Genomic DNA, 1,064,031 nt, shown 5'->3' on the forward strand with positions numbered 1-1,064,031 from the left:
CTCGCTTTTATGCAATGTATAGAAGAGTCTCTACATTTTCAGCATTTCAGAATACTACCATTAACAGATACAGTGCATCTACCACCCTTTGTTAGTAGTGGCAGTCGCGAAACAGAGGATGCGCCTCTATATGTAGCAGTTTATCAAATACACAGTAATTTATTGTGATCTCTATTCTTCACGCAGTTCTATGAAGAACTGAGCCTATGTATTTTACTGTGTAAACTTGTTTTTACAACCTTACTCCTTTTTTTATTATTTTGTGACCCGTCAGGTTAGCAGAGAGCGCTAATGCACTGCTTCCTGGTTTCGGGTAGGTGCGCCTGCCCCATATTGAATCCGCCCCGCGGATTAACTACAAGGCCCCGTGTGCCAGCCAGCTTGAATGTAGTTTTTAGGCGGTTTTCCACATCCCACTAGATGAATACTGGGCTGGTCCCAACGTCCTTCCTGAGTTACACAACTCGCAGACATTTGCAACACATTCGCACTATTTCATGATTTACACTAGACGCGGTCAGCTGGGGTGCACTGATTCTGTCCCAGGGGGTACAAGGTGGCAGTAGGAAGGGCATCCGGCCACCCTTCAAATTAACCTTGCCAAATCCGATTTTAACCGACCCTGCACAAACTGCAAGACAATGGTGTAAGAAAAGGAAAGAAAGAAAGAAAGACTCATTTTTTGTGTGTAATTTTGTGAGAGGCGACTTTATCAGGTAATACAGACGAGAGGTTGTGTAGCAGCCGAACGTCTTGGGTCAGTGTTACATTACTTGTGACACAGAGAAAAAATTGATAAAGATTAATAGCGCATGCCCCTGTTGTTTACCGATGCAGGTTGAATTGGCCACTGTCCATAAACAGCTGGAAGCTACAGTGGCCACAGTTAACAGGCTTCAGGCTGATGTGCAGGGCTGTGATGGCGTTGGGGTATCTGAGATGATGCTTTGGCATCTCTGGAGCCTGTAGTGCCACCTGGGATCATATCTTCCAATTGCAGGTACTTGTCTGCCGACACCTCTCAGACGGAGACTGGCAAACAGTAGTTGGGTCTCAGATCTCTGCGTAGAAAGCAATGCTGTGTACCAGCCAAACAGTTGTCCCCTTGCGCCTCAGAAACAGGCCTTCAGTATTGTCCAAGGCTGAAAGTACAATTGAGACAGCCAACTGGGGCCATGGCCGATCTAAGTGTGGACAAGTGGGAGGGGCCACGGGGAGGGGAGGGGGGAAGCTCCAAAATAAGGTGGGTTGTAGAGTCCCAGGTGGGAATTTAAGGGTATGGGACCTGGATAAACTGAAAGAACCAGCGGTTGTACAGAGTTTCAGGAAGAGCATAAGGGAACAATTGACAGGAATGGGGGAAAGAAGTATAGTAGAAGAAGAATGGGTAGCTCTGACGGATGAAGTAGTGAAGGCAGCAGAGGATCAAGTAAGTAAAAAGACGAGGGCTAGTAGAACTTCTTGGGTAACAGAAGAAATATTGAACTTAATTGATGAAAGGAGAAAATATAAAAATGCAGTAAATGAAGCAGGCAAAAAGGAATACAGACGTCTCAAAAATGAGATCGACAGGAAGTGCAAAATGGCTAAGCAGGGATGGCTAGAGGACAAATGTAAGGATGTAGAGGGTTATCTCACTAGGGGTAAGATAGATACTGCCTACAGGAAAATTAAAGAGACCTTTGGAGAAAAGAGAACCACTTGTATCAATATCAAGAGCTCAGATGGAAACCCAGTTCTAAGCAAAGAAGGGAAAGCAGAGAGGTGGAAGGAGTATATAGAGCGTCTATATAAGGGCGATGTACTTGAGGACAATATTATGGAAATGGAAGAGGATGTAGATGATGATGAAATGGGAGATACGATACTGCGTGAAGAGTTTGACAGAGCAAGGAGAGACCTGAGTCGAAACAAGGCCCCCGGAGTAGACAACATCCCATTAGAGCTACTGATGGCCTTGGGAGAGCCAGTCCTGACAAAACTCTACCATCTGGTGAGTAAGATGTATGAGACAGGCGAAATACCCTCAGACTTCAAGAAGAATATAATAATTCCAATCCCAAAGAAAGCAGGTGTTGACAGATGTTAAAACTACCGAACTATCAGTTTAATAAGTCACAGCTCCAAAATACTAACGCGAATTCTTTACAGACGAATGGAAAAACTGGTGGAAGCCGACCTCGGGGAAGATCAGTTTGGATTCCGTAGAAATATTGGAACACGTGAGGCAATACTGACCTTACGACTTATCTTAGAAGAAAGATTAAGGAAAGGCAAACCTACGTTTCAAGCATGTTGACTGGAATACTCTCTTTCAAACTCCGAAGGTGGCAGGGGTAAAATACAGGGAGCGAAAGGCTATTTACAATTTGTACAGAAACCAGATAGCAGTTATAAGAGTCTAGGGGCATTAAAGGGAGGCAGTGCTTGGGAAGGGAGTGAGACAGGTTCAAATGACTCTGAGCACTATGGGACTAAACATCTGTGGTCATCAGTCCCCTAGAACTTAGAACTACTTAAACCTAACTAACCTAAGGACATCACACACATCCATGCCCGAGGCAGCATTCGAACCTCCGACCGTAGCAGTCGCGCGGTTCCGGACTGAGCGCCTAGAACCGCTAGACCACCGCGGCCGGCAGTGAGACAGGGTTGTAGCCTCTCCCCGATGTTATTCAATCTGTATATTGAGCAAGCAGTAAAGGAAACAAAAGAAAAAATTCGGAGTAGGTATTAAAATCCATGGAGAAGAAATAAAAACTTTGAGGTTCGCCGATGACATTGTAATTCTATCAGAGACAGCAAAGGACTTGGAAGAGCAGTTGAACGGAATGGATAGTGTCATGAAAGGAGGATATAAGATGAACATCAACAAAATCAAAACGAGGATAATGGAATGTGGTCGAATTAAGTCGAGTGATGCTGAGGGAATTAGATTAGGAAATGAACCACTTAAAGTAGTAAAGGAGGTTTGCTATTTGGGGAGCAAAATAACTGATGATGGTCGAAGTAGAGAGGATATAAAATGTAGACTGGCAATGGCATAGAAAGCGTTTCTGAAGAAGAGAAATTTCTTAACATCAAGTATAGGTTTAAATGTCAGGAAGTCGTTTCTGAAAGTATTTGTATGGAGTGTAACCATGTGTGGAAGTGAAACATGGACGATAAATAGTTTGGTCAAGATGAGAATAGAAGCTTTCGAAATGTGGTGCTACAGAAGAATACTGAAGATTAAATGGGTAGATCACAAAACTAATGAGGGGGTATTGAATAGAACTGGGGAGAAGAAGAGTTGGTGGCACAACTTGACTAGAAGAAGGGATCGGTTGGTAGGACATGTTCTGAGGCATCAAGGGATCACCAATTTAGCATTGGAGGGCGGCGGGGAGGGTAAAACACGTAGAGGGAGACCAAGAGATGAATACACTAAGCAGATTCAGAAGGATGTGGGTTGCAGTAAGTACTTGGAGATGAAGAAGCTTTCACAGGATAGGGTAGCATGGAGAGCTGCATCAAACCAGTCTCAGGACTGAAGACCACAACAACAACAACAACAACAACAACATAGAGTCCCTCATGGAAAAAGCGGGCGGGTTGGGAAATAAAGACAGTGCCCACTCTATTTCCTGGGTTTTTTTTCCGAGATGTGGAGGAGGGTCTTCCAGTAATGGTAGAGGGTACAGGGTGCACCCGACCTGAAATCGTCGGTCATGTCAGCACGAATGGCGCCTGCCGCCTGGTCTCAGAGGCCATCCTCGGCTCCTACAGGCGGCTGTCTGATTTTGTGGAGGCTGCTAGCCTCGATCGCAGAGTGGAAGCAGAGATATTATTTTGTAGCTTCATTCCCACAACCAATCGCGATCTGCTGGTTTGGAGCTTAGTGAAAGGCTTAACCCAGAGGCTCAGCCGAATCCGGGAAGATCTCTGATGCGGATTTCTCAACCTCTGTTATCGGGCAGAGAAAGTAGGACACGTCTTGGTACGTCAAGTGTGCAGCACACGCAGGAAGCGGCTAGCAAGCTAGTGGAGTACGTGTGAAGCACAGAAGTGGGTTTTTTGGAATAGAGAAATCCCTCCAATGGCCCAGAAAGATGTAATCTGAGTTAAGATAGGTTAGCATTCGTCATAGCAGATCACAGAAAGAAAATGTTAATATAGTATTAGTAAACTGCAGGCGCGTCTATGGAAAGATCCCAGAACTAATCTCTCTTATACACAGTAACAAAGCCCATGTAGTATTCAAGACAGAGAGCTGGCTGAAACCAGTTGTCAGCAGCAGTGGAATCATAAACTACGATTGGGATGTATGTCGCAATGTAGCAAAGATGAGTTGAACGCTGGTGACGGATGTGTGTTTATAACAATAAAAGAATGTGATAATACCTAATGAGATTATTCGAGGTGCAGGATGCGAAATAATTTTGGTTTGTAGACATCCCTCCCCCGCCCCCACCTCTACCCCCACCTCCACCCCCACCCCCTCGGCCTCAGCAGTAACTGTGGTGGGTCTATTGAGGAGAACTTTTAGAACACTTCATATAAATTTTCTAGTCATGTTGTAATTTTAGATGGAGTTTTAATTTACCAACTATATAAGAACCATTTGACCTGTTAATCCCGGATACTGTTCAGTCTTAGGTATGTTGGAGATGGACCTCCTCAAGCACCTGGCTATCGGCTTTTCATGCGACGGCCCTTGGTTTCCAAGAGAATCGATGTCGAATTTTTATACGTACCTCAGCCGGCCTCGGTGGCCGAGCGGTTCTAGGCGCTCCAGTCCGGAACCGCGCTGCTGCTACGGTCGCAGGTTCGAATCCTGCCTCGGGCATGGATGTGTGTGATGTCCTTAGATTTAAGTAGTTCTAAGTCTAGGGGACTGATGACCTGAGATGTTGAGTCCCATAGTGCTCAGAGCCATCTGAATCATTTATACGTACCTCCTATGCCCGAACGTTAAAGATGTTTCGACTGAGTGAACGTAGTGTAGCAGCTAAGGTTCACGGCTACCACGATGGCGGTAATTTAATAGTATGTCATCCAAAATTATTCAAAAATTCTCATTTTCATCGTAGTAGTTTCAGTAATAAATCAGTCACTACAGTAAACTTCTGAAATGTGTATTCCGGTTGTTAGAAAACAGTTTACAGAAGTATGTTACTCGCTATCTCTTGCATCTGTTTATGTGTTAGAACAGAATTAATTGCCGTAGAATCAACCGAAACACAAATTCGCAGAGCACCAAGCATGTTTAATGAAAGCTACTGTTCCGAGGCACGTGGGTTTCTCAGAGGCGATGTAGGAAAACACAGCTCATTTGTATTCAAAAAGATTGTTGTTCCTTCAGTCAGCTTCGATGCGAATCATGAGAATTTGTTCATTCCTGTGGTAAATTGACGCAGAATTGAAGAATACATTTTTACAGAATCTCCCCTCGAAGCGATCCTCTGCTAGTCTGCAGCAAGTCGAGAACATTTTGATTCTTTTCGTGAAAATTTTTACTTGCCCGTTAAAATAAATATCACAGAAATGGGAAACTGAACGAAATTCGGTTGGGATAATTTTTACAGCGGAGGTGTCTGTTTTTCTTTCATTGAAAAAGATTTGATTGTAAAGTGTCTGACCAGTCTGCCCTTCCAGCGAATCAGTGATCTAAAAAAACGGCACACGTGCAGGATTTGAACCCGGTGCTAATAGCGAACTTGATTGGTCGAAAATATAATAACGTTACGGGAATAAGACTTACGAATATAGCTTCAGCTTCGGTTTTCCCGATAACTAGCGGCCCTCGCACGAAAAGCCGATAGCCAGATAATCAGGACGGGTCCCTCTACTACATACCTAAGACTCACTGAAGTCTAAGATTAACATGTCTAATGGTCCCCTTGTGAGACTTTCAGGTGATTTGGACGGATAGTAGGTACAGAGAACTGAGTGAAATTGTTGTAAGTGCTTATCAGAAAACTGCCTTGAGCAGTTAATCAGCGAACCAACTCGTGAAGGTAACATCTTAGACCTGCTGGTGACAAACAGATCCGATCCTTTCGACTCAGTTAGGCTAGAGCAGGAAATCAGTGACCATAAGCCCGTTACATAAAAACGGAGCAAGGTTGTAAATAAGAATAGAGAGGAAGGCAGGAACATTGCTCTGTGTAGCAAGAGTGACAAGTCATAGATTTCATACAATCCTGGAAATTGAAATAAGAACACCGTGAATTCATTGTCCCAGGAAGGGGAAACTTTATTGACACATTCCTGGGGTCAAATACATCACATGATCACACTGACAGAACCACAGGCACATAGACACAGGCAACAGAGCATGCACAATGTCGGCACTAGTACAGTGTATATCCACCTTTCGCAGCAATGCAGGCTGCTATTCTCCCATGGAGACGATCGTAGAGATGCTGGATGTAGTCCTGTGGAACGGCTTGCCATGCCATTTCCACCTGGCGCCTCAGTTGGACCAGCGTTCGTGCTGGACGTGCAGACCGCGTGAGACGACGCTTCATCCAGTCCCAAACATGCTCAATGGGGGACAGATCCGGAGATCTTGCTGGCCAGGGTAGTTGACTTACACCTTCTAGAGCACGTTGGGTGGCACGGGATACATGCGGACGTGCATTGTCCTGTTGGAACAGCAAGTTCCCTTGCCGGTCTAGGAATGGTAGAACGATGGGTTCGATGACAGTTTGGATGTACCGTGCACAATTCAGTGTCCCCTCGACGATCACCAGTGGTGTACGGCCAGTGTAGGAGATCGCTCCCCACACCATGATGCCGGGTGTTGGCCCTGTGTGCCTCGGTCGTATGCAGTCCTGATTGTGGCGCTCACCTGCACGGCGCCAAACACGCATACGACCATCATTGGCACCAAGGCAGAAGCGACTCTCATCGCTGAAGACGACACGTCTCCATTCGTCCCTCCATTCACGCCTGTCGCGACACCACTGGAGGCGGGCTGCACGATGTTGGGGCGTGAGCGGAAGACGGCCTAACGGTGTGCGGGACCGTAGCCCAGCTTCATGGAGACGGTTGCGAATGGTCCTCGCCGATACCCCAGGAGCAACAGTGTCCCTAATTTGCTGGGAAGTGGCGGTGCGGTCCCCTACGGCACTGCGTAGGATCCTACGGTCTTGGCGTGCATCCGTGCGTCGCTGCGGTCCGGTCCCAGGTCGACGGGCACGTGCACCTTCCGCCGACCACTGGCGACAACATCGATGTACTGTGGAGACCTCACGTCCCACGTGTTGAGCAATTCGGCGGTACGTCCACCCGGCCTCCCGCATGCCCACTATACGCCCTCGCTCAAAGTCCGTCAACTGCACATACGGTTCACGTCCACGCTGTCGCGGCATGCTACCAGTGTTAAAGACTGCGATGGAGCTCCGTATGCCACGGCAAACTGGCTGACACTGACGGCGGCGGTGCACAAATGCTGCGCAGCTAGCGCCATTCGACGGCCAACACCGCGGTTCCTGGTGTGTCCGCTGTGCCGTGCGTGTGATCATTGCTTGTACAGCCCTCTCGCAGTGTCCGGAGCAAGTATGGTGGGTCTGACACACCGGTGTCAATGTGTTCCTTTTTCCATTTCCAGGAGTGTATTACCTGACGGGTCAACACGGAAATTTCATCTCCAACATTGATCACGATGAGCATCAATGGGCGACGTGGAAAAGTATGATACAATATGTTTTAGAAAGGTATGTGCCCAGCAAAATTGTGAGACATGTAAAAGATCCTCCGCGATTAAGCCGCTACGAGCGCTCTGCAAATTTAACGTAGCCAAAACCTCACAGGCAGACGGAAACTTAAGGAAGCCAAAACCAGCGTTAGTAGGGCTATGTATGAAGTGTTTGACGAATTCTAAATTAAAACTATATCTGCCAACTGGAAACAAAATCCTAAGAAGTTTGGATCTTGCGTCAATTCAGTAAACGGAATGAAGTCATCTGTCCAGTCCCTCTACATCTACATCTACATGACTACTCTGCAATTCACATTTAAGTGCTTGGCAGAGGGTTCATCGAACTACAATCATACCATCTCTCTACCATTCCACTCTCGAACAGCGCGCGGGAAAAACGAACACCTAAACCTTTCTGTTCGAGCTCTGATTTCTCTTATTTTATTTTTATGATCATTCCTACCTATGTAGGTTGAGCTCAACAAAATATTTTCGCATTCGGAAGAGAAAGTTGGTGACTGAAATTTCGTAAATAGATCTCGCCGCGACGGAAAACGTCTTTGCTTTAATGACTTCCATCCCAATTCGCGTATCATATCTGCCACACTCTCTCCCCTATTACGTGATAATACAAAACGAGCTGCCCTTTTTTTGCACCCTTTCGATGTCCTCCGTCAATCCCACCTGGTAAGGATCCCACACCGCGCAGCAATATTCTAACACAGGACGAGCAAGTGTAGTGTGAGCTGTCTCTTTAGTGGACTTGTTGCATCTTCTAAGTGTCCTGCCAATGAAACGCAACCTTTGGCTCACCTTCCCCACAATACTATCTATGTGGTCTTTCCAACTGAAGTTGTTCGTAATTTTAACACCCAGGTACTTAGTTGAATTGACAGCCTTGAGAATTGTACTATTTATCGAGTAATCGAATTCCAAGGGACTTCTTTTGGAACTCATGTGGATCACCTCACACTTTTCGTTATTTAGCGTCAACTGCCACCTACCACACAATACAGCAATCTTTTCTAAATCACTTTGCAATTGATACTGGTCTTCGGATGACCTTACTATACGGTAAATTACAGCACCATCTGCGAACAACCTAAGAGAACTGCTCAGATTGTCACCCAGGTCATTTATATAGATCAGGAACAGCAGAGGTCCCAGGACGCTTCCCTGGGGAACACCTGATATCACCTCAGTTTTACTCGACGATTTGCCGTCTATTACTACGAACTGCGACCTTCCTGACAGGAAATCACGAATGCAGTCGCACAACTGGGACGATACCCCATAGGCCCGCAGCTTGATTAGAAGTCGCTTGTGAGGAACGGTGTCAAAAGCTTTCCGGAAATCTAGAAACACGGAATCAACTTGAGATCCCCTGTCGATAGCGGCCATTACTTCGTGCGAATAAAGAGCTAGCTGCGTTGCACAAGAACGATGTTTTCTGAAACTATGCTGATTACGTATCAATAGATCGTTCCCTTCGAGGTGATTCATAATGTTTGAATACAGTATATGTTCCAAAACCCTACTGCAAACCAACGTCAATGATATAGGTCTGTAGTTCAATGGATTACTCCTACTACCCTTCTTAAACACTGGTGCGACCTGCGCAATTTTCCAATCTGTAGGTACAGATCTATCGGTGAGCGAGCGGTTGTATATGATTGCTAAGTAGGGAGCTGTTGTATCAGCGTAATCTGAAAGGAACCTAATCGGTATACAATCTGGACCTGAAGACTTGCCCGTATCAAGCGATTTGAGTTGCTTCGCAACCCCTAAGGTATCTACTTCTAAGAAACTCATGCTAGCGGCTGTTCGTGTTTCAAATTCTGGAATATTCCATTCGTCTTCACTGGTGAAGGAATTTCGGAAAACTGCGTTCAATAACTCCGCTTTAACGGCACAGTCGTCGGTAACAGTACCATCGGCACTGCGCAGCGAAGGTATTGACTGCGTCTTGCCGCTTGTGTACTTTACATATGACCAGAATTTCTTCGGATTTTCTACCAAATTTCGAGACAATGTTTCGTTGTGGAACCTATTAAAGGCATCTCGCATTGAAGTCCGTGCCAAATTTCGCGCGTCTGTAAATTTTAGCTAATCTTCGGGATTTCGCGTTCTTCTGAACTTCGCATGCTTTTTCCGTTGCCTCTGAAACAGCGTTCGGACCTGTTTTGTGTACTACGGGGGATCAGTTCCATCTCTTATCAATTTATGAGTTATGAATTCTCAATTGCTGTTGCTACTATATCTTTGAATTTGAGCCACATCTCGTCTACATTTGCATAGTCAGTTCGGAAGGAATGGAGGTTGTCTCTTAGGAAGGCTTCTAGTGACACTTTATCCGCTTTTTTAAATAAAATTATTTTGCGTTTGTTTCTGGTGGATTTGGAAGAAACGGTATTGAGCCTAGCTACAACGACCTTGTGATCACTAATCCCTGTATCAGTCATGATGCTCTCTATCAGCTCTGGATTGTTTGTGGCTAAGAGGTCAAGTGTGTTTTCTGAGAAAGCATTTAGGACAATCTCGGAAGATTATTTTGTGCCTACCACCGGTTTTGAACAAGTATTTTTGCCAACATATCGAGGGAAGGTTGAAGTACCCACCAACTGTAAAGGTATGAGTGGGGTATTTATTTTTTACGAGACTCAAATTTTCTCTGAACTGTTCAGCAACTATATCATCGGTGTCTGGGGGTCGGTAGAAGGAGCCAATTATTAACTTAGTTCGGCTGTTAAGTATAACCTCCACCCATACCAATTCGCACTGAGTATCTACTTCGACTTCACTACAAGATAAACCACTACTGACAGACACAAACACTCCACCACCAATTCTGCCTAATCTATCTTTCCTGAACACCGCCTGAGACTCCGTAAAAATTTCTGCAGAATTTATTTCTGGCTTTAGCCAGCTTTCTGTACCTATAACGATTTCAGCTTCTGTGCTTTCTATTAGCGCTTGAAGCTCAGGGACTTTCCCAGCACAACTACAACAATTTACAACTACAATTCCGACTGTTCCTTGATCCAAGCACGTCCTGTATTTGCCATGCACCCTTTGAGATTGCGGCCCACCCCGTACTTTCCCGAGGCCTTCTAACCTAAAAAACCGCCCAGTCCACGCCACACAGCCTCCGCTACCCGTGTAGCCGCCAGCTGAGTGTAGTTAACTCCTGACCTATTCAGCGGAACCCGAAACCCCACCACCCTATGGCGCAAGTCAAGGAATCTGCAGCCAACACGGTCGGAAAACTGTCTGAGCCTCTGATTCAGACCCTCCACCCGGCTCTGCACCAAAGGTCCGCAGTCGGTTCTGTCAACGATGCTGCAGATGGTGAGCTCTGCCTTCATCTCGTAAGCAAGACCGGCAGCCTTCACCAAAGCAGATAACCGCTGGAATCCCGAGAGAATTTCCTCAGATCCAAAGCGACACACGTCATTAGTGCCGACATGTGCCACCACCTGCAGCTGGCTGCACCCTGTGCTCTTCATGGCATCCGGAAGGACCCTTTCCACATCAGGAATGACTCCACCCGGAATGCACACGGAGTGCACACTGGGTTTCTTCCCCTCCTTAGCCGCCATATCCCAAAGGGGCGCCATTACGCGCCTAACATTGGAGCTCCCAACTACCAATAACCCCACCCTCTGTGATTGCCCGGACCTTGAAGGCTCAGAATCATCCAGAGACAGTGCCTGTAACCTGTTTGTCAGACGCACCGGGGAGGCTTTCTGATCAGCCTCCGAGGACGTCTTTCGCTGCCTGCCACGCCTTGAAACGACCTCCCAATCAACCACAGGCGAGGGCTCAGCCCCACTGCGGGCAGCAACCGGGGCAACCACAGCGGCAGACCGATCTGGGGACAGACGGGACGAGGTTGACACCCCCGTGATACCCGGTCCGGCTCCCCACAGTGTTGCCCATTGGCAACAGCCTCAAGCTGAGCGACCGAAGTCAGCGCCGCCTGCAACTGTGAGAGAAGGGATGCCAACTCAGCCCTCATCCGAACACAGCAATCACAGTCCCTGTTCATTCTAATCGATGTTGAACAACAGTTACTGAAACACGAGTCCTTGCCTAGATAACGCAAGGGAAACACGCAAAGAATGTATGAACTAACCTGTACAAATGTCTAACGACTGCGCTACAATCTGCCTGGATTTACGATTCCAGTAACTAAAACTCGAAATTACACCTCCTATACGAAACTCACACGCAATTTAAGTAAGAATCTACGAAGTAAACACTAAAGCGCGATGCTACAACTCTCAAATATTATAATACGCCCGATATTTATGAATTAAACGATGCAAGTACCCAAAAACATGCAAAGAAATTAAGAATTAAACTATGTAACAAATAAGTAAGCTAGGGGTATACGACTTGCTGCTGCAGCTGCTTATCCAACGGCGGCAGGGAGCACACTGGCTGTGACCAACCGACACTGGCCGTTCAAAACAAAAACAGAAGACAGACGACTACGCGAATTTACACTATTCAGATACTAAAGCGCGATGCTACAACTCTCAAATACTATTATACGCCCGAAATTTATGAATTAAACAATGCAAGTACCCAAAAACACGCAAAGAAATTAAGAATTAAACTATGTAACAAATAAGTAAGCTAGGGGTATACGACTTGCTGCTGCAGCTGCTTATCCAACGGCGGCAGGGAGCACTCTGTGATGAAATGACGTTAAAACAGAGAATGACACAGAAAAGTTGGGAATATTGAACGGTTTCTTTCCAAAACAGTTCACCGCGCAAGATCGCGCTTTAGTTCCCCCTTTAAATTGTCGCAAGGACGAGAAAATGACAATTATCGAAATAAGTTACGAAGGGATAGAAAATCGCCGGCCGGTGTGGCCGAGCGGTTCTAGGCGCTACAGTCTGGAGCCGCGCGACCGCTACGGTTACAGGTTAGAATTCTGCATCGGGCATGGATGTGTGTGATATCCTTAGGTTAGTTAGGTTTAAGTAGTTCTAAGTTCTAGGGGACTGATGACCTCAGAAGTTAAGTCCCATAGTTCTCGGAGCCATTTGAACCATTTGATAGAAAATCAACTGAAATCGCTGAACAGAGGCAAGGCCACTGGCCACTGGATGAGGTACTAATTCGATTCTACACAGAGTATAAGAAAGAACTTGCCATCCTCTAGCAGCAGTCTACCGTAGTCTCTAGAGGACCGAAGCGTTCCTACTGACTGGAAACAAGCGTACATCCTCCCCGTTTTCTATAAGAGTAGTCGAACAGACGAACACAATTATAGGCCTCTACCTCTGACGTTGGTGTGTTGTAGAATTTTGGAACAATGTGTCACGCAGCTTTTCTGGAGACCGAAAAGCTTCTCTGTAGGAACGAACATGTTTTCCGAAAACAACAGCCGTGTGAAACACAGCTCGCTCTGCTCGTCCGCCGGCCGGGGTGGCCGAGTGGTTCTAGCCGCTACAGTCTGGAACCGCACGACCGCTACGGTCGCAGGTTCGAATCCTGCCGCGGGCATGGATGTGTGTGATGTTCAAAAATGGCTCTGAGCAGTGTGGGACTTAAAATCTGAGGTCATCAGTCCCCTAGAACTTAGAACTACTTAAACCTAATTAACCTAAAGACGTCACACACATCCATGCCCGAGGCAGGACTCGAACCTGCGACCGTAGCAGTCGCGCGGGTCCGGACTCACCGCCTAGAACCGCTAGACCACCGCGGCCGGCTGTGTGTGATGTCCTTAGGTTAGTTAGGTTTAAGTAGTTCCGCCGGCCGCGGTGATCTAGCGGTTCTAGGCGCTCAGTCCGGAACCGCGCGACTGCTACGGTCGCAGGTTCGAATCCTGCCTCGGGCATGGATGTGTGTGATGTCCTTAGGTTAGTTAGGTTTAAGTAGTTCTAAGTTCTAGGGGACTGATGACCACAGATGTTAAGTCCCATAGTGCTCAGAGCCATTTTTTTAAGTAGTTCTAAGTTCTAGGGCACTGATGACATTAGAAGTTAAGTCCCATAGCGCTCAGAACCATTTGAACCATTTCTGCTCGTCCACGAGACCGAGAAATACGTAGATAGAGGCGCCCAGGTAGATGCCGTGTTTCTTGACTTCCAGAGGACGTGCAGTGCTGCCGCCTAATCAACTAAATACGAGTGTACGGAATATCAGACCAGCTATGTGATTGGATTGATGAGTTTTTAGCAAACAGAACACAGCGTTTGAATCTGGACGGAGAGAAGTCTTCAGACACTAAGGGAGTATCATACCAGCCACGCAGTCTAAAACACTGCTTGCCGAGCGGGAAGGCGTGTCGGCCAGTCTGTGGATGGTTTTTAAGGCGGTATTCCATCTGCCTCGGCGAATGTGGGCTGGTTCCTTTTATTCCACCTCAGTTACACTCTGTCAGCGATTGCTGCGCAAACACTGTCTCCACGTATGCGTACGCCATAATTACTTTACCACGCAAACATTTGGGGCTACACTCATCTGGCATGAGACATGAGACGTTCCCGAGTGGGGGTTGGGGGATCCACTGGGGGGCCGAACCGCACAATAACCCTGGGTTCGGTGTGGGGCGGCGGTGAGGTCGGTAGACTGCTGTGACCTGTTGTGGGGCTGTGAACCACTGGGAGCTACGGCGGGACGAAGCCTCTCCGTCGTTTTTAGGTCCACAGTTCAATACAGACACACCATTCGTTTTCACTAGTAGATAACGTCGGAAGTTCTAGGGGGCTTTTCGCGGATGATACTGTTGTATACAGAGAAATCGCAGTGCTAAAAAATTGTAGCGAAATGAAGAAAGACCTGCAGAAGATCGACGCTTGGTGCAGAGACAGGCAATTGACGGTCAGCACAAACAATTGTAACGTTCAGCGAGTACGTAGACAGAAAGAACTTTTATCCTATGATTACTCGATGCAGAACATTTACTGAAAGCATTTATTTCGCATCTAGGAATATGCGTGCGGAACGGCCTGAAGATGAACGACCACATAAAATTAATCACGAGTAAGATATTCATTGAAAGAATCTTCGTGAAATAAAGTCCATCAGGAAAGGAAATAACCTTCTTAACACTCATGTGATCAATGCTTGAATTTTGCTTGTTAGTATGGGATCCGTACCTGGTAGGATTGATTGAGGAAATAGAGAAGATCCAAACACGAGTAGCACATTTCGTTACATGTTCATTTAGAAAGCGCGAAAGTGTCATGCAGATGATCAATCGACTCCAGTGGCAGACACTGGAACAGAGACGTTCAACATCACTGTATGGTTTATTATATAAATTTCGAGGACGTACGTTCCCAGAAGAGTCAACCAATATATTGCTTCCTGTCACTTATATATCACGAAAAGGCTATGAAGATAAAATGAGAAATATTCAGGTCCAAACTGCGGATCGCCAGAAGTCGTTCTTCCCGTGAACCAGATGAGACTAGAAGAGGTAAAGGGGGAAGTTTCAGTGGCACACAAAGTGCGCTATCCCAGAAACCGTAAGGTTGCTTGCTTGGATGCAGATGCAAATACAGAGAGTTCCTGTGATGATTAAGTAAACTTCCACATGTGATGCAGAAAGCCATGTGCATCAGTTTGAGAAAAAGAACTCTCGGCGGCAAACGAATGAATGGAATGCTACGGTTCAGTACAGGTGAGTGCAGACATATTATGCTGCGACTCTGTGCGTGAAATACCAGTACCTACGAATGATTGCTTGGACTCTGTAATAAATCGATTTGTTATGTACATTGTACATAGCTGTCATCAATGTTGTGTGTGCAAACTATGCCAACAAGTAGGAGCACATTATGAGAGACGACGTAAGGGAGCGCCGCTCTGTCCTGAGTAAATGTTCGCTTTTCCTTTGAAACTGCAGGCTGCATGATGTACTAGTTAGAAATCTGTACGTTGAATATTTTGAAAATACGTCTTTCTATGTCAGAAGTGTTCTGAGAAAATCAGTGTAAAATCTGCGCCTATACTATTTCATTTTATAAGGATCCACAGAGGGAGAGTTCAGTTAAATTAGTTCAAATCATGTAGTGACGTATTTCTAGACCATCTCAAAAAAATGAGAAATTACAATGATTTGTAGAACGTGGACAAGCAAGTTCGGTCTCCGGGATGGTATCACTTACTGAATCGACACGATACAACCAAACTTTACATCTGTGACTATAAATCCAAGCGCCTCTCAAAAGCTGGAAAAATTACTCATTTCGAGTCAATTGTACCTCATGAAAAATAGTAATCCTACAGTTTACATAACGCTCTATCACACAGTACGTTACAATCTGATTGGTGAAGATGATTGCACAGCTCTGATGGGGACTGCTTACAGGCAGTGGCGCTCGCTCGGAGAATCAAGCAGCGCGGGAACCCCCTACGCATCGTACGGGAAACCCACACTCGCCACACCTCACGATGAATTAGCTTTTCGTCGCTTTTCAGCCCGCTGGTATATTCTTTCAATAGCTTGACGTCAGTTCAAAAGGTTCGCGGTGAAGTTGATCGGCGTTTCGGCTAAAGCCACAAGTTCTGTGAAGAGATACACTTCAAGTGCGACAAGGAGAAGGTCGTATCTCGTGTAATTATCGTCGTTTTCGAACATGACGACTGTATCTAAAATAAACGCCGCTGCTAGCGGTCACCCATACAGCCGAACAGCAATGTACGTGACTACGCCGAGTGAAGGACACAAAAAGGTGAATGAAACATTTCCGAGAAGGCATGACCAACGCAATGCTAAATTTACAAGAAAGCGCGTGATGTCACGCCAGTACTGGCCCCTGACGTTTCACATATATCTGGGGCTGCCACACGTTTTACAAGTTACTTCCTAAGGAAGCCATCGTGGAATCCTAACTATACACGTGAACCACTCACACATTTGAAAACAAAACGAACAATTAAAAAACCTGGAATTTAATTGCTAAACGTAAATTCATAATAGAATTGCTGTTACGGGTTCACCACACAACAAATTATGCTTATTTCAGTGTTAGCAGCTAAGACGTATTTTACGATCTTTATTCGATTCTAATACACAGTTATTAGTCGCAATACTTCATCTGTTCAAGGATGCCAATGAATTGTAATGTCAGAACAACCTGAGCTATGCCTCTCTAGCTGTGCCGCGCGGAGTGGCCGTGCGGTTTCAGGAGCCTTGTCACGGATTGCGCGGCCCCTCCCACCGGAGGTTCCAGTCCTCCATCGGGCAAGGGTGTGCGTGTGTTGCTCTTAGCATAAGTTAGTTTAAGTAGTGTGTAGGTCTAGGGATCGATGACCTCAGGTGTTTGGTCCCTTAGGAATTCACACATATTTGAACATTTTCTCAAATTGTAATGTAAAAGAAAACGTTCCTAATTGCGATGTAGACAGCCTAACAAAGTACGAATCCTGATGTCTCAGATGCCGCCCCACGATCGCAGACGCAGCCTCATGCAATGCAAACCAACGTTGTGTTAACTTCCATATCATGAGACATGGAAGTAGTATTTCAACATATACTTACAGCAAGTTATAAACACAATCATGCAACATCAATTACATCGTACATTGTTTTAAAAATTATGGGCTCTTCTCTTTTAGAGCAGACCTTATCTCCAGGAATAGGTCCACTGCCAAATGAGTACCACTTCTTTCTTTCCCCCATTCTTGAATTTTCGTCATGGCGTTCTACAATGACTGTTATTCACAGAAAACAGTTTCATCGTTATACAACAATAGAAGGCCTTAAGTACGTTATCTTAAGTGTGCCAGCTTTAATCAATTCCCTTATAACCCTCTTGTAACCTCTATAATTTTAACTTTTATTAAATATTTATGAACTTTGACTGATGGTGGTAATTTATGTGGTGTAAGTCGTAAAAGAACGAAAGACTTGTTTGTTAACAGATAGTTGACCCCAGCGTCAATCGACGGCCGGGGTGGCCGAGCGGTTCTAGGCGCTACAGTCTGGAACCGCGCGACCGCTACGGTCGCAGGTTCGAATCCTGCCTCGGGCATGGATGTGTGTTATGCTCTTAGGTTAGTTAGGTTTAAGTAGTTCTAAGCCTAGGGGACTGATGACCTCAGAAGTTAAGTCCCATAGTGCTCGGAGCCATTTGAACCATTTAAACCAGCGTCAATCAGCGCGTTCTTCCACCGTATTAGATTAAAAAGATCTGTTACACATTGTTTTGTAAATGTATAACATTGTAAGTGGATTTCCATGTTGACTGACGAAATTATTTTATACGCTGTAACGATGAAAATTGTAGTTGTGAACAGAAACAAACTGTAGCGTATACCACGTCGCCTAGTCCACTTGACTTTCATACCAGTTTGCACTTGTCTAGTGATCTAGAATGTTGACGTGAGACGATGCATCTCATGATTTTATATGACTGACATATCACTGGTAAACTAGGAAGCTATATTCTAGTCTTGTAATATGTCTCATTGTTGTTGTTGTGGCCATCAGTCCTGAGACTGGTTTGATGCAGCTCTTCATGCTACTCTGTCCTGTGCAAGCTTCTTCGTCTCCCAGTACCTACTGCAACCTACATCCTTTTGAATCTGCTTAGTGTATTCATCTCTTGGTCTCCCTCTACGATTTTTACCCTCCACACTGCCCTCCAATGCTAAATTGGTGATCCCTTAAATGCCTCAGAACATGTCCTACCAACCGATCCCTTCTTCTAGTCAAGTTGTGCCACAAACTCTTCTTCTCCCCAATTCTATTCAATACCCCCTCATTAGTTATGTGATCTACCCATCTAATCTTTAGCATTCTTCTATAGCACCACATTTCGAAAGCTTCTATTCTCATCTTGACCAAACTATTTATCGTCAATGTTTCACTTCCATACATGGCTACACTCCATACAAATACTTTCGGAAACGACTTCCTGACGTTTACATCTATACTCGATGTTAACAAATTTTTCTTCTTCAAAAACGCTTTCCTTGCCATTGCCAGTCTACCTTTTATATCCTCTCTACTTCGACCATCATCAGTTATTTTGCTCCCCAAGTAGCAAACCTCCTTTACTACTTTAAGTGTCTCTTTTCCTAATTTAATTCCCTCAGCATCACCCGACTTAATTCGACTACATTCCATTATCCTCGTTTTGATTTTGTTGATGTTCATATTATATCCTCCTTTCATGACACTATCCATACCGTTCAACTGCTCTTCCAAGTCCTTTGCTGTCTCTGACAGAATTACAATGTCAACGGATAACCTCATAGTTTTTATTTCTTCTGCATGGATTTTAATACCTACTCCGAATTTTTCTTATGTTTCCTTTACTACTTGCTCAATATACAGATTGCATAACATCGGGGAGAGGCTACAACCCTGTCTCACTCCCTTCCCAACCAATGCATCCCTTTCATGTCCCTCGACTCTTATAACTGCCATCTGGTTTCTGTACAAATTGTAAATAGCCTTTTGCTCCAAGTATTTTACCCCTGCCACCTTCAGAATTTGAAAGAGAGTATTCCACTCAACATTGTCAAAAGCTTTCTCTAAGTCTACAAATGCCAGAAACGTAGGTTTGCCTTTCCTTAATCTAGCTTCTAAGATAAGTCGTAGGGTCAGTATTGCCTCACGTGTTCCTACATTTCTACGTAATCCAAACTGATCTTCCCAGACGTCGGCTTCTACTAGTTTTTCCATTCGTCTGTAAAGAAGTCGCGTTAGTATTTTGCAGCTGTGGCTTATTAAACGTATTGTTCGGTAATTTTCACATTTGTCAACACCTGCTTTCTTTAGGATTGTAATTATTATATTGTTCTTGAAGTCTGAGGGTATTTCGCCTGTCTCATCCATCTTGCTCACCAGATGGTAGAGTTTTGTCAGGACTGGCTCTCCCAAGGCTGTCAGTAGTTCTAATGGAATGTTGTCTACTCCCGGGGCCTTGTTTCGACTCAGGTCTTTCAGTGCTCTGTCAAACTCTTCACGCAGTATCATATCTCCCATTTCATCTTCATCTACGTCCTCTTCCATGTCCATAATATTGTCCTCAAGAACATCGCCCCTGTATAGACCCTCTATATACTCCTTCCACATTTCTGCTTTCCCTTCTTTGCTTAGAACTGGGTTTCCTTCTGAGCTCTTGATATTGATACAAGTGGTTCTCTTTTCTCCAAAGGTCTCTTTAATTTTCCTGTAGGCTGTATCTATCTTACCCCTAGTGAGGTAAGCCTCTACGTCCTTACATTTGTCCTCTAGCCATCCCCGCTTAGCCATTATGCACTTCCTGTCGATCTCATTTTTGAGATGTTTGTATTCCTTTTTGCCTGCTTCATTTACTGCATTTTTATATCGTCTCCTTTCATCAATTAAATTCAGTATTTCTTCTGGTACCCATGGAGTTCTACTAGCCCTCGTCTTTTTACCTACTTGATCCTCTGCTGCCTTCACTACTTCATCCCTCATAGCTACCCATTCTTCTTCTACTGTATTTCTTTCCCCCATTCCTGGCAATTGTTCCCCTACGCTCTTCCTGAAACTCTGTACAACCTCTGGTTTAGTCAGTTTATCCGGGTTCCATCTCCTTAAATTGCCACCTTTTTGCAGTTTCTTCAGTTTTAATCGACAGTTAATAACTAATAGATTGTGGTCCGCGTCCTCATCTGCCCCTGGAAATGTCTTACAAATTAAAACTTGGTTCCTAAATCTCTGTCTTACCATTATATAATATATCTGAAACCTGTCAGTATCTCCAGGCTTCTTCCATGTATACAGCCTTCTTTCATGATTTTTGAACCAAGTGTTAGCTACAATTAAGTTGTGTTCTGTGCAAAATTCTACCAGGCGGCTTTCTCTTTCATTTCTTACCCTCAATCCATATTCACCTACTACGTTTCCTTCTCTCCCCTTTCCTACTACTGAATTCCAGTCACCCATGACTATTAAATTTTCGTCTCCCTTCACTATCACAATAATTTCTTTGATTTCATCATACATTTCTTCAATTTCTTCGTCATCTGCAGAGCTAGTTGACATATAAACTTGTACTACTGTAGCAGGCGTGGGCTTCGTATCTATCTTGGCCACAATAATGCGTTCACTATGCTGTTTGTAGTAGCTTACCCGCATTCCTATTTTCTATTCACTATTAAACCTTTTCCTGCATTACCCCTATATGATTTTATAATTATAATCCTATATTCGCCTGACCAAAAGTCTTTTTCCTCCTTCCACCGAACTTCACTAAATCCCAATATATCTAACATTAACTTATCCATTTCCCTTTTTAAATTTTCTAACCTACCTGCCCGATTAAGGGATCTGACATTCCACGCTCCGATCCGTAGAACGCCAGTTTTCTTTCTCCTGATAACGACTTCCTCCTGAGTAGTCCCCGCCCGGAGATCCGAATGGGGGACTATTTTACCTCCGGAATATTTTACCCAAGATGACGCCATCATCATTTAACGATACAGTAAAACTGCATGCCCTCGGGAAAAATTACGGCTGTAGTTTCCCCTTGCTTTCATATCAATGGTGAAATGTATCATATCTTCTGATACCAGTTTTTGTGTTGTATTTTGATTCCTTTGTAAATGACGGAAAGTCGAAAAGTGTAAGGTTGTTCAAAAATAGAAGTGTGGTTAATACATAAGCAAAGTTATCAAAAGGGCATCCAAACGACCTCGGCATCTCACATCATTTTCATGCAACTTACAGATGTATTGCTACACTACTGGCCATTAAAACTGCTACACCAAGAAGAAACGCAGATGATAAACGGGTATTCATTGGACAAATATATTATACTAAAACTGACATGTAATTACATTTTCACGCAATTTGGGTGCATAGATCCTGAGAAATCAGTACCCAGAGCAACCACCTCTGGCCGTAATAACGGCCTTGATACGCCTGGGAATTGAGTAAAACAGAGCTTGGATGGCGTGTACAGGTACAGCTGCCCATGCAGCTTCAACACAATACCACAGTTCATCAAGAGTAGTGACTGGCGTATTATGACGAGCCAGTTGCTCGGCCACCATTGACCAGACGTTTTCAATTGGTGAGAGATCTGGAGAATGTGCTGGCCATGGCAGCAGTCGACCATTTTCTGTATCCAGAAAGACCCGTACAGGACCTGCAACATGCGGTCGTGCATTATCCTGCTGAAATGTAGGGTTTCGCAGGGATCGAATGAATGGTAGAGCCACGGGTCGTAACACATCTGAAATGTAACGTCCACTGTTCAAAGTGCCGTCAATGCGAACAAGAGATGACCGAGACTTGTAACCAATGCCACCCCATACCATCACGCCGGATGAAACGCCAGTATGGCGAAGACGAATACATGCTTCCAATGTGCGTTCACCACGATGTCGCCAAAAACGGATGCGACCATCATGATGCTGTAAACAGAACCTGGATTCATCTGAAAAAATGACGTTTTGCCATTCGTGCACCCAGGTTCTTCGCTGAATACACCATCGCAGGCGCTCCTGCCTGTGACGCAGCGTCAAGGGTAACCGCAGCCATGGTCTCCGAGCTGATAGTCCATGCTGCTGCAAACGTCGTCGAATTGTTCGTGCAGATGGTTGTTGTCTCGCAAACGTCCCCATCTGTTGACTCAGGGATCGAGACGTGGCTGCACGATCCGTTACAGCCATGCGGGTAAGATGCCTTTCGTCTCGACTGCTAGTGATACGAGGCCGTTGGGATCCAGCACGGCGTTCCGTATTACCCTTCTGAACCCACCGATTCCATATTCTGCTAACAGTCATTGGACCTCAACCAACGCGAGCTTGAATGTCACGATACGATAAACCGCAATCGCGATAGGCTACAGTCCGACCTTTGTCAAAGTCGGAAACGTGATGGTACGCATTTCTCCTCCTTACACGAGGCATCACAACAACGTTTCACCAGGCAACGCCGGTCAACAGCTAATTGTGTATGAGCAATCGATTGGAAACTTTCCTGATGTCAGCACGTTGTAGGTGTAGCCACCGGCGCCAACCTTGTGTGAATGCTCTGAATAGCTAATCATTTGCATATCACAGCATCTTCTTGCTGTCGGTTAAATTTCACGTCTGTAGCACGTCATCTTCGTGGTGTAGCAATTTTAATGGCCAGTAGTGTATTTCGTCCATTTTTATTACGGGGAACACTGAAACTTTTTTCATGTGGTGTTTGAGGTTTTCCTGACATAATTACTTGCGCATAACGTTCCCTAACTCTTAGTATATTTAAATCGCCGCCTTGAATGCATCAAGCGCTAGCTTTCACAAAAACTGCCTCTTCCTTTAATTTCCTACAGTTTTTTTTTCTTTTTTTTCTATCAGACATCGTTTTGCTGACGGTATTGAGTCAGAGTCAGTATTTTAACATCCGCGTGTCCAAAGCAAAAAAATATTGGCCGCAGGAAAGCTTGTTCTATGCAGACAGCTGGCACATTCTGCTGCCGCCGCGGCGTGGTCGTAAAAGCCATACAAAATCAGTCAGAGTGCACGAGATAACCACGAATGTGATCCTGCTGTCATACGAAATCGGACCGCAGACTCAACAAACAGGTTGACTGTTGGTCCTCAGCTGGCCTCATTCTAACCAACACACGGCCACCACTGACACGGAGGCAGAACCACATTTCATCAGAAAGCACAACTGATCTCTACCCACCCCTCCAATGAAATGAAATGTCGTGTGGCTCAGGCCCCCCGTCGGGTAGGCCGTTCGCATGGTGCAGGTCTTTCGATTTGACGCCACTCCGGTGACTTGCGCGTCGATGGGGATGAAATGATGATGATTAGGACAACACAACACCCAGTCCCTGAGCGGAGAAAATCTCCGACCCAGCCGGGAATCGAACCCGGGACCTTAGGATTGACATTCCGTCACGCTACCACTCAGCTACCGGGGCCGGACTGAGCTCTCGCTTGACACCACTGAAGTCACAAATGGCGGTGGTTTGGGGTCAGTGGAATGCAAGCTGCGGGGCATCTGGTTCGGAGCTGTCCTTCAAGTGACCGACTTGTAAGAGTTCGTTGGTGTCACTGTGGTGCTAACCGGTGCTCGAAGTACGTACATCGAACAGGACAGTCTTCCCTCTTGGCAGCGCCACGTGGCTGTCCAGAGCCCGGTTTTCTGGCGACCGTGCGTTCTCGTGACCACTGCTGCCAGCAATCGTGTATAGTGCCCACATTCCTGCCAAGCCTTTCTGCAGATGCGCAGAAGGAACGTCCAGCTTCTGGTAGCCCTATTACACCACCTCGTTCAAACTCAGTGAGGTGATCAAATGGCGTCTTTGTCGCCTTAAAGGCGTTCTTTACGAATGTAATTCATCAAGTTCCGTGTCATAGGTAACTAAAGCTCACGGCCGTTACAGCGTGTATTTAAAGCAAGCCCGATCTGCAACCCGGCGCTACTAGCGCCACTCTTACGCGACTGGCGCGAATAGACGTGAGTAGACGTCAGCTTCATATACAGAAACGCGCCTAGCAACTTTCGTCTATGTCGTACAACTCCTTCTTGGTGCTGCGATTTTTTTTTCCTTCAGTGTATTCTCTTACAAATGAGGTATTCGCAGCAAACAAGTTCTAAGTGCAAATGTGAACCATCTCTGTAGCACTAATATGAGTTAATAAAATGTCTTTCCAACTATTCTTTGAACCTAGAGAGGTCGTTTCACGATATCTGTTTCTTTTTGCGGTGCAGGAAATGTCAGCCATCTTCACTTTCGAGATTAGTACCAATCTAACCCAAGTTGCCTAGGTATTAGGAGCGGAACTGCCCACGATTCGGGAAGGAGTCTCCAAAACTCAGCAGATCCGTCCTCTACAACGCCGGCATTAAGTGGGGACGGCCGCGATGTTCTCCTTCACTGGACAGCAACGACGAATCCCCGCTGGCAGCTCCTGCCGTCCCATGTCTCGCTCACACACATTGCCGAGCCCCCGCATCTTCTGGTCTTCTGCTTGCATCTGCCTCACAAAAGACCCACTCCCGAGTCTCTCCTACCACTCGCTGCATCCACCGAGAAACGCTCTCACTGGTCGTCTTTTATCCTTCTTATTTACATTTAGATCCTTGCGTGGTTCAGGAGGCTACACAAGTTTAGTAGCTGCTTTCCTTGTCTAAATTAAAACACTAATAACTTATTTAGTAATAAATGTAACAATTTAAGAGATTATCTAATAACAAAAAAGTTTTATGTTTGAATCTGCCTCCCAGGCTTCCTGCCAATGACAGGCTGAATTTAACGAGGCTGGCCCACTGCCTATTTGCTGCATAAAAGACTGAAGGCGTCCATCTTTGCACCCTCCAACGGTACTGCGTCATGTTTGATAATATTAGAGAAAGTAATACGTCAAAATTTAGCAGAATCAGTACAACATATACAGTTAGGTCACTTAATGTGCAACCAGGATATGTGTCTGACTTCATTACAAAATATGAAACACATTGAAATACAAAAAACCAAATTATGTAAAGATTAGTTTAGCATCCGCTGCTTCGCTAGCATAGACTGTGTGGTCTACACAGAGTCTTTTGTTTTTCTTTAATCGAATTTTTCTGTTGTTCACAAATTGCAAAACCATCTAAACTTCTCACGTTAATTGAGGCCACACAACCATGGCCTTTTCCGAATGTACTTCTGGCCAAAATGCGATCCTGGTAGCCGGAGTCGAAAGATTTTTGTTAATCGTGCCTTCTGTGCTAACAGAGATACCAAATACCAATTTTGTAGTTCCAGCCTCAAAAGTGTGTTAATAGCAACATATTTTCAGAAAGTTTTTCATTCCATATTTCACCTCCTCAAGAGTGAAATTGCGAACGATCCTTTCTTAAACGATGTCTACAGACCCTTTCCCGATTTCAAGTTTCTGTCCTTGGCGATTTGGACTGGGCGATTGAACTTCCAATAAAAAGTGAACGTGTATTTTTCTTATTTCTAACTGAGAAGCTGAATTCAAATTTTCATAGATCAAGTTTTAAAATGCGTTCATAATGATATATTTTCATAAAACCTTTCATTCTCAATCTTACCTCTATAGGGGTCGAATTTCCAAAAACACTGAAACAAGCCTTTTTTTTTTTTTTTTGTAGCCGTGAAGTCAAGGACCGATTTTTATAGGTGCAGTTTTAGAAATACTTTAGCAGTTCTTTAATAATGGTTTATTTTCAAAAAAGCTTTCGCCACCATTTCACCTCCGTAGCGATTAACTTTCTAAAAATGCTGAAATACATCTTTCTTTATTTCTGACCGAGAAGCCAAGTACCAGTTTGCGTAAGTCTAGCTTCGAAATTTCCTTATTAGCGACATATTTTCATAAAACATTTCATCCCCGGTTTCACCCCCCTTAGGGGTCTAATTTCCAAAAATCTCTTTATATACGAAGCCTACGGTATAAAATCAAATGTCAGGTTTCAATTTTTAGCCGTTTGGGGTGGGCAATTACGAGCCACTCAGTCAAGACATTGCCTTTTATGTGTATAGATAGAGTACAATTCCCTTCCATGAACCACAGAACTTGGTAGATGAGTTGACTTGCGTGCCTGAACGATATAGACAACCATACAATAGGTCTAACGATGAATAAGAAAGTAGGAATGCAGGTAAGCTGAATGCAGGTAAGCTACTTTGAACAGCATAGTGAACACATTATCGTAGCCAAGATGGACACAGAGTTCAATAAGAATTTTAGTAAGAAATTATGTTGTTCCCAGGATTCCTTTGCTGCTGTGTCATCGACATATCTCGTAACCCGATGCCGAAATGACTCATCAGTTTCAGGCCTACAAATTAACACAGCTGACAAGATTTTCAGTCCAAATAAGAGGTGCCTTAACTGACGGCAGCTCTCGGAACAGAGAAAGGCTGTATATTGTCTGGTTGACGGATCCAGTTTGATTTATCAGTAACTTGACCACAGTTCGATCGACGAAAGAACTCGAATCTCATGGAATTTCGAAATTAATGCCTCAAGACTCTGGGGTCAATCTGTATATGGAGCAATAATTTTGATGATTTGGTCACACTCCAGCACCAAACATATTGCGCAGTCTTTCTTAGGGATAACGAGCAGAGGGTTATTGTATGAACTGATTGCTGGCTTTATTACCCCTTAATTGAACATTGTTTTTATCTCCTTAGCACCTGTTGCTCATGCATCATAGGGCTTGGATATGGACAGACAAAAAATTTTACGTTTTCCAGATGTTCAAACTTGTGTGAATTCCTGAGGGACCAAACTGCTGAGGTCATTGGTCCCTAGTCTTACACACTACCTAAACTAACTTAAGCAAACTTACTCTAAGAACGACACGTACACCCATGTCCGAGGGAGGACTCTAACCTCCGGCCGGAGGGGCTGCGCAGTCCGTGACATAGCGCCTCAAACCGCGTGGCCACTCCGCATGACTTAGGTTTACCTTTACACAAATTTGTACCTCAAATTCTCTATTGTAGCTAATGCTGGCGAGAACACCAAGACATATTCTTGAGTATTTCTGACAGCATTCCTCTCTCATTCATTACGTTCAGGACTGCGCTGACTTTCTCCTCTATCATTTACATAATTTCGTAGGTGAGCGCTAATCTATCATCCTGCACTTGATACTGGTGGATGACTAGAACGCCACCTGCACCCTCATCAGGCCAGTCTGGTTCTCTATACAGTTTTAGACAGTTCGAAATAATATTGTATATTCACAAGCTGCTTGTCCCCTAAACCCCATGTTTACTACTGTGTCTTTTCTTAGTTTGAGCTCGCCTCTTCGTAAATCAAGGACGGCGTGGTACCCGTTCATAACATCTGTACCAAAAATCATATATTTGGACATCATAGCTAAGACTAGAACATTCCACACCGACTCATGGTTCTCACACTTCAAATCAAGTCACACGTAGCACCTAACATTGGTGATTTTTCCATAAATTGCACCTTTTACTTTAGCGCTTCATAGTGGTAGCACGCACCAATTTTCGGTCTCCTGACATATTCAGATATCGCCGACATTTCGCTGCCACTGTTAAAAAATGCACTTAACGTTGCCTACAGTAAGTACAGGATGTAGATTACTAATACTAACACTTGTCTTCTCTTCTGGAAGCAACGCCCTCACATCTACATTGTCTCCCTATTTATTCATTGGCACCAGATATCATACAAAGATTCATCTACTGGCACTCTGTATTTTCCTTAAGTTATTGACGTGACGGACGATCATTATCGGGATTACTGCGTGTGTAGCAATCACATCTTGATGATTTCAGCTGGCTGGCTCTGCCTTTTCTGCTGCACAGTCCTTCATTAAATCTACAGCCGTTATTCCCTGTAAAATATTGCCAGTTTCTCAGTTTCTATTGTAAGACCGTAAGTGCAGTCTACCCTGAGGATGGAATGTAATGTTCCCTTAGTCATTTCCATTTGTTTGTGGCCTAAAATATGGCCCCTCTGATTCCCCTGCCCCATTCCTCGCAGCTTCATCTTCTTCGGAAAATTCGAGTTCTTGTAACAGACCTTTGAGTTCTTCAATGTCTTCCTTACAGTGTCCGACAAGCACTTGCTCACAGTTCACTGGTAATTTCATGTAACGTAATCAGGCTCATTTGAAGCATAGATTCAAATAACTTTACAGGGCTTCTAAAGTTTAATCCTTTAAAATTTTAGATAATTAGGATGTCATGTTTGATGCCAGCCTGCATTGCACTGGACCAGTAGTTTGTCAAGAAAGCCTCCTTGTGTCTTTCATGTGACTCACATTGCAGCGCAACTGGTCGTATCCTTGTTCGACCCCCAAGTATCCGCACAAACATTCTACCCTACGGGTATATGGTAAACAGTGAGTGGTCAAACTGTTCAGTTAATGCCTGAGCAGGGAATGCGTTTTCATTATTTCAAAAAACTTGAAACTTTAGGACTGACGAAAACCACTATACACAGGAGGCGGCTACACAGGTGGCAGGGGCTGTGTGGCGGGACTGGGCGGCTTTTTAGGTTAGACGGTCTCGGGAAAGCACAAAAACGGTTTCAGACACAAATTGTGCAGGCCGAACACAGGAAGAACGTAGATACGAGAACCATCGGTATAACAGCTGTAAATTGTCGTAGCTGTGTTGGAAAAGTACCAGACCTCCAAGCGCTGATGCTCAAATCGTCATAGGCACTGAATGCTGGCTAAAACCGGAGATAAGCTCTGGCGATGATGATGATGATGATGATGATGATGATGATGATGTTTGGTTTGTGTGGCGCTCAACTGCGCAGTCATTAGCGTCCGTACGAAGTCCCAATCGTCTACACTGTCGAATCTACCACTTTCACGAATGATGATGAGTGATGAGGACAGCACAAACACCTAATCCCTAGGCACAGAAAATCCCAACCGGTAGGGTATCGAACGGACACCGTGATCCAGAGGCAACGATGCTAGCCACTAAACCACGAGCTGCGGCCGAAATTTCTTTTTTCTTTTTTTTCTTTTTTTTTTTGCGAGTAACCGAACGGTGTTCCGAAAAGATAGGCTAAACGCGGTTGGCAGTGGCGTGTTTGTTGTTCTTAGAAGCAGTTTTATCTTGTCGCGAAATTGAAGGAGATAGTGTAAGTAGGCTGTTTATGTTTTTTTTATTGGCAACGTTACGTAGCGCTCTTCGACCATAAATATAATAGACTGGCCCTGACGTCATTTTCGTGGCTCCAACATCTCTGGGCTAAAGTCACGTGAATGTTGGCAAAACATGGTTGTTTCGTGTTGCGCTTATGGCTGTACTCAGCGTTTTGTCGGGGGACATGGCATTACATTTCACGTGTAAGTGTTTCTATGATAGTGCAGTTGCGTTTATTGAAATCTGCTGAAGTTTTTTACACTTGAAATAGAGTATCATGTAAATTAAAGTGTTTAAAGTGATGCCTGTAAAGTCAGACTCATATTTCATTTTGGAAAGTATCTGTGATAATTCGGTTACAGAAGTAAGTATAACTGTTTCTCGTTCCTACTCATAGGTTCCCTAAGGATGAAAACCGAAGGCAGCTTTGGATACAGGCCCTGAAACGGAAAAACTTTAAGCCGTCTGCACATACGCGCCTTTTTGTATATACAAGTGAGATTGTAATAAGGTAAGAGCACCTATAGTCGACACATGAAGAGAATTTTTTTCTACCTTCTAATACTATTAAATAAATGTAGGCTCCAAAATTATTTTCTGAAACTTCAAAGTCTCACCTTTCATCTAAAATATCATTTTTTTAAACGGATAGTTTAAACTTTTGTAAAAATAGTAGGAACTGAACTTTTGAAGTGCACCTAAAATAGATACTCTAAAATGGACCTGCTCCTAAAGTCGACAATTTTGGCACCTATAGTTGACATAATTCCCATATCCCATTTTCTTTTATAAGTGACTAGAGCTCAAAACGCGTGGAATCCAATATTTAAAGTTTTGACACGAGCCCACTCTTACTGTTTAAAAGAATTTTAACGACATTTTACTTTAATTGACAGTTTATAGTAATTTCGTCCCGCTGCCCACCAGAAGGGCGTTCGATGTATTTGTTAGATTTTATAAATGGTACTATGAACAAATCCAGGTCAAATGCAGTTCTGACATAATTTTTCGCAAATAAAAAAGTAATTTTTGTTGGAGGCGTTTGGCAGTCAATTGTTAAATGTGGGTAAAATACGATACATACAGACCGCTGATTTGAAATCCCGCCACGTTTTGCCAACAGTCCACGTGGTTTATGTTGGAGCCACACCAGCCCTATAGCTTCTGCACAGCAAGGCCAGTCTACTAGTATCTATAGTCGAAGGTAGCGCTCTGTATGAAAATCACTGGCTGTGCTGTGTGCAGTCTGTGTCCAGTTTGCATTGTTGTCAGCCATTGTTGTGTTGGGCAGCTGGATGTTAACAGCGCGTAGCGTTGCGCAGTTGGAGGTGAGCCGCCAGCAGTGGTGGATGTGGAGAGAGAGATGGCGGAGTTTTGAAATTTGTAACACTGGATGTCATGAACTAAAATATATATTATGACTGTTAAGGTAAATACATTGTTTGTTCTCTGTTAACATCTTTCAATTGCTAACTATACCTATCAGTAGTTAGTGCCTTCCGTAGTTTGAATCTTTTATTTAGCTGGCAGTAGTGGCGCTCGCTGTATTGCAGTAGTTCGAGTAACGAAGATTTTTGGTGAGGTAAGTGATTTGTGAAAGGTATGGGTTAATGTTAGTCAGGGCCATTCTTTTGTAGGGATTTTTGAAAGTCAGATTGCGTTGCGCTAAAAATATTGTGTGTCAGTTTAAACACAGTCATGTATAATTTTTCTAAGGGGACGTTTCAATAGTTCCTGTGAGTTAGTATGGGCAGAGATCATTCTTGGCAACGGGAATAAAATAATAATTGGATCCATTTATCGACTTCCCAATTCAGATGATACAATTGCTGGAAGGTTCAAATAAAATTTGAGTTTGATTTCAAACACGTACCCGACTCATGCAGTTATAGTTGGTGGTGACTTTAACTTACCCTCGATATGTTGACGAAAATACATGTTTAATTTCGGAGGTACGCATAAAACATCATCCGAAATTGTGCTAAATGCATTCTCTGAAAGTTATTTCGAGCAATTAGTTCATGAGCCCATGCGAATAGTAAACGGTTGTAAAAACACACTTGACCTCTTAGCAACAAATAATCCTGAGTTAATAACGAGCATCCAAACGGATACAGGGATTAGTGAACACACGGTTGTCGTAGCGAGATTGTATACTGTAGCCCCCAAATCCTCCAAAAATAAACGGAAAATATACATGTCCATAAAAGCAGATAAAAATTCACTTGATGCCTTCCTGAGAGCCAATCTTAACTCCTTCTAAATTAATGATATAAGTGTAGATCAGATGAGGCTTGAATTCAAAGAAATAGTATCGGCAGCAATTGAGAGATTTCTACCAAATAAATTAACAAACGACGGAGCTAATCTTCCTTGGTACACAAAACGGATCAGAACACTGTTGCAAAAACAACGAAAAAACATGCCAAATTTAAACAGACGCAAAATCTCCAAGAGTGGCGATCTTTTACAGAAGCTCGGAATTAAGCGCGAATTTCAATGCAAGATGCTTATAATAGCTTCCACAAAGATACTTTGTCTCGAAACCTGGCAGAAAATCCAAAGAGATTCTGGTCGTATGTGAAGTATGCTAGCGGCAAGACACAATCAATGCCTTCTCTGCGCGATAGCAATGGAGATACCATCAAAGACAGTGCTGCTAAAGCAGAGTTACTGAGCACACCCTTCCGAAATGCCTTCACAAAGGACGACGAAGCAAATATTCCAGAATTCGAATCAAGAACAGCTGCCAACATGAGTAACGCAGAAGTAGATATCCTCGGATAGGGAAGCAACTTAAAACTCTTAATGAAAAAAGTCTTCTGGCCCGGACTGTACATAGATTAGGTCCCTTTCAGAGTATGCTGATAGCTCCATACTTATCAATCATGTATAAAGTTCACTCAATGAAAGATCCGTACCCAAAGACTGGAAAGCTGCATAGATCACACCAGTGTTCTTGAAAGGTAGTAGGAGTAGTTCATTAAATTACAGTCCCATATCATTAACGTCGATATGCACCAGGGGTTTGGAACATATATTGCGTTCGATCATTATGAATCTCCTCGAAGGAAATAGTCTATTGACACACAGGCAACACGGATTTAGAAAACATCGTTCTTGTGAAACACAAGTAGCTTTTTACTCGCATGAAGTGTTGAGTGCTATTGACAAGATATCCCAAATTGATTCCATATTTATGGATTTCCGAAATGCTTTTGACACTGTACCACACAAGCGACTTGTAGTGAAATTGCGTACTTATGGATTATCGTGCCACTCATGTGACCGGATTCGTGATTTCCTGTCAGAGAGGTCACAGTTCGTAGTAATTGACAGAAAGTCATCGAGCAAAACAGAAGTGATTTCTGGCTTTCCCCAAGGTAGTCTTACAGGCCCTTTACTGTTCCTTATCTACATAAACGATTTGGGAGACAATCTGAGCAGCCGTCTCAGGTCTTCTGCAGATGACGCTGTCGTTTAGCGACTAGTAAAGTCATCAGAAGATCAAAACCAATTGCAAAAATATTTAGAAGAGATGAAACTTCCTGGCAGATTCATACCAGCGCACACTCCGCTGCAGAGTGAAAATCTCATTTTAGAAGAGATATCTGTATGGTGCAAAAATTGGCATTTTAGCCTAAATAACGAAAAGTGTGAGGTCATCCAGATGAGTGCAAAAGGATTTACACGGTAAATCAGTTAAACTTAAAGGCCCTAAATTCTTCTAAATACCTAGGAATTACAATCACGAACAACTTAAATTGGAAGGAAGACATAGAAAATGTTGTGGGGAAGGCTAACCAAAGACTGCGTTTTATTGGCAGGACACTCAGAAAATGTAACAGATCTGATACTCAGACTGCCTACACGATGCTTGTCAGTCCTCTTTTAGAATACTTCTGCGCGGTGTGGGATCCTTACCTGATAGGATCTATGGAGTACATGTAAAAAATTGAAAGAAGGTCAGCACGTTTTGTATTATCGCGAAATAGGGGAGAGAGCATCACTGAAATGACGAAGGATTTTGGATGGACATTGTTAAAACAAAGGCGTTCTTCATTGCGGAGGAATCATCTACCGAAATTCCAATCACCAACTTTCTCCTCCGAATGTGAAAATATTTTGTTGCGCCGTCCTACACAGGGAGAAGTGATCACCATGATAAAATAAGGGAAATCAGAGCTCATACGAAAAGATACAGGTGTTCGTTCTTCCTGTGCGTTACACGAGAGTGGAATAATAGAGAACTGTGAAGGATGAACCCCTCTGCCAGAGTCTGAAAAATGGTTCAAATGGCTCTGAGCACTATGGGACTTCACATCTATGGTCATCAGTATCCTAGAACTTAGAACTACTTAAACCTAACTAACCTAAGGACAGCACACAACACCCAGTCATCACGAGGCAGAGAAAATCCCTGACCCCGCCGGGAATCGAACCCGGGACCCCGGGCGTGGGTAGCGAGAACGCTACCGCACGACCACGAGCTGCGGACCCAGAGTCTAAAATGTGATTTTCAGAGTATCTAGGTAGATGTAGATGTTCTATTACTCTCTCTCCTCTCCGTCTTGGGAAACGGATTAAACTCAAGCTCATCCATTGCGCTTAGCCTTCCATACTATGGTCATCACAGTGAACAGTCTTTGTCCCAAATTGCGCTATTACTACCATTCTCATTTTGCTGCCAGCCTTATGCTCGCGTTATTTTACCATCGAAGTGCTCGTAGTTGCTTACCACAGCACTGATGTTTTCTTGATTCGAGTTGCTTATTTCTACCTGATCCTTTCTGAACTCTAAAATATATCTCATTTCCACAAATTCAGCAACCAGCACTGGCTATGTACCAGCGGAGCCTTCCCTCGCATTGTGAACCTCGTTATCAATCAGTTTTCAGTAACTGATTGTCAGTTTGTCCACTGTCTCAGTTAATATACTTTAGATTTCCTCAGAAATTCTGTAGACCTTGCTCGCCTCTAATAAATCCATTTCTACCTTTTTCAACTGTCTCTGCAATTGTGCACTTCTTGACGTTTTCTATGTTCATATGGTTCATTAATTATATTTTCTTGATTCTCCACCTCGTCCAAACGCGCCCCTACTCCTGTAATTCTCTCCCCTTGCATCAAAGCTCACATCGTTAGGCCTGCTCATCCTGTCTTTCTGCAGGATTGGCAACCTTCCTCTCCACTTCAACAGTGTTGATGAGACCTGTTATTTCTTGCCGCATCTCCTTTTACATTCTTTTATCTCTCCTTGTCCTGTTAGTACTTCTCTCCGTTCCCATTCTGATCCTGGCTTCATCCTCCCTGCGTTCTGGAACAAAAGATGGAATTTATCCTGACTATTGGCAGTCTGCAGTTGGTTCAACTGACCATTGCTTTGCTACCTGGAAAACACTGTTACTCCTGTCTTCTTCTGAACTTACACAACAAACTGTACGACGTGGGTTCCGACACTACACTGTGCTCTTTGCTATGCGTTCGTAAATTTCTATTCTCATCTGTCGCTCGTCACTATTTTATGCCTGTTCTCATGTCTGCTAGCACCTACTGGTATTGCTGGAAGAACCAGCTACCATTCACCTACTCACATCTGTTAAATAACGTTTGATGCCTCTATCCTTTCAAAATTAACTGTATTCCGTCTTACCTTACCTGACTATATGTACGCATTAGTTTCTGCTCTCTTAAAACACAGGAAAGCCTATCCCTATTCTTTTCACTGTCACACTCCTCCTATCAACACAAAAATATAAAAAAACTCCTCCAGAATTTACTGTACAGTGCCAATAACAGACAACACCGTTACAAGGCAACAAGACAAACCAAGACACACATGAACATACATAGAAATAATACACACATGAACATTTTAAACATGGAAGGAAAAAGAAACACACTTGAAAGCTGAAAAATACGATTAGTTATGCACGATAAAAATGGTTTAAGACTCCGAATTAATTCTTCCAGACACTTTACATTCTAGCTGGTTTATTTTATTTTATTTTATTTTTCGTATCGCTAACAAGTTTGTGTGTATGGTCATCAGCAGCAGCAAGCACAAAAATAATCGTTTTGTAACTAAAAACCAGATTTTCTGGCTGCAATGTATTTTATTTCTTCTAGACGCGTTTCGCCTTTTACTACGAAGCATATTTTACGTAAATAATTGATTACTGCAGTTCTTCCCTTTTTTGGTTGTCATCTGCTTTCCTCTCGTCTGGTCACATGTTGGAGGTCGCATTATAATTTCACTTACGAAAATTAAACACGTTTTCATGTTATGAGATTTTTCTTTATAATTTCCATATTGTTTACCCTAATTACTGTGGAACACTATTAGTCTTCTGTCACTAGTTGTAGAAATTTTACCGGAAACTGCGCTTCACAGTCGTAACTGCTATATAATATCCTTTACTTCACGTCTACTGTCACAAATTTTTTTGTCACCACGCTACCGGTTTCGGTCTATAATGACCATCTTCAGATTTGTTTTATAAAAACATGTCCTAATCTACTGGAGCCTTAGTGGCATCGTCGAATGCTAAACAGAAAATCAGTACCAACATTGTCAAGTACATGTAAATAATATTATATACGAGAGTCATCTTGTCAGCAGCATTACTGTTCGAAACTGTTCAGAACTATTTTGAACAGTAGTGCTGCTGACAAGAGACTCTTGTACAAACTATTATTTATATATACACTCCTGGAAATTGAAATAAGAACACCGTGAATTCATTGTCCCAGGAAGGGGAAACTTTATTGACACATTCCTGGGGTCAGATACATCACATGATCACACTGACAGAACCACAGGCACATAGACACAGGCAACAGAGCATGCACAATGTCGGCACTAGTACAGTGTATATCCACCTTTCGCAGCAATGCAGGCTGCTATTCTCCCATGGAGACGATCGTAGAGATGCTGGATGTAGTCCTGTGGAACGGCTTGCCATGCCATTTCCACCTGGCGCCTCAGTTGGACCAGCGTTCGTGCTGGACGTGCAGACCGCGTGAGACGACGCTTCATCCAGTCCCAAACATGCTCAATGGGGGACAGATCCGGAGATCTTGCTGGCCAGGGTAGTTGACTTACACCTTCTAGAGCACGTTGGGTGGCACGGGATACATGCGGACGTGCATTGTCCTGTTGGAACAGCAAGTTCCCTTGCCGGTCTAGGAATGGTAGAACGATGGGTTCGATGACGGTTTGGATGTACCGTGCACTATTCAGTGTCCCCTCGACGATCACCAGTGGTGTACGGTCAGTGTAGGAGATCGCTCCCCACACCATGATGCCGGGTGTTGGCCCTGTGTGCCTCGGTCGTATGCAGTCCTGATTGTGGCGCTCACCTGCACGGCGCCAAACACGCATACGACCATCATTGGCACCAAGGCAGAAGCGACTCTCATCGCTGAAGACGACACGTCTCCATTCGTCCCTCCATTCACGCCTGTCGCGACACCACTGGAGGCGGGCTGCACGATGTTGGGGCGTGAGCGGAAGACGGCCTAACGGTGTGCGGGACCGTAGCCCAGCTTCATGGAGACGGTTGCGAATGGTCCTCGCCGATACCCCAGGAGCAACAGTGTCCCTAATTTGCTGGGAAGTGGCGGTGCGGTCCCCTACGGCACTGCGTAGGATCCTACGGTCTTGGCGTGCATCCGTGCGTCACTGCGGTCCGGTCCCAGGTCGACGGGCACGTGCACCTTCCGCCGACCACTGGCGACAACATCGATGTACTGTGGAGACCTCACGTCCCACGTGTTGAGCAATTCGGCGGTACGTCCACCCGGCCTCCCGCATGCCCACTATACGCCCTCGCTCAAAGTCCGTCAACTGCACATACGGTTCACGTCCACGCTGTCGCGGCATGCTACCAGTGTTAAAGACTGCGATGGAGCTCCGTATGCCACGGCAAACTGGCTGACACTGACGGCGGCGGTGCACAAATGCTGCGCAGCTAGCGCCATTCGACGGCCAACACCGCGGTTCCTGGTGTGTCCGCTGTGCCGTGCGTGTGATCATTGCTTGTACAGCCCTCTCGCAGTGTCCGGAGTAAGTATGGTGGGTCTGACACACCGGTGTCAATGTGTTCTTTTTTCCATTTCCAGGAGTGTATTTGACGACGCTGACGCTGATTTTGTGTTTAGAATTTGGTGGTGCCGCTAGGGCTCCAGTAGATAAGGACATATTTTTATAAAACAGATCTGAAGATTTGAAGGTGGTCATTATAGACCGAAACCAGTAGTGTGAGGACTAAAAAATTCGTGACCATAGACGTGAAGTAAAGGAAATTTATTCTATATTAGGGCCACTGTACAATTCGTGACCATGTCGCAGCTTGCGCAACTACTACGTTCACATTGTCTCTACCTGTCTGGTTTGTTTTATATCTGTGTATGTGTACATATGGGTGCGTGTTTATGTTTGTTTGTGTGTGTGTGTGTGTGTGTGTGTGTGTGTGTGTGTGTGTGTGTCGGTTGTTATTCAGGGTGCGACGGAGAAAGCTGAATAGGAATGTAATAGCTGTCGAAGTATGGATGAAAGTTTTGGTATTCAGCTGATTTTAGTTTTGGTTTAAATGTTTTGCGGAGGAGTTCATCGAAAAGTGAGTGGAGAGGGGTTGGGTGAAGAGGGGTTGGGTGATGTTATTATTATGATAATAATTTTCTGTTGGAGTTTACTCTTTTTAGTTTATCTATCAGTGCAAACAATTTGTAGTTTTTCATGTGTACTTGATAGTTCAGCAAGGTTTTCTTTTCTGCTCTGCTTTTCTATGTTTGGTAATTTTCTTGCTGGGTTAGGAGTGTTTTTTGTTGTTGATCGTAATTATTTTCATGTCTTCTTCTCTTGAGGTTGATTTGTGATTGTGTTCTCTTAGGCGTTGTACAAATGTGGTGTGGTTTGTCCATTACTTCTAGGATCTCATGCGTTCTTCGTGCCTGACATAAAATGTTCAGCCTGTTCGTGCTATGTACTTTCTATCACAAGTATTACACCGCAATTGATATATGCATGTTTTCTGGCATATGTCGATGTCTTTTGTCAGTTTTGGGGTGTATTTTTGGATAGAATTGTCTGTTGAGCATGCTTTGTTTATGCCGTTTCTTTTGAAAATGTTGGTGATTTCATGTGTACATTTACGTTTGTATGTCATTGTGTACCATCTTGTGTTTTCTCATATATTTTCCTGAGTATTCTGTGTAGTTGTTATGGTACAGAGTGGGTGCACGTGGTACTGAACAGTAGTTTGCAGTCAGTTGCGTTAATCCAGAACTTACCCCACCACTTCTTGGTATTACTCGTAAAGTGATTCCTATTCTAAATTAGGATTTTCAGCGATTTATTTTATTATTTTCGAGGCGTTTCCTTTGTACAACCGGTACACATGGACCAACAAACATTGCGAACTAAATAGTGTACATATACTGAGGCTAATACCGAAGCCTTTATAAATCATTTCTGAGATTGCAGAAGACTGACCACGTGAGATTAAAAGTGATTCTAATCTGCTTTTTTCATGACGGTATTGTGTTCTGCGGCCACTTAAGCAGCTGCCAGTAACGAGCAATTAATGCCATTTGCATGTGTATCCGATTCTCGCAGCATGGCCGTAATTTAAGAACACGAGAATTAGGCAATTATGCACATTCCCTATCAGAGGGGACACAGGCCAGACGTGATAGACATGGCCCTCATCAAGGGCATTACAGCGACACTCAACGTCGCCGTTGAAAACGATCTGCTCTCAAACCACCAACCTGTTAATACTATACATTGAGGAAACACTGCAGCACACGGAACAACGCAAGATGTTGGACTACGGGCGTGCGAATTGGACATTGTTCAAGCAAACGCTTGATAGCCACATCCCACTTACACACGAAATTAACGAAACAGCACAAATTGACGAGGCAGTAGAAACCCTCACCAACGCCGTCCAGGACGCAATGGCATGCACCATACCTGATCGCACCTCACAACAACCCAGTGCGGCCCTGCCCCGGGAAATCCTGGGCCTAATCTCAATGAGGAATCGCCTCTGGAGACAATGGCAGCGCACCAGGCGCCCGTACTTCAAACGGCACATTAACAGACTACAGGGCATCATACACGATTAAATACAAACACACAGAACACAACAGTGGAACCAAAAACTCGAAGGGCTGGACACCACACGACCTGGCGTGTGGCAACTAGCCCGACACGTCACCAGGGAGAAAATATACACCCCAACGCTTCAAGGGCCTGACGGACCTGCATACTCAGCGGAAGAGAAAGCAGAAGTAATGGCCCGAACACTCGCAGCGTCATTCACACCGAACCTGGTACCATCAGATCCAGCGTTCACACTTGCTAGTGACCAAGATGTTATACGCATTCTAGCCCAACCATCGCGCGACGACATTCGACATGCTAGCACAGCCGAAGTCTCCTGGGCTATAATGCATTCCGCTGCTAGGAAAGCCCCTGGTCATGATGGCATTCAAAACCGTGTCCTCCAGGAGTTCACGGATAAAGCAACTGAGTAACTAACACACATAACGAATGCCATACTAAAACACCAACACTTCCCCGCCTTTTGGAAGACGGCCAAGGTCCTGATGTTCAGGAAGCCGGGGAAAGACCACAGCCTCCCACAAAATTACCGACCCATCAGCCTTCTGAGCTCGCTCAGTAAGGTTGTTGAGAAGGTGATTCTCAAACGCATCACTAGGCACTGCATAACAAATAACATCCTGAGACCGGAGCAATTCGGCTTCAGGAATCACCACTCCACAACACAACAACTCCTACGGGTCGTTGAACATATAACACATGGCTTCAACATAAACAAAGCTACAGGGGCAGTGTTCCTGGACATCGAAATGGCTTTCGACCGTCTATGGCACAACGGCCTCATCCGCAAACTCAGCGACACGGGATTCCCCGACGGGCTGCTGCGTCTAATACACTCATACCTCACAGACAGGAGTTTCAACACTGACGTGCAGGGAAAACAATCAACACGACACGGTATACACGCGGGAGTACCCCAGGGAAGCATCCTAGGGCCCCTACTGTTTAACCTCTACATAAACGATCTCCCAACCACACACAACACAATGATGGCAATCTACGCGGATGACACAGCCATCCTTGCGCAAGATTGGAAACCATCAAACATTACGTCACGCCTACAGACTGCACTCAGAGTGGCCGAGCCTTGGTTGGAGAAATGGCGTGTTAGAGTAAATGTCGACAAGTGCGAAACCGTTCTGTTCACTAAAAGACCGAAGTAACTGCGCAAACACCGCTACTGCAGACCAATAACTCTACATGCACGTCCAATACGTTTCCGCGAGAAAGTCAAATACCTCAGTGTCTGGCTGGACCGGAAATTACTCTGGGGGGACCACATACAACATATGACCAACCGAGCTAGCGCGAGGCTCAGACAGCTCTATCCTATGCTCAACAGGCGTAGCACACTGAACAGAAGGGTGTCGAGGTCCATGTACATGACACCTATCCGACCCCTGATGACGTACGCAGCTCCCGTCTCGGGATACGCTGCGCCTACACGCCTGCGCCGTCTGCAGCTCATACAAAACAAAGTACTCAAAATCATAAGCAATGCTCCACGATACACACGCATCGCGGACCTTCACCGGGAATACCGACTTGAGACTCTCACGGAGGTAATCCACAAACTCACCACAAGACTATACAGAAACTCCAGACATTCGCAGAACCCGTCTATTCTGAATCTGGGGAACTACGACCACAACCATAGATGGAAACATAAAAGATCAAAAGACATACTTGCAAGGACATAACATCTATGGCTAAGCATACGCAAACATAACGGCACAGGCGAGCCCCTGTTAATCAGACGCATTTACTGGATATCCAACTGAAATACACTGACGAATAACTGGCACCACACAGGGAAGCCGTACCGTACACTGCATGCAAACAAGCTCCACACATCCCCCACACAGTGAGATGATCTATGGCCGATCTCCCACTACTGTATAACGATCTTGATTGTTCCAGGAATGTAGCAGCTGCAGCAACTGGGACACATCGCCATCGCTTGTCACGGTAATGATGCATGATACCTATACTAACAAATCCAACCTTGCATGAGCTATCGGAGCTAGTAAGCCACTACTGCTCTTACTACCCATCCCACTGTCGCAGAGGTTTTTTTCCCACGGCACGAGCCATGGCACTTTTTTCCCTCTGCTCTTCAAATCGCTACCCTCACTCGCGTTTCGTCCACTATCTATCACCTGATGGACCGTGTTAATGCGTAACCTTACCCAGACGCACGGACATCACAGCCCAGCATCCTGTGATCCACTTACTAGATAACTAACATGTTTACGGAGGTGACAGTAGAACTTTTGGTTTGGTCACCACATTGGTGCGGACGTGGAGGGGCCCCATCTCTATTAAAGGTCCTTTTCGATCCGTTCTGTCCTGCGGTCCACCGATGATCGAAACCAGTGTCGTACGTAAGCTGAATGATCTACACCCTGTTGTCTTTATTTCAGTGAAAATGCAGTGTAAAACTTGTGTTAACGAAAGAGGAAATTCGTTGGGATTCTTTTATTATTTAAAGTCGTAATTAGTAAACCTTCGCCCCCCCCCCCCCCCCCCCCGGATTGTATTTATAGATTTTGATTGTCCCATACCTGTTATTCATGTATGAGGACTAATAAAGAAAATCAGTTGCGAAAACTTAATTTTCATGACGTACCTAATTAGTAGGGACCAATATGGGCACCGACAGTTCAACCGGTGCCATGTACACGAGCACGCTCGAGCTCAAAAGCGTGGTACCTCGTCTTTAAATGGTGATCCTGTCGCAAGATCCTTCAGGTGGACATCATCTGGTATAAAACAGAAAGCTCGTATTGAAATAGCGTTTTGGAACTAAAAACCGTCTTTTGTTCTTGCAGGGTAGTTTATTTCCTGCAGACGCATTTACTCTCCACAAAGCATTCCTAACAAATAAATTACCACAATGTATACATTCATTTGCCTTGACATCGTATCACCAGAATAAGATGTAAATTTATCTAGCAGTGGAATACTGTCTTCTTTTAGGTTCTTCATTATAGGCGTCTTAAAGTCGGTAAATATTCTGGAAGGATTGCGAAATACTATCTAGGCCTGTTATAACCTGATCATCGTCGTTGTTGTTGTTGTGGTCTCCAGTTAGAAGACTTGTTTGATGAAGGGGTACCACGCCAGTCTACTGTAGAGATGAAAAGACTGGCACAGGATAGACTACATTGACAACCACGTCATAGAACTTACATGGAGATTAGGGTCTGTCAGAATGGGTGTTCCAATAATTTGTACTTGATAACCCTGAATCTTTTTCTAGTGGAAGAGGACATTAGCGGCCAGATGCACTGTACTGTTCAAAGGTTTTGTATTCATCTTCATCTTCCCGCTTCTTCTGGTGTATCATCGCTGGATTGAAACGTGGAACCCACTACTTATGCACAGTAACATGCGGCACAGCACCACCTGCATTCCTTTTCCAAAAGCTCCAGAGAAATTTGATCTCTCGTTGTCATAATCCTTTAACCCCTTATCGCTATAGTCTGCAGTCCTCGTTCTTTGCACTCGTTACGATTACCGTTTTACGGAAATTTTACGAAATATGACCCATCATAATAACCTACGCATAAAATCAACGCCTTCTCTGCGTGAAAACCAACAGTTACTCTCCACAAAGCATTCCTAACAAATAAAATACCACAATGTACACATTCATTTGCCTTGACATCGTATCACCAGAATAAGATGTACAGTATGTACTGTACAGTATGCACAGTATGTGTCTCATAGGGGAAAATTGCTGTGATTACTGCAAGCGAAACGCGACAAAATCTCGGACGCGGATAGCGACATTGGACCCATACGTGCAACTCCTGCTGTTGCATTGTCACTTACACTGTGAAGTAAACATGCTTATTGTAGATGCGTCATCTGAGGTCAAAGGCTTCAGAAGTGCTGTTGCACAACCTAAAACAAGCAAGGGAAAATCATTGTCTCGCTAATTTGCTGGTCACAGATGTGACGTAATTCCTACTGGTTGCAGCGTTTAAATGCGAAGTAATTTATGCACTCGTCCGCAAAGGCCTCGAAGACAGTTTCTTCTTGGCGAAGAGGCATTAAAATGAGTTGCGTAAAGGACGTGTGCCTGCAAACACTGCAGCACCTCATCTTAGCACACTGAACAAAGAGGTGCAGTGCTGAAGATGCTGGATTAACGTTTGGGAGGACTGGGCTTAATACTCGTTATCTTGATTTAGATTGTCCTTGATTTCTGCAGGATACCTTCAAGCGAAAGTCTCTAATGATTTCGCTGTCGATAATAAGTTAAACATTCCCTTCTGTTTTTCCTTTTATTCTTTGTCACACTTCTACATCAAATTTTGTTTCCAGTAGTGTTACGGCTCAATTTAAGAGAAACAATTTTATCTTTTCTAGAGCTAAGATATTACAAGCCACAGTCATTTGGGACTTCGTATTACCAAGTAAAAACATTATTAGTAGTTATTTTTGTATCTGCTGATAGTGTAGCCCTCTTTCCTAATTATATATACTAAAAATTAACCATAATGTAAACTAACGTAATAGAGCAACTCCGAAGAGACCTGGGTATTTGAGTATTCCCAGCATGCTGGGTTAATAACGGTGCAGCAACTTCTATTAACCATGTTGATAAAGACTAACCACAGTTGCAAGATTCCATTTCTTTATTTAATTGGTCACTTAATTTCGGGTTACCTGAAACCATTTCAAACCATCCAAACGTACAGAATGGTGTATTCCGGAACAGCATGCGAACCATGTTAAGATTGCACATACACCGAAGTCGAGTTTTGCAGTGAACACACATGTATATTTGCCCTGCAAAACTTCATTGAAGAACTCGACTTTGACTTAGGTATATGTACAATGTTAGCGTGCTGTTACGGAATACACCATTTTTTGATGATTTGAAAACGGGTTCGGGTAACCCGAAACAAATCATCAAATATAAAAACTGAATCTTGCAACTTCGGATATTTTCTACGTCAAATCTAGTTATTTGCTTTCTGGATTAATAACACGGCCATTTCTGCTCCTCCTTTAGCTGTTGTCCAATCACAATCAAATTAAGTTACCTTCTGCTTCACTCGGTTCTTTGGTTTCAGATTCTACCAAATTCCAGCAATCTCTTTGATGTCGTCAAGACATTCTTTTCTCGAATTGTCAGTGTTTCTCTGGTACCGAAAATTCTCCAGTAAACTACGTTCTTACCTTTTGGAGTCTTGCCTCATTATGTGTTCGTACAGTCTGCCAATCCTGGAGTGGACAAAATCTCCGACTCTGTGTGTTTGTTTATAATTTCAAAACTTTCAGAAACTTTTCTCGCTAACCCCCTCCCCCCCCCCCCTTTACAGAATGATGAAAGGAAAAATGTTTATCGCTTACTGCATTGTCACTGTGTTTTTCTTCAGAGTGCCTCCATTCTTAACTTGTCCTCGAGACTACGCCTGCGTTACCTGCTGTATTGCCCTTTATGTTCTCTGTAATTTTTTAACTGTTCGCACGTTAGAGCTAACATTTCTTGATCCTTGCTTATAGGGACATAAGTACTGCACATTTTCGTTTCCAAATTCGCTGGAAAATCCCCCTTCGTCAGAATAAATCTTTCTGAAAGCTACCAACCTGAACGCTACTCTTCATGGACTCTTCATGTCGTTTCACTTTTTCTAGCTGAATTTTGTTTGACGTATCCGAAGGTGAATTCAATAGTTTCACTGTCATTTTTAACTGGTTTGATCTCTGAACTCAGAACTATAGTTTTTTCCATATTCGTCTCCAAGTCAGTTGCAGGAGGGGCAGCTATTAGTTTTGGAACACAGCTATTAATTCCGTCATTTCCTCACTTATATCCACGATACCGTCAATAATATGCAATGTCTCAGTATTGACTCTGGTTTTATCTGAGTACTGTCTTAGTCCGAGTTTTGAATGCGTATTCCATGGCGAAGTAACGTAACTGCGAAAATAACGTAGTCACGTACAAACTTGGTCCTGTGAGATCTTCCCCTTTAGGGATCCTCATCCATATTAGTAAAACGCTATCCTGGAACCCAGAATCTGTGTCTAGTTGCCTGTCTAACGGCTCCCAGGGGCAACCAAAATCTGGTTTTCAATATTAAAATTTTAAAATGCTATCATAATCTACTCATTAAGAGGTACGCTCTAATGTTGAAATTTTAACACAAGAATACAAGTATTACAATTAGAAACAGCGTGTTTTTCTTGTTTTCAGTTTATTGGCTTTTGGGTAGCGCTCATTCAGCCATTGCAATAGCGGAATGTTAGTTATGACGGTGCGAACATGAGGATAACACAACACCCAATCTTGGCGCGGAGAAAATCTCTGCCTCTGTGTGTTTGTTTATAATTTCAAAGCTTTAAGTAACTTTTTCTCACTGACCCCCTCCCCCCCTTACAGAATGATGAAAGGAAAAAAGTTTATCGCTTACTGCATTGTCATTGTTCATAGAGTAAAACTGCAGCATCAAGCATGATGTTTTAATTTATGTCTTCATTACTACTAACTCTATTCGCAACACAGCTTTCAGCCAGTACCCACATATACCACTGAATGTCCAGGAAAATTATATTAATTTACGATACACAGTTCAGGAGGTCTGTCACCAGAAACATTGAGATGCGTGAAAAACTATCTTTCGCGTTAAATGGCACTCAGTAAAACCACAACATCGGAGATAACGCTTTAATTTATTACTTCCTTACAACTATAATCACAGCTTACTTTGTAGACAGTATCTACTTACATCACTGAACATATATCATTGTACGACACACAGTTCAGGAGATGTGTCGTTATGAACAGTGTAATGAATGATAAACGAACTTTTGGTTCAAATGAAAACACATTACCCAATTTATATTCATCCAATATTTCAAAATGAAAGCACTAAGCGACTTTCAAGAAACAGCAGGCATAATTTCAAACCTTTCCCAAAGTTTTTCTCGCTTCTATGCTTGTAGGAAAATATTTAACACATTAACTCATTTGTAAAGAAATCAGGCATTTGAAGCTATTTTACACATTGGAGTACGTTTCTTTAAGGAATCTCGGCTTCGCTGATCTGTTCTAAGCGTCATCGCAGTAAGATCACAATTTTTTTGTCATAGGCTTACACGTGTCTGATTGAAACTGAATTTGGCTAATAGCTTTCAGGGTGTCTCTACTCGATAAATTGCTTTGCGTTATACCACTAGTGTTAGATACAAGCTGATATTATAATCTGGGATTTCTTTCTTTCACTTTTCCCTTTGACAAATCGGGTCTAGATTTTATATTCAGCTGAGAAACCATTGTGGAATTCTGATTGTTTGTGTGGTCGGCGTACGCCTAGTTCTTCAGAGACCCAAATAATACAGATATTCATATATTGAGGAAGGGGGCAAAGGTCGGCGACTGACATAACGAGAGCTTTCACTATGGCTCATTTGAAAATTGCTATAAGTTTCTTAGGGACGGTACACATGTGCGTGAGCCAAGAAAGAATGTGCTTTGTATTTTCATTTACATAGTAAACGCCTTTTTCTCACTGCAAGGAAAAGCGTTTTATCTTTAACCCATGTTTACATGTTTCCTGAGGAATGTGGCTACATTTACAAATTTGTTATACTTAAATATTTCATCAATATAAAGATCATTATAGATGAAGCATTAATTGACACGGATAAGTAGGGCTCAGGAAATTTGCCTCGAGCTATCCAAAGACATCACATTCAAATTCACCTGACATGTTTTCCCGATAGTGCACAAAACATAAATCATGTCTGAATGTGGATATGACACCAGATTCTTTCAAATAACGTAAATGCTGCACTACTTATATATATATATATATATATATATATATATATATATACTCCTGGAAATTGAAATAAGAACACCGTGAATTCATTGTCCCAGGAAGGGGAAACTTTATTGACACATTCCTGGGGTCAGATACATCACATGATCACACTGACAGAACCACAGGCACATAGACACAGGCAACAGAGCATGCACAATGTCGGCACTAGTACAGTGTATATCCACCTTTCGCAGCAATGCAGGCTGCTATTCTCCCATGGAGACGATCGTAGAGATGCTGGATGTAGTCCTGTGGAACGGCTTGCCATGCCATTTCCACCTGGCGCCTCAGTTGGACCAGCGTTCGTGCTGGACGTGCAGACCGCGTGAGACGACGCTTCATCCAGTCCCAAACATGCTCAATGGGGGACAGATCCGGAGATCTTGCTGGCCAGGGTAGTTGACTTACACCTTCTAGAGCACGTTGGGTGGCACAGGATACATGCGGACGTGCATTGTCCTGTTGGAACAGCAAGTTCCCTTGCCGGTCTAGGAATGGTAGAACGATGGGTTCGATGACGGTTTGGATGTACCGTGCACTATTCAGTGTCCCCTCGACGATCACCAGTGGTGTACGGCCAGTGTAGGAGATCGCTCCCCACACCATGATGCCGGGTGTTGGCCCTGTGTGCCTCGGTCGTATGCAGTCCTGATTGTGGCGCTCACCTGCACGGCGCCAAACACGCATACGACCATCATTGGCACCAAGGCAGAAGCGACTCTCATCGCTGAAGACGACACGTCTCCATTCGTCCCTGCATTCACGCCTGTCGCGACATCACTGGAGGCGGGCTGCACGATGTTGGGGCGTGAGCGGAAGACGGCCTAACGGTGTGCGGGACCGCAGCCCAGCTTCATGGAGACGGTTGCGAATGGTCCTCGCCGATACCCCAGGAGCAACAGTGTCCCTAATTTGCTGGGAAGTGGCGGTGCGGTCCCCTACGGCACTGCGTAGGATCCTACGGTCTTGGCGTGCATCCGTGCGTCGCTGCGGTCCGGTCCCAGGTCGACGGGCACGTGCACCTTCCGCCGACCACTGGCGACAACATCGATGTACTGTGGAGACCTCACGCCACACGTGTTGAGCAATTCGGCGGTACGTCCACCCGGCCTCCCGCATGCCCACTATACGCCCTCGCTCATAGTCCGTCAACTGCACATACGGTTCACGTCCACGCTGTCGCGGCATGCTACCAGTGTTAAAGACTGCGATGGAGCTCCGTATGCCACGGCAAACTGGCTGACACTGACGGCGGCGGTGCACAAATGCTGCGCAGCTAGCGCCATTCGACGGCCACCACCGCGGTTCCTGGTGTGTCCGCTGTGCCGTGCGTGTGATCATTGCTTGTACAGCCCTCTCGCAGTGTCCGAAGCAAGTATGGTGGGTCTGAGACACCGGTGTCAATGTTTTCTTTTTTCCATTTCCAGGAGTGTATATATAAACTGATTTCAACCAAATTTGGCGCATATACACTCCTGGAAATTGAAATAAGAACACCGTGAATTCATTGTCCCAGGAAGGGGAAACTTTATTGACACATTCCTGGGGTCAGATACATCACATGATCACACTGACAGAACCACAGGCACATAGACACAGGCAACAGAGCATGCACAATGTCGGCACTAGTACAGTGTATATCCACCTTTCGCAGCAATGCAGGCTGCTATTCTCCCATGGAGACGATCGTAGAGATGCTGGATGTAGTCCTGTGGAACGGCTTGCCATGCCATTTCCACCTGGCGCCTCAGTTGGACCAGCGTTCGTGCTGGACGTGCAGACCGCGTGAGACGACGCTTCATCCAGTCCCAAACATGCTCAATGGGGGACAGATCCGGAGATCTTGCTGGCCAGGGTAGTTGACTTACACCTTCTAGAGCACGTTGGGTGGCACGGGATACATGCGGACGTGCATTGTCCTGTTGGAACAGCAAGTTCCCTTGCCGGTCTAGGAATGGTAGAACGATGGGTTCGATGACGGTTTGGATGTACCGTGCACTATTCAGTGTCCCCTCGACGATCACCAGTGGTGTACGGCCAGTGTAGGAGATCGCTCCCCACACCATGATGCCGGGTGTTGGCCCTGTGTGCCTCGGTCGTATGCAGTCCTGATTGTGGCGCTCACCTGCACGGCGCCAAACACGCATACGACCATCATTGGCACCAAGGCAGAAGCGACTCTCATCGCTGAAGACGACACGTCTCCATTCGTCCCTCCATTCACGCCTGTCGCGACACCACTGGAGGCGGGCTGCACGATGTTGGGGCGTGAGCGGAAGACGGCCTAACGGTGTGCGGGACCGTAGCCCAGCTTCATGGAGACGGTTGCGAATGGTCCTCGCCGATACCCCAGGAGCAACAGTGTCCCTAATTTGCTGGGAAGTGGCGGTGCGGTCCCCTACGGCACTGCGTAGGATCCTACGGTCTTGGCGTGCATCCGTGCGTCGCTGCGGTCCGGTCCCAGGTCGACGGGCACGTGCACCTTCCGCCGACCACTGGCGACAACATCGATGTACTGTGGAGACCTGACGCCCCACGTGTTGAGCAATTCGGCGGTACGTCCACCCGGCCTCCCGCATGCCCACTATACGCCCTCGCTCAAAGGCCGTCAACTGCACATACGGTTCACGTCCACGCTGTCGCGGCATTCTACCAGTGTTAAAGACTGCGATGGAGCTCCGTATGCCACGGCAAACTGGCTGACACTGACGGCGGCGGTGCACAAATGCTGCGCAGCTAGCGCCATTCGACGGCCAACACCGCGGTTCCTGGTGTGTCCGCTGTGCCATGCGTGTGATCATTGCTTGTACAGCCCTCTCGCAGTGTCCGGAGCAAGTATGGTGGGTCTGACACACCGGTGTCAATGTGTTCTTTTTTCCATTTCCAGGAGTGTAGTTCTAATTGTCTGGAAAGAAGTGCTTTAGGTCAAAGTGCCACCTAGCTCTGACAAGAGGGTTTGATAGTGAAAAAGTTTTGATAATGCTTGACATTTAGGTTGCCCTGCACGAGTTGCATGTAGTGTGGCAAGTAGCAGAATGCATCCAGTGTAGACACACATGTGAACGGTTATGGTTGAGCAGTAGTAGGGGAGATGTTCAGATAGATAGTGAAAGGAGAAGGACGATATGTGCAGAGAAAAGTGAGAGAAGGAGGTAGACAGACACAGAGGTGGAGGAAGAAATGGACAGATAGAGGTGGGAGTATGAGATGGAAAGAGAGAGAGGGGGAAGCAGGAGGAGATAGGCAGGGAGGTTAAACGAGGAGGAGCACAGAGGAGGGACGAGGAGGTGGACAGGAAGAGGGAGAGGAGAAGATAGACAGAGAGAGGGAGAGGAAAAGATGGGCAGAGAGGGGTAGACACAGGTGGACAGGGCCGCAGCTCGTGGTCGTGCGGTAGCGTTCTCGCTTCACGCGCCCGGGTTCCCGGGTTCGATTCCCGGCGGGGTCAGGGATTTTCTCTGCCTCGTGATGCCTGGGTGTTGTGTGATGTCCTTAGGTTAGTTAGGTTTAACTTGTTCTAAGTTCTAGGGGACTAATGACCTCAGATGTTAAGTCCCATAGTGCTCAGAGCCATTTGAACCATTAAAAAAAAAAAAACAGGTGGACAGAGAGAGGAAGAAGAGGAGATGCACAGAGAGAGGGGGGAAGAGGAAATGTAGAAACAAAGAGGGAGGATAAGGTGATTGGAGAGAGGGGGAAAAGGGGGATGGATGGAGAGAAGGAAAAGGAGATGGAGTAAGAGAGAGGGCAAGAGGAGTTGTGTGCTGTACTTGTGCTGCAAACAAATACAGGTGAAGCCACAAGTAAAAGAATAGTATATCTGTATATAAATGGAAGTATGTATGTTCAAGTTCTGCTCCCAAGCTACCAGACTGATTTCAACCAAATTTGGTAGACATAATACATAGGTATTTCATGTGAGGGTAAGAACGCTCTTGCTCCCTTCGAGGTGAAGGTAAGTTAGGGGACGGACAGAAACAGGTGGATGGTGTGATAGACAGGGAACGGTGTGTTGCCTCAACAGACATGGAGAGTGAAGAGGAGGAGAAGAACAGAGTGAGGGGGAAGGAGAAGATGGACTGAAAGTGGGGACAGGACAACAAGGACAGAGAGGGGAACGGAGAGGATGGGCAGAAAAACGGTGAGAAAGACAAAGAAATGGTTCAAATGGCTCTGAGCTCTATGGGACTTAACATCTGAGGTCATCAGTCCCCTAGAACTTAGAACTACTGAAACCTAATTAACCTAAAGACATCACACACATCCATGCCCGAGGTAGGATTTGCACCTGCGACTGTAGCGGTCACGCGGTTCCAGACTGAAGCGCCTAGAACCGCTAGGCAAGGAAGAGACAGAGTGGGTGAAGAAGACATGGACACAGATGATGAGGAGATACACAGAGGTGGGAGAAGCAGATGGTCCAAGAGAGGTGGAGGAGAAGATGGACAAGAGAGGGGGAGGAGATGAACAAAGGGAAATGAGGAAATGGACAAACAGAGGTCGCAGGACAAGCCTGACAGAGGCAGGTGGGAGGAGGAGTTGGGCAGAAAGAGGGGGAAGAGGAGATGGACAGAGAGAGAGGGAGGGGAGGAGATGGACAAAGAGGAGGAGGAGGGGATGGACAGAGAGAGGGAGAGAAGGAGATGGACCGAGATAGGTGGAAGGAGGAGATGGGTGGAGAGAGGAGGAGGAGGAGGAGGTGCACTGTCAGAGGGGATAAGAGGAGACTGGTGGAGAAAGGGGGGAGGAAATGGACAGAGAGAGTGGGAGGACGAGATGGACAGTGACCATGGGAAAGCGAAGATGGACAGAGACAGGAGGAGAAGGGGTGGTGGCATAGAGGGACGAAGAGGATATGTGTATAATATATGTAACATACACAAGTTAGGAGGCGGACAGAAACAGGTGGATGGTGGTGACAGACAGGGAATGGAGCATTCGGGAAGACGATGGTTCAATCCCGCGTCCGGCCATCCTGATTTAGGTTTTCCGTGATTTCCCTAAATCGCTTCGGGCAAATGCCGGGTTGGTTCCTGTGACAGGACATGGCCGACTTCCTTCCCCATCTTTCCTTAATCCGATGAGATTGATGACCTCGCTGTTTGGTCTCTTCCTCTAAATCAACCCAACCAGGGAATGGAAGAGGAAACAGACATGGAGAGTGAGGAGGAGGAGAAGGACAGAGTGAGGGGGAAGTAGCCATGGGTAAAAACCGAGTATATTATAAAAATTGATGTTTGCATGTATGTTCCACATCTCCTCCTAAATCACTGGATCGATTTAAACCTAACTTGGTGCACATATCACTTATTGTCTGCAATGAAACACTATGCACTATGAGGGTAAGAATCACTTCTCATAGGAGTAGTGGTGGAGGTGAAAGCAGGGTGATATAGGAAACAGTGGGCGGAACAAATGGACAGAAAGTGGGGGGGGGGGGAGGAGGAGGAAATAGATTGAGAGAGGGGAACTTTGTGGTGGACAGAGGGAAGGGAAGGAGGACATAGACAGAGGGGAGAGGGTGTGAGGAGATGGACAGAGATAATTAAAAATGACCGTAACCTATTCTATATATGAGCACAGAACTCGTACCAATATTGTTAACTTGGCTATGGGTGTAACTTCTCTGTGTTTGCATACATTTCCTATAGATTGAATTTATTTTTGTGTGTCCTTATGAAAACGTTCTCTGAAACAATTAACTATCGCAGTATAACAATATTCGTATTTTGAGTAGGTCTGAAATAACGTTAAGTTACTCGTTGTTTCATTTTAAATAATACATCAGTGTCAGTGAGAGTAAAACTAAGAGCCTTAACGGCGAGTAAATCAGTGCTTAATCATATGCATTACGTTTCAAAACACAGGGATTGGGTAATTCAGATGAATGAATAAATTCAGTCTGCATTCACACAAACAGATTATTTTAAATCATGCTGAATGATTGTCTGAGTTCTACAGCATCTATATCTGTCCTCTGATCTGATCTCTGGTAACACAGGTAATCCATAACTAGTAGAACAGGACTTACTTTAGGTTCAGATTAGAGTGGGTTGCCTACGAGATATTCAACACAATGTGCATCAGCAAGCTGCTTTTTAGAAGTGGGCGGAAATGTAACAGCAGATGTAAAACAAGAAGAAGAAATCGATTAATCTGTTGCCAGTGATCAAATCATTGCATTCACACCGAAGTCCTTATACACTGTGTTATCAAAAGTATCCGGACACCCGAAAAACAGAAGTTTTTCATATTATATGCCTTGTGCTGCCACCTGGTACCAAGTACGCCATATCACTGACCTCAGTAGTCGTTAGACTTCCTGAGCGAGCAGATTGAGGCGCTCCGCGGAACTTGCGGACGTCGAACGTGGTCAGGCGATTGGCTGTCACTTGTGTCATACGTCTGTACGCGAGATTTCCACTGTTTTCCGATGTGACAGTGAAGTGGAAACGTGATGGTACACGTACAACACAAAATCGTACAGGCCGACCTCGTTTGTTGACTGACAGAGACCGGTGACAGTTGAAGAGGGTCGTAATGTGTAATAGGCAGACATCTATCCAAATCATCAGACAGTAATTCACAACTGCATCAGGATCCAGTGCAAGTACTATGACAGTTAGGCGGAAGGTGAGAAAACTTGGATTTCATGGTCGGGCAGCTGCTCATAACCATACATCACGCCGGTAAATGACAGACGCCGCCGCACTTGGTGTAAGTAGCGTAAACATCGGACAATAGAACAATGGAAGAAAAACGTTGTGTGGAATGACGAATCGCGATAACAATGTGGCCATTCGATGGCAGGGTGTGGTCGTATTTTTCACGGGAGGGGGGGCGGGGGCGGCGGCTTGCACCCCTTGTTTTGCGTGGCATTGTCACAGCACATGCTTACATTGATGTTTTAAGCACCTTTTGCTTCCCATTGTTGAAGAGCAGTTCTGGGATGGCTATTGCATCTTTCAACACGATTGAGCTCCTGTTCGTAATGCACGGCCTGTGGCGGAGTGGTTACACGACAATAACATCCCTGTAATGGACTGGCCTGCACAGAGTCCTGGCCTGAATCCTCACTCATTGTAAAAGACGAGTAATTGTATAGGTACTCGTGACAGTGGCGGAGCATACAGTTGCGTGGGACGTGAAGTTCGAGGTGTAACGCTGCGGTGTCAGTGGGGCCTGCATGTGGGGATTCCGCCGACAACCGGCACAGCGTGGTCTTTTCAAATCAGTATACCGGCACGTGCGCTGCCTCAGTGCGGCCGGCCTCAGCGCCCGAACGTACAGTCTATGGCAGGGGCGGGCAGGAATCCTGCACGTGTGCGGTGCACTTGCACGCGTGCAGTTAACAGGTGTTCTGCGTGCACACAGGGGCAAGCTGGTCACCCGCTTATCTACCCTCCCCACCATAACTTCTGTCCGCTCCTTCCTCTGCAATGCGTTTTGTTTCCTAGCTTGCTTTATTGAATGTAGGAATAATATTAGTAGTAGTAGTGCTTGAAAGATATCGTGGTTTGAAAGAGTACCTATTACCTAAGATACGTTTTATTTAATTATCACAGGTGGAGTGGAACAAAATAAGGTTAGTAGTAGTGCTTGAAAGATGTCGTGTTTTGAAAGAGTACCTATTACCCACGATAAGTTTTATTTAATTATCACAGGTGGAGTGGAACAAAATAAGGTTGGTAGTACTGCTAGAAAGATGTCGTGTTTTGAAAGAGTACCTATTACCTACGATACCTTTTATTTAATTATCACAGGTGGAGTGGAACAAAATAAGGTTAGTAGTAGTAGCTGAAAGATGTCGTGTTTTGAAAGAATACCTATTACCTACGATACGTTTTATTTCATTATCACAGGTGGAGTGGAACAAAATTTCTACATACAAACAAACGCAAGCAGTTACTTCAATTTTCATCACTGATGTTTGCTCTTAACCGGCTCTTACTAATTCAGCAAATGGTTTTCCAGCTCTCGCTATATTAAGCTCGTACCGCTGGGCTATTATTGTTGTCGTCATGGAAAATTGAAAACGGTGCTGCATAAAATGTTAAATCAGTTACATGAGAGACATGACGAAAGTAAGTCGCAGATCTCTTGTGACCACAGCAACTACGACAGATTCATCTAGTATCGTCAGATCGCACTTCTTAAGCTCAGTCAATTTCCCCATCCGCTCAGAATCCAACAATAAATTGTACTCGTCCTTGTGAAAGTTGTTATGATGGCCTTCAATACTAAACTTCCGCTGACCAGCGAGAATACTGCCACATATGAAACATTTTGAATTTTCACGTTTTTGCACAAAGAAAAAATGATTCTCCCATTACTTTTTAAAAGATAGCAAATCTCCACGTCTCCGTTTCCTTTTTTCACTCTGCATTTTCCGGTTCTTGAAATACAACGTTCACTACGTAGTGGTCGCTACGCATCGACGTCCGCGGCTTGGCCTGGTACTACACTGCCGCAACCTGCCGGCTGTCGCCACTGCCCCAGTTGACGATTGCACGCGAGCAGCACACGTGCAGCGCTGTGCGCTCATGAGCCGAGTGCAACGTTTGCCCGCCCCTGGTCTATGGAATTCAAATCAGTTTGTTTCTCTGGTCGAATCGGACGACGATCTCAAATACAAAAACCTGACTGTGAGAAATTCATAAGTTTAGTATAAGAAAGGAGTAGTTCGTCGCATCCTGGCGATGACAATACTGATATTTCTCGGAATATGTGGTCTAAAACGTCTTCTTTATTAGGAATCACAAGTTTAGAGCCACTTATTCTTTTTAGTCATAGGCCTTCGTTTGCCACAGGCTCCTCTTCTGTGCAAACATTTTCATTTCAAAGTAGCATTTGAAACCTACGTCGTCAATTAACTAAGCGCTTACTCGCCCGGCTGGGCTGCCTGTATATTTGCGACCCTACAAAATATATAAGCACGTCTAAAATTTTCAAATTATTCAACAATCAGTTGAGAATTGCTTCTTCCTGTTTACCTACACTGAAGTCCTAGTCGTTTCCTGCACACCCTCCCAGTACGGATGAAATCGGTGAAAGGAAGTTCGTACGGTCCCCATTTAAGGTCAAGATGATGCCTCATGTCAACGTCTGTTTAATAATCTGATCTATTTACTTCATATCTTTGAAGTGTGATTAATATTATTAATGTTTTCAGTGTTTAAATTATGTTAACGAGTTATTCCGGCTGTTGTAACGCCAGTTTTGAATTGTATATTTTTTCAGTGTTAAGATGCCGCTGGGCCGAATAAGTATTGTTAAATGCCTTTTGTTTTCCGGATCCAGCAGTTTACAACTACCAGCTCCACGCTTCCCAACATTTCAATATCGTAGCCTGATTTCGCTTTCAAATCTGAATTTCCCACTATGCACATTAGATCTAGTACAAGCATACATTCTTCACAACACTCACGCGGTTAAATAAAAGTCTTGTTTCTCAAGCGTTGTTCGTGAAGCTTTTGTTGCAGTGTTGAGGCCAAAGTTTTCCCAGAAATCTATGAGAATGAGGCAAATAATAAATCATACTCTTTCTTCCGTTCTTTAATTTCATTCAAGGCTTGCAAATGTTCCAATGTGCTATAATCATTTCAAAAGCCAGAATCTTCCTTTGGTCCACTGAAATCTGCTGCTTTTTTGTGTGATTGGTATGGCAGTGGAACAAGGAGATGGGACTGAAAGGCGTATAACGTTTTATGTCTTGTCTATCTCTTTCCCTGTGAAGAGTAATAACTGCAGCACTGTTGCATTTTTATTTAAACATTATCAGCACAGAGTGTCTCTTCTATGTTAACGCCTTGTATGATTTCATACGCCTCATCTTGTGTTATTCTCAGAATGCCAATATTTTAATTATTATTAGCGTTCCTGATTATCTCTTTAAACAATTCGAACAATTAAAGGAATTTTCGACTAATTGTACCAGTCTGTCGTAGCGTTTAGTTACTGTATCATCTTCACAAACAAAACAGGCATTGTGGTCGATTATAAATACTTTATTAAATAAGTAATTTGTATTGTCAAATGGGATAATGTTGACCGATTTTGTAATTTAAACTTAATTATTTCCGAAACCAATAAAAATAATAAATTGGTTTTTCTTGGTATGGGTGTTAGCTTGTAGTAATGAAATTTCTCTTCTTTATTACCTTTTCCTGTAACAGACCGGAAAATTGAAACAAAAAGAAATTGTGTGATTAACTTCAGCCCATGTGGGAGCGAATTTGACCGATTATCAATTGTGTGATAGTTATGGATTGATTATGATCCTAGGGAGATAATAATTGTTCTGAAACCTTTTCAATAACTGCAAAATAAATCTGGAATATTATTTAAATCTTAAAACTAATTTCAGAAAAACATACGAAGAAAGTTAAAGAACAAAAGAGTCTGATCAAAAATTTGCTTTCTGAGATTCCGAAGAAACACACAGAAACATGTCTACTGTACACTGCACCCCTAACATATCAACTACAAAAGGGAAAAATCCCCCCTTCTTATAACTATTACGTATGGTAAATTATTTACAAAATCTGAAACCTTGTTTTTAACTCTTCGGTCGACTTCACCCCAGCGAACTTCATCCCAGTTGCCGGTAACATGTAAAAATAAACATCTAGGCTATATTTCTTCCATTCAACCGATTTACATTTGGACACACGTGGCGTTTAAACAATGACAACTCTTACGATTTCAGATGTATGGTACTACAAAATGAACTGTGGCCTCTTTGACAAATACATTAGTTAATAGACAAACACTTGCGGCAGTAATTCCTCCACTCCCTGGTTAGACTGTTATAGACAGTTGTTGCTGCATACACTGTATCACATTGTTTCAGCGTTCAATAGGTCACATTCTTCTCGCATTCACGAATATTTGTTCATAAAAGAACCGCTCGACAAAAGACAGTCAACTTAACCCCAAATTTCTCAGATGGTCAGCTTCACCCCAAATTTCTCCGCTACGGTCGCAGGTTCGAATCCTGCCTCGGGCATGGATGTGTGTGATGTCCTTAGGTTAGTTAGGTTTAATTAGTTCTAAGTTCTAGGCGACTGATGACCTCAGAAGTTAAGTCGCCTCAGAGCCATTTGAACCATTTGAACCAAATTTCTCAGATGGTCAACTTCACCCCGATTCCTCCAAGAGTTTGCGAAGTTTTATTTACTTGTCTGTAAATGGGTAAGTATACTAGATTAACATTTATTATTGCTCTAGTTGTCGTTGTGGAGGGTCAATACACGGCATACATCAGATCTAGGCACATCAGTTGCCTTAAAAGGCATTCACACGAAGAAAAGTTACAATGTACTTTCTTTCACTGCAGTTATGTAAGGGAAAAAATTTACTTAAGTAATACAATATCTATTTACTCATGAATACGATCATGTACTGGGAAGTTATAATTAAACTGTAGTTACTCACAGAGGTCCAGTGCGAGCTGTAATTGTTGTGTGTAAGTGAAGCTTGGTAGATAATATGAAACCAATTTACGCTGAAAAAAAATTAATTCGAAATTCGTCCACCAGGTGCAAGTCTGTCGCTGTGAATGCAAGAAACACATATAGGAATGTCTCTATATGTAATATGTTAGGAACAGGACACGGCCAGAAAAGGTCAAACGAATGAGAAAGACATAATGTTTATTTTATTATTAACTGTCGCTTACAGAATAGGTTCAGTATGAGCACCGGAGATATAGACGAGATGATGTATAGCGCCAGATTAACACCTGCTGGCCGAAATTTTAACTAACTCTTTTCCAGCGTAAATCGGTTCGTAATTAAGGCAACAGCGCATCTACCAAGTTTCGTTGCCATACGGTGATTACAGCCCACACCCGACCACAGTGAGTACCTGCACTTCAATTATAACGACCCAGTATATTCTTACAGATGGCGTACCATAGTTAACAGCTAAAACTGACATTTTTGAAAGTGTAAACAGAAGCAAAAGTATTCCAGTAAAAATAGGTCATCAAACAAGCTGTTTACGAGATAAATGCAAATGCGTGGTTACGAATCAGCACTTACTGCAGTATTAAACATTGTTCTAGTTAGTAATAATGTATTTGAAATAGAAGTCTTCCGATTAAGTTCCCGTTTATGCAGGCTAAAATTACACCCATGGTCTGCCTTAACATACAATCGCAATGCCACTTGAGCACGTCACACGTTACAGTTTAGTGAACACTCGTACCCGTGTAAAGAGATGTTCCACGTGTTGTTCTCGCTTTCTGATGCAGTACTGCACTCGCCTCTGCAGTGTGTTACGAATCCGTTCAAACATCCCCAGATCATATTTTGACCAGACTATACAGCTTCTCCTTCACGATATTAACGGCAGTATTGTACACTATGCTCATGAGATGACCCCAAACAGAAAAGCCTAGACGATTGAGTTAGTCTCTACTCGACCTATGCGTCTTGGTCCATATCTTCGTGATGGATGTCTCGGATCATCAAACATCCTGCTTCCCCATCGTGCATATACCACATTCCCCAACCACGTATCGTGGGTGAAATTGAAGCCCAATTCGATGGGGGCATAACTGACAAGTTTGCATTTCAGATACATTTACAGTAGCTGTGTCTATGTTTCATAGGGTGGGTGCAGGTAACATTACGCATTTTTGGTTGCAGTAAATATCTAACAAATCTCGCAGCAATATTATATCAGTTGCGCATGTAACCCCTAGTCTGACATCTTGTAACATTGTGTAAAATATTTATTGTTGTCCAATTGTTATTAGGGGAATAATAAAAGTTTTCCTAAAAAATAATTTAGCGTGCTGTTATCCCATGCAGTAGGGTGAGAGTACTCACACGTGGGTAAAACCCAAATAAAAGTACTACAAATAAACACATGGAAAAATAAATTAGGAACTCTTATTTTTCTGCGAATACAAAAAGTGAATGTCGTAGTGATCTGAGAGTAAGGCCGAAAAAACGTTAATTGATGGAAATGTAGTGCTGCATTATTTCTTGTTCTTCCTCCAACGCAAAAGTTTTTATAAATCGGCCGAAGTTGTTACTACCTTTGCCGGTTTTAAGACGTTTTGTTAAGGCAGCCTCTGAAGAGCAGGTAGCTTTGGATGCTTGCCATACTGTGTCCCCATTTCAACAAGGCCAAGCTCTTGATGGAAGAGCGCCTCTGTTAATGGCTGTCGAGTTAATGTTCTCGGTCGGTTTCTGGAAAAAAATCTCTAGGTAAGACACAAGACGTGATTATATTCGAAGAGTGTTTGAGAGGTAGATATGTTTAAAACAAGCACCACCCAACGAAAGAAACTACGGAAGAGGAAGATTAGTACTAATTCTCTAAGGCGGATAAAAAGGCATTCAAGGTGAATAAACACCAATAACAAATGCCTGAATACGCTAGAAGGCGCTAGACGAGTCAAGAGTACAGGTTAGGAGGTAAAAGTTCGCAAACAGTTTCTTGATGGAGTGAAAGTACGCTTTGCGAACATTTACTTCATTACACCTGCTTACTTTTACCCCATTCCGCTATTTTATTTTCGGCAATCTACAGATAACACACACCACTATAGTCGTGGAGATTAACAATGTTATTGGAAGTTAATACGCGCCAAATCCGGTATCTCGTATATCTAATTTTTAAACAGATCTATGTTAGCCTAACACGCATTCAAAAGTGTATACATTTTCCGTCGAAAACTTACAACAGTGGTTTACCGCATTTGCTCCAACTGTATGTGTCGACTGCCGTGAGGTTCCAAAGTAGAACTAAGGAGATGATGCCTTATGCACTGCTTGGTCGGAGAGTGATGAACTCCCTCTTAAGGGACTTGAGAACTTGATGTACACTTCTGTCCCATGCGTACTTTTACCCACAACATACTGTACTAATGACAGTGGCGGGCCGTAACCATATACAGAGAACATTCCCTAATATCCCTACCTTCTATGTTGCCAATTAATAAAGTAAGAAATTCGATATAACAACAAAAAGTATAATTTTGCTTCAATTATGGAAGAAATATGAGAGACTGGATTAAATCTTATGAACAAACAGTAAACTTAATGTTGTGTCTATCTGGATGAAATTATACTTCAGTGATGTGCGAATCAAGGTAATGAAATTTCCTGGTGTACACCTGTGACTCTCAACGGCTGACACTGAATGCTGGGCGTGCCTTTGGTAATCCCAGCCTCTCCGCCTTATGCTAGATGACTTGCTACGTGTCAGTATAAGAAGGGCACGCCATCCGCTCAGTAGCTCGCTATCACTCGGGTTTTGCTGGCCACGTCCGCATCGTGATGTAACTACTGTTTGCAACGAACGTTGTTCAAAACATGCACCCTCTGGCTCGCAGCAGGCAGCTTTGCTATACGGGCTCGACAGCTTGCTGTCGGAAACACTTACCTTACTCACTGAGGTGACAAATATCGTGGTATACCTCCTAATATCGTGCCGGATCTACTTTTGCCAGGCGTAGTGCACCAACTCGACGTGGCAAGGACTCAACAAGTCGTTGGAAGTCCCCTGCAGAATAACTAAGTCATGCAGCCCCTAAAGCCATCCATAATATCCAAAGTGTTGCGGTGTTGTGGGCGAACTAATCTCTCGATTATTTCCCACAAATGTTCGATGGGATTCATGTCGGGTGATCTGGGTGGCCAAATCATTCGCTCGGGAGTCCATATGTTCTTCTAGGCAACCGCGAACAGTCGTGGCCCGGTGAATGGCGCATTTCAGTCATAAAAATTCCACGGTTGTTTGAGAACATGAAGTCCACGAATGGCTGCAAATAGTATCGAAAAAAAAATTCCACGGTTGTTTGAGAACATGAAGTCCACGAATGGCTGCAAATAGTATCGAAGTCTGGCGTGAGGTCAGTCGCTTGACGGCGCGTTTCGGTGCGGGCCCGCCCGTCACCGGCGCGCCGTAAGGCACGGAAGCTCGTACTGAAGCGTATCGCTTTACGTCGCGCGTGCCGCGGCAGTCCTCACTCGGGGAAGTGATGCGTCTCCCATAGCCTCTCCTTCCCAAGTGGCTCTTTCCGCCTTCCCGTGGTGCCAGACGTCAAGCTTGGCATTCTGCCTTGCGTCAAAAGGGAGAGCTGCGACCCAACCCGATGCGAAAGCGAAGGGTGCGTGGCACAGGGGGAGCTGTGTCGAGGGACCGTGAAAGGTGGCTACACTGAGCCACAGCGCCAAAAATCGCGCCAGAGAGAGTATTGTTCCGCCGCCTCCACTGGCAGTGCGTGTTGAGAGGTAGTGGCAGGCAGTTCTTGCAGAGAGTTCTTGCCGAGCAGTTGTGGTGGACACTGCTTGTAGCGGAAGTTGAGATGAGATGTGGTAGTGCAGAGTGTTGTTCCATGTTTTATGCAGTGGTTTGATGGGAGAGATAGCAGATGTTGATCCAATGGAGATATTGTAATGATCTGAGTGCTTTTCGTCAATATAAATTAAGGTAACTAACTACTGTTCTTTATTTTCTTATTATTTGTGTGTCCTGAATAATGCTTCATTACAGGTTCAGTCAACAAAGCATCTGGCTTGTGTTCTTGTATTAGAGTGTAATTTTGGTTTTCTTGCACAGTATAGTATTTCTAATTTTCCTTTATCACGTCAGCATAAATGGTATTTGAAATTTCTTGTCTTGTTGAAGAAGAACCGTGCCAGATGTGTACATTGAGTCACACTCCCACACACAGAACAGTTACACTTGTGCTTTGTTGGTTTCGTAGGTTTTATAGTTGCTGGGGACTTAATTAATTAACTGTGTTAACGAAAATTTTCTTACATTCTTGTTGTCATTCTAAGCAGTCAGATTGCGTACTAAAAGTAGTCAGGGCCAGCCGTTTACGAGACTTGCGTAATCGGACTTACAGCTACTAAAAATATTTGCATTATAATTATTCATTTTATTAAGCCCCCATGCACGTGGCGACCGCTGCTTCGGATCGTCCCTTGGAAATCTTCTGATTGTAAAAATAGTAGACAGTAGTATTGTTGTAGTAATTTGTAATTTAGTAATTGTAGTCTATTTTGCATGTGTAGATTTGGTAATTCTCATTCTTCGAATGGTATTTTCTTTGTTTTAGAATTTGATTTGTTGTCTTGTATACGCGTTGACGATTTAGTGCAATTATTTCAATTGTTCGTCAATCGTGTTTGAGGGAAATATTTCGTGTGAATGGTATTGTTGAAGATAAGGAGTCATTGCGTATAATTTTCGTACAGTGACGAGTTTTGTACATTTTGTAAATGATTACGCGGTCAATGAAACAGGCAAAAATGACGAATAGTCAGAATAACGAAATTGTTAACATGGCGAACTCGCCAACAGAGGAAAACAGTGTCATAAATAATGTAGTGGAAAACAATTTAATAAGTAGGGAAAATAGTCCGGAAACAGTTCAAAATTTTTCACAATCGAAAAATTCTCAGAATATGAGATTAACGACAGAAGATATGCAGCGGTTAATGAGTGCAATATTAAATGTCGGATCACGGTTAGAAACCATGATGGAAGAAATGACAACACGGTTATGCTCAAAAATAGGAACAATTGAAACCGAGATGAAAGCAGTGGGATCACAGTTACGATCTGAACTAGAAACTGATATGGGAACAATGAAAACACAGTTAGGCTCACGAACAGAGACATGTTTCAAATACATGACAGACGAATCAAAGAAAGAAATTAGAGAAGTACAACCGATTTTGAATGCTCACAATAATAGTTTAATTTCAACAGGAATTAGACAAGAGGAACAGGACAGAGAACAGGAAGAACAAGATCGCGTGATAGTACAGAAATTTTCAGAATTAAATTTACAACGTGCACACGATAAGGAAGAAATAATTGAAGGAATCGAGGAATCCGTACCAAATGACAGAATAAATAACATAACGCAACAGTGTGAACAGTTAACTACTAAATGTGACAATACCGAAACCCGAGTCGCGACACTTACGGAAGACGTAAATAAACAGAAAGAACAAATTGGTGACTTATCGGAAAGAGTGGAGGATATTTCAGATAAATTGACAAATCTTAGTTTACATGGGGACAGAGATTCAGATGACACAGCTCCATTGCCATTTTCAGAAACCGAAGAGTACCAGAGCATAAATAAACATGTTGAAAATTACGGAAAATTTAATGAACGCGTTAAAAAGAAATCTGAGGCATTAGAAAAGCAAGTCAAACAAATTGAAAGCAAAATCGTAGGAAAAGACGGCAAAAGAAATTTAGAATCACAGATACCAGAGGGGTTTGAAGAAAATAATTGGTTTCATTTACGGGATGCAACAAGAGAGCGCCAGGCGCGCGAACTTGACAATAATCGGCATTGGGACTGGGACAGACGCGGTAGGTCTTTGTCACCACGAGGCGCAAACATTGACTATAAACACTTCTTAACTGTTCGGAAGATTAAGATATTTCGCAATTCGAAGAATGACATACATTTATGTTCATGGTTGCATCGGTTTGTGTGCGCACTTGCGCTAAATTTGCCACTAAGTTACAAACAAGAAATTATGTGCAGCTATTAATGTCCTCAGGGGATTCACTACTCTTAAGTGAATATGTGCCGTAGCGAGCATAGGGCCCCGAGCTGTAGTGGTGCTATTTCTCTTTTAGTTTTCTGTACCGCTGCCTACTCTTTCACTATTCTTTGCATCTGTCAAAACAACTCTTCGACTATCAATCTATCTAGTGAGTAAGTAAACAATAACCGAATATGACTATTTACCTAAATGTGATTTCGTAAATTACCGTTTGGACTTTACCTTCAGCAGCATTCATTTGTAGCTTAAATGAAATTTACCAATTTATCTTCGTAACAATAGTACTTCATATGTTGACGACATTCTTATTGCTAAACGTTCTTGGAGTGAGCACAACAAAATTTTGGATTCATTATTACGTATTTTTGCACGGGTTGGCATTACAGTGAGCTTGGAAAAATCTGAATTTGGACGTTCACAGGTGAAATTTCTCGGTCACATTATTTCTACAGAAGGTATTCTTCCTGATCCAGAAAAATTAGACGCTATTCGTAATTATGCTGTTCCTACCACAAAACGTGATGTTCGTAGTTTCCTTGGTGTCTGTAATTTTCTTCGAAGCCTTGTTAAATTGGACGATTTGGCCACACCTCGTTTTTGCGATCTATCTGGAAAGTTTTTTTTTAAACGAAAATCGGTCGACAACACTGTTTGGTTAGTTTGTATTCCTGATGAGTGGGTTAATAAGCTGATTTGGTATACGCATTTCAGTTATGCGCACTTTGGTCCCAGAAAATGCTTTCATAAATTACGAGAAAATTGCTACTTCAATAATATGGAAAGACGTATTCGATTTGTTCTTGCCAAATGCAAATTATGTCAAAAGGCTAAACCGCCGACAGTTTCTCACAGAGCACCGTTGTTTCCTATCATTCCAGCAAAATTAAAGGACATGGCTGCAGTTGATTTGTTCGGTCCAGTGGTTCGATCTACTAATGGTTTTGCGTACATTTTCGTAGCAGTGGAGTTGACATCAAAATATGTGTGTTTTACACCGTTACGCAAAGCAACAGCTCGTTCAGTATCTAATGCTTTCATTAACCATTTTCTTAAAGATGTGGGTCATGTTGATAAGGTTATATCAGATAATGGATCACAGTTTCGTTCTAAAATTTGGCTTCGTACTCTACAGCGTCGTAAAATTAAACCAATTTTCATTTCACTTTTTCACCCTCAATCTAACGCTTCAGAGAGATGGATGAAGGAAATCAATAAATTGTGTCGTCTTTATTGTCATCAGAATCACAGAACTTGGGATCAGTATCTTCATATTTTTCAAAACATTCTGAATGAGCTTCCTAACGACTCAACTTCTTTACCGCCTATACTGATATTAAAAAACAAAGCACCGACAAATCGCATTTCTGAAATCGTTCCTTTTCCACCTTCACGGAAACTGCGGCATTCTGAAGTTGTCAATCTGGCTCTACAAAATATTGCATCTGCGGCTGCTAGAAGGGAGAAATCAGCTAAGCGTCCTGGTCGTTTAAAAATCTTGTCAGTTGGTCAAAAGGTGTTAATTAAGTCTCATCGTTTGTCTCATAAAGGAAAAGGCTTGTGTCGGAAATTTTTTCTGCTTTATAACGGTCCATATAGAATTCGCAAAATTATACATGATAACACTGTTGAAGTAGAAACTCTTAAATCACGACGCTCTAAGGGAATACATCATATATCAAACGTCAAAATTTATGTAGAATGACATACTTTTGAGAAACTAACAGTTGTATGTAAACACACGGAGAGTACAAGGATACCGCGCTGTGTTTTGGCGGCGGCACATACTCAAAGCAACAGCCAAGTCTGCGCGCCGCTAAAGGCAGTCGTTGACCGCAAACAATCACTTCCTACGTCACGCGCCTACAGCTGATCGAGCGCTCAGTGCGAATGCACTGACAGCCGTAAATAAATACACAGTCTAATTTCTCCGACTAAATTCAGTATAAAGCTATAGTGACTTGATAAATTCTGTTATTAACATTCAGTATTTTTCAGGATACGGTTCTATAAGGTATTTAAGAACTTCAGGTAAATTCTGTGCGTGTCCGACGTTGAGACGACTTGCTATCGAGAAAATTTCAGGAAAAATGTCATTTCGAAGAAGAAAGTAATAAACTAAAAAAGGTAACTATTAATTGAGTTTATTTTTCAGGTAACATATTTCCACTTAGGTACGTACTTTAGACGTAATTTGCTGCTCGCGATTACGTGATTCATACTTTGTGCTAATTACATGTTCTATGAAATTACTTGTGAAGCGACGTGCTTGCGTACGTTAACTGATTTTGACAATTTTTATTAATGTACTGGATTGTAACTTGTGTATACTATGCATCGCTTGGCTGCACTGCTTTTTCACTGATGTCATATTTTTAATTATGTGCCTGCTATGCCTATTTATTTAAATTATAATTGTCACCTGATTAATTGTGCTGATGTGGTTAGGTATGTAAGTTATACTTTGTGATTTATCTGCTTGCGCCTTCATGTTTACTTATCTGCTTGCGCCTTGATGTTTACTTATTTGCTTGCGCCTTCATGTTTATTTACTAGCTTACATATGAACATTTATTTGCTTACGGTTATACGATGCTAATGACCTGTTTATTACGTAAGATATGTTTGCTGCTATGCGTATGGACTGAATATTTATACATTTCTGTTTGTTGTCACAACTACTCTTTAATTTTGTATATAGAAATGCTATTATACTGTGTATGAACATAGAGTTTAGGTTATACTATGGTACTAGTTACAAATTGTTCGCTTGGCAGAGCCTCGTTGTAAGAATTGTGCTGCATCCACTTGTTGACATTCTGTTCTCTACTGGTATATTTACTCGCTATTGCTTGTTTTGCTTACGCACAGTGCTTTATATTTTAACATAAGAAAATGAACTGCAGTAATTCGACGAGCGACTTTAGTACAAGAAACGTCATAGAAGTCACATGAGCTGGAGGTTTTATGAAAGCTGTATAAATGTATGCCAATAGGAAGGAAGCTAACGACATGACATACCAACACAGTTATTACACTGCATTTTTCGTGAGCAATTGAAATAGGAAGTGACACTTGACACAAGAAATACTCCACATGTTTGCTTCTGTTTGTCATAATTCTTGAAGTGGTGTACACACTGTGAAATATTAGGATCATTCACACTCCGTAATCGTACTTAATTACTGAGAGTTATTCGAACTAAGTCTGTTAGAGGTCATGTATGCATTCTTTGTTTATAATTCATAATGAGTAGAAGATTTTGGTCAGATGGATTACACAGAGGTTGTGTGTTGACAGTGTGTCTTCGGATTGTATGGGATGAGGAGGTTTGCATTAGGATTTATCGACGAAACTGACTAGAGGAAAGAGTTATTATGGAAGTGAAATGAAACTGGCAATAAGGTTTATATGTAGCGACGTATTGAACAGGTATTATAGAGGTATTGAGATTGTATGAAGTTGATTGGAGTATGGGTATAAGAGGTAAAATAAGTGAGGTGCATATTTTTTTTGTTGTTGGTCTATATGGAACAAGGAGGATGAAGATAGCAGACTAGAACACTAAAATGGAAGGAAGATTGTCTACACACACTTTGTTAAATCACTAAGCAGTATGTATTTTTTTTTTGGAGAGAGGAAGTTGCATATCTTGGCACACTGACAGTTGTTCAGTAACAGTACATTTTGATCTGGCTTGGCAAACATTGGTCTTGACATGATGACTATGACGTTGACTTAACTATTATTGACTGTTATACATTGCTGCCACTACTACTTGATACACATGATGAACATGAAATTTGACAGAAGTGGATTCAGACAGTTAACACTATACAATTACACAGTAGTACTTAATGTGGACGAAAGATGAGTGAGTGTGTTTTGTGTGTTTTCCTTTCCTAATCCTACCCACCTATCTCCTAAATATTATTTTATTGTTTGTAGTGGCTTGCACTGACACCCATAAATATTATAGGTTTACTGATGTTTGTGTATTTGTATAGTAATATAACAATTATCTGATATCATTTGTGTGTTTGTTATGATTTGTATGTTTAGTGTAAAAGCATTGTAAAAGCATTTGTAAGTGTATTCAAACTATTGTTCATGCTTGAACTGTCTGAGTAGGGATGAAATTATGGACTGTTACTTGTACTGTTTCTACATGATTGGTGCCACTAGGACATGTTTAATTTGTGCTTAGGAACAGTGTAATCAGTGATAGTTGTTTAATGTCATTTGTTGGGGTCTACACCTACTCCACAATGCTGGGTGCCACTGATGGACTGCTTCTACTGAAATGAAGTCACTTCTTGGTGTCTGCACCTGCTCAACATTCCTGGGTGCCACTGATGGAACTGCTTCTACTGACATAATGTCACTTGATGGTGTCTGCACCTACTCAACATTCCTGGGTGCCACTGATGGACTGCTTCTACTGAAATGATGTCACCTGTTGGAGTCTAAACCTACTCCACAATGCTGGGTGCCATTGATGAATTGCTTCTACTGAAATGGTGTCACTTGTTGCTGTAAGCACCTGTTCAACATTGCTGGGTGCCACTGATGGACTGCTTCTACTGAAATGAAGTCACTTCTTGGTGTCTGCACCTGCTCAACATTCCTGGGTGCCACTGATGGAACTGCTTCTACTGACATAATGTCACTTGATGGTGTCTGCACCTACTCAACATTCCTGGGTGCCACTGATGGACTGCTTCTACTGAAATGATGTCACCTGTTGGAGTCTAAACCTACTCCACAATGCTGGGTGCCATTGATGAATTGCTTCTACTGAAATGGTGTCACTTGTTGCTGTAAGCACCTGTTCAACATTGCTGGGTGCCACTGATGGACTGCTTCTACTGAAATGAAGTCACTTCTTGGTGTCTGCACCTGCTCAACATTGCTGGGTGCCACTGATGGACTGATTCTACTGAGATGATGTCACCTGTTGCTGTTTGCACCTGTTCCACAATGCTGGGTGCCACTGATGAACTGCTTCTACTGAAATGATGTCACCCGTTGGAGTCTGCACCTGTTCCACAATGCTGGGTGCCACTGATGGACTGCTTCTACTGAGATGATGTCACTTGTTGCTGTCAGCACCTATTCAACAGTGCTGGGTGCTACTGCTGGAACTGTGAACTACTTGTTGTGAATATTTGTATTAACTGATTTTTTGTGTATTACTGTTTGTGAAAGTTATAAGACTCTTACGTGCTCATATTCGTCATTGCTGACGTTATCGATTGAATTGTTTAACCGCATGATATTTCTGTAAACTATTATGTAAAGTCACATGTATGAAAGAATTTGTATTGCTTAGTGTATTTTATATATTAGGCTATTGAAAGGTCAGTGCAAAGCCAAAATTTTATCTAGTTATATGATATTTACGTATTAATATTATCTTTTATTTTTGTCTGTATTTTTTTTTTTTTTTTGACGAATTTGGTGGTATTTTCACCACCAATGCTGGCAAAAATACCATCAAATTCTAGCCCGTGGAGGAAGGGCATATGAAAGGTGGCTACACTGAGCCACAGCGCCAAAAATCGCGCCAGAGAGAGTATTGTTCCGCCGCCTCCACTGGCAGTGCGTGTTGAGAGGTAGTGGCAGGCAGTTCTTGCAGAGAGTTCTTGCCGAGCAGTTGTGGTGGACACTGCTTGTAGCGGAAGTTGAGATGAGATGTGGTAGTGCAGAGTGTTGTTCCATGTTTTATGCAGTGGTTTGATGGGAGAGATAGCAGATGTTGATCCAATGGAGATATTGTAATGATCTGAGTGCTTTTCGTCAATATAAATTAAGGTAACTAACTACTGTTCTTTATTTTCTTATTATTTGTGTGTCCTGAATAATGCTTCATTACAGGTTCAGTCAACAAAGCATCTGGCTTGTGTTCTTGTATTAGAGTGTAATTTTGGTTTTCTTGCACAGTATAGTATTTCTAATTTTCCTTTATCACGTCAGCATAAATGGTATTTGAAATTTCTTGTCTTGTTGAAGAAGAACCGTGCCAGATGTGTACATTGAGTCACACTCCCACACACAGAACAGTTACACTTGTGCTTTGTTGGTTTCGTAGGTTTTATAGTTGCTGGGGACTTAATTAATTAACTGTGTTAACGAAAATTTTCTTACATTCTTGTTGTCATTCTAAGCAGTCAGATTGCGTACTAAAAGTAGTCAGGGCCAGCCGTTTACGAGACTTGCGTAATCGGACATACAGCTACTAAAATTATTTGCATTTTCATTTTATTAAGCCCCCATGCAACCGAACACCAGTCCCTTTCTGTTCGCAGGGCACAGACCAGCAGGTGCTCTGCATGCCGGCGACCTCGTTTGTCGGCGTGGGATCACGGCGCGAGTCGGCAAGGGTGCTTCGCCGCGCCCCTGGGTAACCGGGGCGTGTTCTGCCAAACCCAGGAGGTGGTGACATCGCCTGGGCTAGGTTAGATGGGCCCAGACCGCCGAACGACTGGGGGACCGACCCACCACCTGAGTAGGAGTGGGTCCTTGGCCTTCAGGTGGAAGCTCGGGCTAGTAGGCGGCGAAGGGCGAGGGGTGCATCCGCCCCTCCGGAGTGCGGGGTGCACTTGCCGAGGAGCGTCGTGTGAAATCGTCGACGACGGGGCCTTCGACGAGGACCAGTGCGCTGCCAACGGCGCGCTGAACCTGGCAGCTCTGTTGTGCCCTTGACCTAGGGGCGAGGTTGGTGGGCGAGCTGCAGAAGTCCCCCCCCCCATGCCAGAGGAGCCGGTCCGGAGCAAGAGACGGGCTCCCAACTTTTCACTCGTCTAACTAATCATGACTGACCAGGAGACGAGTGATCTTTGTGCGATTTCGAGGGCGAGTGTGTCTACTGTCCCTACCTCGCAGGAGGAAGTGGGACACGAAGATGAGAATGTTTATGATAGACATTGCCGAATAAATCAAATATTAGACTCTAGTGTCAAGAACGGCAAAATAAGCCAGGCTGCGGTCTTGGCAATTAAGAACGAGCTCGCTTCCTGGGCTATTGCAAACGCGAAGCTCGAGGGGCGTCTCGAAGAGCTAGAGAAGGAAAATGCTAGACTGAGACAACAACCTGTAAAGACATGGGCCGGAGTGGTGGCGCAAGCCACTACAAAAGCCCAAACGACTAAAGAAACAATAGCAAAAATCTCCAAAAAACCAGACACGGCAGTCTTCTTAAGACCCCTGCCTGGTCAGACTATTAAAAAGGTACAGGAAATTTTTACAACAACAATTGACCCGGCTAGAGATAAAATAAAAATTAACAAAGTAAAGGCCACTAAAAATGTAGTCGTTGTAGATCTTGCCACAGAGGAGGACAGGGATAAAATATTAAACAATTCTAAACTTAACAAGGCCATCAAATGTGAACCTCCCAAGAAAAGAAATCCTCTGGTGATATTGTATGACGTACCTGTGGCCCTAACTGAAAGCGACATCTACGAAACTATGTATAATCAAAATTTTGACGATACAGAATGGGAAACATTTAAGAATGAGTTCAAGTTGCGTTTCAAAACGGGACCTCGGGAACGGGATGTTGTCCATCACGTCGCCGAGGTCTCCGGCAAGATGTGGCGAAAACTTACCGCTATGGGGAAAATTTATATTGGATTTCACGCCATCAATGTTAGAGACTACCTGGTAGTCCCTAGATGCCACAACTGTGGCGATCTGGACCACGTTCACAAACATTGTGAAAGGAAGCCGGCCTGCTCCAGGTGTGGGGCTGAGGACCATACCAGAAAAAACTGTAATAAAAACGCAACCTGCATTCCATGTACCAAAAGAGGTAGAAAACCGTGCAACACTACTGGGAGAAACTGCCCAACGTATAGGATGCTAGAACAGAGACTAATCTCTCGAATTGATTATGGCTGAGGCCGTAATTGAACTCAGGAAGCCAAAAAGGAAATCCCCAAGCAAGAGGCTGAGGGACGCTCTGAGGGCAAATAAATTCAAAGAATTTATACAAAAAATCACACAACCACGATCTTTGGTGACAATAATGAAAGATGTCTGCATACAGACTGACCCGTGTGAAGAAGACGTTCCCTCTCCTTGCTGGGGACCTGGGTCGAAACAAGAGCATACCTGACCACACTGGCATCCTATACTTGAGAGTTCACAATCACAACCACACAGTAAAGAAGTAATATCCACCAAACCTGTTCAGTTTAATGAAGTCAGTAGCTCAATTCCACCTTCTAATACATCACCTCAGGGTGTAATGGGAATTGATCCCCAGCGAATTTACCCCAACCTGGAGCATGCGCTACAGTTATCAAGATTAGAGGAGCCGGCAATCCTCACAACTGCATTGAGACATGTGGTACGTGTCGGCCACGAGTATGGAGGAGATGTCACCTTTCCAGTAATGGAGGCTGTGGACAGAATTCAGCTCAAGACAATGAATCTCCCCACCGACTTCGGAGCCCTGCGAGATCTAGTTAAAAAGGTCTTCGAAAGAAGAAACGAAAAATTCGACATAGATGATCTATATTGCCAATCAGTGATTACCAATGGCAGAGTAGCCCACGACTGGACAAAAATGTGGCCAGAATCACACATTCATACATATTTCCCACGTGAGCCAACTAAACGTGGGTCAGATAAACACTCATAACAGCAAACTGGTCCTGCAGGAACTCCGGAGGGTGGTGGAAGAGAAGAGTCTAGATGTACTCTGTTTACAGGAACCGTACTCCCAAGCGGGGCGGATCCCATTCATGGCTGCCAATTGGCAAATTATACATTCTAACATAGAGCCTAAGGCTGCAGTTATAATTACCAACAAATCATTTAGAGCTACAGTCCTTGCACAATTCTCTGGCGAACACTGCAATGTCGTGGAGCTTCAAACACCCGCGGGAGTGATTTACATCTGTAATATATACTTCCAATATGGAAGAGGAATAGATGAGTTCCTAGAAACACTCACACAAGTTGCCACGGCATTGCAGGGACGAAGATTGCTTGTGACAGCGGACATAAATGCAAAGTCCCCCCTATGGTTCAGTGGCACGTACGATGATCGGGGGCTAAAAGCCGAGGAAACAATCATGGCATTACAACTGGTGGTTGCCAACCAACAAGGGAACCCCCCCACGTATACTGGCGGAGGGGGAGAAGGTACAAATATTGACGTCACTTTAATGACACCAAACCTGGCCACAAAAGTCGATAAATGGAAAGTGTGGGACAAAGCAACCACCAGTGATCATAATTTAATAACATTCACCATTGGGGAAAGGGAGTGCCACTGGGACATGGGGTGGGAGCTGCAGCTTAATTACAACAAGGCTAACTGGGACCGACTCGCGGAGGAGTGCAACATTCCGACATTGCTGGACGGTGACGAAAACGTGGAAGAATGCGCCGAAGGACTGGTACAGGCGATCACCACAGCGGTGCGGGCAGCTGTACCAACCAGGAGGAGAGCCGTAGCGGCCACCCCCACACCATGGTCGGTCGAACTGGGACAGATGCGCCAGGCTGTGAGGAGGGCAAGGAGGTACTACCAGCGGAGTGTCGTCTGGAGGGAAAAACAAAGATGGCTTCAGATCTATCGTGAGAGCAAAGAACAATTTCAACAGGAGCTAAGGGCAGTCAGACTCAGAAGCTGGGAAAGTTATGTAAAAAGCCAATTGGCTACAGACCCATGGGGAGTCCCATATAAACTGGTACGAGAAAAGATAAGATCACCAATGGTGCTATCCACCGTCAGGGACGGGGACCGGATGACGGGCACTTGGCAGGAAACTGCTGAGGCCCTCCTCCGGGTTCTGTTGCCTGACGACGTGGAGGAAAATGAGACTGAAGAACAAAAAAAGAATAAGGAGTGAAGATCAAAGGGACTATAACAATAACATCAGAGTCTACCCCTTCTCTGAGGAGGAGGTTGCTGCCCAGATCAAGGCCCTCAAAAGAGGGAAAGCTCCTGGCCCGGACGGCATTACTGCGGAAGTAGTGCAATTCTTTGCCCCCCAGCTCGTAGCTCCTCTCACTAAGTTATATAACGAGTGCTTGAAACTCGGGAAATTCCCAGGAATATGGAAAAAAGCCAATGTAATTATCATTAAAAAGAGTCCAGACAAAGAGCCCACAGAAATTAAATCTTATAGACCTATCTGCTTGTTGGACGTACTGGGCAAACTTTTTGAGAGGCTACTGGCAAACAGACTGACAGCACACCGCATGCTGTGCGGGATGAGTGACAGACAATTCGGCTTTCGGTCTGGGTGTTCTGCGTCTGACGCAATCGCCCTGGCTGCCGAGGTCTGTGGCTCCACCCCGCGCAAGTATGTCGTCGGCATCATGGTAGACATCAGTGGCGCCTTCGACAACCTGTGGTGGCCCTCACTCTTTTCCTGCTTGCGGGAGAAGAACTGTCCAGGGCCGCTATATGGGTGTCTAAGGAGCTATTGTGCAGACAGGGAGGTCTGGCTATCGGCCCCTAGCGGCATAGTCAGGAAGATTGTCACCAAAGGATGTCCCCAGGGCTCTGTCCTGGGACCTCTCTTTTGGGACATCAACATGGAGCCTTTACTTGAAGATCTCAAGAATTGTGACGATGTGCTAGAGGTCATAGCATACGCAGACGACCTCCTCCTGCTGGTCGGCGGCCGAAGCCGCGAGGAATTAGAGCCGAAAGTGGAAAGAGCCCTAACTGTTCTTACATCGTGGTGCCACAGAAGTAAAATGACGATTGCACCCAATAAATCTACATACCTACTCCTCAAAGGCCAATTGGTCAGGAACCCGACGGTTAGAATTAATGGTATACCAGTTCTTCGGCGCCGCGAGGCCCGATACCTGGGTGTAATCATCGATGAGAGGTGGAACTTTGCATCACATATTGACACCGTATCACAAAAATCCCTGGTTCTATTAAACAATCTCATCGGAATTGGTCACAAACGGTTTCACCTCCCACCAAATTTAATTAAGCTATATCATAACAGTATCCTGACCTCAATAATAGGATACGGATCTGGAGTCTGGGCACACAGACTCACGAGGGTCATGCCTGCCATGGCCGTAAGAAGAGTGCAGCGGAATATGCTTCTACGTTCAGCAGGGGCCTATAAGACAACACCGGGGGGAGCATTGTTAGTGTTAATGGGAATCTGCCCATTAGATATAAAAATTCGTGAACAGGCTGCCTGGTACTGGGTACAAAAGGAGAACAGGGACAAAATCAGGGAGATACTTGGGGTTTATGCAGGGGACAAGTATACCATCAAAAAGAGAGGGATAGAATTATGGCAAGATCAATGGAATAATGAGGATACAGGTCGTAGAACCTATGAGCTACTACCGGACATAGAAGAAAGAATAAAACTCACATTTTTTACGCCAACGAGAGGAATGCTGCACTTTCTTACCGGACATGGACCATATCCAACATACCTATGTAGGTTTGGGAAGCAGGCTACACCAGCGTGTGACTGTGGTGCAGTGCAGGGCACCCCAGAACATGTGGTGTATGAGTGCCACCTCTTCGATGATGTAGCCCAAGAGCTAAGACAACAGCTACCAAATAATGACACGTACCACTTGTTAAGGCGTGAAACCACTTTTGACATCTTAAACAAGCTTACAGACGAAATATCAAAAAAGATACTTAAGAACTATTTAAGGGACAACCACCATCATTAAAGACAAATTTTCACCGACTTAGACCTAGTGCACCCTTCCTGTACCGCCGGGCAAGGACTGGCCAGCCGCCTCACGGCTGGAATCCGCCTTGCCCTGGACTAGGAGGGAGGGGTGTACATAAATACCGGACTATGACGCACACCGATTTTGACACTTAGCTAAATTAAACAGAAGTAGAAGATAGGATAACACCTTAGAATACACTGCAGCGACACCAAGTCAAGAGCCAGCCCAGTGCCAGGGGCACGCCCACTGGGATTAGCTCAGTGGGCATGGCCAACAACTAGTAGGTTTATAGAAGCTCTGGCACAACTTGTAACGCTGCAGGTAGCATGTAGTTTCCCCGTAGATTATAGCTTAGAGCCTCATAGCGGTAACATTAGAGTAAATAATAGTAATAAGATTAACAATATTACCTGTAGTGTAGAATAACATAGCTGCATCATTTGTATCATACTAGGACCCACTAATGTAGTGAGGTAGTGGGTTATCATGTATAATGTAATGTAATGAATAAAGATTTTTTAAAAAAAAAAAAATAGTATCGAAGCCGAACATAACCAGGATACAGCCCATTCCATGTAAACACAGCCCACCACCAGCTTGCCCAGTGCCTTGTTGGCAACTTGGGACCATGGCTTCGTGGTGTCGATGCCACATTCGAACACAGCCATCAGCTCTCACCAACTGAAATCGGGGCTGATCTAACCAGACCACCGTTTTCTAGTGATTTAGGGCCCAACCGATTTGGTCACGAGCCCAGAAGACCCAGATCCGTTCCGTGTGAACACAGCCCACACCATTATGGAACCACCACCAGCTTGCACAGTGCCTTGTTGACAACTTTACTCCATGGCTTCGTGGGGTTTACACCATACTCGAACCGTACCATCAGCTGTTACCAAATGAAATCGGGACTCATCTGACCGGGCCATGGTTTTCCAGTGGTCTATGGTTCAACAGATATGGTCACGAGCCCAGGAGATGCGCTGCAGGCGATGTCGTGGGATTAGCAAAGGCATTCACATCGGTGGTCTGCTGCCACAACCCGTTAACGCCAAATTGCGCCGCACTGTCCTAACGGATACGTTCGGCCTACGTCCCACATTGATTTCTGCCGTTATTTCACGTAATGTTGCTTGTCTGTTAGCACTGAAAACTCTACGTAAACGCTGCTGCTCTCGCTCGTTAAATGAAGGCCGTGGTGAGAGCCTGAAGTTTGGTATTCTCGGCACACGCTTGACCCTGTGGATCTCGGAGTACTGGATTTCCTAACGATTTCCAAAATGGAATGTCCCATGCATGTAGCTCTAACTTCCATTCCGTGTTCAAAGTCTGTTAATTCCGGTCGTTCGGCCCTAATCATGTCGGCAACCTTTTCACATCAATCACCTGGGTGCAATTGAATGCTCCGCCAATGCACTGTCCTTTCATGCATTATGTACACGATACCACCGCCATCTGTATATGTGCATATCGCTAGCCCTTGACTTTCGTCATCTCAGTTTATGCTGGGTGCCCAAAAATAGCTAGAATGACTAAATGTATCGAGGTGCGGTTTTCACCAATGTATAGTGGACATTATGGCGAATTTCGTAACGTTCGCAAGTACTTTTTGTCTTTCATGCACTCCGAATCAGGACACAGACTTTGTTTTCCCTAATGAAACTAAATACTTTTTTCTGTGGCATTTGAAAGAAGCTTCTAATAGAACGTCAACGACATAGCGACTATGGGACTCGAACAAATAGTAGCAAGATAACAGGTCCGCAAACCACTGTGCTGCGTCAGGAGCAGAGGTTTCACAAGCGCCTGCCCTGTTGTATCAAATGTAAGCTAACATGTAACTCAGGTACGGTTCGTGTAGTTACTGTCACGGCTGTCGTGTCAAATGCAGGTGAGCGTCCAGGGGCGGACATTCACCTGAAGATGGCAAAATATTGTGGCAGGAAGTCAACATGATGCGGCTACAGTCCCGAAACCTCATCACTGCTCTAACTGTCGACCTCAAGCATTGCTACACGCTATAAAATGATTCTGGAGAAACAATACTGCACATTAAATTTAGTCTAGAGTAAACGGCAGACTCGTGTTATAAGGCGTATCATATCTTTGGGTGTCTTCGGTGTTTCCTAGTAGACTTCTTGTTTTAATTTTCGGCAGAGATGGAAGTATGGAAGTCTGGTGAGTGTGCAGACCATATTGCGCTTCAAGAACGACCATTGTAGGGCTATCCAAATGTTCTCTTAAGAGGGTCTATGATTACATGTGCGGAATGGGAGGAGTATCCGTGCTGTCTGTACCACAATGATAGCCTTATGTCCAGTGAGATACCTTCCAATAACTGCAGCAGCGGCATATCTTACGAGCCCTAAATACTCGAGTGCATTTAGAGTCCCACCAACAGAACAGGGACCAATGATGCAGGTCTTAAAAAACACGCACCAAATGTTGATAGACCAAGAGCGTTGCTTTTAGGGAGTTCTTTGTGTTAGCGTGCATTTTAAACTGACGATTAGTGCATACTGCGAAGACTAATTTGTTCATGGTTTGTAAACGACGCTTCTTTCTTAAGCAAAATTTGGCATAGATATGGCACACCACTTTTCACTTTTAGTAAATAACATTCGGGGAACTGTAACCAATCTTCGAAGTGATAGCCATGAAGCTATAGACGTAGGTACGTTATTCTCCACACTTCCTGCTCCTAGAACGTTGTTTATAATGCTTTTCATCACACAACCGCACCGCTGCTCTAATAGTTTGTCGACATTTTCCATAAACTTTATTCACTTTTTTTCACTGTGAGTGTCTGAATAGTTTTTTTGAGCAAGTTTTCTGATTGCTACCATAGCAGAACACAGACTGATGGGCTTCAAGCTCACAGGTAAATTCGCCATATTAGCAGCCGTAGCTTGGTGAAAACCGCACCTCGATACGTTTATTGTTTCTGTATATATCTGGGATAGCCTATCTTAGGTGCTTCAGCCTGTATACACTGCTGAGAGGTGATTGTGGAGGTCAAGGCACAGACTGTACTCGAGTACCCATCTTAATCCTATCATCGAAAAACCAAAATTAAATAATTAATATTCTGCCTGTTTGGAGATATGTGTCGGCACTTCTGATCCGCACAGAAATAGGCTCGCTACAGTACTTTAGTATGTTGTAGAGAAACCAAAAGGAAATGTCGGAGACCATTGATGAAACAGAGTGACGTGTGGTGATTAGTTTCCTGCAGTTGGTTGGCAACAATCCCTCTACGATTCGTCCTGAGTTGGTGGAAGCGTACGGTAACAATTCACCGTCATACGTCATAGAGTTCCAGTAGCACAGATACTTCTAGTATGTGTAAATAAGACCGAACGACGGAGAACGAAGCGGCAGACCGTCTCTCTGTGAAGAGAGAAGAAAAAAATAAAAAGAATCGCAAGAGGAGTCGCTAGTTCTCCAAGACGATGAAGCCCATTGTGTGACAATGGACTCCAAAGTCGAAAACGTCAAAATGAGTCATGGAACGAAGCTCGCACCGCAAGATTTAAGTGTTCCTTTTTTTCCGCAAGCTGTTCGAGAGTGAAACGACAGAAAATTTGACTGAAGGTGGTCCGATGAACCCTCTGCCAGCCATTTAATTTTGAATTGCAGAGTAGTGGTGTAGACGTAGATTTAGACCAGTTTTCAACACCGTGCACAACTTGTGAACAGGACAAAGGTTTTTGCCCGTTTATGCCCTCGACAGCTTCACAGGCACTCAAAAAGCCTGGTGAACCGAGGCGGGAGCGAAGATGCTATAGCCATGTCTGGCCAGTGCAAGTGACTTCTTTGGCCGCCTAATCACCACATACAAGTAGTGGATGTATCACTATCACCGCGACACAAAGCTGCAAAGCAAACGGTGGAAACATGGGGATTCGTCACCGGCGAAAAAGATGAAGACCCATGCATCATCGAGCATGGTGACATCGAGTGTGTATTCGGACTGCCACGGTGTATGCTAACAGATTATGCTCGTAAGGGGCAAACCGTCACAGGAGTGTACCATGGAAATCTCCTCACCATCTGTGAAGACGAAATGTTGCGGAAAGACGTCCGAAGGTGTGTTTATTGCTCCATAACAACGACCTTGATCCTAGCGCACAGAATGCAGACACACACGGTGCTTTTGTGGGATATCAAATTTTACCTCAACGTGGCCTACGCTACGAAGTGACTCCATTTCCTTTCCTCAGATGAAGAAACCATTGCATGACAGGCATCCCCAGAATGCCCACGAGATGACTGTAAAAGTGGAAGTTCCACAATCGAAGTCTCCTTCAAGTCTTCCCTTTGGAAAATGTGTAGCACTGAAGGGCGAGTACGTAGAGAAGAATTAACACCACATTTCATACTCTCACCTCTATTGTTTCAAGATGACTAAACCTTTCTGACTACCCTTCGTAATGAGGCTATTCCCAATTTTTCATAATCTATTCAAGATATTGACATAAGGTTTCCCACAAATAACTGAGCCAAGAAGAAAGATCAATTTTTGGTACATTTGTATCTTGTTAAAGTATTAGCTACTATGGTCCAGAAGCAGCTGCTATTATTTCAGGGAAGAACTATACTTTGTTAATCAATAAGTGAGACCTTTTGAAAACTGAAATACAGCACTTAGTTGCCTTTTAACGTTAGCGAGGGGAAAGGCTATAAGAATACAGCAGCATGTTTCTGCAGATAGTAAATTACCTTCTTGAAGCCACGTTGAATGAGAAAATGGGTGGAGAAATCAAATAAGTGAAACTTATAACAGACTTCACAACGGAAACAAAATCACTAGAAACGAGGTACTGAAGTGCAGATCACATCCAAGTGATGATACGGATTCGCCTCATGCCCTAATGCTGATGAGCTCTCTTAAATTCAAACTAATGCGAATCAAGAGCAAGAGTGTTGGTAGAGTGATGCTGACAATTTCAGCAGAAATAAAATATTCTAAAGTCTTCGAGACTGTGCTAAGCAATAACTATAATTCAACTGAGGAGGAGCCCAGGAAAATGAAGAAGGAAACTATTGACGCCAGTGAGATCATCACAGCTGGGAAATCCTAAGTGATGAAAAAACATCAGCTTGTCATTCAGAGAAGCAAACCTCAAGTGAGACAACAGTGTTTAGGATAGCCACCAGTGTACAGGGTGTATCATAATTAATGGCGTTAAAGCATACAGTTGAAAATACACGATATTAGAAGGAAAAAAGTGTGATTCATGGACTCTAAAATGCATACCTTAGAATCTAAGAGCGGTTCGTCGATACCGTGAAAAGAATCTCTTCTGCTACAAGGTCTTTGCTTTACATATTCTGGCAGGTGGTGTTTGCTGTGTCGTCCGACCCATACATAGCCAAGGCAAAAGCACCAAAGGCGCAAAGATGCGAGCTGCTGCCAGTGCCATGCAGACTTGCCACTTATGCGAGTTGCACCAGCACCACGGGCCAATTGCCGGCCGAGTACAATCCGCCAAAGACCAGACGACAACGGACAGAAGCCTGCTCGGAAGACAGAAGAGCAAGTCTCACCCACTTGGCTACAGATCATCCTCCAGGGCTGACCTAGACAGAAACTTCGTTTAGTGAACTCTTAGAGGTGAACAGGCAGTTGTTGTAAATTGCATTTGCTATGTACTGTGAAGCTTACCTACGATTATTTGCACTTAGCCATTGAGGGCCTCTTTTGTGTTACGCTACGTGCAGTGCTGCAGATTTCATTATTCGACAAGTCACAAAAGATAAGTAAACCTTTTAAATTCATTTGTGTGACTTTGTTACTAATTTGTTGGTGGTTGTAGAACCTTCGTTCTCATATCCTGTTATCTGCTCCTGGGGCATAGCTGTGTGACAGTGACAGGGAGAAATTGTCTTAGCGGTATACTGCACCAGAAGCCGTTTCACGAACTCACAAACTCGGCTACCGTAACAACAATGGCAACTCGGCCTCCACAGTAGCAGTGACGAAGCCTTTACAAAACTGGCGACGAGAGTTAACAAAAGTATTATGGACCAAAACAAGAAAAAAAGCCCCATTAAATATCATCTCTACAATCCATACGTTAAGAGCTATGCCTGCTTGTTCATCACCACTATTGCGAAACTCTCTCTTCTGTTAGACAAGTGCTCCTAGCATAGTTATCCATTTCACAGCCCATATTTATCACACAATTTTTTCTTGCTGTGGTCCATGCTACCTTTTCCCAAACTATGGAAAGCAAAAATCTTGCAGTACTTATCGAAGAGTCTAAGGCGCAGCAGTCATGGACTGTGCGGCTGGTCCCGGCGGAGGTTCGAGGCCTCCCTCGGGCATGGGTGTGTGTGTTTGTCCTTAGGATAATTTAGGTTAAGTAGCGTGTAAGCTTAGGGACTGATGACCTTAGCATTTAAGTCCCATAAGATTTCACACAAATTTGAACATTTTTGTATCGAAGATGTAGTGGTCATAGCTCTCAAGAAATGTATTCTAGAGCTAATATTTCCCAGACTTTTTTGCTTCTACTATCGAGTACTTCCAACTGTATGTGTTTACGCCATTCATTATGATACAGCCTGTATACTGCTAATGGGTGAAACAGACATCATCAATAAGCGACATCGGAAGAACCAAGTGATCCTTGGTAAATTATTGGTTGTAGAAAGCATACACAAGATCAATTGCAGGTCCACAGAGTGACAAGGAATATATTAGCTTGCAAAGGGCGGATGGGAAACTATGTCAAGGACAGAGGAGGGAGCAGACAAATGGAAAAATGTGTGACATGTGGACGTCATCTGGTCCACATGCCAGACAGGATGTTTACAGAGCCGCAGTAGACGCTATCAACTCTAACTGTTTTGCCTTTCTACGGGTACTCCACTGAAAATATCTGCACAACAGTCCAAGTATCGAAGATATGCACAGTGTATCTTGTTTGGAAACAAACTTGTTCCATTCACTCACGGTACTTTCTGTTGATAACAGTAACGCCTACTTTACTCTTCGTTCTCAAGCTTGCATTCAGTACTGCACGATTCTGTGTAGAGTTTGTTTTCTCCAGCAGTGTCAGTTATACAGTAACGGCGAAACATTACGTCAACGTCTCGTAAAGCTCTCATAACGATCCGTCAACCTAACATTGCACCAACCAGAGGTACATTTCTTCGCCGGCAGATGGCCAGTCACCGGGGTGTTATTTATATGCGCCAATCAAGTCACCAGGAAAGTTCGAGCCGGGGCCGTAACCAGATGGACGCCATGCTGCAGGACTCCACAGCATTCCCTGAACAGCCACTGTCATCATCAGCTTACCATACCAAGGTTCAAATGGCTCTGAGTGCTATGAGACTTAACTGCTGTGGTCATCAGTCACCATACCAAGGTCCGGAGTTCGGTTCGCCATGCGCCCAGCCTTCAAGCTGCAGTCTGCGCCAGCCACAGCGGTCTGCAGAAATGCCGTGCTAGCGTCAACCGGTCGCCTGTGCCACTCAGCGCCGAAGTCAGCGCACTGGCTCCTAGCAGCACGAGTGACATTCAGGGGCGTCCACCACTTCTACTGTACCAACACGAAGGCGCGCACCTGTATCTGCTCTAGCTGGTGCACAAAGAGTTGTCATGAAAGCTGACTGTCTTGGTAGAGCCACCTTCACCACCGAAAGATTCCCATATTCCCTGCCAATCCATCAAACCCATAACATCCAGTTCAGAGAGCTGAAAGCCATCCAGACAGAATCGAAGAACAGCTCTACCACCACCCGCCGTAGAAATCACCACGTCCAAGGCCTCTACTGCAGTATGGAAAGGTTTAGTGTTGAAGAGTTGGTAAATTTGCACTTATAGGGAGACTACCTGCCAAACGGATTTTTGTAATTTTTTGTATTTATGGTACGTGAAGCTCAGAACTAAAATGTCAATATCCCGAAGCAGTTCGATTCAACTCTCCTGATACAACCTTGCTCCTCGTCGCCCGTTGCCATTTGCCTTTCCGTAAGTAAACACCATGCCGGCAAACTCTCGATTCGACTACGGTACTGTATATAACGCTGTATCACATCCACTACAGGGTGAGTCAGCAAGAGAAGTGATTCGGACACTGGATTACCAATTACTATGGCAGCAGAGGGCGCTAGGACACGACGTATGGGGAGCACAACCAGCCTAGAGGAGGAAACAATGCATACTGTAACTGTGGCTGCATGGCACGGCAGCAAGACCGCAGTCTCTACTAGGGTCTGTACCACCCTGTAGAAGACTTTCCTATACTATTGAAACAATTACGAGACATTGTTGTGTAAGTGACGCTCAAAAAGTTTCCGTTCGAAGGCCATACAGTCCAGTATCGGTATGCCAATCGTCCAATATTGCCATGAGCACTGAGGCAAACGTCCCACCGGCGCACCAGACTGAAGATCACGTATGGTAAAACACTGTGTCCTACAGTGTGAAGAATTGCGTAACTGCCTGCTGCACGTCCTTGTCAGAGAGGAATTTTCGACTCTTCAATGTCTTCTTTAATGGACCGAAGGGATGATAATCGCATGGGGAGAGATCAGGGCTCCTGGGCGTTTCCTTGAGCGACTCCAATTGATTTGTTGTAAATTCTGGATTACGATGTTTGCGGTATGGGGACGTGCGTGATTACGAACTTGGCCCACAGTTTCGCAACTGTGGTTTCCGACAGATATACTGTCCCATACATATTCTTCATGTCCGATGGATGTTTGCCAATGTGTGTCGAATGGCTCCAAGCACTATGGGACTTAACAGCCGAGGTCATCAGTCCCCTAGACTTAGAACTACTTAAACCTAACGAGCCTAATAACATCACACACATCCACACCCGAGGCAGGATTCGAACCTGCGACCGTAGCAGCAGCGCGGTTCCGGACTGAAACGCCTGCAAACGCTCGGCCACAGCGCCCGGCAATTTGTGTCCTTTAGCAGCCGAGAAAAGAATAACATTACGTTGGTCCTGTTAGGACGCATTTAGTAATAACGTCGGGCATAGTTCACGTTTCTCCATTTACTGCACGCACGTCGGAAAGACACGAATGACACACTAATCCTTTACCCTCATAGGAGCCGTCCTAAGTTGCATATACACTGCAACAACGTCCTCAAATGGAAAATTTTTAATCGCCAATTTAAACGCCTGTTAACAGAAGATCGTATTGTATTGTATGTTAGCCGGGGATCTAGAAACGACGGAAAGGCTCCGTCCCCGCCGCAACCGCAGTGGTACACAACCCCACGACGATTACCGCAGTCCAAACCCCCCCCACCCCCCCAACCGCCGCCCCACACCGAACCACTCTTTCAGTGTTATTGTGAGGTTCGGCCCCCGGTGGACCCTCCCAGGGAACGTCTCACACCAGACGAGTGTAACCCCTATGTTTGCGTGGTAGAGTAATGGTGGTGTACGCGTACGTGGAGAAGTTGTTTGCGCAGCAATCGCCATTATAGTGTAGCTGAGGCGGAATAAGGAGAACTAGCCCGCATTCGCCGAGGCAGATGGAAAACCGCCTAAAAACCATCCACAGACTGGCCGGCTCACCGGACCTCGACATAAGTCCGCCGGGCGGATTCATGCCAGAGACCAGGCGCTCCTTCCCACTCTGGAAAGCAGTGCGTTAGACCGCTCGGCTAACCGGGCGGGCCTAAGAGAAGATAGCCAGCTGGAATCAAGCACAACACAATTTTCATGAAACTCTCTCGAGAAGTGTCAGAACACGACCATCTTATTATAATAATACTTAGAATCTGAAGACCCTTACCTAGCTACAAAATATTGCTTGTGTAATGAACACTAAAATGTGGTGATACTGTTGGGACTTCGAAGGATCTCAGCAATTATGCAGGAATCAGCCTTACAAAAGGAAGGATGAAACACTGCTTCCTTCCTCTAGGCATAAGTTGAGAGTGATGAGATGACTGAAATCGAGTGCTGGACTGCTAGGAAGACATGCCTGAATGAATTAGATTTTATTCAATTTAGGTACAGAGCTGTGGTCGCCGTTAGAGCGGTGGCTATTGGCCACGGGATGGCGTAGAGAGCTGCACAATCTCAGCAAGCTGTCTTCAGCATGGCCACATGGACAGTGGCATGAATAAAACTAGTGTCACCGGCTGATGTCACAGCATGGCAGTAGCAACAGGGACTGTGCACCATGACCGATGAATAACAACCACGTACACGCCACTTGCCTGCTTTGCGCCGTGGAATGTAGCACAGGAAAGAACAGTACTCAAACCATAATCCCCAGCATAGCTAACGTTGAAGGGGTGTGCCCTCCATGGGTGATGGTCAGTGACAAGGTGGTCGACAAGATCCCGAGTGGAGCGACAGGGTAGTCAGGCAGCTACCAGTCTGGACTTGAACACACATCCCACCAAGCAGGTGGCCGACCCGACGAGGTAATTACCCAGTTGGAGACTCGTTACAGTGATATCACCAGGTAATCTGCATACAACAGTCTGATGTGGTGAATGCCTGTAGCTTTTGGAGCCTAAGTCCAGGGTAGATGACTGGTTGCATAGCCGTACTGCAGTTAGTGTTTCCCTCAGAGTTGGAGGTTGGCATACCTCAGCATCACGAAGACACGTGGATACTGTCTGAGAACACTTGAACACACTGAGAAAGACGGTCCGATTCAAGTACTGTTTATGCAGACCAAGTTGGCTGGTGTTTTTCTCTCGCCAGTGCTTTAGCCTGGAAACTAAAACATGTCAGCACACTTGCTCAGCATTGTGAAGCAATGATGACTTCTCTTGGTGTACTTTCTCGTGCAGTCACTTTTCTGGACGTCTTGTCGTAGCTGAAAGTTGTCTCAAATTCACTGTTCAGAAGCTATGGTGGGTATACTTTGCAGCGTCGACATAATGATTAAGTGTTCTTGCACCCTGAATGTGCCTTCTTTCGTCATGGTACATGGTCACCATAATGACAGCGTCTCCCTATGATGTCCTTTTGCTGAATTTCCTGGCAGTTCAGTGCTCCAGACTTGGTAAAGGCGCAAGACAACCATAATATTAAAATTATAGCATGCTTAGGCTGTGGGGCCAACTGCACTATTGTGGTCCCAGATGATTAATGAAAAAATGAAATTACTGATAATTGCTACAGTTCGAAAACTAGTGCTAATGTGAGAACTTTAACGGCAGTTTCGAATTCTTTATCACTAAATCAACAATGTTTAGCTCATTTTGTTTCCATAACATCGTGTATCATGAACAGTATTATCAGTTTGCCATCACTTTTTACTTTATTAATGCTTCATAAATCCTCTGCTTTTCGGAATCAGCAGCATGTCAGTTTGAGCAACAGTGGCTGATTTTAAAGTCTCTTGGTGTCCCTACTAAAATTCTAAGACGCGTCCCATACACTACCGAATGCAATTCCGTCTAGCTGAAGTAGTCTGCTTCTTACTGTGGGTAACGTCAGGTTAATTGAAATTGTTGTAGCTTACACATAAAGCATTACATGGAGCTGAAATGTACGCAGCCACGAGTACACCATGTTAACCGTATTACTTACTCGTTAAAAGGCCCCGTCCCCCCTATAAGGGTGCTTACGACCGCATGCGCCTATTTCAGGAGAGTATGCGCTAGCTTTGTATGTTAGTGAATCATTAGTGAATCATGGGCTGCGGGAAAACCGGAAGAGAAGAGATTCGAAGTGTTTCAGATGTGATGCTATAGAAGAACGGTGAAAATTAGGTTAACTGAGAGGGTAAGGGATGAGAAGGTTTTCCGCAGATTCGACGAAAGAAGGAAAATGTGAAAAACTCTGACAAGAAGAACGAATAGTTTGATAGCACATATATCAAGACACCACTGGTCCCGCATGTATCACGTCTCGCAGCCATCAATCTCCTCATAATAGATACGAGGCGGATACACGCTGTGTCGTCAACCGGGCCCATCTTTGGCCACAGGATTTACAGCTACTTTGTCGCGTATGGAAGTCCGTTTCAGGGGGGAGGGATTTGCGACCCTGGCCCGGCGATTTTGGCATCCCGCCGGACAGCACACAACTGTGTGTTCGCTGCTAGGCGGAGCTGCTGGAACCCCTGGTGCCAGCTTCGCTGTGCTATGGCGCTATACACCATTCAGCCGGCTGCTTGCAGCTTGAGGCCGTCTTATAAGTTACTCCGTGCAGCTGCACGAGGCTCAATGACGTATACTCTTCCCTATCGTCCCGATGTCGTAACACACTGTTGGTCTTTGTCTCAGTTTTAGCTACGTCCCTACGTCTACAGCATACTCCGCAAGGCACTTAACAATGTGTGGCGGAGGGTACTTTTGCACCAGTAAATGAGCCCTCCAACCCTGTTGTTGGTAAGCCTCTGTATTGGCTCTAATTTCTCGAATTTTCTCCTCGTGGTTATTACCCGAGAAGTATGCGTGGGAAGTAATATGTTGACCTACTCTTCCCGGAAAGCGCTCTCTCGAAATTTCAATAGCAAATCTCTTCGTGATACGCATCGCCTCTCTTGTTACGTCTGCCAACGGAGTTTGTTCAGCATTTCCGTAACGCTCTAGCGCCGGTTAAACGATCCCATGACGAAACGCGTCGCTCTTCGTAGGATCTTCTCTATCTCTTCGATCAGCGCTACATGGTAGGGATCCCAGACAGATCAAAAATACTCAATAATCGGTCAACAAGCGCCTTAAAAGCTACTTCCTTCATGGATAAGCTACATTTCCTTAAGATTCTTTCTACGAACCTGAGTCAGGCATCTGCTTTATCGACTATTTGTTTTATGTGGTCATTCCACCTAAGCTTGCTCTGGATACTAACTACTTGGTATTTTGAGTTAGAGGGATACTATTTCCAGCGGTTTGTCATCGATAGTGTAGCTGTACATTAGTAGATTTCTTTTCCTCTATATGCGCAATATTATGTTACATATATTTACATTCAGGGTCAACTGCCATAGCCAGCAGCATTCATTAATTCTCTGGATGTCACTCTGAAAATCGTTACTACTTTCTAGCGTTGCTACTTTGTTACAGACAACCGCATTATCTGTAGACAGCCTTAAACAACATCCGACGCTTTCTACTATGTCATTTATATATAGTGTAAACATTAACGGTCCTATCACACTTTCTTGGAGTCCTCCAGAAATTACCTGTACAAGTGTCGATCTTGTACCATTAAAAGTGACTTGCTGAGTTCTGTCTGCAAGGAAGTTCTGAATCCAGTCGCAAATGTGCTCCGATACTCTATAGCTCTGGCTCGTATTTTTCCACTAAACGGCACTGCGGGACGGTGTCAAATGCCTTCCTGAAGTCTACAGCGTCAAACTGAGCGCCATTGCCTACAGCGCTGTGGATCTTGTAGAGGAACAGAGCGCGCTGACTTTCACAGGATCTCTAGTGGATCTCTATTGGCGGAATCCATGTTGATTTTTATAGAGAGGATATTCATTTTCCAAAAACGTCATAATTCGTGAGCATTAAACACGTTTCATAATTCTAAAACAGATTTATGTCAACGATATAGGTTTATAATTGTGTTCATCTGTCTTCTTAAAAACGAGAATGACCTGCGCTTTCTTCAAGTCGCTGTGTACCTTTCATTGCTCAAGCGATCTAGGTTAAATTACTGCAAGAAGGGGAGTAAGTTCTTAGGCATAATCTTTGTACAATCTTATAGGTATCTCATCTAGTCTTGACGCCCTTCCACTAATAAGCGATTGTAGTTGTTTTTCTATTCCGCGATCGGTTACCTCGTACGACGACTGAAAGGAGTTTCCTCTCTCCGGATTATTCGTTGGACTTCCTTTTTCCGTAATGCCGTCTCCATACGACCGTTTTTTTATGTTTGTCATGCCATTCGCCGATCCGTTGATCCCCTATTGATGACCCCAGACCCACCGATCCAGCCTCACTGGGTTGCTGTTGCGTTGTTCTCGACATTCAGTCTAATCTAGGTCACAATAAATATCTCGTTTAAAATCATTTGAAACGATTAGCGAAGCTTTCCACTGAATTCTATTCAGTACCTCTTCATTACTTGCGTGATCCACCCATCTAATCTTGAGCATTCTTCTGTAGCACCACATTCCGAATGCCTCTATTCTCTTCTTGTCTAAACTATTTATGATCTATGTTTCACTTCCATGCACGTTATACTCCATAAAATTCTTTCAAAAAGACTACCTGCCACTTAAATCTATATTCGATGTTAACAAATTTCTCTTCTTCAGAAACGATTTCCACGCCATTGCTCGTCTACATTTTATATCCTCTCTACTTCGATCATCATCAGTTATTTTGCTCCCCAAACAGCAAAACTCCATTACTACTTTAAGTGTCTCATTTCCTAATCTAATTCCCTCAGCATCACCCGACTTAATTCGACTACATTCCATTATCCTCGTTTTGATTTTGTTGATGTTCATCTTATATCCTCCTTTCACGACACTGTCCACTCCGTTCAACTGCTCTTCCAGGTCCTTTGCTGTCTCTGACAGAATTACAATGTCATCGGCGAACCTCAAAGTTTTTATTTCTTCTCCATGGATTTTAATATCTACTCCGAATTTTTCTTTTGTTTCCTTTATTGCTTGCTCGATATACAGATTGAATAACATCGAGGATAGGCTACAACCCTGTCGCACTCCCTTCCCAACCACTGATCCCCTTTCATGCCCCTCGATTCTTACAACTACCATCCGCTTTCTGTACAGATTGTAAATAGCCTTTCGCTCCCTGTATTTTACCCCTGCCAGATTCAGAATCTGATTCCAGTCACCATTGTCAAAAGTGTTCTCTAAGTCTAGCCATGTTAGAAACGTAGGTTTTCCTTTCGTTAATCTATCTTCTAAGATAAGTCATAGGGTCAGTATTGCTTCACGTGTTCAAACATTTCTATGGAATCCAAACTGATCTTTCTCGAGGTCGGCCTCTACCAGTTTTTCCATTCGTCTGTAAAGAATTCGCGTTAGTATCTGTCAACACCTGCTTTCTTTGGGATTGGAATTATTACATTCTTCTTGAAGTCTGAGGGCATTTCGCCTGTCTCATACATCTTGCTCACCAGATGGTAGAGTTTTGTCAGGACTGACTCTCCCAAGGCTGTCAATAGTTCTAATGGAATGTTGTCTACTCCCGGGGCCTTGTTTCGACTTAGGTTTTTCAGTGCTCTGTAAAACTCTTCACGCACTATCGTATCTCCCATTTCGTCTTCATCTACATTCTCTTACATTTCCATGTATATGCAGTAAAAATGAGAACCCTTGAAAACACCAAGGAATGTTTTTTTATGCTTATGAGTGTGTTGCTTATGAGGAATGAATAGAGAGTGAAGTGGATAACACGTTCACGATAAGGAACTTTGTTTTTGTCGTGAAACTCTCTACCTGTCTGATAACTCATCTGATACGCTTTTAATTTCAAAATAGTTTCTTTCATGCAAGATGATGGCTTCCAAAGTGGCCGCCATGTTGCTAAAATGACTAATACGTTTTCCTCCTTTCTCATGTAACACACTCTAAATTTCTGTTTATCCACCAATTTCTGTTTTAGAAGGCTAGTTCCAAACCTGTGTACCACCCTGTGTAACAGTTCTGCGACTGTGACGAGTGCGTGTTACTTGTAGTGTTTGTCTTGGTTCTCGCGACTGTGACAGAAGGGAAAGAGCAGCGTTAGTGCCTGCTCAGAGCCTATTCCTCGCGATTAACATCAGATGGACTACTACTCGTACGTTTAATGCTCCCTTCTGAAGGACGCATCTCCATCAAAAGTGTCGCATGCCTTTCTCTGGAAGATTCTGCGGAGAGGTTTGGAATTTAACCAAGAACTTTGGCGTAAGGTCTTGGGATCAATAGACTGATAATTCCATCTCTCCCCTCCTCTCCTTACCACCCAAATACTGGTGATGATTTTGTTTTTCACCACATGATTCGAAATAGCTATCTCTAGGAACAGCACCACCACACGAGCGTGCGTTAACAGCTCCGCTACGCGAGTGTAGTAATATTCAGAAGACGCTCGGGGTTTATATAGGTTAACGGTGGGTCTATAATTTCATGAACATTGAAAGGATTGCAAGCGCTACTGCCAGTACGCAAGGGTAATTAATTTTTACGATTTGCTATGTTTCGCGTCCGCATCTCCATAAAATCTCAAAAAAATTGCACCAGCTGGAAGTTCATCAATAATCAACTACTAGGCATGCACATAACCTCTTTATTTTGAATCGAAGAAACTCAGTTGACATAATAGTGCTACCGTCGAGATTTATCTAGGAAATGAATGCTAAAATTTATCAATATACTGCAGCCAAAGAGTTACGACGTAGAGTCTCATTCATCATTAGTGTCTTGCTGTGTCTAACATTTTATTCTGCCTCCATGTATTACTTACTGTCACGGACACAAAAGCTGTATGTACACTACTGGCCATTAAAATTGCTACACCAAGAAGAAAAGCAGATGATAAACGTGTTTTCATTCGACAAATATTTTATACTAGAACTGACATGTGATTACATTTTCACGCAATTTGGGTGAATAGATCCTGAGAAATCAGTACCCGGAACAACTACCTCTGGCCGTAATAACGGCCTTGATACGCCTGGGCATTGAGTCAAACAGAGCTGGATGGCGTGCACAGGTACAGCTGCCCATGCAGCTTCAACACGATACCACAGTTCATCAAGAGTAGTGACTGGCGTATTGTGACGAGCCAGTTGCTCGGCCCCCATTGACCATAGACCAGACGTTTTCAGTTGGTGAGAGATCTGGAGAATGTGCTGGCCAGGGCAGCAGTCGAACATTTTCTGTATCCAGAAAGGCGCATACAGGACCTGCAACATGCGGTCAAGCATTATCTTGCTGAAATGTGGGGTTTCACAGGGATCGAATGAATGGTAGAGCCACGGGTCGTAACACATCTGAAATGTAACGTCCACTGTTCAAAGTGCCGTCAATGCGAACAAGAAGTGACCGAGACGTGTAACCAATGGCACCCCATACCATCACGCCGGGTGATACGTCAGTATGGCGCAGACGAATACACGCTTCCAATGTGCGTTCACCGCGATGTCACCAAAAACGGATGCGACCATCGTGATGCTGTAAACAGAACCTGGATTCATCTGAAAAAATGTCATTTTGCCATTCGTGCACCCAGGTTCGTCGTTGAGAACACAATCGCAGGCGCTCCTGTCTGTGATGCAGTGCCAAGGGTAACCGCAGCCATAGTCTCCGAGTTGATACTCCATGCTGCTGCAAACGTCGTCGAACTGTTCGAGCAGATGGTTGTTGTCTTGCAAACGTCTCCATCTGTTGCCTCAGGGATCGAGACGTGGCTGCACGATCCGTTACAGCATGTGGATAAGATGCCTGTCATCCCGACTGCTAGTGATACGAGGCCGTTGGGATCCAGCACGGCGTTCCGTATTACCCTCCTGAACCCATCGATTTCATATTCTGCTAACATTCATTGGATGTCGACCAACGCGAGCAGCAATGTCGCGATACGATAAACAGTAATCGTGGTAGGCTACAATCCGAGGATTATCAAAGTCGGAAACGAGGCATCACAACAACGTTTCACAGGGAACACCGGTCGACTACTGTTTGTGTATGAGAAATCGGTTGGAAACTTTCCTCATGTTAGCACGTTGTAGGTGTCGTCACCGGCGCCAACCTTGTGTGAATGCTCTGAAAAGCTAATCATTCACATAGCACAGCATCTTCTTCCTGTCGGTTAACTTTCGCGTCTGTAGCACATCGTCTTCGTGGTGTAGCAATTTTGATGGTCAGTAGTGTTAGTTGCAAAAGCTGTGAGCTACCTATAATTCGCTATACTCATTTGTGTAACATGCCCTTGGATCGGAATCGCGCAAAAAACTGCATATTCCGTAAAGCGAGGGAAAAACTGCAAACAAAAAACGCCTACGTAGCCGAAGTCGCTAACTCACACATGTGCAGTGGCGCTCCATTCGAAGATTTCTAAATAGAAACCTCAATTTTTTTCCGTCAGCGTTTGGACAGCATGAGAAGGAGATGGGTGGCATAGAGTTCCTGATCATCAGGTTTACGCTATTGTCCTGGAACAAATTATAAAACTTTCCGGAGTGTCTCGTTCGGTGAGGGCACGTTTCGCTGTTGACAATGATCCGTCCACCTGATGGATGTGTTAACGTCGGCGCCCCCTTTTCCTGATATTCAAGAAGAGTAGGCAATTTGTTCCACACTTTGCCTTCTATTATTACCGTGACGCAGATACGACACAAACACTGTACAAGCATTCATTAGTCACTTACAATCAACAGATACGCTTAACACACAACTCCCACACACCACGAGAGAACGGCCCATTTTGGACGAAATGAAATAGTATTTGGGATGTCCCAGCAAAAAATGTCAAACGACTCTTTCTTTTCTTTATCACAAATATACAGGCGGTCTACACAGCTGGAAGAGAATTAGTACACTTGGAAAGACGAAGTTGATTTTGATCTGATGACGTCGTCCGCCAACAGATAGCGTAGTGCGCCATTTGTGTCTACCCTTTAATAAGGAATGCTTAGAGCCAAATGGCTCATGTGATGCAAGCGTGTGAAGCAAGTAGACAACCATGCCACGGGGACGCATTCGTACTTCCTACAGCCAACTGAGCGAGTTTAAAAGGGGTCAAACTGTGGCCTTCCGAGTGGCGAGATGGTCCTGTCAGATAATTACCACACAAGATGGACGTGCTGCTTCAGTTGTGCAACGATGCTGGTATCGGTGGTCACGTGAAAATTCTCACACCCGTAACGAGATTCTGGACGTCCACACAGCACAGACGCCCGCCAGAATCTTCGTATTGTAAGGGCAGCAGTGGCATATAGCGTATAGCTACTACAGCGCAGAGAAGAGGGCTTCTGAGTTCAGACGTGTCAACACGAACTTTTTCGAACCGGTTATTAGAGTGGGACTATTGGCACGCACCTCTACAGCCCGTGTTTCACTCAAGCCACAGCATCGGTGTGTAGGGCTCCACTGGTGCCGTCAGAGGTTCGCATGGAAGATTGAATGAGGTGCCGTGGTCTTCTAGCGATGAAACAGGTTCTGTCTGCACGCAAATTATGGGCGTTTGCGCATACGTCGTAGAGCTGGTGAGCGCTGCCTCGTGGAGTGCATTCGTCCAAGACAGACTGGTCCCACCCACCCCGGCCTTCTGGTTTGAGGTGCGATAAGCTACAACTGTCATTCTCCATTGGTGTTCCCAGAGAGGTCGCTAACCAGCCCTCGGCACATGCAGGATATTGTTAAACCCGCTCTTGCAACAGGAAGGTGATGTATTGTTCCAACAGGATAATGCTCGCTCACGCACTGCCATTGAAACTCGACGTGCTCTGCAAGATGTGCAGCAAAATCCCTGGCCAGCACGTTCTCCAGACTTGTCTCCAATTTAGAACGTGTGGGATATGCTGGGACGAGACTCGTCAGCCAGCAAGTTTTACAGAACTACGTGAACAGGTTGAATAGACGGGGCTTAACGTATCCCAGGATGGCATTCGCCATGTGTACCAACCATTGACTAGATCCCAGAGTTAGCGCCTGCATCGCTGCCCGTGGAAGCTACACAGAGTACTAATATGGGCGTCTCAACATCGATCGATATCTGGTATGTTAGAACCGCTTGTGCTATTGATCTGTAAATGTCGTCATTTCATGTATTTCATATGCACTGTTACAACAATAAATCTTGAGTGAATTGGAAGCCTCTAAAAGAGTGTACTAATTTTTTCCTCTGCCAGTGTCTTATTTTCCCACTTCCGCAGTCTCATAGCTTCATGACATTATTACTACCCTTCTTTAGCGGGTATTGGATATTCTATGAAGATAAGTGACAGCAGAGAAAACGAAAGACGAAGTGAAGGATCCCTGATGTATAATAAGCAGGATTTCCAAGGTGGCTGAAACAAAAGCAATCTGAGCGTAAATTGGTAGGGTAGAGAGTGTAACAAATTTGATGATGTCTAAGATTAACTTTTGGAGGAAGGAAGGTAAGGGCTTAACGTCACTTAGAGAACGAGGTCATTAAAGACAGAGCACAAGCTTGGATTGTGGAAAGATGGGGAGGAAAGTTAGTCTGGTCTAGAACTGCAAAACTACCATAGGCTACCGTTGACTATCGTAAGCAAGCGTAGAGTACGGTAGTTTTCCTAGCAGCTTTGGTCTGTTAAAGAGTACTACTATGGGCGTCTCAACATCGATCGATACCTGGTATGTCAGAACCACTGCTCGCCATCTACATCAGGAGGGTGACATAAGATGAGTGCTCGGGAGTTGCAGATGTCAAACTTCTATGAGATGTAAGTATTAAACTTCGCAAAATGGACATCTTCGACATTCAAGAAATGTTGAAAACAAAGCGTGAACTTTCACCGTGAACTCCGTATGAAAAATGTTGCACCACAGTGATCATAAAGGTTCGCACCATCAAAATCGAAGTTACAAACTGTGCAGGACGTTCAGCTACAAATCCAGAATGCATACAGAATAATATTGGTATAACGGGGTGATGAGAAATGATGGCACGCAACAGAATGCGAAACAGTCTGTCGTAGAGCTTATCCTGAAACTGGCTAGCCTTTAGCAGTTGCTGTAGATACTGCGATAACGTGTTATATAGGCACAGAAAATAAACATCGAGAGGCTGAATTTGTTCAGTGGTTCCAGGTAGTACGAATTGCAGAGTCACACAATTGTTGGGAGGGATGATTTGTTCTAAAGAAGTGTGATTTTCATACACAGACCGGGAATCAAGCAATAGCAAGTTATTTTGACCAGCTATTGGCCAAAAATAGTGGTAATATCATAGCTGTAGTTCTCTTACGCCCATTTTCCCACTCTTTCTGCTGTGATGTAAATATTCCCTACCGCCCTTGCAAGATTACGCGCACGAGAAAGAATCGTAGGGGGCGGAGCACCTCCAACATCTCGCAGGCCAATAAATAACTTTCCAGCCCCCCTACCATCCACATTAATGTCCAGCATAATTCAATACAAATGTGTTAAGACGCAGATGTTAGTTGATCTTGATACAACTCTCTTGGTGCCTCTAATTTGCAGGGGTCCTTCCATAAGCATTTTCTCTTCAAATACTGATTGGTGAGGCCGGCTGGAGTGGCCGAGTGGTTCTAGGCACTTCAGTCTGGAACCGCGAGACCGCTACGGTGGCAGGTTCGAATCCTGCCTCGGGCATGGATGTGTGTGACGTCGTTAGGTTCAAGTAGTTCTAAGTTCTAGGGGACTGATGACCTCAGATGTTAAGTCCCATAGTGCTCAGAGCCATTTAAACCATTTCAATTTTTGATTCGTGGGAGCTAAAAACATATTCCTTCATAAATGGTGGGATAAGTTTATCTCATCTACAAATTTTCGGCTCGATTACGCCGTTTGGTGTCCATTGTCAAGTTGACACTTCGTTTGAAATTTCGTTATCTTAGATCTTACAGTTCTGTGGCACTGTTTGAAGATATGGAACCATCCACTGCTTCCCTTGAAATCACTGTAATCTATGTACGTAGCGTATTAAATTGCATCGAGCATTTTTAAAACAGCAAACACCAGTTTTTGTAACAAGTGCGCCTTGTCGTCTCTTCTGTATCCCTAGTTTTTCTTGTGCACTACACGGTCATATTGCTGCAGAGTTATTCGATATCTGTTCATAACTGTTTGTTTACTCTGCTGCGGACGGACTTCGATGTGCGTAGTTATGTTTAGTACCCGCTCCTTGGACATCCATTGTCCTTTCAAAAAATGGCTCTGAGCACTGTGGGACTTAACTTCTGAGGTCATTAGTCCCCTAGAACTTAGAACTACTTAAACCTAACTAACCTAGGGACATCATACACATCCATGCCCGAGGCAGGATTTGAACCTGCGACCGTATCGGTCGCGCGGTTCCAGACTGTAGCGCCTAGAACCGCTCGGCCACCCCGGCTGGTCATTGTCCTTTACTACGTTTCACTGGAGACGTGATCTGTTGCTCCCTATCCGACAAGGATGATGAAGTACATGGCTCGATACTTGTTTCAACATCACTTTCGCTTGTTAAGCAGGTATCGTCATCAGTGTACTCGTCATGTACATTGCTCGCACAGTCGAACGCATACGACACCACACATTCCACTGCCTCACCTCGAAGAACCGCTAATATTTCATATGCCACTTCTTTCTCACTCTGCGAAATACCTTGGGCTACTTTCTGACGAAGCGTCAATTTCGACAATAGTTGTTGTAGATACAATGCGATGTTTGCTTTGTCGTTGCCATAGCTCTCCTTTATATCAACCCCCACTAGCACTGTAGCACTGTTTTCAGTTACTCGTCGAATAAGCAGTTCAACTAGGCGCCGTAGCTTCATACTGTGCTCACAGCTGGATACCTCCAAGTACCGTCCTCTGTTACCATCGGCCGCCAATACTGTGTTTGCATGGTAGACGATATGTGGGACGTTGAATACAGTGAACACCATTCGTCTTTTGCGACCTCACTCTTAAGGGATTCTTTATCCGTCCTCCCATTAGCATGTCCTGATTTTACAGAAGCTGTTAACCAAAAGGAGAATACGAGAACGAGGATTTAAAATATCGTTGTTATAAATACGTTCCCGCGTCCTAACCACTGCTCCAGCTCATTTTGTCGTACCGGATGTGGTGTGGCTGTGGTTAAGGCACAGGACTCGGTTTGGGAGGACCAGTGTTCGACTCCCCATCCAGTCAACCAAGCTTAATTTTTCGTAGTTCCCCTAAAATAATCACGACGTCTGATCTTCCTTCTTCTCCAAGGCGTCTAGAAACACCACATCGGTTCTGCCCATTGAGGTACGTCATAAATTAAAGTGTTAGTGGCAGGGCGATCATCTAGAAGAATTGCGTGAACCAGTTGCAGTAACGTAATAGGTCCTAGGTTTTATAGGCCTGAAAGATACCAGGAACTGCACTTTTCGGTAACTTCTGACCATATTTTTCATCATTTCACTACCTGACATACCGCAGCTGGGAATGTGATTCTTATTTGCAAAAGACGAATCACTTACAGCTTGCATCCCTTCTATTTATTGAACGACTCAAGACAAAGAATCGATGGCTTTACAGATGATAGAAGGCATAAGCCCACGTCTTGGGGGACAGGCAATGTCACAAAGTAGAGGACAGAATGATGGGGTGACTGCGCATGCCCTGGCACTGTGTCAGTAACTATGAAGGCCCAGCAGGAATGCTGAAAAGTGGCGGTTAACAGGTGAAGGTGCTGCTGCCTTGTGGAATGTGGGGTTGGCTCCGCAAAACCTAAGAAGAAAACTCTGATTTAATATTACCCATCCTCGTAGAGGTTGGACATACAGCTGGCAGCACAATCCACAAAAAGAACTCAAGTCGCAGAACTTCAAGAACAAGAAGCTGTGCCGATAAATGGTGAAGAACATGACAATGGAAAGGACAATCATAATGAATAAACAAAGGGTTTAAATATCGAGGTTCGACAGTCATCCACTCAAATGAAAACTCATATAATATTTAACACAGATTGTACCCAATGAACTAAAAGGTTATTAGGTGGAAATCCAGGAAACTAAAGAAGACGCGGTCGATCAGGAAACAAATGGAGAGATGGAGTCACAATGGGCCAGAATCCCGAAAACTTCGTCAGAATTGCAAAGTCTGCTCCAATATGGCCAAAAATGGGTACAATGACAACACTTTGTATATCAAAATTCAAAAATTCAAAATGGTGGATCTAGTAAGGCGACAAGAATCTGAAAAAAGATAATGAAGTGAACAAAAACTGTTCTCGGTGACATTTACAATTTTAATTGTAAAATTTATCAGAAAGCTACGCCTATTACTGTCTTTATTACAGTAAATGTATATTAGTAACAAAAATTGAAATATATATAAGCATTCGTAATGTTCTTCCTCTTGATCTTCTTGTTCTTCATCTTCAGTTCCCTCGTCATCTCCTTGCTCACCAACATTTCTCTCCTCACATCCATGGGATTCCTTGTAATCCTCTGCAGAAGGTACCAAGGGGCAACACTTTCCGATGATAAAGTTTTCACTTTCCTTTGGGGATTGTTTCTGCAAAGAAGATACATGTAATAGCAAAATATAGTTTAACAGAATTAAATTTATCAAGGAAAAGATTATGAAAATAAAATAATATAATTATTTTACAAAGAGTATTTTTACGTTTATAATATATTTAAAGTATATCTTCTTATATTTATTAATTATATTTTTATTTTGTAATAGCTTATTAGCAATGTTATAGGAATAACACGCGTATATTCATGTGTTCATATGTGTTTTATCTGTATTTTAGTAAAATTTTCAATTCTATTTTCTTAGTGTGAATAACGGTATTTTGCAACTGTCGCTTTAAAAAAGGCCCAAAGCCGGAATTGCGGCTAGTAGCGGGATTGTAAGGCTGAATCGCGTAGACAGTAGTACATACTTAAGGACAGAATGAAAAAGAAGGCGGACAGTGGTGGAACCTAAAACTTCTCCTTTTTTTCTCTCGCTTTCTTCAGATTTTTTGCTTGCATTCCGGTAAGAAGTTAATGAACAAAAACCAGTTGTTAATTAACGACTAAACAATGAAATAAGTGTTTGTAATTAACTTCCATTTTTTAAAAAAACGGTGTGATTTCGTTCAGCAAAAAATTTTCACCCGAACGAAATTCAACCTTCGGATTCAGTAGTTCCAAATTATTCTCGCCACCCTGCTACACGAAGCTTCTTTATTCCGAACTTTATTTATGGCCACATTTTCTGGATTCTGCCCCAGTGTGGGTAGTGGAGGATCTGCAAAAAATGTACTGTATGGGTGGAAATCTCGAGCGTCGAATCATGATAATTGGCGGAGAATTTTTGAAGAGGCCAAAGTTCACAAAGAAGTACAGAGCCACAGAAAAAGAGGAAGAAGAAATAGGCAGCGAGTAAGTAATACTGTAGTACAGGTTTCTTATCTATTCTGTCAACAGATATCCTGAAACAAGCTTTTTAAAATGGGAAACCGAATGACGTGCTTTGTTAACGGCACTTGAAAGCTCTTGAACACACGAGTAAGATGATATAGTGTTTGTTAATGTTGGCGTTTATGCTTTTCTTAAACGTATCTGTGATATGTCCTAAAATTGAAAGTCAAGACGACCAGAATTCATTATTCTTGAGAAGAAATAGCTAGGTGTGGAACATACAGAAGTTTGGGGCAGACCTGGAAGCATGCTCGGATAGCCTGAATGGTAAGGCGAACGGTCGCGATAAGTGGGAAATCCGGGTTCGAGTCCTGTCGCTTTATACCTATTAAACTCGAACCTGAATTTTCCACTCATCGCGAGCGTTCGCGTTACAACTGATGCTATCCGAGCATGCTTGTGGACCTAGCTATTTCTTCTCAAGAATAATCAATTCTGGCCGTCTGGCCTTTCAATTTTAGGATTATATATATATATCCTTTCAATGTATCAGCTGATACAAGAGTATATTACCCGTACAATCAAATTGCGTGACATCTGCCTACGATCATTCGTCGAAAACTGCGATTCGATATACTGAATCGTTCACGAATTAAAAGGGACACAAGTTTTAAATGATTTACTTTATATAAATTTTCCTTAAATCGACAAACGTAAGATGAGAAAATATTTTATTTCAAAGTAAGCCTTTTTCCAAAATAGGAACTATACAGCTGACTGGTTGCAAATAACTCTTGGTATAATCGACCTAGGTTTCGCCACCTACTAAGAGTGTCTTCATCAGAAAGAAATTTTGAGAAACTCTATTAAATAATACACTGAAAATTAAGTATGACCGAACACATATTAACCGATATGACAACTGTCATGGAGTACAAGGGTTACTTACGTAAAATTACGTAGGGAGAAAGCAATGGTCAGAATGTAGAGCACCTATGCTCTAGTCAAAAATAAAATAAAATACGTTCCACCCTTGTCACGTACGCCCAGCTAGGAACAACATCTGACTGATCGGCCCAGTGGCTTATATTGCTGCCGCGAAAACAATACAAGTAGTTCCGCCAACTGGGTGCCCATTTGAAATGTTATAACATGTAATAAAAACTATTGCAGTTAATAACGGCTATGATACCTCGATAGTTAACAAGGTCTTCAAACTTAAAACTGACGCAAAAGTGACCGCTTTAGGCATCAGTACTGTTTCTGACAGTAACGAGGACAAAAATGTTTTCCCGATTCCAATTCTAGTCTCTGTTTCTTACAAATGTCTTTGTCTTCTTACTAAAAAATAGGGATCAAAAGTTACCTTTTCCACTAACAATAATTTGCATAAAAATCTTATTCACAATCTCAAGTCCGCAGCTGCTCAAATGCACAATTCAGGAGTGATACATGTCTCGTTTATTATGTTGGACAAACTGGAAGATCTTTTAGTGTCGGGTAAAAAGAACATTTATTGGAAAAAAAGACTAACCAATGTACATAATTCCACTTTTATTGATCATCTGTTAATTTCCAGTCACAAACCAAAAAGCGTTGAAGAAATTTCCATTTTACATAGAGAAAAGGAAGGGCATAGACTGGACGTACTCGAAAAGCTAGAGATTTTAAAGCATTTTTCTGAAAACAATGGCCTCATCCTCAATGAACAGTTACAGTTACGTGACAAAATTTTTTTCAATGGTTTTAATCCACTACTCGCAGAATTTTGATTACTCTATTTTTTTAATATTTTTTATGCCTCTAGTTCCGAAACATTATTTTCTTCGAATCTACTTTAGTTACCTTTATGTAGATATATTCTGGTTTGTAAAGCAGTTTATATAAATTTTTCATATTATTCGTAATAGTAATTTTTGTAAAGGCTAATAGATGGCTCTTATAATTCATCTGCTGAACTACTACGTAATTCTAAAAGTACATTAAGCTCCCTTTCCTTGTAATTTGGTTTTATAATAAGCTGTCGTTTTTTCAGTTATGTCTGTTATAATGCTTCAAATGAGCACATGTCACTGTCCGCGTCCAATGGGCGGCACTACTTGTATTGTTTTCGTTGTAGCAATGTAAGCCACTGGTCCGATCAGTCAGATGTCGTTCCTAGCAGGCGTACGTGATAAGACAAGAACGTATTTTATTTTATTTTTGACTTTAGCATAGCAGCTCCAAATTCCGACCTTTGCTTCCTGGCAATGTAATTTTTCGTAAGTAACATTTGTACGTCAAAACGATTGCCGTCTTGGTTAATGTGTTTTTGGTCATACTTAATTTACAGTGTATTATTTTATAGGGTTTCACAAAATTCCATTCTGATGAAGAGGCCCTTAGTAGCTGTCAAAAACAGGTCAGTTATTTGCATCCGGTTGGCTGCAAAAATGGAAATGTCGTGTGGCTAGGGCCTCCGTCGGGTAGACCGGTCGTAAGTCTTTTCAGTTGACGCCTCTTCGGTGACTTGCGCGTCGATGGGAATGAGATGCTAATTACGAAGACAACACAACAACCAGTCCCTGAGCGGAGAAAATCTCCGACCCAGCCGGGAATCGAACCCGGGCCCCTTGGCATGACAGTCCGTCGCGCTGGCTACTTTCTTTTTTTCCCTCATTCATTTTGTTGGCTATTGTTTGTTTCGTTTGGTCTGGGAGGACGTCACGTGACATGCGTTCAAGTTGATTTTTTTACTCAGGTTTTTTTATTACAGAGGACAGTTGGCAATCTGACCGAACACACTGAGCTACTGTGCCGGCACCACTCAGCTATCGGGGCAGACGGTTGGCTGTATAATTCCTATGTTTAAAACTTGTATAGAGTTGCTGAGGAACAGCCATGTTTAAAACTATAAAAAACTATCCTTATTTTAGTGGCTAATGTTGTGGAACATGTGCACTTTGCGGTAGACGTGTATTTTTGTCTCACACCTGTGACTACACAAAGAAAATATCTGAAAAGAACACGTTTTCGGTACTTACTCTCCTGTTTTTCTTTGTCTCATAACAATCTGTAATTGCCACCAGCGCTTTGTTTCCAGCAATCACTATATGGCGAAGATCTTCCGGTATGCTATTATACCAGTCATTCGTGTGCACTTGATTTGCTCTTCCAGTGAGCGTGTCTACACCTTTTATTTGTTTCCTTTGGCTATCAAGGTGAAGGTAACAGTCACCTACGTAATTACATCTTCCGCTTGCGTCCTCCATCCTCCATCAAAAAGGAGCAAATAGACGAGCTATCGTAATCTTCTATTTCAGGCAATGTGGGTATCATTTGCAATTTTTGTGTCCTTATGTTTTCTCTGCGTCGATTCTTGATGCATTATTCGCTATCCAGTGGTTCAACGATCAACAGACGTTCCTGACAGTACGTAGTACCTCATTCTTTCTGCTAAAGACATATTTTGTTCCGCAGAATTTCGTTCACAAAATGTAAAACGTACCGTCATACCATTTAGTGAACAGTAACATACATTTTGCGTTATAGTATTAAATACTATTAAATCTTACGACCCTTTTTGTGGGAATCTGGCACAATAAAACATTTCCTCACACTATTCTCCGTGATGAAGGTTCGTTAGAGAGTGTAACAGAAAAACAAAACGCAATACGGTGAACAATTAGTTATTATCCGTGACTGTATTATCCGACCACGACATTATTGCACTTGGCCTCCCGTGGCCGTTATCGGAAAGGCCCGTGACGTTACAACAAACAAGTACAGTGGTGACCAAGGAAAATGCATCGCATTGTGAGTTACTTCCAGACAGCTGAGCATACACTATCAAGTGGTTCAGCGTGTCCTCGTGAAATATCAGGACAAGAAATCGTGATAAGCCGACTGAAGTTGCCTAACACACTGCTGCAGTAATACTGTAGTCGACTTATAGGAACGTCACCCGCTTCGGTACCCATAAGAATGTCCTGCCTGTTCTTCCTCTTCATCAATAACGCAGACACAACACTAAGCTGTAAGCCTGCTCGTCAAGCGCCAGCATGAAAAAGTGCTAGTAACAATAACAGTACTCACAGTTTGCAAACCAAGACAGTCTTAATGTGTGGAAATAAATTAAACATTTATCGATTTACATATCATATTCCGTAAAACCACCTAGAAAGAGGCGTTTCTTCGATGTGGAACATATCATGTCATATCTTAAGAGGCAAAACCAGCCACTACAAACTATTACTGTGAAGTATATTAACAACCAATTATGGATAGGGTTGATCTACTCATACTGACATTACTGATATTGACACTTCAGTAAAGAGGGTGCGCAAAAACATGGAAAACGCTACAAACACAACACATTGTCATGCCTAATAAGGGGTTGCAAAACTGTTGGCATTCAAATGAGCTTCCAGTCGTCTCGTAATTCCTAAATGCAGGTCGTGTATGGTTTGCAGGGGAATATTATACCATTCCTCCTGCAAAATAATGGCAAGTTCAACTAACGGTGACATAAAAGGAAAGCGATCGCGCACTCTTCTCTACAAAGTAGACCAAAAAGGATCAATCATATTGTGATTTGGTGACTGCAGAGGCTGACATAACCAGTCATGGACGATGCGAGTTGTGTGAACAGGGGCCCTGTCCTCTTGGAACACAGCATCACGATTGGAGAACAAATATTGTACCATGTGATGGACTTGAACAGGCAAAATAGTCACATAATCCTTGGCAGTAATACGACGTTGCAGAGTAGCTATGGGGCCCATGAAAAGCCACGATACAGCTGCCAAAATCATCATCGAACTCCCGTCATGTTTCGCTCTTGAGACGTAATCCCGGCCAGAAGCTGAAAACCATGTGAAACAATACTCATCCGACCAGATTACATACTTTTATTGCTGCACAGTCCAGGTTTCAACGTTTCGGCGCCACGTTTTCCTGTTACGGGCATTTGCATCACTGATGAGTGGTTTTGAATTACAGCTCGCCCTGCAATTTTATGCTAATGGAGTTCCCTTCATGTTGATTTGTTTCACGAGAGCGACATTCGGTTGTGCAGCGACTTTTGCAGCTCTTTCCCTCTAATTTTTTTATCACAATCCTCTTCAGTGACCGTCTGTCATGATCACTCAACATATAATTTGTCCGCATTGTGACTTAGTGGATGATGATCTGCTTTCCCTGCATGCGGTATAAATGTTCTATACGATGCCTCTTGAAACACCAAATACTTTGGCTACCTTGGTTACGGAAGCACCTACAGTTCAATCACCAACAATTTGCCAGTGTTAGAATTCACTTACCTTCGACATAACGCTCTAATTATGTAAGGTGGTGTGGTCTCCCGACCTTCATTTCTTACATATTCCGTCCTCACAATCGTATTCTGTGCATCAAGATGCTTCATTCTAACCCAAAATCGATAAGGTAGAGTCAATTTTGTATGAATTCAAGTAAGCGATATGCAAATCTAAGAAGTAAATCGCAAGTGCACACTGAGGTTGAAAAAGTCGAGGCTGGCGTACACGACATGATGGCCACAGGAATTTTCGTTCTAATGAGGCAACCAGCCCGCTGGGAGGCCCGTCCCTTCAGAGGGGCGAGTGAAAACACATCTACGTTGGCTGGAACAACTGCCCAGAGAGTGGACAGCTTTTACCAGAGCGAAGGGATAACGACCCCCGTGTTCGACTTAAAAGCAAATTCTGCTACATTGTGTGGGAGCGTCCAGAAGACGCATTTTTTGACGGACCGACTGCATAGTTATGGAGTTCTCACAGGAGGACAGTCTACACCTAACAGAGATGCTACATATTTCCGCATTCATCAACTTAAACGAAACGCCATTCTCCCGTTTAAAAGAGCAACGCTGATTGGCGGAATATTTCTGATGCAAAGAACCAGAGGAGTGAGGGAAGACAGCGAATGATATACCCTTGCAATTTTTCCAGAAAAAGGGGCTGTTCTGTTGCCACTCTTGGAACAGTAACACGTTACGAGAGCGAGTGCGTTCATAAGTGTACACAAAGAGCGAAGAATAAAGTCTCTCCTCAGTACTTCACTGGGAGAGCACCTCTGTCGTTAGCAAATCGTAGTGATACTCTATATTGAGTCGCTCGCGATTAAGCATTGTTCACTATGTCGGCCGCCACACTTATTGTGTGGTGTGAACACAGAGTACTAGTTAAACGCCTGTGAGCCAGTATTGAGTGGCATCGCGGTAGACTGGTTATCTGACCGGTGTGCCACGCCAATAGTTAGACTAGGGGTGGATAGGACTCGTTGACTTCATCAAGGCATAGGGAGAGTTTGATTGGCGAAGGTCAATCCAGATAGAAGGAGATAGTTGTGTTATTTTTCAGCAGCGAGCGACCCAGGCAGCAGTCGTCGCAGCTCACAGTATTGTGCGCTACAGTGTGTGCGAGCCCCATCTGTCCTCCATAACAGTACACTACATTACATTTCTCACGCAACAGCCTTGACCATACCTAGAAACGTTATTCAAGTTGTGTAGGCTCGGGTCTCAGCCATTGTGCCGAGTGAATAAAATTCTTAAAGAAAAGGAGGGAAAGAACCTTTCCATACTTTGTAAAATAATAGCATTCCTATCCATAAGAGGCAATCTACTGTTCCAAAAAGAACCCAGAAATTTATAAATTTATAAGAAAAAGTTTCACTTGATTTCTCAGAAGTTTATTACAATTAATAATATTTTTCGATTATTTAAGGTTTTTCTTACATTAACTAGCAATACTCCAGTACCCAAGTATTCCACTAGTTACGTAAGAATATAGAATATTTTGGTGTCTTTTCCTTACAGCAGATGACTCCAGAAGATATTTGTTGCTGAATGTTTTTCAAGCAGTTGTTGTTGGTACATCAGGAGCGTCTGTATGACTTCTTTAGTAGTGTGAGGTGGTAATTGTTTCTTGGATGAGCCAACGGGAACTTGTTGGATCAATCCATTGCACAACTTGACAAAAATAAAACCCACTCACTCGCAATAACTACACAGAACGCTGTTCTGACCGCTAGTGGCAGTCGCAAAGTTGTAAGGACATTGCACAGATGCTGTTCCTGGTCAAATACACCCAGAGACAAAAAAAAGAAAAAATATGTACCGCTATGAAGTTTCCTGACCGACACAAAAATCGGTAGATGTGATATGAATATAATAACAAACAAATGATTACAATTTCAGAATAATTGGGTGATGCATTCAAGAAAAAGGGCATCACAAATTGAGCAAGTCAGTAACATGTTGGTCGACTTCTGGCCCTTAAGCGAGCAGTTTTCGTCTTGGCATTGATTGACAGAGTTGTTGGATGTCCTCCAGAGGGATATCGTGCCACATTCTGTGCAATTGGAGCGTTAGACCGTCAAACGGTTGAGCTGGTTGGGCGGCCCTGCCCATAATGCTCAAAATGTTCTCAATTGTGAAGAAATGTGGCAAACTCGCTGGCCAAAGTTGGATTTGGCAATCACGAAGACAAGCAATAGAAACTCACGCCGTATGCAGACAGGTATTGGTTGAAAAATGGTTCAAATGGCTCTGAGCACTATGGGACTCAACTTCTGATGTCATTAGTCCCCTAGAACTGAGAACTAGTTAAACCTAACTAACCTAAGGACATCACACACATCCATGCCCGAGGCAGGATTCGAACCTGCGACCGTAGCGGTCTCGCGGTTCCAGACTGCAGCGCCTAGAAATGCACGGCCACTTCGGCCGGCGGGCAGGTATTATCTTGCTGCAATGTAAGCCCGGGGTTGCTAGCCATGAAGGGCAGCAAAACGTGGGTAGATTGTCATCGATGTACCGCTGTGCTGTAAGGGTGCCACGGATGACAACCAAAGCGATCCTGCTATGAAATGGCACCCCAAACCATCACTACTGGTTGTCGTGTCGTATGTCAGGTGACAATCAAACATCCCACCACTGTACGGGGCGTCTCCAGACACGTCTTCGCTGTTCATCGGGGCTCAGTTCGAAGCGTGGCTCATCACTGAAGACAATTCTACGCCAACCAATGAGATTCCCGGTCGAAGACCAATGTAAAGTTGTTTCCCAGTTTCATGTGTCACAAGCGTCTTACATCAAGCTTTTCATCTCGCCATGCCTTGCATCACTATGTTACTTTGCAAAAAGTTATCGTTTACACCCTGTATATATGTACGCCAAACTAAACATTTATAGGGCGCTGATAACCTCGTCGTTGAGCGCCCCTATATCTCTCTCTCTCTCTCTCGCACACACACACACACACACACACACACACACACACACACACACACAACAACATAAACATCTACGTAACTTTATTAATTTCAAAGAACGCTATCATCAGTGTGGATATGATTTCAGAGAGATACATCCTCAAGTACAACTACTCTGATAAACTATACGAGTGACTAGTAAGCTACTCGGTTAGCCCCCAGGAGCTGTGTGGTCGATGCGACAGAATGTCAATCCTAAGGACCTGGGTTCGATTTCCGGTTGGGTTGGAGATTTTCTCCGCTCAGGGACTGGGTGTTGTGTCGTCCTAATCATCATCATTTCATCCCCATCGACGCGCAACTCGCCGAAGTGGCGTCATATCGAAAGACTTGCACCCGGCGAACGGTATATCTGACGGGAGGCCCTAGTCACACATTTTATTTACTCTCTTGCTTTGAAATTCTGGGCGCCTTACAATTTCCGCCTGATATTTGCTGGCAACTTACAAAAATCTTCTGCATCAGGATATAAAACTCCATTCTCACCGATAGATTGGTGCGCAATGGTGTATGCAGAAATTATTTTTACTTCTTGTATTATTAGATGAATAACATTCAGGATGAAATGAAATGAACGGATCGATGGTGTTGAAGTCAATGAGTACACAGTGGTAAGAATTGATATCAATGAAAACCACAGAGAGAGGATGAACCATAAAGTAATTTTCGGACTTGCAGCATGCTGCAAGTGGTAAATAGGTGAGCAACTTGTCTTATAATTGAAATAATTTGTTGTAGCTCTGACATAAGTTGCATTAGGAAGTATCTTTTTGTATTTATTGAAGGTGACTAATTCAGGAAACCTGCGTCCATTTTCAAACCATCCGCATCGTAGGTATGACAGATATAGTTCTCTAATGTTAGTCCTAAGTGATGTATTTACTGTAGTTGAGTCGGTCACAAGTCCCCTTTGATCATCCCTGTAAGATATCGCCTGCATTTGACACACGTGTGACACGGATTGTTTGAAAATGGACACAGGTGTCCGAAACTAGACACCATCCGGAAATAACGGAAGACACTTCTCAATGCAGATTATAACGGAGCTAAAAACTTTTACTTTAAAAGTAATTTTCAGTCTTCATGGCTTACTTGTAGCAATGAGGTTGCGAACTTGAGAGATCATTCTAAATTCACTCTCAGTTTTAACCACAAATATCATCAAGGAGTATCCAAGGTGCGATCAAAAAGTAAGGGGTATTTTAGTTTTTCTTATAGAATCTTTACTTCATCAACATCAACTTTGTCTCTTCCAAAGTAATCTCCCTCAGATGTAATACACGAGTGCCAACGCAATTTCAGTTCTTGGAAACACTTGTGCTACTCACTTTTCGTTATGGTTTTCAGCTTCTGCTGCGGGTCTGTTTTTATCTCGTAAATGGTAGCAAAACAACGTCCTTTCATGGTTCTCTTCAGCCTCGGGAATCAAAAGTAGTCGCAGGGGCTCACGTATGGCGAATACGGTGACTGCGTCGAATACGATTGGCTGACGCAGTATAATGATTATGTTTTTTGCCAAAAAATCACGACCAAGCATTGAGGTGTCAGTGGTAGCATTAAGGTGATGCAATTTCCACGAGTGGTTTTGTCACAATTCTGGTCGTTTTCTTCGGATTGCTTCAGACAAACGGCACCTAACTTTCAGGTAGTATTCCTTACTGATCGTACGACCATAAGGCATGGACTTACGTTGCACTATCCCATTTTAATAAACGAAAACAGAGAGGAGACCTTACATGTGTCGAATATTTTTCGGTCTTGGCTTTTCAGGCAGTATTCATTGGGACAATTGGCCCTTAGTTTCGACGGCACACCAGTATATCCATGTTTTGTCTCCTGTCACAACTTTCTTTAGAATTTCTGGATCGTTGTCGGCTTTATTCAGCAATTCCTAAGCGATGTCTACGCTACGTCGTTTTTGGTCGAAATTCAACAATTTCGGAATAAACTTTGTTGCTACACGTTCCATGTCCAAACAATCAGAAAAAATTGCTTGGCACGAGTCAAAGGATACGCTGACATCATCAGCAACATCTCTGATGGTGATTCGGCGATTTTCCAGAACCATTTTTACTTCTTCCACATTGTCGTTACTAACTGATGAGCTAGGCCGTCCACGGTGGTGGTCGTCTTCAACGTCTTTTCGACCCTCTGTGAAACGTTTATACCACTCGTAAACTTTTCTCACTCACAGAAAATTCGCCAAAAAGCCAAAGTTAATATTTCGAATGCGATGCTGCACTTTATTCCATTTTCCAAGCAAAATTTAATGCAAATTCTTTGAACATCTTTTCCGAAAGTAAAAACTGGAGGAGCACTCGAGAACACGCATAACTTTTCTACTGTCAACAACACTTGAAATATTCAAAGCAGCTGAAAATGCAAACATTCATCAGAAACACGTGTACCAACAAGTTAGAAGAAATTGCAAATTTGACGTATAATGTCTGAGAAATTAAAAAAAATTCAGTTACTCTTTGATCACATCTCGTTTGTATTGAGAGATGAACGTAGGAATTCCAAGGTCTTGGAGATACCTCTCCATTATGTTCAGTATTCGATTTTACATAATATTCTTGCCACATTCTTCAACAGAATACCTATTTTTTTGCCTACGCTATATTGCTCCAGAGTATTACAGTGAAAATGGTATCGAGTGAAGGCATTCAGAGTATGCTTTCACATACTGGGATTCAGTTAGAGTGCACCCTTTGATCCCTATATCTGGAACGCGTACGTTAAGGTGAAGCTGGCTGTGTCAGATATGAATGTGTCTGACTTACAAACAGCATACTTGTCTCACGAGCAAACATCACTGTTTCTGAAGAGTCCTCCAATGTCTGCAGTACAAAAGTGGGCCAAGTACCGAACCATAGGAGAGATTATATTACATGTTTCGCCACCCCCATTTAAAATTTTGTGGTATCAATTCTCAGTGTACTGCGGTATTTTCTGTCATTAGAATATGATTCAGATCCTTGAAGGAAGATGTCCTTAACAACATAACCTTTCCTTTTTCCTAGTAAAATATGATGATCAACACAATCGAAGGCGTTGACAAGATTATAGGAAATGTTAACAGGATATTTTTTTTTGTTTAGGGCTACATCTATCATAACGTCGTATCTGCAGTCATAAATTACTTTCTCCGCATAAAGTCCTATAGGAAATGCAAATTGAACAGATTTTAAAAGGCTATAGTCAGAAAAGTGGCTCCGTATGAACTTATAAATTACCTTTCTCATTCTACGCGCTCGTGAAAAATGGTTCAAATGGCTCTGAGCACTATGGGACTTAACATCTGTGGTCATCAGTCCCCTAGAACTTAGAACTACTGAAACCTACCTAACCTAAGGACAGCACACACATCCATGCCCTAGGCAGGATTCGAATCTGCGACCGTGGCGGTCACGCGGTTCCAGACTGAAGCGCCTAGAAGCGCACGGCCACACCGGCCGGCTCGCACTCGTGAATGCACCTCTAGTTGTTAAAGGTGTAATATGGTTGAAATAAATAGTGGTTGAGATTAAAGAATAGTTTACCGACGCGCAGTTCTTACAATAATTTTTTGCACAAACCTCTGCTTTGACGCTGAATTTATTCCTCACATTTCTGATTGGTTTCGTTAATGTCTTCATTTTGGCATGAAAATTTCTCTGCCTGTCGTTTTTTACAGATCGTCAAACCGACTGCACCTGCACTATCTCGAACTCCAGTTTCTACAGAGCATTTCATTTATGTTCCACCGTAACTCAACTGCTTGAATTTTTATGATTCTCCGTCACACAACTTAATCCGCATATTCAGCTCCCGCACCCGCATTACTATTTCAATTCGAAAATACCTCTCTGCTACAAACATTTCATATTTTCTACAGACAGTTCATGTTTTCGACTATCTTCTTGGTATTTAGCAACGGTCTTTTCTGCTTGTTGGGCAGTTTATTATCGCGATTTTTTGCCCTGTTTCGTATGTTATTGTTTATATCTTTCTAGTGTCCTTTCCACTGCTTCGGCTGAATTCTCACGTGACGCGATCAAAGCGTAGAACTGATACTAATTCAGTCCCGCATTCTTCGAAGCTGTTCACATTTGCCTTGTGAGACTGGCTGTGGGGCTTCCTGATCACGCCATTTCCCAAGAAACCGGAATCTCTAGTATGCTGCCGCGTTCTCGGCCTTAACCTGCATTCCCACTCATTTGACAGCTACTGTGTTCAGACCAGTGACAGCATTACTTGAACGAGGCCTCTAACTACACTCCTGCAGATTCGCTTCAGCTCTGCCGGATGGCATGAGGAGACTCGAACTCAGGAACTTTTGATGACCATAATAACGGTACTGTCAAAGGATCAGTTAATCCCAAATTCGAACTCGGCAACCCTGTACGCCGGTAGCAGGACAACCCGGCTCTAGGTATAAGTGCATCTGGTGGTGTCCTTGGCCCTAACCCAACTCGTCAGTTGTATGAACGACAGCAGCTTGCCAACATCTATCCACAATCACACAGTGTTTGTTGAATAATTCATGTTGGTCATCGAAGCGAGAGATATGGCAAAAGTCACGTTTTTAACCTATTTTTAGTGATCGTGGTAATATACATTCAATATGCGATAGTTATAAATTGAAACCTTATAAGAAAGTTGTGGCACTGGAGAACGTGGATAGCGATGCTGCGGAAAAAGTTCACGGTGTTCTGTTAAATTATTTGCAGTAGGCAGCGAAAACTTATTTTCGCATTCGGAAGGCACTCGTGAACACAACAGTTCCAGATTACTTGTTAAAAGAAGAATGTTAGCGAATTATGTTGAAATAAATGGTGAAGCTATGTACCAAAGGCTACCAAAGTTTAACGCATATAAGTACAAGGCAATTTGTCAGCCGAAGAATTTAACAAGAAAGAATGTGAGGTTCATTCGCAACAATATTATCCACACTCGTTCGAAGAGTATGCCGAAACTGCCAAAATCCGATATGCAAATTCAGGTTGCCTTATTGTAGACGGAGGTTTTTTTTTTTTTTTTTGTCATCAGTGTACTGCCTGGTTTGATGCGGCCCGCCACGAATTCCTTTCCTGTGCTAACCTCTTCATCTCAGAGTAGCACTTGCAACCTACGTCCTCAATTATTTGCTTGACGTATTCCAATCTCTGTCTTCCTCTACAGTTTTTGCCCTCTACAGCTCCCTCTAGTACCATGGAAGTCATTCCTTCATGTCTTAGCAGATGTCCTATCATCCTGTCCCTTCTCCTTATCAGTGTTTTCCACATATTCCTTTCCTCTCAGATTCTGCGTAGAACCTCCTCGTTCCTTACCATATCAGTCCACCTAATTTTCAACATTCGTCTATAGCACCACATCTCAAATGCTTCGATTCTCTTCTGTTCCGGTTTTCCCACAGTCCATGTTTCACTACCATACAATGCTGTACTCCAGACGTACATCCTCAGAAATTTCTTCCTCAAATTAAGGCCGGTATTTGATATTAGTACACTTCTCTTGGCCAGAAATGCCTTTTTTGCCATAGCGAGTCTGCTTTTGATGTCCTCCTTGCTCCGTCCGTCATTAGTTATTTTACTGCATAGGTAGCAGAATTCCTTAACTTCATTGACTTCGTGACCATCTATCCTGATGTTAAGTTTCTCGCTGTTCTCATTTCTACTACTTCTCATCACCTTCGTCTTTTTCCGATTTACTCTCAAACCATACTGTGTACTCATTAGACTGTTCATTCCGTTCAGCAGATCATTTAATTATTCTTCACTTTCACTCAGGATAGCAATGTCATCAGCGAATCGTATCATTGATATCCTTTCACCTTGTATTTTAATTCCACTCCTGAACCTTTCTTTTATTTCCATCATTGCTTCCTCGATGTACAGATTGAAGAGCAGGGGTGAAAGGCTACAGCCTTGTCTTACACCCTTCTTAATACGAGCACTTCGTTCTTGATCGTCCACTCTTATTATTCCCTCTTGGTTGTTGTACATATTGTATATTACCCGTCTCTCCCTATAGCTTACCCCTACTTTTTTCAGAATCTCGAACAGCTTGCACCATTTTATATTGTCGAACGCTTTTCCCAGGTCAACAAATCCTATGAAAGTGTCTTGATTTTTCTTTAGCCTTGCTTCCATTATTAGCCGTAACGTCAGAATTGCCTCTCTCGTCCCTTTACTTTTCCTACAGCCAAACTGATCGTCACCTAGCGCATTCTCAATTTTCTTTTCCATTCTTCTGTATATTATTCTTGTAAGCAGCTTCGATGCATGAGCTGTTAAGCTGTTTGTGCGATAATTCTCGCACTTGTCAGCTCTTGCCGTCTTCAGAATTGTGTGGATGATGCTTTTCCGAAAGTCAGATGGTATATCGCCACACTCATATATTCTACACACCAACATGAATAGTCGTTTTGTTGCCACTTCCCCCAATGATTTTAGAAATTCTGATGGAATGTTATCTATCCCTTCTGCCTTATTTGACCGTAAGTCCTCCAAAGCTCTTTTAAATTCCGATTCTAATACTGGATCCCCTATCTCTTCTAAATCGACTCCTGTTTCTTCTTCTATCACATCAGACAAATCTTCACCCGCGTAGTGGCTTTCAATGTATTCTTTCCACCTATCTGCTCTCTCCTCTGCATTTAACAGTGGAATTCCCGTTGCACTCTTAATGTTACCACCGTTGCTTTTAATGTCACCAAAGGTTGTTTTGACTTTCCTGTATGCTGAGTCTGTCCATCCGACAATCATATCTTTCTCGATGTCTTCACATTTTTCCTGCAGCCATTTCGTCTTAGCTTCCCTGCACTTCCTATTTATTTCATTCCTCAGCAACTTGTATTTCTGTATTCCTGATTTTCCCGGAACATGTTTGTACTTCCTCCTTTCATCAATCAACTGAAGTAGACGGAGGTAACAACTACAAAAGTCGAAGCCTTGGTCGTTAATAATGGCACTGAAAATGGTCATGTTCTTTTCAAACGGTTTCCAAACAGCAGTACCTATGTCAGCAGGAAACTACTCGTATACTGGTGGATGGTACTTTTCAAGATGCACTTAAACACTTTCTCCAGTTATTTACGATCCGCAATTGATTTGGAGGTTCTTACATACCGTCAGGCTTCAGCCTTATAAAAGATCAGAAGAAGCAAAAATATTTGAAAGTTATACAGCGCGTTCAAGATGAGTGTAGGATGAAGCAACTGTGCTTTAATCCAAAACCGGTGGTATGTTACTTCGAATGGTTCATACATGAGAGTATCAAGGTTGTCTTCCAGTCAGTCAAATTATTGATTGTCGGATTCACCTGGCTCAATCACGGTAAGTACAATTGTTATTTCTATTCTAAGGTAACCATAATATTGTTGAGAGATAAAAGGCCATAATTAGAATAGAATATTATTTCCCCTTTTTCAAACACTGTAGAAGATAGTTATTCCTAAAACTACGTTATTCCTAAAATTAGCTATACATTATTCATGCCACCAAGGGAGTTGTACATTGCTTAGGACAAGGACCATACAAAACTTTTGCCTTTTAAACTACCGCACGCATTTCTGTTGTCTAAATATTTGAGGTAACGAAGAATGAATGAAAACACTTCGTTTGGCTTAGATACACAAAGACCAGAACAGACAAAGAGGCCAGTGGCTGCATTACATGGGATTAGTTACTTAAAACTTCAAGATGTTTCTGATGTCTTTTCTCACCTCGTCAGCATACAGCCACAAGACCAAAAACTCACCAAATTCGCCTATTATGTAACTGAAAGTTACATAGTTGACGAAGATGTGCTACTTCCTCCTCACGTTTGGCAGCAAATTGTGTTTCCTTAAGGAGAACAGCTAACGCTTGTGAAAGCTGTCATTCCTGTTTCAGTGCTTCGTGTGAATCTCCTCACTCAAACATCTTCAAGTTTGTGAAATGTCTGCAGCATGAACAAACTGATATCTACATGAGAATTAACTCTGCAAGAAATGGTCACATGATCTAAAAGTACTCATAAACCAGAAAGAGGAAAGATTTCCTACAACAAAAATTAGATTCGCAATTTTGTCATAGATAGACGTGGCTGGAGACCGTGTATATAAAATAAAATAAATTGTTGGTAGCGAACAGACTCACTCAGAATGGGTGAAATTGGCAAATAACAAGTCTTAATGTGAGAGCAGAACATAAGCTAAAGGAAAAAGAACTGTTTTCAGAAAATATTTTTGTATGAAAAATTTGTAACAAAATCTTTGTGTTTATGCATAATTTTTTCTTTCACGTCTTATTCATTGTTTCAGAGTTTTCGATATTCTTTAAAAACGTTGTGAACAGTGGCGGAGGGAGTGCGCTTGCTCCGTTCAGGTTTGGAACAGTTTGCCAAGTCTGTATATTTGGACTGCCACGAGTCGGACGAGCCGGGTGGTCCGCATCAGTTATAAGCCTCGTTACCCTCTAGACAGGTCCCATACTACGTAGTTCCTTACCATCGGCCAGAAGTAATTATGTTAGGAAACTAAGATGTTGATAGAAGGAAGTCATGATTAAATTTTATAATCACAATGTATTCTGCTAATGGGGTAATCTACTGATAGAAGTGTAACATTGCTGCCTCTTTCAGTCACAGTTTTAGTTTAGATTTGTGTCAAATTTACCCCGGTGACAAGTATCTACTTTGTTCATAGACCAGCAGCTCACTTACAGACTTTATTTTGCTATCCGGTATATTTTTACTGAATGTACTAATAATTTTGTAGTGATGCCACTATTTTTTAGGCGTTACCATAGAATCTAGCACTCAGTTTATAGCACCTGAAATCAACCAAAAGCACTAAAGCGTCAGCAGGCCAGCTGTTTATATAGAACGAAGTAGGCTATAGTCCGGCCCGCCAGGTTCCGAGCGCGCTAACGCGCTGCTTCCTGGACTCGGGTAGGCGCGCCGGCCCCGTATCGAATCCTCCCGGCAGATTAACGACGAGGGCCGGTGTGCCGGCCAGCCTGGATGTGGTTTTTAGGCTGTTTTCCACGTCCCCCTAGGTGAATACCGGGATGGTCCCCACGTTCCGCCTCAGTTACACGGCTCGCAGACATCTGAACACTTTCGCACTATTCCATGGATTACACTAGTCGCAGACAGTTGGGGTACACTAATTCCTTCCCGGGGAGTTCAGGGTGGCTGCAGGAAGGGCATCCAGCCACCCCTTCAACTAACATTGCAACATCCGATTAACCATGCTGATCCTGAGTATCCGCGGGAAAAACGGCACAAGCAAAAGAAGAAAAAAAAAAAGAGGTAGGCTATAGTCCGTGAGACAAATGAATGGTGTTGACACCACAGGCTGTCAGAGAGAAATGTAATCGGATACGGGGTACAGTAACTCATACCCAGTCGCTACTACTCTAGTGGCAAAAACAAAAGCCAGCAGATCATGTTTGTACATGTGGACTTATCCAGAATTTCTATATATCATACATGAACTGGAAAAATTGATAAGACCTATTTAATATCTAATATGCTACAATATCATAAAGTGATTTATTATACTTCGCAATAAAAATAAAAACTATTTGTGCAGATCTTCAAACATTTTCATTTCTTGTTTTCATTCTGAAATATTTGCATTATCAATTAGTTATACAATGAGCAACAGAATAATATATTAACAGCTGTAACACAATGATGTGACAAAAGTTGTTGGATAACGATATGCACATATACAGATGGCGGGAGTCTCGCATACACAAGGCATAATAGCGCAATCCAATGGCGGAGCTCTCATTTATAATGAGGTGCTCTAGGCGAAAAGATTTCCGACGTGATTATGGTCTCATGCTAGGAATTGACAGACTTTGAACGTGGAATGGTAGTTGGAGCTAGATGCATGGGACATTCCATTTCGGAAATCGTTAGGGAATTCAAGATTCCGAGACTAACAGTGTCAAGATTGTGCCGAGAACAACAAATTTTAGGCATCACCACTCACCATGGACAACACAGTGGCCGGCGGCCTTCACTTAACGACCGAAAGCAGCGAAGTGTGCGGAGAGTTGTCAGTGGTAACAGACAAGCAATACTGCGTGAAATAATCACAGAAATCAATGTGGGACATACTACGAACGTGTTCGTTAGAACAGAGCGGCAAAATTTGGCGTTAATGAGCTGTGGCATCAGACGACCGGCGCGAGTGCCTTTGCTAACAGCACGACATCGCCCGCAGCGCTTCTCCTGGGCTCGTGACCGTATCGGTTGAACCACAGACGACTGGAAAAGAGTGGCCTGGCCAGACATGTCCAGATTTCAGTTGGTAAGAGCTGATGGTAAAGTTAGAGTGTGACACATACCCCACACGAAGCCATGGACCCAAGTTTTCAACAAGCCATTGTGCAAGCTGTTGATGGCTTCGTAATGGTGTGGGCTGTGGTTACACGGAATAGACTGGATCCTCTGGACAAACTGAACAAATCACTGACTGGAAAATGTTCGGCTACTTGAAGACCATATGCAGCCATTCGTGGACTTAATGTTCCCAAACAGCGGTGGAATTTTTATGGTTAAGAATGCGCCGTGCCACCGGGCCATAATCGTTTGCAAATGGTTTGAAGAATATTCTGGATACCTCGAGCGAATGATTTGGCCCTCCAGGTCGCCCCACGTGAATGCCATCGAACATTTATGGGACATAATCGATAGGTTAATTCGTGGATAGAATTCTGCACTGGCAACACTTTTGTCGTTATAGACGGCTATAGAGGCAACTTGGCCCAATATTTTTTACGGGGTATTATTGCGTAAGTGTAGGGAACTGGCATTTGACACCGACTGCATATCGATTCTATTGCCGCCGGTGTACATTTACATAAGCGCCACGAAGATACCAAGGGAGAAATTGGGGGCTTTATGGAGGCTTACAGACAGTCGTCTTTCCCTGGCTCTGTTTCGAGTGGAACAGGAGAGAAAATAACTAGTGACTATATATAGTATGCTCTGCCATGCACCATATGGTAGCTTGCGGAGTATTTATGTAGATGGAGATGTATAACCATCATGCCAAAGTTGCGAAAACTTATATGCAACCACCTGGGGGAAGCTGTCCTGTCTCAGGGTGCGTCTATCTAAAGGTACAACCAGCTGAATTGCATAGAAAGACACTAAGACTTGATTCACATGATATTGTGCGAGAGGACACCGGATAGTTGCTTTGTGTGAGTGTAGAATCAGGGTTGCCTGTTGATATGTTGTTTCTAACAGAGCTACTAAAAGTTAACGTTTTATTGGGGGCATCAAGTTGTTTTGTAAAGAGGGGAATTGTACACATACAGGAGGAAGGCTGTACCTGTGAACCCGGATAACTTTGGCGCCGGTGGAGTGAGGCTAACAAAGGGTCTTTAAGTAGTGAATTTCGACATCCTGAAGGAGAATGTTTGGGACACACCAGCTATGAACTATAGTCAGCCACAGGTCGATACTAAAACTGCATTACGTAAAAAGTTTGAGCATGTGGAATGAAAAAAAGACAGAAATGGAGAAGTTACTACTGGAGTTCAAGGGCTTGTCTTATTCTCTGGGTCCATTGCCAGTTATACCTGTGACACAACACCAAAGTCCAATGTGGAATGAAGCACCAGCCATCATAAACAATATACCTCAGCATTTAGAGTCAATTACGGAGGATTTCATAAAGCTGTAGTTACCTGAAGAGATAATAAATGAGAGCACTATTAAATGGGGGCTCCCATTGTGGTCATGCAAAAACATCAAAAGACGGTTCCAGGAAGTACAGGTTTTGCAGTGACTATTGTCGTCTTAATAGTAAAACAGTAATCGACACATATTCCATACCCTGGACCAAGTAGGTCATTGGTAACTTGGAACAGTGCCTGTATTTGTTACTACTGATTTATGAAGTGGGTACTATCAGTTATAGGTGGCTCCAGAAGACTAACCAAAAACAATGGTTTTGTATCTTTGTAGTTATTACCGCTACCAAAGGCTGCCATTCGCATTGAAGAACGTGCTAGCAAAGTTTCAGCAGTCGCTGGACAGGGCACTAAAGCTGTTAAAACCTCAGTAGTTGTTTGTATACCTTGATGATATAATGATATAACTGTGCAACGATTGTGAAATGAACTTAAAAGTTTGTGGGCTGCACATCTGGTGGTGAGCATGGAAAAATGTCATTCTGCCTTGCAGAAAATGGGTTACTTGGGGCATGTAATTAGCAAAGAAGTGGTATTGAAAGACCCAAGATTGATGGGAATGGTACAGGATTTTCCAGTTCCTAGGGGGCTCTAAGCACTATGGGACTTAACATCTGAGGTCATCAGTCCCCTAGACTTAGAACTACGTAAACCTTACTAACCTCAGGACATCACACATCCATGCCCGAGGCAGAATTCGAACCAGAGACCGTAGCAGCAGCGCGGTTCTGGACTGAAGCGCCTAGAACCGCTCTGCCACAACGGTCGGCTCCAGTTCCTAAGTCAATTAAAGAACTCCAGCCATTTTTCGGGCTTTCAAGTTGTTACAGGAAACATGTGAAAGGGTTCACAGATGTGGTATCACTTCTCATGCACCTGTTAAAAGACTGCGTAAAGTTTGAGTGGATATAGGAGTGTCAAGTGGCATTAGATAGACTGAAGAAAGCTATGATGTCAAACCCAGTTTTGATTTTCCTGGACTATCAGAAGGAATTTGTGCTGTAATGTGACACATCTAATCAGATGTTAATGTATTTTGAGTCAGGTGACTAATGGTGAGGAACATACTGTGGTTTATGCTTTGTGACAGTTGAATAAAGTGGAGAAGAACTGTTCCATCAAAGAGAAAGAAATACTCAGATTGATGTATGGAATTAGGTATTTTTGGTGATTATTACATGGGAAAAGTGCTACTTACATGGAAAAAAAATGAAGGCAGTAACCGATCAAGCAGCTCCAAAATGGTTATTAGGGCTGAAGGACCTTTCTAGCAGACTGGCAAGATGGGCATTAAGACTCAGTGAGCTTGATTATGAAGTGGTGTACAGGCTAGGAAAGCAGCACAGGAACACATGGGTTGGGCAGAAAGTTAGTGGTAATACAGGCAATGGAATGTGGCCTTGTAAACCACCGACACGCACTGGAAACTATGCATAACAAAGATACAGTTCAGCGTAGATGATGGTCTGATGTGTAAGTCAACAAGGTCATTGCCATATGTGGTATTACTGGCTAAATTCAAGGGGTAAGTACTGAAGGAAGAGCATGATCACAAGTTTTCCAGACATGGGGGTTGTAGAGTAATGAGGCGGATGGTTGCAGAAAAATATTGGTGGAATGGGAGAAAGAGAGTCGTGGACTAGTATGTGAGGAGTTTTTTACAGTGTGCGCAACATGCAGACATGAAGCATAAGCATGTACCACTGCAAAAGTTACTAGAAGCGACAGAAGCGTTAGAAATGACCGGGGCAATTGTGTTAGATCCATTCATCCAGACTCTAGTGGGAAATCATTTTGACTTAACGATTACGGACCACTTCTCTCGTAATGTGGGAATGGCCACCTTTCCAAAGTAGTAAGCCACTGTGATGGTGCAAGCAATAGTTAACAACTGGTTGCTCATGTTTGCAGTCTCAAATCGTGATCACGGTTCAAGATGCAAATGTCATGTTGGATTGATGAAACAACTGTTTCATTTGCTACAGGTCTGACAATTAAGAACTAGTCCGCTGGACCCACTGGCCAGTGGCAGAACAAAGTGGGTACACCACACTATTGGTGGGATATTGAGTTACTATGTGAACTCCCACCACAATAACTGAGATATGTATCTGTTATTTGTTGTGAAGCTTACAACTCGAAAGCCTACACTAGGAAAAGGCTATCCCCCAGTGTGGATTCAGGGCTGGAAAGAAAGCCAATGTGCCGGGCGCCCTCATCCGACATGTGGAGGCGGCCACAGTCATGCGAAATACTTTTGAACACGTTTTCAGAGAACTGTCTTGAATAGCCCACACGCAATGGAAATATCTTAGACCTTGTCGCTACAAATAGGCCGGACCTTATCGACAATGTCAGTGCAAAAAAAAAAAAAAAAATGGTTCAAATGGCTCTGAGCACTATGGGACTCAACTGCTGTGGTCATAAGTCCCATAGAACTTAGAACTACTTAAACCTAACTAACCTAAGAACATCACACACATCCATGCCCGAGGCAGGATTCGAACCTGCGACCGTAGCGGTTCCAGACTGTAGCGCCTTTAACCGCTCGGCCACTCCGGCCGGCAATGTCAGTGCAGAAACTGGGATTAACAACTGATGTCATTATAGCAATTATGATTAAGAAAGTTAATAAATCAGTCAAGAAGTCTAGGAGAGTGTTTCTGCTAGATAGAGCAGATAAGCAGTTATTAACATCTCATTTAGACAGTGAATCAGAATCATTTAGTTCCAGTAAGATGGATGTAGAGGAATTATGGGCAAAGCTTAATCAGATTGTAAATCATGGTCTACAGAGTTACAAGTGGATAAAGGATGGAAAAGGTCCACTATGGTTTAAGAACGAAATTCGGCGGATGCTGAGGAAGCAGAGGCTGTTGCACTCTGGGTTCAAAAAGGGACACACAAATGACGGCAAACGAAGGTTAGTAGAGATTCGTGCGTCTGTGAAAATATCTATGCGCAAAGCATACAACAACTACCGTCGTCACACCTGAATAAAAGATCTGGCAGAGAAGCCAAGAAAATTCTGGTCGTATGTAAAATCGCTAAGCGGGTCTAAGGCTTCCATTGAGTCCCTTGTTGACCAGTCTCGTGTGTCAGTTGAAGATAGCAAAACGAAAGCCGATGTTTTAAATTACACGTTCAAGAACTCGTTCACATAGGAGAACCGTATAAACATACCGCCATTTGACCATCGGGCAGGCAAACGTATGAACAAAATAGAAATAGGCGTATCTGGCGTAGAGAAACACCTAAAAGATTTGAAAACAAATAAGTCCCAATTCGATTTTACAAAGAGGATTCTACGGCATTGGTCCCTTACCTAGCTTGCAATTATCGTGAATCTCTAGCCCAGCTTAAAGTCCCAAGCGACTAGAAAAAAGTGCAGGTGACTCAGTATATAAGAAAGGTAAAAGAACGGACCCGCAAAATTACAGACCAATATCCCTAACTTCTGTTTGCTAGTGAACATATTCTCAGTTCGAATATAATTAACTTTCTTGAGACTAAGAAGCTTATGTTCACGAATCAGCGTGGTTTTAGAAAGCCTCGCTCGGGCTAAGCTCAGATTGCCCTTTTCTCACATGATATATTGAGAACTATGGATGAAGGGCAACAGGCAGATTCTATATTTCTAGATTTTCGGAAAGCATTTGACGCGATGCCCCATTGGAGGCTGTTAACGAAGGTGCGAGCGTATGGAATAAGTTCACAAATATGTGAGTGGCTCGAAGACTTCTTAATTAATACAACGCAGTATGTTGTCCTCGGCGGCGAGTGTTCATCAGAGACAAGTGTATCGTCAGGAGTGCCCCAGGGAAGCGTGATAGGACCGCTGTTGTTCTCTGTATACATGAATGATTTGGCGGACAGGATGGGCAGCAATCTGCGATTGTTTGCTGACGATGCCGAGGTGTACAGTAAGATGTCGAAGTTGAGTGACTGTGGGAAGATACGAGACGACGGAGATTAAAATTTCCAGTTGGTGTAACAAACAGCAGGTAGCCCTAAATGTGGAAAAAATATATGTTAATGTGGATGAGTAAGAAGAACAAACCTGTAATTTTCGGATACAGTATTACTTGTGTCCTGCATGACGCATCAAGTCTATTAAATATCTAGACCTAACGCTTCAGAGCGATATGAGGTGGAACGAGGATGTGAAAACAGTGATGGAGAAATCTAATGTTGACTTCGGTTTATTGTGAGAATTTTAGAAAAGAGTATTTCACTCCTAAACGAGACCGCATATAGGACGCTGATGCGAGCTTTTCTTGAGTACTTCTCTAGTGTTTGGGATCCATACCAAAACGGATTGAAAGAAAACATAGAAGCAATTCAGCGACGGGCGGCTAGATTTGTTACCGGTAGGTTCGAACAACCCATAAATGTCACGGAGATGCTTCGGGAACTCAAATGGGAATCCCTGGAGGGAAGGCGACGTTCTTTTCGAGAAACACTATTGAGAAAATTTAGAAAATCGGCCATCTGCGCCTGACTGCCGAACAATTATACGGCTGCCAACATAGATCGCGCATAATGACCACGATGATAAGATACGAGAAATTAGTGCTCATACAGTCGTTTTTGCTCGCTCTATTTGCGATTGGAACAGGAGGGGAAATGACAAGTAGTAGTACAAGGAACCCACCTGGCTTGCGGAGTATCTATGTAAATCTAGATGTACACTACTTGCCATGATAAACGGGTATTCATTGGATAAATATATTATACTAGAACTGACATGTGTTTACATTTTCACGCAATTTTGCTGCATAGATCCTGAGAAATCAGTACCCAGAACAACCACCTTTGGCCGTAATAACGGCCTTGATACGCCTGGGCATTGAGTCAAACAGAGCTTGGATGGCGTGTACAGGTACAGATGCCCATGCAGCTTCAACACGATACCATAGTTCATCAAGAGTAGTGGCTGGCGTATTGTGACGAGCCAGTTGCTCGGCCACCATTGACCAGACGTTTTCAATTGGTGAGAGATCTGGAGAATGTACTGGCCAGGGCAGCAGTCGAACGTTTTCTGTATCCAGAAAGGCCCGTACGGGACCTGCAACATGCGGTCGTGCATTATCCTGTTGAAATGTAGGGTTTCGCAGGGATCGAATGAAGGGTAGAGCCCCGGGTCGTAACACATCTGAAATGTAACGTCCACTGTTCAAAGTGCCGTCAATGCGAACAAGAGGTGACCGAGACGTGTAACCAATGGCACCCCATACCATCACGCCGGGTGATAGGCCAGTATGGCGATGACGAATACACGCTTCCAATGTGCGTTCACCGCGATGTCGCCAAAAACGGATGCGACCATCATGATGCTGTAAACAGAACCTTTATTCATCCGAAACAATGACGTTTTGCCATTCGTGCACCCAGGTTCGTCGATGAGTACACCATCGCAGGCGCTCCTGTCTGTGATGCAGCGCCAAGGGTAACCGCAGCCATGGTCTCCGAACTGATAGTCCATGCTGCTGCAAACGTCGTCGAACTGTTCGTGCAGATGGTTGTTGTGTTGCAAACGTCCCCATCTGTTGACTCAGGGATCGAGACGTGGCTGCACGATCCGTTACAGCCATGCGGATAAGATGCCTGTCATCTCGACTGCTAGTGATGCGAGGCCGTTGGGATCCAGCACGGCGTTCCGTATTACTCTCCTGAACGCACCGATTCTATATTCTGCTAACGGTCATTGGATCTCGACCAACACGAGCAGCAATGTCGCGATACGATAAACCGCAATCGCGATAGGCTACAATCCGACCTTTATTAAAGTCGGAAACGTGGTGGTACGCATTTCTCCTCCTTACACGAGGCATCACAACAACGTTTCACCAGGCAACGCCAGTCAACTGCTGTTTGTGTATGAGATATCGGTTGGAAATGTCCTCATGTCAGCACGTTGTAGGTGCCGCCACCGGCGCCAAGCTTGTGTGAATGCTCTGAAAAGGTATTCATTCACATATCACAGCATCTTCTTCCTGTCGGTTAAATTTCGCGTCTGTAGCACGTCATCTTCGTGGTGTAGCAATTATAATGGCCGGTAGCGTGTAATTTCTTACAAAACCTACTCTTAATGTTAGGTCGTTGTAGGAACAGGACATAATTTATTTCGTCATAGGTTTTTTAAAAACTTCGTAGTTAAAATACGTGAAGATTTTACATCGTTTAATTAAAACACAGATGGCGTGACATTCTGCCATAAGTGTTCTGAGCGCGACTGGAAGCAATGTGTTGGCACAAAAAGTGAGCCGTGAACCACTAGTGACCATTAATTTTAGCAGAGGAGAGAGCAGTCCAGCAGCACCTATGGGGATGGGAAGAGGGTCACACTGGGCGGCCTGACGATACGGGATTGCATGCAGCCACTACAGGTCTGGGCCTCCACTGCTACACATTCAACTAGAGTTAAGTCCTGCTTCTTGGAGCTGGCACTTCACCACCGGCGTGCTGCCAACTGGACCACTCTTGCAGCAGCCAGACTCCTGCTCTGGATGGCAGTGAAAAGAGACCAGGACGACACCCTTCTGTGCTGGTGCAGGCACCTAGGAGCAACACACTGTCGCGAACAGGGCGAGATCTACCACCAACAGTTGGCTTCGCTGCAAGCAACCTGGCAGTCTTCAGCGCCAATGGCTCCATCCACGAGTGGACCTTTCCTGCTAACTGTGGCACTCGCCACTGTGTAAACGTCTGGAGTTATCATTCCTGGGCGCCAACATCATGCCTCGATATCTGTCAGCTCGACATTGCCGTACACCATCCTTACCATGTCCTGTGACAAGATGTGTCCACTGCCTCCACAGATCTGCTACAAATGTAGAAGATTGATGTTCATAAAATGTTTTGACAACTGATGCAGCTTGTCTAAGCTACCAATGGTCAGCTCCCACACTCCGGCGGACTGCCATGACTGTACCGTGCACGGAACTGGTCCTACATTCTCAGACCATTTCAGTTCGTTTTCCTGCGCTTGATCGTCGTTGGAGACTACATTACCTCACTCCCCCTTTTAACAGCACATCCATGCTACGTCTGTCTTTCCAGTGTACTCCTATCTTCACCCATACCGATATATAGATGGCTTCTAAACGGTGTTATAAGTGTCTTCACTGTGTCCATATTCTAACATTATATAGAAGTTGCAACAAATGCTTTTCCATTAAAAACGTTGGAAGAAGGAATCTGACAAATCTTTCCACAGCAGACTCTGGATAAACTGTCCTCTCAATCACATATCCACGTGTGTGACGTTGTGGAAAGGAATTTTAGGGGAAACGCGTATATTTGAGAGATAAGACACCCATTAAACCAGTTTTGTGTGAGTTCTGATTTGGCAAAGTGCAACTACATTAGTATTACTTTCAGTAACAGATAGTTGCAGACCTGGTGCTCATGCACTTAAGTCAGCTAGCGCTCTTTCAGCCAATGCCTACAGGTGCCCCACATTATATAATATTGTTAACGAGTAAAGTCACATTGGTGGGTCAGGAGTTATTGCTTCCTGATAGTCATCTTCATGATACAGTTTTAATTAATTTCATAAGCGTCAATAGCCACCTTTTGCAGAGCGAGACGTGCAGGAAGAGAGTCAGTGAGGTTCTGGAAGGTACTGGCAGGAATTTGTAGCCATGGTAACTGAAATGCCGTGGCCAGCTGTGCTCGGTTTCTCAGCTGGAGATCCATAACACGATCAGCCCGATCAAGGTGGTACCACAGATTCTCGATTAGGTTTAAATCCTGGGACTTTGGTGGCTGGGTGAGTACGATTAACTCATCCCAATGCTCTTTAAATCACTCGTGCACATTGCGAGCAGCGTGGCATGTTACACTGTCCTGCTGACAGATACCATCACCCCGGCGAAAAACAAACTGCATTTGGAGGTGGGCATGGTCCCCATGGATAGATGCATACTTATGTTCATCCATCGTTCCTTCCAGAATAATAAGATCACCCAAGTAACAAGAAAACATTTGCCAGACCATAACACTGCAGGCTGTTTGCTTTAAGACATTTCTGCCATACATGCCAACAGTCATCTCTCTGATGGAGCATAAGAAGTCATTCATCTGAAAAGGCCAGTTGTCGCACTAGATGCCCAGTTGCGGTACTGGCGAGCAAATTCCAGACTTCGACGCCAATGAACAGCAGTCAGCATGGGTGTATGAACCATGCACCTGCTGTGGGGGCACATACGCAGCAACGTTCGTTGGAGGGTCGTTGACGAGGCACTGTTGGTAGCCCCTTTGTTCATCTGGTCAGCTGCTCAAGAGTTGTATCTTTATTCGCCCATACGCATCTCCACAGCCGTCGTTCACCCCTATCACCACTGTTGCCTCGGCGCCAGTTTTGAATAGCGTCATTTTGCATGTGAGGCATAGTTTAATCACAGTGGCACACCAACATTTTACGAACTTAGCCGTTTCGGATATGCTTCCACCATTTTCCTGGAAACCAATGATCATCTGCTTCCACCTACTGTCTGTGAGTGGTTCTTGTTTCACATTGATGTCGAACATAGGCAATGGCCACATCAGTGTGGCTGGACTACATAGCTAGAACAAGCTCGATTAGTGTAAAGTAAATATTGTGAGTACTGCAACCTTACAAGGTCCTTGAAGGACGCAGGGCCTACTTGTGCTGCAGACTACTATCCACTTATGTTTTAATGACGTTATCGACTGTTTTGAAAGATCGTAAGGGGAATATCATTCGGATAAATCAGTTGAAACTTTGGATGATTATATTAGAAATGGATTTGACCACAAAGAGTTTTAAAGAAATTACGAACGTGAACAATGACCTAATATTCACCATGCCAAGAACGACTGCAAAATAGATTGCAGAAAGTAACCTTAGACTCCATTATCTAAAAGGCCTCGAAATTCACAGTAATGTAAATAAAGAGCAAATGTGCAAAGCCAGCATCGATCTGACCATAGTCCACAAGTCAGCTGCCCATTTCACTATCACAGCACAAAGTAATATCTCCAAAATCTGCCTCAGTTGCGAAATGTTGCTGGTCTTCACCCAGGTTTCAGCTAGAGTAATCTAGTCTTCAGAAGCATAAAATAAACTAATACATGCCAGAATAAGGCATGGTCAAACATAAAAAGCTAAAGTACCGTGGTTCCATGTCAAGCTACATTACTTAGCTGAGGAACAGCCCCGGCCCCACTCCGTGGAATGCGGTAGGTTAGCCGCGGACGCTACGTTGGAACTAACTGTGGCACCGCGGATAAGTACCGAGCAAGACGGCGAATCACGCGCATGCGCGCACAGAAAATCGAAGGTGCCTGCCATTGTCTGTCTTTATGTTACGTACTGGGAAATTACCTATAATGTTAAACCGCAATTTGTAAGAGAACAAGGCACTAAATAGATAGAATCCCAATCAGCATTAACTGTAAACCGAGAACTTATTAACTGATAAGAAATTTACTTAGACGTTAAATCCATCTTGTTAGATTAAAAAACCACATATGATCACCGCTATGTCGTATGGTTCCGCACGATCTCGTGAGGGATGAACAAGGTTATATGTCCGTAACGTGAGAATTTCTCAAGGTTATGAGAAGGTGGAAATAAAATAATTTCCATTATACATGGAATAATGCGTTAATTTCTTAACAAGAAATTTGACTAATGTTGTTATGTTACGGCACTACATTGCAACGCATTTATGATTGATTGGGTGTGTAAAGCTTAGGGCATCATTTATGACTTTATGCACAGATGGTCAACGTTGTGTTTAGTAAACCTGAAATAACTTAACCAAACATACACTAACTATAAATATTACGTAAGACCGTCCACTATACGTAGACACAAGGGTGACGTGGAACAAACTCTTAAGGCAAAAGGTTAATTATTAGTTAGTTGTGGGTTCAGGACCACTATGCACTTAAATAGGATATGCCACCCTAATTGTCGAAATATACATACACTCTAGTGAATCAGATTTTACCTATCTACACTAATGTAGCTTGACATGGTACCACGGTATTTTAGCTTCTTATGTCTGAGCGTGCCTTATTCTGGCATGTATTAGTTTATTTTATGCTTCTGAAGAAGGCTAGATTACTCTAGCTGAAACCTGGGTAAAGACCAGTAACATTTCGCAACTGAGGCGGATTTTTGACATATTAATTTATGACAGTTGCTGACAGGGCTGAAACATGTTGAAAATGCTTACAACACAAAGTGTCAATACTGCACGGCAAATGGACACGTCTAGTCGTCACAGCAGCAGGGCCTGCAGTAGAGTGTCCCTTTGTGTTGTGACCACGAGACTTCGATAACGAAATAAACCACACAGCATTCTCAATGGTCGAAGCCTGACGCAACTCACTCGTGCCATTAAGATATGACTTGTAGTTCCTACTCAGAAAATGTACCACGCCAGCAGACAGATAGGTAACTGCAGATCTTTGAGAAGTGACTGTCGCAGCACACGAGAACACACTGAAGAAAGTAGTTTGCGCCGAAGCAAACGCGTTTCTGATTCAGTACCGTATCGTTCTATCCCAAGGAGCTATTTAAGCCGCCCTTCTCCTCGTCTGCGGCCCCCCTGAGATCATCCAGGAGGGTTCCTGCAAGCCCACACCCCCAGTTTCATATATCTAACCATACTGAATAGGGTTCATGTCTGCAGGTACCGCAGGCCATTCCATCCGATAGAGTTCTGCCTCGGGTGCTCGCTGTGCTCGTGCTTCATCGTCTTGAGAGGCGAACCGTCGATGAAATGTTGAATGTAGGGCTGGACAATAGGTGGAGGGTGTTGCCCAGATACTGCACAGCTTAGACTTGTGTAGCGATGAGAGGTGTCCAGCATTTGTACATCATACTGGCCCGAAACATGACGGACTCACCTGCCTGTAGTACGACTGGGGCTGTAATATGAGACGTGATTTAGATCACGGCCACCTTCACACTCTTCTGTGATGGCCATCAGGCATCAGAGGATTATGCATACCTAGATGAATAGAAGCTAACACCCCGATCCAGGTTCCCCTACGCGATTTTTCCCTGCCATTCTTCTTCGAGTACGATGAGTGGTTCATATCGTTTGTAATAGACACCTACAAGCAAAACTGGTCACGTGGAGACGGTTTTGTACTGTCGGATTCAGCATAGGCTTCCCACTTACCACCTAAAAGATTCTGTTTAAATACGAGGGTAGTCCCAAAAGTAAGGTCTCCAATTTTCTTGTAAGTACAAAACTCTGTTTGTGTGGCAGTTGGTCACACTGTTATGAGGAGTGCATCACGCGCTGTGTGTAAACATGCGCACACCGCGCTGAGGCGCTCAGTCATGGCTTGGCATCCGTTGAGAATGGAGCTACCGTTGGATGTTACCGCCAACTGCGCATTGCGCGCAGTTATTCGGTTTTTGAACGCAAAGGGCACTGCGCCGATTGAAATCCATCGCCAATTCACGGAAGTGTATAGTGAGTCGTTCATGGACGTCAAAAATGTTCGTAAGTGGTGTAGAGAGTTTGCAGCTGGTCGGACCGAAATTCACGACGAACAAAGGAGCGGGAGAGCGACAATTTCTGAGGAGACAGTGTTGAAGGTTGAGCCACTGGGACCGTAATTAACCCTGACAGGTACTGTGAGAATCTGAAAAAACTCAAACTGGCAATTCAGAAGCGAAGAAGAGGAATGTTGAGCAAGGGCGTACACATTCTCCATGACAACGCTCGCCCACTCATCGCTCGGCAAACTCTTGCCCTCCTGCAACAGTTTCAGTGGAACATAATCACCCGCCTACCCTATAGTCCTGACTTGGCGCCCATTGAATATCACTTGTTCCCTAGGTTAAACATTTGCCCGGAAAGCGATTCAGCTCCGGCGACGAGGTGAAAAGGCTCATAACTTTCTGAACAGCATGGCGGCGAGCTGGTATGACATGGGCATACAAAAACTGCCACAGTGTCTACAAAACTGCATCGATAGAAACAGTGATTATGTCGAAAAATAGCTAAATGTTCAAGCTGTAAACTGATGAAACCATTCTAGAAATAAACAGGTATATGTACTTATAAAAAAATAGGAGACCTTACTTTTGGGATTACCCTCGTATCTTCGGTGACCCACAGACCATAATTTGAAGGCAGTTGTCATCAGCTGGAGTTGTTGATCGTAGGGGATCACTGACAGTCATATTTTCAATTTTTTTTCTCGTCTCGCAATTGCGGTTTAATGTTTGAATGTCGTCGATGTGTCGTATGCCAGTTCTGTGGACAATTTCCTGTGCTGACTTCGTGCAATAAATTGACAACGCCTGCACGGTCTATGGTTATGCTTTTGAGGCATGACGACAGACTGAACAGTGTTCATAAGCCTCTTTGTCCTACTGACAACTGGAGATGAAGCACATTCTACTAAACTTCACTGGGAACGTAAGTTTATTTTTATCTCTGACACACAGATAGCTTTTATGTTTCCTGTCAGACTTAGAAGTAGGATTCCTTGTGAAAGTAAATCCGAATATGCCCTCTCATATCCAAAAGTTTCAACCAGTGAATCAAGTTTAGTAACACCATCTGAGTCTAAAGAACTAGAAATTTACTCTGAGAGTGAACACGTACATTAGGAGAGGAATCGTTTATAGGGCGTAAAGCAGAAACTGAAATGAACATGAACAATATTATCAATTATCTCAACTAGATGACCAAAGTCATGGGACAGCGAATGCAGGTATAAATATGGCAGTAGTATCGCGTACACAAGGTATAAAACGACAGTTGCATTTGTGGAGCTGTGATTTATACTCAAGTGACTCAGGCGAAAAGGTTGTCGACATGATTAGTGCAGCACCGTGGAAATTAACAGACTTTGAACACGGAATGATGGTTGGACCTAGATGCATGCGACCTTTCATTTCGTAAATTGAGAGGTGGCATGAGCCCCCTCTCATATTTTTATCTTACACTGAGTAATTCGATTTTCCTCTCTAATTTCATGCGGTGAAAAGTCGCTATTCCTCGGACTTCCCAAGCAGCGTCTCTCGTCACCCGGGTTGTCCGGTCACAGGCGAGTTCCTCTGATCTTGAAAGGGTTAAGCCGACGGGTGTGAGGGAGTTGAGTGGATGCTTTGCAGATGCCGACATTGTCATAAGAGCAGCGGCGACACGCCCACAGGGGCCTGACGGAGCGGCTGGGCTAGAGATTCCGTTACTTCGCAGAAACTTAGTGAAAACACTTTCTGGCGGGCTACCAGCGAGGCATGGGAATGACTTGTGTTCCCAGGCAGTCTTGGCGGGCATATTCCTGCATTTTCTGCAAAAGCATAACTGTGATTGGCTTGCTCAGGGAATAGCTCCATGTCGTAGCAAAATTGGCGCAGAAGTTGGCGCCAAGTATCTCCATTGGTGGAATAGTACTGCATCGGCAATGGAGCGGAATTTTCCGCCGGTTTTCGAGTTGCTGATTGGAACGTTTGACCACGACCACTGTCGTGGGGGTGGGAATGTTCTATGTTCAGCTTGTATGGGTGCTCTTGAGAGGGTCGGCTCTCGCCTCTTGGTGAGCGTAGGTTACAAGACTGAGCTTGCGCTGCTCTGGACAGCCTGCCTTTCGTTGGCTGTCTAATATACTTTCATTTAATTGTAGCTGTTTGACGAAGTTGCTGAAGTTTCGACTTCAACGTAACTTTCCAAGTACAGTTGGCAATTGAGCGTTCTGTGTACAAGCGGCCTATGTTGTCCGTCTTGAGCGTTTTGGCTAAAGTTGACTGTACCGGAGTTACTGTGTGACTTCTCTTGTTAAAATCACTCACTGTGCCGTCAGTGATTGTGTAGTGAGCCTTCTTCGTCTCCCTCAGAGGCGTATTTGTATTGCTAGGAAGTCTTTAGTCTGGAACAACCAGACCAGGAGAATTTGTTTCAGGCTATACTCACGACATTATCATCACCACGACAGGACGTCGAAGCAACGAGCCATCGCCTCCGGTATGCCTGATCGTGTCCTTGCAGTTAAGAAGACAGCTTGGTAATATACGTCTGCAGCACCGGCAAATCAGGGAATTTTGCTAGGTGATAATCGGAGCTCAGCAGAGCGCGCCTGTTCGTCTTTTCTAACTTTGTTCTGTCTTTGGTGTTCATTGTCTAAGTTAGCACTACTGTAGCAGCAATTAATGTTGGGTTGGCTGGGTGTTTCTCTTAAGATTTGAGTTGCAAGGAATTGGCTCCCCATCCCACTTGGTCATAAATGTCACAATCTAGTTTAAGGACAACTTCACCTTCACAACATTTATTTGAGTATCCAATTTGATGTATTGTAAATGTTTCATGTGTTTTGTTTATTATTTTGAGTTTAGTCATAATAAATCAAATTGTTATTTTCGACAGACCTTTCATTCTGTTAATTGGTAGAGCAACCCTTTCATTTCTCACTATGTTAATGAAACTTTCCTTTATCTAATTAATTTCTATCCAATTAAATTATTGCAGGTGCCAAACTCTTTTCTACTCCACTTGCAGGGTCGATTACAGTCCGTTCACGTTTCTTCTTAATCCATCTGTAACAGCAAAAGTCGGAGTTAGAAAAGGGGGGCTTAGAGCATCATTTCCATATGAAGATTCGAGAAGAATTTAGTGCTAAATACACTGCTAGCCCCGGCACCTCGCAAAATCTTTCGGAAATTGAATATTCCGAGATCAACAGAGTGTGCCGAGAAACCCAAATTTCAGGCATTGTCTCTCACCACGGACAATGCAGTGGCCGAGGCCTTCATTAGCGACCGAAAGCTACGGTTTTGCGTAGAGTCGTCAGTGTTCCTAGACAAGCGACACTGCGTGAAATAACCGCAGAAATCAATGTGGGACATATCACGAACGAATCCGTTAGCACAGTGTGGTGAAATCTGGCGTTAGTGGTTATGGCAGCAGACGACCGACGCGAGTGCCTTTGATAAAAACACCACCTCGCCTACAGCGTCTGGGCTCGTGACCATGTTGGTTGAACACTGCATGACTGGAAGACCGTAGTTTCGTCAGATGAGTCCCGATTTCAGTTGGTAAGAGCTCATGGTTGAGTTCGAGTACGGCGCAGATGACATCAAGCCATGGACGCAAGATGTCAACAAGGCACTGTGGAAGCTGTGTTGGCACCATAATTGTGTGGGCTGTGTTTACATGGAACTCAACCGATCATTGACTGGAAATGATTGTGTTCGGTAACTTGGAGGCCATTTGCAGTCTTTCATGTACTTCATGTTGCGAGAAAAAATGGAGTTTTTGTAGATGACAATGCGCCATGTTGCTGGACCACGTTTGATCGGCATTGGTTTGAAGAACCTTCTGAGCAGTTTGGGCCAATGATTTGGCGACCCAGATCACCCGAAATGAATTCCGTAGATCATGTATGGGACATATTCGAGAGGTCAATTCCTGCATAAAATCCTGCAGCGGAAACACTTTCGCAATTATGACGGCTATAGGGGGCAAACAGAGGTCCTATACGTTATTACAATGTATCCCGTGAATTTTACCCCAGTGTAAAGCACAACGTTTTTAAACAGTGTGGCTTATAGCCTGCTGTGGCGCAATGGAATGTGAGCCCCAAGCTGCTCTAATAACACTCAAATATTCGAACATATAAGCCTATTTGTAGAACGAAGCATAGCGTCTCTGGAACTTGCACGAGCGTCAATACCTAAATTATCAGGTGACAATTATGCAAAGAGTGGGATGTATAACATTCAAGGAGACTGATATCAGCTTTGATGTAAATCGCATTAATAAAATAGTAGTAATGTTACCAATTGTTGAAGGTACATGGTTCGTCTCGCATAGTGCGTTCGTCTAGGGACTGGAGAGTGCAAGTCGCATCGATTATTTCAAACAGAAAAACGAGTTGGAAGAAAATCTGAATCTCAAGTGGAGGGTAAGGAGTGAGGAGCTAGGAGCAGAAATTGCCAGGCCAAGAAAAAACATCATTTCCCTGAAGGGAACCAAATTTTATTCACTCAGGCCAGCACTGCAATAACCAAATGAGGAACACTAAAGTAGTTGCTGAAAGGCTTCCACAAAAAAAGGAAAAAAATAGACACACACACTACACGCTAAGGAGACAGCAGGTACGTTTACAGCAAGATGGGTAGTCGATACAGCCGGAAGACGGCTCCAACCACCAGTACTGGACGTGAACCCTGCCCAACTCCCTGACTAAGTTCCCACTATAACTGGCTGTACTATACTGTACTGTAACATTCAAGAAAACATCTCATTACAACTTAGCCATAAAAACTTTACACAAATAAACAGGACAAAAATCTTCATGAACTCTTAAGCCCCAGAAGGACCTAAATATTAATAAAATATCAATAAACATTAGTTAAGCTGCGTTATCTTTAACTGATGCAATCAGTAGAATGATTAATACGTGGTAAACACCCACCGAAATAACGAAATTACAATTTTTACTTTAGGAAAAACATAATGTAAAGTCAGTCAGTTTGCTAAGCTCGTAAGCACGCAGCAAAGTTAATGAAAGAACGTTAAGGTCAATCAGTTTGTTAGGCTCCAAAACGCAGTGTAAAATTAACGAAATAAGCATTTGGAACCTGAGGAACACCAAATGTAAAGTTAATTCGTTTGCCATTATCTAAAATACAGAAGAAGCCTTAATTAATCCAAGTTCACAGCCCTCTACTATAACGAGGTGCAAGACAGTGCGAGGCACCTAACACAATAGCAAAAACAGTCGCTGCAGAAATTGACGAAGCTTGACAGCCTAAACAAAACTGGCCAGGAAGAGTAACGAAAGGCACGGGTTGCAGAACGCAGAAACGTCGGAAGCAAATGTTCAGAAACGTATTGAGCGGTCTTATGTCCCCTTGTGATGGCAGCCGGCGCTTGAGATGGAGTCAGTAGCAGAAAGTTCCTCGGTCTATTCAGCGTCTGCCTGCCCCTAGCCGGTGTTCTCGGAGTATCACATATCGCTCATTTGCTGCAACAACGTCATAACTCGAAAATCATGATTTTTCATATAGGTACGGAACATAGGTTTCCTTCAACTACCTAGTTTCAACTACTTTCCAACGTCACCCATTATACACCTCTCATAGGAGTTCGATGACCTTTATAAGAAGTTAAAGGTGGATAGTTCAAGGCAGGGCAACACTCGCTTCGTACTTATACGAAAAATCAAGATTTTTCGAGTTATGACGTTGCAACAAATGAGCGATATTTTCGGAGTATAGAGTGCTGCCATCACGTCTGCTCCCTCTTGCAAGTCTGCACGGCCCAGGCGCCCAGCCCTCGGCAGGCATTGCTGCATCCACCCGCTACAGTCCATACGCCGAAACAGAATCAATCGATCCTCCACGGCGAGATCTGTAAAAGCCTCGCAGGCGGACAGAAAAAATTAGCTGTGGCAGAACACGACTTAGAAAATGGACACCGAATTCTGTTCGACGAAACATCTGTCGTTATGAGGACGAAGGGATTTTGGGATAGCGTCATAAAAGAAGCTATTGAAATAAAAACCTCTGAAAACACCATCAACAAGGACGGCTGTTCGCAGCTCAGCACAGCCTGGGACCCGGCCGTCGCGAGACTAAAACGGGCGCGACGGACGCGGGATGAAAACATTACCATATATGGCGAGGTAGAGAGCACTAGTGACGTCATAGCCAGCAGTGCGGCTGTATAACAACGCGGCCACGGCGACACAGCAGTCAGTCTTACCACTTGACAATGACGGAGGAGAGCTCGGTCGAAAGCTCGTGGGATTTTAACACCAGGCGCGGATGGAAGCCCGAGAAAATTTTACTAACTCAAATAGCCGCGAAACCACATTCATACATGAACTCGTTTGACAAAGGCACAAAGGAACCGATGTCCACATGTAGCGTGCGTGTCCAGCACATGGAATTTGTAGCAACTTCGTGTTGTTGTTGTTGTGGTCTTCAGTCCTGAGACTGGTTTGATGCAGCTCTCCATGCTACCCTATCCTGTGCAAGTTTCTTCATCTCCCAGTACCTACTGCAACCTACATCCTTCTGAATCTGCTTAGTGTACTCATCTCTTGGTCTCCCTCTACGATTTTTACCCTCCACGGTGCCCTCCAATGCTAAATTTGTGATCTCTTGAAGCCTCAGAACATGTCCTACCAACCGGTCCCTTCTTCTCGTCAAGTTGTGCCACAAACTCCTCCCCAATTCTATTCAATACCTCCTCATTAGTTATGTGATCTACCCATCTAATCTTCAGCATTCTTCTGTAGCACCACATTTCGAAAGCTTCTATTCTCTTCCTGTCCAAACTATTTATCGTCCATGTTTCACTTCCATACATGGCTACACTCCATACAAATACTTTCAGAAACGACTTCCTGACACTTAAATCTGTACTCGATGTTAATAAATTTCTCTTCTTCAGAAACGCTTTCCTTCCCATTGCCAGTCTACATTTTATATCCTCTCTACTTCGACCATCATCAGTTATTTTGCTTCCAAATAGCAAAACACCTTTACTACTTTAAGTATCTCATTTCCTAATCTAATACCGTCAGCATCACCCTACTTAATTCGACTACATTCCATTATCCTCGTTTCGCTTTTGTTGATATTCATCTTATATCCTTCTTTCAAGACAATGTCCATTTCGTTCAACTGCTCTTCCAAGTCCTTTGCTGTCTCTGACAGAATTACAATGTCATCGGCGAACCTCAAAGTTTTTATTTCTTCTCCATGGATTTTAATACCTACTCCGAATTTTTCTTTTGTTTCCTTTACTGCTTGCTCAATATACAGATTGAATAACATTGGGGAGAGGCTACAACCCTGTCTCACTCCCTTCCCAACCACTGCATCCCTTTCATGTCCCTCGACTCTTATAACTGACTTATTAAACCGATAGTTCGGTAATTTTCACATCTGTCAACATCTGCTTTCTTTGGGATTGGAATTATTATATTCTTCTTGAAGTCTGAGGGTACGTCGCCTGTCTCATACATCTTCCTCACCAGATGGTAGACTTTTGTCAGGACTGGCTCTCCCAAGGCTGTCAGTAGTTCTAATGGAATGTTGTCTACTCACGGGGCCTTGTTTCGGCTCAGCTCTTTCAATGCTCTGTCAAACTCTTCACGCAGTATCGCACCTCCCATTTCATCTTCATCTACATTCTCTTCCATTTCTATAATATTGTCCTCAAGTACATCGCCCTTGTATAGACCTTCTATATACTCCTTCCATCTTTCTGCTTTCCCTTCTGTGGTTAGAACTGGGTTTCCATTTGAGCTCTTGATATTCATGCAAGTGGTTCTCTTTTCTCCAAAGGTCTCTCTAATTTTCCTGTAGGCAGTATCTTTCTTACCCCTAGTGAGATAAGCCTCTACATCCTCACATTTGTCCTCTAGCCATCACTGCTTAGCCATTTTGCACTTCCTGTCGATCTAATTTTTGAGACGTTTGTATTCCTTTTTGCCTGCTTCATTTACTGCATTTTTATATTTTCTCCTTTCATCAATTAAATTCAATATTTCTTCTGTTACCCAAGGATTTCTACTAGCGCTCGCCTTTTTACCTACTTGATCCTCTGCTGCCTTCACTACTTCATCCCTCAGAGCTACCCATTCTTCTTCTTCTTCAATTTCGTGAAGCGAACTAAAAAACTATTTAAGCATCAACCAGACATTTCTCGTGAAAGTTGTAACAAAGTCTTGTAGCAAGTACGCTTTCCATACCCGCAGCTTAACAATATCTCACCACATCACTGACTAGCGATCAACGCCCTGCGCATTCTGTCACAAACACGTCCTTCTATGCGGCAGTAGACTAACTCTAGCCCCACTCTAGCCCCAGCGTTCCTAGTTCGGCGGAGAGCGATTTGACTGACTCCCTCAACTGGAAACAAAAAGCCACCTTCCTGTATGCCTCAAAGACTACCCAAAAGTAATCGAGTTAGTTAGCTATCGATACTAGTTACAGAGTAGTGTCTTTGCTCTGAGTCTGCAACTACTAGTGCACAATAAATGAAGTGTAGTAATGGCAAACTGAAAAATGAAAGTTACGAGATTAGGAGCAACTTTCAAGCTGTATGAAGCTTGGTCAAACGAGTACTGAGAAACAATTTCCGAAGAAACTCAAACTAAGCATATCATGAGATTGGTGAAAAACATTATTTTAGAAGTTTATGGAGACATATTTTATACTGAAAAATCACAGACTTCGAAATTCTTCGTAAACACACGCAGTGAAACCAGTGGTGGTGCGACCACACGAACTCAGGCGGCCCGGTATTGATTACATTACACATCGTAAAAGCAGTCTCGCCACCTTGTTTATTGTGCAGTAAATCTTCGAAATTACACACAGTTTACTACCCAAACGGGTGTTTGTCGTCCCGGTGTGCAGCGTCAAGGTCGCTGCAGATAACGCAATGTGTTGTAAGACCTCATGCTGTGGATCACCTTCTCACTCTTCCCATAGCCGTGTCCAATATCCTTCCCGGTTAAACCCATGTTCGTTATGTGCATCTTGCTTTGCCTACCCCAGCGCCGACCTCAGACATTTTGAAGCCCTTGGCGAAGAACGTATTTCGTGGATCATAATAAGTTTTTTGTTGGATAAGTTAACGCATCACAAGTTAATTTAATCAGGCACAATATCGCATAAAGTGGCGACAGAGAGCCAAAGCAGAGGACTGCCAGTACGTGGGACAGACTCTAACAGAAGCAGACCCACTCATCGTGTGGGATATTTAATTATAAAAAAGGACAGCAAGTCAATAATAATAACAAACGTCATCATCGCCATTTTCGCATTTCAGCAACATAGTCGAGGTTATAGATAGGCTTCCTCCAATTTTTCCGCCTACAGCTGTTTCCGATGACAGTTGGCACCTCCAATTTTGTCCTTGAGAATCTGATTACCTCAGCTTTCACGAGGTCTTCCAATTGTTCTCTTCGCTGAGACACTTGGTGAAAGTAAGTCCGAGGGTTCCTGCGGGATGCCATACTTTTGCATACTTTTGCAGTCCCTTCACTTCACGGGCCTCCAACCAGTTTCTTCCTAATTCTTGATATTAACACACCCATTCCGTATTTTATCTATAGGGTGATTATAATAAAGTTAAACTTTCAAAACGCTGTAGAAATAACACCACTGGTCAGAATGTCGTCAAATTGCAACAGAATATTATCCGAGAAGGGGGGAAATGAATGGCAGAAGAAAAAAAATAGTGTGAAAATTGATCAATAGATGGCGCTGTATGTGTCAGAATACGTAAATGAAAACACCTGTCATGGGCACGACCCCCTGAAGTTGGTATAAACACGCCGGGTACACGGCTTTTCCTCCTTTCCCGTCTGCAACGTTCGCCATGACTGTCTCAATGCAGGATCGCGCTCTGCTTGTAAAGTAGTATTACAACAATGATGACTGTGCACACGTCACTCTGCAGAAGTTCCGGAGACTGAAGGGTTTGAAAAAAAAGGCGATAGTCCGATGACTACCATGGGTTGGGAGAAAACGATTCGGAAATTCGAAAAGACGTGTTCTTTTGGTGTGCAACCTGGTAGAGGAAGGAATCGAATTGATTCGACGTCAGTGGAAGCAGTGGCCACAGCAACACAGGAGGAGACGAGTGGAGGTGTGTAGACGTGTACTGCACGGAGAATTGCCCGAACATTGGACATACCCGTAAGCACGGTGCGTAAAATCCTACGAAACATCCTTTTTTTCTATCCATTCAAAACTACCCGTGTGCACGAGTTGCTTTCTGTTGACCTGCCAGCAAGAGAGACCTTTGCTTTAGATTTCTTGCTTGCATGGAAGTGGACAATGATTGGCCGTGGAAGATTTTGTAGACAGACGAAGCCCATTTCCATCTGACAGGATATGTAAATACATGGAATTGTCGAAAATGGCCAACGGAAAAGCCACACGCAAATCAACCAGTACCACTTCATCCTGAAAAGGTCACTGAGCGGTGTGGATTTATGGCGTCATTTATCATAGGTCCACAGGTGCTTCCGGTCCTGTTATCTGTACCTTCACTGGTAAGTGCTATGAGTGTATTTTGCATAAGCACGTCATTCCAACTCTCCGACAGCGTGGATCTGTGAATGGAATCAATTTTATGCAAGATGGCGCACCTCCGCACAATGCAAATCCAGTTAAGTAGCTGCTGAAGCTCCATTTCGGAAATGCTAGAATTTTCAGCCACCATTTCCCAACAGCCTGGCCGTCCCGATCACCTAATTTTAATCCGTGTGACTTCTGGCTGAGGGGCTATCTGAAAGACAGTGTGTTCAGCGTTCCGATTACAAACTCAGCTGCACTGAAGGCACGCATTGCACAACACATTCTGAACGTGACCCCGGAATCTTGTGGAACACGCTGTTTCTCGATTTCAACTTGTTGCAGGAAAAGGTGGACAGCAAATTGAACATGTTTTGCGTCAGTCACACAGAAATTAATAACACGATTTGATTTTGATTGATGCTTTCTATGCGGTTTTTGGCCTCAGGACAGTTAAAAACCGATGTGAGAGAGGGGTTTTATGCGATTTTTGGACTCAGGACAATTAAACACCGATTTTTCCCATTCCAGCTGATGTGACCTTGCCGTAGTGGACGGGCTTACGTAACTAACAGTATAAGTCTGTACACCCATGCACACTCAGTAGTACAATTTTTTCAACGTCAAACGTACGCCTTAGGCATTGTTGTCTGATTCATTTGTCATTTCACAATATATTTAAATGATCTAATAGAAAGCAACCGATGCTCTTTAAGGCTATTAGCAGATGATGCAGTTGTTTATACCAAAGTAGCAACGCCAGAACATAGTAAGAATTTGCGGAACGACCTGCAGAGAATTAATGAATGGTGCAGACTCTGGCAGTTGACCCTTAACGTAAATAAATGTAACATATTGCACGTTCATAGGAATAGAAATCCACTACTATACTGCTACACTATTGATGCGTGATGACTGAGTGTTGTGTGATGTCCTTAGGTTAGTTAGGTTTAAGTAGTTCTAAGTTCTAGGGGACTGGTGACCATAGATGTTAAGTCCCATAGTGCTCAGAGCCATTTGAACCATTTTTGAACACTATTGATGACAAACAGTTGGAGACAGCGTCTGCCGTAAAATATCGAGGCGTAACCATCCAGGGCGACCTTAAGTGGAATGACCATATAAAACAGATAGTGGAAAAATCAGACACAAGACTCAGATTCATCGTAAGAATCTTAAGGAAATGTTACTCATCCACGAAATAAGTGGCTTACAACGCCCTTGTTGGCTAGATTCTTGAGAATTGTCCATCCATCTGGGATCCCTATCAGGTAGGACTGATAGAGGAGATAGAGGAAATCCAACGAAGAGCGGCGCGTTTGTCACGGCATCGTTTAGCTGGCGAGAGAGCGTTACGGAGGTGCTAAAGAAACTCCACTGGCAGACGTTACAAGAGAGACGTTGTGCATCACGGAGAGTTTACTATTGAAATTTCGGAAGAGTCAAACAACAGCTCATTAAAACTCAGTCAAACAACATATTCCATCCCCCCCACATACATCTCGCGTATTGACCACGAGAAGAAAGCTGTGCACTTTAACTGAATGTACAAATACATCGTACAAACAGAATAGACCAATAAAATAAATATTTTGTCCCTTTATAATTAAGTACAATACAATACTGTTTAGAATTTAGCCTCTTTAAATATCTACCCCCGGCCCTCAGAATAGCTGTACAAACTCTTGGCACTCTGGAGGTATTACAGAGAAGAGAACGTTTCTTGAACATACCTCTTGGATGACGTTATCATGAACTTCCTTGGACCTCGGACATCCCCATACATGCCTGCGTGGTACATGGTCCCATGCTTTCTTGAGCTGCACTCTAGAAGAAATAGTTACAATACGTTAACAAAATGTTAGAATTATGGTAAGCAAGAAGCAATCATAATGATGCTGATTGGCTCTCAGACACCGTGTGATCCTACAGTGGTCAACTTTTAGTCAATGTTATTTTCAATTCGTAGCACTAATAAAAATTTATGTTCGAAATCAGTGGTTAAAATTTCGCCAGGACTGCCTAAAGATAACCCAAGGTTCTTTTAGATTCCGTATTTTTGTTCGACAGGGCTTGCGAGTGTGGGAAAAATCTATATTCCTCCAACCGTAAACTTTAGTTCGAGAGGACGACACGATAAGCACAATCCACCGGCAATAATAATAAAAATAACCATCTAACTCCTAATTAAGCTTCCAGAAAATTAGGATTAATTATGGGAACTAAAATATACGTTAACGAAATACACAGTTTGCGGTACCTATTTTTCGTCTACAGCACTTTTGATTTGTACCTGACATTTTTTACGTTGCATAGGAAGGACTCTTCTGGACCAGCAGGCCGGGCGCTCACTTGTCAGGCGCTCTCGTGGCCAGAATTTCGTGGAAGTTTTCTGGACTTTTCCCAAGATTTGGCTCACCCCCAAGTTTGGCGACCTTCAAGAATGTTAATGTCCACAAAACATTGCCTCACATATGCTGCTTCATGACAGGGTGCATTGTCATGTTAATACGGTCATCATCCCTCAACTGTTCTTTACAGTACGCAATGCACAATTTTTGTCACACTGAAGAGCCAAAGAAACTGGCACACCTGCCTAATATCGAGTAGGGCTCCGCGAGCACGCAGAAGTGCTGCAGTACGACATGCCGTGGACTCGACTAGTGACTGAAGTAGTGCTGGAGGGAAGACACCATGAATCCTGCAGGGCTGTTCATAAATCCGTAAGACTACGATGGGATGGAGATATCTTCAGAATAGCACATTGCAAGGCATCCCACATATGTTCAATAATGTTCATATCTGGGGAATTTGGTGGCCAGCAGAAGTGTTTAAACTCAAAAGAGTGTTCGTAGAGCCACTCTGTAGAAATACTTGACGTGTGGGGTGTCGCATTGTCCTGTTGGAATCGCCCAAGTGCGTCGGAATGCACACTGGACATGAATGGATGCAGGTGATCAGACACGTTTCTTATGTGTGTGTCACCTGTCAGAGTCGTATGTAGACGTATCAGGGGTCCCATATCACTCCAACTGCACACGCCCCACACCATTACAGATCCTCCACCAGCTTGAACAGTCTCCTGCTGACATACAGAGTCCATGCACTCATGAGGTTGTCTCCATACCCGTACACGTTCATCCGCTCGATACAATTTGAAACGAGACTCGTCCGACCAGGCAACGTGTTTCCAGTCATCAATAGTCAAGTGTCGGTGTTGACGGGCCCCGGAATCGTAAAGCTTTGTGTCGTGCAGTCATCAAGGGTACGCTCCGAAAGCCCATATCGATGATGTTTCGGTGAATGGTTCGCTCCCTAACATTTGTTGATGGTTTTGCATTGAAATCTGCAGCAATTTGCGGAAGGGCTGCACTTCTGTCACGTTGAACGATTATCTTCAGTCGTCGTTGGTAACGTTCTTACAGGATCTTTTTCTGGCCCTAGCGATGTAGAACGTTTGATGTTTTACCGGATTCCTGATATTCACGATACACTCGTGAAATGGCCGTACGGGAGAGACCTCACTTCATCGCTACCTCGGAGATGCTGTGTCGCACCGCTTATGCGCCGACTATAATACCATATTCAGACTCGCTTACATCTCGATGAGCTGCCATTGTAGTAGCAGTAACCGATCTAACAACTGAGCCAGACACTTGTTGTTTTGTATAGGCAGCGCCGTATTGTGCCTGTTTACACATTTCTGTATTTGAATATGTATTCCTACACCAGTTTCTTTGGTGCTTTAGTGTATCTTACCCACAGTTACACATAATTTTTCACAGCATAGTCCACGGAGGGCAGCGACCTGATTCTATTGTTAAAAACGAACAGTTCAGATCTAAATAACCGGTTTCGGCTTATCTACAAGCAATCCTTCTCTCTGTTGTATTTTTATATTTTATTTCATCCGTTAAATTAAATATCTAGTGTGTAATCCAAGTATTGGTACTGTGCGTTGTCATTTTGCCTACTCGGTTGTCTACTGCCTTCACTATTTCACCTCGCTAAGCTACGGATTCGTCTTCTATTGCGTTCGTTTCCCATGTTTACTTAACATTCCCTTTGAAACCTTCGCCAAACTCTCGTTCTTTCCGTTTCTACGTTTATGTAACTTTTTCAGTTTTAACCTGAAGTTAGAAAGTAATGCTATAAGTCAGTGTTAACATATACCCATGGAAATATCTTGCAGTCCTAAAGAAATCTGTTTCTTGCCATTACACAATGCATCTAAAATCCCTCGGCGACTTCAAGTCTCTTCCATGTATACAGCCCATTCTGATGATTCTCGAAACAAGTGTTAGAAACGGTTAAATTGCATTTATTGTAAGTTTTACAAGGTGGCTTTCCCTTCCGTTCATTTCCCTAGTGCAGTCCCTTACTACAGTTAAACTTTCGTCCACCTCCTCTGCATACTTCACTGTTGGCACTACGCAAAGTGGAAGGCAATGTTCTCCATGCATTTGCCAAACCCAACTCCTCCTATCGCACTGCCACGAGACAGGGCGTGATTCGTCACTCCAAATCACTTGTTTCCAGCCATACACTGTCCAGTGGCGTCGCTGTTTACACCACTTAGCACTGAGTACAGAAACGTGTGGCTTATGAGAAGCTGCTTGTCCGCTGTAACACATCCTTTTTAGCTCCTAATGCACTGTCATTGTGCTAGGTGGACTGTTGGTAGTACTTTGGAACTCACGAGTGATTCCCTCCACTGATTTAATGCGGTTTTGTACAACCGTCCACCGCAGTGCTCGAGAGTCCCTGACCATCAGTACATGAAGTCTGCGTTGTCTTGGTTTAGCTGTGGTTGGCCCCCGCGTTTCCACTTTACAATCACTTCACCACAATCGCCATGGCAGCTTTACAAGGTTTGAAATGTCCCCGATGGATTTGTTACTCAGGCGACATCTAATGACTACTCCACACGCGAAGTGAATGAGGTCTCTTGATCAACCCACTGTACTGTTACAGCTTCGGTGCTGACAACACAATACTCCTCGCCCTCTTTTATACTGGCATGTCCGCATCTCGTGACACATAATGATCAATTACGCATGATATAGGGGTGCCCAGATATTTTTAATCACATAGTGTAAACCTGTATCATCTGCTGAGTCAATATTTATGAGCCAATGTTTGTAACTACCAAGTTCATTCGGGATGTTGGATATAATAATGCCTATCAGAATGTGTATATATTGCTAAAATGAATGTTAATTAGTGCATATGGTTATTAGACTGTTTGGGTTGCATTCATGATATTTGTTATGAATTGCAAGTGTTATGCCAACTGTACTTCTGTTTGCAACTTTCTGGCAGATTAAAACTGTGTACCGGACCGAGACTCGATCTCGGGACCTTTGCCTTTCGCGGGCAAGTGCTCTACCGTCTGAGCTACCCAAGCACGATTCATGCCACGTCCTCACAGCTTTACTTATGCCAGGACCTCGCCTCCTACCTTCCAAACTTTGGTAGAGCACTTGCCCGTGAAAGGCAAAGGTCACGAGTTCCAGTCTCGGTCCGGCACACAGTTTTAATCTGACAGGAAGTTTCATATCAGCGCACACTCCGCTGCAGAGTCAAAATCTCATTCTGGAAACATCCCCTAGCCTGTGGCTAAGCCATGTCTCCGCAATATCCTTTCTTTCAGGAGTGCTAGTTCTGCAAGGCTCACAGGAGAGCTTCTGTAAAGTTTGGAAGGTAGGAGGCGAGGTCCTGGCAGAAGTAAAGCTGTGAGGACCGGCCGTGAGTCGTACATGGGTAGCTCAGATGGTAGAGCACTTGCCCGCGAAAGCCAAAGGTCCCGAGTTCAAGTCTCGGTCCGGCACACGGTTTTAATTTGCCAGGAAGTTTCATATCAGTGCACACTCCGCTGCAGAGTGAAAATCTCATTCTGTAGTTCTGTTTCTTCCTTTAAAATGTTTTCATTTGTATGTGACTCAATAATGTTCATTGGCATGGACGGGAAGGCAACGACACTGTTCCTCTTTGAAATAAAAAAATTATTGACGATGTGTGCTACCTTCCGAAGCTGTCTCACCGCCACGCAAATGCGTGATAAGCCGAGTATTTGTATGGATAATCTCTAATGAACCTTAAATAGAACGTGGACATTCCTAAACGCTATGAACGCGAGCAGTGGGACTCGAAGGCTTCACAATTGTCAGCAGTGTGCACACAACTCCAACGTGACGTGTTCTAAAGAAGTGCCCTAGTTCTTATCAATCACACATTCCAACAGACATCACTGGAATTCAGAAATGAGCTGTTCGGTTCGTAACAGGTCGGTATAGTTCATATGAAGTGGTAACGAAGATGCTCACTATATTAAACGTAAATCTTTGGACTAAAGACGATTTTGCTCTTTCGAAAACCTGTTTGGTAAACTTAAAGAACCGGCGTTTGTATAAGAATGAGCAACAATTCTGCTGCTCCCTTACATAGAGTGATTGAGAGTAACAGACGTAAGATTTGAAGGATATGCCGAGACATACAGTAGTTTTTCGCTCGCTCATAGTTATACCTAAAAACAAAATTACTAATATTAGTGCGAAGAGTGGTTTAATGCGTATGTAGATTAAGGTCGAAAACATGATTCCATAAAGTGAAGAATCTACAAGGAACGTTATCTTGTCTGAAGAGGCGCAATTAAACTGGACTGTAGTATCAAACACCACAATTGTGCGTACCGTCTCCTGTAAACCATACATTTCTATGGATGATGAAATTAATCTACTAATATTTAATACTTGACGTGGCCTGTCATCGCTCGCTTCTTTACAATTATCACAACAAGGTGTATCTTGGAACGCTCCAGACAGCGTTCTTTCTCGCCATCCGAGAGTTTTTGGAAGTTACAACCAGGTGGTCTCCGTCTCAGTACCATCTATTTATGGTCTTGGATGTCATTACCTCACGGTGACGGATCGAAGTGGTGTTCTTCCATACACATCGTTATTCCCAGACCAAAACCTCTCGATATGTGTGTATCTCTAAGGACGAAGTTCTTAGACCAATACTAGCTACACTAAAGGGGCTACGACAAAACTTAAATTCCTCGTGTATAGCCATCGTATCTAATACTTCGACAGCGCAGTTTATTCATATTTCGGTGACATTAATACAGTCCTGTGACTGGTGGTGGCCGTTTCTGGAGCCTAAAATGGCCCGACAATGAAATAACTTCATTTTTTCACAAAACATTAAGAGAGACTACCTGTTTTCTTTATTTTGTTTTTCCTCTTTTATTTTCCCTTAAATGCTTAAGAGGGAAGGAACTATAATCCCTTACGTTTGCCCATCTCAAGAAGCTATAATGTGTTTCGGTAAATAAAATTTAACTGCTGCAAACAGGTTTTTATAGAGTCGTAAACGTTTATTTGCAGTTGTTTCATATAAGCGTCTGTATTGCAATACCTGTGATTATTTGATGACTTGTTTGTCGTTATTTTATGCTTTCAGATTGGTTATTGCCGTTAAAGACGTAGGTAATTGCATGTGATGTTACCAGGATTGTTTGACACAAATCTATTTTAAATGATCCGCATCTCAACGTTTAGTGCTTGCTGTCGTCTGTAATCCCCTATAAGGTACAATTTTTTTTTTTTTTGTTCCTGACTGATATGTACACCCACCCGGTGCCAACAACATATTTGGGCTCTGCGACGTGCGTCATAGCGGGAGGGTCACGTGATACTACAAGTCTTACGATTTCCAGTTACCGTCTCCGACTGTGAGCAAGTTACGCCAATATTGCATACTAGTTTAATAACTCGTAAATATAACACATGACAAAGTTAAGGCCATTAATGGGTTCATTACTTTTCATTCATATCTCGATTTTACCAGCGTCATAAAACTTCTAATAATGTAAATTGTTTTGCAGCACCTCCTCCTGCAGTTTTTCTGCAAGTGATAAAAACGAGCAAAAGCATATACTTCTGTTTCAAATTTCTTTCAGGTAGAAAACATTCCTGCATGCCATTGTACGCCGTTTGCAGCTCACTATATATAAAATAGTTCCTGTCTGAAGCGAAGGTTACGGACAACAGATATAAAAATTAATATAAATACAGTACATGAATAAATGAGGTTACAAATGCCTCTGGTTTTCGTTTCTAACCACCGGAGTATCAGTAGACCTGGAAGCAAAGTAAAAAATTATAAGAGAGGGAGTAGAAAGAAAAAACCGTAGCCTCCAATATCTACAAAACTCTAAGATCAATCAGTGACAAATTTCCTACGAGACATTCACTAGTCCAATTTTTAAGTGCTTTTGAAGTGCTCTGATCCTCTATTCTTCCATCATTCACTATCTTCTCAAAGTTGTTGATCAGTATCTTGCATGTAGAAAGAGAGACATCTTTCATTTTGTCCAACAGCTTGTTGCAGAGCAAACAATGGCACTTAGTGTAACTGAACTTACTTTTCGTTAATCTCGTAGTTGCTAAATTGCGAAAAATAGGTAGCGGTTTGGCATATGTAATAAACAGCTGAAGAGAAACGTTAAAAGTACAGATATTGTATGCCACGAAAACCCAGCAGTGGACACTACTTCCTCAGAGGCCAGAGTTAGTGTACCTCTGATCAGATCCTTAACAAAGTTATATGAGAGGTCTCCTTCACTTCTTCATTTATCTGCAACCATAAAGTACACTTATCACACTTTCATTTTTACAGAAGTGATAGGTAGTAATCAGCGATGAAAGTATGACTAACGATTTCCATCTTACGCCACTTCCTACAAAAGTCCCCGGAACACATGAAGACACTTCCACTATCTACAGACCTTGATCAAACGTACGATGAGAATCCTTAGAATAGAAAAGCCTTGTGAAAGCATTTTATACTGAAAAGGAAGAAATCTGTTTTGGACTTCACCGCCGAGATACCTGCTTCAGTGTAATAAAACAGAGAACACTGCCTAGAGAGTACTAAATAAGCATTCAAAAGTGGGTAATATAAAAACAATGTTAAGTAGTTTTTCGTGTAAAAATACAGCAGTATCATACTTAGTTACATATTAGTTGAAAGAAGCCTAGGACTAACGAATATGTGGATATCCTGGCAGGGTGAGTTAATTGAAAGTAATTTATTGTTAATGAATATGTGAATAACATCCTCGAAGGTTGAGCTAATTGAAAGAAGTTTGTAATATGTCATGAGTAACCAAGTAAGCTGTTGCTATTTGTTTCTACTATTGGGTCGACACAAGGCACGCTAGATGCCTGAGCGTCAATGATTAATACAAAAAAAAAGGAAAAGATCCTATGGCCTGTAGACTGATCGGGAACTATCTGATATTTTAAACAAGATTTGCACCATAGAATTGTCAGTCCGTCACATACGAGAAGTATGGCTGGTGGCCTTGGTTAACCTATATTCAAAATGGCATGGATCAATTAACTACCTAAATGGTATCAAGCAGAACCCAACTGTTACACATTTATTTTACAGTATCTACACAAATAAAGAAACTGAACATGATGAACATCTTCGTTCACAAAAATTAAGAAACACATGAAGTATTAAACGTCTCAGTTACAACTAACGCATGTATGGTCGGTCCATAAGGTACTGTGAAACACAGTGTAAAAGAGGCATTACTTCCAGAGATCGAGACTGAATTTACTTTATATGATGTGGCAGAAATGACTGCTTTTCTCATGATAGTAAGGAGAGGTTAGACATGTGGCAGAATTAATGTGTATAATGAGTGAGTTACCTAGGAAGTCAATGGTAACTCAGGATTCACTATAACAAACGCTGAATCCCACATCGCGAAAGAATTGAAATCAAAAGTTAAAAGTCATGCCTACTGTTGTGAAACGACTCTAACTTAATCTCAAGGTTTCTAAATTTCACACGATTCCGATCTCAGTTAAAGACTAATATTACTGCAGGGACAATACTCACCTTTCTACCTGCCATCTCAGATCTAGAGCGAAACAAACTCCTCTACACTGATCTCCGACACTGACCGTTCTCTTTACTGTTTCTCTAACTCTGCCGTCGCAACAAATATAATTCTGCGTCAGCGGACCAAGTCCCATGATTACTCGTTTGACCTACCAGAATGGAGAAAATTTTACCCTTCTCTCGTTTTACCAACTTCGGATAGATCTACGTCACATAAAGCGGTACAATGAGAGGTCTAGCCTTGGCGTTAGCCTATGAGAAATTACAAAATGCTCGTTTCTCTCCCTACCATCCTGAACATTTTTTTGAAAACGTCTTACCTCTTCCCACCATATTCGTAAACACCTTTGGCGTCGGTATGTCTGCTGGGAGATAGCTTCCTACTTAACCAGCTGCCTGTCAACTTTTTACTGGCGCCAGTATGTCGCCTGGGGTCATACACGATCGTCAGTTTCTGAGCCGTCTTTTCGGGGATGGGTCCATCGCCTCTGCAAGAGACATGTCTCCACTGTTAACGATGAAGTATCCTCGCCCGTGGATACCACCTAAAACGTACTATGACAAACCCCTAAGAGACTTGTAAAGCACATCTAATATCTAACTTGCTTGTTCCTTAACGTGTTAAGAGGGGTATCAAACTGTCTGCATAGGTTCTATTATAAGGAGCTAATTACGATAGTGACACATTATTTCTGCTATACCCACACTGAAATGAAATGAATTGTGGAAACCGATATTAACTGACTTCTAATCAGAGCAGGCTGATGTCTCGGTCAAAATGCAAATAGTGACACACACGCTAGCATCTTCCGGTGTTCGTTTTATTAATCTACCTCTTTGTCATGTGTTGTCAGACTTGATTTTCATATTAGTTGGATTAGGAAGGAAATGAGGAGTGCGGATCCAGATTATCTTTATTACATATGCAAACATAAAGAATACAATGGCATTCTTCTTTCCGAGAGGTCGGCTATTTTCGCAAGCATTGGGAAGTGGCAAGAGCCAATGAACAGTTTATAAAGACAAAAACGTGAGAGGGATCTGATAGATCTCTCATAGCAAAGTTCTTTATTAGCCTTAAGATTTAAATTTTACAATGCAGGTAAGAGTAACATAAAAGGGGGAAAATGCGCTATGTGACTCCTCTCATGACGTTGTTACCCTCTGTGAAAGTGAGGAAAAATTTCAGGACCTGTTGTATGGATTGAACAGCCTACTGACGACTGAACGACGATGAAAATAAACGAAAGAAAGGCTTAATTATTGGGGAGCGGCACATAAAAGGTTAAAGAAAAAACAAAAGTGGGGCCACATAGTAGACGAAATGTACGACTTCTGCGTCCAAGGATGCATTAAGCATTACCAAAGCAGTAAGGAGAAGATAAGACCGACACAGGGAGATTCCTGACAAATGAAGTCAACGGCTGTCAAACGTAGTTCTTATTTCAGGAAGAAATTTGCTACGATGTGCTTCTGGGGCACAGTATTGTATGCTCGTAAATATTCGACTGTGTAAAATCCGAAAAAGTAAGGAACCCAACATTTGAGATCTGGCATTACAGAATGAGGCTGAAAATTAAGTGGACTGATAAGGAAACAAATAAGGAGTTTCCTGGCAGACTCGATGAGAAAATAAATTGAGCAAAAACACTAGAATGAATCATAGGATGATAGGACATGTTAAGGCATCAAGATAAAATTTCCTTGGTACTAGAGAAAACTGCAAGGAGGAAAAATTTGTAGGGAATAAAGGGATTGCAATGTACTGACCAATTGATGGAATATGTTGGCTGCAAAAGTGTCACTCTAAGGGAAAGAGATTTTCACAGTAGAGGGAATCTTGCCAGAGTACGTGACATCAGTCATAAGGTTAGTGACTTCCTAGAAATACTTACACGTAGGATTACAAAGGTTAAATCTTCGAAACAACCATCTGATTTTACAAGGAAAGCCTTTTTACATGCATGCAAATACGACCTTGAGATGCATTTTCACAAATTCGTTTAGGATCGAAGTTTGCATTTCCCTTTCACAAACGTTCAATGTTTCGTTCACGAAACGCACGACAAACATCTAGCAACAAGCAAACTCCTTGCATGTTTCTGCGAGCGTATCTGGTGTTACTGCGTTCGTTATTGTTGCTATGCGACGTCACAGTGCACACGAAGCTATAGTGGGTGGAGTTAAGCACAGGGGACATTCCCAAGCTCGCACAGATCAGGCGAACTTCGAAACCAATGGTGTGATTTGGTGCCATCGTCGTGTGCTTCGAGTTGTAGGAGGGTCAGCGCTCTACTTAAAAAGAGAGTCGTGAGGTACAGCTGCAACCGAATTACACGCATAAACGTTTCAACTAAGTCAGCTCTTACTGCTATCAAATATTAAAGAAAAGACGTTTGAACATCAAAGCTTCTGTTTATTTATCGGCTGACTAATTTCGGACTGTGCCCACTTTCACGAGCCACGTATTTGTAATCAGCATATGGTTAGTGTCGACACTTCCACTTACTCTCTTAAGACAAAACGAAGCGCCATGAATGGGATGAACATCGGCATGTCATGTACATGTACACACAAACAAATGATTGCAATTTCAAAAAAAAAAAAAAATGGATGATTTATTCAAGACAAAAAGATTCACAAATTGAGCAAGTCATCTCCGGCCCTTATGCAAGTAGTTGCTTGGCTTAGCATTGGTTGATTGATTTATTTGTTGGATGTCCTCCTGAAGCACATCGTGCCAAATTCTGTCCAACTGGCGCGTTATTTCGTCAAACTCCCGGTATGGTTGGAAGCCTCTGCCCATAATGCTCCACGCGTTCTCACCTGGAGAGATATCCACAGACTTGCTGGTCCGTGGCAGGTTTTGGCAAGCGCGAAGACAAGCAGCAGAAACTCTGCCGGCCGTGCGCGAGTGAGCATTATCTTGCTGAAATGTAACCATAGGCTTGCCATGTAGGGCAACAAAACGGGGCGCTGAACATCGCCGACGTACCGCTGTGCTGTGAGGGGGCCGCAGATGACAGCCAAAAGGGTCCTGCTGCCAAATGAAATGGAACGCCAGATCATCAAGGCTGGTTGTATGGGCCGTTTGGTGAGCGACAGTGAGGTTGGTATCCCACCGCAGTCCGGCCCGTCTCCAAACACGTCTTCGGCCTGCAATCTCATTGACTGGCATAGAATTGTCTTCCGTGTTAAGTACCACTTTGTATTGAGTCCCAACGACGAGCGGTACGTGGACGATATTCTTAGTTCCGTTTTGTTGCCCTTCATGCCAAGCCATCCTGTGCTTACATCTCAGCAAGCTAATGCCCGCCCGCATGCGGAGAGACTTATTTACTGCTTGCTAAAGCCTGCCTTGGCCAGCAAGGTCGCCGGATCTCTCTCTAATCCAGAATTTATGGCATTATGGGCGGGGCCCTCATACCATTTCGAGAATCTGACTCTCTAATGCGCCAGTTGAACAGAATTTGGCACGATATTCCTCAGGAAGACATCCATCAACCCTGTCAATCAATGTGTAGCCGAATAACTGCTTGCATAAGGGCCAGAGGTGGACCAACGCATTATTAACTTGCTCAATTTATGAAGTTGATTCTCTTGACTCAATTATCCAGTTTTTTCGGAAACTATAATAATTTGTTTGTATGTACATGTATATCACATCTACCAATTTCCTTCCCACTCGTATAGTTCCTTCGATTTGCGTCTTTTTTTTTCTTAGAGTGTATGTCATTACACATAACATATACAATAAATAAGCCAGCATGGCACACAGTATAGAAAATAAGAGAAATATTCTCCATTGTGTATACAATAGTGTTATCAGTGGATCACATCATGCAGGATAATGAAGATATAAGATACATTGAAGTGTGAGGACATAAACTCAACTGTCTGCATCACCCCTAACCGAAATACAAATACGTGGCTTCCGAAAATTGGAAAAGCTTGAAACTAGTCAGCCAGTAAATAAACAGCAGCTTAGTTAGTTAGTTAGTTCATTGTGTGTTCCATTGATCAATCGCACGCAGAAGCCGTTATGGCGTGGAACGTGTCAACTCCTCAAGAAATACACATATGATAAAAGATTTTTAACATATATATATATATATTACAGTACAGTCTTAAACATTAATATTTCTATTATTTACATTCCCTTAAATGGCACAACATGCGTATACTACACTCCTGGAAAAGGAAAAAAGAACACATTGACACCGGTGTGTCAGACCCACCATACTTGCTCCGGACACTGCGAGAGGGCTGTACAAGCACTGATCACACGCACGGCACAGCGGACACACCAGGAACCGCGGTGTTGGCCGTCGAATGGCGCTAGCTGCGCAGCATTTGTGCACCGCCGCCGTCAGTGTCAGCCAGTTTGCCGTGGCATACGGAGCTCCATCGCAGTCTTTAACACTGGTAGCATGCCGCGACAGCGTGGACGTGAACCGTATGTGCAGTTGACGGACTTTGAGCGAGGGCGTATAGTGGGCATGCGGGAGGCCGGGTGGACGTACCGCCGAATTGCTCAACACGTGGGGCGTGAGGTCTCCACAGTACATCGATGTTGTCGCCAGTGGTCGGCGGAAGGTGCACGTGCCCGTCGACCTGGGACCGGACCGCAGCGACGCACGGATGCACGCCAAGACCGTAGGATCCTACGCAGTGCCGTAGGGGACCGCACCGCCACTTCCCAGCAAATTAGGGACACTGTTGCTCCTGGGGTGTCGGCGAGGACCATTCGCAACCGTCTCCATGAAGCTGGGCTACGGTCCCGCACACCGTTAGGCCGTCTTCCGCTCACGCCCCAACATCGTGCAGCCCGCCTCCAGTTGTGTCGCGACAGGCGTGAATGGAGGGACGAATGGAGACGTGTCGTCTTCAGCGATGAGAGTCGCTTCTGCCTTGGTGCCAATGATGGTCGTATGCGTGTTTGGCGCCGTGCAGGTGAGCGCCACAATCAGGACTGCATACGACCGAGGCACACAGGGCCAACACCCGGCATCATGGTGTGGGGAGCGATCTCCTACACTGGCCGTACACCACTGGTGATCGTCGAGGGGACACTGAATAGTGCACGGTACATCCAAACCGTCATCGAACCCATCGTTCTACCATTCCTAGACCGGCAAGGGAACTTGCTGTTCCAACAGGACAATGCACGTCCGCATGTATCCCGTGCCACCCAACGTGCTCTAGAAGGTGTAAGTCAACTACCCTGGCCAGCAAGATCTCCGGATCTGTCCCCCATTGAGCATGTTTGGGACTGGATGAAGCGTCGTCTCACGCGGTCTGCACGTCCAGCACGAACGCTGGTCCAACTGAGGCGCCAGGTGGAAATGGCATGGCAAGCCGTTCCACAGGACTACATCCAGCATCTCTACGATCGTCTCCATGGGAGAATAGCAGCCTGCATTGCTGCGAAAGGTGGATATACACTGTACTAGTGCCGACATTGTGCATGCTCTGTTGCCTGTGTCTATGTGCCTGTGGTTCTGTCAGTGTGATCATGTGACGTATCTGACCCCAGGAATGTGTCAATAAAGTTTCCCCTTCCTGGGACAATGAATTCACGGTGTTCTTATTTCAATTTCCAGGAGTGTATATTGATGGATTTATTTATTCCTATTCAAGAATTCATCTATGGTATAGAAGGGAAGGTCAAGGAGATATGATTACAATTTTTTTTTTGAAGCTATTACTGCTATATGTCAGACATTTCATTTCATCTGGTAATGTGTCAAAAAATTTTATAGCTGCATATTTTACCCCTTTCTGTGACAAAGATAGATTGAGTAAAGGACAGTGTAAGTCTTTCTTTTTTCTGGTATTATAATCATGAATGTCACTGTTGTTTTTAAACTGGTCCATGTTGTTGAGAACAAATTTCATTAGTGAGTAAATGTACTGTGAGGCTGTTGTAAGAACTCCCAATCTCTTAAAAAGATACCTACATGATGTGCGACTTAGAACCCCACACATTAGTCTAACCACTTTCTCTTGAGCAGTGCATACTTTTTGTCTAAGTATTGAGTTACCCCAAAATATTATTCTGTATGACATCAGAGAGTGAAAAATGCAAAGTATGTTAGCTTACTAATTACAATATCCTCAAAATTGGCAATTATTCAGATTCCAACAGTTACTAAACCTAGTGGCCTTAGAAGATCCAAAATATAAATATTCCAATTAAGATTCTCATCTATATGTACACCCAAAAACTTAGTATGCTCTACCCTGACTACAGGCTTCTGTTGATGTCTTACATTTCTTGAAGAAACTGTGCTTTCTGCAGCAGAAAATTGGATGCACTGCGTTTTTTCAAAGTTTAGAGCAAGTCCATTTGCAGAAAACCAATTAATGACTTTTCCAAAGACCTTATTTGTATCATTTTCAATTGGAGTTTCTTTTAGTGGATTAATAATGATTCTTGTATCATCAGCAAACAGTGTCGGTTCAGCTTCTTGTTTCAGATAAGAAGGGAGGTCGTTCACATATATCAAGAATAGAAGGGGGCCCATGATTGAACCCTGTGGAATAGCTATTGCAATTTCACCTCAGTTAGATGAAGTGGCAAACTTATTTAAATCACTTGATCCAAATGAAGAAACTTTTGTTTCCTGTTCTGTAGGTATGATTTAAACCTCTCATATGCTATTCCATTTATACTGTAGAACTCTAATTTCTGTAACATAATGTCATGGATCACACAGTCAAATGCTTTGGGCAAGTCATGGAAAATTCCTATTGGTAACGTTTTACTGTTATGTGGACAGTGAAATTGTATATTGCTGTCTCAGTGGAACAGCATTTTTGAAATCCAAACTGTGATTTGCTAAGTATCCCATTACTGTTGAGATTGCTAACCACTCTTGAGTGCATTATTTTGGTGTTAAAATGGCTTTTCTTGATTTACACGTGTTGAAAGAGATGAAACAAATGCCCTTTGTTGCATTATTATCACCATACCAACTCGACGTATACTGGATCTTGTACGAGTGAGCGAGCTAGCTGCACCAGAGAGTTTCTGTCTTCCTTTGCATTGTGAAGTCGGATGAATATTTTTGAAACATTGTGTTAATCTGGAGACCTGTAGAGTACTTGTATATATAAAAAATAAATGCTTGTAGAGCTAACTAAGCGATAAAAATGATGAAGTGATGAAAATTATAGAGAAGCAAGTTCTACTTATTAACGAATTTAAGTGTTGATACAGAGAATTCAAAAATAATCAGAATGCTTTATGGTAACAACAGAAGTAGACAACAGTCTAATGCTGGTGCGAACAACATTCCCATTGAGTTAAAAACCTGAAATGTCTAATGATAACTAAAGACGTTGTTGTCAGTGGGGAAAATAATTTATCGCAATGAGGTGAGTATTAGACTGCGGTGACAAAATTCATGGGATAGCGATATGAATATATACAGATGGCAGCAGTATCGCTTACACAACGTATAAAAGGCCAGTGCATTGGCAGGACTGTCATTTGTACCCGGGTGATTCATGTGAAAAGCTTTCCAACGCGATTATGGACGCACGACGGGAACTAACAGGCTTTGAATGAGGAATGGTAGATGGTGCTAGATGCATGGGACATTCCATTTCGGAAATCGTTAGGGAATTTGAAAGTCTCAGATCCAGAGTGTCAAGATTATGCACAGATTACAAAACTTCAGGCGTTACCTGTCGCCACGGACGACGCAGTGGCCAACACCCTTCACTTAATGACCGAGAGCAGCGACGTTTGCGTAGAGTTATCAGTGCTGATAAACAGCAACACTATGTGAAATAACCGTAGAAATCAAAGCCAAACCCCGTGTGACGAACGTACCAGTTAGGGCAGTGTGACGACATTTGGCGTGAATGGTCTATGGCAGCATACGACAGACGCGAGTGACTCTGATAACAGTACGAGATTGCCTGCAGCGCCGCTCCTGGTTTCGTGATCATATCGGTTGGACCCTAGGCGATTGGAAAACCGTGACCTGGTTAGATGAGTCCCAATTTCAGTTGGTAAGAGCTGATGGTAAAGGTTTGAGTGTGGCGCAGACCCCACGAAGCTATAGATCGAAATTGCAGCAAGGCACTGTGCAAGCTGTCGGTGGCTCTGTAATGGTGTGAGCTGTGTTTACATGGAATAGACTTGGTCCTCTGTTCCTACTGAACCTATCATTGACTGGAAATGGTTATGTTCGGCTACTTGAAGGCCGTTATCAGACATTCATAGACTTCATTTTTATGGATGACAGCGTGCCATATCATGGGGTCACAGTTGTTCGCAGTTAATTTGAAGAATAGTTTGGACAATTCGAGACAATAAAATGGCCACACGGATTGCACAACATGTATCCCATCGAACATTTATGGGACATAATCGAGAGGTCAGTTCATGCACAAACTCCTACATCGGCAACAATTTCGCAGTTATGGACAGCTATAAAGGCAGCATGGCTCAATACTTCTGCAGGGGACTGCCAGCGCCTTTTTGAGTCCATGCCACGTCGAGTTGCTGCACTACACTAGGCAAAAGGAAGTCCGACACGATATTAGCAGGTATCCCATGATTTTTCTCATCTATTCTATTCTATTCTATCGCTTGTGCCTTGTCCAGCGGTGACCCATGGTCGGCCATGGTTACTGGATTTGGCATGTTAATTTTAAGTGGTGGCCGGATCCCCTTCCTGCCGCCACCCTGTACCCCCCAGGACCGTGTACCCCAGCTGTCTGTGTCGAGTGTAAATCGTGAAATAGTGTGAATGTGTTTCAGATGTCTGTGAGTCGTGTAACTGAGGCGGGACGTGGGGACCAGACCGGTATTCACTTAATAGGATGTGGAAAACCGCCTAAAGATTACATCCACGCTGACCGTCACACCGGCCGTCGTCGATAATCCGCCGGGCGGATTCGATCTGGGGCCGGCGCGCCTACCCGAGTCCAAGAAGCAGCGCCTTAGCGTTCTCGGCTATCCTGGAGGGTCCCATGATTTTTCTCATCTCCCTCTATTAAATACACTCCTGGAAATGGAAAAAAGAACACATTGACACCGGTGTGTCAGACCCACCATACTTGCTCCGGACACTGCGAGAGGGCTGTACAAGCAATGATCACACGCACGGCACAGCGGACACACCAGGAACCGCGGTGTTGGCCGTCGAATGGCGCTAGCTGCGCAGCATTTGTGCACCGCCGCCGTCAGTGTCAGCCAGTTTGCCGTGGCATACGGAGCTCCATCGCAGTCTTTAACACTGGTAGCATGCCGCGACAGCGTGGACGTGAACCGTATGTGCAGTTGACGGACTTTGAGCGAGGGCGTATAGTGGGCATGCGGGAGGCCGGGTGGACGTACCGCCGAATTGCTCAACACGTGGGGCGTGAGGTCTCCACAGTACATCGATGTTGTCGCCAGTGGTCGGCGGAAGGTGCACGTGCCCGTCGACCTGGGACCGGACCGCAGCGACGCACGGATGCACGCCAAGACCGTAGGATCCTACGCAGTGCCGTAGGGGACCGCACCGCCACTTCCCAGCAAATTAGGGACACTGTTGCTCCTGGGGTATCGGCGAGGACCATTCGCAACCGTCTCCATGAAGCTGGGCTACGGTCCCGCACACCGTTAGGCCGTCTTCCGCTCACGCCCCAACATCGTGCAGCCCGCATCCAGTGGTGTCGCGACAGGCGTGAATGGAGGGACGAATGGAGACGTGTCGTCTTCAGCGATGAGAGTCGCTTCTGCCTTGGTGCCAATGATGGTCGTATGCGTGTTTGGCGCCGTGCAGGTGAGCGCCACAATCAGGACTGCATACGACCGAGGCACACAGGGCCAACACCCGGCATCATGGTGTGGGGAGCGATCTCCTACACTGGCCGTACACCACTGTTGATCGTCGAGGGGACACTGAATAGTGCACGGTACATCCAAACCGTCATCGAACCCATCGTTCTACCATTCCTAGACCGGCAAGGGAACTTGCTGTTCCAACAGGACAATGCACGTCCGCATGTATCCCGTGCCACCCAACGTGCTCTAGAAGGTGTAAGTCAACTACCCTGGCCAGCAAGATCTCCGGATCTGTCCCCCATTGAGCATGTTTGGGACTGGATGAAGCGTCGTCTCACGCGGTCTGCACGTCCAGCTCGAACGCTGGTCCAGCTGAGGCGCCAGGTGGAAATGGCATGGCAAGCCGTTCCACAGGACTACATCCAGCATCTCTACGATCGTCTCCATGGGAGAATAGCAGCCTGCATTGCTGCGAAAGGTGGATATACACTGTACTAGTGCCGACATTGTGCATGCTCTGTTGCCTGTGTCTATGTGCCTGTGGTTCTGTCAGTGTGATCATGTGATGTATCTGACCCCAGGAATGTGTCAATAAAGTTTCCCCTTCCTGGGACAATGAATTCACGGTGTTCTTATTTCAGTTTCCAGGAGTGTATGTTCTTCACAGGTGTAGACAAGGAAGGTGTTCAAAAGAAGTTTCCCATTATCGAAAATATTCAGATGGATCACCATGGACAATAACGTACTCATCATTTCAATACTGGGCTTAAGAACGTATGAAAAATTTCTTTTTTTTTCTTCTCGTACCCTTCCTTTTTCACAATTTCTAAGGCTCTTATTTCATTAGAGCATAGGAAGCAGCAGAAAAAGCGGGGGAACTGTATGGCAATATTACACTGTCTTGTCTCCAAAGAAAAGGAAGAGGATCATGTAGGTAAAGGAGAAAAAATTTGGAATGATCTAAATGAGACTCGAACATGCAGCTGTTGGCTAGCAGCATCTTGTCTTAACAAGCGCGGTTAAACGGATCGGTAGCTGTTGACCCATCACAGCAAAACAAATGGTATGCGAGTCAGTGACTTAACTAAACCAACTCGGTCGCAGGTACAGGTGGCGAAATGCCAAACAATGCTTAAGAACCTCATCTTTAGCAAACAGACACAGCACAGCTGGAAGCGTTCAAATCACTAGATAACCCACACTTCTTTTCCTGTTCGGGTATTCTTCCGAAGCAGCTTCACGTGGTGGCGGATTCGCAGGACATCTCGGAGGAGCGCAGAATGAAGGCGGCGCTTTAATTTCCCCCCACTCGTCCTTGTACCTAATTGAAACAAAAGTGAGACTGCTGGTTTCCCAGCGTCTTGCCTTCGTGACGAGCCGCGGACGCTTTCTCGTTTTTCAGCGAGACGAGGCGACGATGAGGAAACAGCTGGCAGCAGCCGGGCAGGCTCTCTCCAAGGCCACCTCGCCGCCGTGCTGGGCGACCCTTCCTCTGGTTGTGGATACACTAAGCAGTGCCACACGCCTCTCTATCAGGCGTGTTAAGTAGCAAACCTTCCCGTAGCGTTCCATAGGGGGACTTACCATCGTAAACCTTCCATCATGTGTGGACAATACGTCGGAACATTTCAAGCATTCCGTTTCACTCTCGACATATTTTTAACGTCCCAAGCATACGCAATACCGAAACACTATACACTGAAGCGTCAAAGAAACTGGTATAGGCACGCGTATTCAAATACAGAGATACGTAAACATGCAGAATACGGGGCTGCGGTCAGCAATGCCTGTATAAGATAACAAGTTTCTGGCGCAGTTGTTAAATCGGTTACTGCTGCTACAATGCAAGGTTCTCAACAGTTACGTGAGTCGAACGTGATGTTATAGTCGGCGTACGAGCGATGGAACACAGCATCTCAGAGATAGCGATGAAGTGAGGATTTCCCCATACGACCATTTCACGAGTGCACCGTGAATATCAGTAATCCGGTAAAACATCAAATCTCCGACATCGCTGCGGCCGGGAAAATATCCTGAAAGAACGGAACCAACGGTGTCTGAAATCCGCAAAATCATGCAGATTTCAGTGCTCGGCGATCAACAAGCGTCAGCGTGTGAACCATTCAACGAAACATCGTCAGTATGGACTTTCGGAGCCGAAGGCCCACTCGTGTACCCTTGACGATTGCACGACACAAAGCTTTACGTCTCGCTTGGGCCCGTCGACACCGGCATTGCACTGTTGATGACTGGAAACTTGTTGCCTGGTCGAACGAGCCTCGTTTCAAATTGTATCGAGTGGAAGGATGTGTACGGGTGTGGAGACAGCCTCATGAATCCAGGGACCCTACGTGTCAGCAGGAGACTGTTCAAGCTAGTGGAGGCTCTGTAATGGTGTGGGGCGTGTGCAGTTGGAGTGATATGAGACAAATGGTACATCTAGATACAACTCTGACAGGTGAAACGTACGTAAACATCCTGTCTTATCATTTGCATCCATTCATGTCCATTGTGCATTCCGACGGACTTGAGCAATTCCAGCAGGACGATACCACACCCCAGGATTGCTATAGAGTAGCTCCAAGAATACTTTTCTGAGTTTAAACACTGGTCAAACAATCTCCCCAGACATTAACATTATTGAACACATGTGGGATGCAACGTGCTGTTCAGAAGAGATCTCCTCCACTTCGTACTCTTACGGACTTATGGACAGCCCTGCAGGATTCATCGTGTCAATTCCCTCTAGCACTACTTCAGACATTAGTTGAGTTCATGCCACGTCGTGTTGCGGCACTTCTGCTTGCTCGCGTGGTCCCTTCACGCTATTAGGCAATTGTACCTGTTTCTTTGGTTCTTAAGTGTGTTTCACAAGGACGCATGAGGTTCACTCACGCAATACACGCTCGACACTCTTCACTGAGAGAGGGATGAGGGGACACATATGCGAACAGGCAGTTAGTTATTGTCCCAATTATTTGGCTACAAAATGATATTTGTTTCATTCAGATTTCATGATTAGAAACGATTAATTTTTGTATGCTGCGTGGTAACTTAGTGCCACACCCACGTTTGCTCTGTCTTGATGAGCAGTTACTACAGTACAGGAAATATTTATGTTCCAGAGCAGCAAAAGAAGAAGTTTAATGATTCAGAATCCAACCCAACGCATATTGTTGCTGGTTTCGATCGCAGATGGCAGAAACGTGGACATATATCTCTCAATGGCACTGTGTCAGCAACCACTATTGATGCTGGAAAGTTTCTGGTTGGCCGGACGGAGTGGCCGTGCGGTTCTAGGCGCTACAGTCTGGACCCGAGCGATCGCTAAGGTCGCAGGTTCGAATCCTGCTTCGGGCATGGATGTGTGTGATGTCCTTAGGTTAGTTAGGTTTAATTAGTTCTAAGTTCTAGGCGACTGATGACCACAGAAGTTAAGTCCAATAGTGCTCAGAGCCATTTGAACCATTTTTTTCTGGTTGTTTAAATAATTACTTAACTCTGTAACATCTGTAGCAAAAATCCCATTATGCAAAATGTGTGCAAAAAGGACTATAGTGTTTCTAGTGGAGGCATGGACGTGGCTGGTGTTTTTAACATTTTCAGAAGGTTTAAGTAGTCAAGAGGTGTCCTGTATATATACAGACTAGCTTGGAGATGGGAACAGTATGGCTTATCAGAAAATAGTAGAAAAGAAGCCATACGGATCCACAGTAAAAATTAATAAACTGGAATGTATAGGGCGTGCACAGAAAAGAATGAGATCACAAGCCGGCCGGTGTGGCCGAGCGGTTCTAGGCGCCTCAGTCTGGAACCGCGCGACCACTACCCATAGTGCTCAGAGCCTTTTGAACCACTTTTGAGGTCACGAATTCTGTAGATAAGTAAGGAAAAAAACTACGTGCTGTAAATGGCCTGGCAGAGGCTGAAACAGTGGAGGCCAGAAGCAATGAGAAGAGCTATCTGGGCTATATTCTTTCATAAGATTTCAACTTACGATAAACCACAACATCACCTTCACCCACAGGCACCCGACAGTTGGTGCAAATTCAACAACCCAACTACAGTTTCCAATTATAAGAATAAACATACAGTTGCTGTCAAACCTGTTTTCAGAGCCTTACCCAGCAAGCGCTCTTAAAAATGTGTCTCCATGGTAAGACTCAGAATCAAAATGAAAGTCAAATTCAGTTATTTGCACATGGCTTCCAAAAACTAGATACGAAGCACTAAAGTTTGGTGTTCATGATGAAGTGAGTAGTAGGGAGATGGGGCTACGGGTGCAATTTTGTTTTCAAATTGCTATGCAAATTAATTAAATTGATCAATTAATCACCTCCTACCCTCGACCACACCCGCATCTGACCACACCCACCTACACCTCCCCCAAATGATATCACGTGTTTTTCTCAGCCTGCATGTGGGACCCAGCACCCTCCCCCCTCCACATACTACCCCTCATCCAACCTACCCTGTTGGTGGGAATTTTAAATTTTGACGGGAATTTCTTTGTCCCATGGCTGTGTTGATGTCCAACCCCCCACCACCCACCCCTAGGAACTGGCGGCAAATTAAAATTGGCAGTACCGTTTCTGTGATTCGAATCCTGGTCCTCCTGGACAGAAAGCGCAAGTGCACCCTCCTAACACAATTAAACTGCCAGAGGCACTCGGAACGGATGGGAAATTAAAAATGGTGGTGCCCTTTCTGGGACTCTAACCCTAACTCTACTGGCTGGAAAGCCCAAGTGTATCCCCCAACACATGGAAACTGTCCAGATGCAGAAGAGGAAGGTTAGGTTAGTGTACTTTATTTATTTTGGTGAGGAAACTGAAGTAAAGATAGGTCCCAATTATGTATTTAATCATAAATATTGGGCCTAATTACACACCTATATGCACAGTGCTACACAAGAACGGCGTAAAATCACAATATAGCTCAAAAACTGACGATACCATACAACTGGTGTTATCCTGCTGGGAAAAATTTCGCAACACCACTCGAAACTAAGGACAGGCGCACACAACTCTTCCCTTCACCTGTGGTGGGAAGAAGGCAGTGGAGTAAGGCACTATCTTTATTCTTTTTGGTGGGAATTATGTTCAACTTATGAGATGCCGGTGGGACAGAGAGCAGTTTAAAAAGTGTATTACCAGTATTACAGTATCTATCGTTGTATGATGTCAGAGTTCACTGCAGATACCTATTCAAAAACCACCCTGCAGCCCAGCTAACTGAAGCCAATACATGACACCACAACTGATGGAAACATATGCATCACAGTTCTAATTACACCTCGAAATTGTGAAAAAAACAGCACTCGTAATGAATGGGTCATAATGCAGCACATGTACAGGGGAAAATCGTCGTCCTAAAAGACTGCAATGCAGCGTAGTTGAACGTCTGTTCTTCTCAATGCACAATCACAAACTGCCGAAAATCTAGGCCCTCTCCCCTCTCCCTCCCTGCACCTCTCCAGCCACGTACAGGGAGGACACGTGCCTCTTCAAGCGGCCAGCTCCTCTGCCGACCGCCTCAGGGCACGTGCAGGCCGCTGTCCGCCCTTTGCTGTTTCTTCTGTGGCTCAACTGCCACCCCTCTATGGCTGCTAGCCTCACCAGACACTCCACCGTCACTTGCAATACGCAGGATGCCTTGAGGTGAAGTTCCTAGACAACACAAAAGGGAAATTTAGAATCACAACCCTGCCCATTCCGAGAATGCTCCAGATGGCTTTTTCAAAAGTCATCAGCTTGCAAAACAGGAAGTTCCTTCTGCCTAAAGCGACCGCAGCCTCACAGTACAGTGTCTTCAGTACAATGTTGTGTGGTCACGTTACAACAGGGTGCTAAGCAAGCATCCCTGATAACAAAACTGTGATAAACGCGGGTATCCCAAACATGTGTTGTTTCTCGTAAGTGACAGCTGCTGCCTCTTACGGAACTCGCATGCAGCAGCGCGCCATTCAGTTCTGGAGAACAGTTGTATTTGCCATCAACGCATCTATAATCAAACATGTACTAAATAAATGAAAACACAATTACGACGATAATAAATGTCTTCTTTCCATGAAAATAGGCACAGTCCATTTATTTTTAGTTTTATGAGCAAAATCGGTATCGCTTTTACATTCAACTGCAGGATAGAATACGTATCTCATTATTTTGCGACATCCAGCGAAGTGTTTCGCCGCCGTTTACATATGAACAGTAGAGACATGCCCACACTTCGTAAAGTCAAGAAAAAAACTTCGACTATTTTGCTGCGAAAACTACTGATCACCGCAGAAGATCCTCGTTATTTCGAAACCACAATCAAGGTAAAGAAAAAGCAATAGTTTAAACTCTTAAGAAAAACATCTATATTAAGCAATTTCTTTGAGGTTGATCGACAAATAACACGACCTGATAGTGTCTCTTGCGTTCTGTGTCTGTAAATAAACTGTCATGCACGTGTGTATTAAAAACACTTCAGACATGTGAAATAACATTAGACAATACAATCTTTCACACCAATGGCTCACATGTCGGAAGAAACACAATCATTTTACATTCGACAACAACTATCTATAATTCAAGAGAACATAGCTGTTTTGTTCACTATGACAGGTACACTTTCACCAGCCCACACAGTTAGCCATGCTGTCTAATGCACAGCTTTCCATATTGGGATGGAGCGCCTGGTCCCCGGCACGAATCCGCCCAGTGGACTTGTGTCGAAGTCCAGTGAGCTGGCCAGTCTGTGGATGGTTTTCAGGCGGTTTTCCATCTGCCTCAGTGAATGCGGGCTGGTTCCCCTTATTCCACCTCAGCTGTACTATGTCGTCGATAGCTGTGCAAACAAGTTCTCCACGCACGGGTACACCACCATTACTCTACCACGCAGACGTAGGTGTTACACTCGTCTAGTGTGAACCGTTCCCTATGGGGAGGGGGGGGGGGGGTCAACCGGAGGCCGAACCGCACAATAATCCTGAAAGAGTGGTTCCGTGTGGGGCAGCAGAGGGGTGAAGTGGACTGCGGTAGTCGTCGTGGAGTTGTGGACCACTGCAGCTGCAGAGGGGACGAAGCTTCTCTGTCGTTTCTAGGCCCCTGGTTAACATACAATACAATACCCGTTCACCAACGCAATGCTACATCATACTAGAGTTTAAGAAACAAATCGTGAGGGCCTGTCTCGCCCTGTGTCGGTGGAAGGTTGAAATTTCGTTAAAATAAACCGCTGCAATGGAAAAAAATGCCTATCAAGAATCATTCCTCTTAAACCCAACAAGTGACAAGTCATTATTGCCAAATTGATAGGCTAATTAATTAAATTGATCATGAGAGTCACTTTTCGTTGCGAGTAATTCTTTCTTCAGTAGTCAGATTACACTCACTAGGTAGATCAAATGGGAAAATGGGAATCCGTGGAGTGAAGACAATGTTATTTCGAGGAACAGTATTGAGAACTGACATTCGAAGCTGACTGCAAATGGGATTCTATAGCCCACAACATACATTTCGCCAAAAGACTGTGCTATTAAATACACGATCTTAAGGAATATGTTACCATCAAACTGCATAAAAAGCAGTCTTGAGTTTACAGACACACACCGGTCGCTGGTAGTGTTACGCTTTCTGGTAGAAATGCTGTCCATGATTTGGAATCAAGTATATCCATTCAACCACATATTTGCATTGGATCCTGTAGTGACGTCTTTTAATAATTACAACCACTCTGGAATCATATTTATGCCACTCTCATATCTGAATTTTGCGAACATGTCTGTTTAGGATCCCATAGAGTAAAAACTGTTTTTTAGCCAGTCCCTCTGTAACTTGTAACTGCTTCTCAGTCTCTGCCCCCACTATCCCTGCAGCTTCGTCCATGTGAGCGCGGTTTGACCACTCGGTGTAAATGGGAACATGTCGTAGCTCCACCAAACATGTACAGTGTGTAACTCCAGCACCAAACGAAGCTTTCCCCCGCAAAACGAGGTAGTAGAAAAGATAATACAACCAGCAACGGTGGTGTTTCTTGTTGGGAAAATTAGGAAGACTACATCATACACAGTATGAAGGAAGAACGAGGATTTTGTACTGCATTGAAACCCATCTCCAAACTACATACAGATACTGCAGTCCCAAGGAGATCTGTGTCTCTCAGGGTGCATTCATGTCTGTTGTTGTTGTGGTCTTCAGTCCTGAGACTGGTTTGATGCAGCTCTTTACGCTACTCTATCCTGTGCAAGCTTCTTCATCTCCCAGTACCTACTGCAACCTACATCCTTCTGAATCTGCTTGGTGTATTCATCTCTTGGTCTCCCTCTACGATTTTTACCCTCCACGCTGCCCTCCAATACTAAATTGATGATCCCTTGGTGCCTCAGAACATGTCCTACCAACCGAGTAAGAGAGCAATTCTTCATAGAGCATAACTTAACCACACCTAACACTTGGTTTAAGAATCATGAAAGAAGGTTATATACATGGAAGAGACCTCGAGACACTGGAAGGTTTCAGATAGATTATACGAGGGCTGGAACTTAATAGTGGCATCTATTTATTCGCAACCGATACAAAAGAGTTACATCTTTGCACCCGTTACTCTCCTTCAAAGTAGTCACCAGCGTTGTGTAGAACCCGTTGCCAGCGATATGGAAGGCGTAGTATGCCGTTAGCAGAGCCTGTTTTGTTGATGGTGCGAATGGGGCGGTCTATTGCCTGTCAAATCTCTGGAACAGTTCTGAAGCGAATGCCAGAAGTGGTTCCTTCACCTTCTAAATCAACTCAAATTCACAAGGACTTAAGTCTGGTGAGTATGGTGGATGGTACAGTACTTCCCAGTCCCATCGACCGAGCAGAGCAGCCACAGCTTGCGCTGTATGCGCCCGTGCATTGCCGTGCAAAATGATGGGTGGGTTGCGCAGAAAGTGTTGCCGCTTCTTTCGCAAGGCTGGTCGCATGTGATGCTCCTAAAACGAACAGTAATACTGTGCTTCGACGGTCTGCCGTGGAGGAACGTATTGCGTTAGGATAACACTATCACAGTCGTACACGAGAATCACCATAACTTTCACCATACTGGGGCTCTGACGCACTTTCGACTTTCGCGGCGACGCATACTGACGCCATTCGTTGGATTGGCGTTTCCGTTTTGGCTCGTTCGATGTGGCCCATTTCTCATCCAGTGTTACGATACAGCTTAAGAAAGCCTCTCCTTCACGCTCATAGCGCTCCAAGTGCGTCTGAGCAGCGTCATAACCCATCCATTTCAGCATTTCCGCCAAGTCATGTGGAACCCATCGTGATGCAATTTTTCGCATGCCCAGGCGTTCCTTGAGGATGCGAAGGACAGACGTATGTGCTAATCGTGAGTGAGCTCACGAATCGTATGGCGTCGATCACTGTCCACTAACGCGGTAAGAGCATGTACTTCTTCATCAGAGACGCTAGGACGACCTGCTCGATGCATGTCTGCCACAGTTGCCGACCTTCGTTGAAGGTTTTTACCCACCGTGCCACTGTTCTGTACGGAAATGCCGATTCCCCGCACGCCTCTTGAAGACCTTGATGACACTGTCGTGCTGTACAACCTCTGGCACATTCAATCTAGATCCAAATCCGTTGTTCCTGTTTCGAAAACATAGTGACACCGTTACGTTAAACCGCTCGGTCGTAAGTGACTGTGTTTCCCTCGATTGTGTGCACGCTGGTGACGTGGGACGGGCGAGTCCATTTGCTCGGAGGTAAGGTAGGTATGTTAACAGAGTGTGCTATCAGCGACAATAGTAGATTCCATTGCATAGTGTCTCCTCAGCAGTATTACCACTATTTAAGTTTCAACCTACGTACATTGGCAAGACGGAGATTTAGGAACCAGGTTTTAAATTGTAAGACATCTCCAGGCGCAGATGTGGCCTCTGACCACAATCTATTGGTTATGAACTGTAGATTAAAACTGAAGAAACTGCAAAAAGGGGGAAATTTAAGGAGATTAGACCTGGATAAACTGAAAGAAGCAGACGTTTTAGAGCATTAGGGAACGATCGGCAAGAACGGGGGAAAGAAAAACAGTAGAAGAAGGTGGGTAACTTTGAGAGATGAAATAGTGAAGCCAGCAGAGGATCAAGTAGGTAAACAGACGAGGGGTAGTAGAAATCCTTGGGTAACAGGAGAGACGTTGAATTTAATTGATGAAAGGAAAAAATACAAAAATGCAATAAATGAAGTAGGCAAAAAGGAATACAAATATCTCAAAAATAAAATCGACAGGAAGTGCAAAATGGCTAAGCAGGGATAGCTAGAGGACAAATGTAAGGATTTAGAGGTTATCTCATTAGGGGCAAGATAGATATTGCCTACAGGAAAATTATAGAGAACTTTGGAGAAAAGAGAACCACTTATATGAATATCAAGACCTCAGATGGAAACCCAGTACTAAGCAAAGAATGGAAAGTAGAAAGGTGGAAGGACAATATAGAGGGTCCATACAAGGGCGATGTACTTGAGGGCAATATTATTGAAATGGAAGCGGACGTAGATGAAGACGAAATAGAAGATACGATACTGCATGAAGAGTTTGACAGAGCACTGAAAGACCTGAGTCGAAACAAGACCGCGGGAATAGACAACTTTCCATTAGAACTACTGACAGCCTTGGGAGAGCCAGTCCTGACAAAACTCTATCATCTGGTGAGCAAGATGTATGAGACAGGCGAAATACCCTCAGACTTCAAGAAGAATATAATAATTCCAATCCCAAAGAAAGCAGGTGTTGACAGATGTGAAAATTACCGAACTATCAGTTTAATAAGTCACGGCTGCAAAATACTAACGCGAATTCTTTACAGACGAATGGAAAAACTGGTAGAAGCCGACCTCGGGGAAGATCAGTTTGGATTCCGTAGAAATGCTGGAACACGTGAGGCAATACTGAACCTACGACTTATCTTAGAAGATAGATTAAGGCAGTCTTTTAGGACGACGATTTTCCCCAGTACATGTGCTGCATTATGACCCGTTCATTTTGAGTGCTGGTTTTTTCACAATTTCAAAGTGTAATTACAATTGTGACACGTATGTTTCCATCAGTTGTGGCATCATGTATTGGCTTTGGTTAGCTGGGCTGTAGGGTGGTCTTTTGAGTAACTGTCTGTAGGAAACTCTGACCTCAAACAATGATAGATACTGTATGCTTACAGGTAATATACTTCTTAAACTCCACTATGTCCAACACTAGCATCTCATCAGTTGAACCTATTTCCCATCAAAAAATATAGTAATGAGAGCTGGTTTCTCAGGTTATGATTGTGGAAGCGGCCATAATCAGTTACTCTTGATTACACAACAGATACATAAACTTTATTTAAATAAATTAAATTTTTAAAACAACCTCTTAAAAAAGCACAATTGACTATATGACGGCTGAAGACGTTAAGACGAAAAAAATTCCACAATTTTAGGGCTGACGGCTGAAGGCCTCAAACAACAAATGGCTGAAGGCCTGAATTAGAAGTCAGAAGAATAATTCCAAAAAGCACATATTAAGATAAATACTTCGTTTTAAAACAAACTGTAACACAGCTGAAGGCCTTATTACAAAAGAAGTGAAATTATTACTTGGCTGAAGGCCACAACAACAATAATTAGAAAATTACAAAATCCTTAAAACAAACATCACAATCTAAGGAATCAGGACAAACGGTTCTCAGCAAGTGTTCCAAGGGTCGGCCTGGGAAGGTAACTCAAACATAAGGTAAGGTGAGACAGGCAGTCAAGAATTGTACTCATGTAACAAGATGACAACTCAAACTAGGGGCAGCTTAAGCACCGACCGACCAACTAACCAACTCGCCTAACGTCCGATCACCTGGTTCAATGATGGAATATTTTTAGGCAAGGGCAAAGAGACAGACAGCACTTCATCTTCAGAAAACACCTAACGCCGAAGGAAACACTAGAACCAAGGTAAACCTCCCAAAAAATATGCACAGTACAATACAAGAAGCTGTCGAACTACACGCGGTCGTGCGGTAGCGTTCTCGCTTCCCGCGCCCGAGTTCCCGGGTTCGATTCCAGGCGGGGTCAGGGATTTTCTCTGCCTCGTGATGACTGGGTGTTGTGTGTTGTCCTTAGGTTAGTTAGGTTTAAGTAGTTCTCAGTTCTAGGGGACTGATGACCATAGATGTTAAGTCCCATAGTGCTCAGAGCCATTTTTGAACTACACGCGGTCGCAGGTTCGAATCCTGCCTCGGGCATGGGTGTGTGTGATGTTCTTAGGTTAGTTAGGTTTAAGTAGTTCTAAGTTCTAGGGGACTGATGAGCACAGCAGTTGAGTCCCATAGTGCTCAGAGCCATTTGAACCATTTGAACTACACGCCGTGTTGGACAGCATCAACATGACAAAGAAAGGTACAATGCCGGAAAAGAATGCTAACCTCCAGGGCAGGTAACTGGGGCATTATCGGCTGCGTTTTACTAATAAGAATAATACTAAATTCTGTGATGAATAACAAATAGAGAAAGATGACTGCAATATTTCACCACCTCAAAACACTTCATTCATTGCCACCAAGCTCAGCGACTCTGGGAGCAACAAGCCGCCAGCCAAAGGCGAGATCTCAGAATAGTCGAGGTTGCATTAGCAGTTAACTCTTCACTCAACTTAAACGTCCAGGGTTTGGTGTGCAACGAAGTCGCAGCTACCCCTCCTCGATCCGGCAGTGGCAGCACGCAGCCAGCGGCCCCGGCTTGCCCTCGCGCTGCACGGACCTGCTCGCTGCTGCGCCCCAACCGAACTGATCTCCATTCGCAACCCCACTCTCTCCAAATCAAGTGCGCAGACAGCATTAAAATAACTGCTCATTCAGAACCACAAGTTACACACGGATCCGGTAGAACAATTCCACCAACAACTCACAATACTAAAACCAGTCACTATGAAACAACATGGACGAATTTTGAGTTGACACAAACACAGAGAAGCCAGAAGCGATCGGATGACCAAACGCACGTCGTCCGCTACGACGACTGACCGAACGACCAACCAACAGTCATCTCCACTCAAGTCAGGCATGGGAAAGATCCCAGTATAAATCGTCGACTGACAACTTATTGCCATTAGGTCACTTCAACGAGCTGACACACACACACACACACACACACACACACACAGGTGAAGGTTGCACTACTCCAATATCACGGTCCATTCAACTAAAACTCGCTGAACCCAATCCTTGACGTGGTCGTGCACTCTCGCGCCCACATCCTTCCCTCGGACAGTGCATGTGTGTTGCCAGTGGTCGGGCGAGTACTCACCATCTGGACCTCACTACTGCTCAGTCCCAACTCATCTCACTCGACGCACGACGACCTGGAAATACTAGACGCTGCTTCAAAGATGGTACCCCAGAACACGCTATCGATAAGCGCTGCTGCTGCCACTCACGGACAGACAAGGCGAGCAAATGTAGTGGCGCCAGTGAACACACTAAGAAAACGAGACGCCACTATCGCTACTACAAGATGCCAAGGTATGAACGGCATCAACACGAGCCGCACACGGCTCAAGTAACTTACACCACTACCTTTTTCGCCGCGCGGGATTAACCGAGCGGTCTCAGGCGCTCCAGTCATGGACTGTGTGGCTGGTCCCGGCGGAAGTTCGAGTCCTCCCTCGGGCATGGGTGTGTGTGTTTGTCCTTAGGATAATTTAGGTTAAGTAGTGTGTAAGCTTAGGGACTGATGACCTTAGCAGTTAAGTCCCATAAGACTTCACACACATTTGAACATTTGAACTGCCTTTTTCCCGACAGCTTATAGGCGAAGGGTAATGTTGGAGTGTGTCTGTTATTGGTTTCGAGTGGTATTGCAAAATTTTTTCCCAGCAGGATAACACCAGTTGTATAGCATCGTCAATTTTTGAGCTGTATTGCAAATTTATACTGTCCTTACGCAGCGCTATGTGTATGGTTTCATAATTAGGCCCAATCTATATAATTAGGATAGATCTTTGAGTCAGTTTCCCAATCAAAATAAATAAAGTACACTAAACTAACCTGCCTCTCCTGCATCTGGACAGTTTCCATTTGTTGGGGGGGGGGGGGTGCACTTGGGCTTTCCATCTAGAAGAATCAGGGTTCGAGTCCCAGAAACGGCACCGCCATTTTTAATTTACCGTCAGTTGTGTTAGGGGTCTGACTTGGGCTTTTCATCCAGAAGGACCAAGGCTCGGGTCGCAAAAAGGGTACTGTCAAATCTAAATTCCTGGGTGGACGGGAGGGGTGCAATGTCAGCACAGCCCTGGGACAAAGGAATTGCCCCCAAAATTAGAAATTCCCGCCAAAATTAGAAATTCCCTCCAATAGGGAAGGTTGGGGGAGGGGGAGCGTGAAGAGGGGGTAGGGGGCTGGGGCCGACATTCAGGCTGAGACAAGCATATCTCGTCATCGAGGGATGGGCATTATCTGGGGATTAATTTGAAACGTCCCCTTAGAAAAATTTATGAATGACTGTGTTAATAAACCTCTTACGTTATTTGATTTTCAAACAGCTGAGCAAAACTGAACGTACTCAGACATCTCTCTCTTTACTTATTCTGATCAACACTAAACTGACACACAATATTTTTAGTGCAACGAAATCTGACTTTCAATAATCCCTACAAAAGAATGGCCCTGACTAACAATAACCTATACCTTTCATGAATCACTTACCTCACAAAAATCTTCGTTACTCGAACTACTGCAATACAGCAAACGCCAATACTGCCAGCTAAATAACAGATTCTAACTACTGAAGGCACTAACATACCTATGCAATTTGATACAATTGAAATCTCACCCACTTCTCCCTCTGAAATTAGGAAAATAATAAACTTGCTTAAAAGCAAAAACTCACGTGGAATTGATGGCATTTCCAGCAAAATACTAAAAGCTTGTTCTCAAGAGATAAGTAAGATTCTCAGCCACCTGTGTAATAGCTCTCTGGAACAGGGCATTTTCCCTGATAGACTGTAATATGCTATTGTTATACCTCTGCATAAAAAGGGGGATAGCTCTGATGTCAACAATTACCGTCCAATCTCCCTTCTAACAGCTTCATCCAAAATTTTTGAGAAAGTAATGTATTCAAGAGTAGCTTCTTATATCTGTAACAATGAAGTACTAACAAAATGTCAGTTTGGTTTCCAGAAAGGTTTTTCAACAGAAAATGCCATATATGCTTTCACCAATCAAATGTTGAATGGTCTGAATAACCGAACACCACCCATTGGGATTTTTTGTGATCTCTCAAAGGCTTTTGATTGTGTAAATCATGAAATTCTGCTAGACAAGCTCAAGTATTGTGGCATGAGTGGGACAGTGCACAAATGGTTTAATTCATACCTAACTGGAAGAGTGCAGAAAGTTGAAATAAGTAATTCTCATAAAATGCAAAGATCAGCACATTCCTCAAACTGGGGAACTATCAAGAATGGGGTTCCACAAGGGTCAGTCTTGGGTCCTTTGTTGTTCTTAATATATATTAATGACTTGCCATTCTATATTCATGAAGAGGCAAAGTTAGATGATGATGTTTGGTTTGTGGGGCGCTCAACTGCGTGTTTATCAGCGCCCGTACAATTTCCCAACCTTTACTCAGTCCAATTTCGCCACTTTCCTGGATTATGATGAAATGATGAGGACAACACAAACACCCAGTCATCTCGAGGCAGGTGAAAATCTCTGACCCCGCCGGGAATCGAACCCGGGAGAGGCAAAGTTAGTTCTCTTTGCTGATGATACAAGTATAGTAATCACACCTGACAAACAAGAATTAACTGATGAAATTGTCAATACTGTCTTTCAGAAAATTACTAAGTGGTTCCTTGTAAACGGGCTCTCACTGAATTTTGATAAGACACAGTACATACAGTTCCGTACGGTGAATGGTATGACGCCATTAATAAATATAGACCTTAATCAGAAGCATATAGTTACGGTAGAATATTCCAAATTTTTAGGTGTGGCCATTGATGAGAGATTAAATTGGAAAAAACACATTGATGATCTGCTGAAACGTTTGAGTTCAGCTACTTATGCAGTAAGGGTCATTGCAAATTTTGGTGATAAACATCTTAGTAAATTAGCTTACTACGCCTATTTTCACTCGTTGCTTTCATATGGCATCACATTTTGGGGTAATTCATCACTGAGGAATAAAGTATTTATTGCACAAAAGCGTGTAATCAGAATAATAGCTGGAGTCCACCCAAAATCATCCTGCAGACATTTATTTAAGGATCTAGGGATATTCACAGTAGCTTCTCAGTATATATACTCTCTTATGAAATTTGTTATTAACAACCAAACCCAATTCAAAAGTAATAGCAGTGTGCATAACTACAATACTAGGAGAAAGGATGATCTTCACTATTCAAGATTAAATCTAACTTTGGCACAGAAAGGGGTGAATTATACTGGCACTAAAGTCTTTGGTCACTTACCAAATAGTATCAAAAGTCTGACAGATAACCAACAAGTATTTAAGAAGAAATTAAAAGAATTTCTGAATGACAACTCCTTCTACTCCATAGAGGAATTTTTAGATATAAATTTTAAAAAAATATATTAAAAAAATAAAAAATATAAAAATAAAAATAAAAAACACAAAAAATGAAGAAGTTGTTATATTAACTTAAGTATGTTGTTAAATTAACTTAATTATGTCATGTATTGGAAAATTTGACTCGTTCCACATCATTACGAAATATCGTATTCATGATCCATGGAACTAGTATTAATCTAATCTAATCTAATCTAACTACTGATAGGCATAGTTAGCAAATGAAAGATATTGATAGAGAACAAACAATGTATTTATCTTAATAGTGTTCATATATCAGTTTATGACATCCAGTCTTACAAATTTACTCTCTCTGATGGACACACGTCCAGATCATCCGCTCTCAAAACTCTGCCATCTCACTCCCCACATCCACCACCGCTGGCGGCTCACCTCCAACTGTGCAACGCTACACGCTGTTCACATCCAACTGCCCAACACTAGAATATTCCAACAATGCAAACCAGCCATAGACTGCACACAGCACAGCCAGTGATTTTCATATAGAGCGCTACATGGCGTTACCAACATAAAAACCTAAACAGCCAACTTACAAATTGATCAATTTAATTAATTTGCATATCAATTTGATACCAAAATTACACATGTAACCCCATCTGTCTACTATTGAACTACTACTCAAGTGATGTGCCTCAAGTTGGTGTGTCAAAGAAGACTGTTGTGTTAAGGCTCTTGGAAACAAAGGATGGTATCTATATTGAAACAGGACATAAAAGCATCGGCATGGGCCATATCTGCTATTTTGAAATTTCAACAGAAAATGCTACCGAGATGGCCAGGATAGCCACAACCGCAAAGAAAAGAAAATAAAGTGGATAAGGGTGAGCCAGAGTACAGTCCTGGAATGTTTCTCGATTGCGTCTGTGTGGTAATGTACATTAGTTTCTTATATGGAAGACTTTTCTACAGCTCTTCTCAACTACTTTTTTTTATGATCAACAGCCTTGCTGCATTGGTAAGACTGGTTACCGTCAGACCACCAAAGTTAAGGGCTGTTGGGCATGACTAGCACTTGGATGGGCAATCGTCCGTTCTGCCGAGCGCCATTGTCAAGCGGTGTGCAGTCAGCCATTGTGAGCCTATTGAGAAGCTACTTGATTAGGAAGTAACAGTTCTGATCACGAAATCTGACAACAGCCAGGAGTATGGTTGGCTGACCACATGCCCCTCTACCTCCACTGACGCTATAGCTTCAGGATGACGCGGCGGTAGGTCAGTACTTTTTGGCCTTCAAGGCTTCTTCGGACGGAGTCCATACAATTTTTATTATTTTGATATAGTTTCCTAAAAAATTAACACAAATAAAACATGAAACTTCTGGTATTTCTTGCTGATAAAACAATGGTTAATCAGATAGGAAAGAGACCTATAATGGCACCAAGAAAAAATTTACAAGCTCCAAGGCGTTTAAAAAAGTTAGATTTATTTTCAGTTAGACCAAAAAAAGCATTACTCATATAAAATACAGTAACTAATTTTTACTTGATTTGGAAATGGTGTTATATCTATATTCTGTAAAGTTTCGGATTTTTATCTCTACGTTTCTTCAGAAAGCGTACCTGAAGTTTGGTCATTTTAACACTGATTGCTTATGATAGTTCCTTCGCTACTGCGTCCCTTTATTGAAGGTGGGTCTCTGAAGCACATTAAAATAAAAATTTATGTTCTGTAGATTGAGGACATACACTATGTGATCGAAAGCATCCGGACACTTGGCTGAAAATAACTTACAAGTTCTTGGCGCCCTCCATCGGTAATGTTGGAATTCAACATGGTGTTGGCCCACCCTCGGCTAGATGTAAGCTTCTACTCTCGCAGGCATATGTTCAATCAGATGCTGGAAGGTTTAGTGGGGAATGGCAACCCATTCTTCACGGAGTGCTGCACTGAGGAGAGGTATCGATATCGGTCGGTGAGGCGTCGCACGAAGCCAGCGTTCCAAAACATCCCAAAGGTGTTCTATAGGATTTAGGTCAGGACTCTGTGCAGGCCAGTCCATTACAGGGATGTTACTGGCGTGTAAGCACTCTGCCACAGGCCGTGCATTATGAACAGGTGTTCGATCGTGTTGAAAGATGCAACCGCCATCCGTGAATTGCTCTTTAACAGTGGGAAGCAAGAAGGGGCTTAAAACATCAATGTAGGCCTGTGCTGTGATAGTGCCACGCAGAACAACAAGGGGTGCAAGCCCCCTCCATGAAATACACCACCACACCATAACACCACCACTTCCGAATTTTACTGTTAGCACTACACATGCTGGCAGATGACATTCGCCCATTCGTCATACCCACAACTTGTCATCGGATCGCCACATTGTGTACCGTGATTCGTATCTCCACACAACGTTTTTCCACTGTTCAATCGTCCAATGTTTACGCTCCTTGCACCAAGCGAGGCGTTGTCTGGCATTTACAGGTGTGATGTTGGCTTACGAGCAGCCGCTCGACCACGAAATCCAAGTTTACTCACCTCTCGCCTAACTGTCATAGCACTTGCAGTGGATCCTGAAGCAGTCTGAAATTCCTGTGTGATGGTCTGGATAGATGTCTACCTATTACACATTACGACCCTCTTCACCTGTCGGCGGTCTCTGTCAGTCAACAGACGAGGTCGGCGTGTACGCTTTTGTGCTGTACGTGTCCCTTCACGTTTCCACTTCACTATCACATCGGAAACAGTGGACCCAGGAATTTTTAGGAGTGTGGAAATCTCGCGTACAGACATATGACACAAGTGACACCCTATCACCTGATCACGTTCAAGGTCCTTGAGATCCGCGGAGCGCCCCATTCTGCTCTCTCACGATGTCTAATGACTTCTGAGGTCACTGGTATAGAGTACCTGACAGTAGGTGGCAGCACTATGCACCTAATGTGAAAAACGTGTGCCTTTGGAAGTGTCCGGATACTTTTGATCACATAGTGTACTTTGCCAAAACATAAAAAAATAAAAAGATGCTATTAAACCTACAGACACGGCAATGTATTGGGAAACCTGTAAGTTATAGTAAAAAGAAGGAAGGGTGTAATAGTTCAACATAAACTTAACTGATCTTAAGGAAAGCCACAAAGGAAATTCATCAGAACAATCATAAACAAATCAGGTAACATTGCTACTAAAAACATACGGGAAGCATTCACACGAAACTTCGATGAAGGAAAAATATAGCTGAAAATTATGTTTGTGACAACATACTTCCACCTTCTTGTCTTTCAGACATATAACAAATACATGATTAGGCATATTCGAAGGGGATGATCAATTTACATATTTAATATCATGTAAAATCTTCTAAAATATTAAGCATGGATTTAAAGCTTGGACTCGATGTAGAAGGAATGATTAGTTAAATAAGTTAAATATCTAGTATCCTGCAAGAGCTAAAGTTTCCATGGATGATAAATCGCCTAAATATACCTTCAGGTATTTTATATATTTCATTGCTTCTTCATTATACAGGATGTTACAAAAAGGTACGGCCAAACTTTCAGGAAACATTCCTCACACACAAATAAAGAAAAGATGTCATGTGGACATGTGTCCGGAAACGCTTAATTTCCATGTTAGAGCTCATTTTAGTTTCGTCAGTCTGTACTGTACTTCCTCGATTCACCGCCAGTTGGCCCAATTGAAGGAAGGTAATGTTGACTTCAGTGCTTGTGTTGACATGCGACTCATTGCTCTACAGTACTAGCATCAAGCACATCAGTACGTAGCATCAACAGGTTAGTGTTCATCACGAACGTGGTTTTGCAGTCAGTGCAATGTTTACAAATGCGGAGTTGGCAGATGCCCATTTCATGTATGGATTAGCACGGGATAATAGCCGTGGCGCGGTAAATTTGTATCGAGATAGATTTCCAGAACGAAGGTGTCCCGACAGGAAGACGTTCGAAGCAATTGATCGGCGTCTTAGGGAGCACGGAACATTCCAGCCTATGACTCGCGACTGGGGAAGACCTAGAACGACGAGGACACCTGCAATGGACGAGGCAATTCTTCGTGCAGTTGACGATAACCCTAATGTCAGCGTCAGAGAAGTTGCTGCTGTACAAAGTAACGTTGACCACGTCACTGTATGGAGAGTGCTACGGGAGAACCAGTTGTTTCCGTACCATGTACAGCGTGTGCAGGCACTATCAGCAGCTGATTAGCCTCCACGGGTACACTTCTGCGAATGGTTCATCCAACAATGTGTCAATCCTCATTTCAGTGCAAATGTTCTATTTACGGATGAGGCTTCATTCCAACGTGATCAAATTGTAAATTTTCACAATCAACATGTGTCGGCTGACGAGAATCCGCACGCAATTGTGCAATCACGTCATCAACACAGATTTTCTGTGAACGTTTGGGCAGGCATTGTTGGTGATGTCTTGATTGGGCCCCATGTTTTCCACCTACGCTCAATGGAGCACGTTATCATGATTTCATACGAGATACTCTACCTGTGCTGCTAGAACACGTGCCTTTACAAGTACGACACAACACGTGGTTCATGCACGATGGAGCTCCTGCACATTTCAGTCGAAGTGTTCGTACGCTTCTCAACAACAGATTCGATGACCGATGGATTGGTAGAGGCGAACCAATTCCATGGCCTCCACGCTCTCCTGACCTCAACCCTCTGGACTTTCATTTATGGGGGCATTTGAAAGCTCTTGTCTACGCAACCCCGGTACCAAATGTAGAGACTCTTCGTGCTCGTATTGTGGACGGCTGTGATACAATACGCCATTCTCCAGGGCTGCATCAGGGATTCCATGCAACGGAGGGTGGATGCATGTATCCTCACTAACGGAGGACATTTTGAACATTTCCTGTAACAAAGTGTTTGAAGTCACGCTGGTACGTTCTGTTGCTGTGTGTTTCCATTCCATGATTAATGTGACTTGAAGAGAAGTAATAAAATGAGCTCTAACATGGAAAGTAAGCGTTTGCGGACACATATCCACATAACATATTTTCTTTCTTTGTGTGTGAGGAATGTTTCCTGAAAGTTTGACCGTACCTTTTTGTAACACCCTGTATAAGCGATATGGGGCAGTGGTTATCACAGACGTCTCACATTGAGGAGGACCACGTTTCAAATACGCTTTCTGCCATCAAGATCTGTTTTCTGCGATTTCCTTACATCGCTCCAGCCAACTGGATGGTTCTTTAGAAAAAGGTACGACCGATTTCTGTCTCCATATTTTGTAGTCCGAACTTCCGTCTCTAATGACTCCTTCATCGACGAGACACTAAACTCTAATCTACTCTGTACCTTCCTTCTACATTTTATAATTTAGACTATCGAGGTTGTGAATTACACTGGTGTTTAACAGCTTACCTAACATGAGCAAGGTTTACATGACATTAGGCTTTTCGTATTCCCCACATAATTTTTGTATACACTGTATCTGTTTTATCCCTACCCTTCGTATTTGTACTATTCAGAATGCTGAACCTTACGAAGAAATCGTGTTACATTTTCTTGAATCCTCCTTTCATTGCTGAGAATACAGTACTTTTAGCTTGTCTAAACATGATTTTTCCAGCTCTGTTTTCTGTCTTCTGAGAATTATATTACTCAATAATTTACAAACATGACTCTTCAACCCGTTTTTCTATTTCTTTGTTTATAGGAAAAAATAAAAGCACGCGAGTATCATTAGGGGATTTAAGATTTATCATTCTCTTCTTAGTTTGTCGCAATTGTTGTATAACATTCAGAGACCAAATTTGTCAGCGAGCATATCATTTATCATTCTGGCAGAGAGGCACTGAACGTGGCCTATTTTCATTGGTGACCAACGTGAGGCCACATGCTCGCTCTGTGTGGAACGAATGTATAGAGCGGCGCTCTACCAAAATTATGGTTCGGTAGTTTTGATCCACTACATAAACGGCGTAGTTAATAGTAGAATTACAGGCAGTTTTGTAGGGAAAGAAACATATATGAATGTGTAAGAGAGAAAATGGGAACCTTCGACCATCAGCCGCATATCGTTTAGTGCTAGTCCATTGTGTATTTTGTATCCTTAGAGAATGTAAATTTCATTTGCATTTTATAAGTAACAAAAATTATTTGATCGTGTAACTTCTGCGATTTTATATATCCAAAGCAATTACTTTTGATGCAATTGCAACTTACATGCACGAACATAGAAAATATATACTGTAATTATTGTTTCTATTTTGTACTCAATAGAAAGTTCTCCATCATAATCAAATGCAAGAGTTCACTGTTATTATTCACAAATGCGAAAGCTGTTTATGAATAATGGAAACATGTTTTAAATAAGTTCCATGAAGTATTGAAACCATGTTTGATGCATTTATGTTTTGCATTTTTTTATTTTACCTTTTTTTGAGGAAATTGCATTTTCTAGTGCTGTGCGACAAAGCTGTATTGTTTTATTTATTTTTACTATAACATCCCTCTGTTTCACATTACAAATCAACAATTTTCGAATAAAACCAAAATACATCAGTTTTGCTATAAATACTGTTTATTCTTAAATAACAGACAGGATAACTATGTAGCACAAAAATGCTCCATAGGTCACCTGGTCCTTTATATATCCTCACTCAATCTCTAGACAGTTTTCCGCCTCCAGAATTTAGGGAAATCTAGTAAGACACGAATCACATACATAAAGAAAGCGATCGTTGTGAGGTATCGCCAGATACGTATGCAATCCACCCATCATGCAGGTAACGTGTATACGACCTTTGACAAAAAGCTATAGGTAAGCCAGCCGGTGTGGCCGAGCGGTTCGACGGCCGGAGTGGCCGAGCGGTTCTAGGCGCTACAGTCTGGAACCAAGCGACCGCTACGGTCGCAGGTTCGAATTCTGCCTCGGGCATGGGTATGTGTGATGTCCTTAGGTTAGTTAGGTTTAAGTAGTTCTAAGTTCTAGGGGATTGATGACCTCAGAAGTTAAGTCCCATAGTGCTCAGAGACATTTGAACAATTTTTTGATATAGGTAAATAAGCATAGTCTGTGTAGTCTACGGATTCCTACGGCAGTTTTGCAACTCTACATATGTATATCAGTGTTTCCAAAGGGCTGAGGCTTGATGCATTTAAGCACACGCTATTGTTTCCGGTACACTTCCTGCATCAGCTGCTATAGCGAAGCACCGGTTTGTTGATTAGGATCAGCAACAAGATTGCTTGTTGTTGTTGTTGTTGTCTACAGTCCATACACTCGTTTGATGCAGCTATCCACTCCAACCTGTCTTCCATTCTTATATAGCTACTGCAACCTACATCGATTTGAACCTGCTTTCTGTAGTCGAGTCTTGGTCTCCCTCTTCTGTGTTTACCTCTTACACATTCCTCCATTATGAAATTGATGACTATTTGCTTTCCTTCTATTAAACGACACCTTCTTTTAAAGTTATACCGTAGAAAAACTTTTCTCCCCAATGCGACTCAGTAGTTCCTCTTTAGTTACTCGATTTACCCACCTAATCTTAAGCGTTCTTTTGCAGCACTACGTTTCAAAAGCTTCTGTTGTTCCTTTTTCTAGCCTGTTTATTGTCCACATTTCGCTCCTGTAAAAGGTTCCTCCAAAGAAACCTCTTATGAAAAAAAAAACTTTCTAACATTTAAATTTATATTCGATGTTAAAAAAGTTCTCTTTTTCAAAAGCAGTTTTCTTCCTATTGCTAGTCTGAATTTTATATCGCCTGTCTACCTAACCGATTGAGGAATCTAACATTACAATAGGCAGAATGTCAGTATTCTTTTTCCTGATAGCAATGTCCTACTGAGTAGTCATGCTCGAAGGTCGAATGAGGCACCACTTTATTTACGGAATATTTTACGCAAGAGGATGCCATCATCGGTAAGCCGTACAGTAGAGCGGCATGTCCTCGGGAAATGTAATAGCTGTCGTTTCTCCTTGCTTTCAAGCGTTTGCAATAGTAACACAGCAAGACCATGTTGGCTAATGTTACAAGAGCGGATCAGTCAATCATTCAGACTGTTTTCCATAGAACTACTGCCCCTGTTCGAGAACCATATTTTACTCTGACCTTTCCACAGATACCCCTCAGTTTTCGTCGCACCTACGGTACAGCTATGTGTATCATTGAGGTACGCAAGCTACGCCACTGCTACAAGGTCCACGGGTCGATGCTGACTGACTGCGTAACAGTGCATGCTATCGACGTAGTGGCTGCGACAAAAATTGTTCTTTGCAACGCTTTGGACCGTGTGCTTGTAATACGACGACCCATCTATCAAGTAGACTCTGCCTGGGTAATTTATTTCCATTTACTAAATAGCGTAATAGGATCAACCGAAAAATTCAATATTATTTCTTTTCATATTAATAGAGATAAAAATTCAGCATTTGTGTAATATATTTCATCAGTCTTCAATCGAAGTGTTGGCTCTATACCTCCAACAACAAAAAATAAGCTGCGAAGAAGAAGCTCTTCTCGAACCGTATTTTTCACTCTTTTCCTACTGTTCTGCGTCAGTGACTAGTTTGATGCAGTTCGCCACGAATTCCTTTCATCTCAGAGTAGCACTTGCAAACTACGTCCTCAATTATCTATTGGGAGTATTGCAATCGATGTGTTCCTCTACAGTTTTTTCCCTCTATAGCTCCCTTTAGTACCATGGATGTTAGTCCCTGGTGTCTTAAGAGATGTCCTGTTATCCTGTCCTGTCTCCTTGTAAGCATTTTCGATATATTCCTTTCCTCGCCGATTCTGCGGAGAACCTCCTCATTTCGTACCTTATCAGTCCACCTAATTTTCAACATTCGTCTGTAACACCACATCTCAAATGCTTCGATTCTCTTCAGTTCCGGTTTTCTTCAGTTAAAAATTCCAGGATGAGAAGCCATGGTCGATGTATAAAGCAGCTTCATGACGTTTTGTCTCCAACTTTCAACCTTCAACCTTCTTCTTTTCTATTAAAATTATTGTGGTATTTATGAGTCTCTACTGCTTCTGTATACATGCTTGCATAATAATGAGATGTCCTTGCTAAAACGCTCCTATCTGAAAAAAAACATGTTCTGCTATGTCGGATTTTCCGGTATGTCCCAGACGCAGTTGTTTTTGTGTTCGGCTATGCGGGTGTTGACACTTCTTTTCGTGGTTCAAATGTACACTTGCCGCAAGTGCAGGGTATTTTATATGCCCCAGGCGTTGCTAGGTGGTGCGTTGCATCTTTTCCCGTTCTTAAACATTCATTAATGTTCAGATGTGTGTGAAATCTTATGTGACTTGACGGCTAAGGTCATCAGTCCCTAAGCTTACACACTTATTAACCTAAATTATCCTAAGGACAAACACACACACCCATGCCCGAGGGAGGACTCGAACCTTCGCCGGGACAAGCCGCACAGTCCCCGACTGCAGCGCCATAGACCGCTCGGCTAATCCCGCGTGCCAAACATTCATTAACCTTCTTGGTCGTCTAAAGATTGTTACGCTCCCGTATTTGGCCAAAACTTTCCAGATGCGATCGGTAATTTTATTAGTGAACGGAAGAAAAATTTTTCCAGGTGACAGCCATTGTTGCTCACTACTTCGGCTTCTTCCTTTATTTAATTGAATGCTTAGTCAATCTCCTTACTAGCATATCCACTTTTCTTGTTGGCCGACCGCAAGTTATTTAATTCATCTTGGAAATAAACCGGCTCACAGACCTTGTTGGCTCTGGTCATCAAGGTTTTAATAACACCTCTGTTTTGTCTAGGATGATGGTTTCATTCCTTGTGGTGGTGTCGATCAATGTGTGTCCTCCTTGAATGCCTTATCACCTAGAGTCCCATTCACCCGCCTGATTACAGATACATCTGGAAATTGATGTTGACCATTGCTCTCTTTCTCCGTCGTAAATTGTGTCATTTGGGTAATACCATTGAGACGCAACAAGAAAAAAATCCAGCCCCTCTTCACCGTGAGTCCATACTACAAAGGTATCCTCCACATAGCGGTGCCACTTAGCTGGCCTTTTACGGGCCGTGTGCAAACTGCAAGGCCACTGTTCCAAGAACTCCAGAAATAAATTGACAACAGCTGGACTAAGAGGGCTGTCCATAGCTAAACCGTCAATTTGTTCGTAAAATTCATCGTTCTATTGGAAATAAGTTGTGATAAGGCAGTGTCTAAATAAAGACTTTATGTCAGTCGGAAAAATATCTTGGGTGTTGTGTGATGTCCTTAAGTTAGTTAGGTTTAAGTAGTTCTAAGTTCTAAGGGACTGACTATGAAAGGTGGCTACACTGAGTCACAGCGCCAGAGATTGCGCCAAAGAGTATTATTCAGTCGCCTCCACAGGCAGTTCTTGTCGAGAAGTCGTAGTGTGTGCTTGTTGAGATGTAGCAGTGGTGAGTCGTTGTTGAGAAATTCCCATGGAGAGTGGTTGTTCAGATGTTGTCATATTGTTTTGATGGGCTAGACACCAGATATTGTTGGATTGGGAATGCTGTAATGATCAGAGTGTGCTTTTCGTCAATATATATGAAGGTAAAAAATTCCTTTTTTTTTATTATTTCAATGTCTTAAACAATAATGCCTCTTGGTCACAGGTTCAGTCAACAAAGCATCTGGCTTGTGTTCTTGTATTAGACTGTATTTGTGGTTTCTATGTCCAATTATAGTATTTCAGTTTTATTTAATTAATTCAGTGTAAATGGTATTTAAAATATCTTGTCTTATTGAGGAAGAACTGTGCCAGATGTGTACGTTGAATCACACTTCCACACACAGAACAGTTACATTTGTGTTTTGTTGTTTCGTAGGTTTTATAGTTGCTGGGGACTTAATTAATTAATTGTGCTAATGGAAGTTTTCTTTCATTCTTTGTTGTTATTCTATGCAGTCAGATTGCGTACTAATACCAGTCAGGGCCAACCGGTTACGAGACTGCGTAACCGGACAGACAACGACTAAAAAATTAAAAAGTATTTGCATTCATTATATAATTAAGCCCCCATGCACTATGCCCCTCCTCCATGGGCTAGAATTTGATAGTATTTTCGCCAGCATTGGTGGTGAAAATACCACCAAATTCGTTCAAAAAATACAGACAAAAATTAAAAAGTAATATTAATAAGTGAATATCGCATAACTAAATAAATTTTGGCTTTGCACTGACCCTTCAATAACCTAATATATAAAATACAGTAAGGAATACAAATGCTTGCATACATATGATTTTACATAATAGTTTACACAAGTATCATGTGGTTCAACAATTCAATCAATAGCGTCAGCAATGACGAATAGGTGCAGGTAAGAGTCTCATAACATCTCATAAACAGTAAACACACAAAAAATCAGTTTATACAAATATTCACATAAAATCCTTTCAATAGTTCAATAAACAAGTAGAACTCCTCAGAGTAGTTGACAGTTCCAACAGTAGCACCCAGCAATGATCAACAGGTGCAAATAGCAGTCTCATAACATTTAATCAGCAGTATTTAAACAGTTTCAACAGTGGCACCCAAAAATGGCGAGCAGGCGCAGACACCAACAAGTGACATTATCTCAGTAGAAGCAGTCCATCAGTGGCACCCAGTAATGTTGAACAGGTGCAGACACCAACAAGTGACATCATTTCAGTAGAAGCAGTTCCACCAGTGGCACCCAGCAATGTTGAGTAGGTGCAGACACCAACAAGTGACATTATTTCAATAGATGCAGTCCATCAGTGGCACCCAGTAATGTTGAGCAGATGCAGACACCAACAAGTGACATCATTTCAGTAGCAGCAGTCCATCAGTGGCTCCTAGCAATGTTGAACAGCTGCAGACACCAACAAGTGACATCAATTCAGTAGAAGCAGTCCATCAGTGGCATCTAGCAATGTTGAACAGGTGCAGACACCAACAAGTGACATTTCAGTAGAAGCAGTTCCATCAGTGGCACCCAGCAATGTTGAGCAGGTGAAGATAACAGTCCATAATATTCACTATCACTAATTAGACAGTTCATCAGAGTTCATCAGCAGAAATTAAACATCTCCTAGTGGCACCCATCATGTTGAACAAGTGCAGGTAACAGTCCATAACATTCACTATCACTAATTAGACAGTTCATCAGAGTTCATTAGCACAAATTAAGCATCTCCTAGTGGCACCCATCATGTTGAACAAGTGCACGTAACAGTCCATAATATTCACTATCACTAATTAGACAGTTCATCAGAGTTCATTAGCACAAATTAAGCATCTCCTAGTGGCACCCATCATGTTGAACAAGTGCAGGTAACAGTCCATAATATTCACTATCACTAATCAGACAGTTCATCAGAGTTCATTATCACAAATTAAACATTTCCTAGTGGCATCCATGAATGATGATAGGTGCAAGCACGAACAACAGTTTGAATGCACACACAATTGCTTTTACAAAATTATTATCAATGCTCTTACACTAAACATACAAATTACAATAAACACACAAATGGTATCAGATAATTGTCATATTAACTATTACAAATACACAAATATCATTAAACCGACAATATTTATGGGTGTCAGTGCAAGCCACAACAAACAAGTAAAATAATATTTAGGAGATAGGTCGGTACCAATTATTTGGGATTAGGAAAGGAAAACAGACAAAACATACTCACTCATCTTTCATCCACATTAAGTACTACTGTGTAATTGAATTGTGTTAACTGTGTAAATGCAATTCTGTCCAAAATTTTATGTTCAACTTGTGTATCAAGTAGTAGTGGCAGCAATGTATAACAGTCAATAATAGTTAGTCAACGTCGTAGTCATCATGTCAAGACCAATGTTTGCCAAGCCAAATCAAAATGTACGGTTTCTGAACAACTGTCAGTGTGCCAAGATATGCAAATGCTTCCTCTCTCCAAAAAAAAAAGTATATACTGCTTAGTGATTTAATAAAGTGTGTGTGTAGACAATCTTCCTTCCACTTGAGTGTTCTAGTCTGCTATCTTCATCCTCCTTGTTCCATATAGACCAACAAACAAACAAAAATGCTCCTCACTTACTTCACCTCTTATCCACCAAAACTCCAATAACCATCAGCATCACATAATCTTAATACTTCAATAACACCTCTTACATCAATACATATAAACCTTACCATCAATATCATTTACCTTACCTCTTGTCCACCAAAACTCCAATAATCATCAACTTCACACAATCTCAATACCTCAATAATACCTCTTCAATACGTCGATACATATAAACCTTGTCATCAATATCATTAACCTTACCTATTGTCCACCAAAACTCCAATAATCATCAACTTCACACAATCTCAATACCTCAATAATACCCAATATCATTTCACTTCCATAACAACTCTTTCCTCTAGTCAGTCTCCTCGAACAAGTACAGACAAAATCCTAGTGCAAACTTCAATTTATCATCCCATGCAATCCGAAGGCACAATGTCCACACACAACCTCTGTGTAGTCCACCTGAGCCAAATCTTCTACTCATTATGAATTATAAAATACATTTTGGTTACCTTCTCCATCATAAAATAAAAGAAATGCATACATGACCTCTAACAGCCTTCACTTTGAATAACTTTCAGTAAGTAGGTGCGAGTACGTAGTATGAAAGATCACATAAGACTTTGAATGAATAAATCGTCATATTTCACAGTGTGTACACCACTTCAAGAATCATGGCAAAACAGTCTCAAGTGTCAAGTGTCACTTACTATTTCAATTGCTCACGAAGAATGCAGTGTAATAACTGTCAATGGTCTAAACCCAGTGTTGGTATTTCATGTCGTTATCTTCCTTTCTATTAGCATAAACTTATACAGCTTCCATAAAACCTCCAGCTCATGGCAGTTCATTTTCTTATCTTAAAATATAAAGCACTGAGCGTAAGCAAAACATGCAATAGCGAGTAAATATACCAGTAGAGAACACAATGTCAACAAATGGATGTAGCACAATCCCTACAACGAGACTCTACCAAGCGAACAATCTACACTCCTGGAAATTGAAATAAGAACACCGTGAATTCATTGTCCCAGGAAGGGGAAACTTTATTGACACATTCCTGGGGTCAGATACATCACATGATCACTCTGACAGAACCACAGGCACATAGACACAGGCAACAGAGCATGCACAATGTCGGCACTAGTACAGTGTATATCCACCTTTCGCAGCAATGCAGGCTGCTATTCTCCCATGGAGACGATCGTAGAGGTGCTGGATGTAGTCCTGGGGAACGGCTTGCCATGCCATTTCCACCTGGCGCCTCAGTTGGACCAGCGTTCGTGCTGGACGTGCAGACCGCGTGAGACGACGCTTCATCCAGTCCCAAACATGCTCAATGGGGGACAGATCCGGAGATCTTGCTGGCCAGGGTAGTTGACTTACACCTTCTAGAGCACGTTGGGAGGCACGGGATACATGCGGACGTGCATTGTCCTGTTGGAACAGCAAGTTCCCTTGCCGGTCTAGGAATGGTAGAACGATGGGTTCGATGACGGTTTGGATGTACCGTGCACTATTCAGTGTCCCCTCGACGATCACCAGTGGTGTACGGCCAGTGTAGGAGATCGCTCCCCACACCATGATGCCGGGTGTTGGCCCTGTGTGCCTCGGTCGTATGCAGTCCTGATTGTGGCGCTCACCTGCACGGCGCCAAACACGCATACGACCATCATTGGCACCAAGGCAGAAGCGACTCTCATCGCTGAAGACGACACGTCTCCATTCGTCCCTCCATTCACGCCTGTCGCAACATCACTGGAGGCGGGCTGCACGATGTTGGGACGTGAGCGGAAGACGGCCTAACGGTGTGCGGGACCGTAGCCCAGCTTCATGGAGACGGTTGCGAATGGTCCTCGCCGATACCCCAGGAGCAAAAGTGTCCCTAATTTGCTGGGAAGTGGCGGTGCGGTCCCCTACGGCACTGCGTAGGATCCTACGGTCTTGGCGTGCATCCGTGCGTCGCTGCGGTCCAGTCCCAGGTCGACGGGCACGTGCACCTTTCGCCGACCACTGGCGACAACATCGATGTACTGTGGAGACCTCACGCCCCACGTGTTGAGCAATTCGGCGGTACGTCCACCCGGCCTCCCGCATGCCCACTATACGCCCTCGCTCAAAGTCCGTCAACTGCACATACGGTTCACGTCCACGCTGTCGCGGCATGCTACCAGTGTTAAAGACTGCGATGGAGCTCCGTATGCCACGGCAAACTGGCTGACACTGACGGCGGCGGTGCACAAATGCTGCGCAGCTAGCGCCATTCGACGGCCAACACCGCGGTTCCTGGTGTGTCCGCTGTGCCGTGCGTGTGATCATTGCTTGTACAGCCCTCTCGCAGTGTCCGGAGCAAGTATGGTGGGTCTGACACACCGGTGTCAATGTGTTCTTTTTTCCATTTCCAGGAGTGTATAATTAATACCATAGTGTGACCCAAACTCCATGTTCGTACACCGTATATCAGCATTTCTATATACCAAATTAAAGAGTAGTTATGACAACAAAACAGAAATGTATAAATGTGCAATCCATACGCAAAGCAGCAAATATATATCTTACATAATAAACAGGTCATTAGCATCATATCAGCATAAGCAAATAAATGTTCATATGTAATCTTAATAAGTAAACATGAAGGCGCAAGCAGATAAATCACAAAGTATAACTTACATACATAACCATATCGGCACAACTAATCAGGTGACAATTATAATTTAAATAACTTAAGCACAGCAGGGACATAATAAAAAAAATGTGACATCAGTGAAAAAGCAGTGCAGCCAAGCGATGCATAATATACATAATTAACAACCCTGTTCATTAATCAATCATTGTTAAAAATCGGTTAACACAAAGTATAAATCACCTAAGGGGAAATATGTTACCTGAAAAATAAACTCAATTAATAGTTACCTTTTCAGTTTATTAGTTTCTTCTTCGAAATTACATTCTTCCTGAAAATTTCTCGATAGCAAGTCCTCTTAACGTCGGACACACACAGAATTTACCTAAAGTTCTTAAATATTTTATACAACCGTATCCTGAAAAATACTGAACGTTAATAACATAATTTATCAAGTCACTATAGCTTTATACTGAATTTATTCGGAGAAATTAGACTGTGTATCTGTTTACAGCTGTCAGTGCATTCGCACTGAGCGCTCGATCAGCTGTAGGTACGCGTGACAGAAAGTAATTGTTTACGGTCAACGACTGCCTTGTGCGGCGCGCAGACTTGACTGTTGCTTTGAGTATGTGCCGCCGCCGGAACACGGCGCGGTATCCTTGTACTCTCCGTGTGTTTACGTATAACTGTTGGTTTCTCGAAAGTATGTCATTCTACAAAAATTTTAACGTTCGATATATGATGTATTCCTTTAGAGCGCCGAGATTTTAGAGTTTCTACTTCGACAGTGTTATCATGAATAATTTTGCGAATCCTATATGGACCGTTATAAAGCAGAAAAAATTTGCGACACAAGCCTTTTCCTTTGTGAGACAAACGATGAGACTTAATTAACACCTTTTGACCAACTGACAAGATTTTTAAACGACCAGGACGTTTAGCTGATTTCTCTCTTCTAGCAGCCGCAGATGCAATATTTTGCAGAGCCAGGTTCACAACTTCAGAATGCCTCAGTTTCCATGTAGGCGGAAAAGGAACGATTTCAGAGATGCGATTTGTCGGTGCTTTATTTTTTAATATCAATATAGGCGGTAAAGAAGTTGAATCATTAGGGAGTTCATTCAGAATGTTTTGAAAAATATGAAGATACTGATCCCAAGTTCTGTGATTCTAATGACAATAAAGTCGACACAATTTATTAATTTCCTTCATCCATCTCTCTGAAGCGTTAGATTGAGGGTGAAAAACTGAAATGAAAATTGGTTTAATCTTACGACGCCGTAGAGTACGAAGCCAAATGTTAGAACGAAACTGTGATCCATTATCTGATATAACTTTATCAACATGACCCACTTCTTTAAGAAAATGTTTGATGAAAGCATTAGATACTGAACGAGCTGTTGCTTTGCGTAAAGGTGTAAAACACACATTTTTTGATGTCAATTCCACTGCTACTAAAATGTACGCAAAACCATTGGTAGAACAAACCACTGGACCGAACAAAACGACTGCAGCCATGTCCTTTAATTTCGCTGGAATGATAGGAAACAACGGTACTCTGTGAGAAATAGTTGGCGGCTTAGCCTTTTGACATAATTTGCATTTGGCAAGAACAGATCGAATACGTTTTTCCATATTACTGAAGTAGCAATTTTCTCGTAATTTATGAAAGCATTTTCTGGGACCAAAGTGTGCATAACTGAAATGTGTGTACCAAATCAATTTATTAACCCACTCATCAGGAACACAAACTACAGATTGGATCCTTATTTTGCTCCTTAGCGATGTCCTGGAGCTAAGACGAAATAAAATTCTCAAACGCAACACCTTGAATATACATCAAACAATAATTGTTTTCTTTTCAGTCCTCTTCTGCACTTTGTTTCAAACCCACAGGTGCATGTGATAAAGCATCAGCAATAATATTTGAAGATCCCTGTATGTAAACAATACTAAAGTCAAATTCCTGTAGATACAGCGCCAATCGTGACAATCTTCCATGAGTTAATTTTGTTGACATAAGAAATTCCAGAGCTCGATGATCGGTGTAAACCTTAGTATGCCTGCCATACAAAAATATGCGAAATTTTGTGAAAGCCCAAACAACAGCCAAAGCTTCAAGTTCCGTAATCGAATAATTCTTTTCTGATTTAGAGAGAACACGACTTCCAAATGCAATAGTTTTCTGTACTACAACGCCGTTTTCTTCTATCTCTTGAAATAAATGTGCACCTAGGCCTTTGTATGATGAGTCCATCGCCAAACAAAAATCTTTAGATAAATCCGGATGTGAAAGAAGTGGAGCAGCAACTAAAGCATCACGAAGTTGTTCAAATTCTGATTGAGCTTCCTCATCCCAACATCAATTAGAATTCTTTCCAGATAGTTCACATAAACGAGGTGTGGCCAAATCGTCCAATCTAACAAAGCGTCTAAGAAAATTACAGGCACCAAGGAAACTACGAATATCACGTTTTGTAGTAGGAACAGCATAATTACGAATAGCATCTAGTTTCTCTGGATCAGGAAGAATACCTTCTGTAGAAATAATATGACCAAGAAATTTCACCTGAGAACGACCAAATTCAGATTTTTCCAAGTTCACTGTAATGCCAGCTCTTGCAAAAATACGTAATAATGAATCCAAAATTTTGTTATGTTCACTCCAAGAACGTTTAGCAATAAGAATATCGTCAACATATGAAGTAATATTATCACGAAGATAAACAGGTAAAATTTCGTTTAAACTACGAATGAATACTGCTGAAGATACAGTAAGTCCAAACGGTAATTTCCGAAATCACTTTTGGGTAAAATAGTCATATCCAGTTATTTTTTTACCGACTTTCTAGATAGATTGATAGTCGAAGAGTTGTTCTGATAGATGCAAAGAATATTAAAAGTGTAGGCAGCGGTGCAGAAAACTAAAAGGGAAATAGCACCACTACAGCTCGGTGCCCTGTGCACGCTACGGCACATATTCACTTAGTGTAGCGAATCCCCTGAGGACCTTAACAGCAGCACATAAATTCCAGTTTGTGACTTAGTGGCCAATTTGGTGGAAGTGCGTACATAAATTGATCTAACCATGAACATGGATGTATGTCATTCTTAGAATTGCGAAAGATCTTAAATTTCCGAACAGTTAAGAAGTGTTTATAGTCAAAGTTTTCTCCTCGTGGCGACAAAGACCTACCGCGTCTGTCCCTGTCCCAATGTCGATTATTGTCAAGTTCGCGCACCTGGCGCTCTCTTGTTGCTTCTCGTAAATGAAATAAATTATTTTCTTCAAAGCCCTCTGCTATTTGTGATTCTAAAATTCTTCTGCTGTCTTTTCCTACGATTTCGCTTTCAATTTGTTTGACTTGCTTTCGTAATGCCTCAAATTTCCTTTTGACGCGTTCATTAAATTTTCCCTGATTTTCAACATGTTTATTTATGTTCTGGTACTCTTCGGTTTCTGCAAATGGTAATGGAGCGGTGTCATCCGAATCTCTGTCTCCATTTAAACTAAGACTTGTCAATTTATCTGCAATCTCCTCAACTCTTTCCGATAAGTCACCTATTTGTTCCTTCTGTTTATTTACGTCTTCCGTAAGTGTCGCGACTCGGGTTTCAGTATTGACACATTTAGTAGATAACTGTTCATATTGTTGTGTTAGGTTATTGATTCTGTCATTTGGTACGGATTCCTCGATTCTTTCAAGTATTTCTTCCTTATCGTGTGCACGTTGTAAATTTAACTCTGAAAATTTCTGTACTATCACGCGATCTCTTTTTTCCTGTTCTCTGTCCTGTTCCTCTTGTCTAATTTCAATTGAAATTAAACTGTTATTGTGAGCATTCAAAATCGGCTGCACTTCTCTAATTTCTTTGTTTGATTCATCTTTCATGTTTTTGAAACATGTCCCTATTCGTGAGTCTAACTGTGTTTCCAATGTTCCCATCTCGGTTTTAATTGTTCCTATTTGTGAGTCTAAAAGTGTTGCCATTGCTTTCATCTTGGTTTCTAACCGTGATTCCAAATTTAATATTGCACTCATCAACTGCTCCATAGTAACCGGTTCCAAACTCTTTTCACCCCTAACATTTCCCGCAAAACTAACTTCCTTCGAAATAGCCGTAAAGTTATCTGTGTTCGATACTATTCCAGAATCTTCTGTCGTTAATCTCGTATTCTGAAAATTTTTTGATTGTGAAAAATTTTGAATTGGTTACGTACTATTTTCCCGACTTATTAAATTGTTTTCCACTTCATTATTCATCATACTGTTGTCCTGTGTTTGCGAGTTCGCCATGTCAACAATTTCGTCATTCTGACTATCCATCATTTTTGCCTTTTTTATCGATCGCGTAATCATTTACAAAATATACAAAACTCGTCACTATACGAAAATTACACAAAATGACACCTTATCTCCAACAATACCATTCACACGAAATTCTTCCCTCAAACACGATTAACGAACAATTGAAATCTTCATAATTGCACAAAATTGTCAAACCCGTATACAAGACAACAAAAATTAAATTCTGCAAAAAATACCATTAGAAGAATGACAATTACCAAATCTACACATGCAATATAGACTACAATTACTAAACTACAAATTACTACAACAATACTACTGTCTGCTATTTTTACTATCAGAAGAATTCCAAGGGACGATCCGAAGCAGCGGTCGCCACGTGCATGGGGGCTTAATTATATAATGAATGCAAATACTTTTTAATTTTTTAGTCGTTGTCTGTCCGGTTACGCAGTCTCGTAACCGGTTGGCCCTGACTGGTATTAGTACGCAATTTGACTGCATAGAATAACAACAAAGAATGAAAGAAAACTTCCATTAACACAATTAATTAATTAAGTCCCCAGCAACTATAAAACCTACGAAACAACAAAACACAAATGTAACTGTTCTGTGTGTGGAAGTGTGATTCAACGTACATATCTGGCACGGTTCTTCCTCAATAAGACAAGATATTTTAAATACCATTTACACTGAATTAATTAAATAAAACTGAAATACTATAATTGGACATAGAAACCACAAATACAGTCTAATACAAGAACACGAGCCAGATGCTTTGTTGACTGAACCTGTGACCAAGAGGCATTATTGTTTAAGACATTGAAATAATAAAAAAAGGAATTTTTTTACCTTCATATATATTGACGAAAAGCACACTCTGATCATTACAGCATTCCCAATCCAACAATATCTGGTGTCTAGCCCATCAAAATAATATGACAACATCTGAACAAGCACTCTCCATGGGAACTTCTCAACAACGACTCACCACTGCTACATCTCAACAAGCACACACTACGACTTCTCGACAAGAACTGCCTGTGGAGGCGGCTCAATAATACTCTTTGGCGCAATCTCTGGCGCTGTGACTCTGTGTAGCCACCTTTCAACTACCATAGATGTTAAGTCCCATAGTGCTCAGAGCCATTTGAACCATTTTGAAAAATATCTTCTATATATGCAATAGAGCTAACGTTAATCTCCTTCAGTTTTTCAATAAAATGCACAGAGGTTTTAACCTGTCAGCTCTGCAGCAAGGAGGCGAGATATCGGGCCACTTCATGGGTGGGGGATCCTATGGCACTCACAGTCGGTCTCAGAGGAACATTTGGTTTACGCACCGTTGATATGCCATACAGTGTCTGGTTGGATAAGATTCTGTGCTACAGAGTTGTTTTTTATCGCCCAAAGAGAAAGAAGACTGTTTTACCAGTTGATTGGCGGTTGTCGAAAGTTTCGCTGTAGGATCGCTCTAAAACTTTTCATAAGTAGCGGGGTAAAAAAGTTTACTAGTCTTCTTGTGATAATCTTCACTCTTCATCAAACCTGTAGCATTACCTTTGTCAGCTGTAAGTATAATGATGCTCTTACCGGCACAGACCTCCCTCAGCGCCTTCCTTTCCGCTTGAGACAGATTACTGTTAGGTGGATTCGCTTTGCGTGTTATTCTGGCCTTTTCTGTCCTAGTTTCATCAACGGATTATGGTGATAACAGACGGATTCCTGCCTCCACATAATTAAGAACGGCAAAACATTCACGACACCTCTCAGCAACAGCTGTAGTAGGGTAAGTCCGGGAGAGTTGGATCACTTTCTTTATTCAGCATAAAATATGTGTTTTTTTTAACTTATTTTAATTATGCCAACATGTTCGCATAGTGTTTTATATAATGTTAAGTAGAATATGTTATTGAGGTACTGCCACAGAAAATACAAGAGATATTATAAAAGGAAAATATAAATGGGTGGTCCAACTCACCCAAAGTTGCATTGGTGATGTGGACCAGTGTACTGAGAGAAACAGACCATATAAAAATGGCTATTCTTGAAGAAATATGTTGTAGTGAGTACAGAATTAGACTATTAAATATTTTACCGAAAATAATCTTATCAGTTTATTATAAAACTTGAGTGAAAACTGGCTTTTCTAGTGAATTGTTGGTTTTGTTCGTGTAGTAGCCCTGTCTTCCTTATATCACAGCAATTACACTTATTACCAAATGTTGAACATCACACATGGGACCATCATGAAAAGGAAACACCGACTCCAGCAGTCTTTTTTATTAGGTTCGTAATAGATTTCAGCACACCAACACATTCACCCGATTCATCAGTGCTACTTCCGTGATCATCTACAGAGTCTTCAATCTTCTGATTCTGATGAACACAGTGAGTTATTTGCAGTATTTGTCGTTTCTGTCTCCGTCAGCCTCTTTTTCTCTTCCACAGAAATTTACTTTCGTGATCTTTTTTTGTTTCCCTTCTTTCATCATCGGTCCTTTTCTTTACGGTTTCAATCTTTTCAGCAGAGTTCAGCACTTTGGATACAGTTGTTACCTTCCTCTTAAAATTACTGATTGTATCAATAGACGGAAGAGGTAATAATTTCTTCCAAACGTCTTGTATATGTTGGCTTTGATTTAGTCATTTTCATAGCGGTAATTTCGAAAGTTTTAAGTTTAGTAGGAGTGGTCACCGAAGTTGTTTCCTTTTGTTGATGCTGCTGAATTCACTAGGTCTTTTGACGAGCTCTGAAGCGGTTGGTTGGCCTGTGTGTGAGGTTCAGCTCTTCCATTCATTAGCACTTACGCATCTTCCGACAAATATTCATCGCCTGCTGCCATATACAGTCGTATTATTCCACTTGCCTTGAAGCCACTAGTACCATTTTCAACGTCGGCTGATGTAGCCCGCGCTGATTTGAGCAGTTTTCGAAACTAATGATGGTTAATTTTCCTAGCTGGATTATTCATCATGAAACTGTTGCAGACGTGGTAAAAAACTGAGAATTCGTGGGTGTGCAGCTAGTGGGATGTATGTGGTGGTAGACTCATGAAAATAATCCATCGTTCCTCTGCTAACTCTGTTTCCAAACAGCTTGTTTGAGACTTGGCTTTTAGTCTTTGGCAGCTAAGACGTGTAACTACTGTTCCAAGCCAAGTGCAAGTGAAGAAATTCGAGTAGTTGTTTCTGCTATTATGTACCACGTCTTCGGAAACTTTTTTCTTAAAAGCAAGCTCATCCTTCTCAATGAACTTTGTAAGTTGAATTTTTAATGCTCTTGTAATGCTTGTATGATGAACTGTAAACATTGTTCATATCATAGTTTTTGAGTAAATTAAAAAGTGCTAAAGGTAAACAATTTATTCCATATCTCTATTCTAATAATTCATGTTGTTTTGGTTTCTGTTGCGTAAAATTCTTCTAAACTGAACGGAGAATAACGCAAAGAAAATATAAAAAAAGAATATTTTTGTTAATAAAATAGCCTGGAGGGGCTGATATTATTTTTCCTCATGAAGGAGGGCCAGAGGAAAAAAGTTTGAGAACCACTGTTATATACACCACAACCACTAGTAGATCACAAATGAAACAATTGCTGTTCCTAATCTCAATATTCGAAAGAACAGCCATAATTTGTAAACATCCGGAAATAATTCGACTGACGTTATTGATAGTACTTACATACACCAAAACCACTAGTGAATCACAAATGCATCAATTGCTGTACCTAATCTCAATATTCGAAAGTACAACCATAATTTGTAAACATCCGGAAATAATTCGGCTGGTTCCAGCATGACGTTATTGATAGTACTTTAGCTGTATGTTTATCTTCGTTATAATAAGCATTTTTTCCTGTAATTTTTGAGAGATGTATTTATTAATCTCAGTGTCATGCAGATTTATAATCTAGCTGAGTCACCCGGAAACGCTTCAATTACCAGAATACTTATAATACTGTTGCTATAATTCTATAGCTGTTACACAATTAGTGTGTGAAATTGATATTACGATGTTCTAGATTAACACGAAACCATTTACAGTTTTCCTTCACACTTTTAATGTTGCGAGAACATCTGCAACCAATCTCTGTTTACTGACTTTTTTTTTTTTTTTGTTTTCTGACAATTTTGGATCTTCTAACATTTTGCACTCTGATACGTACGTCGTTAATTGCATTCGCGTATCTCTTTCTAACTGTCCCCAGAACAGTTTGTATGTCACGCTTTAGAGCCTCTATAGCTTTTTACATTAGAAGTTGTTGTTGTTGTTGTGGTCCTCAGTCCTGAGACTGGTTTGATGCAGCTCTCCATGCTGCTCTATCCTGTGCAAGCTTCTTCATCACCCAGTATCTACTGCGACCTACATCCTTCTGAATCTGCTTTGTGTATTCATCTCTTTGTCTCCCTCTACGATTTTTACCCTCCACACTGCCCTCCAATGCTAAATTTGTGATCCCTTGATGCCTCAAAACATGTCCTACCAACCGATCCCTTCTTCTAGTCAAGTTGTGCCACAAACTTCTCTTCTCCCCAATCCTGTTCAATACCTCCTCATTAGTTACGTGATCTACCCACCTTATCTTCAGCATTCTTCTGTAGCACCACATTTCGAAAGCTTCTGTTCTCTTCTTGTCCAAACTAATTATCGTCCATGTTTCACTTCCATACATGGCTACACTCCATACAAATACTTTCAGAAACGACTTCCTGACACTTAAATCTATACTCGATGTTAACAAATTTCTCTTCTTGAGAAACGCTTTCCTTGCCATTGCCAGTCTACATTTTATATCCTCTCTACTTCGACCATCATCGGTTATTTTACTCCCTAAATAGCAAAACTCCTTTACTACTTTAAGTGTCTCATTTCCTAATCTAATTCCCTCAGCATCACCCGACTTAATTTGACTACATTCCATTATCCTCGTTTTGCTTTTGTTGATGTTCATCTTATATCCTCCTTTCAAGACACCGTCCATTCCGTTCAACTGCTCTTCCAAGTCCTTTGCTGTCTCTGACAGAATTACAATGTCATCGGCGAACCTCAAAGTTTTTACTTCTTCTCCATGAATTTTAATACCTACTCCGAATTTTTCTTTTGTTTCCTTTACTGCTTGCTCAATATACAGATTGAATAACATCGGGGAGAGGCTACAACCCTGTCTTACTCCTTTCCCAACCACTGCTTCCCTTTCATGCCCCTCGACTCTTATAACTGCCATCTGGTTTCTGTACAAACAGTAAATAGCCTTTCGCTCCCTGTATTTTACCCCTGCCACCTTCAGAATTTGAAAGAGAGTATTCCAGTTAACATTGTCAAAAGCTTTCTCTAAGTCTACAAATGCTAGAAACGTAGGTTTGCCTTTTCTTAATCTTTCTTCTAAGATAAGTCGTAAGGTCAGTATTGCCTCACGTGTTCCAACATTTCTACGGAATCCAAACTGATCTTCCCAGAGGTCGGCTTCTACCAGTTTTTCCATTCGTCTGTAAAGAATTCGCATTAGTATTTTGCAGCTGTGACTTATTAAACTGATAGTTCGGTAATTTTCACATCTGTCAACACCTGCTTTCTTTGGGATTGGAATTATTATATTCTTCTTGAAGTCTGAGGGTATTTCGCCTGTCTCATACATCGTGCTCACCAGATGGTAGAGTTTTGTCATGACTGGCTCTCCCGAGGCCATCAGTAGTTCAAATTGAATGTTGTCTACTTCCGGGGCCTTGTTTCGACTCAGGTCTTTCAGTGCTCTGTCAAACTCTTCACGCAGTATCTTACCTCCCATTTCGTCTTCATCTACATCCTCTTCCATTTCCATAATATTGTCCTCAAGTACATCGCCCTTGTATAAACCCTCTATATACTCCTTCCACCTTTCTGCCTTCCCTTCTTTGCTTAGAACTGGGTCGCCATCTGAGCTCTTGATATTCATACTAGTGGTTCTCTTCTCTCCAAAGGTCTCTTTAATTTTCCTGTAGGCAGTATCTATCTTACCCCTAGTGAGACAAGCCTCTACATCCTTACATTTGTCCTCTAGCCATCCCTGCTTAGCCATTTTGCACTTCCTGTCGATATCATTTTTGAGACGTTTGTATTCCTTTTTGCCTGCTTCATTTACTGCATTTTTATATTTTCTCCTTTCATCAATTAAATTCAATATTTCTTCTGTTACCCAAGGATTTCTATTAGAAGTAGAATTCCTGATATTAAGAATACTGAATTAACTATGCACACGCTTTACTGTTACAGTGCATTTCTTTACGTTTTGCTAAACATCATTATTGCGTTGCTGATTGTTGTGAGAGGAGTCTACTGAAACATTCAGAAATTTTGATTTTCCTTGAGTATGGTCTGTAGCGAAGATGCTCGGCAAAGGAAAATGACGCATGTAAGATCCGGTATGATACGTAGCACGCGAAGATAGCCGTGTAATTTCGTATTGCGGTCGGTATCTTGTCCGGAACTCTTTTGGAGTAAAAAGTTAACTAGTCTGTGACTTAACTGGCTACTGCCGCATTGACCACGTGTTCTAATACAGCTCAGTTTTAAGTGTTTTCTGCGTAGAACGATACAAGCTCACTAATTATAATTTTACAACAATAGCTTAGAAAAAACATTTAATTCCTTTACAACGTAAGTTCATAAATGTATAGTAAAATTTGCTGTATTAACGCCCTACGATGCGTGTGTCCCTAATGGTTTCTAGAGTTTGTGTTTAGCTGTATGATCTAATGTAGAGGAACAACGCAACAGAAGTAAGGTGTGGCAATTTTCAGAGGTCTGACGATTGGAGCTGTTCGTAAATAAAACTAATTATTGTATCTGAATAGGCGAAGGTGTCCGCTACTGTTCTATTATACTTTTGACCACATATCGCTAGAAACAGTAGCAATCGTTAAACGTCGGCAAGTAAGCATCTGGGGCGATCTAAAGTGCAATGACGACATATAGCAAATATCAGGAAAAGTGGCTCACAAAACACTTTTTCGATTGATTTTTAAGTATTACTCATCAATCTGGGACCCTTAGCAGGCCGCGTTAATGGAACATCCAAAGGAAAGGCTCTGTCGAATAACCACATAAAATGGGAGGCACACCGACGCTTTCCGCCGCATTAAAAACGCGTTGAGCAGCATTAGTTCGTTCTGTCTGCATCTAGAAAGTGCAAACACCTGAGAAAATATACCTGATGACTATTACAAGGAATAAGTTCTGACCGCTAAGGTATCGGTAGCGTTATTATTTGGTGTCCAGATTCTTTTGAAGAGGTAGCTTATGCGGATTGTACATCACAAAGAGTGTGGGAAATTCGCACGAATAAATTTGTACTCCTTCTGCTGTCACGCCGCTGCAGCAGGCTTGCTGAGACTTATATGATAGCTGATCAGAAAAGACTGAGAATGAGTTTTTCTTGCAGATTCCATGATAGTTTCCTATCTGTACCGTGTACGTCTGAAAACAGCGGCTATTTATGTATAATGTCAATAGGCGGCAGCACTCTCATGTCGGTGGGTTTGTAGTAATGCACTATTTTGTAGACGCTCTTCGCATTTCGCATACCAGGCAATGGTTGTGACATGAGAGGAGGAGCATGGTGGGTAGAATTCTGTACACGAAGAACAACCATCAGCAGTACAAGGGAATGACCTAAATGAAAATTTGTGCCGGACCGGCACTCAAATCAGGATGTCCCTCTTTACGCCAGCGGCCGCCTAACAGATTTGGCTACCCATGCGCGACTCTCGGCCAGAGACAAACTTCCATACGTCATCGTTTATGCGTCACACCCTACACTCGTACGCATTATTCAATTCCCGCAAAGGGAAAGGAGATTTTTAATTGAAATTCGTTGCCTGGTTTCGGTGGCTAAATACGATATTCGCAACTGCTCGTATTCGCAACAGCGAATACATTTAATGTATTTCATAACCGCTTTAGTCTCCACAGTGCCTCTTCTTTTGGATACGCGAGCATGTCTTCGTTTAAACCATACACCCACTTAAATTTATGAAAAGCTGCAGCAAGAGTACGGTGAATCACTGCCTCGTGCAGTAGTGTTTAGGTGGTACAGGGACTTCAAAGAAGGTCGACTTGTTTGTGTTAAGTAAAGTGGGACTGGTGTTTTGGCTTGTGTTGCGACTGAAGTCAACATCCAAAATATCCACCCCTTCCAACGATCCCACACCTTCAGCAAATCTCCCTTGCTGTCTGCTCAATATTCCATCTGTAAACCCAAGCCACATACTCCCAAAATCAGGTACACTTCATTTTCACACATCTCAAGATGCTCATATAAATCTCTCCACTCCCAAGCCCTGCAACCCACTTCCTAGCCTCTCATCAAGAGATAATAGCACTACAACATCCTGGATAGTAAACTCCTCTCCCTACCACCAACAAGCCCCCTCTAATGCATTTCTTGTTGCAACACAAAGTCGATACATTCATCCTCAATAAATCATTCCTCCAACCAACCCATACCATCTGTACCTCTCCCATGTATCCTCAACCACACTGATGACCCTCTCCGCCTGTTCAGAGGTGGAGTAGCAATTGGCTATCACAAGACCATCCCCACTCAGCTACAAATCTGACTCAACAATCCACCGAACATCTTATCCTCAGCGTCTTCTTCAAAATCCCAAAATCCTCACCTGTGCTATCACCTACATAAGACTTAACAATCCTATCCCCTACGATTTTCTCAGCCACATCAACTGTGCCTTTTCACGCTATAATATTGCCACTGATCTCAACATCCATAGTAGATTGCCTGCAGACCTCAACCAGTGGCTTCATTTTACCAAATCCCTCCAAGGTGAAACTGTAACCATCCCTCATCACACCCATTACAAAAGTAGCACCATCCCTGATGTCGTCCTAACATTTCCCAAGCTCCTTGGATGCCTCACTGCAAAAGTCCTCGATCCAATTGGAAGTGACCATATACCTGTTCTCCTCAACATATCCTACACATGGTGCTACCCTGTCCCCATGCACTCCATCCCAATTTCCATCCAAAAGTTGTCCACAACTACTCCTATGCCAACTGGAATGCCTACTGCCAATCCATAGATACTCAAATTTGAAGCCACCCCCCCCCCCCCAAACCTTCCCCAATGCCACAGTCTTCCTATCTCATCAGATGCTATCTCTGCCCATATCCCTGCTAAAGCAATGCATCCTCATTGCTCCACTCTCCCACCATAAGCTGTACTCCTTTGCCATGAATGCCATTGCTGATATCGCTCTTTCCTCCAGACTCATGCCAGGATACACTCACATGCCACCATAAAATACAGCGACACATTAGAAATTTACTCAATGCCACAAAATGCCAGGACTGGGGCCAGACATGCACTGGACTCGATGCTACATTACCAGTTAACTCTTCCAAGAACTGGAAGCCTCTGACTTACTGGAACCTATCCCATCTCTCACTACCTGATCCTTCACAACTTCCTTCCCTTACCTGACTACCTGAGCAAAGCCAATCACTTTGAATGTTTTCTCTCTGACATCCTCTGTATCGCTGATGACCCTCCGTTTTACTACTCCTAATTCTCTACTGTCCATGAACACACAGAGGCCACAGTCCCACCCCTGTGTCCCAGCTTCCAGTACTTGAACAACATACCACAAACGGAATTAAACACCCCAATCACAGCACAGCACATAAAACAAGTACACACGTCAAAAAAAGTTTTGCATCACTTCAGTTCGCAGAGTTCCGGAACCTGTACAGAAAATTTGAATAGAGATCAACATAAACATGATTTCCGCCCTTTTTATTGCTCATGAAAACTACACATTGCATTTTGTATCACCATACAGAGAGACCTTCAGAGTTGGTGGTCCAGATTGCTGTACACACCAGTATCTCTAATACACAATAGCAAGTCCTCTTCCATTGATGCATGCCTGTATTCGCCATGGTATACTATCCACAGGTACATAAAGGTAGTGTTGGTACACATTGTCCCACTCCTCAACAACGATTCGGCGTAGATCCTCAAAATGGTTCAAATGGCTCTGAGCACTATGGGACTCAACTGCTGTGGTCATAAGTCGCCTAGAACTTAGAACTACTTAAACCTAACTAACCTAAGGACAGCACTCAACACCCAGCCATCACGAGGCAGAGAAAATCCCTGACCCCGCCGGGAATCGAACCCGGGAACCCGGGCGTGGGAAGCGAGAACGCTACCGCACGACCACGAGATGCGGGCAGGCGTAGATCCCTCAGAGTGGTTGGTGGGTCATGTCATCCATAAACAGCCCTTTTCAATCTATCCCGGGCATGTTCGATAGGATTCATGTCTGGAGAACATGCTGGCCACTCTAGTCGAGCGATGTTGTTAACCTGAAGGAAGTCATTCACAAGATGGACACGATGGCGGCGCGAATTGTCGTCCATGAAAACGAATGCCTGGCCAGTATGCTGCTGATATGGTTGCACTATCGATCGGAGGATGGCATTCACGTATCATACAGCTGTTACGCCACCTGCCATGACCACCAGCGGAGTACATTGGCCTTACATAATGCCACCCCAAAACATCAGGGAACCACCACCTTTCTGCACTCGCTGGACAGTGTGTCTAAGGCGTTCAGCCTGACCAGGTTGCCTCCAAACACGTCTTCGACGATTGTCTGGTTATAGACATATGCGACACTCGTCGGTGAAGAGAACGTGATGCCAATCCTGAGCGGTCCATTCGGCATGTTGTTGGGCCCATCTGTACCGTGCTGCATGGTGTCGTGGTTGCAAAGATGGACGTCGCCATGGACATTGGGAGTGAAGTTTTGCATCATGAAGCCTATTGCGCACATTTTCAGTCGTAGCACGATGTCCTGTGGCTGCATGAAAAGTATTATTCAACGTGGTGGCGTTGTTATCAGGGTTCCTAAGAGCCATAATCCGTAGGTAGCGGTCATCCACTGGCCCTTGGCCAGCCTGAGCGATGCATGACATCGACGGTTCCTTCCTCTCTGTATCTCCTCCATGTCCGAACAACATTGCTTTGGTTCACTCCAAAATGCCTGGACATTTCCCTTGTTGAGAGCCCATCCTGGCACAATGTAACCATGCAGACGCGATCGAACCGCGGTATTGACCATCTAGGCATGGTTGAACTACAGACAACACGAGCCGTGTACCTCCTTCCTGGTGGAATGACTGGAACTGATCGGCTGTAGGACCCCCGCTGTCTAATAGACGCTGCTCATGCATAGTTGTTTACCTCTTTAGTTGGGTATAATGACATCTCTGAACTGTCAAAGGGACTGTGTCTGTGATACAATATCCACAGTCAATGTCTACCTTCATGAGTTCTGGGAACCAGGGTAATGCAAAACTTTTTTTGATGTGTGTAGTTCACAGGAAATGTAACAAATCCTCTGGTCATGACTGTATTACCTGTCACCACCACAAAAAATGCTCTATCTCGTTGCAACCCTGTATACTACTATCTTCTGCACTGGCAGCTATCCCAACCTGTGGAAAACCTCCAAAATTCTACTTTTCCTCAAACCAATCAAACTCCCTACTGATACCACCTCTTACTGTCCCATCTTCCTTGCTCCAATGTTTGGCAAGTTATTGGAATCCACCCTCTCCCGACACAGCCACCGCTATCTGCACCAATATGATCTGTTTCCTGTTACCCAGAGTGGCTTCTGTCCCTCCTTTTCTACTGATGATCTACTTCTGAAGCTCACCCATCTCTTATCCCAACAGCCCAACAACTGGAAATCCGTCACCTTCGCCTCCTTTAACTAGAGGAAGCATACAAATGCTTATAGCATTCTGATCTTCTTTTCAAATTCCAGACTTATTCACTTCCAATCAGCTATGTCCACCTTACTGCATCCTTCCTCTTCAATCGCCCCTTCTATGTCTGTGTTAACAACACAAATTCCTGTACCTCCCATCCTTCTGCAGGATTGTCCCAAGGTTCTGTTCTCTCCCCTCTCCTTTATCTGTTATACACTGCCAATATGTTCAAAGCACCTCCTCCTATCTACCTCCTTCAGTATGCTGATCACACCACTTTCCTCGCCCTCTGTTCTACACTCCAGAAACCACAAAGATCTCTCCAAATCCACTTCAGTCAGTTTACCTAGTGGTGTAACCAATGGGTTCTTTAGATTAACCTCTCTAAAACCCATATAATAATTATAGGACACACCAACAACACCTTCTGTCTCCATGACTTCTACCTCACCATTTATGACTTCCCCTCCAGCTAACAAACACACTAAAATACCTTGGACTAACCTTTGACTGGCAACTAATATTGAAACCTCACCTACTAATGTCCAACAGAAAGTCCACAATAACTAAAATTACTAACCAGTCGAACATGGGGCTACATCCCTCCACTGTCCTTCACATGTACAAATCCCTTTTCCACCCCATCGTTTGCTAACCGAAAGTTGCTTGGATATCCATCCCTCCTGGATTCTATAAGTCTCTCCAGATACTCAAACACAATGCTCTCCATCTAGTTTTCTGTGTCTTTTTAACAACTCATAAAATCCCCACCCCTCCTCACTCACATTGGAGACCTCTGAATAACCTACAACATCTGTTAACTCGACTCTAACAGTCATACTGTGTCCCGTACGTCATCAGTCCTCCACCACCACTCTCCTGTCTCCCTCCACACCCACCCTTCTTTTCATCCACAATCTACTGTCCCAGGGCAGGTCCTTCTCCAGTTTTAGTGAAAGTGCATGGTGCTCTGTTTTTAATGGTCAGTGTATCTTCTATTGTGTTCAGTGTTTCTCAAGTGTTTTTTTTTCAAGTGTTTAGTGTTCTTCGAGTGTTCTTAACACTGCTGTCTGTCCACATTTTATCACTGTTTTCAAACAATTCATGAAGCCTGCATTATGTTACTTATATTTCTCCCATTCATGTCATTTTTTCAAATGATTTGAAATTCGCAGTTTAAATGACTCCCTTTTTTTGTTTTAGCATCTAAGTTAGCACTAAGTTCGACTGACTGAAGAGCTGGTTATTTGTACTGCTGCCAGCCCACCCACACACTCTGTCCAATTGGAGTGAGGGAGATGAAATAACAATAATGAAAATCATAAGTTGTAGTTCCAGTCAGCCATCTTCCAGAGCAATCAAAGAACAATACTCCGACGCAGATTTCAAAAAGAAAAGAAATTTCAGAGAAGGGCGAGGCACATGTCAGGTGTTCAGATAAGCAGAACATGAGTCTATCTGCTGCATAGTCATGAACCTTCCATTATGGTCAATAGGTCGCTATAGTTCAATTCTTTTATCGTGCTGGTTCGCGCATGCCCGCCCAGACGCGGAAGACTGCTGCGTTGCCAGTTGTACGTGCCAAGAGAAGCAGCGCCATACTATAGTTCTCAAACTTACGTTTAGGGTGGAGCGCGCAGTTTATGAAGTAAAGCCACCACGGCGGCATTAACCCTTTCGCTGCTACAGAGACGTGCTCCCCACATCCCGCGATGTGTGCGATTTTGTCATCATTGCATTGCTCGCCTGTGCAGACACATGGTGTATCGACTGCTTTGACACACTTTATCATTCGATTTCATAAAAACTATTTGGCCCAAAAATTTGATTTTTACACATCTTCTTGACTGATACCTTCCCCCCATAAATGACTTAATTTTGTTTCGATGTTCAATGCAGTTATTGTGCAGCATTAGATGTAGTAAACCATTGCACGAAATTTTGAAGAGTTTGCAGAGGTAAAAGTCCATAGCGTATACCTTCCATATGGTCGATTTTAGTTGCCACTAGAAATTTCAGAAAATTACATTAAAACGAATAAAATTCATGAAGTAAGATACTTCAATATTTTTTTTTTAAAATAAGGAAAGTATTAAGCACCAAACAAGGTTTGACCTCAGAATCTTTCACTCAGTAGCCATACACTTTAACCATTACGCCAGCGCAGCTTGTCATTCAATGCATCTGCCGGAGGACTTTAAAATATCACGCAAAATACCGACAAACACTGTTGGTATGACTATGAATTACCCACGTTTCGTCGAAGTACAATAGGAAATAACAATTACTGCTGTTTTTTATTGCAAAAAAGCGGTTAGTGAGAATGATACAAACACCTTTCCTTGCTATCGCCTGAATTAGGAGGCTTATTGCTTGTTTGGTTTAATTAATTAATAGAACATGAAGCAATTGGTATAAATAATGTTTTTTCTATAAAAGAAAGTCTGCTATCAAGACATTGCTTTTGTTCATTTACTTTATTTATGACTGAACGTTTCTAAAACTGAAGACACTCGTCCGTGCTCTGCACTACAGTCGAGCTCTGGCAACGTCTTTCTCTGTTCATTGGCTGACTGTGGTTTGTGACATCAGATGCGCAGAACGAACCTAAACTCGGCCGCCGTCATAAATGACGCGCACTTTAGTAAAGAGACCCACACAACTGGCCTGAAATCCCAAGTGTACATAAATTGTACATAAGTTATTATAATTAGGTAATAAATAATGGAGATAACAGCATTACAACAACTACAGTAAATGGGTAATAAATTACATAAATTACACTAACTGGAAAATAAATTCTGCTAGATCATAAATAAAAGTGATTATGAGACTGTGTCAAATGGCTTATAGAGAACAATTGACCCCTTCTCTTAGGGACATGAAGACAGAAGGGAGGGGGAGACATTAACCCATGATCATAGAGATAGACACTGACCTTTGACCTTATATCATCTTGATTGTGCTCTTATACCTGTTGCTCCACTAGTTCCATGGTGTGATGCAGGTTTTGAGCAGCCACCCTTCTGGATGAAAATATATCAGGATTATAAAGATATAGCAACCAGTCACAGGAACATAATTTATTTATCATGTTGCAAATCGATTTCGACTGATATCAGTCATCATCGGTGCTAAAACAAATAGAAGAGATTGGGCATAAACAACAACTGCTTTAACAAACGAAAAATTGACAATAAAACATAGTTACATCAATTACAACATATAGATATGTTTGAAATTAAAATTCAAAGTCATAACATACAATTTTTCTAACTGATGCATGCCATAAGTAGAAGTACTGTCATTGACAGATTTCTATCATGAAGTGACACATCATACATCAACACTACAACAAGACGACATGTGGTGGTGCCCTCTATGTAAAATACAAAAGTAATGTAAAATTCAAGCAATAAGGAATATATCACATTACCAAAAAAATTATATAGTGATGGTAATTGATAATACCAATTTAAATAATTACAACAAGTGAAAATGTCTGAACATTGTTTGTCAGATGATAATAACATATTAAATCTGTACGTCAAAACTACGATCGTCAAAATGGTAAGAAGAGATAAACTCGCTAAAAATATGATTCCATTAACACAAATTTAGAGAATGAAACTTATTTGTCATAACGACGAAACCGAATAGTTGCATCAATGGCCATCTGCCGTTCTACATACGAACTACAAGTGCATCTAAGGCAAATTTATGTTACTTCCAATAGATGACGCTATGTTACTGAATGCACAAATCCAAAGTTGACAGAGTTCAGGTAAAAAATTACAGTATGTGATAAACAATCGTATTACTTAAATAATGCGATTAACAAAGTTTTGCGCTTATAAAGGGCCAAATATGTGGATAACTACTTTAGATCTACTGTGCGAACTATAGCCTCATTAATTTCAGACATCTGTATATGATATAATTGATGTAACTATGTTTTATTGTTATTTTTTCGTTTGTTAAAGCAGGTGTTGTTTATGCCCTGTCTCTTGGGTTTGTTTTAGCACCGATGATGACTGATATCAATCGAAATCGATTTGCAAAAAGGTAAATAAACTATGTTCCCGCGACTGGTTGCTATATTCTTTATAATTTTATATTCCACGGTCGCTGCACAGAAAGGAAACCCTGAGGTGCCCAACGTTCAAAACATATCAGGACTCAGTTATCGACCTGGTGTAAAAAAAAAAAAAAAAATCACCATCAATCCCAGTTTACAGACTGGACAATCTGACGATCTCAACGTTAAATGATGATTTGTGGATGTCCAACACCCTGTCACCTATTCAAGATTCCACCGTCTTTCAGCCACTTCCCATAGATGCTCACGACAGTAGCACGCGAACATCCATCCGCGCTCACCATTTCCAAGATGCTTGTTGCCAGAAGCTGAGTCATAGCAATCTGCATTCTACTAAAATAACTTATGTCAGTGGATTTCCCCATTTGCGATTCGTATCGTCACTAAAATGATTCCCCACTCCTCTCTGCTCTGCTGATATGCACTTGTGTGCAAAACGCAAGGGCGAAAGTAACTTTCGTATGATGTGTCACTGCCAAGTAACATAGCCCAACGAAACTTGGACCACATATAGAAAGACCTGCTACAGTAGTACAGAAGGTATCTGAAAGAAACACGATATGAGACGAACAGAAATGGTACTTTCAGTCGAAGACAATAATTACACTGCAATAACTGCGATTTGTAGTGGTCCCCTGGACGTAACACAGGGCAGGGCACGGTTCCTAATGGTGTGTGTGATCACCACGGACGCCAATGCATGTTTTGCAATGTGCCCCCATCCTGGCCGTAAACTTGGTGAGGAATTCTTGTGGTAGGATGTTCCATCCTCCCACCACGAGACCTTCCTGGCTGTATAGTCGTTGGTGCATGTGAACTTGTTGCAATACGTCTCCCCACTGTATCCCACACATCCTCGATGGGGTTTAAGCTGAGGAAGGGGGAGGCCACTGCATTCGCCAAATCTCCTCTCTTTCCAAGAACTACTGCCCCTGCGCTGTTCAATCAGGTAGCGCATTGTCATTCACATAAATGAAGTCACAGCCGAATGCACTCCTGAAAAACGCTCTTGGGGAAGGAGTACAGTGACAAAATAATGGTGACCAGTGAGTGTACCATGTTCAAAGAATTGCAGCTCAGCACTCTCATGCAACATAATACCTCCTCACACAGTAACACCTGGACCACCAAAACTATCATTTTCGACAATGTTCCAGAATGCATTACGTTTTCTCACCTTTCGCATGTGAGAGTGCGTCCCGAGTCACTACTAAGACTGAATGGGCTCTTATCTAACAAGAGCACCTGACCCCACTTTCCCTCTCCTACAATCAAGTTCCCCAATAATTCGTCCCTGTGTGAAGTCATCCAAACGTTCTCTACGTGCCATGACTTAATGAAGAGCACTACGACAGTGCATCGTTATGGCTCACTGATTCACAATGTCTTTTCCATTTTGTTAGATTGCCTCGTGTGCAGTGCCAGCTGCATTTGAGGCTATAATCATTCTGACCTCACGCCATGTGACTTCAAACTCCCTGTGCATGACAGGGAGACCTCTGGCACCACACTCCTCCACTTTCATTTATTTCCACCTATTAGTTAAAATGTTACATCACTTTATCTATCTTGCCCTAATGTTTTGCAGAGCAGTGTGCTTTCCTTGAAACTTCATGTGCCTGCAGTGGCACCATGCAGTGGCATTCAATCACGCAGTCATAATATTTTGTGTCATCAGTGTACTTTTAAAGCAAAGAAACAAAATTCTGATGATGGGTAAAGCGAGTGTGACCAAATATTTCTTTACTTCTACTGAACTGCAGAGCATGGATCTGCCACCTGATCTTCGACCTGACAAAATTTATTGAAAGTATATAGTCTTATAAGATCCCAAAGAAACTTGTATAGATAGATAAACTCTCTATCACACAGAAACTACAACATGATACTGCATTATCCAACATGTACTCGTATTCTAACCTGTGACAGCATGTACAATTATGCTCTACCAACTCCTGCATGTTACAACCCTCATGTATTCCCAGTGCTACGATAGCGTAACAGAAACCATCCCCACTAAAGAGAAAATAAATCTGGCACGAGTTCCATTTTGCGATCACTGATAAATCAGACTGCACATACGTTTTTGTGCTAGTAGAAAGTTTTCATTTGGGACTGAACAAGAAGAAAATGGGCACTCGTGAATTGAATAGCACCACACAATTGAAATGACGAAGATTCTAAAGACAAGTTGATGATATTCCCAAAAGCAGGCATAACAGCCATTTCTGGCTAGCAGAGCAGTGGTAAGGTAAAGCCGGCATCAGCATATTTTGTTACAGTGGGTTGCCTACATTCAGGGACAAACATATTGTTTTCTCTTCATTGACAGGTCCTTAACCTATTGATGTCGTAAGTGGATTATGACTATCTGGGAATAATCTGTCCTTCTGAGAAACCTCCCCCAAACCTCCCCATCCCTTTCCTCTTCCCTCCCCCTCTGGAAACCATCAACCCTTCCCCCCTCACCAATACAAGCACGCTTTTGATATCACATCAAGTGACAAGTTAATTAAATTCCCGTATGGGAAAAACCCTCTAGCCCCCCCCCCCCCGCCCCTCCCCAACTTGAAAATTAGCGACAAAAGACTCAGTTAACTGACTATTCGGTAGGGAATCGATTGCAATGTATAGAATATTGTTTTTTACAATTTCTGGTAGACTAGGCAATGTGTGGAATATTGTTTATTTAAACAATTTCAGTTAAATAGCGGAGGGTGTATTGTTTACTTATAAAAAATTCAGTTTTCATGGACTGGATCTCTCTTGCTTATCATTCTCTGCTGTTTGGGAAGATGCAGATCTTGTAAAATAAATCGAAAAGAAGCAATTAGATCGATCGCTTTTTTTTTATTCCAGTTACACAAGGAATACCGTCGACATAACTCACTATATGTAATGACATTGTTAAAAATCTTTTCACCAATGTTAGAGCACTGCACGTCTGCCTCCTGCCTGCTTCACCAGGCTGGCCGCTTCGTGCATTTCCATGGCTGCTGTCTACTGCCACACAGCCAGCAGCCCTGTACACTGCACAGAGTGGCAGTTGCACTAATCCCCCAAACCAAAGCTTCAGATGGCGGCAAACCTTTGATATTAATACCTGAGAAATTCCTGTCTAAACATCTCTCTCTCTCTCTCTCTCTCATGTGGCTGCATCCTATCAAGTGTACATGCCATCGATCACAGTCACATAGAACTGCAAACAAAGCAGCGTTTACCGGGTAAACACCAGCTGTGTATGTCTGGGAAATACTCACTCACTCTATCAGATTGATTGGCTAATTAATTAAATCGATATCCTTTGTGTGGGACAGTTTTTCCTTGCTTCCTATTGGTGGATGCTAGGATTGGAATATTTGGCAGGATTCGATCCTGCAACCAACAGATTTCCAAACCCTATTGGATTTTTTCCCTTGCCTCCTATTGATGGATACTGGCACATTTAGTCATTTGGTAGGAAGTCCATCACATTGCTGGTAGTTGAAAATTTCTGGTTTCAGCTCATTTGCATGCTATGTCCTTAAACAACCTACTAGCACACTGGACTCGCATTCAGGAGGACACTGCTTCAAACCCGCATCTGGCCATCCTGATTTAGGTTCCCATGATTTCCCTAAATTGCTTCAGGCAAATGCCAGAATGGTTCCTTTGAAAGAGCACAACTGAATTCCTTCCCCACCCTTCCCCTAATCTGATGGGACCAATGACCTCACTGTTTGGTCCCCTCCCCCAGATCAACCAACAAACCAAACAACATGCAGAGGGGTTGAACTAATGCGAGTGCTCACAGTACCACTACCATAAATAATAAATTAATTTATCGGGAATTTGATGTTGCGATTGGATTTTTAAAGCACTGTATAACCTCTAAGCAGATTCTCTCAGCTAAACCAGGACGAAGAATGAGCAGGAGGAGCGGGAGGATGTGGAGGAAGGCTTTACCACAGGACAGGATAGTAATAACAACAACAAATGCTACTACAAGACAGAGCACACTGCGGTGCACTGAGAAGCTCTAAGCCATGACTCTAGTAATTGTAATGGCTAGATGCCTGAGATAGCTGCAAACACTCGTATATACAGAAAACTCACTTCCCAGATGTCCACATGCAGCGCACCTGCCCCTTGTACACCACCAGTGCCAACACTCAGAGGTCAGAGGTAACTGCCACACTCATGGCTGCACATGTATGCAAGAGGGCACCACCCTGACCGTGGACGGCACCCAGGGATGATTGGAGTGGTAGGAATTTGGATGTTATCAGTATTTCCAGTGGTAACACTTGGCAGTGATCGATATTGAATTGCTCAATTTTTCGTGTAGAATACATGCAACACACGCAAATACAGAGACAGTCAAACATATGACTTGCCCTTGTACTTACCGACATAAACCAACCAGCCGGACGGCCGGAACTTTTTTTTGTATCCACTGCTCGTGAGAGCCTTAAGCCAGAAATGCCCATTTATTCTGGCCACAGGCTACCTCCACAATGCGAAAACATAGAAAGAAGGATCCTTTATTGTATATGATAGCGGAAGAAACACTGGTAGCAGTTACTTCTGTAAAACATCGGGGAGTATGTGTGCGGAACGATTTGAAGTGGAATGATCATATAAAATTAATTGTTGGTAAGGCGGGTACCAGGTTGAGATTCATTGGGAGAATCCTTAGAAAATGTAGTCCATCAACAAAGGAGGTGGCTTATCAAACACTTGTTCGACCTATACTTGAGTATTGCTCATCAGTGTGGGATCCGTACCAGGTCGGGTTGACGGAGGAGATAGAGAAGATCCAAAGAAGAGCGACGCGTTTCGTCACAGGGTTATCTGGTAAGCGCGATAGCGTTACGGAGATGTTTAGCAAACTCAAGTGGCAGACTCTGCAAGAAAGGCGCTCTGCATCGCGACGTAGCTTGCTCGCCAGGTTTCAAGAGGGTGCGGTATCGAATATATTGCTTCCCCCTACTTATTCCTCCCGAGGAGATCACGAATATAAAATTAGAGAGATTCGAGCGCGCACGGAGGCTTTCTGGCAGTCGTTCTTCCCGCGAACCATACGCGACTGGAACAGGAAAGGAAGGTAATGACAGTTGCACGTAAAGTGCCCTCCACCGCACACCGTTGGGTGGCTTGCGGTGTATAAATGTAGATGTAGATGTAGTAGAATGCACCCTGGATACCAATTAGTGTTGTCCTAAGAAAGCAGCCACAAATTTGTCACTGTAACTACAATTAAATATTATGATTGTAGCCCCAATTTGATGACATTCGAAAATGATTGAAGTGTAAGAAATACCTCCTCTTGATGGCTATTGTTCTGGAAGTATCAATATCTATATCCGTCTTATGACTGGACATAATTTTCCATGTTAAATCCCTCATCCCCATTATGGCTGTCAGTGCGCTGAATTCCAATCTCCCATGTCGAATCCATACCTCCCTTATGACTGGACAAAGTCATTTTCTTTTCACATGTCAGAACAACAACCACTGTAACGTTACACCCCAACACATACCTTATAAGCCTACCAATCACAGCGAATCTACCACACGTCCCCTATTAAGTATAATAATTCGCCAGTACCTGAATGAGAGTGGTATCAAACAATATTGAGCGAAAATCCGCATTGGGTGGACATGCCTCATTTGTTTTTCGTGTGAGTGCCACCAGTGCATCTTAGAAATAGGGACGTAATCGTCTTATAAACGACCAGATGTTGAAACCACGATCGCAGCGGCCATGTTACTGTCACCCGGCATAAAAGGCAGTCTTGGTTCTACAGGTACCCACAAGTATCGCTAACGCTATCCATGTTAAAAGCTATACATGCTTTATAAATCGAGGTATGTTATTGCTTGCAAATGGTGTGATCTTCCACACAAATACCACGACATTGCATATGATAGTGGATTGTGTATTAATAGACAAAGTGCAGCTGCTTGTCACCAGCAGAGTAAGTTTCTAATAAAATTACCCTTATCACCAAATTTAGAAAGTGATTCGGCTAAGAAAGGTGATATTAAGCCGATATTTACAACTCCCTCTTGCTGCTGCTAAATATTTCCCATCCTAGCAAACAGTATTTGTAATGCATTCTATCTCTATAGCGTGTGGCAGTGTAACAGAGGTTCTGCGATATATACATAACGTTATAGGAGAGGGAGGATGATGGTTGACTGAGAATGATCACATACAGTAGATGATGTGCTATGTGAAGGATCACTTTAAAAATGCAGTGCTCGATTTAAGTCGTAAGAAGTGTACAAAATCCTATGACTGAACACTGGCTTTTCAAATCTATACTGTTACGCTTTCTGGTAGAAAGGCTGTCTCTGATTTGGAATCAAGTCTCCTCATTCAACCACATACTTGCTTTGGTTCCTATGGAGATGGCTTTTAATTACTACAGCCACTGGTGAATAAGATTTGTGGCACTTCTATATCTCGAAACGATGCACCTTTTTCGAACTAATGACCCCATACAGCACAAGTCCAGAGTCCCTCTGCATCTTGTAACTCTGCCTCGGTCTCTGCCCTGCCCTCCCAGCAGCTTTGTCCGTGTGATCAGTGCTATTTAAGTCAGAACTGAGTGGAAGTAGAAGAGTGCTATATCTAAGACCTTCTGCACCCTGTGGAGGAACAGAGTTATTGTGGGTGTTTTGAACAGTCGGTGGAAATGGGAAAATGTTGTCATAGCTTCGCCATCCACGTACAATACGTAAGACCAGCGTCAAAAGAAGCTTTTTCCTGCAACACGGGGTAGTAGAAAAGACAATACAAGCTGTTACACTGGTGTTTCTGTCAGAAAAATTGGGAGTGCTCGACAGAATACAGGAAGTGGAAGAAAGACGAGTCTTTTGCTACTGCACTGTGGTGTGTTTCCAAACCATATACGGGTAGTTAAGTCCGAAGGAGATCTGCATCCCTCAGGGTGCATTCATATCTAACACCCAAACTTTATTTCTATCCTCATTATTTTGTACCATTCAACAGAGGAAAACTATGAAATATAAAAACTCCACTAACATCACCTGGTAGAGAACTCGGTAAGACATTACCACGTCCCTCTCTTCCGATATATCTAAAACATATACCATCTTCATGCTGACATCGAGAATATGTGTCAATCTGATCAATTTTTGATCAATTGTTGATCCATTGGAGCAAGTGACCAGTGATCAAAGTTGCTTGTACAGACTAGCGTAAAGTTTCATCATCTAGACTGTAGGAGGACCAGAGCCCACTGACTATCAATTGCAAGAGATGGTACCTGTGTTGCTCTTTCATAAGCATTTTGATACATTATCTTTTCCTTTCTGCTGTAACAGAGCCAAGCAGTGTATGTCTACAGCTTTGTACACTGTCCTACATTTTGTTTTTCCACCATGACTTCGAGGTATGTGTCAGATGCTAAACTGACATAACATGTTTCGATCCATTGGCTCCCACAGAAAGTTGGACATTGCATGCTGTAAACTATTCCGCTCCCACAACACACAGGATGAATGAAATCACAGACAGGGGCGGTGCTTCTTATTGACAAAAATGTGGGAAGACATTGCAACATTCTGGAAGAGTTTGCAGCATTGAGAAGCATTTTCAAACAGCTGCCCGAAGGTGACAACCTCTACATTTAATTTTGCCTTTCAGAGTTTCGGAGTAGCAGATATGTAGGTGTTCCATTTTGGAGAGACCAAGAGTACTGATTCCTTACTTTGCATCCATGTAAACGATCACTTTTTCAGTGCTGGCGATCCCTGTAAGGTGTTACTCACATCAAGACTCTCTCCATCTCAAACAAGTGGTGTCAATCAGTCATTATGTGGTAATCAACAGTGTACCAGTGGATGCATGGGATGGAAAACACACCATCATAGAAGTGCAATAAGCATTACAGTTGATAGAGTGAACAATTTTAGCAATTTTACCAGTTTTTCAGTAATTTCAGTGCTGACCAATGACGTGGCAGCATTCTTCCCAATTTCTGTATCAATGCTAAACACCCCTCCACTACTTTGTGTGTACCATATACCAGATTGCAAATGTAGATAGATGACTGTGCAGTATGTCCATTCATGGTTACTTCTCAAACGTACACACCAAAGTATACCAGACAGCGTCCTGTACCAGTGTACTTAGGTTATCTACATATTTCTAGCACTTAGATCGTAGAGCATAATTAACGATTACGACTGCCCATCTTTCCCTATGTGGATGGAAGTCATAGAGTACTCTCGCATTCTTAGGATAAAGTTGGAGGTTGAAAGATCTCCCAGCATTGTCTCTGACCAACCCACCCTACAGCATTGTCAGCGATTTAATTTATAGCTGACCACAAGCAGGAAGGTACTATACCCACCACATTCCAGGTCTTGAGAAGGATCAGAGTGAGCTGCTGTTCAGCAAGGAATGTTCTGCATTAGTCTCATTCATGGCACCCATCCAAAAGCATAATAACTCCTCAGATGTGCACTTGTCGGGGAGGTTACCACTCCTTATTGATGTCTAGCAGATATGAGAGGACTGTGATGACATAAAACAGATGGTTAAAAAGAAACGAATGGTTTATGTATGATGGAGCTCCAGATTCATGTAGTTTGAAACATTTTACGTAAATCAGCTGCACTATCAATTCTGAAGTATTGTTCTAGTGTTTGGTGTCCATACCAAAAAGATATTGGAAATAGATAAATGATGGTGTAACATTAACACAGTCGAAGAGCTACACAGCTCTGCAATCAAACATGCTAGAGCAATGGGGTTTCTGACCTATTAGCCATGTGGAATACAATGCTATTAATATTCCAGTGGAACAATTATATTTCCAGCGTATGACATACATTCCTACTGCAAGTTTCTTTATGATAAACTATAGTGACAAACTGTAAGGTGATAAAACAAGTACCTTGCACACCAAAGGAAACATCAATTCTTTGTAACACAAAGGTTTCTTGAGGTGTATGACATCTGCTGTTTATGAAATTCAAGCCCAATTACGGTTCAGAAAGTCTGCAAGATCCGGGCAGTCGCAGAGGGTGGGCTTACTGGTAGTTGGGAGCTCCAACGTGAGGCGCGTAATGGGGCCCCTTAGGGATATGGCAGCAAGGGAGGGGAAGAAAACCAAAGTGCACTCCGTGTGCATACCGGGGGGAGTCATTCCAGATGTGGAAAGGGTCCTTCCGGATGCCATGAAGGGTACAGGGTGCACCCATCTGCGGGTGGTCGCTCATGTCGGCACCAATGATGTGTGTCGCTATGGATCGGAGGAAATCCTCTCTGGCTTCCGGCGGCTATCTGATTTGGTGAAGACTGCCAGTCTCGCTAGCGGGATGAAAGCAGAGCTCACCATCTGCAGCATCGTCGACAGGACTGACTGCGGACCTTTGGTACAGAGCCGAGTGGAGGGTCTGAATCAGAGGCTGAGACGGTTCTGCGACAATGTGGGCTGCAGATTCCTCGACTTGCGCCATAGGGTGGTGGGGTTTCGGGTTCCGCTGGATAGGTCAGGAGTCCACTACACGCAACAAGCGGCTACACGGGTAGCAGGGGTTGTGTGGCGTGGGCTGGGCGGTTTTTTAGGTTAGATGGCCTCGGGCAAGTGCAGAAAGGGCAACAGCCTCAACAGGTGCGGGGCAAAGTCAGGACATGCGGGGACCAAGCAGCAATCGGTATTGTAATTGTAAACTGTCGAAGCTGCGTTGGTAAAGTACCGGAACTTCAAGCGCTGATAGAAAGCACCGAAGCTGAAATCGTTATAGGTACAGAAAGCTGGCTGAAGCCAGAGATAAATTCTGCCGAAATTTTTACAAAGGCACAGACGGTGTTTAGAAAGGATAGATTGCATGCAACCGGTGGTGGAGTGTTCGTCGCTGTTAGTGGTAGTTTATCCTGTAGTGAAGTAGAAGTGGATAGTTCCTGTGAATTATTATGGGTGGAGGTTACACTCAACAACCGAGCTAGGTTAATAATTGGCTCCTTTTACCGACCCCCCGACTCAGCAGCATTAGTGGCAGAACAACTGAGAGAAAATTTGGAATACATTTCACATAAATTTTCTCAGCATGTTATGGTCTTAGGTGGAGATTTCAATTTACCAGATATAGACTGGGACACTCAGATGTTTAGGACGGGTGGTAGGGACAGAGCATCGAGTGACATTATACTGAGTGCACTATCCGAAAATTACCTCGAGCAATTAAACAGAGATCCGACTCGTGGAGATAACATCTTGGACCTACTGATAACAAACAGACCCGAACTTTTCGACTCTGTAAGAGCAGAACAGGGAATCAGTGATCATAAGGCCGTTGCAGCATCCCTGAATATGGAAGTTAATAGGAATATAAAAAAAGGGAGGAAGGTTTATCTGTTTAGCAAGAGTAATAGAAGGCAGATTTCAGACTACCTAACAGATCAAAACGAAAATTTCTGTTCAGACACTGACAATGTTGAGTGTTTATGGAAAAAGTTCAAGGCAATCGTAAAATGCGTTTTAGACAGGTACGTGCCGAGCAAAACTGTGAGGGACGGGAAAAACCCACCGTGGTACAACAACAAAGTTAGGAAACTACTGCGAAAGCAAAGAGAGCTTCACTCCAAGTTTAAACGCAGCCAAAACCTCTCAGACAAACAGAAGCTAAACGATGTCAAAGTTAGCGTAAGGAGGGCTATGCGTGAAGCGTTCAGTGAATTCGAAAGTAAAATACTAGGTACCGACTTGACAGAAAATCCTAGGAAGTTCTGGTCTTACGTTAAATCAGTAAGTGGCTCGAAACATCATGTCCAGACACTCCGGGATGATGATGGCATTGAAACAGAGGATGACAAGCGTAAAGCTGAAATACTAAACACCTTTTTCCAAAGCTGTTTCACAGAGGAAGACCGCACTGCAGTTCCTTCTCTAAATCCTCGCACCAACGAAAAAATTGCTGACATCGAAATAAGTGTCCAAGGAATAGAAAAGCAACTGGAATCACTCAACAGAGGAAAGTCCACTGGACCTGACGGGATACCAATTCGATTCTACACAGAGTACGCGAAAGAACTTGCCCCCCTTCTAACAGCCGTGTACCGCAAGTCTCTAGAGGAACGGAAGGTTCCAAATGATTGGAAAAGAGCACAGGTAGTCCCAGTCTTCAAGAAGGGTCGTCGAGCAGATGCGCAAAACTATAGACCTATCTCTCTGACGTCGATCTGTTGTAGAATTTTAGAACATGTCTTTTGCTCGAGTATCATGTCGTTTTTGGAAACTCAGAATCTACTATGTAGGAATCAACATGGATTCCGGAAACAGCGATCGTGTGAAACCCAACTCGCTTTATTTGTTCATGAGACCCAGAAAATATTAGATACAGGCTCCCAGGTAGATGCCATTTTCCTTGACTTCCGGAAGGCGTTCGATACAGTTCCGCACTGTCGCCTGATAAACAAAGTAAGAGCCTACGGAATATCAGACCAGCTGTGTGGCTGGATTGAAGAGTTTTTAGCAAACAGAACACAGCATGTTGTTCTCAATGGAGAGACATCTACAGACGTTAAAGTAACCTCTGGCGTGCCACAGGGGAGTGTTATGGGACCATTGCTTTTCACAATATATATAAATGACCTAGTAGATAGTGTCGGAAGTTCCATGCGGCTTTTCGCGGATGATGCTGTAGTATACAGAGAAGTTGCAGCATTAGAAAATTGTAGCGAAATGCAGGAAGATCTGCAGCGGATAGGCACTTGGTGCAGGGAGTGGCAACTGACCCTTAACATAGACAAATGTAACGTATTGCGAATACATAGAAAGAAGGATCCTTTATTGTATGATTATATGATAGCGGAACAAACACTGGTAGCAGTTACTTCTGTAAAATATCTGGGAGTATGCGTGCGGAACGATTTGAAGTGGAATGATCATATAAAATTAATTGTTGGTAAGGCGGGTACCAGGTTGAGATTCATTGGGAGAGTCCTTAGAAAATGTAGTCCATCAACAAAGGAGGTGGCTTACAAAACACTCGTTCGACCTATACTTGAGTATTGCTCATCAGTGTGGGATCCGTACCAGATCGGGTTGACGGAGGAGATAGAGAAGATCCAAAGAAGAGCGGCGCGTTTCGTCACAGGGTTATTTGGTAACCGTGATAGCGTTACGGAGATGTTTAACAAACTCAAGTGGCAGACTCTGCAAGAGAGGCGCTCTGCATCGCGGTGTAGCTTGCTCGCCAGGTTTCGAGAGGGTGCGTTTCTGGATGAGGTATCGAATATATTGCTTCCCCCTACTTATACCTCCCGAGGAGATCACGAATGTAAAATTAGAGAGATTAGAGCGCGCACAGAGGCTTTCAGACAGTCGTTCTTCCCGCGAACCATACGCGACTGGAACAGGAAAGGGAGATAATGACAGTGGCACGTAAAGTGCCCTCCGCCACACACCGTTGGGTGGCTTGCGGAGTATAAATGTAGATGTAGATGTAGATATGTTCAGAATAGTCCTACAAATGGTCATCGGCAGCCGAAAGTGTATATGAAAAAACAGTGACATCTTACAAGGAAATAAACACCGTGATCAGTAGCCACAGGAGATATAGCAGTCTTATTGCAGTAGTTTACCACTGCCCTTGGTAACCTTCTTGCACAAAGAAGTCATGGCCTGATGTTTGGTTGCGTTGTCCAAGTGTGGAATAATATTGCTGTTTCGCTATGTCTCTAGAATGCCTCCTCTTTCCAGTGTTAAGGTGTGTATATGTAGCATCAGTCTACTCTCCTCCTCCAGAACATGCAATTTTATTCATTTAGTTCACAGTTCATTTCAAGGTATATTTGTCTTATGTATTCTCAGTCAGTTTCCACAATTTTGCTAGGTTTTCGAGATTTTACATATTTCATCTCATTTCCCTCAATTTTGATGTATTTTCTGTTTTTTTTTTCGTGATTTTATCGACTTTATGTCACTTCTGCCCATGCAATCATGACATCACTTCTTTCAATGTATTCTAAAATTGTTGTAAATATAGTACAGTTGCCAACACCTAGTGCAAATACTGTAGTTTTCGGGTCGGACAGTATAGCTATGCACTGTACTCGAATATATACAAGTCACCTCCAACCATATATTCTACACTTCCAACGCATTTGCTGTTTTCTGTATGTCTCTGTCTGTGCCTGTGTCACAGATGGGTCCTATGATCCAGTCCTCCAGCTGGTGGATCAACCTTCGGACATGGAACACATCTCCAAATGCAACACATGGCAGATCCAACTTCGAACAGCAGGACATGGCCATTTGAGAGAGAGAGAGAGACAGACAGACAGACAGACAGACAGAGAGAAGTAGAGAGGGGGGAGGGAGAGAGGACATGTGTTTCGAAAGTTATTTCTCAGGTATCAGTATCAAAGGGTGACCAGCACCTGCAGCTTTTGTTTGGGGGATTAGTGCAACCTCGGTTGTGCATGGGGCACAAGGCGGCTGGCTGTGTGGCACTCAACAACAGTCATGGGAATATGTGAAGCAGCCAACGTTGTGCAGCATGCAGAGCAAGGGATGCAATGCCATGAGATCAGTGTGAAAGATTTTTAACAGCGTAATTTTTTCTGGTGAAATATGTTGATGGTACTGGCTGAAACAAGAAAAAGTGATCAATTTAATTATGTCTTCTCGATTTATTTTACAAGAACTACATCTTCCCAAACAACAGAGAATGAAGAGCAAGAGAGATCTAGCCCCTAAAAATTGATTCTTTTTATAAATAAACAATATACTCTCTGCTATGTAACTCATTAATCGTTTAAATAAACAATATTCCACACATGGACATTGTCTACCAGGAACTGTTTAAACAGTATTCCATACATTGCAATTGATTCCCCAACAAATAACCAGTCAAATGAGTCTTCTCCCCCACCCTCCCAGTTTTCACTTGAGGGAGGGGACGGGGAGGGCTGGGGAGTTTTCCAGAGCGGAATTTGATTAACTATCCAGTTAATGTGATATCAGAAGTGTGCTTGTATCGGCGAGGTGGTAGGGTTGGAGGTTCCCAGAGGGTAAGGGGGGAAGGGGAAGTGGATGGGGAGGGGGAGGGAGGTTTTTCAGGAGGACACTTTATTCCCAGGTGGTCATAATCCACTTAGGAGAACAATAGGTTAACGACCTGTCAATCAAAAGAGAACAATAGGTTTGCCCTAAATGGATGCTTGACCTCGATGTAGGCAAGCTGCACTAACCAAATGTGCTGATGCTGGCCTTACCCTACAACTCAGGGCATTTACGAGGGTGTTCAATAAGTAAAGCAACACATTTTTTTCTCGGCCAATTTCGATTGAAATTTGTTGTGGGACATCATGGAATATCCCTGCTTTAGCCCCTTTAGTTTCATGAAGCTCTGATGGGTGCCAGCACAATAAGCACATATGCATAGATACTCCACAAGCCACTGTATGGTGTGAGGTGGCGGGTATCCTGCACCACTACTTGTCATTTCCTTTCATGTTCCACTAGCAAATAGAGCAAGGGAAAAACGATTGTCTGTATGCCTCTGTATGAGTCCTAACTTCTCATATCTTGTCTTCATGGTCCTCACATGCAATGTATGTTGGTGACAGTAGAATTGTTCGGCAGTCTGCTTAGATGCCGATTGTCTAAATTTTCTAAATAGTGTTTTCCGGAAAAAACGTCGCCTTCTCTCCTGGGATTCCCATCTGAGTTCCCAAAACACCTCTGTAATGCTAATGTGTTTTTTGAACCTATCAGTAACAAATCTAGCAGCCCCCCTCTGAATTGCTTCGACGTCTTCCTTCAAAACGAACAAGTATGGATCCCAAACAATCAAGCAGTACTCGAGAATAGGTCACACCAGTGACCTATATGCTGTCTCCTTTACGAATGAACCACTCTTTCCTAAAATTCTCCCAATAAACTGATATCGACCATTCGCCTTCCCTACCATACTTCTCTCATGCTTGTTCCACCTCATATCGCTTTGGAACATTATGCCCAGATATTTAAATGACTTAGATCTTCCAACTCATCCTCATTAACTTACATTAGCCTTCATATTGGCATCTGTAATGGAGGTGTATTACAAGCAGAGAGCTGCCATTGAGTTTCTTTTGGCGGAAAATCAATGCATCGTTTATATTCATAGGTGCTTGCAGAATGTCTATGGAGTCCTAGCGGTGAACAAAAGCGCTGTGAGTCGTTGGGTGATGCATCTGTCATCATCACCACAACCACTACCATCACCACTAGTGACTCTTGTGATGTTGGAACATGCGACCCCTCTCATTCGGGGTGATCGACGGATCACTATAAAACACGTCACTGCACAACTGGACGTCTCTGTTGGCGGTGCCTAAGGAAGGATACACTCCACGGGAAGCAGTATATGGATGACAAGGAGGACATTGATGCTGCAAGACGTTGGCTCCGACGTCTACGATTGGCGATTACCATACGGACATACAGTCTCTCTCAGTAATGTGGCATAAGGCCGTCGCATTGAACCGAGTGTATTTTGAAAAATAGTGTTTTGTAGCCAATATGGTGGGGAATAATATGATATATTGAAATCCTGAATAAAACCAACATGCTTTCAGGGGAAAAAAATGCGTCGCACTACTTATTGAACGTCCCTTATAGTTAACTACTCACTCAGAATGACCAATCCAGCCATGCGAGGTGTTGATTCTTAAATGATCACACTGCATTGGATAACTTCAGCACACATATCAAGAGACATTTAAAACCAACTTACGCACAATTTATCCACCTTTTAAGGACAAGGATGACAGTTGTCTGGAGTTACTGAGAAGGATGTATGACGTTTGGTTCATACAATACGCTTCAGTGCCCCTGTCAGTTGACTTACAAACTGTCACTGTGGAAAAGTAGTGTGGGGTTACCTACAATGAATTTCTGCCCCAGAATATTCTATGGCACAGACTCACCCTTCAGGTACACTACTGTAAAACTGTGCACGATGGATGATTTAAACGCAAATGACGCATTTGGGTCATAGCAGTAAAATTGAAGATGGCACTCTGAACTGCACTCCAAAATAACTTTTATTATCTCCCGTATCTATGAACAAAATTAAGAAATGATTAAGGTGTGCTATTTACTGCAATGAGAGATGACACTCAAGAGAACGATAGTTTTATTTAAAAAACCATGAGTAAAATCACACATAAACAGAAATAAACAAATATAAATTAAACTGAAGCACTTGTTTAAGGCAATAAAGTTTATACTGATGTACAGTTGATAAGGTTGGGGAATGGCTTGAATAATTTATACTACACCTCCCACTTCCAACATGGACAACGCCATCTGACTGAGTGTACTTTGGTTGACAGTGATTGTCAACCACTAAGCCGCAAGGTACCATTACAGGCAAAAATTGAACAGCGACTGCTGCTGTTTGAAAGAAAAATGCACCGGACCTGCAAAATGCTTACCATGCAGATGCAGGAGCCTGCAGTGCTGCGACCAGCTTACCTAGGCTCGAACGATGGACGCCGGCCGGAGTGGCCGTGCGGTTCTAGGCGCTGCAGTCTGGAGCCGAGCGACCGCTACGGTCGCAGGTTCGAATCCTGCCTCGGGCATGGCTGTGTGTGATGCCGTTAGGTTAGTTAGGTTTAATTAGTTCTAAGTTCTAGGCGACTGATGACCTCAGAAGTTAAGTCGCACAGTGCTCAGAGCCATTTGAACCATTTGAACGATGGACCTCAGTCTCTTTCTCTCATTCCAGGAGCCGTGACTGCTTCTCCAAGTCAAATCCAAATCTACAGTCCAACACAAATCAAGGCTCTCGCATGACTCTTTGATCAGACTCGCTTCACAGACAAACCCCGAATATTTGTATCTTACTTAGCCTCTTCACTGTCACTTCCAAACACAACCGACGTGGAGTACTCTTGGAATCGCCAGAAGTACCAGTCGAAATGCAGCAGCGCTTCTTTACGCCAATCGTATAATTCTCCTCTCTCAGCACAGCCTCTCTCCGGAAGGCATATAGTTCCATCCCTCCAATCCTATCGGTTTCCGAGACAAGAGAACAGATGATCTCCAGTGTGTCTTCTGACGTCATCATCAACTTCCCAATCAAGATGTAGTTTCTCTGACCTCGTGAAAAACCACTTGGCGTGGTTGTCTACGTGAATTTTGAAACAGAGTAATGGCTGTCCTGGAGACAATGTATCGCACGTCCTGCAATGCTGGCCTATAGCAGCCAACGAGGCGAAATGTTTTCACAATCCTACTACATACAGGTCTCACAGGAAGGTCCTTGGAAAACATCATCATGGACAACTGCAGAATGTGAGGCATGCACTTTCCTCGTCAGGGATCAATTATCAGGATGCCGGTCTGTCGCGAGTCAGCAAAACAAGTCGTAAAAGACTAAGCCTCTGGGACAATGTACTGTGGCCCGCTAAGAGCATATCTCTGCACATGGTGGGCTGGGGAACACCCTCTGCATAAAAGCTGTGATCGAGTCTTCACAGGCCCGGACGATATACCTTTCTTTTTCCCATGACGGACACTATTAAAGCGGCCTCTTTGCTATTTGCAGCCAGTGGGAGCTGTCCACAAACTCCGTCCTACCACTGCAAAGTATTCCGTGGAATTAAATCGCCCACTGCGGGAAGGTAAGGAGTCAACTTTCTTACAAAAATGAGTTATATATTGGAATAAGGTTATGAAGAGTAGCCAGATTGCCACATGCAAGAAGGGAAGTTTTCATTCTTTAAATGGCATCGCTCTCAGGGTGTGAAAGCTTCATTTCATGTTAAGAAAATCATGAGTCGTTCACTCATGCCCTTTTTGTAGTGACTATATGGAAGTGTGTTTAATTGGAAGCAAAAGAGATTGGGGGTCTGTTGTTGCTTTCACGTGTATTTTTTTCTTCCTTTAGTCTGATAAACTGTAAAAATCCGATTAATTGTTCACCACAGAAGGTCCAAAAATTTTTACAGAAAAATTAATGAAATTTCTGAATGCACTGACAAGGAAATTACTCGTAATGTCTGTGGGCTGAATTTTGACTACACGCAAGATTTAACGTTAGCAAATATTCCTGTTATTCCTTTTATTTGAAAAAGGTATAGGGCAATGTTTTTGACGTACGTAATGTGAAAAGTAACCACTCATATCTTTACAGCTGCCACAAAGGCGAAGCCAAGGAAGGTGGAAATGAAATGTGCTCATTTCTATACCAACACGCAGAAACATATCCAAAAATATGTGAAGAAGCTTCGCCAGTCCACTAACGAGTGTGCTGGTTACAATAAGAATAACGCAATGATTCACTTGTGTCAAGTAGGACAGATAAGATGATGAAACATTACTTCGTTGTAGATAGGCATGATTTTCTCCCAAATAATAGAGATAGACCTGTAAAGAAGTTGGTAAAACATCGCAACAGAACCCGTATACTTGATCAAAACAGCAACGAGTAAATTCTCAGCGAATTTGTTGACGATGTTGCTATTTTAGCATTTAAAAATTGTTAGCTTATCTTTTTTTACAAGTCTTGCCTCTCTGAATCAAGCATAGTAAAATCTCCAGAGGAACATAAAATTTATTTTTCCCCTTTTAAGTGGATGAATTTTTACTATAACGCACTTTATCTTAGGCAAGCGAAAACAACACAGAGCAGTTCATTGATGCTGCTGTCACAGAGGTATTTCAGCTCCTTTACAGCTTCACTAAGGCTCCTGTACTTTCCAATTACTTACCATATCATGAAATGATGGTGTGTTTCAATGCGAAAAATACAAAAGATGCACTGAAAATGAAGACATACATTGCAGTTGAGTACGTAGATTTTTATGAGCAATTGTAAGAATGGCCAATTTCTAGAAGAACACACGATGATGATGATGGTGGTGATCAAGAAGTTTAACTTGTTTTATTATGTTTTGCTTCGGCATTGTTATAACAAGTGAAGCTACAGCTCAAAATGTGAATAAAATAGTGATAGTCTCGTTGGAGTTTGCATTTCATCATAATTCCTGATTCTGTAATAAAATCAACATGATATCCAGGTATAGAACTGATTTATTGTGACGAATAGTTGTTCATTGCTAATAGGTGATTAGTCGAAAATTTTAAACTTACTTTTACGCTAAACTATAAATTACGAACATAAATGCACCAATCATTGACGACTCAGCAACCACCGACATCGAAATAAACAATCAGTTCACGTATGGTTTTTGCTGGAGAAAATTTTTGCCTTCTCCTGTAAAATTTTACTTTTGTGACTCATGACCTTTTTTAAATGACCGATTCAATTAGATTTTGCTAAAAGCAGTCTTGATGGCATAAATATTTTATTTAAACCTGACCGATTTCAATCTATTGTACTTAGATATCGGCCACAGTGCATTCCTAACTAGATACAAGTGACGTAACTGCAAACGTCGGTATAATCTGAATAATTAAAGTGAGGGAAAAGTGAGCCCAAAGGACTTGCTATCTTTCAGGCCAACCACAGCAGTGACGGGATACAATGCCTCGCCTTGCTCAACGGCAATGCGCTGTAACTGTTCTGCTCGATAGTATACTTAATTTGTTCATACATTTTTCCTTACTTAATAAAAATTGCTAAGGGATGCGTAGATGATGTGTTCGAGTCTTTGACTGAGTTGAGTCTTTCTGGTCTGAGCTCGGATTATTAGTTTTTATCGAAGAGAAAGGTACCGAAATAGATTATTTTAGATTATGCCAGGTTTCCCACTCTGTAGCAATATTTTGAAATCCTTCCTTTTCTCCATCAACACTATGAAATTACAGTCCCCATTACCTGTCATCAACACTTTGTAAACTTCCACACATATACACCACTGATAACTCAAAAAGAAAATTATGTCTTTAAATGTTACATTTACGATTTCGGCAGCTACGTCAGCATTCCGTTATTGAAACGACAGGCGGAATGACGGATGTACGAAGTCTATCTCTCTGAATGTTTGGTTATGTGTCGTGCAACGTGAGTTGTCCGCTAACGATTCTCTGAACGACAAAGCCCAATCACATCTCTGTTGCCGAGCGGTTCTAGGCGCTACAGTCTGGAGCCGCGCGACCGCTACGGTCGCAGGTTCGAATCCTGACTCGGGCATGGATGTGTGTGATGTCCTTAAGTTAGTTAGGTTTATGTATTTCTAAGTTCTAGGGGACTGATGACCTCAGAAGTTAAGTCCCATAGTGCTCAGACCTATTTGAATCATTTTGAACATCTCAGTTGAAAGTATGTGCTTTGCAATACTCTTAAAGGAAGACATGTTTCCGGTTTTGAGCTCCAGTATGGTAATCGGTTCGGTGTTCTGCTAATCATTAGCATCGTGACAGAACGTCTTTCCAACTGGCTGAATGTTGTATTTCCTTCTTCCACTGAATTTCAGCAATACATGCATTCAACTTGGCGGAAAGTTCCGTCAGAATGTAAACGATTCCTCTAAGGGAACAACTTCAAAGCAATGTCACAGAATTGTTGCACACTTGATACTTGAAGCAAACGTAGAGATTAAACGAAAGAAACCACATGACAGAAGCCGCACCTGAGGGCGATGTCTTACCTCCTGACACATTGTACTGAATATTAAATACACGTTTCTCAGTAAACTGACAGCACGGCGTTGCGTCGCAAAAGAGGAGTGATTGTTAAAGTTTGCTTGTCGTTACAACTAAAATGAGGAAGAATGTTTTATGGGAGGTTTTGAAGTGATTACGTTTGTTTGGATCGAGGTGTATTAAAAACATTTTACACAATGTGCGCTATTATTCCGTCACTCATGTTAAGTCTTTATTAAACGCGCCCTATCTCGCTCTGAGCACTCACAACCACACTGGTTATCGATGAACGTGCCTTAAAACGCGAATCTGAACAACCCGTCCGTTCATCCAGTTTTACTTCTTTTTAATGACAGACGGGATTTCAATTTCTTTCTTCATCGCTCAATTCGAAACTGATGGCAACAGCAAAAGTCATCTGACACACTTCTTTCTTTATGATAAGTTTCTATCGCTTCTGCAGTGTTTGTACAACCAGAATCAGGACTGCCTAGCATTGTTTCTGACTGTGTACAGAGTGAATGGCAGATGGTGTAATACACTACTGGCCATTAAAATTACTACACCACGAAGATGACGTGTTACAGACGCGAAATTTAACCGACGGGAAGAAGGTGCTGTGATATGCAAATGATTAGCTTTTCAGAGCATTCACACAAGGTTGGCGCCGGTGGCGACACCTACAACGTGCTGACATGAAGAAAGTTTCCAACCGATTTCTCATACACAAACAGCAGATGACCGGCGTTGCCTGGTGAAACGTCGTTGTGATGCCTTGTGTAAGGAGTAGAAACGCGTACCAACACGTTTCCGACTTTGATAAACGTTGGATTGTAGCCTATCGCGATTGCGGTTTATCGTATCGCGTCATTGCTGCCCGCGTTGGTCGAGATCCAATGACTGTTAGCAGAATATGCAATCGGTGGGTTCAGGAGGGTAATACGGAACGCCGTGCTGGATCCCTACGGCCTCGTATCACTAGCAGTCGAGATGACAGGCATCTTATCCGCTTGGCTGTAACGGATCGTGCAGCCACGTCTCGATCCCTGAGTCAACAGATGGGGACGTTTGCAATACAACAACCATCTGCACGAACAGTTCGACGACGTTTGCAGCAGCATCGACTATCAGCTCGGAGACCATGGTTGCGGTTACCCTTGCCGCTGCATCACAGACAGGAGCGCCTGCGATGGTGTACTCAACGACGAACCTGGGTGCACGAATGGCAAAATGTCATTTTTTCGGATGAATCCAGGTTCTGTTTACAGCATCATGATGGTCGCATCCGTGTTTGGCGACATCGCGGTGAACGTACATAGGAAACATGTATTCGTCATCTCCATACTGGCGTGTCACCCGGCGTGATGGTATGGGGTGCCATTGGTTACACGTCTCGGTCATCTCTTGTTCGCATTGACGGCACTTTGAACAGTGGATGTTACATTTCAGATGTGTTACGGCCCGTGGCTCTTCCCTTCATTCGATCCCTGCAAAACCCTACATTTCAGCATGAAAATGCACGACCGCATGTTTCAGGTTCTGTATGGGCTTTTCTGGATACAGAAAATGTTCGACTGCTGCCCTGGCCAGCACATTCTCCGGATCTCTCACCAATTGAAAACGTCTGGTCAATGGTGGCCGAGCAACTGGCTCGTCACAGTACGCCAGTCACTACTCTTGATGAACTGTGGTATCGTGGTGGAGCTGCATGGGCAGCTGTACCTGTACACGCCATCCAAGCTCTGTTTGACTCAATGTCCAGGCGTATCAAGGCCGTTATTACGGCCAGAGGTGGTTGTTCTGGATACTGATTTCTCAGGATCTATGCACTCGAATTGCGTGAAAATGTAATCACATGTCAGTTCTAGTATAATATTTTGTCCAATGAATACCCATTTATCAACTGCATTTCTTCTTGGTGTAGCAGTTTTAATGGGAAGTAGTGTACATACAGCGCAGGTTATATTGTGCTAACTTAAAAACCGTACTGGTTCCATGACTGAGAGATCAAAGAGATAATTCCCGGTTAAAAGTTTATACAATGAGGTGATAAAAGTAATTGTTTACCTCCTAATATCGTGTCGGACCTCCTTTTGCTGCGCGTAGTCCAGCAACTCGGCATGGCAAGATCTCGACAACTCGTTCAAAGTCCCCTGAAGAATTATTAAGCCACGCCGCCTTTGTAGCCGTCCATAATTACGAACGTGTTGCCGGTGCAGGATTTTGTGCACAAACTGACCTCTCTATTATGTCCATAAGTGATCGATGGCACTAATGTCGGACGATCTGCGTGGCCAAATCATTCGCTCGAATTGTCCAGAATATTCTTCAGACCAGTCGCGAATAGCTGTGCCCCTAGTGACATGGCGCACTGTCATCCATAAAAATTCCCTACCATTAGCTCTTAACAACAGTAATCGTCACTCATCTGACGAGGCCACGGTGTTCCAGTCGTCTAGGGTCCAACAGATAGCAGAGGCACTCGCGTCGGTTGTCTGCTGCCAGAGTCCATTAACGCCAGATTTCGCCGTGTTCGCCTAATGAATGCGCTCATCGTACGTCCCACATTGATTTCTGCGGGTATTTCACGCAGTATTAGCACTGGCAACTCTACGCAGACGCCGCTGCTCTCGGTCGCTAAGTGAAGGCCGTCGGTCATTGCGCTTTCCGTAGTGAGAGGTAATGCCTGACATTTGGTATGTTCGGCACTCTCTTGACACTGTGTATTTCGGAAAGCTGATTTCCCTAACTATTTCCGAAATGGAGTGTCCCACGCAGCTAGCTCCAACTACCATTACGCTTTCAAAGTCTGTTAACCCTGTCAGTCGCGTCGGAAATCTTTTCACATGAGTCCCCTGTGTACAAATGACAGCTCCGGTAATGTACTGCTCTTTTACACCTTGTGTATGCGATACTACCGGAATGTGTGAATGTGTATATCGCTATACCATGACTTTCGTCATCTCAGTGTATTTTAGCGTGCACAGGCCGAAGACTATCGTCAGTCGGGGTTGGTTAGACAGCGCTACGCAAAGTATACTTTGTTGAGCGAAATGGTACAAATAAATTTCAAAGTGAATAACAAATACAATACTAACTCAAATACTTTGTAGATGTTTTCACATATATTGATTACTACACAGGACGAAACATGGCATGTCACCTAATCAGCCATTCATGCACCACTCTCTCTTTCATAGGTTTTCTAAAACAGGCTTTCGACGAGCGCTGCATCTTGTGCAGCGACGCACTTGCATTGCTGTGCATCTGTTCGTATACAGTGTGAGCATGTTTGTCGTCTAAGCGCCTCCAGTTAGATGGTGTACTGGACGTGGTTAGGCGCTCACTACCGACGGACGGCCTACAAGATGGACTTGCTTTTGCAACATGTGGATTCGCTTTTGCAGGGGCGTACCAGTCAGCTTAACAACTTATTATAACGATGTAGTTCACATGCAATAGTAGTTATAATCTGAGTCATCATAGATGACATACATGTCTACGACGAAGTGCTGCTCAGTCAAACTCTGGTACCATCCACTGCTGCCTTGACCAAATATTAGGCAGCAACAAAGATTAGCAGTCATCCAGAATGAGATTTTCACTCTGCAGCGGAGTGTGCGCTGATATGAAACTTCCTGGCAGATTAAAACTGTGTGCCCGACCGAGACTCGAACTCGGGACCTTTGCCTTTCGCGGGCAAGTGCTCTACCAACTGAGCTACCGAAGCACGACTCACGCCCGGTACTCACAGCTTTACTTCTGCCAGTACCTCGTCTCCTACCTTCCAAACTTTACATAAGCTCTCCTGCGAACCTTGCAGAACTAGCACTCCTGAAAGAAAGGATATTGCGGAGACATGGCTTAGCCACAGCCTGGGGGATGTTTCCAGAATGAGATTTTCACTCTGCAGCGGAGTGTGCGCTGATATGAAACTTCCTGGCAGATTAAAACTGTGTGCCCGACCGAGACTCGAACTCGGGACCTTTGCCTTTCGCGGGCAAGTGCTCTACCAACTGAGCTACCGAAGCACGACTCACGCCCGGTACTCACAGCTTTACTTCTGCCAGTACCTCGTCTCCTACCTTCCAAACTTTACATAAGCTCTCCTGCGAACCTTGCAGAACTAGCACTCCTGAAAGAAAGGATATTGCGGAGACATGGCTTAGCCACAGCCTGGGGGATGTTTCCAGAATGAGATTTTCACTCTGCAGCGGAGTGTGCGCTGATATGAAACTTCCTGGCAGATTAAAACTGTGTGCCCGACCGAGACTCGAACTCGGGACCTTTGCCTTTCGCGGGCAAGTGCTCTACCAACTGAGCTACCGAAGCACGACTCACGCCCGCTACTCACAGCTTTACTTCTGCCAGTACCTCGTCTCCTACCTTCCAAACTTTACATAAGCTCTCCTGCGAACCTTGCAGAACTAGCACTCCTGAAAGAAAGGATATTGCGGAGACATGGCTTAGCCACAGCCTGGGGGATGTTTCCAGAATGAGATTTTCACTCTGCAGCGGAGTGTGCGCTGATATGAAACTTCCTGGCAGATTAAAACTGTGTGCCCGACCGAGACTCGAACTCGGGACCTTTGCCTTTCGCGGGCAAGTGCTCTACCAACTGAGCTACCGAAGCACGACTCACGCCCGGTACTCACAGCTTTACTTCTGCCAGTACCTCGTCTCCTACCTTCCAAACTTTACATAAGCTCTCCTGCGAACCTTGCAGAACTAGCACTCCTGAAAGAAAGGATATTGCGGAGACATGGCTTAGCCACAGCCTGGGGGATGTTTCCAGAATGAGATTTTCACTCTGCAGCGGAGTGTGCGCTGATATGAAACTTCCTGGCAGATTAAAACTGTGTGCCCGACCGAGACTCGAACTCGGGACCTTTGCCTTTCGCGGGCAAGTGCTCTACCAACTGAGCTACCGAAGCACGACTCACGCCCGCTACTCACAGCTTTACTTCTGCCAGTACCTCGTCTCCTACCTTCCAAACTTTACATAAGCTCTCCTGCGAACCTTGCAGAACTAGCACTCCTGAAAGAAAGGATATTGCGGAGACATGGCTTAGCCACAGCCTGGGGGATGTTTCCAGAATGAGATTTTCACTCTGCAGCGGAGTGTGCGCTGATATGAAACTTCCTGGCAGATTAAAACTGTGTGCCCGACCGAGACTTTTTTTTTTTTTTTTTTGCTCTACCATCTTTTTTTATTTTTATTTTTTTTATTTTTTATTTATTTTTTTTAAGTGCTCTACTAATTATTTTTTTTTTAGAAAACAAATAAAAACCTCTTGGGTATGAAAATAAAAGACGACGTTCTTCATAAAATAACACAATATTCTTTGAAAAAGAAAACATAAAAGGTAGCTATATTTCCGCAACGGCCTTCTTTTGTATTTTTATGTTTTTTGTTAACATAAATGAGTATACAGTCTCACCATCAGCAGCATTTTTTTTTTTTTTTTTTTTTTTTTTTTGGGAGCACAAGAGAAAGAAAACAAATAGGCTGCAGATAGAGAGCTATGTGTGAAAAGGATAAACATGTGTAAGGAGGAAAAAAAAAAAAAAAACTTAGAAGAGGAGGAGAAAAGAGAAGTGAAATAAAATAGGAATACTTTCCGCGCCATGCTCCACTTTGGCGCGCCATCAGAACAAAATGCATTCTATCATTGACCATGGAAGGGGAACGTGGGATCGTCCAGTCTTGGCTGGCACGGTTCGTTCAGATTCCAGCTTTGAGGCGGGTTGGTGAAAATGCTCTGTAAATAGTTCGCGAAAGTGGCCCGATAGTGTCGATGCCGGCGAAGGGTGTGGTGATGTACTTGGAGGAGTGTCCAAACGTCCGCCGGATCGACAATGTCGTCCCGGAAGAGGTAGTTGACAGCCATGCCACTGATCCATGTGATGGCGTGCCACTTAGCCGATGGAAAGTAGGTCGTGTCGGGATATATCATCATAGTGGGAGAAACGTGATGTGGTGGTACCCGGAGGTAGAAAGCCACAATCTTCTGTACGAGGGTCCAGACAGCTGCTGCTGGCCCACACTCAAAACGATGTAAATCTGTATCTTCGACATTGCACTTGAGACACAGGGGTGAGTCCACCAGTGCGATGCGATGCAGTTTCTGTCTTGTAGTATACTTGCCGTTGACGAGAAGGTACCACATAGAGGTGGTGTCAGTGGTGTGATACGGTTGGTGGATCGTTTTCCAAACTGTAGGCCATGAAACCTGGGGGTGACGTGTTTCGACGGGGTTGCGGGGTGGAGACTTTCGGAGAAGTCGGTAGATGTCGCGGGTGGTCGTCTTCCTGGTCCTGGGGAGCTCGGTGCATATGTAGCTGTACTCCAAAAAGAAACGGCCGATATGTGACATCGGAGGTGGGATGTGTGCCAAAGACGTCGGTGGGCGTCTCGAAACAGGTGCGAGCTCGGTGGTCAACATTCCAGGAAAACTAGCATTTTGGCTTTTCCATAACCGGAGCATAGTATTGGTGTAAAGTGCCGTAGTCCTGGCTCTCACATTAACCAGATCGAGGCCACCATCCCGCTTCGGTAAGGTGAGAGCTTCATACTGGACTTTGAAGATGTGTCCAGAACAAATGAAATAGCCGAATGCCGCCTGTAGCCTGGCCGCCATTGTGGCAGTGATGGGCAGAATCTGCGCTATATGGGGTATCCGAGCCGCCAGATGGGTATTGACGAACGTGACTCTCTGGCACATATTCAGCGGGCGTAGTATGTGATTTTGTATGTTGGCCCGGATGCGTTGCAGCAGCGCCCGAAAATTAATCGCCGAGGTGCGGCGAATGTCTCGGGTGTACACCAATCCGAGACAACGAAGGGTGTCCACCAGTTGAAATGGAACTACGCTGTCTGCGGGAAGGCCGCGGCCGATCTTCATGGCGCATGATTTTGCCACGTTCATAACGCTCCCTGCCCCTGCACTGTAACGGGTAATCCACTGCATCGCAGCTTGTACGTCAGCCGCTGAACGTACGACGAGGGCCAAGTCGTCCGCATAAGCCCGGCAACGGAACATATGATCCCGGAGTGGAATACCTGTCAAACGTCGCCGTAATCCGCAAATGAGTGGTTCCATCGCAATGGCATAAAGCACCGTCGACAATGGACAACCCTGCCGTACTGAGCGTTCAATCCGTATAGGTTCCGTAAGTCTGCCGTTGACGAGAAGTCTGGACGTTGCTCCACGAAGGAGCCGCATAATCACCTGCGTGAACGTCGGGGGAATTGCCATTCGGTCCATCACTGCGTTGAGGAATGCATGATTGACGCGGTCAAACGCTTGTTTGAAGTCGATGGAGATTAAAGCGCCTGGCAGTCGCGAGTGTGTTGCCACAGCGATCACATCTCGATATTCACTGAGGGCTGTCTGTATATTACGATCGCCGCCTAAGGATGTTTGTTCGTGGGAAACAATGTCCCGTAAGACACGTTTGAGTCGCACTGCTAGAAGGCGTGTGAAAATCTTGAAGTCCGAATTGAGTAACGTGATCGGCCGATAACTGTCGAGTCGTGTTCCTCCTGCGGGTTTCGGGACTGGTACAAGTAAGCCTTCCATGAACATTGGTGGCGGGTTCGCCGCGCCGGACAAAAGTTCCCAGTACATGTCCCTCCATCGTGGCATCATCAAATCTTGGAAGGTTCTGTAAAATTCGAGAGGTAAACCATCCGGGCCGGGAGATCGATTCAGAGACCCCTTGGCCACAGCGCCTTGGACGTCGTCGGTGGTCACTTCAGCAGTCAGGAGGGTTGCAGCTGCTGCGTTTAGAGTACCAAGTGTCTCCTGGGCAACCTCAGCAATGGCCTCTGCACCGGCAGGTACTTCTTGATAGAAAAGTCTATAGTGCGTTGTGAATGCATCCGCAATGGTAGCTTGCGAAGTCAGCCGTCGTCCATCAGGTAAGTCTAAAGTTGTCATTAAAGCCTGTCGGCGTCGACGAACATTTTGAACAATATGATGCATAGAAGGTTCTTCACCGTTAATCCTGTCTTGGCTGCGGGCTCGTACAATGGCTCCCTCTAGACGGCATCTGGTCAAGGATAAAATCTGTGCCTTGATGCGTTGAGCTTCTTTGAGGCGATCCGGGGATGGAGGATGATCCATGAGTTCACGTAGAGCGCTATAGTAGAAATCAGTTGTGTGGTGATTCCACCTGGCTTTGTCTCTGCCATAGTGTGTCAATGTGCGTCGGATGGCCGGTTTGGCGCACAGCAACCACCACTGCAGTGTGGTCTCGTAACGCATAATGCGTCGAACACAGGTGTGCCACGTGTCGGTGACCTGTTGTCGACATTCAGGGTCCCGCAGTAGCGCGACATTGAGTTTCCAAGGTCCTGCACTGCGCCATATAGATTGTCGACGTAGGTTCATGGTACAGATATAGATGTCATGATCCGAAAAGGCAGACGGCCAACGTTCCGCGTCGAGGAGAACTGATTTTAGAGCGTTAGAGATGTATATTCTATCAAGTCGGCTGGCGGAGTGGCTCGTGATGTGTGTATACCCCGGGCGGTCGCCGTGTACCACTCGCCAAGTGTCGAGGAGACGAAGGCGGCGGACGAGGAAGCGAAGTTCGGGACATGTGGTGAAATGAGGGTATTGGTCTGTGCGCTCGAGAACACAGTTGAAATCTCCACCTACGATGAGATGATCGTATCGACCGAGGAATAAAGGCGTTATATCTTCTGCGTAGAAATGGGAGCGATTCCTCCGTTTATCAGTGCCCGATGGGGCGTAGAGATTTATGATTTTGAGTCCTTCAACTGTTATGGCCACCCCTCGCGCTGTTGGGAGGTATGCGACATCGGAAACTGCAATTCCTTCTCGGAGGAGGATGGCTGCGCCTGAGTGTTCCATAGCTGCAGGGGCGGCGTACGTCTCATATCCATAACACCCAGTCCAAGTCGCAGTTCTCAGTTCTTGTAACAGGGCGATGTCGATGTCCGCTGCTCGTAGCGTGTCACGGAGCAGTTGAAGTTTAGCGTGGGAGCCGATATTATTAGTATTGATAGTAGCTATTCGGTACGCCTGATGGGAGATCCGTGCTGCCGATAGGTTCGTAGCTGGTGAAGATTGTCGTGGTGGATGCTGGAAGTCCCTAGAAGTCGCAGGAGTCGCCGTAGAAACTTCCCCCATTTTAGTGTTGGTCTAACGGAGAAACAGATCTCATTTCCGCATCAGATGGAGGTGGGAAATCCGTGTCATCCGCCCATGAAAGGTGTCCGTCAGGTTTGACATCGGCGAGAGGTGGCAGCGCTGGCCGAGTCGGCTCAATGGCGTCGGTGACAACAGGCGTGCTATGTTCCATGGCTTCTGGGCGCGGGGCTTGCGCACGATCTCTGTTGGCCGGTTCACCGTCTTGTGGATGACGCGTCTCCGTGACAGAGGAGAAAGTGTTATCGTGTTCTCCGTCGGAGTGATGTGGCATCTCTTCGTCCTGCGGAGGGGGCTCAATAGTCGAGTCTGATGTCTTGCGGCGTTTTTTTCGTCGTTTGGGCGACTTCTGCTTTCGGCAATGAGTTTCGGTGTCTGAGGAAGGAAGAGATTCACGTCGTTCCGGTACAAAAGCCGCGGGTGCTGTGATGCGGTCTTCATTCTCCAGAACACTCTCATTGGTATCCTTGTGATCTTCTATCGTTGGTGTGTCCGGCTGTTGGACATGTTCACGGGCGGCATCGTCGGTGTCAAGGTGCTGGGACGCCTCCGGGTGTGTCGGACCAGAGAGAAGCTCATGAACAGCGCCTTGTGAGGGCTGGACGTGCAGTGTCGCCGCATAGGTGACTGGAAGGGTGGTCGTGGTTCTGTCGGTGTTCGTATCGTCGGGCCGTAGTTGTGTGATGCGGCGTTGCAGGCATTCATTACGGACGTGTCCTTCTTTGCCACAACCGGAACATGTTCGAGGTTGTCCGTCGTAAATGACCACCGCACGGCAGCCGCCGATAGAAATGTACGATGGAACGTGCCGTTTGAGATCGATTCAGACTTGTCTCACACCATTAAGTACCGGATACGTCGTAAACTGTGCCCATGTCTCGGCTACGTGGCTCTGGACTTTTCCGAACGGGCTTAGCGCCGCGATGACTTCATCTTCACTCACCTCGAAAGGCAGTTCGAATACACGGATCGTCCGAAGGCCAAGTCCTGCATGGTCGACATCCACAGGCCCGACGTTTCCGTCGGAGTGCCGAAATTTTAGTCCATGTCGCGTCCTTTGAATGATCTCATTGCAGGCAGCGTCGGAAGTCATCTTAACATAAACGACGCTGCTAATGATCGATAGGTGTATGCCGATGAGTTCGTCACGCGGGATCTTCACGTCTTCGCGTAGGAAACGTTCGACGGCCAATGCTTTGGGTCGTGCGTATTCGTTTGAGAAGGTGAACTTAAGAGTGTTCTTTCTGTAAGAGTTGGCCATTACAGCTTGTTCGACTGAGAAGCGCTGTGACGAGGAAGTAAACAAAACACTCCGCGCGCGCAGCGGCGTGGACGGCCGAGCGCGGTGCGCACTGCTGCCCTGCCGAACGCAGACTGTCGTCTCCTACCTTCCAAACTTTACATAAGCTCTCCTGCGAACCTTGCAGAACTAGCACTCCTGAAAGAAAGGATATTGCGGAGACATGGCTTAGCCACAGCCTGGGGGATGTTTCCAGAATGAGATTTTCACTCTGCAGCGGAGTGTGCGCTGATATGAAACTTCCTGGCAGATTAAAACTGTGTGCCCGACCGAGACTCGAACTCGGGACCTTTGCCTTTCGCGGGCAAGTGCTCTACCAACTGAGCTACCGAAGCATGACTCACGCCCGCTACTCACAGCTTTACTTCTGCCAGTACCTCGTCTCCTACCTTCCAAACTTTACATAAGCTCTCCTGCGAACCTTGCAGAACTAGCACTCCTGAAAGAAAGGATATTGCGGAGACATGGCTTAGCCACAGCCTGGGGGATGTTTCCAGAATGAGATTTTCACTCTGCAGCGGAGTGTGCGCTGATATGAAACTTCCTGGCAGATTAAAACTGTGTGCCCGACCGAGACTCGAACTCGGGACCTTTGCCTTTCGCGGGCAAGTGCTCTACCAACTGAGCTACCGAAGCACGACTCACGCCCGGTACTCACAGCTTTACTTCTGCCAGTACCTCGTCTCCTACCTTCCAAACTTTACATAAGCTCTCCTGCGAACCTTGCAGAACTAGCACTCCTGAAAGAAAGGATATTGCGGAGACATGGCTTAGCCACAGCCTGGGGGATGTTTCCAGAATGAGATTTTCACTCTGCAGCGGAGTGTGCGCTGATATGAAACTTCCTGGCAGATTAAAACTGTGTGCCCGACCGAGACTCGAACTCGGGACCTTTGCCTTTCGCGGGCAAGTGCTCTACCAACTGAGCTACCGAAGCACGACTCACGCCCGGTACTCACAGCTTTACTTCTGCCAGTACCTCGTCTCCTACCTTCCAAACTTTACATAAGCTCTCCTGCGAACCTTGCAGAACTAGCACTCCTGAAAGAAAGGATATTGCGGAGACATGGCTTAGCCACAGCCTGGGGGATGTTTCCAGAATGAGATTTTCACTCTGCAGCGGAGTGTGCGCTGATATGAAACTTGCCCGCGAAAGGCAAAGGAGTTCGAGTCTCGGTCGGGCACACAGTTTTAATCTGCCAGGAAGTTTCATATCAGCGCACACTCCGCTGCAGAGTGAAAATCTCATTCTGGAAACATCCCCCAGGCTGTGGCTAAGCCATGTCTCCGCATTATCCTTTCTTTCAGGAGTGCTAGTTCTGCAAGGTTCGCAGGAGAGCTTCTGTAAAGTTTGGAAGGTAGGAGACGAGGTACTGGCAGAAGTAAAGCTGTGAGTACCGGGCGTGAGTCGTGCTTCGGTAGCTCAGTTGGTAGAGCACTTGCCCGCGAAAGGCAAAGGTCCCGAGTTCGAGTCTCGGTCGGGCACACAGTTTTAATCTGCCAGGAAGTTTCATATCAGCGCACACTCCGCTGCAGAGTGAAAATCTCATTCTGGAAACATCCCCCAGGCTGTGGCTAAGTCATGTCTCCGCAATATCCTTTCTTTCAGGAGTGCTAGTTCTGCAAGGTTCGCAGGAGAGCTTCTGTAAAGTTTGGAAGGTAGGAGACGAGGTACTGGCAGAAGTAAAGCTGTGAGTACCGGGCGTGAGTCGTGCTTCGGTAGCTCAGTTGGTAGAGCACTTGCCCGCGAAAGGCAAAGGTCCCGAGTTCGAGTCTCGGTCGGGCACACAGTTTTAATCTGCCAGGAAGTTTCATTAGCAGTCATATTTTAAAATAGTAACATATGAAGTTATGCTTTTCGAAAAACCTGAATTTCCATCTAAACTGACAGAAAAAATGGCAACACCAAAAAATAATTAGTACAATGTGATGAAATTTCGGGAATACATTTGTCTAATTAACATATTTAAGTGACGAACATTGCAAGATCACAGGTTAATGTATGCGCGAGGTAAGCCGTTGGAAATGTGGAATGCTGGTACATTAATAAACGGTGTAACCGCCAAAATGTTGAACGCAAGCATGCAAACGTTCATGCATTGTGATGTTGGGAAACGGCCCCTGGAATGCTGTTGATGAATTGCACCACAACAGGTCGAACCACGAGACTGAAATACAAATTCGCAATCAGGGTTTGTAGGATAACCGCGATACCATAACTCCAGGTGCAGGTCCAGTGTATCGAGCTCGCAGACGGGTTGGTTGCAAGCAGTCAACTGGTCTCCTCTAACCAACACAAGGGCGTCACTGGCACCGAGGCAGAACCAGCTTTCATCAGGAACCTCAACAGACCTCTACCCTGGCTCTAATCAGCTCTCGCTTGACACCGCTGGAGTCGCAAATGGCGGTGCCTTGGAGTCAGTGGAATGCACGATATAGAGGATCTCGCTCGGAGCTGACCATGAAGTACCCAATTTGTAACAGATCATTGTGTCACCGTGCAGTCAACTGCTGCAAAAATTTCTGCTGCAGAAGCAGCGCGATGCGCCAGGGCCACACGCCGAACACAGTGATGTTCCATCTCGGTAGTGTCACGAGGCCACACGGAGTCCGGTCTTCTTGCGCCCGTACATTACGTTAACCATCGCTGCCAGCAAGCACCTACAATGGCTACATTCCTGCCAAGTCTTCTGCAGTATCGCAGAAGGGACATCTAGCGTCTCGCCGGCCGGAGTAGCCGAGCGGTTCTAGGCGCTACAGTCTGGAACCGCGCGACCACTACGGTCGCAGGTTCGAATCCTGCCTCGGGCATGGATGTGTGTGATGTCCATAGGTTTAAGTAGTTCTAAGTTCTAAGGGACTGATGACCTCAGAAGTTAAGTCTCATAGTACTCAGAGCCATTTGAATCTAGCGTCTCGTAGCCCTAATACACGACCTCGTTCAAACTCACTGGGATGTTGATAAAATTAGGTCTTTGTCGCCTTAAAAGCATTCCTGAATAACCAACTCACCATGTCCAATCTCAAAGGTAACTAAAGCTCTCGACCGTTACAGTGTGTATTTAAAGCAAACCTGATTTGCGTCCTTGTAGTGGTGCTGCTAGCTACACTGTTATGGGATTGGCGCGAAATTTGTATAGACATCATCTTTCAGATGTAGAGACACCCCTATCAACTTTGGTTTATGTCACACAACTCTTTGGTGCAGCGACATTTTCCCCTGAGTGTATACCTAAGTATACGTCTAACAGCCGGTAGCTGTGGTCGAGCGGTTCTAGGGGCTTCGGTCCGGAACCATGCGGCTGCTGCGGTCGCAAATTCGAATCCTGCCTCGGGCGTGGATGTGTGTGATGTCCTTAGCTTAGTTAGGTTTAAGTAGTTCTAAGTTCTAGGGGACTGATGACCTCATATGATAAATCCCATGGCGCTTAGAGCCATTTGAACCATACGTCTAACAATTTGGAAGCAGTGTCAGGCAAATCTTATAAATTTCTTAAACTAAAACTACGCATTATACGGAGCAAACTGATTGAGCAAAATAAATAGCTTCAAACTGTCGGTAGAGTAGAGGGCGAGAATAGTTCGCCTAACTTTGAAAATACTTCTGCGAGAAATCGGTATCAGATTGGTTTCACAGCAGAGACTGAGTGCTTACAATGAAATGCAGCGTGAATGACTGCACACTTGTTTGAACTCAGGGAAGAATTATATAACAACATAGAACAACCTCACTTCGCAAACCCTTGAATGGGAGCTCCCAATATGTCGCATACATCGCAAAAGCTTACTTAGAAAAATTCTCTAAGCGGATTTCGGTGTGTCACACCGAATTATTTTTGGACATGTGCTTGAAGTTTCCAGAAGGGACGGGGAAATACAATTGTCTTGTTAACGGCTCGCTAAATGGCATACAGCCATTCTTTCCACTTTATATCATTGAAAGAAGCTGGAATACATGAAAACATCTGATACAACGAAACTGTACTATGAGTTGCGTTTTACAGTAACTTCCAGAGATTCAGATGTAGATATATTTGTAAGTAAGTTCATATTTGCCAATTTACTGGCAGAGAGCATGTTTAATAGCTGGTCGTTGTCGAAAGCCCTTCTAGATTTGCACACATACTTCGCAAGCCACTGTGCGATGCGTGGTGGGGGGTACCCTGTACCACTACTAGTTATTTCCTTTCCTGTTCCTCTCGCAAGAAGAGTGAGGAAGAAACGACTGCTTGTATGCCTCCCTATGAGCCCAAACTTCTCGTATCTTACTTTCGCTGTCCGTAGCGAGATGTATGTTAGCGGTAGAATCGTCCTGCAGTCAGCTTCGAATACCGGTTCAACTTTATAGAGTGTTAGTTAGTATTGGTTAAAACAAGATTAAAATTTTCCTATACCTATATGTCCGAAAACGAATACCTGTTGAGATATGAACCAGTCTGTCCTCTCAGTCCCGTCATTTGTTACGCAGAAATAGTTGCTCCGTTCTTAACAGTGTGATGGCCATTTCAGGTAATCGTTGGCAACACTACTAGTTAGCAGAAGATCCCCAACAGCGGCCTCACTCAAGGCCCTGTCCTGAGTCAACTACTATTTAACTTGTATATTGCAGACATGCCAGCCATGACTGGGTGATAGCAACACATGTCCATTATAATTATCCGGGCTGTTATGCCGTGGTCGGTTGATGAATTCTATGGTGATTCCCAACGTTTCGTCTCCGACTGCGGGAGACATCTTCAAGGGGGTCCGTAGCTTGATGGAAGGTCCAACACACACACTGGCTCGTCAGTAGCGAGCCAGTGTGTGTGTTGGACCTTCCATCAAGCTACGGACCCCCTTGAAGATGTCTCCCGCAGTCGGAGACGAAACGTTGGGAATCACCATAGAATTCATCAACCGACCACGGCATAACAGCCCGGATAATTATAATGGACATGATATTTCCGGCCGTGAAAGTTTACATTTTAGTATGATAGCAACACAACACAAAAAAATCGGGGTCACCGAAGATATATTAACAAATGATCCAACTAAAATCGGACATACTTCCGTAAATGAACACCATAAAAATTCAGCTACTGCAAGCTCTTCGTGAAGGTGACAAACAACAACTGGAATTTCGTTCTTGGCAAGATGGAGGATGAGGGTGTTCTTCCACGCTTAGTGTTTAGTGACGAGGCAACATTCCGTGGAAAGGTGAACCAACAACAATGAAAGAACGGAGGCATTGCATAACAGCAGATGTGGAAGCTGTAACTTAAGACATGCTCGCTGCAGTGTGGAAACAATTCGAATACCGCATTGACATATGCCGTGCATCTCAAGAGGAGCATATTGAACACCTATGAAAAGGTATGAAAAAAACTTTTTGAGTTTCTTGTTCATCAAAAAACAAAATTCATTGTATATGTTTATTAGTTTGAGGAATATAGACGTGCCACATCAGATGATTGTATTTTAAACACCCTGTATAAATCTGGGAACCTTTCTTGTAGTTCTGGCCAAAATTACCTACTGTAGGAAGATGTTACTCTTTCTTTGAGCATTGTATATTTCTTGGCAGGTGGCTACATCAAATCATGCTACGAGTCAACATTTCCTTGACACTCCTACTAGAAGATAAGAGTATACCTACAGGCGGTGGGGTAAGCCATGAGATGGGAAGATGATATCCATTTTCTCTCCACACGAAATTTGGCTTTCGGTGACATTATAAGATACGACTAGAACTAACAAAGGATTGGTTTAACAGTTGTTTTTTTCCTGTTTACTTGTAGTGCCGATCTGCATGAGATTACGTTTCCTGTTTGTAGCAGTGCTGCATGTAGTCTTGTCGTGTGACTAGAGCCGATGCGCTTGAAAGCGCCGAGTAATTCGCGATAAACGTTTAACCTTAAAGTGTTTACAATGCAGCCGCCCGCGTGCTTTAATTAACCTCTGCGCGTGTCAATGTCGGCTCCGTTGCTGCCGCCGGATGCCCGGCCAACACACAATGGGTTGCGACCGGACGCGCCGCGGCCATCTGCCGTGACGATCCGCGCGCCAGCCCCACAGATCCGTGGCGCCCCCGACACGAGCGGATCACAGGCTCCCGGCTTCTGGTAGTCACATTACTACGTCTCTTAACGGGAAAGATCTACAAACAGCCGAACTGCGGATGGTTTTGTAAATGCGAACACATGTCAGCTGCAATATCCCCACATTCACGGTAATACACTATTGGCCATTAAAATTACTACACCACGAAGATGACATGCTACAGACGCGAAATTTAACCGACAGGAAGAAGATGCTGTGATATGCAAATGATTAGCTCCTCAGAGCATTCACACAAGTTTGGCGCCGGTGGCAACACCTACAACGTGCTGACATGAGGGAAGTTTCCAACCGATTTCTCATTCAAAAACAGCAGTTGACCGGCGTTGCCTGGTGAAACGTTGTTGTGATGCCTCGTGTAAGGAGGAGAAATGCGTAGCATCACGTTTCCGACTTTGATGAAGGTCGAATTTTAGCCTATCGTGATTGCGGTTTATCTTATCGCGACATTGCTGCTCGCGTTGGTCGAGATCCAATGACTGTTAGCACAATATGGAATCGGTGGGTTCAGGAGGGTAATACGGAACGCCGTGCTGGATCCCAACGGCCTCGTATCACTAGCAGTCGAGATGACAGGCATCTTATCCGCTTGGCTGTAACGGATCGTGCAGCCACGTCTCGATCCCTGAGTCAACAGATGGGGACGTTTGCAAGACAACAACCATCTGCACGAACAGTTCGACGACGTTTGCAGCAGTATGGACTATCAGCTCAGAGACCATGGCTGCGGTCACCCTTGATGCTGCATCACAGACAGGAGCGCCTGCGATGGTGTACTCAACGACGAACCTGGGTGCACGAATGGCAAAACGTCGTTTTTTCGGATGAATCTATGTTCTGCTTACAGCATCATGATGGTCGCATCCGTGTTTGGCGACATCGCGGTGCGCGGTGAACGCACAATGAAGCGTGTATTCGTCATCGCCATACTGGCGTATCACCCGGCGTGACGGTATGGGGTGCCATTCGTTACACGTCTCGGTCACCTCTCGTTCGCATTGAGGGCACTTTGAACAGTGGACGTTACATTTCAGATGTGTTACGACCCGTGGCTCTACCCTTCATTCGATCCCTGCAAAACCCTACATTTAGCAGGATAATGCACGACCGCATGTTGCAGGTTCTGTACGGCCCTTTCTTGATACAGAAAATGTTCGACTGCTGCCATGGCCAGGACATTCTCCAGATCTCCTACCAATTGAAAACGTCTGCTCAATGGTGGCCGAGCAACAGGCTCGTCACAATACGACAGTCACTACTCTTGATGAACTGTGGTATCGTGTTGAAGCTGCATTGGCAGCTTTACCTGTACACGCCATCTAAGTTCTGTTTGACCCAATGCCCAGGCGTATCAGGGCCGTTATTACGGCCAGAGGTGGTTATTCTGGGTACTGATTTCTCGGGATCTATGCACCCAAATTGCGTAAAAATGTAATCACATGTCAGTTCTAGTGTAATATATTTGTCCAATGAATACCCGTTTATTATTTGCATTTCTTCTTGGTGTAGCAATTTTAATGGCCAGTAGTGTATTTCAGTTTCAAACGCTTGGCTCATAAAATAAAATGTTACTGAGCTCACCAGAAAAATATTAGTTACTCCATTACAGAAATACACTGGTCGCTTTTGACCACTGTGTACAACTGGTACCACGTGGTCATACGACACTCCGCTGCTAACGTATGTCACGGCAGTGAAATGACGTTTATGTGAGAGGCGGTTGTGTGGAACCAGTCCAGTAGGATGGATCGTCATCGAGACGTGGCAGAATGGCAGAAAGGATCAAACCTATTTGATCATCCCCTTCACCACACTATAAACGAATTTGTCCGATTTCTACGTGTGTTCATGTCTATGAAGAATGACTTATCACACGGCAAAAAAGCAGAAATCCGCCGCTCTAGTTACAGACGGACCAATTGGGACCGACCGGCCGCCGTGTCACTGTCGGCAAGTGGCATCATTTGCATGGGTATGGAGGGGCATGGGGTCAGCACACATTGCTGTCCCAGCCGTTGTCGGCGTAGTTGATCTTGAAGCCGCTACTTGTCATTCAAGTAGCTCCTCAGTTAACGTCACGAGGCTGAATGGAGCCCTGTATAGTCCTCCTACCAAGGCAAAATCCCCGCCAGTGTCAAGAAATGTACCTGGGTCATCCAAATAACAGTCATCTACGCTGCCACTCAGCTACAGACGCGGACATGGCGTAAGTATGGAGTTCCTAAAAAGACCGTAACCGACAGGGCTAAGACGACTGTCGTTCCTTGTCACTTACATTCGGCTGCGAAACCGACAGGCATCACTGCTGTCAGATAATGCCCGTCCATCTTCAACAGTTTGCCAGGGAACATTGCGAATGGAATTGCATACAATGGGCATTTAGAGGGGGTAACTGATAAAAGGAAACTGCTCACAGCGACCAATGATGCAAGACGACTCTGAAACTTGACTGCAGCAGACTGAAGGCGTGAAGTGTGCACTGACCAGTAACAATTTTGCCTCTTTTTAAGTGATGCAAGGCGTTCAGCACGCCGACGTCACAATGAAAAAGTTAACTACGAATGTGTGGAGACTGTGGTTTATATGGCAGGTGGTTCTGTGATGCTTTGGGCGCATTTTTCATATCGTGGCTTGAGTCCAATCATTCAGATCACAGCAACATGAACCATTACGTTCATTTCACCATTGTCGGTGATCAAGTGTTGTCCTTTGGCATGTGTTACCGCACCTAACTTGACTGCTGTGTGCTAAAATGTTATATGGTACTTTTTGTTTTCTCGTGCGTACTGTAAGTAGGCTGTTTAGGTTCTTATATTGGTAACGCCACCGCCACGTAGCGCTCTGTATGAAAATCACTGGCTGTGCTGTGTGCAGTCTGTGGCTGGGTGGCATTGTTGGAATTTGCTGTTGTATTGTTGGGCAGTTGGCTGTTAACAGCACGTAGCGTTGCGCAGTTGGAGGTGAGCCGCCAGCAGTGGTGGATATGGGGAGAGAGATGGCGGATTTTTGAGAGCGGACGATCTGGACGTGTGTCCATCGCAAAGAGTAAATTTGTTAAATTGGATATCATGTACTGATATATATATTATGGCTTTTGAACGCTATTAAGGTAAATACAGTGTTTGTTCTCTATCAAAATCTTTCTTTTGCTAACTATGCCTATCAGTAGTTAGTGTCTTTAGTAGTTTGAATCTTTTATTTAGCTGGCAGTAGTGGCGCTCGCTGTATTGCAGTAGTTTGAGTAACGAAGATTTTTGTGAGGTAAGTGATTTGTGAAACGTATAGGTTAATTTAGTCAGGGCCATTCTCTTGTAGGGATTATTGAAAGTAAGATTGCGTTGCGCTAAAAAATTTTGTGTGTCAGTTTAAGCACAGTCATGTATCTATTTTCTAAGGGGACGTTACATATGGCGACCCTTAGCCAAGGATACCTCACTGGAATCTTCTGATTTTTTCTTGTAGTTTGTGTAATTAGTGTAGCTATTGTTTATTGCTAGCGCGTAATTGTAGAGAGAATCGTCTTTGTATTTGTAGTTTTTCATTGTTGTACAGTAAAACAGTTGTGGCATGCATGCAGATTTGCACCAAGTATTTCGCAGCTTCGCTTGCAATTAACTAGATATTATTTTCAGTGCTATGTTAATGTGTTCTCTTATTTTTGCTCTTCAAATTATGCTTTTCTGTGTTATCGTGTGAAATATTGTGACAATAATGGCGTGTGAAAAACGAAATACTATGCTCCAAAGTAATCTGAGAAATGACAGTGAAGACGAAAGCAGTGTGTTAGCGCCACTGTGTAATGAATTAACTAATGTCCAAAGTATTAATTTGGTAATTGGTAAAGTAGTAATTTGGTAATGGGGTGGGCTGCAAATAATGGTGTAGACAGTGAAACAATTAGTGAACAGGGAAGCGTTATCGATCGATCGGTGGGCAACAGCTCGCCTCAGGAATCCGAAATGACAGGACACGATCTTGCAAATACTGTAGATTCAGGTTTTGCGTCCTCACCGTTCCTCAAATAAGTCAAGACACATTTTCTGCTTTTGAAAATGCGAATATTGAAGGTTTAAATGCACTGCCGAATAGCACTGAGGAACATGTTTCAGACACCAGTGCATTGTTATTACAGTTAATGCAACAAATGGGACAAAGGCTACAAAAGCTAGACACAACACTTGAACAAAATCAGAAACTAATGGGACAAAATCTTCAAAAGTTAGACACGATGGAACAAAATCAGAGACAAACACAGAAACAGCTTCAAAAGTTAGACTCATTTGAACAAACACTTGAACAAATACGTGAAGGTTTAACTGCTGAGTTACTTAAAATCGAATCGAAATGTCAATAAGTCTGTAATGACGTAAAAACACAAATTTGTGAGCATTTTCAACCTATTTTTTCACGTCATGAAAATGCATTACAGAGTCACCAAGCAGCCATAAAAGAACTGCAAACTGTTGTTCATGAAAATCACGACACCTTGCAAGCTAAAATTGACTCAGTAGCATCTACCGATTCGGTTACGCAACTTGCAAAAACTCAGGAAATCTTAAAGGACACAGTAGATGCGATTTCAACACAAATGGACACTCTGAAACTTGGTTCAGAAAAACACACTGAGGAAATCTGTTCACTATCGGAGAAAGTAGCCGAACTTTCGGATCAGTTCACTAACTTATCTACAAAGGTAGATGATGATCTGAATGACACAAGACCTGTAGCCTTCTCTGACACAGAAGAGTATGAACAAATTAGAAAATTCAAACAAAATCAAATCAATACACAGTACAAAAGATAAATCCGGGAAGTACAAGATCAGTCGACGCAGGTAATACAAGAATTACATATTTCAGAGGACACTCGCGCTCCAATACGGGAAGACGGACATAGAAATACGGAACAGCCACAAAACAATAACACGAGGCACTTCGGAAATTATGAAAGAAATTGGCAAGGTACACCGAATTTTGAGATGGAACCATCGAAACGAAGTAACAATGACCGATATGTGACATGCCGACATGATGATTTTGACTATAAGCTGTTTATTACTACACATAAATTCAAAACATTTTAGAATTCCGGCAACGACATTCATCCACAAGCGTGGCTTCATCAATTCTCTCATTGTTTTCCTCCCAATTGCTCATTAGAGCACAGAGTAGAATTTATGTGTGGCTATTTAGAGAATGAACCAGCTGTAAGAATGCGATTGGTCATTCACGATTGTCACAGTGAAGGAGAATTTTATCATGCCTTCCCCTCAGCATATTGGTCTCACGCTACACAAGACCGAGTAAAACATAGCATCATAATGATGAAACATTTCGAACAGTCTGAATTTTCCAGTCTTGTGAAATAGTTTGAAGACATATTGCACAAGAATCAGTACCTGTCAAACCCATACAGCCCCTCAGAACTCATCCGCATTTGTTTAATCAAATTGCCTGAACATTTACGGCATATTATTTTGGCAGGACGTTGCAAAGACGACATTGAAGCTTTTGAGGGACTCTTACAAGAATTGGAAATCAACACTGACAATCGCGGGACGCGAAAACAGGAACACAACAATTACAGGTCACATCCGTCACAATTCCACGATGAAAGAAATAATAACTGGACATGACAAGGCTATTCTTACAACGTAAATCGTGACCAAAACAGACACCACCCGTATGACAACTGTTGGCAGAGTAGTAATAATTACAGGGAAAGATCACCTCTCTGCGGTAATGACTATCACAGAGACAATAAGAGAAACAGACAATATGGAAACCAAAATAATTATTATCAAGGGAGACAGAATAACGTCAGATGCTACGGTCCACCGCGCAGTTACGATTCTGGGAGAAATTCTCCAACACATGACAAAAGGACAGACTTGAATTTCATCAGAACTGGTGGGATTCAAACAGGCCAGGGCCCTCTCGACAATGTGAATTTGTAGAAGTTAGGTCCCCTAATCCCAATAACGACGCACGCCAACAAAGAGACAAGAAAAATGTGGGCATTCTTTACCGATGTACCATATACCACATGGTAATTGCCGTGAAGTTGAAACTCTGCATACTAGGAAGAGTAAAGGTTTGCACCACATTTCACATGTAAAACCATTTATTGAGAGATAATCTTTTTTTTTAATTTAGTCTTTAGTATAAAATTTTTCACTTCACGTTACTAGTACTCTTTGTCACACTTAGAAACTGTTAACATGCAACTATGTTTTAAAATTAGCTATCCAGTCTAGAACCTAGGGAACATATTTAGACAAGTAATTACAAATGCATTGTTATAGTGAACAGAGGACACAGTCTTACTGTGTGTGTACATTCTTGCTTGTTAGTTGCACAATTACGTAACGACTATAAGGCTTACATACTTAGAACATATACGAGTACTGCTAATGAGATTTTACTACAACATTTTGGTTTACTTAAAAATACAATTTGGATTTAAAGTACTTTCTGAGAGATACCAGATGACACAGTGGTTAGTTTATTTGACAGCTGCACGATTATATCGCGACGCTACTAATGAGTGACACAATTTATATTATTGCTTTTGCGCTGTATCTGTTTTATATCTGCACAGTTTTTCTGAATTTTTCTGGAAAGTAAAACATGTTTTAGTAGTAACTTTTGTGGTATGGCTGCAATGAGACAGCCTTTTCTGTAGCACAACAATACATTACTGCACAGTACTTTCTTCATCACGGCAATAAGCGTAATAACTAAGATATCTATACGCAAAACATTTCACTTTTGTTTATGAGGAGGTGAGTGCATTGACTTCAGCAGAACTTTGCTTACATAGGACGATAACTACAAGACTTCCACAGAATTATCTTACAGCAAGACGCACATTTAGCGCTACAGGACACGCATTTGAGTGATTAAATTTGTACTTAAAACATTAATTTTTAAAGATTTTTGAATTACAAAGATACAAAGGTTTTCCGTGATACATTTCATTCCATTGCTGTAATTTGTAACACTTGAGGGTATAATTACATTAATCCTCATGGAGGTATACGCTTACTTTGTGTACCATGTGTTTGGCAAGCACAAGCAGCCCTAGCTAATATGGTATTTGCTTATACAACTTTACACATCGGTACCATATTTCTCTAACACATAAATTACACAGCTATCTGATCATTTAACTGAGAGAGAGACACTTTTTTTTTACTACGTCAGTGACAGATGTTTACGCAATTACACAGTTGGATAACTTCACACATATGAAATTGTATTTTGTCTGCACTGTGTGAACTGTTTATATTTTTTCAGAACCATTGTGATATTATGAGAGCTTTGAATGATGTATTTGGTATGGGATCATGATTTTTAAAGTACATTTGAGGTAGATGACACTATTGAAATGAGCAAAGAATTTTTTTAGGTTTTGAAATTATTGCAGAAAGCTACGATGTTTTTGAGATTTGGCTGAGTTTTTATGATGTTATTATTACGATGACAATATGTATTATGCTGTTGAGGTATGTTTATGATAAATAAGCTGATGCTATATGAGGAATCTCATTATGCTATGTACACTCCTGGAAATTGAAATAAGAACACCGTGAATTCATTGTCCCAGGAAGGGGAAACTTTATTGACACATTCCTGGGGTCAGATACATCACATGATCACACTGACAGAACCACAGGCACATAGACACAGGCAACAGAGCATGCACAATGTCGGCACTAGTACAGTGTATATCCACCTTTCGCAGCAATGCAGGCTGCTATTCTCCCATGGAGACGATCGTAGAGATGCTGGATGTAGTCCTGTGGAACGGCTTGCCATGCCATTTCCACCTGGCGCCTCAGTTGGACCAGCGTTCGTGCTGGACGTGCAGACCGCGTGAGACGACGCTTCATCCAGTCACAAACATGCTCAATGGGGGACAGATCCGGAGATCTTGCTGGCCAGGGTAGTTGACTTACACCTTCTAGAGCACGTTGGGTGGCACGGGATACATGCGGACGTGCATTGTCCTGTTGGAACAGCAAGTTCCCCTGCCGGTCTAGGAATGGTAGAACGATGGGTTCGATGACGGTTTGGATGTACCGTGCACTATTCAGTGTCCCCTCGACGATCACCAGAGGTGTACGGCCAGTGTAGGAGATCGCTCCCCACACCATGATGCCGGGTGTTGGCCCTGTGTACCTCGGTCGTATGCAGTCCTGATTGTGGCGCTCACCTGCACGGCGCCAAACACGCATACGACCATCATTGGCACCAAGGCAGAAGCGACTCTCATCGCTGAAGACGACACGTCTCCATTCGTCCCTCCATTCACGCCTGCCGCGACACCACTGGAGGCGGGCTGCACGATGTTGGGGCGTGAGCGGAAGACGGCCTAACGGTGTGCGGGACCGTAGCCCAGCTTCATGGAGACGGTTGCGAATGGTCCTCGCCGATACCCCAGGAGCAACAGTGTCCCTAATTTGCTGGGAAGTGGCGGTGCGGTCCCCTACGGCACTGCGTAGGATCCTACGGTCTTGGCGTGCATCCGTGCGTCGCTGCGGTCCGGTCCCAGGTAGACGGGCACGTGCACCTTCCGCCGACCACTGGCGACAACATCGATGTACTGTGGAGACCTCACGCCCCACGTGTTGAGCAATTCAGCGGTACGTCCACCCGGCCTCCCGCATGCCCACTATACGCCCTCGCTCAAAGTCCGTCAACTGCACATACGGTTCACGTCCACGCTGTCGCGGCATGCTACCAGTGTTAAAGACTGCGATGGAGCTCCGTATGCCACGGCAAACTGGCTGACACTGACGGCGGCGGTGCACAAATGCTGCGCAGCTAGCGCCATTCGACGGCCAACACCGCGGTTCCTGGTGTGTCCGCTGTGCCGTGCGTGTGATCATTGCCTGTACAGCCCTCTCGCAGTGTCCGGAGCAAGTATGGTGGGTCTGACACACCGGTGTCAATGTGTTCTTTTTTCCATTTCCAGGAGTGTATTTATTATGATGAAATATTGAAGTGTCGACGCAAGATTGACTTTTCGACGAATATGTATATGTGTAATAAGGTAAGGAATAATGAGTAGTGGTTAGAGACACTGATTTGTGAAAAAAGATGTTGGAAACCAAGAATCATACTTTAAGAGTTATGAAATGTGTGTAAATGCGTGAATGTATCACAATGCCACCGAAAATTTTTTGGATATTGTTATATTTATAGGATTGTGTTTCTACACATTTGTAACACAAATTCTCGACCTGTGAAATTTTTATATGAGATTGTCACTGTAGTGGAAACTGCTGCCTTAAATATTTCAGTAAAGAAGGTAAATGACCTTGATGTAATGTGCTGTGGAGGCCCATCTGAGCATTAGTCACCTGGAAAAAAAGCCATTAGTGTGTGCCTTTCAGAGGCACAGGTGGAGAAAAAAAAGAGGCCATTATCCTCGCTATTGACATTTCTTTGTAGAAAGCATCGCAAATACGACACACTCATTACTTGGAAAGATACTTACATCTGCACACCTGATTATGACAAGCGTCTTTCTACGAGAGTTGAGAGAATTTCTAATAACTTATGAAATGCCATATGACTTACTGAATGATATTTTTATGCTTTACTTTGTACATAGTTGCTTATTTCATTTGATACCTGGTTTCCAGCTGTGTTGCAGCATTGGTTTTATAAAATAAAATTAAATGCATTTGCTAATGTGAACACTTTCTGTCAACAGGTCTATTAAATAATAATTTTATGATCCACATTCTTCGAAAAAGGAGCACTTGGAAAGGAAAGAACAATAAGAAGGGACTAATAACAGTAACTGCATACATAATTTTCTTTTCAGGTACTTGGTAATATTTTTTGTAGAATAAGTTGTGGTGCACCACTTTAATTACATAGACATTAAGATGTGAATAGACATTTTCCTTATCTGCATTGTTGTCTTTAGTGTACTAATGTTTCTGCTTGTGGGTTTGTCATGTTTAGATATAAGTTATTACTTTTGCTGCTGCTGTTTGCCAGGCATAGTGTTACTGAATTTCACTTTGTATTACTCTGTTAAGCCAGTTTTACTACTGATTTATTTTTCTTATTTGCTGCACATTGCCTTATATTAGTTGTAATGTTGCATTTGCTTTGCTAATTTAGCTATACTGTTGCTTGCTTTGCCAATTTCCAATTTTTGTCATTGCTGTTTGTGTTAATTTCTTTTGTGCTGCTGCATGGCCTCGTCCCTTAGTTTAGCATCTGAGCTCAGTAGATTTAAGTTAGCTTAAGATCGGATAGGCTATATGAGAGAACGAGTTGTGATGAATTGGAAGAAAGGCATTGAGAAACTATAAGAAAATGGTTTGGCCAAAAAAAGTAGTGTACAGTGGAGAACAACTATTTTTGAAAGAGGACATGAACAAAAAATTAAGGTTTAGGGACAACAGGCTTAGGTGAGATTTTCTTGGAAATAAATGATGAGGTAAGATAATGGAAAATAAATAATGAGGTAAGGAACATGTGAACATATAAATACAGAAAGCATGCTTGGATAGGATTTTTTTCATGGAAACAAATGTTGAAATAAGAGGAAAGATCTATGGAAAGAAGTTTTGGGTTGGACTGCAGTACCAAATGTTACACTGAAAACAAACCCTGTCCTTTCCTCCTGTGTTATTCTGCTATGTGTTTGTGTACTACTGTGTTTTTGTGTTTTTCCTGTCTTTATGTGTTTAGCTAATAAGATTTATGTTGTAGAATTTTTCTAGTACTAAGCTACATTCACTATGGTGAGGAATACTGTTATTGTCAAATATAATTTACATTAATATTATGTTATTTACTTTGTAAAGATATTTAGACATTATTAATTCTGTTCTGTTTCAATGCTCATGTGTGAAATTAGTGTTTCGAAAACTATTCTCGTTCTTTTATATATTTACTTTTGTCATAATTCCTATAACACTGATGTGTATGTTTATTTCTATTCTTTTGTAAAGCCTGCATTACTACAGATGTTATCTGTATTATTATGTTTTAATGATGTTTTCTGTATCTTTGTAATTGTATTCTCATGTTATAAAATTGTAATGGACACCAGTTCAGCAAATTAAGTAACTTGTAAGCATTCATTTCACTGCACATGTTTCTGTTGGTCATAATATATGCACAGTATGTGAGAAGTTGAAACTGTTAGTGTTCGCACACGTGTTGATAATTCAGCAAGGGACTGGTTAACAGCATTGCTGGTTGTAAGGACAATTCCAAAAACTTTGTGAGTGCACAAGTGGTGGTTTATGGACTTGTTATATTGTCCACAAGACTCTTCGATGGTGATTGTGCACCTGCACAGTCGCAACAGATGGCTGATGGCTGTCTCTACAAGGCCTACAGTGGGTCTGCATCTTTGATGGCCGACCAATACCATTATTTCTACAACGACTACAGTGGGTCTGTATTTTTGATGGCCCACCAATACCATTATTTCTACAAGTACTACAGTGGGTCTGCATCTTTGATGGCCCACTAATACCATTATTTCTACAAGGACTGCAGTGGGTCTGCACCTCTGGTAGCCCACCAATACCGTAATCTCTAACAAGACTACAGTGGTCTGCTCTGTGATGACCTACCTACCACTATTCTTCAAAACTTCGACTGACTCTGCTATGGGTTTGCTCTGTTGTGGCCCATTACCTGTCTGCATGTCAGGAGTCAGCAATGTCTTTCCGTTGGAAGGACAACACTACTTCTTCAAGACTGCATGGAAATCCACTACTTCTGTGTGCATTTTCTTTTACTGCTCAGACTTTGAGAAATACACTGCTATTTTACTGTGATGAATGATCAGGACTGTCTTTATGGACTGTGAGAAAATTTTAGCTTTTGACCAAGAGTGTATCAATAAGTGTGTGCATTTGATTTCTTTGTTATTGTAATTGTATTGTATTGTATTGTATTTTAACAAATATGTATTGGCCAGTGCCCAAAACGATCTGTAAAATTTTTTGTGAGGAGCATGGGGACTATATAAGTAGCCTGTTTAGGTTCTTATATTGGTAACGCCACCGCCATGTAGCGCTCTGTATGAAAATCACTGGTTGTGCTGTGTGCAGTCTGTGGCTGCGTGGCATTGTTGGAATTTGCTATTGTACTGTTGGGCAGTTGGCTGTTAACAGCACGTAGCGTTGCGCAGTTGGAGGTGAGCCGCCAGCAGTGGTGGATGTGGGGAGAGAGATGGCGGATTTTTGAGAGCGGACGATCTGGACGTGTGTCCATCAGAAAGAGTAAATTTGTAATATTGGATATCATGGACTGATATATGTATTATGGCTTTTGAACACTATTAAGGTAAATACATTGTTTGTTCTCTATCAAAATCTTTCTTTTGCTATCTATGCCTATCAGTAGTTAGTGTCTTTAGTAGTTTGAATCTTTTATTTAGCTGGCAGTAGTGGCGCTCGCTGTATTGCAGTAGTTCGAGTAACGAAGATTTTTGTGAGGTAAGTGATTTGTGAAACGTATAGGTTAATTTAGTCAGGGCCATTCTCTTGTAGGGATTATTGAAAGTTAGATTGCGTTGCGCTAAAAAATATTGTGTGTCAGTTTAAGCACAGTCATGTATAATTTTTCTAAGGGGACGTTACAGTACTATTGGGTGTAAAAATTATTATTAACTTCGGTCTCTTGTCTAATTTCAGTATCACACCTTATGATGATCATGTAACAGCCCGAAATCTGAGCACTGAAAAATAAAAAACCTTATTTTCAGTCTCTACTATAATGTGCAGCTGAGGATGTTCCTCCGGCAGGATTGTTTGTAAAAATGCCTGGAACTAACAGCTGGTGAAAAGTTGTAATCTACATAGACTATTTGATCAAAAGTATCGGGACACCTGGCTGAAAATGACTTATAAGTTCGGGGCGCCCTCCACCGGTAATGCTGGAATGGTGTTGGCTCACCCTTAACCTTGATGACAGCCTCCACTCTCCCAAGGCATACGTTCAGTCAGGTGCTGGAAGGTTTCTTGGGGAATGGCAGCCTATTCTTCATGGAGTGCTGCACTGAGGAGAGGTATCGATGTCGGTTGGTGAGGCTTGGCACGAAGTCGGCGTTTCAAAACATCCCAAAGGTGTTCTATAGGATTCTGGTCAGGAGTCTGTGCAGGCCAGTCATTTACAGGGAGCTTATTGTCCTGTAACCACTTGGCCACAGGCCGTGCATTATGAACAGGTGCTTGATTGTGTTGAAAAATGCAATAGCCATCCCTGTATTGTTCTTCAACAGAGGGAAGCAAGAAGGTGCTTAAAACATCAATGTATGCCTGTGCTGTGATAGTGCCACGCAAAACAAGAAGGGGTGCCAGCCCCCTCCTTGAAAAACACGACCACACCGTAACACCACCGCCTCTGAATTATACTGTTGGCACTACAGGCGCTGGCAGATGACGTTCACCAGGCATTCGCCTTACCCACACCCTGCCATCGGGTCGCCACATTGTGTACCATAATTCGTCACTCCACATAATGTTTTTCCACTGTTCAATCGTCCAATGTTTCTGCACCTCACAAAAACCGAGACGTCGTTTGGCATTTACCGTCGTGATGTTCAAAAATGGCTGTGAGCCCTATGGGACTTAACTTCTAAGGTCATCAGTCCCCTAGAACTTAAACCTAAGTACATCACACATATCCACGCCCGAAGCGGGATTCGAACCTGCGACCGTAGCGATCGCGCGGCTCCAGACTGTAGCGCCTAGAACCGCTCGGCCACTCCAGCCGGCCGTCGTGATGTGTGGCTTATCAGCAACCGCTCGACCATGAAATCCAGGTTTTCTCACCGCCTTCCTAACTGTAATAGTTCTTGCAGTGGATTCTCATGCAGTTTGGAATTCCTGTGTGATGGTCTGGATAGATGTCTGCCTATTACGCATTACTACCCTCTTCAACTGTCGGCGGTGTCTGTCAGTCAACACACGAAGTCGGCCTGTACGTTTTTGTGCTGTATGTGTCCCTTCACGTTTCCACTTTCACATTGGAAACAGAGGACCTAGGGATTTTTAGGAGTGTGGAAATCTCGCATACAGACATATGACATAAGTGACACCCAATCACTTATGATCACATAGTTTACCTTCAACTTGGTGGCTCTAGGGGGTCTAATACTCAAGGAGTGGCTTCAACTACATATGGAAAAACTTGTCCCTGTTTCTTTCGCCGATATGAAGTCATTATTAAGGTTAGAAACCGTGTTACACAGTATGCGTGTGTGATATATCCTGGGAGGTGAGGGGGGGGGGGGGGGGGTTGTAGAATATTTTTTGTTACAGTGTGCTTCTGATAACCTTCAACACTTGTCACCATGCTAATAAGTATGTACCATGTTAGGAAATGAAAGCTGGACCAGTTTTATTTAAACTTTACCATTGTTCGTTGTATCCTTGTCCTCTACACACTTGGTTATTTACTATATTAATGCTATGCACACATTACATGACACATCTTTGCCCACGGTCATCAAGGAATGGCAACATAGCCTCAGCCGACGTCGTTGACAGTGGCGCTACGTTATCAGTTCTTTCAGTTCTCGTTGAAGGGAAAGTGTAGCCCATGGAACGCGAGACATCGATTTCTGAGAGGTCGACCACATGACGCACCTCGCACTTCTGGTAATACTTAATCATTAGCACTAAGGCAGACACAATACGCCTCTTTAGTCAAGTCCTGTAACCATCAAGTAACAGCCGTCTTCCCACTGCTAGTTAACATGTCTCGTGTTAAGACTTATTGTTCACATTGTCTTGCTGTCTTACGTTATTTTATCGATGTGCCGTCGCATATTGTTATTCCACATGACAGTCAATGTATTTACTGGCTTCTTTTTCTAGATATGGCCTTTAATTAACCACTAAAATCAAACTGATTTTATCGATTGCTGTATTTTATCCATTCCCTTTATTTAATTTTTATTTTTACACGATCCCTAAGTTTCCTTTGTATTTTGTGGTTTGAACTGTTTTAACCAAGGAATATGTTACAAAAGTGTGTTGTAGAAACTCATCAGACAGGAATCATCTTTGACAGTGCAGTCATAAAATAGCAGGAAAGATTAGCATTGTAGGAATGCAATAGAGAGAGAGAACAAGTTCAAACGGTAACCACATTACAGTAAAGTTTATGATCATGCTACAAATAAAGCAAACATTTGTAACCACGTAGTCTCGGTCTGTTATAAGTAATATATAAATGACAGATTTCAATAAACATAGGGAATTACACTTAAATGCAGAAACGATGTACAAATGCTAAAATAGTATAATATCTAGTAACGAAGAACACTTTGAACGTGTGAAAGTGGATGACGTGGTACTAACTACTCATTCATATTTAGTATAAAATTATTTACAATCCCAAAGATTTCAGAATAACCATTAAATACCTCATCTTTGACGTACTGTCTTAGTCCACATTTAATAAATATTTTAAGGATCACTTTGATAAACTTAAAAGACCCTCTTAAGTGAGATATGGCACAGCTTAACAAATTTTTAAAACCAAGGGTAACACCTATGCGCTAGAGAACAGTGGTGTATATAAAACAGCATGTCTTGGTTATGATTAGTTTTTTATTAATGTGTCAAGCAGAAGCATAGCAATCATATTTGCTGAATATGAGCATAGTTTTCGGTTACAGACGTACGGCTGAGAGTGAACTAAGAGAACGTCACAACTTGATATGTAAAAAAAAAAAAAAAAAAAAAAAAAAAAAAAAAAAAAAAAAAAAAAAAAAAAAAAAAAAATCACAAATTCCGTGCTTAGATTTATGTAATCAGAATCAGCTCAGCACTTCCATTCTGCTAAATTTCACATAATCTTCCTTTTTATCAACGCTTCCTACACTCCCTGTTCCGTCGTACTCATTCGTTTAACCCCGCATTTATTTTATCGCGATTTTCAAAGTATTCTAAATGAGTAAATCTTCATTTGCTCACCTGACGTACATCTTTTCTGCAGCTATGTATAATTTGACATGTTTATACAATTCTTCCACCTAAATTTTACTAATAACGTAGTCAATTCCTTAATTATAAATTTTGAATTAATTATGGCGAGATTTTGATATATAACGTAAAGTGAACAACCCAAATACTTTGTCGTCGGCCCTCTCTCTTTACATTTATGCAATTTTAGTGTTAAAGTTTTGCTATGGCCGCTTGCACTATCACTCAGTGAGTTTCCGTAATACTCCTTTTCGGTGTTGTGATAGTGACTATGCTCAGTTTCTATCTGATAATGTCCCTGTAAGCCAAAACTGGTTAACGAAATTAACGCCTTAGTACATACAATCTGTTGTTAATGACAAATACTTAGCAGTGATGGGAGTGTCTATTAACCTACACTCATGCCCACATTGGTAAGCTGAGATATTCAGGCTTATGCTGATTATTCACTCTGAAACTTTATACTGCACATAAAATAGGAAAGCGACTAGAGGGCTTCAGGGATAATACTGACATCTAAAACTTGTAGAGGTTGTGGATGCTTTCAGATGTAATCCGTTACATTGCGATGTTTTCAAAACCGACACCAAAGTTTTCTTCATAGCTTAACATCATCGAAACACCCTTTTCATTACCGGGTCACTCTTAAACAGCTCTTCTGAGTGCCTCAGTGTCTCCACCTCCTGGCAGGTCCTCACAAGAGGCCATGCAACCCTTTACATCTAGCTTAACCACCCATTTCGAAATGATTTCATGACCCTTATAGAACACATCGTCAACGCAACTCTATATGAAGCTACAACTGTTGTTCTATAATTAGTTTTTAAGTGTTGATTACACAGCTATTACTAGGCGTCTGACACAAAAAGTGTTGTACCATTTGCAACTCTATAGGGTTTTGCGAGCTTATGACAAATTATCGCAGCCACATTTTAACTCATTAAGTGATCTTACGTACATTAAGAGCACTTCTCTCTGCCGAGAGAAAGGTTTCGAGCTGCGTCAGGCCTAGATTGTCTTTCATCACAGTTTGAGTATCTGGTTTATCTGAGCACAACTGTCTTCATGAAGGTTTTGAATTCTTGCCACATATTCTTGTAGAAGGTCTCTATTCTATATCTGGAAAGGTTTTTCTTACGATATCAGTGGCAACATTTCTTACTAATGAATGGTAACGAGACGTCATACGGGGAGGCAGCACCAGGCAAAAAAATTATATTTACTAATTAGAGGGGGGGGGGAAGCAGTAACAGGAATGATTGTCACTGAAGTAAAAGCCAATCAGACTGTAAGCACAGTGCTGACTGGTCGCAATCTTAATTTTCAATAACTTTTGTAGTCAATGAAAGCTGAAAACAGACGTACACTCTCCCGAGAGACAAAAGGCAGGTCTTGTCTCCCTTGGGCAAACATGTCGAAGTTCTGGCGACCAAAGGGATCAGAAGGAAGCTCAAGAATCAACCGCTGCTAAATCCAACTTCAGTACTCCCATAGAACGTTGTTGCTCTTTTGTACAAGACATGACTGCGCCATGTTTTCATATTAACTTCATGCAAGTTGGAAAAGTGGAGGAAATGAAGTACACTTTTTCAAAAAACGAAAGTAAAATCCATTGAAAAACGTTGTTTATTAATCATCAAACATATCAACGCAACATTTTTAAAATACTCGTAAGTAGGGTCTAAACACTACCTGCAATGTACTTAACTAAGAATTGTTTTCCGTAAGTGCAACCACGACAGAGGGGTATCTTAAGCGGCCAGACAACCGTGTGGTCCCTCGAGAGGGGCAGCAGCCTTTCCAGTACTCTTAGTTGCAGAATCAACAGTCTGGATGATTGACTGATGTGGCCTTGTAACATCAGCCAAAACGCCCTTGCTGTGCTGGTACTACGAACAGCTGAAAGCAGGGAGAAATTACAGCCATAATTCTTCCCGAAGGGATACAGCTCTACTGTATGGTTAAATGATCATGGCATCCTATTGGATACAACATTCCGGAGGTAAAATAGTCGCCCATTCGGATCTCCGAGCGGGGACAACTCAGAAGGATGTCGTTATCAGGATAAACTTAACTGGCGTTTTATGGATCGGAGCGTGGAATGTTAGAGCCATTAATCGCGCAGGTAGGTTAGAAGATTTAAAAAGGGAAATGGAAAGCTTGAAGTTGGATATAACTGGAATTAGTGAAGTTCGGTGGCAGGAAAAACAGGGTGAATACAGGGTTATAAAAACAAGATCAAATAGGGCTAATGGATGCGTGGGTTTAATAAACAATAAAAAAAGGAACGCGGGTAAGCTATTATGAATAGCAGTGAACGCACTATCGTAGCCAAGATAGACACGAAGCCCACACTCACCACAGTAGTACAAGTTGATAAGCCATCTAGTTCCGCAGATGATCAAGAGATTGAAGAAATGTGTGATGAGATAAAAGAAATTATTCAGTTAGTTAGATAAGACGAACATTTGATAGTGATGGGGGACCGGAATTCAATGGCAGAAAAGGAAGATAAGGAAAAATAGTAGGTGAATATAAAATGGGGGAAAGAAAGGAATGAAATTGGAATCCACCTGGTAAAATTTTGCTCAGAGCATAACTTAATCATCTCAAACACGTGGTTTAAGAACCATGAAAGAACGTTGTATACGTGGAAGAGAACTGGAGACATCGGAAGGTTTTAGATTGATTGTGAAACGTTAACACAGAGGTTTTGGTACCATATTTTAAATTTTAAGACATTTCCAAAAGCATATGTGGACTCCGACCACAATTTATCGGTTATGGGCTGTGGTCTAAAGCTGAAGAAATAGCAAAACGGTGCGAAATTAAGGAGATGGGACCTGGATAGCCTGAAAGAACCAGAGGTTGTTTAAAGTTTCAGAGGGAGCATTGGGCAAGGGTGGACTAAAACAGGGTAAAGGAACACAGTAGAAGACGAATGGGTAGCCGTAAGAGCTGAAATAGTGAAGGCAGCAGAGAATCAAATAGGTAAAAAGACAAGGCCTAGTAGAAACCCGTGGATAACATAAGATATATTGAATATAATTGATGAAAGGAGAAAATTTAAAAATGTGGCAAATGAAGCAGGCGCTGGAGAATACAAACGTCTAAAAATGAGATTGATACGAAGTAAAAAATAGCTAAGCAGTGTAACGATTCATGTTGAATGTTACTTAAGTTTCTTCTGCCTGGTCCATGGATGAATGAATGAGAAATTTTCATGCTTGACAAAAGTTATTCACATTATTTGACATCCGAACTGCCCACTCGTCATGTAAACAAAAACACGGGCAGAGTTCACTGATCTCTTTGACTTCCAAAATCAACTTCAAAAACTGACTGACCCCTAGCAGCATCGCTGCATCGCTTTATATAGAATTTTAACATTTACTTCCAAAATAAAGCATTATTAATTTTGTACAATTTTGATATTACAATTACAATTTACAAAACGTAAAGAAACTGATGTTACAGCCGAATAAGGTATAAAATAGAACATTCACTGACAATCTCTTATAGTAATATCTTTAGTTTTCCATAAGAAAATCATTCTGAACTTTAATTACAATAATGTCTCTCGTATTATTTTAGTTACATAATTAATTACAATTTGGATTTGGTGACTAATATTCAATGGTAGCACAGAGCTTGTGCTTTATTCGATTACATATATAAAATGCACAAATAAGGACTCAAATTCTGGAAACTGGAAAACTGTGAGATATAAACAATCGTAGAGTTAATTAGAAATGTAGTTACAAAGAATATTAATTACAGAGGAAGACATAAAAATAAATAACAAATGAAAATACATCGCTTGGTAATAACTTTTAAGCTGTTTCTCAAGATAGTGAGGTCTTCTGTTACTGGATTTTTAGATTACCGTTTTGTTAATTAGAAGCATAGATTTTTCATGCTAACATCTCTGCAGTCTCTAGTTATTTATTTCTAAGGACTTGTTACTTCAATTTCTTCATTAGTTACTTAATTTAGTACATGAACATAATTTTATCAATGACAACAATCCACCGATAATTATGACAATGCACGTCCTTCCAGAACATTCCATGTGCTTTCGCAATGAATACAAAGTTTTTTATCAAATAGGACAGAATGATATACATAAAGACATATATACAAGGCCTTAGGAAGCACTGAATTGTCCGATAGCTATCCGGACGCATATAAAAAAAGGTGGCTCTGGACATATCACATGAGTCCTGGGGGAGGCTGTACCGTTATGGCAGTAATGGCCAGAGGACAAATGTAAGGATTTAGAAGGATGCTTCACTAGGGGGAAGATACATATATCCTACAGGACAATTAGAGAGGCCTTTGGAGAAAAGAGAAGCAGCTGAATGAATATCAAGAGCTCAATTGGAAAACCAGTCCTAAGCAAAGCAGTGTAAGCTAAAAGTTGGAATGAGAATAGAGAGCAGGGCCGGGCGCGGCATGCCAGAGTTGCGACGTGTAGGGTGTCCGGGCCGCGGACGGGCCGAAGCCCGGCCTGCCTCGGCTTTGCTAGGTCCTTCTCGGAAGTAGCACAGTTCCTTTAAGTTCCGCAGAAACGTGGTGTCGGCGCTGTCTAGCCTTCTCTATTTGTTCGCGGTATGGAGGACGTTCGTAAGTCCAGTGCACTTTTGCACAAAGAAGCAGTCTAGCGATCTATCGACACAAGCCTTTAAAAATTAATAGGAATAATGGAACAGAGGGATGAGAATATTCTCAATATATATTATGCAGTCGCGTAAACGACAGGTACTGCAAATCTGCTATGAAACGAGGTTACAAGACCATGCAGAAACAGTTTAAACATTTAGTTGTCAATGAGAGAACCAAAAATTATAACGATCGGCAGAAGGGATGAATTACTTTCTTCATGAAGAAGGACTCTGTACTAAATTTGCTGGCATGGAGCACATGAAGAAAGTCATGATACGAATATTAAAATTTCTGAAACCGCACGCATTATTCCGCTGTCAGTCGCTACAGTTTTCGATGGAACTGAACGAATGGTATGGAGCTTTTGTACATTACTGCTAGATACGTTGGTCAAGTCAAGGGGCATGCTTGGAACGATTTTTCGATTTAAAATTCACTATTGTTGAATTAATGAAGGAGAAAGGAGTGCAGATACGAAAATTAGAACATACGGAATGGATTGCAGAACTCACATTTCAAGTGGACTTGACTGCACGCTGTCCACAGTATGGCACAGCAAGCAGATTAACAACTTGTTTAATGTTTTTTGGGGATGCATTGAAGGGGGGTAGGACGTCAAACAGGCCGTGAATCCTGAATCCTTCCTGGTCATGCTGACAAAGTTTTGTGAATTTATTTGTAAAAGTATAGACAGTGGAAATTAAAATGTCCTGTGGTGCCTCTCCTGCTCCAACTCGGCCTGTTTGACGTCCTACCCCCCTTAAACAGAAAATCGCGTTATGGAAGGGACACATTCTGATAAACACAGCCCAGTTTCCCAAGTTCACTAGCGTTAAAGAAAACGCTAATTTCGAAGAATTCATTGTGGCCTTGAATGACTTACAAGCTTAGTTTCCTACATGTGTTGAGGCCACTACCAATCTTACATCTGTTTTCGTGTTGTCTTCTAGAGTGCTTGCCGTTTCAGTTGAAAGCACCCCTGCGCATGTGCAGATGTAACTGACTGACCTGCAATGTAATTTCCGCTTTCAAGACAAACCCCTTTAACATTAAACACTGTGTAGGGCGCCTATACTGCATTTCTCAAGTAGAATTTCCACGTCTTCGTACTGAAGGTGCAGAACTGCTAGAATATTTCGATCAACATGTTCGTGTGAATGACGTTTTTTCGGTTATGAAACTAAATAAATTACGATTAAATGGCAACTTGAGTGCGAAAATCTGTGAAATTGTTTGCGTCTGTCTGTATGCCGACAGTCTGTATCAGATAAAAATTATGTGTCCTCAGAGCGGCAAAAATAATTAAATAATACAGAAGATTTGGTTTGCTTTTTTATCTGCGTTGTTGCGAAGAGTAAAATATACAGCCAAGTCTCACACAGAGCGGCTGCACTGCTATTTAAATGCGGCACGTTTGAAGTCTCCCCCTCCTCACTCTCAGATAGCGTGGTGTGGCTAGGCTGAGTCCCTTAGTACTCGTGTCAGGGTACGAGCCACAGACCGAATTCATAGCCACCCTTGATACAGAGTGTCTATACGAGGGAGATAAACTTGAAGACAATATTATGTAACTGTGAGAGTATGTAGATGAAGATGAGATGGGAATATGATACTGCGAGAGGAATTTGGTAGAACACTGAAAGATCTAAGTCGAAACAAAGCCCTGGGAGTAGACGACATTCCGTCAGAATCGCTGATAGCGTTAGAGGAGCCAGCCATGACAAAACACTTCCATCTGGTGTGCAACATATACGAGACTGGAGAAAATCTCTCACACTTGAAGGAGAATATAATCATTCCAGTTCCAAAGAAGGCAGTTGCTGACAGGTGTAAAATTACCGAACAATCAGTTTTATAAGTCATGGTTGCAAAACAATAATACGAATTCTTTACAGAAGAATGGAAGAACTGGTAGAAGCCAACCTCGGGGAAGATCAGTTTGGATTCGGGAGAATTATAGGAACACGCGAGGCAGTACTGATCCTAGACTTATCTTAGAAGATAGGTTAAGACAAGGTAAACCTACGTTTACAGCATTTGTAGACTTAGAGAAAGGTTTTTACAATGTTGACTGCAGTATCCTCTTTGGAATTCTGAAGGCAGCAGGTGTAAAATACAGGAAGTGGAAGGCTATTTGCAGCTTCTACAGAAACCAGACGGCAGCTATGAGAGTCGAGGCGTATGAAATGGAAGCAGTGGTTCAAAACGGAGAGAGACTGTGTTGTAGCCTATCCCCGATATTATTCATCTGTACATTGGGCAAGCGGTAAAGGAACCCAAAGGAGATTTCAGAATAGGAACTAAAGTTCAGGGAAAAGAGATAAAAACTTTAAGGTTTTTCCGATGACGTTATAATTCTGACAGAGACAGCAAAGGACCTGAAAGAGCATTTAAACGGAATGGACAGTGTCTTCAAAGGAGAATGTTAGACGAACATCAACAAAAGCAAGACAATAATAATGGAATGTAGTCTAGAAGAACGAATCGATTGATAGGACACATTCTTAGACATCAAGGATTCATCATTTTAGTTTTCGATGGAAGTAAGGGGGGGGGGGGAAGGAGTAAAACTCGTAGATAAAACCTAGAGATGAATTCGGTAAGCAGATTTGGAAGGATATGCGTAGCAGATGAAGATAAATAGGCTTGCACAGGATAGAGTAGCATGGAGAGCTCCATCATACCAGTCTTCGGACTGAAGACCACAACAGCAACACACCTGCCAGACAGGTAAAGCAAAGACACAAGTAAATTCTTCCTACACAGTTGGCTATTAAAACTGCAACACAATGAAGGCGGCATGCAACCATTGTCAAGCTCGCATCAAACATACTACATGCTTTGATATGTGAATGTTTAGCAGTAGAGTGCAATCCACAAAGTACGCAGGAACATCGAAATCTACATTCTACATATAAAGAAAGGCTACACAGAGGGTTTCACTTTCAGAAACCACATTTGAATGTTCGTTGTTTGTGAGAAGTACGTGTTATGTGTCCTCTGAAAAGGAGAACTGTCTGCCAAAAAGTGTCGGAAGCATTGTGACCTATCGAGACTGTTGTTTACCGTATTGTGATACTTTTACTCGTGTCGATTTCACCACTTTAAGGTTTATATGCAATCGATGCGTTCAGGAGAGATACACTCAACGCAATACTGGATTTCAGTGGCCTCACGTAAATAGCCCCCGAGAGGATACACATATTAACTTGACTGTCCAGGATCACACAGCAACGTCACGTACCTCGACTTGTTTGCAGCAAGATAAGTATCCATACGAACAGTGCGATGCCGTCAGGAGCACTACGGACCGTTACTACAGCGACTGTTGGTGCTTCCCTTGATCCAGCGGCAGAGAGAGGTGCTCCGACACTGGCGCCGCCCAATGAACTCAGTGGACACAGGAGTGGCATCACGTAATCTTCTTACACAAGTAAGCGTCTTGATGGACGTTTCGGTGTGTGGAGACTAAGGGGACAATGAATGTTGCCAGATTAGATTCGCCATCGTCATATGGACGCAGCACCTGGTGTGGTGATATCAGTTGCCACTGGTTATACAGTACGATCTCCTGCGATTCACGTAACAGGTAATTTGGACGGCAGCTGTACATCTCTAACGAGTTTAAGCATATCGTAGTAGTCTCTATGGTGTTATTTCAACAAAATAACGCAAGACCGCTTGACGCCTGTGCTGTCCCGACCTACTTCCACCGAAAATATCTGATCATGGATTGTTGAGATACTGTCGCGCCCATACTCTCCGACCACAACGATTGATGAACGCTGGCACTCAGTTGACTCAGGATGGAATGACGTACCCATATCTATCAACTAAGCTCCGTTCGACTCGATAGCCAGCCAGCTAGAGCCACTGTTGCTGCCAACGTTGGCAGTTGTGTACCAAACTTCTCTCCCTATACACCAAAATATCACCTACAAATTTAATCATATATTCTTCCCACGAAATACCGTTATTTGCAGTTTTAATGCCCAGCAGTGTAATTACAACGCTATTGCTATTCAATTGCTGACGGTAGCCTGAATTCATGTAGCAACAGGTTTGAATAACTGTAGTACCGATAAAGATGCACAGTGTTGACCTGAGCTTGTTTTCTTTCAGTCATGTTGGTTAGAATTCTACGGGGCCGACTTGCGTGCAAAAATACATGGTGCTTATAGCGATACAGCATTCTTCGTATAGTAGACCTGAGCCATTAACAAATTTACTTGCGATGTAATGTATTTTTTTCCTAGACAGAGAGTAGAAAACATAATTACATTGCGTGGATATTGTGATTGCGGCCGGGGCTTGAGATTTTAAATTCAAACATGAGATGTAATGTAAGGATGAAATAAAACTTCTTTTGAATAATAAAATCTTAACATCAACCTTGAAACATTTATGACACGAAATTTTATTCATCTCGTTTGCTTCTATGAGAAAACAGAGAAAAATTACTCAAATTTTCTCTATTGTGTTGTTTAGCCAATCCTCGGCTGCATTTTAAGTTTAAGAGAGTACCATAGCTCTTGGAGTCTACAGCATTGTCTACTTGACGTGGTGTGCATTGTTAAGGGGTACGTATAGCCATGCTAAACGTCCGTCCGTATGCTTTTCGAGCTCTTCGTCCAGGCAGTGAAGGCTCAAAGGATGTCCACCGGTTGCCGCGTCATCCTCTGCGTTGCGCCGTCATGCGGATGCGGTATGAAGGCTCATGTGGTCGGCACACCGCTCTCCCGGCCGTTTTGCAGACTTTCCCAAGCGTGGACCCGCCACTACTCGGTCAAGCAGCACCTCCATTCGCGTCACGAGGCTGAGGGCACCTTTGACCGTACTGGGAGTCGAACCTGGGTCCTCCCCATGGCAGACATCTATGCTGATCACTCAGAAATTTATCGGAACTGCGCGAAAAGGGGATCATCATTGGCTGTCGGGACTAATACTTCCTGAAACGACATCTTTTGTTAACTTTTCGCATGAGTCTTTCATGAGCGTGGATTGTTTGTAGAAACTGCGTACTCCGTACGCCATTAACATACGAAGCGAGTGCTGACTGCGATAGTGTAGGGAAGTTCACCGACATACTATAGTGAAGCAGCTCGTGATCCAAACCACAGGGCAAACACTTCTGCTTACCCCAACAGTCCAGCTTTCTTCTGCGCAAAGATCTCACATTCAGTCGTCATTAGCACAACAAATGAACTGGGCAATCTATTTTCCAATTTACACAGACTAATCGAATATGAAAGATGAAATTAATGCAGAGAGGGAATTTTAGTGTCCACTGACTTCAGTGGGGAAACGGTTCCAGATTCCTCGAGTATCTTCTGTATTTACAGACAAAACAGTTATGCTCATAGAGACACTGAAGCTTGTCAGAACAATCCCAGTAATGAAAGTGTTCCTAATAACATACAGGATGCCTGTTGTGTAAGACAGGAAGTGGTCTAGGGCAGAGAACCACTTCACTATAAAAACAGTAAAGGAGCTTATAGAATGCAGAAGCTGCAAGCAATCAATAGAAATATTTTGGGTTTGCAGACAAGCTTATATTTGAACCACGAAAAGAAGCGTCAACAGCCGCATAGCCGAACACAAAAGGAACTGTCGTCTGGGATGTACCGAAAAATCTGCCGCAGCAAAGTGTTTTTAGAAATGGGAACCATGAACCAAAATTCAGTGGCACGAGCGTTTTAGCAAGGACATCGCATTATCATTCACACATGTGTAGAGGAGCAATCGAGATTCATAAACACCACAATAATTTTAATAGAAAAGAAGAAATTGTGAAGTTAGATAAAGTATGGATGTAGACTTTGCGCCAACAGAATGAGAGTCGATTATTTTTAATCGAGAACGATGACGCCATCCAGAGATAACCACACATGTCGGCATCACGTGACGTATGGTAGCGCCTTCTATGCGCTCTATAATTACGAGAGCCGCTCAAGCCTTGGCAGTCCCCACCAAAGTAATAGAAAACTGGAAACCCACCATCTCAGAAGCAGCACTAGACCTTGCACGACTACAGCGACAGGTGTGACGAGCTGACAACCCAGACCCAAAGAGACAATGGAATAGATTAAATGCTAGAATCAAAATACTAATATCTCAACACAGACAAAGACAATGGGACGACACATGCAGCGAATTGGACTACAGGAATGGGGGCAAGTTCTGTAAAAAATTCAAAACATTCACAGGACAACGCCAGTCACACACCAACACCTTAATAGTAAATAATGAACCTACAACAGACCCCCTTGAGCAAGCAACGGCCTTCAAAGAAACATTACAAGTAGTATACTAATTTCCAAATGACAACAGATTCGACGACACATTCAGACAAAACATAGACACGCAACTACAAACCCTGCTAAGCTCCCCAACAACTGAAACCGAAGAACAGCAGGCGATCACCAAAGACATCTCAGACGCAGAAATCGAAGACGCGATCTTCTCAAGACGCAACTCCGCCCCAGGACAGAATGACATCAGACACATTCACCTACAGAAAGTCCCCTTCCACACCACAGTCCCCATCCTTTCCCTCATCTTTAACTACTGCCTACACAATTAGACAATACCAACAAACTGGAAGAGAAGCAAGACTATCATGCTCCCATAACCTGACAAACCTAGGACAGACCCAAAATCGCCGCGCGGGATTAGCCGAGCGGTCTTAGGCGCTGCAGTCATGGACTGTGCGGCTGCTCTCGGCGGAGGTTCGAGTCCTCCCTAGGGCATGGGTGTGTGTGTTTGTCCTTAGGATAATTTAGGTTAAGTAGTGTGTAAGCTTAGGAACTTATGACCTTAGCAGTTAAGTCCCATAAGATTTCACACACATTTTTTTAGACCCAAAATCATACAGACCCATATCCCTACTGCACGTGATTGGAAAGACCTACGAATGAATAACAGCTGACCGCCTAAGAACTTACTTTGAGACGAAAGACCTACTTCCCCTCAAACAAGCAGGATTCAGACACAATCACTCGACTAACGACCCACTCCTCAAACTGACAGACAGTATTACCAAAGGGTTCAACCAGGGACAATGCACACTTGCAGTGTTCCTGGACATAGAACGAGCTTTCTACAAACTATGGCACCAGGGCCTGCTGTTCAAGCTAATCAGCATGAACATCCCAACCAAAGTAGTAAGGCTAATCAAAACATATATCTCCAACCGGACCTGCAGGGTGCATGTCGCCAGCCAGGTGTCGGAAGCCTTTATCCCAGAAGCTGGTGTCCCTCAAGGTGGCATCTTCTCCTCACTTCTGCATACCCTCTACACTGCCGACATACCTACCGTAGCAACTCCCAACGAAGCAACTGGACTATATGCAGACGACATGGCCTACTGGTGTGCAGAGTTACGTACAACGACACTGCAACGCAAAACAACTACATACCTCCACCGATTAGAAACTTGGATGGAAAAATGGAGAATACGATCTAACCCAACCAAGACACAGGCAATCCTGTTCAGACAAAGACGCCTAACAAAGAAGATACAACAGAACGAACACGACGTACACTCTGGAATAATCCCCTACAACTAAACGACACAGCCAGATACTTAGGAGTACACTTACGCAAGCATCTCAACTGGAAGACCCACATGACGCACCTCCTTAACAAAACCCTACTGAGACAAAACCTAATACGACAGGTGCAGGGACGCTTCCGTGGCTGCAACACACAAACCGCACTGCACACATACAAAACCTTCATTCGCCCAATTTTAGCGTACGCAGCAGCCCCGCTGGGAGGCATACACGCACCAATTGCGAAAAGACTGTTTAGCGCAGAACGCAGACTCTTACGGAGTATCGCGAGGCTACCTTATATAACACCCAGAAAAGAAGTCTACGGAGCAACCAGAGTGGAGTCATTACAAACCAGACTAGCCAGGCTGAAATCCAGATACGGCAATCATATCATAAACAAAAGATCAGATATGGAAGACACTATCACAGTTAACCACAAATAAACAGGACACCTAAATTCAAATACACAACATCCTCCCACACATTCGCACACAACACAGGAAAGATGTACCCTGACCTCGCTCCCGTCTTGTTACCACTCACAACAAATACCACCATCCTCCCGCACCTGGACGAAAGAACACACGAATAAAACACAAACATTACTATATACATAAGAACATAGCCTTTTAAAAGAACCGTCAACGACATACCAAACAAAATACAGACTCCCTTCCACTCCCTCCTCCCTCGCTCTGCACAATAATCAACAAAAATGGGAAAAAAGCTGAGTTGAAACACAAACATAATGTACAACTAAATGTAATAAACAAGAAGGAAAAATGCTACTATATACGGATACCTTCCTACCAGCAACCTATCACGAGTATAATAGCCTCTCACTACTATTATTATTCCTACTATTGCACTTTTTAATTTCAGTTTCCTATGTTAAGTTTCTACCTAGTTTCCTCTGTAAAAATTAAAAATGGAAAATGTATTAAGAAATTACTTGCAGTGTAAAATAGCTATAAATATGAATTATAAATGTTAAAGAACAAATTCCATTGTAAAATCAGTTAAAAGAACAAACTTCATTGTAAAATTAGTTACAAATATCATTGCTAAATGTTAAAGAACCAAAGAAACTTGCACTGTATAGCAAGAAGAAGGTAAAAAATGCATAAAAATTGTTAAAACCATGGCTGGAAAGGGGGAACAGCAAGCCCTCAAACAGCCGGCTCTGCCCCCTCAGGGCAAAGAATGAAAAGCGAAAAAAAAAAAACCTTAGCTGCAGTAACCGTTTAACCTAGGAAGATATCACCTGCATTTGGAGACACTGAGGCGTAACGTCAGGAAGCAGTTTTATACATCGACCTCAGTCTCTCAGGCCCAAAGTTTTAACTAAGGAAAAGCCAAAACTAAAACGTTATAACGGATAATGAGAACGTCCGTCAGATGTCGAAGGAGGTAATTTCTAATGGGATATTTCTTGATATTAAGATTTCATATACAGAATTTTGGTCCGCCGCTCGTGGTCTCGCGGTAGCGTTCTCGCTTCCCGAGCACGGGGTCCCGGGTTCGATTCCCGGCGGGTTCAGGGATTTTCACCTGCCTCGAGATGACTGGGTGTTTGTGTTGTCCTCATCATTTCATCATCATCCAGGAAAGTGGCGAAATTAGACTGAGCAAAGATTGGGTAATTGTACGGGCGCTGATAACCACGCAGTTGAGCGCCCCACAAACCAAACATCATCATCATACAGAATTTTGTATCTGCCCTGCATCGAGAACCAGAAACGACTGGCGACAACAATGGAACACCTCAAAACTTATTGGGGCGAAGGCGCTACACAGAAGTAGAATATATTATCCAGATCAAGATCTGTTTCGTATTTTTTCACTACGTTTAGACGCCACAATATGCAGAATGAGATTTGGACAAAAATCTTTCGTTTTTCTTGATGCAATAATTTACCAACAGCCGTATGTATCGTAGGAATTTATTTTATGAACTTATTATGTGCTACTAGTTTCGGCATTACATTGATGCCATCTTCAGGCCCCACATTTCATAGTCGTAAAATCGATATACACGGAAGGAGCCATATAACTGGATCCGTGAATCAAATCATTATGCAACAGCTGTTGGTGGCCAGGCAATTTGATTCACGGGTACAGTTATATGACTCCTTCCGTGTATAGCGATTTTACGACATGACGTGTGGGGCCTGAAGATGTCATCAATGTAATGCCGGAACTGGTAGCACATAAGAAGTTCATAAAATAAATTTGTACAATACATACGGCTGTTGGTAAATTATTGCATCAAGAAATACATGCCAGCCGCTGTCCCACAGTCCATAATGGATCAACAAAGATTAAAAATCTTTCGGTCTCACTTGTATAGAATCAAGTTCGAGGGAGCGCAATTTTTTGACTGACGGGCAGAGATCTAAATTGAATGTTGTTCTCTTACAGCATGTATGAAGCTGTGTGGTAAAAACATATGCGGCAGCTCATCACATGTCCAGTTCCCATAAAACATTACTTTAATTTTCAGTGAGAACAATGTGCAAGTTTTTACAGAATGGTTGAATTCATTTCGGAAAGCTATTTTACGCCTTCAGTTTGAATTTCAAAGTCATTTCATTGGTATCATCATGACACTGGAAGATGCACAGTTTTAATGTGTCTTTCATATGATATGCATTTTGACATGTACGAGTGTTGAGCACTGAGTAGCGAGTTGTGTGTTGAGATATCTAGCAAGTTCACTGAAAGATATTGGTTCTGCAGATTAGGGCTTAAAATACAATGGAATTCATTTAAAATACAAGAACAATAATTAATTGTGCAGCTGACAACGAAAAAACAGCATGACTATAAGGTCTTATGGCGCGATGTCAATAAAATAAAATAAAAAGCCTACCGAAGCAGACATATAGTTAGTGCAGCCGTGCCAAAGGCAGTCCATCAATGAAAAAGAGCTGAGTGCGCCCACAGTATCGAAACCCTGCTACTTGTGACTGTCGACGGGAAGCCTTCTAATACGAGCACTGTTTCTGCTCCTGGTATCGACTAATATCGGTGCATTCGCAAGAAACATCGGAAAACAAAATATAAATCACCATAGGACCTATGTAGGGAGGAGTTTCCAACATCTACATCTACATGACTCCTCTGCATTTCACACTTTTGTGTTGGCAGAGAGTTCGTATAACAACTTCGAAATTATTTATGCATCATTTTAATTCCAAACAGTACTTGGAATAATGGACACCTAAATTTTTACAAGCAAGCTCTAATTTCTCTTATTTTATTATGATGGTCATTTCTCCCCACACAAGTGGGAGTCAACAAACTATTTTCGGATTCGGAAGAGAATTATTAATGATTAAAATTTCGTGAAAATATCTCCCCACAACGAAAAATGCCTTTGTTTTAATGGTTGACATATCGGTAAGTCTCTCTTCCCTACTTTGCGATAGTACAAAAAAGCTACCCTTCTTTCAATATTTTCGATGTCTGCCGTCAGTCCTATCTGGTAACGACTCCACAACGTGCAACAGTATCACAGAAGACGACATATAAGCGTAATATTGACTGTCGTCTCAGTAGATTTGTTGCACCTTCTAAGTGTTTAGCCATGAAGACTGTCTTCCGTTCACCTTCCCCATAACGTTTTCTATATGATGGGTTCACATAAAGTTGTTCGTCATTGTAATATCTGTCCATTTACTTGAATCTATGTCTTTAAATTTATGTTACTTACCGTGTAATCGAAATTTAACGGAACTTTTAATCTTCATGTGGTGGACCTCCACTTTTTATACTTTAATGTCATCTGCCACTTTTCGCAACCCGCAAATATCTTGTCTAATTCATTTTGCAATCCGTTTTGAGCTTTGATGAGCTTACTTCCCGGTAAAAATTTGAAAAAAAAAATATACTCAGCTGTCTCCTAAATCTTTTACAGAGTACAAAAATAACACAGAGGCTACAACACTTCGTTAACGAATCCCATATATAGTTGTGGTTTCACTAGATTAATTCCCGTCATTTACTACGAACTGCAAATTTTCTGACGGGAAATCGCGAATCCAGTCGCACAACTGAGACGATACTCCTTACATACGTTTTGAGGAATGGTGTCAAAAGCCTTCCGTAAATGTAAAATATACCATCAACGTGCGGCAGTGTGGTAGATGTTCACCACATTTCCTTCCTCTGTGACAAAAGATATCATGAATCTACGAATCTGATGCAGCATGTGACATCTTTTGGCAGTACTTTACCAATAAAAATCTAAACACGTTTAGTGACAGAAGACTTAACAGTGAGTTAACACCTATATAATCTAATAAAGGTGGACAAATAAGAATATTGGAACAACTTTTTTTGTATTACAATATAGTAAATAAATAGGTATGGTTTGTGTTGTCCACCATTCTTGCACATTAATGAATGTGGATCATTGACTTTATCAATGTACTGGATAGTTGTATTTTTAACAGTTCAGGCTCATGTACTTAAATGTTTAAAATATAATTCTGATGCTCGCTGTATGGGTGATTCCAAAAAGCCATTAACAAATGAGATCAACTGTCGATAGCTCTAATTACTTTGTAATGAATAAAGATTCACTTGCTTTTCACAAGAACGAATATTCTGAATTCGTACTGATTACGTACAGACAGGTCGTTTTCTTCGAGGGCTTCTTAATACTAGAACACAGCAGTGGTGGATTTACTTATAGGCCCACTACGCATGGGCCTATGGGCGACATATTAAGGGGGGTGGGCGGAATTTTTTGCTCTGTACTCATTTTAACCTTTTACGTTTTAAAACAACTGCACTTACAAACGACAAAAATGTTTAATATTGTTAAACAACTTGCTAGTTTAAATAAGCCTTAATAACGAAACTCGACAATACAAGCTTGGAAATATACATAGTTTACTTGGTGACTGAATGGAAATTTATCATTGGGTTTCTGTCTGGTATCATCTTCATGATTGTTCAAAATATTTTGAAGTAAGATGTCAGGACGGCAATCTACAATACAATGTTTGAAACGTTATTACTCAGAGAATGTTGTCGGCTTGTACGTAACCCTACCATATTTCCCCCGTGAAAATACCGGGACCCCCGGAAAGCTGTGATAAGCTAATCAGCAGTTTCTTAAATACACATGTGTGTGCCTAAGTGTGTAAAACCCGGCTCTACTTAAATTTCTTGTAGAAGAGTGTTAATATCAGTTTCCTCTATTTGTTTCGAGTTCTCTCGTAAAGATCTTCGCAGATGAGCCAAGTTTCTAGTTACTCAGTGGTCTAGAGCACACTCCACCTTGCTAAACTTTCGGGTTTGTAGATAAATAATTTCCAGTCTATATCTTGGGAATTATGCTGCGCAAGCAATCGGTAGGATGTAGGCGTGTGCTTGATATGGAGAAGAAACGCAAAAAGGTATAATATTATAGAAAACCATGTGATTCTGGGTGGTACAGGATGGTACAGGATAGGAATTATATGTTTGCTACATCGACATGGTATGTGGTGATATATTGCTGGGTTGGAGATCAGTTTCACTCTTTAATATTCAAGCTCCTGTTCTCAGTGGGAGATCAGTGTAATTGAGTAAGAGTCTCTCTGTATTTGACGATATATAGGGTCACTTTGCAGGGTTTAATTGTCGGTGCAAGATGGCGATCTGTGTAAAACAGTTTTTTTCCACTGAAAGTCTCATCTGCAGAAAGAAAGAAATGGTGGACAGTGCTTCTACACCAGCGGCATCAATAATTCGGAGGGTAAATTCGATAAGAGCCAATCATAATGCTCAATTCACTCACATGACATCCTTTGTGCTGGGATATAGGAGACTCTACATAGCGGTGAGAATGTTTGCGCATGTTGAAAGCAAGAAAGGTAACAGGTGATGCATGGGGTGCTATGTTAGGACAGTGAGGAAGAATGCATTTGAGGTTATTCTGTGCTAAACAGGTTCTGTTAGGGCAAGTATTTCTGTGCAAACATGCTGAGACATTAAGAAAGCGAGCGTTAACTATTTCTGGGACACTGTACAATTTCTGACTTCGTAGAGTTGCCTCGGTCACGCTGGGCAGTTAAGCACAGTTAGAAGTGTCTCGCATGTCATGCTATGAACAATGCACCCTGTGCTATTTGGTGACATGAATATCCCCAGGTATCGCATCTACAATGGTAAAACACGCATGCTGCCCAGAGGTGTCTCGCATATTGGGCCGGCGTCAGCGCATGTTGGAGTTCTGTGATGTAAGTATAACACTCAGAGAATTCTAACTGTACACCCAAAAATAGAAGCAACATTCACCTGCAGACAGCAGTGGCCTTAAAGTGGTGGCTCGTGCTGGCTTGCGTCTGGTGGTGGCTCATGGAGGTGTCAGCGCACTTTGCAAATAGGCCTTTGCTCCCATCTAGTCACGTCACCAATGGTGCATAGGTGAACATGTATTTCGAGAGGAATTTCTCAGGTGTCAAGTATGAAAGGGATGTCGCTGCCTCATGCTTGTGGGACCTGAGCACAGTTTGACAGGTGACAGCTGTGTCACTCCGTGGGGGCTGCCAGTAGCCTCCTGTGCAGTCCAATGGACAGGGGGTGGCAGGGGTGTCTGCGTATGTTCATTGCATGACTGTTGCATTATTTTGCTAGCAGGTTTGTAGGCTGTGCTATGCATTATTTGGACAGTTTACGAGTACTGAGTGTGTCTACACATCAGTGTGCTGCATTATTTAAGAGCAGTTTGCAAGTGTGCAGACTGTATACAGTGACGCCAAGCACATCAGGGCGAGTGTGTTTTGTGTCAGTGTGATAAATATACTACCTCTCAAAATCTGTCCCTAAATAAATTGTTCCAAAATAAATAAAGTACACTCCTTGCTTACTCTCTCCAGCAGCCCAGTGAAGGCTGAGTCATTTTCCCCTCCAGACAGTCATCTTGTGTCATGAGGATGAGAGCAGCCTCTGGTGGCAGTAGTGTGTACTAGGTCAGTTGGACTCAAGCTCTCATCATGGAGACACTGCCTGCAAAATAAAGACTTATGTCCAACATAGGCAGAGTCCTTTTCCCACCATTTTCCCCCACCCGAAACTGCTATCTTGGGTTACGTCACATAATGGATGACAGTGCCCTCTGGTGGTGGTACTGTGTACTAGGTACAGACCTTGTGGTGAACACACTGTTTCCCGCCCTCTAAGATGCATCATCAGCAGATGTCATGGTGGCCATCTTGGATTATGCCACAGATGAGAGCACCCTCTGGCTGTGGTACTGTGTACTAGGTCAGTTGGAGTCTGGACCCCATGGTGGCTACACTGGATGATGGTAGTGCCTGTAATTGTTTAAATAGAGACTGGTGCATGCAAAATAATGAAGACTTATGTCCAGCACAGGTTGACTCCTCGCCATTTCCTAGGATGAGGTGGCGGTTGGGTGACTTAAGTTAGTGGAAGTAGTCCAAGTGCTCTTTCTTTTGCCCTATTTTCTTAGGTTAGCAGAGATACGCAAATTGATCTACCTTACGCCCAAAATTCAAACTTCCCACCAATTCATAGGAGGAGGTGGCAGTCAGGTGATTTAGTGGATGTAGTCCAAGTGACCTATCTTTCAGCCATTTTCTTAGGTTAGTAAAGGCTGCATTATCCTGATGGAATTTGAACTTCCCACAATTTTCTGGGGGAGGGATTAGGTTAGTGGAGGTAGCCCAATTGACTGATGTTCCCACCAAAATTCAAACTTCCCACCAAAATCCGCCATCTTGAATGACGTCATCGCCTCCATCTTGGATGGCATCGTGTGCTGTTGCCAAGTCTACATGCCACCACTTGGATGACGTCATCGCTGTCATCTTGGATACATCTGGCAACAATGCAGAGTGTACTCGTACTCTCCTTGCCCCAATACTGTGGAGGAGATGAACAGAAAGAGGGGTAGGTGGAGATGGGGGGAGGAGAAGATGGGCAAAGAGGGGAATAGATATGTGTATTATGTGTGACAAACACATATGCAAGAGCAGCTGTGAGGGTAAGGATGCTAATACAACAGAAAATTTAACATTGATAACTAGTATGCGAATAGGATTATGTATAAAACCTGCTTGCAGCTTTGATGGCTCGAGAGATTCGGAGATGCACACTATACGAAAGGCTATTTATACTAGAATAGTGTAAGTAGTGTAATTAGTGCTAATATCCATAGAAAATGCAAATGTAGCTGTAGGTTTAGAAAATTTTCTCACTGTGCAGGCAGTGACCGAAATGTACAGAGATACCCACAAGACCGAAGTGCGCCAATAGAATTCCATATGATTTGAAAATTATTATAAGTAGCTGTTAACGCACACTTAGTTTTGTTTTTCGTTAATTATTTTGTTTCCTTTCAATTTACTCTTTACAAACTATAATATCACTTTCTACATCTTTTGTTAAGTTATAATGATAAACTAACGATTTGAGCATTACGTTATTATAGCTAGGAATAAACAGATTATACAGATGGTGTTAGCCATAATAACTGTATTCTGTGACCTGCTTTAGACACAAGAGAGCAGATTTTCAGGAAGTAAATAAATGAAACCGTTGCTTAGTAACACAAGATACGAGCAGAGCTGCAGTCTTTTGTGGCATTCTGTAGTTCTGTTAATGTGACTTGAAGTCACCCTTGTCCGATTTTGCTGTTGACTGTCCGCGAAGATCATGTTCACCACATGTACGTGATGAATGACTTCGCTGGGTCGATAGGATAACGCACCTTGACGCACGGCTAGAAGTAATCAAACAGGGCTGTAAGAGTGTGATCGAGACTCGCAAGTAATTTCCTGGTCTTTAATGTATTTAATTTTGTTTTTTGGACATCTGCAGATCCTGCCCCTCTTCATGTTGTCTGTGCGAATCCTCCCGCATAATCCTGCAATAGGTGTGGGATGCATTATAGAAAGCATGTCTCCTTAGGTTTATCAGCTCCTGTCCGAGCCACCTCAGATTCATCTAACTGGGGCTTTTGCAGAGAATGGTGGCAGCTGTAGATACTACCTGGTAGCCATAATCAAATAGTGTAGCAGTATTTTCATGTTCAACGATGAAAATAAACCTGACCGTATTAGAGTTTTCTAACTGGAGAACCCTATCTTCAAGTCGCACTTCACGTTACTCCTGAAAATCTGTACTCTTGAACAGCAGATGGGAGGAAACTTGCCAGAATTCTCAGGCACGTTACTGAAAAGCACATTCTAGGAACTAAGCTGTAACACAGAAGTGACATTTGCAGGTAACGTTGCCTATTCGTGATCCTTTTCCTTCTTCGCGTAAGCCCGTCTTCTGTTAGTGTAATTCGACAGACATTTTCCTGCACATTTCACTAATAACAGACTAACACAGATGACGTTAGTAAAGTTTTTTATTCGTCTTCCAGATAACACCGTTCTTAGAACCGACAGTTCTTGCTGACGGCATATAATATTTCAGCGTACTGTTCCTAGAGGTGTGACGTTACTCAATATCTATTTCTATCCTTCCGTGGATGACACATCTAATCTGTTGTAGCCACATTTTATCTCCAGGGTAGTGGAGGCATTGATAGAATCACCAGTGTACCATCTGAATGAAACACAGAGCACACATGCATATAAGATTCCAGAACATTCTGGAAACTGATTTCCCTCGCCAACGTTGTGACTGTCGAGTGCCACCGACAATGAGTTCGTGGTTCAGCGCCGGGTCTCGTTTGGAGAGCAGTAGAGGGTCGTATTGGAGAGCCTGGTTGGTTGGACACGTAGCGCCGCAGTGAGCACCTGATAAACGCATTACATTTCGAAACGGTTTTATTAAATTTTTAAAATAGTGTCGGAACAGCTATTGCGACGAGTACTCATGGATGGAACTTTGTTTCGTTAAACGTTACAAACATGTGCTATTTTCAACAAAGAAACGTGTAGTGGTACATCCTCAGAAGCCATTGTTATAATAATAAGCAACCTCTCTTCAGTAGACGACAGCATATTTGATGTGAACGAGAGGAACCTAAATGTTATTACGTGAAAATGCAAAACGTGAAAACCAGCAGAGATGGACTTCCAGACACTAATAACTGATATGTGTGGCTAATAGAGATACGAATGATTATTAGATTCTGTGTGAATGATTAGGGATGTGATGAAATATGCAACAAAACAGGTTAAAACTGGAGGTCATTTCTTGTCATTTCCTGAAATTGACGTCAGTATCAAGATCTTCAGTAAGTAAACATAACGCAGCTTAATTAGCCACACACATGGGAATATTTTTCTGTCATATGTGATTCTGATGTATCATCCCGCTCTTACGTCCAGCTCCCCCATCATCATGCTGTAAATAGAACCTGGATTCATCCGAAAAAATTTTTCCCATTCGTACACCCAGGTTCGTCGTTGAGTACACCATCGCAGGCGCTCCTGTCTGTGATGTAGCGTCAAGAGTAACCGCAGCCGCGGTCTCCGAGATGATAGTCCATGCCGCTGCAAACGTCGTCGAACTGTTCGTGCAGATCGTTATTGTCTGGCAAACGTCCCCATCTGTTGACTCAGGGATCGAGACGTGGCTGCACGATCCGTTACAGCTATGCGGATAAGATGCCTGTCATTTCGACCGCTAGTGATACGAGGCCGTTGGGATCCAACACGGCGTTCCGTATTACCCTCCTGAACCCACCGATTCCATATTCTGCTAACGGTCATTGGATCTCGACCAACGCGAGCAGCAATGTCGCAATACGATAAACCGCAATCGCGATACGCTACAATCCGACCTTTATCAAAGTCGGAAACGTGATGGTACGCATTTCTCCTCCTTACACGAGGAATCACGAAAACGTTTCACCAGACAACGCCGGTCAACTGCTGTTTGTGTATGAGAAATCGGTTGGAAACTTTCCTCATATCAGCACGTTGTAGGTGTCGCCACCGGCGTCAACCTTGTGTGAATGCTCTGGAAAGCTAATAATTTGCATACCACAGCATCTTCTTCCTGTCGGTTAAATTTCCCGTCTGTAGTACGTCATCTTCGTGGTGTAGCAATTTTAATGGCCAGTAGTGTATTACTCACTCGCAGCAAAGCGATTTGCAACTACCAATCGGGACATACACTAGCGGGATGATAATTAAATCAAGACCCTAAGTTGTCGACAGGCGTTGATATACATCAACGGGGACAGTTGAAAATGTGTGCCCCGACGGGGACTCGAACCCGGGATCTCCTACTCATATGGCAGACGCTCTATCCATGTGACAAGGGGAAGGCCTCAGACACGGCCAACCGATTCGGCTCAGATTTGGCAGGTCGCTTGTGTACAACCTAGGACGAAGGACTCTAAGATATTTTGGGTCAACACCCCCACGTTTTTGAGAAAATCACCCCTAAACGTTATGACGAGCAATCGACTCTAAATTGGATGAATCGATAGATAATTGTCAATAGAGCATTTTTCATCATCAGGTATGAGGTCCGAAAACGCAAACTTTTCCAGAAATCGAGGAAAGAAACTTTTACAACTGCCCCTTCAGTACCCACATGGTAAACCCTGTTCGCCGCCAGCGCCAATAGCGCAACGGCCAAGGTAACTGCCCGGGAATCGGAAAACCCGGGTTCGAATCTCGAAGAAACGTAGCTGATGTTATTCTTTTCGTTTGTATTTTTCCATATCTCAATTGATAGGGATAGGAATGTTAATAAGGTAAGTAAATCAATAAGGAATGATAATAATAAGGTAGGCAAACTATTTTCCAAACACCGTGAGTTAGTAAACTATTAAACTTTTAAGCCTTGTCACATGAAAGCAACTCCGAGTAAGAGTGCTGCGAATTCCTCATAATGGATCACAGATAGCCAACCGCGCGACGCTTGTCTACAGCGAGGCGCGGGACAGGATGCACACGGGGAGAGTTATGTTGTCCCGGTTGCCTCTTCGTCATATCATAGATGTGAACCTGGAAGAGTGAAGGTGTCTAGCACGAGCCTTATAGAAGTCAATCGGAAAGAGTTAGGCTGCCGCGAACCTCACGATTACATGTAGTGATTTTTCCATCGTTAATGCGCCGAATGAAATGCGTTTTGTGAATGAATACAGTGTTCTTCTGTAAGTAACATATGACGAGTACTGTATGTAGTTCGTAGTAATTACCTCGTCTGTTTATGCCTTAGTAACTAGTTATTGTTTGTTGTGTCATATCTTTCACGTGCATAATCTGAATAATGGAGGATGTACACCCTTCGACTAGCGCTGTAATATATAGTTGGGAGCCTGTCACAAACGATGTCAAGTGGGAAGTTACCGACGCTGTTTTGGTTGGTTTGATTTGTAAAAGTGTTGCAAGACAGATGCATTATCAATGCAGTACCGGAAGCAGGCAGTTCTTTTTCTCGGCGTTCCAGATTGATAGGAGAGGCTATCGTCGAGCGATTTTTGGAGCTGACGAACGAAATGACTTTTATTGATACTGAAGTACTATACCATGAAGACGAAGCAGAAGGTGATTCAGTGGAAGATATCCCGACTAGTGAATCGCAAAATGGTGATAACACTTTGGAAATCTCCACGTCACTGGGAATATGTGCTTCACCTGTTCCCGATGAGTATTACGAAGCGGTTACTAAACGATTAAACTACGGCGCTATAACCCTTGAAGTAAAAGTAGAGGTGGTAGCGCTAGCCAGGAATCATCCAAATTGGAACTTACAAACACTTCAAAAGAATGGAGCAACAACAGCCCTGAAAAGGAAGAAGGATTGAAATTGTGGGTAAGTGATATCGTTAATGGAGGGACAAGATACGACAAATACCAGGCGACAAATAAGTGGACATACGACCGATTTGTCAAATCTCGTTGTCGTAAAGAGAATGTAACAACGAGAATACTCATGGAGTGGGCTGCAGGTGCAGCGCTTCAACATACGGCCAACAAGGATTTTACGTTCGCTGCATCATTATCTTGGGCAAGAAATTTCAAATCGGAGTATAAAATTCGCCAACGGCACGTCACTAAATACGTCTCTCATAAGGAGGTACAAAATATAGAAGATATACAGAAAGTGACGGCTCTTTTCAGCACGCAAACGGCGTCACTTATGACCGGTGTTAATCGTGATTACGTGATCAACACCGATCAAACAGGATGCGAGTATCAGGTGAACATTGGACGCACGTTATCGCATAAGGGAGAAAAACGAACCCTTGTCGCAGTAAGTAGTAAAAACTAACACATTCGTACATGTCGCAATATCCCATCACACCCTCTGGAAAAGTGTTGCCTAAGGTTTTCCTGTGTTTACAAGAAACGAATGTTACATTTGGTCCTCGGGTTATAGAAGAGGTCAATCGTTTAACCGACTCGTTGAAAAATGTTTACATTACCTGCTCCAAATCCGGGAAACTGACGAATGCGATTTACAGAACATTTCTTGAGAATGTTTTGAAACCATACGTTTCTGATTACGAGTTTTGTCTAATATTGGATTTCTGGAGTGGACAAATTAATACTACAATATATGACACAATGTTTATAGATGGTGAGGGTCAGCGGACGTGCACAGTAAAAGTAATACCGCCAAATTGCACACCTGTGTGCCAACCGTGTGATGTTTATTTCTATCGCCAGGTTAAAAACTTTATTTCCAGGCTTCAGAATTGCAGTATGCTTCTAGAAACACAGCGGGAATTGCACAAACGCGCGGATGCAATAACTATTCACAGCATAATTCATAACCAACTTTCAGCACCGATTTTTCAGGCAGTGATATCGTATCCGTGGTACGCATCAAAATTAATTCCCTAAAAAGATATAATTTTAAATGTAAACGAAGTTTGTTTTCCGCCGACTCTTCGGAAGGAACAGTGTAGCTGTCGAAAGATTGCATTCATTAGATGTTCTTGGTGCCGTGAGTATATTTCTTTCGAATGTTTATATGACAAGTACCATCCATCTAGTTGTTCGAAGGAAAGTGAGGACACGTAACAGTGACTGGAAGAGCCATTGTAAAGTGACCTGGAGTAACATTTTAGTTGTTTACTACCCCAAGAGGTTTGAGAAATTTATTTGCCTACCTTATTATTATTTTTCCTTATTGATTTACTTACCTTATTATCCCTCCTATCCCTATCAAAAAGATATGGAAAAATACAAATGAAAAGAATAACATCCGCTAGGTTTCTTCGAGATTCGAACCCGAGTTCTCCGATTCCCAGCCAGTTACCATGGCCGTTGCGCTACCGGCACTGTCGGAGAAAAGCGTTTACCATGTGGGTAAAAGTTTCTTACCTCGAATTCTGGAAAAGTATACATTTTCGGACCCCATACCTAATGATGAAAAATGCTATCGATCCCTCTAATTTTGAGTCGATTGCTCGTCATAACGTTTAGGGGTGATTTTCTCAAAAACGCGGGGGTGTTGACCCAAAATGTCTTAGAGTCCTTCGTTTTGGGTTGTACACAAGCGACCTGCCAAATTTGAGCCGAATCTGTCGGCCGTGTCTGAGGCCTTCCCCTTGTGAGCCACCGAGGACACAGAGGATAGTGCGACAGCAGGGATTTACCCCTTGCACGCTCCCCGTGTGGCCCACTTTCCCAACTTAATGTCCACACACTACATTCGTAGTGCCCCTGCCCATTACACTCATTACTCGCAGCAGACAATCTTACCGAGTCCTTTAAGAGTTTGGGCAATGCGTGTGCATCCAGCACAGAAGAAGAAGGTCAATGGCCGGTTAGCCTTAACTATATGAAGATGGTATCTGTTCTTTCGGACATTGTCTGCCGTGAGCAATGAGTGTAATGGGCAGGGCCACTACGAATGTAGCGTGTGGACCTTAAGTTGGGAATGTGGGTATCACGGGGAGCGTGCAAGGGGTAAATCCCTGCAGTGGCACTATCCTCTGTGCCATCGGTGGCTCAGATGGATGGAGCGTCTGCCATATAAGCAGGAGATCCCGGGTTCGAGTCCCGGTCGGGACACACATTTTCAACTGTCCCCTGTTGAGGTACATCAATGACTGTCGACAGCTAAGGGTCTTGATTTAATTATCATTTCATTCTAAGAGAGCTGTATGGTCACCGATGGTATCTGTTCTTTCGGACGTGTCCGAAGGAACAGATACCATCTTCATATACACTAGCGGTTCTTGTACCAGTATGACCGTCTGTCAGTGTTATAGTTGCGTGGATTCATTGCAGAACAGAAAGTTTACCACAGCCAGTAAACCGGCATAGCTCCACAGGATGACAAAATAATTTCATCTGACTCAGTGGTCGAGTGCAAGTCCCTATTGTACGGCAATTCGGTGACCTTCGTGCCCAAAACTTACCCCCGTTAACCAGTCGGGGAAAGGGGACCTATAATTTAACGTGGAATTGGAGCCACGTGTCGTTCCTGCCGACTCCTCACTAAGATTGTTCATGTTTTAAAAGTATCTGGAGTCTGATATACCGAGATTTGAAAAAGAACCATTATCGGCTGTCAATATATCAGAACATGTATTGACATACCGATAATCGACGGAAAAAATGTCCACCTACATGTCTATAAAAATATCAGCTGCACATTGTAAATATACTGCCTGTTTTAGAGGTGTCATTTTAGGTACTGGTTTATTATTAGATATTCTGCCTCTATGAACCATGGACCTTGCCCTTGGTGGGGAGGCTTGCGTGCCTCAGCTATACAGATAGCCGTATCGTAGGTGCAACCACAAGGGAGGGGTATCGGTTGAGAGGCCAGACAAACGTGTGGTTCCTGAAGAGGGGCAGCAGCCTTTGCAGTAGTTGAGGGGCAACAGTCTGGATGATTGACTGATCTGGCCTTTTAACAGTAACCAAACCGGCCTTGCTGTGGTGGTACTGCGAACGGCTGAAATCAAGGGGAAACTACAGCCGTAATTTTTCATGAGGGCATGCAGCTTTACTGTAAATGATGATGGCGCTCTCTTGGGTAAAATATTCCCGAGGTAAAATAGTCCCCCATTCGGATCTCCGGGCGGGGACTACTCAGGAGGACGTCGTTATCAGGAGAAAGAAAATTGGCGCTCTACTGATCGGAGCGTGGAATGTCAGATCCCTTAATCGGGCAGGTAGAAAATTTAAAAAGGGAAATGGATAGGTTAAAGTTAGATATAGTAGGAATTAGTGAAGTTCGGTGGCAGGAGGAACAAGATTTCTTGTCATGTGAATACAGGGTTATAAATACAAAATCAAATAGAGGTAATGTTGGAGTAGGTTTGATAATGAATTTAAAAAAATAGGAATGGGGGTAAGCTACTTCAAACGGCATAGTCAACGCATTATTGTGGCCAAGATAGACACGAAGCCCACGCCTACCACAGTAGTACAAGTTTATGTGCTAACTAGCTCTACAGATGACGAAGAGATTGATGAAATGTATGATGAGATAAAAGAAATCATTCAGATAGTGAAGGGAGACGAAAATTTAATTGTCATCGATTACTGGAAATCGATAGTAGGAAAAGGAAGAGAAGGAAATATAGTAGGTGAATATGGATTGGGTGTAAAAAATGAAAGAGGAAGCCGCCTGGTAGAATTCTGCACAGAGCACAACTTAATCATAGCTAACACTTGGTTCAAGAATCATAAAAGAAGGTTGTATACATGGAAGAACTATCAGTTTAATAAGTCACGGCTGCAAAATACTAACGCGAATTCTTTACAGACGAATGGAAAAACTCTTAGAAGCCGACTTCGTGGAAGATCAGTTTGGATTCCGTAGAAATATTGGAACACGTGAAGCAATACTGACCCTACGACTTATCTTAGAAGGTAGATTAAGGAAAAGCAAACCTACATTTCTAGCATCTGTAGACTTAGAGAAAGCTTTTTACAATGTTGACTGGATTACTCTCTTTCAAATTCTGAAGGTGGCAGGGGTCAAATACAGGGCGGGAAAGGCTATTAACAATTTGTACAGAACCCAGATGGCAGTTATTAGAGTCGAGGGGCATGTAAGGGAAGCAGTGGTTGGGAAGAGTGTGAGACAGGGTTGTAGCCTTTCCACGATGTTATTCAATCTGTATATTGAGCAAGCAGTAAAGGAAACAAAAGAAAAATTCGGAGTAGGTATTAAAATTCATGGAGAAGAAATAAAAACTTTGAGGTTCGCCGATGACATTGTAGTTCTGTCAGATACAGCAAAGGACCTGGAAGAGCAGTTGAAAGGAATGGACAGTGTCTTGAAAGGAGGATATAAGATGAGCATCAACAAAAGCAAAACGAGGATAATGGAATGTAGTCGAATTAAGTCGGATGAGGGTGAGGAAATTAGATTAGGAAATGAGACACTTAAAGTAGTAAAGGTGTTTTGCTATTTGGGGAGCAAAATAACTGATGATGGTCGAAGTAGAGAGGATATAAAATGCAGACTGGCAGTGGCAAGGAAAGCGTTTCTGAAGACGAGAAATTTGTTAACATCGAGTATAGATTCAAATATCAGGAAATCGTTTCTGAAAGTATTTGTATGACGTGTAGCCATGTATGGAAGTGAAACATGGACGATAAATAGTTTAGACAAGGAGAGAATAGAAGCTTTCGAAATGTGGTGCTATAGAAGAATGCTGAAGATTAGATGAGTAGATCACATAACTAATGAGGAGGTATTGAATGGAACTGGGGAGAAGAGAAATTTGGGGCACAACTTGACTAGAAGAAGGGACCGGTTGGTAGGACATGTTCTGAGGCATCAAGGGATCACCAGTTTAGTATTGGAGGGCAGCGTGGAGAGTAAAAATCGTAGAGGGAGACCAAGAGAGAATACACTAAGCAGATTCAGAAGGATGTATGTTGCAGTAGGTACTGGTAGATGAAGAAGCTTCCACAGGATAGAGTAGCATGGAAAGCTGCATCAAACCAGTCTCTGGAGTGAAGACCACAGCAACAACATTCTGTACAACAACAAGCTAATAGCCTGGCTACCCCTCTTAGAGCAAGAATTGAAAGGAAAACGATGCACGTTAATACTTGACGATAACCACTTTGCTAACAATGGTAACTGCATATAAGTGGCACAAAAAAAGGTGCCCGATGGGTCCGTCGTTCGGTTTCGTCAGATATTGGATTTGTCCGGCACACTTCACGTAGACTTCATTTCTGCCAACGTCAGCGTCCTAGCAACTGTTGTGTGAATATAGTGTGGTGAAGCTAAACATTGCAGTTTCTGTTGGTAGCACCGAGCGCCTATTACGTCAGCATTTCCCCTCACACGTCTCCGCCCATCGCGTAGGCCAATCCTGTCATTTAGATTTTTGTTCATCATTTTCAGCAACTGTTTTTGAAGAATTCCGATGTTTTTTTAACACAACTGGTGCGCTATTTCTTCGTATTGGAAATCATGTTATTCCATTCACACCCTCATCCACTAATGCAATCTGACTTCTTCTTTTGCGCCACATATACTTGCTTCACATAGTCAAAGAAAAAGTTTGGACATGATGAAAGCCCAAAAAGCAGCAAGACTCTTTTACAATTTCAAAAGAACAATGTCAAATATTTACCGAAAATTGTGAAAAAGATAAAATATAAAATAAAGATATCGGCATTCGATATTGGCATTATGATATCGATATGCTGGTGAAAAGGATATCGCTGGTACGTATCCATATTATTTTGAAAAAATGTCGATGTATCGATATTTTATCAACAGCCCTACTCCTCACGTCAAGACTAGATCAAAGTCAGACTGAAAATTTCTGTGATCCGATCGGGGTTCGCCGGGGACTGGGTGTTCGTGTTGTCCTCATCATTTCATCATCATCATCATCATTCGTGACAGTGGCTAGATTGGACTGTGAAAAAAAACTAACCCGCGTAAAAATTTGGACTTTGTACGGGCGCTGATGACCGCGGAGTTGAGCGCCCCACAAACCAAACATCATCATCATCGTCATCATTATCTAACGGGGTTCAATTAGACGACCTCACGGTTTCCAGGCAGGCGCTCCACCATTAGACCACAATATCCGACCACAGGTGGTGTGAATGATCTTTGTTAAGAAGCACTTTCGATCGCCCCGTGACATTGGCGTTGAGGCGAAGTAACAAACAGTCAACGAAAAAGGTACTGCGCTACACCATCTCCGCAAAGTCCTAAGATTACCTCTTCCATACAGTCGTGTTCCGTCCTAGCTTCTTCCGCGGCTTACGCAGCCGCCGGAGTTTGCATTGGGTTGCAAAGGACAGGTGGTGATTTGGTGTCCGATGAGCGCAGATAGCGCCCTGCCAGCTGTGGCGTTAGGTGACGGCAGCGGTTCCGCTCGTGGGGCGCCCGCATGCGTGCGCACGCGCGATAAGATAGGCACACAGCCGCCGCCGCCGCAGCAGCAGCTCGCACGGCGTGGAGCGGCGGCTGGAATGGGCTAACCGCTCTGTTAAAGCGGAGTCACACGTGACGGTACATTACCGTCACGTCCGTCACGTCAAAAAGATTCTCCTCTGTAGTTCAAATGGTGACATTCACACATCCCGTCAACTGAACATCTTCGACACTTCACGTCACGTCAGCATCACGTCAAGATTTCTCGGGAGGAATGTTTAGACGGGCCACAGTGTAGCCTACTTGGCGAGCAACTGTTACATTAAGTACACAGTGTGAACTAATACGAAAGAATTTGCCATTGACTGCTATTGTCACAGAGGTCTTCATATGTACTGGAAGACAATACTAAGCTAAAATATTTTATTTTGTACACTGAAGGAATACATTGCGAAATAAACGATACGTACCTTGTTCAATGTGCCTTACTCGCGCTTTTTCCAGTGGAATAAGCGATAGAAAGACCGGGAGCAAAGCTGATGCGGCACGCAGAAGTTTAAAACAGGATTCGTAATAAATTAACGACGAACAGCAGGTAGCAGAAATAGATGTAAACGTAGCTCAAGTACGCTAAAATGGCCAATCTAGACGTACCGTAGCCGAACCATCAGCTTCTTTCGACGTGATATTTGATTCCTAAATCTTTTATTTCTCTTCGTAATTTTTATTTGCATTTTATGTAACATGTAAAAATATTTTATTTAGAAATTTTGAAATATTTATAGAATGATGACTCCTCTTCCAGCTGCTTTTAAAGAGTATAAAACTATCCTTCACAGTCTCGATTTTTTTAACATTTTTCTAACCGAGATTCTTTTTGCTCTCTGTCCCTCATCATCATATGCAATCATTGCAAACTGCTTTAAATTAATAACAATTTGTCCATTTTATTTGGATTGTTGAACTCCGTGGCCGTGGATAATGATACTTTACTATAAAAATACAGCGACCAGCCACTTTTTAATGCGTTTTTATTTATGCCAATATGCATTTCGGGTTTGCACCCATCTTCAGCTGGCAAATTACATATATCTTCAGTTTCTACAGTGGTAAAATATCGACAGCAGTTTGGATGCTGCAGCTGGCCTGTGCGAAAGCAACGATTCCAATCATTTACTTCAAGAAGAACATCAAGTAACAGACATCCCATAACCTACAAGTTCTCCACCTAGCCAACAAAGGAAAAAGAATGAACCTCCTGGAAGAAATCGAAATTTATTCACATAAACATGCATCCCCTTCTGACATACTTAACGACCAAACAGAGTTACCAAACCGAATATTTCTGAAAAGCTTCCACACTCTAGTTATCAAACCACTTACTAAGCACAATCAAGAAATAACATAATCTAATATAAACCCAACAAATGCATGTACTGATATACAACATAAAAATCTTAATTCTATCTTTGTTATGTTGTAAATGTATGACTTACTGCTTTGTATAAATCTGTTATGTTAGTTTATTTATCTTCAATACTGCCTAAGCAACCAAAAAAAAAAATTAAATTGTATACATCGTACTTAGAATATTTCTATCACCCAAGTCAATGTTTAGTAAACATTAGCTTAGCTAGAACCTCAAAACTTTCGTAAAATATAACTCTGTCCATAGATAAACTGCTTGTATGTGAACAAAAACTGTCAGTCTACAACATGGCGGACACGCAGTGCGCCTGTGTAAAATACGTCACAAAAAGTGTTTGTGCTGTTGCAAAAAAGAAGAAAAGCCAAGAAAAAACAAGGAGAGGAGAATGTAAGTAAAATGAACAACTGATAGTGCGTAACTTTAAACTCGCGAAATTGAAATAAATGATTGGAATCGTTGCTTTTGCACAGGCCAGCTGCAGCATCAAAACTGCTGTCGATATTGTACCACTGTAGAAATTGAAGATGCATGTAATTTGCCAGCTGAAGATGGGTGCAAACCCGAAATGCATATTGGCATAAATAAAACGCAATAAAAAAAGTGGCTGGTCGCTGTATTTTTATAGTAAAGTGTGATTTAAATTAAATTTCGGCGTTTTATGACGATCTACCATTAAATATGAAATAACGCCTCTGGTGAGTATTTTATGAACCAACAGTAACGTCACGACGTTCTTTCGACGTTGACGTGACGTGTAGTGTGAATGCTCAGGAATTCCTCTGACCGTCGACGTTCAAAAACGTGACTCTTACGTGACGTTGATACTCCGGAAAGTGTGAATCCCCCTTTACGGACACCAGTCACTCATCACTCATTCGTGAAAGATGTCTACACCGCCCCTCTGGATCTATGTACTAGCGTTCAGGAGTTGAGAATAATCGGACTAAGACGGAAAATGAAAGCGAAATGGCCAGCTACGGCTGTAAACGACTGCCAGGCCAACTTCTCTGCAGTTCACATTCAAGTTCCTGGCAAAAGCGTCACCGGACCACTTTCAAACCCTCTGCTCCACTCTTGAATAGCACGTGAAATAAACCAACAGGTAGCTCCTCCCCTGTGGCCGGCCTGTGTGGCCGAGCGGTTCTAGGCGCTTCAGTCTGGAACCGCGCGACCGCTATGGTTGCAGGTTCGAATCCTACCACGGGCATGGATGTGTGTGATGTCCTTAGGTTAGTTAGGTTTAAGTAGTTCTAAGTTCTAGGGGACTCATGACCTCAGATGTTGAGTCCCATAGTGCTCAGAGCCATTTGAACCTCCACTGTGAGTTCCGATTTCTCTTATTTTACTCCTATAGCAGTTTCTCCTCTATTTATTTATTTTACTTTAAGTCCCCAGAATTAAAAGCAGCCTTAAATGTAACAAAAAACAGAAAAACTGCCGGCCTAATTGGCATTAATGCTGAATTAATCGAGTATAGAGGAACTACTTAATAATTTTACTTTCTCCATTTTTTAAATATTTGTTGGGAGAACTGTTCTGTACCTGATAAATGGAACACGGATAAAGTAATTTCTATACTTAAAAAGGAGATAGGAAATTATAGAGGAATAAATTTACTAAATGCAGGATATAAAATTTAGGGGAAAATTCTTAATTAAAGGCTACAAACCATCGATTATGCAATAATCTCAGACGAGCAATGAGGCTTCAGAAAGGGCCGTTCATATAATGATTATATATTTATAATAAGACATATTAGCGAAAAACGTCGGGAATTTGCTTAGAAACGCATTTAGCATTTATTGATTTTGAAAAAGCCTTTGATATCGTGACCCCTTTTGTGGAAAATACTGGAAGTAAAAATGTTTTCCTAATCATCGTATTAATATCATAAAGATTCTCTATATAAATTGTAAGAGATATGTCCGCCGTTCGTGGTCTCGCGGTAGCGTTCTCGCTTCCCGAGCACGGGGTCCCGGGTTCGATTCCCGGCGGGGTCAGGGATTTTCACCTGCCTCGAGATGACTGGGTGTTTGTGTTGTCCTCATCATTTCATCATCATCCAGGAAAGTGGCGCAATTGGACTAGGCAAAGATTGGGTCATTGTACGGGCGCTGATAACCACGCTGTTGAGCGCCCCACAAACCAAACATCATCATCATCACTGTAAGAGATATGCGATGTATGCGCTGCCTGCAACAGGCAAGACTTAGGAGAGTCTCTGACCAGAGAGCAGTATGTAGTTAGTTGTTGCTAGTCGGCATTAGTCGGCAGTAGTCGACAGTAGTCTGCGTGAGTTGGCAGTAGTCGGCGCGTGTCTGCGCGTGTCGGCAGTCTGCTCTGGTCAGGACTCTGGAGGATGGGTATTATTGTAGAAGGTAAAGAAGCAGCCTTGCGCATATCTAGTAATGTATGTTAACTGTCATCCAATTTCTTTCAAAAATGCCCCAATAATAATTTTTATAATATAAAGCAATTTTTTTAAAAAAAGCATTCATTTCAATTTAAAGATTTTATCCAATGAATAATTAATTCCTTTCACGAGTCACAAAGCATAGGCCAGCATTGCACGGAGCTGTGCCGAAAATTTTTTAGGTAAAAGCAGATATATTCGCAGTTTTTATTGAGGTAAGAATTTTTGCTTTTTTTAATTCAGAATACAGGGCCGTGGCGCAGCGCTGCTGTCGTCATAAAATTTACCAGGTTACTGAATTTTCCTTTTTTTATTGTTTTTGGTGCCCGCAGCTCGTGGTCGTGCGGTAGCGTTCTCGCTTCCCGCGCCCGGGTTCCCGGGTTCGATTCCCGGCGGGGTCAGGGATTTTCTCTGCCTCGTGATGGCTGGGTGTTGTGTGATGTCCTTAGGTTAGTTAGGTTTAAGTAGTTCTAAGTTCTAGGGGACTGATGACCATAGATGTTAAGTCCCATAGTGCTCAGAGCCATTTGAACCATTTTATTATTTTTGGGTTTAGGAATTTTTCTGTTTAGAACTTAACATTAAATGAGAAAAGAATTTTGTGGGAACATTAAATGTGAATGCATTTCTGCATAGAGATTATAAATGGGAGCCAAATTTGTTCCGAGGTTACAATATTTAAAATTCATTTAATTCTTATTTTCGAGGGGAGGTTACACTTGGTTCATGGTTCATTTTCATTTTTTATTATGATTTTTGTGGGGAGGTTACACTTGGCGACATCCGGCCAGGATCGTATTTCTTTGTGAATCTTCTGAGAACTAGTCATATATCTGCTCTTATTTACTTAAACGTAGTTTGCATCTGGCGCAACGCATTTACTAATTTGTCACTCTTGCTTTCACAGATCATCGGCAATTTGTTGATCTTTGTTGTAATGGTATTTGTTGCATTTTTGCATTGTCCTTGTTTCATTTTTGTGCTTAATTTTGATTAGTGAAAAATGCCGCGAAAAACTGTTAGCAGTACATCGCGATGTGCAATGAGTGAAATAGCCGACTCTAATAATTTGACCGATAATACTTGCGACAGTGAGTGTAATGATGATAATCCCCTAGTTGTAGACAATCAGTGCGTACCGAACACTAGTAATGATTTTGATCGTAATCATGAACAAATAAATTCAATTGTGTCCTCTGTTAATTTAACGACAATTGATGACGCGGGACTTTCTGTTACAATGAACGCTGCCCAGTTTAACACACCCGATTTGCAAAATTTGGATTGTGATCAGATAAATTTTTCTAACGAAAGTGAACAGTGTACTCAAAGTACGACAGATTTATTTGATTCCGAGGTACTGACTAACAGTGCACATCGGTTTGGCAAACCTTTTCAAGAATTACAGAATAACCAAATGGTTACAGAAAACGTGACAAATGCAGATACACCAACACACAGCATAGAAAATAGAGTCGCTAATTTTGGCTTGGATCAAATTATGGCAGTATTGCTACAGTCGAAGAAAGAACAAGATAACAACTTCAAACAAATTAATGAAAATAATGAAAATCTCAAACAACAACTTAATGAAAAACTAGACAACAATTACAAAGAGTTGAATGAAAAACAAGACAACCTTAATGAAAATTTCAAACAACTTAGTGAACAGAATAAACACCTGAGTGAACAGATTACAGCCGTTGCCGTGCAATGTCATGATACTAAAGAACAATTACGTGAGGTAATTAAGGCTTGTGCTAGAAACAGTAGTGAAGAAATGAGATCTGTGGCACAAGAATTAAATAATAGACATGCAGATACAACTAAATTACTTAGAGACGAAATTAGTGCAGTCGGTAAACAATGCTCTGAAAACGCAACACAGTTACGCGACGAGTTTAAATTAATATCAGCAGAACTTTCACGCACACTGGATGCAAAAGTAGACGCGAAATTTGACCAACAGAACAGTGAAATTGACGAACGTTTTAATCACCATTTACAAAACAGTAAAACGCGTTACCGTAAATTCATACAGGAACAGAATAAAGTAAAGCGACAAGTCATGGAAACAATTACCCCACAGAGACAGGAAGATAAACGTACATTGTTTACGAAAGCAAAAACATACGTAGACAACAATATTGCTACAGTATCAGACGAAATTAATACTATCAAACAGTTGAACACCGAACTGCGTGATGAGATTTCAGATCTTAAAGCAAAAACAGACACACACACACAGTAGACTTTCAGACAGTGACCGACAGACTTGAACAATTAGAACTAATACAGGATCCCGATGTCATCAAAGCAGACGTTAAAAAATTGAACGAAACTACACGTAAAATACAAAAACAGATTAATGCTTGTGACACTAAAAACGATGATCAGGTAAAAATACTGACCGAAAAATATGATGAATTGGCCAGTCGTATTGACGTTATTGAAAGTAATACTGACAGCAAATCAGACGATATTTCACCGGTTTCGTTTAATCAAACACCTGAATTCCAAAATTTACAGCAGACAATCAGTGAGATAGATTCGTCCAATAATACATTACGTAGAAAATTATCAACTTTACAGCAAGAGGTGACAGAGATGAAAAATGTTTCAGCATTTAACACATCACAGCAGACGCCACTTTGCGAACATTTGTCACACTCACACAGCCAGTATAATTTAGGTAATTTACAAAGAGTACGTGAGTTAGATTCCGAACAGTCACAGTCAAACAGATTCTCATACAATCTTGAACCTGTTGAGACATACAGAGACGATAATTTTGATTATAAGCAATTTTTATCCGTAAAAAATTTAAGGTACTTAATAATGACGGAACACAGAGTCAAGCTTTGGACTGGATACGACAATTTGGTTTTGTATTTTCATCAGTTTGGCCTGTAATGCAGAAACTAGCATTGGCTTGGATACAACAATTTGTTTTTAAAGTTTCACCGGCATTGGCTGTAACGCAGAAGCTAAAATTTATTTGCAGCGCGTAATTGACCTCAGGGGATTCATTACGCTTCAATGAATATGTGCCGTAGCGTGAACAGGGCCCCGAGCCGTAGTAGTGCTGTTTAACCTTTAGTTTTCTGCACTGCTGCCTTCTCTTCTACTATCCTTTATACCTATCAAAACAGCTCTTCAACTGTCGGTCTATCTAGGATTAGTAATGAGTAAAGAAAATCTGATATGACGAGTTTTACCGAAAGTGACAGTTTTCATTAGACGCTTCAGAAATGACAACCACGAGAACTTTAATACCAGACAAAAATTTTAATCATCGGTATGTTCCAAAATTTTTAGCAATCGCAGATACATTTAGGTAACAATAGAAGTTTTTCTCAACAACAGCAACAAAACCAGCCGGTTAGCATACCTAACCAACAATGTAGTCTGCAAGGTCAACCAAGCTTTAATGTTTCGCCGCCTACACGTATAGCGTCGGCCACAACAAATAGCAACGCACAGCAATAAGGAAATCACTACGTACAGAAGATACATCATTTCAATTCCTATCGCAACGCGCCGTATAGCGATGATTATTATGACAGACGTAAAAGTAACGAGCACAATTTTCAGCGTACATTTAATAACAGTCGGTCTTACCAGTAGCAAAATCATCCGCAGCAACAGATTATCATGAATGAACCAGACAGTAGATATCATACCGAACGTAATACGTCAGGACGAAATAACAAAACAGTTCAAATGCCACAGCATCCTCCCGCAAATGATAGCACGTCAGAAAGAATTTGACTAGATACAGTACAGGTTGCATCTTCCAGCCACGCAAGCAATACTTTTGACACAGAGAATCTTGTTCACGAAAATGTTATTCCTTTTGACGACATCCGATACACACTTTTGCATAAAGACAGAATCACAACGTATGTAGACGACATTCTTATTGCAGAAGCTAACTGGTCTGAACACAATCTAATTCTTGAACAACTGTTGCAAACTTTTCGTGCACAAGGACTCACAGTTAATCTCAGTAAATCGCACTTTGGCAAAACTTCTATAAAATTTCTTGGACTTGTAATTTCAGCAGAAGGCATTTCGCCTGATCCGGAAAAACTTCAAGCTTTACGTGACATTACTGTTCCTACGACGAAGAAACAATTACGCAGGTTTTTTTTGGTTTAATTAACTTTTTTCATAAATTTATTCATTACTCTGACTTAGACACCCCTAGATTATGTCAATTGACAGGTAAAAACACTATTTGGTCCTGGGATAAGCAAGCACATTCTGAATTTATGAACCTGAAACATGCTTTGTTGAATGCACCATTTTTATCGCATCCGGATCTTACTAGAAATTTTTCCATTGCCACCGACAGTTCTAACACCGCTTTAGGCATACACATTTTTCAGGAAATTGAAGAAGATGGCACTACAGTAATTAAAAACATCGCCTTTGCGAGTCGCATTCTGTCACCTGCTGAACGCAATTATTCTGTTACAGAACTTGAAACATTATGTGTTGTATGGGCATTTATGAGATTTCGGCATTTTCTTTATGGAAGACATGCGACCGTTTATGCAGACCATAGAGCGATACAGTTTTTACTTTCCGCTAAATTTACACACGACAGATTAAGTAGATGGAAACTTTATTTACAAGAATTTAATTTTACAATTGTTCACATGCCCGGCACACAAAATATTGTAGCAGACGCACTATCCCGTTCTCTCAGCAACAATCAGCAAGACATCGCAACCAACTTCTGCAAAGCAAATTTCAGCGTCATGTACATTCAACAAGTTGCATTTGAAAATTTCATTTCGTCGTCATTACAAGACATAGCACAAGAGCAGAGTAAAGACAACGTATGGAAAGAAATTAAACGCCTTTGGTAAGATAGGAATAATGTTACCATTATAAACCATTACACTGTACGCAATGACATTCTGTTTCGCCGCTCTCACCCTGACAGCAACAATTGGTTATTATGCATTCCTGACGAGCTTGTTAACAAATTAATCTGGTATACTCATTTAAGTTACGCACATTACAGAGCCAGAAAATGTTTTCTTATACTGAGACAGAACTGTTATTTTACCAACATGGAGAAACGTATTCGACGAGTTTTAGCGTCATGTAAAATCTGCCAGAAAGCTAAGTCAGATACGACTTCACATATTCCTACATTACATCCCACTGTACCTGTTAAATTGAGACATATGGCCGCTGTAGACATTTTTGGTCCGATTCCCAGAACTAATAGAGGTTTTTGCTACATCTTTGTCGCTGTTGAACTCACTTCAAAATTTGTTACCTTCACTCCGTTACGCAAAGCTACTACTAAAACTGTTTCGAAAGCATTTGTAAAACATTTTCTATTTCATGTAGGGCATGTATTGAAAGTAATTTCCGACAATGGATCACAGTTTCGATCTGCTGTATGGAGACATGTTACGAGCTAGAAACATTTCTCCGATCTACACTCCTGGAAATGGAAAAAAGAACACATTGACACCGGTGTGTCAGACCCACCATACTTGCTCCGGACACTGCGAGAGGGCTGTACAAGCAATGATCACACGCACGGCACAGCGGACACAACAGGAACCGCGGTGTTGGCCGTCGAATGCGCACCATTTGTGCACCGCCGCCGTCAGTGTCAGCCAGTTTGCCGTGGCATACGGAGCTCCATCGCAGTCTTTAACACTGGTAGCATGCCGCGACAGCGTGGACGTGAACCGTATGTGCAGTTGACGGACTTTGAGCGAGGGCGTATAGTGGGCATGCGGGAGGCCGGGTGGACGTACCGCCGAATTGCTCAACACGTCGGGCGTGAGGTCTCCACAGTACATCGATGTTGTCGCCAGTGGTCGGCGGAAGGTGCACGTGCCCGTCGACCTGGGACCGGACCGCAGCGACGCACGGATGCACGCCAAGACCGTAGGATCCTACGCAGTGCCGTAGGGGACCGCACCGCCACTTCCCAGCAAATTAGGGACACTGTTGCTCCTGGGGTATCGGCGAGGACCATTCGCAACCGTCTCCATGAAGCTGGGCTACGGTCCCGCACACCGTTAGGCCGTCTTCCGCTCACGCCCCAACATCGTGGTGTCGCGACAGGCGTGAATGGAGGGACGAATGGAGACGTGTCGTCTTCAGCGATGAGAGTCGCTTCTGCCTTGGTGCCAATGATGGTCGTATGCGTGTTTGGCGCCGTGCAGGTGAGCGCCACAATCAGGACTGCATACGACCGAGGCACACAGGGCCAACACCCGGCATCATGGTGTGGGGAGCGATCTCCTACACTGGCCGTACACCACTGGTGATCGTCGAGGGGACACTGAATAGTGCACGGTACATCGAAACCGTCATCGAACCCATCGTTCTACCGTTCCTAGACCGGCAAGGGAACTTGCTGTTCCAACAGGACAATGCACGTCCGCATGTATCCCGTGCCACCCAACGTGCTCTAGAAGGTGTAAGTCAACTACCCTGGCCGGCAAGATCTCCGGATCTGTCCCCCATTGAGTATGTTTGGGACTGGATGAAGCGTCGTCTCACGCGGTCTGCACGTCCAGCACGAACGCTGGTCCAACTGAGGCGCCAGGTGGAAATGGCATGGCAAGCCGTTCCACAGGACTACATCCAGCATCTCTACGATCGTCTCCATGGGAGAATAGCAGCCTGCATTGCTGCGAAAGGTGGATATACACTGTACTAGTGCCGACATTGTGCATGCTCTGTTGCCTGTGTCTATGTGCCTGTGGTTCTGTCAGTGTGATCATGTGATGTATCTGACCCCAGGAATGTGTCAATAAAGGTTCCCCTTCCTGGGACAATGAATTCACGGTGTTCTTATTTCAATTTCCAGGAGTGTATATATCCAGGTACCATGCTTCTTCGAACCCTTGTGAACGATTAATGAAAGAAATTGGTAAACTGTGTAGAATATAGTGCCATAAAAAACATATTGATTGGGACACACACATACTCTCATTCCAGGATGTAATTAATTCCATACCAAATGAATCTATTATGCTATCTCCGTCTGTTATACTGAAAAATTTTGAACCACCTAACAAAATTAAAGAATTAGTAACCTTTCCTACATCTCGTCGACTACGACACCATGAAATAATTGACATTGCGCTGAACAGCATCAAACGTGCCGCAGAGCGACGGAGAAGACAGCAAAAACAGGTTTGTACACGCCGTTACTTTCACATTGGACAGAAGATATTAGTACGCACACATTATTTATTTAATAGAGGAAAAAGTAGATGTAGTAAATTTGAGCTTCTATATGCAGGTCCATATCGAATTCGCAGCATTCCTCACCCCAATGTAGTAAACGTCGAAACTTTGAGAAACAGAAAAACCAAAGGGAATCACCATATCTCCAACATCAAACCCTTTATTGAATGAACATACTTTATGATTTATCACACTGTAATACCATTTCCTGATTTTTTTATGACCACTTATGCAATTATATTCACATGAACACTTACTTATGATTATCGTATTTTTTCTTGGCGAGTGCCCGGCAAGGTAAGGTTAGCAGGTCGCTTTTCTTGTCGTTACACATCAGACCGTGCACATTTTTCCAGATAAACTTACACATTTTATGACCACTTATGCAATTATATTTATATGACTACTTACTGATGATTATCATATTTTATTCTTGGCAAGTGCCCGGCAAGGTAACGTTAGCAGCTCGCTTTTCTTGTCGTTACACATCAGACCGTGCACATTTTTCCAGATAAACTTACATATTTTATGACCAATTATGCAATTCTATCTAGTGACATATTAATTTTATCAAATTCTTTCTCCATTAAAGTCTTCAACTCTCGCCTCTATCAACTACACAACATACAAGCTGAACAAAGAGAGGCATTTCTTGTTGTTACAAATCAGACCGTGCACATTTTCCATTTTTCATGTATGTACGATTGTTTTACTGTTTTGTTTGTATGCAGTACGAAATATTTAAGATATAACAAACACCAATTGACTTTGACATTTTGCCTTATGATATCTCAACATCGTGACTATTTCACATTTTTTTTGCTGCTACATTGTGATACTCTGTGTACATTTTTGCACCTGAACACTGTCTACGTTTTTTGACATATTACGTTTTGTGTCATGCTATGCTGTATGCTTAATTATATCACTAGAAACCAGCTTTTATTTAATGGGTATATGATTTAAATACAAGACATTAATCATTGTTCATCATTTTCAGAAAGAAATAACGTGTAAAAGAAATAAATTAAACAGAAATGGGAATTTCACCTTCGGAATGAACGAAAGAAGATACAATACCTCATCACAAAGAGTAAATGGATCAGAATTAACAAGCATTAACAAGAATATACTATACACATCGTATAATAGCAGTCTTAACTAATTTTTTTCTTTCAGAATACGAGGCGATTGATGCAGACTGTCAGACAGAACTACACATCTTAGTTTTATTGATGAAATATGCTAGAAATAAGGAACTCTATACTATGAATAGTTGTATAATGAATAATGAAGTGACTTTTTTGCAGATGATAATGAATGATGATGAATAGTGATGCAGAATATTCTAATATGGATGACGAAGTTTTTCTTTACAGGTGATGATAATAATGGAGTTATGATGATATGGATAATGAAGTTTTTCTTTGCAGATGAAAATAATGATGAAGTTTATATATTTAATGTTAGTTAAGAAATGCTATATAGTTATTTAGGTATTTGTTGCAGTTTGTTTTGACAGTATATCTTATGTCGCATGGTATGATGACTGAAGGCTTTGGAAAGGACAGCTAGAGAACATATATATTTAATACACATTTCATTACCTGTTAATTCGAAGTTCACTACTTTTCAGCATAATATGCGTTTCTTCTTTCAGCTTAATAATCCATTTTGTATTTTTGCAGGAGAAATTATTCATGAACTTAATGTGCTATAAGCAGTTGGTCATTAAACTTGCATTTTTTTTACCCATTTGTGTGTCATTCATGAATGTGATCACATATACTCTATTTTTTCATAACCTTGCTACAGCTGACTCATGACGAATGACGTTACCCATCTTCATTTGCAGCAATAAGTCAAATGCAAATATTGTTATGCCCCAGCAATTAATTATCGATCCCAACGCAATGCATTGCTACCACAAAAAAAAATGTATTACCAGTCCCAAATGTTGCTACTAGTTTAAAAGAGTTATGAGTAATACTGAATGATGTTTTCTAATCACAGACTTCGAGTAATAGTTACAGAGTGTTACATTTTTATCTATGTCATATGTTACTTGAATGAGGAAAAATGCTGGCCAATGAATGCCACAGTTTTTTATATTTTAAATTTATATTATGTCACTTACATGCTATATATATGGATACCAGTAGCTTGATGCTACACTCTTTGACTCCTGTTTTGATTGATGACTTCTGGTGGTTTGTATCTGGTCAATGAGTGCCAATGTTCTCTGTAAACAGATAACTTATGAACATTATTCTGTAATACTTCATACATGGTACAGAAATGTTCAGTAACTGGGCGATGAGTGCCACTAATTAATCAACTCAGTTGATAGACTAGTAATTATCAATGATGACTGGCATAAGACTTAATGTTCTTCACCTTCTGACCTAATTACCAGAAATTATTGCAATATCCGTTTGTCCTGTCTATCCTCATGCTCATGGAGCACTATATTTGGTTTTTGCACTAATTCTACGTTGGTGTACCTTACAAGAAGTGGTGTTGACACGACATGCTGTCCACCACCTTGAGCGATGGAGATGTTATTATGGTCCCACTGTTTGGTGTACCTAATGTACTACCAAAATGATAACATGGAATATTACTACGACATTTCAGTGTCTTGGCTACACTGATTAATACTTTAAGGAAAAGAACTTCAGATTGTCTCACTTGGTGTTGTGCTTCTGTAGAAAGATATGGACTTTCAGTGCAGCTGCGTGCAACCTAATGTGCTACAACCATGATGCAATCCTTCCCTTTCCTATCCCAGTTCTTGTAAAATAGCAACAAAAAAAAACTACAGTGCGTGTGCACTTTATGTCATTTTGTTAATATGATTTGTATTCATTGCGTATACATTTTGTGATTTGCTGATATATTCTGAACCACAGTGCGTGTGCACTTTATGTTATTTGTTAATATGATTTGTACTCATTGCCTATACATTTTGTGATTTCCTGATATGTTCTGTACTACAGTGCATGTGCACTTTTGCCATTTGTTAATATGTTTTGTACTCATTGTGTATACATTTTGTCATTGCTTGATATTTTCTGTACTCAGTGCATGTGCACTATATTTTATTTCATGTTCTGCACTTATATATATATGTATATATTCTGTGATTGTAAACTTAGTTAATTAAGAAAAATTTGTTGCTCATGGCAAGTCCAATTGACTCACCATCGCTGCCAAATTTTTGCCCCCCCCCCCCAGTGGAGGGTTATGTAAGAGGTATGCGCTGCCTGCAACAGGCAAGACTTAGGAGAGTCTCTGACCAGAGAGCAGTATGTAGTTAGTTGTTGCTAGTCAGCATTAGTCGGCAGTAGTCGACAATAGTCTGCGTGAGTCGGCAGTAGTCGGCGCGTGTCAGCAGTCTGCTCTGGTCAGGACTCTGGAGGATGGGTATTATTGTAGAAGGTAAAGAAGCAGCCTTACGCATATCTAGTAATGTATGTTAACTGTCATCCAATTTCTTTCAAAAATGCCCCAATAATAATTTTTATAATATAAAGCAATTTTTTTAAAAAAAGCATTCATTTCAATTTAAAGATTTTATCCAATGAATAATTAATTCCTTTCACGAGTCACAAAGCATAGGCCAGCATTGCACGGAGCTGTGCCGAAAATTTTTTAGGTAAGAGCAGATATATTCGCAGTTTTTATTGAGGTAAGAATTTTTGCTTTTTTTTTTATTCAGAATACAGGGCCATGGCGCAGCGCTGCTGTCGTCATAAAATTTACCAGGTTACTGAATTTTCCTTTTTTTTATTATTTTTGGGTTTAGGAATTTTTCTGTTTAGAACTTAACATTAAATGAGAAAAGAATTTTGTGGGAACATTAAATGTGAATGCATTTCTGCATAGAGATTATAAATGGGAGCCAATTTTGTTCCGAGGTTACAATATTTAAAATTCATTTAATTCTTATTTTCGAAGGGAGGTTACACATGGTTCATGGTTCATTTTCATTTTTTATTATGATTTTTGTGGGGATGTTACTAAATACAAAGATAGTTATAACTTCATGTTCTAAAATGTCACATGAAATTGTAATAAATCAAGATACTCAACAAGGATGTAGTCCATGACCCATTTTATTTAATTTATATATATATTTATTGATGGCCTAGTTATGAAGTGGAAAGATGAAATATACTGAGAAATCAAAGTAGGACGTAGCGTACCAATAAATTGTTTTTTGTATGCTGATAACCAAATAATGATACAGGAAATAAAAGATCATTTACAGTGATCAGTATATAAACTGCGCCAAAACGCAATAAATTACAACTTAACTATATGTGGAAATAAGACAGAGATAACGGCTTTCAAAGGAAAGAATCCAGTCAGTCGAAAATAATAATAAATTAGAAAATCTTAGAACAAGTATTCCACTTCATTTGTATTGGATGTGATATTAGTTTTAACTATGGCAAAGACATTGAGAAGAAAGTTAATAAATATAAAAATATCTGCGAACAATTGGAACAACTTTTAGAAGAAAACAGAAAAAGCAACACAAACTCTATAAAGGTATGGCTGTACCAACTCTTGTAATGGTTGCGAATCATGGATAGTAACAAAGAAAGAAAAATCACGAATAGAAGCAGCAGAGATAAAGTTCATCAGATATGTAATAAAATGGGTAAAATAAGGAATGAAACAATAAGATCAGATTTAAAACTCTTCTCAGTTAATGGCAAGATAGGAGAGAACGGAAAAATGGAAGGATCATGTTGATAAAATGACAGTTAATAGATTGCGAAAAAAGATTATGAATTAGCGGTCGACTGGAAAGAGAGAACCAGGTAGTCATCGTAAGAGAAGGATGAATGTCCACGACTTAGATCAAACAGGATAATAAAAATAATAGCATAATTCTACAAGGCACTGCTGATTTTCTGTTAGGTGGATCGTATACTACAGGATTCCGCTCTCTTGATGGTCCTATCACTTGCTTCTGTGGTGCAAAGATCGGGCAGGTTTCTACAGAACAGAAGATGTGGATCCTACGGGCCACCACATTCACAGACCATGAGGCCCCACTTCTTGAGATTCCCCTTGCATCGTGATACTCCTGTCCTCAATCGGTTTAGTACTTTCCCCGCCACATACGTTAGATGACAGCCCACAGCAAATTCCTCGAGGTCTGCCCAACCCCTTCGATTAATGAATTCCACCACCGCTCTATTTCGTGAGTTCCGTGTGCTGATGGAATTGCTGGTGCTCTGTGCATGAAGCTCCTCGTTAACCTCGGCTTAGGTTTTTGTTGCTCACATCCAGACATTCCTTCCTTTGTAGGTGGCAGTCAACAAAATATTTTCGCGTTTGGTCAAGAATGCTGGTGATTAAAATTTCGAGAAAAGATATCGCCGCGACAAAAAAACACTTTCTTTTTTCAATGTGTGTCACGCCAACTCACTTATCGTATTCCTGATCCTCTCTTTCCTTTTTCGCGATAATACGGAACGACTTGCCCTTCTATGAGCTTTTTCGATATCTTTCGTCGATCCTATTTAGTAAGGATTCAACAACGAGTGGTAATACACCAGAAGAGGACGGACAAGCTTAACGTAGACAGTCTCTGTACAATATCTGTTGAATCTTCCAAGTGTTCTGCCACTCATGTGGATGACCTCACACTTTTTATTGTTTAAATCCAACTGCCGCTTTTCTCACCATACAGATAAATCGTCTAAATCGTTTTGCAATTGGTTTTGATCTTCTGGTGGCTTTACTAGACGGTAAACGGCAACGGCGTCTGCAAACAATCTAAGACGGCAGCTGAGATTGTCTCCTAAATCGTTTACATAGATCAGCAACAGCAGAGGGCGTGTAACACATCCGTGAGGAACGCCAGAAAGCACTTCCGTTTTACTCGTTGACTTTCCATAAATTATTACGGACTGTGATCTTTCTGACTGTGACGATACTTTATAGGCAAAGAATTTTATAGGAAGCCAATTGTGAGGAACAATATCAAAAGCCTTCTCGAAATCTAAAAATACAAAATCAATCTGAGACCCCTTGTCTGTAAAACTCCTTATTTCGTGTGAATAAAAAGCCACTTGCGTTTCAGAAGAATAATATTTTCAAATTCCATACTATGTGTCAATAGATCATTTTCTTCCAAGTAATAAGCATAAAACAACACAACAACGGAAGATATTAGGATACATCGGCGTAAATTTTCCATGACTGAAAATCTGAAACCTGATCATCATCATCATCACCATCATGTCTAAACGCTTTTCCTTATCTTTTCGATCACTCTTCTCTATATTGTGCTGTGCTTTTCACGATAATTTTCACACTTTGCTATTCCCCAAAAGATTCTGTTTCTTTCATTCTTGATCTCCCTTTGCTATTCTTTCCCTAATTTTTTTCCTTCAAATAAGTCTGTTAAAGACTTATCATTTCTCAATAAGTGTCCGAGAAATTTCGTTTTCCTTTGGTTTATAGCTGTTATGAGATTTCTCTGCTCATTTATCTCTATCAGATCATTTTTATTGGTTTTTCTTTCTGTCCATCTGGTTTTCATCAGCCGTCTATAAAACCGCATTTCCATTGCTCCTGAGTGCTTTTTGTCTGTCTACGATTATTCAGCTTTCACAACCAGACACAAGTACAGTCCAAATGAATGGTTTGACGTATTTCCTTTCTTTTTTTTCGGAATGATGCTTCATTAAAAAATATTTATCCGTTGAAAATTTTGTTCTGATTTCCATGTTCCCAGTAGCAAAGTTCCAAAATAACAGAAATACATAAACTTCTTCCATCACTGCTTTCAATTTTGATGTTAAACGAGCCTCTCATTTTTTTATTTGCTTATTATCATAATTTAGGTATTTTTACAGTTGTTTTAAGTTTAAATCCTTTCGTAACTGCTGCATATTTAAAAAATAAATTCTGCATATGTTTCTTACTATCATCCGTCTGAAAATCTTCTGTAGTGAATGGTAATTCCCTTCACTTAAACTTCAGATGTCTTTTATAGCTCTTTCGATGAAGAGGTTAAGCAGATAAGGCCATAATCAGGGACTTTGTCTTCCGCTTTTTCTAATTTTCCCTTCAATTGTTCTCCATTGATCTCTATCCTTATACTTTAGATTTCGTATCTGTTTAATACTATTTTTCTCTCTTGCTACTTTTAGTGTATTTATTTCAAGAGAGAGAAGAATTTTTTCAGTTACTCCTTTCAAATATATTTTCTAGTTCAAGATAGGCGGCGTTAATATTCCATAATTGGAACCTTCTTTCAAGGAAACTCTTGAGCGCTTTTATGTCTCTCTAGTCCGTGTATTTAGTCTAAAACCAAACTGATGGTCCACAAGTTCTAGTTCTACTTCGCTTTTTACATAATTTTTAATTACGGAAATCAGTATTGTTTCTTCATTTTAAAGTTTGTTTCATCGTTCTGTGTTTGTAGCAATCTGTTATATCACATTTTTTAATGAGGGTGTATTGTTCTATTTTCTACAAAATCATTTGCAAGAGACCCCTAGTCATAGCAACAGTTTATAATTTTGGAAGGTTCATCTTATAGTTTTCTTCTCAATTCCTCCAGCGCACACAAGGCCGTAAATCTGGACCTGTACTTAGTTTGGCCTTACCTCTTTCAGCGCTGTATCAGATTCCATTTCAATTTGCTAGTATTCTTTTCTCTCGTCGATGCACCCTTCTTCGATGGTGATATATATATTCGTTTGTAAGGATATTCAATACATTTCTTATGCCTGTTGGCAATTTTGTTTGCATTTAGTAATAGGTTTTCATGTTCAGGTCTGGAACAATAATTTTTTAATGTTTCTTGATGCTCGTCACTCGTTCCACAATTTATGTATGTTTCCATGCCACTGCAAACATCATTCATCCACTTTTCTTTGTTGTGGTTGTGATCCATCTAGCCGTTTCCTACGCCTGGGGGCCACGATGAATGATGTTCGTCGATGGACTCATGGTCTTTGCTCTCGTCCTCAGCTCTTCCTGGGTCACTTCTGCGCCTTCTTTGATATTCACTATCCACTTTTATCTTTGTTTCCCTCTACATCTTCGACCTTCTGTTCTTCCGACGATTACATCTATTTCTAGTGAGTCTTCCTAGTAAGTCTTGCTCTCATGATATGCCCAAAGTACCTTAGCCTCTCTGAATTTTTGTAGATACTATTCTTTGCGATTCTACATCTTTCTTGACCTTCTATAATGTCTCTTTTTCTGTATTTATTTATTTCTTTCTTGAATTAAGTTTGTTATATTATCTATCATCCACGGATTACGATGTTCTGTTTGTTTTTCCCCAGTACTTCGTCTACAGTTCTGTCACAATTTACTGCATTTTATTCCATTACGTTAAGATACAACTACTATTAGGGTGTTTGTACTTTTGCGTGTTCTCTGCTTACAGATAGTTCCTTTAATGTTTTCAGTATTCTACCCGGAAATCGATAAGGTTTGGTTTTCTGTGGTTGGTTTTTGGCATTTTTATTTCGTTCAGCCTTCCATATTTCGGTTCCGTTTTCATCCATCCTTGGAAAGAGTGGTTTTGTTTCAGCAACAAAATCAATGGTTTGTTCATTACTTTATTCTATTTGTTATTCAAAACACTTTGAGAATAATACATCTCAAAAATCTGTGTAGTACGTCTGTTACGTGTTGTCAACTTGCAATAATGACTTAGCTGTAGTAGTTCTGACTCTTTTGATGTACCTTATCGAAATGAGCAACGCATGTGTCACGTTTATTCAGATAATAACCCTGTATTTTATAGTTTTGCCAAGGTCAAAGACATAATGATGATGATGTTTGGTTTGTGGGGCGCTCAACTGCGTGGTCATCAGCGCCCGTACAATTATCCAATCTTTGCTCAGTCCAATTTCGCCACTTTCCTGGATGATGATGAAATGATGAGGACAACACAAACAGCCAGTCATCTCGAGGCAGGTGAAAATCCCTGACCCCGCCGGGAATCGAACCCGGGACCCCGTGCTCGGGAAGCGAGAACGCTACCGCGAGACCACGAGCGGCGGACACCAAAGACATAATGTTACATTATTTAACTCACATAAATTAACATGTTAAGACACGTATTTCTGAGTATATAAGCAAAGAGAATAACGTGTTGTAAGCAAAACCTGTGAAACCATTACCGTAGTACTGCGAAAAAAAAAAAACGGAAGATAAGTGTCTGATTTTCTTGTGTGGGCAGACGAATTTCCTTTCAAAATTTCTCTATGATTTCTTTCACAACTTGCTCAATGTCCAGTTTGAAATAATAAGGGTAGACAAAAACCCTGTCTCAATCCTTTCTCAGCTACTGCTTCCCTTTCATGTCCTACGGCTCTTATAACTGCAGTCTGATTCCTGCAAAAATTGTTGATAACCTTCTGCTCTCTGCGTTCATCATTGCTACCTTCATAACTTCAAACAAGATATCTCAATCAATGTTTTCAAAAGTGCCCTCTATGTCCAAAAATGGGTAGGTTTGCCTTTTTTACATTCTTTTCTGTTCTATAAGTCGTATGGTCAGTATTGCCTTGCGTGTGCCAACACTTATTCGGAAATTAAACTAATCTTCCCCGGTGTCGGCTTCTACCATTTCTTCCATTTCTCTGTAAATAATCTACTTCGGTATTCTTTAACCATAATCGTTCGGCAATATTCACACCTGTCAGCATAGCGCGCGTAATCTCTCCGCCCTCCCACTCTCCTCCTCCTCATAAGACGTTTTGCTGACAATCATAAGGAATTATCGTACTCACTCTTTTTGTTTTTTCAAAGAAATACAGAGATCTGATAACCTCATCCCATCGGAGGAGGTTCAAAATGCTTCAAACGGCTCTGAGCACTACGGGACTTAACTTCTAAGGTCATCAATCCCCTAGAACTTAGAACTACTTAAACCTAACTAACCTAAGGACATCACACACATCCATTCCCGAGGCAGGATTCGAACCTGCGACCGTAGCAGTCGCGCAGCTCCTGACTGTAGCGCCTAGAACCGCTCGGCCACCCCGGCCGGCTCATCGGAGGAGGGGGAGGGAAGAGAGGGAAGCAACTGATTAACTGACCCCATCTGCGTGAAGAAAGTGGTATTCGGAATACCGATATTTGATCGGGATTGGAAAATAAATTCAGGGTTGTCATTTAAACATGACAGTGAAAAAAGGCTCTCAAAATTCGATTTTCATCTTCCGCAGATTCTGTCACATGTGAACATGGTTACTGAAGATGTTACTAGCACTAGGACTACATCGAATTTAAATTCAGAAATCGATTGCAACCAAATTAATTTTGAAAGTCTGACTAGATTGGATTAGTACTTGTTCCATAGATCATGAATACCACACTTCGTAATGATGTGGAACGTGTCAGGTTAATAAAAGGTGTCTATACATTACACAAAATATTACATGACACATAACTTTAATTTTTTTTGTGCTGTGGGTAAATTACCCACTTACTATATCCAAAAATATCGTCTAATGAGTAGAAGGAGTTGTCATTCAGAAACCCTTTTTAATTTCCTTTTAAATGCTATATGGCTATCTGTCAGACTTTTGATGCTATTAAGTAAGTGACCAAAAACTTTTGTGGCAGCATAATTTACCCCTTTCTGAGCTTTAGATTTAACCTTGAGTAGTGAAGATCCTCCTTTCTTCTAGTGTTGTAGCCATGTACACTGTTATTACTTTTGACTTTCATAAGCCATGTACACTGTTATTACTTTTGACTTTCATAAGTGAATATATAGCCGGCCACGGTGGCCGAGCGGTTCTAGGTGCTTCAGTCCGGAACCGCGCTGCTGCTACGGTCGCAGGTTCGAATCCTGCCTCGGGCATGGATGTATGTGATGTCCTTAGGTTAGTTAGGTTTAAGTAGTTCTGAGTCTAGGGGACTGATGACCTCCGATGTTAAATCCCATAGTGCTTAGAGCCCTTTGAAGCATTTGAAGAATTTGAATATATATATATATATCGTGAGGCTACAGTGAAGATCCCTAGCTCTTTAAATAAGTGTCTGCAGGATGATCTTGGATGAGCTCCAGAAATTATTCTGATTACACGCTCTTGTGCAATGAACACTCTTTTACTCAATGATGAGTTACCCCAGAATATGATGCCATACGAAAGCAGAGATTGAAAATAGGCGTGGTAATTTACTGAGATGTATATCGTCAAAATTTGCAATGACCCTAATAGCACAAGTAGCTGAACTCAAACGTTTCAGATCTTCAGTGTGTTTTTTCCAGTTCAACACCTCATCAATACATATACATAGAAATTTGGAATATTCTATCTTAGCTACCGATTTCTGATCGAAGTCTATTAATGGTGTCATTCCATTTACTGTGTGGAACTGTATATACTGTGTTTTGTCAAAGTTTAATGAGAGCCCATTTGCAGAGAACCACTTAATGATTTTCTGAAAAACATCATTTACAATTTCATCAGTTAATTCTTGTCTGTTGGGTGTGATAGCTATACTTGTATCATCGGCAAAATGTACCAGCCTTGCATCTACGTGAATATAGAATGGCAAGTCATTAGTACATATTAAGAACAGCAGAGGACCCCAGACCAAACCTTGCGGCTTCCCATTCTTGATAGTTCCCCAGTTTGAGAAATCACCAGTTTTTTGCATATCATGTGAAATGCTTATTTGAACTTTCTGCACTCTTCCAGTTAGGTATGATTTAAACCATTTGAGCGCTGTCCCATTCATACCACAGTACACGAGTTTATCTAGAAGTATTCCACGATTTACACAATCAAAAGCCTTTGAGAGATCACAAAAAATCCCAACAGGTGACTTCCGGTTACTCAGAGCATTTAATATTTCATTAGTGAAAGTATATATAGCGTTTTCCGTTGAAAAACCTTTCTGCAAACCAAACTGACATTTTGTTAAAACTTTATTTTTACAAAGGTGTGAAGGTACTGTACAATACATTACTCTGTCAAGAATTTTGGATAAGGCAGTCAGAAGGGAGATTGGGCGGTAGTTGTTGACATCAGATGTATCCCCTTTTTTATGCAGTGGTTTAACAATGGCATACTTCAGTCTATCTGCGAAAATATTCTGCTTCAGAGAGCTATTACACATGTGGCTAAGAGTCACACTTATCTCTTGGGAACAAGCTTTTATTATCCTGCTGGAAATGCCATCAATTCTGTGTGAGCTTTTATTCTTGAGAGAGTTTATTATGTTCCTAATTTCAGAAGGAGAGGTGGGTGGAATTTAAATTGTATCAAATTGTGTAGGTAAGGCCTTTTCCATTAACTGCCTTGCTTCTTCTAATGAACATTTAGATCCCATTTTCTCTACAACATTTAAAAAATGATTATTCAAAATGTTTTCGACTTCCGGCTTGTTGTTTGTCAAGTTTCCATTCGCTTTGATGGGAATGCCGTCATCCTCTACTCTTGGTTGCCCTGCCTCCCTTGCAATAATATTCCAAATTGTTTTGATTTTGTTATCAGAGGTATTAATCGCAGACATGATGCAGATGCTTCTGGACTTTTTAATAACCTTTCTTAATGTAGCACAGTATTTTTATAATATTTGGCTGTTTCTGGGTCTTTACTGCTCGTTTACTGCCTCCATTACTAAAGGTACTCGTATTTGTAAGTTACAGAAAGAATGAGAAGGAACGTTTTGTTGCAGTCATTTGTTTTATTTGCCAAGATATTCGTACGCAACATTAGTACAGTGTCATAAATACAGTCACAACACTGGTGCGAAAGTTGCTACCGATTGACAGCTGGAGCGACACTAGCGCTCCAAGCGGTGAGAAGGAAGACAGCTACGTGTGTCGTAAGGATAATGTTTGTTTTTAATTATTTTCTACATAATTAACGGAATAATTTACATATTTTTGTGTTCCATGTGCTAGTAAGTTACCAAGGGACATGAATTATCGTGAAATACATATAAAGACAGACGAATCACACTGATTCAGTGACATTAGCTCCAACTCATTCGTGAAGAAATTCTTTCGAATATGTCTATATTTCCAGCTTATTCTGTTGAAAGCAAGGGAATACAGCCACACCTCATGCATGAGAAGCATATATTTCTGTTGTTATTATCAGTTATTATTATAGGCGCTTTCAATGATATTTAAATATTTTATGGAGTCCAATGATTTGCCCATTCTTACACTTCACTGAATTTTCTAATACAGGAATAATTTCGTAAATGTAATTACTTTTGCTGCAAAAGAGGATGCGTTGAGTATTCTTGTCGTTTGTCGCTCAGACTTAGCAGCAATTGTGGAATTGGACTCTCCTGTGTTGGGAAATAGTTTTATTGCTTTTGATTATTTATTATCACGTTTGTATAATTTTCTCTTAAGCTATAGTTGAGGTGGCTTATTTGATACGTTAATAATGTGGGTGTCACGTTCCATATGGCTTTCCTGCGTTCCACATTTACTGATGTGGCTGAAAGCGTAGCAGACGAAACTCTGCTTTGTTGAATAGATAAACGACATATTTCCGTAAATGGTGAGGTTTTCTGGTGTTTATTAGAAATTTTTGTATTAAATGTCTGTATGTTACAAGAGAAACTTAAATAAACTGTCCTGTAATGCACGGTTTCGTATCTCCCATGGTCCTTAGGACACTAAGGAATCACAAACGTGGTGTAATTTTTTACTTATTGTCGATTTTTATGGCACTACGTACACTCACTATTGTAAGACATACTTTACAAATCAATATGAACGTTAGTATTCGCACTCATCCGATATCGTATTCAGAAGTGTCGCTTGTTGGCCGCTTGGCGCGTTGCTATCGCTGGAACTAACAAAACCGAGACGAGGTGTTGCCATAGAGTAAATATCTCTGGAGTGAGCATTGCGTTCTGCGCATGTTGTCAACATTAAACCAGGATTGTCACGTGATCTCGGGACTTCGCTGTGCCTGTGTGCTTTCTGCAGCGTTTGAAGTTTATAATACCAAGAGTTTTTGCTGTGTTTCACCGTTTGTTGATAGTGTAATAGCGATGGTGAATTACGTTGTTACTACGGATGCAAAGAAAAATACGTGAAAGAAGGGATAGTAACTTTTCATGGGTACATTCCATATAGCTCTAATTATAGTTTTCATTTTAGTAAGAGACACTGTATACGTTTAAAAATTTCGAGACGCATTATAATTAAGACTTGATTTTGTAGACCTATTTTTCTACGATTTTATGACTATATAATAGATATTACGGATCGTACAAAAGCTTACAAACAATCGCTTCCTCTCGTAAATTTGCTAGTGGAACAGGAAATGGAAAGGTTAGTTGTTTCAGTAAAACTATCCTCCATGCATTTACCAGTGACTATTTATTTAATGAACTGGGAGCAAGTACTTAAAATGCGTTAAATAAATACCTCAAAGTGCCACCAGTAAGAAAAATTGTGCTTTAGGTCGCAAAAACGAGAAAATAAATACGCAGAAATACAAGAAAAAAGGACGAATTAGCAGGGATATAATCGCTAATGTGTGGTAAATTCGGTGTTTTTCGGACACTTTCGAAAGTACTAACGTACTGTCAAGTCGTTTTGCAGGACTATCACTGCAAAAATGTACTTCACGCTCTGTAATACTATAAAGTGCGGTATCATACCAAAAACTACCAAAAATCGAGTGCATCTGAAATATGACACCTATCGCAAAGAAGCTGAACGTAATATCACTTGCCCTTACAAGTTACGTGGCTGGTTTATTCCCGGTATCAAATGGATACTGTTAAAATGTCTGCGCAACATATATAAATAATCCACGACACGTACGAAAAGAATCCGTCTGTACTAGGGATGTAGTGACATTCTAAATATAGAGGGCGTTATACGAACAAACACACGACGTCCCGAGATCACGTAACCAGGTCGGCAATGTATGTTGACAACACAAAATCTGTTCTGCGCATGTGAGTGCTCACTCCAGAGATATTTACTCTATGGGTGTTGCGGGTGTTGCGAGTGTTGACTGTGACAGTACGCTGGCGGTGTCTTTGCACACAAAATTAACATCTCTGAACCAATGATACTGAACGTATATCAGTAGCAAAAATTGCAGTATTAATATTCTCTACGTTGAATAGTGAATCTCGAATTACGATGGAAACAGAATTTAGTAGCATTATGGAATTTTCTGTGTTTTTAATACAGTCAGGTAAGTTTTCACTGGCACAAGAAATTCGGTTCATTCAGGTGAGCTATTACAGTCCTTGTGAAGCAACGAGAAACGAGGCTTTGAGTAACAAATGAGTATTCCTAGACGAATGCAGTGTACGGTAGCAAGTCATATTGCGCTTAAATTGTAGTAGTAGTAGGCGTAGTGTTAGTAGTAGCAGCTTTAGTTTCATTCCTCTGTGCGTCAGTTTTTAAGGATATTAGACATACAGGCATTTAAATACTTACAGGTTTAGTTTGACAAGACTGGGATACGTAGTCCACCGTGACCTTAGTGTAGGAACGATTCCAGCATTTGCCTGAAGAAATTTAAAACAATCACGGAAAACTTAAATGAGGATGCCCAGATAGAGACTGGAACCTTCATCCCTCCGGATACAAGGTCGGCCTGTATAAAGCAGCACAACCACATTTCTATTTACCCCTACTGTACAATACTGTTTTGCAAAGATGTTATTTAATAATATAAAAACAAGTGTTACGCTGTTCATTCGTTTCTCAGCACCTATCACCGCACACAGTACACACTACATTCAGACATAACTTCGTAATGTAACACTAAAAGTACTATCAGCTTACCATGACGACGATATTTAGTTTACGTTTTATGTGCAGCAACTTTCGATTGCTTGCCTGGAACAATGGATCAGCATCCACACATAATGAGCGAGATTTTGAGGTCAGAAAGGGGGTAAGATGTTAGTATTACCTACTGCAGAATTCTGGATAAAAAATATGCTCAAGTGCGAATGGGACTTTCATTCTGAGGGTTCCGCGCAAACTTAATTATGTATATAAACAGTTCCTCAGTCCCGGGAATAGAGGATATGTACGTGTTATGGACAGCGATACTGACAAGATTTCGTCTCGGGAATTCGAAGACTTTGGATTACGTTTTAAGTTTCAAGCTTACAGTTTTTGTGCAGTCTCGCATTTGCTATTATAGTTTCTGAGAAAAAGGGATCGTAACAGATATACACACAGAGAGTCGCTCAACAACTGACCTACAAATCAGTTTTAGTGTGATATAAATACAAATTAACAACTTCCGGATTGTTTTCTTTGCTTTTACTGTGCAGCCTTGCTGCTTGTTAAAATTCGTGACTGTACATCAACGGGAAGGGTTTGACGAGTGAATTTGCGAGTATCAAAACATGTGACATAAATGGTCGTATCTTACGACTGCAGTGACTTGCAAACTAAATTTTTTGCACCACGAAAGGACAGTAGATCTTGGTAAGTGGCACAATTTCATCTTGATACGCCCACCCTCTCCTGAGAAAAATGGATCTTAACAGACGGAAAGACAGACAATTGGATAAAAAATGTCAAAAAGTGTTTTTTACGTGTGAGATAATTATAAGTAAATGATTTTCCGATTTATTCCTTTACTTGTACTGTGGACTCATGCTTTATGATTCTAGGTAAATGTGAAGTGCCGTATAGGATTTGATGAATGAGTTAGCGAGAATCAAAATATCTGACATGCCATCAACCTGGCCACAGTGGTAACACCGGTTCCCATCAGATCACCGAAGTTAAGCGGTGTCGGGCTTGGCTAGCGCTTGGATGGATCAACGTTCGGGTGTCCACCCCCCCCGGTAGCTGAGTGGTCAGCGCGACAGAATGTCAATCCTAAGGGCACGGGTTCGATTCCCGGCCGGGTCGGAGATTTTCTCCGCTCAGGGACTTGGTGTTGTGTTGTCCTAATCATCATCCCCATCGACGCACAAGTTGCCGAAGTGGCGTCAAATCGAAAGACTTGCACCCGGCGAACGGTCTACCTGACGGGACGCCCTAATCACACGACCGTTCGGGTCTGACGAGTGCTATTGGCAAGTGGCCCTTGCGAGGCCAATTGAAGAGCTATTTGCCGAGACGTAGCGGCACCGGTCACGGAAACTGACAATGACCGGGAAAACGGTGTGCTGACCACGTGCCCCTCTGTCCACACATCCGATGACACCTCAGGGCTGAGGATGACACGGCGGCCGGTCGGTATTGTCGGGCCTTTAAGGCCTGTTTGCACAGTGTTTGTTTTAAACTATATGACACGAATAACTGCATCTCTCGAGTGCATTGACATAGAAGCTTAATTTTTTTACATCGCCAAGGCACTATAGACGCTTGTATGTGACGTAAATTTCAACTTGATACGTTTACCCCGTACTGAGAAAAAAATATTTCTAACAGTCGGATAGAGAGACAGACGGACAACAAAACCATTCTATAGGGCTTCCGTTTTAACCGACTGAGTGCAGAATCCTAGAAACCGTCTAGAACGACAGTGTGATGCGAAATTAAAAAGAGTTACTATTATTATTTACTTAAGGTACATTTTTTACCAGTCTTCTACCTAAGTAACCCCTTACTGTATAGAAAGTATTGCTTAAGAAACATTGTTTATTTGCATTGTTAAATAACTTTGTTTAGATATTTCTTTAATCTCCTTCGACAGTTTACTGTAGAATTGTAATCCTTGTTCAAAAATTCTGATTTGAGTGTTACCAGGTTCGTCCCAGCCGAACAGCGTTGTTTAGACGAGTTTTAGTGCTTCTAGTGCAGTCAGTTGGCGTCACAACTTAGTCAGAGCAAGTAACTCCCGATTAAGTCTAGCAATTTTGTCATCCGCCAATCCCAACGTGAAGAAAATTTATACATCATGTATGGGATAGCAGGTGTACCTAGAAGTGTTAACGTGCAGAAACCAGGGTTGACGGTCGTCGGAGAGTACGGTGACCTTGGGAAAAGTTCCAGTCTTCCAGTGTTTTGGAGACGCACAACGGTGTTATTTCTGTTGTCATGGCTTATGGAGCTATCGGGTGTGAATTCAGGTCACCGCTGGTCACCATAGGTTATTTTCCTGTGCTAAAAATGTGGTTCGGATTATTGTTATTCTGAATAATTATAACACTCAAACAGCTTTTACGTCAATATTCTCACAAAATATCCGTTATTTGTATGTAATTAAAACTTAAAAATCATTAAATATCAATATTTGATCACGTGATCGAAAGCGCTCTGTTATTGGCTGAAGCTCTGGCGACGGCACAGACTAGGAGTAAGACGAAGTTTACGTGTGTTATAGGAGTATTAGCCGAAGTCACGAGGTTTTTACGTAATTATTCTGCAAACAGTTTAGTGATGGAAAACGCAATTACAACTTTTAAGTAACAATACATAGGAAATTTGTGAAAGCTGATAGTGGAAACCTTGCGAAAGTTGATGCGTTTATGCTCTACCCATTTAGGGTGGCAATATGTGCAACGACGGAGATTCTTTTCCCTGCTCCCTGCAACATTGTTAAACGCGCTGAAAACTAGGTAATTGTAGAACTTTTGCAAATGGATCCGTACATTATAACTAAATCGACGACTATCAGTTACGAGCTACGGCCCAAAGTATAATAAAATTATTCTAGACAAATCTTATTGCTGATTTCCTCTCTAGAAGACACTCAGCAGAGGTAACACCCCTAACAAGCCCGGGTAGCGTTACTAACTGCAAATATAGAGGTCACATGTTTGAATCCTGGAAGGGTTCTATATTTTTAAGAGTTTTACACGAAATACGAAAATAGTGTTAGCAGGAACTAATAGTAGCAGTTGTTTCTTTGGTGGAATGTATAATATATAGCTTCACATAAACCTTAGTTTGAGGAATGAACAACAGAGGATTTACTTTGCGAATAAACAACTCACTTTTTTGGAAACCATCACTAGTAGTGAAGATATCACCACACGCCCACAGTACAAGGAGGTGTAGGACGATGAAGTTTTCTACTCGGAGAGATATAAATCATGTACAGCATGCAAGTTACACAAAAGTAAGGGCTATGATGTTTGTAAGGTGAATTAATGTCCGTGTCTGAAGCAGACTCACTTCATTTTTTTTTAAGATTATGAATCTTCAAAAGTTTGAACATTAAAGATCCTAGCTTAACAGTGCGAAGATAAGAAACATTGTTTCTAATCAAGTAAAATGTGTGTGGCCACATTAAATAGAAAATATCGTTTTGAATGTGACGTGGGTGAACAGCGGTTGCAGGCGTAAGGGAATGTAGACGGCAAAGAAAACACAATAATACTTAGTTTCTGATCGGTGTGTTGAAGTTTTGTAACTGTGATTTGCTTTTCATTTGAAAGGAATGTAGTGTCATTTTTCAAAAACCAAGTTAAAAAATCGTTCTGGACTGGATTTGATCCAGCGATCTATGGATGTTTTCCTCGAATATACGCCAGTCGACCGCTCAACAACTAAACTACAGAATAATGTGCGTCAGGTTTGGTAAAACGACAGTTTGTACTTAGAGTTAAATTTCGTTAAAAGACGCTATTCTTTCCTGTAACAGTGGGAAAGCACATCTCGCTGGTAAATTAATGTTATCAGAGTGCGAGACATTTTTAACTAAGTTAGTGAACTTGTGCGACAACGTGGTTGCATTTCTCTGGTCCACTACAACCACTTTTTACGCATCTTCTCATTCTCTGGAAGACTCAAAAACAATTTTCCTGTAGTTTTTAGAGATGTGTTTGTACAGTATGGTACTACACACCATTTGTAACCCATTTTCCGAAACGTAAATTCCAAACGAGACATCACTGTGAATTAGCATTACGACAGCAGGAACAGCGGGTAGCCAGTGAAATCACAGGCGTGACATAATTTGAATAGAGGGTTTTAGCGGGCTATCAAATTATTTTACTTTCATTTCTGTTTTTATAAAGATTACCGAAACTGAAGAGGAAAACATGCATGTTAGGAACATAAAACGACACAATTAATCGTTTAAGACAATTTCCAGAAAACTGTCAAATAGCCTATTGACGGAAGTCTGTCGGCATAACGGTACTTCATGGACACCGTGCGTCCTCATGTGTTATCAGTCTGGCGACAGTATTATGGTGCCATTTTCCAACAGAACAACGCATGTACGTACACACATGGCTTGCGTCTCTGTGAACTGCCTACATGATGTTGAGATACTCCCCTGTCCCCGATGAAACACAAGTTGGACCACCTCTGACGTAAACTCCGTCCCAGTGCCAGCATCCAGAATATCATAGATCAATTATAAACGTTACTGTCCAGCTTGCCTCAGGAGAAGATACAACGGTTTTATGACACCCATCCAAACCGAATTAGTGCATGCGTCCAGATCAGAGGGAGTACGTTATATTGGTACGGGCTCATACTGCCAAGTTCTTTGTAAATTTGACTCGATCTCATCAGTTCGACAATTTCACAACTTACCCTTGGTAGCGTTCATGCTTGGAAATGATTATTCGTATTTTTCCCTAATTCGGGAAGAACAGCGGACAGCCGGCCGCGGTGGTCTAGGGGTTCTGGCGCTGCAGTCCGGAACCGCGGGACTGCTACGGTCGCAGGTTCGAATCCTGCCTCGGGCATGGGTGTGTGTGATGTCCTTAGGTTAGTTAGGTTTAAGTAGTTCTAAGTTCTAGGGGACTTATGACCTAAGATGTTGAGTCCCATAGTGCTCAGAGCCAACAGCGGACGGTAGTTTTCTTAGCTGATTATCCAGACTGAAGCGCCTAGAACCGCTCGGCCACTCCGGCCGGCTTTCTTTATCACTACCATCGTCTGTTTCACTTATTTTCGATCATAGTTGTTATTAAATCACTTTCCATATGATCTCTTGTTAGTTCATTATTAAAATAATTACTATCTTCTTCTTTCGCCCGACTGCATGGCTTTTTCCATGCTTCACGATTAACAGTTTCACGCTCTTCAACGGAATCGATATCCCTTCCACTGCTTCGTTTTTCATGAACGGAGCAAACTGAAAATTATCTCACGCTTCTGACTTCGAAGCATTACCCTCCCTCCACTTTCGAAGACACTGTCGCAAGCAGCAAAAACAGTGCGGTTGGGGGCGAGTGCACCTGGTCTAAGACCACTTCCAAGTTTCATTCGAACTGTACGTGCGCAATCACACGTGGTATTTTGTGGAAAAGCCACACTCAACGGGCGAAAGAGCTGGCCGGACGTCCCCGGTATCCGGCCCGCCAAATATTTGAGGTGGTACCTATAACGCCAAAAATTGAGTTTCGAGGCCTATCGCGACCAATGCACCGCGACATTGTCGGAGCTCTTTCTTTACAAAGCGGAAGGTCATGGTTAAACTTGTGGCTATCCTCAATAAACACACAGACGATTCTCCGTGCGATAGTGGAAAAAAAAAGAACGGTTAACAGACTAGTTTGGCGAAAACATTTTAAGTAAAAAAATTCTTTGCATTTTATTCTACTCACGAGTCTGGTGCAAGTCTTTCAAATGGACGCCACTTCGGCGACTAGCCTTAGTAATCAGTCATTATGGAAGATGCTTCTTAAGCGAGGTTTCACTTTCTTTTGATTACGTTGTAAAATACACATAGGCAGTAAATCGTATAAAATATTTTTTATTTAAAGGCAATTTAAAGAAAATATGATACCTGGTGTACATAATGATATTGGATATTTTAGTTATAACTGATGTATAAAAATAACTGTAATTAATTTATACCTTGAAAACTCACAGTGTTAGAGTATTCACGTAAAGAAATTTAACATCTTAGTGATAATTAGTGACTTTTATGTAGCTGTAACTTTCCTTCACAATTACCTCCAGTTGTGGATCAAGTTTACTGGTAATCATCAGCGACTTCAAATGCTCATCACTTAAGTTTGATCTGTAAATACTTTTTGCATGTTTCATTTTGGAGAAAGTTTTTTCACACAAATAAGTAGTGCCAAAAGCGGAAAAAAGCCACGGGCAAATTTATCTAAATTTGGAAACTGTGTGGATGGAAGACACTTATAAATTTCCAGTAATGTCGACTTTTAATGTTTTTCTTTAAAAAAGTCGCTACATTGCGAATCAATAATTTCAAACTGAAGTTCTGCAGGTAGCGCTTCTATATCGACGTGAAACGGATTTTGAAATATCTTGATATCATTTGAATTTGCTTCGATATCTGAAAAACGTGATTTTCTACGGCCTTAGAAAGGAAAGGAACAACACCTTTATTTTTCCCACACATATTTTTGCCACCATCAGTTGTAATACATTTTAATTTCTTCCACTGCAGATTGTTTCTCTGAACTGTCCTTTAAACTCCTTTAAAAATGTCTTCGCCAGTGGTCGTCCCGTGAATACTGTGAACATCAATGAGCTTTACATACATTTCATAATTTTTGTCAATCCCTCGCATGAAAAGTAGCACCTCAGCAGTATCTGATACATCCGTTGACTCATACACGGCCAAAGAGAACCAGTCTTAAGTCTTGATTTTTGTCACGCAGTGATGCTGGTATATTTTGTGCAATGTCATCTTATTGTTCGAGCCACAGTGTTTGCCGACAAACTTATGTTTTTAAATAAATTAACTTTTTCTGGACACATTTCCTCTGCTGTTGCAATAATGCAGTTCTTAATTAATTCACCGTCGGTAAATGGCTTACACTGTTTCGCTACTAAATGAGCCACACGAAAACTAGCACGAGTTGCTGCATGTTTTCAGCATTTACTTCCTTAAACAGCGACTGCTGGTTTTTAGCTGGCGTTTCAGAGACTCATACATTTCTAATCGTTCGCATCCTGTAAACTTGGAGTAATTCTGAGAGTGCTTAGTCTCATAATTACGTTTTATATTGTATTCCTTAAAGACTGATATTGCTTCATGGCAAATAATACACATTGATTTGTTGCTGGAGTCCACCACGAAATATTGACATCCCCACTGCTCTTTAAAAATTCTACATTCACTGTCAACATTTCGTTTCTTTTCCATATTTGTACAGAACTTCACAAAAGATTGTAACCTGAAAATAAAATTGGGCTATTTAATACTAATAAAACTAGGGAGTAGTCTGCCTAAATGAAATGCAATGAATTTATTTTTAAGGTACTTTAATTACTAAATTAAATACTCACAATTACACTGTAGTTCCACTAAAAAATACAGCGAAAAAATACTCAAGTCGTGCTATACTTATTTCGACTTCCAGATTTTCCTTGTCTCTACGAATTCAAACTTTGAATTGTCCCACACTTCGTCGTCTCGCCTACTAGTACAGCGCATAAAACACTAAAAAAACTCGTGAGACACTCGCAACATAGACACAGTCATGCAACAGAACTATCAAATATATGCTCCAGCTCTGTTACTGGCTACAAGACTACATAACTAAACTTATTGTTGCGCCGCTTGAGATAACAATGCGTTGACATACTCTACCTCTGTTACGTCTTGCAGTAATAGTGTTGCTAACAATGATTTTGAGATTTCGTTAACTTTGCAGGACGCTTTCGTGAAGAATGTGCAGTGACATACTTTTTTGTCGGTGAAATCCGCCAGAATAAAATACGCCAGAATTTCGGTCAGGTACGTCCACCAATCAAAATTACGTACGTAAATAAAAATCGTAGTTCATTTCAGTGCTAGCTATTCCCACAACCTTCGATTTTTGCGATTTCATCTTTCCTTTAGCCTTACATTACGGTGATCCCACTAGGTAGATCTCGGCCCTTATGCCTTCGTGGAGGAGTCAATGTGGCCCGCGGACTAAGAAGTTTGGAGACCCCTGGTCTAGATTATCAAAGAGGATTTCTTTTTTTTTTCACTGCTTGCTAAGGCGTTGTCATTTCTCTCTACTCTATGCCGCTGTCCTATGCCCTACAAAAGCTCCTGTCTAACTTTTCCCACAGAGAACCATGCTAATGAGTGATCGCACCCATATATGTGGACAACATCGTAGAATCATTTCATTTGAGCCCATAATAGCAAACTAACCCTCTAGCAGAAGTAACAGTAGAACTCTCTGAGGTGTTCACCATATAAGTGCGGACGCGTATAACACAATCACCCCTTAAATATGAAGGTGCGTTATGGCCGGGCTTTTGCGCACGCTGTAGCAATGACGTCTTCGCTCTGCCGGCGCCACCACCACCGCCTGCACTGTGCGTTCCCCTAGTCCCGGCGCAGGCGCACGCAAGGTCGCCGATTCGCGGCTCGGCCGCTAGATAGTGCTGGCGGCGCAGCCCCTCGCCCCACTTGGCGGGCCGGCGGAGTTGCGGCCAGTCTTACTGTGATCTGTGTTCTGTGTGCCTGCCATGACGATCTCCTACTCGGCCGAAGTCGCCAACAGTTCCAAATTCGGCTGCTTCTGGAGGATACTTTGCAAGTAAGTGCTGCCGCCGCCACTGCCAGCGCGGCGGCCCGCCGTGCTGACACCGATACTGCGCTCTGCCCGAGCGCTTTTCTTTTCTTTTTTTTTAACAATTGCCTTTAGCTGGAGACGCGTCTCTGGGGGATGCTTCCTGGCTTCGCTTCAGCACCGGACAGTGACAGCGGCGCCCAATACCGAACACAGTGCCCCGACTAAGAAGAAGAGAAAAAAGTGCATTTTGTGACTACGTTTCGACAATGGCGTGCTCGTAGCATATGCTTGTGTAACGTGCCGTATAATTAAATCACCCATTGCCACTTACTGTACTATCGTTAATCCAGCGTGGTATTAGTACACGAACGAAATAATTTCACTCTCCCCTTACACTTTCTTTTTCTTTTGCCGCCGCTGAGCGAGTCTGTTATTAATATCTTTGCTGGTAGCTCGACGCGCTGCAAGGCGACTACCAGTTGCAAAAATGCCTCGTGACGTCACACAGTTCGCCTTTCACTCGAGTCGGGGCGCAACCGGCGCAGTGTTGTCTTGCTCTTTTCGCTTTCGGCATCATAACAGTCGCGCGACTTCGACAGTGAAATCATTTCAGGACCTCGGCCGAAGGAATATTAGCGCTGTGCGCCCTCGAATTGGCTCGCGCCAAACAAACTAAAAATGTTCTTTAAGGTGTAGCAGCAAACCTTGGTATAATATGCTGTTGCACGAGTGATGTCAGAACTTCAGACCAGACACAATGTGTGGCATTATGTGACCTTGCATGCCCTTCACGAAATTCCTAGTGTATATTATCTGTATCTAAGGCACACGGAGATGTAAATGCAGTGGCGGTTTCCTACGGAGGCTACAAGGAAGTCTGGGTATACAGAACTCGCAAGGCAAGCGCTGTTGGCAGGTTTGCGGCTGGAGTCCTTGTCAGCTGAGTCGCTTTACTTTCGAGGTTGACGGCACCGGCCTACAGCTGTTACGCCGTCTTGGCTCTGCAACGATTTTGTCGTGAACCACATTTTAGTCGTTAGCTTCACGGTGGACGTGCTTTCACATTATTTTTTCTATCACTCAAAGTTTCAAAATCGTTCCAAAAGGTTCAGCATGAGCCAGTAAACACCGAAATTTTGAGATAAATCCTCGGCCGCCTTTCGTGATGATCGCTGTGTTCACATTTTTTCTCGGGGGATTAAAAGTGGGCAATAATAGCTCCCACGGTGTATCAAATAGTTTAGCAGTGAACGACTGGTTAAAGTAACAGGCGGTTGCAATTGTTTCTTTGTTTATTTTTAGTTCTTTGTTGCCAACTTTATTCACTATAGTGTCGATTACTATTCATACCGCAAAAATAATTCACCATAAACGGTTTTGCCCCTTTTTAATTATTTATTGTTCTTTATCACGGTTTGTTTACATACATCCATATTAACAAGCTGATGGAATGTATTTTGAGCTCTGAAGGACTTCCCCCCCCCCCCCCCTTTTAATAAGAATTTGATCGAATTCCAACTTTATTGTTGGCTTTTGTTTTGTCTACATGCGCCAAGATAAACAATCTTAACTTAGGTTTTTGTGGGTGTTTCTAGATCTCTGCAAAAAGAGCAAGAAGCATTATTCATATCATAATTTCGGTACCACATCAATCAGAACGTATTTTTATGAGTTTATGTGGAGTATCCGTGTAGATAACTACATATAAAAACACGGTCGTGTTATTACGTTAGACTACAAGTATTCAGATATCGAGATCACACATTAATTCACACAACTGTAGAAATTTGGAAAAATGTGACGCGAAAGCGTAAACTCTCAGTAGAAAATCTGGGAAATAACTTTTGGGAGGATATGATACAATCACCCAGCAATCGATGACTAATTTATGCACCACAATAAAAAAATACGTATATTTTAGCAAATATAATTATTCGAACAATGGACAGCTACGAATGCACGTTGTTTTCTTAGCTTATGCCCGTCTATAAAATGTTCGCCTGTAAACACAGTAAACGCGTGGTACGATGAATTCTTCTACATAAAAAAAGCCTTCATATTTTTCACTCACTCGTGAAGCACTTCAGTAATATTTAAATCCTGCGTTCTCCGCACTTTGGTAACGAAGTAATGTTGGAATAATTTCGAAATGTTTTTGTGTCGCGATATAAATTTTTAACAACAAAAAATTGTTGTTTTTTATGACAATATTTCTACGAAAAAATCGGAGACACTGAAGGCGCAGTGACAGCCGAGAATAAGTTCTGTTCATCGTGAACTATTACTGTAGATTTTCGTGGTTTGGTAACATGACAACAATGTAACAGTGATTCGCTATGTTTCTTTTTTTCGTATTTTAGTGGTCTGTTTTCCATCTGCTTCTTATACATAATCTGCACGAGTAAGAGAGTCCACACTCAAATGCAGAACAGGTCTAGCAAAGACATTTTTCCAGAGTAAATCATTTGCTCCCGTGTAATGAAAAAGTTGTGCTACATAGAAATTTTCTTGTCTCACAGTGCTCATCAATAACTGAAGGTGACAATTTCATGTGCGCACCGAACTGCAGATTAGCAATACGTATTTCCATATCTTCTTAGCGGAGTCTCGTTTCAATGTCACCATCTTACCTTAAGTCTTTTTTTTTCAGTTCTAGTATGCTTTCAAGAAGAGAACAAATTCATTATGATGTGGAACTTTGCCATACATGCTATGATCAATTAATACAAATTGCATTACAGTCCGTAAGTATTGTAAGTATCCAGGTAGTTTCCTCTGCGTAGGCAATAGGGAATAATAATTTTCCGACATACTTATGTACTCTATTTTTTGCAACGACAGACGAGCGTATTTATGTTGCGCAGAAATCAGGTATTTGTATTGTTAGATTGTTTCTGACATTTCGAAGGTGTGGAATGTAAGAGAGTTTATTATCATGTCACTGCACTGACCATCAGAGACCTTACACACTTCACCACAACGCTCGTCGTGGTATTGCAGTTGCATGTTAATTAAACAATTCTCTGAAATATCAACGCGTGCTGATCGGAGGATGCACGTCATCATACAGAGTACGACACACTGTAGCTAGCTAGTTAGTTATTTATTAATCACCATCGTAACGGATGTGAGGAACTGTTAAAAATTGCGTTGTGTAGTGGGGTCATTGAAATAGACATGCTTCAGTTTTGCTGGCGCGTAACATTCTCAGTAATGAGTTAAGTATATATGTGATCACTTGGCAGATGCATTCTCGCTAGTCCACTTTCTCTTATGCAACATGAAGCAATACAAAAAAGACGACTGATTTCTTCTTTCTGTGACAATCCTGTTTCTTGACGTTAGTATCGGTAACCGATATGAGCCGCCAGGAACCCAAAAAGTTCGCGAAGCTCCGATTAATCTGACGAGGTAAACAGGTCGTCGCTTACGAAATTTTCTCCGCGTGACGTCACATGGTCCTTGACCATTGACTGAAGTATTCTACGCGGAGGTCCGGGTGTCGATCTCCGGAGCCTGACGTCACTACCAAAGTCCGTGATCCTGCTATTCGCGTCATTCCTCCGCATAGTGGTTACGAGCCTTAATGAGACACTTGATACTTTTGTTCCGAGACGGAAAATAATGTAAATCTGCCTACATTGATGGCAAGCTGATGGATATAACCAAGCAAAGACTTTAAAGGATAACTTGTTCGCTGTGTATCAGTCTCGAGAAACAATTTCTGTTCACCCCTTTCTTTCCTCGACGAATCTTAGAAACATGAATCCTCAAAGGAAGCAGAAATGACTTTGTAAGAAAATATAAGTGCTTTCGCTTCCTCTATGAATACGCTGAACTGAAGCAGATGATACTGTGCCAAGATTTAGTACTTATAATGAAGAACAGCGGGTTATAAACCCCTTTTAGTCACTCAGTGTTAGTTTCTTAGTTGTTTCCATAAACCACATCAGGTAAAGCCTTCGAGAGTTCCTTTTAGAATGCAGTGGTCGATTTTTCTCCTCTCCGTTGTCCAACTGAGCTAGTACTCCGTCTCGAATGACTTTCTCGTCGATATGACATTTTTCGATATTATTCCTTCCTCTCTGGTCATTTTTTTGTTAGTGTCCTTGTAAAAGAGGGAAAGTTTCTGTAATTCGAGCGTTTATAATTTTGCAGAACTGATGCCAGACTTCTCTGTCAGTTACCTTGATATACAAGATGTTAACTGACTCAGAAATATTACTAGGAAGACAGACACCTCGTCTCTGACCAGAAGTTAGAAATAGTTAACGTTAGTATACGTAAATATAAATATAGCAATTGTATTCGACCATATGAATGTGTAGTCCGAACTTTACGTTCAGTATGATTAGAAATATGAAAAATGTATGTTTACAGATTGCAATCAGTCAGTCAGTCAGTCACTCAGGATTTCACGTCATATAGCACATCCTGTAGCATTATAATGGTTATAATAAGAAAATAGGTTGCAAATTCCTTTTTTTTTCTTTTTCTTTGTTTCGTTCTTTCCTTCTTTCTTTACTTCTCTTCAGTATTTGAAATGTTCCACTTGTGGCGTAATAACCCAAGGTAGACTGTTAAATTTTATATTTAAAGTATCATTTTCAAATACTGAACAGAACGTTTGATTGTCTCAAAAGAATTATATAAAGTTACTCTGTTAATAAAATTTGTCCATACCTATTGCTTTAAACTATGATTTAGATGCAGATTAATTAATGCGATTAACAATATGTGGACTCATTTTACATCCAAATGGTACATTGGTTCCTTAATAAAAGTACCTAGAAGCCTGTAATAATAAATTGTGCAAAACGCCCTGTTCAGCAATACTGAACCTTTCAGTTGCTCCGCTTAGGAAATGGTCTCCGTATGACGTCTCATGGTTCTTGGCAATTGCCTGAAGTATTCCTCATGTCCGCATCACACACAGCCGGTTAAAGTTCAGATTACGTCGTTTTTTAATATATAAGTTTCAATCTGTTGTGGATACTGGCTCCATCACGAATCGCTTATGTCATTAAACGAAGTCGAGGAGCATTAGTAACGAATGGGCTATAATCAGGCAACTGCATGATCAGCAGGCCTTTGTCAGGCGTACAGGATGGATAAGAAAGCTATAGTTAATAGGATTGTCATTTTCAGCGGAATAATTATACTTATTCGATAAGATTTATGGAAGAAGAAAATTAAATCAATTTCAGCTTGCACACTTTTCTAGACGTTTAGATCAAGTGACTACAAATAAAAGTCTAGACCACCTCTTCAGGAGTAAATTTCCGAGCTGCAAACTCGTTTTAGCGTTTACTGTTTTATTATCATCATTTTGTCGTTAATTGTGAGCATAGGATAAACATTTTCTAGTGAGGTTTCACTTTATAAGTGCCGTTGTTACGTTTCTAGATTTACTCACCGTACCTAAAAGTACTTACGAACAATGTGCATGTGTCAAAGTTCCCATTCTGTATTGATACCGCGCTTGGATAGGATGATACTTTATTTACTTCTATGCGAGCTGTGGTTATGTCTCATTTTATTATTTTCTGTTCCTGGGATACTGATACGTCTCAAAACGAATCTGTGTTGATTGTTCCCTAAAAAGGTAGTCTGTAAGAGCGTTTACTACTAAAAACGTCTCAACGTTTATATGACAAACTCCCTCGAGTCAAACAAATCTGTGGCCATTCCCAATGTCTATTCTTATATGCTTAATAACCCATATTCCACCACACTTCTGTACTTTATAAAGTATAGGACGAACAAGTGGTGTATAAGCAGTAGTTTTCATTGCTTAACTGTTGTTTCCCAAAACCATGCCAATGAATCAAAATCCATTTCATACTACAACGCATTATTACCATTTCAGACTGTTGTTTGCTGCTGTTGTCTTTCATGTGGAATCATAGGCTGTAAGGTCATTTAAATTTCTGGTCTCGTAGGTGTATTCATCGCATGGCGCATTAATACAAGCAAAAAAGAAGTCGCCCACGGTATCCTTAAAGAAACTTTCTCAGCATAAGGAATATACAGCTATGGTAAACGTAGATCAGGGTTAACAGACCGGGAGATGTACAGCTTTTCTTCCTGAGACCACTCGAGATTCGAAGCCACCTCATGAATTCACTTGACTTTTCTGTGTGGTCGTGGTGTTTTCGTAAGCAAAGCGTTAAAACGCGGCCGTTGAGGTCCCAGGTTCAGTCCGCAGTAGGAGCGGGAAAGTTTCCTCGTTCCAGTCCCTCCAAGACGGCTCCAGGTCCACCCAACCTGCTGTCTGGCTACCAGGGATATGGGGATAAAAAGCGACGAGGCGATTAGCTTGCCAATGTCTCCCTCACTCTACTTGCACTCAGGCCAGAGGCCCGTCCACGGATTGAGCGCTGCGGACTTCATTTTTTCTTACTATGTACATAAAGCTGAATCCTATCACTGCTTGCACCTCTGGCAATGTTAATATTAAAAATGATCAGTTGCGGTGGGATGAATGTCTTGGGTAGGTCAGTTAGGAGAAAGATATGGGCACACAGTCTTGACTAAGACCATACCTAGTAAAATAATGTGGTGTTCAGATGAATCTGCATGTTGATCACAGCTTTACCTTATAAAGTTTAGAAACACAGAGTACAGTACTGGTACATATGGTGCCCTCACTCGTCCAGTGACTGATCAAGACGAGGTTTTTATTGTTAGGAGAAGGGATTAAGTTTCTAAGCTTGCCACCCTGATTCAGCTTTTCCGCTGCTCTAGATAAATTAACTGGGGCGAATGATATGATAGCATCTGGAAAGCATGTACTGTCGATTATTTCGCCCCGCACTTTCTCAGTGCCAGCTTATGCTGCGCCCCTCTATAATGTTCTCGAGGCTGACTGTTCGCTGAACAGCCCCCACACACGAGCGACGGATTGCAGCGATCCGTCGCATGCGATATAGCTTGCAATCGGTCGGTCACCTCGTCACCCCCGCACACCAGAGATTTGCCAAGTAATTTCAATCAGTATTACGAACTTCATTGTTTCGCTATGGAAAATGAGCTACTGTGTTTAGTAGCTTTTGTAGTTGAGTTCCGCATCCCCACGAATACTCACAAAACATAATTTAAAATAAACGAAAATTATAATTCATTAAACGTGTTTGAAACGCTTTTCTTGGGAACTACAGGTTACTTTACAGAATATATTACTCTTTCACTGACGCCAAATGAGTTGTGCACATCTTTCCAGTGTGCCAGTATAATTCGTTTTACGTTTATTAGTCCTCAGTTACTATTTGTTCATTAGCTTCCAGTTTAACTGCAAATAGTTACAGAATTTACTCGATGTGACCATAGAGAGATTTTCAAAAGTAACTCTACTGATTTTTTTATGTAACCTTTATCATAAACTTTATGAAATAGACTTAGATTGTATGGAATGACAAGGGCCTTGAGTATAACTGTATAATAGATTTGCGCTGAAAATTTAAATTAAAGTGTCCCCTTAACATCACAGTACAGCAGGTATATATGTCATTCTGTTTAGAAATTAAAGTCTTTAATAATGCGCATAATTGTTTCATAAATACCCAAAATCAGAAGGTGGAGAGCATTGTGTCGCGACTATTACTGTGAATTTCCCATCAATTCTATTTCTATAGCACAAGATTAAAACTGCTAATCACTGTAAAATTAGATGGTGTATTTTGTATTACTTGTTAATATACCGCTATTTATTTCCGAATATGTGGTGATTTTCGAGTGCGTGTTTAGGTCGGAACCTAAGAGGACAGCTTAAATTGCTTCCAGTGAAAAGATGAGCAGTAACATTCATGTTTTTACTTTTCACAAATATTTCGCACGTTGAGCAACCACAAGCATATTTCTGTGAAGAGTTCTCGTTAAAACTGCCAGATTCTCCTTTCACCAACACATCCATAAACATCAGCTCGGAGCTGTAGCGATGGACAAATCGATAGCTTCGTTTCTGGTTGCAATCACAGCACCACTGCGTCACGATTACGTCAGTTCCTGCAAAAACAAAAAAAAAAGTGTGAAACGTACTCTACCCCTGCTAACTAGCCAGGCAGGCCTATTGCGTGCATTAATCGCACGCGATCCATCAGTTTGCCTGGGATTTCCATGCATTCAGCAGTCGATCTCTGCGGTGCGTTCTACGAAGCGATCGGTCGAACGTGTGGGGGGCCCCTTAAGCTCTGACATTCCTTCCCTTTCTACCCGTCGTTTGGTAAATACCCGTTGACCTGAAGGATGAACCTTGGGAGCTGTCAGGGGTAGCTCTGACGGCACAAAGGAAGTTCATTAGCGACCTCCTGGCCAAAACGAGCGCATCTGTCAGGGCAACCGGTACCTGGGGTTTCGCAGACACCGGTCTGGGCTGTCCACATGGACGTGGGCGGCTCACGGCCAACAGCTCCTGGTGAGGTCTGCGAACCAGCTGTTGCTACCGCTGCTGCTGCCACTGCCGCTGCTAGCGAGAGTGGTCCAGCGCCAGCGTTACCACCCAGATTCTATGCACCTTGTCGTTTCACGAGTGGTACCGCCATCCCCAGTGACTTCAGTGTTCAGTTCTGGTCTGCCTTTTCCTGTAAAACACGAAAATATTAAGGCTAATTTTTTTCGTCGATGCATTTATAGGACACGAGCTGACAAACACGACGCTGCGTGGCTATTCATTTTCTCAATTTTCTATTAGAAACGGAAACAAAAAATGAACTGTGTTCGTAGTGTACTACCGAAAAAATTTCGGTTCCATATATTTGTGAAAACACCTTCGAAATTATGAAACAGTCGTACAAATAAATATGCATAATGCACAAATGTGAAAGCACAGCTGCATCGCGTGTCTACAATGCGATTTTGTAAACGTGTCTATGGCAACTACCGGGTGATCCCAAAGTCAGTATAAATTTAAAAACTTAATAAACAACGGAATTATGTAGATAGAGAGGCAAAAATTGGCCCACATGCTTGGAATGACATGGGGTTTTATTAGAATATGGTGTTACAAAAAGGCATGGCCAAACTTTCAGGAAACATTCCTTACACACAAATAAAGAAAAGATGTTATGTGGACATGTGTCCGGAAACGCTTAATTTCCATGTTAGAGCTCATTTTAGTTTCTTCCACCTACGCTCAATGGAGCACGTTATCGTGATTTCATACCGGATACTCTACCTGTGCTGCTAGAACATGTGCCTTTACAAGTACGACACAACATGTGGTTCATGCACGATGGAGCTCCTGCACATTTCAGTCGAAGTGTTCGTACGCTTCTCAACAACAGATTCGGTGACCGATGGATTGGTAGAGGCGGACCAATTCCATGGCCTCCACGCTCGCCTGGTCTCAACCCTCGTGACTTTCATTTATGGGGGCATTTGAAAGCTCTTGTTACGCAACCCCGGTACCAAATGTAGAGACTCTTCGTGCTCGTATTGTGGACGGCTGTGATACAATACGCCATTTTCCAGGACTGCATCAGCGCATCAGGGATTCCATGCGACGGAGGATGGATGCATGTACCTCGCTAACGGAGGACATTTTGAACATTTCCTGTAACAACGCTGGTACGTTCTGTTGCTGTGTGTTTCCATTCCATGATTAATGTGATTTGAAGAGAAGTAATAAAATGAGCTCTAACATGGAAAGTAAGCGTTTCCGGACACATGTCCACATAACACATTTTCTTTCTTTGTGTGTGAGGAATGTTTCCTGAAAGTTTGGCCGTACCTTTTTGTAACACCCTAGACGCATGAAAGTACTCTTGCGCGCGTCGTTTGGTGATAATCGTGTGCTCAGCCGCCACTTTCGTCATGCTTGGCCTCCCAGGTCCCCAGACCTCAGTCCATGCGATTATTGGCTTTGGGGTTACCTGAAGTCGCAAGTGTATCGTGACTGATCGACGTCTCTAAGGATGCTGAAAGACAACATCCGACGCCAGTGCCTCACCATAACTCCGGACATGCTTTACAGTGCTCTTCACAAGATTGTTCCTCGACTACAGCTATTGTTGAGGAATGATGGTGGACATATTGAGCATTTCTTGTAAATAACATCATCTTTGCTTAGTCTTACTTTGTTATGCAAATTATTGCTATTCTGATCAGATGAAGCGCCATCTGTCGGACATTTTTTGAACGTTTGTATTTTTTTCTGTTCTAATAAAACCCCATGTCATTCCAAGCATGTGTGTCGATTTGTACCTCTCTATCTACATTATTCCGTGATTTATTCAGTTTTCAAATTTATACGGCGTTTTTAATCACCCAGTACTTTACATAGCCGTATAGAGGCTGTTGTCTTCGCATTCAGCCGTCTGCGCTTCGCAATTGAAAGCTGTCAAAAGTGCTACTAGATATCAGGGATTTCTAAGTTGACTCGACTGCAGGAGTGTCTCAGTAGCAAAGAATAAATGTATTAAAACTACTGCATGATGCGGCGTTTTTTCCCCGCATCTCAGCGTTTATGACGTCATATCTCTTGAACTATATAGAATGATGTATTTGTGTAAGTAAATTCAGCGGCATATGTGGATACCATCTGCGAAGTATGTTGCGAATAGAGATGTTAGCAAGAAGTAATAAGTGTAAACGTCATGCATGATGCAGCAGTAAATGTGATTACGGCGCTGATCGGTTTCGACTGCTGAGCAATCTCAGAACTCCATCACGCCTGCTGGAAGACGACGTGCCACAACCACAGCATTACATCTGCTTGACATCACCCGATTATGTAATGAAGACAATTTTAATAAAAATGCTAGAAATTGGAAATTTGTTATACTTTTAATTACCGAACAAGAATTAAAAGGAACACAAGTCTGAATGTGCTTCTCTTCTAATTTCTCCCGCTATCAGCCGAACACATTCTTTGTGGTAAGACGCCGGACGCCACTTGTGAAATACGGCGGTTCAGATACCAGTCTGACCACAGGTTTTCCGTGTTCCCTATATTGCCTAAGGCAAATGCTGGGATGGTACCTTTGAAAGGGTGCAACAGGTAACTTTCCCCATACTTCACAAAAACGAGCTCCTGTTCTGTCTCAAACGACCACGTCCGTTAATGTGACTCGACAACCTAACCTATCTTCCTTTCCAACATGTTCACTTTAAATCAGCGTCTTCCTCATTACCCGCAGCAGTCGGTTGGTTATAAATTTCATCTGCAAATGGTATCGTCTTCTGTAATCAGTGAGGAATAACCGCAAAGTAAAATTTAATTTACTGCCGAGTGGACGGAGCCTCTTCATGTGATTTTTACGCCTAACATGATTGTAAACCAGCTCTAGCTCATTTTTATCTTGCGTATATTATAGCTGCATCATCGAGCGTTTTTAAACATCACAACACTTAAGATATTACATGTTCGCATTTTCCATCTTGAAGTAACAAGCTTGAACGAATACAAAGACCCCCTTCGTGACAATAAGAAGCAGCCACAGAGTGAGGTGGCGTCTTTGTACAGACACTGGAAGCGTTTTAGGGACAAGCAGGACTCTAATCGACGACATTACGTTAGGAATAACAATTCCCTGGGTTCCGTAAATTACTGGAGATATTAGGTTTCGATTAATTTAAGTATTTTTTCTATTGCCTAATGTCTCTAAGCAGTTATCATCCTTGCACCTGTATTTGTCAGTCCAGCTTCTGTGATTGTCCTTTTTCGAATTATTCATTCCTCTTCAACTGAACTGCATACTCTGTGGTATTCCTTATTGCAATATCTATATCCCCAGAGAACTTCAAACTTATCATTTCGCAGTACCTCAGTGCCAGTCTACTTTGCCCGTCGATTCTTTCGTGAGAGTCTATTAAACATCAGCTTACTCTTGACCATTACTACTTTGTGGCCTGAGTCTATACCTGCTCCTTGGTACGCCTTACAATAAAACATCTGATTTCGGGATCTGTCTGACCATGATGCAATCCATCTGGAATCTTTCAGTACGTCCAGCCAGTTTTCAAGTACACACCCTTCCTCTCGTGAATTTTGAAGAGTATTTGTTATTACTAGTTGAAATTAATTTCAGAATGTAATTAATCATTCTCCTCCACCATTCCTATTACCGAGCCCCCTACTCTCCCGAAACTCTTTCTTCTATTCCTTCCCAAAACATCATGTTTCCAGTGGTCCATAGTCATTAAATTATTAGCTTATTTCATATACTGAATTACCCGTTCATTACCCTCACATACTTTCTCCAGTGCTTTATCATCTTCTTGATATTGTTGGTTCGCTATCGATCTGGTGAGAACAGCCTCATCACTGAACTCTTCACAGTAACTCACTCTGCTGACCTACTTTCCCGTCCATAACGGATCCTAATCCCGTTATTACATTTTCTGTCGCTGCTGATATTACCCTACACTCGTTTGACTAGAAATCCTTATCTTCTTTCTATTTCACTGAACTGCCCTCCACCATGTCTTAACCGAGCTTTTGCATTTCACTTTCAGGATATTTTAGCCGCTCTACCATGTCCAAACTTCTAACATTCAACTCTCTCGCTTGTAGTTAATCATTTCGTTGCTTATTCAACCTTTTTATCGTCGTTATCTTCCTCTTGGTTGTCCCTTTCCCGAGATGCAAACAAGGGATGAAGCCGGAATCTTTTGCCGATGATGAGATGAACATGACACTTTTTCAGTTACAAGCCGCAAGCCCGCCGCACCCCCCCCCCCTCCTCTTTCTTTCTCTCTCTCTCTCTCTCTCTCTCTCACACACACACACACACACACACACACACACACACACACACACACACATTGCGTGCCTTTAAAGTAGCGATTTTCATTGTCATCTGCATCCTCCTGTCGCAATGATCATTGCTCGTCCCTCAGAGTCGTGTGGGAAGCTCACAACCCCACTCCTCTGAAATGTCTCTTCGCCACCCCTCCCCCCGCCCTCTTTTACAAGGCCGTTGGCAGAATGAGGATGATCCCCTTACACTTGAGATCCAGTGCTGAGTACGTATCCGGAACGCAAGACGTTTTTATTACCAGTCAGAGGCTACCCCTAGATGACAGGCCCACCATGGATACAGACTGAATACAAACCATAGCGCACTCTTTTTTTACCTGCAGTTACAACTGGATTTTCCGCTTTCAAACGAGAATAGCGTTAAACCGTCCAGCTTCACCAAAACAGCAGAAACTTACGTGGCATCTGTTGCGCGATAATCTACTGGGACGTCCATTGCAGTTATAGCATTACAGTAAAATATTAAAAATTGGAATATTGGAGAAGCTTTCAGCCACCCTGCCTAAGCAGCGGCGAACAGACCGTTGCAGCTACCACTGCGGGTGTGCATGCAGTGGCGCAGAGTGGCGATGTCGCAACTTCTGGGCTGTGGAATGCGCGGACTGCGGTAGGCTCGGTCTGTGCCAGCCGTCGGCGACCGTACGGGTGTTTACGCACCGCAAGGCAAAATGGCACTTGTCTGACAATGGCGGGGCCCTCAAACTCGTTAGCACCACTTTGTGGCAGCTTCCCATTTTTACCGTTACACAGTGAATCTCTTCCAACAAAAGATCTATTCACAAGGGAAGATTAGGGTTTGGCGTCGACAGCGAGGACATTAGTGACTGAGCAAAGCTTGAAATAAACAAGGAGAGCGAATGAAACCGGCCGCGTCCTTTCCTAGTGACCAATCCCGGCGTCTGCTTCGAGCGGTCTGTGGAAAGCGCGGGGAATCTTAAGCTGGCCGGACGGGAATTTTCAGACTGCTCCTCGTGAATGCCAGTCCATTGCCATTTCGCTGTCTGGTTGCGTAGATTGTTACCTGTAAATCGATGCACGTTATTTCAAATTCGACTTTGGAACCACATCAGAACTGAGAAGTTTCTGCAAATTTTCAGTGTGCGTGGAACCGCCTCTGTGGCGGATGTCATGCAGTGGCGCTTGACTTGGAAGTAATAGATTCGGATCCTGGTGCCGGAAGACGTTTTCGTCGCAAGTATCTGACCAGTAGGGGAGGAGATATGATGGTGTAGGGTTCCGTAAGACTTGACTTCGCGTCAGTGTCGTCGATTACATTGAAGGAAATTCGAGACACACAACTGCAACAGTATCCATTACGAACCGGTTTCGGTCATCGTCACGGTATCTTTGCAAACAGGTGCGGGTTCGAGTCCCAGTCCGGCCCACAGTTTTAATCTTCCAGCAATTTCAGATCGGTGCACGCTCCGCTGCCGAGTGAAAATTCATTCTGGAAACAATCCCTCAGGCAGGGACTTAGCCATATCCCGCAATGTCCTTTTCTTCCAGTATTCTACTCCTACAACTTGCGCCTATTCACCCCTCTTAGACAAATTATAGATTTAGGTATATCTTCTGAAGAAGGCTCAATTATTTGCGCTGAAACCTAGGTAACGGTTGTTTTCATTACCGCAATCGATGCCGATAGTTTCTTATATATTACGCAGGACAACTTAGGTGAAATTTGAAAGGTAGGAGGTGAGGTACTGGCGGAAGTAAAGCTGTGAGGCTGGGTCATGAGTCGCAGTTGAATAGCTCAGCCATAGACCACTTGCACGCGAATGTCAAGGTCCCAGGCTCGAGTTCTGGTCCGGCACACATCGTTAATCTGCCAGGAAGTTTCAAACAATGCACAACTTACAAAACTATACCATAAAGTTTTTAATTTATACAAAATATTTTATAAGTTTTAGAACAATTGTCATCGCGCTAAAAGCAATAGGAATAGAAGTAACATTACTGAAAACATGTTAAAAAAAACATGAAGTTATAATGCCTTCTGATAAATTAAAAGCACGATAAACCAATGTCACGTAGCTAAAAGTTGATAGCCAGAAGTGATTTGGCCTATAATAAAATGAGTACACGCTCAGAATGGTTAAACTTGAATACGAAACACTCATACAGAGGCGTGCCATGAATTTCCTTAAATAATAATCAAACAGTCGTTGGTATTCGCCTCGTCAAAATAATCTTAAACCATAGATCACATTCCAGATTTCCAATTTGGGGTGTCAGTTGACGAGTAACCCTAAACTCAGAGCGACAGCAGACGCTACTGCCACTAGCAAAACGAACAAAAGACGAACGCTCCCCGAAATAGCGAAACAAAACATACGAAATGGCGAGATGACAGTGATACTTCTCAACACGGAAATGTGAATCTATTTAGTGCAGTGAAAGTGGTGTGTGCAAAAACCCAACATATACACGTGGAAGAAGAAGACATATGAAGTAAACGACAAAAAATCGTGAGTAACGAAAAGAATAAAAACTTTTTATGTTAGTAAGTAAAGTGTGCGAACTGTACGCTTCCACAGAAAACAAAATTGTTAGAGAAAGAAAACCATATTGTTAGAGTGACCACAGAAGATGCTTTACAATAAAGCGGAACGCGTCTGGTCTTAATAAGCCTTATATTACAGATGCAAAGACAGTAATTAACCTACACAAGTTGTATATGTGCAACTGCGGCAAAAGAGGCCGGAAAACAAAAGACAACATGCATAGTAACCATACTCGTTGATGATAGGCACATAGGTGGGTGGATGGATGGAGGAGCTGCTTCATGGGCATATGATGTACGTTCATATGTATTGTACATTGTTTCCTCATTATGTGCCTGATGATGAAGCTTTGTGGCTTAGAAGTCGATTCAGTGAAAGTGGAAAATAGGAGTTCAGATGTTTGGACGTAAGAATCAAAAAGGGAAAAAGTAGTATGTATTTTCCACCGTGAAAAAGTGTAACAACTGGCGTAACCACCTCATCCACAACACTGTAACCGTAAAGGTCTTATTTAATTCTGGGTAGAAAATTTATTCAAATGCGTCATTACTCAATTTGTCCTCTAAATGTACTATTTTTTGTCTATAATGCAGCTTTATTTTTACTAACGTCATGGACATAAAAAGACAAAAAATAACAGCTTAACGTATTGCTATGGTGATGTCCACGGGACTGTGCGCTTCGTAAGTGGGTAACCAGCCACAAATTAAGCGATTTCAATTGCACTTTGCGGTATAATGAGGCAAACTATGTTCTTCACCCAGTTAAGCCTGTTTAGCGCGTGGGGAAATTCAGTATTAAAATAAGATTGCAGAAGTACATGCACAATCTGCAGCTCGCTGTAGATAACAAACGAACGAGCAACTAAATTCGTTGCAGCTTACTAGACGGGGCATTTAATGGGCCCAGTAAGAACACAGGAGTCTAAGGATGATAGATGTGTTTACAGGCTACACACAGCAGCTATAGCAGTCTGCTAATGGTATATACGTATCTCACTGCTAGACCTGTCTCTCCCATAACTGACTGACTTCTCCCGTATGGCCGGATGGGCACATCAGCAGTAAGAGATTTTTTTTAAAAAAGCTTCGGTAGACTGCTTGTTTGAAATAACTGCAACATCAAAATGAGATACTGTCGAGTAGTACTAAATACAATATTTATGTAAACCAAGTAGCCTCATGGAAATGAATTCTTTCTTTGAATCTTCGACGGCATTTGGACCGTTGGTGCTAAGTGTGGTCTTCTTCCTTCCCTTCCGCCATGTCAGCACAGTCTCCGCCTACGACTCCCTATGCCCTGGCAACCTCATTCCAGGACCTGATAAGGACAGTGTGGGAGCCACTTAGCGCAGCCGATTACATCTCTCCAAAGCGAGGTTTTTCTTGTTTGCTCTTCGCCCTTCGCGGGATATAATAGCATTGTGCCATTCGCGTAATAGCCCTTTCGTCACCGAACACAGCGCCGTGCATTATCGAGCGAATTACGAGAAAATGGAAAACTCTGGTATACTGCGACCAAAAAGTGCAAAATATCTTTCTTCGGTAAAATTCCTGCAACAAGAGAGTAGCCGCATAACTCGTTCGAACGTTGGTAATTTGTAACTACACGCTTTGTACAAAGGGTTGCCATAAGAGGAGCAGCACAAAAATTGAAGAAGAAAATCACGCTAAAGCGACAGTTGCTATAGTTGTTACCGAGTGATTCTTTCACTGGTAGAGAAACATCTACATCCATGCGCTGTAGGTCACCCATTGTGTAAGTTTAGGACAACATAATACACCCCACCCTTTCTATGTATTGATTTCGCCGCTAGAAGAGCGACTGTTGTTAAGTCTTTGTAACCACGAATTTCTCTGAATTTACAGATGTGCTCATTTTTGTGAGACACATATGCAAGGCGATAATCTTACTCGATTCTTTGGTAATTTATTAATTAAATTGCCTGTCATGCGTAACATTGATTTTGTGGCATCGCCTGCTTAGCTGAGTGGTAACATGCTTGCCTCCCATGCAGCGGGTCCGGGTTTGATTCCCGACCATGTTGGAGATTTTCTCCACTCGTGGACTTGGTGTTGTGTTGTCCTCGTCATCATTTCATCCTCATTACCGGCACGCCAGTCACCCAATATGGCATCGACTGAAATAAGACTTGCGCTTGGCGGCCGAAACCGAATGCGGCCTCCCGGCCAACAATGCCAAACGATCATTTCATTTCATTTCATTTGCAACTGGGTTTCGATACACAAATACTTCAGCAGAGTAATTCTCCAATTCTAATATACTTTAAAGAAGTGCATAGTTCACTGCCACTATAGAAAGCGGAGCCGTACTCTGATTAAATAGGGAGGATGGAGCAATCGTAAAAGATGATACCGAGTGATCTGAGAGCATATTTTAAAACAACAAACTATTACTGTAAATATTTTTAACCATGAATTTACAGCGAAAAAACCGTTCTCGCTTTTCCTTTCAAGAGTGACTTCAGGCTGGTTAAAGGCAGAAGCCGCAAATAAGCACAAGAATGTCACGCCATTCAGACCACACGCAAAAGTCCTCTGTTTTCTCTTGGCGCCTCATGGAGGATTTATTATGGCAAAGTCACTGTTTCCGCAACTGCTGGTTGTGAAGTAGCTAATTAACAGGTCATAAAGGTTTCGGAATAAGGCCGTTCGTGGTGGAGTTTGAGCAACATGAATTACTGTAAGGTCTGACCTTTATTGCGTGATGTCAGGGCACCATTCATTCCAGGACTGTGTTAAATTAGTGAGTTCAAGTGCAGCGATAATTGATTATTAAAGACACACATTTATAGCTTGTGTATTCACTGCTACATTCGATACATATAATTTATTTCACTAATACTACATGGCCGGCCGAAGTGGCCGTGCGGTTAAAGGCGCTGCAGTCTGGAACCGCAAGACCGCTACGGTCGCAGGTTCGAATCCTGCCTCGGGCATGGATGTTTGTGATGTCCTTAGGTTAGTTAGGTTTAATTAGTTCTAAGTTCTAGGGGACTAATGACCTCAGCAGTTGAGTCCCATAGTACTCAGAGCCAATTAATACTACATGACAACCTTTCCAACTCACGAGAGCACTTACGACAAAATCTCCAGTTTCCCTGCCTCGACCTAGTTTGTTGTGGAAGTTTCTGAGGAAGAACCTGTAGCTTCCTGCAAATCTCTGAAATATGAGAATGATTTAGCGTCCAGTTAAGTGTCCATAAATATCACACGTAGCAAAATAATTGTTGGTCTCTTAGAATATCGCGTTGAGATTATGAAATAGTGATATTATCGAATCTTACAACCCTCCGTCCGCTTTTCTTTTGCAGGAAATGACTGAAACCGGATGAAGGGTGAGGGGGACATGAACATTTTTGTAGTCGACAGTTTTGTAGTGAATTCATCTTGTTAGTGAATTTTTTACTTGAATTGGTGTGGTCTTCTGCATGACGTTTTCTTACTCTACTGATTTGTCAGAGAAATGAGCAGGTTTTGTTGAGGAGTTGGCGCAGTCAAAACACTTAGACTTTTCTTTCGGACGGTGACGATTAGTTTGCAGTGACAAGTTTCTGTTACTCTTCGTTCTTATTGTGCTTTCCCTTATCCATCTATTTGTCCATCACTAACAGCATGTCTTATTTTTGTTTGACACATTTCTGTGTCCATGGTTCCGCCGTATTAATTTAACTTATCTTTATTGTAATGTAGTGAATAACTTGCGTTTCTGTCACTACATTATTTAAGAAGCGATGTTATACGTAACATCTGACGAAATATTAGGATATAGGGAGAGAGTAAGGTAAAAAAATGGTCAAGCCACACATTTTGTAGGGGTATGTAAAATTACTCTGTCTTCATTTGAAATAAATTATGTAGAACACAAAATGGTATTTCTCGTTCTTGAGTCACGTTGTAGTTGTAGCAGAGCAGTGAAGTCACCTCTCTTGTCACTTTATTCTCTTATGAACCTTATTGTGAAGAGAGAGTCATAATTTGAAAATAACACGAGGAAGAAAAATGACCTCCATTATTAGTAAGTATATCTTCCTCTTGTTTATAGAGAGACAAAGTGTGTGGCAACAGCAACATCTCCACAAAAACATCTGATTTTCCTCCTACACCCTGTTGATTAGATGAATGAGCAGGCATAAGTGGAATAGTTTCAGAAATAAATTGAAAATATTTCTGTTAGACAACCCCTCCTATTTCATAAACGAATTTTTGAACAGATAATAGCTGCGTGCTGTTGGGTTACGTTTGTTTTTTTTTTGTGATTGGGCGTAAAGCATAAATCAAATTATGTAAGAAAGCGCACTTGTCAGTTATATTTTCTCAGTGAAAATGTATGTTGTTTGTAAACCTCTTGACACGTTCCAAATCACAGCAATTTGACGCAGTTGCACGGAACACGCATGTAACTAATAAACTAGCTGATCACAAGAAAGTCTTCAATCTTTTTTTCACATCGAGGTAATTGTCATAGTGCTACTTTGGTGGTGGTGTTAGTTGCAATCTGTAAACGTTAGTTTAAATAATTCTTACTCTTTTCATGAGTCAGTGTATAAACATAATCAACAGTTTCTAGTAATATAAAAGCTCTAGAAGCACTTTTCTGTACGCAGTTTTGTTGTTTAGCTCGGGTGCTATCTAAGCAGTATGCAGGCGTTTGTACATAAGACCCAAACTTTCACATCAGTCGACGACTTTGGAATCTTATCCGAACGAGGAGGCGCTGTGATTAAGGTGGTGGACTCGCATTCGGGACGGCCGAGGTTCAAATCCCAATTCGCTCATCCATATTTGAATCTAGCGTGAGATTCTTAAATCAATGTAGGCAAATGCTGAGATTGATTCCTTGAGTAGACTGTGACCAGTTTCCTTCCCGATTTTTTCAAATGGTTAAAAGGGCTCTGAGCACTGTGGGACTTAACTTCTGAGGTCATCGGTCCCCTAGAACTTAGAACTGCGTAAACCTAACTAACCTAAGGACATCACACACATCCATGCCCGAGGCAGGATTCGAACCTGCGACCGTAGCGGTCGCGCGGTTCCAGACTGTAGCGCCTAGAACCGCTCGGCCACCCCGGCCGGCCCCGATTTTTTCAACTGAGTTATTGCACATGATGAAATGTCTATTATACTTTGTGCGATACATGACAATAAACGCCGTTTATAAAAGAAAATTGTGGATTTCTTCACGTAGCTATGTAATCTAGAAGACAGTTTCTCACAGGCCTTCCTCCGTGAAGGATAATATCGAATGCTTGTATAGGCCACGAGTGCTCGCTGCTTTCGTCGTTCGTGGCGCGGCCCCCGAGAAATAGGAGTCCAGCAACGAACTTGTGACGTCACAGTAGTCACCTTGTCCGCCATACTCCGCAAAAGCTCGGCTCTGTGCAGGACCCACGGGAAATCAGTACGTCAGTGAGAAGGTACTCGCTAAAGATCTTAACTTTGTCGTGGGCTATCGAGAGCTTGCTTGCATTCAAAAGCGCATTTAAGAATTATTAAACTCGCCTGTTTAGTTACTCCCTGCCCGCCGGAGACTGCTCCTAGCACTCGTAAGACCTGCAGTCTCACGTGCTGTGATGTACGCGCCGCGGCCTGTCTTTCTCGTGGGCCTCGGTTTGCGGCTGCTGACTCCAGTGAAAGGCGAGTCGCTGTGCGAATCGTGAGCAGCAGAGCAAACCGACGGGCAGGCCTCCCCTCAGCGAAAGACAACGGGCAGAGGGAGACAGTACGCCATGCTGCGTGATCATCCGGAACTAACGTAACTACATTTAAGTGGGATTTCTCACAGGCCTATCTCCCTCTGCGTCCACAGTTCTCTAGACACTTTCTGGAGTGTTGCGGTGGGTACTTGAAGCACCATTATCCTGTTTTATTCATAGCGTAGGAAGCAGGACTGCCGATAAGACTGTACATGGATTTGAATTCCTGATTTTACTGTCCTCGGCATTGTTCGAGATGTCTGTGGCAGGAAGCAATACATTTGCCTCCTCTTGGAACGAACGCTATCGAAACTTTAACCTTAAATTTCTCCGTAAGCATCTCTGCAGTGGACACCACCTCTCTTGTAACGTCTGCCATTCCCTTGACGTCATGGTTACTAAACAAAGTCGTGAAGAATCGCGTCACTCCTCTTCTCAATCCCGTCTTAGTCCATGAACCCGTGACAGTTTATACTGCTTGATGTTCTAATATTTTGTTATTGACGTGTTAACAAACAAAAGCCTGTTTTCAAAAGGTCTGGATTATGGAACATGCGACGCCCACGCACTTTCAAACGTGTCGTAAAATATAGTGTCCGTAAACGACCTTACACTAGCTCAAACGTTTTTGTGTGTTATTAGGAATATAAACTGTTGACCGAAGTCAGCAAGCTGTATACTCTTCAAATAACATGCACGGTAACGAATGTTATTAATAATAGCAATATTGCATTGTAAATATTGAAAAATGAACTTAATTTAATTATAATGTTTGTTTGTTATCGTAAGTACTTAAAACAGCAAAACTTGAAAAAAGTACTACATAAATTAAAGAAACTTCTAATAAAAGCAACAAAACTTCAGCGCGTCGCACATCGCGCGCGTCTTCACTTTCAGCGTTTCTGACTGTCCGAATCCCAAAAAAAAACTAGTTTCTTTTTTCATAATGTCATGAAAAACGATCTAAAATACAAAGGTTTCAAAGACTATAAAAATATAGCACTATACATTTTTTGACACTTTTGATACTTTGCTAACAGTGTTTGTGCCATTTAGGTTCTTGCTGACGTTTTCAATCAAAAATTGATGTTGCGAGTAATGCATAAAAACGTTTTCGGAAATTGCATTTTACGGCACGTTTGAAAGCGCGTAAGTATCGCATGTCTCATACTCTTAACGTTTTTGATAATAGGCTTTAGTTCGTTATGTCGTCAGTAACGAGATATTAAAACATCACGCAATATAAAATAGTTTCATTTTCATCACGGGCTCTGACTACGAATCCTACCTGGTAAGGGCCCCACACTGCCGAGTAATCGGTCAAGAGAAGACCTTGTTAACTACTACATTTCGTGCCAACTGAATACGGTCACACTTGCTTCTGATACAATCTCATCGAGTAAGGCTTAGGTTTCGCGTTTGTGAAAAACAACTACACTGTGGTTAAAATTCCACGCTGATCTGTCTTTTCTCACTTGTATTATGGCCGGCCAACTGTCGCGTTGATGGCAGCTTCTCACATAGAATAATAGTTTACTTTCTACTACAGTTCACTAGCATGCGTGTGGTGTCTATTTATCAAATACAGTTACAAATCCCTGTTGGTGACATATTATGTCATTTATAGGTGTTGTTTCGGTCAAGAACGCTACTTCTATGTTTAAAGTGCGTGCAAACGAAAGATGCTGGTACAAGAATTGATAACACAGCACTGTTGCCATAAACTTTCATTATTAAACAAATAGTACTGAAAATGATTAATGTTGCCTAGCAGCAGACTTTTATTTTTTTGCCGTGAACCTTTTGTAGATTTCTTTTCCGACTACTATCTTGTCAGCAAACACTTACTATTGTTGTCTTTTATATTTTCCATCGTTCCTTAGTTACTTCTGTATTCTTGGATATGTGGTCCAAAGGCATTTTCTTTTGGGCCATACGCTTTTCGCTTCTTTTTATTTATGAAACACTACCAGTGGTTTGCAATACGTGTTTGTTCATGTACCTAATTGCGCATCACAGTGGTTCCGGATAAAAAACAACTTTTAGGAATGTAAGTTTCACGAGGTTAATATTCTATTTGGTTCTACTTACGATTTTGTGATCTTATTAGCTCGTAAGTGTCGTCCTTGAGTTGTACTTAGCCTGCGTACATCAGGACGTCCAAATTTCGGTACAAACGTAACAAAAAAACAAATATTAAACTACAAGTGGACAAACAAAAACCACACAGCGATAAATGACAATGTTGTGTACAGTAAACACAAATAATAAACACACAGTGAAAGTGACGTGTTCAGTTTAAATGTGTTGGGAAACGCTGAAAATCGGACATCCTAGAGTACACAGCCCTATTAAATTGAACTCCAGGATGACACATCGAAAGTAGAACCAAATAGTAATTTAACCTTACGAAATTTTTGCTACAAAATACTGTTTTTCACCCCGCAAGAAAATAAGAAAATACTGTAATATAGAAACATATCTGGAATCATTATAGAACGGAGTTATTATGTACATAAGCAAGATTCTTCATAAATGAAAAGAAGCGAAACGCGTATGGTGCAAAACAGACAGTCTTTGATTGAATTGCAGAGACGAATCCCATATCCATGAACATTTACTGTTATTTTTGTAAGCAACATACTTTCTTCAGAGAGATTAAATGTCTGTTCTGTTGATGTGAAGCGTTCCTTTCGTTCGTACCTCGGAGCTTCCGTGGCATCGCTCAGTCACACTCGTATGGTGGCTGCCACAGTCTTCACATTCTTGGTTATGTCGGGCACGCGAAACAATGTACACGACGTACTGCTTTTCAGATTTAATTGGGAATGTTTATTGACGTACCTGGATTAAGTCTCTGCTCTGCTAAACACGTAAAATCAACGTAACTGAAGGTCGCCAGCCTCGCTTTCACTCACGAGACGGAGTTAAGCTCCTCCCAACTCCGAAGTCGATAATAGCCCAGTAGCTACTAAATTGCTTTCAGGATTCCAATATCCGATCACTAGGCTGGAATATGTTCAGCGTTAACAGTTCATACACCGTCTCCATCTGGCCACCAGCAACTCGCGCTGATAGTCACCGCAAGAACAAACCCGGAATACAGTTCCAAGTCAACAAGAATCACTCAGATTCATAACCCCCAAATTAGTATGGAAACAGATGTAATTTGATGATATGAATTAACTATGGCCAAGTCCATCACTTCGCTACAACATCACCTATGCTTTCTAATGGCTCCATGCGCAATAATCCGAAATACTAGCCGAAGAAAACACGTTAATGCCTACGCTGAAATCCTCGTCTGCACCTGGGAACGCCCTTCCGGTTTTCTGAGACTTCCGTACTGCGCTAAATGTCTCAGTTGATAACTCAGGATCATATAATCCCTTCTTCTGAAACACACTCCGAAACACCACCTCCGCCCCGGAGGCACACCAGCTCTCTACCTACGACGCCGCCGGCCAACTTCTCGATTTCACGAGCTCCAATCCACTCCACGAAATTATGTAACATTTAGGCCGTTTAGCCAGTCCGAATCAGAAGCAGAATGTAGGCGTTTTCATTGGCCATTTTCTTCTCCAGTTAACAACGCTCCTGTAAGGTGATGCTTCCTGCGACGACTTTTAGAATTTTCCATGTGAGTGTTTGAAAAGACAAACCATCACAATAATTGCTCGCCCTTGAAGTAACCCTAGTTGCCTCCGGCCACCACCCACTTAGGAGAATGGGAAAAACCAGCCCATCAACTCCAGGCTGAAGAAGTACATCTTCCCCAGAAGCCGACCCTGTCGTACACAACAGTATCGGGAAATTCATAAAAGTGCTGCTATGAAATGAGATGTTACAGGTATGTTATGTCAGGATTATCACACGCTGAGTATCAAATTTGCTTATAGGACTGAGACTCTGTTCTCTGAAGTTATTTTTAATCATACCTTGAACCATACTTTACTCTCGACTCTATTAAATAGCATATAAGATGAACATCAACAAAAGCAAAACGGGTATAATGGAATGTAGTCGATTTAAGTCGGGTGATGCTGCGGGAATTAGATTAGGAAATGAGACACTTAGAGTAGTAAAGGAATTTTGCTATTTGGGGAGCAAAATAACTGATGATGGTCGAAGTAGAGAGGATATAAAATGTAGACTGGCAATGACAAGGAAAGCGTTTCTGAAGAGAAATTTGTAAACATCGAGTATTGATTTAAGTGCCAGGAAGTCGTTTCTGAAAGTATTTGTATGGAGTGTAGCCATGTATGGAAGTGAAACATGGACGATAAATAGTTTAGACAAGAAGAGAATAGAAACTTTCGAAATGTGGTGCTACAGAAGAATACTGAAGATTGGATGGGTAGATCACATAACTAATGAGGAGGTATTGAATAGAATTGGGGAGGAGTTTGTGCCACAACTTGACAAGAGGAAGGGATCGGTTGGTAGGACATGTTCTGAGGCAACAAGGGATCACCAGTTTAGTACTGGAGGGCAGCGTGGAGGGTAAAAATCGTAGAGGGAGACCAAGAGATGAATCCACTAAGCAGATTCAGAAGGACGTAGGCCTGCAGTAGGTACTGGGAGATGAAGAGGCTTGCACAGGATAGAGCAGCATGGAGAGTTGCATCAAACCAGTCTCAGGACTGAAGACCACAACAACAACAACAACAACAACAACAACAACAACATACCTAACTGACATTTACTAGGATTTCGAATGAGCTCCTTTAATGTACAGATATGATGAGTGAGTGCGGATTGTCGGAGGGCCAGGTTTGAGCTCAAACCACTAAAAGTTGTTGGCGTATACGGAGTTCCCTCTGTGTGCACACAGCACGAAGCTGCGAAATGCGTCATTCTGCTCAAGCTGTTATTTCCCATAGTTTGTCTAAGAAAGTCGCGGCAGAAGTTTGTGCGGGACGGCTTTTGCTTTATGTAAATGAACGAGCTAACAGCCTTCACTTTAAGGTGCAGTGCGCTTAATTCTGGATGAAAAAGAAAATTTAAATGTACTTCCAGGAATTCATCGCCCTTGGTTAGGATACTGCGCACTGAAACTACTTCTCTTTGAATGCTTTTTTTGCAAGGTCTATGGGAGCCGCAGACACGTGGAAGTAATGAAAACCTTAACCTTGAGCAGAAACCTCTCAACCGCGAAACAGCAGTTTCACGTCTCTCATCGCTGTCCGCGATTCGTGGACATCAAGAGGAAAGGACTGCCCACGGAGTACTTGTTACTGCAGTCTCCAAGGTGACGGACGTAAACATGTCACTTCTTAACAAGTGGTTCTCTTCACTATTCCAACGGTATCAAAGAATCAAATGCCATTTTAATACCGACACCGAGTAATTCATTTTATCAAAGAAAATTGCGTTCCAAAACAAGGCTAGTGCTTGGCGCGTGCGTTTGAATGAGAAACTGCGTGAGAAAGAGGAAAGGTTATCCACAATATGAAGATGTGCCTAGCTGCATGTATGTAGTGTGTCCACACCCCCCAACTTTCCACTCTGGAAATCGCACGAGCAGATGATGTGCACACCCTTACATACCTACAAAAGAAGTTCTAAATTTAGTAACTGAGAATATTAGACACAAAAAAGCCGTGCTATTATTCTCTGCAATAGGAATACTGCATCGTCTAATGATACAGCTTTTGTTATTTGTCTTTCCCGCTGTTCCGTGAATGATTTCAGCCGAAGCTTCTTGGTGAAAATAGACATCACTAAATACATAATTTACGGAATTATTATTAAAGAAGAATCAAAAAAATAGGAAATGTTCGTTACTACGCATGTGTGAGAAATATGGTACTTTGAAGTGCTAAAAACAACAACGAGCAGCTCTCGTATGTGATAAAAACATTGTGCTGTAAGGATTTTAGATATAAAAACCAGGGTATTATCATTAACACTTTTTCGGTTCTGATGGCAGTTTACCAATAGAACGGCAGAATAGTGCACACCTTGCTGAAAAATGGTTAAGGAAATTTTAGTAAATGGCCATTGTTTCTCTGACTTATGTTCACGGAGGAAATACTTCATTTATTTTGAATGCTTACATATCATTATCAACAAATGCTGTTATGGAATACACGAATAAAGTGTGACATTGTTAAGAATTTATGAAACTCTAACAACTGCGCCGCTGATCATTCTGACCGCGGTTTTCGGGCTCTGAACTAGTTTCTTCAATGCACAGACTCACTGGAATGTAAACAGTAGGAAATGAACCAAGTAAGCGCGTTATCGCGTTCATGTCATTGACCTTGGCGTTTATTTGTTTGGTCAAGCAAGTACCACTCATTTACTACACAAGATCTAGAATATTACATTTCCAAGAAAGGTTTTTATACACTGTCTGTCCAATAAGTTCAGAGACTGGTTCTATTGGTGGCATATAAGAGCTGTCAGCGCATAACTGCGATGGGAGCTCGAGCTAACAACTGTAAACAACAAATGTCCATGGTTTAGTCAGTTATGAGCAGGCAGTGTTAAGTAGTGGACGTCGGGTCGTAGTGTGTCAACGTTTTATCACAAACCTCGTTGGAGCAGCACCTCTAAAATCACGTGTTCGACATTCTCCAGAACGTTTTGAAGAAGGCAAAAGTGTGTGCAATGTTTGCCCCGAACACCTTGACTCCCGAACAAACACGACGACGCATGGATGCCTACCGCAGTGTTAACACCGGTTCCCGTCAGATCATTGAAGTTAAGCGCTGTCGAGCTGGGCTAGCACTTGGATAGGTGACCCCCCCTCCCCCCCCCCCCCCACCGGTCTGCCGAGCGCTGCTGGCAAGCGGAGTGCACTCAGCCCTTGTGAGGCAAACTGAGGAGCTACTTGATTGAGAAGCTGACATACGGCTGGGAGAGCGGTATGCTGGCCACATGTTCCTCCATAACCGCATCCAGTGACGCCTATGGGCAGAGGATGGCACGGCGGCTGGTCGGTACCGTTGGGCCTTCATGGCCTGTTCGGGAGGAGTTTAGTTTAGTTTATGAACGCCTTTCATGACTTGATTGAAATACAAAACGCAGACAATTCTATTGTGGAAAAAGTCATCACGGTTGACGAGTCTTGGCCTTATCAACATGAACCTCTGACAAAGTGCAGAAATTCGCATGAAGGTTGAAGACGTTTACAACGTAACCGATGTTTAAGCCAATGTGACGCGTAAGTTAAACAAAAACCACAACAGGACTTTTCAGTTCATCGTGGTTGTATGAATGTTCTGTGCGTTGTACTCAGTGGGGGAAGATTATTCAGAACACCTGAAACATTAGAACCGCCAACTTCAGTTTTCTCTATTGTTTCTAATTAATCGAGCCACGAAATTTTGGACTGACGGGTATATATCCAGTACTACGAATTAAAATAACGTTCGGTCTCGGTGATTATTGGATGGTATTCTTCGGCTCTTCGCTGTCACTTCCTCTCGATTCTTGAAGTGTTCCGGGGCTCTGAAGTGGTTTCCCCTTTGTCTGCAGAGGCCATATTGAACAGCATTCCTTGCCCGATGGCTGCAGTGTATTCACTGCAGAGCTGGTCGCCATATCTCCTGCACTTCAGTATATTCGTTCATGCCCTGAGGAATCGTTTTTTTCTGTGTACTGACTCCTTGAGCAGCCTACAAGCTATCGACCAGTGCTACCCTCGTCATCCTTTGGTGGCGTCCATCCAGAGGTACATCTATGCCCTGGATCTGCCCCGTCGTTCAATGGTGTTTGTGTGGACCCCAGGACACGTCGGCATCCAAGGCAACGAACTTGCCACCATGCTGGCCAAACAGGCTACGCGGAAACCGCTTCTGGAGATGGGTATCTCTGAACCTGACCTGCGTTCTGACCTGCAGGGTTTTTCGGCTTTGGGAGACGGAATGGCATAACAGTACGCACAAAAACTACGTGTCATTAAGGAGACTACGAATGTGTGGCACTCTTCCATGCGGGGCTCTCGCAGGGAATCAGTTGTGCTCTGCCGGCTCCGCATTGGCCACGCTTGGCCGACCCACGGTTACCTCTTGCGCCGTGAAGACCCGCCTGAGTGTCGCTGCGGCGCCCGGTTGACAGTGGCCCATATTCTGGTGCACTGTCCCACTTTGATTGCCCAATGACGAAATCTTGGGCTACCGGACTCGTTGCCGCTCATTTTATTTGACAACGCCTCATTGGCTGATTTAGTTTTACTTTTTATTCGTGAGCGTGGGTTTTATCGTTTGATCTAAGTTTTAGCGCATGTTCTTTGTCCCTCTGTGTCTTCCATCCTAGTGTTTTTAGGGTGGAGGTTTTAATGTGTAGCAGAGTGGCTGGCTTTTCCTTTTTACTCTCGTGGTCGGCCAGCCACTGTAATCTGCTTTCTTGTTTCACTCTCTTCTGTTTTTAGCGTCTCTGTTGTTTTCTTGTCCTCTTTTTGTTTCTTTTAGTGTTCGTTGCCTTTCCTTCGTTCTTGTGGGTTTTCCTCTCTTTCCGTTTTGTGTTAAATGTCTCGTCTGTTTTATTCTAACACTTGTGACATTGTTTTATTAGGAACAAGAGACCGATGACCTCGTAGTTCGGTCCCTTCCCCCCTCTTTAAAACAAACAAACCAACCAACCAGCCAACCAACCTCCATTGTCACGACTGGTGTGCGAGAAACAGGGGTTGGACAAGAATGTGGAAATACAGCTGCTATCAGATGCTAGCCACGCCTGCAGTTTGCGCTGTTTTTGACTACGTGGGGTACCTGTGCTGTGCCCTCAATACGTCGCAAGTATCAGTCGTGATCAACACAGTGTTCTGTGCAGTTGTGAGTGGACAGAGGTTAGTGAGTTCGAACACGGACAAATTGTGGGCGTTTGTATGGTGAGTGCTTCGGTAACCAAGGGGCCCGACGTGCGTGGTGTTTCAAGAGGCATCGCATAGAAGATTTAAAAGGCATGCAGGGGAAGCGGAAAAACATCATCCGCTAAGTCACAACGTGGACGAAAGTCTGTTGAGTGACCGTGACAGATCATCAGCGAAGAAGACTGTGATGAAAAATAAGGCAGACGACACCTGCAGAAGTCACTGTCAGCAGCAAACAGCGAAGGAAGCGCCAGAAGCTGGGAACTGAGATCAAGCTTGAGTTCGAAAACCACGCATCAGTGATGCAGAGAGGTGGTGAACCCATAAAATATGGACTATGGAGCAACGGAGGAAAGTAATGTGGTCAAATAAGTCTTGCAGCACACTGTTGCCAACTTCTAGCCGAGTATACGTCTAGTGCACCCCATCCCAAGACTACGATGCAGACTGCTAGCCGCATAGAGTGAAACATGGGGGTGGTTAGAAATGATTTAGGAAACAGTTCCGGCCTTTGTGGCGAGCGGTTCTAGGCACTTCAGTCCGGAACTGCGCGACTGCTACGGTCGCAGGTTCGAATCCTGCCTCGGGCATGGATGTGTGTGATGTCCTTAGGTTAGTTAGGTTTAAGCAGTTCTAAGTCTGGGGGACTGATGACCTCAGATGTTAAGTCCCATAGTGCTTAGAGCCATTTGAACCATTTGAACTTGTGTGTTCTTAACCTGTCACGGTTATCCAGTCGGGGATTGAGAACCTACAGTTTAAGATGCATTCCGAACTCATGTTGTTTCTTGCGACTCCTCACATCGTTGAGAGGTTAAAATGACGACTGCAAAATTCGTGATACAATCGAAATTGGATTCCGCGACGTCTCAATTGCCAGGCTCGCACTTTCCTGTTTAATGGTTGTACGCATATTTACTTACTACACATAAATTAATAAAGTTCTAAATATTTCTGCTATATGGAATGGGTAATACTAAACCGTCTATGTAGCCTCTTGGATACCTAAGTATCCTTCATCAGGCCAGAGTTTATCTAGCAAGTTTTGAAAGTATTTCTAAATTACTTGAATTTTCACAGTCGCCGTAATCTGAAAGAGAATGGTGCTGGAACGTCGCAGCTGGTTTCTGCTCCGCGCATCTGATGTTGCTAGACTCAGTCATTCTCTGAAAGTTCTATATTTACATATCATCGCTAAAGACATACGTGACTACAGGGTATGTGCAGCAGCACTTTCCGATGATCCTTGAATGCAGGCGTCAGACTGGAGGAAAATTACTGATAAAATTAAAACAGTTCCGATGGGAGCAGACCTATTCCGATGGAACTGGACCGTGCACAGGCTCGAACCAGCACCCATTCATCAAGAGCGACGACTGTCCATGCACGTGCATGTTAACACTTACATATTCCAGTGAAGTTCGTGCTTTTCACCAACGATTATTTATTTAATCTTCTTGTGGCCTTTACTAACATTTAATTACATTTAAGCTGATTTTCATAAGTCTTACCGCTTAAATAAACTTAAATCTTCAACAGATATCACAATTTACATCTACATACATACTCCGCAATCCACCATACGGTGCGTGGCGGAGGGTACCACGTACCACAACTAGTATCTTCTCTCCCTGTTCCACTCCCAAACAGAACGAGGGAAAAATGACTGCCTATATGCCTCTGTACGAGCCCTAATCTCTCTTATCTTATCTTTGTGGACTTTACGCGAAATAAAGTTGGCGGCAGTAAAATTGTACTGCAGTCAGCCTCAAATGCTGGTTCTCTAAATTTCCTCAGTAGCGATTCACGAAAAGAACGCCTCCTTTCCTCTAGAGACTCCCACCCGAGTTCCTGAAGCATTTCCGTAACACTCGCGTGATGATCAAACCTACCAGTAACAAATCTAGCAGCCCGCCTCTGAATTGTTTTTATGTCCTCCCTCAATCAGACCTGATAGGGATCCCAAACGCTCGAGCAGTAGTCAAGAATATGTCGTATTAGTGTTTTATAAGCGGTCTCCTTTACAGATGAACCACATCTTCCCAAAATTCTACCAACGAACCGAAGACGACTATCCGCCTTCCCCACAACTGCCATTACATGCTTGTCCCACTTCATATCGCTCTCCAATGTTACGCCCAAATATTTAATCGACGTGACTGTGTCAAGCACTACACTACTAATGGAGTATTAAAACATTACGGGATTCTTTTTCCTATTCATCTGCATTAATTTAATTTATCAATATTTAGAGTTAGCTGCCATTCTTTACATCAATCACAAATCCAGTCCAAGTCATCTTGTATCCTCCTACAGTCACTCAACGACGACACTTTCCCGTACACCACAGCATCATCAGCAAGCAGCTGCACGTTGCTATCCACCCTATCCAAAAGATCATTTATGTAATTAGAAAACAACAGCGGACCTACCACACTGCCCTGGGGCACTCCAGATGATACCCTCACAATGGGTGCTTGTCAAGGACAGCAAAATTCCCTCATACACCTCGACGTCTATTCTCGCCATCCGTTGAAGACAAAAAGTTAGAATCGCCGTTGCACCTCTTCTCATCCCCAGAACCCCTCAGAATACTCCACAATGCAGTTGACAATGACACCTGACAGTTTCGCTAATATTGTGATCTTTGTCCATGCTGTCACCGCTTAATAGATAAATGTAAATTAATGCAGATGAATAGGAAAAAGAATCCTGTAATGTTTGAATACTCCATTAGTAGTGTAGCGCTTGACATAGTCACGTCGATTAAATATTTGGGCGTAACATTGCAGAGCGATATGAAGTAGGACAAGCATGTAATGGCAGTTGTGGGGAAGGCGGATAGTCGTCTTCGGTTCGTTGGTAGAATTTTGGGAAGATGTGGTTCATCTGTGAAGGAGAACGCTTATAAAACACTAATACGACCTATTCTTGAGTACTGGTCGAGCGTTTGCGATCCCTATCAGGTCGAATTGAGGGAGGACATAGAAGCAATTCAGAGGCGGGCTGCTAGACTTGTTACTGGTAGGTTTGATCATCACGCGAGTGTTACGGTAATGCTTCAGGAACTCGGGTGGAAGTCTCTAGAGGAAAGGAGGCGTTCTTTTCGTGAATAGATACTGCGGAAATTTAAAGAACCAGCATTTGAGGCTGACTGCAGTACAATTTTACTGCCGCCAACTTACATTTCGCGAAAAGACCACAAAGATAAGATAAGGTAAGAGAGATTAGGGCTCGTATAGACGCATATAGGCAGTCGTTTTTCCCTCGTTCTGTTTGGGAGTGGAACAGGGAGAGAAGATGATAGTTGTGGTACGAGGTACGCTTCGCCACGCACCGTATGGTGGATTGCGGAGTATGTATGTAGATGTAGATGTAATTCGTTTATATACAGTTCTTACAAGCAATATTTAATGCCATTGACACAATAACATTTCACGGCAGTTGCATTTCTCATTGTCAACATGTCAGAGGGGACGACCGTGGTCGCGTCTCGACGGCCGCCGTGTGACCCCAGACTACCAGGCCCGACTTACTGCTTCACCTGAACGGATTCGATTTACAAGAGCGTTTGCAACGTGCGAAAATAGCGACTAGTTACATAAAGTCAGCAGGGTTATGTAGTTCATGCAGCGGCAGACCACACCGCTGCGTAATGGGGACGAGAAAATGTCGCCACTGAGGAAGCACGTGTCACAGAGCCCTGCTCCTGCAGAATCCAGGCGGGAGACAGGCGGTGATCTCATTACGTAAGCCGGGTTGCGAAACGGAGCGGTCGTTCCGCGGCCGTCGCGCCGATGCTATCTGTCCGGTAATTGCAGCCGCCGGCCGGCGACGGGCCACGAGCCACGACCACGGGCCCCAAGTCCGGTCCGATCCACACGTGGCTCAGCCATCAGGCGTCTGGGGTCACACGGCGGCCGTCGAGACGCGACCACGGTCGTCCCCTCTGCCTCTGGACGATGCCTGGTCTCGCGTCCTGCTGTCACTACTGTCGACGTCCACTTTCTTCCGCTCTCACTTCAGCGTGCAAGTTGCCCGGTCTTTTGGTTCATTGTACGGACCGTTTATTTGAGGAGCGTGGTACAAAAGACGCCAAAGTCCATTTCTTTCGATTTTCTTATATCGATGTTTTCTATAGTATTTTCCGCGCTGAATCGAAAGGTACCTCACTGTCAGAAACAGGCCAAAATGCTATAAAAAAACGTTTAAAATTGTCTTTGCTTCAGAAACGGCCTAATCCTAGGAGGTGTTTCAAAAGTGACCACTCCATCAACATCTAATCATAACGCAGGACTCGGTAGGCGGCGCCCATCTTGTTCTCTTTATTTACGTGATATATATATTACAATCTATCACAAAGCGAAAAAAGTGGTCCAACTAAAACTTTCATATTTCTTTACATACTACACGAATATGTAATAAAAACGGGGGTCCCTATTTAAAAAAACGCAGTTGATATCCGTTTGACCTATGGCAGCGCCATCTAGCGGGCCAACTATAGCGCCATCTGGTTTCCCCCTTCAAGCTAGACAAGTTTCGTTCTTTGTAGTTTTTTGTTTGAAGCTTATTTCATGAGATATTTGGCCCGATCACGATCAATGGACCACCCTCTAATATATATATATATATATATATATATATATATATATTGTGTGTGTGTGTGTGTGTGTGTGTGTGTGTGCGTGCGTGCGTGCGTGCGTGCGTGCGTATTAGCGCTGTTTATTGTTGTGTTTGTGTTGAATTTCGAGTCGTCTTTTTTTTTATTATGAAAATGAATGGACCAGAAATTCCTCCAAATGAGGCACGCAAAACAAAATGTAAATATGTATATGTGGTGTCTGTTGTTTCGGACATGTCCGAAAGAGTGGCTCTGAGCACCATGGGACTTACCATCTGAGGTCATCAGTCCCCTAGAACTTAGAACTACTTAAACCTAACTAACCTAAGGACATCACACACATCCATGCCCGAGGCAGCATTCGAACCTGCGACCGTAGCGGTCGCGCAGTTCGAGACTGAAGCTCCTAGAACCGCTCGGCCACACCGGCCGGCATGTCCGAAAGAACAGACACCACGTATAAATAATTATGACCAGGACAACCAATGATATCCTTAGTGCGGACGCACACCAGGCTCTAACTCTTACTGTAGTCGGCGGAAAGCCGTGAGTAATGAGGCTAGTGGCCAAGGGACGTTGCATTCGTAGTGCATGGATAGTTCGAGATTCTGGGTATGACGGGAGGCGTGCTAGGGTAGTCTGTGGAGTTGATATGACCACTGCGTCCAGATGGAGCAGTGGCCAGCGCGTCTGCTTTGTAAGCAGGAGCCGCGGGTTTGAACCCCGGTCTAGCACTAATTTTCAACCTTTCCCATTGATTTAAATCAATGCTCGCTCGCAGCCAACGTCTGTAATTCTTTTGCGTTGAAAACTTAAATATTTGACACCTTTGTTTCAAGAGCAACCGGTGGTAAAATTCATGTTAACGTAACTTATTCTTTATTTGTAGACGATTCAGTTAATAAAGAGCCGGCCGCGGTGGTCTAGCGGTTCTGGCGCTGCAGTCCGGAACCGCGGGACTGCTACGGTCGCAGGTTCGAATCCTGCCTCGGGCATGGGTGTGTGTGGTGTCCTTAGGTTAGTTAGGTTTAAGTAGTTCTAAGTTCAAGGGGACTTATGACCTAAGATGTTGAGTCCCATAGTGCTCAGAGCCATTTTGAAGTTAATAAAGATTTCGATTTGATCGTTCAGTGATTTTTTTTATTCAAATCTTTCCGCCCTTTCTTTGTTGTATGTTTATTCTACATTAACTGCCGATAGGGTCATCCGTAAACCAACTGGATTAAGCACGGATAGTTAAATTTAAAAAAAAGCAGAAACTAATCTAAGAATTACGGGGATTCATTTTGTTTCTGTCTTAAAAGCAGACAGATCCAGACGTTAGTAGCAAAGCCGGCTAAGTCCATCTTTTGACTCATTTTTACGACTTAACTGTTGATTTATGCCACGTCATAAAAGAGAGCAGACGAGAATTTCACAAGCGTGGGTATTATGGTATTACGTTTTCCAGCTGTCGAAATTATTCTTGGCTGGTTTTGATATTAGGCTCCTCATTTTCTTCACCTATTGTCTGCTGTCGTACTTATTCGACGACGGACTACTTGCACATAGCATTACCGCACAAACTTTCTCCTGAGATGCATGTATCATAGTAACGACTTCCATGTAGATACGTGTTCTTTTAGTGAGTTATTTGTATTGTTCAGCATAAGTATCTCTACATATACTAGGCGGAAGAAGTCATAATGAAATTAAAGTTTATGATTAACTCTGTGTTTATTACATCTCTCGTTCGCGAAGGTCTCTACATCGAATTCACTCAGTTTACACGAACGCTGGCACTATTTTAGCCATTACTCTTCACGATTCATTTCGATCGCCGTAACGAATAAATATACTGATTCATGCTGCACAATATTAATCATGAAAGAAATACTTCGCCCTGCTTTTCGGATCAGTGGTACCACACCCCGTCTCGTACTACTTCACTTCTTGCACCTACGCTTCCTCTCTGCAGACCCACTACGTACAAGGGGAGACCACGACGCTGAAATCACAGATTTACTTCAAACTTTGTACACCTTCAGTAGGCCATTGAAACATCTTAACCTGCACTACTTTGGCAGTTCCGAGAAAATCGCAAGAAAAATTTTATATGTGACGATAGATCGCTAGACTCGGTTTTCTACGCAAACAGCCACTGGGATTGTAGACATCCTTCATACCACGAACAAATAGCAAAAGCTAAACAGCCCTAAAACCACGATTCTGCCAAAATGAAGAGAGTTGTACCGACCGAAAAAATTCCACACCGTAATACACAATGAAATGTTGCGCTGTTCCGGGTACTTCTGAGAAGGACCGAGCAGACAGGGCGTTGGTCCGCACGCAGACTGCGCACCATGACCATGTGAAGTTTGGTACACCGTGACCGGCCTTGTTTTATATCGTCTCGACTTAGGTCATCACCACTTAATTTGACGCTCAAATACCAAAACTGAACAACTAATACTTCTTTTACTTTTGTCTCATTTCCTAATACAGTTCCCTCAGCATTGTCTGATTAAACTCGACTATATTCCATTCACCTTGTTTTGCTTTTTCTGAAGCTCATCTTATAAGTCCTTTTCAGGACACTATCTATTTCGTTCACCTGATGTTCCAAGCCCCTTGCCCTCTCTGGGAGAATTACACTACCGGTCATTAAAATTGTTACACAAAGAAGAAATGCAAATGATAAACGGGTATTCATTGGACAAATATAATATACTAGACAAATATATTATACTAGAACTGACATTTTCGCGTAATTAAATGCATAGATCCTGAGATATCAGTACCCAGAACAACCACCTCCGGCCGTAATAACAGCCTTGATACGCCTGGGCATTGAGTCAAACAGAGCGATGGCGTGTACACGTACAGCTGCCCATGCAGCTTCAACACGATACCACAGTTCATCAAGAGTAGTGACTGGCGTATTGTGACGAGCCAGTTGCTCGGCCACCATTGACCAGACGTTTTCAGTTGGCGAGAGATCTGGAGAATGTGCTGGCCATGGCAGCAGTCGAACATTTTCTGTATCCAGAAAGGCCCGTACAGGACCTGCAACATGCGGTCGTGCATTATCCTGCTGAAATGTAGGGTTTCGCAGGTATCGAATGAAGGGTAGAGCCACGGGTCATAACACATCTGAAATGTAGCGTCCACTGTTCAAAGTGCCGTCAGTGCGACAAAGAGGTGACCGAGACGTGTAACCAATGGCACCCCATACCATCACGCCGGGTGATACGCCAGTATGGCGATGACGAATGCAAGCTTCCAATGTGCGTTCACCGCGGTGTCGCCAAACACGGATGCGACCATCACGATGTTGTAAACAGAACCTGGATTCATCCGAAAAAACGACGTTTTGCCATTCGTGCACCCAGGTTCGTCGTTGAGTACACCATCGCAGGCGCTCCTGTCTGTGATGCAGCGTCAAGGGTAACCGCAGCCATGGTCTCCGAGCTGATAGTCCATGCTGCTGCAAACGTCGTCGAACTGTTGGTGCAGATGGTTGTTGTCTTGCAAACGTCCCCATCTGTTGACGCAAGGATCGAGACGTGGCTGCACGATCCGTTACAGCCGTGCGGATAAGATGCATGTCTCTCAACTGCTAGTGATACGAGGCAGTTGGGATCCAGCACGGCGTTCCGTATTACCCTCCTGAACCCACCGATTCCATATTCTGCTAACAGTCATTGGATCTCGACCAACGCGAGCAGCAATGTCGCGATACGATAAATCGCAATCGCGATAGACTAAAATTCGACCTTTATCAAAGTCGGAAACGTGATGGTAGGCATTTCTCCTCATTACAGGAGGCATCACAACAACGTGTCACCAGGCAACGCCGGTCAACTGCTGTTTGTGTAAGAGAAATCGGTTGGAAACTTTCCTCATGTCAGCACGTTGTAGGTGTCGCCACCGGCGCCAACCTTGAGTGAATGCTCTGAAAAGGTAATCATTTGCATACCACAGCATCTTCTTCCTGTCGGTTAAATTTCGCGTCTGTAGCACGTCATCTTCGCGGTGTAGCAATTTTAATGGCCAGTAGTTTAGAATGCAATTGGCAAACTTTAAGTTTTTAAATTTTCATAGTGACAACAGTATAGCAAAATAATTACAAGCGCTACACTTCCGGTCTTTGCGGTATCATTTTTACGCGCAGAAAATGGGTTCTCACAATTTCTGGAAGCCCTACGAGCCCACAGCGTGCCCTGAGATCAGCTGCTGCAACATCTGGGAAGTGGCACCCGCGACCTTGAGCAGGCCGGCGTGTTGCTGTCCTACAAATGTCAAGGCATGCCGGCTGGCGCGGCGATCCATCCGCGCTGGTGGCCGCCCATAACTCACCTCCCGGCTCTGCCGGCAGCGGAGAAACGGACCAGCGTACCTGTGCGACAGATCTGATTCCGCCATCGCTCAGGGCCCGCTAACTGAAACAAAATAGCAGTATGCAGAATACCGTGTAACTGTGGACAGGTTTGTGTGAGTACTGCTAAGAGAGAGAGAGAGAGAGAGAGAGAGAGAGAGAGAGAGAGAGAGAGAGGCGGAAAATGAATAAATGAGCTTTAAAATAACTGTTGAAGGGGGAAAAATGGTTAAATGAGCTGTAACGTATCACGCTGTCCGACGTGATTTCACAGATTCCAGCTTATAAGACTCGTGTGGTACCAGGCAACAGCGTCTAGCACGAGGCACTTTTTTTCTTCCAGATTCAGTTGAAAAATGTGAAATTTCTTATGGGACGCCGTGGAATATTCACACTTCAGGCCCTATAATTTCATAAAGTTCCGATAGGTGGCTGCGCAACACGTAGCCTTCAAAATGGCGTCTCTAACGGAGGTGCCTTCCAATTAGAGAGCTGTCATTGAGTTTCTTTTGGTGGAAAAACAGAGCGACGCAGATGTCATAGACGCTTTCAGAATGTGTACGGAGACCAGGCAGTGAACAAAAGCACGGTGAGTCGTTGGGTGAGGCGCCTGTCTTCATCGCAACAAGGTCACGCTAACCTGTCCGATCTCCGATGTGCAGTCGGCGACCACAGCTGTGACTCCTGCAATGTTAGAACCTGCGGACACTCTCACTCGCGATGATCTACGAATGCAAACGACCTTCTTTATGAGAACGAAAGACCTCACACAAGTCTGCGCACCCGAGAGAAGCTCACAAGACTTCATAGGGCTGTTCTTCCTCATCGGTCCTACAGACCGGATATCGCACCTGCCGACTGTCATCTGTTTGACTCATTGAAGGATATAGTCCACAGGAAGCAGTAATTGCATGGTGGTGAGTTTATTTATGCGGGAAGACGTTGGTTCCGACGTCGATCAGTAGAGTGGTATCATGCTGACTTGCATGTCCTTCTAGTGAGGTGTAAAGTCGTCGCATTGCACTATGTTGAAAAACAGGGTTTTGTAGCCAAAACAGTGGGCATTAGTATGGTGTATCGGAATCCTGAATAACACCAACATGCTTTCAGAAAAAATATGCTGCATTACTTATTGAGCGCCCGCCCCTTGTAAGACTGTGCAATGATGCAGTAGTGATTTCCAAACACATCATTTTCGGTATAGAACAGGATTGCGATAAGAGGAAGAAGATTGACACCAGACTTCCATCGTGGGACGAAAAAAATTGATAAGGGTTCTCGAATTTCAAAAACATGTAGGCCTACCCCCTGGACGCTGATGTATCTCGCTACGAAATTTTACTTCAATCGGAACTGGTCCACTGTGTGCAACAAATCGAAGTCATGATCCTGTCCTGAAGATATCATGCTTAGATGGTGACAGAACACTGAATTTATGGAGAAAATATAGGGCTTCCTAGATCGGTAAACTTTTAACAATTGTAGGTTGGGAACAAGGCATAATAACGTGAGAAATAACAACTCAGCCGCAGTCTTGAGAACTAGCTTTTTAATAGCTTCGACGAGAAAGTTAGAGACGTTAAGCCTTTTAGAGTGTAAACTGTTGTACAGGTGTGGTAGTCAAAGCGTTATTTTCAATTTTTCTTTAAAACGCTATATTTTGCAGTTAGAATTCATTGTTGCTTATGTGTGAAGTAAGATATCCGTCATTTTCTCTCCCAAACTGTTGAAAATGAATCTGTCCCGTCTGGATTCGTTGTCAGGCAATAGGGAAGTTGTGGAAGGAATCACGTTCGTCTGGTGACCGTCAGCTAAGAAACTCACCCCAAGTCGTGAACTGTACCTTACACCGGCATCTTGCTAGCAAGGAAATGCCCCTTCCTGACTTCTGCATGAACACAGGTCCTAAATGGGCAAGTTTTCATTTCTAAGGTAATCGCCTCTCGGCCCTGCCAAAACTGTATGGCGAGTATACAGTATTTCTGGGTCGAACAGATTGTGCTCGATACAGGCTTTTGGTGTTCTGATTAGTAATTTGTCATCTCCTTTAACGGAGGAGGAGGAGATTACTGTTTTTTTTTTATTTTTTTTGATGTCTTGATGTCAATCTGTAATTAACCTATGTATAAAATGTATAAGGATTGTGATGTACGCCATACCATAAATGAATAATAAATAAATAAATCAACCTTCGCACACTTCAGTGCAAGTACGTGATAACGTAAATATAGATGATAACGATTTATTACCTGATGTTCCGAGCGAAAATGAAACTGAGAAGTTGTCAACACAGACGGACATTCCTGCAGTTAAACCCTTATAAGTGAATGATAATATTTCTACCGGGCAAGGGACAGAAATTAGCAATTCTCAAGCTATGCAACTACCGGATGGTGAATTGCTAGCATTATTATTTGAAAATTTCAATATCATAGAACAGGAAAAGGAAAGAGGTAGGCAAGAAAGGGCTATAAAAGTACAACAACGAGTGCTCAGGGAGCAGGAACGTCTCAGGGAACTCATGGAACAAATAAACAATATCTTTATCCAACGAGATAAGGAAATTGTCCAGAGAATTAATCAGGTGTTTTTTTTCTGATGAAGGGGACTCGATCCATCAATCCAGCGCCTACGGGGCGTTGTTTCACTTTTTTGTTCTTTTTTTGTTTTTGTTTTTTTTTCACTCGTAGGAAGACTTTTTTTTTTGTAAAGGAGGTGGGGGAGGGCGGGGAAGGCAGAGCGATCAGGGGTCGTAACCCGAGGCCTGGTCACTGTATCCCCCTCGTCCGTCAAGGAATCAGGGATGGGAAGGGGAAATCTTTTGTGGGAATCATTATTTATTTATTTATTTTTATTTAATGTTTTTAATACATTCTTAATGTGGTTTTACTTTATACCACAACAGAAATAAAAAAAAACAATATCTCGGCACGTTCCTACACCGAGGTAATGTATATGGGGAAAACGAAAAAAAAGTGCTTCATACAGGATGCAGAAGGGTGTGTCGCTACACTCCTTACGCTTCCTCATCCAGGTACGTCTTCACGTATATCATGTCATTCCACCGAGAATCGAACTTAGTCTTGTCAGCTCACTCAATGGGTGTCTTTTCCTGCCTGTTGATGATCCAGCTGCGTGGAGGGTCGCGTAGGGCACTCCCTAAGTAATTAGAAAAATACTGTCTGTATTTTGGGTTCCGTACGATCTTGCAATGACGTTCTTGTAGGTAGTTCCAAAAGTCGAATACATCTTTAGGTCCGTCGTGAAATAAGTAGTGCACAGCATGCGCACGGATCCACGTGACAGCGTTGGTCTTGGCGTGCGGGAAATACTGTTGATCCGGAAATAGTAGAAACCGAGGTGTAATGTGTTCCGGAGTCACTCGTAGAAAATACGACAAAATTTGTCGCACCAAGCGCCATACGTCTTCTGCCGCGCCACATGTGAGACGGTGTTCGTCCGTGTCTGGTATCCCGCAGTCTACGCAGAGAGGCGATTCCGCCATGTTGATCTTGTGGAGGCGTGATCGGGTGATCTGCTTACCATTGACTGTGATGTACCATGTGTAACGGACGGCTGTGTCCAGTGGAACCGCGTGAATCGTCTTCCACACCACCTTCCAATTGACCTGAGGGCTTTTGGTCTCCACGATGTTTGGTGGGCACCTCTGCTGTAGGACATGATATATATCCCGCGTCGACGCCTGTTTCGTCGGTGGTACTGCGATACGGACTTGGCTGTGTTCAATGTAAAAGTTCCCGAAGTAGTAGAAGGGTGGGGGTGTATCTTGCGTCGTCAGTGGGGGCATAAGGGGGGGGGGGGCGGAGCTAAGGACTCCAACAGCAAACCTGTCAAACTTTCCGGGTGGTGGCGCCACAGCTTGATGTGTGAGCTGACATAAAGGGCCACAGCTCTGTCGTGGACATGGACTAGACCAAGACCTCCTCTTTCTGGGGGAAGGGTCAGTGACTCATAACTGACTTTGAAGAGCATGCCTGTACTGAAGTAGGCTCCGAATGCCGCTAATAGACGTCGAGCCATCAGTAACGGTATCGGAAGAACACGCTCTAGTGTGGAAGGCGCGATGCGAGGTAAACATTGACGAAGTGTGTCCTTTGGAGACTGTCGAGGGTCCGCAGACGAAGGTTGAAGATCTGGACCCGAATTTGTTGTAATAAGCGGCGGTAGTTAAGAGCCGCAATGCGCCGTATGTCATCGTGGAACTCTATTCCGAGACATTTGATAGTACCACGAAGCTGTAGGGGTTCGACACACGCTGGGGTCAACCCGTCTCCTATGGCCATGGCGACTGATTTGGCGACGTTGAGACAGCTGCCGGAAGCCACACCGTACGTGGTAATCCATACTGTTTAACGTCCCATCGAGAACGAGGTCATTAGAGACGGAGAACAAGCTCGGATTAGGGAACGATGGGGAAGGAAATCGGCCGTGCCCTTTCTAAGGAACCATCCCGGCATTTGCCTGAAGCGATTTAGGGAAATCACGGAAAACCTAAATCAGGGTGGCCAGACGCGGGATTGAAACCGTCGTCCTCCCGAATGCGAGTCCAGTGTGCTAACCACTGCGCCACCTCGCTCGGTCCTCCTTTAACGCTTTCTGTGTATATCCGTACCTAGTATATTAAGGTCTTGCACATTCTGCACATGCAGAATTTTCTATTCACAGCACTGTGTACTTGGTGATACCCGAATGAAGTTATTGTACCTATCAGTGCACAAATATGTTGTCCGATTGAGAAGACTGCAATTTAAAGTTTTTGTGCATTTACACATTTCTGGGTATAGATTCGCCATCTCCATCTGTACTCTACCAACCGCCTTGGGCTATGCGGCGAAGGACATTTCTTGTACCACTGTCACTTTCCCCTTCCCCTTTCCTTTTCCAGAAACGAATGTTCCTGGGAATAACGATTGTTGCTAAGCCTTTGTGTGAGCTCGAATTTTACCTTCGTGGATATTCCTCGAGATATACGTAGGAGTAAGCAATACATTGGTTGACTCTTCTAGGAAACGCACTCTCTCAGAAATTTAGCAGTAAACCACACCGTGATGCAGGACGGTTCTCATGCTAAGTCTGCCATTGGAGAGGCAGAACATATCGGTTATGCTATCGCACTTACTAAACAAAACCTGTAACGAAACGCGCTCCTCTTCTTCAGATCTTCTCTAGTTCCTCTATCAATTCCATCTCGTACAGATCGCAGACCGACGAAGAAAATTCAAGTATCCGTCAAACAAGGGTTTTGTAGACTAACTCCTTTGTGGGTGCGCTAGACTTCGTGAGTATACTCCCAGGGAATATTTTATCTGCCTTACCTGCTATTAATTCTGTGAGGTCGTTCCACTTTAAATCGATCCGTACGCATATTCCTACGTATTTTATGGATGTGACGGCTTCGAGTGATTGTTCTGCAATCTTGTAATCATACTTTCAAGTGCTCCCGCCTCAGTCGGTAAATACGGAACCATTATAAAATCACTTGGTTGGCAGTCTGTCAGTCTTTCCGTCCGACTATTAGAAACCCTTTTTCTCAGGAAGTTGAAATTTCTCTCTCATGCTGCAATTTATGGGTCCTTGTCAGTGTTAAAATTTGGAGCTTCTAAGTCAATACAATCAAAAGGTACGGCAATTTATGTCACATATTTTAATACTCGCTAACTCACTAATCAAAACCTATCAGGTACTTCCCATTGCTCTACAATACAAGTGAAGGAAAAAATTAGAAATTTAATTAGTTATTAAATCACACAAAAAATGCCTTCCTTCATTTGTTATCAGACGCCAAAGTTGAAATTAAAACAATCAGCAGTTCTACATTCAGGCTGGCTGGGTAGCAATGGTAAAAGTCAATCTCCAGGCAAAAAATGACTTCACATGACTCGTTTCGGAATTTATCCAATCATCAAATACCCAGTAACTGTTACTGCACGTAGGTTCAAAAATGGCTCTGAGCACTATGGGACTTAACATCTGTGGTCATCAGTCCCCTAGAACTTAGAACTACTTAAACCTAACTAACCTAAGGGCAGCACACGCATGCATGCCCGAGGCAGGATTCGAACCTGCGACCGTAGCAGTCGCGCGGTTCCGGACTGCGCGCCTAGAACCGCTAGACCACCGCGGCCGGCTACTGCACGTAGGCATGGCGTTTCAAGTTGTATGTGAAACAAATACACAGACGAGCCTCCGAATGTTTGGTTCACATACAACTTGAAACGCCACATCTACGTGGAGTAATCGCTACTGGATAGCTGATGATTGAATAAATTCCGAAACGCTTCATATGAGCAATAAAGTCATTCCTTGCCTGACATCTTTTACCGTTGCAACCGAGTCAGCCTGGATGGAGGCATATCGATGGGTATAATAATGGTCTCCAGCGTCCTACGTTACGTCGTCACATTTATGTTATTGGAATCAAAACATTCTCGAAAATCTGAGAATCCCTGGGACCGATATCTTGCCAATACCAATGTCGACAACAGGCCAAAGTGATGGAGATTATCGATCCCCTAAATGGAAGAATTATGTTTGCACGTTACCCTCAATGCGCGAGTCCTTCTCGCACCTGGCCAGTTTTTTTCTTCTGAAGATTTCTCCCTGTTGAGAATGGCAAGCTGTGTTCATTTCGCTAAAAACTCTTCATTCCAGTCACACCGCTAGTCTGACATTCCGTACGCTCGTATTTTGTTCGTTAGGCAGCAGTTCTTCCGGAAATCAAAGTACATGCCACTCACCAACCTGGTTGGCGGTATCTGCTGCTTTCTGGTTCTCGCGGACGAATAGAGCGAGCTGGGTTTCACACGACCGCTGTTTTCGAAACCCACGTTGATTCCGACAGACGAAATTTTCGGCCTCCAGAAATTTCATAATACTCAAGCATGAAACCCGTTCCAAAATCTACAACAGACCGACGACAGAGACATAGTCCTGTAGTTTTGTGCTTCTATTCGACGACCCTTCTTGAAATGGAAATGACATGCGCTTTCTTCCAAACACCAAGGAACGCTTCACTTTCTAGCAACCTACCGACACTGCTGCCAGAAGGTGAACAAATTCTTGCGCGAACTCTATATAGTATTGTATTCGTGTCCCATCAGGTTTACTGGTGTTTCCCCTTTTGAGCGATTTCCTCCGTTGAGTCTCCCGGTAAATAGCTGGCAAGTCGCCTTCTCCACGTAATGCTGTAACATGACCAGTACGTTCATAGAAAACAATGTCCAAGTTTCCCCCAAATGCTTTTGAAGACCAGTTTTGATCCATCTCTAACACTTATGTTCACCCAAATTATCTCCAATTCGGGATATCTATTAACCTCACTAGACGATATATTTCCTATTGCTATAAACATGCCTCCACAACTGGCGTCCACCTATTTTTGCAATATACATTCTAATTAGGATCTCCCTTGGTATTAACAGCGGGTTTGTCAGCTTTCCGTCCCTAGTATTGTGTGGACACTGGTGACACTTATCAGTTTATTCTTCCGATCTGCCGTGATGGATGGTACACTATTTAGTTAATTTCACTGAATGTTAGTAAGGTAAGATAGCGTTTTAGTCTAAGGGATCTTGGAAAGGGATACTTGCGGCAGTACTAAAGTTATAAAACTACCGTAGGCTACCGTGAACTACGGTAGTTTACCTAGTAGCTTTGGTCAATTAAAGTCTTATCCGCGTTGCATTTGTGTTAGGTGTGCTGTACACCTGTCGGACGTTACCTCACAACGATCGTTTTCTGTACTTATGCGATCAATGTAAAATTACCCTACAAACCGGAAGTGGCGTAACATCTAGAAACAGAGTGTCCCGGTAACTTACGGAACGTTTTCGTTCGACTCAGTTATCTCACTGTCTGTTAATTAAAAATAAACTGTATGTATTGCAAAACTGAAATCGTCGATGTTTGATTTAGGCTTTATTCGAATATTGTTGATTTGTACCGTGAAACAGAGAGATGTTGTAGTAAAAATAAAGAAAACAATACAGATCTTATAGCGCTAGAAAACATCAATTTCCTCAAGAAAACGGCAAAATTAAAAAAAAAACTCAAAACAATAATATATCCAACATGGCTTCAGTACCCGCCAGGGTAGACGAGAGCCCTAATACGCTTGATGTGGTTTTAGGCGGTTTTCCACATCCCGCTAAGTGAATACCGGGCTGGTCCCCACGTTCCGCCTCAGTTACACGAGTCGCAGACATTTGAAAACGTTCTTACTATTCCCCGTCCCGGGGGATTCGCGATGGCGACAGGAAGGACATCGGCCACCTTCTGATACTAACACTGCCAAATCTATAGTAACAAGGCCGACCCCGCGTTGAAGCGGGACAAAGGCTCAAAGAAAATTAATGATGATCCAACATCGCTTCAGTGCTTTGTCGAACTTGCGTAAAACATGTTTTTGTTATTGCCGGCCGGAGCGGCCGAGCGGTTCTAGGCGCTTCAGTCTGGAACCGCGCGGTCGCTACAGTCGCAGGTTCGAATCCTGCCTCGGGCGTGGATGTGTGTGATGTCCTTAGGTTCGTTAGGTTTAAGTAGTTCTAAGTTCTAGGGGACTGATGACCACAGATGTTAAGTCCCATAGTGCTCAGAGCAATTTGAACCATTTTTTTGTTATTCATATACAACTTTCACATTTATCAATAATAACAAGAAAATATTAACCTTTATCATAATGAAGACCGTTCTGTCGAATATAAAATAATGCCAATAATTACCAATATTTTTTTATGTTTGTGGGTGTAAACAGTACTTGCACCAAAAGTAATTGCTTTGGTTGCATAAAAACGCAGCATTTACGCTACCATCTATTTTTCAATATTTAAAAATGCAATTTATATTCTGTAAGGATATAAAATACACAGTGGACTAACACTGAACGACGCGCGTTTCCAATTGTATAGAAAACAAACAAACAACTAAGTAAACAAAAAAGGGAAGAGATGTCGTCGGCTCCCAGTTTCTCTGTTACTCATTCATTTGTGTGTCTTTCCCTACCAACACTATCGGTAATCGTATCATTTACTACGTAATTTATGTTGTATAGCAAAACTATCGAACCGTAATTTTGGTAGAGAGCAACTCTTAGCAAGTACACATACATGCAAGGAGCAAGTCTGCTTGCTGTTAATGGCATTCTAAATTGTACTTGGCATATCAGCCAGAACACCTAACCAGAGACTTCGAGTGACAAAGCTGCATTCCTTGCCTTTCCATTATCTACGTGACTATCCGCCTAAGTACTTATTCGTGATCACGACAGGCACGCATGACTCAGTATTGTGTCACTCCGAAATCGGTGAGGGAATGACGTAACTCTGCAGCTGCAAATATTTGATCGCACGCCGGTGTGCAGCGGAGGAGAGAGAATCAAATCTCGGAGCGAAGTTGGGTACGGGCCTGGCAGCGTGAGCTGGCTCTTCAGTGCGTTTGCCCCTGAAGAGTGTGCAGAAGCGGAGAGCAGGTGTGCGCCGTGGAAACTGCCGCCGCGCTCGCTGTGATCTGCTTCCGGCGGGCAATCACACGCGAGGGCGTGCCGCGCCAGGCTGTTAGGCCTCGCCTATACGGCGCTCTTCCGGTGCGCGCGCTGCCTGCCGATCGCTGGCGGCTCCTCTGCCCGCGTGTGTGTGTCCGCCGCCCGCTGCTACAGCAGCACGTCCCGTGTCGCAGGTAGCGAGTTGCTTGCATTACACGAGGGGGCGCCACTCCCTGCGCCCCGCAGATTCCTATGAGCTTCAACGCAATACTGTGGCAATAATGGAAAGTAGCGCAAAGCACGCTTATGTTTCCGGACAAAAAAAAAAAGCCAAAGTTCACAAACGAAAAATTATTTTACACTACTGGCCATTAAAATTGCTACACCACGAAGATGACGTGCTACAGACGCGAAATTTAACCTACAGGAAGAAGATGCTGTGATATGCAAATCATTAGCTTTTCAGAGCATTCACACAAGGTTGGCGCCGGTGGCGACACCTACAACGTGCTGACATGAGGAAAGTTTCCAACCGATTTCTCATACACAAACAGCAGTTGACCGGCGTTGCCTGGTGAAACGTCGTTGTGATGCCTCGTGTAGGGAGGAGAAATGCGTACCATCACGTTTCCGACTTTGATAAAGGTCGGATTGTAGTCTATCGCGATTGCGGTTTATCTTATCGCGACATTGCTGCTCGCGTTGGTCGAGATCCAATGACTGTTAGCAGAATATGGAATCGGTGGGTTCAGGAGGGTAATACGGAACGCCGTGCTGGATCCCAACGGCCTCGTATCACTAGCAGTCGAGATGACAGGCATCTTATCCGCATGGCTGTAACGGATCGTGCAGCCACGTCTCGATCCCTGCGTCAACAGATGGGGACGTTTGCAAGACAACAACCATCTGCACGAACAGTTCGACGACGTTTGCAGCTGCATGGACTATCAGCTCAGAGACCATGGCTGCGGTTACCCTTGACGCTGCATCACAGACAGGAGCGCCTGCGATGGTGTACTCAACGACGAACCTGGGTGCACGAATGGCAAAACGTCACTTTTTCGGATGAATCCAGGTTCTGTTTACAGCATCATGATGGTCGCATCCGTGTTTGGCGACATCGCGGTGAACGCACATTGGAAGCGTGTATCGTCCTCGCCATACACGCGTAACACAGCGTGATGGTATGGGGTGCAATTGGTTACACGTCTCGGTCACCTCTTGTTCTCATTCACGGCACTTTGAACAGTGGACGTTACATTTCAGATGTGTTACGACCCGTGGCTCTATCCTTCAATCGATCCTTGCGAAACCCAACATTTCAGCAGGATAATGCACGACCGCATATTGCAGGTCCTGTACGGGCCTTTCTGGATACAGAAAATGTTCGACTGCTGCCCTGGCCAGCACATTCTCCAGATCTCTCACCAACTGAAAACGTCTGGTCAATGGTGGCCGAGCAACAGGCTCGTCACAATACGCCAGTCACTACTCTTGATGAACTGTGGTATCGTGTTGAAGCTGTACACGCCATCCAAGATCTGTTTGACTCAATGCCCAGGCGTATCATGGTCGTTATTACGACCAGAGGTGGTTGTTCTGGGTACTGATTTCTCAGGATGTGTGCACCCAAATTCCGTGAAAATGTAATGACATGTCAGTTCTAGTATAATATATTTGTCCAATTAATACCCGTTTATCATCTGAATTTCTTCTTGGTGTAGCAATTCTAATGGCCAGTAGTGTAAGTATGTGAAGATTTCATGTTTAATTTTAGAAACCTTTGAACCGTTATTTAGATAAAAGCGTGAACATTTCAGAAAAAACGACACAAGATTAACTTAGTCATTTCTTAAGCATAAACACGGTCTAGTCACATTAATGTGACCACCATCGATAACCACTTGCAGACGGCAGGTGGCCATACAAGCTGTGGAGGGTACATAAAGCGTGTCGGAGGGACACGGAAATCAGTCGTTGTGGTAACGTGGAAACAGTGATTTATCTGAAGTTCTAAAGGGCATGATCACTGGCTTTCGAACCGCAATTTTCATTTCATTTTCGAACTTCCTTCTATAAATGTTTGTATTCTTTGATAAGTTCTACGTAATATGACTCAACGTATTTGAACAATGCTTATTTAAGCCTCAACGTATTTAATTCATACTTGTACACTAATACTCCACCCGAACAGGCCATGAAGGCCCAATGGTACCGACCGGCCGCCGTGTCATCCTCAGCCCACAGGCGGCACCGGATGCGGATACGGAGGGGCATGTGGTCAGCACGCCGCTCTTCCGGCCGTATGTCAGTTTCCGAGACCGGAATCGCTACTTCTCAATCGAGTAGCTCCTCGGTTTGCCTCACAAGGGCTGAGTGCACCCCGCTTGCCAGCAGCGCTCTACAGACCGGATCCATCCAAGTGCTAGCCCAGCCCGATAGCTCTTAACTTCAGTGATCTGACGGGAACCGGTTCCATACTAATCCCAGTATTATTAACTGCGAAAGTAACTATCTCCGTTACGTTTTCACGACTCTTACTGCTGAACCGATTCCGATGGCATTTGCTGTGGAGATAGCTTGAACGTGGAGGAAGACCGTAGGCAGCTTCAGAAAATTGTATCTTTTTTTAGTATTATTACCATTTTTAATTGTAGTAGACGTGAGTGGCATGCAGATGATGCTGGCGTCATGGTCGGCGACACTCAGTATCTATAGATTACTTACGTGACAGAGCAAAACTAATGTTTTGTGCTCGTAATTTATAGTACTGAGTTCCTACACCACCTGGCATAGTTGGAGCGTTTTGGTGGAGATACAAAAATAAAATCGGACGGTAAGCCCGAGAACCATATTTAAAACCATCGCTATAAGCTTCGTAAACGCGAGTATGATTTAACGCGAACTTCTACGAGAGCTCAAGCTGCGAAGGTTACTCGAATCCAACAAACCACAGAGCAATCTCATGTCCGCCGGAACTTGGATGTAGAACGACAAGTGGTCTTAAGAGCTACAGAGACATCAGAACAGTCAGAAGCGTGTCCCAGTTTAGAGGCTGATCGTCAAGGGTCTCTTACTGCTTCCAAGACGCGTGAAGACTCAGCGACGGCGTCATTTAAAGGCTGTACGATAAACATGTGAAACGTGGGAGGCTTTTCGTGGGGTTAAATTTGATTATGATCGATTAACATAGAGCGTTTCAGCGAAAAGCAATGACGATCAGAAATTAACGTCCTGTCGATGACGATGTCATTATGGATGGAACATATGTCCGACTGGGGAGAGAAATCGGAGGGAAATTGGCCCCCCGAGCTCCCGAAACACAGTTTTGCGAATGATAGTATCCTGTAATAAAAGTTATGTGACTTCATATGCCACAAAGAAACTTAGAGTTGTATCTATTCCTCTCTCAAGTTGGCGAATTAGAGCTCTCCCAGAAATTTTTGTGCTAGCATTCACGAAATATAAAAGTCTAATTGTGATGAATTTTGTTCGCTTTGGCACTGCTGTCTCAAATTTCTAGATATTTTGAGATTTTTATTTATTTTACTTACGAAATATGTAATCGTTTTGGACTGTAGTTACTACAACGGACGCACAACATGTACCTAAGGTAGCCTTGTTGTCTGAGTGTTATGAGGTGCATTAACTGCTGTTCGTTGTCTTTATGACAGTCATGTGCGAAATGTCACACTGGCGGCGACAATTTCTTCAGCATTAAGTTCATATGGCTCTAAGCACTATGGGACTTAACATCTGAGGTCATCAGTCCCCTCGACTTAGAACTGCTTAAACCTAACGAACCTAAGGACATCACGCACATCCGTGCCCGAGGCAGGATTCGAAACTGCGACCGCAGCAGCAGTGCGGTTCCGAACTGAAGTTCCTAGAACCGTATTGTTCAAAACATTTACCGTAAATATTAAGATTGAAACATGTAATTACCTATCGTAAATGCGAATTATAATTCCATTAGAGAATATAAATGTAGCTCTACGGAGGACAGAGCAAAATGACTGTGTATAAAATAACGAGCAATATACTGGCCTCAGGAACATGAACACAGAATTTTTTTCCTACACTATAGCGACACTTTTACTCTGCTCAACTTACTCAAGCAGAGCAAATATTAATACCAAAGCAAGGAGAATTATCCTCTGCTCAGCAGTGAAGCAGTGCCTGCTGGGTAAAACATGCACGTAGTTTTCAACATAGGCTCATTGCAGGTCAATGTACTTTGTTTAATCTTTTTTCAGTGACTATATTTCACCTGTGATGCGCGATTCCCAAAGGACTGCAAAATATCCATCTGCGCCTACATAACCTCTTCGTATGTCTAAAAGATTTTCCAGCTACAAATGTCTTTAAACGTGGGGATAGATACATGTCATAGGGTTACAAATACGCCATTTTGAATAGATTTTCCAATTCCTCGAACATTATGGCCTCGAGTTTTTTTTTCCATTGACAAAGAACCCTTGTGGGTAGATGCATTATCACGACTCTTGAGTACAAGGAGACTGTAATGATAATGTGACTCGGGCGTGTAGATCCATCTCCGCACATCAGAAAAGGTCAGGAAGCTCCTTTTTTAAATTAATTACTTTATTAGTGATTGTACAAAGTAATATTACAACAAAAGTTTACCTTTTGATGTATCTCTTCAGTAGAAGAGATGTGTTTCACAATAGCGAAGATGAACATGTGTTTATAGGTCTTAAGATACCCAATTTAGCGCACAAATTTACTGGACTTTTTTCTTATTTTGACGTAAGAGTCTGTCTCCAAATTTTTAAAACGTCATTCAGAAACACTGTGCATAAAGGATAAATTATAACTGAAGAGCACAGTATCACGAAGTAACGAAAGATTTAGTTAACATGATGAAGTAAAAATGTGCTAATTTACTGCTTTCTAAATATTGTTTGATGTGTTTGTAAGTATATATTTTCTCGAGCAAATGACTGTAGATGTTTAGAAATATTTAAACAACGCTCTTTCTGTTCTTTGAGTTCTCAGGCGTGTGAATAATTTGTCATTCAACATTTTGCTTTAGTCATCAGTAGGCTCTATTATCCTTGCTTTATCCTGCATCCTGTTAATAGCTCTATTTTTTTGTGAAAAAGTGTGACCCTCATAACCAACATTCAGGTATCACACTGCATAGCACGCAACTTTCTTAACACACATGGTTTTGGCACTGCCGTTTAAGACGAAAACCACCTCACGTGACAGCTGACTGACGAGGAGAAGACGGCAAGTGCCAATTTCCGAGAAACTTCGTTCAGTGACTAACAATACCACCTCTTGCAAAGTAGGTTAGAAATGAGATTAATAATGTTGCTCACGCAGCACATGTTCGCTTTATGGGGCAACAACAAAGTGATTGACTGTGGATGGTATCGTCAGAATGGAAATAATGAAGCCACTATAAGAAAGTCATTAATTTTGGCACTTATCTTGGATGGATTCCCACGTAGATTTCGTCGACGTTGATATGGCTCATCTTGTTGATTCTAGGGTGATTCCACTTTGACTGCTAGAAGGCCCAGATCTGTATTTTAGCAATATTTGAAGACCTAACAAATGCGTTTTTCAGGAAATTCTTGATGATCAAACAATCCCAGATCAGAACAATGGTATGGTAGAAATAATTTTTGACTTGGTGTTCACGATCCACATTTTTAATAAACTTCTTGTAAATTCACATATACTTCACTTAATTGTCACATCATCAAAAAAACAGTTTTGTATCAATCTTCATATATTTAATTTCCACTTCAACCAAACACAAGACTTGACTGTTCTTTTACAAAGCGAAATAACAACTTAACTTCTGAAAAGTGAAACAAAGACTGCTCTGAGCGCATTCGCGCCAAAACTGTTACAAGTAAGTCAAAGATTATGACAGTCTCACAGAAATGAATACACACAAGAACCATATCACTGTAATATATCGATACATCGGAGTACCTATACATTAATTAAACCAAATGTGAATATTGTCACAAAAATATGTCTGTTACTTGGCAGAAAAGTAGTACGATATTACTGGTATCGAGAACTGGGGTTGGAGTGCCGTAATGGTCACGTAAATAAAGAACTATTACAAGTAGAAGAATAAACGAATACTTCTCAGCTTATCCGTAGATACTTGACCGTTTGTGGAAAAACGACGGTAAAAGGCACATAAAGTATCTGGAAAATACGTTGAAACCTTTGACCGTCCTTTTTTCAGAAACAGTAGAATACATACGGATAAGGTGAGATACATGTTTGCTCTTCTCTTGAACCCTCTTCCAGTAAGCGAAGTTTGTGGGAAATCAGGTTATGCCATTCGCCGTGTTCTCCTCGTCAGTGCAGAAATAAATCGCCAGGGTCGCTGCTGTGGACTCACTTGCCGCAAATAGTCGACTGAGACAAGAAGGTCGCTCCTGTAAAAATGGCTGTTTTGGGCAAGATGCGGAGTTCGAGTGATGAGCACGAAAAAGTTGCGGAATTCGTGTGAGCTGCCGCCTTGAACAGGGATTGGACGACAGCTCCGCTGAATATACAGAATCCTGTAGGCAGCGTCCGCCCGTGCGTCGGTTCTCGCTTCTGGCCAGGTAGCAGCAACAGTGAGTGAGTGCCCCAGGGAGGCTGAGGCCCAGGTGAAAGTGTGCGGTGGCCGCCTGGGTGGCTGGCCCGCTCCGTACCGGCCGCATTGTCTCCGACGGAGCGCATCGCAGAGCACAGCAGGCACGCCGCGTCCTCTCCCACAGCTCAGCGCGGCAGAGTCCTAGTGGCGGCGCCTAGTCCCTCCTACCTGCGTACCGTTAGCACCAAGGCGGCAGCGGCGGCGGCTGCTGCTCCACTTCGGGAGTTTGCTGTCGGGCGCGCCAGACTGTGGCGGCTGGCCAAGCCCTGACAGAAGTAAACACTGCCTGTACAGCCCGCAAGGCCGTTCGCAGCGAAAGGTACTGAGAGCCATTTGCATGGGTTGGACAAAAATATGAAAAAAGCAAATACAAAAGCACTTTCCAACGTACATTGAGGTGTCAAAAGTCATCAGATACGGCCTAATACCGTGTCGGAACTCCTTTTGCTCGGCGTAGTGCAGCAACTCGACGTTGCATGGACTCAGCAAGTTGTTGGAAGTCCTCTGCGGAAATATTGAGCCATGCGGCCTTTATGTTGTTGTGGTCTTCAGTACTGAGACTGGTTTGATGCAGCTCTCCATGCTATTCTATCCTGTGCAAGCTTCTTCATCTCCCAGTACGTACTGCAGCCTACATCCTTCTGAATCTGCTTAGTGTATTCATCTCTTGGTCTCCCTCTACGATTTTTACCCTCCACGCTGCCCTCCAATACTAAATTGGTGATCCCTTGTTGCCTCAGAACATGTCCTACCAACCCATCCCTTCTTCTAGTCAAGTTGTGCCACAAACTCCTCCCAAATTCTATTCAGTACCTCCTCATTAAATAGGTGATCTACCCATCTAATCTTCTGCATTCTTCTGTAGCGCCACATTTCAAAAGCTTCTATTCTCTTTTGTCCAAACTATTTATCGTCCATGTTTCACTTCCATGGCTACACTCCATACATTTACTTTCAGAAACGACTTCCTGACACTTAAATCTATACTCCCATGTTAACAAATTTCTCGTCTTCAGAAACGCTTTCCTTGCCATTGCCAGTCTACATTTTATATCCTCTCTACTTCGACCATCATCAGTTATTTTGCTCCCCAAATAGCAAAACTCCTTTACTACTTTAAGTGTCTCATTACCGAATCTAATTCCCTCAGCATCACCCGAGTTAACTCGACTACATTCCATTATCCTCGTTTTGCTCTTGTTGATGTTCATATTCCGTTCAGCTGCTCTTCCAGGTCCTTTGCTGTCTCTGACAGAATTACAATGTCATCGGCGAACCTCAAAGTTTTTATTTCTTCTCCATGGATTTTAATACCTACTCCGAATTTTTCTTTTTTTTTTTTCTCCTTTAATGCTTGCTCAATATAGATATTGAATAACATCGGGGAGAGGCTACAACCCAGTCTCACTCCCTTCCCAACCACTGATTCCCTTTCATGCCCCTCGACTCTTATAACTGCCATCTGGTTTCTGTACAAATTGTAAATAGCCTTTCGCTCCCTGTATTTTACCCCTGCCACCTTTAGAATTTGAAAGAGAGTATTCCAGTCAACATTGTCCAAAGCTTTCTCTAAGTCTACAGATGCTGGAAAACGTAGGTTTGCCTTTTCTTAATCTAGCTTCTAAGATAAGTCGTAGGGTCAGTATTGCCCCACGTGTTCCAATATTTCTTCGTAATGCAAACAGATCTTCCCCGAGGTCGGCTTCTACCAGTTTTTCCATTCGTCTGTAAAGAATTCGCGTTAGTATTTTGCAGCCGTGACTTATTAAATTGATAGTTCGGCAATTTTCATATCTGTCAACACCTGCTTTCTTTGGGTTTGGAATTATTATATTCTTGTTGAAGTCTGAGGGTATTTCTCCTGTCTCATAGATTTTTCTGACCAGATGGTAGAGTTTTGTCAGGACTGGCTGTCCCAAGGTTGTCAGTAGTTCTAATGGAATGTTGTCTACTCCCGGGGCATTGTTTCGACTTAGGTCATTCAGTGCTCTGTCAAACTCTTCACGCAGTATCATATCTCTCATCTCATCTTCATCTACATCCTCTTCCATTTCCATAATATTGCCCTCAAGTACATCACCCTTGTATAGACCCTCTATATACTCCTTCCACCTTTCTGCCTCTATAGCCATCCATAACGCGAAAGTGTTGCCGGTGCAGGATTTTATGTACGAATTGACCTCTCGATTATGTCCCACAAATGTTCGATGGTGTTCATGTCGGGCGCTCTGGGTGGCCAAATCATTTGCTCGAAATATCCAGAATGTTCTTCAAACCAATGGCGAACAATTCTGGCAGGGTGACGTGACGCATTGTCATCCATAAAAATTCCATCGTTGAATGCTCTTAAAGTAACCGAACGTAACCACGTCCATTGATCTGTTCAGTTGGACCAGAATACCCAGGTCCATTCCGTGCAAACACAGCCCACACCATTATGGAGCCACCACCAGCTTGCACAGTGCTTGTTGACAACTTTGCTCCATGGCTTCGTGGGGTTTGCGCCACATTCTAACGCTACCATCAGCTGTTACCAAATGAAATCGGGACTCGTCTGACCAGGCCACGGTTTTCCAGTCGTCTAGGGTTCAACAGATATGGCCACGAGCTCAGGAGATGCACTGCAGGCGATGTCGTGCTGTTAGCAAAGGCACTCGCGTCGATCGTGTGCTGCCATAGTCCATTAAAGCTAGATTTCGCCGGGCTGTCCTAAGAGATAGGTTCATCGTACATCCCACATTGCTTTCTGCTGATATTTCAAGCAGTGTTGCTTCTCTGTTACCACTGACAGCTCTACGCAAACGGTACTGCTCTCGGTCGTTAAATGAAGGTTGTCGGTCACTGCGTTGTCTGTGGTGAGAGGCAATGCCTGATATTTGGTATGTTCGACACACTATAGACACTATGGAACTTGGAATACTGCATTCCCTAACCATTTCGAAATGGAATGTCCCATGCCTCTAGCTCAAACTGCGATTCCACGTTCAAAGTCTGTTAACCGTGTTAATCACGTTTTCATGTGAATCACCTGTGTACAAATGATAGCTTTGTCAATGCACTGCCGTTTTATGCCTTGTGTACGTCGCACTATCGCCATCTATTTATGTCCATATCTCTATCCCATAACTTTTGTCATCCCACTGTAAACGCAGATGCTAACCAAGCTTTTTGCTCGCGCTGTTGTCTTTGACCACGAACGCCATCTCTGCAATTTCCTCAGTGCGCTGCAAGTGTCAGTCGTAGTCAGACTAGTGTACTGCGCAGTTGTGTTCGCATTGTTTTGGAGCTAAGTGAATTCGAACGTGAGAAAAGTGTTGGGGTTCGTGTCGTGGGTGCTTCCGTAACGAAGGTAGTGGGAGTGTTTGATGTTTTAACAGGCACCATAACGAAGAATTATACCGCGTACAAGGAAAGCGGAAAAACGTCGTCCGCTAACGTCGAAGATAACTGTGACGAAAAATAGGACGTCAGCTACAGCAGTCACTGCATGACTGAATGTTCTATTCGCCAACTCTGTCAGCACAAAACAATACGAAGGCAGCTCCTTAAGCCAGAGATTTTAAGGCGAGCTGGAATTGCAAAACTAACCATTAGTGATGCACATGCCCTTAACCTGAAAACGTGGTGCTGAGGGCATAAAACCTGGGTTATGGAGCAATGGAAAAAGTTACTCGGTCGAATGAGTCTTCTTTCACAGTGTTTCCAACTTGTCGCCGAGTTTACGTGCTAAGCGTATAATATGACAGGTGTTCGGTGGTTATTTGTGTTGCCACATCGCTTTATTCCATGAGCCCCGTTGTTACTCTACAAGGCCGAGTTGATGTCAAGGATTATATGGCCATTGTGGCTGATCAAGTCCATCGCATGGTACAATCTTTATTCCCTAATGGTGAAGCTGTGTTTCAAGACGACAGGGCAACATTGTCCAGGACTGATTTTGAGAGTGCATGGCTGAATTGTCTCATGTCCCTTGGCCACCGTAATCACCAGATCTCAATATTATTGAGCCTCGGGGACCACTTTGCAGAGAGGGTGCTTGATCGCCATCCATTTCCATCATCGTTACGTGATCTTTGCATTATTTTGCAGTGCGAACGGTATAACACACCCTTGAAAAGCATGCGCGACCTGTGTTTGCGCCGGCCGATGTGGCCGAGCGGCTCTAGGCGCTTCAGTCTGGAACCGCGCGACGTATACGGTCGCAGGTTCGAATCCTGCCTCGGGCATGGATGTGTGTGATGTCCTTAGGTTAGTTAGGTTTAAGTAGTTCTAAGTTCTAGGGGACTGATGACCTCAGATGTTAAGTCCCATAGTGCTCAGAGCCATTTGAACCATTTTGAACCTGTGTATGCCCACTTAGAGACGATTGGAAACGGTTTCGAGTGCCGGCGGTTTTCTTACACCGGATTGGACATGCTTGTGTGTTTCGTTTGTGATGTTTCCATATTTTGCCCACCCCTTCTATTTCTTAGTTTAGTTTGCAAAACCAAGTCCCCTTCAATATATTCTCATAAAATAGAAATCGTGATTTTATTTCAGTGCATGATGCATTTCGGTTCCCGGGGGCTCATTTTCAGGTCCTTGATTAGTCTACAACATCTTTAGAATTTAGATTACTACTGGTCCTGTTAGGAGTACGTAGGTATATTACAAGGTGGCACTTTTTGACTACGATTTTTACACAACTAAGACAAAACCAAAAAAGTTACTTAGTTTTCGTTAGCAGTTGTTTAGTTTTTAAGCACGTTACGAGTAGACATATTCATATCCGTATACACACTTTTTGTCTCATAGCAGATTTGTGAAAAAAACTCGAACGAATCAAAGAATATCCAAGTGTAAAGATGTTAAATTTCTCCATATACACAGATCTTGTTATTTCTAAGATGAGACAGTTATGTTAAAAATTAACAAAAACCACCATTGCTGACAGATTTCGTACAATCAGGTGAGACTTCATCAAAGTATCTGTGCAGTTTAGGTTCCCAGCGTATCCCAAGGGAACCTTGAACGATTGAACAAAAATGTGCATTGCACTCGTTAGTGGTGTAGATTGTCATCTCTTGTTTTCTCTGTAGAGTCTCGTTGCTCTACCGCTGAAATGTAGACTGGACGCTTAGCATTGATATTATGAGATAAAAAATCGTGAGCATTCAAACATTTCCACATTGAATAACAAAGTTTTTGGAGTGACAACAATTATCACAGTCCAGTGGCAAAGTACAGACTTTAAACGCGTAGTGATAAACAAACACAATTTGTGAAAACGGTGTACAATTATTTCCGCCATGAAATATGTGTGTTCAGTACTCTGAATGGGAAATATACGTGGTTTCACAATAGAAAGTAGTGCCTCAATCGAGGGCATATGGCTTGATGAGTTTGCTGTAAACATATTACTTCTTACATCCTCTCTTTACTACCAAACGTCAGCATGAAATCTCTTATAGGCTAAAGGATGGAAAGACAGTAATTGTGAAGAAGCAGATACTAAATAGATCTGAGGTAAACCTGCACGCATTACATTCATTAAACGTGTGTACATTAACCGTTACAGTTTCCCAAGTTACAATCAATCCTGTTACGGTACTTACGTCCAGACTATAGTGAAAGCAGGCCAAATAACCCTGATCCAACACCAATAGGCAGCACAGCTGAAAATATTCTATCTAGTCACGGTAATAATAATAATAATAATAATAATAATAATAATGATAATGACAATGATAATAATAATAATAATAATGTTAAAAATGTAATAGCGATAATAACATTCTTCGTTAGCTGATACGAAGAGGAAACAGCTCCGAAGCTCACAAAGTTACAGATAAATTGCAAAAGTTCAACGATTCGTAGTTGATAAACTCTTGCACAATTTATCTTTGATGTTTTCTAAGCTCTGTTAGCACATTAATTGCTCCCGCTTGTGACTAATTTTAGAATGCAGACCTAATTCAGAACTTAAGTGCACTTAATACATGTGTACACGAAACAAGTATTGTTACATCGCATCAAACATCTAATACTTTTTCATTGGCAATCTTAAATCTAGCGCAGGCGTCCATAAGGACAATTCAACAGTCACCGAATCACTTTATTGTAGATGCAGGTTTTATTGGACCTGCTGTCGTATAGTTTAAAACGCAGTGCGCTATTCTGTGCGAGTGGGTGAGGGAAACTCGCATGGAATCCAAGTTGACTGTTTGCTTGATACGCCAGCGACCCATGATGTGCTTTTTAGTTAGTTTTGCACGTTTGTTTAGACAGTGTTATGGTGATCTCAAATCTTCACCTAAAAAATTCACAATCAATTAAAACACGTTAACACATACAGAACAAAGATTACAACGTTCTTTCTCTTTGGTTAACTGGTAAGTGTGGTGATTAAAAGGGCATCCAGACACAAAGTTAAAAACATGCAAGTCATGAAAAACAGTTTACCTCGTACTGCAGAATGAAAGCTAAAAAAGATATTGATACAGATCTTATTGAATGATACGCGTTCCTGTTTTCACTAATTTAATCTTACTCCATTTAGATATTATTGCTTTCGTCACTGGATAGTGGACCATAGTTCGAAATTTCTATCGTTTCAGTAGTGCCATCGAGAGGGATAGTGCAGAGAGTGAGACGATGGACTTTCATTCGGGGGGGAAGAAGTTCAAATCCCTGCCTGGTCCTCCAGATCTATATTTCTTCCGTTTTCTATAAACTCATTTAAGTTAAATTCGAGATGATTGCTTTCAACAGGGTTCGACTAATTTACTTTTCATCAAAGCTTGTCCTCTTTCTTTAATGACCTCCTCATCGACGAGACATCAAACCTTAATGTCCCTTTCAAGGCTACAAACTATGACCTAACGACACTTGCCAAAAAACATAAAACTACGTTAATGGGAGAAGGGAAGATGGAACAATAGCTCTGTGCAAATAACATTTTTAACAAGCAATTGACTGTGAACCGTCAAGTATTTCAGCAATCGCGGTAGATACAGAGAACTCAATCAAGTGATTTTCCTAAGTAGTCTGCTGTCCCTGATTCTTTTTGTCCGTGCTGGTAATGCCAGAGGTAATTACCTAAAATCAATCACGATGATAATAAATCTAGTGGTGACCTTTCTAAACGATGGAAGTTGGAACGAGTTCGTGATTCAAGGTACAGGCGAAAGTAAATGTCAGAAAGTGATTAACAGAATTCCAAAGACTTCGTGAAATGCATTCTCTATTATTATGAGCCTGTCTGAAAGGTTTATCTGGTCTGCAGGGATGTAATACCGAGCGGCTCAAAACAAAATGACAGGACTAGAAAGTAACAGCAAAGTCAATGGTTTCAGCAGACTGCATTATTGGTAAGGTATTCTAAAGTATATGTAGCGCTAATCTAAGATTTCTGAGAAGTGTTTCCAGCGAAAAGTAAAAGAATGTCTCGATTGTCTTAAATACAATATCTGCAAAGCTCATAGTAACAGCTATGTAAGCCTGCTCTAATCTACGTAAGGCAGCTCACATTCATAAGCTTGCACAACAGTTACTATTGCTTTTCGTCCTGAGTGCTAGCCTCGACTGGGATAATAAGTGGTACACCATGCATTGTTGGGAACGTAGTGTAGTATAAAATTACATGAAGACTAGGCAAAGCTAAGCCAAGCCCAGGCAGGTCAGTCGGAACCGACCGATAGCCGCGTCATCACTTGTCAATGACGTTATTGGATACTGTCTGGAAGGTCATGAGATCAGTACATTGCTCTCTCGGCCGGTGTCGGAGCTAGTGTAAGGTAGTTTACGGACACTATATTTTACGACACGTTTGAAAGTGCGTGGGCGTCGCTTGTCCCAGAATCCAGACCTTTTGATAACAGGCTTTTGTTTTGCCAAATGCAAAGAAATTCAGCTCAGGAATAAAGTGAGTTTATGGAGTTTCATCTTACCTTTCCGGTCATCTGTAATAGCCTAATCGTTCGTGGTCTGGACATCAACCCCTAACCATCCTCCTTTACAGTTTTACAATGTCTTACGACATGCTAGATGCAGTGGAAGAGTATTCACGTTTGTTGTTGCTAGGCCGTTGTCTGGCAACAGCCCCGAGCTGGGTGTCCGATGCAGAACTGACCTGGCACTTCTGAGGGCAGCAACGAAAGGCCAGCTGTCTGCTGTCTGCTGCCGCTGCAGCAGCTATTGCGTAAGCAGGCTCTGCACAACGCCCGCGCAGCCCAGTCGTCCATACTGCTGACTACAGGCACCCTGGCAACTCCGGTTTGTGGTAAGGAGGGCAAATGGCCGACTCCAGTTTATTGTGAGAATTCTGGGAAAGTGTGGTTCATTTGTAAAGGAGACTGCGTACAGGACGCTAGCGCAAACTGTTCTTGAGTACTGCTCGATTGTTTGGGATCCGTACTAGATCGGATTGAAGGAAGCCATCGAAGTGATTCAAAGGTGGCCTAATGTATTTGTTACTAGTCTGTTCAGACACCGTGCAAGTGTTGCAAAGATGCTTCAGGAACTCAAATGGGAATCCCTAGAGGAAAAACGACATTCTTTTCGAGAAACGCTGTTGAGAAGATTTAGAGAGCCGGTAATTGAAGCTGACTGCAGAACGTTTCTGCTACCTCCAGCATATATTGTGCGTAAGACCTCGAAGATGATAGACAAATTAGGGCTCATATGGAGCCATATAGACAGTCGTTGTTCCCCTGCTCTGTTTGCAGCCCGAGCACGGGGTCCCGGATTCGATTCCCGGCGGGGTCAGGGATTTTCACCTGCCTCGAGATGACTGGATGTTTGTGTTGTCCTTATCATTTCATCATCATTCATGAAAGTGGCGCGATCGGACTGAGCAAAGGTTGGGAATTTGTACGGGCGCTGATAACCGCGCAGTTGAGTGCCCCATAAACCAAATATCATCATCTGTTTGCAGCTGGAACAAGAAAGGAAATGATTAGTAGTGATACGCGTACCCTGCGCCATGCGCCATACGGTGGATTGTGGAGTATCGATTTAGATTTAGATTCAGGAGTGCGATCCATTTTCTGACCAAAAACGCGCTCACGATCTTCGCGGTATTGGCTTGGGGGTTGTCGTGAAGGACCGACCATGAAACTATCTCTCGATATTCGTGTCGAATTCGACGAATTCTCACACACATACACAAATTAACACAAGGTTTCATGTCTCGCCACTGCTCCACCACCGTTTTCCGACAATTGTCACACACATACTGTTATATTCGCGGTCGGGACGCCTGCTTCAACAATGCTAGTGCTTTGACCTTCTATACGGCTGCTGCTGAAACTTCGAGAATCGTAACGCACCAACTCGCCGCGAGAGAGCATTGCAGTTTGGAATTTTACACCCTCAGTCCTTACGGAAGTGGTTGGTTGGTTGGTTTGGGGAAGGAGACCAGACAGCGTGGTCATCGGTCTCATCGGATTAGGGAAGGATGGGGAAGGAAGTCGGCCGTGCCCTTTCAGAGGAACCATCCCGGCATTTGCCTGGAGTGATTTAGGGAAATCACGGAAAACCTAAATCAAGATGGCCGGACGCGGGATTGAACCGTCGTCCTTCCGAATGCGAGCAGTGTCTAACCACTGCGCCACCTCGCTCGGTTACGGAAGTGGGACACACCGTTTAATGTTTTAGAAAGAAGCCACCTGATTTTATGCGTCAGTTTGTAGCTTCGTGTAGTATTCTCGGAATCGAGGGCTGATACACCAGCTGTCTTGGCCATTAGCTGCTCTGTAGAGATGTGCTGTCAACTACGGCGGGTCCCGTTCCCGGTCAGACAGAAAACCACGAGGTTCACCCGTCGATGAGGCTGTACGCCATTGTACTCGGTCTCTTGTTTACGTGATTCACTCGTTACTGGCTCACGTCAACGTTACTTTGTACTCTTACCTCAAATTACGCCTTTCGTTTGTGACACTGTTCGTCTACGTGCCGACCTGGTTGCAAATACGGATTTCACTGTGTTCTTCACAGCAACTGACCCATTGCCACGGTAGTCCAGCTTCACTACTGCGTCGTGATCACCGCCACATTGTGCTAAGACGGCCCTACTAGATACATTTTTTCCTTTTTCTCTCCTATAAAATATAAACGACGTGTTTCGCGCCCACTAAACTTCCGACGAACAGGGGTTCATCGCTTTACGCTAGAAGCGAAACGGCAATCATGGTAGTGGGCAGAAGGGTAGAGTCCGCAGGCATAAAGCCGAGATGAATTTGATCAGTCAACAGTCTATGACCGATATTTTCAGAGATGTATAAAAGGTTCTTCTTGGTTACTTTACTAAAGATAAAACAATAACTTGAGAATAGAGTAAACGTTTTTTTAGCCCAACTAGATGAATAACTCAGCTGAGATCTGCATGACGTATTGAACATAATCTTTCATTAGGAGAGTGCGTCCTGCATACGAACTTAGACAAGTGCAAAACTTTGAGAATTGATGTACAGATTGATGGAATACCCAGCACATTCACTTGATTTAGCACACTCTGATTCCCGCTTACTCCCCACACACAAAGAAATCTGTGTATGTAAAGCTATTTGGGTAAAATAAAGGCATCGTTGCAGTTGTAGACTGTGTTTTTCATAATTGATCAGAATCACACGTGGTGATGGAGTGCAGTGTCTGTAATACCATTGGGCAAAATGTATTTACCTAAAAGGAAACAGCATAGAGAGGTAAGAGCATTTCTGTCAATAGACACGTAGTTCACTCTCACACTTGAAAATAATCTCCTTTCCTGGTGTAAGTTGCGCTGATCATCGTGATAAATACAGTGAGCACTGGACTGGAAGATGAACTTCAAAATATGGCTTTGCGGAAAGTGCTCCTAACTTAGGCACAGTAACTAGTCGCCACTGTCCGAATGTGTAAGCTAGCGACTTGCTCCTCGCTATTCCACACTAAGCAACCTTATGTGGAAGCTACAGAGAGAGATGAGTGAACATTTGGACCTATCAGACGATTGCAAGGCGTGTTCAGACTGCCAACAGCACATCGCATCTGCATGACATGGATTCAATGAGATTATTGATGAATTCCTAAATAATTACTGAAACGACGTGGAGAAACTGACATAACTGCGGTAACTTTTATAAACTAATATCATAATAGATTGCTAGTGCAAGTATGCTTGCCGCGGTGCTCGAGCGTTAAAAGTTGTCCATCGACTAAGCTATATATAGACAACCATTGTCCATAAAAGAGGAAAGAAGTGCAAGATCAGTAGAAAGAGGCATAGCACCTCGATACTACGACTCAAGAGATTTCAAAAAACATTTGAAATGACGCAAAGGTCATAATGTCTGCAGTGCTAATTTCCGTCCGCGCCATCAGTCATCTCGATCCTGGGTTGGTTCGCTGTACACGCTCTCGCTAAAGTCTCGTATACTCGGATGTATGCCTGTCGGAACGTTCCACATGGCGTAGAACACTGGTCTTATGATGTGTACGACTATATAGACTCCGCCATCCATCTAATGTCGCGTGGCAGAGGACACTTTTTGTGTCTGAGTCCTGCAATCCTATTCGACTCGCGAACAGCGCGTGGAAAGGAGGATTGTCAGTAAGCCTCGGTATTGGCTCCAATTCCTCGAATTTTCTCCTCGTGGTCATTACACGAGACGTATGTGTGTGTGTGTGGGGGGGGGGGGGGGGGGGGGAGAGGGAGTGACATGTTGTCCGACTCTTCCCGGAAAGCACTCTCTCGAAATTTTAATAGTAAATATCTCTGTGATGCCCAACGTTTCTCTTCTAACGTCTGTCAATAGAGTTTGTTGATCATCTCCGTAACGCTCTCGCGCCTTGCTAAACAATCCCATGACTAAACGCAGCGCTCTTCGTTGGATTTTCTCTATCTCTTCTATCATTCCTACCTGGTAGTGATTCCAGATAGATGAACAATACTTACGAATCAGTTGAACAAGCGCCTTATAAGCCATTTCCTCCGGCGACAGGGGTGGCCGAGCGGTTCTAGGCGCTACAGTCTGGAAACGCGGGAACGCTACGGTCGCAGGTTCGAATCCTGCCTCGGGCATGGATGTGTGTGATGCCCTTAGGTTAGTTAGGTTTAAGTAGTACTAAGTTCTAGGGGACTGATGACCTCATAAGATAAGTCCCTTAGTGCTCAGAGCCATTTGAACCATTTTAACCACTTCCTTCGTGGATGAGTTATATTTCCTAAAGATTCTTCCCATGAATCTCTGGCATCTGCTTTTCCCACTGTTTTATGTGGTCATTCCACGCAAGGTCGCTCTGGATACTTGCTCCTAGATATTTTACGGTGGATACTATTCCCAGCAGTTTTTCATCAATAGTGAAGCTGTACAGTGGTGGATTTCTTTTCCTGTTTATGCGCAATATGTTATATTTGTTTACGTACAGGGTCAGCTGCCAGAGCCTGCACCATTCATTATCTGGAGGTCATTTAGCAAATAGTTACTATCTTCTGGCGTTCCGTAACTGTTCTATCACACCTCCTTGGGTTACTCCGGAAATTAGCTTTATACGTGTCGATTTTGTTCCGTTAAAGAGCGACGTGTTGAGTTCTGTCTGAAAAGAAGTCTCGAATCCAGTCGTAAATCTGCTTCGATACTCGATAAGCTCGTATTTTTTTCACTAAACATCAGTACCGGACAGTGTCAAAGGTCTTCCTGAAGTTAAGGAACACGGTATCAACCTTGAGTGCCGTTGTCTACGGCGCTGTGGGTCTCGTGGAGGAACTTACCCACATGTATCTCCATACAGTAGCTTCTGACTCAGTGGTGCGATGTCGTTATTCGGGTGTGGAGCGGAAGCGTGAGGTTGCTGGTGTTCTGTTGCTATCTGCAGGGGTCGCTGCAAACACCTGTTTCCTGCTGTTTGTCACGATGGTCTGTGAGCAAGAAGTGAAGATCTCTGGTTGCAGTTGAGTATGTTCTGTTTATCGTCACTGAGCCCATCTCATTATTGTGTCGCCACTGTTTCACAATAAAGCAGCTCCCGGTAAATCACATATGAAACGTTGCATGGTCTGTTTCCTTCTCAAACTGAACTACGGCTTCTTATGATTGAATGTGTCTCATTTGTCAGTCCCATGATGAGAATGACCTCTTTCGCAGCCTTGCCGTTACAGTCTGCACAGGATATATATAGACGCGTTTTGAGAAAAGGACAGTCAGAGGATGCACAAAATGCAGACAAAGAGACAAAGGTATTAGGTTTTCCCTACATAATTTATAATGGTAGATCGTGAACCACAACAGATTCAATAAAACCTAACCGTACTGGCTTGAAACGAAGAAAGCGCAGCGTGTTAACTGCGTAGTGGTTCTAGCGACAAACATGTTTTGTGAAGTTGGCAAGTTTCCTCCCCAGAGGTGGCGGCAGCTGTACTAGCTGTTCAAGACTGCTCTTACGTGTGGAATTTTCCCCGGCCTGTTTTAATGATTATGTAAGAGGTTACTGGAGTTATAGGGCGGAATAAGTGCTGCTTGACATGTACCAGGCCTAAGAGAACGCTCTATCCTTAGTAATGAACAGCACAGGCGGTATTCATACCGGACCGTAAGTACACGCTCCGTAATAATCTGAACATTAACCACATTTTACGAGTTATCTAAGAATAACATTGAAACGTTACTTTTTTCCGAAACCTCAAAAGTGACCTCGACTCTTTGCTGCACACTGCTGGACGTTTTATAACAGTCCGCTAACCGAATTACCGGACGTAGGCGTTTCACAATGGACATGTAGTATACTAGCTTGCTGGTCTCCGCTTCCTCTTGCTGTATCGCCATTGGGAAGTAAAGGGAACATTAACTACTGCTTGGCGTACTAGCTCGTCTGTCATAGTTTAAGGCCCGTTTTGCGCGACCGACTTTGTGGTCAAAATCGACTACTCTTTCGTGCCTGAGTGTAAATCAACAGCAAATCACGTCGATGTGCCTATGACGCCAATGATATATAGATAGTGCCGACCGAGTTCTAAATTTTTGAGAATTCGGCACACCTTTGTTGCGCAGAATTAGAGAACTGTGCACTGCGTCGTCAAACATCCGTAGTTAACCTAATCCAACCAAGCTCATTCCCAGTAGAGATGTGTATTTGGTGCTTTCACGTCTTCTTAATCTCTGTCGTGGTGTTTGAGTTTGTTTTGTTTTCGAAATACATGGAAAAAGTTCCACGAGGTCTTCGTATTTTTCCTACTAGTTTTCTCCAACAATAGAGACGAAATACCTGAAAACAAAAAGGTACTTACGATTTACAGAGAAAAAACCTAAACTGTGCGTACATAAGAACATAAATAAATAAATGCGTTTTTACGAAAATTGTTTTAACAATGAAAATATCAGAATTATTCGGCGAGAAAAATAGTTTTAGATGTTATTTGGCACTTAGCAAGAAAAAATGATACAAAGGATAAATTGAAAAGACGCTATTTACTTTCTAGATATTGTTTCCAAGTATGTATTTATTCAAGCAAAAAATGTAGATGCTTTGAAATATTTGTATGACACTTTTCCTTTTCTTTCAGTACTCAGGAATGTAGAGAAATTACCGCGCGATGTTTGACGAGAAAATACACTTTGAATTTTTCTTTGATCATAAATAATCTCTCTAATCATTGCTGTTTTCTAATATTGCTAGTGTATTTCGAATTTTTTCGAAGAAAGGATAGTCCATAATGACTTCACATTCACCGTTCAGGTGCCGAACTGCGCAGCAGACAGCTCTCACAATACACGCAGTTCTGGCGCTAACTTGTAAATCAAAATGATCGCACGAGATTCAGTACAGGTATGAAACGCCGAGGGAGCTATAGCAGATTCACTTGTCTCGAGTAGGCAATCGAGACTAAATCAACGTGTTAAAAAGGTTGACTGGTTTAAAAGGTGGAGGGGAGGGGGTGCGGGGCGGGGAGGCGGAAGGGACCAAACTGCGTGGTCATCGATCCCTGTTAAAAGGGCTTAAGACTTAGTGATGAAAGCAGAGTACGTATGCACCAGTTGCACGATTGTGCAGTGTTTATCTGATGTGCTTTAATGCGTTCACGGATAACATTATAGATCACTTTTATAGATAAGCAGAACATGAATAACTCTAGTCTTATGTTTCGTATGGTATGTGTTTCATATTTCTTTCAGGCTGTTAACAATGCCAATACCAATGTCTCTCCAAAATGCCTTCGATGTTAATAAAAATAAATCATAATGATTGGAGTTTCGATGATCGTGAGTGCTCCAACACTAATAATCCTAAGGATTCGTCCTAGGTTGGAATGGCGTTCGATATTAAACTAAACTGGCGGGTGGTAATAAAGATACGATCGTAAAAAATATCGTCCCAAATTTGTGAATAATTGAGAGTTTTTGACCACGTTAAAAATTGACAGTGAATATTCAACAGAAACGAAAGTGACGCGTGTCGTGCCCCATTCGACCACTGACGTCTTCAGTATTGATATCTGATTTATTGGATGGGGTAGAAACAAGTTTGTTTGTTCGCACGCATATACCTGCAAGTGTCATTGCCGAAAGATTGTCAGAATGTGCAGAACGCCCTGAAGGAATTTCTGAGTGATGTAATGATTGGCAGCTCTCTTTAAATGTTAACGAATACTGGATACTACACACAAATCAGAGAAAGAAACTGATCAAGGGAATAAGAAATACAGTCTGGCGTTGCTTATATGATCTCAGCATCCAGAAACAGTACTACGAAGTGATAAGTAGTGCAACAAGCACATACGCTCAGTAGAGGGTGTGGAGAATAAATAAAAGATTTTTGGACGAATTCAGATAAATGAAATATGTCTACACCTTACAGTTACTGACGGAAGTTTTTCTTAAAAGTCAAAACGGCATTTTACTTCAACAGTAATACCTGATCAGATTCAAACAAAGTATCACACTTAATAGTTACATATAAAGTGCCTGCACGAAAGAAGTGTCCTTGAACACTTATTTACACAGACAAGTGATGGGATAGCGACATGTACGTATACATATTGCTATAGTATCTCGTACACTAGGTATAAAAGGGCAGTGCGTTGGTAGAGCTCTCATTCGTACTCGGGTGATTAATTTGAAAAGGTTTCCGACTTGAATATGGCCGCACGACAGAAATTAACAGACTTTGAACACGGAATGGTATTTGGAGCTAGATGAATGGGACTTTGCATTTCGGAAATCGTTAGGGAATCCAACATTCTGAGATCCGCAGCGCCAAGACTACGCCGAGTATACCAAATTTCAGGCATTACCTCACAGTATGGACAAAGCAGTGGGCGAGAGCCTTCATTTAACGACCGACAGCAGCGGCTTTGGTGTAGAGTTGTCAGTGCTAACAGGAAAGACACACTACTTGAAATAACCGCACAGATCACTGTAGGACGTACGACGAACGCATCCTTTAGGACAGTGCGGTGAAATTTGGCGTGAATGGGCTCTAGCAGTAGACGACCGACGCGAGTACCTCCGTTACCAGCACGACATCGACTACAGCACCTCTCCTAGGCTCTTGACCACATCGGTTGGACCGTAGACGACTGGAAAACCGTAGCCTGCTCCGACGAGCCTATATTTTAGCTGGGAAGAGCTGATAGTAGGTTTTGTGTCTGGCGCAGACCCCACGAAGCCATGGAGCAACGTTGTCAACAAGGTGCTGTGCAAGCCGGCGGTAGCTCCATAGTGGAGTGAACTAGTGACTCTATAGTGGTGTGAACTGTGTTTACATGAAATGGATTTGGTTTTCTGGTCCAATTGAACTGATCATGGACTAGAAATGGTTATGTTCCGCTACTTTGATACCATTTGCTACCATTCATGACCTTCATGTTCCGCGGCTACGGTAGAAAATTTATGGCTGACAATGCGCCATGTCACTGCGCCACAACTGTTCGCGATTGGTTTGAAGAACATTCTGGACATTTCGAGCGAATGATTTGGCCACCTATATCGCGCAACATGAATCCCATCGAACATTTATGGGACGTAATCTAGTGCGACCAGTTCTGGAACACAGCTCCATTAGGAGTCGTTGCCATGTAGATGTTGAGAAAACCGAGAGTCATGTTGCTGAGTTAGTAATAAGGCGGAATTATCCGTACCAAAATATAACAGGACTGAATACAGCTGGAACGGGAATCAAATTGGAAGAAATAGGGCGCTGTTCTCAAAAAAGCGTGTTGTATAAAATTTAGTGAATCGTATTGGAGGAAGATTGTGCTGCTTTTATAAATTCGTGACGTTGATATCGCGAGGGTAAGACTAGGGAGGTTAGGGAGTGCTTAATATGGGTATGAAATATCTTCCATCCATTACCGTGCAGTATCTTGCTCTGCATATGTATAGATGTAGATGATTATGATAGAGTTAATATGCATACTGAAAATAACCCTTTGAATCACGTTTAAAGGGAGCCTCACCATCATGTCATGTTAAATTTTAGAAACATTTTCTTTTACACTGCGATTTCTATTAAGATAATTATATTATTTCGAGGAGGCGATGGATTACAGCCCCTAGAAGTTTTCGGAAAATGATTGTTTGCCCATAAATGTGTTGCAGCTTTATTAAACAACTAGTTTCCGCCAGAAACGCACAAATTTCATGTATAATCTGACATATTAGTCAGATGCATGACAAACCATAGCTATTACCAAGCGTCATGCCATGAACCAACATTTTAAAGAAGATATAACACACTGTAGGTAATGTGAGGAAGCACGTAGAATGGCATGATTTTTAGTATTCCGTACCTCAGTAGGCAAAAGTGGAACCCTTATAGGATAACTTTGTTGTCTGTCTGTCCGTCAGTCAAGACTTCTTTTCTCAGGAATGGGTGGAGGTGTCAAGTTGAAATTTATGACAAATACAGAGGTCTACAGTCTCTAGGCGGTGTAAATAATTTAAGCTTCTAAGTCAACGCAGTCAAGATATACGGCCCTTCATGTTACATATTTTGATACTCGCAAACTCACTCATCAGAGGCTGTAGACGAACTATCTACATCCATAATTACGTTCGTACTGGACCTTCAGAGCGTGGGTCTTACTCGCACTTGTTCGGTTTTTTCTGCTCTTCATTCATTTGTTTTGACATGTTCTGTAACAGCTCAAACAAACCGTGTAAACTTATATGCTGTACAAACACTGCGTCTTTGTCTCCAATAGTCCACTTGGAAACCGTCCGTAGACAGTAAAAAAGCACATTTGCGTGAAGTGCTGTGTGAAGTTTGAACAATAGTTAACCGAAGTCCTGGGCCTTAGCATGAATCTGCTGAATCACTGGACAACTCTTTTATCTTTTAGCAGCTTTCTCAAATTTTCCTCTCCAAATTATTCTGTTTCCTCTTAGCATTCCTCTACTCATTGTGGATGACAAGGCACCGACTTTGTATTTTCCAGCGCGCATGACACACAGTAATATTTCCTCTGTTATATGTGGCAGTCGCATCATATACTTTAAACTGTAGAGTATGATATGATATAATCTTGAAAGGGGCCAGACACTTCGCACAAACGGCAAAGATACCAAGGATCAGAGCATGTTTATAAACGTAAGTACAGTCTACCAAAAGCTGTCCTGAGAATGCAAAACCAATTTTCACTGGTATATTTGATGCTGAGTTACTGAATAAATGTGTTCATGGTCGGACAGACAGTCAAGATGAGACTGTGAACAGTGCTGTTTCGACTAGAAGTCTGGTTCTCAGATTCATGAATGCACTTCGCACTTGATATCTCCTCACACAAAACCTCACTGTTGCTGTAGCATTGTCTTTATCATCAGAACAAACTGTCATTGTTCCGTTGCGTATCGTCCAGGAGATTTCTTCCTCGAAAAAACTCCATTGCACACTCGCAATAACTAACAATACAATTCACAAAGCAACAGGAAGGATGAATGGTACGTCTGTTTTTAGACTTTCCATCAAGAAAGCAAACATTGCCTGTGGTATCGTGTCGACCAAATGTGAGAATATGTTCTACAAAAATATCTGAGAAATTACGGAATAACAGGTGTTTCCAGAGAACAAGTCGCGACAAACCAAGGTCAGTGAATATTTACAAAGTAAATTAGATGTAATACCAATGAAGCTAAATAAAACACGTACATCTTTTTAAAAGAATGTCTCCAGTATTTCAGGATACTAAAGTTGCAAAAACAAAATTTTCGTCGTATTCTGGACCAGGGTGCCTTTAAATAAGGAAGGGTAGTGTATTGCAGCTGTTATGGAGAGTCTCCGACGCGTCCGTTTTGCCCTCTGCAGAGGTGCTGAACGGCCTACCCGTTGCTACTCTGGCGCCTTGCCCGCGCGTACACCCAAGAGCGCTCCTTCACCACAGCCCAGATCCATGCTATGGGACCCAGAAATTCCTGCGACAAGTAGACTGCTCGCTGGCGGCTTTGTCCTCCAACGGAACGTGAATGCGGCAACGTTGCCTGGCGTTGAGCTTGGCATACATTTCCAAGACAACCTCGGATCAAGGCGAACTTTAGCATTTGACATGCGGCGGACGTACAACGCAAATTCCGCGTTCCCTTCTTTTCAGAGAGAGAGAGAGAGGGAGAGAGAGAGAGAGAGAGAGAGAGAGAGAGAGAGAGAGAGAGCGCAGAAATGTCAGACTCTTACCGGTCACGGTTGACATTCAGTTTCTTCATGAAAACTGCTGCATCGAAACCTAAGAAATCAGTTTAGATGTGGACTTCACACGCTGTTTAAAGAATGTATTTGAACTCTGTTGAAGCCTGTGGAATATAACTATAGCGTACTGCACGAATCTCGTTCGTCTCTCTGTCTAAAAAGGCAACTGGCTGGACAAGAGATTGTTTTCCTTGAGAACTGCGGTTAGTTGTATGATGCAAAGTAATAGAAACCAATTGCAGCTGGCAATCTACGCCCTCCCCCCCCCACCCCCTCTCTCTCACTCTCTCTCTGCTACATCTACGTCATATTCTACATTACTATTACTTCACATATTATTTTTGTAGAATTTATATTTTACAAATCACAATCTAAACAAGGTATCAAATGCAGTAGTGTATAGGAATGATTTTGTAGCTCCTGTGACGTTGTTAAAGCAACTCCTGGCACTATACTATCGCCAGACAGCCACTTCGCTTCTACCAGGCCTATCCAAACTGCACAGAGTATATCAAAGAAGCGTCAGTATTCATGATTACCGCAGTACTTTCGTGTGATTACCGCAGTACTTTAAGCAAAAATTTCAAACGGATCAAACTTGCTGTTAACGATTGCTCTGTCAGTATAGTATATGGAGAAATAACAGTTTGCAGCTGTACCAGACGTTATCATTTAAATTTTAAGGCTTAAACAACGTTGCAAATCAAAGAGGATCATGACAAAGCCATCCCATCACAGGCACTGCAAACTATTTCTTTCTTTGCTAACGAGTTATAAATGCTTACAGAAGTTGTAACTGCACAAGAAACCAACTAATAATTTGCTAATATAACAACTAAATATGGCAGAAGGAAAGTGTGTGTGAAAGGTGATATTGCCAGTAACAAAAAAGTCTACTGTACCGAGCCACATTTGTGGCGTGGTCTGAAGGAACTTCAGTGATTTAAGCGAAAGCCTCCATAACGGAATATTTTGCGGAGATGTATAAAACCTGTATTTCCCTGCGACGTAAAAAGTGACTTTCGCTGCACTTAGTGCGTAATTGTGTAAGAAGAATGTATACTTACCGAACTACCTACGTAACTGCCAAAAAGTGGCAAATTTTTTTTACGTACATAGAATAAACTGATAATAACGATAAAGCATTGTTTCTTCACTGCACATGCTTCAGAAGGACCAATGACTAAACCGCAACATTTATGAGAAAACGCACTTGCCGCAACCAGTTACGTAATCGTGAACTGAAGTTCAGCAACGGCGGCTGCTGGTATGTTAGCAACGTCAGTTATATCGATCGCATGATCTAACCGGTTCTGGAACCGTGCAGAGCCATCGGACCTTGAGGGGACCACATGCTCTGGTACACCTCGGTCTCCACGACCAAGGGCGACGAACCCGCCGGCTGCGCCGAGAAGGGCTACTGTTCTACCCGCGCGTCGAAGTTTCCCAGCTCGCGAGCCCGCGCGTCGAGTGGCTTCCGGGCATGGCTATACGACCTCGCTGAGTCACTCACAGCTGCGTGTGCTGGAAGGCCGCCAGAAGGCGACTGCCATTGTGCGGCATGCTGTCTCCAAAATAATTTACTGCTTTCTTGCTGCTTTTGTGACACCTATTTCAGACATAAGGGGGTTCGCTGATGTAATTCTTGGGTTACATCATTAGGTTTTTTTATTTCTTGTTTTTTGCAGAAGTACTTACTTGTTTAGTCAGAAATGTAGGGAAGTTTCGTGGAAGAAAGTGTTTGCAGCTCGAATATATATGTGGAAATAGCGCTAGTGCTTCGTTTCTAATAGCCCAGACGTCAGTTAAATGTGAACCTGTAATACCATATAGGGAGTCACTAAAATGAACAGTGGGTCCTTTATGTCTGGGTTCTAGCACTTACTGACTGAAACTTCATAATAACCATAAGAAACATTACAAAATATGGCTCAGTGAACTAACATCAGTTGTGCGTCCAAACAACTTTATCGCATAACAAATCTTCAACGTTAGTGACAAATCAAGAGAACACACAAAATACAACCAATAGCCATTCATAAATCGTTATAATTAAATGCCCAATTTAAAAAAAATTTACTACATTTTTCCTATCATTTACACTAATAGTAGTCGCAGATTACAACGACTAATCTAACGGATTGTGAGTCAACTTTTCGCAAGGTTAAAACGAAACTTTTTCCTGGATTTTCAGGATGCTGGGTTAATGACTAGACAGCACCTTGTGTTAGTCAGTTCTGATACGGAAACAGCCAAACTAGCAAATATATGTTTGTCCTTCCACCATTCGTAGAAAAACTTGACTTTGATGAACGTGTATGTACAGTCTCGACATGGTTTGCATGAAACAATGGAAAAGAGTTTCGTCTATCTGTATGATTTGAAAATGGTTTCAGGTAACCTGAAACTAGTCATCAATTAAATAATAAAATTGACTTCTGAAACTTTGGCTGTTTCTATATCATAATTTTGTCACTTCTAAATGTTAAATGGAATCCACGTTGTGTTCGATAGGACTGATATGTAGTAATATTGTGGTCAGGACGTTAAGACTGGTTGTTATCCAGTTCCTCAAGCCAATACAGCAGTATCGGCAATTTTCCTGTTGAGAACTCCCATGCGGAGCTGACAAATAATAGCCACACATCTCAGCGAGATCCTGTTAACGACTGCGTAAGACACTGGGCTACTTTTTGCCCACAGTACACGTGTTGAACAACTATTTCATGCATATTGGTTTTTCTGGTAAGGCCATGGACCTGATGGAAGGGGTTTCATCTGCCCAGATAACGCTATTCCACTTACAATTCTCTCGTATCAACTAGAGTGGTAGGATATGATAAGTTAGGGTAGGCATACCAGCCGCCTGCTGCTGAGATTCGTTTGGTCAAGCAGTTCTCTCAGAAAGATTACGTTACTGTCGGGAGCAATGGCAATGGTACCCGAGGAATCTCTGGAGATTTTGACTGGTTTTTGGGATGAGCGAAAAAATAATAGGATTTGGTTGGCAGATGAAGGAAAAAAGGGTTAGAGGAAGTTAACAGTGCGATAGAAATACAGGTTCGAGGTTGGACAGGAGGAAAGTATTTGAGATATGCCGAGAGAGAAGTTAAGCTAACAGTAACAAATAGTTTTCGTCCACTCTTGAATGCTACGTGGTTCTGGACCAGACACAGGTTACCAGATAATATGGCTGACATGAAGAAGTAGGTAAAGGCTGTGTGCTTAACTCAGGTACAGCCCTGATTCTTGACGCCTCAGATTACTGTACTTATTGAATGATTATAGGTATTTAATATGTGAGTAGAGGTTTTGAAGACTTAATGCACCAAGACTGCTTTATAAACAATGCAGATTTCGGGTATCATAGTACCTGAATGAAGTGCAGGTGTCCGACGCCTTGCCTCATCCAAGCGGTTTCACCATCGTTCGTCCACTTTCTGCAGATGATTATGACGTGATCTGCCGTGGAGCTTAGCTTGTCAGTTACCATACAATAGCAAGATTTTCCCTGGAAAAATGATTTAAATAATTCGTGTCTCCTGTTCTGTGCACATAGTATCAACCGAATAGTTCATACACACTGAATTTTTATATTTCACAAATCATGCTTAGGAAGATGCTAAGTTAGTGATTTGATGCGGAAAATTTTTTCTGTTAAAACAAAAAAACAACAACTTTCATTCCACCTATTATTCTGTGTCTCGTCTATTATATAAAAGTATATAATTTAAAAATGCCTTTCAACTATAGAAAGACGTACCACAAAACATCGATCAGGGAATGTGCCGTCCGCAATTATTTCTTCCTGGCATTATTTCGGGCTGTCAGATTTTAACATTTTCTGCATATGTGCATTTATTTTTACGCACATTAAAGAGGTATTAATGTATGGAAATACAAGATATATGAAGTAATTAAAACGATTACAACAGACTACTAAAACAGCAATTTTTCTAGTATGATCACGATAATGACAGATTGTCATTATATGTTATGAAGTGAAGTTTTTGGACATTGCAACATCCTTAACAAAGTTAAGGTGATTGTTACATAATAAAATTACTGTCGGTAGCTTGATGGCAAATGTCATTAAGGGCAGCTGAAAACTAGCTTCGGAACAGCATTCTTGGCCAGACAAAAATTATCTGCAGCCGTAGGCTATACATCGAGATTTGAAATCCACTTTGCGAAAGCGAGTCCCATATCTATAGCGAGAAATCTTACTGCGCCTGCAGAAAGAGAAAGCAAAATTCGGCACAAGCAAGCGCTCCAATGACCCTCCTCGCAGATACACGAGAATAGTTCCACAGGAGAAAATGTTCTCCGTGTGTGGAAGTCAAGATAGCCATGTTGCTCGATAACAGTAAGAAGGAATGCTTGCAGATTACCTAAAGCGGCGACCTATCCATTCCAAAATAATTTATACAGAGATGCTTTGAACTTAGAGTTGACGGAATTGCTTTATCTGAGATTTCATTGCGTAGTCCACTTTGTAGCTAAGTAACCCTCCTCCAATATGTAAAGTTAGTTATGTTGCGATGCTTGTCGTTTCTGATGCGAAGAGCTATGCCAGTCGTAGACTTGAACTTAAAATTTTTGTTTCTAGCTATGTGCCGAGCAAAATTATGTTAATATATCACTTCTTCACAGAGGTACCCATTCTGTCATATAAAAACTGCGTCTTCTCAGTCATTATGTTTACCATATCGCGGAGGGGAAAGGGGGGGGCAGAGAGAGAGGATGAGAAACAACTAAATATTAAATTTCAAATTGAGTAGTAGCTCAGAAAACATTTCTTGTGTGAATTATAAAACTGCTCACAACTGATTACTGAAGAGTGCATGATATGGCATTACTTCTACAGTATCCCGGGTCCTCCTTACCGAGCGATGTACCCTGCTGCTTATCTCTCAGAGCTCGCGTTCGGGAGGACGACGATTCAAATCCGCATTCGATTTTCCGCGAATTCCTGAAATCGCTTAGGCAAAAGACGGGATGCTTCCTTGGTAACGCCGATTTCCTGCTTCTTCCTTACCCAATCCGAGGTTGTGCTCCGTCTCTAATGATCTCGACGTCGGCGGGATTTTAAAGCCTGATCTTCCTTCCTTCCTTCCTTCCTTCCTAGTTCCTACCAATCAATAGTGATCTCCCTAGGTTAGTAATCACTAAGTGACGTCATGGAGCAATAGCAGTAGGATCCTTAGTAGCTGTAACTCAGCAGCAGACATTCTTTAAGCCCGTGTTACAAGGACTAAGGTTTGCTGTTACATGACTTGATGTCTCAGGTGCGGTTCCCAAGCGGGCTCCGTTGACTGCTAACCTGTTTGCCTTTCCGGACTTCTGTATATTTTCAGGAGATAGCTATGGTGTTATTTTCCTTGTCAGCTTCTTTGAATATTATGTGCACTCTCCATTCAGACTTCCTACTGCGCCTGAACTCAGAATCTGAAAAGCCGGCCACGATGGAAAGAAATCCGTTCGAACTTAGTCACAGGGCCTTTTAATTACCCCTAAGGAGTCAAGACGACATTGTTGCTTTAATTCATTCATGTAGGGAAGACTTATGCTTATAGTAACCAGAAGCCGCAGTAATTTTGTTCTATGGTTAACGCTCCCAACTCTTATGTTGACGTAGGTACTGAAGCAAGTAAGATTTTTTAAAATTGGAATGATGTACTTTCTTTGACGGCAATAAAAACATCTTAAAAAATAGTGAAGTGACGTTTGATGTTGGTGTTGAAACTTTTCGCAACAGTATCGGTGAAATGTGCTCGAGCTGCGACGAAATGTGACTGGAATGAGTTACTGGGCTTTAAGTTCCGCCATGTGTGTCTCTTGTGCCAGGCGGCGTCATTATGTGCAGCACAAAGATAAGCGTATGCTACTAAGTAACAAAAAATAATTTCTTCTTGGCCATACATTACGCGACGTAGACACAGAATTAGCTACGATTATTGCGAAGGGAAGCTTCACTGTATAAGAAGGGGATAACAAAAACTCTTTCAATTGTATTTACATACTCATATTTAAGTGAACATTTGTTGTGGAAAAAAGTGATTGTCGAAAACTTTTGGTGTAGCCCAGCATGGGAGCCCTACTTTGCAGTGTTTCCACCGTAATATCGGATTCTGGACACCTTGATTTTAAATTTTAGCACATTCGACGAATATGTTTGCCAAAATTTTCAACACTAAACTCCGTCTCTAATGACCTCGATATCGACAATACGTTAAAACCTGATCTTCCTTCCTTCCTTCCTTCCTTCGTACCTCCCAAGAGGTTTTGATTGCTGTTAACATTCCATTTAAAAAAAATCATACTTGCGTTAATGCCTCGATTAATAGAAGAGTTGAGAGCATTACCCATCAGCAAAATTATGTGGCTATATGCCACGATCTTTCGCTGAACACCTTGTCTCGATGTCTTGACTAGTTCACGAAACGAAAATTATGCAAGTTTTTAGATGGTGCCCCTGAATGCTCTGAAAACGCTATAAATTATTACCATAGTGCTCTATCTACTGTAGCTCTGGAAAGAGCAAAACTTGTTGCGTGTATAGTACGGGCCAAGTACACCTCCTTCTAGAGTTTTCCCCTCTCTGTCCAAGTTCTCGAGCGATCTTTAGTTCTTTTTCTTCGCTCGTTAGTCTAAATCGGGGCGTAGCTCAGTGGCGAAATAGGTAGCGATCTAAATTAAAGCCGTCCATCGGTACTTTAAGCGGGTATTTTTTCAACAAGTAATTGCCGCGGAACTTACACCGTGTGACAACTTCTGAAAGCAAGTTAGCTATCTCTTCCGTCTGCTATCCGACAGACATGCACGCCGTTGAGCAAACTTTTACAACGAAACCTACTCTGAGGTGACAAGAGTCATGGGATACCTCCTCCTATCGTGTCGGACCTTCTTTTCCCCGGAGTAGTGCAGCAGCTCGACGTGGCAAGGACTGAACAAGTCGTTTTAAGCCCCCTGCAGAAATATTGAGCCATGCTGTCTCTATAGCCGTCCATAATTGCGAAAGTGTTGCAGGTGCAGCATTTTGTGCACGAATTGACCTTTCGATTATGTCACATAAATAGTCGATGGGTATTCATTTCGGCCGATTTGAGTAACCAAACAATTTTCTCGAGTTGTTCAGAACCAATCACAAAGAATTATGGCCCCGATACTATGGCGTATTGTATTCAATAAAAATTCTATTGTTGTTCGGGAACATGAAGTTCATGAATGGCTGAAAATGGTGTCAAAAGTATCAGAACAATGATCGGTTCAGTTGGACGAGAGGACTCAGTCCATTCTGGATAAACACAGCCCACACCATCATGGAGCAACCACCAGCTTGCACAGTGCCCTGTTGACAACTCGGGTTCATGGCTTCGTGGGGTCTGCGCCACATGCGAACCATAACATCGGCTCTTAGTAACTGAAATCGGAACTCATATGACCAGGACACAGTTTCCCGGTCGTCTAGGGTCCAACCGATATGATCACGAGCCCAACAGGCGCTTCAGGCGATGTCGTCTGTTAGCAAAAGCACTCGCGTCGGTCGTCTGCTGCTATGGCCCATTGACACCAAATTTCGCTACACTGTCCTGACGGATATGTTCTTCGTACGTCCCCCATTGATTTCTGCAGTTATTTTGCGCAGATCTGCTTATCTGGTAGCATTGGATATCAGTCGTTCAGTGAAGGCCGTCGGCCACTGCGTTGTCCGTTGTGGTGTTCTCCGTACACTCCTGACACTGTGGATATTGAATTCCCTAATGATGTCCGAATTGGAATGTCCCATGTGTCTGTTAATTCCCGTCGTGCGGCCATAACGATATCGGAAAAATTTTCACGCCAATGACATGAGTATAAATGAGAGCTCCGCCAATGCACTGTCACTTTCTACCTTGTGTACGCGATACTACCGCCATTTGTATATCTGCATATCGCTGTCCCTTGACCTTTATCACCTCAGTGTAACTGAAACGACGAAATGGGCTTTTAGCGTGGCAAGGAGTACAGTAGAATGAGATTTTCACTCTGCAGCGGCGTGTGCGCTTATATGAAACTTCCTGGCAGATTAAAACTGTGCGCCGGACCGAGACTCGAACTCGGGACCTTTGCCTTTCGCGGGCAAGTGCTCTACCATCTGAGCTACCCAAGCACGACTCACGCCCCGTCCTCACCGCTTTACTTCTGCCAGTATCTCGTCTCCTACCTTCCAAACTTTACAGAAGCTCTCCTGCGAACCTTGCAGGACTAGCACACCGGAAAGAAAGGATATTGCGGAGACATGGCTTCGCCACAGCCTGGGGGATGTTTCCAGAATGAGATTTTCACTCTGCAGCGGAGTGTGCGCTGATATGAAACTTCCTGGTAGATAAAACTGTGTGCCAGACCGAGACTCGAACTCGGGACCTTTGCCTTTCGCGGGCAAGTGCTCTACCAACTGAGCTACCGAAGCACGACTCACGCCCGGTACTCACAGCTTTACTTCTGCCAGTACCTCGTCTCCTACCTTCCAAACTTTACAGAAGCTCTCCTGCGAACCTTGCCCGCGAAAGGCAAAGGTCCCGAGTTCGAGTCTCGGTCTGGCACACAGTTTTATCTACCAGGAAGTTTCATATCAGCGCACACTCCGCTGCAGAGTGAAAATCTCATTCTGGAAACATCCCCCAGGCTGTGGCGAAGCCATGTCTCCGCAATATCCTTTCTTTCCGGAGTGCTAGTCCTGCAAGGTTCGCAGGAGAGCTTCTGTAAAGTTTGGAAGGTAGGAGACGAGATACTGGCAGAAGTAAAGCTGTGAGGACGGGGCGTGAGTCGTGCTTGGGTAGCTCAGATGGTAGAGCACTTGCCCACGAAAGGCAAAGGTCCCGAGTTCGAGTCTCGGTCCGGCACACAGTTTTAATCTGCCAGGAAGTTTCAAGGAGTGCAGTGTTTTATCAATCACTAAGAATGTGAGTAGGAAGAAATCTTCCTGGAAGACAATTTTCAAACCCCTTGATTTCCAGCAATGTTGAACTTCCCTGGTTCCGAAAACTAGCGGCCTGTTAAGCCTCCGGCAAGATTTGTGAGGGGCCACGTTGTTCAGCAGCAGACCTCGCGGCCGGCAGTGTACCGTGGCGAGGCGGACCTCGGTAGGGTGGTCTGGCAGAGGGCGGAGCCGCGGCTGCATTGCCGGCCAAGGCAATGCGATTCGCCACAGGCCGCTAGTCGGCCCGCTCCGGCTGCGAAAATAGGAACAGCAGGAGTGTCTGCTCACAAAGGATCCCCCTGCAGCGGGGACGCCAACGACCGCGCAGCCCACGACCTTGCCGCTCGGCGCAGCACCGGCAACGGCCGCGGGGGGCCCGCCTGACACTCCCAAGCTCTGCACCGAGCAAAGTGGCTGCGTCAGGACGCACCCTAATCTCTCACCACTCTTCAAATGCAACGAATGCTGTCAGTTGTCTTGTTACAGTGTACCTGCAACAAAAATGACACAGCTGCGTACCACTATCACTTGAGCACAACCTTCAGTTGGGTGTATCGAACCTACTGATACCGGACGTACGAATCAAACTCTCACATAAACATGTCGCGTCCTGTCACACAATCCGTGCAAAGACAAAGATAGAAAGGAGCACTGACAATATTTACACTACCGGCCATTAAAATTGCTACACCACGAAGATGACGTGCTACAGACGCGAAATTTAACCGACAGGAAGAAGATGCTGTGATGTGCAAATGATTAGCTTTTCAGAGCATTCACACAAGGTTGGCGTCGGTGGCGACACCTACAACGTGCTGACATGAGGAAAGTTTCCAACCGATTTCTCATACCCAAACAGCAATTGACCGGCGTTGCCTGGTGAAACGTTGTTGTGATGCCTCGTGTAAGGAGGAGAAATGCGTACCATCACGTTTCCGACTTTGATAAAGGTCGGATTGTAGCCTATCGCGATTGTGGTTTATCGTATCGAGACATTGCTGCTCGCGTTGGGCGAGATACAATGACTGTTAGCAGAATATGGAATCGGTGGGTTCAGGAGGATAATAAGGAATGCCGTGCTGGATCCTAACGGCCTCGTAACTATAGCAGTCGAGATGACAGGCATCTTATCCGCATGGCTGTAACGGGTCGTGCAGCCACCTCTCGATCCGTAAGTCAACAGATGGGGACGTTTGCTAGACGACAACCATCTGCACGAACAGTTCGACGACGTTTGAAGCAGCATGGACAGCTCGGAAACGATGGCTGCAGCTACCCTTGACGCTGCATCACAGACAGGAGCGCATGCGATGGTGTACTCAACGACGAAACTGGGTGCACGAATGACAAAACGTCTTTTTTTCGGATTAATTCAGGTTCTGTTTACAGCATCATGATGGTCGCATCCGTGTTTGGCGACATGGCGATGAACGCACATTGGAAGCGTGTATTCATCGCCATACTGGCGTATCACCCTGCGTGATGTTATGGGATGCCATTGGTTACACGTCTCGGTCACCTCTCGTTCGCAAAGTCGGCACTTTGAACAGTGGACGTTACATTTCAGATGTGTTACGACTCGTGGCTCTACCCTTCATTTGATCCCTGCGAAACCCTACATTTCAGCAGGATAATGCACGACCGCATGTTGCAGGTCCTGTACGGGCTTTTCTGGATACAGAAAATGTTCGACTGCTGCCATGGCCAGCACATTCTCCAGATCTCTCACCAATTGAAAACGTCTGGTCAATGGTGGCCGAACAACCGGCTCGTCGCAATACGCCAGTCACTACTCTTGATGAACTGTGGTATCATGTTGAAGCTGCATGGGCAGCTGTACCTGTACACGCCATCCAAGCTCTGTTTGACTCAATGCCCAGGCGTATCAAGGCCGTTATTACGGCCAGAGGTGGTTGTTCTACGTACTGATTTCTCATGATCTATGCACCGAAATTGCGTGAAAATGTAATCACATGTCAGTTATTGTATGTTTGTCCAATGAATACCCGTTTATAATCTGCATTTCTTCTTGGTGTAGCAATTTTAATGGCCAGTAGTGTATTTTGAGTGTGCACTGTTTTTTGAAACGTAGCTCTGGATGAAAATTATGTAAATTGAAGGTGAAAGAGAGGGAGACAAAAGCAAAGGGAAGGAATTAATGATGTTAGCTGCATCGGAGCTTTGTGCTTAATCAGCGGTGATGAGTGATGATGTGGGCCGGACTATGACTCGAACACGGCTTACAAGGCAGTTGCATTAACCATTACATCATCCGTAGACAATGTTCATCGCAGACTATCTCAACACCTCGCGGTCGATGCACTGAGCGCCACCTATCTGCAGGAGATCCTGGGTTCGAGTCCCGCCGTACTGACTCGTCGCCGCTGATTCCGCGCGAAGTTCCTATGCGGTTAATATCATCCCTTTCTTTTCTTTTCTCCCCCCCCCCTCTAACTTCAATTTACATAATATGTATTACAGGTTCATATTTCGCGTAGTGTCTCTTCTTTCGGACGCACTCATAGATACGTGTGAGTGTCTCGTCCATAGCGTAACCTAAAGTCCATATTAAACATTGAGGCGAGACTTATTGTGACTTAGTGAAACCAGTTAATGTGATGTCATGAGACTAACTATAATTCTTATTATCGCCTGTATTTTGCGCATACTGAGTTACGATGTATGGTTTATTATCGCCGTTTATATAACCGCACGGGCCAAACCAGATGTGCGGTAAGAAGTTCAGTTCCTGTTAATCTATATCTCTCATGATGACTGTATACCGAGATTTGTATTGTAAATGGAATGAAATAAAAGTGAGGTCTGGATGCGACTAATGAGTATCAACAATATCGCGAAGTCATATGGGGAATTTATCTCTAGAGGTCCTAATTTTTCAGCCTCTGTCTCTAGAGCTAGGTGTCTCTAGAGAACCGGTCTATCCATTATGTAATTTGTTTGTATATAGGCTAAGAAACACCATTTTTTCAGGAATCGTGGTTTACAGCGGATACGAAAACATTATTTTTTTCTGTGAACGTATACTTTGCTGAACGTCTGTTCCATGGCAAAATGCTGGGAGAAAATTATGATCATAACACAGATCAGGGGCGATCAAAAAGTTTCCGTTCGAAGTCCGTACAGTCCAGAATCGGTATATCGATCAGTCAAAATCTCTGTGAGCATAGGAGCAATCATTCCACGGACACAACCACGTTGAAGATACCCGTTTGGTAGAACACCGTGTCCTGCTGCATGAAGTAGTCCTAACCGCCTGCTACACGTCCTCGTCCAACAGGAATCGGTGACCTCCAGGGCGGTTTTTAAAGGACAGAAGACATGTTCATCGCATGAGGGGAGGTCAAGGCTATACGGTGGGTGCTCGAATGTCTCCCACTTGAGTTGGCCTAACTTCTGCATTACGACATTTACGTTATGGGGACGTTCGTTACCATGAAAGAGCAGCACCCCGTGTCACCATTGAACCATTTTCGACAGAAATGTTGCCCCATGCACATTCTTCATTCTCCGATGCATACGGTGTTTGTCCTTCGAGACCCAAGAAAAGAATAACACCACGTTGGTCCTGTTTGGATGCATTTGGCAATAACGTCTCCATAGTTCACGTTTCCGCGCTTACGGGACGTAAATAGGAAAGATCGGAGTCGGGCTACGTTGCATATACCCTGCAGCAACTCCTCAAACGGAAACGTTTTGATGTGGTGACAATTTATTTGGTAGCGATCATTGTTTCAGGCCAAATTATGAACATATGGAATTGCAGACGTACTGAAAATTGAATGCCTACGGCTGTCATTGGAGCGGGTGTATTGTTCCAGAAGCAAGACTGGACTAAGACTCTTAGTCCTCTTAGTCGAGTAAGTGAAGTGACCTGCTGGAAGAGAGAGAGAGAGAGAGAGAGAGAGAGAGAGAGAGAGAGAGAGAGAGACAGAGACAGACAGACAGACAGACAGACAGAGAGAGAGACAGACAGACAGACAGACAGAGAGAGGAGGGTGTGTGGGGGCAGGAGGAGGGAACAGCAGTCGTTACTGCAGTAGTAGCAGCAGCAGTCGCAGTAGCAGTAGATGAAACTAGGTAGACATCGACGGGGATGGAGGTGCTAGCTTGACAAGCGAAAGCAAATTTACAGCAAACCTAACCCAGGAATATCTGTTACAGTGAATGTTATCTTGTGAACAGTTGCACTGCTCGCCAGTACAGGAAGCGCGTGAGACATGACAGCCAGTACAATGTTAAGTCCGCAGAACGGTACGGCAGCTGCTGCTCTCGAGGTACCCGTCGCGGGGGATTTACTTCCGATAGGTGACATGGATCTGCCAGCAGCAGGAATGCCTGCGATGGCAGTAGCAGCGGGGGATAATGGCGGCCGTTAGCGAGCTGGGAGCACCGTTACTCGCGATGCCCCTCCCTATATTTAGATCCTCCGGCTACCGCCGGCATCTTACTGGAAAGCCCCAAGCTGACAGCGGCCAACGTTGTCAAAGAAATGTACGATGTTCACCTGTTTCTCCTGTCTGCGCCTACAAGCGTGCTCTGTAAGCTACTGGGAGGGAGGCGCAATATTTTCACCGCACTCTATATTGATATTTCCTTCTACTCCGACTGCGGTGGTGAAACGTGTCGACGACCTCCTTTTATTGGTATTTTATGCTACCAGTTACATACATGTTTGTTTCGAATTATTTTAGTATGATTATGATTGATTTTCAAACCAGTTTTCAAACTTCCTCTTTTGGAGTGCCTCCATGATGTTTACCTGCACCGGAGGCAGACGGAGGAGGAATGTTATCATCAAAACTAACACGTAAGTAAGTTTAGATATGTTCCATTAACCTGTTCTCCTTCTTCGTTTTCCTAGTTCTAGGATGCCATCTAGGGCGGATATATATCGCAAATAAAATGAAGTAGAACCAGAGGATGAGTTTTCAAAAAATGGTTCAAATGGCTCTGAGCACTATGGGACTTAACTGCTGTGGTCATCAGTGCCCTAGAACTTAGAACTACTTAAACCGAACTAACCTAAGGACATCACACACATCCATGCCCGAGGCAGGATTCGAACCTGCGACTGTAGCAGTCGCGCGGTTCCGGACTGCGCGCCTAGAACCGCGAGACCACCGCGGCCGGCGATGAGTTTTCATGTTTAATCTTTTTTGAATGTTTGGGTCTACAGCCGCTGTAATTTTCTTAAAAGAAGTAATTTTACTGCTTAAACTATTTTTGCACTCTTAACGTTACAGTTTATTCCATTATGTAGAAATTAGCTAATTTAGGCTCCTTGAGCATTATCAAGCCACGACCGGTGTTCAATAAGTAATTCAACACATTTTTAGTCGTCCAATTTCGGTTGAAAAAAAAAAGCGGTATTTGTTACGGAACACTGTGGAATATTCCCACTTTAGCGCCTTTAGTTTCTTGAAGTTTCGATAGGTGGCGGTGGTGGCGTTATACGTAACCTTCAAAATGGCGTCTGTAGCGGAGGCTCTTTCCAAGTAGAGAGCTGTCATTGAGTTTCTTTTGGCGGAAAACAAGAGCATCGCAGATACTCATAGACGCTTGCAGAATATCTACGGAAACTTAGCAGTGAATAAAAGCACGGCGTCTGTCATCACTGCAACAAGTTTGGGCAAACCTGTCAGAGTCCCTGAGTGCCAGCCGGCTGCAAACAGTTGCGATTTCTGCGATGTTGGACACACTCTTTCGAGGTGATTGACGGGCACAAATAAACACCTTGCTGTTCAGTTGGTAGTGCTGACACACTCGTCCACCAGTGGGGATTCTGTTCTTCCTGATCCATCTTACAGCCTGGATCGCGCACCGTACAACTTCCATCTGTTTGGCCCGACAAAGGATTCACCCTGAGGGAAGCGGTACGTGGATGATGGAGAGGTTATTGATGCAGCAATACGTAGACTCCGACGTTGACCAATAGAGTGATGTATGCCTCATAGAGGCCCTCCCCGTAAGGTGGCGTAAGACCGTCGCATTGAACGGAGATTATGTTGAAAAACAGGGTTTTGTAGCTAGAAGAGTGGGGAATAATATGGTATACTGGAATCCTGAATAAAATCAGTCTGCTTTCAGAAAAAAGTACTTTGCGTTACTTATTGAACGCTTCTTTACATGATGGTAAAAACAACTAAATTTATCAGTAGCTTCAAATAAAACAAAGCAATACTAAAAAAAATGTAGGAATTATAAAAATACAGGCCTCGGTTGCGTACTCATCGTGCTTCCAGCGTCTCATAGTCCAGACGTCGGTGAGGGGAAAAAGTAACTATGAGATTCGCACGACCCTAATGCATGCGGGCACAATCTGTACATACTTCAACATTTAGTGTAATTCACAGTAAAAACACAGCAAATGAAACTTATATTTTTTTATGGAGAACTTATTCCGTACTGCAGAATTAGTGCTAAAAATATATACTTCTGTTGTAATTTTTTTTTCCCGTGTCAGCATGCAACTGGAGGCAAACAAGAACAGCATGGCACTTGACTCATTCCACGTTGTTACGATACGTCGTGCAAGTCACTCAGGAGAAACATAACTAACAAAGTTTGCAGCAGCGCTACGTTCGATGCGCTGCCTGAAAAGAAGACTAAGATTTGACCACTCCCGAAAATCTCAATGTCTCATCTCTGGAGTGGTTGTGTCGCCACTGTGAAACTTGTCAGGTGGAAGGATAGAGCCCACCGAAGGCCTACGTGATATATGCTGTAGGTACGGTCGTCGCCTTCGGTGTTATGCCGTACCTATAACCTTGGACCATTACGTCATTACACTGGAACGAGCATCTCTATTAGCTGACTATTGGCAGCATCTATTTGCAGCCGACTTCTAGCATATTGTAATATTTTTAGCCAAGGATACCTTACAAGAGCGACGAAATCTTGTACAGGATTTGGTTGCACCGAAAGATATGCGAAAAGCAGTAATTTTACATTCCACAGGTAATTGTTTTAAAAAGAAAAAAAATTGAAAACACTTGTCAAGATTAAGTCGGTGAATTTATTATCTCAAAGGAGCGGTAGTGTTACCAAGCACACACAAATGGCCTTGTATTTACGAGTATTTGTCTGTGCCTAAGTAATACCAATTCACTATATTGGAAAATATTCACCTGTCTCGTAAGAATACGTTGTTCTTTATATCTCAAAGTTGATGAGTGACAAAGATTTTGAGACGGCAGAATGTTAATATCTACCTCAATATAAGAATTTTCTCTACAATCACAGGTTTCTAATATATTTTGGTTCTTACCCTGAAACTGTTTCGGTATCTATACTGGATTAAGCAAAAGCCATAAAACATAAATTCATTTTGTGCAAAAACCAGACATAGCAGATAGAAACGGATGTAATTTCTTATTAATGCATAGTTAAAGCATTTCGCATTGTTGAGGAATCGTCAAAGAACTAAAATGTACCAAGCTGATATTTGCTCTTCTACTCGTGTGGAAATAATGTAAAAATTACTGGAATCCACTGAACTGTAAATCTGTCGCTTGTAAAACGAAACTATGAATTCAATCTTCCAAATTTCTTCTTAACTTTGCACCTGACCAAATGTAAAATCGAGAACTGACGCATTAATATCGCGAATTTCGGAGGAATTATGCTAATTGTACTACTACATCGACAACACTAACACAGTAAGTCGTTCAGTTGCTAAAATTAATGTTTGATTTTAACTGTAAATGAGAAAAGTTGTCGGCTGCAATTCGCATAATGCGTAACAGAAATTCAGGCTCCGTAAACTTTGCCGGTGTAATAGTCGCCTGTATTCATGTCTGATCTCCAGCCGCAACATATCATCTGGACAAATGACGATATATTCCGGCTGGAGACCCGACACGAACACAACAGAAACTCGTTTTTGTGCACTCTGTCACGTGACTCACAAGGAGAACACAGCAAATGCTATACCCGATTTCCGAGAAACTTCGCTCATTGGAAGAGGGGTCAAAATAAACGAACATCTGTCTCGGCTTATCGATCCTCGACCGTTTCTGAGAAAACTACGGATTTAGATGCCATCTAGCGCGCTGTAATCTAAGCTGAACTGGTGGTACAGTGGCTAGAGTCGCGACCTTTTCCGCCCCGTGTTCAAGATACGAATACTGATTTCATTTTATTTTACATTTATCTACCCATGTCCGTTGAAGGTTACTACACGAATGTTCTTGTCAAGTTAGGGGAAACAGGTGTCATACTAATTGTAAAATTACAATCTCATTTCACGATATGACTTTTCTGGGGACTAGAAATATACTCTGTAGGTATCAGCATGGGTTTCGAAAAAGACGATCGTGTGAAACCCAGCTCACGCTGTTCGTCCACAAGACTCAGAGGGCCATAGACACGGGTTCCCAGGTACATGCCGTGTTTCTTGACTTCCGCAAGGCGTTCGATACAGTTCCCCACAGTCGTTTAATGAACAAAGTAAGAGCATATGGACTATTAGACCAATTGTGTGATTGGATTGAAGAGTTCCTAGATAACAGAACGCAGCATGTCATTCTCAACGGAGAGAAGTCTTCCGAAGTAAGGGTGATTTCAGGTGAGCCGCAGGGGAATGTCGTAGGACCGTTGCTATTCACAATATACATAAATGACCTTGTGGATAACATCGGAAGTTCACTGAGGCTTTTTGCGGATGATGCTGTGGTATATCGAGAGGTTGTAACAATGGAAAATTGTACTAATTGACACATGGTGCAGGGAATGGCAATTGACAATGTAGACAAGTGTAATGTGCTGCGAATACATAGAAAGAAAGATCCTTTATCATTTAGCTACAATATAGCAGGTCAGCAACTGGAAGCAGTTAATTCCGTGAATTATCTGGGTGTCGGTATTAGGAGTGATTTAAAATAGAATGATAATATAAAGTTGATCGTCAGTAATGCGGATGCCAGACTGAGATTCATTGGAAGAATCCTAAGGAAATGCAATCCGAAAACAAAGGAAGTAGGTTACAGTACACTTGTTCGCCCACTGCTTGAATATTGCTCACCAGTGTGGGATCCGTACCAGATAGGGTTGTTAGAAGAGAGAGAGAAGATGCAACGGAGAGCAGCGCGCTTCGTTACAGGATCATTTAGTAATCCCGAAATCATTACGGAGATGATAGATAAACTCCAGTGGAAGACTCTGCAGGAGAGACTCTCAGTAGCTCGATACGGGCTTTTGTTGCAGTTTCGAGAACATACCTTCACCAAGGAATCAAGCAGTATAAAATCAGATAGATTAGAGCCCACACAGAGGCATACCGACAATCTTTCTTTCCACGAGTAATACGAGACTGGAATAGAAGGGAGAACCGATAGAGGTACACAAAGTACCTTCCGTCACACACCGTCAGGTGGCTTGCGGAGTATGGATGTAGATATTGTCATACATTTATTATAAAATATATGTGTATATGTTAATTACAGCTGTTACAATCCTTTTAAACTATCGTATTCTTATATATCATTGTTATAGAAATTTTTATATTAGGTTTTATGTTTATTTTACAGGAAGATTTTTTACATTCCGTTGTATGATACCGATCGAAGAAACCTACTAAAAATAGAAATTATGACCACCACAAGCATCGTGCAAAGGCAGATTTGCCACAGCGACATTTCTTCTTATAAATCTCCCTCGGGAAAGATACGTCATCAAGCGTTGACAATTTCGCGGCAAACCACGCGTTACGAATCACCAAAGACGGGCGGTTGTACGAGTAGTTGATAATGAATCCAGAGACACTACAGAAATTTCACCGAAAACAATTTCAAATAATTTTTTCATTCATTTGTTTTTCCTTAATTCATTCACCAAACACACCATTAGTACACCAATAAGGAAAACATTGGTGTAGTATAGACATGTATAGACAAATGAAAAAATAAATAAAAATAATAATCGTGTTTCAAACACGAGGTGTAATAGTGCGAAGCCGCGACGCCAGCCACTGTGCTACTGCTTTGACTGAACGACATTCTCGCTAAAAGGCACACAAAGTCCGTCGAAAACAATGAACGTCGTTTTCTCAAAAACGGTCGAGTATCTACGGATAAGTCGAGACACGTGTTCGCTTATAGTGATCCTTCTTCCACAGAGCAAAGTTCCTCGGAGATGGGGTTATGGCACTTGGCAGAGATACGTGCGTGCGCGATCTGTCTGGATCTGTGGTCTTAAGCCTACAGCAAGCACAGTGTATGAAAGATTTGGTGCAAGCGGAACAGGTGGAGAACAGCAAGTGGTGGGGTGGCGACGCAATGTTTACCTGCTGGCGGTGAAGGTCGGGGCGGACTGCGGACCCCCATTAGGCCGGATAAGGACCGCCACGCGCCGCACAATGAGCCATCAGCCGCACGTCCGAGCTGCGGCCGCGACCTCGCCTAAACGCCTGCCATAAGCTACGCATCAGCAAAGCACGGACTCGCGTGCACAAAACTCTTCTGCGGACCGTAACGTGGAAACAGAAGCGTAACTTCGCACTGCTGAGTGCGTGATTCTTATTGACGTTAAAAACCTCCGAAGCGACGTAAATGACGCCGAGACAAGTACACTGCTGCCCATTAAAATTGCTACACCAAGAAGTAATGCAGATGATAAACGGGTATTCATTGGACAAATATATTATACTAGAACTGACATGTGATTACATTTTCACGCAATTTGGGTGCATAGATCATGAGAAATCAGTACCCAGAAAAACCACCTCTGGCCGTAGTAACGGAGTTGATACGCCTGGCTTACAGAGCTTGGATGGCGTGTACAGGTACAGTTGCCCATGCAGCTTCAACACGATACCACAGTTCATCAAGAGTAGTGACTGGCGTATTGTGACGAGCCAGTTGCTCGGCCACCATTGACCAGACGTTTTCAGTTGGTAAGAGATCTGGAGAATGTGCTGACCAGGGCAGCAGTCGAACATTTTCTGTATCCAGAAAGGCCCGTACAGGACCTGCAACATGCATTCGTGCATTATCCTGCTGAAATGTAGGCTTTCGCAGGAATCGAATAAAGGGTAGAGACACGGGTCGTAACACATCTGAAATGTAACGTCCACTGTTCAAAGTGCGATCAATGCGAACAAGAGGTGACCGAGACGTTAACCAATGGCACCCCATAACATCACGCCTGTGATACGCCAGTATGGCGATGACGAATACACGCTTCCAATGTACGTTCACCGCGATGTCGCCAAACACGGATGCGACCATCATGATGCTGTAAACAGAACCTGGATTCATCCGAAAAAGTGACGTTTTGCCATTCGTGCACCCAGGTTCGTCGTTGAGTACACCATCGCAGGCGCCCCTGTATGTGATGCAGCGTCAAGGGTAATCGCAGCCATGGTCTCAGAGCTGAGTCCATGCTGCTGCAAACGTCGTCGAACTGTTCGTACAGATGGTTGTTGTCTTCCAAACCTCTCCATCTCTTGACTCAGGGATCGAGACGTGGCTGCACGACCCGTTATAGCCATGCGGATAAGATGCCTGTCATCTCGACTGCTAATGATACGAGGCCGTTGGGATCCAGCACGGCGTTTCGTATTACCCTCCTGAACCCACTGATTCCATATTCTGCTAACAGTCTTTGGATCTCGACCAACGCGAGCACCAATGTCGCGATACGATAAACCACAATCGCGATAGGATATAATCCGACCTTTATCAAAGTTGGGAACGTGATGGTACGCATTTCTCCACCTCACACGAGGCATCCCAACAACGTTTCACCAGGCAACGCCGGTCAGTTGCTGTTTGTGTATGAAGAATCGGTCGGAAACTTTCTTCATGTCAGCACGTTGTAGGTATCGCCTCCGTCGCCATCCTTGTGTGAATGCTCTGAGAAGCTAATCATTTGCATATCACAGCATCTCTCCCTGTCGGTTAAATTTCACGTCTGTAGCACGTCATCTTCGTGGTGTAGCAATTTTGATGGCCAGTAGTGTACTTTAATATAAGGTAGTTGCCAACTCCAACGCTAGAAAACACAAACCCATACAATTTACACAAAATGGTAATTTTTGAAAGGGGCTCACTTTTTTATCGGGTTTCAATTAAAATAGTAAGCTATATATGTCTCTTTACTGTTGTAACGCTTTGTTGATCAATAGAAAAAACTGTTAAATAATTGGCTCGTATTGATTATTCTGTAAACTGAATTTCCTTGACTAGCAATGCCAACCACGACACAGAAGTGAAAGGTTCTTTAGGAATGCGTAGCAGCGATGGAATGTAAACGTAATGACATAAATCGTCGTGTTCCGCTCAACACCAGCAGGAGTGGTAGGCGTCTGTAAAAGAAATTACTAACATACAGTAGCAACAGTCAGTGGGGAGAAAAACCTGTCCAGAGTTTTCTGCCCAAGGCCTCGTAATGTGGTAGAGCGAGAAAGCCTTACACTTTATCGATGCACCTAGTACGCTGGTAGCAAGATGTATTCAGCAGACTGGTTGCTATGTGTTTGAGGTCGTGCCTATCAAATTAACCATATACAGACGTCCATGCATAAATACACTCAGCTTATTCTCTAACAGCATAGAAATTAAGATGTCATTCATCCCTGAGCATAATCCGTAGACCCCATCATGAAACAAAAGAAAATTAAAGCTACGTTATCTGAACTGTTCACTATTACAGTGATGAAAAATAGGGTAAACTACCTGTATGCATTATTTTAATAACAATTATTAAAACGAGAAGACCCGTGTCACTTGCCAAGCGCACTTTCCACTCACAAGGGTCCCACGACGTTGGGATCATAGATTCATTCAAACCTTGTACACTTTTGATACGCCATTAAAACAAAATAATGTGCAACTAGTAAGGTGCACTACATTGAAATTCTGAGAAAATTGCCAGGAGAAGTTTTACACGTCTGTTTCGTGGCTTATGTACCTGTGCGCAGAGCCAGGACGTTTGAGTTCATTGGGGTTATGTCACTAGCTATTGAACTTAGTGTATGAGGCGACGGTTCGATTTCCACTCAGACTTAAGTATCAATTTTTGTTCATCGCTGGTCATACATTTAATTTTTCATTTAAGAGTAATATAATGAAAAAAACAACCATGTGTATTAGCATGAAGTTTCAGTGTATGTTTTCTATTGTCTGTGTGACAAACACCGTCCTCAACGCCTGATGTCGAGAGCACATTCGCCGAGCAATTACTTTTGTGGTCTGGCACATTGTGACTTACTATATTGCTGATTGTGAATAACACCATTCGCATCATTGTTTATCGAGGTTTTAATTGGGCTCTTCAAGCCTGTCCCTCGTTCTTGACAGTTTATTACAAATAGTAAATAGTCAAATAACATATGAAATTTACTAAAAGTTCATGAAAATACACGTGGTTTTTTGCCGTTATATTACCTCTCAAATGTCATATAAATTAAATAATATTACCAATGATGGAGAAATAGGTTAAAAGTGAACCTCAGCGGGACTCAAGCCGTTGCCTCGTCCACGACCTTCTCCCAAGGCACGAAGCAACCACTTGGCCACAGTGACTTTCTATAGCGCTTGCCTTCGCACAGATATATCAGTTACATAACAGACGCGCAAAACTTCTCTTTCGATTTTCTAGGAGTTTCCAGAGTATTGCATATTACTACTTCCACATTATGTTGTTTTAATGGCCTACTAAAGGCGTACAACGTTTGAAGTAAATCCGTGATCCCAACGTCGTGGCCTCAACTTGTCAGTATTCACACTTCCGAAATTGCACATTCTCGTCTCGTGTAATCGTCAGAAAAACTTCTCGATAGCTATTAACACACTACCACATCCAACTACTTCCATTGGAAGGTGGCTTCTTATAGCAGCTATTTTCTGAATGATTCGTATATCGATTTCGAAAATAAATCGGCCACTGTATCCTCTTTATGGCATCAAGATACGAACCTACACTGCTATGTTGTAGACTGTTACGTGAGAACATTACTGTTGAGAGAGAAGTTATTTTGTAGTGCCTGAACAGAAGTATATTTATAACATATACTATTTTCTGTGGTACATTGTAGCTCTGTTTTGTTGAAATACAAGCATATTACGCAGGAACAGTACTGAAAGAAATATGCCTTGTACACTTTAATACTTACAGGAAAATATTGTGGTCGGTGGCTGTTCCACATGCAGCTTTTGGTCGCACTGCATCTTGCAGAATACTATCAATCACCCAGTGCGGCTGGCTTGCTAGAACGCAAGGAATATGACGTGTATACCTTATGATGTACAGTGCTTTCCAAAATACGTGCTAACCGAAAAATGCATAGTTAACAGCGATCGGCTGAGGTCATGTACGCGCTAAACGTTTTCTCGTGGGGCTTCAGCCATGTATTCAGATAGCAATACTGATAAATAGAGCTGCGTCTTCTTTAAATTTGGTGGCGATTAAAGATTTATACCTTGAAAAATGCTGTATTTTGCTTCATTTATGCATCAGACACCTAACCATTTTAAACTGATTTAGCAGTTGTCATTCTCTCCGAAATAGGTGTAGACTAGAAAGGTAATTTCTATGTCGCCAGGCGATGATGGCTTTAAATTATACTTAGTCACAAAAGCTGCGATATCCCTTGTTTTGTCTGCCGTGATACGAAGCTTTCTACAGGACAGATGTGAGGGGGAACCGCACACAGTTTAACTTCGGCTCCGAACGTCCGTGTAAAGAATACCTGCAAAACATTTTTTGCACGTGGTTTTTTGTTCAGCATGCAGAAAGTTGAATACACACTTCCCCAAATGCGGGCGAAAGGAGCTTATATCACTACAGGTATAATAATAGCGTGTAAGTACATGAAGATGTCGGCAGCATTCTTATGAAACGTGTTGTGTCAAATTTACTGTTGGAAATGAAAGAATGACTGAAACAGACGATTACTGAAACAGATGACTTGGAGCTTTGCAAAATACGTAAACAGTCGCCGACTTCGATCATTTCTTTAATAAGACAGACAGATGTCTTTTAATAAAACAACACACTCAGCTTTTATAATGGCAATTCATTAGGAAATCATGAGATAAAACTTGTAATACAGTAATAACATTAACGGTATTTAGCAATCATTCATTAACTAAGGACGTTGCTGAATTAACAGCTGCATTTATGGTGTCCTTGAATATTGAGGAACGTGCGTCACAGTTACCTGATCTGCCACTGGAATTTTCACACTAACACGTCATTACTGGAGATGGAAAAAGTGATAAGTGACAGACATAAACCTAGGAGCGAATGATAGTTGAACCGTGGATCTCTGAGTCTGAGGTCTGGCTCTTACAATTTTTTTTCAGCTTAATCTTTATTTTTCACAGTCTTTCTACGAAGTAATCTCACTTTCATACCGCTGAATTTCTTAAGTAACAATAGATTATAAGTAATCTATCTGCATTACAGGTAATAAAAAAATCGAACTGCAGCATTCGTAGGATGAGGGCAGTCTTCAGTAATGAACTGTCCATATACACTAAAGCACCAAAGAAACTGGTATAGGCAAGCGTATTCATAAAGAGATATATGTAAACAGGCGGAATACGGCGCAACGGTCAGCAACGCCTATATAAAACAAGTGTTCGGCGCAGTTGTTCGATCAGTTACTGCTGCTACAATGGCAGGTTATCAGGATTTGAGTGAGTTTGAGCGTGCTGTTATCGTCAGCGCATGAGCGGTGGGACACAGCATCTCCGAGGTAGCGATGAAATGGGTATTTTCCCATAGATCTTTTCACGGGAGTACCGTGAATATCAGCAATCCGGTAAAACATCAAATATTCGATTTCGCTACGGCCGGAAAAAGACCCTGCAAGACGGCACCAACGACGACTGAAGAGAATCGTTCGTGACAGAAGTGCAACCATTCCGCAGATTGTAGCAGATTTCAATGTTGGACCATCAACAAGTGTCAGCTTCCTAACAGTTCAACGAAACATAATCGATATGGGCTTGCGGAGCTAAAGGCCCACTCGTGTACCCTGATTGTATCGAGCGGATGGACGTGTACGGATATGGAGACAACCATGGACCCTGCATGGCAGCAGAGGACTTTTCAATCTTGTGGAGGCTCTGTAACCGTTTGAGGAGTGTGCAGTTGGAATGATGAGACTCCTGATATGTCTAGATACGACTCTGACAGCTGACATGTACGTAACCATCCCGTCTGAACACCTGCATCCATTCATGTCCATTGCGCATTCCTACGGACTTGAGCCATTTCAGCAGGACAATGCGACACCCCACACGTCCAGAATTGCTACAGAGTGGCTCCAGGAACACTCTTGCGAGTTTAAACACTTCCGTTGCCCACCAAACTCCACAGTCGGGAACATTATTGAGCATATCCTGTAAAATAAAGTTCACAGCCAGTTCACATAGCCTTTGAACCGTGGTGCAACTAAGTCTAATATTCTTCCGGTACTCGTAAATATAAATAAAAGTTCCAGTTATAAAAACGTAGCTGACACAGTGTATTTTCATTTGAGACAAACGGGAACTAAATGTAGTCAGTTGCGATTGTATAGAAGGTGATACGTGCAAGCCACAGCATCTTCAAAAACTACATGCCGGATTTTCGCATCGTGTCGCTTGCTACACGCAAACTTTAGTCCCACTCTAAAAATGAACACGATCTTTTCGTAGATAATGTAATGTAGTTAAATTTTGCACTGGGATACCTTTCTCTGGGACCACGGTTCTCGCATTTTCCGAGAAAATGCCGTTGAAGGTCACTATCGTGGTTTTTTTTTTCGAATAATTTGAAAAATATGGCCACTAGCAAAGAGGTATCAGAATACAAAATTTAACTACAAAAGAATGCTGTTCTATTTTCTATAGGACGAATAGTTTGTGTATAGCGAGCGAGAGAATATGGAAACGTTGCATGTGGTTTTTGAAGGTGTTGCGAGTTGTATAAAACCCATAGTTAAAGGCAGCTGAGTAACCCTGTACATGTGTTCAACTATGATCTTTGCAAATGGAACTCTGTGTTAAGATTCAGCACGTCAGAAGAATCTTATAAAGACATTTTCACATACGTGTATGACATGACGTTCAATATAGGCCGCATGTAACGACGGAACATCATATGGGAGCCTCACTTCCTTATGATGCAGTGGCGGATACCGAATGAATTGCTTCTTAAATGCTTGTAGCAATAATTTAAACACCTACATTAATGAGTGTTATATCACTGACTCCTTTGTTTTTCCCAGAGGAATCGAACGCCATTAAGAGACCATACAGTACAATTTGCAAAAACCACATTGGGTCGGAATCTTGGTTAAAGGAACTGAGCACACGAAATACCACAGGAAATGGCGCACATCCGACGTTTTGCAACTCTCCGTTAGAGTTGTCTAGCAACTTCTGTGTGCTAAGCCGGAGTGGCGAGTAAAACTTCACAGCCTTGACTTATTGCTGGCCGCCGTATTCCTTATTTTACGTTCCATGTTACAGCCACCAGCGTCAGCTGCAACTCGCCGCCTCTGATTTATGTGAGCTGCCGGGCTACCGGCGGTGAACGGAGCAAAGTGTGGAGCTGAAACACCAAAAATTTCCGATCTGAATACCACAAGAGATTCATCAACCAAAAATACCCTACACTATTATCTGAAGCTGCCGAAAGTGAACCACCAGAACTGTTACATCCAAAGTTTGTCTCCATAATCAGCATTACAAAAAGAAAACAATGAAAAAGTTACAACCCTCTTTGCATTAAGATGCATATTGCTTCATGCTTCGTTGTCGAGAACAGGAATGTCACAAATTCAGAGATTTTAATGATCTGCAGAAATAGACTGACTCGTGAAATCATGACTTTGCCGAATGAATATTAATAATATACTTAAAATTAGCACACCAATAGATATCGTATCGTATCATATCTTTGTTTGAACATGCGCTGTACAATGCAGTTTATATGAACAACGGGCTGTAGAGCGCACTCTCGCAATTTTACGTGTTAGTATTCTGTGATGACAGTAGGTATATCTTAATATCTCGTCTTCAGTTACACAAAGATTGTGATCCGTCTGAATGCCTTGTCGAAAGGTCTTACGATCACGACCAGCTGTCGATCATTTCTGATGATGCAGATAACCAACACCAGAAGATGTGGTATTGGGGGTTGGAAATTTGTTTTGCAGTATTCCTTTCAGTTATTCAAATGCACTAGAAAATGGTTCAAATGGTTCTGAGCACTATGGGACTTAACTGCAGTGGTCATCAGTCCCCTAAGACTTCGAACTACTTAAACCTAACTAACGTAAGGTCATCACACACATCCGTGCCCGAGGCAGGATTCGAACCTGCGACCGTAGCGGTCGCGCTGTTCCAGACTGAAGCGCCTAGAACCGCTCGGCCACTCCGGCCGGCCAAATGCACTACAAACATCTTAGGTCATTCCTTTGTCGAAGAGCTTACTTACAAATAAGGAACCTTGCCAAGTTAAGATTCTGCACGTCCTATCCAATACACACTACTAAGTATACATACAATTATTAAACGTCATTCGGTGCTTAATTTGAAGCATCGTAATAAAACAATGGGCAGCAATATTTGTTTATTAGGTTGTTTTATTTTATTTCTACTAAAACAAAATATGAATGAAAATATTTCTAGCTACGTTTGTCAACGACTGATTACACACTTCTCATGTTAATTTACTTACAACAAAAGATAAATAACTTTGCAATAAGAGTCCATATTTTTTCGTGTCGTCCTTGTCTTGTTCTATCGATTTCTACCTAGTTACCGTGCCACTGCTCAGTTTGCAGTGGCATTCTTGTCCAGTACTGCATACGGTCTTTATTTTCTGTTTTCCGTTCCTTTGTTTGTGACACAAATGTTGCATGTATACTATCTTTTGTGTAGTGTGCCGGTTCACTATGTACAAAAATTTCTGAGGTCCATTTGGCACAAAGCGATAATCTGCTACGGACATTTAGACAAAATAGACACAACTGGAGTACGCACAGAAATACATTAGGAGTAGTCAAATGGAAATGAGACAGTTGGAAAGGAAGTAAGTAAATTGTTTATTATTTCAAAACTAATCAACAGTTAATACATTTATCCCACGGCGGTCAATGCCTTCATGGAAAAATGTTTGGTGTTCCTTACGGAACCGTGACAGTACGCAGGCGAGCACTCCTTCCTCTGAAGCAAAACGACGGCCACGAATTTCTTCAGGGATCCATATGGTGGGCCCACATGTTGCCAAGGTTGTTTTGAGTACACTGCAGAAATTTCGCTGGGAAGTCCCGACATATGGTCCAAACAGTCGCGATCTCTCTCCATGCGATTTCCATATTTTTGGAGCCTTGGAAAAAGACATTCGTGGCCGCCGATTTGTCTCGGTAGAAAATATGCACGCCTGCGTAGAATCTTGGTTCCGTAGCCAAACGTAAATATTTTTGCATGGAAGGCATTGACCATATTATCTCACAGTGGAATAATTTTATTAACAGTTACGGCGATTAGTTTTAAAACATAGATAGTTTACTTACTTTTTCCACCAGTCTCGTTTTTGACTGCCACTTGTACATAGCGATAGATTAAAATTTAAATAAGTGATCGTTGCTACCAGGCTACTTCGAGAATGTTCCCCTCTGAAGCTCTAATGTTAACCATCATGTCTCGTAACGTTACTGTTTGTACTATGTCGTTTATAAATACGTTGAAGAACGATTTTCTCTAAAAGTCACGTTAAATTTGTTCGTTAGTCTCTCTCTCAGTTCCCCTCCTAACAGATTTTTATTTTTTTGACAACTTCATGTTAACATACGATTTTATCTCGCTTGTGAATTCTTCATTTCAAAGAGCAGACGAAGTAGTTTCCTTTTACAGATAGTAAGCTCATTAAATGTAAAAAACGACTGCACTTACATAAAGTATGTCGTCACGTGCTACATCTCCCAGACTGAGATCGCGACTTACTCTGTTACAGCGTTAAGTTTTCCCTAACATATTTTGTACAAAGTTATATGTAAGTTGCACCATATCTGCCTACGGTGTTTCCTTATTTTGTATAAGGAACATACCATAATGAAATTTTCGCCTGCATCAGAGTGTGCGCTGATACGAAAATTCCTAACAGATTAAAACTATGTTCCGGACCGACACGAACCCGGGACCTTTGCCTTTCGCAGACAAGTTCTCTACCGACTGAGCTACCCAAGCACGACTCAAGACCCGTCTCTCAGCTCCAATTCCGCCGGTACCCGTCTCCTTCCTTCCAAAGTTCGAGTTTCGGTCCGGTACACAGTTTTAACCCGTCAGGAAGCTTCAGGAACATACTATGTTCTGGTTTGAGTAAATAAAGCCAAGACTGTCGAATCCGAAAACCTAGTTGGTTCAGTCACTGCAATAGGGTACGTGTTGACCGCTAGATACCGAAGATGAACGCTCTCTCCACTCCTGTATTGCTTCATAAACTCCCGTTCCAATCAAGAGAACTGTAAAAACATGTTTTAAGCGAAAAACTGAAGATATTCGATTAATGGAAGATGAATGAAGTGTTTTAGTACGTATAAGTTGGATCCGAATTTTCAGAAAGTTCAGTATTTTCTCCCTGAAGCACTACAATTGCGGGAACGCACGCCCTACTGTTGTAAACTTTGCATAACTAATTTTATTAGTAGAGACTGGTTTCATGTAGATCAACACTATCATCTGCTCGCAGCTTGCGCTGTTCCTCTAAACTGCGTGTAATGCTGGGTAATAATCGAATCACGGAGTCGAAATGACCGTGAACAACAGCTTCTCGTACGGACGGCGGAAGGCACTTTCTCCTCTCGAGGTGAGCCAGTGTGACGTTGGTTTGACACTAAGTTTGCTTCCGGTATATATAACTGTTTGTGGCATCACTGTCGTTACTTCATAGGTCCCTTTTGTGACTAAGTGTGTGTCATAAGCCGTTGGTTGCATCTGCATACCTGTATCCTCATTTCCACCACCAAATGCTTGGAAAAACGGTTACGCTATCATTGGGCGCATCTATAGTGACATATCGAAATTCTGATAACTTGAAATGTTACCTGTGTAGCTGCTGAGTCACAAATACATGAAAAAATTCTCTCAATTTATATTTTAGGATTATATCATCTAAATAAGAATTAACAATTTACATGAGCGCTGTAGGCGATCGTGGCATAGCAGATCGTAAATTAAGTTCAGTTACACAATTTTTTTTTTCGTAGTTAACGTAATCCATGTATTAGTCATCTCTACATCAGTCCAGTAAATCTAATTACTATATTTTATGGGAATATAATCTATATCACCAATATCACAATTGTAAGTAACTGCAGTGTTAACGAAGGGTCTTAGGTACCATTTAACCTACTATATTTCGTATTTTCACTCAGGACACTTGCGAATAATACAGGCTAGATTGAATATGGATCTGCCTACGATTGACGATAATCTGTCTAAGCGCAAAGCCGTTAGATGTCTAAATAATTTAACTACTCAATAGGGAACTGTTTCCACCTTGCATCTGTAATAGAGATTAGCTGTCTGTCAGCTTTTGAAATATTTCAGAAACTGTTCCATCATAAAAGCAAACTAGCATACAGTGTAGGCTGCTCAAACAGCACAGCGTAGACGACTCCCATCTTAGTAGACACTAAGCACTTTGAAGTGTTGCGCAGTTTAGTTTCCGTAGTGTTTGTTTTGTTGTGTGCAAGGCACTCTTCTCTCTGCAGGCAATGTTTACATCTGCCTTTTCCTTCACGCCACGTCTGTAGTCGGGCGAAGTGGACAGGGTGCCTGGCGATGAAGGGTACCACTAGGTGGTTTTGTAGTTTGGAGCAAAACATGAGGCTTGTCCTGTGATCCCACGGTAAAATGTAACAGTAAAAATAACCTCTTACTGTCAGCATATCTCTTCTCTTCGGATGCATACTAGAATCGTTTCCTTTCTTACATTGGTAACTTTTCAGAGAAAGGTACAAGAGCAGGTATTATGAACTTGTCAGATTCATCAAGAACTGACCTTCTGGATCACAACTTTCATTGATAACCGCTTTGAATTGCAGATAGGGATCATCTTGAGATCGCACACAGTTTTAACATGTACTTGAAAAATTCGTGAACTGGCAAATGAATGCGAAAGTGCGGCCATATTCTCTCAAAAATAATTGTGAAACCTGAACAGAAATTAGATAGGGATGCCAATCTGACGTTCACTGTTACCTGCAGGAATGTATCGTACACAACTGAACCATCCACCCTTACTCTACATGATGTGAAAAATTTTCACAGTTTTATACTAGTGTAACATATCCATAATGGCTTTCGTCGAGAGTCCAGGCAGACTACCGAAGTGATAAGAAGCGTAAATATTGATTGTGTTCAGCACGAAAACGACTCGTTAATATGCAATCCTGCAGATTTTCTCCAGTTTCATTACCTTTTTTTCTCTAGATAAAAGGAAATACAGGGCTGGTACAAAATGTATGTCAGACACTAATTATTGTTGTCGTAACTCATTTCTAACGTCATTATGTCGGTGAAATGTTGGAAATAAAAAGAGGCGCTAAAAATATAAATTTCAGCGACACTCAGTAATGGAACTCCACTAAAGGAAACGTAAATTCAGCGGTGATTGGTACGAATTGGCGTTGCGAAGAGGCAGCATGGCGGATTACGTAAGCTGGTGTGCTGAGGATGAAGCATGAAACGCACGTCGAGTTAGCCCGCCAGCGGGTCAATGCTGCGATGAAGGCTGATTCTCCCTGTGAGGACATAAGGCGCGCCCGAGGCACCCACCCGCTGCTGGTTACGGAGATTACCTCGCACATTCCCTCATTCTCAGATCACATTTTCCTATAGTTCAGTCTCCTTTTCCTCCAGCCCCACTTGCTTCTTCTCATAACCACCCAGTTCCTACTGTTGGGCTGAGGTCTGCGCGGATAAGAGAAAACAGTCAAATCAGCAAAGGCCTTATCCGCATCAGCAAATCTTTTATGCGCACCTCCTGATGTAAACATTTTGTAATTCACTCTAACGGTTTCGGTAAGATTGAGTTCTGGTTCAAAATGGTTCAAATGGCTCTGAGCACTATGGGACTCAACATCTTAGGTCATAAGTCCCCTAGAACTTAGAACTACTTAAACCTAACTAACCTAAGGACATCACACACACCCATGCCCGAGGCAGGATTCGAACCTGCGACCGTAGCAGTCCCGCGGTTCCGGACTGCAGCGCCAGAACCGCACGGCCACCGCGGCCGGCCGATTGAGTTCTGGCTGTAGATTTTCCACAGGACTAAATTTTCGTCTTCTGAAGTCGGACCGTGTAATAAACATCACGTAGACTAAGAACTTATGGACTGATTATGAACTCGTTTTAATACGACATTTTTTAGTAGGCTATCTCGTTAACAATATTAATTTAAACGTTCTTTGAGGCAAATGAAAGAAAAAACGTTTTTAAACGTTGCAGCAGCTAAACACGTCTACAATCAGATCTAAACCCATGCAAGCAAAGCACTTTCGTAGTAAGAAAGCCAACAAACAGAACGATTTAATTGTTAATTTTGTTCTGTAAAAATTAACAAAATTGTGTAATAATATTTACAAAAACGCCAGTTTTACAATTTGTAAGTGCATAACTAAGTCAGCGGCTTAATAGTGCAGTCAATGAATGCCAAAATATGTGGAATATGGGAAGCATTCGTGTATGACCAAATTTTTATACAATGGTAGGAGGGAGTGCCATGAAAGAGTACAAAAAATCCTGATGCTAGGGGTGTTTAGTGGTGGGCGTGCATTGGAAGGTCACTTTTGTATGTTTTTATTTATTAACATCAAAATCACGACGTCTAGCGAACACGGATCCCGGCATAAAATTAAACTACATTAAATTTTCTAGAAAGACGGTCTATCCATTTTTTTCTACAGGACCAACAGTTTGCGCGAAGCGAGGGAGAGACTGATGAAATTCTCGTGTAACGCGCATGTGATGCATCTGAAGCGGCTTTTTGACACCAGTTTCAGATGGTTTTCCCACTTACTAAACCACAAATATCCGGTTTAAATAGCTCATGTCGGCTTCCTTTTACGCCACTGTAGAATGTTGTAAACAGTTATCGTTTACACCCTGTATACACAGGGCGTCTCTCCTAAGTCTTAAGCCGCATTTTCTATGGTGTTTCGGCATATTACTGCAGTTTCCTTTTCGGAACGTGTAATTGGAGTCAGCCCAAACAAATACTGCTCATCAACTCTTCCATGCTACACTTAGCGTTGATGGGAAGCGACGGTTTGTTTCCAGTTACAAATCAAATTATTTTGAAAGTGGAATTTTCATCCCAATTCCACAGTGTGTCCCAAATTAGTCTACTGCGATATTTCTTTTATCGATGAGTATTAACGGAGACAGTAAAACGCGAAGAATAATAATCGGAACCACAGCAACGACAGCACCTCACTGTCCAGCACTGAATGCCACTGACATGCTAAAACACTGCTCTGTTGATGCTAGAGTACTGATTATTCATGGTGTTTTACTGTTACACTTAATACATTCCGATAAAACGTATAACGCATTAGAATAATTTGGGGCCTGTCTATCGAATCGGCACGTAAAATTGTACTTCAACAATAATGAAAGACATTATGAACAGGATTTCTTTGGGCTTGCTCCAGCTACACGTTGCAAAAACTAAATTCCAGATATCTGCTGAAACATCAAAAAAGTGTCTGACGATCCATAAGAAAGAGATCCGCTGCAGGGTATACAAGACACCAAATCTGCACACTGTGGAAGCAATAAAGGTATCTTTAGGAAAACTTTGAAAAAGAGAGAGGAAATAAAAACTTTGATGCTGGCCAACGATGTCGTAGAGGCAGAAAAGGATTTGGAAAATCAGCAGAACGGAACTGGTAGTCTTCAAAACAGGTTAAAAGATGAATATCAACTACAGTAAAACAAGGGCAATGGAATAATTCAGGCGATACCGAAGTAATTAGATTAGGAAATGAGACATCAAAATTAGTAATGTGTCTTGTTGTTTGGGCAGCAAAATAACTGATGGGAGAAGATGAGAGAATGTAAAATCCAGACTGCCAATAGTAAGAAAAGCCTTTCTGAAAAGGAGTAGTTTGTTGACGTCGGTTATAAATTTAAATGTTAGTAGTCTTTTGCTTTGCGGTGAAGCGCAACGTTGTACGAAAGTGAAACGTGCACGATAAACAATTGAGAAAACATGGGAATAGACATTTTTAAATGTAGTGCTGCAGGGGAATACGGAAGATTATAATAACTAATGACGACGTTCTGAATCGAATTGGGAAGAAAAACGTATGGCATAATTTGACCAGACAAAGGACAGTTTGACGAGAAACACACTGGGGCATGAATAAATATTCAGCTTGGTAATGGAGGTAAATGTGGGGAGTAAAAATTGTAGACGGAGCTCAAGGCATGACAACAGTAAACAGCTTGAAACGGTTGTAGGTTGCAGTATTTATAGAGATATGAAGAGACTTGCACAGGACAGACTAACGCTCAGAGCTGCACCAACCCAGTCTTAGGACTTAAAACCACCATCAGCACAATGAAAACAACAATAACAATAATATTTTTTTAATTTATATGACCTCGATCTTGAACCGTAAACTTTACGTTTAAACTCCACAACCATAGCTGTGCCCGAGAAGGGACTCGAACTCGTGACGAGTTAGCAGTGCATCACCGACGCCGAGTCCGGCAGTCAGGAAGTTGGGAGTAGCTTCCACGCTGCGTGGAAGCAGCAAGCACACTATTTTAAGATGAGGTGACGCTCCCTAGGAGACTGTAGAGGAGTGGGGCAATACGACGTGCAGTGAATCTGTTGCAAGTCTTGTGCAAAAGCGGCAGCGGCGGCGGCCACGTGATGGGTTAACGGTCAACGCGTGACGATGGAGTTCTGTGCAACGGCGCCTGGACTACACTCTACCTGCTCGTTTATTCAGGCCCAAACGATGTGACCCACTTCCATGGCCGTCGGTGGGTATACTGAATTACTAGAGGAGAGCCTCACCCAACTTCTCAGGATGTGACGTCTCACTCGTCCATTCTGTAGTGTGATGCAACGTTTTATAAGTAGGCTCGTTTAGCGTGTTGGCATAATGGTAACCCTCAGCTTGGCGGGAGATCTGACCATAATCTTAGCCGACAAGAGCATTTGCAGTCTTGTGAAGTGTAGAGCTTTAAGTGGTTGGCTCGCACCCCCGCCCCCCCCCCCCCCTCCCCATGTACGCCATCTGATCAAAACTGTTCGGACATTTATTAGTGGACTTTAAGATGTCCGCACCTCGGTATTGACCTCTGCTGGGGACACTTTCAGTAAGGTAGGATATGTCCTCAAGAGCAGAAACCAAAGAAGGCGACCGCAACGTAATCATGAAAAATGACCCTATACCGTAACACCACCTCTTCTTACAGTTATAAGGGGGCACACGCACACACACACACGCACACACACACACGCGCACACACACACACACACACACACACGCACACACACACACGCACACACACACACACACACGCACACGCACACGCACACGCACACACGAACGATGTGCGGTGTGCCTGCCAAATTACGCTACTTGTAGCGTTCTAGATATAGTGGAGAACATTTACTTGCGGATCCAGATTAACCCTCCGCACTGCTACGATATTAAGTCAATCCAAACAAGGGTCGCCAGTCTCGCTTTGAGCCGCGAGACAGGGTTAAAGTTGTTACAACTCCTTTGTCACTAATTAATGCCTCGGACCAATCGAATTATCTTCACAGGGCTCACAGATCCGACCACTTGGGAAAAGATTGCCGCTACAGTGCCTTATACTGGTTGTAGCAACTCCCGCCGATGATCTCCTACATTAATAAAACACGGCACAAGAGTTAGAAGTCAAAAAGGAACAGACAAAAATAGGAACATCAAATTTCGTGTTTCCGTGAGAATTGCAGCCTCGTTGTACCTTGCTCGTGCACTCTCACTAAACTGCAACACAAGCATAAATAACCGGCAAAGTAAATAAGATTCCACATCCGCGCATGGGAACGCACTAGTGAACTCTTTGACTTTCTGCACTAGCAGAACAACGTAAGTGATTACCGAGGAACATCCAGTCACGACTTGATCTAAATCTGCATCTACATTAATACACTGCAAAACACATGACGGTGTGTGGCGTGGGGTACTTCCGATACCACTCCTTTATCCGCCCTTCCAAGTTCCATTCGCGAATGGCGCGTGGGAAAGAATGACTGTCAGTAAGCGCATGTATTAGCTCTAATTTCTCGAATTTTCTTGTTGTGAGGAAGTAATATGTTGCCCGACTCTTTCCGAAAAGTGCTCCCTCGACATTTCAATAATGAACCTCTCTGTGATGCACAGTGCCTCTCTTCATATGCCCAACGCCCTTAAAACGGTAAGCGTCGACCCACAGGGCCCACAACTCGCCTGTTATCCTCGTGAGGGCTCCAATAGACTCGTCGATTTCATGAGCTCCTTGCAACTCCACGAAATTATTTTGACATTTACACCTTTGAAACCAATCAGCCTCACGGACAGAATTCTGACATTCCATAGGTCACTTCCTGTTCATGTCAACAGCACTCTTCAACGAAGGGCCCCTTCCAATCAGACCTTTTGAAATGGTTTTCCGACCAGTACAAGAAAACACCTGTCTTCATAATAAATTCTGTAGCCTCCAAGCCAGCATTTTAGTCTCAAAGCACAACTCATGAAAGACCTACCTGTAATCTCCAGGCTGGACAGAAGGGGGTTGGAACACTGGGACAGATTGACCTTTCTACGGAGCTTGCGACTCCTGCTGGGGTAAGCGGCTCTTAGATCTATGTTAGCTTGGAAAGTAACAATTTTAAGTTGGTGAAACCAACGAATGTAAATGCAAAATACATGGTTGTGGTGGCAGTGATCTGTAGCATAGCTCGAGGCCTAGTTTAGGTTGGGTTGTGACACTTTGTTGAGAATTGGCGTAGCCAACGAACATGCAAAAAAAAAAAAAAAAGAAAAAAAAAAGACTTTGTGTCTTGGCTTCCACATAAATGTCAACACATTGCATATCTTCGCAGGTGTCATTCTACTTAACTGCCAGAAACTTGGACAGAAGCACCCACCACCCAGATACCAGAAACGACCATGGCGCCCACAATATCCTCGGGCGCAGCGTAATTGCGCGGCCGTGAGTCGTGTGTTACAACTAGCTCTCCTTTTTTCCCCAACAATAGTGGATTTTCCGAAAAAACTGTTCACACAGTACAATTGTAGATTATGGGATCGGTCCTGTTGTGGAAATGGCCTGTCAACTGCACATTGCGAAGTACAGTTTGTGGATGTTACAGACAGGAAACAGTTTCTGTCTAATCATAAGCAAAGCAGTAGAGTGGTGGAGCCGACTGACTTTGCACCCAGAGTAACATTGTGTCTGTGGGTCTAACAAGGATGAGCTGGAAATTAAATAGGAAAGTTGCAGAAATACATTGGAAAAAGAATGAAAATCAATAACTAGGAAACTGAGTACATGTGCCTATGGGACAAGGGAATAAACAGTACAATCACATGGACAAAACTTGGGGAACGCTGTTTTAAACTACTTAGGATCAACAGTGTCTAGTGATGGCAACTCAAATATGGCAGTAGCTTCTAGAGTGCAGATAGGCTAGATGAACTGGAGAAAATACTTAGGTGTATTATGCGATACCGGTCACGAAAACTGACCACGGCCGGGTGAGCAGTGTACTGACCACATGCCCCTCTGTATCCGCATCCGATGACGCCTAAGGGTGAGGATGACATGGCGGCCGGTCGGTGCCGTTTGGTCTTCAAGGTCTGTTCGAACTGTGCTTTTTTGTCTGTATTATGCAACAGATAAATAAATGAATGGTGAATGTCAGAAGTGAGATCCACAATGCTGTATGGAGCAGAGACATAGGTACGAACTTGTAGGGAAACGGATGTGGCTGAAGTGAGACTCTTAATAAGAACGTGTGACGTCACAAGAGCGAATAGCAGCCGAAACGAGAGAAAAAGAGGCAACGTTGAAGTGACTGAGATATCAAAGAAGGTTGAAGAGAGAAGACTGCATGGTACGGACACGTCATGGGATGAGAAGACATCTGTGTTTGCAAGAGATTGGTAGACATGGCAGTATGACAGGGAAAGAGAATGACCAAGACGAAAGAAGTGGACTGTGTAGGTGAGGACTAATTGAGAAACATGTGAGGGAAAGGCAAGTATAGGACCGAGAAAAATGGAAGAGACTTGGCAAGAACGTCAACACCACATGAAAAGGAGAAGGTTCTGTCAATGGACTGTTTTGTAATGGTACCTTGAGGCTAGCAGTAGTCGCTTAGAGCAGTTGTTATGGGCTGAAGTTGTTGCTAAAAGGTGTAGTTCAACTCGATAAAAACACAAAATATTTCCTCTGACCATTAGATCGTTTTCTGTTTACGGTCCTCTAATTTACGTATGATTTTGATCCGGATGGTTAGGGAAATCGCATAGTTCACACGCTACTTACAGGACAGACACAGTGGACATGCCAAGAGCATAGGTGGGCGCCCGTGCGTGTCACAGAGCCGGGGGCTGTGGGCGCCACGCCAGTCCGGCGACGCCCTGCGCTCGTAATGACGCACGCGAGGACGGCGACGCGCCGTTGCGTCAGCCGGTGCTTCCAGGCGCCTGTTGGCGGTCTTGGCAGGATTTCGCTATCCCTTCCTTTCCAACACTCGAGGAACCCCCCGACATCCACTTGCCAGAAACAGTCGCGCCGACGACCTTACAAATTTGATTCGGAAGCTCCACGAGGCCTTTTTGTCTCACCTAGGTGAAGCGGTGGCCTTGCATACAATACCTGCTGCAGCGTCTGTCTTTTCTGGAGCCTATTGTTAAACTTGTCAAGGTGATTGCTACCAGTCACAAGATTCGTGGCGGATTCGCGCTTTTGTTTGGCAAATAGCCGGGATACGAGCCTTTTCTCGGGGTTACAACACGTGCCAGAAAGAAAGGCAAGATTTCAAATTTTTATTTACTGCATGAGGGCAAGTTTAAAAAATCTCGGGGGTGATACCAACCAATAATACACTGGTGAGCCACAACATTATGAGCACATGCTTAATGGCTTGTTTGTTGCTCTTTAGAACGAAAACATCACGTATCAGGGAGCCGAGAGTTCGTTCGTAGGTTTACCGAGCGAGGTGGCGCAGTGGCTAGCACACTGGACTCGTATTCGGGAGGACGACGGTTCAATCCCACGTCCGGGCATCCTGATTTAGGTTTTCCGTGATTTCCCTAAATCACTCCAGGTAAATGCTGGGATGGTTCCTTTGAAAGGGCACGCCCGACTTCCTTCCCCGTCCTTCCACAATCCGATGAGACCAATGACCTCGCTGTCTGGTCTCCTTCCCCCAAAACAACCAACCAACCATCGTTCGTGGGTTTGTAGAAGTATGTGACATTAAATGTCCACGCACAGGTCACGTAAGTCGCGTAAATAGCGGGCCGCTGATTTTTGTACGCGGTGATCCAGATGGGTTCCATCGGATTCACATCAGGCAAATTTTGTGACCAAAGCATCACCGTGATTTCACTATTACGCTCTTCGCACCAATGTAGCACGATTCTGGCTTCGAGACATGGGCAGTTATAATGCTGAGAGACATGAAACATGAAGGGATGCATATGGTCCGCATCTGGCATATTCTCTTCGAATACTAAGACAGGTCCCATGAAAGCGCAAGGGTATGTCTATCATAGCATATAGTACTTTCCCCACCAGTCTGCGTTCGTGGCACGATGCACGTTTCGACCTGCCGTCCGCGTGGATGACGGCGTTTGTGGAGACGACCATCGACCTGGTGTAGACAGAAACGTGATTCATCCGCCCAGGTGAGACGTTTCACATTGATCCAAGGTCCAATCCTGCTAACCCCGTTTCCACTGCAACAGTAACTGACGATGTTGTTGGGTCAACACAGGGGTCGTCTGCTGCAGAGCTCAATGTTCAACGATGTGCGCTGAATGGTGTGTTCAGAATCACTTGCACGTGCACCAGCACTGTGCTCTTTCACCATATGTGCTACAGATCGCCATCTATCCTATTTTACCGAGCAGACAAGCCTCCGAACCCAGCATTCTGTGAAGAGTCTTCGAGGTCCAACCATTTAGCGCCTTCTAACTCTTTCCGTAGATGCTCACAACTGTAGTACGTCGACCAACTTCGTCATTTTCGAGATACTCGTTAACAGGCTCTGCGTAATAATAATCTGTCCTTTGTCAGAGTCGCTTATGTCAGGAGATTTCATTTTCGGCCCTTATCGTCGCTAGGATGATCCCCCGTCCGTGTCTGCTCCGCTTGCATAATTTTGTTACCGCGTCACGTACCAGCAACGCTACTACGCTACATCCAACCTCACGTGGTCCCCCCCCCCCCCCCCCCCCCGGTAGCAGAATGGCAATCCTAAGGGCCCGGGTTCGACTCCCGGCTGGGTCGGAGATTTTCTCCGCTTAGGGACTGGGTGTTGTCCTAATCATCATCACCATCATTTCATCCCCATCGACGCGCATCTCGCCGAAGTGGAGTCAACTCGATATACCTGCACCCGGCGAACGGTCTGCCCTATGGGAGGCCCTAGCCACACGACATTTACATTTATTACCTCACGTGGGCAATGGTGGTAATGTTTTGGCTCATCAATGTACACATTGTCCTTTTCAGGTCGGTTCAGGCTGCGCAATAAGTTAATGCCCAATTTATTTATGTAGCTGTTTAAAATAGTTGCACAAGTTTTCATATGTACAGATGAACAAAATCCCGAGTCTTTTGACGGTTTGTCTCCAATAAACGTTCATCCAAAATTGATGTCCGTCGATACGAAGTTTGCTCCTTTATTTTTAACGTGTGGGGAGTGGGTGCCGAAGCGAAAAGCTTGAAAATAACATTGTAAATAATATCCAAAAAGTGCAGTCAGAGATGATTAGCACAAAGAAAAACGCAACTGAAATATGGTGTGGCCCAGTGGCCTAGCGAAAACCTTTCGGCTGGACGCCACTTCGGCGTCTTTCGCGTCCCTAACGTACCGGGGAAAGGAGACCCACAGTCTAAAGTGGAACCAGAAGCACGTGTCGTTACTGGCGGATCTTCACATGAATTACAGGTGAAGGCTAAGTTAAAGGCAGACTGAAAAATTCCATGTTCCGAGCAGGATTAGCAAATTTTCGCTTGCCAAGCACGTGCTTTATTGCTAGACCATCAGAAACGACATTGCGTCTAGTAAATCTAAAATATGGAATTGGACCATAGGCAGTTCATGCTGTAGGGAACGGCAGATACCACATTCTCAGCAGAGGACACACTACAGTACATTTTAAATGCAAAATTAGCTATGAGAAAGCTGAAACGTCCCCTTTGAAAAATTGTACAGGACTGAGCTTAAACTGAACGTACTCAAACATTCACTAAAGTGACACACAATATTTTTAGCGCAACGCAATCTGACTTTGAAAAATCCCTACAAAAGAATGGCCCTGACTAACAATAACCTATACTTTTCACAAATCACTTATGTCACAAAAATCTTCGTTACTCGAACTACTGCTATACAGCGAGCGCCACTACTGCCAGCTAAATAAAAGATTCAAACTACTGAAGGCACTAACTACTGATAGGGATAGTTAGCAAATGAAAGATTTTAATAGAGAACAAACAATGTATTTACCTTAATAGTCATCAAAAGTCATAATATATAGAGCAGTTCATGACATACATTTTTACAAATTTCAAAACTCCGCCATTTCTCTCCCCACATCCACCACTGCTGGCGGCTCACCTCCAACTGCGCAACGCTACGCGCTGTTCACATCCAGCTGCCCAACACTACAATGGCAACAACAATGCAAACTAGCCACAGACTACACACAGCACAGCCAGTGATTTTCATACAGAGCGCTACGTGGCGTTACCAATAAGAAAACCTAAACAGCCTACTTACACAGCTTTGTGCGAGATTTCTTGCTTTTAAAAGAAATGTTGAACACCAGTTTGCCTGTGATGTCTGAGCTGCTTTAAAAGGAATCTAATTTGTCCGCCAATTCGATATTCTGGAAGAGACGAGGATGTACCGCCTCACGCCAGAAATGGAACTCACAGGAAAGGTGAGGTCGATGTCATCTGCCGGAGGAGCTATGCACAGCATGGACAGTACTTTCGTTGGAAACGATGTAACTGTAACTGGAAATTATTATGCTGTTCTTCTGCACCAAGTCGTTGAAAAAAATTCCTGATCAGGTCAGGATTGCGAAAGAAAATCATTTAATCCCTTCAGTCTACCCATAAAACTTATTTGGCATTGGGACGACGGGTGATACAGGATTACGACGACTCCACTGACGATATGCAAATGCTTTTACGAACATAGCGTAAAAAATTCCACATTCACTCTACTGGCATTTCACTTTAAACTGTAGTATGTCAGTATACAAAACACAACACCTACGTGAATATATGATCCTTTCTATCACCTCACTACGTTTGCACTTGCACTTTCTTTTCCGACAGGTAGTACGATCAAACTTCAATATGATAAGGAACTAACAATCTCTGCGTACAGCTTAATTCTGCGAAAATTCGCTAACGTTCGTCTTTATTTTATACCACAAACTGCGATTACTTCTTTGGATCCGGTAAAAAACACTCTTAGACCACGACTGGACATAAATTACTTTTGAGAATAGAAATGGTGTGTAATCGGAAGAATCATCTCACCGGGTTTCGGAACAGTTGGAGCTCGTGTAGTCCAGGTGGCACAATACGATCCAATGGAAGGAATATTAGGGGAGATTCTGTCGAAGACAAGTTCTTTAGAGTCCGAGCGCAAGCTCGGATTGAGTAAAGGACAGGACTTTCCTTAAAATTCCGCCCTTCATTATGGCTTCTCGTTATTTCTTGTTAAGAACACTACCCAGCATTTAACTGTAATACTAACCTTTTTTAAAAAAGTTGGGAAGTCCTTCTTCTGGATTACAAATTTCCAGCTTCGTTGAATGTTTAGTTTTTTCCTTACAATTTTTAATGAATATTGAGTTTCGCAAAAAAATAAAAGTTTATCAAAGTCTGAATAGTTTTTTTTACCATTCTAGTCCCCTATTCTCCTTTCAGTAGTTGAAAACTTGGTCTCAGACCATAATTATAAGTTGTTACACATTTTCACATAGTATACACTTCGAAACAAAACTTTTTGCATATGACGATTTTGTACTCGCTGCTGGTATGATGTCTCTTCTTGTATTCCTTCCTGTATACCTGTAACAAACAAAAAATGTGTTTTATGATTTAGGAAATGAAGAAACATCAGAAAAGAAAATAAACAGTTGTTCGGCAGACGTTTAAGGAAGTCAAAACGAGGTATGCTAGCTTGATGTTTGATGTAATTTTTATTGCACAACGACGGCATCATCATATGAATCGTGGGAATATCATCCTCACTGTCATTGTCAACAAAATCTTGGCCCAAATGACGTAAAATTTGGTCGTCCGTAAAAAAAAGAAAGAGGAACCATATGTTCCGTTTCTTTACATAGTGAACGAACAGCTGCCGCCCTTCATCAGCTTAGTCTTAGTTGGCAGTCAGTGTTAACACCACTAGAACTATAGAACTCGTCAGTCTTTTTACCGTGTCCACGCTGTGCAGCTGCCATCATAGCGGCATAAGGCGCCGTGAAGGACTCTCAAGGTGTGCGCCGACGTTTCAAGCCCGGAAGCATTGCGGCTCGCTGCGTAAGGTGTCAAGACGCCGGTGTGACACTGGGTGTGGAACGCCCTGCACACAGCTCTACACGACTTTTCTCGCTTTTCGAGGAAGCGCTGCGCGGTGACAGGTGTCACCGGGGTCGTATGTGGGAGCAGCCGTAACAGTCCCGCGGTTTGCTCCACCCACTCGTCGCGACTCGCTCGTTACCAGCTTCCTTGTGAGGACGCCGCAGTGGGCCTGTAGCGTGAAGACTCCTGCCGAAGAAAACGTGCAAGGCTCTCAGCAGAAACGGCAGGATATGTAGCTTCTCTGGTCCCGTACTACTTTACACTGTCATTACAAGTTGCAAGGGAACTCTGCTTGCTATGATCGTTATTTAAAAAGTTCATATTGCTCTGAGCACTATGGGACTTAACTTCTGAGGTCATCAGCACCATAGAACTTACAACTACTTACACCTAACTAACCTAAGAACACCACACACATCCATGCCCGAGGCAGGATTCGAACCTGCGACCGTAGCCACTCCGGCCAGCTGATCGTTATTCGCTTTGAATTAAATAGTGTAGATGCATTGCAACAATTAAGTTTGTGTTCCAACATTGAGAGAACTAGGCATCCTATATTGAAAATATCACCAGAGAAAACACCTGTAAGAAAAAAAAAAGGACGCACCACGAAGGGATTATCCAATCGGAGCGGAAATCGGTAGACGTGATATATATGTACAGACAAAACAAATGACTACAATTTCAGAAAAATGGATGATATATTCTAGAGAAAGAGTGTCGCAAGTCAGTAACACATTGGTCTACCTCTATTCGGTTTGACATTGATTGACAGTTGTTAGATGTCCTCCTGAGGTATATCGTTCCAAATTCTGCCCAACTGGTGCGTTAGATTGTCAAAATGCCGAGATAGCTGGAGGTCCCTGTCGATAATGCTCCAAACCTTTTCAACAGAGGAGAAATCCGGTGACCTTGCTAGCCAAAGTAGGATTTGGCAAGCACGAAGACAACAGTAGAAGCTTTTACCGTGTGCGGGTGGTCATCATCTCGCCGAACTCAAAGCCCAGGATGGCTAGACATCAAGGGCAATAAAATGGGGCGCAGAATATCTTCGACGTTCCACTGTGCTGTAAGGGTGCCGCGGATGTCAACCAAAGGGGTACTGCTGTGAAATGAAATAGAACCCCAGACCATTACTTGTCGGGCCGAATGGTGGGCGACAGTTAGGTTGGTGACCCACTGCTGTTCGGGGCGTCTCCAGTCAAGTCTGCGCTGTTTTTCGGTGCTGAGTTCGAAGTGGACTCATCATTGAGGACAATTCTACTCCAGTCAATGAAATTCCATGCACGGTGTGCCCGACACCATTGCAAACGGGGTTGTTGGTGTACAGAGCTCATTGGTAGTTGGCACAAGGGATACCGTGAGCTCAGTTCCCTCTCTGTGATCCGCTCCATAATTCCTTTCTAGTGCATCGTGAAGTATATTAGTCACCAGATTAGAAGAAACCCACTCGTCGCTTTAGAGTGCTGTAGATGGAGTAGAGCTGGTACCAGACGGTCACGTGATCTCCTACGGCAGTGAAGTGGGGTGTGTCAGTCAGTTGTGTGGAATCGGTGCAGTAAATGGGTCGACGTGACAGAATGGAGCTATCGTGTTTGGACGTGCCCATAACCACACAAAGAATGAAGTTACCGGTTTTGTTGGTATATCGTAGTGTGTACATGGGATGATACACCACTCGCAGCCATGTAACACGGCGAAAGAACAATAGTCGTAAAAAGGTTTAATATTTGGAATGGGGTACGTCGCTAAAGGTCATTGCTCACAGCAGCATATAATGCTGCGCGTCTTCAGTGGACCAAACAACACAAACTGGACAGTAGTTGAGTGGAGGCGCGGTTGGATGGGTCTCGATTTTACCTCTTACCAAATGATGCCAGGCGTCGGATGCATCGAAACCCGCCGGAGATGGTTATCTGCTGTTCCAGTGGTGTTTTCAATACCATGGAACTGTCTTTCACACCTTTAAGAAGTAGGAGTGAACATTCCAATCTTAGAACATAACAGGCGTCGTCACAGTGCTGCATACGTACGTTCCTTGTTTGACGAACATTCAGACACCCTCACGCTCTTCGACTGGCCTGCTACATCTGCCGATCTTAAGTCCGTGGGAAAAATCTGAAAATCTTTAGAACAGCGGGTGCAATGTAGTCATAAACATCCCCTCAAAGTGATAGCTCTACAGGATCTAATCATCAATGAACAGCTAAAGCTGGATATAGCATACCCGAAGTAATTTCGGGAGACTCTTCCTCGTAGGTAAGGTGATTTCTCAAGACTAGAGGCGGTGCCCAACTCGGTATTAACGTGACGTCTCCTGGGGGTGACTGTTTAGTCCTAAAATAGCTGTCGCACACGAACAGAAATATTCCCGTTTTTGTTAAGTTTACCACGTAGGCGATGATTTCTTTAGAAACTGAGCACAAGATCACTTCAACGTGACGGAAGACATAAGCCAATTGTAGGAGAAACCATTCCAGTTTCCATCGGGCGCTTTACAAAAGCTTTGAGAAATATGTAATAAGGCCTCGAAACTGCACGAACATAGCTTCTCTAGATGTGTGTACAGGGGGAAGAGCAAAACACGAAAGCTACAAAGAGCCCTTAGGCGAGTTTATGCGAAACTGCTTTGTTCTATATGTAAGATCATCAATTTTTTAGTGACAGAATTTCAAGATGTGTAACATAAGTCTGTTCTGTGATCGCTCTGTAGTGATTGGAAACTGTTCTTCAGTGTGGACTCTGCACTGAAATTGTTTTTCCTATCTTCAAATTTATTGAGGCTAAAATTTGACTGATGCGTATCTTCCAAGTGGCAGCGGTTTAGTAGCTGGCATACTCGCATAATGCTGTAGTTTGCAGATTAGAAATTTCAGATTTTCCCCTTTGGGGAGGGGGGGATTTCTAGTCTATACACATAACATTAAAACTGGAAAAATTGCACCGTCCCTACAACTTCTGTACCGTTTACCGCGAGAGGCTTCTCAGGAAAAGTCTCATCACGAGTGGATATTTATAGTGCTTAATGAACTTTGAAGTACATTGTATTACTTATATTATGCATGGGCGCGCGGGGGGCAGGATTAATTCAGACAGCGCTGATGTGCTAAAATATAACCAAATATCATTTGCAGTCACAATCGTCCAATTCCTACCGTAAAATGCAATACACATGATTTCGGTTAAATGATAGATGTTGGTTCCTGTTACGGCAGGCAAACCTTTTGGAAAAAAGTCAACATTTGATGCACTAACAATTTGTTATTCTTCCAAAGACGAATTTTTAGTTTTCTCCAGGCATCTGCTTTGTTAAATTTCCACATGGGTGCCATGTATAGCATCAACAGTCGTCTCACATTGTTTCTATCATGCATACCTCACATCTACTGGTTAAAATCAAGGCACTTCCTGGAGTAAACAATGTTCATTATATGATGCAAAAAAAAGGATATGATCTGGAGCCAGCCACGCAGGAGACTTTCCTTACGCAATCTGTCGCTGGTAAAATCCTTCCATCGACACGTTTCGGATTGCCAGGTGAATGAAAGGCTAGAGCTTAACCTCCTTTCGACAACGAGGTCGTTAGCGCAGGAGTGAGAAGAAAGAGGAGGAAGGACAGGTGGAATAGGTCGTGCACTACAGAGGGAACCACCCTTGTAGTTTCTTCAGGTGGTGTAAACAAACTAAGGAAAGCCTAGTTCACAATGGCCCGGAGAGGATTTGAATTGGTTTCCACTCTGATACATTAGGCGATGTGGCGGAGTGGTTAAAACACTGGATGTACAGTCGGGAGGGATAGTGTCCAAATCCACATTTAGGTTTCCATGGTTTGCTTAAAATGTTTCAGACGAGTTTCAGGGTGGTTCCTTCGAAAAGGAAGTGGTAGATTTCCTTTAAGAACTGTGCTCCATCTCTAATGACCAAGACGCCGACGGAACATCAATCCTAACATTCCTTTCTTCATTTCCACCGGAATATCAACTGACATGATTGTCGAGTTGTATACTTACTTTTGCTGTGTTGTGGGCTATAAGAGTACTTGTCGCGTTAAATAATTTGCTCTTTCAAATTTAGGGTCCCTCTAGGAATAATGCCAGAAGACTCCCCTATTTGGAAGAATGAATGTGTTCAGCTGGCGTTGAGTTTGTGCCTGAGGCTGCCAATCGCAGAGGGTGTAAATAAAGCATAGCGGAATCGAAGTTGTCCAGCCAGCAGTAGGCGCACAAACCGGAAAGTGCGGCAATTAGTTCAAGGCGACTGCAGCCAGACAGCGCTAACGGTGCCCAGCCAACCGATCTGCCCCGTGTGGAGACGGCTTGCCCGCCATTTGTACTGATCCGGGGTACGATAGGAGCACCAGCGCCTACCTAAATTCACACCAGGCATAATCACTCAGCTTGTGACGACGCTCGTCGATACACGTGATTTAACCAAAACTTATCTGCGATCCGTCTGAGGCATTTGTCTGTGAAAATCACAACGTTCGTCTGGAGAACCTTCAAGCTCCTTGAAGTGTGATGAATAAGTGATTCATTTCATATTTAACAGGTAAGAAACAAAGGATCATACTAGCTAGATACCTCATGTAACACACACGATACATCCTCTTCTCAGTCCGGAACCGCGCGACTGCTACGGTCGCAGGTTCGAATCCTGTCTCGGGCATGGATGTGTGTGATGTCCTTAGGTTAGTTACGTTTAAGTAGGTCTAAGTTCTAGGGGACTGATGACCACAGATGTTAAGTCCCATAGTGCTCAGAGCCATTTGAACCATCCTCTTCTCAGTGGTAGTAGATTACTACTGCCGTTCCACACGATCAATTCTGAGACCAATCGTGCTCTGGCTACATGGAAACGATGTTCATATTGCACTTAAAAAGCAAAACGGTTGCTCTTTGGTGATGATGAAATTTTCAAAGTCAAGCCCAACAGAGTTGCAACAGCAGAACAAGCAATAAATGAAATATTCAAAAGCTTTATTGTTTATTTTTCGGTAATAGTCTGTCACACGACGTAAAAAAAAAAAAAAAAAAAAAAAAGCAAAGTATAAAGCCATAAAAATATTTGACGTCACCCTGGTGAATTAATGGTACTGACAGATAATAAAAGTTTACAAAAGAAATTGAAACATTTTCATCACCGCAGCTTCTTCGAATCCATAAATAAATTTGGACTGCATTTTTCAAACTTTCTGTAGGCTAAGATTGAAACAAAAAAGTCTAGTTATATAAATGGCGAACATGAGGCCATATATTTACATAGAAAATTTATCATAATTGTGAACCTACTAACACGTTTCACATTATGGCGAGCTATTGCAAATGTGATCTGCGGAACACACAAGAAACTAAACCAACTAAACTCTAGGTTTATCATGAACTAAATGCACGCTTTTTTTTAAAATAACAATTTAACAACGATATAAACTGTTAACAGTTTACTAGGCATAGGGGGACGTAACATTTGTGCTGACAACCGAATCATGCCACTGAAGAAAAGAGAGATCAAATCGTTCCCTTGTTTCAAATTCGGCCACTTTCAGGTGATCGATTTCCAACGTTCTCGAAGACTATCAGACATTGACTAACACCTTCTGGATATAGCAATCCTTGATTAACACAGTCATTCATTCACAAAAGTAAGACATCATGCATTATGAACAGTCGACCATTGTCAGATATTTCTTTCGACCGGGAAGGTTCAGAAATCAGACGTGTGAGAACCACGCGCTTAAACTGGAAATGGCAGTAATCCAGGGGAAGCAATTTGCACTGTACGCTATGATTTTTCTGATGAATATCTCCGACGATCGCTAATGAATGTTTCTGCCAAAAAATATAGAATCTTTGCGCATATAACAGACGCAATTATAACATGATACGTACAAATGACAACAACTCGAGACCAATTATTCAGATGCATGGTTGATGTGACTTTCTACTCTTCAGTCTATAGATATTATGCTTTCGTGAATCACGTGTAGTTCTTAGACCAATTGTTAAAACAATCCTTTCGATACCTTAGATAATTTGCCAACTTCGCTTGACGACAAACTTTAAAATGGCTGATGTCTTTAAGTGTTTGATGAAGAAACCTTATTTTGGGAAAAGTCATAAATAATATACAATCACATTTTATATATTAATTTCTGGATGTTGAATTGCTCGAATTCAAGTTCAGTCATAACCGGGATCCTAAAATTTCCTTTATCAAGCGAATAATATTCCTAATTTCTGCAGTACCATGGGTTTATAACATAACAGCGTAGTCCGCCTAGAACTAATACAGATGAACGGCTAGCGAAAAGTGGAGCATGAAACATCTACACTCTTTGAAAGAGGGAACTCAGTTGATGCTTACCGCTGTTTCAGAAATACCTTCCGTAGAGATAACAGATCACCTGGGGCCTATCTAATGGAGACGATTCACATATAAGCTTTCAGAATACATGTATGTTTATCAGTAAATCAGTAAAAACCCTAGACCACCGTTAAAATAGTCAAAATTGTTTAGAGAGTATGAAAGAAAAGATGCTTAACTTAGAGATGTCTTTTATGTTAAGCAAGACGAACAACGTTTTATTAGAGGAGTGTCGAACTATTCGATATCAAATTTTCAACTGTTTGTATATGGTTACAATCTCAGTGCCTTCTATAGGTAGCAGCCGAAATATTACTCGCTGTATTTGCGTCATGTGAGAGTTATTGCTACCTACGTTAAGGTCGAAGTTGTTCACCGTAATTTATTTCGTGATAACTGTATTCGTGGTAAAGAAGTAGAACACACATGTTTTTCACAATGATACCACGAAGAGGCAGATTTTTAGATACCACGTTCTACTATTTTCACATAGGAGTACATACCACATTCACTAAACTTTATTTTTCATTTAGAACGCTTACAATCATTAAACATTCACAAACACAGTTACATTAAACGGATGAGGACTTCCTCATTGTAAAATTTGTTTCAGTTTCTTCGAATGATTGATTTACAGAGCAGTATTTAAACCAGTATTTGAAAGTGTGTGATACTGATAAAATTTCAGTGTAAGATTTTCCACGAAATTTTCCTGACTTACTAAATCCAAGGAGACTAAACAGAGATACGATATAATTCTCATCACCTTTGGTTTCTTCAAGTCAAACAAAGCTGTAATTAAAGCACAGAATCTTTATTCGGAAGTAGTGCGGTTCAAAATCTGTTCCCCATCCCACAGGCATAATGATCCAAGTTGTTAGTAGGTTCCATCGGTCGACTGAGAAGGGCGAAGTAATGCTGCCTTAAACAAATCCGTAGCGATTTTCCTGTTCTAGACTTGTGCAACTGTGCTTATGCCTCACTTGTGATGATCTTAACATCGATAGCGCAATAGGGCAAGACAAACGATACTTGCTATCGAACGGGTCAGAGATTTCCCGATAAGCCGCAGAGCTCGATACGATACCTAGCACTGCTCTAGCAATCACGTGACATGTGAGTGCTAGCCACAAACGAGAAATTACAAATGATTCACAATATAAGCTGAAACTCTACTTAAAAATCGGCAGTATCGTAAAATACAGGAGGGGACATCATTAACTCCTACCATGCTACGAACTCCTAATATATTTAAACAAGAGTTCTCATGCGATATGTACAAATATATAAAAAATTGCTGTTATTTTCAGGTATAGTTAAAGGCCAAAATCTTGTACTTCAAACAATATACGTGACCCTTGACTCTGAACCGGCCACAAGAGGAAATAGAGTTTACTTTCTTCACTGGAGACCATAATAACTTAGCAAATGTGTCGGAAGCAAACATTTCTATCAAACACTTTTTAGTCACCTTGAGAACGAGATTGTATCATTCACCATTAAAAAATAGGAATTAAATGCCTAATAAACCAAATAAATAATTCATTGTCTGTAATTCCAATCGCGAGACATAAATTACAGCAACAAGACACGTAGTGGAGAGAGTATCAACAGACGGCACTAGATAGTGGGACAAGCGAAAGTTATGAGGGTTACAATGAATAGTGACTGTGATATTTATCAGTTACTAGTGATGAAACCCGGTGTTTATATGTAGCTGTGTCCACTCCCGTACCACGCAATGTCTGGCGTTGCGCTTAATATTTATGACGTCATATCTCCTGAAGCATGTGACGTACAATGATATAATTTTGTAGGTATTTACAGCAGAATATGTGGATGCTGTCTGCAAAATGTGTTGCGAATGGAGTTAGTAGTAAGGAAGTACTAAATTTAAATGTCATTCACGATGCTGCAGTTTTTCACGCATATCACTGTCTACGACGTCATATCACCTAAAATATGTGTCATACAATGGTTCAAATGGCTCTGAGCACTATGGGACTTAACATCTGAGGTCATCAGTCCCCTAGAACATAGAACTACTTAAACCTAACTAATCTAAGGACATCACACACATCCATGCCCGAGGCAGGATTCGAACCTGCGACCGTAGCGGTCGCGCGGTTCCAGACTGAAGCGCCTAGAACCGCTCGGCCACACCGGCCGGCCGTCATACAATGATATAATTTTGCAGTTATATTCAGTGATATATGTGCATACTGTCTGTAAAATGTCGCGAATACAGTTAGTAGTAAAGAATTAATAAATTATAAATTCGTGCTTCATGTGATACTTTTGCTGCGTGAGCAGTCGAAAAGTAGTTAACGATAAACATTTCTCCTTTCATCATTTTTTAGGGGTTATCAGCGACAAAAAAATCCTAGAGGTTTTGAAAAATAAAGTTTGTTGCATCATTCTCAAATACTGTATGAGTAAAGCCCGGGAATCCACGCGTCTTGGGCTACGCTTATTTTCCACACATCCCCATCCCACCCCCTAGATAGGTAGGTGGTTCTTACCTCCACAGCGACAGTCGCCTGATAGTAAGGTAGGTGTGTGTGAAAGGTGATTGAAATTGAAAATTAGTCCAGTGGTTTAGGAAGGGATATGGAGCTTAAACAGACCTTGAGATTTTCTTGAGTTGAGCTGTGACGTGAACTAATCAAGCTGCTTGAGTAATGGTGAAACACAGTTCTACGGGACAACAAACAGAACAAAATTACATGTTGTCAGACTGATACATTTTAACTATGCATCTGTGGATAATTCCACAGTAAACATTTACCAGTTGCGTTTTGATGTTCAGATATTTATTTGTGCCTCGTGATGACTGGGTGTTGTGTGATGTCCTTAGGTTAGTTAGGTTTAAGTAGTTCTAAGTTATAGGGGACTGATGACCATAGCTGTTAAGTCCCATAGTGCTCAGAGCCATTTGACCCTTATTTATTTGTGCATTAGCTAGCTTTCTACTGTAGATTCAGCAGGCTCGTCGTCAGGTAGAGAAATTCACATTCACAGTGTAAACGCCGTGTAATCCTAGCAGAAATTGTAGTAGCGATGAAAACAGATATCTCCATTTCGTATCTGTTACGACATTGAAGCAGGGAAACTAGAATCAGAATCGCCATTATTTCTTACGCGTCGTAGAAGGGAGGCGAGTGCGCCAAAATAATTAACAGCCGACAATATTCCGTTATTTGTACTGTAGAGTGCTTTTGATATAAACCAGTTAGCAGTCTCCTGCAGCTGAATGTTCCTTGATACGAAACTTCCTGGTAGGTTAAAACTATGTGGCCGACCAGGTCTCAAACCAGGGACCTTTGACTTTGACGGGAAAGTGCTCTACCCACTGAGCTACCCGTCCTCACAGCTTTACTTCCGGCAGTACCTCAGCACTTGCACGCGAAAGGCTAAGGTCCAGGGTTTGTTTCCCATAGACTTTTAATGTACCAGGGAGCACTGTAATATGATTTCTGGCTTCATTTAGGTGCATTCCCTGCTGGTTCCAGCTTCTCTTGATATCGTGGAGCAACTGAGGAGATATTGTCAACTAGCTTTACACGTCAAACACATTGAACACATATATATATATATATATATATATATATATATATAGAGAGAGAGAGAGAGAGAGAGAGAGAGAGAGAGAGAGAGAGAGAGGGGGGGGGGGAGGGAGGGGGGGAGGGAATATGTTGTCCAAGTCTGCTACTGTAGTAAAATCCATTCTGCAGAACGACAACAAACATTGCCGTCGTAGCTGTCCTCGATTGCTACATAAAGTTTGCAAATGACCATCCTGTAGGTCGACTTAACCCTGGAATGATGCCAGCGGTGCTGTTCCACTGCAGCCGCAACAGGAACAAAAACAACAACAACAGTTGTGGGTACAGCCTGACCAAACGTGATGTGGTAAGGGCAGCAAGGTGCTGCGTTGTATTTCGGGGGCGGGGATGGGAGCAAGGGATGGGGGGGGGGGGGAGAGAGAGAGAGAGAGAGAGAGAGAGAGAGAGAGAGAGAGAGAGAGAGAGAGATCGACGTCGAGGACATACTAGACTTCAAGCAGTAAATTATACTTCATTTTCCTAGTCACACGTTTCCTGGGTTAGACCAAACCTAGACTTAATGCCAGAGTGGCGTCTTAAATGGGCGACGACGCCCTGGTCCTCCATCCTTGTCTTATCCGAGCTTGTGTTCCGTACTTCACGATCTCAACATCTGCAGGGCATCTTTCTTCAAACGTTGCATCCCAGATCCGACAGAAATTCCTCTCTGTTGTCAACATCAGTTGAAACGTACACGAATTTATGCACTTATGTGCGAATGTACGTTTGTATGTCATTGTCGATCTGGAGACAACTTTAGCAGTTTAGAGAGTAAGTGGAAGGAGCTACTATCAACTGACGATTGATATGTATCGTGTCGAAATGACTCTCAGAAAAATTTTTCCCTGGGCGGTAGGGAATACTGAGAAAAAAAATCGTAACAGTCGTAAAGTCATAGATGAACCTAATAAATGTATTCAACTTTTTTCTGTTGCCGTGAAATGTGACACAGCTGAATGATGAAAGAAGCTTCAACACTGAAGTTATTCTAACTTTTCGTCGGTAGATACAATTACGTTCATTACGGCTGATGAGTCATGCTGAATTTGCCTCCCAATAGTGCAGATCATCCTGCTGTGTACAGTACATCGCTAAACAAAGTATGTGTGTTGAAGCTAACAGTATCTTCAACGTCTCTTTATCCCTCATGTACAGGCAAATGAAGTCCCGAGATGACGGGAAAAGTTTTCTCTGAAGAAGCACTTAGATGTTTGAGCTGTTCTTCCGCGAACTCGTACTGGCGTTATGCAAACACCAACCTGAAAGTAAAGACTTCTGGACAGCTAGTGGAGTTTCCCATTGCTTCAGTCAAGTTACACAGCTTAAAAAGTGTGACAGATTCACGTGAAAGATATATAGCTAATGTAGGCGTATTGTGTTCACTGGGTTTATCCCAGTCGTCCTCTTTTGTATAGGACATGCAATTGAAAATTTAAATTAAATCCCATAAAACGTAAAATCTTTATTTATTTATGTCTGAAAAATAAGATTTATTACGAAAAATACATCAATTTTCGGAAAATAAGGTCACAGTGACAATTTTTTTTATAAATTCTACCCTTTTCCTTGATTACCAGTTTGCCATTTGCGAAACATGAAATTTTGTGAAGGTAACTGGAGAGTTAACAAAATCACTTTTCTTTACTCTTATTTATTTCGGATGGAACAAAGGGTGGGGGGGGGGGGGGGCGGCAAGAGTGAGGGGCACCAAGAAAGCAAAACCGATGTATTCTGATTATATTGAAACATTTTACATATTTTGTTGTTGTTGTTGTCGTCAAACGCTAGGCTTTTGTGGCACATGAAATGTGGAGGTGACGACAAATTATGTATAAATAATTTTTTTGGGAGGGTAGAGGGGAAGCACAGTGAAAAAGTGACTCTACCCCTCCCTTCCTCCTCCTCCTCCTCCTCCTCCGCCGCCGCCTCCTCCTCCTCCCCCCCCCCCCCCTCCTCCCCGCACCCAGAACTGAATCCTGGATCGTACCTAAAGTGTATCATGCACACATTCGTGTCTTCTTGATTGAGGCTCAATAGCACGCCACATGTTACTTTCAGTACCACACCCACAAATAGCTTATCTCCTGTACTACTTTTTGCTGTCCGTCAGCGTCTTCAGGTTTAATTCGGTTACATCCCATTATCTTTGTTTTACTTTTGTTGATTTTCATCTTATCATTTCTTTTGGACACTCTCCGTACAACTACTCTTCGTAGTCCTTTGCCCTCTCTGACAGAACTACAACGTCAATGGCAAACCTCATAGTTTTTGTTTCTTTTCCCTGAACTGTTATTCCCTTTCCCTTGTTTCCTTTCGTTGCTTGTTCAGTATACAAGTTGAATAACGTAGAGAATAAGCTACAACCATGTCTTATACCCTTCTCGACCACTACATCTCTTTCAGGTCCTTGGACTGTTGTAAATGCAGTTCGGTTTCTGTAGAAGTAGTAAATAACTTTTCGCTCTCTTTATTTTGTCTCTGCAACCTTCGAAATCTGAAAGAGTGTATTCCAATCAACATTTTCAAAAGTTTTCTTTAAACCCACAAATGCCGTAAACGCAAATTTTCCCATCTTTAATTCATCTTTCTAGATAAGTCGTAGCGTCAGTATTGCCTCAGGTGTTTCTACGTTTCTCCGGAATCCAAACTGATCTTCCCCGAGGTCAGCTTCTACCAGTTTTTCCATCCTTATGTAAATAATTCGTGTTAGTATTTTGTAACTACGACTCATTTAAGTGATAGTTCGGTAACATTCACACTTGTCAGTACCTGCTTTTTTTAAAATTTGGATTATTACAGTCTTCTTGAAGCTGAGGGTATTTCGCCTGTCTCATTTATCTTGCATACCAGATGGAAGTGTTTTGTCATGGCTGGGTCTCTCAAGGATATCAGTAGTTATGACGGAATGTCGTCTACTCCAGGGGCCTTGTTTCGAATGAGGTCCTTCAATGCTCTGTCGAATTATTTTCGCAGTATCGTATCTCCCTTCTCTACGTCCTCTTCCATTTTTATAATATTGCCTTATTCATTTCCCTTGTGTAGCTCCTGTATATATTTCTTCCGGCTTCTCATCTTTGAGTAGTATTGGTTTTCCATCTGAGCTTTAGATATTCATACAGCAGCTTCTTTATTCTCTAAAGGTCTCTTCAATTTTTCTGTAGGCGGTATCTATCTTACCCCTAGTTACACATGCTTCTAGAGACTTATATTTGTCTTGTAGCCATTCCTGCTTAGTCATACTGCGCTTTCCTTCAGCCTCATTTTTATGCGTCTGTATTCCCTTTCACCTGCTTCGTTTTCTGTATTTTTATATTTTCTCCTTTTGTCAGTTAAATTCAGTATCTCCTTTGATATCGAAAAGTTTCCCTTTCATCTCTCAAAGCTACTCACTCGTCTTCTGTTCTATTCTTTTTCCCTGTTTCAATCGAAGGCTGCCCGATGCTCCATTCGAAACTCTCAACCATCTGTTTCTTTCCATTTATCCATGTCTCCTTAGTACTCCTACCTTTTTGCAATTTATTCAGATTTTAATCTTTCGCGCATAACTCCGCTAATGGGCTAAGCAGTGTACAATTGCGTAGTGTAAGCTTACTCATTTAGAACGTGCTTTCGTTCTGCTATTGTGCTCTGCATGTGGTCGCTTTCTTGTGTGGTGCACTCAGTGGGTGCTCCTGAGGTGCTAACGTGACGCCGTCTGGCGCGGGCGCCCCGTCCAGGCCGTTGTCCGGCGCGCCGCAAGCGGCCTTGACCCTCCCCCCCCTCCCTCCTTCACCCAGTGGGCGCCTATGCCGCGGCGTGCTGCGTTGCCTGGCAACAGGCGCTCACCTGTTCCTTCTGATGCACGCACTGTACCCGCTCGTGACAAATGACTAGCGTAGAAATCCTACAGCCGTAAAAGCAGTAAAGGAAACAAAAGAAAAATTTGGAGTAGGATTTAAAATCCACGGAGAAGAAATATAAACTATGAGGTTTGCCGACGACATTGGAATTCTGTCAGAGACAGCAAAGGATCTGGAAGAGCAGTTGAACGGGATGGACAGTGTCTTGAAATGAGGATATAAGATAAACATAAAAAAAAGGAAGACGAGGATAATGGAATGTAGTCGAATTAAATCAGGTGATGCTAGGGAATTAGATCAGGAAATAAGACACGTAAAGTAGTAGATGAGCGTTGCTATGAGGGAAGCAAAATAACTGATGATGGTTGAAGTTCAAAATGGTTCAGATGGCTCTGAGCACTATGGGACTTAACATCTGAGGTCATCAGTCCCCTAGAAATTAGAACTACTTAAACCTAACTAACCAAAGAACATCACACACATCCATGCCCGAGGCAGGATTCGAACCTGCGACCGTAGCAGTGGCCCGGTTCCGGACTGCAGCGCCTAGAACCGCGTGGCCACCCCGGTCGGCCTTCCCACAAACATGTCACAAACTTCAGGACCTGACTTTTTCTGCACGGTCGTACTGCACCACTAAGTGGAATACACCTTTCAATATAGACTCACCGTTTTGCGTCCACAGTTCAATATCTGAACTGCTCCGCAGGGGAAAATAAGCATTAATGGCTTGCTCGTGCCACATGTACAGGGTAGCGCACGAAATGTGTTACCAATTGTTTCTTTCACAATTTACGACGCACATTAGATATCCCGCTGGGATCTCTACAGCAGTACCAGCAGAGCTTGGAAAAACAAATGAGTTACGAATTGACGTGTAATTCACGATACTGCCGCTAGGAGACTAGTAAGCAGCAATGGCTGACAATGGAAGACTGACGACACAGCAACGATCGGCAATTGTTACTTTTTGACGACACGAAAAGCCTTGTTGTGACTCAGAGGCGTTTTCGGCAACAGTTTAACACACGATGGGTCGCTTGCAAGAAGACCATCCACAGGTTGTACGATAAATTTGTACAGGAAGGAACTGTATTGGAAGCGAAGCGACCTCGGCCTAAGCCTGTTTCTTCGCCGGAGAACATTGAAGCGGTACGAGTTGCTGTACAGAGAAGTCCCGGGAAATCGTGTAGAAAGGCAGCAGTGCAACAGGGAATATCCAGACGCTCCGTTCAACGCATTCTTAAAAGTGACCTCCATATGTACCGACACAAGATGACCTGTGCACAGGAGCTCACTGAGGAACACAAGCAGCAGAGACTACTGTTTGCCCAGTGGGCGGAAGATAGGGAAGAAACTCTCAACAACGTTTGGTTCTCAGACGAGGCGCATTTTCATTTAGACGGTGTGGTTAACAAACAAAATTTACTTTCTTGGGCCACTGAAAACCCACAAGTGCTTCATTAACGACAACATTATGCTCCGAGTATTACAGCGTGGGCAGCAATTTCCAGTCACGGACTTACTGGACCCTTTTTCTTTGAAGAAACTGTGAACAGCGAGCGTTATCTGAGCATGCTTCGTAATAGCTACATTCCACAGCTTCTTCCTACTGCCTTGCCCTTCAGCACGCAGTGGTTCATGCAAGATGGAGCAAGGCCACAGACTGCAAACACTGTGTTGGAGTTTTTACACTCAGGTTTCCAGGTCACTTCAATGACGGACAAAATTGGCCCCCAAATAGTCCAGACCTCAATCTATGTGACTCTTTTCTTTGGGGGTACTTATGGGAAAAAAATTTCCCGAAACGTCCACGGGGTTTAATGGAGCTCAGAAGACTTATTCTTCAAGCTTGCAGTGAAATTACGGAAGACATGTGCCGTAGGGTAATCAATAACTTCAGTGTTCTTTTGAAGGAAGTTAGGAAACGAAATGGTGGACATATTGAGCATGTGCTGAGTTAAAACAAATCTCCATGGACTGCTCTTCATTGTAGTATATGATCCTTTCAGATTGTATTGACAATAAAGTTTATATTCAAAAACAAAATGGTAACACATTTCGTGCGCCACCCTGTACTTGGGTACTAACCGACCTAAAAGCATACGGTTTGTAACTGCCACAATTATTAGTCTGGAAATGGCGTAAATAGTGATGATGTGTCCCGCCCTAAACGTTTGACGCAAATACTTTAACACTCTCTCTCTCTCTCTCTCTCTCTGAAGCACAAGGCAGCGTACTGTAATTTAGTTAGTCGTTTTTGTTATGTTAACTACGATGTGGCTAAAGTGCAGATAGTGACGGAGTGACACTGCATTAGCCCAGTTAACAATTTTCCTTAGGCTGCCAGGCGAGCTTGTATAGTGCCGACGCGTAGTGCAGGCTGGAGATACAGCCGCGGGGCCGATCCGGTGCAGGAGAAACGCCAGGTACATCGCATGCGGCGGGTTTCCCCATGCCGCTTGGCGCCGCTGACGTCAGAGGCGACGGACGATCCAGTGTCCCTCGCACGCCGGAAGGGGCGTCGCTCGCGGGATGGTGGGCTCGGCTGCTGCACAGTAGGCGAAGGCTTGACTGGCTGGCATACACGCTACTGGAAAAAAAAGAATCTGTCTTCTAGCTGCCTGCACTTGACTGGCCTAGCCTCAACTATGGCGTAAGCTTGATCCTCTAGTCCTGTCTGGCGCGACCTGTCAGCATTACCGGGTCTCCCGTTTAGTACACATTGTTTGTTTCCATATTCTCTTCCCCTGTGTAACTCACTGGTAACGTGCCAAACTACGAATCTTTCGACCCGTGATGAGTCCATGGATCTTTGTCTGCCGCTTATCACTTCTTTTACTTCTCGTAATGTCTGCTAATGGATCGTGGTTTGGTGTCTACGTTAAACTACAGATCGTCAAATAACTGGCTGGGTAATACAGTTCAAAGATGGGAGAAATGCGAGGGCATACGATGTCCGGTAGGGCCGGCCTTTGTGGACGACCGGTTCTAGGCGCTTCAGTCTGGCACCGCGCTGCTGCTACGGTCGCAGGTTCGAATCCTGCCTCGGGAATGGGTGTGTGTGGTGTCCTTAGGCTAGTTAGGTTTACGTAGTTCTAAGTCTAGGGGTTTGATGACCTCAGATGTTAAGTACCATAGTGCTTAGAGCCATTTGAACGACCCTGCGTAGGCCCGCGCCTAGTAAAGCGCTGTGGTGTTCTACCTAACATTCGGGAAGACAGCAGCTTTGCATCTTTTATCATATCCTACGGAAAGCTTACAGAGCCTTAACGTCGAAGATTATATTTTACAAACCATTTCAGTTTGTTTGTTTGGTTGGTTGGTTGATTTGGGGGAAGGGGACGAAACAGCGAAGTCATCGGTCCAATTGGATTAGGGCAGGATGGGGAAGGTAGTCGCCCGTCCCATTTCAAAGGAACCATCCCGGCATTTGCCTGAAGCGATTTAGGGAAATCACGGAAAACCTAAATCAGGAAGGTCGGATGCGCGTTTGACCCGTCGTCCTCCCGAATTCGAGTCCAGTGTGCTAAACACTGCGTCACCTCGCTCGGTCACTTCAGTTCTAATTCACTAGGTGTGACGCTATGCATACCACGGCATTATATAGGTTGGTTCAGGGGGAATGGTCGATATTTAGGGATATAACAGTACGTTCGAAGCAAACAAATCTGATAAACATCTCTAAAATGCGTACCTTAAAAGCTACGAGCCCTTCCTCATCTTCGCAACTGCGAAACTCATCTACTGAACAAGTGCTCATAGCTCTTGAGTTGTACGTTTTTGAAGCCCATGTTTACTCTAGTTTTTTGCTTCGAATGATCGTTCTTGTCATGTCCCTGAATATTGAGCATTCCTCCGACGACACTGTATGTGCGGCCACAGAAAGATGACTGCCCATAACTCAAAAGCCCCGTACAGCTTCCAAGCATGTTCTGACACCATACTCCAGTCACTGAAAGAGTTAAATGAAATTTCCCAATCAAAGTACCTCACGCAGAGGTTAGAGACAAGATGGGTTCAAAGTCCCCGACGACATCAATAGACTAGCCATCATCTGGAGTCACAGAGCTGTCCTGACTGTTCCATACCCCTATTAGTGCTTCTCTAGTGACAACACAGTACTCCCCGCGTCCTTTTACGTTGTTGGGTCCGCCTTGCGTAACATGCGGTGACGAATTGTGCATTAAGTAGGGGTGTTGGGATACTTTCGTCAGATAGCGTATGTAGTTTTTTGTGTTCTACGCTTTGACAAACGGCTCCACAGACTAATAGTTGTTGCAACATCTCTGGCTCCTTCCTTCTCGCGTTGCCTCTGTAGCGGCGCCCGCCCTCGCCGAGCCCAGTCCTCCCCGGACACTGTGGTTTAGCGCGATCAGAGCGCGGCCTGCCTCGTGCCCAGTGCGTGGTGCGTGCCCAGTGCCCACGTAACGGGCCGCGGTGCGTCGCTGGCGCGCTATCGCGGCCACTGGGTCGGACGTGTACGTGCGGCCGCGCCGAGCCCTGCCGCAATTCCTCACTCCTCCCATTGTTGTTACACAGGGCTTTTCATTACTCCGACGATTCGCCTCCACCGTGTTACTGGCGAGCTACATACTTCCTGAGTCTGGGAACACGTCAGTGTTACTACGTCAGTGTCCGGCGACCTGGATCCAACAGTCCTTTGTCGGTGTTAATACGACCTCCTTGAGTCAGTTCTTCGTCTACGCAGGCTCACTTTACGGGGTTTCCTCTGTTCTTGACTCTCCAGTTCTTAGACGATTTAAGGTTTCCCAAGTAAAGAGAGCCCTGCCTGAAGCACTCAACGTATTCGAAAGTAAAATCCTGTCTACCGACTTGACAGAAATTCTGATCTTACGTTAAGTCAGTGAAAGGAATCTAAACCATCTGTCCAGAGACTCTGTGACCGAAACGGCTCTTAAACGGAGGACTGATCAGAAAAAGCCGGATTACTAAACGTCTTTTCCCAAAACTTTTACGGGGGAAGACCTAATTGTTGGAGGAGCGTTAATATGTAATGCAATAATTTTTTCTGAAAGCAGGTTGGTTTTATTCAGGGTTACAATATACCCCATTATTTCCCACTCTTTGGCTACAAAACCCTGTTTTTTCAACATAATCTCCGTTCAGTGCGACGGTATTCCGCCACCTTACTCGGAGGGTCTGTATCAGAATATGTTACCATTCTGCTGGTCGACGCCTGAGCCTGCGTCTTGTTGCCTCAATAACCTCCCCATCATCCCACAGAGTGAATCCTTCGCAGGGCTAAACTGATGGAAGACGGCAGGTGCGGGACCCAGGCTGTGTGTGGATGAGATAGAACAGCACCCCATCTGGTGGACGAGTGTGTCAGCACTACCAACAGAGACGTCTAGTTCAGCAGCAAGATGTTTATGACCTGTCAGTCACCTCGAAAGACTTCAAATGACTCTGAGCACTATGGGACTTAACATCTGAGGTCGTCAGTCCCCTAGAACTTAGAACTACTCAAACCTAACTAACCTAAGGACATCACACACATCCATGCCCGAGACAAGATTCGAACCTGCGACCGTAGCGGTCTCGCGGTTCCAGACTGTAACTCGAAAGAGTGTGTCCGCACGTTCCAGCATCGCAGAAGTCACAGCTGTTTGTGGGCGACTGGCACGCGGGAGCTCTGACAGGTTCGCGCGTCCTTGTTGCAGTGGCGACAGACGCAAAGTCCAACGACTCACTGTGCTTTTGTTCACTGCCAGGTCCCCGTACACATTCTGCAAGCGCCTATGAATATCTGCGATGCTTTGGTTTTCCACCAAAGAAACTCGGTGACACTTCCCTTCCTGGAACGCACCACCGCTACAGACGCCATTTTGAGGGCTACGGATAGCGCCGCCACCCACCGGAACTTCATGAAGCTATGCGGGATGAAGTGGGAATATTGCACGATGTCCTACAAGAGATTCAGCATTTTTTCAACCGAATTTGGCCGAGAAAAGAAGTCTGCATTTCTTATTGAGCGATCCTCGTAGAAGAAATGGCCACACTTGTCCACCGAGAATGTTGAATAAGCATTATAGTTCACAATGACTGTAACCGAATGAGTGCGAAAAAACACCCAAAACATTACTGAACCATCTCCGGCTTGAACTATACCTTACACGTATTGCGAGTTAAACGCTTCCTTGGGTCGACGATGCGCTCGAACCTTTGCATCATTTCAAACAATGCAAAAGTACACGTCGAACCACACTACACGCCTCCAGTCAGTTACTGTCTAGGTTTGTCCGTCGCTGCGAACAATGGCTTTTTGCTATATACCTGACTCCAAATGTTCATTGTATGCAGTCACCTTTGCTCGAAGACTAGATCTACATTCACTGACACCAATTCCCGTAGGACTTGAAACTGACTGTCATTTACAAGGAGTGATACTCGTCTGCTGTCCGTCTTGACTGGGAACTTTTTAGATCCGCTAGAAACACCATTCCATGCAGATTCGTTACAAAGTCCACTATGATACACCAACAAATCGTGCCCATGAGCACGCCCAACTTATAGTTCCTTTCTGGCATTGTAACACGTATCCACACTCGACTCATTTTACCGCTCTGATTCCACACAACCGACTAGCACACACTCACCCCACTACTATGTCTTTACTTACGTCAGTGTTGGAGGATTATATGACTGCCTGGTACCATTCTGCACCGCCTACAACGATGCAGAGCTAGACGCGATCTCTTGCAAAGGGCTAATATTTTGTCTGGTAAGCTTATGAAGCTGTTGCTAAGATCTTTGGCGGAGCTGTGGTGGTATGGTGTACACAACATACCGCATTTCAACCTGTGAAACATGATGCTACAGTTTTCGTGCCTCAATCTGCTGGCTTGCCACTCTGAAATGGAATCGTATGATGATGATGATGATGATGATGATGATGATGATGATGATCTGCGCATTTGCTTTGATCATAGTACAATATAATTCCTCCCATTCAAAATGAGTCATCGTACGCACTGTGCACTCACATTAACGTGACCACCTGTCAAAAGTCTGAATAAGCATCTTTTGTAGCGCGGACCGCTACGACACGTGCCCCCGAAGGCAGTCAGTGAGATTCTGGAAGCTATCGACAGAGATGTGGAACCATGCCGACTCCGGTGCTGTGACCAGCTGCGCTGGGTTTCTCGGTTGAGGATCCATGGCGCAAACAGCCGGCTCGAGGAGGTCCCGCAGGTTCTCCACTGGCTTTAAATCCGGGGAATTTGGTGGCCATGGTGGTGCAGTAAACTTACCCTGTTATTCTTCTAACCATCTACGTACACAGCGAGCTGTGTGTCACGGCTATTTTTCCTACTGATACATGCCATCGTGCCGAGGAAAAGCAGTGTATGTGGGTGGTCATGGTCCCGAGGACAGATGCACACTTGGGTTGATCCATTTTGGCTTCCAAAATGACAAGATCACCCAGGGAATAAATACTTCCTCCTCTGGCGTCTACCCTGCCGACCACTGTTGCAGGATGTTGCTTTCTGGCGTTTCGCGCCGTACACACCAACCTCCATGGTTCCGACGGAGCATGAAACATGATTCATCTGGAAGAGCCACCTGTCGTTGCTCAGTGGACGTGCAGTTGTGGTATTGGCGTGCAAACTCCAGGCCGCTGCGGAGGCCAATACATAGCAACTTTCGCTGAACGGTTGTTGAAGACCATTTTGGTAGCCTCTTGGTTCATCTGGGCGTCTATGCGCCCGTACACATCTCCGCAGCCCGCATCTCGTGGTCGTGCGGTAGCGTTCTCGCTTCCCACGCCCGGGTTCCCGGGTTCGATTCCCGGCGGGGTCAGGGATTTTCTCTGCCTCGTGATGGCTGGGTGTTGTGTGCTGTCCTTAGGTTAGTTAGGTTTAAGTAGTTCTAAGTTCTAGGGGACTGATGACCGTAGCAGTTAAGTCCCATAGTGCTCAGAGCCATTTGAACCATTTTTTGAACATCTCCGCAGCAGTCGCTCATCCCTGTTGCCTATGGCCCGCAGTGCGCCACACTTGCCTCGGCGCCGGTTTTGGATAGCGCTGGTCTGTCATGGGAGGTATACTTTGTCCACGCCGGCAAGCGAACTGTTTACAAACTTAGCCCTTTCGGAAATGCCGCTCCTCTTGGCCAAAAGCCAACGATCATACCCTTCTGGACATTAGATAAATCGCTTCAGTTCCGCATTACGACAACGACTGCACTGATTTTCGAAACCCTTCCTCGTGGAGAAAACAGCGGTCTGGCTAAAATACTTCTAAAATAGTATCATCGCGAAATAGGGGAGAGATTGCCATGAATATGATACACGAATTGGGATGGCAGTCATTAAAAAAAGACGTTTTTCGCTGCGGCAGGATGTTCTCATGAAATTTCAATCACCAAATGTCTCCTCAGAGTGTGTTGTTGGCGTCTACCTACATAGGGAGAAATGATGATCATAATAAAATAAGAAAAAATCAGATCTCACACGGGAAGACTGAAGTGTTTGTTTCTCCCGCGCGCTGTCCGCGAGTGGAGCGGTAGAGAAGTAGCCTAAAGGTGATGCGGTGAACGCTCTACCAGGCACTTAGTTGTGAATTACAGAGTAATGATGTAGATGTAGATCGCAGTAAAAATGTTCAGATGTGTGTGAAATCTTATGGGACTTAACTGCTAAGGTCATCAGTCCTTAAGCTTACACACTAGGTAACCTAAATTATCCTAAGGACAAACACACACACCCATGCCCGAGGGAGGACTCAAACCTCCTCCGGCTAATCCTGCATGGCAGATCGCAATAAACTGTGGTTACAAGTTTCTGTCTGAATGTGACCAACTTCAGACCATATATACCTTGACGGTAGGCGGCGGCGGTGAACAGTGTGTTGTGAATTCACGAACAGTTGACGTTCGTGGAGTCCAGACACCTGTTCGATTCACCGCGACCACCTGTAATCACGGTACGAATGATCTTTAAGTTGGTCGCATTCTCAGGAACCCGGTAAACACTGTAAATAAATATTTAATCCATATTTAAAACGACTGCACTGTTTTCGTATCCCTCGGATACGCTTTCTATACCCACCACTGCCAGTGCTGTCACACGTTGTCAGTGAGTGGTTATTGCATGTTGTCGTCGAACATAGGCGGTAATCACATAAGTGTGACTGGACCGTGTAGTTTCTTTGCTCCATAGAGACACATTGGTCTTAATAAGGGATGAGATTGCGATGAGTTTCGGGTAAAGCTTTCGCAACTTTACCAGAAGTTCATTTCTTGGCGACAATTGGCGTTGATACTGTGTGTTTATACAATATGAACTTAACATCTAAAACTATCTCTTTCGCTGTTATTCGGGGTGCTTGCCTGGTATAGGTAAAAACGAAAGAGGCGCGTAAAGAACAATGAAACACGCAAAAAATCCTAATAAACCAGGGACTGGAAACAAACGTTTCCCCGATACAACGTATCGCGACTTAGTACCTGAACACATTATAGCAGAGTTCCGATGATCCACACAGCAGTAGATGTGCAATAGAGGACAAACACATTACAACAAGATTTCCACACGGCCACCGTTAATGTGAAGACAGGCTTCAGCACGTCTCTTCTTCGATATCCATACACTTTCAAAACTCCCAGGCATGTTCCGAATGCGCTCACAATCGTCAACATTGCGTTTCTGGAGTTTATCGACACTATCAGCAGGGCAGGAATACACCAAATCTTTTCCAATATCCGCGCATAAAAAGATCCAACGGGTTCAAGTCGAAGGATGTGGGAGGCCATGGAATTGACGAGCCGCAACTGATATACTTGTTTGTGAGCTTCTGTAAAGTTTGGAAGGTAGGAGACGAGGTACTGGCAGAATTGAAAGCTGTGAGAACTGATCGTGAGTCGTGCTTGTGTAGCTCAGTTGCTAGAACACTTGCCCGAGAAAAACAAAGATAACGAGTTCGAGACTCGGTCCGGTACAGTTGCAGTCCGCTAGGAAGTTTGATACACTTTTTTTTTGCGAAGTGATGATAAAACTAAAATGAGGGCAGTTTATTATTTTCGACTTTATGCCTCACTTTCGGCGTTTCGATATAAACGCAGCATTAGACATTAACAGTGTTTTGAGCTGGCGTGAAAGCGCCCCCTTCTTTGTTACCAATAATATTAGAACAGCCTTTATATCACCGTAATCCCATACGGCATTTCTTCCTCACGTTCGTCCTCTCCTCTCCTCCACGTGCTTGCGTTCCGGATGTACACAGACGTAGCTAACGTCTAGCGTCTCTCAACTCCTTTGCACGTTCTCACACTGTTGATACAAGCCCACTGCTATTCACGTAGTCGTTCCATGTAGGCCTATCTTTCCTGTCTTCCGTTACTCCAAACTGGTAATGGAATCGCTGAACGGAGTATTTTGATAGCAATTTCATTTGTGGATTACTTATACTTCTTTGACATTGCTCCTGCGAATTTCCTATCCTGCAGCTACTTTTGTAAGTTAGTCAAGTTTTACTTTTTGAATCGCTCACGAAGATTGTCTTATGCCTAACAGATTGAAGCGATTCATTGGCGATGGGCACTCAAAAATATCGAATCTTTTCGCCTGTACATTAACTTTATTAAGGACTAGCTAAGCGCTCACTGCTTTGCTCACCTAGACAGCGTGGTCCGTACAGATGAGTTTTTTTTTTTCCTGCCACTGGTTTTTTTTTTTTACCTTGTTCACAAACTGCTACATTATCTAAACTTTTCACGCTAATTAAAGCCGTGAGAGCATGGTCTTTTCCGAATCTACTTCAGACCAAAATGTGATTCTGGTAGCTTGCGTCGGAGGTCTTTGTTAATCCTGACTTGTGAGTTCTTTGTGGTGATGTTCAAATAAAAATTTTCATCCCTTAACACAAATTTCTTTGGAAATCAAGTACCAGTTTTGACAGATTTAGCTTTAAATGTGTTTTAATATGACGAAATATTCTCATAAATATTTTCATCCCCCATTTCACTCCCTTTGAGTTTCATTTTCCAAAAAAAACACGGAAACATGTATTTTTTTTTTAATTCTAACCGAGAAGTCGAATACCAGTTTTCATAGCTGTATCTTTAGAAATGCTTTAGTAGTACGTTAATAATCTACTTTCCAAGTAAACTTTCACGCGCCGTTTTACACGTTAGTGCTGAATTTCCAAAAGATATTGAAACAAGTATTTCTTTCTAAATCAGACAAAGTCCTTATAGAGGCATGCAACCATTATGAACATAATTACTGGAAAAAATTTAAAAAGACTGTGTGGTTGCTTAAAAACAGTCGTTAGTTTTTTCTGAATCTGTTTATAAACAGTTTGACACGTTTCTGGTTTAAATCATCATTTGACGACCTATTGTAAACAGACAGAAGTAACAGATGTTATGTAAATAGTTTACGTAAACGTAAATTTCTTAGAAAATTCGTATCTGTATGAACAATATTGAGGAGTAAAACATTTTTGATACAGAAATACACGCCATTTTACATATAAATACATGAGACTTTGATGTAGACGTAAAATGCTGTCATTATTAATATACAGAATAACAGGAAGTATTTCAGAATAAAAACACTGTTTGTTGCGAAATTATTTAATATCAGTGACGCGTTCATCCTTTTGGGGCATCATTAGATTATGTAAAAACCCAATTTGATGATGCCCCAGAAGGATGAAACGCATCATTGATATTAAATAATATCGCAACCAAACTTTTTATTCTGAAATAATTCGAAAGTTGTTGCTATAGCACCCTGCCGCAATGGAATGGAATGGAATAATTTTTAAATAACAGGATGCACCATCAGTTGCACCGTTCGACCTTCACTGTTGAAATACCACACACACAGTGGTCAGCGCCACCATGTGTGTTGGGAGGGAAGCTCGGTCACGCTAGGTGGCGTAACCTTGTCGATGCATGTTTAATGAGCGCCACCTTGTTTCATGACTAATATTACATTGATTAAAAAAAACTGCCGAAAGCGCAGTTTAGTAATTTGTCTTTATTCTATCGTAAAGTCAAGCGAACTAGATCTTTTAGAATGAAGATCTTTCGACAACACAATTCGTTTGAGGATACGACACCTGCAAACGGTGACGTTTTGCGACGTCCGGGTACAGCGAACGCACGCGTGCTTGTTCGCGCGACCCCAGTTCGACCTCGGCGGTTCGCTTTCCCTAAATCGGACCAAGCACATACGCTGGGACAGGTTGTATCGACTGCAAGGCCGTGCCCTGTTGCTCTCCACCAGACCGGAAAGGAAGGAGGCGACTTTCCAATTATAGTGCCCTGTCAGCACCCGCTGGTCATTCAGTAACAGATGCCAGCAGAGTGCACTTGCTTAAGCCTGTCGAGGGTTCAGCTTGCCACATGAGAAGACCTTGCTACTAAACCCAGAAATGGAGTAGTGGAAGATTGTGATCTCGCTTAGTATGCAACAGACTGAATCGTAATGTCAGTTGTGATTCTCTTTCTTGATTCCTCCCTTAAACTTACAAAGACGCAGTATATTCATTACAGCAGGCATCGTTAGCTAAAATCGGGACAAGATAAGAGGACGCCGGAGTTTTTGCCCCGTCGATGTCGAAGTCATTAGAGAGAGCACTGCTTCAGTCGGACACCGACGGAGGACAACATTGGTGTGGCCATGATGGACGGATCCCCTCAACATTCCCCCCCGATGTACCTTAGCGTAACTATGGGAAACATACTTCTAGATGTAAATGTAAATGTCGTGTGACCAGGGCCTCCCGTCGGATAGACCGTTCGCCGGGTGCAAGTCTTTCGATTGATATGATGATAATATAAGCTATACTTCTAAATATTGTTCTCGTGTCTGAACTACCGCCTCCATCTCGCCCGGTATATTAATATGGATCTCTCTTGCCTTTCAGCAGGAACCTTGCGTACTGCCGAACGGTGACTACGTTAGCTTATGGTTTTACATTAAATATTTGAGATGCTACAGCGAATATTTTGAAATATCTTGCATGAAAGAAGTAGAATACGAAAAATAAATACTGAGAACGCAGTTGCCCAGCTATAAGTAGGTTTTCATTTTAACGTCACGACAACATCAAAGTTCGAAAACTGAAGTTTTGGCGCCCTTTTATCAGTGGCGAACGCTGTGAGCGCGGCACTTTCACTATGATAAGGCGAGCACTGAAGCTAACTTACTCACTGCCCTCAGTTTCAGCCGACGACACCTAAGCGGCGAACTTAGTTGTACTCTTCACATGACAGTGCGTCTCGTATAATCGCATCTGAAAGTCAGACAATATGGTCTTTCAGGCCTCTGGATGGGGTTAGCTGGTTGCTTCCCTTCGCAGTCACCGACACGGAGGACCTTTGGCTGCTCACGGCTGGTGGGTTGGTCTGGACCCCTCTTCTAATTAATTTGTCTGCTACACCCATCATCATTTTGCGCAAAGGGTTTTACCTTATTTACTGCTTCCATCTTACTGACCTGACTATCTCAACAGTCATTTTATAATAATTAGCGGCCTGTCAAAAATGGCTCTGAGCACTATGCGACTTAACTTCTGAGGTCATCAGTCGCCTAGAACTTAGAACTAATTAAACCTAACTAACCTAAGGACATCACACACATTCATGCCCGAGGCAGGACTCGAACCTGCGACCGCAGCGGTCGCTCGGCTCCAGACTGTAGCGCCTAGAACCACACTAGCGGCCTGTCAGTCGCTCATGGGAGGTATGCCTCTTGCCACTTGACATGCCCCGTAGGGCCTTTCTTTCCTTCCCTTTTGCTTTCTTCCTCCTCCAAAACTATATGCTACTGGTAGTTTTGGCTGTCCATCTCGTTCCCTTCAGGTTTTTTTTTCCACTGCCTGGATGGAGGGACCAGAGATTTAATAGTTTGGTCCCTAAACTCCATCAATCGCATCAAAATCTAAGTCGAAACACACAAAAGCCCATCTCGATTGGAGAAGGGTGCGAGAAGTAAACGGTCATTGCCTCTGTAAAGAAATTTCCACGCATTCGCTGAACTTAAAAGACCGAAAACTGACTACAACACCTCTAGTATTAACCAGTGTGTGTCTCCGCACGAGGTCATACAGAGGACAGTTATTCAATCATGCATAGAAGGAAGATGACATTTGTTCAAATGGTTCAAATGGCTCTGAGCACTATGGGACTTAACTGCTGAGGTCATCAGTCCCCTAGAACTTAGAACTAACCAACCTAAGGACATCACATACATCCATGCCCGAGGCAGGATTCGAACCTGCGACCGTAACGGTCGCTCGGTTCCAGACTGTAGCGCCTAGAACCGCTCGGCCACTTCGGCCGGCGATGACATTTGTCATTAACATAAACAAAAAATTTGAAAAAAAATGAAGGTGATAACTGTCGAATTGTTTCGATCTTTTCCATAAAAGAAGCAATCTCAAACTCAGCACTGACTTTTGCTTCATAAAAATAAAATCTGTTATCCAATGTGCTGATTAGTCGTAAGCAGTCAAACATCGTCAAACACCAGGAAAAACTGAGGTAATATACGCTTCTCCGTTTCAGGTTGATAAAGTTACCTGTTAATAAAACGTACCAAACCACCTACCTGCACAGATGAAGCGAGCGCTAAATAATTTAATGTCCCTTCGACGAAATGCTGGGCTAAATATTTCGAACACTGTCCTTATGATACTTAAAACCAAATGTGTCCGTGAAACCAATCGAGAATATGTTCCTCGTTTCGGAACACGAGTTCTCTGCGCTTGCTTCAGAGATGGTTGTGGCGAGGTAGCTGGTTTCAGAAGAAAATCGCAGAGCCAAATCAAAGTAATACCTAGCTGCGTGGGTTCTCACCTAATCTGGAGCCAAAACTAAAACATTAACCGTTAGTCCTTTATATTCTGTGAAAAGCCTAAGTACAAAGGACTGCATACGAATAGGTTTAACTGACTTTTAATTGATGAACTATAGTTACAAGAGTTTACTCCGTGTTATGCTTAAGTCGCTACTTACTACACAGCTTGCTCGTTTCCAGAACATCTGAAGCACAGGTTTATGCAGTAGTACGTAAGGTATCCGTAAGGTCCTGTCGAATAACCGATTTAAAAAAACATTAACAAAGTTAAGAGGAGATGCTTTGCACATAAGAAAAAAAAATCTTGTCGTCAGTTTCTGACAACACTACAGCATATAAAATTCCTAGCGAATTATTTTTGGTGTTGGAAATAATTTTATTTCTTCTTATATGATTGATTTTTTTTATTCCATTTGGTGCAATATGAAAACTGCGGATTTTAAGAAAAGTAATTTTGACTGTGTAACTTAATTGAGTCAGTGTAGATGCAACTTTGGTTGTTTCACCTAAAATTCAGACGAATTGTAGCCTCATAATTTTAGCCACATGTGATATCTGCTGCGGTAAAGTAATGGCTTTTAGTACCATAGTCCTGGATTTTGAGGTACTTAGAAACTTGGGTGCACTGTACCTGGATGTATAGTGAGATATTACCGCCCCGAATCACCCAACATACACTTAAAACATTTAAATTAACATTTTTGTGTCTTTATGACTTGTTTTGTCTTCAGTTTAGTTGATAAATATGTTCCCAATGAATTAATCTCTCTGGTCCCGGCGGAGGTTCGAGTCCTCCCTCGGGCATGTGTGTGTGTTTTCGGGCATTGGTGTGTGTGTTTGTCCTTAGGATACTTTAGGTTAAGTAGTGTGTAAGCTTAGGGACTGATGACTTTAGCGGTTAGGTCCCATAAGATTTCACACACGTTTGAACATTTATGAATTAATCTCTGTTAAATTGCTGTTGGTGTTTCATAGCGTAGAGAGAGAACAAATACATTAAAATATTATGTGGAATTGAATGTAGTGGTTACACCTCCCGTCAGAACTGATGTAGCATTACCCACAAGAAGAAAATTATGAAACTGCATGATGTTGTCCCTCTATCTCTCCCTCTCCCTCCCTGCCTCCACTCGCACCGTGTGAACAGGGGAGATTATAAACTAATCAGTGAGTCGTTCTTTTTATTCACCCCCCCCCCCTCCCTCCCTCATGTTTGTTTCCCATGTCCCAAAAGAGGACGCGTATTTCAGAATGTGTCAGTAATATCGGTAGGGAAAGTCGTAGCGCCTTACCCAGTTGTTACTGTGACGGATATGCCATGATTTTCCATGAATCTTTTATCCAGTTGATTACAAACACTGAAGGCTTTATTTCTTGCTACGTCACAGATGTTCAGGTTCTACCTGCTAATAGCACTTTGTCTTGCCTCCAATGAAGTGGCATATTGTTGAATATACAGATATTTCTAAATATTTTCTGTCACACGTGGATGGACTATGCTACCAATGAACCGATCTTAGACAACTAATAGTTGTAGCGTGCTAGTGATTTTTGTCCATATTAGACAAAGGTTCATCCTATCACGTATTCATCATCTGATCTACGTCTATACTCCTCACACCGATTTAAGCTGTATGGCAGAATATACTCCCAGTGCGACTAACACATCCCCCTTCTGCTCTGTCGCCAATGGTGCATGGGAAGAACACATGCACATAAGCCTCCGTTTGAGTTCTAAGGTCTCTCATTTTCTCGTCGTGATATTTTCGCGAAATCTATGTGGGAGGAATGATTAATGTGTATCCTAATGGAGTGACACCGTCTGTTCTCAGGTTGTCATTACGAACCGCTGCAGAAAATAATGAATCGTACAGGTAACCCTAAACAGATTACTACAGCAAGAAAGTCAAACGGTCAGACTGCCTTTCTCAGACTTTACGTGGCTGACTTTTCTCCAGGTCTTGCGCAGACTTTCATTAGCAGTCGCGTTTTCTGCCAGTGCTAATGGATGGTCTTTGATCACTTCGGAGCGGCTTTCAATGATCCATACATGGAGGTGTAGCTTTCGCCCTGCTTCCGGAATGTGTTCCTGCTGTTTCCGCGAATCCCGCAAATCTTCGTCACGGGTAAGTACATGTTGCCACCTCGGACCTAGGCGGAAGTGTGAAAGTCTGCTTAACTAAAATTTTAGTTGGTGAAACGGCTATATCTGTCACTGCTATTTGAGATCTTGGTATCTATGAATCATATTTCCCCTAACTGGCAGCCAATTCATTTCGTGTAAATCCGCACACGGTAAGCAATGATTCTATAGCCCGAAGGGGTGACGAACAGATCAATCGATTGAGTTAAGTACCGAAGTGGATATTTGTAACAACATTGAGGAGACTTCCATGATTTACAAATTCAAATATTTGTAACTTACTAATATCACATTGTAATTGTTCCTCAGTGCTTTGATGACAAACATACACACCAATATGATCTACGCCTGAAATTTCTTAGTACACTGAAAGAAAAAGACGGGCTACAGTTTGAAGTACTGTCTACGTGTGTGTCATTAGACATGGAACAATGACGGGGAAGGAAATAGGCAATGTCCTCTTCAAAGGATTCGTTTCAGCATTTACATTAAACTGTTTAAGAGGACAGTAGGAAACCTAAATAACGGCGGTCGCACAGGGACTTGACCACACTGCGCCTGAATGTCAATCTAGTGTCTTCACTAATGAGTCAATTTTCTCCGTTCGCATCGCGAGTAAAGGTCCCGTCTCCTGATTCAAACTGATTTCAGCTGGTCCAGAGTTTAAGGATATTCGCTCTCAGACCAGCCGCGGATCCAGGGCCACTAGGATTTTGATTTATAGAAATAAAAATGTAAATGTTCGTTTGTTCAAAATAGTGTATCTTCGAAAGTTCTTGATCGATTGCTTTGAAATATTGACACAATCTTGTATTGTAGTACCTATTCTGGTACCTAGGTACCTTTTTCTGTAATATATGTATATTTTAAGGCATATAATTTACAAATACTGTATTATGTATAGTAAATAATGTTTAAATAGCAAGCATCAATAGGAAAAAGCTCAAAACGCACCTTTCCCATTTGCCTCAAATTTTTATATGGTACTGTAATAAACGTTTGTTAGTGAAAAGTTGTTAGCAAACAGGAAAGTTGTATTTACGGCTTAGTGGCTTATGATTAGGATGCTACTACAGACTCTGAATTCGCAATAACAGTAAACAAGGAGACACGGAAAGCGGGAAGTGGGAGACGGGCAGAGAAAGTAGCAGGAGGAGATGACGAGAGACGGAGAGGGAGATGAGGAGCAGAAGATGGGCACAGAAAGGGGGGAGGACGTGATGGACAGAAAATGGGGGAATGAGGAGAAGATGGACAAAGGAAGGGGAAAGGAAAGATGGACAGAGACAAGGGGGAGGAGGATATTAGGACGTACATCTAATTCCCATACATATTTGAAACGTATGCTTCCTCTTTTCTTGCTTTTCAGTTTAAACGGAGTGAGCCACAGCAAAGCATGGCCGGATACAGTTAGTAAAGTATACGAAGTGTTCCTGGAGAAATAGTCATTATCCAAGGACATAACGTGAACAATCATTCGAAGCAGAAGACCTTACTAAACATGGGCTCTGGAACGTATACAGTAAGAGCTATGAGCACTTGTTCAGTAGAAGAGATGCGTTCCGCAGTAGCGAAAATGAAAAAGTGCTCACAACTCTTAAGGTATGAGCTTCAAAGCCCACTTTTACTGGACATATTTTCCTTGTTTTGGTCCAATTTGAGAAATCTCAAAATGTGGGAGCAAAGAGCTTGCAGAAGAGATTTGTTTCACAGTATCGAAGATGACCGACGTAGCTCTTAACATACACATTTTATAGCCAATATTTACTAGACTTTTTGCTTCGAATGGTCGTTCCTGTCGTATCTCTGAATATTGGCCATCGCTCCTGGGACATCCTGTGTACAACGTAATAACAAATAAATATAATTGAATGACTATAATAATTGGTTTGTATCAGTTCTTGGTATTGAAAGACATTTTCGAGACGTCTGGGTTTCATGTCACTTTGGTCTCATGAAGTTAGCTGAGAAACTTTTGAAATTTGCACAAGTAAAAGTATAAATGCTAATTCTCTCTCTCTCTCTCTCTCTCTCTCCCTCCCTCTCTCTCTCTCTCTCTCTCCCTCCCTCTCTCTCTCTCTCTCTCTCTCTCTCTCTCTCTCTCTCTCTCTCTCCCTCCCTCTCTCTCTCTCTCTCTCTCTCTCTCCCTCCCTCTCTCTCTCTCTCTCTCTCTCTCTCTCTCTCTCCCTCTCTCTCTCTCCCCCCCCCTCTCTCTCTCCCCCTCTTTCTCCCTCCCCCTCCCCCCCCCTCACCCTCTCTGCTTTCGTCCCTCCAAATTTAACTACTCACACGAATACTTTTATTTCTATTTCCAGTGGTTATTTTTTGCTTTTCTCGACCGCTGATGGGCGAAGTATGACCTTGTTTGGATCAGACTAGACTAGAGCAGCACAGCACATAATGTGCAATCGAATACCGTGAAACTGTTGAGTCATTGTCTCTTGTTCGGCTCCCGTGAACCCGTACTTTCTATATTGCCCTTGATAACAGTTCTGTGATTTTGTTACTTAACCGTTTCTAAGAAGAAACGCTCTTGGAAAACCCATTTTCAGTGTTCTATTTCTGATTCGCGGTGTCGGCACATCTGAAGTATAAAGGTGTGAGCATTGTCTACATCGTCACGCTTCTTCAGTCACCTCAACATTCACAACGTGTGCTACATAAGCTCACCGACATTCTGTTGTAGGATCAGTTTTGTGTGTGTGTGTGTGTGTGTGTGTGTGTGTGTGTGTGTGTGTGTGTCCCTGTCTCATATTTTCTCCTAAACCACTGGACCGATTTCAGCCGAACTCGGTACATACATACCCTACTGTCAGGTGATAATCGCTGTGAGGGTAAGAATCACCTATTTATCAATGGAACGTGACCCACGACGCGTGAATTACCAGACTTTATTAATCTATTATTTGGGAATGAGAGAACTTAGCGACTCGCAACAAACTTCACACACAATTTCAAACCTCAACGAAATTTTTTTCTTGACGAGAACACCTACAAAATAATGAAAGAAAAGAGGTTACCGCTTACTACTTTTCCGCTTTTCATGCAGTAAAAACACCGCATGAGGCATGACGTTATATTTCATGACTTCTGTACTACTTACTACACTCCTGGAAATGGAAAAAAGAACACATTGACACCGGTGTGTCAGACCCACCATACTTGCTCCGGACACTGCGAGAGGGCTGTACAAGCAATGATCACACGGACGGCACAGCGGACACACCAGGAACCGCGGTGTTGGCCGTCGAATGGCGCTAGCTGCGCAGCATTTGTGCACCGCCGCCGTCAGTGTCAGCCAGTTTGCCGTGGCATACGGAGCTCCATCGCAGTCTTTAACACTGGTAGCATGCCGCGACAGCGTGGACGTGAACCGTATGTGCAGTTGACGGACTTTGAGCGAGGGCGTATAGTGGGCATGCGGGAGGCCGGGTGGACGTACCGCCGAATTGCTCAACACGTGGGGCGTGAGGTCTCCACAGAACATCGATGTTGTCGCCAGTGGTCGGCGGAAGGTGCACGTGCCCGTCGACCTGGGACCGGACCGCAGCGACGCACGGATGCACGCCAAGACCGTAGGATCCTACGCAGTGCCGTAGGGGACCGCACCGCCACTTCCCAGCAAATTAGGGACACTGTTGCTCCTGGGGTATCGGCGAGGACCATTCGCAACCGTCTCCATGAAGCTGTGCTACGGTCCCGCACACCGTTAGGCCGTCTTCCGCTCACGCCCCAACATCGTGCAGCCCGCCTCCAGTGGTGTCGCGACAGGCGTGAATGGAGGGACGAATGGAGACGTGTCGTCTTCAGCGATGAGAGTCGCTTCTGCCTTGGTGCCAATGATGGTCGTATGCGTGTTTGGCGCCGTGCAGGTGAGCGCCACAATCAGGACTGCATACGACCAAGGCACACAGGGCCAACACCCGGCATCATGGTGTGGGGAGCGATCTCCTACACTGGCCGTACACCACTGGTGATCGTCGAGGGGACACTGAATAGTGCACGGTACATCCAAACCGTCATCGAACCCATCGTTCTACCATTCCTAGACCGGCAAGGGAACTTGCTGTTCCAACAGGACAATGCACGTCCGCATGTATCCCGTGCCACCCAACGTGCTCTAGAAGGTGTAAGTCAACTACCCTGGCCAGCAAGGTCTCCGGGTCTGTCCCCCATTGAGCATGTTTGGGACTGGATGAAGGGTCGTCTCACTCGGTCTGCACGTCCAGCACGAACGCTGGTCCAACTGAGGCGCCAGGTGGAAATGGCATGGCAAGCCGTTCCACAGGACTACATCGAGCATCTCTACGATCGTCTCCATGGGAGAATAGCAGCCTGCATTGCTGCGAAAGGTGGATATACACTGTACTAGTGCCGACATTGTGCATGCTCTGTTGCCTGTGTCTATGTGGCTGTGGTTCTGTCAGTGTGATCATGTGATGTATCTGACCCCAGGAATGTGTCAATAAAGTTTCCCCTTCCTGGGACAATGAATTCACGGTGTTCTTATTTCAATTTCCAGGAGTGTATATTCGCGACACGTTTTACAGACAGTATGCATATATAACACTGAAAGTAAATGTTAAATCATATCATCGTACGACACACAGTTCAGGATATATGACTTCATAAACAGTGACATGCTTGAAAAATTGCTGCATCGTGCATGACGTTTAAATTTATTACTTCGTTGCTTCTAACTCCATTCGCAACACATTTTGCAGACAGTAGCCGTATATGTCGCTGAAAGTACCTACAAAATTATATCATACTACGACAAACAATTTAGGAAATAAGACGTCATAAACATTAAGCGTATTTCCGGCTAATACATTCCGTGTGTATGTGTGTCCACACATTTCTATTCTTAGCTACGCTTCCTTTTCAGGAACGCAAACTGTCTACTATTGACAAGCTGAGGCCGCGACGCTGGAATCACGAATTTACTTTAAACTTTGTACACCTTCAGTAGGCCATTGAAACATCAGAATGTGCAAGTAGTAACGTGCACTTCTCTGGCAATTTCGAGATAAACGCAAGAGAAGTTTCACGCGTTTGTTACGTAACTGTGCGAAGGTGCTGGCTGTAAGCAGTCGCTGTGCTCAAGTGTGTGCGCACTGCAAGAAGCTTGAGGAAGAGACGACGTTTCGAATCCCGCTAACAATTATTTTTTTAAACTATATGTTTTTTTCATTACTGCACACATTATTTAATTTATATGACATTTGAGAGGCCACGTAACAGAAAAACAAGAACCACGTGCGTTTTCATCCAGTTGTAGTGAATTTCATATGTTATTTGACTAATAACTATTTGTAATGAAATTTTCAAGGACCAGAAATAGACTTGGAAAGCCGAAGTCAAATATCGATAAATAGTGATGCGATTGAAGTTATTCACGATCAGTAATACAGTAAGTGACAATGTGCCAGACCACAAGAGTATTGTACAATTACTCGTCGGATGTGCTGTCGACATCACACGTTGCAGGATGATATTTGTCATGCAGACATGGGAAACGTAAATTGAAATTTCATTCTTTTTAAGTATGTTACTTCTCAAATGTCATATAAATTGAATAATGCGACCAGTGATTGAAAAATAAATTAATAATTAAGTTTGAGCGGGAGTCGCACCGTCGCCTCACAGACTTCCGTCATACGAAGCTCGAACGCCAATCATTTGACCATCACGAACTCTAACATCCGGCACCTACGCAGCTGGAGTGGCCGAGCGGTTCTAGGCGCTTCAGCCGGGAACCGCGCGACCGCTACGGTCGCAGGTTCGAATCCTGCCTCGGGCATGGTTGTGTGTGATGTCCTTACGTTAGTTAGGTTTAAGTAGTTCTAGGGGACTGATGACCTTCGCTATTAAGTCCCATAGTGCTCAGAGCCATTTGAACCTACGCGGATACAGAAGCAGCATAATACGCGCGTAAAACGTCTTTTGCGATTTTCTCGGAAATGCCAGAGTAGCGCACCTTACTACTTATACATTATGTTGCCTTAATGGCCTACTAAATGTGACCTTCACGTCTTGGCCTCTCCATGTGAGTATGTCGTGATTTCTAAACTTTTTTCCCCTCGAGACACTCTTTTGCTCAATATCGGCGGCTTTTTACGTCTATAATATTACACCATAAACTAAAGATTCTCAGTCTGCCTTTTGCATCATTTCAAGCTAAAAATAGTAGCTGACGTCTGAGGAAATTAAACCACCTTAATTGCTGTTCTGCATTTAACATATATTCTTTGATCCGAGCGATTAGCCGAGCGTGATTAACGCACCGCCTGTGCAATTTAGGAAGCGAGCCTGACCCGGATCGGTTACGATTAACTACGAGCCCTGGTGAACCAACCCTTCTGGATGTGGTTTTTAGGTAGGGGGTTTCGCAGATTCAGCTAGGTAAATATCTGGCTGTTGCTTACGTCTCACCTCAGACAGACGTTACGCAAACATTTGTACAACTTTCTCACTTTTGAACATGAGACTGTCTACACGCAGACAGCCGAGTGGAAGGAGTGGCGTCAGAGAGGACGTCCGGTCACTGTCACTAACATGGCAAAAAACCCAAGTAACAGTACCAGCTCATAAAGAAATGGGAAAAGGCATGGATTATTATTATTATTATTATTATTATTATTAGTAGTAGTAGTAGTAGTAGTAGTAGTATTTGACATATTTACTACTATTTAAATTAACAAAACATGTCGGAAACATTTTGCTTCGTGTTGGCTCAATCTCGGAAAGCATATACATCATTGGCAAATGAAACAACAAGTATTACTGTTTATCGCAGTAGAGGTTACTGTTGTCCTGCAACGAGATACGCTTGCGAATATGTTTCATTTCAATAGCTGTGCCTAAGTGCCTGAAGATGAAATCATAAAAGGGGATGAAATTTGTTGCAACTAAAGTAAATAATAAACACTGAGTCAGTAGAAAATTAGAATGAAAATGGCCTTTGTGCTCCAAAATTAATTAATTTGCTGTTGACCGTTATCCAGCGTGAGGAGCGTAACAAAATCAGCACGAAGGAGACATCTGAGTTAATCTGCTGAGATCCGGGAGGCGGCCAATGGCTCACCGTGGGCCCGACGCCTGCAGCCGTCGAGCGGGCCAGAACACTCATCAAGCGAATCGCATCGCACCGCTTTGCGGAGGCCTCGGCTGCGGCACCGGCGCATGAAAGGCAATTTCTAGTGAGCGGCGACCTTCGATTCGGGAAACTTCCGCGAGACAAATGGCGTTGCAGCCCCTTTCTGTCTGCCACATCAGCTCCGACCTCAAGGTGTTCAGATCCGCAGGCAGCACCACTCTGACGCCGGCGGTCAGCGTAATCTCTCTCTCTCTCTTTCTCTCTCACTCACACACACACACACACACACACACACACACGCACTGGACGAATCGCGCTGGCTACCTGGCTAGCGACTCTCTCTCCTTTTCTTACGCGCCGTCACATGGCGACTTCCCGGACGCTCGTAATGGAACGACCAAAATGGACCGAAGAGGCTTCTATACAACGCCGGCGCCGTGTCGAATGAAACTTATCGCCGCTTTCACAGTGTCTCGGCGTTCCAGTTATAATTCGTTAGGCTATTCCGGGATCTGGGGCCCCAATGAAATCTGCAAGTTGTATCGCAGACCAGTTAACAGGCGTCCGGTACACCCTTCTATCGGGAGGGAGTAAAACCATTCGACAGTCATTTATTAGCTTTTATCTGTTGCAATGGGAGAATCCTGCAGAGCCTGGAAAAGCGGGATTTCAGAGAACAATAGGTAGACAGTCATTCAAATATACTACTGGCCATTAAAATTGCTACACCAAGAAGAAATGCAGATGATAAGCGAATATTCATTGGACAAATATATTATACTAGAACTAACATGTGATTACATTTTCACGCAATTTGGGTGCATAGGTCCTGAGAAATCAGTACCCAGGACAACCACCCCTGACCGTAATAACGACCTTGACATGCCTGGGCATTGACTCAGAGCTTGGATGGGGTGTTCAGGTACAGCTGCCCATGCTGCTTCAACACGATACCACAGTTCATCAAGATTAGTGACTGGCGTATTGTGACGAGACAGTTGCCCGGCCACCATTGACCAGACGTTTTCAATTGGTGAGAGATCTGGAGAATGTGCTGGCCTGGGCAGCAGTCGAACATTTTCTGTATCCAGATAGGCCCGCACAGGACCTGCAACAAGCGGTCGTGCATTATCCTGCTGAAATGTAGGGTTTCGCAGGGATCGAATGAAGGATAGAGCCACGGGTCATAACACATCTGAAATGCAACGTCCACTGTTCAAAGTGCCGTCAATGCGACCAAGAGGTGACCGAGACGAGTAACCAATGGCACCCCATACCATCACGCCTGGTGGTACGCCAGTATAGCGATGACAAATACACGCTTCCAATGTGCGTTCACCGCGATGTCGCCAAACACGGATGCGACCATCATGATGCTGGAATCAGAACCTGGATTGATCCGAAAAATGCGTATTGCCATTCGTGCACCCAGGTTCGTCGTTGAGTACACCATCGCAGGCGCTCCTGTCTGTGATTCATTGTCAGGGGTAACCGCAGCCATGGTCTCTGAGTTGATACTCCATGCTGCTGCAAACGTCGTCCAACTGTTCGTGCAGAAGGTTGTTGTCTTGCAAACGTCCCCATCTGTTGACTCAGGGATCGAGACGTGGCTGCACGATCCGTTACAGCCATGCGGATAAGATGCTTGTCATCTCGACTGCTAGTGATACGAGGCCGTTGGGATCCAGCACGTCGATCCGTATTACCCTCCTGAACCCGTGGATTCCATATTCTGCTAACAGTCATTGGATCTCCACCAACGTGAGCAGCAATGTTGCGATACGATAAACCGCAATAGCGGTAGGCTACAATCCGATCTTTATCAAAGTCGGAAACGTGATGGTACGCATTTCTCCTCCTTACACGAGGCATCACAACAATTTTTCACCAGGCAAAGCCGGTCAACTGCTGTTTGTGTATGAGAAATCGGTTGGAAACTTTCCTCACGTCAGCACATTGTAGATGTCGCCACCGGCGCCAACCTCGTGTGAATGCTCTGAAAAGCTAATCATTTGCATATCACAGCATCTTCTTCCTGTCGGTTAAATTTCGCGTCTGTAGCAGGTCATCTTCGCGGTGTAGTAATTTTAATGGCCAGTAGTGTATTATAGAGAAGAGGATTTTGGATCGGAATGAAAGAAGAACAGAATTCCAGTAAGATGACGCATCAAAATAATTAATGCTAAAGTCTGTGGAGCACAACTTGACTGCAGGTGGAGTGCAGTGTTTCGTGCGCCGTGGCACTAGAAGGGGGAGGTGGGGAGCTCATCCGCCGTCCGCCTGCAACTCTTCACACCCAATTTGGTAGCAAGCTGAGTGGACCTGGAGCCATCCTGGAGGGACTGGAACAGGGAAAATTTCTCACTTCTACCCTTTATTGAACCCGGGACTCCAGGGCCAGAGTCTGTCGCTGTACCCAGTATGGCTACTTTTCACCTTACGTTTTATTCAACCAGGAGACTTCATAATCGATACATAAAAGCGCAGGTAGCGTTGATTGCACACATGTGTTCTTCACGCACACTTAACTTTACAAGACTGTCAAACTGAACTCTAATAACTTGTCTCTATACTTTAAGAATTGTAGATCCCTACGCAATCTAAAACTGCTTTGGAAAATCCTATCTCATAATTTCAGTACGTAAGAATTACCTAACATAAAAATTAACTAACTGTTTTTGTTTGCGTTAGCAACTACACCACTTTTCTCCAGAATAACGTGTAGGGTAGCAGCAAGATTGCTCATCGAATGGGTAGTGAAACTAGGCTCCTCGACATTTTGCTTAGCCACTCCCTATTTTCCTTGGCATTCTTTTTGTAAGAAAGAATGTGGGTTGCGGTGGTCAGATCAGAGTATGCCTTGATAGTTGTATAAACGTGTTATTATTCTGATCGAATGTTGACCATAATATTTGTTTTGAGGCTGGAAAGATCAGTGATTTCTGTGAGATATCAAAGTAAATGCTTCCGTCCAGTCTGGGCAATAGTGGAGCGCGATCGAGAATTGTAATCTTGCGCGAATGAGTATTTCTGCTATGTGGTCAGTACACAAGCGTAAATATTAAACACAATTATGAACTGTAAGAAACCAGAAGAGAACATAGTTTGTAGAGAATATTTTAGTCTTTATAGAGAATATTTTAGTCTTTATGTCGGTATTTAGAAAGACACCTATACTTAGGACATCGTGGTGTGGTCGGGAAGGCGATCGTCACAAATTTGTCGCACGTAAGCTGTCGGTACAGTGTGAACTCTTATAGGTAACTGGAAGCACAAGGGCCTGTACTAGAATCTTTCAGATCCCGACCGAAGATTGTGTTTCGTAGTGCTTGGAGAAGCGACAGCGTCTTCTTATAGGTTCGAGCGGTAGTCGTTTAATACGTGCAAGCTCTTCGCTGACGAATAAAATGTTACCTGTGTACCGTTTAGCAGAGAATCAATATGCGAGGACAGTAGTAGTTGTCTATTGACAACTTTTCACAAGTTAACCCGTGTCAAGTAAACTATCGATCCTAAGAGTTTCTCGATTCAAGAAATGTCTTTCCAGTGACGTCATGGTATATGTTTTATCCAGATAGAAGCAGTGTACTGTTTGGTTCAGTCAGAAGCATGAGAGTTTGAGGAAAAAGTTCTCGTACATTGCTCGTAAGCACATTCTCAGACGCTCATCGTCGGTAGTGACACACATAACAGATTCTGAACAGTTGTAATTTACAAATATCAAATCATAGTTGGTCACCTTCGAGTAATGTGTAAGAAAGGAAAGAAGAAAATTTAGAATTTCATGTAGTGATCTATCATTATCTCAGTGTGATATTAGAGTAATCCACCTCGGCTCTAGCCTCAAGTTAACTTGGGATACCGTGGAAAAGAATAATTAGGATGGCTGGACGGAGAACTTTATTCCTCCCAAGTATACGTGCGGTGTCTTACCGCTGCATCATCTCGGCAAGCTATCGAATATACGAGTATAACACGTAACTATTTAAGTATAGTTTCATTTTATTCGGTTGTTAAGGAAAACACTATCATGTCATACTAAAAATAACATTGTTTTTTGCTGCTAAAAATGACTGAGCCCAAAAGAGTACACTGTGCTACGAGCTGAAAGATTCCATCACAGATAATTTGAGCGTGTAAGTGTTATTCCGTGTATCACACCGGCTAGCCGTGCGGTCTAACGCACTGCTTTCCGGACGGGAAGGCGGGGCCGTTCCTCAGCACGAATCCGCCCGGCGGATTAGTGTCGAGATCCAGTTTGCCGGCCAGCCTGTGTATGGTTTTTATGGCGGTCTGCCTCGGCGAATGCGTTCTGGTTCCCCTTATTCCGCCTCAGTTACTCTATGTCGGCGACTGCTGCGCAAACGCATTCTCCACGTACCCGTACACCATAATTACCACGCAAACATTGGGGTTACACTCGTCTGGTGTGAGACGTTCCCGGAGGGGAGGAGGGGGGTCCACTGGGGGCCGAACCGCACAATAACCCTGGGTTCGGTGTGGGGCGGCGGTGGGGTGAGTGGACTGCTGTAGCCTGTTGTGGGGTTGTGAACCACTCAGGGCCTACGGCGGGGACGAAGCCTCTCCGTCGTTTCTCGGTCCCCAGTTCCATAAAATACCATACCATAAAACATTATATAAAATTTCTCTCCATTCTTTACAAACAGTATTAATATGACCCTGGAGGAATTCTCGATAACAGAGTGGTCGGAGAGAACCTGACGACTGCAAAACTATATATACAATACGTGATCAAAAGTATCCGGACACCCCCAAAAACATACGTTCCATTTTCCTAGACATCCCTTGGTCCACTGTTTAACATACGACACTGAAGTGGAAACGTGAAGGGACAAGTACAGCACAAAAGGGTACAGGTCCATTGACTGACAGTTGAAGAGGTCCTAATGTGTAACAGGCAGACATCTATCCAGACCATCACACAGGAATTCCAAACTGGATCACAATCCGCTGCAAGTACTATGACAGTTAGGCGGGAGGTGAGACAACCTCTATTTCGTGGTCGAGCAGTTGCTCATATGCCATTCATCACGCCGGTAAATGCCAAACGACAACGTGCTTGGTGCAAGGAGCGTAAACATTAGACGATTCAACAGTGGAAAAACGTTCTATGGAATGACGAATCACGGTACACAATGTGGAGATCCGGTGGCAGGGTGTGGGTATGGCGAATGCTTGGTGAACGTCATCTGCCAGCGTGTGTAGTGCTAACAGAAAAATTCGGTGGCGGTGGTGTTACGGTGTGGTCGTGTTTTTCATGGAGGGAGCTTGCACCCCTCGTTGTGTTGCGTGTCACTATCACATCACAGGCCTACATTGATGTTTTAAGCGCCTTCTTGCTTCCCACTGTTCAAGAGCAATTCGGGGATGGCGATTGCATCTTTCAGCACTATCGAACAACTGTTCATAATGCACGGCCTGTGGCGGAGTGGTTACACGACAATAACATCCCTGTAATGGACTGGCTTGCACAGAGCCCTGACCTGAATCCTGTACAACACTTTTGGGACGTTTTGGAACGCCGACTTCGTGCCAGGCCTCACCGACCGACATCGACACCTCTCCTCGGTGCAGCGCTCCGTTCAGAATGGGTTGCCATTCCCCAAGAAACTTTCCACCTTCTCATTGAACGTATGCCTGCAAGAGTGGAGGTTGTCATCAAGGCTAAGGGTGAGCCAACACTATATTGACTTTCAGCATTACCGATGTAGGGCGCCACGAACTTGTCATTTTCAGCCAGGTGTCAGCATATTTTTGATCACATGTAGTGTATATATATAATCACAGAACACAGATGTCTCGGAAAAACTGGCGCCTCTTAACGCTCATGACACTGAGTACTAAGTGAGAGCAGCATGACAATTTTCACCTTTTCCACAGTTCGTTTGAAGATTTATGTCTACAAGAGGTGAAGATTACATCTTGTTTACATCATAGGCTCGAGTTGACAGCATGGCTATTTTTGTGTACACATTCCAGTTTGGCGGTCATGACGTAGTAAGGTGCCACCTGCTTCCTATTAATAGTTCCTGACATCATTCCCACGCAGCACTGATGCAAACATCCCGTAATTTCCAACCGATGACACGTTTTTACTTCTAAGAAAGAAACTACTGAATAAAATAGAAAGTATGATTCCTAACAGCGACCTTTCATTTTCCTTTTCTTTTTAGGTAATTTTTGCATCCTCTCGATCAAATTTCCATACGGACATCGCTGAATTATTTACGTAATTACCAGTTATATGCTCTCCCTGTACCATAACCGCGAATGTCAATTACTGTAACGAACCCAAAGCTAGAAACCGTCTCTGCCATTGTGTGGAGTCCTGGAGTGTATGGACTAGGCCAGTGCGGTGGGAAAAGCGCAACTCGCAGCGGCTGAGTTTCATAATTGTGAGCTGCTTTACGTAAGTGACTTTACGAGGTGTGTCGCTGTGGTTTCACGCCTCAGATGCTACCGACTGTGACTGTGTACCTGCCCACACTGTGAGAAATCGCGAATGGCGTACTACGGCAGGCAATTAAACACCGCACCTGATACTAAATGAAGACTAACCGTAATGCCTGCTGAAAGCGCGATGTCAAATTAGACAGGGATATCACCAAAGATAATTAAAAATTATCATTTTACGATAACATTGTACAATAACAGTGCCATATTAGGACCAAGGCGTTAGAATGTCGGTGCTTCGTATACGAATAATTCATAGTCCTTAAGAGCCGTTAAATCTATTTACAACCAGCTGATTCGACAGACGTTATCCTCTCCAAATTGCAGTAAATTGGTTCTGATCGTCTTGTGAATTTGTAAAAAGCAACTGGAAATTTGTAGGAAAATTAAAAATGAGAAGTAACCACATTTTAAGGGTTTATTATGTATATTAAGACTTTGACCATGGATATTCAGTTTGAGGATTAGTACATTCAGAAGGACGCATATGGGAAATTGTAGATGCGAGATGAATTCTATCCGCATTACAGCGCTGTAACGCCGCAGATGTGTGATATGCCTGGAATGCGATCCACCTGGAACCATGCGTTTTGTTCCAGAATATAATTCCCAGTTGAATGAAATCAAAATTTCATGTCAACCAAATTATTTTTCTGTCAAATTTGAAATCACATTTCTATTTCGCTTGCAATATCGATGTTAAAGTAAACAATCAAAACAAAGAAATGCCGTATTTGGATTGTTTTGCTGTGACATCATTAGATCTCTCCTTGCAATGCTTAATGATACACAACAGTTTTTCTTTTATTGTCTGGATCGTAAACAGAGCTGATTGTTTACCGACACAGAAAAGGGCCAAATATAATTTGCCATTAAGAATTTTGTTTCTTTGATGACGTCCCTCATCTGTTTCTTCACTGCAAGCCGGGTACCATTATAAAAACACTGTTGGTTGATACTTCCCAACGTTATGATTACTGATCCAATTTTCGATTGGAGACTGTGAAACGGCAATCCGGACAATTCCAGTGAGTTAAAAATAACGATTCAACAGAAAATAAACACCTGAATCAGTTTTTCGTCGTCGTTTAACCGACTGGCTTGATTTATATATTGACAATCGGCTGTCAAACGACAGTTGCATGCGTAGTAGCGAAATAAATTGGAATAGAAATAAAATGACTCCATTTCTTGGACGATCGCGAAACAATAGAAAAGTAAACACAAATAAAACATTGTTTTAAATTAGGCTGGCATCTCCAGATCTTCAGATTTTTTAAATTGAAAACATTCATTGCAGTTATTTCCATCCAGGGAGGAAAGAAGAAAACAAAATAAGAATCGACCAAATACGTCGTTTCTGTTGTCATTTGTGATCGAAAGTGCATGATTTTTGTGATTAGTCCGAATTTTCCGACTTTCCTTTGCCATTGTCCCGAATTTTTTCCTGAAAACTTTTCAGTAGCATAGTTAAGAAAACAAAAAAGAATCACGCATATCCATTGCTTAAATCGTGAATTCACACAAAAAACCCATAGAAAAAAATCACTTTCAGGTTTTCCCCAAATGTACAATTTTCTGAGCAACTTTTCCGATTTTTCTGTCCCTAAAAACCCTATTCGGACTGTCGCGAACATTTCTTTAAAAGAATTAGCCAAATCGGTCCAGCCGTTCTCAATTGGTACGATTACTACGAACAGCATTTAATTTTTATTTATATACATATGTTTTCGAGGCTCTGAAATTCCGTTTTAGACATCTGCCTTTATCATACTTTATTAGATGGGAGTTACGTTAGTAAAGGACGCAAAGAAGATTAAAACTGCTGCATTACAATAAGTTTCGCGGTCTTACGACTGTTACACAGCTTCCCGTTATCAGGAATCACCCAAATTTGGTTTTAATGTGTTGTTTCCTTGAACTTGGGCGTCAATGCCTTCATGTTTTATAAGAATGTTTTTGTGAACCACAGAGTGAGGTTTGAGGCGAGGGTACCCTAAACTGTATAGCATTCATCCTTGTTTATTTATTTATTTTGACATAATGCCACACATTTTGTGTCTCAAATGAATTTAAATCACGGCTGGACGGTACGTTTCCTTCTCTTGGAAGACAAATCCTTCTTCATACATTCTTCAATAATGAATTGTGTGTGTGTGAGCATTGGTTTCATTTATTGCTTAACGTTTCACTTAATGACAGAAATTAGCTTATAACTAATACCGAAGTTCCATGTCTAAGAACAAAATTAAGAAATAAATCATAGAAAACGAAACGATAACAAAAAGTAACAGAGTAGCAGGCACCTTCAGCAATAAACCGAACTACTGCCTCGTCTTTAACCGCCGGTTTAGTGTGGCCTCGATATGATGGTATGTTCTTACGACGACCTGTCTGCTTTCATCTATTCCTTAACTACTCTGTGCTGAAATCTGTTACTACACATAAGTACTACCTATCTAATAATGAAAATGGTTCAAATGACTCAGCAGTATGGGACTTAACTGCTGTGGTCATCAGTCCCCTAGAACTTAGAACTACTTAAACCTAACTAACCTAAGGACATCACACACATCCATGCCCGAGGCAGGATTCGAACCTGCGACCGTAGCGGTCGCGCGGTTCCAGACTATAGCGCCTAGAACCGCTCGGCCACTCCGGCCGGCTCTAATAATGAAGTGTAACAACTGTACACTGTCCAAATATATAAAACGAAACTCGGCTGCCCAAAAATTTTGACTTAGGTTTTTAAAAGTACCTAGTCTCATGAGCGTGTGTCTTCTAGGGATCTTGTGTAGCCCTCTTGCGTGACATCGTTCATCCTTCCGTGTAACATTGAGGATGATCGGCGAGGTAGTAACCACAGCGCTTCCACTGTGACAGTTACTTGTACTTGCCGTATCACTGGGAAGAAACTATGCGGAGGGAGGAAACGGGAGAGGGTTTTACTAAGCATGTGGACTAACTCCGCATATAGCTGTTTCCAGACTTTCTGGGCCAATTTGGCCTATTCTAATGGACAAGTATCGAAAATTTATGTGAAGAGCTAAACTGTGCACCAGGTCTCTGAGAGTCGTGTTGTGTACTGTGAATTACTACACGGCTAGGAGACTCCGTTGCATCACATTCACAGGTTCTTCTGTTTCTTTGAGTTCTAAAGAAACACTCTAAAGATAGCCGTCGTATCTAGTTAATACATGTTAAGCGATGCATGCCTCAGCTGGGATTCACATGATTCATTTTTAATCTTTCCTGATAGCCAGCAATAATGAGTAAGCTCTTAGTATTTACAATTTATAGCTTGTATTCTACTCCCTATGCCACACAAGCGTCACTCACATATACTTCATATTGTTATCGTAGTTGTTATAGGTCTACCTTGCGTAACAAGTACCGTGGAGTGCACTCTCAGATAGTTATGTCTAATAGTTAAGACTTTATGTGCTCGTACAGTGGCCTGAAAGCCTGTGATTGCCCTGCGGTATATCCGAACTGTTCGTGCGAGTAGTCTGTGTGTCGACGTATCAGCGCTAGACGTTTTTATCTGGAATTCCATTTCAGTACTGAGCGAGGGAGAAATGATTATATGCCCTTGAATGCGTCGTAATCTCTTTTGTCCTACTCTTGTTTCGAGATAAACTGTACGGTGCACGACAGACGGTGCTTTGTTCCAATATTAATGATTTTGAGTCTTATTCCATTCGCGTAATGAGCAAGGGAAATGTGGCTATCACCACGATGTTACTCGAACCACTCCATCACACAGTTGGCGCTGTGACATAGCGCATTATCTTGCTGAAAAATGGCATTCCCATCGGGAAACAGGTGAATGTTCCCCAGGAGCATAACGGAGCCGCCACCAGCTTTTCTCCGTCCTGCAGTACAGGTATCAGGAAGCTGTTCCCCTGAAAGACGACGGATTCACGCCATACCATCGACGTGATCAAGAAGGTATCGGCATTCGTCAGACCATGTAACGCTCTGCCACTGCACCAACGTCCAGTGCCGATGGTCACGTTCTCATTTCGGTAGTAGTTGCCGGTGTCGTGGGGTTAACATTTGCACCTGCGTGGGCCGTCGGCTGCTGGGGCCCATCATAGGAGTGTTCGGTGCACTATGTATTCAGACACACTTGTACTCTGCCTAGCATTGAAGTCTGATTTTACATCCGCCACAGTTCGCCGACTGTCCTGTTTCACCAGTCTGCCCAGCCTACGACGTCCGATATATGTAATGATGGATGGCTGCCTAACCCCACGACTCTGGACGTGGTTTCATCTTGGTTTTGTTGCGTATTGATGGCACCACAGCATTCCTCGAACACCCGACAAATCGTGCAGTTTCCGAAATGGTCGTTCCGAGCCTCCAGGCCATCACAATCTGCCCTCGGTCAAATTCTACACACGGACAGCATACTCACCGATACTGCATGCACCGTGTGTGTGTCTGACTAGCAGTCATTCCTCGGCAGGTAACGCTGCTATCGCCTGGACGGGCTTATATCGACAGTAGATCGGTGGTCATAATGTTCTGGCTCGTCAGTGTGTACGACTATGGCAATAGAATTATTCCGCAATCTTCCTCCATAGGCAGCACTCTAAATTTATCCAGTATGGTTTCAGGAGAGCTACGTGGTCTTTCTTCCAAAGTATTCCATCCAAGTTCGTCAAGCATCTCCGTAACACTTTAGTATGGACTATACCGAACTTTTTACAATCCTAGCTGCTCTTCTCGAAATTCGTTCGTCTGCTGTCATGCCTGTTTTATAGAGACTTCAAGCACTGCAGCCACAATTAGTTGCACTATTTCATTTCATTTACAAATGCACTAAATATCCCTAGAATCTTTCCAGCAAGCTAAAGTCTTCCATATTTCTTCCCTGCTACTGATTCTGTGTTCTTTCCATTTCACATCAATTCTTAGTATCACCCATAGACATTTAAACGTTGTAGCATGCTCCAGATTTCAACATTAATCCTGTAATAAGATACTGTGGAGTCCTTTCGCTGTGCAATGTTCATTATTTTACATTTATCCAGATTGAAAGAGAAATGCCGTTCATTACATCAAGAGGAAAATTTTGTCCAAACCTCTGTATTTTCTTACGGTGATCAAGGATTATACTATAGACAACGGCATCATCATCGATCAGTCAGAACGTGCAATTGACGTTATCTGATAAATCATTGTGTGTATTGGCCATGTTACACTTGTTCGGAACACGCAGGTAGCTTTGGATCTACTGTACCATACAGTGAAAACGCCGCCTATAAAATCAACTTTCTGCGAAGACGCTCCTTGCGATCACATCTTTGTTGCTAGGAGATTTGTGGCTCAGTGTTGAAGACCTTTCGTCAATCTAGGAAAACTGGAACTTCCTTCCCATGTGGATATCGCGTTGCATAAAGTATACTTTGCTTCTCTTAAGTGTGTGTTCCTGAACTTCAGATAGTCCTCCTTTTCCTCCAGGAATGTAATAACGTTAGAGCTTAAAATGTGCTCTTTGGTTATGCAATAGAGCGACTTAAACTGTTTCAATCTGGAATTCTGTACATCTATTGTTTTATCGCTTTCTGCAGGCAGGAGTGATATCTATTCCTTTCCAGCCACAGGGAGACTATTCGAGATTGTCACTCAGTATCAGTTAGGGCTGGAGCTTATTCCACAGTGTACGCTAAGTAAAACCTGATAGGACTTCCTTTTTGATATTGGTCTGTTGCACTCTTACAGTTTCATAATGAGAGACGATATTTCAGTATCTCTCATTTTTCTACCATGTAAAACAATGTTCAGCGCGTGGCAGAGAGTGCTTCTCATTGTATTAGTTATTGGGGCTTCTTTTCGTTCCATTCTCGTACGAAGGGTGGGATGAATGATTAATTACAGCGCGCACTGACACAGTTAAGCAGTTTAATCTCACTTTCGCTGTCCCTTCGAAAGCGATACATATGGGGTCGTACTGTATACCTATTACTGCTTACTTAACACTGTTTCTTTTAACTCTGTAAGTAGCGTTTCGCAGGAAACTTGGTATCTCCCTTCAAACGTCTGTTCAGATTTTTCAGTATATCCGTGACGCTCTCGCATGGAGCCAAGAAACCTGCATTTAGGCGTTGAGCTCTTCTCTGTATACATTCCATATCCTCCTTAGTACTACTTGGTATGGATCGCACACACTTGATGCATATTATAGGATGCGTCGCTCTTGTGTTTTGTAAGAGATCTCCTTTGTAAATTGAAAGTGCTTGCACAGTATACTACCAATGCACTGAAGTCCGTCACCTGTTTTACCTCCTACTGAATAGATGTGATACTCTCATTTTATACGCCTCCAAACTATTACACTGAGGTATTTGTGTGAACCGAATGATTTTAAGAGACTGTGACACGCTGATGTAGTCGTCTGTCGATGATTATCCGTCGAATACAATACATTGCGCCCTTCCTACCCAAAATTCCTAAGTCCAATAAATTTCGCTCGATGTCGCACTCCGTCGCACTTTTAAATAGAAATTTCTCTTATTACAGCAGGAAACCTGGGGAACAATTGACTGATTTTTTTTTTAAATTTTGTTTGAAATATAAATCTATGAATTTCGTATTTTCTAATTTTACTTTTTACTTTTGTTTAACTAACAAACCTGAAAATAGCGGAAATTTGTAATCAGTGAAGGCTATATACACTCCCGTTGCCAGGGAGAACTAAGTGTAACACGTTATGATACTTGCAATACTCGACACCACAGTCGACATCATAAGAGTGATGTTTACAGGGCGTTGATACTGTCTGAAACACGTTTGAGAGTGTGCGCAGTTTAAAGATAGGAGCAGTAATACTGGCATACGTGAATGCATCTGTAAATGCGACATTTGGCAGTCGGATCGTCAGTGTTCACATAACGAACGAAGGTTCAGCTGGATGTCACAAATTGAGGAACACCAGTGTGACTAAATTCGTGAGAAGCAGCATTAAGCCGCTGGTCGTTTTTCCAAACCACTTGAGGTGAGGGGGAGGGAACGTTCTCACACGAAGGCCGCAGCCAACTACCACAGACAATCGTCACCTTAGAAGAAGCACTTGTTTGGGCGTGGACAGGACGTTAAACTGTAACCTTCCTAAAGTTCTCTTCCAACGTAAAGCACTGACTGCCACATACGACATGTCTACAAAAGCCATTCAGGAAGTCAGTCAGGTACAGAGGACGTCGCTGCTACCGCAGTGGAACAGTCGAGTCGACCAGTGTGGCTGGCTGTGAGGGCGCACTGCAGGGCGTCGGCTCGCCGCGCCACGGCACGCTTTCGCGCTTATGTCACGTGCGGCCGCAGCATCGGTTCGCCGCTAGAAAACGACTCTTACAAAACGGCGAGAGCGGCTGGCCTTAGCCTCCCACACCGGCAGACTGCCCTGGCGGGCCGTTAGGAATTCAACAACGGAAACATATTTAACCACTAAAACGACTTTTGCCTTATTGACTTACGCTTGATGTTTTTTATCACCACTCACGGCTCGTGCAACTTGTAACCAGCGTGCTACAATGTGATGGCCCATAGTCTTCCGACTTACAAGGGCAGTAATCGTAACTAAATTGAATATATTAATTTTACGTATGGAAACTGAATTGTTCAAATCTATCTAAATTTTATTATTAATCCTTTAACGTTGCAAGGAATAAAATAAAATGAAAAGAAAAACGAAGATGGCAGTAGTAGTATCGACCCCGACTCAACAAAATTGTCTACGCACTTAATCGGTAGGCTAAATATCTAATATGTGTACTGCTCCTCTAAAATTCCCCTTACTCTATGCTTAGAGAACTGACCGCTGCCGGCGTGCTTATGCGTCCTGTTTCGCAGACCCTGTCACTGTTGCGTACCAAGTTACTTCCACATCTCGGCGAATAAAATAGTTTCGAGTATTTATCGTACAATATAGGTGCCTCTTTACTTACTATCATTTCTAAAACACTTTGTTTCAGTATCTTGAACTTTTTACGAAATATGACGCTTATTATGACAACTTGATTTCCGATGCGCAGGGACAGAAATGGGCGCATCGCGCGCGGTCGTGTGACGTGTACAGAAACTAATATCTCTAGGCTACGGAGAAGCTCTATGATATGGTGGCAGTAAACTGCCAGCACTGGTTCAGCCACAGTGGATGGATGGGGATCTTTGGCGACTGCTTCGTGGGACCAGTCGTCCTCCCACAATGTCTCACAGCAACGCGTTTTCGCACTTCCTGTGGGCGACCTTGCCTCCCCTGCTGGAATAGTGCCTTTGATAGTATGGGGGGGGGGGGGTAATGGGGCTATTAAACTATCTTGCTCCAGTTCGCTGAATACTAATACAGACGGAACATTCCCACTTACCTTGTGTGTTCTCATGTGTGCATTCAGTCATTCAAGCCAGCACTGTCAAAGATATTTTATGCCCACTTTTAAGTGGATGTACGCCCAAAATGTTATTTCTTTCGGTTCCTATCTTGTAGGGATTGCGAAAAGAGTAGCTGCGTAAACGCCTCTGTGTGCGTGCGCTGAAGTACTGTCACCAACGACGCAGTGCGTCCACAACAAGGACGGGCAGCAGTAGAAGCATTGTAGCCACCTTCCTACTCTCCGAGGGACACCGTGAGCCTACCAGCCATAAATAGTGCTCCATTGTATTGGGATTCCGTTCCGCTCAGTGTGATTTTACGACTTGCCCACTGTTAAGTTTCCACACATTGGTCACAAGTGGAGCCACGTATAGAAGTAATTAGTAATAACATAAAAAATGTGTCGGTGATAAACTGTTTTTGTTGGTCTAATGTTTGAGCGGAGTAAAACCAAGATTCACTGTAAAGTATACAATGCGTTATCATCCAGATTTTCACTGCAAAACGAATGGTGATAAATAGATAAATCTGCTATCAAATTACGAAGTAAATAAATAAATAAAAATAATTGCTAGAAAGTGATCAGGGCAATTAAGAAAAACTAAATCACGTGGCGGAAAATATTGTAGAAATACGAGTGTTGGAACTTTAATAGTGGCAACTATTTACTTATAGCTCGTACAAAATAGATATGTGTTCCAAAGTTTTACTGACCTTCAAAGTAGTCACCATTATTGTGTATAACCCGTTGCCAGCGATTTGGAAGTTGTAGAATACTCTTAGCAGTGCCAGTTGTTTTGACAGCTCGAGCGCCGCGGTCTATTGCCCTACGAATTTGTAGCAGTTCTTCAGCGAATGCCATGAAGTGTTTCCTTCAGTTTAGAAATCGATTTGAACTCACGAGGGCTTAAGTCAGGGGAGTGCAGTAGGTGGTATAACCGCATCAGTCAAACAAATCAGTAACAGCTTGCACTGTGTGTGCTTGAGCATTGTCCTGCAAAATGATGGTCAGGTCCTGCAGAAAGTGTCATCGCTTCTGTCTCTATGTTGTTCATTTTTGGAACACAACCTGCGACCAGCTTAGAAACAGAAGTGATGACACTTTCTGCAGGACCTGACCATCATTTTGCAGTACAATGCTCAAGCACGTACAGAGAAAGCTGTTACTGATTTGACTGATGGGGCTGCTATGTGCTGTTCCACCTACTACATTCCCCTGACCTAAGCCCTCGTGAGTTAAACTCTATTTATAAACTTAAGGGAACACTTCACGGCATTCGCTGCAGAACTGCTATAAATTCGTCGGGCAATAGACCGCGCTGCTCGAGCTGTCAACACAACTGGCACTGCTAAGTGTCCTACGAATTCCACATTGCCGGCCGCGGTGGTCTCGCGGTTCTAGGCGCGCAGTCCGGAACCGCGGGACTGCTACGGTCGCAGGTTCGAATCCTGCCTCGGGCATGGGTGTGTGTGATGTCCTTAGGTTAGTTAGGTTTAAGTAGTTCTAAGTTCTAGGGGACTGATGACCACAGCAGTTAAGTCCCATAGTGCTCAGAGCCATTTGAACCATTTGAACCAATTCCACATCGCTGGTGACTACTTTGAAGGTCAGTAAAACTTTGGAACACGTATCTATTTTGTACGAGCTGTAAATAAATAGTTGCCACTATTAAAGATCCAACCTTCGTATTTCACGAATACCTTCTGCTAGTTATGTAAATGTACTGTCAAAAACTTTCTCTTCGCTTTTTCTGGATATTCCAGTTATGAAATCTTCTCGGGTGATCAGCCGAGTAGTCGCGTCGTCTTGTGGCAACGTTTCGATGAGTTTCGACGCACCAACCTCGCTGAGGATGATGGGTACGAAACTCACCGAAACGTTACGACGAGACGACGCCACCACTCCGCTGATCCCACGAGAAGAGTTCATCACCAAACTTTATCTGTTCGAGGTATAAAAACTTAGACCCGCGTGATATTTAACTGTTAAAAAGGCTTCTTCGAATCTAGTTCTAGATTCAGAATATCTCGAGACTAGAAGAGGCTAAGAAAACAAATGAGATGTCAATAAGACAATGCTTTTCAAACAAAACTTACAAATTAAAAAAAAATGAAAATAATCAGTGGAATGTTTTGTGAAATAATTTGTCTACAAGTAAGAAATGAAATAGGTTAGATAAACATTTGACGGGCCTTTCAAAGATGCTCAAAATCATGTGCAGGTGTGTAAAATGCTTCTTTAATCGGTTGTATTCTCACTTTGAGAAATCATTTCAAAAAACATTTTACAGGTTTTTCCAAAAAAATTTAACAAACGGCCATTGTCGATGCCTTATATATTATCACATATAAAACGCTTGGCTACGAATGTCACGTCAGTGTGAACTGTGATTGAAGCAAAAGACTTAAATGCCACCTTTTCGACTTCATTAGTAGTAGGTTCTCGTCTTTCCATTGTGTACGTTGGGGGGGGGGGAAGGCGGGGGGGAGTGTAGAAGGTCTAAAACACCTACAATCTGTTCGTCGAAACGGGCATAAGATCTAGCGACTGCCGCTGGTATAGCACTTTCGGACTGCCGTTAGTATGAGCTATTGTTATGGGATTACAGAATATAGTCACTGATATAGCAGGAAGCAGCCTACCTTGCATCATGCATTATGTTTAATAAATGGAAGAATAAGGGAAGAAAACGGAATTAGTATTTGGCGTTATGAGATACGAAGCAGTCTTTGTCAGACTGCGGGTACAGTACGTTATTGGTCACACCGTTGCAGAAGACACAACCGCTGGCATTAACGGAGACATGTTGGCCAAAACCCTAGTATACACCTAATATACGGGTTATGAGCGTACGGCCTCCGAATAACGCGATGTCTTAATTGTTACGTTACCTCATCCGCATCGGAGCTAATGTAATATAAGATCTTCGACAATGTTCTTTTGTACGTCTGCAATATCCATTTATTCTGTGCAGGTCATGGTTGCAGCGTTAGTAGCCTGTACTTTGAGGTACAACAACTAGGTAATTAACTAGGTAATTAACTATGTTTTTCAGAAAATCATTAAGTACTTCTCTGCATATGGGCTCTCATTAAACTTTGACAAAACACAGTACATACAGTTCCACACAATAAATGGAATGACACCATTAATAAATATAGACTTCGATCAGAAATCGGTAGCTAAGGTAGAATATTCAAAATTTCTAGGCATATGCATTGATGAGGGGTTCAACTGGAGAAAACACACTGAAGATCTGCTGAAACGTTTGAGTTCAGCTACTTATGCTATTAGGGTCATTGCAAATTTTGGCGATATACATCTCAGTAAATTAGCTTACCACGCCTATTTTCATTCTCTGCTTTCGCATGGCATCATATTCTGGGGCAACTCATCATTGAGTAAAGGAGTGTTCATTGCACAAAAGCGTGTAATCAGAATAATTGCTGGAGCTCATCTAAGATCATCCTGCAGATACTTAAAGAGCTAGGGATCTTCCCTGTAGCCTCACAATATATATATATATTCACTTATGAAATTTGTTATTAACAGTCCGAACGAATTCAAAAGTAATAGCAGTGTACACGGCTACAACAGTAGGAGAAAGGATGATCTTCACTACTCAAGGTTAAATCTAACTTTGGCTCAGAAGGGGGTAAATTATGTTGCCACAACAGTCTTTGGCCACTTACCCAGTAGCATCAAAAGTCTGATAGCCACATAGCATTTAAAAGGAAATTAAAAGAATTTCTTAATGGCAACTCCTCCTACTCATTAAATGAATTTTTGGAGATAGTAAGTGGGTAATTTCCCCAGCCTCCACAAAAAAAAATTAAAAATATTTAGTGTCATGTAACATTTTGTGTAATTAATATCTTGTACATCATTACGAAGTGTCGTATTCATGATCTATGGAACAAGTACTAATCTAATCTAATTCTACAATTATCGGAATCACGTCAGTAGAACGATATTTACTATATATTAGTGAAATATAATTATCATCATCTTAACGGTATCCATTTCAGTTGGCCGTGGCGGTAGATGGGACAGGCGCTGCTGCGTGATGAATGGGTGGGTGGAGGCAGCCAGTACGGTGCCAGGCGGCCTGGTGGTACGGCCACGGGTAGGAAGGGGTACGGGTCCGCACGCTGCAGTGGCAAGGCCGCGACACTCGATCGCAAAAGGAGCCGCCGCAGCGGCAGCGGCAGCCGCCGGCCGGCCTTCGGTGCTGGCGTCCCGCTCGCACGGTCGTGGCGCTAGCAGCTGTAGCCGAGGAAGCCTTCCCTTCTGTCATCAACCAGCTGATTACTCCGCCGCTATTTATATTTCCCCTTCTCCCTACCCCTCCAGTACTCATAAAAATGCGAATATTCATATGTGCGTTTATAGGATTTGTCCAAACAGACGAGTTAAAATGATTTGTTGCACTTAACTTCGTTACATAAGTTACTGCAAATTTTGAGAAGGTTGTACAGAGCTCTCTTCGGCGTCTTGGAATATACTAAGAGTTAAGTCTCCTTTAGAAATATCACAAACAGGACTACCAATAAGTGGTGATTTAAGGCTATTTTTAATTGCCTGCCTTCCTTCCTTCCACTCTCCCCTTCCCCATCCGTCGCCCCATCCAAACATACCTTAGAGGTGCTAGGTGTGTTTTACCCACACAATAGTTTCTGCCGCTTATTAAGCCACCAGTAACCATCCCTCCCTCCCCCCTCCCCCCTTCTCCCCCAGTCCCCTCCACAATTCTTTACAGCATCGAACTCCAGTGTGTAAAACTGCATGAATAGCGAAATAAGGGATAAAGTTACGAGCGACGTTCAGTAAGTAAGGCGACACATCTTTTGCTGAAAACAGGTTGGTTTTGTTCAGGATTCCAGTACACCATATCACTCCCCACTTTTTTTGGCTGTTGTTGTTGTGGTCTTCAGTCGTGAGACTGGTTTGATGCAGCTCTCCGTGCTACTCTATCCTGTGCAAGCTTCTTCATCTCCCAGTACCTACTGCAACCTACATCCTTCTGAATCTGCTTAGTGTATTCGTCTCTTGGTCTCCTTCTACGATTTTTACCCTTCACGCAGCCCTCCAATGCTAAATTTCTGGTCCCTTGATACCTCAGAACGTGCCCTGCCAACCGATCCCTTCTTCTAGTCAAGTTGTGCCACAAACTTCTCTTCTCCCCAATCCTATTCAATACCTCCTCATTAGTTACGTGATCTACCCATCTAATCTTCAGCATTCTTCTGTACCGACACATTTCGAAAGCTTCTATTCTCTTCTTGTCTAAACTATTTATCGTTCATGTTTCACTTCCATACATGGCTACACTCCATAAAAATACTTTCAGAAACGACTTCCTGACATCTAAATCTATGCTCGATGTTAACAAATTTTTCTTCTTCAGAAACGCTTTCCTTGCCATTGCCAGTCTACATTTTATATCCTCTCTACTTCGACCATCATCAGTTATTTTTCTCCCCAAATAGCAAAACTCATTTACTAATTTAAGTGTCTCATTTGCTAATCTAATTCACTCAGCGCCACCCGACTTAATTCGACTACATTCCATTATCCCCGTTTTGCTTTTGTTGATGTTCATCTTATATCCGCCTTTCAAGACACTGTCCATTCCGTTCAACTGCTCTTCCAAGTCTCTGACAGAATTACAACGTCATCGGCGAGCCTCAAAGTTTTTATTTCTTCTCCCTGGATTTTAATACCTACTCCGTATTTTTCTTTTGTTTCCTTTACTGCTTGCTCAATATACAGATTGAATAACATGGGGGAGAGGCTACAACCTTGTCTCACTCCCTTCCCAACCGCTGCTTCCCTTTCATGCCCCTCGACTCTTTATAACTGCCATCTGGTTTCTGTACAAATTGTAAATAGCCTTTCGGTCCCTGTATTTTACCCCTGCCACCTTCAGAATTTGAAAGAGAATATTCCAGTCAACATTGTCGAAAGCTTTCTCTAAGTCTACAAATGCTACAAACGTAGGTTTGCCTTTCCTTAATCTATTTTCTAAGATAAGTCGTAGGGTCATTATTGCCTCACGTGTTCCAACGTTTTTACTGAATCCAAGCTGATCTTCCCCGAGGTCGGCTTCTACCAGTTTTTCCATTCGTCTGTAGTAATTCGCGTTAGTGTTTTGCAGCTGTGACTTATTAAATTGATAGTTCGGTAATTTTCACATCTGTCAACACCTGCTTTCTTTGGGATTGGAATTATTATATTCTTCTTGAAGTCTGAGGGTATTTCTTTTTTGGCTACGAAACCCAATTATTCAACCTAATGTCCGTTCAATGCGACGACTTTACGCCACCTTACTGGGTGGGCTTGTATGTTCGCATGTTACCACTCAACTGGTTGACGTCGGAGCCAATGTCTTGCTGCATTAATAACCTCCCCATTATCAACGTACTGCTTTCCGCGTAGTGCATCACTCATTGCACCAGATAGATAGAAGTCGTAAGCTGAGAGATCTAGGCTGTAGGGTGGGTGAGGAAGAAAAGTCCAATGACGTCTTGGGAGCTCCTCTCCTGTGTGCAGTATTTTCTTATCATAGACAGTAGATCGTTGCATCATGAGGAAGGACATCAAACAAAATGACCCCTTCAGTGTCCCAGAAAACCATCGCCGTGATTTTACCGGCTGAGGGTTCGAGTTTGAACATTTTTTTTCGGATGAGAGGTGTTGTATTGCCGTTTTGTTTACGGTTCGAAGTGGTAAACATATGTTTCGTACATGTGACTATGTTGGACAAAAAATTGTCTCAGACAACTTCGTAACGCACGAGCAATTGCGCGCAGACGGTCTGCTGTTAGGAGGGGAGGAACCCACTGGGCACACACCTCTGAGTACCCCAACTGGTGGGTGAGTGTGTCAGCACTGTCAGGAGAGATATCCAGTTGTGCAGCGATGTGTTTGACTGTGATCGTCCGCAGCTCGTGGTCGTGCAGTAGCGTTCTCGCTTCCCGCGCCCGGGTTCCCGGGTTCAATTCCCGGCGGGGTCAGAGATTTTCTCTGCCTCGTGATGACTGGGTGTTGTGTGATGTCCTTAGGTTAGTTAGGTTTAAGTAGTTCTAAGTTCTATGGGACTGATGACCATTGCTGTTAAGTCCCATAGTGCTCAGAGACATTTGAACCATTTTTTTGACTGTGATCCATCGAACTCATCGAATGAGTGTGTCCGCACGTTCCAACATTGCAGAAGTCACAGCTGCGTGCGGCCGGCCGGCACGCGGGGGATCGGGCAAGTTTGCGCGACCTTGTTGCTATGATGATAGACGCCTCGCCCAGCTAGTCACCGTGCTTTTGTTCACTGCCAGGTCTCAGCAGACATTCGGCAAGCGCCTATGAATATCTACGATGCTCTAGTTTTCCGCCGAAAGTAAGTCAAAGACACCTCTGTGCTTGGGACGCACCTCCATTACAGTCGCCATTTTGAAGGCTAACAAGAGAAACTCCCCTTGGTAACCCCCCTCCGATTTAGTAGTAAAATGGTCCAGTGAATAGCCTGTCAAAAACTGAACACGGATCAAGCTTGAAAACAGGAAGAACGTGTACTGAACTGTGAAAAAAGAATCAAAATAGCAGCAGTGAACGGTCCAGGCTGAAGACGTGCTACATCGAGCGAGTTTAAAGAAGACTGACGTTTTAGTTGTGTGGTCACGGTGTTGGACTACAAAGCGGCGGTTCCATGTTCAAATTTCCGTCGTGCCCCATCATTATTTTTTTTTCCTTTAGAAAATTGTGAACTTTCCTTCCGATCTTTGACGTTCTGTTCTCCTTCTGAAGTCTTGTAATTGTCATACTATACATTGGTTATAGAGTATGTGTCACGTGCAAAGAATGTATTACCGTCGCAAGTAAATATGATGAATTTTGAGAGCAGGCGGAGTGCAGCATAGACCTCTCACACAAATGAAAACGACAAATAAACGGGCGTGAACTATGTTACAACAAAGGAATTCAAGAGTCAGAACTTCAAAATCCGAATGCAAGAGTCATAACAAGTGGTACTTGAGTAGAACAAATAGGAGGTACGTACGTCTGGGGGTCCCTTTCCTACACTTCGCGGTTGCAAATGGACTTTACATCGCGACACAAATTTGAATACAGCGAACAGACACGGCAGTGACCGGACGGGCTGTTAATAATTCCGGAAAAAACGTGGACCTCCCTCTTCCAGTCCAACACCGTGACCATATAATCACGACGCCATTGCTACTCATATTCGCACGATGTTGGATATCTTGAACTGGGACCCTTCATTGTTTCGATTTCGCACGATGTTGCACATCTTGGACTATTCACTGTTTCTCTTTTGCTTCTTTTTCCATAGTTCAGTGCTCCTCCTTCTTATTTTCAGGCTAGATTTGTGTTCAGTTTTTGACGGGCTATCCACTGGGCCATCTTAACAGTAAATCTGAAGAGGGCGCGATGGGGAGTTTCCCCTGTAAGTATAACGCCGCCACTTATTGCAACTTAATGAAACTACCCCAACAACAAATTCCGCATTTTTCAACAGTAATCGGCTGAGAAAAAGAATGTGGTGCATTACTTATTGGACGCCTCTCATATTTTCTATCATTATTTTGCGGGCGTTGTCAGAAAGAAAACGTTTCGAAATGGTTTTTTAATCACGTTTAAAATTTGTTGGAAGTCTCTAAGTACTGTCATTCTGAAATACACGGTGAATATAAGCTGGGTAATTTGCGCACAATCTTTTATGGTGCCTCAAGATACATACGTAATTTCCAATTGAAGTATGTATGTTAAAACACTAACGAATGATTATACCTCCTAATGAGTAGATGGAAATGAGCGTTTGGCGTCATTGGCCTGAAGGCCCCTTACGAGGCAGGTCCGGCCGCCTTGGTGCAGGTCTTATTACATTCGACGCCACATTGGGCGACCTGCGTGCAGGATGGAGATGAAATGATAATGAAGACAACCCAACACCCAGTCCCTGAGCGGAGAAAATCCCCGACCAAGCGGGAATCGAACCCGGGTCCGTAGGACGGCAATACGTCACGCTGACCACTCAGATATCGGGGCGGACAATGACTAGAAAATGACAGCGTTTTAAATTTCTAAATTCAGCCAGCAATATATATGAAACGTAGAAAATCAAAATTTTACTGTCGATGGAAGGCTTGAAATGCGCAACCTGCAGTTCGGATCGGGTGATTTCAGCCATTTAGTGATTCTGATATTGAAACAGTAAGTAGGCTGCTGTCGCAAACGTATCTACAGAACAATTGTACGTGTAAACATTACAACAAGTACATGATACTTTCTACTTGAAATAGGACCAAAAATGTAGGATATAAAACTGGATTGAGTTATCGCCGTCTCTGAAAAGCATTCTGAATGCATGTCTAAATTTAGATACGAGTGTGTTAGTATTTTCTTTTTATCGAAAACGCGCATATCTCCAGTCTAAAGTTTACCGCTTATACATTTTCGCTGTTGACGCTGTAATATTTAAGCATGCGGCGACACATTGACTCATATGTAAAGTAATCAGACTTTTTAAGCTATTTTATACACAGAAGTTAAGTTGGGGGTGGGAGGGGGGTGGCGGAAGGGATACTAGGAACAGTGAAGTCAGCTACAGCTGGTGGAATTTTAAAAGTGATGTCTTACGGAAGGCATTTACTGCCTCATTCACGTTCCCCGACGGTCTGACTTTGTTGGGCTTTCAGAGATAGATGCTTTGAACATTCACGCTTTCGGTCCTCTGAAGGCGAAGTCTAGCGCGGTCAATTGCAACAGTGCGAGAGAGGCTGGAACCGTCGCGTGGACATGTTATTCTCGATCGGTTATTCTCGATCTCGATAATAGATACCTCGACTATTCTCTGCGTATGTTGCTTTTCTGCGAAACACGTGAACTCGTCAATAAAATTCTTCTGGGTTTGAGGTCGCAATTATCAGCTATAAAATTCCGACGTTTCGGCGCTGTTGCAAGAAGCCTTCCTCATGGGCTAATTATTAGCAGAAAAATTTTATTGACTGTGACTCCGGCCGCGGAAGCCTACGTAAACATGTGAACTCGTCGTCACTTAACTGCTATCATTTCTGTATCTTGGCTCGTAAACGCACAACAGCATTCCGTGGCAGACCGTTGGTTGAACATTCTAGAAGGCTGACATCGGAGGTCGGCTGATGCAATTATAGAAGGCGCTCTCAAGGTTTAAAGGCCCCTGACGGCTAAACACGGGCGCCACTAGTGTACAGAGCTCCGCATTAGCAAGGTTCATGGCTGAGTAGCTACTTAATGGTCGTTTGTTTCATTAACTCACTCGCTAATTAAATCTTTCACTCTCACTGTACAGTAGTGTGCTTCAATGTCTGAAACAACATTCTCTCTTACAACAAGGTAAAGCAGTGACATGGTGTTAGCAGCAGGCGGTTTACGAGATTTCTAGTAGCCTACAATCTTTATCTCCGTATGCTCCTCTTTGCTATTGCAGTACTAAATAATAATAATAATAATAATAATAATAATAACAATTGTATCCTGGAGATACTGACAGGTATCAGATAGATTATACACTCCTGTAAATGGAAAAAAGAACACATTGACACCGGTGTGTCAGACCCACGATACTTGCTCCGGACACTGCGAGAGGGCTGTACAAGCAATGATCACACGCACGGCACAGCGGACACACCAGGAACCGCGGTGTTGGCCGTCGAATGGCGCTAGCTGCGCAGCATTTGTGCACCGCCGCCGTCAGTGTCAGCCAGTTTGCCGTGGCATACGGAGCTCCATCGCAGTCTTTAACACTGGTAGCATGCCGCGACAGCGTGGACGTGAACCGTATGTGCAGTTGACGGACTTTGAGCGAGGGCGTATAGTGGGCATGCGGGAGGCCGGGTGGACGTACCGCCGAATTGCTCAACACGTGGGGCGTGAGGTCTCCACAGTACATCGATGTTGTCGCCAGTGGTCGGCGGAAGGTGCACGTGCCCGTCGACCTGGGACCGGACCGCAGCGACGCACGGATGCACGCCAAGACCGTAGGATCCTACGCAGTGCCGTAGGGGACCGCACCGCCACTTCCCAGCAAATTAGGGACACTGTTGCTCCTGGGGTATCGGCGAGGACCATTCGCAACCGTCTCCATGAAGCTGGGCTACGGTCCCGCACACCGTTAGGCCGTCTTCCGCTCGCGCCCCAACATCGTGCAGCCCGCTTCCAGTGGTGTCGCGACAGGCGTGAATGGAGGGACGAATAGAGACGTGTCGTCTTCAGCGATGAGAGTCGCTTCTGCCTTGGTGCCAATGATGGTCGTATGCGTGTTTGGCGCCGTGCAGGTGAGCGCCACAATCAGGACTGCATACGACCGAGGCACACAGGCCAACACCCGGCATCATGGTGTGGGGAGCGATCTCCTACACTGGCCGTACACCACTGGTGATCGTCGAGGGGACACTGAATAGTGCACGGTACATCCAAACCGTCATCGAACCCATCGTTCTACCATTCCTAGACCGGCAAGGGAACTTGCTGTTCCAACAGGACAATGCACGTCCGCATGTATCCCGTGCCACCCAACGTGCTCTAGAAGGTGTAAGTCAACTACCCTGGCCAGCAAGATCTCCGGATCTGTCCCCCATTGAGCATGTTTGGGACTGGATGAAGCGTCGTCTCACGCGGTCTGCACGTCCAGCACGAACGCTGGTCCAACTGAGGCGCCAGGTGGAAATGGCATGGCAAGCCGTTCCACAGGACTACATCCAGCATCTCTACGATCGTCTCCATGCAGGCTGCTACTGCATTGCTGCGAAAGGTGGATATACACTGTACTAGTGCCGACATTGTGCATGCCCTGTTGCCTGTGTCTATGTGCCTGTGGTTCTGTCAGTGTGATCATGTGATGTATCTGACCCCAGGAATGTGTCAATAAAGTTTCCCCTTCCTGGGACAATGAATTCACGGTGTTCTTATTTCAATTTCCAGGAGTGTATAATGGTAAGACAGAGATTTAGGTACCAGGTTTTAAATTGTAAAACATTTCCAGTAGCAGTTCTATTGGTTATGAATTGTAGATTAAAACTGAAGAAACTGCAAAAAGGTGGGAATTTAAGGAGATAGGACCTGGATAAACTGACTAAACCAGAGGTTGTACAGAGTTTCAGGGAGAGCATAATGGAACAATTGACAGGAATGGGGGAAAGAAATACAGTAGAAGAAGAATTGGTAGCTCTGAGGAATGAAGTAATGAAGGCAGCAGAGGATCAAGTAGGTAAAAAGACGAGGGCTAGTAGACATCCTTGGTTAACCGAAGAAATATTGAATTTAATTGATGAAATGAGGAAATATAAAAACGCAGTAAATGAAGCAGGCAAGAAGGAATACAAACGTCTCAAAAATGAGATAGACAGGAAGTGCAAAATGGCTAAGCAGGGATGGCTAGAGGACAAATGTATGGATGTAGAGGATCTCATTAGGGGTAAGATAGATACGGCCTACAGGAAAATTAAAGAGACCTCTGGAGAAAAGAGAGCCACTTGTATGAATATTAAGAGCTCAGATGGAAACCCAGTTCTCAGCAAAGAAGGGAAAGCAGAAAGGTGGAAGGAGTATATAGAGGGTTTATACAAGGGCGATGTACTTGAGGACACTATTATGGAAATGGAAGAGGATGTAGATGAAGATGAAATGGGAGATATGATACTGCGTGAAGAGTTTGACAGAGCACTGAAAGACCTGAGTCGAAACAAGGCCCCGGGAGTAGACAACATTCCATTGGAACTACTGACGGCCTTGGGCGAGCCAGTCCTGACAAAACTCTACCATCTGGTGAGCAAGATGTATGAGACAGGTGAAATACCCTCAGACTTCAAGAAGAATATAATAATTCCAATCACAAAGAAAGCAGGTGTTGACATATGTGAAAATTACCGAACTATCAATTTAATAAGTCACAGCTGCAAAATACTAACGCGAATTCTTTACAGACGAATGGAAAAACTGGTAGAAGCCGACCTCGGCGAGGATCAGTTTGGATTCCGCAGAAATGTTGGAACACGTGAGGCAATACTGACCCTACGACTTATCTCAGTAAATAGATTAAGGAGAGGCAAACCTACATTTCTAGCATTTGTAGACTTAGAGAAAGCTTTTGACAATGTTGACTGGAGTACTCTCTTTCAAATTCTAAAGGTGGCAGGGGTAAAATACAGGGAGCGAAAGGCTATTTACAGTTTGTACAGAAAGCAGATGACAGTTATAAGAGTCGAGGGGCATGAAAGGGAAGCAGTGGTTGGGAAGGGAGTGAGACAGAGTTGTAGCCTCTCCCCGATGTTATTCAATCTGTATATTGAGAAAACAGTAAAGGAAACAAAAGAAAAGTTCGGAGTAGGTATTAAAGTCCATGGAGAAGAAATAAAAACGTTGAGGTTGACATTGTAATTCTGTCAGAGACGGCAAAGGACTTGGAAGAGCAGTTGAACGGAATGGATAGTGTCTTGAAAGGAAGATATAAGATGGACATCAACAAAAGCAAAACGAGGATAATGGAATGTAGTCCAATTAAGTCGGGTAATGCTGAGGGAATTAGATTAGGAAATGACACACTTAAAGTAGTAAAGGAGTTTTGCTATTTGGGGAGAAAAATAACTGATTATGGTCGAAGTAGAGAGGATATAAAATGTAGACTGGCAATGACAAGGAAAGCGTTTCTGAAGAAGAGAAATTTGTGCACGAGTAGCCAATGTGCTTAAGGCGACCGCTTGCGATAAACGAGAAATCGAAGTTCGAATCCTGGTAAAGCACAAATTTTCACAAGTCACTAACAGGCAGTATATGTACACCTAACACAGCTAGTGTCAAGATATTCACATTCAACAAATTTATTTCGAATGGATATTTCGAACTAATAAGTTCGAGTGGATGCTCATTATCTTCGACAAAAGGAACATTCGCAGGGTTTGACCACAGAGCACACAAGTAGTATGTGATGGCTTTATGCTGGCATCTCTCAAGCATATGTAGGGCAGAATCATTTGCCAAAACATATCAAAAGCAACGGTACTCCATGTATGACCGGATTAGGTACGATATAGTCATATATACGCTTAGGTCGGCTCTCCGACTACTTCCCTTAATTAAATATATAGTATAAATTGGCTTTTCCCTTTCGTTGTAGGATGTACTCATCCGTGAACCAAGTAAGCTTTCAGTCGATATACGGACCAAGGTATTTGACAGTTTGATCAACTGGTATGCCAAAATGATCCAGTAACGTCTTTCTTGGCGATTGGCATCTATATTAGCTGTAAAGGCAAGGCACAGATTTGGCTTGCGACTTTCCCAAGGAACTCGGACATCGAAATTTTTCCGTAGCGAGTGCCATCTGAAGCCGACGTTACAAGAGGCTAACGCTTCTAGTGTAGAAGTACTCCGGTTCTCTCGACATACTTAGTGTGAGAGTACCCCAATGTATGGATCATGAATGCGAGCACTTTCAGTGGATCTGGGGTGGACGGGATAGGAGGTGCGTGGAGAAGAGTGGCGTAGTTCTATTTCAGTGAGTCAGTGAAAGAAAAGGGGACGCAGATATCGTCTAACTGCGCTACTCATGCTGTACCTTAGATGCATTAACTCCAAAAAGTAAAACTGTCCCATTTGAAATACAAACCAACACTGACTGTCTCTTGATTCCCATGGTCATCATAGTTTGTAATTTCTGGCCCACATCCAGCCGCAGGCTTAGTCGCGCTAAGGCGCTGCTAGACAGCTGGAGATTTCGTGGTATGCAACAGGTTCGTCAAACGTTGAACATTGATTTCTCGAGACCAGAGCAGCATTTGTTACCTCTAAGTACGTAATGAAGTCATTCGAAATACATGCAAAATCGGTAACAGGATGGGTGTATCCTTCCCTTGTAAAGAAAGTGTCTTGTCGAGGTGGTTGATGCAAGTAGATGAATCCGAAAAGTCAAATGATGTCGTCCAGTGTTGAATGCTTTCTAGTCACTGCCTAGCAGATAACACCATGTTCTGTGCGTGTTGAACTAGAGAAGTAGAAGGCACACGGAGTTAATGCCCATTGTATGTGTTTAATGTGTGTGTGTGTGTGTGTGTGTGTGTGTGTGTGTGTGTGTGTAGTCGAGCATTTTATTTATTGAGACGTTGGGCAGGGTGCCAACCGGCATGGCGTGATAAGTGACGTGTCAGATACCTGGTATGTACGTGACTCGACAACAATAGACGTGATTTGGCGTTATTAACGTGGCATAGTGCCTTCTTTGGATGGCGAAAGTGTCTGGAATTAGCCGATATATTTATTGTTAAAAAGTCTAAAACACGTTGCTGGGTACATCGTTACTAGCATGCTAATGTGAATTAACTTGGTGCTTTTAAGCTGTTTAAAGAGTTGAATATGAGCTCTGAAAGATTTCAGTCACTTAACGGGAAGGGAGACTTCTGATTTGTTTTGTAGAAATATGAGGCCATCAGTTTTTAAATAGGATCCCAATTTCACTGCCTCTGTGAATGCAAAGGAGCAGCCGTTGGTACCTTTTAAGATAAGCTAGAATTAATGAAAATTGATTTCAAGAATATTTTCAGTTTCACTTACAATTGTAATTTCTGGAGAGTAAACAACATTGTTATTCCATGTAAATATAGAATTCTGACTTGTTTCGCGCGGCCCGCCACGAATTTCTCTCCTTCCAACCTCTTCATCTTAGAGTAGCACTTGCAACCTCAGTTATTTACTGGGTGTATTCCAATCTCTGTCTTTCTTTACAGTTTTTACCCGCTACAGCTCCCTCTAGTACCATGGAAGTTATTTCCTAATATCATAGCAGATGTTCTGTCATCTTGCTCCTTCTTCTTGTCAATGTTTTCCTTTCCTGGCCAATTCTGCGTAGATACTCTTCATACCTTACCTTACCAGTCTCCCAGATTTTCAACATCCTTTTATAGAACGACATCTGAAATGCTTCGGTTCTCTTCGCTTCCGTTTTTATGCAGTATTAACTGAAAAAAAATGGTTTTCACACAGTGTCCGCTGTGTTGTAATCGTAATTTTAACAGTAATGTTCACATTAACGTTATTAGTTTTCATCAACTGATTTCTGGGTATGCGCTGTGTTTCTGAAAATGGATTACTTCCCGTATTCTAGCGGTAGTAGGAGTAACAGGAAAGTGTACTTGGTATTTAATGGACATTTACAAAAATTTAAGTCCTCGCAGTACAGATCTGCTGATTGCCGTATTACCGCTACTTGGAAAAACTCTTTCAGCGCGCCGAAACTTTTTGTCTGTAACAGTACAGAACTGGTTTGCCACGCCTTGTGCACTTAAGATGAATTTTTCTAGTTGGCAGCAAAGTTTATATTACTGCGATCGTAGCGTAGACACGTGCGTATTTCTCCTTAAGACAAACAAAATGAATACTGAACTCGCTGGAAACCGATACAAATAACACCACCAAACAGAAACTGTCAGTAACACAAACGTGGCGCGTGGCAAAAATTGAAGAACGCCCCGATCATCTGGTAGCGGCGCGGCATGGGATACGAGTCAGTAACCTCGCGTCGGTTCGGTAGGCGCTTCTATGCTAGACTGCGTTTCTTCCATTTGAAGATGCCAGTCCTTCTGCCCCGCGACGCAAGATCATTTGCTGTATCTCTTCGGTGGAAGCCCTGCATTAGAGATGGAGTTGTCAGCTAGCTAAAGTTGGTAGCAATCAAATGCGGTAACCAGAAATGGGTTCAAATGGCTCTGAGCGCTCTGGGACTTTACATCTGAGGCGATCAGTCTCCTAGAACTTAGAACTACTTAAACCTAACTAACCTAAGGACATCACACAACACCCAGTCATCCCGAGGCAGGATTCGAACCTGCGACCGTAACGGTCGCGCGGTTCCTGACTGAAGCGCCTACAACCGCGTAACCACATTTCGATTTCTATCTACTGAAATACTTCCATCAGTCACCTCGCCGAGAGGCCTCCTAGAGTGAGCCTATAGTACGGTGGGGCTACAGAGGCGAGCAGTTACACAACGCAGCCGGCCGCAGAGAGTACGAGTAATTGCGGCGGCTGGCAGTGCCCCGCGGTGGCCTCCCGTGCTATACATCTGCCGCATTAAAACAAAAGCGCAGTAAAAACGGAGCTAAGGCCGGCGGCTAGGACGGCCGCAGTCGCAAGGTGAGCGCCGCTTAATAGGAATGAACCCCCCGTGACCGATGTGGATCAAGAGCGCCGACGGGGAAGCGAGCCTCTGCGCTAAGGACGCGCACGTACTTAACCTCAAACTGCGCTACGTCCTCCGGAAAGTAGTCGCTTAGTTGTACTGCTTCTGGCACGGCTGCCACGCGAGTATTTGTGTCAAACTAAGATTCACTCTAACAATCCTCAGGAGCTCAAGTCCACCCGCAAGGGAAGTAGCGTGCAAATCCCTCGTTCGACCAATACTCAAATGTTGCCCGTGAGTCTGAGATCCGTACCACATAGCAATGATAGAGCAGATCCAAAGGAGAGTAGCGAGTTTCGTTTCAGGTTCATGTTATAAGTGCGAAAGCGTCACGGAGATGCTTAGCCAACTCCACTGGCATACACTGTATCGGAGACGTTCTACATCAAGACGCTGTTTATCGTTAAAATTCCGAGAGCTCACGTCCCTAGAAGAGTCAACCAATACATTTCTTCGGCCTCTTTAAATGTTGAGACAAGACAATGAAAGTAACATTAGGGAGATTTCTCCTCGCAGGGGCCTACGTTCTTCTCGTGGACCATTTACCAAAGAAACAGAAAAGAGGGGGAATGACTGTGGGAACCCAAGTACCCTCTACCACCCACCATAAAGTGGCTTGTGGGGTATACATATAGATGCCAATGTGGATATTCTTTCTTTCTTTCTTTGCTTCTCGTGTTAGTTGAGACAACTTATTTGCAGAAAATTTCTGTCGAAATGGCTTTGTCATTAAACTTTGAAAATACCTTTTGTTGTTCAAGGCTCACTCAGTCAGTGACACTGCGGGAAGTGGCCCCGATCTTGAGGCTCGCCGCAACATTCGCATAGCGCATTTCCTTCGTACAGGAGCGGCCCCTGCTTCTGCGGGTTGGTGTTGCAGCATCGCCTCCCATCCTCAACTCGTTCAAAGTTGCCCACACAGGGCAGGGTAGTTCCTCCATCTTTCCACCCACTGCTTCTGATGGGCATCCACAGGCCTTCGTCCATTGCATTAAGGTTACCCTGTATCGCAAGTGTATCTCAACGTGCTGCAGTCTGTGAAGTGGGTGACTGACATAAAATGTGGGTGCCCTTGAGCAGGTGGTGTGGTATCTTCCAGAGATCATGGTGCCACAGCAAGTCGGCAACGCACATCGATACCACAGACGATCGTGAGGTCTCGCTGGAATCCGCAACGACGAATGGCAGAGCCTAAAGAAGACACGTCCTCTCTCTTCTCACGGTAGCGTCCTCACACAGAGGCCAGTGTAAAACTGAGCATGGAAGTGCTCTGCCCCAGTTCATGACCTCAGCTGAAGCAGTTAAAATCGTTGAGTAGGAATAAAGAGTAGGAATAAAGGTCTCAGATGGAAATGTGCTTTCGTAGAAATTAGTGCATCATGTGATGCTTTAACAGTCAATGACATTTTTAAATTAACAAATACTCCTGTGGCATAGGATTGTATCAAGTTAAGTAAATCTTCTTTATCATTCATATAAGCAGATAGAGTTAATCTGATCTATTGGTGTTCGCTCCAAGCGTGCGGTCGCAGCCCGCACTGACTCGTCTACTGTGATGTCCATCTTTTTCTTCCCATGTGGAGTAACACACAAACACACACACACACACACACACACACACACACACACAGAGAGAGAGAGAGAGAGAGAGAGAGAGAGAGAGAGAGAGAGAGAGAACTGACATCGGCAACGGTCGTGGAGAGGTAATCCGCTTCAGTATATATGTTTTGCACAGGACATACACGGTTTGTATCTAGTTAAGAACTGGTAAAAGTTATGCCAGATGTTTATATAACAGAACAAAATTGGAACGGATGCAGCACAACAAAAACAAGGACCCTACATATACATAAAACGATTTGTCAGATCTGTTCATGATCACTATCCTATTGTTCCCCTATGATATCGCCGGTGTTGGAAGATCGAAAGCAAAAAGTCTGCGACAAAAGTACCACTTGCTGTAATGAATGGCAGCTCTGTTTAAATGCGTGCAAATGGAAAGAATACGCATAATAAGCAGAAAGAATCCGGTAGTATCCGATTACAAGGTTGGTGGTAATCATCTGGAGCACATTACATCGTTTAAATATTTACGAATAATACTAAGAAGTGATACGAAATAGAGCAAACACGCATCAGCAGTACGAAGGAAAGCGATTAATACTTCGATTTTTCTGGTAGTATTCTGGCAAAGTGAAGTGAATATGTAGTGGGAGATGTATACAGGATGCTAATGCGACCATTTATAAAGCACTGCAGCTGCGTTTGGAGTTCTAATCGATTAACCACGGAAAGGGATGTCGAACGAATTCATAGACGCGCTGCTAGGGTCGTGACTATTCGTACAGCCCATGTGAAAATGTGACACAATTGCTTCAGAAACTTAAATTGACATATATTTTACAGAAACGCTACTGGGTAAATTTGAGGAAGTAGTATTCCAGGAAGAATGTGCAATATTTTTTCTGCTATCGTAGTATACAATGTGTTTCACAGTTTTATTACAAGCTGTTAATGGGCGTAGAGGGAACTTTGATTAGGAAACCAGGCCCATGGACGTAAAATAAGTATGACGATCGAATGACTTTCAAATCCCCCGCTTTACGCTACGGAGGTCTGACCTGTGTGCTCTGCAGATAATTCACGTGGTGACCGTGCTGTTCCCTGCAAAACGTGTATCTGCGACGCGTGCTTTCACACACGGTCCAAAAACACTGGTGCGTGTCCGTAAAGCACCGCAGTCAACCCTGCTGGTTGCCAACATATTAGTTCCTCACAGCCGTCTTTGCAACTGCACGGAAATGGACTGAGGAAGTTTGGTAAACGTTCTCCTTACGTACAACACGCAGCTCTTGACTTTGAAGCGGGAGACTTGAAAATGATCGATCGTCAATTGATTTTATATCCAAACGGTACATACCAGGACATGCGTTGTTTATCAGAACTTGTCTACGAAGTCTCTTCTACAGCCCCTAGAAGCCTGTGAAATACCCTGTACGTTCCATGCCGTTTATAAGAAAAACACAAACTTAGGGCGTGTACAGAGGTGTGTATAACAAATGCCTCTCTCCCTCTCTTCAGGTTCCTTTCATCTTAATAGCAGTCTCTGATGGCCGGCCGCAGTGGCCGAGCGGTTCTGGGCGCTACAGTCTGGAACCGCGTGACCGCTACGGACGCAGGTTCGAATCCTGCTTCGGGCATGGATGTGTGTGATGTCCTTAGGTTAGTTAGGTTTAAGTAGTTCTAAGTTCTAGGGGACTTATGACCTCAGCAGTTGAGTCCCATAGTGCTCAGAGCCATTTGAACCAAGTCTCTGATGATGGCAGTATCCGGAACGACATAATAAATGAAAAAGTTTTAACAAGCGGTCTGGACGGTTTTATTCACAAATTGTTCACAAGCGTTGTGGATTTATTTGTTTCCATTTTCAAAGCCAGCCTCTGAGGAATACCACAGTCTAAGAGAACGCACCCTAATGAGGAGATGACAAACGGAAGCAGTGTAAAACCAAACAAACAACTTAGAACAGTTTTTAGTTTCTCTTACCCCAAATTTACCAAATCAAACTAATACTGTATGTATTGGATATGTTTTTAAATAATACTAAACACCTTCCGTTGATCTAGGGACTTACTTAACTTGCCATAGGTGTCACAACAAGGATGTTACTGTTAAATCTACGACTACAGACAAGGTCACAAAGCCGAAAACGAATAATATTGATCTTTGCTGTCCTGAATTTCACTACTTTATTACGTAACTGCGTCCATTGCAAAGGTTTAACACTTCTTGTATCGTGGTGCCAAATTCTGTGTAGCCTTGTCATAGAAATTAACAGACTCTAAAAATACCTAGTCAGCTGATTCATATTTCTTTCGGCACGTTGTCCAGCAAGGTTTGTTGAGAGATGCTGAATGCTTCATCGTTTCTCAGTCAGCAGCTGTCCAAAAAAAAAGTGTGTGAAATCTTATGGGACTTAACTGCTAAGGTCATTAGTCCCTAAGCTTACACACTACTTAACCTAAATTATCCTAAGGACAAACACACACACCCATGCCCGAGGGAGGACTCGAACCTCCGCCGAGACCAGCCGCACAGTCCATGATTGGAGCGCCTTGGACCGCTCGGCTAATCCCGCGCGGCGGCAGCTGTCAGTTTTGACGGTTGTCCGCTACGCTGCTCATCGTGAACATTTTCAGATTTTGAACTGGGAATTGGCTTTCACATACGGGCCACTCATACAGTCATTGCCTCGTATCCCTAATATTCACAGACATCACAATGACCATCTATTGTCCTATTGTATAGCGCAGTCAACTGAACAATTTACTGTGCTAATCTCTTATACTAAATCTACATATTAGAGTACACAAGCCAGGGTTTGGTGCTTGACGGAGGCTACTTAGTTCTAGCATTAACAGCTTTGTATCCTACGTATGTGGAGCGAGGGAAAAAGTGCTGTCTATTTGTTATTGATAAAGAAAATGAATTTCCTGTATGGGTCCGCGATCATAGTGTATGTTTTGCCCTCGTTTTCTGCTTCCTGTGACATGACTAACGCAGATCGTTTTGGAGAGACCTACACACTGCCAGAGGTAATGGATAGACTTTAATGGAGGTAACATGGAGTGCCGTAACTTTTTGGGTTTATGTTTATGTGTACTGTTGTGTTATTTAGCTGCATTAACTTAGAAATTACATTCAGCAACCCGAAACGGTTTCTGAATATTGGGTAGTTTTTTATGACTTTATTTTATTTATTGTTGTGAAATAGCTTAATGCCTGTTTCCTCAATACTTGCTCGTTTTGTAGTTGTCTTAACTGCGAGTTGTTAAACTGCGCTGTCGCCGAGCGCCGGAACGTCTCGTGCGCGAATCTCATAGCTTGCGAGGATAGGATAGGAAAGAGATATAGCGGGGAAGTTCACTCGCCTCTGTAATTTATTAACGCCTCCCGACATGAACTGTTAGCAAGTATATTGCGTGTATGGCAGATTTAAAGCGATCCAGTGAGGGCAGTTGGAGGGGGAGGTAGGACATACTGATTGCATATAAGCAGAGATAAGAGCCAACACGAGCGATACATTTTACGAGGATACCGTTAAGAGTAGGTTAGGGACCAGTCAACGATACCGAGCGTTGGAACAAACTGGCTGCAGTGGTGATGTTATTAATCCTGTAGAGATGTCTAAATTTTCTGCATGCCAGGATGTGGAACGTCAGAATTAACGTCTCCATTCTGTTACCTTCTTCATACGCTTAAAATTATATTCGGATTCTTTGCCGACTAGAAGTATCAACATCCATAATCGTACACCGCAAGCCACATAATGGTGTGTGGTATAGGTTCTTTTGTGTATCACTGTCACTTCCTCCCTTTCTTGTTCCAGTACTGGAGGAAGATTGCTGGTAAGCCTCCGTGAGCTTTAACTACTCTAATATACGTAGGAGAAAGCACTCTATTGCTAGGCTCTTCTCGGTACTTATGCTAGGTACCACGCCGCTAGGCACAACCCTCTCTCGTAGCGTTTGCCACTGGAGTTGGTTGAGCGCCTACGTGAAGCTTTCGTGGTTACTGTGACGAAACGCGCTGCTCGTCTTTGGATCTTCTCTTCCTGCGCTTTGCTACAATTTTCTAGCGTTTCGACTTCTTTATATATATGAGGCGATGAAAAATTTTCCGTTTGAGAGTGTTGCTGCAGAGTACATGCAACGTGACGAGAGTCGGATGCAGGTTCGTAAATACCGAAATACGGGCAAGGGCATTATTGTGGCATTCGTGTCTTTGCGTGAACTGTGGCCACGTTATTTCCGCCAAAACAGGTCCCAACGTGCTGTTTATTTTTTTCTTCGCTGCCGAAGAACAAACACCTGTAGGCATCCATCGGAGAATGAAGAACGTTAAGGGGCAGCGTATCGCAAACCTCCTTTGTGGAATTGTGCGCTAAGTTATTGCAACGCAGTCCCTATACCGAAAATTCCTGTATGTCCATCTTTTTGGCGATGGTTGCAGGACTTGGCTGTTCGATAGAGAATGTCAAATTAAACGCCTTTCAGCCGTCAATTTTCGACCTTATTTTATTGGGCAACCAGTTTTATGGTTTTACTATGCGATCTTCAGGCCCCTGACAGACGTTTAGGAATAATTTACCTAACTTGTGATCAAAACAGAGGCCAGAAATACTGATATTAGTAGATATTTGTTGCAGTGACCATTTCAATCATCACCTGCCGATACGCTGAAACTGGTTGCCCAATAAAATAAGGTTGAAAACTGACGGCTGGAACGCGTTTAATTTGACATCCTCTATATCGCAAAAGTCGTAACGCTGAAGTTACGCCTACTGAAGTGGGAGTCACTCGAGCACCGTCCCTGTAGTTCTAATCTCTCCCCGTGCGATTATCACGCCTTTGATTCCCTAAAAAGGGCCCTGAAGAGTCGACGATTCTTTTCGGAAAGTGATGTGCAGCAGGCAATTACGGACTTCCTCACACAGCAGGACACGCTTTGGAACCATTAGAACATACAGTTTTCAGCCACCCTTCGTTTCTCGTGATATATTTGAAAACCACTCTTTAACTCGACAGAACCCTACATCTCGAGACTTCTGTGAACTCAAAATGCCTAAGATCTATCATGGCTCTAAAAACAAGCAAAAGTTGGTCTACAATTTAATAAATTTTGTATCAAAACTACATACAGCCCCAGTGGTTTCATTTCGAAATCATTCCTACAAGCAGTACTACAAACTCAAAGCTGCGTTACAGTAACATTAAATATATTTACTATCTCTGTCAGTAACCTCTTCAATATGCCTACTACAAAAAAAAAAAAAATCACGTGTCATTTTCTCCTACAATTCGTAGCACAAAATCCGCGCCGACTGTTACTTTGAACACTATAAGTGATGGCTACAGTCCACTACATTCGTCGAACTCAATTTAAGTTGGAATTTTGCTTGGTGGTTTTTCGGCCACTATCGGTTTATTTATCGATTGTCATTTTTTATTTGTAGTTAATTGTTGATATTTGAATTTACATATTGTCATTTGGAGATAGTGAGTGGAGCTGTGGACACTATAAAATAGAAGTCCAAGTGTAGAAATCGGAACATTTCCGACATATTCTTGTGTTTAACTTCAGCAGAAGGATGACAACAGCGGAGGCAGCCAGAAATATTTGCACCGAGTATGGGGATAATCCCACTGGGCAGAGCACGGTAAGGAAATGGTTTTCGCTGGTGGTCATTTAAAAGCATTAATTCACAAGGATCCACGTCATTGTTCTCGAGAACTGACAGATATGATGGACTGTGACCATTCCACCACCGTGCGACATTTGCATGCAACTGGGAAGGTCCAAAAATCGGCTGTATGGGTACCTCCTGCTAAAAGCCGAAATCACAAAAATCAGCGGATGGCCATGTGTGCGTCTGTGCTTGCTCGTCATGGACTGGCTCGTGAACATCTCTGACCATTCCTATCGAGTATCGTTGCTGGTGACGTAAAATAGTGTCTTTATATATAACGTAAAGAGAAGATCGGTGAGTCAAAACAAAGCATCAACTCCCCGTACAAAGATCTGCGCGCTTTACACAAAAGACAATGTTACGCACCTGGTGGGGCAGCGACAGTGTGGTGTACTACGTATTCCTCTTCCGAGGTGTAACCATCACTGATGATTTATTGTCAGCAACTGAGACGTCTTGCAGACGCATTCCAAGAACGACGACCAGGAAGACTGCTTAAAGAGATGTTGCATCACTATAACGCCTGCCTACACTCTGCTAGGCACAAAAACACTATACAGGAGTTGGGTTGGGAAGTTATTCCGGACCCACTTTACTCACCTGATATTGCGGCTTCGGGGGTTTTCACGTTTTCCGATCTCTGTCAAACTAACTTCAAGGAACTTCCTTCCTGGATGTAAATGCTCTCCGAATATATGAGCTCTTCGCCTAAAAGCCACGTAATTTCTACAGTCGCGGGATCGAAAAGTTACCCCGGAGTTGGCAGACTGTTGTAAACAGTGAAGGAGAATATATTATTGACTAACAGAATCTCTGTTACGTGTATTTTTTGGGTTTATTACACTTACGGTTAAATGCTACGAACTTTACGGACCAACCCAGTACATCAGTCTACCACCCGAAGTTCAAATGGTTCAAATGGCTCTGAGTACTATGAGACTTGATGTCTGAGATCGTCAGTCCCCTAGAACTTAGAACTACTTAAACCTGACTAACCTAAGGACAACACACCCATGCCCGAGGCAGGATTCGAACCTGCGACCGTAGTGGTCGCGCAGTTCCAGACTGAAGACTCTGTAATAAAGATACTGAATGAACGGATCAACGATGAACTTGAACAAGTGTCACGGGACGTCCGCCTCGAACAAATACAACGACCTATAACAAAGAAAAGAGAATAAAAAAAGTAAGCAAGATATCCCACGTTCGAATCCCGTGTCTGGCACAAATTTTTACTCGTCGCCGCTGATTCCGCATTAAGTTCCGAGGTAGCTGATATCATCGATTCTTCCCTTTCCTTTCCTCCTCCCCCTTCCCCGCTCCCCCCTCCACCTTCAATTTACATAGCCCCTATGTGCGATTATTTTCCTAGATGGAAAAAAGCAAACACGTAAAGTGCATAAAACACGTTTCTTTTAATTTTAGAACGACTTTGAGACACAGTTTTTACAAATTTATTACGACAGACTCTTGAGTAGGAACATATGAAAACCAGCATAAGGAATTCAATGAAAGAAACTTACTACTCCTAAGCAGAAACATAAAAATATCGCGACACTTCTGACATGTATTCGCGACACGGTAGTTGAGAATCGCTGGTTAAACTGCACTGAGCCGACTCACCTGTCTTTATTTTTATGATCGCCGATTTGTTGCGTATTTCACGCTCGGATTATGCGAAACGCGTCTGTGTGGTGGGTCTCGTCTCATCAATGAAGACGAGCCGCAGCTATGCACGTTGACTTCTGACGTTTAAAAATAGGCAGCTGCATTCTTGGCGGAACCTTGCCCCCTTGTCGGACGCTTTGAACGTATGGCGGTCTGCGGTTGCTGTTCGTATTTGTTGGGTTTGACCTTGTTTCATTTTTGTCATATAAGTTTCGGCTGTTTCCTCGTTACATCAGTTTCCCCCGATAGCGGTCCTACGCTCCGCACTTACAGCCTTCAGATTTTCTGCACCGCTGATGCCTGCGTTTCTGTGTTTAACGTATATCTTTTGGTATGGATTGTGGTACTGTAGTGCCGGTTGACCTTCTGAATACTCAGTCATGTGCTCTGAACATTGTAAAATCGAGGAAAGGCTGCACACATTGTTCTATTTCAGCCGTGAATTCTATTTTGCTATACATCGTCAACACTGCGAATGCAAAAACTTACACAAACAAAGAAACACACAGCTATCCTCGACCGAAAGTTTGATTTGAACACCATACTGCTTTCCTAGGCAAGGTCCTGTTAACAATGGCCTTGTCTTTCTCCAATTTTGCCGGCCGAAGTGGCCGTGCGCTTCTAGGCGCTGCAGTCTGGAACCGCGAGACCGCTACGGTCGCAGGTTCGAATCCTGCCTCGGGCATGGATGTGTGTGATGTCCTTAGGTTAATTAGGTTTAAGTAGTTCTAAGTTCTGGGGGACTAATGACCTGAGAAGTTAAGTCCCATAGTGCTCAGAGCCATTTGAACTATTTTTCTCCAATTTTGGACTAGACTACCGCAGCTAGTTACGGGAAGGAAGGGGTGAAGGGGTTACAGCTTAATTCGGACTCTCAATCAAGATGCAATTTTCATTTTTACGTACATACAAGTCATTGCGTGATATCGAAGTAGTAATGAGAGACAGATAAGGTTTAAGACACACTAGCAACTGAACCTCAGTTTCTTGGGTTTGTAGTCTGATACCCACGTATGACCGAGTAATCGTATGTCTACTGTTGTCTGCAACGTCCAGTCATCTTGTATGTCTGTTCATGTAAAGCCACCAAAAACCAACATCAAGTATGAGTGACGTGCCGTGTAACTGCCTAATAACAACCTTGACCTTGTGGCGTTACTGTCAGTCAGTCTGAGTATGCTGAACACGGCGGAATATTACGTCGGCTTTAGGGAGCTCAACAGCGCTTTCAGCTGTCAAGAACTCAGATGTGACGTAAAGCCAGAGTTAAAGAAAATGGAAGCAGGCACGAATTAAGAGTTCGAGACACGCTACCATCAAACCCCCAAAAGCTTATGTGTCAATTACATTACTTTTTGATAAATCGTTGCATTCAAGATAGCTTCCTTTGGTCGGCAGGCCATAATTTCAGCAGTTGCTTATCGATCTAGTTCCCTGGTGTCAAACACAAACAAATTAGGTAAGTTTTGTAAGTTTTTATTACAATGGGCACAGTGGCTGTTGCATCGTGTGAAGAGTCAACAAGGATTCGTGGAAAAACTTACGTAATTCCGTAACCTCAGCTGATAGAAGGGTCGTACTGTATCCTGGTGAAATTATACACTGTGTTCTACCGACTGGATCAACTGACATGGGTCTATACCGAACGTTAGAAAGAATACGACTCTTTGTAGCATTGAAATTTTAGGCTAGAATCTCTTTTAGGTTGTAAACGAGTTTTGGCACACATATTACATGGCGGCCCGCATCTCGTGGTCGTGCGGTAGCGTTCTCGCTTCCCACGCCCGGGTTCCCGGGTTCGATTCCCGGCGGGGTCAGGGATTTTCTCTGCCTCGTGATGGCTGGGTGTTGTGTGCTGTCCTTAGGTTAGTTAGGTTTAAGTAGTTCTAAGTTCTAGGGGACTGATGACCATAGATGTTAAGTCCCATAGTGCTCAGAGCCATTTGAACCATTTTATTACATGGCTTGTTAAGTCATATTATGTTCATTACAATTTGATGTCACGTTTGTAGCGCGCTGAATCATTTTGTGTATTGAATGTACACATCGCTAAGTTTCTAGAGTCCCTATCACACACTGTTCACTGTTTACTTCGGTATGTATGTTTTCTTGCTTTCTGTAGGCCATTAGGGTTCTCAAGGAATCCTTGTACCCAGCTGACTTTCCCTCCTGGAGCTATGGCTTAAAAATCTACTGTACATTTCTCATTTGATTTGTTATATGGGTACGTACGTAAGTGTGCGAAGTAAAATGGAAAAGCGGATTGAGACTGACACAGGATGTTAGCAAATGGAGGCTATAAAGATGGTACTTCAGGGAAAAGAAAGGGCGAGTGGTGTTAACCGCAGCTTTAGGCAGGTACGTGGGTGGACGAGGAGTATCTCCCAGAGGGTCGCAGGTGGCCGGGGCACGCATTCACAGCTGCATGCCGGCACGCAGGGCTGTCCAAAAGGCACCTCGCCGTACTTCAGGCTTCATTCCGATACGCACACGATCTGCGCTCGTCATGGACTACCGTTGGGAGTCGTGGAAAAAGGCGAGTGGTGGTAGATTCACAGTGTGTACCATTCTCAGGCAACAAAATTCTCCCAAGGTGTACTACAATTTATTACCATGTAGTTCTATACTTGTCTTCGACTATTAGAGTTTTTTAGCTATCGAGTGACGTGTTGTTATAGTTTAGACATTGGACTATCTTTGGATGAAGTGGACCTCGATTTCGACTTTAGCTGCCTCAACATAGTTTTCGAATCGTCTATCTACACTGACGAAAAATGGGAGGTGTTACACCATGAAGCACCAGTCCAATATTTATCAGACTTTGTGTAGATCATCACATAAGGAGCGTTGAATGATTAAATTTTCAATCCATTCAGAACTGAGACTACCACGAACATCAGTATGAGGTGTGGTCTCAGGCTCGAATACACTCTTGTAGACCTTGTGGCACGGAAGTAAATAATCGCTGAGCGTCACCTTGAAGGATTTCTTGCCTTGCCTGAAACACGTGCTTTGACACATTGCCGGGTGGAGACTGATATGAAAGCAATAAGTCTTCCCATCGCATCTTAGACATTATCTGTGGCTAACAAATCACGTAGGCCAGTCAAGGATTCGTACATTCCTCGAGGCTTTTGTGGTGTGAAACGCAGTGTGGGGCCTTGCGTTATCCTGCAAGAATATGGAACTTGGTACCCTGGTCATGAAGGATGTGACACCAGAGCTTATCATTCTTGTCGCACATTGACTGTATTCAGCCTCGCTTCAACAGTTACCAGATCAGTTCTTTCGTCAACTCCAACAACTCCCACTTCATGATTCCAAGAGTTGGAGGGTATGGGTCTCGAAAACCGCCGATTCCTGTGACTTTACATGAGATCATCCACGGACGCTTTACCATCGATCTGACCGTCACAGGCTCATCACTGAGCACAGAACGCCACTGTATGCCCCAGTTGGCTTTGACTGTAAACAGTCCAATTCTCTGCTGTCTATGGTACGATATCACGGGTAAATGACACATGACAAATCTACATCTCAACCCAGCTTCCAGTAGTTTCATCCCGACGGTTCGAGGTGACCTCTGCCCTGATTCAGCTATCATCCGTCTGTTCACCAGAGCCAGTCGAACAATCTTACAATTTTCTCGCGGTGTATTCCTACTGTTCGCCACAATGTTGTTCTGTGTTCACGTCGTCGTCAATCGTTGTTTGGTTGTTTGATTCGGAGGAGGGGACGAAACAGTGAGGTCATCGGTCCCGTCAAGTTAGGGAAGGGTGCCCTTTCAAAGGACCCATCCCGGCATCGTCATTCGTCCTGAAGTTATTGCGTTACAGTCTACTTTCTGCGCAGTCTGTCGGTATAATGCTCTCTTGTCCATCTTGGCAACGACTCAATCCTTTTCAAACTCTGAAAGTGTGCGATAAGCTACACGTGCTTATCGTTTGGGCAGTCTCCGGTGCAATCTCCACCAAAAGAGGACCCGGCTACGCTATAAATAGCGAGTATCCATCGTATACTCACTCATTCTTCACCTGTAAAAATGACCTTTTTCCTTTGCTGAAGATACTTAACATAAGAGTGAAAATTTAATCAATACATCCACCTTTCATGAAAATACTGGAGCATCAGTTCTGAAGCACTCGGTCATGATGCTCCTGGTCTGACACTCCCCGTTCCCATCAGTGTACGTCACACTTTTTTGAAACCCACCATCACGTGATTCCACGTTCTTTTCAAGAAAGGTGCTGACAAATATCGTTAACTTTGTCGTAAAGAAAGTTCTTGTCAGTGCAATGACTACGCTTTAATGGAATCCCTTTTCCGCATCGTTAGGTATGAGCGAAACAGATGTGGGAAAAACTTCATTCTTTCAACGTCACTTCCGTGTGTTGTAACGGACTTGGGCTGGGGGGATTCTCGCCCAATTCGATATTACTTGATGTCTCAGTACCTCTTAGGTAGCGACGTTAACGCCATCGTTCGTAACCCTAAGGTACTACGTACTGCAGCTCTCATTTTTCTTTCTTTCTCTGGAAGCGTTAAAGGTGATACCTACTCGTGAATATGGTTTCTTCACCTCTTAAATGTAGTGTTAACGAGGTGTAGTGCACGGCCTATGGGCGTCTGAAGCTGTTTGGAAAGTGTTGACCACGTGCTGTCCTGAACCTCCCTGCCGCCAAGCTCTGTAATGAGGATCCTTCAACGCAGTTATGAAAACAGAGGTAGAGCGCGGTAAACATCCCGGTGATGAAACAGCATGGAGCTGCAGGGCGGGAAATGCAAATAAATGTTTCGTCGTTCATATTGCAGCGTCCGCGAAACTAGTGGCCGATAGAACAGCTGTCACTTCGGAGATCATTTACTGTAATCTAAATCCTAGAATATATACACAATTTTCTATCTTGTCCTGTTTTGCAAGTATTGATGGTACTGTTTACCTCGACGTGTTGTTCATTTTCATGAATGGCTACTTCATTGAGAGGTCGTTGACTGATGACTAAGGGCGCTGCGCGACATAGCGGCTGATGTGCGGACGTCATTAATTTCATTAAGTGATGGCTTCCCTTATTCTCCCCAGCGGAAATCATAAAGCTTTCAAATGAACAAATTCCCTTGATACACTCTAATTATTTCCCACGGATACTGATTCCGCTTAGTTCAGTGGACTGGTGCAACATAAATCCCTCCGTATATGCGTAACTTCTGTCAAAGTTTGAGATTTTGTGCCCAGTCAAAATGTTTCTTTTTTGCATGCTGTTCAGCTCTCAGTATTTCACTGCAATTGAAATCACAGTTATCAATAACATGAATCCACTTTAGCCACTTAAGTAAACTTTCAATGTCAAAGATATTTTAGATATTACGTATATAATTCGCAGAATCTTTGTATCTTACCATTTGCCCAAGGAAAAAAGCCGGACACCATAATGTGCAGTCAAATATTCATTTTGTGGAAATATTAGTGGTACCTAGCATTTGTGGTAACGTATGTCACCTGTTTGTCACAGACATCATCGGCAGCTGTTGATAAACTAGTCTGTGCAATTCTATGAGAGTGTGGGGGAAGAGGAGCAGAGAAGGTTCGATATCAGTTACAACCGTATTGAATTTGTGCTCTTTATTACGACGGTATAGATTCTGGCCATTCTGTAGTTAAAGGTAGCATATGGTTTTCTACTTTCGCTTGAATGAATGCCTGATTGGTCCCCATATCAGCCGTAGGTATTACAAAGTTTTCGCACAAATCAACGGACATTCTGTATAGAATGGGCTAAACATTATTGCTCCACGCAAAATATGCAGTGGTATATTCTTTGTTTCGAAGTGTGTATTCGGTCAGCTACATTATCTTCTCCTTTTTCTTTAGCGTTTATCCCGCCTGGTAGCAGAGTCCACTGAGTGGGTTCGCGGTTTCCATTTCATTCGATCATGGGCAATGTCTAGATGAAGATTCAAAGCCTTCAGATCGTTAAGCAGAGTGTCGGTCCACTGGTGTCTAGGTCGTCCCCTGGGTCTCTTTCCCATAACGTCCACTCTGTATGCTGTCTTGCAGTGGTTTCTTCCTCTGCTCTTAGCCCATGTCCAATACATCGTAGACGACTTTCTTGTATTTCCTACTGGATCGGTGCGACCCCGAAACGTTTCCTAATAGTATCGTTCGAAACAGCATCCTGTCGAGTGATGCCACCTGTCCATCTAAGCATCTTTTGTAACTGGCCAACACTCGGTGACGTAGAGAGCAACAGGACGCGTGACAGTCTGGTAGATCTTTGACTTCAGACGACCCGTAATCCAGCGATCGCAGATGAAGCCTGTTGCCGTCCGCCATTTCATACAGGCTGGCTGCGTCCTTGCGTTGACCTCGTCTGTAAGATGACCACAACTAGAGATTGTAAATTTTCCTACTCTTGGTAAATCTTCTCTGTCAACCTTGATGGTCCCAACCTCTCGTGGATCTAACATCATGTACTTACTTTTTTTTCTGTTGAGCCGAAGGCCATATCGCGCCAGTCGGTTGTTCCACTTTTGTATCTGGCGCTGGAGCTCAAACTTGTTCTACACACCCAACATGATATTATCAACACTGAACAGTGTCCATGGTAGTGGCATGCGCAAGTCCGATGTGACCGTGTCCATTACAATAATAGACAGTAGTGGTAATGAGGCCAAACCTTGGTGAACGCCTACTGTGATAAGAAAGTCATTTAACGCTGCTCCAGCCGCTTGTATGTAGCTCCACGGTTCTACATACAGAGGCCGTACACATTTAACAAGGTACTCCAGACTGCCATGCTCTCGAAGCGCTGACCAGATTAGGTCATTTGGTACTCAAACGAAAGCCTTTTCGAGGTCTAGAAGGCAAGGTCCAGTGGTTTGTTCTTTTCACGGTATTTTTCAACTAGCAGCCGCACAACATGGACTGCACTCGTTGTGCCACAATTTTTCACAAATTCGGCTTGTTTCCTCGTGATGTGAGCTATCTCGCGAGTCCTGTCGTCGAGAATCCGTTCAAGGATCTTCACTGTGTGGCTCAGTAACTGGAACACTCCGCAGGACTTCCTTTATTTTTAAAGATTGGTACAGAGATGGTCCGCTGCCGATCTGTTGGTATTCTACCTTCTCTGATAATGTGGTCGAAACGATCTGCTAGTCAACCTGACACATTCCACTGTTGAGAACACCGTAACTCTGTTGGGAGTCATTGGGGCCAGTGGCTTTTCCTCTCTTCACCTCCTTCAGAGCAGCCTCGACTTCGGCAATGTTGATTTCCTTGGCTGGTCCTTCAAAAGCTTGCGTAGTTGGTATTGGCGGATGGGGAAATTCCTCGGTCGAAATTATCTCAAAGTAGACAAACTGCCTGTTGGCTTCTGTCTCGGGTTCTTCGGCCGACCTTCATCTAATGATTTTACTGACGTTTCGCCAGCACGAGTGGCTGGCATTGTCAAAGCTGCGCCCTCCATTGCCAGTGGTGAACTGGAGCCGAGCTCGCGGCCGCCGACTATATGTTACCTGGCGCGCCAACGTCCGAGGGTTTCTCCGCGGTCATTTCCGATGCGGTTCTCCTCTTGCTGCCTGCGACGGTCGTTCGCTGCAGCACGGGAAGCCAGGATCCGTTTAGCTTTCCTCTACTGCTTCTCTGAACAAGCGCATATGATAGTGCTTCTTTACAGCCCGAAATTCCGTATCTCAAAGTAGCTACGCCAGCGTTCCCTAGCTTTCTTCCTGTCGACCAGCAGCTCTTCTGTTTCGTCACTGATGCCGTAAGCGTGTTGTATGTCTTCTGTTTTCCAATGTTGTGGTTTGACTAGTCCGATGAATGTCACCCTATCCTTCGTGTGTGTCCACTTTCGTGTCGAGATCTGAATAGTTGTCTGCTTTTGTTACTGCAGTAATCTTCTTAGCCTCTCTATGCGCCGGACGGAGTGGCCGAGCGGTTCTAGGCGCTACAGTCTGGAACCGCGCGACCGCTACGGTCGCAGGTTCGAATCCTGCCTCGGGCATGGATGTGTGTGATGTCCTTAGGTTAGTTAGGTTTAAGTAGTTCTAAGTTCTAGAGGGACTGATGACCTCAGAAGTTAAGTCCCACAGTGCTCAGAGCCATTTGAACCTCTCTGTGCGCCTGTTTGTAGGCATTGCAGCGGGATAGTGTTTTGTATGCAAGGAACTCATGGTACATTTTTTTCAACTACATCAAAAAATGTTTCAAATGGCTCTAAGCACTATGGGACATCTGAGGTCATCAGTCCCCTAGACTTAGAACTACTTAAACCTAACTAACCTAAGGACATCACACACATCCATGCCCGAGGCAGGATTCGAACCCGCGACCGTAGCAGCAGCACGGTTCCAGACTGAAGCGCCTAGAACCGCTCGGCCACAGCGGCCGGCTCAACTGCATCATACGTTACATTTAAGCGACTAACATTTGGTACCGTCTTCAGCACTTTCTCCGAGTTTTCATCTGTGGTAACTGTTTCGGGACGTCCTCGAGTTACACCATTTTCAAGAGACAAAAAATCACTTTTTAGTTCAAACGTCTTGTTCTTAACTGTTGAAAATAAGAAAACAGAATAGTCATAAATCGTTCTTCCATTTGTTAGGAAGCCAGAATGACACCCAAATTCGTTTTTATGGCGGTACGAACTCCTAGTTCATTCATCTGAATTACATACACCCTTATAAGAGTTTCTTGGACAAAACTATTCCGTAAAAATAGAGCTGACACTTGGCTTATGTTATTGTGCAACGTCTGCCTTCACGACCGTTTTTTATATAAGCGCCAACACTGTGTCAAGCAGAGACATTTTCTACATGCCCTCGAATACGTCGCATGTCTCGTTACATATTGAATGCAAAGTCATATTGGGGAAGCCTTATTGCCGCCTCCGTTTCTTACTGCGTAACCAAGCGACAGATCAAGTACGACTGGAATGGCCTTGGCCAGATCGTGCAACTATGTGACGTTCCTATGCGAACGGCTGGGAGGACGTTGCGCGAGTATCGTAGCACCAGGACGGCTTCCGAGGAATGCCCAAGGAATCGGGAGAAGGACCCGTAATACCGCGCACGATGTCAACAGCTAGCCGTCCAAGCTGGTCAAGGGCGCCGAGGATGAAGCCGTGAATTTAGTCGCGCCGTGGGTTTCGCGGGAATGAACGCCCGAGTGGCAAGGCCGACTAGGAAAGTTCCACAGGCCTCTGTGAACCGGCTGCTCCACCTCAGTGCTGCGGCGGAACAAATAACACCTCCGTGTCACCTGCGCTCCAGAGATGCTCTTCTAGACTTAGTTCGATGATAAGGTAACCGCGCGCGCGAATTCTCTGTATTAAAAAATTATTGCCTCCTGTGAGGTTTGAACTCACGACCCCTGGTTTACGAGACCAGTGCTCTGCCACTTTTTTTTAATATAAAACATTTATTAAAAAAACAATGTTACACATTGCAATTACATGCTAAGATCATGTACTAACCATGAACACATGTTATACATGAAGTTACTTAAACAAAAACAGTTTGATCATTTTAATTATGCTGATGTTAAAGAAAGACAACAGAAGATTGTGTTACTCACTAAATTACCAGAAAGAATTAAGTTAAACATCAAGAAAAGTTTTTTTAATGACATTCAAACTTCAACATGAATAAATAAAATCTGCACGCTATCGGGCGGACTGAACGGGTGGTGTACTAGCGGGAGTAAACCACTGGGGAAATGAAATCTCTATCGAATAGTTCTTCATCAGATATTCTGCACTTAACGGCTTGGAGAAAATGTTATTTACATTACTGAGATCACAAGAGTGCTATGAATTAAACTTTCTTTGGAGACGGAATGAAAATGAGTAACGAGAGGAGAAAATGACGACTGGAAAGAGACAGTTTGTACTAGTAAACCCCGAATCTTTAAAGAATCGAAGTCCCATATGTAAAACAGCTCCCTACTTACGTTACAAACGAGTGTGTTACGTGTTAGACGCTAAGCGTGTAAAATAGAGAGAAGTTTCGTAGAGGTTTGAAATTATGTGTAAAAATTTTAGTCAGTCACTAAGCTCTCGCGTTTTCTAATACTGGATGAATATTGTCGAAGTATTTGCGTGCTGTGAGTTAGGCTGCCTATAACCACCATACTCGTCGTACTGTGTTAACCCTTCAGTATAACGTTTTACCTCATAGTGAGGAGATTATGACAGCATTTCACAATTTTACTTTCGCTCAGCATTGTATACAATATTTAAAATCAAATTTTTGTTGCCCCTGGAAGACTGGAGACAAACTGCAACTGGTACTGGATCCATGATCCGGTTTAGCCATTTAGTAGCACGGATTGTTATCTGAGGGGAATGTCGGAAAGTATTTGTTTGCAGCAGCTTAGAATCTGAAGCGTTTGATTAATGATGAAAAGGGGAAATGGTGAGAGGAACAATGTGAAAGCTGAAAAACACTTGTATGTAAGACAGGCTGTGGTGGTTTGGTTTCAGGAACAAGAAACGCTGTAAGACACGAATTAGAAAATTAGTTATTAACAAGTAAGTTGCTGAAATTGTGAGACTATGTTTACATCATCAGACAATAAATCGTAAAACTGCCGTTATAGTCTCTTAGTTACACTGGACGTGACTGTACTATTCATGTTGTCAATGACAGTTACCTTGCGCGCAGTTTTTATTAGTATCGCCGAGAAAAGAAATTGAAACCAAATTAGGACTGAACGCTCACTGTCTGTCGGAGAACGCGTGACGTAAGTGCGCATAACATGCTCAACTCGACCGCCATCGTTCGTGACTTCGAATATAATGTTTTTAAAGATCACTGGCGCTAATAAAACACACGCCAAATTTTACCAGGTAAGTCTCCAGCACGCTATGAGCTCTCTGGAGCTGTTGTGGCACGTATCTTGTTCCATGTTCGCTCTTTCAGTCGGCACGTAGTTGGACGGGAACAAGCTTTTCGATGGTGCCCCAGGGAAAACTTCCCAGCAAGTGCCGGCGCGGGTATCTCCTGCTTGTTGCATTGTCTTGCTTTTCTCCCACAGCGAAACTTAACGCGCTGCAGCTCTTCTCTTTGCGAAGTAGCTTTACTATCCTTGGAGCGACCCTCGGAAGCGGTTTCGACACTTAATAATAATTTAAATGTTACTGCTTCCAATAACACGGATGCTCTCACTTTGGCAATGGTGCTCATGTTCAGATGTTGCAAGGTTCATTAAGTTGCTGACAGAGAATAATGTAAAAGGTTTTGCCCTTAATGATACAATTAAGGTCATGGAGAACTGTTCAGCAAGTAATTTAATACATTAAGGCCAGTGTTGCAAAATTGTAAGTGGCGAGGCTATTTGTCGAGAGAGCTTACACATCACAGAAGGCAGCACGTTAGACAGTCGCTCTTCAAAGAAACTCATTCGAAGTCATCTAGCGCTGTGGACTTCGGTCATCCTTCTGTCAACGAACGGGAGACTGGTTTGAGACAGCTCTCCACCCCATCCTGTCCTGTGAAAGCCTCTTCATCGCTACATAACTATGCAGCCATGACAAAAGTCATTGAATGGCGGTATTACCGCCTACACAAGGTGGACGAAGCTGTCTTTTGTACTCAGGTGATTCATGTGGAAAGGTTTCCGACGTGATTATGGCCGCATGACGGGAATTAACAGACTTTGTACGCGGCCCCAATAGTAGTTGGAGGTAGACGCAGGAGATATTCCACATCGGAAATCGTAAGGGAATTCAATATTCCGTGTTCCACAGAGTCAAAAGCGTGCCGAGAATACCAAATTTCTGGCATTACCTCTCATCACGGACAAAGCAGTGGCCGACAGCCTTCTCTTAACGACCGAGAGCAGCGGCGTTTGCGTGGAGCTGTCATGACTAATAGACAAGCTACACTGGTTGAAATAACCGCATAAATCAAAGTGGGACGTACGACGAACATATCTGTTAGGACAGTGCGGCGAAATTTGGCCTTGACAGGCCATGGCAGCAGTCGACCGACGCAAGTGTCTTTGCTAACAGCACGACATCGCCTGCAGCGCCTCTCCTGGACTCTTGGCCATATCGATTGGACCCTAGATAGCGGAAAACCGTGGCCTGATCGGATGAGTCCCGATTCAGTTGATAAGAGTAGATCGTGGGGTTCGAATGTGGCGCAGACCCCCACGTAGTCATCGACCCGAGTTATCAACAAGGCACTGTGCAAGCTGGTCATGTCTCCATAATGATGTGTCCCGTGTTTACATGGAATGGACTGGGTCCTCTGGTCCAAGTGAACCAATCACCGACTGAAAACAGTTCTGTTCGGTTACTTTGAGACCATTTCATTGACTTCATGTTCCCAAACAACTTTGCAATTATCGCGGGGCCACAATTGTTCGCGATATGTCTGACGAAAATTCTGGACAATTCGAGCGAATGATTTGGCCACCCTGGTCGCCCGAACTAAATCTCATTGATTATTTATACGACATAATCGAGAGGTCAGTTCGTGCACAAAATCCTGTATCGACAACACTTTAGCAATTACGGACGGCCACTGAGACAGCATGGTTCAACATTTCTGCATGGGACTTCCATCGACTTGTCGTGTCCGTACCACGTCGAGTTGCTTCACTACGCCGAGCAAAAGGAGATCCGACACAGTATTAGGAGGTATTGCAAGACTTTTGTTATTTCAGTGTACATCCATTTGGACTGGCTTACTGTAATCAATCCTAGGTTTTCTTCTACCATCTCCCGCCTGCCACGCTTCCCACCATTTCCAATCTGACAATTCCTTGATACACTACTGGCCATTAAAATTGCTACACAACGAAGATGACGTGCTACAGACGCGAAATTTAACCGACAGGAAGAAGATGCTGTGATATGCAAATGATTACCTTTTCAGAGCATTCACACAAGGTTAGCGCCGGTGGCGACACCTACAACGTGCTGACATGTGGAAAGTTTCCAACCGATTTCTCATACTCAAACAGCAGTTGACCGGCGTTGCCTGGTGGAACGTTGTTGTGATGTCTCGTGTAAGGAGGAGAAATGCGTACCATCACGTTTCCAACTTTGATAAAGGTCGGATTGTAGCCTATCGCGATTTCGGTTTATCGTATCGCGACATTGCTGCTCACGTTGGTCGAGATCAATAATTGTTAGCAGAATATGAAATCGGTGGGTTCAGGAGGGTAATACGGAACGCCGTGCTGGATCCCAACAGACTCGTATCACGAGAAGTCGAGATGACAGGCATCTTATCCGCATGGCTGTAACGGATCGTGCAGCTACGTCTCGATCCCTGAGTCAACAGATGGGGACGTTTACGAGACAACAACCATCTGCACGAACAGTTCGACGACGTTTGCAGCAGCATGGACTATCAGCTCGGAAACCATGGCTGCGGTTACCCTTGACGGTGCATCACAGACAGGAGCGCCTATGATGGTGTACTCAACGACGAACCTTGGGTGCACGAATGGCAAAACGTCATTTCTTCGGATGAATCCAGGTTCTGTTTACAGCATCATGACTGTCGCAACCGTCTTTGGCGACATCGCGGTGAACGCATATTGAAAGCGTGTATTCGTCATCGCCATACTGGCGTATCACCCGGTGTGATGGTATGGGGTGCCATTGGACATGTCTCGGTCACCTCTTGTTCGCTTTGACGGCACTTTGAACAGTGGACGTTACATTTCACATTTGTTACGACCCTTGGTTCTACCCTTCATTCGATCCCTGCGAAACCCTACATTTCAGCAGGATAATACACGACCGCATGTTGCAGGTCCTGTACGCGCCTTTCTGGATACACAAAATGTTCGACTGCTGCCCTGGCCACCACATACTCCAGATCTCTCACCAAATGAAAACGTCTGGTCAATGGTAGCCGAGCAACTCCCTCGTCGCAATACGCCAGTCACTACCCTTGATGAACTGTGGTATCGTGTTGAAGCTGCATGGGCAGCTGTACCTGTACACGTCATCCAAGCTCTGTTTGACTCAATGCCCAGGCGTATCAAGGCCGTTATTATGGTCAGAGTTGGTTGTTCTGGGTACTGATTTCTCAGGATCTATGCACCCAAATTGCGTGAAAATGTGATCACATGTCAGTTCTAGTATAATATATTTGTCCAATGAATACCCGTTTATCATCTTCATTTCTTCTTGATGTAGCAATTTTAATGGCCGGTAGTTTACCTTTCTCTCAATCAAGTTCTGTCATGAATTTTTTTTCTCCCAAATTCCATTCAGTACCTGCTCATTAGTTATCTAACCTTCAGCATTCCTCTGTACTCTCCCGTTTCAAAAATTTCCCTTCTAATGCTTTCGTAACTGTTTATCGCCTATTTTTCACTTACGTGTAAAACTACTCTAGACAAATACCCTCACATGTCTATTTTACCTTCGCGAAGAAAAGTCTTACTAGATATACACCGGCTAAACTGTCAGCAGGAAGAGAACAATTCAATGTTTCTTGTGTCGTCCATGAAGAACTATTTCAGCTTCGTGCATTCTCTAAGACGTCGTTCTTTGATATCTGTGTCTGCTGATTTGAATTCGTAACAGCATAACGTGTCATTTATTTTTATGCCACATGTAGACGTAGAATAGTATGGGCTATGCTAGAAAAACATTTTTGAGCTTGCAGCTGCCGGACGCCATATGCTTCCTAGCATAAACTGCGTTTGAGGCTCCCAATCATTCTTAAGCACAGTATTTGTTCTGTATCAGTAGTTGCAATATAAACTGCCGGAAAAAATCGCAACGCCAAAAATTTTCTAATTTAGAATGATGAAATTTCGGGAATACGTTTGTCTCATAAGAGGTTTCGGTTATTAACATAGTAAGATCGGGGTTAATGTAAGCGCGAGATAAGCCATTGCAAATGTGAAATGTTGATACATTAATGACCGTTGTAGCCGCCAGAATGTTGAATGCAAGCATGCAGACGTGAACACATTGTCTTCAGAGGTGCAGAATGTCAGTTTGTGGGATGGAAATCCTTGCCTGTTGCAGTTGGTCGGTCAATACAGGGACGGCTACTACTGTTAGTGGATGACGCTGGAGTTTTCGTCTGATAATGTCCCATATGTGCTCGACTGGAGACATATCTGGTGATCGAGCAGGCCAAGGCAACATTTCGATACTCGATAGAGCATGTTGGGTTCCAACAGCGGTATGTGCACAAGCGTTATCCTGTTGGAAAACACTCCATGGCAAGCTGTTCATGAATGGTAGCACAACGGGTCGAGTCGACAGACTGACGTACATATTTGCAGTCAGGGCGTGTGGGATAACCACGAGAGTGCTTCTGCTGTCATACGAAATCGCACCTCGGACCATAACTCCAGGTGTAGGTCCAGTGTATCTAGCACGTTGTCGTGTTGGTTAAGAGGCGACTAGTTGAGGGTCTGCAACCAACCTACGTCCATCACTGGTACCGAGGAATGACCAGCTTTCATCAGAAAACACAACAGACCTCCACCTTGCCGTCAAATGAGCTCTCGCTTGACACCAGTGAAGTCGCAAATGGCGGTGGTTTGGGGTCAGTGGAATGCACGTTACGGGGCGTCTGGCTCGAAGCTGTCCTTAAAGCGACCTATTAGTAACAAATTGTTGTGTCACTGTGGCACCAACTGCTGCTTAAATTGCTGCTGCAGGTGCAGTGCGATGCGCCAGAGCCAATAACGCGAATACAATGGTCTTTCGTCTCGGCAGTGCCACGTGTCCGTCCGGAGAGCGGTCTTCTTGCGACGCTATATTCGCGTGAGCACCGCTGCCAGCAACCATGTACAGTGGCGACATTCCTGCCAAGTCTTCGTGCTGTATCACAGAAGGAATATGCAGCTTCTCGTGGCCCTAGTGTACGACATCGTTCAGTCTCAGTGGTGTTGATGATGGCGTTTTTGTCGCCTTAAAGACATTCTTGACTAACATCAGTGCACCGTTTCCAATCCCAAAGATAACTAGCGTTCACGACTGTTACAGTGTGTATTTAAACCAAACCTGATTTGCATCCTCGTAACGGCGCTATTAGCGCGGCTCTTATACGACTGGCCCGAAATATGAGTGGACGTCATCTTTCAGATGTAGAAACAGGCGCTTCAAATTTCGTTGATGTCTCATGACTCCTTCTTGGTGCAGTGATTTTTTTCAGTCAGGTACTGTTTTTGACGCTGCAACTGCCAGACATCATAAGCGTCCTGGCATAAACTGCATCTGAGATTGCCAAAGTTTCTTAAGGAGTATCTGTTCTGTACCAGTTATTGCAATATAGCGTAATACATAGGGTGGTGGACGCAGTACGTTGACTACATTGCTGACGTAGTTCTAATTTTTGGTTTCATGAATTGTTCTTTTCCTGATTTTTTTTTTCTCGAATCCGATTTCTGGATATTTCTGTCAGTAATGTCACCACATGTTCTTTATGTCATCAATACAAATACTCGCTAATCCTACTGCCCTGGTGATTTCATTTTCCACAACACATTATCTCCTGATACATAGTGTTGACGATCAACAGGTTGTTTAATACGACGTGTATAGTGTAAGTTGTACGAAAGAATTGTCTTCCAGTGTAGTGGCTCATTCCACACGTCCACCTGTGAGGAGTGTTCTCTAAAAGTTTCTGTCGCTGCGTTGGAAGATTTTATTGCAGCCACCCTCAAGTTCGGTTATGTTTTCGTTTCACTCGATGTTCCAATTCGCCCAATACTTGGCGATTAACCCAACTTACGTTCATCATCTGTGATTCAAACTATTACGATAAACTAACAGTTCCACCGTAAATTGAGCAAAGAGGTAGTGCTCTCCCCGAACGAATGAAAATGGTTAGCATAACACTGCTTAATTTTTTAAAGGAAATTCACTCTCTTCGTTGCTATCAACAGACACATCCCTAGTTGTAAATTCATTTTGTTAAAGTATGGTAATTTTAGACAAGGTAACGAAAACGTGCTAATTATGAAGTCTCGCATTATAGAAAACAAATTTAGGCAAGCGGCCGCGTTCTTGGTAGTGTGAAGAATAATACGTCTGCAATTATCGCACCAGATCTGCTCCACAGGGCAATTATGTAGATACCCAGAACTGACACAGTTATCGTTCGACAGTGCGCGAAATCTGGAAGATCCGTAGGCTGCAGGCTGTGGCTTGTTGCTGGCCCTGTAAGCTGCGTCGCATTGGCCCATTTAGCCTGTTATTCTAGCAGTTATATTGTATGCTAATAGGGCCTCCATAATTTCTTCTCAGAAGGCGCAGTGTAAGCACAAATAAAACAGTGACCTCTCCTCTTGTGTTACTATGGCACCATTTCTCAGGGTACCTCACCATATGTTAAAAGCAAATACGCTACGTAGTCAGTTCCATGAGGACACGCACCTCATACTTCACCTTCACTGCTGGTGCGTTAAAATAAAATTAAGAGACTTGTTTAAATATGAAGCCATTAGAGACTGAGCACAAGGTCGAACTGAGGAGCATTTGGGTCGGGAGTCTGTCGTACCCTTTCAGAGGAGCTGCCTCTTCAATTAGCTGTAGGAAAATCGTCGAACCCTAAATATGGATGGCCGCACAGGATTTTAAAGCAGCGCTCTCCCGAATACGAATTGAGTATCTTACCATCGCGTCACCTCAGTCGGGTGGTTTCAAATAGTGCCCAGGGTCATACCTTTGACTTTGTTATATTAATCATTATATCGTAATGCATATGTTGAGGAGTAGGAAACCGCGCGGACTGCAGTAAGATCTGGTACCGACCAAATGTTAAAAAAAAATTAAAGAAATGTTCAAATGTATGTGAAATCTTATGGGACTTAACTGCTAAGGTCATCAGTCCCTAAGCTTATACACTACTTAACCTAAATTATCCTAAGGACACACACACACACACACACACACACACACACACACCCATGCCCGGGGGAGGACTCGAACCTCCGCCGGGACCAGACGCACTGTCCATGACTTCAGCGCCTTGGTCGCTCGGCTAATCCCGCGCGGCGACCAAATGCGACCAAATGTCAATCACCAAACATAAATACTTGTTCAAATGGCTCTAAGCACTATGGGACTTAACATCTGAGGTCATCAGTCCCCTAGACTTAGAACTACTTAAACCTAACTAACCGAAGGACATCACACACATCCATGCTGGAGACAGGATTCGAACCTGCGACCGCAGTAGCAGTGCGGTTCCAGACTGAAGCGCCTAGAACCGCTCGGCCAGAGAGACTGGCTTTTGTCCAGTCCGTACTTGAGCTGGAATCAGAGTCTAACGCTTCCTCGGTGACTGGACGATAAAATTTATTGTATAACCCGAGATTACATTGTCTCTCCGAAATCTTGGAAATGAAACACTATGTCAGTTGCTTATGGGTCGAGGAAGCAGTTGTCCTTGTCCAGAGAACCATCTCTGCATTTGTCTGAAGTGATTTTCGGGAACTACGGACTGTCTAAACCAAGATGATCTAGCACTGAATCGAACCCCTCCGGTATGTCAGTCCAGGTTAGGCATTGCTAGAATTCGTGATGGTACCGATCACAACTTCGAAACTTACTCACCTCCACCATGAGCAGATCTGTGATTCATTAGCTCACGGAACACCTCTCCGCTGGTCCTCGGTCCTGCTGAAGAGGTCCAGTCGCACTACACTGACAAATTTTAAACTTTTTTATTTCTGGTGCTCTTAATATTTCAGAGTTATTCCACAGCTTCCATAGTTAAAACAGTGCTGTGCTTAACGCGGTTGAAATTGTTAAGTTAGCTTAAATTTTATTAAATTTAAATTCACAAAGTTTATTTACCAGATTTGTCACTATCGTGATCTCGGAATGAACCTAGTTTATTACCTGTTCACTACTTGTTTCGTACCGAGCGAGGTGGCGCAGTGATTAGCACACTAGACTCACATTCGGAAAGACAACGGTTCAAATCTGCGCCCGGCCGTCCTGATTTAGGTTTTCCGTGATTTCCCTAAACCGCTTCAGGCAAATGCCGGAGTGGTTCCTTTGACTTCCTTCCACATCCTTCCCTAGTCCAATGGGACCGATGACCTCGCTGTTTGGTCGCCTCCCCCATATCAACTAACCAACTAACCAAACAACTTGTTCCGTGATAACCTCCACACGATCAGAACACTATGGCACGTATCTTCCAGTGGAATATAAACATCAGCTCGTCCTCTCTGAATCCGTTACTATTGCAGAATGTGTCTAATATTGGAAAATTACGCGGTACATAGATTGGGAACCGTTGGAGTAATGTATAACTAGGAAGGAGCTTCTCACTTTCGAATTCTTTGCTTAAGTATCGTGCTCGGAATACGGATGAAGTAGGAAAAGCTACAAATTTAGTGTAAAATAGGCTGTCAAATCGGCAGTTTGCTATTGATACTCACAGTGGAAGGTTGCGGCATTCAGTAGCCTTTACCACTGTATAATCAGAAACAGAGTTGTCACATTGCTCACAGAACCGTATTAAGCCACAAGAGGAACTATAGAAAATGGTGGAGCACATTTCCAATTTATCACTGAGCTCCACTTTTTTTCCCTCCTCTAGTGGTATGCTTCGGTACTACAGTGCAGGGATTTCAGTGCGTATAGCTCTACCATGTGCCAAATCGCATTCTTGTCAATTCTGGAAAAGCGGCTGCCTCAGCTGATCTGCATTCAGCGTTCTCGTTGCCCATCTCTTTACCACATAACGTGGTACCACACTCTTCGTGCACCGTATATGCAGGAAAAGTTTTTCATAATGAGATACATCTGATTATAGGCAGCGTCATTAAATTTCTACCGGCAAAGTGAAGTTAGGAAGCAGAAATATAATTTAAAACTATGCCTGACAAGGTTTAGGAACCATTATCTATTCCAGTCCCACAGTAAAGAGAACGGAAAAGGAGTGGGGAAACATAACTTCAAGTATTTCACAAAGCTTCGCCCCTTCACAAAGATGTGGAAGGAGCAGGAAGGAACCGATAAACCATTTTCAGATGACACGTGTTCTGTATTTTACACTGTCACCATATTAAGGTTGTCTACTATGTTAAATGTTAACGCCTTTTTTAATATAACATTTCCTCCGTTTCAATAGTCTAATTGCACCTTCCCTATAGTTTGCTGGCCGTTCAGAATGCAAGCCCCACCACTAGCGTTGTCCGCTATACTATTGTGCCGTCTGCGCACGCAGAGACTAAGTTACTGTATATTGTACGCGCTCTACCAGGACTAAGCACATTAACCTTCAAACAGACAACAAATAAACTACGTAACTTTATTTTGTAGAGATGGTGATTAAAATTTTGCCTAAATCCACAGTTGGCAGCAATCACCATTGTTATTTTACACACACACACACACACACACACACACACACACACACACACACACACTGCAGCATAAAACAGAGAAGTTAACTACAGGATAAGGTTGCGGAATTTCTGCTGCATCAAGTAGAATGACTGCTGCGATTAGGGTTGTCAAATTCCCGGCTTTTTACGAACATGTTCAGCCAAATGTATAGGCCTATAAGTTCGGCCTGTCCGGCCTGGTTAGGGTTTCCAGCGATAAAGTAGAGAACGCATAGCTAAGGCAAGTTTGAAGCTAATTACATAAGCACGAGGAATAAGTACAAGGAGGAATATAGAGATATACCGTAAGGATAACGTAGGTATGTCAACCAGTGGTATTCTTATGTCTGTGCGACATGTTTTTCTCCGTAGAAACTATGGGGTTTCTTGTCCTGAAATAAAAACACTTTAGTAGGTTGGATGTCAGTGAATTCTTTGATCAGCGACAAAGTTTCCCCAAATTCACGCTACAAAAAGCTTTTGGCACATAAAAAAAATGTTTCAAATGGCTCTAAGCACTATGGGACTTGACATCTGAGGTCATTAGTCCCCTAGACTTAGACCTACTCCTAACTAACCTAAGGACATCACACACATCCATGCCCGAGGCAGGATTCGAACCTGCGACCGTAGCAGCAGGGCAGTTCTGGACTGCAGCGCCTAGAAACGCTCGTACACAGCGGCCGGCGCACATCAAAAGGGACAACACAATCACAATCACAACATAACGAAGATTTTATTCAGAATTATTGAAGCTGACAAAATATTACTTTCCAGTTGTAGGCCATAAAGCTACTGTCGGAAGAGTGTTCTCTTTCATAAATGCCTACTGGAGAAAGGAAAGACTGCAAACCGACGCATTCACAATGATGATGATCATATTGTTGTTGTTGTTGTGTAATATAAAATCATCGTAGCGAGAGCTACACGAAATGATTTCCAAGAAAAAAAACTTTCTTGATAAAGTGGTATCAAATGAGAAACATTAGTATTTTAACATATTGTTGTTGTTTCTTTGTAAGTCTAATTGGAAATAAAACTTTCATCCAGTCTGGATTTGGAACACTGAGACTGTCTTGTTAAAGGTTTCAGGAATTACTGTAACAAATCGCCGTTTATTTTTCAATATTTATTTGTTCATGATCGGTTTCGAATCGCCTGACGACTCAGCATCATATGATAAAATTTAGTTGGGAGTATTGTGGGGGACGTGCAGTGCCTGCCACAAGAATAAAAACTATGCACGACCCCCACAATACTCCAAACTAAATTGTATCATATGATGAATCGCCAGGCTATTCGAAACCGGCCATTAATAAATACAAATTGAAGAAAAAACGGCGATTGGTTGCAGTAATTCTTGCAGTAATTCCTGAAATCTCTAACTGGAAATGACCAAAGTTGTTTCAATATATTTCCGTTTCCCTACCGAGTAGAATATGTAACTATTTTATTCAACATTTAGTTAATTTTGACATTCAGTTTATCTTAGGCAGAAGTCACAGCAATTAAGACGACTTAGCTCTTAGTTGCTATCTTAATTGCCATGTTATAACGATGTTTATGATTGTACAGAAACCAAATGGCAGTTATAAGAGTTGAGGGGCATGAAAGGGAAGCAGTGGTTGGGAAGGGAGTGACACAGGGTTGTAGCCTCTCCCCGATGTTATTCAACCTGTATATTGAGCAAGCAGTGAAGGAAACAAAAGAAAAATTCGGAGTAGGTATCAAAATCCATGGAGAAGAAATAAAAACCTTGAGGTTCGCCGATGACATTGTAATTGTCAGAGACAGCAAAGGACTTGGAAGAGCACTTGAACGGAATGGATAGCGTCTTGAAAGGAGGATATAAGATGAACATCAACAAAAGCAAAACGAGGGTAATGGAATGTAGTCTAATTAAGTCGGGAGATGCTGAGGGTATTAGATTAGGAAATGAGACACTTAAAGTAGTAAAGGAGTTTTGCTATTTGGTGAGCAAAATAGCTGATGATGGTCGAAGTAGAGAGGTAACAAAATGTAGACTGGCAATGGCAAGGAAAGCGTTTCTGAAGAAGAAAATTTGTTAACATCGAGTACAGATTTAAGTGTCAGGAAGTCGTTCCTGAAAGTATTTGTATGGAGTGTAGCCATGTATGGAAGTGAAACATGGACGATAAATAGCTTAGACAAAAATAGAATAGAAGCTTTCCAAATGTGGTGCTACAGAAGAATGCTGAAGATTAGATGGGTAGGTCACATAACTAATGAGGAGGTATTTAATAGAATTGGGGAGAAGAGGAGCTTGTGGCACAACTTGACTAGAAGAAGGGACCGGTTAGTAGGACATGTTCTGAGACATCGAGGGATCACCAATTTAGTATTGGAGGGCAGCGTGGGGGGTAAAAATCGTAGAGGGAGACCAAGAGATGAACACATCAAGCAGATTCAGAAGGATGTAGGCTGCAGTAGGTACTGGGAGATGAAGAAGCTTGCACAGGATAGAGTAGCATGGAGAGCTGCATCAAACCAGTCTCTGGACTGAAGACCTCAACAACAACATGATTATTTTCTAAGTCGTTTAAGGTTGACCTCGCAAAAAACTGAGTGCAGTGGATTATTAATACACGGCTGGTAATTCCCAGCTGTCTCTGTTTGTGTTTACAATAGGTAGGCTTTTTGAACAGAGTTTCCAGATAAATGTGACTCCTAGTCTTGCTTTCCTACTCTCGGATCTGGCAGCCCTAGCTGTGACAGATTAACGCGCGGTGTAGAGATCTGGCTGATGTCCGTGCAGGTAGAGAATATGATATAGAAGTGAGAGATAAGAGCATTAATGAAGTCTGGGTGTGGGCGCAATTAATTACAACAAGACCTTACGCAAGACGGTCACGCTTGTCGGAGCGGGACCGCCACTCGACGCCGGCCTTCGGCCGAGACCCTGGAGCCGGAGGGGGCGGGGCGCTGCTGACGCAGGGACGGACGCCTCAGCTCCCGGTGGTCCGCGCCGTTCTCGCAACGCGCTGACGGACGGCCGGACATCTCACTGCTGCCCGCGCAGAGTGCGGTCTCATCCGCTGTTTTTGCGCCGCTCCGCGGATCCGCCGGCTGTTTGTTGGCTGCCTATGAGCGGTGGCAATCACAACAGCAGCCAAGGCCGTGACTAGAGGATTACCTCTGGAAAATTGGCTGCCTCTTCCCCTACTGTAGGAGGGGTCGGAGGCTGGAGCTGCTTCTGCGCAGTTGATTCACGCGCCGTAGGACGTAAAAGCGATATCATCTACCCAAACGATTCGGCGCCACTCTAGCAGCAAATAACAGAGTTGACAAGCGTCTTTTAACCAAACTGTGGCCCACAGAGTATCGCCTCAGTTGTGCGACTGGATTCGTGATGTCCTGTCAGAAAGGTCACAGTTCGTAGTAATAGACGGAAAGTCATCGAGTAAAACAGAAGTAATATCCGGCGTTCCCCAAGGAAGTGTTATACGCCCTCTATTGTTCCTGATGTATATTAACGACATTGGAGACAATCTGAGTACCCGTCTTAGATTGTTTGCAGATGATGCTGTCATTTACCTTCTTGTAAAGTCATCAGATGATCAAAACAACTTGCAAAATGATTTAGATAAGATATCTGTATGGTGCGAAAAGTGGCAGTTGACCCTGAATAAGGAAAAGTGTGAAGTCATTCACATGAGTACAACAAGAAATCAGCTAAATTTTGATTACACGATAAGTCACACAAATCTGAAGGCTGTAAATTCAGCGAAATACTTAGGGATTAAAATTACAAATAACCTAAACTGGAACGATCACATAGATAATATTGTGGGTAGAGAAAACCAAAGACTGCCATTGATTGGCAGAACACTTAGAAGGTGCAACAGTTCTACTAAAGAGACTGCTTACACCACGCTTGTCCGCCCTATTCTGGAGTATTGCTGTGCGGTGTGGGATCCGCGTCAGGTGGGACTGACGGGTGACATCGAAAAAGATACATAGAAAAGTGGTTCAAATGGCTCTGAGCACTATGGGACTTAACTTCTTTGGTCATCAGTCCCCTAGAACTTAGAACTAGTTAAACCTAACTAACCTAAGGACATCACACACATCCATGCCCGAGGCAGGATTCGAACTTGCGACCGTAGCGGTCGCACGGTTCCAGACTGTAGCGCCTAGAACCGCTCGGCCACTCCGGCCGGCGATACATTGAAGAGCAGCTCGATTTGTATTATAGCGAAATAGGGGAGATAGTGTCACATACCTGATACGTGAAATGATACATACGTAGAAATGATCATCACGATAAAATAAGAGAAATCAGGGCTCGCACAGAAAAATTTAAGTGCCGTTCGAGCTTGAAGGTGGTTCATTGAACCCTCTGCCAGGCACTTTATTGTGAATAGCAGAGTAATCACGTAGATGTAGAAAGTCACGGGATAGCGATATGCACGGATACAGATGGCGGTAGTATCGCGTACACAAGGTATAAACAGACAGTGCTGTGGTGGAGCCGTATTTGATCCTTGTGAAAAGGTTTTCGATTTGATTGTGGTCTCACGACAGGAATTAAAACTTTGAACACAGAATGGTAGTTGGACTTAGGTGCATAGGACTTTCCATCCCGGAAATCGTTAGAGAATTCAATATGCCGAGATCCACAGAGTCAAGAGTGAGTCGAAAATACCAATTTTCAGGCATTACCTATCAACACGGACGACGCTGTGGCCGACTGCCTTCACTTAACTATCGAGTGCAGTGGCGCTTGTGCAGGGTTTCCAGTGCCAACAGACAAGCAACACTGGGAGAAATAACCGCAGAAATCAGTATGGGACGTTCGGCGAACGTATCCGTCATGACAGTGCGGCGAAATTTGGTCTTCATGGGCTATGGCAGCAGTCGACTGACTCGAGTGCTTTTGCAACAGTACGACATCGCCTGCAGCGCCTGTCCTGGACTCGTGACCATACCGTGACTCTATACGACTAGAAAACCGTGGCCAGAAGACTTTAAAACCGATTACTGTTGATAAGAGCCGTTGGTGGGATTAGTGTGTGGTGTGGCCTGTGTTTACATATAACTGACTGGGTCCTCTGGTCCAAGTGAACAGATCGTGGACTGAAAATGATGATATTCGGCTACTTGGAGGCCATTTGCAGCTATTCATTGACTTCGTTCCCAAACAATGTCACAATTGTCACCGGGCTACAGTTGTTCACGATTTGTTTGAAGAACATTCTGGACAATTCGAGCGAATGATTTGGCCACCCAGATCGCTCGACATCCATCGAACAATTACGGGACATAGCCTAGAGGTTAGTTCTTATGCTCTAGGTGTCATTTCTCTAGTGAACAGATGGACAATTATTTATAGCTTATATAACAAGAAGAACAGCCTATTACTGGAACGACACCCGGTGGAAGAAGGAATGGAGAATAGCATTAAATTCCTTTGTACTAGAATGAATGACAGTGCGTTGTAGTGATTGTGGACAAATAGGACATTATGTCGATATTGCTGCCCTGACTTTTCACAAGTTCTGCACTGACTGCCTACGTTTATAACCTAATAGACTGAAACAATAATCTATACAGTAAACTATCTCGTTATTTGTGGTAATTAAATCAAAAGCGTGTTGGTTACTGATTAAGAAGAACGGGAAAAATTGTTGAGCTTATAGACAAGATTGTGCCTGCGGGTCATTCCTTGCATAGAATCCATACATGTTATAAAAACGAATGTTTGTATGTTCCATATCCGCTCCTAAACCACTGGGTCGATTTCGACCAAACTCGATACACACGTCCTTTTTGTCATACCTATCGTAGTCCAGGAGATATGACGTCATAAACACTGAGATGTGTAAAAAAAAATGCCGCATTGTGCATGAAGCTTTAATACATTTACTTTTAACTACCAAGACACTCCCATAGTCGAGTCACTTTAAGGAAATGTCTGACACCTGGGGGCGCTTTTAACAGTTTTCAACTGCGAAGCGCAAACGGCAGTAGGCGAAAACAATAGCAGTCTATAGAACCACGAAGAGGCGTTGCCATAAAGACGATTACTAAATCGCGTTGTAGACGCATGAAGCAGCAGCGCTAAGTGTTCAGAAACAGCCCGGGATCTTTGTACGACTCTTTCACAATGTGAGACGTATTTTCACGAATACATGGAAATAGATTTTTTTGGATATTACACTACAATCACAGTTCATTTTTTTGTTTCGTTTCTAATAGAGAATTGGCAAAATGAATACCCGGGCAATGCTGGTTTTTGTCAGCTATGTTACAATAAACTTCGACGCATCTGCACTAATTAGGACGACTATTTCAGTTTCATATTCAATAATTTATTCCAACGAAAGTGAGGAAAGGATGCTGAAATTAGTAATTTTATGTTTCCATTTTATGTAAGTAAGGAAGATGTAAACAGGCGAAACGTATTTAGAAAAACACTAAGAGTTACCGGCGAAAAACATAATTAATTTTTTCAAGACATTGTTCGGCTCCTGACTGTCATGTGGAGGAATTGTGTTCGATCCCCGATACTGCCAACAATTCTTCTTGGTGAAGGAACTGGGACTGGGTCTGCTTAGTCCCCCGTAGCGAACTGAGCAATTCTTACTTAATGTTTTTTTCTTTTTTTGTAAGTATGTGTTCTTCGCTTCGCTAATATACATATAGATGTAGCGTTTATCACATTATATATATATATATATATATATATATATATATATATATATATATATATTGTAGAGTTACGGAAACCAGTACTTAAGGCTGAGAGTACAGGTTGCTGGTCTCATGTCCCTCCAGTCTCTACAGTAATGTAATCTGGTGGCACTTGAGAGAGAGCACGAAGCACCGATAGGTCGACCGGTTAATGTCCTTAAAAGATCACAGCGTCTCGGTCTTCATTGAAGTTCAAAAATGAACGAGAGATCCCGCGTCAAGCATTCATTTGACCACTGGGCTTTAAGTGTGTGTGTGTGTGTGTGTGTGTGTGTGTGTGTGTGTGTGATGCTGCTTTATTAATTAGCCTGCCTAGTATCAGTGAGGGGATCATTCGCATCCTGACAGGCTTGTGTTGCAGTTTGTTATACCTTGTTTTAAAATCTCTCGATCAGACAGGTTACTGTTGCCGGTGCTATTAACGCTCAGCACATGATACTTTCTAGCGCTTCATCAGCAGCAGCATCACAATGGACGGCGGGAATTCTCACGTCATTAAGCGCCCGGTGAGGTTACTTCTCACCGCACATACTACCAGCTGACTTTCACAGTCCGCTTTACGAGTCGCTGGGATCGCGACTTTCGATCGCTGCAAGCCCTCTCGCCTCACCTTCGCGGTGCTCATCGCTGTTTATTGCTAGACACTCAATGTAATCCGACTTTCACTTCAGAATTCCTCAGATATGAAGAATAGTCACTGGCTAGTCGATCCATGAGGCCTACTTTTGCAAAAGAGTATTGCCATTGATATGCTCGTCACGAAATTCTTACCCCAGTCTGACATGTAGTTTTAACTGTTTTAAAGTCTGCGGCCCAAGCCCGTCACCGGGGTATTTGGTCTGACAGGTGGAATGCAGCCTTTCTTCATCGCAGCATTAGGAGGGAGAGGGTGCATGGTCCAACGTCCGGCCGCCTTTTACCTCTAGAAAGATACCCGGTACTCTCTTGGTAACAGGCTGAGTGGACAAGGGATCGTCCTGAGCGTAGTGGAATGACGAAAGTCTTCCCTCCCGCAGCCTCTCAGTAACTAAACCCAGAACTACAGGAGCGAGGTCTAGTGCCCTACCCGTAGACCACGACGACTACAAAGTTTTAATTTCTCACATAATCAAATTTTAGTAAATTCTGAGGTGCTCGGAAACTACGTAAATTACGATTCGCAAATCGAAGAAACAGGATTTGACGCCTAGTTTCTTCCAGATTTGTCTAAGTATACTATTGTATTGTACTGTATGTTAGCCGGGGACCTAGAAACGATGGAGAGGCTCCGTCCCCGCCGCAGCCGCAGTGGTCCACAACCCCACGACGACTACCGCAGTCCACTTCACCCCTCCGCCGCCCCACACCGAACCCAGGGTTACTGTGCGGTTTGGCCCCCGGTGGACCCCCTAGGGAACGTGTCACACAAGGGTTACATTCACCCCTATGTTTGCGTGGTAGAGTAATGGTGGTGTACGCGCACGTGGAGAACTTGTTTGCGCAGCAATCGCCGACACTGTGTAGCTCAGGCGGAATAAGGGGAACCAGCCCGCATTCGCCGAGGCAGATGGAAAACCGCCTAAAAACCATCAACAGACTGGCCGGCTCACCGTACCTCGACACAAATCCGCCGGGCGGATTCGTGCAGGGGACCTGGCGCTCCTTCCCGCCCGGAAAAGTATACTATAAGACAACACAAAAACGATGCACCACGAAGGAATCCGTAGATGTGATTTACATGTACAGACAAAGAACTGACTACAATTTCAGAAAAAATGGATGGTTTATTGAAGAGGCTTCTCAGTACTACGAAACTGCTACGTGTGCCTCCCCCAAAACTTTGATCGACGTTATGAAGAACCTCGTAAATTCAAAAAGTTGGTAGAGCCATTTTTTATACTAACGAAGGAGGACAAATTAAACAGTGAAGAATTTAATTTTTTGTTATTGAAACGTTTGCATCAACTATCATTTCACAATTTTAATGAAAGATTGGTATCCTACAGCTGCCTAGGGCGCCTACAGACTCGCCTGTGGCCAGGAATCTCATTGACTGTCTTCAGTGATGAGTCCTGCTTCGAACTGGGGCCAGATGACCAGCGAAGACTTATCTGGAGGCGCCCTGGACGTCGGTGGGATGCTAACCCGAATGTTGTCCTCCATACTGCTCGACAGCCAGGAATGAAGGTCTGGGGTGTATTTCTTTTCATGGCAGGACCCCTTTGGTTCTGCCGGTCGGGGTGGCCGAGCGGTTCTAGGCGCTACAGTCTGGAACCGCGCGACCGCTACGGCGCACGGTTCCAATCCTGCTGTAATGTCTCTTGCAGCGGTCTCTCCGCGATATTTTCAGAAATTTTTATAAATTATGTAACTCAGTACATGTCTCGAAATATCTCTTCTTATCTTACCGATTCCTAAAGTTTAATATACGATGATTATCAATGCAGAGTAGTTTCAAGCCCTATTATTCCTTGGAGCGTGCATTTACTCCATGGAACAGCTTCTCTGCTGTCTATGTTTTCTCTTATGAAAAGAATGATTGAGATCTTGCGGATTAGCGGTGAAAGAAGGAAGACGTATATGTATGTATTGTTGAGCTAGTCGCCATCTTTATGAGATTCTGTATGAGAAGGAATTTAATACATGAACTAAACTAAAGTAAGTGTGTTCGCGTATTATTTAACTGGTTATTATTGACAGTGTCTGCTTACTGCGCTGTGTTGCACGGGATCAGTGGGGAACGTCAAATTTACACTGAACGAACCTACCGTTTTGTATGCTCAAGATATCCAGTTAATTACTTCCAATAAATAGACTAACACGGTCTTACCAGCAGATCTCAGGTCTTCCCCATGTGATCACTGAAAGTTAATAATTATTACAATTTTTTTTAGGAGATCGACTGACAATTTTCGTCGCACCGAGACTTCGAAATTGCTTCATTGCCTTATGGAATTTACGTTAAGCTCAATTTACTCAGGATAGAACACTATTGAAATGTTTGAATATGATAATCCTGCTTTGTGAATGAAAATTCCCTTAATATACGCATGTTTTTTACTATCCTGATCAGTGAAGCTAAATCAGGCCGGTGTGTGAGAGGTTTTTAAATTTTAGATCCCACAAAAAAATATTAAACTGCCTCGGGCATGGATGTGTGTGATGTCCTTAGGTTAGTTAGGTTTAAGTAGTTCTAAGTTCTAGGGGACTAATGACACGTCAGAAGTTAAGTCCCATAGTGCTTGGAGCCATTTTAGGCCTTTGGTTCTCATCCGTGGCAGTTACAGCACAGCGGTACGTCAACGATATTCTACACATCCATCTTGCGCTAATATTTCAGCACGATAATGGCCGCCCGGACACTGCGAGAGTTTCTACTGCTTGTCTTCGTGCTTGCCAAACCCCACCTCGCCCAGCGAGGTCGTCAGATCTCTGCCCAGCTGATACAGTTTGGAACATTATGGGGCAGGGCCCTCCAACACTCTCGGAATTTTGGCGGAGTTCAGATGTAACCAAGCGCAGTTGAAATGCTGATGCAGCAGCTTCCAGCACGTTAAAAATATCAACGCCGCACTAAGTAATTGCACATACCTGCGTGGCAGAGGATCTTTTGTTAGGGGCAGCAGACAGAAGAGAGAGAACTGAAGCTATATACCGACAAATTCTGAAAGGCTACATCATGTAGCCCCTTGAAGAAATCCTAGTGGCAGTTTGTCAGCGTTATTCACTTGTTCTAAGAGCGCTCCGAGGCCGGAGTGGCCGGTCGGAAAATGCGGAGGACTTTCTGATTGCGGGACGCTGCCGGCATCGACTCGGGCACGCAGAATGGCCGCAGCGGCTGGACCCGCCCACCGGATGTCCTGTCCCGTCGGCCGCGATGGTCGCCTGAATGACAAAAAAACGCGCCGTCCGTGGCGTGACGCGCGCCCGTCTGATGAATACCCCGCGAGTCGCCTGCCGCTTACGTAATCTCCATCTCCGTTCCTGTCGCTCCTCCACACACTTGGCAAAATCTGTCTCTTTCGTGTGGTCTGGTTCGTTTTCTCCTCACCACCAGTAGCTTATCCACGTGTCCACTACTCCACTTCCTATGTCCCACCCCTTGGGTATGGCATTAGGTGAGTTCAGAGATACACAGTGCCGACTAGAGAAAAACGATTAATTCCAGTTAATCGATTAATTATAATTATTACAATAATCGATTATGGGTATACTGATGCTTTCTTCACGTCGATTAATTTTACAACATCAGTAAACTTTCTATGTAATTTACCTGTACACAAAATACTTAACATTCTTTTTCAAAAACCTTCTCCTCGTATAATGTCTCCTTAAGGAGGGGTAGGATGTCAAACGGGCCGACTTGGAGCAGGAAAGGCACCACAAGACATTTTAATTTCCACTGTCTATAAGTAAATTCATAAAACTTTGTCAGCATGACCAGGAAGGATTCAGGATTCACACTCGTAGCACTGGAAGTTCAAAAACATAAGAAAATAATTTTTTTTAGATATCAAATTTCATCATTTTTTCACTTACTATTGACTGCATTTGTTGCTATAGGTACACTTTTCTTCACAAGTAAGAGAGATTCTTTGATTAATTTTGCACAGTATACAAACCATACTTACAGGTGTCCGAAACTCTAGAATCCATTTAATTTATGAAAAAGTGAATGAGCTGTTACTTTTTAAACTTTGTTCAGAAAAAAATCAAATTTTGTAGTTAATTATCTCAATTTTTACCACAGTTTTTAATAGGTTTGGAAAATTCTAGAATTTCATACACCTGTAAGTATGGTTTGTTTGCTGTGCAAAATTCATCGAAGAATCTCTCGTACTTACGAAGAAAAATGTACCTATAGCAACAAATGCAGCCAATAGTAAGTGAAAAGATGATGAAATTTCATATATAAAAAAAATTATTTTCTTATGTTTTTGAACTTCCGCTGCTACGAGTGTGAATCCTGAATCCTTCCTGGTCATGCTGACAAAGTTTTATGAATTTACTTGTAAAAGTATAGACAGTGGAAATTAAAATGTCCTGTGGTGCCTCTCCTGCTCCAAGTCGGCCCGTTTGACGTCCTACCCCCCTTAAGGTAACTTATTCAACAGCGGAACAATACTGACTCTTGGTTGTTCCTGTATTGCGTTTGTGAACTCTGCCGTGATACAAAACGTTAATCTTAGCGAAGTGCAGAGATCGAAATAATGAAAATGAATCTAATTAAATCCCAAAAGAAATTAATTGTGTGCTCATTGAAAGCTATTTAACTGAAACTCAGTACTGAAGTGCGTTATGAAAGTTAGGTTACATGAAGTGCACTGTTTGAATTGAAATATCCACTAAATAAAATGCTGCTGAACTCTGAAGAAAATAACTTCACTGTTCAGTGTAAATTAATCTGCTTGCTTAGCAGAACACCTAACAATTCTGACTACATAATGTTTGCCCACAAGAATGCAAAGTGAGATCTACCCTGCATGAAAACTAACTTAGCTCTTGCTCAACACGTTATTTTGTGTGTGGTATACTGACGTTCTCGGAAGCACATTGAAATCAGCAACTAAAGAAAAGTAATCTTCTCACTACTAAATTTTTCTTCGACTGTCAGAATCAATCTGTGGCTACCTGTGGCGTAATGTACAGTGTACATACGACAAAATATTTGAAACTTTTCTAAGCGTGATGGAGGAGGATTTTACTTCAAAGAAAAGCGTTCTCGAAAAATTAAACTTTGATTATTGTCAAAAAGACTGTACAAAATGACTCTAAGAATTAAGGAATTCCCTCATTGCAAAACTTAGAAATTTAAAACAATTGCGTTATTTGTGACATAATGAAAACAGAGATCAAATTGACACTAATCACGAATATTTTTAATTACCTAAGGGGCAAAGATTTCCTTCAATTAATAGTTCTGACAAACAAACATTTCATTCTTGCCTGTGCATTGGTTACCTTGAAACATTCCTCCAAAAACCTTCTACATCCATACAGTCAAGAAAATATCTTTACAAACAAGTTGTCATCCCATGATAAAGTACTCTATTTCTCCAAGATTCACAAATATCAGCTCTCCTTCTTTAAAACTCAGCTGCTCCCTACTATGCCTCTAACAAGAATGTTCCAGCGCTACACAACAGACTGGCGACAGAGCGCACCACAGATGACATTAAACACAGTCAAGGGCAGTCCCCTCATGCAACTTTGTCGCAGTACAGTAAAGGTGGAATGTTTACAATGGTGGAAAACATACGAAAATCTCATAAATCGATTAGGCATACGATTTATTAGTTCAGTGTAAGTAATACCATTCGTTCATTTGTTGCCAAGAAAGTTAATAGACACAAATATTTCGACTCTAGAATGTAAATGCCTCGGAGAGAATCAGCATGAACAGTACCAAAGAAGCTTTCTGAACGAACAGAAGTCCAAATTGTTGGCATTCTGCACGATTAAAACGGCTCCATTTTGAAGATCTGTTGGCAGTAACTGCTTCCGTTGCTGGTTGATATTAAATGTAATTGTTCAGAAGAAGCCGAAGCAGAAACAAGATATTAAGCCCAATCGAAGAATAACCAGTACAGTAGCGACTACTACATATGATGACTTTTGGAGCATTTATGAGGTATTAACATCTGTTCAGCGGGAGGAGAGCTCTATCACAGTAAGAGCGAACGACCAGGACTTTGTAGCTGAAACAGAGTGAGGTGGCGCAGTGGTTAGCACACTGGACTCGCATTCGGGCGGACGACTGTTCAAACCCGCGGGCGGCCATCCCGATTCACGTGATTTCCCAAAATCGCTCCAGGCAAATGCCGGGATGGTTCCTTTGGAAGGGCACCGCCGATTCCTTCCCCATCCTTGACCGATCCGAGCTTGTGGGCCGTCTCTAATTATATCGATGTCGACGTGGCGTTAATCCCAATCGTGCTTCCTTTCTTGTAGTCGCTGAAATTAGACTCTGCTGAGTGTTGCTCGTAAATATCTGGGAATAGCGGTTTCCTCTGTTCCTTCTCAAAGACCGTTTCGTCAGGTGGAGTACACAGCAACAGCTTGCCGTTCGGGACTCTGTGGAAAAAGATCACATACATTGGCGTTCGACATTTCACTTCCTGAAATAGTTTGGGGCTTGTAGGAATATTCACTGCAGCATCTATCCTAAAAACCACTAAATTAATTATCTTTACTTGTAAATGTTAAATAGGAATATATTGCTGCTAAAAATAAAAAAAGAGAATTACATATTTCATGAAACTGAGGAACTACTGTTAGTTACAAAAAGAGATATATGAGTATTATAAGATCGCTTTATCATAAACAATAATTTTAAGGGACTGCTTTATAAACCTAAAAATAAAGACGTAACAGATCAGTTACACAATAATAGAATCATTTAAGTAATCGAAAAGAACACTTGGAGGTGCAAATGAATTTTAATGTCACATTCAAGTGTTGGTGTTTGTAATCTTATTTAGTAAATTACTGTTCCAAGATTCAGCTGAAGAATACACTAACGTGCTTTATTCTGTTTTGTTCACAGATGGAGAGGAAGCGTGTACAAATTAATATGGCGGGATTTAGCTGTGTACCTGTTACTTTACTACGCTTTAAACGTCGTTTACCGATTCGCATTAAATGACCAACAGAAAACGTAAGTATCACATTACGTGTAGCAAATTTTTAAAATATTGTCAGATTTTTTTAATGCTTGTGTTTCGCTTTCAACAATTAATTTTTAACTCATTTTCGTATTGTTGCACAATTTAGACATTGGGCCATTCTCAAGTGCCTGGAAACATTTGTCAGCTATCTGATAGTGGTACGAAAATAACCCAAAAATTAATAGTTGCAGGCGACATGGAATCGTGCAAAAAATTATTAAATTAGCAATTGTGCATCTGTGGTGTCACCGCCAGACACCACACTTGCTAGGTGGTAGCCTTTAAATCGGCCGCGGTCCGTTAGTATACGTAGGACCCGCGTGTCGCCACTATCAGCGATTGCAGACCGAGCGCCGCCACACGGCAGGTCTAGTCTAGAGAGACTCCCTAGCACTCGCCCCAGTTGTACAGCCGACTTTGCTAGCGATGGTTCACTGTCTACATACGCTCTCATTTGCAGAGACGACAGTTTAGCATAGCCTTCAGCTACGTCATTTGCTACGACCTAGCAAGGCGCCCTATTCAGTTACTAGAAGTCATATCTCAAGAATGTATTCTGAACAGATAATATTGTGAGTCATGTACCGTCAAGAGCGACGTTCATCATTAATGGATTAAAGTTGAATATCAAACTAATTACGTCCGCTTTCTGAATTCTAATTCCTTGTCATCTTCCAGACCTCACGTCAGTATAGTTCTGCCCTCCTCACGCCAGCCTGCGTGAGCTGAAATGCGTGCATTTCGGCATCCCCTAGTAACACAGTGTTGGCTCTTCTGCCAACAAAACATCATCCAGTTTTAAAGGAAATGTGTCAGATACGGAAATAGAGATGTACTGAATAGTTTAAACGCAGCCAACATACAATCTTACTCGTGGCTATAAATCTCAAGAGTATTTCGTCCTAGGAGTGTCATAGAAAAATGAAGGTCTTTTTTGAAGATTATTAAGGATTTTTAAAAGCAAAGATTCCTCATTTGTAGTTAAATATCATCAAATATCCTTTGTATTTTTTATGTAAGCGAGTGTAACCACACCCTGGTATTTTTGCAAAAGACTAATACATCTAGGTAACTGCTCAGAATCTGAGAATATCAGCATTTGTGAATTCTCTGAACTGGAAACTGAGGAAAGTCTCATCAAACATTCTGAAATTACGAGCAAGAAATAATGTTCTGGAAAGGACCTGAGTTCAGATGTATACTGACGACAAAAAAAAAGAAAAAAAAGATCGTAACACCAAGAAGATAAAAGAAAGTTGGTAGGCATGTTTCTACATCTGAAAGATGATGTCTATTCAGATTTCGCGCCACTGACATAAGAATGGCGCCCCCATGAGGATGGAAATCAGATTAGGTTTAAATACGCGCTGTAAATGCTGCGTTCGTTAGTTATCTTTGAAACTGCACGTTGTGAGTTGATGTTTGTCAAGAATGCCTTTAAGGCGACAAAGATGGCGTTATCAACACTTTACTGATTTTGAACGAGTCCTGTAGTAGGGCTACGAGAAGATGGACGTACCTTCTGCGTTATTGCAGAAGGCCTTGGCAGGAATATAGCCACTGTACACGATTGCTGGCAGCGGTGTTCACGAAATGCAAGGTCGCAAGATGACCAGGCTCCGGGCTGCCACGTGGCAGTACAGGGAGGGAAGACTATCGATTCGGGGTATGGCTCTGGCGCATATTGCTTGTGCAGCAGCAATTTGAGCATCAGTTGGAACCACAGTGACGTAACGCACCGTTATAAATCTGGTACTTCAAGGACAGCTCCGAGCCAGACGGACTGTAGCTTGTTTTCCACTGACCCCAAATCACCACCATGTGCGACATCAGTGGTGTCAAGCAAGAGCTCATTGTGTTTCCTGATGAAAGCTGGTTCTACCTCAGTTCTAGTGATGATCGTGTTCTGGTTAGGAGGTGGCCAGTCGAGGACCTGCAAACAATCTGTGTGCGTGCTAGACACACCGGACCTACACCTGGAGTTATGGTCTGGGGTGCCATTTCGTATGACAGCAGGCGCACTCGCGCAGTTATCCCGTGCCTCCTGACTGCAAATTTGTACACCGGTCTGGTGATTCGACCTGTTGTGTTGCCATTTATGAACAGCTTTACAGTGTACGTTTTCAAACAGGATAACGTTCGCCCACAAACTGCTGTTGTAACCCAACATCCTCTATATACAGTAGACAAGTTGCCTTGGCCTGTTCGACCACCAGATCTGTCCCAGTTGAACACTTACGGGACGTCACCTGACGACAACTCTAACGTTATGCACAGACAGCATTAACCGTCCCCTATTGGCCGACCAACTGCAACAGCCATGGATCTCCATTCCATAAAATGACACCCGGCACGTGTACGACACAATGCATGCACCTTTGCATTTTTGCATTCGACATTCTGTCGGTTACACTGGTCATTAATGTACCAGAATTTCACATTCCCAATGCTTACATGAATATGTGTTAATCACTTAAATACGGTACCTAATAAAATGTATTCCAGATGTCTCGTTACTTTATGTTAATTATTTTTTGGTGTTGAGATTTTTTTTCGGTCACTGTATTTGTGAACAACAGAAACCAGTAACAAGTTCTTCGAAATAATGTAAGTCTTCCAGAGACACTAAGCTAAGATAAATACATACCTAAGATGTTAGTTAAAATTAATGAATGTAACGAAGTATCCGAAAACAGGACGTGAAAAATTCTTAAATGGCGAAATTTAGCATTTTAAACACTCATGCTATACTACATTGTCATTTACCATGTGAAAGCATAAATAATTTCTGATTTAAATGTGAAAATATAAAATTCTATATTTACTAGTGTTTTCATGATGGGTGCAGCTGAAACATGACTATGTGGGAAAAAACACCCTTTTTGCTAATTCTTTTACTAACTATTTTCAAATTAGTACTTTTTGCGAACTCATTAGTCCATCATCTAGAATAACTGACGAAGCCATCCTGCATAACAGCACAAACATAAACAGCTAAGAATTTACAATCATCAAAGGAAATTGCTAAGAATAAATGTACAAAATAATCAGTTTTAGTGTTCCGTAATAGTAAATTTTTATCAGTTGTTCTAGACAGTAGAGTAATAACCGAAACCTGGGTCGCAAGAGAGAAAAAGTGCGTCTTTTTCATGTGATACCCGTGCCTTTCGCTATCGAAAGATGCAATATCCAAAATAATTTGTTAGCAGTACAGATATAGCGAAGTTCAATAACTTTTCCTGAAATTGTAATATAGTGGCATTCTTAACTTCCTTCTGCGTGATCCAGTTACGTACACGTCCACATACAGTGATCTATTGCTGAAGAGGTCGATATCCATCTATTTTCTGCAGTGTATTTGGATCACACGAATTACACTAAAAGACCAAAGTAATGCATTCTTCATTGGTGAAATATTAATACGTTTCGTTATAAAACTTTAGCATACATTAACGTGCATTCTTGAATAGCACATTGCAGTGTACTGTGTCTGTTGGACAACACCCAAAAAGAGAAATAACTAACTATTGAAAATGTTTACTGCAGAGTGTATATGCATATTTAACGACCGCATTATCAGTGCTGTTATGGCACTATATACTATAAATATAGTGGCACTATATACTATAAATTCAAAAGCTCGGGGATTGATCCAACGTTGTCAGTTGCTACGATTTTCAGTATTTTCACTGTTGTCAATGTATTTACTAAAAATCCATAGTTTAACTTTGATTGGAATTACACGTTGAGATGATGTCCCTCATTGTTGAAAGTTAACTATCATTCAAGTATTAAAAAGGCAAAGGTTTCACCAGTAATAAGTCCAGGCCATATAACGCACGGTATCGGTTTGTTTGTTTTATTGGATGATCCATTGTGACACTGGATGTCAGGGTGCTATATAGAGCTCAAAATAACACCCGCAAATTACTTGTGCTATTAGTAAAAACAACTCGGTGAGCAAAACTGCACAGACTTCTTGAACTATAGCTACACCTTTCATTGGTCCGTCGCGTACGTTCCAAAGTTCTATAGTTGCGTTGAGCTTCATGCACTCTGTCATGCACTCCGTCATGCACCATGTCATGTCCACGATATATATCACTGACAGCGAGTTGCGTTAGTTAAGTGTCTGGTCCAGTAACGAAGTTCTCAAAGACTGTTTATTGTAGTTTTGCAGACAACCTACATAATTCCGCAAACATTTTCTGAGAAGACGGTGCTATTGAGGTAGTGACGACACAGTATCATACATCTTCTTTGGAATGTCGTTTTGTCATTGTTAACTGAAACTACTTTGTCATACTGCCCATAGACAATTCGTTATAGAAAACTAGAATCACCTGTACCTTTCGCGAAATTTTTTCGGAACGAATGACTATAGGCCAGCTTAATTTCGGGTGGCTCTGAGCTGGGAAGAGGGAAAAAAAATCAGAAACTGTGTAAAACGTCACATTGTGTTAAAACATATGCATTTTATAGTTTTTTTTTAATGGGCATAGTCAGGTGGCTTATGAACCAGCAAAGAGTAATGTGAATAAGTGAATTATAATAACCGGTCGATGTGTGTATTTATTTGTAATTAAGTCGTTCAAGGGAATTAGCATTATCATCTTTTTCGCAGTACCCTGTCGTAAATTTTTATTGACTACTTGCCTGGTATTTTGTCAGTCATTATTACACATTTCGTCATTGGTTACGCCTTGGAATACTGCAATTTGTAAACTTACCATTTTCTGCATAATGACGTAACTAGAATGTATTTTGATATGCCCCATGTCGCAGTTGTGTAGCAGTTTTCTGTTGTTATTACAAAAAAGTAAAGGAAGAAGTCTATTTGCTGCTGCTCTTTCTGATGGTGTTTTGCTGGGAGCACCTGTTGCTAACCCTGGTAGAAGTAGATTGTAATTGGCGGCAGTCATTATGTTAAAAATGAAAGACTCTTACATCGTGACGTTGCTTGTTTTTACTGCCAAGAGATGTAGAACATATCGTCGTTCCTTAAATAGAAAGAAAGAATTCATCAGAAAAGTCATAGAACGTTTCTTCTTTTAATCACACTTACGGAGGCACGTTATATGTTGGTAAAGAATTAAGAGTAGAGAAATCCAAATACACACCATGCAAGTACTACTCGTATATGTCTGCCTGATTGTGGTGCAAACTTTGTTTAACGGTTTCCTCTTTTGAGCAAGAAGTGAGTTTATAGACTCATTAGTTGCGTATCAGAAAACTGTAGCTCCTATGAAATGATAGTAACGAAATAATTGCCGGACATATCCTAGAGTTGCGATGATGTGCGTTCAGGATATTGATGTAGATTATTGACTGTATAGAAGACATCTTCGGGCGCAGTCTACAGCTTTGGAGTGAGATGCGAAATGCTAAGTAATTCGAATTAATAGGTGTTTGAAGAAAGATATAAATTATTTGACGCCGATAATCTTCACAACAACAAAACAGGAATAAAATTTAGTCAGTTGATCGAACACATTCGAGCACCACACTTCACGTTTCCACAGAAACAAACGGAATTTGTTGGGTTCAGGTAAAGCTGGTCAAGTTTTTGTTCATTTGTTGCCACCTCCCTTGATCTTGGCCTGGCATGTACTCTAGATGCCATTTTAGCGGATGACCCACGAGCAGCTGCTCGCGTTCCTCGTTTTATCAACTTGACAAACCTCTCTAAGGACATTTGATTATGCTGTTTTTTTTTTTAATCCTATGCCTCTCAGTCTGTCTTTTATCGTGTTTTCCCTTTTAGTTGCTGTTTTAAACTTGTGCCTCTTGGTGCATTCCTAACGTAGTCTGGGCGCTAATGACCATTGAAGTTGTGCGCCCTAAAACCACAAAAAAAAAACATTGTTACTGGATGTGCGAGCCGGCCGGTGTGGCCGTGCGGTTTAGACGCTTCAGTCTGGAACCGCGTGACCGCTACGGTCGCAGGTTCGAATCCTGCCTCGGGCATGGATGTGTGTGATGTCCTTAGGTTAGTTAGGTTTAATTAGTTCTAAGTTCTAGGCGACTGATTACCTCAGAAGTTGAGTCGCATAGTGCTCAGAACCATTTGGATGTGCGGTCTGAAGCATGGTCTCTGCTCGTAAGCCCACAGAGCACGTGCAGGCTCGTATAGCCATAACACCCGCCCACGAAAAGATTAGATGGAATTCTGGTCCCACATACAGGAAACGAAGTTACAAACTCTCTTAAGCTTTCCATCTCGAAAATCAAAGTTGCTTGATCATCAAGAATCGCTGACTGCCAACTTCCGAAAAATACTTCCAAACACCTGCTTCACAAGAGAGCGCAAAAGACGTCGTCCTTCAAAATCAAGGGCAGTCATACGAATTTTCTTTTCGCGAGCTCCAAAATCGCTTTAAGAACCTCCTATAACATTTGGGACTTTCTGGCAATCATAACCAGGAGGCCCCAACGAAGTTGCCATTCTATGCTTCCGCTACTACCAATGCTCTTCGGTGTGCTGCTTCACGCCAGAAATCAGTTGTTTTTTTCCAACGGGACTTGAAAACACTTGTCATCACAAGCCGTTAGGCGAGTCTAGAAGGATCAGACCACATGGTATTTAGGATTACGCAAAGACAAGCTCTTCATATTGAGGCTAGACAAAAGCCTACTTTCCCGGATACCAGCATCTGGCTGTGGCGGACACAATAGCCGAGATCGTGGCACAAACCTGCAGGCAGGAATAGTATTTTACAAGATATTTGTACGTAAGATGTTATAATGCAAATTTTTTTGTAACACAACTTCAAAGTGTCAAATGTGGTCATTAAGTTCAGTAAAATATGGAGCAATTGTCCATGAGCAAGAGAGCGTGTTAGGGAAAATTAACATGGGTCCACTTCCACCCGACTGAAACGTTCGTTTCGTCCGTCCTTCGGAGCTTCCGTGGCTTCGTGCGGAGTCACACGTGCGGGCGTCTGAATCAATGCATTCTTGGCTTTGCGTGGTGTGCGAAACAAATAGCGCTACGAACTGCTCCGTGGATTTAATGGAAACGTTTATTATCAATCCCTGATTAATTTATTACACTTCCACAAAGGTAAATTAGATCTAAGTAACTGCCGCCAACATTGCTTTGGCCTGCGAATCGCGGTTAAAACTGCTTACTAGTTCAAAGTCACTAACGAAAAGTCCTGTAGCAGTCTAACCACTTTTAGGCGAACGTCATCTCGACCTATAAATTAAAAAAAAAAGCTGTCGTCTAGGACCTATTCGTTGAAGAAGAAACAGTTGGGAGAAAATACGCAGAATTTTCGGAGAACCGCCAAGAAATTCAAAAATGGTAAAGAATTTAATATTGACAGAATGACTGCAGAGATGGAACTCATCAGGCACAGGAAGGATAACGTTTCAATTGGTTCTGATGTAATTGAAAGGCTGAAGATGACGTATTTTGAGCCAAGCAGGGGACTAGTCCACCAAATTTCCAGACAAGGGCCGTCTCCTACACATGAAAATAGATTTGGTAAAGGGATAACGACCAGCTGTGAGTGTGACGAAGTCGGCACACCATATCGTGTCCTATGGGAAATCCCCCAGATGTAGTAATTACTAATACACAGGCATTAAGAGATGATTATTACATTATTAGCTGAAAAGAGGACTTTGATACTTTAAATATTGTAGCTGATCCTGTCTTAGAAAAAGCAGGGCCTAATTACAGTCGACAGACGAGTAAGGCCTATATGCAATTGTAGGGAACGTGAACGAAGCCGGATAGCTCTACGATCACAGGGCCCTGTACTGGAATGAGTGAAGGTATGCGGTGCCAAGGCTGCCCAAGAAGACCGACAGGGATCAATTATGGTCAAGTGATACGCCCTGATGCCTCCCCATGCAGTCTGGAGGCAGCAAGATATTGCTAGAACTGATGGGGTGGCTGATCTGATACGGAACGTCGAGACAAACTATGGTAGATAAATTTCGGTAGTACTAACATTATATGTATGGATGTGTGTCCATCTCAGATTACGATAAAGACAAATAGCGATCATATTAGCAGAAATATCGGAATATGAGTATTAGTGTTAGTAACAGCAACATATATTTCAGAAGTAGAAGCATTTGCAGAAGACGACCCGACTGAGGGTGAATAGAGGTGCCGCAGGAAAACGATAGGTAGGCACCTAAATGTTAGAGTGATGGCAGTACAAAAATTAAAAACAAGGAGAAATAGCATTATAGACAATGTACATTTAATTCATGTTCAGAAGTGGGAAAAAGGGATGGAAAGCAGAATATGCCCAAGCAGAATTCAAAGTCCGCACTTTCGAATACTTTGTAAGGTTTCCTCACCGGAAAACTAACCTCGCTGGTCACAAAGGATTACTAACTCCAAACTTTCGAAATGATCACCGGTTAAAAATACGAACTTCGTGCCCAGAGGACCTACACACGACTTTCTGTCTCAACTCCACGAGGAGTGTAGGCCGACTCTCGCTTTCGTGAGCTCCAGACCGCTCCACGAAATTATTTAACGTACAGGCTGTTCAGTCAATCAGAGACAGGAGCCGAATGTAGGCGTTCTCTTAACCATTTCTTGTCCATGCTCACAGTGCTTCTGTAAAGTGTTCCCTTCTGATAGGATTTTAAGGTCTCTTTTTTTACAGCGGATTTTGGAAACCGAACACGTCATGAGCATATTAATCTCCCTGTAATCCCACCATGTAGGCTACGGCCACAACTTATTTAGGAGAATTTTGAAAAAACCGGCCCATCAGCTCCAACCTGGAAAAAAATCGTTTCCCGCAGCAGTCGCATACTGGCCCAGGCAGCTACAAGCAAACGACCCTGGCACCTGTGGGCAGCCAAGAACAGACATGTTACGTCAGCATTCGTACCGAGCAAATTGAGGTAGTAATCAGCACACAGCATTCGTGAGGGTTGTGTGTCAAACCACCCTGCGGCTGTCCCGACCAAGATTTTCTGTGCATTCCCTAACCTACTTAATGTAAATTGCTTCTTTCAGAAGGACACTTTCACATTCCTCCCCCGTTATTTCAGCCTTGTGTTCTGTGTCTTATGATCTCGTAGTCGATGGGACGTAAAGTCCTAACCCTTTCAGAACATTTCTCGTGGATTCTTGTGTAAGGGGCTATGAAAATAAAAAAAAAGAGGCAGATGGAAGAAAACGTTAGTAATTTGTCTATTATTTCAAAAGTAATCGCCATAACTGTTAATACATATATCCCATCGTGAGACCAGGGTTCAGCATCTTCATGGAAAAATGTGTGCCGTTGGCTACGGAAGTATGATTATACCCAAGCTTGTATCTTTTCGTCCGACCCAAATCGACGATCATGAATGTCTTTCTTCAGGGCTCCAACTAATTGGAAGAGAGACCGGGGCTATCTAGAGGATGTGTAAGGGCTTCAGCGAAACCTCTGCACCGTAGTCGAAAGAACATTGGTAGCATGTGACCGGCCCTTATCTTGCAACAGAACGATGCCATCCTTCAACATTCGTGGCATTTGGACCACGTTGCAGTTGTTTCGCTGGGAAGCCATTGCAGATCTTTCACAGAGTCCCGATCTCCCCCCATGCGATTTCCATATCTTTAGAGTCCTAAAGAAGCACATTTGTGGCTGTCAGTTTGCTTCGGACGAAGTAGTGCACGCCTGGATCCAGTGATGGTTCCATAGCCATGTGCGAACATTTTTCTATGAAGCCACTGACAGTCTTCTCTCACAGTGACATAAATGTGTGAATGTTACCGTGATTACTTTTGAAATAATGAACGGGTTACTTAGTTTTTTTCCCTTCTGTCTCGTTTTCATTTGACTGCTCCTTATACTTCATCTAGGCATTTTTTTCATTTGACTACTCCTTATACACTTTTTGTAATCTGTAGTCTATGCACAAACACTACTCAAGACGAGCAAAGCTCGAGGCGCGTCGCAATGCGTTGAAATAAAACACATCAACAACGAAATGATCGTCGAGGAAATAGTAATATTGTTGCTCGAGATAGACAGCACAACTGGCAATGAATGGAAGTTCAGTGTCACGGCGGCACGCGAGTGGACTCACACGAGCACGCAATTCGCAGTGACATCACTGCGCCGCTTAAGGACGTTGTGACTTAACGCCGTGAGCTGTGCAACAGGACAGATTTAACAGCCGTTTCTCCTCATCGGCTAATCGGGGCGGTCGTAAAGCGAAGCAGTGAAAGGGCGCACGCCAACCCGCTCTGAATGGCAGATTTTGAGCTGGCAACCACAGCAGCCACCGCCGCCACACGGCGACCCCCATCGCCCGGCGCCGGAGAAACTCGGCCTCGCTCGTCTGCTCCCGTGGCACCGCCCGAAAAGTATTCAGGATGACCATTTTAACTGAAGGCATTGAAATATCTCGAAAATTACTCTTCGAATCAAAGAAAGTTATAATGCCAATATGTTGGTCTCGGAGGGGGACGTCCAATGACATCCCATTCGACACCTACCCCACCCCACCCCATCTCAGGGTGGCGGGGAACAACTTTGAAACCTTCAGTGGCAACCCCCGTTCATTGCAGGTTACGACTCTACGGCAAAAATCTGCATATGTTTTGTCTGAAGCATTTTTTGTTTCGCCACAGATGGCGCTGTAATCGCAGGAATGGAAATGTGTACTAATAGTAATTTACAACATAGTAATCAATGGTTCTATCCAATATCCAATGGCACGTGGGTCCCCACGTCCATGCTGCGAGAGAGTTCGTAACTTCTAATACCGAAGCCCACTCCCAAAGTTGTATTTCACCTACATATCGAACAGGGGACTACTCGACGCGCAACTGTGGCCGTGGCTTGAGGCGAACTACTACTTTTCCAATTACAGTTAATGTTCAAACGTACTACCGCAAACTCCAATACGCTTAGTGATCTGTTTTTCAAATGACAGTGCTCAGGACGTAAGCATATCTGCGGGAATGTCAGCACAGGCATTTCTAATACGGTCGACCTGTTGGCACTTGCTGGTACGCCTTACCTTCTAAATACTCCCACAGAGAGAAATCCAGCTACCTAACGGACCAATTAATAGGGCCTCCACTGCCGATCCACCGTCCAGTGTAATGCGTTGGGCAACCGTCATGCTGAAACCACATACGTTCTCGAACGTTCAGGGTAACATTCTGCAGTAGTACCGGTAGTTCTTATTCCAAAAACTTTACATATTTGTGTCCGTTCAACGTGCCGTCGATAAAATGACCGATGAATTTGATCCCCATGATGCCACACCATACGTTAACCGGCCAACGAAAAATGGCTCTGAGCACTATGGGACTCAACTGCTGCGGTCATAAGTTCCCTAGAACTTAGAACTACTTAAACCTAACTAACCTAAGGACAGCACACAACACCCAGCCATCACGAGTCAGAGAAAATCCCTGACCCCGCCGGGAATCGAACCCGGGAGGTTCCAACGGCACGTGAGACCCCACCTCCATTCTGCGAGGTTAGCACAGTCCCCTAGAACTTAGAACTACTTAAACCTAACTAACCTAAGGACATCACACAACACCCAGTCATCACGAGGCAGAGAAACTCCCTGACCTCGCCGGGAATCGAACCCGGGCGTGGGAAGCGAGAACGCTACCGCACGACCACGAGATGCGGGCTAACCGGCCAACGACGTGAAGGTCAACTTGACGTAACCAGTGGGGATTGTCTACAGTCCAGTGATGCAGGTAATGCTACCATGGTTTGTGAATGTAGACTCATTGGAAAATAGTACCTCGGCAGAGAAGCTATAGGTCGTTTGCATTTGTTGATGTGCCCATTCACAAGACACTACCCAGTTATGGAAATCAGAGCCATGAAGTTCTTGATGCAGTTACACGTGGTGTTGCTGGCACTTATGACGATGTGGTGTCGCGACAATACTATCTACGGACGTACGGAATTCCGGTGGTCCGCAGCTCGTGGTCGTGCGGTAGCGTTCTCGCTTCCCGCGCCCGGGTTCGATTCCCGGCGAGGTCAGGGAGTTTCTCTGCCTCGTGATGACTGGGTGTTGTGTGATGTCCTTAGGTTAGTTAGGTTTAAGTAGTTCTAAGTTCTAGGGGACTAATTACCATATATGTTAAGTCCCATAGTGCTCAGAGCCATTTGAACCATTTTTTTGAATTCCGGTGTTATTGCCCGGCGCTTATCCGTGGGCTATGGTGCATTGCCGCTAGTACAGCTATTTCATTAGCTTCTGCTGTAACACGTTTGCCTCGTTTCCTTTTCCAGTCTGTAAGTTGCCATCAGACGTCAAGACGTTCAGAACCTTGTAAAAGAAAGATTGGGAGCAAGCTTTCTCTGAAAAACGCTCGGCATACAAGGCAACAGTAGCCTCCATAAATGAGGATCATTTCAGTTTTTTCTTCTGTGGTTGTGACATTCTTCATCTACTTGCACATCTGTTCTCCAGATGATAGGTAGGTGTGCAGGCAATAAAGACTGCCCAAGTAATGAAATATTTAGAGCTGCTGTCCGTTGTACATCTGCACCCTACGTGTGCTCCGGTCGCAGTGTACTGCCTGTTAGGATACGTCGTAGTTCGCTACATGGCCACGGTGGCGCGTCGAGTAGTCCCCTGTTCGATATGTCGGAGGAATAGAACATTGCGAATGGGGTTTCCAATTAGAAGTTACAAAATACTGGTCTGTGCTAACCTCGCAGAATGGAGGTGGGGTCTCACGTGCCTTTGGATATTAAAGGCCATTGAAGACCATGACGTAAATTACGACTGTGTATCGATTTCTATTCCTCCTACTACAGCGCCATCTGTGGCGAAATGAAGAAAATGCTTCAGACAAAATATATGTAGATTTTGCGTAGAATCGGAATCTGCAATAGAAAACGGGGTTCCCATTCAAGATTTCAAAGTTCCCCCGCCACCCACCCACACACGGGTTGTTGTTGGGGGGGGGGGGGGATCGAGTGTGCTATCTTTGGATGCTCCCTCCGAGACAAACAAAATGGAATTATAACTTTTTTTAATCCTATGCGTAGTTTTCGAGATATTTCACTGTCTTAAGTTAAAATGAACACCCTGTATACAGGGTGTAAATTTTAAGTTGACAAACCAGAATATGTCGACAAAATAAGCTTAGCACGAAAAAAATGTGTAGAATCCAAAGTTGATTATTTTCGAGGGGGACATATGCTGGTGCTAAAATTAGAATGCCTCCCCAGCCCCCTGCGGGTGGGGCGGGAAGCAACTTCAAAATTTCAAATGGGAACCCCCATTTTTTATTGCAGAATCAGATTCTACATAAAAACTACGTACATTTTGTCTTAAACATTTGTTTTGATTCTTGGTAGTTGGCGCCGTAATTCAAGAAAATCTGCGGAAAAAATTAATATTTGGGTGAACATTTGTAAAACTCTAATTTCTCTCTCTCAAACCCCACCCTATGGGGAGAGAGGGAGAGTTTTAGTTCCAGCGAATCAAAATTTACGAAGTAAATAAGTATTTTGTATTCATCCATAACCATTTTCCACGCAAAAATGAGATTGTTTACAAATCTCTCGTACGACTCATCCTAGAATGCTGCTCAAGTGTGGGAGCCGAATCAGATAGGACTGGCAGGGAAAATTGAACATATACAGAGGAGGGCAGCACGAATGGTTAGAGTTTGTTTGCCCGGTGAGAGTATGTCACTGGGGTGGCGATACAACTGAGCTGGCAGACTCTCGGACATAGACGGAAACTATCCCAAGAAAGCTTAACAACAAGGTTTCCAAAACCGGCATTAAATATAATGTGACATGCTACATATCGCTGTCATAGGGACCGTGACGATAAGATTACATCAATTACAGCACCCACAGAGTCATTTAAAAAAAAAAAAAGTTTTCCTAGCGTTCCATGTGTGAATGGAATGGGGTAAAACCCTAATACAGTGGGACGTACCCACTAACATGCACTTCACAATGCTTTCCAGAATATAGATGTGTATGTACATCTCGAAGTTAGGGCCTAGTCACCCGCCGTAACACGTCAGAAACGTAACGGCTGAGAGAACCAAAGATCATTGTCTTTACCTGATGGTAACCCGTACAATCACATCAAATGCTGCACCCACCTAATGTTCACGAATGCAGAACGAGGGCGTTAGTTCTCCTCGGAGCCTCAACGCACGGCTACGTCCATCGTGATGCTGAACGCTGATTCGGGACTCTTCTCAGACGACGACATGTGGTCACTCCTGCGTCCAGGATTCTCGTTGGACGCACCGTTGTCGGCACGCCTTTCTCTAGCGCCGCGTCAAGAGAAATCTTTTGTCTTACTGCAAATAAGCTCATTTCCTCGCTCTAGGTACGTGATGTGCCTGTATGATTCTGCATGGCCAAGCGATTCTGTCCTCTCGAGTACTAGACTTGTGGGGCCGCCAAAGTCCTTCGCGGAATTGGTTTACGGCACGCCTGAACCCTTAGATTCCATGTTCGCATGGCAGTCATGGAATCCTGATCAACGCCAGCAGCGGTATCGCTGAACGATAAACTGCAGTCTCGATAGCTCACCATCCAGCCGTTGTCGAATTCAAACACGTGCTGGTATACGTATCTTCTTCTTACTAGAGAGATAACTCGACCTTCTGACAAACAGCCAACATTCAAATGCGATTTCTGAGTGAGACACCCGCTGCGTAATCTTTAGCTATACCTGGTGGTTATAATTAAAGAGCAGGTACCCAAGGAGGTTCAATGTGGGCTGTAATTTTCATATGGCAGCGACAAGTGGTGGATATTCCAATCTGTTAATGTAGGACCACTTTACACTGGAAAAAAAATAGTTCCACCTTTGCCCAACAGGTGCAAATCAGGCGCTGTGAATACGAGAAAGACGTAGACGAATGTTTCCTTACGTGACGGATCAGGAACAGGACGTGTGCAGAAAACGTCACACCAGTGAGAAAGGCAGAATGTTGATTTTTTTATTAACCGCCACTTACACTGTTCATTATGATCACCAGAGACGTCAACGAGATGCTGTACAGCGCCAAATATGCACCTGGTGGCCAAACTTGGAACATTTTTTTTCCATCGTACTCGTAAATTGGTCCTACATTGACGCTTTAGAATATTTATCAAGTTTCGCTGCCATACGATAATTACAGCCCACACTGGACCTCTGTGAGTAGTTGCACTTAAATTATAATCACCAGTTATATGCAATGTAGGTGGCGTTACTCGCATCTATCTTCGTGCGGTTGCGCTAAAATGCTAATCATTTGCATGTCCAAACATGTACTATACTTCATGCTGATTTGTAGTTCATTGTATCGCGTCTTCGTGGTGTAATTATAATGACGATCACTAAACTCTGGTTCAGCAAAGCAAAACTAGTAAAAAAAGAGCACAATGTTATTCTTAATAGGGTACCTAGCTTCAGAAGCAAATAGAGGTACTGAAGGAAACAGTTCTTCTTGCTGCCTTGCTTCAAGTTGTTAAGTACTTAGGTGAAATCATTAATTGATTGCGGAATACGGGTTGCCTACCTTTCGTCATCAAAGACATAAAAAGGAAGAAAGAGAAAAAAATTCGAGCGGTGTTCGTGTAGTGATAGTTGGCAATTAACGTGAGTACTACGGCAAGGTCGGTCTCTCCACACACCACGCTCCCTCTCGTAACCTTTTGTTGAGCTAGTAAAGAGAATTTTCATAAGTACTACTTAAATACATATTCAACGACAGCAATCAACACGGTTACTACATATTATAATAATGTTGTGTGTTTATCCCTGTTTTTCACCAAATCACTTACCGGTTTTTCCATTAATTATGGCGAGTTTCACAATCCTTTCGAAGCGAAATATTTGGTATGTAACTTTCGTTGCTCTATTTATTTCCAAAAAGTCGTTATGTTTAGGTTACGTTAGGTTAGAAATAGCACTGCTCTGGCCAATTTTAAATAATGTATGAACGCTTTGTTTAAACACCAATGACTCGAGGTACGTGTCAAAATTAAGGACAGAACATGTGTAAACAGCGCTTGGCAAACTTATTTTTCACGCACGCTTAGTTTCATTCACTGGTATGCTGGGGAAGGTAACCTCCATATAGTCATCAGTTCACTGTCGTTTGCCTTCGCAAGAGTGCGGGTTAAAAATTTGTGTAGTATCAAAATATCCAGTTGCCATAATTGCACCAGTGACTAGATTTTTGTACGCAAGAGCACACGATGCTGTGAAATTCACATTTAATTATGCGAAACATACGGGCGTACCTCAACAGCAGAGGAAGACTTGAGACAATGACTTCGTAAGTTAAGCGAAGGGGATATAAATAATGTTCACGAGGAGCAGAAAATTGGTAGTCCAATGTGGAGACTGACGAGTTGTTGAAATAACTGACACGTTACAAAGAATCGTTACACCATTTAAAAACCGAATCACTGACCGAATTTAAATGACTTTGTTGTCGGGATTTGTTGTTGTTCGTCTTAACACGGTGTTGTGAAGATAGACGACAATAAACCTATATTAGCACAGAACAGATTCCAGAAGGACCAGTTCACGCTGCTACGCAGGTACGAATCAGTCAATATTGATAAAAACTTTTTGTGAGCCGTTACTGCTTCTGCAATGCGACACTCAAGATGTACTTCAGGGTTTCGTCTCCTCCTCTTAAGGTATGGAAATGCCGTGTGGCTAGGGCCGAATATAGTTTTTGTCTTACATTCATTCCAGCTATAAAGTTTGAGTAAGGGAAATCTTTTAGCTACGTATCATTACTGTTAAATGATGGACTTCGGGAACAGACATGTGTAATCTAGCAAAAATCTTTTCGAATACACTTTGGTTCGGTATTAGTAAGGCATCAACCAAAGGAGTTTAATTAATAACAAGAAAACTGGCGGAATCATTAACATTCTGGTCTCGTATTCTGGAGTAATGGCCTGTAACTCTTCATAGGGTCAGTCATATTTTTGGGGTTCTCAAAACCGATTTTGTCGAATGTCGTATAGTTATATAAATAGAAGGGAACCGTCATTGGTCATTTCCATCCCCCATCTTCGTCACAGCCTACAACTGACTAGTACTTCGGTTTTAATGATCACGACGCTGATGAGACATTCACTGTAGTCTTCTTTATGTAATCCACCTGACTTCGAAGAAAATATCACTTGTAAAATAATCACTATAAATCACTGTAAACAATGTGTGTGCTTGTTCATTTATTGATAACTGTTCCGAATGTACAAGTATTGCAGCAACAGTATTGTTATAATTGCTTTTACTGTTCTGAAACAAACATGGGTATCGATTACATGTAACAGTCTAAAAATTTTGTGAATGCAAACCAATATCAATAAAGCATGGTAGACAGACTCTGGATTCTCAACAACGAAATCCACATTCCTTCGGCAGTACTGAGCGACGTTATCCTGCAGTCACAGCGGTTGTTTGGCGTGGTTTCTCGAGAACGCACGTAGACTCGTTGCACCACTCGTGTCACAACTGAAGTGACACCCCGTCATACTATTTTCCATAAAATACTAATGCGTATCATACTGAAACAGGTCTCATCGACGACACATTCTCATCAGATTAAGAGGAGGACATCACCCCCTAAAATGTTTTATTTGCTCTGTATGTTAGTGTCGCGTGAAAGCTGGCCGTGTGTAGGAGAACCGTCTGGAACGACACTCTCCTTGTAGTAGAAAGCTGCCAGCAGAAATCATGCAGATGGTGTGGGAATATCAACCACCGACCATGAAGTAAATTAACTAGTAAATTAGAGCCAGCAATACGGTTCTTTGGCAGCATACATTGTGGAAAAAGTGTACACTATAACTTGAAAATGTTCGCGCTGATTGCTTTCCATTGTCCGCCGAAATACGGTCTGTAGAGTATTGAACTGCAGACTTGTCTGGTCTATAATTTCAACGTCATATACTGGTAGCTTGTTACTTTCTGATAATATGTAATCGTTCGGATGTCTGCCTCGTTTTGTGCCGATACGTTTAAATTCAACTGACAATTTAACAGGAGCTACGGAGTGACACCTTGTGTAAGCACGAATCAGTTACTTTTAAGTAAGGTGACGTAAGATACCGTTAGCGGAGAGAGACAGTGTGCTGAGTCCCATGAAGTTGCTGTTTAGAGGAAGGTACCTCCCAGAATAGTGGCTACATCCCTCACAGGAATTAATGATGACACCCCACTTGTTCCAAGGCCCAGCATGTTCTTATATTTAGAAATCGAGATCCTTTATTTGTCTAGGTTTCCGTCTTGTCGAAGAACGCATTGTACATCTACATGAACAGCAGCGCTGACGTTTTAGGATCGTATTTGAAATCAACCTGATCTGAAGGACGTTTTGTTCTTCCCTATCCCCCCCTCCCTCCCCCCCCCCCACTATTTTTTTCAAAACCAGTTTTGTAATTTGCACATTAAAGCCATTTTCACGTATAATTTGATTTATCAGGAACCGGAATCACTATCTGTTGTTACTACAGAAAGTTCTTACAACCGGTGTGCTCATCTGATGTCTTAAATGTACACGTTGAAACAGTATTTGAAGAAATGTGACGCTAATAGAGCTCGGACGATATTTACAAAGATTCTTAGCAATTCATTAAGAACTCTTACTGCTGGCTCTTTTTATGACCTTAGACAGATTCCATGGAATGCGTATCAGGCACTAATGCTACAATTAGAGATTCTAACATAATGTTTTTTATTGGCGTTTGATGCAGTTACACACGGTTCACAGTATATGTTAGAATTCCCTGACCGCACAGAAACTTGCTTAACTAGCATAGTGCCGCTTTCATGAACTGTAAACACTGCCTTATTTTTAGCGATCCACCTCTATTGCTTCCTTCATAAGAATACTTCAGACATTAAGATAATGAGCCGGAATTACTAAAATGGGGAGAATTTGACTACTGGTAGTAACGACGCAGACGAGTTGCGGGGACCTTTTATTCAGCTGAATTTCTTGCTAGTGCATATAAACACATTTATGTCTTACATCCATGTAAATACTGCTCTTTAACTCGCCCTCACACATTTGAAATGCGCGAAGGTAGTGAATCTCGAATGTAGACTATTGTTGTAATTCATGGCTATTAAAATTTATTTATTATAAAATTGCGATATTTCATGTATTCGTAGTTGTAAATTGCATCCTGAAGTGGCGTCTAGGGCGCAGTGACTAACAAACATTGTCAGCTATACGTAAAGTGTAGCGCTAGAAAGTTGGTGAAACCTGAAATTTCTCTCCGTCATGTGTTGGCGCCCAGCTGTACTCTTTCCTTAATTAGAACTTGTTTTATTTGTGATTGTCAGTGCTACATAAGTTTTATGCTGTCGCTAAATCATCATCATCATCATCATCATTTCAGACTGATTATGCCTTTCAGCGTTCAGTCTGGAGCATAGCCCCCTTATAAAATTCCTCCATGATCCCCTATTCAGTGCTAACATTGGTGCCTCTTCTGATGTTAAGCCTATTACTTCAAAATCATTCTTAACCGAATCCAGGTACCTTCTCCTTGGTCTGCCCCGACTCCTCCTACCCTCTACTGCTGAACCCATGAGTCTCTTGGGTAATCTTGCTTCTCCCATGCGTGTAACATGACCCCACCATCTAAGCCTGTTCGCCCTGACTGCTACATCTATAGAGTTCACTCCCAGTTTTTCTTTGATTTCCTCATTGTGGACACCCTCCTGCCATTGTTCCCATCTACTAGTACCTGCAATCATCCTAGCTACTTTCATATCCGTAACCTCAACCTTGTTGATAAGGTAACCTGAATCCACCCAGCTTTCGCTCCCATACAACAAAGTTGGTCGAAAGATTGAACGGTGCACAGATAACTTAGTCTTGGTACTGACTTCCTTCTTGCAGAAGAGAGTAGATCGTAGCTGAGCGCTCACTGCATTAGCTTTGCTACACCTCGCTTCCAGTTCTTTCACTATGTTGCCATCCTGTGAGAATATGCATCCTAAGTACTTGAAACCGTCCACCTGTTCTAACTTTGTTGCTCCTATTTGGCACTCAATCCGTTTATATTCCTTTCCCACTGACATTGCTTTCGTTTTGGAGATGCTAGTCTTCATACCATAGTCCTTACATTTCTGATCTAGCTCTGAAATATTACTTTGCAAACTTTCAATCGAATCTGCCATCACAACTAAGTCATCCGCACATGCAAGACTGCTTATTTTGTGTTCACATATCTTAATCTCACCCAGCCAGTCTATTATTTTCAACATATGATCCATAAATAATATGAACAACAGTGGAGACAGGTTGCAGCTTGTCTTACCCCTGAAACTACTGTGAACCATGAACTCAATTTACCGTCAACTCTAACTGCTGCCTGACAATCAATGTAAAGACCTTTAATTGCTTGCAAAAGTTTGCCTCCTATTCCATAATCTCGTAGAACAGACAATAGCTTCCTCCTAGGAACCCGGTCATATGCCTTTTCTAGATCTATAAAGCATAGATACAATTCCATGTTCCACTCATAACACTTCTCCGTTATTTGCCGTAAGCTAAAGATCTGGTCCTGACAACCTCTAAGAGGCCTAAACCCACACTGATTTTCATCCAATTGGTCCTCAACTAATACTCGCACTTTCCTTTCAACAATACCCGAGAAGATTTTACCCACAACGCTGATTAAAGAGATACCTCTGTTGTTGTTACAATCTTTTCTGTTTCCATGTTTAAAAATTGGTGTGATTGCTGCTTTTGTCCAGTCTGATGGAACCTGTCCAGAGTCCCAGGCTGTCGCTAAATAACATACCTAATTATAGGCCACTATTTACCTAGTTGGAAGTTCTTACATTTATACATACAGTTGTGTGATAATGTCCGTAGAAGAGAAGACAACGTTCCAGGATTGAGTAACACTTTCGAATTCACTAGTTGCTACGTTCTTGGGAATGGAAACCACTGAACAGCTTCAAATATATCGGCGTTACATGGGTTAGCTTAGTTAAATTAACACGATTAATGGAGTACACAGTTCAGTGAAGCACAACTTGTGATTTGGCGAGATGCGAGCTACTGGTAAAAAGTGGAAATTATTGTATGGCGTCAGCGGCCGGGATTTCCCAGGCTAACGCCAAGTGCAAGTCTTATTGAGTGCGTCGTCACATTGGGCGACTTGCTCGTCGACAATGGGGATGAAATGATTTTGATGACAGCACCACACCCAGTCCCTGAGGGGAGGAAATCTCCCACCCCAGTCGGGAATCGAACACGGGCCACCGTACGTGGAATTCCAACGCGCTGACCGTTCAGCTAATGGGGCGGACAGAGCTACTGGTAAAGACGTGGAAATGATTAAAAACCTGCAGCACCGGTTTGCAGAAAAATAGAAACGTGCTGCAACTAAGATTCGACTGTGGCATCACGTCTCTTCCGAACACGCGTCAGTGATTGTACTGGGCAGCTATAAGGATGTTTTATTTCTGGATGACACAAAAACGACTGTTACATACACCAGTCAGGAATTGTGTAGTAAAGCAAATAATGACGTGAAAGAATTTGTAATTTATGGTTGAGTAGTTGTCTTTCAGTAAAAATGGAACTCCATGCATTCTGATAGGTGTGACTTTCTACTTTAAAGTTGCAGCATAAACGGTAAACTTGGGACACAACACTTTTGACACAGCTAATGGATGCAGAGCACTCATAAGGGCATTTACTGTGTTCATGACTTACTCCAGCAATAGCTGCCTTTTGCGGTCAGAATATTGTCTACTATCAGTGTCTATAGAGTACTAATGTTGGCTTTTCTGAAACCTGCAGGACCATTGAGGGGTCAGCATCTCATTTTAAATATCCTTGCAATGGATAAAATTACGCACCATACAAAGTATTCATTTCCCTTTTTCAGGAGAATTTGTTTAGTACATTTAATATGACTACACGAATTCCTGCATTGTCGACTATTCTATTGTTCTGTTTCTTGCGCCCTTATCCCGCGCTTCTCAGGGTCGGCATTGTTACGTACGGATTTGGCAAGGTTAATGTTAAGGGGTGGCTGGGTGCCCTTCCTGCTGTCATCCCGGACCCCCAGGGCAGAATTAGTGTACCCCTTGCTGTCTGCGTCTAGTGTAATGCATGGAAAAGTGCGAACGTGTTCAGATTTCTGCGAGTCGTGTAACTGAGGCGGAACGTGGGGACCAGCCCGGTATTCACCTATGGGGATGTGGAAAACCGCCTGAAAACCACATCAAGGCTGGCCGGCACACCAGCACTCGTCGTTAATCTGCAGGGCGGATTCGGTCCGGGGCCGGCGCGCCATCCTAGTCCAGGAAGCAGCGCATTAGCGCTCACAGCTAACCTGGCGGGTTATGCGTTGTCTCTTTATGTGTGGCGAATACATCCCAAGGGATAATTCGTACCAGAACGTTAATGCATTCATCTAATTCTTCAAGTTTGTGTGTGTGTGTGTGTGTGTGTGTGTGTGTGTGTGTGTGTAGAAAGGGGTGGCATGCCATGATGTCGGGACATCCGTCAGACAATTCGTGTAGTTGTTGCCACCCCAGACAAAGACAAAAGTTGTTGTCCAGCCACTCACAAACATTAATGACTAACCAGGACCTGTGCCAGCCAGTCGTAAAATAACTTTTACAACATTGTCAAATGGGGGAAGCGGTCTTCATATACCGTTATGCAAAATTTTCAAGTACAGTTCAACATCCATGATATCTTGTAAGAGCACGGGGTCAGTGGCACGGACCATCTTCATGCGACATTGTTTTCAGCTTAGACTGGCCTTGCCTTTTTTTTAGTTTGTTGCTTCTGGTCGTGTGATACGTCCATTAATGACAGTTGTTGATTTGTAAAACCATCAACCTACTAACGTTAGGAGACAGATACGGCGAGCCATTGTGGCAATCAAGCACTGTTTTTTCATATTCCAAGTGCCTGCCACAGTCTTCAAAGTCTGGTGATTTGGCGGGTCAGTCGGTGTGGGATATGACGCCGAAGTGTTCGTCAGACCACGGCTATTGCCGTCCTGAAAGACGGTAGCGTCCTAGCGTAATCTTCGTGTAGATGTAGAAGAAAGGACAACGATTGGTCACCGAGAACGCGGGAATAAATATCAGTGTTCATTTTCATGATAACATAAATTATTGGATCAAGCCATGCAACGAAAAACACCTCCAAAACATCACGGAAACACCTCCGACCTGAACCTTTACACATTGCATTTTAAACGCGTCATTAGGACGTTGGTGCTCTCAATGGCTTACATCATTTGAAAAGAGGCTAAATCGTCTCCAGTCTGCTACTGTCCAGTTTCTGCGTTGTTGACCCATTGAAAGCGTGCAGCATTGAGCTGCGGTGAGAATTGATCCTTTTGAGATACCCGACTCAAAAAGTCGATTCACATTGATCCCTTAGCAACGTTCATACGGAAACTCATTGAGATGGACCTGCACTCTTTGACAGCAGTAATATCTGTCGAGTTTGAATCAGATTGTCATTCACAAGAAGTGAAAATTGTTTTCGGTCAAGGTCACTTATGATCTCCATATGTCCACTGTTCTCAGGCCGTGTTACACGGGTGCGAGTGGTACACTATTCCTTGTAGACATTTTGGACCGCATTGATACACCAACAGATCGGGGAAATTCGTTCACGGAGTGGCAGCGGGCACGTCCAAAAAAGACGACCTCGTTTCGGCATTCTCTCACGTCTCCCATGTCGAACCATCCTGTTGCGCTGATTTCATGCACCCCAGTAGCACGTATACCAGTATAGTGCTAAGATACATCGGTGTTGGAGGGTCACATGACTACCTGATACCAGTTTCACACCACCTACAGCGCCCCAGAGCGACAAGTGTGACCTTTTAAATAGGTGACAAATATATTGTTCGATGAGTTCATTGATCTGAGCCAGAAGGGCGGTAGTAGATGAAACGCGCCCCCTGCCTTTAGCGCAGCGTTGCCTCGCTTGGCATCTCCTTGGCCGGCGCTGCTCAGCCTCGGGTGCTATCGCCGCATCGACTTGGCAGCGGCACATCGCCTAATTGTCACTGTCCAGAGGCTCAAGTGCACCTCGTTAAGCATTCTGCATTCGCCATCCTGGCTATTGCCAGCTGCGTTCCCTTGCATCTACCGCTGTGTCGTGATGGCGAAGCACAAGGACCGGCGCCTCTGCGGCGCATCGGGTGTGGCGACACAGTGTCGGACGAGTACTTCGAAGGGTCACGGGGTGGCGACTGAAAAGAATAAAGTCTCCGTACGGCCTCTTTATGATGAATTCTGATGAGGCGGTTGCAAGGATCCTCACTTTTAGAGTTGGAGGGAGGGAGATGTGTGTAATTTCTGGTCATGTTTTAACTTTAGAAACACGGACAATTTCACAGCTCACAAAAGCGAAGTGTTAGGCTGTCTAGAAAAGATTAGAAAGGAGGAATCTCGCCAAGGCTATTCGGGGCCGATCCTGCGACCCTTCCCTTTAGTAAGGTGCCACACGTCCTGCCTCTTGATATACCCAGAGCTTTTGATGGTCCTTTTACTAGCTTCAGCAAACAGAAGATCTGAGCGCGATCGTATACCGGCGTGTGTCATAATGAATTTCACGAACAGACCGCTGTCTTTTCTCCTTTAGGTTGTCGGGAGTGCTGTAGGTACCGTGAACCTTCTTTCCACAGCAAGCCAGGAGATTAACTACAGTACGAGCACTCACAGTCACATATATGCAGTCCACATTCACATCGCCATACTGAATTTCAAAAAAAAAAAATGTTCAAATGTGTTTGAAATCTTCTGGGACTTAACTGCTAAGGTAATCAGTCCCTAAGCTTACACACCACTTTACCTAAATTATGCTAAGGAGAAACACACACACCCATGCCCGAGGGAGGACTCGAACCTCCGCCGGGATCAGCCGCACATTCCATGACTGCAGCGCCTTAGACCGCTCGGCTAATACCGCGCGGCACTGAATTTCCTCTTGTGCATCTTCTTCTTTAGTGTGTCCATCTCCACTGGAATTCTCCAATCTGTTGGTAACCAGCTGGAGGCTCTCCGTGGTGTTCTGTTCTGAGCATTTTCTTTTACCTACTTGTATGTTCGTCCACTTCCAATGTTGTCCATCATTTCAATTATATTCCTGCCTCTTTCTCTTCTTCCTTTCGCTTTTCCCCTCCATAATTATTTGTCGCAGACAGTTCACACGGTGTGTATATCCAAGGCAATTTTTTTCCCTTTTATGATCAGTTTTCGTTTTTCCTGACTTACTTTCTTCATTGCATCATTTTTCAACCTACTTCATCAAATCATTCTTCCCCAACCACATTTCAAAACTGTCTAAATATACTTCTTCTTTCTCTGTATAGTACAACACTGCAGACATAACGTTAAGAAAATCATTTCGTTACCTCCATTGGAGTTCTTTTAACTTTTGGAAACTGCTTCACCTTTCCAAATGCTCACTTTCCCATCGATATCCTTCCAGTTTTCTTCTTAGACAGGATAAACCCATCCGTTGCATAACATCTAATTACTTCTGTTCATGGTAACAAATCTGCTGCTGCTCCTGCTGATATTGCCATCGTCAGTATTTTTAATCTGTGTGGCTCAGCAGTGGAGTTGTTTACAAATTGAGATCATCTTGACTTAAGCAGTTCATCTCATTCCAACGGGGATTCTATTGATATTTCATCAGATGAACCACAGGTACTCGATTCTGGACCTCCATTGTAGGTAAGGGCAACTTGATGTGTTATGACAAGGTAGTAGTCATCTCTTACCCTAAATTGTGATTATAAGTGATAAGTAGAGACCGGATTATGTGCATTTGTATATTGCCTATGCATTTGCATATTTGGCTCCTTTTCGCCGGTTATTGCATATTTTAACTAAAAACTAGTGACGATGCATATTTTCGCTCTGTGTTAACCATATTTTAAAAATTTAGACGGGCGGTCCCTAGCTCGATCTAGTTTTAATGTCTCACAGATTGACAGCAATCTAGAACTGCGTGTAATCGTTAACCGAGAGGCCACTGCCTAGCGAAATCATTACAGAAGAGAAACAGGAACAGGCAGACAGAGTCAATGCTCCTGCGCCCTCCGCTGTCATACCGTACGCGACGGTAACAAACTACGCTAGTTTTTGGTCAAAAGTCCAGTTTCAGTTTAGCTTTCACTTGTACACAGTTAAACGTGTCTACGACGTGTAGTGTGTAACGTGTTGTGCACAATGCCGTCAGAAAAAAAGAAACGTCGTTTCGTGGATAGCAGACCATCCTGGTACATTTATATGTGACGGAATTGTTTTATATTGTCGAGTTTGCGAGGAAAAGCTTTCGTGCAAAAAAAAAAAAAAAAAAAAGTTTCAAATTTTCAAATAGACCAGCATGTCACGACGAGTCTTCATATCGCAGGAATGCAAAAGAAAGAACCACGGCAACAACTTCTGACAGCAGCAAGTTGCAGTAGCAGGGATTTGTCCAGAGGTAACCAAAAAAGTCCGTTTGACATGGGTCTGTGTGAAGCATTCATTGCAAGCAATCTTCTTCTTCACAAATTTACAAACACTACCCTCAAAGGCTTCCTGCGCAAATATTGCTTAAATCAAAACATACTAGATGAATCAACATTGCATAAAAATTACATGCCGACAATTTACGTGAATGTTCTGGAAGAAACACGCAGTGAGCTCAAGGACAGCATTACCTGGATTTCAACTGCGAAGCTACAGACACTTGTGGCCGTTGCATTGCAAATTTAACTGCTGGCGATTAGAAGAGCCTCCTTCTTCCTTTTCAGCGGCCTGCAAAGAGCTTGAAAAATTAAATCATTCTACGACCGCCATATTTGTGAATGAGAGTATTAGAAAAATACTTCCAGAATTTTCTGCAGATGATTATTTCAGATTATTTCAGATGATTCAAATGGCTCTGAGCGCTATGGGATTTAACATCTGAGGTCATCAGTCCCCTAGAACTTAGAACTACTTAAACCTAACTAACCTAGGAACATCACACACATCCATGCCCGAGGCAGGATTCGAACCTGCCACCGTAGCGGTCGCACGGTTCCAGACTGAAGCGCCTAGAACCGCTCGGCCACATCGACCTGGCTATTTCAGTTGCGGCTCCCTATATGATCAAAGCAGGAAAACCCCTCCGAGTATTTTATCCCAATTTGATTCACGTGACGTGATTTGCTCATGGAATACATCGCCTTGCTGAGGAAGTACGTTCCACGTTTGGGAATGCAAATAAACTGATTTCATCCACAAAGAAAGTGTTTCTAAAGGCTCCTGCTCGCCTCAAGATCTACAAACAAAAACTGCCAAATGTGCCTTTACCTCCCGAACCAGTGGTAACTCGTTGGGGTACACGGGTCGAAGCTGTGTTGTTTTACAATGAACATTTCGAGGCCATTAGCGGGGTAGTAAACGACTTCGACAGTGCAGAGGCTTTGGCAGTTTGCCACAGAAAGGAAGCTTTTAATGTTTCCGGTATTAAAAAAGACATTTTGTGATTAGCACTCATTTTTACCACATACCTGTAAGTACTAAAAAGACTTGAAACTCAAGATTTGGCGTTGAATGAGTCTATTCAGTCAAAAAATAAAATTATTCTAGTGAACTCCCCATTGCCGGAGGTATTCCCAAGAGCACTTAAAGAAAAGTTTGAAAACATTTTAAAAGATAGCCCAGGCTTTGAACCCATGTGCCACATTGATAGTTCTATTAATGGGTCGGGTGAACTTTTGGCGGAAACAATAAGCACTAACACAGCACCCAGATTCAAATACTGCCATTTCCCTCAGTTGATGTAGAACGGCCCTTTTCTGCTTATAAAAATGTTTAGAGTGATCGAAGACACAATTTTACTACCGAACGTTTGGAACAGGTTCAAATGGTTCAAATGGCGCTGAGCACTATGGGACTTAACTGCTCAGGTCATCAGTCCCCTAGAACTCAGAACCACTTAAACCTAACTAACCTAAGGACATCACACACGTCCATGCCCGAGGCAGGATTCGAACCTGCGACCGTAGCGGTCGCGCGGTTCCGGACTGTAGCGCCTAGAACCGCTTGGCCACCCCGGCCGGCGTTTGGAACAGGACTTGGTCGTTTGTTTAAAGTAGTAGCAAAATGTAAAATAAATTGTAAACGATGCTTTCGTCCAATAGTATGAATTAAAAGTTAATGCTGTTAAAAAAAATCATGATTGTATGTTTTTTTTAAATAAAATATAACGGAGTTTCTTAGCGTGCCCCTCTGAGTGCGATATATCTCGAAGTTGGTCCTGTACATATCGATTGTTTCGCTGCGACTCACTCGCATCGCATCCTCTTGTTAACGACAGTAATAGCAAAGAAGGAATAATTCTTGAAACACGGTAAGCGTCCCCATTCTGCAAATTTTTATACAATAATCCCAGAAACGTCCCCTTCCTTGCCTGTAGCAGAAAGTATTCAGCAAATGATATCAGCGTTCTAAATGTACCGATTTTTCGCGTGGCCGGCACTCTTCCTCGTAACTGATATGCAAAGGTTCGACTTTGAGATATCATGCACGCATTAACTACCATGTTTTTTTATTATTTGATCTTCTACGTTGTCATGCATTTTAAGAGTATTTTAAGCGTTATTTGTCATGCAGTGGTAATGCATACCGAGTGAGGTGGCGCAGTGGTTAGTGCGCTGTACTCGTATTTAGGTAGATTACAGTCGAAATCCACGTCTGGCCATTCGTGGTTATGTTTTACATAATTTCCCTAAACAGCTCCAGGCAAATGCTAAGATGGTTCCTTTGAAAGGGCACGGCCAGTTTCCTTCCCCATCATTCACTAATCTGGGCGTGCGCTTTGTCTCTCAAGACCTCGTTGACGACGGGGCGTTAAGCACTAATCTTGCTCGTTTCCTTTCCGTAGTATGTTAAAAGCGAAGTTCCATGCCGATCATATATGAAATGTGTCAACAGGGTGGCTGGCTCGCCCAAGTTTTTCGTAAGTGGTCAGCCAGTCACATTTCCCTGTGCTGATGTTTTACCTCTTCTGTGTATGCGGGCCGGAGTGGCCGAGCAGTTCTAGGCGCTTCAGTCGGGAACCACGCGACCGCTACGGTCGCAGGTTCGAATCCTGCCTCGGGCATGGATTTGTGTGATGTCCTTAGGTTAGTTAGGTTAAAGTAGTTCTAAGTTCTAGGGGGGGCGTGGCCGGCACTTGGATGGGTGACCATCCGGGCTCCCACGCGCTGTTGCCATTTTTCGGGGTGCACTCAGCCTCGTGATACCAATTGAGGAGCTACTCGACCGAATAGTAGCGGCTCCGGTCAAAGAAAACCATCGTAAAAACCGGGAGAGCGGTGTGCTGACCACACGCCCCTCCTATCCGCATCCTCATCTGAGGATGACACGGCGGTGGGATGGTCCCGATGGGCCACTTATGGCCTGAAGACGGAGTGCATAAGTTCTAGGCGACTGATGACCTCAGCAGTTAAGTCCCATAGTGCACACAGCCATTTTTTTCTTCTGTGTTTTGTTTTCCCTGTGTTTTAATTTCTTGATTAGCTATCTTGCCTTCTCATTGGATTTAGTGCATGTGGGAATGCCTGTGCATAGAGTCATTCTGTGGTCATTTCATGTGCATGCGTGTACGACAGTTTTCGTTCTTATCAACATTCGTTTATTTTAATCATTGTTAGGGCGCTGATAACCTCGCCGTTGGGCGCCCGTAAGATCGCCAAACCACACACACACTACTTCACATGCAGTGAAATACATCGTTTATGACTGTGTAGAGGTGTCACATACCTTAGCTAAGGTTCATAGTTCGTGGAAGTATTTTGCGTGCTACTTTGATATTCGTCCTTGTTGTGAAACTGGGTGTCCTGTACAAGTGACGCACGTGAAAGTTTGAATGGTCTACCTAGAACTTGGGAGAAACGGCTGTCACCGGGAACCGGTTAGCCCGCGGCGGACGGAACTGTACCTGTTTGTTTACCAAATTCCGCAGCTCCACCTCGACCCTTCTGAACAGGTTGGGAGAATCTGCCTGCCACACTTAAACACGTTAGCTGTGTTCGCTGTCGCCATGGCAGTTCATCTAAGGAAAGTACCATGAAACACTAGGTTCTTATAGGCCTTTTAGTTAATGATAATTTTACTCAGAAGACTACAGCAGCGGATTATAATGTCCAGCAATTGTCTAGATTTTTGTACGAGAGATGCCCAAATAGTCGATGGAGTTCCAGACAAATATAGTTATTCTCATCTCAAGATATTATACAATCTTTCTTCAATAATACACTTGTGCCTTATCAGTCACGTACAGGCTCTACTCTTAAGGTTGTCGATATTCTGATGTGACCATAGTTACCTTCAAGGTCGCTTTACCATCAGACGGCGTCTAGTCTGTATCTGGGATATTTATTCCCGGAACTGAGAAATCCATTTACAACGATCTGTTTGATACTGCGCCACACACTCCAAGAAAAACACAAATAAATAGCAAAAACGTTAAGCAGCTGACACGAGAGGAGAACCTCGCAACGATCTTGATTGGATTTGGGCTATTGGAAATACAGTACTTTGAATTGTTGCTGAAACAATATTGTCCTGAGTAAAAAGATTTAAGTCTGATGTGCGTTCGTGTAGTTGTTTGAGACATACCAAATGTAAAGTCGATGGCAAGTTTTACACGAACTCAAGCGTACCTGTTTTTGTGTGTCCTTGCGAAGCCGACAACTACGTGTTTAAGAACAGGACGGCAGGCAGCTACGTCGGATTACGTGAAAGTATAATCTACGCACAGTACTGCGATGGGCAGATCAAATTTCAAACGGTTGTGTGTTCTTCGTCATTAATAGATTGCAGTGATAAGTTCTAAACAGGTTCGGCATTTCGGAGATTCAGCCAAGAATGTCAAACGGCTACGACACTTATTGACGACCTGTCTTCGCCGTTATGCGCTGGAAGAAATGGGATCCATATCGAGCAGCAACTGCCCTACCTGCATCCACCGAAAGGATAACACCGTCCTGTGGTGTGCCCATAAGGATTCCCAAAAGTGTACGTCAACGAGACGACCAACATGATGTTGCGTTTGGGGTCTTCTAAACGTACTGATCCCGTACCTCTGGCGTGTGACGTCGTAAGTGTGCAATGGATGGAGCAGAACACTTATATTCATTTTTTTTTTAATGTAAGTTGTGGTGACAAACGTCTGCAGCGTAACTCGAGATCTAATTTAGATTGGAAGATGAGAATTTGGCTGTGAGATGGTGAAGCCAAAAAAATTTGACTCGGAAATCTTAGTGACATAGTGCCATATAGTGGAGCCCCAGCTCCCGGCTTGGTGGAAAGGTGAAAGTTTACCAGTCAGTTGGCGGAGCCAACGAATGTTATGCCACGAGGATAACTGTGATTCATATTAAGACCAGTTTCTTTTACACATTTTTCGATTTTGATTAATAGTTATCTGCTATCTTTATGATGTCACAGTTGAAATCAGAGTGGTGGTAGTGACATATTTATTATTTCTAGAGTATTCACTGGGAATGCTGTGTACACTGGATTTCGTCCCAACTGAGAACGGAATATGAGTTCTGGGTTAACTTGGGCAGCAGGCTTGTTTATATTTAGTGACAAGGCAGAACCCTCTATAATCAATCAACCGGAAACATCTGTGAAAGGGCGAGACCAAGTTTTTGAGATTTTTATTATTAGCTGAACTCTTAACACACGCATGTTTTTGCACATGGAATTATGACGCTCTGAGTCACTAGAAATGACAGACTCGACATTTCTGACATCCTTACGTCGGGGTGTAATGGCTGATAACTTCACCCATTCTGCGAGATGAGCTAATACTGTAGACGAATATCTGTAACAGCAAACAATTCGTCGCATAGAGGGACGACCTCCATCACCATACACGAATCTCATGAACAGATTTTCCTAGGACACATGATGCTATTCACGGTTATTTCGATATCAACTGACTCTGTCGACACTACAGAAATATGAACCAACAATTCTTTATATTTGAAATATGTCCTAAGAATATAAATTTTTTTAATGAAAATGCTTCACGTTTTATTAGACATTTTCATGTATTCTACACTTCAGTTCATTCAGCACACAAAAAATTTAGTTATCATGTATGTGAATTTTCCTTGATTCACCAAGTCACCTTATTGCTGATAACCTTATTGTAAATAATATTTTTTGTTGTTTATATCAACTGATTGTTGCTGGCTTAGTTTTCCGTTTCCTGTTTTATCAAGAGATGTGTTAGCGTTTATTTTAGTTCTTTATTTTTAGATTGTTTATCAAGATTCTCTTTCCATTTAACAATAACAACAACAACAGCGGTTTTGTTTTAAAAATAAATGAATAAATAAAAGTAAGGAAATAGTATTGCACACTTCGTAACTGTAGATTAGTCTGCCGGTTTTTACAGAAAGGTATGATATGATATGACATGATGTAGTAAGCCAAGAGGGAGTTCTCGCGTTCGGCCAGTCAGTGTTTTCAACATTCTTAGATCTATTATAAATGTACACTAATGTTTATTGACTGTTGTGATAGAAGCGTAAAGAAACTTATAATATCGTTGTTTGGAACTGGTGATTTTTCAACCTCTTCATATCGTGGAGTGTTTTACGATATTCGTTTCATAGCCAAAATCGTAAACTGCCGAGATAACAACTTTGTCTTTCCTGCTCTGCCTTATTTCCCCTTTATAACTCTGCGCACAGTTTATTTCCTTATAGTCTGCTGGAATTTGGCCTGTTTTCTTTCCTACCTTCCACAGAGGGGAAAATACCTGTAGAAAAAAATATGGGCACACATTTACCGTCTCTTTATTGCCATTCGGTGAGATTCGTAATACGTTTACATTCTGCGAAATTCTGGCTTGTCTTTCATTGCCTTCCATTTGATACGCAGCGTCCCTGTCAATCGTTTCCATACAGGGACGAGTAAGTTGGGACTGCAAGAGGACCTCATTTTACATGTGTATCTACCTCCAGCGTATTAAGTTCGTTGGCGACTGAATTAAATCTTGTTGCAGACAGTACCTTTCATAACGAAAATCGAAAAACTTCATATTTGAACGTAGTCCGCATTATTAATAACAGAGGATAGGTATGTTTCTCCGGCGTTGGCCTCCAGCCGTAATTTCCCCGGCGTATTTTTCACGGCGGTGGAGTTGACATAAACGTAATGAGAAACAGTTCTCATATTTCAACATAAATGTAAACTGAAAATCTCTTTCTTTCCTGCACTATTTTTCATTTTGTTTCCTATTTCTTGTGTCTATTTGTGTACAATGTCTGTTCAATCCTGGCACTGCCCTTAGTCTATCACTTATGGAGAGCCGGTTTAAGCTTCTTGCTGTTCTTTCTCCTCCTACTTAAGGTGCCATCACTATACTTCAGTGCTTCCTTCTGTCCTAAAATTCTCACACAAGGCTGACTGATGGTGCGTGCCTGGTTACGAGAAATAGTTGCATATCACATGGAATGATACAAAGGCGCTTAACATAAGTACTGTTTCTTGTAATCTCACCTTTTTTATTGTTTTTAAGATGTCGTGTATGAAGAAAGCAAGCACTGTGTCACACGAGTGTTTTTTTTCTGATTTTGTACTATTTCTTCGAGAGAAGTTTGTTTTCCTTCAGGAATGTCATAATTTTTAAGCTTAGAATATTCTCGGGGAATTCTACAACGGAAGGACGTCAGCGGTATTGGTCCATATTCTGTGCATCCGATGTATTACCCTCTTCGTAAACAGGAATGATCGGCGGTGGTTTCCAGCCACACGAGACAGTTCGCTGCACAAGCGAGTCTCGATAAATATGAGGTACGATAGGGGCTAATAGTGCGGCGTATCCCATGTAAAATCTAACTGGACTTCAGTCAGGACCTGCCGCCTTCTTCTCGTTTAGTAGTCGCACAACAGTACTGGGAGTGATAGTAACGATATCGCTCATCTGCAGGTTTGTTATTCTCAGCTCGAACATAAAGAGTCTTCTTGAGATCCAGGAGCTTATAGCCACGAATCAGCACTGTTTTTGAAACCGTCGCTCGAGCGAAACTTAGCTTGTCCTTTACTCAAGTGATTTACTGCGAACTATTGATGGAGGGCAACAGACAGATTTCATATTTCTCGAGATCCGGAAAGCTTTTGAAACATGGCTTGACTGCAGACTGTTGACGAAGGTACAATCATATTATAGAATAGGTTTCCAGGTATATGAGTGGCTGGAAGACTTCTTAAGCAGTAGAACCCACTATTTTGGCGTTGACGGCAACTGTTCATCAGAGACAAGGGTATCGGCAGGTGTGCCCCAGCAGGTGAGAAAGAACCGCTGTTATCATCCGTGTTGTTGTTGTTGTCTTCAGTCCAGAGACTGGTTTGATGCAGCCCTCCATGGTATTCTATCCTTCGCAAGCTTCTTCATCTCCAAGTAACTTCTGCAACCTACATCCTTCTGAATATGCTCAGTGCATTCATCTCTTGGTCTCCCTCTACGATTTTTACCCTACACGCTGCCCTCTACTACTAAACTGGTGATGCCTCGGAGCATGTCCTACTGACCGATTCCTTCTTCTAGTCAAACTGCCACAAAATCGTCTTCTTCCCACTTCTATTCAGTACCTCCTCAATAGTTAGGTGATCTACCCATCTAACCTTCAGCATTCTTCTGTAGCACCACATTTCGAAAGCTTCTATTCTCTTCTTGTCCAAACTATTTATCGTCCATGTTTCACTGCCATACATGGCTACACTCCATACAAATACTTTCAGTAAAGACTTTCTGACACTTCCACCTATACTTGATGTCAACAAATTTCACTTCTTCAGAAACGCTTTCCTTGCCATTGCCAGCCTACATTTTATATCCTCTCTACTTCGACCATCATCAGTTATTTTGCCCCCCAAATAGCAAAACTCATCTACTACTTTAAGTGCCTCATTTCCTAATTTGATTCCCTCAGCATCACCTGATTTAATTCGACTACATTCCATTAGCCTCGTTTTGCTTTTCTTGATTTTCATCTGACATCCTTCTTTCACGACACTGCCCATCCCTTTCAACTGCTTTTCCAGGTCCTTTGCTGTCTATGACAGAATTACAGTGTCGTCGGCAAATCCTCAAAGTTCTTATATCTTCTCCATGGATTTTAATTCCTACTCCGAACTTTTGTTTTGTTTCCTTTATTGCCTGCTCGATATACAGATTGAATAACATCAGGGATAGGCTACAACCCTGTATCACTCGCTTCCCAACTACTGCTTCCCTTTCATACCCATCGACTCTTATAACTGCCTTTTGGTTTCTGTATAAATTGTAAATAGCCTTTCGCTCCCTGTATTTGATCCCTGCCATCTTCAGAATTTGAAAGAGGGTATTCCAGTCAACATTTTCGAAAGCCTTCTCTAAGTCTACAAATGTTAGAAATGTAGGTTTGCCTTCCCTTAATCTCATAGGCTCAGTATTGCCCCACGCGTTCCAACATTTCTACGGAATCCAAACATTATTTCACCTGTCTCATACATCTTGCTCAGAAGATGGTAGAGTTTTGTCAGGGCTGTCAGTAGCTCCAATGGAACGCTGTCTACTCCCGGGGCCTTGTTTCGACTTAGGTCTTTCAGTGCTCTGTCAAATTCTTCACACAGTATCATATCTCCCATTTCATCTTCACCTACGTCCTCTTCCATTTCCATAATATTGCCCTCGAGTACATCGCCATTGTATAGACCCTCTATATACTCTTTCCACCTTTATGCTTTCCCTTGTCCGCTTGGAACTGGTTTCCATCTGAGCTCTTGATATGCATGCAAGTGGTTCTCTTTTCTCCAAAGGTCTCTTTAATTTTCCTGTAGGCAGTATCTATCTTGCCCCTAGTGATATATGCCCTTACATCCATACATTTTCCTTTAGCCAACCCTTCTTAGCCATTATGCACTTATTGTCGAGCTCATTTTTGAGACGTTTGTGTTCATTTTCGCCTACGTCATTTGCTGCATTTTTATATTTTCTTCTTTCGTCAGTTGAGTTCAATATCTCTCCTGATACCCAAGGATTTCTACTAGCTCTCATCTTTTTACCTACTTGATCCTCTGCTGTCTCTACTATTTCATCTCTCAAAGCTACCCATTCTACTTCTGCTGTATTTCTTTCCCCCTTTCTGGTCAGTCGTTCCCTAATGCTCTCTGTCTGAAACTCTATACAACCTCTGGTTCTTTCAGTTTATCCAGATCATGTCTCCTTAAATTCCCATCTTTTCGCAAGTTTCTTCAGTTTTAATCTACACTTCATAACCAATAGATTGTGATCAGAGTCCACATCTGCCACTGGAAATGTCTTACAGTTTAAAACTTAGTTCCTAAATCTCTGTCTACCATTATATAATGTGTGTGAAACCTTCCAGTGTCTGCATACATAAATCATCTGGCGGACAGTGTGGGCAGCAATCTGCAGTTGTCTGCTGATGGTGCTGTGGTATACGGGAAGGTGTCGAAGCTGACTGAATGTAGGACGGTACAGAATGACTTACACTAATTTTCTAGCTGGTGTGATGAGTGACAGCTAACTCTAAAGGCAGAAAATTGTAATTTAATGCAGATGAGGAAAAATAATCCCGTAATGTTCGAATACAGTGTTAGTAGTGTGTAGCTTGAGACAATCACATCGATTAAATATCTAGGCGTAACAGAGAGAAGCGATATGAAATGGAACAGACATGTGAGGATTGTGGTATGGAAGGCGAATGGTCGACTTCGACTTTTTGGGGGAATTCTGGGAAAGTGTGGTTCATCTATAGAGAGACCACATATAGGACGCTTGTGAGACCTATTATTGAGCACTGTTAGTGTGTGGTATCCATACCAAGTCGGATTAAAGGAAGGCATAGAAGCAAGGCAGAGGCAGGCTGCTAGATTTGTTACCAGTAGATTCGAGCAACACTCAAGTATTATGGAGGGGCCTCAGGAACACATATGTGAATCTATGAAGGGAAGGCGACGTTATTTTAGAGGAAAACTACCGCGAAAACTTGGAGAATCAACATTTGAAGCTGCCTGCTGAACCATTCTGCTTCCGCCAACACACACATCGCGTAAGGGCCACAAGGATAAGATACGAAAAATTAGGACTCATACGGAGATGTTTAGACAGTCGTTTTGCCCTGACTCTTTTTGTGGCGTTCCCCAAGGTAGTGTTATAGGCCCTTTGCTGTTCCTTAGCTATATAAACGATTTGGGAGACAATTTGAGCAGCCGTCGTCGTTTATTTGTAGATGACTCTGTCGTTTATCGACTAATAAAGTCATCAGAAGATCAAATCAAACTGCAAAACGATTTAGAAGAAATATCGGAATGGTGCGAAAAGTGGCAGTTGACCTTAAATAACGAAAAGTGAGAGGTCATCCACATGAGTGCTAAAAGGCACGCGTTAAACTTCGGTTACGCGATAAATCAGTCTATTCTAAAAGCCGTAAATTCAACTAAATACCTAGGTACTACGATTACGAACAATTTAAATTGAAAGGAACACATAGAAAATGTTGTGGGGAAGGCTAACCAAAGACTGCGTTTCATTGGCAGTACACTTAGAAAATGTAACAGGTCTACTAAGGAGACTGCCTACACGACACTTGTCCGCCCTCTTTTAGAATACTGTTGCGTGGTGTGGGATACTTACCATATAGGACTGACTGAGTACATCGAAAAAGTTCAAAGAAAAGCAGCACGTTTTGTATTATCGCGAAATATGGGAGAGAGTGTCACAGAAATGATACAGGATTTGGGCTGGAAATCATTAAAAGAAAGGCGTTTTTCGTTACGACGGGATCTTCTCACGAAATTCCAGTCACCAACTTTCTCCTCCTAATGCGAAAATATTTTGTTGACACCTACTTACATAGGGAGGAGCGATCACAAAGACAGAATAAGGGAAATCAGAGCTCGTACGGAAAGATATAGGTGTGCATTCTTTCCGCGCGCTGTACGAGATTGGAATAATAAATAATTGCGAAGGTGGTTCGATGAACCGTCTGCCATGCACTTAAATGTGATTTGCAGAGCAGCCATGTAGATGTAGAATGAAAAAGGAAAGGAAATGACTAGTAGTGATACAGGGTACCCCCCCGCCACGCACCGAAGGGTGGCTTGCGGAGTATGTATGCAGATGTAGATTTGTGGCAGTCAAATATTGGTACGGTAGCGCGATTTCTTTCTTAAATGTGGAATTCATAATTTCTGTCTTATGATCATTAGTTTCGATGCCAGAAGGAGCTTCGAAAGAGTGAACCAAGGTTTCATTAGCTTTACGTGTGACCAGAACATCCTAGGATTTTCTGATACATATTGCGCTATGGTCTGACTGTAAAAACACACTTTAGGGTTACGCGTGAGCCTTCTTGCAGGTGGACGAGTTGCTATTAACGCTTCTGCATCAGTATCTCCGCAATCTCTTTTGTGGCGAAAGTGTAGTAATTCGTGGTTTCGCAACATTCTACGAATGAGGCGATTAAACCGTCTTCGTTTACTTTACTTGGAACCTACTAACCCACACTGCGGTTTATAGCGTGTCTCAACTTAAACGACAATTATTGTTGTGTGTTTGCGAGATATGAACTAAATATTCTCTGTTCGTCTTTTAAATAAGTTTAGAATGACCCTCTGAGTAAAATACTTTTCCGTAATCTTGAATCACAACTAAAATTGCAATCCCCACATCTTCCTTCTAGAATAAAATTATGAAGATACTTTCTTCATGTTGGAGAAAAGATACTCTCCCTTCAGTACGTTGGAAGTAGCACGAGGGTGAGTCAAATGAAAACCTTAAATTTTTTTAAAAATATTATTTATTGTGCAGAAGTGGTACAAAGCTGTATCACTTTTCAACATAATCTCCCTCACGCTCAATGCAAGTCCCCCAGCTCTTAGAAAAAAATTCTTTTGGTAGTCCGCGCAACCACTCATGCGCCGCGCGGCGTACCCCTTCATCAGAACGGAACTCCTTTCCTCCCATTGCGTCTTTGAGTGGTCCAAACATATGGGAATCACTTGGGGCAAGGTCTGGTGAGTATGGTGGATGAGGAATACTCTCAAAATGCAGGTCTGTGATTGTTGCAACTTTTGTACGGGCAGTGTGGGGCCTTGCATTGTCATGTTGCAAAAGGACACTTGCTGACAACAATCCTCGTCGCTTTATTTGATAGCAGGCCGCAGATGATTTTTTAGGAGATCTGTGCATGATGCACTGGTGACAGTGGTCCCTCTAGGCATGTAATGCTCCAAAATGACGCCTTTTTCGTCCCAAAAGAGAGTCAACATAATCTTCCCTGCTGATACTTCTGTTCCAAACTTCTTTGGTTTTGGTGATGAGGAATGGCGCCATTCCTTGCTCGCTCTTTTCGTTTCCGGTTGGTGGAAGTGAACCCAGGTTTCTTTTCCCAGTAACGATTCTTGCAAGGAAGCCATCACCTTCTCGTTCAAAGTGCCGAAGAAGTTCTTCACAAGCATCAACACGTCGTTCTCTCATTTCAGGAGTCAGCTGCCGTGGCACCCATCTTGCACACACACTATGAAACTGGAGCGCATCATGCACAATGTGGTGTGCTGACCCATGACTAATCTGTAAACGTGCTGCAGTGTCATTCAGTGGTTTTCCTTCACTATGGCTTCAACTGCTGCAATGTCCTGTGGAGTCACAACTCGTTGTGCCTGACCTGGACTAGGAGCATCTTCCACTGAAGTCACACCATTTGCGAACTTCCTACTCCATTCGTAGACTTACTGCTGTGACAAACATGCATCACCGTACCGAACCTTCATTCGTCGATGAATTTCAATAGGTTTCACACCTTCACTACGCAAAAACCGAATAACAGAACGTTGTTCTTTCCTGGTGCAAGTCGCAAGTGGGGGCGGCCATTTTTATACTGATGCTGCGACGGCATGTGCGCATCTGAACTATGCTGCCACCTACAGGCCATTCTGCACGCTGTTTGTAGCACGCTTACCAACTTACAGGGTAACGGAGCGAAATTTCGCTTTGTTATTACAAATTTAAGGTTTTCATTTGACTCACCCTCGTAATAATCTGTAAGGAAGTTACTAACTAACGATAAGTAGCAGTAATTGTTTATCGATTTCTTGTATCGAAACGTACGCAAGCCACACGTTAAAGTAGCATCCGTTGAGGAATATTGATAAATTAGAGAAGTTAGTGCGCCTTGAGTATTTCTGCATGTATTCGAGACGCAGTAGGACGGTGTCACTCTGCTAGAAACAACCGACAGGAAGTGTAAGAGTGACTCACGTTGTTTCACGGGAAGTGACCATCACTCAGACACGAAGTATGCGACGAGTTCGGCAGTTACAGAGATATTCCTAGCAGAGTCTCAAAGAAGCGCGACGTTATCTGGAAGTGCCACATCGGCCACGTCTCCGCTGCGTTCCAGGAGGTTGAATCGGTCGGCGTCGCAGGATGTACTGGTAGCGTTGCAGATAAGAAGTTCGGATGTCTGTCCTACAACAGTACGTGGAAACACTGGCTTAGACATGAATTCTTGTGTTAGAGAAGAGTAACGGAAAACCTACACAGAAATACGTATACATGCCTCCAGGGAGACTGGAAGCACGGCATTTATAATTTCATAACAAAAGCGAAGAGGCGGTTGAAACCCTGCATTCTTGTTTCTAACGAGGTTTCTTGAAATGTCTCTCCGGTGATCCATATTTAGGTTGTTATGCGCTTTTCTTGTGCTTCCTTGTCTTTGCACATTTGCACATTCAGGTAACAAAACTCGGTTCCAGAATGAACCTTTCGTCAGCAGTGGTGCACTATTATAAAACTTGCCGGCAAATTTTACTGCGTGCCAGAGCGAGACTCGAAACCGGAGCTTTTGCTTTTGCGGAAAGTGTTCTTACCAACTGAGCTATCCAAGCACATCTCACGAGCCGCCCACCGTATCTCTGTCCTACATTCCGAACGTCACACTTGTTCGGCATACCAAGTAGGACTAACACTTTTGGAAGAAAGGATATACTGCGGAGAAATGACTTAGCCGCAGGTTAGGGGAATGGATCTTTCGCTTTCCAAGGGAATTTGCGCTGTTATATTTCCTGGCAGATTTAAACCCTGCAATTTCTTCTCTCCCAGGAGTGCTAGTCCCACAAGACGTGCTGGAGAAATCTGTGGAGTTCGGGCGGTAGGAAATGAGGTACTGTCGGTGGGCAGGTCCTGAGTTGTACCTGAATAGTTCAGTCGGTAAGAGCATTCTCCTCAAAGCCAAGATACCGGTTTCGAGTCCTGGTCCGGCACAAAATTTTGATCTGCTAGGAGTTTCGAAAACATTTGTTGTTTGCAGAAACTGTCCTGCAGTAACTTTACCAGCTTAATGTTCTAGTCTGGTTTGTAATTTGTATCTTCCCTATTTGCAAAATTCTTATGAAAAGTGAACGTTTCAGAGCAGTGAGCTCGTTTCTGAGTGAGTTGTAAGAAGATGGAATAAATTTCTTCTCTCTGTTGTGTGTGTAGCTAAAGTCTTTGTCTTACAGTTCTGTCATATATCTGTTAAATATGTAAAATACGAGTATATTCTAATATTGATTGCCTCATAAGAAAATGAAGTGTAGCCTTACTGAATTATATTTTCTGCAGCTAAGAACAATATACAGCCTAGAAAAGTTGGTTAACTCATTACGGGTGCGCTCTACAGGCAATTACTATCTGGCGATTACGTTTCTCAGATTCTACTTCAAACACGTAACTTACGATACATGATAATGGAACATTATAGGAGATATCATTTGAGAACGACTAAAAGCTGTAACTTCTTTAGAAGCACAAATAGTATGATTGATTTAAAACAGGCGTCATCCACGTTACGTTTGAAAGCAAGAACGTGGTTTCTCTCTGTCTCACATACCGATGATAAGTTTGTAGGACAGCGTGTTTTATCTGAGTGGGTCTAGGACAAATATTTTACGCTCGAGTGAAAGTCTTACAACTTGTCTCCGAGAACGTAATACCTTTACCTATTTACCTCTTTTCGATGCCATGCTCTGTGGGTGTTTGTAGCGTAAGTTAGATTTGCAACATAAAGCGCTACAATAAAGGTGTCGCGTCGTAAGTTGGAGTAAGACTCTCGAAGCCAGTTGCATACAATTACGAGTGACTTGCGCAACAGCAAGGAGAGTTACCCACTGGATGTTTACTTCTCTCTCCCTTTCATTTTTGTACCAACAATCTTCTGACTGGATTGATTCGACCCGCCACTAATTCCTCTCCTGTGCCAACTTATTGATCTGAGAGTAGCAGTTGTTCCCTTCGTCCTTAATTATTTTTGGGTGTATTCCAATCTCTGTCACTGTCTACAGTTTTTAACTTCTAGACTCCCTTAGTACCATGAAGTCGTTTCCTGATCTCTTTAACACATGTGCTATTACCCTACCCGTACTTCTTGTCATCGTTTTCCACATGTTCCTTTCTTCGCCGATTCCGCAAAGACCTCCTTCAATCTGTATCTTATCAGTCTATTTAATTGTTAACATCCCTGTGTATCACCACATCTCAAACATTCCGATTCTATTCTTCTCCAGTTTTCCCACAGTTCATGATTCACTACCGTGCAATGCTGTGCTACAAACACATATTCTCAGAAATTGTTTCCTCAAATTAAGGCCGATGTTCGATATTAGCAGTCTTCCCTCGGTCAGGAATGCTCTCTTTGTGTGTGCTAGTTTGCTTTTTGTGTCGTCTTTGCTTCTTTTGTTGTGTTACCGTTCTTCCAAAGTAGCAAAATTCCTTTGTCTACTTTAATTATTTGTAGTTCGTTTCTATCTCTTGAATTTGCCCATTTTAGATAGTTCCTCTTGTACTGCGTTGTTAAAATGGTTCAAATAGCTCTGAGCACTATGGGACTTAACTTCCGAGGTCATCAGCCCCTAGAATTTAGACCTACACACATCCATGCCCGAGGCAGGATTCGAACCTGCGACCGTAGCAGTCGCGCAGTTCCAGACTGTAGCGCCTAGAACCGCTCGGCCACTGCGGCCGGCTATTGCGTTTTTACTGGCTCCACGTCTCAGAAACATTAACAACTTGGCACACGTAATCAGTGTGATTGTTGTTAAAACTGTTCAAATATTAATACTGAATTAAAAAGTGACGGCCTTCTTGCAAGAACACAATAATTGGAACACTGCTTAAAATTCCAATATGATATGTTCAAACATGCTGAAAGAAATTGTTTCTGGAATAGATTTTGGCGAGCAGTCAAAAATGTGATAATCGTCTTGCATCAGGGATTCACGATGCTAAACCTCTAAGGTAAATTAACCGCGCTCTTTCTTCCAATATGCTTATAGAATCAACTATTTGCCGATCATCCAGTTTCATATTGCATATTTTCTCAGTATTCTCGTCTGATTTTGTTGTTTTCAAATGTCCGTTAGATGGATTATCTTAAAGAAAACTACGGGCTTACATGAATGCAGCCGCTAGTCTCTTAACTGTAGAAAATTAAAGGAATCCGAATAAATATTCAGCAACTTTCAGTGGATCATAAATCAACCAAGTAGACGGATTTTTCGACGGACTAATAATTCAGTTTACTCCTTTCTAATGAAATAATTCTACCAGTTAAATAAAATGTGAAAAAACATTGTTCTGATGATAAATTAGAGACTGATTTATGTGTAATATTTGTAATAATAATAATTAAAAATAATAACAACAATACGTATGTTTTTGGATGGGATACGCCTTTGGCAAAACACAATTTTGTTTTCTGTCCCAAACATGTTCCACTGCAGTTGCAGCATCATCAGTGGATTTTTTATTTTATGGCTTTTTACCACATGGTGTGGTTTTCCTGTTTTTACAGTGCCTGTTTTCTTTTACAGTTTGTCGTGTTTTCTTTTTTCCTCGTCTTCTTCACTGAGGAGTTCCGTGTATTGAGGTGTCATTGTTTCACTGTTTACCAGCTGTGTATTGAGTTGTCACTGTCACTGTTTCACTATTTACCAGCTGTTGAACAGTGAAACAGTGACAGTGACAGCTCAATACGCAGAGCTCCACAGTGAAGATGAGGGGAAAAAAACCATGACAAACTGTAAAAAAGACACACTGTAAAAACATAATACACGCCGTAAAAACAGGAGAACCACACCATGTGGTAAAGCCATAAAATAAAAAATCGACTGATGATGCTGCAACTGCAGTGAAACATGTTTGGGATAGAAAACAAAATTGTGTTTTGCTAAAGGTGGATCCCATCCAAAAACATGTGTATTGTTAAAGCAAACACAGTCAAAAGAACTTCAACATAATAATAATAATAATTATTATTATTATTATTATTATTATTTCGTGTGGCTCAACGGTCTCGCGCAAGTCTTTCAATTTGTCGCTCCTTCGGCGGCTATCGTGGCCTACCTCAGTTATCCAACCGGGGAAAGTGGACCTACAGTTTGACGTGGAACCAGAACCACGTGTCGTTCCTGGCGAATCCTCACATGGTTGAGAGGTAAAAGCCAGGCAAAGGCAGGCTAAAGAAATCCGTGGACCGACCGGTATTCGATCCCGCGGCATTTCTGTTTCCAGGCACACAGTTTACGTCAGGCGACAAGACGTGACTCATTTGCTTTGTTCCACATATACCAATGTAAAAAAGGTCGTAGATATCAGCCCTCGTCACAGTGCATTGTCGACAAATTTTGTCGTTCCATCTTAGTGGATTCTGTGCGTAGGCATTCATGGTTTGCAAAGTTGGAGTAGAAGATAAGAGCCGTAGAACATATTATCGAAGAAAGTGCGGTGTTAGGGATAAGGAGACTGGCATTGTCCAGAAATGCGTGACATCTGACGCCACTTGTTGTGAAACAGTTTATTTCATGACCAGTTTCGACAGTAACTAGCTCTGTCTCGTCAACTTACTGAGAACATGCTTCGATTATAATAATGCAGCTGCACCCTAGTTTCTCGAATATATAAAACTTGCTAAATAACATAGCCATAGCACAATAAGGAATACAGGAGCAAAAACATGTACACTAGTAAAGATTACCTGGGTTTGTTCGTATGCTCCTTATTGGAGCTATAGATATTTTATTTAGCATGTTTTATATATTTGACGAATTAGTGTGGAGCTGTATTCTTATAATTAGAGCATGTTCTCAGTATGTCGACGATACTGGTATGAAGTTATATTTCTGGGAGATCTAAACTCTGAGGAGGACAGCTAATTACTGTCGAAACTTGTCATGAAATAAACTGTTTCACAGCAAGTGATCTTGTCTTCCAATATTATAGATTACAACATTGGATTCCCGCTACAGTATATGTACATTTCATAGACAGAAGGAAGAGGGCTCAAACAAGTTGAAAATTTGAATGGTATATACACTAAAGAGCTAAAGAAACTGGTACACCTGCCTAATGTCGTGTAGGTCCCCCGCGAGCACGCAGAAGTGTTTTAACACGACGTAGCATGGACTCGACTAATGTCTGAAGTGGTGCTGGAGGGAACTGACACCATAAATCCTGCGGGGATCTTTTCTGAACAGCATGTTGCAAGGAATCCCAGATATGCTCAATAATGTTCATGTATGGAGAGTTTGGTGGCCAGCGGAAGTGTTTAAACTCACAAGATAGTTCCTGGAGCCACTCTGTAGCAATTCTGAGCGTGTGGGGTGTCGCATTGTCCTGCTAGAATTGCCCAAGTCCGCCGGAATGCACAATGGACATGAATGGATGCAGGTGATCAGATCAGATTCTTACGCACGTGTCACCTGTCAGAGTTGTATCTAGACGTTTCAGGAGTCTCATATCAGTCCAACTGCATACACTCCACACCATTACACGGTCTTCACTATCTTCAACAGTCCCCTGCTGACATTCAGGATCAATGGATTTATGACATTGCCTTCATACTTGTGCACGTCCATCTGCGCGATACAATTTGAAACTAGACTCGTCCAACCAGGCAGCATGTATCCAGTCACCAGCAATCCAATGTCGCTGTTGACAGGCGTAAAGCACGAATGGGCCTTAGGCTCCGAAAGGTCATATTGATGATGTTTCATTGAATGGTTCGCTCGCTGACACTTGTTGATGGCCCAACATCGAAATCTTCAGCAACATGCTGAAGTGTTGCACTTTTGTCAAGTGAACGATTCTCTCCGGTCGTCGTTGGTCCCGTTCTTGCGGGATCTTTTTCCTAATATTCACGGTACACTCGTGAAATGGTCGTACGGGAAAATACCCGCTTCATCGCTACCTCGGAGATGCTGTGTCCCATCGCTCGTGCGCCGACTTTAACACCACGTTCAAACCCTCTTAAATCTTGATAACCTGCCATTGTAGCAGCAGTAACCATTGTCTTATTTTGTTATCTACATCTACATGATTACTCTCCAATTCACATTTATGTGCTTGGCGGAGGGTTCATCGAACCACAATCATACTATCTCTCTACCATTCCACTCCCGAAAAGCGCGCGGGAAAAACGAACACCTAAACATTTCTGTTCGAGCTCTGATTTCTCTTATTTTATTTTGATGAACATTCCTACCTATGTAGGTTGGGCTCAACAAAATATTTTCGCATTCGGAAGAGAAAGTTGGTGACTGAAATTTCGTAAATAGATCTCGCCGCGACGAAAAACGTCTTTGCTTTAATGACTTCCATCCCAACTCGCGTATCGTATCTGCCACACTCTCTCCCCTATTACGTGATAATACAAAACGAGCTGCCCTTTTCGCACCCTTTCGATATCCTCCGTCAATCCCACCTGGTAAGGATCCCACACCGCGCAGCAATATTCTAACAGAGGACGAACGAGTGTACTGTAAGCTGTCTCTTTAGTGGCCTTTTTGCTTCTTCTAAGTGTCCTGACAATGAAACGCCACCTTTGGCTCGCCTTCCCCACAATATTATCTATGTGGTCTTTCCAACTGAAGTTGTTCGTAATTTTAACACCCAGGTAGTTAGTTGAATTGACAGCCTTGAGAATTGTACTATTTATCGAGTAATCGAATTCCAACGGATTTCTTTTGGAACTCATGTGGATCACCTCACATTTTTCGTTATTTAGCGTCAGCTGCCACCTGCCACACCATATAGCAATCTTTTGTAAATCGCTTTGCAACTGATACTGGTCTTCGGATGACCTTACTGGACGGTAAATTACAGCATCATCTGCGAACAATCTAAGAGAACTGCTCAGATTGTCACCCTGGTCATTTATATAGATCAGGAACAGCAGAGGTCCCAGGACGCTTCCCTGGGGAACACCTGATATCACTTCAGTTTTACTCGATGATTTGCCGTCTATTACTACGAACTGCGACCTTCCTGACAGGAAATCACGAATCCAGTAGCACAACTGAGACGATACCCCATAGGCCCGCAGCTTGATTAGAAGTCGCTTGTGAGAAACGGTGTCAAAAGCTTTCCGGACATCTAGAAATACGGAATCAACTTGAGATCCCCTGTCGATAGCGGCCATTACTTGGTGCGAATAAAGAGCTAGCTGCGTTGCACAAGAACGATGTTTTCTGAAACTATGCTGATTGCGTATCAATAAATCGATCCCTTCGAGGTGATTCATAATGTTTGAATACAGTTTATGCTCCAAAACCCTACTGCAAACCGACGTCAATGATATAGGTCTGTAGTTCGATGGATTACTCCTACTACCCTTCTTAAACACTGGTGTAACCTGCGCAATTTTTCAATCTGTAGGTACAGATCTATCGGTGAGCGAGCGGTTGTATATGATTGCTAAGTAGGGAGCTATTGTACCAGCGTAATCTGAAAGGAACCTAATCGGTATACAATCTGGACGTGAAGACTTGCCCGTATCAAGCAATTTGAGTTGCTTCGCAACCCCTAAGGTATCTACTTCTAAGAAACTCATGCTAGCAACTGTTCGTGTTTCAAATTCTGGAATATTCGTCTACCCTGGTGAAGGAATTTCGGAAAACTGCGTTCAATAACTCCGCTTTAGGGGCACAGTTGTCGGTAACAGTACCATCGGCACTGCGCAGCGAAGGTATTGACTGCGTCTTGCCGCTTGTGTAGGTGTTATCGACCGCAGCGCCGTATTCTGCCTGTTTACATATCACTGTATTTGATTACGCATGCCAGTACCAGTTTCTAAGCAAACACTAATTGCATAGTACCCTAAGTTGTCGTTGCCCTGAGCATTAGCCATGCCGAAATAGAACTGGGCACTGTGGAGAATATTTCGTTGTGTTGCTGGTTATGGATGTTTCGTTCCGGCGCTGATATGGTTGTTTTGTATGTGCAGGACGTTCGAGAAGGTGCGGAACTACTTCGCGCAGCAAAGCGAGAGCATCCCGATGTCGTTCGTGCTCGGCTTCTACGTGAGCATGATCGTGAAGCGCTGGTGGGAGCAGTACCGCCTCCTTCCGTGGCCAGACTCCCTGGCGCTCTTCGTCAGCGCCGCCATCCCAGGCGTCGTAAGTACCATCTGTCCCAGCTGCACGTGCCTTCCGCTGCAGGCGGCACTAGTGTTGTACCGCGAGCGGTGTAGACAGAGCATCACGCCTCTGGCTGTAGACATGAGAGCGGCAGGGTAACGTTGCTTGTCGTCCGCCGCGCGCGCTGTTAAACGTAGAACACCGGTTGAGTCAAGGTGGCCCCATTTCAAATGGCTATATCTCATGGGCATATCTGTATGCATGCGACAACATGCGTACCTAATATGTTCCAAAACGCCGGGCATAAAAACGGGATTTTCCAGTACTCAAATAATCGGGTTGTGTCGGTGATTGATAGGTAGGGTCAAATGTTTTTGGATAGCCCATGTGCTAGGGACTATTTGTATACCCAGCAGAAGAATCGTCTTAGTGCCACTATTATTGATATATTTACTAAGATAGTATCTGTTGTTTCGGACATACCATCTTAGTAAATATATAGTTAAGGCTCACCGGCCACTTGACCATCTTCTTCTGTGCGAATGCACAAACAGTGCCCGGACTCTTACGGGAAACGGTAACGCGCCGCGAGTAATGAGTATAATGGGCGGGGGCACTACGAATGTAGTGCGGGACAATACGTTGAGAATATGAGTTTCGCGGGAGGCGTGCCAGAGATAAATCCCTGCAGTCGCGCTATCCTCTGTGTCCTCGGTGGCTCAGATGGATGCCGGCACGGTAGCTCAGCGTGTTCGGTCAGAGGGTTAGCTGCCCTCTGTAATAAAAAAAAACTGAGCTAATCGATCAACGAAGAACTTAAACGGGCGTCTTACGACGTCCGCCCCTAGCAGATGAAACGAACGGAAGCAAACAAAATGAGATTTAAAAAAAGAAAGAAAGAAAGAAAGAAAATGGATAGAGCGTCTGCGTGTAAGCAGGAGATTCCGGGTTCGAGTCCCGGTCGGGGTACACATTGTCATCTGTCCCCGTTGACGTATGTCAACGCCTGTAAGCAGCTAAGGGTGTTCATTTCATTGTAATTCCACTATTATTGAATTTATGATGGAGAAGGGGGTACAGGAACGAAAATTAGTACTTCTGGAATGGATTGCAGACGTCGCATTTTAATTGAACTTAACTGCACACCGTCCACAGTAAGACATTGCAAGGTAACTTCTTTCCGATTTGGCATAGATGCATTTAAAAAGAAAATAGCCTTCATGAAGAACGTATTCTGACAAAGACAGTCCATAAGCTCACTGCCCTTAAAGAAAGCGCGAGGTGTGAAGAATTCATTGTGGCTTGCAAGAATTACGACGATAGTTTTATAAAGGTTTTGATGACACTGTCAATCTTACATCTGTTTTCAAGACCGTTTGCCATTTCAGTCGAAAGCGCCCCTGTACATGCGCAAATGTAACTGATTGACCTGCAAGTCAATTCTAGTTTTAATTACAAATCTTTCTAAGTTAAAACTGCCCAGAACGTCTGCAGTGCTTTTCCCAGGTGGATTCTTCAAGTCTCCATAATGAGGCTACAAAAGTGCTAGAATACATTGAGCGACATATTTGTGTGAAAGTGCTTTTCCGGTTATGTAACTAAATAAGTGACAGTTACATGGTACCTAGAGTGCGAAACTCTCTGAAATTGTCTGCGTTTGTCCGTATGCCGACTGGTTGTGCCAGATAAAAATTATGTCTTAATAATTAATTTTATACTGAATAATTAATAATTAATTAATACTGCAAACTTGTTTTGTTTGTCATCTATGTTATTGAGAAATGTGAAAATAAAACCAGATCGTATGCAGTACGACTGTACTGCCATTTAAATGCGGCACGTTCGCTGTTTTCCTCTCTTCCCCCTCCTCTCGCTCAGACAGTGCGGTGTGGCGGTGGGGGAAATGTGAAGTGAGGCTGAGCGCTTTGGCACTCTGGCCCGGGCATGGCCCGTGAGCCGAAATCTTGGCCACCCCTTGTTTAGAGCCTTAGGATTTGGGAAGAGCTGTAAACTATAGTCCGATTAAAATAACTTGATAATTGACACTTAACGCGTTGTAGCTGGTTTCCACCAATCAAAGCGCTAAACGTCACGCCAAAACCACTTGCTGTTGCCAAACAGCCATAACAGTTAATCAGTTCACTTCTAACTCCTTGTCCACCTTTTTCCTTGATGTGTTTGGTTCCCGAATTCTGGGTCTGACCCTTGTGTTTAATATTTCATCACATATTATAACCACACGATAAAACACACACACACACACACACACACACAACCGATCCTAAGAAATACACAGCACTAATTAAATACTACTGGATCCATCTGCACGAGACGCGATTCTGTACCTCACGTTCAGTTATTGTAATCAAAGAGATCGGCTTACATGACACTGCTTGAAGCCGAAATTTTGAAGGCTGCAATCAGTCCTTACAACTGGGTCACCAGAGTCATAAATACAACAATCTTCTCTAGAGAAATGACATTACTTAATGCTTAGTGTATAAACCTGACGTGGAGGGAGGTCGTAAGTTCGAATCTCGTCAAATGCAGTGAATTTTTTTATTTTTCTAAATCTAATCAAAAGACTTTTATCATCATTTTTACATAATTAATCGGTTTAAATGTAATTTTTTATTTCTAATACTTTGCCGCGTCATTTTCATTATCGTATTGACTTTTTTCATTTGCTCTTATTTTTCTTCCTATGATCCTTTTTTTTCCCTTTGGAATATGCTTATGTCGCGTACAATCTACAACCTAGTGCCAATCAGGACTCGCCGTCAGTTGGTAACACGGTATCCCGTGTAACCAGTGTGAGGATATTTCAGGTAACCAATGGCAGCGAGAAATTACAGTTTGCTTTTAGCGCTGAAACTGAAATTTTGCTGCGGAAAATGGCTACGCAGAGAAACATATTAAGCAACTTTACTGTCTTGTTGGCGTTTTCGAGGATAAAGTGCACATCACGAAGCTGTGGTTAGCCTAGGAGACGAGTTTAAATTCAGGGACACAAAACGCGTCGTCTACCGCAGTTCAGTCACTAGTTACTTAAAATCAGCAGCCGACAGAGCATCTCCCATTTCCGTCAGTGCTTCCAGCACTGATCCACGTTACACATTTAACAACGTTTGTGAAGCGATACGCCGTGTTTGTGTGTCGCCTGTAACCGAGCGGTAGCCGACAGCGGATGTGGCAGCACTGAAACACAAGTAACAGACTATCAAGTAATTTTAATCGGACTACAGTCTGATGTATCTAACAATACTTTTAGGCCTGGGAACAAAGACAGACAGATACCGTGCCAAAGTTTGGCGGTAGGTGACTGGTTGTACGGTGAGACCACACTGGTGAAAGGCCTGCCGTCGTGAATGGGACCGCGGCCGGAAAGAACTTTGGACTCTAGAGGTTGTCTGCTGGCTTATTCCCGCGGGCCTTGAAGCCACGGAGGGGCGACCTTGCGAAAGAAGTTGGTTCAGGTCACGCCGAATCGTAGTACAGGGTCCATTCACATCAATATGACCACTGACTTTGTTCGACATCAGCGTAGATAACAATTCAGCCACCAGGTGGCAGCACTAGCAATGTAGGGTATATAACGCATGTGAAAGGATGCAGAAAACAGTGCAGTCGTCGTAATGCGGAAACGAAGTGATTTATCTGACGCCCAGAAGGGAATAATCGTACGCTTTCGGGCCAAATGCGGAAATATTTCCGTAACGGCCAAGTTTCTAAATTGTTCACGTGGTGCGATGTTTAAACTATACCATGCATTACAAAATGGCATTATCCAAAACTGGCTCCGAGTTAGCGGGGGCCATAGACGATAGGGGGGAACGACGGCTGCGGAGAGGTGTACCGGTGAATAGACGTGCAATTGTTGAGCGGCTGACGGCCCAGATGAATCAAGGGGCTACCAACAGTCTCTCTTGAACGATCGTTCAGCGAATGTTGCTGCATTTCAGCCCTCCACAGCAGGCGCCTGGTAAATGCACCCATACTGACTGCTGTCCATCGGCGATGAAGGCTGAATTTGTAAGCCAGTATCGCAACTGGACTTTCACTGAGTGGTGAGGGGGGAGGGGGGGGGGGGGAGCCTAGACCACAGATTGCCGTTAGGGTGTATGGCGTGTAACTTGTGAAAGCAAACACCTTACAACAATTGTCGGAAGGCTGCTGGTCGGAGGAGGAAGCGTCGTGGTTTGGGGAATGTTTTTGTGGCATTCACTGGGTGATTTCGTCATTCTACAAGGCGGAGTGGATCAACAAAAGTATGCATATCTCCATGGGGACCATGTCCACCTCTACATGCAGTCTGTTCTTCCTCAGCACGATATCATACACGAACCGTGTCAGACATCCCACGGTGTACGAGGTTGGTTCGAGGAGCACCGGAAGGTATTTACTGTACTCACCTGGCCACCAAACTCCCCGGATTTAAACCCAGCCGAGAATCTGTGGGACCACCTCGATCGGGCTGATCGCGCCATGGAATCCTAACCGAGAAACATAGCGGATCTGTCCCCGGAACTGGAGTCGGCATGCCTCGACATCCCTGTCGGTACCTTCCAGAACCTCATTAACAGTTTTCCTGTACCTTTCTCACCGATCCACGCTGCAAAAGGTGGTTATTTCGGCCTTTGGCAGGTGGTCACATCAATGTGATTGGACAGTGTGCATCGCCCATCCGAATATTCCAGACGTGCACAGCGGCCATGTCTCACTGCGAGCATAGGAGACAGACAAGGACAGCGAATAATTTCAGATTTATAATTGACATTCCGAAAGAAAAGAAAAATTCGGTGTAGGAATTAAAATCCATGGAGAAGAAATAAAAACTTTGAGGTTCGCCGATGACATTGTAACTCTGTCAGAGACAGCGAAGGACCTGGAAGAGCAGTTGAACGGAATGGACTGTGTCTTGAAAGGAGGATATAAGATGAACATCAACAAAAGCAAAACGAGGATAATGGAATGTAGTCGAATTAAATCGGGTGATGCTGCGGGAATTAGATTAGGAAATGAGATGCTTAAAGTAGTAAATGAGTTTTGCTATTTGGGAAGCAAAATAACTGATGATGGTCGAAATAGAGAGGATATAAAATGTAGACTGGCAAGGGCAAGGAAAGCGTTTCTGAAGAAGAGAAATCTGTTAACATCGAGTATAGATTGAAGTGTCAGGAAGTCGTTTCTGAAAGTATTTGTATGGAGTGTAGCCATGTATGGAAGTGAAACGTGGACGATAAATAGTTTAGACAAGAAGAGAATAGAAGCTTTCCAAATCTGGTGCTACAGAAAAATTCTCAAGATTACATGGGTAGATCACATAACTAATGAGTAGGTATTGAATAGAATTTGGGAGAAGAGCAATTTGTGGCACAACTTGACTAGAAGAGGGGATGGGTTGGTAGGACATATTCTGAGGCATCAAGGGATCACCAATTTAGTATTGGAGGGCAGCGTGGTGGGTAAAAATCGTAGTGGGAGACCAAGAGATGAATACACTAAACAGATTCCGAAGGATGTAGGTTGCAGTAGGTACTGGGAGATGAAGAAGCTTGCACAGCATATAGTAGCATGGAGAGCTGCATCAAACCAGTCTCTCGACTGAAGACCAGAACAACAAACAATTGACATTCCTGGCTCTGTGAGACATTTTATTCGCACCCAAGCCTCACATAGTAATTTAGTATGTAAATTTTAGCTGATGTATAAGGTTTTTATTAGTTTTTTAAATATTTATGCCGGCCAAAGTGGCCGTGCGGTTAAAGGCGCTGCAGTCTGGAACCGCAAGACCGCTACGGTCGCAGGTTCGAATCCTGCCTCGGGCATGGATGTTTGTGATGTCCTTAGGTTAGTTAGGTTTAACTAGTTCTAAGTTCTAGGGGACTAATGACCTCAGCAGTTGAGTCCCATAGTGCTCAGAGCCATTTGAACTTAAATATTTATGTTTTGACTTGATTAACATTTAATACAGCGATTCTCAGTAGTAAGACGTCATACAAAATTGAGATTATTTTCATTAACTCTATTCTTTAATAACTTTAATACTACGTAACTCAAAAGAAGCGCCTTCTGCGCGCCAACAGTGTGAACTGAGCGCAGTGTTTCGGGCTGACTATAGTAGTAACAGTCCTGGACGGGGTCGAGTGGGCGCGCCCAGTTAGAGAGGCTAGTTGCAACGGTGGTAGCCACTTAGCTGAGCGCCGTATATGTAAATATTTAAATGTATCGCTTCTCTGAGAGCAATGGAGAGTATAATGTGTAAATAGGAAGTTTATTTTGTTGAGTGGGTGAAAGTACCAATCTGGACCGGCGTATGTAATGTGCAGTAATACAGAGAAAGGAATACGCAGGACGCTAGTCGGAACTCTTGTTTCCAACCGGTATAAAAAGTAATCGATCAGTTTCGAAACAACTGGCGCTCCCCCCCAAAAAAATGGTTCAAATGGCTCTGAGCACTGTGGGACTTAACAGCTGTGGTCATCAGTCCCCTAGAACTCAGAATTACGTAAACCTAACTAACCTAAGGACATCACACACATCCATGCCCGAGGCAGGATTCGAACCTGCGACCGTAGCAGTCGCGCGGTTCCGGACTGCGCGCCTAGAACCGCGAGACCACCGCGGCCGGCGGCGCTCCCCCGTGTCTCCGTATTGTTCCACCGATAATACAGGAAGATAGAACGAATCTTACGGCTTATGTTCAATCGATGGCAAGAACTTTACATATCCAATACCAATTCTGATCTGACAACGACGGGAAATAGGCCAGGTCCTCTATCAAAGGGACGCTATCCATTCCTATCATATTTCCTCTCCCTTAACTTGAATTCCATTTCCAAATTTCTCCTTGGTTTTCTTTTACTGCCTGTTCAATGGTCAGATTGAACACCACCGGCGCCAGGCTACAACCCGGTCTCACTACATTTTCAATCACTGCATCCCTTTTACCTGCTTCGACTCTTATAAGCACATGCTGCTTTTTGCCAAATTTTTAAATAACCTCTCCCTCTCTGTATTTTATAATGTTACCTGAAGAATTTCAACTTACGTATTCCATTTAATAATGTCAAAAGCTTTGTCTAAATGTACAAATGTTATAAATGTGAGTTTGCTTAGCTCAACATATCTTTTAAGACAAGCCGTATATTCAATATTGCTTCGGGTGTTCCTACAGTTCTCCAGAAGGCAATCTGATGTCCCCCGAGGTCACCTTTACCAGTTTTCCCTTAAAGTGATGTTTTGGAAATATTCACATCTGTCAGCACCTACAACTTTTTAAGCCCGATGATATTTCACAATTCTCAAGTATCTTGTTCGCCTTGTGGAATAGTTTTGTCATGGCTGGCCCTCCAACCAGTGAGTGTATGTGGCACACAACCAATTGGTGGAATAACGTCGCTATGGTTTGTCATTCGGCGGGTAGCTTCCAGTGGTGACACATTTCTCGTCGTAAATTGGCAATATGCACTGGTTGCTGTCTCCTGCCCCGTAATCCCTACCTTCAATTTTAATAATAGTAATTTTTAATTATAGTAATTTTTAATCATAGTAAATTTAATAATAGTAATAAAATGTATGAAAATATTTTAATATAAACAATAATAATTTGTTCAGGGCATAGCTTACTACATCGCTTAAGTATAACTTCTTAGAAACTGCAGTTCAGAGAAATACAGCATTTGGAAAGAATTCGTCCAAAAATAACTAAAAGAAGTGGGTCATGGTACTGTCTTAAGAAATATAACAGCAGCAAACTTTCACAACTTTGACAGTATTATTATTTACACGATACAAAATCTAAGTGCTTTCACCATTTCCAGTATTTCACGTAGCCCTACGACTGAAAATACAACTCTACAGGTAACGGGTATACGAGCATGGATATAAGGGGAATGTTCTTTCTTTTACTCCTTTCCACCGACTTTCGGACAGTCAGTCTTTCTGTAATTAATTACTTAATGAAAGTTTTTCCTCTTTCTGTGTTCCTCACTGAGTTACTGTGGTGTGCCCATCCTCGTTGTCGATACTCGAACCATTTCTGGTTTGTTGTTGGCAGCAAATGCTGTGAGGTCGTGAATGGTAGGCCGCACTCAAGAAATTGAGAAGTACTGTGCTTGTACCACAGTGTGTAATTTCTAGGCTTCCTTGTCATTTTCGGGAGCCTTCGTTGTTATGCTTATTTATTCTCCGGGAGTTAGCTGAGAAATTTAGAGATCGATGTATGTAAGATATAAACGTTTTTACTAGAAAGTTCTTTTCGGGTTATGACACCCCCCCCCACCCGGCCACCCCAACCCGCTCTTCCGCCATTGGATCAGCTGCGGAGCCTACGGCTGTTACTGTGACAGCGGAGTTTCGCAGCTATATATAGGACCACTAATGATTTGTTTCCTTTCTTGCTGTGTAACACAGCGTGCTGTGGTGTACGCGTGTTAGTAAGAATTAGTTTTGATACACGTTGAAAAAACTGCGACCAGTCACATTTTTATGATTATTTTCCCATAACCAATTTCAGGCTGGTTTGGCCGTCTTCAGACGAGATCTAGGTTACGGCGATATGTGACAGTTTGGTTGTGAGTTCGCAAAGCCAATAAAGCAAAGAACTACTCGACGTGTCTTGGGCTCCGCAGATATGTCATCACATTCCGTCTCTCCGCAAACTTCATCAGCTAATGTCGGCGGGTTATACGCGCACGGCCAAAACTGAAACCGATCCTTAGAGCCGTATTGACAAACTAAAGATTATACACAAGACGGATGATCCCGTTCACGAATGCAGCTGTGCCTCATTATACTGAATTGCACTGACAAAGCAGGTTTACCTTTACCACCAAAACACAGGTGGTTCTACATAGCGATTTCTTGTGATCCGGAGGATATTGAGAAAGAGGTTTTTGATCGAAAAAAGAATTAGAATAAAAATAAAAAACGAGCTATAAGCTGGACTCAATAGATCTAGTGGAAAAACTGATTATTAGAGAAGTAATGGGTGTAATACATAGTATCTGTTGTTAGAAGATCTACGAAGATTTTTCTTTGGTTACCCTTATCGAATGGATCAGAACAAGGAAACAGATATTCCTGTGTTTCTGGAGAAAGAAGTCGACAATAGCATGGAGTACATAAATAAGAAAAGAACTCGAAAGAAACAAAGTCAAATAATAGAAAGGAACATTCTGAAGAATAAAATACCGGCTGATTCAAAAAGAAACAAATGTTTATTACAAACAAACTATAAAAGATAAAAAACATTGCGCATGTCATTGGACAGAGGAAGGTTCAAAGATTTGACGAAGCTGCGTGGTTGTTTGTTTGTAGTAACACTGCGATTACACCACAAGAGAAATCGTCTTCTGTGTTGAAATCTACGCGAAGACAATCCATTGTTAAAGTGCAACATGCATTCCACCGTCGATTCAGCAAGATGCCGCTTTGCACAAAGAGATTTATGACTGGGATACAAAATTCTTGGAAGTTGGTTGTTGCCGTCCGGAGTGGCCTTGCGGTTCTGGGCGCTACAGTCTGGAACCGAGCGACCGCTACGGTCGCAGGTTCGAATCCTGCCTCGGGCATGGATGTGTGTGATGTCCTTAGGTTAGTTAGGTTTAATTAGTTCTAAGTTCTAGGCGACTGATGACCTCAAAAGTCGCATAGTGCTCAGAGCCATTTGAACCATTTCAAGTTGGTTGCATGCGCAAAACGAAGATCACTCGTCGCCCACGCACACACGTTTGATGAAAATGTCGAGCGTATCGGAGATGCGTTCTTAAAGAACCCTCGGAAATCCACAAGACGGACAGACCAGGGACTTCAAATTCGTCAGACAACGGTGTGGCGTGTTCTGTTACGAGGCATGCATATGAAACCTCACTCTCACCCTGAGGTGTGGTGTTCCCTAACACCAGCATCCCATGACAGTGTATTGGAAGAGGTGGACAACAATATCTTGTTCATTGCTTTTGACCTCCCAGATCACCGGACCTTAAACCTTGCGATAGCCGGCCGCGGTGGTCTAGCGGTTCTGGCGCTGCAGTCCGGAACCGCGGGACTGCTACGGTCGCAGGTTCGAATCCTGCCTCGGGCATGGGTGTGTGTAATGTCCTTAGGTTAGTTAGGTTTAAGTAGTTCTAAGTTCTAGGGGACTTATGACCTAAGATGTTGAGTCCCATAGTGCTCAGAGCCATTTGAACCAAACCTTGCGATTTTTTCCTGTGGGAGTACATAAAAGACAGAGGCTCTGCCCCACCTGTGACTTCTACTCTTGAGGAGCTGAGAAATCGAATTGTTGAAGCTGTCCATTGAATAAACATGGACCTGTTGATTCATTCAAATGGCTCAGATCTCTACGGGACTTAACATCTGAGGTCATAAGTCCCCTATAACTTAGAACTACTTAAACCTAACTAACCCAAGGACATCACATACATCCATGCCCGAGGCTGGATTCGAACCTGTGACCGTAGTAGTTGCGTGGTTCCGGACCGAAGCCCTTAAAACCGCTCGACCATCGTGGCCGGCTGTTGATTCGTGTGTGGAATGAAATGGACTACCGTTTCGATACTTCTCGAGCAACGCATGGTGCTCATGTTGAGTGTTTGGCATAGTGTCAGTGCGAACATAAAACTTTGAAGTTTCCTCTATCTAGTGACATGCGTAATGTGATTCTATCTTTCATAGTTTCTTTGTAATAACAATTGAAATCTGTTCTTCCTTTTTGAATCACACTGCACTATAGAAGGGATTCAAGGCAGAAGAAATAACAAATCAGGAACAGTTTAAATACACTGAAGCGTCAAAGAAATTGGTATATGCATGCGTATTCAAATACACAGATATGTAAACAGGCAGAATGCGGCGCTTCGGTCGGCAACGCCTATGTAAGATGGTTCAAATGGCTCTAAACACTATGAGACTTAACATCTGAGGTCATCAGTCCCTAGACTTAGAACTACGTAAACCTAACTAACCTAAGGACATCACACACATCCATGCCCGAGGCAGGATTCGAACCTGTGACCGTAGCAGCAGCGTGGTTCCGGACTGAAGCGCCTAGAAGCGCTCGGCCACAGCGGCTGGCGCCTAAATAAGACAACGAAACGTCAGGAAGAAGAAGTTCTACAGATCGACCACGGCAACTTAGCCCGGAAGATTTTACTGATAAAGACGCCGGCCGTGAAAGCCTACATGGAATGATAAGACAACAAGTGTCTCGCGCAGTCGTTAGATCGCTTACTGCTGCTACCATAGCAGGTTATCAAAATGTAAGTGAGTTTAGACGTGATGTCATAGTCGGCGTACGAGCGATGGGACATAGCATCTCCGAGGTAGCGATGAAGTTTAGATTTTCCCTTATGATCATTTCACGAGTGTACCGTGAATATCAGGAATCCGGTAAAACATCAAATCTCCAACGAAGCTGCGCACGGAAAAAGATTCTGCAGAAACGGGACCAAGGACAGCCGAAGAGAATCGTTCAATGTGACTGAAATGTAACCCTTCCGCAAATTGCTGCAGATTTCAATGTTGGACCATCAGCGTGCGAACCATTCAACAAAAAATCATCGATATGGGCTTTCGGAGCCGAAGGCCCACTCGTGCACCGTTGATGACTGCGCGACACAAAGTTTTACACCTCGCCTGTGCCCGCCGACATCGACATTGGACTGTTGACAACTGGAAACATGATGCCTGGTCGGACGAGACTCGTTTCAAATTGTATCGAGCGGATGGACGTGTACGGGTATGCAGACAACCTCGTGAATCCATGGACCATGCATGTCAACGAGGGACTGTTCAAGGCGGTGGTCTGTAATGGCGTGGAGCGTGTGTAGCTGGAGGATATGGGACTCTTAACAAGTAACAGGTACGTAAACATCCTGCCTGATGATCTGCATTCATTCATGTCCATTGTGCATTCCTACGGACATGGGCAATTCCAGCAGGACAGTGCGACACCCCCACACGTCTGGAATTGCTACAGAGTGTCTCCAGGAACACACTTGTGAGTTTAAACACTTCCGTTGCTCATCAGACTCCCCGGACACGAACATTATTGAGCATATATGAGATGTCTTGCAACGTGCTGTTCAATAGAGATCTCCATCCCTCGTACTCTTACGGATCTATGAACAGCCCTGCAGGATTCACGGTGTCAATTCTCTCCAGCACTACTTAAGACATTAGTCGAGTCCATGCCACGTCTTGTTGCGGCGCTTCTGCGTGCTCGCGGGGCACTACACAATATTAGGCAGGTGTACCAGTTTCTTTTCCTCTGCAGTGTAGAAGACAGTAGAATGACAACATGGGTAGAAGACAGTAGAATGACAACATGGGAGGATCATCTTTGGTCAGTAGGAAGATGAAAATGAATAAAAATCATGAACAATTTCTAATAACGCTGGTGTCGCTAAACTTCCCTGAGCAGTTTACCTGATGTGTTATTTACACATCCGTGAAGCCTGTTTCTTCTACAGCTCACAAGTATTATATCACACCGCCGCCTCGTGGCTCCTGTTTCCAACCGCAGACGAGTGGCGGCCGCAATGGCAAACGGTCCAGCGGAGTCGAGTATGTCGTGCGCGCGCGCACGGAAGCACGCAGGTGTGGCGTGTCGCAGGCGGGGGGTGTCGCCGCGCGACCGCGGAGAAAGTGGGCTCGTCCTTTCTCTTGGCAGTCGGCGGCCGGCCGGCTATTTCGGCGGCGTGTGGCCCGTCTGCTGGAGTGCTGGATCTCGGCGCCTCGTCAGCCAGTCATCCCGGCGGGCCACGCCCACGCAGCGCGGCGCCAGCAGCCAGGCGCCTGCGCGGGGCGGAGCGGAGCGGCACGTGAAGGAACGCGCTCCGGCTTGATTGCTTTCTACCCATACGGATTTCACCTCACCTCAACGTGCATGCCGTCAAGTCCTCCATTTCTCGCAACACCTCACAACCACTCGAAATTTATCAAAAACTACACTATCTGATCAAAAGAACCCGGGCACCTGTTATTGGATATCTTAGATTGACGTAGAGTTTTTGTTTTGCGTGTTGGTATTCCGGTAGCGATGGGTTTGTTTGTCGACTCTCATTTTTTACACTACTGGCCTTTAAAATTGCTCCACCACGAAGATGACGTGCTACAGACGCGAAATTTAACCGACAGGAAGAAGATGCTGTGATATGCAAATTATTAGCTTTTCAGAGCATTCACACAAGGTTGGCGCCGGTGGCGACACCTACAACGTGCTGACATGAGGAAAGTTTCCAACCGATATCTCTTACACAAACACCAGTTGACCGGCGTTGCCTGGTGAAACGTTGTTGTGATGCCTCGTGTAAGGAGGAGAAATGCGAACCATCACGTTTCCGACTTCGATAAAGGTCGGATTGTAGCCTATCGCTATTGCGGTTTATCGTATCGCGACATTGCTGCTTGCGTTGGTCGAGATCCAATGACTGTTAGCAGAATATGGAATCGGTGGGTTCAGGAGGGTAATACGGAACGCTGTGCTGGATTCCAACGACCTCGTATCACTAGCTGTCGAGATGACAGGCATATTATCCGCATGGCTGTAACGGATCGTGCAGCCACGTCTCGATCCCTGAGACAACAGATGGGGACGTTTGCAAGACAACAACCATCTGCACGAACAGTTCGACGACGTATGCAGCAGCATCGACTATCAGCTCGGAGACCATGGCTGCGGTTACCATTGACGCTGCATCACAGACAGGAGCGCCTGCGATGGTGTACTCAACGACGAAGCTGGGTGCACGAATGGCAAAACGTAATTTTTTCGGATGAATCCAGGTTCTGTTTACAGCATCATGATGGTCGCATCCGTGTTTGGCGACATCGCGGTGAACGCACATTGGAAGTGTGTGTTCGTCATCACCATACTGGCGTATCACACGGCGTGATGGTATGGCGTGCCATTGGTTACACTTCTCGGTCACCTCCTGTTCGCATTGACGGCGCTTTGAAACGTGGACGTTACATTTCACATGTGTTACGACCCGTGTCTCTACGCTTCATTCGATCCCTGCGAAACCCTACATTTTAGCAGGATAATGCACGACCGCATGTTGCAGGTCCTGTACGGGCCTTTCTGGATACAGGAAATGTTCGACTGCTGCCCTGGCCAGCACGTTCTCCAGATCTCTTACCAATTGAAAACGTCTTGTCAATGGTGGCCGAGCAACTGGCTCGTCACAATACGCCAGTCACTACTCTTGATGAGCTGTGGTATCGTGTTGAAGCTGCATGGGCAGCTGTACCTGTACACGCCATCCAAGCTGTGTTCGACTGCATGCCCAGGCGTGCGAAGGCCGCTATTACGGCCAGAGGTGGTTGTCCTGGGTACTGATTTCTCAGGATCAATGCACACAAATTGCGTGAAAATGTAATCACATGTCAGTTCTAGTATAATATATTTCTCCAATGAATACCCGTTTATCATCTGCATTTGTTCTTGGTGTAGCAATTTTAATGGCGAGTAGTGTATTTGTAATTCACTGATGCTACCTGCGTTTAACTGTTGTCATTTGCAGATAGTAAGTAGAGCCGTGGACGCTAGAAAATTGAGTGCCAAGTGGAGAAATAGCAACATTTCCAACAATTTCTGCTGTTTGACTTCAGCAGAATGGTGACAGCAGCGGAGGCAGCCAGAAACATTTGCACCGTGTATGGCGATAATCCCACTGTTCGGAGCACAGTAAGGAAATGATTGTCTCCTTTGAAGGAGGATCGTTCTGACATAAGCGATTCTCCACGTTCAGGAAAACCTTCCGTGTTTGATGATGATCATTTAAACACATTAATCCACAATGATCCACGTCAGTGTACTCGATAACTGGCAAATGCGATGAACTGTGATTATTCCACCATCGTACGGCATTTCCACGCAGCGGAGAAGGTTCAAAAATCTTCTGTATGATTACCGCATGCTTTAAGCTAAAGTCACAAAAATGAGTGGGTGGCCATATCTACATCTCTGCCTGCTCGTCATCAATTGGGTCACTAAGCACACCGACCATTCCTGTCCTGTATCGTTATTGGTGGCTAAAGTTGCTGTTTTCGTGCTAAAATAAGGAAAGGAAAAGAATGGTTGAGCTCAAACAAAGCAGCAACTCCCGTACAAACTCTTGGGTGCGTCTACAAAAGATAATGTTACGCATCTGGTGGAACAGAGACGGTGTGGTGTACTAAGAATTGCCCCCCGAGTTGTATTCGTGAGTGATGAGATTTATTGTCAACAACTGAGACGTCATGAAGATGTAATCCAAGAACAACGACCAGGAAGACTGCGTGAAGTGATGCTACTCCACGATAACGCCCACCCGTATTTTGCTAAACTGGCGAAAAAAAAAAAACTTGTACTGGAGTTGAGTGTGGAGGTCATTCCGCACTGACCTTACTCATCTTGGGCACTTAGATTTTTACTTTTCCTGCTCTTTGTCGAGCAACCTTCTAAGATCTTCCTTTCCGAAAGAAACTGCGCTCCGAACACAGCTCGATGAATTCTTCGCCTCAAAATCACATGATTTCTACAGTAGCGGAAACGAAAAGTGCGTTGGTAGACAGTTATAAATAGTGAAGGAGAATATATTATTGCCGACTAAAGTTTCTCTGATGTTTGTCTGTTCTGTTTATTTAACTTCTGGAAAAACTCTACGAACTTACGTACAAACACAATAGTGAGGGGTGTGTCCACCCATCGCCTTTATACGTGTCGACTTTGTTGGGGACACTTTCAGTGAAGTGGCTGAATATCTATGGAGGTATGGCAACCCATTCTTCCTCAAGAGCCAAAACCAGAGAAGATATGTTTGATGGACGCTGAGGTGTGAAGCGAAATCGACGTTGTAACTCATCCCAAAGATGTTCCATTGGGTTTAGGTTGGGAATTTGACCAGACCAGTCCATTTCACGATTGTTACTGCCCACAAACCATGGTCACACAGATCTTACTTTATAACTGGGTGCAGTGTCATGCTGACACAGCCATTGTATCTGAGCTGTTGCTCTACTGTACGCAGCACACAATGCTATAAAATGTGTTTTGTGTATTTAGCGTTTCCGTAAGCGCAGTAAGGGGACCACACCCGAACCAAATACCTTAACACTGCCTCCTCTGCACGTCGCTGTTGGCACCACACATGTGGACAGGTAACGTTCTGCAGGTATTCACCAAATCCATATCCTTTCACCACATTGGCACAGATTATACGATGATTCATCAGTATAAATCACTCGTTTCCAGTCTGGTGTCGCTCTTTACACCATTTCAAGCGTCAGTTAGCATTGACTACAGAAATCTGTGGGCTATGACGGCCTGCTCCATCATTCTTCTTAACTCCCTGCGCACAGTCATTATGCTAGGTGGACGACTAGTAGTACGCTGGAACTCAGAATCATGAGGTCTGCCTGGTCTTGGGTTACCTGTGGTTGTTCCTTCGCGTTTCCACGGCAGTCACATCACCAACAGTCGATACCGGCAGTTTTACAACGTTTGAAATGTCCCGTATACATTTATTGCTCAGGTGACATCCAATAACTAGTCCAGCTCTGCTCGCCAACCCATTCTGCTGTTACTACATCTACGTGACTACTCTGCTGTTCACAATTAAGTGCCTTGCAGAGGGTTCAGTGAACCACCTTCAAGCTGTCTCTACCGTTCCACTCTCGAGCGGCGCGCGGGAAAAACGAGCACTTAAATTTTTCTGTGCGAGCCCTGATTTCTCTTATTTTATCGTGATGATCATTTCTCCCCTTGTAGGTTGGTGCCAACAGAATGTTTTCGCAATCAGAGGAGAAAACTGGTAATTGAAATTTTATGAGAAGATCCCGTCGCAACGAAAAACGCCTTTGTTTTAATGATTGCCACTCCAATTCACGTATCATGTCTGTGGCACTATCTCCCCTATTTCGCGATAATACAAAACGAGTCGACCTTCTTTGAACTTTTTCGATGTCATCCGTCAGTCCCACCAGATGCGGATCCCACACCGCACAGCAATACTCCAGAATAGGGCGGACAAGTGTGGAGAGACTCTCCGTCTCCTTGTATTCTGTGGGATCCGCCTCTTCTGGTGTCTAGTGATAAATTCCGAATTACATATGAGTGTTAGCGTACTTTTGATCGGATGCTATATGTACAGTTGAGTAAAATGCACCAACTGATGAGATACTCTTATACCATTACGATATTTTCCGTAGTAACAAAGGAGGCTCTAATTATGTTACCGTCTCAGATATCTCCTAGTGCAGAAGCAAAATGAGAAAAATGAGAAGCAAATGTTGTTTCGCTGTAAGAGGGGCTTTAAGCAGCATAACTGCATTTATTGTGATTTTGTTCGTTACGAAAATGTGAAAGCAGTATTTCTTTCTTAAAATAGTACCCTATATTTTTATCGGTATTTCAATACTTCTCCTCAAGACCTATTCAAATACGAATCACAGTGTACCATTCAGCGGCGCGGGGTAGCCGCCCCCCACGGTCGGCACGGCTCCCCCTGTCGGAGGTTCGAGTCCTCCCTCTGGCATGGGCGTGTCTGTTGTCCTTAGCGTAAGTTAGTTTCAGTTAGATTAAGTAGTGCGTAAGCTTAGGGACCGATGACCTCTGCAGTTTGATGCCATCAGACCTGCCTGTTCATTGTGGGATAAAGAAATAGTTTGACAATAGTACGCGCAGCACAAGTGGATATTTTCCTGTGAAATTAAATAGAGAAGGCATTTTCGAAAAGAAGGTTTGCAGAAATGCTTCAGGATAGAAGTTTAGCCGGGCGACTGGATGAGCCAGACACTGGTGCTGTGAAATTACTTCTGCTACCAATGTTGCTGCTGGTTTGCTGTTACTTATGATGATATGACGACGACGACGACGACTACGACGATGACGGATGCAGTATTTGGTATTAGATGACGCCAAATAATGCTTCATAACAATCAGCCCGCCGGCCGGAGTGGCCGTGCGGTTCTGGGCGCTACAGTCTGGAACCGAGCGACCGCTACGCTCACAGGTTCGAATCCTGCCTCGGGCATGGATGTGTGTGATGTCCTTAGGTTAGTTAGGTTTCATTAGTTCTAAGTTCTAGGCGACTAATGACCTCAGAAATTGAGTCGCATAGTGCTCAGAGCCATTTGAACCATTTGAACAATCAGCCCGACCTGGGCGCTGCTTTAGACAGTTTTCCATATCAGTTAACATGAATAACAAACCTACGTTCGTGGCTTTCAGGCCTAGCATTCATTTTACTAATATTGTAGGGCAAAGTCCACCGCAACTTCAAGAAGACGTGTTTTCACTTATCAACTATGTATTTACTTCTTGGCTGACATTCACAATCTAAAACGTTCACAGCCAGCCAGACGCAGAATAATTACGTGTAGTAACGGGTAACTCCACAAACAAAATTTTTGAGGTTGGTCGGGGACATTTTCTGAGTATTTTGATATCGGAATCCCGTGGTATCCGGCGGTTCGTTACAGAGTAATAATGCAGTTACGATTCATTCGGTCTGTTATCCCAGTTACCTTCATTTCTATGAAAATACCTTGAAAACAGTGAAAAAGGCTCTAACGCGCAACCACAAAAACGTACAACAACAAAACACAGAGTAATGCAACGAATCTCAGAAGAATGCGAAAATACTGTGATGTGGTTGCCGTGGCTGAAAATAGCTTCGCTGTGCCGCTCTTCCACTGCATTCAGTGAACAACGGCCCGTGGTGCATAACGGTCAATCCTTCGTCGGAAGACTTACCCATATTGCTGTGCATCGTTGTTGTTGACGTCAACTAACGTTGCCAGAAGAACAAACACAGGACAGAACCGAGCATTACTGAATGCAAGGTTGAGAGTAAAGATTTAAGTAGACATTATTGTTGTCAACACTAAGTACCGGGAGTGAATGGCACATGTTTGTTACCGAACAAGACACACAGGTCATGCCGTTGACAGTTGGACTCCTGTGCAGGTATTTTCAGTTCAGTACAGATAAATTGGGATCATGTATCAGACGAAGTGGAATGAGCGTGTAGCGAATCACCGGAGACCACAGATCTCTCATATCAAAATACCTACGATTGCCTTTCTTGTAAGTTTTTATGTCAGGAAGATTTGGTTAGCAGTACGTCTCTTTTAGGTAGCATCCTATATATTTCTGGTAATACGCTTCTCCTCAAGACCTGTTCTAAAACTTTTGCAGGTTATCATTCAAGTAAACATGACGTTTTTATAAACGTAACACAAAAATTACTTTGATCCTCTTTTACTACCACTCACTCATGACAAGCTGGCGCAACTCGTCTACTTGCTGGAGTTGACAGTAAACAAATTAAAGCAAACATTATTGCAATTACTGTTGTGCTAACTTACATTCAGCAGAGATGGCTCAAATGGCTCTGAGCACTATGGGACTTAACTTCTGAGTTCATCAGTCCCCTAGAACTTAGAACTACTTAAACCTAACTAACCTAAGGACATCACACACATCCATGCCCGAGGCAGGATTCGAACCTGCGACCGTAGCAGTCACGCGGTTCCGGACTGAGCGCCTAGAACCACGAGACCACCGCGGCCGGCTTCAGCAGAGATAAGTAGCATTTCTACCTTCTCTTCGATGTTGCACACTGTACTCTCACAAATCTTTAACTCAGGATAGTTGACTGAATGACTGCTGTACATTTAACTATTGTTCCGATTTGTTGACTATCAACCCCAGCAAGTTCGCGAGTCGACGAGTTACGTTACCCCTGCACTTAGCGTTAGTACACGAGAGTCAAAGTCAGTCTTGCGTTAAGTCTTAACGTCAAGTTTTCTTGAACGGTACAATTTTTTTTTAATTTGTGGTAAGGTCTGATGGCTCCAAACTGCAGAGGTCTGCAGCAGGTATGTTGATTGAAGGTGCTCCAACAGGATATGAAAACTTTCTTCTAGATTACAAGCCCACGACTTAATTACTAAGGCACCGGAAAGGTCTAGCTTTGAGTACAGCCAAAAGGAAGTACACTCATTGTGGCATCTGAAGAATAAATGGAACTAGATTCGAACCGTACTCCAAACTTAGGTTTTTTACGATTTCTCGAAATCGCTACAGACGAATGACGGACTGGCACTTTTAAAGAGGCCATAGTCGGTTTCCTTCTTTCATCTTAGTGAAATTGAGCTAGTGGTTATAGTAATCTTGATATTAACGGGACGTTAAATACCTTCGTTCCCTCTTTCTCCATAAATAATAGACTTTTTTCCTTCTTTTTCTTCTTTCGTCGCTCTCGGTAACGGTTCTTAAGTGGCAAAATGTCGAGGGAAGGAATTGTATTTCATCATGCAGAATGTGTCTAATTTCAGCTACATTCGCGTAGACAAACCATAGATAAGTATACCTTTAATTACGTTTCCATCTGACTGTCTTTAGGTGCAAAGTTACCAGTACCATACGAGATATCGTCGCAGCATTTACCAATAATTTCTATTGAACTGAGTTAGCTTAAGTAAATGTGTCATAGACCATTTTATACTGAGATAATGATTCTCCTCTGATCCTCGTGACGTCAACGACAAGTGCATGGTAAGCTTCCATTCTTGATCTTTGTCCAAGATTCAGTATAAGATGTACAATATCGCCTGTCTCTGTATTTTATCAACTCCTCATATTAATCTTACAGATATTGTGATTGTTCATTTCATCATCCTTTTCAGCATAAAATAAAATTCTTCCAGCGCTTTAACAAACGCTCTGGTAACATTAAAAATGACTTCGATGAAAATAAGAAAGCAACTGTAGAGTTCTGCGAAGCACTATTGCGTGTGGTAACGCGGTACCCCCACGCACAAGCTACCGCAACAACAGAACTTCAGATCCTTTCTCAAGAAACCCTTCAGATTACAAACCCTCGGTTACGTCTTTTGCGGTCATGTGAATCCCAGAGCTGTTACTTAAGGAGTTTCTTGTAATCGAAGAAACCGAGCAAATGTATTACGACAGCGTGCCATCCCTCAAGCGACCCGTCAATACTTAAGTCTTCAGTGGGTGCAGTAGCAGCAGATCGGATGGCGTTGTATTCGACTTCCAGAGAAGTCTGGCGAAAGAACTTCTTTTTTATTTTGTTCAAACTATTGCAAGAAACTTACAGTTCTACAGCATGAAGTGTTAATTACAGTAGCCTGATCTGAATTTGAAGGCCAGTTTTACAGTCACCGCACCACGTCTTTATCAATTGCAAGTCTAGATAATGCCACTGCAAAGCTTGGCGTTAGTATAGCCGGTGGCAGGTTATGAACGTAAGTATCATAGGAGCATCAAATTAATACCTTCATAACCACAGGGGCTATTCATGCTTCCTGAGAGTCAAAAGCACATTTGCTAAAATCCTTTCCTTGAATTTTTCGGCTAGTGGGCAATAGCTTGTAACTTCGTTTAAAGAAATGTTCTGGCATTGGTGAACGAGTACTATGGTTCCCAGGAATCAGCGTCAGCTTTCGTCTGCAGCAGGAATGTTGATTGAAGGTGCTTCAACAGGATTCGAAAAACTTTCTTGTAGATTACAAGCCCACGACTTAACCACTAAGGCACCGGAAAAGTCTAACTTTGAGTACACTCAAAAACTCGTTTGAAGTAACGTAGGTAAACAGTGAAACTGGACTCCAAATATTTCAGTTGTAATGTCATTGTCGACGACAGTGGCGGCACATTTCCTTTTTTTGTGTCACATATAAACGCGAACTGCTCGTAACATGTCTCTCATTTACTACATTCCGAGAACTGGAACCATTTCATTGAAAGAGCTGATCGTTTCTTAGGACCCTAACATGAGTTCGGCATATAAAGCACACTGAACATTCAAAAACTTGTTATTAGCATCTATTACTAGTGAGCCGCATCGCGCATAAATACAGGAAGCAAATTGCGAAAATAAGAATCAGGTTTCGCCACTTGCTTATTTCCTTTTCCTTCGGCGCTTTCATTTCCGCAGCGTTTCTCCAACGTGACATTACAGCTATTGCCACACATTACACAACACGCTCAATCAGGGGTAACTGCTGCTTGCAAAATAATTGCCAGGAATGTTCGGGGCGTATATGGTGGAGATGAGAGGGGCTAGTCTTATGTGCTTGCTTTCATGAGCGATGGCGCCACATAAACATAAACAAACAAACAGTTCATGGGGAGACACAGACACACATATATGTTCTACACTTCAGCAGACGAATGAGTTTTTTTGCTTGTGGGAATTCAGCACCATCCATTACGTCGTAATTGGTGTACTCCCATGTATAGCTGTATAATACTGATGACTGTTTTATCACTGATGGACGTAGTACCCTGCAGGAGAGATACAAACTGACGCAAGCTCGCAGCTTCCTACAGGTGATGCATCACTGGACATGGCCCAAAATGCTCAAATGGCTCAAAGCACTATGGGACTTAACATCTGAGGACATCAGTCCCCTAGACTTAGAACTATTTAAACCTAATTAACCTAAGGACATGACATACATCCATGCTCGAGGCAGGATGCGAACCTGCGACCGTAGCAACAGCGCGATTCGCGAATGAAGCGCCTAGACCCGCTTAGCCACAGCGGCGGACGACAAGGCCCAGACGTAGGGTCAAATACAACAGGGTTTTATCATTGATGGTCAGTCATTCCCTGAGACAATAAAGGACGTGAATTGGAAACTTACGTCGTCATGTCAGTGCAACTGGATAGTGCTGCTGAGAACTCATACTTTCTATAAAGCGTGTGTGGTGTCCCGACGTAGAGCTATGAACATCAACAGATTATGCTAACTGTACTTTCAAAAATGTCATAATTTTTTGTTGAAAAGTACGCAAAGCCACAGGAGAACATCAGGTAAAGTTGGATTCAGATATAAGCAGTTGAAATAATTTGTTTAACTCTGTGGACGAAATCTAATTCGTTCTTCAAATTGTCCTTTCTCTTTTACTTGGACCACAATCATTTAGTGATCCTTCCTAATTTCTTCGATGTGTACGTTGCGCAGCGTTAAAAGATTATGAATCCACTACGCATTTGTTGTTTTCATTTAAATTCTCGGTGTGACTAACCTGTTCATTCGTGTTGGCATCCTTAATTTACCTTGCCACACCCATCACCAACTTTGTTGCGCAAGTTGTGTTTGTAAAGCAAGTTGCTCCAAGTAAATTCGAGGATGATTCTTAGAAGAAGAGCGCTGTATTATAGTAAGACAGTTCTCCGTTTTTTATGATATCGGTGTCTAATCTTTCTTGATTTCCTTATTTCCCTTAGAAAAATATTCCTTAAACAAAATTTTAGAAATCTGAAGCATTGCTATTTTTATTCTCTCCGATTTTGTTACGAGACTAAAATCTTAATTTCGCTTCGTAATTACTCTTGTTAACAATCGATCATTCAGTTCCTCAGTTTACTTCGCAGAAGTCCGTATAAGGTACGGTAGTATGACAAACAAAGGTGTACAGGAATCTCTGGTTGTACGATAGAAAACAAGTAATCCTTTTGGCTGATATTCTTCGGCAAATACTACACCACACCGAAGCGCTAAACAAACCGGTATAGGCACGCGTATTCACATACAGAGATATATAAACAGGAAGAATACGGCACAACGGCCGACAATGCCTGTATAAGACAACAAGTGTCTGGCGCAGTTGTTAGATTGCTTACTGCTGCTACAATGGCTGGTTATCAAGATTTAAGTTAGCCTGAAAGTTGTGTTATACTAGCAAACCATAAACCCCCCAAAAGTTGTGTTATAGTAGGCGCATGAGCGATGGGACACAACGTCTCCGAGATAGCGTTGAAGTGGGGATTTTCCCGCACGAGCATTTCACGAGTGTACCGTGGACATCATAAATCCGGTAAAACGTCGAATCTCCGACAGCGCTGCGTCCGGAAAAATATCCTACTAGAACGGGACCAATGACGACTGAAGAGAGTTGTTCAACGTGACAGACGTGCAACCATTCCGCAAACTGCTGCAGATTTTAAAGCTGTGCCATGAACAAGCGTCAGCGTGCGAACCATTCAACGAAGCATAATCTAGATGGGCTTTCGGAGCCGAATGCCCACTCTAGTTTCCTTGATGACTGCACGATGCAAAGCTTTACGCCTCGCCTGGGCGCATCAACACCGACATTGGACTGTTGATGACTGGAAACATGTTGCCTGGTCGGACGAGTCTCGTTTCAAATTGTATAGAGCCGATGAACATGTACGGGTATGGAGACAACCTCATGAATCCATGGACCCTGCATGTCAGCAGGGGACTGTTCAGGCCCGTAGAGGCTCTGGAAGGTGCGGGGAGTGTGCAGTTGGTGTGAAATGGATCTCTGATACGTCTAGATACGTGAGATTAATTTTTTTTTTTTTTTAGAAAGGAGATAAGGAAAAGACTGGACACTTTATTAAATTCTGTAATAGTGAGTCAAATCACCAACAATTTTAACATTAGCACAATTGCCTGAGCCTTTAGCGCAGACACATACAGATTCATATTCACCGACTTTACGGTGATTCTTTGTCCTTAAAGTAAGAGGTATTGTAGACATAAAATAGGAGGCTCCCATGTCTCTGTTATACACTTCAGCTATATGATATGTGAGATAGGCAATTATATCTCTATCATAAAAGGCCTCTAGTCCTTCTACTTTAGCCACTTTGTCTCCTGGATAACGTACAATTGCTACAGTCACCCATCTATTTCCAGCTTGGTTGGTGTCATTATTTGTTAGAGTGAAATTTAACACTCCTCCACAAAAAAACAGAAGGGCCGTGCAGAAACACTTGTCCATTAGTGTGATTAACATCCATATTAATATTGTCTATAGCTTTATAAACTGTCGCCGGCCGCTGGGGGCCGAGCGGTTCTAGGCGCTTCAGTCTGGAACCGCGCGATCGCTACGTTCGGAGGTTCGAATCCTGCCTCGGGCATGGATGTGTGTGATGTCCTTAGGTTAGTTAGGATTAAGTACTGAGTTCTAGGGGACTGATGACCTGAGATGTTAAGTCCCATAGTGCTCAGTGCCATTTGAAACATTTTTTTATAAACTGTCTGGCGTGTACGCCGCCTCCTCATGTAGTAGCGCGGCATCTCGGTGTGTACGTAAGTAAGCATCCTGTCTGATCACCTGCATCCATTCACGTCCGTTGTGCATTCCGACTGACTTGGGCAATTCCAGCAGGACAGTGCGACACCTCACACGTTCAGAATTGCTTCAGAGCGGTTCCAGGAACAATATTCTGAGTTTAAACACTTCAGATGGCCACTAAACTCCCCAGACATGAACATTTAGAGCATATCTGGGATGCCTTCCAATGTGCTCTTCAGAAGAGATCTCCATCCCCTCGTACTCTTATGGATTTATGAACAGCCCTGCAGGATTCATGATGTCAATTCCGTCCGGCACTACTTCAGGCATTCGTCGAGTCCATGCCACGTCTTGTTGCGGCGCTTGTGTGTGCTCGTGGGGCCTTACACGATATTAGACACTTGTAACAGTTTCCTTTGCTCTTCATTGCATAATATTCCCAAAAATAGTGTTATTTGGGAGTGTTATAGGACATTGTTTTCTACAATAATTACAAATTGCCTAGTGGATAAATTAGGAAGTTCCACGAGGCTTTTTGCGGATGATGGAATTTTGTACAGGGAAGTCACAGCACTAGCAAAATTGTTGCGAAATGCAGGAAGACCTACAAAGGATCGACGTTTGGCGCTGGGAGTGGCAGTTGACCCTTCACATAAACAAATTCAACGTATATTAAAAAACTAGAAACACGCCTCGATTGCGAAAAAAGCACCTAGTGTTAACCTAGGTTTCGGCGTAGATAACTACACCTTCTTCAGAACAATAAAACCCACAAGTGCCTAAGAAGGCCTTTGTCAATGATTAAAAGATCTACACCGAAACCTAGGTTAACACTAGGTGCTTTTTTCGCAATCGAGGCGGGTTTCAGGTTTTTTAATATATTAACCAACGATTGCTGACGCGCTGCGATGTTGAAGGTTCTTAAATTCAACGTTATGCGCGTACATGGACAAAAGACCCATTGCTGTATGATTACATGAGTGGAAGGACCACACAAAATTTACCTCAGGTAAGGCAGATCGCGGATTGAGATAAATTGGAAGAATCCTCAGCAAAAGAGTCCATCAACAAAAGAGAGAGCTTACAAATCTCTCGTTGAGCTAGTACTTCAATATTGCTCGGCAGTCTAGGATACAAATCAGATAAGATTAGTAGAGGAAGTACAGAAAATGTAAAGTAAAGAGCGTCTCGTTACAGGTTCATTTCGTAAGCACAAAAGTGTCACGGATATGTGCACTCAACTCCAGTGGCAGATACTGCACGTGAGGCGGCGGAATCACTGTGTGCATTACCGTTGAAATTCCTTGACTGAACGTTCCTAAAAGAGTCAACCAACATATTGAACCCTCCTACGTACATCTCGTGAGAAGACCATGAAGGTAAGGGACACCCGAACTCACACGGAGGATTACCACCAATTGTTCTCATTTTTAAATTTTAGCAGTACCTCTTCATGATATATAACGGCTCTCTTGCAGCGTCTGGAGTAGACTAAGCACCTACGTGAAGCCGTTGCGCTAACTAGTCGATCCCGTCTCGACACGTGTTGCTCCAACTTGTCTATTGACCCAATTTGCTTTGGTTCCCATTTTAAAGCGAAAAAAAGAAACCAATCAAACAAGTGTTTCATAAGCTACCTCTTTCACGGATGAAACACAATTAATGACGATTCATCCAATAAATCATTATGGTATCTGTTTTTCCTATAGTTAGCAAACAAAGACCAAGTTCAGTGATAAACGTAATATTTATTTAATGCTTGACGTCAGACAGTTGTCGAGTTGCCCACAGTAGCAATTCCACATTGTGTTCTGTAGTTATAAAAAAGTCTCGTTAATATAATCTCGATTTGCTTGAAAATTACGGACAATCGCAGAAATCTGCCAGGCTGTTACGCTGAGAGAACAACTCTACAACATACGTATTTGAAATTGTCGAATCACTGTTTTATCAGTTACACTCTAAAACCGCGGGCTGGAGTAAGACGGTAGGTAAGCTAACGCTGCCTCGTGGCTGCTTTACGACAACGTTCCGCGTCGTCAGGGTGATACGCTTTTATGGTTACTGTCGTGAACTATGGAGAACTCGCTTTCATACTTTGAAATGCGACGCCTGCAGTAGTAATAAAGTTTCACAGCTCCAGATAAAAAAAAGCGGGCGAGGAAGGGATGGGGGGCTTCTTGCTGCAACCTTAGGGCTTTAGTAACCTGCGATACGAAGTTCTCAGCTACTGAATTGTCTACCCAAAGAGATCTGTTCCGCGACCACCATGACTGAGCATTGGGATGGTGAGTGACTTCATGTGGATGGCTTGTTGGCCATTGTGGAGTAGGCAGATCAGAAGAAACACGCAATCTAGCGGCGTCTATTCTAAATCTACTCCTCACGGAATATTCATTTATTTTCTTGCCCAACAACTGCAATTTTTAATAACCACATCGCGTATGTCGGATGTAAATCTGTCAAATCAGCGATCCAGTTGTAGTGAAACAATAGCGAATTTCCTTCGTAGATTACAGGCGATAGAACGCGATCTGTTAGTAGTGTACTGGTACATGCTTGAAACAGAGTAACATGTGTAATGATTACTTCGAGGTCATCTGACCCTTGTCTTTAGTTTGGAAACTGCTGGGCTCGTTTTTCTGGTTCTGGTTCGGTCGGTAGAGACAGTATTGTGCAGTAAACAGTGCGAAAAGCAGTTTCGGGCGCTCACGGAACCATCTGTATCTTGATTGACGGTTCCTGTGAAACCGCCAGGATTGAAAGAGTCATTAGATCTCGGATGATCGCAGTATATGGGCTAGTTTGATATCGCTGTGCCAGTTTTACACACACACACACACACACACACACACACACACACACACACATGTATGGCGGGTGACTACGGCACCTTATACGGGTGACTATGGTACCTTGTCGTATACTCGCTCTCACGTTTGCATGCAGTCCAGTGTCACACGCGAATACCCCACAAATCTGGATATGCACTATCGATCAGCCAGCCAAATGGAGACCCACATTGAGAACCCTTTCAAACTGTCAAGCGCTACTAAAGCTATCTCACACGATTAAGTGTCATGTCTACGTCCTTCGCAGTAATTATGCAACCCAACATCTGTCGTTGTTCACGCCCCTTACATTCGCTACTAGCCCTGGTAACAGTACTAAACACAAACAACACTATGCATTTTGGTGACCGTTGTGTCTGTCACAAACAGTTGTATATCTGATCACTTCCATGCCCGCTGACGTTGCTGTAGTTACATTCGCACCCGACCATGTCTTATAGATGCTTCTCTTTTTTTTTATCAGGTAGTGTGTATTGTATTCTCCACAGGAAAACATTCGCTGCACGTAACCCTTAAAATCCTTGGCAGCGCAGTCTCCTAAACTTTCGCAAAAATGGGCGAATGTGCGTGAAAGCGACGGAACAGAGTGCCAAACGGCACGCATTTCGGCTTGTAGACGTATAGCACGTAGCCGGAAGCATACATTAGACGGCTGCGTCGTCAGGGTTACGCAAGGAGAGCACAGTACGAATCCTCAGGTGTGAGGTCGTTTCTCGATTGGAACGTGAAATGAAACGAGATAACTCTCTTGAGTTTCACAGCAGATGTTTGTACACCCATATGAAACGCCCTAGTGGAAATATAGGGGAAAGTTCATTTGCAGAATTTCTTCATGTATGAAAGCGATTCCTAAGTAAGGACCAAAGGTTCCAATAGACAATCACCCAGATGCTGCTGTACCGCTCTGATCAGTGTCCCATCAGTATTCAATAATTTTTCCACGTGGGCATCACTTTCACGCCATCACATCTTTACTGTATCGTAGCTACCTAGGAAATTTGAATCAAGCTCCTGCAGCACACAATGTGTGCTGAACGTTGGTATCAGCTTTGAAAAACAAGAGTCCTCCAGTATTTCAGGGAATTCATACGTTGGTAACTAACTCGAGTTTATAGGGAGAGTGGTCCACTATGTCTCACACGAAACTATCCAACCAATCACCTACATCTAAATTCTGCGAATCGCTACAAAATATATTGCAGTGTGTGCTTCTTATTGTATCATCCGTTATGGTTCCTTTCAGTTTCATTCGTGGATGTAGCCTGAGAAGAAATGATTGCTTCTCCGCCTCTCTGGAACCTGCTACTTGTCCTGTTTTATATGCACGATCTCTAACAACGGTATTTAGGAGGCTGAAGATGATTGGCGGTCTCCGCCGGAACCCCCATCCAGTGTCTGTCAGCTAAAATTTTTCAGCATTTCTTTTACACTCTCTCACCAGGTAAACAACACCGTTACCGTTCGCACCACGACTTTCTTACGTGTTGCCGACCCCAGTGGCCGAGCAGTTCTAGACGCTTCAGTTTGGAACCGCGCAACCGCTACGGTCGCAGGTTCGAATCCTGCCTCGGGCGTGGATGTGTGTGATGTCCTTAGGTTAGTTCGGTTTAAGTAGTTCTAACTTCTAGGGGACTGATGACCTCAGATGTTAAATCCCATAGTGCTCGGAGCCATTTTTTTTCCTTTCGTATTCAAAAATTCACTTTCCACGATAGATGTTCCCTGTCAGCGGCCGTTTGAGTACCACTTTAATACAAGGCGATTCACACCAGATACTGGCTGGGATGCAGTGATGGGACACTGAATCAGAGCGGTACAGCAGCATCTGGGTGATTGTCTATTGGAACCTTTGGCCCTTTGATGCTTAAGTAGCTGCTAGCCACCTTTCTCTGTGAAGACAGCTGCTCGGGTACTGTTATGGTGGAACAACTGCCAGCACAAATAAGTGGTGCTGTTCAAAAGTAAGGAACACCAGCGAGACATACCATTACAACTGCCTTGAAATAAAGTTTTTATATCAGAGCTCTTGTGACCATTCCATAGTTACGAGTTGAATTTCTACGGTACAAAAGAAATAAAAGCGACAGCAAAAACTGAGATGCAACACTTGTCTGGTTTGAAAACTAGGGTTGTGAGTGGCGTTAAGTAACTGGACAGAACTGATGAGATGCATGCTACATACCGTGTATAATTCTGTACAGGCAGTAGCTTTACAGGACGATGAAATCTGGAGGTACAGGGTAGTAACAGAAACAATTGTTGACCACGTATTCCTGAAGGATCTATCTAAAAAAAACTCCTATAAATGGTAGAGTCCAAATCGGGCTAACGTGAGACCAGATCATTCTTTGGAACTGCCTGGGATGCATTCCAACTAATCTGGATCATGCTTGTCCTACATTATCGTGCTGTAATTTCCCACCGCTTACATGTATGTAATCTGTTGGCAGGGATGCAAATGGTCTCCACGTAGTACTCCGCAGAAAAGAACCTCGGCTGACAGAGTTTTAACGAATATCATAAGGGACCTATGAGTGGTGTAGTAAGTTGCTAAAAACCACGATTCGTGATCTAATACTTTCCGCGCGACTGTGGATCAGTGTCAGCTGCTGAGCAAACGGTATCGCGATTCGTCTATCAATACAACAGTGAGTCACGTCACTGTTCGAAGCAGAAACGTTTCTGTGCTGCGGCAAGCGTACCCAACTGTTGCTTAACCTGCTCCCGTTTCATATGGAACGTAATGAGTGCTTCACTGTCACGCATGAAGCACACCCGCTACCTTCAGCAAACAGTTTTCGTTGCATTGATAAGTGTGGTCTCTCAAGCTGATGTTTACGATTAGCACACTACTGGCCATTAAAATTGCTACACGACAAAGATGGCGTGCTACGGCCGCGAAATTTAACCGACAGGAAGAAGATACTGTGATATGCAAATGATTAGCTTTTCAGAGCATTCACACAAGGTTGGCGCCGGTGGCGACACCTACAACGTGCTGACATGAGGAAAGTTTCCAACCGATTTCTCATACACAAACACCAGTCGACCGGCGTTGCCTGGTGAAACGTTGTTGTGATGCATCGTGTGAGGAGGATAAATGCGTACCATCACGTTTCCGACTTTGATAAAGGTCGGATTGTAGCCTATCGCGATTGCGGTGTATCGTATCGCGACATTGCTGCTCGCGTTCGTCGAGATCCAATGACTGTTGGCAGAATATGGAATCGGTGGGTTCAGGAGGGTAATACGGAACGCCGTGCTGGATCCCAACGGCCTCGTATCACTAGCTGTCGAGATGATAGGCATATTATCCACATGGCTGTAACGGATCGTGCAGCCATGTCTCGATCCCTGAGTCAACAGATGGGGACGTTTGCAAGACAACAACCATCTGCACGAACAGTTCGACGACGTTTGCAGCAGCATGGACTATCAGCTCGGAGACCATGGCTGCGGTTACCCTTGACGCTGTATCACAGACAGGAGCGCCTGCGATGGTGTACTCAACGACGAACCTGGGTGCACGAATGGCGAAACGTAATTTTTTCGGATGAATCCAGGTTCTGTTTACAGCATCATGATGGTCGCATCCGTGTTTGGCGACATCACGGTAAACGCACATTGGAAGCTTGTATTCGTCATCGCCATACTGGCGTATCACCCTGCGTGATGGTATGGGGTGCCATTGGTTACACGTCTCGGTAACCTCTTGTTCGCATTGACGGCACTTTGCACAGTGGACGTTATATTTCAGATGTGCTACAACCCGTGGCTCCGTCCTTCATTCGATCCCTTCGAAATCCTGCATTTCAGCAGGATAATGCACGACCGCATGTTGCAGGTCCTGTACGGGCCTTTCTGGATAAAGAAAATGTTCGACTGCTGCCCCGGCCAGCACATTCTCCAGATCTCTCACCAATTGAAAACGTCTGGTCAATGGTGGCCGAGCAACCGGCTCGTCCCAACACGCCAGTCACTACTCTTGATGGACTGTGGTATCGTGTTGAAGCTGCATGGGCAGCTGTACCTGTACATGCCATCCAAGCTCTGTTTGACTCCATGCCCAGGCGTATGAAGGCCGTTATTATGGCCAGAGATGGTTGTTCTGGGTACACATTTCTCAGGATCTATGCACCCAAATTGCGTGAAAATGTAATCACATGTCAGTTCTAGTATATTTGTCCAATGAATATCCGTTTATCATCTGCATTTCTTCTTCGTGTAGCAATTTTAATGGCCAGTAGTGTATTACAATTGCTGATGACTGTTATGAAATTGGCATGTTCGACGCTAATCAACAGAGGCTGGTGGTTAGACATCCATTGCGCTATTAATTACGTATTTCCAACATCCCCGAGAAGGCCCCGCGCCTTTTCGAAGGAAGAACATCCCATACATCTTACACTCCCCACCAAGCACTGTTCAGGTTCTGGCTGTTCACACCGTCTTCCGATAAAGAGCAAAGCGGTCACCGCTGTACTTTAAAGCGTTAATGGCAATGTGCTTTTTTTTCTGCAAGATGTTGATTGAATCGTACTGGCGATTTACGGTGATTTTCCTCTTGTCAATAAACAGCGTCATCCTTTTCACTTCTCCGCCCAGGGACAAAATCATACAAGATTCAGTTCAAATCGACGTGTCGTTACCTTAAGTATACAGTAGTCGTGATCTGCCCCACGTAAAGCTTGCTTCTCTGCATGGTTTTGTCGACATAGTGAAATTTCCCGACAAATTAATATCGAGTCCAGAGCGGAATTTTCATTTTTTTCCAGTGCAATTATGTTTACGTATTTTATTTGCTGTCACTTTTTCACAGTTTCGCTGTTCAGTTTCCAACAATTTCTCCGCAGTCTATCCTGATTTCTCCACAGTTCGGCTGCGTTGTTCTATTTGTATCCTTACAGGTTCAACCGTAAGTTTGTGGTTGGTGTCTTCTTCACAGAGCGACAAAAAGTCGATGTTGCTTGCTCATATCTATTTGTAGAAAAACAAAACCTGCAGGAATGTGAAAGGTACGTTCTGGAATTCCTTGCATTACACGTAGGTGTTACGATCTCATCGTTTTTGTTCCCGTAACCTTGTGGCTTGATGAACTTCACCGCAATAAAAAGGGTCGTACGCGGCTGGTAATACTATAAATAATTCTCAGTAATGATCGCAGCAGTCGATGTGAAGACTTAATATCGAAGGAGACGGGGGGGGGGGGGGGAGAATAAACCAGATTTTCATCTACACAGATTGTTTATAACGTACAGCAGCAACCATGTACAATTCGGTTTTGATATATTTATTGTAAAACAGCTTGCATGCTTTTACCTGGTTCGTAAACCAACATACCTGGTGTCTAGGTAAAAGCATGCGAGTCTTACGATGAATGTAGCAATTACAATCTGTAACAATGCTTTTTCAGTAAAGTGAATTGAAACCATATTGTAGGTGGTTGATGCTGGATGCTATAAACTTTGTGTTACTTTTGGAAGGAAGGAAGGTAGGTCATGGTTTAACGTCCCGTCGACATCGATGTCATTAGGGATGGAGCGCAAGCTTGGAAATTTCAAGGACGGTGAAGGAACACGGTCATGCGCTTTCGAAGGAGCCATCCCGGCATTGGCCTGGAGTGATTTAAAAATGGATGCCCGAACGCGGCTTTGAATCGTCCTCCCGAATGCGAGTCTAGCGTGCTAACCATTGTGCAACCTCGCAGGGTTATAACGTAAGAGCCACAGTTTTCCAGTCATACTTTTCCAATAATTCATTATTTCACAAAACAGTGTTTTATTTAAACACAAATACAAGTAGGCAGGAAATCGTTCCCTTTTTGTGAAATTCATTTCTTGTAATGTATGAGGAAACTGTCAAGATGAACATCTTCAACTTTTGTAGTCCTGTCTTCTTCAGTTGCGTGTAGTATTACGGTATATCGACAATTTTTACTTTATGGACCGTCTGACTGCAACTGAATGAAACACAATTTTAGTGCCATACACGTTTCGCCTTTATTTTCTGTAAGGCATCTTCAGTGGCTTGGAATATGTAGATATGTTTGCTATTTAATTTACGTTTTGGTCACTGTACCTACAGGTTATAAACAGTTCTAGTGGTTGATATTTTCTATTACGTTGTAGTATTTTGAACTGTACTTGCAGGTTGCGTGGACGATTTCCTACAAATTACGCACCTGTTGTATTTTTGGTGTTGTCCTACTTCTCCCTACTACACTTAATAAAAGAAATGATAAGATAAAAAAAATCGTCCCTCTCACACAATCAGGAAAAAACTCTTCCCCCCCCCCCTTCGCCATCTGGACACCAACCCACCCAACACACACACACACACACACACACACACACACACACACACACACACAAATGCATGCACAAACAGAACACAGATACTTCAGTAACTACTCTCGGAAGTTCGGCAATAACATTCGATCTTTAGAAGTAACATCTGACAGTCGGCAGCACAAACCAAAACATTGCATCGAAACAAGTGTTCAGTTCATAGTGCTGTGAAATGTTGAAAAAAACACGAATTGGCATTTAGAAGAAGAACAACAACACCAAAAATGCAACAGGAGCGTAATATGTAGGAAATCGTCCACGCAACCTGTAAGTACAGTTCAAAACATTACTACTTAATAGGAAATACCAACCACCAGAACTGTTTATAACCTGTAGGTACAGTGACCAAAATGTAAATTAAAGCCCGCACCTCGTGGTCGTGCGGTAGCGTTCTCGCTTCCCACGCCCGGGTTCCCGGGTTCGATTCCCGGAGGGGTCAGGGATTTTCTCTGCCTCGTGATGGCTGGGTGTTGTGTGCTGTCCTTAGGTTAGTTAGGTTTAAGTAGTTCTAAGTTCTAGGGGACTGATGACCATAGATGTTAAGTCCCATAGTGCTCAGAGCCATTTGAACCATTTTTTGTAAATTAAATAGCAAACATATCTACATATTCCAGGCCACTGAAGATGCCTTGCAGAAAATAAAGGCGAAACGCGTATGGCACTAAAATTGTGTTTCATTCAGTTGCTGTCAGATGGTCCATAAAGTAAAAATTATTGATACACCGTAATGTCAAGATAAACACTTGCTTGGTGATGGCGCTTGTTGGGAGAAACCAGGAAATGAGTTTCACCTCCTGTGATGTCAACGAACAAAATTAGACTGCTGTACAAAAATAGACATCCCATTTAGATAAGAATCCTTTTAATGGCGACCAGTGTGAGAGAACCGAGGGCGTAGCTTTTTAAGATGCCACTCTCTTTTATGGCCGCACCCTGTTTTTTTTTATACTATTATGTGTCTGTATCTAGAGTATATGAGGTGGATGACTTGAGAAATTCTTTTCGTGTGCAGCAAACAGCACTTTCTCTCCCTGATTGCCCCCAGCGGCGGAAGGAAATGGGCTACAGTAGTCCCGCGGCTACGCCGGCTCAATCACCACCACCACACGGCGGGATCACGGCGTGCGCGCCGTGGCACACGGGTCGGCGTGAAACACTGCGGCATTATTCAGTTTCTTTAGTTCAAAACAATGTCACCGAAAAGTCTTCTAAGTTAGATTCATCTTCCTTCAATTTCTGCTATCCTTTATTCGGATTCCTTAATTATTTCTCTCTTCTAACTATCCATTTTTATCACTAACCTAAAGTATTTCGCCTAGTGAACTCAGTCGTCTTGCGTATGTGTGTTAATTATGAAAAGGCATTGATAGACTTACTTCGTTACTGTAGCTGTAAGTGCCACCCGTACGGATGTTGATTTTAAAAGTTATTTAACAAATGTTGCTGTTGACACGTATTTCCTCGTACTTCCTCTCATGTTTAGCAGCTGTTTTCGTCCACTGGTGTTCCTATAAAAGACCGCTGCTCTGTACCTTTTGATACTCTTTTTCTTGTCTGTTTTTGTGAAGGGTTCCAGTATCCGATGAAACTGATGGTACGTGTCGCATCCAATTAGCTTATGTAGTGACGTGGAGCAGATGTCTTCCATTGGTGCCCGAATGAAGAAAAGCTAGTAACCATAGAGGGAATATTTAAATAACCGATCGTAATTTAGAATATCCGTTTCTGTTCGTTCTAAAACATTCTAGATACTGGACATGGTAACGGGAAATATTCTTGGATAAAAACATATGACATTTGTTGCAAAGAAGCTTAATCGGCTAACTACTCGATGTCATCTACGTACATTATAGAAAAGCAAAACTAAATGTAGCTGTAGCTGCATCACTGGTAGTAAAGACTTATCTTAAAGTATCTAGGCTTTACGGTTTTTGTACATGGCACAGAGACGATGTCTGCACTAACTGTTGGTGCTAGAGCTGCGGGACGTCTATCTTGTTAACGAAGAAGAAAAGGTTGCGGGGAAAAGAGCTTCCATTCTGCCACAGGTAGACAATTCATCTGATCTCTACTGATGTTAGTGTTGACTAGCCCATTCTTCCTCTTTTATTCGGATCGACGACATAATAGATGTGATAGTGAAGGTTTGACTACAGTAAGCAAGTCCAGATGGGTGTAGCTTGCAATAATTATTCAGGGTTCAAAATGGTTCAAATGGCTCTGAGCACTATGGGACTCAACTGCTGAGGTCATTAGTCCCCTAGAACTTAGAACTACTTAAACCTAACTAACCTAAGGACATCACAAACATCCATGCCCGAGGCAGGATTCGAACCTGCGACTGTAGCGGTCCTGCGGTTCCAGACTGCAGCGCCTTTAACCGCACGGCCACTTCGGCCGGCAATTATTCAGGGATGAAGCGGTTTGCGTAAGGAGTTGAATCTAACCAGTATTCTGACTGCAGACTGTAACTACTACTACTACTACTCTTGAAAGCACACTAATAATGTAATATGCACCGATACCAATTAAATGAATAAAAAATTGCTCTGAGGACTATGGGACTTAACTTCTAAGGTTATCGGTCCCCTAGAACTTAGAACTACTTAAACCTAACTAACCTAATGACACCACACACATCCATGCCCGAGGCAGGATTCGAACCTGCGACCGTAGCGGTCGTGCGGTTCCAGACTGTAGCGACTTTAACCGCTTGGCCACCCCGGCCGGCTTAAATGAATACAATGGCATCCTTCGAACGTGCTTCCAACGGTGTGATCAGTACAACGCTCTAGTAAGAGTATGGTCGCGCCTGAACTGTTGGGGCTCTCTTGGAATCCTGACGATGAAGAAATTTTCATATTCGAGATTTTGCTCTCAAGAGGAAGCGATTTGCGAGTGTTTTAAATTAAATGCCAACATCTCTACTCACCCATAAAATAAGAGATGTGACGCGATGTTAAACTACGCGAGCAGAGGATAGACTTTGCTCCTGCACAGTTTTTCACCATTATCTATCATACAAATATGGCACCATTCATCAATAGCCTCTGTCTCAGTGATACACATTTGACAAACGACATTGTGCAATCTCGCTCGGTGCTTGTCGTTACGTTGGGCTCCTTAGTCCAGGAATTATATACGCCTCAGACTGCAATGGCCCATTAAACCCAGTTTCCAGAGTGTAATGTGTCAGCATTGGGGTGAGTCCTACTTCTGCCTATGTTACAGTAATGGCGACTCACATGTTAGACAGCCGTCGACACAGTAGTTTGGGAGCCTGAATTGGTTTTCATTGTAACTGACAAACATCAAGGATAGTGCTGTGCGTGAGCGATTGGATGGTACTCATTGACTCAACTTCTGAGTATTTAAGGGGGTAGGACGTCAAACGGGCCGACCTGGAGCAGGAGAGGCACCACAGGACATTTTAATTTCCACTGTCTATACTTTTACAAGTAAATTCATAAAACTTTGTCAGCATGACCATGAAGGATTCAGGATTCACACTCATAGCAGTGGAAGTTCGAAAACATAACAAAATAATTTTTTTTACATGTGAAATTTCATCGTTTTTTCATTTACAATTGGTTGCAGTTGTTGCTATAAGTACATTTTTCTTCACAAGTAAGAGAGATTCTTTGATGAATTTTGCACAGCATACAAACCATGCTTACAGGTGTATAAAACTCTAGAATTTTCCAAATCTATTAAGAACTATGGTAAAAATTGAGGTAATTAACTACAATTTTTTTTTCTAAACATCAAGCTTAAAACATAAGAGCTCATTCATTTTTTCATAAATTAAATAGATTCTACAGTTTCAGACACCTGTAAGTATGGTTTGTATGCTGTGCAAAATTCATCGAACAGTCTCTCTTACTTTGAAGAAAAGTGTACCTATAGCAACAAATGCAGCCAATAGTAAGTGAGAAAAATGATGAAACTTCACACGTAAAAAAATTTATTTTGTTATGTTTTTGAACTTCCGCTGTTATGAGTGTGAATCCTGGATCCTTCCTGGTCATGCTGAGAAAGTTTTATGAACTTACTTGTAAAAGTATAGATAGTGGAATTAAAATGTCCTGTGGTGCCTCTCCTGCTCCAAGTCGGCCCGTTTGACGTCCGTCCCCCCTTAATAGCCTCAGCATCAGGAAATTTCGATTCTATTACTGCATCAAACAATTCTAGGTGCTACATTCCGACAGAACACGTCCCAATCACATGTGACGAGAAATGTGCAACATTTCTTCGACGAGCGACGCCTGTGGGACGAACTTTCTCCCCTGCACTGCGGTATGTCAGGTCAGCAACTTCTTCATCGTCTACTGAACGGACGATCACTTTGCAACGCGGTGACTGGGAACTTTCTGGCTAATCAAAACTGTGCGCGACCGGGACTCGAATACGGAATCTTTGAGTTTCGCGGATAAGTGCTCCACCAACTGAGCTATCTGGGCACGACTAACACCCGCCCTCATTACTACTGCCTGTATCTGTGTCCTGTCTTCCAGCATTTTTCCGCGAAGGCATAGCTTTTGGGTTAGAGCTGTATACAGTTTTGATCTGCCAAGGAGTTTCAAATTAGTGCATATTACCCTACAAAACGAAAATTTGTTCTGAAAACAATCCTCTAGTGTTCAACTAAGTCATTTCTCTGCAATATCACTTCTTCCAGGAGAGATAGTCCCACAAGGCACGCAGGAGAGCTTCTACCAAATATGGAAAGTAGGATAGAGGTACCGACGGTAGAGAAGCCGTGTGGGGCAGGCCTCGAGAGCTACGTGGGTAGCTTTTCGCCATAGTCTGCCAGCAAAAGACGCTCTGTAGACAAACACACAAAAGAAAAAATTCAGTATGAGTAGGGTTACGTAATTGTATCAAAAATTTTCAAAGACTGCCATTCATGCCTTTTCAAAATCATTTCAACACGAACTCACTAACAGAACTTTTACAGAGTAAAAATAGAAAACTGTGAAATAGATAATTAGTAGAATGAGATTTTCACTCTGTAGCGGAGTGTGCGCTGATATGAAATATCCTGGCAGATTAAAACTGCGTGCTGGACATCGTCTCCTACCTTCGAACTACTCGGAAGCTCTTCTGCGAACCTTGCAGAACTAGCACTCCTGGAAGAAAGGATATTGCGGAGATATGGGTTAGCCACAGCCTGGGGGATGTTTCCAGAAGAGTACTTGTTCGCGAAAGGCAGAGGTCCCGAGTTCGAGTCTCGCTCCGGCACACAGTTTTAATCTGCCAGGACGTTTCAGATAATTAGCACATTATGTTACCGCTCTGATTTCTTTTGAGTTTGCTTGTCTGATCTGAAGTAGCAAACAAAATTGAGAAACAAGGTATCAAAAGAGATGAACTGTAGATATTATTGTTAACGTATTCAATGTATAACAATTCGCAGTTACGCAAATTATTTCCTCCTACGCATTATTTCAGTAAACATATAAATGTAAATGAAAATAGTGGCATCTTCTGATGGGCTACAAAGTATGATACTAGCACATTAAATATTGACTTAATTTACACTTGCAGGCAAAGAAATGTAGATTTGACATTGATTTACTTATTCATTATCTGATCAAAAGTATCCGGACACCTATTAGTTGAAACGTCCCAAGGAAAAATTATGAATGACTGTGCTAGTAAACTTCTGCGTTATTTGATACAAAGACAGCTGAGTAAAGCTGATCGTACTCAGACAATTCTCTCTTTACTTATTCTGATCATCACTAAACTGACACACAATATTTTTTAGTGAAACGCAATCTGACTTTGAAAATTCCCTACAAAAGAATGGCCCTGACTAACAATAACCTATACCTGTCGTGAATCACTTACCTCACAAAAATCTTCGTTACTCGAACTACCTCAATACTGCGAGCGTCAATACTGCCAGCTAAATAAAAGGCACTAACTACTGACAGGCATAGTTAGCAAACGAAAGATTTTGATAGTGAAAAAACAATGTATTTACCTTAGTAATGTTCAAAAGTCATATATATATATATATATATATATATATATATATATATATATATATATATATATATATATATATATATATATCAATTCATGACATCCATCTTTACAAATTTCCTGTTTCTGGCCGACAACGTCCAGATCGTCCGCTTATAGTAACCTCTCAAAACTCTGGCATCTCTCTCTTCCCACATCCACCAGTGCTGGCGGCTCACCTCCAACTGCCCAACGCTACGGGCTGTTCACATCCAACTGCCCAACACTACACAAGCGAATATTCCAACAATGAGTCCAACCAGCCACAGGCTGCACACAGCACTGTCAGTGATTTTGATACAGAGCGGTACGTGGTGTAACCAACATAAAAACCTAAACAGCCTACTTACATAGTGATCAAAAGTATCCGGATATCTATTAGTGCGGCTTGGTCGCCCTACACCCTACACCTTCGACAGCTTGAACTCTGCCCTGTGCAATTTCAGTGACGCTTCTGAATGTCTCTTGAGGAATAGCAGCCTATTCTTCTCAAGAAGCGAAATTGGAGGGGGCAGTGACGTTGGACGTTGGACGCTGGACCCTCGAGCGAAATCGACCTTCTAACTCATCACTGAAGGTGTTCCATTGGATTCATGTTGGGTCTCTGGGCTAGCCAGTCCATTTCAGGAACATTACTGTCCGTAAACCATTGTCTTAGATGCTGGTTTGTAACTGGATGGACTGCCATCGTCTCCAAACTGTTTCTCTATCGTATGCAGCACACAGTTCTGTAAAATGTATTCATGTCCTTCCGCATTTAGCGTTTTCTTAAGTGCAGTAACTAGACCGCACCTATATCCACGAAAGACACGCCCATACCGTAACACCACCTCCTCCATACTCCACTGTTGGCACTACACGTCATAGAAAGTAGCGTTCTCCAAGCATTCACCAAACGAAAACGTTTCTGTCGAGTTGTCACAAGGTATAATGTGATTCTTCTCTCCAAATCACTTGTTTCCAGTCACAGTGTGTCCAGTGGCGTCGCTGTTCACACCACCACAAGCGTCGCTTAGCAGTGACTACAGGAGTGTGAGACTCTTGAGGAGCTGCCCGACCTCTGTACCCCATTCTTCTTTACTTCCTAAGCACAGTATTGTGCTGGCTGGACTGCTGGTAGCGCTTTGGAACTATGGAGTGATTCCTTCTCTTGATTTCCTCAATGTCCGACTTTCCCCGTCTGTCAGTACATGGGGTCTGCCTGGTCTCGGTTTAGCTGGGGTTGTTTCTTCAAGTTCATTTCATAATCAGAACACCAACAGTCGACTTCAGAAGCTTTATAAAGTTTGAAATGTCCCTGGTGGACTTGTTACTCAAGTGACATCGCATGATTAGCCCATATTGGAAGTCACTGAGATCTCATGACCCATACTTTCTGTTGTTACTGCTTCTCTACTGACAACACCAAACTCGCCACCTCCTTTTATGCCGGCAGGACCGCCTCCCGTGACAACTTGTCGTCAATTCCGCGTTGCATAGGGGTGTGCGAATATTGTATTTAATACGTAGGTTGGAACTTCAATAGTGGCAACACTGCAGTGGAGACTCTATGCAATGGAATCTACTATTTTCGCTGATTGCACACGTTGTTGACATACCTACCATACCTCCGAGCAAATGTACTCTCCCGTCTCACGTCACCGGCGTGCGCACGATCGAGGGAAACACAGTCACTTGTGAGCGAGCGGTCTAACGTAACAGTGTCACTGTGCTTTCGAAACAGGAACAACGGAGTTCGATCGAGATCGAATGTGCCAGAGGTCGTACAGCACAACAGTGTTATCAAGGTCTTCGAGAGCCGTGCGGAGAATCGGCATTGCCGTACAGAACAGTGGCACGTTGGGTAAAAGCCTTCGACGAAGGTAGGTAAACTGTAGCAGACATGCATCGGGCAGGTCGTCCTAGCGTCTCTGAAGAAGAAGTGCATGCTGTTGCCGCGTTAGTGGACAGTGATCGACGCCATACGATTCGTGAGTTCGCCCACGAAACCGGAATAGCGCATACGACTGTGCTTCATATCCTGCAGGAACGCCTGGGCATGCGGAAAATTGCATCACGATGGGTTCCGTATGACTTGACGGAAATGCAAAAATGGATGCGTTACGACGCTGCTCAGACGCACTTGGAGCGCTATGAGCGCGAAGGAGAGGCTTTCTTACGCCGTATCGTAACACTGGATGAGACATGGGCCACATCGTACGAGCCAAAACTGAAACACCAATCCAACGAAAGGCGTCATTGTTGGTCGCCGCGAAAGTCGAAAGTGCGTCAGAGCCCCAGTATGGTGAAAGTTATGGTGATTCTCGTGTACGACTGTGGTGGTGTTATCAAATGGTTCAAATGGCTCTGAGCACTATGGGACTTAACTTCTGAGGTCATTAGTCCCCTAGAACTTAGAACTAGTTTAAACTAACTAACCTAAGGACATCACACACATCCATGCCCGAGGCAGGATTCGAATCTGCGACCGTAGTGGTCTCGCGGTTCCAGACTGTAGCCCCTAGAACCGCTCGGCCACTTCGGCGATGGTGTTATCCTAACGCACTACGTTCCTCCACGGCAGACCGTCAATGCACAGTATTACTGTTCGTTTTTGGAGCATCACCTGTGACCAGCTTTGCGAAAGAAGCGGCGACAGTTTCTGCGCAGCCCACCCACCATTTTGCACGACAATGCGCGGGCGCATACAGCGCAAGCTGTGGCTGCTCTGTTCGATCGATGGGACTGGGAAGTACTGTACAATCCACCATACTCCCTGCACTTAAGTCCTTGTGACTGATTTGATTCCGAAGATGAAGGAACCACTTCGTGTCATTCGCTTCAGAACTGTTCCAGAGATTCGACATGCAGTAGAACGCTCCATTCGCGCCAACAGAACAGGCTTTGCTAACGGTATAGTATGCCTTCCACATCGCTGGAAACGGGTTGTACACAACACTGTTAACAACTTTGAAGGACAGTGACAGATGCAAACATGTAATTCTTTCGTATCGGATGTGAATAAATAGTTGCTACTATTTAAGTTCCAACCGTCGTACGTTTAAATACATAAACAATAATAATCACCCAGTCTGACTGCGGTCGAACGCCGTCCACCTACAGATAATGCAACAGTTAGCTGCATATCTTCAGAATCGATACTTCATGATGTAGACTAGTTATATGTTTTACGAATTTCTTAATTACAGGAAAAGATCAACGAATACCTGGGTTATCATCTGGATTTAAGTTCGTGTGTGTCTTGATAGGACGCGGCTGATAGTCGGGCTCATGTGTAACAACAGTTACGAGACAATCGACGGCTAGAAATCAAATTCGTGTCTTACGTGGCAGTGGTATGCTGTTTATCCGATGTCTGTGAGGGTGTGGCGCAGGGAAGACGGGGCATAACCGTGTCGACACCGTCACCGCCCGCCCTCACAGAAAGCGCCTTCTAGGAAGCCGTGCGGCTACAGGTCGAGCTGCCCGCACACCGCACATGCGCCGACTGTCAAGCGGCCCTTGATTTACAGGACACTCAGGCTAGGCAGGTGACGCCACGGAGCAGCACTTCGGACCCCCGCCAAATGGTGTTTTACGCGATCTCATAAAGCTGCATCAGAGCACTACACGAGCTCCAAATCGCTGCTTCTCCTGCCTAAACTAAAAATTCTGTTTTAATAAAATCTTCTCTCGGGTTTCTAGCGGTTTGCAATAGCTACAGTTCCACGGGCGTTGTCTCCAACTCTCAGACTACTGTCGGATAATAACTGCAAGAGGTCGTTAGACAAAATATTAGTGACTTTGAAACTTTCCTGGCAGATTAAAACTGTGTGCCGGACCGAGACTCGAACTCAGGACCTTTGCCTTTCGCGGGCAAGTGCTCTACCAACTGAGCTACCCAAGCACGACCCACGCCCCGTCCTCACAGCTTTACTTCTGCCAGTACCTCGTCTCCTATCTTCCAAACTTTACAGAAGCTTTCCTGCGAACCAAGGCAAAGGTCCCTAGTTCGAGTCTCGGTCCGGCACACAGTTTTAATCTGCCAGGAAAGTTTCATATCTGCGCACACTCCACTGCAGAGTGAAAATCTTATTCTATTAGTGACTCTGTTCAAATAGAACTCTGGTCGCTTTAGAGAGTTGTAATTGGAGTAACATTGGTACTAGGCTGTCGTGTGAGGACTGTGGTCGGTAGAATTTCGTAACCGACAAGGACCGACGATAGGAGTCACGCCTTGCCAATGACAATCTGTTTAAAACATGACAAGGATTGCTCTCACCGGTCAATGAAGGTCCACCTTAATCGGTACCGAGCGAACATAGCAGCGTGCAATGGACGTTCGGAATCGAACACCTTATGAAATGTCGTATACAGCAACTGCGCATTTTCAGTTGGCTAAACCAGTGGTCGCCAATCTCGCTAGTCAAAAGCGCCATTCATCAACAGTGCAACGATGGAAATTCCTTTTGAGAGCAAAATTTAGTACACCTAAAATGTGTCTACAAGTAATTTTGTTACTGCACATGCTTATATTTCTTTGTCACTATCAACGGCTGTTTCACTTATTTCCGGTTCATAGTCGTTACTAAATCGCTCTCCAAACGAATTTTCGTCTTTCGGCCGATCGCACGTTTTTTGTCACACTTCACGAGAAACAGTTTCACACCCTTCAACTGAATAGATATTCTTTTCACTACTTTGTTTTGCATGAACTTTGGCACTCACACTGACTTAGAAGCATTATTCCATCCCCCCTTTCCCCTGTCCCTCTACTTTCGAAGACACTACCACGAGCAGAGGAAGTGGCGCAGGCAGCACCATGTGGAAGTGGACTGAGTGGTCTATACACTCATAAACGCCACTTCTTCCACGTAGACTCACCCAAGCTGCAAACATACTTCTGTGCAAAAAGCGATGAAGTTTCATTAACACTACATGCTCGCCCGCACATGGTATTTGTGGAAGGGCCACACTCAAGGGGCCAAAGAGCTGCATATGGATCATGAGCTGCAGTTTATGGACCACTGGGCTAAACCACACAGAAACTGGACGGAAGTTTACTGGAGGCGATTAGTGTGAACGTACGAATTTGCCTCTTCAAATGACGAAAGCTGTCAAGTGCTCTGACGTACCAGTGAGGTGATGATGATGATGATGATGTTTGGTTTGTGGGGCGCTCAACTGCGTGGTTATCAGCGCCCGTACAATTTCCCAACCTTTGCTCAGTCCAATTTCGCAACTTTCCTGGATGATGATGAAATGATGAGGACAACACAAACACCCAGTCATCTCGAGGCAGGTGAAAATCCCTGACCCCGCCGGGAATCGAACCAGTGAGGCATTCACGTCGTAGTGCATGGAGGGTGTAGGCCACATCAGAGGTAATTCTGTCGTATTTTGGAGGTGTCTTTCATATAATGACATTGGCTGAGTTATTCAGGTTATTGTGAACAAGAACCACGATGTTTATTTCAACATTCTAGATGATCAGATGTTGCCCTTTATTCCAAATTGCCGTGGTAAGTATGCTATGGACAGTCTCATCGTCCAAGATGCTTTCCTACTTTGATAAACACTCAGGCAAACTATCGTACTTCGAACGACCGGCCAGTCACTTTATCCTAATGCCATGGAAAATGTCTGACGTTATTTGGAACAGCGTGTGAAATGTAGCAATCATCATCTCTACTAAGTGGTAGCTATGCAGTATGTAATACACAGTGAGTTGCCTCAACTTCATAAGGCTCACTGAAGAAACTTGTGTGCTGTGTCCATTATCGAGGGTAGAGGCGTTGTTCCACGGTATTATTGCGGTGTCACCTTGGGGTGGCTACTTATTGTGTGTTTCCTTATTAAATCGCTCTACAAGTCTTTGCATTCATACAATGCCTGTTGTAGTCTTCATTTTTTCTGTCTGTTGTCGATGCCATTTTTGGCTGGACACCGAACACACATACTTAAAAGTTCGATGTGGTTCCATCTCCGGATTCACATGCAACGTTATGCATACTTCATTTCACTATAGATCTTAACTGCAAATTACTGGTAACATACATCTATACGCTGCACACCAAGGAAAACTGTGTGGTAGCAAATACACTGCAAGACGAATAAAAACACGCACCATGAAGCAATGATCCGAATGGGACTGAAATTGGTAGAAGTAATTTACATGTACAGACAAACAAATGTTTATAACTTCAGAAAAATTGGATGTTTTATTCAGGAGAAAGAGCGCCACAAATTGAGCAAGTTAATAACGCGTTGGTCCTTCTCTGGCCCTTATGCAGGCAGTTTTCCGGTTTCGCATTGATTGATAGAGTTGTTGGTCGACTTTATGAGGAAATTCGTGCCACATTCCGTACAACTGCCGCGTTAGATCCTCAAAATCCCGAGCTGGTTGTGGAGCTCCAAACGTTCTCGATTGGGGAGAGATCCGATGACCTTGCTGGCAAAGGTAAGGTTTGGCAAGCATGAAGACAAGAAGTGGAAACTCTCGCCGTGTGCGAGCGGGAATTGTCTTGCTGAAATGTAAGTCTAGGATGACCTGCCATGAACGGCAACAAAACGGGGTAGTATATTGTCGACATGCAGCTCTGATTTAAGGGTGCTACGGATGACAACCAAATGGGTCTTGTTATGAAACGAAATGGCACCGCAGACGACCACTCCTGATTGTCAGACAATATGACGACGACAGTCACGTTGGTGTCCCAACGCTGTCTGGGGCGCTTCCAGACACGTCTTTGCTGGTTATGGGGGCTCATCTCGAAGTGGAACTCATTACTGAAGACAATTCTGCGCCATTCAATGAGATTCCAGGCAGAACGTGCCCGATACCGCAGAAAATGGGCTTTTGGGTGTACAACGGTCAGTGATAGTCGGAGCAAGGGGTGCCACAATTTCAGCGCCCTTTGTATGAGCAGCCTATTAAAGGTCTCTGTGGTCACTGAAGCACCAGTTGCACACATGATAATGGTGGATCTGGGTCTCTGGGTGCCTCTCTGACGATTGCTCGGTCTTCAATTTCTGTCGTCAGTGTAGGTCTACCACTTCCTTCTTGACGCTGTGTTCGCCCACGATTCAACCATTCCGACCAACATCGTTGAACAGCGGCCTCCTTCCTATTTATATGTTGAGCAATTCGCCAATTACTTCACCTCGCTTCTTTGAGCGAAACTGCACGTCCTCTGGCAGATGCTCACATCTGCGTATATTATTCACGCGCCTGTCCGCGAGACATAGTTTCTGTCCAACTGAGTACACGGAATGAAACTCGCAAATACTTTATACGCTGGTATCAGCATGTCCACTGTTGATCATCCTTGCTAATTGTCGGTGAAATTGCGCTGCAGTGTCATACATACATACATCGGCCGCCAAAGTTGAAATTTTTGCGTTTTCCGACGATATCTCTGTGCATATCGATTTTTATTTTATTTTATATTATTTTATTTTATTTTTTTGTCTTAGTGTAGTAGCGGTTGCTCTGCTTACGATTCCGACAGAGCCCGCCTGAGTGGCCGAGCGGTTCTAGGCGCTACAGTCTGGAACCGCGCGACCGCTACGTTCGCAGGTTCATATCTTGCCTCGGGCATGGATGTGTGTGATGTCCTTAGGTTAGTTATGTTTAAGTAATTCTAAGTTCTAGGGGACTGATGACCTCAGAAGTTAAGTCCCATAGTGCTCAGAGCCATTTGATTCCGACAGATGGTAGAGCCGTAGTAACTTTGAAGATTACTTCCACGCAAGACGCTTGGTACAAGCAACACGTGCTGTAATTGGATTATTGGCCGCGGGAAAAGAAACTTCGATGAACATCGTAAAACGTTTAATGTGCAGAGTACGGTATCGATGCAGTTCGTAGGAGTACTGTTTGGCGGTGAGCAGAGGTGTCTGAAGCACCAAGTGCTTGGGGTGGTGAATCCCATGATAGCGATATTAGGGCAGACCGATGCGTCACACACAGTCATAAATAAGAAAACAGTCACTGGAGTGGCACCTTCCCTAATCATCAAGGAAGATGCATTTCAAGGGCGCTTCCTCTGCTGGCAAAGTCTTGATGACAATTTTTGCCAAGGGGCAACGATTTATTCAGAAGCATAAGTGAATATTAAGAACAAATCAAGACTAGTATCCTATGTGTATGGTCCCAGAAGAATCTTGCTCTAACACGACAATGCATGCCCACAAGCAAGTATCAGCACCCGAGGACACATCGCCAAATTGAATTGGGCATCGCTGCCTCATCCGTCTTACAGCCCAGACCTGGCTTCCTCGGACTTCCATCTGTTTCGTTCACTTAAGGATTCTCTACGTGTGACACACTTTGAAGATGATGACGACGAAATTCATGCAGTGAAAACATGGCTAAGAGTACAGGATTAATGTTCGGAGAGAGAATTGTAGCCCATTAATCCTGAATGACACTCAACCATTGTATTGCCATCTGTAGCCTGAAACACACATCACTAGATGGCATAGACGTTTAGCGCCCATGCTAAACCCCAATAACCTCTGTTTTTTCTAAGTAGACAATAATAATTGGAATATCGGCCGTTCATTCCGCTTGAAGTTGGTAGTTTTCATGACTCACTGCCTGCCGATTGCTATCATTTACCGCAGCTTATTCGGTTATGTACTGCTTTCATCTTAACATTCCTGCTTAGGAGCTACAACAATAGTTATTGATTTAGTTAAACTTGCAGAACTGATAAAAAAACGATCTGTACGAACAGGGTTCTTGTTTGAACGCGCTCAGTTTCGTACACGCACTGTACTACTGCTCACTTAAGAGTAAACGTTTCTCGTTCTACACTGATACGTAAGTTCGTAAAATTTTTTACCAAGTTTTGAACCTCACGGAGACATAAAGATAATTTGAGGTGAATAAATTTTAAAATGAGAATTCGACGGTTAATTTTCATTTTGCACTGCTTCTACTATCATAGTTTAATTTTGATTCTGTTTACAATTCAGCTCTTTTCCGCGTAAAATGGTTGCAAATTGTACAGGGAAAAGTAAAAGGGAACAAAGCAGTTACATATTACTTGAATGTTTCATAGTTTATGGTTCAAATGGCTCGGAGCACTAAGGGACTTAACATCTGTGGTCATCAGTCCCCTAGAACTTAGAACTACTTAAACCTAACTAACCTAAGGACATCACACACATCCATGCCCGAGGCAGGATTCGAACCTGCGACCGTAGCAGTCACGCGGTTCCGGACTGAGCGCCTAGAAGCGCGAGACCACCGCGGCCGGCCATAGTTTATGAAAGACAGAGAGAACTGCTCTGCAAGTTCCATGCAGTGCTAACGTTTCTCTCAGCACTCAGCTATTTTTGTTGCATGCATTTACTGCCTCTTCTGTGGGATCTGGTTACTCGTCCCACAGTGCAAACTGCAGCACATCGTAATTCCGCCGTAGCATTGCAAATGATGCAACGTGTCTAGGGAATGCCTTACAGATGAAAAGTTACAGGGCATTAGCATTACTAATGAACTGATCATAATTTACGATAATAAAACAGCAGTTCATCACCTTTTATCCGTCCCACATCAGTAAGTTAACTGTTTAAAAGATGACCGTATCGGTTACAGTTCGTATATGCGGCGACGTTGGCATTAATTATGCCATAAACTTGTTAACAGACGCTTGGTTACAATCTTTTGTACATAATGCCTACTCTCTTCATGTGTTTTTAAAAATCGGTTGTGATTGGTAATTTTTAATAAATCGTTTCAACAACATTTCCAACACTGCGAGCGGCGGTCGTACGTGTTGTTGCCCGCACTCGAATCGATCTAAGTTCACCCGACGAAATATTGGGCACTCCACTCATGAGGTATGGCTATAAAATAACGGGACTATGTTGTAAAACATTTTATTTCAAAGACATTCAGATTTAGTTATAGTCACACTTAACACACTCCCCTCCTCTATCCCTACAACTCTCTGAGCTTCCTGATGACACGTGCCACTTTGCTTTCACTGCTTCAACAGACTGAAATCTTGTTCCTTTTCATGTATATTTGACCTTGGGGTACGGATAAATCACAGTGTGCTAGGTCAGGCGAATAAGGCGGTTGCTCTAACACTGGGATGGTGTACTTCGCTTGAAATCTCTTAACAGATAATGCGGTCTGAGCCGGTGCGTTGTTTTGATGCAGAACCCATGACTTCTTCCACAATTCGGGTCGTTTTTTTTTTTCTTACTGTTTCACAGAGGTGAGCAAGAATCTCGAGGTTGTAATGCTGATTAATAGTTTGGCGTTAAGGAACCCAGTGAAGATGCACAATTCCATGAGCATCGAAAGAAACTATTATCATCGCTTTGAATCTTGTTTTGCTCATTCGAACTTTTTTCACTCTCGGTGAAATTGGGACCTTCCTGTGCGTAGATTGGCGCTTAGTTTCTGGATAATAAGTGAAAAACCAAAATTCTTCACATGTTACCACTCTTTCCAAGAAATTAAGATCATTTTTCAAATTATTCAGAGTGTCAGCACAAACATTTTCACGAGCTTCTTTTTGATCCACCGTGAGAATTTTTGGCGCCAGTTTCGCACACACTTTCCTCATGTTAAATTGGTTATGTAAAATTTGTCTTACGCACTCTTTGGCACTTCCTACAGTTTCAGCAATCGATCGAATTCTCAACCGACGGTCAGTTCGAATCATATTGTTTACTTTTTCGATATTTTCATCTCCTTTTCATGTTGATGGACGTCCCGGGCGTGAGTCATCTTCAGCGCCTTCTCGGCCGTCTTGGAAACGATCGAACTACTCGAAGCCCGCATCTCGTGGTCGTGCGGTAGCGTTCTCGCTTCCCACGCCCGGGTTCCCGGGTTCGATTCCCGGCGGGGTCAGGGATTTTCTCTGCCTCGTGATGGCTGGGTGTTGTGTGCTGTCCTTAGGTTAATTAGGTTTAAGTAGTTCTAAGTTCTAGGGGACTGATGACCATAGATGTTAAGTCCCATAGTGCTCAGAGCCATTTGAACCATTTTGAACCACTCGAAAACTCGCGTACTTGATAAACAGTCTTTTTTAGTGCAAGATAGATTTCAGTGGCAGTTTTTCCAAGTTCCATATGAAACGTAACAGGTCATTGCTCTATTATTACCTTTACGATTTTTGCGGCAAAACAAAAAAGCTGTTACACAAACTTCACGGGCAAAGTGATTTGTCTACAGACACCAGAGACGTCGTATTCGACCGAGAAGGCTTCACATTTCACAGTTATTGGTCGTTCATCTTTGCCGCATGCGTACTTACTTTGTGAGAGGATCAGTTCCGTTATTTTACAGCCACACGTCTTTCGGAGCGCACTAAATGGTTTAGGATTGGCAGCGAGCTGTCATGAGGCACTCGACTGCTCACGCAGGTCGTGGCAGCGAAGCGGTGTGCACGTGCCAGTCGGCTGTGTGGAATCAACGCTGTAAGATGCGTAGACGTATAAATGTGGCAGAAAGGACGTGTGTGGAGTGCCCAGTGAATGAAGCTGCTCTATTTGTTGGTATTTCAACGTCTACGGTCCAAAGTTTAGACAAGGAATGTGTACCAACCGCAGTCATGTAAGACTACGTAAGAATTGTGGTCGGAGAAAGTGGAGGCCAGTGTCACATCTTGTCAATGACAATAGGTCAAAAAAACAAGGACTATCTTGCTAGACAATGCAGGTCCGTCTCAACTGGTTTCCAAGCGAACGTTGCCAAGGGAACTGCGTGGAACGGACGTTTGAAGTCGGATACCTCGTAAAAAATCACTATTCACAGCGGCATTTAAAGTTGTACTTTTCAATGAGCCAGCTAACATATAAACTGGACACTGCTTACTGTCGTTCTACGAATCACGAGTTTCCCTTTTTCAAAGGAGCGAGGCGACGAGCGCAACGGCGGCGCAATGAAGCTCTTAACATGCAGTGTATGGAGGATGTATTTCAGGCCGGTAGTGGTTCTGTGTTTTGGTGGGGCTTTTTGTACCACGTCTTGGGCCCATTCATTCAGATTGTTGTGAACATGAAGTTTATTCCAAACTTATTGGCGCCATGATTCCTGCATGGCTGTCCATAAATCCGCAAGAGTACGAAGGGGTGGAGATCACTTCTGAACAGCGCTTTGCAAGGCATCCCAGATCAGCTCAATAATGTTCATGTCTGGGGCGTTTGGTGGTCATAGGAAGTGTTTAAACTTAGAAGACTGTTCCTGAAGTCACTGTGTAGCAATTCTGGACGTTTGGGGCGCCGCATTGTCCTCCAGCAATTGCCCAAGTCCGTCGGAATGCACAGTGGTTATGAATGGATGTAGGTGATCAGACAGGATGCTTACGTACGTGTCACCTGTCAGAGTCGTGTCTAGACGTATCAGGGGCACGTATCACTCACCCTGCACACGCCCTACACCATTACAGAGCCTCCACCAGCTTTGACAGACCCTGCTGACATTCAGGGTCCATGGATTCATGAGGTTGTCTCCATACCTGAACACGTCCATCCGCTCGATACAATTTGAAACGAGACTCGTCCGACCAGGCAACATGCTTCCAGTCATAAACAGCCTAGTATCAGTGATGAGGGGCCCAGGCATGGCGTAAAGCTTTGTGCTGTGCAGTCATCAAGGGTACACGAGTGAGCCTTCGGCTCCGAAAGCCCATATCGACGATGTTACATTGAACGTTCGCACGCTGACTCTTGTTGATGGCCCAGCATTGAAATCTGCATCAATGTGCGGAAGAGTTGCACTTCTGTCACGTTGAACGATTCTCTTCGATCGTCGTTGGTCTCTTTCTTGCAGTAGCTTTTTCCGGCCGCAGTGATTTCCGAGATTTCATGTTTTACCGGATTCCTGATATTCACGGTACACTCGTTAAATGGTCGTACGGAAAAATCCGGAGTTCATCGCTACCTCGGAAATGCTGTGTGGCGTCGTTCGTCCGCCGACTGTAACACCACGTACAATCTGATTTAAATCTTGATAACCTGCCATTGTAGCAGCAGTAACCGAGCTAACAACTGTGTCAGATACTTGTTGTCTTGTATAGGCGTTGCTGACCGCAGCGTCGTATGCTGTCTCTTTACATATATCTGTATTTGAACACGTATGCCTATAACAGTTTTCTTTGGCGCTTCAGTGTATATTCAAAGGGCTGCCCGCATACATTCATGCTTTGGCGTACACTCAGGCACCCTATTGCAGCTCAATGACCTGCTAAATCAATCGATCGTAATCTATACAAAATGTGAGGGACTATTTGCTGCAGCAATCAACATACCCGCAGTTTAGTAGTCTACGGAATATAACCACAAATCGGTGACTTCAAATCGATATATCCTACCTTAATAATCTTTTGGACTGAGACCATTATCAACGCTAGATGTAAATATAAAAAACGTTAGTTTTGTATTTCGGAGGTGTCTAGTGTGCTTAGGACGGTGTCTTCAAATTTTGGAGCAATGCTACAACCGGGTAAGTTTAGAAAGTGTGATATATTCAGAGGTTTTCCCGTAATGTGAAATTTTTTGTCCTTCATTTCTTGTAAACTTGATAACGAGCACGGCGGAGTCAAGTGTAGAGGGGATTTTGTAACTTAGAATAGCTTTCTGCAGCTGATTGGCTAAGGAGCCTAAATGACCGTAGCAAATTACGGAAGTCGCTCTGAACTCACAAAATAGGCGAGTTGGTTGACAGTTCTCGACATTGATGTGGCGGGATGTAGACAGGACCAATATGGCTCGCCCGAGGAGTTTTATAGGCATTTACGAGCTTCGTAGACGATCACTTTAGGACATTTCCGCGTGATTTTACGTCAGCTTCGCTTTAGTAGCTGTGAATCGACACTAAGATTTTCTGTTGAGATTCTACATCTGATAGCCACAAATTGAGGTCATAGCGGCTGCTCTGAATTACAACTGACAGTCTGTTTGATTTGGGGACTGAGAACCAAACCAGTGATTTTGCTGATAACAGAGATATTCTTCTTCAGGGAAGAGTCCTTTTTTCCTCTAGAGGTTATTATACCATAAAATTTTAGGTAACCTTCTACTTGATTTACAGGTACTTTCGTGGTTTGGAACTAGATGATAGGGTGTAAAATTTTGATGAAGACGGATAAGGTGTTTGCAAAAGTCATAGTTTTTCTAGCTACTGAATGGACATCATTCATCCCACTAGAAAGAACTATTAAATGAAAGCTAATACATAGAAAACTGAAGTAGTCGCGCTAAAAGAAAAAAAAAAAGATTAGAAGAAAAGTGACGGTTATGACATGGCGATTTGGTGTGGCGAGAGGAGCAGTGCCGTTTGTCTAAGGGAATTCCCCGTCGCGTCATTGTTATGCGTCTGAAACTGCCGCAGTTGTGAAGGCGAGAGAAGAGAAACTGTCGCGGACCGTGCTCCACAGCGCAACATAACGCGATGCGCCCGGCGTGCCAAGCAGTAGCTGTGTGGTATCTATTGGGCAACCTGCGCCGTTACACTCGTCTCAGTGCGGTGACTGTGGGATCGCTTAGTTCTAAAGGGAAACGCAAGAGGACGTATTAGGTGCATCGTCGGGCGGTGTGAGGACAAGGAGGAAAGTTCAAGCCACAGGGAGTTCGTCGTCAAAAAAATGTTCGCACAGTATAATTTCAGGCAACAGTATTGGAGCATGTGGGGAAAGAATCCGTCAGTAAACACGCGTAAAGTTTCCCGTGAAAAGCTCACTTCTAAGAATACATGTGCAGAGTACAAACATAGTTGCAATTAATCCCTCTGTTATGAACGTACTTTCTTAACTTTCCGTGTCCACTGAGCACTAAATCTTTCCTCTCTAGTAATTAGTTAGTTTTAGAGCATTGCCCTTTGGTTAAACTGAGTCTTGCAAATTTGCTGCTTCGTCTAAGACTGTGCAGAGGAGTAGGTGATATGGGATATCCCCACATTTGCCTGAGTCGTCCTACACATAACCCCCTATCTTCAGGGTGTTAGCAGATTGAGTGTTCTCCACGTGGAGTATGGTTCAAAATGGTACAAATGGATCTGATCACTATGGGACTTAACATCTGAGGTCATAGCCCCCTAGAACTTAGAACTACTTAAACCTAACTAACCTAAGGACATCACACAAACCATGCCCGAGGCAGGATTCGAACCTGCGACCGTAGCGGTCGGACCACAGCGGCCGGCCGTGGAGTATGTTAAAATGTGTGTGAATTGCTAAGGGACCAAACTGCTGAGGTCATCGGTCCCTAGACTTACACACTACTTAAATTAACAGATGCTAAGAATAACACACACACTCATGCCCGAGGGAGGAGTCGAACCTCCGGCAGGAGGGGCCGCGGAATCCGTGACATGGCGCCTCAAATCGCGCGGCCGCGTGAGGTATATGAGCGTGTGAGCCCAAGGTAGTTCCTCTTCCATACGTCTAGAAGATCTGGTCTTAGGGGGAACTGTTAAGGGGGCACTTCTCTTGAGGAAACTGTTTCTCGACCTCACGCGTGGCGCGACAACAGTGTGATTATGTAGCGTATATGTTGGGTCTCGTGTTGGCATCTTCCTCACTTTTTTCTGCAGAGACTGCACTTCAGACATGGAATGGAGCTATACACGCGAGATAGTAAACAGTGGTCAGAATTGGAAGTCTCAAGCACCCAGTAAAGTTTTTGCTGCCTCATTGAAGGCAACATTTACTAGCTTTCAAAGAGCTGACGCTTCCCATACCGATGATGCATACTCTCCTGCTGCAAAACCTAGAGGGATGCCAGTGGTCCTTAATACCTCTGTATGAACACTCTCTCTCTCTCTCTCTCTCTCTCTCTCTCTCTCTCTTTTTCTCCCTCCCCGTCTTCAGTTCTCTATCTTAGAGTACTCAGGTTTGAGTCTGTCATCTGTACAATATTTCACCGTAATGTTTTGAGAATCCCTGCATAAGCAATTCTATTACATTCTGACCCTGCTTTTATGTACAAAATTCGTTCAGCCTTATATCTGGTAATTTCTGCCGGGCACAACAAAACAGGATTTTAAACGCCTGGCAGCCACCAATCGCATCGCAGTAAGGCATGTACTCGGTCATTCAAAGGAAAAATCTTTAAATAGTCGCTGTTGTACATCGAACGTGGTTACGTGGATATTATCTATCCCGCAGTCAACACGTACGCAAACAAGCAAAGAAGCTGATGACAGCCGACATGTGTGGGTGAGGTAAGAGATGCGCAGCAGATAGGTGACGGCAGGTCACGTTTTCCCGGACAAACACAGCAGCTGATGGCTCACGTGTTGCAGGACGAGCGAGGCCGGCTGATGCGCAGGAATATCGTGCGGTACGCCGTGCTGTCCTACGTCATCACTCTGCAGAGGGTCAGCTTCCGCGTCAAGAAGCGATTCCCAACCTGGCAGCACATGGTCGACGCTGGTAAGTTGTTGTTGTTGTTGTTTAGACTGACACTGCAAGAGATACCAGGTGATTTTAATTAAAGGGTAGCTACTCACAGAGGTCCTGTGTGGGGGGTAATTATCGTATGGCAGAGAAACTTGGTAGGTATTCTGATGCGTTAATGTGGAACCGATTTACGCTGGAGAAAGATTAATTCCGATTTTGGCCACCAGGTGCAGATCTGGTATTGTGAATGCAAGAAAGACGTATAGAAATGTTCCATACGTAATGGATTGGAAACGGGACGTGGGCAGAAAAGGTCAAACAAGTGAGAAAAGCATAATGTTATTACTAACCGCTGCTTACACAGTTTGTCCAATATGAGCACTAGAGACGTCGACAAGATGCTGTACAGCGCCAGATTTGCATCTGGTGTCCAAAACTGGAACTAATTTTTGCCAGTGTAAATCGTTTACGCATTAAAGCGTTGGATTATCTACAAAGTTTCACTGCCACGCGATAATTAAAGCCCTCATTCGACGTCCGTTAGTAGCTGCACTTTAATCATAATCACCCCATTCTATATCCTAATGTCTTCCTGTTATAGTCATGTGTCTATTCTAAGTATTTGTAATCTCCATCACCTACTACTGTGAATGTAATAACTCACTGTTGCTATTAATTCACCCCAAACATTCACAGTATAAAAAAAAAAATGTTTCCCCGCTATGGTTCCTTAATGGTAGTTCAAATGAACACTTGAAATAAACAATTGTCCAATAGGGCGGCACTATAGCAAACAAGTGGCGACACAGTAACTAATAACATTTATTAAGAGTATATTACAAAATAATAGTTTGGTTCAGTTTGATCTGTGTGACTTCATGTCCAAAACCTAATATAATATGTAACTAACTTCGCTGTCTCTTTGCAATCTGCGATATTGTATCACTGAGAGTAATGTGTGCAGACACTCTGTTACTTTTCGAAGTTCCCCGAAGTAACGAATTCTTAATCGGAAAATAGTCTTCAGGGTTCCGTTCTGAGCTAACTGCATGCTTTAAAGTGAACTGTCTGTTGACTGGTAATTCTGTGTGTTATTTCCACGTCCGCCTGTACGAGGGGGAAGCAAACCAGTCTGTAGTTGACAGCGTTCCCCATTGGCCATCCACCCCATCGGTGGACGTACATGACAAGCTGTAGAAAAGTGACACGGAAGCAGAAAGATGTCCTTACTCGCGAGCGCCGTCTGGAGGATGCAGCTTGGAAATGAGAAGCGCGAGGAGAATGGTTGTGCCTGCGTTTTGACGGCCTCTCGCGGCATTTATTGTTTATCTCTTGCCTGGTACACAACACATCAAACTTACAAATGTTGTTTTGGACAGTGGAATTATACCAGACATGATTTCGATAGCTTTATAATTTTTTAATTGGGCGTTTCGTTTTAAGAAAACTTGTTGCTTGATATTTTTTTTGCAAGAAATGTTACAGGAAAGCATTGTATGCGTCTCATATGCCTTCTACCCAACAGCTGAGATCTATCTACACTCCTGGAAATGGAAAAAAGAACACATTGACACCGGTGTGTCACACCCACCATACTTGCTCCGGACACTGCGAGAGGGCTGTACAAGCAATGATCACACGCACGGCATAGCGGACACACCAGGAACCGCGGTGTTGGCCGTCAAATGGCGCTAGCTGCGCAGCATTTGTGCACCGCCGCCGTCAGTGCCAGCCAGTTTGCCGTGGCATACGGAGCTCCATCGCAGTCTTTAACACTGGTAGCATGCCGCGACAGCGTGGACGTGAACCGTATGTGCAGTTGACGGACTTTGAGCGAGGGCGTATAGTGGGCATGCGGGAGGCCGTGTGGACGTACCGCCGAATTGCTCAACACGTGGGGCGTGAGGTCTCCACAGTACATCGATGTTGTCGCCAGTGGTCGGCGGAAGGTGCACGTGCCCGTCGACCTGGGACCGGACCGCAGCGACGCACGGATGCACGCCAAGACCGTAGGATCCTACGCAGTGCCGTAGGGGACCGCATCGCCACTTCCCAGCAAATTAGGGACACTGTTGCTTCTGGGGTATCGGCGAGGACCATTCGCAACCGTCTCCATGAAGCTGGGCTACGGTCCCGCACACCGTTAGGCCGTCTTCCGCTCACGCCCCAACATCGTGCAGCCCGCCTCCAGTGGTGTCGCGACAGGCGTGAATGGAGGGACGAATGGAGACGTGTCGTCTTCAGCGATGAGAGTCGCTTCTGCCTTGGTGCCAATGATGGTCGTATGCGTGTTTGGCGCCGTGCAGGTGAGCGCCACAATCAGGACTGCATACGACCGAGGCACACAGGGCCAACACCCGGCATCATGGTGTGGGGAGCGATCTCCTACACTGGCCGTACACCACTGGTGATCGTCGAGGGGACACTGAATAGTGCACGGTACATCCAAACCGTCATCGAACCCGTCGTTCTACCATTCCTAGACCGGCAAGGGAACTTGCTGTTCCAACAGGACAATGCACGTCCGCATGTATCCCGTGCCACCCAACGTGCTCTAGAAAGTGTAAGTCAACTACCCTGGCCAGCAAGATCTCCGGATCTGTCCCCCATTGAGCATGTTTGGGACTGGATGAAGCGTCGTCTCACGCGGTCTGCACGTCCAGCACGAACGCTGGTCCAACTGAGGCGCCAGGTGGAAATGGCATGGCAAGCCGTTCCACAGGACTACATCCAGCATCTCTACGATCGTCTCCATGGGAGAATAGCAGCCTGCATTGCTGCGAAAGGTGGATATACACTGTACTAGTGCCGACATTGTGCATGCTCTGTTGCCTGTGTCTATGTGCCTGTGGTTCTGTCAGTGTGATCATGTGATGTATCTGACCCCAGGAATGTGTCAATAAAGTTTCCCCTTCCTGGGACAATGAATTCACGGTGTTCTTATTTCAATTTCCAGGAGTGTATTTCATCTCGAATCTAATACCTTCTATTTATTCTCTTGGAACCACAACAGATACAGAACGCAAAATTATAGAATTAAACAGGACAAGGTTTCCGCTAGATACTTTCAGCTTTTCAGATAGTCACCATCATTCGTAATCCACTATTGCCAGCTGTAAACAAGAGCCTGAATGCCGCGCTCGTAATAACGTTAACTGGCCTTGATGGCGACGTCTAAGTATGAAGAATATCAACATTTAGCCCATCCTTCATAGGCACAAAGAGATAGGAGTGTGCAGTTGCTAAATCAGAAGTGTGCGGTGGATCCGGTAGGACGGTCTAGCCAATTTTGGAAATGAGTTCCACCATCCTAAAACAGTAATGGAGGCTCTGCCTCGTGATGACTGGGTGTTGTGTGATGTCCTTAGGTTAGTTAGGTTTAAGTAGTTCTAAGTTCTAGGGGACTGATGACCATAGATGTTAAGTCCCATAGTGCTCAGAGCCATTTGAACCATTTGTAATGGAGCCTGGGGTTATCGTGTTTGAAGCGACAAGATTCAAAGATTAGTACTATAGTAAGATAATCTGGCTCAGACACTAAAGATCAACACAAACAAGTAGGAGACATTAGTTTCGGAATGCCACCTATAATTACTGGGAGGAGAGACTCTCCTGGAAGAGACAATATCCAATTTACGTAACTCACTAAATTGAGCGGCTAAAAAAAATTCTATCTGCCGGCACAGAATTACAAGATGACTTTATTATTTATGTCATAATTATTCGCGAAAAGCAGCAACAGTTCTTCATAAACAGCTTAGACACCTACCCTTGTGACGCATATTCCGTCCATAGTCACACGTGCCGCCCCCTCTCCCCCCCCCCTCCCTCCCCACTCTAACCTCACAGTTTCCAATTCAATAATCAACATCAAATGTTTGGAGCTGCTTACGTTGTTAAATGAAGCAAGCAATGTTATGAGGCCATTAGAGATGAAGCAGTATTTCGGACCGAACAACTACATTGCACATCCACTGCCACGTCGTTTGTGAGATAACCAGCACTAGCATGAAAGATTAAGGAGTACCCCAGAAAACCGTAATGGCGAGACGGAAACTGGAATTTCCTGTCAAGTAGGAATTCATGAATTACTTTTTAATATTTTCTGCTACCAGTCACTTTTATTTCTTTCATGTTCAATTTAAGATATTGTAAGCGATTCGAGTATGTTCTGCTCATCTTCAGGCGTTTATACAAACAGAAGACTGTTACTTACAAATAAAATGTCATAAACTAAATTAACGTAGAACTTTTTTTTTTTTCGCTGCTGGTGTGGCTGTTGATGTATTCGGAGAGAGGTCGTTGGCCAGGAATTGATGTCCAGTGATGTCTACTGCTGGTGTGGAGCTATGTCTCGTTGTGCATAATAACTGAATTACAGCGACTATTGTGTAAACCAATGAAAGTGTTCCCGATGGATCGCGGCACACTGGAAGGAATACCAAGAGCTCTTAGTGGGCACGATGAAATATCCACGTGCTTCGATGAAGGGCAGCTGGCAGATACATTTCTAGATTTCCGGAAAGCATTTGACACAGTGCCTCAACGTAGACTGTTAACAAGAGGTCCGAGCAAACGGAGTGAGTGAGAAAGACTTTTTTTATAGAACCCAATACGTTACCCTCTGGACTAAAGTGTAACCTCATTACACATACGCACCTCGGCAAGAATATAGAGACAATTCAAAATGCAATACTTGAGAAACCTCGACTTAAAGAATTAATTCTACAAACATGTTATTGAAATAGTACAAGTTTCTTTTAAATTTCGAGTAAGCATTATTGGCAGTAAATTCCATTACATTTTTCGAACACATTGGGCACTTCACACACATTTTTAAGCGACTTCAACTAAAGATGTCGTTTTACCACTTGTCACTTTCTTGCTGGCGTACCACATGGGTCTTGCGCTGCTTAGGAATCAATTCATACATACTGCTGTTTCATAAAAACATCCAGTCAGCCGTACGCTTGTTCCGCGGCTGTAAATACTGCACGTGCGGGCTGATCCTTGCAACGTGCACTCTCTCATACGTTCCCTCATAGTCTTCAGTTTCACAACTGCGTGACTGCGTTTGCCCACAGCCAAATGTCAACAAGCGTTTCGCGCATCGCTTGGGCGCGGGTCTGTTGCAAAGCCTTTCCCTACTTGACTCTCCGGACTGAAGTCACACAAAGGAACCGTCGTTTTTTACGGTAAATTGGATGTTACGTACTGGGAGGGGACTATAGAGACCTAATAAAATGCGAAGCGCACACACTTAGCGCCTTGTGGGACTAAACGATATGTTCAACGTTGAAATTTTACGAGTCGGGCGCATGAAGCTGCAGGGGTACCTGGTACTCACAATTTAGTATGCGGTCCAACCGGCAGCGTCTGTATTACACAAATCACATTAAAAAACTGACAGCAGCTGTCGATTTTATATACTTTCTCGATTGCCTACGAGCTACTGCGTGTGGAAGAGGCTAAGAATAAGAGAGAAATAGCTCGATTACATATCATGCTTATAACATTTAATGGTGGTCTTGAACTGTCAGAATCGTATGATTAATATCCACAGATAACATGTTTTAATAATTTTAGTGCACGAGAAAAAGTCGACAGTGTCTGTTGTTAACCTACGGAATTCGGTCGTGGTGATGCCGATCGTCTTAAAGATGTTATAAATAGAGGAGACAGAGCTGAAATGCAATGTGTACTGCAGGTAACATCAGATCGATTAGAGTAGGCTGCTTTTTCTCACGATCGCTTGAGGAACCCGTGTTGATTCGTACAGAAGAACTGCACAGCCTCCGAAACACAAAGATGTGAACGATATGACGTGTGCTGGTCTTGTGCGGGGTTACTCAGAATTCTGCCAATACGTTTAAGTTGTTCATCTGCACTCCCTATACTTGTGGTTTGTATCGCTTCACGACACTACACGCAAAATATGAAATACGTGTACAAACTAGTATAAACTGCCCCCATGAAATCTAGTAAAAAAAAAAATGGTGATATTAACGTATATCTGGAAATATCTACTTTACCAGCTAAATTTTCATACCTATCTAAACAACAATGCTACAAATGTTACACTGTACATTCAAAATAGTGTTAGATGTGTCGAATTATAGTGGTGAACCCCCCTGTCTTAAGGCAGCCTCAGACAGGTTGGATTAGGAGCTGCTGAAACTCTTCAGAAATCGCAACCGCTTGGAAACGGAGTCGGAGCGGACGCGTTCATGGAAGATATTTTGACACATAGTAAATTCTGCAGACAATTCTTGCGCACTACCGCCTGCGTCGTCAACTGCCTGCTGCCTTATTGAACGCCCCTCGTCTTACGATCTTATGGCACCCCACGCCCGTCCGGTTGGCCGTGCGGTCTAACGCACGGATTTCCGGGAGGGAAGGAGCGCCTGGTCCCCGGCACGTATCCGCCCGGCGGATTTGTGTCGAGGTCCGGTGAACCGGCCAGTCTGTGGATGGTTTTTAGGCGGTTTTCCATCTGCCTCGGCGAATGCGGGCTGGTTCCCCTTATTCCGCCTCAGTTACACTACGTCGGCGACTGCTGCGCAAACAAGTTCTCCACGTACGCGTACACAACCATTACTCTACCACGCAAACATAGGGATTACACTCGTCTGGTGTGAGACGTTCCCTGGGGGGTCTACCGGGGGCCAACCGCACAATAACCCTGGGTTCAGTGTGGGGCGACGGAGGGGTGAAGCGGACTGCGGTAGTCGTCGTGGGATTGTGGACCACTGCGGCTGCGGCGGGGACGGAGCCTCTCCGTCGTTTCTAGGTCCCCGGTTAACGTACAATACAATACAACACAATACAATGGCATCCCACTCTGTAGCCGAGTTCGCTTGTGTACTCTTGCGTGGTGGCTCTCGCCTTGCTTGTAACCGGTTAGAATCCTGGAGGTCGAAGAACTTTTCATTACCAAATTTTCTTGCATTTGCGACAGTTTTTGACATCAGCTGTATTAGGTATGGAAGTAATACCTATTGCTGACACATTAAAATTTGGCAGATTGGAGCTAGTACCCGGTTTTCCTGCTTGTCGCGAGCGGTTGCCTTAACCACTCGGATAACCGTGCACACTTCCAATACCGATCCAAACCTGCATATGCCACAGCGTCTACGCACCCTAGTGTTCGCTGCTTATCTGGAGTCCCGCAACAGGGTTAATGAGACGAACGTGTTCAGTGTTTGTTCTATGGTCGATACACCCGTCGAGGCTGTAGTACGTATGTACAGAAAATGTCAGAATAAGAAATTTTCATTGCCAGGCTCGAAGGGGACGCGAGGTGGTGGACGGGTTGTTATTATTACGAATATTTACGCCTACGTATATTCCTCCTGACAGTATCTAATGGAGCGCGGACTTATGACTCAAGATAGTAATCCCTCCGTCGAATGGGAAACTAAGTCCGTTTATCGTACTTCAGAGGAGTTGACTGTACCTCATCAATGACTTTCAGCCTCGACGTTGTTTTCATCGACAGTAGCAAAGTTACAGCATTATACTTCACCGGCACTCATCCACACGATGTAGACACAAACAGTACGAAGAAAGACAACAGCATGCTACCTTGACTGGACCTTGCGTAAGACGGCAACATGTTATTCAGGTATCTGCTCACGAGCGTTCGTGTTTTGAATATTGGGCTTGAGTTTCAAGTTTTGGTGTAGCGTGGGAGCATGCAGACATGTTGTCATAAGTTGTTTGGCTGGCGCAGTTTCTTGGTTGTTCACGACATTAATTGTAACTCCAACCGAAACACAGGTGAATTCATTCGATGCAAGCATAAAGGGAATACTCTCATCAGCACACACAATGATTCCGTTGTCCTTGACCAATCTGTAAACGAGCTATTTCCTGGCATTTTAATATTTCTTAATTGTCTGTATGTGATCAGTCTAGCCTCAGAGCGTACCACACACATCATTAATACTATGAGGTGTGGCGTGCACTAGACAAATTGCCTGACGTACTGCTATGCTGATTTCATCGGAAACTTTTACTAGCGGACACCGATTACTTTTCTACACTGCTACACTTGCAGTGCTAGTCTGAATAAGGGTCGCCAGCCTGACTTTGACCCTTGAGATAGTGTCAAGAGTGGACAACTCACAAGTCATTAATTAAAAGCCCTGTAGCTACCCAACTACCCTGAGGAATACTCAAAGGTCCGACATCTTTGCTGGAATTTTTACACCACCATCACTTCATAGTCTCTAGCTGACTACTACTACTAACTTAGGCCAGTAATCTCCACAAAGACAAAACATGAATACAGTTCAATGTCAGTGCGTTAAAAGTTACGCAGAAAGAGCACGAAAACAAACGTAATTTCCAATACAAATGTATTTCCGTCAGTGAGAGGTCGTCAAGTCCATAAAATCTCACCTCCAGCCAGCTAATGACTCCAGGATACCGTCACCTACATCTATACTCCGCAAGCCATATTATGGTGTGTAGCAGGATATACTTAGTGTGCCACTATCACTTCCTCCTTTCATGTTCCAGTTGCGAGAGGTCCACAGGGAAAAAAAAGGAAATGTTGATAAGCCTCTCTGGGAGCTCGAATCTCTCTTTTTTACTTTACTGATCTTTTAGTAAGATTTAAGTAGCAGTAGTTGACTCTTCCAAGAACGAAAGCATTCGGAGTTCTGGCGGTACACCATAACCTGATATACACTGAGGTGGCAAAAATATGATACCGACTATTATCCTGACGGACCTTGCTTTGCCCGGCACAGTGCAGCAACTCCGCATGGCGCTGACTCAACAAGTCGTTGGAAGTACCCTGCGGAAATATTGACCCATGCTGCCTCTATAGCCGGCCACAACTGCGAAAGTGTTGCTGGTATAGGATTTTGTGTATGAAATGATCTCTCAGTTGCATCCCCTAAATTGAGATGGGTGGCCAAATCATTCTCTCAAATTTCCCAGAATGTTCGTCAAACCAAAAGCGAACAATTGCGACCCGGTGACATGGAGCATTTTCATCCACAACAACTCCATCGTTATTTGGAAACATAAAGTCCAACAATGGCTGAATATGGTCTGCAAGTAATCAGGCATAGCCATTTCCAGTCAATAATCGTTTTAGTTTGACAACAGGACACAGTTCATTCCATGTAAACACAGCCCACACCATTATGCAGCCATCACCAGCTTGCAAAGCGCTTTGTTGACAACTTGAGTCCATGGCTTCGTGTGCTCTGCACAACACTCGAACGCTATCATCACCTCTTACTCACTGAAATCGGGACATATCCGACCAGGCCACGGGTTTCCAGTCGTCCAGGGTGCAGCCGATATGGTCACGAGCCCGTGGAGAGGTCCTGCAGGCGAAGTCGTGCTGTGAGCAAAGGCACTCGCGTCGGTCGTCTGCTGCCGTAGCCCACTAACACCAAATTTCGTCGCACTGTTTTTACGCATACGTTCCTCGTACATTCCACGTTTATATCTGCGGTTATTTAACGCAGTGTTGGTTGTCTGCTAGCACTTTTAACTCTTTGCAGACACCGCTACTCCCGGTCGTTAAGTGAAGGCCGTCAGCCACTGCGTTGTCTGTGGTGAGAAGTGATGCCTTAAATTTGGTATTCTCGGCACACTCTTGACACTGTGGATCTCGGAGTATTGAACTACCTAAAGATTTCCGATATGGAATGTCCGATACATCTTTTTCGAAGTACCATACAGCATTGAAAGTCTGTGCTAATTCCCGCCGTGCGGGCATAATCACATCTGAAACCTTTTCACATGAATCCCCTGGGTACAAATGACAACTCCGCCAATACACTACCCCTTTATACCTTGTGTACATAAGACAGCCGCCATCTCTGTATGTGCACATCGCTATCCCCTGAACGCGTCTCTTACATTGTCCGCCATTGGAGGTGGCTGAGTTCTGCGTGACGCCTTCGCACTGACTAAATGGATCTGCAACAAAACGTGCTGCTCTTCTTTGAATCTTCTCTATTTCCTCTATCAATCCTATGTGGTACGGATTCCAAACTGAGGAGCAACATTGAACCAAATGTCGAAAAATTGTTACCTAAGCTTCTTCCTTTTCGAGTGAACTACATCTCCTGATGATTGTTCCAGTGAATCCGTCTGGCATTGGCCTTTCCTGCAATTAATTTTAAGTGGCCGTTCCACTTCAAATCGCTCCGTATGCATACTCCCAGATCTTTCATGGATGTGACTGCTTGCAATGATTGTTCTCCAATCCTGTAGTCTTAATGAGTCCTTCTGCCTTTTTTTTTGTGCAATGCTTTACGTTCGTTTATGTTCAACGTCAAGTGTCAATCCGTGCACCACGCATTGACGCAGGTCCTCCTGTATTTCGCTACAATTTTCTAACATTTCGACTTCTATGTGTACAACAGCATCATTCACGGAAATCCCTATGGCCTATCCGATCTCATTGATAAGGATATTCACATACAGTCTAAGACATAAAAACCGACGCACTGCGAAGGATTTATATGAATGGAACAGAAATCTGTAGGTTTCTTGTACAAGTACAGATAAAAAATAATTAGCATTTCAGAAAAATTGGATGATTTATTTAAGACAAAAGTGCTTCACAAATTGGGGCTCTGGCCCTTATGCAAGCAGTTATTCAGCTTGACATTAATTGACAGAGTTGTTGGATATATTCCTGACGGATATCGTGCCAAATTCTGTCAAACAGCCACATTATAGCGGCCCTGCTCATAACAGTGGGCAAGATAGTAATGGGAAAGCACGAAGACAAACAGTGGAAACTCTTGCCGTTTGCAGGCGGGCATTATATAGCTGAAATGTAAGCCCAGGATGGCTTGCCATGAAGGGCAACAAAACACGGCGTAGAATGTCATCGACGCACTGCTGTGCTGTTACGGTGCCGCAAATGACAAGCAAAGGGGTCCTGCAATGAAATGCAGTGGCAATCCAGGTTGTCGGGTCATATGACGGGAGACAGTCAGGTTTGTATGGATTCGCTGTACGGGACGCCTCCAGGACATGTCTTCGCAGGTCACGGGGGCTCAGTTCGAAGTCGGGCTCATCACTGCAGACAATTCTATTCCAGTTAATGGGATTCCAGGCCGAAGACATGTCTGGACCAGTGGGATAACAACCTGGCTGTCGCTTGCCTCTCGTGGTCGTGCGGTAGCGTTCTCGCTTCCCACGCCCGGGTTCCCGGGTTCGATTCCCGGCGGGGTCAGGGATTTTCTCTGCCTCGTGATGGCTGGGTGTTGTGTGATGTCCTTAGGTTAGTTAGGTTTAAGTAGTTCTAAGTTCTAGGGGACTGATGACCTAAGATGTTAAGTCCCATAGTGCTCAGAGCCATTTGAACCATTTGTCGCTTGCCATACGGCCCGACAAACAGGAATGATGGTCTGTGGTGCCATTTCTTACCTTAGCAGGACTCCTTTGGTTACCATCTGCGGCACCCTTACAGCACAACGGTACGTCGACGATTTTCTACGCCCCGTTTTGTTGCCATTCGTGGCAAGCCATCTTGGGCTTACATTTCAGGTGGATAATGCCCGCCCGCAAACGGCAAGAGTCTCTACTCCTTGTCTTCATGTTTGCCAAACCATACCTCTGGCAGGAAGGTCGCCGGATCTCTCACCAGTTAAGAACATTTGGAACATTACAGACTGGGCCCTCCAATCAGCTCGAGATTTTGGCAATGAGACGCACCTATTGGACAGGTATCCCACAGGAGGGCATACAACAATTCTAACAGTCAGTGGCAAGGGGAGTAACTGCTTGTATGAGGACCAGAGGCGAACCAATGCGTTATTGACTTCCTCAATTTTTGAAGTACTTTCGTCTTGAATTAATCATCCAATTTTCCTGAAATTGTAATCATTTGTTTGTCTGTACACATACACCACATTTACCGATTTCCGTCCCATTTGGATTCCTTCGTGGTGCGTCGCGTTTTTGTGTTTAGTGTCCTTTCAGACGCCCAAGGAGTACGCCCGAAGTTACTTTTATGTGTGTAGATTTCTCTATGTTAAGAATGACATGCTACGTTTTGTTGGATACCAACTAAGTGCGTGCACCCTAAACCGACCCACTGTTCACGAAAACTGTAAAATTACTCATGCATTCACAGTCGAGCGCAGGATAATGCAGTTGCCAATTCTTTCAGTTTTCTGTAATCGGAACAAATAGTTCGCATATCACAGTGAATCATTTGATGTCCGGACTCAGAAATAAGTAACACTTCGGAAGCAGCACCTCCGCCCCAGAGACCAAATGACTCCAAAACCCAGGAAAGCTGCTGGTCGTCATGCGATTACGCGAACTCCAAAACCACTCCACGAATTAACATGTACTTAACATTCAGACCTATCAGCCAGACACAAGAGCGGACTGTAGACCTATTAGAAAGTTGAAAAGAATGGGGTACGACGGTCGAGCAGTTCTTCTTACGCCAGACGTTACTGTAATCGGCGCTAATCGGAGCTTGATGAGGTGTAAACGACGCCTCTGGACAGTGGATGACCCGAAAGGAGTGATACGGAGTGACGAATCATGGTGTATGCTGTGGCGGATGGAAGGGTTTCGGTTTGGTGAATTCCTATAGGGCAGGCAACAGTGTCAACAGTGAAGTACAGAGAAGATAGTATTGTAGTTTGGAAGTATATTTCGTGGTTAGGGTGTGATCCCTTATTGCGCTCAAGAAAATGCTAAATCAGAAAGGATATGAACACATTTTACCGTGTTATGTTCTAAGACGCAAGGAATTACAGACATTGGCTGCGAGTGGGCATTGATTAAAATCAATGGCGAAAGTTCAAGATTTGTCGTGGACCGGGATCTTGGGTCTCCTGCTTAGGCAGATGCCCTGACCACCAAGCCATCCGGACACAGAGGCCATCGTAAATGCACGGACTACCCCAGCACGCATCCTGACAGACCCAAATTCTCTCAACTTATCCACACACTACTACTGTAGTGCCCTGTGCCCATTATCCTCGTTGCTCGCAGCACTTCGTCGACTCGCGTAAGAGTTCGATGCTGGTGAGCATCTGCACTGAAGAGATCATTGGACGTCTTTGACATAATTATACACTACTGGCCATTAAAACTGCTACACCACGAAGATGACATGCTACAGACGCGAAATTTAACTGACAGGAACAAGATGCTGTGATATGCAAATGTTTAGCTTTTCAGAGCATTCACACAAGATTGGCGCCGGTGGCGACACCTACAACCTGCTGACATGAGGAAAGTTTCCAACCGATTTCTCATACACAAATTCTATTGCCTGGTGAAACGTTGTTGTGATGCCTCGTGCAAGGAGGAGAAATGCGTATCACCACGTTTCCGACTTTGATAAAGGTCGGATTGTAGCCTATCGCGATTGCGCTTTATCGTATCGCGACATTGCTGCTCGCGTTGGTCGAGATCCAATGACTGTTAGCAGAATATGGAATCGGTGGGTTCAGGAGGGTAATACGGAACGCCGTGCTGGATCCCAACGACCTCGTATCACTAGCAGTAGAGATGACAAACAACTTATCCGCATGGCTGTAACGGACCGTGCAGCCACGTCTCGATCCCTGGGTCAACAGATGGGGACGTTTGCAAGGCAGCAACCATCTGCACGAACAGTTCGACGACATTTGCAGCGGCATGGACTTTCAGCTCGGAGACCATGGCTGCGGTTACCCTTGACGCCGCATCACAGACAGGAGCGCCTGCGATGGCGTACTCAACGACGAACCTGGGTGCACGAATGGCAAAACGTCGTTTTTTCGGATGAATCCAGGTTCTGTTTACAGCATCATGATGGTCGCATCCATGTTTGGCGACATCGCGGTGAACGTACATAGGAAACGTGTATTCGTCATCGCCATACTGGCGTGTCACCCGGCGTGATGGTATGGGGTGCCATTGGTTACACGTCTCCGTCACCTCTTGTTCGCATTGACGGCACTTTGAACGGTGGACGTTACATTTCAGATGTGTTACGACCCGTGGCTCTATCCTTCATTCGATCCCTGCGAAACGCTACATTTCAGCAGGATAATGCACGACCGCATTTTGCAGGTCATGTACGGGCCTTTCTGGATACAGAAAATGTTCGACTGCTGCCCTGGGCAGCACGTTCTTCAGATCTCTCACCAACTGAAAACGTCTGGTCAATGGTGGCCGAGCAACTGGCTCGTCACAATACGCCAGTCACTACTCTTGATGAACTGTGGTATCGTGCTGAACCTGCTTGGGCAGCTGTACCTGTACACGCCATACAAGCTTTGTTTGACTATGCCCAGGCCTATCAAGGCCGTTACTACGGCCAGAGTTGGTTGTTCTGGGTAATGATTTCTCAGGATCTATACACCCAAATTCCGTGAAAATGTAATCACATGTTAATTCTAGTATAATATATTTGTCCAATGAATACTCGTTTATCATATGCATTTCTTCTTGATATAGCAATTTTAATGGCCAGTAGTGTACATACGTTGTGCCTCTTCTTTCGGATTCGTCTAAAAGAACAGACATTACATACGAATCGTGTTGTGTGTACAATAAAGGAACGGTTCGGAGATGATTTTATTGTATCACATGAAGATGCACCCTGTAGTAAAGCAATATCTGTAAGGCAATAGTTTGTGGACGATGACATTCCAGAAATGGACACCTGTGTCCAGTGTCTCTACCTGAATCCAACGGAACATCTTCGGAATTAGTCAGAAAGTTGACTTCACTCCAGACCCCAGCGTCCAACATCACTGCCTTTTCTGGTGCCAGCTCTTGAAGAGGGCTGCCGTTCCTCGACAGATATTAACACCTCATTCAAAGTGTCCCCAACAGGGTTTAAGCCATGCTAAGAGAAAAGGGTGGGTGGATCCACTGATAGCTTTGCCACGTTCAAGGAGCACCATTCCTGGCGGGGACTGAGATGCTGCGGAGTGCGGCGTGCTCGCGATGCGTGTCCCGTGGCAGGGAGAGACTGCCGGCCAAGGTGACCCCGCGGTGCGGTAATTTGCGGCCGCAGCCGTCCGTCAGACTGCAGAGGCGAGGACGCCTCACGTGACGAGGGCTCCTCGCAGCCTGTGTTTGCGCAGCCGCACGCACGGTGCTTCTGCCTGTGTTTACAGCCGACGGGCTCACGCGCTCACGTACACGTGCGCGACGCAGGGCTGACAGTAGAGTCTGCGGCAGCTGCTCCTGCCGTCTGCACGGCTACTGTAAGGCTTGCAACCTTACACGTTCGTTAATATTGTAAAGCTCAAGCGATCTCTATGTCGATCAGCAACAAAATTTTCTGGCGCATTAAAACAGTCTGTCGGACCAGTGATTCAACCTGGAGCTTTGTCCTTCGCAGTCTAGTGGACGTATCTAACATGCCAGGAATACAGTAGTAAATCTTAGTAGATTCCCCTAAAAACGGAAACTGTCTAAATACTGAGTGAGAGTACCTAAAGGTCTGGGTAACCAAGGAACATTTTTGTTTTGCATAGTTATCCACCTGCCTGTTAATTAAATTTTGGAACACATATTATGTTCGAGTATAATGACTTTTCTGGAGACTAGAAATCTACTCTGTAGGCATCAGCATGGGTTTCGAAAAAGACGGTCATGTGAAACCCAGCTCGCGCTATTCGTCCACGAGACTCAAGAGGGCCATAGACACGGGTTCCCAGGTAGATGCCGTGTTTCTTGACTTCCGCAAGGCGTTCGATAAAGTTACCCACAGTCGTTTAATGAGCAAAGTAAGAGCATATGGACTATCAGACCAATTGTGTGATTGGATTGAATAGTTCCTAGGTAACAGAACGCAGCATGTGATTCTCAATGCAGAGAAGTCTTCCTAAGTAAGAGTGATTTCAGGTGTGCCGCAGGGGAGTGTCGTAGGACCGTTGCTATTCGCATTATATATAAATGACCTTGTGGATAACATCGGAAGTTCACTGAGGCTTTTTACGGATGATGCCGTAGTATATCGAGAGGTTGTAACAATGGAAAATTGTACTGAAATGCAGGAGGATGTGCAACGAATTGACGCATGGTGCAGGGAATGGCAATTGAATCTCAATGTAGACAAGTGTAATGTGCTGCGAATACATAGGAAAAAAGATCCCTTATCATTTAGCTACAATATAGCAGGTCAGCAACTGGAAGCAGTTAATTCCATAAATTATCTGGGAGTACGCATTAGGAGTGATTTAAAATGGAATGATCATATAAAGTTGATCGTCGGTAAAGCAATGCCAGACTGAGATTCATTGGAAGAATCCTAAGGAAGTGCAATCCGAAGACAAAGGAAGTACGTTACAGTACATTTGTTCGCCCACAGCTTGAATATTGCTCACCAGTTTGGGATCCGTGACAGATACGGTCGATAGAGATAGAGAACATCCAACGGAGAGCAGGGCGCTTCGTTACAGGATCATTTAGTAATCGCGAAAGCGCTACGGAGATGATAGATAAACTCCAGTGGAAGACTTTGCAGGAGAGACGCTCAGTAGCTCGGTATGGGTTTTTGTTGAAGTTTCGAGGACATACTTTCACCGAAGATTCAAGCAGTATATTGCTCCCTCCTACGTATATCTCGCGAAGAGACCATGAGGATAAAATCAGAGTTTAGAGCCCACACAGAGGCATACCGACAATCTTTCTTTCCACGAACAATACGAGACTGGAACAGAAGGGAAAACCGATAGAGGTACTCAAAGTACCCTCCGCCAATCACCCCGCCAGGTGGCTTGCGGAGTATGGATGTAGATGTAGATGTAGAAAACTACAGTAGGCTATCAAAGTAAGCGTGGACTACGGTACCTTTTCTAGTAGCTTTGGTCAGTTAAGATTATACCCGCGTTACCTATCGGTTAGGCATTTTGCATACATACCGGGTGTCAGTTAGTAACGATCCCTTTCTTTATCAAAGCGGTCATTATCTTAGTAGATTCCCCTAAAAACGGAAACTGTCTAAATACTGAGTGAGAGTATCTAAAGGGCTGGGTAACCTAAGGAACACTTTTGTTTTACATAGTTATCCACCTGCCTCTTAATTAAAATTAAATAGAATCTATAGCACAGTTGAAATTGTCAATCTTTAATTCAGGTTTTATTTGAAAATTTTTGTTGTGACGTTACAGTAAAAATAAAGAAAACAACACAGATTTATTATAAATCGCTAGGAAACGCAATTTCCTTGACAAAAAGCTAAAATTAAAAAACAAAAAAATATATATATTAAATATTGCTTCAATACTTCGTCCAACTTAGATAAACATGTTTCTGTTATTCATAAACAGCTTTCGCTTTTATAAATAATAACAGTAAACTCTTGTCTTTGATCATGATAATGAACTTTGTATTGAGTACAAAATAACAACAGCACTTATATATGTTTTTTTATGTTCGTGCATGTAAACTGTACATGCATCAAAAGTAATTGCTTTGGCTACATTAAAGCGCAGAAGTTACTCGACCAACTAATTTTTATTACTTATAAAATGAAATTTATGTTTGGTACGGATATGAAATACACAATAGAAAAATACTGAGTGATGTGAGGTTCTACCTATGTGCCAAGTTATCGGCTCTCAGTTTCTCTCTTACGCATCAGTTTGTTTCTTTCCGTACCAGTGCTACCAATACTACCGGTAGTCTTACCATTTACTAAGTTATTCATGTAGTACTCCAAAAACTACAGAACCGGGTTTTTGGTAGAGCACATCTCTAGTCAGGAACGTTTATTGTGCTCCCCTGTTGTTGCTTAAACATAGGTTTGCCTTTTTAAAACTTTCTAAGGTAAGGCATATGGTGTTCAAAATGGCTCTGAGCACTATGGGACTTAACAGGTGTGGTCATCAGTCCCCTAGAACTTAGAACTACTTAAACCTAACTAACCTAAGGACATCACACACATCCATGCCCGAGGCAGGATTCGAACCTGCGACCGTAGCAGTCGCGCGGTTCCGGACTAGAACCGCGAGACCACCGCGGCCGGCTGCATATGGTGTGTTTTGCCTCTAGTGTTTCTACATTCCTGTGGAAGCCGAGTTATTCTCCTACGGTTTCAATCACTCGTTAATCCTAATCAAGAAAATAATGGAACCATGTTGAGAAACCAACCCGCTACATTGCCTTCAAGAGCATCTCTCCAGCAGACGCTTCACACGGTCCTCAGTAAAGTTTGTCTGCCCGTTTGGTTACAGTTCAGTTACAAATTCCATTGAGCCTGTGCGATTATCTGCATTTGTAAAATTGCTCTGCGCCTTGTTTTGGTGGCAACTGATAGTAACTCGTAAGCTAGCCCGTTTGCTTTTATTGTTCCTAAATTTCTTACGGGATCGGTGGTATTCTATGAATGTTAGTAAATTTCCTTGAACTCTTGCAGCTAGAGAATACCGTAGAAAGCGATGGTTGTGTTATGATACAGTGCTCGAATACATAAGCGCCAGAAATGTGTCATCGATGAAATGATATCTTTGAACACTTCGTAAGTTTACTTATTATTCATTTTAACGCATAGAGAAGGAAACTCTAAGCTAGAACAAGTCCATGAGATACTCGTGGGGCTATGGACGCTTTTTATTTTAGAAATACTTTATCCTCGCTATCTTTCCTGTGGATGTGACACAAAATATGACACACTCTCAGCTATGCGTTACAGTGACAGACGGCGCAGTACTTAAGATATTCGATTGGATTCAAATCCTCCATTTGCTTAAGTGATCTAGGTTTTCTGAAGTTTATTTCAAATTACTCTAGGTGAACGACGGGATTGTTCCTTAGATTATACCACTACCGTCTGCTTCCCACATTTTGCTCTGAGGTAATCTTCTTTCTTTAATGACTTGGACGTCTTTAAAACGTTCTAGCCTAGTCTTACTTCGTCCCTTCGCCTCTGTGTTTGTTTCAGCAGAGAGCAGGATCCCATTATCGACTGTAACGTCATAAGATACAGTTCTCTATCCGGTCTCACAGTTTTAATATTATCGTAGGCATGATTCTAGTAAGCTCTCAAAAACCATAAAAGATCTAAACGTTTGTTTTTCCTGAGCGCCGTTCGAGAGTGAAAGAGTAGAGAAATAGCTTGAAGGTGGTTCGATGAACCCTCTTCCAGACACTTTATTGTGAACTGCAAAGTAGTCATGTAGATTTAGATCATCATCCAATAAGGTGTGGCAATGGTCAGACATCAAGTTCATATTGGGGAATGATATTAATGTTCCAGTGTACCTCTTTCAATTTAGAGATCCCGTTTCACTTGAGAAAGCGTTAAGACATACCAGTTAGATTCCTTTATAAGGACACTGCTGATGATGCTGGTATTTTTACTAGCAAGGCGGTGTCGGGAAAACAAAACTCCACTATTTGCACGTAATGAATAATATTATGGCTGTTTTTGTACACACGAGTGAACATGTCCCTCGATCTCGACGTCGATTGCAGAATTTTCTCCTTTTAGAAAGCTGTTGGCTAGTCAAAACAAATCGAACGCTGTTGTCGCAAATGACTATTCTTTGGAATCGGTCTAGTGTTTGTCGTATTTATAATCTCGGGCCACGAGTTACTTGTTTCTCGTAACGCTGCTGTCGGTTTTAAATGATAGATTTTATATTCAACACAGAAGAAACATCTTGGTGAATCGCATGCATGAGATCATCAGATCGCTTGGTATTTTCTCGTGTTTCCATTGCCCTTGAATCGCGGATATACCGATGCCATCTGCCTGCTATTTTCTTGTTTTCTTCGTTCATTGTGAGTTGCTACTGAACATCTCAGAATGTCACGCAGCCGTTGCTTAAATGGAAAACACGATCTGTCCAACTGCGTTTTAATGAATCTCAAAGCGAATTAAAAGCCAGTTTAAGTATTGATACGTTTTTCCAGTTGTTTATTTATGTTTTATATTTGTCAGACAACAAAATCTGCTACAGCATGCATAGAAAATTATGTCTCTTAACTTTCAGTGTAACGCATGTTGAGGCAGCATCCGCGCTTGTCTCTATTAGGAGTACTGCTTGTTACATTATGCCTACTGCGAAATACCTTTTTATTGCTTGCAAAAAAAATGAGTACAAAGAGAGACTTTCGAGCCTGTTTTACACTGATCAGCCAGAACGTTATGACAACTGACCTTATAGTCGGTACGTCCACCTTTGAAACGGATAACAATGGCAACGCCTTGTGGCATGGAAGCAGTGGGTCCTTGGTAGGTCGCTGGAGGGAGCTGGTGCCACATCTGTACACACAAGTCACCCGATTCCCGTAAATTCCGGGAGGGGGGCGATGAGCTCTGACGCCACGTCCAATCACATACCAGATGTTTTTGATTGGGTTTAGATCTGTCGAGATGAGGGACGGCACATCAAATGGAACTCGCCACTGTGTTCCTCGAACTAGTCCACCACACTCCTGGCCTTGTGAGATGGAGCATTATCTTGTTGAAAAATGCCACTGCTGTAGGAAACGTGTAGTCAATGAAGGGGTATACGTGGTCTGCAACCAGTGTACGATATTGCTTGGCCGTCTTGGTGCCTTGCGCGAGCTCTACGGAACCCATGGATGCCCACTTGAACGTACCCCAGAGCATAATGGAGCCACCGCCAGCATGTCTCCGTCCCATAGTACAGATGTCAAGGAGCAGTTCCCCTGGATTCGCGTACTCCTACCCCCATGATGAAGAAGATATCGGAATTCATCAGACCATGCAACGCTCTACCACTACGCCGACGTCCTGTCCTGTTCTACCAGTCTGCACAGCCTACGACGTCTGACATCTTTAATGAGGGGCGGCCGCCCAACCCCAAACGTCTGGACGTGGTTTCACCTTGGTTTCGCCACGTGTTGAAGACACTCCCACAGAACTCCTTGAACACTCGAGTAGATTTCGAAATGCTCGTGCCGAGCCTCCGGGCCATCACAGCCTGCCTTCGGTGAAACTCAGATAGATCGCGCGCCTTCCTCATTATACACAAAACGGTTCAAATGGCTCTGAGCACTATGGAACTTAACATCTGAGGTCATCACTCCCCTAGAACTTAGGACTACTTAAACTTAACTAACATAAGGACATCACACTCATCCATGCCCGAGGCAGGGTTCGCACCTGCGACCGTAGCGGCCACGCGGTTCCAGACTGTAGCACTTAGAACCGTTCGGCCACTCCGGCCGGCCTAATGGAAATGGAAATGAAAATGAGACGGAGATGAGATGAAACAAGGTACGATCCTGAATTCTTGTCATCTCGAGTAGAACTATCGTGGCCACCGAGCTTAACGTTCCTAATCTGACAGATTTTGGGGAATTTTGGAATGTGATTGAGAGCAAACTATTTTCTTTTGACTGTGTTCCGCAGCTTTGATAAATGGCACCGTGTAACACCTTATGCTGCAGTAATAAATATTGTTTAGTAAGCGAACGATTCCAGTCAAACACAATTTTCTAGCGTAGCTTCTTAGATTAACAGTAAGAAATAAGAAAGCATGTTTACTCCCTGTACTATTTCTAGTCGAATTTTTGTCACATCGCTCCTTCTTTGACATAGCTGTATTCCAACGAACTTTTGCTTTTAATCCAGTCCGTGCTGAAACAGGATATTTAACCGAAACCGGTGGCTTATTAAAAAACACTTTTAACATCAACTTAAGGTCCTACATGATGTCGTTTCTAAAATTAACTGAGGACACTGATGCGCAGTCTAGTGGCGAAGAAGACGAAAATCTCTGCTGCCTTAGATGACCGAATACAACATGAGTAGAAACAACTTTATACTTATAAAATTAAATAAAAACAACTAACTTTAAAAATTTAAATTTTTTTCTTAAGAAACTAGATAAGTGTGTTACAACCTCGAAAGCTGAGTCGTGTCAATGATTTACGGTGACGGGCAGTTGGAAGGCTGCTAGCGCAACAGAGAGGGCGGAGTTGTCAAACTATTCAGTGGTGTCTTTCGGCAGTCCTTGGACTGCGCTAGAAGTTTCGGTTGCCATTCAGGCTGGCAATAAGAACCGGGTGTGTGTAACATTTGCCAACAGTAAATGAAGGCCAGAAGTCGTAACTGCTGTTGTCCGATTTATATCGATAGGTGTTGTTTGCGAACGCTAGCAGGCCTGTACACAAAGGATGAAAACAAACATACAAATACAACTACTATCAACAACGCGCTGCGTAGGTTTGAGGTTATATTCCAATAAAAACATGCTTCTCCGGCGATTGGTTGTGTCTTGTTTCTTAAATTTACACATTATTATTATTATTATTATTATTATTATTATTATTTTATTATTATTATTATTAAACATGTTATTTCCCTAACCGGACATGTTACAAGTGCCTAGGACAGCATGACTTTTGGTGTAAAGTAGCTTTTGTAGTCGTCAGATGGATATTTTATCAATACCAGAGCTTTTCAAGGACCCACTAAGAACTTTCGGCACCGCTCCCGGTGAGTTCGGAACCACCAGGAGCATTTTCACCGGTTTTTCAAGTCCTCGTACCTGGCAAGTTTTTCAAGTTTTTTCTCGTCAATCCTGTTGTCTCTCGGGATGCAATCGCGAATCATCTACACTTTCTTTTTCGCCACAACTGTGATATCTGGTGTACTGTGTTCTAGCACTTGACCTATCTGAATTCGGACGTTCCACAGTAATTTGGCATGTTTGTTTTCCACAACTTTATCTGGTTTATGGCTCCTCAAGTTCCTGGCCACTGGCTGATGGTAATTTTGGTGTAAGTTTCAGTGGATCATGCGTGTCACACGATTTTGCCTCTGCTTGTAATTAGTCTGAGCAATCTTTGTGCAACATCTCGAGATATGATCAGCTGTTTCGTCGGCTTCTTTACTAGCTTTGATGGCGTGAGTTCTGGTAACTTGTTCGTATGCCCCAGCAGTCAGTCCTTAAGTTCCCTTCTAAAGCGTTCCGTTGGTCAGCGAAGACCAGGTCTTTTTTTATCACTTTTACTTCCAATCTTCTAAATAATAATAATAATAATATGTATTAATACTTGACAGTTCATGTAAGTTTGACAGTTCACGTAAGTGTCATCTGTATATGAATATATAGAGATCATTGTCCTCTCACTACTAAAATTAAATTCACCATCGAAATTTCGGTATATGTAATTTTCTTATGTGGAACAATCTAATAACTGTGTCAATGACTGTATAAGTAATGGTTACGAATCTGTTAACCTTATTGCATCCATTCAGGCTCGTCAACGTAAGCTTGAAGTTACAGTTACAACCAAAGTACTGTCATACAATTGCAAAGCGTATTGAATTACAGAAATTATAAAAGCTGTTATGAATTTATGAACTACATCTGACTTATAAATGGGCCGTCTTTCTCCTGAAAAAGGAGTTATTTGCTTTTTGAGAATGTCCCTCTCTTTCGTTAAATTACTGCCGGCTAATAGCAGGTCGTCGATAGTTTAGTCTTCTCCATTACACGTGGACAGAACGTCTTGAGTTATTTTGAAGGATTTATAATAGGTTTTCAGTTTTACGTGGTCTTTTAACATGGTTGCGAAGTACGTTGGTTGTGTTAGCTTAATCGTTAAACGTTGGCGGATCGTAAGTAAAAACGGCATGGGGGTTCCCCCGCTTTTAGTTCGTTGCCATTCAACCTCCCATTTGCTTCTGAACTCTTAGTTTTTTTTCTTTATTGCATTTCCAGATATTTTACTATAGATTACAGTTTGCTGTGACCGTCCAGGTTTCAAAGCTAAGTTATCAGCTAGCTCGTTGCCCCGCACGCCTGTATGAGATTTGATCAATCCGAAATCCACCTGGCAGTGGTGGATTTGCAATCTTCTGATTCTGCATCGTATTTATTCAAACACTGAATTATCTTTGCTTTGTGCTGCGATTGCGTTTCTTCTTTAAATCACGACAGACCGTGTGCTGCAGCGCCGTAACCACTGCGTTGCTGCAGGAAGTCACGAGAGGTTCTCAAGATGCGCAATTAACGGTCACGTGTCTGGAAAATGCACCGCTCCTGTCGCCGACAATGGAACACAGATTACGACGTCTTCCTGGTGAGCATTCCAGAAAGGCTTTGCAGACTTCGCGGCCTGTTTGCAACGCGACTGATGCTACGAGAGTGGTGTGCAGTACGTGCATCTCGGCCTCTCTGGCTACAGAAGCGTCACTGGACGGAAGGTCACAAAACTACTTAACACATACCACTGCAATCATATCTGAGAGTGACTTTTTCAGCGACAAACTGTCCCGAGCATCCTCCAGGGAGAAAGAAAAGTGGAGTGTCGAAAGTTTTACCGTCAAGAGTGCCTCCGGGAAGTGTAGTACCACTCCTATTCTCTGTACTGTATACATTAATGGTCTACGGATGACTCTGTGGTGTACGGGAAGGTGTCTTCCTTGCATGACTGGAGGAGGATAGCAGATTACTTAGACAAGATTTCTAGTTTGTGTGATGAATGGCAGCTAATCCTAATTCTAGAAAAGGAGAGTTAATGCAGATGAGCAGAACAATCTCGCAATGTTCGAATACATCGTTAAGAGTGTGCTGCTTGACACAGTCAAGTCGTTTCATCTACGTCTACATATATACTCCGCAGGACACCGTATGGTGCGTGGCGGAGAGTGCCCTGTTCCACTACCAGAGTTTCCTGTCCTGTTCCACTTGCAAATAGAGCGAGGGAAAAACGGCTACCTGTATGCCATCTCTCTAATCTTCATGGCCCTTCCGCGAAATGTATTTTGGCGGCTGCAGAATCGTTCTGTAGCCAGCCTCAAACGCCGGTGCTCTAAATTTTGTTAACAGCGCTCCTCGAAAAGATTTGTTTCCGGTAGGTTCTATCAACATGCAAGTATTACGGAGATTCTGTGTGAAATCAAATGGGAACCCGTGGAGAGAAGATAGCGCTCTTTTCACTATACACTATTGAGATGATGTGGAGGACCAGCATTTGAAGCTGACTGCAGAAAGATTCTACGGCCAACAGCGAGCGTTTCGCGTATGAAGGATGACGATAAGATAAAAGAAATTAGGGGTCGTACGGATGCATATAGAGAGTCGTTTTTCCGTCGCTCGATTTGCAAGTGGAACAGCAGAGGAAATAACTAGCAGAGATAAAAGTTACCCTCCACCGCTCACCACATTCTAGTTTGCGGAGTATTTATGTAGACGTATATTAAGTGAAGGTAACCGGAAGGAGTAGGACTCAAAGCCGTCCTGATTCCCGTATTCTACAGCTTCCCGAAGTCACTTCTGACTAACGCCAAAATATTTGCTCCAACAAGATGACGGAAAATTTCTTTCTCCTCCTTGTCCTCTGTTTCTGATGACCTCGATAATCAAAAGGCGTTAAATTCGGACCTGGCTACCCTCATTACCGCCAAATCATCGCTCTGGTGTTAGGAGACGTCAGAAATGATAGGCAATACATCTGTATTGTTTCCTTATATTTGTCAGTAGCTTTAAACTCATTTTGCTGTGGACAATAATAGATTATTGTTACCAATAACAGTTTATTGTAGCTTCTCTCCAGCTCGTCATTCGTTTTGAGACCTAGACCAGTGTAATTCTCAAGCTGTAACTCCCGCAAACCTTTAATGTAGATATAATGAGACAACTAGAAAGAAAGTATATTCATTCAACACGACTTGTCTCGGATTAGAATGGGCGTAAAATAATAACATGTGAACGTGCACCCCGGTCCCGGAGGAGGTTCGAGTCCTCCCTGGGGAATGGGTGTGTGTGTTTGTCCTTAGGATACTTTAGGTTAAGTAGTGTGTAAGCTTAGGGATTGATGACCTTAGCAGTTAAGTCCCATAAGGTTTCACACACATTAGAACATTTTTGAACGTGCACCTCCCCCCCTCTTGCCCCCGCCCCCCCCCCCCCCTCGCCCGCCATGTACCGTACCAAACAGTATCAATCAAAAGGCTGAAAGTTCTCTTTGTCGTGTAGTGTGGTGTACTCATAGAAAGTGAAGCAACAGGCAAGAGGATCTCGATATAAACACTTTTACAACTATCGCAATTCGGAATTCGGTGGTCGCTTGTCGTATCTTCGTGTCAAGTCCCAAATGGTTTAGCAAATAACAGCACGTAGTGCTACAACTATTAAACAGTCTCAATTTACTACAACAGGTCCACAATGTTGAATATTATGTTCTGTGAGTCGTGCTTACGATACTTCATCAAGACGTGTAACGTCAAAAATGGCTCTGAGCATTATGGGACTTAACATCTATGGTCATCAGTCCCCTAGAACGTAGAACTACTTAAACCTAACTAACCTAAGGACAGCACACAACACCCAGTCATCACGAGGCAGAGAAAATCCCTGACCCCGCCGGGAATCGAACCCGGGAACCCGGGCGCGGACGTGTAACGTCAATTCTCGTCAATGCGTCATAGTAATTAACCTTACTTCTTCCAAACAAACAGGAAACGGTACTGACGTGAAATAGCACAATATGTTAAGTTAGTTTCTTCCTGTACGAAAGTCTCGAGGTGATTACGATATTACAAAAATATGCAAGCAACTGTTGAAAAAAGTAAGCTTACTAACAGTTTTGTAATATAACTATTCTCATCTTTAGTTATTAACAGCGGGCCGTAATTCGAAAATAGCAGCAGCAACAAGCGCGAATATTACCCAAGGAATCGAAAGAGGCCTCCCATATCCCCAACTTAAACTTACAGTTGTACAGAAGATTCGAAGTATACCCCGTCAGTCCAAAAAATATAGAGACTGGATCTATAAAAAAAAATTGAGAAAAGTTAAGATGGTGATTTTAATGCTTCAGATGTTCCACGTAGTTCAGTGTAAGTTCTAGTATCTCTAGTTCTATTTCCATGGCGTTTACTTGAGATAAAAAGGGGGGAAGCAATACGTTGTTTGATTCTTCTAGGAACGTACTGCCTCTGAATTTCAACAATGACACACACAGTGATTCACAACGTCTGCCTTGTAGCTCCTGATACTGGAATTGGTGGAGAATATCCGTGACATTTCCGCATTTTTTAACGTACTTGTAACAAAATAAGCTGCTGTTCTTCGTATCTTCTGTATTTCCTGTATCAGATTTATTTGGGAACGGTCCCAGACTGACGACCAGATTGGTGGATAATACTCAAGTCCCGGTCGAACGAGGATTTTATATAAGCTGCCTCCTTCATGGGTGGTGACTCAAAGAGAGGGTAGCTACCCTTATTTAGGCTGATATTATAAGGCTGGCAGTGCACAAAATTAATCAGGGTCCGCCAATAAAAATTTCCATAGTAATCGCTGGCTTCTTCTTTTCGTAAAATTAGTTTTTTATGATCGTTCCGCTTTAAATTGCAAAAGTTCGACGAATTCTTGATCGTTGTTTTTCAGAGTGGGATTCGAGACAAGTTAGCGACGTACGAATCTTCGTAGATATTTTATGGATGTGACTGCTTTCAGTGGCTGTTAACTAATCGTGTAATCATAGAACAACGAGCTTTCTGCCTAGTAATGGGCAATAAGCTACATTTGTTTACGGTGAAGAGACAGTTTCAATCTCTGCACCAAGTGTTGGTCCGCAGCAGGTCTTCCTGCATTTAGTAAATATTTTGTACCAATGCGTCTTTCTATATGCAACAGCCTCACATTCTAAACAGCAGTAGTTTCTATAGCACTCCCTTACGGTATGCCCCAAGTTACTCATACGTCTGAAGACTTCTCTCCTTAATAATGAATTAATGACATGCTGTCTTCTATTTGCAAGAAATCCTTCAATCCAATATCCACCTCCAAAGCTTTATGGTTAGCGCGGTTGAAGGGGGGGGGGGATTCTGCCTTCTACCAGGAGTTCTTCCTCGGTAGGAGCCGCGTGGTGCCCGTAGAGGAACTCGTTGAACGAGGAGTTGTGGCACCAGATCTTCTGACGCGACAGAGGCCGGGAAAGCGGTGTTCTGAGCCCACGTAACCGAACCCTGATCCAGGTGGCGCCATTGGCTCAGGATGACATGGTGGTCGGTCGGGCACGATTATCCATCTGTGGCCATCACGCTTTCTTTTTTCTTCGCTCCTCAGTCTAATCACACAGCTGGTCTGATGTCCTGGATGCTCGTTTTTTGCCATAAAGTGATACCGCGGCATTGTTCCGATCAACTACTTAGCCACCAAATCTCACACCAGCGTTGTGAACTGACAGATGACACTTTGTACCAGGACCAGGATCCGAACCTGGATTCCCTGGTTTCCCTGAGCACTCTTCTTTCATTTCTGAGGGTATTTTCATTCTGTCGTTGCAACTACAAGAAATACGTTTTTTTTTTTTTTCAACATACGCGTTTCCCTTTGAGGTAGAGCATCGTCGCTAGTCTGTAATTAGGGATATTCAAAATTTCATTTGATTTTAAGATCGAAAAACAGTTCGTTAACAATACATTAGTTTTTAATGCAAGTGATTTCTGCTTGGTTTCTCGCCTACATCGGGACATGCCTTTATTACAGGCATTCTGCTCCAATCCAGTCTTGTTTGAGAAATCAGAAAAGTAAGATTCGTAACCTGGTCCTGCCATAAATTTTTAACTGTCACTTGAGAGTCATGTTTCAAGTTTTCCATTGGAATCGTGTCAGAGGTGAACGAAAACTCAAAGGTATGGGGAGTCACTCCGTCCTCTTCAGTAAGGAGTTGCTCTTGTGCTTCCGGCGGCAACGGAACAACGTTGCGCTCGAATGTGTCTCGTTAGAGAGGAGGCCCCAATTCCGAGTGCAGGCTGCAGGTGAGGGAGCCCCCGCACAGGCACCGGCCATTGTCTGCCGTGGCGCGCCGCCCACGCGACCCAGCCGAGCCTCCCACAACGCCGTCCGCCTGTGGGTGGCTGCGACCAGGTGGCACTTCCATCTTCAGCTGGGCAGGTCTGCCTCGTCAGCATTACGTCAGGCAGGCGGGAAGTAGCGAGGGCGGCGTGACGACAGTACACCATCTGTTCCGCGACCAGTGACGTCTGTTCCCCTGTTGTCCTGTTTCAGTGCTTTCGCGTGCGAATGTAAGGCGTTAATGCTTTTAATTCCCGAAAGTTACTTCTGGCATTGTGCTTACTCATTTTAACAGAACAGAACCGGAGTGAATAAGAAAGAGCACGCCTTCATTGCCCATCTAAAACTAGCAGTGATACTCTTCTCATCACTCACTCTCTCTCTCTCTCTCTCTCTCTCTCTCTCTCTCTCTCTCTCTCTCTCTCGCTGAGAGAGAGAGATAGATAGATAGAGAGAGAGAGAGAGACTAGTCTGCTTTCAAATGCAATCAGTAGACCCTTTTGCAGCATACACTTGCTATTCTACAAAGTATGTAAGAAAAGTGTCTCATATTCTTACAGACCTTAGTGTTGCTCAGAACTAGAAAAAAGGGAGTCCTGTAAAAGTGTGTATGAAAACAATTGCCTGCGTATGTACGGACTAAATTATTTGGGTGCAAACTACTTAGTACTGTGGTGTATTTTTTTTTGTTTTGTTTGTTTAATACGCTTTCTCCCATTCAGCCATCTGAAGAGTGAAATGTCAATTATGACGATACGAACGTAAGGACAACAAGATACCCAGTGCTCGAGCTGAGAATATCTCCAAGCCGGCAGGGAATCGAACCCAGACCCCTTCGCTTAGCAATCCGCCACACTGACCGCGCCGCTACCGAGGCGGACTACAGTGGTGTAGGGTGTCTTCCTACTGAAATCCATGCCTCATTTCGTGTTGCTTATCTCTAATTGTTTATTTATTCCACTGACCGTGGTGCTGAGGTACAGTTACCGGTCACGAGAGCATGAGAGCTCAAACATTCTCACATATGCGTCATTCCTTGCGCACGGTATTGAACGCTGGAGATGTGCTGACCATAGCTTGCATTTTATCTACGAATTAGAAGGGATTCATACAGGGAATGATAATGATAATAATAATAATAATAATAATAAAATACCGAAATGAATTCTGGGCGTATGCAAAACCCCTAACGATCATGGAAGCGAAACGTAATTTGGTTTTAGTGCCCACGTGAGTAACAGGCTCCTTGTGTCGTGCGCTGTGCTGGACCTTATAGCAGATGCTCTTTATCAACACCTTGTGCGGAACAAATTACTCCGTTTTTTGGGGAACGTGACCCTCGCATAAAGGTAGTGGTTGTGGCTTATGTACAACAGGGTACCAAAACATTTTCTACGTTCTTTACGACAGTACTTAACTAGACATTAAGAGCAATAGACTGATCGACAATCAGGCAGTGTACCTTCTCCGTTCACCTACAGAATGCATCGGATTTCCGAATATGGGGCGTTTAAAAGCATTGGTGTACGGCACATCCATCGACAACGTGTGCACGCTAAAAGGCTGTGTGGCGTGCAGGTGACCGTATCTGTGGTGTCAACAGGTAGATGCCTATATCTAAATTTTTTTGTTCCTGTTTACATGTTGTGACCCTTGATATGTCCTGTAAGAAAATGGGACATATCTTTTTAAACACGCTGTATAACGGGGTTCTTCGCTGTACGTCAGACTTCTTCTGTTAATGTAGAATATGTATACTAAGACAAATCGCACTCTTTTATAATGAACAGTCTGATGATGATGTACAGAGTAATTAATTTTATAATCGATATAGTTTTAATCTCCGTACATCCGTCTGCCGATAGATCATGGGGCGACAGTTGTTACTGTATCTTTATGTAGCAGGGATGGGGGCTTCACCTGTGTTTATAGGTCTTACGTTACTTGTAATCGATTTCGGTATCGCATTACATCATTTTCAGGCTCCCATATGACACCAGGTGATCATGTGGATACTGAGTAATTATCGTAATAGATTTCGTAGGTGGTACAAAAACATACCAGGTTACCCTCCATTCAGAGGCTGTTGCACGCATTGAATGCAATGAACTGTGGATGAGGCCCGACCAACAGGCATTACATGCATTGATCAAAAATGATAGTGCATTGAGAATGGCTAGTTTCTAGCTGAAATCTAGATCTGCCAATAAAATTTCAAAAGGACGACTGATAGCTGAAATCTATTCAAAAAATGGCTCTGAGCACTATAGGACTTAACATCTATGGTCATCAGTTCCCTAGAACTTAGAACTACTTAAACCTAACTAACCTAAGGACATCACACAACACCCTGAAATCTATTATTTACAAAACAAAAACATATGTTGTCTGTGTCGAACCTTCTTTCCTGCTTATGGTGTGAACGGTGGCAACAATTGTTCATGCAGTCATAGAGCTATTTCAGGTAGCATAAGCCTTCTTCACAGGCACGTTGCGAAGTCTATGTGCTGTACTATGTGCTCGTCTGAGCGAGCCACACCAATTGATACCACGAACCGACTCAAAGCTGTAACGTGGCCCTAGTTCTGGTCTGGCACATAACTTAAAGTTGCTGTAAATGATCACTTTCATACAATAAGATAGATACTAAATGGTACTCTGTTCTCAACTTGCAGTTAATTCTGAAGTGAATCATTGCATGTCCCTCCACGAAAGTGGCAGAAACCCGGAAAGCCTTTGCAACAATCATTCGGGTTAAGGAAAGAAGTGTATAACCTTAGTTGGTTGGTATTAGTCACCTAGAGAGAAGCGGGGAAGCCAAATGAGCGTATTCCACACGCACTGTGGTCGCTGACGCACCCAGCCCAGTAACAAGGAAAGTGAAAATCCCCGACCGATAACGGAAGCTCTGAGTACATAACCCGGGGAAAAGCTATCAGAAGAATGCACGGAAGTAGCCTCAAGTTTCTTATGACGCAAACGATCCGTGAAATGTGTTCGGGTGCTTACTTGTCAGCCCTAAAGGACACAGTTGCTACAATGTTGTTGCTGTTCAAATTTAATCTCCCATGGCTCTCGTGGCTTCTATGCCAGATGCTACGTTCCTGTCCAAACTTTTTCTCAATAGTATTTTATGTGCCGTTGTCATTAAACTCGCCAGACACTAGTTTGATTGCAGAAGAACGGAGGAAGCAAATGCCTTCGGCGTAGACTAATGAGTAGTCAGCTATTCACTTTTTATAATTTAGTAAGCTGTGAAGATAGCTACAACCGTTACAGGGACCACGTTTGAACGCTGTTGTTAAGTTCTGAGATTCATTCAGTTTTTTCGCTTTACTTTCAAACTACACATAACCAAATCCTGTAAAGTACTTTACAAAAGCGTATAACAACAATCTGAGATGCAAATTGGAGAGAAATGTGCTTTAAGAAGAATGATAGACTTTACTGTACCGATACTTAAGCCAAGGGTTGTTGCCAATAAGGAGAAGTCACTTTTCTTAATTTTACAAATCTTCTTGTAAGAATAGATCGTAAATAACGAAGATCGATAAGAACTCATTATGCTTTTACGCACTGCACCTTTAATTGGCCATAAGTATATCGTTAAAACACACATTCCAATCCTTGATTAGTAACAAATTTCCGGGAAAGTATTGCTTAACTGACACAAAAATCTACTCTCTCTCTCTCTCTCTCTCCCTCCCTCCCTCCCTCCCCCCTCCCTCAACCCCCCCCCTCTCTCTCTCTCTCTCAACTATTGTTGATGGTCCAGCAGCACATGAGGAAGGCGTATTTGAACTGCCAATACTCCATCTAGAGATGGTAGGAACATTAGCGTGAAAAAATATGTATTTATCTCAATTTCCTTACTTAGTTGAATTTCATTTTAATAATTAATTATACTTTTCAATTAAAATCAGTGATTTCACACGTCAACTAAAGATGTGGCGATGGAAATTAAAAGACTAGTACGACAACTGAAATATAGCGATGCCAGACGAAGTAATAAGTACGAAAATATATAGCAAATATTTGTAGCTGTAAAATAATAAATCCCTTTTTCCAAAAATGATGAAGCAACGTTAAGCAGCACATAGTCTACTTAGCACCTAACTTTCTAATGTAAAAAAACATCACTGTTCAAATGGTACAACTGATACAACATGTGTGACTAAGTTAAGGGCGTAGATTAGGAAGACGAGGAATGTCAAGAGGTGGCGCAGCGGTAAAACAGTAGACTCGTACTTGGTTAAAATCCCCGTCTGGTAATCCACATGTAGGTTTACCGTGGCTTTCCTTGACCACAAAAGGCAAGTGTAGGGAAGGTTCCTTCGAAAAAGACACGTCCAATTTCCTTTCCCATCTATCCACAATCTAAAAATCTGAATGTAACTCCATCTTCTGGTGGAGTGTGGGACTACGACTGTTCAGTGTTCAATAAAAACACCACCAATCGCCGCTATTTAGGTTTATTTCTAGGTAACCAGTTTCGACGTTACACTACGTCATCTTCATGCCAAATCTGCTCCAATCCAGCAACCTTCGTGTTGCAAATATAGCAGTGTCTGTAACTGGTCTCGTAATAGCTATTAAGAACGTCGAACGTCGAAATTGGTTGCCTAGAAATAAACCTATATAGCGGCGATTTGCATTGTTTTTATTGAACATTTAAAAATCTAGTCGTAAAAGTGGTACTAACCCCTAATTTTCTTTCCATCCGTTCGGGTAAAAGAAGCTGTATGTTTTGGCTCGGCGACAGTTAAATTTGCATACGAGATGGCTCAAATGGCTCTAAGCACTATGGGACTTAACATCTGAGGTCGTCAGTCCCCTAAACTTAGAACTACTTAAACCTAACTAACCTAAGGACAGCACACACAGCCATGCCCGAGGCAGGATTCGAACCTGCGACCCTAGCAGCCGCGTAGTTCCGGACTGAAGCGCCTAGAACCGCTCAGCCACCGCGGCCGGCTGCATACGAGCGATGCAAGATTGAAACGAGGTGGCATTCAATAAGTAATACAGCACACTTTTTTTTTCTGAGAGCAGGTTGGTTTTATTCAGGATTCCAATACACCTGATTATTCCTCACTTTTTTGGGAACAAAACCTTATTTTTCAACTTAATCTCCGTTCAATGTGACTGCCTTAGGCTTCTTTACTGGGAAGGTCTGTGTGCCTACCACTCTTCTTAGCGACGTCGGAGCCAACATCTTGCTTTATCAATAACCTACCCATCATCCACGAACTTCTTTTCGCGGAGTGCGCCCTTCATCGTCCCATTCATTGGTTTTCTGTTAGGCGGCGTGGAGCCCAGTACACTAGCTGGGCGACGAGTGTTTGAGCACTACCGACAGAAACGTCCAGTTGAGCAACGAGCTGTTTGATTGTGATCCATCGATCACCTCAAATAAGTGTATCCGCACGTTCTAACTTTACAGGGGTCAGAGCTATCTGCGGCTGGCCGGCACGCGAGAGATCCGACAGATTTCCGCAACCTCATTGTGATAATGACTGACGCCTCGCCCAACGACTCTCCATGCTTTTGTTCACTGCCAGATCTCCGTTCCTGGAAGCGCCTATCAATCTCTGCAAAGCAATGCTTTTCCGCCAACAGAATCTAAATGAAAACACTCTGCTTGTAAGGTACCTCCGTTACAGACGAAGGCTACGTAGAGCGGCACCGCCTACCGGTTCACCATGAAACTATAGTGACTAAAGCGGGAGTATGTCGGATGCCCCACGACAAATTCTGCATTTTTTCAACGGAAATCGGCCGAGAAAAAAGGTATGTTACATTACTTACTGAACGCCCCTCGTACTTCAGTGCTATTTGGGTGGTGAGGCACTTACCAGGTTGGCGTAGCATGAGTATTTAAAAAACCAAAAACCATCTGAAAATTCATTGAGTATACAAGGATCGTGGGAAGATACAGGAGAAATGGCACAACGTCTGAAATTGACAAACGCTCAGAGAAATCACTGTATTTTGTCTTGACAAAGGTGGGACAAAGGTGCCCACACAGACTTTCTTTATCGTTTTCGAAAAAGACAAGTATGAAGAAGAAAATAACAAAAAAAATCCCAAACAGAGACGTCTTTAGCAGCACTGGGTGAAAGGACTTTCAAGGAATCGCTGCACAGAGATCCCTTGTATTGCAAGAGAGAGAGAGAGAGAGAGCTAAAGCGGTACGAAGCGAGTCCGGTAACGGTACAGCTGCAGGCGCGAGACACTTGTTTGTGTGGCGAGGCAGCTGTCTGACGAGCGAGTCACTGGCGGAGCGCCTACGCGACAGGCTGAGGCAGGGCACTACGACCAGCGACCGGCGTCCCAGTCGCCCACCCTCGAGGACGCTCGCTAGTATCCTTAAGTGTGCTGCTCTCGCTGTCTCTCCCACACAAAAGTGACTACGGCCACCGCCTGTGTTCATGGCTCCGAGGAAACCGTTTTCGTGCTATAAGTTACATGGGATGGTCAATCTTGCTGCATTTCCAACGGAGCGTTCGTGATGCACAGCAGACGTGTAACGGTACGCCATTTGCTTGCTGCTCCATAGGCTGCGGAACATTTACAAGTCTAAAGCCGTCGGCACACGGACCGTGCAATCGAACATTAACGTTGAGCGTGCCAAGTTCAACTTGCTGCTGAACGCTCACGAATGATGCGACTTGAGCATACGGTACGTGGGCACCAACGTGGTATACGCGATTGCAACGCACTCCAGCGGCAGTTGAGGGATGTTTCTAGTTCGTAAATCACACTGTTTACTCAACGGGCGCGCGTAAAATTCCCACGTTAGCAATATTAAAACGCACATTTCCCCCATCGTCCACGAAAAGGAAAGTACCGTGTCCAATCAATAAGGACAGAGACATACAAAAGTTCCATTATAAACAGTGGGGTACAAATTTGGAATACTTCTCCGCGCAAGATAAACATTATTTCATCATTCCAACAATTGAGTAAAACCCCAGGGTCAGTGTTACTTAATCACTGTTCCTACCCAGTAGCAGAATCTTTGCAACATGTGAATTACGAAGCGTAAAAGAAAAAGGAGCAAAATATCTTTATACAAGTAGCGCAAGCTGTCCTGTATATTAAGCCAATCGAGCAAAGTCACCCCTCAAAAAACGGTGAACTTATATTTACATAACATCAAATATTATAATATATACTAATATTAAACTAATAATACAGTATCAGAACCTAATGAAACGCGAATGTTAGGAAATAAAATTTAGTAGTGTCAAGACGCGAACCTCCGCCCCAACTACCAAATCAATTCAAGGCAGTGCTGCTATTCATTACGCTACACCAACATACACAATGTAAGTAATCAAAGTATGTTACCCCTTTCAGAAAACCTTATGGTAGATACGTTACTAATTGAAATTTAATTATAACAAATTGTACCAAGAGCAATGCGTTTTAGTGGATCTTCCGTGTGTCGCTGCCTTCAAATAGCCTACTCTCATAATACGCAAGTCTTAATAATTCTTTTGCCATGAATATGATGTTTCTCGTTATTTTATTGGAACTAATCTCACAGTTAACAACGGGTTTTCCAGTGATTCTGAATTTGCTGGTGCTCAAAAACAGCATATATACATATGAGCTTGAAATGAATGCCAATATGGCGCCTCAAAACTCTGTAGTGAAGGGAGACAGCGTGCGTGTGACGTAGGTGGCGTTGTGCCATCTCATTGGCCAACGCTCAGACGCACGCTCAGAATATCTGACATGCCAGATATTGCTCTGCACGTTCGTAAAGACTCCCGAACGTGCTATTCCACGCTATGACGTCAGAAACTCGGCACGCTCAACGCTTAACGTTCGGATGCACGGTCCGTGTGCCGACGGCTTAAGCAAAACGATTGGAGATCTATCTACGATAAAGACGCTTCTATGCTAGTACCTTTGCACGGTTGCAAGGCTAGTTGCAGCTATAGTAACCTGTACGAAAAACTGAAATTCCTTGGAAATAACAATCTGTCCAATGCGTGTGATTATAATGACATATAGTGTATAGTATATACGATGGGACATCAAAAATAAGTTATACATGTCGTCCCACCATACACCATTGCGCAACAAGAACGGCGACGGCGCATTGTCAGAATTGTTGAGACAATAATGTATCTGTTGCCGTGTGCCATCACCTATTAGACGATGCTCATAACCCTTGTAAATGGACAATTTAACACGAAAAATGTTCTTCCATCTCAGTTTGCACCCTTTAGCACTGATTACCCGTAATGACCAAAAAGTTCAAATCGCTCTGAGCACTATGGGACTTAACATCTGAGGTGATCAGTCCCTTAGAACTTAGAAATACTTAACCCTAACTAACCTAAGGACCGTAGCGGTCGCGCGGTTCCAGACTTGAGCGCCTAGAAACCCTCGGCCACACCGGCCGGCGACCAAAAGTGGTAAGACTACTGATTTCAACGTGATTTTTAAACAGAGTTTCAAAAAATAGGATAATCTGGTACTTTTTGTGGTGTTCAAGTCCTCAGCGCTTTTCGAGAAAAGCAACGAACGGTGGACGGCCTAAGTTTTCTTTTATTTATCTATTTCATTTGATAGTTTGATACAGAAGTTGAGGCAGTCTTAAAATGTGTCAGTCTGTGTTCGGTGTCTACGTTTGTTAGGCCGGCCGGTGTGGCCGAGCGGTTCTAGGTGCTTCAGTTTGGAACCGCGCGACCGCTACGGTCGCAGGTTCGAATCCTGCCTCGGGCATGGATATGTGTCATGTCCTTAGGTTTAAGTAGTTCTAAGTTCTAGGGAACTGATGACCTCAGATGTTAAGTCCCATAGTGCTCAGAGCCATTTGAACCATTTTTTTACGTTTGTTACTTAAAATAACAATGAAAAATTGAAAATTGGTTATGTCAGAAACGGAATTTTTGTGCGGGTTTAACCGTCGGGCTATGCCGGAGATGAATAAACCGGTGTAACCGAAGACCGGTTGTTTCCTCAATAACCGCCTTCCCTAAGTGACATTTCTGCTGTGGTACGGGTAAGTAGTGTTTCCCATTGTGGGAGTAAAATAGCGAGGCAGCCGGAACCATAATCCAAAGTTGAAATACGCCAGACAGTTCAAATTACACACAGATTCACCGCGAAATTCTGGAGGCGTATGGTGGGTCAAGTCCATTGTCGCATCCACCCTAATGAAACGGTGCCAACAATTTGACCGTGGACGCACAGATGTGAGTGATGCTGATCGAGAAGACAAACCATCAGCATCTACTATATAGTGGTGCCCTATTTGTTAAGAAGAATGATGCAATATTCCTTCGAACATGTATGGATGTCCGAAGGAACAGGAATTGCGTCGACTACAGCCGTTATGAAATCCGTGAAATGTATTCGTAATTGCGAATACGGACAACCTCTAGCTGTATAAGGGTATGACGACTGAAAATTTGAACCCGACCGGGACTCGAACCCGGATTTCCCGCTTTACGCTGGCAGTCGCCGTAACCGTTTTGGCCATCCGTGCACGACTCAAGGCCAAATGCAAACTTCCATATCTCGTCGTTCTTGTGTCACAGTGTCTACTCGTACACACATCATGTAATTCCCGTACACGAGAGGACATTTTAGTTGGAAGTCGCTGCTTGGTATCGGGGGATAAATACGATACTGCAGTGCCCGTGTTGTTAGGAAGAACGGTGCAGTGTCCGAAAGAACTGAACGATTGGAAGAACGTTCCGACTGTTGTTTACAGTTGGTGGCTATGTTGAAAAGTGATGTCGTGTACCTGTGTCACTTTGAAGTAAAAGTTACTTAGTCTGCCATAACAATGTGTAACTTATTCTTTGAAAAAATAAAACTTTTTACATTCGTGTACAAATATTATTTCAGGCTCAGCTGTTCCTCTTCCTTTGACAAAGATTGCAAGATATCCTTGCTTATTTAAGAATTAAAAATTTTGTTCCATCTTTTGTTGTTCTCTGAGATCTTGAGAATACATAGAATAGGTGATGATTCCCGGTGAAAGCAATATGAAATAACAGGCACTGTAACAATGAGTGTACGTATGATCAAAGCAAAAGTTTCCGTTTGTCCTCGATAATGGAACTGCTCAAATCTTACTCCTTTCAGAACAACGCAGAACGGGTACCGGAATGCCAAAGTGCTTCCTACTTCACCGTCGCCGGCACTGTTTTGCGCGAAGACTTGCAGCGGAGGTAGCGTCCTCGGAGGCAAGAGTCCTCAGTTCGAATCCGAGACATGGTTTTGTTGCACTCCGGCAGCAGCCGGCCTGCGGTCGTTTACCCCCGCAGCCATCACGCTGTGTGTGCAAGGCTACGTCCAGTTGCCAAGCGGAAGGGATAGGCGCCATATAGTTCACTTACCAGTTGCGAAACAACTAGTAGAACAAGATGTACGATGAACTCAGTTCTCGAACTTTCTCGTCTGTATTGTCGTATGTTTGAAGTATGTAGCATCTATTGACTTCAGCATCTTTCACGGCTCAATTAATACTTTTTTATTGCCTGCAAAGTCTTTGGGTCTTCGGTACAGTGTATTTCTTGGGTAGCCGTATAAATTACTGATGTTAAGGCAACGCATCTTAGCAGTAGCCAGGCTAAAGTCCTAAACCGTTTATAATTATTTCGGCTTCCGTAGTTTCCGAAGCCTGATCATGTGTAATTCCATCAACAAGGCAGATTCTCGCACTGTTTCTTGTACAACTGAACCACGTTACACCGCTTCATGATATCCTTTCGTAAGAGCATATTTGCAGCTGAAAACCTCTATTTAACACCCCTCTTTGTTTTTCTTCTTCCACTGTGTGCGAAGAACTTTTTAGAGACTCGGCGAAACAATGAAAAAACTGGCGCAAGAATTTTTACTACGTAATTATAGCACACGCTATAGCTTTTGCGAGCGTCAATCGTTGACAAGCAACACAAAAAAAAATCGCGTAGCACTATAACAAAATCCGTAAGATCCATTCGATTGGAGACGCTTGTTGGTTCGACGTGGAAGAAGTAATGTTTGTGAAAGGCAGCGTCGTGACATCCTTAAATCTGCAGGGCAGATATTCTTTTGCACACATTTGAATGCAAGAGTTAACGTCACGTGATACATATGTTCGCAGGTAAGCATTCATTGGACCGGCAGACCGCAGGAAATGCAAATGAATTATGACGACTATCAGAGACATTAAAAAAAGAAAAGACAAAAAGAACATATCACATCACTCACATTCGGGAGACGACGGTTCAAACCCGCGTCCGGCCATTCTGGTTTATGTTTCCGGTGATTTCTCTAAATCGCTTCAGGCAAATGCTGGGATGATTCCTTTGAAAAGGGCACGGCCGACTTCCTTCCCCATCCTTCCCTAATCCGATGGGACCGATAACCTTGCTGTTTGGTCACCTCCTCCAACTCAGCCAAAAAGAACACGTACGATCTATGTACTGTGTGAAAAATTTAATGTTGAAAGTAAATTTGGTGTAATGTCACTGCCAAGTAACATAGGTCGATGACACTTGGACCATAAATAGAGAGAGCTGCTGCAGTATAGTACAGAAGATACCTGAAAGAAGTGGGCAATCAGACGAACAGAAATGACTCTTTTATTAAAAGATAGTAATTATACTGGAGTCACCGCGCGTCATGATGGTCCCCTTGACATTACGAAAGGCGGCACATGATTTTTGACACGGCGTGTGACCACCACGGACGGCAATGTATGCTCTGCAACGGACTCCCACGGTGACCGCAAGCCCGGTAAGGAGTTCTTGTGTTAGGGCGTTCCATTCCTCAACAAGCACGACAACTGCAATGGTCGTTGGTGCATTTAGATGTGCTGAGAGTACGTCTTCTCACACGAGCTCGATGGGATTTGAGTCGGGGGAAACGGGCACGCCGGTCCATTCGCCCGAAAATCTAGTCATAACAAGAGCTCCTCTATCTGCACAATTCGATGCGGCGGTGCGTTGTCATCCAGAAAACTGAAGTCAGGGCCGAATGTACGTCTGAAGAGAAGCACATGGGCAATGAGTACGGTGTCACAATTACGTTGACCGGTGAGTGTACTGTTTTGAAAGATTTGGTGGTCAGTACGCCGACGCAACAATCGCACACCATAACACATGCCAAACGATCATGTTCGACGAAGTTACTAGGTGCACTACCTGTTCCCATCTCTCGCCATTTGAGGGTACGTGCAGCATATTATGGGATATATTCAGTCTTTGTCGACTGTAATAAGTCTTCCTTAAATCAGATCCGTTTCGCTTTGTTTCAAACCGTCTTCAGTGGTCAACTTTATTCTTTTCGTCGTCCTACTTTATTTCCTAACTCTCTTCTAGAGGCAAGTGTTCCATTTTCAGCACTGACGTAGAATTCCTTTTCTATTTTGTATCGTAAATCCACATTCACCTTGCTTTAAAATGAAGCGAAAACGCGTCTGGTCTCAAGGAGACGTCGAGAAAGGCTGAATACATCACACGTGGTGGTGGTGGTGGTGTGTTGGGGCTTGTGGGCGCTCAACATCGAGGTCATCAGCGCCCTGACACACATTAAAAGGAACGTATGTGGACAGACCTAAGAAAACTAAAGCGCACACTCAAAGAAAGCAGGAAAAGAAGGAAAATGCTACATAAGAAAGTAAAACCTAAGGAAAGGGGAAACATAGCAACAAGAATGTCGCAGGAAATTGTTATTGGCTGGCCACTTACATAAAATATGGGCGAGCTTGTCACAAGTGAGCAAATTAAAATCCTCTCCCTAAAATCTTTGTAAAAACATTTGACGGGGCGCAGAACTTTAAAACTTTAGCCACATTCGTCCGAGTGTTGCCTAAAAGAGATGGCAGGTCAGCTGGCAAGTCAGCTGCGACCCGCTGGTCAGAAAATAAAACGCAATCCAATAAAACGTCACATGCAAAACTGCGACTGCGGAACACAAGCCAAAAAATCGAAAAAGGTAACATGCAGAAACAGTCTTGTTATTTAAATGCCTTTCGAGACCTCACTGACTGACAAAGGCAAAACCCAGGTTTATTCTCGATGGAACATTGCCGAAACTAATCACCATTCGACCACCACGACTTACATTTTTAGTTCTTTGCTTAAATAACTTGAGGAGAATGTTGGAATGACTTAAACAAAACAGAGACTGATGTCATTTCCATCGTTCTGCAGCTCCGCCTACTGCTTTTTCTCCAATGTCTCCGTATCCACGGGATATTAGAGCTAGCTTTCTTTTTTAATTTCAATCATGCCCTTTAGCTCAGAAATTTTTTCTGTTTACTGATACATGCGTTACAATGTTGAAACGACCAAGCAGTCGCTCTACGTAAAATTACAAAATTCCTGTAGGCAGTTCACACTGATGTAACGATAGACCTGTTGCCCGGGAGACATACCGTACCCGTTATTTCCCTCGCTGTATGCCCTGTCGCACGGTCCTTTTCCTTTTCAAAACATCTTGGTCACTCGTCCTGTTCAAATGCTACCGACGAGAACGCTCTTACAATATTGCAGTAACAGATTCCGTCCACCATTTCTGACTTTCTACCCGCATTCTCAAACGAAGTACGATATAATCTAAAACCCACACGAAAAAGTAGTGGTTAAAAACTTACTCCTCTGCTTTTTGAGTGTCCAGTGCAGCATATCTGCGTCCTGCAAAAACCGCTGAAAAGATAACTGATCTGGACAATGAAGATTATTTCACTATGTTTTTTTAGACAGTGTACGCACGTGAAATGATCTGACATGTAACGCATTGAGTATGACATCGCAAAAGGGCAATGACATTTACGGCATTCCATGCACCCACGATGTTGGTTGCTGATGGTAATAGGGGGGGCGGAACTTATGGTATCCAATGGTGAGAGTAAACAAATGCTTCAAATGGCTCTGAGCACTATGCGACTTAACTTCTGAGATCATCAGTCGCCTAGAACTTAGAACTACTTAAACCTAAATAACCTAAGGACATGACACACATCCATGCCCGAGGCAGGATTCGAACCTGCGACCGTAGCAGTCGCTCGGCTCCAGACTGTAGCGCCTAGAACCGCACGGCTACTCCGGCCGGCATGGTGAGAGTAGCCTGAGGCTACTCAGTGTTCTTGGACTTCTTAATCCACGACTAACACTCCACCGCTACAATGCTAGTGGGACTGATACAAAGCAGAGCAACGGCAACAATAAACACAGCAAACATTGTATTATATCAACAACAGTTACGGAAGTTGACATTTCGTCGGAAAGGAAACCAAGATGAATCAGTGGAATGTGTGGCGTTGTATACGCTCGACTGTTTGGACAACATGAGTAATACAACGAAGACGATATCTGCTCAACAAGTGAAAGCGATATTGAAAGAGGTGTCGAGCCATGTAGTTCATCATCCTAGTCGGACAGGGAGCCGTTGTCCAAGCAGTGGGTATTAAACATAATTACGTTCATGGAGTATCATCCGCAGCGTGGTAAAAAAAAAAAAATGAAGAGACTTCGAATATGTCCGCTGAGATATGACCGTGCAGTGCACAAGAAAAACTATGGATATTCAAGGGAGGACAAGGCGCGCTTGTTACAAAAATTGGTTTCTGCGTATTTCAAGGATACTCGAAAGTGATCTTCTACGTTATGCACATCAAATTGCTCGCGACATAGATTACAGGGATTTCAAGGGAAGCAATGGATGGTTGCTTAACTCCAAGCAGTGCCTCAGAAATGGAAGACGAAAGAACGAAATTTCAAACAAAGTGTCACGTGACGATTCACAACAAGTTGCGGAATTGGACCGAAAGTTTGTAGACGAAATAAAAAAAAATTCCAGTCGCCGAGTAAGGAATTTGTTTCCAACTCCGAGCAGTCAGAATTTGAAGAGGAAATGAATGTGACAGGAACCTGGCAAATTAGAGGTACGAATAGTGCTGTATCAAGATCAACTAACATCAATGCTTTAACGAATTCGCATACAATTATGCCGACTGTTTAACCGGGTGGTAAATTGGCTGAAAAGTTATTTTATTTTGCAGCGAGAAGTTGGAGGTGCTCTGCCCCTGCGATTCTTTCTCGTGTGCATGATCTTGCAAGGACAGTGGGGAATATTTACGTCACAGCAACCAAGAGTGGGGAAGATGGGAGTAAGAGAACTACTGCTATTAAATGAGCACTGCTTTTGGCCAATAGCTGGTTAAAATAGCTTGCTTTTGATTGATTCCTGATCTGCATAAAAAAATCATACTCCTTTAGAGCAAACTATCCCTCCTGAAAAGTGTGTGACATCGCAGTTCGTACAACCTGAAACCACTGGACAAATTTAGCCTCTGGATCTTTGTTTTATCCCTGCCTATAAAACATATTATCAAACTATTTGCAGCTACGCCTTAAAGGATAAACAGTTTATGATAAGCTCCACGACAGACTGTTTCGCCTTCAGTTGCATGTCATCACATTCCACCAGTTCTTATCACCCCTTTACATGTATTCTTTAAGATTGGATACCTATCTGAGCGTCCTGCACGGTTTGTAACTCTCAAGGAGTTCTTCTTCGATCTTGATGGTTCGAATCTTTCTGATCACTGTGGCGCCAGATTTTTCATTTTATGTTCACGGTGCAAGTTAATGGTTTGTTTTGAACATTTTTTGAAAGTCGATGATGACCGTTTTGTGAAGTGTAATAGATACATCCTTTAGAAGCTTGACTTCTTCACCTCCCGGACACTCAGTTTCTGTCGCCCTCTTGATGCACATGGTGAATTACTAGCAGCTAATATTTTTCCTGTCTTCAATGTTAACACAACACTTTGAAATGGACCTCGCACTCAATGAGTTCCTTGTGAGACACAATGAAACCATTGGGTTCCTGCTGTGAATTTCATTTTGGTGATCCGCACCCACACGACTAGGTGCCGATCACTTTTCCTCGTATGACGCACGAATACAGTCGCGCGCTCACCTCGAGCCCGTCGTGTCACGGAATGCGCTGAGTAGCCGGCGTAAGCACAAAATATTTTTCTAGACGGCCACGGGTCGTCTTCCTGCCGCTCGCCGCTCATATACAGAGCTTTAATCGCTACTAAACATGAGGCCGTCCTTGGCGCGCCTTCTCCAGCCTACAGCGTCGTAACCCTTTGAAGTCCCCTGCTAGGAATAACGCACACAGCATTGCTAGAGTGTTTCTTTTGTGGACGATCGCTTGGCGGCCTTCATTGTAATGGTAAAAGGAGGATGGTAGGTTAGGATTTAACGTCCCATCACCTTCAAGGTCCTCAGACGCGGAGCAGTAGCACAACAGGCAGGAGAACTGACTGAAAATCACCCCCGCCCTTCTTAAACGAATAAGCGTTCCAGGTAAACCAGAAAAACTTAGTCAGGACTACTGGACAAAGGATTAAATTCCTTTGTTGCCAAATACGAATTAACTGTCTGAACCACACAGTTACAAGTCACCATTTATTGTTAGTAGGATATTTTAGCCGATGTGACACAAATAAAGACACTGTTTGGTCGACACAAAGACATTTTTGTGAAGCCTTTTTGTAGTGCAATATACTGTATTACAATTCTAGCTAATCCTAATTTATCCATAGCAGCAACCAGTCAGAGATAATCTTTAAATATTTTCAGTTCTTGCTGTTTTCCATCTTAACAACCTCTTAGGTACACGATTATTTCAATTTCCATCTATGTTTGTCCGCATTCAGCCACATCCTATTCATTCTCTTTTGACACCATTATTTTCTTGACAGACTAGACTTAATTTTATGTTGGACTCCAGTGTTTGGCAATATTATTCATATCCGATGTATTTTGTTCTGTTATCCCTATCAGATTAAGGCCTTCAACCGCATCTTTGTACCGCCTACTCCCTAAGTTCGCTTTTCAGCTCAGAAACTTGTCAAGAGAATTGTTATCAGTTTGCTGTTACTCATGCAGAATAACGAGCTGAAGAATTTGACTCGCCTTTTTTTATTTTTTATCATTCCCATGATGGTATGTACTTAATCAGTATTCATTCTTCTGCTTCTTCACAGGCCATAAATGCTTTCCCCTGATTCTGCGTTTGATGGTCCAAGATTTTTTAGAAATCCTTTTACCCAAATTCAGTGTTGTTGCCATAAATAAAACATGTAGTCTTACAAGAGTGTGGTAATGTATCTTGGTTGCTCATTATAGTTCATTCTCATTACAGTTATGAAGGGCCCTAACGTAAAGTGCTTTCTCAATCCTCACTTTCAGCAATTCTCCTAAATATTCGAAATTTACGTATCTGCAAACATCACCTTACTGTCTTTTTACCTTGGTCTGTCCTTAACTTCGTGTTTTTAGTTCTCATTTTAATTCTATTTTACCTGTTTGATTGTATGGTTGTTCCGGTGGTCCGAAAAGGTTAGGTAATGTGTGTCCACTCTGATTTTGGCCACTCTCAGAGTCCACATTTTTTTCCAATTTTTCCATTTCCTGATGACCTATTCTAAGGCAAGTTTGATTAGAACATGTAATAAATCATTCCCTTGCTAGATTCTCGTATTGTACAGGCCACACAATAAACAAGAAAGGAAAGCGAAATATTCCACTAAATTATAGACTCAACTCACTAACAACAGTCTGTAGTAGGATTCTGGAACATCTACTGTGTTGCACCGTTATGGAATGCCTCGAAGAAAACGATCTATTGACGTATAACCATAACGGATTCAGAAAATAATCATTCATGTGGCACACAACTGGCTCTTTATTCACACAGAGTAAAGAGTACTATCGACAGGGAATTCTGAAATTGATTCCATATTTATAGATTTACAGAAGGCTTTAGAAACCATTCGTCACAAGCGGCTTCTAATCAGATTGCATGCTTATTGAGTATCATCCAAGTTGTACCACTGAAATCGTCATTTTCTGTCAGTAAGCCCACAGTCTGTAGTAACTCACAGGAAGTCATCTAGTGAAATCCAACCTATATCTGGGGTTTCCCAAGGAAGTTTTATAGGCCTTGTGATGTTTTTAATCTACATAAATGATTTCGGAGACAATTTGTGCAGCTCTTAGCTTAATAACACAAGATGCTGTCGTTTATCGTCTAGTAAAATCACCGGAAGTCAAAAATGAATTGTAAAATAAGTTAGAAAAGATATCTGCATCGTGCGAAAAGTGGTAATAAACCTGAAACATTAAACACTGTGAGGTACTCCACATGAGGACTAAAAAATAAAATTAAATTTCGGTTAAATGATAAATCACAAAAATTCAAAAGTTGTCAATTCAGCTGAATACTTAAGGATTAGAATAACGAACAACTTAAACTGGAATGTGGAAAATGTTGTGGGGAAGGCGAACCAAAGACTGCGTTGTATTGGCAGGACACTAAGAAGATGGAACAAATCTACTATAAAGACTGTCCGTCCTCTTCTGAAGTACTGCTGCGCAGTATAGTATCCTTACCAGATAGGATTGACAGAGGACTGAAAAGACTCAAAGAAAGACCGTTAGTTTTGTATTATCGCGAAATAGGGGAGAATTTGTCACGGATTTCATAAGGGAGTCTGAGTGGCCATCATTAAAACAAAGGCGTCTTCAGTTGTGAGATATGTTGACGAAATTTCAATCACCAACTTTCTCCTGCGAATACTAAAATATTTTCACTCGCATAACCATCGTAATAAATTAAAATAAATCTGAGCTCGCTCCGAAAGATTGGTGTGGTCGTTTTTTCCACATACTATTCGACAGTGCAACGGTCGAAAAATAGTTTGAAAGTGATTTAATGAACCCTCTTCCAAACACGTGTCAAATGCAGAGCACTCGTGTAGATGTAGAAAATGGTGAAACACACTTTTGTGGAAATTAACATATTGTTTGATTTCTAGTGGTTACGGAAAAGCTTGATTCGCTGCAGGTATTATACACCGAAGCGCCAAAGAATTTGGTACAGACGTGCGTATTCAAATACAGGATATGTAAACACGCAGAATACGGCGCTGCGGTCGGCAACGATTATATAAGACAACAAGTGTCTGACGTAGATGTTAGATCGGTTACTGCTGCTACAGTGGGAGGTTATCAAGATTTAAGTGACTTTGAACGTGGTGTTATAGTCGACGCACGAGCAATGGGTCACATCATCTCCCAGGTAGCGATGAAGTGGGGGATTTTCCCGAACGAACATTTCACGAGTGTACTGTGAATATCACGAATCCGGCAAAACATCAAATCACCGACATCGCTGTGGCCGGAAAAAGGAAACTGAAAGGACAGGACCTACGACGACTGAAGAGAATCGTTCAACATGACAGAAGTGCAACCCTTCCGCAAACTGCTGCAGATTTCAATGCTGGGCGTACGAACCGGTCAACGAAACATCTTCGATGTGGGCTTCCGGAGCCAAAGGGCACTGGAGTACCCTTGATGACTGCACGACACAAAGCTTTACGCCTCGCCTGGGCCCATCAACACCGACAATGGGACGTTTATGGCTGGAAACAAGTTTCATGCTCGGACGAGTCTCGTTTCCTATCGTATCGAGCGGATGGAGACAACCTCATGAATCCATGGAAGCAGCATGTCAGCAGGGGACTGTTCAAGATGGTGGAGGCTCTGTGGGGCGTGTGCAACTTGAGTGATATGGGACCCCAGATACGTCTAGATACGGCTCTGACAGGTGACACGTACGTAAGCATCCCGTCTGATCACTTGGATCCATTCACATCCATTGTTCTTTCCGACGGACTTGGGCAATTCCAGTAGGTTAATGCACACGTCCAGAATTGCTACAGAGTGGCTCCAGGAACATTCTTCTGAGTTTAAATACTTCCGCTGGCCACCATCTCCCCAGATATGAACATTATTGAGCATCGCTTGGATGCCTTGGAACGTGCTGTAAAGAAGAGGTCTCGACCTTCAGGATTCATGGCGTCAATACCCTCCAGCACTACTTCAGTGTTGCCGCACTTCTGCGTGCTTGCGGGGACCCGACACATTAGGCAAGTGTACCAGTTTCTTTGGCTCTTCAGTGTGTATTCATGTGGCATAGCCCTATTAGAGAGGCTCATTGAAATGTTTGCAGCGTTCTTAACACCACACAATGGAAGGAACACATGAAGAGGTAAGGCTATTGAAATTGGCAGTACCTATCTGAAAGCGCCGTGGCAGTTTGACTCTCCAGGCCTGCTACGCCCTCTTGCTTTTGGGACACCCCGCTGCCGAACCGAAGCACGTGGTAATCAACACGTTAGGCATTAGCTGGAAAATCGAGTCTGCCGACGTGTGTGTTTTCCCCGGAGGTCGGTCCGCTGCCCTGCCCTACCACGGCGCGCCTCCGACAGCAAGCAACTTGGCCGTGGCCTGGACCGATATCTCGGGCACAGTTGATTAACAGGCGCTTCGCCCTTCTGGTACAGCCGAGCGCTCGCCTGTGAATGTAGCAGAAGGACCCCTGCTCGGCCCTGACCGACGCGCCGAACGGTGCTTCCCCTTCCGTCCTCGGTTGGGCTGCAACGGTACTGTGTCGTAACGCGATAGTCGTCAGGAAGCTCCATCTATTTACCCGGGAAACACTTGTCTCGCAACTGCCTTTCATTACTTTCAGACAAGAATGACCACTGCTAGCAAAATTATTCGTTACAGGTATACACAAAATGACTGACGCAATCGTGTTGCAACTACAGGGTGATTCAAAATGTTGCACGGAAATCGAAGTAATCAGTAGTGTGATCAAAATGCAGGTACCCTATACGCACTCGTCCAGGACGAAACTCTACGCCGATGAATGTCTGGAGTGACACCTGACTCTGTTAATTCTACTTTTTTTTCTTTTTTTTTTTTTTTTTTTTTTTTTAAGAATGGGCCAACTGAGGACCATGGATCAGTTACACTTCCTTATTCGGTGTCCTTTTCCTTTCTTCCAGTCCTCTTTCATCTGTTCATTATATTTTTTCTTCCTGTCTGAACACCACTTCAGACTACTTTTTTTTGAGTCTCCTATCTTGCTATCCTTTCATATTTGATGATTTTTTCGCTCAATACTTCTGTCAGTTGTTTCTTCAGCCTTTATATTACTTTTTCAACTTTTACTTCGTGGATCAGACTTGTTGACTTCTTATCCCACAAACATATGAAGTTCGCCCTGGTTAATCTACTGTGTTCCATTCAATATAGACGTCCAAGATAATAAGTCTCTTTTTCTCTCATAACTTCTGATATATTTTCTGTGTTTCGGTAAATTTCAGTAGTATAACGTAATTTCCAAACTTCCGCAGTTTTCGTGGGTCTAACATTTTCCAAATGCTTCGTATTTCTAATGTTTCTAATTTATTTAAATTATAGTTTAATGGTAGACAGTTGCTTACATAGAGATATTCTGGCTTAGCTACTGTGTTGTAATGCCTTGTTTTTGCGTTGTTAGATACGCATTTTTTGTTGTAAAGATCTTTAGTTATACAATATGCCCTTACCGCTTTAGAAGTGGAGTATGACACTAGGCGACTCCTATTTCTGATTACAGAGCAGTCCACAGAACACGCCTCAAAATTCCTGTATTAAGATGCAGTCGTATTCGTTAAATGAATCTGTAGTCATTTTTGTCTGATGATGTCATACCTCGAAACGTGTAACAGTATTAAAATAATCTGAGCAAGAAAACAAAGTTGTGACCTCTATGAAACCCATTTATAAATTTTAACAAGAAATCACGGTTGAATAACAGCCAGAACGACTATTAATAGTCCTCTCTTCGCGTCCCAATGTTTCTTGCGACCCCGCAAAATCTATCCACCATGATCGTATCTTCTATTGCTCGAGTCTAGAGAAATTTCAGAAATTTATGGGATATCGTAGCATTTCAGTTACAGTGCTGTGTTTAAAGCATTCCCTCTTTTTTTTAAAAACTGGCTTTCGGACTTTGCCCATACAGGTATTGAAACGTCCCCTTAGAACAATTATACAAGACGGTGCTTAAACTGACACACAATATTTTTAGCGCAACGCAATCTGACTTTCAGAAATCCCTACAAAGGAATGGCCCTGACTAACATTAACCTATACCTTTCACAAATCACTTACCTCACCAAAAATCTTCGTTACTCGAACTACTGCAATACAGCGAGCGCCACTACTGCCAGCTAAATAAAAGATACAAACTACGGAAGGCACTAACTACTGATAGGCATAGTTAGCAAATGAAAGATTTTAATAGAGAACAAACAATGTATTTACCTTAATAGTCATCAAAAGTCATAATATATACAGCAGCTCATGACATCCATTTTTACAAATTTCAAAACTCCGCCATTTCTCTCCCCACATCCACCACTGCTGGCGGCTCACCTCAACTGCGCAACGCTACGCGCTGTTCACATCCAGCTGCCCAACACTACAATGGCTGACAACAATGCAAACTGGCCACAGACTGCACACAGCACAGCCAATGATTTTCATACAGAGCGCTACGTAACGTTGCCAATAAGAAAACATAAACAGTCTACTTACATAGCCCCCATGCTCCCCACAAAAAATTTTACAAATTGTTTTGGGCACTGGCCAATACAGATTTGAAAAAATTTTTCATAATTACAGTAAGAAAGATATAAAATGCACACACTTATTAATACAATGTTGGTCAAAAGCTAAAATTTTCTCACAGTCCATAAAGACAGTCCTGATCATTCAACACAGTGAAACTGCCGTTCTTTTCTCAAAGTCTGAGCAGTAAAAGACAATGCACACGGAAGTAGTGGATTTCTATGCAGTCTTCAAGAAGTAGTGTTGTCCTTCCAACGGAAAGACAGTGCTGACTCTTGACATGCTGACAGGTAATGGGCCACAACAGAGCAAACCCACAGCAGAGTTATTCGACGTTTTGAAGAATATTGGTAGCTAGGTCATCACAGAGCAGACCCACTGTAGTCCTGGTAGAGATTACGGTATTGGTGGGCCACCAGAGGTGCAGACCCACTGCAGTCCTTGTAGAAATAATGATATTGGTGAGTCATCAAAGATGCAGACCCACTGTAGTCCATGTAGAGACGGCCAGCAGCCATCTGTTGCGACTGTGCAGGTGCACATTCAACATCGAAGAGTCTTGCGGAGAATATAGCAAGTCCATAAACCACCACTTGTGCACGCACAAAGTTTTTGGAATTGTCCTTAGAACCAGCAATGCTGTTATCCAGTCCCTTGCTGAATTATTAACACACGTGCAAACACTATATTGCACACATATTGTCCATATACTATGACCAACAGAAACGTGTGCAGTGAAATGTAACTTACAAGTTACTTAATTTGATGAACTGGTGTCAATTACAATTTTATAACATAAGAATACAATAACAAAGGTACAAAATACATCATTAAAGAACATAACAATACAGATAACATTTGTAGTACAGGCTTTACAAAAGAATAGAAATAACATATACATCAGTGTTACAGGAATTATGACATGAGTACATACATAAAAGATCAGAATAACTTTCGAAACATCAACTTCACACATGAGCATTAAAACAAAACAGAATAAATAATGTCTAAACATCTTTACAAAGAAAATAACATATTATCAGAAAAATTCTACAACATAGCTCTCATCAGCTAAACACATAAAGACAGGAAAAATACAAATAAACAAGGGTACATAAACACATAGTGGGATAACACAAGGAAAGGACAGGTTTTGTTTTATTGCAGTATTTTGCAAACAAAACTTTCTTTGCTTCTTGGGGATCTCCCTTCATTCATCATTATTCCCAAAAAGTCCTATCTATACCTCCTTCCTGTATTCTATTCATATTTCTTTCAAAATAATTATTTCTGATTGTACAATACTCATTTTGGCCAAAATCTTTTTCATATAACTTCGCAATGCATTCTTTACCTATTCTCCATAGTCAGTTTCTTATATAGTCTACCCCTCTTAAGCTAACTTCAATCTACTGAGCTCAGATGCTAAACTAAGGGACGAGGCAATGCAGCAGCACAAAACAATTAACACAAACAGCAATGACAAAAAAAATGGAAAATCGCAAAGCAAGCTACAGTAAATCTAAATTACCAAGCAATGCAACATTACAACTAATATGAGCCAATGTGCAGCAACAATAAAAATAAATCAGTAGTAAAACTAGCTTAACAGAGTAATACAAAGTGAAATTTAGTATCACTATGCCTGGCAAACAGCAGCAGTAAATGCAGGAACTAATATCTAAACATGACAAAGCTCAAGCAGAAAGAATATTACACTAAAGACAACAATGCAGACAAGGGAAATGTATATTCACATCTTAATGTCTATGTAATTAAAGTGGTGCACCACAAGAAGTTACTCTACAAAAAAAATTACCAAGTAGTTGAAAAGAAAATTCCGTATGCAATTCCTGTGAAGGCTCCCCCATTTTTGGGAAATGTATTACAAAATTAGTATTTACTGGATCTGTAGACAGAAAATGTTTATATTAGTACATCTATAAAATTCTATTTTAACCAATGCTGCAGTGCAGCTAGAAACTAGATATTAAAAAAAATGAAAATATGTACAAAGGAAGGCATGAAACATCATTCATTAGCCATATGGCATTTCATAAGGTAGTAAAAAAATCTCTCATCTCTCGTAGAAAGATACTTGTCATAATCAGGTGTGCAGATGTAAGAATGTTTCAAAGTAATGAACGTGTCGAATTTGCGGTGCTTTCTATGAAGGAATGTCAATAGCGAGGTTAATGGCCTCTTTTTTTTCTCCACCTAATGGCTTTCTTTTGTCAGACGACTACCTCTCAGCTGGGATCCCAAAACGCATTACGTCAAGGTCACTTACCTTTCTTACTGAAATATTTACGACAGGAGTTTCTGCTACAGTGGCAGTCTCATATAAAAAAATTCCACAGGTTGAGAATTTGCGTTACAAATGTGTAGAAACAAAATCCTATTGATATAACAGTGTCCAAAAAATTTTTGTCGGCATTGTAATACATTCACGCATTTACATACATTTCATAACTCTTAAAGTACGCTTCTTGGTTCCCAACAACATTATTCATAAACCAGAGTCCCTAACCACTATTCACTATTCATTATTCCTTACCTTATTACACATATATATATTCGTCGACACGTCAATCTTGCGACGACACGTCAATATTTCATCATAATAAATACATAGCATAATCAAATTCCTCATATAGCATCAGCTTATTGATCATAAACATACCGCAACTGCATAATACACATAGTCATCGTAATAATAACGTCATAACACCTCAGTCAACTCTCAAAAACGTCGTAGCTTTCTGCAATAATTTCAAAACCTAAAGAAAATTCTCTGCTCATTTCAATAGTGTCATCTACCTCAAACGTACTTTAAAAATCGTGATCCCATACCAAATATATCATTCAAAGTTCTCATAGTATCACAATGGTTCCGAAAAAATATGAACAGTTCACTAAGTACAGACAAAATACAATTTCATAAGTATGAAGTTATCCAACTGCGTAATTGCGTAAACATTTGTCACTGACGTAGTAAAAGAAAAAAGTTTATCTCTCAGTTAAATGATCAGATAGCTGTGTAATTTATGTGTTAGAGAAATATGGTACCGATGTGTAAAGTTGTATAAGCAAATACCATATTAGCTAGGGCTCATTGTGCTTGCCACGCACATGGTACACAAAGTAAGCATGTACCCCCCTGTGGATTAATGTAATTATACCCTCAGGTGTTACAGATTACAACAATGGAATGAAATGTATTACGGAAAACCTTTGTATCATTGTACTTCAAATATCTTTAAAAATAAATGTTTTAAGTATAAAATTAATCACTCAAATACGTGTACTGTAGCACTAAACTGTGCGTCTTGTTGTAAGATAATCTCTGTGGAAGTGTCGTAGTTATCGTCCTCCGAAAGATAAGTTATGCAGAAGTCAATGTACTTACCTCATGATAAACAAAAGTGAAATGCTTTGCGTATAGATATCTTAGTTATTACGTTTATTGTTGTGATGAAGAACGTACTGTGCTGTAACGTATTGTTGTGCTACGAAAGAGGCTGTCTCATTGTAGCTATAACACAAAAGTTACTACTAAAACATGTTTTACTTTCCAGAACAATACAGAAAAAGTGTGCAGATATAAAACAGATACACCGCAAAAGCAACATTGTAAATTGTCACTCATTAGCAGCGTCATGATAAAATCGTGTAGCTGTCACACAAACCAACCACTGTGTCATCTGGCATTTCACAGAAAGCACCTCAAAACCAGAATCCACTCTCAAGCAAACCAAAATGTTCCATGAAAATCTCATTAGCAGTGCCGGTATATGTTCCAAGTATGTGAGCCTCATAGTCGTTACGCGATCATGCAACTAACAAGCAAGAATGTACAAACAACAACACTGCGTCGTCCATTCACTATAACAATGCATTCGTAATTTCTGTTTAAATAAGTTCTCTTGGTTCTTGACTGGATATTTAACTTCAAACATTGTTGCATGGTAACAGTTTCTAAGTCTGACAATGCATAGTACAAATGTGAAGTGAAACGTTTTATGGCAAAGACAAAGTTAAAAAGCAGATTATCTCTCAATAACCAGTTTTACATGTGAAATGTAGTGTAACCCTTTGTTCTTCCTAGTATGCAGAGTTTCAACTTTAACGCAATTATCATGTGGTATACGTCGGTAAAGAATGCTAAAATTTTTTTTTCAAGGTTAGCATGTATGCTATTTTTCCCTGAGCCAGCCGGCGCTGGTGGCTGCCTGCGGTGCGAGTCATTGTCTGCTATCTCTTTGTTGGCGCGCGTTGTTATTGGGATTAGGAGACCTAACTTCCACAAATTCACGTTGTCGAGAGTGCCCTGCTCTGTTTGAATCCCGCCAGTTCTGATGCAATTCAGATCTGTCGTTATGATCACATCGTCTGTCGTCATGTCGGTAGTTACTGTAGTTTCTTTCTTGTCGGTTAAGTGGTGGAGAATTTCTCCCTGAATCGTAACTGCGCGCTGGACCGTTGCGTCTAAAGTTATTCTGTCTCCCATAATAATAATTATTTTGGTTCCCATATTGTCTGTTTCTCTGATTGGCTCTGTGATAGTCATTCCCGTGGAGAGGTGATCTTTCCCTGTAATTATTACTACTCTGCCAACGGTTGTCATACGGGTGGTGTCTGTTTTGGTCACGATTTACGTTATAAGAATGGCCTTGTCGTGTCCAGTTATTATTTCTGTCGTCACGGAATTGTGACGGATGTGACCTGTAGTGATTGTTTTCCTGTTTTCGCATCCTGCGACTGTCTGTGTCAATTTCTAATTCTTGTAACAGTCCCTGAAAAGCTTCAATGTTGTCTTTGCAACGCCCTGCCAAAATAATATTTCTTAAATGTTCAGGCAATTTCATTAAGCAAATGCGGATAAGTTCTGAATGGCTGTATGGGTTTGAAAGATATTGATTCTTATTCAACATGTCTTCAAAATATTTGACAAGACTGGAAAATTCAGATTGTTCAAAATGTTTCATCATGATGATGCCATGTTTTACTGTCTTGTGTGGCTTGAGACCAATATGCTGAGAGAAAGGCATGGTAAAATTCTCCTTCACTGTGGCAATCGTGAATGACCGATCGCGTTCTTACAGCTTGTTCATTCTCTAAGTAGCCACACATAAATTCTAATCTGTGCTCCAATGACCAGTTGGGAGGAAAACAATGAGAGAATTGATGGAGCCACGCTTGTGGATGAATGTCGTTGGCAGAATTCTTAAATGTTTTGAATTTACGTGTAGTAATGAATAGCTTATAGTCAAAATCATCGTGTCGGCGAGTAGCATATCGGTCATTGTTACGTCGTGTCGGCGGCTCCATCTCAAAATTCGGTGCACCTTGCCAATTTCTTTCATAATTTCCGAAGTGTCCTGTGTTATTATTTTGTGGTTGTTCCGTATTTCTATGTCCCTCTTCCCGTACTGGAGCGCGAGTGTCCTCCGCAATATGTAATTCTTGTATTACCTGCGTCAACTGATCTTGTACTTCCCGGATTTCTCTTTTGTACTGTGTATTGATTTGATTTTGATTTTGTTTGAATTTTCTAAATTGTTCATACTCTTCTGTGTCAGTGAAGGCTACAGGTCTTGTGTCATTCAGATCATCATCTACCTTTGTAGATAAGTTAGTGACCTGATCCGAAAGTTCGGCTACTTTCTCCGATAGTGAACACATTTCCTCAGTGTGTTTTTCTGAACCAAGTTTCAGAGTGTCCATTTGTGTTGAAATCGTATCTACTGTGTCCTTTAAGTTTTCTTGAGTTTTTGCAAGTTGCGTAACCGAATCGGTAGATGCAACTGAGTCAATTTTAGCCCACAAGGTCTCATGATTTTCATGAACAATGGTTTGCAGTTCTTTTATGGCTGCTTCGTGATTCTGTAATGCATTTTCATGTCGCGAAAAAATAGGTTGGAAATGCACACAGATTTGTGTTTTTACGTCATTACAGACTTTTTGACATTTCGATTCAATGTTATGTAACTCAGTAGTTAAATCTTCACGTGTTTGTTCAAGTGTGGTGTCTAACTTTTGAAGATTTTGTTCCATTGTGTCTAACTTTTTAAGATTTTGTTCCATTGTGTCTAACTTTTTAAGATTTTGTTCCATTGTGTCTAACTGTTGCTGTGTTTGTCTCTGGTGTTGTTCCATTGTGTCTAACTTTTGAAGATTTTGTCCCATTTGTCTCTGATTTTGTTCCATTTGTTGCATTAATTGCAATAATAATGTATTAGTGTCTGGAATCTGTTTCTCTATGCTTTTTGGCATTGCATTTTCACCGGCAACATTCACATTTTGACAACCAGAAAATGTGTCTTGACTCATTTGAGAAAACGGTGAGGACCCAAAACCTAAGTCTACAGTATTTGCAGTATTGTGTTCTGTCATTTCGGATTCCTGAGGCGAGCTGTTGCCGACCGATCGATCGATAATGCTGCCCTGTTCACTACCTGTTTCACTGTCTACACCATTATTTGCCGCCCGCTCCATTTCCCTATGCACAATTACCAAATTATTACTTCGAATGTCTGTTAATTCACTACACAGTGGTGCTGATAAGCTACGCTCTTCGTCACTATTATCAGTTTACTTTGGAGCCTAGTGTTACGTTTTTCACACGCCATTATTGTCACAATATTTCACACGACAACACAGAAAAGCACAATTTGAAGAGCAAAAATAAGAGAACACATTAACATAGCACTGAAAATAATATCTAGTTAATTGCAAGCGCAGCTGCGAAATACTTGGTGCAAATCTAAATGCATGCCACAACTGTGTACAACAATGAAAAACTACAACTGCAAAGGAAATTCTCTCTATAATTATGCGCTAGCAATAAACAAAAGCTACACTAATTACACAAACTACAAGAAAAAATCAGAAGATTCCAGTGGGGTATCCTCGGCTAAGAGTCGACATATGAAACGTCCCCTTAGAAAAATTGTACAGGACTGTGCTTAAACTGACACACAGTATTTTTAGCGCAACGCAGTCTGACTTTCAGAAATCCCTACAAAGGAATGGCCCTGACTAACATTAACCTATACCTTTCACAAATCACTTACCTCACCAAAAATCTTCGTTACTCGAACTACTGCAATACAGCGAGCGCCACTACTGCCAGCTAAATAAAAGATACAAACTACGGAAGGCACTAACTACTGATAGGCATAGTTAGCAAATGAAAGATTTTAATAGAGAACAAACAATGTATTTACCTTAATAGTCATCAAAAGTCATAATATATACAGCAGCTCATGACATCCATTTTTACAAATTTCAAAACTCCGCCATTTCTCTCCCCACATCCACCACTGCTGGCGGCTCACCTCCAACTGCCCAACGCTACGCGCTGTTCACATCCAGCTGCCCAACACTACAATGGCTGACAACAATGCAAACTGGCCACAGACTGCACACAGCACAGCCAGTGATTTTCATACAGAGCGCTACGCAACGTTGCCAATAAGAAAACATAAACAGCCTACTTACAGTATCTCAACATTGTAACTGTTATACTTAGTTTGTTTTTGACAATACAAAATATACATTAGTTTACTTGTACCCTGGTACGGTGTTACATTGGCTTAACATAGGACAGATTCCGACACACAATAAATTTTCATATACATTGTACACTGAAGTGAGGAAACAAGGCGAAAATTTAACACAAGATACAGAGTATTAATTTGCTATAGGAATCCTACTGGTGGCTTGATAGGCTAGAGTCTCAATAAAGAGCACTCCAATTTGTTCTGCGCCTTTTTCTGCGTATTGTATTCTTTGTTTGGAGCAATTTTGTCACTTGTAGTTCGGAAAATTTTTCGCTTACATCACGAGAATTCTCTGTGACTTTAACCAGCCCAGAAAGTTTTTCCCGAGAACTGCATGTGCGCTGAAAGCCCCCCAGTACCATCTCTACGCGACTTTAAGGACTCATTATCTGGGAATATGCTGACGAAAGGGAGCGCCCCTGTGTGCGCACTAACGTGTGCACGGTGCATGGGCGTCTACGGAAATATACTTCTCGTTTGCCAAGCACCAACATTGTTCGCACCGTCTTAGTGTCTGTAAAGTTTCCCCTCAAACTAAAATCGGTGTTGGGTATTTGCTACTATGAAAGTCTGTACTTAAGAACTGGAATCCACTGTGTTGCACAGTGTAACAAACGAGAAATAAAAGTACGATTCATTAAATTAATATAGGTATACACTAATTAATGCAATCATTGTTTCAGGAAACTGATTTATCACATAAATAAACAAAATTAAATTTATTTCCCTAAATTCCCCGGCGCAATTTACGGCTTCCTTGATGATTGACTTGTCCGGGTTTTTACTATCATACCCGGCCAAATATGTACAAGTCTGGCATGTTCCTTTTTTGTTAAGCTTCTCAGCGGTGGACTACACAGAATTAAGGCCCGTTCCGAGCTAATGACGTAAATGCGAGGAGTAAGTATGAGGAGGAATAAGGAGATATACTCACAAATTCTATTGTAGAAAAATATAAATTGGGATAACAGTAAATTATTTGATCGTTCATAAAATCTCACGAAATTCATGGAAGAGAGCGACGACTCAACCTTTAAAAAAACTTTTTCCCAATGAAAAGTAGTCAGCTTATTTCATATCACATCATAATGAAGAATTTTATTCGGAATTGTTGAAATTGGCGGTACATTACTTTGCAATTCCAGGTCACAATGCGAACGTCGGAAGAATTTTGTCTTTCATTAACGCCCAGTGGGCAAAGGAACACACAAAATTGCCTGCAGACACTATCACAAATATGATGATGTTTAATTGAAAATTATCGTGTCACGAGTTCCACAAAATGATTTCCAAGAAAAATAGCGTTCTTGATTAAGTAGGTTCAAATGATAAATACTAGCATTTAACGATAGATTGTTATTTCTATATACATATAATTGAATAGACCTAAGTTCGTGAACATCTTTTCATTTTCCGCCCCGGAAGAATAGATAATTGTTTATTTTGTTTAATGAAGGATTTTTAGTTGCCATATTACAAGGTTATCTATTGACATTTTTAGAATAGTCTAATTTAAGGTTGATGTCGGAAAAAATTGAGCGTAACTGATTATTAGTGAACGACTGAAAATTCCCAGCTGATCTTATTTCTCTTTAAAATAGGTAGTCCGCCTATATATCAAACAGAGTCCGGCTTTTGTAGTTTGGGGCCTGGCAACCCTGCCGACTACCAGCTGTTCTAATCTTTCCACAACCTATGGAATCACCCCGTATGTTGAGACTGACCCCATTCATCCGGTTTCGACATGAGAACTAACTTATCACCTCCTCCTCCTCCTCCTCCTCCTCCTCCTCCTCTCATATCCCTGAATATTGACCATTCCTCCTGGGACACCCTGCATACAATATGAAACTTTACAAGCAAACATCTAGAGCATTTATGTAATCTATCGCCTTTGGAGTAGCCAGCAGGAAGACTTTCGGTCTAACCATCATAAGATTTTGAGGGGGCATTCTTATGTGATGTTTCTTATGGTCTGCGGTTCTTCGCAATCAGAAAGTGGGAATGATTGCTGTTCCCCATTTGTTCTAATTGTCTTTAGCATTGGCCCTGTTTTGCGTGACAAGTCGAATCCCGGTGATTTTTGGGTGGCACGTGTGATGTTATTAAATTGGGTGTCTACTTCATACTTGAATCCGTGCACTGGTAAGGATGAACTCATCTTCCACAGTGACCTTCTTTGTTGCTGGTCGTCTAAACGGAGTCGTTTATGATCTGCGTCGTCGATATCTTGATGGATTGGTAAATTTTTACTATACACAATGCTGATGCAGTGGAAAATGACTTAGTGCTGGTAGCCATTCTGTAGGTGTTGATTCTATAACACCAGCAATCATTATAACGCTGTTATTTAACTGGGCATCAATTTTTTGTGCATGTGGGCTGCTTAGCCAAACTGCGGTACAGTATTCACCGTCTGAGAAGACAAGAACCAGAGCATAAGAACGTAGGTTTCATGCCGATGCTCCGCAGATTATACGATATAGCTTTTGTTCGGTGCTCTCTGAAACATATAGTTCTATCAAGGAGTAATTCGACAAAATAGGACATAGGAGTTGGACTGTGTACACCTGTCTCTCCCACGCACCGCTCACCAGCTGAACGGGAAGAGCAATGGCTGCTGTGATTACTAAGTACCGCCCACCAGCCACTGGATAATCAGTGTGGCATACTGATGCGGCTGTAGACAACGGCGCCGGTACATGTTTTATTCAGAGGTGACTAACGTTCACATTTCAAGTCGCATACTAACTCACAGTCGTCATCTATTACCAGAAAGTGCTTATGCATGTAGTATTCGTGAAGGTTGGGAAGTTGAAGCACACAAGAAAGATATTCATAGAAGGATGTACTATGTCCATACTGTCTTTCCGCCAATGATTGAGCAAGCTCCTATTGCTGATAGATTCTGTCCTCCAAACTACACTGTCTGATTAAGAGCGTATGGACACCACTATATACTGCGGAATTCACTACTAGATGTCACGAGAAGCGGACATGCCGATGTAAAAGGAGGAGGGGGTGGGGGGAGGGGTATTGTGTTGTCAGTACCGGCCGCTGTGGCCGAGTAGTTCTAGGCGCCTCAGTTCGGAACAGCACTGTTGCTACGGTCGCAGATTCGAATCCTGCCTCGGGCATGGCTGTGTGTAATGTCCTTAGGTTAGTTAGGTTTAAGTAGTTTTACGTCTAGGGGATTGATGACCTCATATATTAAGCCCCACAGTGCTCAGAACCATTTGAACCATTTTTTGTTGTTGTTGTTGTTGTTGTTGTTGTTGTTGTTGTCATCAGTAGAGAAGCGGTAACACCATTATGGGTCGGTCAGGAGAAATTGGTGACTTCGAATGTGGACTACTCGGTGGATCTTATTTTGGTAACAAATCAATCAGGCTCATTTTAGTCCTTCTAAATCTGCCCTAGTCGCCTGTTTATGTATTATGAAGCGGATAAGAGAAGGAAAAATTATAGCTAAACAAAGATCAAACCGACATCACGTACTGAGGGAAATGGGCCGTCGAGCATAACGGTGGGGTGATTGTAAAAATCAGCGGAAGGAATCAGTCTGGAGTTCCAAAGTGCTACCAGAAGTCCAGCTAACAAATCACTGTGCGTAGGGAGTTAATAAGTATGTGGTGGAGTGGTTGAGCTATTCCTCATAAGCCACATGTACAAAAAAAAAAAAAAATGGTTCAAATGGCTCTGAGCACTATGGGGCTCAACTGCTGAAGTCATAAGTCCCCTAGAACTTAGGACTACTTTAACCTAAGGACATCACACACATCTATGCCCGAGGCAGGATTCGAACCTGCAACCGTAGCGGTCGCGAGGTTCCAGACTGTAGCGCCTAGAACCGCTCGGCCACTCCGGCCGGCCCACATGTATACTGAAGATCCAAAGAAACTGGTAAACCTGCCTAATATCGTGTAGTGTCCCCGCGAGTGCGCAGAAATGCCGCAGCACGACGTGGCGTGGACTCGACTAATGTCTGAAATAGTGTTGGAGGGAAATGACACCATGAATCCTGCAGGGCTGTCCGTAAATCCATAGAAGTACGAGCGGGTGGAGATTTCTTCTGAACAGCACGTTACAAGGCATCTCAGATATGTTCAATAATCTTCATGTCTGGGGAGATTTGTGGCCAGCGGAAGTATTTAAATTCAGAAGAGTGTTCCTGGAGCCACTCTGTGGCAAATCAGGACCCGTGGGGTGTCGCAGTGTTCTGTCGGAATTCACAATGGTTCTGAATGTATGCAGATGATCAGACGTGGCGTTTGCGTACGTCTCACCTGTCAGAGTCGTATCTAAACGTATCAGGGGTCCCATATCACTCCCACTGCACACGCCCCACACCATTCCGGAGCCTCCGCCAGCTTGAACAGTCTCCTGCTGACATGCAGGGTCCACGGATCCATGAAGTTGTCTCCATACCCGTACAAGTCCATCCGCTCGATACAATTTGAAACAAGACTCATCCGACCACGGTAGATGTCTCCAGTCATCAACAGCCCAATGTCGGTGTTGACGGGCCCAAGTGAGGGGCAAAACTTTGTGTCGTGCAGTCTTCAAGGGTACACGAGTGGACCTTCGGCTCCGAAAGGCGATATCAATGATGTTTCGTTGAATGGTTCGCACGTTGACGATTGTTCATGGTCCAGCACTGAAATATACAGCAGTTTACGGAAGGGTTGCATTTCTGTCACGTTGAACGATCCTCTTCAGTCGTCATTGTTTCCTTTCTTGCAGGATCTTTTTCCGGTCGCATCGATGTCGGAGATTTGATATTTTCCGGATTACTGATATTCACGGTAGACTCGTGAAATGGTCGTACTGGAATATCCCCACTTCATCGCTGCCCCTGAGATGCAGTGTCCCATCGTTCGTGGCTCGTGCGCCGACTATAACGCCACGTGCAAACTCACTTAAATCTTGATAAGCTGCCATTGTAGCAGCAGTAATAGATCTAACAACGCGACAGACACTTGTCTTATATAGGCGTTGCCGACGCAGCGCCGTATTCTGCCTTTTTACATATCTCTGTATTTGAATATGCATGCCTGTACCACTTCGTAAGGCGCTTAGTGTGTATGTAGTTAGTGTTAAGTGACATTTGAGGGAGTATAATGAACGACGCTGGTGGACCACTGGTAACGAATCATTTAAAGTGGCGAATGGCGCTTTACGATGTCGAAAGCCGTTGGAAGGATTTGGCTTTAGCGAATGGCTGGAGGTCATTACTTGCCGTCAGGTGTAGTGCCAAACAGTGAAGTACGAAGGAGGTTGCGTTGCGGCGTGGGGGATTTTTCCGTGGTGATTCTGTGATATTCCTGTTTAGCTTAAGAAAACTCTAATTGCGGAAGGATGTGATAATATTTTACAGCCTCATACGTAGAGTAGAGGAACAGTTTGGAGATGATTGTATCACCATGAGAATGCACCTTGTCATGAAGCAGGATCTGCGAGACAGCAGTCTGTGTACAATAATAATCCTGAAATAGACTGCCTACCCAGAGTCCCGACCTGAACCCAATGGAACATCTTGGAACGAGTTAAGACGTCGACTTCGCAGTAGCATTACCAGCAAGGCAGCCACGATTGAGTCTATTGCATTTCATTGCAAGAACTGCGTTCAATCAAACCATTCTGCTAATTGCATTTCTACCCTGCAGTGTATGTGTACTTCCACGTTCTCCTTATCTGATTTAATTCATTGTGCTCCTCTCCACGAACTTGACTTCGTTTATCGATATCGCATTCGTCTTTGGAGCCGACAGAAAACACTTACGGACTGTGTAAGAGCAGTGTTCGTGAAAGGCGAGGTTCCGGGTTCATTTCCGGGTCCGGCACCCAGTTGTAATTTTCTAGAAAGTTACCAAACAGCGCACTCACTGCTTCAAAGTGAAAGATTCATTCTGGAAAGTCGACATCTCCTGACGAGTTTCAGATGTGAGTTGTATGGCCATCTACAGCACAGTCACGGTTAGCTCCCAGTGATTACCACCTGTTTTTCACGACAATAGTAAAAAAAATACTTTCGTCACCGCATTTCGCACGCGATGGGTATCTTTGCGAGGCCGCCGAAGAATGGTTAATGGCGCACAGTTTTTCATCTAGGACGTATAGAGACTAGCCCACCGCTCCTATAAGTGCCTTAGTATCACAAAAAATGACTTTGAGAAGCAGCTTGAGATAGTAACTTCAATATATTTACCACAGAAATCGTACGTTAGCGTCAGTCATGTTAATAATCAAATGAACAGTATCGTCCGAATTCTCCTCCTACATAAATTACTTGAATGTAAACTGAAACTATATAAATATCGGAGATGCATCTTTCAGCTTAGCATAATATTCAATGAATAACGTGCCCTGAATACTGCTTAACAAACAGTTCGTTTCTGTGTTCGTGGCTGCCAAGGATCCGCATTTTCTGAGACGAAAGACACACATATTCACTATGCAGGCGCTCCTGTCCACGATGCGAAAATCAGCCAGAGTAGGTACGTCCAGATATGTCTCAGCACCTCTGTACCAACACCTTTGGTACAGGGCACCAAGATTCTAAGTATGTTAATTTTAAAAGTTGTTGGCATGGTTTTTCTTTTTCATTTATCAATTTTTTTGTGTATAAATTTATGTGAAAACCTCATTTTAGTTGGGAAGCTCGTTACCTGCAAAACAGTTTACCGGAAAGTGGACAAAAATTATCAAAAGCACCTTTGTAATGCAGAATTGATCACTACATGGCGCGAGAGACGGACCCGCGAATAGAAAAGGAGGGGAGGAATTATTATGCTGTCAGTAGAGCAGATTGGGTCAGTCAGGAGAGTTTAATGACTTCCAACATGCAATGGTCATTGGGTGTCACCTCTAAAACTACGTGATTACTCTGCTATTCTCAATAAAGTGCCTGGCATAGGGTTCAATGAACCACCTTCGAACTGATTCTCTACCGTTCCACTCTCGAACAGCGCGCGCGGGAAAAACGAGCACTTAAATTTAGTAACAAATCTGTCATTCACCTTTCAACCGTTCTACAGCGGCCCAAGTCGACTATTGGTGAAGTGGAAAAGCGAATGAATAAACACAGATATATCAAAACTATGTACTGACGGACAGGGACCGTCAAGCATTTAGATGCTTGATTGTAAAAAGTCGCATGAAATCAGCAGAATTAATCACTTCTGAGTTCCTAGCACTACTAGCAGTCCACCTAGCACAATGACTCTTCGCAGGAAGTTAAAAGAATGGAGTATAATGATACAGCAGCTCCTTGTAAGCTACATTTTCCTGTAGTCAGTACTAAGCGACTCTCGAGGTGGTGTAAAGAGCAAAACCAGTGTACATTGAATGAGCGGAAATACACTCCTGGAAATGGAAAAAAGAACACATTGACACCGGTGTGTCAGACCCACCATACTTGCTCCGGACACTGCGAGAGGGCTGTACAAGCAATGATCACACGCACGGCACAGCGGACACACCAGGAACCGCGGTGTTGGCCGTCGAATGGCGCTAGCTGCGCAGCATTTGTGCACCGCCGCCGTCAGTGTCAGCCAGTTTGCCGTGGCATACGGAGCTCCATCGCAGTCTTTAACACTGGTAGCATGCCGCGACAGCGTGGACGTGAACCGTATGTGCAGTTGACGGACTTTGAGCGAGGGCGTATAGTGGGCATGCGGGAGGCCGGGTGGACGTACCGCCGAATTGCTCAACACGTGGGGCGTGAGGTCTCCACAGTACATCGATGTTGTCGCCAGTGGTCGGCGGAAGGTGCACGTGCCCGTCGACCTGGGACCGGACCGCAGCGACGCACGGATGCACGCCAAGACCGTAGGATCCTACGCAGTGCCGTAGGGGACCGCACCGCCACTTCCCAGCAAATTAGGGACACTGTTGCTCCTGGGGTATCGGCGAGGACCATTCGCAACCGTCTCCATGAAGCTGGGCTACGGTCCCGCACACCGTTAGGCCGTCTTCCGCTCACGCCCCAACATCGTGCAGCCCGCCTCCAGTGGTGTCGCGACAGGCGTGAATGGAGGGACGGATGGAGACGTGTCGTCTTCAGCGATGAGAGTCGCTTCTGCCTTGGTGCCAATGATGGTCGTATGCGTGTTTGGCGCCGTGCAGGTGAGCGCCACAATCAGGACTGCATACGACCGAGGCACACAGGGCCAACACTCGGCATCATGGTGTGGGGAGCGATCTCCTACACTGGCCGTACACCACTGGTGATCGTCGAGGGGACACTGAATAGTGCACGGTACATCCAAACCGTCATCGAACCCATCGTTCTACCATTCCTAGACCGGCAAGGGAACTTGCTGTTCCAACAGGACAATGCACGTCCGCATGTATCCCGTGGCACCTAACGTGCTCTAGAAGGTGTAAGTCAACTACCCTGGCCAGCAAGATCTCCGGATCTGTCCCCCATTGAGCATGTTTGGGACTGGATGAAGCGTCGTCTCACGCGGTCTGCACGTCCAGCACGAACGCTGGTCCAACTGAGGCGCCAGGTGGAAATGGCATGGCAAGCCGTTCCACAGGACTACATCCAGCATCTCTACGATCGTCTCCATGGGAGAATAGCAGCCTGCATTGCTGCGAAAGGTGGATATACACTGTACTAGTGCCGACATTGTGCATGCTCTGTTGCCTGTGTCTATGTGCCTGTGGTTCTGTCAGTGTGATCATGTGATGTATCTGACCCCAGGAATGTATCAATAAAGTTTCCGCTTCCTGGGACAATGAATTCACGGTGTTCTTATTTCAATTTCCAGGAGTGTACGTTATCTGTACCTTGTAGAATACCTGGGGAACGTAACCTGTCATGATGTGTATTGCCAGTACTGAAGTACGGAGGAAGTGGTGTTTCAGTATGGGGTGTTTTTCGTGATGAAGGTGTACCCTTATTGCGCTTAATAAAACGCTTAATGCGGGTGGGTGTGTACATTTCTTTCAGCATTGTGTTGTGCATACAGTAGAGTAATTGTTCGGAGACGATGATTGTTTGTGAAACCATGACATTACATGCTACGATAAAGCCGCATCTGTGACTCTGGGTTGTGGAGAACAACTTTCGTGAAAGAGACCGACCTGCCTAGACTCCGCACGTGAACCGTATGGAAAACGCCTGGAGTATTAGAAAGTAGACAACGCTCCAGATCCCAGAGTCCAACATCACTACCTTCTCTGGTGTCGCTTCTTGAGGAAGAATGGGCTGCCATTCCTCCACAGACATATAGACACCTCACTGAAAGTGTTCCCAGCAAAGTTCAAGCGGTCTTAAAGTGAAGGCACCCCATATTAATGCCCATTAATAGGTCTCCGGGTACTTTACATCAGATAGTGCATTTTCGTTAGTGCTTTCGGCTTTATTTGATGCTAACGTGTTCATAGCAAACAGAGAAGATTTTTTTGGTCTGCTAAAGAAGTAGAAACCATTTCCTAATTATTACTTATTTATTCATTTCAGGGTTGCGATACATCTTTTCACCAGCGTCCATAATTGGCAGTACTAACCCAGTACTGTAATACTAAACATAACTCAATCGATATGCACTGATTTCTGTGCAGTAAAAACAATTATATTTACTGTTCTTTAGAAACAAGTACACTTCTTCGTTCATAGTCATTTAACTTAATCCAGACACGTTTACTATGCCAACTAGATGAAGATGCTGATATAGCGTCTTCAACCCTAATACGAACGATTTGAGACCAGTTATTGCGATTACAGCTTAGAAATCACGTCGACGACACACAGCTCATGTTTTGATTACGCAATTGAACATCCGTATGACTCTTTAAGTTTGAACGAAATGTTTATTTTTTTTATTTTTTGAGGCAAACACTGTCACCGGTTATGCAAAATGATGTACACGTACTACATCCAACCCACACTGACATAAAATCCTCCTGACAAAGGTGGTCTGCCTCTCCGAAACGCATAGTGGAAAGGCAGCATGAATATGACTGGTTACAGCAGTTTTTAATTTTATTTGTTATTATAACAATTACTGTTGTGTGTCCTTCATCATCATTGACTCGCAAGTCGCCGATGTGGCGTCAACTAAAGAGGACTTGCACTACGGCGGCCGAATTCCCCGCATGGGCCTCCCGGCCAACTATGCCATACAATCATTTCATTTTTTGTCACTAAATGAAATTATACGGTTCCAGAGGCCTTTTCAAGTCTCAAACACCTATGATGTATATACGCAGACCGAAGAATTAAAATTTTTACCAAGGCCAGGATTCAAAGCTGTGTCTCCTGCTCAGTAGATAGATCCAGAAACTACACCACCCTGGCACAGTACTTTCGCACAACTGCAGGGACTACCCCAACAACCCTCCGTCCTCAATCTAAATTACCATTCGCGCCTCGGCTCACTTGACATTGCCCCTAAGCTCGAACAGCATTGCAGAGGCTCTCCAACTGTGAAAATGAAGTGAAATGTCGTGTGGCTAGGGCCTCTCGTCGGGTAGACCGTTCGCCGGGTGCAGGTCTTTCGAGTAGACGCCGCTTCGGCGACCTGCGCGTCGATGGGGATGAAATGATGATGATTAGGACAACACAACACCCAGTCCCTGAGCGGAGAAAATCTCCGACCCAGCCGGGAATCGAACCCGGGCCCTTAGGATTGACATTCTGTCACGCTGACCACTCAGCTACTGAGGGCGGACTCTCCAACTGTGTTGGAATAGCACGTCAGCATCAAACAAAATGGGGGTTCTGCCTGGAACCCAGTCGTAGGTGATTTGAGCAAATGAAATATATGGTTCCAGAGACCTTTCCAAGTCTGCATATATACATCATAGACGTTTGAGACTTGAAATGGTCTCTGGAATCATATGCAATATACCAGGTGGGCTGACGTGTGAATGGGAATTTGGATTAAGGAGAGAGGTGTGTTAGGATAGTCCGCCCAGTTCTGCAAAGACACTTTGTCAGGGTGGCGTAGTGGTTAGCGTGTCTGCCTAGTGAGCGGGAGACCCGGGTTCGAATCCCAGGCATGGTGCATATTTTCATTCGTCACTTCAGTGTGCATATGTAAATCATAGATTACTGTCATGGTTAACCTAAAATGTTAAGAGTTACAGAAATTGTTTTAAGAGACACTTGTTTAAATATAAAAAAAGTACTTAAATTGAAGAAAAAAAGAGGCTTCCAGTATGTAAGCTTTGCGAGCTCTTATGTTCACTTCTGCGTCGTGGGAACAGGACAACAGTAGGAGTGCCGTTCGCGAAATATTTGCGATTATAGATGTAAATGACTGGGCCTACAAAATACCTGAATAAATTCACATAAAAGGTACACTCCAGCGTCGCCAAGGGAATTAAAACGTCAGTTAAAGCCGTAGCTGACCACTGGAAGCCCAGCAGCGGTGGCGCGGGCTGCATACCTCTCGGGCGATCACACTGCACGCCTGGCCACTTACTTTCGCGACTGAGTCACTAGTTTACGGGAGAAATCGCCGCCGCGTAACTCCGTAATAAGATCCGACGAGGTGATAAACGAGCGGCCGTTATGGGCTTTCGCCGCTGCCCGCTAAGGACCGGCCGGCTGGGAAGTAGAGGCCAACAGCTGTGCGCAGTGTTGACACGGCAGTTAGCAACCGGGATCCACTCCGAAGCGGTTTGGCTGGGTCAGCACTCGGCACCTGGCCACCCACAGACCTTATTGTCTTACCGGCGCGCTTGCGCCTGTACTCAGTGCCGTGCCACACAGCCCACGATTTTCACAACGGCTCACTAAACTGATTCGCTCAGGAATTTTTACAGCTGCTTTCAAATTTTATAGCTTTAGTTGGAAAATGGTAGTAACGGAAATGAAACACTTGTGCTATGCAAGTGTCCCATACAATAGTGTTTTCCTACTTTAATTTCCAAACTACGAGGGGCTATCCTTGTGTTTTAATTATCACCTCGAAAAAATACAGTTACGACTTTTAACTTCCCGGCAGATTGAAACTGTGTGCCGGACCGACACTCGAACTCGGGACCTTCGCCTTTTGGGGACAAGTGCTCTACCGACTGAACTACTCAAGCACGACCCGCCGATTATTACCTCCAGTGCCTCATCTCCTACCTTCGAGACTTCCCAGAAGTGGAGCAGTGTTCACAAAGAAGCTTTTGAACTTAGATTTGAAGACTTGGAGTTTATCCAATCACACTTTCAATTCACCTGGAAGCCTGTTGAAAATGAAATCTTGTGCGTGTTATTCCAGTGCTAATTGTTTTTTCGGAAAGTGTTCAGTGAATGAATGTTGTAGTCTCTTCTGTATGATTGAGCATTACTAACAAAAAATACTTTTGATGGAGTGTATGTACAGGGGTGGCAAATTTAAATCTTCGAAAAACCTGTAGAACATGACATTGGCAAACTGACACAGTAGATTTTCACGATTGTCTTTTTCAGTGCTAAGAATATTCTTCGTACACTCAAATGGTCCCAGCTATGATATCACAGGAGGTAATAGAGTGAAAGGAAGCAAAGTAAACAAACTTCGGTATTTCATTGTCATAGAGAGTCAAGATTAATCTTTTAGTGAAGAAAGCAGCAATCAGTTTCTGTACAAGGTCTTGGATCTAGTACCGTCACCCAATGATTAGCACATTCGACAAGCGTTCGGGAGGACGACAGTTCAAACCCGTGTCCGGACAGCCTGGTTCAGGTTTTCTGTGTTTTCTCTAAATCGCTCCAGGCAAATGTCGAGGTGGTTCTTTCGAAAGGGTGCATCAGATTCCCTTCCCCATCCTTCACGCACTCCGAGCTTGTGCTCCGTCGCTTATGACCTCGATGTCGACTTGACGTTAAACCCAGTCTTCCTTCCTTCAGATCTCCAAAAAAACCTCTTCACCTACCCTCAACGTATCGACATTTACGTTGGACTATTTATCTTTCGTGTTTTGAGGTCTATAGTCATCTGCGGGTTTTTTTTTTTTTTTTTTTTTTTTTTTTTTTTTTTTTTTATGGAACTCGTCACATTTCCGCACAACGTACTTGCCGGGCTGTTGCACAAGACGCTGCCATGCAGAAGGGAATACGGACAGGTAGGCAAAAAGCACGTGTCTCGCCTTGCCGTCCTTGGGCCAGCGAGGCTACGCACATAGCAGGTCGATTCAGCTGAGCTATGCTTCCGCCCGATACGAATCCGCATGGGTAGCCATGTGACATATTCGATTCTTCAGCCTTCTTGTGGCGTGCCAACTTTGGTCTCTGAGAGCGACATCCACGTATAAAACTCATTGAAACCTTTTCATTTCTCCTCTACGCAAGCAATTTGGCAATCATTGCCCCCTCTGTTTATTTATTCTACATCTGCCAATGGCACAATGTATTTCCCCAGAGTTTATAAAATATATCTTCTGCAACACGAGAGCAATGAACTACTTTTCCAACAGTGACTAAAAGAACAACTCCATCAAAGAGGGAAAAAAATAACATAGAAAAGGAATGGAAGACTATTGAAACAGCTATAAGTAAATATCCACGGAAGTTCCAGAAAAGAAAAGAAAATTTTGGAGAAAGATAAACATGAAGACCTTGACTGAAGTAAAGAGACTGCTGAAGTAAAGTACACAGCGTACAGAACACTTTTTGGAAATCCTACAGCATAGAATCAGGAAGTCTGCAGCATTAAGAGAAATATTGCAAAGAACCTAGTTAAGAAGAGCCAGCAAGATTCGTGGGATAGACTCATTTCAACGATTGAAAATGATGTGCAAGATAGACAATTATTTTACAAAATATTGAAAATGATATATAAAGAACGGAAACACACTGTGAAACTAAATTACTGCCTACATTACCATTGCCATTCTCTGCTGGAATATTGCTGTGCAGTACGAGTTACCACATGAGATTGTTCGACTAAGGTTAGCTCCTTTTGTATTATCGCGAAACAGGAGAGTGAGTGTCACGGATACGGTACGCAGGTCGGGGTGGTAATAATTAAAACAAAGACGTTCTTCGTTAAGGCGAGATCTTTCACGAAATTTCGATCTCCAGCTTCCTATCCCGAATGAGAAAGTATTTTGTTGGCGCCCACCTAAACAGGGAGAAATGACAATCTTAATAAAAATAATCAGAGCTGGAACGGAAAGATTTACGTGTTCACTTGAAAGCGAAGCGTCGGACGTCGGAGGGCGAGATAGTTTCAGGAACAGGCAGTGCAGCCTACTCCACGAAGTAATGATGATGATGATGATGATGATGATGATGATGATGATGATGATCTTTTCTATCCAAAACGCTTTGTCATTCCTTGATTTATCTGTTTCCATGTAAATGTCATTTCCTTTTCTCAGGCGTGGGTAAGTGTCGGACTACAAAACCGTAAGTTTGGGAATCAATCCTCTTTAAGTCCTAGGAATTTTTTCTGAGTAGCTACGAAAAAACCGTAATAATTGTTTAAAAGCTACATTTCTCAAATTGTCTGCAAAACAATCTCATCCCCTTCAAAATACTCTCCATTGTCCTACCCGTGCCTTCACTGTTAGAGACATTTTTCGTAGTCATCTTTAGAAATGGCTGACAGCTCCGCTATCCTCTTTTTCTTGACTTCTTCAATGTTTTCAAATCGGTGTCCTTTCATATCCCTTCTCATACGTGATAAGAAAAAGTCGCACACAATCACGTCAGGCGAGCAAGGTGCATGGGGCAGCGGAACCATGCCATTTTTAGCTAAAAGCTGTCTAACAGAGATGGCTGTGTGTGCAGCTCCGTTGTCGTGGTAGTAGAACCAGTAGTACTGTCTGCCACAAATCGGGTTATTTCTGACGAACACTGTTGCGCAATCTTCTTAAAACTCCCAAATAAAAGGTTTGAGCACAAGTTCTCTGACAATGAGCTGCGCTATACACGCCTAGCGGCGGAAACGCATTCTACACAAGCTCTGTCCACGGCAATGTTATTCCGGTTCTTTTTTTGGGTACCCCCTCGTATCACTTCTTTCGCCTGTGGTAATAGGTGAAAAGTTCTAGATCCTCTGCGGTTTAGAATCCCCGTTAAACTACAGTTTCACGTATAAGTAACTAGGCAAATCAGTTCAACGGTCGGAGGAAGGCTCTTCCAGTACAGCCACTGCGGTGTTCAAACTAGCTTTCAGGTTGAGGGTAGCTTTATGGTTTACCATGTTTACTAGTGAAACAAGAAACAATTAACTTCAGTACTAAATCACAGCTTGAACGCCATATCGACCTGAATGCGCGACTATAAAAAGGTAGCTGAAAAAGTTTCTTTACCACAGAATAGCTGCACAGTGTAAAACACAGGGAGGCGGTGGAGGGTGGAGGGGAACAAGGAACCTGAAAATGTCCAAAAAGTTTGAAATGTATCATAACTACATAAAATGAAAGAAAATATCTGGCTTCTGTGTAAAGACTTCATACATCCAGTTCACTTCTGGATACGGATCAGCTCACAGATGAAACGTTTTATTATACTGGCATGCTGCCGATTGCGGACTTTTCAATGTATCCTGCTGCAACAACATACACAACTTGTTTCATGCAAAAAGAATCAAACTGTCCGTTACGTAATAGGGAGAGATTCCCAGTTTCCGAGATACATCCAGTTCTTGGAACTTCATCCTTCGACCCGACTGGTACAACTATTCTTGGAATTGCGACAGCGAGATACACTCATATTCCACAAGGTTGCGGTTTCGCTGGAGGTTGGGAATCCCGCCTAAGCTCAGACTCGTTCTGCTTTTCCCCAGAACTTTGGTGGAGTAATATGAAATCATTGCACTTAGTCGACACAGCTCCGCCCCCCCCCCCCCCAGCGCTCTCTCTCTCTCTCTCTCTCTCTCTCTCTCTCTCTCTCTCTCTCTCTCTCTCTCCCCCCCCCCCCCCCCTCTGCCTCTGCTGCACCACCTACTTTAATCTGAATCGAACGGACCGTGCTTTTTACGGCAAAAAGTACGCCCTGTGACCTGGAGCAGGGGTAGATAAATTGGATTCGTACTCTGAGGAACTCAGTCGAAAACCCTGCGTGCCTGTTCAGATTTAGACATCCTTCAAGAAGGCCACAGAGAGGTCCTTCCAATATCCTAGTCCGAACAAGTTATTTTCCGCCTACTCGACTCCGATGGCGAATGGGTGTTTAACTCCTCCCGATGTTCCACCCTACAGTAACTGACGCGGTATATCATCTGTTAGCGATAGGTAAATGTAACAGCGCAGAGAAATGTGAGGTGAGAACTGCCATAATGTGAATATCTGTCTATCTTCAGAAAAGTCCTTTAAGGGATTACCTATGAATGCACGATTATCGAGAACCGAACATCTGCGAATACCCTTTTTCTGTAATTTTCATTGTGGGCGAGCGTTTTGTATGTAATAACCTGTCAACAGGACGATTCCTCACAGTACAAACAAGCTGTGTCTGAAGCTTCTGACAGCTTAAGTTCTTAAACGCATGCAGATTTTATTAAAAATGTCGCTTCGATCCGTACCTGCTCACAGGAAATCCTATGGGAACAATGAATACACAGACAACCGTTAGGCTTTCACTCTGACAGTACTTCTTTACTTGAAGCCTGTTACAAACGCATACTCCCGGGTAAGGTAGATGACAGAACACCCTTTACCAAGGAGTAAAAGAATACAGTACCGGGAAGCCCGAAGGAAGAATTTTCTGCCGGTCGTTGTGACCGAGCGGTTCTAGACGCTTCAGTCCGGAACCGCGCTGCTGCTACGGTCGCAGGTTCGAATCCTGCCTCGGGCATGGATGTGTGTGATGTCATTAGGTTAGTTAGGTTTAAGTAGTTCTAGGTCTAGGGGACTGATGACCTCAGATGTTAAGTCCCATAGTGCTTAGAGCCATTTGAACCATTTTGAAGAATTTTCCCCTTGTCTAGAATAATTCATGTTTGATGTATATATGCAGACTGAAGCGACCAATGAAAACTTGTATCAAGGCTGCGATCGAATCCAGGTCTCAGGTCTCCTGCTCGCTAAACGAAGTCGCTTTAACCTACATATATATATATAATCATACATCTACGTCTACGTGATTACTACGTAATTCACAATAAAGTGCCGAGCAGAGGGTTCAATGAACCACCTTCTAGCTGTATCTCTACCGTTCCACTCTCAACGGCGCGCGGGAAAAAACGAACACTTAATTTTTTCTGTGCGAGCCCTGACTTCTCTTATTTTACCGTGATGATCATTTCTCCCTATGCGGGTGGGTGCCAACAGAATGTTTTCGCAATCGGAGGAGCAAACTGGTGATTGAAATTTCATAAGAAGATCCCGTCGCAATGAAACACGAATTTGTTTTAAGGATTGCCACTCCAATTCACGTACCATGTCTGTGGTACTATCTCCCCTATTTCACTATATTACAAAACGAGCTGCCCTTCTTTGTTCTCTTTCGCTGTCGTCCGTCAGTCCCACCTGATGCGGATCTCACACCGCACAGCAATACTCCAGAATAGGGCGGACAAGCGTGGTGTAAGCAGTCTCAGATCATAGATCTTTGAGACTTAAAAAGGCCTCTGTAACTATTTCGTTTTGTTTAATTCTCCTTTATTTGTAACATTATTTATATCATAAATTATAAAAATTACTAACAGTTGCAATTGAATTATTTATTTCTCAGTTCGTTTACATTCTAAACGAATGTCTTCTTCGCCATGCAGTGCGCAGCATGCTCTGTAGTATTGTAGAAATCTCTAAAGCATTTCTATTATGAGTGAAGAATCCTAATAGGTCTCAACCCAGTACTGTAAAATAGTACGCCGAGAGTATAGAGGGTTAAATACTTAGGGATCGATATTTACAGTAATTTCATTTTAACTGATTTTCTAGATCATTGGAGAATAATAACCATGTCTCTGAGACTAGATTAGACAAGTACGTCTGGCTAGAGTTTCTGTTTTGGCAAAGGAACCTGGTGAAAACTCGTGTTAGGTTTGTCACCCGAACGTCTCTTGAGTGGCAACCGCTACACTACCTCAAGAACTGGGACCGATTTCAGCGATACTCGTAATTTAGATTCTATGTCGCATAGTAATCCATTTCATTATCACCCAGAAGACAATGGAGGGAGATCAGTTGTGAAACGTAATTTGTGTGGGCTACATTAAATTACACGTGGAAATCAATTTAAGCCGCACTGCTGTTCCGTTTGTCGTCGGTAATTTTGCTGTGGTAGATCGTGTGAAATAAAATGCTTGTTATCGCTGCCTATCCTACGGCTATACGCCGTTTACTGCTCGCGTGTAGAATAGGGCAGGCAATTTCTCTTTTACAAGTCTTCTGGAGCTCGCAACTGACAGCATATAAGTGTCGCAATTACCCGTTATATAACGGTGAACTGATACACTGACGAGCGGCAATAAAATTTCCATATCCCGTTTGCCAGTCTCGTACAAGTTCAGAGTCTGAAGTAGAGCATTTTCCTTTCTCGTTGATAGAAACACTCTTCGTTTGTCTTTAGCAAATGAGTATTTTGTTTGTCTAAATTTCATAAAAATTGTTTTTAGTTTTCCAGAAAGAAAATAAAGTAGTCTTAGTCTGACACTTATTACGCGTGTCTCTGTAGGAACCCGAAATTAGACATGTTTCTTCTAAAATACCACTCACTTTTTTGTTTCTTACCTCACTTAAATTGCAGGGGCCACAGGTCAACCGTCTCTCAATGTGCATCTGGCCTTTGTCCGGCTGGATGCATTTTATAACGTCAACTTAAAGTTAAGTAGACGGATATGGCATAGTCCATCAAATCGCCCTCAGGTTTTCCACGGATTTCCTGTAACACATTAGACAAACGCCAGGATGGTTCCTTGAGCAAGATGACATTGAATTTCCTGTATGACCCTTATCCAGGTGGTCCTGTGTGCAGTTTATAACGATCAACATCGACTGTACTTTAAGTTGTAATACCCCTCTCCCTATTCGGAGAATGAAGTATAGCTACTATGTTGATAGGTACGTGAGTCATGTCCGTATTTCGATTACGACGTTATTGAATAGAATGATTGGAGCCCTGTTTGGTAATGAGGAAACTTTGACTGGACGCAGTTAAAACTCGCATTGGTCCGAAACAGTGCAGAAAATAATATGAACGATAATACAGCCGAGAAATAGGATTTGGAATTATCTGAAAACATCTTGCCAGGCTAATTCTGTCGAAAACTTTTGAATATTTTGTTGTTTTTGTAGTAATATGAAAAGAACCATATGATTTCAAATGCCAAAAAATTTTCTTAGCAATAACGAAGTGAATCATATTGTAAATCTCTAAAAATAAAAATAAAAATTGGTCACTTTACGGTAGGTTTTTTATTAATTTCCCTTCGGAAATCACACTTGGCTGGACCGGTAGCCGAGCGGTTCTAGGCGCTTCAGTCCGGAACCGCGCAGCGTCTCGGGCATGGATGTGCGTGATGTCCGTAGGTTAGTTAGGTTTAAGTAGTTCTAAGTTCTAGGGGACTGATGACCTCAGATGTCCCATAGTGCTTAGAGCCATTTGAACCATTTGAAATCACACTTGGGTAATTCTCAAGAGGATCTTGTCTTGTGTCCTATTTCTTTCAGTCTTCCTGTATAGGACTCTTTCTGACTGCCGTGTACTTACATATAAATCCTTTAGCAATAGAGTGGGCAGCGCTTCTGTGTCCATTCCTAAGTCTTGAAATCATTATTTCAAGTTCAACTTCTGTAATACTGGTGGTGGTGGTGGTGGTGGTGGTGACGATGACTTAGATATATTTCCTTTGGGTGCACGTCAGCTAGGTCTCTGACACGCGTATGTCGAGAGCACTTCTTCATTTCCAACCCTGATCGACTGTTGATATAATAGGTGACAAACCCGTCATTGCCGGGGTATTCATTTTGCCAATTTTCTATTAGAAACGAGACCTCATATGTATTCCTGCAGTAGACTCGGTGTCAGATTATCCCGGACAGTTTATGTACGCTGGGCGCAGTTGCTTTGCGTGTCTACATCGCGATTTTGTACTCTATGGCAACGCCTCTTCTATAGACGGTTGCTGTTTTCGCGTACAACCGTTTGCGCTTCGCAGTTGAAAGCTGTCGTATAACTGCTGATAAGTGTCAGAGATTTCCTTAAGTTGACTCAACTGTAGAAGTGTCTCAGTAGTAAAGAATACAAGTAGTAAAACTTCATGCATGATGTGCCGGCCTGGGTGACCGAGCGGTTCTAGGCACTACTGTCTGGAACCACGCGACCGCAGGTTCGAATCCTGCCTCGGGCATGGGTGTGTGTGATTTCCTTAGTTAGGTTTAAGCAGTTCTAAGTTCTAGGGGACTGATGACCTCAGAAGTTAAGTCCCATAGCGCTCAGAGTCATTTCATGCATGATGCGGAATTTTTCACGCGTCTCAGCGCTCATGACGTCATATCTCCTGATCTATGTATCAGACAACGATATAAATTTGTAGGTTCATTCAGCGGCACATGTGGATGCTGTCTGCAAAATGTGTGGCGAATAGAGTTAGTAACTAAAAAGTAAAATTTAAACGTCGTGTGTAATGAGGCAGTTTTTCGCAAATCTCAGTCTTTATAACGTTATATCTCGTGAAATATTTTGATACGATGATATAACTTTGTAGCTTTATTTATCGGCATGTGTGGATACTGTCTGCAAATTTATTGCGGCAAGAGTTAGGTTCACATAAGTAATAAATTTAAACGTTATGTTAAGATGTGGCAGTTTTTTCACCGCATCTTATTGTTTATGATGTCATATATCCTGAACTATGGCAGATAGGTGGTTATTACCACCACAGCGATGGTTGCCTGACAGTAAGGGATATGTGTACAAATTTTGATTGAAATTGGTCCAGTGGTTTAGCAGGAGACGTGGAAAACACACACACACACACACTACTGTTTTTATTATCTGTATGGATTCGACTGGGACGGTCTTCTTCCTTCCGAAGTATTGCCAACTTAATTGCCAATACCATTGGGTTTATTGGCATTCTCCCTAATAGCCAAGTGTTATGTCTATCTGAAGACGCTATTTTTTCTGACGGCAACCTCAGTACGAGCTTAAAATGTTGCGTAAAGCTATCGTCCTTGCTGGAAACTGAGTATCTCATGTTCTTAACATTACCTGCAAGACCTAAAAATTGGTTTTAGCTGTGTGGGAGAAAACAGTCAGACATCAGCAAAATAACGATAAATCTCAGCGACCAATAGCGATTTCCAGGCTTCGAAAATCTGGCACATAAATAGAGGTTATCCAATTTTTTTAAGGCTGAAACTTATTTTTAAAAACAGCCGGAAACTTAAAAATAAATCGTTTTAACATTCAATTTATTAAATGTGAATTTTTATGTCACTGTTGCGGTTATTAGGGTGCGTTCACTTAGTTATTTAGCAGTCTACTTTTATAGATGGTGCACCATAAATTGAAAAGCTTGTAAATGAACAACGACATGTAGGCTCGTAGATTAAGAGTCACTGGCAGGAAACGCGTGCGTGGGCCTCCGTGGTGGACCTATTCCAGCTTCTTCCATTCGTCTTCCTTCTCGCTTATCCAGCTTTATAGTACCATATTCTGTTATGTCTGGCTAGAAACGTGCGAAACCATTCTTCATATGTATTTATACGTTCTTGATTCCGTTATATGTGTCAGGGTCATAACTGTCTCGCATATAATCATGTAGTCGTAGACTTACTGCATCTACGTGTCGGTTCTCTTTCGTTATTTCTTAATAATTCCCTAGATATAACTTCAGCAGTTTCTCTTTTACCTTTACACAGATATATTTATGTTTCGAGGTGCAAGTAGTTTGGCTCACCGTTAATGTTTAGCGCGTATCAAATCACAAAGTAACTATGATAGGTCTTGTGTGTGTTGCCTTATTTTTTCTTCAATCCGTTCCACAGTTTATGTTGGTCCTTCTCTGAATGCGATAATGAGATAGTGTACCCAGCAATACCTTCCTTATTGCGGAAGGACTCTTTGTTTATTAATCTTTCCTCACACACTTCGATTTTCTAGTAGGTCAGCTGAGGTTAGATGGACCTCATTATTTTGGTTGCAGATCAACGGTTCGAAATATCTTTTTCTTTTTAACAACAACAAATAAATGCCTGCCCTTAATAAGTCTTTCTTGTTTTTGTATATCGGCTACGTAGTTGTCTGTGTAATTCATCTAGTTTTCCCATTTTTTTTGGATCTCAATAGCTCTCTTTTCACCCAAGTGACAAGTAATATCTTTAGGGTCTCGGTTTTATCGGCTAGCTATGAATTTCATGTATCCACTCGTCCTATACTTTCAAAAATATTATTTTCTGTTACATATTGCCAGCCTTTTACAGTCCCTGAAACGTTACGTAACAAAGTTTTCACAAGATCGTCGCCACAATGCTAGCTCGTTCAAGTGCTTTTGCTTAGCACGTCATTTTCTGCGGTCTCGTCCTACTGCAATGCCGTTACTAAGCCGAAAAATTACGGTAAGTGATTGAAAGGAAATTACCTTCTTCTAGATTTTATTCGTAGGAGCGACATCCACCTGTCTGTATGCAACGCCATTGAAACGATATAAAATCATTTTGTAGTCCGCACGTAACAATATGACCGATGCATTGCCGTTGTCGGCTGGCAGAACTACACTTTGCTTGTCCTCCCACAGATTTCTCAATGCTGGTCTTTGTCTCTCGGAGATGTTTGATCCTAGCATTGACGCTTTAGTAAGTGCTCTATAAGTTTCGCTTCGAACCTCTTCTGTTGCATACGGTGGTACAGAAACCACAACATGCTCCATGGAGCTCATTAGTGTAGGTTGCGAGACGAAACTCTCAATTTGCCTAGATTTCTCACTGTTATCATAAAACGAGGCGAACGATGAAACACGCTTCCCTTTTGGCGTATCCTATCCTATTCAAAGTTTAATACGGTCCAGCGTCGAATGTATTATTTGCTTAATGAGTACGTCCCAGTAATAGTGTTATTTTATTCTAATCTTCTATTAGTTCATCTCCTCTTTCTCCCTCCCTACACCCCTCTGTCTGTCCATCTCCTCATCTCCCCTCTCTCTGTTCATTTCTCCTTCTTCCCTTTCTCTATCCATTTCCACCTCCCACTCTGTCTGTTTATCTCCTCCTCCACAATTTCTCTGCCTGTCTCTGTCCATCTTCCCCCCCCCCCTCCTTCCTCTGTCCATCTTCCCCCCCTCCTTCCTCTGTCCATCTTCCCCCCCTCCTTCCTCTGTCTCCTCCCTCTCCTTCATCTCCCACCTCTCCTTTGTCCCTCTCCTTCCTCTGTCCGTCTCCCCCTCTCCTTCCTCTGTCCGTCTCCCCCTCTCCTTCCTCTATCCATCTCCCCCCTCTCCTTCATCTCCCCCATCTCCTTCCTCTGCCCATCTCCCCCTCTTCTTCCTCTGTCCGTCTCCCCCTCTCCTGCCTTTGTCCATCTCCCCCGCCTCTTCTTCCTCTGTCCATCTCCCCCCTGTCCATCCTCCTACCTCTCTCTGTTCATCCTCCTCTTCCTCATTCCTCTGTGCATCTCCCACCTCTCCTTTCTCTGTCCAACTCCCCCTCCTCTTTCTCCTTTCTCTGTCCAGCTCCCCCTCCTCCTATCTGTGCTTGTCTCTTACTTGCTCCTTGCTATCTGTTAATCTCCTCGCCCTCCCTTCTCTCACTCACCGCGATAGGAGGCTGGTGATTCTTACCCTTCAGTATTGCTTTCCAGATTGTAACTACTATGTGCACCAAATTTGATTTAAAATCGTTTCTGGGGTTTCGAATGAAATTTTTACCCATGGCTTTGCTCACATACACAAATGTCAAATATATTTCACAAGTACTTAACATATTTCACACGTATTTGTACGCATATTTCACCTATATGTCTAGAGAATTTCGCAATGCAATTTTATTTTCACGGAGCTCAATGTTAATGACGTCGTAATCCTTGAACTATGATCTGTAAAATGATGTCATTTTTGAGGTAAATCCAGTGGCATATGTGCGTACTATCTGTGAAATGTGTTGTGACTGGAGTTAATAGTAAAGAAGTAACAAATTAAAACGTCGTGCATGATGCGGCAGTTTCTCATGCATCTGAGCGTTTGTGACGTCATAGCTCATGGATTCTGTGCCGTACAGCTATATATTTATATATTTACATCCAGCGGCGTATGTGGATACTGTTTGTGAAAAGTGTTGCGAACGGAGCTAATAGCAAAGAAGTAATAAATGTAAACGACTTGTCTGATACGGTAGTTTTTCACGCATTCAGTGTTTATGACGTCATATCTCCTGAACTAGGTGTCGTGAAGTGATATAATTTTTCTTATGTATGTCAATACTGTCTGCAAAATATTTCACGAACACAGCTAGTAGTAAACAGTTAATAAACTTAAACCTCATGTTTCAAGTGACAGTTTTACTGCATGAATAGTGAAATTGCAGAAAGCGATAAACTTTTTCTCATTTCATCAATTTGTGGGGGTCGTCAGCCAGAAAAAGTTTGTTAAAGGTTTGAAATTTTGTGGTAATTCTGCTGCAACTCTCAAAGTACTCTCATTCCCAAATGGTGGATGACTAAAGTATGGGTATTCTCGCGACGTAGGCTACTCTCTTTTTTTCAATCCGAGCCTCACACCTTTGAGAGGCGGGTGGCTCTTTTCCCCGCAGTGATTCTTTCCAGACAGTAAATGACACATGTACCAAGTTTGGGTGAAATCAGTTCAGTGGTTTAGGAGGAGATGTGCAACACACATACATATTTGTGTGGATTTACATTAAATATCTCCCGTCCGTTGTGGACTGGAGTGTTGAACCAAGCTAATACTTACAAGGGAAGGGTGATAAGTAAGCGTACATAGACAGACGCACACGAATCGTGGAACCATAGCTAGGACAGCCGTGCTGATGGAGAACGTGTGTTGTGGTGTGTTGCAGGCCTGATGATGGACAGCGAGAAGAAGATCTTCGAGATGATGGACGAGAAGTCTGACATGTCCAAGTACTGGATGCCGCTCATCTGGGCGACCAACATCATCAACCGGGCGCGGCGGGAGGCGCTCGTCACCAGCGACCACGTCGTCCAGTCCATGCTGGTCGAGCTCTCAGACATCCGGCGCCGGCTCGGCTCGCTCATCGGATACGACACCGTCTGCGTGCCGCTCGTCTACACGCAGGTCCTCTCTCTCTCTCTCTCTCTCTCTCTCTCTCTTTCTCTCTCTCTCTCTCTATATATATATATAATCTGTCTCTCTATCCAATGAATAACGTGCTCATTTACTGCTTTCTAACGCTTGTTCACTCTTACAATAGAACTGAGTATCCAGCATTGTCTGGGTATGTATTTACTCCCATTCCATTAGTCCATCTCTTCCTTACTTCTCGTCTCTGTCCATCCCCTTCTCCCGCTCTCTCTGTCCACCTCCTTCTCCCGCTCTCTCTGGTCCCCCCCCCTCCCCTAATCATCTCATTCTATCGCTTTCTCTGTCAATCTGCTACTCCCCCCCCCCCCTCTGTCTGTATATCTTCTCCACCCCACTCTGTCCATCTCCTCCTTCCCCCTCCCCAAGTCCATCTCCTCCTCTTTCCTTCATCTGTTTGTCTGCTTCTCTGCCCCCTCTATCTTCTTCTCTTCCCTTTCTCTGTCTATTTTCCCCTCCACCTCACTGTCTCCACCTCCTCCTCCCTCATATCTGTATCCATATCCTTCTTCCCCTCTCTGTCTGTCCATATCTTCCTCCCCCTTCTGTCTCTGCATTATCACCCCCACTCTGATAGGTGGTTGCTGCTACTGGTCCCCACAGCATTTCTTTCCAGATAGTAACATGTGTACCACGTATACTATAAATCGATACAGGGTTTAGAAGGAGCTTTTTAATCGCAACTTGGCCGGAGTACACACATACCACATACGTTTTTACGTATTTCACATGCATTTGTAGCGAATTTTGCCCTGCAGCTGAATCTCCAGGACGTCATATCTCCTTACAATGAGCCGTACAATGCTGTAAATTTCCAGATATACCGGGTGATCAAAAAGTCACCATAAATTTGAAAACTTAATAAACCACGGAATAATGTAGATAGAGAGGTAAAAATTGACACACATGCTCGGAATGACATAGGGTTTTATTAGAACCAAGGGGAAAAAAAGTAAGTATTGCTAGACGCGTGAAAGATCTCTTGCGCGCGTCGTTTGGTGATGATGGTGTGCTCAGCCGCCACTTTCGTCATGCTTGGCCTCCCAGGTACCCAGACCTCAGTCCGTGTGATTATTGGCTTTGCGGTTACCTGCAAGTCGCAAGTGTATCGTGATCGACCGACATCTCTAGGGATGCTGAAAGACAACATCCGACGCCAGTGCCTCACCATAACTCCGGACATGCTTTACAGTGTTGTTCACAACATTATTCCTCGACTACAGCCATTGTTGAAGAATGATGATGGACATATTGAGCATTTCCTGTAAAGAACATCATCTTTGCTTTGTCTTACTTTGTTATGCTAATTATTGCTATGCTGATCAGATGAAGCGCCATCTGTCGGACATTTTTTGCAAGTTTGTATTTTTTTTTTGGTTCTAATAAAACCCCATGTCATTCCAAGCATGTGTGTCAATTTGTACCTTTCTGTCTAAATTATTCCGTGATTTATTCAGTTTTCAAAATTATACTGACTTTTTGATCACCCGTTATATTTTTATACTGTTGCAAAATGTGTTGCGAATGAAATTAGTAGTAAAGACGTAATAAATTAAAACCTCATGCGTGATACGGTAGTTGTTTATGCACCTCAGTGTTTATGACCTCATATTTCCTGAACTATGTATCGTACACAGTGAAATTATGCAGGCAAATTTAGCAGTATATGTAAATACTGTCGGCAAAATATGTCGTGAAAGCGGGTAGTAATAAAGAAGTAATAAATCAAAATGTCATACCTTATGCAGCAATTGCACTGCATGAACAGCAAAAATGCTAACCTAACCTAACCTAACCTTAGTAAGCGATAAGCGTTTTTCCTTTAATCAGTTTGTGAGTCTTGTTAACCAAAAAGTTTGCTAATGGTTTCAAAATATGTGTAAAGTTTGTTGCATGTCTCATTCTCAAACAACGAGTGAGTAAAATTTGCAAATTCGCGCGTCAGGATCTACATTACCTATCCGCCCCCATCCCCGCCACTTTCACAAGTAGGTGGTTGTTACCCCCGCATTGTTTGTCTCAAGACAGTAAGTGATAGGCGAACGGAGTTTAGTTGAAATCGGTTCAGTGGTTTAGGAGGAGATGTGATACATACATACAGGGCGCAGTCTGACGACATACGGTTTCTTGCTCCAGCGAGAACACCCTCCAGTGTGAAGTGCTTGTAGCATGCAGAGATAATTAACATTCAGCCCTTCCCTCTGTTTTAGCTGAAGATGAGGGAGTGCAGTACAACTTAACATGCTGTCAAACGTGCGACGGGCTGTATAAAATATTATGAAGGAATTTTTAATGTGTAATGAGGGTGACTGATTCATGCATGTTGTCTGTAAGTGATCAACCAGCCGCATACCCCTCCATCATTATTTTGGCGTCCTTCTTGTATTATCCATTGAAAATTTTCGATTATCTGTCAAAATTCACAGTATCTTTAACAGTGGTGTGACAGTGTGAATGTATGGGTGAACGTGAATGATATTGCGAGATGGGAGAGCGAGTACAAGATTAAGGAAGATCGATTTTATCTCTTTTTAATATTGAAGTTTTAAGCACATTCGTTTCTAACCATCTTGGTTTACCTGGCCATGAATAGTAAATCCGGCTTCATCCCTAAACAAGATGCGTGATACATCTGGAGTATCCTGTCTTAATGCCAATGTACAGAAGTTAACACGATTCTCATAGTCGTTTCCATGCAGCTTTTGATGGAAAGAGATGCGATAGGGATGGAACTTATGTCGATAGAGAACACGTAGAATACTTTCTTGACTAGTGCAACTTCCTCGTGCGATTGCGCAGGAGCTAACGTGCGGATCAACAGTAATTTCCCCCTCATCTGTCGTCACTTGTTTCCTTCTGTTACGTCGTCTAGGTGTTACACTACCACTTTCACGTAAGTGACCAAAGAGGCTGATAAATAACTGCCGAGATGGTTGACATCTGTTGGGATATCTTGCCGCATACAGCGTACAAAAACGAACTGCATTCTTCTTACACTCTCCATGCACCATGTGCATGTCGTCCTTTCCTGTATCGGTAACTCCCATCATTCACTCACGGTTACTGCTTGGACTGCCACACTCTGACTAGCAAGGTCGCAGTGCCCTCTAGGAACACAGAAGCACACTGCAAGGTAACATAACAACATCGTACCTAGCAATTACGTAGGTTGATGGCACAATCAAGTGTCAGTGTGAAAACTGTTGAAAATACGATGTCTCGTAAATGGCTCTCACTACGGTACTGAAAGAAACGCCACTGACATCCTAATTTATCCTACTCTTAGTTTGTTTATGTCAGTAGGCAGTGATCAATTTAAAGTGTATCTTTGCACGAAACATATACTTTCTAAGTATTATTACGATCTGTTTATCGGATAATAATACGAACGCTCTGACTACTAATCCATTTTGTGAAAACAGCACCAACAACACTTCCATTAGCACAATATATGCGGTGCAAGTCTTAGATAATTCATCTGTATACTCTAAAGCCACGTTGTTGTGTTGAGCTACTAGTAACATGACTAAACTCCATTTGCGGCATAAACAGCTGAGATATTGAGATGTTAATGACACTATCAGGCACTAGATAGAATTCTTCCGGTTTACTTTCCAATTTAGGATTCAATGATCATTCAAGCCTTCGCTGACCATGTCCACCGTCGTTGTCAGTAGTTGCCTGTAGTGTCTGATGCTACCATGATATGTTATCGTGTCGCCTGGTGTAACCACGCAAAGGTCAAGAAATTTACTACTAGGAATTACGTCGATGTCTGCGGTGCAGTAACGCAGCCGCTATGCAAGGAGTGCCTGCACCCAACGAGCTGGTGTAATAGTAAGGCACCGGCTTCCTATCCGGGAGATCCCCATCCAGTCTTGCAGAGTGTGGTTTCCCGTAATTCCGCGAAACTCCTTTGAAAGGACTTGGCCGATTTTCTTCCCCGATGTTGAGCTATTTCCTCTATAATCTCGTCATCGACGGGACCTTGGCAACCTGCTGCCCCTTCCTTTGAACACCCGTTTCGATGCACCATTAATGCTTGAAGTTACTGTTGTTGAACAATCTAACCTCCCAGTAGATCACTGCTTGAAACAAGAATTTTGTCTCAACAAGCATAAAGGGGGAGAAATAAAAAAAGAAGCACCGCGAGAAATACTTTCGTTAAACATAATGCTGATGCTCGCGAAGACTGCAGGCTGTGCTATTGTATTTGAACATGAACGACGCATGCAATGTCCTTAATACGTTGCAAGTGCCAGTCATGGTCAGAACAGTGTTCTTTATACACTGAAGAGCCAAAGAAACTGGTACATCTGCCTAATATCGTGTAGGGCCCCCGCGAGCGCGGAGAAGTGCCGCAACATGACGTGGCATGGACTCGACTAATGTCCGAAATAGTGCTGGAGGGAATTGGCGCCATGAGTCCTGTAGGGTTGTCCATAAATCCGTAAGAGCACGAGGGGGACGAGATCTCTTCGGAATTATAGATTGCAAGGCATCCCAGATATGCTCAGTTAATGTCCATGTCTGGGGCGTTTGGTGGCCAGCGGAAGTGTTTAATCTTAGAAGAGTGTTTCCTGGGGCCACTCTGTAGCAATTCTGGACGTGTGGGATGTCGCATTATCCTGCTGGAATTCCCCAAGCCCCTCGGAATGCACAATGGACATGAATGGATGCAGGTGATCAGGCAGCATGCTTACATACGTGTCACCTGTCAGAGTCGTATATAGACGTATCACGGGTCCCATATCATCCCAACTGCACATGGTCCACCATTACAGAATCCATATCACCCCAACTGCACATGGTCCACCATTACAGAACCTCCACCAGCTTGAAAGGGCCCCTTCTGACAAGCAGGGTTCACGGATTCATGAGTTTGACTCCATATCTGTACACATCCATCCGCTCAATACAATTTGAAACGAGACTCGTCGGATCAGGCAGCCTGTTTCCAGTTATCAATAGTCCAATGGAGTTTTTGAAGGGCCCAGGCGAGGCGTAAGACTTTGTGTCGTGCAGTCATCAAGGGTACACGAATGGGGTTTCGGCTCCAAAAGACCATATCGATGATGTTTCGTTAAATGTTTCGCACGCTGACACTTGTCGATGGCCAGCACTGAGATCTGCAGCAATTTGCGTAAGGGTTGCGCGTCTGTCACGTTGAACGATTCTCTTCATTTGTCGTCGGTTCAGTTCTTACAGGATCTTTTTCCTGCCGCATCGATGTCGGAGATATTACGATTTACCGGATTCCTGATATTCACGGTGCACACGTGAAATGGTCGTACCGGTAAATCCGCACTTCTTTGCTACCTCGGAGATGCTGTATATCGTCGCTCGTGTGCCGACAGTAACATCACGTTCAAACTCACTTAAATCTTGGTACTCTGCCATTGTAGCAACAGTAACCGGTATAACAACTGCGGCACATATTTGTTGTCTTATATAGACGTTGCCGACCGCAGCGCCTTATTCTGCCTGTTTACATATATCTACGCAGGCCTAGACCACTTTCTTTGACTGTGCAGTGTAGTTGTAAGAGCATTTATGTTGGAATTAAGTGAATTCGGAAGTGGGCAAATTGTTGGTTCTCGCGTGGTGGGTGCTTCCGTACTAAGGTAGCCGAAGTATTTCGTGTCTCAGGAGGCACCGTGTGGATGATTTTTACCTCATACAGGGAAAGCGGAAAAACACCATCCGCGAAGTCACAACGCGGACGAAATGAGTGTGGTGTGATCGTGACGGACGGAAGAGGATTGCTACGAAACATAAGTGCACGACTGCTGCATAACTCACAGCAGAACTGAATGTTGCAATCGCGACCCCTGTCACCATCAAAACAACACATAAGGAATTCCAGAAGCAAAGGATTTCAGGGCGAGTTGGAATTCCGAAACCACACATCAATGATGAAAATGGCCGTAACAGGAAACCGTGATACCGAAGCCATAGCATATGGAATATGGAACAATTGTAAGAAGTGATTCGATGGGATGAGTCTTGTGTCACACTGTTTCCAGCTTGTGTCCGAGTTCACGTTCCAAGAGTAAAGCTTGGCGGGGCCCCTTAATAATTTGGACAGTCTTATTATGGTATTCCGTGGACGCCTTGGTTACTCTGCAAGGTAGCATTAATGACAAGCATTATGTGAAGTAACTCCCCCGGTTGCCATAGGCAACAGGTCTCAACATTATTGAGCCTTTGTGGTCCACTTTGGAGAGAATGTTGCGTCTTCTCAATCCTCCTCCATCATCGTTACCTGAACTTGTCACAACTTTGCAGAAAGAATTGTATAAGAGTCCTTTGAAAACCATTAAGGAGGTATATTTATCCATTCCAAGACGACTGGAAGCTGTTTTGAAAGCCAACGGTTTTCCTTCACCTTATTAGACATGGTAAAATGTTGTGTTTTTGGTGATTACACATTTGTGTCCAGTTACTGTAACTGTGTTAGTTCCTGACGCGATCGCTGATTTACCCAAAATCGGTATCAATGTGGCGTCGAATATCTGCACAACGTTCCAACACTGTTCGCATAAGGAATGACAAAGGTAACAGAGGCACCGCTCACATGAACAGTTACTAATCTCAGGAACTCTGACAACCAGAATGGTAATCACGTTTTTCCTCTTAGATCATCAGAATATAGGTTGAATGCTTTTCTGTTCAGGAACTTAGATGTAGCCCCGAAGCAAGGAAGGGGTGCTATAGGAGGCTAATTTTATGATAGTTGAACGTTAGCACTCTACCGTTTCTTATAGAGAGCAAACTTTGTACTTCACCAAACAAGGTAGGGCAATGATTAGCGTGCTGGACGCTAATCCTGAAGAACAGCAGTACAAATCTCCGTCCACCCATCCACATTTAGATATTCTGTGGGCTCTCTGAATCGTTCAAGGTACATACCGGGATAGTTCCTTTGAAAGGACATGACCGATGTCCTACTTCCTTAGTCTCTGATCAGCCCGGTGTCGATGGGACTTAAAACCGCAATCTTCTTTCTCGTTTTCATTACGAGCCCAACGTCTCACCGCTGCACCAGTTAACTATTTCGGAACACAAAGCACTAAACAAAATGTGTGTGCAGGAAGTAGTTAAATAACAAAGTTATCAACGATCCGTGGCTTCAGAATTAAGTACAGCGCTGAGAATTGTGGAATGACGAGAGCCACAACAAATTCATGTTGTCGAGATAAGGCCAGGAACAAAGGCGTCGTAAACGGCTGTATGTGAACATACAGTGAAAGATGGAACAAATGTTTTGAAGTTTCTTTTTACGACAGTACTTTCGGTTTAAAGAAAATGTCTGTTTAGCGTTGACAGACTCGCGTGTGCACGTGCACAACGCGTTCGAATTTTCTGAAGTTTTTCGGCGTCCCGTATTCAGTTCTGTCGTAATTTACATGTCTATTATTGCTTGAGAAAATTGTCTCTGGAGATCCCTGATTATCATGGCATGATTTGAAAAATGGTTCAAATGGGACTTAACTTCTGAGCTCATCAGTCCCCTAGAACTTAGAACTACTTAAACCTAACTAACCTAAGGACCCCACACACATCCATGCCAGAGGCAGGATTCGAACCTGCGACCGTAGCGGACTGATTTGAAACTGAGAAACTTTCGTTACTGGTACCTCCTTGGTACTTTTCTTGTTCTCAGTTTAGCTTAGGAATTGGTCTTTCTTATACCCCTTAAAACTGTGTAAGCGCTTGAATAAAATAATAGTTTAGCTAAAATGGTGTCAAACCACAACAGAGTTGTCATATACCTCTTCTTCGTGGACTTATTCTGTTTCTTTTCCATACCGGGAATGCTGCTCGTTCATGAGTTGTACGTTGCACCTCATTATTTAGGTACTACTGTAGGCTTTTGTACCACGTTACCGTATGGAAGTAATAGTTTGATTATCCGTAGCTGTTATACGCTGCATAGAAGATGTGATAATTAAGTCGAAGATGCAACCGGTTTTTTCCTTTATTTCAATACTAGTTTTTACTTGTGCTGATTACCACCGTGGTAAATCGTCTTTAAGTCGTTAAAATGCGCACAGGGTCGTGGTTGCTAAATTAGGATTCTGGTTCAATAGATTTCTACGTCTTAAAGAAGATGTACAATTTATAATGATCACTGCTCGAAGCCGGTAGTGAAAATAGAGAGATAACATTGCAGCTTACATGAAAGAGGTCTTTACTTATTCTGAACCGGCCTTTGTGATTGCCAGAAATAAGTAAACGAACGGCACATTTTATCCATAAAATACGTTCTTCAGAAGTTCATTTACTCTTTAGTGACGTACGCCGTGAGATTCTCGGCCTGTAGCACCCTGTCTCCCTTTCCCATTCCCACGTCGAACTGAAGAATGAGAACATACGTTTCTAATGAAATATGAGAACATACGTTTCTAATGACTACGACTTTGAGGAAATATTACATTTAAACATTCCTTCCAACTATGAGGAGAGACTGATTCCTTAAAAATTACCTTATCGGTTGTATGTTTATAATATTGTACTTGTAAATAATGTAATAGAACTAGAATGCCCTGCAACAACAGGTAGAGATTTTCTGTTCTTTTCCTAAATCGATGTAATCGAACAGGAGACTTTAGAAAGACTACGACCTTTCCTGCCCAGTCAGGTTTGTATATTACGTTTCTGAAGACATCATTGCATGGTTCACGTGTTAATAAACAATTCATCGCTTACTTAGTGTTTAAAATATTCAGTTGTCTTTCGGGAATCATCAACTACGTCTCTTTTAAAACCACAGTAAGTTTCAGAGGCGTCGCTCATGGCGTAGGCGTCCGCAAGGGGGCGAAAGACTGGACACTTTCCCCCTCCCGGAATTTGTTCTGTTTCGTTATAAAGTCTCACTTATTTATGGCACTGATTGTGTGCAATCACTGAACTACTGGTGCCACGTTGCCGAGTTCGAGGGGAAGTACTGTGATTTTGCAGTCACTTTTTTTCGCCAGAGCTAATGTTGTTTTGCAGTCATGGAAAATGACGGAACAGAGACGAGATAGTGTCCATAGTCGCCTTCCCCTTACAGCCCATATCAAAGATCAAAGAGAGTGAGTATATATAGAGAGGCTGTGACACGTTTACAGCGCTCCCTACGGAGCCACGCTGTACTATTACCCGCCGTACTTTCGCAAGTCACTGTGTTCGAGTGACTAAAATGAAGTACTGTCGTGTGCAACTGGCTTCGGAAATCGCTCACGTGGCGCCAATGCACTTGCTGTGTGGTGCGATCTTTGTCTTGACCGCCAGATTTACGAAAGCGTTGTTAAGGATTCCATGATACCTACACTCCTGGAAATGGAAAAAAGAACACATTGACACCGGTGTGTCAGACCCACCATACTTGCTCCGGACACTGCGAGAAGGCTGTACAACCAATGATCACACGCACGGCACAGCGGACACACCAGGAACCGCGGTGTTGGCCGTCGAATGGCGCTAGCTGCGCAGCATTTGTGCACCGCCGCCGTCAGTGTCAGCCAGTTTGCCGTGGCATACGGAGCTCCATCGCAGTGTTTAACACTGGTAGCATGCCGCGACAGCGTGGACGTGAACCGTATGTGCAGTTGACGGACTTTGAGCGAGGGCGTATAGTAGGCATGCGGGAGGCCGGGTGGACGTACCGCCTAATTGCTCAACACGTGGGGCGTGAGGTCTCCACAGTACATCGATGTTGTCGCCATTGGTCGGCGGAAGGTGCACGTGCCCGTCGACCTGGGACCGGACCGCAGCGACGCACGGATGCACGCCAAGACCGTAGGATCCTACGCAGTGCCGTAGGGGACCGCACCGCCACTTCCCAGCAAATTAGGGACACTGTTCCTCCTGGGGTATCGGCGAGGACCATTCGCAACCGTCTCCATGAAGCTGGGCTACGGTCCCGCACACCGTTAGGCCGTCTTCCGCTCACGCCCCAACATCGTGCAGCCCGCCTCCAGTGGTGTCGCGACAGGCGTGAATGGAGGGACGAATGGAGACGTGTCGTCTTCAGCGATGAGAGTCGCTTCTGCCTTGGTGCCAATGATGGTCGTATGCGTGTTTGGCGCCGTGCAGGTGAGCGCCACAATCAGGACTGCATACGACCGAGGCACACAGGGCCAACACCCGGCATCATGGTGTGGGGAGCGATCTCCTACACTGGCCGTACACCACTGGTGATCGTCGAGGGGACACTGAATAGTGCACGGTACATCCAAACCGTCATCGAACCCATCGTTCTACCATTCCTAGACCGGCAAGGGAACTTGCTGTTCCAACAGGACAATGCACGTCCGCATGCATCCCGTGCCACCCAACGTGCTCTAGAAGGTGTAAGTCAACTACCCTGGCCAGCAAGATCTCCGGATCTGTCCCCCATTGAGCATGTTTGGGACTGGATGAAGCGTCGTCTCACGCGGTCTGCACGTCCAGCACGAACGCTGGTCCAACTGAGGCGCCAGGTGGAAATGGCATGGCAAGCCGCTCCACAGGACTACATCTAGCATCTCTACGATCGTCTCCATGGGAGAATAGCAGCCTGCATTGCTGCGAAAGGTGGATATACACTGTACTAGTGCCGACATTGTGCATGCTCTGTTGCCTGTGTCTATGTGCCTGTGGTTCTGTCAGTGTGATCATGTGATGTATCTGACCCCAGGAATGTGTCAATAAAGTTTCCCCTTCCTGGGACAATGAATTCACGGTGTTCTTATTTCAATTTCCAGGAGTGTATATATTTGTGACAGATAAGCTCATAAATATGACTGCTGCTCGTTTAATTCGCAGCAATTCAAGCCGTGTTCAAAGCTTCTTTCTATTCTCACTCTCGGAAATCCCACCATATTCGGAAATAAACAGCCAAGTATTTGTGAGATGCAGGAATATAAATTTAATTGCTGCTCATTTCTCTTGCAACAGTTAGATTAGATTTCTGTACAACAGCCACCTTTAAAATAGCGAAATATTCTGAGAAAACGGCCAAATGTTTGTGACAAGAATGAATATAAGTGTCATTGTTCCACTCGCAGCAGCGGCACCCTTCGTTTTTTTAATCAGTGTTGAGTCACAAAATCGAAGAAACTTATTCCTTATTTGCTGACAACATCGAACGTGGCAGAATATGACACTGTTACATGAATAAGGAAGTCTCAGAGTGTGTTACAAACGCGAGGATAAAAAAAGCGTGTACCAGGATGCTAACATACTTTCTTCGACTCCCCTATCGCACATCACGGGGTCCCGGGTTCGATTCCCGGCCGTGTTGGAGATTTTCTCTGCCCGGGGTCTGGGTGTCTGTGTTGTCCTCGTGATTTCATCTCATCATTCGTGACAGTGGCTAGATTTGACGGTGTAAAAAAATTAGATTATGTAAAAATTGGGCTCCACAAACCAATCATCATCATCATCATCGTCATCATCATCATCATCATCACCCTATCGCACATCTCTAACGCATAATCAAAGCGATCGGTGACAGTTCCGAAAATTATTTTCGTTCGTTTTAGAATCTCCAAGGACTTTTGCAGTTCATGTATCCTTACCTGACATGTAATTATAACAAATTGTATATAGATGTCTTTGGGATAAATCTTCGATGTGACATTGCTCTGAAACAGCGTACTGTCATAACACACACGTTGTAATACGGAAGAAACGAAATACGACGATTCTTCTCAAAATTAGCGAGCGTCGAATGTCACTTGAGCGATTACCGACGAACACCCGTCAAAAGCAGTTGTGGCTTCCTCATTTTAGTCAATTGCCATTCTATGGTTATTTTAAAAGCGAAATAGTACGTGTGCGAACTTGTAAGATATGCAGTTGCCGAATTTCTTTTCGAAACCATGCCTAAAGTTCGTGCAGTTTATAACCGAACGCACAGAAGCAGTGAAACTAAAAATATACCTCACTTTATGTGCGTATTATTTAAAAGTACTACCCATTGTTGGTTTTGTTCGTTTCTATTATACACCAGCACAGAAAGAACTGTGATGTGTGTAACTTCGCGTGAATATGTGAATTTATTACTTTCGGCTAGGTTTCGCAATTTCTTTACACACTATCACGTACACTATGTGATAAAAGTATCCGGACACCTTCAAAACACAAACGTTTTTCATATTAGGTGCATTGCGCTGCCACCTACAGCCAGGTACTCCATATCAGCGACCTCAGTAGTCATTAGACATCGTGAAAGAGCAGAACAGGGCACTCCGCGGAACTCACGGACTTCGAATGTGGTCAGGTGATTGGTTGTCATTTGTGTCATACGTCTATAAGCGAGATTTCCACACTTTTAAACATCCCTAGGTCCACTGTTTCCGATGTGATACTTAAGTGGAAACGTGAAGGGAGACGTACAGCACAAAACCGTACAGGCCGACCTCGTCTGTTGACTGACAGAGACCTCCGATAATTGAAGATGGTCGTAATGTGTAATAGGCAGACATTCTTCCAGACCATGTCACAGGAATTCCAAAATACATCAGCATTCACTGCAAGTACTAGAACAGTTAGGCGGGAGGTGAGAAAACTTGGATTTCATAGTGGAGCAGCTGCTCATAAGCCACAAATCACGCCAGTAAATGCCAAACGACGCCTCGCTTTGTGTAGTGTGCGTAAACATTGGACGATTGAACAGTGGAAAAACGTTATGTGGAGTGACGAATCATGGTACAAAATGTGGCGATCCGATGGTAGGGTTGGGTATGGCGAAGGCCCGGTGAACGTCGTCTACCAGCGTGTGTAGTGCCAACAGTAAAATTCGGAGGCGATGGTGTTACGGTGTGGTCGTGTTTTTCGTGGAGGGAGCTTCCACCCCTTGTTGTGTTGCGTGGCACTGTCATAGCACAGGCCTAAATTTATGTTTTAAGCACCTTGCTTCCCACTGCTGAAGAGCAATTCGGGGATGGCGATTGCATCTTCCAACACAATCGAGCACCTGTTCATAATGCACGGCCTGTGGCGGAGGAAGGGCCAACACCATATTGAATCCCAGCATTACCGATGGAGGGCGCCACGAACTTGTAAGTCATTTTTAGCCAGGTGTCCGGGTACTTTTGATGAAATAGTGTACCATGTCCCTTTGTTCTGACTTCCAAACACATGGCGGAGGATTGTTTAGTTTGCTTCACTGTGATGGCGGTGTTGCCTATCTGTGGTATTCTCTTTGGCCCTTATCGAGCTGCCCAAAGAGGATCGATCCAACACCCTGGGGTGCGTATTCCCTTCCAGATACAAAAGTGATAGCAGTATAACTTTACGAGCCATCACCCGTCCCCAAACCACACAAGGGCTCCCCCTGACTTCGCTTCACAACGGAACGCTTGTATGTGGCCGATGACACGTGATGGCTTGCTGATTATGTATTGCTTTACACAGTAGAGCAGTTGTATAAGGGTCTATCAAATGAAAACAAGACAAATGAGAAAAAAAGTAAGTTTAGTACTTTAAAAATATTCGCCATAACTGTTAATACATTTATCCCACTGTGAGTCAAGACGGTCAATGCCTACTTGGGAATAATGTATGCAGTTACCTATGTAATGATGATTGTACCCAGACGCACACGTCTTCGTCTGAAGCAAATCAACGGCCACGAACGACTTTCTTGAGGCTCCAAAAATACAGAAATCGATGGGGACAGATCGGGACGGTATGAAGGCTGTATAACTGCTCCAGCAAAACTTCTGCAGCGTAGTCGAAACAACAGGCACGCCACCTCCGGGAAAATCATGATCATTTTTACAAGATTTTTTGCTGCACGGACCAGCAGCTCATTGACTTTCTGAAACACGGCGCCACCATTAACTAACAGCGGTATGTGGACGCTTTGCAAAAATTGGAGCGCGCCATAGATTCCAGACACCCAGGAATGTTGACGGACGGCATCGTTCTGTTGGAGGATAATGCCCGCCCACATGTCACCGAGATTTTACAAGATTTTCTCAGTCGTGTAACTTTTTTCTTCTGTCGTATTTTTAATATTCAGTTTCAAACTAATGTTAATGTAATATGAATAAACATCTTTTGTGAATATTTTTAGCTTTTTAACTTTATTTCACAATTCGTTAAGTACTCTGGAATTAATCATATGAGAATGTAATTTCACAATGTTAAATTAAAAAAAAATCATCGACACTTATGTTAACAACATAAAAAGCCGTTCGTAGCCTACACTCTAAGTTTGATCAATGTTAAGTTGTCAAAGTAATCTACCTTAAAATTCTAAGGTTATTTCTATCAGTCGTTTGACAAACAGTAACTTCTGTGTGCTTATTGTGAAATTTAATTTGTGGAGCCCGAAACGTTCGTCAGCGGCTGTTTTAGAAACTTCCGTGGATAAATTTCTGCTGATGCCTTATCTTAGATCATACATCATACAACTTAGTGATTGAACGCAGATGGATTCTTGTATTGCAGTGACTCTTGTCAGATCATTAAGTCCGTATTTGTTGAAGAAATATGACGTCGCGCAACTAGAAAGTTTTGTAATGAATAACGAAAAAATTTGATATGTTTGGTGCTGTTTCTTTTACAGTGTAGACAAGGCGAATAACTTGAAGAGTATCGTACATAATGTGTAAATAATATCCTATTTGAACAGAAAACGCCTTAGGAAAAGTAAAGACAGCTACTGGATACATAAGTGCCTACTATGATCAGCCGTTTCCTGCCAAAATTTGGGTTGCTTTCTAGCCACAGATATCGGAATCAAACTGCAAATAAGAAAAATGAAATCGTGTAATATTAAGAAAAATTACGTCTGCTATAGCACTTGAGTCATATTCGTGAGAAACGTAGTTCGAACTTACGTTTAGATATCCTTAGATTTTATGCCCTACGCAAAGTCACTCAAGGCAAGTAATGGATTGGTTACTCAAGTAAGTTAATTCTTCTCCTACTTAGCTATCTTTGCGTGTCAGATAGCCACTACGCAGACGGCGTAATAAACTGTAAACTTTATTTCCTTACGCATTGTACTCATATCTCTGCATCGATAAGACCCTCCACTGCACTTCAGCGGGACAATGCGAACAGTTTGTAAGGCGCTCTACAGCCGTTCTTCGCCACACAAGTTGAAACTCTCTCTAAAAAGTCGATTTGTTCAAAGGAGCAGTTGCCGTGCAACTCAGAATTTTTCAAACGATCCAGCAGCTGATTTCTCATTGGCTTCCCGCTCTCCTTAAAACGGTACACACTTGAAAGTCGTTTCATTATCTTGACTGTTGTGAGGATAGTCCTGGTTCCAGCATAGCTACCAGGACCTAATTCCAAAAGTCTCTCCCGCCATAGATGTCCGATGTCCCTGCAGTGAAAATGCAGTATCATTTAGAAATTTTGAATCACACCTTTCTCTTTTAAATACGTAAAAAAATAACGAAAGTAATGTTACATGTCTAGTTCGTAGCCATCTACCTACCTACCCACCTATCCCCCCTTTCTCTGTCTCTCTCTCTCTCTCTCTCTCTCTCTCTCTCTCTCTCTCTCTCTCTCTCTCTCTACTTGCTAAGGATCCCAAGAAGCAAGAAGACAAACAGTACTCATGAACGAGCGTTTTATAATTGACCTCCTACATGGCTGATTGAAAGTGGATGTCAAACCTACAGTTCAGCGGACAGATTCTCCCAGATACCTGACGTCCGTGGCTGATTCCGGCAATTGATATCCGATCGTGTAAGCTCCTTGCACGGCCCTTTTTTATGTTGAGTCAGCTACCAGGCTTCGTAGCAAGTGCTGATCATCGGCGTAACTTCCTGCATTTCGTAACAGCATCTAATGATATCACCTCACTGTTTGCCAGTTGCGTCGTCCGCGAATTGCCTCATAGCGTTGCAGACTTTTTCTGGCACTTTATTTATATTTTTGCGTCCTCTACATCGTCCGCTGTGGTATAGCGCTTATAGTGTCTAGCTGGTTACGTGTCAGGTTCGATAACCACCTCCTGCAATTGTTTATGATTTAAGATTTATAATTTGTGGAACGTTCTGATTCTAGTCAGTGGTTCTTACTATGAAGGCTGAAGTGGATCCTTCTTCCTGGTGGTGTTGTCACGTCCTCATAGTCAAAATAACTGCAGGTGATGAGAATCGAATTGGGGACCCGCATGTCGAGAGGCATGCGGCTTGTAGCTACGTACCTTGTCGGTAGTAAACCCCTGTTCAATGAATCTTGAACTTTATCGTCATTGTGTGAATAAAACTAGCGGCTTACACCCGATGTGTTATTATGTAATTACTCTGTCCAGTCACGGTAATTTGACCACCTGTTAAAAGCCTGAATAACTAACATTTGCAACGCGGATCGCTGCGAGGCGTGTTGGAAGGGTGGCAGAGAGATTCTGGAAGATGCCGGCAGGAATGCATAACCGTGTCGAGACCAGCTGCGCTAGGTTACTTTGTTGAGGATTCATGACGCGAACAGCCCTATCGTAATAGTCCCACAGATTCTCGATTAGGTTTTAATCCGCGGGGTTTGGAGGCCAAGGGAGTACGGTAAACTCATGCTGGTGCTCTTCGAACCACGCACGTCATTGCGAGCTCTGTGACACGTTGTATTGTCCTGCTGGTATATGCCACCGTGCCGACGAAAAACAAACCGCATGTAGGGGTGGACATAGTCCACAAGGATAGATGCACTCCTATGTTGATCCAGTGTTTCTTCCAGAATGGCGTGATCATCCAGGGAATGCCACGAAAACATTCATCAGACCACAAAGCTAGCGGTTGCAGCCTGGACCCTTCCGACGATTGTTGCAGGGTGTTGCTTTAAGATTTTTCACGGCGATGGAGTTTAAAACGTGATCCATCTGAAAAGTCCATCTGTCGCCACTCAGTGCAGGTCCACTTGCGGTATTGGCGTCCAAATTCCAACATTCATCGCTGGTGGACAGCAGTCAGCATGGGTACATGAGACAGGCACCTGCTACGGAAACCCATAAGCTGTTTGGTTGTTGAGGAGAGACTTTTGGTAGCCCCTTGGTTCATCAGGGCATCATTTGTCTGCCTGTACATATTTTCGCAGCCGTCGATCACTCCTTTCACCTGTGGCCCGTGAGGCACTGCAGTTGCCTCGGCGCTGCTTTTGGAAAGCGCCATTTTGCCATGCACAGTATAATTTAACCACGGTGGCACGCGAACAGTTTACAAATTTAGCCGTTTCAGAAATGGTTCCACTCTTGGTCCGAAAGCCAATGATCATACCCTTTTTGAGGTCCCACAAATCACTGCGTTTCCGCATCGTGACAAAGGCTGCACTGTTTTGTCCCCCCCCCCCCCCCCGACACGCTTAAGATACCCTCCGCTGCTGCCGCCGTCACCTGCCGTCTGTGAGTGGTTATTGCACATTGACTCGCTCGAACATGGGCGGTGGTCACTTTCAAGTGACTAGACCGTGTAAAATAATATGACGAGTTCGTTTTGGTAACCTGGTACGATACACGCGATTGTAAACAATAGGCACTGCACACTGACGGGCACGAAAAACGCAACACTTAATAAATCATGTGTAATTATTGGGTAATTATTTAATCAAAGTGAAGAATTACACCCAATTTTTTTAGATGAAGTATATTGTTGGCACTGCTTTGTGAAAAAGCAATGAAGTGTTGATTGTTTATTGCACTAACCTCAATTGATGTTTCCCGCACCACTTATAAAACACATCAATGAATGTGAGCGAATAATGTCTTCCCCCTCTGGTAGCGCTTATTGTTGCACCCTGAATTGTTCCTCTTTCAATCACACGTATTTGCAGGAGTTTTCTGTGATGGTCGTAGTCAGCTTTTTGGAGTAAACATGCCGTTAAGCAAAGGTGCAAAAGCTTTTGATTTGGTGGAAGATGGCCGCAGCATGTATTACATTGCAGAAATGTTGAGGACTACACCTCCCACGATTTCTGGAAATGTACGAAGATACTTGGAAACTGGAGGCTTTGCAAGGAGACCAGGCCTGAGAAGAGAACATCGGACAGAGGTGGCCGCTTCTTACAACTTTAAGTTCTCCAAAACCATCACACCATCCCATATGAAGCATGAAATAGACTCCACCAGATTCGAGTGGTCGGTGTTAGCGAGAGAACCGTTTGGAGAAGACTGGCAGAAGCTAATCTTCAATCCAGAACACCTATTACAGGTCCGGAACTCACCAGAGAGCACTGCACAGCTTGACAACGTTTCGCAGGGAAACATCTTGGCTGGACAGTACAACAATGGAATAAAGTGTTATTTACCGACGAGCCGCGATTTGGCCTTCGATCACCTGCCGGAGTAGAGAGATTGTGGAGAAGTCCAGGGGACAGGTATTCGGCTTGCACATTCTCATCCAGATCGCCTTTTCAGGATGGTTTTGTGATGGTGTGGACAGGAATCAACACAGCTGCCAGCCCGGATTCGGTCTTCGTGGAGCATGGGAGCCTTACCGCACATCGCTGTGTGGAGGAAATCCTTCTCGAGCATGTTATTGCTTTTGTTCCATTTACTGGTGATGATTTTATACTAATTCACTACAATACAGGCCCACATGTTGCGAGAATTGTGCAAGAGTTCTTGGATGAGCTGGGATTCATGCTATGGATTGGTCTGCTCGAAGCACAGAATTGAATCCTTTTGAGTACGTTTGGGACTGGCTGGGGAGAAGAGCCTGTCACCACCATACAGACCCTACAGAATCTACGAAACGCCCTCCTGAAAGAATGGGATATGATTCACCAACAGGACATTCCCACTTTCATCAAGAGCATGCCTGATCGGTTGAATGCCGTCATTTCCGCAAGAGGTGGCTGCACGCTTTTGAAGGTGCGAACAGGGGTCTCCTCAATCGTTTTCGAGGTCTGTGAAGTAAAGTGTGAAGTGTATAACATCAAAGTAGACATGAATTACCTCTATCAGCTTACTCAAAATTTCCTTGAAGTGTGCATCTCTGACTTAATTTGTTAAATTCGTTTATAACAGTCTTTCTTTTATTCATTGTTGGACACTTATATGGGACCGTACCTCAATATACCATCATAAGATAGTGGATTAGTGTCATAAAAGTGTCACGAATTTAAAATAAATTTCAGTTTTCCTAAGCAACTGAAGTGTAGCGATTTCTGTGCCGGTCAGTGTGCCTCGATTGACCGACACAACTGCTACGGAACGACGGATAGCCGCGAACACGTCCCCTTTAATTGCCCTGTCTCAAGGCTCTCAGCTCGGCTGTCGCCAAGGCGAGGTTTAGTTCCTGGATGGCCCACTGTGGGAAACCTCAGTTTCCCACGTGCGGAGACGGCGCCTCGCGGAACCAGAGACAAAACACAGATGAGCTCACCATTCCTGGAGCGAGTTAACACCTTATCTGTTACAACCAAAACCTCAACACATCCGCGTCCTGCACGCCAGAGCTATTTTTACGCGCCGCCAGCCAGGGAAATAAACAAAAGCGTACCAGTGACATATCTTTTTCTCGGAATAGCTAACAGCATTGCTCCTGCATTCCCGAGTACGTCGAATTATTAAAATTCTCGTTGTACCAAGGTATTTGCAGCAGTCGTTGTTTTCCTTATCCTTTTTTGTCGTGTTGTTATTGCCTAAGAGGTCCGCAGCATACAAAGACGTGAGTACAGCCACACGATAATATGAGATATCGCTTGATTACAGGGACGGTGATCAGTCACTGAAACAACTGCGACCGAGGGAGGTAGTGCAATGGTTAGCACACTGGACTTGCATTCGAATGGACTACGGTTTAAATTGTCGTCCGGCCAACGAGATTTAGATTTTTCTGTGATTTCCTGAAATCGCTTAAGGCGAATGTTGGTGTGGTTCTTTTGAAACAAAACGGCCGATTTCCTTCTCCGTCCTTATCCCATCTGAGAGGGCGACCGGATCTGTTCGCCATCGCCGATTTCATCCAGATCTATGGTATATGCAGCGCCTATCCAAAAATAAAAAGCGACAAAAAGGGAGTTTCAGATGGCCAGGCGTTTAGAAAAAAAATAGCATTTTTTGCACATGAGATGTGAACCATATACGAGGGTTGGACTTTAATAGTGGCAACTATTTATTTACAGCTCATACAAAATAGATACGTGTTTCAAAGTTTTACTGGCCTTCCAAGTAGTCACCAGCATTGTGTGCTACTCGTTGCCAGCGATGCTGTTCATTTTTGGAACACAACCTACAACCAGCTTAGAGACAGAAGTGATGACACTTTCTGCAGGACCTGACCATCATTTTGCAGGACATTGCTCAAGCAGGTACAGTGCAAGCTGTTACTGATTTGTTTGACTGATGGGGCTGCTAAGTGCTACACCACCTACTGCACTCCCCTGACTTAAGCCCTCTTAACTTCAACTCGATTTCTAAACTGAAGGACTCGCATTCGGGAGGACGACGGTTCAATCCCGTCTCCAGCCATCCTGATTTAGGTTTTCCGTGATTTCCCTACATCGCTTCAGGTAAATGCCGGGATGGTTCCTTTGAAAGAGCACGGCCGATTTCCTTCCCCATCCTTCCCTCACCCGAGCTTGCGCTCCGTCTCTAATGACCTCGTTGTCGACGGGACGTTAAAACACTAATCTCCTCCTCCTAAACTGAAGGAAACACTTCACGGCATTCGCTTCAGAACTGCTGCAAATTCGACAGACAATAAACCGCGCCGCTCGAGCTGTCAACACAACTGGCACTGCTAAGAGTATCCTACGACTTTCACATCGCTGGCAGCGGATTATACACAATACTGGTGATTACTCTGAAGGTCAGTAAAACGTTGAAACGAGTATCTATGTTGCACGAGCTGTAAATAAATAGTTGCCACTATTAAAGTTCCAACCCTCATATGTTAGCTTGATATCGCGGCAGAGGGTGGCGAAGCGGAAAGATTATAAAATGGTTCAAATGGCTCGGAGCACTATGGGACTCAACTGCTGAGGTCATTAGTCCCCTAGAACTTAGAACTAGTTAAACCTAACTAACCTAAGGGCATCACACACATCCATGCCCGAGGCAGGATTCGAACCTGCGACCGTAGCGGTCTCGCGGTTCCAGACTGCAGCGCCAGAACCGCGCGGCTACTTCGGCCGGCCGAAAGATTATAGAACAGTAATCCAACGTCATGGGATCGAGTCCCTACGACGGACTTCTTTGTATTTTCAGTTTTTACGTTACTTATAAATCAAATAAACATAAATAATTTTCGATATATATGGTATTTGTTAATATTTTTGTAAAATACATTTGAAGGAAAGGCAAAGGAAAATTTAGAATTTCAAATAAATACCCAGTGAGGAGGCATTGTAAAGCTTACACGAAATTTCGCATATAAAAATTATACACTTTTGTTTATTTTACAGTTAATGATATACATGTATTGGGGTGATACTCATCCTAAAACTAGACAAACTAGTAATTCTCTCGGCGTCTTACTCATGTTATAAACGTCGCATTTTTCAATTACACATTGTTTTAAAGTTGCTGTACAAAAACAAATTTGGTGTACGTTGATAAAAGGTTCTCTCTCGCCGCACAGTTTTGCAGCAAACCACACGTAACGCGTCATTCCGCCAAGCATTGGCGACGATAGCAGCTGATGTGCAACCGAACGTATTTTGATTCAGTCTTCTCGCGATGTGAGTACTTTCTCTCTCTCTCGATGAGATAAGAGCAGTTTCGAAGCTTTCTGGCCAAATTCTCTAGCTGAGGGTAAAAGTTGGTGTCGTAGAGTTGCACCAGTGGAGTGCATTTGTGCGGGGGGACAGATCACTTTATACTGCACTAAGGGAACTTTCATTATTCTTGGAAAATCTCGCTGTATAATTGTGGGATTATCTGTCCTTTCAAGGAGTGAATTAATAAAAGAAATTGGTTTTTGTGCACATACGGTTTCATCACATCAAATACGATATATTGAACATTATATCGATTTATTTGCAGCGTACGTAACGTAAAAATTGAAAATAAAAAGTGATACTTCCACATACATACTCGATCGACGACCTTCGGATAACTGTTATTGTATTCAGAAAGAAATTTTCGCTCTTCAGCGGAGTGTGCGCTGATATGCGACATCCTGGCTGATAAAAACTGTGTGCCGGACCGAGACTCGAACTCTGGACCTTCGTCTTTCGCGGGCAAATGCTCTACCATCTGAGGTACCCAAGCACGACTCACGTTCCGTCGTCACGGCTTTAATTCCGCCAGTACCGTGAAAGGCAAAGTCCCGAGTGCGAGTCTCGGTCCGGCACACAATTTTACAGTTTTAATCTGCCAGGATGTTTCATATCAGCGCACACATACTGGTTCTTGTATTCTTTCCGCTGCGCCGTCCGCTGCCTGATTTTGTTACAGTGTCTCATCATTGATCTGGTAGCTGTTAAATATTTCTGCAAATTTATTTCTAGCGCGGATGATTTGTTTATATAATTTTTTAAAAAAACAGATGATGTTGAGAAACTTTTGTTGACATTTTCGTTTTCCTGTAAAGGTGACAGTTGTGCTTCTGTCAAGCAAAGCTGTCAGATGTATAGAAAACGAAAATTTCAACGAAAATCACTCAGCAGCAGCGTCTAACTTTAAATAAAAACAACTCAATCTGCGTTACAAATATAATACGCAGAAGTAGCTACAACATCAACGATGTGATATGGAAATAAGTACACGAGACACTGTTACGCAACCAGTCGTACATAAAACGTAAATGTTGTATATACTAACAGCGCTTTACTACTGCAGATCGCTTGAAAATGGCATTGCAGCCGAAATAAGCTTGTCGCCAAACTGTACAACCCTTGAATAAAGCTTCAAAAACTAGTAGCGTCCTGGTATAATACACATACAATAAACTTGATAATTTGCTCTCCGCTTTAAGCAAAAGCTAGTTTCTCATTCATCTCAGTGGTTAGGTTTATCTCCTGAACTGTGCGTTGTACAAGGACAGAATTTTGCAGGTACATTACGTGATATACGTAGATACTGTAAGCAAAGTTTGTTGTGAACAGAGTTAGTAGTAAAGGAGTAATAAATTAAAACGTCGTACCTGACACAGAAGTTGGTCTGCATGAACATCGAAATTACTGCAGTAAGCGATAAACCGTTTCCTTTTTTATCATTTCTTCTGGGTGCGTCAGCGAGAAAAACTTTCATAACAGTTTTAAATTATGTGTAATTTCAGTTGGAAGTCAATTCTGCGCAACTGGCCATGCAAACAAACATTTTTGTTGGAAATTGTTAAATGCTGTCTTTCTCAAATACTGGATGAATGAAGTCCGTGTATTTGTGCGCCGTTATTCACTTTGTCTCAGGACAAACTCAAAGTTTTTAACCGTAATGCTTGTCTCACTGTGTTAAATTCTTTTGGCGTAAAACCAGAGCATTGCAGATATTCATACGCACTTGTAGAATTTCTATGGAGAACTGGCTGTGTGCCGGCCGGGGTCGCCGAGGGGTTCTAGGCGCTTCAGTCCGGAACCGCGCTGGTGCTACGGTCGCAGGTTCGAATCCTGCCTCGGGCATGGATGTGTGTGCTGTCCTTAGGTTAGTTAGGTTTAAGTAGTTCTAAGTTCTAAGGGACTGATGACCTCAGAAGTTAAGTCCCATAGTGCTCAGAGCCATTTGAACCATTTGATTAGAACTGGCTGTGACTAAAGGCACGGTGAGTGGTTGGGCGAGGCGTCTGTCATCATCGCAACAAGGTCGCGCAAACCTGTCCGATTTCCTGCATGCCGGCCGGCTGTGATTCCTGCAAAGCTGGAACGTGCGGACACTCTCATTCGAGGAGTTGGACGGATCACACACACACACACACACACACACACACACACACACACACACACATCGCTGCACAACTGGACGTCTCTGTTGGTAATACTGATACTCATCTGCCAGTTGTTCTTTCTCATCCACCCTACATCCCGGGCCTCGCACCTTCCGACTTCCATCTGTTTGGCACAATAAAAGATGCACTCAGCGGGAGCAGTACGTGGATGATGGGAGGTTATTGATACAGCAGTGCTTTGGCTCCGTCGCCGACTAGTAGAATGGTGTCAAGTGGGCTTTGAACTGAGATTATGTTGAAATAAAAAATAAAGGTGGTGTTGCCAAAAGAGTGGGGAATAATATGGTGTATTGGAATCCTGAGAAATACCAATCTGCTTTCAGAAAAAAAAGTGTTGCGTTACTTATTGAACGTCCCTTGTAGTTTACACGACGGAGCAAGTGACTGCCGAGTAGCGTCTTTCGTTTAGCTGCACGTACTACAGAGTCAAGTCGGACGTTTCGGAATGGAATAACAAGTGTCCAGATCTCCTGAGACTATTAAGGGCTTAGGCCGCATTGAAGTGGTGTCGTTGTCTGCTGTAGGGTATGCTCTCGACCTGCGCCAGCCACCCTCCGGCACACAAAGTGGGCAGACCTGTATCTTTTTTAGAGCCATAAATCGGGAGATAAGCCACGGGGGGCAGGAAACAAGGCGACAAGGCGACAGCGGCAGCCTGTGGCCTGTCCTTGGGCGTCTGTCTCTGTCGCAGGTGGAGTGCGTGGGCGGCGGAGGCGGCGGACAGCTATTCCGTGGCTCTGCCCGGCAGACTTTAACTGGCCGTATATCTACCAGGACCGCAGTGCCACCACTGTTCCTGCCGTCAGCCCACAGGATTATCTCTCGCCACGAAAGGCAGTACACGACATAACCGCCTGCTGGATAACTTTAGAACATACTTTGCCAACACCAAGACCAAACAGAGACTCACTCAATCTCGGCTTTTCATTACTTGGCTCCTTTGTTACCTTACGTCGTATTGTCAGCAGAACACTCCGTTAACAGTGCAGCTATCGCTAACGTTGCTACTGAAATATGCAACTGTACATCGCTGCCATTCTAAATTAATTCAATGATTCCACAAATGCTCTTAGAGTCAGAATACCTAAATTTTCATCTACAAACTATATGATCAAGAAGCAACAGTTTCCAGAGTGAAATTTTCACTCTGCGGCGGAGAATGAGCTGATATGAAACTTCCTGACAGATACCGCCCTGTCTAGTGAGCTACCTAAGCACGATTGACGACCAGGAAGTTTCAACAACTGCCAGTTTGGCGTTTATTCCTTAGCACCTTCAAAAATTTATCAAAAATTTTGGCGTGCGAACATATACACTTTTTTTAATCCCGAGGGAGAACAACACAGTGACAGTGTAAAAGAGAAGGAAAAGTAATAAACAGTGGAAGAGAGTAGACAGTGGTTGTGGTATAGAAACAGCGGACACAATGGTGGTGTGAGAAAAAGAGAGGGACAGAACAGTGCTAGAAAAAGAGAGAAGGGGACAGTGCCATTGGGAGAGGAATAAAGAGAGGGAGAAAGTGGAAGTGGGCTAGAGCCAGTAATAATGAGATACAGAGTCTGTGACAATGACAACGATAGAGAGAGAGAGAGAGAGAGAGAGAGAGAGAGAGAGAGAGAGAGAGAGAGAAGAAGAAGAAGAAGAAGAGACAACAGCAGTGGGAGTGAATGAATGAGGCAGTAGCAGTGAGGAGAGCCAAACTGGCAGTTGCTGAAACTTCCTGGTCGTCAATCGTGCTTAGGTAGCTCACTAGACGGGGCGGCATCTGTCAGGAAGTTTCATATCAGCTCATTCTTCGCCGCAGAGTGAAAATTTCATTCTGGAAACTGTTGTTTCTTGATCATATAGTTTGTAGATGAATATTGACAGTTAGCAAATGGTTCAAATGGCTCTGAGCACTATGGGACTAACTTCTGAGGTCGTCAGTCCCCTAGAACTTAGAACTATTTAAACCTAACTAACCTAAGGACATTGCACACATCCATGCCCGAGGCAGGATTCGAACCTGCGACCGTAGCGGTCGCGCGGTTCCAGACTGTAGCGCCTAGAACCGCTTGGCCACACCGGCCGGCGACAGTTAGCAGCGGAGTCAGTAGTAGTGGTAGTAGTAGTAGTAGTAGTAGAAGGAGGAGGAGGAGAGAACGAAGAAGACTGGCTGTAAGATGGGAGACAGTGACGGCTAGAGAGACACAATGAGATAATGACAATGACATGGGCTCACTGTATGAATGAGTGAGAATGGACGAGTAGCAATGGATGGGTGTGAGCGACAGCGATTGACTACTGGAAGTAAGCGAGTTACAGTTAGGGTAGCTTGTCGGAGTAATATGTGAGTTGCATGTTAAAAAGAGTTCGAATGTGTTTGCATGCCAAAATTTTTAATGACGGAGGCAGCTGATACCCCACTTTTCTGTCAGTCTTTTAAACACAAGCATTGTAGCCTTTTTGTGCTCCGATAGGAACATTTTCCGCTGGTCACTTCATTATTCTGATCCAGGCATAGGTTGTAACGTGCCACGAAAGACAAAGTCTTCAGGGACCGAACTCAAATCTATATGGGACGCGGACGGGGCAAGAATTTGGATGCGGTCGTTTTGAATAATCCGTTCCGATATTCGACTTAAGCTGGGGAAACCATGGAAAATCTAAATCCGGACAAGAGCTCTGTTCGAGCGCGAGTTGCGTTTGAACATCCATCACTGTCTCTTAGCCCAAAAGAGAAAAAAAAAAAAAGCACTATCCGCCGTAAGGACTGTAAACAGCCAACTACCTCGTGCTCGCTCGTCGGTATACCATCGCAATTTGATGACCTCTGCCCCGCAGCAAAAAGAAAGAAACAAGTAAATAACACAGTATATGACAGGCATTCTATGACACTCGAGGATACGTGTGCGGAAAGCAGATCCCTTTCTGCGGGTGGTGCGTTTGATCTCGGGGATCTTGCACTTGCGAAACATCGTGGCGCCACGATCCGTACCAGCGGCGCCCCAGAAACAAAATGAAGAAAAACGAGTTAGAAGCAAATAGTAGCCTCCGGCGTGCCCATAAAGGTTAACGGCCGCGTCTACACCAGCCGCCATTAGCTCCCGCGTCCTGCTAGCTAACCTACATCGCGCTGTGTTGCTACACGTGAAATTCCTGCTGAGGTAATCACCACCGCAGAAAAAAAGCCCTTGGCTGATAGCTGCAGTTCTCCCGGATTTCGCTACTCCGTGTCCTTGGAGCACTGAGAGCGCCCTGGGGCGGGGGAGGGGCAGTTCAGCTGAAAACGACTTACCGATATGCCTCATAGCAATTATCTGTATCTGTATCTAGTAACCGCTTTATACAGGGTGAAGAAAAACTCGCGCACTCTGACTTCGCAGCGTGATTTCTCACATACTGGCAACACAAAAATATGTCTCGCAAAATTTCGTCCTGCTTGTATTTCGGGCTGTAAATGGACGTTAAAAATTCGCACTCTGGAAACAATGTAATCACATGTACGTTAATTTCCTCTTTCAGCAGATAGAGCAATGCTGTGCAGCGTTTTGGGTTGGCATACAGGAAGTCGAGGGTTCGATTCTGGGTCGAGGTATATTTGGTTTTATTTGCTAAAAGTACTCTGCATCGTACGATATCTTGTGTCTTAATCGTCATACAGCGATTGCAGTTGGTCTTCTACAAAACGTTTGCAGTTACATACTACTGTACAAACACAGATATGGAAGTACAACTGCTTTCATTGGTCAGCTTTTAAAGTGGCCTTTTGCACGTCGTGGACGCGAATTGTATCGCGCCACTGCAACTACTAAGATTCCAAACCTGTTTGCTGTGTACCCTCTCCCAATTGTCCCATCGACATTATTTGCAAAGCACGTTGCTAATCCTACTGCTGACGTAAAGCCCTAACGGATTGTAATGGACGTGAACGTGGCATGAATAATGTTGATATTGATTGATGGGACCATTGGGGGGAGGGTACACACAAAACATGTTTGGAATCTGGTAGATAAAGTGGTGCGAAACAATTCGCGTCCACGACATGAAAAAGGTTTCCTTACAAGCTGACCAATGAAAGCGATTGCATTTCCATCTATGTGTTCGCAATACGTAACTGCAAATGCTCTGTAGAAGATCCACTGTAATCGCTGTATGACCATTAAGACGCCAGATACCTTACCAAGCAAACTACGTTTATCAAATAAAAACAAACAATCCTCAACTCAGAATCGAACTCTCGACTTCCTGCGTGCTACCCCAAAAAGCTATCCACTACACCAACTGCACAGCGCTATTAGTAGACGCTGACAGAGGTAGTTACCGTATACGTGATTACAATGTTGCCAGATTGGCGATCTTTGGCGTCCATTTATTGCCCGAAATTTTGTGAGCGACGTTTTTGTATTGCCAGCATGTAAGGAACCGCGCTGCGAAGTCCCAGTGCGTGAATTTTTCTTTACCCTGTGTACACAAACAACGCAGTTCATACTTCTGTGCAGCTTAAATGTGTCACTGATATTAACTGCTTTCTTTCGTCAAAGATGGCTAAAGTACCAATGTAGTTTGAACACTACAATTATTTATTAACCACGCTGGAGGTTTCTGCATTGGAAAAAAAGGGACAGTGATGTTTTTCCTACCCAACCCAAACTTGTACCCTGTCAAATGAACTTGTCTTACAAGGGAACCTCCTCAACGCACCCCCCTCAGATTTAGTTATAAGTTGGCACAGTGGATAGGCCTTGAAAAACTGAACACAGATATATTGAGAAAACAGGAAGAAGTTGTGTGGAACTATGAAAAAATAAGCAAAATATACAAACTGAGTAGTCCATGCCCAAGATAGGCAACATCAAGGAAGGAGCGAGCTCAGGAACGCCGTGGTCCCGTGGTTAGCGTGAGCAGATGTGGAACGAGAGGTCCTCGGTTCAAGTCTTCCCTTGAGTGAAGAGTTTAATTTTTTATTTTCAGACAATTATTATCTGTCACCAGTGTCGTATAGAATATATCACACGTGTTTTCCTGTGGAGGAATCGGTTGACCTATGGCCTTGCGATCATATGTTTTCGGTTCCCATTGGAGAGCACGTCCTTTCGTCTACTAATCGCACCGTTTTGCGGTGCGGTCGCAAAACGCAGACACTAAACGTGTTACAGTGAACAGAGACGTCAATGAACGAATGGACAGATCATAACTTGCCGAAAATAATGAAAATAAATTTTTCACTCGAGGAAGGATTTGAACCAAGGACCTCACGTTTCGCAGCTCCTCACGCTGGCCACGTGACCACGTGGCTCCTGAGTTCACACTTTCCTTGATGTTGCCTATGTCGCACATGGACTACTCACTTTGTATATTTTGCTTATTTTTTTCATAGTTCCACACAACTTCTTCCTGTTTTCTCAATTGATCTGTGTTCAGTTTTTCAAGGCCTATCCACTGTGCCAACTTATAACTAAATCTGAGGGGGGTGCGATGGGGAGGTTCCCTTGTTAGATGGGACGTTAGGAGTCTTCGAACCCGAGAACCAGGTCTAGGACCTACTTTACAGCGCAACGTAGACGCCATTTTTAATACATCCACAAGCTATTCCCTGTGGTGAAAATCACATTCACTCAGAGAAGAAACTCCAGTGACATTTCACAACGTCTGCTAAAGATATCCACGACACATCAAAATAAAAAGATAACGCTCTCTCTTGCTACTAACCTTTGCACATAACCATTACTAGCGAAGTTTGTCTATTCTCTCATTTTTATATTTCCTGAAATGATCAGTAAACATGCAGTGTAACATCACTATTCTACAAACAGTAGGTCACGCAAGAGAAGAGATACAGTATAGTGCCCGTATTCTCAGTGCTTTTACTGCCAGAGTCTTGACTTCATAGTCGTGGGGAAGGCAACCTCTCCATTGCGTCCTTCTTCTCGGGAGTTCCAGACTTGCAGCGTCGGTAACGAGGCTCACGAGAGCTTGGAATAAAATGGAGAGCGAAGGTAAATAAAAAAAGTTCCCAGCGTGGCATTAAGACACTGCTTTCCGGCAAAAAATGATTTTCAGCGTGTTCTTCTTTTAGGTCAATGACAACGCTCTGCGATTGCCAGGGGGTACATAAAAACTCTGGAGTGTCATTTTCAAAAAGCTGCAGAACAGCCGTCTGCTACCGTCATCGTCTATTCGTTGGACTGAAAACCTTTTACAGCCAAAATTGTTTTTTTAATTAAGGAGTGGAGGGGAGGACGGGGAGGGGGGAAGTCAGAATGTGCCAAATCTGGTGAATACTGTGGATGTTCGTACTTCACATATGACTTTCCATTGCCAAAACACCATTAAGGCATGTGCATTGTTCTGAAGAAATTGGTTCTTTTCCTTTCCATTTACATTGCAAATCACATCTCGATAGTTTTTCAACCCGTATTCCCCGCAAAAAAAGTGTTGTATTCACGAGTAGTGGTAGTAGTAGTAGTAGTAGTAGTTGTTGTTGTTGTTGTTGTTGTTGTTGGTTCGTTTATGAACGCTGAGCATCGCGGTTATCATCGTCAGATTGATAGGTTTTGTGTTTATATAACATCTTACACCTTAACATGTTTGTGAAAGTTGCTTCTTTGAATATCCGTTTCGTGTTGATCTTCGGTCAGCATTCATCAAATGTGGCACCCATTTTGCGCAAAGTTTTCGCTTGGTTTATTCTTCACGTTAAATGTAACATACTCTTTTTTTCTGGTATGAGTATGATAGGTAGCAGCTTTTTCACACTTCTGTAATCGTTGGTCCTTCAGTACAATTGCCTCACTATCTCAATGTTTTCGTTTGTTGTTGACACAGTCAGGTGCTATTAACGCGGATCATCCTAAAGAGAAGTACGGTCACGTTAAATTCAGCCACCCATTTCGCGTTAAATTTAGCCACGCAGTTCGTAATTGTTTAAACTTAAGCAACGAGCTTATTATAACCCTTCATAAGCACTGTATTAATCTACGCGCACTACAAATAATCAAAAACAAATACTTTTAAGAAACAACTGTATTCCAACTGGAACGAAAGACGAGTTAATGTACAGTACTTTAAATACAACTCCTCCACAGTTCGAGATGATATTTGACATACGCTATTGCACAAATATGTATCATGGTATAGCTCCATCTATGTTCCAAACTGATGATTTTCTGTCAGAGAAGCCACAATTCGTAGTTCAAATGGCTCTGTGCACTATGGGACTTAACATCTATGGTCATCAGTCCCCTAGAACTTAGAACTACTTAAACCTAACTAACCTAAGGACGTCACACAACACCCAGTCATCACGAGGCAGAGAAAATCCCTGACCCCGCCGGGAATCGAACCCGGGCGTGGGAAGCGAGAACGCTACCGCCACAATTCGTAGTAATTGACCAAAAGTCATAGAGTAAAACAGAAGTGATTTCTTGCGTTCCTCAGGGTAGAGTTCTAAGACCTCTGTTGTTCCCTACCTACACAAACGATTTCGGAGACAATCTCAGCAACCGCCTTAGGTTATTTGCAGATGATGCTGTCGTTTATAGTCTAGTGAAGTCATCAGAAGATCAAAGAAATTGCAAAGTTGTTCAGAAAAGGTATCTGTATCGTGCGAAAGTTGGCCCTAAGTAACGGAAAGTGTGAGGTCAATCACGTGTGTGCTATAAGGAATTCGTTAAACTTCGATTACGCGATAGATCACTCAAATCTAAAGGCCGTAAATTCAACTAAAGACCTAGGAATAACAAGTACGAACAACTTAAATTGGAAAGAACACATAGAAAATGTTGCGGGGAAAGTGAAACAAACGTTGCGTTTTATTGACAGAACACACAGAAAATATAACAGATCTACTGAAGAGACTCCTAAACTACCCTTTTCCGTCCTCTTCCGTAGTACTGCTGCGCGGTCTGGGATACTTACCAGATAGGATTAAGGGAGTACATCGAAAGTTCAAAGAAGAGCAGCACGTTTCATAATATTGCGAAATAGGGGAGAGAGTATTACTGACATGATACACCATTTGGGATGGACACCATTAAAACAAAGGCATTTTTCGTTGCGGCAGAATCTTCTCACGAAATTTCAATCGCCAACTTTCTCCTCCGAATGCGAAAATTTTTTGTTGATGCCGACCTACATAGAGTGAAACGATCATCATAATAAAATGAGACAAATCAGAACTCGCACGGAAAGGTATAAGTGTTCGTTTTTTCCGCACTCTGTTCGACATTGGAATAATAGAGAATTATTGTGAAGGGTGTTCGATGAACATTCTGCCAGGCAGTTAAGTGGGATTTGCGGAGTATCCATCTAGATGTACTGCATAATACTGGGTACAGCGATATCGAACAGCCCAGTAGTCGTCAAAAGTTTTTGCTCAAGAGCCAGTGCTGACATTATGGGAAGGCACCTCGGGCAGCTCAAATTCAAATGTTCAAATGTGTGTGAAATCTTATGGGACTTAACTGCTAAGGTCATCAGTCCCTAAGCTTACACATTACTTAACCTAAATTATCCTAAGGACAAACCCACACACTCTTGCCCGAGGGAGGACTCGAACTTCCGCTGGGACCAGCCACACAGTCCATGACTGCAGCGCGTTAGACCGCTCGGCTAATCCCGCGTGGCCCCTCGGGCAGTATATGTACCGACCTTACAATAAGTTAGAATGTTAGAGAACCCAACCGACTATCAACAGTAAGGGACCGATACGTCGGCGAACGGCCCCCATGTACTGACCGTTGAGAATCGGCACCAATCGTATCGCGGTAACACATCTTCTCGACTGTTCTGTTTCAGACTGCTGCTACCCTTAGCTGCTCGAATGTTGTGATACTGTAATTGCCTGACGATATATTGTGTTTTCCGTCTGAGCGGATGATTGATTGATTAATAACAGTATAACAGTAATTGTGCTTAATTGTACACCGAGCGAGGTGGGACAGTGGTTAGCACACTGGACCTGCATTCGGGAGGACACCGCTTCAAACCCGCGTCCGGCCATCCCCATTTAGGTTTTCCGTGATTTACCTAAATCGTTTCAGGCAAATGCCTGGATAGTTCGTTCCCTAATCCCTTGGGACCGATGACCTCGCTGTCTGGTCCCTCCCCTAAATCAACCAACCAATATACACATTGAAGAGCCAAATAAAACTGGTAACTCTGCTTAGTATCGTGTAAGGTCCCGCGAGCACGCAGAAGTGCCGCATCACGATGTGGCATGGACTCGACTAATGTCTGAAGTGGTCCTGGAGGGAATTTACACAATGAATCCTATAGGGCTGTCCATAAATCCGTAAGAGTACGAGCGGGTGGAGATCTCTTCTGAACAGCACGTTGCAAAGCATCCCACATATGCTCAATAATGTTTATGTCTAGGGCGTTTGGTGGCCAGCGGAAGTTTTTAAACTCAGAAGAGTGTTCTTGGAGCCATTCTGTAGCAATTCTGGACGTGTAGGGTGTTGCATTGTTCTGCTGGAATTGTCCAAATCCGTCGGAATGCACAATGGACACGAATGGATGCAGGTGGTCAGACAGGATGCTTGCTTACGTGTCACCTGTTAGTCATATCTAGACATATCAGGGGTCCCACATCACTCCAACTGCACACGCCCCACACCATTACAGAGCCTCCACCAGCTTGAACAGCCCCATTGCAGACATCCAGGATCGGTGGGTTTATGAGGTTGTCACCATACGCGCAACACGTCCATCCACTAGATAAAATTTGAACAGAGACTCGTCCGACCAGGCAACATATTTTCAGTCACCAAGAGTCCAATGGCGGCGTTGACGGGTCCAAGCGAGGCGTAAAGCTCCGTGTCGTGCAGTCATCAAGGGCACACGAGTGGGCCTTCGACTGCGAAAGCCCATATCGATTACGTTTCGTTGAATGGTTCGCACGCTGACACTTGTTGATGGCCCAGCGTTGAAATATGCAGCAGTTTGCGGAAGGGCTGCACTTCTGTCACACTTAACGATTCTCTTCATTCGTAGCCCCGTTCTTGCAGGATCTTTTTCCGGCCGCGGTGATCTCTGAGATTTGATGTTTTACCGGATTCCTGATATTCAGGGTTCACTGACATTCAGGGTACACTCGTGAAATAATCGTACGGGAAAATCCCCACTTCGTCGCTAACTCAGAGATGCTGTGTCCCATCGCTCGTGGGCCGACCACGTTCAAACTCACTTATATCGTGATAACCTGCCGTTGTAGCTGCAGTAACCGATCTAACAACTGCGTCAGACACTTTGTTGCCTTATATAGGCGTTGCCGATCGCAACGCCGTATTCTGCCTGTATACATATCTCTGTATTTGAATATGCCTGCGTGTACCAGTTTCTTTGGCGCTTCAGTGTATTTAAGTGCATAATGCACAATCAAAAAACTGCAACTAATTTCAGCTTTCTTCTACTCAATCCTTTGTATTACAGCAGCCTTAATTAAATTCCACATTCCTTGTTAGAAATATGTAGTGCATTTGAAAATGATCGTCCCTGTAATGAGTGTTCACGCATCGCCGGCCGTTGTGGCCGAGCGGCTCTAGGCTCTTCAGTCCGGCACCGCGCTGCTGCTGCGGTCACAGGTTCGAATCCTGCCTCGGGCATGGATGTGTGTGATGTCTTCAGGTTAGTTAGGTTTAAGTAGTTCTAAGTCTAGGGGACTAATGACCTCCGATGTTAAGTCCGATAGTGCTCAGAGCTATTTGAACCATTTTTTGTTCACGCATCCACGTTAGTTCCTCGTCAAAGTATGTACAGTATCAGCTAGATACGAATCGCCCACTGGGTGACAGTACTGGAAGACAAACAATGAAATATTCAGGCCTCTCACATCCTCTAACCTCGCAGCGGTTGCGATACCCACCGCTCTGCCCATATGCGGCCAACTTTACTTATCCCACGGCCGAATTCACCATCGTCAGTTAAAATTAAGCATATTTTAAAATATTACTGTCCCCGTAAAAAATATTTTTCTTACTGGGCAGGAAAATTAGTCTCATTAAAAGCTCCTAACGCTAGGTGACATTCTGGGATTCGGCAATGACGCATATTATTATGAAATACGACTTAGAACCGTGGGCCGAACGAATGCTTTACACGAGGTGCAGGCGACTAGCGAGCCGCAGTTTGACTACTACTGTTGTTACCTCTTCATTGACAAAGGAGAAAATATAGTCTACGCTGGATGACTAACGTGCCTTGTACCTATTTAAAAACGGAATAGCTCATATACCCTTTTGTTTGGCATATGAACCGACGTTTCAGTTTAAGCTTCAGGAAGCGCCTTCTCTCAAAACGAAAGATATCGTTTACTGCCGTATGTCTTTCCATTCTCTGACTCCGAAAGTAGTTTCAAAAGGGGATGGGTCTTCCGCAGAATGCATTAAGAGTCCGCATTAACATTTTTAGAGGTGCTTAAGTAAAGTTTGTAACCAGCTGCTGGTCTTACGTCAGCGCATATTGTGGGGAGAGATTTTACTGAAGCTTAATGTCTGAGCCAGGTGTTAGAGGCAGTGTGAAGGTTGCGGAGCCATCACTCAGAACGAGTGGGGGCGTTCATCTGCGGATCAGAGCGGAGCTTTTGTGTGCCTCCTGCTAGCAGCGCGCGCCACACTGTGTTCCGTAGCGTTCTCTTTTTCCTATCCCTACGACTCTTCCGACCGTTCTACGACATGGACGATGTGTAAGGCCACCTCACTAGCGATTCACGCACTGCCGATATATAAAAAAAGAACAGCGTAATAAATCTTACTCGCAATTTTATGTAACAAAATACAGCGTGTCCCAAAAAGAATGAACCAATTTCGGCTTGTAATAATATTGAGACAAATGTCACTAGGTAACTGAAACAGCGCTAGATGTAATCGGCATGGTCTAGAGTTTCAGAAAAAATCCGCTAGATGTCGCTACGAGCGCTGACGTGGAGCGTGCAGCTAGTCTCGCGCAATATGGCGTCCGCGCAACACAAGGCGTATTGTGTTATTGAATTTAATCGTACTCAGTGATCGCAGTTCAGCGGGCGTTTTATATTCGATTTCGTGCTAAACCACCATCACCAAAGAACATTCGACGGTGGTATAAACAGTTTGAAGAAACAGGGTGCCTCTGTAAAGGCAAAAGACCTGGCCGTCCACGCGTTCCTGAACAAACAGTGGAACAAATCCGACGAGCATTTGAGCGGAGCCCCCGCAAGTCTACGCGTCGTGACTCTCACAGTTTCATATATCTGCAACGTGCCTCAACGTTGAATAGGGCGTACAGGACCGCGAGACCAGGCTTTACACTTTTGGCCACCTAGGTCCCCTGACTTAACACCATGTGGTTTGTTCCTGTGGGGATATGTTAAACAATGTGTTCACGTTCCTCCCTCACCTCGTGACATTGATGAACTAAAAACCAGAATATCAGCTGCTGTAGCTTCAGTGACAGAAGACACCTTACGCTCAGTTTGGGATGATTTTGGCTATCAGCTAGATGTCGTGTGTGCAGCCAATGGAGAACATATTGAACATTTATGATGGATTTTTATAAACTTCTGTCTTTTGAGTAATTTAGTATGCAATTTTTTGGTGTTAAGCCCTTCTTCCTAATAATAATAAATAATTATATTTAAAATCGGGTCATTCTGTATACCGTCACCCTGTATACTATCGTATTCAACGATACAGAAACTGATAAGCTCAGCAATAGCATTCAGTGTTGTGTGCTATTCTTCTCGAATTCAGCTCCTCCCGGTAAGCCGGCCGCGGTGGTCTAGCGGTTCTGGCGCTGCAGTCCGGAACCGCGGGACTGCTACGGTCGCAGGTTCGAATCCTGCCTCGGGCATGGGTGTGTGTCATGTCCTTAGGTTAGTTAGGTTTAAGTAGTTCTAAGTTCTAGGGGACTTATGACCTAAGTCCCATAGTGCTCAGAGCCATTTGAACCTCCCGGTAATACTTTAGCTTCAGAGTTCAGAAGCTACTAAAGGGCAAAGCATCACAGCCAAGCCTCTCATATTTCATTCGACTGCAGTAAAACACGTGGAGCGTACAGGAATGTAAACAATAGTCCACTAGCTCGAGCTCAGCATTCCCGCTTTGTCGACTGTGTGCTTACTAAGCGATTAGTCGTGCCTACACATCTACACTGAGATGGCAAAACTAGTAGTACAGCGATATACGTTAGTATCGCGTACAAAACCTATAAGAGATCAGTGCATAGGTTGAGCTGTAATTTGCACACGCGCGATCCTTGCGAAACCGATTCCGATGTGATTATGTCCGTATGGCGGAAATTAACAGACGCTGAACGAATTGGACGTTTCCATTTCGGAAATCGTTAGGGAATTCAAAATTCCGAGGTACACAATCTCAAGAGTGTGCAGATTATGCATTACTTCTCACCACGAACAACGCAGTGGCCGACTTCCTTCGCTTAACGACCGAGAACACCGACTTTTGCGTACAGTCAGTGCTAACAGCACCCAACACTACGTGAAACAACCGTAGAAATTAGTGCAGGACGTACGACAGTGCACTGAAGTCGGGCGTTAATGGGCTACGGCTGCAGGCGACCGTCGCGAGTGCCTCTGTTCCAGCATGACATCGCCTACGGCACCTCTCCTGGGTTCGTGATATCAGTTGGACCGTAGACGACTTGAAAACCGTGGCCTGATCAAATGAGTCCCGATTTCGGTTGGTAAGAGCTGATGGCAGGGTTCAAGTGTGGCACATACCCTATGAAGCCACGGGCCCAAGTCGTCAACACGGCACTGAGGAAGCTGGTGGTGGCTGCCTAATGGTGTGGGCTGTGTTTACTTGGAATGGACGGGGTCATCCGATCCAACTGAACCGGTCATTGACTGGAAATAGTTATTTTCGGCAACCCGGAGACCAACTGCAGCAATTCGTGGACTGACAGTGTGCCACGTCAGCGGGCCACAATTGTTCGTGATTGGTTTGAAAACTTTCTGAACAATTCGGGCGGAAGGTTTGGTCACCCGAACCACCCGTATCAATCCTATCGGACATTTATGGGACATAATCGAGAGATCAGTTCGTGCACAAAATCCTGCACCGCAACACTGCCGCAATTACGGACGACTGTAAAAGGCAGCACGGCTCAGTACTTTTCCACGACGTGTGAGTCCATGCCGCATAGAATTGCTGCACTACCCCGAGCGAATATTAGAAGATGTCCCATGATTTATGTCATTTCTTTGCATTTCACAAACAGATACAAATAATGACAGTACAATTTTTACAAAATTTCGTAAGTGTGAAATCTGCAGTTTATTAGCTTTTACAGTTACAAATATTTTCGCCGTATACCCATTTTTAAGCAGATCTAAAAGTTATCTGATCAAAATTCAGTGAATGTGTCTTCCGTGAGAAAGTGGCGTGCCATAGTCAATGAAGCAATAACAACACAACTAAGATCTTGTTATGTTTTGGTCTTAAAGGTACACAACAAATACCACAAGAGACCGCCACCACACGGGCACAAATCACTCGCTGGATATCTCTCAGTTCCGTGCAGCAACGTCCAGATGGCGCTCATAAACCCAGACCTCTTTCTCCGTCTGCGCCACATCCTTCAGCGCATCGTATAGTCCTCCAGTAGTGTGGACACGAAAATTCATCTGCAGACGGGCACAAGACACGACACGCCGCGAACACCCGCACAGTTCCGAATCAGCAGTTTGACAGTTCAGTTCATTGACTGCAGCCAGCTCACTATAGTTCCCGCAAGACTAAATTCCGACTTATCACTCGCTATTTACGGAGTATTGGGTTAACAAAGACTGTCTGCATCATTACAAGGACAATATCACATACTGCCAAGAGATAGCAAGGTTATATAGATTCCATTGTATTATTGATACTGACCAAACTGCCCCACATTTAAGAACTACTTTGTAACGTGCTCTTAATAGAGGTTGTTGGTGATTTGTTGTGTTGCCACATTCATGTTACTGTGCCGTCTTGTCAAGCAAGTGTTTAATTAGTAAGCGTTCAATCTGTCAGCTGTAAAGAACTATAGCAGTAAATTGCTTCTCTGCTACCGTGGATGTTTGGGCTGAATTATTAGAAGCATTCAGTTAGAGCATTCATAACAAACTAAGTGTTCTAAACATCACTGCGACCATCACCCGTAAAACTGACTAGAAGAAAAATTTCAACCAAGGAAAAAAAAGGGGGGGATGGGGTTCAACTGTATCTCAAGAATTTCGGTTATGAACTGCCCAAAAATATTTCTAACTCGCAAAGTTTTTTCTCGCCAATTCTTGAGCAGATAACTGGAGATAGCTATATACAGCTACCTGGGTAATGACAGCAAAGATTAGCATATTAGTAGAACGCGCTGTTTTTCCAGTTGTGAAAGAACCGTGCACGTCAGACCGCGTTGTCTCTATTTCTCAACATGCGTCGAAGGATTATTTCAAGCTTGGACCTTGTGCTCATAATTTTTAGACATGGTGGGTTGTGAGGACGAGACGTTACTCACGAAACTAGAGTACATCACCGTGGCGTGATTCCACGTTTCAACCGCTATCGTGAACCACATACCACTGAACATCTGTTTTGTAGTTCCGGGCGTATTCAACAAAGCTAGCCGAAGATCATAAGCGCCAGTAAATGTCACGAGAAGTATGTAACAGAACTGCGAGTTGTTTTATTGGAGGCAACTAGGAGGTTACTGTTGACGCAGGTAGCATGCAACTCTTTCCATACGATCAATTTGATCTTTATTACAATTTACGTACCCCCATCCAGCTCCCCCCCTCCTCCCCAAATATGATGAGTGGAGATCCCCGAATATGGTGCGTGAAGAAGATCGGAAAGGGAAGAGGTGAAGATTGGAAACTATGTCAACGACATCAGGTTGTCTTCACTGGCGAATGCAGGATTTGTCAGTTGCCTGATGATCGTCGTAGAAAAGTGAGACAGAAAGGTGACCTAGTGGGCAGCACTCCTTGGAAGATACGTTACGAGACGGTATGGAGCAACAGTTTTGTGTGTTAAGTACCCTGAAAACGAATGAACAACTTGTCGTACTTCCCGAGTTTGTCAATCTACTTGACGTCCGCAGCTCGTGGTCTAGTGGCTAGCGTTGCTGCCTCTGCATCACGGGGTTCCAGGATAGATTCCCGGCCGGGTTGGGGATTTTCTCTGTCCGGGGAATGGGTGTTCATGTTGTCCTCATCATTTCATCTTCATCATCCGTGACAGTGACTAGACTGAATTGTGTAAACACTGGACTGCGTAAAAGTTCGCGCTTTGTACGGGTGCTGATGGCCGCGCAGTTGAGCGTCCGACAAACCAATCATCATCATCATCATCATCATCATCAAACTATTTGACAATTTACGACTTTGTTTCGCGTGTTTCTCGAACATCGACTGCGTTATAAGCGTTTCAGAGAAATTTTGATTGACAGCCGATTTGATAAGATGTATTGAAGCTTTGCCGCACATGTTTAGCAAGAAAGAGTTTTCATTAGAATTTAGCTCACTGTATCGTGAGTTTCCATAGTTGTGGGTACTATGATCAAGGATGAAAACAAAAGAGCACTAGCAGCTACCAAAATTGTTGAAGTGGTGCGTCCTTCCTAGCCATATATTCTACGCAGAACGTAGAAGCGCGAGTACAATGATGTATTTGTTCTGCACCGTTATGATATTGTAATGAATTTTTATTTGAAGACCAAGCAGAAGAGATTGTATTTTCATATAACTGCGTCGTCTTCGTCTTCAAGGTGAGTGAGAAGTAATTCTGACAAATTATTGAGAATTTCACTGTTTATCCGGAGAAGTTTGACGAAACGATCAGGTACCGTACCGACCGAAAGCAGTGTTATCCTCTGCCTTGAGTCACTGGCTGCGGCACGAATGGGCGTGGTCAGTTTTGGTGACCTGGAGCCACTACTACTCGGTCAAAAACCACCTCGATTTGCATCACGAGGCTGAGTGCACTCCGTTCCAGTGCGCCCACCAGGCAGTACTGGGAATAGACCCCGGGTCCTCCATATGGCATTCGGATGCACTGACGACCCAACTACACTCCTGGAAATGGAAAAAAGAACACATTGACACCGGTGTGTCAGACCCACCATACTTGCTCCGGACACTGCGAGAGGGCTGTACAAGCAATGATCACACGCACGGCACAGCGGACACACCAGGAACCGCGGTGTTGGCCGTCGAATGGCGCTAGCTGCGCAGCATTTGTGCACCGCCGCCGTCAGTGTCAGCCAGTTTGCCGTGGCATACGGAGCTCCATCGCAGTCTTTAACACTGGTAGCATGCCGCGACAGCGTGGACGTGAACCGTATGTGCAGTTGACGGACTTTGAGAGAGGGCGTATAGTGGGCATGCGGGAGGCCGGGTGGACGTACCGCCGAATTGCTCAACACGTGGGGCGTGAGGTCTCCACAGTACATCGATGTTGTCGCCAGTGGTCGGCGGAAGGTGCACGTGCCCGTCGACCTGGGACCGGACCGCAGCGACGCACGGATGCACGCCAAGACCGTAGGATCCTACGCAGTGCCGTAGGGGACCGCACCGCCACTTCCCAGCAAATTAGGGACACTGTTGCTCCTGGGGTATCGGCGAGGACCATTCGCAACCGTCTGGGCTACGGTCCCGCACACCGTTAGGCCGTCTTCCGCTCACGCCCCAACATCGTGCAGCCCGCCTCCAGTGGTGTCGCGACAGGCGTGAATGGAGGGACGAATGGAGACGTGTCGTCTTCAGCGATGAGAGTCGCTTCTGCCTTGGTGCCAATGATGGTCGTATGCGTGTTTGGCGCCGTGCAGGTGAGCGCCACAATCAGGACTGCATACGACCGAGGCACACAGGGCCAACACCCGGCATCATGGTGTGGGGAGCGATCTCCTACACTGGCCGTACACCACTGGTGATCGTCGAGGGGACACTGAATAGTGCACGGTACATCCAAACCGTCATCGAACCCATCGTTCTACCATTCCTAGACCGGCAAGGGAACTTGCTGTTCCAACAGGACAATGCACGTCCGGATGTATCCCGTGCCACCCAACGTGCTCTAGAAGGTGTAAGTCAACTACCCTGGCCAGCAAGATCTCCGGATCTGTCCCCCATTGAGCATGTTTGGGACTGGATGAAGCGTCGTCTCACGCGGTCTGCACGTCCAGCACGAACGCTGGTCCAACTGAGGCGCCAGGTGGAAATGGCCTGGCAAGCCGTTCCACAGGACTACCTCCAGCATCTCTACGATCGTCTCCATGGGAGAATAGCAGCCAGCATTGCTGCGAAAGGTGGATATACACTGTACTAGTGCCGACATTGTGCATGCTCTGTTGCCTGTGTCTATGTGCCTGTGGTTCTGTCAGTGTGATCATGTGATGTATCTGACCCCAGGAATGTGTCAATAAAGTTTCCCCTTCCTGGGACAATGAATTCACGGTGTTCTTATTTCAATTTCCAGGAGTGTATATAGGAAGACGTAATCGTCAGATTCTGAATACAATATTTCCTTTATATTTATGTTTCAATTCCAATAATGTCCTGGACACGATACGCACTGTGTAACAGCTGCTTCATCTACATCTACCTGGATACTCTGCATATCACATTTAAGTGCCTGGCAGAGGGTTCATCGAACCACCTTCACAATTCTCTATTATTCCAATCTCGTATAGCGCGCGGAAAGTGCGGTTAACAAGGCCTACTACTTCTGAAGAAGATGTTTTTACAAACATTGATAACTATGTCAAGGGCTTTATTTGCTACTGGTTGGCTGATCATTCAATCTCTTCAGGTTTATACAGCTGCTCTTTCGCAGCCATGTTTAAGATGTTGACAAGAGCCTCTACCTGTGGGCATTTACTAGTGAGCATTCATTCTGAAGTACGATATATGTAATCTGGTTGCTACGAGTATTTAAAGCCATGGCTTGTGATAATTGTTGCTTTGTCAATTTTGTATATGACAAGAGCCGCTCAGCTCTATCTAATCTAATGTACCATCATGTGATGTAACAAGGCCCTCTACTTCCGAAGAATATATTTTTATAAATATCGAAATCTAGGTGAAGGGCTAATAAACCATTATTTGCAACTGGCTGGCTGATTTTTCAACCTCTTCAGATTTAGACAGTTGCTGTTTCGCACCCACGTGTAAGATTTTGATTCAGTTTCGTCGTATTTTCTTTTAGCGAATGTGAGAGGCTAGTTTTAAGGTATCAGAATCCGTTAAAAAGCGCAGTTTGAAAAAAAAAATTGCGTTTGTTGAGTTTTGTTAAGATAGTCGTGAATTATTCTTTGTTGCCTACTGTGCGTACTGTAAAAATTAGTACCGACCACTTGCGATTCGGAGTTTCCGCGTCTCGCACTGGGCCGTCCGCTGCCCCGCAGTGGGAACGTTCTGAGTGCTGGCGAGGCCGCCTCCGGGCCAGTCCACTTGTGTCGATAACCGGGTCCGGCGGATGGGCTCGCCCGAGCACAGCTCCCAGGGAAGCGGCGTCTACATCTTTATGTGGACGGCGCTAATTTATACGGTATAACGGCGCCGCCGAGGCTGTCGGCTGGCCGACCGTTAAGGGTAGCGCCGCGCTGGACCACAATTGGCTCCGCCGATGGCGCCGTCGCCCGGCGCCGTCGACGCTACCCACTCGACCCCTCCGGCGCAGCAAAGTCGGTACCGGTGGCCGACCGGGTTTCGCAACCTCGGCTCTGGAGGCCGCTCGGGACAGACTTGAAGCGCCGGAAGTCGATACGCAGAAGGCTAGCACACTGTCATTCGCAAGTGACCGTATCGGTAAGTTCTGGTTTCGAGATACGTAAAACAGGCGTCCCTGAATGTTTACCCTGATTTAAAACATTTACAATGCCACAATGAAGAGCCAAAGAAACTGGTTTAGGCATGCGTATTCAAATACAGAGTATGTAAACAGGCACAATACGCGGCCTGTTGGTAATGCCTATCAAGTGTTTGGCGCATTCGTTAGATCCGTTACTGCTGCTACAATTATAAGATTTAAGCGAGTTTGAACATGGTGTTATAGTCGGCGTTAGACTGATGGGACACAGCATCTCAGAGGTAGCGATGAAGTGGGGATTTTCCCTTACGACCATTTCACGTGTGTACCGTGAGTATCAGGAATCCGGTAAAACATCAAATCTCCGACATCGGAAAAGATCCTGCAAAGAACGGGAACGATGACGACTGAAGAAAACCGTTCAACGTGAGAGATTGCTGTAGATTTCAATGCTGGGCCTTCAACAGTTGTCAGCGTGCGAACCATTCAGCGAAATATCATCGATATGAGCTTTCGGAGCCGAAGGCCTACTCGTGTATCCTTGATGACTGCACGACACTAAGCTTCTCGCCTCGCCAGGGCCAATCAACACTGACATCGGACGGGTGATGACTGATAACATGTTGCCTGGTCGGACGAGTCTCGTTTCAGATTGTATGTCGCGGATGGAAGTGTACGGGTATGCAGACAACCTCATGAAAACATGGGACTCTGCATGTCAGCAGGGGACTGTTCAAGCTAGAGGAGGCTCTGTAAAGGTGTGAGGCGTGTGCAGTTGGACTGAAATGGGGCCCCTGATACGTCTAGATACGACTGTGACAGGTGAAACGTACGTAAGCATCCTGTCTGATCACCTGCATCCGTTCATGTCCATTGTGCATTCCGCATGGCTTGGCACTTTCAGCAGGACAATGTGACACTCCACACGTCCAGAATTGCTACAGAGTGGCTCCAGGAACACTCTTGTGAATTCAAACATTTCCGCTGGCCACCAAACTCTCCAGGTATGAACATTATTGAGCATACCTGAGATGCCTTGCAACGTGCTGTTCAGAAGAGATCTCTACCCTCTCGTACTCTGACGGATTTGTGGACAGCTCTGCAGGTTTCATTTTCTCAATTCCCTCGAGTACGGCCCTACACGATATTGGGAAGTTGTATAATCAACGCTCCCACAGACAAACTACGCTGGCGGAAAGAAATCGCAACACCAATAAATAATTAATGTGTAGTAATGAACTTTGGAGAATATATTTGTCTAGGTAACTTATTTAAGTGATTAACATTGCAAGATCAGGTGAGAGATAAGCCAATTAAGATGTGAAATACTGGTACATTAATAACCGGTGTAAACGCCAGTATGTTCAGTGCAAGCATGGAAACGCGCATGCAGAGGTGTCGAGTGTCAGTTTGTGGGCTGGAGTTCCATGCCTGTTGGTCGGTCACTTCAGAGACAGTTAACGCTGTTTGTGGATGACACTGTAGTTGTCCGATAATGTCCTATATGTGCTCAATTGGAGATTGAGCTGGTGACCGAGAGGGCCAGCGCAACATGTCGACACTCTGCAAAGCATGCTGGGTTACAACAGCGGTAGGTGGGCGAGCGTTATCCTATTAGAAAACACCCCCGTGGAATGCTGTACACGAATGGCAGCGAAAAAGGTCGAACCACTAGTCTGACATACAAGTTCGCATTCAGGGTGCGTGGAATAACCACGAAAGTATTTCTGCTGTCATACGAAATCGCACTTCAGACCATAACCCCAGGTGTAGGCCCAGTGTCTTTAGCATGCAGACAGATTGGTTGCAGGCTCTCAACTCGCCTCCTCCAAGCTGACGCACGACCTGAACTGGCATCGAGGCAGAAGCAGGTTTCATCAGAAAACACAGCAAACCTCCACCCAGCCGTTCAATGAGCTCCCGCCTGACACCGCTGAAGTAGCAATTGGCGGTGATGTGTAGTCAGTGGAATGCACACTACAGGGCATATGCTTCAGAGCTGTCCTTGAACGAACCGATTTGTTACAGTTGTATCACTGTGGTACCAACTACTGCTCAGAGTGCTGCTACAGACTCAGTACGATCCGCCAGAGCTATACGCCAAACACGATGGTCGTCCCTGTCGGTAGTACCACGAGGCCGTCCACAGGCCGGTATTTTTGCGACCGTACATTCTCGTGACCACCGCTCCCAGTAATACGTTGGCTACATTACTGCCAAGTCTTTCTGCAGTATCGCAGAAGGAACAGCCAGCTTGTCGTAGGCCTATTACACATGATCGTTCAAACTCAGTGAGGTGTTGATAATGGCATCTGTGTAGCCTTAAGGGCATTCTAGGCTAACATCGCCGGCCAGGGTGGCCGAGCGGTTCTAGGCGCTACAGCCTGGAACCGCGCGACCGCTACGGTCGCAGGTTCGAATCCTGCCTCGGGCATGGATGTGTGTGATGTCCTTAGGTTAGTTAGGTTTAAGTAGTTCTAAGTTCTAGGCGACTGATGACCTCAGAAGTTAAGTCCCATAGTGCTCAGAGCCATTTTTTTATTAGGCTAACATCAGCTCACCACGTCCAGTCTCAAAGTTAACTAACCCTCACGACCGCTACTGCGTGTATTTACATCAAACTTGATTTGAATCATCATAGTGAAGCTACTAGCGCCCTCTTATGCGACAGGCGCGAAATCTGAATAGACATCATCTTTCAGATGTAGAAACACGCCCCCCAACTTTCGTTTATGTCGCACAACTCCTTGCTGGCGATGCGATTTTTTCTGTCAGTGTATGTCACACGTACATACGCACAATCGCATTTTTTTTCAGTTTTGTGTAACTTCATTCACTGCATTCAACGTGAGCACTGCTGATAGCACATAGAACATATAACGCTACTGTATCTTACACATTTTGTAACAAGTGAGGGGTGACACTTTCAACAGCTTGAATGAAGTATGACGCAATGTGCGCATGTCCGGCACAGGGTGTCTGGCGATCTTGGTGCCTGTGGGATTAGGTCATCCCTTCCAGTCCACCGTTACGGAAATTTGTCATCCAAAGACTCTCATATTTCGCAATGAGGTGGTACTCCGTTCAGCTGAAACATTGCATTTGAGCCTTCAAAATTCTGAGCCATATCCGAGCACATAGTACCAGTGGTAAATACATATACGAGCCGGAGACAAAGCGACAGTCAATGGCATGGTGTTCATCAACTCCCCTGCCGACAAGTCGGCTGACAAAATCCAAGATTAAGACAATTTAGATCGTCTTCTTTGATAAAAAAGGACTTCATGAATTTCTACCCGACGGAGGTGGGGTGGACGATGAACACCATTGCTTGCTACTTGGTCTCCAGATCGTATTTATAGCATCAGGGTTCACCTTCTTAATGATGCGGTTATCCAACAACGCGTGACCATGGTGTTTCGAGTGATTCCCAAAGAAGTGTTTGCTAACAGTTTCCAGCAACTTAACAACCGATGTCAGAAATGTCTTGTAGGTAATGGTGATTACTTTGAAGGCCGGTGAAGATATTTTATTTGTAAACCTTGTTTCCTCTGTTTTCTGAGACCATTCACCAAACTATTCAGACCTACGTTGTGTAGGACACATGCGTAGGCGGAAGAAACCGCGGGCAGCAACCTGGTCTTTTTTTTTTTATATAAAATAATGTTCGTGATGGAAGTGCAGTATGAAGTCTAAAGTCCATGGTGCTCTAACTTACTAGTGGGAGTTTTTAGGTTCAGATAAATCAGCGAGACCAAGAGCACGTTTCGCAAACTACATCCCTCCGGAGAATCGTCAGGCAGATTTTCTCTGGTGTTTCAGCAGATTTTTGCAATTTCGTTTGTACATTATGTAGCTGGAGTCAGCCCCAAAAATCACTGTTCATCAGGTCTTTCATGCGGCGCTCAGTGTCGATGGGATACGTCTGTTCGTTTCCTTTTACAAAATGGTTTTGAAAGCGGAGTTTTACGTTCCCATTCGATAGAGCAGTCCCAAATTGGTCTATCGCGATATTCGTTTTATCGATATATATTAGGTTTGTGCATAAGATCGTAAGGTTTTTGTTTTGCATGTTGGTATATCGATTGCTATGAGTTTGCTTACGATTGTCATGTTTTATTTGTAGTTTATGTTGCTGTTTGAGTTTACATATTGTCATTTTTTTTCATTTGGATATAGTGAGTGGAGCTGTGGACGGTAGAAAATGGAGTGCCAGGTGGAAAGTCGGAACATTCCCGACATATTCTACTTTTACAGTTCAATAGAGGCGTGGCAGCCAGAAACATTTCCGGAGTTTATGCGGATAATGCCATTGGACAGAAAACGGCAAGAAAATGGCTTTCTCGTTTTAAGGAGGATCGTTTTGACAGTAGTGACTCTCCTCCTTCAGCAAGACCTTAGGGGTTTGATGAAGATCGTTTAAACGCATTAATCCTCAATGGTCCACGTCATTTTACTCGAGCACTGGCCAATTTGATGAAATGTGACCATTCCACCATCAAGCGACACTTAGATGCAATGGGGAAGGTTCAAAAATCGGGTGTATGGACACGGCGTACTGTAAGCCATAAACAAAAATCAGCGGGTGGTCATAGGTGCATATCTACTCAGTCGTCATCAGTTGGCTCGTGAACAACACCGACGATTCCTATCCTGCGACGTATCGTTACTGGTGACGACAAATGGTGTCTTTATGCTAAAATAAGGAGTAGAAAGGAATGGTTAAGCTCAAACAAAGCAGCAATTCCCCGTGGATCCACAAGACAATGTTATGCATCTGGGGGAACAGCGACGGTGTGGTGTACTACGAATTGCTTCCCCGAGTTTTACAAATCAGTGCTGACATTTGTCGTTAACAGCTGAGACGACTTGCAGAGGAAGTCGAAGAAAAACGACCAGGGAGACTGCTTGAAGTGATGCTACTTCACGATAACGCACGACCGCATTCTGCTAGACTGACGGAAAAGGCTATGCTGGAGTTGGTTTTTGAAGTCAGTTCGCGTCCACCTTATTCACTTGATCTTGTGCTCTTAGATTTCACCTTTTCCGCTCTGTATCGAACGGCCTTCAAGGAACTTCCTTTCCGAATAAAAATGTGCTCCTAACATGGCTCGACGAGTTCTTAGCCTCAAAACCACCTAATTTCTACAGTCGCGGAATCGAAAAGTTGGCACACTTTTGTAAAATGTGAAGGAGAATATACGGGGTGTATGAAAAAGAGTCATGTCCGATATAGCACATTTATATTTCTGATACTAATAAAAATACACAATGAATTTTGTTTTTTGATGAACGGGAAACCCAAAAAGCCTTTTTCATACCTTTTCATAGGCGTTCAATGCGCCCCCCGTGAGATGCAGACATATCTCAATACGGTTTGCAAATTGTTCCAACACTGTAGCTTCCACAGCTGCTGTTATGCAATGTCTCAGTTCATTCGTAGTTGTTGGTAACGGAGGCACATAAACAGTCTATAAACCCCCACAAGAGATAATCACATACAGTTGGGTCCGGTGACCGTGGAGGCCACTAATGTAAAGTTGAATCATTTGGTCCAGTGCGACCATCCAACACTCAGTAATCCTTTGACTTAAAAATTTCCGCAGTTCCAGATACCAGTGTGGCATAAAAAACCTAACCACGTAAAACTCGAGAGTTTGCTCTTTCCGCCGACCGTGTGACCGTGCTGTTCTAGGCGCTTCAGTCTGGAACCGCGTGACCGCTACGGTCGCAGGTTCGAATCCTACCTCGGGCATGGATGTGTGTGATGTCCTTAGGTTAGTTAGGTTTAATTAGTTCTAAGTTCTAGGCGACTGATGACCTCAGAAGTTAAGTTGCATAGTGCTCAGAGCCATTTAAACCTTTTTTTGCTATCTCCAACAGTACGTTGTTCACGCACATGTCTCAAATAAGATAATAGTTACGATTTTTTAAAATCGGTTCCTTTTGATACTCCCTGTATTTTTGTTGATTTAAGTCTCTGTTACGTGAATGTGTTGTGTTTATTCAACTTACGGAAAACGCTAAGAACTTATACACCAACCTAATATGAACACAGTAAAACACGAAGTATAACCGGTACTCATGTAGTGACTGAATAGCGCTGCTGCATGGCGATGGCAGTTAACGCAGGCCAGCTCGATGTTGTCGCTGCTGCAGTACTGCATATTCTTTGTGTTTTACTGTCCTTGTTAATACGTATCGATGAAACTAACATGACGCTGTAATTTGAGACCCCTCTGCCGAATGGGGTCCTAAAACAACACTTTAAAGATAATTTTGTTTGTGACGGGGAACAATCCGACGCTTTCCGACCACAGTGGGCGTCACATGAAAGACGCGATGAGCAGTATTATTTTTTTTTTTTTTGTGCTGACTCCCGCTACACACACCAGAGCGAAATTGCAAATGTGTGCCGAAACACCAGAGAAGTTGCGCCTGACGGCTGTTTAGGAGGGCCAGCGTGTTATGTCTTGCCGCTATTAGAGAGAAGCACCTGCGTCCGGAATGAGGTTAGCGCACGTGAAGGCAATGCACTCCCGCACGCGGGTCATACCGCCACTGGAGCGTAACTAACGCCGCAGGAAAAAAAAAAGACAGAATGCTCCCGTTACAGGCGGCGCCAGTGACAGAGGAGGCGACAAGGTCCATTGTCTTCCCAGAAGTTGCACACAAGAAGCCAGTCGGGCACTGCGCCGCCTTTCCTAGAAGCTGTCAGCCGAAAATGCGCGCAGGGATGTCTTAACGGGCCGGTAATCGAGGCACGCATGACCGCGGCCGATCTTAAAAGCGGATTTCTGGAACCACTCGCTCCGACGCCAGCGCCGAAGCGACAATGGCAGGCGTGCTACGGCGTTCGTTCCGAGACACTGCACCGCGTTGACGCCGCTTTAATTGTAGCTGAGGCTCTTAAGCGGCGCCGGCAAGTCAGAGCGGTTAACGGGAGACGGGATGGAAACCCGATAAAGCCCTCGTTAGCTTTTAATGCTGTGGGTGGAGAGAGAGAGAGAGAGATAATCTCCTATCATGTGTGTAAAAAGTATAAAAACTGTCGATAGGGTGATACGCACTGAAACATTCAATTCTGCTTTTGAGATTGTAAACCCACACACTGGTGTACACATTAGAACTTCACGGTCTGTTCTGGTGGTAGGGTAGATCTCTTGCTACATCTGCATGCATCGGAAGGCTTTTGATCTAAGTTGATAAACGCTTCCAGTGTCAATATACAGACGTAGGTTGGCCACTCACAGTGTTTGTTTGACGACAAAGGCTAATTTCACTTTCGTCATTCATTTCTAAATCAACTTTAGGTGGTTCTTCTTTATCAAAACTTCTTGATTGTTTCAGTGTTTTGTTTGTTTAACGATAAAATGTTTTGAAAATGCTGCCTTGTGCAGAACACTAGGTTTTATTTTATTTTCTTTTTCTCTAGCGACACACGTTTCGTTGATGTCACAGTAGGGCAACCAGACGACAAGTATTTCACGGGATCGTCCCTTATTTAGCTTAATTGTAATAATTATAAAAAATCCGCCTCGATTGCACAAACTACCTGGTGTTTACCTAGGTTTCAGCGTGGGTAACCACGCCTTCTTCAGAACAAATATAAAACAGTTGGCCTAAATAGGCATAGTCATAGGCAAGAACCCATAAAAATTATTTTTTTACAAATGCACGGTACATATATACCAAGCAAATAATATTACTTATGTCAACCCTGTGTGTGCTGCCTCGCCCCAGCCAACGTACGATGGTGACAGGCTCTCCACCGAACTGAGGCACCGCAGGCCGCTCACATGCGCGGCTATCGAAATCACTGCGCATGCGCGCGGCCAGGAAACGCTCTTGGTAGTTTATTTTTATAATTATTTCGATACTTACGATTGCTGACGCGCTGCAATGCTGAAAGTTCTTAGCTTAATTGTCCCGTCAAAATACACCCTGTGCATTGTCTCGTTTTCTATTAACAATCCCATATATTTTGAAATAGCTTGCTTTTAAGTAACATGTAGCATAACCAAATGAACAAATATGAGCATACCCAAAGAATAAAGAAAATATACGTTTGTAGGTAAGCAGTGTATCTTCTAGAACAGAACATTTGTTCCAGAAATCACACTGACGTGCTACTCATTGTTTGACTGAACCAAGCTGATCGAGGTCTATCATTTTCAACTTCCTTGCATCTCAAAATACCTGCTGCAAGAATTTGCAACTCCTTTCTTGTTTTTTGCTAGCTCTGCCTGGCACTAATGCTGCTACACAAAGTAGCTCTATTACAAATGCTTTATGGACTGAGGAAAAGACTACTGTATAGACATAGTCTACTGTATAGACACAGTATTGACGGAAGGTTCCACAAAATTCATTTTAACTTCTAATTTGCATCCCATATTTTGAGTTCGGAAGTCTGGTCACCCTATGTTTACCATCGTCTTCAGATCACCTCCGAAGCCAAACTGCAAGCGTCGCTGCCTACGGTGTGGACGGACCTGAGATAGATTTCTCGTACCTGCTTGAATTTTTTGGAGCCTAGATGGTGTGGAACGGGGTCCACTCAGTCTCGTGAGGTCAAATGAGGAGCTGCTTGACTAAGAAGCAGCGACAACTTCTGAATTCATCTACTAGCAATAACGGCTCAGGGATTGGCGACATGCCGTTGATCGGTCTGAAAACCACAAGTCGCTCGCTCCTCATACTACCTTGCAGGCAGTGGTCAGTCAACAGGAACATGAGTAATCAGTTAGTGGTGTTACAGCAACATTAGTGCATTTCTCTTTATTTTACTGTACAACGATAAGTATATGGTAGACGCGAATATAGATAACTTGAAATTGAGATATATACTTCTGCTGAAAATTTTGCAGTACAATGACAACTCCAAAATATCTACTTTCTCATCTAACACAATATATAAAACTAGTACCTGGCTATTCTCATGTATTTATTTATTCCAACCTCCTTTTAGTCCATCGCTTCTCCCCCTATCTCTTTCCGTCTCATCCTCCACATATCTTTGCCCATTTTCCTCCTCCTCCTCCTCCTCTCTCTCTCTCTCTCTCTCTCTCTCTCTCTCTCTCTCTCTCTCTCTCTCTCTCTCTCAGCCATGGCTACCCACGCACATATCCCCTGACATCCCCCAAAACATACATTTTTCATATTAGGTGCATTGTGCTGTCACCTACTGCCAGGTATTCCACATCAGCGACTTCAGTAGTCATTAGACATCGTGAGAGAGCAGAATGTGGGGCATTCCGCGGAACTCACGGACTCCGAACGTGGTCAGGTGATTGGGTATCGCTTGTGTCATACGTCTGTGCGCGAGATTTCCACCCTCCTAAATATTCCTAGGTCCACTGTTTCCGATGCGATAGCGAAGTGGAAACGTGAAGGGACACGTACAGCACAAAAGCGTACAGGCCGACCTCGTCTGTTGACTAACAGAGACGACGATAGTTGAAGAGGGTCGTAATGTGTAATAGGCAGACATCTATCCAGACCATGTCACAGGAATTCCAAAATGCATCAGGATCCACTGCAAGTACTATGACGGTTAGGCGGGAGTTGAGAAAACGTGGATATCATGGTCGAGCGGCTGCTCATAAGCAACAAATCACGCTGGTAAATGCGAAACGACCCCTCGCTTGGTGTAAGGAGCGTAAACATTGGATGATTGAACTGTGGAAAAACGTTGTGTGGAGTGACGAATCACGGTAGACAATGTGGCGATCCGATGGCAGAGTGCACTACTTGACCCCGGATGGTTTATACTGTAGTTTCTCACTGCCGGCGCAGAACATCCGTTGTATTGCAGAATGGCATCAGCTCTAGTCTGAAAATGGTTTTACGAAGTAAAGTAGAAGTACAGCACTTTATTTTCTTTAAAAAATTAAAGACTTGTTTGCTATTTCTACGAAATAATAAAAGAGGAAGGAAATTACGGAAACAGTAATAAATTGTGTCTACGTAATGTGCCTCTGACTGCTTGACTGCTTGTAGCCCTTGAAAATGGACAAATTAACACAAAAACAGTTGTTCATCCTTAGTTCTCACCCTCTAGCACTGACCATTTGTAATGCCCAAACTGTGGTATGATCCCTGATTACAACTTCAGTTTTGAGCAGATCTTCAAAAAACTGGAATAAGTAGGAAAATTTTGGTGGACAGGTTAACAAGGAGAGGCCACGACCATAAGGTCACACCTTCAGTAGGCGATTAAAACAACAAATATGGAAGTAGTAAGGTGCACTACTCTGGCGATTCCGAGAAAATCGCAAGAGAAATTTTACGCGTCTGTTATGTAGCGAATGTTCCTGTTCGTAGGTGCTGGATGTTAGAATTCATGTTGGTGAAGTTGTTGCCGACACAATAGCTCAGCGTGTTCGGTTAGAGGGCTAGCTTCTCCCTGTAATAAAACAACAGAGTGAAGGGATCAACCATGAACTTGAACGGGTGTCATGTGGCGCCAGCCACTACGAAATTCAACGAAAAAAAAAAAGTGTTCAGCGTTCGAGCTTCGCAAGACGAACGTGAAGAGACGACGGTTCGACTTCCGCTGAAATTTAATTTTTAATCTATATTTTTTTCATCACTGGTCATGTTATTTAATTTATATGACATTTGAGAGGTAATATAATTTTAAAAAGCACGTGTATTTGCATAAAGTTTTAGTGAAGTTAATGTTATTTTACTACTCACTATTTTTAATTAAATTTAATTATTAGAACTAACATATTTATAGCAACCGACATTAAATGAAGAAACGCCTAGTTTCTCTGAAGATGTACGCCTGTCGTGATTTGCGAAATCCCTTTTACATGCAATCTGGTAAGGCATCCAGAACTACTTCGCACCTCAACGCTTCGAGCTGCAGACAAAGCAGCAGACCCCATTAGGTAGTTAACCTGCGTAGAGGTGAGACGTTGCTAAGGTAGCAAGAACGAATAGTGTAGGAGCAAAGTTTTTGAATATCACAGAATTGACACTTGCACTACAAAAATGAAGGTTTAAGCGGGAATCGAACGTTGTCTCATACACGTTCTCTTACGAAGCTCAATTGCTGACCACTTTTTCTTTATTTTGTTCGGTGTTGTTCGTTGCGTTTGGTCTGGGCGGACATCACATGACATCCGTTCAACTTGATCGTTGATTCCTTTGCTCAGTTTTTTTTTATTACAGAGGGCCACCGCCTCTCTTTGCATTGATCGTTGTGTTTGGTCGTTGCGGACGTCGCAAGACATCCTGTTAAAGTTCGGTGGTTGATCCTTTCACTCAGTTTTTTTTATTACAGAGGCCAACCGGCTCTCTGACCGAACACGCTGAGCCACCGTGCCGGCTTACATCAATCACGCCCGCAGCTCGTGGTCGTGCGGTAGCGTTCTCGCTTCCCACGCCCGGGTTCCCGGGTTCGATTCCCGGCGGGGTCAGGGATTTTCTCTGCCTCGTGATGACTGGGTGTTGTGTGCTGTCCTTAGGTTAGTTAGGTTTAAGTAGTTCTAAGTTCTAGGGGACTGATGACCGTAGCAGTTAAGTCCCATAGTGCTCAGAGCCATTTGAACAATTTTTTTTTACATCAATCACATAATAGGCACGTAAGACTTCTCTTAAGATTTTCTCGGAATTGCCAGAGTAGTGCACCTTACTACTTGCACATTTTGCCATTAAATGGCCTACTGAAGGTGTACAAAGTTTGTAGTAAATCCGTGATCCCAACGTCGTGGCCTCCCCTTGTAAGTTTTCTTTTATTGCCTGTTTAATATCCTTGGTTCTATGTATTTTGAAACTGAGAGAGTCAAAAATTTCCAACGTTTGTTCGATTTCTTCGTTTATTACAGGAAATAATAAGAATAAAAAACCGAAAGTGGTTTATTTCAGAAGCCGGATACTTTAAGCGCTTTTGACAGTCATGTTAAATTAGCGATGGCAAAAAAAAAAGAAATAATCAAAAGCCGGCTGTTTCGGCGATAATCGCCATTCCTACGTCCTTCCCCCGGGCTCACCGCCGGCTTGATAGAGCTATCAGAAGCAGTGAGCGGCTGTGTGCAACGCTCTGACGGCAGGCGCTGCTGACGGCGCATAGGCCAGGCTTGCATAGGGCGAGCGCCGCTGCCGTCGCGACGTCGAGCTGGCCGGCTTTACGCACTCCGATAACAAAGGGCTGTAAAGCTGGCTGTTTAAAACGTCCTACACGTTTTATTGGTCGCGCCGGCTATAACTCGTCCAGTTACGGCGCATATGCGCGACGCGAATCTCGACGGTTTTACGTCTCCCAAGAGTACAAGTCTCTGCCGTTCTAAGAGCAGGCTCAGCTCGCGCGGCAACTAAGGGAATCGCGGCTTTAGTGCTAAAAATACTAGCAACTTACGCAGATGCTCCGGTCTTCTACTTTCGATGACGACCACACCCAGCTGACGTTTGTATGGTCGCGTTACGATCGAGCAGCCAGTTCCACACACAGCTGGACTACGTACGCAGAACCTCACGCGAATGACCTGCTCATGTTTTCTCTGTTGTCATTGCTAACATTTGTCTTGTAAGAACATATGAGCGAATCAGCATGTAACATAGCGACATCGATATTGCAAAAGAAGTTTCCAATTAATTAATGCAATACTGCAAAGACTTCACCAATATTGGTCCCTAAAATACATTAGATGCATGTAGATCTTATGCTCATCAGAGTCCGTAATGTAGCTATACAGGTTGGTCCATTGATTGTGACCGGGCCAAATAACTCATGAAATAAGCATCAAACGAATAAACTACAAAGAACGAAACTTGTCTAGCTTGAAGGGAGAAGACCCTTAGTGTTTTCATAGATAACTAGATAATGACAAAGAACTCCCATTCCTGTGCTTAGCTCTAGACCAATGTATGTTTAGTCATAATTGTTGTAAACGCTGTCCGAATGAACTTTGTAAATCCATATGTAACTGTGTCAAAATTGTCAGTAGAGATAACAGTTAAAATTTAAGCCAAGAATCGATAGATTAAGAAATTGACATATCTATCTTTACATGATTCTCATCTTTCAGGTCTGTACGTCCTAGGTTTCGGGTTATAAGCGCGTTTTCTTGCACACTAAACCTAGGACGTACAGTACAGTACAGTAATAATAAAATTTGATAAACAAAGCCACAAAAAAGTTTTTCGTTTTGTTAACACAATATGCAATATTTCACCAAGAATCCACAGATGAGTCGATTAAAATACTTAGTGTAACTAGAATTCTTAAGCTTCTCCTCGACTGATCAAACAGCAAATTGTTTGCAGATGCATTCTTCCACTTTAATGCTTCGATCTGAATTTCTATAGTAACGAGTTATCAACTGTTTATACCCTATGGGAGGAAAAAGCTGAGCACTACCACCATTAGAAAGGTTAGATTAAGGGACTAGTAGTTACTTTTAGAAACGAATCACCTTGGCATTCGCCTAACGGATTTTGGCAAACCAAACGGGACTTAAATCACTGTTACAAACGGTAATTAACTACATGTCGATAAGTGCCCAGTGCCCAGAAATCCATTCCAGTACGATTATGCCATAGGTGGTAAATCATTGGAAGCGGTAACGACCGTAAAATACTTAGGAGTTACTATCCGGAGCGATCTGAAGTGGAATGATCACATAAAACAAATAGTGGGAAAAGCAGGCGCCAGGTTGAGATTCATAGGAAGAATTCTAAGAAAATGTGACTCATCGACGAAAGAAGTAGCTTACAAAACGCTTGTTCGTCCGATTCTTGAGTATTGCTCATCAGTATGGGACCCTTACCAGGTTGGATTAATAGAAGAGATAGACATGATCCAGCGAAAAGCAGCGCGATTCGTCATGGGGACATTTGGTCAGCGCGAGAGCGTTACGGAGATGCTGAACAAGCTCCAGTGGCGGACACTTCAAGAAAGGCGTTACGCAATACGGAGAGGTTTATTATCGAAATTACGAGAGAGCACATTCCGGGAAGAAATTGGCAACATATTACTACCGCCCACATATATCTCGCGTAATGATCACAACGAAAAGATCCGAGAAATTAGAGCAAATACGGAGACTTACAAGCAGTCGTTCTTCCCACGCACAATTCGTGAATGGAACAGGGAAGGGGGGATCAGATAGTGGTACAAAAGTACCCTCCGCCACACACCGTAAGGTGGCTCGCGGAGTATAGATGTAGATGTATTTACTGTGCCAGTTCGCTATAATTTCGCGTAAACTAGGCAGAATTTCCTAAGTAGCCAACTATAGTCTTGTAAAAGTTGCCGCTTTGTTCTGCTTTTGATCCTAGCCTGCTCTCCTTATTACCACCAATCCGGCCTTCAATTCACTTCCCTCCCTAATTGCTCTCTCTATCACTTTGGCTCCTATCGATCCCGTACGTGCTGGTGAAGATTTCTTCCCGTTCGCAAAGAAATCTTCACCAGCGATGCGCAGTAAGTATAGTTGCATTGAAAGTCCCCATTCGCGCGCCTGCTACTTTATGATTTCACCTTCATGTAATAATCCGGATTAATATTTGAAGTGATGATACTTAAGCAAATCTTTACTATATTTGCTAACATGATAACTACTAGCTAAGGAAGTTTCACCCTCCATGTAAAATTGTTACTGCATTCAAAATCTTTGTGGTCGTTTACCATGGCTCATTGTTATTCATTCAAACGTATTTACGCAAGAAATATATGAGGCTTATACGTGCATCTCACGGAAGTAACGCTAAAATTTAAAAATTTTCATTTATAATTTGGAGAGTATTCTTATCTCCAGGGAACAGCAGTAACTGAAAACATGAATATAATGTAGGAAAATACTTCCAACTTACACAGATTTTCATAAGTTTAGGAAGAAAACAAAAACGTAGAGAGGAAGGAGACAGGAGCAGAGGGTTTCTCTCCCAAAGGAGTCATGTGGTCAACGCACATAGCCCCTTCCACCAAGTGCCCGCATATTTTCTGAAGCTTCCGTCTTCTGTGGACGCTTTCTCGAAATATGTGGCCTTGGGGTTCCATTCTAAATTCCTGTTCCGTGAACGGCAAGAAGACCAAACACTAACCTCGCTACGTGCCTCGACTCTTAAACTGTCGAAGCTCGTCCTCGCTAACTGTAACAGCGCGTCACTAGCGTCAAAGGCCCCGTCATCAACTTACGTAATCCTCGCCAAAATATGTATGTGAGTATTCACATTCCTCTGTGATCTTTCTTTCTAGAGTTTCAACAGACTGCTGCTGAAATGAGAACTTTATCTATTAGTAGTTATTAGCGTCCACATGACCAGTTGTTTATTCCTGCTGTTCCAGCACTGGGTTCGAGTTGGGAGAAGTGTAGCTGAAAATCGATATTTTATATTCATGATTTCCATGATTTTTCAACCCAACTTTGTATTCCAAATTTCTATTATATTAATTTTTACATTTAACTGTCAAAACTTTGAAAGTAGTCTTATGCCAACACGCCGGCCGCGGTGGTCTAGCGGTTCTCGGCGCTCAGTCCGGAGCCGCGCGACTGCTACGGTCGCAGGTTCGAATCCTGCATCGGGCATGGATGTGTGTGATGTCCTTAGGTTAGTTAGGTTTAAGTAGGTCTAAGTTCTAGGGGACTGATGACCATAGATGTTAAGTCCCATAGTGCTCAGAGCCAATCTTATGCCAACAGTGCACTCATACATAAGTAACTTACACTGATCGTCTAAAACATTGTGATCATTATGAGATTCGATTCTGCGTGCCATGGATTCGCCAAGTCCATGATAGGTTTCAGGAGAGTGGCACCAGATGCCTACGCCCAAGTCACGCAAGCTTCGTAAATTAGGGGTCAGTCAGTCGTTTGTGGGTGCTGCGTTGGCGCCCTATAGAGTACCAGATGTGTTCCATCTCAGACACGATCATGAGTCAACTATCACGCTCGTCAAATAAGTGTGGTACGATTCTGGCCTTGTGACACGAAAAGGAATCAAGCTGTAAGTTGCCATTACCGTTATGGAAGACATCAAACATGAAGGGATGAGAGTGGTCTGCAATAATTTTTACCTAGTCCACAGCTGTCACGTGGCTTCGAAGATCCGCAGAAGCCCATGTGAGTGTACCCCGTAGCATAATACTGCACCCATCGGTTTGCGTCCGTTGCACACTGTTTCGAGCAGCCGTTCTCTTTGGTGAAGGCGCGTATCTGGACCCGACCATCGACCTGGTGTATCTAGAAACGTGACCAGGCGACAGGTTCCATTGACCCACGGTCCAATCACGATGATCAAATGCCCGCTGCATTCGTACATGATGCTGCTGTTGAGTCGACACGGGAACATCTAAGGGTCTTCTGTTGCTGACTCCAATGTTCAACTACACAGGTGACGAAAGTCATGGGATACCTCCTAATACCGCGGCGGACTTCCTTTTCCCGGCGTAGTGCAGCAACTCGACGTCGCTTGGCCTCAAAAAGACGTTGGAAATGCCCTGAAGGAATATTGAGCCATATTGCCTCTATAGATGCCCATAATTGCGGAAGTGTTCCCGGTGCAGGATTTTGTGCACGAACTAACATCTCGATTATGTCCCATAAATGCTCTATGGAATTCATATCGGGCGATCTGGTTGGCCAAACCCTTCTCTCGCATTGTCCGCAGTCTTCAAACCAATAGTGAACAATTGTTGTCCGGTGACAGGTCGCATTGCCATCCATAAAAGTCCCATCGTCGTTCGGGAACAAGAAACCCATGACTGGCTGCAAATAGTTTTCAAGTAGCCGAACATAACAATTTCTAATCAATGATCGGTTCAGTTGGACTAGAGGACTCTTAAGCACACCCTACACCATTATGGAGCCACTACTAGCTTGTTCAGTGCCTTGTTGAGAACTTGGGTCCATAGCTTCGTCGGGTCTACGCCACAATCTAACCCTACCGTCAACTCTTACAATGGGAAGTCGGGACTCATCTGACCAGACCACGGTTTTCAAGTCGTCTAGGGTCCAGCCGATATGGTCAAAAGCCCAGGATCTTTTCTATTGAAATTTCTTAACTTTCCATATTTTGTGAGTGTGTAGTATAGACCAAAACAAGAAAAAAATTTCTTGTGAACATGGATGACACGCGATTTCGTGCTGTTAGCAAAGGCACTCACGTCGTTCGTCTGCTGCTGTAGCCCATTAACAACAAATTTCGCCGCACTATCCTAACAGATACGTTCGTCGTACGTCCCACATTGATTTCTGCGGTTACTTTATGCTATGTTTCTTGTCTGACAACTCTACGCAAACGCCGCTGCTGTCGGTCGTTATGTGCAGGCCGTCGGCTACTGCATTGTCCGTGGTGAGAGATAATGCCTGAAATTTGGGTTTCTCGGTACACTCTTGACACTGTGGATCTCGAAGTATTGAATTCCTTAATGATTTCCGATAATGAATGTCCCAAGCATTTAGCTACAAATACGATTCCGTGTCCAAAGTCTGTTACTTCCCGTCATCCGGCCATAATTGAACTCTGTTCAAAGGAATAGCGTTGAGTCCAAATGACAGCTCCACCAATGCCCCCCCCCCCCCAATTATATCTTGTGTAAGCGATACTACTGCCATCTTCGTATCTGCATATCGCTATTCGATGGGTGTTTTTACCTCAGTACATGTGCATCCAACTTCTGATGTGGAACCCTTGTGTCTGCACCAGCATTGTACTCTGCCGTCAGATCTGCCGGGGATCGCCGCCTATCCTGTTTTATAGAGGGGCAGATCTCGGACATCCACGAGGTCCAGCGCCTCTCGCCCATTCGTGGTTTCGCCATTTTCGAACACCTTCTAAAGACCCTCTAAACAGTAGCTTCCGAACAGCAGACTACCTTCGCCGTTTCCGAACAGCTCGTATCCAGACGGACCGTGGCAACCTGACCTTTTTCAAAGCCGCTTATGTCACTTATCGTCGCTAGAATGATTTCCCATTCGTCTCTGCTTGGTTTATATGCTTTTCTTATCGCATCACGTGTCCGTGTTCACAGCGCCACCAGGCGACATTCCATCTCGTGATGGGCAGTGGTCACATTGTTTTGACTCATCAGTGTATGTTAGAATGAAACGATTTCTCTGACAAGTCACTTGAAAGTGATTAATCATTATCCAACTGTTATGTCTGCTGGCAGCTTTTTTATACAGTGGAAAATATTCGCTAGCGTGAGGTGTACGGAGGTTTTGCGGTGTGTATCCTGCGTTAAACATCACCCTTTTACTTGGATTTCACAACGCACTCGTGAACAGAAAACACAGGGGTTCAAAGTCAACACAGGTGCACAGCACAACGTTGTAGACTTTAACTGTTACAGGCGTTAACTGTTCCGTACTCAAAGTACGCCGCTGGGCTGTCGGGAGGGAGAGCACGAAAACTGTCACACCCTGCCGAAAACTGAAGTAAACAAAAAGTTGATCTGCAGACAATGCAGGACCTCCTACTGTGCTTCCCTTCAATGTGCACACCTCTTTTTATTTTTTATTTGAGGTTTTTGATCCTGCATCACACGTGCATAATTGTATTTATGATTACATATAAGGGACAGTCAAATGCAAGAGAGACAGATGGAAAAAAGTAAGTAAACTGTTTATTACTTCAAAGCAATCGCCAAAACTGTTCATAAACTTATCGCACTGTGAGAAAAGACGATCAACGCCTTCATGGAAAAATGTTTGTACTTGCCTACTGAAACATGATTGTGCCCAGACGAGCATCTCTTCGTTCGAAGCAAATCGACAGCCACGAATGTATTTCTTTCTTCAGGGATCCAAAAGTGTGGAAATCGTGGGGAGACAGTTCGGAACTCTGTGGAGGACGTGTAAGGGTTTCCCAGCGAAACTTCAGGATCGTTCTTGAAACAACCTTGCTAACATGTACGTTGGCCATTTATCATATAAGTATTAACAGCTAAGCCGATTACTTTTGAAATAATAGACGGTTCACTTACTTTTCTCCATTTGACTCGTTTTTATCTGCCTGCGCCTTAAAACATTCGTGTATTATCGCTCTCAGGGGAGGAAAGAAAGCATGGAAGAAGCGGAGAAATAATGCTCAAATTTTAACGTTCCGTTTATGTCATTAGAGACTGGTGAAATTTGTAGAAGACGAGAAAGGAATAAGTTAGTTAAAGAAGCATCCCTGCATTCGTTTGAAGAGACTAAGGAAATCGGTCCTCTCGAATTAGACGCTAGTTCCTTAGCCAGAATCTGTGCTTGTCTTTTCACATGACGACCCCTGAACTTTAGACGATACATATATAGTTTAGTCACTTACCGAACTTCTCTTCCTGAATCTTCCTGACAGATCAAAATTGTGTCCAGGATCGGCGCGACACGTCCTCCACCTTGTACAGATGTCCTGACTTCGAGTCCAAGGCACAACGTTATTTTTCTTTACCGGAATTGATGGGAATTGTTCCTATAGCATCGTGAGACTTCTGGAACAGCAAGGGGCACAGTATAAAAAGTTGCCATGACTTTCTTTTCTACACACCCGCGACTAAAAAAATTTACTTAATGGTAGACATGAGGACATCTAAGAATGAAAAGTACAATTTATTTTGTAAGGAACCGACGACAGATCCGGTCGTAATATCGCCTACTTCAGACAGATTCATTGGGACTGTTCTTTACAATGTATTTCCAACGTTTTTCTGCATGTTCTTTTCTACAAAGTGCGTTCGTTTCTTCCGTCCTTGTGCATAAACCCTCTGTTAGTGCTGTAGCTGATGGGATGTTGAAATAGGACTCAGCCTTCACGATGTCCTGTGCATCGTATCCAGACATCACAGTAACCTACTAACAGTGATTTCCATGTAGTTCCTGCAGCCGAAGGATGCAGTTGCATTGTTTGCGGAGGTTCTCCGTCGAGCCTCTAGCTAGCCTCTCACAATGGGATATCCTTGCACTTATTTGCCTTATGCAGATTTCGCCCTCACTCCGTCTTCAAGCGTATAATACTATTTCGACGACAATTTCTAGCCTAAGAGAACAAATCTGAATTACTCAAGCTAAAGCTTGTAGAAAAAAGAAAAAAAAACGCGACAGGTACTCAGGAGAAGTACCGGAGCACTATTTCATTGTGATTTAGTTCTTGGGTGAGCGATTATCCATTTGTTCAGGTGTAGATACGGCAACGTTATCATACGACGAACACTGCTAACGAACACTGCCAGTAAGAAGACTGAGGATCCAAGAAAAAAGTTAAAGCTTCCTCATGTAATTCGTAAGATTTCCGCAGCACTGAAAAATCGAACGCAGTAGTGTTACAAACTGTCTTCATTCCTTGCTTGCTGTTCAGTGTTACTAATGCAGTTCGTTTTTTCAAACGTACTTTAATTTATCATAATGTAAAATTATTGTAACATTCTACATTGTTTAATGCAATAAATGTTGCAATGTGAATTTGCAAATATAAAGTATGTACAAAAGAATAATAGATTTACAAACATTATTTATGTACATGTCATAGAAACAGGCGAAAATCGCAAGACTGAAGTGTCCTTAAATTTTTAACATCAAATTAATTAGTGTTGCAGATACCCGCATATACACGTGGGTATCAGCATCGCCACAGGCTTTTTCCGCAAAGCAACTATTACTGCGGATTTCCCCAGTTCTTGTATCCACATACACCTCTAACCAAATATAGTACCTCGAGAAACTTTGAGGATTGTGACCTTTCTGAGTGTGCATGCTCACAGTTTGATGAGGATAGAATGATGATGTGGTAGTGACGTCGATGGTGAGGGTGCTCATGGTGATGAAGATGGTGGTAGTGACATGGATAAAGATGTGATGATGATTCATGTGATGATGATTTGGGTGATGACTCACATGATGATGATGATGGTGGTGATTAGGCTGATGATGGTGAAGATGGTGGTGGTGGTGATGATTTTAATGATGGTGGTGATTTGAATGATGGTGATGGTCATTGGGCTTGAGTTTATTATTATTATTATTATTATTATGATGTTGCAGGTGGTGACATTGTCGGTGTACACGTACTTCATGTCGGCGCTGATGGGGCGACAGTTCGTGGGCACTGAGGAATCGGCGAGCGGGCTCGACATGTACGTCCCTTTCTTCACTGTGCTCCAGGTGAGCGGTCCCTCCCACGAGTGCGGAGACTGATGTTTCGTGTGCACGTACCGCCATCGTCGAAAAATCTAACAATCACTTCTATGTCGCAGTCAGAAAGGAAGGCTAGTGGCTAGATGCATCGTAAATACTCACATTATTCAAAATAAGAACTGGTTAAACACCATAGCTGTTCCAGTACTGGTTACTTTAAGCAGTATACACATTCAGTACGTAAATGTTATTTATTTCGTCGCTTGCTTAGTGGGGAGCGCCAGAGCAGTCGGAGGAAAGTGCAGTAGTCCTTACTATTCTTATGTTTCACACCTACGAAAAAATTGTGTACATGTGTGTATATATTGCACAGGATGCATCATCAATAGCGGCGACAACTGACAGGGGTGATAGTATATAACAACGGAAGCAAAAGCGTTCTACTAAACGTGGATCTGCAAATGATCCATTTGCAAGGTAAATGCGCATGTGTGGTTACGTTCCGCCACCGACTTCAATATGAAATACTGTAGTTAGCAGAAATGTCATCGAAATGTAAACTTTTCCATTAAGTCATCATCTGATTGGGTTCAAATTTCATCCATGACCTAAGGTTGGGAAAAGTGGTAGATGAACCAGTGGGGCACAGACACATTTTACTGCTGGTATAAGACGACGTTTTACGCAGCAATAAGACCCAAGATGAATAGATGGAGCCTGTACCATGCCCTTCAAGGACACCTGTCCTCAGTTCTCTGCGTATTTTTCTCTTCTCTGGGGTCATCTCATACGTAAAGTCTACAGCAATTGACAAGGTTGTCAATTGTACAGTCTTGTCAAGATTTACTACATGATCCGGGAGTGTGTAAAAAAATTCACCCAAGGACTATCTTAACAAGAAATAGAACACTGCATCAGCTCATTACATATTTCAATTTACTTATACAGTTGAGCCGGGGCCGGAGTGGCCGAGCTGTTCTAGGCGCTACAGTTTGGAACCGCGCGACCGCTACGGTCGCAGGTTCGAATCCTGCCTCGCACATGGATGTGTGTGATGTCCTTAGGTTAGTTAGGTTTAAGTATTTCTAAGTTCTGGGGGACTGATGACCTCAGCACTTAAGTCCCATAGTGCTCAGAGCCATTTGAACCATTTTTTTGTACTTGTACAGTTGTAACTATTAAAGAAGGTGTTTCAGGTGTCGTCATTGCATTTGGATGCAATATGCACTCACGATTGTAGAGGTACCGAGCGAGGTGGCGCAGTGGTTAGCACACTGGACTCGCATTCGGGAGGACGACGGTTCAATCCCGTCTCCAGCCATCCTGATTTAGGTTTTCCGTGATTTCCCTAAATCGTTTCAGGCAAATGCCGGGATGGTTCCTTTGAAAGAGCACGGCCGATTTCCTTCCCAATCCTTCCCTAACTCGAGCTTGCGCTCCGTCTCTAATGACCTCGTTGTCGACGGGACGTTAAACACTAACCACCACCACCACGATTGTAGAGGTGAGTGCATTATTGTATCCAAATGCAATGACGACACGTTGAACACTTTCTGTAATAGGTAAAGCCGGATATGTAAATTGAAACATGTAATGTGCTGACGCTGTGTTCTATTTCTTGTTAAGATAGTCCTTGGGTGAAATTTGAGCCCACACATTTGTAATTTATTTGTACTAACTACGACAGTATTTTATACAGAAGTCAGTGGTGATTGGTCACCATGCTTTCGCAGTTAACTCTCCGACGAATTGTTTGCGGACCTATGTTTACGTAATAGTTATGCTTTTATCACGAAATTTATTCGCTGATTCCTAATTCTTTGATGTCAGCTGTATTACGAGTTGGTTGTAGATGTACTATCATACGTGACATGTAAAAAATTATACCGGACCAGGGCTCGAACTCGGATTTTCACTTATCGTGAGTGGTCGCCTTAACGACTCCGACTATCAGCGCACGCTTCCCGGAGTGATTGAAACATCCATACGCTGCACTGTCTGCATTCCCTAATGCTCGCACGTTACGTGATTCCTGCAACAGGAAAAGACGAACAATTTTATCGTCGTTTTTGCTCGTCTATGCTTGTAATACTTATATAAATAAATAAACTTGTGCTTCTCTTACCGTATACTTTCGCCCATGTCAGTTTTCGGTATTAATAATGATACAAAATTTATGTATAGTGTCATGCTTGGACGTAGCTGATATATTCATGGAATCGATTCAGTCGAAGTTAACTCCCCATGTAAGATCCACTCTCGCTACATTTTTGTGAGTTCTTACTCCATGGTGTAGCTTATCAGTCAACTAGATAGTAGCATGAAAGGTAGACACAGACATTAACTGGTTTCACCGTAACTAAGTCACCAATTGCACATGGCAAACATTGCGTTCGATTGAAACCGTTTTCTTGATCACATTACGATAACTCATTAATACGTCACGACACGTAACAGAATTTTGGAAATGGAAAGTCTATTAAAGTATTTACTAGCTTATGCCGACAAAAACACATTAACCAATCGGGATACACACAGTTCCGTTCGAACAAAATTTGTGTATATCTGTCGAGAAAGATTATTTGTTTGTTATAAGTCACAGAAAGATACCGCTTATAATCAGTTCTGTGCGTTCGTTACCTCAAGGTTTAGCACTGTGTCTTAGGATCTCCTTACCGAAAGAATATCATTGCATTTACTGCATTATGTTCACGGAAAAGCCGTAAACTGCGGGCATTCATGGAACATTTTAGAAGAAAGGTGCGTTTTTATGTATACCGTTTATAAATTTTCAAAATCGCAACAATTTCGTTTGGTAGAGAACAAAGCAAACAGATTAAATAAACAGCTAGTAATAAAGTATAAGCTCCGAAGGCATAGCCACAGTGGCAACATTCGCACAGTGGCTGCTTATGTTTTCTCTCTCGTTAAGAAAAAATTAGGTTAGTTAAGGTCACACTTTGCATAAAATACGGTGCTGTTTCAGCCAATTCCTCTGAAGTTGTAACGGAAATGGTGGTGAACCTAGCTCTAAATAACTTAATCGTTGTTATGACTGCTTTAGTTTTATAAAAATGCTAGTAGTTTTAAAGAAGTAAATGCCGAAAGGCTTTTAAATAAGCTTACAATTCACAACTTGACTCCATTGAATATTGAGGATGGCAAGAAAATCTAAAGAAACCCATTAGAAATTAAAATAAAGATGAAAGATTGCACAGTGTTAAATGTAGTCATTCGACAGAAAATCTAGATGAGGTACAAGATAAATCGAACAGATTGGTTTGAAGAAAACCAAACCTCCTGGGAATGTTATTTCTGTGCAGCCTTGTTTTGCATTACCCTTAGCTTGTCAAAGACAAATATTTGACAGAATAGACCCACATTTGAACACTGACCTTCGCTTGCAGTTCTGCTTCTACATCGGATGGCTGAAGGTCGCGGAGGTGCTCATCAATCCGTTCGGTGAGGACGACGACGACATCGAGCTTAATTGGCTCATCGACAGGCACATCAAGGTGAGTCAGCTCCACGTTTAGTTTATATTTCATCTTCAACATAGTTTTGAAGGCGCCACGGGTTGGCTGAACCCCCCGATGCCTTTCCTCTGGTTTGACATTATTTTCCTTCTGTGTTGTTTTTTGGAATGATGGGCGTCTTGACAGACTGATCTGTAGCGTAGCCTGAGTTCTGGGTGAGCTTGAAAGGCGACAGTTTAGTTGTGGGATGGAGAGGCCAACACAAGTGGTGTAATGACAATTGCTATAATAAGTGTTATACTGTATCCAAACTAGATTTTGATGAGTAGTTTATGTTCACTCGTTTGACGACGTAAGGATCGAAACATTAGGTTGGTGCTTAAGTTAGTAGTGTTTTCGATTTGGATGTTGGTATTCCGGTTGATATGGGTTTATTTATCGATTCTTAATTTTTATTTGTTGTTCACTGTTGCTATTTGAGTTTCCGTATTGTCATTTCGTCAATTGGAGATACTCAATGGAGCTGTGGACGCTAGGAAATGGAGAGCCAATTAGAGAAATCGAAACATTTCCAACATATTCTTCTGTCTGAGTGCAACTGAGGGGTGGCAGCAGCAGAGAGAGGCAGAAACAATTGCTCAGCGTATGCGGATAATACTGTTGGATAGAGCACGGCAAGTGAATGGGTTTTGCGTTTTAAGGAGCATCGTTTCGATATTAGTGACTCCCCACTTTCAAGAAGACCTTCACGGTTTGATGAAGATTGCTTAAAAGCATTAATTCACAATGTTCCACATCAGTTTGCTCGAGAATTGGCAATTGTGATGAATTGTGATCACCCCACTACCGCGCGACATTTGCATGCAATGGAGAAGGTTAAAAATCGCATATAAAAGTACTGCATACTCTAAGTCAAAATCACAAAAATCAGCGGATGCTTGCTCATCAGTTGTCTAGTGATCAACACCGACCATTCCTACCCTGTATCGTTACTGGTGACGAGATATGGTGCCTCAGTGCTAACATAAGGAAAAGAAAGGAATGGTTGAGTGCAACCAAATCAGCAACTCGCCGTGCAAAGACCTGCGCACATCCTCAAAAGATAATGTTATGCAGCTAGTGGAACAGTGACGGTTTGGTGCCTAAGAATTGCTTCCCCGACGTGTAACCATCACTGCTGACATTATTCTCAATAACTGAGACGTCTTGCAGGCGCAATCCAGGAACACGACCAGGAAGACTGCGTGAAGTTATGCACGTCCGCATTCTGCTAGACTGACAAAAAAGCACAATACAAGAAAAATGGTTCAAATGGCTCTGAGCACTATGGGACTCAACATCTTAGGTCATAAGTCCCCTAGAACTTAGAGCTACTTAAACCTAACTAACCCAAGGACACCACACACACCCATGCCCGAGGCAGGATTCGAACCTGCGACCGTAGCAGTCCCGCGGTTCCGGACTGCAGCGCCAGAACCGCTAGACCACCGCGGCCGGCGCACAATACAAGAGTTGGGTTTGGAAGTCAGTACGTGCCCACCTTATTCACCTGATCATGTGACCGATGATTTAAATATTTTCCGCTCTCTATCGAACAACCTCCAAGGAACTTCCTTTCTGGATGAAAATGCGCTCCGAACGGGGCTCGATGCGTTCTTTGTCTCAAAACCACGCGATTTCTACAATCACGGAATCGGAAAATTACGCTAGCGCTGGCAGACTGTTGCAAATAGTGAGCGGGAATGTCTTATTGATCTGTTACGTGTATCTGTTGCGTGTATTAAACTAATGGAAAAAACGCTACGAATTTATGCACCAATCCGATAAATATATGGTATCGGTAGGTTCAGTATGCCCGAGGCTGCCTTGGTGGACAAATCTGTGACTCTCACTGCGCGTATCTTTTGTGCAAACACACACTACTGGTTGATATTACTCGCCTTAAACAGTTACAGGAGTCACAGGAGATATTTCTACAGCAACCATAACAGCTTCTACTGCAAAAAGAAATTAAGTGGCAGTTTTGGCTTGCATACGCTACGAGTTCATGACTCGACAAACTGGAAACCTCTTTTGTCGTTCACTTCTCCGTTTACCAATTGCAGCTTTTTACAGTTAACGACTTTGTCGAGTGCTTGTAGGGTAAAGTTCCGTGTTGGTTTTTGATGTGTATGTTTCACATGGCAAAATAATCTTAAAAAGGCTTTCAGTCTCAATATCTCCGTGAACTGCATCAATCAACGTCAAAAATATTTTGTTTCCTAACAAAATAAGGTCATGCAGAGACACTAGGAATTTCACTCGGCACTCATATATCGGCACACAGGTTACTGACCAGGAACTGTATGTAACGGTTGTTAGTATGTACTACACATGAAATATGCTACGAGCTGCCAGCTCCTTAAATATGTGCTGTTTTTGAGCCATTATAGTACCCTTAGGAGCTTCAATCTAGAGTTTGAATTATGTACGAAATGTATTGTAACACCTAGATTTGCTGAATCCTAGAAGTGTAAAAAGCTAAAAATCTATAAACTTTTAATAACGCCACACTGAGGACTGGTAAGCAATGAAGGTAGATTAAAACATTAAAATGGATTAAAGATTTGTAAAAATTTAATACTGTATGCTGAAGAGAAGACCGACCCAGTAACTCCCTTTCCACGCGACGCCCTTAAGAACTGGTGGAAAGCTGAGGTCTTGAGTCACTGAGTCGCACATAGATAGCTCAAGTTTGATTCACGCATTAAATCATCTCACAGCATACACGGCTAAAGAGGAACTACATTTAATCTTGTTCAGATAAATTACTCCACAGAAGTATATTATATCTCCTCAAAATCTTTTCTTACATAACTTTAACATAAATTACATCTCCCATTGAAAAGTGCAGTAGTAGTGCTTTTCCTTTTTTTAAAACCTTTAGTAGTTGAAAGTTTAATTACACCAGAGGAAAAGTAAGTACGCTGAATTGTATGTATCGATGATTTGGTATCTTCATTTGCTGTTTCATTTAGCGAGAGTATACGATTAAGTTGTGAAATCCAGAGAAATGGTGCAAGCTTCAGCAAACTTCTTCCTTCTTTAGTCACTATGAAAGACATTTGCTTCTGACCCCTTGTATAGTTTCTACTCTCCCTGCGTGACGTACGTAATGTGCAACTTCTCGTCAAAAAGCAGCCTTATTTATTTCTTTTTTTATTAATTACTACGTTACACCATACAACCAGCTCATTCTTATATAAGGCACATAGGTATTATATCATTACTGTTAGGAAATGTGTTTTCTCTCTCTCTCTCTCTCTCTCTCACACACACACACACACACACACACACACACACACACACACACACACAGAGCCGGACGGAGTGGCCGAGCGGTTCTAGGCGCTACAGTCTGGAACCACGCGACCGCTACGGTCGCAGGTTCGAATCCTGCCTCGGGCATGGATGTGTGTGATGTTCTTAGTTAGGTTTAAGTAGTTCCAAGTTCTAGGGGACTGATGACCTCAGAAGTTAAGTCCCATAGTGGTCAGAGCCATTTGAACACACACACACACACACACACACACACACACACACACACACACACACACAGAGAGAGAGAGAGAGAGAGAGAGAGAGAGAGAGAGAGAGGAGGGCGCGTTCTAAGACAGAACACTTAATAGTTACAGACAGGGCAATAGAGTATAATTATTATAAATTCAAGTGTTATAGAACACTTTTGTATAGTCCCTTGACTGTAATATTCTGGTGTTAGATGCGGTCAACTGAGGCAACAGTGAACCTGTATATCGCTTAGAAAACTGTGATCGTGTGCGCAACAACGCCGTCAAGCAAGTTGGCACCCGATGACCTATCTTCACAAGTCCTTGTAAATGGGTTGTACTACTTCTTTTTAGTCTGGGGCACCCAGGGAAAAAGTTATCAGCGTCCTCGATTTCCCCAGAAGACCAGAGAGGTGTGTCTGCGATGTGGAGCTGTGAATATGTTTACGGAAATATCATGGTTAAATGAGAGCAGTGTTAATGTAGCATTAGACAATGGAAGGAATAGTTGTGCATCTGCCTTGGCTTACAGTGCGTAGACTAACGGACATTTAACTGCAGATCTTTTTCTCACAAAACGTGCTGGCTGGCATAGAGCTTCCTGCGCTGTGTATTGGATGTGGAGGCTGATAATAGGAGGCAATGAGCGGTCGCAATGGTGTGTGTTGGGCGTGGGCACCGTCGCGAATCTGTGTCAAGGTCACGGGCTGCGGCGTGCGACCTTCACCTCGAGGGCCCCACTAGCAGCTCCAGCGTCTGAATCGGTACCGCGCTTCCTCGCCTAACTGAACAACCGGAGACTATACACCATGTTCACTGGCGAAGGAATGGTGGCCAAAGACGTCACTGAGACCTGGACTCTTCAGCGTATGCAACAGACACGAAAAAAAAAAAACAGTAGATACCGGCGCACAGGTTGATGCCGTGTTCCTTGACACGTTAGATGATGTTCCACACTGCCACATAGTTAAAAAAAAAATGCGAGCATGTGGAATTTCAGATGAGCCGTGTAATTGGGTTGGCAATTTCCTAGTAACTAGAACACACATTGTCATTTCTAACGATGAGAGACCGAGCGAGGTGGCTTAGTGGTTAGCACACTGGACTCGCATTGAGGAGGACGACGGTTCAATCCCGCGTCCGGCCATCCTGATTTAGGTTTTCCGTGATTTCCCTAAATCGCTCCAGGCAAATATCGGGATGGTTCCTTTGAAAGAGCACGGCCGACATCCTTCCCCATCCTTCCTTAATCCGATGAGATGAGACCGTTGACCTCGCTGTCTGGCCTCCTCCCCCGAACAACCCAACCCTCTAATGATGAGAAATCTTCAGCCGTTAACTCTAGCAGTACAAAACAATGTTCCATACGCACATTACCGTGGGAGGGGGGCGGGGGATACCTCATGCCCATCTTAAAAAAATTGAAAAATAAAGCAAAATTCGTTATTTGTTGTCGACTTATATCAACATTATTTTTAAAGACGTACTGATGTATAAGCAGGTTTCGTACTGATGTATACGCAGGGTTCAGAACAGAAAATATTGTTCAGCGCACATTTAGCAACATCGAAATTTGAGTAAAGTTTATTACCAACGGGAAGGGGGCTGTGGGTACTTTACGTCCACCGTAAAAAAATTAAAAATCCAAATTTTGTTAATTGTTGTTGATTTTTATTCACAAAGTACTATTTACAGAGATATAGATGCGTAATTAGGTTCCTGAACCTGAAAATACTGAATATGACATTCACAAGAAAAGTGACCTTTACTCCCAATACTTAAAATTTTTGGGTTAAATTTAAAAAAATAAATGTTCAAATGTGTTTGAAATCTTATAGGACTTAACTTCTAAGGTCATCAGTACCTAAGCTTACACACTACCTAACCTAAATTATCCTAAGGACAAAGACACACACCCATTCCCGAGGGAGGACTCGAACCTCCGCCGGGACCATCCCGCTTTAAATTTAACTGAAACGTTTAAAACATTATGGAGTTTGATAGAAGAATTCATTAAAAACAATAAATATTTTTGAAATATTTAAATTTTAAAGTAACTGAGTAGACTACAGAGTTTTCATAAAGTGGGCATAGAGTATCTCCCCCCTCCCCCTTGGTGTTGCTGGGGTTAAAGTAACTCGCGTGTACTCTGCGTGTGTATTATAGTACCATTACTTTTTGCAGTTTATTTATATAAACTTAGTGGATAACGTCGGAAGTTTCATTATGGTTTTTGTGGAAGATGCTGTTGTTTAGAGAGAATTCGTAACGCTAGAAAGTTATATAGCGAAATGCTGCAAAACCTACAGAGGATCGACGCATGGTGCTCCATTGGCAGTTAACCCTCTACATAAACAAACGTACCGCACTGCGTATAAGTATGCAGATAGAGTTATAATTGCCAGATAACATGACTGCACTTCAGCCAAATCGATAAAATATCTTGGAATATGTGTACAGAGTGATTTAAGGTAGAACGGCCACATAAAACTAATTGCAGGAAAGGAAGACGCCATTAGCTGAGAAGAAAGTTAGTATGCATTTCTATAACACGGGACAAATGTATTTCTTAATTTACGTTTCGTAAAATAAGAACGCAGAGGCCTGTCATGGCTGCCGGCCGCGGTGGTCTCGCGGTTAAGGCGCTCAGTCCGGAACCGCGCGACTGCTACGGTCGCAGGTTCGAATCCTGCCTCGGGCATGGATGTGTGTGATGTCCTTAGGTTAGTTAGGTTTAAGTAGTTCTAAGTTCTAAGTTCTAGGGGACTGATGACCACAGATGTTAAGTCCCATAGTGCTCAGAGCCATTTTTTTTTTTTGAGCCTGTCATGGCTGCAACATTGTGCGGTGTTGTTGTTGTTGTTGTTGTTGTTGTTGTTGTTGTCGTGGTGGTGGTTGTTTTCAGTCCGAAGACCGATTACGCCGCCCCCCCCCCACACACACACATACTACAACAACTCCTTGATGCCAAAGAATGCATCGTATCACTCGATCCCTTCTTTTAGTCCAGTTGTGCCATATTTTTTTCCACCAGTTCAGTACAGACTCTCCTCATTAGTTACTCGATTTGTCCATCCAGTCTTTAGCATTACGCTGTAGCACGATATTTCAATAGCTTCAGTTCTCTTCCTGTCTGCACTGTCCGCAGCTCGTGGTGTAGTGGCTAGCGTTGCTGCCTCTGGATCACGGGGTCCCGGGTTCGATTTTCTCTGGTGTTGTCCTCGTCATTGCATCATCATCATCATTCATGACAGTGGCTAGATTGGAATGTGTAAAAACTGGACTGTGTAAAAATTGGGACTTTGTGCGGGTTCTGATGTCCGCGCAGTTGAGGTCCCGCAAAGCAAACATCATCACTTGTCTGCACTCCTTTCGTCGCCGTTTCACTTCTGTACAAAGCTACACGTCAGACAAATACCTTCAGACAAGACTTAATGAGACTTAAATTTACTATTTGTATATGCTAATTGTCGTCTTTAGCAACCGTAATAAAAGTCTTAAGACCAGACGCGTTTCGCTTTTTTTAAAAGCATCTTCAGTGGTCACTGTAACAATATGGTCTTTTCTCTTCAATTTTGTTTGTTATGATCATTATTTAAATTTATATTCGTTGTTAACAAACTGCTTTTTTTCAGAAATGGTTTTTCTTACTATAATCAGCCTGCATTTTATATTCTCTATATTTCAGCCATCATCTTTTATTTTTCTGATCAAATAGTGAAACTCATTTACTGCATTTTCTCATTTTCTGACCTACTTTCCTCGGCATCGCCTGATTTAATCAGACTACAGTCCATTACTCTTGTTTTATTTTTGTTGATGTTCATCTTATAACTTCTTTTCAAGACACTGGTCCATTTCGTTCAACTGCTCCTCCAACTCTTTTGTCGCCTCTGACAAAATCATAATATTATCGGCAAACCTCTAAGTTTTTGAAACTTTGACGTGATATTAAGTGGAGATAAATCGGGGACAACTGAGTTACGGATATTATTCTAATATTTTTATTTGTTCCCGTGGAACTTTACCCTCTTTCCAAATTTCCCTTTGGTTCTTTTACTGCTTACTCAATGTACAGATTGAATAACATCGGAGATAGCCTACATACAGCCATGTCTGAAACCTCTGCTTCCTTTTCATGTTCTTCAGCTCTTATAACTTGCAGATACATTACAGAAATTACAGCATTATATCCTAGCTACTGAAGCAGATTTAGTGAAATTTTGTGTCGTACATTTCCGCATCACTGGGAACTCAAATGAAGTTGTGGTACAATGCGTCACACATAGGATTTTGTTAAATGTTAGTAACATAGTTCGTTTGCCACATGTACGTCGATTCACCAAGATAGTAAATGATGTCAACCTCCTACACTTCTCACTATAACAAACATTGCTTCATACAATCGTATTCATTGATCCCAAGTAACACGAAAATCGTATAATAACGTTGACGATATCTGTAGATATAGCAGCGAATATCTGTCTGTGTCCGCACAAGCTCCTCTCCGTAAAATAACTTCGTGTTATTGCAAACATCTGAATATCTGACCATCCCTACACTGCGGTTTCGTACGGCGACTGCCACAGAATTAAAATACCTTAGAACAGGCTCTGGAGCTGCAACGTCCAACAGTAGTAGGAAACAGCTTGCAAGAAATAAGTTTCTGGCCCACGCATTCTGTGCCTCATTTAAGAAAGTAGCACTAGACATATCTCCTCCTCTTCCTCTGTTCGTACGTCAACAGCAGTTACTAAGCTGAAGGTCTGTTTCGTTCAAAGACGAGTCAAAATTCCTTTTCACGAAAGATAATGGGCGTATAAATGGCTCTGAGCACTATGGGACTTAACATCGGAGGTCATCAGACCCCTAGACTTAGAACTACTTAAACCTAACTAACCTAAGGACTTCACACACATCCATGCCCGAGGCAGGATTCGAACCTGCGACCGTAGCAGACACGCGGTTCCGGACTGAAGCGCCTAGAACCGCTCGGCCACAGCGGCCGGCTAACAGGTGTTAGTAACTCTGACCGCTTGCAAAACTATAAGATCTGTATACAATGCGTGTCACAATTAGTACCGAAAGTGAGAAGGGTGAAAGTGTAGGCGGAGAAGAGGGTGTGGTGGGAGGGGAAGGGGAGAGGGGGCATCGAATGATGAGCCATTTGTATGTTCTCGAACCAGCCCTGCTGCCAGTACTATATGGACTGCGGTGCGATATGATGGGTGTGGGCAGTCCACGGTGCTAACAGCCTTCAAATCAGGCACGCCAGTAGTCAAACACATCACCTGACCTTCGATGTAGCTTTTCGTTTTCGTCCTTGATGATAATGACACTGGGCGAGGTGGCGCCATGGCTAAGACTCTGAGCCTATATTCGGGAGCTGTGGGGCTCGAAATCTCGTCTCGCTAACATGATACACGCATTCCTGTAAACAGCATTATGTGAACAACAGAACTTTACCTTTAACAGTGCTACTGTCGTGCTATACCTGTCCTTGTTTAGTGACATTTAGTACTCCGTCTCTAAGGGCCGTGATGTCGACGAGACATTGAACTGCAACATGTATTTATGAGTATGTTACATTAACGTACCCTGTTATTAATACTACAGTGATACCCCTTACCAGAGTCTCAAATTCTGCAGGTCCACCATTCCATTGTGCCGACTGCCAAATATATCTGTTCTACTACAGCGGCATGGTTTACCATTGCTTTTTGATGACGGTCACAACTACGTTGGCTTTTGTGGTTTTCCTGATTCTATAGCTATTTTCTCTTCCCAGTCTTATGATTTTCACTTACCCCTATCGCTACTTTGATGTATTTGTGAGTGTTCTGGAGATCTCATCATGACAGTAATGCTTTAAGAATGGAAGGAGTTAAATATAATAAATAATACACACAGTCGAATATTAGAAACTAAGTCTTTCAACAGTGTTAATAGCAAAATACCCTGAAACTGTTACATATTGTTTGTGTCTACGTGGGTTAAATTTAACGTAGTAGAATTAGCAGGGAAGTTGCTACTAAAAATGCTTGTTATACATTTTTAAAATCGTTATTTCCGCAACATCAGTCAAGCGAGAATATTGGGTGCGCTTGCTTCCGTTTCGTAAGACTGTAAAGGTCACTGCAATACAACATTTTAGACAATACATTTAAAATCTGTGGCATATGCAGCTGGAATTCGTCATTCCTGAATAAGGAAGGAAACTGGAGTATAATTTCGAGTAAGTATGTGTTAAAACAATAATATATAAAACATGGTTTTGTTTTTTAGTACAGTTATGCTTATATACTCATATATATATTCTTTGAAAGCTATTTCTTGTTGTTGAGTTAAGCTGTTGAACTTCGGTGTTACCAAACGGCAACGTTATGTGCTTTTAGTCAGGAAAATGAGGAATTTTCGCTTTCTAAGGCGCTAGAGATCCTTCATAATGATGATATGGAGAGTGATGTGTTTGTTGAGCCACCACATCCGAATGTACATACAGATGAAGACACAAGAAATATAGATGTTGGCTGATAAGTGTGTTTCCACCGGTTTGTTTTCAATCGTACTACCTAGAAGAAACAATGATAAACACAAAAATTTACATTCTCTTAAACAAATGCTATTTTTAATAACTATCAGAAACTGAAAACGGCTATCCCGTTGAGGAATATGTAGGAAAAGATTGTGAAGCTTTGGTTTGTACATTTATGGCAATGCCTGCCAAAAGAAAGTTATATATCAATGTTTCTTTGTCATACGTCTCATAGAACCAGACTTTATCACAAAGACAATAGTACAAGGTCAACTGACACAATGGCAATTACCAAGAGGTATGCTACATAGAACTCTACGAAAATGAAGCTGAAGTAAAAACAAGAGAAAGCAGCTAAACAGAAACTAAACTACTGACAAGCACGATGTGTAACCAGAGGATCTAGCAGAGAGGAAGCATACATGTCTCAGAAAGAATACACCTAGAACAAAATACAAAGGACAACACAAACAAGAAGACCGCTTGTGCCTTCGCTATTTCCGGTCATAGCACCCTTCTGCCCTTCACCCTTGCCCCCACTCTGATCTTTCCATTACTCCACTCCTTTTTTCCAGTTGAACTCCTCTTCCCCCTCGTCTCTGGCCCCTACTGAACTCTCCTTTTTCCCCAGTCCCTTCTGTGCTCTCCACTCTCTTATTCCCCCAGTTCCTTCTCTGTTCTCGTTTCCCCTCCCTCTCTCTTTCCCCTTCACTGCTCATCCCTCCTGCTTCACCATTTTCGCATTTACTTTTTTGGCCTTCTCCTTCACCACTCTCCCCTTCCCATTCACAGCTTCCCCCTTCTTCCCTACACTTCCCCCCTATCTGCTTTAAACCCTTCATTCTTTACTCTCCATCCACACATTTGCCTTGTTGCCCCCCTTCACCTCTCGCCTCTGCCTTTCATTTATTCCCCTTTCCTTTATCACCTGTCCCTTGTTCCCCCTCTCTCCCCTATCCCATTCACTATGTCCCATTCTCCTCTCTGCTCTATCCATTTCTTCCCTCTCCTCTGTCACTTTAGCCATATCCCTCTCCCTTCACCTAGTCCTCCCCTCTCCCCTCTCCCCTTTACCTTGTCCTCCCCTCTCCCCTTTACCTTGTCCTCCCATCTCCCCTCTGCCCTTTACCTTGTCCTCCCCTCTGCCCTCTGCCCATCACCTTGCCCTGCAATTTACCTTGTCCTCCCCACTCCCCTCTGTCCTTTACCTTGTCCTCCCATCTTCCCTCTGCCCTTCTCCTTGTCGTCCCCTCTCTCCTCTGCCCTTCTCCTTGTCGTCCCCTCTCTCCTCTGCCCTTCTCCTTGTCGTCCCCTCTCTCCTCTGCCCTTCTCCTTGTCGTCCCCTCTCTCCTCTGCCCTTCTCCTTGTCGTCCCCTCTCTCCTCTGCCCTTCTCCTTGTCGTCCCCTCTCTCCTCTGCCCTTCTCCTTGTCGTCCCCTCTGCCCTTCTCCTTGTCGTCCCCTCTGCCCTTTTCCTTGTCGTCCCCTCTCTCCTCTGCCCTTCTCCTATTCCTCCCCACTCCCTTCTGCCCTTTACCTTGCCCTTCCCTCTCCCCTCTGCTATTTACCTTGTCCTCCCCACTCCCCTCTGCCCTTCTTCTTGTCCTCCCCTCTCCACACTGCCCTTCTCCTTCTCCTCCCCTCTCCCCACTGCCCTTCTCCTTGTCCTCCCCTCTCCCCACTGCCCTTCTCCTTGTCCTCCCCTCTCCCCACTGCCCTTCTCCTTGTCCTCCCCTCTCCCCACTGCCCTTCTCCTTGTCCTCCCCTCTGCCCTTCACCTTACCCTTCCCTCTCTTCTGTACCTTGTCCTCCCCCCTTCCCTCTACCTTGTCCTCCCCTCTCCCCACTGCCCTTTACCTTGGTCTCCCATCTGTTCTTCACCTTCTCTCCTCTAACATCCTTAACTCTGAAGCAGAAAAATACAACGAAATATTTTTTATTTGCTAGCAGTTCGCGAAATTTTCCCTCTACTAGACAGCTACTTATAAAGGGAGATGAACATTTTTCTGCCCTGCTATAGTATCCTAACCACCTTGTCACAGTCTCTGAAATCGTTAGGAAGCTGTCATTTGAGCTGATGCCCAACGGAAATATCTGTTGTTATTCAACATGACATACATTAACTTTCAGATTGGCAACGAAGTGCACCAGGCTCGGGCGTCACAAGTTAATGATGCTTAGAAAGTGAGATGAGTTGTTAACAGCTGTTTTTGTGGAACGAAGTATGTTATTGAAGTGGAAGTTTATCATTCTTTTAAATGAAGAGGTCCACATTTCCTAATCTTTATATTGTCCTGGCGGTGACACGAGACTGTGAGGCATCGGCACAGTTGTGGAGAAGGCGGAGACGCGTCCTCGCCGACAAACTGCCGCTCCTCAAGGTAGGCCGGCGGCCGACGTGCCGCGAGGGGAAATCTGGTGACAGCTGGGCGGGCATCCAGCGGCTCACGGCCGTGTTTACAGCTGGCGAAGCGGCGCGTGAGCCTTTTCGCTGATGCCAGCCGTTGGGGGCGTGCGAGGCTGCGACAGCGGCTGCTGCTGCCGCCCGTCTTGTGAAACGCGAGCCGCTCATAACTGGGCATTGTCTGGCAGCCGACGCCGTGCCCCGCATGCGTCGGACGTCCGATCAGCCGCGGCTTCCCTGACCCACATGCGGCGGCACTTCACAGTACTGTGTGTGCCCTGCGTCGCTTCATCCGAACCGGTGTCGTCATCTCTGTTCTGTTTCCGCTGCTGTCATAGGATGGGTATTTTCTTTAATTTACTGGCTTTCAGGACGTTTCCAGACAACCATCTCAACAGTGGAGTGTCCGTCATGACGATACGAACATAAAGACAACACAACACCCAATCCGCGAGAGGAGAAATCTTCGACCCGGACGGGAATCCTAACAAGGCCCCTTCGGTGAAAAATTCACCCCGTTGACCGCGCAGCTACCGAAGAGGGCTACGGGGAGTATTCGTATTGTTTCAGCTATCACCACTAAAAAAAATGCTGCGATCATGAAACTCGTTGATGATGTTAGTCCTTGTCCACATATTCACCCTTCCGTGCCACACATTTTTACCAACGTTAGAGAATGGCAGAGACCTCGGTTTTGGAAGTCTGCATTGTAACTAATCACAAAACTTTCGACCTCGAAAATCGTGCCGTTGTCGGTATGGAAATGTCTAGCATGCACCGGCTTCTTCATACGAGGAAAGATGAACTAGTCACATGGTGCCTTATCAAGAGGGTACATGGTGTGAAGGAAAATTTGAGAGTCCAAAAATGTGACATGTCTCACTTTCTCTCGTGCAGAATGAAGTGGGTCATTGTCGTGGAACAAAAGTTCATCCTTGAACAGCTTCCTGTAACTTCATCAGGAGATTTCGGTAATACGCTCCTAACAAGATATGCACTTACCAGCATAATCTGTTTAGCACCTCACATTGGCAGTCAAAAAATAGCCACTCAGCATAAAATTCCCCGATAGTCATTGAGTATATTAAGATTCTTCGGCGGTAGCGAATCCACATGTATCCCATTGCTTACGTTGTTCTTTCATTTCAGGGTTATACCGATATACCCAGCACTCGTCCACGGTGATTAGATACCTAAAGTAGTAATCTGTTTTGGCTTGCCAAGGCTATAAGATTTCCAGTTTGTTTGCTGAACGCGAATTTCGCGACATCAGCTGCAATGGATATGGTTGTATTATCCAGCTGTGACACTAAAATTTTTGGCGGACTGGGACTCGATCTCGGTTTTCCGTTTATCTGGAGCAGTTACCTTAACCACTTTTTCATTTTTTATTTTTTTCCTAAGGTGAGAAATTTCGGATAAATTGGGATGCGAAACCGCATCCGATTTGTTTTTTATTTTTTAAGCAGTCGCTTTACTATTTTTTATTTTCATTTTTTTAATCCAAGTCTGGCTTGCCTCCCAGTCTCGGAAGCACGCTGCCGGTTTTTTAAAAATTAGTTTTATTGGAATTAAATTTTACAGAACGGATTTCAGCATTACAGAATGCAATACCTCAGTTACGTATGCTGATAACAAAACAAATTTATATATATGGTCGTAATAATCATAGTTCTTACTCTAAAATTGAAGTTTATCCATTAACTAGAAATTACAGGACACAAGTAACTAAGGAAATACACTCCTGGAAATGGAAAAAAGAACACATTGACACCGGTGTGTCAGACCCACCATACTTGCTCCGGACACTGCGAGAGGGCTGTACAAGCAATGTTCACACGCACGGCACAGCGGACACACCAGGAACCGCGGTGTTGGCCGTCGAATGGCGCTAGCTGCGCAGCATTTGTGCACCGCCGCCGTCAGTGTCAGCCAGTTTGCCGTGGCATACGGAGCTCCATCGCAGTCTTGAACACTGGTAGCATGCCGCGACAGCGTGGACGTGAACCGTATGTGCAGTTGACGGACTTTGAGCGAGGGCGTATAGTGGGCATGCGGGAGGCCGGGTGGACGTACCGCCGAATTGCTCAACACGTGGGGCGTGAGGTCTCCACAGTACATCGATGTTGTCGCCAGTGGTCGGCGGAAGGTGCACGTGCCCGTCGACCTGGGACCGGACCGCAGCGACGCACGGATGCACGCCAAGACCGTAGGATCCTACGCAGTGCCGTAGGGGACCGCACCGCCACTTCCCAGCAAATTAGGGACACTGTTGCTCCTGGGGTATCGGCGAGGACCATTCGCAACCGTCTCCATGAAGCTGGGCTACGGTCCCGCACACCGTTAGGCCGTCTTCCGCTCACGCCCCAACATCGTGCAGCCCGCCTCCAGTGGTGTCGCGACAGGCGTGAATGGAGGGACGAATGGAGACGTGTCGTCTTCAGCGATGAGAGTCGCTTCTGCCTTGGTGCCAATGATGGTCGTATGCGTGTTTGGCGCCGTGCAGGTGAGTGCCACAATCAGGACTGCATACGACCGAGGCACACAGGGCCAACACCCGGCATCATGGTGTGGGGAGCGATCTCCTACACTGGCCGTACACCACTGGTGATCGTCGAGGGGACACTGAATAGTGCACGGTACATCCAAACCGTCATCGAACCCATCGTTCTACCATTCCTAGACCGGCAAGGGAACTTGCTGTTCCAACAGGACAATGCACGTCCGCATGTATCCCGTGCCACCCAACGTGCTCTAGAAGGTGTAAGTCAACTACCCTGGCCAGCAAGATCTCCGGATCTGTCCCCCATTGAGCATGTTTGGGACTGGATGAAGCGTCGTCTCACGCGGTCTGCACGTCCAGCACGAACGCTGGTCCAACTGAGGCGCCAGGTGGAAATGGCATGGCAAGCCGTTCCACAGGACTACATCCAGCATCTCTACGATCGTCTCCATGGGAGAATAGCAGCCTGCATTGCTGCGAAAGGTGGATATACACTGTACTAGCGCCGACATTGTGCATGCTCTGTTGCCTGTGTCTATGTGCCTGTGGTTCTGTCAGTGTGATCATGTGATGTATCTGACCCCAGGAATGTGTCAATAAAGTTTCCCCTTCCTGGGACAATGAATTCACGGTGTTCTTATTTCAATTTCCAGGAGTGTAGTTTTGTGTGGGTCTCTTTTAGTTGTACAGTTTAAAAAGAATAACAGAAAACTCCTTTAATTAACATAGGACGCAGTGACAAAAATAATTCAAAGTGCTTCTGATGTACGGAAACGTACCTGCAACAACTCGTTTTGAAAAAGCCGTTTCGAGACTTGCTTCGGAAAGCGATCGCCGAGCCTTTGATGGTCATGAGAATTTAACTTCACCTGTCAAACCCACTCACTGAGGAGGTTCCAACTGCAGGCCGGGTTGAAGAAAATGCTCTCTAGATAGTTAGCGAAAGTGGACTGGTATTTAACGTTTCTTCTCATTATGTGGTGCTATGTTAGCAAAAACGTCCAAAAATTCGGTCACGTTCTTGGGCCCATTTCTGGAAAGATAAAGAACGGCCATACCCTTCATCCATGTGACAGGATCCATCCTTGATGGGGAAAAATAAATCTCATCCGGACACAGGAACATAATGGGGGCGAACATGTGCGTTGCCGCCCGGAGATAAAGGGCCAGTACCTGCTGGAGAAGGAACCATACGCCCGCCGCCCAAGACTGTGTTCGTCCGTGTCGTCTACATTACACCCCAGGCAGAGTGGTGGTCCAACAGGGCGATGACATGGACTTTGTGTGTCGCGTCTGGTATTTACCGGTAACAGCGATGTACCTGGTGGCGCTCGTTTCCGTGGTGTGGTGTGGTTGATGAACTGCGAGCCACACCACCGCCCACCTATGCCTGTGGGTGACGCTCTTCGACAGCATTCGTGAGGTGAGTCCGCATTAAGAGATATCTCGCGTAGTGGGAGCCCTAGTGCGAGGACAGTCTGCGTGGACCTGTATTCCAGAAGAAAAAGTTTGATACGTGATAGCGCTGGTGCAATGTGGGCCAGGGCGATCGGCGGTTGACATGATGTAGGTGCGAGTTCGTCGACCAAAAGTCCAGTGAGACTGTTGAGGCTGTGATCCCATAACTTCTACGTAAAGAATTGTTGCTCGCGCATGGACAATGACCAGGGCGAGAACCCCCTCTTTATTTACGGAGTGCGAAGGTGTCATACTTGACCTTGAATATGTGACCAGTAGCCGGCTGGTGTGGCCGAGCGGTTCCACAGTCGCAGGTTCTAATCCTGCCTCGGGCATGGATGTGTGTGATGTCCTTAGGTTAGTTAGATTTAAGTAGTTCTAAGTCTAGGGGACTGATGACCTCAGATGTTAAGTCCCATAGTGCTCAGAGCCATCTGAATTTTTGTGACCAGTACTGACAACCGAGGGCTGCTTGGATACGACGCCCCATCACTACAGAGATAGATAAAATTTTTGCGATGTGTGTTATGCGGAATGCCTTATAAATGATAAAAAACAGCAAATTTTTTTAACATGTCCATTGCTCATAATAACTGGCTTCGAACGCACGTCCTGATATTCTGAAGAAGACGCATTGAGTTGATTGCCGTGGTACGACGGATGTCTCGAGTGAAAAAGATTCCTAGACGCATAGCGTCTCCATCGTCCTGAACGGAGCCATATTTTCGTCAGGGAGTCCCCATCGCGCAGGGTTTGGCGACGTTCGTATATCTGCCCGCACCGTTTCCGTATTGTTCGATCCACCGTGTTGCCTCTTGAACCACCTCATTGATAGGTACGATGAAGACTTCATCTCCGTAGGTGCGACAATTGAATGTGCGTTCTCCCTAGGTGAGCTCTGATAAACGTCAATGCAGGTTGCAGAGAAGCGTACATGATCGTTGAAAGGGAGCAACCCTGACCTTGCGATCAATATTGATGTCATCCGTCCATTGACCATCACCCTCGACGAAGCGTCACGAAGTAGGCGCATAATTAAGAGGACGAAGGCAGATGGGAAAGTCATTCGTTCGAAGGCAGATGGGAAAGCCATTCGTTCCATCACCTTCGCAAGGAAGATGTGGTTCACACGATCGAATGCCTGATCGAAATCCTCAGAAATCATGGCTTCCTGCAGTCTGTAGACTGTTGCAATGGCGATGACGTCTCTGTAATCACATAGCGGTGATTGTATGTTAGTATCTACGCCCAAGGGCGTCTGTGCGGGAGACAGGACCACCATTTCGGATGTCCCTGCATGCTTCCCGGCCCGAGTCAAATCTCCATATGTCACAGTCCACGCCCTTATATCGTAGTCTTACGTACGTCTTCCTTTAAGGTCGCGACATTACTTGATTCCCGCTTAGGGAGAATGACGCCATCACACGCAATCAGGACACTTTTTATCTTAGTATGCCCCGTCTCGGGTTATGAAACTTGCATTTGATTTGTATACTTCTTTACTGTATGTTCTAAATATCATTTGACACGTGCCTGAAGAAGTTAGTCCTTCAACAACATTGCGGCTGATGCCTTTTCCTGTCCATTTCCAACTAACTTGGTGCCCCATCGCTCCGCCACCGCAATACGAAATTTATCTGAAAGCAACAAACTTTACGTAAGTGTGTTCTTCGTCTCGTTGCCTTAAGTACCTAATTTTCAAATAAACTAGTAGTAGCGCCTGGTAGACAGACCGCACGCAACACGATTTCAAGCATACTGCAGTGTTTACGAATCGGCGACTGTATTTACTGGCGACAGGGAAACTTGTTATGAGAAGACAGCTCCGTTTATAGCTTGAATTGATACCAGACGTTTCCTTGACCCTCGGGCGCAGCAGGTGCCTCGCAAGAGTATCATAAAAATCCTTATAAAAAGGAGCTATGAATTTAACAGAATGGCAGCATTGTGTCGCTGGCAAAGTAAGCGATTTTGTTATCATCTTACAAAAAAGGGTCGAAATTACTTTTTTATTCAACTGTTATTACCGGTTTCGGCCAAATAAGATCATGTTCAGATTTAAAACTAGAATAAAGAGGATAAAAAATTAGTTATTCCCTATCACCTAAACTATTTATAATAATATATACATAAATTTACAAGTTTATCTAAAATATAGGGGCACTGTTACTACCTGTGGTGTTAGCTGTTTATTCCATAGGCTAAAATACCAATACAAAATTAGAATATAACAATTTAAAAATACGCAGGACTCAATGATAATTATGACTCAAGCTTCTACATTTTCTGTAGCTTTGTTTTGTTTTCTATTGGGTGGCAAATATAATGGAGAAACTTTTAAAAATATTAGACTATCCTAATAATGATACTATAGCAGAATGGTAGCGCCATTTCATAATTTTTAAGTTGCTAAATTTTAATATATTTCATTGATATTTTAACCTTGGTAATAAATGTACCAGCAACACAACAGCACACATTAGTAGGTCCATAATTTGCTGCTAGTACTCTGTCGTAACAATAACGCCAAGTTTGACACATATAACCGATGAGCTTTTTGTCTTCTCAGTTATAACGACGGCACATCCGCTGTTTGAGGTAACAATCGTCCTGTATTTCACGTAATCTGGTATACTTATTTATCTTTATTCTAGTTTCAAATCTGAAGAAGGCCTAATTCGGCCGAAACGGGTAATTACAGTTAAAAAAAACGCGATCTACACTGTTGGGTTCGTAAAATAGTTAAATTTAAAATAAAGTTGACATAATACGATTTACGTATGTAGTATGGTGAATCGATTACAGTAGTTTACAACCAAAGAGAATGAACTGTGGCAACCACGTCGGCTACATATTCAGAGAGAAAGACACACAAACAAACACATAATAATTAAAAATATTGCATAAAATTAACATCATTATTTTTATATGTTTTTGTACTTATCTCCTAATAGAGTTTGTAACAGTTGAGCGGAGTTGTGCGGAAGTGGAGTGTGTTGACATTGCTACGGAGCCCAAGACATCCCAGGTAGTCTTCTGCTTTCACATTCGTTGGCTTCGCCAACAGACAAACCGTGTATCACATTCCAATCTAACATGGATCTCGTCTGAGGATGGCAAACCAGCGTGAAACCATTGAATGTGAATTAAAACTAGCCCTTAGTAATACATATCGCAGACTACAACACGCAATATTACACTGCCAGACAGGAACTAAATTATTAGTGTGGCTGTATGCTACCTGAAAAACGCTGTCTATCCTAGCAAGAACTCCAGGCTGCCTGTAAAGGTTTTACTGTTCGCCTATGTAACTGGAACATCCGCGTAACATTGTACTGAAATGGTTTTTGTATTTTTTCTTTGTTTTCTTCTGCTGCCAGAAGAATCCTAGTGATGGTTGTGGTACAATCCTCCGAAACGTCTAGTGTGAACGGTTGCATTCTGAATTGAAGCGGCATGGTGACTGACTCGCGGTGTGCTCGTGTCCACAGGCGGCCTACATGATCGTCGACGAGATGCACGAGGAGCACCCCGAGCTGCTCAAGGACCAGTACTGGGAGGAGGTGGTGCCCACGGAGCTGCCCTACACACTCGCCTCTGGACACTTCCGCCGCTCAGAGCCCAAGGGCTCGGCCGAGACGTTCGTCGTCAAGGAAGCCGACTCCATGTACGCCAACGTGCCGCGCTCCAAAGTGCCCGTCGAAGACTACGCGGATTACGTGAGTAGCTGCCGCCGGAACTGCACCGCTTCCAGGACCGTACACACACACACACACACACACACACACACACACACACACACACACACACACTCACTTTCCTTTCCCATGAGTTCCTTGTGTCGACATACTTGCAGATTATGACACGAAGTACGGTATTTCCTTTCATCGTACATTACGCTGGGATAGCTCAGCTCTTGCCCATCATTCGTGAAAGTCAGCGGTAATGCAGCGAATCCCGCTAACGTGAACACGTTTTATGAACGCAGACGAGGCTTTTCTCACATGGGGTTCTGTTTGTTTGATGATTGGTTGATTGATTGATGGATTGCTATCCATCCATCATAATAAAAGATCCTGGTAACGAAATATGAATTTGACTTATTCTGATAAGTATGCTATTATTACTGAATATTTCTTTTTCAGCATTTGTAAATACTTAAGTATATCTTCGAAATATTCCATAGCCTATTATGGTTGTATGAGTTGTGATAGCCTATGGAAGGATAATAGACCATACAAGATCACTTAAGAACTCAACTCTTTAGCTGAACGATATCCGAAAGGACCTCAAAAACGCTAACTTAAGACCAGACGCCTTCAGACACAAATTGGACAGATGGGAAATTACATCAGAGCAACAGTACAGATCAAAGTGGTCGAAATAACGTGGATATCCTCATCATCTAATAGAGGTAGTAAAAAGTCTTTACAAACATCTTCACATTGTAATAAACAGAGGTAGGAATCAATTAAAAGAAATAATTATTAACAAAGGTGTAAGACAAGGATGCGGACTATCACTTACTTTTATTGAATATTTACATTGATTTCATTCTCCTTAAATGGAAATGTAAAGTAAACAAAGGGATTAAGATAACGAATGCGGAATACCTGAATGCCCTCCTGTTTGCAGATGACATTTTTTTTATTCAAAAGAATGAAGATTACCTCCAAAGTTCAGTCTTCCAGTTGAACAAAATATGCAAGAATGAGAACTTAAAAATTTCTAGCAATAAAAAGAAAATAATGGGAGTCTGAGGAAACTATACATTCAGATAAAAAATGGCATGAATTATTCAGTTTTAAAACAAGTGTCTCAAATCTCTTATTTATGCTATGCTATAAGTTTTGATTTTGACTCTGACATTGAAAATAAAATACACAAATTCCAAACTGTCTTTGATACCATTAGCAAAACATTAGGCCTTAAAGGACAAAGAGGGACCATCATGAAATTCTATAAGGTGATGGTGGGTCATGTGTTATCTTCCTCCCAGACAAATAAATAAATCAATAAATAAAAATAAATAAAAATGTAGACAGCAGGATGAGGTTATTAAGGATGAAGAATGATTACAAAAGGACAAATATGCTTAGAAATGAAGATATTAGAACAGAATTAAATATTTTTAAAATGAATGAAAAAATTCGAAAGTATCATGAAGATTGGAGACAACATGTCACGAGAAAGTAAGGTCACACACATTCAACTACAAGCCTATTGGAAAATGAGATACTGCAAGACCTCGAAATAGATGGGAATGATTTAACAGATTTGCGCTTAGTGTACGAGAGCCCACTCCGGACATGGATACGAGGAAATTTTCACGAGTAGTACCAACAATTCAAATGTCTCAATTTGAAATATACCAGTAGGATCAGTTATATCGGGGAGAAGATGGTACCAAATTCAATGAACACACAGTTTTAGGGAAAGCGAATGAAGGTTGGGGGGGGGGGGATATAAATATAAATCTGAAAGATATCGCAGATTAAGATGGAAATCACGTACGTAATTCTGTGACACTATTAAAATGTTTGGGGTAATTATAGGAGTAGATAAATTGTGAGCAGTCTGTTTGCACCGAATGAGTGTCACAAATGCTCTGTGATCTCAAGGCAGTCGTTGAGAGCGAGCGAGCGACGTGTTCGAGACAGTATTCGCATAAATTCGAGACAATGTGATTGAGGTGCTGTTCAAAAGGAACTGTGCTTTATGTGTCTTATCTCTTAGGACAAGTATGTGGAGGACAAGATAAGAGATAAGAACGTGCCTGGGGGTGCTCATAATACACATCAGCTCGCGCCATTAATGAATGGGACAGGAAACAAAGACACTAGTCAATGCTTATGCCAAATACGATCCATCACACACTGCTTGTAGAATGTGCACTTCTGCAGATTCGAGTCAGGCTCGTAAAGTTAAAGCATGACAAGTACTGTATTTCCAGTTCAGTATTTCAAAGAACAGCCCTAGATAAGATATGCAGTGCAGAAAATTTTCATCCGAGTTGCTCTCTGGCACCAAGTACAGTCAAGGCCAATGTCGACGTTACCATACGATCACGTGACCCGCTACCATTGACGTAAGTCATGTCAGTGAAGTGGGTGTATCAGGCTGGCGCAGTAAAGTGGGTAGAAGTGGAGACATAACAAAATGGTAAAAGCGTCTATTGTGATTAGATGTGCCTTTGATCACGCGACGAATGAAGATGCCTGTCTTTTAGTACATCGAAGTGGACTGTCCAACGTGTCTGCAAGAATGGTGTACCCGCGCTACCGCTATGTAACATGGCGTAAGAATAGTGGTCGTAAGAAGATTCTGTCAGGGAGTGGAGAGAAGCATCACACCTTATCGGTGATTATTGGCTTCAAATACGACATGAATTGTTGTTCTCAGTGAATGCAGGTCCTTCTTAGACGAGTCTCTAGGTGCACGATGCGAAGGGAACTGCTTGCAATGGACATTTAGAGTCTAATACCTCGCAATACGCCCTTGCGCATAAGGCACATAAAACTGCATGTCTTCACCAACACAAAAGTTGGACAGTAGGTGACTGGAAGCGCGTAGCGTCGTCCATCGAGTCTTTTAAAATGAAGCAAGGTGTCGAGTGCACCGACGCCCAACGAGGCGTTTATTCTGTATCGTGTGGAGGATGTAGGTCGGGCTGGAGACAGTTATGTGATGTTTTCGTGGTGGTGTCATGACTTGGGATTTCTGCATCTTTAGGATGAGTATTCTGTTGACAATCCAGTCTTCCAAAATGACAACAGCTCTGTTCGCACGGTCGCATGCATACGTTTCCAGTTTGGCGAATACTCAGGCACCATATCGCATGGCCCGCTAAATAACCCAATCTTAATCCCATATAATATGCCTGAGAACAGCGGGCGAAACTTCCCGCCCACACCTTCACGCAACGCTGACTGGGTGGGAGGAGCGGAAAACTGTGAACGCACTGCATTTAAAATGACAATGCAGTTGCACTGCATTCTATTTGTTTTTATATTCCACATTTTTAAGTAACATAGATCACAAAAACAAATTTTCAGTATTATTTAATTATTTTTGGCGCACTGAAAACATAATTTTTATCTGTACAGACTGTCCGAGTACGGAAAGACGCGGACAATTTCACAGATTTTCGCACTCACGTAATCGCGACTTACTTTTTCATAATCGAAAAAACGTCTTTGACAAACAAATGTGGATCGAAATATTGTAGCACTTTTCGCGATCTTATGATGACGTGGAAACTGTATCTGAGGGAAAGCAGTGCTGATGTCCTGGACAATTTTAACGTTACAGGGATTTGTCTTTAAAATGGGAATTACCTTGCAGATCAATCAGTTACGACACAAGTGCAGAGGGGCGCTTTCAACTGAAACGGCAAATGGTTTCGAAAACAGCACGAAAAAAAGTGTAAGACTTACAGAGTCCTCAAAATGTTTAGGAAACGATCCTTGTAATTCTTTCAAGGTCACAATGAATTCTTCAAACATCGCGTTTTCTCTAACGGCTTAGTGAGCTGGACAATGTTTGTCAGAATGTAAACGCGATTTTCCTTTTAAACCCATCCCCACCAAATCAGAAAGAAGTTGTTTCTCACCTTGCAATGTCGCACTGCGAACAGTGTGCACTCAAGTCTACTTAAACGTTGCGGCGTGGAATCAATTCCAAATGTTCTAGTTTTAGTTCCTGCAGTCCGTTTTCGTTCATAAGTTCAACAAGAGCAAGTTTTAAGTTGAAAATTCGTTCCAGGCATGGCTCTTGGCTTAACCAACCTATTTTGCATTAATACACTAATAAGCCAAAACATTATGACCATTGCCCACCGTGATGTTGGATGCCGCCTGTTGGCGTTGCAGGCACATGACGCTGTAACAAAAGTATATAAGCAGAGCAAACAAGGACGGGGTATCTCCCTAGCAAAGATAAGGGCTGCAAATGAGGAAATACATGGAGATAAACGACTTTGACAAAGGGCGGATTATTATTACACAGAGCCTGTGAACAAGTATATCGAAAACGGCGAAGCTATTAACCAGGTGGTCATAATGTTTTGGCTCATCAGTGTGAAGTCTCCATGCTCTTCGTTCAGTTCCATCGAAAACTGTGCCAACTGACCGTGGAATAATGGGCGCGACTTCACTGTTTGTACTACCAATTTCTTCACGTCCTGCATGACTGGAAATTATTCTTGATGTACAGAACAATGAATCCCATCTGTCGATTGTTGTGATTCTTTGTCCTTTCACAGTCAACTAATCTTTAAATTGTTTCTGTGTAGTGTTGTAATATTGTTTCTCAGTAAATTTGCGGTACCCGTCGCTTATGCGACTTCTGAGAATTCTCATCCTTCTCTCCTGCCATTCCCATTCATTTTTAAAGGCTTGTGACGATAGATCGCTAGACTGTCTCTCTTTGTGCCACTATCCACTGTACTTGTGAACCTCCTTTATACCACGAGCGAACAGCGAAGTCACCACGACTCTGCCGAACTGAAAGGGTTGTGCCGACCGAAAAATGCCACACCGCAATAATCTATGAAATGAAATGTCAGGCTGGGTCGAGTACTTCCGGGAAGAAACGAGCCAAGGCGATACAGGCGGAGTGTTGGCCCACCCGTGGCCCGCACACTTGGCACGCCATGGCCGGCCTTGCTTTATGGAATCTTATCATGTGAGTGGCTTACGTTGGGTACGGCATGCCCAAGAGAAGTTCTAGACTCACTTCCTCGCGTAACTGAGGCCATTACCAAGTCTAACAAGGAGACGGCACGACCGTGGGGTCCGGGATTTGTCCCAAATTTTGTGTGGTGAAAGAGGATCCCCAACACCTCACGTAGTCAAAATATTACGACGCACCACTCGGAAAATCCCGAGAAAAATCGATTCAAAGTTTCTTAGGTGCCTTATGAGTATAAAATGTTAGTCCATTGCCGAGCCGCTGTCTGGCCTACATGGTTAGCGGTCGGACCCTCACGCCAGAGGTCTCGTGTTCGATTCCTCCTCCGGCACTTTTTTTTTTCTTCTGTTGTTTGCAAAATTGCAGCGCATTGTTACAGGAGAATCGTGAAATTAATTCCCGGGAAGACTGTATAAAAATTCATTCTATAATTCACCATCAGTTACCGTCACCAATATTCCGAGACATGATTCATGCCTAGTTTGCCTCAAAATTATCAGAAACTCAAAACATTTTCGTAAATGTTAATGGGGCATATTTTTGTACAGATTTATTGCAAACACTGTGTGATTGTAGAAAATTCGCTTTGATGTGTTGCGCAAGGTGTCGCAAAAATTATTGCTTTGTTTGTTTTTACGATAATTACCTCTGCGGTTCTTGTTTATAATTATTATATGTATAAATTTGTAATTCTGTCAGAGACAGCAAAGGACTTGGAAGAGCAGTTGAATGGAATGGATAGTGTCTTGAAAGGAGGGTATAAGATGAACATCAACAAAAGCAAAACGAGGATAATGGAATGTAGTCGAATTAAGTCGGGTGATGTTGAGGGTATTAGATTAGGAAATGAGACACTTAAAGTAGTAAAGGAATTTTGCTATTTGGGGAGCAAAATAACTGATGATGGTCGAAGTAGAGAGGATATAAAATGTAGACTGGCAATGGCAAGGAAAGCATTTCTGAAGAAGAGAAATTTGTTAACATCGAGTATAGATTTAAGTGTCAGGAAGCCGTTTCCATGTATGGAACTGAAACATGGACGATAAATTGTTTGGACAAGAAGAGAATAGAAGCTTTCGAAATGTGGTGCTACGGAAGAATGCTGAAGATTAGATGGGTAGATCATATAACTAATGAGGAGGTATTGAATATGATTGGGGAGAAGAGAACTTGACTAGAAGAAGGGACTGCTTGGTAGGACATGTTATGAGGCATCAAGGGATCACAAGTTTAGCACTGGAGGGCAGCGTGGAGGGTAAAAATCGTAGAGGGAGAGCAAGAGATGCATACACTAAGCAGATTCAGAGGGATGTAGGTTGCAGTAAGTACTGGGAGATGAAGAAGTTTGCACAGGATAGAGTAGCATGGAGAGCTGCATCAAACCAGTCTCAGGACTGAAGACCACAACAACAACATGTATCAAAATTGAATGTTTCCCAATCGAATTTGTTATTCTGATTAAAAAACCAATGATTCTCCTTATAGACTTTACAATGAAAAATGGAAAACCCACCGCCATGAATTGTGTTGTTGGACAAAAATAAAATAATTTTTATTCAGTAATGTAACTAATTTGTTAAAGATAATGTAGGTTTGGGAAACTTTCTGAATAATTGGTGGAGTAACAAAAGAAAATGAAAAAGAAGAAAAAGAAAGTGCCAGAGGAGGAATAGAACCTGAGACCTGTGGCGTAAGAGTCCGAGCCCTAAACATCTAGTCCAGACGGCGGCTCGATGATGAACTAACATTTTGTACTCATAAGGCGCCTAAGAAACTTTGGATCGATTTTTCCTGGGATTTTCGGCAGTGCGTCCTAATATTTTAACCACGTGAGGTGTTAGGGGTCCTCTTCCACCACACAAAATTTCCGACAAAATCGCCGACCCCCACGCTCGTGCCGTCTCCTTGTAAGACGCGGAGTTCGACGGTTTTTAGCACGATGTCTCCTGGTGGTGGTGTGTAATCTTGTGTCCGGTGTGCCTGTGACCGGCTCTGACAGTGCGACTGCCGCGTCGCGTGCGCACAGGAGAGCGTGGACACGCCGCTGGTGGAGCGGCGCGGCAACTGGTTCCGGCGGCAGCTGCAGCGCATGGGCTCGGGCCGGTCGTCGGGCACGACGTACGCGACGGCGCCGTTCGGGCGCACGCGCCACAACTCGGTCTACTCCAGCCCCGAGTGCGGCGGCATCGGCGTCGGCGCGGTCAACGGCGGGGGCGGCCAGCCGGCCAACGGCGCGCACCACCCGCACAAGATGTCGCTCTACGACCGCCTCGTCGGCCGCAAGTCGGGCCGCCGCGTCAGCAGGTCAGGTGAGTTCACCAGCGCCGCTCCGCAGTCCTGCGCCTGCTTCTGCACACGCTCTGTACGCTGCGGGCCACTGTGTGGTGCGTGGCCGCGGGTGCTTCGTACCAGTATTATCCAGTTTCTCCTATACAGCGAGGGAAAAATAACTATCGCCTTTTCGCTACTGGCAATTTGATCTTTCTATCCTCTTCCCTGGAGGTTAAAGGCTCAAATTCAAAAGGAAATAGATCGCATGTTGAAATGGGGTTTGATCGAACCCTCTACAAGCCCATACTGCTCCCCATTGTTAGTCGTGCCAAAAGCAAATGGGACTGTTAGATTGGTACTCGACGCCAGAGAAATAAATAAAATCATAATTCCAGTAAGAACACATCCGGAAAACATAGCCGAACTTATACAACGGTTCCAGGATGTCAAAAATTTGACGAGCGTTGATTTGCGGAGCTCTTATTGGCAAGTCAAGCTGGATGAGTCATCAAGGAAGTATACGGCTTTCATTTATTCCGGAAGAAGTTACCAATTCACTGTAGTTCCTTTCGGACTCAACATTAGTGCTGGAATCTTTATAGCAGCTCTAGATTATGCACTAGGCCCAGAACTCAGAAGCAGGATAACAGTGTTTGTTGATGATTTGCTTATTGCATCGAAAACTTGGGAGGAGCATATTACCTTACTGAACCGAGTGTTGGACGTGTTCAAAACCACGGGAATAACTGCTAACCTACAGGCTCGTATCCTCGTGTCAAAACTTAAAGCAGTACATACATACATACACACATTAATCCTTGTTCCATAGATCATGAATACGACATTTCGTAATGTTGTTGAACGTGCACACTTAAAGTAGTAAAGGAGTTTTGCTATTTGGGGAGCAAAGTAACTGATGAGGGTCGAAGTAGAGAGGATGTAAAATGTAGACTGCCAATGGCAAGGAAAGCGTTTCTGAAGAAGAGAAATTTGTTAACATCGAGTATAGATTTAAGTGTCAGGAAGTCGTTTCTGAAAGTATTTGTATGGAGTGTAGCCATGTATCGAAGTGAAACATGGACGATAAATAGTTTGGACAAGAAGAGAATAGAAGCTTTCGAAATGTGGTGCTACAGAAGAATGCTGAAGATTAGATGGTTAGATCATATAACTAATGAGGAGGTACTGAATAGGATTGGGGAGAAGACAAGTTTGTGGCACAACTTGAATAGAAGAAGGGATCGGTTGGTAGGACATGTTCTGAGGCATCAAGGGATCACCAATTTAGCACTGGAGGGCAGCGTGGAGGGTAAAAATCGCAGAGGGAGACCAAGAGATAAATACACTAAGCAGATTCAGAAGGACGTAGGTTGCAGTAGGTGCTGGGAGATGAAGAAGCTTGTACAGGATAGAGTAGCATAGGGAGCTGCATCAAACCAGTCTCAGGACTGAAGACCACAACAACAACGTGGAACGTGTCACTTTTACATAAGTTTTCTTTACACAAAATCATTAATTTTTTTACAGTTACTATTTCATATCTAAGAATTCATCTATTGAGTAGAAGGAGGTCATTCAGAAATTCTTTTAATTTACTTTTAAATGTTGGTTGGTTATTTGTCAGACTTTTAATACGATTTGGCAAATGACCAAAGATTTTTGTGGAAGCATTATTCACCCCTTTTTGTGCCAAAGTGAGATTTAATCCAGAATAGTGAATATCATCCTTTCCTCTAGTGTTGTACCTATGCACTTAACTGTTATTTTTGAATTGGGATGGGTTATTAATGACAAATTTCATAAGTGAATATATGTATTGCGAAGGTACTGTGGCCGGCCGGGGTGGACGAGCGGTTCTAGGCGCTACAGTCTGAAACCGCGCGACCGCTACGGTCGCAGGTTCGAATCCTGAAAATGGCTCTGAGCACTATGGGACTCAACTGCTGTGGTCATAAGTCCCCTAGAACTTAGAACTACTTAAACCTAACTAACCTAAGGACATCACACAACACCCAGCCATCACGAGGCAGAGAAAATCCCTGATCCCGCCGGGAATCGAACCCGGGAACCCGGGCGTGGGAAGCGAGAACGCTACCGCACGACCACGAGATGCGGGCGTTCGAATCCTGCCTCGGGCATTGTTGTCTGTGATGTCCTTAGGTTAGTTATGTTGTCCCATAGTGCTCAGAGCCATTTAAACCTTTTTTTTTTTTTCAATGTGCTGTGAACATCCCGAGTTCCTTAAATAAATATCTGCAAGGTGATCTTGGGTGGGCTCCTGCTATTATTCTGATTACACGCTTTTGTGCAATGAATACTTTCTCTCTTAATGACGAATTGCCCCAAAATATGTCCTATGAAAGCAGTGAATGAAAATATGCATAGTAGGCTAATTTACTGGTATGTTTATCACCAAATTTGCAATAACCCTAATAGCATAAGTAGCTGAACCTAACCGTTTCAGCAGATCATCGATGTGTTTCTTCCAATTCAATTTCTCATCAATGCACACACCCAGAAATTTTGAGTATTCTACCTTAGCAACAGGCTTCCGTAAACCGCTATTTCTCCGTCCTGTGTCTGATTCACGATATAAACCTACAAATTGTCAACAGACGTCCGTACGATAGCGTTCTGGACGGAATATAGCATTTCGGTCCATATGTGGAAAAATGTAAGTTAATGCCGATGAGAAGGAAGAACAAACCTGTAATGTTTGTTACAGTATTATTACTAGTGTCCTGCTTCACACAGTCAAGTCGGTTAAATATCTGGGCGTAACGTTGCAAAGTGATAGAAAATAGAACCAGCATGTGAGACCTGTGGTACGGAAGGCGAAAGGTCGACTTCGGTTTATTGGGAGAATTTTAAGAAACAGTGGTTCACCCGTAAAGGAGATCGCATATAGGACATTAGTCCAACCTGTTATAGAGTACTGCTCGACTCTTTTGGATCCGTTTAAGGAAGAGGTCGAAGCAATTCAGTGGCGCGCTGCTAGATTTGTAGCCGGTAGGTTCGAACAACACGTGTCACGCAGATGCTTCGTGAACTCAAATGGGAATCCCTTTCGAGAAACACTATTGAAGACATTTAGAGAACCGGTATTTGAAGCTGACTGTCGAACGATTCCACTGCCGCCAACATACATTGCTCTTAAGTACGACGAAGATAAGATTCGAGAAATAAGAGCTCATACGGTGACATGTAGATAATCTTTTTCCCTCGCTCTATTTGCGAGTGGAACAGGAAAGGAAATGACTAGTAGTGGCACAGGGTGCCCTCCGCCTTGCACCGGTGGCTTGTGTATCTATGTAGGTACGTAGAGAGTCTTACTGCGGCACTAAATTTGCGATCTGACACAGAATCCTCCCTACCTTCAACAGTAATCGAAGTTCCACCGCTCTGCCAGTAAAATAATGCAGGCAGTAATCTATCAACAGAAAACAATAACCATCATTCCCTACACACGAAATATTCATGTAATTGAAAAAAAAAAGAAACCCTGCGTAGCTTTCTAGCAGAAATAAAAGCTTCACTCTCACATCACTCAAAAAGAAGGTAAGTACTGAAATTAATCCTTCACATTTATTCTGCAAACACATGTGGCGTACAATTATTGCGCTTCATTATATCTATATATCTACCTACCTTTAACTGAAATTCCGTTCATATCAATGTACATTATCTTGGCCTGCCGTTTATAAGAAGTTTTCATCATTCTTGAATGGATACAAGACAAAGACTGTTGCTTCACAATTTATTTCAAATGGTCCTTTCTCTCAGTCGCTGCCCGGCCCATTACTATAGTGCCGTTACCACTCACGCCTCCTCCGTCCAGGTACTCCATACCCTGGGCTCAGTAGCTATTATTCGTCGAGAATATGAAAGAGATTTTGCAAAATAAGTGACAGCATGTTTATTCCCAACTTGTAGCGCTTTTACATTGCTCGGCAAACGTTTTTACCACATTCATCTAGCTCCACTATTTTACAGGCAGAAATAAATAAGTCCGTGTATGGCAGTGTATTCGGACCATTGCAATGTGCAGCAAGGTTGGTTACACACACACACACACACACACACACACACACACACACACACACACACACACACACACTCCATTGTAAGCGCCCGTCTTCACTGCTAAATTTTAAGTAAATAAGATGCGACAAGTACAGTGACAAAAATAACAATTTTACTAGTTGCATACGCAATTGTTACTATGAATAGTGTTAATATCAGTCAGTGTGCTAGATGAACTGCCCTTTTCTCAATATACTAAGTGCATGCGAACAACGAAACACGACATAGCAAGTCTGATGATGAAGTCTACTAGTTGTGCATTATTTTCCGGATGGCTACTACGACCGAGTGTGTGCTGTAGTGGGGAGGGAAGAGTCCGACAGGAAGGGCTGTTTCCTGCACCCTGCCTGATCGCTCGCAGGCTTTCTTTTAACGTGCCCACTCTATGTACCTCTTTTGAGAGTGGACTGAGACAGCGTTGTAACCAATCCCTAACGGTCTGTGCGGATGTGGATCTCCGTGAATACATACACATTGATATTTACTTTTCTCAGACAGAAGCCTGCACCGATGCAGACATTCTTGGTTGTATATGCTGATGTGCAGAAGAATAATTACTCTGTGAAAAATATTTTTTTAAACTGCGCTGAATAACTTCAATCATCAAAATTGGCTTTGATGTGTGTTTATTCGGAAAACCACTTTCGTCAGCGACTGCCAAGGATACCATCACTCCAGGTTGATGCAACATATTCTAACACATCAAGCAATCATCCATTTGGTAATGGATGGAAGTATGTGTGTGTAGGAAGTGGGGGGGGGGGGGGGGGGTTGAAATAATAGAGGGGTACCAATGCTTCAATACCATAACCAGGTTCAAATGGATTTAGGATGTAGCAGTTCTGTAGAGATGAAAAGTTTTGCAAAGGGTAGGGTAACATGGAAAGCTGCATCGAATCAGTCTTTGAACTGAAGATCAGAATAAAATATGCCTCAGTACCTACTCTAATCTCCTGTTCTCATGATGCTTAAGTGAGATACAAGAGGGTGATAACAGAGCTGTCACAATGTCTTGTTGGGATACAAATGGTTCAAATGGCTCTGAGCACTATGGGACTCAACTGCTGTGGTCATAAGTCCCCTAGAACTTAGAACTACTTAAACCTAACTAACCTAAGGACATCACACACATCCATGCCCGAGGCAGGATTCGAACCTGCGACCGTAGCGGTCGTGCTGTTCCAGGCTGTAGCGCCTTTAACCGCTCGGCCACTCCGGCCGGCTGGGATACAAGTTATACAAATTTAACATCACTTTTCTCCCAAAGATTTCTATTTATCCTGATGGAAGTAAATTTTCCTGGGGACATGAGTCTCAACTTTATCTTTGAAGTAATGAATTAAAATTTAAGCCATGACCTAGACCTGGACTCCTGCTTGCTAGACAGATGTGCTTACCACTACACCATCGAGGCATTTTTGTGACCAAAGCTGCACAGAGTATCGTAGTCCAGTGCCCTACCTAATACAAACTTCAGTTCATGCCTTCAGCCCGTTTTCCCCTTCTTAAGTCGTCAGTATTGCCACGGCTATCCGACAGCTAGGGTGCTATTTCAATACCGGAGAGCCTCGGCAGTACTGACGATTAAGATGGGGAAAATGGGCTGCAGGTGTGAATTGAGCTTGTGTTCAGGAGGACTTTGGACTAGGGTAGTCCACTGCACCTGCCACAAGGCAAGGGTTGTGTAGTGATTAGCATATCTGCCTAATCAGCAGGTGACCCAGGTTCAAGTTCCAGCCTTGGCACAAATTTTAATTCATTATTTCAGCTTCTAACCTTACTCCCATTTAAGTTCACTGAGCATCTGTGGTTACCCTATCGTACGGGTTATACTGATTGTTACAGGCCTAGCAGCATGTCTTCAAATTCATTTGATGTCTGTTGTCATGCATACCCCATAAGGATTCCAAAAGGTGGAAAAAATGCTCTAGAATAGCTCACATTAGCGATTCTTTATAAACTTACTGCTCTTTCCCATAATCCTTCCAACAAGCCTACGTCTCCCATTCACCTTCCCTAATAATGATTGTGTGAGTTCACCCCATTTCAAATCGCCTCTTAGTCTTATCCTCGAATACTTGCACGATGTTACATGCTCAAGATGTTCACCACTAATCTTGTAATCTGATACGATCGTGTTGTTTCTTTTTATTATCTTACATTCATCTACACTTAAAGAAAGGTGTCATTCATCACATGAGGTGAAAGTTTTGTCCAAGTCTTTCTGCATTTCCTTAAGGTCGTCCAACAACGACACCTTCCTGTAGACAACAGCGTCGTAGGGCACAGCCTGATAATGTTGCTGACGCTACCTGACAGACCGTTTATATATGTTGGGAACATTACAGGTCCTAATCTTAAAGACTACTCGCTCATTAAGCTCCGAGGTATTTTTCGACCATGATGCAAGTAGCACGATATGTTTCAAAGAGATCTACGAGGGACGCTCATAAATTATGCAACACAATTTTCTCTGAAAGTGGGTTGGTTTTATTCCAATACACCATATTATTCTCCACTCTTTGGCTACAAAACCCTATTTTTCAACATAATCTCTGTTAAATGGGCCAGTCTTACACCTCGCTGCTGGAGGGCCTGTATGCTCGCATGGTACCACTCTACTTTTCGACGTCGGAGCCAACATTTTGCTGCATTAATAACCTCCCCATCATCCACTTACTGCATCCCGCGATTTGCATCCTTCATTGGGCCAAACAGACGGAAATCGGAAGGCGCGAGAAACGGGCTGTAGTGGGTATGAGGAACAACAGTCCAACGAAGTTTTGTTGACGAGTGTATCAGCACTACCAACAGAGACACGTTCAGAAGTGAGCTGTTTGATTGTTAACCGCCTGTGACCTCGAATAAGTGTGTCCGCACGTTCCAACATTGCAGGACTCATACCCGTGTGCGGTCGGCTGGCGTGCGAGAGAGCGGACAGGTTTGCGCGACCTTGTTGCGATGATGACAGAAGCCCCCAGCGACTCACCATTCACTTCGCCTCCGTATACATTCTGCAAGCTCCTATGATAATCTACGATGCTCTGGTTTCCACCAAAAGAAACTCAATGACAGCTCTCTGCTTGGAACGCACCTCCGATGCAGACGCCATTTTGAAGGCTGCGTATAGTGGCGCCACCTATCGGAACTTCGTAAAACTATATGGCTGAAACGGGACTATTCCACAATGTTCCACAACAAAATCCGTATTTTTTCAGACGAAAGTGGCCGAGAAAATAAATGTGTTGCATTACTTATTGAATGCCCAGTATATGGACCAGTATATAGGATGAGACGTTCTTTCCTAGTCCTTTGCAACGTCGGTGCGGAGCGCGAAGTCACACACAACCCGTGGTCGTAATCCATCCGATCATTTCTACCTGCAAGCGTCTTCTCTTCCATGATGCTGCAGGACTAGTGCCTTCGGGGGAAAGGGTAGAGTAGTGTCGATGTATGAAGCGATTTCGGATCGCGCTGCTGGAAAAACGTCTACCGGAGGAGCAAGCAGCTACAGTCCAACAGGTGAGGTATTTTCCTTTGTCTTATTTGGGATTGAATATTTCACCGACACAGAACGATTTTTTCATTTTAGAAACAGTACTATATGGTGTTCGTACTGTTTAAAAAAAGACACGAGATCTGCGAGCACTTCTTAATTCCATTGCCTCCAGTCAACGAATTTTTTTTATTATTATTCTTAGCCTATTAAGCTTCTAGCAACGCGAGGAAGTCATTGGGGTGCTTGCTAAAATTATTAGAGACACTGTAAAAAAACCTAACTCAGTATTTTCAACTACGATTTAAGCACTGCTTCTCCAGAATAAGCGTTCAATGGTTTAACCACTGCGCAATTTTCCTCGGTTCCAATTCGGAATCAAAGCGCCGACGCACTCGAATAGCGCTTATGACACCTGTAATAAGATAAGGTAATTATTCTTAATAGCAAGAACGTGGTGTCTATGTTAAAGTACACGTTTAAACCGAAACGAATTTGGTATTAGTCGTCGATTACAGAGCTGCAGAACTGTGATCCTAAGGTTACTGCCGTCCACCTCAACTGCAAATTTCTGCTCGAGAGCCAATACGTGTGGCAAGGGTAAACGGTGTTCTGCATCTAAGGGATCTTTAGCAAGTAATGCACTGACCCTACATCTATGAAATGTCCTTGCAAGTGTGGAATACTAATTATTATGCGACACTCCAAACGAAATGTAAATTTCCGCGGCCCTGTTTCAGGTTAAGGGAGTTGGAGAATCCATAATCTTGAAAGATTAGTTGTCCTTCTTTCTGTACTTTCTTCCATCGAAGATCACTCAAGGAAATTAACCATCGTCATTATTCTTCGTACATCCATATTTAAATATGTGGAGCACGTATTGGTCTCACCGCGGACTTCTAGTACTCAGCCACACGCAATTGATATCACCAAAGTGTACGGGCCTGAAGATAGCGTTGACGCAACGTCGAAACTAGTAGCCAAATAAATATGAAGTCTTAAGTACAGCTGGAGGTGTTTAATTTTTAATAAAAATAAAAATCGTCATTACTTGTCAGCAAAAATATACTGTTGTCCAAGAATTTCATAAACAGACCATATCAGGAGAACTTGTAAATTTGTAAGCGGTTGCTCGACTGCAAATGTAGAAAAGTTCATATCTGCTTTTATGTCTTCGTAAAGCAACTAAAGAATCGCAAGCGAATTTCTGTTGCTAAGGACTTAGTTGTAGAGCAAGTGATCGTCATTTGATGTCAGAGCTTTTAAAGATATTACTGAAGGCCTCGTTTTAGTGTAACGGCAGCTACGTATTTGACTCTTTCGTCTATTCGAACAAAAGTCTTGTGTATTATCAAGGATTCATTGTGTACTGCATAAAGAATCGGACATTCACATTGAAAAACTTAGCGATCCAGCAGAAGTATATGCTGTTTGGAAAGCGGGAGAAAGGTACGGATGCAACTGAATTGTGAAGGTGGTTCGCGAGTCGTACCTCGATACCTGAGTCGGTAAGATCGCTGTCTGAGAAAGATAAGAATCCTGGTTCGAAACCCGATTTTAATCAATCAGGAATTTTCATGACAGTGGAAATTCCACTGCGCAGTGATTTCTCATAGCGTCATCTACCAGTATACTGCTCCAGTAACAACTATCGGGACCTGGGCCACATACAGTTAGGGTTTAAGTTTCGCATTTGTGCACTTTGGATGCATGCAGCGCCAAAATGCAATTTGTTTTTACTTTAGATTTCATAGCAAACAAAAAGTGAACCACGTGATGTGCAGTTTGCAGGTACATCACATGTTAACGTCTTACCATAAAAGAAAATATTCGGGTGGCCGAACGGATGTAACTATCGGCATTGTTCACCACATTCACATACATATTTTATCGGCTGTTAGGCAGGATACAGTTTCTCCATAGGTGGTGTTGTCATGTCCGCACTCACTTTCACAAATATTGTTGGCTCTTTTGGACGAGCATGCTTACTTATCACTTAACAAATCAGATACTGGTGTGGTCTTCAGTCCGAAGACTGGTTTGATGGAGCTCTCCATGTTACTCTATCCTATGCAAGGCCCTTCATCTCCGACTAACTGCTGCAGTCTACATCCATGTGAACCTGCTTACAGTATTAACGCTTAGACCCACCTCTACAATTTTTATGTTCTACACTTCCTTACAGTACTAAATTGGTGATTCCTTGACGTCTCAGAATGTGTCCTACCAACCGAAATCTTCTTTTAATCAAGTTGTGTCAAATTTCGTTTCTCCCCAGTTGTGCTCAGTACCCCCTCAGTACTTACGCGATCTACCCAACTATTGTTCAGGATTCTTCTGTAGCCCCACACTTCAAAAGCTTCTGTTTTCTTCTTGTCTGAACTGCCTATCGTCCACGTGTCACTTCAGCACAAGGCTACACTCGAGACAAAATTTCAGAAAAGACTTCCTAACACTTAAATTTATATTCAGTATTAAGAAATTCCTCTTTTTAAGAAAGTTTTTGCTTGCTATAGCCAACTTGTATTCATATTCTCTCTACTTTGTCCATCGTCATTTATTTTGTAGCTTGAATAGCGAAACTCATATACTACCATTAGTGTCTCATTTCGTAATCTAATTCCCTCAGCATCATCTGATTTGACTACATTCCATTACCCTTGTAATTCTTTTTTGTTTTTGTTCATCATATACGCACCTTCTAAGACACTGCACATTCCATTCTACAGCTGTTCCAAGTCAATATCATTGGCAAGCCTCAATAGCTTTTATTTTTACCCCTTGAACTTTAATTCCTTCTAAAACTTTTTGTTCTTCACTGCTTGCTCAATCTAAAGATTGAGTAAGGTTGAGGATAGGCTACATCCTTGTCTACCTCCCTTCTCAACTACTGCTTCCCTTTCATGTTCTTCGACTGCCGTCTGGTTTCTGTACAAGCTGCAGATAATCTTTTGTCCCCTGTATTTACCCACGCTACGTTCAGAATTTCAAAAAGTATATTCCAGTCAAAATTTTCAAAAGCTTTCTCAATCTCTATAAATGCTACAAATGCAAGTCTACCCTTCTTTAAACTATCTTTTAAGATAAGTTGTAAGTTCAGCATGAGCTCGCGTGTTTCTACATTTCTCCGGAACTCAAACTGATCTTCCCCGAGGTCGGTTTCCACCAGTTTTTCCATTCTCCTGTAAATAATTCGTGCCAACATTTTGCAGCTGTGAGTTACTAGACTAATAGTTCGGTAATATTCACGCCTGTCAGCATCTGCTTTCTTTCGAATTGGATTACACCGCTATGTTGTCTGTATCGCTTATAATAGTTAATAATGCGCTGTTCTTTCGTTCAATATGGCTACTTTTCCAGACAAACCCCAAAATTATAGGCTGATTATTAAGAAAGCGTGGTAACAGTTTGGCGTATCAAGTCCGTACTTGGCTCCGTGGTGTTTACTGTTGAGCATTTTGGACATTCCGGCACGGTGGAGCTGCCGAGTTCCAGCAGCTGCGTGCCTCGGCCTACCATTATTAGACTTGTAAGCAGGCGAAGTAGCGGCGCTTTTTGCTCGGCTCAGCTGCGGTTTGGAAACCTGCGGCGCTCGGCCATCCTCTCCTCGTTACTCGCAATTGCGAGTTACCCTCAAGGACGCGGCTATAAATGAACGGAGAAAACTCGCCTCACTCCCTTTACAGCGATTGCCTATTTGCTGTTTTTTCCCTTAGGACATCGACCTCGTTTCACATTTTCTCCGTTGTGCCTGAAAGCTACACCTGTAGAACATACGTACCGAATCAGTAACACAGTTGACAGCGGTCCACAATACTATTACATCGTGTTAGGTCCTCCCGACATCGAGGACATGCAGATGAGATAGCCACCTTAAAATGAGATGCCAACAACTCTAGGATACCTGACTGCGAGTGGTCTCTCGCCTTAGAGAAATTATGACCACCATGTTTCGATCTAGGTTACGCGTGTGTGTGTGTGGGGGGGGGGGGGGGATATTTTCGGAAATCTGAAATTCACATTAACATATCCAGCGACCCACCGGTACAGCCGTGAGCATTAACGCACCGCTTCCACGTGCGTGCCCCAGATAGAATCCGCCTCGAGAATTAACAACGAGGGCTGGTAAGCCAGCGAAACTGAAAGTGGTGTTTAGGCGGTTTCCTGTATCCAATTAGGTAAATACCAGGCTGGTATCCACGTCCCGCAAACTTTTAGAAAATGTTCTCCCATTTAAACATCTGAGCCGCGCAGGATTAGCCGAGCGGTCTGAGGCGCTGCACTCATGGACTGTGCGGCTGCTCCCGGCGGAGGTTCGAGTCCTCCCTCGAGCATGGGTGTGTGTGTTTGTCCTTAGGATAATTTAGGTTAAGTAGTGTGTAAGCTTAGGGACTGATGGCCTTAGCAGTTAAGTCCCATAAGTTTCCACACACATTTGAACACACAAACATCTGATTTACCAGAGACCAGAGATAGTCAAACTGCAGCCCGCGGTTCCCATGCAGCCGAGTCAAGTTTTCCTGCGGCCTGCGGTTCTCAGCCGTGTTTTGTAATAATATGCTTCTAACAACTAACACAAGAGGCAAAAAAGTCAGCTAACGCTAAGAACTTTTCAGGAGAGTAGTTTTCCTGCTAAAAAAAAAAGAAAATAAGGAGATTGTAAGATCGTAGGATGCGCTTAATTTTAATTGCCGTTGGTGAATTCAGCTGTAGGCTAAGTAAAGTTAGCCGCTTACCGCAGAGGTAGAGGTGTAAGTACGGCGGCCATTCCGGGGCCACACTGTGAGAGTGGTAAAGTTTTATTGTCTTCCAACAAAGCAAACCTAAATCTGGACACCAGAACGGGGATTTGAACCGTTGACCTCCAGAATGCGAGTACAGTGTGCAAATCTCTGCACCATCACGCCCGGTGAACTTAAATTAAGACCATTCTAATACAGCGCAATGAGTAGACGAAAACTGACATTCAAAACATTTAGTAAACATTTGTGATCGTGTCTCATATTGCATAATGCTTTCAAATATAAGTAAAATTACTGTCATTAGTCAATGAATCATCCGCTCACAACAACACTTCGTCAGGCAATTCCACTGTCATAACTCTGGGGTCTCTGATGGTGGCAGCAGTCTTAAACAGACAACGGTTGACACGAAGTGGTTGGAATGGTACCGAGATTCAACGATCAGCAGTTTAGGGCCATCGGCCAATTTATCGCGCCCTTACTGTAGATAGCCCATTGGTGATTCGTAACATATAAATCTATGTAGCTTCCCAATTAATAATAACATCGCCATGTATGTGGCCCGAATGCCACCCCACAAGGTCAGCATTGGCACCTGACCAAAGACGTTTGAAGACCGCTGCTCTGGACGTAGACAGGTGAGGTAGATAGCCTCCGGCCCTGGACAGAATATGGATACGCCAACTATCTGCGAATAGCGTTATTCATGTGAAAATGAGCAAATGTCTTCTAAATGTATGCCCATCGTGTAAGTGAGGTGGGACGTGGGTGTCAACCCGATATTCACCTAGTGAGATGTGATAAACCGCCTAAAAACCACATCGAGACTTGGCTGGCACACCGACTCTCGTCGTCGTTAGTCTGCCGGGCGGTTTCGATCCGGGGCCGGCGCACCTCCCCGTCCTGGAAGCAGCTGTTTAACGCGTACATCTATTCGGGTGGATTATTTCAATTTTATTTAAGGTACCAAATTTTTAAGACGATATACGTAAATGTGTGAATGTAGACATTCCCGGCGTATTCCGTTGACGAAAAGCTCTCGATTTTCCATCCGGGTGGTGATGTTTAGATACCGCGACGACATACTGAAGAGAGTCACACTCATCATCTTCTGCCGAAATGTCAAACCGATGAGTATATCACTCTTTGATACTTCCTGTCATTTTAACACTGTCTTTGAAACTTCCTGTTATTTTAACACTGCTGTCCGGCTGGAAACACAGAGGTTTTCGTATATGTAAGGCAAGTTTACGAAAATGCATTTCCTGGCAACGTTACCGAGTTTTTGACGTTGAGAAACTCTTTTTGTTAGTGAATTTGGTAAACATATTACGCAAACAAAATCTTAAGAATACATTATATTTTCGTTTGCTCCAAACCGGAACTCTGTCGGGGATCTCTAACACGAAAAAATTTGAGTATATCTTTCGTGGGCACCGCAGTTACTGTTATGTAAAATTAATCATGGGATAACAGACTGCTTTTAACAATCGATTAGTCAGCAAATCGTTTTTTCTTTCAGTCGATTTTTTCAGTCAAATAAAGCAACAGAATAACTGTAAGGGGTACTCAAATGAAAATTGAATACCGCCACAACGGGACAATGAAACGATTCCATTCAAATGTAATCGCCACACGCATTAAGACATTTGTCCCCCTGGAGGAAGAGACGATCCATTCCAGTTTCGTAGAACGTGGTGAGGCGCTGACGGGTCCACAACCGCACCCACTCTTGCACTTCCTCGTCCGGCCGACACCGACGTCCGCGCAGGTCTTTCTTCGGATCGCCAAAGATGCGAAAATCACCCAGTGAAGGATCCGGGCAGTGCTGCAGTGTTTCCCAACCAAATCGATGAAGCGTAACCTACGTCCGACTGTCAGTCTGGGGGCGGGTGTTATCATGCAATAGGATAAGTCCGTTCAAAAGCACTCCTGCATGTTTTAACTCTATGGTACGTCGCAACTTCTGCAAAGTATCTTCATAGAGCTGTGTAATGATTGTGGTTTCTCTTTAGAGGAACTCTACTAGTAGAGGGCCCCTGCAGTCGAAGGAGGAGGTCCTCATGAACTTACCGAAACTTGTGTGAACAGCTTTCGATTTCTTTGGCATGGGTGATATGGGTGTTTCCACAGTTAGCTTCGCCGTTTGCCCTCGGGTTGTTGGAATGATGTCGGACGGAGTTATCCTGTTGCACAATAATGCGCACCCCAACACTACCAATCCGAGCTGCTGGTCCCGGCGGAGGTCGAGTCCTCCCTCGGGCATGGGTGTGTGTGTGTTTGTCCTTAGAGTAATTTAGGTTAAGTAGTGTGTAAGCTTAGGGAGTGATGACCTTAGTAGTTAAGTCCCATAAGATTTACACACATTTGATTTTTGAACCAATCCGATGAGGGTTATGCCTCACCGATTTCATTAGAAAACACCTCCTCCGTACAGCCCGGATCCTTCACCGCGTGTTTTTCACATCTTTAGGGATCTGAAAAAAAAAAAAAACATGCGTAGACGTCGGTTTCAGTCGGACAAGGAAGTGCAAAAGTGGGTTGCGGAGCTGTCAGCGGCCGACCGCGTTCTACAAAACTGGAATTGATCGTCTCATCTCCCAGTGGGACATGTCTTAACGCCTGCAGTGATTACTTTTGAATGGAACCACTCCATGGTCCCGCTGTGAAAGGTGTTTGATTTTCATTTGACTTCTCCTCATAGTCTCTGTGGCCACCTCAGGTATACGAATGTTCCTCACTCACTCTTCGCGTTTCAGTGTTTTCACTTGCATACTTGGTCAGAATCTTCGGTTATACACGAGCCATCACTACGGTTGCCAACTCTAAAAGAGACAAATGAAGTAAATTATTTCCAGCAGAAGTAAATAAAATGTCTCTTTTGAAAAATGTAGTATTTTCATAACTGATATATTTATTAAATTAAATGCGAATTTTTCGTATATTTAGTATTAACTATCAATTTTTGCTTAGTTTTAAATGTTTAATAACTGGTGATCCATTGTAAATTTATGTGTAAACAAATAAACAACTACTTTTTAATTTAAATTTATTGAAACACTCTTTCTCTCTCCCTGCCGGTTTCTCATCGCCATTTTATCCGGTCTTGTGCCTCATCACGGTGCAGGTCTCAATCTTCAGATTTTCGTGCAGGGTGTCAAGCCACCGCTGGCCATGTCTCCCTACTGGCTGTTTACCATTTACTCTAAAACTAAAACCAGTCTTCAGCACTGTTGTTGCACTTGCTCTAAAAACATACCCGTCCCACAGCAGACGGCTTCTCTCACCTTATCTTCTACTGACACTACTCGATGTAACTTACGAATTTCATCATTTGTGATATCATCGTGCAATGTTAATCCAGATATCCACCTGAGCATCTTTGATTCCATCACAGCAAGTCGCAATTCCATCTCTTTTGTTGAAGACCAGCATTCAGCACCGTACAGTGCAGCTATAATGGTTACTGATCGATATAGTTTCGACTTGAGCCAGTTTGGAATCAGTACACAGAATGCCTTTGGGCCTCGTGCTGCTCTGGCGGTTAGAGATATCTGGCTGAGATTTCCATCAGCAGAAGTTATAGAGCTTAGATACTTAGAAATCTTTGTTGTTTGGAGATACACACCATTTATTCTGTTGGTACCCGCACCATTTCGATCTGTGGTGAGATACTGCATTTTCTTATGTTAAGACGTAGACCTACTTTCCTGCAAGGTAGTCGTTCGAGGCTTGGACTTGACATTGCAGGTCAATCTTATCTTCGTATCATCAACCTAAATAAGTAATGTCCAAGATGCGGTTTTATGGAGATCTTGTATGAAAATATTTGTCATTATTCGTTAGTAGTCTTTGGATAGTTAAGAGTCCAGCATTCGCCCGGACCAGTGTAGAAACTCTGCCGGCACAACCGACTGTACAGATAGAAACTGATTTTACTTGAAAACGAAGAATGAGTAATTCAGTCAGTATGAAAAAACTACAACGGACTGTTTCGACTGTTTTCACTCTGTTGCTCTCACAGGTTGGTCTCACTCGAAAGGAGTGAATGAGAAATTAGTCAACCGATACGTTAAACTACACTCCTGGAAATTGAAATAAGAACACCGTGAATTCATTGTCCCAGGAAGGGGAAACTTTATTGACACATTCCTGGGGTCAGATACATCACATGATCACACTGACAGAACCACAGGCACATAGACACAGGCAACAGAGCATGCACAATGTCGGCACTAGTACAGTGTATGTCCACCTTTCGCAGCAATGCAGGCTGCTATTCTCCCATGGAGACGATCGTAGAGATGCTGGATGTAGTCCTGTGGAACGGCTTGCCATGCCATTTCCACCTGGCGCCTCAGTTGGACCAGCGTTCGTGCTGGACGTGCAGACCGCGTGAGACGACGCTTCATCCAGTCCCAAACATGCTCAATGGGGGACAGATCCGGAGATGTTGCTGGCCAGGGTAGTTGACTTACACCTTCTAGAGCACGTTGGGTGGCACGGGATACATGCGGACGTGCATTGTCCTGTTGGAACAGCAAGTTCCCTCGCCGGTTTAGGAATGGTAGAACGATGGGTTCGATGACGGTTTGGATGTACCGTGCACTATTCAGTGTCCCCTCGACGATCACCAGTGGTGTACGGCCAGTGTAGGAGATCGCTCCCCACGCCATGATGCCGGGTGTTGGCCCTGTGTGCCTCGGTCGTATGCAGTCCTGATTGTGGCGCTCACCTGCACGGCGCCAAACACGCATACGACCATCATTGGCACCAAGGCAGAAGCGACTCTCATCGCTGAAGACGACACGTCTCCATTCGTCCCTCCATTCACGCCTGTCGCGGCACCACTGGAGGCGGGCTGCACGATGTTGGGGCGTGAGCGGAAGACGGCCTAACGGTGTGCGGGACCGTAGCCCAGCTTCATAGAGACGGTTGCGAATGGTCCTCGCTGATACCCCAGGAGCAACAGTGTCCCTAATTTGCTGGGAAGTGGCGGTGCGGTCCCCTACGGCACTGCGTAGGATCCTACGGTCTTGGCGTGCATCCGTGCGTCGCTGCGGTCCGGTCCCAGGTCGACGGGCACGTGCACCTTCCGCCGACCACTGGCGACAACATCGATGTACTGTGGAGACCTCACGCCCCACGTGTTGAGCAATTCGGCGGTACGTCCACCCGGCCTCCCGCATGCCCACTATACGCCCTCGCTCAAAGTCCGTCAACTGCACATACGGTTCACGTCCACGCTGTCGCGACATGCTACCAGTGTTAAAGACTGAGATGGAGCTCCGTATGCCACGGCAAACTGGCTGACACTGACGGCGGGGTGCACAAATGCTGCGCAGCTAGCGCCATTCGACGGCCAACACCGCGGTTCCTGGTGTGTCCGCTGTGCCGTGCGTGTGATCATTGGTTGTACAGCCCTCTCGCAGTGTCCGGAGCAAGTATGGTGGGTCTGACACACCGGTGTCAATGTGTTCTTTTTTCCATTTCCAGGAGTGTATTACCGACTGAATCGATTGTTTTAATTCGCTTGTTGCCATGATTGATTTCACTCAAAGGGATGACTGAATAATTGACTCGATAGGTAAAACTATAACCGCATGAGTCGATTTATTTCCAACAATCGATTGTTTTCATTCGGTTGTTCCCATCACTAGTAAAAACACCCTCTAAATTGAAACCTAAATCAAATACACTGAGGTGACAAAAGTCGTGAGACACCTCCAATATCGTGTTGGATTTACTTTTGCCCGGCGAAGCGCAGCGACTCGACGTGGCGCGAACTCAACAAGTCGTTGGACGTCCTCTGCAGGAATACTGAGTCATACTGCCTCTATAGCCGTCCATAATCGCGAAGGTGTTGCCTTGCAGGATTTTGTGCACGAACTGGCCTCTCGGTTATGTTCAACGGGATTCATGTCGGGCGGTCTGGGAGGTCAATCAACTCTCGAACTGTGCAGAATGTTTTTCAAATCAGTCGAACAACTGTGGCCCGGTAACGTGTCGCATTGTCATCTATAAAAATTCCGTCGATGTTTGGGAACATGACGTCCATGTAAGGCTGGAAATAGTCTCCAGGTAGCCGAACATCCAGAGGTCCTGGTCCATTCCATGTAAACATAGCTCATACCATTACGGAGCCATTGCACATTAACTTGTTGACAACCTAGGTCCATGGCTTCGTGGGATCTCCGCGCACTCGAACCCTACTATCTGCTTTTACCTGCTGAAATCGGACTCATCTGACCATGCCACGGTTCCAATCGATATAGTCACAGGCACACGAGAGGCGCCGCAGGGGATGTCGTGCTATTAGCGAAGGCACTCGCATCAGTCGTCTGCTGCCATAACCCATTAACGCCAAATTTCGCTGCACTGTCCTAACGGATACGTTCGTCGTAAGTCCCACATTGATTTCTGCGATTATTTCAGGCAGTGGTTCATGCCTGTTAGCGCTGACAACTCTACGCAAACGGTGCTGCTGTCTGTCGTTAAGAGAAGCCGTCGGCTACTGCGTTGTCCATGGTGAGAGGTGATTCCTGAAATGTGGTATTCGCGACACACTCTTAACACTATGAATCTCGGAATATTGAATTTCATAACTATTTCTGAAACGGAATGTCCCATGCGTCTAGCTCCAACTAGCATTCCGCGTTCAAAGTCTGTTAATTCCCGTCGTGCAACCATAATCTCATCGGAAACCTTTTCACATGACTCACATGAGTACAAGTGACAGATCCGTCAATGCAATGTCCTTTTATACCTTGTGGACACGATACTGCCGTCATGTGTGTACGTGCATATCGCTATCCCTTTTGTCACCTTAATATAATCATTCCCTTGATAACTTATCCCTAAGAGGCTAGAGAAGATATTTGAAACACATGGACTGTTATGCATCGAACAGCTGTTTGTATTGCCCTCATCGTTCCAGTAGAGAAATGTTTGTATGCCCTTCGCGATTATTTTCATATCTGGAGCAGTGAAATATGGTTCCATCCACTACGGGGAGACAGACTTACTAAAAACTTATCTTCAAGTAAATTACGGAACTTTGCTTTTGAGGTTCTACGCGAAATTGTGTTCACTGTAGATAGCAGTTCAGGATTCCTTAATAGGCACTCTCCCTAAAACATTATGTACGTATCGTCAATGGAAATGCTGATATTACCTTGTCAGTAACCGTAGCGTCTTTTTGACTGGTAGCAAGGTGGACGAGGTCTGCACAAGGATCCACGCGGATTCCCACGCAATATGGAATCTCTGCTAGAATAAAAATAGATAATGTCTGCAAAAAAAGCTTATGTTGTCGCTTTTCTCTCAGTAAGAGGTTCAAATGGCTCTGAGCACTATGGGACTTAACTTCTGAGGTCATCAGTCCCCTAGAACTTAGAACTACTTAAACCTAACTAACCTAAGGAATCACACACATCCATGCCCGAGGCAGGATTCGAACCTGCGAGCGTAGCGGTCGCGCGGTTCCAGACTGTAGCGCCTAGAACCGCTCGGCCACTCCGGCCGACTCTCAGTAAGAGTTATCTGGTGGACCATAGTAATCAATAATGCCGTTCATGGTTAAATAACACTTTGCATCAGCCTTAAAAATGGAAAAAGGAATGACAAAAAGTTAAGGTTCTGTTAAATAGAACATTTCAAATTATTCGGAGACGTTCGGTGTTGGAAATCTCCTGAGGCGTGGCGCCGCTCACAACAGCAGGCTTCCAAGGCGTGACTGGACGGTGTCCAGTCCATTCGGACGCGGCCTGCCAGGGAGATGAAACGGAACGAGGAAGCGCACCCACTTTCTACGGAACAGCTCTGAACGCAGCCGGCGGTTGCCAAGGCGACGGTTATCGGCCGGCTCTGGGAACAGCTGAGCGCCGACTGCCGGCAGTTTCCTGCCGCCGCGCCGGAAGTGCGAGGCTGCGCGGGGCGCGCCAGCCGCGGGGGGAAAGCGGCGTTTACACCGGCGTGCCGAGGACGATGCGACGCGAGGGTGCCCGAACGGCAGTAGCGCCTTTCGAGTGGTTATCTCAACCTGCCGCGACTTCCGTCATGTAACGACGGCTGGATCCGAGCGAGATTTGCATCCACACAAAGAACGTTTTACATTCCGTGATTTAATCATCGTGCCAAGGAAGTCACTAACGTTTACGAACCTAAATATGAAATATTCGAAGCTTTGAGATGGTAGAGTACGTCATGTAACTCTAGAATACCGTATATACAGGGTGTTCGGAAATTCCCGTTAAAAACTTCCATGACTTGTAGAGAATAATGAAGGTTCCCTTAGTGCTGTATTAAAGTGACCTCTCCCCACACACAAATGCACTCCACTAGTGGAACTCTACGACATCAACTTTTACCCTCAGCTAGAGAATTTGGCCAGAAAGCTTCAAACTGCTCTTATCTCGTCGAGAGAGAGAAAGAACTCACATCCCGATAAGACTGAATCAAAAAACGTTCGGTTGCACATCACCTGCGTTACGTGTGGTTTGCTGCGAAACTGTGCGATGAGAGAGAACCTTTTATCAACGTACACCAAATTTGTTTTTGTACAGCAACTTTAAAACAACGTGTAATTGAAAAATTCGGCGTTCATAGGTAAGATGCCGAGAGAATTACTATTTTGTCTAATTTTAGGATGGGTATTATCCCCAAAACGTGTATACCATCAACTGGAAAAAAGTGTATAATTTTTATATGCGAAATTGCGTGTAAGACTTACTATCCCTCACTGGGTATTTATTTGAAATCCTAAATTTTCTTTTGCCTTTCCTTCAAATGTATTTTACGAAAATATTAAATACAATACATCGAGAGTGATTTCTGTTTATTTGATTTATAAGTAACATTAAAACTGAAAATAAAAAGAAGTCCCTCGTAGGGACTCGATGCCATGACGTTGGATTACTGTTCTATAATCTTTCCGCTTCGCCAACCTCTGCCTCGATATCAAGCTAACATGCGAGGGTTGGAACTTTAATAGTAGCAACTATTTATTTACAGTTCGTGCAAAATAGATACGTGTTTTGAAGTTTTACTGATCTTCAAAGTAATCACCAGAATTGTGTATAACCCGCTGCCAGCTATGTGAAAGTCGTAGGATACTCTTAGCAGTGCCAGTTGTGTTGACAGTTCGAGCGGCGCGGTCTATTGCCTGACGAATTTGTAGCAGTTCAGAAGCGAATGCCGTGAAGTGTTTCCTTCAGTTTAGAAATCGAGTTGAACTTATGAGAGCTTAAGTCATGGGAATGCAGTAGGTGGTATAGCCTGATCAGTCAAACAAATCAGTAACAGCTTGCACTGTACGTGCTTGAGCATTGTCGTGCGAAATGATGGTCAGGTCCTGCAGAAAGTGTCATCACTTCTTTCTCTATGCCGTTCATTTTTGGAACACAACCTACGACCAGCTTAGAGACTATGGACTTATGGCCTCTGTGTCTGTAGTGCAAAAGATATCACTTAAAATACCATGGGCGCAGATTTGTAGTTTAGAACAGAATGCGCCATTAGACACTGGACTCGCATTCGGGAGGACGACGGTTCAATCCCGCGTCCGGCCATCCTGATTTAGGTTTTCCGTGATTTCCCTAAATCGCTCCAGGCAAATGCCAGGATGGTTCCTTTCAAAGGGCACGGCCGACTTCCTTCCCCGTCCTTCCTTAATCCGATGACCTCGCTGTCTGGTCTCCTTCCCCAACAACCAACGAACCAACCAACAGAATGCGCCGTTGCCAAAATTCGCTACATATTTAGGATACTTTTCATAGCAAATCCTAAAATAGCAAGGTAAAATGAGAAGCGTGATTGAGAAAACTTCGAGGGCAATTTCTAATGTAGATTATGCTTGTGTTGCCGAATAGATAAGCGGGTGTCGCACAACAAATCTAAGGTTCTGGAGTCCTCTGTCGGTCCACGATATTTTCTGGCACTTTTAGCGCTTCTTTCACCTCTGGCAATAGTTTTAATTATATGAATGCATGGTGTCAGTTCTTTCAGACATGTCCGGAAGAAAAGACACCACGCATTCATATAACTTGTTCGTGTCGATGGACAACGAATCCTCCACCTCCACTTCAGATGCACAATTTCGTTAGACCTCCTGCAGAAATCTCAAACTAGCGAGCACGGATGACATGGGCAGGGACCGCGAATAGGTGGCAGTGTAGATCGGCTGAGATGCATGCCGAGATAATCCGGGCAATTGCGATAAACAATGTGTCCGGGTGGCGCAGAGCTTAACGCAGCTGCCTAGAAAACAGGAGATCCCGGGTTCGAATCCTGGTCCGGCACACATTTTCACTCATCGCCGCTGATTCCACAGGAGGTCCTGATGCAGCTGATGTCAAAACTTCCTTCGTTTTCCTTTCCTTTCTACTCCCCTCCACCCTCAGTTTCCACAATGTAGAAATTGCCAAGGTTCATCATGGTTAGAACAAAGGCATTTCTTCGTGGGGAAATGGTGCGTACTGAAGTGTCTGTAAGTTAGTAAAATAATTAGACGTAATAGTAGTGAATGATAAGGCGTAGGTACAATAGTACTTCCTATGGCTTTAGGGGGCTACGTTTACGTGATCAGGATTTATATGTCCCTGCTCTGCGTGAAAAGAGCAAACTAATTTACGAACCTGTCACACGAAGAGTAGAAACTGTCCGCATAAAGCTGTCATCATAGCGGACATCCGGAACAGTTATGAAAGCAGTCACGCAGCAAACATTCCTTATGTAAGAAACTCTGGTACCCGGAAACAGCTTAGAGAGATATATTGATGAAGAGTCGCGCCTTTTTATACAACGAAGTGCGGAGCTCTCGTCTTGTTGGAAATGTTGAAACTGGCCTGGCGCTTAGGTTAGCGTAACGCCGACTTCAGTGTGGCAGTTATTCTACGTTATAAAAAATGCCAAATTAACCACCGATCCATCCGCAGGTTTTCAATTTGGACATAAAGATGCAAAACACTGCGCACACTTACGTTGTTTAAATGAGGACTGTGTTCTGACAAAGGTCCTCTAAATCAGCAACAACGAAGAATTTTTAAAAACTATGAAGGGTGAGGTTCGTAGACCTACCCCCAAAAGAGCAAAAGTTGCTGAAATTTCGCACAGTTATGAATATATACTCAGAAAACATTGTTCATGATGGCATGCTCCCATTACAGGTGAAAACTTAAATGGACAAACTGGAACAACAGTCTATTGCAGAAATCTATGGTAGTCTGTGGATAATACTAAGACGTCGTAGTTGCTGCGAAAACACTAAGTTGCGCCACAGCTTCGATCCATTGTTAAACTCTGCAGGGCACCAAATTTAAGTGGATGCGCTGTGTCAGCCCAGAGGAAGGTAGGGCTATACCTCTTCCTTGAATAGTAAATCATGGCCGAATTGAAGCCAATCTTACTGATGATCGCTTTGCGTGCGACCACTGAAAACTAAGCACACAGTTATTGCTAGTTTGTTTCAGCATCTTCGATTATGTTACTAATAGGACATAGAAACACCTAAGAGCCTCCGAAAGTGTCCGTAATAGCCAACAGATTCAGTGTTTCATCTATTTATTTCGATGTCAACTTCATAGATCACGAACATGGTGGTGCCGAAGATGCTACAGTAGTCTGCTTCTACATTGATAGGATTGCGCCTGTGTAACACCCTCAGTACGAACTGATCGAAAAAATGTAGACGCTATTTAAATTCAGATGAGCGTCACACAAATTAAAACTTAGTTTATACAAAGTACTAGTTCTGTTTGTAATACTTTAAAAGTGTCGCACTTGGAGAATTCTGAAACAAGGTTTCCATCATTTTACATTAGAAGAAAAAGGAAAAACGTATTGAAGGAAATATATGGATCAATTAAGGATCCAGCTACTGCGCGATTAAGAGCATTTTTTTTTACAACAAAGCGTACATTCCTAATATAAGTAACTATACATAGTGTCATTAGTTGTCGGACCACAAAATTAAGTGTACTTTGCGTTAAGTATTTGACAGAGGAAGCTAGCAGTAATCAAGTGATGTATCAGGAGTGTTGCTAATGATACAAAGTCTCCAGTGTTAACGATTGCGCATTCCCACTACTTTCAAAGAGAAACATGTTATTTTAATTTAAAAATTATATCCCAGACACAAGCACAAATATACAGAAAATCTTATTTAACTGGAGCAACATTTATTCCCCTATGCAGATTCTACAAGACAGTCACGTTGGCTTAAGTGTCTCATGTACACATCGGCTGTTTCAAGAACGGGAACCATAATAAGCGCCTGTGTGGTGACAGGCTTCAGTCACACAGCTGTCGACAAAACAAGTTTTACCCGACTGAGTGCGCTTCCAGTACATCATTGGATTATACGTTAAAAACCAGTTACTGCGTCACCAGCCGATCACGCAGACTTGTAAAACACGAGAAATAAGATTTCGCATCAATACATTCTCTCTTCGGTGACCAGAGCGCTGCCTCCTCCATTTCTCTCCACCCCGCCTCTCCCTTGCTGTTTTCCGAACAAAAACTCTAAACTAAGTCGTCTTATAACTTGTTACACACGAGTTGGTTCATTTCATATTAAGTAGAGCACTTCACGTCCTTCAGACCCAACACATCTCTGAAACAGAGATTTGAAGCCTTGTAAGTTCCTGTGTATGGTAGAAGGCCCAAGACACCATTCAACTCTACACGGACATTATCTTAAACATTTGGAAAATCACGCAGGATCGATGTTATCATATTAATCACCAATGGACGTGAAACACGCCGTAGTCTACTTACAGTGAGGCCAATAGCCCGGTTACGGGCTTGGGCCTCAGACCACAGTACTTTTCCGCAATATCTCGTTAACGAATGAAGTTAGGTATAAATGGTTTTCCCCATCTTCACTAGCTCAAGAATCCGCGGCCGGCTACAGCAATTAAGAAGTCTTATATCTTGGCTTGAATGAAACTGAGAACAGGAGATACCAGCTTCTCGTGAAATGGAAGCCGCATCGAACAGCCAGTATCCCACTAACAATTCCTTTTAAAGTCTTGGCGGTGTTACCTACTGAACTACCATGTGCCGGACCGGGCGTCAATGGCAATTTGAAGCGGGAGTGCGCGGTGGTTGAGAGGTGAATGCCTTGCCAGGCAAGTCCATACAAAACAATTGCATCTACATTTTTTTTACGGTTATAAGAGGGTCCCTACACGACCGTACAAAAGCAAAAACTTCTGTTTACGAGGGACGTTCAATAAAGCCTGGCGCTAATGCTCATACAACAGATTATTGTAAAAATGACTGATTCACAGTTTTGCCCCTCTCAAAATACTCCTCCTCTCCCTCAATGCAATGCACGTGTCTCTGCTGCTTTGCATTCCTGGAAGACGTGTAGGAAGCCATTCCTTCACATCCTCTTCAGGGTCGCTACTAATTCTTTCACCACCTTTAAGAAAAAAGTCACACGTAGCCAGGGTGGGACTATAAGGTGGGTGGGGTACAGCAGAGATACGTTTTTGTACCAGAAACTCGATAACAGCATTAGCAATATGTGGCCTGGGATTATCGTCCAATGAGGTTCCTTCGTTTTTTGGGAGTGTGATACTTTACAAATTGCTCTAGGACTTTCTTACAGTAACCTGCTGTGACGTTAGTGTGTATTAGAACTCTGCGTGTGTACACTAGATCCTGTTAATAAAAAAAAAAAAAAAAGGAAAAATGTTGACCATAGCTTTACTGACTGACTTCTGCAATCGAGCTTTTGTGTTGGTGATTGACCATTTTGCACACATCCTGTGCTGCTCCGCTTCATCTCTGGGTCATAACAGTGCACTCATGTATCATCAGCAGTGATGACATTTTGCCACCAAGCATCGCCCTCGTCCCCAAAACATCGTTTCCAGTAGCGACACACATCGACGCGAGCCTGGATTTGCTGTGGAGTATACACACAATGGAGGCAATTAGCTCTGATCTGTGTGCTCTACAGAAGCTGTTCCACAGCATGAATACTCTGTTTGTTGCTCAAGGTGTATCTGCAAAGCTTGCTTCGGTATGCACAGTCCACAAGCCCTGATACGTGCTGAATAATTTCTGCTCTGCCAGAACTCATGTAGTCTCATACACAAAACTGTTCATTAAAAGGCCGAGAAGAGTTAACCTTGTTGCCTGCAGAGTTGGACCACCTTGATCTATCCACCTTTCACCATATCTTAGGTTGAAATGTTCGTGCACACCATTTGCAAAAGGCGCGTGCGCACCACCATGTTCAGAACCACATTTGTTGACAGAGTGACAGTGGTAAATCTTCCAATAACTTCGTCAATTTCTCTTGCTGTCTTCTCAGTTTGTGTGAGTACTGCGAAGTGGGGGATCTGAAAGTAATCTGATCTTCAAACTTATTTTACACACAAATTGTATCTTTATGGACATGGTTTTCTTATCAAAACATATCCATTAATTCCCCTCTACAATTTCCAGAAGCTTTAAATAGTGATGGTGAAACATCCTCTACATATGATAACATGTTCTAAATGTTTTTTGGATTGTGTAACTCCAGCCCTCATCATTAGTTGGCTGGGTGAATTCAACCTGTGGCCTCCTCGAGTCTAGGAAGTAGCAGGCAAATGTGTGTGGTTATCTGGACATGTCATTTAATGTTTTAATATATTCTTCTTTTGCTTATGCCTTTGTCCAGCATTTTCTGTGGGTCAGCATGGCTATAGTCGGATTAGGAATGGTTAATTTAAGGGGTGCCCAGATGCCCTTCCTGTTGCCACCCTGTTGGATGAGATGATTACAGTGAAGACAACACAGCACCCAGTCCCTGAGTGGAGAAAATCTCCGACCCAGCCGGGAATCAAACCTGGACCCCATTGCATGGCATTCCATCATGCTGACCACTCAGCTATCGAGGCACACTTGTAATGTTTAATATAACAAGAATAATTTGTTTACATCAACAGACAGAACATCACTTTAACATAACATCTAAGAAATTGCGAATCAGAGAAATACATTTGAAAGTGTACATCTGAAAGATTGTGCTGTGCAGTTATGAATTATATTAGCACAGGAAAAAGCTGTCAGCTTTGACAATGCCATAATTTACACAGTGTGAAAACCAAGTGTGCAGCCATCATTAAAACAACACAGGGAAAGTGGACACAGGTCTGCAAATTATGGCTGTGAGATTGTAAACAAGGGGACTATTGTTTTTTGTTTTCAGGAAAGTAGCTTTTTTTAAAAAAAAATTGAAGGGTCTTTCCCTTCCTGGCTTCAGCGCCATCGCCCTCTCTTGAATCCATGCCATGTTACAAGGCCCTGCACATCATTTACATGTAGGGTAGATAGCACATTGGGTCACAGCAGGAGTTATGCAGGGCATCATGGCCGTCACACTTCTCAGTTTGCCTGTATTGCTACGTGATTTCCTTCCACCTTTCAAGCAGGTAGACACCCTCTTCTCCAATGTGTAATATGTTATATTTGAGCCAGATCTTGTTGGTGGAGGGGGCACTAGACAGTTTGATCACAATGCCCAATATAAGAAAACAGAGACTGAGTTTGTGGAGAGCAGTCAGCAGCGAGATAAATGGCTGCCAAACTTGAGTAAGCAATGCTCTTCTGTTCGCAGGCACCAGTAAGATGAACGGAGCAGCTGTGCCAGTGACACTGAAGAACCGGCCACGAATTCCGACGCCAGATGTGACAAAGGAGGTGGTGGACCGTGAGCACCGGCTGGCCAGCCTCGGAGGCAGTGGCACTGGAGGCAGCGGGGGTGGCGGAGGCCCGGGTCAGGCACTGCACTCTGGCTACCAGTCAGAGCTGCCCGTGCTCCAGGTATACATTGGCATTCTTGTACCCTAAAAGGTTGCTTCTCTCTGCTGCTGGGGCGGTAGCCCTGCACGATGTTTTTCCTTCTTCTTTCTTGAACCTCTCTGCTTATGCAGGTAACACAAAGCCTCTTCCGATCTTCTCTTTTCTCCCACAGATAATCGTTCATCATTTCTTTCTGTTGTAGTCCTCTTCAATCCACATCACCCTTCGTCTGGTCTTTCCATTTTCTTCATGGTCTTTCAGTTAGTTTTCTTCCAGATTCTGTCCATTCTAGACATCTTCCTGGTAGTGTTTCTTTCCTAATTTCAACCTGTTTTTCTCCTTAGTTTCTTTTAGGGAACTAACCTGAAGTGTTTTTCGTATTGTTTCATTTCTTATCCAGTCCATTCTTGTCCTTAGTAGAAAGCACATCTCTCACATTCTACTTGGATCTTTCTTTATCCAGATTGAATTTTATGATCCTTAAGTTAAAACTGGTAGATAATGTGATTAATGCTTCATGATCTTTGCTTTGGCAGGTATGTTCCAACTCATGATTAGGATGTCTGATACAAAATAATAATATTCTGAGCAATTTTCTGTCCTCTGAAATTTCTTCCTCAGTGTATCTTTTTGTGGTTAACATACTTCCAAGATATTTGAAAGCATCTCCTTCTTTAATATTTTTTTTTCTATTACAACTTACTTCCTTCATTTTTTCCATTTTCCTTCCTGATTTTCACTACCTCACTTTTTGCGATGTTTATTTCAGTGCCTGATTCATAAATTACTTTCTGCCAGGTATTTAGCCATTCTTCAAATTTCTGAGCGTTGTCTTCTCATCTCATCATTACATTATCTGCATAAGCTATGATTTTCATCCCCTTGGTGGACTTTCCTTGTCATGTTCTCCTTGATTATACTGAAGAGTGCTGGGTGGCACCACACTTCACTGTCAAACCCTTCTATTTGTTCTAAAACATTTTGTATTTTTGCCATCTATGAGAAATTGCATGTGAGGCAGTGACCTTCTAGTGCAGAACTAAATATTTATGCAAAGATCTACAAAAGGCCCTCCGGCCACTGTGGTCGAGCGGTTCTAGGTGCTTCAGTCCGGAACCGCACTGCTGCTATGGTCGCAGGTTCGAATCCTGCCTCGGGCATGGATGTGTGTGATGTCCTTAGGTTAGTTAGGTTTAAGTAGTTCTAAGCCTAGGGGACTGATGTCGTCAGATGTTAAGTCCCATAGTGCCCAGAGCCATTTGAATTTGAAGTATTAATCGCCTTCCTTCGTATGTTGATACGTGTTTGATTTCGTACCACTTCTTAGAATTATGAAAGGCCCAGTAAGCCAGTGGCAGCATCACCATTGCTTTGAACAAAGAAATGAGACCTAAACGTACTTATTTCTGGGTCTGATATACAGTTTTCATAGATACAATGAAATATTGTTTGGTTAAATTGCTAGCTGTTGTGCAAAAAACCTAAGTCAGTGCTCAGATTGATATACATGATAGTTTTGCCTGTGTAACATGTGTTTCATTCAGATGGATAAATTGGAATATTTTATGATCATATAATTATTTCCCCAGACAGTTAACATCTGACAGAAATGGACACAAAAAATTCATGTAGATTTAAGAATTGGTTCCTTTGTCTTGAGAAAGGTACAAAGGTGTAACTGGATTCAAACATGATGTACTTTTCTTAAGGATGTTCCACATTCCTAAATTGACATTTCAGATAAAAGATTAAGAAATTGGACAATTTGGTATTGCTTAATCAACCACTGAATGTGTGTGAAATAGTTGATACGGTGTGCTTATAGGAGAAAGAGTGGTTCATTGTGCATGAAGAATTAACAATCAGAAAGCTTGGTGAAAGGTGAGTGGTGAATTTTTAGAATGTTCTACAAAGACAAATGCTAAAACATATTTCCTTCCAATGTCAGAGCCACATTAAAAGGAAGCAAACTCATTTCATGTGCTCATGTGTTATTAGGCATGAGGTGTGGGAGCACCACTTCATGACAGAAATAAAACAGCCATCCAAGCAGTGGGCAGATAACAGCTGTCCTGCACAGAAGAAAGCCAAAGTCAATTTCTTCTATCAGTGTCTTCCGGATACAGGAGATATTATTCTTATTAGTTGCTTTGCAAAGGATAGAACTTCTACGTGATATGCAATGTGCAAGTCTCCTGTTCTAACTGGATGAAAATAAAGGAACCATATATACAATATCTGGATTGGGAAGAAAAAAAAAAGACAACAAAGTTGAAACAGAGACACTTGGAGTGCAGATCACTGAAATATCCTCTATTCATCAGATTCTTCACCTTCTGACTTGCATCCATTCCCACATGCTATAAAATTATGGAATACTGCATCACAGTCAGACAGTACAGGGTTTACTGCAAAATCAGCAACAGGACTGGATCACATGCGAAGTAATGGAAAAATGTTCTCTTAACAAATGAAATCCTCTTCAGCTTCCTGAATGACCTTTCAGGCAATAGCTTTCGTTTCTGGGAGTGCCATGTAGACATAGAGTATACACCACCATTTCGATACACTCAACTTGGCCTCTAAAACAATTAAGAAAACCAGCACCAATGTATGCGAAGAAGTTGTGCAAGGGATCACCTGGAATAGAACCTGGACCAAAGGTGTCAAGTTCTTTTCCCTGGAAGGTGGGGATTTGTCCAATAGCTGATCTTCATGGAAGAGTATGGAGATGATCAGGCATGCAATTACAGGCATTTGTCAGGAAGATGTGTCAGTCAAGTTTCAGGTTGATATTATGTACACACATCACACATTTCTCATGGCTATCGAGGTTAATTTGAGGGCTGTGCAGCATCAGTCCAGAATCCTCTTAACTTATTGTCTGATCGTACTTCAGCATTTCAAAAATAGGTTCATTTTTTGAGATAATGCAAGAACATACTGTGCCACATCATGAACACCATCCTCCAAGAGGCAAGACTACCTGCAGTATCTGCTGACATGAATTCAGCTGAATCTGCTTGGAAGCAGTTGAAAGTTGTAGGGCATCATTGTGTGAATCTGAATCCTTCTTGCACAATATATGAACTCGGGAGAACTGCAACCGAAGAGTGGGGCAACCACCTTTTGCTCAAGAACGATGCAAGTGTTTTGCAACACATATGGTCAAACCACATGGTACTGAATGTTGCCCAGGAGCAGAGTTTCACTGCAAAGATGTTAACTTTCAAACATACTGCCATTATTTTTGGCATTGTTTTTCGTTTCACAACTAGCTGTACCAGGCTAGGCTTTGCTGTGGCCCAGTCTGCTTAAATGGAAAAGGAAGAAAAAAGAAAGCACACATTTCTAATGTGTATGGCAATTGGAATTCGAGTGTAGGAAGAGGGAGAGAAGGAAATGTAGTAGGTGAATATGGATTGGGGCTAAGAAATGAAAGAGGAAGCCGCCTGGTAGAATTTTGCACAGAGCACAACTTAATCATAGCTAACACTTGGTTTAAGAATCATGATAGAAGGTTGTATACATGGAAGAACCCTGGAGATACTAAAAGGTATCAGTTAGATTATATAATGGTAAGACAGAGATTTAGGAACCAGGTTTTAAATTGTAAGACATTTCCAGGGGCAGATGTGGACTCTGACCACAATCTATTGGTTATAACCTGTAGATTAAAACTGAAGAAACTGCAAAAAGGTGGGAATTTAAGGAGATGGGACCTGGATAAACTGAAAGAACCAGAGGTTGTACAGAGTTTCAGGGAGAGCATAAGGGAACAATTGACAAGAATGGGGGAAAGAAGTACAGTAGAAGAGGAATGGGTAGCTTTGAGGGATGAAGTAGTGAAGGCAGCAGACGATCAAGTAGGTAAAAAGACGAGGGCGAGTAGAAATCCTTGGGTAACAGAAGAAATATTGAATTTAATTGATGAAAGGAGAAAATATAAAAATGCAGTAAATGAAGCAGGCAAAAAGGAATACAAACGTCTCAAAAATGAGATCGACAGGAAGTGCAAAATGGCTAAGCAGGCATGGCTAGAGGACAAATGTAAGGATGTAGAGGCTTATCTCACTAGGGGTAAGATAGATACTGCCTACAGGAAAATTAAAGAGACCTTTGGAGATAAGAGAACCACTTGTATGAACATCAAGAGCTCAGATGGAAACCCAGTTCTAAGCAAAGAAGGGAAAGCAGAAAGGTGGAAGGAGTATATAGAGGGTCTATACAAGGGCGATGTACTTGAGGACAATATTATGGAAATGGAAGAGGATGTAGATGAAGATGAAATGGGAGATACGATACTGTGTGAAGAGTTTGACAGAGCACTGAAAGACCCGAGTTGAAACAAGGCCCCCGGAGTAGACAACATTCCATTGGAACTACTGACGGCCTTGGGAGAGCCAGTCCTGACAAAACTCTATGATCTGGTGAGCAAGATGTATGAGACAGGTGAAATACCCTCAGACTTCAAGAAGAATATAATAATTCCAATCCCAAAGAAAGCAGGTGTTGACAGATGTGAAAATTACCGAACTATCAGTTTAATAAGCCACAGCTGCAAAATACTAACACGAATTCTTTACAGACGAATGGAAAAACTAGTAGAAGCCGACCTCGGGGAAGATCAGTTTGGATTCCGTAGAAATACTGGAACACGTGAGGCAATACTGACCTTACGACTTATCTTAGAAGAAAGATTAAGGAAAGGCAAACCTACGTTTCTAGCATTTGTAGACTTAGAGAAAGCTTTTGACAATGTTGACTGGAATACTCTCTTTCAAATTCTAAAGTTGGCAGGGGTAAAATACAGGGAGCGAAAGGCTATTTACAATTTGTACAGAAGCCAGAAGGCAGTTATAAGAGTCGAGGGACATGAAAGGGAAGCAGCGGTTGGGAAGGGAGTAAGACAGGGTTGTAGCCTCTCCCCGATGTTATTCAATCTGTATATTGAGCAAGCAGTAAAGGAAACAAAAGAAAAATTTGGAGTAGGTATTAAAATCCATGGAGAAGAAATAAAAACTTTGAGGTTCGCCGATGACATTGTAATTCTGTCAGAGACAGCAAAGGACTTGGAAGAGCAGTTGAACGGAATGGATGGTATCTTGAAGGGAGGATATAAGATGAACATCAACAAAAGCAAAATGAGGATAATGGAATGTAGTCGAATTAAGTCGGGTGATGCTGAGGGAATTAGATTAGGAAATGAGACACTTAAAGTAGTGAAGGAGTTTTGCTATTTGGGGAGCAAAATAACTGATGATGGTCGAAGTAGAGAGGATGTAAAAACTAGACTGGCAATGGCAAGGAAGGCGTTTCTGAAGAAGAAAAATTTGTTAACATCGAGTATAGATTTAAGTGTCGGGAAGTCATTTCTGAGGGTATTTGTATGGAGTGTGGCCATGTATGGAAGTGAAACATGGATGGTAAATAGTTTGGACAAGAAGAGAATAGAAGCTTTCGAAATGTGGTGCTACAGAAGAATGCTGAAGATTAGATGGGTAGATCACATAACTAATGAGGAAGTATTGAATAGGATTGGGGAGAAGAGAAGTTTGTGGCACAACTTGACCAGAAGAAGGGACATGTTCTGAGGCATCAAGGGATCACCAATTTGGTATTGGAGGGCAGCGTGGAGGGTAAAAATCGTAGGGGGAGACCAAGAGATGAATACAGTAAGCAGATTCAGAAGGATGTAGGTTGCAGTAGGTACTGGGAGATGAAGAGGCTTGCACAGGATAGGGTGGCGTGGAGAGCTGCATCAAACCAGTCTCAGGACTGAAGACCACAACAACAATGGCAATTGGATACACATCCTAATCTCCTTCTCTCTATCCATCTTCCATCTCCCTTTATTTGCCCATTTCCTTGTCCTCCCTCCCCCCCTCTATCTCTTTGTGTGTGTGTGTGTGTGTGTGTGTGTGTGTGTGTCCATCACCCCCTCCCCATCTCTCTGTCCATCTCCTCTTTACCCCTCTCTTAGTTCATTACTGCATCTCACTTTTCTTTGTCCATCTTGTCTCCCCTCCCCATGGTCTCCTGCCTCCTCTCTCTGTCCATCTCCTCCTTCCCTTTTCTATGTCCATTTCTGTTCACCCCTCTGTCCATCTCCACTTCCCCCCTCTCTCTGACCCTCAGCCTCATTTATTGTTGTTGCAAATTCACATTCTGTAGTAGTATTCTAATCATAAACCAATATGCCATAAATATTTTCCTGTTTTCTAAAAATGTTTCACTATGTGTCTGAAGGTTTATTAAATTTAACATCTAAAAATCTGAAATAAATCAGAAAGGAAAATTTTGAGATTTAAGAGAACTTTTGGAGTTTTGAGACTTTGAAGAAATGAACATCTATGTTTATACGTACTCGTGTACAGAAAATGTAGATTTTTTTTTAATTGCAATTCTCTGATAGTTTTTTTACCAATTGCTTTTAAATCCCTCCTCCTCTTGAATAAGTGTATGCATGTTGCAGATATGTATGTAATGCAAAACAGTTTTGAGCAGTTCATGCATGCACAGCCTGTAAAGTGACTCATTTTACAGCATTTTTGTGTAAAATTTCCAGCTCTAGCATTCTTTTCTAGCTTCTGCTTAAGTTTCAGACATAGTTGTGGAAGTGCTATTGTTAATGTTAGCTATGGCTCTTTCTGTAGGTGGTACTGTCACCTATCAAGGAGCTGGGGGGAGAGGGTGGGGTGGTGGGCACACCTAGTTCAGTGCCACCATCAGCACTGCCCTCATCTGTAACAGCGAGCGGAGCTGGGGGTTCATCTACATCCACAGCAGCGCTGGCGCAGGCTGTGCTCTCCCCTGCACTCACATCGGCTGGACTCAGCCCTGTGCCTGTCCCGGTATCTGTACCAGTTGCTGCAGCTGCGGCTGCTGCTGTCAACGGGCGCAAGGTCAGTCTGACTTTTATGTTAGCTCATTGTCTTTGATATTCCAGTGTCACTTGTGCAGAATGATTGTCATTAGTTGAAAAGCCGCCTCATGGTATGAACCAGTAGTGGCACAACATTCATACTAAAATTATAATAAAGAAGGGATTTGATTAAGGAAATTTGCCCTTGTTCCTTGTGATATAGTTTTGAAGACTGTGTCCTGTCAGCAGACACAGAAACTGGTTTCCTTCATTTGAAGACGAAGACTAAAGCATTAATGCTGCAAGAAAAATTTCAGAATTTCTCAGCTAAAGCCATATTTGAGCTCTGTTGTAAGTGGCCTACATCTGCCTCCACATACGTCTGCCCCCACAGCTTAATGACATCTGCTACATGTACATAGTCTTTGCTCAAAATATCTCTGAGGATAAACTAAAAGGTCTTCTAGCTGCAATACTCTTGTTCACAGAGATAGCGGTTTGTTGTTTGACTGCATATAACCTTCTGCAGTGAATGTTGTCAATTTAGACTACTGTTACAGAACAACATGTTTAGACACTATGATGGTGAACAATATTTCCGCAGTGCCTGATCCAGTACTACATCAGATGATCACCTGGCTGGGTACTCAAAGGTGCCGCGGGGTGCTGTAAAAAGTTGCTATGACCCTTTATTCTACATCTAAATCTATACTCTGAAAGCCACACTACAGTGTGTGGGTGTAGATTCTTCTGGTACCACTATAATTTTTCCCTCCACTACTCCATTCATGTATGGTACATAGAAAAAATGACTGTCTAGACACTTCTCTCTGATTTTCTTGTCATAGCAATTTTGCAATACTTCGTGTTTGGATGCAGTGTGTTGCCTCTTCAAATATTGTTTTCTCTCCATCACTACCAGTTGTGTGTTGGCAAAATTATTATCATTTTTGATTTCCATCTAGCTGTTGTAATTTTCATAAACAATAGGTTACATAGAATTGCCTGCCTTGTTAAAAAAAAAAAAAAAAAATCTTTACATGTGTCCTCAGTACTACGTCCTCCAGTGTAGATAACAGGAAAGATCTTCAAAAAATGAGAAGAGAGCGTCTGTACAATGTATTTTAATAAATAATAACTCCTTTTTTTTCATTTTAGGTGTTGACTACAATGACAATAACACCAGTGACGATGAGTGGAGCACCACCTTCACCAGCACTGGCATTACAACCCATTACACTGACAGATGTAACATCAGGGTCAGAGGATGACAGTGGGGTTGCTAGTGATCGCAGCAGGAAAACAAGTGTTGCTTCTCAATCACAGACTAAGCGTGGTGAAGTGTATGTTTAGCAGCTGATGTCGCCACCTATCCATCACTCGGCTTCCTCCACACTTGAGCAGAGGAAGACACGATTTGTGACAAAGCAGTAACACTGCTAAGTGATGCATGTGCTTCCATTCTATTTTTTCAAAGACTGAAGTTATGTGGTTGCACAAGATTAATTATGTATAATATTGACAGTCAGGAGAAACCAACGAATGTGTTTGTGAGTGAGTTGTCAATTTTGTTCAGCTTCTATGAAATGGACTAAAATGTATTGGGAGTAGTATCTCCTGAGGACACAATGAACATTAGTATTTTTGACACTGTGCCTTTTGTAGTTTTATGTATATTTACAGTTGTTTTATGGCAAAGATACGAATTGTACTTAGAGGTTTAGACTGGGAAAATCTGCAGGTGAACATATCATAAAGTCTAGCATTGATTACACATACTTGTTGATATCCAAAGTTAGAATAAAGCTAGTATTGTTTTTGTTTTTGGATACAAACACAATGGTACACATACATTGTGGAAGATCTGTGATAATGCAGTAACAAATAGTCTTCAGTAAGTGCCTGTAAGTGTAAAAAGAGTGTTTGTAGTAATTGTTTGAATTTGTGACAATATTGTATATTTATCTGATTTTTTTGTTTCCAGAGCAGGTACATTCAGTGTTGCCAAGTGTTAAAATAAAACTACGTAATGTATAGACCTATTTATCAGCTAAATGCAGTACAATGGTTAAAAGATTGCAGACACATAGGACACAGATCTAACATCATGCAGTCAGTCACAGGACTAAAGTGGTATCTGTCATGCAGCCACTGACATTTGGAACAGTATAATTCCAGCTTGTGTTACTGTAATTGGAGGTGAGACTCAAAAGAAGCTGCAACAGCACAAAATAGGTCATGGCTTTGAATGGCAAGAAACATTATGTGATGATATGCTGGTTTCAGCTTATTGATAACCTTCTATTTCCTCACATAAGTGCAGAACAAGACTTTCCTATTCATGCCTATAAAACTACAGCCACTAAAAATATCAGTATGGTAACAAAACCTACTGAAGCAGCAAATGTAATGGAATTTTGTGAAGGAGTGTTAGAATATTTTGTGATGAGTATTACTGAGAGGTAATGTAATGATGGTTGTCTGTGGCAAGCAATGTTCTTGTTTGATTTTATCTGGATGCACAGAAACCCAAAAAACAGTACAATACAGTAAAATTTTTATGGTGATTTTCAAATGTTTTCTAATGAAGCTGTATTGTCTAGCAGAAATGGGGAAACTACTGTAATGTCTTGATGTTTTTCATATCCCTTGGGTCCAGTTCTTGCTCAAATGGAAAATTTTAATGACAAAATATGTGAGTAATTGGCTTTATTGAAAGGATGCTCTGCATGCATGACCATGCAAAGCATTTACAACAGATGCTATAATCCCATCAGGACCAGAAATAAAATTTTTATAAATTGTATTTTTCTCTAAAATATGTAATTTGAAATAAAAGTGAATTTGGGGAAGTATTTTATGCTTTCTGTAATTTTACTGATCCATTAAATGATTTGAGATATTTTCAAAGGAAAATGGTGTTGTTGTATCAAACTTCCTGCACAAGTACTAGAATGAATTTAAAGTATGAGGCTAGAGATATTGCCTTCAAAAGAAATCTGAGTACCGTAACAATTTTCTATAAAAGTAAATGATACTCACTCTGCACTCCTCTCAGTGCATACAGTTCCACTCACACTGGCAAAGTGAATATGCCATTTATCAAAAATACTCTGTATGTTGCTGTGTTAATTATTGTTAAGTTGTGCTACTAATTATTTTTCTTTCAGCTCAACTTTAGCTATCTGTGTGAGGAAAATTTACTAAGAAAAGTATGAAAGTGCAAGAAGACAGAATGGCTGGTCATTATGTACCTTCTTCTGTCAATGCAGGATTGGCCCTTTATGTCCTGTTCTGCCACACCATCTCTTCCATGTCCTTCCTATACTCCTCCTTCCAATGGAATTGTATTCCATTGCTTATCAAGAAATTCCCTGAGATGACATACACTATATGTGCTTTTCCAGTCCTGCTTTTGTAGACTGATTTCTCAGTCAATGGCCGTACCCCCAGTTCTTTCCTTATTTCTTCATTTCTTATTTTGTCTTCTCATGTGCACTCTTTCACAAATCTACGGAACTTCATTTTTGCTTTTTCAAATTGTCTTATATCTGTTGATCTTAATATCCAGCTTTCTGCCCCTAATAATACTTTGTGTAGTGTCATTACTTTAAACAACTTAATTTGGGTTTCTCTTCTTGTTTCACCCTTTAATGTTCTTATCATGCCATATACCTGTTGCAGCACTAATATTCTTGTTTATGTCCTCCTCTTCTTCAGAAGTTGTAACATTCTAGATGTTGGAAATGGGGCACCTTTTATATTATTATGTTATTAATGATTGCTTTAATGCTCACAGGGTATTTTCCTAAAAAGGCCATTGTTTTTTGTTGTTGACATCTTCACATTATAATTTTAGGTCATGTTGTTTAATTTATGTTTTACAATATCATTTACAATATTGTGGACTAAAAACTCACATTTTCATGAGATTCCATTAAATAAATATTATTATCCCTGCTAAAGGACAGATAATGACTGAGCAGTACTTATCATCAGGAGGTAAAATTCTGAGCACAGTCTTGGAGGAGGTTAGAATGGAAGGGAAGGGCATTTGGATTTCATGTTGAAGAGGGCCCTTCCACTGTGGCACAAGGGTGAATGGATCTTGGCTGACCTGACTCTTATTTCTAACCTTCTGCAACCTAACCCTCTTTCCTCCCTAAGGAAGGTATTAAAAACTTTAAAAGCTGGAAGAGAAATTTCTCCTTTTATATGTGTCTATCCACATTATTTAGAATTTTTTTCCAGTAGGTAGTATTGGTCAGCCATTTTCTGTCCTTCAGGAAGGAGATTAATATTTATGTAATGAAATCTCATGGAAGAGTATGGATGTTTAGTCCACCATATTCTGACACAATGAGTGAGTGAATCACACATATTGTAATGCTATGATTAAACAGCCATACTTTATTTTTCACGCAAAATAAGTTTTCTTGTTTTTCTGTAGATAGCTGATAGAGATAATCCTACAGCGCATTCGTACAGAAGTAGAAAGAATCTGCTTAATCAACTCATGTTATGTCTTTTAAAGAAGATCCTGTTTTCAGCTTGTATAAAATTGGCAATCTTAATTATTGTAGATCTAAAACAAAAAAAGAAAATATTAGTTGTAGGGAATATTATTCAGAAAATCAGCAGTCTGTGATGCAAAGTTCAAACATTTTTTAAAGCCAATAGACACTATCCTTCAATGAGAGAATCTTCATCATGGAGAAAACCTTGTTATAGCCGACAAAAAAAAGAAATCTTCTTCTTCCTCTATAGTGTTACAGCCCTTGATGAGTCTTTGCTTCTGAAACTAGTTTCTTCCATGCTTCTCAGTTTTCTGCATCTATTTTTTTCCACCCATGGACTTTCATACTGGTGAGACCTTCTGTTACTTCAACAAATCACATTTTGTCTAATAACATAAATCACACCTTACACCATTTTTTCATATTCTTATCCTCTGCCATTCTCCCCATGTATCCTAGCCAACATAGACATTGTGATATGTAAATTTTACTGTATCTCTTCTTGTATTAATGCTTGTAGCTCAGTGATGTGTATCCTCCAGACTACTTCCTCCCTTTATTAGATCATAAATTTTACACAGTATTTTTGCTCGAAAGTTCTTAAAGCATTTTTGTCATCTTCTGCCAGTGTCCATACTTCTAACCTACATGTGACAACCAGGCAAATTAGGGAGTTGTACAATAAGAGTTTCTTTCTTCTCGTAACAAGTTTATTCCCTGCTTGTATTCTTTCCCTTATAGCACTTACAATGCTGTTATAAATTGATATTAAGGCTCACGAGTAACTGAAAGAGGGCACTTCTTTAAAACATTTCCCATTTATATTTAGATCTTTAGGGTTTATTCTAGCCTCAGAGTGTGACATTACCATAAATGTTGTTTTATTTTCATTTACAATGAAGCAGATTTTTAATGCACCTATTTCCATTGCCAGGTATGTTTCTTCAAGTGTGTTGATATTTCTTCATACTATTCCAGCATCATCAGCATATGCGTTTATCTCCTACTTTTTATAAATATAACACTCATTTCATTGATTTTATTTGTTATATTGAGCTACACTGATAATACAGTGGATATACTATCACAATGTTTCACTCCTTTATTAAAGACAAAGCTGTTGAATATCTTTGCTTTTACTCTCGTCTTTATCATTCTCATTCTGATTAGACTTACTGGTTTAGCACATATGCCAACTTCTTTCAGCATTCTGTACAGTCTGTGCTGATTTATGCTGTCAAAGACATGTTTGAAATCAATGAATAGGAAGTACAGATCAATATTATGGTCACAGAACTTTTCAGTCATTTGTATGATCACAAATTTTTGGTCATTTGTTCCTCTATATGGTCAAAAACAACACTGATAATCTCCAAGTAAGTGTTCTGTGAACTTTTGTATCCTTTCATTTAATATAATTGTGAAGATCTTATTTAGTTATCCTTCATAGTGTTATACCTCTGTAGTTTTCACATGCTGTTGTATCTCTTTCCTTGTAAATGGGTATTACGATTCCAGTTTTCCAGTTATCCAGCATGGTTTCAGTTTCCCATATGCCCAGTATTAGGGTGAGCAGTTACTTTATTACAGCACCTCCACCACTTAGACTTTGCCATCTTCACCAGGTGCTTGACTGTTTCCCATCTTGAAGACAGCCAGAGAAACCTCATTGCCTGCCAGCAACTCCAATATTTCTTTCTGTGAGATTATTTGTTGTTCTTCCAGGCTGTCATTTTGCATGTCTTTGATGTTTTATGCCCATTTTCCCATTGTCTATTCTTCCTTTCTTAGATTTTACCACCTTTACTTGAGCTTGTCTTTATTTTTGGCTGGAATCTGCTCCTTATTTTACATGCAGCATGATAGAATTTTCTTATTTCATTCTGTTTCATTAGCTCTTCTTAGGCCATTCTCTTTTCTTCCTCTTGCACAATCTGTTAGCTCTTCTTCGTAAATCTCTACATTGTGTTCCATATTATCTCTGGTTTCTCTTTGTAACAATGTCATTCTTCCTCTATTCTTTTCCTTTACTGCTAACCTGCAATGTTCATCAAATCATTCCTGGTTTCTTCTGCTCCTTCTCATACCTGTTATTTCTTCTGCAACATTATTTATGAAGTAATGCATGCACACTCAAATGTCACGTGCAATAGCAGTGTGCTGTCATCTACGAGAGTGTGCTGTGAAAGAGCAATACTGTGAACTTCCAATAGAGCCAGCCATGGGCGGGTGCCTATTTAAACCCTGCCACACTACGCTCATGCTCAGTTAGCATGTTATTACTGCTTGCATACACTGCCTTGTGGTCAGTGTATGTTAAGGTGATTGGTGTACATGCCACAGTCTAATAAAGTTGAGTCCAAGTTACAACAGTTAACGGCTTTGTCAATCCCGATCCACCTTTCACCTATTCCTGCTGGTGGCTCTTCATTACTCAACTTCCTATTTAGCGTTAGTATTTTTTTAAATTTGATCTGCAATTTTAAGTTTGTCTTCATTCTAGTTCATGCTCTGTTCTCTTCTACTGCTATTTTACTGAATGCTGTTAAACCAATAGTGTCAATATATCCCTAGGACCAAAGGTACAGTTGTAACAAGCACTCTGCTTGCAGTAGCCACCAGAAAGATCGCGGGAGGCACACATCGGCATGGTGCGTCCAAACTGACACCTCAATAAAGAGTTTGCGTGCCGATGCGTTGGGAGCCTGGCCCGATGAAACTTCCTGAATGTGAACGTTGATGTCCTCTGTACCTGCTTCCTTCGATTCTTTTGAGGCTGAGTGGCAAACTTTAGCAATGTGTCCTTTTTTTATTACATTTGCGACAAATGGCCCAACACTGGGGGCACTCTGACCGTTCATGATGTGTATAGCATGACGCACAGGACGGTAACAGGGGCCGTCGGCTGGAACTCTGTTTACGCGCCGTGCGGGAGCGGTCGTAACTGCCGGATTGTACCACTCGCACGTCATCCACCCCGGACGCAGTGAACGCGGCTGTGCCGCCCTGAACCGCCGCAACGTCGCACCATGCTTCCAACTGTTGACCTGCAGTGTGAGAGACTTCATACGATTGAGCAATGGACAGGACTTCCTCAAGGTAAAGGTCTTCCAACTGCAGGGCCCGTTGCCGGACCTCCCTATCAGGGGCCGAACGAACAATGACGTCTCACACCATAACGTGGGCATACGACCCTCGCAACTGCTCTGTGACAAAATGACACTTGCGACTAAGACCATGCAGGGTAGTGGCCCATGCCCAGTAAGACTGATGGGGCTGTTTCTTGCATCAGCAGAACTCGATCCTAGCCACCACAACATGCGTGCAGTGGTGATAATAGGAAGACAGCAATGAACACAATGCGTCAAAAGACAAGGACGAGGGTTCCTGCAACGGCGCTAGCTGCCGCAAAACTTGATACAGCCAGGGAGATATCCAAGACAAGAAAAGAGCACAACATACCTCCGCATCGGCAACATGAAATGCCTGGAAATGCTGCCGAAGGCGATGTTCATATGCGTCCCAATCCTCCGCCGACTCGTCATTAAACAGGGGAAAGGGAGGAGGGAACGGCGCTGGAGCAGACTGCGTGGAGAGCATTGCTGGAAGCGCTTGTTGCATGGTTGCCATGAGCTCCGTCTGCTGCTCAGCCAAAACCCGCACTAAATCCTCCATGCCATGGATAAGCTGCAAAACCAGAACAATGACGCAACATGCGAAAGAACGACCCTCCTCGTCGCCAATTGTGTAGTAATACGATTCATGTTGTCCGTCACACTTCACATAGTGTAGACTGGGAACTGTCTGCTAGGTATGCCCGATATAAAACTGACTGGGCACAGCCCATGCTGCCTGAGTTGTTGTTGTTCCGCCAGCAGAGGGCGCGGCCGAATTCTCACATGCCCTCTTGTGGATGGGACTTTACTTGCGGCAACTACTGACCGTGACGCAGCGTGCCGATGTGCGCCTCCCGCGATCTTTCCGGTGGCTACTGCACTGCGTCTATAAAAGTTACTGATGTGAGTGTGGTTGACAATGACGTTGAGCTCACAAATATGTTTAAGTAGTCATAAAATGAAAGATACAAAGAATAGGCACATATGAGGGGATATTGCACCAAAAGACTGGTATGCCAGGGACTTGATTTGAACTGAAAAGTTAATCAAACCAGTGTAAGAGAACTGTGGACTAAGAATGACATGGGAATGAAAACTACAAAAGAGAGATACCAATTAAAAGGGATATTTTTTTTATATGTCTTTTGTGTGATGACATTAATTAATAAGAAATGAAAGAAGATTTCACACTAAGTTGGTTGCAGTATTTTGCAATACTTTTAGGGCAAACTGTGAGAATATTTAAACTTTAATACATTTCTTAAAGTTGGCAAAAACTTCATACAGATAATGCAGCTTTGTCCAATATATTCAAAGTCAATTAGCCATTTTTGCTGTCAAGTTAATTATGCCTGCAGATGGCAAAACTTTCTGCACCAGCCATTTAAGCATCAACGGTTGGAAGAAGCCACTGCAAGCTACGTCTGTAAAGTATACTTGCAAACTATTACAAATAATGCTAATCTACTCAAAATTATAGGAATTAATTCTACATTATTGTATTTTTTAATGTTAGTCAAAAGGTAGGTATTTCTGAAAAAGCCAATAATCCTAGTCTTGCATTATTCAGCTGCTGCTTTTGTATATTACTTGATTTCTGTTAAAACACCTTCACAACACTTGAAAAGCTTGTAATATTCAATCACCCAGCCATGCACAAAAAAATGTAGAGTAATGAAACATGTAAAGAGTCACAAAACAGCTGTTTGACTTGCAGTTGGTGTTTGCATAATGCGAGGGTTTGATTTGCCAATTGTGTGTGACACATTCTCTTCCAGACTGGGTGTTCTGTTGTACCTAAGGATCATCTATTCTAATGTGGAAGGGTCTTGTTTTTCATAGGCAGCTATGTACAGATGCATAAGTATTGTGATGTGGTTGCTGTCACTATGGGAACAGCTCAACATAATGTTGTTGTGCCACTCTTTCATTGCTTAGAGTGAGCCCATACATGAGGTGCATAATGGACAAGTCTTCTTCAGCAACCCTATACATGATGCTGTGTGTCACAGTTAACACACAATGAACACTACTGGAAAAACAAACCTAAACAGTATTGAATGCAAGCTTGAAGATGAAGAGTAAAGCGGACATTAATGTTGTCAATGCCGGCCACTGTGGCCGAGCGGTTTTAGGTGCTTCAGTCCGGAACTGCGCGACCACTACGGTCGCAGGTTCGAATACTGCCTCGGGCATGGATGTGTGCGATGTCCTTAGGTTAGTTAGGTTTAAGTAGTTCTCAGTCTAGGGGACTGATGACCTCAGATGTTAAGTCCCATAGTGCTCAGTGCCCATGTTGTCAACAGCAAGTCTCATGGGGGAATGGAACAATTTCACAATTTTTTTCCAAACCAGATGCACCGCATGGACTGTCAACATTTGCACACTTGTCCTGATAAAGTGCAATATAGACACAAAGATTAAGGGGTGGGATGGGCAGTGGGTAAGAAATCAAACTAAATGCAATTTCCCAGTATTGAGCCACCAGAGATCATGGGTCCATTACACCAAAATATTCACAAGATATTCCTGAACAACCATTGCTTTTTTATCAGTGGAGTTTGGTTCCCACCCCCACCTTCCCAATAGCCTCACTCACTTTTCTCGTACACAAATAAAGTTTTGCACCACCTGCATATCTGCAGTGTGCAGCCATAGATTCAAGGGGAGTCGGAAATGAGAGAATGAGCTTATGAAACTATAAAAAAAAGAACTTCACTGTGAAATATAAACAAAACAATAATAAAAATAAGGGCTGTTTGCTTAGATGAGCATGTCTGTGAAATCAAAATCTGCTGCTTCGTATATTCAGGACCATGTTCTTCCATCCTGTGAATTATAAAATGCTTTGATCCTTCTCAGCATGATCTCAACAAGGTCACCAAGCTATTGCTGCTCAAATGAGACTCACTCTTTGATGGTGAACATCCTAAATTGATCTAATGTGTGAGGAGGGTTCTATGATGACATGCTGCAGGTTTCAACTGAACACAAAAATTCTCAATTTGGCGCATACCAGCAGATACCACAGACAATTCCATTTGGTTGATTCCTGCCTGCTGAAGGACGGTGTTCATTAGATGGATGCTGTATGCTTGTGCACAGATGAATGTCTTACCAAAATGTTGACTGTGGTATTGTACAATATCTAGGAGGATTGTGTCTGGATATCACATAGCCCTTAAGTAACCTCGATAGTGCTGAGAGGCATCCATCATCCATACCTAGCAGCATCCCCCAAAATGTGACAGATCTACCTCCCTACCGAACCTGTCAAATTGTGTACCTGAACTGGGCAATTATATCTGGATACTCTACAGTCTTCTATGATGGTGCCCGGGAGGGGAGAATGGGGGGGGGGGGGGGGGGGGAGGGGGGTTGCATGTGGGCTTTTTTTCACTCTGAAATCAATAGCAAACAGTGAGAAGCAATAAACACAGTTGGTTGGACATAAAATACTAATAAAATTGTAATAAGTAGTTTTTATTCTCTATAATAAGAAGATAATGTAAACTGTTTCTGTCAAGGAAACATTTTTTGCATTTGCCCCCCACAACAAACAAGTCTGTCAGGTGGGTGAATATATAAAACTGTCAAGTGGAGGCTGCCAAACTTCCAAGTATTTTTTTGGGGGGGTGATGATGGTCTAGCAGTGTTACATCAGGGGCCTGGGATGTTAGACTGAGGGTTTTCAATTGAAAATAAATATTTACACATGGATACATCTGGATGAATGGTGTGAATCAAGAAAAGTTTATTGTAAAAATGGCATTAGTGTTTATGTGCATAGATGTTCAGTTACTTAAAAACTGATAATTCAACAAGGAAGCAAACTAAATGAAATCAAGATGAATAATGTGATATGTCCCATACTTCAGTTACGTCACATGAAACGTTCACCAAGTATACAGTTTTATTTGCAACACAAGAAATAACATCACAAATTTGGTATTAACACAATAACAAAGAAAAGGAAACATACAAAAACTTCCATGACTGAGTGAATGTTCAAATAACTTAGCTCCAAATGTAAGTCACAGGTCGAATCCTTTAGTGTCTATATGAATGAAGTTTGTTGTAATGGCACTAAGTCCAACACTTTCAATGTGTGGGAGATGTAGTAAAACCAGAATACTAAGTCCTCTCCACTTGGTGGTGTCCAATTGGCAGAGTCACACCACCTCATGTTGACGGCAAAGAGTAGAGGAATTAATCAGGGTAGTGCATCATCGAGCCGAGTTTTTCCCGATGCAGCTGGCTGCACTGGAACTGCTGGTTGCCATCATGATGTAGGCCTAAATAGTCGTCTCATAGAGTGACATTTCTGTTTGATTGGCTCAAACTTAGTTTCAGCAAAAGTAGGAAATAGTTTTGTCTGCATGCACTGACAGGGGCTGCTGGCCTGGCCACTGATGTTTCCCTCTGTTGACCTGCTAGCAAGCTGGCCAGTTTGAATTTCTGCTTCTCACAGGTTGGAGTACGATCACCACAATGTATGTTGTGCAGGTAGCTGTTGCCATCTGTTGCACTTATTGCCATAGCATAATGTTAATTAACAAAAAATAACTGTGTATACCCACCTGCTGTGTACGGACATAGTCAATATTTAAGAATTTCATGGGCTTGTAAATGACATACTCATCTTCGGAAAAAAGAAACTGTATTAATTTTTTTATGAGGATTACATGGTGAAGATTGTTGGTAACGGGGATGGGGGGTTAAGGGGAGACAGGGAGGTGGCGGGCATGAGAGAAAGTGACTGCAGTAGTCCCAGGCCCATCTCGGGGGAGAACAGTAGTGAGAAGATAAAGACTAAGCATTTAGCATACGCTCTGAAAGCGACTTGGAACATGAGAGCTCTATTTTTTGGTCACAGCTCTGAGAGCTGACAATCTCACAAGTCAGCTGAACCTGTGATATGATTAGATTGACATAGTGACTTTCCTGATGATGATTCAGCCTCTTCCAATGAGAGCAGTTGTCACATCAGTGGAAAGGCATACCGTATTTACTCGAATCTAAGTCGCACTTTTTTTCCGGTTTTTGTAATGCAAAAAGCCGCCTGCGGCTTAGAATCGAGTGCAAAGCAAGTGGAAGTTCTGAAAAATGTTGGTAGGTGCCGCCACAACTAACTTCTGCCATCGAATATATGTAGCGCTACACAGGCATGCTTTGTAGGCACAAAGATAAATACTGGCGCCAAAACCTCTGCGTCAGTAAATAAATTAAAAAAAAAAAGGTGGAAGACGAGCTTTTTTTCTCCGCCCCGAGTCTCGACCACTGCATTTTCATACATTATCCAACAAAGTAAACACAAATTCCGTATTGTTCATCTTCGAATGTAGCAGAATTTCAATGTACTAAGAAAATCCGACATGCAAGACTGTTTGGAATGTTTGTCAATATGGCCAACTCTACTTTCTGAATTTTTTCCTACCTGTGAGAAGAGATGGTTGCTAATAGGAACCTGATGAAATGTGAATCACATGCAGTATTCTCTTCACCATAAGAATAATACGAATATCAACATTTTGTCATGTATTCTTTCGTGTTTGCTGCTATCTCATTTAAATCCTGCCTGCCTAATAAACTACGAAACTAGAGTGAAACAGCAAACGCGGAAGAATATACGTATCGTGTAATGTTTATATTCGTATTATTCTTATGTCTAATAGTGATACAGTGAGAAATGAAGCACGGCAACTGACTAGATTTGTAATTCTAAGATGACTCTAATTACTGTGCAGAATTTGATGTACCAAAGAAGCGGCCGCAAAGATTTTCAAACGGAGAAACATTTTCGCCTAACTCTCGTTCAGAACATGTTCTGTCATACGCAGTCTATTATTTGGTTCTTGTTTATCATTATCAAAGAAAGCAGCAGTGTAAGTAACAACAAATAGCAGTCTCTTGCCATTGTTTTGCTAATGAGACGATTACTCTCTCTTTTTCTGTAAGCGGCGGTAGCGTGCACAAAAGCAAGCCAAAGCCATGCCGCGAGCGGCGACAGGCCGTAAACACGCACTATCAGAATGCGACAAACAATGCGTGACAGGTGACACAGTACAGTAATGCATTTTCAGCTTAGAGTGACGCAAACACCTATAACAAAGAAAACAGCACTTATCAGATCAAAGCAAAATAAGCAATCTATTCAAACCAGACGAAGCACGTGAAAAAGTAAGGGTACCCGTATAAATACGGACGGAGCGCCTGACGCATAGCAATGGCTACCTGGTAAAGCTTAACTGCAAAGCTTATGACTCGAACCAAACTACTGTAGCTGTATCGTCATTCTTTCGACCTAAATTGTGTCTCATATTACAATGGACCAACTTTGTTTCAATTTGGAGGTGCGGCCTAAAACTTTACTCTCCCCTTGAATTTCGAGTCTCAAATTTCCGGTGCAGCTTAGATTTGGGAATTTTTTTTTTCCTTTATTTTGAGTCTCATTTTTCAGGTGCGGCTTAGATTCGAGTGCAGCTTAGATTTGAGTAAATACGGTAGGCAAAAAAGGAAGTCATTTTGTAAAATTTAAGTAATAACTACTGCTCACATTTGAAGCCTGGGGGGCATATCGTGGGTGTACGTAACAGGAGGAGGGGGCAGGGGGAGATAAGAGGGTCCAGATACAAAAGTCTGATAGTAAGGAGTAAACAGTCATCATCATGATCTTCTTCTTCTTCTTTTAAATTAAATTTATGGTTCAGAATCAAATAAGTCTTGAAGTGTTTTTCATAATGGTAAATAAGAGACTTATAATTCTTTGTTTCATCCTCAGTTTTTGGATAGGCCCAATGCTACTTCTTATTCATGGTGGGATACCACAGCATGCAGAGCCATGACTGTGTCTTTCTGCCAAATAGCCACATTTTGAAACGCCATTCCGCAAAAAGGTAGTAGTCATGCAACATGGAGATACAATGAAACAAATGATAGCTGTGCCCTGAAGTAGTGTCCCACTTCTTCCCACCATCACTATACACATAATGGATCTGAGCTAGCCTAGGCTGTAATTCTGGAAAGCAAGCAGTAAATTTTGTATAGTTTGTGGAAGGCAAAGCACTTGATGTTACAGAATCTACCAATGTGGAAAGTAGTAAAATTGCTCAAAAAAAAAAAAAAAAAAAAAAAAAGAAAAAGAAAAAGAAGAAGATTAAAAGCTTTTGTGGAAACAATTCTTCTGTGCAAAAGACAGAAAGTTACCATAAGAGGATGCCATGATCCTGCAGATGTTGGAATAAATGAAACCACAAATAATGACGGTAATTTCATTGCACTAGTTTGTTTTCATGCTCAATCTGGCAATGCGGCAATAGAATAGCACTTACTTAGACAAAACCTTCACAAATCCAGAGTGATGATATTGAACTGTGTGTTAATGCTGGCTGACAAAGCAGAAGACATATCAAGGTGAGAACAACAAGTGTTATGTTTATGATGTGGACTGTTCATCTGGTGATCCGGAAAATTGATTATCAGGGAAGATTTTCTTGAATTTATCTATGTGGAAGATGTTTTCACACAAGCATTGACAATGAAGATCATAAGATATGCATTATCTTATTACTTGGATATGGATAGATTGCCTGGGAGAGCTCTGACAGTGCTGCAGTGACGAGTGATTGATCATAAGGCATGAGAACAGTAATTACCAAACAATACCCACAAGCACAGTTCATAAATTGTTTGTGTACATTCTCAATTTGGTTCTATCACATCAGAGAGATATCTGTGATACAGAACTGTATTGGAATCACAAAAGGTACAGTAAACATTTTTTGACAATGTCCACTTTGGAATAACCTTCCGAAGAAAATTTCAGATCAAATGAACTCATCTCCTTCAATTCTTATCTCCCTTTTGTGAGCTCGAGTGGACCAAAAACTTGTGGCCGTAGAAAAATTTGCAGAAATGCTTCTAGTAGTACACACATCACTTAGGACACTACAAGGTGCTGCCAGTTGAGATGATATCACTCAAGCATACCAGCTACAGACCACCATGGCTGGTTTGTGCTGATAATTACACTAAGAAATGTTTTTTTCATATACAGTGAACCTAAACAAAGTAATGCAGGAGGACAATATGGACCTGACCAATACTTGCAGTTACAGAAAAAAAAACTTACGTAAAATACTCAGAATGAAAGTCAGTTCTCAGTACTTCCTGAACAGGCAAAGAAGATGAGTTCAAATGACGTAGTTGTTCCAAATCTAGCACAGCAACATACCAGGAGAAACTGCTAAATATATTATTGTCAAACCATATTTTAGTCTTTCATTAATCAGATGATTACAGAACCACATGAAGAAATGATTGATAGGATTCTGTTGCTTCTGAGAAAACCAATAATGACTCCAGAACAACAGAAAGTCTTAAAAAGATAGCACATGTATTTCTTGGTGAAAATGTAGGCACAGTATTTCTGAGTGAATGAGTTATGACACAATCACTGGAAATCTGTACATCAACAAAATGTCACTGTAATAGGAGCTATTGATCGGCACAATGAACAGTTTTTTCCCCTTTTGATAAAAAATCTTCTTATCATTTTAGACAATGTCCCAGCTTTCACTGCGACTCCTGAAAGATCTTTCTCCACTCTAGAGAGCCAAAAAACTTACATTAGAAATAAAATGAGAGATGAAAGACTTAACTGGTCTTGCTTTAATGAGTGTTCAGTGTGATCTGGTAGTGTAAACAGATCTGAAGAAATTAGAAGTTGTTAATGAGACATATAAGGCTACATATAATGTTTTAAGTTCAAGTTTGTTATTTATTGAATTATATTAATTTGTGACAAAAGTTATGTCTGTACACCAAACCATCACAAACGTAAATACGAGGGTCACTTCAAAAGAAATGCACACTATTTTTGTAAAAGTACAGTTTTCGTTCTGCATGTGTGAAAGTTTTACAGTGTGTAGATACATCCTTCCCACTTGTTCTCAAACTTAGTTCAACCTGTTCCCGTGAGTGGCACCATCACAGCAAGCCTTCAAGATGGCTGCTACACTTGACGTTTGTCAGAAGCAATGTGATGCCATAGAATTCCTGTGCTGTGAATACGAGACAGTGGGAAACATCCACAAGAGGTTGAAATAGGTGTATGGAGATGCTGTTATCGATCGCAGTACAGTTAGTCGGTGGGCAAGCAGGTTAAGTGATGAAAGCGGGCACGGCAATATTGAGGATTGTACTCACAGTGGCAGGCCTCGTATTGCACACACTCCAGACAATGTGCAGAGAGTTAACAAATTGGTGACTGCTGACAGACGCATCACAGTAAACAAATTGTCACACTACGTTGCGATAGGGGAAGAAGGTGTTTGCAGAATACTGAAAGTGTAGGCATTACAAAAGGTTTGTGCGAGATGGGTTCCCATGATGTTGATAGTGGCTCACAAAGAAACAAGGAAAAACAGTATGCAGCGAACTTTTGGAACAGTACGAGAATGGTGGAGATGAATTTCTTGGAAGAATTGTGACAAGTGATGAAACATGGCTCCATCATTTTTCACCAGAGATGAAGAGGCAATCATTGGAGTGGCATCATGCAAATTCACTCAAGAAAAAAAAATTCAAAACCACACCTTCTGCTGGAAAAGTTATGGCAACAGTGTTTCGATTCCGAAGGACTCTTGCTTGTGGACATCATGCCAAGTGGAACCACCATAAATTCTGATGCATATGTGACGACACTGAAGAAACTTCAAGCCCGACTGAGTCATGTTTGACCACATCGGCAAAAGCAGAATGTTTTGCTGTTGCACGACAATGCACGGCCACATGTCAGTCAAAAAACCATGGAAGCAATCACAAAACTCGAATGGACAACACTGAAACACCCGCCTTACAGTCCTGACCTGGCGCCATGTGTCTATCATCTCTTTGGGAAACTGAAAGACTCTCTTCATGGAACAAGCTTTGAAGATGATGACTCCCTTGTGCACACTGCCAAACAGTGGCTCCAACAGGTTGGTCCAGAATTTTACCGTGCGGGTATACAGGCGTTGGTTCCAAGATGGCGTAAGGCAGTTGAGAGGGATGGAAATTATGTGGAGAATTGAAAATATTGTTCCTAAAGGATGTATCTAAACACTGTAAAACTTTCAAACATGTACAATAAAAGATGGATTTAAAAAAGAATAGTGTGCATTTCTTTTGGAGTGACCCTCATATAAAGAGAGAATAATGTAATAACCTTATAATATTGTACAATATAATATAGTTAATTATAGAATCTAATTATATATAATTACCTACAGTTCTGGATTTGTCTGTTTTGTCATAAACAAATACCTTAATACAACTTTACATACATTTTATTAAAGGTGCCTTGATTAAGCTTTACTTGCGTGTGATATGGATTCTAAGGTGAGTGTGAAATCTCAAACTGACCAGTTTTATTGGCGTTAACAGCAGTCTTTTTTGTGGCATGAATGAAATTACAGATAAAAGCTAGTTTACTTTTCTAAAGGCAGTCTTGGACACCCCACACCAGTTTTCCCCAATGTAAAAGGAACAGGTATGTCAGTAGGGAACATTGTACATCTACTCCCCCCCCCCCCCCCCCCCTCCCTGAAAAAAGTTAACCTTGGGGGGATTCGGCAACCTCAGTGGGGCCTTAAATCTCTGGCTAACAATACTTTAATTTTAATTAACAATTAAAATCTTGAAATGTGAATACAGATGTTGCATTACCATGTAGTGAATACAGTCAGTGACACAGAATGGTTTTAGCATTGGTGTTATAAGGGTAACTGAAGCTGTTTTCTGAGACAGTTTTAAGCAGTACAAGCAACTGAAACAACTGAAGACTACACAACAAGAATTACAACACAGTGTGAACATAATCAATATGTGTTTGCATATCAGTTTTTAAAATTAATAATGGAAGTGAATGAGTGACTTCTAACATAATTGGAGAAGGTAAAGAGGCTGTTGTGATTTGTAATGGGTTTGGGATTGCATGATATTGAAAAGCATCTTCATCAGACTGCAGGCAGTCTTTTAGGGCAACACAGACATGCAGTCTCCAACATCCTTACAGTGACTGGGTAACCACCAGGATGGCACCATTTAGTTGCCAACCTGAAGATAAGAAAGACTGAAATTATGGAACAGGATTTTGAAACACAACAGTTTTTTAATGTTCAGGAAGGACTGAAGCTTCATAAGTAAATTTTTGTTTCAAGTTAGTTAACATCACCAATTATATCCTCTAAGTAATGTTGTAACTGAACTTGATTGACCAAAGAAATGTTATGAAACTGAAAACATGTTAATGTGCAGAAGCCATCAACTCAACAGCTTTCTGGGCATAAACCAGAATGACAAGTGAAATTAGATACGATTAACCAACAAAAGTATAAAATGACACAAATGTGAAGACACTTGTCAGTGCAGCTTACAAACAAATAATAACTCAAAGTAACAGTAATCATTTTATTACAGAAGATCTACACTATGTGATCAAAAGTATCCAGACACCTGGCTGAAAATGACTTACAAGTTCTTGGTGCCCAATGCTGGAATTCAATATTGTGTTGGCCCACCCTTAGCCTTGATGATAGCTTCCATTCTCGCAGGCATACATTCAATCAGGTGCTGGAAGGTTTCTTGGGGAATAGCAGCCCATTCTTCATTGCACTGAGGTGAGGTATTGATGTCAGTCAGTGAGACCTGGCATGAAGTCAGCATTCCAAAACATCCCAAAGGTGTTCTTTTATGATTCAGGTCAGGACTCTGTGCATGCAAGACGTATGACACAAGTGACGTCCAATCACCTGACCAAGTTCTGCAAAGTACCCCATTCTGCTCTCTCATGATGTCTACTGAGGTCACTGATGTGGAGTACCTGGTAGTAGGTGGCAGCATAATGCACTTAATATGAAATACATACATTTTTGGAGGTGTCCATTTGGGGGTGTCTGGGTACTTATGACCACATAGTGTAGATTTCAACTATTATGTAGTCATCTTCAGTGCACATAGCAAAAGATTACATTACTCCGAAGTGTCACATAGTAAACAATATTGGTTGATGTAGAGAGAACAGTAGTCTAACATGAATGCAATATCCTATGATCATAAGTATTCCAATCTTATTAAAATAATAACTCATTTAGATTCCTTCAGTCCAAATTTATGTAATTGAAACAGCAAGATAAGTAGGTTCAATTCAACTGAATACAAACTCTGGAAAATAAATCATGGCAGTAAAATGGCACAAGAATTAACTATCACAATAATAAGACTTCCTTAAAGCAGGTACAAAAGTATGTAGTTTATGAGATAAATTCAAAATAATAGTTTTACTTAGAGAAAACAGTAATAAGTGGCTTTACAATTGATTACAAAATTACAGTTCATGGTAGCAGAAAAATAAATATTTTCATTCATTCTGCACTTGACCTCAGTACAATTTACCAAACTCCAAAAAGGGACATGATCAGCTGGAGAAGCTGTACATGTTAGATTATATACTTGTTTGTGCAGTAGTAGTATACAGTTAGGCTCAGCATCAAAACAGCAAGCTTGGTGGAGGCCACTGCAGGAACAGTTACTGGTACAGTACTGATAACTACGGTACTGCTCTGGTGAAATGCTGTAATATGGGTATCAGCTTGATTCAGTGTGATTTGTTGCCATTTCTGTGCCATCAACCAATTCAAGGACTGGAACAATTTTGTGTTATTAGTATCCGGAAGAACTGATAAGACAGGATGTGTGCCAAGAAAGAATTTAAATTTGGGGATGAAAAACAGAAATGGTTCAACAAAACCAAAAAGCTTGTGGAAAACCAAAAAGCTTGTCCCAGGATATTACAAGGATCTGCTTTGAAGAGAAGTCTGCTATTATTCAGCGATATTAGATATGTATGTGGAGTGTCGGTCTGATCATAGCACACACCATGAAATCAAAATGGGGTATAGGATGGTGTATAACCACCCGGTTCTTAAGCAGTAGAACAAAGGTTGCCATAATCAACTACCAGCCAGGGACACAATGGTGGTTTAGTTTCTGCTAATAACAGAGATATTTTACAAAAAGATGTGTTGGTGTATCAAGTTAAATCAGTACAAGTATAGTTTGATCTATACTGGCAATTTTGTAACACTGCAGCTCATAAAGTAGTACCCAATTGTCAATGTGGCTGACAATTACGGGTCGTGATTTGCTTGTTAGGTTATGCACTTGTGAATAAATTTCCAGGACATAGAAAAGGTGTAAAGCTTGTGTCCTTGCAACTCACATTTCAGACAAAATAAGTATCTGCAAGTGATGAATAATTTCCAGGTAATGCTGAGTCAGCTTCACTATAATGCAGGTATGTTACAGTGGTATAAAGCTAGAAGTGCGTGGATATATCATTTGAAGAGAGGCATGTAGTTGTATGTAATTATTCATGAGGGTACAAAGCAAGGAATCAAGAGGAATTAAAATTGAACTGAGCCTGTTTTGTAGGCCAATCTGTATGGCCAACATTAATATACCCACTTGATCATCAACAGAGTTTATGTTGTAAAACATGGTTTTTAGTATCCTAAATATTGCATTACTAAGTTGTTTTTGAATATCATCTATATCTGATTTGTTTGTGAAGGAGTTCATAATGGATAGCAGCTGGGTAGTGATTAGTCAAATTTGTTGCATAATAGAATATAAATGGATTCAATAAGCTCATTGGACAAAAAAAAATTGTCACCATAATACGCCTTTACAGATGGCACAGCAATCAAGTCATGAACTCAACTGCACATCTATGCCTCTACGTGAGCATAAGGCAATAGAGATCAGTGAAAACTTTATGTTCCATGTGGACACTGTATGTAAATGTGGGTAAATGTAGGACATAAGAGTGGCAAAAAATAGCAGTCATGTTTGCTCACACCCACACCCATGGTCATGCAGTGTGTAAAGGTGCTGGATTTGTCACAAAACACGATGTTGGGATTGTGGTCAGAGAAAGATCCTGACTAAGAGGGACCAAGGGCATGTTTCACAGCTTGTTAAGCAAAAGCCGTTCAAAATTTCACAGGAATTGCTGTGGGCAATGAATGAAGGTCCATCCCACCTGTGTTAGCAAGGTAACATTGTGACAGGAACTTCAGGCAATTAGCATCTGGAGTCAGTTCCCTCGCAAGAGGCCAATGCCTGCACAGGTGTATAAATATGACAACAACAAAGTTCATCAGGCTGGAAGAGTATGTGGCTGGTTTTCTAAACACTTCCACACCCTATTACATCTCTATTGGCCTGCAAAATTACCTGACTTGAACCCCCATAGAAAAACTGTGAGGCATAATGAAACAGTGGGTAAAACACAGACATCAGCATCCCCTCAATTTGGTGGAACTGAGTAATCAAATCCTCAGCAACTGGCTTAATTTGGATGTGAAGTCCCTGCACAACTTTGTAGACACTTCCTAGCTGAAACAAGGTGGTTATCACATCCAGGGGCATAATTACATGGTATTAATCTATGCCTGCAATAATTTCTCTAGAGATGACTAACTTTTTGTCTGGTGAGCTTATGTTCCAAGCATGCGGTATAGTGTACGATGGTAAATTATGTGTGTTCAGCTAAGGTAGAGGCTTACTGGATTTCAATGTCCCATCATGAGGCATCTTTGTGGTCAGGTGTGCAGAGCAACTGCTTTAACAAGATGAAACATGGTCGCAAACAAACAGTGATCCAGAAAGTGTAGTATAAATTTCTTTATTCCATCTATGATCACAAACTTGTTAGGCTCTCAGACTACCACTTTCAGATAGCATGACCATCTTCAGATATGCATCAAAACAAGAGAAAAATACAAATACAACTAGCAGATTGGCTACAGCTTAAAAACAATAAAATAGGCCATAATGAAAAGTATTACTGACATGCATGTAAAGATTATAAGCTTTAACTCTGATGAGGCATACCTAATATAGTACTGTATAATGTAATGTAGCCACACTGGTGTTGTTAAAAGATATACACAAAGTCAGCATAGCATTCACTCACTCACTCACACACACACACACACACACACACACACACACACACACAAACACACATATAGGGTGTTACATAAAGGTATGGCCAACCTTTCAGGAAAGATTCCTCACACACAAATAAAGAAAAGATGTTATGTGACATGTATCTGGAAACGCTTAATTTCCATGTTAGAGCTCATTTTACTTTCGTCAGTATGTACTGTAACACCCTGTGTGTCTCTCTCTCTCTCTCTCTCTCTAATAGAAGGAAACATTCCACGTAGGAAAAATATACCTAAAAACAAAGATGATGTGACTTACCAAATGAAAGTGCTGGCAGGTCGACAGACACACAAACGAACACAAACATACACACAAAATTCAAGCTTTCGCAACAAACTGTTGCCTCATCAGGAAAGAGGGAAGGAGAGGGAAAGACGAAAGGATGTGGGTTTTAAGGGAGAGGGTAAGGAGTCATTCCAGTCCCGGGAGCGGAAAGACTTACCTTATGGGGAAAAAAGGACGGGTATACACTCGCGCACACACACACACATATCCATCCACACATATACAGACACAAGCAGACATATTTAAAGACAAAGAGTTTGGGCAGAGATGCAGTCGAGGCAGAAGTGCAGAGGCAAAGATGTTGTTGAATGACAGGTGAGGTATGAGTGGCGGCAACTTGAAATTAGCGAAGATTGAGGCCTGGTGGATAACGGGAAGAGAGGATATATTGAAGAGCAAGTTCCCATCTCCGGAGTTCGGATAGGCTGGTGTTAGTAGGAAGTATCCAGATAACCCAGACGGTGTAACACTGCGCCAAGATGTGCTGTTCGTGCACCAAGGCATGTTTAGCCACAGGGTGATCCTCATTACCAACAAACACTGTCTGCCTGTGTCCATTCATGCGAATGGACAGTTTGTTGCTGGTCATTCCCACATAGAATGCATCACAGTGTAGGCAGGTCAAATGGTAGATCACGTGGGTGCTTTCACACGTGGCTCTGCCTTTGATTGTGTACACCTTCCGGGTTACAGGACTGGAGTAGGTGGTGGTGGGAGGGTGCATGGGACAGGTTTTACACCGGGGGCGGTTACAAGGGTAGGAGCCAGAGGGTAGGGAAGGTGGTTTGGGGATTTTATAGGGATGTACTAAGAGGTTACGAAGGTTAGGTGGACGGCGGAAAGACACTCTTGGTGGAGTGGGGAGAATTTCATGAAGGATGGATCTCATTTCAGGGCAGGATTTGAGGAAGTCGTATCCCTGCTGGAGAGCCACATTCAGAATCTGATCCAGTCCCGGAAAGTATCCTGTCACAAGTGGGGCACTTTTGTGGTTCTTCTGTGGGAGGTTCTGGGTTTGAGAGGATGAGGAAGTGGCTCTGGTTATTTGCTTCTGTACCAGGTTGGGAGGGTAGTTGCGGGATGCGAAAGCTGTTGTCAGGTTGTTGGTGTAATGCTTCAGGGATTCCGGACTGGAGCAGATTCGTTTGCCACGAAGACCTAGGCTGTAGGGAAGGGACCGTTTGATGTGGAATGGGTGGCAGCTGTCGTAATGGAGGTACTGTTGCTTGTTGGTGGGTTTGATGTGGACGGACGTGTGAAGCTGGCCATTGGACAGGTGAAGGTCAACATCAAGGAAAGTGGCATGGGATTTGGAGTAGGACCAGGTGAATCTGATGGAACCAAAGGAGTTGAGGTTGGAGAGGAAATTCTGGAGTTCTGCTTCACTGTGAGTCCAGATCATGAAGATGTCATCAATAAATCTGTACCAAACTTTGGGTTGGCAGGCCTGGGTAACCAAGAAGGCTTCCTCTAGGCGACCTATGAATAGGTTGGCGTACGAGGGGGCCATCCTGGTACCCATGGCTGTTCCCTTTAATTGTTGGTATGTCTGGTCTTCAAAAGTGAAGAAGTTGTGGGTCAGGATGAAGCTGGCTAAGGTAATGAGGAAAGAGGTTTTAGGTAGGGTGGCAGGTGATCGGCGTGAAAGGAAGTGCTCCATCGCAGCGAGGCCCTGGACGTGCGGGATATTTGTGTATAAGGAAGTGGCATCAATGGTTACAAGGATGGTTTCTGGGGGTAACGGATTGGGTAAGGATTCCAGGCATTCGAGAAAGTGGTTGGTGTCTTTGATGAAGGATGGGAGACTGCATGTAATGGGTTGAAGGTGTTGATCTACGTAGGCAGAGATGCAGTCTCCCATCCTTCATCAAAGACACCAACCACTTTCTCGAACGCCTGGAATCCTTACCCAATCCGTTACCCCCAGAAACCATCCTTGTAACCATTGATGCCACTTCCTTATACACAAATATCCCGCACGTCCAGGGCCTCGCTGCGATGGAGCACTTCCTTTCACGCCGATCACCTGCCACCCTACCTAAAACCTCTTTCCTCAATACCTTAGCCAGCTTCATCCTGACCCACAACTTCTTCACTTTTGAAGACCAGACATACCAACAATTAAAGGGAACAGCCATGGGTACCAGGATGGCCCCCTCGTACGCCAACCTATTCATAGGTTGCCTAGAGGAAGCCTTCTTGGTTACCCAGGCCTGCCAACCCAAAGTTTGGTACAGATGTATTGATGACATCTTCATGATCTGGACTCACAGTGAAGAAGAACTCCAGAATTTCCTCTCCAACCTCAACTCCTTTGGTTCCATCAGATTCACCTGGTCCTACTCCAAATCCCATGCCACTTTCCTTGATGTTGACCTTCACCTGTCCAATGGCCAGCTTCACACGTCCGTCCACATCAAACCCACCAACAAGCAACAGTACCTCCATTACGACAGCTGCCACCCATTCCACATCAAACGGTCCCTTCCCTGCAGCCTAGGTCTTCGTGGCAAACGAATCGGCTCCAGTCCGGAATCCCTGAAGCATTACACCAACAACCTGACAACAGCTTTCGCATCCCGCAACAACCCTCCCGACCTGGTACAGAAGCAAATAACCAGAGCCACTTCCTCATCCTCTCAAACCCAGAACCTCCCACAGAAGAACCACAAAAGTGCCCCACTTGTGACAGGATACTTTCCGGGACTGGATCAGATTCTGAATGTGGCTCTCCAGCAGGGATACGACTTCCTCAAATCTTGCCCTGAAATGAGATCCATCCTTCATGAAATTCTCCCCACTCCACCAAGAGTGTCTTTCCGCCGTCCACCTAACCTTCGTAACCTCTTAGTACATCCCTATAAAATCCCCAAACCACCTTCCCTACCCTCTGGCTCCTACCCTTGTAACCGCCCCCGGTGTAAAACCTGTCCCATGCACCCTCCCACCACCACCTACTCCAGTCCTGTAACCCGGAAGGTGTACACAATCAAAGGCAGAGCCACATGTGAAAGCACACACGTGATCTACCAACTGACCTGCCTACACTGTGATGCATTCTATGTGGGAATGACCAGCAACAAACTGTCCATTCGCATGAATGGACACAGGCAGACAGTGTTTGTTGGTAATGAGGATCACCCTGTGGCTAAACATGCCTTGGTGCACGAACAGCACATCTTGGCGCAGTGTTACACCGTCCGGGTTATCTGGATACTTCCTACTAACACCAGCCTATCCGAACTCCGGAGAAGGGAACTTGCTCTTCAATATATCCTCTCTTCCCGTTATCCACCAGGCCTCAATCTCCGCTAATTTCAAGTTGCCGCCACTCATACCTCACCTGTCATTCAACAACATCTTTGCCTCTGCACTTCTGCCTCGACTGCATCTCTGCCCAAACTCTTTGTCTTTAAATATGTCTGCTTGTGTCTGTATATGTGTGGATGGATATGTGTGTGTGTGCGCGAGTGTATACCCGTCCTTTTTTCCCCATAAGGTAAGTCTTTCCGCTCCCGGGACTGGTATGACTCCTTACCCTCTCCCTTAAAACCCACATCCTTTCGTCTTTCCCTCTCCTTCCCTCCTTCCTGATGAGGCAACAGTTTGTTGCGAAAGCTTGAATTTTGTGTGTATGTTTGTGTTCGTTTGTGTGTCTGTCGACCTGCCAGCACTTTCATTTGGTAAGTCACATCATTTTTGTTTTTAGGTATATTTTTTCTCCATGGATTGTTTCCTTCTAATATATATATATATATATATATATATATATATATATATATATATATATATATATATATAAAAAAAATCTAAAAAGAAAGATGATGAGACTTACCAAACAAAAGTGCTGGCAGGTCGATAGACACACAAACATACACACAAAATTCAAGCTTTCGCAACCAACGGTTGCCTCATCAGGAAAGAGGGAAGGAGAGGGAAAGACGAAAGGATTTGGGTTTTAAGGGAGAGGGTAAGGAGTCATTCCAATCCCGGGAGCGGAAAGACTTACCTTAGGGGGAAAAAAGGACAGGTATACACTCGCGCACACACACACATATCCATCAGCACATATACAGACACAAGCAGACATTTGTAAAGGCAAAGAGTTTGGGCAGAGATGTCAGTCGAGGTGGAAGTACAGAGGCAAAGATGTTGTTGAATGACAGGTGAGGTATGAGCAGCGGCAACTTGAAATTAGCAGAGGCTGAGGCCTGGTGGGTACCGGAAAGAGGATATACTGAAGGGCAAGTTCCCATCTCCGGAGTTCTGACAGGTTGGTGTTAGTGGGAAGTATCCAGATAACCCGGACGGTGTAACACTGTGCCAAGGTGTGCCGGCCGTGCACCTAGGCATGTTTAGCTACAGGGTGATCCTCATTACCAACAAACACTGTCTGCCTGTGTCCATTCATGCGAATGGACAGTTTGTTGCTGGTCATTCCCACATAGAAAGCTTCACAGTGTAGGCAGGTCAGTTGGTAAATCACGTGGGTGCTTTCACACGTGGCTCTGCCTTTGATCGTGTACACCCTCCGGGTTACAGGACTGGAGTAGGTGGTGGTGGGAGGGTGCATGTGACAGGTTTTACACCGGGGGCAGTTACAAGGGTAGGAGCCAGAGGGTAGGGAAGGTGGTTTGGGGATTTCATAGGGATGAACCAAGAGGTTACGAAGGTCAGGTGGATGGCAGAAAGACACTCTTGGTGGAGTGGGGAGAATTTCATGAAGGATGGATCTCATTTCAGGGCAGGATTTGAGGAAACTTTCTATGTGGGAATGGCCAGCAACAAACTGTCCATTCGCATGAATGGACACAGACAGACAGTGTTTGTAGGTAATGAGGATCACCCTGTGGCTAAACATGCCTTGGTGCACGGCCAGCACATCTTGGCATTGTGTTACACCGTCCGGTTTATCTGGATACTTCCCACTAACACCAACCTGTCAGAACTCCAGAGATGTCCTCTCTTCCCGTTACTCATCAGGCCTCAACCTCCCCTAATTTCAAGTTGCCGCCGCTCATACCTCACCTGTCATTCAACAACATCTTTGCCTCTGTACCTCCGCCTCGACTGACACCTCTGCCCAAACTCTTTGCCTTTACAAATGTCTGTGTGTGTGTGTGTGTGTGTGTGTGTGTGTGTGTGTGTGTGTGTGTGTGCGAGCGCGCGCGCGCACGTGTATACCTGTCCTTCGTTCCCCCTAAGGTAAGTCTTTCCACTCCCGGGACTGGAATGACTCCTTACCCTCTCCCTTAAAGCCCACATCCTTTTGTCTTTCCCTCTCCTTCCCTCTTTCCTCATGAAGCAACCGTTGGTTGCGAAAACTTGAATTTTGTGTGTGTGTTTGTATTTGTTTGTGTGTCTATCAACATGCCAATGCATTCATTTGGTAAGTTACATCATCTTTTATTAAAAAAGATGCTGTGACTTACCAAACGGGAAAGTGCTGGTTTATATATACTGGAGTCATCTTGTTAACAGTGCTACTGTACATAACAAACTGCTGTACAGTAGCACAAAATGTTTGTGTTGTAGGCTCTTTAGATGTTGCTACTGTAGACGTACACATCTTCTTCAATCATATAATTGTATGATGTGGAATAAAAAAAGAATACAATCAGTAAAGCCTGTAGAGGGCTTACGGGGTGTATGTCATTATAGAAATAAAATGCAATAAATCAGAAACATCACCAAAGCTAGATTGTTAAAACAGAAATAGTTAGGTGACAATTTACTTTGCTTTGTTTGACAAAGTTCTACTTTAATCACTGAATGCCTCATTTACATATGTCTTGCCTCTGTATTTACCTACTATATAGTGTTTTACACATTTATTTCATTTTCACATGTTGGGCACAATACTGTCATCTTTTCTAGTCCCTTCTCTGTTTATATAATATATTTCATTAACAACAATATCTTGGTAAGTGACTGATACAAAGTTTTATCATTCTTTTCTTGAAACAGTGTGTCACAGGTACAAGGGGCCCACTGGCAGTTAAGTTCCTCTGAGCACTTTTTGCCTATAAGGCTTTCTGGCAGTCATGCCAACAGAAAGCGCTGATTACTTACTACAGTCTATTTTCATTCATTTGGGTACTTTCTCTATTTATTTTATCATTTTTATATTATTCTGTGAACTCTGCAAGCTTGCTCTTATGTATGTCATTGTACTTTTATCTAAAATTCGCCACAAGAACATATCAGAAGCATTGTCATTTAACTATTTCCTTTTTAACAGCCTAACTTTTGTCATGTTCTTAATTTATTAAATTTTATTTCTGTAATGACTTATACACCTAGTAATCCCATTAAAGACTTGACTTATCATATTCTTTTTATTCCATATGATACAATAAAATGATTAAAGAATATGTGCACACCTACAGTAGCGACATCTAATGAGTTAATGACAAACATTTTGCGGCTGCTGTACAGCAGTTTGTTAAGAACAGTAGTGCTGTTAACAAGATGACTCTAGTATATACCATATTTTATATATGTGCGACGATGCTAAGCTGATTTTGTATTTATCTTTTGACACTGCCACTATGTCTCCATTATATTAGGACATGTTTTTAAAACAGGTGTGATTAATCATATTTAAACTTCATATTTTTCATATGTATGTCAGTAATACTTTTTGTTATGGCCTATTTTATTGTTTTAAGCTGTAGACAGTCCACTAGTGCATTCTTGTCTTCCCATTTTATGCTGTATATCTGAACATGGTCATTGCTGACAAAAACCATTAGTCTGAGGACCTCGTAAGTTTGTGATCATACATGGAAGTAAAGAAATTTATTCATCTGGTTTAAGATGATGCCTCCAGCATTAAATCAGGCTTGCTTGGTGTGTGCATGGGGGACTATGTCTGACATGCGATAAAGTTGTACCTCTTAACTGATCAACAGTCTTGTTTACTTCTTTTACTCCGTGAAAAATATCTGAGTCTGATGAATGCCAGAACTAGTTCATATACCCACTGTGACAGGTATTCAAGTTGTCTTTTCTCATCATAAAAACATGATGAATCAGCTATAGTGGTTAATTCACTAAAATGCAGTCTGAATATAACACTGGAAATGCAGTCAAATAGTGCTTACAACAGAGACAGGTAAATCCTTAAACATGGCTGAGTGAAACCCATGGCAAGTGATGATGCAATCAGTACTAAATGAGGAGGTGACATGTATGGTGCACTGCAGTGATCATTTTGGATACTAACTGTTCCTGTAAAACAACAAGTGTAATTTACCATGACACATGATTAAGTGATACTGATAGCCTCTTCCATAAACTTATAAAATAATACTAGGAATTTTGCAGGGTCAAACAAACACAAAAACCAAATAGAGATAAATGTCAGTGCTTTCATTACATGTAGTATATGAAACTCTTGATAACTACAGACATAAGGAAATGAAACCTTGTCACTGGGAAATAAAATAAATGCATAGGAAGCTGACAAGGCACTTAGGTAACATGCAGGGAGTTAGAGAAATTAATTAGTAGCATCATCTTTTCCTGCACAAACAATCAAGATTTTTTTTTTTTCTCCAAAGAAGCTGTAGTACTGGCATAATTGACAACAAAGAACGAACAAAAAATAGATGATACAACAAGTCTTAGAATCAAACTAGTGCAAGAAAACTTCACAACAGGGAGAGAAAAGTAGAACTGATGGACATAGAAGGATGCGACAGATTATCAGGAAGTTAATGTTACAAATAGCATGTGCGGAAGTCAGTGAAACTTGTACAAAAGTTCAGTACTTACACAGTCTCCATATCACCTTTCATGATCCATGTCAAAAACTTCCTTTAGGTAGGCAGTAACTTCCATCACGAGAACTATACTCAAGGGGAGGTGATACATTGTGTATTGTCAACTGAACAAAACATAGAGCATGGGTCTGTGTGACCAAACATGTGGAAGCATGCATGTTTCAATTATTGTAGATAGGTCGATAATGAGCCATACAAGCAAGATTATTCATAAACTCAAGGCTAATCACCTCTTGAAGGAAAAAAATACATTTGAGAAACACATTTGAAATGGAAATGGTAAACTTTTGCACATTACAATTAGTGTAACTACATAAACTCAGACTGAAAAGGGCACTATACTATGTGTAACAAGGAAAATATCTGAAAAGAGAAACTCTCACCAACAGTCACTGCAAAACTTCTTAGTTGGAAGCAGAAATGGAGTCTACATAAGATGCTGGATTGCTTGCAAGTGTTTATTTGGAGATTGGACCTTTGCTGTGGTGCTATGTTGCACTGATTCAGCAATAGTTGAACAATAGGCATTTCAATCCATTAAGGAGAGGGCATATTTATGTAGATTCCTTCAAAAACAGTGTGGCAGCTTTCTCTACACTGGTGACTTTAGTTCTGCACTTTCCTAGTGCAAGTTTTCATAACTTCATAAACTTTGAACATAACTTTGCTGTGCCATGCAATGGTCAAAAATATTTGACAACAATGCCACCAAACAGCAAAATAGTGCAAAAATATGACATAGCCATTCAGTAGTAGTAGAGATGCATATTAAAACGTAAATAAACAATTAAAAGGTTGAAATGAGGCTGAGAAGGGCATACCAGTTAATTCTGGGTAGTGGTGGAAATTAGTTGGTTGCCGTGAAACAGTTTTACTGTGCATTTGTTTTTGTACCTAACAATTATTTCTCTGTTTTGCTGGATCTGTAATGCCTGGTTAAGTGACGAAAATGAATTATATAGTCTTCTGATCTGGGAGCTGTAATTCAACATGGACAGGTGATGGGAAACAGAATTGTCCATCCCAGGGGCATGTAAATTCCTTAGCTCTGCCTGGTGTCACAGCAGTTTGTCGTAACACCACACAGCCTCCTATTTAGAAGAAAGGCAATCAAGCACTCTGTCATATACAGATCTGTTTCCTTCCATGTTGCAGCTGCATTGTTCTGCTGAACTCTCTTCAAAAATACTTTAATCTTTTAGCTAGGTGCTTCACTTTGTCGAAATTCATGCTAGGTAGCAGTTTCTCAAACTCAAAAGGGGAACATGTTTTGGGGCCATAAATGATCTCATAGAGAGTTAAACATGTTTCTTCATTTAGCCTGGCATTGTACCATAAAATCACACACTGTTATAGATGATCCCAGACCAAGCCATTCATGTAATACGAAACATTTTTACTACCATTTTATTTATTGTTCAATGTTTCCATTACTCGTAGGGTGAAATGGCATAATGGTCTTTTCCTTTACTTGAAGTACTTGACATATCTGTACCATAAGGTTGAACATAAGGCTTTTTCCTTGATCTGATATAAAGATATTATTAAATGAGTTATGAATGCATGCATAACTGTCTTCAATTGTTATTATGATAAGATAGTAAGAGAAATGATCAATGGTAGATAAAACATATCTATAATTCTGAAATGTTATAGGGAACAGCTACAAGACACCAAGTGCTATGATTTCAAAAAGTCCTGCTGCCTCAGATAAAGTTTGATGAAATATATTTGGTCTTCATTCTTGCACTCTCTTAGTGCAAAGGAGATAATTTTGAATGTAATCATCTGCATCTTTCTTTTGCTGTGGCCATCAGTAATGGTCTGCAACCCACACATGCATGGTGCATTCCCATTCTGACACACCTGTATGCTATTACACCACTGTTGTAGTATGCGATTGCAGATAGTCTTTGAAACCATTATCAAATGAGAATTTTCTGATATAAAATGTCATCTGTCATAATAAAATATGGCAAGGTACCAATTTCTTGAATTCGGCATTGGATTCCTATGCCTTTTTAAATTCCTCAACAAGCATGTCTTCTACTTGTAGGATCTTAATTTTCTCACTCAAGGCATCTGCATTCCGCTGGTCTGGGACTCAAACGTGGGACATTTACTTTTCACAGGGAAGTGTTCTACCAACTGAGCTATCCTAGTATCACTCATGACCTGCCTTCCATCAGTACCTCATCTTTGGCATCGTGTGAGCTATGCTCGATAGCTAAGTCACTAGAGAACTTGCCTCCAAAAGGCTGAGACCCATGTTCAAGTCCTAGATTGGCACACAGTTTTAATATGTCAGGATGTTGCAAATCAGCACACACTCCTCTGCAGAGTATAAATTCAGTCTGGATATTTAGTCATATTCACTGAGTTTTAAAGCCCACTTAACAACTCTTTTAAACTTAATGTCCAGATAGGTATCCAGTGTCATGATCTTATTGGCTGCTCTCATGTCTATGCCGATGTGATAAGCCATTTACTGGTTTTCTTTGGGATTATCACTATAGGTGTATCCCAGGGACTGAAGGATGGCTGAATTACTCCTGCTTCCTGTACTTCTGAAGTATTTTTTCTACTGTATGCTACAAGTGATAAGTTATGTGACATGGTTTTCTGCCTACAGGCCTACCATAACCCACAGGAATGTCATGGAACATTGAGGAGGTTGCCAGAAGTAATTTCTATTTTTCAGACACGTTAGCAAATTTAGCTAGAACAGGGTACTACACACTCATACCTGCCTTACACGTGTGTTCAAGTTTCTTTTTAATTTCTGCTTTTATAGGTGAAGTGTGGTGGAATTTATGTAAAATTTCATTTCAGGCTGTTTTTATTGGTGTGCTGTTATCTCATCAGCATTTACTTCATGCACTCCAACAAGTATGGCACCATGGGCAATTTTTATGTCTCTGCTTCTGAAATTATCTATGTCCTCTGACATAACCATACCCCATCTGACACAGTCTTTCAAGTTAAACCATTCTTCCTCATGCACCTGCTTACAATCTTAAAAATTAATTTCTTGTCAATGGATCCACTAAGAAAATATCTCCTCTTAAAAAATCTTTCTCCACCTCTATCTGAATGATATTACCTGAACTGCCTGATATTATCTTGACTTTGTTTAATTTCGACAGTAAGTGGTTTAGTGGATTGTCAGAATGTGTCCATTCATTCTGGAATCCTTCATGCTCATCTACTGGGAACATTAACAAAGGGTGTAATTCCCCACTCTACCCAATCTCCCAATTTAGACTTCCTGTGTTCAGAAGCTAAATATTCCTTGAAAATAGCACAGGAAATCATTACCTATGATGGCACCAAAGTCATGGTCACACTACCACATCATTTTGGATGTAAACTGGTACTATTCACATTTCCACATTTTGTGAACCTATTGAGTAAATTACCTCTTTTCCAATCCACTCAGTCAACAATTCAATGGTTTTTGCTCTCGACCCAAGTGGATTTAAATACTTATTTGTGCACCTGCAGGCAGAATGTTTACCATCAGTTTTATGTTACAAGATTATGTTTGCCACCTGAGCAATTCTTATCAGTTTTGCAGAAGAGGAGTGAGGGGCAATGGTAGACTCTCTCCTGATTGCGTTTCCCGTACTCACACTCCTACACACATTTCCTCAAGCACCTTGGTAACCTATATGGTTAGCAGAGTGATGCCAGAAAGTAAAAAAATTTGCTCTCTCATATTTGGTTTCTCTAAGTAGCCACATGCTAGTTCCAAACACTCTTGTCTCTTGTGGCCTGAGTGTTTCCAGTGAGTGCAGCACACTTTGGCAATGAATGCATGTGCATATTACTGAGCCACTTTGTGTAGAAACATGACTCACAAGGCATCCTACAGTGTATTCAGCAATGCACACTTCACCTCAGCATCTACAGGTATGTGTGGCTCACGAATGAACATATCCACACAGTGTGTTTTTGCTTAACTGAGTAGCACCTTGTTCCTTTCCTTACTTTTCCTAGGTACAAATGTTCAGCATTATACAATTCTTTTTAAATCAGCAAAGTGCTCTAAATCCTCTCCAGAATTTTGGCATAGGGTGGAAAGCTTGTCTCTGCACTAGCTAACATCTACATCTACGTCTATACCTATATTCTGCAAACCACCAAACAAGTTATTAGGGTTTTTTCCTGTTTCATTCGCATATGGAGTGCAGGAAGAATGATTGTTTGAATGCCTCTGTGCATGCAATAATTATTCTATCTTATCCTCACAACCCCTATGTGAGCGATATGCAGGGCATTATTGTATATTCCTAGAGTAATCATTTAAAACCAGTTCTTGAAATATTGGTAATAAACTTTCTCATGATAGTTTACACCTATCTTCCAGTTCAGTTCCTTCAGTATCTCTGTGACACTCTCCCACAGATTAAACAAAACTGTGACCATCCATGCTGCCCTTCTCTGTGTACAATCAATACCCCTGTTAGTCCTATCTGGTATGGATTCCACACACTTGAGCAGTATTCTAGAACTGGTTGCATGAGTGATTTATAAGCAATCTTCTTTGTAGATTGTTTGCACTTCCCCAGTATCCTACTGATAAACCAAAGTATCCCACTTGCTTTACCTACGACTGAACCTATATGATCATTCCATTTCATATCTCTACAAAGTGTTACACACAGGTATTTGTATGAGTTGGTCAATTCCAACAGTGACTCATTCATATTATAATCACAGGATACTATGTTTTTTCATTTAACGAAGTGCAAAATTTTACATTCAGGAAGTTTTAAAGCAAGTTTCCAATCTCTGCACCACTTTGAAATCTTATCAAGCCCTGACTGAATATTTATGCAGCTTCTTTCAGATAATATTTCATTACAGGTAACTGCATCATCTGCAAAAAGCCTGGTTTTACTATTGCTATTGTCTGTAAGATCATTAATATACAACATGAACAGCAAAGATCTCAACACACTTCCCTTGGGCACATCTGAAGTTAGTTCTACATCTCACAATGACTTCCCATCCAATATATATGCTGCATCTTCCCTACCAAAAAGTCCTAAACCCAGTCACAAATTTCACTAATATCCCGTATGATCATACTTTTGACAATAATTGTAGATGTGGTACCGAGTCAAATGCTTTTAGGAAATCAAGAAATTCAGTATCTACCTGACTGCCTTGATCCAAAACTTTCAGTATGTCATGTGAGAAAAGTGCGAGTTGGCTTTCACATGATCGATGTATCTGAAAACCATGTTGGTTGGCATTGAGGAGGTCATTCTGTTCAAGATACCCCATTATGTTGAGCTCAGAATATGTTCTAAGAGTCTATAACAAATTGATTTCAAGGATATTAGCCAGTAGTGTTGTGGATAACTTCTGCTGCCCTTTTTTGTACATCGGTGTGACCTGTGCTTTTTCGCTAAAACTGAGCGATTTTTTTTTTGTTTGTGTTATCTATGATGGACTGTAGTCAGAAGAGGGTCTAACTCAGCGCAAATTCAGTATAGAACATTACAGAAATTCCATTGGGCCCTGAAGCTTTTTTCAATCTTAAAGATATCAGCTGCTGCTCAATACCTCTGACACTAATAGTTATTTCATTCATCTTTTCAGTGGTACAAGGATTAAAATTGGGGCATTTCTCCTGGGTTTTTCTTTGTAAAGGAACATTTGAAAGAGGAGTCAAGAATTTCAGCTTTTGCTTTGCTACCCTTAATTTCAGCTTCTATCTCGTTCACTAGGGACTGGACACTAACTTTGGCACCACTAACAGCCTTTACATATGACCTGAATTTATTTGGGTTCTGTGAAGGATCACATGATAATATTCTGCTACGGTTGTCATTAAAGCCTCACACATTGCTCTCTTAACAGCCAAATGTGCTTCATTCAGCATCTCTCCACCTATATCGCTACACTTTGTTTTACACCTATGGTAGTATCCTGCCCACTCGCCTAATATAGGGTTCCTAGGAAGCTGTTTTCTCAGATCGTTAGACAACAATTCAAGCAAATCATATTAATGGAGTTTATTACAGTAAGTAAAATTGACAATACTGAACTTTGTGTGTTCACAAAGGTGGATCGCATGCAAATGGCTACAGGCAAATAATCAATGTTCTTCGGTATATAAAATATCAATGCACGAAACAAAACCGTTCATAAGTCACTGTGTGGAGTTTGTATGATGGCTTGCCATCCACTCTGCTGCAGCTAGGCGGCATGGCACTTATATTCTCCTCATATAGATGCTGCTCCTGCTGTGGTGTCATCATAGTCAGAGTACTGTTGGCTGACATCATCTCACAGCCTTCTCTGCCATTCCGTTCTTCATCGTCCGTTCTTCATCGTCATGCCGGCACTTGTCATTATGCCAGAACACTTATTATGCAGTAATCTCTGTTTCTTTAGAAATTTCTTCACAGTGACTGTATACCATGGAGGTTCCCTCCCATTATAAATTGTTCTACTGGATACACATCTGTCCAGTGCATGGTCAAATATTCTTTTAAACTTGAGCCAGAGTTCCTCTACTTACACCCAACCTGTGCTGAAAGTTTCAAGTTCCTCATTGAGATATGACACTAATGCTTTTTATCTAGTGGACTGAACATATATATTTTTCTGCTTGTTACCATAGTCCTTTGTACTTTGGTAATCATTGTTGCAATAACTGCATCCTGGTCACTACCAATTTCGATGTGGATATCCTCAAAGATGTCAGGTCTGTTTGTTGCCATTAGATCCAATATATTTACATTGTGAGTGGGGTTCCTAACTGTCTGATCTAGGTAGTTTTCAGAGAAGACAATTAGTAAAGTTTCACAAGATGTCTTATCGCAACCACCACTAACAAAGCTGTAATTTTCCCAGTTAACTGTTGGATGATTGAAGTCTCCACTGATGATTATAGTAAAGTGAACTGAGGTTTTCTCTAAAGTTGACAGTTACATCAGGAGATGAGTATGGTGGGCAACAGAAGGACTCAATTATCATTTTATGCCCACCTCCTGTAACTGAATTGTGAAACTCCATGCAAAAGACTCGTTTTCTCAACGTTCTTTGCCGGTCACTGGATCAACCCAAGAATGAACTCGGAGCCCCAATGACAGGCATAATTTGTTCCAACATGTGCCACAATCTGCAGTCGGTTGCATCCTGCCAGAATAGCCTCTTCAACATGCTGAATGAGGTGCCCTGGCATACACACTGAGTACATCTTGTGTCCTTTCCTGTCCCTTGCTGCCATTTAGCCTAAGGGGTACCACCATTCCCCATACATTTGAACTGCCAACAATTAATAGACCACTACCCTATGCTATGCTTATCTCCATATCAGTCCACTAGTCCTTTTTCTAAGGATGCTAAATGGCTTGGTATTTCTCAGCCCATCCACAGAATTTACATAAGTGTGAGCCTCTCTTTGCAATTTAAGATAGGCAACTCCTACCAACACTTTGTCACTCCACACAGACATTTTTCCTACACATATTAAAATTTGTATGAAAATGTGGACATTTTCACTTGGTTTACCAGTGAAGGTGAGAACCAGCAAACCCAATGCAACATCAGTTCCAGGTCAGTATAGAAAAGTCTGTGGGAACTCTGGAAATGGGGAAATGAGGCTAGGTACAGGCAGAGCGCTACTTTACAATTTAACATTCAATAATTGTCTCATTCAGGCATCTTTGCAGATCTTTATTCTCCACCCAAATTTGCTCCACCCTTCTTGCAATTCTGGATCCATCTCCAGTTTTCCCTGTGACCTGCTTGTGGGCATCTCTTTGAACTATACGCATCAAAATAAAGAAAAAGTCAATGATGTCTGTGGTGCCATCAGCTATACTGGAATCTTCTCCCAAAAGAAAAGGTTGCCATTTAAATTTTCTGGCTGATGATTGATGTAGCAGTGTCATGTAGTGACAGAGCACCAGTATCCAGCAACATGGTGGTGCTGGGTCATTATAGGAAACTATAATGGTTTAATTTTTTATGGAGATTACATGGTAAGGACAGCTAGTGGGGTCAGAGAAGGTAACACCAGCAGATGCAGACACATCTCCAAGGAAAAGGAAAGTAAAAAGATAAAGAAGACAAATCAATTTAAAGCCTATTCTGGTGGTGACTCGTAACAGAAGAGAGCTCTGTTTTGTGGCCAGAAATCTGTGAGCTCCCTATCTCACAAGTCAGAAGATCATTCAGCATGACATGATTGGCAAGGGACTTTGCTGATTATGTTTTAATCTACTTCACCATGAACCAGCCAACATTGCATCAGTGAAAAGGGTAAGGATGAAAATGGTGGCCAGTTTGTAAATTTCAATAGTAAAAATTTCTCACATTTGGAACCTGGTTGCACATTGCACAACTGAGAGTGAAACCACTTACCATACAATCAAGGTATTCAATGAGGGACACACATGTGAACAAGAACTTGAACAAAACAGCTCAACTTATAAACTTCAAATCACACACTCATATATATATATATATATATATATATTATACCGCCACTTTAGTCTGGCAGTGAACTAAAGAAAATACAATTATATATGGTATCTTGTAGGATTTGTAACTAAATGGTGAACAGTCATTCACAGATATGGAAGTATTTCTGAAACCTAAGCCCCATAAAACAAGCGTGGGGTGCTCTAAAAATATGCATTGCACCAAAAACTGCACTGAGGGGGAAATGAGGTACAATACTTAGCAAAGTCTATATGAAAATTATTTTTTCATCTTTTATTCTCATTGTGCACAGTTTCACTGAAACCAATCTTTATTATGATCAATAAAACCTCATTAAGGAGTATATGTGCTAGGATAGAGTGACCAGATAACCTGTATTTCATGGGAACATTCCATATTTAGCTTAAGTGTCTCATTGTCCTGTAAAGACACATATGTCACATATATTGTCCCATTTCACATTAACTGTTCTGTACATTTTGAATTAACTTGTTTTTAAGTAACATGTAGCATAACTGAATGAAGAAGAAATATGACCATACCCAAAGGATAAAGAAAATACACTGTTATAGCACACCGTCGTAAGGCCACGAGTGGCTTACCAGGACCATCTGACCGCCATGTCATCCTCGGTGGAGGATGCAGATAGGAGGGGCGCAGGGTCAGCACACTGATCTCCCGATCGTAAGATGGTATTCTTGACCGAAGCCGCTACTATTCAGTCGAGTAGCTCCTCAGTTGGCATCACGAGGCTGAGTGCACCCCAAAAAATGGCAACAGTGCATGGCGGCCCGGATGGTCACCCATCCAAGTGCCAACCACACCCGACAGTGCTTAACTTCGGTGATCTCACGGGAACCAGTGTATCCACTGCAGCAAGGCTGTTGCCACACTGTTGTAGGTCAGCAATATATGTTCTGAGCAGAACACTCTGTTCCAGAACATACACTACTATGCTACTCACTGTTTGATTAAACCGAGCTGAACAAGGTCTATTACTCTCAACTGTTTGTGCTAAATCCCCCTGGCACTAATGCTGCTGCACAAAGTGTATTCTCTATTACAAAAGCTTTGTGGACTGATGGGAGAAAATATAAAAATACAGTAAATGAAGTGGGCAAAAAGGAATACAAACGTCTCAAAAATGAGATCATCAGGAAGTGCAAAATGGCTAAGCGGGGATGGCTAGAGGACAAATGTAAGGATGTAGCGGTATATATCACTGGGGGTAAGATAGATATTTCCTCCAGGAAAATTAAAGAGACCTTTGGAGAAAAGAGAACCACTTGCATGAATATCACGAGCTCAGAAGGAAAACCGGTTCTAAGCAAAGAAGGCAAAGCGAAAGGTTGAAGGAATATATAGAGGGTCTATACAAGGGCGATGTACTTGAGGGCAATATTATGGAAATGGAAGAAGTAGTAGATGAAGATGATATGGGAGAAATGATACTGTGTGAAGAATTTGACAGGGCACTGAAAGACCTACATTGAAACAAGGCCCCGGGAGTAGACAACATTCCATTAGAACTACCGATAGCCTTGGGAGAGCCAGCCTTGACAAAACTCTACCATCTGGTGAGCAAGATATATGATAAAGGCAAAATACTCTCATATTTCAAGAAGAATATAATAATTCCTATCCCAAAGAAAGCAGGTACTGACAGGTGTGAAAATTACCAAACTATCAGTTTAATAAGTCATGGCTGCAAAATACTAACACGAATTCTTTACAGACGAATGGAAAAACTGGTAGAAGCTGACCTCAAGGTGGGGGAGATCAGTTTGGATTCCGTAGAAATGTAGGAACACATGACACAATACTGACCATGTGAATTATCTTAAAAGATAGGTTAAGAAAAGGCAAACCTACATATCTAGCATTTGTAGACTCAGAGAAAGCTTTTGACAATGTTGACTGGAATACTATCTTTCAAATTCTGAAAGTGGCAGCGGTAAAATACAGGGAGCAAAAGGCTATTTACAATTTGTACAGAAACTAGACGGCAGTTATAAGAGTCAAGGGGCATGAAAGGGAAGCAGTGGTTGGGAAGGGAGTGAGACAGGGTTGCAGCCTATCCCCACTGTTATTCAATCTGTATACTGAACAAGCAGTAAAGGAAACAAAAGAAAAACTTGGAGTAGGAATTAAAATCCATGGAGAAGAAATAAAAACATTGAGGTTTGCCGATGACATTGTAATCCTGTCAGAGACAGCAAAGTACCTGGGAGAGCAGTTGAATGGAATGGTCAATGTTTTGAAAGGAGGGTATAAGATAAATATCAACAAAGACAAAATGAGGATACTGCAATGTAGTTGAATTGAATCAGGTTATGCTGAGGGAATTAGATTAGGAAATGAGACACTTAAAGTAGTAAATGAGTTTTGCTATTTGGGGAGCAAAATAACTGATGATGGTCGAAGTAGAGAGGATGTAAAAACTAGACTGGCTATAGCAAGGATAGTGTTTCTGAAGAGAAATTTCTTAACATTGAGTATAGATTTAACTGTTAGGAAGTACTTTCCTGAAAGTATTTGTATGGAGTGTAGCCATGTATGGAACTGAAACATGGACGATAAATAGTTTAGACAAGAAGAGAATAGAAGCTTTCAGCCTGTGGTTCTATGAAAGAATTCTGAAGATTAAATAGGTAGATCACATTACTAATGAGGAGGTATTGAACAGAACTGGGGAGAAGAGGAGTTTGTGGCACAAAATGACTAGAAGAAGGGATCAGTTGGTAGGACATGTTCTGACGCATGAAGGGATTGCCAATTTAGTATTGGAGGGCAGTGTGGAGGGTAAAAATCGTAGAGGGAGACCAAGAGATGAATAGATGAGGCATATTTAGAAGGATGTAGGCTGCAGTAGTTACTTGTAGATGAGGGAGCTTGCACAGGATAGAGTAGCATGGAGAGCCGCATCAGATCAGTCTCTGGACTGAAGACCACAACAACAACAGCAGCAGCAACAATGAACTGATGAAAAGATTACGTTTAGTGCAGAAATTGTTAAGGAAATAATTATAACTAATACTCATTTTACGATACTTCATGAGCTGATTTTTGTAAAATTCTGTTTGAAAATATGAAAGTCATGGATGACATATTCTTCTGCAAAATATAGCAAAAAAAAAAAAAAAATCTTTCAGAGTCTACCCATGACAACACTTCCAGGCTAATTGAGATTGAAAAATAAGTAACCTGTGTAAATAATAACTATTTTCTACCATAGTTAAAGACCTCATTACATTAAACTGATATATTGTGTCTGCTTTTGACAACAATAAAATATTTATTCTTTTGGTAGTGCAAAGCATTTTGATGTTCTTTTGTGTGTGTGTGTGTGTGTGTGTATTGTGAGTTTTAACTAAGAGGTGTGAGCCATTCAGGCTACAGTGAACTGTGGATATTGTAGAAATTTGGCCAGTTCTTCAGAAAATCCAAACACTTCAATAGTGACTCTTACATTTAAAAAATGGCTCCAAATTTTGAACCCTTTCACATAGCCCAATGGGAATAACTGTCTTTTGTCCCTAATTAATCTCTGTGCATTCAACTCTGGTCTCATTTTTCTGGATCCCATCATAGCTTTAAAGAAATTATTTTTACAGCCCACTGGGTCAGACACATTGATATTAGCTCTTGAGCTTGGATTTGTTGTGTTACACTGAGAACAACATCTGCTACACTTTTTTTTTTTTGCATATTCCAGAATTGTGTTTGAGGCATCAGTCACAGTTACCAAGGCCTTGTACACTGGACCACAGCTTCTTGAAAATTATGAGTACTAAATCTAAACACTCATCTCTATGGTGAATGTAACTGCTCTTTAGTTGGTTGTGAAGAAGGATTTCTTCTCTCCTTTGTCCCGTCCTAACATATGAACTGCACCGTCGAAACAATAGATGGCCAGAAACTCTATTCCAAGTGAGTCTCAGCAGGATGTCTCTAATGATAGTTGCAAGTATCTGTGTCCCAGAGTACAGTGGATGTCCCAGAGTCCAGTGGACTATATAAATGCAGAGAAAATTCATCCAAGCAGCAATTTTGCTAATTAGAACTTATAAGCCAGTTTACTGCATATTTAAGATACATAAAAAGGACATATAACACAGTTGCCAGTTTTTTTTCAAAGCTGAACAAAATTTCACATGCCACTGATTTTGATATATTGCGGTGCAATGCCTCTAGGCAGCCTCCTAGCCTCCACAAGCAAGTGCACAACCTCACACACCCCACAGCTTAACAGCAGAATTAAGCTCACCAAAGATAGGTACATTTGAAAAGATTGTTGTTAGCAGCATGAAAAAAGATTGTCACTAGCAGACTAAATTGTGTGTAGCTTGCCAGGCACCCAAAATAGCCCACCATGTTCACAAACCAACAAGCCAATTCACAGAAATGACACACTGTGTCTCATATTTCCACACTGATGTGGTGGTCCTGCTGCCTCTGTCTGAAGGATTCACATATATTTTCATGGAGATTGCCTGGTACACCCATTGAGATGAAGCTACCCCAATCATGTACATTTCTGCAGATACAACAACTACAACATTCTTTATTACATGGATTACCCTGTTCAGCTACACTGTACATGTCACAACAGATCAACAGAGTCTGTCTGACTCTACCGTATGTCTTGAACTCACTAAATTATGTGGGTTCCAACACCATCACATCACTAGTTATCACCAAGCCAGCAACAGGATGGTAGAGAACTGTCATGACACGAACTGTCTCTGTCCTGCCATAAATCAAGAAATCAGTGCATTAACAGCTGCCCGTTCACACTACAATTCCTTACTCTGGCCCTTACCAGGTTTTGGAGCACAACAAAAATACTATGCAACTCTTATGCAATGATAACACTATGACAGTGTCACTCAAAAGAGTAAATCCAGCTTACATGTTAAATACATGCCCTTCATCACCAGATGAGATGAGCAAGATCTACAGACCACCCGTTTTAGCAATGCCTACACCACCGCCATACCAGCAGCCCCCTGCATAAGCAGCCCCCAGCATAACCTGGTAAAGAACTCTGCTGACAGTTTATATGAGGGCCAGAAGATGATTTCAGCACCAGTTCCTCTACATTCCCTGATCTCCATTCTGTTATGAGGGGGAAGGAATGGAGTGCTGTGTAGCAGTAGAAGTTCAACTAGTGCTTTGAGTGTAGTGTGTCGTCTTTGAATGATACAGTGAATCACTGCTCAGTTAGTCTTTGGCACTACTTGTGATCACTCATGTTCTGTATGTGCATCAGCACTACGCTATCAAGAAAGTGATGCTGGATGCTGGGCTCTGGAGCAAAGTCAACAGTCTGACTCACACCAAATTGCTCCACTGGGTTTAGGTTGGAACTCTGAGCTGGCCAATCCATTTCAGTAATATTATTGTCTACAAACTGTTGTCTCACAGATGCCACTTCATGAGAGGGTTCTTTGTACTGCTAATACAATCACAGTCTCCAAACCATTCTCCTACAGTACACACTACAGGATGCTGTAAAATATGTTTATATTCTTCCAAATTCTGCATTTTCTTAAGTGGAATAAGGTACACACATCCTAACTATGATAAACACCACCATTCTGCAATATCACCTCCTCTGTGCTTCACGGATGGCACTAAACATATGGGCACATAACGTTCTCCAGACATTCGCCAAAACTAAACCCTTCCATTGGATTGCCACAGGATACAGAATGTTTCATCACTTCAAATCACTTGATTCCAGTCATCCACTGCCCAGTGGTGGGTACTCTTTACATCACATCAAGCATTGCTTACATTAGTATTGACTACTGAAATCTGTGGAGCTGCTTGACCATTGTGTTCCATTCTTTTTAACTTTACACACCCAATCATTGGGCTAGCTGGACTGCTGGTACCACTTCGGATCTCATAAGTGATTGCTTCTACTGAATTAATGTGATTTTTTAGAGATATCCTTTGGAATACTCAACAGTCCCTGTCTGTCAACACATGAGGTCTGCCTGGTATTAGTTTAGCTGTGGCTGTTCCTTTGCATTTCCACTTCATGATCAAATCACCAACAGTCGACTTGGGCCCCCTTAAAAGGGATTAAATGTTCCTGATGGACCTATTACATGGGTGAGATGAGAAAATTTGAGTTATTAGAGCTAATACAAAGTCTTAACTGACAAAAATTCTTCTTGTGTCATTTGTATGTGGAACAGGCATAGGGGGATCAGATAGTGATACAAGAAGTACCCCCATCACACACCATTAGATGGCTTGCAGAACATTCAATGACAAGTCACTGACCTCTCCTGACTGACGTATTCTGCTGTTACTGCTCTTCTACTGACAACACAAAACTCCCTGCCTCCTTTTACATTTGTGGATCCACCTCTTGTGACACCTGTTGGTCAGTTCCACATAACACAGGGGTGTCTCAATACTTTGATTACATGGTGTATTTACTTATTTGTAAGTTGTAAATTAATTGTGTTCTTACTCTTTCAATTTGTATTATTTATTGTGGTTAATGTACCTGCATACTGTTAATAATGCCTGAGGAGCAAATAAAATCTGTACTTTATTATACAGGGTGGAGAGAAATTGTGTGACAAAATTTTAACCCTGGACAGCTGATGCCAGTAAGAACCAAAATTACTAATGTTATTTAGGTCAACAGTGCACAATTTTTAAACTACGGAAACTTGGCACCACGCGCTCCAATTGGCCGTGGGATTGTCCTGTTGCCAAATGCTCTGGACAACGTACGACCGCGAATGCTTTGCCTGCCAGAGATTGCGATGTATCCAAGGCATGCTCAGTGCTAGAGCACCAGACTTCCACTCTGGGGGCGAATCTGCTGGGGAACTGACAAATCCACTGTAGTTTCATGATAAGACTTACTGGGAACAAATCCATCAACAGCAGTTAGTTCATGTATAGAGAGCCTTTTACAAATTGTGTTGGCCCTGAAAAGGGCCTTTTTTGCATCTAGGACATTATTTACTTAAAGCAGGTTCTCGAACTGGTGATCCTCTGATGTGACACAAGCTTGATAATGTCAAACGGTGTTTTGCTAAACTCTTTCAAAGATTCCTGGCATTGCCCTGATGTGACTGGTGGCATGTTGAATGCGATCCATTAATTCCTCTTCATTTCTAGGTGGTTCACGTCCAGCTGGGTTAACTAGAACCTTGAAGAATCCCCACAGGAAAAAGCCCAGTGGTGTGAGGTCCGATGATCGTGGGGGCCATGTCGTACAAGTACCTCAGCCAATTACCTGGCCATCGAAGAGTTCATTTAGATATCCGCGCACAGCACGACTGTTATGTGCAGGCGCCCCATTGTGCTGCAACCGCGTGCATAGCTGTATGTCCAGGGGAACATCTTCCGGCAGGCCGGGTAGAGTTTCTTTTCAAAAAGTGAAGGTAATTTGCTGGGTAAGTCGAGGAGGTAGACAGACTGGCCCAATCAGATGGTCACCCACAGTGCCTACCCAGATGTTGAGCGAAAATCATTCCTGGTATCCATGAAAGTACACAATGTGAGAATTTCCCCTTGCCTAGTAATGAATATTTCGAGTTTTGGAAAGGCCGTCCTGATGGAAGGTGCACTCATCAGTAAACAACACAATTGTGGGGAAGTCAGGATCTGGTGCAACACGTCACAGGAACCACTGACAAAACCCTAGCCTGTGTTCATAGTCTGACACAGGATTTAGGTCCTGGACAGGGTGGAAACTAAATGGATGCTGCCCATCATCCCTCAAAACATCCCAGACTAAACAATGACTGACCCACATGTCATTTCCAACTGCCCGATACTTGTTGTAGCTGCTTCCTCAAAGCACTCAAGAACAGTCTCTTCAAATGCAGCATCCTGTCGTGTCTTCCAGCATCACCATGATATCCCACTAATGAGCCTATTTTGCCAAGTTGCCAGTGATTTGCCGTAAACATTTGTGGATGTTGGTGACGTCTTGCTGAGTACCATTCCTCATGCAACCATTGAGCTTCATGAGCATTACCGTCAGCTAGTCCATAAACAAAAACTATATCTCATTGTTCTTCAAACAAATGCTGTGCTGCCATGCTTACTGTATGACTACATCGCAGGTGATGTGTGTGTGCTCCAAAGTGAAGCTTACGTGTGAATGGCTCTGACATGAGGTGGAGACAAACAAGACCTTTCATCACATGTGCGTATCATGTTGGGATAATGATGGGGCAAGGGACGTTGGTATCTGTGAACCAACAACCATAGCGCTGCTCGTCAACCAACGAACAGCAACAGGGCAATCTCACAGTCAATCGGAGTGTGTGGTGTCAAGTTTCTGTAGTTTAAAAATGTTGCAGTGTCGTCCTACACAACATTAGTAATTTTGGTTCCTACTGGCATCTGATATCCAAGGTTAAAATTTCGTGACACAATTTTTCTTCACCCTGTATATCATACTAAAACTAATTTAGGCATACAGTAGCTGATGTAAACAATAATGTCAAGATTTTGTCTTAATTTATTTTTTTAGAAAGTATATAATTAATTTTTTATTAAGTTTATACAGTTTATAATTTACTGGCATTACTGTGAAGAACTGTACTCATACATTGCCTGTAGTGCAAACATGTTCAAGCAGTATTCGAGGACTCTCCAAAACTTTTGTTTCTCGCATCATTTTAACAGTGAATGTAGAAATTATTGCAATATCAAGGTATCATTAGGAAAAGGATGACTGTAGAGAGTACTAACAAGAATGTAGACAGCAAATTTTAGATGATGTAGAATATATTTCCCGTGGTAAATAGGTAATAACACTTGAAGCATTGCGTCGAATAAAACGAATTTTGAAGTAGGCGAAATCATTAATTTTTTGCGTGCAAAAATAACCGTATTGGACCATGTGCTTTTTTAAATTTTTTTTCTCCCTGCTCTCTATCTTCTTTTTAATGTTACACGTGGAAAAAATCTTATTTTAACAATGAATCGAATTTATCCATGATCTTATAGCAAGTGTTCAGACACCAAGTATTTTAACATTCTAGGAAGTTCGTGGCTGAACTGCTGTGGCGTAATCAACATTAAGAGGGTACTGTAAATTCGAGGTGATGCGACATTTATAACATCTGACACAGAAGACTGTAGTAGAGCGTACATTATATAAAAATGTCGTAATCAATTTTCTGTCGTTCGTTTTTGCAGCTGTTTATTAATTACTTTTACTAATTTCAATCGGCTATTTACGGCCTGTCTATCGCAACGGCGATTCCGTTTTGACGCACTCGCTGATGAAATCATGGTTTATATCCATAGAGATATCTCTGTGGTGAGTGACACTACAGTATTTTCTAAGGCACCTATAAGTGTTTTTAGGATCTCTAATATTTTCGTTGCCCATATTACGTACCAGGTCACTTGACTTCGGTACAGGATTCTTACAAACGTGTTGGCTTCTCTATGCCAACATTACAACGAACGAGAAGGTACCTGTGTCTGAAGATAAAACTTACGTTGAATTGTATGAAATGTATCACGTGTCGTTAGGAGTAACACGGTATTTTTTGTTGTATAAAGATATCTTTTCCTATTTCCGAATTATTTATTTACTGCAGACGAAGCTGTCCATAAATTAGAAAGTTTCGTGAATATGGTTGAAAATCAGTTTTGAAAGAAGGTGTAGTGTTTATGGGCGGACAAACGAACCGAAACTAAGAATGCTCACCCAAGAAGATGAAAGTGTACACATCTTAATAAAACGAAAGAACTGAAAGAGAAATACGAACAGTTGTTGAGTCAACACGATCAGCCATACCTGCATAAACTGAATGACAAGCTGTGGGCAAAGCAGTCAATGCCTTTACGCTAAATCACTCTTAAAACAGAGAGAAAGTCCTAACACTTTTAAAAGTTCGACAGCTTACATCCTGTAGCTACACCTATGAAACATGCAACAGCGGCAGATACAAAAGTTTTGAACGATGGACACAGACGCGCCGTGTTGATCTAGCGTCCCTGACGTAAAACTTCCTTTCTGCAGTATTTTCCTGCAAAAATTTAGCTATCGCACTTTCATAAATTTTTATGTAGGTTTAATAAATGGAGCTTTATCGAAAAATACCTAAATGAACTATGTTGATGAAAAATACTGCAACCAACATAACGTTTTAAATGTACCATTGCACGATACAACAATTATCTCGCAGCCTGGTGCATGAAATTACGCACTCAAAAGACCACATTGTGTTGCAAGCAAAGTATCCAGTCTTTAGAGAGCCAATGATGAAAGAATAAATAATATTTAGTTGCTGCTATGGACTCTGCATCGAAAGAAAATAGTGGAAGGAGGCAAATAAATGCTTGGAAAGAGTGTAAACTCTCAGACGCAATTTCGGAGCTAGTCAAGTTCCCGCGATTCGGAGGGAAGCTTTTCCCCCCTCATTTGACCGCAGAATGATTCTAGTGTCCGAAATTCTTGGGAGAGAGCGCTAACTTGAAGTACGGTCTCGTTATAGATACCAGTTCCGAAATCTGATGAAAGCATTTCGTAAATGAAAGATGGGTAAGTAGGCTTCAAGACAACATGTGTAATGATTAATATAAAAATAAACCTCTAATTATGTCATTCATGTTCCTTCCGATAATATGTGACAACATCTTTTATTTACACGGACGTTTCTCAAGAATAACACTCCGTGGACATGTAAGTCTGTTGCCCAGTACGAACCTAGATATTTGTTATACAGGGTCGTTGGCAGGGTCAAACTGTTTAAGTTATTTCTTAGTGGAGATTTGTATTGGGATTGCGACCAGCCTGTGTATGCCAGTATAAATCGCGCCCTGTTTTAATTGTAGTCGCAGTGTTCAGGATATGGGATGAGGATATGGGATGACTAAGATAAAAATTATTTCTTATTCTAATTTCAAGAGACATAAAAAAATAGGTTGTGGCGATAAACTAATTTGTAGTACGTAGTGTGAAGTAAATAGGTTCGAAGGTGACAAACTGCTTGTGAAATATAAAAGCGAACGTACTTAAAAATAAATAAATAAATCACATGAATACAGAAGAAAGGTTTGCCCATAACCATAATCAATATTTTTCAACACTATGATCCAGTGGCGGATACAGAAAAACCTCAAGCAGGAGGCGCTAAAGATATCTTGAGCTACCTTTACTTTTTCATTCTTCAGTCTTAATATTTCTGCTTCTGAATGTAAACTATGTAGGTTGGAACTTAAATAGTGGTAACACTGCTGTGGAGACAGTATGCAATGAAATCTACTATCGCCGCTGATAGCACACATTGTTGACATACTTACCTTACCTACGAGCAAATGGACTCGCCCGTCCCACGTCACAGGTGTGCGCACAGTCGAGGGAAACAGTCACTTGTGAGCAAGTGGTCTATCGTAACTGTGTCACTGTGTTTACAAAACAGGAACAATGGAGTTGGATCAAGATTGAATGTGCCAGAGGCAGTACAGCACGACAGTGTCATCAAGGTCTTCAAGGGGCGTGTGGAGGATCTGCATTGACATACAGAACAGTGGCGCGTTGGGTAAAAGGTCGGCAAACTGTGGCAGACATGCATCGGGCAGGTCATCCTAGTGTCTCTGAAAAAGAAATGCATGCTGTTGCCGCATTAGTGGACAGTGATCGATGCCATATGATTCGTGAGCTCACCCACGAAACCAGATTAGCACATACGACTGTGCTTTGCATCCTGAAGGAATGCCTGGGCATGTGAAAAATTGCATCACGATGGGTTCTGCATGATTTGATGCAAATGCAGAAATGGATGTGTTACGATGCTGCTCAGATGCACTTGGAGCACTATGACCATGAAGGAGAGGCTCCCTTACGCCATATCATAACACTGGATGAGACATGGGCCACATCGTATGAGCCAAAACTGAAACGCAAATCCAACTAATGGTCACAGCGAAAGTCAAAAGTGCATCAGAGCCCCAGTATGGTGAAGGTGGTGGTGATTCTCATTTACGACTGTGATGGTGTTATCCTAACGAATTACGTTCCCCCACGGCAGACCGTCAGTGCACAGTATTACTGTTCATTTTTGGAGCATCACCTGCGACCAGTTTTGCGAAAGAAGCGGCAACGCAATTCACCCATCATTCAGCACGACAATGCATGGACACATACAGTGCAAACTGTGGCTTCTCTGTTTGGTCGATGGGTCTGGGAAGTACTGTACCATCCACCATACTCCCCAGACTTAAGTCCTTATGAATTTGATTTGGTTCCAGAGATGAAGGAACCACTTTGTGGCATTCGCTTCAGAACTGTTCCAGAGATTCGACCGTCAGTAGACTGCTCCATTCGCCCCATCAACAGAACAGGCTCTGCTAATGATATACTATGCCTTCCACCTCACTGGCAATGGGTTCTACACAATGCTGGTCACTACTTTGAAGGACAGTAACAGGTGCAAACATGTAACTCTTTTGTATTGGTTGTGAATAAATAGTTGCCACTATTTTAAGTTCCATCCCTCATAGCTTCCTATTCAGCAAATAGCCCATATTTATAACGCTACATATCGAAGCTTCTCTGTACAAGAAAACAGTAGAGTATTCACAACTTTTCTCGTACAAATACCAGACAGAATAATGTATCGAGATCACTAGAATGGCCACTACTTTTCTTGTAGGTACTGTTACCTATTTATGTGCCAGACAGAAGTGTATAAAATACAATGATGCAGATGCGCGTGCTACATAGGAAAGTACAACTACTCGATAACTCGATTCAGTTGAGTCGACTGATGAAAGAAACAAACGAATAGTGTGCGGGATGACTGGCAGGGGCGGCGCGGGTGGCAATGAAGGCGGCCTCGCATATGTATCCATCACTGCTACGACCACATGTGAATCCCGCTCTGTGACTGGTTTATCCAATTCTAATTTAGGAAAGAGTTCATCATTCCCAACATATGCTCCATGTTTAAGGAAAACATACTCATAGAATACCATGTTACAAGCATTGTGAAATCTAGTGACATGCTTAGCCAGGTGTCAGAGAACATAGGGGCCTTGTGTAGAGATTTTGATGATGAGGATAAGGTTCTTTTTGTAGAAGAAGCAGGAAACAGCCTGGTTAATAATGTGGGATAATGCATTAAAGATGACCTGGGGAAAATGGGAGCAGCAACAGCCCACAGTTGTGTGGAGTTTGTCAGAGTGTTGTTGCAACATGACCTGCCCCGAGTTAACACAGCTGTTAGCCATGTCAACAAAGAGGTGAGCAGGTTGCTTTTGACTGAAAGAAAGTCTTATATCTCTACCCTGTGCTTGTTGCGGTGAATGAGAGATGTGAATATCCTAATCATGGCCTGCACCTAAATAGTAGGTTGAAGGAAAGATTAGCTGAGCACCTTGCAGAAAGTGTAAGGGACAACACAAGCACACAAGACAAAATCCCTGTGATTACTAGAGTCAAAGTAGCACATTTTTTGGGTTACAATCAGGCTGTGGATAGAAAGTATTGAAAGAAGTTAGAGTGGTACAAGACCATCATACATCTAATAGTTTCTAGAAAAATAAAATTAATTTCTTTTATCAGAACATTAGATGGTTGAAAAGCAAGATAGATGAGCTTATTGCATGTCTAGAAGATGAGGAAAATTCTGAAGGGATAGATGTTGTGCCTCTGTGAACACCAAGTAACCACAGGGATAGAGAAGTTAAATATCAGGGATTATAGACTTGCATTATTTTCATGTAGAGTTAACTTGGAAAAAGAAGGACATGCAACATATGTAAAAGTTGAACACAAAGTCAAAAATATTGAAACAAATAGATTTTGTGTTCATCAGAACTTAGAAGCATCTGCTTATGAGTTGTTACTGCACAATACTTCTTTGATAATTGTTAACAGTCTACAGATCCTCTCTAAGAAACTTCCAGCTATTTATGAGAAATCTAGATGCCTTATTTAACTACATGTCAGACAAGATGAAACAGTTAGTAGTTTGTGATATTTCAATCTAGAATTCTTAAAAGATACAGATGGGAAAAATGAACTAAAATTATTATTTGGTATATCGGTTTAATTTCAGAAGTCAGTTTTCCAGCTTGTGTACAGCAGAGTAGTAGGACACTGACTAATAATATTTTTATAGACAATGCTCAGGCTGAAACAATTACAGTGTATCCAGTTGCTAATGGAGTATCTGATCATGATGCACAATTAATGTAAATAAACAGTATGGCTTCTTACAACCCAGAGGTAGGTTCATAAATAGCTGAGGCTTGTTAATGAGAACAGGGTAGAGTGTTTTAAGGGTAAGCTAAAAAGGGTGGTATGGGATGAGGTATGTGTAGAAAGAGATTCTAATGTCAAATTTAACTTATTCCATAGTAAATTTGTGACAGTATTTGAAAGTTGATTTCCTAAAAAATTACACATGAGCTCCATTAAAATTTCATATGTCACATACTCAAAATTTGCCAATGGATCATACATATCTGAATAAGAAATAAATCTAAACATCTTGTCAATCAGAATCAGTTCAGAATCTGAAATGGTAATAACACACATGAGGCAGTTTCTCATTAAAATATGTGGGTACAGCAGTCAATGTTTGTGTTATAGATTACATGAATGCCTTTGACAGTGTCAAGGGTGAAAAATTATTAGAGATTCTTTGATAAACTAGTGTTGATCGCAATGGTGATCACTAACCTATACTGGAATCAGATAGCAGATGTCAAACTGCTCAAGGACTTCAACAACGATCTCAGTCCTGAAAGGTGTTCATCAAAGCTGTATCTCCTATTCTCTTTAATGTTTGTTCTGTGGCAGTTTTCAAGAGAACATTGGCAGGAGATTCTAGAGGGGTCTCAATAAATAGGAAAGTGATTAACAACATCATATGTATGGATGAAACTGTCATCATTGTTATCTGCCATTCAGTGCATGATAAACAGCCTATTTCAGTGCAGTGGAGAGCCTGGGCTAACTATTAACCTTGCCAAAATAAAAAAAAAACTGGTATTCACTAAAAGATAAATTCAAACTAACCTCACAAGGTAATGCAGCTGAATAAGAGGGTGGTGTAGGTAAGAAGGAAGCTGGGGTGGGGAGGGGGAGGAATAGCAGGGTAGGAGTGGGGGACAGTAAAGTGCTGCTTATGGGAGCATACATGGATGAAGCGGAGAGATGGTAGGGCAGCTAGTGCAGTTGGGAGGTTAGACCGAGGGTGCAGGGGAAAGGGGGGGGGGGCAGAAAAGGAGAGAAGTAAAAAAAACTCTAGGTGCTTTGGTGTTATAGAGGGCTGTGTAGTGCTGGATTTGGAACAGTGAAGGGGCTAGATGGGTAAGGACAATGACTAATGTAGGTTGAGGCCAGGAGGGTTGTGGGAAAGTAGGATATATTGCTGGGAAAATTATCACCTGCACAGTTCAGAAAAGCTGGTGTTGGTGGGAAGGATCCGGATGGCACTGGTTGTGAAGCTGTCATTGAAATAAAGAACATCATATTGAGTAGTGTGCTCAGAACTGGGGTAGTCGAACTCTTTCTTGGCCACAGTCTGTCTGTGGCCACTCATGGAGACAGACAGCCTGTTGATTGAAGGTTGTTGTATTGGTGGTGGATAGTGGTAGTCAAAGTGGGAGTTCTAAGTGAACGTGGTGGAGTGTTTTTTGAGGTGGTGTTGCTCTAGTTCTTGGAGGGCAAGAGTTACAGGGATCCAGGAATTTTGCAGATGGGTAGGAGGTATTGCAGGGAGGTTTGGGCATGATTGATATGGTTTTGCGGGACTTTGTTGGTGAGGGTTGAGGACTGGTGAAATCTGAACAAATGGAGGTCATTGTGAAAGGAAGGGTGGCAGCCAAAGATGTGTAATTTGATGGTAAGGTTGTTTGGGGGGATTGCATGAGCCAAGCAACAATGAAGGAACAGTATGTGGGACAGGGTTCTGGCTAAGGATAAGGAAAATTTTCTGTATTGACACAGATGGAAAGAGCAAGGATTCATGGTGGAGGATAAAAACATAGAAATACATCAGGAAAAAATTTCCAAAAATACACCCAGACAGATGGGAAAAATCACAAGAAAGGGGAAAAAAATGAAATCTGAGCGAGCAGGTCGATTGCGAAAGGCAAAAGCCAACTGATTGGTGTGGAGACACAATGAGATCAAAGAAAAAATAACATGCAAAAATACGTGAGAGTGACGCAGGAAGAGTGATCAGTTTGAGGGTCTAGGATTAATGATATCAGAGGGAGTAATGTGGGTCATGAGATGCTGCACCAGCAATCACCGCGATTTTGTAGCCAGCTGTTGTTCATGACCAAGATGGTTGATACAGAGTGGCTTATAAGTAGAGCGTGCGGTGTAGTTTGTAAGGCGACAAGAGACTCACAGGAGAGAACAGAAAAATGGATGGACACTGAGTATAGTAATGCATAGAAAATAGTAACAAAAGAAAACAGCATTAAGTTATGGGATGGAAGAAAAGCTGGAAATTCCTGGATAGAATGTAAAAATATTATGGAAAGGATGGTTGCTACTCACCATATAGTGAAGATGTTGAGTCACAGATAGGCACAACAAAAAGACTGTCAGAAAGTGATCTATCCCTCCCCCTCCTTGCCCCACCCTCCTCCTTACCCGCACCACCCTGTTACTTCTCCCATCATGCATTGCTGCTCACAGTGTTGCCTCAGTATCCAGAGACTGTGGTCATGTGTATATGAGTTGCGTTTGCGTGAGTGTGTGTGGTATTTGCCTATTTCTGACAAAGGCCTTGTTGGCTGAAAGCTCACATATTGCACATTGAAACTATTTCCCTCTAGGAATTAGAGCAACATGCATTAGAGCAACCTCAAAAAACACTCCACCATACTCACTTCCCACTCCCACCTTGGACTACCACTATCCACCATCCCTACAACAATCTCTAAACCACCTCCACATCCCCTCATAGCTGATAAACCATCACTTGAAAACCTATTACATTTTACATTTAATCCACACTCAAAAACTTCCTCCCACCACCATACAGAATTCAGCACCTAAACACCTCTCTTTACACTAACATCCCTAATGTCCATGGCCTTGCAGCTCTTGAACACTATCTTTCCCATTGCCTGACAGATTCCAAACCTACAGCCTCCTTCCTATTCACTAGGCTAACTATATCCTCATGCACTATTACTTCCCATTTGGAGGTATTATCTACAAACAAATCTGGGGCTATGGGCACCTGCACGGCACCATCCTAGGCCAGTCTATACATGGGCCATCTAGAGGAATCCTTCCTAAATACCCAGAATCCTAAACCCCTCACTTGGTTCAGACTCATTGATGACATCTTTGTAACCTGGATCGAAGGTGAGGACACCCATTCCACATTCCTGTAGAACCTCAACACCTTCTCTCCCATTCGCTTGACCTGGTCCTACTCAAACCAAAAAACTATCTTCCTCAATGTTGACCTCCACCTCAAACATAGCTACATCAGTTCTGCTGCCCATATCAATCCTACCAATATGACCACTTCAACAGCTGTCAACCATTCCTTACCAAGAAGTGCCTTCTGTTCAGCCTAGCCACCCATGACTGTTGCATCAGTAGTAATGAGTAGTCTGTCTAAAAATACATTGAGGGTCTCACTGAGGCCTTCACAGACCGACCATAATTACCTTCCCATCCTTGTATAAAAGCAGATCTCCCATGCCTTGTCACTCCAGTCACCCACCACCTCCAAAAGTGCCACAATTTGGACACAGAGGAGCATTCCCCTCATGACTCAGTACTACCCAGGACTGGAGCAACTGTGTCACATTTTCCACCAGGGTTTCGACCGCATCTCATTGTGCCCTGAAATTTCCTATCCACTATTCTTCCCACCCTTCCCACAGCAGTATTCTGCTGTCCACCGAACCTACACAATATAATCATCCATCCTTACATAACCCCTGCTCCCAATCCCTTGCCTCATGGCTCATTTCCCTGTAATAGACCTAGATGCAAGATTTGTCCCATACGTCCTCCCACCACCACCAACTACTCCAGTCTGGTCACTAACATCACCTATCCCATCAATGTCAGGGCTACCTGTGAAACCAATCATGTGGTCTACAAGCTAAGCTGCAACCACTGTGCTGCATTCTATGTGGATATGATAACCAACAAGCTGTCTGTCCGCATGAATGGCCACCGTCAAACTGCGGTCAAGAAACAGTTGGTCAACCCAGTTGCTGAGCATGCCACCCAACATGATGTTTTTTATTTCAGTGACTGCTTCACAATCTGTGCCATCTGGATTCTTTCCACCAACATGAGCTTTTCTGAGTTGTGCAGATGGGAACTCTCCCTGCGATATATCTTACCTTCCAATAACCCTCCGGGCCTCGACCTTAGTTAGTCATTGTCCTTACCCATCTAGCCCCTTCACTGTTCCAAATCCAGCACTACACAGCCCTCTATAACACCAATGCCCTTAGTTTTTTACTTCTTTCCTTTTCTGCTACCCCCCTTTCCTCTGCACCCTCGGTCTAACTTCCCAACTGCACCCAGCTGCCCTACCCTGTCTCCACTTCATCCCACAAGCAGCACTTTACTGTCCCCCACCCCCCTTAGCAACCACAGACTGGCTCTGTGTGTGTGTGTGTGTGTGTGTGTGTGTGTGTGTGTGTGTGTGTGTATTTTCTGCTTCGACCAAATCCTCCTTGGTCAAAAGTTTGCTTACTGACAGTCTTTTTGTTAATCTTATCTGTGACTCAGCATTTCCACTATATGGTGAGTAGCAACTAATCTTTTTATAATATTGTTACATTCCATCCTGGATTTTCCATTGCTTGAATAAGAGTCTTCATTCTCCTTAGGCATTGTTTTAGGCCAACAATGCAACTCCAAGTGGATGATAAAATCTCAAATTGAACAGGTCAGGAAATAATTCATCATCATTAGAACATTCTTTATGACATCAGATCTCAGTTTCCAACTGAAAATCAGTACGGTTTGGTGCCATGTTTTCTCTATTTTCCTTTATGGCTGTGAAAATTGGACCATAAAAATACAAATTTATGGCTTTGAAATGTATTTGTATGATTGTCTCATCTGAATATCCTGTATATTGAAAATAATAAATATCAAGGTCCATCATTAGGTGAAAAAATACATAACCCATCAATGATAAAATCTACAGACATATCAGCTCTCAAAAACGACAGAACATATGAGAAAGATGGCTTCATCCCAGAATTACTGAAACACACAGGAACAAATGTACTCCAGGAACTTACACAAAGCATCACTGATATTTGGAAAACTGTAAAACTGCCTGAAATTAAAAGTGTGTACTTATATACCTATTCCACAAGAAAAGTTACAGGACAGACATAAATAACTATAGAGGGATCTGGCTTCTTCAGGTTATGTGTAAGTTGTTTTCAGCACATTTGCTTTTAAGAACACAAGCACAGTTTGAAGATGAGATGGGCTTTCAGACAGAACAGCCCTTCAACCTAAAAAAAAGAAGATAGAAGACAGGCTGAGACAGTCCAATCATCTGCACCACTACTGATTTCAAGAAGGCACCTGACTGCCTTTATTTACAGACACAAAGACCAAATATCAGAGCCCTTTGCAATTACAGCTGGTGTCACCAAGGAGGTGGACTGTTACTACTCCTCTTCAATACCAGACTAGATAAAGTTGTTATGGTATGGGAAGAGAATTAAAAAACTAAATTCTCCGGAAGCCCACTCAACATGGATGAACAGAAGATGACATTAAGATCTATTGCTTAGTTTTCATAGACAGTTTAGCAATACTAGCAGACTGTGACAGGAGCTAAACAGAAAGAGGTCCTTGGAGAATACACTGAAAAAGCTTGTCTACAAATTTCTTTTGTAAGAAATAGTTTATCTGTAACAAATTTATCATTCAGAAATCAAACATGAAATATGTACAAATCAATAGGGCTAGAAAAGAAGCCACAGAGATTTTGCTTACAGATAATCAAGAGAGCATTTGGAGGAATGCATGACATGTACAACAAAGTTATGTAGATTTACACATTCAAAGGTTAGACACCACAACACAGTGATAGAAACTGAAGCTCGGTACATGAGCAAAACTTTGATTCATAACAGAAAACGAAGTCCAGAAAGCATCATGAGAAAAGAGTGAAGGATTATGAGGCAAATTCTTGGACCTGAAAAAGTGGAGAACAGATAAAAGACCAAATTTTCATAAAAATGCAGAAATTATCATGTTTCAGCAGAAATTAAAAAACAAAAACTAAAATTTTTTAGTTGTGTTCAAAAACTACGAACAACGAGGCTAACACACATAATTATGACAAATACCAGTATAGTAAAATAAGGAACACACCATGTATCCAACAAATTAAGAAGGCCTTCAAGAAAGCCCAGATATGAGTAGAAGCAGTGGAAGTAGAAGACTGGAATCTGTTCAGTCAAAAGATAAACTGTTGGGTGGCACGGCCAGCAAATGAGCAGGAATGAAGTGGACTAAAAAATAAAAAGGAAAAAGAAAACCCCACAGAAAGAGAATGAAAGCCTTATGGAAGAAATCTAAACCCATTGGATTATCAAACAGGGTCTACACACTGAGGTGACAAAAGTCATGGATTAATGATATGTACATCAACAGATGGCAGTAATATCATGTACAAAAGGTATAAAAGGGCAATTCATTGGCGGAAATGTCACTTGTACTCAGGTGATCCATGTGAAAAGGTATCCAATGTGATGTCTGCACGATGGGAATCAACAGACTTTTAACACTAAATGGTAGTAGGAGCTAGATGCATGAGACATTCTATTGTGGAAATTGTTAGGAAATTCAATATTCTGAGATCCACAGAGTCAAGAGTGTGCTGAGAATACCAAATTTCAGGTGCTACCTCTCACCATGGACAACACAGTGGCTGACAGCTGGTACTTAATGACAAAGAGCAGCACCAAGATTTGACATATGGCAAATGTATCTATTATGACAGTGTATCAAAATTTGATGTTAATGGGCTAGGGCAGTAGATGATCAATGCGAGTTCCTTTGCTAACAGCACATCACCTGCAGCATTTCTCCTGAGGTCATGACAGTATCAGATGGACCCTAGATGACAGTAAAACCATGGCCTGGTCAGATGAGTCCTGGTTTCAGTTGGTAAGAGCAGATGGTGGGGTAAAAGTGTGGCGGCAGACCCTATGAAGCCATGGATGCAAGTTGTCAACAAGGCACTGTGCAAGCTGGTGGTGACTCCATAACTGTGTGGGCTGTGTTTATGTGGAATGGACAGGGTCCTCCGGTCCAACTGAATCCATCATTGACTGGATATGTTTATGTTCAGCTACTTGGAGACCATTCGCAACCAATAATTGACTTCATGTTCCCAAACAATGATGGGATTTTTATCGATAACAGTTGTAACGGAACATATTAAAGGCTTTACTGTACCGAAGTATGCGATACCCTCCAAATTCAACCAGTTTAACGAGTATTAATGATTATATAAAAGTTATTGTGTATGTTAACAATGATTGCGTAACATGTCTCCATAAACAGTCAACCCATTAAATTATACTGAATAACTAACCCACACAAAAGTTAATATCACTTGATCACTGATACAGCAAATGTCATCATGTAAAAACACTGAGTTCATCTTAAATAATTAATATGAAGTACGAAAAATAGTGTACAACTTAGGTATTTTGGATCTCCTTAAATAAAAATCACCCAGTGAAACCTATTTGTTCACTAGGAGCGGTTTCACTTAGTATTCACGAAATCAATCCTGTTTTAGACGAAAACCAATGTATTTCTTAATAATTCATGTTAATTACTTATTTATGCAAATTAGAGAAGTCAATTGACAAACTTCTAGAAAACGGACTTTTTGTAACAAAGAATTATTCTGTCAAGTCAACAAATCTGTCTGTCATTTTAATAACATGTTAAATTATGTCACTCAATGCAAATTAATAACTTTTCTGCACAAATTATGATAACAGATGTACATGTGACTTGTAAACTATATCTCTTTTTAGTAGTTCTTTGACAATGTTATAAATACGAGCAGCAAGAAGGGTCGAGAAGGCAGTCGGAATGTCACTTTGGTACAGTGTGTTTGTGTGTTATTGTTTGAGGTGGATAAACAATGCAAAGAACATGTAAAGGAAGTTGTGTTGTGTCATAGTCTTTGGTGGACAGTGGAATTAAGATGGCCACCAGAGTAATAAATATTTGAAGTTTACATATTTGTTGGTTTCGTTCATCCTTTATCATCAAAAGCACATAACACAAAACACGGGACCTCATGTTTTTAACCCTAGACAACCAGATTTAGAGCCAGCATCAACATCGAGACACAGCAGCGATCCAGCAAGCAGCAGTGATTACTACAATGCATTTTAATGGCGCCAACCTAACATCAAGTGCTAACAAGCTCCGTAAATGGGAGTGAAATAGTGCGATTATAGCAATTAGCAATATCTACGACCAGGCGACCATTACACAGTGCATCATGTCATAAGGGCACAGTTGTTTGGGATTGTTTTGAAGAACATTCTGAACAGTTCAAGCAAATGATTTGGCTACCCATATCGCCCAATACTAATCCCATGGAATATTTGAGAGGTCAGTTCATGTACAAAATCCTGCATTGGCATCTCTTTCGCGATTATGGATTGCTATAGAGGCAGCATGGCTCAGTATTTCTGCAGGGAACTTCCAACAACCTGTTGAGCCCATGCATGTTGAGTTACCGGACTATGCTGAGCAAAAGGAAGAGCTACATGATATTAGGAGATATGCCATGACTTTCGTTACCTCAGTGTATACGTCAGTTGTTACATTACTACCTATTGTTAAAGAAAAGATACATTGAATTCTAAGATGAAAATGCTCTACATCAGAATAATCTTTTGATTTTGCATAATCAAGAGTAGAGCTAGCTATGTCAATCAACAGTCTTCTATTGTAACCACCACTTCAGGACCAACAGCATTTATTGAACCCAAATAAACTTTCCATAAAAGCAAATTTAAATTGTCTGTTTATCCACAAACCAAACAATAACAGTCTTGATAGAAATAATATAAGTTGTAGTCCCCACTAGAAATTTATACTGCTTTGTTATTCTCATGTGTGGAAATTATGATTTTAAGCAAAACTCCACTTTACCTTGGGATAATAGCAACTAAGAGTGAGCCAGCCTCTGTGCTGCAGCCTTATATTTCTCTGCTAGGGATGTTCATGTAACAAGCCTGTGATATAGGTGACTTTGGTGCCAGAACTGCCCTGGCTGGATGTGAGCAATGTTACCTCTATTGGTATCTCCATATCTTCCATTTGCACATTTGGTGAGGTTATTAAATTTACTCATAGGACCAGTACCTGTCTCACTGGTGTGGCAGAGGACAACATGGTGTAAGTGGTTGCAATCTGGGCAACGCCATGATCAAAGTCTCCTGAGAAATACTGGTAGCAGTTGTTCTGGAACCAGAGTGTCTTGCATTGGCAAAGAGATTTTGAGCCGTCTGACTGTTGTCATGAACATGTCTTTCAGTTTACAGGAAGGGTGAACCAGGCTGTCACCCTCTATGGCCCAGGTATGGAGAGAACTACTATTTTTTTGTGATTGGAGGTGACTGAGGACTGACCAGGGTGCTGCAACCAGAGTAAATGCATCTGATACATGTTCCAGAAGTGGAAGAAGGAGTTTCCGAAGCATCATGTTGGGTAGCAGTGAGTGAGTTCCAATAGGCTTTCACCATTGATGGACATGGACTTTTAAGAAGCTAGGCAAGTGTTTAGAGCAGAAGCTGATGTAACAGCCCTGAAGGTTTTTAACATTTGAACTTTGAATGTACATACAAGCAATTTTGTCAGCTCGCTTGAGGATGGCTGCAAAGGGGCTGTGGTGAGATGTTTAATTCCACTGTGGGAGCAAACATTTTTGAGATTGGTCAAAGAACCAGCATGTGGGGTGCACCCTCTATTGTAAAGACCCACTCCAAGGCTCCCACCATGTCCACCATTGTTATCTACTGGAGGCGGAAGACATATGGGAAGTGAGAGACGGGACAAAACTTGTTGTTCAAGTTTGTTTAGTTCAGGCTTAACATCACCATTAATAAACAATGGAATTGGGGGAGCTTTGCAAAATCTTGGACTAGCTGTTGGCTCTGAGACAACGTGGACCTGAAAATCAAATACCTTCCCCAAACTTGGTCCAAATAGTGGCAAAAACAGGGTGCAAAGTATATCAATGGCTTCCGAGGATACTGGCATGCCGATACAATGCACTGTATGATCTGACGAAAGTCCAGAAGTGGAATATACATCAAGGCAAAAATGTTCTTAACTGGCAGATCTGCCACAACTAAATATAACAACATTTGAGACACTGGCAGTTGCTCACCATCTAAGAGTGGCAACTCATAGTGGCTGTGTACCCACAAGATTGAATGGATTTTGTTGAGTGCGGGAGGGCCAACATTAAAGTTCATGACTGGTTAATGACTGAGACTGGTGCACTGGTATCAAAAAGAAAAGTCATTGGGACGGCTTGCAGTGTTGCATAAAGCAAAATTTTACATGATGCAAGCACATGATCATTGTGTGAACTGTTATTAATTTGAATTGGCCCACCTGATGCCTGATGCTTGCATACTTCAGCAATGTGACCTTGTAATGTGGACATTCCCACCTGGGATGCAAAGCGAAATGTTCCAGGCGGAAACTATGCCTGGTTTGTGGAGAATGAGGCCAGTTTGCTGCTGCTGAATGGAATTTGTTTACCACTTCAGAGTCTTACTGCTACCTGCTGCACTGTATCACTATGGCCTTGGGCCACACATGAGATATAAAATTCCATTGGAAAAGTTTAATCAAACAATTGAAAATCCAGGTTGTAATGTAACAGTATTATGAAAAGGAAAGTTGCCACTCATCATATAGCAGAGATGCTGAGGCACAGATAAGCCCAAAAAATGACTGTCACAAATAAGCTTTTAGCCAGCAAGGCCTTCGTCAAAAATAGACGGCACACACACACACACACACACACACACACACACACACACACACACACACACACACAATTCACACACACATGACTGCAGCCTCTGGCAACTGAAGACACCACACTGCGAGCAGCAGCACCAGGGCCTGATGGGAGTGTCGACTGGGTGGGGGTAAGGAGGAGGCTGGGGTGGGGAGGGGGAGTGATAGTAGGGTACAGGTAGGAAACAGTGAAGAAATTCTGGAAAAGTTAATAGGGGGCAATTTGTGTGTGTGTGGGGGGGGGGGGAGGGGGGGGAGGCAGTGAGATGGATCACCCCCACTGCCCCCATATCACCCCCCATTAACTTTGCAGAATTTCTTAGCCTTGAACATGCAAACATGCAAACTAAACTTACCACAAAAAGAACCCTGGTCCACCATCTAAAAACTGATCTCAAACTTATAATGTTATCTGCGGACAAAGGCTCCACCAGTGTTGTTTTGAACCACAAGGATTACCTGGCAGAAGGACTCTGCCAGCTGTCAGATGCATCTACTTACAAACCCTGCCACAATGATCCCATTCCAGAAATCCAGCAGGATCTCCAGTCACTCCTCAAATCCTTATGCCCATCCCAGAACCTTTTCCCAGAGTCCATCTCCCTGCTCACCCCTACCATTCCCTGCTCTCCTATCTCTCACATGCTTCCTACAGTCCATACACCCAACCACCCAGGATGCCCTATTGTGGCCAGTTACTGTGCCCCCACTGAGAGAATCTCTGCTCTCATAGACCAACATCTTCAACCTATTACCCAGAACCTACCATCCTATATAAAAGATACCAACCATTTTCTCCACTGACTCTCCACAGTTTCTGTCCCTTTACCACATGATGTCCTGCTCATCACTATTTATACCACCTCCTTTGACACTAACACCCCTAATACCTGTGGCATTACCACTATTGAACACTACCTTTCCCAACACTCAACAGATTCCATACCAACAACTTCCCTCCTAGTCGCCATGGCCAACTATATCCTAACCCACAATTACCCCTTCTTTGAAGTCATTATCTACAAACAAATTTGGGCTATGGCTGTCAGCACCCTCATGGCATCATCTTATGCCAACCTATTCATGGGCCATCTAGAGGAATCCTTCCTAACACCCAGAATCCTAAACCCCTCACTTGGTTCAGATTCATTGATGACATCTTTGCGATCTGGATCAAGGGTGAGGACACCCTATCCACATACCTCCAGAACCTCAACAGCTTCTCCCCTATTTGCTTCACCTGGTCCTATTCAACCCAGCAAGTTACCTTTCTAGATATTGACCTCCACCTCAAAGTTGGCTGCATTAGTACCTCTGCCCATATCAAACCTACTAACCACCAACAATAATTCCGCTTCGACAGATGCCAAAAGTCTCTCTGTCCAGCAGCAATAGAGGGGCATTCCCCTTGTAACTCAGTACCACCCAGGACTGGAGCAACTGAATTAACTTTCTCCATCAGGCTTTCAACTACCATTTGTTTTGTTTTGAAATGAGAAATGTCCTGCCCACTATCCTTCCCACTTCTCTCATGGTGGTATTCCATCATCCACTGAACTTACACAATATACTTGTCCACCCCTACACAACACCTGCTTCCAATCCCTTTCCTCATGGCTCATATCCCTGTAATAGACCTAGATGCGAGATCTGTCCCATACATCCCCCCATCACCACCTTCTCCAATCTGGCCACTAACATCATCTATCCCATCAAAGGCAGGGCTACCTGTGAAACCAGTCATGTGATCTACAAGCTAAGCTGCAACCACTGTGCTGCAGTTTGTGTAGGCATGACAACCAACAAGCTATCTGTCCGCATGAATGGCCACCGACAAATTGTGGCCAAGAAACAAGTGGACCACCCAGTGCTGAGAACGCCACCCAACATGATGTTTTTTATTTCAATGACTGCTTCACAGCCTGTGCCATATGGATCCTGCCCACTAACACCAACTTTTCTAAACTGCACAGGTGAGAACTTTCCCTGCAATAGATCCTATGTTCCCCTAACCCTCCTTGCCTCAACCTTTATTAGTCATTCTCCCACCCATGCAGCCCCTTCGCTGTTCACATTCCAGCACTACACAGCCTCATTCCACAATCACACCCAGACTTTTTACTTCTCCCCTTTTCTGCTAACCCCCCTTCCCCCACATCTCCCCTGCCATCTGTCTGACCTCCCAACTGCACATAGCTGCCCTATCCACTCTCCACCTCATCCCCGTGCACTCCGCAGCAGCACTTCACTGCCCCCATCCCTACCATACTATTTCTGCCCCTCCATGCCGCAGCCTCCTTCTTACTGCCCTTACCCCAATCTAGTCGCCAGTCCGATCATGCACTAGTGCTGCTGCTTGCTGTGTGGCTTCTTTTGCCTGAGACTGTGGTCATGTGTGTGTGAGATGCATTTGTGTAAGTGTGTGTGTGTTTGTCATCTATTTTTGATGAAGCCCTTGTTCTCCAAAAGCTTATTTGTGATAGTCTTTTTGTTGTGTCTCTGGTGTCAGAAGGTGCGGAAGTTGAATGAGCTCCAGAGGGTACGGACCTGGGTACCCACTAGGGTTCTCTGTGCTCCGGCAAGCGCCTGCACTGCGAGCGTTGCTGTGTGGGAGCACCGCTCTCTGTACCATATGAAGTCCATGGCCAATCGCATTTTCCACGGTCATGTATTTAGTTGGCTGTGCTGTGCTATCCCGGCAGTCTTGTACTCACCGTAGTTTGCGTGTGCATCTCAGCCGTACTGCGTTCCAGTTCTGTGTGTTGAGATACATACTATTGTTGTTTGGAGTTTTCCAGCATTGTTGTTGTCTCACTGTGTTTATCATCTCAGTTCTTGCTTGCTTGCCTCGTGTTGTATACTGGTTGCTCATAGTGTCTGTCATCCCCTACTTGGACCGGGTGCTAATGACCATAGCAGTTTTGAGCCCTAAAACCATAAAAAAAAAAGAATCCCCTACTTGTTCGTCTGTCCTGTCTGTTCATTGTTAGTGATACCTCCAGTGGCTCCCCCACCTGTTGGCTTCACGTCTCCATTCTCTACTATGCACCGCTCGTTGGTCGTTCGTGGCTATCTGCGACTCAGCATCTCTGCTGTATGGTGAGTGGCAACTTTCCTTTTCATAATATTGTTACTGAAAAATTTTTTGTGCAGCTTGCAATGCACACACAACTTATAATATTTCACCCAGGGAGGGGTCGAACTGGCCTTAAGGCCTGTGTGTGGAGCTCCTTATCCAGAGCTAAATGAATTACTACAGCATGTATTGAACTTTTGCATATGATTGACAACACACAGACAGATATATGAATTTACATTGTCTACTGAACCCCTGCAGATCTGCAATCCAAGAGCATCTGACATGCAGTGTTGTAAGAATTCTAGCCTCATCATTACCACTTCCTTTTTATTTGAAAAGTGGTCACATAATAAAGGGAATATGTCAGACAATGGTAACACAATGGATCAGATAACAGAGTTGACCTTTGAACCAAGTAATATAAGTGTGCAGTTGTAGACAGCAATAAGCCCCTTCTATGATCCAGGCATTTGATATCACTTGCCTGAAGGTGCAGCTGAAGGAGTTTTCTTGGGCATTGTTAAATGGATAAATGCCTTGATGGCTGGCAGTGTCTGTGACTACAGCAGTGTAGAAATAGTTAGATGCCTGACCAATTCCTAGTGCTGGTTCAGCTTTTACTGCCAAAGCTCAAGAAATTTAGCATCCATGGTGACAACTAAAACAGGGACATCCTCAGCACCAGTACTATAATACCCAGTTTCAGAGCAACATCATTTATTTAACACAAATGGATTTCAATTGTCTTTTCGTCCTCAATGCAAACAGTAATATTTCTTGATAGAAATTACTTTACAGGTGCAAAGTTCCTGATAGGAATAAGACGAGAAATTGTTCATAACAGAAAATTATATAAGTTCAAGCACTATTATTTTATTATGCATTCATATGAAAATATAATATTAAGAGTAGTTCCACTTAAGCATGGTGGTGCTGGAAACCACACACTTGTCAGTCAAAGCATTATACAACTCAAGTCTAAATCGGTCCAGGTAAACAGTAATGACAGCTGTAGTTCACTGGTAGAGATAAAGGCAGGTAATAGCAGCTGAGAGCAATCCAACTACTTGGTGGCCTCATATTTACTCACACTGGAAGTTTATGTGACCGGCCTGCAATATCAGTGGCTCTCTTGCTGTAAGTGCGCTCACTAGACGTGGGTGTGTTACAGTGTTACACATGTTGATAAGTCCATACATCCTAGAAGAAGAAGGAGAATAAGAAGAAGAAGAAGAGTTTTCTGTATAATTTAGTAAAACATTCCAGAAATTCATTCTGATTTTAGATATTTATATAGCAGAGCTGAAGAATATTAAAGGGAAACAGTAGTTGAGAAGGGATTGAGACAGAGTTGTAGATTAACCCAGACATCTTCCAGCCTGTGCATTGAAAGCTGGGAAAGAAACCAAGGAGAAATTTGGAAAGGGATTAAAGTTTGGGGAAAGGAAATTAAACTTTAATGCTTTGATTATAATTACGTCAGAGATAGTTAAGAATTTGGAAGAGTAGTTGAATGGAATGAATAGTGTCTTGTAAAGAGGTGATACTGTGAAAATCAATAAAAGTAAAAGAAGGATGTAGTTGAATTAAATTGAGCAATGCTGGGGGAATTAGACTGGGAAGTGAGTCATCATAAGTAGTGGATGAGTTTTGTTGTTTGAGCAGAAAAATAGATGATGGTGGTTGATGATGGTGTGAAATGGAAACTGATAAAAACAAGAAAAACATTTCTGAGAAAGATAAATTTGCTAAGACAAAATATAAATTTTAGTGTTGGAAAGTCTTCTCTGAAGTTTTTTTTATGTAGTCTCGTATGGAAGCAAAACATATATGATAAACTGGTATACAGTTTAGATTAAAAGAGAATTAAAGAAATGTCATGCTACAGGATGATGATAATTAGGTGAGTAGATTGGACAACTAATTATGAGACACTGAACTGAATTGGGGAGGAAATAAATCTATGGCACAACTTCACTAAAAGTGGGATCAGATGATGGGACACATACTGAGGCATCAAGGAACCATCAATTTGGTAATAGAGGAAAGCATTGGGGGTAAAAATTGTAGAGGGAGACCAAGGGTTGACTGCAGTAAGCAGCTTCAGATGGATGTAGGTTATGGTAGCTATGCAGGGATGAAGAGGCTTGCCTGGATACAGGGACCAGTGTGATGAGCTGCATCAAACCAGCTTTCATAATGAAGACTACAAAACAACAACAAGATAGATAAAAGTGTGTTAAACTTGGGTTAGCTGATCCAAGTTCAGGGAGAGACAAAGATAAACCATCTGTCTCTCCCGTCATCCTCACAACAAGCAGGTCCCTCTCATCTTGGCATCTGAGTGACCTACCCTTCCTTTATGTGTCAACTTTAGTGTGCGATTTCACTTCTCAGATTTGAACCATTATATCATGTGAGACCCCATGAGTTTATGTTGTGAAGGATGTAAGGAGCTGGTTATTAAATGTTATCTGTGTCATCTTGCTGTATATTCTTTGCAGTATAAGGTGTGTTTGATCAATTGGTTGTGATTTTGATTGAGCTTTGTGTCTGTATTTGCAATGGCTAAAACTAGTTGTATATTGTGGGATAAGATGCAGGCTCTGGAATCTGCAGTGAAGTTTCTACAAAAGTTGGGTGTTATTGTGGAATATTGCAAATACTACTTATCTGGCAATGACATGAGATTGACCAGGGTTCCCTGCTCATGGTTTCCTGACAGCTATATGTGGCAGGGCTGAAATGATAATTTGTGGCACTAGATTAGATGTGGATTGTGGTTTGAGAAACCAAGACTCAGTTCATATATAATTGTTGCACTACTTGTGTTATCAGTTGTCTGTGAAGCATCCTGTGTATGGAATGAGAGTTTGTGAAACTCCTGTAATTGACTGTTTTTCATTTTGTGGAGAGATGTGTGCAGAGTTTATTAAGTATAGGACATCATAGGGGGCTGGAGTCATAGTGGAGGTATGTGTATCAGTCCAGATACCCTACTGATTTTGAATTTTCTGTCTAGTAAGTCTGAGTTTTTTGAATGAATGTAGTTTTTTTATGTGTAGATTACTGTTTTTCTGTTTGGATTTCGGTGTCTTAAATTGTGTTATATACCTGAACTCATTTTAAATATTGATACTGCATTCTTTTAAGTTTACTTGATTCTTCGATAGATGTGTAGAAGTACTTTTTTTTTTTATCAGTGTGTCAAGTTTAGCCTTATAGGTCAACATAGGTGATCAATATGGTTTTATTTTAGTTTTGGTAATTTTTCTCTTTGTGTGTAGAGCTGTTTTTCTGTAGGCCTATTGGAATCAGTCTCTAGAGGTGAGCTGTATAGCTCAACTCAACATATCAATACTGCATGTTGTCAGTTGTTTGTGGTTTTTTGCTGTATTTTGTTTCTATCATTTTTCCATTTTGTATTTTTCTGTTAATGTGATTTTGCGATTGTTATGTTAGATGTTAGTTTCTCCCAACCCAAAAGCACCATTATCCCACAGTTGTCCCAGAAGTGTCTATATTTATTAGTTTCTCCCCACCCAAGACTCCCTTATCTCAACAGTTATCCTGTTAGTTTCTGTAACGATATATAATAATTTTCACAATTTTATAGTTCATGGTTTTATTTGGGTGGAAACAATTACCATTATGGTTGCCATCTTGAAATCTTGTGTGCGTGTTGCATCTTGGGTTGTGGTGTGAAATCATTGCTCAAAACTGATGGGTGATATCATATGCCTAGTTTATCCTGCTCCTCAATCTTCCTCAACCTGTGCCTGTATCCTCCATGAGGAAGGAAATAATAATTCTGAAAGTTACGGTAATTTTATGTACTTTTATATGTGTCTTTTGACAGGAGTGAAAATTTCACATCCTAAATATAAGTAGTGTTCAGCTATTCTCTCTTAATTTTTTGGTTTATGTAATCTGCAGTATAAATTTTTAGTGGGCCTTCTTGTAGTTGCAATCTGTCATAATGATTTTGGAAGTGGCGATATGAGTCTACATGTACAGAGTCTGACAGAATGATTAGTAGGATATAAAAAGGACAGAGTCTGGAAACAAACTGACCAATTTGTTTAAACATACATTGAAACAAAGAAAAATCTATGCCATTAAACGCTGTACGCATCCTTTACTTTGTTTTGAATATAACACCATACAGATGGTAGGCCCACTTTCTGTGCATTCCTCCAGGTGGTGAATGGAAACTTCCATCAACTGCTTCAGCATTATAATTGAGACCTTCTACACAGCTGTATGTATCCTTTCTTGGAGTTCACCCATAGTACGAGAATGCGGAGCATACAGTTGACTGTTCAAGAATTCCAATAACAGAATATCAGGGAGACGTCAAGAAACGTACAGTGAAGGATTTGATTTGATTTATTTCATGTTCCATAGGTCCAACTGTGTTGGATACACAAGGACGTGGAACGAGTCAGTTTTTTACAAATACAATCTGATAATCTTATAGCATATACAGAAATTTGAGTACATAATTATATAAAAATTTATAAAGTAAATTCATTGGGCAGCAATACAGAAAAAGAAAATACATATTTTCTTAGAATCATTAAAACACTACAGAAAACAGATATGGAGCACACAAAGTTACAGAGCTCAGGTTAAATAAAATTCATAGTGGCATTATGTCAACTTGTATTATATAGTATTAAAATATTACAATTTATTTAGTTAAAAATTCATCTAGACAGTAAAAAGCTTTTTCTAGCAAAAATATTTTTAGAGCTTTCTTAAACTCACTATTGTTATGAATCTTTGTCTTTATTTAGGGAGGAAGAGCATTGAAGAGTTTTGCTCCAGTGTAGTGGACACCCTTTTGTGCCAAGCTCAAATTTCTGAGTTCACTGTGTATGTCATTCTTCCTCCGTGTGTTATGCTCATGATAATTACTGTTTGGTTGAAATATATCTATATTTTTACAAACAAAACACATGAGAGAAAAAATATATTGGCATGTAGTTGTGTATATTTTAAGATTACGAAAACTATTTCTACAAGAGTCATTTGGGCGCAATCCACATATAATTCTTAAAGCTCACTTCTGTGCAATGAACACTTTCCTTGCTAATGGCTGGTTGCCCCAAAAAATAATTCCGTACTCAATGAGACAATGAAAATAGCCATAATATGCCACTTTTGCAGTGTTAGGTTCAACACATGTAGTGACAACCCGTAAAGCATAGGTAGCAGAGCTAAGCCTCTTACAGAGATCAATAATATGTGAAGACCAGTTCATTTTCTTGTCAATGTGCACTCCAAGAAATTTTGTTGTTTCCATTCTAACTATTGGTTGATTACCACATGTCACACTTATCTCTCTCTCTTTTTCTGTTTTTGTACAGAATTGAATAAAGCTGGTCTTACTGGAATTTAATGAGAGACCATTCACCTTGAACCAATTAACCATATCTGAGAGTATGTGATTAATGAGTTCCTCAAGAGTGTTGTCTGTTCTACTGCTCATAAAAATTGTGGTATCATCAGCAAATAATGTAAATTTACACGGCAGGCTTGTACATGATGGTAGATCATTTATAAAAATCAGGAATAATAGTGGCCCAAGAATTGAGCCCTGGGGCACTCCACATGTAATGGAACTCCATTCAGAATCTGAGGAAGTGTCACATACTCCACCCGAGCTATTCAACACAACTTTTTGTTTTCTGTCTTTGAGGTATGACTGTAGCCAATTGCCCGCAACACCACTTATTCCTACTAATTTTGCTTTTTGCAAGAGAATCTGGTGATCAACACAGTCGAACGCTTTGGATAAATCACAGAAGACACCAAGTGCTAGCGTTTTTTCATTAAGAGATTCTAGGACTTCATTTGCAAGTGCGTAGACTGCATCTTCTGTTGAACGGCCCTTTTGAAAGCCAAACTGGCTCTTACTGAGAACTCCGTTCTTCATGAAATGATCAGTAATTCTTACATGTATTAGCTTTTCTAGAATTTTGGAGAAAGCTGTCAGCAAAGAGATAGGTCGATAGTTAGTTAGTTCAGCTTTATCACCCTTTTTGTACAGGGGCTTCACAATGGCATACTTAAGTCTACTGGGAACAACACCTTTCTGAAGGGAAGCATTGAAAATATGACAGAGAATGTCCCTTATCCACACACAAGAATATTTCAATAAATTACTAGATATATTATCAACCCCTGCAGAATTTGTACTTTTTAGAGACATGATGATTTTTTGAATTTCTTCTACAGTGACAGGATTAAAGTGCATTTCTGAAATTGTGTTTGAATATACAGCTTGACAAATAGTTACAGCTTCATCAACATCGGGCTTGCAACCAATCTGTTGAGTTACTGATAGGAAGTGTTTATTAAAAATCTCAGCCACCGTTTTGGGGTTATCTACTAGGATACCTTCATATCTGATATTATTTATATCTTCTTTACTTGTTGTATCTCTTCCTGTTTCTTTTTTTACAATGCTCCAAATTGCTTTTATTTTATTATTAGAATTATCTATTTTCTTCTCATAATAAAGGGCTTTTGATTTCTGTATTAGTTTCTTCAAAATTTTACAGTATATTCTATAGTGTTCCCATTTTTCTACATCTTTACAGAATCTTATTGCAGCATAACTTTCCCTTTTGGTTTTACATGACTGTTTTATACCTTTTGTAATCCAAGGCTTGCTTACAGAATTGGAAGCCCTGTTTCTGACCCATTTCTTGGGAAATATTTCTTCAAAAAGAGCACAGAATTCATTTATAAAACAGTTAAATTTAGTATCAACATCATCATGGCTATATACTAAAGACCAATCCATTTGCTGCAACCTGTGGTTGAAAGTTCCTTTCGCCTCTTCATTAATTACTCTTATGAATTTCCATTGAGGAAATTCTTTTTTGAACAGATTAATGTCATAAATAGTAAGAATTTGTCCATCATGATCTGAAAGCCCACTTATAACCTGCCTGACAATATAATTCTGATGTCTATTTACATCTAAAAAAATGTTGTCTATCATAGTTTGGCACTCGGATGTAATTCTTGTTGGGAAGTTTATTACTGATGTCAGATTGTGTAAGGTCATCACAATCTCAAAGTCTATTTTATTCTTATTTTCTGTCAAAAAGTTTATATTGAAATCACCTAATACTACAATATCCTTCGCTTTTGAAAGTAACCATGACAGTAGGAGTTCCATTGAATGCAGAAAAGTTTTTATGTCACCTGAAGGAGCCCTGTAGACAGCCAACACTATTATTGGGTAGAATTTAGTTGTTATTTCTGTGGCACATGCCTCAAATTGTTGTTCCACACAATATTTCTTAATATCTATAGCTTTGTATGCTACACTATCCTTAACATAAATTGCTACTCCACCTTTATCTTTACTTTCCCTAAAGTAGTATGTTACTAAAGTATAACTTACCATAGATGGCAAGGCACATTTATTAGTAACATGGTGCTCAGTTAGGCACAAAATCTGGGCATTATTTATACTGTCCTTTTCACTAATGTTAATAAGGAGTTGATCTGTTTTGTTTAAGAGGCCCCTTATGTTTTGATGAAAGAAAGAGATGCCTTCCTCTTGCTTTTTCATTCTATTAGTGCTGTTACCTGACTGATAATCCATTGGAGTCTGCCTTGAGACAGGAGAGAGGAGACACCTGACGCTACCTACTGTTGTCCCTTCTTTTTCTTCAGGCCCACACATAAAAAATCATTGAGATGAGAAGGAGGCCCAGCATTTCTTCTGCCCAACAGCCTTCTATTTGTTGTTGTTGATGGTGGTGCTGTTTCTGACACTTCAAATGTTGGTGCTACCACTACTGCTGTGTTTCCTTGTGAACTTGGAGTCTTCTCGTTTTTGTTATTTTCGTCTAAAATAATACTTGGCTGATGAGGAACAGTAGTTCTTTTGTTGTTGAAATCGATGTCCACTGTTCTTTCTGTTAAAATTTGGTCTTTTTTTACATGTTTTGCTGCTGCTGATGAAGTTTCTAATGAATTTTTTTGAAGCGTTTTCGTTATGGAGTCAGGCGATGGCAATGCAATTATTGTTTTGGTTTTGAATTTATTTTGATGGTTTTTTTATTACCCTGGTTATCAGGCTTGTCAGATATTCTTTCCCCAAGCCATTCAGGTGAAGTCCGTGTTGTGTGTGGAATCTATGTCCAATACTGCTTATATCAACGCATTTCACGTTTTTAAAATGTCTGCAGATTTTTGCAAACTGACTGTTGGCACTTTCTATTTCCCTGTTAACACATGACCATCTTACAAGTTCATAGCGATGCGGAATATTGACAAGTATTACGTTAGTGTGAGTGAGGTTCCTCAGACACTGTTTAAGATCGCGCGTTGCACTCGCTGTTTCATTTTTGTAGACATCGTTTGCGGCTCCCATAAGTACAACGAAGTCTTTATCATGCAGATTTTTTGCCTCTGTGGATTCGGTCATTTTTTTAATTTCGCTAAGTGGGGCTCCCGGTTTCACTATACCACACAAAAATGTTTTAGTTGTTTCTTTTAGTTTAGTCGGAAGTCCACGACCATGGCTGTCTGAAAACACAAACAGTTTCCTGTTATTGGAGTTCACAATTTATCATTTTGTATTGTTTTACTACACACTTTGACACAATTTTTGGTCGGCACATTTATATTGACCTCCTTCACAGTTGTTTGCGTCAGTAAATTTTCTTCTCTTACCTTATTCCCCAAAGTGCCTTTTTGCTTTTCCCATCGTTCATGCGAACTGTAAGTTGCATTTTCACTATCGGCAATCGAAAGTACTTGAAATGTGGTTTCGTGCACAAAGCTTGCATAACTTTTGCAGGTTTTCCGAATTTGCACTTTGGACTTGCTGTTCTTGCACTTTACATTAGACCACTTTTCCGTAACGGACGAACTATCTCGCACAAGTTTTAGCGTGTTCAGTTCACTATTTTCTTGTTGTATTTTCGAAATGTCCTTTTTCAAACTGCCGATTATGAACTGTAAGTTCATTATGCGTTCATTCGCACAACTCCCATAAGTGGAAATCAGGGAGAAGTCAGGAAGCTTAGGGTGAAGGTTCGTTGCTCAACTTTATCCTGTTTGTTTAGTTTCTGTATGACCTGCATTTTGTATGGGTGGATTTTGGAGGTTATCAATGGATGTTGCACTGCAGTACCATGGCCTCTCTGGCAACAGAATGGTGAGGACTTTGGTTGAGTGCTTGATACACCTTCTCCACTCACTCTGTGGTCCACTGCATCCTTCTTCACCCTGGTCTTTTATTCGTTGCACAAATGTGGTAATCCTGAATAGCTGCATCCATTGTACAATCATCTGATAGTCTGTGACTATCATGCTGTTTCAACTTGAAATGGAGACAAAAGAGTTGCTTAATTGTGATGAGGGACTAGTAATTTTTTAAGTATGCCTCAACAGTGAATGCTGTGTACTACGAAATTCACAATGCCTGAAATATAAATGGCAGTCCTTCCTTAATGCAGCACACTCAGAAATAATTCTCAAAAGTACAAGAGCAATGCCGTGATTCAAAATATGCTATTCATTCTTTTGAGAAGCTTCATTGTATTGTCATGCTGGACTCAGAGTAACATTCACAGATGCTGTTTTCAATGCTGAAGCTAAAGATATTATGAAAGTTGGAAGTTGCGAGGAAATATTCAAGGGTTGCCTGTTAAAGTTATATTGAAAAGAAACCATTTTAATGGTACAAATAATTTAACTGTTTCTAGAAAACATTTAGCTCTAAAATGTATACATTTGCATGTGTTTGAACCAATTTTGGAAACATTTTTTGCACGCTGATGTTGGTTCCCCAAAAACAAATGCTTCAACAAGTTCTTCAAGTGATGAAAATCACTGTCTGTGGCAAACAGATTGTTGTATACCAGTCAGTATTACCTGCTTTTTGATCTTGTAAAGCCACTGTCATGGCATGTCCAATGTAACCAGAAAAACAAGCAGTCATTCCCTTGGAACTGTTTTCATGAAGAAGTCACTTCTAAATTAGAATATGTCGGTATACGAGGAGTAGCCAAAAAGTGGTTTCAGTCATATCTCCATAATAGGAAACAAGTAGTAGAAATTGCAACAACAAACAGTAAAAACCAAAGTATTGTTTACAGATCGGATATTCAGACTGTGCCAATTGGGGTACCGCAGGGGAGTGTTCTAGGACCTCTCCTATTTCTTCTTTACATAAAGGATATCAAGATTGCAGTAAATGGTACTCATATAACCCTGTTTGCGGATGACACAAACATTGTAGTAACTGACATAAACTGGGTATTGCCAACATCTGCAACCAGAGTTATAGAATATTTGCAAAATTGGTTTGAAGTGAACAAATTAACCATAAATATCTCTAAAACTAATTATATCCATTACAGGAAAGCAAAGTCACACTCTGATCTAGATCTCAGAATACAAAATAAAGAAATTGTGAATGTTGCTACCACAAAATTCTTAGGTGTACATATAGACGAAAATTTAGACTGGAAATCACATATCCTGTATCTCTCGCATAAGTTAAGCTCTGCTTGCTTTGCTTTACGTGTTATTAGCTTTGTATGTAGTAGGGAATGTAGCAGAGCTGTTTACTTTGCTTATATACATTCTGCTATTACCTATGGCTTCACCTTCTGGGGTCATAGGAAGAAAAATCTCAAAACCATCTTCACTCTACAAAAACGAGCTGTTAGAATAATTAACAGCAGTTCAAGACTAACTCCTTCAAAGCAATTATTTAAAAAGCTGAATATTCTACCCCTACCATGCCTCTATATACAGAAAAGCGTAATTAATGTAAAAAGAAATATTAACAATTTCCAACCCAACTCGGATCTACATACTTACAACACAAGAAAGTGCAATGACATTCATATAAAAAAGAGTTAACAAGGCTTTGGTGTAGAAACAAACAAACATACAAGGAAGCAGATTGTATAACAAACTATCAGTAAAGATAAAAGAAATAAAAAAATTGTCTTCATTTAAAGAAGCAGTATTCAAATTTTTAATGACCAACTGCTATTATAGTGTAAAAGAATACCTGGAATAGCTTCATACTAAACAATTATATTTATGTACTCTGTGCCAATAGTAATTTTTATCTGACTGTTGCTACGATCTAAATAAATAATATGTACAAAAGTGCTAGAATTGTATGTGTTATATCTAAATATCAACTGTGTATTCCATGTAAAAAGTCTTTCTCATACATCAATGTAAATAATCAAAATTGTACATGCTATTTCAATATGGTCTGATGTTATGTAGTCTACTATGCACATCTGAATTTTGTATAGTATTGTTCACCCTATATGTGTGTATATATATACTATGTATCTTTTGACAAAATCCATGCAATGTTCATTGTCTCTGGATGAATAAACTACTACTACTACTACTACTACTATGGGTTTTGGCTCATCTACAGATGTCCAAACAGTGGACTGCTATCTGGTTTGCAGCTCATATAAATATATTCAAGTTGCATTTTTAGTTACATGTTATGTACATAGTTTTCATTCTCTCACTCAGATTTCCTTACAGGAGCCTGTGTTTGAATGTTGGCCAAATTGTGTGGGATCCATTGTAAACAGATCTTCTTCAGAGCTAAATGTTCATACAAAATCAAATGTACTGCAGCCTTCAGAATTCCTGAAGAAGGCTGTCTCACAGTAAGTCACATGCTGAGTCTGTTGAATCAGTTGTGCACAGCGTCAATGTTTTTTGGAACAACAGCCAATTTTGGTTGAGCTTCGTGAAATTCATCTGTGATATAAGTATTATCATTATGAAATTCTGCAAACTAACTGCAAGCAGCCTTTTTTTGAAGGTGACTGAATACCAAAAGTGGAATTATGCTATTTGATGCAACGTGAGTGAGTTAAACTTTACAAAAAATGTAAGGATCATCCAATGATAACTGTCATGTGAAATTTCCATTCCTTCTCAAGTTCCTTTATACACTCACAGTAAACAAACTGCTTGGCCTGTTTCTGAGTTGTCATCATTTTAACAATAACAAATGACAAATTTTGAAAACTTAGAAAACTCTTACATTTCAGTCATCTCAGAGTATGTTACCCTTTTAATACTTTCAGATTCTGAATATGAAGCATGTAACTGGTGTAAGAACGAATAGTAACAAGCTGTTCATAGTTTATTGTCAGTATAGTGACAGATTAAGTTTGTACAAGTTACTTTTCTTTTGTTAATGTATGTCTTAACTTGTACCACATCCCTGAAGGTTGCCTTGATATACAGAAAACAAAAAGTGAATGAAGCTGAACATGTTTGCTAAGCTCTTGAACCTGGTTGTTCATCCTTGCGCACATGCATGCACCACTCTTTGAAAAATTCACATTGTCTGCAGATGAGAGAGTAGCACATTGTTTTCCTGAGGACTCATTCTTTATTTTAATCAATGATACAAAAAGTGTAAGAGTTATTTAAAATTCTGAGGCAACTCACAAGTCAGACCACTATAGAAGACTGTGCAACTTTCTCCAAACAAGTGATTCTAGTCATCGATAACAAGAAATATTTAGAACCTTAGATCATATTTTTTAATATTTTCATACCCTTCATTAGTACACTGCCCACTGTATAGAATTTCCTGTTTTGGTACTTACAAATTTGTTGTGTGTCTTTTAGCCTCAGTGCACTTGCTTCCATTTGGATAGAGACTCCACTTCTGTCTCATGGCAGTATACATACTGCTGACTGTTTTGAACACTTAAACATCACCAAGGACTGTGTAGACCACACCACAAGCATGACTGATCATCTTCAGAGTCATCTGTTAAACTAATTTAGAAAATAGTCTGTCCATTATTGGAGTATGACTTTTCGCTTCTACAAGGGACTGGCAGAAATTCAAATGCTGGCCAGCTGCTGAGAACTGCGAGCTCTGTAATCTATGGTCTGCACTGTATGCTCAATTCCATATTGTCCATATTCTCATGATACCTTAAATAAACCATTTGTGTTTACATTATCCCTCTCAGGCCTTAAAAGTTGCTATTTTTATGGTGCAGGCATGCAGATTAATTTAATGTTGGGTGTCTTGAGGAGTGACACAATGTTGGGTGTCTTGAGACACTAGCTAATCTTTCTAGAGGTTAAATCACAAATGCAATAAATGCAAGTTTCTTAGTCTAATCTTCAGGTGTTACCTACACTACTGGCCATTAAAATTGCTACTCCAAGAAGAAATGCAGGTGATAAATGGATGGTCATTGGACAAATATATTACACTAGAACTGACATGTGATTACATTTTCAGGCAATTTAGGTGCATAGATCCTGAGAAATCAGTACCCGGAACAACCACCTTTGGCCATAATAACGGCCTTGATACGCCTGGGCATTGAGTCAAACAGAGCTTGGATGGCGTGTACAGGTACAGCTGCCCATTCAGCTTCAACATGATACCACAGTTCATCAAGAGTAGTGACTGGCGTATTGTGACGAGCCAGTTGCTCAGGCACCATTGACCAGACGTTTTAAAATTGGTGAGAGATTTGGAGAATGTGCTGGCCAGGGCAGCAGTCGAACATTTTCTGTATCCAGAAAGGCCCGTGCAGGACCTGCAACATGCGGTCGTGCATTATCCTGCTGAAATGTAGGGTTTTGGAGGGATCGAATGAAGGGTAGAGCCACGGGTCGTAACACATCTGAAATGTAACGTCCACTGTTGAAGGTGCCATCAATGCGAACAAGAGGTGACCGAGACGTGTAACTAATGGCGCCCAATACCATCACGCCAGGTGATACGCCAGTATGGTGGTGACGAGTACAGGCTTCCAATGTGCGTTCACCGTGATGTCACCAAACACAGAAGCGACCATCATGATGCTATAAACAGAAACTGGATTCATCCGAAAAAATGATGTTTTGCCATTCGTGCACCCAGGTTCATCATTGAGTACACCATCCCAGGTGCTCCTGTCTGTGATGCAGCGTCAAGGATAACCGCAGCCATGGTCTCCGAGCTGATAGTCCATGCTTCTGCAAACATCGTCAAACTGTTCGTGCAGATAGTTGTTCTCTTGCAAACGTCCCCATCTGTTGACTCAGGGATCGAGACGTGGCTGGACGATCCGTTACAGCCATGCAGATGAGATGCCTGTCATCTCGACTGCTAGTGATACGAAGCCATTGGGATCCAGCACGGCATTCCATATTACCCTCCTGAACCCACCGATTCCATATTCTGCTAACAGTCATTGGATCTCAACCAACGCGAGCAGCAATGTCGCAATACAATAAACCGCAATTGCAATAGGCTACAATCTGACCTTTATCAAAGTCGGAAACGTGATGGTAAACATTTCTCCTCCTTACATGAGGCATCACAACAAAATTTCACCAGGCAACACCGGTCAACTGCTGTTTGTGTATGAGAAATCAGTTGGAAACTTTCCTCATGTCGGCACGTTGTAGGTGTCACCACCGACATGAACCTTGTGTGAATGCTTTGAAAAGCTAATCATTTGCATATCACAGCATCTTCTTCGTGTCAGTTAAATTTCACGTCTCTAGCACGTCATATTCATGATGCAGCAATTTTAATGGATAGTAGTGTACTTATGACACCTCCCGTCACCCTTTCTCCTACTGGCTGTAATTTCATTGTTGTGTGGTCTTCATTCCTGAGACTGGTTGATGCAGCTCTCCATGCTACTCTATCCTGTGCAAGCTTCTTCATCTCCCAGTACCTACTGCAACCCAAATCCTTTTGAATCTGCCTAGTGTATTCATCTCTTGGTCTTCCTCTACGATTTTTACCCTCCACACTGCCCTCAAATACTAAATTGGTGATCCCTTGATGCCTCAGAACATGTCCAACCAACTGATCCCATCTTCTAGTCAAGATGTGCCACAAACTCCTCTTCTCCCCAATTCTATTCAATACCTCCTCATTAGTTATGTGATCTACCCATCTAATCTTCAGCATTCTTCTGTAGCACCACATTTCGAAAGCTTCTATCTCTTCTTGTCCAAACTACACTCCTGGAAATGGAAAAAAGAACACATTGACACCGGTGTGTCAGACCCACCATACTTGCTGCGGACACTGCGAGAGGGCTGTACAAGCAATGATCACACGCACGGCACAGCGGACACACCAGGAACCGCGGTGTTGGCCGTCGAATGGCGCTAGCTGCGCAGCATTTGTGCACCGCCGCCGTCAGTGTCAGCCAGTTTGCCGTGGCGTACGGAGCTCCATCGCAGTCTTTAACACTGGTAGCATGCCGCGACAGTGTGGACGTGAACCGTATGTGCAGTTGACGGACTTTGAGCGAGGGCGTATAGTGGGCATGCGGGAGGCCGGGTGGACGTACTGCCGAATTGCTCAACACGTGGGGCGTGAGGTCTCCACAGTACATCGATGTTGTCGCCAGTGGTCGGCGGAAGGTGCATGTGCCCGTCGACCTGGGACCGGACCGCAGCGACGCACGGATGCACGCCAAGACCGTAGGATCCTACGCAGTGCCGTAGGGGACCGCACCGCCACTTCCCAGCAAATTAGGGACACTGTTGCTCCTGGGGTATCGGCGAGGACCATTCGCAACTGTCTCCATGAAGCTGGGCTACGGTCCCGCACATCGTTAGGCCGTCTTCCGCTCACGCCCCAACATCGTGCAGCCCGCCTCCAGTGGTGTCGCGACAGGCGTGAATGGAGGGACGAATGGAGACGTGTCGTCTTCAGCGATGAGAGTCGCTTCTGCCTTGGTGCCAATGATGGTCGTATGCGTGTTTGGCGCCGTGCAGGTGAGCGCCACAATCAGGACTGCATACGACTGAGGCACACAGGGCCAACACCCGGCATCATGGTGTGGGGAGCGATCTCCTACACTGGCCGTACACCACTGGTGATCGTCGAGGGGACACTGAATAGTGCACGGTACATCCAAACCGTCATCGAACCCATCGTTCTACCATTCCTAGACCGGCAAGGGAACTTGCTGTTCCAACAGGACAATGCACGTCCGCATGTATCCCGTGCCACCCAATGTGCTCTAGAAGGTGTAAGTCAACTACCCTGGCCAGCAAGATCTCCGGATCTGTCCCCCATTGAGCATGTTTGGGACTGGATGAAGCGTCGTCTCACGCGGTCTGCACGTCCAGCACGAACGCTGGTCCAACTGAGGCACCAGGTGGAAATGGCATGGCAAGCCGTTCCACAGGACTACATCCAGCATCTCTACGATCGTCTCCATGGGAGAATAGCAGCCTGCATTGCTGCGAAAGGTGGATATACACTGTACTAGTGCCGACATTGTGCATGCTCTGTTGCCTGTGTCTATGTGCCTGTGATTCTGTCAGTGTGATCATGTGATGTATCTGACCCCAGGAATGTGTCAATAAAGTTTCCCCTTCCTGGGACAATGAATTCACGGTGTTCTTATTTCAATTTCCAGGAGTGTATTTATCGTCCAAGTTTCACTTTCATACATGGCTACACTCCGTACAAATACTTTCAGAAACACTGGCTGTAATAGTCTAACTGTAATAGCCTGCAGTGTATGTATGTGATTATAACCATTGATACAGAAGACCTTTAATGAACAGCTCAGTCCTTGTGGTAGGTTTACAGTGTCTGAGACAACTCATACTCAGTGCGTTAGATTTCTCAGGACAGTGTGTTTCTCTGGTGGATGATGGTACCCAGATATTGGCCTTGAAGAGAGTTTCCTACAAACACTGTGACTGTGACAAATCGTGGGTCTTTTCCTGGATAGGACATCAAGGAAAGGAAAGGCACTTTTATCTTTACCTCCATCATGGACTTCATGTCATCATGAATTCGTGTTGGGGTGTAACTATAAATCTCCAATTCACGATGCTGCTGGTACACATACCTATAAAAGAATGTAGGCTTCGTGAAAACTGTGTCCAAGGTGATGACCCCAAAATTCTTCATGGAGAGCTTTGCTATTGATGGAGTTAATGGACTCCCCATCTCAACACTATCTATTGGTCAGAACACAGGGTTTCTCACAAAATATGCCTGGGAGAGGTCTTCGGGTTGTACAATGTGTTGGTGCTGTGATACGTGCCTGCCGGTTGGTGCTACGTGTAGTTCTCAGACACCAATACTTTGAGCATGCCCCTTACACTGTGTGACTGAGTGTATCGGTGTTTTCTTTCGAGTCTTTTTGGCAAGTTTAATCACTTAAAATATTGTTGCTAGATGTCATTATTGCACCTGTGCTTTGCCGGCCCGTTGTCACTGGGCCCAGTTTTCAGGCAGAAACACCATGTGTGTGTCTTCTTTACTGTGCAACTGAGTGTTTGAATGTTTTAGTTTCCATTTGGTATGTTATACACAAAGGATCAACAAGTGTTTCTTGTGTTGAACTATGCAAAAACAGAATCATATGTGGAATGTCGGCTTGAATTCATATAAAAATTCCCCAGTGAGCATGTTGCCAATGATTCGACAATACGCATATTAGTGAAGAAATTTCAAGGGGATAAAGACAATGTAAATAACTACAGACCCATCACAATTTCCTCCTGCATCTCTAAAGTACTGGAAAAAGTTATGTACGAGAAACTTATGAAATTTATAAATAAAAACAGCATCCTATGTAATGAACAACATGGATTCAGAAATAAGAGGTCAACGACAACTGCTGTCTATGAGGGCATCAATTCCATCCTAAACCTGATTGACAAAAAACAGGAAACAATAGGAGTCTTTATTGACTAGTCAAAAGCTTTTGACATGGTGGACCATAAAATTATGCTATCAAAGCTAGAAAGATATGGTATTCGAGGTCTGTCCAACAAGTGGATCAGTTCCTTCCTGACTAATCGTATGCAGGCAGTGTGCATCAAGCACACAAATATTGAACTAAAAACTGTATCTAATCACTTATCTGACTATAAACAAATTAAATGTGGTGTATCCCAAGGATCAGTATTGGGACCCCTTCTGTTTCTTCTGTACATAAATGATCTAAGTTTAAATGTTGATGCACATATTTGCAGATGACACCACGATTCTACATGAAAGGAGACGACGATGAACAGTTATAGCAGACAGTAAACACGGTCACGAAACAAGTTAGCAGCTGGGCACAGAGTAATCAGCTTGTAGGAAACAGTAAGAAAACCATTGCTCTAAAATTCCACAATGTTCCTAACAAGGACATGTTTATCCTATCAGTCTCTATCAATGACGAACCACTTGGTAACAATACTGAAACCAAATTCTTAGGACTTTGGCTGCAGAGCAACATCAGATGGAATAAGAATATTGAATATCTCAATACAGAACTGAGCAAAACATGTTACCTTCTTTGTTCATTAAAATCATGCTGTAGTGAGAAAACAGTATTGAATGCATATCATGCGTACTTTCATTCTCGTCTTAGATATGGGGTCACCTTCTGGGGAAACTCTAAAGCAGCTAATAGCACTTTTAAAGTACAAAAAAGGGCCATTAGAATCTTGTTTGGGTGCAAGCCTAGGGACTCTTGTAAACCCCTGTTTAAGAAATCTGGTATTCCTCCATTACCGTGTGTATACATTATGGAAACCCTTTTGTTCTTTAAATTAAATGTAATAGGCAAGGCCCGGAGACTGCAAAAAAACTGTGATTTACATGAGCACTTTACCAGACAAAACAGAAACTTACTTATGACTCAAATCAGCACAGCATTGTGCCAAAAAGGTACTTTTCACATGGGAGTTAAGCTTTATAACAAACTTCTTGAAAACATAAAAACTATCACTGAGGTCAATACATTTGGAAAATCTCTAAAGTCATATTTACAACATCACTGCTTTTACTCCATCGAAGAATATTTAAATTTATGAAATGTGTTATATAAATACTTAAGTGTAAAGTGTATTTTTGTAACCTTAAATATGTATGCCTTGAAATGACTTTCAGCCTGTATATTTATAACTTGACTTGTCCAATGTCTTATGCATAAGGTGCTATGTAAACAACAGGACCAATAAAAAATACAATACAATACAAGATACTGGAACTGTGCTACACAAATGGAGGCCTAAAGAATCTAGTGTTTTAACCAAAAATAAATTAGATGAGATAGGGGAGGCCTTGGAAAGAAGTCCAAGAAAATCTCTGTGCCATGAGACTGTTCAGACTGGTGTGTCAAGAGCATTTCATGTACTGTTGCTTGACATCGTTATTGCAACTGGCTGTTACATCCTGTGTATTATGGCGAAGTTGATAGTGAGATGCTTTTTTTTTTCTCTGGAAAATTATGGCTCAATTTGTCAGTGTATGTAAATTCTCAGAACAATCGATGCTGGAGCTCCAAAAATCCTCATGAATTACATCAGAGCTCCGAAAATCCTCATGAATTACATCAACAACCTCTGTTTGATGTGAAAACAGGAATGTGGTGTGCAATTAGTGCAAGATGAATTATTGGACCAATCTTTCTCCACAAAACAATACACACTCACAGGTATGTGAACAATACACTGCATCCTTTTTTTTTTTTCGAGAACCAACACCTAACGAAAAGATGTATGGTTATTTCAAATGCAAGACCACTCATCATCAATGCTTCTATGACAGCATTCATCATCAATGCTTCTATGACAGCAATACAAAATGTTTTTGATATAGAATAGCTGACTGGCCTCCTCAATCTCCAGATCTCAGACCATAGTGGAGTATGATATTTACCAGAACTGCTATGAGACTTAAGTTCAAAAATAACCATCAAGACAGACAGACAAAATAATTATAATGATTTACCAAAAAACCAGTAATATCAGTTAAAATAATAAAGAATGCATGGAAACTTTTCAAGCAGTTGCTTCTAGAAGAACACACTTAAAGAATCTCTGCATCTACATACATACTCTGCAAACCACTGTGAAGTGCATGACAGAGGGTACTTAGCATGGGGCCACATATTAGGATTACTTACTGTTCCAATCATTTGTGGACTGTAGGAAGAATGACTGCTTAAATGTGTCTGTACATTCTGTAATTAGTCTAATCTTGTTCTCACATAGGGGGCTGAAGAGTGTATCAAGATTATTCACTCAATACTGCTTCCTGAAGATTTGTATGTAGGCTTTCAAACAATAATGTATGTTCAGGGATAATATGCTGTGCCACACATACCAAGAAATCTTCCACCCAGCCACAAATTTTGTTTTATATCTCAAACAATCACGTTCTTGCGATAAATGTTGGTGTGCTCCCCAGTCAAATGCTGTTTGGAAGTCTGCATGCAGCTGATTTGCTTGAACCATGGCTCTCATGAGAGAAAAGTGCAAGTCAGCTTTCACATGACTGATATTTTTGAAGTCCATGGTGGTTAGCCCCCCCCCCCCCCCCCCCCCCCCCCCCCCCATGAACCATGGACCTTGCCATTGGTGGGGAGGCTTGCGTGCCTCAGCGATACAGATGGCCGTACCGTAGGTACAACCACAACGGAAGGGTATCTGTTGAGAGGCCAGACAAACGTGTGGTTCCTGAAGAGGGGCAGCAGCCTTTTCAGTAGTTGCAAGGGCAACAGTCTGGATGATTGACTGATCTGGCCTTGTAACAATAACCAAAACGGCATTGCTGTGCTGGTACTGCGAACGGCTGAAAGCAAGGGGAAACTATGGCCGTAATTTTTCCCGAGGGCATGCAGCTTTACTGTATGATTAAATGATGATGGCGTCCTCTTGGGTAAAATATTCCGGAGGTAAAATAGTCCCCCATTCGGATCTCCGGGCGGGGACTACTCAAGAGGATGTCTTTATCAGGAGAAAGAAAACTGGCATCCTACGGATTGGAGCGTGGAATGTCAGATCCCTTAATCGGGCAGGTAGGTTAGAAAATTTAAAAAGGGAAATGGACAGGTTAAAGTTAGATATAGTGGGAATTAGTGAAGTTCGGTGGCAGGAGGAACAAGACTTCTGGTCAGGTGACTACAGGGTTATAAACACAAAGTCAAATAGGGGCAATGCAGGAGTAGGTTTAATAATGAATAGGAAAATAGGAAAGCGGGTAAGCTACTACAAACAGCATAGTGAACGCATTATTGTGGCCAAGATAGACACGAAGCCCACGCCTACTACAGTAGTACAAGTTTATATGCCAACTAGCTCTGCAGATGACGAAGAAATTGAAGAAATGTATGATGATATAAAAGAAATTATTCAGATAGTGAAGGGAGATGAAAATTTAATAGTCATGGGTGACTGGAATTCGAGTGTAGGAAAAGGGAGAGAAGGAAACGTAGTAGGTGAATATGGATTGGGGCTAAGAAATGAAAGAGGAAGCCGCCTGGTAGAATTTTGCACAGAGCACAACTTAATTATAGCTAACACTTGGTTTAAGAATTATGATAGAAGGTTGTATACATGGAAGAACCCTGGAGATACTAAAAGGTATCAGATAGATTATATAATGGTAAGACAGAGATTTAGGAACCAGGTTTTAAATTGTAAGACATTTCCAGGGGCAGATGTGGACTCTGACCACAATCTATTGGTTATGAGCTGTAGAATAAAACTGAAGAAACTGCAAAAAGGTGGGAATTTAAGGAGATGGGACCTGGATAAACTGAAAGAACCAGAGGTTGTACAGAGTTTTAGGGAGAGCATAAGGGAACAATTGACAGGAATGGGGGAAAGAAATACAGTAGAAGAAGAATGGGTAGCTTTGAGGGATGAAGTAGTGAAGGCAGCAGAGGATCAAGTAGGTAAAAAGACCAGGGCTCTTAGAAATCCTTGGGTAACAGAAAAAATATTGAATTTAATTGATGAAAGGAGAAAATATAAAAATGCAGTTAATGAAGCAGGCAAAAAGGAATACAAACGTCTCAAAAATGAGATCGACAGGAAGTGCAAAATGGCTAAGCAGGGATGGCTAGAGGACAAATGTAAGGATGTAGAGGCTTATTTCACTAGGGGTAAGATAGATACTGCCTACAGGAAAATTAAAGAGACCTTTGGAGATAAGAGAACCACTTGTATGAACATCAAGAGCTCAGATGGAAACCCAGTTCTAAGCAAAGAAGGGAAAGCAGAAAGGTGGAAGGAGTATATAGAGGGTCTATACAAGGGCGATGTACTTGAGGACAATATTATGGAAATGGAAGAGGATGTAGATGAAGATGAAATGGGAGATACGATACTGCGTGAAGAGTTTGACAGAGCACTGAAAGACCTGAGTTGAAACAAGGCCCCCGGAGTAGACAACATTCCATTGGAACTACTGACGGCCTTGGGAGAGCCAGTCCTGACAAAACTCTACTATCTGGTGAGCAAGATGTATGAAACAGGCGAAATACCCTCAGACTTCAAGAAGAATATAATAATTCCAATCCCAAAGAAAGCAGGTGTTGACAGATGTGAAAATTACCGAACAATCAGTTTAATAAGTCACAGCTGCAAAATACTAACACGAATTCTTTACAGACGAATGGAAAAGCTAGTAGAAGCTGACCTCGGGGAAGATCAGTTTGGATACCGTAGAAATACTGGAACACGTGAGGCAATACTGACCTTACGACTTATCTTAGAAGAAAGATTAAGGAAAGGCAAACCTACATTTCTAGCATTTGTAGACTTAGAGAAAGCTTTTGACAATGTTGACTGGAATACTCTCTTTCAAATTCTAAAGGTGGCAGCGGTAAAATACAGGGAGCAAAAGGCTATTTACAATTTGTACAGAAACCAGATGGCAGTTATAAGAGTCGAGGGACATGAAAGGGAAGCAGTGGTTGGGAAGGGAGTAAGACAGGGTTGTAGCCTCTCCCCGATGTCATTCAATCTGTATATCGAGCAAGCAGTAAAGGAAACAAAAGAAAAATTCGGAGTAGGTATTAAAATCCATGGAGAAGAAATAAAAACCTTGAGGTTTGCCGATGACATTGTAATTCTGTCAGAGACAGCAAAGGACCTGGAAGTGCAGTTGAACGGAATGGACAGTGTCTTGAAAGGAGGATATAAGATGAACATCAACAAAACCAAAACGAGGATAATGGAATGTAGTCGAATTAAGTCGGGTGATGCTGAGGGAGTTAGATTAGGAAATGAGACACTTAAAGTAGTAAAGGAGTTTTGCTATTTGGGGAGCAAAATAACTGATGATGGTCGAAGGAGAGAGGATATAAAATGTAGACTGGCAATGGCAAGGAAAGCGTTTCTGAAGAAGAGAAATTTGTTAAAATCGAGTATAGATTTAAGTGTCAGGAAGTCATTTCTGAAAGTATTTGTATGGAGTGTAGCCATGTATGGAAGTGAAACATGGACGGTAAATAGTTTGGACAAGAAGAGAATAGAAGCTTTCGAAATGTGGTGCTACAGAAGAATGCTGAAGATTAGATGGGTAGATCACATAACTAATGAGAAAGTATTGAATAGGATTGGGGAGAAGAGAAGTTTGTGGCACAACTTGACCAGAAGAAGGGATCGGTTAGTAGGACATGTTCTGAGGCATCAAGGGATCACCAATTTAGTATTGGAGGGCAGCGTGGAGGGTAAAAATCGTAGGGGAAGACCAAGAGATGAATACACTAAGGAGATTCAGAAGGATGTAGGTTGCAGTAGGTACTGGGAGATGAAGAAGCTTTCACAGGATAGAGTAGCATGGAGAGCTGCATCAAACCAGTCTCAGGACTGAAGACCACAACAACAACGATGGTTAGCATGGAGGAGGTCACTTTTTTTACAATCACTGATCACAGTTTTTGTTCAAAAGATCTGCAGTATAGTTTGATTAAAATGTTAGTTAACTCAGCTGCAGATTCTGTGCATAATCTGACAAGATCCTACTGTGCCCTTAAACCTTGTTTAGCTGTTTCTTACCACTAATATTTCTAATATTTCTTTCACACACACACACACACACACACACACATTTGTATGTGCCCCTGTATGGCACAATGCAGGAGTGCTGTTCGGCAGGTGGACTAGGTTGGGGTGAAGGGAAAGTGTCAGGTTGAGTGGGAAGTGTGTTGGGTGAGGTGTGTAGAGGGAGGGAGAGGTGGGAGGCAGGAATAGGGGTTATGGGGAGGGGTAGTGACATGGAAAGGTGAATTGGATAGGGGTGACAGGACAGAGGAAATGAAAGCTGTTGAATGGAGATACAGTTGCTTTGAGACCATGCAGTTCCATGAGCAAAGGATATATTGCAAAAATAGCTCCCATCTTCATAGTTCAGAAAAGCTGGTGTTGGGAGAAGGATCTAGATGGCTCAGATTATGAAGCAGCATTTGAAATCGAGCATGTTGTGCCCAGCTGCATGTTGTGCCATTGAGTGATCAATTTTGTTCTTGGACACAGCTTGGCAGGGCCTTCATACTGGTGGACAGCTGGTTGGTTGTCTTATTGACATAAAGAACAGTGCAGTGATTGCAGTAGAGTTGGTACATGACATGGTGGCTTTACCAAGTGGCCCAACTTCTGATGAGGAAGGATAAGCCTGCAAAAGGAGTGGAGTAAGTGGTGCTGGGTGAGAGGGTTAGCCAGGTCTTACATCTGGATCTTCCACAGGGATGTGATCCCTGTGATGAGGGGTTGGGAGTTAGCAAGGCATAGGGATGGACTAAGTTGTTGTGAAAGTTGAATGGGTGACAAAGCAGCACTTTAGCAGAGGTGGGAAGAATGTCTGGTAGGATATCCCTCATTTCAAGGCACGATGATAGATAATCAAAGCTCGGGTAGTATTGTGTGACGAGGGGGCACTCTTTTGTAGCTGATTCTTGGGGTGGTGGGAGGTTTAGGGGTGTATGAGGATATGGCACAGGAAATCTCTTTGCAAACTATGTTTGGAGGGTAGTGTCTGTCTGTGAAGGCTCTCGTGAGATCTTCTGCATACTAGGCAAAAGGGGTTCTCAACACTGGAGATATGGCATACACAGGTGGCCAGGCAGTATGCGAGGGACTTTTTGCTGACGAAGGGATGACAGCAGTTGAAATGCAAGGACTGTCAGTGGTTAGTGGGTTTAACATAGACAATGGTTGGATGGAGCAATCAGAAAAGTGGAGGTCAACATACAGGTAGGCAGCTCATTGGATTGAGGAAGACCAGGTGGAGTAGATGGGAGAGAAGGTCTTTATGTTGTGAAGGAATGAGGATAAGATATATTGGCCCTAAACCCAGATGATGAAGATACCATCAGTGAACCTTAACCTGATGAGGGGTGTGGGATTTTGGGAAGCTAGGAAGATTTCCTCTGGATGACCCATAAAAATGTTGGCATAGGAAGGTGCCATGTGGGTGCCCATGGCTGTGTCACAGATTTGTTTGAATATTTTCTTCTCAAAGGAGTAATTGCATCTCAGGATACAGTTGATAAAGTGCATGAAGAATGAGAGAGTGGGTTTGGAGCCTTAAGGATGTTGGGAGAGGTAGTGTGTGATAGTGGTAAGGCCATGGGTACAGGGTGAAGTTGGTGTATAGGAAGGTGGCATCAACAATGACAAGTTGAGAGATGGGAGGTAAAGGGAGTTGAATGTGGTCATCAGTGTCATTGATGTGAGAGGTTTTGTTTTGAGCAGTTGATTGGAGGTGTAGGTCAATAAGAGAAGAAATTCTTTCAGTAAGAGCACAATAACGTGCTGCAATGGGGCATCCAGGGTGCTGGGTTTATGTATTTTGCAAAGCATGTAAAAGGTGGATGTCATTGGGTAGTGAGGGAGGTGGACTCTGGGGAGAGATCTGGGAGGGCCTGTGGATTTCAGTAGGTGTTGGAGGTTACATTGCACTTCTAAAACTTGTATGTGCAGGAGTCAGACAGTTTGTGGAGGCCTTCTGTCAAGTAGTGACTGCAGTTCATGATGACAGTGGTGGATACTTTGTCTGCAGAGAGGAAGATTGTTTTGATGTTTGTATGGGTGTCCTTTCTTCTGGTGAAAGATTAGTGTTTCTAGGAAGGGACCGGGGGAAGGATGGTAAGGCCAAGTTGGAGGCAAGAAATACAGCCTGGAAGTTTACTAGGAGATGATTAGGTGGGTGGTGGTGGGAGGGGGTCATGGTCTGATGGCAGTATGAACTGAGAGAAGCAAGGTTCAGTGTTGAGATTAGGTTGGCTATAGTTGGAAGGATTAGTGGGAAAGATGTGTTTCCATCGTGGGAGAAGGAGAGTAAGCTTTTGACAAGTCCAACATGATTATACTTGGCTGTAGATCTGAATGTGAGGTCTTTGGATAGAATGGAAATCCAGCAATCCTGGATGGCCATTTATAGCTGTTTATTGTGCTCCTAGTGAAAGAATTTCTACTCTGGTTAACAAACACCTCCAACCAATTACTCAAAACCTAGTTTCTCACATCAAAGACACTAATGACTTCCTTCACCAACTCTCCACTGTCCCCACCTATTTACCTCTTTAATCCATACTTGTCACTGATGAAGCCAGCTCCCTATATACCAACCACCCCTGTAAGTGCATGTGTGTGTGTGTGTGTGTGTGTGTGTGTGTGTGTGTGTGTCAGTTTGTCTTTGTACTCTAGCTCAAGAAAGGATGTAGTCCAAAAGCTAGCAAATTTTCTGTCCTTTTTCTGCTTTTTCTGCTTTTCAGTGAATGGTTTCCCTTACCCCTAACGTATTTTTATTCTACCTGAACTTCCATTTCCATACTATAGTTGTAACTTATAATTCATTGGTGCTAAATGAGCTGAAGAATTCTTGTGAATGAAGGAAAAAATCATAAGGAGGAATGAGGTCTGGCAATCGTATTTGATTTGGACTATCAAACATTTTAACACTTAGTGAAAGAATTCGTTATCTACTATTTTACATGGAGACATGAATTCTTCATTAACAGTGCCACTGCTATAAAAAAGGGGGATCTACATCATTTTTCACCCTGCAATTTTGAAGGTGTAGTGTTTTTATCTTGGCGATATTCAATGTTCCATTTGGAAGTTATGTTGTTTTGTTTCAGTATCACAGGAAAAAAAAACAAGTCTCATTACTAATAATAATCATGTCTAAAATATCTCATCACAGTCAGCTCAGGGTAAGAAGACTTGACAAGCTTCAACATGACTAACCATTTGCACCTGTGTTGGAGCATATGACATTGATCTAATTGTTGCACTACTACGGTCACAGTGATCCACACTCAATCTAAGGGTGAAAATGATTCTGTGAATTGCACATGGATGACAGAGTTCAGAGTCACTGCTTCCTGTTGTAATATATCCTCTCCCATGCCAGAGCCAAGCCAAGGCCATACAATTGTCTGATTTGTAAGGTGTGACATCATGTGCAACAGGTGCACAAAAATGGTCAGTGGTTAAAAAAAGGGGCATTAGTTGGTGCTTTGAATTGTTTTCTACATCATTCTTCTGTGCTTCATAGTTGCCTCTGAATGTTACACTACTTTTAACACTTGAATGGTAATATTTAGAACAGTTAAAATATCTTGTGTTGCTGGCAGTGTCAGTAGTTATGATGAGAACAACACAGATCACATTTTCAAATTCTCAGCCAATGAAGAAATGCATTTGAAGTGGATATCTATTTTCAAGAGGAATAATTTCCATTTTGTGGTAAGTAGATTCATTTTTAACAAAAGTATGTGACAGTTAACATTTGATTCCCAGTGCAAGTTTTAGAAGTTTAATATTTTCATTTTTCCCCCTAAAATATTGTGATGTGCCATATGCAGTAGATCTGACAATGAATTGCACCTATAAACAAGCAACAATTTGGAAAAACTGCTGTACCCTACAAATTTCCTAATTGTTCTTCATATTTCTTCATAGAAAAGGCAATTATCAGATGCTGACCAGCATGTAAATCAACTATAGATTGAATTATGGGCAATGAAGAGCTTCTGATAGAATCCTGTTAAAATCACTAGTAGAATTGTGGAAGCTCATTGTGAGGCACATTTTGCTTAATAGCTACTATAAAATGCAAAATGATGAAATGCAGAGGTTATTACACAAGAGAAAACCGAAAACTGTTTTAGTACAACACATTTTAAACAGAAAAAACTAAATAGAGCTGTGCATACATTTAGTTATTAGTTTGCTTCTTCCTAAATAGAGTTAATGCATTTCTTTGGTTACATATGGGCCTTCACAGCAAACAGTATATACTGTAAGTTTGTTTGGGCAGGGTGGGGGTCAGTTTGTTTCTTCCTGTACTCATGTGTGATTTATTTTATCTAAAATATTTTCAGTATGTGTGCCCTAGTTTGTTCTTTACATTTTATTTCAACAATTCTACTGGTCATTGAACCTCTTACAATTCTGGTAATAAGTTACTCAACTTATTACCAGAATTGTAAGAGGTTCAATAACATAGTGATGAGTGTTTCACTGCCAAGCCAGGCCAGACCATGGAATCAAGTGTGAAGATTCTGCTGTGGCCACCAGCAGGTGCACAACTTCAGGCATATGGCTCTACTGTGGCCAGTGCTGGCAACATGATAGTTAACCTGCTATTTGGTAGATAGTTGATGTCTGAGCTTTAATGCAAATTTTTAAGCTGTGTTAATACCTCATATTCTCACTATACATCCTACTTTGTCTCTATATTATTCTCATATGTTAAAGTGTATTTTGTTTGGCTTCATTTCCACTGTTTTTGTGTGTATACTGTGCTGACGGTGTATACGTATAATTGCTTTGGTCATTAGTTTTAGGAGGTGACTTGTTCTCCTTTTCCGACTTAATAAGGAGACCCTGCTGTTCATATTTCAGGGATTTGTGTGCAAAAAACCTGACTTGGTAGCAATATAAATTTAAAACTGCACTGCTAATTATTCTTTCCAACCAAGCATCATTTGTTAAAAGATGACCAATATACAGTATATCTGTGAAAAAAAAAACCATTATTGAGTGAAATACATACCCAGTTGAGACTTCATTCATTTTGAAGTTGGGTTCTTGTTCTTATTGTTAGTAAATTATTGTTTGTAAAATCATAATACTGGAAGAGTGCTTCAGCAGTTTTCTTTATAAAGGGCAAGGTGTTTATGGAATGCCCAAATGTTTGTAGATTTTTTTGGTTGTACTTATAGGTTTCATGACTGGTTTATTGGTATTGGTACTATTTTATCATGCACCAGCATGTATTGCACTACAGATTTGCTTTGTAAATCTGTTATCACCATAGTTGTATACTGCTCAAAGTTTTCAGTTGAATTTTCATAATTACTTAAAAGTACAAAACGTAACTATTGTAATTTTAGTTACCCAGGCAATGTTGTGTAAAAGTGATGATGATGATAAAATGAAATCAGTCCAAATAAAACAATGGTAAGCTCACTATTTTATGTCTCATATGATATATTTTAAAAAATGATGAACATATTTTAATTGAAAAATGTAATTCTCATTAATTTAATTTTCATCACTTGTCATAGCAACATTTAGCAACTGGTATTTATCACTTGACAAAGCAGTGTTAGTCCAACAGTTTCATTGGAGATTTTCATGGCACAGCCTCAAGCTCGTAATGTGATTCCTTTGCTGTAGGGATTTGCTCTCTTGGCTTCATTGGTTAAGCTGGCATGGTAAACAATTCCTCAGGCCCCAGTTGCGCCAGTATGATGGCATAATGCAGAAAATCTTGTCTCATTATGCCAACATACCAGGAAGGCTACATAAATTAAAAGATGTGCGTTATTATTTTGCTGCTTCACCACATGTTTAATGCTGTGCCATGTTTCCTCCATAAAGAGATACAGAGGTTGGGCAAAAATTAGGAAACATTAAAAACATGTACCATACCTAATACCACGTACAAAACCACTTTGCATTCAAAACAGCTTCAAGTCATCTCAGAATGGACAAATAAGGGCCCTTTGTGGTTTTCAAGTGACTATTACACTGTTCTTGCTGCAAAATAGTGGCAATGTTGGTAACAAGGATGGAGGTGGATAGTGATCATGCACCCGTTTTTTGTTAAGTCAACCACAAAGGCTCAATAATATTAAGATCTGGTAAATGTGGTGGCAAGGGAAAACATGAAAATTCGTCCTCGTATTCACAAAACCAGTACTAGATGATGCAAACTTTGTGAACATGGGCCCTGTTCTCTTGGAACACAGCATCACTATTGGGGAACAAACATTGTTCTGTGAGATGGACCTGTTCAGCCAAAATGGTCACGTAATCATTGGCAGTAGTGTGACTACACAGGGTAACCATGGGGCCCATGGAACACCACAATATGACTGCCCAGATCTTCACTGGACCACCACTGTATTTCACTTCTGGGAAGTGAACTCATTCGAAGTTGGAAACAGTGTGAAACAAGACTCATCCAACCAAATGACATTCTTTCATCATGCCATACTTCAGGTTTTATGACTTTGGCACCACATTTTCCTGTTACAGGCATTTGTGTTGCTGATGAGTGGTTTTGGAATTCCAGGTCACCCTCCAGTTCCCTGCTTATGGAGATATCTTCATGTTGGTTTCGTGCTGACAGGTTTTGAGGGTCTGACATTCAGTTCTGCAGTGAGTTTTGCAACCACCGTTGTCCTATTTCTTGTCACAATCCTCTTCAATCTATCACAATCACTTAGTGCACACTTTTGTTTGCATTGTGACTTAGTGGATAATGTTTTTCTGCTTTCCTTGTCTGTGGTATGAGTCCTTAATATGGTGCCTCTTGAAACACAAAGCACCCATCATATAAGCATCAATAATTTGCTCACATTTGAATTCACTTAACTCTGACATAATGCACTAACAACTACATGGGGTACTGTTCTGGCTATGACTTTAACACTTACACTGTATCGAGGACATTGTACAGATGCCGTTTGTGTTCAAATACAAACAGTGCTACCTGCAGGCTCAGCTAGCATCTGCATTTATGTTTAGATATGCTTTTCTTACAGTGTTTTCATCTTTTTGACCAACCCCTGCACATTATGTATGAATCCACAATCTCTCGATAATATGAATTAAAATTTTCTTGATCTCCAAGAATTTCATGTGGTTACATATTAACACAATCTTTTGCCCAATTATTGCCCAGTGTTTGTCTTCAAGTGGTACTTGACAGCCATGTGGTTGATAGTCTAATCCTAATATAGCCACATTTCAGCTATGTTGTCAATGTACTAAGTGTATTGTCATAAAATGCAATGTTTTCACTTTGGATCTGCCATGCTGTTTTCAAATTTATAACAACCAGTTTCCAAGCTTTACAAATCCTTAACCAGCCACCTTCATTGAGACAATTTTGAGATATTCTGATCTGTCACTTACTTTATTATTTCATTAATTAATATCATCAAGAGACCAGGCATTCATACATGATCATTGGTCGTATTAGGAATTAATGTAAATAGAAACATTTGTCATCTTGAGACAGAGTACAACCTCAGACTGAGGAAGGGTAGGAAAGGGAAATTGCCATTTTCTTTCATAGGAACCATTCCAGCATGAGCTTTAAGTGATCACTGCTGAGATCAATGTTTCATCAAATTTTGAGCAACACAACTATATTGTGGAATACATCAACAGATCTGAGTACTAGAATTCCCTTGCTGCATATATTAGTGAACCAGATGAAAAACATATTCAGAGTATACAAGATTTCCTCTCATATTTACAAAGGCACATATAGGCATTGTCAGTCTACTGGGTACCAGGGTACATGACCCTTCCAGGAAATAATTCAGCTGATAGGCATTTTTTATAGACTGCACATCCTATCAAAATTGATAGTATTCTTGTGTGGGATCAGCATGCTATTGGGTCACAGGACTGCTTCAGTGGAAGGAAGAATATTTGAAAGTGAATGATACCAATAATTGGCCAGAGAAACCAGCAACCTAGCAATGGCATATCTCAAAAAATCACTGAGATAATGTGAAGCATTCTCAGTACACTGATTCATTCTTCATTCAGAAAACCTGCAAGAATGCCGCAGTTTTAGTGTACATTTACCTGTGTGCCTTATTTTGGAAGAATGTATTTGGTTTTCTGACATGAGGCCGGGAACTTGCTATCTATATTGTACATGGTGATTCAAAAAGAAAGGACAGATTTCAGTTGTTTATTACAGACAAACTGTAGAAGATAGAAACACATGATGCATGTCACTGGATAGAGGGAAGGTTCAAAGTTTTGACACGGTTGTGCTGTTGTTTGTTTGTAGTAACATGGGAATTACACCACAAGAGAAATCATTTTGTACAAAGTCAATCTGTTGTTCAAGTGCAACATGCATTTTGCTGTCGATTCTGCTGTGGCCACCCGCTTCAGACATCATAGCACCTACTGCATTGGCATCCCACTTCAAGTCCAACTAACATGGGATGCCTGCATCACAGGATATATATTCACCAGAAAAACCTATGTCATCTGTGTTGACAACACAAATATTTACCAGCAGCCACAACACAACATGACAGCATGTCACCAGCAATGGCCGCCAGGGACTGCTACCCATTCGCGGAAAATGCAGAACAGCTTCACCAGAGATCACAGCTAACCCAGAAACTTACTTGCTATGCCAGGCACGTGATCACAAATAGTTTCAGCAGATACATCTGCGAAACAGGCTTTATAGGGTGGCGCACTGCCAGCAAAGGGCAGTTTGACACACCACTTGGAAGTATGCAGAGCTGCCATCCCAGCAGCCACCACCAGACGCCTCTTCTAGCTGGCCAATCTCTTGCCCATAGACTTGGTACAATCAACAAACACCTTGACATTGTATAATTGTTTGATTGTGATCCCTCCACATGAAGTGTCGGGTCTTTTTTATTATTATTTGTTATTGTATATTGGTGACGATCTGCAACAAACAACTCTGTTGTTCGTTTGGAAATTGTATTATTGTTTGGTTTTGGTGAGTCCAATTAATTGTTTTTGGACTTGTATTTTCTGCATTTCTATTCTGCTAGTGCAGTAATTCAGATTCAGCAAGAAGTCACCTCTTCACAAGCAGATTTATGACTGGTATAACACAAAATTCTTGTAAGGTGGTTGCATATGCAAAGGGAAGACAACTGATTGGCAATGCAAGTCTGGTGAAAGTGTCTAGCGTATCTGAGATGTGTTCATAAGGAGCCCTCAGAAGTCCACAAACAGGCAGGCCAGGAACTTCAACTTCCTCAGACAATGGTGTGGCCTGTGGTCTGTTCTGAAATGACACCTGCATATGAAGCCTTACAACATGCAGCTATTGCAGCAGTTGCATCCCGGTAACCACAATAGAAGGTACGAATTTTACATTTCAGTTCTACAATATATGACAGAGGAATCTTTTTCTGAATGTCTCATCTTTTCAGATGATTTGACATTTCATCTATTGGGTAAAGTAAACTGCCATTATGTAAGAATTTGCAGGTCACAAAATCCTGGTGTCATCGAACATGAAACTCACTGAAACTGAATGTGTTTTGTACTGTTTCTGTTCACAAAGTTTATGGACCTTCATTTTTGCAGAGGAAACTGTGACAGGCATGTCATACTTGGACATGCTACAAAATTGGTTGTTTCCTCAACTTCAGCACTCTGCCTCACTTTCATCTTGATGCATGACAGTATCTCAACAATACCATCCCACAATATTGGATTGGAAGAGATGGAAAACAAGATCTTGTTCATTGCTTTTGACCTCCCAGATCATTTTTCGTTGTGGAGGTACATAAAAGACACAGTCTTTGTCCCACCTATAGCATTTAATCTTCAACAGAAGAGAAATCATATTGTTGAAGCTGTCAATTAAATAAACCGGACCTGTTGATTCATGTAGGGAATGAAGTGGACTACCATTTTGAAGTTTCCTGAGCAATGCTTGGTGCTCATGTTGAGTATATAGTATAGTGTCTGTCTGTGCAAATAATAAAACTTCAAGCATTTCTCTATCCTGTGACATGTGCAATGTGTTTCTATCTTTTATAGTTTGTCAGTAATAAACAATTGAAATAGGTTGTTTCTTTTTGAATAACTCAGTATAGTAAAAGTACTTAAACGCCATCCAATTTTTAGTGTGAAATTGCATTTTATGCCTAAATTGTTAGGAAGTAAAACTTAAGGTTTTTGCAGATAGTTGATTTTGACCACATAGTAATAAATCAAATTACAAAATAATATAAGCGAAACAAGAAATGGTAACGGAAAATGAAATACTATATACACAAATGAATAAAGGACTTCTTATATTGAAGTCCTTTATTCATTTGTGTGTATAATATTTCGTCTGCTATTACTATTTTCTATTTCACTTATATTATTTTGTCAGTTGATTAACTTGCTTCTTCATTGTCTGTGTTCTGCATGGATGTTAACAGCTATATTCTTCCAACTGTCATCATAATGTCTCATATATTATCAGTACTTATTTTTAATACAAATTTTAATTAGTATGGTATATTATTTTTATTTTCAGCAGGCACACAGGCAAAAACGGGTGAAAGAGCTTCAAAGGTGAAATGGGAGCCAGCGAAACCTTTAAGGAGACCAGACTTCATTCAGTCCTCTGAATTTGGTCACCGAAAGCACTTCTATCCAACATATGAGCAGGTAATTAGTGTGGAAATTCAGTTCATGGCTTTTATCAGTATTCTTTTTATCCTAGTAAGCAACAAAAGCTACTATCCAGAGTATGGTAGCTCTAATTTCTTTGATTTTGTATCTCTTGCCTGGCTGTGTTATCATAGAAAATAACAATATTTTTTAATTGTTGCATCTACTTACACAACAAGTATCTCAGTGGGGTTTCTATACACAGGCAGAAACAGCTCCTTAGGTAATAGAAACACAATGAACATGCATTGGTAAAACAAGTGCAAAACATTTTGAATTCAGAAATACATCTATTCACAAATGTAAAAAAGGGATTGAAAACCACTGACAACACAACTGAGATAAGATGCATCCATATCAGAAGACTTTTTACTCCTATATTTGCTCAGTAATAATTTTTTTTCCTTACATAGGTCATTCCTTCTCATTAGATCATATGAAAGTAACCTGTGGAAAATATGTACCGGGTAATCAAAATATCCACGGGTGTGCAGCCGGTCTATAGTGTCCAACGAGCACAATATTTCGGCGATCATACATGTCGACATCATCAGGTGAACTGACGGACTGAGCTTCTGTGAACGTCCCGGCACGGAGATCTGTACGCTGTACGCAGAAGTCATTGCGATCATGAAACCAGGAAAAGACCCGGTGTTCCCGCAACATTATAGACCAATTAGTCTACTGCCTACCCTCAGTAAACTTTACGAGCGCCTCCTAATACCCCCCATACAGGACTATATCACAAGAGAGCAGATTCTGCTGAAATTCCAATTCGGATTTCAGCAAAGACACTCCGCCCACCAGCAAATCATGAGGGTGGTTGAGGCAGCCACGGACAGCTTCAACCGAAAGGGCTACTGCGGGCTTGTCTTGTTAGACTTAGCAAAAGCCTTCGACTCAGTCTGGCATACTGGGATACTACACAAGATGTACACCCTAGGCTTCCCCGGAAAGATCGTCAAAATCATTAAAAACTATCTCTCTGGTAGGACTTTCTCAGTTAAGATCGATGGATCCCTGTCGACCAGGAGAAGAATCAGTGCAGGCGTGCACCAGGGCTCGGTCCTGGGACCCGTCCTCTACAGTGTCTACACTGCCGACATCTCTACGACTCAGCATGTACACACAGCACAATACACAGACGACACTGCATTCTTCTCCTGCTCGACAAACAGGAACCTGGTTACAAGGCGTCTGCAAACCGCCCTAAACAGGACGGAAAACTGGGCCAAGCAGTGGCGCATCTCAATAAACTCAGAGAAGACACAAGCCATGCTGCTCACCAGACGCTATGGGAAACGCCGACCCCCAAGAAGACCATACCAACTGCTACGATTGCAGGGGCAGAACTTGCCATGGAGAAATTCTGCGAGGTACCTCAGTGTCACACTTGACAGACGCCTGACATGGAAGTGTCACATAGAGGAACTTTGCAGAAAGGCTCACGCCAGGATGCAGATTCTGTACCCTTCTTGAACAGCACCAGTTCCCTCGACCCCGCAACAGGAGTAGCAATCTATCGAAGTCTTAATTCGACCGATACTGGAATATGCGTGCCCTGTATGGGGCTATGCAGCCAGATCGACAATAGATCACTTACAGAAGGTCCAAAATAGAGCGTTACGATGGGCCTTACACGTCCCCACGCGCTTCCCCGCGGCAGACCTGCATGAAGCCGCAGACATAGAGCCACTCACAACACGATTCCGTGCCCTGGCAGAAGCGTTCTACGCCACGGCGCGGAATTCAGAAAATGACTTAATAAACACCCTTGGGCAATATGAACACCATAGGGACAGATATGCAAGACCCAAGTCGCTACTCCAGCAGTAGCACCAACAACAACCAACAACTCTCAACAAACAGCAACCTACAACAGCACAGTAACAAAAACAACACACAGAAAAGAGGAGGAAATGTCCGAAGGCGACAATAACCTCCACCAACACCCCCTCTAACGGTAGAGGACTAAAAGAGAGAAAAGCGACCGAACCCAGTTCCCTCTGAGCAGCCATAGCATACAGATCTCCGTGCCGGGACGTTCACAGGAGCTCAGTCCGTCAGTTCACCTGATGATGGCGACATGTATGATCGCCGAAATATTGTGCCCGTTGGACGCTATAGACCGGCAGCACACCCGTGGATATTTTGATTATCAAATACGCTGGGAGAAACTCAAGAATCACATCATACACCTTTACAGGGAGGAGATGTATCGCAGCATGAAGAAATTTGAAAAGTTGCGCCACCGTAGATGTCGTTTGCTAAGTACTCTTGCCTTTCTAAAGAGATGTCGTTCCGAGAATGTTGTTCCAAATTTTGCTAAGGTTATGCGCAACTGGCTAGTAAGTTCACTTCTTTTTCCTGGGATTGGATTGATAGTGTCACCTGGGTGTCAGCTGATTCCACCCATAAGAAGGCTACGGGATGTCAAACAGCTAAGTTCTCACGTCTCCTTGACAAACCATCTCTGCAGGTTCCGTGCAAGACTGTCATCAATTTGAGTGGCATGGTGTTGAGTGATGATGCGGTCTCGGTTTTGCAGAAAGGTCTCAACTTTGCTCCCACCCCCAAGTTCACTCCGGTCGCAGAAATTGTTAGTGCTGTTGAACAGGTTGCAGCTCGACTTCCGCCAGAATCAGCTGAGAAAATACATCGTGAAACATGTCATGCGTTGACGAAATCCAAGCCGATGAAGTCAAATATCAGCAGTAAAGAGAGGGCGCCAATTCGTGATCTGAGGGAGCGCTCTGAAATTGTTGTCTTACCGGCTGACAAAGGCAATGCTACAGTTGTTGTCTCCCATAAGGACTACACTGATAAGATGCAGAGCCTGCTAAATGACGATCCCTACCGGAAGATCAGCGTTGACCCTACAAAGAAGGTGGAGAACAAGACGAGGGCGCTTCTCAAGGACGCAGATTTACCGGAGGGTGACGCTAAGAAATTGTTACCCCAAGGTCCGGTACCGCCTACACTATATGGACTCCCGAAGGTTCACAAAGAGGGGGTACAATTACGCACCATTGTCAGCAACATCAGGGCACCTACATATTTGTTGGCCAAATACCTGACGGGAATATTAGGTCCTTATGTGGGTAAATGCCCTCATCACATCCATAATTCCATGGATTTTGTTAAACGCCTTGATAGCTTCAGGTTGGATGAGTTAGATATAATGGTGAGTTTTGACGTTGTTTCCTTGTTTACGAGGGTACCCCTTTGAGAGTCACTAGAATTGATTAGTCAGAAGTTTGACGAGAAGACCACTGAACTTTTTAGGTATGTCTTGACTTCCACGTATTTTCTTTTTAATGGAGAATACTATGAACAAACGGAGGGAGTCGCCATGGGTAGCCCACTCTCACCAGTGGTAGCGAATTTGTACATGGAGAACTTCGAGGACGAAGCCCTGTCGTCATCCATATGGAAACCTACTTGCTTTTTCCGTTATGTGGATGACACATTCGTCATCTGACCACATAGCATGGATAAACTCCTTGACTTCCTTACACTTCGAAACTCCATACACCCGAACATCAAATTCACTATGGAGACTGAAACAGAGGGTAAATTACCTTTCCTTGACGTCTTGGTCAAGAGAAGGGCTGATGGCACCCTAGGTCATGGGGTGTATTGGAAGACAACGCACACTGATCTGTATTTGCACGCAGACAGCTACCACCACCTTTCACAGAGGAACGGGGTACTTAAAACTCTAGTACATAGGGCGCGCACTATCTCTGACACAGAGAGTCTACCCCAGGAATTGGAACACCTGAGAACTGTATTTCGAAAAACTGGGTACTCAGAGTGGCAGATTCAACGTGCTCTCCGCCCAACCACTGCAGCACAACCTGTTGAGATGGATGAAGTCACAAGGGAGGAGGTAGGCACTGCATTTGTTCCATACACAGGCACACTCTCGGGGAAAATCGCCCGATTTCTGAAGAATCACCAGGTCGGAACTGTGTTTTGTCCTCCAAATAAAACTCGTGCACTGGTGGGGAGCACCAAAGATGACCTCGGTTTGAGGAAGGCTGGCGTGTACCAGATTCCGTGTCAATGTGGCAAGTCGTATATTGGTCAGACGATGCGTACCATCGAGGATCGATGCCGTGAACACCAGAGGCACACTCGACTGATGTATCCGAGCAAGTCGGCGGTCGCTGAACATTGTTTGTCAGAAAATCACGCCATGGAGAATGACCGTACGAGGATTCTGGTACAGACGTCGAGATACTGGGACAGCGTTGTTAGAGAGGCCATCGAAATTCGCACCAATGACGACCTCATAAACCGTGGCTGTGGCTATAATCTTAGCAAGGCTTGGGAACCAGCGATTGGGTTAATCAAGAGTAAATTGAGCAAACGTATAGTTGTGATGACCACGGCGGACAGAGCCATCACTCCAATGTCATCTCAGATGCCGTCGCAATCTGTTCCACCGCGCGACCGTGGCGCAGGGCTCGGACGGCGGAGGAATCACGCCGCGGGCGGAGGGTATTTAAATCGGCCACCGCCGCGACCAAACCCAGTTCCCTCTGAGCAGCCATAGCGTACGGATCTCCGTGCCGGGACGTTCACAGGAGCTCAGTCCGTCAGTTCACCTGATGATGACGACATGTATGATCGCCGAAATATTGTTCCCGTTGGACACTACAGACTGGCAGCACACCCATGGATATTTTGATTATCAAATACGCCGGGAGAAACTCAAGAATCACATGTACCGGGTGATTCAAAAAGAAAGAACAATTTTCAGTTGTTTATTACAGACAAACAATAAAAGACAGAAACATATTGCATATGTCACTGGATAGAAGAAGGTTCAAAGTTTTGTTCCATCTATGACAACTACTCTCCAAGAGCTGAGAAATCGAACTGCTGAAGCTGTTGATTAAGTAAACAGGGGCCTGTTGATTTGTGTGTGGAATGAAATGGACTACTGTTTCACTGTTTATTGAGCAATGCATGGTGCTCATGTTGAGTCTGTGGTATAGTGGCTTTGTGAGCATAAAACTTTGAACCTTTGTCTATCCAGTGACATGTGCAATGCATTTCTTTCTTTCTTGTCTATAATACAGGGTGTTTCAAAATGAACATACTGGTTTTAAGGCATTGTACCATCTATTAAGTTCAACTTACAGTTGTAAATAATATGCCAAATGAAAGAGCAACTCAAACAGTTTTATTTGTATACCTATACGCAATGGGAAGAGTACAGAATGACAAAGAGTGACTGAAAAAGTGTTGAACGAGTGCGTGTCTTTCACGCTTAGCCCCAAGAAATATCCCCTTGGAAAGTTTATGGGCCTTTCTTTTTCAGTGAATCAACTGTAACTGATGTTTCGTATCTTGATGTGCTACAACTATGGCTAATGCCTCAATGGGAAGAAGCTGAACAACATATCTTTATTTGGGAGCAAGATGGTGCGCTGCCTCACTAGCATAACTCAGTACACAACTGGTTAAACGACGTTGTATCCGACCGGTGGATTGGGCGCAAGGGGCCGGTTGACACAGCATTTTATGTATTACCTCCACGTACACACACGATCTGACATGATCATGTGTATGTGCCTCCAAAACCAGCTGATCTGTCCGACTTTAGAAACAGTGTTATTGCAACAGTTACTCCTGAAGCATTGATCAAGGTTTCATAACAACTCATCTAGTGACTCGATATGTGATCAGTGTTCACACTGAATAATTGTAAGAAAATCTGTTTGTTTTTCTCTTTCATTGTTTATAATTGTAAGGTGAATGTCATATGTTCTACAAAGCCTTAAAACCCATATATTCATTTTGAAATGCCCTGCAAATTAAATCTGTTTTTGAATCAATCTGTACATCAGTAAATGAGACTATAATACAGTAAAGGAACTGTAGGCTCAAATGGCATTGGCTGTGATAGATCTTTCTTTTAACAATATCATTAAAGCTATAGCACTTTTACTTCAGGGCCACAATTGTCTCAGTAATTCATGTGTTGTGTTCATAGATCTGAGCATTTGAGAGAACCATTAGGGATGTGAATCAAGTCGAGATGTGCTTTATAACTGAAATGTAATTGTAATAAACTGTGTTCGCATGTTGAACCAGAACACCACTGACAAAATTTCATAGGTTTTCCAGGGATATTTTTCTGACTCTTTTGGTGTTAGATCTTTGGTAATGTAATTGATTTATTTGGTTTGTTACCCCAGTTACCTTTTTCTGTGAATTTACCTTCACAATAGCGAAAATTCTGTAATATACACTCACCAAAACATGAACCAAAAACACATCGTACTGCAAGAACCCTCAGATGAAACACATTTAATAATGTTCTTCTTCTGAACTGACATGAAGCGCACCCACACCATCACCCACCCGCCCACACACACACACACACACACACACACACACACACACACACACACACACACATATTCAAATCGTGCATAGCACTGATATCCACATTTCACTCAATTCCCTCAGCATTACTTTTGACTTAATTCAATGAACTCCATTATACTTTTTTTCATGGTCATTTTATAACCTCTTTTAAAGACACCATCCATTCCGTTTAACTGCTCTTCCAAGATCTTTGCCACGTCTGACACAATTACAGTACAGTGTCACCAACAAACTATAAAATTGTTCATTTCTTCTTCCTCAACTTCAGATCCCTTTCCAACTCTCTCTTTTGTTTTCTTTACTGCTTGCTCAGTGTACTGATAGAATAACATGGGGGATAAGCTATAACCATCCCTTACTCCTTTCACAGTCATTCCCTGTCCTTTCATGTTGTTTGGTATGGGGGTGGTTATTGTACATGTTGTACATAACTTTTCAGTCCCTGCTACCTTCAGAATCTTAAAGTGTGTATCCCAGTCAACATTATCAAAGGCTTTTTCTAAATCTGTAATTTATGAGGAATTTATCTGATAAGATATTCTATTTATCTGTCTTCAAGTACTAATTAATCCACTGTCACTCACAAAAGCAACTAATCCCCAACAATAGCCAATGCTTTCAGCTAGAATAAAACACTGTAATACTAGAAACAATTACATTAAAGAAGAGAGCAACAGATACCAAGTATGGTTTTCTGTTTAGTAGTGTTACAGCTAATGCCAGGCCCTTCATCTTATGTCCATCTATAGGTTGCACACAAAAATAGTCTTTAGCTGGAAAATTCTGTTTTTTCAAGAACAGTCATATAGTTTCCTCATCCATTCAGTCATTTGTTTTTGTGTAAAGTACATGATAAGGAATTGTGCACCTTCTAGTGCCAAACAAAAATAACATGAAACAGTATTATACAAATTGTACACTGCATTTGATCATGTTCGCAATGTGATACACCCTAAGGAATATTGTCATGAAAAACTATTTTAGTATGTTTTATAAAGTGCTCACATCAGTGGAGAAAAAGTTTGGTGATTGGACTGACACAGAAAGCTAATAATATATTGGAGAGTATATTGGACAATTTGAAAAAATACATGCTTTGCTTGTTATTCTGGAAGAGTGCATTTCCAGAGTACTATAGGAACAGCAAGACAATATGCTATAAGATATTCTGGATGTATCCTGCACTGTTCAATGCTTTCAGCATATAGCAGAGATGTATGGTCAGTGTAAGCTGTAGCTCCACACTTTATCTCACTATCTTTTATCTGCAAATATAAAATATGTGCACAGCCAGACAGAAAAGCCAAAAGAATTTCTAAAATTTTCTTTTATGTGACAGGATCCAGTTGATATGTTTTATCTTATTGGTATGGAATATCAACGAATATGGGCTAGAGAAAGGACTGCGTGGGAAGAGCAATACTATCCCATACCCACAGAACGTAAAGTATTAAAAATCAGAGCAGTAAAGAAACCAAAGACTGCAGCAAAGAAAGCTCAGCCTGCCCCATTTAAGATGAAGAAGTAAGTACTTATGACATACAGTAGCATAAAAATTGTGAAATATATAGTGGTAGTAGACACGAGTCTGATCTTTTCTTTTACCAACCAAGTTTGACTACTACTTTCACTGATGATAAATGAAATGTACATTGAAACCCTGGTCTTTTCTATTTCTGTTCACAGGTTTCAGAATATACCTGCAAGGACAGATCACCAAAGACCTCCAAAGATTGCACAGGCAGAGCAGAGAGGAGATGCACTGAAACCTTGTACTTGTGACCCAGATAAACACAAGCAGGGTGACCAGAATGCAGTTTCTAAAGCACTTACACCCAAACTTGCTGCAAGAGAAAAAGATGATGAAACACAAACAGATGCAGAAAATGAAAAAAAGTTGGAATCTGCTAGTTGTCATTCAGATCTTCAGAAGCCACATGACCACAGTTCAGATTGCAAGTCACATAAATCTCACAATTCTAAAGATGAATGTTCACATACACACATGAAAGGAGAAGAAGCAAAGGATTCTGTATGTTGTTGTGACATGCAGAACCAAGACGCTCAGGAACCAGTTGGTAATTGACAGGAAATGGCACAAGTAAAAGTATAAAAGTGACTAAGATTGTCCTGTAAAAGTATGAAAATAATTACAAATTCTGTTGAAAAAGAAATTAAAAATCAGGAAATTTTTGCGTGTTGCAGAGTATGATGTGTACATATTTCAGTATCTTTTTCTTTCAGCTGTAAACAGCATTTGTAAACTTCAAGGGTCTATATTATGCTATGCTCAGATGCCACATTTAGACCTTTAATCATACTACTAAAAGTTTTATGTGACTTTGTATTTGATTGGCAGCATAACATGTATCTATCAAGGCAGAATATAAACTTCAAGAGCATGCAAACTAGGACCAAGTTCTTAAATTTAATAAGAATTTTTCAGAACTCTCAATCAATTAAACATTTAAGATTAACGAAGACAGTGCATCAGCTCATACAGTAGACGAAAATACATAACAGCAATTTGATTTTACCACTGTGGGTGAAAACCAGAGATGTCCTAAGAGTTGTTTACATCAGCCTCTGTTTAAATTGTCCAAATAGCCATTTATGCTTCATCTACATCCAGTCTCTGGAAGAATTAATAATACATTACAAAGCTAAACAAGGACATATTTCTGTTTAGATAATTTTTAGTGCAGTTTTTCAACGTCCACATTGTAACTTTCAACAGAAACACAATCTAGACATGCAAAAATTATCAGATTTTTTTTTACATACTTTAATTAGACTTGTGTACTTATATGTCAAACAGAGCACATTTGCAGCAAAACATTGTATTTCTTTAGTGTATTAAAGTTACACCATCAGCAGCCACAACCATCATGTGGCTTAAAGGTGAACAACCTGCAATTCCTCAGCTACCAAGACTACAGCTGAGCTGCATTCATTATAATTTAAATCACCAAATTAATGTGAGAAATATGCATTTAAATTGAATTGTATCAAATTTACTCACTGTAAATTAAATGACGAAACCATTAATTGTCTATGTGTATAAATCATTTACACTTCCTGCCCAGAACCACATAACTGCTATAGGGACTGTACTCTGTTCACTTCTTAATGGAGAGAATTATGTGATTAATATTTTCCTGCAGTTGAATGTTAATGTGTGTAAAATACAGAGCTGGTGCAGTTTGAAAACAAGTTTTAAATGATGTTTGCAGTTACATTGGTATGTTGTTCCCAATCTATGCTATTATTTTCATTGATGCCATTTATTGTTGTATGGCCATACTTATTCAGAAAACAAGCAGGAAGACAGTGGACCAGCATAGCCAGAAACATAAAGGAGTGGAAAAAATGAGAACTAAATTAAGTGATCAAGTGTAATTCGATGTGTAGTGTGCATTAAGTGTGGTACCCTCTTTCGCGGACTAGCTCACCATATGAGTCTTTAAAAGCAGCTACCCCTACTTGTAGGAGGCCTTTGCCCTCAATGGGACAACACAGGCTGCTTTCATTCATTCATTCATTCATTGTTGTATGAGTGCATAGTGATATGGCCTATATTTTTAGTTGTATGTAATTTTAGTGGCATTCATATAAGCCGTATAGCTTTGGTATTAGTGTTATTAGAAAACATTATGTTTTCTATGTCACTCTTTGTAACAGTTGGTACAGTGATGGCTAGTTTACAGACAGAGATGTGCAGCATCTATGATAGGTCCACCTTAATTGACATCTTGTGACTTGTCAGGAGTGGAGGTAAGCAAACATTATTAACCTAAATCTTACAATATTTATCAAAATATTTGGACTCAGGAGTATAATTCCAACAAATGCTAATCTTCATATTAAACAGATTTTAAGTTATCCAATAGATCAACAGCTGGTAGCATTCTTTGAAATAATTAAAAATATATAAACGTTTGGTACGAAGTAGCAGATAAAAAAAACAGCAGCTGAGTAGCATATGGGGAGCTTATTTCAAAGTAGCTGCTTTCCCACTAATGTACATAATATTCTGATTTATAAACCTTAAAAATAAGAAAGTAATTCCTGTAATTGATAACGTGAGTAGATTAGCATTATATTAATTGGTTGTTGGTGCATAATACATAAGTAGTTTGAAATGGCTGCTTTTACCTGCTCCTGTAGATCTTTACTCATTCTACATCCCTGAATACTCTCCTTCATTATGTGGTCTATAGAATGTGCCATGTGAATGAATGAATGAAGAGTAGAATTATGTTTGACAGGATTTATAAAATAAATGACACCTGATATTGCTACTAGTATATAACTTCCAGTAGTATCAACTGTTTCAAAAGGACATGTAGAATTTACAAAAGGATCAAGAATAATCATGGCTGAATAACAGAATATAACAGATACAGGAGAAAAGATAATTGCCACATCCATTAATGCTTACTGGAGAGATTAATTCCTGTGTGAATGGCACATGTATTGCCAGCTCCAGTTCATGAGCTTATTAAGCATGAAACTGCAAACTGCAGTTATGGTTCTGCATCAGCTGTTGAATATTTCAGAACAGATGAAAATTTGTTCTAGATTGGGACTCGAACATTGATTTCCCACTTGTCGCAAGCAGTTGCCTCAACCATTTCAGCTCTTTGAGCATGCCTCCAGGAGTGGCCCAAATGTCCATTTGTCCTGGTTTCTTCATTCCTTTGTGATCACACTGTATTACCATGAATCTCGCACAGGGTGAGAAACTGTTTCCACTCATCACTGCCTTGCTATGGCATGAAATACTTCAGTGCAGTGCGAGACTGCACTGATGATCATCAGTTGTATTCGGTTAAGAATGAACTCTCAGACTGCAATTATGGTGCTGCATCAGCTGTAGAATATTTCAGAACTAATGAAAATTTGTGCTGGACTGGGACTGGAACCTGGATTTCCCACTTGTGATCAGGTAGTCTAAGTGGCTGAGGTGACCACTCATGACAAGTAGGAAATCCAAGTATGAGTCCCGGTCCAGCATAGATATTCATTTGTTCTGAAATATTATACAGCTGATGAAGAGCAATAATTGCAGTTTACAAGTTCCTTCTTAACTGAATACAGCTGTTGATTGTCAACACAGTGTCTCACACTGCAATACAGTTATTTCATGCCGTAGCAAGGCAACAGTGAAAAAAAGCACTTGTCTCACCCTGTGATAGTCTGAGCACAAGGGTGTGAAGACTGAAGGACAAATGGAGATTTTGGCCACCCCTGGAAGTATTTTTGGAGAGCCTAAGTAGTTAAGCCAACCACTCATGACAAGTAGGTAATCTGGGTTATAATGTACAGTTGATGTGGAACCATGACCACAATTTGCAAGTTCATTCTTAATTGAATATGACTGTTGATTGTCAATGCATTGTCTCACACTGCACTACAGTATGAGATTGTTGCCATTATCTATAGAAATTAATGAATGAATTCCATGAGGACATATACATATATGGGTAAAACTGGTAGAATTCGTTGCGTTGTAAAGGCAAACCCACCTATGGTAAATTTGTGTATAGCCAGCCCGTGATACAAAATTGCTATACTCTGCTCCATTTAAGTGCACTAACTCTTGAATCGTGTTGCATGAAATACAGCATGTACTGTGTGTTTAGAGGAAAGGAAAATTCAAAAACGTACAATGACCAGAAAAAATCCTTATGGAGGATATGAAAAAGTTTTCAAAGCAATGATATCTCCAAGTTTTATGGCACAGTGTACTTCTATCAAGATGGAATTGATACCTAAAGCTAATGCTGCAACACAGATGTAGCAAATTGGAATAAGCACTTATATTTGTTGTTTTAGTTGTGTTGGAATACGTACTACTGCCCTTTTGTAACTGCAAAGAGTACAGAAAGTTGTTCTACACTCCTGGAAATTGAAATAAGAACACCGCGAATTCATTGTCTCAGGAAGGGGAAACTTTATTGACACATTCCTGGGGTCAGATACATCACATGATCACACTGACAGAACCACGGGCACATAGACACAGGCAACAGAGCATGCACAGTGTCGGCACTAGTACAGTGTATATCCACCTTTCGCAGCAATGCAGGCTGCTATTCTCCCATGGAGACGATCGTAGAGATGCTGGATGTAGTCCTGTGGAACGGCTTGCCATGCCATTGCCACCTGGCGCCTCAGTTGGACCAGCGTTCGTGCTGGACGTGCAGACAGCGTGAGACGACGCTTCATCCAGTCCCAAACATGCTCAATGGGGGACAGATCCGGAGATCTTGCTGGCCAGGATAGTTGACTTACACCTTCTAGAGCACGTTGGGTGGCACGGGATACATGCGGACGTGCATTGTCCTGTTGGAACAGCAAGTTCCCTTGGCGGTCTAGGAATGGTAGAACGATGGGTTCGATGACGGTTTGGATGTACCGTGCACTATTCAGTGTCCCCTCGACGATCACCAGTGGTGTACGGCCAGTGTAGGAGATCGCTCCCCACACCATGATGCCGGGTGTTGGCCCTGTGTGCCTCGGTCGTATGCAGTCCTGATTGTGGCGCTCACCTGCACGGCGCCAAACAAGCATACGACCATCATTGGCACCAAGGCAGAAGCGACTCTCATCGCTGAAGATGACACGTCTCCATTCGTCCCTCCATTCACGCCTGTCGCGACACCACTGGAGGCGGGTTGCACGATGTTGGGGCGTGAGCGGAAGACGGCCTAACAGTGTGTGGGACCGTAGCCCAGCTTCATGGAGACGGTTGCGAATGGTCCTCGCCGATACCCCAGGAGCAACAGTGTCCCTAATTTGCTGGGAAGTGGCGGTGCGGTCCCCTACGGCACTGCGTAGGATCCTACGGTCTTGGCGTGCATCCGTGCGTTGCTGCGGTCTGGTCCCAGGTCGACGGGCACGTGCACCTTCCGCCGACTACTGGCGACAACATCAATGTACTGTGGAGACCTCACGCCCCACATGTTGAGCAATTCGGCGGTACGTCCACCCGGCCCCCCGCATGCCCACTATACGCCCTCGCTCAAAGTCCGTCAACTGCACATACGGTTCACGTCCACGCTGTCGCGGCATGCTACCAGTGTTAAAGACTGCGATGGAGCTCCGTATGCCACGGCAAACTGGCTGACACTGACGGCGGCGGTGCACAAATGCTGCGCAGCTAGCGCCATTCGACGGCCAACACCGCGGTTCCTGGTGTGTCCGCTGTGCCGTGCGTGTGATCATTGCTTGTACAGCCCTCTCGCAGTGTCCGGAGTAAGTATGGTGGGTCTGACACACCGGTGTCAATGTGTTCTTTTTTCCATTTCCAGGAGTGTATATTATTTTGGGGTTGCAAGTGGATGAAGGTTGGGCTTGATGGTCTAGTGGTAAAGTGCAAGCAAGTAGACCACTAATTTGTAGGATTAAATAGTAGTGAGACAGTGAAATTTTTCAGTCTGCCTTTATGCTTGGTTTCACCTCTCAGTAATGTGTGGGATCCTTACCAGGTGGGATTGATGGAGGACATCGAACAGGTGCAAAAAAGGGCAGCTCGTTTTGTATTATCATGTAATAGGGGAGAGAGTGTGGCAGATGTGATACACGAGTTGGGATGGGAGTCATTAAAGCAAAGACGTTTTTCGTTGCGGCGAGATCTATTTACGAAATTTCAGTCACCAACTTTCTCTTCCGAATGCAAAAATATTTTGTCAAGCCCAACCTACATAGGTAGGAATTATCATCAAAATAAAATAAGAGAAATCAGAGCTCGAACAGAAAGGTTTAGGTGTTCGTTTTTCCCGCGCGCTGTTCGGCAGTGGAATGGTAGGGAGATAGTATGATTGTGGCTCGATGAACCCTCTGCCAAGCACTTAAATGCGAATTGCAGAGTAATCATGTAGATGTAGATGTAAATGTAGATCAAAAGTAGCTGGACACCTGGCTGAAAATGAATTACAAGTTTGTGGCACCCTCCATCAGTAATGCTGGAATTCAAATTAGTGTTGGCCCACCCTTAGCCTTGATGACAGCTTCCACTGCTTGTAGGCATATGTTCAATCGGGTGCTGGAAGGTTTCTTGGGGAATGGCAGCTGATTCCTCATGGAGTGCTGCACTGAGGAGAAGTACCAGTGTCGGTCAGTGAGGTGGGGCACAAAGTTGGCTTTCCAAAAGATTCCAGAGGTGTTCTATAGGATTCAGGTCAGGCCTCTGTGCAGGCCAGTCAATTACAGAGTTGTTATTATCAAGTAGCCACTCCGCCACCGGCTGTACATTATGAACAGGTGCTCGATCGTGTTGAAGATGCAATCGCCATTCCCAAATTGCTCTTCAACAGTGGGGAGCAAGAAAGTGCTTAAAACAGTAATGTAGGCCTGTGCTGTGATAGTGCCACACAAAACAACAAGAGGTGCAAGCCCCCTCCATGAAAAACATGACCATGCCATAACACCATCACCTCCAAATTTTATTGTTGGCACTACACATGCTGGCCGATGATGTTCACCGGGCATTCGCCATACCCACACCCTGCCATCAGATTACCACACTGTGTACCGTGATTCGTCTCTCCACACGTTGTTCCGCTGTTCAATCGTCCAACCTTGCTTACACTAAGCGAGGCATTGTTTGGATTTACCGGTGTGATGTGTGGCTTATGAGCAGCCACTTGACTAGAAATCCTCTCGCCTAACTGTCATAATATTTGCAGTGGATCCTGATGCAGTTTGGAATTCCTGTATGATGGTCTGGATAGATGTCTGCCTATTACACATTACGGCCCTCATCAACTGTCGGTGGTCTCTGTCAATCAACAAAGACATCGGCCTGTACACTTTTGTGCTGTACACGACCCTTCACATTTCCACTTCACTATCACATTGGAAACAGTGGACCTAGTGATGTTTAGGAGTGTGGAAATCTCATGTACAGACATATGACACAAGTGACACTCAATCACCTGACCACATTTGAAGTCTGTGAGTTCCGTGGAGTGTCCCATTCTGCTCTCTCACCATGCCTAATGACTACTGAGGTTGTTGATATAGAGTACCTGGCAGTAGGTGGCAGCACAATGCACTTAATATGATAAACGTATGCTTTGGGGGTGTCAGGATACTTTTTGATCACATAGTGTATACCAGGAACAACACGTGGTTTAGATTCCACATTAAACTGTAGCTCCTCTTTTCTCTCGGTAGGATAACTGGTGTAGCCCAAGGGTGCGCAAGTCACCAAGAGGCACACAATTGAAAGACCATTCACAGAGGTGACTAAACAAGCCTCTTCAAGGACTCTCAGCCAATCATGCAATACAAATTTACTTTAAGTTGATGATGTTGACTTCTTGTCTCGACATTTTACTTGCTACAGGCAGCCATCTTTGGGTCAAGTTTACTACTGGAGCTTACTAATGCGTGCATATAAACCTTGAGTGAAAGACTGCTGTTTGTCAGATTTAGTGCCCACTGTGGAATTATGCAGCATGTGAGGCATTCTGGTGCATGGGTAATGGTGTTACTGCATGCTGTGTACCAAGCAAGAGGCCACCACCATACAGATGCAACTGGTGCCTCTCACCTCTGTGCAGCAGACTCCAAATGGTGTTTTCACGAACATGGACCTCTTCCTGCTTCTGCGCCACTTCCTTAGGCATGTCGTGTATGCCCACTGGTAGTGCAGACAGCCAACAGGGAGCGCTGTCAACCATGGCCCATTTTGCGTCTACCTTGTACAGGCAGACATGGATATTCTTCCATCAACAGGCTCAAATATAATACACCATGGACGCTGACACAGTTCCACACCAGCAGTCGGACAGTTCACTTCAGAGCCTGCAGTTAGTTCAGTTTAATACTCTGAAGGCTACCTTCCAACATAGAAGTCACTATTTATCGAACATTACGATCAGTAACAGAGTATCTGCTCAGTTACAATCTGTTGTGCAAGAACAATATCATAGAGTGCCAAGAGACAGCAAAGTTAGTTAGATATCATTGTATTAGGATTAGGACATCAAGTGCCACATGTAAAATAGTACCAAAGTTAAGTACAAATTTGTAACATACCCTTAATAAATGTTATTTGTTATTTCTTGTCGTATTGTCACATCTTTGTTATAGTGCCACCCTGTCACAGCAAGTGTTTACCCAATAATCATAGCATGCCATGACCATCATTAAGGAAGTGTATCAGGGAAACATTTTTCTACTGTTGTGCATGTATGGGCTAAATAAAGAGTAGCGTTTAGCTACTTCATTCACAATGTATTTGGGGATGGGGCCAAAGCATTCAGATTGTTAATAACAACTCTCACCAGTACAGTGAAAGAACCAGTCCAAAGTTGCAAATTTCACTTTTTTTATTCACTCAATGACTAGTTTTGGGCCAGGACCCATTTTCAGACCATTGTAACATAGTCAAAAATGGTATTTCCGAAAATGCAAATGAACAGTTACAACATATGCAGTTATCTCTTTGCACTCTAACTGTTAGTTTGCACATTTGTGACATGGTTTTTGCATTTTCAGAAATAACGTTTTTTACTACGTTATAATGATTTGAAAATGGGTACTGGCCCAAAACTAGTTATTGAGTGAAAAAGAAAAGTGAAAAATGCAACTTTGGATGTTTTCATTGTACTGATTAACAGAAGTTGCTGACCCATCAGCTATTCCAGCGTGCTGGAAGTTTGTAAATCCTCACCAGTCTAAATATTTGGTGATGAGGTAAGAAGAAGTGACAACAATTTTCATTAGTCAATATTTTGCAACATGAAAAAAAAAAAAGAAAGTGGAGCAAACGAGAACAAGCTACAATTACTAAGCAGGAAAATTTTTATTTTGAGTGCATTATCATTTCATTGATATTTGTGGCAACACTGCCCAACTTTATTCTATGTTTGTTACATTTTAGGATTACTAATCAGTTTTCTTTCCAGGAAGATTTTTGTGAATTTTGTAAGCTGTTCTGAACATATTTTTCAGACATGATACAACTGGAATTTGACCTACAACCAGTCCTAAACTAATTGCAACAACAGTGAGTCAGGAGTTCTTGGTGGTATGCTTGGCTCAACTTGAAGAACACAAAGACAATGACCAACAAAAACAACGACTGCAAATAAAAATGTCACTTCCACCCTTTCTGGCATTCGGTCGGAAAGTTGTGTCCTGGAACAATTACATCCTGCGACTTTAACGGCATTATGCTGTGCATCAGATATCAGGTTATGTGGTCTGAAAATCATTTTTATTTGCATATACAGGCCCTGTTGTATTTCAACTTCTTCAAAAATTGCTTCCTGAGAAACAATGACTCTCTCATATAGTGACATTAAAAAAAGACTTGTGATTGTTTCAGCTCACAAGTTATTGCTGCCAGATGCAGATTTTCTCAATGTTTCAAGAAATCAAATCAAAGCTATAAACAGTGGATTACTCAATTACAGGACCTGACTTGAGAATTTAAATTTCATTGTGAAATGTTCACTGTAAGAAATATTATGCAGACTTGCTAATTTGCAACAGGCTTATCAAGCACTCCCCTGAGAAATTAAAGAACGACCTGCTTAGGCTAACAAACTCATCTTCCAAGATTGTGTGCTATTGCTTCAGACATATGAACAAACACATGTATCTGCTGAAGCAATAAAGTGCGAGGATGCTGATGTATTCACTACGCATCAACAGCCTGCATGACCTAACAACGAGGCCCAAACTGGAAATCACAGGGGTATGCATGATTATTGACTGAAACAATCAGTAAATAAGTACAGAACTACTGAATTATGATCTTGTTCATAATCCTCTCGGGCATAATTCTACAGGAACTCTTACAGAGTTTGGAATCTGTTTCCAAAATTCTTCAAGTGGCAAATTTGAAATGTTGCAACGATAAGTACACCTTCTGTCAACATGAAGTGCAATACAATTTAAACCATAAGACATAATTGTTTCTACTGCAAAATACATTGTAATTACTGTGAAAAGAGCATACATGGGGTTGAAGTGTGCAAAACGAAGCACAACCAACAGAAATAGCAGACACTCAAGTGTTTGATAATTATTAATAGTAAAAATACACATACCATTTATAACCATTAAGTGCAAATTAAAAACTTTCATGGCAAAAATGTCATGTGAATGCCATCTTTGGTGGAGATAACAAATCAGCAACTGTAACTCTTGGAGTTAACAAAAGGCCAGTCAGTTTATGTGGGCTAATTAATTTCAACTGTTAACTTGCAGCCATACCAAAAGTTACAAATGCCTTAGTTATCAAACTCCAAATGTTCACCATTCAGTTACAGCAATCAGAAGATTCCAGTGAAAGGCCAATTTTCAACAAAAGCTATGTATAAGCAGTTTATGAAACAGGCTACATTCGTTGTTGCAAATTCAAGCAATGAATTTACTTAGACTGTATCTCCTCAATACTTCGAGCTTCACAACTTTAAGAGGGAGAAAATCAAATTTAAACTGACATTTCGAATGGCAAGTTAACAGCTGTTGCAAAAACATTTAAAAAAAAAAGCAACAAGTAGCATCAAAGGTTACAAGGCAGGCATTACGTTGAAGCTGAATGCAGTGCCAAAATTGTGCAAAACACGCAACATTCCTTGTGTTAAAAGAAGTTAGAACTTGGCTGTCCTGAATGGAATGAGTTCTTGAAGCCATAACGAGTAACTAATAGGCAACACCAATGTAGTTGTACAGAAACCGACTGACTAACTTCACAGCTGCAGAGAATTCAAAACAACAATTGGTTCTTAATCTGTTATTGATTCATATCCTATTTCCAAGTGAACAATTGATTTAAAAATTAGCTGGTGGTGTGTACTTTGCAAAGTTGGATCTTGAAGAAGCATATCTGCAAATTCCAAGGTACCAAGTGTAGTCATATAGCAGCTCAGCAATGCTATGGTTAAGATTGATTGTTCATGTGGCTTAGCAATGTGCCATAAAAATCACAGTGAGTAACACTGCACTCACATGCATATAGACAGAACTTCTAGGCTGTTTTCTTTTACAGAATCAGAAGACCTAAATGCAACCAGCTGTCAGAGGGAATTCCGATGCAGCTGGTAGGGATGGGCTATGATTGTGCTCGAGAAACGCGTGATGCGAAGGCAATTTCTCGAGAATGTCTCAGTTACGCTCGAGAAGTTGATAGTGCTGCGCTCTCTGAGAAATTGCGCAAACCTTCAGTACACGAAGCACTGAGCCGCAGCAGTCGTACTCGTCGTACGTACATGCACAGAAAACTTTGAAATTCTATGATCTACCATTATTAATGTGTACTGAAGTATTAGTATATGTCTCATAAGACAAAAATCATAGAATTATTGTTTAAAATAAAGCACAGAATTCACATGAAACAGGAGCTTTATTCTCAAAAATAAATTACCTTGTATGTTCTGCATGTATGCATGCATGCTTAAATGTAAAAGAGTAGTACTATAGGCTTTTATATACAGAAACTGCGTACATGCATTTACTTACTGAAGAAAGAAAGGAAACAAAAGTTGTTCAGCAGAAGGCATTTTTACATCCCATTGCTACACTGCCGTCGATACTTGTTTAGAAATATGATTTTATTAACCAATTGGCCTTTTAGGCTGCTTCTTTGTTTGTTTTTTCAAAAACATTCTTTCACTGGGAACAGAAGTTACAGGTATTGCAAGATATTTTTTTGCCACAACAGTTAGACCAGGGTAACTGTTTTCATTTTTTTCCAGTAGTGTAAAGGATTATCCGTGCGTTGTAGGTATGGTTCTTCCAAATATCGTTGTACCTCCAGGTCTATGCTATCACAACCGCTTTTCATTAGATTTTAATTGGAAACCTCTTCATTGAAGGAAGCCCATAAGGAACGACTGGCGTTTTGTACGGAATGGTACTCATGGTTAGTGTCGTTAGCAGCTGAATGAGTAGATCGTACGGTCTCTACCACCTCTGTGCACTCTGGAATTAGGCTTGCAACAGCATGTTTTGAATGAATGAGATTCGTAAATGGTAACATTTTGAATCTTGGGTCGAGAACTGTGGCAACGGCATGTACTTTGTTTGTTTCTATTAATCCTAGCCGCGCTATTAGCGAATTGTGCAGATGTTGCTGTAGCTCTTGCGCCCTACAGGAAAATTTCTCCCCATTCTAAACAGACAGTTTATAAAACCATCGAGAACATCGAGTTCGCCACAACATCTGGAGACAAGAAGAACCGCATACCAGTTAAGAGTGTTGCTGCTACTGCACTTGTCGGCGGATCTTGTGTTTTCTGTGGTTGTAGACTTAATTTTAGTATTGACATTAATGGTACTTTTGATCATGGTAATGGTTGGCTCACTGTAGCCATTGTACGTGGAGGTACGGGAGTTCGTAATGTACCTGGACTTGAAAGTTTTGTTGATAGAGACATTATTGCCTATCGTACCACTTCCCATTGCATACAGTTAGGATTAGCTGTCTGATTATTGGAATAGCTTTTGAAAGAGAGGTATAGTTTTCAGTTGATATTTCACTTGTTAACACTTCATATGGCTCCAGTACACATAAACATTCGCTCAAAATTCGCCACTCGTCAGCTATGAGGTTTCCTACATTTGAATACAAAGATGATAACGAGGCAGCAATGCATTCCTTTTGCTCCACTAGACATTGTAGCATATAAAACGTACTGTTCCACTGGGTTTCAGTTTCCTGACTCAATTTATGAACAGGTTTTTTCATTAGATCTTGGATCTCATAGTGTTTTTCATTAGCACTGCAACTTGTTTTAAAATAGCTAACATTTTTTCTGGCCTTTTCCTGCATTATGCAGAGCTGACTGTTGCTGTTCAAAGAACTTTTCACAACTAAATTGATGGTGTGTGCTAAACAAGGCACATGTTGCATATCTATGTTACCACTGTGAATAAGTTGTACGCCTGCCGTCACGTTACTGGCATTGTCAGTTGTGATGCTTACAATTTTGTTTTCAATGTTCCATTTTGAAATCATGTTATGTAATGCCTCACTAATATTTAGCGCTGTATGTTTTTCCGGGAAATGGAATGTCTCGAGAGGTAAAGCTTTCAGGCACCAATTAGTGTTAATGAAATGACCAGTTACAGCAATATATACCTCACTATTGAATGAGGTCCAAATATCGGCCGTTAAAGAAACACAAGTAGAGTCTTCCACAGCGAAGATTACAGCCTCTTTCTGTTTATGGTAATCGTCCTCAATCATGAGGCATAACTTTTTTTGATTTGGTATCGAGTATTGTAGGTCCGACAGTGAAACGAAACGTCGAAAACCAGTGTCCCCAACAATTGAAAGCGGTTGAAAATCGTCTGTTATCATGACAACTAGTGCTTCATCTAGCAGTTGTTGCCGTTTACTTCCCTCTATGAAGAGAAACGTAAGACTTAGATCAGTGCTCCTGCAAGGGGATACGTTATGCTCGACAACTAGTCCAATAAAATTACATATCGTATCGTGCAAAAGCTAGGATAGTATAGGTTTGATTTTGGGGTATGTTGTATGTTATCAGAGTACAATTAAAAAATCAATGTTTTTTTAAGCGTGGCGGACCACTTAGGACACTATCCGAACTTTTGGACGGAATTCACCGTTTGTACCATACGAACCTTGATATTTTGTCTGCCTCGCACTATTGGAAGAATGAGCCTCTGTATCCACGGACGTCACTGTTTTATTACTCGATAAATTGTGCAGTTTAAGATGTCTAATCATGCCCATTGTATTTTTGATACATTTTTAAGACAAATGTTGCAAGTAACGTTATCTCCATCCTCCGTAACATATTGCCAGCACCATGATGTTCGTTTTCGAGTGTCCATATTGATTTGAATAACAACTTACCTTGAATAAACCCTGAGACATACTAGTTACGAGCACAGCGAGCAGTGAGTGTGTTTGTCTAGCGGTGGCATTCAATTCATAAAACAGCGGCATGGCGTGTGTTATCGCAGCCAGCTGGCATGCAGCAGCACATGCCGCTGAGACGTTTCTCGTGAGCTTCTCGAGAATTGCTTGAGAGCTAGAGGCTCGAGGAATTCTCGGTGTGCTCGAGTTGCCGTGCCTCGCCATCCCATCACTGGCAGCTGGTAACCACCCCGACAATGCCTCCAGCGGTGAACCCCAGCCTGTGACGATCCAATGGAAGGACTGGACATCATGTCACCCACCTCAGTCCAGCTTACAGACATCGAAATGACAAATGCTTGATCAGACACTCCCCACTGAGGTACTGTGTGGGTTTCCAATGTTGTTGCTGCAGGTGAATGCCAGGAGTAGCAATGTACGAGTTCCTACCAGATATGCACACTGACAAGCAAGGAAGGAAGCAGGATGCTGATGAAGCCATCTGGCTTCATCAGGGTCCCCTAGGGAGGGATGTTATGAACCAAGCAAGAGGTTCACAACAAATTGTGCAAGGGGCACCACCACACAGGCACAACCACTCTCCTGGCATCTCTCAGCTCCATGCAGGATTCTCCAGGTGGCATTCACTCACAAGGGCCTCTTCCCACCCCTACGCCACTTCCTTACACATGTCATGTATGCCCATCAATAGCAGTTTTTGTTGTGGTTGTCAGTCCAGAGGCTAGTTTGATGCAGCTCTCCATACTAGTCTATCCTGTGCTAGCCTCTTCATTTCCAAGTAACTACTGCAACCTACGTCCTTCTGAATCTGCTTACTGTATTCATCTCTTGGTCTCTCTCTTTGAGTTTTGCCCTCCACACTTCCCCCCAAGACTAACTTGGTGATCCCTTGATGCCGCAGAACATGTCCTACCAACCATCCCTTCTTCTAGTCAAATTGTGCCTTAAATTGCTCTTCTCCCCAATTCTGTTCAGTACCTCCTCATTAATTATGTGATCTACCCATCTGATCTTCAGCATTCTTTTGTAGCACCACATTTCGAAAGCTTCTATTCTCTTCTTGTCTATACTGTTTATCATCCATACTGGCTACACTCCATACAAATACTTTCAGAAGAGACTTCCTGACGCTTAAATCTATACTCGATGTTAACAAATTTCTCTTCTTCAGAAATGCTTTCCTTGCCATAGCCAGCCTACATTTTATATCCTCTCTACTTCAACAACATCAGTTATTTTGCTCCCCTAATAGCAAAACACATTTACTACTTTAAGTGTCTCATTTCCTAATCTAATTCCCTCAGAATCATCTGATTTAATTAGACTACATTCCATTATCCTCATTTTGCTTTTGTTGATGTTCATCTTATATCTCCCTTTCAAGTCAATGTCCATTCTGTTCAGCTGCTCTTCCAGGTCCTTTGCTGTCTGTGACAGAATTACAGTGTTGTCGGAAAACCTCAAAGCTTTTGTTTCTTCTCCACCGATTTGATTTCCTACTCCAATTTTTTCTTTTATTTGCTTTACTGCTGTATACAGAGTGAATAACATCGAAGAAATGCTACAACCGTGTCTCACTCCCTTCCCAACCGCTGCTTCCCTTTCATACCCCTCGACTCTTATACCGGGTTCGATTCCCGGCGGGGTCAGGGATTTTCACCTGCCTCGAGATGACTGGGTGTTTGTGTTGTCCTCATCATTTCATCATCATCCAGGAAAGTGGCGAAATTGGACTGAGCAAAGGTTGGGAAATTGTACGGGCGCTGATAACCGCGCTGTTGAGCGCCCCACAAACCAAACATCATCATCATCATCATCGACTCTTATAACCTCCATCTGGTTTCTGTACAAATTGTAAATAGCCTTTCACTCCCTGTATTTTACACCTGCCACCTTCATAATTTGAAAAAGAGTATTCCAATCTTCCAGTCAACATTGGAAAACCTTTTTCTAAGTCTACAAATGCTAGAAATGTAGGTTTGACTTTCATTAACCTATCTTATAAGATAAGTCTTAGGGTCAGTATTGCCTCACATGTTCCAACATTTCTACGTAATCCAAAATGAGATTCCTCAAGGTCAGCTTCTACAGTTTTCCATTTGTCTGTAAAGAATTCGTGTCAGTATTTTGCAGCTGTGACTTGTTGTTGTTGTTGTGGTCTTCAGTCCTGAGACTGGTTTGATGCAGCTCTCCATACTACTCTATCCTGTGCAAGCTTCTTCATCTCCCAGTACCTACTGCAACCTACATCCTTCTGAATCTGCTTAGTGTATTCATCTCTTGGTCTCCCCCTACGATTTTTACCCTCCACACTGCCCTCCAATGCTAAATTTGTGATCCCTTGATGCCTCAAAACATGTCCTACCAACCGATCCCTTCTTCTAGTCAAGTTGTGCCACAAACTTCTCTTCTCCCCAATCCTATTCAATACCTCCTCATTAGTTACATGATCTACCCACCTTATCTTCAGCATTCTTCTATAGCACCACATTTCGAAAGCTTCTATTCTCTTCTTGTCCAAACTAGTTATCGTCCATGTTTCACTACCATACATGGTTACACTCCATACAAATACTTTCAGAAACGACTTCCTGACACTTAAATCTATACTCGATGTTAACAAATTCCTCTTCTTGAGAAACGCTTTCCTTGCCATTGCCAGTCTACATTTTATATCCTCTCTACTTCGACCATCATCGGTTATTTTACTCCCTAAATAGCAAAACTCCTTTACTACTTTAAGTTTCTCATTTCCTAATCTAATTCCCTCAGCATCACCCGACTTACTTTGACTACATTCCATTATCTTCGTTTTGCTTTTGTTGATGTTCATCTTATATCCTCCTTTCAAGACACTGTCCATTCCGTTCAACTGCTCTTCCAAGTCCTTTGCTGTCTCTGACAGACTTATTAAAGCTGTGACTTATTAAACTGATAGTTCAGTACTTTTCAGACCTATCAACACCTGCTTTCTTTGGGATTGGAATTATTATATTCTTCTTGAAGTCTGAGGGTATTTCACCTGTCTCATACATCTTACTCACCATATGGAAGAGTTTTGTCATGGCTGGCTCTCCCAAGGCTATCAGTAGTTCTAATGGAATGTTGTCTACTCCCTGGGCCTTGTTTCGACTTAGGTCTGTCAGTGTTCTGTCATATTCATCACACAGTATCTTATTTCCCATTTCATCTTCATCTATGGCCTCTTCCATTTCCATAATATTTCCCCAAAGTACATCACCTTTGTGTAGATCCTCTATATACTCCTTCCACCTTTTTGCTATCCATTCTTTGCTTTGAACTGGCTTTCCATCTGAGCTCTTGATATTCGTACAGGTGTTTCTCTTTTCTCAAAATGTCTCTTTAATTTTCCTGTAGGCAGTACCTATCTTATCCCTATTGATATATGCATCATTACATTTGTCCTCTAGCCATCCCTTCTTAGCCATTTTGCACTTCCTGTTGATCTCGTATTTGAGACGTTTGTATCCCTTTTTGCCTGCTTTGTTTACTGCATTTTTATATTTTCTCCTTTCATTAATTAAATTCAATATCTCTTCTGTTACTCAAGGATTTCTACTAGGTCATAATTTAACCATGCAGTAAATCTGCATGCCCTCGGGAAAAAATTACAGCTGTACTACCCCCTTGCTTTCAGCCGTTTGCAGCACCAGCACAGCAAGACCATTTGGTTGATGTAACAAGGCCAGATCAGTCAATCATCCAGACTGTTGCTCCTGCAACTACTGAAAAGGCTGCTGTCCCTGTTCAGGTATCACACATTTTTCTGGCCTCTCAATAGATACCCCTCCACCATTGTTGCACCTATGGTACAGCTATCTGTATCACTGTGGCATGCAAGCCTCCCCACCAATGTCAAGGTCTATGGTTCATGGGGGACCACCAATAGTATGGACAGCCAAGAGGGAATACTGTGGACCATGGGCACTTTGTGTCCCCCTTGTATGAACAGACATGGATATTCTTTTATTCTTTTGCCAACCGGCTTCAAACACAATGCACTGCGGACACCAACACAGTTTCGCGGCAGCAATCGGTATACTTCAGTGACTGCAGTTAGCTCAGACAGTACTCTGAAGAATGCCTTCCAACATAGCAGTCACTATTTACTGAGAACTAGGATCAGCAAGACTGTCTGCTCAGTTACCATCAGTTATACAAGAACAATATCATAACCTGCCAAGAGATAGAATATTGAACTACAAGATGTATAAAGGATGTATTTAATGAAAGTGAAAATTTTCAGTAATCATAAAAACCTTTCATATAGTTTGAAACACAAAGTTTCCACATGAAACTTGTTTGCAGCTTTCAATCATGTTTTGCCACAATTCTGAAATGAAAACTACTACTACATGTGATATATCAGGCAACTATTGTGCATAATATGTGCTGTATTTATGCACGTTTTGCAAAGTATGACTTATACAATATTAGTAATTTAAAAAGATTAATAAAGTAAACAATAAACTAACAGAAAATGTGTATAATATCATTTCACATAATGAAATTAGGAAAAAAAACACATTGTTGTAGTTGCGATCTTTAGTCCGAAGACTGGTTTGATGCAGCTCTCCACACTACTCTATTATGTGCGAGCTTCTACATCTCCAAGTTACTACTGCAACCTACAGCCTTCTGAATCTGCTTACTGTATTCATCTCTTTGTCTCCCTCTATAATCCCCCTCCCCCTTTGCTGCACACACACACACACATATATGTTCTTTTCCTTTCAATATTAAATTGGTGATCCTTTGTTTCAGGATGTGTCCTATGACCCTAGCCATTCTTTTACACAAGTTGTGCAACATATTTCTTGTCTCCTTAATTTTAATTCAGTATCTTCTCATTAGTTACGTGATCTACTTGTGTAATATTTGGCATTCTTCTGCAGCACCACATTTCAAAAGCATCAGTTCTCCCCTTGTTTAAATCGTTTATTGCCTTTGTTTGACTTCCATATGGCTACACTCCAGATAAATACCTTCAGAAAAGATTTCCTACCACTTAAATCTATATTCAATGTTAATAAATGTCTCTTCTACAAAAACTCTTTGATTTAATTTGACAACATACATCCATTATATTTGTTATGCTTTTATTGATGTTCATCTTATATCCTCCTTTCAGGACACTGTCCATTGTGTTCAGCTGCGCTTCCAAGTTCTTTGCTCTGTCTGACAGAACTGCAATGTCATAAGCAACCTCAAAAGTTTTTATTTGCTCTCCCTGGACTTTAATTCCTACTCCAAATTTTTCTTTGAGTTCCTTTACTGCTTGTTCAATGTAGAGATTGAATAAGATCGGGGATAGGCTACAACCCTTCTCACCCCATTCTCAACCACTTTTTCCCTTTCATGCCCCTCAACTCGTATTACTGCCATTTGTTTTCTGTACAAGTTGTAAATAGCCATTCACTCTCTGCGTTTAACCCCTGCTACTTTCAGAATTTCAAACAAAGTGTTCCACTTGCCATTGTCAAAAGCATTCTTTAAACCTACAAATGCTACAAACATAGGTTTGCCTTTCCTTAACTTCTAAGATAAGTCTTAGGGTCAATACTGCATTGCATGTTCCTGCACTTCTCCGGAGTCCAAGCTGATCTTCCCTGAGGTCAGCTTCTACCAGTATTTCAATTCTTCTGTAAAGTATTTGTTTTATTATGTTGCACCCATCATTTACAAAACTGATAGCGCGGTAATATTTACACTTGTCAACACCAGTTTTCTGTGGAATTGAAATTATTATATTATTCTTGAAGTCTGAGGCTATTTCGTCTGTCTCATATATCTTGCACACCAGATGGAAGAGTTTTGTCATGGCTGGATTGCCCGAGGTTGTCAGTAGGTCTCACAGAATGTTGTTTTTCTCCTGGGATCTTGTTTTGATTTAGGTCTTTCAGTGCTCTGTCAAGTTCTTCACACAGTGTCATGTCTCTCATCTCATCTTCATCTATATCCTCTTCCATTTCTATAATATTGCTTCCAAGTTCATCTCCCTTAGATATACCCTCCTGAGATGCGGCAAGGTAGAAGTAGGCAAAATGCAACAGGGAATAACAATATTAATGTCTTAATAGTAAACTGCAGGAGCATCAATAGAAAGGTCCCAGAACTGCTCTCATTAATGAACGGTTTCAGTGCCCACTTAGTACTAGGGACAGAAAGTTGGCTGAAACCAGATGTAAACAGTAATGAAATTCTAAACTCAGATTGGAATGTATACCACAAAGACAAGCTGGACAGTGAAGGGGGAGGCGTGTTTATAGCGATAAGAAGAACAATAGTATCGAAGGAAACTGACAGAGATCCAAAATGTGAAATAATTTGGGTGAAGGTCACGGTTAAAGCAGGCTCAGACATGGTAATTGGATGTCTCTACAGGCCCCCTGGCTCAGCAGCTGTTGTGGCTGAGCACCTGAAGGATAATTTGGAAAATATTTCGAGTAGATTTCCCCACCATGTTATAGTTCTGGGTGGAGATTTTAATTTGCCGGATATAGACTGGGAGACTCAAATGTTCATAATGGATGGCAGGGACAAAGAATCCAGTAGAAATTTTTTAAAGTGCTTTATATGAAAACTACCTTGAGCAGTTAAACAGAGAACCGACTTGTCGCGATAACATATTAGACCTTCTGGTGACAAACAGACCCTAACTATTCGAAACAGTTTACGCAAAACAGGGAATCAGCAATCATAAATTGGTTACTGCATCAATGATTTCAGCCGTAAATAGAAATATTAAAAAAGGTAGGAAGATTTTTCTGTTTAGCAAAAGTGACAAAATGCAGATTTCAGAGTACCTGCTGGCTCAACACAAAAGTTTTGTCTCAAGTACAGATAGTGTTGAGGATCAGTGGACAAAGTTCAAAACCATCGTACAATGTGCGTTAGATGAGTATGTGCCAAGCAAGATCGTAAGAGATGGAAAAGAGCCACCATGGTACAACAACCGAGTTAGAAAACTGCTGCAGAAGCAAAGGGAACTTCACAGCAAACATAAACATAGCCAAAGCCTTGCAGACAAACAAAAATTATGCGAAGGGAAACATAGTGTGAGGAGGGCTATGCGAGAGGTATTCAATGAATTTGAAAGTAAAGTTCTATGTACTGACTTGGCAGAAAATCCTAAGAAATTTTGGTCTTATGTCAAAGCGGTAGGTGGATCACAACAAAATGTCCAGACACTCTGTGACCAAAATGGTACTGAAACAGAGGTTGACGGACTAAAGGCCGAAATACTAAATGTCTTTTTCCAAAGCTGTTTCACAGAGGAAGACTGCACTGTAGTTCCTTCTCTAGATTGTCGCACAGATGACAAAATGGTAGATATCGAAATAGACGACAGAGGGATAGAGAAACAATTAAAATCGCTCAAAAGAGGAAAGGCCGCTGGACCTGATGGGATACCAGTTTGATTTTACACACAGTACGCAAAGGAACTTGCCCCCCTTCTTGCAGCGGTGTACCGTAGGTCTCTAGAAGAGCGTAGCATTCCAAAGGATTGGAAAAGGGCACACGTCATCCCCGTTTTCAAGAAGGGACATCGGACAGATGTGCAGAACTATAGACCTATATCTCTAACGTCTATCAGTTGCTGAATTTTGGAACACGTATTATGTTTGAGTATAATGACTTTTCTGGAGACTAGAAATCTACTCTGTAGGAATCAGCATGGGTTTTGAAAAAGACGATCATGTGAAACCCAGCTCATGCTATTCGTCCACGAGACTCAGAGGGCTATAGACACAGGTTCCCAGGTAGATGCCGTGTTTCTTGACTTCCGCAAGGCATTCGATACAGTTCCCCACAGTCATTTAATGAACAAAGTAAGAGCATATGGACTATCAGACCAATTGTGTGATTGGATTGAAGAGTTCCTATATAACAGAATGCAGCATTTCATTCTCAATGGAGAGAAGTCTTCCAAAGTAAGAGTGATTTTAGGTGTGCCACAGGGGAGTGTCGTAGGACCGTTGCTATTCACAATATACATAAATGACCTTGTGGATGACATCGGAAGTTCACTGAGGCTTTTTGCGGATGATGCTGTAACAATGGAAAATTGTACTGAAATGCAGGAGGATCTGCAGCGAATTGACGCATGGTGCAGGGAATGGCAATTGAATCTCAATGTAGAAAGTGTAATGTGCTGCGAATACATAGAAAGAAAGATCCCTTATCATTTAGCTACAATATAGCAGGTCAGCAACTGGAAGCAGTTAATTCCATAAATTATCTGGGAGTACACATTAGGAATGATTTAAAATGGAATGATCATATAAAGTTGATCGTCGGTAAAGCAGATACCAGACTGAGATTCATTGGAAAAATCTTAAGGAAATGCAATCTGAAAACAAAGGAAGTAGGTTACAGTACACTTGTTCGCCCACTGCTTGAATACTGCTCAGCAGTGTGGGATCCGCATCAGGTAGGGTCGATAGAAGAGATAGAGAAGATCCAATGGAGAGCAGTGCTCTTCGTTACAGGATCATTTAGTAATTGCAAAAGCATTACGGAGTTGATAGATACACTCCAGTGGAAGACTCTGCAGAAGAGACACTCAGTAGCTCGGTACGGGCTTTTGTTGAAGTTTCGAGAACATACCTTCACTGAGGAGTCAAGCAGTATATTGCTCCCTCCTACGTATATCTCGCAAAGAGACCATGAGGATAAAATCAGAGAGATTAGAGCCCAAACAGAGGCATACCCACAATCCTTCTTTCCACGAACAATACGAGACTGGAATAGAAGGGAGAACCGATAGAGGTACTCAAGGTGCCCTCCGCCACACACCGTCAGTTGGCTTGCGGAGTATGGATGTAGATGTAGATGTAGATGTAGATGTAGATGTACCCTCTATACAGGATGTTACAAAAAGGTACGGCCAAACTTTCAGGAAACATTGCTCACAACAAATAAACAAAAGATGTTATGTGGACATGTGTCCGGAAACGCTTAATTTCCATGTTAGAGCTCATTTTAGTTTCGTCAGTATATACTGTACTTCCTCGATTCTGATGATAAAATTGTAAATTTTCACAATCAACATGTGTGGGCTGACAAGAATCCGCATGCAATTGTGCAATCATGTCATCAACACAGATTTTCTGTTAACGTTTGGGCAGGCATTCTCGGTGATGTCTTGATTGGGCCCCATGTTCTTCTACCTACGCTCAATGGAGCACGTTATCATGATTTCATACGGGATACTCTACCTGTGCTGCTAGAACATGTGCCTTTACAAGTACGACACAACATGTGGTTCATGCACGATGGAGCTCCTGCACATTTCAGTCATAGTGTTTGTACGCTTCTCAACAACAGATTCGGTGACAGATGGATTGGTAGAGGCAGACCAATTCCATGGCCTCCACGTTCTCCTGACCTCAACCCTCTTGACTTTCATTTATGGGGGTATTTGAAAGCTCTTGTCTACGCAATCCCGGTACCAAATGTAGAGACTCTTCGTACTCGTATTGTGGACGGCTGTGATACAATACGCCATTCTCCAGGGCTGCATCAGCACATCAGGGATTCCATGCGATGGAGGGTGGATGCATGTATCCTCACTAACGGAGGACATTTTGAACATTTCCTGCAACAAAGTGTTTGAAGTTACGCTGGTATGTTCTGTTGCTGTGTGTTTTCATTCCATGATTAATGTGATTTGAAGAGAAGTAATAAAATGAGCTCTAACATGGAAAGTAAGCATTTCTGGGCACATGCCCACATAACATATTTTCTTTCTTTGTGTGTGAGGAATGTTTCCTGAAAGTTTGGCCGTACCTTTTTGTAACACCCTGTATACTCCTTCCACCTTTAAGCTTTCCCTTCTTTGCTTAGTACTGGTTTTCCATCTGAGCTTTTAGCCATTTCTGTTTTCTCCAAAGGCCTCTTTAATTTTCCTACAGGCGGTATCTGTCTTTCCCCCAGTGAAATATGCTTCTAAATCCTTACATCTGTGCACTAGCAATTCCTGCATAGCTATTCTGCACTTCCTGTATATTTCATTTTTTAGGCATTTGTATTCCCTTTTGCCTGCTTCACTTTTATGTTTTCTCTTTCATCAGTTAAATTCAGTATCTCCAGTGTTATCTAAGAATTTCTATTAGACCTTGTCTTTCTACCTATTTGAGCCTGTGCTGCCTTCACTATATCACCTCTCAATGCTACCCTTCATCTTCTGTTTCAACTATAATTGTTGGCTAATGGTGTTCCTCAAACTCCCAACAGCATCCAGTTCTTTCAACTTATCCAGGCCTCATCTCCTTAATTTTCTGCCTTTTTGAAGTTTTAATCTACGCTTCATAATCAATAAATTGTGGTCAGAGTCCATATCTGCCTCTGGAAATGTCTTGCAATTTAAAATCTGGTTCTGAAATCTTTGTTTTAGCATTATATAACCAATCTGAAACCTTCTGGTGTCTCTAGGTCTCTTCCAGATATATAATATGTGATCAAAAGTAGCCAGGCATCTGGCTGAAAATGACTTACAAGTTTGTGGCACCCTCCATCGGTAATGCTGGAATTCAGTTTGGTGTTGGCCCACCCTTTGCTAGATGAAAGCTTCCACTCTCGCAGGCATATGTTCAATCAGGTGCTGGAAGGTTTCTTGGGAAATGGCAACCCATTCTTCACAGAGCGCTGCACTCAGGAGAGGTATCGATGTCGGTCGGTGAGACCTGACACGGAGTCGGCCTTCCAGAGCATCCCAAAGGTGTTCTATAGGATTCATGTCAGGACTCTGTGCAAGCCAGTCCATTACAGGGATGTTATTGTCATGTAACCATTCCGCCACAGGCTGTGCATTATGAACAGGTGCTGGATCATGTTGAAAGATGCAATTGCCATCCCCGAATTGCTCTTCAACAGTGGGAAGCAAGAAGGTGCTTAAAACATCAATGGAGACCTGTGTTGTGATAGTGCCACACAAAACAATAAGAGGTACTAGCCTCCTATATGAAAAACACAACCACACCATAACACCACCATCTCCAAATTTTACTGTTGGCGCTACACACACTGGCAGATGTTCACCAGGAATTTGCCATACCCACACCCTGCCATCGGATCGTACCATGATTCGTCACTCCACACAATGTTTTTCCACTGTTTAATCGTCAAATGTTTATGCTCCTTACACCAAGCAATGCGTCATTTGGCATTTGCCGGCATGATGTGTGGCTTACAAACAGCCACTCGACCATGAAATCCAAGTTTTCTCACCTCCTGCCTAACTGTCGTAGTACTTGCAGTGGATCCTGATGCAGTTTGGAATTCCTATGTGATGGTCTGGATAGATGTCTGCCTATTACACATTATGACCCTCTTCAACTGTCGACGGTCTCTGTCAATCAACACATCAGGTTGGCCTTTTGTGCTGTATGTGTTCCTTTATGTTTCCACTTCAGTATCACATCGGAAACAGTGGACCTAGGGATGTTTTATGAGTGTAGAAATCTTGCGCACAGACGTATGACACAGTGACACCCAATCACGTGACCATGTTCGAAGTCCATGAGTTCCGCGGAGCATCCCATTCTGCTCTCTCACAATATCTAATGACTACTGAGGTCGCTGATATGGAGTACCTGGCAGTAGGTGGCAGAACAATGCACTTAATATGAAAACGTATGGTTTTGGAGGTGTCTGTATACTTTTGATCTCATAGTGTATATCCTTCTTTCATGATTCTGAAACCAGATATTAGCAATGATTAAATTATGTTTCCATGCAAAATTCCACCGTATGGCTTCCTCTTTCATTCCTTTCCCCTACTCCATGTTAACCTACTATTTTTACTTCGCTTCCTTTTCCTACTATTGAATTTCAGTCACTCATCACAATTAAATTTTGTACCCTTAACTATCTGAACAATTTCTCGTATCTCATCATACATTTCCTCCATCTCTCATCATGTAAGAAGCTAGTTGGCGTATAAACTTGTAATACTGCGTTTGGTGTTTGCTTTGTGTGTGTCTTGGCTACAATAATGCATTCGCTATGCTGTACACAGTAGCCTATCTGCATTCCTGTTTTGTTATTAAACCCACTCTTGCATTACCCCTATATTACTTTGTATTTATAACCCTGTGCTCACCTGACCAGAAGTCTTTTTCTCCTACAACTGAACTCCACTAATTCCCTCTATATCTAACTTCAACCTATCCAGGTCCCTTTTTAAATTACCTAACATGCCTGCCTGATTAAGGTATGTAACATTCCACACTCTGATCCATTGATCGCCAGTTTTGTTTCTCCTGATAACAACATTCTCTTGAGCAGTCCCTTCCCAGAGATCCAAATGGAAGACTATTTTACCTCTGAAATATTTTACCCAGTAGGATGCCATCATCTTTTAACCACGCAGTAGAGCTACATGCCCTTGTGTAAAATTAAAACTGTAGTTTCCCCTTACTTTCGGCCATCTGCAGTACCAGCACAGAAAAGCTCTATTGGTCAGTGTTACAAGGGCAGATCGGTCAATCATCCAGACTTTTGCCCCTGCAGGTACTGAAAAAGTTGCTGCCCCTCTTGAGGAGCCACATGTTTGTCCAGTCTCTCAACAAGTAATCCTCTGATGGGTTGCACCTATGGTGTGGGTATCTGTATTGCTAAGGCACAAAAGCCACCCCTTCCTGCTTGCAAGGTCCGTGTTTCATGAATAGAGTAATTACAGGAAGTTTCTCTTCTCATTTATTGTCTTTTTTTGTATCTTGTGGGCAATTTGAAAAGTGGCTCATAAAACTCTCTGTCATGCAGGAGTATTTGTCCAAGTTATTTCAGGTTCTTCACTTTTCAGTCGTTTTTGGAACACTATCACCAATGTTTGCATTCTCATGAGGCAGACTTCGAGGGATATTGTAGCATGTAAAAGAAAGTGTGTGCTCAGCAAGTCCATCATCATACTCAAAAGTGACGGTCTTCCCTGTCAAAACTGATTTATAATGAATATACAACTGAAGTGCTGAGAACCATAAGGGCCTAAAACACACTATTGTCAGTTTTGATACTGTAGCAGCTATGAATGTTCCTGATGTCTGTTGATCTTATGATGAACCAGCTATCTCCACTGTATGCCTACACTGTATTTATTTCACTTTTCTGAAAAGCTGTCTCACCAATTTCTCTGATATTAACTTCTATGAGGGCCCAAAGCACATTGTGCTACGCAGTTGATATCTAGGGTTTCCATAATAATTTAGTGTCTCCACCACACATGTAGTAGTAATTTGTAATTGAAGGAAGATTAGTGATACTGTTTCTTTTGGATAGCTGTTGTAGATGGAGGTTACAGTTTATAATGATGAAATGGTCCAAAATAAAGGTAAAAATGTGTAAGGGATGAAAATCAGTGTAAGGACATGTCAGACAGTAGAAAAGAAACCGTGATCAAGAGTATGTGAATTCTGTAAAAATGGGGTGATCCCACAGAAAGAGCACGTAACTGAATGCCTATGTTACCAGCCAGACAAATTTGAGGTTAAACTACCCTGGTAAGTTTTGAAATTTTTGGAAGAAGGAAAGACAACTTACTTTGCTGAATTTTACAAACTCATGAATTTTAATTTACAGAATGCATTTTTGGCAATGAAGTGAAGTATACAAGTGAGTATATTAAGAATTAAAAATTACAATCAGAAAGTTTCTAAGTGGGTAGTGAGCTATGAATATTACTAACCAAGTAATGATGGGAAATTGCATGTCTGTCAAAATGCTCGGTTGAACATGTTAGCCATCTCATATGAACACCCTTGTGTAAAAAGACAACAGACCAAGAAAGGAAGTTCAGGTATGTGTAGTCCTTGTATTTGGTTCTTATCTTGTTAAATTTGCTACAGACAAAATGTTGCAGTTTGTTGTTGTGTTGTTAGTATAATGAGCACTTTCACATTGTTTTATATCTTGGTAGAGATGACAGTGATGATGTGGATTATGAAGAAGGTATACTGGATTGGACAACAGTAGATACATTTACAAAGACAGACACATGTTGATGCTGCAGAAGGAAAATTAATGAAGGATTAATTTTGTTGTGCAACAGTAATTCTGTACCAAAATAACAGAGCCACTACTCAAGATCAAGAAATTCCAACAAAAAAATATATCTCTGGCCTTGCTGGTGGTATTAGTGAGTTGTACAGACTATACTTAAAAACATGTGAAGTTAATGTTGTTGTACCAGTGAAAATGGAGCTATACCAACCTATTTTTAATACAGAGTTCAATATTGGATTAAAATTGCCATAAAATGAAACATGGAAAGTTTCTGACTGTGATCAAGATAAGAATGTAGGTAATATACCATAAGTGTGTAATTGCACCAAGCTAAGGCAACCAGTATGTTGCAACAGGATACCATACTAAGTAAAAAGGCAGACAATAGCATTTGTGTGACAGCGGTTGATCTGCAGAAGGTTCTGCCTAGTGCCATGCCAAACACAGAGACTGCATTTTACCTTAGAAAATCGTGGCTGTAAAAATTTATATATTCTTGGATGCTCAGTGTTGCCTACATGTGTGTCAAAAGTGAGAACATGACAGGGTGAGGAAGTGGGAAAATAGCATCTTGTTTATTGAAAGAAATGCAAATATAAATAAAATAAATAAATCATTACTGTTTTGTTCTTCTTTGGATTAGTTCACTCTGGACAATTTGAGGAGATGATTCATAAATCTTTAGTTCCCAGCCACACTTTTCTGCCATATGATACTGACTCTGATCAGATAGAAAAAATGAAGAGGAAAAACCATGTCAGTTTTTTCACCTGATGCTTGGTTTCAAACTATACGGAAGTCAAGGCTCACTAAAAGTTTTATTGTGTGTAAAAGAGAGGCTGACGATTTCAAAAGCTTTAAGAGTGTTACCGACCTCACTACCAAACCAAAAGTTGATGTACATGATAACAATGTACATTTCAGAAATTTTACAATGATGGAGTTTTCAACAAGTTGCTGGGAACTGTTCTTTAAAGTAACATATTCTTCATTATAGTCTTGGGAGAGTATCATTTTTTAGCAATTTACATCAAGGGAGACACACATCTTGGCATTTCTCCATAGACTGTAGAAGATTTGCAAAATCTTATGCCCAATACGTAGGAGGAAGACAAATAACAATCTTGAAACAGAAAGCCTCAACAAAACAACTACATTTCATCCTGGAAGTGGACAGACAGTCTTATCTGAACCTCAAGCCACAGAATTTGCTTAATGAAAATGATGATAACACGTACTATGTAGTGCTGGAAAGGTTCATAATTCTGAGAGAAATGCATTTTGTATCTGTTCTTTAGGTTCTCATTCTAGTTTAACATTAATTACAAACTTAATAGCTGTCAAAAATTCACTATTGTCACAAGCCTTTATACAAAAGTTTATGAATTGACATTAATAATAATAATAATAATAATGATCCTAAATATTAATTAAAATTCCATAACATAAAATGGGTTCATAGTCTCTCATAGAAAATGTAGGATATTGAGACTTTGTTAACCCTTTGACAACCAATTTTATTTCAAAACAATGTGTGGTTAATGTAATTAATGTTTCAGTCAGTAGTAACAATATGGAAAGAATATTTCCTGCCATTTCATTTTCAAAGGGTTTGGAGGGTGAGGGCAAGGACACACAGGATTATTCATACATACCTCTCGGATTTCAGAAGATGACTGCACAAAAACAGTCAGTAGACAAAGCCTCTCACCAAGTTTGTAACTCACACTACATGTGCTCAATATGGTCTCTTGTTTTCATGGGTGCAAGTCAAGGAAAGCACATAGGCAGCCTGTTTTGCAAATATAGTAACTGGGTTTCCTATACGTAGGTGTGAACTAATTCCGTGTGACAGTATGAGGATAGGGGATAACAATGGAACTTGAGCACAGCACAACCTACAGGTCCAATGTGTAATTATAAGAATCGTGCTAACCACTAGTAGGCTCCAGTTTACCAGTGGAGCTCTGATACATAACAGTAACATGCAACAAATTACAATTGCTTCTCTGATAACCTATTGTGGGATACACATGTCCTGTGGTTACTCATAGGGCTAAAAGAAAAGTCAAACCTAAGATACTGGTGGTTTATCTACAGACTTGATTTTCACGAACATCTGTTTTACTCAAAACTTTAGGTCTTACCATTCTCAGTGCCTCAACTGAAAAGTAATTTTATTTTCATTATGAATACTTCTTCCAGCTGTCTCATCTAGTGCCTGGTCCATCATTCCTTGAGAGCTAGAATATCATCTGATTTCACAACTTAAAGGAGAAACTCACTCCTTGTGGTTCTCCACAACCAACTCTTCCCAGCCTCATGAAATTATAAGCAGTGAGCCTGCTATGAAGTTGAACTACAAATGCAGAACAGACATATTTACTTTGTGGAAATGAAACAATTGTGCTAGATATGTCCCTTCTGCATCTTTCATGATAATCGACAGCCAGAGAAATTATGTTCCAGTGTGACCCTTCTGCACAGTACTCCAGCTACGGGTGGGTGCAAAAAAACAAAAATTTCAAATTTTGTTACATATGTCCTTTCTGCATCATGTAGTTCAGTTAGGTATCATAGTATTAGATTTAGGACATCAAGTACCCTGCTTCAAATTGTACCAAAGTTAAGTGTCATCTTGTAATATACTCTTAATAAATGTTATTTGTTTTAATGTGTTGCCACATCTTTGTTATACTCTGAGGTAACAGAAATCATGGGATACCTCGTAATATTGTGTTAGACCTCCTTTTGCCTGGGGTATTGCAGCAACTTAATGTGGTATGGACTCAACAAGTTGTTGTTGTTAGTTACTTTCATGTTCCATGGATCAGTTTGCATGATGCGGAACAAGTCATTACTCTAATCACCACCATATAATTATTATTATCCCCCCACCCACAAAATGAAAACAAGATACACAGATTGACTTAGCAATTCCAACCACCACCTATTATACATTACAAACATAGAAGTTCCTCAACAGAATAGAAGGAGCTGTCAGGGAGAAACTTTTTCAGTTGATTTTCAAATTTTACCTTGCTGTCTGTTAGACATTTTACATCACTGGGCAAGTGGTCAAAAATTTTTGTTGCAGCGTTGTGCACCCCTTTCTGTGCTAAAGACAGCCTTAATGTTGAGTATGAATGTCATTTTTTCTTCTAGTATTGTAATTATGTACCTCATTGATCTTTATGAACTGTAGTGGATTATTTACAACAAACTTCATGAGGGAATAAATAAACTGTGAAGCAATAGTCAGAATGCCGAACTCCATAAACACATGTCTATAAGATGATCGCGGGTGAGCACTACATATTATTCTTACAGCACGTTTTTGTGCAATGAAGATCTTTCTTAAAGGTGAGTTACCCCAGAACATTATTCCATATGACATTACTGAATGAAAGTAACATATGTCAACTTACTGATTTCTCTCTCCCCAAAATTTGTTATGATTCTGATTGCAAATGTTGCTGATCTAAGTTGTTTTAGGAGTTCGAAAATGTGTTTTTTTAATTTAAATTCTCATCAGTATAGACACCCAAGAATTTTGAAATTTCCACCCTATGTATTGTTTCATCACCATATGTTACACTTATCACTGGTGCAGTACCCCTAGAGGTGCAGAACTGAATATGATGTGTCTTTGTGAAATTCAGGGTGAGACCATTCGCAGAAAACCAGTCAATGATACTTTTGAGAACTTGGTTCACCATTTCTGTATGTATACTGGGAGTGATTACAATACTGGTGTCATCTGCAAAAAGAACTAATTCTGCTTGTTGTACATTAGATGATAGATCATTTACATATATGAGAAACAGTAGTGGACCTAAGATTGAGCCTTGGGGAACCCCATATGTGATTTCTCCCCAGACTGATTTATGTCTCTGGATTTTGTTGGCTGAATTATTACTAAGTACAACTTTCTGCATTCTTTCGGTCAGTTATGAGATGATCCATTGGTTGACTACACCATCAATCCCATAAAACTTCAATTTATCTAGGAGTAGATAGGTTGCAGAAAATACCTACTGCTGCTATTTTGTTATTTAATGCTTGTAATACCTTGTGTGTGAACATGTAAATGGCATTTTCAGTAGAGCAACCCTTCTGAAACCCAAACTGTGATTTGCTGAGGTTATTATTGTTGCCAAGGTGATATACTATTATAGAATACATCACCTTCTCAAAAAGTTTGGAAAATGATGTCAGCAGTGAAACAGATCGGCAGTTACTGACATCTCTCTTATTACCTTTCTTAAAGAGAGGTTTAACAACAGAATGTTTTAGTCTCTCTGGAAAAATGCCTTGAGTTAGTGATGTGTTACATATTTCGGATTATACCAGACTTATTACATGGGAACAAATTTTTAGTGCTCTATTGGAAACACCATCAAAACCAGAAGAGCTTTTATTCTTGACAGATTTTATGACCCTCATAATTTCAGAAGCATAAGTTGGTGGTACATTCATATGATGCAATTTTATGAGACTTACTTCTTCAACTTATTGCTGTGATCTTTCTCTTGAACTGGTGGTCCCTATGCTTTCTACTATGTTTAAGAAATGATTATTAAATACATTTGCTACCTGTGACTTGTCATTTATAACCCTTCCATTCAATTCAGTAGTAATGTTATCCTCTTCTGTGGTTGGTTGTCCTGAATCTTGCTTCACTACATTCCATATTGCCTTAACTCTGTTGTCAGACGTACTGATTTCCGACATTATGTGCATGTTTCTTGATTTTTTTAATAACCTTTCTTAGCAAGTTTGAGTATTTCTTGTCGTGTGCAACTATTGCAGGTCTCTACTTGTCCTTGCCAATATATATATATATATATATATATATATATATATATATATATATATATATATATATATATTCCCTTTTCCTTTCCCAAGATACTTTAATCCCCTTAATGATCCATGGTTTTTTACATGGCTGTTTAATGTCCCTTCTAATTGGCTGACATGGAAAGCTATTTTCAAATACTGGTATAAATTTATCATGGAATAGATTAAATTTTATATTGGCATTTGGTTCTTTATAAATTTCATTGCAGGTTGTTTCTTGTAAACTACTATTAAAACATTTGCCCTGTTGTCATTAATGATTCTGACTGACTTCCACTGAGATGCATCCACACTGTAAGGCACTATGTCATTTATCCTGCAGAAATACTGAGTCATGCTGCTTCTATAGCTGTCCATAGTTGCAGAAGCGTTGCAGGTGTAGGATGGTGCACAAACTGACCTCTTGATTATGTCCAATAAATGTTTGCTTCGTTTCATGTCAGGTGACCTTTGTGGCAAAATTATCTGCTTGAATTGTCCAGAATATTCTTCAAACCAATCACAAACACCTATGGTCCAGTGACAGGGTGCATTGCCATTTACGAAAACTTCATTGTTGTTTTGAAACATGAAGTCCATGTATGGCAGCAGATGGTCTCCAAGCAGTCAAACATAACAATTTCCAATCAATGATTGGTTAAGTTGGACCAGGGGACCCAATCCATTCCATGTAAACACAGCCCAGACTATTATGGAGCCTCCACCAGCTTGCACAATACCTTGCCAACAGCTTGTGCTTCATGGGGTTCGCACCACACTCTAACCCTATCATCAGCTCTTACCAGCTGAAATCAGGATTCATCTGATCAGGTCACAGTTTTCCAGTCATTTAGGGTCCAACCGATATGATCATCAATCCAGGAGAGACACTGCAGGTGATTATGTGCTGTTAACAAAGGCACTCGTGTCGGCCATCTGCTGCCCTAGACCATTAAAACTAAATTGCGCCACACTGTCTAATGGATACATTTATTGTACATCCCATATTGATTTCTGTGGTTATTTCATGCAGTGTTGCTTGTCTGTTAGCATTGACAGCTCTATGCGTATGACACTGCTCTTGGTCACTAAATGAGGGCTGTCGGCCATTTCGGCATTGTCCATGGTGAGAGGTAACGCCTGATATTTGGTATTCTTGGCACACTATTGACACTGGGGATTTCAGAGTACTGAATTCCCTGACAATTTACAAAATTGAATGTCCCATGCACCTGGCTTCAACTACCATTCCTCATTTAAAGTCTGTTAATTTTCTCCATATGGCCATAATTACATTGGAAACCTTTTCACATGAATCACCTGAGTACAAATGACAGCTCCACCAACGCTCTGCCCTTTTATACCTTGTGTACATGGTATTACCACCATCTGTATATGTGCATATCACTATTTCTTGGCTTTTGTCAACTTCGTGTGGTGTCTTCCTGTCACAGTGAGTGTCTGCTTCATAATCGCGGTGTGTTACAACAACCATAACGAAATTTTAGCATGAAAACATTTTTCAATTACTGTTCTTGTTTGGACAGAATTAAGAGCAGCATTCAGTTACTACATTCACAACTTTCTCCATCTAATTGCACTCATATCCAGTTCATCACTGTGTTTGAAACTCTCTAGGAACATTGGACAGTTACTTCAAATGTCATAACCACCAAGGGCAATCTTTCACCAACAAGGAGAGGTTCCCAGTGGTGGGATCGACTCTTCAAAACAATCTATACGAGGATATACACTATGTGATGAAAAGTATCTGGACACCCCCAAAAACATACGTTTTTCGTATTAAGTGCATCGTGCTGCCACCTACTGCCAGGTACCTCAGTAGTCATTAGACATTGTGAGAGAGCAGAATGGGATGCTCCGCAGAACTCACAAAATTCGAAAGTGGTAGTTCATTGGATGTCAATTGTGTCATATGTCTGTACAAAAGATTTCCATACTCCTAAACATCCCTAGGATCACTGTTTCTGATGTGATAGTGAAGTGGAAATGTGAAGGGACACATACAGCACAAAAGCGTACAGGCTGACCTCATCTGTTGACTGACAGAGACAGCCGACAGTTGAGGAGGGTCATAATTTGTAATAGGCAGACGTCTATACAGACCAACACACAGGAATTCCAAACTGCATTAGGATCCACTGCAAGTACTATGACAGTTAGGCGGGAGGTTAGAAAACTTGGATTTCATGGTTGAATGGCTGCTCATAAGCCACATATCACCCGGGTAAATGCCAAACGACACATTGCTTGGTGTAAGGAGCGTAAACATTCGACAATTGAATGGAAAAACATTGTGTGGAGTGACAAATCACAGGCCTATATTGATGTTTTAAGCACCTTCTTGCTTCTCACTGTTGAAGAGCAATTCAAGAATGGTGAGCATCTTTCAACACAATCAAGCACCTGTTCATAATGCACGGCCTGTGGCGGAGTGGTTACACAACAATAACATCCCTGTAATGGACTGGCCTCCACAGAATCCTGACTTGAATCCTATAGAATACCTTTGGGATGTTTTGAAACACTGACTTCATGCCAGGCCTCACCAACTGATATTGATACCACTTCTCATTGCAGCACTCCGTGAAGAATGGGCTGCCATTCCCCAAGAAATCTTCCAGCACATGATTGAATGCATGCCTGCAAGAGTGGAAGCTGACATCAAGGCTATAGTGGTGGGCCAACACCGTACTAAATTCCAGCGTTATCGATGGATGGTGCCACAAACTTGTAGGTCATTTTCATCCAGGTGTCCGGATACTTTCGATCACATAGTGTAGTTTAAGATCCAAGGAACCTCACCCTGGTGGGCCCTGGTTTACAAATAATCGATGAAAACCAATTTTGGAATTCCGCATGAGGCTCTGTAGGTTAAAAAAAAAACAGTTTAGAGTCTGTTTGTATAGCATAATGGTGAAGGTACTGACCACACATGCAAATGGTTGTGGGTTTGAGCCTTGTTGGATGCTTTAAAGTCTATTTTTAAATCGTATTAAAATGACATTGATAATTTTTTATTCAATTAATTAGTTTAAATGTATTTTTTTCGATTCCTTTGTCATGCCATATTAGTCAGAACATGAAATCATGATTTGCTTTCAGTTTTCTACCTATCAGCCTTTTTTCACTTGGAATCCTCCTCCTGCAATTTTGATTATTGTTGATACATTAACTTCAGTTTAATTGCTTCCATTTTATTGTCTTGCATTTTCATCAGTTTTATTTCATTCACTATTTCTGTGTGTCATTTTGCTTGTAAAAGGTTTTACTTACAATCCCTGCTTTTGTGTAAATCGTCGTCCACATTATTTTGTCCTTAGTGGAATAAGAACCTGTGTTTTAAATGTTTGTATGACAATTGCCACCCAAAAAGATGTACACCTTGTAACGAAAAATACATTCTTGACACCACTGCACTGTCAGTATAAATAGAATATTTCATCTCATGTTTTTTACCAACAGATAGGCATTTTCAAATGTTTAAACATTGTGATAGATGAATAAAAATAATTAAATTCACACGCAAAGAGATTCGAGTAGAGAAAGAATGATAAGAAGAAAAAATAAAAGCAATCAATGAAGTTAATATATTGATTAAAATGATGTAACTAAGGAATGAAAATAAAATAGAGTGTAAATCAATTAATTGAAAAAAATAGTGGTCAAAGTCATTTCGATAAAGATGTGAAAGAAAAAAAATTTGTGTTCCGACAATCTTCTGGATGTTAACCATTATGCTATGCAAGCAGTCCCTAGATTGTTACTTTTTTAAACCTTTGTAAGGGTCTATGGATTGTGCGCAGCCATATGGCACGTAACACATGCTCACCAGCCAACCTGTCTGGAATGCTTACAATTTGCTTGGTCAGTAGACGTGCGTCTGGCCGCACTGTGACGCAGAGTATGCCACTGGCCGCTGTCTGCAGCGCGCAGTATTACCTAGCGTGGCCTCGGGCGCGAATATGTCTCTTTTCTTAGCTCACCATGGAGCCTTTTGATACGACCGTAATTAGGATGTCAGATACAGTGATGATTGGCGTACGTAGTGTGCGTGTTTTATAATCAGCCTTTGTTAGTAAAACTGTTTAAACTTACTTCTCGATGTTCGCATATTTCCGTACCTCAAGGACCCACCGCTTACAAATCCTGACAAAATATTTGTGTAATCATCATCTGGGGCAACAACACTAACCCCTTATATAAGTGGTATCAGCATGGGGATGATTATGGAAAATCTACAATCCTGAAGAGGTGCAGCACAACATGAACTTCGAACAGCAGCATGAACACCTTCCGATAACGCGGGGACATCCAACGCAGGAATTCAAGTTGGTCTATTCCAGTTTGGCTAGAATATGAAAGGCAGTGATGGATTTTTATTTTTCATTTGAGTGATTCATTGGCGTTAAATTAGACAAAATGTCGCAATCCAGTCAGAGTTGTCAATCTATAAACTGTTATTAATGAACGGCAAGAAGAGGTTCGGCAGCTGAAAGCAGAAAGAAGCAAGCGTAACATTCCGAAAGACTTGTCAAATGTTAGTTCATGCAGTACAGGTACAACTACAATAAAGAATTTTTCATTATTGCCATCATTACCAGTGTTTAGTGGGAAACTAGAAGATGATGTGAGGGTCTTTTTTTGTAAACTTGAAGGTGTCGCCCTGTTAGGGTCCTCGACAGATTCCAATAAGCTAGTGGTTGCCAAATTAAGAATTCAAGGAGCAGCACAAGATTTCATTAGCGTGGAGCCTACTTGTGTGAGAACAGAAGATTACAATGAGTTTAGAACGATTGTTGTTCAGAGGTTTAAACGTAAAAAGGCAATCAAATTTTACAGAAAGCAGCTTCACAGTTTGTGAATGTGATGAGATGAATCTGTCGAGCAGTTTACTGACAGAATTTGAAACATCAATGCTCAAACATATGAGTTAGTAGAAGATGAAAATGAAAATTGCATTCAGTTGTTCAAAGCTGACCAGAGAGCCTTGGACACATGCAATCATGGGTTGCATGGAGAGGAAGTAAGCAAAACTGTTGGATTGGCACAATGTAAAATGTTTCAGGAAGCAGTAGAATCAGATGTTGGCTTTGTTGAAGCGCTAAGATGACTGAATGAGATACAGAAGCAAGAACGCAGAGTTTTCAACATAACAGTACAATGCTACAGATGCAATAAACTGGGTTACAAGCATAAGGATTGTACAGAGAATCGAATCTGCTATCATTGCGAGAGATTGTCGCAACAAGAAGAAAGGTAATGCGAACAACAGACAATTTGCCAGATCTTTAAATGAGTATGGGGACGTACGGGCCACCACTCCGTCTGCCTCTTGCCAGAGACAGTGATTCCTGATAGTTCCAGCGAAAATCAGATCAAAAATGACTTCGTGATAGGTGCTGTATATTGCAGGAGAAACATCAAACTACTTATTGACACACGAGCACAGACCTCATTAATGTGGTGTTGCATAGATAAACGGGATAAATTGAAACTGCCACTATTAAAAGTGCAAGGATTAAACGAAGGAAAACTACGTAGCTATGGAGAAGGTGATGCAGAATTAATTCTTGGCCCAGGCCAAGATGAAGGTGAAAATAAAGATAAAGATAAATACACAGCAAGAGTGCAAGTAGTTTCAAATAAGGAAACACATTGCGACAGTGTACTTGGATTCGATTTCTTCATCTACATGATTACTCTGCAATTCACATTTAAGTGCTTGGCAGAGGGTTCATCGAACCACAATCATACTATCTCTCTACCATTCCACTCCCGAACAGCGGGAAAAACGAACACCTAAACCTTTCTGTTCGAGCTCTGATTTCTCTTATTTTATTTTGATGATCATTCCTACCTATGTAGGTTGGGCTCAACAATATATTTTCGCATTTGGAAGAGAAAGTTGGTGACTGAAATTTCGTAAATAGATCTTGCCGCGACGAAAAATGTCTTTGCTTTAATGACTTCCATGCCAACTCGCGTATCATATCTGCCATACTCTCTCCCCTATTACATGATAATACAAAACAAGCTGCCCTTTTTTGCACCCTTTCGATGTCCTCAGTCAATCCCACCTGGTAAGGATCCCACACCGCACAGCAATATTCTAACAGAGGACGAACAAGTGTAGTGTAAGCTGTCTCTTTAGTGGACTTGTTGCATCTTCTAAGTGTCCTGCAAATGAAACGCAACCTTTGGCTTGCCTTCCCCACAATATTATAGATGTGGTCCTTCCAAGTGAAGTTGTTCGTAATTTTAACACCCAGGTACTTAGTTGAGTTGACAGCCTTGAGAATTGTACTATTTATCGAGTAATCGAATTCCAACGGATTTCTTTTGGAACTCATGTGGATCACCTCACACTTTTCATTATTTAGTGTCAACTGCCACCTGCCACACCATACAGCAATCTTTTCTAAATCGCTTTGCAACTGATACTGGTCTTCGGATGACCTTACTAGACGGTAAATTACAGCATCATCTGTGAACAACCTAAGAGAACTGCTCAGATTGTCACCCAGGTCATTTATATAGATCAGGAACAGCAGAGGTCCCAGGACGCTTCCCTGGGGAACACCTGATATCACTTCAGTTTTACTCAATGATTTGCCATCTATTACTATGAACTGCGACCTTCCTGACAGGAAATCACGAATCCAGTCGCACAACTGAGACGATACCCCAATAGGCCCGCAGCTTGATTAGAAGTCGCTTGTGAGGAACGGTGTCAAAAGCTTTCTGGAAATCTAGAAACACGGAATCAACTTGAGATCCCGTCGATAGCAGCCATTACTTCGTGCGAATAAAGAGCGAGCTGCGTTGCACAAGATCGATGTTTTCTGAAACCATGCTGATTACGTATCAATACAATAGATCGTTCCCTTCAAGGTGATTCATAATGTCTGAATACAGTATAAGCTCCAAAACCCTACTGCAAACCGAAATCAATGATATAGGTCTGTAGTTCAATGGATTACTCCTACTACCCTTCTTAAACACTGGTGCGACCTGCGCAATTTTCCAATCTGCAGGTACAGATCTATCGGTGAGCAAGCAGTTGTATATGATTGCTAACTAGGGAGCTATTGTATCGGCGTACTCTGAAAGGAACCTAATCGGTATGCAATCTGGACCTGAAGACTTGCCCGTATCAAGCGATTTGAGTTGCTTTGCAACCCCTAAGGTATCTACTTCTAAGAAATTCATGCTAGCAGCTGCTCGTGTTTCAAATTCTGGAATATTCCATTCGTCTTCCCTGGTGAAGGAATTTCAGAAAACTGTGTTCAATAACTCCGCTTTAGCGGCACAGTCATCAGTAACAGTACCATCGGCACTACGCAGTGAAGGTATTGACTGCGTCTTGCCGCTAGTGTACTTTACATACGACCAGAATTTCTTCGGATTTTCTACCAAATTTTGAGACAATGTTTCATTATGGAACCTATTAATGGCATCTCGCATTGAAGTCCGTGCCAAATTTCGCGCGTCTGTAAATTTTAGCCAATCTTCGGGATTTCGCGTTCTTCTGAACTTCGCATGATTTTCCCGTTGCCTTTGCAACAGCGTTCGGACCTGTTTTGTGTACCATGGGGGATCAGTTCCATCTCTTACCAATTTATGAGGTATGAATCTCTCAATTGCTGTTGCTACTATATCTTTGAATTTGAGCCACATCTCGTCTACATTTGCATAAGCAGTTCAGAAGGAATGGAGATTGTCTCTTAGGAAGGCTTCTAGTGACACTTTATCCGCTTTTTTAAATAAAATTATTTTGCGTCTGTTTCTGGTGGATTTGGAAGAAATGGTATTGAGCCTAGCTACAACGACCTTGTGATCACTAATCCCTGTATCAGTCATGATGCTCTCTATTAGCTCTGGACTGTTTGTGACTAAGAGGTCAAGTGTGTTTTCACAACATTTACAATTCGCGTGAGTTCGTGGACTAACTACTCGAAATAATTTTTGGAGAAAGCATTTAGGACAATCTCGGAAGATGTTTTCTGCCTACCACTGGTTTTGAACAAGTGTTTTTGCCAACATATCGAGGGAAGGTTGAAGTCCCCACCAACTATAACCGTATGATTGGGGTATTTATTTATTACGAGGCTCAAATTTTCTCAGAACTGTTTAGCAACTATATCATCGGAATCGGGGGTCAGCAGAAGGAGCCAATTATTAACTTAGTTTGGCTGTTAAGTATAACCTCCACCCATACCAATTCGCACGGAGTATCTACTTCGACTTCACTACAAGATAAACCACTACTGACAGACACAAACACTCCACCACCAATTCTGCCTAATCTATCTTTCCTGAACACCGTCTGAGACTTCATAAAAATTTCTGCAGAACTTATTTCAGGCTTTAGCCAGCTTTCTGTACCTATAACAATTTCAGCTTCTGTGCTTTCTATTAGCACTTGAAGCTCAGGGACTTTCCCAGCACAACTACAACAATTTACAACTACAAGTCCAACTGTTCCTTGATCCAAGCATGTCCTGTATTTGCCATGCACCCTTTGAGATTGCAGCCCATCCCATACTTTCCCGAGGCCTTCTAACCTAAAAAACCGCCCAGTCCACGCCACACAGCCTCCGCTACCCGTGTAGCCACCAGCTAACGAGGCAGAGATATCTGTCGCAGAAAGAAAGATCAGACTAGGCCGTAGCAACTACAACCTAGGAAATCATTCTTCAGATCGTACTCAAAGGAGCAGCAATACTGACGTCATGGGAATGGACCATTCAAACGATGCATCAATTCAGACCGTCCGAGTCGATGTGCAAATTGATGAGCATCAGCAAATTCCCAAGGGAGCAGGAAAGACAATCTACGTTGAAGTTAAGTCACCCCGATGCAAGGAAGAAACTTTGTTATTAATTGAGCAGTCCGAGAAAAGAGTGTTACTGGATACAATGCATTGTTATGTTGCTAGAAGTGTAGGTGTTGCTACAATGGTGAGACAGAATGTTGCAAAAGTCCCGGTTACAATAACGAATATGAGCAATGAGGATGTTGTTTTGCCATGAGGAACAAAAGTTGCTGAAGTGTCAAGCATAAGTAAAAGTGACATAGTACAGATTCCAGATGAGGTAACAAATGCTGCAGTTATAAACACAGATTTTCCTAACAATACCACAAAATTACGAGGAGACGAAATTAATAATGAACTGACGCTCAAGATTTGGAAAAAGATAGAACATTTAATAGCTAATGAACAGAAGATTTTAGTGCCTGTTTTTGTTGGAGTATGCAGATTTATTCCGAGAACGTGCAAATTTACCTGCCACTCATTTAGTTCAGCATTGTATTCATACAGGGTATGCAGCCCCAATCACACAGAAACCTTACCGAATACCATTCAGTCAAAGAGAGTTAGTAGAAGACATGTTTAAAGAACAATTAGAAGCCGGAATTATAAAACCAAGAGATCCTTCAGACCCACTGTGGTGTTCACCTGTTGTAATTGTAAAGAAGAAATCAATTTCTGGAGAACCACACCCGACATTTACCCTTATCAAATTTAGTGGAAACCTTGGATTATTTGGGCAGATGTATTTTTTCAGTATGTGATTTAACAAGTGGTTATTACCGGTTAACAGTGCATCCAGATGATCAAACTTCATTTGTAACGGCAACAGGAGTATACAAGTATCTTTGTATGCCATTTGGACTTCATAATGCTCCAGCTACATGTCAATGCTTGATGGATTCAGTTTTACAAGAGCTCACACCAACACAAGCACTTGTTTACCTTGATGATGTAATAACTTTTGGTGAAAACATGAAGCAGCATACTAAGAGACTACAAGCTGTTTTTGAGAGTATAAGAAGCGCAAACCTGTCTTTATCAATAGATAAATGTCATTTTGCACAAAGTAAAGTTAACTATCTTGGTCATGTTATAACCAGTGAAGGTGTTCGACCAGATTCAAAATTAATTGAAGATGTAAAGAATTTTCCTGAACCACAGAATTTGAAAGAACTACAATCATTCTTGGGATTGTCAAATTTCTACAGACGATTTATAGCCGGTCATGCGAATATAGCATGTCCAATGACACAGCTACTGAAGAAAGGAGCCACATTTAATTGGTCAACAGAGTGCAAAAAGGCAACGGAAGAACTTAAAACTGCTCTAACCACAGCCTCAGCCTATCTGGATTTCAGTAAACCTTTTATTCTTTCAACAGATGCATCCAATTTTGCCATAGGTGCAATCTTGTCTCAAGAAGTTGATGGTCATGAACATCCAATCTCATTTACTTCCAGACAATTAAACAAAGCAGAATGTAATTACATTACTACTGACAAGGAGCTTTGTGCTTTGGTTTTTGGTACAACACATAACAGATGTTTCTTAATGGGAAGAGAATTAACAGTTATTACAGATCATGCCACACTTAAATGGTTATTGAACTTAAAGAATCCAAGTTCCAGATTAACAATATGGGCATTAAGACTGAGTGAGTACCAATTTAAGGTTTTTCACTGACCTGGTAAACAACATGTGAACGCTGACGCAATGAGTTGAAAAGTCAATGTTTGTGTTACGGTAAGTCGAGAAAAAGAGTTAAAGGCAGCTCAAGAAGAAGATCCACAATGCAAATTATGGAAAAATGATCAAGATTTTGTTGAAATAGGTGGATTATTGTACAAACTCACTAGTAAAGAAAACATGAAAGAGCAAATCATGGGAGAACAACACGATTTTTTATTATCATGACTCTGAGGTAAAAAAATCAACAAACATTAAAACACCTCAAATGTTTTGGTGGTCGAGCTGAAAAGATGATGTTTTCGAGTTTGTTTCATAATGTGATTCCTGTAACAGACAGAATAATGTAGGAAAAAGTAGAGCACCTTTGCAAGAACTGCCAGAGACAAGTGAACCATTTGAACGAGTAGGACTAGACGTTGTAGGACTGTTGCCTAAGACTAAAGATGGAAACAAATACATATTGACACTGTTAGATCATTTCTCTAGGTACCTTCTCATAATACCAATACCTGATCAGAGCGCTGAGACTATAGCTAAAGTTTTTGTAAAAGAATGGATTCTTAAGTTTGGATCACCATTAAGTATAATTAGTGATCAAGGAACAAATTTTATGAGTGAATTACTTAAACAGACTTGTAAGCTCATGCAAATAACTCAGTTAAGGACTACACCAGCACACACTGAAGGAAATGGAAGAGTCGAGCAAGTCCACAGAACAATTATTAAAATGGTTAGCCATTATGTGAGCGGCAAACACGACAATTGGGATGTCTGTTTATCGTACTTGGTAAGTTGTTACAGTGCCAAAATGCACAGCTCAACTGGCCTAAGTCCATATGACATCATCTATGGAAGAAGAATGCATTCACCCTTGGACTTTGAATGATCGACTGCCGGAATCAGCAATGAAAACGTAATGGATCTAGCATGCAAGCTAAAGGAAGCATGGAGGGAAGTGAAACACCGAAACCATCAATCCTTTCTTCAGCAAGCAAGAGAACACGACTGCCAAGCAGCAGTGCCACAGTATCGAGTTGGAGATCTTGTGTATCTGAGCAATCTGGTGTTAAAGAAGAGTCAAGTCAAAAAGTTTCAGAAGTTTTGGAAAGGACCATATCCAACTTTCGAGGTGTTGTCGCCAGTCATTCTTAAGCGCCAACTGCCCTTTCTTTTGATTGTTGTTCATTTCAATCATGTAAGGCCATTTCTGGGTAGATTTCCTGGAGTATCGCAAGACGACAAGGATCAACCGAGAGGCAGACATGCTGTTCTCAAACCCAGGAAGCGAGAATCGCGAGCTCGCAGTCCAGACTTCGAGGCTGAGGCATCATCACATTTCGAGTGATCCTATTCCAGACACCCCTACAATCTGCGTAAACGTGTGTAGTGTGCAATGCGGGTGTTTATCTCAGCCATGTGCTTATGTGAATGTGTTGTGAAAATTTAGTATTGAAGCTATTGCACGAGTGCACAAGTGAAACTAAACATTTTATTCCACAGGTTACCACAAGAAACTCATTTATTTTATGTTCATTGTTAACTCTAGTATTTAGAACTAATTAACCATGTTCATTTTTATTCTAATGTTTGATATGATAGCGTATTCTACTAATGCTGTAGTAAAAGTATCACAGAGTACAGGTGTTTTGTTTGAACTATGATCAGACATGGTAGTTTGAACTAGTAACACAAACCTTTTCCTCAAGTACAATCTGAGTGAAATCCAGCAATAGTTAAATTCTGTAAAGAAGCAAATTGATCTAATTCATTTAGTTAAGGGTAATGATACAACTTGGAAATGGCTACATCTTGGTATAATAACTAGAGCACAGCCAAAATGCAGGTAGAGTCTACATTTGCTAGTTATGAACAAGAGATTTACTGTTTATTAAAGCTTTTGCCACACAAAACCTTTATTAGGTGTAAACGTGCTGGCTTTGATTTTGGAGGGAGTATCCTTTGCACTGTATTTGGTACTTTAACTAGTCGAGATCTACTGGAACTACAGTCCAGTACAGATTCAACTAACCTCTCTAATGAAATTATCGTATTAAAGAATATGCAAAGAACCATTACTAACCACACAGTTTTCATTGAACAGATTGTAAAGCAATTTATCTCATATTTACACATAATTCGTAATAAAATGAACGCAAATATCCAAGAACTATTCCAAGGATTAAATGCTGTGAGCAAACACACAGATTTGGACACTCTCTTGTTAAGGTTCAAATGGCTCTCAGCACTATGGGACTTAACTTCTAAGATCATCAGCCCCCTAGAACTTAGAACTACTTAAACCTAACTAACCTAAGGACATCACACACATCCATGCCCGAGGCAGGATTCAAACTTGCGACCGTAGCAGTCGCGTGGGCCCAGACTGTAGCGCCTAGAACAGCTCGGCCTCTCCGGCCAGCTTTTGTTAAGGATTACTGATAGTTTATCAAATGCTAGAATTGTTGCCCTTAACTTAAGAACAGCTTTACAAAGTAGTTCAAACGATTGTTTGAGGAGTGTACTACTACATCCAGAACAATTTTTACAGATCCTACTATCAATTGAACAAAAGCTAGATGCAACATATACTATGATTTACACTGTTAACTCTTACAATTTTATGCTTACTACAAGTTAACCACCACACACTCTTTAATGATTGAAGATGAATTAACTGTTATTGTTTCTATACCCATTGCTAGATCAAAGCATAATTTTGAAATGTATAAGATTTACACATACCCTGTGAAACGGAGACAGGCTGGTATTCGTGTAAAGTACGTACTGAATGACTAGCTACTGATAAGCAAAGATCAAAGATATCTTGTGTCCCTAAATGAAAATGATTTGCATATGTGTAAATGTAGTCATAAGTTAATCTGCCCTGAATATTCAGTATTCTTAGATAGTAGAGTGTACAGCTGTGAGAAAGAATTGTTTATGAATCATCCCCCAAGAGACGATTGCCCTAGAATTTTAACACATCTTTATCACCCATTTCTTAAACGATGTTCTGAAGGTATAATTTTCTCATTTAACTCCACCCTTGATTTTACATTTACATGTAAAAATTATGATACACCTGAGCTACCCTTTACACTCAAATTGAATAATAGTGCATTAATCTTGAATGCCACACATTGTGATTTATCATGTGATCTATTTGCCTAGTGTATTGCCAACTACATTTCATGCAACTGGACATTTGCCATTAACGAGAATGTTATCTGTTTATTACAATGATTCATACACATTAACATTTGGAAAGGATTCCTTATCACGTTTTTCTGAAGACACTAATTTAATTAAGGACATCCATGAAAATGTAATCTCTTCCAATAATGAGTTAAACTTCATTGAAGCAACAAATAGTATTAAGTCCTTCGATTCATCCAGTAATGTTAATGCATACTTGATTGCCAGTATTGTGTTTTTATTGCTTTTATTGATTTGTCTTTTGTCAACAGCATTTGTCATGTATGAAATTGTCATCCTGAAGTCACATTTCTCTGTACCGAATGTTACTGTGTCAGCAAATGAAATTCATGTTGCAATGCCTTCTGATGCCACAAATGGCGAAATAGATTCATAACACCCAGGAGGTCGTTTTGAGCCACCTATGGTTGCTCTTTTTCTCTGGAGAGAGTGATGTACGGGTCTACGGATTGCACGCAGCCGTACGGTACGTAACATGCATTCGTCAGCCGACCTGTCTGGAATGCTGACAATTTGCTTGGTCAGTAGAAGCGTGTCCGGCCTCACTGCGATGCAGAGTACACCACTGGCCGCTGTCCACAGCTCATGGTATTAACTAGCATGGCCTCGGGTGTGAATATGTCTCTTTTCTTAGCTCACCATGGAGCTTTTTGATAAAATGGTACTTGGGATGTCAGACACAGAGATGATGGGTGCACTATGCGTGCGTGTTTTATGATCAGCCTTTGTTAATAAAACTCTTTTTAAACTTACTTCTTGTGTTCGCATATTGCCATACCTGAAGGACCCACCGCTTACAGATCCTGATAAAATATTCGTGTAATCATCATCTGGGGCAACAACACAAACTACCCCCTTGTACCTATTACATAAAAAACCAATTTTTTTTTTCATCAATTACTCGCAAATGAGGGTCCACCAAGGTGCATGGAAAAGTCAATCCCATTGATGGGGATCTCTCCTAGTCAGCTGAATGTTTACCAGTTGACAACAGATATGAGCATCAGTCTACACACAAACAATCATAGTCTGCAAACTACTGTGAATAGCAAGGCAGAGGGCACTTCCTGCAGTTCAAAAAGTAGGGTTTCCTCCCATTACATTTTTGTATAGAGTTCAGGAAGAATGACTGGCTCTTTGCGCACTGCAGTTAATCTTGTCTGTGGTCCCTATGGGACTGATACACAAGGGGCTGTAATATATTATTGGATTTATCACTTAATTTTGCCTCTTGAAAGTTTGTGTGCAGGCATTTCGGGATGTTGGCATGTATCTTCAAGTCCATTCTGGTTTTTCAGCACACCAGTGATGCTCTCCTGTGGGTCTAGCAAACCTGTGATGATTCTTGCTTTCCGTCTTTGTATAGATTCAATATCTCCTCTTAGGTCCCTCTCGCATAGGTCCCACACAGTTTATCAGTATTCTAGGATGGGTCACACGAGTGTTTTGTGAGCAATCTCTTCTGTAGACTCATTGCATTTTCCCCAGTATTCCACCAACTGTAGTCTACCAACCTTTTGCTGAGCCTATGTGATTATTTCATTCCATATCTGTACAAATCTTCCCCCCCCCCTCCCCATGAACCATTGACCTTGCCATTGGTAGGAGGCTTTGCGTGCCTCAGCGATACAGAGCTGTACTGTAGGGGCAACTACAATGGAGGGGCATCTTTTGAGAGGCCACACAAATTTGTGGTTTCTGAAGAGGGGCAGCAGCCTTTTCAGTAGTTGCAGGAGTAACAGTCTGGATAATTGACTGATCTGGCTTTGTGACATTAACCAAAACAGCCTTACTGTGCTGGTACTGTGAATGGCTGAAAGCAAGAGGAAACTAAACCCGTAATTTTTCCCGAGGGCATGCAGCTTTACTGTACGGTTAAATGATGATGGCGTCATCTTGGGTAAAATATTACAGAGGTGAAATAGTCCCCCATTTGGATCACTGGATGGGAACTACTCAGGAAGATGTCATTATCAAGAGAAACAAAACTGGCATTCTATGGATCGGAGTGTCGAATGTAAGATCCCAGAAATTATTCAGAGTGTTAAGGGAGACGAAAATTTAATAGTCATGGGAGACTGGCATTCAACAGTAGGAAAAGAGAAGGAAAAGTAGTTGGTGAATATGGAATGGAGGCAAGAAATGAAAGAGGAAGCTGCCTGGTACAATTTTGCGCAGAGCATAACTTAATCATAGCTAACACTTGGCCTAAGAATCATTTCAGAAGGTTGTATACATGGAAGAGGACTGGAGACACTGGAAGGTTTCAGATAGATTATATAATGGTAAGACAGAGATTTAGGAACCAGATTTTAAATTGTAAGACATTTCCAGGGACAGATGTGGACTCTGACCACAATCTATTGATTATGAACTGTAGATTGAAACTGAAGAAACTGCAAAAAGGTGGGAATTTAAGGAGATGGGACCTGGATAAACTGAAAGAACTAAAGGTCGCAGAGAGTTTCAGAGAGAGAAATTAGGAAACGATTGACAAGAACAGGGGAAAGAAATACAGTAGAAAAGGTATGGGTAGCTTTGAGAGATGAAATAGCAAAGGCAGCAGAGGATCAAGTAGGTAAAAAGACGAGGGCTAGTAGAAATCCTTGGGTAACAGAAGAGAGGTTGAATTTACCTGATGAAAGGAGGACGTTTGAAAATTTAAAAAGGGAAATGGATAGGTTAAAGTGAGATTTAGTGGGAATTAGTGAAGTTCGGTGGCAGGAGGTCAGATGAATACAGGGTTATAAATACAAAAGCAAATAGGGGTAATGCAGGAGTAGGTTTAATAATGAATAAAACAATAGGAGTGCGGGTAAGCTACAACAAACAGCATAGTGGATGCATTATTGTGGCCAAGATAGACACAAAGCCCATACCTACTACAGTAGTACAAGTTTATATGCCAACTAGCTCTGCAGATGATGAAGAAATTGACTAAATGTATGATGAGATAAAAGAAATTATTCAGATAGTGAAGGGAGATGAAAATTTAATAGTCATGGGTAACTGGAATTCGACAGTAGGAAAAGGAAGAGAAGGAAATGTAGTAGGTGAATATGGACTGGGAGTAAGAAATGAAAGAGGAAGCCACATGGCAGAATTTTGCACAGAGCATAACTTAATCATAGTTAACACTTGGTTCAAGAATCATGAAAGAAGGTTGTATACATGTAAGAAGCCTGGAGATGCTGGAAGGTCTCAGATAGATTATATAATGGTAAGAGAGAGATTTAGGAACCAGGCTTTAAATTGTAAGACATTTCCAGGGGCAGATGTGGACTCTGACCACTATATATTGGCTATGAACTGTAGATAAAAACTGAAGAAACTGCAAAAAGGTGGGAATTTGAGGAGATGGGACCTGGATAAACTGAAAGAACCAGAGGTTGTAGAGTGTTTCAGGGAGAGCATTAGGGAACGATTGACAAGAATGGGTAGCTTTGAGAGATGAAACAGTGAAGGCAGCAGAGGATCAAGTAGGAAAAAGACGAGACCTTGTAGAAATCATTGGGTAACAGAAGATATATTGAGTTTAATTGATGAAAGGAGAAAATACAAAAATTCAGTAAATGAAGCAGGCAAAAAGGAATACAAATGTCTCAAAAATTATATCGACAGGAAGTGCAAAATGGCTAAGCAGGGATGGCTAGAGGACAAATGTAAGGTGTAGAGGTGCATATCACTAGGGGTAAGATAGATACTGCCAACAGGAAAATTAAAGAGACCTTTGGAGAAAAGAGAACCACTTCCATGAATATCAAGAGCTCAGATGGAAACCCGGTTCTAAGCAAAGAAGGGAAAGCAGAAAGGTGGAAGGAGTATTTAGAGGGTCTATACAAGGGCGATGTTCTTGAGGACAATATTATGGAAATGGAAGAGAATGTAGATGAAGATGAAATAGACGATATGATACTGCGTGAAGAGTTCGACAGAGCACTGAAAGACCTAAGTCAAAACAAGGCCCTGGGAGTAGACAACATTCCATTAGAACTACTGACAGCCTTGGGAGAGCCAGGCCTAACAAAACTTTACCACCTGGTGAGCAAGATGTATGAGACAGGCGAAATACCCTCAGACTTCAAGAAGAATATAATAATTCCAATCCCAAAGAAAGCAGGTGTTGACAGATGTGAAAATTACCTAACTATCAGTTTAATAAGCCATGGCTGCAAAATACTAACACAAATTCTTTACAGACGAATGGAAAAAATGGTAGAAGCTGACCTCGGAGAAGATCAGTTTGGATTCCGTAGAAATGTTGGAAAGCAGGAATAGCACAATGGGGTGTAGGGCTTTACATCAGGAAAGAAATGGAACCCAGCGTAGTTCCAATAAGGTATGTAAACGAACGACTGATGTGGATAGATTTGACAGTGTCTAGCAAGAAAATTAGGATTGTGTCAGTATATTCGCATTGTGAAGGGACAGATCAAGATAAGATGGATAGTTTTTATGAGGCACTCAGTGATGTAGTTGTTAGAGTAAAGGACAAGGACAGTGTTCTGCTCATGGGTGATTTTAACGCCAGGATTGGAAATCGAACAGAAGGGTATGAAAAGGTTATGGGTAAATTTGGGGAGGATATGGAGGCCAACAGGAACGGGCAACAACTCTTGGATTTCTGTGCCAGTATGGGCTTAGTAATCACAAACTCCTTTTTTAAACATAAGAACATTCACCGGTATACTTGGGAAGGCAGGGGAACCAGATCTGTCATTGACTATATAATAACAGATCAGGAATTCAGGAAGGCTGTGAGGGACACACGTGTATTCAGGGGATTCTTTGATGACGGTGATCATTATTTAATCTGCAGTGAAATTGGGATTGTGAGGCCGAAAGTGCAGGAGGTCAGGTCCATATGTAGGAGGATAAGAGTGGAGAAACTTCAGGATAAGGAAATCAGGCACAAGTACATAACAGCGATCTCAGAAAGGTACCAGTTAGTTGAATGTAGTCAATTACAGTCATTGGAAAAGGAATGGACAAGGTACAGGGACACAATACTAGAAGTGGCTAAAGAATGTCTTGCAACAGTAGTGTGTAAAAGTAGGATGAAGCAAACAGCTTGGTGGAATGATACAGTTAAGGCAGCCTGTAAAAGGAAAAAGAAGGCGTATCAAAAATGGCTACATACCAGAACCCAGGTAGATAGAGAAAGTTATGTTGAAGATAGAAACAAAGCCAAACAGATAATTGCAGCATCGAAGAAGAAATCATGGGAAGACTTTGGAAACAGATTGGAGACTATGGGTCAAGCTGCTGGAAAACCATTCTGGAGTGTAATTAGCAGTCTTCAAAAGGGAGGTAAAAAGGAAATGACAAGTATTTTGGACAGGTCAGGAAAACTGCTGGTGAATCCTGTGGATGCCTTGGGCAGATGGAGGGAATATTTTGAAGAGTTGCTCAATGTAGGTGAAAATGCGATCAGTAATGTTTCAGATTTTGAGGTAGAATGGGATAGGAATGATGATGGAAATAGGATCACATTTGAGGAAGTGGAAAAAATGGTCAATAGACTGCAGTGCAATAAAGCGGCTGGGGTGGATGAAATTAAGTCGGAACTCATCAAATACAGTGGAATGTCAGGTCTTAAATGGCTACACAGGATAATTGAAATGGCCTGGGAGTCGGGACAGGTTCCATCAGACTGGACAAAAGCAGTAATCACACCAATCTTTAAACATGGAAACAGAAAAGATTGTAACAACTACAGAGACATCTCTTTAATCAGCGTTGTGGGTAAAATCTTCGCAGGTATTGTTGAAAGGAAAGTGCGAGCATTAGTTGAGGACCAATTGGATGAAAACCAGTGTGGGTTTAGGCCTCTTAGAGGTTGTCAGGACCAGATCTTTAGCTTATGGCAAATAATGGAGAAGTGTTATGAGTGGAACAGGGAATTGTATCTATGCTTTATAGATCTAGAAAAGGCATATGACCGGGTTCCTAGGAGGAAGTTATTGTCTGTTCTACAAGATTATGGAATAGGAGGCAAACTTTTGCAAGCAATTAAAGGTCTTTACATGGATAGTCAGGCAGCAGTCAGAGTTGACGGTAAATTGAGTTCATGGTTCAGAGTAGTTTCAGGGGTAAGACAAGGCTTCAACCTGTCTCCACTGTTGTTCATATTATTTATGGATCATATGTTGAAAACAATAGACTGGCTGGGTGAGATTAAGATATGTGAACACAAAATAAGCAGTCTTGCATATGCGGATGATTTAGTTGTGATGGCAGATTTGATTGAAAGTTTGCAAAGTAATATTTCAGAGCTAGATCAGAAATGTAAGGACTATGGTATGAAGATTAGCATCTCCAAAACGAAAGTAATGTCAGTGGGAAAGAAATATAAACAGATTGAGTGCCAAATAGGAGGAACAAAGTTAGAACAGGTGGACGGTTTCAAGTACTTAGGATGCATATTCTCACAGAATGGCAACATAGTGAAAGAACTGGAAGCGAGGTGTAGCAAAGCTAATGCAGTGAGCGCTCAGCTACGATCTACTCTCTTCTGCAAGAAGGAAGTCAGTACCAAGACTAAGTTATCTGTGCACCGTTCAATCTTTCGAGCAACTTTGTTGTATGGGAGCGAAAGCTGGGTGGATTCAGGTTACCTTATCAACAAGGTTGAGGTTACGAATATGAAAGTAGCTAGGATGATTGCAGGTACTAGTAGATGGGAACAATGGCAGGAGGGTGTCCACGATGAGGAAATCAAAGAAAAACTGGGAATGAACTCTATAGATGTAGCAGTCAGGGCGAACAGGCTTAGATGGTGGGGTCATGTTACACGCATGAGAGAAGCAAGGTTACCCAAGAGACTCATGGATTCAGCAGTAGAGGGTAGGAGGAGTCGGGGCAGACCGAGGAGAAGGTACCTGGATTCGGTTAAGAATGATTTTGAAGTAATAGGTTTAACATCAGAAGAGGCACCAATGTTAGCACTGAATAGGGGATCATGGAGGAATTTTATAAGGGGGCTATGCTCCAGACTGAACGCTGAAAGGCATAATCAGTCTTAAATGATGATGATGAGAAATGTTGAATACGTAAGGCAATACTGACCCTACGACTTATCTTAGAAAATAGATTAAGGAAAGGCAAACCTACATTTCTAGCATTTGTAGACCTGCAAAAAGTTTTTGACAATGTTGACTGGAATACTCTCTTTCAAATTCTGAAGGTGTCAGGGGTAAAATACAGGGAGCGAAAGGCTATTTACAACTTGTACAGAAACCAGATGGCAGTTATAAGAGTCAAGGGACGTGAAAGGGAAGCAGTGGTTGGGAAGGGAGTGAGACAGGGTTGTAGCCTATCCCCGAATTTATTCAATCTGTATATTGAGAAAGCAGTAAAAGAAACAAAAGAAAAATTCAGATTAGGAATTAAAATCCATGGAGAAGAAATAAAAACTTTGAGGTTCGCCAATGACATTGTAATTCTGTCAGAGACAGCAAACGACCTGGAAGAGCAGCTGAACGCAATGGACAGTGTCTTGAAAGGAGGATATAAGATGACCATCAACAAAAGCAAAACGAGGATAATGGAATGTATTTGAATTAAATCGGATGATGCTGCAGGAATTAGATTGGGAAATGAGACACTTAAAGTAGTAAATGGGTTTTGCTATTTGGGAAGCCAAATAACTGATGATAGTCAAAGTAGAGAGGATATAAAATGTAGACTGGCAATGGCAAGGAAAGCGTTTCTGAAGAAGAGAAATTTGTTAACATCGAGTATAGATTTAAGTGTCAGGAAGTTGTTTCTGAAAGTATTTGTATGGAGTGTAGCCACGTATGGCAGTGAAAAGTGGACAATAAATAGTTTAGACAAGAAGAAAATAGAAGCTTTCGAAATGTGGTGCTACAGAAGAAGAATGCTGAAGATTACACGGTTAGATCACGTAACTAATGAGGAGGTATTAAATAGAATTGGAGAGAAGAGAAATATGTGGCACAACTTGACTAGAAGAAGGGTTCGGTTGGTAGGACATGTTCTGAGGCATCAAGGAATCACCAATTTAGCATTGGAGGGCAGCGTGGAGGGTAAAAATCATAGAGGGAGACCAAGAGATGAATACACTAAACAGATTCAGAAGGATGTAGACTGCAGTAGGTACTGGGAGATGAAGCAGCTTGCACAGGATAGAGTAGCATGGAGAGCTGCATCAAAGCAGTCTCTGGACTGAAGACCACAAAAACAACACCAACATCGAATTTTAATAGAAGTAAATATTGAATTTCTAATAGGAAGATATAAACCAAAGACTTTACTGTTACTAGACTTTTATGCTATGCACTCAGCCACCTGCAACTACGTTTACAGGCTCAAAATTGGTTATACTTGACAGTGCATGAAAATCTTCTAATCTCGAATGGAGGATTTTTGAGAGTTGTATCTTACTGCTTTTAAAAACATGTCCAGACATTGGCCTTCAAACTCTATGAGCATGAAGAAAATCTAAGAGGGCCAGTCCCTAATATTCTCCAGCAAGTAAAGATTAGTAATCTTATCACAGTAATATCAACTTTATGAGGTAACAGGAAATTCTATGCTGACTCGTAGAAAAAGTACAGCAGATAGGGAAACTAGAGAACCAATTTACATCAAGAAAGTGTATTCTCATGAGTATTGTTTAATGCACATATTACTGACACATCCAATCATCACAACAGCAAGTCTTTTCTACTCTTGCTCTGGCTGCACAACACTACAATTTTGAGGATGCAGGGAGGACTCTTGACTCTGCAACTACAAGCCTTCATGAACACTAAAATCATAATCAGCTGACCCTCAGTCCATCAAAGATAAAAGTATTTGCAATCCACCTGTGAAGGTTGGAGAAACCTAAGCATCACTTCAAATGGATCCACACTGCCGAACACAGTCTTACCAAGGCCTTTGATAGGCCCTTTACCTTCAAGAAACACTGAGAAACTTAAGCAGAGGGTTCAGAGAAGAAATAACTTACTTTGCAAACTTGTCAATTCATCATGGAGAACAAGGCCCATATCATTTAGACTTCCTTGCTCTGCATTATCCTGCAACTGAGTACGCTTGACATTTGCAGGGCACATTCAGACCTTGCAAAGAAAACTGGCATTGCACTAAACAACACATGCTGGATGTCTTGTTAAACTTTACTTCACAATGTAAATTACTTATCCAATCATCACAAGAAAAGTCAAGTTGACATGGAATTTATAATGAAACTAAAAAACAATAATGACATGGGGGAAAATAGTGACGACAACAACAACTTGTCACATAGTACGGAAATTTTTTTTATTGTTATTATGGAACATGCTAGATGTTCAGTTTCAGAACAGATATGTAGCATTTTGTACTTTCTTTGTTACATAAAATTAATGTGAAAGTAATAATGTGCAATAACTTATAAGTTAGAACATAAGAATCAACAGAAATATATATATGTGTAACTTAGCCACAGATGCCCAATGTTTGGATCCACAAAAAGGATTAGAAGTATATACTTCATTTGATCATTTCTAGTCCCATGATGTTATTTCCATCTACAGTGGAGCTCACTCGCCAAAACTCATGCAGCATGAGGTCACATTGTGGGCTATGGCTGGAATTTAAATGTTAACAGACTGAGGACTGGAGTGGGCATATCCAGAGACAGTCTGGTTAAAGGTAGTACACTACTAAGACCTTTACCGGTGTCACATATTTTAACCCTTTAACATAGAACTCTTGTGTAATCTCATCGTCATATGTAAATTGGAGGAAATATTGATGTTAGCTGCACTGGGACTTTATGCGGAATCAGCAGCAAAGAGGGAAAAAGTGTGCAGGACTGGGATTTGAATTCAAGTTCCCCTGCTTACTAGGCTGTTGCATTAATGACTGCTTCATCTGGACACAGTGTTTATTGTGATTCTGCTATCTTGGCATGTTGGCACACCTCCTGGCTGAACCACATTCCCTCTTAGCCACCTATCCTCAGTCCTAGCTCGTGTCCTCCATGTTCGCTACTTGGAAGTAGTCGAACATAATTGTGCATCGGCACTGAAGGTGGTGGATTCATTGTCCATCGAAGTGAATCAATTATATGACTGCATTGCATGTGTTCTTTCAGAGATGGCCAATAGAACAGACACCACATGGAATCTGCAGCTGTGATGGGCAATGAATCCATCACCTTCAGTGTAGAAGCACTTACATTCAACCTCCCGGAGGAATCTCCAAGTAGGAGATGGACAATGACTGTGGACAGGTGGCGCTAGGTGAGAATGTGGGTCAGCCAAGATGGTCCTCACAACTGCACTAAACAATGTGTCCGGATGGTGCAGTGGTTAACGTAACTGCCTAATAAGCAGATGCTGAGTTCGAAACCCAGTCTGGCGTACATTTTCACTCATCACTGCTGATTCCAGCTAAAGTCTTGATGCAGCTGACATCAATAGTTCCTTCATTTTCCTTTCTTTTCTCCCCCTTCTCCCTTCAGTTCACTTGATATGTATCACAGCCGCAGATTCCAGGTGTTGTCTGTCTTTCAAACATGACCAAAAGAACAAACACGTGGCATTCCCTTAATTCTCATTTTTATCATTTTGACAGAAAATCCCGAGTATTCTTGAGTAACTTAAGAACAAATCTTCAAAAAAATAAAAGCCTTCTTATACACATTTCAGCACTGATAGTTAACTGTTTGGTCAACTACATAGACTTTCCTGGTGTATTAATAGATCAAATTCTTGTTGGGTCTTCAACCAGATCAAACTTTCCTCTGCGCACAATGTTTCCACGGTCCACCTGGGTGCCAACATCAGGTGACAAAAGCTAAGCCACCTTTATTGATGACTGATTCTAACTGTTCATGGTAGAACCTTTATGTGCAGCAAAAATATGAAAGCACATGCGCTAAGATGATGCCCAAGAACTTACTCATTGCTGCTGCCCTGCTGGCGGAAGGAAAGTTGCGTTGGCTACAGAGGTTAATACTGCTGAAAAATGATATATCGTTAAAAATTCTTACTAATAGCTGGCTGATTCAAATGCCATTGTTTCTTCATATCTGATAAAACAGGATTCCAAGTTTTACTTAGTGGGTATCCATTACGGAGGTTAATGATGCTGTCTGTTAGTCTGATTTTGACAGATTCTTTTAAAACACAATCCCAGGTAATGCGAGGCATTTGCAGCCACTTGTGTCTCATTGTATAGCTCCTATGTCCCCCTGAACGACAGTGCTCAGCCATAACAGGTTTGTCAAGTTGTAATAATAGCATATTGTGATAATGTACAACACATCTGTTATTGACAGTATGAATAGTTTTTACAATGTATATTTTACTGCACTCTCATGGTATTTTTTAAACACCAGGCTTCCTCAAACCTAAATTGTCCTTAACAGAGCCAAGAAATGCTCTAACCTTAGCTGGTAGATGGAACACACGTATGATTTCATGATTCTTCAAAACCCAACCTCTCTTGGTACACACATTCCTAGCATATGGAAAGAAAGCACAAACCTAAAAGTATCTTCAGCTGGTTTAGGTAGTGGTCCAAACTTAAAAGCACATCGAATCTGTCTGTCCGTACAGCCATTACGATTCAACATATCCTTAAAATGTTGCAGCTCTTGCTAAACTCTCAGCATTCACAGCTAATGCTCCTTTGATCAAGGTCAGTAGGATTCCTGTATATTGAAACAGTGGTTGGTAGGTAGTAGCACGTAAATACCTATCAGTGTGTGCCAGTTTCCTATAAACTCTGTGTCTAAGAGTTCTGTCATCTTTCTTATAAATAGTCCATCCAAAAAGGGTAACTTCCCCTCCTTTTCAATTGCCATCACGAATTTGATGTTAGGATGAAGACAATTAAAATGGTCCAATAACTGGTGCAATCAATCTATTCCATGTGGCCAAACGAGAAACATTGCCAACATACCTGAAAAAACATGTAGGCTTCAAAAAAGATGTTTTCAGGGCCACATCCTCCATGAAAAGATTAGTGACTATGGGGGATAAAGGACTCCCCATAGCACCATTGACAGTGTGTTCAGAATATTTGTCATCGAATAAAAAATAGGTGGATGCCAATACATGATGGCAGAGCTTCATCATTTCCATATCTAGTTTATCATTAATTACAACCAGGGACTCTTCTTGAAGAAAGTGAGTAAAAAAAAGAGACACCACATCTAAACTGACAAGTAAATCAGAGGGACCAAGATGATGAAATTTTAAATGCTGAAGAAAATCCATGGAATTGGAAATATGGTGTTCACATTGATCCACATGAGGGCTGAGGACTTGCCAAATTGTAAGTCGGCACATCCAAATTACTAACAATTGGGCATAAATGGATCCCATCTTTATGGACCTTCAGTAGTCCGTATAATATAAGTGGAAAGGCTGCATCAGGATGAAGTTTTTAAATAATGTCCTCAGGTAATAAGCTCTTCTTCAGAAGTGAAGATGTCTTCCATTTTATGCGAGTAAAGGGATCCTTCTGCAATATACAATGGATCCTTAAGTAAATCATACATCTCATTCACATAATCTGCCTTTGAGACTGAAACAGTAGTGTTGCCTGTGTCTGCTGGTAAAATTAATAATTCAGGGTCCTCCCTAATAGACCAAATAGCTGCCTGTTAAGCTGAGGAAATGTTACTCTGTGGAGGCCATGCCTGACGCAAAAGATGAGAAATATTCTGCCTGATCTCTTCCGCCCAATTAAGCGCTTGCGAATTAGCTTAGCATGTGCGCTTTCATATTTTCACAGCATATAAAGGTTCTGCCATTCACAGTTTGAATCAGTTATTGGTGACAGCAGCTTATCTTTTCTCACCTGACTATAGTGACCAGATGGGCCGTGTAAATAACGTGTACAAGTGACAGTTTGATCTGGCTGAAGACCCGACAAGAATTCAATCTGTTAATAGGTGAGGAAAGCCTACATAGTCACATAAAGTGCCTCAACAGTGAGGATATGGTTCAACACATAAGCAAGTTTGATAAACTTCATAAGAAGAATGGGAAGCTGCTGCATGACCTCGCCTTTTTACTGAGATGCTGGAACAAAGGTATTATACCAAAATTTGCCAGATTTGTCCATTACATTAATACAAGAATGGCCAAAAATTGAGTCAGGCTAGTTTTGCCTTAGTTAGAGAATGCATCCATTTTACTTCTAGAGAATTTGATATTATATCCAAAGAATTATTTTATCCTCATTTGGAGATATCTTCACTGCTGTCTGCAATATTCTGGAAGTGGGTCAATTTTTCTTTCTGGCCATTATCAGACTTGGTGCCTAGCATTGCTGCTAGGAGGTAGTTCTCTAAATTTCAGCATCTTTGTTGTCACCCTTGATACTGGGAAGTGAAACTTGTTGATGGACTGTGATAAATCTTTCAAGTAAAGAACTGGATGTCACAGTTTCAATATTGGAAAAAAGGTTTAAACCTTGCACCGCTGCCTTGGAGAATTCCCATCATGGAATTAATTTCTTCTGTTAAGCAAGCAGCAACATGTCTTCTGCAAGAATGAGTGGAACAGATCAGACAGGAGATATCTCACCTTTTGCATTAGGCTTGGCCTTCACAGAGTAACATTTCCTTGGGTGAACGGGCAGCTATTCGGTCAAATAGATTTACCAGCAGACATAGTCAACACTACTTATAATCTCCAAGGCTGATTATGTGAATAAGATGCATGATTTACTTAAGGATCCGCCGTATATTACAGAAGGATCCCACAAATGACATAAAACGGATGACAACTTCACTCCTTAAGAAGAGCTTATTAACTGAGGACATTATAAAAAACTTCGTCCTGGTGTGGCCGTTCCACCTAGCTTATATGAAGTGCCGAAGGTCCATAAAGATGGGGTCCATTAAGCTCAACTGTTAGTAATTTGGGTGCGCTGACTTATAACTTGGCAAAATATTTATCATTGGCCCTCAGCCCTCACCTAGGTAAATGTGAACACTATGTTTCCAGTTCCGTGGATTTTACTCAGTCTTTAAAGTCACTTCATCTTGCTCCCTCTGACTTACTTGTCTCTTTTTACTCACATCCCTCATGAAGAGTCATTGATTTTAATTAATGAGAAACTAGATATGGAAATGATGGAGCTCTGCCGTCATGTACTGTCATCCACCTATTTTTTATTTGATGACAAATATTTTGAACAGACTAATGTTTTTATGGAGGACATTGAGGATATGGCCCTGCCATCTTTTTTGAAACTTTTTTTTTTAATTTTTAGGTATGTTGATGATATGTTTCTTGTTTGGTCACATGTAACAGATTCTTTGCATCAGTTATTGGACCATCTTATCTTCTTCATCCTATGATCAAATTCATTATGGAAATTGAAAAGTAGGTGAAGTTACCCTTTTTGGATGTACTTTTCATAAAAAGATGACAGAACTCTTGGACTCAGACTTAACAGGAAACCTACATATACTGATAGGCATTTACATTCTACCAGCTGTCATCCACCGATTCAACATACAGGTGTCCTACAAACCTTGGTCTAAAGAGCATATGCTATCTTCGATGCCGAGAATTTACAAGAGCAGTGACATCTTAAGAACGCGTTTCATCAAAACAGCTATATGGAGAGAGAGACAGATTCAACATGATTTTGAGTCTGGACCATTACCTAAACCAGTTGAAGATAATTTTGTGGCAGTCCTTACGCATGCTGGGAATGTGTGTGTCGAGAGAGGTAGAGTTTTGAAGAATCATGAAATCGTGTGTGTGCCATCTACCAGCTAAGGTTAGAGCATATGTGCATACCGTCCTCCAGCTAAGATTAGGACACTTCTTGGCTCTGTTATGGATGATTTAGGTTTGAGGAAGCCAGGTGTTTATAAAGTACTAACTACGAGTTCAATAAAGTATACACTGGCCAAAGTATTCATACCATTAATGACAGATGTGTTGCTTATCACTGTCGTGTGTATTATTACAACCAGACAAATCTGCAGTGGCTTAGCACTGTCTTAGAGAGGGACATAGGATGCCATACAATGAGGCAAGTGGTTGCAATCACGTTGTGTTATTGAGATTGTGTTTTAAAAAAATTGCCAAAATCAAGACTAATAGATATCATTAACAATATATGGTTTTTCGACAATATTCACCACTGAAAGCATTGCAACTCTTCTTGAGCTGGGGGGGGGGGGGGAGGCAGCAGTGACCAGTGACGATTGAGCACTTGCACATTACCTTAGTGCATGTGCTTTCATATTTTTGCTGCATATAAAGGTTTTGTCATTCTTGGTTTAAACGAGTTATTGGCGAGAGCACTATAGATAGCTTTTCTCACCTGATGATGTCGGCCAGGTGGACCGTGGAAATACTGTGTGTAGATGAAAAGTTGATCAGGCTGAAAACCCATCAAGAATACGATGAGTGTTCTGTCGCTAGAGAACATCTGGTCCAACATTTGGAGCCTGGCTGTCAAGTTTTGGTTGAGTTGGTTGCCACCAGACATCATCTTTACCGTGTGCAGCTTTGTATACTCGACTAGAAAATGTACACTTTTGGCCTCTGTTCCGTATTATTGTTTAGGCAATGCTTACAGTAGAGGAGGGTTCTAGTGATCCAAGAGTTTGAATTTAGTAGCTCAGTAAGTGAAGAAGAATGTGATGTTACTTGATTGGAGACTGAAAGCGAAGACAGTTCCTTATGTGGGTGGCCAGTGCTTGCCAGTGGTACAAGATAAATACATCTACTGTGCTCCAGCTAGCTCCTTCAAGATTTGTGCTCACAGGAAACTGTTGTGAAATACATGGCTAGGTTTCATAGCTCCAAAGAAATTAAAAATGACTTCAAGATTCAGGATATTTTAGTCAAAGTTCAGTGCACAAGTGTACTTTGCATTTTATTATTGATGATGTTCCAACTTTTGTAACTCATTATTTTGAGCTTCAAAAGCTATCTTTATTTGTCTTTATGTAATATCATTCATTATAAGATGTTTTTCATCAATAAAAAAAGAGTTTTTGGAACTGTGTGAAAAAAAAATCTATGTTATGGGTTAACCTCCCTCGAAATTCACTGAATGGCGACATGCTAGCTAGGTCTACTGCTTGTTATTAACAATGCAGTAACACTGGCAGAAGCTACTGTAAATAATGTTTCTATATTTGTGAGTGTAAAATTTTGTGTTTTGTTAAATTATTAAATCAGCCCAATTTTGCAATACTTCTTTAAATAGCTCCACATAATCAGAATAATCCCTTCCTTCACATAGTTGCAAATTGTATTGTAATACCTATGTGTCCGGAAACACTTAATTTCCATAATTTCCATGTTAGAGCTCATTTTAGTTTCGTCAGTATGTACTGTACTTCCTCAATTCACCGCCAGTTGGCCCAATTGAAGGAAGGTAATGTTGACTTCGGTGCTTGTGTTGACATGTGACTGATTGCTCTACAGTACTAGCATCAAGCTCATCAGTACGTAGCATCAACAGGTTAGTGTTCATCACGAACGTGGTTTTGCAGTCAGTGCAATATTTACAAATGCGGAGTTGGCAGATGCCCATTTGATGTATGGATTAGCACGGGGCAATAGCCGTGGCGCGGTACATTTGTATCGAGACAGATTTCCAGAACGAAGATGTCCTGACAGGAAGACGTTCAAAGCAATTGATCGGCGTCTTAGGGAGCACGGAACATTCCTGCCTATGACTCGTGACTGGGGAAGACCTAGAACAACGAGGACACCTGCAATGGACGAGGCAATTCTTCGTGCAGTTGACGATAACCTTAATGTCAGCGTCAGAGAAGTTGCTGCTGTACAAGGTAACGTTGACCACGTCACTGTATGGAGAGTGCTACGGGAGAACCAGTTGTTTCCATACCATGTACAGCGTGTGCAGGCACTATCGGCAGCTGATTGGCCTCCACGGGTACACTTCTGCGAATGGTTCCTCCAACAATGCGTCGATCCTCATTTCAGTGTAAATGTTCTCTTTACGGATGAGGGCTTCATTCCAATTTGATCAAATTGTAAATTTTCACAATCAACATGTGTGGGCTGACGAGAATCCACAAGCAATTGTGCAATCATGTCATCAACACAGATTTTCTGTGAACATTTGGGCAGGCATTCTTGGTGATGTCTTGATTGGGCCCCATGTTCTTCCACCTACGCTCAATGGAGCACGTTATCATGATTTCATACGGGATACTCTACCTGTGCTGCTAGAACATGTGTCTTTACAAGTACGACACAACATGTGGTTCATGCACGATGCGAGCTCCTGCACATTTCAGTCTGTGTTCATACGCTTCTCAACAAGAGATTTGGTGACCAATGGATTGGTAGAGGGGGACGAATTCCATGGCCTCCCACGCTCTCCTGACCTCAACCCTCTTGACTTTCATTTATGGGGGTATTTGAAAGCTCTTGGCTACGCAACCCCGGTACCAAATGTAGAGACTCTTCGTGCTCGTATTGTGGGTGACTGTGATACAATACGCCATTCTCCAGGGCTGCATCAGCGCATCAGGGATTCCATGCGACGGAGGGTGGATGCATGTATCCTCACTAATGGAGGCCTTTTTTAACATTTCTTGTAACAAAGTGTTTGAAGTCACACTGGTACATTCTGCTGCTGTGTGTTTCCATTCCATGATTAATGTGATTTGAAGAGAAGTAATAAAATAAGCTCTGACACGGAAAGCAAGCGTTTCCGGACACATGTCCACATAACATATTTTCTTTCTTTGTGTGTGAGGAATGTTTCCTGAAAGTTTGGCTGTACCTTTTTGTAATGCCTTTTGGCTAAAAGCGTACTTGTTTAACAGTGTTTTTGTTGTGCCTCTCTGCAACTATATTTCCACTATATGGTGAGTAGCAATCTACTCTTTTCATAATACTGTCATCATTCCATTGTCTAAGTCCTGTTGGAAAGTACGTGTGTCTACGAGACTGAGCGGCAACATGAAAGATGGGAGGAAATGTGCGAATTCCCTTGCTCATGGTAACTTAAGTTTCTACTTAAGAAGCACTTATATAATTCATTCCTAATCACACCAGAAATGGAACGTTGGAGCCGATGCCAAATTTCGTCAACAGGCACCTGCATTGTTTGTGACACTTGATTTTATGAAGTACACATATTAGAGTACTTAGTTTTAAAATGATACAGAATGTTTGCCCAGTACTTACCTCAAGGAAGTAAAAGTAAGTACTCCATACCTTCAGGAGGCAAAATCTGAGTACTGCCATTAAACACATACAGGACCCATTTAAGTCCCAGGTGACATGAGCCAGCACTTGGGGTGCCAAGCTAAGTGGAGTGCCACAATAGGACTTACCACAGTTAGTAATGGCTCTAGTGCAAGATGTGTGTACAGTGCACAACACAATTTGTAATGACAACTGACATAGGCGAAAGTTTACAAGAGAAAAGGGGGGGGGGGGGGTGAGTGTGCCAAATGATAGTCACTTTGGTGGAAAAATGTTCTCTAACTGGGACAGAACACTTGTAAAAAAAACATTTTTAGAAATGTTAATTCCATTCTCTGACAGGAAAGTTTACATAAGAGGTTAAGTAATTCAAGCTGGCAGTATGAAAGGAACCTTCTATTCTGATCTCAAAGTGATTTCCTCCTCCTTTGTAACCTTGTCCAACATAACCATCTAGTCTAGCTAGGAGTCACACTTGGCTGTGGATTATCCCAGCAAGTTATGTTACTTGACTCAAGTTTAACAGTTCTCATGGGTTTGTATTTATTAAAGTTCTTAGAGATTTGTATTGAATTTTTAAAAATCAATTATTTATTAAAAGAATAAATACAGTTTTAGAAAAAGAGATACATGTTTAATGTAAAGTAAAATTAAGTTTAACTACAATAATGCTGTACATTTGTGTGCTTAAGTAGGGTCATAGTGGCATAATTTTATTGGAATGAACACAAGTGGAGCTTTCTTCACCTTATTATGAAACATTACATATACCGCACCACACAATATGTCAAATGCTGCTGACTAAAGATGTCTAACAACATATTACTGCAATATCACTCAACTATTTGTTAATATTTGTATATGCTTGCTTCCTGCACTGATCATTGTGCGACTAATGAGATAGTCAGATTGACTACGAAAGCTCTGATATTAAACTTATCCCAACCTGTTCATTTTACAATTTCCTATCAATGTTTACCATTGCCAATTTTTGCAGCATGCCGTCACTGGAGGAATGTGGACAAATATGAACAATACTTGGATCAGAAATAACAAAGTGATTAACAGCTTGTTGTTTATGGGACAGCTACCACAGCAACAACCAAATGGAGAAGACAGTTCATGGCAACTTCCAATCTTTTCACTGTTATCATACTGCTCCGCTACCTAAGGTATCAATTACCATGATTGGTTGCGGACTATACTGCCAACATGCACAGCAGAGTTATAAGGCTATTAAGATTTTCTACAGCAAATTCAATACTGTACAGTAACTGAGAATGTGTGAAATGTACCCAGTACAAAACTGCACAGCTCTTGATGACCTGGCAATACTGCACAGACAAGGTAAAGGTGAACCAACAGCCCTCCCCTTTCTACGTGGCTGTCAATCACTTTCTTATTTTGATTCAGGCATCGCAAAAACATTACATGTCTGTCTACATTATCTGAAATAATCAGAGGGTTTAAAACAGTCGTTAAGGAAGTGTAATAGAATTTACAATTTCGCAAACTCACAACCTCGTTAATTCAGCCAGCCTTAGAAACAGTTATATTCACAGCTAACTAAAGATAAAAAAAGGAAATGTGTGTTTTCAAGCAACAATTTTTATCAATGTAATGTATAAAACTGACTAACACTACAATGTCCACAGATTTTTGTTCTAACCGAACAGGTTCCAGACAGTATATTATTTACATGATGAATATGAGTTGTCAAATACACACTCTAAATGCCACATCAAACTATATTCAGCTTCATAAGAATACTATTTTCATGTCAACACTCGATAGAATATATTAATATTTAGTTTACAGTATTTATTTATCAGTTGGCTTTGACACATTAGGCCAGTATCAGCAACTGCATAAATTCCAATTTTAAATGTACAACATATAACATTATATGGGAGGTTTATAACATTAGTTGTTTGTATACTTATTTGAACTGCAAAAATAATCCAGTTCTTTAAACCATAAATTTGGTTTCCACATAAGCAAAATACTCTCATGAAATAAGAAATTTAGTTTTTAATCTGTAGTGATAAATTTAAATCATCACAAATATATAACAAATTACATACTACTCTCATC

General features: G+C 42.8%; 1 protein-coding gene and 1 pseudogene across 1 annotated transcript; one reads left to right on the plus strand and one right to left on the minus strand.

The window, feature by feature from the left end:
- Nucleotides 1–335,440: 335,440 nt before the first annotated feature.
- On the plus strand, nt 335,441–889,880 carry LOC126187777 (bestrophin-4). Its single transcript, XM_049929045.1, has 12 exons — nt 335,441–335,578; nt 567,369–567,479; nt 615,768–615,939; nt 672,451–672,580; nt 756,251–756,489; nt 821,065–821,184; nt 824,565–824,672; nt 844,571–844,798; nt 851,797–852,079; nt 879,976–880,181; nt 886,817–887,065; nt 888,184–889,880. Exons 1-12 carry the CDS (start codon nt 335,508–335,510, stop codon nt 888,376–888,378), a joined length of 2,112 nt encoding a protein of 703 aa, XP_049785002.1. The 5' UTR covers nt 335,441–335,507; the 3' UTR covers nt 888,379–889,880.
- A 37,141-nt stretch (nt 889,881–927,021) lies between these two features.
- Nucleotides 927,022–927,139, minus strand: LOC126189243 (5S ribosomal RNA; annotated as a pseudogene).
- Nucleotides 927,140–1,064,031: the final 136,892 nt, after the last annotated feature.

This window comes from Schistocerca cancellata, chromosome 5 (assembly GCF_023864275.1).
Source record: "Schistocerca cancellata isolate TAMUIC-IGC-003103 chromosome 5, iqSchCanc2.1, whole genome shotgun sequence".
Classification (NCBI taxonomy): Eukaryota; Metazoa; Arthropoda; class Insecta; order Orthoptera; family Acrididae; genus Schistocerca; species Schistocerca cancellata.

Bases quoted from the DNA above. Each gene is read 5' to 3' on its own strand.
- LOC126187777 (XM_049929045.1), top strand. From the start codon at position 335,508: ATGACGATCTCCTACTCGGCCGAAGTCGCCAACAGTTCCAAATTCGGC. The intron at 672,581-756,250 runs GTAAGTTGTTGT...GGTGTGTTGCAG, and splicing joins GCAGCACATGGTCGACGCTG to GCCTGATGATGGACAGCGAG. The intron at 821,185-824,564 runs GTGAGCGGTCCC...CTTCGCTTGCAG, and splicing joins CTTTCTTCACTGTGCTCCAG to TTCTGCTTCTACATCGGATG.